General features: G+C 42.0%; 100 protein-coding genes, 5 long non-coding RNA genes and 4 other non-coding genes across 170 annotated transcripts; 60 read left to right on the forward strand and 49 right to left on the reverse strand.

Moving 5' to 3' along the window:
- Window positions 1–1,622: 1,622 nt before the first annotated feature.
- scn8ab (sodium channel, voltage gated, type VIII, alpha subunit b) lies at window positions 1,623–34,781 on the reverse strand. 5 transcript variants are annotated; one of them, XM_049734444.1, is made up of 28 exons: window positions 34,636–34,781; window positions 28,709–29,046; window positions 23,039–23,157; window positions 22,842–22,931; window positions 22,621–22,749; window positions 21,949–22,040; window positions 18,870–19,091; window positions 18,652–18,715; window positions 18,233–18,374; window positions 17,849–18,055; window positions 17,501–17,782; window positions 17,067–17,423; window positions 15,254–15,386; window positions 14,876–15,114; window positions 13,887–14,060; window positions 13,432–13,788; window positions 13,172–13,345; window positions 12,622–12,915; window positions 11,457–11,574; window positions 11,216–11,370; window positions 10,360–10,533; window positions 9,513–9,635; window positions 8,015–8,299; window positions 7,887–7,940; window positions 7,434–7,571; window positions 7,255–7,359; window positions 6,901–7,171; window positions 1,623–6,344 (listed from the first exon to the last, which is right to left on the reverse strand). In XM_049734444.1, exons 2-28 carry the CDS (start codon window positions 28,988–28,990, stop codon window positions 5,185–5,187), a joined length of 5,940 nt encoding a protein of 1,979 aa, XP_049590401.1. In that variant the 5' UTR covers window positions 28,991–29,046; window positions 34,636–34,781; the 3' UTR covers window positions 1,623–5,184. The 5 variants fall into 5 exon arrangements, with proteins under 5 accessions (XP_049590401.1, XP_049590396.1, XP_049590398.1 ...); XM_049734439.2 differs by lacking the exons at window positions 1,623–6,344; window positions 21,949–22,040; window positions 34,636–34,781 and adding exons at window positions 21,563–21,654; window positions 32,140–32,578 and having other exon boundaries at window positions 6,860–7,171; XM_049734441.2 differs by lacking the exons at window positions 1,623–6,344; window positions 34,636–34,781 and adding an exon at window positions 32,140–32,578 and having other exon boundaries at window positions 6,860–7,171.
- LOC125977653 (thiol S-methyltransferase TMT1A-like) lies at window positions 33,433–35,069 on the forward strand. 2 transcript variants are annotated; one of them, XM_049734456.2, is made up of 3 exons: window positions 33,433–33,792; window positions 34,339–34,536; window positions 34,653–35,069. In XM_049734456.2, the coding sequence occupies exons 1-3, from the start codon at window positions 33,496–33,498 to the stop codon at window positions 34,884–34,886; spliced, it is 729 nt and encodes a 242-aa protein (XP_049590413.1). In that variant the 5' UTR covers window positions 33,433–33,495; the 3' UTR covers window positions 34,887–35,069. The 2 variants fall into 2 exon arrangements, with proteins under 2 accessions (XP_049590413.1, XP_049590411.1); XM_049734454.2 differs by having other exon boundaries at window positions 33,435–33,792; window positions 34,339–34,557.
- Window positions 35,070–35,425: 356 nt separating this feature from the next.
- Window positions 35,426–37,731, forward strand: LOC125977654 (thiol S-methyltransferase TMT1A-like). The gene is made up of 2 exons (XM_049734457.2): window positions 35,426–36,064; window positions 36,660–37,731. Exons 1-2 carry the CDS (start codon window positions 35,567–35,569, stop codon window positions 36,891–36,893), a joined length of 732 nt encoding a protein of 243 aa, XP_049590414.1. The 5' UTR covers window positions 35,426–35,566; the 3' UTR covers window positions 36,894–37,731.
- atf1 (activating transcription factor 1) lies at window positions 37,082–41,560 on the reverse strand. Of its 2 annotated transcripts, none has more exons than XM_049734452.2 (7): window positions 41,227–41,560; window positions 39,438–39,560; window positions 38,668–38,759; window positions 38,464–38,591; window positions 38,199–38,378; window positions 37,935–38,088; window positions 37,082–37,835 (listed from the first exon to the last, which is right to left on the reverse strand). In XM_049734452.2, the coding sequence occupies exons 2-7, from the start codon at window positions 39,558–39,560 to the stop codon at window positions 37,691–37,693; spliced, it is 822 nt and encodes a 273-aa protein (XP_049590409.1). In that variant the 5' UTR covers window positions 41,227–41,560; the 3' UTR covers window positions 37,082–37,690. The 2 variants fall into 2 exon arrangements, with proteins under 2 accessions (XP_049590409.1, XP_049590410.1); XM_049734453.2 differs by having other exon boundaries at window positions 37,935–38,082; window positions 41,227–41,554.
- A 690-nt stretch (window positions 41,561–42,250) lies between these two features.
- dip2bb (disco-interacting protein 2 homolog Bb) lies at window positions 42,251–62,838 on the reverse strand. Of its 5 annotated transcripts, XM_049734434.1 has the most exons (40): window positions 62,558–62,837; window positions 56,609–56,680; window positions 55,620–55,772; window positions 54,391–54,516; window positions 54,005–54,328; window positions 53,748–53,894; window positions 53,578–53,595; window positions 53,083–53,202; window positions 52,722–52,919; window positions 52,527–52,618; window positions 52,307–52,417; window positions 52,105–52,228; window positions 51,818–51,927; window positions 51,619–51,721; window positions 51,471–51,535; window positions 51,016–51,109; window positions 50,823–50,942; window positions 50,630–50,744; window positions 50,343–50,482; window positions 50,135–50,271; window positions 49,983–50,063; window positions 49,786–49,913; window positions 49,544–49,658; window positions 49,262–49,463; window positions 49,044–49,156; window positions 48,835–48,858; window positions 48,326–48,406; window positions 48,120–48,243; window positions 47,923–48,044; window positions 47,577–47,688; window positions 47,309–47,418; window positions 46,589–46,719; window positions 46,340–46,508; window positions 46,077–46,247; window positions 45,935–45,996; window positions 45,752–45,809; window positions 45,585–45,659; window positions 45,318–45,492; window positions 45,117–45,240; window positions 42,251–44,982 (listed from the first exon to the last, which is right to left on the reverse strand). In XM_049734434.1, exons 1-40 carry the CDS (start codon window positions 62,640–62,642, stop codon window positions 44,730–44,732), a joined length of 4,884 nt encoding a protein of 1,627 aa, XP_049590391.1. In that variant the 5' UTR covers window positions 62,643–62,837; the 3' UTR covers window positions 42,251–44,729. The 5 variants fall into 5 exon arrangements, with proteins under 5 accessions (XP_049590391.1, XP_049590392.1, XP_049590393.1 ...); XM_049734435.2 differs by lacking the exon at window positions 53,578–53,595 and having other exon boundaries at window positions 62,558–62,836; XM_049734436.2 differs by lacking the exon at window positions 48,835–48,858 and having other exon boundaries at window positions 62,558–62,836.
- Window positions 62,839–63,234: 396 nt separating this feature from the next.
- Window positions 63,235–68,894, reverse strand: atf7b (activating transcription factor 7b). 3 transcript variants are annotated; one of them, XM_049734449.1, is made up of 12 exons: window positions 68,653–68,894; window positions 67,895–67,956; window positions 67,676–67,772; window positions 67,459–67,586; window positions 67,192–67,338; window positions 66,900–67,057; window positions 66,626–66,722; window positions 66,384–66,503; window positions 66,131–66,280; window positions 65,769–65,957; window positions 65,558–65,663; window positions 63,235–65,418 (listed from the first exon to the last, which is right to left on the reverse strand). In XM_049734449.1, exons 2-12 carry the CDS (start codon window positions 67,940–67,942, stop codon window positions 65,183–65,185), a joined length of 1,476 nt encoding a protein of 491 aa, XP_049590406.1. In that variant the 5' UTR covers window positions 67,943–67,956; window positions 68,653–68,894; the 3' UTR covers window positions 63,235–65,182. The 3 variants fall into 3 exon arrangements, with proteins under 3 accessions (XP_049590406.1, XP_049590405.1, XP_049590408.1); XM_049734448.1 differs by having other exon boundaries at window positions 68,644–68,894; XM_049734451.1 differs by having other exon boundaries at window positions 65,267–65,443; window positions 68,644–68,894.
- Window positions 68,895–69,047: 153 nt separating this feature from the next.
- larp4ab (La ribonucleoprotein 4Ab) lies at window positions 69,048–77,146 on the reverse strand. Of its 3 annotated transcripts, none has more exons than XM_049734447.2 (15): window positions 76,789–77,146; window positions 75,206–75,344; window positions 74,834–75,068; window positions 74,611–74,747; window positions 74,368–74,471; window positions 74,108–74,218; window positions 73,977–74,030; window positions 73,347–73,559; window positions 72,950–73,044; window positions 72,414–72,641; window positions 72,278–72,332; window positions 72,030–72,185; window positions 71,811–71,938; window positions 71,576–71,732; window positions 69,048–71,489 (listed from the first exon to the last, which is right to left on the reverse strand). In XM_049734447.2, exons 1-15 carry the CDS (start codon window positions 76,789–76,791, stop codon window positions 71,106–71,108), a joined length of 2,199 nt encoding a protein of 732 aa, XP_049590404.1. In that variant the 5' UTR covers window positions 76,792–77,146; the 3' UTR covers window positions 69,048–71,105. The 3 variants fall into 3 exon arrangements, with proteins under 3 accessions (XP_049590404.1, XP_049590403.1, XP_049590402.1); XM_049734446.2 differs by lacking the exon at window positions 76,789–77,146 and adding an exon at window positions 76,482–76,584 and having other exon boundaries at window positions 71,576–71,729; XM_049734445.2 differs by lacking the exon at window positions 76,789–77,146 and adding an exon at window positions 76,482–76,580.
- Window positions 77,147–78,594: 1,448 nt separating this feature from the next.
- pfdn5 (prefoldin 5) lies at window positions 78,595–80,106 on the reverse strand. Its single transcript, XM_049734458.2, has 6 exons — window positions 79,969–80,106; window positions 79,534–79,636; window positions 79,431–79,462; window positions 79,089–79,163; window positions 78,870–78,975; window positions 78,595–78,790 (listed from the first exon to the last, which is right to left on the reverse strand). Exons 1-6 carry the CDS (start codon window positions 80,032–80,034, stop codon window positions 78,717–78,719), a joined length of 456 nt encoding a protein of 151 aa, XP_049590415.1. The 5' UTR covers window positions 80,035–80,106; the 3' UTR covers window positions 78,595–78,716.
- A 252-nt stretch (window positions 80,107–80,358) lies between these two features.
- Window positions 80,359–90,330, reverse strand: espl1 (extra spindle pole bodies like 1, separase). The gene is made up of 32 exons (XM_049733797.2): window positions 90,263–90,330; window positions 89,972–90,067; window positions 89,482–89,775; window positions 88,652–89,392; window positions 88,458–88,559; window positions 88,257–88,368; window positions 88,033–88,160; window positions 87,766–87,959; window positions 87,455–87,697; window positions 87,228–87,372; window positions 86,981–87,140; window positions 86,749–86,888; window positions 86,491–86,625; window positions 86,284–86,400; window positions 85,996–86,167; window positions 85,798–85,926; window positions 85,567–85,723; window positions 85,381–85,490; window positions 84,190–85,304; window positions 83,741–84,122; window positions 83,540–83,671; window positions 83,234–83,447; window positions 82,953–83,143; window positions 82,737–82,864; window positions 82,495–82,617; window positions 82,240–82,389; window positions 82,007–82,174; window positions 81,809–81,913; window positions 81,612–81,727; window positions 81,283–81,366; window positions 80,971–81,135; window positions 80,359–80,774 (listed from the first exon to the last, which is right to left on the reverse strand). The coding sequence occupies exons 2-32, from the start codon at window positions 90,050–90,052 to the stop codon at window positions 80,573–80,575; spliced, it is 6,435 nt and encodes a 2,144-aa protein (XP_049589754.1). The 5' UTR covers window positions 90,053–90,067; window positions 90,263–90,330; the 3' UTR covers window positions 80,359–80,572.
- Window positions 90,331–90,884: 554 nt separating this feature from the next.
- pfkmb (phosphofructokinase, muscle b) lies at window positions 90,885–96,571 on the reverse strand. The gene is made up of 22 exons (XM_049732837.1): window positions 96,378–96,571; window positions 95,481–95,554; window positions 95,262–95,339; window positions 94,560–94,749; window positions 94,314–94,479; window positions 94,077–94,121; window positions 93,864–93,972; window positions 93,695–93,790; window positions 93,522–93,614; window positions 93,312–93,437; window positions 93,168–93,232; window positions 93,016–93,079; window positions 92,794–92,940; window positions 92,619–92,689; window positions 92,468–92,555; window positions 92,197–92,349; window positions 91,939–92,103; window positions 91,755–91,816; window positions 91,582–91,693; window positions 91,419–91,518; window positions 91,232–91,337; window positions 90,885–91,156 (listed from the first exon to the last, which is right to left on the reverse strand). The coding sequence occupies exons 1-22, from the start codon at window positions 96,460–96,462 to the stop codon at window positions 91,024–91,026; spliced, it is 2,328 nt and encodes a 775-aa protein (XP_049588794.1). The 5' UTR covers window positions 96,463–96,571; the 3' UTR covers window positions 90,885–91,023.
- Window positions 96,572–110,888: 14,317 nt separating this feature from the next.
- c1ql4b (complement component 1, q subcomponent-like 4b) lies at window positions 110,889–123,535 on the forward strand. The gene is made up of 3 exons (XM_049732839.2): window positions 110,889–111,218; window positions 111,607–112,790; window positions 121,832–123,535. Exons 2-3 carry the CDS (start codon window positions 112,251–112,253, stop codon window positions 122,009–122,011), a joined length of 720 nt encoding a protein of 239 aa, XP_049588796.1. The 5' UTR covers window positions 110,889–111,218; window positions 111,607–112,250; the 3' UTR covers window positions 122,012–123,535.
- Window positions 123,536–124,940: 1,405 nt separating this feature from the next.
- Window positions 124,941–133,703, forward strand: smarcc2 (SWI/SNF related, matrix associated, actin dependent regulator of chromatin, subfamily c, member 2). The gene is made up of 26 exons (XM_049732836.1): window positions 124,941–125,079; window positions 126,840–126,959; window positions 127,044–127,129; window positions 127,206–127,287; window positions 127,413–127,505; window positions 127,617–127,686; window positions 127,834–127,903; window positions 127,981–128,056; window positions 128,130–128,374; window positions 128,439–128,563; window positions 128,651–128,704; window positions 128,793–128,830; window positions 128,951–129,081; window positions 129,151–129,222; window positions 129,336–129,449; window positions 129,545–129,698; window positions 129,772–129,888; window positions 129,995–130,057; window positions 130,133–130,391; window positions 130,487–130,648; window positions 130,722–130,783; window positions 130,853–130,973; window positions 131,110–131,270; window positions 131,435–131,569; window positions 131,656–132,004; window positions 132,163–133,703. The coding sequence occupies exons 1-26, from the start codon at window positions 124,969–124,971 to the stop codon at window positions 132,225–132,227; spliced, it is 3,135 nt and encodes a 1,044-aa protein (XP_049588793.1). The 5' UTR covers window positions 124,941–124,968; the 3' UTR covers window positions 132,228–133,703.
- tsfm (Ts translation elongation factor, mitochondrial) lies at window positions 132,463–135,729 on the reverse strand. The gene is made up of 6 exons (XM_049732838.1): window positions 135,584–135,729; window positions 135,184–135,327; window positions 134,973–135,101; window positions 134,745–134,867; window positions 134,399–134,480; window positions 132,463–134,309 (listed from the first exon to the last, which is right to left on the reverse strand). The coding sequence occupies exons 1-6, from the start codon at window positions 135,629–135,631 to the stop codon at window positions 133,915–133,917; spliced, it is 921 nt and encodes a 306-aa protein (XP_049588795.1). The 5' UTR covers window positions 135,632–135,729; the 3' UTR covers window positions 132,463–133,914.
- A 1,412-nt stretch (window positions 135,730–137,141) lies between these two features.
- endou (endonuclease, polyU-specific) lies at window positions 137,142–139,681 on the forward strand. Its single transcript, XM_049732840.2, has 9 exons — window positions 137,142–137,250; window positions 137,347–137,469; window positions 137,684–137,806; window positions 138,196–138,367; window positions 138,445–138,650; window positions 138,714–138,827; window positions 138,955–139,061; window positions 139,139–139,281; window positions 139,357–139,681. Exons 1-9 carry the CDS (start codon window positions 137,193–137,195, stop codon window positions 139,475–139,477), a joined length of 1,167 nt encoding a protein of 388 aa, XP_049588797.1. The 5' UTR covers window positions 137,142–137,192; the 3' UTR covers window positions 139,478–139,681.
- A 3,761-nt stretch (window positions 139,682–143,442) lies between these two features.
- Window positions 143,443–146,280, forward strand: LOC125976878 (neurogenic differentiation factor 4-like). Its single transcript, XM_049732841.1, has 2 exons — window positions 143,443–143,584; window positions 144,704–146,280. Exon 2 carries the CDS (start codon window positions 144,707–144,709, stop codon window positions 145,691–145,693), a length of 987 nt encoding a protein of 328 aa, XP_049588798.1. The 5' UTR covers window positions 143,443–143,584; window positions 144,704–144,706; the 3' UTR covers window positions 145,694–146,280.
- A 5,816-nt stretch (window positions 146,281–152,096) lies between these two features.
- LOC125977772 (zinc finger protein 385A) lies at window positions 152,097–168,104 on the forward strand. The gene is made up of 8 exons (XM_049734671.2): window positions 152,097–152,525; window positions 159,140–159,288; window positions 160,916–161,026; window positions 164,836–165,010; window positions 165,157–165,474; window positions 165,691–165,872; window positions 165,962–166,048; window positions 166,322–168,104. The coding sequence occupies exons 1-8, from the start codon at window positions 152,516–152,518 to the stop codon at window positions 166,541–166,543; spliced, it is 1,254 nt and encodes a 417-aa protein (XP_049590628.1). The 5' UTR covers window positions 152,097–152,515; the 3' UTR covers window positions 166,544–168,104.
- A 136-nt stretch (window positions 168,105–168,240) lies between these two features.
- LOC125977771 (G-protein coupled receptor 84) lies at window positions 168,241–171,679 on the forward strand. Its single transcript, XM_049734670.2, is given in 3 exon segments — window positions 168,241–168,495; window positions 168,497–168,538; window positions 169,931–171,679. Coding segments are annotated over 3 exon segments (1,275 nt in total). The 5' UTR covers window positions 168,241–168,445; the 3' UTR covers window positions 171,114–171,679.
- stat2 (signal transducer and activator of transcription 2) lies at window positions 171,375–177,068 on the reverse strand. Its single transcript, XM_049734668.2, has 24 exons — window positions 176,845–177,068; window positions 176,320–176,451; window positions 176,048–176,192; window positions 175,775–175,870; window positions 175,559–175,651; window positions 175,397–175,475; window positions 175,227–175,306; window positions 175,002–175,153; window positions 174,731–174,889; window positions 174,550–174,639; window positions 174,418–174,477; window positions 174,314–174,334; window positions 174,142–174,235; window positions 173,944–173,991; window positions 173,768–173,851; window positions 173,584–173,682; window positions 173,384–173,516; window positions 173,100–173,152; window positions 172,943–173,028; window positions 172,736–172,872; window positions 172,474–172,656; window positions 172,330–172,384; window positions 172,017–172,087; window positions 171,375–171,885 (listed from the first exon to the last, which is right to left on the reverse strand). The coding sequence occupies exons 2-24, from the start codon at window positions 176,448–176,450 to the stop codon at window positions 171,722–171,724; spliced, it is 2,313 nt and encodes a 770-aa protein (XP_049590625.1). The 5' UTR covers window position 176,451; window positions 176,845–177,068; the 3' UTR covers window positions 171,375–171,721.
- Window positions 177,069–178,265: 1,197 nt separating this feature from the next.
- Window positions 178,266–191,022, reverse strand: erbb3a (erb-b2 receptor tyrosine kinase 3a). The gene is made up of 29 exons (XM_049734672.2): window positions 190,681–191,022; window positions 186,446–186,603; window positions 185,763–185,949; window positions 185,271–185,396; window positions 185,143–185,208; window positions 184,947–185,065; window positions 184,736–184,877; window positions 184,531–184,644; window positions 184,151–184,268; window positions 183,993–184,066; window positions 183,815–183,905; window positions 183,675–183,692; window positions 183,236–183,453; window positions 182,756–182,888; window positions 182,553–182,646; window positions 182,183–182,337; window positions 182,072–182,125; window positions 181,844–181,985; window positions 181,388–181,507; window positions 181,216–181,314; window positions 180,954–181,139; window positions 180,708–180,863; window positions 180,537–180,612; window positions 180,321–180,467; window positions 180,131–180,228; window positions 179,866–180,066; window positions 179,707–179,775; window positions 179,348–179,609; window positions 178,266–179,282 (listed from the first exon to the last, which is right to left on the reverse strand). Exons 1-29 carry the CDS (start codon window positions 190,790–190,792, stop codon window positions 178,540–178,542), a joined length of 4,278 nt encoding a protein of 1,425 aa, XP_049590629.1. The 5' UTR covers window positions 190,793–191,022; the 3' UTR covers window positions 178,266–178,539.
- A 1,582-nt stretch (window positions 191,023–192,604) lies between these two features.
- LOC125977777 (ADP-ribosylation factor 3) lies at window positions 192,605–196,601 on the reverse strand. Of its 2 annotated transcripts, none has more exons than XM_049734679.2 (5): window positions 196,581–196,601; window positions 194,879–195,100; window positions 194,690–194,800; window positions 194,490–194,614; window positions 192,605–194,348 (listed from the first exon to the last, which is right to left on the reverse strand). In XM_049734679.2, the coding sequence occupies exons 2-5, from the start codon at window positions 195,024–195,026 to the stop codon at window positions 194,187–194,189; spliced, it is 546 nt and encodes a 181-aa protein (XP_049590636.1). In that variant the 5' UTR covers window positions 195,027–195,100; window positions 196,581–196,601; the 3' UTR covers window positions 192,605–194,186. The 2 variants fall into 2 exon arrangements, with proteins under 2 accessions (XP_049590636.1, XP_049590635.1); XM_049734678.2 differs by having other exon boundaries at window positions 196,521–196,598.
- A 766-nt stretch (window positions 196,602–197,367) lies between these two features.
- Window positions 197,368–199,966, forward strand: fkbp11 (FKBP prolyl isomerase 11). The gene is made up of 6 exons (XM_049734675.2): window positions 197,368–197,722; window positions 197,806–197,868; window positions 198,890–198,977; window positions 199,078–199,111; window positions 199,221–199,291; window positions 199,475–199,966. Exons 1-6 carry the CDS (start codon window positions 197,609–197,611, stop codon window positions 199,681–199,683), a joined length of 579 nt encoding a protein of 192 aa, XP_049590632.1. The 5' UTR covers window positions 197,368–197,608; the 3' UTR covers window positions 199,684–199,966.
- Window positions 199,967–200,238: 272 nt separating this feature from the next.
- LOC125977778 (small ribosomal subunit protein eS26) lies at window positions 200,239–201,485 on the forward strand. The gene is made up of 4 exons (XM_049734680.1): window positions 200,239–200,392; window positions 200,936–201,113; window positions 201,197–201,327; window positions 201,408–201,485. Exons 1-4 carry the CDS (start codon window positions 200,279–200,281, stop codon window positions 201,441–201,443), a joined length of 459 nt encoding a protein of 152 aa, XP_049590637.1. The 5' UTR covers window positions 200,239–200,278; the 3' UTR covers window positions 201,444–201,485.
- LOC125977774 (zinc finger protein Eos) lies at window positions 201,197–207,426 on the reverse strand. Of its 2 annotated transcripts, XM_049734673.2 has the most exons (8): window positions 207,261–207,421; window positions 206,517–206,575; window positions 206,319–206,426; window positions 206,003–206,239; window positions 205,626–205,793; window positions 205,391–205,540; window positions 204,639–204,770; window positions 201,197–204,356 (listed from the first exon to the last, which is right to left on the reverse strand). In XM_049734673.2, the coding sequence occupies exons 2-8, from the start codon at window positions 206,554–206,556 to the stop codon at window positions 203,506–203,508; spliced, it is 1,686 nt and encodes a 561-aa protein (XP_049590630.1). In that variant the 5' UTR covers window positions 206,557–206,575; window positions 207,261–207,421; the 3' UTR covers window positions 201,197–203,505. The 2 variants fall into 2 exon arrangements, with proteins under 2 accessions (XP_049590630.1, XP_049590631.1); XM_049734674.2 differs by lacking the exon at window positions 204,639–204,770 and having other exon boundaries at window positions 207,261–207,426.
- A 369-nt stretch (window positions 207,427–207,795) lies between these two features.
- On the forward strand, window positions 207,796–211,889 carry rhebl1 (Ras homolog, mTORC1 binding like 1). Its single transcript, XM_049734676.1, has 8 exons — window positions 207,796–208,209; window positions 209,175–209,246; window positions 209,419–209,486; window positions 209,567–209,649; window positions 209,825–209,881; window positions 209,978–210,025; window positions 210,291–210,372; window positions 210,451–211,889. Exons 1-8 carry the CDS (start codon window positions 208,158–208,160, stop codon window positions 210,541–210,543), a joined length of 555 nt encoding a protein of 184 aa, XP_049590633.1. The 5' UTR covers window positions 207,796–208,157; the 3' UTR covers window positions 210,544–211,889.
- Window positions 211,890–212,420: 531 nt separating this feature from the next.
- prkag1 (protein kinase, AMP-activated, gamma 1 non-catalytic subunit) lies at window positions 212,421–216,148 on the forward strand. The gene is made up of 13 exons (XM_049732476.1): window positions 212,421–212,558; window positions 213,086–213,137; window positions 213,207–213,307; window positions 213,409–213,490; window positions 213,567–213,625; window positions 213,693–213,738; window positions 213,817–213,871; window positions 214,073–214,199; window positions 214,269–214,434; window positions 214,571–214,608; window positions 214,795–214,941; window positions 215,017–215,116; window positions 215,179–216,148. Exons 1-13 carry the CDS (start codon window positions 212,550–212,552, stop codon window positions 215,187–215,189), a joined length of 993 nt encoding a protein of 330 aa, XP_049588433.1. The 5' UTR covers window positions 212,421–212,549; the 3' UTR covers window positions 215,190–216,148.
- A 142-nt stretch (window positions 216,149–216,290) lies between these two features.
- Window positions 216,291–220,413, reverse strand: LOC125976678 (activin receptor type-1B). The gene is made up of 9 exons (XM_049732471.2): window positions 220,166–220,413; window positions 219,213–219,461; window positions 218,670–218,936; window positions 218,349–218,579; window positions 218,091–218,258; window positions 217,858–218,014; window positions 217,675–217,799; window positions 217,463–217,593; window positions 216,291–217,264 (listed from the first exon to the last, which is right to left on the reverse strand). The coding sequence occupies exons 1-9, from the start codon at window positions 220,227–220,229 to the stop codon at window positions 217,139–217,141; spliced, it is 1,518 nt and encodes a 505-aa protein (XP_049588428.1). The 5' UTR covers window positions 220,230–220,413; the 3' UTR covers window positions 216,291–217,138.
- Window positions 220,414–220,766: 353 nt separating this feature from the next.
- ankrd33ab (ankyrin repeat domain 33Ab) lies at window positions 220,767–223,640 on the reverse strand. The gene is made up of 4 exons (XM_049732473.2): window positions 223,386–223,640; window positions 223,089–223,218; window positions 222,873–223,013; window positions 220,767–222,360 (listed from the first exon to the last, which is right to left on the reverse strand). The coding sequence occupies exons 1-4, from the start codon at window positions 223,638–223,640 to the stop codon at window positions 221,537–221,539; spliced, it is 1,350 nt and encodes a 449-aa protein (XP_049588430.1). The 3' UTR covers window positions 220,767–221,536.
- On the forward strand, window positions 223,506–234,482 carry arhgef25b (Rho guanine nucleotide exchange factor (GEF) 25b). 3 transcript variants are annotated; one of them, XM_049732466.2, is made up of 18 exons: window positions 223,506–223,654; window positions 225,333–225,456; window positions 225,914–226,013; window positions 229,717–230,030; window positions 230,110–230,214; window positions 231,621–231,751; window positions 231,851–231,917; window positions 231,999–232,102; window positions 232,179–232,248; window positions 232,329–232,418; window positions 232,485–232,577; window positions 232,647–232,697; window positions 232,774–232,851; window positions 232,927–233,118; window positions 233,288–233,468; window positions 233,542–233,735; window positions 233,808–233,948; window positions 234,016–234,482. In XM_049732466.2, exons 2-18 carry the CDS (start codon window positions 225,409–225,411, stop codon window positions 234,043–234,045), a joined length of 1,989 nt encoding a protein of 662 aa, XP_049588423.1. In that variant the 5' UTR covers window positions 223,506–223,654; window positions 225,333–225,408; the 3' UTR covers window positions 234,046–234,482. The 3 variants fall into 3 exon arrangements, with proteins under 3 accessions (XP_049588423.1, XP_049588425.1, XP_049588424.1); XM_049732468.2 differs by lacking the exon at window positions 223,506–223,654 and having other exon boundaries at window positions 225,016–225,456; window positions 225,921–226,013; XM_049732467.2 differs by lacking the exons at window positions 223,506–223,654; window positions 225,333–225,456; window positions 225,914–226,013 and adding an exon at window positions 226,771–227,084.
- A 162-nt stretch (window positions 234,483–234,644) lies between these two features.
- On the reverse strand, window positions 234,645–240,443 carry b4galnt1b (beta-1,4-N-acetyl-galactosaminyl transferase 1b). Of its 3 annotated transcripts, none has more exons than XM_049732470.1 (11): window positions 240,090–240,443; window positions 238,300–238,521; window positions 238,031–238,201; window positions 237,845–237,951; window positions 237,748–237,785; window positions 237,508–237,688; window positions 237,333–237,425; window positions 237,023–237,210; window positions 236,606–236,746; window positions 236,230–236,467; window positions 234,645–236,145 (listed from the first exon to the last, which is right to left on the reverse strand). In XM_049732470.1, the coding sequence occupies exons 1-11, from the start codon at window positions 240,194–240,196 to the stop codon at window positions 235,925–235,927; spliced, it is 1,707 nt and encodes a 568-aa protein (XP_049588427.1). In that variant the 5' UTR covers window positions 240,197–240,443; the 3' UTR covers window positions 234,645–235,924. The 3 variants fall into 3 exon arrangements, with proteins under 3 accessions (XP_049588427.1, XP_068508409.1, XP_068508408.1); XM_068652308.1 differs by lacking the exon at window positions 240,090–240,443 and adding an exon at window positions 239,239–239,588; XM_068652307.1 differs by lacking the exon at window positions 240,090–240,443 and adding an exon at window positions 239,206–239,588.
- A 317-nt stretch (window positions 240,444–240,760) lies between these two features.
- Window positions 240,761–246,432, forward strand: os9 (OS9 endoplasmic reticulum lectin). 3 transcript variants are annotated; one of them, XM_049732464.2, is made up of 15 exons: window positions 240,764–240,960; window positions 241,252–241,434; window positions 241,694–241,757; window positions 241,821–241,897; window positions 241,975–242,073; window positions 242,137–242,338; window positions 242,512–242,667; window positions 242,757–242,872; window positions 243,252–243,312; window positions 243,394–243,476; window positions 243,563–243,760; window positions 243,862–244,063; window positions 244,432–244,599; window positions 245,012–245,118; window positions 245,260–246,432. In XM_049732464.2, the coding sequence occupies exons 1-15, from the start codon at window positions 240,811–240,813 to the stop codon at window positions 245,389–245,391; spliced, it is 1,998 nt and encodes a 665-aa protein (XP_049588421.1). In that variant the 5' UTR covers window positions 240,764–240,810; the 3' UTR covers window positions 245,392–246,432. The 3 variants fall into 3 exon arrangements, with proteins under 3 accessions (XP_049588422.1, XP_049588421.1, XP_049588420.1); XM_049732463.2 differs by having other exon boundaries at window positions 240,765–240,960; window positions 243,249–243,312; XM_049732465.2 differs by lacking the exon at window positions 244,432–244,599 and having other exon boundaries at window positions 240,761–240,960; window positions 243,249–243,312.
- Window positions 246,433–246,562: 130 nt separating this feature from the next.
- c1galt1lb (core 1 synthase, glycoprotein-N-acetylgalactosamine 3-beta-galactosyltransferase 1, like b) lies at window positions 246,563–251,810 on the forward strand. Its single transcript, XM_049732475.2, has 4 exons — window positions 246,563–247,291; window positions 247,398–247,646; window positions 248,679–249,343; window positions 249,460–251,810. Exons 2-4 carry the CDS (start codon window positions 247,430–247,432, stop codon window positions 249,754–249,756), a joined length of 1,179 nt encoding a protein of 392 aa, XP_049588432.1. The 5' UTR covers window positions 246,563–247,291; window positions 247,398–247,429; the 3' UTR covers window positions 249,757–251,810.
- Window positions 251,811–251,954: 144 nt separating this feature from the next.
- On the forward strand, window positions 251,955–254,207 carry apof (apolipoprotein F). The gene is made up of 2 exons (XM_049732474.1): window positions 251,955–252,414; window positions 252,533–254,207. Exons 1-2 carry the CDS (start codon window positions 252,401–252,403, stop codon window positions 253,809–253,811), a joined length of 1,293 nt encoding a protein of 430 aa, XP_049588431.1. The 5' UTR covers window positions 251,955–252,400; the 3' UTR covers window positions 253,812–254,207.
- A 493-nt stretch (window positions 254,208–254,700) lies between these two features.
- Window positions 254,701–258,626, forward strand: LOC125977370 (proliferation-associated protein 2G4). The gene is made up of 13 exons (XM_049733785.2): window positions 254,701–254,939; window positions 255,397–255,525; window positions 255,636–255,741; window positions 255,861–255,930; window positions 255,992–256,084; window positions 256,165–256,228; window positions 256,322–256,400; window positions 256,540–256,618; window positions 256,769–256,902; window positions 256,985–257,079; window positions 257,159–257,286; window positions 257,464–257,517; window positions 257,635–258,626. Exons 1-13 carry the CDS (start codon window positions 254,858–254,860, stop codon window positions 257,695–257,697), a joined length of 1,176 nt encoding a protein of 391 aa, XP_049589742.1. The 5' UTR covers window positions 254,701–254,857; the 3' UTR covers window positions 257,698–258,626.
- Window positions 258,627–258,946: 320 nt separating this feature from the next.
- Window positions 258,947–260,215, forward strand: LOC125976898 (uncharacterized). The gene is made up of 4 exons (XR_007484515.1): window positions 258,947–259,041; window positions 259,141–259,167; window positions 259,422–259,444; window positions 259,929–260,215. It is a non-coding gene; the product is annotated as an uncharacterized lncRNA (long non-coding RNA).
- Window positions 260,216–260,773: 558 nt separating this feature from the next.
- crbn (cereblon) lies at window positions 260,774–267,468 on the forward strand. Its single transcript, XM_049732876.1, has 11 exons — window positions 260,774–260,907; window positions 261,102–261,220; window positions 261,289–261,491; window positions 262,104–262,253; window positions 263,291–263,453; window positions 263,695–263,757; window positions 263,836–263,920; window positions 264,047–264,162; window positions 265,107–265,171; window positions 266,038–266,169; window positions 266,485–267,468. Exons 1-11 carry the CDS (start codon window positions 260,838–260,840, stop codon window positions 266,666–266,668), a joined length of 1,350 nt encoding a protein of 449 aa, XP_049588833.1. The 5' UTR covers window positions 260,774–260,837; the 3' UTR covers window positions 266,669–267,468.
- Window positions 267,469–268,851: 1,383 nt separating this feature from the next.
- On the reverse strand, window positions 268,852–271,293 carry LOC125976896 (oxytocin receptor-like). Its single transcript, XM_049732877.1, has 2 exons — window positions 270,290–271,293; window positions 268,852–270,094 (listed from the first exon to the last, which is right to left on the reverse strand). Exons 1-2 carry the CDS (start codon window positions 271,116–271,118, stop codon window positions 269,886–269,888), a joined length of 1,038 nt encoding a protein of 345 aa, XP_049588834.1. The 5' UTR covers window positions 271,119–271,293; the 3' UTR covers window positions 268,852–269,885.
- Window positions 271,294–271,830: 537 nt separating this feature from the next.
- On the forward strand, window positions 271,831–273,419 carry vhl (von Hippel-Lindau tumor suppressor). The gene is made up of 3 exons (XM_049732878.2): window positions 271,831–272,261; window positions 272,446–272,568; window positions 272,696–273,419. Exons 1-3 carry the CDS (start codon window positions 272,072–272,074, stop codon window positions 272,908–272,910), a joined length of 528 nt encoding a protein of 175 aa, XP_049588835.1. The 5' UTR covers window positions 271,831–272,071; the 3' UTR covers window positions 272,911–273,419.
- Window positions 273,420–273,571: 152 nt separating this feature from the next.
- On the forward strand, window positions 273,572–279,923 carry tatdn2 (TatD DNase domain containing 2). 4 transcript variants are annotated; one of them, XM_068652340.1, is made up of 8 exons: window positions 273,572–275,486; window positions 276,989–277,007; window positions 277,076–277,250; window positions 277,329–277,610; window positions 278,127–278,990; window positions 279,067–279,194; window positions 279,329–279,512; window positions 279,578–279,923. In XM_068652340.1, exons 1-8 carry the CDS (start codon window positions 275,336–275,338, stop codon window positions 279,716–279,718), a joined length of 1,944 nt encoding a protein of 647 aa, XP_068508441.1. In that variant the 5' UTR covers window positions 273,572–275,335; the 3' UTR covers window positions 279,719–279,923. The 4 variants fall into 4 exon arrangements, with proteins under 4 accessions (XP_068508441.1, XP_049588828.1, XP_049588829.1 ...); XM_049732871.1 differs by lacking the exon at window positions 273,572–275,486 and adding an exon at window positions 276,458–276,555; XM_049732873.1 differs by lacking the exon at window positions 273,572–275,486 and adding an exon at window positions 276,481–276,555 and having other exon boundaries at window positions 277,093–277,250.
- Window positions 279,924–280,766: 843 nt separating this feature from the next.
- On the forward strand, window positions 280,767–283,925 carry ccdc174 (coiled-coil domain containing 174). The gene is made up of 11 exons (XM_049732875.2): window positions 280,767–280,972; window positions 281,140–281,247; window positions 281,325–281,425; window positions 281,489–281,547; window positions 281,623–281,776; window positions 281,841–281,936; window positions 282,006–282,139; window positions 282,221–282,315; window positions 282,427–282,565; window positions 282,651–282,791; window positions 283,115–283,925. The coding sequence occupies exons 1-11, from the start codon at window positions 280,931–280,933 to the stop codon at window positions 283,777–283,779; spliced, it is 1,734 nt and encodes a 577-aa protein (XP_049588832.1). The 5' UTR covers window positions 280,767–280,930; the 3' UTR covers window positions 283,780–283,925.
- Window positions 283,926–289,357: 5,432 nt separating this feature from the next.
- On the forward strand, window positions 289,358–302,658 carry fgd5b (FYVE, RhoGEF and PH domain containing 5b). Of its 6 annotated transcripts, XM_049734751.2 has the most exons (22): window positions 289,358–289,538; window positions 290,151–290,656; window positions 290,756–292,254; window positions 294,715–294,868; window positions 295,021–295,079; window positions 295,156–295,186; window positions 295,568–295,719; window positions 295,816–295,972; window positions 296,740–296,830; window positions 296,918–296,968; window positions 297,563–297,621; window positions 297,914–297,985; window positions 298,139–298,207; window positions 299,508–299,591; window positions 299,823–299,902; window positions 299,990–300,083; window positions 300,162–300,299; window positions 300,387–300,489; window positions 300,695–300,831; window positions 300,901–301,026; window positions 301,099–301,280; window positions 301,831–302,658. In XM_049734751.2, exons 1-22 carry the CDS (start codon window positions 289,529–289,531, stop codon window positions 301,865–301,867), a joined length of 3,891 nt encoding a protein of 1,296 aa, XP_049590708.1. In that variant the 5' UTR covers window positions 289,358–289,528; the 3' UTR covers window positions 301,868–302,658. The 6 variants fall into 6 exon arrangements, with proteins under 6 accessions (XP_049590708.1, XP_049590704.1, XP_049590706.1 ...); XM_049734747.2 differs by having other exon boundaries at window positions 290,151–292,254; XM_049734749.2 differs by having other exon boundaries at window positions 290,151–292,254; window positions 301,123–301,280.
- Window positions 302,659–305,306: 2,648 nt separating this feature from the next.
- On the forward strand, window positions 305,307–315,769 carry prkcda (protein kinase C, delta a). The gene is made up of 18 exons (XM_049734753.1): window positions 305,307–305,473; window positions 307,888–308,018; window positions 308,128–308,327; window positions 308,403–308,469; window positions 308,799–308,955; window positions 309,230–309,261; window positions 310,039–310,124; window positions 310,588–310,717; window positions 310,802–310,902; window positions 311,197–311,296; window positions 311,441–311,571; window positions 311,677–311,850; window positions 311,935–312,026; window positions 313,674–313,736; window positions 313,929–314,067; window positions 314,275–314,463; window positions 314,547–314,675; window positions 314,786–315,769. Exons 2-18 carry the CDS (start codon window positions 307,910–307,912, stop codon window positions 314,942–314,944), a joined length of 2,058 nt encoding a protein of 685 aa, XP_049590710.1. The 5' UTR covers window positions 305,307–305,473; window positions 307,888–307,909; the 3' UTR covers window positions 314,945–315,769.
- A 180-nt stretch (window positions 315,770–315,949) lies between these two features.
- Window positions 315,950–319,644, forward strand: rft1 (RFT1 homolog). The gene is made up of 10 exons (XM_049734756.2): window positions 315,950–316,174; window positions 316,245–316,330; window positions 316,414–316,536; window positions 316,613–316,904; window positions 316,982–317,116; window positions 317,238–317,498; window positions 317,569–317,713; window positions 317,891–317,996; window positions 318,105–318,354; window positions 318,437–319,644. The coding sequence occupies exons 1-10, from the start codon at window positions 316,112–316,114 to the stop codon at window positions 318,599–318,601; spliced, it is 1,626 nt and encodes a 541-aa protein (XP_049590713.1). The 5' UTR covers window positions 315,950–316,111; the 3' UTR covers window positions 318,602–319,644.
- Window positions 319,249–320,439, forward strand: mustn1a (musculoskeletal, embryonic nuclear protein 1a). The gene is given in 5 exon segments (XM_068652396.1): window positions 319,249–319,252; window positions 319,330–319,383; window positions 319,386–319,456; window positions 319,527–319,644; window positions 320,014–320,439. Coding segments are annotated over 5 exon segments (345 nt in total). The 3' UTR covers window positions 320,112–320,439.
- ruvbl1 (RuvB-like AAA ATPase 1) lies at window positions 320,330–324,301 on the reverse strand. Its single transcript, XM_049734758.2, has 11 exons — window positions 324,019–324,301; window positions 323,592–323,678; window positions 323,384–323,516; window positions 322,486–322,637; window positions 322,230–322,319; window positions 321,700–321,849; window positions 321,556–321,619; window positions 321,286–321,484; window positions 320,924–321,026; window positions 320,753–320,844; window positions 320,330–320,621 (listed from the first exon to the last, which is right to left on the reverse strand). Exons 1-11 carry the CDS (start codon window positions 324,157–324,159, stop codon window positions 320,462–320,464), a joined length of 1,371 nt encoding a protein of 456 aa, XP_049590715.1. The 5' UTR covers window positions 324,160–324,301; the 3' UTR covers window positions 320,330–320,461.
- Window positions 324,302–324,368: 67 nt separating this feature from the next.
- Window positions 324,369–358,084, forward strand: eefsec (eukaryotic elongation factor, selenocysteine-tRNA-specific). Of its 2 annotated transcripts, XR_007484751.2 has the most exons (9): window positions 324,369–324,513; window positions 324,735–325,124; window positions 325,848–326,055; window positions 326,155–326,251; window positions 326,526–326,690; window positions 327,743–328,351; window positions 330,738–330,894; window positions 357,353–357,430; window positions 357,970–358,084. XR_007484751.2 is itself a non-coding variant. In XM_049734755.2 (8 exons), the coding sequence occupies exons 2-8, from the start codon at window positions 324,827–324,829 to the stop codon at window positions 332,767–332,769; spliced, it is 1,713 nt and encodes a 570-aa protein (XP_049590712.1). In that variant the 5' UTR covers window positions 324,370–324,513; window positions 324,735–324,826; the 3' UTR covers window positions 332,770–333,234. The 2 variants fall into 2 exon arrangements, 1 of the variants encoding a protein (XP_049590712.1); XM_049734755.2 differs by lacking the exons at window positions 357,353–357,430; window positions 357,970–358,084 and adding an exon at window positions 332,591–333,234 and having other exon boundaries at window positions 324,370–324,513.
- Window positions 358,085–365,104: 7,020 nt separating this feature from the next.
- On the reverse strand, window positions 365,105–371,389 carry gata2b (GATA binding protein 2b). The gene is made up of 5 exons (XM_049734760.1): window positions 371,167–371,389; window positions 370,417–370,995; window positions 369,252–369,397; window positions 367,258–367,383; window positions 365,105–365,981 (listed from the first exon to the last, which is right to left on the reverse strand). The coding sequence occupies exons 1-5, from the start codon at window positions 371,387–371,389 to the stop codon at window positions 365,703–365,705; spliced, it is 1,353 nt and encodes a 450-aa protein (XP_049590717.1). The 3' UTR covers window positions 365,105–365,702.
- A 9,022-nt stretch (window positions 371,390–380,411) lies between these two features.
- Window positions 380,412–383,354, reverse strand: si:ch211-157b11.8 (fibroleukin). Its single transcript, XM_049734757.2, has 6 exons — window positions 382,968–383,354; window positions 382,532–382,721; window positions 382,172–382,249; window positions 381,825–381,937; window positions 381,456–381,718; window positions 380,412–381,363 (listed from the first exon to the last, which is right to left on the reverse strand). The coding sequence occupies exons 1-6, from the start codon at window positions 383,352–383,354 to the stop codon at window positions 381,021–381,023; spliced, it is 1,374 nt and encodes a 457-aa protein (XP_049590714.1). The 3' UTR covers window positions 380,412–381,020.
- Window positions 383,355–384,748: 1,394 nt separating this feature from the next.
- LOC125977817 (ras-related protein rab7) lies at window positions 384,749–389,010 on the forward strand. Of its 2 annotated transcripts, none has more exons than XM_049734761.1 (6): window positions 384,749–385,056; window positions 386,758–386,824; window positions 386,897–387,023; window positions 387,144–387,362; window positions 387,449–387,577; window positions 387,902–389,010. In XM_049734761.1, exons 2-6 carry the CDS (start codon window positions 386,772–386,774, stop codon window positions 387,995–387,997), a joined length of 624 nt encoding a protein of 207 aa, XP_049590718.1. In that variant the 5' UTR covers window positions 384,749–385,056; window positions 386,758–386,771; the 3' UTR covers window positions 387,998–389,010. The 2 variants fall into 2 exon arrangements, with proteins under 2 accessions (XP_049590718.1, XP_049590719.1); XM_049734762.1 differs by having other exon boundaries at window positions 386,761–386,824.
- Window positions 389,011–400,917: 11,907 nt separating this feature from the next.
- arpc4 (actin related protein 2/3 complex, subunit 4) lies at window positions 400,918–402,700 on the forward strand. Its single transcript, XM_049733236.2, has 6 exons — window positions 400,918–401,083; window positions 401,540–401,658; window positions 401,733–401,844; window positions 401,918–402,013; window positions 402,145–402,315; window positions 402,392–402,700. The coding sequence occupies exons 1-6, from the start codon at window positions 401,081–401,083 to the stop codon at window positions 402,395–402,397; spliced, it is 507 nt and encodes a 168-aa protein (XP_049589193.1). The 5' UTR covers window positions 400,918–401,080; the 3' UTR covers window positions 402,398–402,700.
- Window positions 402,701–402,708: 8 nt separating this feature from the next.
- On the reverse strand, window positions 402,709–410,338 carry pfkfb4b (6-phosphofructo-2-kinase/fructose-2,6-biphosphatase 4b). Of its 3 annotated transcripts, none has more exons than XM_049733235.1 (14): window positions 410,174–410,338; window positions 406,105–406,221; window positions 405,931–406,027; window positions 405,784–405,850; window positions 405,636–405,710; window positions 405,520–405,576; window positions 405,330–405,451; window positions 405,027–405,234; window positions 404,808–404,954; window positions 404,629–404,733; window positions 404,431–404,560; window positions 404,283–404,345; window positions 404,146–404,210; window positions 402,709–404,076 (listed from the first exon to the last, which is right to left on the reverse strand). In XM_049733235.1, exons 1-14 carry the CDS (start codon window positions 410,214–410,216, stop codon window positions 404,017–404,019), a joined length of 1,356 nt encoding a protein of 451 aa, XP_049589192.1. In that variant the 5' UTR covers window positions 410,217–410,338; the 3' UTR covers window positions 402,709–404,016. The 3 variants fall into 3 exon arrangements, with proteins under 3 accessions (XP_049589192.1, XP_049589190.1, XP_049589189.1); XM_049733233.2 differs by lacking the exon at window positions 410,174–410,338 and adding an exon at window positions 407,013–407,213 and having other exon boundaries at window positions 402,709–403,787; XM_049733232.2 differs by lacking the exon at window positions 410,174–410,338 and adding an exon at window positions 407,013–407,212.
- A 1,572-nt stretch (window positions 410,339–411,910) lies between these two features.
- LOC125977733 (MAP kinase-activated protein kinase 2) lies at window positions 411,911–415,139 on the reverse strand. The gene is made up of 10 exons (XM_049734606.1): window positions 414,612–415,139; window positions 414,320–414,459; window positions 413,934–413,998; window positions 413,742–413,821; window positions 413,545–413,671; window positions 413,183–413,258; window positions 412,989–413,113; window positions 412,757–412,842; window positions 412,599–412,679; window positions 411,911–412,522 (listed from the first exon to the last, which is right to left on the reverse strand). The coding sequence occupies exons 1-10, from the start codon at window positions 414,912–414,914 to the stop codon at window positions 412,343–412,345; spliced, it is 1,263 nt and encodes a 420-aa protein (XP_049590563.1). The 5' UTR covers window positions 414,915–415,139; the 3' UTR covers window positions 411,911–412,342.
- Window positions 415,140–415,378: 239 nt separating this feature from the next.
- uroc1 (urocanate hydratase 1) lies at window positions 415,379–420,081 on the reverse strand. The gene is made up of 19 exons (XM_049734605.2): window positions 419,772–420,081; window positions 419,253–419,383; window positions 419,072–419,165; window positions 418,940–418,999; window positions 418,587–418,715; window positions 418,457–418,518; window positions 418,328–418,394; window positions 418,045–418,188; window positions 417,895–417,983; window positions 417,708–417,770; window positions 417,458–417,637; window positions 417,271–417,368; window positions 416,918–416,990; window positions 416,657–416,846; window positions 416,460–416,558; window positions 416,119–416,218; window positions 415,935–416,016; window positions 415,738–415,837; window positions 415,379–415,664 (listed from the first exon to the last, which is right to left on the reverse strand). The coding sequence occupies exons 1-19, from the start codon at window positions 419,895–419,897 to the stop codon at window positions 415,524–415,526; spliced, it is 2,028 nt and encodes a 675-aa protein (XP_049590562.1). The 5' UTR covers window positions 419,898–420,081; the 3' UTR covers window positions 415,379–415,523.
- Window positions 420,082–421,011: 930 nt separating this feature from the next.
- chchd4b (coiled-coil-helix-coiled-coil-helix domain containing 4b) lies at window positions 421,012–422,212 on the reverse strand. Its single transcript, XM_049734607.2, has 3 exons — window positions 421,981–422,212; window positions 421,641–421,739; window positions 421,012–421,455 (listed from the first exon to the last, which is right to left on the reverse strand). The coding sequence occupies exons 1-3, from the start codon at window positions 422,000–422,002 to the stop codon at window positions 421,118–421,120; spliced, it is 459 nt and encodes a 152-aa protein (XP_049590564.1). The 5' UTR covers window positions 422,003–422,212; the 3' UTR covers window positions 421,012–421,117.
- A 380-nt stretch (window positions 422,213–422,592) lies between these two features.
- LOC125977735 (protein transport protein Sec61 subunit alpha-like 1) lies at window positions 422,593–426,599 on the reverse strand. Its single transcript, XM_049734608.1, has 12 exons — window positions 426,443–426,599; window positions 425,807–425,874; window positions 425,660–425,725; window positions 425,470–425,548; window positions 425,252–425,383; window positions 425,063–425,172; window positions 424,716–424,869; window positions 424,469–424,629; window positions 424,151–424,348; window positions 423,871–424,062; window positions 423,735–423,811; window positions 422,593–423,597 (listed from the first exon to the last, which is right to left on the reverse strand). Exons 1-12 carry the CDS (start codon window positions 426,447–426,449, stop codon window positions 423,411–423,413), a joined length of 1,431 nt encoding a protein of 476 aa, XP_049590565.1. The 5' UTR covers window positions 426,450–426,599; the 3' UTR covers window positions 422,593–423,410.
- Window positions 426,600–428,846: 2,247 nt separating this feature from the next.
- On the reverse strand, window positions 428,847–433,672 carry LOC125977736 (inositol hexakisphosphate kinase 2). The gene is made up of 5 exons (XM_049734610.1): window positions 433,085–433,672; window positions 431,134–431,365; window positions 430,881–431,044; window positions 430,598–430,773; window positions 428,847–430,483 (listed from the first exon to the last, which is right to left on the reverse strand). Exons 1-5 carry the CDS (start codon window positions 433,302–433,304, stop codon window positions 429,890–429,892), a joined length of 1,386 nt encoding a protein of 461 aa, XP_049590567.1. The 5' UTR covers window positions 433,305–433,672; the 3' UTR covers window positions 428,847–429,889.
- A 15,262-nt stretch (window positions 433,673–448,934) lies between these two features.
- trnaf-gaa (transfer RNA phenylalanine (anticodon GAA)) lies at window positions 448,935–449,007 on the reverse strand. Its single transcript has one exon. It is a non-coding gene; the product is annotated as a tRNA-Phe (tRNA).
- A 1,893-nt stretch (window positions 449,008–450,900) lies between these two features.
- On the reverse strand, window positions 450,901–466,544 carry LOC125977737 (G-protein coupled receptor 22). Its single transcript, XM_049734611.2, has 2 exons — window positions 465,823–466,544; window positions 450,901–454,422 (listed from the first exon to the last, which is right to left on the reverse strand). The coding sequence occupies exon 2, from the start codon at window positions 454,331–454,333 to the stop codon at window positions 452,651–452,653; it is 1,683 nt and encodes a 560-aa protein (XP_049590568.1). The 5' UTR covers window positions 454,334–454,422; window positions 465,823–466,544; the 3' UTR covers window positions 450,901–452,650.
- A 9,200-nt stretch (window positions 466,545–475,744) lies between these two features.
- On the reverse strand, window positions 475,745–516,377 carry col7a1 (collagen, type VII, alpha 1). The gene is made up of 118 exons (XM_068652397.1): window positions 515,144–516,377; window positions 512,598–512,670; window positions 512,325–512,505; window positions 512,084–512,240; window positions 511,925–512,018; window positions 511,691–511,849; window positions 511,427–511,584; window positions 511,083–511,212; window positions 510,881–511,000; window positions 509,926–510,081; window positions 509,734–509,853; window positions 509,502–509,651; window positions 508,782–508,898; window positions 508,526–508,672; window positions 508,332–508,457; window positions 508,107–508,253; window positions 507,886–508,008; window positions 507,529–507,798; window positions 507,303–507,446; window positions 507,062–507,193; window positions 506,853–506,999; window positions 506,654–506,779; window positions 506,435–506,584; window positions 506,173–506,309; window positions 505,944–506,070; window positions 505,706–505,849; window positions 505,433–505,602; window positions 505,325–505,366; window positions 505,118–505,144; window positions 504,998–505,042; window positions 504,708–504,827; window positions 504,570–504,641; window positions 504,460–504,495; window positions 504,337–504,390; window positions 504,186–504,257; window positions 503,995–504,108; window positions 503,410–503,436; window positions 503,256–503,309; window positions 503,094–503,165; window positions 502,819–502,878; window positions 502,620–502,655; window positions 502,495–502,539; window positions 502,056–502,091; window positions 501,553–501,597; window positions 501,415–501,450; window positions 501,245–501,280; window positions 501,139–501,171; window positions 500,986–501,057; window positions 500,863–500,919; window positions 500,647–500,682; window positions 500,487–500,567; window positions 500,336–500,371; window positions 500,111–500,155; window positions 499,947–500,018; window positions 499,795–499,839; window positions 499,679–499,714; window positions 499,505–499,546; window positions 498,735–498,815; window positions 498,537–498,572; window positions 498,393–498,428; window positions 498,166–498,246; window positions 498,034–498,069; window positions 497,571–497,642; window positions 497,446–497,490; window positions 497,107–497,142; window positions 496,922–496,957; window positions 496,626–496,730; window positions 496,229–496,294; window positions 495,239–495,274; window positions 495,131–495,166; window positions 495,004–495,051; window positions 494,877–494,912; window positions 494,175–494,291; window positions 493,893–494,102; window positions 493,789–493,824; window positions 493,649–493,693; window positions 493,457–493,573; window positions 493,290–493,361; window positions 493,171–493,215; window positions 492,956–492,991; window positions 491,825–491,860; window positions 491,597–491,641; window positions 491,434–491,466; window positions 491,270–491,332; window positions 491,110–491,145; window positions 490,298–490,378; window positions 490,134–490,202; window positions 485,082–485,117; window positions 484,906–484,965; window positions 484,776–484,820; window positions 484,678–484,713; window positions 484,362–484,397; window positions 484,231–484,290; window positions 484,025–484,150; window positions 483,883–483,954; window positions 483,774–483,809; window positions 483,628–483,687; window positions 483,513–483,557; window positions 482,804–482,839; window positions 482,619–482,654; window positions 482,301–482,357; window positions 482,158–482,229; window positions 481,994–482,065; window positions 481,832–481,867; window positions 481,654–481,734; window positions 480,557–480,610; window positions 480,251–480,304; window positions 480,121–480,183; window positions 479,996–480,058; window positions 479,798–479,914; window positions 479,193–479,270; window positions 478,783–478,836; window positions 478,655–478,703; window positions 477,397–477,708; window positions 477,055–477,180; window positions 476,481–476,633; window positions 476,130–476,312; window positions 475,745–476,051 (listed from the first exon to the last, which is right to left on the reverse strand). Exons 1-118 carry the CDS (start codon window positions 515,228–515,230, stop codon window positions 476,023–476,025), a joined length of 9,540 nt encoding a protein of 3,179 aa, XP_068508498.1. The 5' UTR covers window positions 515,231–516,377; the 3' UTR covers window positions 475,745–476,022.
- Window positions 516,378–533,804: 17,427 nt separating this feature from the next.
- LOC125976862 (PAK4-inhibitor inka2) lies at window positions 533,805–537,859 on the reverse strand. 3 transcript variants are annotated; one of them, XM_049732811.1, is made up of 4 exons: window positions 537,765–537,859; window positions 537,626–537,685; window positions 535,674–535,872; window positions 533,805–534,992 (listed from the first exon to the last, which is right to left on the reverse strand). In XM_049732811.1, exons 3-4 carry the CDS (start codon window positions 535,674–535,676, stop codon window positions 534,009–534,011), a joined length of 987 nt encoding a protein of 328 aa, XP_049588768.1. In that variant the 5' UTR covers window positions 535,677–535,872; window positions 537,626–537,685; window positions 537,765–537,859; the 3' UTR covers window positions 533,805–534,008. The 3 variants fall into 3 exon arrangements, with proteins under 3 accessions (XP_049588768.1, XP_049588769.1, XP_049588770.1); XM_049732812.2 differs by lacking the exon at window positions 535,674–535,872 and having other exon boundaries at window positions 537,765–537,838; XM_049732813.2 differs by lacking the exons at window positions 535,674–535,872; window positions 537,626–537,685 and having other exon boundaries at window positions 537,765–537,854.
- A 292-nt stretch (window positions 537,860–538,151) lies between these two features.
- On the reverse strand, window positions 538,152–563,633 carry LOC125976861 (guanine nucleotide-binding protein G(i) subunit alpha-2). The gene is made up of 9 exons (XM_049732810.2): window positions 562,937–563,633; window positions 544,813–544,855; window positions 542,524–542,665; window positions 540,853–541,013; window positions 540,009–540,137; window positions 539,296–539,425; window positions 539,026–539,179; window positions 538,747–538,943; window positions 538,152–538,669 (listed from the first exon to the last, which is right to left on the reverse strand). The coding sequence occupies exons 1-8, from the start codon at window positions 563,052–563,054 to the stop codon at window positions 538,753–538,755; spliced, it is 1,068 nt and encodes a 355-aa protein (XP_049588767.1). The 5' UTR covers window positions 563,055–563,633; the 3' UTR covers window positions 538,152–538,669; window positions 538,747–538,752.
- An 872-nt stretch (window positions 563,634–564,505) lies between these two features.
- LOC125976687 (sodium-coupled neutral amino acid transporter 3) lies at window positions 564,506–581,091 on the reverse strand. Of its 2 annotated transcripts, none has more exons than XM_049732483.2 (16): window positions 580,997–581,091; window positions 574,948–575,170; window positions 574,032–574,125; window positions 573,832–573,947; window positions 572,344–572,417; window positions 572,137–572,229; window positions 571,946–572,027; window positions 570,537–570,619; window positions 569,660–569,718; window positions 569,199–569,342; window positions 568,720–568,799; window positions 568,382–568,482; window positions 567,631–567,755; window positions 567,318–567,462; window positions 567,151–567,254; window positions 564,506–566,938 (listed from the first exon to the last, which is right to left on the reverse strand). In XM_049732483.2, the coding sequence occupies exons 2-16, from the start codon at window positions 575,082–575,084 to the stop codon at window positions 566,834–566,836; spliced, it is 1,542 nt and encodes a 513-aa protein (XP_049588440.1). In that variant the 5' UTR covers window positions 575,085–575,170; window positions 580,997–581,091; the 3' UTR covers window positions 564,506–566,833. The 2 variants fall into 2 exon arrangements, with proteins under 2 accessions (XP_049588440.1, XP_049588439.1); XM_049732482.2 differs by lacking the exon at window positions 580,997–581,091 and adding an exon at window positions 580,601–580,938.
- On the forward strand, window positions 570,366–570,437 carry trnae-uuc (transfer RNA glutamic acid (anticodon UUC)). The gene has a single exon. It is a non-coding gene; the product is annotated as a tRNA-Glu (tRNA).
- On the forward strand, window positions 572,975–573,046 carry trnae-uuc (transfer RNA glutamic acid (anticodon UUC)). Its single transcript has one exon. It is a non-coding gene; the product is annotated as a tRNA-Glu (tRNA).
- Window positions 576,705–580,208, forward strand: LOC125976690 (uncharacterized). Its single transcript, XR_007484484.2, has 3 exons — window positions 576,705–577,006; window positions 577,485–577,540; window positions 579,340–580,208. It is a non-coding gene; the product is annotated as an uncharacterized lncRNA (long non-coding RNA).
- Window positions 581,092–582,232: 1,141 nt separating the features above from the next.
- On the reverse strand, window positions 582,233–589,220 carry LOC125976686 (RNA-binding protein 5). Of its 2 annotated transcripts, none has more exons than XM_049732481.1 (25): window positions 589,086–589,220; window positions 588,661–588,711; window positions 588,397–588,559; window positions 588,174–588,320; window positions 587,996–588,065; window positions 587,464–587,537; window positions 586,504–586,587; window positions 586,361–586,421; window positions 586,148–586,207; window positions 585,913–586,073; window positions 585,717–585,814; window positions 585,521–585,608; window positions 585,356–585,409; window positions 585,172–585,244; window positions 585,007–585,095; window positions 584,834–584,933; window positions 584,668–584,759; window positions 584,352–584,531; window positions 584,140–584,283; window positions 583,986–584,057; window positions 583,725–583,904; window positions 583,436–583,510; window positions 583,099–583,190; window positions 582,826–582,955; window positions 582,233–582,701 (listed from the first exon to the last, which is right to left on the reverse strand). In XM_049732481.1, the coding sequence occupies exons 2-25, from the start codon at window positions 588,675–588,677 to the stop codon at window positions 582,576–582,578; spliced, it is 2,430 nt and encodes an 809-aa protein (XP_049588438.1). In that variant the 5' UTR covers window positions 588,678–588,711; window positions 589,086–589,220; the 3' UTR covers window positions 582,233–582,575. The 2 variants fall into 2 exon arrangements, with proteins under 2 accessions (XP_049588438.1, XP_049588436.1); XM_049732479.1 differs by having other exon boundaries at window positions 583,986–584,060.
- Window positions 589,216–591,772, forward strand: emc3 (ER membrane protein complex subunit 3). 2 transcript variants are annotated; one of them, XM_049732485.1, is made up of 9 exons: window positions 589,216–589,410; window positions 589,592–589,751; window positions 589,833–589,890; window positions 589,999–590,092; window positions 590,232–590,336; window positions 590,447–590,528; window positions 590,609–590,688; window positions 590,757–590,839; window positions 591,016–591,772. In XM_049732485.1, exons 2-9 carry the CDS (start codon window positions 589,597–589,599, stop codon window positions 591,142–591,144), a joined length of 786 nt encoding a protein of 261 aa, XP_049588442.1. In that variant the 5' UTR covers window positions 589,216–589,410; window positions 589,592–589,596; the 3' UTR covers window positions 591,145–591,772. The 2 variants fall into 2 exon arrangements, with proteins under 2 accessions (XP_049588442.1, XP_049588441.1); XM_049732484.2 differs by having other exon boundaries at window positions 589,217–589,410; window positions 589,589–589,751.
- Window positions 591,773–592,434: 662 nt separating this feature from the next.
- Window positions 592,435–600,766, forward strand: usp4 (ubiquitin specific peptidase 4 (proto-oncogene)). 2 transcript variants are annotated; one of them, XM_049732477.1, is made up of 22 exons: window positions 592,435–592,652; window positions 593,825–593,952; window positions 594,030–594,160; window positions 594,274–594,400; window positions 594,485–594,630; window positions 595,116–595,177; window positions 595,258–595,404; window positions 595,634–595,751; window positions 595,836–596,009; window positions 596,077–596,235; window positions 596,336–596,560; window positions 596,640–596,723; window positions 596,796–596,890; window positions 596,969–597,151; window positions 597,231–597,448; window positions 597,591–597,812; window positions 597,884–597,954; window positions 598,021–598,136; window positions 598,235–598,384; window positions 598,756–598,859; window positions 599,265–599,353; window positions 599,497–600,766. In XM_049732477.1, exons 1-22 carry the CDS (start codon window positions 592,450–592,452, stop codon window positions 599,605–599,607), a joined length of 3,063 nt encoding a protein of 1,020 aa, XP_049588434.1. In that variant the 5' UTR covers window positions 592,435–592,449; the 3' UTR covers window positions 599,608–600,766. The 2 variants fall into 2 exon arrangements, with proteins under 2 accessions (XP_049588434.1, XP_049588435.1); XM_049732478.1 differs by having other exon boundaries at window positions 595,116–595,159.
- A 581-nt stretch (window positions 600,767–601,347) lies between these two features.
- Window positions 601,348–603,024, reverse strand: gpx1b (glutathione peroxidase 1b). Its single transcript, XM_049732486.1, has 2 exons — window positions 602,732–603,024; window positions 601,348–601,913 (listed from the first exon to the last, which is right to left on the reverse strand). The coding sequence occupies exons 1-2, from the start codon at window positions 602,945–602,947 to the stop codon at window positions 601,563–601,565; spliced, it is 567 nt and encodes a 188-aa protein (XP_049588443.1). The 5' UTR covers window positions 602,948–603,024; the 3' UTR covers window positions 601,348–601,562.
- Window positions 603,025–603,639: 615 nt separating this feature from the next.
- Window positions 603,640–613,532, forward strand: fancd2 (FA complementation group D2). Its single transcript, XM_049734782.2, has 44 exons — window positions 603,640–603,658; window positions 603,878–603,944; window positions 604,508–604,642; window positions 604,731–604,798; window positions 604,945–605,051; window positions 605,140–605,200; window positions 605,284–605,336; window positions 605,428–605,506; window positions 605,625–605,749; window positions 605,813–605,900; window positions 606,039–606,143; window positions 606,265–606,365; window positions 606,434–606,545; window positions 606,624–606,659; window positions 606,805–606,951; window positions 607,012–607,146; window positions 607,227–607,358; window positions 607,438–607,542; window positions 607,650–607,759; window positions 607,850–607,904; window positions 608,007–608,126; window positions 608,226–608,299; window positions 608,373–608,516; window positions 608,591–608,685; window positions 608,765–608,880; window positions 609,124–609,232; window positions 609,307–609,405; window positions 609,514–609,599; window positions 609,833–609,997; window positions 610,072–610,188; window positions 610,291–610,419; window positions 610,482–610,600; window positions 610,672–610,782; window positions 611,028–611,158; window positions 611,243–611,342; window positions 611,448–611,570; window positions 611,651–611,744; window positions 611,916–611,987; window positions 612,099–612,137; window positions 612,210–612,284; window positions 612,411–612,485; window positions 612,556–612,702; window positions 612,777–612,857; window positions 613,236–613,532. The coding sequence occupies exons 2-44, from the start codon at window positions 603,878–603,880 to the stop codon at window positions 613,323–613,325; spliced, it is 4,332 nt and encodes a 1,443-aa protein (XP_049590739.1). The 5' UTR covers window positions 603,640–603,658; the 3' UTR covers window positions 613,326–613,532.
- Window positions 613,533–613,876: 344 nt separating this feature from the next.
- Window positions 613,877–643,050, forward strand: tex264a (testis expressed 264, ER-phagy receptor a). The gene is made up of 4 exons (XM_049734791.2): window positions 613,877–614,390; window positions 623,796–624,017; window positions 639,693–639,864; window positions 641,770–643,050. The coding sequence occupies exons 1-4, from the start codon at window positions 614,133–614,135 to the stop codon at window positions 642,132–642,134; spliced, it is 1,017 nt and encodes a 338-aa protein (XP_049590748.1). The 5' UTR covers window positions 613,877–614,132; the 3' UTR covers window positions 642,135–643,050.
- A 716-nt stretch (window positions 643,051–643,766) lies between these two features.
- On the forward strand, window positions 643,767–664,199 carry grm2a (glutamate receptor, metabotropic 2a). Its single transcript, XM_049734783.2, has 7 exons — window positions 643,767–645,090; window positions 645,192–645,457; window positions 651,276–652,030; window positions 658,887–659,724; window positions 660,141–661,198; window positions 663,508–663,685; window positions 663,789–664,199. The coding sequence occupies exons 3-7, from the start codon at window positions 651,503–651,505 to the stop codon at window positions 663,860–663,862; spliced, it is 2,676 nt and encodes an 891-aa protein (XP_049590740.1). The 5' UTR covers window positions 643,767–645,090; window positions 645,192–645,457; window positions 651,276–651,502; the 3' UTR covers window positions 663,863–664,199.
- On the forward strand, window positions 658,581–658,663 carry trnal-uaa (transfer RNA leucine (anticodon UAA)). The gene has a single exon. It is a non-coding gene; the product is annotated as a tRNA-Leu (tRNA).
- A 670-nt stretch (window positions 664,200–664,869) lies between the features above and the next one.
- On the forward strand, window positions 664,870–669,089 carry parp3 (poly (ADP-ribose) polymerase family, member 3). Of its 2 annotated transcripts, none has more exons than XM_049734786.2 (10): window positions 664,870–665,103; window positions 665,306–665,516; window positions 665,597–665,722; window positions 666,131–666,310; window positions 666,399–666,537; window positions 666,693–666,916; window positions 667,001–667,240; window positions 667,313–667,490; window positions 667,572–667,715; window positions 667,863–669,089. In XM_049734786.2, exons 2-10 carry the CDS (start codon window positions 665,331–665,333, stop codon window positions 668,030–668,032), a joined length of 1,587 nt encoding a protein of 528 aa, XP_049590743.1. In that variant the 5' UTR covers window positions 664,870–665,103; window positions 665,306–665,330; the 3' UTR covers window positions 668,033–669,089. The 2 variants fall into 2 exon arrangements, with proteins under 2 accessions (XP_049590743.1, XP_049590742.1); XM_049734785.2 differs by having other exon boundaries at window positions 664,871–665,103; window positions 665,324–665,516.
- A 131-nt stretch (window positions 669,090–669,220) lies between these two features.
- gpr61l (G protein-coupled receptor 61-like) lies at window positions 669,221–672,235 on the forward strand. Its single transcript, XM_049734789.2, has 2 exons — window positions 669,221–669,758; window positions 670,408–672,235. Exon 2 carries the CDS (start codon window positions 670,463–670,465, stop codon window positions 671,738–671,740), a length of 1,278 nt encoding a protein of 425 aa, XP_049590746.1. The 5' UTR covers window positions 669,221–669,758; window positions 670,408–670,462; the 3' UTR covers window positions 671,741–672,235.
- Window positions 672,236–678,453: 6,218 nt separating this feature from the next.
- cav3 (caveolin 3) lies at window positions 678,454–681,090 on the forward strand. The gene is made up of 2 exons (XM_049734793.2): window positions 678,454–678,713; window positions 679,726–681,090. The coding sequence occupies exons 1-2, from the start codon at window positions 678,597–678,599 to the stop codon at window positions 680,065–680,067; spliced, it is 459 nt and encodes a 152-aa protein (XP_049590750.1). The 5' UTR covers window positions 678,454–678,596; the 3' UTR covers window positions 680,068–681,090.
- A 633-nt stretch (window positions 681,091–681,723) lies between these two features.
- On the reverse strand, window positions 681,724–693,502 carry oxtra (oxytocin receptor a). Its single transcript, XM_049734790.1, has 2 exons — window positions 687,838–693,502; window positions 681,724–683,359 (listed from the first exon to the last, which is right to left on the reverse strand). The coding sequence occupies exons 1-2, from the start codon at window positions 688,742–688,744 to the stop codon at window positions 683,106–683,108; spliced, it is 1,161 nt and encodes a 386-aa protein (XP_049590747.1). The 5' UTR covers window positions 688,745–693,502; the 3' UTR covers window positions 681,724–683,105.
- rad18 (RAD18 E3 ubiquitin protein ligase) lies at window positions 693,502–712,845 on the reverse strand. Of its 3 annotated transcripts, XM_049734788.1 has the most exons (14): window positions 712,676–712,845; window positions 712,251–712,329; window positions 711,977–712,038; window positions 711,424–711,494; window positions 708,305–708,651; window positions 707,651–707,750; window positions 707,253–707,440; window positions 707,017–707,087; window positions 706,845–706,905; window positions 705,353–705,478; window positions 704,905–705,031; window positions 704,297–704,338; window positions 697,370–697,474; window positions 693,502–697,301 (listed from the first exon to the last, which is right to left on the reverse strand). In XM_049734788.1, the coding sequence occupies exons 1-13, from the start codon at window positions 712,724–712,726 to the stop codon at window positions 697,393–697,395; spliced, it is 1,407 nt and encodes a 468-aa protein (XP_049590745.1). In that variant the 5' UTR covers window positions 712,727–712,845; the 3' UTR covers window positions 693,502–697,301; window positions 697,370–697,392. The 3 variants fall into 3 exon arrangements, 2 of the variants coding, with proteins under 2 accessions (XP_049590745.1, XP_049590744.1); XM_049734787.1 differs by lacking the exons at window positions 693,502–697,301; window positions 697,370–697,474 and adding an exon at window positions 701,474–701,809; XR_007484754.1 differs by lacking the exons at window positions 693,502–697,301; window positions 697,370–697,474 and adding an exon at window positions 705,601–705,682 and having other exon boundaries at window positions 704,318–704,338.
- A 5,753-nt stretch (window positions 712,846–718,598) lies between these two features.
- Window positions 718,599–748,535, reverse strand: srgap3 (SLIT-ROBO Rho GTPase activating protein 3). Of its 2 annotated transcripts, none has more exons than XM_049733154.2 (22): window positions 748,050–748,535; window positions 739,569–739,764; window positions 733,373–733,535; window positions 732,451–732,513; window positions 730,225–730,410; window positions 728,816–728,944; window positions 728,022–728,243; window positions 727,481–727,582; window positions 726,633–726,830; window positions 726,426–726,510; window positions 724,986–725,013; window positions 724,336–724,438; window positions 723,313–723,373; window positions 722,729–722,806; window positions 722,506–722,640; window positions 721,962–722,067; window positions 721,387–721,614; window positions 721,240–721,313; window positions 719,958–720,138; window positions 719,727–719,876; window positions 719,340–719,655; window positions 718,599–719,260 (listed from the first exon to the last, which is right to left on the reverse strand). In XM_049733154.2, exons 1-22 carry the CDS (start codon window positions 748,111–748,113, stop codon window positions 718,814–718,816), a joined length of 3,315 nt encoding a protein of 1,104 aa, XP_049589111.1. In that variant the 5' UTR covers window positions 748,114–748,535; the 3' UTR covers window positions 718,599–718,813. The 2 variants fall into 2 exon arrangements, with proteins under 2 accessions (XP_049589111.1, XP_049589113.1); XM_049733156.2 differs by lacking the exon at window positions 724,336–724,438 and adding an exon at window positions 723,876–723,906 and having other exon boundaries at window positions 748,050–748,534.
- A 668-nt stretch (window positions 748,536–749,203) lies between these two features.
- On the forward strand, window positions 749,204–753,695 carry thumpd3 (THUMP domain containing 3). Its single transcript, XM_049732807.2, has 10 exons — window positions 749,204–749,340; window positions 749,868–750,072; window positions 750,156–750,233; window positions 750,644–751,072; window positions 751,462–751,592; window positions 751,991–752,060; window positions 752,148–752,263; window positions 752,676–752,780; window positions 752,874–752,997; window positions 753,187–753,695. The coding sequence occupies exons 2-10, from the start codon at window positions 749,881–749,883 to the stop codon at window positions 753,373–753,375; spliced, it is 1,434 nt and encodes a 477-aa protein (XP_049588764.1). The 5' UTR covers window positions 749,204–749,340; window positions 749,868–749,880; the 3' UTR covers window positions 753,376–753,695.
- A 679-nt stretch (window positions 753,696–754,374) lies between these two features.
- On the forward strand, window positions 754,375–760,550 carry LOC125976858 (prostacyclin synthase). Of its 2 annotated transcripts, none has more exons than XM_049732805.1 (10): window positions 754,375–754,536; window positions 754,603–754,726; window positions 755,091–755,266; window positions 755,823–755,966; window positions 756,407–756,534; window positions 757,428–757,756; window positions 758,964–759,117; window positions 759,448–759,629; window positions 760,008–760,159; window positions 760,246–760,550. In XM_049732805.1, the coding sequence occupies exons 1-10, from the start codon at window positions 754,469–754,471 to the stop codon at window positions 760,391–760,393; spliced, it is 1,605 nt and encodes a 534-aa protein (XP_049588762.1). In that variant the 5' UTR covers window positions 754,375–754,468; the 3' UTR covers window positions 760,394–760,550. The 2 variants fall into 2 exon arrangements, with proteins under 2 accessions (XP_049588762.1, XP_049588763.1); XM_049732806.1 differs by having other exon boundaries at window positions 757,428–757,609.
- Window positions 760,551–760,690: 140 nt separating this feature from the next.
- On the forward strand, window positions 760,691–788,086 carry LOC125976857 (potassium voltage-gated channel subfamily B member 1). Its single transcript, XM_049732804.1, has 3 exons — window positions 760,691–761,659; window positions 762,885–763,490; window positions 784,173–788,086. The coding sequence occupies exons 2-3, from the start codon at window positions 762,939–762,941 to the stop codon at window positions 785,910–785,912; spliced, it is 2,292 nt and encodes a 763-aa protein (XP_049588761.1). The 5' UTR covers window positions 760,691–761,659; window positions 762,885–762,938; the 3' UTR covers window positions 785,913–788,086.
- Window positions 788,087–794,393: 6,307 nt separating this feature from the next.
- LOC125976860 (retinol dehydrogenase 10-B-like) lies at window positions 794,394–797,454 on the forward strand. Its single transcript, XM_049732808.2, has 5 exons — window positions 794,394–795,247; window positions 796,072–796,170; window positions 796,265–796,410; window positions 796,479–796,610; window positions 796,698–797,454. The coding sequence occupies exons 1-5, from the start codon at window positions 794,798–794,800 to the stop codon at window positions 796,816–796,818; spliced, it is 948 nt and encodes a 315-aa protein (XP_049588765.1). The 5' UTR covers window positions 794,394–794,797; the 3' UTR covers window positions 796,819–797,454.
- Window positions 796,830–803,729, reverse strand: cse1l (CSE1 chromosome segregation 1-like (yeast)). Its single transcript, XM_049732803.1, has 25 exons — window positions 803,592–803,729; window positions 802,858–802,950; window positions 802,644–802,786; window positions 802,450–802,551; window positions 802,220–802,365; window positions 801,966–802,056; window positions 801,784–801,891; window positions 801,550–801,642; window positions 801,297–801,464; window positions 801,098–801,227; window positions 800,956–801,021; window positions 800,597–800,799; window positions 800,442–800,526; window positions 800,248–800,309; window positions 800,033–800,169; window positions 799,837–799,940; window positions 799,650–799,747; window positions 799,426–799,576; window positions 799,145–799,353; window positions 798,935–799,032; window positions 798,765–798,850; window positions 798,607–798,688; window positions 798,111–798,257; window positions 797,752–797,983; window positions 796,830–797,669 (listed from the first exon to the last, which is right to left on the reverse strand). The coding sequence occupies exons 2-25, from the start codon at window positions 802,940–802,942 to the stop codon at window positions 797,580–797,582; spliced, it is 2,916 nt and encodes a 971-aa protein (XP_049588760.1). The 5' UTR covers window positions 802,943–802,950; window positions 803,592–803,729; the 3' UTR covers window positions 796,830–797,579.
- A 162-nt stretch (window positions 803,730–803,891) lies between these two features.
- LOC125977231 (protein polybromo-1) lies at window positions 803,892–813,480 on the reverse strand. Of its 5 annotated transcripts, XM_049733556.1 has the most exons (29): window positions 812,330–813,480; window positions 812,141–812,238; window positions 811,930–812,077; window positions 811,664–811,813; window positions 811,473–811,589; window positions 811,325–811,393; window positions 811,158–811,256; window positions 811,001–811,086; window positions 810,842–810,927; window positions 810,541–810,757; window positions 810,100–810,241; window positions 809,929–810,023; window positions 809,580–809,859; window positions 809,402–809,507; window positions 808,405–809,044; window positions 808,115–808,326; window positions 807,867–808,052; window positions 807,639–807,796; window positions 807,283–807,552; window positions 807,061–807,206; window positions 806,760–806,917; window positions 806,496–806,679; window positions 806,076–806,274; window positions 805,800–805,998; window positions 805,576–805,728; window positions 805,080–805,214; window positions 804,727–804,779; window positions 804,427–804,631; window positions 803,892–804,359 (listed from the first exon to the last, which is right to left on the reverse strand). In XM_049733556.1, exons 1-29 carry the CDS (start codon window positions 812,510–812,512, stop codon window positions 804,196–804,198), a joined length of 4,938 nt encoding a protein of 1,645 aa, XP_049589513.1. In that variant the 5' UTR covers window positions 812,513–813,480; the 3' UTR covers window positions 803,892–804,195. The 5 variants fall into 5 exon arrangements, with proteins under 5 accessions (XP_049589513.1, XP_049589514.1, XP_049589512.1 ...); XM_049733557.1 differs by lacking the exon at window positions 805,080–805,214 and having other exon boundaries at window positions 805,660–805,728; XM_049733555.1 differs by having other exon boundaries at window positions 809,580–810,023.
- Window positions 813,481–814,104: 624 nt separating this feature from the next.
- wdr77 (WD repeat domain 77) lies at window positions 814,105–816,700 on the forward strand. Its single transcript, XM_049733610.2, has 11 exons — window positions 814,105–814,255; window positions 814,463–814,561; window positions 814,899–815,084; window positions 815,162–815,303; window positions 815,386–815,435; window positions 815,613–815,683; window positions 815,818–815,875; window positions 815,991–816,056; window positions 816,135–816,243; window positions 816,312–816,380; window positions 816,469–816,700. The coding sequence occupies exons 2-11, from the start codon at window positions 814,477–814,479 to the stop codon at window positions 816,611–816,613; spliced, it is 981 nt and encodes a 326-aa protein (XP_049589567.1). The 5' UTR covers window positions 814,105–814,255; window positions 814,463–814,476; the 3' UTR covers window positions 816,614–816,700.
- A 249-nt stretch (window positions 816,701–816,949) lies between these two features.
- On the reverse strand, window positions 816,950–831,241 carry LOC125977248 (uncharacterized protein C6orf132 homolog). Its single transcript, XM_049733588.2, has 6 exons — window positions 831,118–831,241; window positions 830,705–830,739; window positions 821,208–821,296; window positions 820,100–820,187; window positions 818,002–819,889; window positions 816,950–817,924 (listed from the first exon to the last, which is right to left on the reverse strand). The coding sequence occupies exons 5-6, from the start codon at window positions 819,822–819,824 to the stop codon at window positions 817,828–817,830; spliced, it is 1,920 nt and encodes a 639-aa protein (XP_049589545.1). The 5' UTR covers window positions 819,825–819,889; window positions 820,100–820,187; window positions 821,208–821,296; window positions 830,705–830,739; window positions 831,118–831,241; the 3' UTR covers window positions 816,950–817,827.
- LOC125977280 (guanylyl cyclase-activating protein 1-like) lies at window positions 822,242–830,541 on the forward strand. Of its 2 annotated transcripts, none has more exons than XM_068652411.1 (4): window positions 822,242–823,085; window positions 829,407–829,556; window positions 829,763–829,853; window positions 829,949–830,541. In XM_068652411.1, the coding sequence occupies exons 1-4, from the start codon at window positions 822,849–822,851 to the stop codon at window positions 830,113–830,115; spliced, it is 645 nt and encodes a 214-aa protein (XP_068508512.1). In that variant the 5' UTR covers window positions 822,242–822,848; the 3' UTR covers window positions 830,116–830,541. The 2 variants fall into 2 exon arrangements, with proteins under 2 accessions (XP_068508512.1, XP_049589582.1); XM_049733625.2 differs by lacking the exon at window positions 822,242–823,085 and adding an exon at window positions 828,507–829,103.
- LOC125977233 (uncharacterized) lies at window positions 823,080–828,375 on the forward strand. Its single transcript, XM_049733561.2, has one exon. The coding sequence runs from the start codon at window positions 824,418–824,420 to the stop codon at window positions 827,385–827,387; it is 2,970 nt and encodes a 989-aa protein (XP_049589518.1). The 5' UTR covers window positions 823,080–824,417; the 3' UTR covers window positions 827,388–828,375.
- irf6 (interferon regulatory factor 6) lies at window positions 831,152–834,096 on the forward strand. Its single transcript, XM_049733594.1, has 7 exons — window positions 831,152–831,325; window positions 831,477–831,672; window positions 831,769–831,867; window positions 831,963–832,247; window positions 832,434–832,826; window positions 832,917–833,035; window positions 833,231–834,096. Exons 1-7 carry the CDS (start codon window positions 831,152–831,154, stop codon window positions 833,459–833,461), a joined length of 1,497 nt encoding a protein of 498 aa, XP_049589551.1. The 3' UTR covers window positions 833,462–834,096.
- A 159-nt stretch (window positions 834,097–834,255) lies between these two features.
- Window positions 834,256–840,897, forward strand: eps8l3a (EPS8 signaling adaptor L3a). Its single transcript, XM_049733643.2, has 20 exons — window positions 834,256–834,711; window positions 835,207–835,285; window positions 835,704–835,777; window positions 835,843–835,907; window positions 836,152–836,310; window positions 836,395–836,544; window positions 836,728–836,768; window positions 836,839–836,921; window positions 836,999–837,198; window positions 837,371–837,476; window positions 837,574–837,647; window positions 837,715–837,789; window positions 837,902–838,047; window positions 838,132–838,354; window positions 838,440–838,504; window positions 838,774–838,870; window positions 838,958–839,065; window positions 839,184–839,269; window positions 839,392–839,527; window positions 839,609–840,897. Exons 2-20 carry the CDS (start codon window positions 835,221–835,223, stop codon window positions 839,609–839,611), a joined length of 1,956 nt encoding a protein of 651 aa, XP_049589600.1. The 5' UTR covers window positions 834,256–834,711; window positions 835,207–835,220; the 3' UTR covers window positions 839,612–840,897.
- A 356-nt stretch (window positions 840,898–841,253) lies between these two features.
- LOC125977235 (AMP deaminase 2) lies at window positions 841,254–859,500 on the reverse strand. 5 transcript variants are annotated; one of them, XM_049733565.2, is made up of 19 exons: window positions 859,384–859,500; window positions 859,098–859,168; window positions 849,562–849,692; window positions 848,805–848,935; window positions 848,384–848,452; window positions 848,087–848,198; window positions 847,796–847,982; window positions 847,139–847,277; window positions 846,975–847,064; window positions 846,575–846,704; window positions 846,276–846,470; window positions 846,060–846,191; window positions 845,710–845,873; window positions 845,510–845,636; window positions 845,267–845,430; window positions 845,076–845,196; window positions 844,816–844,989; window positions 844,642–844,752; window positions 841,254–844,503 (listed from the first exon to the last, which is right to left on the reverse strand). In XM_049733565.2, the coding sequence occupies exons 2-19, from the start codon at window positions 859,150–859,152 to the stop codon at window positions 844,288–844,290; spliced, it is 2,448 nt and encodes an 815-aa protein (XP_049589522.1). In that variant the 5' UTR covers window positions 859,153–859,168; window positions 859,384–859,500; the 3' UTR covers window positions 841,254–844,287. The 5 variants fall into 5 exon arrangements, with proteins under 5 accessions (XP_049589522.1, XP_049589520.1, XP_049589525.1 ...); XM_049733563.1 differs by lacking the exons at window positions 859,098–859,168; window positions 859,384–859,500 and adding an exon at window positions 857,655–857,997; XM_049733568.2 differs by lacking the exons at window positions 859,098–859,168; window positions 859,384–859,500 and adding an exon at window positions 852,618–852,872.
- Window positions 857,992–866,116, forward strand: LOC125977301 (uncharacterized). Of its 2 annotated transcripts, none has more exons than XR_007484585.1 (3): window positions 857,992–858,134; window positions 864,978–865,281; window positions 865,379–866,116. It is a non-coding gene; the product is annotated as an uncharacterized lncRNA (long non-coding RNA). The 2 variants fall into 2 exon arrangements; XR_007484586.2 differs by lacking the exon at window positions 857,992–858,134 and adding an exon at window positions 860,112–860,318.
- LOC125977255 (G-protein coupled receptor 61) lies at window positions 860,998–865,081 on the reverse strand. Its single transcript, XM_049733597.1, has 2 exons — window positions 864,935–865,081; window positions 860,998–864,029 (listed from the first exon to the last, which is right to left on the reverse strand). Exon 2 carries the CDS (start codon window positions 863,824–863,826, stop codon window positions 862,441–862,443), a length of 1,386 nt encoding a protein of 461 aa, XP_049589554.1. The 5' UTR covers window positions 863,827–864,029; window positions 864,935–865,081; the 3' UTR covers window positions 860,998–862,440.
- A 3,816-nt stretch (window positions 866,117–869,932) lies between the features above and the next one.
- LOC125977253 (amphoterin-induced protein 1) lies at window positions 869,933–872,888 on the forward strand. The gene is made up of 2 exons (XM_049733595.2): window positions 869,933–870,074; window positions 870,419–872,888. Exon 2 carries the CDS (start codon window positions 870,457–870,459, stop codon window positions 871,930–871,932), a length of 1,476 nt encoding a protein of 491 aa, XP_049589552.1. The 5' UTR covers window positions 869,933–870,074; window positions 870,419–870,456; the 3' UTR covers window positions 871,933–872,888.
- Window positions 872,889–876,086: 3,198 nt separating this feature from the next.
- Window positions 876,087–879,827, reverse strand: LOC125977239 (RNA-binding protein 15). Its single transcript, XM_049733571.2, has one exon. The coding sequence runs from the start codon at window positions 879,404–879,406 to the stop codon at window positions 877,016–877,018; it is 2,391 nt and encodes a 796-aa protein (XP_049589528.1). The 5' UTR covers window positions 879,407–879,827; the 3' UTR covers window positions 876,087–877,015.
- Window positions 879,828–880,480: 653 nt separating this feature from the next.
- On the reverse strand, window positions 880,481–888,304 carry LOC125977300 (uncharacterized). Its single transcript, XR_007484584.2, has 4 exons — window positions 887,818–888,304; window positions 886,498–887,585; window positions 884,891–884,970; window positions 880,481–881,567 (listed from the first exon to the last, which is right to left on the reverse strand). It is a non-coding gene; the product is annotated as an uncharacterized lncRNA (long non-coding RNA).
- LOC125977240 (sodium-dependent neutral amino acid transporter SLC6A17) lies at window positions 883,979–892,981 on the forward strand. 4 transcript variants are annotated; one of them, XM_049733573.1, is made up of 12 exons: window positions 884,032–884,185; window positions 886,283–886,711; window positions 887,369–887,526; window positions 888,349–888,475; window positions 888,654–888,835; window positions 888,915–889,025; window positions 889,137–889,378; window positions 889,471–889,663; window positions 889,733–889,925; window positions 890,014–890,173; window positions 890,278–890,440; window positions 890,569–892,981. In XM_049733573.1, exons 2-12 carry the CDS (start codon window positions 886,429–886,431, stop codon window positions 890,965–890,967), a joined length of 2,211 nt encoding a protein of 736 aa, XP_049589530.1. In that variant the 5' UTR covers window positions 884,032–884,185; window positions 886,283–886,428; the 3' UTR covers window positions 890,968–892,981. The 4 variants fall into 4 exon arrangements, with proteins under 4 accessions (XP_049589531.1, XP_049589532.1, XP_049589533.1 ...); XM_049733574.2 differs by lacking the exon at window positions 890,569–892,981 and having other exon boundaries at window positions 883,979–884,185; window positions 890,014–890,198; window positions 890,278–890,417; XM_049733575.2 differs by lacking the exon at window positions 890,569–892,981 and having other exon boundaries at window positions 883,979–884,185; window positions 890,014–890,202; window positions 890,278–890,410.
- Window positions 892,982–893,609: 628 nt separating this feature from the next.
- strip1 (striatin interacting protein 1) lies at window positions 893,610–899,912 on the reverse strand. Its single transcript, XM_049733570.1, has 20 exons — window positions 899,777–899,912; window positions 899,149–899,218; window positions 898,989–899,063; window positions 898,748–898,882; window positions 898,543–898,663; window positions 898,112–898,287; window positions 897,874–898,001; window positions 897,595–897,777; window positions 897,168–897,388; window positions 897,028–897,093; window positions 896,895–896,958; window positions 896,733–896,804; window positions 896,579–896,653; window positions 896,328–896,425; window positions 896,019–896,145; window positions 895,823–895,923; window positions 895,684–895,750; window positions 895,479–895,583; window positions 894,963–895,167; window positions 893,610–894,722 (listed from the first exon to the last, which is right to left on the reverse strand). Exons 1-20 carry the CDS (start codon window positions 899,885–899,887, stop codon window positions 894,475–894,477), a joined length of 2,448 nt encoding a protein of 815 aa, XP_049589527.1. The 5' UTR covers window positions 899,888–899,912; the 3' UTR covers window positions 893,610–894,474.
- Window positions 899,913–900,476: 564 nt separating this feature from the next.
- LOC125977250 (S-adenosylhomocysteine hydrolase-like protein 1) lies at window positions 900,477–908,585 on the reverse strand. Of its 2 annotated transcripts, XM_049733592.2 has the most exons (17): window positions 908,095–908,585; window positions 906,590–906,701; window positions 906,355–906,498; window positions 906,016–906,116; window positions 905,777–905,879; window positions 905,300–905,394; window positions 905,123–905,229; window positions 904,912–905,028; window positions 904,330–904,393; window positions 904,149–904,237; window positions 903,937–904,007; window positions 903,768–903,862; window positions 903,568–903,666; window positions 903,385–903,453; window positions 903,167–903,245; window positions 902,964–903,084; window positions 900,477–902,869 (listed from the first exon to the last, which is right to left on the reverse strand). In XM_049733592.2, exons 1-17 carry the CDS (start codon window positions 908,272–908,274, stop codon window positions 902,863–902,865), a joined length of 1,653 nt encoding a protein of 550 aa, XP_049589549.1. In that variant the 5' UTR covers window positions 908,275–908,585; the 3' UTR covers window positions 900,477–902,862. The 2 variants fall into 2 exon arrangements, with proteins under 2 accessions (XP_049589549.1, XP_049589550.1); XM_049733593.2 differs by lacking the exon at window positions 900,477–902,869 and having other exon boundaries at window positions 902,960–903,084.
- Window positions 908,586–908,969: 384 nt separating this feature from the next.
- On the forward strand, window positions 908,970–912,923 carry srsf3b (serine and arginine rich splicing factor 3b). Of its 2 annotated transcripts, none has more exons than XM_049733638.1 (6): window positions 908,970–909,106; window positions 909,743–909,953; window positions 910,039–910,179; window positions 912,023–912,061; window positions 912,221–912,307; window positions 912,399–912,923. In XM_049733638.1, exons 2-6 carry the CDS (start codon window positions 909,751–909,753, stop codon window positions 912,424–912,426), a joined length of 498 nt encoding a protein of 165 aa, XP_049589595.1. In that variant the 5' UTR covers window positions 908,970–909,106; window positions 909,743–909,750; the 3' UTR covers window positions 912,427–912,923. The 2 variants fall into 2 exon arrangements, with proteins under 2 accessions (XP_049589595.1, XP_049589596.1); XM_049733639.2 differs by having other exon boundaries at window positions 908,989–909,135.
- Window positions 912,924–915,479: 2,556 nt separating this feature from the next.
- Window positions 915,480–919,680, forward strand: cdkn1a (cyclin dependent kinase inhibitor 1A). 2 transcript variants are annotated; one of them, XM_049733637.1, is made up of 3 exons: window positions 915,480–915,625; window positions 917,568–918,009; window positions 918,347–919,680. In XM_049733637.1, exons 2-3 carry the CDS (start codon window positions 917,574–917,576, stop codon window positions 918,400–918,402), a joined length of 492 nt encoding a protein of 163 aa, XP_049589594.1. In that variant the 5' UTR covers window positions 915,480–915,625; window positions 917,568–917,573; the 3' UTR covers window positions 918,403–919,680. The 2 variants fall into 2 exon arrangements, with proteins under 2 accessions (XP_049589594.1, XP_049589593.1); XM_049733636.2 differs by lacking the exon at window positions 915,480–915,625 and adding an exon at window positions 916,768–917,400.
- Window positions 919,681–921,398: 1,718 nt separating this feature from the next.
- tmcc2 (transmembrane and coiled-coil domain family 2) lies at window positions 921,399–925,914 on the forward strand. The gene is made up of 5 exons (XM_049733596.2): window positions 921,399–921,794; window positions 922,786–923,199; window positions 923,482–924,101; window positions 924,384–924,519; window positions 924,738–925,914. The coding sequence occupies exons 1-5, from the start codon at window positions 921,792–921,794 to the stop codon at window positions 925,035–925,037; spliced, it is 1,473 nt and encodes a 490-aa protein (XP_049589553.1). The 5' UTR covers window positions 921,399–921,791; the 3' UTR covers window positions 925,038–925,914.
- Window positions 925,915–926,399: 485 nt separating this feature from the next.
- Window positions 926,400–932,622, reverse strand: usp49 (ubiquitin specific peptidase 49). The gene is made up of 7 exons (XM_049733582.2): window positions 932,462–932,622; window positions 930,998–931,107; window positions 929,026–930,486; window positions 928,681–928,888; window positions 928,300–928,408; window positions 927,961–928,166; window positions 926,400–927,889 (listed from the first exon to the last, which is right to left on the reverse strand). The coding sequence occupies exons 3-7, from the start codon at window positions 930,415–930,417 to the stop codon at window positions 927,786–927,788; spliced, it is 2,019 nt and encodes a 672-aa protein (XP_049589539.1). The 5' UTR covers window positions 930,418–930,486; window positions 930,998–931,107; window positions 932,462–932,622; the 3' UTR covers window positions 926,400–927,785.
- LOC125977298 (uncharacterized) lies at window positions 931,812–933,988 on the forward strand. Its single transcript, XR_007484582.1, has 2 exons — window positions 931,812–932,451; window positions 932,534–933,988. It is a non-coding gene; the product is annotated as an uncharacterized lncRNA (long non-coding RNA).
- Window positions 933,690–935,426, reverse strand: med20 (mediator complex subunit 20). Its single transcript, XM_049733624.2, has 4 exons — window positions 935,286–935,426; window positions 934,579–934,724; window positions 934,218–934,471; window positions 933,690–934,126 (listed from the first exon to the last, which is right to left on the reverse strand). Exons 1-4 carry the CDS (start codon window positions 935,297–935,299, stop codon window positions 933,905–933,907), a joined length of 636 nt encoding a protein of 211 aa, XP_049589581.1. The 5' UTR covers window positions 935,300–935,426; the 3' UTR covers window positions 933,690–933,904.
- Window positions 935,427–935,526: 100 nt separating this feature from the next.
- bysl (bystin-like) lies at window positions 935,527–938,630 on the forward strand. Its single transcript, XM_049733598.2, has 7 exons — window positions 935,527–935,946; window positions 936,273–936,432; window positions 936,523–936,661; window positions 936,790–936,923; window positions 936,995–937,155; window positions 937,651–937,753; window positions 938,084–938,630. Exons 1-7 carry the CDS (start codon window positions 935,682–935,684, stop codon window positions 938,436–938,438), a joined length of 1,317 nt encoding a protein of 438 aa, XP_049589555.1. The 5' UTR covers window positions 935,527–935,681; the 3' UTR covers window positions 938,439–938,630.
- Window positions 938,631–938,785: 155 nt separating this feature from the next.
- ccnd3 (cyclin D3) lies at window positions 938,786–944,584 on the forward strand. Its single transcript, XM_049733613.1, has 6 exons — window positions 938,786–939,247; window positions 939,753–939,971; window positions 940,038–940,253; window positions 940,735–940,897; window positions 942,618–942,751; window positions 942,890–944,584. The coding sequence occupies exons 1-6, from the start codon at window positions 939,215–939,217 to the stop codon at window positions 943,079–943,081; spliced, it is 957 nt and encodes a 318-aa protein (XP_049589570.1). The 5' UTR covers window positions 938,786–939,214; the 3' UTR covers window positions 943,082–944,584.
- nuak2 (NUAK family, SNF1-like kinase, 2) lies at window positions 943,397–951,220 on the reverse strand. Its single transcript, XM_049733587.2, has 6 exons — window positions 950,897–951,220; window positions 948,268–948,388; window positions 947,419–947,570; window positions 946,537–946,602; window positions 945,943–946,195; window positions 943,397–945,801 (listed from the first exon to the last, which is right to left on the reverse strand). Exons 1-6 carry the CDS (start codon window positions 951,119–951,121, stop codon window positions 944,753–944,755), a joined length of 1,866 nt encoding a protein of 621 aa, XP_049589544.1. The 5' UTR covers window positions 951,122–951,220; the 3' UTR covers window positions 943,397–944,752.
- Window positions 951,221–952,702: 1,482 nt separating this feature from the next.
- On the forward strand, window positions 952,703–965,027 carry dstyk (dual serine/threonine and tyrosine protein kinase). The gene is made up of 14 exons (XM_049733562.1): window positions 952,703–953,508; window positions 954,855–955,264; window positions 958,058–958,564; window positions 958,686–958,881; window positions 959,613–959,848; window positions 959,944–960,027; window positions 960,109–960,285; window positions 961,554–961,683; window positions 962,273–962,429; window positions 962,715–962,847; window positions 963,638–963,751; window positions 964,029–964,143; window positions 964,215–964,349; window positions 964,444–965,027. The coding sequence occupies exons 1-14, from the start codon at window positions 953,280–953,282 to the stop codon at window positions 964,629–964,631; spliced, it is 2,811 nt and encodes a 936-aa protein (XP_049589519.1). The 5' UTR covers window positions 952,703–953,279; the 3' UTR covers window positions 964,632–965,027.
- Window positions 965,028–967,195: the final 2,168 nt, after the last annotated feature.

Here is a 967,195-nt window from a genome sequence, read left to right on the forward strand (position 1 = left end):
TTTAGCTACTTTTGAACGTGAAAGTGGCTAAAACTTTTCACGCAGGTGCGCCTAACGAGGGTCACTTGGAAAACATGTTGGAACGCGGCCCCGAGGACTAGAGCTTGACACCTATGACCTTTGACCATGATATTTCCCTAATAAAGTGGCCTGTTATTAGGTACACTTGAAAATGGAGGTGTACCTAATGGAGTGTCCGAGTGAGTCCCTCGTTAAGTGCAGGTGCGTGAAAAGTTTTAGCTCCTTTTGATCGTGAAAGTGGCTAAAACTTTTCACGCAGGTGCGCCTAACGAGGGTCACTTGGAAAACATGTTGGAACGCGGCCCCGAGGACTAGAGCTTGACCATTGACCATGACAATGACCTACCATGATATATGCACCTCTCTAAAGCTTTAGGGAGGTGCATGGGTATATGGGGCGGCATATGGGCAACTGTGTTGCAAAATTTCTATGATAAAATATCCTGGGACCCAGCAATATTTGAACCCGTGTCCCTGGTGTGAAAGTCCAGAGCACTAACCATTGCACTATGTAAACCACACTGATAACGATGGAACACTTATGGCTTTATGGAGCAGCTCACAAGCGAATTGTAATGCTCAGTGGTCGCCAACCTTTTTTGCACCACGGACCGGTTACGTGTCAGAAATATACAATATATAATAATAATATATAAACGATACGACTATTTCTTTCTTTTAGTCGTTTTTTTTTTTGTTTTTCCTTGCCCTCTTGGGAGCTTAAGATCAGCTTTGAGAATAATTGTCACTTTGTTTTGTATATGTGAAACCCTTTGAGACTGCTTGTGATTTAGGGCTATATAAATAAAATTAACTCGACTTCTTTCTTTCTTGTTTCAGAAAAATGGAGGTGGAGATGCTGGTCCAGAAAGTAAAATCCTTTCCACAATTTGGCTTCAGCCACAGCAGATGCTTTTACTCAACCTGCAGGTAAACAAGCTTATTTTTTACTTTCTTTTGCAGATGACAATAACATGGCAACACATAGGAGATTAAAGATGTTTGGACAAAATAAAAAACGTTTCGTACTCACTTGAAACTGGGCTGCCAAAACCCATGCTGTGAAATCAATACAATGGACTGTTGCTAATGAATTAATAAAATTTCATCTCTGTTGCAGGCTACTGTAAATGTAGGACACATTTCCTCCTCTCAGTCAAGCCCTCTCATAATCATGTCCACAATTTTACAGTAATCTGCAGACATGTAGGTGTGCATCTTATGTCCATAGCCACATACAGATTCTTTGTATACATTTCTGTACCATTTTTCCGCCCCATCATCTTGACCAGCAGTTCCCTCTGCTTGCCGTGGGAGGAAGGGAGCGTTAAAGAGAGCACGCACGCACGGAAGCACAGTACAGTGTGAGGCTGCTGATTCAGCCCGGGCCACTGCATTCATACATCTGCACTGCAGTGCTGCCTCTGTTCAGCCCCACGCCTTCCCTCAGTCTCTCCCTCCCTCGCCCGCTCTCTCTTTCTCTTGCATGCACATCTTACCACTCAGCCATTTTGGTGGTTGATTCAACGGCATTTCATAAATTTAAGCAGCAACAAATTCGACATCGGCACCCCCCCAAAAAAAACGACACTAGTCACAAGTCTAACTGGAAGGCTGCTTTATTGTTTGGAAATAGATTCGTGCTCAAATGAAGACATTCTTTCACTGATTCTCACTGAATTGTCTTGTGGTTGTGCAACATGTTCCTCTCCCTGGCTGCATTAGTGGCAAGAGATAATGACATTCAAAAATTGCCCCCCCCACCCCACCCAGTCAGCCTATTTTCAGCAAATCATCCCAGTCATGCTAAATCAAAAATACGGTCCATATCGTGAAGATCCAACATTTGAAAATGACAGAAACCTGCAAAACAGAAGGCAACTCAAAAGCTCGTAAACAGAACATAGGGGAGAACGATCAAGAGTGAAAGCGAGAAAGAGGAGAGAGAACTTGTCATATTTTATGATTCTACAATATGAAGTTAGTCCAGACTACATGGTGAGTTAACAATATACAAGTTCATTTGGACTCGGTACATTGCAACTATCATGCTCTGTTTTGATTCCCTCCTGGTAGTTTTGGAGCTCCGCGTCGCCGACTGTGCTGCGAGACTAACTAGAAAGCTAAAAAGGCACGTGCCGTTTAGAGATATTGCACCAGAAACAAACACACAGGCAACTAAGATGACTGACTAACCCTTGGGCCTTTACACATATCGCCATGGAGGTGATGTGAGTGTGACAAACATGGCGGTGGGTTGTAATGCTCAAACACTTCACACGCACGTGATGCCAGCGTTAAGAATGTGGAAAAAAAAAGCGGCAAAACATTGTTGAAAATGTACAAAATGAAAAGGGTATGCTGGTTAGTGCAATCCTCCCACCAAGGCAGGCTCCTGGATTCTCAGCAAGCAGCCAGTGCAACAGCATGCAGTATGCGCTGGCACCTTTGGGTGCTGGCTGGGACAGAATTTTTGTTATTGACCCATTATTGATACACACAAAGAAAGCTCCATTGATCACGTGAAGAAAAAAAAAAAAATGGACAGGTGAGGTGCATCACATAAACTGTTCATATATATATATATATATATATATATATATATATATATATATATATATATATATATATATATATATATATATGTACACACACATATATTTGCAATATAGCTCTGTGTATGAAGGTATTGATTTGCAATATAGATTATTTTCCCTTGATCCCTTTTTTCTGTGAAAAGTGAGTAAAAAAAGTCTAGTCTGACATGTCACAGCCTAACAAGTGTGACGGGGCAGAAGCTGGAAGCCATTCTATTTATGCTTATTTATATTTAAGTGTAAAGATTAATAGCTGTAGTTTTTTTTGACGTAGTCCAGTATTTACAAAAAAAAACTACTCATGCCATTAAAGTAAAATATTACATTAGGTTCTTATGAAAGTTCATTTTTAGCTTCAGAACTAAGCTTACACTTGTTTTTTTTTTTTTTGTTTTTTTCTGCTTTCAAACAAATCCACTTTTGGGAATGGAATACTTTTTAAATACATGACGACGTACGGAGAATCTTTCTGTTTATCATTCATGGTTTAATTTGGTCAACACCCACACTGATTCTGGAGCGCTCATGCAGAAAGTGGACTATTTGCAGGACTCGGGTTAACTATCAAGAAACAGGAAGTGACATCACTGCACAGTGCTAAAGCTCTGGTGCGGCACGTGTGCTCACAGCACCGTGAGATGCGTCCGGTGCTCTGGTCGTTATTTGGTATTGAATGCGGCGCGGAGAGGGTCGGAGCCTATGTTGTAAAAATCAGTGACATCACCTGCCAGGTCGGACTGGGGTGAATGGAGCTAACATGAACGAAGAATTGGATTGAATGATTTCCATCTAAATGCAACCCACTACCAATTGAAGCAACACCTTTGCAAGCGAGAGCAAAACAATGGGCCTGTTTCATGCTTCTATAAGTCTACGTGTCATAAGCAGGAAGTTCTACAACAAAACGGACCATGACTCTCACTGAAACAAGGCGGCCGGCTGAGATCGTTTCCCGTCATCATCATCATCAACATCATGGCATTAAACACAAAGGCGTAAAATGTGATTTAATAAATGCGGCCGTCACATTCACTTGCATTGTGTAGCAGAGCTCAACGAGTATAATATCTCCTGAGAAAAACGGGAGGATTTTTTTTTTCCTTTTTTTCCAAGCATTGCATACAATTCTCGGGTCTCTGTTGAGAGTGAAATAAAATACCGTAATCCAAAAAGAAAATAGACATTTAGTCACAAACCCCCTTTCACCGATGAAGAACAACAAGGCAGATCTCTTTGGCTTCTTCACACACTCCAATGCTTACCTTTCTCATTACTCAACTGAAATCAGACAAACATGTTCCCCTCGACGTTTTCTTAAACGAGGCTTATAAAACGGGAGAAACAAGAAGGGGAAAAACGCACACACGCGCACACTTACGTGAATAAGCTCAAGATCTCCTCTCAGCCCTTTCAGAAAAGAAATGCATCACCAAAAAAAAAAAAAAAAAAAAAAAAAAAAAAGGCCTTACTTGTAAAATCCCCACTGACCACTACAAACAATAAAAGCAAATGGAGCATTACATAGGTGCATAGAAACGTTAAATATAAGCTTCTGATTTTCTGACATTACGTCCTTCATTTTTCTTTCTACATCTTTGAGAGCAGCAGATCCATATTCACATTACAACTGCAATCCACTAATGTGTGTGTGTGTGTGTGTTTTAATATACCAGCATTTTCCATTCTTCTATTTATAGAGGCAACAATTGTAATGTCTGGAGTGAGGGACAAGGTTTCCGTTTGGGGGATGATCGACCCTCGTTATCGCGCCACCGCAGTGTTAGTGTCTTGTGGACTATGAAAAGTTCATGCAAGAGTTCTGGTCAAAAACATGCCATCATGCAAATCATTTCTATGCATTGAACAAGCACAATTACCTATGTTTTTGTTTTGGAAACCGTTCGGAGTAAATGTACGGAAGCCCTTGGCCTGAGTTCACCCCCGTAATAAACAAACCCTGAACAAATTAGTGTGAAAGCCCATGTTCCAACAGAAGAAGAAGAAGAAGAAGAAGAAGAAGGAGAAGGGAAAAAAAACAACATTCGGACGTGGCTATATAAATAATGGGAGTTAAGTGGCATGGGCAAAATGCTAAATAGTGTTCCTTTTATATCGGTTTGCATTTTTGCTGCTCACATCAACACTTTCTAGCTTGAATAACACCAAAATACTCCCGATGCGCTCTATTATTTGTCTTTCTCTCATTTTGCTCTCAGAGACGTTTCAGTCCTTGCGCAGTGCAACTCTGGCAAGAGTTTCCCTATCTTTCCCGAAAGGCCGTCGTCTTCTTTTGGAATCTGTGAAGTCCTCCGTTTGAAGCTCCTTGTCTCCCCCGTGGACGTGACTCATCGAGATACAATGATGTCCCAGCTGATTATGAGAGGAGTTCGAGAGCCTTCGAGCCGTCGTCGACAGTGTGAGCGCTTCCCTCTGAAGGCTGGAACGAAAAACACTGAATCTTTTCTGACTTGCAAATGAAATAATCTGTACATCCGTGCGGGTGTGAGTTTCCTGGTGTTGTTATAATTTGTGGTGTTAATAGCGTGATTATTATTATCCCATCGCCTTAACATTTGGATTCCCTGACGTCTTTTTGGTTTCTTCCTCTCTCGTTCCTCCCTCCCTTGCCCTCGTTGTCGTCCTCCTTCTCCTTGTCGGGTTTGGTGACGCTATCGTACGAGGGCAGGGAGGCGGTGGAGGGCGTGGCCTCCTTCTCTTGTTCCTGATTGTTCCCGCCGTTCTCCACTCTGTTGTTGGTCGGGACCCGCTTGCAAACGAAACCCCGCCTCGCCAAGTAGACTCGGTAGGCCCGTTGGATGATTCGGGCAGACACGTCCTCCTGCTTACGCCTCAGAGTGGTGGTGATGGGCTCATAAGAGACCTTGGAAGGATTGGCCGCCACGAATCGCTCCTCCATTTGTTGCCTCAACATGTCCAACTCACCGCTGTCGCCTAGCACGCGTTTGGTGAAGGCAAACAGGATGTCCAGGCAGTGTATGCGGTCCCCGCTCACCATCGGCATGTCCATAGCGATGAGTTCAATGGTGTTGGGCTTGGGGACTCGCAGCGGGTGTTCAAGTGCGTCCGCAAAGTCGGAAAGCTTGGCGTAGGTGATGAACTGGGAGGCAGTGGGGTCAAACTTCTCCCATATCTCATAGAAGGTCTCAAAGTCATCCTCGCTGAGTGGGTCAGCGCTCTCCTCCGTGGCCACGCTGAAGTTCTCCAGAATGATGGCGATGTACATGTTGACCACAATTAGGAAAGAAATGATGATGTACATAACAAAGAAGAAGATGCCCACAGATGGGTTGCCGCAGTCTCCGGTGGAAGGAGTGCCGGAATTCTCCAGCAAGGGGTCGCAGTCCGGAGGGTAGTTCAGAATGGGCAGCAGTAGGCCGTCCCAGCCAGCTGACGTGGTGATCATAAACAAGATGATCATGCTGTTGCCAAAGGTCTCGAAGTTGTACATGTCGTCGATTCCGGCCCCGTGTTTTACGTAGCCAAAGTTGGACATGCCGAAGATGGAGAAAATGAACATGACCAGGAAAAGCAGCAGGCCGATGTTGAACAAGGCCGGGAGTGACATCATCAGGGCGAAGAGTAGAGTTCTGATGCCTTTGGCGCCCTTGATGAGGCGCAGGATTCGGCCGATACGAGCCAGTCGAATCACCCTGAACAGCGTCGGCGACACAAAGTACTTCTCGATCAAGTCGGCGAGGAACATTCCTACAAATGAAGAGATCAAAAATCAGAGAGGCATCATAATAGGAACTCATTCGAAACAGCACTCGAACGTCCTTCAATTGTAAAATCACAGTGCTCTCCCTGGGGCAGCAGGTGTTTCTCAGCAAACCAATGATTTGGTACTGAATGCCTAAAAACAATCCAGAGCAACTTCAAACTGTATCTTCTATCAGTTGACATTATTAAGAATGACATTTAACCAAATGCCATTTATTGAGATTCATCTTCATTTGTGTAATGGTATCACCACCAAAAGTATCAAAGGTCGTCAGATTGACCCCTGCGGAACACCATATTTCTTATAAGTACTGTAACAGGTTTGTGCATATTGTTTCTCATATATTGACCGGGGGGGGGGGGGGGGGGGGGGGGTTTATTCAATATTGATTTGAGAGGAGGCCATACATAAGTAATATATTTTTATCCACTGTTCAGTACTAAACGTACAATAAGAGTGACTCTTAAAAGCATAGAATGTAAAAGTCTATTTGACAAATTCCAATCAAAATACTTCATAAGAACACTTGTGAATACTTGCCCACGATAGAGAGGATGACCACCACCACGTCAAAGATGTTCCAGCCGTTGGTGAAGTAGTAGTGACGCAGCGCAAAGAGCTTTAGTAAAAACTCGCCGGTGAAGACAACGATGAAGATGAAGTTGACCCAGTAGAGCACGTCTTCTGTCTCTTTTGACTGGTCGTCTGTCTCCACCATCATGGTGACCATGTTGAGGCAGATGAGGATCATGATGGAGATGTCAAACACTTGCTGGGTCACAAAGTCAAACACCATGCCCTGGATTTTGTTCTGAGAGGGAGAGAAAAAATGTTTTACAATGATGACACTTTCATTCATTTAAAAAAAAAAAAAAAAAAAAAAAAAAGATTTACCTGTGGTCTGGGTATAGGCTTTTGCGGTTTCTTTGAGCCAAGTTTCTTCATAGCATTGTAGTATTTCTTCTGTTCTTCCGTCATGAATATATCCTGACCTCCAAAGTAAAGGATCAAAAGCAAAATGGTTACAATCGTCGAGTAGACGTCCCTCAAAAAGCAAGGAAAATCAAACTTATCTTTTTCTTTTGCTGGTTGAAGTTATCAATGATGACACCAATGAAGAGGTTTAGGGTGAAGAAAGAACCAAAGATAATGAAGATGACAAAGTAGATGTACATGTATAAATTGTCTTCATACAGCGGCTGATCCTCCACCTGGAAAAGAGCATGTAACAGGGTAACTATAATTACAACTATAACTATAATTAAAAACAAATTAAGCAAAACTAAATTTTTAAAAATATTTTTGTAAAGGAAATAAAATAAAAATGAGTGCTTTTTATAAAAAACTAACTAAATTTCATATTTAAAAAAAGTCTTTTAAATTTCAAATTCAATTTCAAATTCAAAACAAAGCATTATCAGAAAAAAATACTAACCTGTTTTAAAACTTCAAGTGGATTTAAAAAGCATACAAATCAAAACAAAATCAAAAGTACTACACATAATTAAAAAAAAAATCAGCCCTACCTTTCGAGAATCAATCGCCGCATACATAATGTCCATCCAGCCTTTAAATGTTGCCTACAAGGTTGAGACACAACATGTGAGAAAACACTTTGCGTCAAGCGGGACGACGCGTCGAAAACGCTCCTTACCACTTGCAGGAGCGCCAGGTAGCCTGCCCCCACATTATCAAAGTTGATCTTGACATTTTTCCACCTGACTTCCGTGTGGTTATCATTGATGAGAGCAAAACACTCCGTTCGGTTGTTAACCTCGTTGGGATGGAACGTGTACTCTTCTGTGTCATTGAAGCAGTAGTAGTACTTCCCAGCAAACAGGTTCACACCCATGATGCTGAAGATGAGCCAGAAGATGAGACACACCAGCAGCACGTTCATAATGGAAGGAATGGCCCCGACCAAGGCGTTCACCACAACCTGAAGAGAATAAATGCTCAAATCACATGTGGCTTGTTTTGACCAACATAACAAAAAACATTGACATCAACACAATCAGAAACTGAAATGCACATTCGCTCTCTCCTCAAGAAAACTGTCTAAGCCTAATAAGATAATCAAATAGAAGGTAGATTTTTGCAAACTGCATTTTATTTGTACATACAAGTACCGACAAATTATTTTCTCAATTGCCATTATTCTATTGGAATGTGCATTTTAATTGACAGGTTGTGTGATGACACCACAAAGGAGAATTAGGGCCGCACAAAACAACACCATGTTAGAGAAGAAAGTTGTAATTATTTGAGAATAAAGTCCAAAGTTTAGAAGAAAGACTTCTAATATGAGATGTGATTTTATGTCATGTGCCTCACTCCGAAAATGGCTTATAAGTTTGTCAAAAAATTGTATAGTCAATGTTATGTCATAAAAATAAAAATGATACATTTATTGTGCACAAAAAGTCTTAAGAACTCTTCAGAAAAAAATTCTTAATAAATATTTAATGATCTTATATGATTAAAATATTCATTCTTTTATACTTGCAATATTCCAGCATTTTTTGCACTCGCATTAAAAATCTATCCTGGTAACAACTTTCTTCTCCTAATTTTCCTTCTGTCATTTCAATGTTGCCCTAATATTCCTTGTGAATTATATGAATGCAAGATATGAGAAGAAGAAAAGAAAAAAAACCAAGAGCTTGTCAAACATGAGACGACGCATCCAACAGATGGATGGCGAGCACGGATGTGTGGGAGAGGGGAGCATATGCAACCAGAAGTTTGGTGGTCTTCCAGTGTGACAATACCAAAGCCAAACTGCCATAAGATCAGTGAACAGCACATTTTGTGACGGCGCGACAGGCAGAAGCTTCTGAGCCTAACACATTTGCTTTCCCTTTGGCACCAACGAGAATGTGACAAGCCGCCTTTCATAACTGAATCAGGCTCAGAGCAGCTATCAAAACAATTGACCGAGAATTGCCGTGTCATATTTTTGGGGAGCAGCAACCAAGTTCATGCACAAGCCAGTTTGAGGATCCTCGTGTTTTGACCATTGGAGATGATCTGCATCCATGCAAATAAACAAAACATTTTTACAATTCGATCCATGTCATTTTTTAAAAATCCTTTTGTCGTTAATCGGCATGCAGAAGCAGCAGCTGCCTGGTACGCATCTTGGGCCTTACCCTCATCCCTTCAAAACGTGACAGGGCCCTGAGGGGTCGCAAGGCCCTCAGTGTCCTGAGTGACTTAATCGGGCCGAGATCGGAGAAGCCCAAGGCATTAGCTATAAGGCTGACTATAGACACCTACACAGATAGGGACAGAGGGACAGACAGGGGACAGAAGCAAAGGAAGAGAGGACCCACATGGTTAGAGGGGACAGAGGGAGAAGGTCAGGCCCTACTCATCTTGGAATTGTCACAACATCAAATGAGGAACTGCAGCTTCTGTGTATCGTGAATCGTATAATCGTCGTCGTTTTGTCTTGTTTACTTCTGTCTGTTTTGGCTGTAGTTTGGCAAGCGAGTCGAGCGACGACCGGCTCGACAGCACACCTGGAAAGAAACTTGTGGTTGGCACAGTGAGCGGGAGAAAAGAGTCCAACGAAGGGAAAATAATCTGAGGAAAGGGGGAAGGGGGCGGGGGGGATGTTGTCACAGACACCCAACCAATATGGCACGATAACATATAGACGAGTACAAAAACAATACAGTTGCTATATCTCACTTAAAAGAGGACAAACAGAAGAATGCAGAAGATTGAGGAGTGTCAGGGTGGGGACGGGAGAACCTGTGAGAGTCGCAGCAACAAAAGCCTTACCGCGGGCCCTCAAACAAGAGTCACGCTTAACTTAAAGTGCAAACCTGTTTGTGAGAGAGAAGACGTTAGAGCAGAGTGTTGCATGAAACCAGAGCAACCCTTCCTGCGATGACACGATTGAAAATATTTTGGGGTGACAGAGCCAGCTTCCAAAGAAATATTCAAAACATACATTGTTGGTTTGTGTAAGTAGAAGACAAATGTACTTACATCCACAATAAAGAAGTCCAACCAGCACCAGGCGTTAGTGAAGTACTTGACAAAACCATAAGCCACCCATTTGAGCAACATCTCCAGAATGAAAATGTAGGTGAAAACCCGATCGGCGTACTCCAGAATAATACGGATGGTCTTCCTTTGCTCAATGTAGACATCCTCAAAGGCCTACAAAGAAGCAAAGACTTTAGCCATTAATGACTTCAACCAAAATGGAAGACCATTCATATTGTCACTTAAACACAACAGAATCCAGTAATAAAAAGTTCAACCATTTTATAATTTATTTTGAAAGTGGGATTCATTGCAATATCTATCTATTTCTATTTCCAGACACGTGATTTGCCTTTGCAGGCCACCTAAAATGACGTATCGGGCCGTATTTGGCCCCCGGACCTTGAGTTCAACACCGGTGGTCTAAACCATTGCATTAATTCAAAATAGATAGTTGGAAAGTTTGTTTACATCCCCACGGTGGGTTTGTTGCATATTACAGAGAAAGAGGAAGGAAGGCCAAGTTTACGCCGTTTCTTTCGCACATTCGGCAGCATTTAAGTGTTTTCATTTGGCCACAGGCCTCCCTCGCTCCGGAAAAGCTGCAACGCTAAGCTGGATTTTGTCGGATGAAAGGTTGGTGCATTAAAGCGCTCGGCTTTCCATTAGCAACAGTCATACGGCATAAGAAGCAGCTGCGGAAGAAAAGCAGGTGCTGGTCTTCCTTGTACGTCGCATATCAAGGATGATTTTCTTTTAATCTAATGAGAGCAGTTGGCTCTGCTCAACAGGTTAGCATTATTTAAAGCGGCATTTGCAGTTTAAAAAAAACGGTTAGGAAGCACAGTTATCTTACCAGGGCTCCACTGCTAAGTAAGATCATGAAGATGATGAGTGTTTCGAACCAGTTGTGTTCCACTATCAGGTAGCAGGTCTTCCTCAGGAACCACCAGTGCTTCCCCCAGCCGTGAGTGATGGGAACATCACAGCATTTGTATTTGGCCACGCATTCTGCATGACAGATCAGTAGGCCAACGATGTAATGTGAGTTCTCGGAATGGGCAATCAATCTTGCTGATGGTGCTCGTACCACGTACCATCTGTCCAGCAGGCCTCTGGGTCAAGGTACTCCTCCACAACCTCCACCACTGCCACCTCCTCCACGTCAGGCTTAATGTCTATTGTGCTGCCCTCAGATGAACTGGTATCATCCAGCTAGAAGACAAGCCCAAACGCTCGTTTAAATAAGGCCAATATGTGTTTGTACGAATCACTAGATTTACGACCGCGATGATGTAAGTGTTATCGTAATGTATACTAAAGTGATTCATCCTCGCTATGACTCCCTTCCCCTGCAGCTTTTAGCATATAATCAAAAGGAAGCAATTAAACGTATGCTTTAATGCTGCTATTGTTATGCATTCATAAATAATATCCCGAGGGGGTGAACAGATTTTTGTTTGAATTGAGTTGAAGGTATGGACAAAATACATTTATCTCAATTTTCTCGAGAGATTTGAAATTAAAAACTAGCATAGACCCAACGTCAAAGTTTACATGTTTGTGAATTCAACTTATGAGCAAGTGATCCTGAGCTATGTCATCTGAAAAAGCTGCATTTAAATTTGCTCCTGCGCTCGCTCTCATCTCACTTTCTCTCCAAACATCCGGATGAGTCGTTGCTTTTCTGATTGGTTGGTGGTAGTTTTGTACGCCGTCGCTTCCTGCAGTGTATCCTTCGCCTGAGAACTAATGTAAGGTAGGTTCAGGGAACCCGCTGGAACATAAACCTGGTGTAGGTGTTATAACAGAGTGCGCCATTAGCTTCTTTAAACGAGGCCGAGACAAAGACACCACCCACCTACTTCTTAGGCTTTGAGTTAAACTTCATAAAACTTAATGAGGAGATATGTCACAGTCAACTGTAACTGTTATTAAAGGGTATTTATCACACATGTTGGTCAGACTTTGCTAATATGAGGATGAAGTCATGTTGGGTCTCACGCTGGTAAAATTAAGACTTACTTATGCTTAAAAATTAGATGAGTGAGGCGGGTTATTTGAGCTTCAAAAGACAACAACAAAAAGGAAAACTAAATTGGACCGCAACAGAACTGTATCGATTTAGAATGTTCCACAGTGCACAAATCAAACAAACAAATAAACAAATAAATAAATAAATAAATAAATAAATAAATAAATAAAATTTAATAAATAAATAAATCTGTGCTGACAGTTCTCCTATTAGTCCATCGTACTTACATCCTTGCTGTTCTCCGCATCCGATTCACTGCTGAAGTCCTCAGTGTTAAGGTTTTCAAAGTCCGACTCTCCAACGGCAATTGGAACGCACACGGTCAGGTTTGGGTTGTGGATGAAGGACATGTAGTCTTCATCAATCATGTACTTTCCAACGCTGCTCCCAATGCCGCTGGTGGTACCGTTGCCGTTTTTAGCATAGTCCAGTTCACGGTTGATGTCCACTGAGTGGTTGGCAATGCAGTTGAGCTTTTTCTCGTACATTTCATCCAGAGGTTTTTGTTCATCCTCAACAGGCTTCAAGTAAAAAAATCAAAAATAAAAAAAAAATAGATTATTGCCTGTGCCAGGCATGTTTAGGCAGCCGGTAACTCTTAAACACACTTTGATTTTCATTTAATTAGCATACACAAAAGATTTTTTTTTTTTACTAAGTGCCAGTACAATTTCATTTGAGCTAACCTTAATATTGAAACCTGACTGATGATCCTGATCATCAATTATTAGGGGAAGCGGGGAGGGATAGATTTTGGTACGCCGCCATTTTGCTTACCTTCCTGAGCACCGTGGCGACAAAGACACGCATGTGCACCTTGAACCAGGCAATGCCGATCTTAATGCGAGCAACAGCGAGCTGGAGATTGTTTGGCTCGCCATCGTCATCTGTGGCAGCGAGGTTGTCAGCGCTGAATGAGCTCAGCAACAAAGCTAAGAATAAATTTAAAACCTACGGAGGATTGAAATTTTTGTGAGTTTCGTTCCTTCGAAAGCTTCCACGTGGCATCATCTGACGTTTTGTTTTTTTCAACTTACCACCAAGTTCCCGATGACCATGACCATCATGAAGACAGTGAGGCACATTGTCTGTCCTGCCACCTCCATACAATCCCACATGGTCTCAATCCACTCCCCACACAACACTCTGAATACAATCAGGAAGGAGTGGAAGAAGTCATGCATGTGCCAGCGAGGCAGTTTACAGTCACTGGCGATCTTGCACACACAGTCCTTGTAGCTTTTGCCAAACAGTTGCATGCCCACCACAGCAAAGATGAAGACAATGATGGCCAGCACCAGGGTCAGATTACCCAGCGCCCCCACTGAATTACCAATAATCTTGATCAACATGTTGAGTGTGGGCCATGATTTGGCTAGTTTGAACACTCTCAACTATGAGAGATGGGGGAAAAACAAAACAAAAAAATACTTCAATATTTGGATTATGCTGCATTGTTGAGGTGGTGGGGGAGAAAAAAGATTCTACTTACCAATCGGAAGGACCTGAGCACTGACAGACCCTCCACATCTTGGAGTCCCAGCTCCACTAAACTCAGTGTCACTATGAAACCATCAAAACAATTCCATCCTTCCTGAAAGTAGTAATAGGGATCCATGGCTACCAGTTTGGCAAACATCTCCCCAGCAAAGATCCCAGTGAAAACCTGAGGATACAGATGAAAAAAACAAATTGGTTTGATTGGAAATGGGTAGTGCTGTACAAGATACACTCCCAGAGTCAAAAGCACACTTAAATGATCATAATATTTTAAAAAGTATTATTATAAAAATATAATGATTATTAAAAAATTGGATTTTGTCTTAAAAACAACCCAATTTGGGTTAAAAATCAGATCCAAGTTTCTGCACAAAAGAAAAAGTGAGTCCCGATTACAATGGTTTGTGAATTGATAAAAGTCAGCAGGTAAGACAGCAATGTAACACTATGTTCACTTGTCACTGAACTCACACTTGACAGAATGAATACTCGTAACCTTAATCACATTTTACATGTGGTGAAGAGAACACCCAATGAGTCATACTGCACCATCCTCTACCAATCTGACCTATTTTTTTTTTCCTGTACTGACACTGAGTCAGTATTTGGCAAAAGAAGGCTGCAATCTGACAGACAGATTCAGCCTGTGAGGCACAGGGAGGTTTTTTTTCCCCTCATTATTTTAAGGCTGTAGACTGAGTGCTTGGTGTATAGCAAAGACATCGGAGCAGAAGTTGAGGTAAGCAAGACACAACGGAAATTGGAGCCTGACATGAGTGGAGGTGATGGGGAGTGGGGGAGAATGCGGACTGGCTACATTAAAAGCAAACTAAATCTTTAATGAGCCCCCATCAAAGTCCTATATACAGTACGTATGTGCAGTCTTAAGTGCACATATGCATAAAAGGGACACACTTGCAATATTTCTCGAAGTGGGCGGTAAGCAAATTAAGAAGGAATACAAAACGTGGTTCTTCTCACCAGATTGCCTACAGAGAGAACGTTCTCAAAGTGCTCCGTCATTGGGTAGTGCTCCATGGCCATGAAAAGGGTGTTGAGGACAATGCAGATGGTGATGGCCAAGTCAACAAAGGGGTCCATGACAATCAAGTAGACGATATGCTTGAGCTTCAGCCACTTGGGATGGCACTCCCAGATTAGAAAGGTGTTGGCGAATTTGTACCAACAGGGGGGGCACTTCCTCTGAGATTCCTCCAATTCTGCGAAATTAAAAAGATGGAAGAAGAGTTGAAAAGCGAGAAGACGCAGGAACTAAAAACGCATGCATGTTTGACTTTTAATTATAATTGTGGTTTTATGAGGCTACCATGAAGGTAGCACAGCAAATTATATATCTACCATCTAAGAGGGTGTTGGTGACTACGCTCATCTGACTGTTGGCGCGGTCTTTTCCTTTGAAGGAGGAGTTGAGCTGATCCACTGATACCATGAGAGAGCCAGAGTGCTTCTTCTTAATTTCCACGTCTGTGGTCTGTACTCAGAAAAGAGAGAAAAAAGGGAACTTGTGAATAAACTCACGTAAACAAATGATGATGCCCTCAGTAATTGAAGCCAAAAACACTTGGTCTCAACCCTAACTGGTTTGAGGAATCTAATTTAAATTTGTGTATTTTACTTGTTTGCAAGATTACATCATGTGCCAAAGTGTAACATTTGCACTTATTCACCCATTAATTTTTAAATTAACCTTTACTAAATGAAAGGTACAAATTTGTAAGTAATTTGAACAAGCTAGCGCCTCATAATCAGAAAATGCAAACGCATGAATTCAAGTTAATTCAGACTCCAAAATAAAAAGTGGGTCATGACAACATGATATTGATTGACTTTGATTTGTAGGGTGAAGAATTGCTTGCAGTGCCTGATACATACTGATGCATCATTATCACTTTATCAAGCATGATGAGGAGCACAGATGCAGCTCTCAAACGTAAACTACTGATGTCGATCGAGAGTGCCAGGCTAGCTTGTTCGAGTGACTACAAATGATACCTTTTTAGCACTGACCACCTCAACATATCCTAATTCAAAGCCCGAAGCTATTATTTACTGTGCATGACATACTGACAGTCTACATGCAACGGCATGCAGGTCATGTCAAGAGAGGAATTCAAGACATTATTTGCTGCTGTACCATGCTACATCCGGACAGAGGTAAAAATAAAAACAGGTTGGCTGACAATACAACGGCGCTCTTATCATGCTAGCGAGGGATATTCTCAGAATCAAATTGAATCTTGCACCATCCAGTGGTTTGGCAGCAGTGGATAACTGAAGAAAATGTAATGGAACTGCCCGCGGAACAAGAGGAGCATAGAAGGGGAAAGAAGGTACTAAAAAGACAGATATCAAAAGAAGGATAGCTTGAACTAACGTGACCCATACCAGGAAAGACGCTACAACTAAGCTAGCTAAAGTCAGCAAATGAACGATTGTATAAGCAATAGCGGATGCAGAAATTCCTGTAGTATTTGTTGAAAATTAATCAACGGAGCCTTTGGCGGTTGCAGCCAAGAAATGTACTCCATTTTTGCTAGTTTAGGACATCAACAACAACTACCACAACCAATTACACAATCGTATTCTTAATGATTGATGAATTGATTCTTATGTCCTTCACTCAACCTCAAGGTTTAAGTTGTTGAAGAAACTATGAGGGCTTGCTAGATATTGCTTACTGGGACAGGTCGTTGCCAATCTACAACCTAATCAACCTTAAGAACTTAAGATAGTATTTACAGCTCGGCAATCTTCAGCTTGCTCAGCTGAGTCTGGCTCTCAATATCGACAATCGGGTTCTATGATAACAGGATCTTTTCTTATTCCAATTGTTGCCCATCCTGGATGCGCGGCACTATATCAACACTACACAACCAAAATGGTCGTATATCACGACGTACATGTACTAATGAATCACCGGGGAGACTGTTCTATATGGTTTATGCTTTGTCTATTAGAGGACACCCTGAAAAATGCATTCCATCAATGAGATTAAATAGATTCACAGGTTGGAAGTGGAAGAAAAAGAAACTACAGAGAGAGAGGAGCAATCGCCAAGGGGAAAGGAGGTTGTGAAGGAGAAGCTGCGGAGGAGACTGAGGCCGCCACCATCATGCCTAAACTGTACCGGTTGTCCCCCGGACGTCCTTACACTGTCATCAGTGGCTGCCTTATCTATTTTCACCTCAGGCAGAAGCCGTCTGCCAGGCCCCGGGCCGATGAGCGACACCACGCCATTGCAGTCCACGGTGCTGTTCCTCTTCCCTCCTGAGTGAGGCGCCAGCGGGTGGATGCGTGACGAGCCTTGGCTGTAGCCGCTGTAGCTGTTCCGGCGGAAAGGGATGAACAGGGAACCCCGGCGGTCCTCGCTCTCCTCCACCGTACTGTGCTCGTCGTCGGCAAACTCGTTTTCCGAGCCCATGTCCTTGGAGCGGCCTTTGAAGCTGAAGATGCTGCTGCGGCTGTTGTGGCGTGACATGAAGGGCGAGCCCGGGATGCTCAGGAGTGACTGGAGAGGGAAGACGGGAGTCCTTAAATATGCGAGTCTATACGAGCTGTATTTCTATATTTTCCTTGGTACTTCACCTGGTTCATGATGGAGGTCTTCCTGCCCAGACGGCTTCCCGGAAAACGAAGGGTACTTCTCTTGCTGCCGTCATCGGACTCAGACTTGACCACCTTCTCGCTGTCACCCTTCTCTTTCTCCTGCTCTTTCTGCCGCCATTTCTTCTTGCGATTACGACGCTCCTTGGCACTCTTGGAGCTCAGCTTAGAGACCTCCGAGGAGCTGCGGGACAGATGACCCCCTCCCTCATCCTCCAACGCGACCTCCGATACAGTGCCTGCCGACGTCACCATGGCGGCAGCCTGAAAGGAAGACAAGCGTATAAACTCGGGATCTCAGCAGATGCGTACAAGAAATACGGTACCGACCTGCGTTTCTTCCTGCTGCTTTCTGAGCTGCTCCAGCATGGCTTTAAATTCAGCCTCTTTTTGCTCAGCCTCTTCGATGGTGGCCTGGTTCTGCTCCTCGTAGGCCATGGCCACCACAGCCAAGATGAGGTTGACAAGATAGAAGGAACCCACAAAGATGACCAGCACAAAGAAGATCATGTAGGTCTTGCCTGCCGCTCGCAGAGTCTGACACAAAACACAGATGGAGAGATTTCAAAGATTAGAATAGCTGACAGCTTGAGGACTCTGGGTGGGATGAAGGTTAAAACTTGCTGAGCCACGGCCCCCCAAAATACATTTCGGTTAATTGAAGACACTATCTTTACACCATCGCTGAGCGGAAACAGAGCCCCTCTTTATTACCAGCATGTAGAGATTCTCCCAGAAGTCTTGGGTCATTAGTCGAAAGAGGGTGAGGAAAGCCCATCCGAAGCTGTCAAAGCTGGTGTAACCGTAGTTGGGGTTCCTCCCGGCTTTCATGCATGTAAACCCTTCAGGACATCGTCTGAAAAGAGAAGCTGATCATTTGAATCAGGTTGCAGGAGGGAAACATCTCAAACAGGCAGGATAATTGCCCTCGAGGACTGGAGTGTGACAACCGAAGCTCTTCTAATAACCGAGTTGCAGTATTTGTAATGTGGGGCAAAATACATACAGTGCACTTTGAAACTATTGTAAAGCACCGCAACAATAAGAAACACCAGTTACATTGAAATCGCTGGGAACAGTTTCTTTTGATAGGCTGACTTTTGTTAAAACTGCATATCGTAACTCAAACTTACCCCGAGTCCGAACTATTTCCACATAACAGTGCATCACCCTGACCGGGGTAAAAGTAGAAGTTAGCTGTAGGAAGACAAATAAAATAAAAAATGCCGTCATTAGCTACAAATCAAAGTATGTGTGACCTAATTTGGACAATAAAATTAGGGAGAAAATAAATAAGCCATTGCAGTATTGCAATATTATTTCATGAAGGAACAAGATCAAGATGGCTCACTCTCATTCATGATGTAGTCCTCAAAGTCAAAGCCCTTGGAGCCGTTGGGCAGGTACATGTTGGTGGTATTGACCGGCCAAAAGACACACTTTTGCCGCAGGTTCCCCATGAAGAGCTGCAATCCGATCAGAGCAAAGACGCTGAGGCAGAAGACGGTCAGGATCATCACGTCGGAGAGCTTCTTCACAGACTGGATCAGGGCGCCCACGATAGTCTTCAGGCCTGACAATGAATAAAAAGCACACACATACACGCATGTGCACAAGTATTCATACGTAAAAATATAAAGAAAATTAAATAAAAAGATCACACTAATTACATGAAGAAAAATGCTCTACTGAACACTGATGTGGATTTTATCTAAGTAAGCTAACTTGTACGTTTCTTCTCACATTAATGGTCGCAGCCACAGGCGGAGCTAAGATTTTTTTCTTGGGGGGGGGGCCATGGGAGGGCCAATGATATGAGTGCCATCTTATGTCATTATTTTGGTTCCTTATGCTTTTGGGTTTTTGAGTTTTTTAATTAAACACTTTTAATCCGTCTGTTTGTCAAGTTCACCAGATTTTAATCATGTAACAAGAACATTATGAATGTATCAAGTTGTTGTTTAGTCACTTTAGTAACGTGCTGCTAGCCAAGAATGCAGCAGGGCAACAACAGGGAGTTTATTGAGGAAAGCTAAGAATCCTGTGTGGTTTTGAAACATATTTGGCATCCAAAGTGGAAATCTCTCATTTCTAGCCATAAATAATATAAACAGAACAATAAAAATGTAGCTTGTGGGTGTGATGGCTTGAAGGTTTCATATTTTAATGCCGGTGTGACTGCGTGCAGTCCTACTTCTCAACAACTCTGATAATAATAATTTTGGATTTCTCATTACAGTTAGTTTTTCCTTTTGGCTTTTTTTTTTTAATCATTAACCTTACCAATATCCTTAGTGCACACTAGAAAACAACTTTGAACAAAATAAAACATGCTCAAAGATCCTGATACATTCAGAGTGATCACTTTGGATATTTACTGTATATAAACATTCAAACTATAGTATTTAGCTACTTTTAGGGTTAAAACATCAAAAAACAAATAACTGCAGCTACATGGGATGTTTCCATGACGAGAAAATATCTGTCCCTGTATGTGTGCGTTAGGCATAATATTTTTACACGAATAACAGTAGACAGGAATTTAGAACAGGTTATGTCTAGTTTTTCCTCATATTAATGTTTCTTTAAAAAGTGAGCAAGGAAAAAGATCATCCACTTATGAATGTCATTTGAATAGCTGACGGTAGTCAACGCGACAGCTAAATCAGTAAATCGAGTTAGGAAACATCCCAAGTTAACAAAAATAAGCTTCATTCAAAAAAAATCACAGCAAGGGGCACACAGCGGGGAGGTGAAGACAAGAAAGAGAGGAAAGGCGAGGAGGAGCAATGGAAGGTGCCATGCAGGTCATTTAAACGCCAAGGCTGAAGACACTCACTGGGTGTCATCTGTCTAGAAAGTCAAATTGGGACTGTGCCTTCCACTAACTGTTCCCACTCATGCAGAGGCTGATTGTGCTATGTGCACTGGTGACATACAGTGGATATAAAAAGTCTACACACGTGTGTTCAAAAGCCATCTTTTGGGATGTTTCAAAACCATTCCCACCATTAATGTGACCTTTCCATCTGAGATGATGTGATGGCACCTGGATCTATACTCATAATTACATAATCACATTCAATGTATATTAAATGAGGGTCAGCACACACTTGCCACTGTTTAAAGTCAGTAAAAGCCTACTAGAACCTCAAAACTTTATTTGGAGTTAATACGAGGCACTTTAAATGGGAGCAGGTGTGTGCCGACTCCCATTTGACATACGTGGGATTGGCCACAGCCAGCAGTTATAAGAGGGTGTGCACACTTGTGCAACCACATTTTTATTCCACTCCCTACATTTTTTTTTAATTGAATTGTGCAATCCCCAGGTCACACTATAGGTGGAAAAAGGTTTGAAGTCTTGGCATTACAACAAAGGGTGTGTAAACTTTATACATGCACTGTATGTGTGTGTGCCTCATGCTGAATTATTCTCATCTGTCATGGCAATTTTTAAGAGCCTGCAAAAAAAAAAAAAAAAAAAAGACATTGTTTGGCATCTTGTAAATGGCTAAATTAATTCTTCTTAAAGCCAAACCTGTAAAAAGCATGTGCCTCCAAGCGTCATGCAGCACTGATCTGCATTCACATTAGGCTTGGCAGTCTCAAGGAAAGTCTTTGGAAAGAAGATTTAAAAAAAAAATAATAATAATAATAATAATAAAGAGATAGATTTCAACGGAACAGCAATGGGGTCAGAGGAAGAGCGTGTTATGGGCAAAACATTTCTCATCATCTCCCAATGCTTGATTGAGCAACCAAAAAACTGGCATAGCTGGGAAAATCGGCTCCAGAAAAATGATCCCCGGGCCACTGGAGCCGAGATTAACATTGGAAATCACACAAAGGTGTAAAAATGTTCCGACTGCCGGTAGACTGCTAAGCCTATCAAAAATGTATAACTACCATTTTTGATTCGCTAAAAATAAATAAAAAAAGCAATCAAAAAGTTGTTCCATTCGCTTCTCATAAATAAGAAAATGAGAACATGAAGCTGGCTAATTGCTAAGCTCAGCCTTAGTGTTTAAATGGGAGTCTCACCTGGAATGACAGAAATAGTTTTCAATGCTCGGAGAACCCTGAACGTTCTGAGGGCCGACACATTCCCAAGGTCCACAAACTCTGTTATATATCTGTAACGAGGTAGGACGACACAAAGAGCAGAACTCCATGACACACGACACACCACACAAGAACGACACCACGCACGCACGCATGGACGTGCAGGAGCACGACAGCATCACCACCATCGAGGACCAGGAGGGGACACCACAGTGTGAAAGAAAGAAATAGAGAGGCCCGGTCCAACTTGCGGGAGGAGGAAGACGAATGAGAAAGAGGAAAGGATAGGCACCCAAACAAAACCACAGCTAACATCAACCCGGCGACTCGCCCTCCCGCCCACACAAACACCTGGTCTCTCTTACCTGGGATAACCGATATTGTTTTCAAAGCCCTCAGAACCCTGAACGTACGCAGAGCTGACACATTGCCTAGGTTTACAAACTCTGTTATATACCTGCAAGGTGGATCAGACACAGGCATTCAGCACTCGGCCCAAAAAGACCCGATCCACACTTCTCACATCACATTTGGTCGCGTGGACATACTAAGTCCAGAAAAGACGCCTTTAGGGATCAAATATTGCGCACCTCATAAGTGCACTCCATTCACGACTTTTCTATTTATCGAATTGGATTTGTCATTTTTTGTACTATGGGATCTGTAATTCAGATTTCGGGCCCATATATGTATATGCATAAAACACAGTGAAACACTTGAATGACAAATGAGAAGTTTGTCATGTAAGTTGCATTACGGATGCAAATATTTTTAACATTAGCTGTCAATTTCAATCAATTTAATCGCTAACCTATGTAACATGCTAACTCTGCTTAGGTGCATATCGCTGCCGGGCAGTTGTTGGCTTCAAATACAGCTGAAACAAGGAGGCAACAAAACATAAACAGAATAAATTAAGTATTTTAAGGCTCAGAGTGTTTTTGAGGAGATTTTGTCATCACTCAAATGACTAAAATGTTACTATTGAAAACTCCCACACAGTTTCAAATTGTCTTTTATAACAACATAATACTTACGCCATAGAAATGACCATGAAATCCAGCCAGTTCCATGGATCTCTCAGAAAAGTGAATCCATCGATTGCGAAACCTCTGGCCACAATTTTTGTGAGTGACTCAAATGTATAGATACCAGTGAAGGTGTACCTGGAAAAATATAATATGAGAGTTATTGCAAAGAGACAAGATTAGTGTATTTTTTTTTTTTTTATAAAAATGCAAATAAGCGGGATACTCACTCCACTTGTTTGGACCACTCTGGAGGGTCGCTAAATGTCATGAATATACAGTTGGTCAAAATGGTGCACATGATGATCATGCTGAATAACGTGAGAGGCCGTTAAGGATCCATACATGTTTGTACGTGCCGTGAGCTAGTAATTGATCACAGAGTTTTTATTTCAAACAACGGCAAACCTTGAAGTTAAAAGGATATGAATGTATCAAAATCTTAATTGCTATTCGCCTGAAAATATTAAAAGGGCTGATGATGTACAGGGAGGGCGTGGCACTAAAGCGGAAGATTGTTTTCCCCTTGTTTAGCACTATGAATGTCTGCAGAAAGAGAGAAAAAAAAGAGACATGGTAATTTGCAGAAACATGGCATATATTACAATATTTAGATCAAATCTTTTTTTTTTAAACAACGACTGGCTGACTGGTTGGTGAGATTATGTCTGAGTCATGGGCCTCTGCTGCATTGTGTTCGCCTACCAAATACAGAGCTGCTTCTCACGAGACACATGACAAGTCCATATCGGGTATGGATGAATTAAATCGAGATTCTTTTCATGAACCTCCCCCCCCCTCCTACCCAAATGTTACTTGCTTTCCACATTGTCTTCTACCTTACCCCGGCTGCTGTGAGAAAACAGCGTGTGATGTAATGGCCCTCCCCTTCACGAAGGACGCGGCGCAAACACAGCACAGAGGTGCTGCTTGCATCAGTCCTGCAGTGCTTTCACCATGACAGAGGCAACAAACAGATAGATGCATGTGAAGCTCCACTCTGCGCTTGCCAAATGAGGCTCTTCGGCCCAGGTTTAAAGCTTTTACTGGAAGAGAACTGCAAATGCTGTCATTGATCAGTGGCAGATCTGCTGACTCCATGCTCTCAGCAACCACTCCCCACCCATAAACGGCAGTGGGCCAAGTTGAGCTGGGCACTGGCGTGTGAGTGTGCATGCGCATGTTTTGGGGTGAGATATGACACGACGGGATAAAACATATGACCCTTATCATACACTTATTTAGATAAACAAATGCAGCAATGCCTTGAGCGATGAGTTCAATCGAAAACGCATGTGAGACAAAAGACTCAAATCAGCTTTCTTGGCCCTCACCCAAAAGAAAAAATATCGGTGATGTGTATTTTCATGCGGAATCGGAGCTCTTTACATAAACATACAGTAATTGCACAATAAAAAAAGAATTATATAGAATTAAACCACAGCAATAAAATGGTGACTCATCTGGTCTGCCTGCTTTGGCCACTGGAGGGCAGTATAACTGTCCTCCTTAGCGGGATACATAATTATCTCCTCTTTGAGCTCATCGTTACGGCACTAATATAAATCAGTCGACATTGAGGATAAATAGATTATGATTGCGTGCTCTTATATTTTCCGTCAACATGTTGAACTATTTATGTTCAATCTGTTTCTTCAAAAGGTTAAAGCACCGCAACAGTAATGCTAATTTAGCACAGCGAGTTGTTAGGATGTGCTAAAAATACAATGCGCCACATCACGCCATCAATTTTGTCATTTTCAAGCTATATCGCTAACGCACACGACAAAGGCTGGCCAAACCATAAAATCCTCTGACGCACTGTCTGAGAGTAGTAATAAAAACTTTTGTTTTAATATGCAGCCAAAATCCCAAATCCAGAATTTCACTCTGAAGTGAAAGGCACAACTTATAACGTCTCTGCACCTCTGTGCTCACCTTTAATACACACTTCACACAATATCAATAATACACCACACAATCAACACAAGATGAAAGCACATGATCTAAATTCAAGTGTGTGTGGTGTCTCCCAGAGGTCAGAAGAAGACTTTTGCTGACAAAGCAAATACAGTGTGTGCATGGAAGGAGATATGAATAATGAGCAATTTAAAAATGAGCAAGTTACCTCACAGTGACAGCCAATGGAATTAAGAGTAATGCCGTGCCACGTATGAACTGAAGGTCAGCATCTTTGGCATCACTAAACTAGTTTTTCTTTTAAACAATGCATTATTCGGTTTAATACAACAAGAATGTGGAAATTGGACTCACAAAATTCATACAGAGACTATTATTTTGTTTAAAGTGATTTCTGATTGGCTGTTTTTAACAACCCTGCAAAATCTGAGTGATTTTTGGGAAAAAACAGCAAAGAGTATATAATAACAAAATATAGTATTTTTTTTTTAAAGAATAGCTATCAAATGATGTTTGTATTAATAAGAAGCTGAAGCTACGTAGTGCAGTTTAAAGACACAAAAAAAAAATGACGCAAGCTTGCTTTGTCCCATCTCTCTCCACAATGGACACTTTCTGGGTAATATTTAGCAGTTCTATAAATGATGAATTATGAACTTCTCATTTAAAGAATGTACCCTCAAACAAAGACATTGCAGAAGGGCAATCTTTATTAGCCTGATTTGAGGCAAAGCAGTCAGACGACATTTATCAAAAAAGCCACGGTCAAATAATTAGGTGGCAGAATGTAGCAAGCAGGAGTGGAGAATGGAAACAAGCGTTCAAGGTGGGTGGGACAACAGGAAAGATCTCAAGGAAGAGAAGAGGTGGGGCCGAGGTGAGGGGTTGTGATGCGGAAAGGAAAACCGAGGAGCTGCGGAGGGGGTACGACTCAAATGTGGGATGGAGGGATGGATGGACCGAGGGATGGACAGACGGACGGACAGATGGATGGAAAGTGGGCCAAGGCTTTTATAATCAGCCGACTATTAGCTGTTATTATCAGTGGATATTTCTTTGAAACGACCGTTTAAATTTGCGTGCGTTTAGCTGGTCGTGACTTGCAGCGTCAAGTGACCTTCACCAAAGAGTAACACAGTGCAAAGAACTTACACAAGAGTCCTCTTTGCAGAATTATAACATTGTGTATTGGAAAGCATCGACATTAGCTGGAGTGGCGCCCATGCTGTCATGAGTAGCTGACAGTGGTTCCTAAATCAATGGCGCAAGCCGCAAAAATACACGGTGGGCCAAGAATGCTTTAAACGCAGAGATGGATGCTTCTGACGCTCAGGCTGACTCTACGCCATGCCTGCAAATAATCTCGAAATGCATCATTCCAAATCTTTACCTGAACAATTTGATGCAAAACCCCACCCTCCTTCTTTATAGCAACCACCAAGCGCGCAGTCACAGTCACACACACACAGACACACACACACACACACCACCCCATCCCTCCCTCACTCTGTGCAGCAGGATGCTGTGTCATCAGAGACTGAGGACTCAGACAGAGCACTAAAGCCAGGCCCCTGCTCTAATTTACTACACCCTGGAAAAAAGAACAGAGGTGGCGGAAAAAAGAGAGTAAGAGACAAAGACTTTTGGTTGTCATGTGTCGTGAGTAATGTGCTGCGAACCAAACCAAAACTGCCCTTTAAGAGCTGTGTCCTTTACAGGAAGCAACGCGAGCAGTGAGTTGCCATCGTCGTTTTAATTCTGCATATCCAAATGCTCATGAGTAAAAAGGCGCTGCCGCATCCATCCCATCCGAGTCCTTTTGCCGGATGACTCGAGCAGCTTGTTCTAATCACATGAGGCGGTTTGAAAAGCCCAGCCAGTCTACAAGGCATCACAGGGGAAAACAAGAACTGCAACGCTGCATTTCTCCTCCTCACCAATGGCCCCTCTTCCTCTCTTTGTGATGCACGAGTGCTGTGATCAGGTTTCTTGCATCTGACCGTGACACACACACACACACACACACACATGCACGCACACACACACACACACACAATGTAACAGAGTGATGCTATGTGATAGGACAACTGTCGGTCAAGTGTAGGGGATGGTCGCCCGTGGAGGTGTGAAAACAAAAGAGGAGTGGGTGCTAACATGAAGCCACGTTTTTGTTTTCGTCCAATTTATTGTACTATTTTAAATGCCTCAAGGGGAAATGACATTTTACATGATGCTGTATATTTTTGTTGCGCCATCATACAGAGAGATAGCTCAGTGATTGCATAAACAGTGGCGAAAACGATAGCCAATCACAGTTAAACAAGGGGAGGCGGGACTTAAACAGAAGCGCTAACCGCAGCAAAACTGAAGAATACATGCAAACTGATCATTTCTAGTTTTTGCATTTGATGTGAGTTAATGGCTGGAGAAGAAGTCATACTGCACATGACAGTCAGGACAATTTGTGCCAATGTTGTTTTCCATTTCTCGGTCTGGCTGTTTATATTAATTCATTTTGGTACAAATCTGGTGTGACTTGGAGAATTGTCTCCATTCTATTATTAAATTTTTAAAAAATCTGTTAAAAAATAATAATATTATTAAGAAATTGTGGCCCTTTATAGTGCAAGATAACAAAAATCGATTTGAATCGGAAAATCGGTTTTAAAATGTTCTCTTCTAGAATCGTATCACACCTTTGCATCAAGGTACATATCGAATTAATTATATTAGATTAAATTATCTAATTATAAATCGGTTGGTGTTGCTGATCATTTGTTGTTGCTTTGAGTTTATTTAACTTGAATAGTTTGGCCTTTCGAGACCTTTTGCATAGCGTGAATAAACATGGTGACACTGGATTGAATTGTAATCCCAAAGAATGGAACCAAATAGAAATAAAATTAATTAGAATTAATTAATTTTCCAGGAATACAATGTAGCATTTGTGTTTCAGTTAGTAAACTAGAATAAATGACTTATTTCAGGCGGCTGGGTACAAATTTGGAAGACTTTGTGAGCAGTTATAGTCATATTATTCATGTGCAGCAGGTCTTGAACGGGCAGCTCAAGAGTCCGCAAGCAAACAAGACTGAGCTGCTGCCCAACTTACTGCCGCCCACATACTGTAGGTGTGATAAAGTCAGTAGCAGCTGCAAAAATAGAGAAATATTAAACAACATCTTTTGATACCTCACCAGCACAACTGGCTCGAGAAGTATTCGAGTGCTGCATCGAGCTTTACAGGCTAGAACTCTGAGCAGATATTGATGAACATATGATTTTAAACCAGATGTTCTGGTATCAATGACAAACACAAAAACAAAGTGGCTGCTAAAAATGTTCTCTTATTCGAAAACTTTCTAATGTGATTTTCCTATTGACCTCAAAATCCTCATCAAAACAAAAGCGCTCACCTTTGTGCTTGACGAAGGTAATCAGACAAGCAATCTACGATACACAAAGACTAGTTCCTCCCGTGGCTCACCAGAACAAAACAAGGGTACAGGTACATCATGCTTCTGTCCTGACCTCGCCACTTCCATCTGCAAAAGTTGCTCTATCAAATTTCCCAGAAACAGGCACCAGAAGAACTGAATGACCGGGCCTCCCATTAGTGTTTTACTTGACATCATTGACAATGAAATGTGCTTGGAATGATTAAATGCCATCTTTGAGATTTTTATATCCTTGCTATAAAGGTTAAACAATAACTTCCATTAAAAAGTGTCTTCTAATTAAGGCTAAAACCCATCAAACTCAATATATCACACACAATTTTTTTTTTCTTCAATCATAGCTACATTTACACACGTGTGGAAATACAAGGAAACGGCTAAAGTGATTCTTTAGAAGTTAAACTTGAATGTAATTTTCCAAAGGTTGGTTAAAATAAAATCCTCGCCAGATGTCATTGAAGAGTAAATTATGGGTAACTTATGTGCATGTAATGTAAATGCTAGTTGGGATGACGGAGAACTGCTTAGCATGTTAGCAACCAGCCAAGTAGACTACAATTGTAGCGTGGTCATTTGCATTGCTGCTAATAAAATGAAAATATCATCAGACGCCATATTGGATGCTCTGAAGGCCGGTGGTGAAGAAAATAAGTTTTTTTTTTTATCTTTCCAGATATTGAACGACATTGTGTGAATGTTGCATGATGTGAGTGACTAACTTTCTGGTTGACATAGTAGGGGTCCAAATCCTCTAGCGGTGTGGCCACCAAGCCATTTGGAATATCGCCATAGATGAGGGGCAGGCTCTTGCCAGCCTCCAAGTCCCGGTTGGGCTTGGGCTCATTGTCGTCTGACGTGTCGCGATGACTGCTGTCCGACCGGGGCTTGGCTGGTTTCTTGTTCTTCTCTTCATTGATGCGCTTCTCGATGTTAGCGAGCGACTCCGGGGTAAACTTCTTGAAGCTGTCAGGTCCTGGGGGTGCAAGAATGGGTGCGGCCATGTTTTCATCCTGCAGCTAGTTCTTCTTTATTTGTTTTCCATAGCAGACATCCAGCTCTGAAAGACAAAAGCATTTATGAATAAGAAAAAATATTTATTTTTGCATGTTTGCTTAACTTGTGACCCTGAATGGGAGCCACAGCAGAAAACGGATGGAAAATTCTTTTACAATCCGCGAGCTGCTTAAATTGCTCGGCTTTCTTCCACACGGCGAACAAATGCAATGTTACAGACGAAATTCAATAAGCAAGAAGGAAGTCCACAGGCGGATTGATCCAACAATTCAGTACCATCACCTCAGCACCACCCAGAAGAGGAATGAACCGCGCTTGAAGTAACCCAACCTCGCTCAACCTCCAAGTATCCTTCCACCCATTGATCTACTTTCAAGGTGATTGCAAGTGGGATGCAGAAGCACGGCCGTGTCACTGTACAAGATTGTGGAAGAGTGGAACACTCATCAATACACTCATGAGTCCACAGGACAACACGTCACAATGCAATTTGAGCGGGGCATTTTTTGATCACAACCTGGGCAGACACACTCCACGATAAATCATCAATAATAAGCAATCTCAAACAAAATGTATTAAGAGTCATGTGGGTCGGAGACAAGGAAAAAAAAAATGCTGAGTCTCGTTTGTCTCCCAAAAAGCTTGTCGATGTTCAGTGAGCCGCTGTGTCCTTTGTGCAGGGAAAGACGCACACACATACACACACACACAGCACTGTCTGCATCCCATCATCTGACACAAAGCCGCTTCATTCCTCTTCCTCCGTTTGTCTAATTACCTGACATCTGATTGGAGTTGGTTGGATTTGGTCAAAAGAGGAAGAGGAGCCACAGTTACTTTGATTAGAGACACATGCACGCACACACACACACACACACACACACACACACACACACACACACACACACACACGGCTTGCAATATAAAACGCTGATCTGTCATCCCCTGCAGTCATTTCTTATTGCTGCTACCACCAAAATGCAAGCAGTGAAGGGCAAACTTAATTCAAGATGTAGACTTGAGGTTTGTATAACTAAAGTTGATTTTGCATTCCATAAATTCAAGTAATTTCAAGTTGAATTTGACATAACAATAATGAGAAAAGTTATTCTCTTCTCATGAAAAGATTGAGAACATGGTTTGAGTGCTTGTGACTTTTGTACATTCCAGATATTGCATTGTTCTATACAATGGTAGCGTAAATTTTGAACAAGCATAAGGCCTTAAAATTCCAAACTCAACCAACAATTTGTGGAAAATTTGCCTCTTCCTTTTTTAATGGGCCGTACGGTATAATGTTGTCTTGAGGAGTCTGACATTGGTTTCAATGTGGGCCGTCTTTCAACCGCAAAATTGAGACGAAATAAACAGCGCCTCTGCTGTTGCAACCAGGTACTGCACTGAATTTGGCCTCATTTTCTTTCAAGGGGAAGTCAAGTACAATATTTTCCACACAATATGTTTTACGTGGCCCCCACTAGTGTAAACACTGAATTCTATTGAATATTGATTAGTATGATTAATATGAGCCCTTGGGCATTGTGTTGGCATTTTCAGTTAAAAGCAAGAGGCAATATAAAGCAAAATGGCCGCCCTGCGAGATGGATAAAAATGGGTGGATTTTTTTTTTTCCGCTTAATTCACATTCCGCAAACACCATATTATCCAGAATAATATGTCTGGGCACTTAGAACATATTAATGGACAGAATATTTTTGACTTGACTTTGGCTTTAAGGCCCAATTAATCACCTATTAAATCTAGACAGATGATAAAAATCAGCAGAACAACGAAATTGATTAATCGAATACAGCCCAAGTTTTTATTTTGTTTTTTACATTCTGTTATTACAAGTGATCAACGTTTCTTTCTCCTTCTACGACTTTTAGGAATGTAAAGATTTTAAACCTGTTGAAATGAGATCAAATCGACAGGCAGACCAGTGTCCCCTAACAGATTGTGTTTGACCTTGGAGGTTCTACCGAATGCATTAAATAAAGTAAACCCACAATTACAATAGCTTCCACAACATTCCCTCATTAGTAAATAATTCGATAATAACCAACGGGACCAAAGGAGTTCATCATTCATTTCTGTCACCCCCGCTCCTCCAGAAATGCACTTTTCCAAGTATTGCACTTGCTGTATCTTACTTAAAATCTAATAGGCCCGTGTCCAGCCTCACTGATGAGAATGGCTGCCAAATAATAAAGGCCTCAAATAACCTCCCATACACACTCACCTATGTGTGCAATTTCATTCATGCACTGATCAAAAGATGAGTTCGGAGCATCCACCAAAATAAATGCGCTAATGTCGGAACATATATGACGCGACGCTTTCGCCCTTCTTCTCATCATTAAGATGTATCCCAAATCATGTAAGAGACATTCGGTAGCAGCATGGTGTCGTACAGCCAAAGTCTAAAATGACCTACTGCAGTATGGAACAGTATATTGCTGCTATGGGACCACATTAACTCATATAGGGCACCGATTATATCCTGACAACTCAAAGCAGCCCAAATCAGCAGAACTCGGTCCATACCGCAGAGAGCATACATTTATAAATAATCCTCCTCTGGGCTATTTACCACACCCCAATGGAGCACACGAGGGGGGAATGAACAAAAGGGGGTGCCACCGCGAGTATTCCCAAAGTAAAGACGCATCTTTTAGGGGGGACAATGGTGCAAAGATGGGGGTGATGAGATGCATCAAAAGGAAAAAAAAATCATGATGGAAAGGCATCGTCAGAAATGGAAACAGGATAGTCACTGCGGCCACTGGGAGAAGTTTGATCACACTTTGTATCTGCGTATGCTGTGTGAACCAGTCTCATGTCTTTCCGAACATGCAAGGCCAACACCCCAAACAAACATGCTGACTCTCGCTTTACCGACTTAAAAAAAAAAATAGATCACCAGCAAACGCACGTTCAGATTAGCGACATTCGTGTGATTATTGTCCAAAGCAGAGTTTGGTGAGCCCGCGCCATCCCTCCGTGGGAGACAGGAAGGATGCTGAGAGGGGGAGCGTTCTGCGGCAACGGGATGCAGTCAGTGGCCAAAGTAGGACTGCGACCCGCGCGGCGACCGAACGATGAGACAAAGCGCTAAAACAGCTTGACTACTTACTTTCCCGCGCCTCAACAAGAATCCGCACGGCGTTCGTAGGAATGCAGGTGTAGAAAAGAGTGCGGAGCAACTGCGGTTGTCGCCATATTGCTGCTGCCGATGCTCAAGCCGCAGCTGCTATCTTGGCTCGGCGTGCGCGCGGCTGCCCTGCATAATTGATGACTCTGGGCAAATTGTTAGGGAGTGTCGGCAAATGCCTGCAGTCTCAACAACGAATGGAAGACCGCAGCAACGCAGGTGATACAAGTTCTAAATGCGCTGGACAGCCTGGGCGCTGTCGGCAACGCTCAACGGAAAGATCAATTTGGTTCAAGCGCAGTCCTCAAAACGAGACTTGAACATTTAAGGATTAGAGTCAAATGTTCTATCACCGAGCACGAGCGTTACAAGGTTGCACCTCCCTGGATCAATGCAAGGAGAAATCCCGTACAGTGAAGACTCCGCATTACCTCGGGGCGATGTCCCACCAGGTGGCGCTGTCGGTCGTATAATATGCATTTTCTATTTAATACAGTGGCCAACCCAATGTCAGATGGTATTACCAGTTCACCTTTGACGATAAGGGCTATAGAAAATGGAGGAAAACAGAAATGAAAATGCATAATAATGATAGTCATCATCATCATCATTGCATTATGAATTCTCTTATGGAACACGAATACATGGGAGAACATAGAGACTGAGCTCTGATTGAGCAACAAAAATCCAACATGGAAGTATGGAGTAAAAACAAACACTACAAATGGAGAGATAGTGTTGGGAATAAATGAATACAATTTTATGGAACCAATATTACGCATACATAGGCCTATACCGATTTTAGTGGTGTCTTTTCTGGGGCTGAAACGGCGTTTTACTGATTTCAACGGGGAAAGCTGATATGAATGACTTGAGTGACGAGCAACGGGGAAAGCTGATATGAATGACTTGAGTGATGAGCGTGTTCAAATCAAACTCGTATGTCAATGTCACCCATTCACCCATCACTAAAGTCAAGTTTGACCTCGCCGGCAACTTATGGTTATTGTTTTATGAGCTCGACTGCTCTCTAGCGGCCATTGATCACACTACAGCTTAAAAGTTGACGCTTGGCAAATGAGCTTCCGGTTGTAGTATTGGCGGTAATATTAGAATATATTAGATATTAAATATAGTGTCGGTTTCTTCAATGTAGAACAAACGAATAGACAGCCAGTATTTCTTTCATACTGTAAGCAAACTGCAGCAGTGAAAATGAACATTGCGCAATAAATTAATGAGTTAATGTGTTTTCTTTTGAAATGTCACAGGCATTTGCGACATTGAAGACGGTGTCCAACTTAACTTGCGCAGTTATCTTTTGACAGCCAAGACTGGATGGTCACAGACTGGTTCCAAATGTCTTTTCTGATGACATTTTGTACTTTAGTCGTCAGAGTATTATGTGTGCCCTTGAACCTGCTGGAAGCCGTGGGCTTGTACAAACTCTACAAACATGTCGTTCCGTTTTGCCTGTATCGTGTCTCCAAGCTGTACAACAAGAAGATGCACGAAAGGAAAAAGGAGCTGTTCGCGTGCCTGTCTGAGTTCAAGCAACCCGGACAGCAGCTCACCATTTTGGAGGTCGGCTGCGGCACCGGCTCCAATTTCAGATTTTACCCGGCTGGTTGCAAGGCAAGGCAGCTTTACAACATAGCTCAATGTGCTTGCTTCACATAGTTCAAAATACAACATTTAAAGCCATATACTGTACAAAAATAATAATAATAATCCAAGCCATTTAAAAGAAAATTTGGGAGGAATTGAAGAATTTAAGACATTTGAAAGCAAAAGGTAGTTCACGAAAGAACGCACAGTGCAAGAACAAGGTTTTAGAAATGTTGATTATAGAAAGGCTTTAAGACCTTGATCATAGATATGGGGAAAAAGTTTTTTTTAAATTTAATTTAAAAGCATTCCCACATAAATTCTCTTGACAGCTTATTCTATTTGTGCGCAGCATAACAGCTAAATGCGGATTCATCATGTTTTGCTTTGAGCTCTGGGCGTCACTAATTGACCTGAGTATGCTGACCTTACAACCCTACCGTGTTTATTTGCAAAAAATATTTTCAATGTATTCAGAACCTAAACCATTCAGTGACTTATTCACCAGTAGCAGGATTTTAAAATCCATTCTACAGCTGACTGGAATAATATGTTCTGATTTCTTTGTGCCAGGTGATCTGCACGGACAACAACGTGCACTATGTAAAGTACCTGCAAAGGAACATGCTCGAGAACCCCCACATCACGTATGAGAAATTCGTGGAGGTCTCAGCGGAGGACATGCGCTCGTTTGAGGATGGGTGCGTGGATGTGGTGGTGTGCACATTGGTGCTCTGCTCGGTGGACAATGTCTCGCAAAGTCTGAGGGAGGTGCGTCGCGTTCTGAGGCCTGTATGTCGAGTTTCTCTAATAGAATGTCTCTAAAAAAAAAAAAATCCAACAATGTTCAGATAAATGTTTAACACCAACCGATATTTTCCTTGCAGCGTGGAGCCTTCTTTTTTCTCGAGCATGTTGTCGCAGAGCCGTCGACGTGGACGTATTTCTTCCAGCACGTCCTGAAGCCTGTGTGCTACTACATTGGTGATGGATGTCAGGTCACCCGGGCAACATGGACACATCTGGAATCTGCCGGCTTCTCTGACCTCAAACTAAGACATATTAAAGCACCACTCATCTTCTTCAACAAACCGCACATCATGGGTTATGGAGTAAAATAGATTTATGGCCCACTCACCTGACACTTGAGGCCATCTCTGGTCCATAGTGCTGATCGCCAAGGCACTTCTGATGCTCATTTTATTTTTCGAGTCAAGGGATTCAAAGCACATTTCATTTTTAATAGGAACCCTGCTCATTAATTTGCATCTAACACAGGTCTTGATAAAGTATCTTTTGTTGGAGCCTATCCCAGCTCACTTGTAGAACACCCATAGGTTAACAAGAATTTAAAATCTCACAATGAACTATTTAAAGTCTTGATGAACCTCACGCGAATGTGAAAATGTTTCGTTTTGAAATGCAACAGCAGAAGACGATTTTTAAAAATCTGGTGCTTAACGTTATCGACACTATCCAACTCGACTTCAGAAAGTTCTTGGTTACAATGCTCAGAGTTAGCATTTTGCTGAAAGAGAGTGGCTAAGTGTCAAAAGAGATAATTTTATCGTGCGTCATAATGCTTTTATTTTGAAGGCGCCCAAAGCACCTCAATGGCGGCCTGGTAACGTCATACAATAGTGGGAGTAACAGTGGTGCAATAGCGCTCTCTTGTGGTAGACTACGTGAAGCGCATCAAACATTATCAGGCGATTACTTCGTGCGTATAATCTTTCTACAAGGCGTGTTTTCTTTCGTTTCCAGAAAGAAGTCTGACCGGGATTGTCGAGTCCTACCAAATATGAGTTATTTTCTCCTAAAAGCGTGCAGGCTCCTTTGCTTGTTGTTGACTTTGCCTTTGCGTCTGGGGAAGACACTTGGTTTACTCGCCGCCTACAAACGCCTTTTTCCACTGCTAGTCTACAACATCACAATTTCGTACAACAACAAAATGCACCGCATGAAGAGAGAGCTCTTCCGGAACGTGCACGGCTTTGCAAACAGCGACGGTTCGCTCCGTCTGCTTGAGATAGGTAGCGGCACCGGAGCAAACTTTCAGTTCTACCCGTATGGGTGTACAGTGCTGTGCGTGGACCCCAACCCGCACTTCGAGACTTACTTGAAGAAGAGCATGGACGAAAACAAGCACCTGACATATGAGGCCTTTCTGGTTGCCTCTGCCGAGGACATGGTGGAGCTGGATGACGAGTCTGTGGACGTTGTTGTATGTACGTTGGTGCTGTGTTCTGTCAAAGACGTGAAGATGGTTCTTCGGGAGGTTCGGCGTGTGCTGAAAACTGTGAGTGTCCTCATATGAGGGCTTGGTAAAAAAAAAAAAAAAAAAAAAGGACAGAAGTTTGACTTTGCATTTTTGTCATACAAAAACAAATCATGACTTTAATAGACAAAGCAGGTATGCAGGCCTGCCTGCACGATACATATGCATGTTTAAAATGCATTATTCATTACATTTTAAATATTGTATACAATTCATCTGCATGTTGCAAAGGGAGGCTGTGGATGCATGGCTACCTGCCCCTTGATGCACAAACCATAATATGGACATGCTATGAATACAACATGGACACAAATGTGTGGCCATAAAAGAGATGTGACCCAATTAGAACAATTAACAAGAAAAATATTTCTGACTGCCCTCCACACACACGGCTAGGCTTCATTTCATTTGTTGGACTAAATTTTGTTTGTAGAAGTGGAGTCCTCCTTATACCTATACATAGATCATGACAGGAGTGGGAAACATCTTCAATGTAACCAAATGCTGGGGGACCATGCAAGCACAATCTCCACACACTGAGCAAAATTAATTCAAACAATCGAACCAAGTCTGATGAATTAAATGTATAAACACTAACACTGTATTTGTCTTCTAGGGTGGAGCCTTCTATTTTATGGAACATGTGGTGTCAAAGCCCTCAACATGGACATACTTCCTCCAATATATAATCGACCCTTTGTGGTTCTATATCGGAGATGGGTGTAGCGTTACAAGAGCGACCTGGGAAGAGCTGGAGTCAGCTGGCTTTTCTGAGCTCCACCTCAAACACTTTGAGGCGCCAGTGACTTTAATGATACGGCCTCATATTATGGGCTATTCCATCAAGTAAAATTTTAGACGGACTGTTCTCATCAGTCTAATGATATAAATCAATTAACATACTGCTGAGCACTTGATCCAACATGCAATTCATAACAATTTGACTCAATTTATATTAATATACTTTTTTTGTTGTAGGAAAAAGTTGCCTATGCTTCGCTCAGACGTTCACTCATGCCAGAAAATGATGAGCAAAAATAGAGTGAAAATATATATTATTTACTTACATCATCAGCAACATTTCATACACGGTTCCACAAGGCCGCCCTTTCCACCATGAAATAACCCTGACACTGTGCAATATTTTGTCCAGATTGTCTTAGAATGAACAATCACACTGTAATTCTGTTACCCTTTATATCCCTTTGCACAAAGTATGAAAATTGTAACATTTCCTTATTGGGAATAAGAGAAATTTCTGTGTAGCATACGTGTTCACATAGAACTAATACAGTCGATTCTGTAAATGCTGCTGGTAGACCTAAAAAAACACCAAACAGCATTTTTTTTTTTTTTAAACAAGAACATTTAGAAATTGAGAGTCAAAAGGTAAAAAGCTCATCATTTCAAACCTCCCAGTTTAAAAAATATACACAACTATAAATGTTATAGCATTAGTAAATAAAAAAAAATAGCTGGAAAAAAAGTCCAAATTCTTTTTGTTTAGATATATGTCTATATCATTGTTACATTGAGCGGAGTAAAAAGATTGTGGATGTCAACCTGAAGCGTTCCCAGAAACACGACGGTGTCCAAAAAAGCTGAGAGCTGTTCCCGCTAGCACACGAGTCTCTGCACTTGCACTCTTTACCCTGTTTTGACGCAATAAAGTTCCTTTAAGCTTTTCAGTTCCTCTATCAGGGTTTTGTTTTGGTTCTCGAGCACCGCCACTCGATTCTCAAGGCATTTGACATATTCCTTTTTCTTCCGCCGACATTCCCGGGCCGCTTCCCTGTGACGAGGAGAAACGGGGCAAAGTGGTGAGAAAAGCAGTCACCAAATGTATTTTTCACCATTCCGCTATAAGATAAAGATACTGCGATGCAATCACCTGTTTTTCGCAAGTCTTATTTCCCTCTTCATCGTCGGATCTTCACTTTTGCTCTGAGGCAATCCCAGAGACGAAGCCATAACTAAGGCCTGGGGCAGAGAGCCCGATGTCGGCGTTGAACGAATTTGATACGTCTGTACTTCTCCCCCTGCATCTTAGAAAAAGAGCACAATGACTGTGGTCATTTGTGTAAAGGCTTTAGATCAGGTCACATTTTTGGGGTGCAAAGAGGGGAAAAAACCCCGAAAAGAAATCATCTCTCACCCTGTACAACCACCTGGTTACTTGGTACCAATATCTGCTGGCCGTCAGGGGTCTGAGCATATTGAAGGATTGTGGTGCCCTGCTGGCCTCCAGTCGGGTTGGCCATGGCAACCTGAAGCTCCTGGATTCCATCGGGGCCTGGATTTGTCAGCTGGATGGTTCCATTTGGAGTTACGGTGACTAGAACAAGCGGAGGAAATTTTGGCTCAAAATCATGTCGGAGCCCATTTGTCGGATGTGCGTGGAGTAGAGGAGCATTGCGTACTGTACTGGCCGGTGGTGGTCTGATATATGGGTGCGGGGATGGTGACGCCCGTCACTCCTGTGGTTGTTGAGCTGTCCTTGCCCTCACTGTGTGGGACGCCCTCGGATGAAAGCTCATTCAGGATTTTCCTATAAAACAAAAAAGGCATTAAGCCGCTTTGACCTCGAACCGATGGTGTTTTGAGTAAGCTTTTGGTTTCCTCACCTGTACGACGGTCGCCTGGCCAGAAGCTCTCTGGTCTTTTGTGGTGTGGTTCCACTTTCTGATGAATCCTGTGAATCCTCACTATCTGAACCCTTTACCATGAAAGTGTGGCAAATTATTAGCACTAAGAATCATAAAAAGACCGATGATTTAATTGAGAGTAGCGCCGTGCGATTACAATATACAGTACATCGTTGTGCGAAAGAAAAAACGCAATTGTATAATATGAGACTAAATCATTTGGATTACGACCCAATTGATTAATCTATAGTAGGCCAAAAAGAGGAAACTGTGGTTTGGTTTGGTCTACAGCTTAAAGACAGAGTGGAGTAGCAACAAAGTACCAAAGTTATATGAAAACCACAAAGTGATGAAAAGGGGAAAAAAACCCCGATCAAAACCACAAAGTGATGAAAAGGGGGAAAACCCTTTTAACGGTAGTTTCACATAAGAGCTTGTTTTCTATCTCAGTCTATCAAAAGAAAACAAAGAGCAAATGACTTAAGAGGTTTCATTTTGTCACAAGCTGATGAATTTGTGTTCCTGAAACTCATTTATTCATTATTGGTTAAAAACTTTATTTACTTAATCTGATGTATCTTTAGTAATTATTTTAATATTTGTTTTATGAATAATGAGGAAATACAAGAAAACCGTGCCATTTATTTTCTTTAAATTGAAGTAAAAATACTACTTTGGGCTGTATACTATTATCGGGATAACGTTATTCATATCGCACAGCACTACTTGAAAGTTGCCACTGGTCTGACCTGTGAAGTCTGCGTCTGCGGGGCCTGAATGACCGACGACTGTGGAGACTGGATCACTCCTTGAACCTGTAGCTGGCCCCCTGGCAGCTGGACGAGGGTCACAGGAGAACCACCAAGTGACATCTACAAGAATAAAAACAAACACACACCTTCTTCAAAACCCAATTGCTGACCTTGCCAATGAACCAGGATAATGTTTCGGAATATTAGTGTGCCGTAAGGTTCAATTAGCATTACTAATGTATTTGGCATCTCTGCCTGCAAACAAACGGAAATGAGGAAGAGGTGAGATGTTGAGTAAGATCGAGAAAGCAAAGAATATGCAATTGAGTCAGCAAAGTCAGAAGCATATCACTTTTCTGAGAAACATGGCCGACGGAAACCAGAAACACGCAAATTATTTTCCCCTTTAGAGTAGAAGACCCCCGCTAGTCTAAATACAATATTCTGACTAATATTGCATTTGTGGAATAAGAATTAAGCAGGAAAAAATCCATCTTGCATACATGAAAATGAATTTGTTATTTCACTTTATAATTTCTGATGTGCAGAATTTATGGATTTTGGTCTCAGTGGCCCTTGTCCATCTCATCCTTGTTATTCGTATCTTAAGTTTTACATTGACTCACCCCACCATACCTTGCTAAGCTCCAACACCTCTATGTTAAACATTGAATATACTTTTTTTTTCCTGTCGCGTTTCACTCAGCATTGTTTTGGCATTCTATTGTGTTTACTGTTTTTATTTTAATATTATTATATAGATGTATTTGTGTTTTTTGTATCCCTGATGTTTACTTAAAACACTTTGTATGCAGCTGTGAATGTTTTTAAAGTGCTTTATAAATAGAGCAAAATCTCCACTCACCTCAAAGCATGACAGAGTATAAATTACAATTTTTATAATTTAATAACCAAATTTGGGGAGAAACAAGATGGATGGATTATGTGTAATTTGTCTTTTTAGGTCAATAACGTTAGAGTGCTACAATACTCTTGGCTCATAAAAAAAAATGATGCTGTTCTATTTTCAGATTTGATAAAAGCAACAGTAGAGGCAGTACTTTTCCGATTTGGCACGACGACAATTTTCCAGCCACTAAAATATGGTTTGAGTATTGGCAGGCTTTTTTTTTTTTTGGCTATCAATCAGATTTTGTTCAAATGATAAAGTTGATGGATTCATCGTTTTGACCCACAAGCGTGACTTCCTCTTGCGGTATTGTCGTTAGTCGCTTTTGAAATGTTCAACTCGATCATTATTAAATCGGAAGTAGGCCCCGCACTCTGTGACGTCCTTAAACAAACCCCCTTCCTTCCCCGCATCGCAAGTTGCTGTGTTTAACATTTTTAAAAAAGTGGACAACTCCAACTGAAAGAAACGTTGCCGAAATAGTCTTGTACGTGCTTTTGGTTTTGCAAAGGCATCCAGTTTGCCTTGTTGGTTGCAAAAAAAAAACCTAAGAAAACAAAACAATGACAAAAAGCGGATGTTGACTCTTTGCAGCGCTCAACTGTAGTTTGGGGGCATGCGTGAGCCAAGTGCCGCCACTGTGCTTCACAGCATGGACGAACTTGTGTAAGTCTCTGGTGAGCGAATGTGTGCAACTCTGTCACTGGCATTCGGTTGGCCGCGTCAAGAGACGTCAGCGACACGGGGGAGCCATTTAAGCGAACTCCACCTTACCTTCGTGAGGCGCGAACAGGAGTTAAACGAAGCAACAGCCGCCATTACGACCACGGCGGAGCAGGCGGCGACCTCGAACGCAACAGTCGGGGACAAACTTACCTTTCAAAGACCGCCGTACAGCTCCCGATCACGGCGTGGGCTTGGGAGAACTCGTATTTAGACTTTTACGTAACAAATACTGAGGAAAGTTATTCCGCGGGTTTGGTGAAAAACCTTTGGAAGTCAAATTTAGAAATACACCGGGAGCTGTCGGATACAGTAGGCTAGTATCCAGCCCGAAAATGTTCACAAAATACCTATGATCGATAGTGTCCGACAGAAAAAAACCCCTGACGTCATATATTTAGGCCTCGTACGGCAGAGTCTCTGTGACAAAGTACGTCACAGAGGATGGCGCACGTCACCCCGCCTTCCGCCCGCCTTCTTTTCTTGTTCTTGTGGTTGAACAGCAGCTCACGTCCATTGGGCTGCGCTAGCGCCTCTCTGGATGAAGTCGTCACTACACATGTCTTATGTCAACATAACACCAATGTTTCACCAAGTAAGCAAGGCATAATCATATTATGGGTTTTATTTCTTTCATTATAATTTGTTCTAATTTTCGTTGATTAAATCCAGTTAGATTTCGTATAGAAACACTGTTTTGGTTTATTTTAATATTAATTTTTGTTTTTTTAAATATATGGAGTATTTATGAAGTGTGATGTAAAAAATGTCACCAAGTATTGTGTAGTTAAGTATACTACAATTCTTAAATGACTACTTGCTCTATACATTTTTTGTATAATTTTAGTAAGCTATTTGTTTATTTCTTTGATATTAAATATTTTTAAATATCCTAAATTTACATGTTTTGCCTTTGAATTAGTCCCTCATATTGTAGGGGCGGTGTGGTGCGATGCCTTTTAGATGCATGTGACCCAGCAAACATGCTTTAATTTGCTGTACTAAAATAAAGTGAAATGCACATCAAACACCTGTGGTGAATTTTGCCCTTTAGCTGTTTAATGGGAGACTAACAAATTGTGCAAATGAGATCATCTGATGCGCTTCTGGAAATGGTCCTGTTACATCAAATACAAACGTAGCAGTGCACGCAAGTGCAAACCACTGCACAAGGTCATCAGAGATGATTATTTTTTTATTTTTTTTCTGTATTACTTTTACAGTATAAAACAAAATACAACTGAGCAAATTATAAAATAAATGAGAACAAACAAGGGGTGTACCGCCTGGATTTCATGGAGTTAAACTGCCTCCTTTTCACGTAATCACATTTTCATGGACGAGTTAAGAATGAATCAATACTTAATATTTACACAACATGCTGAGGTTGCATACACAATACCAACAGAACAACTCAAGAGAGATTAATATCGCCTCATGTACTTTTCAAACATGATCAGTGACTTTGTAGTAATTAAAATGTATGATCATTGTTGAGCGGACTGTGCAAGCTTGAACAAAACCGCATCATCATCAGGTTTGCATAGTGTGTTAGAACAGACAAAGAGCAGGAAGCCAAAATAAGATGGAGATTTCTTAGCAATGCAGGTAGACAGTATCTGCTCCTCTTTGTTCATTAGGTTTATTTGAAATATATTGAATGATTTGCACCACGAGACCGCCTGGTCCATCCCTGTGTTAGCTGAGTTTGGTTCCCTGAATATATACATATCTATAAAGCAATACTATTTATATATATATATTTATATTTATATATATTGTTCCAACCTCTGCCTCAAAATGAGACACAGCTCACATTATTTTGTTTGTCCCATGCAAACATTCTGCTGCAAAAGTAGGACACATTATTAAAGCAAAGAATGAATTGTGGGGTGTATTTTTTCCATCTGGACTTGAAAAGGGGATAAAACATATCTTGAGATGACTTACAGTACAGAATGTAACAACAGTGCAAAGCGCTGCATTTCCAAGAGTAAATCTTGCAAAATAGTGTTAGTCAGGTTGTAATGCGACAACGTCTAAAAGCTAAAAACATTATCTACACGTGGAAAGTAAAAGTTCATCACCGAGATACTACTGTTCAGTATGAAGTCGTTACAAATGATGGCAAAGAGCACGAGAAAAGCACACAATTGCAGGTCATTTGCAAATGACCCCCCCCCCCCCCCCATGAGTTAAATGGATTTTAGTCCAGTTTTGCCACCAGCGTGTGCAGATCCAGATATTAAATACATGACTTGCTGCAGACCACCCCAACGACAAACAAAACTGCAAATAAACCTTTACAAAGCTCCATAAACACAACACATTCAAATGACCTTAAAGTGGAGGAGAACCGATGTCATCCTAGACTACACCGATAAAACACATATCATGAATTTGGTGCACTAAAGTAATAACAAAATGACCTGGCAACCTATAAACAGTCATTTGATTGTTTCTCCCATTGTCGTCGTTACACGTACAAGCTCAAATTGCTAGTTTGTGACCTCGCTCATCGTCAGTGTGTGTGATTGGCTGAACGAGGCGACGGCGTAAAGCGCTTTCAGTGCCGGGAAGGTAGAAAGGCGCGTTTTTAGTGCTGCCCATTTTCTTTTTTTTTTTCTTTTTTTCTTTTAATGGCCTTAAACAGCAACAGTCCTACTGGTAAACCCATGAGGCCCTCATGCCAGATAATGCTCCTGAAATGTTACTTATAATGCCTTATTGTTGTAATAAAATAGATGCTTTTGAAGAAAGTGCAACATTATATGTATCATGTCTATTAATGATTTACAAGTATTTCTTTTGACCCTCTGTCACACGACTAATATTGCAAGGACCATCATTGGTTCCTTTATTATTTACAGTCTTCTTTCTGCTACCAAGCCAACCATGGAGGAGTCGTCAGCTGATGAATTTTATACATTTATCCACTTAAAAATAGCTTTACAGTAACAGTATCGAAAATACAAAGAGGCTTTGAAGTGCAGTCTCTTATTTGAATCCTTTGGCTGTCTGTTGGGATTGCCAATAAAAGCCAAAAGAGGATAAACAGCCGTTAAAAATAGATTTATTAAAATCAATAAGAGGAATGTATGGCTGTAAGTCTATAAGGCAGGAAATCGAGTAAATCAGGGCAGGAAAGCTGTGAAAACATTTGGCTTCAATATCTTAGGACATTTAAATAACAAAAAGCCAAGCGGCTCATTAGTTTCACACATACATACGCGCGCACACGCAGAAAACAAAAAATCGAGGGGAAACGACGCCGGCTCAGCACATGCATGTGTGTGCATTTGTTTGAAAGCTGCATGTAAAAAAGATTTCAAGTTGAGTAAGTAGCGCTTTGAATCAGTGTCACCACTAAGAGGAACGTGTTTCAAGAGGTTTGTTGGAATAATTCTTTTTTTTTTTTTTTTTTTTTTTTTTTAAAGGCAATAATAAGGAATTTCAAAAGTGGTCTTATGTGGTCGGCCAAACCAAACGTGTAAGTCAACGCAGACTTTTGTAATCAAACACTTCCGGCAGCTTGGTATTGCTGCTCCGGAATGATTTGCACAAATCTATCAATAAAACACAGTGAAAATCAAACATGACAGGTCCGGTCACAGACATGCAGTCGGGTTCTGTGACCGTTCACGGCAACCGGGCCCTCACATATTGTAAGCAACGTAGATGGGATCCAGCTGGTCTGCCAGGAAGGAGTCACGAAGGTGCATGCGTTGCTTCTCCCCTCTGGAGTTAATGGGTATGACCCCGGGGTCCACAATGACAACCACGCCCACAATGAGGTGATGCTCCTCCAAGACCACGTTTGTTATCAGAGGCACCAGGTCCAGCGCGTCCTGCTCTGAGCCGCACAGCTCCGACACCACCACCAGAAGGTTGGTCCATGTAAACACAGCACTAGGAACAACAAGATCATACTAGTTTATTTCCTGCATGTATGTTAATCAACTTATTTTTTATCCACAACAGGTTGCAAAGCACAAGAACCAAAAAACATGCATGATTTTTTTTTTGGGGGGGGTTATTCTCACCTCTCAGCGATACTGCGATGGGCACGAGACACGGATGTCTCAATGTCAATGGGGTGGTAGCGAAGCCCTCGAAGCTCCAAGGTCTCGTCCAGTGAGCCCACCACAAAAAGAGCATCGTGACGATCTGAGTGTGCAGATACATCAGTTTGGTATTATTTGATCATGTTTATAATTTAGGATTTGCATGAGCGCCTATTTTACCCCCACTGGCATCCAGAAGCTCCGTCCTCTTAACAAAGCCCAAGTAGCCAGTTCTGGCCCATAAGGTTTGTGGGTCCCCAAAGCTGAGCTTGGTGTTAAAGTGGTCAGCTTGTAGACTCTCTTCTCCATAGATGGTGTAGTAGCCGCTGGCATTGTGAGGGCTATTCACCCAGATCTACAAGGAGAAAAAAAAAAAAAAAAAAAAAGCAGACATCACTTTAACTGATGCCAAAAATTTAAAATGCAAGTTTGGGGGAGGCTGTTTACTTCTCCCAGATGAGAGTCTCCAAGCGGTCCTCTCGTCTCTGGATTTACGATTATGACTCGGACGCCTGGCAATATCTGGAGGAAGGGAGAAAAAAAAACCATGAGTAAGTAAAATTTTGTGAGTTTTTTTCGAATGTAAAATTTGTTCTATGGCTCAATTAATGTACCTTGCCAGATTCCATCAAGGGAAGACTTTGAGGTGCTCCTCTCTCCACCAGCCTCACTCTGAAATGACAAGAGAGATAACATTTACGTTTGATTGCATTTGAACGTGTTTAGCTGTCAAAGTTATGCCTTTAAAAAAATACTAAATATGAATAAAGCCTTTTTTTGTTCATTGCTGTTGTTACCTGTCATGGCGGAGGGACTTCATGTCCACATAGACTGTGCAGGGATCAGGGCCAGTGGTACCCTAACACAAACACAAGTGTTACATCATTTACACGATGCCCTAGATTGTTGTTTACTGAATCTCTTTTCATGCTGACCTACCTGCAAGCAGACAGCCAGGTTAACTCTGGAGCCAAAAGCAGTGCTGACAGCTCTGGTTGACAATCCTAGATCTTTAAACAACTTGGAGAAGGAATGCGTGAGGGCCAGGCGAGGGCGCTCCTCTGCAATCACTACACAACTGCGCACGCATGACAGGTTGACCCCACGGGCCTGGATAAAAAATAAAAAAAAAACACACAAAGATTTCCTTTTATGAATACCAGCACAAAGTTGGACTCTATGACATAGATGGCAGCCTGCACCTTGAGCAACTCTGTTTGCGTGCCCAGGCCTTTAGTACAAAACTCCATGACGGAGTAAGAGCAGAAGGTATCTCTGACGCGGTACTGACTGAGGCTGCTTAGCCACAGAGACAAACAGCTCTCCAACTCAAAAGGAGGTATGAGGATGGATTGGTGACCTGAGTAAACACTGCAAGACAAGAGAAAACAAAGCGGGTTGCCGTTAGAGGACGGCAAAGTAAAGGTGACTGCAGGATTAATTTATTGTACCTAGCGAGGCACCACAAGACAAAGCCTAGACCGCAGTAAGGATCCAGGCAGATGGCGATTTGGCGAGAAGAGTAGAGCTCACACTGCAGCTTGATAGAGCGGCACAGCGCACTGACGGCTGCATGCGAGATCTGAACAACAAAGTGGAAAACAGCACTTAGTGCATGTGTCTATTAATACCGATATCGATTCGATGGGCCGAGCAATAAAACCGCATCAATTGTTAAAATGAATGAACAATTGGACCACTCGACGCAAGCTTCAGTGTTTAGTGAAAACAAGGCACGGGTTTAATTCCTATAAACTAAAATGTATATTATTGTAAGCTATCATAGACTATGCACAATTTGAACATTGACACTGCATTTAAATATAAGATAAAAACACGACTTAATGATTTGATTAAACAAACAGCTAAAAATATTCAATGCAAATATATTTTATTTACATATTTAAATACAACTGAACTCTACTTAAAAAAAAAAAAACTGGATTAAAAGAAAAAGTCTATCGTTAAACATTTAAACTGTGATTTTTTTGTAAATCGCTAGAGGGCGCCGACGTACAGCAACGTAGTGCCACACTTAGGGAATTATTGAAACTGGACAAACGTATCATTGATCTTGGACCAGAAGGGGACAAGCTGAGGATTTAACTTTGATTTCTTCCAAACAAATCCATGTTTGTTCATCTTTGGAAGAAAATCCTGTCTCATCTCACCTTGACCCCAGTGAGCATGCCTGTCGTGGAAACGCTGAAGTCCAGATACGCTATCATCTCCGCTGTGGGGGGCTTATAGATTTGAGGAGGTCGACGGCGAGGAAGGTCGTCTGAAAACAATCGCAGAGAGAAATGGATTCAGCAAACATGATACGATATGAAACAGCTTAAATCTGGAAATTAATTATAGGTCATGTGAAGACAAGTTGAAAAAATAATAATCAGGTATGTGTTTGAGTATGTTTGGAAAAAATTGCAAGTAGCTTACCAGTGTCGATGATAGTTGGCCACGTTTTAATGTTTACAGATGCAGCAGCCTCCTTGGAGCGCAGTATTCGCATGAGATTTTGAGTGGTGAGGATACATGCCGCTTTACTGACCTGGTGACAACGAGATGAGAGCTAAATTCCTTCAAGAAACATCTTTTTGCAACAGTGAGTCAAACTTCAGAAGTTTAGAACAAAAACAAAAAAGCAGTCATGTAAATCTACTTTACATGTTATTGTCAGATATTAGAATTTCTCGAACGTAGGAAAAAAATTAATAAATGATCATCATCCGTGTAAACAACTGAAGTAAAATCATCCCAAATAAACACACGTGAAGAAACTTACATCAATGATCATGCGGACAGTAGGCAGTGTGGCTCCCAGGTTCTGAGGGTGAGGAGGCCTGACGTTTACCGGGACGCAGCCGGCGTATAGGCACCCGTAAAATGACGCGATCAAATCAATACCTTACCAAATGAGATTTCAAAAAACAAAGTCAGCAAATCAATCAAACCAACTGGAATAACCGCAGCAGAACCGACCAGGAGGATAAAGAAGCACCACGTTCTCTCCAGTGTTGATGCTGCCCTTTTCCATGAGCGCGGCGGCAATCTTCTCAGCTCGCTTGTGAAGTTGAACGCAGGTCGCCGTGCTCACGGCCACACCCTGCAGGATATCGGAGAGAGATTGTAACAAAATGCTTCCATTCATATCAGTATGATTTACCAGATCAACTGGTTACCATTACCTTAGCGTTAAGAAGAACATAGAGAACATGATCTGCATCCGTCTGTGCCCTCCACTGTAGAGCCTCTGACAAGTATTGATGCTGGGGGGGAAAAAAAAATTGTTTCACTGGTAGGTCAACCTTATTACGTTCAATGCACAGTCACCAGCCACAATAATATAAGGTACACTCGCAAAATAATATAAGGTCAAATTAAATCCTACAAAGAAATAATGATCACCGTTGAGTGGCCTGGATGGAACTAAACCTTAAACATCTACACAAAGCAAAAGCTGCTGCATTCCTAAACATACAGCGACATAGCATGAAATAAAAAATCCAGCTCATAAATAGCAAGTTGAAAATATAAAACAAAGGGTAAAATAGCCTATGTGACATGAAAATGCACATAGTTCTGCATGTGTCAAACACAAGCAACCAAAATGAAAGCACAATACAGCACTAGTTAGCGCGTGAGCAAAATAAAACAGGGGTAGAAGGAAGATGCTGGAAGGGGCCAGAATTCTTACCATGACGGTGGGCCACATACAGAGCTACATCCACAAAGACAAGTAAAAACAGAGAGAATGTCGTTTTTTTAACATTCCAATCTGACCTAAGGCCTACAAGAGAGTCTCCATACCGCACGCTTTCATCACACTCATGTACTCCATCCTTCCGAGATGTGTAAAAGACGTTTAAGAGTAAGCAGCTGTTTACGAGCGGAAGGTCAAATTACCTTGCGGACGAGATCCTGGTCGTCGATCATACCGAGCTCTCTGCCTGCCGCCTGAGCAATCCTCTTCCCTGCCACTAGATTGCCCACCATCACAGATGCGGGACCAACGCCAACTATAAGAAACATTTGAATGGTGTTATTTATTGTAAATCTTATTGCTGATTAAAAAAGAAAAAAAGCTACTTTTCTTTTACTGGGATGTTGCTCAGCACACATACCAGGCTGCTTCTGACGGGGTTTAGGCAGGTTGGTGACACAAGTATGCGGACACATGAGGATATTGCAAGGGTGCAGGTTGCCCTCTAAGAAGAACTGCTTGGTATCGGAGATGTGGATGCCCCCCAGAGGTGTTTTGGGTAAAGTGTTGGCTGGGACCAGAGCCAGGCAGTAGAGGCCCACCTGATGGATACTGTCAATTGCCTGAACAGGAAGGAGGTGGAGAATGCTGATTGGTTGATTTGACAGAAAATCAAAACAGACTAAAACATCTGGGCAAGTACCTGAAGGACTCGGCTCATCCATTGGAAGCTGTCCTCTTCGCTGGCGTCTGGCCTCTGCTCAGCCACAATCACGACTCTCTCGTCATAGAACACGGTGACTGAAAACACAGCGATCCTGATAACACACACACATGAATAGTAAATTGATACTGTTTTCAAAATGACTCAATGTTGACAAGCCATCCACACACAGATATTGAAATGAGCAACATAGCGTCTTAGTGGAGCATCCACCCTCTCACCTCCCACGATACACAGTCTTGACCGGCTCCACGGCGAGTGCAGTCGCCACTAAGTCATCGGCATTGTGTCGGCGTCCGCTCACTTGGAGGAGACCCTCGATTTTGCCCACGACAAAAATCAGACTGCCCTGTGAATGCACAGCCGGGTTGTTAGAACCTAAGGGAGGACGGCTCAGGTGATCAAATATCCAACTTACTGGCCCAACAAAGCCCAAGAGTCCTGAGCGCACGAATGGAATCTCTCCGATGGGAACTCCATTAGCGTTGACCGGTATCACCTAAGAACCAGGATGGAAGGGGTGGTAAGATTAAATAAATGAAGGCGGAACTTTTAACTCCACGTTCATACCTCAAAAGTGTTTTTGGTGACCCCTGGCAGGCCGTAGTACATGGTGCCACCAGCCCGGGAGTTAATTATGATCTCACCAATCTCATCTGTTTTACACAACTGAGGAGGTCCGTCTGGTTTGACTATGCACATCAGAGCTGGATACACCAAAGTGGAGAGGGAAAGAAAGTTATTTCCTTGGGATCATTTTTTCGTGCATTAAGCTCACCTCCTGGCATGACGTGCCCCACGTCTTGCACGGTGAGGGCAGAATTTTTGTCCTCTGTGTTGACCCTGATGACGCCATGGCTCAGGCCGCCCAGGGAAAGCACGGCACGGGCAGGAAGGGGTGCGCCCGGTAATCCAGGTCTACATGAAAGATATGATAAAGAATCAAAACTAATTCACTGACGAGAATTATTTTGATTTAAGAATGATTCAACTGAGCCAGGCTCTAATACTGAGAACCAGCGCTATCAAAAATGGATGGATGCAAAAGTAGGTCAATGAAAACACCTGCGTATTGCTACTGTCATGGCCTCAGGGGATGTGGCGCAAGGACAGATGACTTCCGGCTTCAGCCCGTGGGATTGGAAAACGTTCAGGAAGGCATCACAGGACGAAACCGACCCTGCAAACAATGACGAAATAGGCGGGGCTCAAGGTATGACTTTGTGGATTGGAAGAAAAGATCATAAGCTTTTCTCACAAGGGTTGGCGCCATCAGCGACGATCAGCATACGTAACGAAACCAGGCTGATGTCTCTCTGCTCCCGGTGGGCCATCATGGCCCAATGCAAGTCCCGACATTTCACCAAAGCTAATCGGGCTGTGGAAAAATAGTTTATATACTGTCGTGTCTCCAGCGAGTAATTCTCAAGATGATCCTGAAGTGTTTTTACCTTTGTGGATGTGAACCCGCTGTACCCAGGAGAGAGGACACGCCTTCATAACTGCGTAGGGAACACTTATAGTGTGGATCCTGTTCATCACAGCCTGTTACCAAACAACATGTGGTTAACAAAGCACCCAAAGGAAAATAATAAACAGTGTAAAGAATTAGGCTGACATATATAGTGAAGGGAAACAAAAAAAAAATGAAATCAAAGAGGTGTGCCCCAAAATATGCCTTCGCAAAAATGAATACATATCTAAAACCCTGTTAAGTTTAAACAAAATATTTGTCTTATTTAGCAACATGAGACAGCACTTGCATAATGTAGAGTGCACGATGAAACAGCACCAGGGAATAACCGTATTGGAAACTAATTTATAATTTAGATATTAACAACAACAAGGGATTCATTATTTATTAGTTACTGCGGTTAACTGTGAATAGCCACGAACACCCACTCACCGTGAGCACCCCATGCCAGAGACCCATGTCCTTCTTACAGTCTAAAACATTCACTAGCGTTTCCCCTGCGACAGATATAGGACATCAAATTAATACCGACTGCCATGATCCAAACTCTAAGACAAAAGGACAGCCTTTAATAACTCACCCTCGCAGTAGTTGCAGGCCTGCGTCAGCGCCTGGCAGTGGGTTAGCATGGCAACCTTAGACACCGCCACGCCGACCACCGTGCCCTCTTTATTGGCCTTGTACTGTGCAAAGGAGGAGAAAAAGATCATTTTAGATCAGGTGGGCTCCTTTTTGCATCCTTTTATTGTCAAATCAGCAAAGTTTTAGCCCAGGGTCACCTCAATGTAGGCGGGGTCTGTGTTGGCCGTCGGAATGTGAGGCTGCCAATCTTTCGAAGGCTTGGTCAGGTACTTTGAGTCCGTAATCACCCACTTCATTCGAGGCCAGCCTACCAGAAAGGTAAATTATTTAAAAAAAAAAAAAAAATCCCAGATTGAGATTATCCCTATCTGGAGTCAATATGACACTGGCATAGAAACAGAATCTCACATCTGATTATAGCTAACATTTAATTGTTGCTCATTGAAATGTAGCCAAATGTTCATGACGTTATTGCCTTAACAACCTTTGAACTGCATTATTTCTCCAGTGGGGGTCTTGGGAAGACCCTTCAAACATATCTCGCTGGTCAGCGCAAGGCCCACGCCACAGCTGCCGAGAAGAAAGCCCACTTGGCTGATGCCCGCATCCTACATATCCAACACACAAATGTTAATTGTCTTCACCCCTAATGAACAAAAACATTTACCGGAGAAAAAAAACCTCACCTTGCGAGAGAGTGGCACCTCTATCGGTACAGGTATGACCTCAGCGAGGAGGCAGCCATAGAAGGCCACCCAGAACATCCCCGGGTCACTGTTGGGGTACACGAGTGCCACCTACAAAGTCATTAAATGGACATTGTGTTGTTTTTAAAAACATAAAACACCAATTTTGCTGCAAACTAACAGACTTTACAAAGGTAACAATATCATTTTGTGTCCTCACCCTGTCGCCGGGTTTAAGTATCTGCTCGTTTTTGTTGCCCAACTTATTTAGGAGCGTGTAGGCAAGTTTCACACTGCGACTCCAAAGTTTCCCTAAAACAGATGGAGAGTGACATGCAAAATTAATCTATCATATAGTCTCAGATGATGAGCCATCTTTGCTTGCACGTTATTATTGAATAGAATCAAGTCTCACCGTAAGTCAGCGTGTAGAGCGGTTTGCCCGTGATGTCGAGAGCTGTGAGGGCGGGGCTTTTCCCTTGCGTCGCCCCCCATCGGGCCAACGCGGCTTGCAGGGCTGGCGGCCAATTACTGACCACCCCTAGGGGCTCGCCTTTCACCGGGATGATCTGACGCCCTTCTGGTTTGGGTGTGTTGGGATCCGGCTGGGGCACTGAGATAGACAGAACATCAGGACGGCATTAGGACAGTAAAAGTCCAAATAAGCGTGGTAGTGGAAAGCAGATGTGGGGGAAAAAAAAAGCAACAAAGAAATTAAACTGTAGTGTTTAGAATTGTTATTGTTTGTGAAATGATCAGCAGCTATCATGTCTCACCTTCTACTATCTCCTCCGAGTCATCGGTGAAGAACTCACTGAGTGGTGGCCTCTTTGGTCTCTTCAGCGTGTTGAGAAGTTGCTGGATCTTTGTGGACACTCTGCTGTTCACCGGAACTCCTACAAGGCCAAGGGAGAGAAACGGTGGAGATTTGCACGACACGGTCACACACACTCGTGCACACACGAACAAAAGTGTCATTTGAGCGTCATATCTTCTCACTGTCTGCTGCTTCTCAACCCACAAAATGTGACTCATCAAACATTTGGAATGGCGTCATGGTCGGGAATGAAAAAGCAGCACACGTTGAGTGGGATCATCACAAGGAAAACAAGGTGAGAGTTGGGTCAAGAGTGTTTTTTTTGGACTGGGGCTGCCATGTCCGCTGTGTGTTTTGATTTTTGTATGCATTTATTACAAACAATAGGGAGAAGTAGGGTCAAAACAGCAAAGACACAAGGCTGCGGACAATACACATGAAAGCGTGTTCTTACTCTGGAGATTAATTCTTCCTACCAGCCAGTCAAAAACATGTGACAGAGCAGAAAGAGTGAAAGCAGAAGTAAGCAGCACAGCACGATTAATGACACAACTGGAATTTAATTGAGAGAAAGCCTTAAGAGGTTGCGAGAAGAAAATAAAAAGTCGCAAAGTGGACGATTACCGTCTGCGGTTTCCATCATGCTGGAGCGACTCTGCCCTCGACTCATCCCACGGGCCGTCGTGTTGGAGGGCAAGTCAACCCGCGGGCCTCTGGCTGGAAGGGCGACTGCCGTCACATCGGGAGGTGGGATGCTGTTCTCGTGGGGGGCTACGGATAGTGGGATGGAAAAATGACCACATTTGATACAAAAAAAATATATACTTTATACATATGCAGATTTTTATTTTTTTTTTTACAAATTGTGTTTTGTTGCTCACCAATGCGACTGTGAGCCATCATGTCGGTGATGGCGGCGGCCATGTGCGGCGGTGGCGGTTCGTGCTGGGGCTGCGGCTGATACTGAGGCTTGTACAGAGGTTGGTACTGAGGCTTGTACTGAGGCTGAGGCTGGTTGTGAGGCTGCGGCTTGGCCTCTCCGTGGGACAAGGTGGAGGAAGCCGATGAGGATGTGGACGAGCCCTGGGCCGAGCGGTTGATCCAACAATCGGGGCTCTGTTGGTTGGGATTGAGCAAAGGGATGGGGACGACCACCGACGACTGCCTGCGCGCCGACGTCTCATCCTCAGAGGCCGATGAGGAGTCTGAGAGAAATGATGTGCCGTTGGTATGAAAACTGGATTCTGTGAAGGCCTTCCTTTCCTACCTGGTGGCGTTCGTGTTTCGATGGGAGACGGCACGTAAGTTGAACGTCGTTTTGTAGGCATGGGCAGTGCCATCTTTTCTTCTTTATGTTTCGCCAGAGCAGCTTGTACTGCTTCAGAGTGAATATCTGATAAGGCAGAAGATAAAAAGGATATTGAAATTATAATGAACTAAAATATCTTGCAACTTTCAGACAAATTTGCGAGAGTTCTCAACAAACAACAGATTAAATACAGCAGTGTTTTGTACAGAAAGACCTTTATGAAAACATCCTATTTGCCAGCATTTTAGTTTTGCTAAATAATCAGTTGTCAAAGAAGGAACGGAAGAAAGGTTGCGCTTCCTCTCTGGAAGCGTAATCACGACAAGAGGAGGCTAACTGTTCATTAGCCCACGCACATAATTGCAGATGCTTTCACTTGATGACACCCACAGGCGCATCAGGAGGACTTAAACGGGCAGCCACGCGTTCGCAGCGTGTACGGAAGCAACCCACTCGGTGACACACAGCATCTCCTCGACCGACTTCACTCAGGCATCAAAAGAGCAAAACATCAAATGCGGCATCACAGTTACACAACTGCTGAGCGTTGTGGCTGCCACAGGATGAGAGGTTAAATAAGTTTCCATGGCGATAGCATGCTGGGGGATCCCGACATGTTTGGTTTCAGAATCTGCTCTTTTTACAAACGCTAGCTTTTTACTTTATATGATCCAAGTCCAACATGCAAATAATTTCCCAATTGGACTTTAACAACTCATAATATTCTGTTTGAAGACTTTTTCAGTCTTAACTTAATAAGCTTGTTGGGCTAATTGTGCCAGTCGGGGCTTTTTACACCCAAGTGGAAGTTAATAAATACCTTTATCCTATTGTTTCTGAACAAAAACAGGTCAGCGTGGTATTTAAAATGTCTTTTGGCCATGGGAGAGTTTCTAATAAGAATTAGATGAAAAGTACAGTGAAGAAAGTGCGTGTCAATCCGGAGGGAGTTTGATTTTACAGTCTCACATCTTCTGCTTGCAACCCACTGCTGAGCTGTCTTTTCCTTCTTAGATAAACATTCCTGTGTTCTCCACAAGGACTCCTCCTACATGGCCAGGAAGTGATGACATTTTGCAAAGGAGGTGGGGGGGGGGGGGGGGGTCTCACTGATGGGGTTCCCCAGCTGCTCAATAGTCTCTGAGGGAAAAACACGACTTTCGAAATTCTAAATTTGCATTCCGCACCTGATCTGTAACGGTCATCCCTGGTTCCGCCATTGCGATGCGTCTTTCGGGAACGTCGTTCACGGTAGCGGGATGAACTAGAAGGTGGAGGACCGTGGCTGGAAGAGGAACTGGGAGCGGGTGGCTGCACATTGTTCTTCGGGGGTGGTTCGACTGTAGGGGGGAACAAAATATAATATTTATAACTTGCTTCTAAATGTTGAGTATCACTGCCAAGATTCCAGGCAAGAGTTCAAGAATTAGAAGGAACGCTCAATAGAAACTCTCGACACAGTCTAGTGACGTTTTTTTATGGCTCGGATCAATATCTTCTTGTTCTACTTATTTGCTCACTCAAGAATTAATGTCCATGACAAATTCCAAGAACGTTCCTGCATTTTTGTAGCTGCAGCACACAATGTTTTGTCCATCTGCAGATAATTATTGAAGAACTTGGAAAAAACATCGCCTATACATCCATTCGCTACTTTTGCAGCCAAATTGGTCGAAATTGGAATTTGTCATCTGATCAGCTAAAGTTCTTTTTCTGTGTAGGACGTGACAGTGCTTAGATAAGTCTGGCGTTGAAGAAGTTAAATCCTGACCTCAACCACGTTAAACAGTTTTGTGGTGAAAGGAGATTGCAAGGCAGGACTTCTTATCCAGCACCAGTAACCTCAGAAATGTTCTTCTGGATGCACGGACAAACATTCCCATAGACACGTGTTCTTCTGTGGCGGGTCAAAGCCGCTATAAAGCTGCAAACGAAGAACCGATTCAATATCCACTTTTAATTTCATCGGGTTGGTTGGCATAATGTTCAAACTGGAAGCTCCTGCTGTGGTCGTGATCATAAAATATAATTCTATGGAAACCTCCCATAGTGATTGGTAGTTTTGTGATGCCACTAGGGGGCAGCAATCACCACCTTGGGGATGATAGTGTGGATTTTCCAATTTTTTAATATATACATACATGAAGCTGATTAATAAAATAAAAAGGACAGTCACCTGGGGTGTGGATGATGTACGGTGCCAGGAGTTTGGTCCTTTTCTTCTCATAGCCCTTCTGTGTGATGTCACCTGAGGAAAGAAAAGACATGATTTCAAAGTTTATTCAGTAACGTTTGTTCGACAGTGCGTGCAATGGTGACCAAAAAAAACAACAACAACAACAGATGGATGCCCATGGACAGATGCTCCACACTGCAACACAAGAGGAAACAAAACAACCCTAAATTTGGAAATGTGGAGAGTGAGCAAAAATAAGGATGATTCAGAGAGTTTAAATAAAATCACAAGGACACAAGGAAAGCCATCCATGAAAATGAATAAAGGCCTAAAAGCAGTAAAGGTTGGAATCATGTTGGAAATTTCTAATCTTCAAGCACAACTTATCTATAAAAACAAGTAGAACCAAATAATTAGCAATCTAGTAGAAACAATACCACGCTATCTGGACAGAACGTATTTGAAAAGATTGAACTCCCACTCCATTCGGAAATGTTGTGTTCACTGGATTGAAGGGGGAATGGGTCAAGAAATTCGTGACTTTGTGTTCATTGATAAAAACACACAACTGTGACTTTGCATTTTACTGGTATCTCAATTTCTTGCGATGTGTGTCTCGTGGCTTGTTTTAACACGACATAAAACACGACACACAAGCTCAGGTTGTGACAATCAAGACGAACAAGTTTGATTTTTTTTTTGTACTCAAGCTGTTTAACCTTTGCAACCACATCCTGGAGGTTCTGCTACACTGACACCTGATTCACTGCCAAACCAATCACAAATGGATCTTTGACGTGAACGAGTTATAAAGGTCAGTCATGTCACATTTTTGAATACATCATTATCCCCATTTGACTCATCTCAGTTATTGTGTCGAGTCTGCCAATATTCGAGGCAGTAAATTAATAGTAATAAATCCTCTGCCTATTGTCTCTTGCACACAATTAAACTAAAGCAAAGTTTAGCCTTGACTAATAATTTAAGTGTTCACACAAAGAGCCTGACAGCACAACTGTTTAAGGCATGTGGATCTTTTTTTTTTCTTTCCTGAGGGGGGGAAAAAAATGGATGAAAAGTAAACACTACCATAAGTAATGCATGAACAGAATGGTTGGCCTTACTCAGTCACATGATTTATTTTTAGCTCATGTGAACAGGCAGTTTCACTGCGGAAGGAGAGCGAGAGATGGCGTCTTTGTGGGGGGAGGGGTCTGGACAAGCATTAAATGAATCTCTAAGTAATCACTCTTCCATCTGGATGATTTGAAATTCAGCTGTACTCTATGCCACTTCCATTACGCTTTCCTGATTCCATCAAAGGCAGCTGAGAAGTTAAACCGATCGGCAAACTATTGAAAGGTTCCCACATGGTGGTCAACCTCCAATTGATATATTAGCCATAAAAAAACATAATATCTGTACAAGAAATGTAATAACATTAAGTATATGGTTAAATTAGCCAGTGGTGGCTTCATGCAAGGTAAGCAAAGCTGCGCTGAGTTTTGGAGAATGCACAGCGGCACTTTTTGGGTTGCTCTGGCTTAGTCTTGATGTGTGCGACAGCCCAAAAAAAAAAAACCTCGTTGAATGATGGGAATAAAAGAATCTTGTGTCTACTTGGGAGGCAACACACTCTCTCTGACGAGGCCCCGTCTCGTTAACCCAAATTCCCACAAAGACCGAGTTGCATCCGCTCTCCGGTCAACAATCAAATGTTTCCGAGCTATAGCGTGCATTCATCGTAACAGCGAGGAGGACTGAGTTTAATTTTTAACAAGCAAAAAGAGAGAAGCGTGAAAGCGGTGCAGTTTCCCAAGGTTCACTCGTTGCTCAGCTCAGATGATTTAAATTGCATTGACTCTCTCTCCCTGCACCCTGCAGGCACTCAGTCTGAATTGTAATTATCTGCCGACTATCCCCCCCCCCCCCCCCCACCCTCTTGTTTTTTCCTTCATCACACACTCGCTTGCTTTGTCAGCAACATGACAAAAATCTCGACAGACACCCGCACAATGAAAAAGATCTGAACACATGCCTGAATTTTACAGCTGTTATTTCATAGAAAACGGAGCCTCCCTTTGGATGAGGAGATGCTCTGAGGCAGCGTGCAATAAAAGCAAAAACATATCCATGTCTACAAACAGACTGTCTGACTTTGAATGTGCCCAAAAAAAAAAGCAACAGACTGAATTTTAAGGAACCAGAACAAAACACTGTCCTCCCTGTTGTGATTGTTGCTCATTCGCTAAACAAACCTCAACTTCCCAATATGCATAATTTGTAAGACCCAAAAAAGAGACCAAAGCAAATAGCTTCACACAGGCTACAAATAATGTTTTGTTTTTATCTTGGCTGCAGTCACTTTCCTGGAATTTGGAATCTATTGTAACAATAAAACGGTCTTTTTGGCTTTCTGTGTCCTCTTAACTCATGTCTGTCACATTTAGGGACATGAAGCAACGGTAGAATTCAGGATAATAAATCCTTCTTAAAAAAAAAAAAAAAACACATCAGGCTTCTAAGTGACATTGTGTATGTAAATAGACAGTATACAGCGCACGTAAATAAAATATTGCAAGAATAATAAGAGAAATACTGAATACCTTTAGAGAATTAAAAACTCATTTACAAAAAAAAAAATGAAAATGAATGCTTTTTAAAAGCAACAGATGTGTGAGACAGAAGTGAGTGTGAAGGTGTGGCTATAAATTCAGGTGACTCAGGTTTCAGTCAGCACGCTAAGCTCAGCTCAGCTCAGGATGGCAATGCTGACACATCATGCAAAGTCACACATAGACTCCACACACACAAATTCATGTGGAGGGCCTCGGGGGAGCAGGAAAGGAGTGGAGGGTGTTATCGGAAAATTAGACGTGACTCCACTTCAACTGTGCAAGGAGAGACAAGAGGTGTGGTTGACACACCTGACACACTACACTTCACACACACTATGCTGCTGCATAGTCTTGCTACAAATGCTACAAAAAAAAAACCATGATACTCGAAATTTTAGGGGTACAACTAGTTCAACTCTGATTTTTTTTTTTTTTTTTTTTTTTGCCCATTCATTGAATGCTGATCTTCTCAAGCAAGATTTCCGGTTGTGACTGATGTGTGAATAAAAATGTAATCTAATGCCACGCTAGTCACTTCCCGGGAATTCCACGGCAAGTTTAATTCAAGATTGAGAAATGATGGAAGAAAAATAATACTTTTTTTTCCTGAACATTGAACAAGTGTTTATAAAGAGGTGTGAATAGAGTTTGAAAAAAAGTACAGACTCAAGATGTGGGCTGAGTTAACATTTCTCCTATTAAGAGCCTAGCAAAGCCTTCAATTGCTGTTTGCCCGACTTAATTCAGAAAGAGCTTATAGGAAATTCTAAATGTGTATGTAAGAGAGCGAGGCTGGGGGCTGGGCATGGGGTCCTTAGTGACTAACACAATGTGGTGCTGACATGTCGGCCTGCATTACTCTATAATGATGTACACATATATTGCTCAATAAAGGGAGTCATCTTCATTAAAAAAAAAAAATGATGTTAGCACACTCAGCCCCCACATATCAGAGTCAGAGTAATTATTAGTTTCAGTGTAAACACAGCAATCTCATATATTGTATCTGTTGAGTTGTGTTTTGAAAAAGCAATGAGTCAGAGATGTGATGAGCCACAAGGAGAAGAGAAAAATGAGGAGGTCCGACTGTGACCTTGCTAATCCTCCCCCAGTCCACTGTGGAGTTGAAAGCAAGAAATGTCCGTGACCCAGCTGACAGTGTGCGTTTGTGTGGAGCGTTCGTTTAAATTATTCAGGCTTTCTTGTCCACAAAGCCTTCATGCGTATCCCTCCATAGTGCCTGTTGGTGCTGTGTTTACGTGTGGGAGCTCGCATTTATGGAAGATGAAAATAGACAGTTAAGATGTTAGGTAACACTTTGGATTCATTTTCCAAAAAATAGCATGTGCCTGTGCGACATACGGAGCGCAGCAGAGGTCCGCCTGGTGGCCTCGAGCGGCACGGAGAGCACAGGAACAGCCTGTGCGCTGTGCAGCTCTTAATGAGCTTTTAAATGGATAGGCCAAATCAGCTTCACTTCTGACCATGCAAAAACTAAAGTCAAGCAAAAAAAAAAAAAAAAGGCAATGCTCAGGTCAGTGGACTTTTTTGTATTGTATAAACAAATAACTCCAAACAAGACTGAAGCGAACAGAAAGAATTGTTTTGATTTGGGGTGGGAAAAGGTTAAAGGTGAAACAGAGGAGCAAATATAGACGAGGCCTCGGTGGTGTCACGGTGGTAGCTGCGAGATATGCGTCGCATCCTGGCCCAGTGTGGCAGGATTGTTGCCCCCTGATGCTCTGTGACCTAGATTAAGAGACGCAGCCAGGACCGTAATCTCTCGTTTTTCCACCCCCCCCCCTTTCACTATGGCTCGGGCTTCTAACGAGGAAGACTAGCCTTTCCGCCACAGTTTTCAACACGCTAACATGTAAAGCCTGTGACTGTACAGTATGTACTGTAGCAATTGATGCTGGATTAAGAGATTGTCCTTTTTTTTCTTGGATAAGGAAAAAAAAAATGATTAGAGTTCAGAGTACATCCTTTGTTTTTTCTTCACCGCTAAGCGTTGCATCTGAAAAATTAAGTGATAGCGACCCTAACTAGATTACAAACAGGGCTGCGCGCTAGCAAGTTGAGCAGCTTTAAATTGCGGCTCACAGCTCGAAATTCCAGTCCGACTCAATCACAAAGTCTTTGATCCCCTCAATGGCTTTCTTTGTGTCTTTGCAAAGACGTTAAAGTGGGTGGTGGTTCACTCGCACACACACGGGCTAATACGCGCACACACACGCAAACTACTGAAAACAACCATTTCAGTGATGCAGATTTTTCCTCTGCTTGTTGCTAAGGGAGTCCCGCTTCAAACAATGGGAAGATTGTTGCCGGAAAAAGATATCCATGAGAGAGCTCTCGACTTTATGTAAGGCCAGATGCTGCTCGGCTCGGCCCGGCCCGAGCAGAGCACACTACTGATCCAGACGGCCGACGCGTTTGACGGTTGGGGAACATGTGGCAACGAGCCGAGGGCATCTGGACAGCGCAGAACCTTTGGTGTAAAGTTGCAAGCAAAGACACAAGCGTCATCGTCTGAGGCCTGGGACAACCCCAATCAGAGAGTCACCTTACTACTTGCACTCCAGCCTGAAACAGTTACAAACTAGGCCTCGGTCTGGCATGTTCAGATTTCTTCACACATGTGGAAGATGATGATCTAATGGTCCGTGTAAAAAAATACAATTGTGCATATATGATGCAATGATAATTAAGGTTGCATTACGGTTAGCTTGGACCACGATTCTTCTTGGAGCACAGTACTAGTGGGCTCCAGTGTTGGGCTCTTCATGCCAAACATGACATTACTCATCCACCCTCGGGCACCTGAGAGCTGCACAGCACCAATCAGGCTGCTGCACTGTGATTCACAGACTTGCATAACAGTCAGCACCATATTCCATTTTGTTTTCTCGCACTCAGACAACAAGTAAGCCTCTTGTATCTGCTGCACATTCGGGGCAAAGATGGATTGTAGGTGCATGCAGCATCACGTCTTTAGATGCATCTAAAAATACTGCATGTAGGGATATGCCGTGCACACAGAAGCCCCCCCGGTTAACTAACTTGACCCATTTTCTCTGACATAAGTGTATGCTCATGGAGCTGTGCTTACACGTCAACACAATAAGAGAAACATGCCACAAACACAAACGTGTCAAAGTGTAGCAATAATATTGACATACATTCAGTCAACCATATTAATCAAAGATGATGTTGCAAAAGAAAGGTAATGCTTAAAAAAAATGTAAATGGAGGCCAGTGATAAGAGGAGGATTTGCAATCGTGTCCTGAGCCAAAGGCAACACTACACCTGCTAGCAAAGCCGCCTTACCTTCGGACAGCTCCAGGTCCAACTCCGCCAGCTGGTCCCTGACCTCTTTTGGCAGAGCCGACAATTCGACGCCTCGATCGGCCATAGCAGGAAGCTTGAGCAGCCTGCGGGGTGTTCGTGATATCTCGGCCGACGGAGGATACAGTCCCGCATGAAGGTGGCAATGAAGACTCAAGAGGCTGCTGCTGCGGCGGCGGTGGTGGTGATTACTCCATCCTGGAGACTCCCGGACACCGCCATGACTACTGAGGGACCAGGGGAACCAGTCGACGTCGGTGGTCACGTGACTGAGCAAAACAGTCAATTAGAGTACGGCATTTGAGCGCTCTCTAGTGGTAGCTTTGTGTTATAGCAAGCACCGTGGGCACGATTCACCCGATTTGACTGTGCACCCGCAGATTGGTGACGTCATCAACAACAATTTAATGCTATGCAAAATATAAATATTGGAACCACCCAAAATTAACAGAAAAATCATGTTGATCTGTATAACAATTATATGGAATACAAGCATTCCACTAAAATATTACACAATAATGTAGTAGCTGTTTCTCCAAGTTGCTGTCACTAACAGTCACTAACATAATTTATGACAACTGTGACTTTGTTTTGTAAACTGTAGAGGCCCTGAGTACAGAGAGACTAAAGCTGAATTAAAACCTCATGATGAATCTGTCTTTTCCGATTAAATTATTTTATTTGCCCAAGACAACGATTTATACACAAATAGTTCTCCCACCTTGAGGCCTGAGTATTTGAGAAACTCCCTCTGAACAAATCTTTACTGGAGACATGTGTATATGGTTCAACCTCTGTTAAATAAATGTAAGAATGGTAAAAAAACAAAAAAAACAAAGAGGGGAAAATACAGACAGTGCAATTTATATTTAAAAAAAAAAACTGAACCGTATGACAGGTTGTTTTAAAGGCGACGCAGTGACAAGGGGCAGGACAGGACAATGTTGGAAGTACAATGTGATATAAAATAAACTCCAATTAAAAACAACAATTCAAAAGAAGCACCTTGCACAACCACTTTTGTCTACTTCACAATAGAAAACTACTTTCCAAATGTTGTGAAGCACTCAGGAACTCTGTAATGCTCCACAGACATGCATAAACAACCACCAAGCTCACTCATTCAAAACAAGTTTCACATTTTCTCTGGTCAACCGGATTAGACCACACCGCTCTCAGTGGCTGGGCTAAACGCAAAAAACATTGATAATCGATAGAAAAATATATTGCACTACTCGTTCCTCAACTGAAATGTCTGGCGAAAGGGTTAAATATTTGCTTGTTTGAATTTTTTTTCCATTTGTAGAGGCCATCTAAAGCTAACCATTAGAATTCCTTAACTTTATAAAATTCCTAAATTGCAGCTCAATAAACTGACACTGTGACAAAAAAGTGGTACACCTCAACTTTCAACAATCCATGCAGTCATAATTTTTACGTCTGGTTAAAAATGGCAAATTGCTTGTCACGCAATAACCTGTTCTGTCACAAACTAGCTACTACCCACCAAAAACTGCCTGACAAAAAAAAAAAAAACATCAACTAGATTTAACTTGACAAACCGGTAAGTATCATCACCCATTGGATAATTACTACAGTGATTCAAAAGTTTCAACTGGCTTCAAGTTATTTAACCCTAACTAATGAACAGTGTTGGGAGATATATCTTCATCCTAAATGGTAGTGGGAAAGCTTGCACTCTGTTTAAGAGAGAGTAAATGATTGACCTGGGATAAAGAATAGTCAAACACAAAGTGAAACAATCATTGAGAATCATCAGCTTCCAGGAAAAAAAAAAAAAAAACTGGTGAAAGTACAAAAATATTTAGTGATTTCAAATATTTAAGAGGGGGGAAAAAAAACAATTGTTATATCTAGCAGTGAAAGAATGTTTTCACAAATGACGTGGAGAACTCTGGGGATTGTGACTTGGGGGGAAAAATAACTACAGTAATAATATTGTCAGTAGATTAATGTTACCTTTGGGTCTGGACGGAAAATAATGTTCAGGACATTGCATAAGCTTATCAAATGCCACGGCGATGTATTTAAAGCTAGAGGCAATTGAGCTAACTTTGATGGTTACTGGAGGTCGGAGGGGGGGGGGGGGGGGGGGGCATGTAATTAAAATGTCGGATAAAAAGATAAACACAAGCAAGGTAGGAAGCCACAAAAGCTTGCAACATGTCACTGCATCAGTACCTACATTGTTTGAGCACAAAGGAGAGAGCCGAGCCAGGCCAGTGAATGATATCACAGTCAAATATTTAAATGAAAACCTGCTTTGGGGGTCACGCACAGACAGGCACTGAATTTTGTGTGGGACTGAAGTGATCAAAGACTGATGACGATTTTGCATTCGTACTTTTCATTCAAACATGTCTCATGTGAGTGTTTTCCCTATTTACATACACACAGAGAGGAAGGGCAAGAGGGAGGAGGCCTGATGCTGTCTTTGTGTGATTATCATTGGCCGTGAGGGGAGGAGAGGGTCTTAATCTTGGGCTTGGGGTGGGGGGTTAGGGGTACTCCCTTAGTTAAACACATGGCACCAGTCCAGCCTCCAAAATGCCACTCGAGTTTATACTGGCTTCCTGCGTCAGCGGATCATCTCGGGGTTGACTGGGACTGCGTCACCATGACAACCCCTCCCGGCTGGCCCGATCCCATGCCGGCCAAGACCGACATGGCCACCGCCTCTGCGGCGCGGACGCTCATGCCGTTGATGGTGGGTCCTGGGCTGGAGGGTGGGGCCAAGGGAGACGGTCCACGCTGGATGACGGCCGCCGGCGATCCGATGGGCTCGGCTGAAATCTCCCGGGACGCTTCCTCTCCTCCTGCAGCTAAAGGCAGAGAAAGACATTCACCCTTAGAGAGGTGAGCGAGTAAGGACACATTAGATGGATGAGATGATGGATGGATGCTACAGAACATGTACATGTACACTGCATGACAAATGGTTTGGTTTAGTAGCAGGCTCACCTAGGAAAGCAGCTTTCTTCTGCATAAGAGTGACGGGGCAGTCTTTGTGGGCTAGGAGGAGCTGCTTCAGCTGAGCCACCTCATTCCTTAAGAGCGTTACTTCATTCTGGCAAATTCAAATTTGTGAAAAATGACTAACAAGTGACATTTGTTGTTCTTTACATTCCAGTAATCATTCAAACGTATTTATTATACTTATTAAAACGCTCACCGTTAACGAGACATTCATGCTGGCAAGATCATCCGCCTTCTTTTCTAAAGAATTCACCCACAGCTTCCTCTTCTGCCTGCAGCGTGAGGCAGCTGCTCGGTTCCTTTCTAGAAAACGCTGCCTCCTCTCATCGGGGTCCATCTCAGAAGCTCGCCGCCGCCGGCCTCCAGTTGGCTGCGCAGGGGACACCTGGGGATGGGGATTGCCTGCATAAGAACTATGTCAAGAATTGAATGACCCACTCGTAGCCCAGCTGCAGCTGCTCCCCCAACAGTTCCTCTAACTAATCTAATACCAATGCAACATAATACAAAAGCTCCAAGAAGTACTGCGTCCCACATTGTTTGAAGAAGGTTGACTACCTGTGGTTGGGCCGGTGAGGGTGCATCTGAATTCTGAGTAGGCTGCTGGCTCTGTTCCTGCTTCTGGGGGACGGCTGGGAAGGATCCTGCCCCCCCGCCACCATCGTCATGTGCTCCAGAGCCTTGATTACTTAGGGCTGCTTTCAAGCGCTGCAGACACACAAGCAATGAGTTGCGAGTTAACCCGAAAAACTGCTGATGAGGTCTAATGTGATGCATCTCATGTGAGTGGGCTCATCTTGCCACTTCTCACCATCTTGGTCTCGGATTGCAGATGGCAACCTGATGGGGAGGATGAATTACTGCTGGCCCCGCCCAATGGAGGTCCTGGGATCCCAGGAATGTTGGGCACCGAGTTGCCAGGCCTTGCCAGCTTCACACAGCGTTAAATAACAACAACAACAAGGTGAGGAGCTTCAGACTGGATAATGCACAGCATTAAAAGAATATGAATTAAAGGTTTACTCTTCCACGTTTACACTGAGAAAAACTCACAGATATGACTGAGGTGATCTGCAGAGGACTGGGCAGAAGAGGGACTGTTTGCCCATTCACGAGGTGCCTCACGAGGGGATAAGAGCTTGTCGGTGAGCTGTGGACAATATAAGTCAGGGATTTGATCGATTCATGAAAATGACTAATGAATTTGGTTTCTTTCTGATGTGAAGCAATTACGTTCATAATGTGAAAAAAAAATGCAATTTAATAACTATTTGGGGATGCCTTGTGGATCTATAGAGGACAACTTAGACTACCTGACTTTGAGTACCTGAGTTGTCGGTTGGAGGGCGGCGCCTGCGTGATGACAGACGTTGGAGATGGCAGCGTAGGGTGTAGAGAATCATTGCTTATGTGTAGAGGCAGAGAACCTGGACGCACAATGGTTGGAGTCGGGGCAGAACTCACTACTGGCTTTGTCAGAATCTCCTGTTGTCAAATAATGGCAATTAGTTGAGCTTAACACAATTTTTATAACCACTGTAAGTCTTACGCAGAAAGAAATGTCCTTTTAGGATTGTATGGAAGCAGTGTTTGTGACTATTAAGTTTGCCCCTCCTCACCCTTGAATCTCTACTTATGTCTGACATGCTGGAGGAAGAGTCCGGACTATCGGGAGGAGAGGAATCCACTTCTAAAGGATCTTCATCTTCAACCTTTGCTGCACATTTTGTTTGTGAAGTTGCACATTGTGTTTGTAAAGTTGAAGCCTTCAAAGGGAAAAAAAGCATATGAAAATTGCCTTAAAAATTATTCACTAAAATGATGACATTTTATCTGACAATTTAGGTCAACTAAAGCTCATTATTTCAATGTATTTTCATTCTCACTGTGTTTTTTGTCCTGTGATCCTCTTCCTGTACTTTACAAAAGTCCTGTTCAAAGGAATTGGCCAGGTCATTGAATAGTCCAACTTCCTCGCAGTTCTTCAGGAAACGTGTGGGTGTGGGGGTCTGGTCTGAGGATGTTGAAGTAAAAAAAAAAAAAAAGTTAACTCCAAGTCAAGTTTCATAGCCTATATAATTGTGCAAGCCTAAATAACATTACCTGCTATAATAACAGAGTCTGTTCTAGCAGGACCAAATTTTAATGTCATTTCATGCTTGTGTTTATGCACAGAAAGGTGATCTTCATTGGTGAATCTCTGCAATAAATAAAAAAGCAAACTGGTCAAATGGTAATAAAGGATTTGTGTGTATTAAAACGTGTATATTATATACATGGATTAAAAAATAAAACAAACGAGCACATAAATGATCAAATTACCTGCCCACACCCAGGGGCAGTGCAGACGAATGGGCGGTCATCCCCCATTATTCATTGAAGTTCTGAAAAATATTTCAAGATAATGTATCAGTAATCCAAGATCATGTTTATTTAGTAGACATTTGCTTGGCAAGACAAATGACTTGTATCCTAAAGTGTCTTTTTTGAGAAAATACAGCTTCAAATTGCTTAAATACTTGACAGATCATCTTCGGTCTCTTTAACTACGGATGCCGAGGCGTCAATTAGCGCACGATGATACAGACATTACCTCTCTGACATTACACTCTCACAAAATATGATGACAAAATTGTTGTGGTAATATTTGTGACGGAGAGCTACCAGGCCATTTAAAAATGGTGAGTAGTTTCACATCAAGTGCCAAACCCGGGAACGTTTGGGACAGGCCCAGGGCTAACATACGCTTCTTTGACAGCCATGTCGTTGCTACGTACGTGTAAATTAATATCATAACCACTTCCAACGCACTGTGGGGACTAAAGTAGCAATTGTAAGCACCAATATTCCCATTATTAATTTCGCTGGTCTGCTCAAGACAAAACGTCAGCTAAGAAATGTAACGACTAGCTTTCGCTCGTTAGCTTCGGGATCTCGTTGAACACAGCAGCCAAGTTAACCACTTAACATTAGCACGCCTCTATGGTGAGACGATATTGAAGCACACCCACAAAAATATTACAACGTGTTGCTTATACAACACATGTCTGATGATCCAAAAAAGGGCTCACCAGGCTCACCCGACGTTCGAGCAGCCTCGTCTCTCCCCTCCCTGCTGCGTCCGGACACCAACGCTGCGGTGCTGTCGTCTCCTCGTTGTTGACACTTGACATTCCCATCCCCAAAATCTCGCGAGAGCTGGAACCCCAGCCCAGTGTTACGTAAAAGGATCGCCGCGGAGGGATGTAAACACCACCCATTGAGGCATTTGCGGTTCAACGTACATTTGCAGATTAAAAAAAACAAAAGGCAATTGACGTGACACAGTTCAAACGTTATCCATTCATTGTTGATTAACCCAAAATCCGACAGTGTGGACGCACATACTGAATTTAAAAAAAAAAAAAATTAAAACACACAAGTGCGCAAGCGCGCGCGCACAGGGCGAGCTCTAAAATAAAAACAATACATGCCATGCCAGTGTGGAATTTTCATTTACAAATGCTTCAGTGATGTGTCTAGAGACACTTAACAGACGACTTTAACCACCAGCAAACAATAATTGCTCAGAGATAATGGTACACTTCTAATGAAAAAAATAAGGCACTTGAGGTTGCTTTCAATGTGATTCTAAAATAATAAACAGAAGACCAAAACCACAGAGGAATTAAAGGATTTACAACTTTTCTTTAAATGTTCCAATTCCAAGTTTTCCATCTGTATTAACGCAAGCCCACTTAACTATCAGATTCATTGAAGTTTAAAAAAAAAAAAAAAAAACTGCAAAAAAGCATTGATTTATCATGCCTAGAGATCAAAATAGTAAATGGACAGTTAAGTACATCAAAATATTTCTCTGCTAACATCCATATGACTATTTACAAATATTCAATACAATCTGAAGTTAAACATTGGAACAACACACAATAGACATCTATTACAGTAATAATTACAGTAAAAAATGGTGTTGGCTACTACTTAAACGGCAAAACCAAACGTAACAGTTGTACGCCACTAAAAACATTCATTCAACAGTTTAAAAGAAAATCTGTGGCTAATTACATGAACAGTTAAACCTGACAAAACGTGACGTGTCGATTACATTTACATTTGATGTTTCATGAATGTCTCATTCATCACCCAGGTTTCATGTTAGTCGAAATATTAGATCATACTATGTTCAAAACAAAGTCTGATCAATCAGGGTACCTAATCTTGTGGTCTTTTGTCAAACAAGAGAACTGACATCATATAGCCGTTGCGAAATACTGTGAAAATCACATGGGACAGTTAAGTGTGACAAAGGTATATATATTTTTTTATTGTGATAAGATTAGCTCCCTGTCATTTCTATTACTTAAATGAAATGTTTTTTTCCACAGTATTGCCTTAAATTGTTATCCTTGAGTGGCAATCTTGCTATGTGCCGCACCCTAATGAACAGCCGGCTAACTCAAGAGTTATTTACTCTGCACTTGACCTTAATATTTTCCAGAGTGTTCCCTTGCCGTAAAAGCGGTCCTCGTCACAAACTGAGGAAATGTGATCGCTTGCAAATCAGCAAAAAAAGCGATCACTCACAATTCAACCGATATTGTTTGTAATCCAACACACACAAGCTGCCATTAAACTGCAAAACAACATTGCGAAATAGCCCAGTGGAAAGACAACACCTGAGAGATGAGCAAAATACTTTGTCAAGTCTATAAACATTGTTTACATTTCAAAACACCTTATTTCAGAAGTTGACTGCTACCATTTCACTCCGATACTGGACTACAACTGAGTGAAAAATACTCACAAAGGGCCACTAGACTTTGCAAATCAGACATAGTTGCACGTCTCTAACGTCACACTGGCAGCAAAAAATTACAACTTCTAAATTCGGTCACTCAAATCCTCACCGGTCGAGTTCCCTATTTCAATTTTTCTCTTTCTAGTTCAGTTGCACTTCATGTTGCTGACTTCAGACCTTATATGCCAGATTCAAGATACTGGAAGATCAGCAATGTATTTTTGGAGAGGTTATACATTTTTGGGATCACAGCAATGGTTCTACCAGTCACTCACACTACATAAATGACTAAGCCTGCTTCACATGCCAGGATAATCAGCCCCATTTTAGCCCTGAATCTCCCTTCCCAACAATCGTAAAGATGTGCCGATTACCGTAATGGCTAAAAAATATCATCTTAAATTTGAGTGGGGATATTTTACTCAATGCCTCTTTCTCATCCATTGTTTACTCCAAAGTATGAATATTAACGAATGAACCCTGCCGATAATTTTAAAATCTTGTCATGTGAACCAGGCCTAATAAGGGCATATATAAAAATGTAGGTCGCCCATTCTTGCTAACCCAAAAGCTGAGCACGGCTGACAACCATGGAGAACTAAAAAAAAAACTCGCACTAGCCATGAAAAACATTTGTCAGAAGCAACGTTAACCTAAAATATTCCTATTTACAGACTTTTTTTTTTGATATAAGATTAAATATTTACACAGGTGTGTCCCAGTTTGAGGATTGTTGTGTTATTTTGGTGACCTTGGGGGAATGTTCTGTTCCTTGCCACTCTTTCGATATCCACGCTGCGGGGAAAAGGTTTTGCCTGTGTACCCACCCATGTTTCTGGGATGCTCCCAACTCTTCATCCCCGCACCTCCACTTCGGCCGGCGCGATTATAGCCGTAAAATGTACGTGTGACTTGGCGAGGAGGGCAGCTGTCTCCACCTTTGTCTGATTTATCCACAACATCCCTATGATTGGCTCGTGGCTCCTCCCCTCTATTAGCCTTGAGCTCCTGAAGAGGCTGAACGGCCGTGGAGACAGGGGCCGCCGGAGAGGTTGTCTGTGCCGGTGGTCCATCTTTAGCAAGTCGCTGGCACACTTCTGCATAGCTGAGCTTTTTCGGCTCCTGGTTCAAGAGGTAAGAAAGGAAATGAATATCGACCATGAGGTAATATTGCAACAAGCTGACCCAAGCAACCAATGGCTCTTTACCTGTTCTGTGCTGTCAGCTGGTGGAGATGCCACTTCAAGAACACCGCGGTTACACGAGGAAGATGCTTCTGTTGGACTAACAGGCTTGACGGTTGGCGACACTTTTTCTTTTGGCATAATGTCAGCCTCACCCACATTCTCGATCGGTGAGGAACTTCTAAAGCACAAAGACAACATAAGTACCTTGCAATTATCTGATTCGTATTGAATACTTGGTGTAGGGGGAAACTCGCACCTTCTAATAGGCTGGGCTGGTTTTTGCATCACCTCTGCACTAGGTGTCACATCTGGACTAACAGGACTTGGAGCTGGAGGCTCTGAGACGTTTGAAGGTTTCATTTCGTCTACCTTGTTGCATACAGCCTTAAAAAAGTACACAAGAGGGTGAATATAATATTGACAAGATTCGCCAGAAATCTTGGACATCTGGTTATCAGAGAGAATTATTAATTACCTTGCTGGTGACTTTTAAACCACGTACTACATCAGAGAGCCGCATCTCTGGTGTCTTCTCTTCTGTTAGACTAACCGCAGATCCCGGCAAAGGAGGGAAATTGGAAGCCGCCAGGTCAAACTTTGGTGCCGGGGGCACCTCGATTTCTGTCTGTTTCTGTTTTGGAATTTAGGTAAATGATCACATTTTAGATGGGTAAAATATAAAGCGTTTCGAATCTGATTTAAAATAGTCCAAAGGTTGCTGACCATGGTATGTTCATCATCTCTTTTCCTCCTCATGCCCCTGTAGTTGTTAGTTCTCCTGAAATAAAACCAAAATTGTTTATGGCGTTCCCCAGTTAAAGAGGTCATCTCAACGTGAATTGACAAGAGATTTACACACCTTGTTCGGACATCCATACTCAAATCCCCGCTGGGCGTGGTGTCCTTCGGAGAAGTGCTTTTAGGTCTTAGGGAGGGAAGGCTAACTGAAGTGGTGGCCATCAAGGTCCCTGGTGTCTGAGGGGGTTGTGAGGTCAAAGGTCTCAACAGGCCATCCATCAATGCTGGGGGAGCCATTGATGGGGCTACGTGTGTGTCACAAGGCCTAAAGTGTCCCTTTAAATGATTCCTAGGAACACAGAAAGGACTCATTTTATTAACTGTACATCTGGATATGACTAATGCATGCGCACACAGTTATTAGGAGGAAAAACAAGACATGAACGGGATTAAACGAAGTTGGAGTTGAACAAACTAAACCAATTAAAAAGCTTTCTACTTGCTTTCCAATAAAATGTATATTTGACATCTTGCTTTCCAATTTATGATGGTAAGAATAAAAAATAAAAGACATTGTATAATCAACATCAACGTCACGTTTTTGACAGTTGGAGGGAGAAAAAAAAAAAACATCACGAAATCATGAATGTGACCTACCGGGTCCTGGACAAAGGAGGATTACAGTTTGACGTTGCTTTATAGTTCCCCACACTGTTGTAAGCAGTCATGAAGCCGTTGTTTGGGAAAGGTGCCTGGATGCCACAGAGGTAAGGCATTAAGATCAACAGTATTAATTGTGACACGCTGTGTACTTTCAAGCGAGTGAAGAGTACTGTTACTGTACATAATTACTGCACCCTTATTACTACTAACCTGTTCTTCACAATGGTCTAATGATGTCACATAATGCAATATGCAACTGTATTAAAAAAACAGTACAATTTGCTGTTTTATTTTATTTGCCAGGTCAGCACTGCAAATGGCGACATCAATTTTATCATTAGAGAAAAAAAAAAAAAAAGTTGAATAAAATAGAAGTGGTAAACACTCTCACCAGTGGCGTTTCAAAGTAAGGCATTGTTGTTGCATTCCAGGACTGGGCAAGAGCTGGATAGACTGGGTATTGCTGCTGAGCACTGTACACCTGCTGCATGTACACAGGGGAGCCAAATGCAATGTGAGGCTGGGCCTGCTGGTTGTACACACTTGGGTCCACGGTGCTGAAGCCCGGCTTACTAAAGAATGTGTTTATTGCCTTGATGCGGGCCTGGAAGGACAAAGCAGGAATGACAATATAGCACAATTTCTGGTGATAGAAACATAATTGTCATCTTTATCCCCTCAGATCTCATAATCTCACGGTCATTAGGCCATAAAACACTGCCCTGACTAGGGAGGTGGGGTGGAAAGTGGGATAAGGGAAATGATGGGAAGATGAAGATGAGAAGAAGGAGCGAGAAGAAAACAGACAGAGAAAAGCAATGTTCCCTCCTAGCCAGTGTCAGTGCATCTGGGTCCTTCTAAGCGCGATACTGATCATCACTGGGGGTCATGGCAGTTGCACTCAAGGCAGAAAAAAAAAAAAATTCATCTGAAATGGGATCTATCTAACAACACTCCCATTTAACAAAATGTCAAAACACTTTTGCCAGGAGCAATAAGATCTATTTGCTTATCAACTTACCATTATTGGCTTGCCCTGAAACACTTTCACTTCCTCCCGTAAATATCTGTAAGCCTGAGGACAGAAAGGATTCTTGCACTTAACACAAGTTGAATCAAGTCCAATTTGAAATTGAAAATGCAATTGCATACCTTTAGTGCATCCATATCTGACTGGAACGTTATGTACCAGTTGCTGTTGTGGGCAAATTCGGCACTTATCATATTTGGGCACTCTTCACTTTTAAAGAGAGCCTCCACCTCCTGCAACAGTTGCAAAACACGTTTTACGGCTCTAGTCACATCTTCACCGACTTTTTCCCAGAACAAATATTGACCGAGGCAAAATAATATCCTAAAAATATGTTAAGTATCAAATGATCCTTTTTTGCAAATGGTTGTGTCATCTTTACCTCTACTGGTGTAGTCTCTGGCACCTCTCGCAGGATAATAATTGAGCGACTGTGATTTGGACGAACTTTCTCTCCGGCTTCATCGACGTGAACCAGTGGCAATTCTGTCAGAGAGAGAAAAGTTGAAAACCCCATCTGAAGCAACCGCTGACATACTTTGTTCAACAATCAGTGATGCAAGCGTCAGTTAATAATTGACCAAAGTGAACCAACCAAGCACTGCTTTTGATATAAAACGGGTACCTCGCAGTACATCCACGATGAGATCCATGTCATTAGTGAGGGCTTTGATGTCCTCCATGCACGCTATGGTCCAGATTGGAATAAACTGCTCACTATCCATCTCTGATATCAGGTACTGGTCAATTGCTAAGTTCTCCCTGGAGGGGAAACATTTTTTTCTGAGTATGATCCAGGAGGAGAATTTGATCCATTTAATTTGTGACTATGCAGTCACACAACCCACCTTGAAAAGTAGAACTCCAGTTTTTTCTTCAAGGACTCCCTGAGACTCTCAGACATTGTTTGTTCTTTTGTTTCACCAACAGTTGACTCGCTTTGGGGGATAAGGGCTAAATACCCTAGAGCAAAGGGGTCAGTATCATTCACAATGCCCTCTGGAGGCACACAGGCATAGTCAGTGTTATCAGCAAAGTCAGAATCGCATCCTTTTCCCCCAAAAGAGAGAACATCAGGGTATTCTGAAAGGACAGAGAGACAGGCTAGATCAACATTTTTTACAAATGCAAATACTTAAATTTGCTTTTTATGGTAAATAAAAGCACGACATTTGTTCTGTCGGGGAGCTAAACTTGAAAGACTATAAGCTAGCTCCTACCTTCAGTCATGACAGCGTTGTGAGGATAGGTCTGCAGCCAAGAGGAATTGTCTGTCCCCTCCGAGATATCATTCTGGTGGGCAGGAATCTCCTGCCACACTTTGGCATTGGGGTTCAGAACGGTTTCCTTGGTGGTGACCTACATTAGAAAAAGACATGCCCTTTGTGATGAAGGTGATCGTGAAACTAATCATGAGAAAAATCCAGTCTAAATTTGATGTCAATTTAAAAAATATGACTCCAGTGCATTTTTTTAAACCAAACTGCATCCTAACACTGCCAGTATAAAAATCTACCGCTGAACATCAAGCACTTCACTCCCTGCAGGTGTTAACTCATGCAATTTTGTCTAATTGTTAGCGGCATTTGTATGAAAAATATATGAATCTTAAAACAGAAACGTTGGATTACTCAAAAACATGGTGTTGCACAAAGTCAAGATTAAAAAAAGAATCTTCTATTACGCCGATGTAACGCTACATACCATTACAGCCTCAGTAAAATAAGTTGATCCAAATTCCGAACCTGCCGTCCACATAAAGAAACACGTCGACTACTAAAGGCAAGGGCTCATTAACCTGAGCTCCAATAAATCCGGTTTGGTTCACACACAAACTACGCAGTGACAAAGCTGAGCCTCATTGGTTTCCGCATGCCGGTTCAGCCGGCCTATCAGACGCTCCATTCAACACGCAAGTCTTTCATCCAGCCTGACTACAAGACGGGCGTGTGCATACGTCACTCAAATAAGCATTTGTATCATTTTTATATTTTTATATGTATTCTAATTGACATTATAATAAAGACGAGGCTCAAATAGACGCCATTGTATGTTTAGCCATCGTCTTATTTAAAGCGCGGTGCGCGGCTGTTGTGGAGCGTGTGGGAGCACATGGCGCTGACGTAAAAAAGGCTCCAAATGACTTCGCTAGGCCGTTCAAGTGAAGTCCGGTGGGCATTTATCTGCAAATATTATAAAGGGCCCGGGTTCAATTCGAAACAAATGATCGGATCTTAATCCCGCTCCCATAGCACACCGTAACCTTCATATCTCAACTGCCTTTGATAGCCACTTAGCTCGCCACCTAGCTTGAGTTGTATAACAGCTAACACAGCAAGTCACGTGTAGGCCTGTAACACACCGAACATTACGCATGGATTCAAACTCGAAAGTTCGAAGAAAATCTTATTCTGCCGGGGTCATGTCATCATAAACATACACGCTACGAGAGTACAGTCGGTCCACAAATGACAATTTGTTCAAGGCGCAGTTTACCGAGACTCGCGAACAACACGGAGCCGCCATGGTTAGCTAACTGTCTTGTTTACTAGTTGACCGTGACTTGTTGGTCACCTTTTAAAGGTTAAGCACCCGGCATTTGACTCGACCAAAATCTTTAATAGATTCATCGCAATTTAAAAAAAAAAAAAAAAAAAACGTCAGCAAACGATGAACGTTGATACCAAGTTACAAGAACCGTCTGGCAGTTTTAAGTATGGTTGATGCGGGTGATGTATTAGAAAGGAGGAACAGGTTGTTGCATGTTAGCTAGCGTCCTTGCTAGGCCAAAAGAAAAACTTACCATGTTTGGGTAAGATAATAAGACGACGTCCGCTTCAGTTTGTGGTTATAAAATAACGTCCGAGTGCCTTGAGACTTGCGATTGAGGCTCTCGACCACACTTCTTTGGAGTGCGGCTTTTTCCTCAACTACCGTCTCCCCGGTAACACGCCAAGCCCAAACACGAGCACGATACACTTCAGACTACGACTTTAGTAACACGAACGGCTACCTTAGTTATTTAGTCAAAAAGAAATTGCCATTTTATGACGTTATCTTCATTTGAACCGATTGGCTTCGATGAACTCTTCGTGCAGCATGTGACAGCTATGCCCTGTGCGTGTCGTCCTCTGCTTGCAAGTAAGTACGTACAACGGTTCCGCAGAGGCGCACTGGCACTTCGGTTCCATAGCGACATCTACAGACCAAAGAGGATGCTGCGTTCGAGGAAAAGTGGAACATCTGATTTTCCCACTTCCGACCGCTAAGACTTCAGGGCGAATGTTCATTATTTTCTTAATTAATATAAATACAGAAAGATTAATAGCATTTAATTCATTTCACCAAATAACTTCAAACGGTCGGTATAGATAATGCGGTGTTATTTTTTTATAACTAAATTAATATTAGGAAAACCCATGCAGGCACGGAGAGAACATGCAGAATCAAACCCTGCGCCTCTGAACATTGAGTTGGATGTGCTAACCTGTGCTCCAATATGCCTGCATCTTACAAATGAATTTTTTGGTGAACTGAGTTCTTTTTTTTCCCGACTTCGCAACTCGGACTTCCCAATTCAAATGGGTGTTCGACTGCACTTAGGAGTCGGAAAAGTCCGACTTCCCACTCTTCTCCAATGCAGCATAATGTGTTTATTATGAAACACTTTACGTGAAAATCTTTTTCTACTATAAATAACGTGTTGCTGCCACCTTGTGCAACTTTCCACAGTAACGGAAAGGCACCTTTCTCGTCAACACTTATATAAAGCAGCTGAACATATATATCACCAAATACTTCTGTACAATCCAAATTATACTTAACTCGCTCCCGATGCCTGAGATTATGTCTTCCGTCAAACACTTCTGTTCTTCCCGCAAGTAGAAAAAATAGGCCTTCACCTTGAAGACGAGACGTGCTCCCTCTGATAAACACTCCTAGTTAGTCACACCCCCACCAATCAAGCGTCCTTTCAGCTACGACGTCACCAAGTACTGAGGCACTGCGTTGAATCGCATCACGGCCGTTCAAAGGGTGCGCAACTTTACATATTTACCTCTACCAAGGAGAATATGGGTGCGTCACTGTTCATCAGCAAAAATACGCAAAAAATACAATGAGGGGGCGGGACATGCTGATACACAGAGGTGGTGGTCCTCATATTCCATTTGTACTAAAAGTAGAAGTAGCCTACTTGTATTGGGAGGACAACAGGAAAAGTGCAAACTCTGAAATGTACCTCATTGCAACTGTTTTGACAACATTGCAAAAAATTACAATTTCCAGTTTTTACTAACTTGCTCACACTGAGAAATAAAATCACTGGACGCTGCTTTGCAACAAGCTAAATGCTGATAGGCTAATCGTGACTGAACTGACATCTTATTGTGTTTATTTTGTTTCAGTAGCATTTAAACCACTTTAAACCAGGAGCAAAACAAAACATCCTTTAAAAAACATTACATATGAGCTTTTTTGTTTGTTTTCCTCAGATCAAATTGATTTTTTTTTTTAATTCTCGATGCTCGTGTTTTTAGGCAAATATGGTTTTCAACAATAAGGCTGTATATCACTGTGCTAGGGCTACTTACAAATGGGTCACAACACATTAATGTTCACTAACCCTTTATTTCCAAATTATGCAAGAAGAGATTATATAAAGGTCAGTGCAGGACATTTTACAGTTCTTTTTTACACACACAAAAAGCATTCATTTAAGTGTTGTCACGATTAAGCCTTGGTGCTGGAAGCCTGTTTACTCTGTTGTAGCTGTTGGATCTTCACATTCATGACTTCAATGACAGCTGCAAAAAATGACAACTTGTCAGCAACAAGTTAAAATGCGAGATTGTTATTTACTTTTACATTTGTGATGACCGTTACCTTGTTTCATGGCATGTTTTTCTTGAAGGGCAGGCTGAATTTTCTCAATCTGCTTTGTCAGGAAATCTAGTTTTCGTTTGAAGAATGCCTTGGAATCTGCTACATTCTACAAAAAAGCCAAAGATTGCACTTGAGGTTTGCATTTTTGAATTAGATTTAACAATGAATAATCCTGACATAAAGCAGAATATAATGGAATACATTAAAACACCTACTTACCTTTTCAACATAATATCCTGTTCCCACATCGACTAATACATGCTCCACATCATTTAATGTTCCAGGCACATACATCTAGAATACGTTAAATTAAGGACAATGGCTGACTGAGACAGAATATGAAAAACATTGTAAACTGTAACAGGAAAATGTAACCCACACAGCATTTTCTAGATTTTCTTTCCAATTTATATGAACAGGAAAGACACATTCAGTTTGGAAAATATGCTAATAATAAAACTGTTACGTATCTGTGTTTGGCACGAAAAGGTCTCATCTATGGCAAACTATAAATCAGATAAAAGTACAAACATACTGGTGATGAATACAATTCAAGGATACAGAACTTGTGAGTGGGACGAGTAATTCCTTGCCTACGTGAAGAGAGAGACAGTTTCATCAACCTTGGCTAAATGCACAGAATCTAAAAACCTATTCCACCCACCTTGATTTTTTTTGTTTAAAGAATTCAAATTATCTTTTGCGTCAACATATTTAGCCTGGACAATTTTGAGCTGGCTTATTGAGGACGTCAGGAACTCGACCTCCTGCAAGACAAAATTTCGCACAAGTGTCAGTACTGTCCCGCAACTATATACGTTTAGACATGCATTTACGTTAATTTGTTAATTGTCCAAATGTCTGTGATCTGCCTAATTTAGATTATGCAGATTTGCATTAATTTACAAATGTGTGTGAGCTAGCACGCCTTACTTATCTTTAAATAGTCTTAAACGTAGGGAGGGGTGGAGGGGATACATCAGAGCCTGGGCATGCTACATTAAATAAAACTCTCCCACGGTGTATTCAGTTCTATTACCATCAATACATCAAAATATTGTATTATAAACACAACAATAATACACAAAAGTAAACTTGCCTGGTCTAATTGGCTTTTCAGTCCCTCAAGCTGAGGAAGCGATAGGTCCGCAAGATTGATCGCCATGTTGGGAACCTGGGGGGAGTGTGACGTCAGGGATTGCTTCCGGTTCAAGAAAAGTGGAGTGTTCGTTTCAGTAAGCAGACGCCCTCTAGTGGACGTTAGAATGCATGCAGCTCAAGTTATTAGAAACTTGCTCGACTTGCTGTGGCTTTCAAACTGTTGTGATATGAATTCAAATCAATCGAATTGTAAATCGGCACTACATCTGTATAATAAATTTATATTGCAGCCGTGACAAAATAGTTAAAACTCATTTGTTCAGCATGTAAAATCAAATGCAGACTTTAATGACAGTAATCACGATTAAATAGGGACGACTCGATCAAAAAAATTCAAGTGAACATTTAAACTTTTTACTCAAAAATCACAATTCAAAAACAGGTGTTGAATTTGAGAGTAAAATGCAGTTCTTTACAATTATTAAAATCTTCAGTTAAATTGCAAGTTCAAAAACCTCAAAATGAAAGACCAAAAAAATATATAAAAATACTGCAATATAGAATACGAGTATGTCATTCTGTTAGCAGCTGACTGGCCTCCATTACCGCATGTGAATTGGTAAACCATAGACCACCGGTGCGGCTCCTATGAGATATTGCAGGTAAGTGGCCTGGCGTGAAGGGCCCATATAATCCAGCAAGGCACTTCCGGACTCTGATGATAACCAGGATTTCAGCAGCGCTTTGGTGAAGCGATCAATATCCCGATCAGTTACATCCCACAGGTTTCCCAAAACAAAGGGGCTATGCGGGTGAGGAAGGGAGGAGGAAAAAAAAAAAAAAGTCAGGACAAATATAGCAAATGATATATAATGCACTGAAACCTTGTGCTCTACAACTGAATAAACCGTGCATTACTCACATCACTTTGTAATTTTCTACAATTCAATGTAAAATTTTAATGTATTTATTTTTTTAAAAAAAAGCAAACTTTCCTCACCAGCCTGCTATGAGATAACTGAGGATGATTCCTTGTCCCTCCTGATCCCCCCGCACAGCCAGAGCAGCACTGCTGCAGCCGAGCAGTAGGGAGGCGGCTTTCATTGGTCGCATCAGGACCGCATGGCTGTCAAGGAAACGTGCCCCTGCACCATGGCCCAAATAACTGGAGAGTCCAAAGGGATGGACACAGAACAAGTGGGGAAAACCAAGGTTATTCCAACTACGATTACGATATACACTAGTGGCATATTTTATTCTTGTATGTATCTTAAAAGGTTGTCCAACAGTTATTAGATTCTCACAAACGTACATGTATAGATCCTTAGCTGCAACAGCTTCTTCCAGCTGTCCCGTTTCTGGAGCATGTCCACACACACCATCCCAATCCGGTTCACTAAAATTAAAGACAATAAAGTAGAAAGTGAGGAAAGTCAAGAAAAGTTTTTCAAATGGATGGATGGATGGATGGATGGATGGATGGATGGATGGATGGATGGATGGATGGATGGATGGATGGATGGATGGATGGATGGATGGATGGATGGATGGATGGATGGATGGATGGATGGATGGATGGATGGATGGATGGATGGATGGATGGATGGATGGATGGATGGATGGATGGATGGATGGTCTCACCCGCTGAACCACTCTTGAAATTCTTTCTTTGAGTTTTGTAAATTGCCATCAGGGTCCAAAATATAAAATGTATTCTTTGGGTCCACACCGTGCTTCAAGATAGACTGAGGGTCATTCTGAAGAAGGATAACAATATTATCCGGATGACAGATTTCGCACAATGTATCAATACAGTTATTGGGATAAAAAAATCATACTTCTTTCTGAATACTCAGTCCAATTAATGACTGCAGAGATGGCATGCGGCTCATGGAACGGAACTTCAAAGTGGAGATGCTTTCCCAGGGCAGCTTCTGAAGGTACTGTAGAGGACAAGACAGTTTGGCATACAGGATGATCCAGTCAGAGGTCGGACACATTGTTCCACGTGACAAATAACAGCTGAGTTTTAGTACCTTGTCCAGAATGAGAACCACGTGACCACAAGGCTCCTCTTTGTCAGCAAAATCCAAACCAGCCGATTGGAGAAACTGCTCACAATTGTCATCCCATTCGGGACAAACTCCAAGAGCAAAGCTTTTCAATTCTTTTTGGGACAGTCGAGGGACTGCTGAAAGGAGAACCTAGACACAAGACAATATATTTACCTGGGTGCTTTGGCGATGCGGAAAAAGAAAACACCACAAACCTTTAACATTTCTTCACTGGCTGTCACTCCCTTGGCGCACAAAGTCTTGCAAAGGTGCTGGGCCTTTGCGGAGAGCTTGGGATCCGATGAAAGAGGCAGAAGGAGGCTCTTCCAGCAGCCCAACAATTTCTCCATGTCTTTCAGTAAACACTAAAACACACACATACTTTGTTATCCAAGTAAATAATAAAAATGTTCACGTTTGAGCGACTATTACATCACAGCCTTTGCAGCAGCAGTGCCCTTGTTCCTTACCTCAACTCGAGAGTTGAGTGCCCTTCGGCCCTCCCACCACTGATCTTTGTTCGACACACTGCTCAGAGCCTTTTGATCCACCAGAATACTATCCATCTCCTGGACCAGCCATCTAATAGAGCGCTGTAAATCAGAAGAGAATTGTTAAAAGAAAAATTAAACGTTTCCCTTTGGCTCGGAGATCGACTTGATTTTGTTTTCTAATTTACAATCCCCCTGCAGCTATGTTTTATCATGCTTACCGGCTCCGTGGACGTGGGAATGTGTACAGTCACAGGAGCCGAGCCCTTTTCAAGACGGGACAGAAGGATGCTGTCCCCCATTTCGTGAGATCTGACACCAACCACTGACATCACACACACAGTCACGCCTGTGGCAAAGAGAAAGAAACATGTGGAACCATTTTGCTTATACCCTCACAGAGGTTCCAGTAAATCGGACCATCACCCCCATGTTACCTGAAGGAAGGTGTTGGAGTTGCTGAATCAACTCTTGACAGTGGCTCTGAGGGAAGGCTGAAGCATCAGATGTTGGAAAGGAAAAGATGTCCTCCAACTGAGACAACCTCTGTTCCGTCGTGGCACTCGACTCGTTGAGACTTAAGCTGTCCATTTGATCTGCTAGCTCGCCGGATGTTTTTTTTAGCCTCCTATGAAAAAACACACAACAAATAACCAACTTAGAAAGCGCACTTGCCTACAGAACATCAAACGTTACAGCACATGGAGAATGCACTTACTTAAGAGAGCTGGCGAGGTGCCTGATGGTGCGATGCCGGCTTGTGATGCCCAAAGACTGGGAATGAAGCATTGCTGTAGTTCCGGGATCCTGCTGCCCCGTCGATAGTGCCAGAAGGGCACACAGGTTTGGAAATATGGTGGGAAGGGGGAAGTGCTGAAGAGCCAGCCAAGCTGAGCGGAGTAACACCTGAATATCTTCAAATGAAACATTGTCTGACCCAAAACAAAACAAAAAATCAATCAATCCGATGCCGAAACACTTTTTATTGGTATTTCAGGGATTGTCAAAATCTCTAAAACCTTACCTGGTGTGAGGTCCGGATAAGGAAGCGGGGTTTGAGGACCTCTTGCTTGACGTCCACATTTCTTAGTAAACAAGTCATTTCCCTCCAAATCGCAACACAACTCCCTCCGCAACACCTCAACAAAATTTGTGTCTTTAAAGACGAAAAGCGCAAAGTTAAAAGGCATTGCTCGCATGACAGTGTGGCCGTTGAACATCTTACCTGAAGCAGCCGAGTCTTTCTCCTCTTTGTCCGACGTCCTTAAATACTCAATGCTCATGTCTAGAATTTCATTCGTTTCCTCCTCAATGGCCCTCATTTTTTCTGGCTCCTCCTCGAACGCCAACTCCTTGGCAGACACCTTTCTGGCTCGTCCACGTCTTGTCGAGGACGCTCGACACGCGGGAGTTTCATCTTCGGACGAGGTGCTCTGAGGCAGTGCGCAGCTCTTCTTCTTCGCCTGCCTTGTCGGTTGGATCTTCGTAGCAGAGGCGGCTTTATCTTTAGATGTAGCTTGTCTTGCGGTGTTTTTCTTTTTGGACAGTTTTTCATCCGCTACTTCCCGAGGGTTATCCTCTGCGTCACTGTCATCGCTAAACTCCACCTGAATTAAGACAGTTCAAGTAATTATTAGTCTCGTTCTTAATTTAGTCCTCTAATTTGATACCCACCTTGAATCGAGATTTCTTGGTGCGTCTTGGAGCAGCAGGTACGGGCTTAACTTTGTCTTGAGTGGGTAGGAACTGATCAAACACCTGAAACTCCATCTTGGGCGCAGTTTTCTGCGCACTCTGCACTGAGGCCGGTGCTTTACCTTTCTTTATTGGAGTACAGGCCACTGTGCTGAAGTCAAAAACGCTAAGCTCCTTTGCAGAAAACTTGGACTTGACGACTGGGGTCTTGGGAAACGGACTCATCGGAATAACTGGAGTGATGGGACCCAGGCTTTTCCCTTTGGCTGTGTAGCTTGGGAATTGGAAATTTATCTGCGAGGCCTTGACCTTTGTCTTCTTTTTTTCAGACTTCGGTAAACCTTCAGGCTGCTTGAGTGAGCATTGCTGCAATTTCAAAACTTTCACTTGTTTTGGTGCCTTCCACGTCCACACATTTGAGAAAAGTTCCTCCAGCTTGCATTCTTTTTTTGTAGATAAGGTAACTAATAATGCAATGGCTTTGGTTACCATGAGACCTGCTTTCACAGCTCTGAGTTCTGGGGAGTGCACAGAATCAACCAAAGCTAAACCAGCTTCCAGTACTTTCCATATGCTGCAAACCTTACTTTGTCTGGCTTCAAGGCCAGAAACAGCCATGTGAAGGTACGCACGGCCCATCACATCATGCATAAGCAAGGCCTTTGCGGGGCTCTGCTGTGGCATGAATTCAGTCAATTTAGCCTCAAGTTTGGCAGTGACTGTCTTGCAACGAGCCAATGCCGCCCAGTAAAGTTTAAAAGCATTTTCGGCTTCAGAAGGGTCAAGCTGGAGAACCATATCGGCCTGTCCGGCAGCCCAGCGGGCGGTGACTCGTCCTAGGAAGGGCTCCGAGCAGCAAGGGCACTGGCAGGTTGGTTTGTGCATCAAGCAGGAGAGCCAACGACGTGGTTTGGTCTTGAGCGGTGGCGAGCTACCTTCATCCCTCACAACTGGCTCTTTGAGAGTCCACCTTGTACTCAGGATGTCCTTCAGGTCATCATCCTCCATCACAGGAAATGGACGAGATTTCTGCGACGGCCGACCTTTTCTTGGCTTGATTTTAACCTCCAACTTGGACTTTGGATCTGAAAAATCTGAACAGACAAAGCTCATTTGAAACTGAACATCAAATAAAAGTACTACTAAAAGTAGCTACTGATTTGTGCGAACCTGTGTACATTTCCAGAAGGTTCTTGACTTTGTCTAAATCAAATCCACTTTCTGCTGTCTCCCCTTGCTTTAGTTCCAACTCAGCTTTCACCACCAACAGCTCAGCACATCTAAGAGAATCCAAATAAAATGCACCAAGGTTATAGAAGAACTACACAATTCTAGGAACTAAGTGCATGAACTTACTGGCTCAGTGCTTGCAACTTGATGGCCAGTTTCAGGGCTTCCCGACACTGCAGCCGAGCATCACTGATGGCACCGTAGCTGGTTCTCATCACAATCACTTTCATTGAGCAGTTCAACAGTTCCGATAGCAGCCGCCATTTAAACATAAGATTATTTCCTGTCGTGGATCAAGAGAACGGTCATAATGGCCCAAAACTAAAAAATGTTGATCATCATTGTTATTTAACATGCCTGTGTTGATGAAGCGCACGTCGGCGGCATTTCCAGGACTCCCATACAAGCCTTTTCCCACAAAAGTGACCAGCAGGCCGCTGAGAAGCTTCAGACTTTCACCCAAAGCAGTATCTGGGCTTTTAAAACCTGAGATCCAAAAGCAGAAATCATCATTGTTTAAATGGCTACGATGAAAGCAGAAACGAACTAACTTACCATGTTGTGAAATGCGGCTCCGCTGGGTTGGTGGCAGGGAAGCCGTGTCTAAACTGAAATAGGAGCTGCAAGTCTGGAGTGCTTGAGCTCGCAACATATACCAGCCCTTGGAACGTTTCTGCTCATTGGTCTCTTTAAGCACGTCACACAGATAAGAAACCCCACGATCCACCTGTGAAAAAGGAAATACTAATAAGTTCAAAATAATAACCTAAAAAAAAAAAAGAACAGATTTCATATCTCTAAAACTTCATATATGGGAACTGCAGCCGGGCACCTCTTACTTACCTGTCCAGTAATGTAACAGCATCGAGATTTCAGCAAAATGATGACCAGCGAGAGAATGAAGGATTCTTCTGTGCTTGCATCACTCGTCACCATTTTTTCTGCTTCTTCAGTTTGAATCTGTAAACACAAGTCATTTCTGATCAATTCAAAAATGACCTTGACGTTTAATGTGCTTTGAACTTTTTTTTTTTTTTTAAATGGCATTACCAAAGCCAGTTCAGAGGAGCCCATTTCCAAGAGGAGGCTGGCCGACTGACAGAGGGCATATGCGCATCCTTGAGTGTCACCAAGTTGGCGGGAAAGTTCAATAGCAAGTTGATATGCTTCCAAAGCTTTAAGAGGCTAAAATGGAGAAATGCAGCACGTAAAATTGATCAACAAAAGCAAACAGAATAGATTATATATAACTAAGTCAGACTGACTTGTTTAAAATGGGTAAAGTCTCTTTGGAAATGCACTTGTTACCTTTCCCATGAGTTGGAAGAGAGCTGCAGTCATTGCAATAGAATCTGATGTCTGTTTAGGATTCCTGATGGAAGGCAAACCTGGTGTCCGCACAAGAGTAGCCCACTCAGTCAGCGCTCTTTCCAAAGGTTGGCAAAACTCTGTGGAACAAAAACAAAATTGTCACAACAATAAGAATGATAAGAATCCCATTTCACAAATTGCAATTGAAATCACATTTAACAATACGTACTGTTCTGAGCAGACAGGCTGAATTTCAGACCATCGTATACCAAAATGTTCTTCTCATTCTGCTGCTTGTCTTCATAATCAAAATCGTTGGTCCCTACTGGATTTTCCACACAGGGAGTCTGCTCACGCATCTGCCGAAGCTTGATGTCTCTTTCGATTGCCTAGCAAGAAAGAACATCACAACACTCAACTTGTGTGAGAAAATCCAACACACAAACTTTAAACTTAGTAACTCGGGCCATGCGCACCTCCTCGAGATTCTTCTCAAGAGTGCAGATAAAAATCCAGAGCAAAGCTTGAGCCTTGTTGTCCTTCAGTTGGTTTGTGTTTTCAGGAGTCTCCATTTCTTCTTCCAGGAGCCGTAAAGCTTCATGAGCGAAATCAACGGCCGCACTGTTAAACGGAGCAGACGCAAACGTCATCACAAGAGACTCGGCTCGTTAAGTGTCCTCAGACATTGAACGGAAGCTCTCACCAATCAGTCTGTTCACTGAAGTCCTTAAAACAAACAACCTGGGCCATTTCGCAGAGATAGACAGCACGCAGGTGGTTGTGAGCGCTCTCCTCATGACAGATGTCCAGCAGATCGCAAAGAGTGTTGTAGCGCTCCTGCGAGGTGTCACCTGCTTCCTCCTTATAAGCACGCAACTCCTCATCCAAAAGGCAAAGCATTGTTCTTTCATCGGGAACCTCGTGACCAAAACCATCACGTATAGTCCTAGGAGATTACAATCAACACCGTCAAAGAAAAGATCAACTCCACGGAAAAGATTGAACTATTAGAACCTGAGTCGGATGTCCTCTTCAGAGTTCCGAGCGGCGTCGATCTTGGTTTTCGCCCACAAAGAGATCGGCTCCGTCATATGCAAAGCCATTTTATTCCCCAAGACCTTCAGCCACAGGATGACCCACTCCAGCGCTCGTTCCAGGTGCCCCGCTCGCCGGGAAGATTGCACAGCTAGCATGAAGGGTCGGTTCAACTGGGGGGGAAAAGTCAAAAGACATTCCATTACTGTTTTAATTAAAGAGATTGAGCACAGTGGCAAAGCTTACCCGAGCAGTAGAGAGCGAAACAGGACAGTTCTTGCTCAGATCGCGACACAGGAGCTCAAGAAGCGTGAAGGCCTGATCATACAGACGACGATTATACAAGCCACAGCCTAAGTTGCTCACCTCAGCCACTACACAGATACAACAAGGAAACAATGTATGATGCTCTTAAAAGTCAATTAAAAAAAATATTTTCTTTTTTCTCCCCAAACACAGCTCCTAAGCACCTGCTTGGGCGACAAAGTCTTCATCTGGCAGTTTGCACATTTCAGTCATCATGTGTCCAGCTGTGGCTTGGCAGTAGAGCAACACTCTGGCCAGAGTCTCACTGTCATCCAGCTAACAAACATAATGACAGAAAAAAACTATATTACATACATTACATGAATCTGATTTAAACATCTTGTATGGTGGTGGTGGGACTTCACCTGGGACTCTAACAAGCTCTTATTGGCAAATCCAAAGCCTTTGAGAATACTGATGCAGAGGCTCTGCTGCAGACTGCTGCGCTCACTTTGTAATATTGAGCTCTAAAAATAAAAGCAAGACAAAACAAATAGATTGAAATGCTTTTAAACAGAGCTAACGACAGGAAAGTAGGAAATATTTAAAGAGCACCAACCTCCAAGATCTTCTTGATCAGGTCTTGGTGCTCCTCAAGAAAGGAAAACCAAGCCAGCAGCACAGGGCTACTAAATCCCTTCTTATGGCAATTTTCCACAACCCACATCACCAGTTGACATCCTTCCAAGACAGAATGAGCTTCACGTTCACCCAACTTCGATGGAAGAGACCTCAAGGTCCTGGCACACGCTCGCAAGAACTTATCACTACACTCAGCAGGTGTCCCCATAGAGTGGATTTCAACTGCCCGTTTCCCGAGCTCCAGAGCTTCAACGCGACAGTCAGCATACTTCCGCACCTTAACCCCCATTTCATTCAGAAAGGTGGAAGCCAAATTATGGTACCCAGCTTTACACAGCATCTTGATTATGACAAGCACCATTTCAAGAAGTGTGTAAATGCTTGTTGTATCAATAGATGGCATAGAGCCATCGATCTTGCAATCTTGACTACTACTCCATCTGGAGAAAAGAGCGTGCATTTCGTGGAGAACAAATGAGGCATCCTTTTCATTGAGTGCTTCACGACTTTTTGCAAATTCAAAGATGGCGCTCGCTATGTATGCAGGAGCTTTAGAAAGATTAGAAGTTTCTGTGTCCAATAACAGACGGAAGTTGAGGGCTTGGAACTGGCAACGAAGTTTGTCTTGGGGACTGAGGACCTTCTGATCCATGGTAGCAGAGAGACTGTTCCACAAAACGGAGAAGCAGCTCCGCGCAAGAACATAATAGTGCTCATCCTAAAGACAATGTAGAATAACAAGTGTTATTGGAAGACGTATGTAATAGAAAATTAAAAAAAAAAATGAATCATAGTACAAAGTCAAACCTGTGATTTTGAGGTCAGCCTGGTATATAGCAATGCAGCGATACGGCTGCAGAGAGTGTGGACTTGAAGAGAGCTTAGGTTGTTGACTACATGGAAAATGATCTTTTCCATGTATAGTGGACTGCTTTGGTTGCGAGAATAGACATCATAGCCATGAACGGCAAGCTCCACAAGCGTTACCAATTGGCTTATGTGATCAAACTCCAGCGTTTTAAGCCCAAATTGATGGTTACAGGCTCTGATGACCCTATCACATAGCGTGCCACCATAAAGTGGTACACGCTTGGCAAGTCTCTGCAAAACAAAGATTTATTAAGTAAAGTTCAAATCACATGTTGAGAAAGATTCCAAACATCACCACGTTCAACATTCATATTCACCCAGACGATAAAATAACGTGATTTTCTAACAGCAAATGAGTTCGAACGTTAATGACTCGTCCATCGACGTCAATCTGTAGCTTCACTTTGAAAAAGTTGATCATGCAAACCTCGAGCTCTTGACATAACAGCAGTGCCCCGCTCAACGAAGCTGTCCGGTTGATCAAGTCTTCGACGGCCAAACACTTCATGACGTCTGAAGATAGCTGGAGAAAAACATGTTAACCACATTTAATAATTTTTTTAAGCTGACGACACCGAAGAACACGACGCTACGTACGTAACTGAGTAACTTTGAGAAACGATGTAGCAGACAGTAACTTATTTCGAATGGAAATCATTGGCAGTAATACCAGTAGTATTTAAATTATATCAAAATATATATTGGTATTTATACTCACACAGATCTGCAGCGAACACGTTCAAAGGAGGTGAAACCATCAACAGCTACCGCTCACTCTATTTGAAAAGCGCTTGTTAACCAATCAAAAAGCTTACCCGCCTTACCCGGAAGTACAAGGTATTATGGGTAGTGTAGTTTTTCTGTATTTGTTTTCGTCAGCACGCACAATACGTCTTACATTACTTTTATGTGGCCAATTTTGGCACTCATTTATGCTCTAAATTCTTGCTTAATTTTATACAATGATGTATAACAATAATTGTAAATTAAATGAAGTAAAATAATTATTAGGTGGTCAGCACATCTGTACTTGCATGTATTTATAATAAAATATTGAAATCAATTTTTTATATATTTTTGTCATGTTTTCGTTACTGTTATGTCATCACAATAGTTCTTTTTATTTCAGGCTTGGAAATTGTTTTGAGCATTTAAATGTTCACTTAGCAAATGTTGCTCAAACATCTCAGTGGATCAGAAAGCGTTGTATTACCATGCACATTTTCTAACAAATATAATTACTTATTTTGATGTAAACCCTTATCATCAAAAGTTAATAGAAACACAGATGGTTGGGTAACAAGTTGCTTTTGCTGGCTGCTTTCAATAAAATGCAACAATGTCTTTTAGATAATTTATTGCTGTCTTTATTTTCATTTCATCATTATGTTTTTTTTAAGCCGCAGCTTTTGAGAGCCACAGCCAACACAGGAGTCACGTAGAGTTCTGATGGCATGAATAACTACATGCAAAAACTACTTATGAACTTTTCTTTTGAGTGACATGCTCCATTTCAGCCATGTTGGAAGTGTCCAGGCGGGTGTCATACTTGGCCAGGATTTTTAAGACGGGCCTCAGCCTCAACCACCATTGTTCTTTCGGAATACGATGTCTGCGGAAGAAAAAAAAAAGTGAAAAATAGAAAATCCTTGTTCAGTATTTAAACTGAAACAATAAAATGTCTTACTCAAAGTCAACGTGTTCTTTCAGCTCCGTCAGAGGCTGGAAAATCAAAGACCTCTTCTTCATTCCCAACACGCATGCGGTATCGTGAGAATTGGCGAAGATTCGACCTGGAGATTTGAAGTTTCACACACATATTACAACATCAAGCACCAATCCTTCTTTTTAGCATTTTGTCTTTCGGTCCTCACCATGTCGGGAGTGTTCCTTCACTTTTTCCGTCAACCATAGGATAGACTTGATGCCCATCTTAGTGGCAAAATTCCTGTCAAAGGGGCTGGGGGTTCCACCCTAAAATACAAACAACCGTTTTTGCTGTACTCATAAATTGACAATAAACTAAGAATTCCATACCTGCTGCATATGTCCAAGAACATTCTTCCTACAGTCAAATATACCCTTTCCTTCTTCAGAGTACAGATTGAAGAGAACATCCGTGGTGTAGTTTTCATTGCATTTCTCATTTCTGAGGAAAAAAAGGACAGTAAACCCTTTGAAGAAGGGATTTGTTGGGATTTCATTCAAACCTCAGAACAAGTCCTCTCTTTACTGTTGTCTTCATCTTCTCCGTCAGATGCTCCACATTCATCTATGAGCAAGTTGAGAAATAAAAATGACTTACTGTAATTCGCAAGACTAAATGTCTTTTTTTCCTGATAGTCACGATGTTTTATTTTTATACTATATATTATATATTCCTTCTACTCAGACCTTCAGATCCTTAATTCCAAAAGGCTCCTCAAAGATATAGGCATTATCAGCTCCAGCTGCTAAGCCGGCCATGGTTGCCAGGTATCCGCAATATCCTCCCATGGTCTCAACAATGAACACTCTTCGCTTGGTACCGGCTGCCGATTGCTTGATCAGGTCACATGACTAGAAGAAATAAATATGAAAAGAAGAAGGACATTCTAACATTGTTAAATGTTTGCTGGCAGTTTTTATGTGAGGAGAAAAAAAAATGTAGACCGAGGTTATGGTGTTAAGAGCAGTGTCCGCTCCTATACTGAAGGCGGAACCAGGAACGTTGTTGGAGACGGTAGCAGGAATGACGACAAAAGGGATACAAAATTCCTCATAGTTTTGTCTGGCCTCCACCATCTCCAGTCCCCCAACAAATGCCTATGTGGAGAACAAAACGTGTGAAAATGAACTTTTATTATTACACACAAGTTGTTTCTATCTTTTATGGTTCATTACAGGCAGCAATTAGTAGAAATAAAAACACTGCTCAACCTACCTCAAAGCCGCCGACAAGGACGATTCCGTGAATGTTGAACTTTGAGATGTTCTGGCTTATCTCCTTGATGAACTTACTCGGCAGGGATCTTCACAAAAAAGGGAATAATCAGGGCTGTGCATTCAACATGTAAGTTTTGGAACCGTCTCACCTCTTAGTACCGAGGAGCGAGCCACCCTTTCCAATCCATCCGGCCACTCCAGTCCAACCAATAGGCTCGATCTACGTAGGGAAAGCACGTTAGCTCAAATTATCTCCTGAAATATATCCTGTGTTGTGTTTAGGTAATGCATTGATAACACGATAGGTGTGTAACGTAAAATTACCTGGCCATGGGCTAAACCGTCAAATCCATCATGCACGGCCAGCATCTGGTGACCTTGGAGGAGGCCAGTTCTGACGACGGAACGAACTGCAGCATTCATTCCAGCGCACGGTGCTCCCACATTTAAAACGGCTATGTTGACATTGCTCTGGTGGGTGGAAATTCACAGAAACATTTGTCAGACATGCAGTCTCAAGTGGGTCATATAAAAATCACGTCTTGCCTTGGTATCTGGAGGATGAATGTGCGACAGCATTTTGTAGGCATTCCAGTTGTGCTCGAAGCTCCTATTCTCAAAAGGTTGCACGGACATTAAAAAGTAAATGCAATATTCAACGTTTTCCAAATGTAGAAGCATAAAAGCGGATGACTCACTTTCCCCTGAGGTTCACTGCATCTTCAAACCTTTTTTCAGCCATTGCTTTGGTGACATCCTTTGTCTAAAAATGTCCGAGAACATTGTTAGGCACCCAGATGCTTCATCTCATGCTTTTTGTGTAAATATTTTGTGCGACATACCACTTGCACACACTCCATCAGAGGCAGTCTGATAGCCATGTTTCCCGACAAGCTGACCACACTTGCAGGAGTATCGGGTGTGGCTTCTAACAGGGCCATCACTGCCTGCATACCCATCCTGCTGGCCTGATTGATCACAGAGCAGACTTAAAGAAACCAATAACCCCAAAAAAAACATTTTATGTAAATATTTTAAGTCATGAAAAATACCAGGATTCTGTCAAAGGCGGATGGGGTTCCTCCTCTTTGGACATGGCCCAATACGGTGGTACGGGTGTCGAAGCCAAGCTTTTTTGTCACCAACTGAACCAAAATGTTTTGGATTCATGAACAGATGTATATTTCTAACAAAAATATGTATCGTAAAAAATGATATTACTGACCTGTCTGACATACTCACAGGTGATGGGGTCGCCATTGAGGTCTATTGCACCTTCTGCTACGATGATAATATGCAAACGGTTGCCAAGATTCCTTTGCTAAGAGAAAAAGAAGATAATAATTCACCAACAGTATTTTTAGGAATTGTTGTAAATAAAACCTCAAATTTACCTGAGTCAATCGTCTGCACAGATGCTCCTCCCAGTCCTTCTCTGGGGGCATCTCTGGAATGAATACCCAGTCAGCAGCACATGCCAGAGCTGTCACCAAAGCCAGGTAACTGTAAGTCAAAGGTTAAAAGTTTAGGTCTTGTTTGTAGAAACACAGGCCGACACAAGTTTTCACCATGATCATCGCATCTGCTCACACAGATGCTTGACTCACCCACAATGTCTGCCCATCACCTCCAGGATGAATGTCCTCTGGTGACTGCATAAAGAAGCAAATTAAGTTAGAGAGCCTCGAATGATGTGAACGGAAATATTTCTCTAGAAGTAATCTACTTGGTGTCTAACACACTCCTCCAAATGTGTGGCTTGGATTTTATATTTTGAATACATCTTTTGATACACCAGTTGTGGAACGTTTCTGACATGTTGCATGAGATACTTAAATGTCCACCTCTGTGCCGTGGTGGCAATTGCATCCACTATCTCCATGATGCGATGCAGGGCAGAGTCTGTGCCGATGGTCATGTCAGTGCCGCAGAAGTCGTTGTCAATGGAGCCCACCATGCCGACAATGTTGAGATGGGAGGATGCCTTTGCTTCATTTGCTGTGATCTTACCTGAGGACAGGTTTAAAATAATCGTGCTCTCAGATGTTTTCAAACATCAACAACTTTTGAGAATATCCATAAATCCTCACCAGCTTTGATTAAATCTGCTAGTAGCTCACTCCACTCAGTTCTGAACTGGTTGGCACCGGTGAGACTGCCATCACCTCCAATGACGCACAAGTTGGTGATGCCCAACTTGACCAAGTTGTAGGCCGCCTTGGTACGACCCTCTTTGGAGCGGAAGTCCTGACAACGGGCACTGCCAATCACAGTTCCACCCTGAGGAATGTGTCATGGTCAATATCAGAATCAAAGAGGTGGAGAGGCAGGACGCTCATTGAAAGCACCATGCACGAGTGACTTTGGCTGTCTAATGAACTCTGGCATTTAAATGCCAATCTCATTGACATACACATTTAAACCGTCAAAGCGTTGCTAGAATTACTGACCAAAAGGTTAGAGTGTCACTGTGACCTGATGGTCACAGGTTAAATATAGATACAATTTGTATGGTTGTATTTAAAGTATGTAAAATGAAAATACATTTTTGGTGAAGACTGTTGTTAATAAGCCTGCCAAATTTGAATTGAAAAAAAAAAAATACATGAAATGAGAATCTAAAACACCAACTAACTCCACGTGCCATGACAATGCATCGGTAGCCTAGCTTGCTAGCTAACTGCATGACGTATATTGGTAAAATTGTTTGTTATTATTACAAAGCCGAAATGCATTGAGAAACAAATCACGACGATCAATCTTTAAATGTAGCCTTTTGTTTTTCTTCTCACCAGCTGCAACATCATGGACACACTTTCCCACGTAGCAGGGCGAATGTTGTCTCCACCATCTACCAGGCCCTGATAGCCCTGTCAATAAACAGAGAGAGCGAGCACATTATTGCCTCGGACTTGTAGAAGTTTTAGGGTCTCATTCCTGGCTAAATAGTCTTTTCAGAAAAGTCATGGCCTTTATTGGTTCTAAATTCTAACACTAATCAATGACATTACCTCATGGACAAAGAAGACTTTGGCTCCGGTGTATATTCCCATTCGAACTGTGGCCCTCACAGCTGCATTCATGCCTTGAGAACACACATTAAAGTTGCTTTAATAAGATTGGAAAACAATACAGGGAGAGTAAGGGTGTAAAATGGATGGATGAATAGTTCTATACAAAAACATATATTGCGAAATTACAGTACCATGCAAAATATTACTTTGGGCCTCTCGCTCAAAGTGTCACCTGCGACCCTAATGAGCACAAGCGCTATCAAAACTAGATGGATTATTTTTTTTCATGTATAGTCTATTATCTAACAAGCCATTATTGACTTTTTCTGTGATAAGCATTTTTTTTAACTTTATAGAAATGAAGAAACCTACAGGGAAAGCAGTTGCTGCACCGTCATTACTCAGGGGTCACTTAAAGGGCAATAGGTGGATAGACTGACATTGCATCTGCCAAGAGTATCTTGCCTTACAAACAAGAACAGAAAAGTGTGGCGTCGCTCACTCACTTTACTTCAGAGATTTAATAACACATGACAGAGAGGTCATGATTCTATAATTAGGGAGAAAAATAGATCCTGTGTCACAGGGAGATGAGCAAGAGAAATTCTGAAGATGGAAGTGGACCTGAACAATTAATTGAACTCAAATTAACATCGCAAAGTAAAATGCAATTTTAGTCACTTAAGGAAAACAATTCCAAATAGTTCAGATATCTCGCAAAAAAAAAAAGATAAGGAGTGGAAGTCGATTTCCACAAGCATCATATTTTGTTTAAATTGCTTATAGCAGGTTCCGTTATTGAACAGATATACTATGTCGACATCTTATCATTGTTTTTCTATTCTCTAGTCTCAACTTCTGACTTTGTCCAAACATTGAAACCCCAGCACTTACCCTGGGCATCACCGCCCGAGGTCAGCACTGCAATCGCCCGACCCTTCCCCATCTTGGTGGGGTCAGCCGAAATATGTTCCGCCATTGTCTTGGAGCTGATTATGGCCGAGGAAGATGGTTCTTCGCAGTGACAAGCCCTGCAGACCTTCTGCACAAGGAGCCTCTCACATCTAACTCAGACCGTAATAGCCTTCGCGACGCTTGCACAACTTGACATACGATGAGGCAGGCATAATTGCCAACACATTTCGACACACACATTTCAAGCCAGTCAGCCTCGTCATGTTGTGTATTTTTACAACGTTAAATCCAAGGGGGGATCCGAGGGGATGCAGTGAGGTTATTTTTAGAACCACAAATACGATATCAACGACAAGAGTTATTTTGAACACTTCATTGTCACATCTCATAAATCTACTGTGTGCCACAAATGCTGCCTATGTGATTGATGTTTACTACCGAGATGGACTCACTGAAGTAAAGTTTTATGTGAGGAAAGAATTCCAACAGTAAGAGTGCCATCAGAAATGAATAGTAACAAACAAAAAAGAGAGACTTGAAAATTCCTGCCTGACAAATAAATGTCAATTAGTTCATCAATTTTTGCCAATCTTGTACAAAAATACAATAATTATTTATAATTAAAGGATTACGCTGAAAATGATATTGCCACGTGAATTTAATCATAAATTGATACAGATAGCATCGCAAAAAAAAAATAGTGAACATTTTTTAATTAAGTTAAAAAAATCCCCCCAAAAATCCCAAAAACATTTTGACCACTTGGAGGCAGCAAAAACAAATACAGTACTGTGGTAAATCTTGGACAACTATCGCCATGTTTGAATCTTAACGCTTGTTAGACGCTGCATTAAATATTTATAAGTAATCACTTTTTCATTCTGAGATTGATTGGTGACTGATTGGTTTTGGAGTCTTTTCATTCGAAACAGATTGCAGTGGTGGAAAACAAAGGAGGCACTCCTCAGTGGGATGGAGTAACAAAGCAACCTGAGAAATTACACGGAGTTTAGCAGATGATGCACAGAGGTGATGAAAGTATACTTACACGATGTTTAGGAAGAATATAGATACTTTCATAAAGTCAAATTTAATTTAAAATGCACAATTTACAATTTAATTTAAAGTACACTCTGAAATGCACTTTATGTACAAAAGTAAAAACGAACTTTTACTCTCAGTTATATGCAGTGCTTTTATTTTGATAGCTTGGCACAAGTCAGTCATACTTTGATTGTTTTTCCTCAGGCACAGAAGTTTCTTAGAAGTCAATTCAGAGGTGCTCAATGGGGTCAGACATTTTATTTTTATTTTTTTATAGATCATATTAGTAATGCAGTACTACACTTGGGTCATGCTGACATTTTTAACATACATGACAAAATGTATTTTTATTCCAAAATCACAATTTAAATTTAAAGTACTTGAATACAGAAACAAAGTTTCTAAACTTCGATACTACCCACCACATAGATACATCCCATGAATGTAAATGTATCGAGCAATTTCCCTCAGCCTCGCACAACTCAGAATCACTTCAGAATAAAAAGTCCAGTTTTGCCCTAACAAGGATTATTATACTAATTCAAACTACTAGTACAGTCAACAAAATGGTACCTTTTCCGCACATGTCCTTTAAGGAGGTTCCGATTCCTTATCCCTTCAAGATGATAACCTCTGGATCACTTAGGTCCCTGTAGACAAAAAGACGATCATAAACACACATCTCAGCTTGGGTTTTTACCTTTTTTTTTTTTTTTTAAGTCACATCTATCCAAGCCCAAGCACGTTGAGGGACATGCAGTCCTCTCCCAAGGCATAGCCCCGAAGCGATCAATAAGGCCATTTCCAGATAATCACCCCTCCTGTCTTCCTGGACAGTGTTAACACTTGCACAGCCTGTAATAAACCATATGGATCAATACGACATCAGTTCTACATGGAACTTTTCCACCTCAGCTAATGCAGTGAAATGTGAACTGGATTTTGGTACAATCTGACCTTCTTTCTGCTCCAGTTATCAGAATCCTACTAAACCTGTCAAGATCACCAAGTGAAACAGACAGCTCTTGTTACATAATCATACACGCTTCTCACTAGCTGACTGACAGCACATCTCCACTGGGGTATGTTTTATTCTATGTGCTACATTAAATTGTCAAATGGTTATCTTTTGTCTCTTTCATTTCTAAAAGGCATTTTGAAATGACATGGGTTAGTTTATTCCAAAAAGGAACAAGACGACCCGAGGGAGTCCAAAAAGACTGAAATGGGGGAAAAGTAATAAAAGGTACAAAAGAAACCAAAGTAAAATCTAAATACCTTCATGTTAATTGATGACTAATAATATTGTATGTTGCAGATCAAAACGCCAACTGTCAGCTGGCGGCCATCTTGGTGTTTATCGACATTGGGGAACCGCATACAAAGCCTTTTCCTCTAATAAATCACTCACAGGAAGTGTCGCTGCAAATGTTGCCAGATTTCATTGCAGTTTAATCAGCTCAATGAATGTTTTAATAGGCTGATATTTCAGAGAGCGAGTGGCACTGCAGTGATTAATGGCAAGGGGTGAACTCTTCCCCTCCCTCCAACGCTGGTTCTCTGCCAAGGATCACTAAAGAAATATCTTATCTCTCTACTCTTGTATTGACATTACACATTTATTTGAAAGTTAACAAGCTCATCTGCAAACCAATCTTGTTGTAATTGGCCAATAGGTGATGATGCAATGTTTTCTGTCCGAACGCTGCACGTTTTCCTAAATATATTATCTGCATGTTTTTCCCTTCTGCAGGTCTTTTATGAATTCATCAGGAGGCCTCATCTCACTCCCTGGCCTCCTATACCATTTAATATGTCTTTGCCCCTCCTCCTCCTCTCTCGGAGGATTGCACTGTTTCCCAATTTGTCATCCCTGATACTCCCCCCCCCCTCACATTATGTACATATCTTAATCAGCCCGTTTTCCTCCTCTCCTCCATTTCATCACTTTTTCTACCCTTCTTCTTTTGACCTTCAGTTCCCCAGCTTCATTACTCTCCTCCTTTCTCTGAATTTCCTCCCAACTCTCCTTGGTGGTAATGGAATGTAAAATCAACACGGTTGTGACATTTTGGACATTTCACCGACCAACCCTTTGCCCCCCCCTCCCCCAATTATGTATATTGTTGTCTGTATGATACGTAGCGTGACTCTTGTAAGAAGGACGTGGATGGGATGATGGAGGCGGTTGGGGGATTTAATTAAAGACCAAAGGGTCACAGTGAATAAGGCAGGTTGGGTTTTCGGGAATAAGGAGGGAGGGGGCAGATGGTTATCTGCCACTGGAGTGATAAATCAACCTGCCCCTTCAGCCGCCCTCAACGCAACATCACGCCACTGCATTGGGTCCCCCCTCCCTTTTCCAAAAGCAATTCCGTCATGTCTTGTTAGCTCATTCGTCTTCATCAGTAGCAGTGGGAGGTTCGAGCCCCCGCACCCACCGCTTCACCTCGAGCCACCCCCTCCCCCCCATCCCCAACCAATGCCAAGCCCCACTGATCAAAGATGAGCCAGCCAGTGCATTGGCATGGGTTTGCACAAAAACACAAATTGTATGTGTGCAAAAGCTTAAACAGATTGCAGTTAATAATGAAGGCAGGGCAAGCACACACACTAATGGCATTTAAGGCCAATTAAGACATGACTAATTAATGAGACATTTCCTGTAAGACTTATTGATGTTTATTTGCAGTCACATAAATCACTGAATTGTATTCTCTCTAAATGATACAGACAGTTGATTTCAGCAAATGAATGGGTTTATCAATGAGAAACAAAGCTAATATATATGAGTTGATGTATTTTAGTTAAGTGAACATCGATGATGAAGCCACGCAGTACGATTATTTTGTTCTATAAAAGTGGACTGACTTTAGGTTTTTAATTTTTTTTTTTTAGGTTTTTAATTTTTTTTTTTTTTTTTTTACAAATGTTTGGGTTTCCGCAGTTTCTTGAGTTCCTTCAATTACAAGTGCAAAGTTAGCACTGATTAGCATTAGCTAACTGTCTTACTAGCATGATAACGTCAACATCATGGAATGACCTCAGTTTTGTTTCAGTTAACGGAATTTAATTTAATTTAATTTAAAGTTGAACGCTCCAGATGTTCCACTGTACAGACATGTATTATATGGAAAATAATTACTGTTTCAAATCCGATTTACACAAATCGGTATGTGGACAAATTGGTTTAAGGAATATCTTTGAAATGAAAATCATGTATTCATTGCCTTTTGCTGTTTTTTTTTTTTTCTTTTTGGCTCCCACCTCATAACTCACTCTGACGGCCATTACATCTGCAAAGTTGCAGTATGCAGTGAGAAGATGGGTTTGATGTGGACACTATGTCATTAGTAGTTTGCTAGCTGCAGATAACAATAAACACAGATCAACAATGAAAGTCCCTGCGCCGGTACAACAAAGAAAAGCTCACTGCTCTGCCTTTCCGGCAGTAACAACAACACAAAGAAACATTTTGTCTTTAACTGGCGACACATAAATGACACCATTAAATGAGCTGGCTTTCCGGGCTTTGGTTAAGTCGTAAACATGCTCATTCCCAAGTGCAAAAAAAAGAAAAAGATGGATATTTGAAGTTCTAGAAACATATCTTGAACATATTTTATAACAGAGTGATTTTGAGTTTTATTTTGGAGAAATGTTGATAAATCCAAAGTGGTGGGGGGAAAAAAATGGGACAGCTCTGACATTTCTAAATGATGAGCATACTCTTCTAGATAAGCAAACACACTAACAACAATGCAAACTGTCCATAATTGTTCCCCCTGGTGAGACGCTAGCTCAGACTTTGATTGACAGCTGTCAATCCGCGCCATGAACGTTGACTGAGGAGGTCGCAGCCGTGGTCCCGGGGGCTCTCATGTGTCATCAAATAGGGCCAAGGCTGGAAGGGGATAGAAATAGACAAGGTCTGCTGTGGTCCACTGAGCTTTGCTGCCCCGCCCAGCAAGTGGAAGGGAGCGACATGGAAAGGAGGGAAATGCAAAAAGCCCCCCCGGGATGTTAAGAAACCGTTTAACTTGGTGACAGCAAGCAGGAGTGGCATCTGTGAGGACTGCACACGTCTAGATTCATAATCGTGTAATACCACACACACACACAACATTGTCCAATTGATGAAGACTACAAATCTTAAAAAAACAATTTATGATTAAGAGATGAGAATTTGTACAAAATGACTTCAGATTGTACAAACGCTATAAATGCTAATGTGAAAAGCAACTGTACAAGAATAAATATGCTATATATAATGACATTGACAAAAAAAGATATGGGTGGTGCGGTGCTGGATCAATATCAGACAACGTGATAGTCAGCCTGGGGGCTTAAATGAGAGAATGTCAACACACACACACACACACACAGCAGTCCCAGCATCACCTTTTCACCAATTCATTAAAAACAAGCTCGCCGGGCCTCATTAACAGCGGGACACACAGTGTTGCATCCATAACCACAACCCACAACATTACTCTCAGCCTCCTTTCTTTAATTCAATCTTTCCATCTATCCATCCATCTGTCCGTCTATGCATATATCCATCTATCTTTCTATCCATCCTTCAAATAACCACAAAAGCATGCAGGGGGGGACAATGTCAAAAGGAAAAAATCAACAAAATGGGTAAAACAGCAGAGATGCTCCACTGCTTGCCTGACTGTTTTGAGTCTCTGCAGACTGAATGGATGCAGGAGAGAGTTGTGTGGTGCGTTCAAGTCCCTCCTCTGCACCCCCATCCTGCAGTGAGAGTATATGGTTGGCTTCCCCTGGTTTCTTAACATTCCTCACCATCCTCCTCCAAAGCCTGGGAGACGACTGAGGCAGACAGCAGCGCTTGTTATAGTCGCAGGCCTCAATCCAGTGTGTGTGTGTGCGCACACGTGTGTGTTTGTGTGTGTCTGAGCATCCCTACTATACACGAATACAAATTGTGTAAAAGGAATATGTATTTAACTGCATTAATTTGTGTATGAATCCCAAGATGTCAGCTAACTTCATGTTTTAAAGCATAATATTGAAATTGAAATTCCTGTGGGTAATATTACAAACAAGCTTGTAGTTCATTAGATGAATATATCTGAATATATCACAATATGAATAATTCTGGTAGTCAAATATCAAGTTTTAGAGATTCTGATCAACTGTGTCAGTGCTTTTTGGTTTTTAGGGAGGAGGCAATTCTCAGCTGGAATCTTCATTTTCTTATGCTGATTTCTGCCTCTGAGGGAAGTTGTCTAAATTTACAGCAATATGCGGGAAAGTCTATTATATATTTCTTTTGTTGTTCAGGTAAAATAAAATTTCAATTATGTACACAAGGAGCCCTAAATGCGTTTTTTTTTTTTTTTTTTTTTTTTACACAACAGAGATTTTATAATACAAAATTGTCCTTCCACCAAATCCATACCAAGTGGGATATAAATGGGAACATTTAAATGCTAATAAGATGTGCATCATGATGTATGAGCGTATTCCTCCCTTATGTATACTGTAGGCACATGTGTATTGCATGTGTGCGTTGACTGTCAGTGCGAATGAACTTGGAGGGCTTAGCTGCTGGACAATATTGGCAGAAAGACTCCAGTGACTCAAGAAAGCTTAGAACGTCTCACCCAGGACCTCAGTTGGAGGCTCTCCCGACATTCGCCCATAAATTATTCACCAGGTCTCCTTGATGGGACAGAAATTTTAATGAGAGAAATGTTTTACAGGGAGATTCATTCGTATCACATGCAATAAATGTAGACAGGTAGCGTGACACGTCATATGTAGAGGTTGTTTGCTTGGATCTACGTATAAAATGACTAATTAGCTTCAGTGTTGCCGGACAAGATGAACGATTAAGTCTTGTGTAATTAAGTCTTGGTGGGAATTTAGAAAAACATCAGTTGCACTGAGTTACAAGGTCGCGGTAGGATAAATAATAGGAAAGTAGTACTACATTGTAACTCTTGTGTTGCATCAACTTGTATTTTCTTGATTTTTGTTTTGTTTTGTTTTGTTTGCATAATGCCACTCCTTTTACCTGGAGCAGCCTACCCGACGCAAACATACAGAAGCGCAGTTGACACAAATACGCTCCCATCTCCCTTTCCTGTCGACTTTTTTGCTTCTTCTGCTAACAAGCCCCAAGCCCCGAGCAGCTCGTGCTGTCTCCTTCTCTGTTACCTTCGAGTCTGGCCGTCATGCTCCTGTGGCTCCACTCGAAAGGTTACGCCGTGTAGCCACCGTCACTGCCTGTCACCCCATCGCCATCAGACTCTCTCTCTCTCTCTCTCTCTCTCTCTCTCTCTTTCTCTCTCTCTCTCTCTCTCTCCCCCCCCACTGACTCTTGTCTTGTCAACAACACACTTAACATTGAGCCTTAGTGAAAACAAAAGTCAAGTTGGGTAGAAATCCATCTCTTTTCTAAGAAATTGGTAAATGGTGCGAAATACGTAATTTCTTAAAAAAAAAAAAAGTATATTATGTAGTAGAGGTTGAGAGCTTAAAAATAAATAACTTTCTATTGTGCTTTCTTTAGTATTGAAGTAATCCAAAACTAATTAAAAGTAATCCAGTTACATTACCTTTATGATTATGGCAAGATTATGTCAGCTGCTAAACTTTTAACAGATGGTAACCAAATTTCTGTGGCCAAATAAAATGTTTTCAGCACAGCAGGTCAGTCATGTCTGTGATGTTAGTTTGAAGTGCTCATGAAATGTGTTCTTTTCCTTATTAAATTCAGACGCATCAAGGTTTGATATCCACGTGAAGTTGAAGTAGCGTTTAAAGAATAAACATTGCTTCTTCACTCATCTGCTTCTCTATCTTCTTCCTCTTATTCCTCCGCCGCCTTCTGTCTCTTGTTCTCTGCGGGCCGTCTGTGAAGTGTTCAAGCGCTCTGACGACACGCATCGCCGACTCCTCAACATCTTGTCTCGTCATGGCAATTACACACACACAATCTCTCGCACACACACACAAAACGCAGTTCTCAAAAATATTAGGAACAAACATCTCCTCAACAGTATCGCCTTGCAAGTTTTAGGATTTCAGTCCGTACAATTGGGTTGACCTTGGCTGCTTAAGGAAGACAAACAGTCTCAGACACCTCCTTGCTCCCGTGGCAACCACGTGAGTCGGGATGTGAAAGACTGAAGGAGTGAGCAGGTGGTTGGAAAGCTCGGGCCACAGGCCAGTCACTGACCCCATCCATATGACAGCAAGAGGATAAGGGTTAATTAACAGGCAACGTTAAGAGTTTAATAGTTTAATGAATGATTCATAGCTTCCCGGTCTATACTCACTATTGAAAACACATGGATGGAGTCAGAGCCTGCATGAATTATTCACTCTGTGTTATACTCAACATTTCACTCACACCGAGAGCCGGGACCAAGCCGAATTTTAGCTGGTTTGAGTTCCAAAGGTGGAATGGATGAGCGGAAAATGGCAAAGAAAAAAGATTTTCCTTCATATTCTAAGATGTACATTGACAACAACAAAAATCTGTGATGTCATACATTTCCTTTTGGTCAAATTCTGGTTTACACAACATCAAATCAAAACCACAGTGTAATGTCACCAGACCTTATTTCAGCCACCGTCAAATCATCAGAAGCTTCTGTAGTCACACCGAGGCGTCAGTGCAGTGTATGTTTATCAAGCCAGTATTGTCCACTATATCAGACAGCTGCTGTCATGTTCATGTCGCTGCAGGCCGCTATAGGCGGTCTCCTTGTCTTTTGAGTGACGCCATGGCTTGAACAGCATGGTTTAAGAGCTAAAAGAAGGTCATCCATGTCTTGCTTCACTATCGCTCCCTTTTCTCGTCTCTCTCTGTTGCCCCTGTCTCTCTCTCTCTCTCTCTTGCCTGTAACTTGGCTGTCTTTCTGTCCTCCGTCACTGTCTTCCACTCCTTCCCTCTCTGGATTGAACATCCGTCTTTGGAAATTGTTTTATCTGTAAAGCATTTGGGCTCTATGACAAAATAAGTGCTAGCCACTTGAAAATTCCTCCTTTTGAATGTGATCATTGTCAAGAACCAGGAAGGCATTACAAATAAAATCATATGGATAATTTTAATAGGGTTACTCTGCTGTTTGTGCTTCACGAAGAAAAGTCTTGATTCATAGTTTGTTTTTCCAGTGACATTCATGTTAAGTATTGTAAAGGAAACTTTCTTTTTGATGAAAAGCGTTATTCACGTCACTCTCCACTTTTCACCTCCTTGACAAGAGCGCTAATGCATTTGGCAAAACTGGCTGGCATCCGCTGTTGTCAATTATGCACATTTGGTGCGGACAGGTTTAAAAAAAAAAAATCGTACTAGTAGTCTACTGATCTTTGGTGCACTGGAATAACTCAATTTCAAATCTCCAACAAGTTTTCCCAGATCAAGTTTGCATAATAAGGAGATGGAACAGTCCATTGCATAAAAGGGAAACGTTTATGACTGATTAAGTTTGTGTTTGGCGAGCCCCTGGAAATTGTTTGTGTTTCTCTAATGGTAAACAAACAAAATGTTTTTTTGAAAACTTAGCAGCGTCTGGTTGTTGAAACAGAGCAACAACAAAACATTTCGGCAATAAAACATTCCCTGCGCTATATAGTACACTATGATGTGACAATGATGTGTTGACAAGCTGTCAATTTGCACAAGGAGTAAGACAAATCGGCAGTACACAAAATAAAGCAGCAGGTGAAGACAGCAAATGGATGGGAAAAAACTGAAAATGAAAATCATGTCTGGGCTCCCGACACGCGTGCTCACCTATATATGAAATCAGCATTCCTAGACATGAAATTGAAGGAAATCGAACAGGTCTGGGCAAGCATACGAATATTTGACATTTTTTCCTCACAGTGACTGGAAGATATGACCACGAACATTTACAAAGAAGCGCGAAAGGAGCAAGTCCAGGAAAGATTCATGCATGGTGATACCAGTTGGAATAGTCCATGCTGGATTTCTTATCTTTGGTGATACCTCCTGACGAATGAGAATGAGGATCTGATTAAACCTCATCATATCAAGCAACCACATCTTATTACAAATATCTCCATCTGGAATTGTTGCTGAACATGATGCAGAGCCAGTTTTGGCCGTGCAGTTGACTTTCGGGATTTGACCTCTGAATTGTACCATCCTCAGTAAAACAGCATTAATTTGGAAATAAACTTGTTTTTTGAAAAGCACACGGTATTGTTTATCTGTGAAAATAGCAGTGTTCAGCATTCATGGGGAAGTTAAACCCAAAACTGTCTTTGTTGTACACTTGCCAGTTTTCCTACTTTGGTCACGTAACATTTGCAAGCAGAGCCGTGATTGGTCATTTTCAATCAACGGCAAGAGACAAAATGGCCGCCGCCTGAGATGGATGAAAACGAGTGGATTTGTCTGTTTATTTCATCTACGACACACGAAATATTATTCAGAATGCCGTGTTTAGACTAGTGGGTATGCATGGAACATATTATTGTAGAGAAAATGTTTGACTTTATTTCCTCTTTAATTGGTAAAATGCATTCTCCATCGCACACACTAGTTAGAGTTTAAGAGTAGCTGTTTTTTATTTTCTGACCGCATTGTTTTTCCTCTATTGTTCTTCATAACGTTTTGGCAAAGTACTTAATTGCAAAGTACAGATCTTGACACGAATTTGAGCGATAATTCATTATTTACCGTCGTGAGGATGCTTACTTAACCTTGGGGAACGAGTAGAATTAAAATGTGAATTTCAGGGCTAAGGCCCACTCAGTATGCCACACCATGCTGCGGCGGGGGAGCGAGACGCCAGGGTGGAAAAAAGGAGCGCTAGAGCTGAGGATGGAGATGCAAGTAAAAACAGTGGCAAAGGGAACAGGTGCATGGGCCGCAAATTTAGAGCAGAGTATTGTGCAGACACTGTAGGGGAAGTAAGTCAGGAAGAGATAAACGAATGGGATGGAATGGGAATCTAAGAGACAGGTAGACGGAGGATAATGTGGCTGGGAGGGGGTGAGAGGAGAGGAAAGGGGGCGGCGATTTTGGAGCTCGACACCGATGACAAATTGTGATTAATAGATGGGGTCCGGCCCAGCGGTGTGGAGAGCAACTCATTAATAGAGGGAATTAGAGAGGCTGTGCAACTCAATCTGCACGCTGTCACTCGCAATCAAGGCCTCTAATCAGGTCTGCACACAAACACAAGACGTTTGCCAGAGAGCCGTCGGCAAGCGTTTACGCAGAAAAACTTCCGCAACAATGCTAAAGTGTCCGAATCATTTATTTGAACCAAAAGGACAATTCTTCTCAATATTGGGTTTCAAAAGAGGCTGTGCAATTTCTACAATAGGTTATGTCAATTTGATTCTTCTTGCAATGATATCAAACTATACAGTTTATGATTCATAGATTGATTTAATCCAGCTTGAAAATTTGTTGCTTTTCTCCGCCCTATTTGGACTTTACCACAAAATGTGACAAATTTGAACGGCTCATCTCCTGTTAAACATGGGTGTCAAACTCAAGGCCCGGGGGCCAGATACGGCCCCTCACATCCCGCAAAGACAAACCAAATTCATGTCAGTACTAAAATTGCAAACTGTCTTCACTTTAAAAAAAAATAGAGATATTGCTAGCATTTTCTTTACCATTCATCTTTCTAAAATATTGGAACATTTAATTGTTTCAGAAAACTAGTTATTCATCAATTTATGATGTAGTCTATACTTTATTTAATTTGACGCGTTCATACATTTATTTCATAATGGCCCTCCGAAGGAAACTATGATGACGATGCGGCCCGCACCAAAAATTATTTTAAATAAATATCGTCCGCTGCCCTAAAAACACATACAGAAGAGCAACCCGTGCGAATTTTTCAGTTCGGATCCCAATCGAGATTCTCTGACCCCAACATTTCTATTAGCCTCCCTGCCTCAACCCGCTCCATCCTTGCGAGGCTTATGCTCGCTTCGCCATGTTTACTCTCTGACCTGTGCTATTGCAGGTCAGGTTGAGCCCTTTCCACTGCCACTAGCTTGGCGATGAGTTTGATTCTTGCCGCGCTAGTAGCACATCCACAGAAAATTCCATCCTAAAATCTCTTCGATAACATGATGACTATCCGTGTGATTTAATGAGCAAAACTCTTCCCCACTCATCCCCTTGATAGCAATAAATCCTTGACCCGTTTCCGTTATATGATCATCGCTTAAAAATTCCAACATCAGAAAAGTCAAGGATGATTTCAGCATCCCCGCTGACAATTAATATCATTTTGCCTAATTTCAGTCATTAAAAAAGTGCACATGAAAGTATTTCTTAGTGCAAACATTTGCAGAAGTTCATTTCATACGTGGATGATATACCATAACATGGTATCGTATATCACAAGCAAACGGTGGAGGACCGATCTTATCACCTCACGTCTTATATATTCATCGACTTAGTTAATATTTCATAGGGCTCTAAAAACCTCATTCTCTCTAAATTGTCTTCCCAGCTCGGCAGTAATCATTTAAATTCAGGGAGGCACCGTGTGTGTCACCAGTGTGTCGAAGTCACGAGTAAATGATGTGTGCGTCCGTATATGTATGCATGTAGGCACTCACGTGGAAGCCACGAAGGCACATAAAGAAGACATTTGCCCAACGATAAGTCTTGCACCATACTCACTTATCTGGACCGTTTTCACTTCTTGACTTCCCATTTGCACATTTTGTAAAATATACAGACCACACAGTTTGCCACTATTAGACCAGCAGCGCTTCTTTTTGCAACTTGCAATGCAAATGCGAGCGGAGGCTTGGCACATGCCTCGGGGCGCTGCCGGCTGACAGTACGCATCCCGGGGAGTGATCTATTGATCCATATTCAATATCTGCTAGGCATCCCTGCTCGGTAAAGTTGGGAAATGAATAAATGAGGTGCAGAACTGACAGCTCATAGAAGTCGAGTTTTACCCTGGAGGGCTACCACCTGACTAAATGCTTGGAGCTCCTGGTGCAAAAAACACCCATAGAAATATTTCTAATTGATCCCCGTCTATGACAGTCTTGGTAGAGCAGATGGACTGTGATAATGTTATAAAAGCAATACGCTATTTGACAAGCTACACTTATTTTATTCAGGTCTCCCATGAATTGTGAAGCCAGAGGGAAGGAAGGAAGGCAGAGGAAGGTGTTGGCGCTCTGGTGGTGGGTGTCAACAGCGATTTATCTTTCATCTCTAACGAGGTCTGAAAGCGACACAAACATAAGCATCTTCTTTTCGCAAGTTCTGTGCTGTGTCCTCATCTCACAGTACATAACAGGATCTCTACACCCGAAAAAAACTCTACAGCTTACTAAGCATTGGATGCTTTTTAGGCTTGCTGTCTGCCACTCTCAGAAGAAATGAAAAAGCCTTAGCCACAGGAAAAAAAAAAAAAAAAAAGTCATCTATGTTAACTTTGAAATATAAATTATTTACATTTACGGCCACAATGTTGCTAACCAACACAACAAACCAGGAAATCTTCAAGTAGTTTGTTGATGTCAAATTTGGTCCCAGTTTGTTGCCTTGAGATTTTGTTTTTATCCCATTTGTTTTATACAGTGTATCTGCTGCTGTTGCTTGGCAATTATTTTTTTTCCAGGCCATTATTGATTGTTAGAATGCTGAGTGGCAAGCCTCTACTCATGATCTCGCTTGTGACGATATCGCCCTTAAAGAAACTGAAGAACTTGATAAAAAAAAAACAAAAAAAAACAAAAAAACAAAAAAACAAAAAATGTTTCAACATGGGTGAAACTACACTGAAAAAAATATTGGGTGAACTCAAAATTTCAAGGCAACAAACTGATATTATTTAAATATATTATTCTAATTCTGGCACCACTAGCATCCAAAAGACAAAAATGTGTGTCCTGTTATGATGCATTTTCTCAACCCAGCTCACTCTCAAATTAAATATTTTAGGGAAGAGCCTCAAAGGCAATGCCATGGACAGAAAATCAATGATGTTGTCCTTGGATCTGACAGAAACTTGTAAAGTATTTGAAGAATTAATTCATTATGTAGATTACAACAACATGAAAAAAAAATCGAATGAGTTGCTGAGTGGTTGGCATATATCCACCTCACAATTCTGAAGTGGGTACAAACCTTAAACAACAAAATTAAAAGGCAGACGAAGCTTTAATTATTAAAGAAGCTAAGTAAGGCTGGGTGTCAAACTTCCAGGTCATGTAAACAGAACCGAAACATTTTCTTTACATTTGTCTTCTTTAAAAATCGGCTGGTTATATTAAACATCACGAGTGATATCAAAGCTTCAGCATTTTTTTGGGGTCATTATATTTTACATAATTATATGTCAAGACGAGCTCTAATTAAACTTTCCGGAATCCAGAAAAGGTCACATGTGGGGGTATGCGCGTGCATGTTCGCGCGTGCATGAGTGATGGAGGAGAAGGGAGGTACGAAGAAAGATGGGAGGGAGTCGTAGGCGCATTGTGAGGAGGAAAGAGGAGCCGCGCGGAAAATACAACAAGTGAGGAAACTGTTGCTCTGCATGCAAGCTCGCTTTGCGGCGGAAGTCTCGTCAACTTGTCACAATTTAAGTCACTCATTAAAGTGACATTCATCCATTCGTTCCCACCGTGTTTCTTGCCATAGTTCTTTTTAAATAGTTTAAAAAAAAAAAAAAAGCAAGTTTGCATCGCAGCTCAACTTCAGCCGGCGCACTCGTTTGGAGGTTTTTATTCCTGCATCATGAGGGAGGAAACGAACGAACACCCACGGTGAGTTTTTCTTTACTTCGCTACTTTATTTAATTCTAGTGCATGATTGAAATGAATCAAACTTTATGCAAATTAAAACACTCTTTAATTTTGAGATTTAGCGAGTTGAGTTTGTCGATTGGGATTGATAAAAGTGAATTTAGGCTCCTGAAGTGTAAATATACATTGATTTTATATGTATAATACAGTAATGTACTAAATAAAATACAACACGTGACTATCAGTGCATCGAATATTTTCAAGGTGAAAGATAAATGTTTATTCTACACACAAAAATATTTTGTATGCACAAATAAATTATATGAAGGGCTTTGAATTTAAAGTGATTGCAGTATTTACTTTTTTTCACTGAGTATCAATGTGTGTATAAAATGTTTTTCCCCTGCAGATCATAAAGATTGCCGTGATGACCAAAACGGCTTCGAAACAAACATTTTCCCATGCACTGCCTCGTTATTCAGAATCTGGGTGTTTGTGAACTGTAAATTCGCATTTAAACCGAAAAACTAGAGGACGACATCCCATCTCGATCTGATACATCGGTGACTGCCAGTCAAAGTAAAAAGCAAACGATTTGGGTGGAATAAACGAGCCCGTATTTGTCAGTTTCCTGCGGACAGCCAAGTGAGCGTCATCCCCCCCAAATGTGGTGGGTGAGATGAACCCCAGTGGGAATACTGTAGACCCCACCTGACAGCCCTCTGCCTCAGCACACGAGAACATTGTGGCCTGAAAGAAAACAACCATTCAGGAAGTCTTGTCAGTGCAGAGTGCTCATAAATTGTCTTATAAAGACGAAAAGATTGAGTAAATGTATTGACACAAGCAAAAAAAAAAAATAATAATCCGCCCCTATTTTAGCAGTCCCGCACACAAGCACACGCTTGCAATATTCCTTTGGTGACGTTCCACCCAGAGTTCAGCCTGGCCGGCACAACCATTCCAGCCAAGGGGGAGGAGGACTTCCTCACGCTGGCCACCTCCCGCCTCAGCCGCAAGAAGCGCGTAATTGGGGCTGGAGTCGGCGTGGCTATGGTCCTGGTCCTACTGGTGGCCATCCCCTTACTGGTCCACACCACCAAAGGGGGCGCGTCCGGAGGAGGGGGCACGCATTACGAGATGTTGGGGAGCTGCAAGATGGTGTGCGACACTTTCACCCCCCCTCAAGGAGAGCTGACTGGCTCCTCCCCTCAGCCCCCAGACTTGGCAAACCGGAGGGGCAAACAGGGTTTTAGAGGAAACCCAGGACTTCCTGGTCCCCCGGGTCCTAAAGGCCCACCTGGAGAGCCCGGGAAGCCCGGTCCACCTGGGCCGCCGGGGCCCGGGCCCGGTGGCTATGGCCCTTCCTCGTACATCCCCAAAATCGCATTCTACGCTGGCCTGCGGAAACAACACGAAGGAAGCGAGGTGCTGAAGTTTGATGACGTGGTGACCAATGTGGGGAACTACTACGAGCCCAGTACGGGCAAGTTCACCTGCCCTCTGCCCGGCATCTACTACTTCACCTACCACGTCCTGATGCGAGGAGGGGATGGGACAAGCATGTGGGCTGACCTCAAGAAGAACGGGCAGGTGAGTGTGTATAACCTCCAAATGTCCTTATTATTTTTGTTTTGATGATGCACTGATGTGATTCAAGAGCATCAATCGATTTTTTTTTTTGTTTAACAAATACGACTGGAGAGGAAAATGTGTTATTATGTTGAGGGTTGCGGGCGAGGTGGAGCCTGCCACAGATGAGCAAAAGGCAGACGACCACACCCAGGACAGGTCACCAATCAATCTAAAACTCTGCTCGGCAGCCAGATTTGACAAACCAAATATTTTTTGGGGCCCACTAAAGCAAATCAAATGCTTCTTTCTAAATGGATTTCAGTTTTGCACAAAATGAATCTATGAATCAGCATTTTTAAAAATAGCGTTGACCCAAACTGAAATGGAAAACAAAGCTGCTTAGAAATCGACCTTTACATGGAAACTAAAAAGTACAAATAATTGCCAGCAAGGAGAGCGGAGCTGAGATTGACAGGCAAGCGAACAAGGGGATAAAAATTTCTCCATGTCTTGGTGGAACAAAGCCGGCATGCAACAGCTGGCAACTGTCCTCTGAGGAGCTGCGACTTTGACGCTAATAAATAAACAAGTAGCCTACAAATGTCTAGCAAAAGCCTTGAATGCTTCCTTCTGGAAATCGCTGACAAGCTTGGCGTACTAAACCCTGGCTCTGTGGAGGAGCTCTGATTCTGACATGTGTACTGGCGAATAGAAGAGTGATGGCACCATGGGGATTACCACCAGGAGAAGAATGAATGAATAAATAAATATATATATATATATATATATATATATATATATATATATATATATATATATATATATATGAGTTTGTGTATGATGGCTCAGTAGATGATTTACTTGGTGCATCTACTGACAGCAGCTGCCAGGCTGATGGGTTCTTGTTCACCGCTCTACTGATTTACATACTTGAACAAGAAAATGAACGCAAAGAAATTAGTGCACCGACTGTTTCACTGTTTGCATACATTGTAAAGTGGACCCTTTCTACAATTTAAAACAGCTGCTCATTAAATGTGAGTGGGATACTATCGGGGCTAGAATTTTGAACTTATTATTTTTGGGATTCTTGATGCTACATTTTTTGCGGAATGTTGAACAGCAACATCACTGCAAATTGGGAAATTGGAATCACACTCTTGTGTGGTAAATAAAAAATATTGTTGTTTTGTCGCATCTCATAGATTGGTGTTTGTTGGCAAACAATTGGCAAATATAGATGCACTGAACCCCTAACAACCCCACACACCCATACACACAAAGACCCCCCCCCACATACACACACACACAACTCCGAATGGACATCTACTACAGAAATAGTGGCGTCATTGCCTCATGACACAGCGTAACCCACCAATGACTTCGTCAAACAATCAATGTCTGAATTAATTTTGTCGTAGTCATATACAATCTATTAAGGAAATTTTCCAAAAGTTTAGTTTTGATGTTCCGCTTGAATCAATGCCAGCTTTAGTCTGGTTTCACAGATGAAAACGTGCATTTTTATAAAGCGGGATTTATGTGAGCTATAAAGTCTGTAAAAACAGCAAAACAAGATATTGCGTTTTTCATGGATGTGACAAGATGTCCATAAAGCACAATGTAAAAAGTGAGGGCAGTTCAATTCCACATAAAATTAGGAGACTTCAAATTGTCATTCCTGTCATGTTCTGCTGTTAAATCTTTCATAGCCTTGAGATGAGATCTTCTCCACTCAACCTGTGCCCCTCCTTACACGTACCCTTTTACAGCCCACGCTGCCTATTGACTCTTTCCCCATTAATTATCTTTTCCATCAACTAAATTATTTAACCCAATTCAGGGCTGATCTTTCCGTCACATTTTACTGTCTATTTTGTGAACATGAGGTCAAAACGGCAAAACCTTGAAAACTTGTTCAACTAAATGGATCATTACAAGGTATTTTTTAATATGCTACTGATTAACTAAAACACCCAAAATATATGTACAACTTTAATTTGGTCAATTTGCTTGCATTATAAAACACTGCATCAATTAAGTTGGTGGTTGGCGATTCCATCACGCATCAATTCAACACAACACCACCTGAAAATCGTTTTAATACGCTAAAAAAATCACTAATCACAATCATTAATTGTGTTCATCGATTAAAATGGTAATAGGAATTTGGTACCGCCTCCAGCTGTCCACATCGAAATCTGCTCCCACGCCGACCCCCCGACGAGACAAAAGCCTTTTATACTTCACAAAGACTGTGGTTACATCATTTTACCAAAATCTTTTTGAAAGGTCTTAGAGCCTTGAGTGATTCAATACAAAAACAATAATGAGCTGACGAGGATGTTTCATTGGCAAAAATGAATCTCCGTGCAAACTTATATTTGTGGTTGTTTACCATAGAATTACAGGCAGCTTATCAATTGCTAACAAATTTGGCATACTTGAAAGCATCTAACTACTTTCACTTGTTATTGTAATATATATTATTGTAGTATTATTATTATTATATATCATATTATTGTATTATTGTATTATTGTATTATTGTATATATATATATATATATATATATATATATATATATATATATATATATATATATATATGGATTAAGTAGTGCAGTAACACACTTGCCTCTTGAGCAAGGGACAACCATTAACAAAATATATCCCTATAAAACTCCTTATAACTAATTGCCCTCTTAATACTCCAACCTTTGTCTTGAGCTTTTGAAGTCAGCACAAATTACCATAGCAACATAATAAACACTTAAAAGGATGTAATCATCTTCACAGCATCAGACTGGTGCTGATCACTGTGTTGTCAGTGGGGGACAAGAGTAAGACACAGCCAAGGGAGGGACGCCTGGCGAGACAGTCAGACAGGTGAGCCGAGGGAGAGATGGATGGATTTCCACATGAGACCGGACATAGAAGGAGAGCGCAAACACATGAGTGTCCTCTGAAGGAAAGAGACCAGATCGGCGTGAAACAATCACAAGCTGATGAAGGAGCGTTAGCATGTGCAAGTTGACTTTTCAGATCTCAAGTGGAAGAAATTCTCCTCTCTCCTTGTCTCCCATAATTCAAGATTCAGAGAGGTGTTGCGCAAGACGACCTTTTCAATTGATATATAATTCACCATCCAGTTGTACTTTGCCCTTTACACTGATGAGCGTGGCGTGATAATAAGAATATTTATAGCCGGTCCAAAACCGGTGTGCAAGGTTGGTCATTTGGCTGTCCACGTGTCTTTCGATGACATCACCGGTCAGGATCATCTCGATATCTTGGCCAAAGATGCATTTCCGCCGTTGACATTGAGTGACCTCATTATGCGAGTGTGGCAACAGGTTGAATCAAACATGTACAGCACAAGGAGACCGAGCGCTGGATAAACCTTCCCTTTAATAAGGCAGCGGCCTTATTAAAGCCAACAAAATGCTCTGACACGCGCTCCGTGGAGACTCGGCCTTAACAATGCAAGGTGTAAAAAGTTGCAGGGAAAGAAAAAGATTGGCTGTGTGGGTGAGGATAATATATGTGCCTTGTCTGCTGCAGGTGCCTTTCTTTTTAAAGACTCATTATTCCTAGTGAGGCTGTCCGTCTGTGTATGTAAAGGAATGCCTTCAAAAGTTAACCGTAACTGCCATGGCAAAAGAAACGACATTTTAATGATTTCCGCTGCACTTTATCTGTGGGCGTAACAATTTCGATGAATAAAGTAGATGGTAAATAAATGGAAAAATACAAATACAGTTTTACAAGCTGTTCATTGGCTGTTAAGAATTAATTTGGGGAATGAATTGAAAAATGGTGCTATTTACATCAAATTGCAAAGGAAAATAATTAATGAGAGATATCCATGTGCAATATTCCCTATCTTTATCTCAAATAAATATGAAAATATACAGATATAAATGGTGATTAATTGATTGCATTGAAGTGGGTCGAGTAGCCGAACGTTTTACTCAAGATGATTCAAAAGGAAAAAGTTTGACAAGTTAATTGCTCATAGAAAAAATACTCAAGCGCTGAGTAACTGGTGAGTAACTTTTGACTTAATGTAAAATGATGTCACATCATATGCTTTCCTCTTTATCATGTTGCAAATTAAGATGAATAAAATAATTATTATTGCTCTAGTATGACCAAAATGGTGAAAAAAAAATTCAAAGAATCAATAAAAATGAGTATTAATTGCTGCAGTTCTCCAATTGGTTGTAATTAGTTTGTGCCGATGTACCCGCACGGCCGGTGTAAAGGTTCATGTAATTAAACGTATGAGCCCAAGTTGAGGCTCGGATGAGTGTGAAATCGAATAGGTTGAGATGTGACATGGAAGGTAGGAGTTACTAATTACGCTGTCTCGGACAGTGATCCCCAACCACAGTTCTGGTCACATAGTACAATTAGATTTTAGTTCACACGTCCGCATTAAAGCATTTAACAAATCTGGTGCTCTAATAAATTTCTCTGTATAGGAAAAATAATGTATCAAATAATAATACCGCACATTTATTATAACTTGCTAGTGCTGATTTTCTTTTAATGCGATTAATTTTTCTCCTTTCCCCTCAAAGGTGTTCAACTCCAGCCAATTAGAGACTTTCTAATCAAAATCTTGACACCAAGGGTCTTGAATGTCAGGGAAAAATATTAGCATTTATATGCCAATTAGTGGGTGCAGCAAAGGCTCCTTGTCAACCTGGATAATGAAAACAGGAAACCTCTGACTGGTACATGTAGATGGAGGCAGGAAGAACATGGCACCTTTAACTGAATTTAAAAAAAAAAAACATTTTCAATTGCCCTTCTCATCCAGTTCACCCTCAGCAATCCCTGTAGTGAGTTTAAGAGACCGCCGTCTCAATGGCCTCGCTTCGCTGTGAAAGGTCCGTACATCACAGTGAACCCATCTTGTCACTTTTATTACCAGAGGATTAAGAAGCAGCGTGAAACAAAACAAAAGTGAAGAAAATATCATTCTTTGTGAGCTTACTCCTCAGCCTTATGAAGGAAATGCAGCTTTTAAATGATTATTCTGATAAACCTTGGAAGGGAAAAACAGCTAAGTCCTCCATAAAAAAATATATATACAAGCTTATAGAGTTCCGAATAGCAAAAAAAGCTGAATATTTCTAACAAAATGCTCAAGCATGAACTCAAATCGACATAGTTGGGAAAAAAAAAAGAGCCCAATTAAAAATATGTGGAATGACCTGACCTGCTTTGAAATGTTTGCCTTTCAAATATGAAATTAAACAACTATCGATCAACAATCAAATCAAGACTTTTCAGGTTGGCCTCAACAAGGGAAAACTTCCCTTCGCCATTGACAATTATTTTTCAGGAACATCTAAATCACCCTCGGCATCCACTGGTGTATAAATGCTATTGTGAATTTGCCATCTGCTCGCCATTTCCATGAAAGGTGGACGGAGTGTAATCTTCTCTATTGTCCCTCGGGGTCCCGCTCTTCTTACCGGCGGCAAAGGATCAAGCGCAACAACTTCGGACCCACCGACAGAAATCCACTTCCTTGTCACTATCGCTCCACTCGGCTGTTGACAATAATCCTGATTTGTCTTTCCTGACTTGTTTTCGCAGCCTAAGCCTCGGCATCTCAACCCACTTTAAGCAAACAAGCACTTTCACTCTGATTGCAAGTGACAGCCGAGGCTTAGATTCATCTGTGCTTAGATTTTCCGCTAGACATTCTGCGGAACCGGTCGGGGAAAAAAGGTCCAATTGGTTTAATAAATGGAAACAAGTGGAAGCAATTTAAGAAAAAGTCTTTAGAGGTCAGCTTGCTCCACACATGAATGAACATTTTTAAAGGCCTGAACTAAATCATGAACTTGAACCCAAAAGAAGCATGTACGATAATACTTGAAATGTTCTTTTAGTTGTTCATAAATTAATTGTATAATAAAACCATCACAATTGCTACCAACAAATCCAAACTCAATATTAAAAATTGAAATGCAGTAACATTTTACACTATATAAAAATGAATGTCTCTGTAAATGGTGGAAAACAGATTCTAAGTATAGATGAGCATGAAATGAGAATTCTTTCCTGGAAAGAAAGTAGGCATGAATTAATCATGAGTAAAAAAAAAATAAAATAAACACATTAAATGTCAGCATCTCCACTGACCGAGGTGAGGCTGACTCACACCCGTGTTGTTTCTAAGAAAGTCAACCATAAAAAAAACATAAATAACAAGGTGTCCTTTTAGGCTAGCTAATGTAATAGATGATGTTCATTTTTTTTTAAAGGCCATTATAATAAGCCCCCATTAATATCAGAGCTCGGCTTGGCTGTTAGACACAGCCCGTTCGAGCCAGTATGCAACAATGACTTTTTTTCTATTACATTAAAATAGAAAGATAGAATCAAATTCATGATTTATAATTTAAATGTTCATCTCTCGAAGCTGGCTTTTTGAAAGAACTACATCCCATAATAATCACCAACCAATTCATTCGATACATACGTATGCCCGACTAATCTAATGAAATACTATATGGACGTAATAATATGAGCTGTAGAAAAATGTTCAGCCTTGAAAGCATTTCTAATATTTTAGTTAACTTACGTACTTAAGAAATATGTTATTTTGATAATTTAATAATCTAGAACAGGGGGTAGCAACATGTTGCCCATAGACACCAGTGATGGGACATTGTGATTTCCTAGGAATGTTGTGGAAGTGTGGACACTTGCAGAGATTTATATAAATTAATGGTTACATATTGATATTTATCTGTTCCTTTCCTTGTTAAATTATTATTGATAATTAGTGGGAAAAAATTGATGATTAGTTCTCATATTTAAAGGTATTTTGAGCAAATTTGCAATTTCAGAGGTGTGTATCAGACTGCTAGCGCTTCTCATTGATCACTAAGCAATTATTATTATCATTATTATTGTTGTAATTTTTATTTGATCATTAGCTTTTTACAATGCATTGTAGGACGTATAACAAAGTATGTGATCAAAATTTACATTTTAATAATTGCTTCTCTTGGACTAAGTACAATGCAGAGAAGAAAAAGTTCACATTGAAATGCTTTGGTATTTATTTGCAGCAAGTTCCAACCGCCTGTCAGCCTGCAACTCAGCTGAGAAGAGTATCGGGGGAATATTAGCAGCGTTCAACCATGTAGACAGATGTTGGATGTACAAGATGTCAGAATCTCTTTCATTCTATACTTCTCCAAATACCCATTAGGCCTCCTTCAGGGAATTGTTCTGTCCCTTGCTCGCAAAACAGACTCTCGTATAAAATAAAAGAGCGCTATACCCGACGTAGAACTGTTCTTTTTTTTCTGTACCGCCTGCGAGTATTTGATGGGTCCATTTGACCATTGCAGCCTGTCCCACATTTATTGTGATTGTATAGCGTTATTGAGGGGTTGGACCTATTAGGCGCTGAGTTGCAATAGCTGTCCAACTACCAATTACCGAATCCTGCAAGGGTGTGTAGGCTACCCCGGTGCATCTTGATTTCAGGAGGAGTGGGTTGGGTGTGCTGCGGTCCCCAGGAGACCTGCCACAGCAGCACGCCGTTAATCAATCCGATTTAGACCGGACAGGGACATGCTTAGTCGCTGCTCCCCGCCAACACCGCCATGGTGAGGAGAGAAAATGTGTGCGTGACCGGCATCCCACTGAAGTGTAAGGACACAAAAAGATGGATAGATGGGCCCAGAATGAAGAGGGAGCGATGGCGGTGCAAATGGGATGAAGGCGGGGAGGGGGGGCTGGACGGACAGGCAACAATTAGTGTGATGGTGTGCGTGGAATGAAAACAAAAGGGGATGTATTGATTTGATTTGTCTTGCGATGGAGAATAAAATTACTCACGTTTTTTTTTTTAAATAGAGCAATTGTACCCACAGAGAAATCAATTGTGTAATGAGTTAAAATGATGAAGCGGAAGCTAATCATTAAATGGAGGACTGATTTGTTTTTTTGTTTTAATCACATGGAAGTCACAAAAGCTTCATGACTGATGGAGATGAGCCTCCGTTACTTGCACTACAAAAAAAAAGTGACTTTTTTGACCTCCGATAAGAAAATGTGTGATGGAAAACCACTTTTAGGTTTCGAGGACCACCTCAGAGCGTCAACAGACAACATACTTTTTTTTTTGTTTAGGTAAAAAAAAAAAAAGTGAATGTTTAGCAGTTTTTTTTTTATTTGATTTCTGTTTCCCTGCCAATGCATTTCAATGGTCGTCACTTATCCACAGATTTTTCCTCCACAATTGTGTGACTCACCCAACAAAGGTTCAATTCATTATAAACAGATTTGCTTACCGAGTAAGAACCGCCAATCAAAATAATGAATCCAACTGTCCTAGCTGCCATCACAGTGACAATCCCCCCCCCGAAATGGGTTCAAATAAATCCTTAGAGGAAATGTGTCTGACTCTGAGAGGAGGAAATGAACATGACAATACATATACAGGTACGCCGGCAAATTCAGACGCATTCACGCGAGCCTTAATGAAAGCTTTTCTGGCATGTGGAGCCATTATTATCTGTACAGACATCATTAGATCCCATTTGTTAGCAGCCGTGTAAACACGTGGCGTGAGCATCAGTTGTCGCCATTTCTTTGGTGGTTATTAATGTGTGAGCTTGCAAGAGGATGAATGAAGTCTCTGACTGTTTCAAATGCTTTACTGGCAGTGCATCGGTTCACAGAAGTTGTTTTTTTATTTTGCCCTACAATTTGTTCTTATTTAATTGCAGTGTAGGTGTACCTAATAATGTGGTGGTGATTATTTTTTTTATTTCTTTTAAATCACATGATTACAACCAAGACAGGGCCACACTAAGATTCCATTTAAATGAAAATGACATTGATATAGATGGAGCAGACTGGTTTTCATTCAATGGTGGTAGAAACTGAAAACAACTCAAGCATAAATGTTTTACAGTTTGTAGTAAAGTTGTTTTGGCCACTTGTTTCTGTTTATTGTGACGCCACAAGCGAGCAACAGTTTTTTTTTTGTCAACCTCCATTTTTTTTTTTCCTTCCAGGTGAGGGCCAGCGCCATCGCCCAAGATGCAGACCAGAATTACGACTACGCCGCCAACAGTGTCATCCTGCACTTAGACGTAGGCGACGAAGTGTGCGTTCAGCTGGACGGCGGCAAAGTTCACGGCGGCAACACCAACAAATACAGCACCTTCTCCGGCTTCCTCATCTACCCTGACTGACACGCTTCTCGACATCATCCCCTTCTGCTGCGGTCTCGCCCTACCATCGGTCATGCCAACTTTGAAGAGAATTTCTAGCAAATGAATATAGAATTGTATTTTCATCAGTTAACATTTACCTCAGACAAACACCTGGTTAGTTGTAATTCTATGCCATGTACATTTCACATTTGCTCAGACACACGCACACACACTTAAATACGACAGAGACAAGACCTCCTCATGCAGATATACGTTAAGCATAAACATCATATTGAAAAAAAAATCATAACTATATTGATTGTAGCTGACTGTGTTTGCAAAAAAGGTATGTATGTGTTGTATGTCTATGTTCAAAGTCCAAGCACACTTTGTTTTGTTGAAATTTTGGTTTGACCTTTGAGGTTTGGTTCCAACTGCATTTGAAATAATGTCAAAATATTGTGCAAAATATGAAAACAACAACATGCTTGCCATGTCTGTTGATTCTTTTTGGTTTCACCTATCTCCATAGTGAATGTAGCCAAGAACAAAATGGGAACATGGATATTTTTTTTCACTTGCAGTGACATCTACTGCCAAATAAATTTCAAGAACGCAAACAAAAAACATTCCCCTTTTTATCAGATCACTGTAGTGACTATGTATTCTAAGTTTGTGAATCGTTTGCGTGCCTTTTCCACAATTTTCGCAACGATGACCTCACATCTCAAGTGAAGTTCAAGATGTGTATAAAAATGAGCACAAAACTGAAAATTAAAGAATCAAAATTGTGTTTATTATAGTTGTCCTCCTGTAGCTTTGAACAGAACTTTGAAATTTGCTTTATGCTAAGCTAATCGTAGGAGCAGCTACCCTCTCATCAAAATCAAGCAAAGTGAACATTTGACTACCTATTTCATTAATTTTACCTGTGAAAGTACTTTGGTAATTTTTTCATTTTTTTTCAAATGCAGGTGTTTTGAGCATCCAAATAGGTTTCTGTGCCTTACACGCCCTGTTTTCCTTTCAATTTTCATGCATGAAACCTTTCTCAAATCAAAGCTGAGTTTTCAAGCTGCAATCCAAGTCTGTGCCAATGTTGCTTGACATTTGAGGGAATACAAGACACTAACCAGGGACTGTGGCTCTTTGAATGTAAATGGATGTCATTTATGTCAATAAAGAAAATGAAAAAAGGACAGAACAACAAAAGTGTGCCTGTCATATTAAAAATGCATCAAGTAATGTAATACGCCAATGTATCCAAAATGTAACTTTTAAAACGTATTGCAACACGCTTGACCTGTGCCAGAGACTTTTGGGCCCCTGTGAGTGATGCTTAATAGCGTGAGTGTGGATGTTGAATTGATTCTGATGAAAGTCACCATTGCGCTGGTGTGACACGGCAGGACACAAACATTCCTCTTGCGTGCCATGCTACATCCAACGGTGTCTTCTGCCGCTGTCACGTGTGTGTAGCCATTGTTGTCACAGTACTTTGTAAGCTTGGTTGTTCGTGGCATTCTCAACACTTGAACAGACACAATAAAAAAATTAAAACAACCAGTTTCCTTTTTTTTTTGCATTTTATAAAGTGAGGCTTATCAATGTGTCACTATTTATCTAGTATCTATATTTGAGGTCACATATGCTTTGCCTGTTTGAAACACCTTTTGCCCAATTTTGTGATGAATCTTTAATCAAAGTTGAGAGTGTGTTCTGTTCTTCGCGAGGAGGTTTAAATGTGGTGCAGATGAGAGCTTTTTGAGCAATTGGACTTGGGGGTGTGGGGGTTGACATCCCCCATCCTCTGTGAATCCCAATGCACCTTCTCGCAGATTCCAACGTTAAGTTAATTGGACAGGGAGTGAGGGTTGAGGAGGGAAGCGTTCAGCCCCATTAGCAATCCCTCTGTGGCTGGGCGATCCGAGAGGATCACAGACTCACAAATAGACGGATTAAAATAATCAATAGGCCTCTCTCTCACTCTCTCTCAGGCTCACTCTCGCTTTCTCTCTCAAACACACACAAATACACGTACTCACACACATACATGCAGAGTCTGAGGAATATCAATTGCACACCACTTTTCAATGTTGTCTTTGGACTTTTGCAAATTAGCTTTAGTCACACTAATACACTATCTCACACATTCACACTAGAGTATATTTAAGCCTTGAATAAATGAGAACAAGTAAAAAGGTCAGAGAGACGAAAGCGATCAGACTTGTCTCGATGCTGTCTACGTTTCAGTTTTCCTTTTTTTAAATGATAAAAATCTTTGTAAAAATCTATTGTTTAGTACATTTTGCATAGCTCAAATGTTTCTGAGGGCCATATATGCCCCAGAGGTCCTAGATTCTCCGCCTCTGGTTTGTAGCGATGGCATTAAATCTATCATAATTTATTATGTTCTTTTAGGGTATGGGATAAAACCACCATAAATGCTATATCGCTGGTATTGGGTGGAATCCTTGTACATCCATAATCATCAGTTTTCAGGAGAGCCCAGAAACGTCATCCAAAATAACACGCCATTTCCAACACAATTATTATTATTATTATTTAAAAACCGCATATTGTGATGATTTGGGGGTTTAGTGCCATTTCAATTCATTTCAATGGGGTAAATTTATACATTTACATGCTAACTCAATTACAAAATCGGTCATGGAACGAATTAATCTTGAAAAGCGCGCATAAAAATGTATCAGTTCTTGCCGTTTTTTTTTATAAATTAGAAAATTTATTTCATCATCTTGGTTTTAATTTAAGATTTTAAATGTGTTTTGTCTTTTAACTTGCGTTTAGGTTGGGTTTTATCTTGATTTACATCTTTTCATTTAATTTCTGATGCCACGCGTAAAAACCACACTTTTGGGGATTACAACAGCGACTCTTGCTGGATATTTTGATGTATTACAGCAAATGTGTTGTAGTACCACCGCGCTGCCCCTGGGTGGCGGCCGACGTCGTCCAGTTGTCTGCAGGGAAAGATGGCGGTACGGAAGAAAGACGGCGGCCCGAATGTCAAATATTTCGAAGCGTCCGATACAGTCTCTCAGTTTGATAATGTGCGCGTCTGGCTGGGAAAGAATTACAAAAAGGTACTGGCAGCATGATTTGTAGACTTCCATTTTTCACGCCGAAGACGTGGACACTAAGCCACGGGCTTTGGAGGCAGTGACAAAGAGGAGGGAGGGAGCTCAGCGTCCAGATGCTCGCTCGCTTCACCCGAGTCAGGATACAAAAGGATGCTGAGCTCGCCGCGGAGCCAGATGCGGTCGCCCGTGCCTTTATCCTCGCGTGTTAATTCGATTGCAATGACGAAAGCTGTGGCGCACGCACTGGCTTCCGAGTCTGGGCTTCACTCATTGGGCTCGCACGCTAGCTAGCTAGGTTGCTAATCGGCTAACGGCGCAAGAGGAGCAGATCCAGATGTTGGCTGGATGTGACGTGCGACGACTGGATCCGGGGCTGCCCATGTCTACGCTGCATGACAATTCACTAATAAAAGCGTTATTATTATTAAACCATTCCAATAAAGGGCAAAAAAGCCAAGTGCCAAATTCACCCTCAAGGATCACCAGTATTTTTTTTAATGCTTAAAAATCGAGCTCCTTAGTTGCTTTGCTAGTCAGGACAAATAGTACATGAACCTTGAACTGCAACTGGATATTGAATATTGAATTTTAAGCCTTAGAACGACTGATGAGGCTTAAGCTCTTTGATTTGATGTCCGACTAGTGCAGGGGTCGGCAACCCAAAATGTTCAAAGAGCCATATTGGCCAAAAAAATAAAAATAAACATACCTGTCTGGAGCCGCAAAAATCTAAAAGCCTTTTATAAGGCAACATAGACTGTATGCATGCCAACTATTAAAATATTTGAGGAGGCTACAAATACAAAATGAACATTCACGATTAAATGTTTAAGAATGAATGTGAATGAATCCTTCATGTACTCACCATCGGCGAATGGTTTTCCGAACTTTATTATCTCCCGGGCTGCAACAAAAGTTGCAGAAGTAGTCAAGTTTGGAGATGCAATCCACTTGAAACCGGTTTTTCGGTCCTCCAATTTCTCCACCAGCACTGCAATTGCGCCTTTCCTTTGAATTCCAACTGGGTGATCGGCAGCAAATTTAGCATGCTTTGGCTGAAAACGTCACTCCAAATTGCTCTTGTGATTTGACAACTTCTCATTGCAAATTAAACATGCAGGCAATCCTTTGGCATTGGCAATGAAAGCAAATGGTTCATTCCGGTCTTTCTTAAACTCTCTTGTTCTCATTAGCAATCTTTCTCTTTTTGCCTTTTGAATCCATGGCCCGTCACTCACACCCTTGTCAACTCGCCTGTGCTGTGTCGCAGGCTATGACGCAATTTGGCTATTTGACGCCATTCTGAAATTCGGCATTTTAATATATTTATAACTACATACATTTTTTACAGCATAAGAATTTTTGTGTCATGATTAACATCTAAAAATCATATTTAAAAAAACAACAACAATAACAAAAAACATATTACATTTTCACGCATGTTTGCAAAAGCTCCGGGGTAGCCGCTAGGGGGAGGGCTAAAGAGCCGCATGCGACTCTGGAGCCGCGGGTTGCCGACCCCTGAACTAGTGCAATGAATTAGCAATGAAAACCAATGTACTATTGATAAATGCTCAAACATGTGACTACTAGTGAAGAGGTAGTAAATAGTAGAATTTTATATTCTGACTAATCTGATTATTAGCATGTGATCTAGTTATACAACCAGTGTAGTGATTTTTTTTTTTTTTACTATTAAAGGAGTATTATATCCCTATTGTAACCTAACCCTAATCATAAATGAAATATATCTCCTCTCTCAGTACATCCAAGCAGAGCCCCCAACCAACAAGTCTCTGTCTAGTCTTGTGGTCCAGCTTCTCCAATTCCAAGAGGAAGTGTTTGGCCGACATGTCAGCAACCCCCCGCTCACCAAGCTGACTGTATGTCTTTGACACACGCTCTATAAACATGTTACCAAATCCTTAAAGGCCTTTGCTTTGAATAATTATAATATTTGTCTTCAGATGAAATCTTTTCTGGACTTCAAGGCCGGAGGCGCTCTTTGCCATATCCTTGCAGCTGCCTACAAGTTCAAAAGTGACCAAGGATGGTAAGACTTTTTTTCCAGCTGGCATGACCCCACATGGTGCAGTTTCTTGTGTAACTCCAGTCTAATGTCCTGGTAGGCGCAGATTTGACTTTCAGAATCCGTCTAGGATGGACCGAAACGTGGAGATGTTCATGACCATTGAGAAGTCCTTAGTGCAGGTGAGTCTTTCTCGCTTGTATATTTAATTACACACAAACTGTCAATTAAAAAATATGACACTCATTCATAAAATTCTTCTTACTCAACACTAGAGTATTGTAAGTGTATATATTTTGTACTCCAGAATAACTGCTTGAGTCGACCGGTCATATACTTGAGCTCTGACATAGAGCCAAAACTTCTGGGAAAGCTGAAAGACATCATCAAGAGACATCAGGTGTGTTTTTAACCACAGTTTATATGAGTGATTCCAACCTTTAGCAAATAATATTAAAGTTATGATTTCAGTCTGTCTTTAGAATATTCTCATTTGTGGATTCTTTTGCAGGGCTCAGTGACTGAAGACAAAAGCGCCAGCTCCCACATTGTTGTTCCAATTCCTGGCAGCTTGGAAGAAGGTGAGGCTTCAAATGTTTGGGGTTTGGGTCAAATGTTTGACTTGTCTTATTAAAATTCAGTGTTCCAAAAAAAGGCAAATCTAAATAGTAATTCGGAATGCTACAATGTTTACATCATGGTTTCATTTACATTTTTTTTTTCTTCAGAGGAGTGGGTGCGCCCTGTGATGAAGAGGGACAAGCAAGTTCTCCTTCACTGGGGATATTTTCCTGACAGGTTTGTTCCCAATTGGAGCTTTCCAAGCATCCTTCTTAGTTACAGAGCATCTTTTTTTATCTTTTCACAACCTGCAGTTATGACACCTGGATCCCAGCCAATGAGGTTGAGGCCTCTGTGGAAGATGCCCCCAGCTCAGAGAAGCCAAGGAAGGTAATTGAGTGTGAGAATTTTCCTTACAGAACTTTGCCTTTAGAATCCTTGACGTTGACGTCTTGGTCTGCAGGTTCACGCAAAGTGGATTTTAGACCTGGACCAGTATAACGAGTGGATGAATGAGGAGGACTACGAAGTGGGAGAAGGCCACCCCAAGAGGAAGAGGATATCGGCCAAAACTCTTACGGACGAGGTGACCACTGCGGATGAGCGGAGAGACAAGAAGCCCGCCGGTGCCAAGAAGAGGAAGCGCTCGCCGTCACCGTCTCCCACACCGCCACCGCAGGAGAGCAAGAAGAAGAACACTAAAAAAGGGTGTGAGACCGTTGTTAAATGAAAAGTGAATAGCCAAGTTTAATGTCTGTGTGTCATGTGACAGGCCGACGACCCCGTACACTAAATCCAAACGGGGCCAAAGGGAAGAGGAACAAGAAGATCTCACTAAAGATTTGGATGACGCATCACCAGTTCCATCATCTGAAGACGGAAATGCAGCCAAAACAAGTGCGCCGAATTTTCAATACTCCGAATTCGTTTTAAGAAATCTTTGTCTGTTTTGCAACTGATTCCCTTTTTATCTTCTTTTTCTAGATAGCACCAAGAAGGATTCAGATTCAACACCAGTCAAGGGAGGAGCAGATTTGGGTGAGAATAAAACTGGATTTTGTCAAAATTTGTCTTTGTACTTTCTAACTTCTGTACCCAATCTGTACGTGTACTGCGATTTTAACAGACGAGCAGGAGGATGAGTCCATGGAAGTAACAGGAAAGGTAAAAAGTGGCAACCATAAATCTTCTATACCACTAAAAAGAATATTTCTGATCATATGAAATTGTCTCATGAGATTGTGCTGCTACCTAATTTTGTGGCCAATTTTTCTATTCGTTTAGGAGGAGGAAGAGGGCTCTTCAAGTGTTAAGGGGGAACCAATCAAAGGCGCGGACCTTCACGAAGACAATGTGACGGAGCAGACGCATCACATCATCATACCAAGCTACGCTGCCTGGTTTGATTACAACAGGTAACACAAATCCACATAGTTTTTTGTAAGCTCACCTACTGGACATGACTCATTGTGACATTCCCTTAGTGTTCATGCTATCGAGCGCAGAGCCCTTCCAGAGTTCTTCAATGGGAAGAATAAATCGAAAACCCCAGAGATGTAAGTAGAGTCGTTTTTGCAACGCATCATTGGTTATGATTCTTGAAACATACAACGTCAAGTCATATCTTTTATATACTTGAAATGTTCTCTCTGCTCCCGTTTTCAAACAGCTACCTGGCATACAGGAACTTCATGATTGACACTTACCGACTAAACCCTCAGGAGTACCTCACCTCTACCGCCTGCCGCAGGAACCTGGCTGGAGATGTCTGTGCAATCATGAGGTAACGCAGTAGTGGACATTGACCATTTCCTGTTTAGGTCATTGTGTGCATGTGTCGCTTCTTCAGCAGTGTCTAATTTAGTCTTAATTTGGCAGAGTCCACGCCTTCCTGGAGCAGTGGGGCCTAATCAACTACCAGGTGGACTCAGAGAGCCGGCCCACCCCCATGGGCCCTCCACCCACTTCCCACTTCCACGTCCTTGCGGACACGCCGTCCAGTCTGGTACCCTTACAGCCCAAGACGTCACAGGTCTGTACATGTACAACGCAAACACACGGACATACGTACACATTAGCGTCATTTATCGTGTGCGTTGTTGTAGACTCCCACGCCCCAGCAGATAATGTCCTTCCCGGATAAAGTGAAAGATAAACCAGCCGACCTGCAGAACTTTGGGCTTCGGACTGACATGTACAGCAAGAAGATCGGCTCCGCCAAGGTATTCATCCAAAACAATTCAGATGTGATTTGTAGTCATTAGCATGAAAATGTTCAAATTTGAGTTGAGACACCATATTGATGATGTAATATTTTTTTGTGCACAGAGCAAGAGTGCAGCAAGTTCTATGAGGGATTGGACAGAGCAGGAAACACTATTACTGCTTGAGGTACACCAATATGACCACTGTGACCTGTCATCACAATGCCGTTGGATATTAAAACGTAAATCTTACTGTTTTCAGGGATTGGAGATGTACAAGGACGACTGGAACAAGGTGTCGGAGCATGTCGGCAGCCGCACGCAGGACGAGTGCATCCTTCACTTCCTTCGCCTGCCCATCGAAGACCCCTATCTGGAGGAAAGCTACTCGTCCCTGGGACCGCTGGCCTATCAGCCGGTGCCTTTCAGCCAAGCAGGAAACCCCGTAATGAGCACAGTGGCGTTCCTCGCCTCGGTAGTGGACCCTCGCGTGGCCTCGGCAGCGGCTAAATCTGCTCTGGGTGAGATCTCGCCCCCAAGTAGACTACATGCACCTCACATGCACAGACAGATTTTAGTCAGTAGTTACTTGACAATCTCCTCCCTTTCTCCTCAGAGGAGTTCTCTCGTATGAAGGAGGAAGTTCCCGCGGCCCTGGTTGAGGCTCACGTGCGGCGGGTGGAGGAGGCGGCGAGGGTCAGTGGACGACAGGACCCTCTTTACGGCCTCGAGGGTAGCGGCATTGCCGGCACTGTCTTGGAGGAAGGCGAGAGACCAGGTAGGGTGACACCTGTGTACACAATAATCCAACAAGGCAATTTGAAAATGTTAATGGCGGTCCTAATGCTCAGATGAGAACAATGACGACAGCAAGAGTGACAGCCAGTCAAATGAGGAGAAGAAGGATACCAAGGTAGGATGCGTTTTTGGTCCCGCTTTTGTGAACGCTGGTTGATTCATGCCCCACCGCCGCCCCCTACAGGACAACAAAGATGCAGCGAATGAGGAAGATGAGAAAGTAGCAGAAAATGGGAAGAAAGAAGAGGAGAGAGGAAGAGAAGTTGAAGGCGAGAGGGAGGTGGACAAAGCTGAGTCGGAGATGGGTAGGCAAAAATGCCGTCATTGAACGTCATTAGGCGTAATGCAGCACTTAATAAATGTTTTTTCTGTCACATGCACAGAAAATCAGGTTGTCACTAAAGGTGGAAAGTTGATTTGAATTTTTTTTCTTCTTTTCAGGTGACAGCGAGAAGGAGAAGGATAGAAAAGAAGGTGAGGAAGGCCAAAGAGAATCTGAAAGTGAAGTCGAAAAGAAGGCAAAGGTGGAGCGGGACGTGGGCGAGGGCAACCTGGCCACTGCCGCTGCGTCCGCGCTGGCGGCAGCGGCCGTCAAAGCGAAGGTGCGTAGACTATTAGGGCACAAAATCATTTGACTCAAATTAGGGCTTGGTAATTGGTAAAAAAAAAGTGCCTAACTTTTTTTTTTTCCATAATCATCCATCCCTAACTCAACTGTAGAATCTACTTTGTACCGGACTATAATTGTCATTTATGTCATTACCAGCACTTGGCTGCTGTGGAGGAGAGGAAGATCAAATCTCTGGTGGCACTGCTGGTGGAAACCCAAATGAAGAAACTGGAGATCAAACTGCGCCACTTTGAGGAACTGGAAACCATCATGGATCGGGAGAGGGAGGCTGTGAGTGGTGGACTGTGAGAAGACATGTTACTTTCCAAGGCAGAACTTATCTCTGAACGTGTGCTTGTCTGTCTCCACGCTTGCAGCTGGAGTACCAGCGACAGCAGCTCCTGGCCGACCGTCAGTCCTTCCACATGGAGCAGCTCAAGTACGCCGAGATGAGAGCTCGCCAGCAGCACTTCCAGCAGATCCAGCATCAGCAGCACAGCCAAGCCGGGGGTCCTCATCCTCCCCAGACCGCTTCGGTCTCCCAAGGTTCGGCCTCGGCTCAGCAATCCGCCAGCGCGCCGCAGCCGGCCCCCAGCCCCGCGCCGTCGGCCTCAGCGCCACCGCCGGCCTCGGAGTCCCATCCGCCTCCGGGCGCCCACGTGTCGCCCCCGTGCCCCCCCGGCCAGCCTGTGACTGGCCACTCCGGCAGCGCGCCTCCACACCACGGTCAGTGAGAAGCAAAATCACAGAGAAGCAGCTAACTGACTTTACTGCCGTTGAATCCTTTGAAAAGAGCTGCGAGCTCTTCTGATCCAATTCACATTCAAGTTTTGTGACTACAGTCAATCCAATGTTTTCTCCTGTTCTCATCATGTCACTCACAGAATCCAACACTCCTCGACCCGCCGAAACACTTCACCCCTCTGCTCTGGTTCCACCCCCACAGTAAGAATTGAAGAATTGCCGTTAAAAAAAAAAAAAAAAAAAAAAAAAGCATTTTAATGTTTCTTATCCAACTGGACAATTGATGAAAGACAAGCTTTTTAATTTGGATCAAGAAAATTCAGATGACTAGTTTACACACTACACGGTTTGACATTTCTGGTGAACTATGAGGGTCTTGACATGTTTATGCTGGAGGAAACGAAGAGTCATCCTGTTGCTTTTATTTTTTTTAAGAGTCCTAATTTAATCTCGAATCATTCCGATGTCTCTTCAGTCCCATTGTCGGTACTAATTGACATTTACAGTATGTTATGAAAAATAATGCACTTTTAATCTTTCATTGGGTCTCGTTTTAAGACTTGAAGCATCCATGAAATTGAACTTAAGCACTTATGTAACCCTTTTACGGTCTTAAATGCCTTTTCTGAAGGATTGATTGGAACTCTTGGGTCAATTACGCGAAGACTGAAATGTTGACTGAACATAGTCTGGATGCCATTTGAAACAACGTACTGTAAACCGGATCTTCTGTTACAATTCCCATAGTATATGAGAACTGATTGCAAATACTGACAGCGTTCCCCGCCAGTTATTTCTGACAACGAGGAAATAACTTATAAGTACTTTAATAATAACGTTCCAGCACTTGGAGAGTAAGAATGATGTTTTGAATTGTGAGGAATGTACTGTAGTGCTGTCTGAAAGGAATGACTCAAGCAGCAACCGCAATTTTTTCAACATTTGTGTCTATTGCTAAACCAAAATGTTGTTGTTTTTTTTTAATCATTTTATCTCACATTTATTCAGTGAGTTTTATTGTTGTTGTTTGTGGAAATGAAGAGGATTTAACCGGTTCGTTTGAAGTTTCAAAATGAAGGAAGAAAAAAAAAAAGACAAAAGAAGAGTTGTGTCCTTTGATATCTGCAACAATATCCTCACTTTTTATCCAATCGATTTTTATATTTTTTACTGTTTTTCCATCGTCTTTCTTTGATATCGACATTGTAACGGAGTATTGTTACCTTTGTAGTTCTAACTAACCTTTGTGTGATTGTGAGGATGTGTGTGAAGGCATGCCTTGAAAATCTGTAAACTTTCTTACAACCATGCAGTTTTATTTCCAGTGCCATTGTGTGTGTGTGGGTGTGTGTGTGTGTCATGAAGTGTAACTCATGTTTTGTCAGTATTTCGCATCTCACCAAAGCTGTGAGTAAAGTTACCGACATCTGTGTTATGACTCCATCGCGTTGACATTGTGATAAGAAAAACAGCGTTTACAGAATGTGCGTGTTCAGTTCCTGTATGTTTTCACTCGACTGAAGGAAGCAGCTCTTGCATTGATCATTCCAAAATGTCCAAATGTCCTCAGTGACTCTTGTCTTCAATGCGTGATCAATCTGGCAGTTTGGATTCTAAAATCTAAAGAGGTTTTAATTCCACAATGTTAAGGGAAAAAAAATAAAAGTATGTGGAAAACTAATTTTGGTTTTCTCTTATTTTTGAATGTACTGGGCAAGTGGCTTATTGTTTCGTCATTGTCGTGCTTTACAATATACATTAATCCATCCATCCATCCATCCATCCATCCATCCATTATAATTAAAACAAAATGCATTTTGCATAAGCCTGGATTTTGTAATAGATTATTAAAAAAGAAATGAGCATTTCATTGTGACATCAAAACTATTTCATCACTTTGTTTCCTCACCAGCGCTCTCCCCACAGTGAAACCTGACAAAGTCCAGCACTCGGGCTTGCTGACCTTTGAGAAACTGGGCCACAGTCCTGCTGGGGTCTCCCAGGAAGGTCTGAGGCAGGAGGCGCGTCTCGCTTTCACCGCACGGCAGGTCATCCATGTTCCCAAGGGACGAGGGCGCCTCTCCCACAATGTGCTGTCCCAGTTTGCGACCCAAACTTTGCTGTTCTTCTTCTTTTCCGCCCTGGAACACAACCAGTGCGCCATAGCGTCCCATGGCCACCTCGGTCTGGCCCGCCACTCCACCATGAACGTATGAGCCAATGTTCCATTCAGCGGGGACGCTTACGGTCACCGCCCGCCTCACTGACATGTTCTCACCCAGGCGACCTGATAGGACAGAACAATTAGCATAATTAAAGTATTATATAACAACGACGGGAATCCCGCAGTCGCATGAAACAATCACTGCTACTGACCTATGCTTAAAGCCACCTGATCAGCAAGGGTGGCTCCATCCGACACGTTCAGTTTGCTCAGTTCCTCAGACACCAGGAGACTCTGGAATAAACACAATGACATTCACTTTAAATACCTGGGAAAAAAAAAAAGTGTGGTATAATTAGCAGGGGGAGGAAGCTGTAGGCTGAAACCAAAAAGGGGTTCTTGTTGATGTGCAAGAACTATTTCTATATTTCAATTCTAAATGCGTACCTATATACTTTGATTTTTAGCAGATACAGAATTTAATTTTTAGTTTATGACGGCACTTATACAGTTGAGAGGCAGTTGGCATGGGAACAACAAACTCAAACATAGCCCTACCTTCATGTATCCTGTCTGACTTTGGCTTTTATTTTGGTGGTGAGCTAAGGTGGAGAAGGCGACATCTTTCACCAGCTGCTGAAACTTCTCATTGCGGGCAACAAAGTCTGTCTCGCAGTTGACCTGAATCATGAACAATATTGAAAAACAACCCCAAATATTTTATATTAACTTGTACTTTGTATTTTTAACAACGATATGGAGATGGGTTCCATCCAATTCCGCTACCTCCACCATGACGGCAACTTGATCCCTCACAAAGACACCAATGAGGCCCTCCTTGGCTTTGCGACCCTCCAGCTTGTTTGCTTTGCTCCAGCCTTCCTTCTGCGCCTGCTCGTGCAGCCAAGCCTCCGCCTGACAGATGGACACATCACGTTAGTCAACATTACGCAGCACACCAGAGCATCATGTGGGGTAAAGAAATCCAAATGCAAACCTGTGTTATGTCATTGTCAAACGTCTCCAGCGCTTTCTTGCAGTTTATAAAGGTGTACCCAGTGCTTTTTCTCAATTTGACCAGGAGGCTCTTGTCAGCCGCCAGAAGAGGATGGCATGCTGAGTGCAAAGTGTGACTGCTGACCTGAAGGTGACAGGGGATCGTGCTCACGTGTTCCAGTGTCTTTATTGTAAATCGATGCCAAGTGCGCATAACATGATCATCCATTCACTTTGTTCGAATCTAATATAAAATAGTTTACGAATTCAACGTTTCTGGAACACAGTCATTTAGTGCAGATCGGCGGTACTCAGGAACTGGACGAAACAAACCATCTTAAGCTTAACACAAACTTGTAATAATTCAAAACAATATTAGAAATCGATTTCAGTCTACTCACCTTTGCCACATCTTTACTGAGAGATCTGAATAAAAAGCTGAATGACATCTTACTAGTATCCACGCGTGAGCACTTACACAAAAAACTCAATGAGTCAGTAAATGAATGTCATTGACGTCCACGCTGTCTATGGAAGCCGAGGAGAGTCAAACGTAATGAAGCAATTAATGCGGTATACTGCTCTCTAGCGTAACGGAGGATAACTGTAGACGCACATTCAATAACCTTTTGACCCAACAGTTCTTCAGCAATTTTGAGGCTCTTTGCTAAGAGACCAACTATAAGTTCTCCCCCTATGGTGGAGCTCAATTATTTGTTTGTATTGCCTTCACGTCATGCTTTGGGAAACAAGACTATTCTTAGCCATTGTATTCCTTTGTTCAGACAAGGGTTGTGGTCTTACCTTAGCAAACTTTTCCGACAGTAAGGAATACAATGGCTATCGTAAATGAAGACATAAAGAACACAATTCAACTAAGACTATTCTTAAATGTTGTGACCAACATTGATTACTTCTCATTGTGGCTTTCATGTCTCAAGATCTTTTTCTCTCCTGTATTGTCAGTCAGACAATAAAATAATGTCATTTAACATTATTTTATTATTAATAAATTATATTTTATTTGTATGATTAAAATATCCTATTTCCTAAACACCAGGACTGTGTATCCTGGGATTAATTTACACAGTATATTTGATTATGTGAATGTAATAATAACAATAATAATAATAATAATAACAATAATAATAAATTATATTTATAACGCACTTTACATTCAGAGGAATCTCAAAGTGCTACATGGCAAGTAAAAACAAGAAAAGAAAGCCCGAATCATCTATGGAAAGATGTGACGTAATTCTCAAGTGTATTGCTCATTGAAGAGCGGAAAATTTTGTGAGTGCAGACAGTTGTACTATCACTGTCTCACTTAACTATAAACAGGTTATGTTATTGTACAAACATAGAAGATAAAATGTCAACTATATAACTTGATTGCAATAAATAGTAATAATTAATAAATAATAAATATTCTCAGTTGAATACATAGACGCAAAATGCAGTGAAATAAAATATTGAGGTAAAAACGCTGACTTGTCTCTGGAGTCCACACATTCGAATCTGTTCAGTCAGAGATGCATTGATGAAGAAAAAAAAAAAGAAAACCTGTGAAACACAACATCTGACACACTGACTTTTTTTATATTGAGTATGTTGGCACGATTGCACAAACACGCATAACTTTAGAAATAAACAACGATGATCCTTCATTCGATGAAAATGACTGCTCGTTACTCCCAACTTGATACTGCCATATCTTTTTTTTAAATATATACATTGAAGTAGAATCAGCGTGCCAAACAGGTGTGCGCTTTCACAGAGAAAAGATAACAAGCTTATTTGCACATTAAGAAAAACTGTCTGGGCTCAACTGCATAGAACAATTATTAAACCAATACAAACATTTGAGCAAATCATGTATAAAGGTTATTGGAAACATCTTGTAAGGAGAATCCTGCCATGTGGGCTGGATGACATCCAACATGGGCTGCGTTCTATAAAAGGGAGACCACAGCGAGGGTCTGTTCACCTTGTTTCCAGCGAGCCAGGATGAAGCTCATTGCTGTTTTTGCACTTTGGGTCACTCTGCTCTGTCAGGCACACAGTAGTAAGATCTTTTTTTTTCCTTATTATCACATCTGGATGGGTTCATGTATAGCTGATTGACGGGACACTCCGAATAATGTGTTCCGTTGTTTTCTAGACTCCCTTGACTCATGTCAGGGTCGCTGTGGCTTTGGAACTGACAGTGCTTTTTCCTGTCAGTGCAATCCTTCCTGTGAGCGCTACAGAGACTGCTGTTCAGACTATACAGATCGTTGTAAAGGTAAGTACTTAATTTGAAAAGAAAAAAAAAAAGGAATCCTGGATCATCTCATTCATCCAGATTTTCACGCCAAATATTCTAGTGTGACCACTTACATTAGAAAAAAATATCTTTATCCACTATACCATACAGTGTACACCAAATTATCATTAAATTGTCCTATACAAAGCATGAACTTACTATTCCATCTATTCTTCTCTGTATTTTTTTAAAGCGGGATCCACTTCATGTAAAGGTCGGTGTAATGAGAAGTACAACTCTCAAAATAAGTGCCATTGCAACTCAAAGTGCACGCAGTACAACAACTGTTGCGGCGACTATGCAGATGTATGCAACGGTAAGAAAATAAGATTACTGATGTGTGCTGCTCTATTGAGAACACCCGCTCACCTTCACAGGGTAGACTGTGGCCCTTAAAGTCACAATTTATGGTCGGATTAGTTCATTTTTATTTTGCATTCACTTTTTTTTTTTATCTGATAGTTTTAATTAGTTTTGCATTGTTTTTTTATTTTTGTCAACAATGCTTCATTTTGGTTTAATTTTTAATAGTTTTAGAATAATATTAGTTTTCGCATTAATTATTTTTTTTTTAGACATTTCAGCAGAAATCAATTACTCCATGCAACCGGCAGGTGTCAGTGTAGTTTCAGATAAAACATTGCATGTTTGTACGCAGTCCTCGAGTCAAATATGTCACATATTTTTGATGCTGTACATGTGCAGGTGGCGAAACCGGCGGTGGCTCCGTGATCACCGATGCTGAGATCAAGTCTGTCTCTGAAGTACTTTACGTTCTGGACTCGAACCGAGCTTCAGCCTTGCAGTTGGTGATTGACCCCCAGGCTTTGATCTCTGGATCTCAAACTGGCTCCCAGGACGATCTCTCCTCTCGCCCGTGAGGAAACACCTCAGATTTGACTATTTTTTATCACGTCAGTATGACATCAGATCTTGTTTATTTTGTGCTTTCAGCTTTTTCCGTTATTTGGATGAGGAGGGTTTGTTCTCCAGGCCCAGTTATGCGGCTCTCTTGGCTCTGTTGGACAACTACAACAGGATGACCGGACAAGACGAGGACGTGAGTCCCCAGGAGACAGCTGAGCAGGACGACTTCCTCAGGGAGACCATGTCCAATACCGAGCTGGGCCGAGAACTTTTTGCCTTCTTATACACGAAGGGTACGTCACTACACACATACAATATTCCGCTTCATCAAACGTGATGTTATTTTGTCCTTGAAGGTGTCTACAAGTCAGAGGAAGAGTTCATATATGACCTGAAGATGATGTGGTTCGGACTGTACTCTCGCAACAACAGGAGGATGGATTCCAGTGGTTTTGAGCACATTTTTGCAGGTTTGAACTGCTTTGTTGTCCTTTGCTGGTTACAATTGTAAGCACTTATAATGCATTTTATTCCATTTTCCATAATCATTTTCAAGCACTCAAAGCACATGGAAGAATATAAATATCTCTGTTCTAGGTGAGATAAAGGGAGGAAAGGTGTCGGGCTTCCACAACTGGATCCAATTTTACCTTCTGGAGAAAAGAGGGCTCCTGAATTACTACAGCCACAGCTTCAACGGGCCTGTAAACACAAACCCTTACATCGTCTCGCTTTATCACGTGTATAGCGCTTCCTTCACTGTCTGTCTCGTTTTCCTCAGTGGACGACCTTCCCGGACGTGCTGGGAATGCAGTTCAAGTGGGACGGCTACTTCAAGCAAGTCGGCTCTGCAGTCATCGGCTGCAGCCCCGAATTTGACTTGGCTGTTTACAGTTTGTGTTACATCACCAGGCCTGGAAAACAGTGAGCGTCATCCTCCCACGTTACTATCTGCTCGTACTTGCTGGATTGGATTCACATTTTTTGTCTCTTTCTCAGATGTCGCTTGAGCCTGGGCGGGAAGGAGTTGATCATCCAAACGTACACGTGGGAAAACTCGTTTTATGGCGATGGCAAGAAATATATCGGGTCTGCATTTCCCGCAACACCCAGAAACTAAACAAGCTACACTTGTACAGATCACACATTGACTGACGAGTAAAAGCGAGGAAACAAAAAAAATGCAATTCCGAAGTGATGTGGTCCCACTTGCATTGACCGCTATATGAACTATATTGACAAAAGTATTAGGACACCTGTCTATAATGTACCAACAGTTCCTCAACATTTGTAAGTGGTGAAATAAAAACTAAAATGTGTCAAATTGTCCTTCAACATTTCTGAAGAGACACGCACAAGCATGAGAATGTGGCGCTCTGGCAGGGGAAGGATCCAAGTGCGCCTAATGGGCCACAAAATGGCCATTTACACACCCTGAGTGGGTACAATACGGACACCAAGCCTTGAGAGGAACACGCATGTGTTCATTGGACACAATTGCTTATTGTCTTATCCAAAAGGCCCAAAAAACAGTCTTTGCCGTACGCACCGCAGAGACAAAAAGACATTAACCGATGCTGTTATGCTTGACCTGCTCTAAACAGTAGTCACCAGCTTAACCTGCTCATATCAGCTGTCGATAAAGCTGCAGCGTTTATGCCTGTGTGTGTGCGTGTGTGTGTGTGTCCAGCTGGGATGGGGGTTGATTTTAGTCTTTTTCACTCATCTAGGGTGACTAACAGGATAAATTCTGGTCTGCCGACAGAACAGGGGGACACACTTGCAGCCGTGTTTAAAGAAAGCATTACAGGAGATGGATCTGCCACTGATCCCATTGTCCATTGGTCTGTGCGCATTCATGCACAATAAGCGCCGTCAGTTTGCAGCAAAACTCCGAGTCTCGGTCATTCATCTGCTTTGGGCCTCACATGCGGTGGACGTGTTGGAGGGGGACAGTTTCTCCTGCAATTTTGTCGCGGGATATCAAATTTGCTGAGCGGGTGACCACTAAATTGGAAGAGTAAATCTTCTTTCTTTTCACGCTGCCATTTTTGCAGCCCAAACGCAATTGAATTAAATCACAGTGGGGCAAATAAAAGAAAAAAAAGATTCAATTGTGTCTTTTGTCATTCACACAACTTCATAATCGAATTATAGCTGGCCACCCGCTAGCGTGTCCTTGCATCTCCCCCAAATTGGCTTCTCCTGGCAGCTCTCGTGAGCCACCTGACTTTTGTTTTGTAATTATATTATCCCGCTCTGTGTGTAGCATGTTGTGGCTAATGGCAGCGCGGGCTAGCCCAGCTGCACATGCAGAAACAAAGCTGCTTACAGGCCCAGACAATAGGCCCGTGAAAAAGGGACGCCTGAAGGCGGTCAGCCAATGAGCACGCTCAACAGGGGGCCAACAGCGGCTTTGGAGAAGGGTTAAGGGGGTTTAGTGAGGCGAGGGGGTGGGGTCGAGGGGACTATTTTATCCGGTCCTGGGGTCCATCAATGAGATGGTTAGTAGGGGGGACACATGGTCAACATCACCCCGGGTCGGCGCTGGGCTGGAGGGAGGTTCAAGTGTGGCTTGGATGTGGGTCAATTCAAAAGTTGATGGGGGACCATGAAACTCGCAGCAACGTTCATTCTCTGCACTTTTTGTATCCTCTCCATATTGTCGCCACTATTTGCATATTATACTTTATGAAGTGAACGCACACATATGGAGAGTCACAGTCTGGGCTCAATTGGGTGTATGAAACGGTTGAATCACACACACTGGGTATTGTAGCCCAGCCTGGACTTGCAATAACTTACTTTACATTTACAGATTATGCACTGCAGGAAAGAAGGGGAAAAAAGGCAAACACAAACAATAATGGGTGAATGGAATCTCCAAACTTGAGTCACCACAATATATTATAAACAACTTTACAAGTACCCCAGTTGAGTTATATACGAAATACGTACATGTTGGGGACAAAGAAAAACAGTGCAGACTGCTGGATCTGGGTTGTGGGACAATTTGGGGGGGCGGGCAGGAAGTTTATGGCTTCTCTTGCAATCATCTGAAGTCCCTGATGTATGCACAAATGAACACAAGTGCACTCTCACATACATGTATGCACTCCTCACTCTGCGGAGGTGACTTCTCTCGATGGACTTTGAATATAACAGATGGACAGGAGCCTATTTTGCAGCATAGAGGGAGTTGGAGTTTGTGCCTACTGAAGTGAATTTGATGGGTTCATTTAAAAAAAATAATGTTATCACCACTTTACTCATAATGTACAACTCACACACATATATGAAAGACAGGATTATGTTTTCTGTTCATACTGAGACACCAGCAGATGAACACCTGAGTGTCAGACTTACAGGAAAATATAAATTCTTGATGTAGCTAATTAAGCTAATAGCTGAACAAGGTATGATTCAATAGACGTCTACGCTGTGACAAACTATAATTGGGAAAAAAATGTAAGTTATTTTACTTATGCCGTGAGATAGCACATTTAACACATTCAAATCATCTTTCCCAATTGAAATAAATAGAAATGCAATTAATCTGTTCCATCTGTGTTTTTGAGGATTAAAAATAGTACTTTGAAGCATACATTACTGAACAGAAGAATTTTTTTTGCCACATTTGTTTGGACATTGTGCTCCTCCTTCTTGTATATATGTCTTGACCACCAGGGGGCAGTATCACCCGAACATATGGAGTAAGCCACAGTAATATTAGTCACTTAATGATGATGACATCACAAGACTAATGCTATAATTTAGCTCATCTGTAGCATTGCTCGTTAGCATTAAGCTATTTTTTTAAGTTAAATTTTATGAAATACATCATTGTGTGTAATTTTCTTAGTTTAATGTCTTCTTTGCAAGCCACGAGGTACCAGAATTTAGTGTTTAAATTGTGGAGGTGTACCTAATGAAGTGGCCTGTTAATGACCAAATGCAGCATTTTTTGGAACATATGTTGTTTAAAATAAGTAGGCCAAAAGAGCGGATGGACAAAAAAAAAAAAAGAAAAGAAAAAGCATGCAATGAAATGTCACATGTTTACGTGATTTGGATACCACAAGGTCTGAGGCCGCAAGCTTCTCTCCAGGGGAAGCAGTGGGCCCAACATTGCAATTCCCAATTCAGGCTGCAGGTGTGGAAAAGGAGAAGCTGGGACATGAACAGGGACCGAGAAGCTCACACTCTGGGTTTGCACTTTTTGTCAGGGTAAATATAAAGGGCGAGAGCCTTGGTCAGATTCTAACCTCTAACTCAACCAAGTCAAAATTGTCACTTGACTTATGTGATGTTTTAATGCCAGCATGCATTTTATATTTTGAAACTCTTCTTATTTGGTTTGTTGTTTTATGTATGATTCATTTCACTTCTTGATTGCTTTAAAAACAGATAAAAGTAATTTAAGCCTTATGATTCATATACACTGTCTATGCAAAATTCACTGAGAAGTGTAATCTATAACTTTTTACCTATAAAAGCAAATTATTTATTATTTACTTTTATCATATAAAATCAAATTATTTAAATAGGTGCATTCGTTTACAGAAATCTTGTGAATGTAATAATCAAACGATACATCTAATTTAAAGTAGGATATTTTATTTTTAGTATTTGCATTTATGAAGGGAATGCATGGTCAACGGCTAATAACGAGAATGGCGCCTCGATTGTATTTCGAGATTTAATTCAAGCTACCCGCCCAGCGTGCATCAGGAGTTTTGCTTCTTTTCCAACGTACGTGAAACCTTGCACACCTCATGTGGTCTGAGCTGCCTCTTGGGTGAGCTGAACTTGTGCAACAGTTTAGCAGGCCGCCGCTGAGGGACGGCAGGCTGCAAGGGGGCATGCAGCAAACACCTGCTCACATGCAACTTCAAGCTGTCACATACAGTTAAGCTCAGGCGGCTGAGCGCGTCTCCCCAAACGTGCTGCCTCACTGCAACAAAGGGTGTCCCGACACACACACACACGCACGCACACACACGCGGGAGCGTCGTGTGGGCCTCAAGCCACGGGCCGGCCACGCGCAACTTGGCTTGGCGGGAGGCGGAGCTTGTCAGTGGAGGTTAAAGCCAGAGCCCCTGCAGGGTGACCCTCACTGAGACTACGCCGCAGCGCTGCAGAAGCACACACAGCCACAAATCTCTCTTTGATGGACAAACGAGTCAAAGTCTGATCGTTGGACGCAGGACGAACTTCTAGAGGACAGGTACGTCTCCCATGCGTATTTCACATGATTTTTTTTCTGTTTCATTTTGAAGCATAAATGAGTTCAAATTGTTCAATTCAAGTTATTTACTAGTTTGGGAGAGGGAGTAACCTCTACAAACTGTAACACAGCCACAAGGATTATTAGAAAATAACAATTTGTAACATAAATGTATCAAATTTACATCTATCTAAGGGCTATTAAAATGAAAGTGGGATGTAATATTTCTGCATTTGGAGATACATGTCAATTCATCTCGAGTTCTCCGTGTCTGATCTGGGGTCGTCAGGGTTCCATTTTAATCCCGTGCTCGCCGCTTCATCCGCGGAGTAAATCCTACGATGGCCCAGATTGGACTTTCAACCTGCCAGTGAGTTTATCCTTCCGGGGCTTTACCAGTTCAGACAGTGACTCGGATTATAACCAAGTGAGACAGAGAAACAAGAACGAAAAGGATCCCCAAGTTGTTTCCTTCATGGATGTAAAACGCTTGGGCCAATAAGCAACTGTAGGAGAAGGAGAACTGTCCGGTGCTGAAATGTAGTGAAACTACAATATCCAGCTGAAATGTTATCATTATTTTAAAGTTATTTTAAAATGTTTTAGATTGTTATGATCCACCAATTTCTGGATTCACTCATTTTGTAGACATTGTAATAATGTGGGGGGATTGGAACTTGTTTATTAATTATCAAAGAAGCTGTTCGCGTCCTCTATAAAATGCATTAAATATTGTGAAAAAAAAAGAGCAAGAGTGGGTAGGCAGAATTCCGTAGAATGAGACCATGAGAGATTTTTTTGAAACTTTTAAAATGTTAATACATGACGATGATGAGTTTTTGTGGTAATAAAACTCCCAAAGACATATTTGTATCTCCGAGGTACTAGGTAGGTAAAAGATCTGAAACTGGCTGGTAGTGATTAACAAGAATTATAGAACTACATTTGTGGTTTTATTTTCCGGCACTGCGAAACAGCCTTTGACCTTCTCGTAGGCAACCAAAATATCACCAATAATGCAAACTCAGCGATATTAACTTCAATACGTTCCATCTCATCAGATGAAGTGAATCTCGTCTCGTATTACGGCTCACATTGGACGATTGTGTGTTTGCACAGACGATGATGATCAAGCGCTATGCGAGACAAGGAGACGGCGAGGAGGACGTTAGCCCCGCGCAATGGATGGAGGGTGACGTGAGCTCACCCGACGGCGACGCCCCTTTGACCTCAAACCGCTGCAGAGCGCGCGGACTCAACCATCAGGCCAAGGAGGAGGGCAGCGAGGAGGTCGAGGATGATGAGGAGGAAGAAGCGACAGGCCAGGATGATGAGAACGAATCCAAGCAGTGCGGCCCCAAGAGGAAGCGGCTGACCAAGGGCAGGCAGGAGCGCTTCCGCGCCCGCCGCGTCAAGGCCAACGCCAGGGAGCGCTCGCGCATGCACGGCCTGAACGACGCTCTGGAGAACCTGCGCAGCATCATGCCCTGTCACTCCAACACCCAAAAACTGTCCAAAATCGAGACCCTGCGTCTGGCCCGTAACTACATCTGCGCTCTCTCCTCTGCCCTGGAGAGGGGTCTTTCCTTGGAGAGCAGGGCTTTCATGGAGACTCTTTGCAAGGGGCTCTCGCAACCCACCACCAACCTGGTCGCCGGGTGTCTCCAGCTGGGCCCGGCGCCGGGCGTGGCCGGAAGGCCCGACGACAGAGTCCGCCCTCCCCCCGTGCCTCTGGGCGGCATGGCGAGCTACGCCTCCCCGGGCCTGCCGAGTCCGCCCTACGGCAGCTTTGACTCCGCCCACCTGCTCCAGCTGAGGGCCGTGAAAGGAGGGGCGTACGAGAGTCACTCGCCAAATGAATATAACACCGGCGGGGTGGGGACGCCCCCCTACGAGGGGCCCCCCACTCCGCCCCTCAGCATCAGCAGCAACCTGGTCAGCAAACAGGAGCCGTCGCCTCACTACTTAGCCCCGCCCCACTACTCCCCGTCGCCCGTGGACCAGGGCCTGTACCCGCCTCAGACCGCCTATGGCGTGCAGACGTCATATGACTCCTACCATGCACCTCACATGACCCCCCGACAGATAACCTCCGTCTACAGAGACTAGCAGAACCACCCTGCAAAGTGTAGACTCCAACTATTCCATCATCTGTGTGTGTGTGTGTTGCGCAATAGACTAGCTGCAGTTAGAAATGACATGACATGATGTAAGTTGCATATTTCTTTCCAAACTGATTACCAAATGGATCCAAGTGGGAATTCTCATGAAGGATCATCGGCAATGTCCAAGCACTTCTATTTGAGCTCTTTTTTTTTTGGTAGCAACAAATATTCTACATGAATTAAATGTATTTTAATTTATTGCCTAATTTAATTTACACAATATTTGATCTGCTGTGTGTGTTTATATGATTGTTTTTGTATTTGTGGTGTCATTCCTCGCCATTTTTTGTGTGTTGTTTTTCTTGTGTGTCTCCTAATTTTGAAGGTCTGGAAATATTCCTTTTTGTAGCACTGTGTTGTAGATCTTGGGTGGAGACAAAGACAAAATGAAAGAAAACAAATGATTGGTTCACAAGAAAAATGGGACTCTCAGGTTAGCAATACTTATATTTAAATTCTATAAGTTGTTGCTTTTGAACTTGTATTTGTTTCTTTTGGATATTGACATTAAAAGACAAATAATCAACTGTGTTCAACGGCCTACAGCTTCCTTGTTAATGCCCGACTTCATTTCACTTGTTTTTCTTTTCAATAAATTCGGAGCTTTATCCGCACTAATCCTGCGGCCATCTTTTAATAAAACCGCTGAAGTACGATGTCGGATTGAAAGATAGAAATGTGTGATTATGGCTTAAGTTACCATTTCTCTTTTCAAAAACACCAGGATGGAATAATCCTTCACCGCAATATGAGGCGCACATTTCTATCCATCATGCAATATATTTCATCCATGCTGGTCAGTGTGGAGGCCACCCACTGAGAGGTCATTTAGGCAAGGGTGACAAGGTCAGTGTGGGTCAGAGCTCATTGGTGGGAACAGTCTTAGAAGAATCACGGTCAACAATGGCGCCATTACATGTTGCCTCTCAAAATCCCCAATATTACAAAATATGCGCATGTGAACACTTGTGACTGAGATGTGTTGAAAGCGCCAGCTAAATACGTTGTCAGCTAAATATGATGTTGGCGGTTGCATTGCAGATGATAATCCTGACGAACATCCCATGCTCGGGAGAAACCTATCGCCTTGTTTCGCCGGGGGATTAGCATAAGCCCGCGTGTGTATTTGCACTATACTGACTAAACAAACTGAGTGTGTCGCACGATGAATAACAAAACGACCTGAGAAACACGTGACAGTGGACATGAAAGATATTTCTGTTGAAGAAGATGGAAAGATGGACAAAGCCCTCGGGAATGTTTGCACTTTAAGCATCAATCGAAGAATTGCTGTTGACCTAACCCTATTTGACCCTATGACCCTGAAACTGCACTCTGATGTGGAAGCTGCGGCACTGTTAGTTTGAGCCTCAGCTCGTTTACACGCATCCCAATTTAGATTTTTTTGACAAACCTGTGTTTTTAGGAAGCCAAAATTCTTCATTCAGTTCTTCTAGTGTATATATGCTAGCAACATAGCATGCTAATTGGAACCATTCCATTCATTAAATAAAATAAGAGAATTGTATTGAACAACAGGGAGAAAAAAATTTAACAGACAAAAGTAAATGTGTGAGTAAATAGACGCGATATTTTAATTTTTCACTTGGATGACATTTTTTGATTGATATTTGTTTGATAAAGGTTGATAACTTTTGTTATATGGAAAATAAGCAAATAAGTGGATTCGAGAAATACAGATTTACAGCGCCGCCAAGTGGTTAACTAGTGACATTACTTATATGAAATTGGATGGATAACGTTAAGAGTACTTGGCCACTAGATGTCAGCATTTAGTTATGTGAGAATTTGCCTGGTTTGTCTTATAACAAAAAAATGGCGTTTCAATCACGTTTCTTCAATATTGTCGCAGGTTATATATAAAAAAAAAACGTTTCAAAATCGGATTACGTTTATGTTCTCTCTATAGTGTGGGTCATACATGTTAGTGCATATTTGTTTAGATCTCATTATGCCAACAGAAGAGGAGATAATGATGGAATATAATTAACCTAATTTACGTGCAAACTGGTATCTGGGGTGTGTTTGGATGTGAATAATCAGGCTAATGAAGGTACCTGGGGACTGTGCTCAATCAAAAGTGTGCATCCAACCAGAGTTCATATCAAACTCTGTGATTATGTACCGTGAAAGGACACGTAGCGAATTAATCAAGAAAATCTGCCTGATTAAATCTTCAAAGCAAGAACTGAGGAGCTCGGCCCAATAGGAAAAAGGAATGTGACGTGTGCAGTGGAGAACAAAAGCAGCACTGCAGGAAAATTACACAGAGAGGAGCCAGAAACAAATGCAAGACTGGCACCATTTGGAAATAAATGTTGGATTAATTGCTTGACGACTAATACAAAAGACTATGAATACAAATGTGGCACTGCTTATTATAGGCAATTTTCTCAAATTTCTAATGCAAGTCTGATTGAATTTGAAAGCAGGCTGTTACTGTGCAGGTCGAAAAACAATTGCCCTCACACGACCTTCCCTGAACTAAAGTGCTCAGAATTCCAACCCAGCGCAACTGCTGTTAAGTGAGTGTCCTGAAAAATGTAGCAGCCCGGCTTGCATCTCGCGGTCGTCGGTGTGGCTTTCCGGCTAGAATGAGCTGCTACGCCGGTTCAAAAGGCCCCACACATGGAGCAGAATGCACGAGTGTATAAATGCTGATGAGCCATAAATAGATCAGAGAGGAGAATACGACTTCCTGTACTCCTCGGCCAGATGTGATGCCGAGCCATCTTGTGAAAGTTTTATTGCGGAGGAGAGAAAGAGGAGCTTTTGAGAGACGAGTGCAGTTCGCCGACCTGGGGGGGGCGGGGTTGATGTTCCTACGGAAGGAGGGCATCATGGATAGAAGTATTCGCATGTAAGAGTATCCCCCTGCTGAAACGTGTTCACTGCTCCACTTTGTCGACCTTGCCGATGTCCCCTAGCCTAACCCCTCGGTGGCATGCTGACAGAAGGTGCTCGTGTGTCTTGCAAATGAAATAAAAATAAAGCAGTTATAGCAACAAACACGTATAATATTTTGCTTCACTTAAAAAAAAAAAAAATAATCTGTGTCAAGTTTTGACGCTCACAATAAAAATAAAACTACTGTATTATTTTTTTTCATTGCGAGGTTTAGCTCTTAAACAGAAAACAGCTGAGAATGAAGAAAACAATGTGGCTATTTGGAGAGGCTTTTGGCAATGATGGTTGCGTGGGTGCCCATCTTAAATGAGTCAGAACAAAATCATCAACAAAGATGCATTTGTAGAATCTAGTTGGCAGGATGAAACATGCACCACCGTTTTCATTGTAGGTCAGATTTACTGAAATCAAAAATATTTGAATAAAATGATCACATAGGACGCCGTATTTGATAGCATGCTATCTGCACATTAAAAATTCCCCAAATAGTACATTGCACTTGCGAGTTTTTGTCACTTTCTGCGAGAATTTCTTTGCAGGGTGTCGGAATAACCTCACCGAGTTGGTGTTTGGATGTGAACTGCCTCTCACCTTCATAAATCTTTTGCTACTACCTCCCACCTAATGTTCCAATTAACTCATTCAGTGCCATTGACGGGAATAGACGTCAAAGCTCCATTTTAACAAAAATGATCACAGTTTGCTTTCATCAAGCACTAAAGGTCATCAAGTTGTTAACATATAATCGAACTCATTGAGTGAGTGGTGCGTAACGCTTTCGGGAGTGGAGCTGTCTCCTAAACTGATATTTGAACCTATCGGAATTAGACTGACATTTATTCGACGTTGAGCCACATGTCCCTTGGCTCCTGCAATAATCCCCTATATGTCCAAAACATCCCATGTAAGCACATAAATGACATCTGATCCAATTTTACACCTCAACTGGTAATGAGGAGGAATGGAGGTACAGTTGCCGTGCTGCAGTATCATGTTTGATTGGTCTGACTTGGTTCGTCTCACAGCGGTCCAAATTAAATTCCTCTCCGTTTGCAGCCAGCACTTGAGCGAGAGTGTCTCACTGCATGACAAACTCAATCGCAAAGAGCGACAGAGATGCTGAGAGCGCTTGGGAATTTTCTGTGCATCAGCATTTTAAAACTACTTGAATATTTAGCCCGTGATGTCTGAGGCTATGCGCTGTGACAGAAGAAAAGCAGCCGCAAGTATCAACAACTTTGAATTATTGAAATCGAGTGATGACAGACTGGGGAATGGCTTTTTATATTCCGCGGTGACAGAAAAAAAATAGGATAAGGTCAAGCTCACCTGGACTATACATTATTTCACAAGTCCTTTTACACACTGCTATTATTCGGAACATAAGCACCAATTCATTCATTTGACTGATCTTTGAATTGTTTCGGACTTGGTGGAATGCAGGATAGAGCTTGTCTAATAACTCAGACCACAATTCGCTCAAGTCTTCCTTTGATCATCTTAAAATGAGCTGAGAGGCACGCCCCAATTATTCAACTGGAAGAACATATGATAATAATACTGGCTCTTTGATGAAACTCCTCACGTATGTGCAAAAATCAGGACGCCAGCCTGGTCTGACCCCTGACCGGTGAAGGAATGTATGAAGGGAGGAGGAAGGCGAGTCAAAGAGGAAAGTGTAACCTTGAATATGAAAAGCACCTTTTATCAGAGGCAGGATATGGTACTCATCAAAACAAAGTACTTGGTAATTGGAAAATGATCAACCATGTCAAATGTATTAAAGGAGACATATTATCATTGTAAATTGACATTTTTATATATTTTTACATGTATATTTGGGTCTCGACAATGTCAAAATAAATGCGCTGAGACAGATTAGATGTTCATTGCTTCATTTAAAAGAAATGACGGAGTGATTTCAACGAGAGAATTACAAGATGATGTCAAGTGTTCTGTAATTCCTTATTTTGTAGATTTTGACAGAAGGCCTTTTAAGCGACCAACAAATGTTTTTTTATGTATAAATCTCCTTTTACACAACAGCTGTAACTAACATTCTGCCATGACAAAGATAATAATTTGTGGTTATTTTCCTTTACGCGCGTGCGTGTATGTGCATGTGTGTGTGCTTTTCATGATGCTTGGCAGTCATTAATTCTGGTGACACCTTCATTGCCTCTGAGTTGCAGTAAACAGCTGCTCTATTCTACCTGGACTGGCCTCTCACTCAGCCACCAAAGGACAAACAAGCTGTTAGTCACTGAACATGTGACAGATATACAATTCAAACCACATGGCTGCCGCCCGCCACTGTACGTGAAATGCCGCCTCAGAGCGAGATGAGAGAATTTTGTCTTTTTTTCCTTCACTTTTTATTTACAGCCTATCCCAGGTGACTTTCAACAAGTGCACCCAGAACCAATTTTCAGGGACAATGGTAAATGGTTTGCTCATACTATATCTGCTTTTGACCTAAAGGTGTTGACTCACACATTTGTAGGCCAATGAGAACTTTTTTAAACACTGTGAGGGCTTCTTGAGGACTTGCCGCTAACGATCGCAGCTAAAATTAAAATACGACAAGTGTGCAAGTGTGACCTGCTATTTCTGATATATAAATAAATACATATATTTATACATATCTATATCCTCAAGGGTAAAACATATGTGGGCCTTATAATAATCAAGGTTGCCTGATAGAGACGAACAAATAACACACACGCACACAGACACACGTGTCACCTGAGTCTGCAGGTCTGGTTTCAGTTTACTTTGGTGACATCCATTAAAGTCATGCTATGACTGCCCCTCAGCCCCAGACAGCACACATTAGCACCTGGTCCATTGGTTACAACAATACACCTACCTGCATTATTAAGTCCCAGCTCACTAATGAGGAAACTTTATCTCATGCACACACACACACACACACACAAACGGACAGACACACCATGTGAGGTCCACTCTAGTGAATGAAACTTGTGCTCAGAAGTCATGTGGGATGCACGTTGGCCTTGCTTTGGTATTGTGGTGAAGGTTTGCTTTTTTGGGGCCCCATCAGCAGAGTCAAAACAGCTGTCAGCGAGTCCCTGCAGCCCTCTTTTTCATCGCCAGTCAGTGTGCATTAAATTCATTTCCTCATCAACTGCCTCAAACGTTCTATCCATTCTCTCAGGCTGTCAATCTCTTGCCACACCTCTGCCTCTGCTCCCTGCCAGCTATTTTCTATGCATTACACAAACACGCATCACAGGGAGTGAATGCAAACGACAGATTATGCTCGTGATGGGGTGCGAAAACGTCAGGCTGGTAAAAAAAAGAAAAAAAGAAGGAAGGAGAGCAATATTAACCCCAAACACCCCAAGAAAATGCAGCGCATGGACTGCTTTTATAGGCTGAGGCTGCAGCCAATCACAGTAGGAGAGCGCAAGGTGCCTTTAGGTTGTACACAAACCCAAAATATGTGAGAGAGGGACGGAGAGGGAGAGTCGTGCAGAGGTTCCCCGAATGAAGCTTCATCTCAGCTCTATTTACTGCTGTGCTGAAGAGAACGTCGAGCAGTGAATCCATTAGTGGCTGCTGGCATGCAGTAGAATTTGGGCGCATGTTTGAGCGGAACCGGCGCGCTTCTCCTCCAGCTACGACGTGAAATCGAGAAGCAGCAGGAGAAGAGCAACGACAGCGGGATGCAAAGTAGAGCTTGTGATGTCGGAGGCTTCTTACGCATTGATGCTGAGTTTTGAGAGAGAAGCGCACTCCGGTTTTAGTACACGCTAGAGGAGACAAGAAGGACGACATTGTGGACAAGAAGAAGTTCACCGTGGAAGGATTCAGGATGATCATAGGTGAGTCTTGATGTTATATGGCCTCAACTTTTTTTTTTTTTGTTGTAACTCTGATGCATGCAATTTTCCAGTCACAGACAAGTAAACAAAGGAACAGTTGCTCTTTTTTTTCTTGGTGCAATTTCAGATTGAGATCTTATCAGCTATCAAGGTTAAGAAAAGACACATTTAGTTTGACAACTGAAATAATCAGTCATTTCAGTTTGGTGTTTTCCATATTACTACATAAACCACCTTTGACATTTATTTTGAAATTCATTGTGTTTAATTGCTTGGGTCGGTCTGACATTTTTAAAGGCTAATATGTGTCAGATGTACTCTTAATATAGGACAGCACAGAATTAGGAGGCCAGACTAATGTGAGCTTTGTTACATTTAAAAGAACTAATTTGGAGGAGATTTGTTTAAAAAGATCAACTGATTATAGAATATTTATGTTAAATGCGTCAAACCTGGAATTGTCAAATAATATTCCATTGTAATAAGATATAAATTGATATATACGTATGTTTTGGATTTTTTTTTTCTTTATCAAAGTCCGCCATCTTGCAGCGCCATTTTTCTACAGTAGCCCCGAATGCACAAATACAGATGATGTATGTCAACATTTGAGACTTCCTGTTGAAAGTCTCAGTGACGTGAGCATGCAATGACAATGTTGCATTATGACAATGCTTGAAGGTCATCTTCATTTCCTCCCTTCCCTCGAAAAGGGAGGGGTGAGAGAGCAATGAACAATTTCCCCACTAGGCTCCTTCAAATGTACTTGAATGACATATTTTATACCTCTTTTGTCACAGTCCATTTAGTTATGAATGGCCATGTGTCGTGTTTTATGAAAAGGAACAAAACATGGCTCGATTGCAAATAAGAAATTCGTCATTGTTTGATCCTGTGCAGATTCATTCCAATATGCAAGAAGATGCTCTTATTTCAGTTTAAGACTGGACACATTTTCTATCATTTGAAGAGTCATAAACTATTAATTGAATAAATTGCAATGACAGTGTAGATTATGTGACTGAATATTTCATTTGAATCTATTTTAGTTTTCACGCGCCAGCCTCTTGAACTAGAACAAGCATAATGAGATTTTGACTGGCACATACTGAAGGTCTCTAAACACATTATCAGCCACAATCACATCAAAATATGTTCTCTTCCCAGCCACCATTTGAATACGGGAGAGCAAACATTCACACATTCTAAACATGTGCTAAATATGACTCATCTCCCTCGGTGCAGAGCAGCGTTTGGTTACTCTTACGTGATTTTTTTTTTTTTTTTGCCACAATAAATATTTCACATCCAGAGGTTTGAGCTTTTTACTTATTTAAAATAAAGTACCGAGGCTTTTTTTTTTTTTTATTACTCACGCAGACCTTCCTCACCACTACAGCAATGCGTGTGTAAATATCCTGCCACTCACTGATGCCCTCAAAAAGAATCACAGGGGTATGTTGCCTTTGATAAACAACATGACCTTTAAATCAAGGCAACTCATCGAAGGATGACCAGTATTGACATTTCAAAACATATGCTTGGCAAACAGACAAACATTTCACACAGACTGACAGAGTCTAACATCATAAGCAGAAATCTAACATCACGTGATTGAATTGGATGAGCTTCGCACAAAAAAGCACATTTCTTAATGAAGCAGGTATGGTGTCCCAAAAACAACAGCTTTGAAATCATTACACGAGTACGCCGCATTGTAGTAAGGAGAAGAGCATCTCCGTCATTGTTGTGACAACCCTGAATAGCTACTTCAGTGGAGCAGCCTGGATGCCATATTGTGTGAGCACTAATGTCAGCGCTAATGTTATTGTTCACAGCCCTGTGCGTCGTGATTGTTCGGTTTCATGACTTTACAATAAAACACTGGGAAGGGAAGATGATAACAAACTGGAGAGTTAATGAAGAAGTACAGCATGAGAGGCCAAGGGTGGAGAGCTTTGTCGGGAAGATTATTAATGTCGTTTTATAATGGCGTATGTAATATGAAAGCATTGTAACAAAAGTAATCATTGTGCTTTCAGCTCGACAATGTGTAGCTGTGCTGTTTATGATTAGCTTTAGAGCTTTTTATGATGTTGAATTAACAGGCAGAAAGCCATAGGTGCTTCATTTTCTTAATCGTTTATGCCTAACTTTTAGAGTTCTTTACCAATCACTGATGGAATATGGAATAGATTGCCAGATTTCTAAGCATTAGATTGTAGCACTAACCTAGACGTAAGTCAGTCTGCAAAAATCAGCAGTTTAGAAAATTTCTCTTGAGAAAACAAAAAATGTCAAAATAAACATAAAACAAAAAAGAATTATACATGTGTATTAAAAAAAAAAACCATGCATCGTTCCATTAAGAATCTCCACTAGCGTAATGCTAACACAAAATGCACAACACCTTTCGGTGACTAGCAAATATAGCATTGATCGCTGTGGTGTGATAATCCTTTAAGCAATAGATATTTAAAAACACATATGGACAGATGACAGAATATCCACAGGCATGTTTTCTTTATCCTCTGCGAAAAACAACTGTTTTATTGACATTAGTGAGTGAAACTCTTTCTTTTATGTTGCCCCCTTGTGGTCAAGGTATGCACAAGGGCCAGAAACAATAAATGGTATTTTACTTTTATGACTGAAAATTGTACAATTGTATTATAATACATATATCTTGCCAGAAACTAAGCCAGCTGATATTGCTTGACCCAGTTAAAATGCCTGCCAAGGCACAGACAATGACTCTTGCTAAGCTAAATTTCTCTTGACCATATGTATATATAATGAGAAGGGCTTGGACACAAAGGCAGAAATGTGTAGATATGTCATTTACTGGTTTCATGGTTGCCAAATAAGGTCTGAGGGCTGCGAGCCTGGCGCCTACCGGTCATTATCTTTGTGACCATGCTATTGCATCAAACCACGCAGGCTCTCAAAATATAACCTGTAATCATCGCTCCCCCTAGAAAATGACATACTACCACATTGTCTGTCACCTGAACATCCGTCCTCTGCCTCCTCACCTTGAAAAAAAAAAAAACAGTGAAGGATGCACCTGCTGACTCCATTGTTATCGATGTATGTTTTTTTTCCTCACACGCTCAGGTTGCACTACTCTGGGTTTGTGCGAACACTATTAGTCAAGGTCCAGTAAGTGTGTAAATACTCAAATAAAGGGATAATAAAAGTAAAGCCGCAGGTTATGTTGACACATTGGATTTTTTATTGACCTTGAGCTCCTCCGGTGTGCCTTTTGCACCCCCAGTGTGCCTTTTGTGCCATACGCTCCTCTGTTGGCCTTAAATTACGCAAAACAGTGACCTCAGTATACTGAAAATAGACAATGATCATAACAATTTTTATAGCCAGATGCGTACTGTTATTGTGAAGTGATTAAATTCATACTGTGATGTGAATTTTAGGCTATGTCACTCAGCCTGAATTGCTAGCCTTCTTAAAATCATCTCTAGAATTGAGTACACCAAGATGTCAGCAATGCACAAATTTTCCATTGAACTGAACTTTAGCCTGCTAACAAATAAAAAATAATAATAATGGAGGATAGGTTAGAAGAAAAATCTGTAAATACTGTTTTAACCAAGGTGACGTTTGTGCACCGTTTCACACAACCTCCATAATGGCAGCTTAGTGTGACTTTTAAAGACAAATTTACATAGTGGGCTAATGTGCTTACTTTTGCCTTACTCTATAGTTATGGTATAGAATATCATCGCTACAAATTTCTGTATGTTTTGTGGCTAAAATGCGATAAGACATACCCATCCTGTGAGGCAAGATGCAAAATAGTCCAAAATTTCTCATGCGCATGTGACATTTTGCATGTGACAGCCAAAAGTTAAGCCTCGGAGGCAGGTATAGCTGTGCGGAGGCGGCTTGATAATAACATGGAACTGTTAACCGATGCGTGTCACATTCTGCTCCGAGCGCCACTGAGGTTACTCGTGTATATTAACCTGCAGGTTACACAGCTCTTTACATCCTCTGTTCACCTTGGACTCACCTTAAAACATGCCCCCCCAACCTCAGATGCCTTCCCTCACATCCCCCTTTTTATTCCAGTGATTTTTTTCCCCCTCTTCCTCGCGCTCAATCGACTCCATCCCCCTCAGCTTCTATTATTCCTCCACAATCCTCACCCTCCTTGCTAATCAGACGACATTTGCCTCTATCGTCGCCTGACAAATGTTGAAATAGCGGACGTGTGCAGAATTTTCATGTTCTGTGAGAAAATTTTGACTGAAGCAATCTAACAGAAAGCTTATGTAATCATAATTCATGTGAGTGGTGAAAATAAAAACAAGTTGTTGTTAATTGGAAAAACGGTGAGAAGTCAGAGAACGGAACTGCGGGAAAACTCGCTGACGCACACACATTCGCTCGTTCAGTGAAAGGACTTCTGGGAGTTAGTTGTGTGGCAGGCAGCATTTAAGCCGAGCCACTGGGGCGCACAACATCTATCATTAAAACAAAGTACAAACCTAAATCAACCGGCGCTGTCCAGATCTCTCACACTGACGCGACATTCATCAGGACCGAGCCCAGAAGTTACACTGCAGTGGTTTGTGTGCTTAGTAGCTGCGTATGACTTTGGGGGGGGGTAAGCTGAGCTGCAGTAAATTGGATTTCACGCTAGTAATAGATCGAGTCACCCCGCAGTGGTGACAAAGTTTGCAGTGTTTTCTCAGAGGTTAAGATGGACAAAATTAAGAGAGCTAACACTGCAGCTCTTTGAATTTTTTTTAATGAATTATGATGGAATCAAATCTGTGCCATCAGGAGAGCTAAATGATGCTCGTAAATGATCATCTGCACTTTACGGCGTCATTTACCGCTGAATCGACTTGAGAATGTGTGCCGCCAACGCATAAAAGGGGGGGGGGGGGGGGGGGGTAAACACAAGCAGAGTGGGTCAAGACAGACCTGCAGGCAGCACATTGGAGGCTCTGAACACCAGCGTTGTCACGGGAGGCTTCGAGTGGTATCCGCGCACAGCAGCCCATTTAGATGCAGATGTGAGGCGCCTGGCATTTTGTGCCGAGGCGGGAAGATGGCTGCCTTTCTTTTTTTTTTTAAACGTATTTATTTTGGCTGCCAGACTTGCAGCCCACCTCTCAACGTTCCCTCCCGCTCACCGTCTTGGTTCCACCGTGCAGTCAGGCAGGGAATACTGAGAGGCTGCAGTGTCGTCACTGACATTGACATTACCTCTGTGATCATTAAAGCTAAATTGGCCAAATGAATTGCCAATTTGAGCGGCCTTAGGCACAGCACGTTGGCGTGCACGTGTCTGGGCGCGCACGCCATGCTTTGTGGTGATAAGCCGCTGGCGCGCGGTTGTCATCCCCCCCCCCCCGCTTGCCGTCTGCATCTCTTCATTTCAGGCTGGCTCTCGCAAATCTACACGAAAATTCAATAAGCTATTACATAGGCATTGATCTTTTTCCCAGCCGAACATTTGCATGAGAAAACAAAAGGCGGTCGCGATGCGTGGCTGGGGGAGGCGAGCTGTTCCCTTTACCGGAGTGAAGGGCCAATAGATGGCGAGGTTCGGATTTATGGAGCTTGACCGCTCTTTAACTCTCCTTTGAATGTGTCCAATCAATGCCAGTCGTCCTACGTGGTCGCTATTGAAGAGGCGCTGCCGCCTTCACTTATCTGATGTCATTGTAAATCACTCCGGAAGAGCGTCGAGGTCGTGGAAGTAAAGCTGCTTAAAGATGGCGCAGAATGTGATTAACTTTAAAAACGTGACTATTGTGGCAGGCGGCGATGTTAATGAAGGAACGGTGCAAGTCATTTGACTTTTAAACTGTAATGTGGTGTAAAATGAGCAGCGTTAGCACGCTTCGCTAGGGAAAGAAGAAACATTGCACCTACTGCCTAAATCCATACTGCTCGAGATGTTGCCCTTCCTTAATTTGCATTGTTAACCAAGCATTTCATTACAACACAGAATGTTTCCAGCTTGCTTTGATTGTTTTTAATACACCAACAAAAATCCTAGGCCTGATTGTTTATTATCGCTAGAATTGTTTCTCCACCAAACATCTTGACAGTGGGAAGAAGTTATGAAATAAATAAGAGGGAAAAACAAAACAAGCAGTTGGTCCGATTGCAGCCGAAGCGGGCAATGAGAATAAGAGAGCATGAAATGAGAACAGAAAACAACATCTGGTGTCAGAAGGAAGCAGCAGAGAAAGTGAGAGGAGGAAGATATCTGCCGCACCCCAGTTGTGAGGCTTAAGAAGCTTAGCCCCCCTCCCTGCCCATCACACGAGTCTTTAAGTACTGGCATCCACTGTGGCTGAGCTGCAACTGAGAGGAAAGTGAGCAAAAAGATGCCGTGGGAGGAGAGGTGCAGGCAGGAAGTGCATTTGTATGGTTTTAGTCCAAATAAACGTGTCAGACGAAGCACTTCAGAATTTGATGGATTCCTGCTATGAGTCAGAAGAAGATTTGTATTGATTTTAAATGATATGTGATTCCACACACGGCGAGTCGCCGGGGTCAAAGGTAATTCTGCTAGAGAGCGGGAATAATCAAGAGCACATTTTTATTCGAATCTCACGTTCTCTTTACAGGAAGTGTAAACCGAGCGGGGCCGGTCCCTGCCTTCCTCAGGAGTCCAGCCGTCCTCTCCCCATCCCCCCTGGACATGAAGCCCTTCCTACAATTCCCCATGGAGTCGCCACACCCTGCAACTCTGGGTCTCTTCCCCAATTTTAATACGGTAAGCGGTCCAAGCATGGATGCTAACGTGCTAACAGAAGTTCGTACACGTTTTCCTACAAAATGACAGTCAATGTTTATTCAACAGCGACAGTCATTTTTTCTTAAATGACCGTCGCTAAAATGCCTTACAGCTAATCAATCGTATAAGAGGCCCAGGCTGAATTCTCCACAGTCAGCATTTCCTGGTTCTCATTTCCAGATTGAGTTTCACGTGAAGGTCAACGTGGCCACACACATACACACATCATCGTCTCGGTCATCTGCATGCACTCGGGCAAAAGGGCCCTTGTGTGAGATTATGATTCATCCTGCGGTATAGAAGAGATGAAGTGCGGCCACTAATGTCATAAGACCTTCACAAAGCACTTTGAACAGTGAATGGGTTGCATTTGTATAGTTTGTTTTAAATGTTCTTTTAATTGCAGGCTGTAATTTGCAGTCAGGTAAAAATGTTGGCATCCAATTAAAGTAACGTGACTTGGAATGTACTGTAAATGTCAGATTGATGTCATGGTTTTGGTGTTGTAGTATCGGAGCATTCTTACGAGTATGTGTGCACGCATATAATTTCGGCATTCGTTCTTTTAATCAATGTTATTTGCATTTGTGTCGTCTAATTTATTCACATTTAGGATCTGTATGATGAATTACTTTAGAGGCCATTTAGAATTGACTGAAATTTAGATAATTATGAATGGAATACTCAAGTGAGACCTGAGGTGCCTTGAATTGGCTCACTTATTCAAATTACACCGATATTGATTACTCATTGCTGACTGACACACACGTTGTTACACTAACAGAAAAGGAGGCCAGGAAGCAGGAAGAGAAAAAAAGCCAAAAATAAACAAAAAAAATGCCAAAATGCCAACAACGCATTCCAACAGTTTTTCAGACCAGTCCACTTTCCACGGATGTCTGCAGCTGTGGAGCGTAAGGAGTCTTTCATTTGGCCGCATGCGTCCAGAATGGAGGCAGCAGATGATAGGCTGAGTAAAACCACAGAGAACTGAGGGCAACACCCGCGCTGTCTGTGTGCGTCCGAATTCTAACAGGAAGCACAAATGTTAAAAAGTGTCCTGCATCCCAGCTCCAGCAACGATAAGCTCGACTAATTTTGGTCCTGACCTTTTTTTTTAGCAGTTTGTATTTAGTGTGATGGATTGGCTCGACCTATTGTGAATGCTGGACTGCACCGTAATTCCGGAAAAATTGCATTGTCAGCATTATGTCACGCATGAATACCAAAACATGGTAGTCCTTTTCCTCTACCGCCTAAGTATACATTCTCAATCTTGGAAATTTCTTAAAAGCAATATATATGTAAGAGTATCGTCCCTGAAACATATATAAACAGTCTTTTTTGGGGATGGATGGAGTCTGTAATTAAGCCCGATGTGAATTAAAGCATTTGAACCACACCCAGGAAGTGAGGCCCGGACAACAACAGCTGCTGAGAAAGAGCCCGCCCTCCTCTGCTGCCCACATCAATCACCTCTCCCCAAATTCCTGCTTCTTGTTTACAATACTCCTTTTAGCAGTTCCTCCATAGGTCACCTGCACCCCTGTGATGGCATCTCGTGTTGTTGAATCTGTCATGTGACCTTTGCGCTTAACCTTCCCAGATGGACCCCATCCAGAAAGCTGTCATGACGCACACCTTCGGGCATCCCATGGTGAAGACAAAGCGACCTATCATCTCCTGTAATGTCTGTCAAATTCGCTTCAACTCGGAGGTATGAAATCTGACAGTCCACGCTTGAATAATAATCAGCGGTTGAAACCGGGATGACTCAACATGGCCACACATGATACTCAAGATTTAGTAAGTGTGAAAGTCCCACACATAGATTTGATATGACCTCACTTGTTTGCAATTTTCTTTTACCACTCTAAATCATAACGGGCTCGGAGAAAACATTCAGCTTTATAGTTTCTATTCAAATGAGGGCTGAATTGTGTCTTGAACAGCATGCACAGTTGATTTGCTTGGCGCAGCATTAGATAGCAAGTGTCAGGGTACAGGAGACGATTAGATTTACTTTGATGAGAATTTAATGGAAGAGGTGTGAGATAGGACACAAGGCCAAGAAGTAAAGTGAACAGCAGCGTGTCTTTAAAGTTACATTAAAGCTGATTAGGCGGTTTTTTGACAGGCGGTGCACAGCCAGCTTCAAGCAATGTGTCTAGAGGCCAAAAAAAAAAAAGGTTTATAGGAAAGGAATTTAATGCTCCCATTAAGAGGACAAAGTTACAGCTTTGCTAGTTCAAAAACTTGAAAAATGTTTCATCAATCATTTTAGTTGATTTTCTTTCAGGTTCGGTTCAGTTTGATTTTTTATGGTGGAGCTACACACAATGTAGTGTGTAGATTGATGTCAACAGGAAATTAGTTTTATTTATTTTTATTTTATGGTGTTTAGCTAACATGTTGTTCTGAATTTCTTAGTTTATTAAACACACAGAGTATCTTATCACGCTACGCTATGAAAACCAAATAGCATGACATATACCGCTCCAGTTTGCATTGTCGTGAGCTACAGTGAACGATATATTGCTTGATGGAAATGGAATTTTAATGTGAACATCGAAGAAGCCGATTTATGTGTTGGCTGCTTGACATTTACAGTGAGAGCTGTTGTACATCTGTCTCTGGGCAAAGCACTTTAAGACATAAACCTTGTAAGATAAATGTTCAAACTGGGCATTTAAGTAATGGCTGGTTTGACGGTATTAGTGTCCTTACAAGGATTATCATAAAAATGCGCTTGCGTGTGTTTGAGCAATTCTGGCAAATGGCAGAGGTAAAAATGATCAGACGTGATTTTTATTACCCAGTCCAAAGCCACTTTCAACCTTGAGAGAGCATATCAAATTTTCACTTGAACTATCATTGCCTTGTAAACAAAAACCAAAACACCAAGGAGTCCTGTGATGATCTCAAATTAAATCTATGCTGATATTGTCTGGGCTACACACAAATAAAATGTCCTCTATTAACAGTTAAAAAAGATATAAACAACATAGATGACCTAAACCAGCCTGCACATTTTAATGGGATCCCGAAAATTCTGCCACTGGAACCACAAACCAAAACATAAATAGGATTCCAAGCGAACTCTAGTATATAGTCCAAGCAGAGCCTGAAATATAAATACATTGTGACGATTAGGTGCTAAATGCTGATCCTCTAAATGCGGTAGTGTATAAAGGACAGAGAGGAAGAGTCATCCGAAACTTGTGTAACATTGCCCTGTTCTCGACGAGGGGCCGCTTAATTATATCCCCCCGCTCGTGTTCTCACATGGTCCACATTTATTTCACAACACTATGACGACAGGGCTTTATTTTCGTGCCCAGTGCAAGTCTAGCGAGAGTGAGTTCGACTGGGTTTTGGTATTTTTGCAGACACTCACGGTTTGGTACAATTATAAAAGGGTGTTTTGCGCCGTTGTGGGTGTGAACACAGCAGACTTGATTCGCTGCCATTCAAAGTGACTTTTCTCATGGCGTTTAAAATTGGCGAGTGAGAGGCCGTGACATAGCGGAAGAAGAATCTAATTTCCTTGGCGGCAAATGATGATGAACTCATGATGACGCGTCAGTTTGTACGCTCGAGCGCACCTGCGCCGTCTACCAATATGGAGCCCTGTCGTTCACAAAAGCTGCTCGTATGTTGCCCCTCCGATCCCCCCGCCACCTGTTTGCTCTGCAGAATGGAGCACAACTTCCCAGAGTAACCGGAGAGGATGGGAACACTGCAAACACACTTTAATAATGAAGCAATAATCTGCTGGGAGTAGAATTTCTGCAGGTTGGAAGGTGGGACAAACAGTGACAAGTTTTGCCAAGTGTTCCCACAGCTGCGTTTGCATTTTAGTAAGGCACCTCCACCTTTTCTTGTTTACGCCTGAGGAAAGCCGTTGTTGTTAAACAGAAGTAAAAGTAGAAGTGACTAAGTGATTGATGTGAGCACTCAGAATAAAGTACCTCTCACGGCTCCCCCTTTTGCGCTACATGTTGTAATTATAACGTTGCCAATTCATCTCAGACCACAGAGGACGTATTAGGCTGCCAGTGGGTTATTTTTTTTTTTTAGGCTGCCAGTGTTGAGCACGGTCCTGCTGCAAGGCTGACGTCACGTCGTGCTGCATTAGCCGTAGTCACCACTGCAGAACGACAGCGGACACACGCCGCGCACCCAAAATTCCAGTCAGGCTGGCGTCAGCACTGGTTCCCTTCACCTTTCGCCCGTTTTCTGCTCTTGTTTATAGCGTTTTTTTTTTTTTATCCTCTGTGAGGTTTACCGTATCATCTGTCGCCTTCTCGCCAGCTTCTTACCCCCCCCCCCCCCACACACACACATGCCTGTCGCTGCTGCCTGTACACTGATTTGTCTGCGACCAGCTCGCTCCATTTTCTGCGCCTTTGTCACTTTATAGATAAAACATCAAAGCAAAGCATATCCTGCTTAGAGAAAAAAGGATTTCAGGGACATTCACCCGCTCCCGTTTTCTCCTTTTTTAAAATCCCATCCATACGTCCTCAATAATCATCCTAATCCCCTTCGTCATTTGTTTTCTCAATTGACTTTTCTGCACTTTTTGTTCATTTTTGATTATTATTCACTTTGTCCCTTAACTTCAACAATCTTGACGGCTCAGTCTGTTTTCTGTCCTCATGCTGCATCCTTGCGCCAATCTCTAAAAGGCTCTTTAGATTCTCTGCTTGATTAACGGCAGACCTTTATTGATTTCTTACGACCTGTATTTGAAGGTCATATGGAGAGTGAACGTATCGGAAAAGACAACTGCTGTGCGTTACCAAAAAAAAAAGGGGGGGGGGGGTGTACCATAAAAGAACTTGTGCTCTTGTAGCAGTTGTTAGCATCATCCCCTTGTCTAATGGAGGGCTTTGAGGAAGCAGCAGCCACTGGGTTGGGTTACACAAGCAGCGAGCTCTGGATGCCATTCTGTCATCACCAATCAGGATGAGCGCTATATGGGTAACTTTCATCACCAGCTAATACATGAGGCTCACAGAGGCATCTTGAACACAATCCAGTGGTCCATCAAGCCTCAGCCGGGCATCCATTGAGAGCCTTATGGGCTTCCTCTAACATGGTGTGTCAACTGCAATAAAAAGTGAGTGAAAATAAATATAAGATTACGACAAAATCATTTCTCTCTCACACACACACTAAGAGTACCCAGATGAGTTGGCTCATGCATTATTTCACATTTAACCCAGAAAGTCATCAAACACTGGAGTTTGATGATTTATATCAAACTTGCAATGAAGAAATTTGATCGTGTGCCTAATGACCATTTTATGTGCGATTTAATAAATGGCCCAAAAAAACGGCAAACTCAGCGAGATTTCTAACTACAATGCCTTTTATGTGACAGACACAAAGCTCTTCGCTAGCTCTCCGACTCACTTGGACGTCAGCAGGCGGATTAAGAGTGAAGATGATGGAAGTGAACCAGACATACTCCTAAATCTTCATAGCCATCAAATTGTGTTTGTTTGTTTTTTCTTTCAGAGTCAAGCAGAGGCTCACTACAAGGGCAACCGACACGCTCGCAGGATTAAGGGCATCGAGACGTCCAAGACGGCTCGTCTTCAGGATGGGGACAAGCAGCACCCTCCCCCTACCACTTCACCTTCACCGTCAGGCTCCTCATCATCCAACCTGGATCCTGATCCTAATAAACAAGGTGAGCCTCACTTGAGTTCACAATATCCTTCTGGTGGAGGATATTATTCTTTTATATACAACAAAGCAATGTCTCATTATTTTCACACATTTATATACACATGTTGAAGGAGCTTTACTAATCTGAAATATATGTGCTGTTTATAGACGACACCCAATCCTGTCCCAACTTTGAGTCACCTTTGACCCCGAGCCACCTCTCAACACCCACAGTGAGCTCAGCGGAAGCAGAGTGTCCCTTTTTGGAGTCGGCGGGCACACCTTTGCCATCTTCCCCCTCACCGGCCGCCAACGACGGCACGCCACCCGCAGACTCAACAGGGGCGATCCTTGCTGACAACCTGTCTCCAGCTTCCAGCCCTCCTCCTGGAGAGTCTGAGGAAGAGAAAGCCAAGAAGCTTCTCTATTGCTCCTTATGCAAAGTTGCAGTTAATTCCCTCTCACAGCTGGAGGCCCATAACAAAGGTAAGTAAGTCGGTCGTACTTGTGCACAGCTTCGAAAATGAGAAATGTTGGAAGCGGTGCTGCTGTGAATCTCAAATTTGTAATTGACAGAGGAAAAAAAAAAAGAGCACTACTGCCTCCCAGCGGTATAAAAGAAATATTGCAAGTTGCTTTTTTTTTTTTTTTTTTTTTTAAACAATCCTGAGCTGATTCCATTTCACGTTTTAATCACCCAAGGAACAAAACACAAAACTATTCTGGAAGCACGGAGTGGACTGGGGCCCATTAAAGCCTACCCGCGTCTCGGTCTGAAAGGCAGCCCCGAGCAGGACCTGTCGTCCGACCCCAACTCTCAGGAACGAACCTTCCACTGTGAGATCTGCAATGTCAGAGTCAACTCTGAGCTGCAGCTTAAACAGGTGAGACTTCTTTTTTTTTCTTTTTTTTTTAAATACAAAGAGATTCATTTCTATGATCGGCCCTGCTTTTTTTTTTCTCCACACTGCAGCACATTTCCAGCCGGAGGCATCGAGATGGCGTTGCGGGGAAACCCAACCCTCTACTTAGTCGTCACAAGAAGCGTGCAGACTTTATGGTACACAATTCACCTTTACTTCACCACACACCATCATTATTTACTGTAATCCATCAATCACTTAGCTCAACCAGTGAGTTCCCATCTTTGTCATTCCAAGATATTTTTAGCCTTTTTTTAATTCAATGTTTAAAGTTTGGAGAGGCCAATTTAGTTTGGTATGAAACAAGCCCTGACTTCCACCCAATTGAACATTTTTATATACTTTTGTTCATATGTGTTTTATTCACCAGCTCAATAAATCACGTGAAATCTTCCTTGTCTCTCTCCAAGGATCTTCCAAAGACTCTAGGGGCGGGGCTTTTACCAAATCCTCTGGCTGTGGCGGCAGCCATGGCCGCCGCCGCCTCTTCAAATCAGCTGGCAATGCGACCTCCTGGCCCGCCAACCCACCCCCATCACCACCTGCTACAGGGCGCTCCCCTCAGCCTGCTGAGGCCCGCCCCGGGGCCCATTCGCACCACACACGGGCCAATTCTCTTCACGCCGTACTGATAGCGTGAGGGGTCAGGCAGAAGCACACTGTGAAGCGGATTCATTCGAGTCAAACTTGGGACTGACGTGGCTTAACGTTGCAAACCGCCGCGACTGGTATGCTAACAGGGAGTATTTGACGACATTTGAAAGAGACAGCCTACATTTTCATCTTTCCCCACTTACCCTGCATCCATTATCAACCAAGAAGTGGACTATTAAATGGACTTCCACTTTGCAACTGATTTAATCGCTGTATTTCCAAACCCTACCTCTTCAACAATTCAAATCTCCTCCACATCTGATGCATCAATTTCATGAGAGAGAAAAAAAAAAAAAAAAAAAAAAAAGGAAACCCGCTGGGTTCTATATTGTGATCTCCTCTGATGTTAGCTGTTAGCAATCACTGTGTAATGAGTCCCCCCAGCCCCCCCACTTTTTGTGGTCAATGAATTTGTGTTGCTGCTGGAACCTCCTGCAACATTTCTCTGTACTGTATGTCTAGATCTTCCCAGCTGGCTTAGGGGGTCTGTACTTACCCGTGTGGCACACCAACATGGAGTAAAAGAGGAACAGAATATACTACATTACGTCTTAAAGAAGATAGTCAATGAAGCACCTTAACCATGTCAATGGGTTGGCAAAGTTGTAGTTGTGGTGAAGAAGTCCTATGCAGCGTTTATCAGTGTTTATATTTGTGGTCTAATTAGATGTTGGAGAAAAGAAAAGAAAAAAAGATCATCAGGGAAGACTAGGCAAGTATCTTTAGGTTTAGCTCTACATGTTAATTGTCAGAGAAAGCCCCAGATTTGATTCCCCAGATTTTCCCCCGCATTGGGGTAAAACGTCTGCATGTAAGTGATTTTAAATGCATTTTAATGCTTTAATAGACATTTCACCGCACAAAACAGAAACGTTTCAGTATCTCAGAGAAAGACTTTCAACACTGTGAGCACAGCCAGGACAATGAGGGAGTCGTACAGTGTTGTAGCAGCTATTTGTGATACGGCCATATGCAGCTCACAGACATACACAAATACGAGGCAAATGAGGAAGATAATATGCAAAATAATATCTTCTGAGAATATTAAAAAAAACACCAGCATTATGTTCTACAGACAACGGAAACCCAAGCACACATAAACACACATGCGTGCACACACACACACACACACACACACACACACACACACACACACACACACACACACACACACACACACACACCCCTTTCGATAGCTTTTCAGGTGTGTGGTAGGATCAAGTTTTTTCGCTCTGCTTTGTGACCCAACATGACTTCAAAAAATCCCGATGAAAAACGTCACAGCAGCATGTCAACACGTTAGCGGGAAACTTAAGCAAACAGGAACTAGCAATACTTTCTGCTCTATTTTTAAAGTGAAACGCAAGAAATGCAATAAAAAAAAAGTGTCAAAAGATATAATCTTTGTTTTTGGAAGTGATGTGTAGAAACATTACTGTAAATGTAGATTCTTTAAAGAAATGTGGGGGGCTTCCAAATTGTTGAATTCTAATAGAATTGTACTCGAAAATCATTAAACTGTTTATGATTTTACTGCAAGTGGACAGACTTTTTATTTGAATTTGTTTTTCCCACAGTTGATCTTCCATTGTAAACAGCACTAGGGAACATTTCATTTAATGTGCGTGTCTTCTCAATTTATGAGCTTTGGAAAGAAGCTTGCAAAATTTGATTGTGTATGTGTTTTATGAGACAATACCTGAATGCGGTATGCAAAAGCTCTTTCCTGTGGGCTCAGAGGTTAATCACATCCGTGTCTGAAAGAGACAACATGAAATGAGCATTTCCTTAAAAAGATGACACCATAAAAAAAACATTGTGGAAAAGCCCCGACTTCAAACAATTACATCATACCAACTTTACAAGACGCATAAATTGAAATGGTGACAGGAAGTCAAACAAAAGAGCGGGACTGTGCACAGAAGGAGCTCCGTCGACTTTTCAGATAACCTGCTGAAATATTTGGCTTTGAGGTAAGAAAATATTTGAAAATAGACAACGTATTGTGAATGGAGGCAATTTTAGAATCATAATGAATCTTTAGCAGTATTTTCTAACGAATTTTGGGGGTTTGTTAAAAATAAAAATAGTTGGCATGAGAGGAAATAGATCCTAGCTCCGCCGGTGTACATACTATATTTAAATAATAAAAATAAATTTAAAAAAAAGCCAGCATTGTTCGTTCACTTGATATTGGCATCGTTGAAATGAAAAGCTGAGGTTTATGTAAACTGTACCAAATATAAAGCAATCATTTAGAAAAAAGTAAAATTGTATTAAAAAAAAATTTAAATTAAAAATCAGCAAAGTTGAAATCCAACAGACATGTTCCTCTTTCGGTAGAGGAAGAAGGTTTTCAGTAAATAATTAACTAAAAAAATAACAGGGGGAAGAAGTTATCATCTCAAACAAGACAAGAGAATCCACATTAAATTAACCACACGGTCTTAAAGTGTCACGGATCGGAATGGAGCAATCAACAACAGGACTGACCGAAAAAGACGTGAGACAAGAAGACATCAATGATCCGACAGGGAGTGACACGCAGACAGGACTTAAAAATGAGACAGGTAACAAGAGGCAGGTGACTGACATTGATTGTGAGTAGACACAGGAAGGGAGGGGCGAGTACACAGTAACCATGACAACCTACACATAATAATACAACCGGGGACGAGTCGTGGCACATAGTGAATCTTTATCAGTATTTTCTAAAGCATTTTGGGGGTTTGTTAAAAAAAAAAAAAAATAAAATAAAATTGGCATGAGAGGAAAAAAATCCTAGCTCCGCCAGTGTACACACTGTATTTAAACTAAAAAAAAAAAAAAAAATAGCTAGCATTGTTTGTTCACTTGATGTCTTCCAGGCCTCAACATTAGCATCATTGTAATGAAAATTAAATGTATAGCTTCTCAAAAGTCATGTGTTGAGGTACCACAGTTGGGCCAATGTTTATGTAAATTGTACCAAATATAAAGCAATAATTTAGAAAAAAGTAAACTTTTATAAAAAAAAATCAAATAAGATAAATCAGCAAAGTTGAAATCCAACACGCATGTTCCACTTTCGGTAGAGGAAGAATGTTTTCAGTATATAATTAAGTAACTACATAAGTAGTAGAGGGGGAAGAAGTTAACATCTCAAACAAGACCAGAGAATCCACATTAAATGAACCACTCGACCTCAAAGAATTTACAATGAAGACTCTGCTATGCTTAAAAGTGCAACATTTCCAACCAAATTCAAGTTCAAATTTATTGGTCCATTTATTTACAACTAATAATTAATGCATCATTTTCAAAGGAACCATTTTCTTCACTTTGGGAAGTGCTCAAAATGTCACTTTTGTTCTATTCTTTGACAGGATGTTGCACAACATCAGCAACCAAACAGAGGACAGCTTCTCCTGCTACAGCGCTTCAGTGGAAGGGTACCGCTACTTTGCCGTGCTGTGGGGATGCGCAGTCACCATCACGGGCACGCTCGGGAACCTGCTGACCATCTTAGCCTTTGCCTTCGACTCCCAACTGCGGACCCGCTTCAACGTGCTCATCGTCAACCTGGCTCTGGCTGATCTTCTCTACTGCACCATACTGCAGCCCATTTCGGTTGACTCCTACCTGCACCTCAGATGGCGCAGCGGCGAGCTCTGGTGCCGGACCTTCGGCCTGCTTCTCTTCCTGTCCAACTCTGTCTCCATTATCACCCTCTGTCTGGTGGCGATGAGTCGATACCTCCTGGTTGCAAAGAGGGCCTTGTTTGAACGTGTTTTTTCCAACTGGGGGCTCGTGGCCCTCCTGCTGTCGACATGGGCGCTCGGCCTGGCCAGCTTCGGCCCGCTCTGGTCCGTTTTTGTGTTTGTGCCTCAGGTATGCACTTGCAGCTTCCATCGAATCAGGGGTCGCCCTTACACCACCATCTTGCTCTTTTTCTACTTCTTCGTGGGACTGAGCTGCGTCGGGACGTTCTACTTCCTCATTTACCGTCGCGTCCGTGTTGCGTCAAAGGCCCTGCTTCGCTATAGGTTCAGCCGGCGATCTTCCAAGAAAAAGCCAGCACCGGCCAACGACGACAGTGGTGTGGAGAGCGGGATGGCCACCGGGAGTACCGATCTGACCCATCACAGCAAATCTGATCTCATCAGCGACATTGCGTCCCAAATAACACTGAATGAGCCAGCAAAACAAATTGGAGAAAGCAAGCCAAAAACTGAAAGCGTCAATAAGCCAGAATCAAACCCAGCTGCAGCATCCCACACAACAACCTCAGGAGAGGATACAGAATTCAAGCGTGTGACACGCATGTGTTTTGCGGTTTTCCTGTGTTTCGTCTGTTGCTTCGTCCCTTTCCTAATCCTCAACATTGTGGATAAGCAAGGCCGTGCCCCGCAAGTGCTACACATGTTCTGCGCAAATCTCACCTGGCTCAACAGCTGCATCAACCCACTGCTCTACGTGGTCATGAACAGACAATTTCGAAAGGCCTACCAATTGCTCCTCACCAGGGCCGTGGCACCTTTTACATACTTCTGCGTTAAGAGCACCTGAATTTCCAAACGTGAAAAAATATCCCGATTATACTGTACCAAAGTTTGACCTTACTTTGAAATTCATATTTCCATCGTTACATCATGAGTCACGTTATGAATGAAACCTCACCGTTTTGCAGAATCAGCAAGAATTTCCTGTTTGGTGCAAGGTGATACATTCCGCTCTGTAAATTGAGGAACTTGTGATTTACAAACTTTCCAAACAGGATGACGATTGCGTACCAAGGCAAACATTGAAAGTTGTTTTTAAATACATCAATGAAAGTTGAGGTGATTTTATTTCACCCTAAATTTAAGCTGTAGTCCAATTGTTATTTTTACATTACATTGTACTTGTACATTGAACAAAAGTTTGTATTTATTTGATGCTTATTGTGATTTCAATTAGATGTCCAGTGTTAGAGGTAACCTCAAAATGTACCATTTATTTCTTGGGTGTCTGTTTTTTTTTTTTTGTTTTTTTAGCACAAGGCGCAAACAACATTTGTCAACAAATGTTAATGAGTTATTATATTCATAATGATCACAATGACAGGTTATTTATAAAGGAGCAGAAAAGTGAAATTGAAGCAATGTTTGAACACTTTGGCCATGTAACTGAACTTTTCATAGAACGGAATGCAGTTCATCGACAAAGATATCAGAATCGAAAAAGTGATTGGCGTTGCTGGGATACAGCAGATCCTCTTCTGAGATTGAAATAGGGTGGTCACACAGCAAGGGGTCGTGACAATTATCCAAATCAGGATCCGGAGAATCCCTCAGTTGCCCTGAAAGTAAATGAAGGGAAATGAACTCAAGAAAGGCAAAGTTACTCTGATGAGTATTTCCTTGTTCTATGTTTCAGTTTGGAAAACATCACGACCACTTGGGGGATGAGTGTAGTTAAGCGCTCACTCACCAGCATCCTCTTCAGATAAACCATTCATTGGCTGCGGGACTTCACCATCTGGCACAGCCGCCAATGTGTCCCTACATAATCGTAATGACTTATTAGTCAATTGTCTTAACAAAGTGCTTCTACCAAAAAAGATGTGTCAGCTTAACCTTAACGCAGAAGCTACTTTTCCCAAATCATGTGGTGACATTTGTGTCAATCAACATCTCAAGTATGTGTACTGTAATGTATGTGGTGCAATGCTGCCCTCCTTTGGTTTAGATTGGTTAGTACAAGTGAGAACATGTGAATTCAGTCAATAGAGGATTAAACTTACCCTTTTAAAACAAAGACGAGACTGGTTTTGATGTATTTAAGGTAAGGGGAGTCATCTAAAAAAAAGAATAATGAAAAAGGATTATAACATTTCTGTTAGAAGAAAATGCACTGTTAAAAACAATGTAAAAATTGGTTTTCTTACTTCCATTCTTATTAGCATAGTATTTTCCAAAAGCTTCATCTTTTGGAATGTCGGGATAGAGATAAAGTAGGGGATTCTGTGGGACTTCTTTTAAGATCAGGAAATGTCTGACGATTTCATGGAAGGGAATCTGGGAAAGGTCCTTTTTGGTGAAAGGTTGGATTGTCTTTACTTCTGGATCACCTGCAGAAGAAACATGGAGAAAAGTTAGCATGCCATAGCGACAGTAGAGATCAAGGTTTCCAAAATGAAGCACGCTCACCATTTGTGCCAATTTCCACCCAGGAGAAAGTGATCCCTCCAATGACACTTTCGCTAAAACGTATCAAGAAAGTGCCCTGCTGTTTTTTCTTTAGGAGCATCTTCTCTTTGCATTTGGTCACAAAGCCCATGATGAGCCTGTGAGACAGAATAAATGAAAAATCAAAGAGCTCAAATTTGGAACAAGCATTTACAGTAAGATACATACCCATCCCTCCACAAGTTTTTAAGGTAGGTTTCCACCATCACCACAATGCTGTCAAACCACACCCAGAATGTTTCAGGACTGTTTTCCTACATAAAAAAAAAAAGCCAAACAGGCTGTAAACTTCATAAACGCATGAACGGACAGCTATAATTCTTACCTTGGAAAATTTGGACCAAGTTATACTAAAGTTCTCGTAGCTTTGTTGCTTTCCTGCATGGATGAAATGAATGAATGAATGAATGAATGAATGAACGAACGAACGAACGAACGAACGGACGAACGAACGAACGAACGAACGAACGAACGAACAAACAAACAAATAAATTAATTAATTAAAATGTAATATAATTAAATAAAGTTAAATAATAATCACATCATATTGAGAGCTAGCCCAAAGCCTAAATTTATATAACACTGTTTTTGCCATGAACATCAACTAACCAAAAAGTCTGTGTGCGATCATTTCCAACTGAGCGTCATTCAGACCACGTTCGGCGAACAGAAACTGCCAACTCAGCATTTCTCCAAATTGTGGCCAAGTGGCTGCCGGAGAGTTAGCAAAGAACGTCACATCCTGTGGGAGGAAAAACGAATCTGTTAATTGGGTTTGTAACACCTTACAATTATTTAATGTGACTTACTTTGGTGTCCTGGCTGAGCATGTTGAACCAAAGCACCGATGCCCAGGCACTCTGCTGCTGACTGGAGTTGGAGATGATAACCACTGGTAGAGAGGTTGCCTTGGTAGGATGCAAGAAGATTCAACATGCTATACCCATTTCCGGTGACTGCTTTTTTATTTTGTATGGAAGGACGATACTTTACCTGTAACCCGACAGACAATCCTTTCAACTTAAAAGTTGTGTTGAAGTAAAGGATGTGCAGCTCCTCTGTCACACTCAGAGAAATCTTTCAACATATTAAACATCACAACAGTTAGAATTCCTTGTACTAAATGATACATTCTGTTTGCGTTCCCCATGTTAAGCAGGTCAACTTACATCACTGGTTCCTTTACCGCCACCGTTCGACTTCTGCTCCTTCAAAGTCTACAGAGAAACAAACGTGGAAAGAACATTTAGGAAAATATTCCCCCTTCCTGTGATTTTTTTTTTCCTTGTGATTGAATTATTTTCTCCAAGAAAGGGTAATCAAATGCCCATCCCATGTGGTTTTGATTTAGAATCAAGGTCACTCACGAGATGCCTGAACTCTGCCACCATGCCGCCATTCCCATTCTCTGACATGTTCAAGTCTTTGCTTGTGGTGCCTAGGACATTGAAATGACGGTACCTACGAGCAGAATAGACTTGATCAACAAAAACAAAAAAAAAAGCTAGAAACAACTCCGATTGAAAGAATTTTATTTACCCTTTTATCTGAGGGGCATCCCTGGTTTTAAAAAGGACAAAAACAAAAAGCATTAAAGACACAAGAGCAACAAAACATCAGTCTGAGCTGAGAAACTTTCTTACCGGTCCATTGATATGGTGACTTTCATGGAATGATTCAGTTCAGGAAACTTGACCAGAAGTCTGGAAGATTTTGAAATTGTGTTTAAAAAACATGCAAGACAGCAACATTGACTTAATTCCAGAGCCACTGACCTAGTTTTGACAGGAAACTGCACACCTGTGCGGAGAACCAGAGGACCTTTCCCCTGAGGCATTGACGGCTGATTCTCAACCACAAAGGAACTTCAAGAAATGAAATCAAAAACACAAATTTAAAAACCGCAACTCATAGGACAGAAATGTAGCACAACAAACATTTCAGTAAAGGTGATACCTCTTGAGCAAATCAGTCAGGAGCTTTATAGTCCTCCTTTGCAGAAACGGTTTATTGGACTTCAGAGGGTCATTGTCATAGGAAAGCTTCCCAGCCAGCTCCTCGAGTTTACTGAGGAACTCACATACTTGGAAGAGACATTCTGCAGCACAGGTAAACCTACAAGGGAGTAAATGGCCACAAAAGTGTTATCCCCCAAAAATATTGCACATCACCAATCAAAGCCAAATGTGGCCAATGAGCTTCTGTCAATCCACAAATTGCAGCATACCATTTCTCAAGCTGATCGAGATCAACTCTTTCTGGAGCTCCAATGCAGGATTTTTGCTGCCTCCTCTGCCATTGCACCATCTCCTTGTTCACCAAAGCATCTATCAGCTCCTCAGCTCTGTCCAGAAGTTTGTGAAGCCCGTACAGCGTGTTCTAAATCCAAAAAGCAGACATGAGAAAGGAAGTAATATCACTAATATCGTGTCACCGATTCATCGTCTCTAACCTTTCTGGAGTCGTTGAGTTTGTTTATTAAAAACTGAAATTTGGCTTGTAGCGGGTCTGCAGCGTTGCTTGTTGTGGGGGCTTTTCCACAGAAGGAGCGCATAATTAACAACAAAACATCATCAGAGCATCATTTGACTCAAGTATAATAGGACACAACTCTTTGCTTACCTTCTTTTAAGTATGTCTGGTATTTAAAATCAAACTCATCTTGCTGCTCCTCCAAACACACCATTGTATGTTCCATGCACTGTAACCCCCACACAGGAAAATATTTGTCACATGGTGTTTTTCATCCACATATTCAAAACGATAAATCAATAATATTTATACCTGCACATCATATTTTAGGCCGGCCATTCTTCGGTCAAGGTCCCGCTGAGTGCTGGTCTCAACGCATCCGTGTTCTACTTGCAAATCTTGCACCTGTGAAAAGGAGGAGGAGGAGGAGCAGGAGGAGGAGATGATTTATCCACAGTCAACCTTACAGTCAACTCAATCTCATTGTATCCATGACTTTTGTTACCCAAAAAATAAAAATGCTCCAACCTGCTCTGCTAGATCCGCATTCTCCAAGATGCCCTTTTCTTTTTCCAGGAACCAAGCGAATGTGTTTGCCAAGCATTGTGGGTTCTCCAGGTAACTCTGTGAGAAATTGCACAGATCAGAAGCTATTTAAAGAAGTCTAGAGAAACAGTCTCGAGACAAAAACAGAGCATCATATCATGAAGACATCTGTCATGCAATGTGTAGCTCTCAATAAATATTTTCAATTCTGTATTTCTTCATTATGGTTTCATTTTACAAAAACCCAGTACAGACCTGAAAGTTCTGCTTATAGCGTCGAAAGTTGTGTTGCATCAGGACGGACTTGTCCTGTACAAAGCGACTGTACTGGATATCTAGATTCTCTAACAGAGCCTGGAACAGCACCATGGCCAAATTGTAGTCGACGGTAGCTCGCTGCCTAGATAGAAGTGAAAACAAAAGAGTGTGAAATAAGCAGGGTGAATGCAATGTTTTCTGCTATCTAAAAGAAACATTTACCTTTGACTTATCTAATATTATAATACCATGTGTTGTTTGCAGCTTACCACTGCTGTGATTCTATCCATGCAGCCAGGTAATGACGGACTTCCATGGGGAGAGCCTCCCTGTCATACAGGCCATGTAACTGTTGTGTGAATGCAGCTGGAAGCTGCATCAGCCTTTCCCACTGAGACATTCTGAGTGCAGAAATAGTCAGATCGACAATCATTCAAAAACATTGTATAGTTGCTGATGGCAACTCTTCCTATCATTTATAGAGGGCAGCAATACTATCCAAAAGTGTGACAAAAATGCACGCAAATGTGCAACATAGATCATCAGAAGCAGTTCAAAATCAAGATTTAATCTAATAACATGACATAAACATACGCCATTTAAAAATATAGACAATGTATGATGTTCATTTGGGACATTATTAATGTGTGCAATACAGACTTATTCGATTATTGATAGCTTCGACCAGTCAATCAGAGAGAGGAAAAATGCTGACGTTTTTGGTGACAACATCGATTGCAAACTTTGAACGATATGTAATTAACAGAATACTACAGTGACTAATCGGTACATACCTTGTTTTGTTTGGTGATGTCAACGAGTTGTCAGGAGAATGGTGTATTGAATATTTGATTTCTTGCCGTGATATACAGCCTGTACGCGATCAATAGTTTCCATCAGACTGGAAGTGTAACGCAGGTGTGACAGTGTTATGAACTGTCTTTCCTTAGGTCTCGTTTTCCGCGAAAATGTTCCTCCCACTCATCTTAAACTCATCGAAGCCATTTTGGTTCTGAAATATTAAACGAAAGCACCAATGAGAACCACAATGGACGTCCCAGATTTAACAGTTTCCGTCACGAGTCAAAACAAACTGCTGATTGGTGGATTTGCAATAAGAGCAGCGCATTTGATTGGTCGAGCTGCGCGTCAATCAAAAGAGCAACTGGCAGAATCGAAACTTAACTTGACTCGGATATTTCCGAGGAAATCAATGAAAAATACCCCACGGAAAATCTGACCTGCAACTTTACCACAATCCTACAGTTATTTATTAACCATACCATTTTCTCTTCCGTTTGTTTTGTAACGGACGTGTACGGATTACATGGCAAACTACATGCCAAATTATGAGTATAATATTACTCTCAAAAGTGTCCATTAACCCTTAGATGCATGAGTGACTGAACCCTACATTCTTCCATAAGTGGGTCAAAAATGACCCATATGAGAATCAATGCGTTTTATGCCATTTATTGCCATTTTACTTAAAAATAATCATATATATATAACCTAGCTTGTCCTGTCTTAACAAAAGTGGTAGAACAAAGTGCTAAGACCTTTTGAACTGATTGACCAGATGCAAAGGAAGCAATAAAAGTTGTTCTGTTTACACAACGTCGTAAAACACCCCCTACTATGCTTTGACCAGAGGTCAGGGTCTTCAACCCCATCCTATCCACTCTCACCTCCACTCTCACCCCCACCCTGTTTCTCTCAATAAAAATGCTCTTGCAAGAGACCTGAGTCAGACCTCATTCGATCATCGCTGTACGCACAGCGACGAATGACTCTCCACTTGCAGGTGCTTAAAAAGGGCATACTGTCTCCTGTGTGGTTCTTGCAAAAATAAGTTAGAGTGAGCACCACTCTAACAATAACAGTTTTCAATTACAAAGATATTTAAAAAAAAAAAAAAACCTCACCGACTCATTTTTGACCCACTTATGCATCGAAGGGTTAATTTGCTGCTAAATTACTGTTCAGGCATTGAATTAACCTAGTACAAAACAAAACCATGCTTGCCTGCAGCAGTAGATTGTTGCGTATTCAATTCTATTGTTTTTTTTTATCTATATTTATAAATAACGAGACAAACATAGACAGACATTGTTATCTAAACAGCTTTACTGCTTTTATTTATTAATGCATTACAACATTTATATTTGTATTGTTTCCAGCTCCTTCATGGACATATTACAACATGACTCGGACAACATCTTAAAAACCTTTTATTTAAGTAGAAAACATACAAAGAAAAACAATCTTGTTTATGTCAAATTGTAAACAAAAATACTGGATATAGCTTGTTATGTGGTCTTTTTTCTTCTTCTTCAGTGCTCATATTTCTGGAAATGCCCCACCGGTAATCCTGAATGTAGTAGTGTATCGTTATGAATATTTCTATGTCACTTAAAGTGGGCTACATTTGAGGTTTTTCTGTCAAGTCCTTCATGAATAGAAATAGGCAAGGAGCAGATGAGCCTTCTTCATGTGGGCACCGCTTTGGACTTGGGGAACATCCTCCTGTGCCAGTAGTCGGGATTGTCAAACGATCTGTCTCCATTTATAGGATCTCCAACCTCAACTCCAGCTCGTACTTTTACATGAGGGTCGACGCCCAAGCGGCGAACCGTCGTGCCACTTGGCTCTCCCTCGCCTCCTATTTCCATGTTCTGGTACACCGCTGCGTCTGCAGGCTTCATGGATGTGAAGCAGTCCATGTCCTCATATTCATAAGCCTTCCCCTCGTCCCTATCCGGGATTTTTATCTCCTTGTTTTCCAGAAGAGCTTGTCTCAACTTCGGCTGCTTGTTATTGTAATGATAATTACTATCTTCCACGTACTCTTCTTCTTCTGCCGTCCCAGCAGCTATGGGAGGAGGAGGAGGGTCATGTGGCGGGGGGGCTTCGTGCCTCTCACTACACCTGATATCCATGTATTCATATTTAACCTCTTGAGAACCGAGCTGCTGGGAGCCACGATTGTTCCTGAAGAATGGCACGACATCGCCCGAACTGACCGTCACCTGTGATGATACGGAGGATGTTCGCTTCTTGCTGCCCTTGAGCCACTGGCCGTTGTCCTTGTGGTGGCTGTTGATTCGGGGCGAGAGGCACGTCTGCTTGTTCATGTACTCGTATTCCTCGCCGTTCAGGTTCCACAAGACCCCGGATGACTGCGACTTGCCCATACCGCTGGGAATGACTCGAGACGGACACAGCAAGGTTTCTGGGAAGGAAGAACAAAAGTTATCCGAAAGAAATTTAAGATGTTTGTAAAATTTGATCCCTCACCTCTTTCCGGACTGTCTCCAGGCAGCACATAACCATTTTGGTCCTCCTCATCCATCTCTGGGGACGGCGTCTCGGGCCGCCCGCCAGACAAGCTGCCCATTTGGGACATGTAGGCGCTGTCCTGCCTTTGACGCCCACGTTTCGGACTCCCAGTCAGAGACAGGTCCTCGATCATCTCCAGGTCGGTGGCGGTGCCGCAGCCCTCCGAACTCTCAGACACAGTGCGGGCAGAGTTGAGCCGAGAACGTGACTGCCACGGAACCTGAAATATTGTCAACAATGCAATATTAGATCATTTTGATAGCTTTGGCTTCCAGAAACATCCAAAACATGCAAGATAGTGGAGCTCAAGTAATTACCTGTCCTGGATTGTCTATGCCTGAGGTCATTGGCAGATAACCGGTACCACCTGGTGAAGTCACAACCACCTGAACAGACACAAGTTGCATTTAGATAAACAAAGTAGAATTCAGGAAGTCACTGCGCGTTTTATGGTTTTAGTAAATGACGGGACTTACTCTGTGGGAATCAAGTCTGGAAAGACCACTGAGACTTCTCGACTTAGTGGGAGACAGGTAGTGGGAAGGCGGGTTGAGTTCGTCTATTGATATTTCCTCCGCGTGATCCTCTAGCTCGAATTCGAGATCCTCCAGGTCATCTAGGTCCGCGCTGCGTTGGGTCAACTCATCAGGGGGCCCGTCGGGCTGGCTGCAGTCCTCCTGTTGGCGGTAAATAAAAGTAGAGTAATGACGCCTCCGTGATGTGACTGAGGTGCTGTCTTACCTTTATCACCAGGTAGCGAGGAGGATCTCGAGCCATTCTGGTAAATTCATTGGCGAGCTCTTTGAATGTTGGACGGACATTCTCGTCAATCATCCAACCTGTAGACAGTTTGGTGTCACATTTCAGAATGCAAAATACAATATAATCTTAAATTAATTTGGTTGTAAGAATTATTTTATGAAAAACTCACACTTGACCATGACCATGTACACGTCAATTGTGCAAATAGGGGGTTGGGATAGTCGCTCGCCCTTTTCCAGCAGATCAGGAACTTCCTGTGGCCGCATGGTCGGGTATGGCTCCGTTCCGTGTGACATCATCTCCCATATTGTCACACCTAGCAGGAAATGGCATAAGTTTAACGTGGCATCAAAAAGTACAACCCAAAAGAAATCACGTGACTCACCATAACTCCAAACATCACTTTGATGAGTATATCTGCGAAACAAAATGCTTTCCAAGGCCATCCACTTGATTGGTGTCTAAATCCAAATTTAAAGTTTGCAATTAATAACGCATATTTAATCCATGTTATCATCATTTGATTGAAAGGTATTCCTGCAGCTAGCATACGAACCTTGACTTCATTATAAAAGAACTTTTTGTCATCGGGGTACAGGAGGTCAGCAATGCCGTAGTCGGAGATCTCGACGGTGTAGTTTTTCTTCAGCAACACATTTCTGGCAGCCAGGTTCCTGTGGACCATCCTGTTCTCCTCCAGGTAATACATTCCCTGAGCAGAGGAGAATATAGTGAATGGAATCCACCATCTGCCCTTCCTTGCCTTGTCTTACGTTGCTCAGTCAGGCCACTTGACTTTTACCTTTGCAATCTGCACACACCAGTTGAGGAGTCTCTGCGGACTGAGCTTGTTCTTGTTGTTCCTGACGTGCTCCAGCAGAGAGCCTTGGTTGTTGAGTTGGCTGATGAGTTGCAAGTTGGCGCCGGGACAGATGCCGAGGATCCTGACGACATTGATGTGATCCAAGCTTCCCATCACCATCATGTGCTGAAAAATCAGAGCAACACTTTTAAACAGTGCCTTTGAGTTTAACAGAACAGCAATTGCAATTTTGTTTTCTCACATCAGTCATTTCGAAGAACGTCTGCCTCCCATTACGATCGTGAATTGTTTTTATGGCAACCGGAAGCTTCACTGTGTCTCCCTCAGGGATCCAAATGCCCTGTGAAACGCAGAAAGACTTCAGCATGGCAAATATGTGAGAATGTTGTTTGCCATGGCACAATCTTCACTACCTTATGAACCGATCCAAACACGCCGTTACCCAGCAACTTGATCTTACGCAGCTCAGTGGGCTTCAAGATTCGAGCGTGGACTTTAGGCCCCTTCTCGCCAGGATCCAGCGGCTCAAAACCCTGAGAGCACACAAAGCGAATTTTAAACCAAGAACTTGTATCTCAGCGGACATTTAAAAAATGGTGGTCAAATAGAAATTCATGGAAGGTGTACACTAATCACAGAATTTGGCTTTTGATAAATATGAAAGGCGTTTAAACCCAATTTTAAGTCGGTCATTTCTCTGCCGACGGCTAGAGGAAGCCCATATAACTGTGGTGATAGTGCGTCACATTTGGACACTTATTTGAAAACAGAGAAATTATACCGAAACAGTCTGCCATCAAACGTTAAGAGAGTCGAATGAAGTTTGCTTTGACTTGATAATGCCATTACCCAACAAACTAAAATCTCACCTCTCCATTGGCCATGTATCTCCTCATAGCTCGTTTGCGGCGGATGGCGAGGCCTCTGCGGTACAAAACGCTCAGCACGAAAATAGAGAAGCTGGCAAATAGAATGGCAATAACTCCCAATACGATGCCCGTGGTTGCTTGTCTAGAAACAAAATAATAGTGAAAGACATTTTGCATTTCTGGAACTCACATGAAGGTAAATACTGCGGAATGAGTGGAGAATCTTACCCAGAAATATATCTGGAAGAGCCAATACAGCCACCAGTTCCTGGACCGAAGCACCTGGAGAGAAATTGTATTTCAGCTAAATTCAGCAAACGTACACAAGGTTAGCCTTACCCTTGAGTGCAGTTGATGTGACAGGGTTCACAGCGGCCTTGCTTGTTCGGGTACTTAAAGATGACCCCTTCGCCTCCCATCACACCCTCAGGACACAAGGAGACGCAATGTGGGCCGTCCTGACGGTTGGCGCATGCTACACACTCATCTGCTCCCTGCACATATGAGTGAATGGATGGATCCAGTTAGAACATTGCTTAAATGTCAGAATATTAAAAAAAATGTGTTTATATGTGGTGTGGAGTTAATAGTAATTACAACTAAACTGCACTCAACAAATATACTGAACAAAAAAAACCATAAATTTGGTAGGTCGATTCTTTCTTGGACCACTAGAGGGAGCACTGAGAATTTTTACAAGCATTTATACCGGGCCTGTGCAGGTCTCCATTCCCTCCTGGACTTTACACTCTGGGTGGCAGGGCATGCATTCTCCTGATGGATCTGCAAACTCGCGTGTCTCCCTACATTAGGATGAAAATAATCTTTCAAAACGTTTCCGCAGACTACAGATGACAAAATAAAAATAATGTTGAGTTGCTAGGACCACAAAAAAGAGGAATGAAAACTAACCCTGTCAAAAACATGCAGTCTGGCACACAAGTTCCTCCTCTCCTGTACTTTTTGCAGGAGAGACACTGGTCCGGGCCTGGACCCCAGCAGCCCTCCGAGGAGCACAGGGAGTCGCACACGTGGCCTTTCTCAACTGCACATAAGAAACACACATAAATGCCATCTCATGTGCAAATGATGAAAATGCAAATGAAAAATCCACCAGATAAATATCCTGTACATCCTAAAACATATAAGAAGTTAAAAGATTTTTTTCAATCATTTAAATTAAATTGATTCACCAATTGATTGATCCTTGTAAGGATAAGCTGTTTAAATTGAATCATTAAATAAAATAATTTATTGAATCAAATTTAGGGGGATAAGACAACTAAATCAATACAAGAACTATTACAGCACAGTTACTACTGTAAATGTTCGGTGGGCCCGATTCAAGATCGCAGATGGCCGTATGTGTCTCCGGAGCCATATGTTGCTCACCACATTCATCGCTCGGCCGGTTTTCCTTAATGTCAATGTACTTCTGGCGTCTCTGTGGGCGCGAGCTGCTGTTCAAGATACGCGTCCAGTTGACAGTGTCATGATAGCATAGTTTCTTGTTTCCTGTGATGTAGACGCCTCCATCATTTATTCTTCGAAGCGAGCGTAAGCCCAGAGAAGTCAAGGAGGGGATCTTCATCACCAGCAGAGAGTAGCCCCTGAAATGAATAACAACTTGATGTGAGATGATGAGAAAACACAAGCAAGATTTGTTGAATTTGAGGCCAAGTGTTTGATCCCTGAAAGAATATGCAAAAAATAAATAAATAACCAACCACCAAAAAAAAAAAAAAAAAAAAACAGGCACCCACCACCAACTTAAAGATCTAAATAAGATTAAGAAGCAGAAAAAGGTGGGCACAGGAAAATATTACTCTACCTTTTAGAGCTCACTCCTCTAAATTGTTTTAAAGGGATAAAAAGAAGACATAATGTGTTTATTAGAGTCTGCATCATTTGATATTACGTTTAGAGTTGTGACGCACAGGGAATAAAAAAAGTGTTCGAAAAAAAAATCACCTGTAAAGTGTTCTGCCGTGAATGGTTTGCAGGTTGGAGAAGACGGATAAGTCAGTCATGTTTTCAGGCCATGACTGGATACTGAGGATGTCTGAAAAAGTTACATTGTGTGTGTAGATAGGTTAGACGGAACAAAAATGAACATAATCGCTAGAAAAACATCTGGACAAACACAAACCTGTAATCTCTCGCACCGTGCTGAAAATCTTCAGTTTTGCAGGATCAAGGGCTGGGATGTTGTTGTAATCGTCTCTTTTATTGGCAGAAAAGACGCAAAAGTGATTTTAAATAACACAGAATGTTAGGCGACAACTATTAGCGCTATTATTTCGTTACCCGTGGATCCCAGTCACCAGGAAGTGAAGACTGCCCTGGATCTTTGTACAGTTAATGAAACTGTCGATGTTAAGCGCATCCACCGTCTCTCGGTTCTGAGTTCCTGTTCCACGGCATGCTGCAAGGAACAACACATGAACTCATCTCGTCATGTTTGATTGGTGCACTGGACTGCATCATACTGAGAGTTGATGGTAATATTTATTCACATTCAAGATAATCAAAATATTTGAAATCGTTTAATTTAATTAATAATATTAAATGTATACATTTGTTTAGCAATCATTTAGTTTGATAAATTAATAAAAAATATAACATCAATAAATACATTTAAGCTTTTTCACACACACACACGCGCACACACACACTACTTTGCATACCTTTCGGACAAAGGCCTCCACAGGGCTCACACCTTTTCACTCCATTTTTCTCCACCTCCATTTTATGCGTGGGACAATTGCTCACGCATGAGCTTCCATCCACCAAAAAGTTTGCTGCGACAAAAAAAATCATACATGTAGGTTTAAAAAATGCAAACACACTGATGCAGTGTAAATGGTACAACAACGATTACGTCAAACTCACTGGGACACTGCGACACACAGATGGAGCCGTACTGGTACTTGGCATCGGGGTTGGGCTCCAGTTTGAAGGTGTGCTTGTTGTAAATCACCGTTTGAGGACACTGAGGAGCGCAGGAACCCGAGTTGTTGAAGTTCCTGCAAGCCTGAAAAAAAGAAACAGATGGCATTATTAACGACTTAGTCATTTTGGGTGCCCCATCATTCGATCATACAAAGCAGTCGGTATCGAGGGGTCCGGTGCAGCCTCCAGCACACTCATTGTGACAACACTCGCTTGGGTTCCTGCCGAAACAGCGGCCATTGCACTGAGGGGCGCACACCGTCTTTGTCACTGGAGCACATTTGAGACCACATGTCAGTTCAACGCACAGACACACGACAAAGTGATGAGACGCCGATGTCGCTCACAGATCTGACACGTGTCATTTCCGGGACCCCAACATTGAACGTCCTCACATGCTTCACTGCAAGGTTCTGACACATATATTTATTTGTGATTAGCACGAAGATCAACCCAAGATTTACTTTTCACTCACTTTCAGGTCCATTGTCTTCCAATACAATAGGCGCCGAATTGTCCTTCACGATGTCCTGCCAGTTGATCTGTGGCCCGTAGCTTAGGTACTTATTTTGAATGATCTTGACTCCTCCCTCCAGTATCTCTGCAGGTGGCAGACGTTGCATGTAAATGATGAGACACAAGTAACGAGCCGCAACATGCCCTTGACTCAGAATATCATTCTCAGATCATTTTAGATATTGCATCACTATCGTGGGCAAGGGCTCATGTTTCACTGGCAGTTGAAAGGCTCCCACGAGGTATTGCTGTGACCTCACCGAATACAATACACACTACACACACATTCTAGTGCTGTTCAACGACAGGTATGCTGAAGGTGTGGCAGTGTGGGAGCTCCAACAAGCTGCCGCTTATCCGCCCAGCCGCCCACACTTCTACATACGCTTACAGAAACATTCCAACATTTAAGCATATAGACTTAGAATAACAAAATGATTTTCTCGTGTACCCGTGAGGTGAGTCAGGCCCAGTTCTTGCAGGCCATGCTGGCCGCCCTTCTGGTAGTTGATCATCACAGCCAAGGCGTACTGGTCCTCGTACAAGGTGGTGCCCCTGATGACACGGAGGTGGTCCAGCGGCAGGCGGCTGAACTCGTTGATGGCAAACAGGATGTAGCCTGTCACCTCCCTGATTGACTGCGTGGGATTTAACGTGAGATAGTTGTGGATTTAGTTGGAATTGCACTCTGAAGGAATCTAACAGTGAGGAATTCACTGACATTCTGGGGTGTCCAAAGTATGGAACGAGGGCCATTTGTGGCTTGCTTCAATATTTTTTATTGGCCCACAGTAGGCTATATTCAAGTAAAATTTAAACAGGCAGTCATAGATTTCTTTTTCCCCCAATAAAAATGTCACAAAAGTTGAATATTATGAAACATCTAACTTAAAAAAAACTAATTTGTCTAAATGTAATATTTTTTTATATCATCCCTTTTAAGGTAAATACTTGGAAATTCAGAATTTCTGAACATTTTTTTTATTATTTTTGCCACACTAAATATTACATTTCTAATAATAACCCATCAATTTTTACTAATATTTCTTCTGAGGGGATGACAAGTCCATCAGTGACTATGCAGTTAGGATTCCATATCAGCAGACTTTTATTTATTAGCTTTCTGTGGGTCACCTGCAAGAAGGAGAAATTTCTGGTGTGTTCCATCATGGTTATCTCCAGGTTTCCCATGACGATCTCACAGCCAATGTACCTCTCCCGCATCAAGTTGTACTGGATCTCGGAGTTTCCTGTCATGCTCAGATCATTTTGGGTGCCGCTACAAACCACCACTGAGGAGAAAAAAAAAAAAATCAAACACGACAAAGGTCAAATACAGTAGTTCTTTACAATTCCAGTGGAGCGATGGAATAGGACTGCAAAATTGTTGTCTTGCAAAAACAAATTCTATCCCTGACTGTAATTCAGCAGGAGCTTAAGAACATTTAAGGGCGTCACCCTGCACCATAATGTTAATTATACTCCACGTTAAGCTTCTCAAACTGTCATTGAACTGCAATTAGGGACAGCAAAACTTAGCAGGTGGCAATTTTGCAGTCGGTAAGCCATGGATCATTCTTACAAAACCTGAAAATGATGACCAAAAAGTTTTCATGCATGTATGGATGGCTTTGCTGCAACAAGGACAGAATTTACGGGGTGTGGCTCTGTCAAGAAAACACAACACAAGGCCTTGCCTATGTGAGTTTATTCATTGAGTATCACTGAGGCTACTTTGCTATTCAAATGTCAGTCAGCACAGAGGACACAAACAGTTTGATGAAAACTGGGCACTACGTATTTATATGGCATCAGTTCATGTGAAACAAGTTGCTTGAGAACATTCAACGGTGATCCTATGGGGAACATGGAAAGCGGCAGATGCTAACAGCATAGATGCTAATGTATTTAGCATTACTCTGCAATGGTGTGTGTGTGTTTCCCTTACTTGCGTCAGTTTGAGCCTGGAACATATTTGTTCACTTTGTAGTATTTCCTAGAAATTGTTTCGAAATACAACTTTGAATTTGGAGTCCAATCAATAAACTGGGCTAATTATTACACTCCAAGGTGACTGCTACGGTAAAAACGTTTTAAAGTCGGAAAAAGCCTCCAGACATGGTTGTTGCAATAAGTTCAAACAACACACATGTCTAGACGTTGATTTATTCGGAAAGAAATTCCATCTTAGAATAGAACAGAACAAATTAGAAGATTAGTGAAATAGCAAAATAGAGCACCTTTACTTGGTGTCTTTTTTTTTTTGCATTATGCCATAGACATTTAAAGGAATATTGAGAGTACAGATATCAGTTTATAAATGTATAGGAAGTGTCATGTAAAGTTTCATAGAATAGCCAATGTATTTGATTTTGTGCCTAACGCAACACTCAGTTTGTGTAATCCCAAAAAAAAAAAATGGTGTAGGCGTGAAACCAACTGTATGCGTTGTCACCATGACGAGCCCCCCTTGAATCCTATCGTGCTGTTTTCTGTCTGACTAATTGTCTGTGTCTTGCTCCATGTGAACCATTTACACTACTCGTGGTCAAAAATAAAGTAAAATAGCTAAATAGGAAAATGAAATCGCTAACCCAGCACTGGGCCCAAAAGGAGCCAAAGAACCAATGTTGGGTCAAGATATTTATCCAACAAGAAGTGGCTTACAAAGTTATCAGCATAGCTGTCATTAAAAATAACCACACAATTGTCGCGGCATTTAATTTAGTAGAATAATGAAGTATTTGGAATTGATGACTTCCCGCCACTGCAGACAGATGCACGTGTTGAGTGTGGCAGAAAAATGCAATGAGCGGCGTGCAAACAATGCGCAGGCTGTATCTGGGGGAGGCTGAGAATGTCAACAAGCTGAGTGGGTTTTCTATCAAAGAACGACTTTCAGCCGTGGCAGATGGATGGCGGGAGAGAAAAAAAAAAAAAAAAGAGCGGAGTGGAGGGATTAGAGTCAACATGCACACAGATACTAAACAATGGCCTCCTTTTTGAAAGATGTAAAAATTCTAGCTCATCAGTGTCACTGACACTCGACTCTGTGTCGGATCATTCCATCACTAACGGCAGTTGGTTATTGGACGGCCCGAAAAAATGGCGTCATTGTCCTCTGATCTGCACTGTGAACTAACACGAGGAAGAAAACACGACAAAACACAGATTGGGTTGTCGCGTTGTCGTTACCAAGATTTCTACTTTGAGAGAGAAACGGGGAGGAGGAGTTGATGACAAGTCAGGTAAAGCGCTTGAGACAATGAGCGAGGTAAACAGAAACTTGGCGTGGAGATTATTGCACGATGAGCGAGCTCACATGCGCAAACACCTGAGCGCAGGTGCCATTTTGTACTATGGTGCCACAAAAAAATTTGCAATGTAGTAATTATCAGGACTTGTAATTATAGCATGTCAATTAATGCTGACAGTGGGAGTTACTAAACTCCACAGGAGCAGCAGAAATTTGCTTTAATTCATCATTCTTAACGTGAAATAAATTAATCCTTGACCCAATTAGCCGCTGCATTTTTGTACAAGGCGCTTTTGTGTTTTCCTTCCATTATGTGAGATCCACAAGTAGCGTACAAAAGCCAGAGGTCGCGTACAAAGAAAAACAAGGCTTCATTTTTCAGACAATCCAGCCTATGAGAATTCTGCTGTAGCAAGAAAAAAAAATCACCAAATAATGATTCAAATCACATTCAAGCTGGCAAAAAATTTAAATGCCTTATTAAAGTAGTGTTCTGTTTTGTTGTTCCGTTGTTCTGTTTTGTTGTGACACCTGGAAACTCAAGCCGGGAACAATAAACTGCACGGAACTAACTCCACTACAATACAATCTGTTTATGTGATTCACTTGTACATTCCATTCCCATTGTAACACAAACATAATACGTTTGTTGTTTACCAGTCAAGGAAAGTTTGTATTTGTTGATTAGAATTAACTCGTTCACTGCCAGCCCAGTTAAAATGAATCTTTGACGTCTAAAGCCGTCAATGGCAGTGAATGAGTCCCACTATTTGATTTTATTCCATCATAGAGACAGGGTTGTAATTTCTTTTTCATTAGAGTTACTTCCTTGTCTTTATACTAAACACACGGAAGACTAACTGTCCCATGCTGTTACCAGCTTCAGACACAAGTTCAAAGGTCCAAATGATAAAATAATAAAAAAAAAAAAAAAATTGCTTTCACAATAGGCCTGTTTCTGCACAGTAAATTCCAGTTTAACAACATTGCAGCGGGCTCGATGACATTAACCCTCAGATTTATTTAAATTGTTATTTTTAAATGCACGCTGATATGCAAATCATGTTGTTGTACTTTGACATTTAAACATCAGGTGCCACACGCTGATGATGTCATTAAGATAATCGTTTTGACCATATTGTTTTTATCACTCCCAGTCGCCACCAGTGTCTGAAACAACAGGTGAGAGCAACAACTAGGTGGGGTCAAAGTTCACAGAGTCTCTCTTGGATTCAAATCACAGCAATGCTCTCAGTGGTGCTGATGTCGTGTTTGTCCTCCGGGTTGATACAATCTAATACAATGTACCACTTGTGCAATTTGGGTTCTTTGTATTGTTCTTTGTAAAGAGATGCAAAAATATTACCCCATTCTATCTATCTATTTATCCATCTTTCTTTTCCATCCATCCATCTATCCATCTATCTATCAAATGAATAAATAAATTTGCTTTCATTCCCAAGGTGCTTAAACTAAAACAAATCACGTAAGACTGCTGTGTGTTTTCAGAGAATGTTGAAATGAGTTGAGCAACACTATTCGCGTTCCAGAACCTTGAAAGAGTGACAGGTGAGATAAGCGTCGCCCCACAAAGTTGTGGGAGAGGTGCAGGTGACTCATGGCAAACAGGTTTAGAAGTTTGTGGAGCAGGTTATGATTGTGTGGTCGAACAGGTGTGTGTTTTTTTTTTCAACATCACAAGAGGAAGCTAAGATAAGACAAAAACCTAAACTTGGTAAATTGCTGACTAGTTGTGTGTGTGTGTGTGTGTGTGTGCATGCGTGCATGTGTGTGATCAATTCCTATAAATAAATATAGCAGTAAAACAAATACAAATATAGATCGTAGTATATGGATTAGGTATTTGAAACAAAATAGTTACGTATACTTATGTATGTTTGGAAGTGTGCATTGACTGCCGTTATTATTTAATTTAATTTAATTTAATTTAATTTAATTTAATTTAATTTAATTTAATTTAATTTAATTGTATTTAATTGTATTTAATTGTATTCAATTTAATTTTATTTTATTTTATTTTATTTGCTACTTCTTGCATTTCATTTTTGAAGAATGAAATCAAAATAAAAAATGAAATAAAAAGAAATCTTACCTTCTTGTGTCTGAGCACTGCATACTTGCAGAGCGAAGCAGGGCAGGAGCAGCAACAGCGGCAGCGGCAGGTCACTCCGCACCTGTTGGCCCTTTCTCACAAGCGTGGTCATCCTAATTCAGAACCTAACGCTGTACCAAAACTGCATTACCATGCCTTGAAGAAAAGGGCCCAAAAAGTCATTCGTAGGAATAAAAGTAGATCCCGTGGCACTGCTAGTAAATCCAAGTCCTAGTTGTGCTGTCTCCAGCTCATACTGTGAAGTCGAAATGTGCCCAGCAGTGATTGGAGCGTCACTGGAGGCCAATCAGAGACTGGAGCGCATTTTTTACTCCCTTGCTCTGATTTGAATGGGAGGGACCAGTGTGAATAGAGCACACACACTTAGGCACACAACAGCTTGCAAAACTGGAAACCTTCAAAACACCTTGGAAGAGAGAAATGAATTGTAACTGGAGTGGCACATGTTGTGCTTCAGAAGTTATTATAGTAATACTTTTGTATTCATTGGATTCACGTCTATGAGTATTATTACTCCCTCGTACTTGTACTAAATCTATTCGACGCCTAGAAATTTGAAACAGTGATTGGCTGACCTGATTTTAGTTCCCCACTGATAATCAGTTTCACAGCTCAATAAATTTGATGATAATCACTACCGCATTGCTCGAGCAACTTGTTGTCATCGATACTGACTTATCAAAAATCTGACTTGGCCATCAAAATGTTTATGTCCGTGGTTTGGCCAAACTCTCACGCAAGGTTGTGTTGTCCAAACAAAATTTGCTCACCATTTATGATGTGTGACGTGTCAGGTAATTCCAAAGAAAAATCAAAGGTTATTGCAATTAAGTCACAATTAAAATGGGTTTGGTTGCCCATTTTAACTTTGTCATCGATGACTACTGCTCTTGCGAAGCCTCACTCGGTTTAAATTTTAATTCACAAACAGGAAGTGCTGACGTCAGAGAAAACCACATTGACAATGTTGTTGTTGTATCGTCTCTGTCACGACAGATGAGCTGGTGTTTACTACAAATCATCACTTGAGAACCTCCAAGAGAAAAGTGAAAACTCACATTTGCCCACTTCGAATACTCAATATGACCTGCACATAAAACTAGCACGCAGCTCATAATCTTTATTTAAGGTGCTTTGGTTGGACTTTGAACCTTCCACTCCTTCACATCGATGGCCTTAAGATTACCGGTATTTGTGCACTGTGACTTCACCTCTTTGCACTTGTACAAAATAAGTCACTAGCATGTGTTAGCATACTCTGCAAGCACAAATTTCAGCATAGTAATAAAAAAAAACCATAATTTCCAAAGATCCTTTGATTAATTATTGTAGGTGAAGCAATCCAAATTGTTTAAACATTTTAATCACTAACTCAACTGATTAATTCCTATATGTGAAAAATAAAAGAAATGCAAGCTCATACACCAATGACCTCAAAACAAAATCATGGCAGAGGTAGTAAATAGAAGAAGGAAGCAGAAGTAAAAAAAAATAAGGTAGTCCAAATTGGAAGTTGCCCTTCTGAACTCTGTAACCTTTATATCAGGTTATTTGGAAAGCCTTTTGTTTTGCTATCTGAAAGTCTCGCAAACAACTTGTTGCCGTGAGAGAGGGCAACCCAGTCAAACCGCTTTGTGGAAACCTGCTGGGCCTGAAGAGCCAGTTTTCTTTTTTTCATAACAGCTCACACACACTCAAGCAACACTCGTTTCTCAACTTTAACACAATAAATAAAAAGAAATTAATGACACGGGTTAACAGCAAATTTTGCTTTATGCATCCTTAAATGTATTTTTGACTAACAAGAGATGTCTTTCGGATTTTTGGGCATCAAAAATGTATTTCATATCAGAAAAAAAAAAAAAATTTTCAGTGGATGCATAAATTGCACAAGTAACATGAGTCCTACAGAAAATGAGTTTATTGGTGATACAGCAGGAAGTGATCATCACATAGATGTCTGCTCTCCATGCATTCAGCATTGAAACATGGACATCGATGCGTGTAACTAGAACGGTACATAATGAATACCGGGGTTCTTCACTTTTTGCATTTGCTTTACTGACGTGGTCACATTTTACATTTTTTTTTTGTTTTGTTTAAATACCCCCCCCCCTTCCCCCACTCTTACAAATAAGACCTACCACTAATGATGGATCAAGTATAGAGGCAAAACAGAAGCTACAGCAAGACAAACCTTTGCCTAATCATCTCAAACTACAGTGCACAAAAGCTGTTTTGACAGCGTAAGAGAAAAGAAATAATCCAAACATTATTCCTGATAAATATTCAGAAGCAAAAGATCAAATCAATTTTTTTTTTAGCCGTCACTACATATAAGGCCACCAAAACCCAAATGATCAAACTCATGGTTGAACATAGAATAGATGCACAGATACATTTAGACAAAATCTTTTCACATGAGGACACGGAAGCTTGCTGGTATCAGCTCCCCACAATTTTGATCCGCTTTACCCTGCTTTCTTTTCTATGCTGACACATCACCTAAATAAATGACTGTGTAAAATAAATATAGTGTACTTAACTGCCTTTTCTACAGACACATGTAATATTCACATTCAGTAAACACAGATATGAGGTTGCAACAACCGAAACAATCGGACGAACGCCTAGAATGACAACTCACTTTTGAAACAAAGAGTGTTTTTCAACATTCCCGCCCAAAAAGGCGTGACAAGAATGTGTTCATTTTGTTCCAGGCCGAATACACACAACTCAGAATTGGGTGTGGGAAGTCGTTTGGAGTATTTATTCGATATCCTTGATATCCAGCTCGGGGTCCAGGTACAAGTATGCACTTTTTGGAAGAATTTTTATTTATCATGTAGGATCACACATTAGTGCAATATTTTGCCTTACTAGTATGTATTTCTATTTTATTCTCTTAACATACCCATTTCTGATCCCCATAAAGTGGAAATTCGGGAGTTACAGCAGTAAAAGCAAACGTAAAAATCCCTGTAAACAATTTTTTGCTGTTTTAATAAAAATAGAAAAAATCGAAACACTCCAGCAGACTCCCCAGAGGAGCTGCAAGCACATTTGCATACAAGACGGCACGTGTAGGTACATGAACCTCAAGATGGATATCAAATAAAATGCTTCCCATAGTGGTTGTTGTTGTTTGTACAACTCGGCTGTGTCAGGTAACAAAAGACAACTGAGCGTGAGCTTTAGTGAGAAAACACACACACACACACATGAGTCAACTTCTCCAGTGTGATGGAGTCACGTGACCCAACAAACATAAGAGCACACTGCACCTACAGACAAGAGAAAAAAAGCACATGCCGGAGTGATTGTTGATGGTTAGAGCGTGGCGTGTGTTTGAAACTCGGCTCAAACGATGAGAGACTGAAAATGAAAGCCTAAAATCTCTTCAGATTCTTCGATCCCGCACCGTCAGTCCCCAATGAAACAAATGAACAAACAAAAAGTCGGATGTTGATGTTTTTCCTAACTTCCTACTTCTTGTTCTTAAGCTGATTGGCCAGCCAATCGAGGCCCTCGTAGAGGCCGTCGCCGCTGGTGGCGCAGGTGGCTTGGATGTACCAGTTACGGTGGCGCAGGGAGTGTAAACCCAACTTGTCTGTGATCTCGGCGGCGTTCATGGCGTTCGGCAAGTCCTACAAGATGGAACGGTTGGATTACTGTAACTGTAACCAGCAAGCACCATAAGAGCAATCTAATGAAACTAACACGTTGTAGCTGGATCTGAATTTTTTTTTGAATCCCCACAGTGGACCGTGTGTGTGTGTGTTTCGTACCTGTTTATTGGCAAACACGAGGAGCACTGCATCTCTCAGCTCATCCTCAGCCAGCATCCTCATCAGCTCCTCTCGTGCCTCATTGACACGCTCTCTGTCGTTGCTGTCCACTACAAAGATTAAACCTGGGGCGGGATAAAAGAGAAAAAAAAAATAGATTCAAATATTTGCTATCTTCTGTACTGCTGTATTGAGCTCACCTTGTGTGTTTTGAAAGTAGTGTCTCCAGAGGGGGCGGATCTTATCCTGCCCACCCACATCCCACACAGTGAAGCTGATGTTCTTGTACTCCACCGTCTCCACATTAAAGCCTGAGAACAAAGTGTGTCACATGAGGTCGTACAACAAACACGGCACATACGCTGAGCCGCTTTTAATCTTGCGCATACCGATGGTTGGGATCGTGGTGACTATTTCGCCCAGTTTGAGTTTGTAGAGGATTGTAGTTTTTCCTGCGGCGTCCAGGCCCACCATCAGGATCCTCATCTCCTTCTTCCCTATGAGGCTCTTTAACAGATTCCCAAAAATGTTCCCCATGATTCCGAGAGGCTTTGTAAGGACTCTAGATGCCTTTATGCAAGGTGTCCGGCAAGGGATCCGTTTACGGAGGGCTAAATGAGAGAGCAAAATGTACATTCACTTAGGTCCACCTACACAAACGAATGAAAACATACAAATATTGTGTAACTAACAAACGTGTTTGAACGAAAAAGATGACGACCACTTTCCACACACGCAATGAGACACAAGCAAGCTCCACTTATCGCCCACAGAGATGGTCATAGTGCAGAAGAAAGCAAGTCAGCGCCATGGCTTCAGGCTGCAGAGCAATCTGTTCAGAACCTTTGTTCTGTTTTTCCTCCCTCAAACGTTAGCCTAAATGAATGCCCTCATAAAGCATTGCTGAATGTCCTATTTTCTCAGGGCTGCCTTGAGAACCTAACATTTTAAAAAGGTCCATTTGAGCTACAGCAGAAACTAAAATACCTTCTGGGAGTGAGGCTATTCCTCAAAAACAGATTAATCCTATTACGAATAACACCCGTTTATTTTCCCACATTCCAGAAGGTGGACTACATCCTGGACTGGTCAGCAGTCAATAACAGGCCACATACTACTTGTTAAAATGTTATATAAAACCATGTCTTTACAGTTAAGAAAGGTTTTGCGGTGGAGACAATTTAAGCCTGAGCCCATCTAATTCACTTTACTTATGGTAAAGCCTACTTTGAAATGAATTGAACTGCTTATATTCCCTGTCGAGTGACATTAAATACAAAAGCTGTCTTAAACTGTGAGGCAGAGATGGGTTATATATATTAAATATTACCTTTCTGCAAATAGTTTCATATCAGTCATTTGTATTCATTATCCAATTACTTAGCACAGTAAATACTAAATCTACAGGGAAACTAAATAAAAGGATATGCATAGAAATAAATAAGAATATAAACTGCAGCAGCCCTGTCCATGGTGCTGAAGGAGCGCGTCGCACTTTTACTTCTTTTCTGGCGTTCTTATGTTTTTTATGTCAACTGTATTAACACACATCCACCCGTGCACACACACTAGGTGGTTGCCAGCAGGGCCCCGGTAAGCCGGTAGGTCACATGATAGGAATGCGGCCAGGGTGACCCACGTTAGCTACGTTAGCCACCGATGCTAGCGTCGTTAACGTTCCAGCAATTAACCCGTTTCGCTCCTGCTTGTATCGACGCTGTACCGGGCGAGCCGTCGCTTATTTTGCCATATCCGCAAGATCCCGTCCTAATTATGCGCCGTATCATAAGACGATAAATCTAGTTGATTGCCGTTTTAATAGAGGAATGGATGATCGGTGCTAGCAAGTATCTCTTTACACCCCATCCCTCCTCCATTCATCCGCTCTTCTCATCCACCTCCTCCGCTCCGCGCGCATCCTGCTGTCACAATGCCGTCTGCAGTCACTTCGTCCCGGAGAAGAGTGATGCCGAGCACACGCTACAAATCCGCAATGCTACATAAGGTTATTTATCAAAAATCGGGACTTACTTTGTCGGATTTTAGTAATCGTCAGTGGGTGCCAGTTAGTATGAAGGAACCGCTACTTACCTAGCTCGCTTAGACGTATCGCGAGATTTCCTGGAGAGCAGTGGTCTAACGAGATAGGATCTCGCGAGAGTTTTCATGACTCAACAAACGATGCGAAGAGCCTTTGGTTGAAATAAGGACAACAAACCAATTTTGTATTATATTAAACGCATTGCACTCTATGTTTTCATAAAATTTTGTATGTATGTTTTTATTCCTTATTTTTATATATTTTTACCTAGAAAAATGAAAATTATGCAAATATGGCAACCATTATAATTACTACTAGTCTATCCTGATACCGCAACATGAAATTTAAGGGAATTAATATGTTATATATTGGAAACTGTATTTAAGTATTCTCAAAGAGGCATTCATTTAATGTTTATTGTCATGTTCCTGACATCACACATTGGGGCACGCTCTTTAAAGCCATGGGAAATACAACACTACAGTTCTGACTTTGCTTCATCCACGAGTAATTGTATTAAATACATTTATTTTCAGAGGCCATTTTGATCAATTTCTTCTTCATTGTTCTTAATCTCTATAAACGTAAGTTGCAATTTACTGACAATGTAAAAATGTGGTTTTCGGGGCTGGCTACACTTGCAAATCACAAAGCAAATGTTCATCGAACAGATATTCGTTTTCTCTATTAATTTCTGCTGTCAATTTAAAAATGACAAATTTTGGAGCGACGCGGAAATTCATGCTAAATGCACAGCAGGCCAGGGCGGCTGAGAGAGGCGACGTGGCAAGGCTCAAACACCACAGCGCCCCCCAGCGTCCGTAAGGAGCAGCGCGTCCTCTGCTTATGTGCAGATGTGTGATGTTAGCGGAAGGTACGAGGCGGGCTCGTCCCACAGAGCCAAGTGTCGGGGGCCAACGTCCACGGCAGCACGGTTTTTATCTCTGCACGCTTTTTTAACACATCACCATTAGCCGGAGCACAGACGCGTTTCACCTACGGGCCCAGGCAGACGAATTCGCCCGCAAATACCGCGGAAATTGCTGTCTTACGTCTTCTTTTTTTTTCCTTCCCGCATATGTTCACAATGCAGGGTAGCTTTGTTTTCCTGCTGCTTGCAGCTTTCACATTCACGGGGGGACTTGTGCGAGGCGACGACGATGCAGCCGAGGAGTTGCAGGTGGAGATCTTGGTGAGTAGAAAACGATGCTCCCTGCAATGTCAACGATGCATTGAACAAAATGCAATACTAACGGTCAACTATTTTGCCCCAAGATGAAACCCGAAACTTGTTCAGTACTCTCCACAATGGGGGACACGTTGCAGATCCACTACACGGTAAGACACAATTAAATGCACGACACGATTCATAAGCAACACCATTCCTGCAAAATACATGAATTTGGTGAGTCAATCAAGCCTCGGCTATGAGATACCGGTCGACTGCTGTTGTGTGGCGTGAGAGTGAGGGGGCCATTGTGTGCAACACGTCAGCAATAACACGAGAGCAGCTCATCCACGCGTTCACATTGCCAGGCTGGCTATCTGACCGCACTGCTGCATATGCACACACAGTGTTAATCTCCACGATCACACTAATGCTATCAGTAACACGTTATGTCGATGTTTCTTAATCTAATATTAGATTGCATTCATTAATTCTTATCCTTTCATTCTATATACACACTAGTGGTACAGTATACACTACTGCAGTGTTTCCCAAATACACATAAGCATGCTCACATTCATGCCTAATGTCATTTTAGACTTAATTGAACCTATAATTTGCATGCATTTGGAATACAAACTCCAGACTGAAAGGCCAGAGTTGAGATTGGAACCCTAAATCTCAGAACAACTAGCCCACGTGTTGCGCCAGCGTAATAGTCATTCATTAGTTTTTATTGGTTTTGTACTACTAAAATGACACCACAATTCCTTAGGGTTCACCTTGTGAACGTCACATGACCAAACTCAGAAAACCGGTCAGCCGTGATTGATACATAAACGTTACCTTATGAATGTGCACGAGCATAATGCTCACAGGTAATAGGTAATTGCATTGTTGGGCTAACAAAACTAGCATCAATAATACAGTAGTTTTAAATTTATAAACTATGTAATTGTTTTCATTAAAAATAGCCATGTATGTTTTATTAGTAACGTTAGTATTCATAAAAAAAATCTACATTACAAACCAGTTGCAACTGGCTTCTATATTTCATCATCAGTAACACTCTCTATGTTTTATGCTCCCCCTGGTGGCTAAAGCGTATAATCCCGAAGGAGGCTAACAATGAATCAGAACAATAAACAATCTGTCTATTTATTTTGTTACAATTGTTTCTCTGCTCACCAGAGTAAATTAATGGACGGGAAGGTCATTGACTCCTCGCTGTCTCGGGACCCTCTTGTTGTCGAGTTGGGGAAGAGGACTGTCATTTCAGGTGGGTTTGCTGATTTGATTGCATTGAAATACAAAACAAATAAAATGTTTCAAAAAAATATGCAGTTTGGGGATTGACTATCTTTTTTATTTCCTTTCAGGTTTAGAACAAAGCTTGATCGGCGTGTGTGAAGGGTTAGTAAGAAGAATCCTTTAGCAATATAGTGGTGCTCAAAACTTTGTCACTTGATGGTGGAATCTAAAAAAAATTTTTATTTTTTGTTGCCTTTCCACGCTCTTTCAGGCAAAAGATTAAAGCTACAATTCCATCTCACCTCGCCTATGGGAAGAAAGGTTACCCACCAACAATTCCAGGTAGAGAACAAACAAAAACTATTTTTTTTATTGAAAATATTTGATAAATGATTTGTATGTATTGTAAGTGTTGGTACAAGATTGAAGTCAATCTAGCATTTTTTTGTTAGCTCCCACTGATTGCTATAATGCCATCATTTGAAACATGCATGAAGTATCAATGTTGTTCTTAATGTGCACTAGGTGATGCTGCCCTTGAGTTTGAGGTGGAAGTGATCTCGTTGACGCAACAGACGCCTTGGCAGAAGATGGTGAACGACGTGTTCCCCCTTGTGTGTTTGGCGCTGGTGCCCACTCTCCTTGGCTTGGTGGGACTTTACCTCTACAACAAGGCCAAAGACCCCAAACCCAGCAAAAAGAAGGCGAAGGACAAGAAAAGCAAGAAGAAATAAAGATGGGACAAAGAACTATTTAAATAAATTTAAAAAAAAATGTGTTTCCTTTGTGTTGATTTTATAAAATGGGTGTTGATTGTACAGTAAGCAGCTTTGGTGGCACGGATGTTTACACTGCCTGTAGATGTTGCATCTCTGACAGATTTTCAGCTTCTGTGAGCTTGAATAAATTACAACACATCCAAATTTCAACAGACAAAGATGACACATCTTTCAATCCATTATTTTATTGGACTGCATGGTTGAGTATCTGTCTAATCGGTTGATGATTTCTGCTAAACTATCTTTAACTATGTTTAAACTATCCCTTTGACACCACCACATTCTGAGACTTATGTCAGTGAATCTGTTATCAAATGGGAAAATTAAATCTTTGTTCTCATGAAACCCTCCACTATGGACATCTTGGTCTTTATTTATTATTATAATTTATTTTATTTTACTTTTTTCTTATTAGAGACGCGCATGCGCATACAGGTCATATCACTCCGCATCAACAAATTGGTAATTTCATTTGAAACCTATCATATAATCAAGTTAAATGTATTAAAAACGATATAACATAAAAAATATAAACCATCAAGGCCAATACATGTTTGTTTTAATTTTGAGAACGTTAATTTGGTGCCCAGGGTGGAGCGGAAATGCACTACTTTTCGTGGTACAACCTCTTCCTGTCCTCTTTCCCAGCTTCCCGTGCGACATGGTGAGTCCACTCAAACGCCAGTCGTTCGGCAAAAAACGAAATGAACCGATACATTTGACGAAAAAAGACTCCTCTTTAAACATTCGCAGTTAATAAAACCTCAAAAACCCTCACGTTGTGTTATATTGTCGTTTAAAGTACACAAAACCATTGAAAAAGTTGCCCGGGCCTAAATGCTAGCGGTTAGCAAGCTAACATCGCTGTGCATGTGTTCAGGTAGCGAGCGGTGGATAAAGCGAAATCATAAGGGACGATTATAAAGGCTTTATTCTGATTAATGAATTATTGTACCAAGCTTTATAACCACTGTTGTACTGTACAATGACATAAATTTATCATTTTGAGCATTTTAGAGCGGTGTTGGCGTCGGCATGTAAATTGTCACATTTATTGTCTACTTCATATGTGGAAGTGTTTAATGTAGTAGATTGCTAATATGTAGGCTACTGTTGAACGATTTGTTACTGAACTGCATAGTAAATAGTGATTAACTGATGCAACACTTTGACAGAAATCTAAATATATTCATATTATGTGTTTCAGACTAAGAAGAGAAGGAATAACGGTCGTGCCAAGAAGGGCCGTGGGCATGTGCAGCCCATCCGTTGCACCAACTGTGCCCGCTGCGTCCCCAAGGACAAGGCCATCAAGAAGTTTGTCATCAGGAACATTGTGGAGGCTGCAGCCGTGAGAGACATCTCAGAGGCCAGCGTCTTTGATTGTAAGTGCTTCTTCTGTACTGTTTAGCAAATGTCAATACATTATGTACTAATGTGCTTTCCACCCGGCTCCTCTTCTGTATAGCTTATGTTCTGCCCAAGCTCTACGTGAAGCTGCACTACTGTGTCAGCTGCGCCATCCACAGTAAAGTGGTGAGGAACCGCTCCTGTGAGGCCAGGAAAGACCGCACCCCACCACCCAGGTTCAGGCCCAATGTGAGGAACCGTTCCAAAATAGTCTTTCTAATACTGTGCAAACACAGTCGTTGTTCTAACTTGTTTTGTTTTTGTTGTAGGCTGGTGCACCAAGAGCTCCTGCAAAGCCCATGTAAAGAACATGTTTACGCCTGAGAAATAAAAGTCTTCACAAAGTCTTTAAAGTTTTTCATTGAATTTATGATTTAGCATTTCACAACACAAGAGAATAGGTGTTGACTTTATTTGGAGTAAATATTTACAGTAGAAAATTTACAGTAGTTAAGATCAAACTAGTGAAATGCATAACTGATACATTTCAGAGTTTGCATTAATTTAAAGCGATATTAGCTCATTTACAGGAGGTGAGAGGCTTACAAACACATCCAAGTGTTTCTAAAATCATATAATTAGCAATCATACAAGTGAGTAATTGTGAGTAACACATGCATCGGTCTGAAGCACAATTCTTGTTGCACAATTACACCACTCACACTGAAGGCAAACGAGGATAGGTGATATAGCCAGTAGTTTACAAAAATCTATGGGTGTGTTTTTTTTTTTTTCTTTCATAATTTGACACTTAAAGCCAGCAAAGGTTTCATGTCTGCAGGGAAATTTCTTTGGCTTTTAGCAGCAGCATTTATCCTATGGACCTCTTGTAGTAAAAAGTGTCAAGTGGTTCTACCAAGGGGAAAGTTTGTGGTGGTGGTGAGCATGTCACAAAGCTGGACTTTTGCAGCACAAGGTGAATAGTTGCAAAAACACTACAAGAAAGAAGGCACAATATCAAAAAGGACTACATACAGGAAGCAAGCCGGTGCAAGTTACTCATTACATCAAAGCATATATCAAGCAGGGAACTTCCTTTTTTTTTTTTAAATAAACATTTCTTAGTACAACAGTCCAATCACTTCAATGTAAGGCAAGCTAACTTTAATGATTAAATGATAGGTGAATCCTTAATTTGACCAAAAGTGTAAGAAAATAAAATGGACCTGTAAGTCGACTTACAAAAATTGATTATATTTGAGGTTTCAACGTGTTTTTTGTTGCTTCTGATTTCTAGGCTTGTGCTTAATGTTTTGTAAAATGTAGCTTGAGAGTTGTAAGACCAGTCAAATTGTTTTCACTTTATATCATACAATTCAAAATCATCTTTATATAACCCTATTGAAGGACAAAGGCTTTACCAAAAAAGCAGTGCTGGCCACATTTAATATTTTAACACTTTGTAGTGCCATATTTGACATTGATGCTGATATAACTGGGAGGTTTTGCTCTTGTGTAGATCTATGTTTAGAAATCCCACCTGTGTTAAAGACAACTTGAGATCTTTGGTAACTCATTCCAACACAATTTTGTATGTTTGAGGATATGATCGTTAGTTCATAGCTTCAGCGCTAGTCACTGAATTTCAATAACAAGGGAAGGCACAATTCAAACCAAGTAATAGTTGCAACCGAATTGACATAATATCATTTGCAGATTTGACATATGATCAAACTCTCCCACTTCAGCGGCAGTGATGTTTTTTTTCCTCATTCATTGATAGAAATGTGCAGTTTGTGACGTATTCTAGAAAACAGTTTAATATAATCAGGATATTCTGGCAAGTATCAGTGCAACAGAAGCAGTTATAGAACAAATAATTAACAACAGACACACAACACGAGTAGTCAAGTCATCCAAGTAAAGGCTTTCATTGTACACTTGCACATCCTACTTCCAGAAAATTAAGGGCATCACACAGAAGTAAACTCACTTCCATCACGCCACCATTTGATACAAAACCAAAAGTGCATTTAGGATTCACAGACAACTTTTAAAAGATCTCACAAACTTAGACCTGGCTGTCTAATTTGGTCTGCACTTAACAAGGGCTGGAAAAAGTTGACAGTGAATGTAAAATGTGATTTTTTTTTTTTTTTAAGGGATGTGTCTTCAAAGGAGGCGGATGTCTTCACATTTGACTTTTTGGGATGAAGAATCTGTTAAAGTGCTTGAGAGTTTTCAGGTCGGATTGGTCAACCACAGTATGTGCATCAGGTGGGAATCCTGAATTGGGGCGCAAGGCACATGTGCAGATGGGAAAGTGCATGTTCAAAGACATTTTCAAAGTGCGTCATGATAAATAATATGGTTCCTTTGCACCGTGCAGACCAAACCGAGCCAGGCCGAGCTCATGGACTCCGTTCCTCAGTCCAGGATGTGCTCTCCACGGACGATGTGAGAAGAAAACTCGTAGCGGTCTTGGCTCCGATGGCCGCAGATGTTACACTCGAAAGGCTGGCGAAATCCGTGGCAGCCCATGTGAATGGTAAACATGACGTGGTCCAGGAAGAGCACGCGGCAGTGGTCGCATCGGAAGCAGCGCACCGTCCGCCCTTCGCCGTCCACCACTCGCAGTGTCTCCCTGGAGGTGGACGAGGGCGTCGTAGGTGAACTGGGCATCGGGGCGAGGCCAGATGGAGGGGCCGCGTGGTGACCCCCGTCCTCTCTTTTGACCTCCCCGTCTTTGGCGTGGCCAGGGCTGCGTCTGTCCCAAATCTTGTAGTGCGGAGGAGGAGCCGCGTTGTGGAGATGATGCCCGTTGTTCCTATGAAGGGCAGCACCGGGGGCGGTGCTGTTGCACGGCTCGTCCGGCATGCTCTCCGTGTCCGTAGAGTCCTGGCAACCGTTACTGGGGGACGTTGCCTGACTCCGACCCACGGGCAGGTCTTCGTGACCCTCCGCCGCTTCTCTTCTCCCCGCATTGGCGCTCCCCAGCCCCGCACCGGAACCCACGCAGTCCAGCCTCAGACCGAGAGCGCCGGGCGTGTAAGCGGCGCCGTGCATCGATCGGAGTTCGGATAAACACGAAGGGTGAGTTGTGGGGAGATGGAGAGGCTGCAGGGTGTCCGCCATCCCGCCTCCACTGGCAGCTACACCTGCATACTCTCCTCCAGGAGTGTGTAGGACTTCCAAGTCTCCTGGATGTGTCTCTCCATCTTTGTCCAAAGCAGCTTGAGGCTCATAAGGTGCATGTCCACGATGTATGTGCTTCTGTCCTGCAATTAGAAAAGACAATCCTATTGTACTGAAACACGGAACAATGGCACGTTTTCTGCCATCAGTGTGTCTTCTAATCTTTGCAAATAAATAAAGGGGAAAAAATAAAATCTAAAGTCAGGGTAGATAAAAGTAAACAACTGAAAGCATGCGTGGACGCCATTTTGTAAATGGGGATTTACTAACTTTTTGTTTTGAGTCAAATCTGTGAGCCTTGTTCGTAAAGTTTGTCTCCACACTATTTTGTCAAACCTCAACCAAAAACGAGGCCAAATGCTCACCTACAAATTTTTGCGGCATGGATCTTTTGCGTTTGGTGACGCTGCTGGCAAGCCGATCAACAAACGTCATCTTGTCTGAGGAGGCATGAAGCCGGGAGTCGGCTATGTACTCCATCTCCCTAATCTCCTCCCCTACAAAACACAGAATATATAACATTGCTCTGGTCACAGATTCTAAATTGTCCAACTACATTTTTCAAACCAAAGCAAGTATGAAAAGATGGAAAACAGATGGATGGGTGGATCATTTTGACAATGTTAGCTTACACCCAAAGACCCAAACCCAAAATTCACCATCTCTATGTATAGGAATTATGCCTCACAATGGTAATTTGAATGTTTTATTTTAACCAAATACAAACTTTTCTTGAACATGGCACAAGTTTCACTCAAACCATATTTTCGGATTACCACCTTGTCGTTACAGACATTTTGACAGGCTACTGCAACTGTCTTGGCACACATTTCACTTAAATGTAGACTGACGCAAAAGTGTTTTCAGTAATGTGGTAACTCAGACTGAACACTTGGTGGTACAATGTAAAAGGAACACATAAGTAAGAGACCGAGAAGAAGATAAAGTCTGGTGGGCGTAAAAATGGGATGACATGTCACCTCCATGTACTAACAGAAAAAAAGTCAAAAATAAATGCATGATTGCTTTTTAAAAGCACCACAAGCCAAGTGAAGCGAAACCAGCACTATTCTCAACTCGCCGTAGCTGTATTGTGATTCAAAAAAACCATGCTCACCCAGATGCTGAGAGCTATTAGGCTGCTTCGACTCCACGCTCTGTAAGTAGTTGTAGCAGCGTTCCAGATGCTCCTCCAATGTGCTCTGTTGCTTGTAACTGCGACCACAGTAACTGCACTTATATGGCTTCCCAACAGTTGGAGAGGATACTGGAGGCAAAGTGCAAGGAGGGCATTACTTTTGTCACCATACATGCGAGGGGGGGTGCACATTTATGAGGCCTAAATATTGTACCGGCATGAGTGCGAAGATGACCGGTGAGTGCGTCTCTTCTTCTACAGGCGTAGTTACACAAAGGACATTTAAAGGGCTTCTCCCCGGAGTGCAGTTTGATGTGACGGAGCAGGTTTCCTTTTTGAGTGAAGGAGGCACCACACTGATTACACTGGAATGGCCGCTCACCTGCACAAAGATCAAATTAAGATATGCATAGTTGAAGAGAAAGCTGAAGACTGAGCAGAATGGCCAAACAGAATGTGTTTGAGGTCAAATTAATTATAACAGTGTACTCAATGGGATAAATAATTCTGTTTAATTTTGTAGGCATTCAGAACATGACAGTTGTGCCCTCATAAAAAGAATATAATTTCACATCTGAAGCATTTCTTTACCTGTGTGGCTGCGCTTGTGCACCATGAGAACATTAGGTCCAATGCAGATCATTCCACAGATGTCACACTTCAGCTTCCCACTGGGCAGTCTGATGTTGTCATGATTGCCAAGCTCTCTGTAAACAGGTGCCTCGGTTCCCTGATCCACGCCTCCTTCCTCTGGACGTTCCATTCGCTCATCGTCGTTACTGGGACCTGGGTCTTCATCACTGTACAACTCCACTTTAATGGAATTTGCTAAAGCAATGAAAAAAAATGTCACTTTTTTTTTTTTTTTTTTAACGGCAAAATGGAGGATGAAGTATTCATCACTTACCACTGAGTGAGCGATGAGGTGACGTTTCTTTGCTGTTTGGAGTGCTTACTGTCCGACCACCGAGACCTCCAGAAAAATCTCTTTCCATTGAAGAGTCTCCACTATTAACTGCAAATGCACAAAATCTAGTTAAACATACATTGTGACTTATGGGCTGAAATGATATAGTATATCCACCACAATAAATGAAAAGCTGACCTGATGTGTAAGACTGGCCATTGCAGTCATCAACATCCATACTAGAGTTCGACCCAATACTGAAAAGACAGTTATATCCACATGAACTTCGTCTTTCTTTGATACATAGGGGTGTTAAAAAAGGCTATAATGAAGTTCCATCTACATAACTGGGCTACACAAGAGCTAACTTTAACATGAGCGTGCTACAGATCAGCTGATCGACTCACTCGCAATTCTCATGACACCACTGATAAAATCATTTGAATAATCGTTTACTATCAATTGGTCTTCAGTTCACATTGTGAACGTTCAAGAATCTAAAAGCGTCTCTATTTCACGGCGTTATCAGTTTTTCATAGCTAAATCGTCAGTCGGCCTTGGCGGCTAAAGCTAAGCTAAGCTTGCTGTGCGCAAATGTAAAGCCAAAGGCAGCGAAAACGACCACGACAACGATGGCATTTGTCACGCTAACTGCCTGAACATTGCTGCTTAAACATTACGTAGCTTAATGGTGCAATGACAATGGGTGACACGCGTGACAAGTTCTCGGACTGGAAAATGCTAAAATTAGCCAGCTACATGACATGCTAACCACGGCGGCCAGTGTTTCCGAAATGGTTGCTATGGCACCCGCAGCCTCGCCGATTGCTATGACAAGCCAGCTACGAACTCGCTACACAACAAGCTCTCCACGCGTTAAGAATCGACAACCGACACTTAAATGAGTCAACTCCCTGTATATGTGTAGTATTACCATATTACCTATGCCTAGCGAGGGCGACGAGTGAGGTTATTCGGTTTTTGCATCTGCTTGTTTGGATTTATGACGACGACATTCCCGACCGGCAGAACTACGGCATGCGCCAAACTACTTCCGGTCACAATTTCCAGTGCCGTATAAATATTCATAAAAAGACATACAACCCACATCAAACATCAAATTTGCATTTGCTGTTTCCCTTAGTGGAAACGTGCATATATTGATTATTTATTGTCTATATTTTTTTTCTGAAAAGTCTGACTTTAAAGTGAGAATTATCACTTTGAAGTCAGAATTCTGGAAAGAAAAAGTCAGAATCCTGTCACCCGCTTTTTTTTTTTTTTTTTACTGGCCCTAATCCTCTTCCGTAAGTATTTTTGTCACCTCTGACCCGAGCCTGACACGTTGTTCTGGTATTTGTGCTGTCTAGAAAGGTCGAATTGAAAGCGGTTCCAAAGACCGGTGTCATTGGGTTGCAGGGCAACGTGAGCGACCCCCGGTGCCGCGTGGTAGTTTTGCACTATGAGTGACGTAAGAGCTGCTTTTTACGACTGTGTGCTTATACTTTCCGTTACTATAACCTGCTGGTTGTAACCGCGTAGGAAAACAAAGGGGATCTGTAAACTGTTCAAGTTCGGGCGATCGTTTAAAGATTTCGACTCATCGATCGATATCGCAGACTGTACCAAATTGAGAGCAAGAATTTTCCCTCTTCAAAAAGTACAAGGCGTACTTCCTGTGGTGAAACTGCTTCGAACTGGTATAGGCCCAACAGCGAGCTCCATCAAAGTTTGTTGTTGTCACGTGACGTAAGCCGAATGTGGCGTTAAAAGTTAGTTTAGAGCGTTAAACTAGCTCCGTGTGCTACTTAGTTGAAACGTAACGCCGTCTCCGCAGCAATGCCGCAGCCAAAGTACCGGAAGATTGCTGTGATCGGTTACAGATCTGTAGGTGAGTAAAGCTCCGAGCTCGTGCTGTGCTAGTTAGCAAGCCAGCTAGCTTGCTATCAAGCTAAGGTCCTGGCTTTGTTTTCCTTGTCAGGCTGACCTCAGCAACACGCGCCCTGCTTTTTTTTTTTTTTTGCATTACACTTGTACTATTTCCGCTCACAAAACTATTAAATGGACCTTCGGCTGGAGCCTTGTTAAAGATTAAACATCCGTGGCATTCCTGTTAGGCAAGGTGAAGCACAATTATTTTCCATAACAAATCGTGTCTCAAAATAAGTGAATCATTTTCACGAAATTCGATTAACCACGATTAAACTACGTATTTCTTCTAATTAATCAGTTTTGGTATTACACCTTAAAATATCTTCTATGCAGAAACAGCCATGCCTGATTTCCTATTTTCAAAAACTTGACTTGCTGATTATTCCATATTTAAGGCTAGAATAGTTAAGGCACTCATGAGATTAATACACAACATTAAAGCAGTCCAATCCAAATGTAATCTGAACAAGTTTCCTTCTTCTTGAATGGGGGAAAAAATATAATATTATATATAGGTCTTCCATCTCTGTAAAGACAAACGTGCATAACAGCTTCATAGCAACGATTTGAGTTGAATACTCTAAAAATAGGATTTTAATTCAAATGCTCATATCAGTAAAATTGACTTTTAAATTTAAATCCCACCACGTATGTCTTCATAACAATACCAACTATTGATCAAATTATATGTAAGTGACCCAAATACCAGAGAGGAAAAAACCCATGCTGATCCCAATCAAGTCTTACAATGTGGTGCTCCTTATTTACTGCACTATTTAACAGCTCTAGTTTCATTTTTAAAAGTTTAACACATGATTATCTGATATTTTGGGAATAATCTAGTTGCGAAACATGTTTTTTCATCGTCTGTGTGTTAAATACTGTTATTAAAGCACAAGTCACATGTCCATTTTTCTTCTGCAGGAAAGTCATCTCTCACAATACAATTTGTGGAAGGACAGTTTGTCGACTCCTATGACCCCACAATTGAAAACAGTAAGTTTCACTGTGCAGTATAGAACTGATATATTGTACAGTACATTTTTTTTAATTGTAATTTACTTGTCTACGGTGTTTACATAGCGGTGTAATGTGTTGTAAAGGCGTCTATATGAGGATATGTGCTATTGTTATATGAATACTGTGTAAACTTAATTTCTTTTCCCAGCCTTCAATAAAATGGTCAGCGTCAATTGTCAAGACTTCAATCTTCAGCTGGTTGACACTGCTGGACAAGTGAGTTGTTTAATCAGCGCCATTTTTGTCCTGTATACTGCAGCAATATTCAATTTTTTTTGATATGCTCTCATTTGTAGGATGAATACTCAATTTTTCCCCAGTCCCACTCAATGGACATCCACGGCTATGTCCTTGTTTATTCTGTGACATCCATGAAAAGGTATGAAGTTGCATACGTAGTTGGGAATTTTAATAAACCTTCCCTTTAAAGCATGTTTTTTTATTTTGTGTTCATTGCTCATCCTCATCTCAAAAACAGCATGATGCATTAAAATCAGACTTTGTATCATTGAGCCATTTACAATGTGATAAATGAGCTGTGTATATTGTCTTAGTTTTGAGGTCGTTCAGGTTCTCCACGACAAGCTGCTAGATATGGTTGGAAAGATTCAGTAAGTTATCTTAAATCTTTACTCCCAAAATTGACCCCCCTCCCCTGCCTCCGATTATTTATTTTAAATCTTGCACCGTGAATGTTTTCTATTTAGGGTTCCAACCGTTCTTGTTGGGAACAAAAAAGATCTCCACATGGAAAGGTAAGCACAATTCTTGAACATTTGTTTTGAAAATGTTTCAGTGGACTTACTATGTCAGTATAATAATCTGTATTTTTTTTTTTTGCGGGATTGCAGTCGTCTTTTTTATCTTTAGCGTAATATGCACAGAATGAAATAATTTTATTCAGAGCAGCTTTGTAAAGTGGAATATCTAAGGAAGAAAGTTTTGGCTTAACATGCAATATTGTTCTCATCTGTGCGCCATTTTAGTTTCATAACCAGTGTTCGCTTTGTTGTTTCTCAGGGTCATAAAGCCAGAGGAGGGAAAGAAGCTAGCTGATTCCTGGGGTGCTGCTTTCATGGAATCCTCAGCCAAGGAGAACGAGGTCATGATCTTTTTATGCACGTCTCTATTGGCACTCTGTGCATACTTGGGATCTTTCTCACTTCTTCCTGTGTTACAGACCGCCGTGGAGGTTTTCAAGCGAATCATACTGGAGATGGAGAAAGCCGACGGGAATGCCCCGCCGGAAGAGAAAAAGTGTGCCGTGATGTAAGAGTGCATTGAGGACATGGTCAAAGTCACCTGCTGAAGCCAGGAGGTGCACAGCTCCACCAGCATACCAACGACGACGACCTCACCAACAAGACCCCCCTCCCACCTCCTCCCGGCAGTGCTGCCATCTTCAATTCACATTAAACTATTCCACCAAAAGAAGCTCAGGCAGAGAAGCACCTTCATTGGACATTTGCTTGAAATCGTAATGTTCTCGAGTGGCTTTCATTTTAGCTCCGATCCTAATTAGCCGCGTACAAAATTCCCTTGTATTGATAATTATTTGTGAATGCCTGATGACATTGGTTTGTGTTATTTAGGAGTGGTTGGTGTCTCGTGGTGCCGGCGGCTTGACAGTTTTGGAGCCCCAGTTTTTTTGGTTTTTTTTTGCTGTAAATGTGCTGGTTGATCATGTCACAGTGGCGGGCGGACTGCCTTGGATGCTCTTATTACGAGCTTTTACAAAACACTCTTTCCACACTTGTTTCCAGTGTAATGTTTATCAGTTTTCTTTCAAGCTATTTATACATACAGCCTACTCTCCTGTGAGCTTTTCTGCTGAGCAGATTAGTCTGCTGCCCTACAGTTTTTTTCTCATTTTTCCCATCACCAGTTACAAAGCTGTTAATGGAACCCTCAGATCAATTTAGTATAGGTTGGAAAAAATATCTTAGCTTTTTGCTACATATGGCTTTTAGTCAAATCTAAATAGAATGGGTTTTGCTGTTTTGTTTTTTTGGAGTGATACAGGCTTTTGCGTGCCCCGTTAGTTTAGAGCAGTTCATAGAGGTAATTTATCACAAGTCGTTTGGACGTCTTTGTAAAATACAATGGGATGAGTTGGCTTTATTGTTTATGAACTTGTCATGATTTCAAGGTTTAATGAACCTGTGTTATGCATGTGATTTAATCTAAACTCTGGATTTAATAATCACTGTCAAGACACTTGAGATGCAATGTTTGCATTTAGTTTTTCTTGGATCTTATTGCCTTAAAATACACTTTTATGTGGACTATCATCACATTACATATTCAACTTTTTCCTCAGTTTGTAATATCTCTTTTTTTTTTTTATCAAGTGCTTGGTGGAATAAGTAGTCCTGTGATGGACAGAGACTGGCTGGTCAATGCTGTCTTGTGCCTTACACATTTTCAAAACTCCCACATATGGTTCCCTTCATGACCAAAGGTGCTCTTACAGGGTTTCTTCCATCTTGATCTCATGGGTGTTGACAGTGGTGATGATGGTGTACACAACATGGACGCCAACATGCCGATGACAGTCAGCGTTCATGCAAAAAAATCTTGCTGTAAACAGTTTGTATATAAAATCTGTTACTCATTTGATGTGTGTTTTTGTTTCACATTTTTGTTTAGGTGGCCACATGCAATGAAAAAAAAAATCATCCCATAATACACTTAAAGAAACACAGACCATCTGTACTATCAATAAGCGTCTGTATATGTATACATAAATATTGGAGCTACACAATACATATACATAATTATTTTAATAATAATTGCCCTTACAATGTACATATAATTATGGAATTGTATGCTTAAACCAATCAAATGTAGCCTTAAAGCTGCATGGCCATCCAATAAGTGAGCAGTGTCTAAGGACGTTACTAATATTAGATAACTAAAAAACACAGACACACTATATATATTCTTTTATTAGACAATAAACAAGTATCAAATTGTCTTAAAGTTACACTGTAGTTTTTGCATATTATAAATTAATGTTTATCCAACAAAATACACTTCTGTGAAACAGGTTGGCATAAAAATGTGTTGTTTCATTTTCTTTGCGTAGGCCCTACCGTAAAGTCCCATGTCAGGGTCAACAATCTTTGCTATTTTCACTGCGCTAGCTGTATCAGTATTACGGTAATAGCCTGTCGGCCATTCACGATGCTCTCTGGTTCGACTCGTAGCTGATGCACCGGAATTGCTTGTCACACGACCCAGCTGGCTGAGGAGGAGACGTGACAACACGATTGGAATATGGAGTGTGTAAGTCCGTCGGCCAACTTTTATATTTTCCAGTTTACTATTTGTCCGACCTTTCTCGCGCTGCAGTCTGAAACATGCTAACACTAGCAACGATGCTAACAAACTATTTGCAATACACTGCCAAGAAGCTAACTCCATATATGTGAGATTATTGTGACGTCTATGTAGCGCATTGTTTCTGAAATTAGTTTAGTGGGGGACCCAAATGTCTCTTTAGTTTTGTTGGACAGACAGATTTGGAGTTCTTTTCTTGTAAGGATGATATATTGTCAACAGGCTTTGACAGGTTCATGCTAACCATTAGCTTGGAGTTCGAAGCATTTCTTAGTGAAGCACCCAGTGCAATTTCCTTTGTTGTTTAATTCAAAGTGATGCATCTCTAAAGATAGATAATAATAATAATAATTTGTATAATAATAATAATATTGTGTATAATAATAATTTGTATAATAATAATAATAATTTGTATAGTAATAATAATAATAATAATACTGCCTCTCAAAACTGACTTAATGGTTTTTTTTCAGATACCGGCAACTGTGGAAGAGCTTGACAACAAAAAGGATCCAGTGATTGAAGGTAGGAGACTAAATTATATAATGATGACATTTAAAATGCTTCTCACCCCTGTCTCACTCTTCCCTTCAGATCCTGAGCGCAATGTGTACACCAGGTTCATGAAGTCCCATCGCTGTTATGATCTCGTACCCACCAGCTCCAAATTGGTTGTTTTCGACACATCCCTCCAGGTCAGATAAAATCCTGTTTTGACTTTTGAATCGGGCGAGGTGCGCAATATCACAGACTGAAGAGGAACCCGTGTGGAAAATTGTCGCCTTTACTTTAACAGGTCAAGAAGGCATTTTTTGCCCTTGTTTCCAATGGGGTGAGGGCAGCTCCCCTATGGGACAGTAACAAGCAGTGCTTTGTTGGTAAGATTATATATCTATATCACATAATGTGTCTGTCTAAAACTAAACAAAAAAAATGACCAAATGCTGTCTACAGGCATGCTAACCATCACAGACTTCATTAACATCCTTCATCGCTACTATAAATCCCCTCTGGTAAGATCGTAGATATACATGAGTGACATTGAATCACATATTTCTATTAATGTGAATTAATTTTCAGGTTCAAATTTATGAGTTGGAGGAGCACAAAATCGAAACATGGAGAGGTGAGAGTTTTTACTAAACACTTATATAATTTATTTTTATTTGAATAATCATGACATGTTTTGCTTTTATTTGAACAGAATTGTATCTTCAAGACTCTTTTAAGCCCTTGGTTAGCATATCACCTAATGCCAGGTTTGTTTGTGTTTTAATTTTGTTTGATTGACTCAAGAGCTTGAGTTTTATAGCTCATTTTATATACTTGGCAATTATTTTAATCATTCCAATTTGGCAGGGTTGTTAACAAGACTTGGCTGTGATCCTTCAATTTTAGAAGGCATATTTTCACTTGACCTGAGTTCTAAACAGTGTTCCTTCACTCCTGTTATGTTGCAGCTTGTATGACGCCGTATCTTCGCTGCTCAAAAACAAGATCCACAGACTGCCAGTAATCGACCCCCTGACGGGAAACACTCTCTACATCCTCACACACAAGCGGATCCTGAAGTTCTTGAAGCTCTTTGTACGTCTTTTGAGCTCACCTCGGCCATAGGAGCATGAGTTTGGCAGCTAAGCCTGTTATTGTTTTCAGATATCAGAGATGCCTAAACCGACATTCCTGGGTCAAACTTTGGAGGCGCTGAACATCGGGACATTCCGAAACATAGCAGTGGTGCGCACAGATACGCCCTTGTACACGGCGCTGGGTATTTTTGTAGAGCAGCGAGTGTCTGCGCTCCCCGTGGTGGACGACAAAGGTTGGTGGGCCGCTTGATGAAACAACGTTGAATGCCAAAAGGTCCGCACTGCCAAGCAGGACTTCGTCACTTAGCAACTGAACTTGGCACTGGTTCTGCAGTGTTGTTATTCACTGACACCTTCTCTCTCGTGCAGGTCGAGTGGTGGACATTTACTCCAAATTTGATGTCATTGTAAGTTTGCAGTTGTCCATGTTGATTTATTCCATCTCATACACTTGTCTTTAGTCATACTATATATTATGATAACATTTATTTGACCTACTCTTAATAAGACATACTGCTTTCTGTTCAAATGACATCAGTGTGGCCATGGGTCAACTCAAAAGTGCTGATATCATCAAATTGTGCTCCCCGCAGAATCTGGCAGCAGAGAAGACTTATAACAACCTTGATTTGACCGTGACCAAAGCCTTGCAGCATCGCTCTCAGTACTTCGAAGGCGTGCTGACCTGCAATCGCCACGAGACACTGGAGGCCATCATCAACAGACTGGTAGAGGCTGAGGTAAGATCAGCTGAGATTTTTTTTTTTTTTTTTCACTGATTCCAGTGAGTTAAAAGTTGTTTATGTGTCAACCAGGTGCACAGGTTGGTAGTGGTGGACGAGCGTGATGTGGTCAAGGGTATTGTCTCCCTCTCTGATATCCTCCAGGCGCTCGTGCTGACCGATAGAGATGAGGGTAAGCCAAGTGTTTAACCGCACAGTGACTCAAAGTAATGGTTTTCATTTTTATACCCTTAGGCACCGCATGAGGCGAACATAGTTCACACGAGGGGTGAGGCCGGAGTAAAGGGAGGAAGAAGTGATGTGAGGGAATGTAGGGGGAGGGGTTGGGAGCTTTTGACAGCAAAATGAATGATCCCGTCTTTCCTATTCACATTTCTTCATCCGTGCAAAAATACAAGTTCACTAAGTTTTATGAAGTGAGCAATACAACATTGCGGCAACACTTCCTGTCAATCGTGCCAAATTTGACGTCACAAAGCAGATAAGATGCAATAACAGTTACAGGATGCTCGTTTTAATATTGAACAGTAGTCAGATACCAGCTAAAGGAAAGCAAATTCTTGCATTAGTATGATTTATTTTCCTTTCAAATTGTTTGTTGTTGTAGTTAGATATTTTAATTGTCATCTAGCTTGACTGACCCCTCCCCCTACTTTTGTTATACAAAAATATAGGCATCGATTAAATTATATCATCAGCCTAAAATTGAGGTTTTAAGTAAGTTTTTAAAGTTAAGTATGAACTAACAGGTTGAGGTTGCGATGTGTTTGATAGAAAATAAACCTTCCGATCTACCAGCTTCACCAACCGTGCATTCATAGACTCACGAAAGACAATTATGACAAAGTTTGGTAGCATTGTGCATCAGTTTTTAAAAGATTTGACATTTGAAAGACTACTATCGGTTTTGTTACACATACTATATTAAAAGGGATTTGTATTACCGTACTCTACACAGCGCTGTGAAATGGTTCTTTTTTTGGAAAGGGGTCCAAGACTTAAATAGAAATGGTCAAACATAATTATTTGTCATTTGAAACACTATTTCTACGTTTCTGAATTTATTTATGTCGCATTAGGTTCATGTAGAGCCATTCTCTTCCGTCTGTGGATAAGCAAAGAATGAGTCACACTTGTCATGGAAATGCAGTTTTTGTATTAACTGCTGTCAATGGTAAAGAGCAATAAATGTTCTTTAAGAGTTTGTGTTTTGAGGTTCTTTGTGGTGAAGAAACAGAAACATCACAACTACGTCAACTTATTTTGGCTCAGATGGTAAATACCTCGAGGACGCAACACCGGCTGTTTACATTGAAGGCAAATACATGTGGACAAAACACCTCGTCTTTCATTATCGCTTTTAACATCCAAATGTATAACTTGACAAGCTTTTACAGTGCTTATGACAAAAACAGATACATTTGTGTACAGTGGTATGTTTGTTACAGATGACGGTAAGCCAAGCAACAAGCTCAGTAGTAACGCACATGAGGCCTTTTTGGGGGTTGTTCGAAAAGCAGACAAATAGAAATAAACATTACAGCAAAAGTGTGCCTGTTCTCCAAAATATTTCTGAGATTTGGAGTCTTTTAAAGTAGTGTTCCACATAAATATGCACAAAAAAATTATTACCGCGGTGGGGAACATGTGGGGCCATTTTTGTGTCATTTTTTTTTAATATGTGCCTAGGAGGACTTTATTAGAAAGTGCTTTCCCACCTCTGTACTATACAGTCAACAGGTTAGAACTAGGAGTATCCTATGAGATGAAATTTAAAACAAAATTGATGTGATCCTGGGTGCATGTCCGACTACAATATCTACTGTGTGAGAAACAATGTCCAAAGACCTGAAGGATGTTGCCTGGTAGCATTTACAGCTACTGTGGAATCACATGCGTTATTTGCTTCTCAGCAAAACTTGCCAACACCTTCAAAGCATTTAAAAAAAGAAAAAAATCACAATACATTCGGTGTCATCGATTGCTTACAAGTGCAGGGACAGTCTCAGGATGAGCAAAAAGGGAACCAGACCTGTCTCTGGGTAGGCGAGGTAGGGTTTGGATTCTAGTGCCTTAAAAAACTCACAAAACCTTTGCAGTCGTCATCAACAGTGTCACATTTTCGAAGTGCGTCTGAGGAAGGCTAACTTGTAGACATCCATGAGCTCTTTCTTAACGTTTGGCTGATTTCAGATCAGACTTTAATGTCCTCTTTGACAGTAAGCAGGGACAAGCTTTTTTTGATGCGCAGGGAAGTCAAGCGGGCAGCGCCGTTGGCATACCAACACTCCCTCATTATTTTGCCCATAACCCGCAAAGTCTGGAACAGAAGGAAGAGCAGATAATGTTTTAAAAAAAAAAAAATGTCAAGATTGTATATGATAAAATCATGCTAGTCCACAAAAATGTTAAACAATCGTGGAAAACTATTAATTCAACTAGTGTGGGTTATGCTTAAAAGCATTAGCTCCATCTTGAGCGTGTCTGTCTGAACATTCCGAAGAGGTTGTGTCATTACCTCGTGGCTCTGCCACCAGTTGGAGATGTTAGGTCGAATCTTTTGGTCACACACCACCTTTTTCATGTCTTCAACTGAAGGGTCTGAGGGCACCAGGTCGTAGTATGGCAGCTGATATTCTTCATGGATACCTAGTACAGTTAAAAGCGGCACTATGAGCACAGAAGTTGGATAATTTGAGTTAAAAAAAAATAATTAATAAATTCTGTGACCTCCACTGTTGCAGCGACGCGCAATCTCCCAGTAGACCAGTCCTAAAGCGTAGATGTCAGCACATTTGAACGACTCAAAGTGTCTCGTGTTGATTGTCTCGTCCAGCACCTCTGGAGCCATGTACCTGGAAGGAAAAAAGATTTTTAATCGGTGATCAAAAGTATTTCCTTTGGCTGACCCACCTCTTGGTTCCCACTCTTTGGTTGGGAGCAATGTCGATAGTATCTGTGACGGAGTCGTGCCGGACGGCTAGACCGAGATCGGCGATGGCACAGGTGCCGTTTTTCTTCACGAGGATGTTTTTAGACTTCAGGTCACGATGGGCGATGCCCGGCTTGCCTACAAAATAATTTATGTTCATTACCGATCAAGAATTACACACTAAATGTTCCCCTGACAAAAAAAGTGGGTGCACCTTGCGTTCCGAGTATTTCCATATGCAGATGTGCCAGGCCGCTGGCAGCAGTCAACGCCAGTTTGATCATCCCATCAGATGTGACGGAGTAGCGGTTGAGGTAGTCGAACAGGGAACCGTACTCGTGATAGTCGGACACCAACCACAGCTGAGTCCATGTGCCATTGTCTACAACAAGACAGACGATAATTGATCACGTCATTAACGGACCTAGCTGGGAAATAGAGCAGAACTTTCAATCTTTTGAGCGATGTGCACCCTTGTTGTCAGCTGCAATGAAGCCCAGGATGTTCTCGTGTCGTATCATAATGGTCTGATAGATTTCAGCCTCACGGAACCAAGAGCGCTCTTCTCTGGAGGAGAAGATTTTCACCGCCACGTCGCCGCCACGCCAACGCCCTCGCCACACCTCGCCAAAGCGCCCCTTTCCGATGACCTCTTGGAGGACAATTGTTCTAGCGACGGTCCTTTGGACAAACAGAGGCAGGCCTGAACAGAAGGAGGGGAAAAAAAAAGAAACCCTGTGAACAGAGCACATAAAAGTCGGCTTGCGGTCCGGTAATTACGCTTTGCCCCGACCTGAGCCGGAACCGGATGTCGACAGATCGTAAATGAAGTCATGCGGGCTCCTGTCATTGGGCAAGAAGAGGTGGTCGCAGGAGGGGTCTTCCACCTGCAGCCTCTGTCTATGGCCGCAGGTCCTCCGCTGGTGCTGATACACGAGCACACCGAGCAGCAGCAGAAGACAAAGCAGGAGCAGCGGCCCTGCAGTCACAGCCACCAGTTCCAGCAGCCCCCACGTCCCACCTGGCCGGAAAGCTTCGTCGGAACCTGGCTGGGCGGTCGCTAAGGACAGGAAATTAAATTACACTGATCAACACATTTTTACATTTACATGTAGGCTCAACTTAAAAATGTTTCTGTGATTCCACTATGTAGAAGTATGTAGAGCACAAGTCAACAAAACAAACAAGCGCTGATGAAATCATCTCATCCTTTGCAGAAGTCATTACATAATCAAGCAGACTGCCGTGAATATGTGTAGGCTGAGTTAGTTTAGGACACTATGTCTTTATTTTCCTGAGTGTCCATTAAAGATGCAAACTTGGTTGTTGTTCTCACCAGATGGCACTTTGAGGTCAATGTTGTTGCAGTAGTCGGTGTAGCAGCAGTGGATGTTGACCAGGCCCTCGGCACTTTTACAATAGAAGGGCTGTCCGGGAGGTTCAAGTCTGTCTCTGCTGATGCAAGCCCGAAGATGATGCTCTTTACCGTCGATGAGGGACGTGGAAGCCACGCAGGCTCCGTCTGTCTCACACCAGAAGCCGCTCGTCCTCACACACTCTGCAGTGGTGCAGTTGCACAGAAGGGCTGTGGAGACAGATGGAGGCATGAGCAAAAGATGTCGAGTTACAAAATATGCCTAAAAAAGTCACATTTGTGAGTTTAAGCCATTATCATCCAGCTAAGTGATTTAGTTCTCACTAAGTGAGAATGGTCTAATGATGTTGCTCTAAGTGCCTTGAGATCAGTCCAAGGTGTAATCTGCTTTTTGTCTTAAATCAGAAAGAGAAGCACTGGGGAATTGCTTGACTTAAATTATGTTACAATCTTTTTGTAACACGACTATTGATACAAGTCTATTCCCTGATTATCATTTGGGTTCGTCAAAATAATCGGCACAATTAGGCGCCACCGAATATTCTCCACAAGGATTTACGGGCGCTTTACCTGCTATAAATAAGGTGGCGTGACTTTTACTAGACAAGTACGAAGACTTTAGGGAAGAATATGAGACTGAACGGTAAGAAACATCTCACAAACAAACTCGAAGCTCGCCACAACGCGATAACTCGACTAACGAACGAAACGTCACAATTACGTGATTTTTAAACCGAGTGGCTGAAAGAATGCACAACCGAGGGGAGTCACAGTCGTGTGAATCCAGTTTGAAAAACAAAAATAAGTGCGAGAGTACCAATCTTGTGACAAGGCTAACTCTGCTAGCATAATGCTGCTAGCGGCGAACGCCTCAATGTAGGTCCGGAACTGAAGAACAACAAGATGCAACTCACCTTCACAGCTTCTGTGCAAGACCGTACAGATGACGAACACTAGCGCTATGTGTAAACTCGCCATGATGAATGGAAAAATTAAATAAACAGCGCAGCGTTTCACTACATTTTTGCTAACTAAGTTGGTTAGCTAACATGAGATGAGATGAAGACACATGACATGAAATCCTCCTCCTCCAGGCAGTATAACAAACCGATTGTTTGGAAGCATAAAAAAACAACTCAAATTCTATCTATCTATCTATCTATCTATCTATCTATCTATCTATCTATCTATCTATCTATCTATCTATCTATCTATCTATCTATCTATCTATCTTCTGTCAGTCAGTTAATTCATAATAAATAAATTAAAACAAATTCTAATCATTTGAGAATGTCTGTCAGTCATCTTCAATTTTAATGTAAGTTTGCTACATATTTACAATATTTATGTTTTGCATTGTTCAGGAAATAATACTTTTGTAAATCAGCCAATTAAATAGATGATATAATATGATGCATAGTCCAGTATATGTTAATGCGAAAACATTATGCCCATGAACCAAATATAACTTTAAAAATTGACATGTGGTGAATAAAGTTGGAAAATATGTATGCAAATTTAATTTTATGTGCATGGAAAGAATTCATTTTAAAAATTAATTATATTCATAATTGAATTAATTAGAGAATTATGCAATTAGAATATAAAAATGATTAGTTTGTAGCCTGTGTATTTTCATTACATTTTTAAAATAATTATTATAATATAAATATATATTTTTAATTAGCTGAATAGAAAATGAATAAATACGTTTTAGCTCACCATACTTCACCCATCTGCTTTAGTCACGTCTGTGCCTTTTGAACTCATGAGGTAGATATAATTTAACTGGCTAGATGCATAAATTAGCACCGGTGAAACGGAATCTATAACCATGGGATTTGCAGGTTGTGTCAAAGTGGATAAAAAAAAAAAAGAAAAAAAAGAATAATTGTCATGTTCTTTAAGACAGATGGGATTTGAATGTATTATAGTGGAACCTTGGTTTTGTTTGACAAAAAATCTAATCATTAAAAACCTGAATAAATATTTCCCGCTGGAGCTAATGCAAATTGAGGCAGTCCAGTTGAGCTCAGTTCTATTCCCTGAGAATTACATAACCCGGAGCAATGACAGCCGTTTTCAAAGAAAATTAATCAGATGAATGAATACTGGGATAAAAGTTGGATGGAAAAAAAAAATCAAACTATGGCATCCAAAAAACCTGAGGTTTCACAACAGTGTTTGCTCTTGTTTGGAGTTACCATCAATCAAGAATGACTGTTTTGAAGCCCTGAGGGGTGATTATATAAAAACTTTGGTTTCACAAAGCTTGATGAAACACGTTATTTTTTGCTCTTTGTGCTGTCCCGTTCTTTTTTTTTCTCATTCTTCTCTTTCTCCTTTTTCTCCTTCTTCTTCTCCTCCTTGAGCTCCTTATATTTCCACTTTGGTGGTTCCAGATAGCCTTTCTCCATCTTCTTCTTTTTCTTTTCTTTCTTTGGCGTGGGCTCTGTGGGTCTATTGACATTAATCTGGGGGATGCACCCTGAGGGGAACACGCTGTTCCTCCTGGCCATACTTCGGGGGATGAACTTGGAGGCCACCGTGGTGGAGGCCATTGATAAGATGCTGCCCCTCCTGTCGGTGTCGGCGCAGCACGTTGTAGCGATGGAGTCTGCCGAGTGAAGTGAGGGGATGACGTGTGACACGGAGCCGTCACTGTGGCACACAGAACTTTCCTCCAGTTCCTTCTCGGAGTGTTTCATCATCAGCTCCGGTACGGCGAGTCGCCTCTTGCCCACCTCGGGGGGGCTGGTGGGGCACAGTGGACGACACCCGGTGGAAATGAGGGGGCTGTGGATACTGGTGGTCATGCGCACCATGTGGTCCATGACTCCGTTGTCCTCGGGGTCGTGAGGAAATCGGAATCCAAATGTGTTCTTAATGTGATGGGTGATTCTTTCCCGGGCGCTTTTTTCCGCCAGGGCCTTTGCGACCCGCTCCTTGAGCTCAGGCCACTCCGGGATGTAACTTTCACAAAACTGTTCAGCTTTTGGCCTCATTTTGAGGCGGCGTAGACGTTGCGTTGTCTCATAGCGACCTGTTTTTAGCGCCCAGTCCTGAGCGCATTTTCCTCTTGTGGTGTCTGTCACATGGATGTCAGCCCCTGCGCAAAAAAGAGGAGTGGGAGATTAACTGCAAGATTAATGTCATGGCTAAAATACTGTAAGCAAATAAATTAACATAGCCGTCGGGATGACTCAGTGGAGTTCGCATTGTCGACTTACAATCACAATAAAAAACATGTTGCTAAAGTAATACTTCTCAGACATTGTTAATTAAAACTAATCTTGATTATTTTTACAAAGGCAGATTTACGGTAGCTAATCTAAAAGGTTCCAGATTAGAAAATCGCTGATTACAGGTGGATTTTGTTTGGTGTTCAGAATGATCCCTTAAACCGGTCTGGCGTCATTCCGTGGTGGACAAAATTAGCTGGCTTAAAATATGGACAGCTCAACAGCCTGGCCGGCTATTCTGGAACTGAACGTTTGTTTTGGGGTTAATGGGATAATGGTGACCTTTTAAAAATGATCTGTGTCATCATAGAGCAGCAAGAGTGTTGACTAGATGTGAAGATCACAAAATGCGCGTTTAATCTTCATCCTACTTACGTACCGGCCATAACAAGAGCAGCAACCACATCATCGCGACCCGTCATCGCAGCTTTGATGAGAGCCGTGAAGCCACGGCAGTCTTTTATTTCTGTGTCTATTCCAGGGTAATAATTCAGCAGGTACATGACCGTGTTGACATGACCTGGAGATTAAAAAGCATCAATTAGAACCAATATCTGAATAAAAATGTATTAGCCATAAATTAGTTGGGACCTACCTGCTTGGGATGCAATCATCAGTGCCGTGTTGCCTTCATTGTCCTGATGATTGATGTCTATATAGGGGCAGGTGTTAAGAGTGTATACAATGTCTATGAATCCTTTGCAGCAAGCCACCATCAAGCCATTCTGTAGGAAGTAGTTCATAGGATCCAAGAAGATCATTATGCTGCTCAAGTTCAATTAGCAACCAAAGTCTATCTTCTATGTACCATGAGTTTAAAGTAAGCATCTGAACAGAATGGAATCTCTAAATTTGTGATCCTCATTTTCCTAATGATGCTAAAGATCCTTACCCAGCGATTAATGTCCAAGTCCATGACCTCATCTCTCGTCACCCCTCTCTCTAGAACCCTCCGCAGAGAGCCCGGGTCATTGCGGGCGCACGCCTGGTACAGCGTGGATGCCGTCCGCCCGTCCGACGTCTCCGCCGTGTAGTCCGGCAGCACGGAGTCGTCGGACAAGATGCTGTCTGAGTCCCACCCCGACTGAGACTCGTCCTCCTCGTCGGGGCCTGCGCCCAAGTGAGGGTCCTCCGCTGCAGTGGCCATTTCCCAACAGCCAGGTAAGATGATGCTCTACCTTCTGGCTACATCTACCAAGGAATCACACACGGAATGGAATAACGCAGCCAAGGTGAAGACAACCATCACAATCCGACAGTGAGGCCTAAAAAGCACAATGGTTTGTTCATGGTAGCAAGAGTCCACCTGTCAGGGATTAGCACTGCATTACCTGGCTGTCATGGGGTGGGTGTAGCCATGTGAGGGCCCTCACGGTTAAGTAACTGGATCAGGAATTAAAAGCCTTGCTGAGCCCACATGCCTGCTAAATAAGGAATAAACCTGCAGCTCAGAATAACCTCAGTCAAGAGTGGTGTCCGTCAACAACTATCCAGTCATCTAATCCCATTCACATAAAGATATCAAACTTACCATATGATGTCATGAACAGCAAGTGTAAGTCACCAGATATCCGAATGCAGATCACACCCTGTGCGTCAACTTGGGCGACTTCCAGCCTCTTCCGGCACTCGCGCCAGGCATCTGACAAGTTAGTTTCCTGCAGTGCCTCAGAAAGGATGTCCTTTACTCATTTCCATCCAACATGTTGTCGTGGTGACATGAAACTGAGAGGAGGAGTCTTCACACTGTCTGTTCAACTCATCCTACTTAAACGTTTATAGGATGGATTACTTGCTGCTTGGGCCTTTTTTTGCTTAGCTTTCAAAAATTCGTCCTCCTTTGTTTTTATAATTCCAGCAATGGGCATTTCTCTAAGTGTGATGGACTCTAACAAGTACAATAGTGTGATCAAAAATGACATTTTAAAAATGTTAAAATATTTATTTTTCTCATACCTTTTCATTTTTTTATTGTGTGTTATTTCTTTATTTATTCCAATCCAATGGATTTTTAAAACTTTCCAAATGTTAATCTGAAATGCACCACAAGATGGCGCCCTGCTTTTCCTTGCTGCGCGCACAGCCATAGTTAAGGCCTAATTTGACTGACATTCACCTACATATTATCATGGTTTAACTCTATTACCACTAAAATATAATATAATAAAGATAAAAACAACAGCTGGTCTTTGGGAGGGAACATTTCTTTTCAGCTTATTTCCATGGCAAAGTTTGTTGTGAAATCCGAGTCAGAGGTTACACTTTACATGGAAAATGGGTCCTTTCCATTTCTTTCTGTGAAAAAAGTAGAATGCTTTCAGATCATTGCCTCATCTGCCTTGTCCTGGATTCAAAAAGTATTACTTGAACCCTTTATCCTCCTTTCTGCTCCTCTTGAATGGGTGAAAACAACACAGTATGGAAGGAAAAAAAACTTTACTGCATATGCTGCTCAAATATTAATGTTCCAAATTGGCTCAAATCTGACATTTCTTTTCAGGGCCATTTAGTATATTACATGGTACATATGAAATCACTAAGGCAGCTGTAAACTGTCTTAACTGTCATGCTAACATTTTCTATGAATGCTCATGATAATACTTAGTCAAGTTTTCTATGACAGTTTAAAAGCCCGCTGTGGGAATGACCCCGTGGGGGCTGTGGGCCTGTCTGAACACATCAAGTCCCCCGCACCCCCTCTAACTAGGATGACCCGAGGAGACATCCCCATGCATCTGACCAGAAGTCTTCATGAGCCCAGAAGAAGAAAGCTTCTTTTCTTTTGTTCTCTAAGAGTAGAAACTAAATGTTTGTTTAACTCGTCCCTGTCCACCAATAGAGGATACGAGGAGTGAGGAAGATCTGGAGATGAAGGCAGGGGGACACTCATCCATGAGGAGCACGAGAGATGAACAATGAAGAATTTGGCTAAAGTACAAGTGAAAAGACACAAGATTGATCAAGTGAGTTTTCCTTTGTCATGTAAATTATGTGAAATGATGTTATGCTTTTCGAAAGTAGCTCTCTTGAAAGCCGTTGCACTTGTTTTTGTGGAAACACTAAAATTGAAAGCTTTCATATTATTTTACACAGTATTTGTACAATTTTATACAAGTCATTTGTTGTTGTCTCTCTCTTGTTGTTGCTTTGGCTATCATGCTAGCTTACCTTTTTGCTTGTCTAATTGTTACGCTCTTAAGTGCTGTCAGAGTGATATTCCGGTGTTAAGATAAGAAACCACTCTCACCGAAGCAAAAATAGCAGACTGGAAAGGTGTGACTAGGGATTAAAATATATTTGAAAGTGACATTTATTTCTGCCCTGAACTACAAAAAATGTATTTTTAAGTACAGTTTTTTGAGAGAAAAGGGAACTTGTGTTTTCGTCGACATTTCTTGACACACATGCTCTTTGTGTAAGATTTCAGACTGCAGCAAAGACAAACTGTTGGCTAATGACAACAATCAACATATCAAGATGGACTTCAAGTGGACCAGGAGTATGACTGCAGGATGCCAAGGTAATAATAATAATAATAATAATAATAATAATATATTTACATTACTAATACATTTGTTGCATCATCAACAATGCAGAAAAATCTTTTCCTTCACTGACTATTCCCATGTTTGTGTTCGTGCGAGTTTATGTGCATTTGAATCACACTACCGGCTGCCACATGACTGGACAGCTGTACTCAGAAGATCATCTGGTCATGAATACTTAATCTTGCCTTTGAGATTAAATCTGCCCGCCTCAGTCCTGCCAGCTCATATCGCTGCTGATATTTCCACTTGTTGCTTTTTCCACTGGAGATTTTTTGCTACCTGTGGTCACAAAAGCAAGCAAGTGAGGAGTGAATCGGATTGTGTGAACACACAGTTTGGACGTGGTTTAAGTGCTTGATCGAAATAACATAAATAGAAGACAAAAAAGTAATGATTGAGACTCCTTTTAGTGTGTGCAATTTGGCCACCAGGGGGCAGTAAAAACAAGCGAAGGCAAGCAAAAATGCACACCTCGGTAAACTGCAGTCGTGTTAGTTGTTTTTCACAGAGGATAAAGAAAATGTGTTTATTGTCTGTCTACATGTGTTGCTGCATACATTTGCGTTAGTTAACTCAAGCAATGTTCAAGTTGTCTTGTAGTTCTACTTCAGTGCTGCTTACTAAACAGAAGCAGTAAAATCATAGTGGGGAAGCAAACGAGGGTGAGAGGAGGCGGGACTAGGATTGCGATACCGTCTCGGCCATGTGAGCATGTTATCCCACCCTCATCGCATATCCCACCACCCCTCCTTCCCGCTCTGTCAGCCCTCTTTGCTTTCTGTCTGGCCACAGTTAGATTGATTTTCATCTGCATTTTGAAAAAGGACTAAGGGACAATCTGTATGTCTTTTCCTGAGGGGATTACGGGCGGAATATCGTGTCATTGTTTATCCATCACTATGCTTGCATTGGATATGACTTTTGAATGTGCCAGTGGCAAAGGATGGTCATGAGAGGGGGTCACCGGCAACGGGGATGCGGGTGTCAGCACCTGTTTAGAAAACTGCTCCGTAAATGTGGATGCTGCTTTGGCCATATGAGAGGTACGGTACGCGGATGCTTGACTCAAAATCTCTTATCAGAGCTGGTTTTATCGCTAATGTTTGAGTCATTCAAAAAAATACTTAATCCTAGTTGTGTAGCCACATTTTTGTTGGGTAGTGAACCGTGATATTTTTTTTTTCCCATATGGAAAATGCGTGACTTAGCTCAATGAAGGCTGGGAAACACTAATAGATCTGAAAAAAAAAAACTATCACAAAGATTTGATTTACATTTGTAAGCTTCACTCTTGTATGCAAACAAATGATTTGTGCTGCATCAATATTTAGTAGTGGCATTAGTATACTCTGATGTTTTGTTCTGCTGTAATTGGGTATACACTCTGTGTGTGGTAACTGAAATGAATACTCCTGATATTGTAGCACTGGTTTGGAGCCAAAGCAACTAAACACAAAGACGCACACCAACATGCGCACACACTCAGACACACGTACACACACACACACGCTTTTTGTGCCATCACTGCCTCGACCCTTAAATCCAGTGTTGTTGCAGTTGCTCAGAGTGATTACAGAGCTGTTCTGTGTGGATAGATGCTGAGAATATAGATTGTTGTGTTGCTTTACTGCAAACTCCCCATTTAATGTTCAGACTTTGTGTCATGCTTACAATAATACAAAATATATATATTTTTAGGAACAAAACAGCTGTCTCATCTTTGATGAACACTTAGGTCTACTATGCAACTGTCTTTCAATATCACTTGTGATAGTGATACTTGCATTTGTTTCGCCGTAAAACGTTTAAAGACCGCGTCGATCAATGGGATCTACATTTATTCTTCGTGCAGATTTGTTTATTTGAGGAACATTGCACTCAAAACAGGATGACAACTCTCAAAGGGACAGACTTTTTTACTATACTTTCATCTGGGGATTTGGATGTTGCAAAATAAGCAAGCTGCAGAAACGACATCCACAGAAAATCAAATGTCATTAGCTCTTGCTACAGAGAGTGCAATTCTTGTCAGTCTGTCATGTGTTATAATTAACCATCCATCCGCCTCAACAGGAAGCCTGGGCAAGGATTTAGTTTAAATGAGCATTTCATCTGAGCAAACGATGAAGCAGCATCAGCTCCTCATGACTCACAAATGATATGCGTAATATATGAAAAGCTTTTTGTCAATCAGTAAATTTGTGTCCTCGCTAATGTTTTTACCCCGTTGTCTTTTTCAATCACCCTCAAAGACCTTTTAATCCACCTGCTCAACTCTCATAAATCAGCTTTAGTTTGCCGTGGTAAAGCTTTCATATTATTGCTGCTGCCTATGGCGCCTGCATGCAAGGTTGAAATCCCAGCGCCGGTGCCTGCGTGCACTCCTGACACCCTCGGGTCCGGATGGACGTCCAGCTGTTGCTCTGTGGGAAAATGACCCGTTACATAAGCTCCTCAAGCAAAACACTGACTTGCACCTCAGCAGTGATTTGGACATTGCAGTGACCATCACGACATCACTAAAGGGTTGTCTAAAATGTTTTTCTTCTAAGGGACGCACTCTTAAAACTGATGAATTAAAAATTGCACCAAAACAGGAAGAATTTTGTCTTGTACAAAAAAAAAAAAGGGTTTGTTTGGTGTAAAAGCAACCCAGGAAGTTGACCCTACTTCCTGGGTCAGTCCAATTTTCAACCCCAAATTGTTTTTAAGCCAACATTTTAAGGGTGTACAGAAAAATAGAATGCAAATGCCACTTTGACATTCTTTGCCTGTTTTCATTTATATTTAATGCGCTGAAAAACAACACATAACTACGCCTTATATTTATTTTAAAAAAACAGCTGATAGATTATTTTTATTATTATATCAATATAAATAATTATAATAATATCATAATAGTATTAGCCTGGGCTGGATTGGGCACATCTGGCAGAAAGTGTTTCGAATCCGTACGGGATAGACTAAAACCTCAAGACAGACTATTGGAGACAAAGAAAGGAACCGCAATTGTTTTGTTCAGGTCAGGCTAACTTCTTATGAGATCCAGTTGGCGAACAACCGATACCATCGAATCCCCCCCAGGGAAAGAATTTGTTTTTATTACTCTTGAATGTGAATCCACGTGGCTTTAAAGGACCGCTGATGTTTGATGTTCAGATGAAGGTTTAAAGCAGAGAAGTTGCAGACCTTCACCCAAACTTCTCTAAATCAAAGGTTACGACATCAGTGAAGTAGTTTTTCAAAGGTGGGCGATAACTTTTGCGAAATAAAAATTCTTACATATGGGTGAAATCCTGTCATTGTAAATATATGCTTGTTCATTAAAGTTCAATATTTAAAGTTATTTACCCAACTATCACTGAAGACAAAAAAAAAAGAACTGGTTCTGCTGCATCACTATATTTAACTTTTCTTTTTTCATGCTCTATGATAAATACTATGTACAGTCAAAACACCATGTAGAATTTCCACCTGTGATTCAGAGATGTTCCTCACACGAGCAAAGCTGTATTAGTAATTTGAATTTTGTACCAATGGGTACAGCAGTTGCAGCGACTTGAGTTTCACTTCGGGCTCAGCACAGGAAATTGAACATTTTTGTGCAGAAATCTGTCTGAAGCTTGTGACCCGAGAAGACCAACTCTCACAATTAACTGCTCCGTTCCCCTGCAGGAGAGTCGTACTCCGTGGTGACCGTGGATGGTATCGTTAACCCGCCACTGGTCCCGCCATCCCACCAGACCTCGGGCAGCTCCAGCCCCGGCTCCGGAGGATCACGCCATCCCGTCAGCGCCTTGAAGAAGTGGCTCACCAGTCCGGTCCGCAAGCTAAGCTCCGATGCCAGAGGAGGAGCCGGGCGAGTCGACAAGCAGATGTCCGCTTCGGACAGTAGACTGCAGCCGTCGAATATTTCCCACGGTGGAGCTCAGCCGAGGCCTTTGGAACCACATGACGGCGACTTCACCATCTTCCCCTCTGCAGATGCGGTGCGGTTTTTGTTTCTATTGATACGTGTACTTAATGAAATGAAATATTTGAAGATAAAATTAGTATTTTCTTGCTCAGGTATGGAAAGATGGCCCGTTGAGTCACGAAGTTTCATCTCCTCTGCCCCCTTTTCATCAGGGTGACTTCTCGGACCTCTTGCAAGGCGGAGACGCACAGAGTCTTGTAATATCTCTATTATTATGTTACAGAAAATTACACAATACCACATAGGGTAACAACAACCCAGGCTAAACATAACTCCTCCCTGATATGCCTTAAAACAGTCGAGTAGCATCATACATCCTTGACATCAATTACTACTGAACCTTTCACGTTTGACTTTCAGCACAAACCATTCCCAGCAGTTTTAAATTAAATGGAGCTTTTCTTCACCAATCAAAAAAACGTATTTATTCAGCTTTCATGTCCTAATGGTGATTTATCGTAATACCACATACAAGCAAATAACAAGAGCGCTCAGGCTATGAATCACAAATATGCAAACACTGAGTCGCATTTGCATGTGAACCGTTTCGGATTTGCGCCTTTCGCTAATTGTGCCAAATGGACATTTCACCTCTGTCTGGTAACTTTAAACCGTACTGAGAGGGAGTCGAATCAATCCTGCAGGCTTTTCTAGACAGCATCTGGATGTAATCAAGCGGCCAGTCTGTGTTGGGAAAAAGGGCGAGGGGTTTGAATCCAAGTTAGAGCCTTGAGGCAAGGTGACATACAGGCTGATGGACCTTTGTGGAGTTTGTCTCGCCTTTTGCAGATACTTCCCAGAAAAACATAGTGTGCAAGGTCAGAGGTTACTCACAATATCTCTTCTAGTGTTGAATTCAAGAGTTCCACACCAAACATCTTTCCTCTTTAAAATTACTGGAAATGTATACGCTCCCCACAAAAAAAACGGCAACAATTTTTGAATATATTTATTTTAATTAAAAAAAATCTCTACGGTGTTATACTTTATGAAACTTACAGTAATATAATTAAATCGAGTATAATTGATTATACAACAATTTGTGCCTATAATTCGATGGGCATCGTGCTGTTTATTCTGGTGTGTGTTCCTCAGCCCCCAGGGGGCAGTATAATTCATATACAAGCCGTACACTGTTTTGAAGATGATTGCATCTTAACTTGTCGATCTAAAAGCATTGTTAAGGACAACTCAGCTCAATGCGGCAATTTAAATAGCAAAATGTCTGATGGTTTAGCAGGCGATCAAACAGCAAAGTGCAAATTTGACCTACATCGTGACTTAACAGAGGGATTATGAAGCACCATTCAGAGATGGAGAACAGAATGGAGTGAGACTGCAGTATGTCAAGAGGATTACAGTCAAATTCACATTAGATTAGATCGCTTTTAGGTGACTAGGGGCATTTGTTACATAACAGCACTCCATGCCGTTACCCCCCACACAACATCCGCTGCACCCCATCCGCCTTTACAAATCCCAACCATCCATCAGACCCCCATACTACATTTCATACATCTACAAAAAAAATCTGCAAGAACCATCAAAAAGTTCTCTGGGATTTAGTCATGATTTTGACAAAATGTATCCATGTTCATTGCAGAGCCACAAATCCAGTGTCAACACTCTCCAAGATGAAGACAGCAGCTACAACGTGACAGAAGAGGCTGGTAGCCAGTTGTCTGTGGTTGCTGACAGCGAGGAAGAAAGAAACATTGCCTTTGAGAAGAGCTTGTAAGTGTCACCCTCCACGTTCTTCGCAAAATGATTCTCAGTATTATTTTCGTGCACGTTGGTTCCATTGAATTCAACCAAATTGTCTTTTTCTCTTAGGTATGTGCTGACAGAGCTGATAGAGACTGAAAGGTTATATGTGGAAGATCTTGGACTCATTGTGAAGGTGCAGTTCAGTATAATTTGCTTCCAAGCAGCTAAATATTTAGGAAATTTGTGTTCCTTTATAAGATGTGTCTATGTGTAGGGCTACATGGCAACAATGACCAGTCAGGCCGTTCCTGAAGACCTTAAAGGAAAAGAGAGGATCGTTTTTGGAAACATTCATCAGATCTACGACTGGCACAAGAGGTGTGTGTTTGTTTTTACTTCTTATATCATATGGTTGCTTTGACTGATTTTTTTTTTCCTGTCTTGTGTTCCTCAGTTATTTCCTGGGCGAGCTGGAGAAATGCGTGGCTGATCCAGACACCTTGGCCCAGCTCTTCATCAAGCATGTGAGGCTGTGCCTGCTCAACATTTTCTCTTCAGAGTGTCTCATTTTCTCAGTCAATCCGTCTGTCCGTCCATTTCACAGGAGCGTCGTCTTCACATGTATGTGGTGTACTGTCAGAACAAGCCCAAATCAGAGCACGTTGTCTCTGAGTACATCGAGACCTTCTTTGAGGTGAGAACTTGAGAAACTGAATCGCACGTCGTTGCGTACTCACCAATGCCGCGTGTCACCTGACAGGATCTCAGGCAGCAGTTGGGTCACAGGCTGCAGCTCAATGACCTGTTGATCAAACCCGTCCAACGCATCATGAAGTATCAGCTCCTTCTCAAGGTCTGCAGCTCCTCCCCTGCTTATTGTGCTTATGAAAGATCCTAAAACAAAGTTCTTTGCCATCGTCAGGACTTCCTTAAGTATTACAGCAAAGCCGGACGGGATGTAGAGCAACTCCAGGTATTATTCAGCCATTTTTTTTTTTTGTCTTGTGAACCAATCGCCAAGATTCTCCTGTTTTATTTTTGCTTGGCAGAGGGCAGTGGAGGTAACGTGCTTTGTGCCTAAACGATGCAACGACATGATGAACGTGGGCAGATTGCAAGGCTTTGAGGTACGATAAACCCGCATACACCCAGCGAGAATCATGACGTGAACATTACGACTGGGATGAATCTGCTGGTTTCAGGGGAAAATCACAGCTCAGGGGAAGCTCCTCCAGCAGGACACCTTCTCTGTGAGCGACCAGGAAGGCTGCCTGCTCTCCAGACCTAAGGAGAGGAGGGTCTTTCTATTTGAGCAGCTGGTCATCTTCAGCGAGCCAATTGATAAGAAAAAGGGCTTTTCTTTACCTGGATATATTTTTAAAAACAGCATCAAGGTAAATAGTGTTTGGGTATTATTCAATCTTGACATTTTTGGTTTCAAGAATGTTCTCAGAGTGACAGTGTCATTACCAAGTTGCAATAGAGAGAGAACAGAAGTCGTGCATCTTTAGAGGCGGTTAAATGAAGTTCACCTGAATTGATTCGGTTCCTTCTAAATTGTAGGTCAGTTGCCTTGGCGTGGACCAGAATTGCGGTGAAGGCCCGTGCTCTCTCGTCCTGACATCTCGCGGGATAAACGGCAGCGTGACTCGCTTCATCATGCAGGCAACCTCTCCGGAAATACAGCAAGCTTGGCTCAGCGATGTGATACAAATTTTAGACACTCAAAGGAACTTCCTTAATGGTACCAGCACTTCATGTTTTGATAATAGAAGGATCAGAGGCAGTTTATTTATTTTTTACGGTCCTTGTTCCAGCCCTTCAGTCACCTATTGAGTACCAACGAAAGGAGAGCAACTCAAACAGCCTCGGCAGGAACATGAAGTCTCCAAGTTGCCTGCAGCCTTACCTGTCGGCATCGATGGACCGCCACCAGCAGCTCGGCATGCTGACTTACAACACCTCTCTTCCGTCGCTGCATCCTCCCCACCGTAACCCGGCCTCAAAAGCAGTAAACGCACAATTGCTCTTTTTTTTTCTTCTCTTCTCTTCAGAATCACACTATAATATTTTCCATCTTCAGATTTCAAACCCTTGCGTCATGACACCTCAAGTGACCCACCTTCAGCTCTCGTCAGAGCCACAACTCACTTTGGGCCCAGAAGTCACAGGAAGCCACGAGACGGCCATCTCTCTCCCACCCTGTAGTCAGCAAAGCTTGCAGGTACACCGCCCCTGCTTGCGTTTTTTTCTTTAATCAATAATTTTCACGATTGACTGCCGCTTTCCAGGCAACCACTCTCCATGACAGTGAAACTTGAGTGCATGAGCCAGACAGCAGCATCTGGATGGAGACCATGCTAAGTCTTTATCAGGCATTGTACCTTTATAATGCTATTTTGATTTACTGTGACACCTCAAGTGTCCATTTTCAATGGAATTAACTGTTTATTTGAACCTTGCGATTTGGCATAATTGTGTGTTTACAGTTTGTTGGGCTGTTTAGGCGCAGCCATGATTAGATTCTTATCTGAACCAAACACATTTGTGCTTGTGTCACTGAGCAGAAAGAAGAGAAAGAGAGTGCGCATCTCAGAGTTCTAAATGCAGTTTGTTTTTGCTTTCCGTGCTTGGCTTTGTGCTGTAAATAAAGCAAAAAGAAACAAATGATCCTGCAAGGTGGAAAGCGGGTACGTACACTTCTGTTCTGCCTGTAATAAGTCGACGTTTATAATAAAAGAACACAATGTACAGAGCAGTCAGGTGTGTTCATGTGAAGAGACTCAACCGGTTGGAAGAGATTATTTTTATGTCCACTTAAGCGGAGGTTTCACTAATATGATAGCGTGTATTGCCCTCTAGCGGAGAATATTGCGTATTACAACTTATTTAGAATTTGACAAAAAAACTTAACCAAACGTTTGATTTTCTCCAACACTCAGATGTTTTAATACTGATTTTTTTTCCCCGAACACATACATTGTAGTATGTCACAGCACTTGGAAACAAAAAATATTTATAACGACCCAGTTTGTATTGTACAAAGGGGTATTAATTCAGTGGAAAAAGTGGCAAAGGTGCGAGAATAGAGTTGTCAGGTTATAAGACATAATCATAGTAGTAATATTGCAAAAATAGTCATAAAACTAGCAACAGATAATAATGCAAAACATTCTGATAGAAAAAGATATTTTGACTTGATGAGTTGTATACTGTCAGCTATTACAAATCTAAAATCATTTCTGCTTACCTGAAAACAAAAATACAATTACAGTCAGCGTCTCGTGGGAGAAAAAAAAAAAAGTCTGCGCTAGCTTGCAAAGTCTACAATTAAGTCTAGTCATCAAACTACAGTGACACAACAGCAGCCTTTAAAGACTGGTATAAATAGATAAATAAATAAATAATATAAATAAATAAATACCCACTTGAGGAATCATAAATGCATTGGCAATAGATGTAATTAGTACTAACAAAAACTGATTTGCAGTGTAATGTAATTTGATCTTTAAATCTGCTTCCTTCCGTTTTTAAACATGCACTTTGGTCCACCATTAGTCTGAAGCAGCATTTCAGATGAGGTGCAGCCACGGGTGGATTTTTGTTCAGAAACCTCAGTTATAAATCACACATTTAAAATTTTGCTTTTTTTTAGGTCAAACTTAAAAGCAGGAAATAGAAATATCTCCAAAACACGACATGCTAGAAAATAAACACTTTTTTGAATTGGCATAAAAAATAAATTAAAAGTCATTAAATTTTGCTTTTGAAGGGTGTAATTTGAACACGCACGCATGACACACACATTAGCTTGCACATGTTTTCAGCTAGGTGTGATGATGGACAACAGCTTCTCAAGCTCCGCAATGTCGCTTCGTGGAGAAGGATGGCCAAAGTGGTCGCAATATTAGGGACCACATATCTGCAGTTTCCTTTGTGTGGATTGTCACTTTGTGAGAGATGTCCCTTTTGACCAGCCACAACGATAAATTGAACCATCTAGATTTTGAGTTGGAATTCTCAAATAAAATGTCCAAGATTCACGTTTGGTCTTTGTAAACAAAAAGACATGTCTTTATACTGTTTGTAGTATGCAGGTAAATACTCGCTGAATCCATTCCATGGCACCAACAAAAATGTAATCAACAAAAGCATCCTCGTGTCCTCTTTGGCAAATCGGGATGTGAGGGAAAAAGCAAATTAATCACCACGAGTCAAACACTGAAATCTGTTCTTGAAGAAAAGGAGGCCAAGCTTGCTTTGCGAGGCGTCAGAGGAAGCCGCTGGGTAACGAAACTTGGCGTAAGCTTTGTCGCTTTCTGATTGGCTGGCCCAGGGGAACTTGATTTTGCTGGCATGACCGACGATGACGTCATCGCAAGAGCCCACGTGGAGTGATCCGAGACCATCGATGAAAAACTCTGCAAACAAACACTCATCTTAACCATTTGACAATCTTAGCTTTTATTATATTTTACCAGCATAATTGCTTTGTTTATACTCACCTAGGTGGGCTACCCGGTTGAGGCGCGGGTCAAAACCGACCTGCTGCACTTTGTCGGTCCGAGCCAGGAAGAAGTTAACCACCCCGTCAGTCACCACGCAGTTGGGGAAGCCTTGGATGATGTGATGAAACCCTCTCCTCAAGTGCAAACAGTCGCCATCCTCCTCCCCGGGTTCGATGGATATGGTCTGCCTGTAGGTGGTAATATATCCTGTGGCCTCACGAACCGCACCACCCACCTGGACATGTATACATTAAAATCGCCTTAAGTGCCAAAGACAGCAATTTGAGAAAAGCAAAATGATATAGCACATTTCATACACAAGGCTTGGTGGGGATTATGTATACTATAATGTCTCTGCTTGTGTGTGTCTCACCAGGTCCAAAGTGGTTCTCTCTAAAACATCCACAAATTTCTCCAACTTGGTCTTGCTGGTGAAAATGAAATCATCATCCACCCACAGCACATACTTGGTGGTCACTTGGGAAATGGCCAGATTCCGACCAGCAAACCAGCCCTAGAGGACATCCAGAAATCAAACATCAGGTACAGTTTGAGAAATGAGTGACCCAACTTACAAAGTTTTTTCATATGATATATGAACGTGGCAGTGAAACAACAGATATTTGAACAAAATGGGTGAAGCAGCACATATAGACACGTAATGTGACAATACTCTCTGGCAAAGTAGATTCTGGTTAATTGTTACACCAAAAAATTGTGTTAGTTGTGAATTAAAATGAGCTCCCAAGGCTCAACTATCAATCGAGAATATTCCATCCCTTTGTCTTACCTTTCCAAAAGGCATGATGTAATGTTCAATATAGGGCCCAGAAATGCTTTGAGGATTTTGACTGTCATCCGCTATAATAATAGTGACGGTTGGATAGTATTTCCTCACGCTGTCGATGAGGTTCTGAAGCTTGTCGTAACGCAGGAAAGTCTTTGTTGCTATGGTAACCAGAGCACTGATGTTGTACTCTGAGGAAAGCGGAAGAAATCACAGGAGAGTGAAATCTGTTTATAATAGTAAAAATCGTCCTACGTTTTATTCAGCGACGACTTTCTGAGCACTCAAGGTCACTTTAGAAATAAAAACACACCTCCTTGAGTTCCCGTGTTGTACAGTTTAGGTGTTGCACCGTGGCGGATTTTGATGATGAAGTTGGCTTGATGGCCCTCCGTCTCAAAGTGCACTGAAAAACACAACACGAAGCAAGTCAGTTTTCAATTGTTGAAAGTATAGAACGATGTTGACAATGAACTCCAGAGCCTCACCTGTGTCCGCCGTATTGGGATGGAACAGCGTATTGGTGTACGTGACAAACTGCAACTGTCGGTTTAGTTCGGGGAGAAGGCCGCTTGACAACGTCATGTGCATCTCGCCATCACCTTGGATTTTAACCCCGTCCACCTCTGCGGCAACATTCAGCGTCCCCAACGTGGCGGTCAGATTTATCTGCAACAAAAGTAATCATGATAAAGTGTCTCCAATGTGGCAACAAAAAAAATACTTACTGAGTAGTGGTCTTTGGGAAGATCCTGTAAAGCCAATCCTGAAACAAACATTGAATGAAGATTTTGATGTGCAGACCAGATTTTTGCTGATACATACCTGGGATGATGATTGTTTTGAGAGGCCGCACCTCCACGCCCTGCGTTGGATACTGTAACGGGTTATTTGCCTCGGCAATCATGAGCACATCTGCAGATGTCTGTAACCTGAGGATCATAGCCAACACACAATATATATAGATCATATAATATAGATGACACGATGGAGTTATGACTTTTTTTTCACCTTTTCTGGAGGCTTTTGAACTCCTTGTCTCGTCTCTTCTTCACCTCTTCCAGCTCGCTGGCCTGGAAGGCCGTGTGAAGCGGGCGAGCTGACACCCGTGACGATAAAATTTGGAGGAAAGGCAGGGTCACTCCTTCGCTCTCACAAACGCATCCGTTGCGTGCCAACAAGCTGCCAAAGTCAGCACACACAATTGAGGGGTGAGCTCATTTGGTTTGTTTTAGAGGGGGGTTGTTTAAAAAAAAAAAAAAAAAAATCCCTCTAATTACCCTGCCACACTCTCGCGCACATGAAAGGGGATGGTGCTCAAGTGCGGATGAGGTTCCGGGAGACGATCCTCCAGATGCCTCTCATCTAGGACACCAGGTCGCTGCCAGACCTCGATTGTTGTGTAGGCACGGGTGGGCCACGTGTGGATGAGAGCCAGAACCAAGCCCACTGACACCAGGATACCGAACAACACTGTCGTCCTCAGGGAGCGCATCCTGACCCTTAAGTAACAAAAAGACCAAGAGCTTCAATTATGTGCGTTCCCAGGACGCCTGCAATGAATTGATGATTACCTTGCAAGAAAAGAATTCAGTAAGGCATTCCTCCTACTTTTCAATAGTGACCCCCCCCCCCAAAACAAATTTCCGCTCTAAGAAATATGTGTGGTAGGAGCACCACAATATCGTAAAAAAATGACCCGATTTACTGGTATGACAAATGAGTCATCACAAAAAAACCTAAACTGCCCTCTCCGGCAACAACAACACAAATACCTGACAATCAGTCTATCCTGTCAGGAAAAGGGCTTTCTCTTTAGAAATCTACATCCCCAGGAAACGTGGAGCCACGGCCTTCCACTTCTGGGGAAAATACGGAATTGCAAGTCACGAAACTTTTGTGCTGGTGCAGAAATATTTGCAGTTGCCTGAAAGGGAATTACACTGCCCATATAATCCGTACAATAAACTCAATTGTGAGTGCCCATACCTCTTCCTCTTATCACAATAAATAGGCACAAATCTGTTGTAACACACCAACTGACCCGAGACAAAGCTGACAAATCATGTGTATATATATTATATTAGGACAGGGTGTAGTCACATCTGAGTTCAACCGTGACCTATCAAGACAGTATCTATAATTCCCTTTAAATGTGGCTCATAAATCAAACGCTGGAATCTCACCGTGTAAAATTGGCGGAATATTTGTACACATACCAGGAGTCTCTCTGAATGTGTTTCTTTCATTTAATAGTTTATCCTGATTATAAACTCATGTGATCTGGATCCTATCCCAGCTGGCTTTGGAGAGAAGTGGGCCGCACCCTGCACTGTCATTAGCCAATTACTGGACACCTTCAGACAAACAATCTTTTTTTTTTTTTCAAATTCACACCTAAGGACAATTTAGAGTCTTCCATAGATGCAGGTTTTGCAAATGTGGGAAACCATGCAGGAGGGCCTGAGGTGAGATTATAACACAAAAGCTAAAAACTGAGGGAGACATTTGACACTGTGCTGCTATTGGTCCAAAATTACCAGCAAAACGTGTGAGCGGTTTCTAACATGAATAGTTCATGATTTTTTTATTTTTTTTTAATAGACAGACTTGGATTGCTTGTGCACCTACCGTTGTGGTCAGTGTGTATGCATGCAGATCATAATCATAATAAACTGTTACTCATGTTGGGGAAGACTGAGAGTCGCTATACACGAGCAAATAATGATACTACATGGAGAACGGTAGCTGTTTTAATTATAGGCAGGATAACATGGAGGAGAAACAGACAGTGGACATGCTGTCCATATATGGACACAATAGATATCGCTTGGAGATGTGTACCGTTACATTATGCAATATAAATCTGGTACATTTTCATTCCTCACGCCTTGTCTTTATGATACATCTGAACATTAAGAACGACCGCACCAGGCCTTTTTTGCTATGCATGAACAACACGACAGCAGGGTTAAAAAAAAAAAAAAAAATCACATTAATTAAATGACAGACGTTCAGATGCTGCAGAAAAAAACATTTTTTCGTTTTCTTTAGGTAATAAAGCACTCACCTCAATTTAAAGGTCCATCGCAGCTCTTCCCCTGTATGTGGACTGCAAGGAGATCGCCCCTCATAATGGACCCTCCTCCTCCCCAGTGCTCCCGTAGACGGATGCATACGCCAAGAAGCGGTTCGTGCACTTAAGCTGCCTACTGGCGCATCTCCACAGCGCAAGTAAACAAGCGCTTGTGAATTGGGAGACGCGCAATCCTCACTACTAATAAATAGGAATAAATCCAATGTGGCTTATTATGAACACGTGTGCCATCAGTACTGATATGTATTTAAATACGTCCTGTGGGGAAAAAATAGACGTTCATTTGAAAACACACAAAAGTGATTTTACAAGATGCCCAATTATGTTGTTTATTGCCACTCAGCCGAACCCACCACAAAAGGTGATAATGAAAAAGCATTACGTAGACTGACAGACAAATTAGCCAATAACAGAAGACCATATCCTCCTTCCTGACCAATCAGCTGCCAGAACGTAGACGACTACCCAGTTTATACGCTTTATTTCTCAAGTTGCAATTAGCATTTGAGCCATCAATTTAACCACTAATTAAAAAAAATTCAATCATCAGGTTGTCAATATAACACTAATAGTCTACTGTTAATACGAATGGCTAACCAAACGTTACACCTGGAGCGTAGAAGAAGAAAAACAAATAGAAGAAGAAGAAGAGGAGGCGGAAGAGAAAGAAGGGGCGTGGGGTTGCGCGTCAATAATGGCTGCTTACTTAGTACGGTGTCGCAATAGATTATACGTTTTCTTATTGTTATGCCCGATTTGTATCTCGGCTTTCTTAAATTTAGAAGAACTAAATGAGATGAAGTATGAGATTCGGATTCTACCTGATCCTGTCATCATGGGGCAAGTAAGTGAGGTTATTTAATTGGTGCTAATGATTAGCTCAAGCTACCTTTCGACAACGGTTGTTGGCTAGGCTAAAATGGCTTGTAGAAAATAGAAGCTTTGTCTATAGACTGTATTCCTTTACTTTACCTCTATTAGTGTGTTGTGCTGTATTTTTTTGTTTTGGTTAATGTGCCTCAGATTGCAGCAACCACTTGACAGCTGTCACAACAGAACTTACACTAAACAACAATCAATTGTCAATGTAATATCACACGGCGAAATATTAATCTGTATCACTGTTTCCCCGTAGACCAAGACAGATGAAGTCATGATGGTGTCCAGCAAGTTCAAACAACCGTATGAGTGTCGACTTCCAGCCCAGGCAGTACGCTTTCACCAGGACTCGATGTCAGATTCTGATTCACAAGGGTACACAGGACCGGACATTCCTGATCTACTCAGCCCCATGCGAGAACCTCCGTGTCTAGTCTTGGTTGGTGCATTTTTAAAAACAAATTTAACTAAATAAAAATCAGCCGGGATAGTCCCCAACCCACCCGTGATCCTAATGAGGAAAAGATCGATAAAAATGGATGGATCAATATATGGATGCATAAATGCATTACCCCAATTGGATTATAATTTGACACTTATTGTTATGAATAAATATGTCTGTATTAAACATTTATCATGAGAAATGAACAGTTTTGTGTGTTTATCTTTAAACATCTGCTTTTTGTTTTCTCCCACAGACAAAAGATTGGTGGACATATGAATTCTGCCATGGTCAGCATATCAGACAATACCACCTTGAAGGTAAGAAAATTGTTTTTGTATAGTTTTCTTAAGGCTGTTTCTTAGATTTGTGTTACTTCTCAGATTCTGAAATCAAAGGGGACGTCCTCATCCTGGGCTACTATGAGTCTGAATTTGACTGGAGCAATGAAACCGCAAAGGTAATGATTATTCTAACTGATGAAAATTTACAGCAGTTACTTATAAACTCATGGAAGATTTTGTGATGGTGTTCCAGGCCTCCAAACAGCACAGAATGAAACGCTTCCACAGTCAGACTTATGTCAACGGATCAAAGTGTGACATCAATGGAAATCCCAGGGAAGCCGAAGTCCGGGTAAGACTTTTAAATTGACATTCAGCAGACAGTTTATTACCCAAATTTTTTTGGCCCCCTCAGTTTGTGTGCGAAGACGGTTCTGGAGACTACATCGCCCGAGTGGACGAGCCGCTGTCGTGTCGCTACGTGCTAACCATTCATACCAGTCGCACCTGCCAGCATCCCTTTCTGCGACCTCCGTCCACTGCCAAGCCGCAGGGGATCGTGTGTCAGCCCGCACTAAGTCAACAACAGTACATGGATTATGTCAAAGCTCAAGTCTGTGAGTTCTCAGTAAACTTCAAAATGGGCACAGTGATGTCGTGTAGCCAAAACATTTTGTGTTTATAATTTATCACTAAAGCAGTGAGGATTGCTCGAGATATAAAAATGCTTGTTTTAGTTATTTTGTTATGAAAGTATTTGTATTCTGACTTTTTTTTTTTTAATTCCCAGCTGACACAAAGAAAAAAGTAGCGCAAATCTCAGAGGAGCTGAGAAGTCTTGATGAGATGTTGGCTGGTAACGAGGAGGCGAAGGCACCAGTGGAAGGACCTGCAGAAGAAACATCACCAGAACCAAGCGATGACCAAGACCAGTCAGACCAAAAAGGTGCATATAAGAGTTAACAATCTGTCACATGTTACTTGTTATTGAGCTTTTTAATTTTGTTTTTTTTGTCCCTTGTAATTTTTTTACAGATATTGCCGACATGTCTGAGGATGCAGGGTTAGAAGACCTGGAGGATTCTCAGTTTTGGGAGGGAATTACAAAACCTGCAAGTTCCAAATCAAGCTCTTCTCATGAGGAGAGTGAGGTACCCATTTTGTTCTTTAATTTTACATTTATTTATTTGCATAATAAATGCTTGGAATTGTGTCATGTGCATACTAGAGATAAAATAGATTCACACACCTATTTGCCATATGTTGTCCTATTTTTGCTGTTCTCTGATTTTTTTTTTTTTCTGGATATTCATGCTTTTCCCAACATTACAAAAAACATACACATTTGCTTTCACCAAATGTGTGAATGTGATCATAATTGTTTGCCCCGTAATTTGCTAATGACAAGTTCAGGGTGTATGATTTGCCCTAATGAGGCACAAACTCAATTGAAAATTAATAATATTAATAGACCGCTAGAGGGCGTAGTTTGACCTAAATGTACTCCTCTGACCTGTTTTTTCTCAGCAGACAGTCGACGATGGCTTGAACTCAATTATTGACAATGAAGTCATAGATGACGCGAATGAAGGTACATTTTATTATCTCACTTCTAGCACGTTGATTTATTGTGTTAAAAAGCTTGGAATGTGGAATTTGTGGAATGTTTCAGCTGAAAACTTCAACTTTAAAATCATCACTGACCCGTCAGACCTGATGAAATTTGTCCAGCATCTCAAGGAGAGTAACAGAAAGGTTGGTGCTTTTGTACACATCAGCACCACGTCCGTTTTTGTACCACCTGTATGTTCCATTTCTACTCTGCGTTGGTTTCTATGTAGAAAGCACAAAACCGAGAAAAGGCGCAAGCGGAAGAAAGGCGATCCTTGAATCGTGGCACCGACGACGAAGAGGATGATGAAGATGAACAGCTGCTGCAGGAGTTTAAGGAGGAGATGGCGGATGTTTCTGTGCCAGCTGATAAGACTGATGAGATAAAGGAAACAATGCAAAAAGAGTTTGACAACATCATAGATGAGGTCAAAGATTAAATGAGAATTTGAATTATTTTTATTTTATTTTTTTTACAGGTCACCGCAAAGAGGGCTGACTTTTTAATTTTTTTTATTTTTATCTGCAGGCACAGCAAGAATTGGATACGGAAGGGCTGAAAGGGGAGTTTGATCGCACACAGGCGACACAAGCGCTAGAGACGACGCTCGATAAGCTTCTTGATCATCTGGAGGAGAAAGACGAGCAGGACCCGGAGCAGCAACCGACACAAGCTCAAAGAGCCAACGACCCCACCCGGGGCAGCCCCAGCTTGGCCCCAAAGCAGCCCGGTAACCTGACTTGGCATAGTCATCACTGAGTTTCTCTGTCTCCATTTTCGTCACCTTCCTCCCATTGTGCACGTCAAGATGTATGTGTTAATATTCCATCCCGGAATAGACACACACATGGATTTGATACAGAAACAGTCAAAGCTCAAAAAGTAATTACCAATAACAAATCACTGCTAACATGCCCAACACCTCAGGATAAGCTTCTTAGACACAAGTAAGTCTTTTGCCGACTTTAACCAGCCCGATTATCCGTACGCGTGTACACTACTTTAAATCCTGAACATCCTCTCGTGCTTTCTGTCTACATGGAGGGTTCTTGTCTCTGACAGCCAGTTGTTTGTCCCTCTTTTGTCTCGTCACCCCAGACCAAGATGCCGATGACCATGTTAAGATCAAAATAACTAAGTATAAAACAGGCGACAGCTCTGATGGGGAATTCAAAGTACAGGAGTTGAGCAAAGGAGATCCCCAGTGGCAGCACATAAAGGACGTGGTTAAAGAACAGCTAGAGAAAGCAGGACTGAAGGCCGAAGGTATGAACGGGGAGTGGTCTCGTAAATAATTGTGGAACTCGTAAACTTTATGACTTTGTCCTCCCTCCTTTCTCTCTCTAATCATTTTGCTTCTTTAAACTACTCATAAAAAAGAATCAGATGACTCAGATGTTTCTTTACTTTTTTCCCTTTGAGTTATATATTGGGTGAATTGTTGGTGAATCGGGTGGTCAGACGTAACACCAAAAAGTTGTTGCGTAGTTGGACTTTGGCACGGGAAGCCTTCTCGACACTTGCCGTGAAATGAAAGTCATCCATGTGTGTGTGTGCTCTGGCAGTCATCCATTTGTCATTGTAAATGTGTTGCGTTGCAGGCTGGGTAGTTTTTTTTTTTTGAGTGACTGATTGAATTTAATAGGACAACCGCATATTCTCCTGTTTGCTTCTCTAGGTAAAATTGAGGTGAAGATCTTGACGCGGAAAAATACAGAGGAAGGGGATCAGTGGCTGACCGAAGAAGACACAAAGTCGTTCCGAGAACTCCTCATAAACCTCCTGGTAATTTTTTTTTCCCGACATGAAGCAGCTGTGCTTGTGTATCTTTTCAACATTCATAGAATTAGCTCTCAGACTTGTAATTTTCATAATGTATGAAAGTAGTGCTAATTTTTTTTTTTTTTAAACATGTATATATACAAGACTGGAGGCACAGAGGAAGTTCACAAAGAGCAAAAGCGACAGCAGGAGTTGGAGAACAACTACAGGTTTGTATGGGGCGAAGGCCAAGAGGAGTCCCAGTCTTCCAGCGACTCGGATGACGTGGATTTGTGAGCCACGTTCGCTTCGGCTATTTTGCGAAGATGTGTTTCAGTGGTAATCAACCATGCGGGGAGACTCTTGAAGGACAGCCCCCATTGGGCAAAAGGATTTGTTTGTTGATATTAAAGCACGACCACATGTTTGCACCTTCGGGGAGCCTGTCTGGAGTCTGCAATCTATAGCGGGTACATAGGTTTTTATTGGATGACAGAATCACTGTCGGCTCTACTTGAATGGATTATGCATTTTCCCTTCTTTTCCAAGATGACTGCAAAAAAACAAAACAGGAGATGGACAATGTCTACCTTTTTATACATCGTGCTGCCTATTTTACATGGTAGTCACTCATGTTGCCATTCACAGGTGTGCAATGCAACACTTCAGCGCTTGCACAGGTCATTTACCTTCTTCTGTTGAGTATGAGACAAGGGATGAAACTGTCAGTAAACACAAGTGTACATTATACACGCTGTGGAATTTCAGGATTTTTAAACAAATGCTTCCTTAGGGTTCGCATATGTAATTGAAACTTAGCATAGTTTGATTTTGTTCTATCACTGTTTTTTTAGTAAGCAAAAACAACAATGCCCCTGAAATATACCAAAAATTGCCTGTGTATGTCCAGGCATGCAGGTCATGGAAATCAGAAATGTAATCGACGCAACTGGACTCTTCTAAATGTTTCACATTTAAAAAAAAAAATAGCTTCATTATATATGTATAAATTATGGCTCTATCTGTATATAATTTTTGATTTATTCTCTCGTCGTAGCTTTTGTGTTTGTTGTGTTGTGTTTTGGCACAAATCCTAGTGGCCGCTTCAAGCTGAGTAATAAGTGCAATCTTGATACAAGTCAAGGGTCATACAGTAGGAATAAATAATTGGCCGCCTTTCACCTCTCCACGAGAAATAAGACCAGAAAGGTATGTACATGATCATAGAATTTGTGGATTTGTATTCCACTTCATGGCAGAAGAAAAAAAAAAAAACACTTGGTCCACATGAACTGTTTTGGATGAAAGTCTTAAAAATAAAAGTCGCTCTGAAATCCAGTTTACACACAATTTATATATGGAATTATTCCAGTCCATGTCATTGACAGCTGAAAATGCCTTTGGATGTTTCAACAAAAAAAAACAGAGGTGACAGATTGGCTAAATTGAACCTCCACTACACTCTAACTATAAATATATATGTATAATATATTTATCATAAATATGACATATATATTATTTATTTATTGTTTGTGCCTTCTTGTTTTATTTTCTTGTGTTGTTTACTTGTATGTTGTGAACTATGTCTTGTCACCGTGGGATAGTGGGAACGTAATTTCGATCTCTTTGCGTGTCTTGGCATGTGAAGAAATTGACAATAAGCAGATTTTGATTTTGACTTTGACTTAACGGTACAGCCAACATGAGGCGGATCCGAATGACGTCACTAAGCGGAAATATTTTTCCTGACCACTGCCAGTGTTATTTTGCTGTACTTTCAGTTCTCCGTAGCCTTTAGGCAAGTGTGGCGCCGCTTGTCTCTACGTTCGCTGCCGAACATGTGTCTTTCCCCCCGAGCATTGTGAGCTGGGGCGCACGACTAATATATTTTCTGGCACATTTGGATAAACTTCTGTCGCTTTAAAAGCTAGCCGGTCAGCTAACTCGCTTTTTTAGCATATCCTCGTGGCTCCGTTAAATCACACGGGGGTGATTTGTGGGGGATAATTTGCTCGTACTCTTTCCCCTCGTAGTATGCCCTGCCTGGTCATTTTTAACGTGGCTAGCTAAGCGAAGTAATATGTAATCTTGCAAAACTGAGATGTAATGCTAATGCACTGTCGCTCCTCTGGGTGGTCGTTACATTCCGTGAGCGTGAAGAAAAGTGCTGCTATGGTGTCTCCGTTACGTGTTGCTAGTAAGTACAATAAACCGCACCTTTCAGAACTGGGAGTTGTCAAACACTCGACGTTGGCTTATGTGTTTAACGTGTTCTTCCGCTTATGTCTGCGGTTTCTCTCAAGCACTTGGCTGACGGCGACACACCTGGCCCAGCATGAAGTTCCCGGTGTCCAGAATCTCCTTCTGTGTGGGTTTCCTGGTGGGATTCTTCATGCTCTACCTGTATCAAGGGCAAGTGGGCTTTAACAAGAATTTCTCTGTGCAACCGATTGGCAAATTGGTTGAACAACTCCACCAGCAGCATGAAGAAGACAGCAGGTGGAAGAAGGAGAGGTCTGCCCTCTTCAACCTTAAACACCCTCATCATTCAGGTAAATGTGCCTCTTTACATCATAGTGGTGGTTCGAGTAGCCAAATATTTTACTCAAGGAAGAGTATTGTTACTTTAGAGCAGTCGTCCTTAACCGCAAACTACTATACTATTAAATATACAGTATTTTATTTTGATTTATTCATGGTCACATTCACTAACTAGCCCGAAGCTGCATTATAATGTTATTTATTACCAACCTGCAGGACCTACTCAGTGTTTCCAAACTTTGTAGGCACATGCTTGTTCAGTACATTTTAATTTAGGAACTTTATTTGTTCCGTAGCCGAACTCTTTGGGGTGAACTATTTATTGTTGGTACGGACCAGGTGGCTCCCAGCTTAACACGGACAACTAAAGTCGACTAATCTTGTTTGTATCCCCAGATTCATCCCTGCTTCATACCTTACCTTCAATTGTATAGGTGTGCAAGTTCTCTTACGTGTCCGGCTTGTCCACAGTCTCTGACAGGCCCGGGAAAAATAACATATCAAGGATGCTTTTGTCCTCATCTCTGTTCTTTCCTAGTTTTGATTGATTGAAATTTTATTGAGCCCTGGGGTTGGGGAAATTCAGGCCCCAGCAGCATTCATACCAGTTGGGGCACGTGCAGATGGTCACCATGGAGCAGGCACGGCGAACGTCGTTGGTTCCGAATAGCACGATGGAGCGGACTTCCCACAGGGGTCGCGGCTGCGAGGCCAAGGTGAGGGACCCGGTCAGCGCCGGCCGGATGAGCAAGAGGGCCGTCGTAGAGTCACGCCGGTCCCGACCCATGTGCGCAGCCATTCCGGCTCCCAGGGGGGAAAAAAATTCCGATCCGAAGCGATCTGCACACGCCGAGGTGCGGTAGAAGGCACCGGCATCGCCGAATGGACAAATAGAAAGAAAGAAAAAGGAGAAAAGAAGGAAATAAAGTGGAAAAGAGAGAACACTGCTGGGAGGCTGCCACTCACCAAAAAAAGAGAGATTACTGTGGAGACTAATGTAAATTTAAAAAAAAATAAAAACCTGTTCCTTGTGTTTTTTTCAGATGAGGACAGCAGCATGGCAGATGAACTGTACAAAAAAGTCCGTGTGCTTTGCTGGGTGATGACTACTCCTACCTCCCTGGAGAAGAAGGCCCGCCACGTGAAGGAAACGTGGAGTCGGCACTGTAACGTGATTGTCTTTGTGAGCTCTGAAAGCAATCACGACTTCCCAGCTGTAGGTTTGGACACAAAAGAGGGCCGCGACCAGCTTTACTGGAAAACCATCCGAGCATTCCATTACGTCCACGAGCATTACGGCAACGACGCCGACTGGTTCCTCAAAGCGGACGATGACTCATATGTGATAGTGGACAACCTTCGGTGGGTGCTTGCAAAGCACACGCCGGACGAGCCGGTTTATTACGGTCGGAGATTCAAGCCCTACGTCAAGCAGGGCTACATGAGCGGCGGCGCCGGCTACGTGCTAAGCAAGGAGGCTCTGCGGCGCTTTGTCCAAGGATTTCAAAACAAAGTGTGCACTCACACCAGCTCGGTGGAGGACCTTGCGTTGGGCCAGTGCATGGAGAAAGTCGGGGTGCTGGCAGGAGACTCCAGAGACACTTTACAACGGGAGACATTTCATCCCTTCGTTCCTGAGCAGCACCTCACTGCCGAGTTCCCAAAGAGCTTCTGGTATTGGAGCTACTGCTACTACCCCATCTCATTGGCAAGTATAGAAATTCCGCTTTGAGAATTACCGGCGAAGTAACCGTCGTGAATATGAGCGGACCTTTTGGTTTCTTCTCACTGACTAAGCACACTAATCAAATCGTTCCTTCCCAGGGTCCAAACTGCTGCTCAGACTTGTCCGTGTCCTTCCACTATGTGCACAACAGCAACATGTATTTGTTGGAGTACTACACCTATCACCTGCGTGCCTTTGGCTACAAATACCGATACCGGCCTCCCACCCCGCCCGGCTACACCCGCGAGCAGTCAGATGCTGCCGTTGCTGCCGCGGCTGCTGACGATGTCGCCGACAAAGAGAACAAAGATGATTCTCAGGTAAAAGAGCAAAAAGAAGGTGTAAATAGTGAAAAGAGACCAGATGACTCCCTGCCTCCAGCTGCCAAACTGTAGGACCATGTGGGTGGGACAAACTATTGGATTTATTCATGAAGAATCTGTTATTTGAATGAAAATAACCGAAAGTATGAGACTCGTCATGGGCCTCACCTTTGACATTTTTTTTTTTCGAGTTTGTCAGGTCAAGTCAGCCGGATTCAATCAGATAGCCACATTGTTTTTGAAATACAAAAAAAACATTTTCTCTCTGTGTGTTCACCAGCTAGAGCTGTGCCATTGTTCAAAACATTTTTCAAGATAGCAAACCCGGTTGGGTCTCCATGTCAAGACATTTGTCATGGTGGCTGCTACACGCCTTGCGTCAACTGGAGCAAGTGTCACATAGGATGAATGACCAACCATTGTTCACGAGATTCATCCGTGACCTTAACTCTATTCAGTCCTCTGAGTTCTGCTTAGAGATAGGCCTTTGGATACATTTTTCTGTGCAAAGAATTTGGGACACAGTCTATCTGGCAACCTTTAAATATTAAATCAGCTGACCGTGACATGTCGTATCAGGTCAGCAGCCTTGCCCAAGTAAACAAAGTGAGAAGGAAACGGAACAAAAGATAGCAAACCTGAAGTTTCATATTTAAAAACACTGACTACAATGAAATAGATGACATATATATATATATATACATTTTTTCTTCTTGCCTGAATATTGAAGCAGCAAAGTTGAAGCTTTCCAGCACTTTCCACCGCACTGTGGTGTTTGGGTTTATATGTCGCCCGTGAGCCTTTTGTCAAAATAGTGCACCGGTAATGGGTAATTCTAATTTTAGAGGGATGTTATCCAACTAATCATTTGAAAACAGAAATAAAGTCTTGCATATTGAGATTTATACCTTCCCCTCAATAAGTCATTGTTGACAATTGTCACTGTGGTGACAAAACATCCCCCCCCCCCCCCCCCCTTTTCATCATTGTCCAGTTCATTTTACTATACCAGCATAGCAAAAGGAAATTTGTACTGCCGACAGGGTAAAAAGACATTTTGACACTTTAGAAATGGTACCAAGCAGTTCAGAAAAATTACATTGGATACTTTAATGATTAAAAATTGACCACCCCAAGTTGCATCTTGTTTTCTGATCCGACGAAGGAAACTCAACGTTCTCGTTCCACAGCAGGCTTTCAGGATGTTGATTTGTCTTAGGAGGTTAAGCAAACCTTTCCACTGGTGCATTCTTCCAAAGAAAGGAGGCCGCTACTCAATGAGCCTCAACAAATGCTTGATTTGTGTTAAAAGGACTAACTTGGACTAAGCAAGCATCACATTGGTTGCTTCTCACCGCGGTGGGTATGTTGACATGTGAATTTGCGATGTAACGTCACTTTGAGGGTAGAGGTGAAGCCTTTCCAAATGATGAGCATGGCCTTTGCATGCCAGTGCTTGAATTTCACTCGATTTTCTGCAATGTTATGAATTGTAACAATAATGTGATTGACATTTTTTTTTTTTTTTTTGCTTTTGTACGTTGTGCATTTTAAACTGTCAAACCGAAGATGCTCATTCTTAAATATAGTGACGTGGCAGATACTTTTTTTTTTTTTTTTATGAAAACAAATAGAATTTGTTAGGTATCTTTCCAAAAGAATCCCACAGTTTCATTTTTGCTAAAGAAAATTTTTAAGACGGATTAAGACTATACACAGCCGCACCATTTGAACAATCGTTTAGGGGGTGGTCTATTTTTCTAAATGTAAGCGTACATCTTGTCATCAGCAGTTTGTATTTTACTCATCAGCATCCATATAATTTTTCTTTATCCCTTCCCAAAGTATATTTCTTGAGTACCTGCACCTTCCCAAGCCATTTCTGTTCAGACAAAAACATTTTTTTTTTCCCTTAGCCATCAAAATTGCTTTTATTTTCTTGACAATCCAATTACATTAAAATTGCTCTTAAGGGAAAGGTGTACAGTACTGGAATTATGTTTGCAATGTATTTATAACTGCATTAATGTTTTTGGAATTGAGTATTTTTTTAAAGTGAATGTGTGGTCAGGCTATTTGCAGCCACTGGTACTTTAATCACTATAAATAAATTGTATTTGATTGTATATGTATGACTTTTCTTTGATTGCAAATGCAAAACTGGAGTGAAAATGTCCTTGATTTTTTTTTTTCTTATTTGTTTTTTAGTTTCAATCTAAATACAGTTATTAGGCATTGAGTGCATTTCAATAAAAAAGCAGAGACTTGAAATGACATTGACCAGCGCATCTGATTGGAGGATCTTCACCTCAGCTAGCCTTTAATTTGCCTCGCTTCCCTTTCGGACTGCGGGAGATTAATTCGCTGGCGGCACAGGGCGAGAGCGCTTTCATGTATTTGGGTCAAAAACAAAACCTGGTGAGGGGGATGAGAAGCGAGCGGGTCAGACAAACAAAACTGCCATGGACTTTCCCCCACGTGAATCAATATTCCTAACCTCGTCTCTCTTGTGATTCATGGGGCCAAAGAGAAGAGCAAGCTGAAAAGACAGATGAGGCCGAAAGAGGAGGAGGGCTCTGGGATGTCCTGTAAAGGAAGAGAGTCTCATTGGCGGCTCGGCAGTAGATAGTTTGGAATTTGAGGCCAACCTCTAGAGAGGTCAAATAGACGAATCCTACATTCGGTCTTCTCCGTCTTACTCCAGTTTACACTGTGGATGCTGCTTTGGAGGTAGGTAAACTATTGCAATCTTTTTCTGCGACTATATTTGTACTATTTGTATGATGGTCCAAATAACTCAAATCTGCTCATTTGGAGAAAGTTGACTGCATGTGTTTTGTTTCTTCAGTATCTTTAGTGGCAGCAAAATGATGGTCTCCAAATTGAAGTGGCTGATTGTGGTTGTCCTCCTGTTAAATGAACAAGCTCTGTGCAAGGTTCAGCCTCCTCCGTGGTTGCCAGCGAGAGGCATTCTTGGAGCTGGAGTGACTGCCCAACTTTATTCTCAAACACAGCCACAGTTTGGTCTGCAAATTGCAGAAAAGCCTAATTCGGAATTCTCACTGATCCCCGCAGACAAGAGCCTGATTTCAGCCAAACGTGTGGTATCCGTTCTCGAGGCAAAGCTACAAGGGAAAATTCCAGATCTCCACAATGAGAGGAATCTAAGGTGTGAGGATCTGCTGTCTGCCAGTGGTCTTGATGACCATTTATCATCCAGGTTCTCTCAGGAGCTTCTAGCTCTGTCTTTGGTGCCAGTGCTGGCAGTGAGCGGCTGCCCGCAGGAGGCGCACACCCTTGTGGTCAAGCTATATGGCCTGCTGGGGGTGGCTGAAACCAACGAACTCCTCCTGGAAATGGAAGACCCGATCCAAAGGACCAAGTCACCATCTGAGCCAACAGCATCCACTCAGGAGAGCGAACAAGCTGAGCACCACCTAGATGCTGTCATGTTTAATATTGACCAGCTGGCCACGGCGGGGAAGCGTGTGGGACGAGCTAGGACCAGGCAAAATTGCCACGGTTGGATCCCGGTTAACGGAACCGTGCTTCTTGGAGTCGCTGTCCAGGAAACTGACGGTCCGCTGGAGGAGGCTATGGACGCCTGTGAGAAGATGGGGGTCACGTGTGCAGGGGTCACAAGCGGTGTGCTCCCTGGACGGTACCAAGCAGTGTTCAAGAAAGGCAGTCGTATCTTACCGTCTCAAGCCGCCGACTGTTGGATCCATCATTGTGAGGCAGAGCTTTCGGCCACCGATGCTCGACGGCTGCGACGTGACCTCCAGATGACATGTATCAACCAAAATGAGGAACGTGTGTACAGAGTGATGGAGTGGATCCCCGCAGTCAGTACCCTCTACAATTTGGGCACAGCTATTTATTACGCATCGGTCAACTGTTCAGAAACAGCCAAAGAAAGAGCCGTGCTGACTGCCGTGGACCTCGGTACGGACGCCCTCATGGTCGCCACGGGTGGCGCCGCAGGCGTGGCCGGTTATGCTCTCGGGGCCGGTCTTAAGACTGGCGCCAAGTACGGGGTCAAGCACCTACTTGGCTCCTTGAAGCGTCAAGACGATGTGTTGGTCAACCAGTCCGGAGGGGAGGAGGGCTTCTTTACTGTACCATAAGCTAAAAGAGGCACGATATTCCGTGATGTCCTCATTATTACATTCTCGTTTCGTGTAGTCCTTCTTTCCATGTCGTTAAAAGTTCAGGGCAGTGGTAGTCGATCACTTTTGTCATCCGGAAGTACCTTGTGCCAATTGTTTACGAACATTGTGAAACTGGGAATATATGACACATTATGTTGGACATTATAATAAACTTTATTAATCATTTGAATTTCCTTTTACACACATTTTGAAAGATGTTGGATCATCAGCTAATTTGGAGAGATGCTAATCTGTTGTGACTTTTGTTGGAAACCAACAACAAATTTTGCTTTTTTTTTTTTGTTGCCACTTTCCCATCCCAACTCTTCTCAGTCACAAATAAAGTCCAAGATGAAATGACCTTCGTACAGAGTTTCTGTGTCAAATGTTTTTCTTTGTGACCTAATTGTTCCCATTGGGTGGAGCAAACTATTACTAATTGTTCCCATTGGGTGGAGCAAACTATTACTAATTGTTCACATTGGGTGGCGCAAACTATTACGAATGGTCTTGTGCTGTGGGAAAAAAAAATGCGACACCTAGTGGTTAAAATCGCTCCCGAGTAGGGTTTTGAATTAAATACTACTATAAATACTAATATAATTTCCAAATTAAATACTGCATATGTATATTTGAAAATGTAAATGACACAGGTTGTTGGAAATGTTGTACATTAATACAATATCTTGAAATAATTTACAAGTGAGTTTGTAAATACAGCTTGTGATAGTGTTTAGACGAGTGACACATCCAACATGGCGGTTGCGCTGACGTATTGTACAGCATGACATCGTACTGTTAAGTCTGGGAGAGAAGGTCACCCACATTTTGGCGGGTTTTATCGCTGTCGTGACGTAATGCGTCAGTTTCAGATGGGCGGGGCGTAGGGGGCGGACGGGTCCGGTGTGTGGCGGCAACCGGGCTGACTGAGCGAGGAGGGTAGGCTAGTCGACAAGATCCAGAGTGTATCTGCGGGGATTTGTGTCACTTTACGCTCGATTCGCAACTCCAACTCGGTCGATATGTCCGACGACGAGCAAGAGCAGACTATTGCCGACGACCTGGTGGTCACCAAGTACAAGATGGGGGGCGACATTGCCAATCGTAAGTGTCCGCCTTGCAAGCTGCTCCGCTCATGTTGGCCTGTTCCAGTGCAGCCATGTGGTTTACATGCGAGGCACACGTATGCTACGCGAGCTAGCTGCTAGCATGCGAGCGAGCTAGCAGGTGCAGCCAAAGCTCTTTTTCCAGCCTCGTTTCGTGTTAGATTTTTTTGTTGCGTTTTGACGCCTGTTGGAGGCCAATGTGCTAAATAACAATTGCACGAATTGGATGCTAATGGAAAGCTAGCTTCTTCATTCATAAAATGTGCCAGACTGAAATGGCCAACTCAAACATGCTTTTGCTCAATCACCATGAAATCAGAGTTTTGACAACTTTTACTGAACCTTCACAAGTGTGTCGTAAATGCCAGAATTAGCATTTTCTGTCCATGGTTGCAACACATCTGGTGCAATTGGGTAATAATAATGCTTTATAATTTACTTTTCTCCCCCATCAGAGGCACTGCGCCTGGTTGCGGAAGCAGCCAAGCCAGGCATGTCTGTGCTCAGCCTGTGTGACAAAGGTGATGCCTACATCGTGGCTGAAACTGGAAAAGTCTTCAAGAAGGAAAAGGACATGAAGAAAGGTCAGGCGATCTTCCACGTCAACTATCAAATCAGGATTCACAATGTCAGTTGTAGGATGCTCTGGATGATATCCCAAATGAAAACAGTGGTTGTGTCTCCCATTTTCTAGGCATTGCCTTTCCTACCAGCGTCTCGGTTAATAACTGTGTTTGCCACTTCTCTCCACTGAAGAGTGACCCTGACTACACACTTAAAGATGGAGATCTGGTCAAAATGTAGGCAGTTCTTTTTTTCCTCTTTGTGTTCTTCATATTTGTTGTTTTTCTATTCCATCTTTACCGTTTGTCATCGGTGACAAGCGACAAGGTTGTTACTGTTATCTTTGTTTTTCCAGTGACCTTGGCGTTCACGTAGACGGCTTCATTGCCAACGTTGCTCACAGCTTTGTAGTGGGAGCCACTAAGGTGAGGACACTGACTTTAAACGCATTTCTTTCGGCTGCATCTTCATTGATCTTCTCTGCAGGACAACCCCGTCACGGGACGCAAAGCTGACGTCATCAAAGCGGCCCATCTGTGCGCCGAAGCTGCTCTCCGCCTCGTCAAACCTGGTAACCAGGTACGTCTGCATCCGAGTGTTTCCACTCCAGCCATGAAGTAGATGTTTATGTTTTTATTTTTTGTTCCCCTCAAATACAGAATACTCAGGTGACAGAGGCCTGGGGCAAGATCGCCCAGTCATTCAAATGCACACCTATCGAAGGTGAGTACCCTCTCAATATCTCTTGTTTTTGTGTGTTTGTTGATATTTTTCTGCATTTCAGTGTTGATGGGTAAAGTCTCTTGTGTTTTGAAGGTATGTTGTCTCATCAGTTAAAGCAGCATGTCATTGATGGAGAGAAGACCATCATTCAGAACCCAACAGACCAACAAAGGTTGTTTTTTTGTTGTTGTTTTTTTAATAGGGAAAACTGGGGTTCTCAATTCAGACCATCATAATGAGAAATTGAAGCTAAAACATGAAGAAAATGATTGAAAATTGCACTCACCTTTTGACTGTTTTGCTGATGCCAGAAAGGATCACGAGAAGGCAGAGTTTGAGGTGCATGAAGTCTACGCTGTGGACGTCTTGGTCAGCACAGGAGAAGGAAAGGTCGGTCACCTAATTTTGCAGTCAACCCTTTCCGATTTCCCAGAGCATTCTTTCCAATTCCAAAATAACCAAGCGCCGTTTGTAGATTCTGCGGTATTAGCATGAGTGCAGTTTGCCGTACACCAAAATGTTGATCATATGTACCGACAGGCCCGAGACGGAGGTCTGAGAACCACCATATATAAAAGGGACCCCAGTAAACAGTATGGCCTGAAGATGAAGACTTCTCGTACGTTCTTCAGTGAGGTTGAACGCCGGTTTGATGCCATGCCCTTCACTCTTAGGTAAGAAAAACACCACTTGCTTTAATTCCAAATGACTTCTATAGGAAAAGACTTTAATAGCATTTGTCCCGTTTTAACTCAGAGCATTCGAGGATGAGGCCAAAGCCCGGCTCGGGGTTGTGGAATGTGCAAAGCATGAGTTGCTGCAGCCGTTCAGCGTCCTCCACGAGAAAGAGGGTAAGGCCCTCGGGTGTCCGTTGACTTTTTCAGCACGTGTTTGAACTTTTCATTGATCTCCTACTTCACTCTGTCTCAGGAGAGTTTGTAGCTCAGTTTAAGTTCACAGTGCTGCTGATGGCCAACGGGCCTCACAGGATCACCGGCGGGCCCTTTGAGCCGGAGTTCTTCAAGTCAGAGCATGAAGTCCAGGACGCAGAGCTAAGGGTACGAATGAATTTGACTTATTTTTAGCAGGGTACGTGGCATGTGATTTTTTCAATTTTTTTCAATTTCACATCCTTTTACCCAGTTAAGTCAAATTAAACATAAAACAGAGAATGTCCACAATCTCAATGCAAAATGCAGAAGAGAGCTTTATACTAACACTTGTCTCATTTCTAGACTTTACTACAGAGCTCCGCAAGCAGGAAAACACAGAAGAAAAAGAAAAAGAAGGTACTCTCTAAACTGAATTTGTTCCATGTCCCATATTACACTCAGTGTGTCTGCCGTTAAAGCCGTATAATGCAAAGCAAGTGTGCTCATTCACTTCTTTGCTGTCACTTCCTCCAGGCCTCAAAGACAGCCGAAAATGCAGCAGGCCAGCCAAGTGAGGAAACGGAGGCAGCAGAATAAATAACTGCCTTCACACCCAATGCAAGAAGAGCCCAAAGAGAAGCAAGAAAACTACCCTGCTGTCCTCCAGTCATTCTGAAGAGCTGATTTTACAATTTGCCCAATTTACAAAAGCAAGCACTGGAACTGGAAGTGAATCTTTCATAGGAACGTTGTTTCTTGAACTCTTGGATGCCTAACCCTTTACTGCTTCACAGAAAAGGACAAAAAAAAGAAATAACTGGGTGTGCTTGTTTTGAAAAATGAATCCCCTTCACCGTACTAGTTACAGCTGAAACCCGCCTCTCTAAAACATCTCAAGCTTACATTGGGCATTAGTGAATGGGACTAACAACTTGTCTTTTTGGTGTCCAAATTTGATTAAAGAATTATTGGAGCTGTTGCTTTCAGCACATATCCAATTAGAATATACTACGTGTCTGAGGCCATGTTTTTCCTGATGAACCAAATTAATGAACGGGTTGTTTAAGTCATGTCAGTCCCGTCATGCTGTGGGCCGTCTGCTCGTTGTTCGAAGGACAGACAGTAAAGGGTTATATTTGGTGCTTGTCACTCATGAAAATTGACTATTAGAGTAGTTCAACAAGTGTGGAATGCAAATGAAAGTATTTACAAGGTTTGTAGTGTCATAGGCAACATGTCTCATCCTGGTTGGATCATATTTTTCAATGAATACTCACTTCTGAGTTGACAGGAAAAAAAATGCTAACTGTACTGCCATTAAAGCATGATGAGAGAAGCTATGCAGGTTTTGTGCTTCTGAAGAGAGAGTCTCATATTTGAGGAGTGGAGATCCAGGTCCAGATTTGTCACAATGCGCAGTCCTGCAGTGTTGCTCAGTCAGTGGGCAAATTACTTTTCAAATACCTACAATAAACCTTTTCATATTTGTTTGTTTTCAATAAAGGCACATTTATGCCTAACATTTACTATCGTTGTGATGTGTATTTCTACGGTCTGTCCAAATCCAATAGTCATTTATGTTGCGTAAAAGCATGATTAATTTTCCAGCATATTGTATGTTGAAATTATTTAAAATATTTTTTTCTTGTCTCATTTCTAAAAGGACCAACTATATGCTTAATATAAGTTTTCCGGACGCATCCATTTTGCAATTTTAATAATTTTCATCTAATCACGTGATCCTCTTTAGGAGTATTTTTATACAGTAATAAGTATGTTAACTAAATATGTACGCGTATGTTGCGCTTAAAACTACAACTTCCATCATGTTAACAGTAAGACTACACGGAATAATGGCGCTTGAATATGACGTCATGCTTCATATAAATACTGCCCCCATTTGTCGTCACATCCTCTTTCCATTGCCCTTCTCGCTGTGAGGTATTGAATCTTGTTTCTTCTCATCGCAATCCAATCAAATCTTCAAAATGTATTCATCATCCACGACCACTAATATTGTTTTATCCTTCTCTTGAACAGATTCTTCTCCACACGATGAGAGCGAAGGTAGATGGTTTGTTGGTCTCATTGAGAGCCCCTATCGAGAAACGATTGACGCTATAGCTAGCGGAAATACTAATGCTACTTGCCTTAACTGTTGTTTGCTAGTAATGGAGAATCAATGAGTGTTTTAATTCCAACGTGGGCCTTAGGTCTCGCGTGATTAAGGATAAATGAATATTTGCACTAGTCTATAAAAGGCATGCAGTAGCACATGTAATGCACGTGTGGTCTAACATGAACGATTTCGTCTCTTGCAGTGGAGGAAGAAGCGCATGCGCAGGTAAGCAACTTGTCTTTGTTTTTGAAAGGCACTACTGATCTAGTAAGTCATTTAGATTTGACTTGCTAGGTTAGTCTCTGTGTAGTTAAATGTCCAAAGGTCTATTTTTAAAGTGTAAATGCGTAGAGTACGATTCCTAAGTTTAATTCGGAGCTGCAAAAATGACTCCTTTTATGATTCAAATTGTAATGAACACCTGAGTCCGTATTCCAAATGTATTCATGTAATTTTTTGTTATTTGCATACCACTAGTTACTCATGTATTTCGGTATGTTCTAGTTATTACTGTGTTATTGAAATGTTCTAATGGAGTCTTAATTGGCAAAAACGGATGGAAACTGAGGTGTCTGCAATTGTATTAAGTTTCAAATGTTGGTTGGATTGTGAGCAGTTAAAATTGTGAATTTAAAGCAGCCTCATTTGTGACTTTACATTCCTTTTCTTTTATATTGTGTCTTAAACTCAATTTTCCCCACTTTCACAGGCTGAAGCGTAAAAGGAGAAAGATGAGGCAGAGGTCCAAGTAAACCCTCATCGTGCCGGCTGCAGCTTGTTGGACTTTCTTGGATGACTGAAACGGATGCATGAACCACCTCCAACTTGGTTTCTGGCAACCACATGCCCCATCCACCCACCTGTGACAGTCTACAAGATGGCACTAACCTGGCACTTGACATCACATGTGGCCACTTAGGTTCATGGACCATGAAACATCTTTTATCTGGCAACTGTCATTTGATGTATTGAACAATAAATGAACACTGTTCCAAACTTGGAAGTCTCTTTTTAGTTGGTCAAATGAAGATTATACCTGAATGTGTTACAGCAATGTCATCTCCCTTCACAAAATTGAAGCCTAAACATAATGAAAACATCAGTTATGCTACATCACTTGCATTGAGCTATGAAATGATCTGCTTTAATCTAGGCAATGCATGATTGTTGCTGTGTTGTGGAAGTAAGCAGTTAATCCAGTTTACACATTGCCAAATGCAGAGTGAAAAGCAAGGCCATTAAATTGAAAAATAAAGCCAAAACTAAAAATACATATGACTCAGGTTATCAGGGAAATGTCACATTTGAGTGTTATTGTGCCTTCAAGTTAATGTGTTTTTTTTATTTAAATCCTCTTCAAGTGCTACACCAGTGCTAGTGATTTTTTCCCCTACACGTACCACAGCACTAAGACCTTTTTAACGCAAATATGTTTACCTTCTCACCAGATGTTGGCCTATCACATTTTAGGTAAGCTGTACATCTTGCATTTTTGGTGGCAAACGTTCAGACATGTCGTACTGTCCCATCTCGGAAGATGGCGCTGACGAGCCAGTGTGCTAGCGCGTCACACACACTATCAAACCGTTGAAGAAGAATTGTCATTGTAAACAAGGCTATGGCAGACGACAGAGGTGGAGCTGAAGACATTAACGACAACATGGGCAACCAGCTGCAGCTATATCCAGGTAAGCGGTCAACTCGCCGGCTGAACGGGATTCCCTGCTCGTCGTCTCCCGGGAAATTAATTGTTTCTAACTCACGGTCTGGCTCGTTTTAAGGCGATAACAGGCCACGTTCAGTCACAACACATCCTGTTCAGCTGCTTTTATCTCAAGCTTTCAGTTTCTCTTTTCTGCCATTTGTATATCTTGCTGTGTAGGTGACGGGGAGGAGGAAGACGAGGAGGAAGATGGCATGGACGGTGAAGACCGAGACAATGAGGAGGCAACGAAGCCCAGCATTATCACCTTCGACCCGAGTCTACCTACTTCACACGCTGTGAGTGACTAAACAGCTTTGTGTCTCACGTTCACTCGATAGATGTCAACACTATTTTGTGTTTACAGTATCTGGGCTCGGACATGGAGGAGTTTCACGGTCGCACCGTCCACGACGATGACAGCTGTCAGACCATTCCCGTGCTTCCACACACTGCTGTGATGCTGGTGCCTGGACAAACGCTGCCTCTGCAGCTCTTTAGGCCGCAAGAGGTCAGCATGATGAGGAGTGTCATACAGAAGGATCGAACGTTTGCTGTGCTAGCACACAGGTACATGGCTACAAAAGTGCAACATGCAAACGTGCACATAGCACACTAAAATCTGGTGCATGTTTCTGTGTGTCTGTGTACCACTTATGTATTTAAATGATTGCTTTGAATTGCTTTATGATTATAAAAAGTTTGTTTTTTACAAGTGCAACACTAAAACTAGCACTTTTGATAGTGCAATAATAATAATAAAAATCATAACAATACATTTATCATCATACTGCTAATCTTGACTGGATTTATTCAACCATTATCATAAAGGGAAAAAAAATCATTAATAAAAAGTGCATAGTTGCCACTCCAGAACAATATTAACACAGCAGGTGTGCTTTACTTAATAAATTTGGGGGGAGGGGAGGAAATAACCCTACCTGCGAGCTTAATAAACTTATGAAAAGAAAAACTTGAACAATCAACTATCTTACTAGAGTATGCATTTACAATGAGACACACAGTCTAAAAAAATGGCCACTTGCCTACTTGAATAAGTGAGCAAAAGGGCAGTTACAATTACAACTCATCACACTAATTACGATACAAGTTTCTACATGAACAGAGTTAAGTATACCCCAGGAGACAGCCGCTTTGAGTTTCTATTTTGCATTGCTGCAGTGACGCAGGCGAGCCAGAGGCAGAGTTCGGAACTACTGCAGAAATCTACGCATACCGGGTGGAGCAGGAGTACGGCATTGAGACGGTCAAAGTGAAAGCTGTGGGAAGACAGAGATTCAAAGTCCATGAGCTAAGAACCCAAGCAGACGGGTACGTTCCAATAGGTTCACATATTCGGAATAAACTACTTCTGGAGTTCAACCACAAAACCTATTCCTCAAACATGAACACAATCCTTTACCACAAAACACCTAAAGAGTAACTACAGTTTTTCTTTTAACCCCCCATTGTTGTCAGGAACAACAGAAATTGTTGTCCTAAAAATTGTTTTCCAAAGTAAGCAGATGTTTACAAATGTCCTATTTTCATCAAACACAAAGATTATCATGCTTTCATGGAGGACAACAAAAACCTGAGAATATTTACTGTATTTATATATTTAAATATTTTTTAGCATACAAAATGAGGAACATAGGCACATAAATAGCAGACTCACTTTTTATAAAAATAATAAAATAAATAATAATTGTGATTGGGGACGATGTAAATCTCAAGCTGCAATACTAAAGTTGACCGCTAGAGGGCAAGCACATGCTTATACGTACGTACTTGTTTTTGCAGTTGTCATTTTTCACCTAGAGCTGCTCAATTGAATACACACAATATATTTTGTATTACGTAACAAAACAGTCTGTGCTTCAAAATATTCCATAAATGTCATTACCGCTTTTTGTCATTTTTAATATTTGAAATGAGTTTATAGTCATATTTCATTACCCTCGCTTCCGGCTGCACTGTTTTCCACAGTGGCGTCGATGAAAATAATGACATTCTGTCCTGAGTACAAACGTTTTAGGAAGTCAGTGAAGCTCACTGCTCAGAAAGACACATTTCCGCTCTTTGTTGGTGGCGTCTATAATTCTCGCAAATGACCCTGTAGCAAGTTAGGACTGTTTGTCATACTGCAAGTGGCTCCAGTGTGACGGCAAAGCTCTTATTCCATTAGAAATGGCTTAAATGGAATTAGCTGATATACACTCTCGCTGAGGTTATATTTTCATAATGCCCCATGAGCTTTTCTTTCATAATGATCTCTTGAAACCTTCCTTTGCATAGTGTGTACATTCAAAAGTGGAACCATTTTGTTAAACTACAATTTAATGCCTGTTGTTTTTTTCCCCCCCCAGGATTCGACAGGCTAAAGTCCAGATCCTTCCAGACCGAATCCTTCCCGATCCTCTCTCTGCTGTTCAGCTAATGCCCCTCTCCAGGCTTGTCGTTCATCCTTCCTCCAAGCCCCCAACTCAGAGCTGCAAGCAGGCTGAATGCTGGTGGAATAACTACCAACAGGTAACATTCAGCCTCAACATGTTTTAATTTCAGTCAGTGGTTATGTGAAGAGCTCTTGGTCTTAAATTTAAAAAAAATAAAAAAAATGTTGCCCTGTATTCTGGACTAAACAGTTTGAGCTGAAAGGTTCCACTGCAGTGCCGTCATCTATTTGACACAGCATCCAGTCATGATGCATGTACAGTACGCCTTGCTTTGCTCTGCTATTTTTAACTTAATGGCCGTCTGTTGTTTATCTCAGAGGAAGTTTCACTGTGCCAGTTTAACCCCCTGGCCAGCCTGGGTCTACGCCCTGTATGACTCTGTAAGAGACTAAAAGCAATTTCTCAAGATCAACAATCTGAATGTGATTGTAAACCACGCGGTCTCCTCCCTCCCGCAGGAGTCGCTCATGAACCGAATGAAGAAGCAACTCCACGAGTGGGACGAGAATCTGGAGGATGACTCGCTCCCCACAAACGCCATAGGTCAGCCGCAGTTGATTGCGCAACCATGGCTGACATGTACATGTGTGAACGCAATCGGTCTCTTAATTTGTTTTCTCTTTCCTTCCTCCCCCTGCCCCACTCCCCCTCCTGTCTGGTTACCACCAGACTTTTCTTACAGAGTGGCGGCCTGTCTGCCCATAGACGACTCGCTCAGGCTTCAGCTGTTGAAGATCGGCAGTGCCATTCAGAGGCTTCGCTGTGAGCTGGACATAATGGATCGGGTAAAGAGAAATAATCAGAAAAATAGAAACTCACCACCACATCGTCACTCATATGTGTGTGTGATTATTTTTTTTTTCTTTCATTTAGGTGTTGTGAGTTGAAGTTTCCCCTGAGTGTAATAAATTAGAATTAAATTGATTAACATTTCTGACAGTTAATATTTAATTAAATGGATATCCCTAATGCATTGTAATATCAGTAGCATTTGTTGACTTTGCAGACCAAGACCCAAGCATCAGATTTTTTTTACGTTCTATTAAAAAAAATAATAGAGGTGAAAGCACCTAGTTTCGGAATATTTCGGGTAGATGTGCAATGTGATGTTTCCAGTTTTGTTGGGTATAAAAGAAGCTGTCCTGAAAATGTACTCCAGTCAGTCTTTTGCGTCACTAATTTCATATTAAGCAACATGCTTTTTTTTTTTTTATGGTACCACTAAGAACAACTGCTCTCCTATGAATTCTGTTTTGGGGGTTTCTCCTTTTATAGTCACATGGTGATTCATACTTCCATTGGTGGAATAGAAAAAACATCATTAAGATTTTTTGAGCAGTTGTCGCAAAAGCTCATTGACTGCACAGATTGCACAAATGTAAAAAAAAAAAAAGATTAGCACTATCCCACTGAAGCTTGAACATTTGAGCATCCTCAATGTGTCAGGCTGTCAGTTCCCACCGCTGTAGTTCCCGTTTGATTGAAGGTAATATGCAGCCTTAATGGGAACATATTATGCTCACTTTCAATTCCATGCTGGCTATTCTTAGACTCTGTTGGAGGTGATGCACACAAGACCTGAAAACCCTCTTGTGCTACCTAGCACCGACGTTTGATAGTTATTTTCCTTATCGAGCCCATTTGGTATGTTTTTTATTTGGATGACAAAAGTTCCTGTGATAGATTTTCTTGACCTATAAACCGTCTTTTTTTTCTGTTTCCTCCTCAGTGCACATCTCTGTGCTGCAAGGGGTGCCAAGACACAGAAATCACCACCAAAAATGAGATTTTCAGGTGAGGCAACATGCTTGACGGGTTATCGAGGTCTCTCAATTGTGTTTTTTTTTGTGTTTTTTTTTACAACCAAAACCTAACATTTATTCGATCAAGTTTTCCAAGAATTTATTGATCACCTGAAATTACAAGTTGAGCTAATAACGTCAGTGAAGCAAACCTCCCACTGGGAGTCATTTTTATTCATTCATTATATCAAATTGTAGCACTTAAGATGGAGACGAATTAGCCACTTGGTTTAAGTATAAAATTGAACTAATTTAAAGCTTAACTAACATAACTAAGACGCACCAATGTTGTCAGATTAACATTATGTATCGAGCCATAGTGTACTATTATTATGTTTTTATTTAGCTTATAATTATCCTGGTCTGGTCATTCTCATTTGCGATGACAACCTGGCTACACAAAAACATGTTGTATGAATAGTAGCGACACAATTTTTCATTATTTAATCAAAACCTCGCTGTCGTTATTGTGACTGCACTTTGCCGGCAAGGTAATTGCTTTTAAATATGCTAATGGTAAGTGTGATTCAGTCTCAAGTGCAATCCTTTGTCACTTCTGGGTAGCCAGACTATATGGCCGCAATCAGCCAAATTACAGCGACTTTAGAAGTGATTAGTGTCCCGGGAAGCTGAAGTTACATGATAGCACCCCCCGACTTTATATAACGGCGACATGACATGACATGACACTTCATTTGTGTCACACATTTGAAACTGTCCAGACGCGCACTGGAGCCCAACCTAATGAACTTGAGTCTATTCAGAGTAAATGATTGCTTGGTTGAGGTTGGATAGATGATTTGTAGGCATCTGGAGCTCTCTTTTAAATTGTATTTGTTCTTTCATGTCTTTCTGCAGCTTGTCTCTGTACGGCCCCATGGCTGCCTATGTCAATCCCCACGGGTACGTCCACGAGACTCTGACCGTCTACAAGGCTAACAACCTCAACCTGGTCGGCAGGCCGTCCACGCTCCATAGCTGGTTTCCAGGGTAACTCGCTCTTTATAGCTCCCGCATCCAGCTGTTACTAGTTCACACAATAACTTGTGGATGACTCACAGCTAGCTATTCCCTATGGGATCATTTCCAAGTAGCCGCACGCTGTCAGTCGATAGAAAGACACATCCGGCCCAGTGCAAGAATCAATTCATATTCACAGCATGTACTGTAATGCTAAGTATATACCTGCTTGGATTTATCCGGAAATAGTTTCTTTTGGAAGCCAAGCAATCTTTGCGCTAGGTATTCTGCAACATCAAATGCCGTCTGGTTGGATTCTGAATCGGGTCCAACTGTTCCGCTCAGGTACGCTTGGACAATCGCTCAATGCCGAAGCTGCGGCTCTCACATGGGCTGGAAGTTCACCTCCACCAAGAATGACTTGTCTCCGCCTCGTTTCTGGGGTCTGACCCGCTCGGCCCTGCTCCCCCGTATCCCCTCCGACGAGGGCGAGGACGGGCGTGACGGCTCTCGCCTCTTCTGCCTGTGATGTTTCACCTCCCGCTGTGATTGTCGTGTCAAAACTCCTGCCTGGTTGTGTTGCCTCCAAGTAATCACTACATCACATGCTGTCACCCTTGGCAGTCAACCCATCATATTAGCAGAAAGGTCGTCCAACCTTCACTTGAGCAGCATATGCTATCGGAGGAAGGCGGCTTGTTCTTTAAGCTTCTTTATATGTAGACACATAAGAGACGCGCATCCCCGTTGGTGGTGGTTTGAGCATGCCGCTCCGCCGCCAGAGCGTTTGTCCGGCTGACAGAAAAGCAGAAAATGCAAATGTCATGCTTTTCCCCTCCAGCTCTTGTCGTCCACGGGGTTTTGGAGCTTGAGCAAACAGCCTATCAGGATTCCTGAAGAAGGTGCACTTTTTGTATTATTGATGCCTGTCGTCAATATCTCATTAAGGTTGCTCGAGCTTACTGTTGATGTTTTGGAAACTCTGAAGTCAAGCGGTTGTATTTTTGTAAGCAAACAAGCTGGATAATGATGATGATGGACTACAAGGCAAGTGTGCTTTGTGCTCTTATGGCAGTAATGACCCCTTTTTTTAAAGGTCACAGCTAATTTGAACTACTAAGTGGGAGAAGAGCATTTAGCCATCATTTAGAATGTTCCGGCTTTTGAATCATTTCCTGAACATGATGGAAAAAATGTACAGTATGTTCACGAATGAAAAAATGTGATACGACGGCGTTCGCTTGAGCTTATAAAGCTGCTCTCAAAATGTGCTGTAAAATGCTGAGTTATGTTCATCAATGATCTTAATTAAAATTGCACACAATTCAATATGCAGCCATTACTTAGAATGTCAATATTGTGTTGGCAAACAGACTTATTATTTATTTATTTATTCATTTTTTTAAAAAGAATCCTCATTGTGATGGTCAAAGCTTCTAACAAAAAATAATAATAACCGTATCAAATTAATTTCCAAACAGTGAGGGATAATTGAGCCCCCTTTTTAAAAGCTTGCTGTTTATGCACACTTGTTCTGCAAGAATTAACAATTAAAATGACATAAAATGTCTCTCTCAACGAAGCACCAATCTGAAACTACTTAACATGGCAAAGAGTGATATCAGACGGTACTGGTAAATGAAGCGTCTGTGTTTTACACATTTTGAGTAACTAGCTTCCAAAATAAAACACCTAATGAACCATCTGCAGATATGCGAACATCTCCTCAATCCCTAAAATGGAAAGAACTTCAATCATTTGCTCCCTCCCTCGGTCCCCATCTGCTGTCTGTGTGGCTTTTTTGCTGCACGGTATGTTCAACATATAGTTTATTTGTATTCCAGCAGTTTAATTTAGAGTCGAACATGCCGTTCCACGATCCATTTTGAAGCTATTTTTCCCCCATAGGAAATTATCAAACTGTCGCAGACATAAAATCTTTATTAGCACAGTAATATGGAGTTGTAAATTTGCCCTGTGAGGATATGTCAAGTTTTCTGAATGAAAAAAAACAACACAAGTTTTCTAACAATGCAAATTAAGTCTTTGAGTATTATTTCAGAATGTCTCTGTGCATTTTCTGGCACTCTTTGCATTCTTTTTCCCTTAGCACACTGCTCTTTTGTTGATGTATGTGGAGAATTAGTCCTTAGATCCTCGCTGAACTGAGCTCCCAGCCTTCATAACCTCGATAGCGTTTGGCTTTAGAAATTCCACTCCGCTCATTTGTTTTGGTTGTTTGAAAGACGGGAGGATTAAGTGTTGTGGCTTGCAGTTGCCAGTCTGTACATTGCGCAGAGAGCAGAGTAAGTGAGGGTCTAACATTTACGTCTCTGTGTGGGAGCATTTGTAGCCAAGTGAAGTTTAGACGGAGCTGCGGACATGCAGTACATACATATTTCTCTCGGCTTGACATCAATGCAAAGCTGTCTTGTTTGGTTTTAGTGCTTGTTTCCCTCCAGTTATCTCATTATTTTTTTGATACTACCATGAGTTGACATTTCTTATCAAATTAAATATAAATTGGTAATTACTGTCAAAGTAGAAATAAAACAAAGTGTTTTTAAATTAATTTAAACTGCTAATAGGTCATGATGGCCAAATTCAAACTTGAAATTATTTTTTGCTGACTCGTTTTTAACCCTAACCTGGCATTTCAACAGGGGTGTGTAAACTTTTTAAATGATTATACAAAAACGGACTCTAACACTATAAGGTTTATGAGAAATTTATTTGTACATCTTAGTTTCATACATTAATCATTGTTCTGTATTAAATGTAAAATAAATCATGCTTAAATTTATCCTCACCCACCTGTCACATGATGCAACTTGAGATAAAGTCCAACAATGAAATAGTTAAAAATGCAGCTTTTTGTGTGTGTCTTAGAATAAATTTATAGGACAGTGGTGCCTTGAGATATGAGTGACCCAACATTCGAGTGTTTCAAAATACAAGTAGTTAGGTCGATTTTTTTGGGGCTGAGCTGTGAGCAAAAAAAGATACGACACTGTGAGGTGACAGTGAACACAACACACTTCAGTACGTAAGTAATTTGGCAGATAACAAATTTGAACTGATTACAAGTAACTCCATAGCAGGCTCCAGGTTTAGAATCCAGCTAATTTGATTTTTGGGGGATTGTTTATCCCTCCATTTTGTTCCCGTTTATATTGGTTGTAATTCCCATCTTGACCGCTAGACGGCAGCACACTTATTTCGTGTGAGACTAAATCTAAAAAAAAAAAGAAACAAAAAGGAAATATGCCTTTAGCACAGCCTAGTTTTGGTTAAAAAAAATAATGCACCATGATGATCCAGAATAGGGTTCCAATTTCTGATCATTTTACAACAAAAAGATGATTTTGGAACTGAACTCGTGTCTCAGGACACCACGGTATTGGTTCTTCACTGTGCAGGTGTCTGCTGAATGTTCTCCTCGAGTGACACCATAGAAAAGGAATGGAACATAATGGTTATTGGAGACTGTTTTTCTTTCTGGCACCTCACTCGGACACAATGTCCTTGTTCTTGTGTTTGCCCTACGTCCTGCATCTGGAACACACTTCCCCATGCAGACCACCCACTTGTGCTTGGCTGAGAGATGCCATATTTAACATATCATTTGTCAAATGATATCTTTACAGTCCAGAGAGACACCGGAGGTTTAGGATCTTCACGGCATGCAGCAGGCGTTGACACTCCTTGCTTCTTTTCACCAGTGTTCCTCCCCTGACACGCTTTCTTCATTTGTTGTTGTTGAGAGTTTTAAAACTGGTGTAGAAGGTGCTGACCAGTGTTGCCTCGTCGTGCATGGAGTCCTTGGTGAAGGAGCCCCTTTGGCATACCGGCATCAGGAGCCTTCGAGGCAGCGGACCACTGAAGAAGAGGTAGATAAGGGGGTTGGCGCAGCTGTTGAGACTGGCCAGCAACATCAGGATGGTGAACGTGGCAGCTGCAGTGAGAATAGGTCAGAATATTAGGGACGCCTGTGCAATTTAGGAGAATTGGAGCTGCAGTTCAGAGATTCATGGCTCAAAGTGCGTGTGCGGAGGGTGGGGTGGGGGTACGGGCCACTAAAATGCACATTTGGTATATTTGTCTACATTTCCCCCACCGTTTTGTTTTATTTTGATGGAGCGGCACTTACATTCCTTTGGTGCATTGGGGTCCCACGCAGACCACAGCTGAACTGTGAAGAAGGGGGACCAGCACACCACATATGCCAGCACAATAACAACGGTCATCTTGAGGGTCTTTACCCTGGCTTTAGGCATGCCGGCCGCGCCGCTGGCTCGGGGAGGCAACGGGCCAGACAGGCCGCGCCGAGCCTTCCGGCGCAGATTCTGTTGGATGGCCCTGCAGATGCGCACTTGGCAGAAGATAAGCGTGATGACGGGCACCACGAAGATGACCGCGGTGGTCCACGTAATGTAGGTCTTGAGCCCCCACGGCTGGACGAAGTTGGCCCAGCAGTCGTACACACCCGGTGCCACCTCCACCCGGGAGAAGATGAACACCTGAGGCAGGCTGCCCACCAGCGACACCCCCCACGCCGCGCACACGGCCCCGCTCATGCGCCTGTGCGTCCGCTGAAACTTGACCATGGGGTTGCACACCGCTTGGTACCGGTCCACCGTCATGGCCACGATCATATAAGTAGACGAGAACATGCCCAGAACCTGCAAATACTTCACCAGGCGGCAAACCAGGTCCGGCCCGATGAACCTGTCCGTGATGTCCCACATGAGCTGCGGGCACACCTGGAAGAACGTCACCACCAGGTCGGCCAGCGCCAGGTGGAAGACAAAGACGCGCATCCGGCTCATGTGCTTGCGCTGTCGCCACAGGACCAGCAGCAGGACGCCGTTCAGGACGGCGGCGCTGGAGAAAATGATGGCCAGCAGAGTGATCTCTACCCTGGCCAGAGTCTCGTCTCTCGGATCCGCCAGCTCGCTGTCGTTGATTGCTGGTGTCATCCTCGCCTGATGTTCAGGTGTGTGACCAAATCTTCAGCTTGCATGAAAATATTCAGAAATTACACTGTTGTTGTTTTTTAAGTTGCTGCAGTAAGAATTGTGTGGCTGGCTGCCTTTGCACCACTTTTCAAGTCAGAGGTGGGAGTGAGCTCAGGCTGGATTCATCAAGTGTCCGTGTGTGTTTTTGCGCGCGCGCCTGTGTGCGCGTGTGTGCATGCGCGCTCCATTTGAAGTGACGCTGACACAAAGCGGAGGTTATTATTATCGGCAACAACACATTTTCCTGCTGTTTCCATATTTGATTTAGAGCTTATGATTTACGGTGAGTGCTGAAAAACATCTAAAGTCAATTTAAATCTCAAAGTCAACTTGATATTTCAAGGTATTGAAAGTTATAGCCAGAGACTGTGAAGATAATAAGTCTACACACTCTTGTTCAAATGCATAGTCTACATCACAAATTGTTATAATTTTCAGATTCTTTTTATGTTAAATCAAGGTTATGAATTTATAAAGTGGGATAAAATTCAACCAAGAAATGGGGTCAAGTTGGATCATTAGAAGGACTAGCTTATTTTTTATTTACAAGAGAATTTCCCAAATAAAATATTAATCATTGATATTTTTAGTAAACTATATTGTAAAAAAAAATCACCGTGCTGATGTCACGTGACGTCACCACCCAGTGGGCCAATCATATGGAAGAACAAGACCAGCGTCACACGACTTCTAACCGGATGTGAATCTTGTAAACATTCAAGTTGAGGCGGAAAAGGGTAGCCTTCTTAGTTTTCTTTTAAATGTTACAGCTCAGCGGACATACTTAAGAACAAACTTATGATTTCTGTACCTTATAGCGTTTCGAGGCTAGTTAGTGTTTGCTAGACGCGACTGGCCGTAGTACGAAAACTAGTTCGCATTAGCGCTACGTGACGAACAGCACGTTCGCACCAATGTCTCAAGACGGCGATGCGTCCCTGCCCCCGTTTCGATCCCTGCTCTCCCCTCGCGTTCCCATGAGTCTTCTTTTCTGTAACCGCAGTCCCAGAGTGGTCCAGCCACTATGGATTGATTTCCGTGGGGAGCCACGGCCCTACAGAGACTTGCAGCCGAGAACGGGAAGAATAATGAAGACCTACGTAGGTAAGCTAACCTTTGGCCAAAGTGATATTGTGCGGAGTGAGATGATTGTAAAATAGATCATTTTCAGACTATCCCGCAGCTCACCTGCTGAGAGTTGTGGTATAGTGGTTAAAAATCACTGTTGAAATTCAAAAATATTGTTGACTTGAGTTTGTGAATGTTTACCCCTCCCTCCAACCCCCAGGCCACCCGTGGATGTTTAAAGATCGAGAAAGTGATGCTCTGATGAGGGTGAACGGCAACGAAGTCTTCCTGCCTGCTCTGGCAGATGGTGGAAGTCCTGTTTCTGTAAATATTACTCTGCCAGGTAGGTTTTTACACACGCACACACTTGCACATGCAATCCTCAGACAGCCCATATCAGCAACGTCTAAATAAGTAATACACAAACGATGACATTTCCAAGCATGTATTTAATTCCTATGTGTACACAGTTTACAGCCTCAAGGATCGAGCCCTTCAGGTGATCCGACGCCTGGTACGGCCAGAGGACTACAGAAGTTTGGAAATAGCGCGGTGCCTGATCGAGGAGCTGGAAGACCCGCCCAGTTTGTTGAGAAGTTTACAACGCTTGAATCAACGCATACAGGACCATCTACTCGACAGAACGGAAGACCAGGGGGAGATTGAGATGACTCTCGGACTGTAGCTCAGCAACAAGGCAAGAAGTTAAAGAGTCAACTTTTTTCATTATTGGATTGTTTGAAAGTACAACTAAACTAATCTTCTAAGAGGAATGTGGGCTGTATGAGCTATCTTCTGTGAAGGTGCATTTTTATTGGCCCGTTCAACTGCCCGTGTTGATCACATTGGTGACAAATGAGCTGCTTCCACAGTGGGATCATCAGAAAGGTGATCCTACTGGTCCTTGGAGCAGTGGTTATGGACATCGGAAAAATGATTTAAAAATGATTCATCATAGTTTTTTTTCCCTTATTACTTACTGTATGCTACTGTTATCATTGGAATAAGTTCCATTTCCAACATCTTGTTTGTCACACGACCCTTGTCCTCATTTTCATCAGTGGTCCCCCGCTATGGTGTTGATTATAAAATGTATTTAGAATGATCATATACTGCATCCAGAATCAACTTTTTTTTACATGTTATCTCATTCCAAATTGAAATAAATATTTCATATTTCGTGGTCCAACCAGAGCCCCGACTCAGAATCTGATTTAAACATCTCAGGTATTTCCACAGTGTCGTTATGTTATGTGAGGAACAAGATTCATTTAATCCATTTTGGATAACAGCTAAAAGTCTACACACTCCCTGTTCAAATGTGAGTATTTGTGAAAAAACAAAAACTAAGAGGAATTATTTCAAAAGCTTTTCTACCATTACTAAGATTTGTAAGCTGTAAAAGAAGAAGAGAAGCCGCTAACTCTATTTTATGAGTTCAGAATGAACCAATCGCATTTACAAATGTCATGTTAAATTGTAGTGGCTCTAGTAGGCTTTTGCTGACAACTTCCTTTCTTTCTTGTCGTGTTCAGTTGGCGCAAAACATACCTTTTGGAATTCTGGCCCAAAAAGGTCAATCTCAGATTTATTGTATTATAACACAATTGAATGTGTTGTGTTTGGCTCCAAATCACTCCCATGTATTTTAGGTTTATAAAGAACAACAGCAGGGGGTAAAAATCATTACTTTTATAGGTAGTGTGAAAGGGGCTTGTGTAAACAAACAATTAACGACAGGGTGGTCCAGTGGGCAGCCTTCCACTGCTTTGGGAGCAGTTGAGTAAATTGTAATGCTTAGCCATTGTCGAGCGGAAACGCAAGGGCTCGTATATTCCACCTTCCCATATGCTGAAGCCAGCCAGTATCAAACCAATGGCCGAATAATAATACAGTGCAGGCTTGGATGCAGTTATGTGATGCTGTTGGACCTCTTGTATGGGTTTCCAAAAATGTGAGGTTCATCGCAAATAAAATTCTCCACAGATGTCAAAGAAAATAGGTCATTAAAAAACATTATTTTGTGAAAGGCTGTAAGTGGCAATCTAGAAACATTCATTAAATTAAAACACCACTGGTAAACTGCCAGTTAGCAATTAGCAATGAGCTAGCTTGCTAGATTTCTCAAAGGATTCTGCATGGGCACTCACAGATCTCTTTGAGAGCCAAGACCAAGTGTATGCCCAGCTTGTCGCTTGGAGTTACTCCAAGTCACTGGCTCTTTAGACTTGATGCGTATTTTATTCAGCAACTCCAAACGATAGCTCGTATAACATCATTGTTATTGTTTCTGGCTCGTCTGCAGAAAAGCTTCGTCAGTAAATACAATACGCACCCATATCAAGATTAATTAGATAAAGGCGTTCAACACTGCGATAACTCAATTCAAAATGGGGACTAGTTGTAATTTACAATCAACAAAAAGGGCAGGAATCCACGAGTTCCTTGGTGTTCCAATTTGTTCTTAATTTGAAAAGAAGGCGGACAAGCACCACAAAAAATAGATGAATGGATGTGGAATCCTCACGACTTGCATTTGCCAGGGTAGTGTTGCAAAATAGTGTTGCTGGACAACCCAGTAAAAGTTCTCTTTGAGAGCCCGAAACAGTGCAGGTGCAGAAACAGCGTGAAATGCAAGCTGCTGTGATTCAACGAATATTGTCATCATGACGCTTTCCCCAGCATGACATTTTTGATCTCCAGTCTGATCATTGGAGCAAGATAAAAATGGTAATTCATATATCAATTCCATCTACCTTTTTGAAAGACACAGGTAAAACCTATAGATTTGTTTCCCAACCTTCAGAGAGCCAAGGCCCATAGTCACGAGTTTACATTAGAAAAAAGTCATGGCACATGTTTATGCAATGAAAACTCCAGGCCTGTTTAGTCAAACACAAAGCGGATATACTACGTGCAGTGTTTGTGTCAGTGGGAACATTTAATATTTTATTTCCAAGCATGCCAAAATCACAACCGCATAGGTAGCCATCATCTGGAGTGGCTCATTAAAAGTCAGACGACAGATGGAAAGAGCATAAAAAGTTAAATGTTCAAATTACAGCAATTCAAACCATTTTGACATTTTTTTTTTTTTTTTTATCATCGCCATGGCACTTTTATGTCGTGTCTTGTGTCCTTCGCTGAAGGTCAGCGTCGTTAAACACCCACCTGCTTCAAAACATGCCAGTACAGGAATGTTCTCAACAAATGTGCCAGGAGCGGCGTCTACTGGCTGGTGGAAACAAAAAAACTCCTCATGTGAGTCTTATGCAGCATATCACCAATATCATAAATTCCATCCATGACAACATATTCACACATGCTTGTTAGATGAAAGAATGACAGCTACTGTCTGTACTCGTTTATTTTGCAGCAAACCCAAAGACACTTCATTTTTAAATATCACAAAACAGCCTTTGCTGATGATGGAGACTTGGATGCAACAGCACTAATCCACATCAACGTCTCGCCTATGCTAGCCATTAGGGATTGTTTTTAGAAATTATGATAGTTTTAAAACATCAACATTTCTTCCCTTATAGTAAATAAAGGATATAGCCTCGGTGTCTACAAAACAGTTCTGGGATTACACAAAATCTGAGAGGATTTTAATTTCCCAATCCTGTGCCTTGTGTTTAACGAGTTCAATAAAACATTTTACGCAGGGTAAAAGCATCTCTTTTTGCATCGTAAATTCTCACAGCCAGGCTGTGAGAGTGAACTAAATCTAATGTCGCATATTCTTGCTGAATTATTTTAGACGTAAAACATTTGCATTGTGTTGAATTATTGGCTTTATATTAAATTATGTAAGCTTTTTGCGTTTGTTTTTTAATATTTTATTTAGAGTGGGCCATTATTATATGTCAGAATTCCGGTCCAACAATGACTATTCAGTTCATGTGATAATTTAAGGAGGAAATATATATATATTTTTTAAAGTTTTAAAAATAATATTGGATAGGTGACACGTTTATCTGTTTAGAGGACAAAACTACCACTAACAATTATTACTGAAACAAATGTTAGTATCATTTTCACAATAAGCATTTTATTTAAAATTAATATAATATATATATAAAACGCAAAAATAATAAACTAATTAATGAAAAACAAGAAGTACTGCGATAATTGACAGTTCTTGTGCCATTATTATTCTACCAAAATGCTCGCGCCAGTCGTTTTGACCAAATCTCGCGAGGTGAGAACAAAGCATAGCTTTGTCTCCATCTAGCGTTACAAAGGCGCTATAGCCCAACGACGTTCAATCAAGAAATAAAACTTCAAGGAACTTTATCGTCTTCAAAATATCTTTCCATGGTTGCTGGTAGGTGCTGACTCGCTGAAACGGTCCACTCCGGTAATTCCAATAACAAATCTACTGATGTATCTACTTTTTTTTCCACCAAACGTCATGTTTGGTCTTTAAGTGCACAATTAGCGAGCGGTAAAATATTGCTAATGTTGAGGCAGCTTGTTCGCGAGTTTAATCATGTGTCTTTCCTAAATTACCACACAGTAAAAAGAAAATAATATTTAAGACATTGTAATGTTTTACTTCAGTACAACATAAACCGAGTGGCTTAGTGGACTCGGCGTGCTCAATTTTGTACGAGGTCATGATTGCGCCGTATTTTATTTATGATGACTACTTATCGTTCTGAATTTTAGCCATTTGTTATCAAGTATCAGAAATAATTTAAACAAAATTCATGCATAAATTCATCACTAAAGTTGTGATCTATGTATCATGTTTCTAGGGACAATAACAGAAGAAAGGTAACAAAGCATCAAAGAGTTCGTCCCCAACTGAATGTGTTGGTAAAAGGCATGAAACACTCATGCAGAGCGTCATCTAAAGCAGATGAGACGAGCGACTCCCCAGGACATGCCGGCTTTGTCACACTGAGTCTCAACACCCCTAAGAAGAAAGCAGAGCCAACCCCTGATGCCATTGCCTCTCAAAGCAAAGCTGGGTTAAGGAAGCGCACCAGGAAGTACTTTGAAACATTTACGCCCCAGGTGAATGTTGTGTATGATGTTTCATGGAAATCCTGTGACTTAAATAACAAGACTTTTTTATGTGTGGCCATCTTGCAGAACACCCATCAGCAGGATTCTCCACAAAGTCGAGTATTTTCTCCTCCTTCAAACGTTTTCATCAAGAAAAAGGACAAGACAGCAGAGGAAGGCTTGAAGGCAGTTTACAAGACAGCAATATCTGCAGCTATGGCCGGAAGGGGATTGATGAGCACGCTTCCTAAAATCAGCAGCCATTTGTCTCTGCCCTCTTCAACAAGCCCTCATGCGAAGACTGAAGAACACAGCCAGGCTCGTGCTGTTGGGCAAAATGATGACGCAATACCACAAGTGGGTAAAAGGGTGAGTCTCAATCAGTTGAAACTTTTTATTGCCTTACTTTAAATGAGCACATCCCAAAAGATTGGTTAGAATGCATTTAGTGTCATTTCCGAGTTGTCTTTTACAACCCTCTGGTTAGAACGTCTGCTTCAGGTCTCTGTTTATCACCTTTGATGCTATCTCTGAAGACACGATATTTGCAGGACAACTGTTTTGTCTCAATCACTTTGATGTCAATAAATAAAATGGTGACTTTTATTGGGAGTGTAAAAGGAGTTTGGGCAAACAAACTATTTGGTGTAGTGGGCAGCGTTCCACCGCTTTGGGAGCAGATTGGTTGCCCAAGGGCACCTCTGTCACTGCAAATACACGGACGGCTTGTTGCTCATTTACACCATAGGCTCAGATAATGAAATCAAACCCTTATGATGTGCTGAACTACACAGTGGAAGTTTGAATACAAGGAGTGATTTTTGTCTTTCAATATACACTTTTTGAGATATGTGATATTACAATTTCGTCATTGTTGTCTTTCAGGGCGTAAAAGATTGTCTCTACTACCAAGGCGACGTATTTGCATCGGAGTCTGAACCTCAAAATCAGGATGTGGAATCTTTGATCCCTCATCTTGAGTATATTCCAGATTCCTTGTCTTACCACCGTGCGGCTCCTCGGGATGACGACTCTGACGGCTGGAATTGCCTGAGCCCGCCAAAGAATTTCAGCTTTAATGCTCCATCTCCCGTGTCATCCACGGGTGAATGCTGGGATGACTTCAGTTGGAATGATTTTGATTCATACAAACAGCAAAAAGCGGGTCGCAAAATTCTAATCCCCAAGACCGTTCATTTCTCAGACCCTTTTGCTCTGCCTCTACATACAGACAGTAGCCAAAGTACCTCATCAGCCACACGCCGACAGTCATACGCCGGCTCGTCCGTCCATTCCCCCCGTTACACATTTCAGCATGATGTCGTATCTAAGCCGAGACTGTCCATGGGTGAAGCTCCGCCCCCTTGGTCAAGTTACCCTCACAGCTCCGGTGGCTTCATCGACACGCACTGCCATCTTGACATGCTCTACGCAAAACTGAGCTTCCGCGGCTCCTTCGGTCGTTTCCGACGTGACTACCGCAGCAGCTTTCCGACAGAATTTCAAGGCTGCATTACGGACTTCTGCAACCCACAGCTCATGTCCAAGGAAGCCCTATGGGAGGGGCTTCTGTCTGAAGACATGGTCTGGGGGGCTTTTGGGTGCCACCCACACTTTGCTCATCAGTACTCCCGTGTCCATGAACACAGCATACTCAACGCCATGAGGCATCCAAAAGCCGTGGCGTTTGGCGAGATGGGTTTGGACTACTCCCGTAAAAACTCCACACGTGTCGCAGAGCAAAAAGAGGTCGGTTCAAAATGACGTCATCACAACTGAGTGACGCGTCCATGTCCTCATGGTTGGTTGTTCTTTTGATGCCAAGGTGTTTGAGCGGCAGCTGCGACTGGCTGTCACCATGAACAAGCCTCTGCTGGTCCACTGCAGGAATGCGGATGAAGACCTGATGGACATCTTGAAAAATTGCGTCCCCAGAGATTACAAAATTCACAGGTGTGTAGTCACATGATCTTGTGGATTCTTGTTGGAAGATGTCACAATATTTCTAATTAAGGATAAAAGTGCAAAAAGAACAAGCTTTCAAGCACAATACTAACCTTCATGCTTTGATTCATTTTGGTTCATAGGCACTGTTTTACAGACAGCTACCAGGTGATCGAACCCTTCCTGGAAACGTTCCCCAACCTGTACGTGGGCTTCACAGCTGTGATCACCTATTCCAGTGCCAACGCAGCCCGAGATGCTGTCCGCAAAGTCCCTCTCGACCGCATTTTGCTGGAGACAGATGCACCGTATTTCTTGCCAAGACGGGTATGTTTACTTTCAGGCCTTTAAAAAAATGTCATGTCTTTTAAATGATTCTTCCATTCTGATAGGTGAAGAAAAATCTCTGCCAATTTTCCCATCCCGGACTGGGCATCCACACACTGCAGGAACTGAGTCTGCTCAAGGGGGTAGACATGCCCACCGTGCTCAAAACCATCCGAAACAACACCACTCAGCTCTACGGCATCTGAGTGCCGAAGGTCATGGTGTTGAATGTTAGAGAAGTCAGCTTTGCTGAAGCTGGTTTCTTTGTGGCTCTTCGGCGCTTTTACATGTGCAGTGCAGTGGTTAGGAGGTTAGATTCTGATATTGTTCTGATTTTATTGGTTTAATATATCTTATGTAGTCTGTTTTTGGTGGTGTGAAAGCTTGGCAAATAAATGAAATACAGTTCAATTCCTGCAGTTTTTGAAACAGCTGTGCCCACAAGAAGACACAACATCACAGTACATTAAGATGTGGAAGTGGACAAGCAAAACATTTTTTAGAATTGATTGGAGCAAATTCCCACTCAGTTGTCCGTTTTGAGTGCTTTTCAGTTTGAGCACGAAACGTTAAGTGGCATTGATGGCTCTGAATCATGGCAGACAGGTAGGGGGTGTTCTCCTTTCTTTTTTCTTTTTTTTTGTTCAATACACTGTGTTGTTTTGAGTGCTTTTTATTTTGAGCAGGCAAGGTTGTGAAGTGGCATTGACGACTCTGACTCATGGCAGACAGTGCTGTTTTTCCTTTCTCAATCTCTTTTTCGATCCCAACATGTAGGTCAGAACACACTTTGTTCCGGAAGCTACAAATGTACACAAGACACGCAGTAACACGTCCACATCTGCTTTGATTCGTCTGACCCTCTTGCTCGAGGCGAGAATAAGGTGTTTGTCGAAGAACCATTGATGTTTTCTGTTTATTTGGAAGCATCATAGGGTAGTCGATTTTCAACCATCACATCATGCGAGTAATTTACTGTGGCGGACCCGGACTGAAACTCTATAGAGTCGAAACTCTATATAAACTCGAAGGACAGGTCCAACACATTTGAACAGAAGTGTCGAATAGAACATGTCACAAAAAACAAAATGAAATAAAATTGTATTAGTATTTCAGTGCAGAGAAGAGAAAAGGATGGTCTGCATTTAACAACATTACATGGAATTGGATTAATTACAATTTAATAATATTAGAATAATTTATTGATTCTTAACCTCAAGAATTACATTATAAATCAGAATGTATTGTTTAGTAGCAGGATTTAAGAAAGACAAATCGCAAGTGCAGTTGATAAGTGTGGCCACAAGTCGGCGGAATTGTAACAATTACCTGTTGGCAAAACTGCAGAAGAAGGTTAGGGGTGGTTTGTATACTATCACAGCAAATGTCTTTAGATTTTATTAAGAACAGGTTTTATAATGGACAAAAAGAAGAGACCGTTTGACGTGACTGCTTCTTCGGTAAGTTGTATTTTCTCTCACTCGACATTATGCGACGGTAAATGTCACGCGTAATCAGGCTAACCTTAGCCACCATGCTAGTTTGCTAGCATAAAGTTACATTCATTTACGTAGCTTCAAATATCATCCAAAGTAGATTCTTAAACACGTACTATGGTTTCTTACAGCTAGTGGATCTTAAAGCCGAGCTATACAGAAAGCAGGAGCAATTCAAACAGCAGAGACTTGGCCAAGAAAGTGGCGAGATTGGTCACAAACCAAAACCCAAAGTTAAGGTACGTCAATTTTATATTTAATATGGCCATGTTAAAAGGAGCCATCTACTCAAGCTGCTGCTCTATCCGCTGTGTAGAAACCAAATGTATTTGTCAAGCAAAACGCTGGAGTTTCGGCAAGAGCTGAAAAAGATGCAGAAGAGGTGGCAGAGGAGCAGAGAACTCTGGATAATGCAAAGTAAGATGACAATATCGAAAGTCCTAAAACAGCATTATAATTAATACCTTTTTTGTTTATCAGGAGTAAGTTAGAGCAAAAAGCCAAACTCTACGAACAGATGACCAAAGGAAATTTCCCAGGTTAGATATGGATGTCACGTCACCTACTGTATGTGTAATTAAAAAGGTGCTTAATGGAATTAACCTTAATTCCAGATGAAGAAACAGAGGGGTTGTACCTGGTGGATTTTGCGCAGAAGATTATTGACACAAGAAGAGAAACGCAAACACAGAGGATCGCTGACATTGAGGAGGAGGAAAGAGCCAGATTGTCCCCTGTTCCTCCTCCGGAGAACCCAGATGAAGAATGGTAATCTTTTCTTTCAGATTTGACAGAGAGCAAAAATCAACTATCTTGCTTTGTTTCAATCTAGGGTGGACTTTGTGGACACTTTGGGACGATCGCGAAGGTGCATGAAAAAAGACTTGCCAGATTTTCTGAAAATGGACCATGACATCAAAGGAAATGGGTAATCAAATAGAGTATACATTTTATTCGGCAGTGGATGGTCAACTGAAGATGTTTGTTTCGTGTACAGTCCAAAAGTCTCTGCTGACTTGCTGTCAGAGGACATGCGCAGAGAGCTGCAGAGGCAAGAGTGGGAGCGAGAAGAAGAGGAAGCCATGAAGAAGCCTGTTGGGCCTGTCCACTATGAGACCATCAGGGCTCAAGGTTAGCTTTTGGGTTTGGTTTGGGGCTGTACTGGAAACGGAAATTTTGCCTTAACTTTGGTGTCTTGGTGTCACCTTGCAGAGGCTCGGGAGCTCGGCGTGGGCTACTTTGCCTTCTCGCACGATGAGGAACATCGCAGAAAGCAGAGGGAGACTCTGGACATGCTCAGGGACCAAGTGAGCTGCTCATTTTAATCACTCCGCCTGAAAAATGCCAGAGTGTAAATAGATAGTGAATCCATTAGTATAATATGCTCCCCTGAAGATCATGATCATCCCCTTTTTCAGACGACTGATCAGCGGAGTAAGAGAGAGCGACTGAAAGAGAAAAAGAAGGCCATCCTGCAAGCCCGGCTGGCCAAAATAAAGCAGAGGAAGCTGAAGGCCAAGGGGGGTGTTGAAGAGCAGCTAGAGGAGGAGAATGAAGGTCAAAATCCACAACAATGTAAAATTCACGTCTCTTGGTTTTATTTAGTTAAATCTCTGCATATGTGGTTATGGTGGCTTTATAGATGAGGACATGGCAGCACCCTCGCCTCCGCCTCAGGATCCACCAGAGGTCAGCAGAGTGAAGAAAGTGGAAGTGGAGATTCAGGAACGAAGGGACACCAAACCTGGTGTCCCGCATGTTCGAGAGTGGGACAGAGGCAAAGGTACGTTTGTATTGCTCTCGATTGCACTAAAGTATCACAACAAACTCAACTGCAGCTGTCAAGAAGCATCGAGTGTCTTTAGTTGAGACATTGGTGAGAAGATTGAGGGCTAAAATTCTCTGAAAGTAGAATATCACAAACAATAAAACCACAGAGGAGTCATGGAGGTCAAATGATGGTGGTTAAACAAAGGTGTATTTCACTTTCTCCAGGGTAAAAAGATCCTCATGAATACACTGTTTTTTTAAAAATGTCTTTACATATTAACACTAATAATTCAACTCGCGTGTCTTTCTGATTGTTTTTTTTTTTTGATATTCAAGAATCCATGTTCAGTGAGTGGAAAAGCCGGCGTCAGTCAGAGAGAGATTCCGAGTTTGCGCCTCCCTCCACATACTTTGCTGAGCAATGGCGCCCGAGACCAGCAAAGACACAAATTCCAGAGAAGAAAACTCCCCAAATGTCCTTCCTGGGGACACAAAGCCCAGGTGGGACCACTGAGAATCCACGCCCTCCCCCTGCGGCGGCCCCCTCTCAGACTGCCACTCCACAAAACCCCCCAGTGCAGCCACAGCCTCCGCCACCATGCCAGCCTACCCCCGCGGCGGCCCCCTCACAGACTGCTCCTCCACAAAACCCCCCAATGCAGCCACCGCCTCCAGGAACCCCTGTCAACCTCCAGTACCCACTTCCTCCTTTCTACCCCCCATTTGCTCCTCCACCCTTTATCTGCCCACCTTACCGATTTCCTAACATCCCTGCACACTACCAAAACCAATACCCACCCCCGATGCTGAGCCAATTCCCGCCCCAGGTGCAACCTCAGCCTACTGTGCCCAACCAGCCCCACCTGCCACCCAAACCCACAGAGCCCGGCCAGCCTGAAGCACCCCCCCAACCAGTAGAGCCTGACCAACCTCAGCAGCCACCTCAAGGCTCCTCACAAAGTTTGGACGACATGCTGTCCTTCTACAGGAGTATCACTTGATACTTGTATATAGAAAAAAGGAGTCCGGGGGGGAGCAACAGTATGTCCCGCATAGATTTTTAGCGCACTTTACCCCCATGGACCATGTAGGGACTTTGTAAACTTCTCCAGTTTAAATATTTAATAAATGGGTTGATTAGACATAATTGTGGCTTAGTTCGTTTCGGACAATACAAATACAGAAAGACTAGAAATACAATTGTTATGTGTACCGCTTTAAAAGGCATCCATGCATAATTCAATGAGATCCAATGAAAGAGCTGTGTCTTGACTTACAAACGGCATCATTGTTGAATACCCTCGCAAATTATGATCACAGTTAACATAGTAAACTATAACACCATTACTTCAATCAGAATGCATTTTTATCTTTATAAAAGTAGGATTTTTGTTAGGATGAATGAATGACTGGTGCCAGTATTCTGGACGAGAACAGTAAGTGTGTGACTGTTAAACCAACAATCACTAGATGTTGCTGCTATCAAAAGGTTGTTTACTGTATTGCAGTACATTATTTAAAAAAAAAAAAAAAAACATTTTTAGTACTGGTGGATACCAAAGTCAATATGATGTTCCTTTGAGAATTTCTCATTTCACCCCTCAAAATGTTTACTTGACCTTCATATTTATTCTATGAAGTTATGATGTAAGATATAGTACATGATGGTCAAGCTCCTGCACTTGTTTTAATTTTTTTTTAATTTTGTGTGAATTAACCACAGACAGACAAATCTACATGCAAACAGCAAAATGACGGTGAATAATGACATTTTTGGCTAATATAGTAATACGTTCATTAGTAGTTTTTTCCCCCCACATTTTCACTCATCCCCCAAGGGGAAAATTTAATGAATCTTGATCAGCATTTTTCTCAAGACTCTTTGGGCTTTGAAGAAATAAAAATGGTGGTTTTGCTGACCCCCTGAGATATCCTTAATGAACTGATACAAAGGTGACAGTCTACCATACGCTCTGCTGACTGGCCACTTTAGTGCAGCGAATGACTTTTATGTGGGGGGTGGCTGTTGTAGCGCCACCACTCTGAAAAACGATGTCAGGGCGTGAATGTGTCACTTTCATCCAAGCAAGACTTCCTACTGCTTTCAAAATGGCGGGGGGTGGAAACCTTTCGAGACACAAGGACCACTAACGTTTTTGTCCCGTGATCATTTTTCCAGTTTTAATTGAATCATGTTTTAGCAGCTCAATTTGGATTGGCAAATTGTAACCGATTTAATTTGTGTTAATTGTAACCACAAATTTGAGAGTATTGGCCTTAAAGTCTGTTGAAGGCTACGCATATGACGTTATTCAGGCCTCACAAATGTACTCGAACATGATGTGAAACTATTGGCTTTCTCTAAAAGACCATCTCTTAATATATCCCGGGGCGCTTTTGTAAATGTGTTTGTTGCCTCAATATGCTTGATTTAACCAGTTGAGTCTTAATGACCTATTATCCCTAATGGCACTTTCCGTATACCCTCCACTTGTTTTTATGTTCATGGCTTGCAATTCAAAGAGGGAATCCTAAATTGTTCCAAAAAGCTAATAATGTATTTTGGTCTTCAATTGGCTGCCTTGTCAAATTGTGTTTGTTCTTCTGCTTGACACACTTGTCCGTGTTGCTCAGGTAACTTTCCCGAAGGTTAACAATTTATAGCTTTGATTTCCACTTTCACTCCGTGAAGTTCACTTTCTGATCGGACCATTAAAGTGCAGCATCGTGAAAGTGCCCTCAGGCTTAATTAAAAATCCCTCACCGTTTAGGGCCTTGTTTGATCTTGAACCATGACCAAAGTGTCCCTGAAACCAGAAAACAACAGGTAATGTGTGATGAGCCATGTATGTTATTGTCCCGTCGTGACATTTAACCTTTCCAATGACATCTTTTATGACTGCGGTACATTACAATATAGCACTTTATGACCATTTACAGATCAAACCTCACGGGTCATTGAACTCAAGTGTGGTCAAACATCACAAGAGCTCAAGTGGAAGGAAGGAAGGAGGATTCCTCAAAGCTTTCCATTCAGTTGATTTTTGTTCAAATCATTTGCGCTCAATACTTTCAAATTCTAAATTGTACCTCCAAGGAAAAATTCCTGTACGCATATTCTGGATCTTGTCTTTCCTGCCGCTCCTGATGAGATGATTTGCTCTACATGGCAGCCAGCTTGGCCTCCTCTACCATCTCCGCTCCACAGTGAGCTGTAAGCAGCCAGTGTGTTTGCAATGAGAGCTTGTGATGCTACATAACAGTGCTCCTGCTGCTTTCTGTCACAGGCCGGTGGAGAACCTATGTGGCCAGTGCCCACAATAGCAGATGGACGAAAATGCGCTGTGCCTGGATCTAAAACTAAACAGAAATGGCGCAAATACTATGCTGCTCTGTTTTCACCACAGCTTTGGATTTTGAGCAAAATATCTCAAAACAAACAAAAAAATGACAAAACTAAATTATCCTTCATAACATGTTGATTAACAGAGTTGATAAAAAGAAGGAAAATTGTCAAAAGCCTGGCATCTGGGTGGGGTCCTAGCATATTACAAAGGGAGCCAGTGCCCCCATGCCCCCCCCCTAGCTCCGCCAGTGTTCTCTTCCAATACATTAGCCGGCCACTGTTAAGACTGCATGGACGCAGCCTAACGACCTCATCAATTGCGCTCGTGCGCAAAGGGGAGCCGAAGAATAAAGGAATTAAAGTGACGCGGGGTTGTGTGTGCTAGAAAGTGCCCAGCATGCTCGCTGCCTGCTGCGAACAGATGCAGCAATGAGTCCTCCAAGTATTCTTTGACATTAAGCTTGATGCCGCACGTCGGACCTCTGGGGGTCCTTTCTTTTATAAACTAATTACTCACGCAGTACTGGTCTTGAAACTGCACACTTTTTGGCCACTTGGGAGGTGGTGGTGGGGGGGGGGGGGCAGTGAGCTCAGTCAACTTCATTTCAGCCAGCATCAGAGGATTAATTCTGGCTGTTTTGTTTTATTCTTTGGATTTTTACATCACATTTCGGGAGTTTACCGGAAAATGGAATATTACACTGAGCACTGAGGAGAATGTGATTCCTCTTGGCAACCCTGATTTTCACTCTTACATGGTCTACTTTAATATGGACACGATTGAGCGACCCCCGTGGGGACTAAGCGGTTCAGAAAATGGATGGATGGATGGATGATTGGTAAATGTGTTTGCGCAAAAGGGACCTCTTGCTTCACCTTGTGTGCTTTCAAGATTCATCGTCCCTGTAAAACTAGCTATTCCTATTTATTATGTATGGTGAACCTTTGAACACACTCAACTGTGCAACCTTGAAGCTTTCAAAAAAAAAAGTTCTCGGTGAGCACATGAATCCTAAGTGAAGAAAAATATTTACACCTGCTACATCTGGAGGTTTCCCACACATCACATTGACAATCTTATTTTTTTTACACTTTTCCTTTGTAAGAAGACAAGCCATTGTACACATGACCTGACAGAGCACAAACAACCTCCCAGCTGTGTTTTTTTTTTCCCCTGTGAAGGCCAACTAAATTTAGACTGTTGACTATTGGCTTGTTAAGTTGTTGTCAAAAGAATTTCAGTAAACAACTTTCTAATATACTTTTTGTGTGGCACTCTATTTTCCAGCTAAGTTTAAATGTTTAGTTTTCTCAAAGCAGGAAATATTTGAACACAAATAGTGGAGCAACACATATAGACAGATAATATAACAATACTCAAAGGCATATACTTTATTATTTTTTTTGGGGGGGGGCAGAAACAGATTTATAGTATTCTTAATTGTCATTTATTTCAGTGGGGAAAATAATGAGCTTGGTAATGGATAAATAAATATAGAGACTTTATGCAAATGAATGACACTGTAGTGTAAATTTCTATGTCACATTTAGAAAAAATTATTGATGGTTTGCTTACAGATGTATTTTTGGATGCAGGTTTACAAAGTAGTTTAATTTCATATTTGAAAAAGTAAAATTTCATTGTCTGTCTACTTTAAAATGTGAGACCACAGGGGGTCATTCTTATCTCATAAGGTGGTTCTACTTCCACCCTCCTGGCTCCAGTTTGAGTGAAAAACAGCAAAACAGTGACAGGAAAGGGTATATCAAGATGGAGTTCCTTTTTTAAGCCTTCCTTATTGTTTCACCTCCGAGCAGAGGAGAAGGAGTAGACGCGCTTCTTCCTCGCCTGACGCAAACAGGAGACACACGGTAAAGACGGACTACCTTTTATCCAGTCCACAATGTCATGATGTTTGTTTAGCACACTTGACACACTTAGCAACACTTTATCCCTTGCACCATCGATAGGAGACTCATTTTATTTTGACATTTGATTCCATTCCAGATTTGATTCCATTTCATTATAATGAGATGTCTTATGTCATTCTCATCACGTTGGAAATATTTACACAGAATGCAGGCCCAATAAGGTAGTACAATATGTACATAAAAGATGATGACCTCACTGGTGGGCTTGCACTTGTTCAGCTACCGCAGGAAGTACATCCTCTGTTTCCTGTTCCTCTTTGGAGTGAAGACTGTTCCCAGGGAGGGTGTGTTCTCACTCTTCTGTTTCAAGGATCACAGTCAACTGCACTGTTCTTTTACGCCATTATTAATAATATAGTATAAAATGATTGCATCAGCTAATGGGGGTCAAAAGTGGAGCAATGTTATGACTGCCAATAAACCCAACACTGACACTGCTGTTTTAAAGCCACAGTAAAGGATTATTGCATTTGCGGGGATTTAGCCCATGAGTGAAATATATGGAGCTAATGCGTACGGGAAAAAGAACAACAAACAAACAATATGCCAGGCTTCACTGCCAGTGAGCCATAACTGCCTTTAAGGTTGTTTACATGTGAAGGTCATGTCAGAAGCGATGTGAGATTTGCTTGTTCAGGAAACAGGGAGAGCAGCTTCCTGTTATGTAGATGCTTGTTTGCTAATCTGACTGTCAGATGTGTATTTGTAAACGTTTCTATGGGAAAATGGGAATGGATTAGGGAAGCATGTTATGAAAACACATATGGCATCCATTGTAGCATATACACATGTATGTTGATGTTGCTTCTTCCTGTATTATTTTAAATGCAACAGCAACAAGTAAAGATGCTTCAACAGCTAATTGGAACTTTTTGTCGTTTTCCACTAAATTATGTGAACTTCAGTCTTGTAATATATAATAATAATAATAATAATAATAATAATAATAATTCATTGATTTTCTTGCAGAATAATAAATAAAAAGTCAAAGTCTGCTTTATTGTCAATTTCTTCACATGTATGTATATATATATATGTGTGTATTTATATATAAATATATATATATATATATATATATATATATATATATATATATATATATATATATATATATATATATAACACATTATAATATAATATTAATTATTATATTGTATTATAATATTAATAATTATAATATTATAAAATTTCTACTTTCTAAAATGGACTTTAGTTGAGCTCACCGTTTACACACACTCCTGCACTCCTGCACACACGAACACACACACACTCAGGCGAAGTTTGTGTGTGTGGCCATTGAGGAGAGCGGCAGCGTCACTTGAATGGCGAGGACCCAGCAAACACCAGCTGAGTTTTTTGCCCACTGTAAAAAAAAACGTCACTTGAGCACTTTATGAATCCTTTTAGTGATATTTGAGTGCACCTGAAGCTGCTTCTGTGGACGACATGTGGGAGACGTTCGAGTCGTCAAAATGAACACAGGTAAAACATTTTAATTGACGTTCTTGTAAATGTTACGATCATCAACTGGAGTACTAAGTTCTTAAGTATGTTTTTCATTATTTTTATTTTTTTTCCAGCGCCGTAGATAAAGATAAAATATTATTTATTAACTCGTTGCTTTACGTGGAATCTGCTTACAATTGTCAATGAATTTAATACATAGACGCTTGAGTTGTTTTTAAAATGGAAATTAGCAAAGCCTGTCGTAGCCTGAGAGTGTTCATGTTTGCAAAATAAATCACAGTCATCACGTATAGCTACATTGCTGCACATTTGTCACTGTCTAATACATACGATACAGTACTGTGGTTGCATTCTAAATGCATGAGCAGTTGCTTTAAGGGACTTTGAATCACAGGAAGCCACTCAGGGAAATCCCTTCCATTATTGTTCTTCCAAAGGGTGGACAAGCATTCTCAAAATATACCAAAAGGACCAAATGTACACTTTAAAACTTAATAGTTGCACAGAACTTTATTCTAATGAATACACTCACATGTGTTACAATTTGACGTTTCAGGGACACCCCTCGAATGAGCCATATCCTATTTTTAATCATCTCACCATTTCCTTTTCCTGTTGTTCCCTTAGATTGCACCAACAAGCCCTGTGTCGCTCCAAAGCCAACACTTGTTTGTCCCTCCCATGTGACGTTCATGTCCTCAGCCAGGGGTCCCAAACCTTCTGTTGCCCCCAAACCTATCCTGAAGCACCATTCCAGGGAACCCCTACGATCAGGTATCGCAGAGGGATACACTAATGGGGTTCTCAATGGAGAGACATTTTCGGACCACCGTGAAGTGTCATCACAAAGACGAACTTTAAGTGAGAACCAACAGGATGACGAGGACTGGAGACTAACGGACAGCGCCCTCACGGATGAGCTGGACTCCCTGGACACGCTGTGGACCAGCGACGACCGGCTCACCACCGACTCGGAGATGATTGACACCACGGATGTGACAGAGGACATGGACGAAGATGCGGGCGAGGCGCTGGCTGACACGGACGGCCTCTCCATGGGAGACGTTTCCGTTAACAGCGTGGATGAGGAAAAAGGGGCCGGGATGGAGAAGATGGCGTCGAGGCGGGAAGAGGTAGATGACACGGCCGAGTCTCTCACTGGTGATGTCCTTAGTGAACCCAGTCAACAAGCTTCCACTCCTAATAATGGAATTCCCTGTGTGGCTCTTAAGGTTGACCATGAAAATATTGCAAAGCTGGAGCTTAGCGCAATTGAGGAAGACCACAACATTCCATTTGGTGACCAGAAACGAATCTGTCGTGAAGCTAAAAAGCACATCGCCTTGGAAGACCGTCAAAGCCACGAGCCTTATTATGTATCTCCAGAGGACATTATCAAGAAAGAGATGATTCCAAATCAGAATCAAGCTTGTGACGTACCAGCCAGTCCACGTTCACCACTGAGGCAAGGTGACCACAGGTGTCAAGGCCAAAAAGGATACCAGAGGAGTAAATCCATGACAAGTGAAGAGCAAAGACGAGATGCCTTGTTAAATCGTTTGTACTGCCAACCCAAATTTCATCTGCTCTGCAACTCCGACACCCCGTCATCTTTCACGGGAAACCAAGTGCTTGTACCAGGAAAATCCGACTTCTTCGGGCACGCTTTAGGCGATGACATCACTGATCTGGACATTGGCGACGACCACCTCTACGAGGATCCGGGAGATGATAGCTCAGAGGGGGAGAATGTCTTCCCTTTGAGCCGGAGCACATCAGGAATGCGCTCTCGCTCGCTGTCGCATCACATGAACAGCGAGGTGGGAGGGCGCCTCGTATACGGTCCCAGGTTCAGTCAGAGAGGACCCGTGTTGAGCAGCAGCCCAATGTTGAAGGGCTACCCCAAACCTCACTATCTGCCCCTGTACCCTTCGTCCTCCACGTCCACCCCTGGTTGTCCCCACAGAAACACAGAAGGCTCGCCTTGCGGAAGGTTCTCGAGATGCACGCCGTTGTCGTCCAGCGGCTTGTCGACACCCATGTCTGTCGTGGACATCCCGCCGCCTTTTGAGCTGGCCTACATCACCAAGAGACCCATCACCAAGAGTTCACCCTCGCTGCTCACTGACACAGACTCCTCGGAGAAAAACCGAAAGAAGAAATCCTCCATTAAGCGCTTCCTGATGCTCAAGTTTAGACGGAAAGAGGAAAGCAAGTCATCTAACCAGTCCTCATCTGAATCCGAGTCCAGCCACCTGACACCCAACAGACTGCTGGATCTGGATCGGCGCAGCGTCACTAGTTCTCCGCGGCTCCTTCAGCGTTCTGCTTGCCAAGCATCACCCGAGACGGCACCTGCCTTCCTGTTCTACCCGAGCGCCACAAGAACAGGAAGCTCGGTGGCCTTCCTCAATCGCAGCGTGGTACGGGTGGAGTCTTTTGAGGAGCGCTCCCGTGTGCCTTTCTCGCCACTACCCCTCACCAAACCTCGCTCCATCTCCTTCCCCAATGCCGATACCTCGGACTATGAAAATGTTCCCGCCGTTAACTCGGACTACGAGAACGTTCAAGTCTCGCAGTGGAGAGCCGTGCGACCGCTGCCTTTGGGCGACTTCTTTGAGCGTCCCACGCGGGTGCTGTCGTCTGCCAATGAGACGGACGGTTACGTGGACATGAGTAGCCTCCCTGGTTTTGATGTCAAGGCCAAGTCAGCTCAACACGAAGCAGAGAGGTGAGTTACACAGCACAGATTTTGACTGCCGGTCTGCTAATTTACACTAATTTGTGGAAAAAAAAAAGAATCCCTGAATTCCATAAAAAGACCAAGAATAAGCCCAAAAATAATAATCTGAAAATTAATTGCTGGATAATGTATGATGAGGTCTTGAGTGACTTTGGTTTTATATTATTACATTCTGCTTATTAAGTCTGAGTTGTCATACAAAATTAATGATCTGCAATTCATAGAATAGCAAGAGAACTAGAATTGTTTTTCATCAGGGAATAATGATTAAAAAAAAGACAATACTGAATATTATTTTTTTTTGAACATCCATGATTTTGACATTACATTATTTGAAAACATCTAATATTTTCCATATTAAAAAAAATCTTCAGCTAAACATCTCATGAAATCATCCCCAAATATAGGGTTTAAAAAATGTTTTAGGGATTTTATCCTTGTGAAACTCATCCCGCCTGAAAAAGACCCCCGCTCTCAAGTGTTCATCTTTTCTTATGAATTCTTCTACTATCCCGTTGCGTGTTATTAGTGTTCAGCATGAGGCGACGCTCTGCATGAATATTATGACATTCCTCGAACGTGTGCACAGGATGCTGTACTATTTGTGATTCCACTTCACGTAGAAACACTGTTGCGAAAATGTCATTCATAGATCATGTGTGTGAGACAAATAGCTGAAAGAGCATTTATTGGAATAATCAGCGATGCTGTGCTGACATTAACGCCCTCCCTCCCTCCCTCCCTCCCTCCCACCCCCCACCACTCCATTTCTTTTGGCCGTGCCTTCATACAGTCCACTCGGAATGATTAATAGACGCAGCGTTTTGGAGCCGTTTCTCTTTTTGGCTTGCTCAGAAACATGAGATTGTATCTTCTTTGCATTTCGCTGTCTTCTTCTCGGTCGCATGATTTGTCTGCACATGGAAAACAAATCACAAGCTCTCAAATGAGTCGTGCAGACATATCAATTGGTTTGAATACAAGACAAATGTAGTTTGCTTTGGTCATGCATGCATTTCGGGTTGATGCTTCTATTTGAAGGTAAAATAATTCAAATAGCTGTCCATTGTCCTTTTTCATCCGTCCATCAAATTTCTATAGCTCAACCATTCAAACTCCCATTTAAACCTTTGGATGATTTCGAATCGATTAAACAAATCTGTACATGTGTTTGTACGGCAAACTGGAGATTCTGTCAATTCAATTAAATACAGTGATGCCTTGATTTACGACTTCTATTGCAAAGCATTTTTCTCCAGTGAAATGACTAAAAAAGGCCTAATCCGTAACTGCCGCGGCCACCAGGGGTCAGTACAGACACAAAAACACATATGAAGACGAGCTCCAGTAATATTCTTGGCAGAGGATAAAGAATAAGTTTGTAGGAGTATTATTATATTATGTCTTAATGTGTTGCTACAGTGTTTGTATTCAAATATCTTTTGCTAAAGGAGTTATTTACACTTGAAGAATTAATCACTATCTGCCAAACTGCCACTTGTGGTATGTGTTTGAGTTGCTGCCATCGAGCGCTCATTTTTGGAGTGCAAATAAAATCCTCAAAAGTCCCGTCAGGTCACACACAGGTCAATTGACGATTTTTTCCCCATTGTGAGGTTTATGAAGTAAAGTACTAGAAAGTTCTGTGCTCAGCCGCGCAATCGCCTGCAAGCATCCTATCAGCAGCTGCTTTCGAAGCTATCAGCGCAGCTAACCTAATCAGCCATGAAGCTCAAGCGGACGGAGAATGAATAGTTTGTCTCCCCTTACAAATTTTATGGCAATATGTTTTGCTCCGTGTCCGCATTTAAGACGTGAGCGAATCAGACGAATATAGACGCTGACGACATGTCGTTTGAGCTTCACGCAACCTCTTGTACCTCATCCAAAGACTGAATTTCAGTAATGATCCGTGGCGCCGTAATGATGCTCACATATGTTGTTCATATGTCGCTCATTTGCATCTCAGCAGGGTTGAAATCAAACCATGCTTGTCGTGATCACCATTGCGTCACCGGCGAAACGTAAAGAGGCATTTTATTTGCATACGGCGTACGCTCCCCGTCGAGTTGCAGCCAGTCAGCAACATACATCCAGCGCTCCCTGTAGAGGGAGGAGGACCAGCAGACTCACTCAGAGTGCGCTTGTCACTCCGGGCCTTGCTGAGGCCACTTTATTGGTCGCAGTAAAGCTGCAACGTTTCAACTATTCACGCTCGCTTCGAACACTCCGAATGTTTATTGTGGCGATATTTCAACATAGGAGATAACAAAGGACTTGGAAGGCTAATAAAAAATGTTTTGATTTATCGTCAAATTAGAACATGTTAGTCACTACACCCACTGGACACTTCATTAGGGATCAATGAAAGCGTTCTGGCAAAATTGTAGAAAGATTCTGCTGATATATTTTGACTAGCGTATGATTCGTGCCACTCCGTCTTTGCAGCGCCTCGACGGAAGTCTACCAAGTGTGTTCACTTGCTGCTGGTCCGCAAAATGTGTCATCCAGTTTTGTCAATGGATGCACAAGAGCTGATGAAGATGCCGGACGCACCTCGGAGGAGGAAGATGCTGGTGGCGAAAGCAACTATGATAGACAGGTACATTTGGACTAAGAGCATTAACAGATTTTTATTTATCAGGGTCAATAGGCCACTCATTATTTACATTTTATGGCAGGGGAGCCAAAATGCATTTCATACTTCTAGGTAGGGCTTGTAATACTTAAATATTATATTACAACCTTTGACAGATGGACGGACGATCCCGAGCTTTTTACATCGCAATGGATCTACTGGACACCGAGAGACTGTAAGTTAGCTCGTCATTATTCGAACGCAATTGTGTCTTTCTGCGTAAATCATTCTATTTTTTTTTCTGTTTATAGACACGTGAAAGCACTCAAGCTTCTACAGGAAGTAAGTGACGGATCAATTTATTTCTTTTCTCTCGTTTTAAGGACCCCACCCTCGTAATTTCCACTGTGCTTAGAAGGCAAAGTGTCGGAAATGTGGACATATGCCCAGATGCTAACATGAAAGTACTTTTTATTTTTATTTTGCTATCATTTAGGGACATTAGAAGAGACTCATTGCCAATGTTTCCTTCATTTTCTTAATGAGGGCTTAACGAGTGAGGTTGTTTCACTTCCTTTTAATTCCGCTAGTTAGCTTAATGAACCAAACTCCCCACAGACAGAGGAGGTGAAAATATGCAAAAGAAATTTGCACCTTAATTGGACATTTCTTAATGAAGAGGCTGTACCTTTTTAAAATAAGCCATCCCTCTTGTGCTGCAAGGACTTTCGGGAAGCAGTAGGGACCGCTGTGACGGATGATGGCGAGCCTGTTTTGGATGAAAAAAGACTTTGCGAGATTCTCAACGAGTTGCCCGACGTCTACCTGCTGCACCGCACGATCCTCACCGAGCTGGAGAATCGAACTCGGCACTGGTGAGAAATTACATTTGCGTAGTATGTCACCTCTAAATTGAATTTTCACATCTTCCATTGCTTAGAGAGCTTGACACTTTTTGTTTGTCAATGTAGGGAGGAGAGCCAGAGGATCGCAGACATCTTCCTCTCCAGGAAGGCAGAGTTCTTGCTCTTCACCACCTACATCGGGCATTACGACCGAAGTATGAACCTGCTGGAGGAGAGCTGTCGAACCTCAGCTGCTTTTGAGGCCATCGTCCAAAAGTTTGAGGTCAGTGCATTTCTGACATATAATCAACAAATCTTGGCCTAAAATGTGTAGTTTTTGTTGTGGTTCAACACAATTTCAAATTGAGCTTTAAGGAGATATTAAGTGTGATAAAATAATGACAACTGTCCAATTTCTGACAGTTACAAAAAAAAAAAATCAAAATTTATCTTGTTCTGGCAGAATATAGGCTTCTGTAGTTTTTAAATGAAGGGAAAAATGTTTTACTACAATTATTTACAATGAAGGACACTCGTTAACCAATTATAAAAATGAAAAAAAAAATGGAATTCACCATTTTTAGGGAAAATAACTACATTTTTACAATAGTACCAGGCTGGATTAAAGGACAGAGCAGGCCTTATGTGGCCCCCGGGCCATATGTTACCCACCAGTGGCCGAGCACCTTCATAATTAAACAAAATGCATCCCTCCTTGGTACACCAAAAACTCAAATTGAATTTCCTCCAGACCGTCAAAGGGCAGCACTCAACTGTGCGTTTTTTCTTCCGTGGTTCAGTAACAGCTTGCTTTTAATGCAGTTGACATTTGGACGTTCACTTGCAAACTGACTTTCCTGTGTTGTAAAGGTCTTTTGACCATGAAGAATGGTGTCACTCCCTTGCTGCCTTTCCTTTGCATCAGCCTTCTGCCTTTATGCTATGGCAGACAATGCAGCCTGCAAAAAAAAATCAGTATAAACTGAAGTTTAGTATTTTGCAAATTGTCCAAATTTAATGTGATATTCTAACAGAGTTTTTTGTTCATAGCAGCAGAATCCATCGGGGGGAAAAGTTTCTCTAAAGCAACAACTCCTGCAGGTGATCGTGCGTGTGGCTCAATACCGCATGATCCTCACAGGTAACTACACTTTAAAAAAAAAAGAAAAAAAGAATATCTTCACTTTTATTATTCTATATGTCAACTTATTGCCACTCTTGCTTTCAGATTACTTGAACAACCTCTCCCCTGATTCACAAGAATATGAGGACACCCAAGGTACAATAAACATGCGGAATAAAGCCAATGTGGACACAAGCTGTTGCTCACAAGGGAGTCTTACTAGCCTCTGTTTGTTTGTTGTCCATGACTTTATGGACAATTTATTCCATTTGGCATGGAGAGGTGGCCTTGAGAGAGCCAATTTAGATGTCTTTACTAGGAAGAAGGTGAGCCACCGGTGGTCATTGTTTTTGCAATGACTGGAAATCATCACGGTGGCAGTGAACAAGTAAACAAGGTGCTTCATGCATAAAAGAATCTGCGAGGGAGAGCCGTGCAGTCGCTTTGTTATTGTGCTCGTAGACCCCGAGAGCAGATTCGAATAGTTTGGTTCGTTTTGTTACTTTGGTGCAGTTCATCAACACTGCCAACTACAACAATAAGAAGATCGAGTTCGCAATTTGGATTTCAAACATGACCCACACAGAGGAAAAATGAGGCATGGACTGACCAAACCCAGCTCCCTGTTAGACAATCAAAGATAACCTTTAGCTTTATTCCCTAGTGGGTAAAAAAAATGTTTAATGCAGGCATGACATACAATTTCACCCCCCCTCCCCTTTTTTTTTTTTTTTGCTTGACTTCATTCAGCTGCTGTTGTGATCGTGGCAGATATTGCAGACCAGGCGAATGACAGTTTAAGACATGGGGTGAGTATAATGTCTTGTTTTTCCATGATGATTTGTGATTTAATCAAATACTGGTGACAAATTATATTTTGACTCCGACAATGTTGTTTATTCTATGTGCTGCGTGTAGCTTATTGTTTTAAATCCAATTTCCCAATATGATCCGAGCAGAAGAGATTTGTTGCATTGAAGTGGTTGATTTATTTATTATTATTTGCATTTATTGCCGCACTCCCATTTGCATGCTGGCAAATGCCTCCTTGGTGTAAAGCTCTAGTTTTTCATTGTCTCATTTTCTATTTGTGTGTGTTAGGAGAACTTGCTGCGCTTGGTTAACATCGAGTATAGTGTTCACGGCCAGCGGGACCTGCTGCAGCCTGGTCGGGTATGATTCTCATAACATTGCATTGTTTTAGTGCTTACTGGGCCACACCCCCTTTTGTCCTTTACACAGTCACTGAGCTGGAAATTCCCTGTTAGATTGAAACAATATTAAAAACAGGAATCACTAATAATTGTGTGTCTTTTTTGGTGTCAGGTGTTTGTGAAGGAGGGCACCCTGATGAAGGTCAGCAGGAGGAGCCGACAGCCTCGCCACTTGTTTTTGGTAAACAAGTTCAGTCAAACACATGCTAACATCAAAATTACTTTGTACAGCTCATACCAAGCGTAAAGCAAATCTTGTGTATTTAAAACATCCACATCACTTAGGGTAGTCCATTAGCTTAATGCTAACGCACAATACAAAACACACTACCCAGGCTAATGAATAGCATCTCTGTTGCGGTGTCTTCAACCTGCAATGGATGTCTGAATACAAATGGTGCAGCAATACACATGAACAGACAAAATAGCAATACTGACAGTAATATCTTCTTTATCCTATTTGAAAAATGATGAATATATTACTCTTTGTGTATTATGTGTTTTCTTTTGCCTCATATTGGCCAAGACAACACGAGAAGGACCCACACAATGACTTCATCATGACTTCATCATGATAACATTTTGAATTCTATAAATTCAATTATTCACATTTATTATATTTAAGTCAATACATTCAATTTAAATCAAATGTGATTATTTCATGACAGTGTGCTTTATCGCATTACTGTATGCCTAATAACTGTTTGCTTAATAATGCTAATAATAATACAAAGAGCTTTTCCCCTCTGGCCTATTTCTCCATGCAGACTGCTCTATTAAGAGCAGGGTTTCCTGACAGGATGTTTCTAGATTTTGACTTCCTGAGAGACTTAAAAAAATAATGACAACAGTGGGAAGACCAAAACCACCTCCTTAGAATCTGAGAGTAAAATTACCTTAAAGAACCATAACCGTGTCAGCTGACATGTTTTTTAGTCTGCTAGTCACGTCTCTTTGCGCAAATTTTAGACAAATGATACCAACATTAAAATTCAGTGTTTTTCCTCTCTGCAAGTTGCTTTTAATATGTTGTCAGGTTGCCAAAACACTAAAAAATTCTCGTAAAAAAATGTGTAGGTCTGTCTTCTACCCTGCTGGTGTTTCCACCTTTGACGGTCATCAAGTTTTATCAGCTTTTATGAATGGCTGCGTAATAAAACATGCCTGCCAGGGCTCCAATTTCATCACCCGAAAACCCAAGTTCACTTGATATAATGCAGATGTTAATAGCGCAGTCGATAAATTTTACAAAAGCTGACAATGATAATGTACTTAGTGGGAAATAGAGTCCTAAATTTCAGTGTGCAAGCTACAGGTTCACGTCAATGAGATGTGCTGACATTGCCACCTAATGGAGAATAGCTTCCCTTACAACATTTGAAATATATTTCAACATTTATTTCAATTGCACTGTTTTGCGTTAAACTTTTTTTTTTTCCTCCTGCTTTTTTATTGACTTATTATCATTTCTGTGTTCGTAGATGAACGACATGTTACTTTACACTTATCCGCAACAGGATGGAAAATACAGATTGAAGAACACTTTGTCACTTACTGGATTGAAGGTAAAAAAATAATTCAAAAGTTTGTTTATAATGGAATTTAAATGAGCTGAAAAAAAGCTTGGTAAATTAAACATACCTACTAAAAAAAATCATTTGTATCACACAAATATATTTAACTAGTTTTTGAATTAATGTTTTTTGTTTTTGTAGTTCAGTGAATGGAGTAGGATTTCTAATTAATTCATTAAAAATTGTTTGTTCCTTTCATGACATCATGGCTCAATTGCCCAGGTCAGTAAACCAATCATTGAAAATGTCCAACATGCTCTGAGGATGGAGGGGAATGACATCTCCATCACCTTGTCTGCAAGGTGAGAGACAGTTTCATCGTATGATCATTCCTTGCAGTGATAACCAATGCAAGCTTGTGTTATCCCTAATATTGTGCTATTCCACAGCTCCTTCATTGAAAGTGAAGACTGGTTTTACACTTTGAGTCACACCGTGAGTGAACACAACCGAGGAGCCGTGCCGTTCAGCAACTGCTCAGACGTAAGCGATTATTAATCCTTCACTATAATATGCAACCAAGTAGGATGAACTCACCAATGTTTGTATGTGTGTGGCCAGGCCAGAGATCATCTGCGTTTCACCTTAGGCGAAAAACCCCCCACGCTCGTTCCAGTGTCTCAAGTGATGATGTGTATGAACTGCACGTCGGATTTCAGCCTGACTTTACGTAGACATCACTGCCACAGCTGCGGGAGGGTGAGTGGCAATGCAAATAATATGCCAAGTAATAACAGTGCAGATAATAAGTCCATACTCCCCCGCGGTGCCCTCCCGCTGCTACAGATTGTTTGCAGGAGCTGCTCCAAGAATAGATATCCACTCAAGTACATGAAGGAACGTATGGCCAAAGTGTGTGACCACTGCTACAATGAGCTCAAGAAGAGAGGTGCGACAAGTCACACTATTACAATTATTTTTCTCACTAGTGACATAAGGCCAAACCTACGTTTTTTAATATGAACACTAGAAGGCGCTGTGAAATGACAAGAACGTTGTTATATGTACTGGACACTTGTTTTATGTTTTTCAAATCTTTTTAAAAAAGTGAATCTTCAATTACTTTTTGACACGCAGTTGTTTCTACCTTGCAGGAGAGGACCCTTGTGCCCTCCCGGCCAAGAGCAGCCCTCGTGTGAGCCGAACCACTCGTCCGCTCTCCTCTGTCTTCCAAAGCATTCACCCTCCAAATATTTGGAGGCATCGCAAAGGCATGCTCACCTTCAACCAGGTACACCCCGCCCCTTCCCCACAGTGACACAATGATAGAACGACACCTAAGGCAAAAGTCCTTTCGCAGGTGACCGTATCCGATGAGGGCTCTATTAGCGGCAGTCTACATCGTAGCAAGAAGAGCAAGCGGAACTGGAAGAGATTGTGGTTCCTCCTAAAAGACAAGGTGCTTTACACCTACAGAGGCCAAGAGGTGAGGGGACACACGCACTCCCCTTCAACCTGAATAGATCATCCGAAAATGCATGTGAGCTGTTATGTTTAGTATATTATGATGTCGTATGTACAGGAGAAGGTTGCTTCAGAGAGTTTGCCTTTGTTGGGCTTTACGGTCAAGCTACCAGAAAGCTACCAAGGGGATGACGACGCCTCCAATGTGTTCCAGCTTTATCACAAAAATACTTTGTACTATACGTTTAGAGCAGAGGACAACTTCACAGCCCAGAGGTGAGAAACAAGATGAATACGTCTCAAAACAATCTGAAAAATGATTTCCCGATTGTAAAACTCACATACTTTTGTAAATTGTATTTTAATTAGGAAAATAGCGCTGCATAATATTATACTTCATAAAACAGTAATATATATATAAATAGAAATTGATGACTCAAAATTTCAGGGGATTATTGCGTCTCCTTGTGGTGTGTACTGAGGCCACTAGGGGGCAGTATAAGGCCATTCAGTCTCAAAGGAAAAAGTTTTATAACTACTTTTAGTGACTCAGTAAGATGCAGTTACTCGTTTTTGGCATGGGAAAAATTATGTCTGCCTGTGCCTATTGTGATATTGTCTGTCTATATGTTTTGCTCCACTCTTTGTCTTGAAATCTTAGGTTAGCATTAAACTCACCTAATTTTAAGGTTTAAAATTACGTGCTTGTTTTAAACAAACAATGTGTCCTTTGTCTGTGTTTCAGTTTACAAATATTTGTCAAGCGGTTTTACTTTTCTGGTGTTCTAAATAATTATTCGTCATGTGTAATCTGTTTCTCTAACAGGTGGGTCAACGCCATGGAGGAAGCCACCGTTTTATAGGACCAAGTCATTCCACCCTTTCAAAAACAAGAACTGTGAGATCCAAAAGGGGAAAGAAAACTTGATTATGTCTGCAAACTGGGAATTCCCCGGGCAATACTGCAGGAAAGTATTGAAAAAGACACAGTGTTCTTTGTGGCGAGGGGTGGGGGGGTAACTTTTTGGTTTACGGTTGCAACCTTGCAGCAGGTGTGATGCTGTGCACCACACAAAGCGCTGGCCCAGATACCTTGCCAGTCATGTGACGTAACCTCTAGCACTAGTAGCACACTGGCTGACTGCAGAGCATGTTGGGTTATCGTCACTGTTTGTAGAGTGGCAGAGGAAATGCACAGCTCTCCTTATTTTTAGATTATTTAATCCTCCCCTAGATGTTATTCGTCATCATGACTGGTTTCATTTCTATCAAATGAAGCACCTGAATCTTGTACTGTAGTATTTGATTTTTTTTTTTTTGCAATGATACAAAAAGACTACATAGGAAAAGTTATAAATCCATAAAAGAAAGCATACATACTCCTCATCAGTTTTATGTGGATTCATTGTACTGTATAGTTTAGTGCAATGTTGCCCGCCATTTATTGAAAAAAAGGGACATTTATGTTAGAAAAACCTCACGGCACACTAAAAAAGATGTCATCAAAAGTGGATACTGTATCGAAATAATAGGTAATAATTCATCTACTCAACAATATTGTTACTCTGTTGTATACACCTGAACAAAATTGTTGGTGCCCCCTCTGAAAAAATGAGAAAATCCGAAGAAAAATAAAGAAACGAGAGGAGAACTATGGGAGTCATCCACACCCTGTTTATGATTGTCCGTCTTCATATTGACATTCTGCAGGCTCTTATTGACTTAGTGGGAGAACACAAACATGCCATATGTACAATATGAAACCATTCGTACTCGTAGATGTCAACGGTGTGCCACACGGCCAATGAAAAGACCTCGTCTGCTCTGCTTCTCGGCTCCCCCCCCCGAGGCTCGCTGACCCAGAATATCGTCAAACAGGAGTCCTTCTTTCTCGGGCTGCTGAAAAGTTGAGCCTCGTCCTATATAGAGGACAGATCATTCATCACTCTTTTTTTTTCAGTCTAGACCTCATTCCGTTACTTTTTTTTTAGGGTGTTTTATTTTTACTGTAGTGAACTCTTGTCACATGAATCCACTGCATGTGTTGGACACTTCATTAGGTACGCCTGCATTGTATACAGGTAGAGGTTGGCAAAGTATGGCCTGTGGGCTAAATAGGGCCACCCTGTTCTTCTTTTCCTTTCTTGTCTTTTAATTGAATTGTTGGAAATTAGTACTTACAAAATTAGTTTTGCAAACTTTATTGGCAGCGATTTCAATGATCACTTTCCATCGTCAGTACGGTTTTAAATTAATTTTTGGTGTAAAGCTCCATATTAAGTTCTATGTTGCTAAATCAGGTAACCAAAATATTAGAAACAACTTTTTATATGATGCAGTGCATTTTTTTTATTCCTACCTTGCACCTGTTAGGTAAGTAATGGGCTTGATTTTGTCAACATTAAATCAGATAGTACTAAGGTTGTTAAGCTGAATATCGTGCATTCTCGAAGTGAAACTGTCGACTAGTAAAGCAATGCATAGACAGCCCCCCCCCCCCCTCCATGCCACAACAGCTTCATCCAAGCCCACTTCCATGTTGCCGCAGGGAGAAGCAATGCAGAGAGGAACAAATAATCAATCCCCCTCCACACACACACACACACACACACACACACACACACACACACACACACACACACACACACACACACACACACACACACACACCGAATACTCAACATTGGATGCATTCCTCTGTAATGGGCGCAGCTTTGAAATCATTAATGACTAACGCCATAACTAAAAGATGAACTTTAGCGTGAGTTTTGGGAGGTGAATGTCTCATATCACATTTAAAATGGTGTCAGAAATATTCAGTGGAAATACAAATACTGATTAAACTCCATTACACAAAGTGGGAGTTTAATAAAAAAAAAAAAAGATGGGATTTGCTTCATTGTTCTCCCTTTTGAATCCCTTTTTTTATATGGAATACTTGATGTGGCCCAGATATACCAAAACTATCTCCATCATTGAGTTTGAGACCCCTGCTCCAGACTTTCTCTGTTCTGCTTGAGAGGAGGCTTCATCCACAATGCTTGTCATCTTTCATTGGAGTGTGTGGGTGGTACATCTTCAAGGAAGAATTGGAAGATTAGGTTACGTAAAGGTTGTGGGGAATTTAAAAAAAACAACTATTGATGTTGCCTTAGGCTTGTCTTGTGTAGCTCATCACCTAGACAAGATGTGGCAAAGCAAAGAGAAAAGACTTGCCTGGCCCTCCTCATGTCCCACTTTGCAAACACTTTGCAGCCCACGCTGCCAAGGCGGTATTACACCTTTTCCACCTCCCTAGAATCTTTAAATATAACATTCTCCTTCCATCCACAGGACACGGAGTGGAAAACCCACACAGCCTTCTGCTCATTCTTCCGCTATCAGTTCTGATGTGACCATTTTGTCATCCCCCGCTAGCTGAGCAAAACGAGCATGACAAGCGATTTAACTCAAACTAATATAATTGAAGAAATTGATTATTTTTAGCATAAATGAGTGGGCGTTTGATGCACATACTACGCATGTGGTACTATTTTTTCTCTCACTGTGCAAATACCACCATGTAGGACTTCTTGTTAACTAGCAACAAAGGTGGGCAAAGCATATAAGAGGCTGTCTCAGTGTTTGAAAAAGTATATTTGTATATGTTTTTGCCCTTTGAAAATATGAGGAATTAATTACTGCCAGGCATTTTCCATTGACACGTGTAGCAGAAATATAGATCTGGACATAAAATAGATTATAGTGGGAGGACATTTTGTTTATGGAAAGAAAAGATCAGTGACAGAGCCAAATCTTCCTCCTCCTTGTTAGGGTGAAGCAACTGTTTGATGTGCTATGTGCATTTGTGTGGATGCAGAGCGGCCTTGTTTACTGCCAAAAATTCCTCCACCGCCCACTCCCATAGGCCCTATATGTATTCCGTGTGTACTATGGAGAATGAGCTCCAATGCAAAGGCCCTATCAGCATTCTATATTTAGAATAACAGCAATGCCCAGATTTAATTGAGGCTGGATAGAAACAGAAAAGATTATTAAAAACATAAATAGATAAACATAAATACAAACAGTAACATATTTATATGTTGCCGAGTGTATATCACTTAAAAAATAATGAACTACTTTTTAGTTCTTTTACATTTTTTTTTCGTTTTTGTTTGTTTATATAAAGATGACCATACACAATCAGATGCCTACACATCCACCCTCCCATTATTAAAAAAAAGAAAAACTAAACTTTTTGGACTCAACCATGCGTGCGCCAACACGGTGGAGCGCGCGTCCGCGCTCACGTGCGTGTGTCAGGTAGACGTCACCATGTGCGGGGAGGGCGTCGGGAGCGCGCCGCGCCACACTTCCTCAATCGAGAGTATCACAGAGTGAAAAAAAGGAGGCGACGAGAAAGAAAAGAAAGAAAGAACTTCGATCCGTGCAGCGGTGAAGAGACAACGGACAGTTTGCAGGACGAGGTGAGTCAGCTCTTGACGACCTTTTGTTTGTCGACTTTTTTTCCGCCTAGTTCGGACTTGTGCAAAACGTCCCTCAGATAGAGACTTTAATGGCACCGTTTCATTTGTCACTCACTGACGCCCAGGTCTGATATGGTGGCTAGCTTCACAAACGATGCGGCAATGACGACGCTGTGCATCGCTGCATGGTGCTGCTTGTTTAAACAAGTTGTCCCGACATTAGTTTAGCTATTCATAGAAACACCCGCAAAGTAAGCACGCTGCATGGATGCGGTGGAATATGTGAGCTGTCACATCGTCTTTGACTCAAGCGGGTCGATTTCGGAAAAAAAAAATACTCCGCCGAACTAACCGGCCGCCAACTTTTGCTATTGGCGCCTTAAAACCCAACGGTGTTTTTTGTCTAATTATAGTGTATTGTTTTTATTGGTCCGCTCTGTTAAGTGCGATTGAGTTGCTTTGCATTCCGCTCACTGTATTTTATTGTAAAGTAGTGGAAGGTAACGTTCCCGTAACATCCAACGTCAACAAAGATAACAGTCCAGATTGAAGTGTTGAAGCATCTTCTTGATGACATGCTCCAAAATACACCAGAACAGCATTCCCGACTCCATAGCAAATGATCCAAGTGAATTGGCCCAGATAATATTTATCTAGACAACTAGTGACTTATTATTCCCAACCAATTAATATTCTTCTGTTTTAATTCTTAGTCAGTCAAAGTGTTGCGACTCATGCTGTCCTTGGGGATAACTAGTACTCGCTGGCACTTTTTTTTAATTTTTTTTTTTTTTTTTTTAGGACACTACTTTAATCAGAGCAAAAATGCCTCTGTGTTTACAATATCTCATCCTGCTTCCTATCTTCTACTTCACAGTTAGGAGGAAAAGAGTTAATCGAGGGTAATTAACTTAAAAAAAGTGGCTCTTTTACTCAACTTTGCAAGTGGCCAATCATTGTGCCTTGCTTATAAGTCCCATCAAAAAGACAAACGGTAGCTCATTACTGGTGACAGCCAGTATTAGCGGTTAGGTAAACCTTGACTTTTTAAAACCACACAAAACACTCCGTCTGAATACACCCATCAAGTAATTTGAATTATGTCATTGTGGTGTGAATTTAAGTGTTAATTTTCCTGTAATTGAATGGCGACCAATCTAGGGTGTACTCTTCCCCAAATCAGCTGGGCTCTAACAACAAAGAAGCAGTATGGCTGCGCTGTTGTAATAGTTGCCATCACATTTTGAAAGTATTCAAGATTTCTTTACAAAGAAGCCACTGGCTTCCACCACGCTAGATGACTGCGCTTGCAATGCTCTCCTAATATTCAGAACTGCTCCTTTGCTTTAATCGTAAAGCCTGTTAGCTAAGATTGTCTTTGCAATGATGAAGAAAGCATCCTTGCCAGCAACCACACGTTTGTGTCACTCAGACATTCTCGGAAGGAGGCACACAATGGTGGCAAGAGAAAGGTGTACAACTTTAAATTCAAGCGAGGGGACAAATCAAAACTGTGCATGCTCGACTGATCGATCGGGAGTGCCCTCTATCACATAGCACAATGTGTGTATTGATTATATTCCAAAACACTGTGGCCACAGTCAATGACTGACTTTACCCCCCCCCCCCCCCCCCACACACACACACACACACACACACACACACTTGACTCGTCTTTTACATGACTGATTTACTTCCCAGTGCGCTTGTCTGTTCTTTACTCTTCTGGTCTCAGTGTGGGCGGTTACGGGTTGAGGAATTACCGAGCTTCCTGTGGAGCGCCGAGTGCTTGTGTTGGAGTCGAGACATGTAGAGGCTCGCTTTGTCGCGGCAGGCATGTCCTACATCTTTGCAGCTGCTCTCTTCCCCCCGACCAAAAAAACATGAATGCGTGTGGGCTAAACTTGCAGAGGTCACGAATGATAATACACATGTCACTTCTGAATCATGTGTGTATTACATTGAACGCAAACACCTCAAGTGTGCTAGAATTTGGAAGAAAAATATGCCTGTAAAGTACGTTCCATCTGCATGAGCTGATTGAGCATTCAAGGATTCACTAGTACAGACTTGCATAAAGTTGACGAGGGTAAAAAGTCACATTGCTTTTGTTTGTGGTATTGCAAAAGCCATTTACATGCAAACTAAATGCAAATTTTGGTCCGCCCCAGCCGCACGGGCCTCATACTGTAACTGTTTTTGGCCACAACTTAAAATCAAGTGATCAGATGAGAGACTTTCTCTAATTTCCCGGTGTTTCATGTAATGTCACAAAAAGTACGGCATCACTCCTGAATATTTCCCATGGAAAACTCGAGTGCCACAGCTCAAGAAAGTGGTTAGTACGGGAATTAAAGCATCCCTCGAGATGTACGCTGAGTAACACTCCCTTATTTGTCTGTCTTTGGGCACAGCTGACTTTCGGGACTTGTCACCATGGCTCCTTTCCTGAGGATTGCCTTCACCACATTCGACCTGGGTACCCTGCCGCCTTCGTCTGACCCACCTTTCTGTGCAATTAAAATGAAGGAGGCCTTGACCACTGGTGAGAAAATCATTAGCTTCAAAATGTGTGTTGTGTGCTTGGGGAGCGTCACTATTTACTTTACGATTCGTCCAAAGCTCTTCTTAGCATCTCGCCTTCTGTTCCCTAGAACGAGGGAAGACTCTAGTTCAGCGGAAACCCACAATGTATCCAGCCTGGAATGCCAGTTTTGATGCGCACATCTACGAGGGCCGTGTGCTGGAGGTGCTGCTGATGAAGACGTCGGAGGAGGCGCTCGCCGAGGTCACGGTTGGCGTGTCCGTGCTCGCTGAGCGCTGCAAGAAAGCCAACGGGCGTGCTGAATTCTGGGTAGGACAGCTCAAGTTGCTTCTGTGTACTAAGCTAAGCATGGCTTTCTTTCTGAATTTGTGTTTGTGTGTTCAGGTGGATCTTCAGCCTTCTGGGAAAGTCATGATGGCAGTGCAGTACTTTCTTGAGGGAGTGGATTCAGGTGGGGGGAAGAAAAAAAATCAGTGACTATCTTTCAATTAACACAGTAATGCTTGCATGTGTTCATGAGAGACCCCTTTGCAAGTGGCTCATTGAGAAAATAGGTTTTCAGAGCAAGAAAGGAAAGTGGGTGAATGATTTTTTTTTTTTTTCAGCCCACTGCTAACTTGAACATTCCCAAGCAGCGTGTCGATCAGTCTTATCCGTCGTCCGGCTCATAGGAAAACAATGACACCAAACAAGCACTTCGACACGATTAAGAGATTAAAGATGTCTGAGTGGATTACAATCAACATGTCATGTCTGTGACATGAACTTTGTTTCTGCCAGAGAGTAAACACGCCGCAAAGGAAGAAGAAGCCCCCACCCTCAACCGTAGACGAGGTGCCATCAAGCAGGCAAAGATCCACTTCATCAAGAATCACGAGTTCATCGCCACCTTCTTCAGGCAGCCCACATTCTGCTCCGTGTGTCGAGAATTTGTCTGGTGAGTTCAGACTATTTTCCCTTCTGGGGACTTTGAGGAAACTTCTAAACCATTGCTTCTCAGTCCACTGATAGCAGCAATGCACTGAATTATGTTGAAATTCCTTTTGGTCTCAGCAGGACGTTGCGCCAAAAAGGAAGCCACGGTTTATACATTGGTGTGCTTAAACTGCTCATTATATCAAATGAAGAATCTGTGACTAACCATTTTAAATTGCTGTGGCCAAAAAAAAAAAATTGTAATGGACACATTTGTGTTTTTTTTGCTCTCACAGGGGACTCAACAAGCAAGGCTACAAATGCAGACGTAAGTGAACTGTCATTTTAACGTCCCTCTGCCTTTGCAGTGACTTGCAAAAGTGCTTCTATTTGTTTTTTCTCATGTCCTCAATTGGAGAACGAAGAAAAAACATTCACTACCTCAAAACATGGTTGGGGGGAAAAAAAAACACTTACTGAAAGCAATGAAAAGACTATAGCTTTCAGTTTCCAAACTGTTATGTTATCTATCTTGTTATTCCCTCCTGTCTCTTGCTGGCCTACACTTACACTGCTGTTCACCAATTTAAGCTTTGACCCCTTTTTACGCGCACAATCTTGTGTTATGGCGACTTTGCCAAGTGGATAACAGCGCATTATGTTTGAGTTCTATGAGCAAAGGTGGCGTTTGGAACTGGCGCACAAATTATGACACGTCATGGCATGTCTACATTTTAAGTGAGCTTGTCCAAACTTACCATGTGCTTTGATTGTACGGATGAACTTCAAATTGCTTTACAAAGCAGCGAAAACCGGCATTGAAGAAAGAAAGCTACTGCTTTTTATCGCTTCAAAATATTGGATGGCGGGAGCAATTACAATGGTTGGATTAAGTTCCCACGTAGAGAATGGACTGCCCACCGCTGGTCAAGCGTGACCAAGGATTAAGCATGGCATGGAATGTCTATTGTGAGAGCGGGTTAAAAAAAAAAAAATCCTTTACATTCTTGTAATTCCACCATACCTGCAGGGGCATGCCACAGACTTTAAGAAACATTGATTTAAAATATGAAGATCATGTGATTCATATGACATTCTGTTTCAGAATGCAACGCGGCCATCCACAAGAAATGCATCGACAAAATCATCGGCAGATGCACTGGCACCGCCGCAAACAGTCGGGATACCGTGGTATGTAACACACAAATTGGCTGTGTAAATATCTTAAAGAAAACAAACAAGCGTGGCCATATTGAATCATGTGGGTTGCCAGGTCAGAGTTTAGGACAGAGGCAGGGTCCACGACTTGTATGCTCATCAATAGCGAAGGATAAAGCTTGCTCAAAGACCAAGCGAGAGAGAGAGAGAGAGAGAGAGAGATAGGATGGAAATGATCAAGCTCACATATCCACACAGTGGACAGAGCAAGATGGGATTAGCTTCCATGATGCACGGCAGGCACGGCGGGGTGTGGAAGAAACAACAATTTGGGATCTACCAGGGAGTTGAGAAAGGAGCTAAAATGATCAGGCAGATTTACAAAGCTGTGAGACCGCTCCTAAAGATTCCGTTGCCGAGGCTCACCAAAAGCAACGTGAGATCTCTTTTGCTACGGCTGACTAACGGAAAGGACGGATGGCGTTTGTTCCCGCAGTTCCAGAAGGAACGCTTCAACATCGACATGCCGCATCGCTTCAAAAGCCACAACTACATGAGTCCCACCTTCTGCGACCATTGTGGGAGCCTGCTTTGGGGTCTTGTCAAGCAGGGCCTGAAATGTGAAGGTACAACACGGACGCTTTTCACCGTAGCATCATTTTGGGATCAACTGGGATTGTTTTGCTAACCCGCTTTGTTGTGTCTTCAAGATTGTTCCATGAACGTTCACCACAAGTGTCAGCGTAAAGTGGCCAACCTTTGTGGTATCAACCAGAAACTTTTAGCTGAAGCGCTCACACAAGTCAGCCAGGTGAGTAGAACATTACACAGAAGACAAACTTGCTTTTAGTGGTTCCAGCTGTAAATTCTACAAAAGCAGTAAAGTGTAATCTAATCCAGTCAACGCAAGTCTCTTTCCATCTCTCTGCGCTCCAAACATTCACTTTACTTTGCTTTTATAGTGCGTCGACATTAAATTTACATTTCCCTAACCTTGCTGTCTTTAAGGACTAAAATCACTTCCAAACAATTTATTGTGTCTATGTTTTATGTCTTCATTGCAAAATTACTTATTTTAACTCCTACTTTTTTTTGGGTTAATCAGAAATCCTTCACTCGCCGCTCTGATCCAAACCTCGATACAAACTTAGCAGATATTGGAATCTACGATGAGGTCAATAAGCTGTCTGAACTGGATATCAATGGTCAGTGAGTATTTGCGTGCCCTAACGTTTTACTGTTACTCACTAGACAATATTCAGTTTGTTTGTTGTGATCCTTCATTAGTAATAATTTACTGTAACCTTTTTGTGTGTATGGTGTTTTTTTTTTTTTTTTTTTTTTGTTAGATACAAGCCGATATAGCAGCATTTGGCATGGTTCGAGCCCGCAGCCTCAGACTCGCCTTACACATCTTACCCGCATTAACGTGGACAACTTTGTCTTCCACAAGGTCCTGGGGAAAGGCAGCTTTGGCAAAGTAAATGGAGACATTTAATGCCATATTTTTTACAATTTGACCGGCAGTGGATTGACTTGACTTGTAAAATTGGGCCTTAATAGATAAGCATTATCTCTGCGTCAGGTTCTCTTGGCAGAACTAAAAGGTCAGGAGGAGTACTTTGCTGTGAAGGCTCTGAAGAAAGATGTGGTGCTAATGGATGATGACGTGGAGTGCACTATGGTGGAGAAGCGGGTCTTGGCTTTAGCCTGGGATAACCCTTTCCTCACACACCTTTATTCAACCTTCCAGACGAAGGTAAGCGTCACTCCCGTTCTGTCGTTAGTCCCGATTCTTCTCGCTTATTAAACGATGAATGCTTAATGACATGTTTGACTGCAGGAACATCTGTTCTTTGTGATGGAGTATTTGAACGGAGGGGACCTAATGTTTCATATTCAGGAAAAAGGACGATTTGATCTCATCAGATCTACGTAAGAAAAAGACACACGAGAGATCGAATGGAAAGCAAACACAAGTTAAATAGAGATGATGTTTATTCTCTGTGTATACCTCTCTTTGCTGCCCTCCCTTAATGGGATTTTTTTTTTTTTTTTTTTTTAAACTTTGACTTCACTGTCTCCTGATGGGCCAAAGCTGGTGTCCTTTTGTTGGCGCTCTCATATGAGTACAATGGCCTTGTAAGGACTGAGCTTGCCTGTGTACTGTTTGTCAGGAGCTATCCATTACTACCACCCACCTCTCTCATCGCCGCCAGGGCGTTCCCTTCAACAAACTCATAATGACGCTGGCACATGGGTGACAAAGTGGAAAAAGTCTGAAACTGAACCAGCAAGCTGGCCTTTAAAAAAAAAAAAAAGGCCTCATTGACAAAGCTAACAGCTAAGTTAGTCTTTAACACACAAACAGCCTTTGTCCCTCCCCACTAGTTGTACAACATAAGATGGAAAAAAAAAAAAAAAACGCACACATCCAGCCTAGCAGAGCAAGTTTTCCCAGGTATCGAATATGTATAAGGATATACACAAAAGAACACTAAAATATTGTCTACAACTAACAGCAGCTCAGAATTGAAATGCTAGTAAAATCCCATCAATGGGGGTGTCAAAAAAAAGAACAAAAATTGTTTCATCGGGCCACATTTAAACTTAGCATTGCGCCTGCATATGTGCAACTGCTTTACGCTAACTCACACACACACACTCCGAATATGTAAATAAGCATCAGGCTCAGTTTGTGCTCAAGCTGTCACGGCCGAGTGAAATGTAGATGTTCCGTTGGGTTATGCAATATTTTTCTTGAGGCTGTGACTGAACCGCTTGCTGGGTTTCAAGTGGCCTCTCACGCTGCAGAGGCACCGTTCGAACCAATGGACCCCAGTTAGTGTAGACGACAGGCGCAGCCTATTCAAATTGATTTACGCTAGCTTCGCGCAAGCGGTTGGACTCTACTTCAAGGTGGTTCAAAAAGAGGAACACATAAAACACTTGCAAAGCAAGTGGACTTCAGCTTTAAGTTTATTGACTTGATTTAGTTCGAAGTCACGGCAACACATTTACTCTTTTGTTGTACTAAGCGGCCAAATTCTTTCCTATGTTGCATGTTCCATCCGCTCCCATGGTTAGCATACAACATTTCCTCTTTGTTGTTACTGTAATTTTTTTCTTGGGGCATCACAAAAAATATCAAACCTTAATCCTTTTAAATTTTCAAGACTCAAGGCTGGTTGAATTTAATAAATGCCAATTAATCTGTATTACAATATATGATCTATTATGCATAAATATTTTGGTCTTATAATTTAATCTTATGCTAAAATAAACACAAATGTCCTAAACAAACTAAACCCAAATAAACACATTTAATTATTTTTTTTTTTTAATATGCAGTCATTTGTTCATCCTGACACAGATAACAAGCGAAGCGGGTGACTCGAGACACTCGACACTCAGCTTTTACATGATAGCAGTGTCATTCACCTGCCTCCGACTCCATACAAATGTCCCCCTCAATAATTTACGTGCACGCTGAAAGGAGCCCCCTGTAGACGGCGCCGTTCAGCTTCCCGCAGTGGGCATGTTGCTGACATCTGTCTGTCCCCACCATCTTTGTCCTTGCAGGTTTTACTCTTCTGAGATCGTTTGCGGCCTTCAGTTCTTGCATTCCAAAGGAATCATCTACAGGTTAGTAAGCAGTGCTTCACTTTTTAACTGCATAGCATCATTTTGTAACAAGTGGAAAGCGGAAACAGCTATTTTCACACTTACCGATAAACTATCAACACCTTACTGCATGTTCAGTGTTGTCAAATTATAACAAAATCTCGAACCACTCATTTTTGTTTCTAATGCTGCTTGGTTTTTTTGTTCTTGCAGGGATCTAAAGTTAGACAACGTGATGCTGACTCATGAGGGACACATTAAAATCGCAGACTTTGGCATGTGCAAGGAAAACGTCTTTGGAGAGAACCGGGCCACGACTTTCTGCGGTACACCAGACTACATAGCTCCTGAGGTACTTTGCGTTTGATGCTGTACTGAGACTGCAGCAGTTTCCCCCCCCCCCCAAAAAAAAAGCTGTTAAATTGCTGCACAAATTGCGCAAAGCAGGAAACCGTATACAGGAACTGCAAAGATGTATATAATTTCCCTGTTTGCTATGTCTTAACTTTTAACTGCATTGTTCCTGTGAGGAGTTTAAGCATATTTTATTTATTCCTAGATTTTGCTGGGCCAGAAATATTCTTTCTCAGTGGACTGGTGGTCATTCGGTGTGTTGCTGTACGAAATGCTCGTCGGACAGTCGCCGTTCCACGGAGATGATGAGGATGAGCTCTTTGAGTCCATCCGCATGGACACCCCCCACTACCCCCGCTGGATCAACAAGGAAGCCAAGGAGCTGCTGGAGCGGGTCTGTACCAGCACTACTTCTGTACATCTCAGAGCAGCTTTTTTTTGATAAACATTTAGTTTTTATGATTTTTCTCCCTATAGTTATTTGAAAGAGATCCCACACGTAGGCTTGGGATATTGGGTGATATCCGTTCACACTCATTCTTCAAGTCCATTGACTGGACGGCCTTGGAGAACAGGGAGGTGGAGCCACCCTTCAAGCCTAAAGTGGTATGGCATACACACACATACTCGATTTGAGAAACCCTCCTAAGCGTGTCACGTTTGTAACGAATGCAGATGTTTTGTTCTTCACGGGATATATTTGCTCCTGATTACAGAGAGCGCCGAACGACTGCAGCAACTTTGATCGGGAGTTCCTGAGCGAGAAGCCCCGCCTGTCCCACAGTGACAAGAACTTCATAGACTCCATGGACCAGTCGGCATTTGCTGGCTTTTCTTTCATGAACCCCAAGATGGAGCTTTTCTTAGAGAAGTAACTCCCGAATGAACAGTGAGACTTGGTTTACAAAGCCAGTGTTTAGGTGCAGTTCACTTTTTGTGTCACATGGTTAAACCTGCCAAATAGCTGGTCCACCAGCAGAATTTGCGTCATGTTATTTTAAGCACAAATTGCGGGGTACTCGTCGATATATTTGGAGGTACTGTATATATTAAGCCTAATGTGTTCGAATGCATGCGTCAAGCTATTGTGTAGCCTGTAAGAAATAATAATACAGTAATAATAATAACGGTGGTAGGTTGAAAAACGCTTAACATTCCATTTAACGTCACTACTGCCCTCTTGTGTATGTTTTGGGGTAGTAATCAGTTCAAGCCAGCAAATAATTCAGGATTTAATGTACAGTACATTGATCTAAAATCAACCTTAGTGTATTCCTCTTGAATTATGGATTTTAATAATGATTGTGTTGTTTATGTTATCACATCACATTTGACTGAATAGTGTCCCGCTATGGAACATGGAATTGACCCGCCAGTCTTCCATAGCTTTGACCGTTGATGATATTCCAGAGCATTTGATCTGGCCTGCCTTACAATATTCTGAAAACAAAACCGCCAGTGAAAAACATTTTTAAAAATCTGAAATAGTAGACATTTGAATCTTACATGGTACTTTAAATTCACATGACTATAAAGTTAATGAATGTTACTTGAATTTAGACATGTGTAGTTGGAAGTAGTATATAGATAGTGTATATTGGTGTAGCATGTATATTGATCGGTACCTTGTGGATTTTTTTTATTTTTACTGTCTCCATCTTTTACATTAATTAAAAAAAAACACCTGAGCCTCCAAATTATTTCAGTATCTGTCTTCGTAATTTATAGAAATTCATTTGAAAATTACAATGTAACGTATTTATTTTTATTGTTTGGTTTTGATGTGTATAATCTGTGTTTATTGTATCTTTAATTTAAGATATTGTTGGGAAACAAATGCATACTCACCAATAGCGTCGCGCGTAGCATTAATGACGTCATTACGTAAATACGTCTGTACAAATGTGTACGGAAGTGGAAACCATTGAGTTCCAGTCATGCTTGTCCACTACGCGAACTAATTCGTCCTCTGTAAGTAGTAGAAAAAAGAATTATGTATTCGATGTCGAAAACTTGAGTTCGAGAGATAAAGCGGCTGAAAAATGAGCTCGCGGGACGTACTGAAGAACGCGTCCACTCTCGCTTCGTACAATGTGCTGCTACAGGTGCGTAAATGCTAACGTGAGCTAATTTACGTATGAAATGTCTCCTGTTCATGTTATTGTTCCTTGTCAGGTGATGTTCCGTGTGCTCACATTTTTATTGAACGCGTTCACCCTGCGTTTTGTATCTAAAGAGCTCATTGGAGTGGTGAACGTCAGGTAAGTGATGAAATGTGCTACCATTTCAGCTCAATTTCTTTTTTTTATAATAGTAATATTTGTTATTGTCTTCATGTTTTCAGGCTAACACTGCTGTACTCCACGCTAGTATTTTTGTCTCGAGAAGCCTTTCGAAGAGCCTGTCTCAGTGGCTCTGATGGGGGGAAGCACAACTGGAGACAGCTCATCAACCTTCTATGGCTGACGTGAGCAATACCCACCTCTGTATTTTAACTGTGTAACATTTGCTTGCCTTTTTTAAAAGGAGACTTGGTCTGTCAGGTTGCCTCTAGGTGTACTATGGGGAGCCCTGTTAGCCGCGGTGTGGCTCTGGCTCCTGGAGGTGCCGGACCCTCAAGTCGTTCCTTTCTACGGCCCCGCTGTGGTGCTGTTCGCCCTAGCAGGGATGCAGGAGCTCCTGGCCGAGCCTCTTTGGGTACTGGCCCAGGCCCACATGTTTGTGAGGCTAAAAGTGGTCGCTGAGAGCTTGGCCATGCTGGCTAAGTGCAGTATGACGGTGGTGCTGGTGGTGTCTGCCCGGGAGTGGGGCCTTTACATCTTCTCTGCTGCTCATGTAGGAATTTGCGTCCACATTTTATGTGTTATTTCTTAATGTAAGATGAATAACTTGATTCTTTTGGTATGTTTTAGCTCGTGTACACAGGGGTCCTAGTGCTGTGCTATGTGGTTTACTTTATTCGTTTCTTGCCATCCAAAGAGGCGACGAAGAGTAATTTTCCCCTACGCAATATCAGAGATCTGATGCCTCACACAGCTAATGGAGAGGTAGTGTGATTGTTTATTTTCGCTCATTTGTTACAAGCTAAAGTCATGAACGTTACTCCAGTAATACCAGTTGTGATGACAAATTTGACATGAACCTCTCAGAGCGTCTGTCTGTTTCTAGCCGCTGGTGGACTGGACCGTGGCCCGACTCACCTGGAGCTTCTTCAAGCAGTCGTTCCTCAAGCAGATCCTAACTGAAGGCGAGCGCTACGTCATGACCTTCCTGAATGTGCTCAGCTTTGGCGACCAAGGCGTTTATGACATCATCAACAATCTGGGCTCCATGGTGGCGCGCTTCATCTTCTTGCCGATCGAGGAGAGCTTCTACATCTTCTTCGCCAAAGTGCTGGAGAGAGGCCGTGATGTGAAAAGCCAGAAGCAGGTGTGCGCAGGCTGGATTTATTGTGAATGAATATCGAGGAGTTGAAGTTGATAATGATTGTTGTCTTCAGGAAGATGTTGGTGTCGCAGCAGATGTGCTACAATGCCTGCTCAAACTGGTGCTGGTGATTGGCCTCATTATTGCAGTCTTTGGGTACGCTTACTCAGGACTGGCCCTGGACATTTATGGCGGATCCCTGTTGAGCAGTGGAGCAGGTAACATGGGAAATATGTATTTTCTGAGATTTGGTAATTAATTGGCCTATTGGTCTTTTGACACTTTGAATAACAAAGATGTGAATTACAGGCATAACATTTGACTTTGTACCTAACTTTATTTCTATATATTGAAGAATTTTCAATTCACTGCATCTTATTTGTATTCTGATGAAGGCCCATCTTTGCTGAGATGTTACAGCTGCTACGTCCTCCTGTTGGCTGTCAACGGCGTGACCGAGTGTTTTGTGTTTGCTGCAATGAGCAAGGAGGAGGTTGACAAGTAGGCAATGACACTTCTATTTATTTCACTGGGAAAAATTACTTTTAGAAATGAATGTTAAACGAATTAAACATTTATGTCAAGCAAGCTCCGTGTTTTCCTTTCTAGGTACAACTTGGTGATGCTGGCCCTGTCGGTGTCTTTCCTCTTCCTGTCCTACGTGTTGACGTGGTGGGCAGGCGGCGCAGGCTTCATCCTGGCTAACTGCCTCAACATGGCCCTCCGCATCACGCACAGCGTCCTGTTCATCCGCCGCTACTTCCTGTCCAGCCCGTGGAAACCTCTGCGTGGCCTGCTGCCTTCACCGCCGCTATGCCTCATGCTCGCCGTCAGTGCGGCCGTCACGGCCGTCAGTGAGGTATCGTCAAACACCTCGCGGCTTATTTTGACTTCGGGGTCTCGATAGCGTTTGCATGACCAGCGCCTGTTTTTGTTGGCAGGGTGCTTTCTGCTGCGACGGCGGCTGGCTCCTCAGGTTGGTCCATGTCGGCGTGGGAGCGGCGTGTCTGCTTTTTGTTCTCGGAACGGTTTTGCTCACAGAAACTCAACTGGTGATGTTTGTGAGGACTCAGCTTTTGCCGCAGTACGGGAAAAAACACGCTTAGCTTGAAGGACTGCAACAAGTGAATTATTATTTTTTTAATTTAGAATATTGTAGAAAAGTTAAATATTTCAGTAATACAATTTCATTATGATAATGTGATGGACTATGGGCAAAAATTAAAGTGGTAATTGTAATTTATTTTATTTTTTTAAATGAAAGAGAATCTCTGAATGTTCAGAACCCCCATTTGGATTGCAGTTTTTGTATTGCATAAAAGAACGCTGCCAGGATGAGTTGTCCAGGGTGGAGCTCAACTTCCATAGCTGACATCATGCCTGTCATGTTGGAATCAAGCCTGTTGATTTATTAATGATGTTAATTTTTCCCCGATGTAAGGCTTTTTCCAACCATCCATTGCACATAAAAGTCTTCACACCTGTTCTAAATTTTCCGAGCAAAGGTTCAAAGTTTTTGTACCGTATGTTTTTAAATCACATTTTCAATGTTTTTTCCTCGACTTTTCTGCAGGAAAACAAGCAGCACGTTTTTTTTTTTTTTTGCAAAACCACAAATTGCTAAGCTTACAGTTGATCTTCCTCCAAACTTACCACAAGTTAATGAAGCAGCCGTCAGTGCTGGGGAATGATGTCATTAAGGGAAAGAACTGGAAGCAACATTCTTTTTGGCCTTTTTTTTTTTTCTTGTTCAATGAGTTTGTAAATCCCAGCACAGTTCATCTCATCTTGAATAGTTTTACCCCCCCAAGTTCAAAGCTGGGATTCATTTGAGGAGGAGCTTTTACACTCGTGACATCATTTGTTAATGTTGAGAAACAGATTTGTTGTCCACTTCCAAGTCAGACTATATATAAACGGGCCACACTGAAGACAGAAGAGCTAACATCACCATGTCCCAAGTAAGAGCGCTTTTTACCGAACGTGTGCTCTCCCAAAGCTTTAACGTTAATCACTGTTGATTTTTCATAGCAACCGCAAGAAGTGCAGCGTCCCGCGGTCAGCCAAGAAGAGCTGGCTGAGATGAAGAATAGACTTGGTGGCAGTGGACCAGCGAAGAGCAAAACTTTTGAAGTCATGGAGGAGTGTGGTGAGTGCTCATGCATGCATACAAATGCATTGTGTTGTTGGCTGAAATGAAGTAGTGGCACATATTGAAGTTAGCAGTAAGCTTATGATGTAGAAAGTTTCCACTCCATTTAAGGCGAAGAGGATTGCTGTAATGATGGGAGTGTTTTCCCAGTGGAATAAACTGTTTGTGTAGTTTATCCTTTAGGAATACATTAAAATACTCTTGTAATTAGTTTTCTATCACACCACCCAATATTACTATTGCAGGTGCAACAAAATATTTGAAACCCACTTGAACCATACCTAATATGGTTCATAGAACTTCTGCAGACTACATCACAGGTAGTCTGAATTTGTTGATTGTTGTTGTTTGTTCAACTGTCCACAGAGAAAATGGGCAAAACTGCTCCATCCGTGTTCAGTGGCGTGAGGTCAGGAGGAGAGACGGCTTTGAACACGCGCTCAGGTCGACCCGCCAGGAAGTAGACCAAGACCACCTTAGCACTTGTGGCTCAGTGTTTGGTGGGCAAGCAAGTTTTTTTTGTCTGTCACAAGTAATTGATTACAGTAGTTTGTTTTCAAAGCACCAAAACTGGTACTATGCTAAAAGTGTTGTGCACAAATGTTACTTTACAGCCTTTAAAAATTGTTAATTTCTTGCATGGATATAAAAACCTATGCAAAAAAATAAAAACCAAAGTACGTATAGGCAAATGATAGATTTATTCAAAAGTTCTGAGGAACTATGCTGTTAATGGAAAAAAACATCAGTCAAGATAGAAATAAAACAAACAGAATGGATTATTGAAAAGAATCGCCTGCCATCCTTACATTTTTCATTTCATATATTTATGATGTTGATCCTGAAGAATTTTGGCCGAGGACTTGGCGTCATAAAAAAGCTCGTTGATCTCCTCCACTTGCTCCCGCTCGACCGTCTCTTTGCCTTGAACGCGACCGAGCAGGCTGGCCGGTGTCAGGAGCTGAACGGCGTACCTGCCATCAAACGAGACAGAAATCAACTACATGGTTCAAGTTGGTGTTTATATATCCGAATCTTGTTCAAAGTCTTTCCAGAAGATAGAAAGCAACCCAATACTTTCCATCCATACAGCCTGTTTCCATACCTGAGGGTGGTCTTGGCGCCGATCTCTGCAAGGTGCGCGAGTGCTTCATCGCTGATGCTGAGCCCCTCGGTCTGAGCTCGGATCTTGATAATCTGGAAGGAAAAAAAAGCCATTACATGAGACAAAAGAAAATTGATACATGTGATCAGGATTCCTGCCAGTTCCACTGACCTGCTTCATCTCTTGCGGCGTGTACAGCATGGTACGAATGATCATCACTCTGTCTAGCAGGTCCAGTGGAATCCCATGTGGAGAGCTGATGTCCTCGGTCCCCCTGAGAAGCAAGCATGAAACAAGGTTGGCACAAATGTGAGGGAACATGACTTTCAAAGCTCCTTTTCCATGCTAATCAATACGACGTGATTTTTGCATTGTGACAAGTGGCCACCATCTTTGTGGAATTTTCCTAAATGTGTGACGAGTACCACTTGTCATACTCAGGCTCCCTCTAGTGGTACGTGAAATAATCAGTGGCATGTTTACCCAAAAAGACCCTTTTTGATCAGATTTCCAATATCTTAAAAATGGCCCACCTGATGAGACAGTTCCCCCTGTTGGAGGCAAACACAACGATGGGAGCGATGGTGCTCTCCAGTGCCCTATGGAGATATGTGAAGCACTCTATGTCCAGCATGTGGACCTCGTCCACAAACAGCACTCCAGGCACCAGCTCGGCCACGCCTTGATCGATGTAACGGTTCACCACCTTGTTGATCTCCGTTCGGAGCTTATCTGCAAACACAAAAGGATGGCTGAGCAAAGCTAGTGGACGTAAATGAAGATTTGACGGCAACATCGCCAACCTGTGATTTCTGTCTTTTTGGGCTTCATCAGCTGTCCCATCATGGAGAGAATGTCCTGGCCTCCCTGTGGTGATAACCAAGAACACTTGAGGACTGCACAGAAACTTGTGACATTGAACTCTGAATACTTCATTTTATTCTAACCTGCGGTTTGGCATTTGCCACATCGAGGTCATGCAGCGTGACGTCTTGGACAATCTCCTTTTTTTTGTGCACGTCTCCCTTTGGCAGCGGCACGTACTCTTCAGCCTCCAGGTCAAACTCAGTGGCAAAAGTGTCACAGCGACCTTGTCTCTGCAAAGACACGAGCACCCTTAAGGATTCGTTCGTTTCCATGGCAGAACAGGTGGGCTCTTTGAGAGAGGCCTGTCAACAAGCGATGTGTGCCACTGCCCTGCCCTTATTTGCTCACAAAGCCACCTGCACCGATTAAAGGAACAGTCATCGCGACCTGTCAACGGAAGCCACAAGCCTCACTGTAGGAAAGGAGGCATTTGAAGAGATGGAGAGATAGCGGAATGAAAAAGAAAAAAAAAAAAGCTTTTTTGAACACCCTGAAAGGAAGCACAGATTGTCACGCCGAGAGGAGAGAGACGAAAGGCCAGATGGAAAACCCTGCCCATGGCATGAATGGATGAATTGTAGAAGAACAAGTGGAAGGTGTGTGGTGATACCTTGACAGCTCCACTGTTGGCTTCAATGTAGATGACATCTCCCACCTCCACACGCTCCTTCTGAAGACTCTCGTAAATGCTGGGATCCAACTTTGGAACAAAGAATTAAAAAATTAGGTACATTTTCCCCCAGTGTAGATGAGGTAAAAAAAAAAAAAAAAAAAGGTAAATGCATACGATTATATGATGAGGCAACATTTTTGGTTAAGCCCTGTGGCTACAAAATTTTGTCGAAGTACTAAAAATGGTGACAGACCTTGAGCTGCTTGGTGCCCTTCCCCGTCCTCAGACCAATAATGACGTGGCTGATAGTCTTTCCGTAGCCCCCCATTGGGTTCTCCGTCTCACAGGGGGTCAACTCTGTCACCTCACCCTCGTACACCTCCTTCGTCTCTTTGATGCGCAGCCCTGAAAGGCGAGTTGACATGAATATCGCACACGTAGTTTCGTGAATTGGGTCTTTGTATTTCCATGCAAAGCATATTGCTTGTGCACGTGCCCGTGAACATTCCTTCCCATTATTTCTGAGTGACCCTCGTCTCGCATTAGTGCGGCACGAGGAGGCGCCCGCAGGTGGCCGACTCTCCACGGTTCAGATCAGAGGGTGTGGACTGTACGTTGTGGTTTTCTAATTCACATGGTGGTGACAACCTCGGAGGAATCTCCATCTCGGGTTCTAAGGGAGGAGCAGCGGTGCTCTCCGTCTACAAAAGGTCCATTTCCTTCCCTGCGACAGGTAACATCAGCAGGGGAATCTTTCCGGCCCATTTCCCCTTCTTAAAATGACTCAGGGGTCAACAAGATACAATAAGTATTGCGCAAAAGGGTTCTGTGATGCCGCTTTACTTGAAGCATATCTTTGTTTGGAGTCCAGATATTATAAATTCAATTTTGAGGTGACCACTTCAACAGTTGCACTCTAGTTCCTGTTACTTGCCAGGCTGAGGTTGGTTGCCATAGCAACTCACTGATGTTTTTTGTTGTTGCAAACTTTGTATTTACAGTCTCATGATGTCAAAATGACAACCGTCAAAGGGGTCATTAAAACAATAAGGCAAATGGAAGACTTGCACAGTACTGTATATTAAAGAGCTAACTGTCTGAATATGCATACTGAATGTTTAAAATTAAAACAAATTAAGTGCTTCTCTCACCGATGGCCCTCCTGAAGTTCTCCATCAGTACTTCTGTTTTTTTAATCTCAGACGAGTAGACCTCGCTGCCCACCATGGGGCAGAAGGGCACCTTGTTGCCCAGCTCCTGTGCTACGGCTAAAGCTAGAGCCGTCTGCAAGGAGAAACATCAACAAGTGAGAGAGGAATGACAAGCGAATACACTGAGACAGCGACTTGATAACGCTACCTTTCCTGTACCAGGTGGCCCAGCCAGTAAAACTGCCCTTCCTGCCATCTTCTTGGAGCGGATGAGGTCCACAATGATGCCACATGCCTGCAAGGTAAATGTTCAGGAACATTATGAAGCATATGACTTGTGTATATATTTGATTTAAATTTGTTTTTTTTTTTGGTGGTGTGCCGTGAGATTTTTCTAATGTGAAATAGGTAGCAGGTTCAATCCAGGTTGGAATTACTGTAGTGCACTTAACGTTATAGATTTTCTGACTAAACGAGGATTGTTTAGTATTGTGAAACAGCGACTCCACAGGCTAGCAGGTTTAGCTTGGACGTGCACGATGTGCATGCAATCACACAAGATCGTCCTTTTACGAATGCAAGTGTCATCTAAGAGATTATTACAAATAAGAAGTATGTCATACGGTCAACATTACCTCTCTGGCGGCTTCCTGACCGACCAAGCCACACGCCGTCTGTTTAGCATTACCGGCCTCGTCCAAACCAAGTCCTTTGACGTGACTATGTGAGGCGATCCGTTGAGTTTTCGTGGTGCTCTTCACCTCCTCGATCTTCATAGTGGCTTAAGTAGATATATCGCGTAACCGTAACGCGATTTAAAAGCTAGAAAATAGTCACTTGTGCAGCTATTAGCTTGGAAGCGTGCCACAGTTGCCGCCGCCACCGAAACTCAAAACACAGGAAGAATGGTTACCATGTGGGGTTACTATGGAAAATTGGCGGAAGTGTTACCTCTAAGCCCCGCCTTTTTTGTATTCCAAGCAAATCCATTGGATGTAAATAATACAAGTACAACTATGATTGGTCGATACTGGTGGCAATCATTGTTACAGGAAATTCTTCCCCGAGTGCTTTCATATCTTTTAGTTGTTCAATTCGGCTGTCAAAGTGGAAACTCGTAGAATATACGGGTGAGTTAAACGATTATCAGATAAGACTGAGGAAAACAAATATATGCATCGTTTTAATCGTTCTGTGAATATGTTTGTGCTCACTACAAAGTCAATAAAGTTACTTAGCTAGCCACTGAATACTGGTATGGGCTCGAGCTTGCCTGCACGTACTGCAAGTACTGATTCGAGATTGTATGTTATGCAATTAGCGTGTAGATTAAATTTAATTTTAATTTCAGTATTGGGCAGCTACAAGTCGCCTTCCGCTGTGGAACTGAGTCCATGGTACGAAGAGATACAGCCAGAGAATTTCACGTGACAGCACTACAACATGGCAGCCAATAAGAGTACAACTTTGAATTTCAACATCGGGGTACTCGGACATGTGGACAGCGGCAAGACGTCGCTGGCGCGAGCGTTAAGCAGCACTGCGTCCACGGCTGCCTTCGATAAAAACCCTCAGTCCCGAGAGAGAGGCATCACACTGGACCTTGGTTTCTCCTCCTTCACCGTGGACCTTCCCGAGCACCTGCGGGACAGCGAAGACCACCGGGGGCGTTATGACAACCTGCAGTTCACCTTGGTGGACTGTCCGGGACATGCCTCTCTCATTCGGACAATCATTGGAGGTGAGACGTCTGCTGTCAAAGCACTGACCTACATTTACAGTCTAAATTCTCATGTTACATAGTTCCATTCATTTTTATTTAATCACAACAGTCTGTTATTTTAGCCACGTACCTGTATGATTGAGGATTTTTTTTTTTGGTCCAAATTTCATTTTATTGTGTTGCCACTGTTTCTTGCCCATACTCAGGTAGGATAAACTACAGCTCACCTGTGGAGGGGAAGCGATAATAAATTAATTATATTTGTAGTCTCGCTTGTAATTGTAAGTGAAAATGCTATTTAATAACAGACCGCTCATTGCCTGCACACTTTATGCAGTGCAACTGATCCAGTCGAGGGGCACATGTTAGAGATTAGGGTCGAAAGGAAAAAATTGGGGTCTTTATATGAAGCTTCCCCCCTCCCTTGTCCCAAATGGGGAAATCACAGGAAATAGATGGAGCCAAGTGGGAGCAGAGAAAAGAGTTGAGCACAGGAAAGCAAAATCGGGAAAGTAAAGACAAGCAAGCGTGCGGCAGCTCTAGTTTCAGCCCTCTAGCCCTTTACTCTTGTTCACCCCTCCCAATGATGTTTGTCTCCTTGTCTTTTCCTGTTTGTTTTTCTCTCGTCAAATTCACCAGTCACACGTGTATGCAGAAACAAACAGACAAAAGCCCATCTTGTATTTACAGCTAATTGCAGATAAACAGAACACAGCGTTTGTATGTTTGCGTGTCTCGCAGGGGCGCAAATCATCGACTTGATGATGCTGGTGGTGGACGTGGTGAAAGGGGTGCAGACTCAAACAGCAGAGTGTCTGCTCATCGGAGAGCTGACCTGCCCTCGCATGGTGGTTGTGCTTAACAAGACTGACCTTCTGCCGGCCAACAAGAGACAGAGCGCGATTGAGAAAATGACCAAGAGACTTCACAAAACGCTGGAGAACACCAGGTCTGCATGCGAGCACGCACCAGGAATTAGATGATAATACGATATTTCCCAACTTGAATCACTCGTGAAACACTAAACCATTTTGTTATTTTCGTTTAGTTTCAAAGATTGTCCAGTGATTGCAGTGGCAGCCAAGCCCGGAGGCCCCGAGGGTGGCGACACAGAGGAACCACAGGGGGTGTCCGAGTTAATCGAGGTGAAAAATACACACTGATACTCTGACTTGTCTCTTACTAAAATTGGTCAATTAAAAGCTTTTTATTCATTATTATTATAATTTTTTTTAGATATATTTATCTCATGTAGTTCAGGAAAAAAGAGTAAATTTTAGTGAAAAATTTGTAGTATTAAAAATGAGATTGAATTATTATTTTTTACTTTATTCCCTGTGTTAATCCACATTAGGTCGGAAATGTTGAGGATAGTGTGTTTGTGTGTGTGTATTTATGTTCTCGTCTTTTCTGTTTCAGCTATTAAAAAAGCAGACTTATCTCCCACGGAGAGAGCCAGGAGGTGACCTGCTGATGGCTGTGGACCACTGCTTTTCCATCCGTGGCCAGGGAACAGTCATGACCGGCACCATCCTGCAGGGGTCACTAGCCATCAACGACACCGTAGAAATCCCAGCACTGAAGGTACAGTACATGTTCTGGAATAGCGCCTCAGAAATTGTCTTGGTCCGGAGGAATGGATGGAGTGGGTCACTTAAATGTGTGGGGAGGGTGAGTCCTGGGGGTTATTGCTTTACAACAAGACTGACTTTGCTTTTAAATGGCGTGCGACCAACTAAACAGTAAATTGCACATTCCGACTTGGATGTAACCAATGGACCATTGAAAACCGGTGACGCCCCTTCCAATCATTGGGAGCAGAATCATGCCTGCAGTGCTCACTTTGACCTCAGAGTGGCGACAAATTATATGCTATTAAAATTAAGACGTGTGCAAATTACTGTACTGTAGATTAAGATGGAGTTTGCCAGATTTCATATCATACGTGTTTTCTGGTGTGTTAGGGATTTGTTGGCATTCAAATGAAAACTGTAATATATGCTGTTATATATTCCACTCAAAATAGTTGTAGTGTTTTTTTTAAAGTTGTAGGTGATAGACTTCTAAAGAGTTTATAAATTGGCACTATATAGTAGTGTGTATTTTCTGCATCCGATTTTATTGAATAGTATTATTATTATTATTATTATGTCTTTATAATATAATTTCCCCAATTCATTAAATAAATAATAATTTAAATCAGGGGTGGGCAGTTTTTTTCTGCTGAAGGCCACGTTTAAATTCTAAAATGGAGTCACGGGCCAGGTCATTTGTAGATGACAGAAAAATGTGCATGTAAAATTGTTAATTTTAATAACAAAATGGTACAATTTCATCTCATGTTTTTAGTATTTGTAATTCAAAATCTATTTTTATCTGTTATCTATTTATTCTTTATATTACCCGTATTGTTGTTATTTCTTGTTGTTTTAAACTTTACTCTTGTGTTTGACTTTGTCTGTACGGGACTTTTTTTTCTTTCAGCCGTGCTTGTTTTAAGTGCTGTAAAAACAAAAAGTTGAGCTGAGAATACACCAAACCACACCGAAATCTCTCCACGAGAATTATTTTGTTTAATTTGCACTGAATTGTGTTTAGACTTAAGATGTGTTATTCTGTCACATGTCTTCCATCAGGTGACTAAGAAGGTAAAGTCGATACAGATGTTTCGGAAGCCAGTGTCGGGGGCCATGCAGGGAGACCGCGTGGGTGTGTGCGTGACACAGTTTGACCCAAAGTTGCTGGAGAGGGGGCTGGTGTGCACCCCGGGCTCCCTGCGCACCGTCTTCGCCGCTGTCATCTCCGCCAAGAAGATCGGCTACTTCAAGGGCTCCCTCGGCACGCGGGCCAAGTTCCACATCACGGTGGGACACGAGACGGTCATGGCACGGGTGACTTTCTTTGGATTGCCGCCAGACGCGCCGCAGTCCCGCTCGCCAGAAACGGCCTTCGCCTTCGACAGGGAGTACCTCTACCAAGAAGAATACGTCACCGGCCAGGGAGAGTCCAACTCGGGACCTGACCCAGAGCAGTGGGCCTTGTTGGAGTTTGAGCGGCCCGTCACGTGCCCCTTACTGTGCCTGGTGATTGGCTCCAAGCTGGACACGGACATCCACGCTAATGCGTGCCGCTTGGCCTTCCAAGGGCGCCTGCTGCACGGCTTTGAAGATAAAGGCTATGCTGAGACGGGCCTCCCTCGCCTGCTCATCTATAAGACCAAACACAAGGAAGGGCAAGTGGAAAGGGTGAGTGCTTGCTCTAAATCCTAAATCTTGGCTTGTAGGGAATGAGCCCTTCCACATGTAGCGAAAAAAACTTATTCATGGCTCCTTGCTTGATTGTAAAATACTAAAGCTGTTGTGGTGTCTGTTTGGTACACAAATGCGGCATTAAGACACTGCAATTGTAAATTTTGAATTATGAACTGCACAGGTGAACTTAGCCTTTTGCCGATGTGCCCTCTGGCTCACCTCGCTGCACCCAATGCTTTGAATATTTCTCATCGCTGGTAGCACTGGAGCATGGCAAGCAGACAACGCCCGTACTGTGTGTTCACAAACAGACACGTACACACAAACATACGTGCATCGGCAGTCCCGCCGTGGGGCGTTAGAGATGTGCGGGCGCGCATGCCTGCGACAGCGAGGTGCGTGCGGGTGGCCGCCTGACGCCACTCGCCCCGTCTAGCTGTCAGACACTGGCGCTGTTTGGACACACCTGAGTGGCATTGGAATACCCACACCGCTTAGTGTTCATGTGACGCTTATCCCACGCTCTCTCTGGGTCAGCCATTTACGCTCATCTTTCAACGTACATTACAACGCAAATGTTTTAATGTCTTAACATGGTATCATTTGGACGTAATAAGAAGTGGATCAAAAATGGAAACGTTGTAGATGGGTGGCTCATGCAAAGATTTTATTTTCACAGTTGGAGACGGGTCACTGTGAGTCACCATCATGAAATTACCACCAGGAAGTAGTTGCCTGACTTATTCCCAAACATAATGAATGACTTTTCATTGTTTTATTTTCACTATTGTTAACCGTCCAGCCTAGGCGGAGGCATGCAAGTCGGCATGACATTGCTAATTGTCTCCAAACAATTGTATCAAACATTTTTTTTGCATTGCACAAAACATCAAGCACTCGATACATACATAATGTTAAACTTTGAAGATTTTGAACTGTATTCTATTTTAATGCTCACTAAGTGCGTTATTGTTCATTTTCAAATTTAATGCTTTACAGAAAACTTCATATTATTACTTGATGGCATCAAATTCTTCTAGTAGTTGACAATGTTTACATTCCTGAACATAAAAAGAGTCAGCATAAAAGCGTCTCATGATGCTGGGTGGTCACTGCACACATAACAGGATGTTTTAGCACTTTTAAAACAATGACCAACAAAAGACATTTTACAACATGGCGGATTTTGCCGTGAAAACAAGTGGCGGTGCATAATTGTTTTAAATGTAATATACAAATAGATTTACTAGTTTCTGTTTTCATAAACTGCAACATAAATCAGTTCAGTGCATTATTATTATAATAACTATAATAACTATGACAATAATAATTATTTTTTTAATGAAATGCGACCAAATACGTTTTACAAACAGTCACATTTAATTATTTGTGCGATTTAACACATTTCATCCAGGAGCTGAACAATTAATCAAATCCAAATAGAGATTAATTTATTGCTAGTGTTTGTTAACAAGTACATGGGGAAAGGACTTTAAAAAATAATTGAACATTAAATCGTCATATGGAGGAAAAGATTATTTTTCAAAATTATTAGTACCTACTTGTATTTAGTCCAAATATAAATGCATAATACAAGCAAATAATGAAATACTGAATTACCCTCGGAAACTATTAAAACAGTATTTATTTCAGAGTGTGACCGCATAACGTTAGAAAGAAGTTAACTTCCATTTGAGCGTTGCCCCCTCGTGTCGAGGTGAAATTCAGGTCGCGGGTCAAGTTTGCAACGGAGTTTCCTTGTGTTTGCACCTCAAGGTGTTGACTGCTTCACTCCTCAACTCTCAAGTGAAACGATGCGTGCGGTAGGTCAGACTGGTCGTCATGCGGCAGTCGCCAGTTATCAGCCTTCAACTTTTACTTCATAGTTTTAGGTTTTTTTTTTTTCCCTCTTTCTGTGCAGGACACATTGCTGTCATTGTTGAGATATAACTATTCGTACGGTCTGTCGGACATCTATAGCCGCTGTATGTTTTCTTTTTATCTGCGCATCAGTCACGCTTTCGGGTCAAACGTTCAAGAGTGAATGAGGAAGAAGAGAGGACGAGCTAGCGGTGGCGCTGGAGGAGGCTCAGAGACAGAGCGGTGCCCTCCTGTTATCAGATTAGTGATGGATGATAAGCCAGGAATACAAACAAATGGCATAAAATGTGCAGGGACGACGAACCAGAGACAGTCAGGCGGCAAGACGAAAAGAATGCGCCAATGGTGGGCTCCATGAGGGCACATGACAAAGGGTGGGCTGTCCTCGCCCTGCCATCATGGCCGACATTCCCACCGCTGTAATACGATTAGTTCGGGCGCCGTCAATCAAGCGTGGCAGGTCGTCTGTTCATGTTCTTCCTTTTTACGTCATGCGCAGGTGGCCGACGACTACACTGTGATTGGCCGCAACCTGTTCAAGAAGGAAACAAACCTCCAGATCTTCGTGGGCCTGAAGGTCACGTTGTCGACGGGCGAAACCGGCGTCATCGAGGGCGGGTTTGGACAGAGCGGGAAGTTCAAAATTCGGGTACAAGGTAAGGACCAAAAGTCTCCTTCTCCTTCAGTACCCATCCCGAACACTATTTTCTGATTTTTCGGGACTCGGCAGATTGTTTTCAGGATGTGGTAAGAGTATTAGGGCTGACATCTCCAGCCGCATTCCCAGAATTCCTCTGGGGATTGCTTGTGTTCCGGGGGAAATCTGTTCTGTATTTATTTTACCTTCTGTTGCTACAAACCCACTGCGCCACACCGGGAGGGGAGAGAAAACAAAAACATATCAAGAAGAGAGCCTCACCTACATCCTCTTCACTCACGCTTTTAGTGTTGGGAAAGACGGTGCTAGGAAATGTGTTCCAATATAGTTGCACTTATTTCATTACCATGACACTGAATTTAGTGTCTTGTGTATTCTGATGCCAAGAAGTCACTCATAATTGGGATAACTATTTCAGCTATGAATTGTTATGGGATGCATCAAACCATTTTTAATTGCACATGGCTGACAAATCCAAAATGTAGATTCGTTCCAGACTGAATTTTTTACTTGTGACGCTGCGCCCGCCCTACTGAATTTTGTCGAAATCAGTTATGACTACATATCATCTATGGTGGATTTTCACCGAAAATGTAACGGGATCATTTTTGGAACATTTCTGATCACAGAAATGGTGCTGTTTGTTGTTTTGAGCAGTGAAAAGTTATTTTGCCTGTAATTATTTCCAAACTTATTTTTCATGTCCAACTAATACTTTTTAAAACGCCGCTTGCTGTCGACTGAAGATGACATCACATACTTTAGACTCAGGTAACAACCAATGACGGCTCAGTTGCAAATGTCACATGACCAAACCCAGACAACAGGTGAGCTGCGATTGGTTGTTACCTGACCTCTTAGTTAATTTTGAAAAATTTAAAATTAAAAAAATGATTATGATCATACTATACACAATTTAAAAAATAGATGATGTATTATTAAAATAAACAATTAATATATATATATAGGCATTTTAATTTTCTTTTAGGGCCTCTACTGTGCATGTTTGCATGTGAGCAAAGTTCATTCAAGTTTGCGCACGCTGGCGTAGCCACAACTAGCAGCCATATCTCGCAGCATAACAACCCTTACATCGGCATAACGATAACAACAAGAATGCTGGCGCCATTATGCATGAGGCCAGTCAGACACCGTGTAAGCAATGAAACTAGAACATTGCTTACCTTCCGTGTCCAAAACCGCGGGCCAAATTAGCAGCCAGTTTGAATAGAGGACACAAATAGATGTTCAAGAGGGACAGAAATGTGACTCGGCGTAAGGAGCGTGACACAATCGCTCATAGTTCTCAGAAAATTAAGGTCAAGGCCGACAACAGACGAAGCGGCGCGGCGTTTGGAGTGAACGTCAGGATGCTACAGACGTCTCCTTGTGAAACAGAGACCGGCTTTTCTGCACAATTTCATCTGTTAAATGTGAAGAATGAAGGCTGCAGGTCATGTGGAGGCGAGCGCACGTGTTTCTCCGACTGGTGACGGACTTCAGTAAAATGCACACAGTCTGAGATTCACAAGTTGTAGAAGCATTTATTTATTTTGTAGTAGCCGTGATACAAGAGTGGCCATTTGACGCTCAGTTCAGCTAATAAAGTGTCCAATCAATATCGGTCCCTCCCCTTTGGACATCCTCATATGGTAGAGAATTTTTAAAAAAATGTCTGCGGATCTTCTCTTCAGAGGGTCTCCGCCCAGAAGCCAAGCGGTTGCTGTCCTCGACCATGTCCAAGAAAAAAGGAAAGGGGGGCGGCAAAGACGCAAATGAAGACGAGCCCAAAGCGGACACTCAGCATGTTAGCATTCACTTGGATTTCAAGCGCTATGTCTTTGACCCTCACAAGAAAATGGTTCAGTTGTGACCTCCGGCAGCCGTTTGCACACTCAACGAGACTCTTTGTCCTTGGCGCAAAACTGTGCTGACTTAATTTTATGAGGGTGAGAAATGCTTAAATTAATTGATGTAAAATGATATAGACGCAACTGCTGGGGGGGGGGGAAAGCGTTTGGTGGCGAGATAAACTCTTTTCACTCTCCAGACAATACTGCATGTTTTTTTATAGCTCTTCTAATCCGATTTGCAAATAATTGTTTTTTTTTTCTGTACACATCTGATAATGGTAAATTTTTAAACCAGCTGAGTATGAAAAAAAAATGTTGGTGTTATAAAGCAATCATGTACTTATCTGCTTCTTGCTCTGTCACCGGGGTCAATCATGCAGTCATTTTTCTTTTTGACATCATTTCTTGCAATGACAACAACTGGAAGGGTTTTGACCTGATGAAATGGGAAAAGTCACCAAAAATAAAACAAGCCCTAACAGAAACTTCCATTTGCCTTTCATTATTATTTTTCACATTCCGATGTGCCTTATTAATAATTTTGTTACAGATGCAATTGTAGGGCCCCAAAAGTAGGTGAATTAATTAGCAGGGTTATGGGGGAAAAAAATACCATTCCAAAATAAATTTGCGCTGCATTTATGCAAAAGGACACATTAGAAACCGTAATAATCTGAATAGATTGTTGTCATGTCATGCTGACTCATACATAATGTAGAGTTTAAGCGTCATTGCACCAGGCAACATTTAGTTGCCTAATGAATAGTTCCTCGGAAATTCTTTTAAAAGTGTTCTAAAATGTCTTGAGTCATGGAGACAGTCTGGCTGCAAACACTTAAAGATGATGTACTGTATATAATGTATTGGCTGTGAGCTTTAAGGGGAGGGGGCGGCGGCCTCTTACTATGTCGTGGATGATGTCAGCAAGCAGCCGCTATGAACGCTGCTTCTATCTTAGCAGGAATCTGAGGAAATTGGAGAGAGCGGGAGCAAGAGGGGACACTGGAAGGTTTGTTCCCCTGAGTGACAGTCCTTTTAGTCTTATCTCCTCGCGTTCCTCTTATAGAGAAGAAGGCAGTGAGGGGGGGAAAAAATATTCGTTTTACTCGCGTGTCTCTCCAATTTCGCTTTCTAGTAGCAGTCATTCGCAATCCAGTCTGGTTTTTATTTCTAGCCATGATGCCTTGTACTAATCGATCCCTTGTTGAACACTGTAATAGTAGTCAATTAAGCATATCTTTGAAAATACCTTGTTGGTGGTTATAATAGAAAAATTGCATCTGAAAGTCTCCAGAAATGATCAATTTAGGGGCGCACTGTAATAAACTTTATCATTCAATTATGCTGAGAAGTGTTTTATTAAATGCTCACAAGACATCATTATCATTGAAAAGGTGTAATTTTTGATATAGCTTTTCTATGTGTTTTTACATTTCTTCAGAATGATATTGAAACAATCATAACACACCGACCGCTAAATGATTGAACCAAAACCTATTTAACCGAATAATTGAAAAAATAAAAAAGATAAATCTTAATCTGCACTATTTGTCAGTACTTCTTAGGAAAATATGATTATGCGGATCCTACTTGTCTTGATAAAGAACATCCTCTTTTCTCATTAAAGCAGACACGGGAGCGGAGGCTTGCTCCAACCCCCCCCCTTTTTTTTTTCGTCAATCTTAACATGCATGCTAATCCTGTTGTGTTTGTGTGTGAGAGAATCCTTCCGAGCGTCAGTGAGGGCGCTTTTGTAATCTGCTTTAAATACTGACGGGATTTTGGCAGGGGCCTGACACACAGAAAGGTTGTGGGACGATTGCGGGAGTGTGTTCTCACCTGTATACACACACAGACACACACACAATATGGCTGATCAACAATACTGATCTAATTGAAGTACATGTATTTTTTAATGCTTAAGCTGAATTGGGCAACTTGGCAATAAAAAAAAAAAAATCTAAAAATTAGTGATGTTACCATCATGATTGTGCTCTTTCCACGCCGAGTGTAAATCCAACCTGCGCTGTTCTCTCGTCAGTTTCCCATTCAGCATCACTTTTCCTCCCCTTAGTGATAACGCCCAGACGTGATGATTTTTCCATCCACACGCCTGTAAGCGGGTAACCTCGAGGTCACGACAGTAGCTGTGGGTCAACCTCAGAGCGGCCCAATGTTTACCGATGGGAAACGAGCGTCGATGTGGACAGATAACAGGCCTGCTCTTCGCGAGACAAAGGAGCGTGCGTGGAGGAGGAGGGTGGGGGATTGACAAGTGCTGAGGAGGAAGGCGACAGAACCGGTTTCAAATGTGTCTCAAGGCAGGCGAGATTGAAAAGACTAATTAGCCGCCATTTGACTGATAAATGGCTGCAACATTAATTAGCAATTTAACCACCGGGGAGCCTCTCCTTGTATTAACGTCTCGCCCCAATTTACAATCTTTTCAGATTTATTCGCCACTCCAAAAGTGTAAAACTTTCTTCGCACAAATCTACGCTTTTAAGTACGACGTCGATAATCAGCGGGGAAAGTAATTACCTTTTTTCTAATGTTTTAGTGTTTTCTTTTTGTCAACGTGCTTTGTACAGGTATGGTATTGAAGTCCAAATTTTGGCATCGTGACAGTAACAACAATATTGCCTTTGTGATCTCCAGCCGATATGAATCAATGACAGATGCTGCGTGTAGCTATAAGAACACAAACACACACACACACACACACTGTGATAGAATCACGGCCCTCTCGAAGCTCGCCTTCTATTGTAATTAGCTCTGATTAAAAATGCTTGTGGTTTAATTAATAGCGCCGCCACCTCTTTCAGTCTACCTCTCCCATTTCCGGCACCGGTTGGTTATCTACCACCTGCCCAGCTGCGCAAATCTGCATTGTGATTGGGAATAAATGCGCTATATGGTGTGCCGTTGTTGGTTTATTGCAAAATGTTACGAGTGAAACGAATGCTCAGGAATATTTATGCGTGCAGTTATCTTCCTGCGACTTATGTCCTTTGCAAATCAAACTAAGGCTAATTAGCCGATCTGTTCTTAAATCTGCAAGGCGAATCCAAAATGCCAGAGTGAAAGAAAAGCCCGTAAAGATTGCCATTGTTCCGCCGTCAGCGCTCGAATTGTCTCGGTGTCTGCGCCTGTCTCAGCCTAAGCAGCAAGACAACAAAACAGCCGTGCAAACGAGCGCTGCCAATTCAATAAAGCGGCATATTGATAAAGCCTCCCCATATCTCCAAAGTCATTCGCACGCGTTCACAACACTGCCGTCACGCCAAAGCCGAAGGGCCCGGTATTGTCTGTCATCCTATTCGTCACCGTCGGACAGCGGCGGCCATTGACGGGCACAATAACGGACGATCATTACAGCTGAGCTAAGCAGCGGGGGTCAGAGTTCACCTGCGACATCACCTCCAAAAATACCAGCCTGGGTTTGTCGGTTGTCGATATCGTCATGTCATTGTCTTTGAAGAGAGTAGCAAGGGCTTGGTGTTTGCTTCTGACCTGGACACAGATTGATTGGGAGGAAAGAATATTCTATATCATTAATAGTACAGTGCTGACCTTGGGGAAACCTTTTCTTTTTTTGACTACTCACAAAAAACACGACTTTAGCGTCGCCTATCTTGAGTATGACAAACGCCAGAGAGAATCTCTGTTGAATTCAAATGAAACCTCACAGCTAAGAAAGGCTAATGCCACCAAGCCTCGTGGTTCTCCGAAGCTAGCTGTCGCGTCACTGTAAACGCTCGTGGGACTGCTGTAAATAATCTCGGCGCGCAGGAGAGGTCGGAGCCTCTCGATATGGAAGGTGCCTGGGGGATGTGGTGCCATACAAATACAATTGACTCGACACCAGAAACCACGAAACTAAATGCATATCGATGCAAAATGGTTACAACCTTGACCCTGGCTAGAAACAAGGTGCTTGTCTTGTGCTTTTAATAGCGGCATTTGTTACAGCTTCACAAGGACCTTGAAAAGTAGACTAGCTTTTACTTAATCCATTTCTAGGTATGTTTTTTTACACTGTGGCCACCAGCTCGACATGTTTCCATTTACATAAACGGCAAATATGGCCGCATAGTATCCATGCTAACACTACAGATTGCATTACTGTGATTCAACAAAAATAGAATATCTTTGAAAAATAAATAGGTTTCAGAAACAAGACTGGGCTGAGTTTTTGGACCCCCCCTACCCCATTTATAGTATCATCTGGATATGGTGGAACAATCCACGTGTTTCAGCGGGGCTAATCTGTTAACGACCGAGAAGAGTCCAGTTGCCTTGATTCAACTTTTATGCCGAACTTATTACAGCATATAATGCTACTTTACGACCTCAGTACTATTGTTTTAGCGTAGGAGCATTTCATGGTTGTTTAGCAAAAGGACGGATCTTTGCGGCTCTCCGTTGAGTATTAGCCTTGTGTAAAATTTCAAACCCACAATAGCAACCAAGTGAATTCTGTCAAAGCAAACACAAGGATATCAGATTAAGAGGTATTTATTGTACCCTGAGGGTTCTATAATGTTCCGTAATGGCCCAATGTATACAGAACCGATCGCGGACTGACAGCCAGGGACGGTGAAATTCTGATGGCTTTGGTCCGGGGCTAATGGGGTCCCCGCGCAGCACTGTCAGGCTGACCCAAACACTGCCTTGATGAGGCTTTTAGAAGAGCAGAGTGACTGACTGAGGTTTAGAAGAGATGTGACACTGCAGTCTGTGGTGCTGCTGTTTATGTATGTCTGCTGGCCCTCCCAAATCTGTGTTTATGATAACAGTGGCCCGCCGCCCATCTGATAGCGCCGCCGCATTTGCTCCTGCGAGAGGGACGCGCTCGACAGAGACACAAAAAAGGGACCGGAGAGCACCGAGGCCACGTTTGTCTTAAATACTTGCTCTTGTTCATCAGTCCCCGAAACTCTTTGTGTGAGCTCAAAGTCGAACGCCTCTCAAAGGCCTTTCCTGTTCCTTTAATGTGATTTCTCCCCCTTTTTCTTCGGGCCCTTCGGTTGTCTTCCTTCCTAATTAGCTCATATCCCTCCGCTTTGCCCGAGCCGTGGCGATGACGTGCACACGGCACAGCCCCAAATCAAATATATGCACATGTGTGTGCTTTTAACAGCCACGCATACTATTACACAAACCAGTTGCCCCCCAGTTACTTATCTGCTCTTTCTTTAAGTTTTTATTTTTTTCATTTATTCAGTAAACCACCCCATAGACAAGAGCAATATCAACAACGATGAATAATTCAAATAAAAGGGTGTTTTATAAATCTGTCACTTTTCAAAAAGTTACTAGAAACAAGGAAAATAATAAAACCGGTTTCACATGAATCTCCAAGTTTTCTACAGTCAAGCCATTGTTACGTAATGATCGATGTTTCCGCCTAAAATGTGGTCTGCACTGATTTCATCGTTATTCACGAATAATGCCGTTCCCTGGAAAGACGTTTGTTAGGAATTAAATGGAATTTCCAATGCTGCAACCATGCTGAAATGGTAATTTCTTGCATTTTTGTGTTCACATTTCATTTCATGAATCATTGCGACATAGAAGAGTGACACACGTATAAAACACTGCAGATTTATGAAAAAAAAATAAGCTGTTTTCAGCCCGCATATTTTTAAGTGTGTCCGCTAAAAGCATAAAACCATGAAAAAAGAAAATCAACAAAATTACATTTTGTATTATGTTTTTTATTTTGTATTATTTTTTTCATGAAGCTATGACAGGCAATTCTGTTGCACTCCACAATAATGTTACGTACTTTTATTCCACCTCTGCCCCACTTGGCCCCAGTGATAGTCGACAGTTAAAAAAAGTGAAGAAAAACAAAACATCAATCACTGCCGAGTTTTCAATACCTAGTCGTGGTTGACTGCATGTTTTTTCTTAATATTTGCTTCAAGTTTACCTCACTCGTCCTTGATCACTAAAGTCGTATGAAAAGAAAACTGCTTTCCCAAGTTCACATTTCAAATATTTTCATTGTATTACGCAGCTTTCGTTTATTTTCTAATAATCCCTTGAGGCAACTGCCAGACTGTTTACTCCCTTTGATTTGCAGTCCTGTTACTTTTGACTGCGAGTGTTAATTAACCTTCAAATGAAGAAATTACAGCAGGCACACAAACGAGCGGCGGCACCACGCACATACCGACACAACAATAGACGAGCGCCTTTTTTTTTTTTCGTTTCCCCCTCCCGGTTTTCATCTGAGATCTCCCCGCATGTGTCTTTCCCTCACTTTACTTCATTTCCATCTTCTGACACACACATTAGACAACATGCCAGTCTGCATTTCTTCTTCAGTCCTCGTTTCTTTTGTGCACCAAAGTCGTCGCTAAATTCTCCATCCTTTCAACTTCTGTCAGTGGGAAAAATAAAACATGAAAGGTTCAAAGACAACAGCTATCTTTTTTCCTGTTCAGAAGCACTTAATCTCCTTTTTTCTCTCTCGCACGCCGCTTGTCTAGCTGTTCCTTCTATATGTAGTCCACGTGGGCCTTTTTTTTTTTTTTTTTTTGTTCCTCGCTCACAGAACTGCTCCCGACATTCTATTATTTTCATTATAGCCTCTCATTAGCTTCTCGGTTTAATTAAAAGAGCTCATTCATATGAAAATGGCAGGAAGATAGTGATTTTTTCCTTTGCTGGAAACAATCGCTAACCTTTTACAGGGGACTCTTAATTGGAAGTCTGTTTGATTGGCTTTAACATACGTTCGACACGCCGAAAAACCTGCTTGTTGTCTCCCTTCTCATATAATAACAGGCTATTTTATTCACAGAACAATGATTAAAAAGTAACTATTTGTGTGGGCCGATGGGCTAATTCATGCAGTGTTTACCCCCCCACACACACACCCCCCCCACTCCCCCCCCCCACCTTCAGAATGATTCCCACCAGGCCTTTGTCTCCCCTATTTTCCCTTTATCGCACGTCCATCTTCCCGCATGTTTATCATCAGGTGTGTGTATATAGCATCATTGCACAGCGAGGAGACAATGGCGGAGGAGACGAAGGCGGCCAACGGAGGGTGACTGATGGTGCACACTCAGTGATCCCTTTGTCATCTTTCTTTTTTTTTATTACGTATTCACCATCTGCGCCTTTCAGATCCGCATTTTATGATGTGACAATTCGAAATGAATTGTATCTACTTGCAGACATCCAGCATCATCGAGAAAGATGATTTTAAACATTTCCACTAGTGGAACCTCGGTTTTTGTGATTAATGCGTCAGAGTAAAATGGAATTAGACATGAGTGATTTTGGAAATTCTTTCCTATGGGAAAATAAAGCTAGAGCATAATTGCCGGTTTAGCAGTGTAACAGTTCCACTTTAGTGTGAGAGGAAACTTTTTTTTAAATTGAGACATCACTTTGCACAGATTTGGACATCAATGGAATAACTTTATTTCTTCCTCAGTGTTTACTTGTATGTGTTGAAAATGAGATTTGCCTTTGATCCAGCTAGAGAAAATTTGGATTCTTTGCGCATTGACTAGTTTATAGCCGCAACGGTTTTCAGAGAAGGAGAATACTGAGAGCTCAGGCAATGTTTTGCTTGTTCTTCAATATTACATAACATCGTTTCGGTATAACCAAAGTCATGGCACAATGATGTCGTAATTGGATTTTTATGTATCCTCTTGTGCAACTGTTTTGCAATCAAATATGATTGTATGCAGTGCTAAAGGCCAAGCCTAAAACAGTCCATAACCAGTTCACATGTTCTCCACACATCACTATTTTCTTTGATTAAAGCACTTTTGTTATGAAAACAAAATAGAATAAAATTAAAATAATCAATTGAGTAAAATAATCTTTCCAATACGTGGGTGCAGTGTTTTTTTTAAAGCAGATTATACAATTTAGTGGGCCGCATCTCGTCTCTTTACTGGTGTCGGGCCTAAGGCCTAAGTGTAGTGTCCCACGGAAATGAGCCATTAAAATTGAGGATGTATTTATTTTTTCTGCTTCCCCTTTTCCTTCTTTGCATTTGGCATGGGGCTACGGGAGTCAGGCAGACTGTTTGGGAATGATTTGGGGGCGACAGGACAACACCCATTAAAGCTGGTTCCTTGATTATTATGACTTTTATATTTTATCAGTAATATCTGGAGTCAGAGTTGAGTGTCCTGAATGCTTCCTCTTTGTCCAGACGGTAGTTAAAGCATGGAAGTGGTGCTCATGTTCTCACAGGCAGACGCTGCGCTATGAAAGCAAACCCGATTAAGCTTATATTGGGCACTCTGAATGAGTTTATTCAGTCATCCTGTGTGTTGTGAAGAAGCCAGATCTGAATCCCCAAAGATCATTTCAGTCTCATTCATGACTGACTTTTGATAATATCGAATTAGCTGGCCTACTCAGCTGTATTTACAACCGAAACTTGAATATTTGTTGCAGATAACATTTTGTTATTTTGTTTTTCTTTTGCTGCACTGCTTTCAATACATTTTTCAACCTGCATGTGCTTGCAGTTTCAAGAGTCTGAAAAGTAGACTCGATCGTCCCGAGCATTTCGGTGTTAAATGCCCTTAGCCGTGGCAGTCTTAGGTTAGCTTAGCAATTAGCCTGGTTTCGCTCCATCTTTCCTCGACATCCCTTCAGGAGAATTCGTAACACAGATTTGTATCTTTGTGATGAAGTGATGATTGTTGACTTGAAGTGATGATTATTGACTTAGGAGCGAGTCCACATTTGTGGCCAGCAAAGCTTGTTGCTAGCTAGCTGGTTGTGGCGGAAGTAGCATCACGCTTGCCACGGTGTGTAAGGTCATTGCAACAATGTAAACATGGCAGTCTTATTACTTTTTTTATAGTTGTAGTTCTTTATAGTACCAGACGCAGAGCACTGTGTTACCGACAGCTTTAGTTGCCAAGCACAGATTGTTTTTTGAGGGATGTGGTCGAGGTTACCACTGAGGTCTGTGATCTATCGACTACAAAGAAGGCCACTGTCGTAGGCCGTGCACATTTTTTTGACGTCAGTGACCACTTGGGAGATGAGGTGACACCTCCCACGGCCACGATGGCAGGCGTTGGCGATCAAAGGCTAAGCAGAGACTCAGATGCACAAGCACTCAACGTGGCCACAACAAAGAAATGTTGCATGTCAAGACGCAAGAAAAAAAAAAGTGGGTCACTTACGTACTTTATGTTCTTGGGGAAACACTGGCTGTTGATATTTCAGGATCACCCCAATTGAAAAAATTGACCTCATTTTATCACTGCTCACAATCTTCTATTTTGTCATTTTTAGTTTTCAAAGATTTTCTAGTGCTTGTCACTATATAGTAAAATACAATTCCCACTTATCATATTTTAAAGAGTTTTATATAAAACTCAATTGAAAGAATACCGCAGAGAGATAGAATGTGATATTGTTTTCAAAACAATGAATTCACCTGTGCCGCCTGTTACGAACAACAAATCAGGCTTTTATTGAGGGAGGGCGAAATTGCTGATATGATGAATACAAACAGATGTAACCGATGTAGTCTCAACATCGACCGCATGGTTGAACACGCTTGCTACTAGATGTGTTTTCTGTAAACATTCACTGAATTGAGTCAAGTGAATGTTTATTTTTCTATTTGAATCCACCCATTTTCTTCTGCCCATTGTGTCATTTAAAGATTAATTCATAATTAATATAAAGTTGATACTGACTTTAGTAAAATCCCAAATTACACTCCCTGTCTGACTTAAGTATTATTTTTTTAATTGCATTTGCAAAAATCTGATATTGCTACAAGTGTGCAATTTAAGAATTTAGTATTGTTTAACAAACTACACACCAAAATGAACAAACTCTTCCTCCGCAAGGTTTCATGGACATCGGTTATCAGAATTGTTTTGCATAATCCCCTTCTCTAACAAAGGTTGATGAAAATATAACCTCCTCTCTTCAGCCGCCTGTGAAAACACTGCAGGCAAATTTTGATGAGATTTGAGAGCGTCTCCCTGCACTGATTGCTAACACGGCAGCAGACACATGTAGATATTTAAAATCAAGTTGTACTGCTTTGATCCATCAGTTCAGTCCTTCAAGCCTTTCAAACTAGCCCCATATCGCAATTTCCGCCAAAGCATAGTTTAAGTGTAATATCGCAGTCTAATGACACAAGTCCCGCCTGGAGACTGAGCCTAGGAGCAAGCTTTAATGGCGAGATAAGGCGGCCATTAGGCGAACGTGATCATTTCACGGCTACTGCAACAATAACGGCTGACGGGGCTTACAATTAACCAAAAGTCGCAACATTCTTCTTGTCTGGAGGGCTGATGGGGTGCGTCAGAGGCCGTTTTAAAGAAGCGATACATGTTAAACCTTGCCTGACAACTTCAGTATCCATTACTTCAGAGAATGTAACTGGGAGATGAGATCATTAGAGCCAGAATGCAGGATTGATTCAGGATTTGAGATCTTTCAGATCACGCCTAAATCGGAGACAAATGTGGAAGCTTATTCATGACAGTCTCAACTAAGTGTTGGTAGAGTGATTAAAGCTCAATATCACACTGATGCTCAAGATTTAGAAAAATGACGATGGGGCGCTGGATTTGCTCAAAAACTGCCAGGACAATAACAGCCATGCAAATTTGCACTGAAGATTTAATTCTTATCCTTTCATCGTTCAGTCAGTCTACCAGACGTAGATATCGACACGAGATGGGATGTCTGCTTGCAGAGAATGGCAACTATTGCGCATGTGTCAAGTACAGAAGGCAGATAGCGGCAGTATGAAGCTACTGAGGCAGTTTTGGAAGAAAACAAATCTCCTCCAAAAAATAATGACAATTATTTATTATCGTCGACAATATCGATTGACTCTAGATTCGACTGGAGTTTGTTTCGCCGTGGACGATCACGTTAAGTGAGTTCCAATGCACCCCTTGCTTTAATTTCTCTTATTTGCCGATAATAAATTGTCCGGGCAATTATTAAAGCTGTTAACACATCCCAGTTTTGCTTGACAGAAGAAATATTTTTAGATCTTGACATGATCCATTTTCTCTTCTATTAGAAGCATGTTCTATGACTCGTTGTTAAAAGTAATATATCATGTAATAAGGCCATTTCACATTGTGTGCCCTGTACAAAGAAGCCCCCAAATCGGATGCTAGCACTTTGAGCGTGCGTAATTAGCAGCTCCCGGCTTTCTAATTAGGCTTTTTAATCACATTCCGGTGATATTATTTCATCACTTACTGTGAGTGCCTTTATCAAACTCTTGCACATGCAGTGTTTATTATAGGAAGAAAAGAGGTGTTAATTCTCTTTAATGCTTCCAGTCCCGGCGATTGAGCGGAATATCAAACTGAAAAAAGAGGCAGTTTGCGGAACCTCAACACACCTCGTGCTTAACCCACAATTCGTATCCCCCACACAGAATGAAACAGAAACAACTTCATTTAAGCGAAGCAGTAAATATTCCCACCTGAAAAATCGATAAGGTCTGAAACAAAATTGAGATTCAATGTGTCTTTGAGTGCATGGAGCAGTCTCAGCCCGTTAGCTGTGTAATTAAGTGAATGCTGGCTGGCGGGATGCTCTTGATTGGCGGGTGAAGTCAACGCCCGTTACTCTACTCACTGACAGTGAGACAAGCAACAATACTCGAGTCTTAAAGCAAGAATTAGCGCTTTTCTACCGTGTACAATGCCTCTGTGCACATGGCCATTTCCAAATTGGATGAATAAATTGAGCAGCTTAATTATGTTTGCCGCTTTGAGCTATTATTCTCCTCCATGGAAAGCGACGGATGAGATGAGAAATAAGGAGCGGGCTGTATGATCCCTAGAAGACAAATGCATGTATTTATTCCTAAATTTTCCCCTCTGCATTTTCCTTTTTAATGCCTGATGGGCGTAACTCTAAGTGGCTCATCATAAGAAAATCTCAATTAACCTTGTTGTTTTTCACAGATGCCATTAAGCATACACGCACAATCGCTTGTGATTGCTTTTCCACAAATAGCTGTGGACTGCAGTGTTGTCCTATACTCTATATTGTCGTTTGTTGTTCTCACACGTGTAACATTGCTGATTTTTAAGCAATAACTTGACGAGTTTTTATTATAGAGAAGCACTCCCATACTTCTGAACATTCACCTTTTCGGACATACAATTTTTAGATTTGGCATACCTTCAGTGTAGTACCACATTGTGCCACGACATACCGAGCAGCAGCACTGAGCTGTACTGGAAACAATGCAGCATATTAAGAGCAAGAAGAAGATGACACACTTTCAATGTAATACAGTACGCGGCCATTTTTGCTGTTCCGAGTGAGCTGTGAGTCCGTTATTATTGTTGTAAGGTCTCTTTGTATTTGTAAAATTGACGAAATAATAAAATTAAATGGAGCCAAAGAGGGATATTTCCCAACACATTTTACTCGTGAGCCAGATTGTACAGGCATGTATAATAAATATATATTTTTATAATTTTGAATAGCATACCCTCCTTTTAAACAAAATTACATTGATTAGCAGACCATGTTGGTGTTAAAATATATTCATTTGATTGCCTTTTGGCCTACTTTAACCGGGAGTAGCAAATGAACAACTTGAAGCAAGCACACTTTGCATCTTCTTAAACTTCATAAAACACACTTTTTAAAGTCTATGGGAGGAGTAAGCAATATGTATAAAAAAATGACATATCCTCCGTCATATATACAAGTGAAAGAAAGTAGAAGCTGTCTTTAAGTGTGCAAGCAGCCATCACGTCAGTCTCTCGCCAATCAGGCCCACACATGGCCTTTTAATGAGCCTAATTCAATCAGTTCACACTAACGCTCTCCTCCTCCTCCTCTTTCTCCTCCTCCCCTCTTTTCCTGCTGAACTCGCTGGGTCGTGTTGTGTGCCCCATGTGTTTGATTGAGGCCCCTCCCTGGTGTCTTCGTGCGGGCCGGCGGGCTCCGTCGGGACTGGCGGCCCGCTCGCATCGTGACTCGACTTCCCAGCGTTGGGAAACAATCACCGGCCCCTCTCCTCTTACTTCTCTTTCGTCTGTTCACCGCTATTCTTTTCTTTGCCTGACTCACTTCAGCACTCCCGTCTCCTCCGTCCCCGTCCTGGGGCACTACATAGCCTTGTATTTATTTATGTATCAGGAGACGGAAATGGACTCCCACCCAGGGAAGAGGGGTGAGAGAGAGGTGAATTGTGAGAGCGTCTGCTTGAATTTGTGTGTGTGTGCGCGTCATTGTGTGTAAGCACGTGTGTGTATGTACTCGGATACAGTAAGTGTGTACGTGGTGCGCTGCGGTGTCCACTGCGTGACACAAGGTTTGGATTTTTTCACAGCGCAAAATTCAGTCAAAATTACTGTTGCCGTGGCAGCAACGCATCGGATACAACTCCACTCAAAAGTTTCTAAAAACACAACGACATTTTTATAAATCTTGGCTTGACATCGACATGGCCTTACCGACACTTACGCACATTTTTTAAACGAACACTTTACATTATTTTGGGTGATTTTCACCGGCCGGCTATCCATATAAGGTTCTCACACTGCAAAGTTTTCTTTCAACAGTCGTGAGTCATGGCAGGCTGCATGCACGCAAGCGTGACCAATCACAACCGCAAACACACATATCACCCCAAATGAAAAAATGCAAAACATAACGCTGCTGCTATTAGATGAGATGTTGTGATTACGCTTTACATTCCCCAACTCCTTCCTGTGCGGCGATCCTCGCCTGACCTGCAGGCGACCTCTTTGAAAGCGGCCCGGGACTTGGAGCCCAAACGGGTTGTTGTGGTGTGCCAGCATTCTGTCTGTTCCCAGAGCGTTTGCGTTATCTCTTCCATCGCCGCGGCGTGCTGTACTAATTGCATATGTTCTCTTCCTGGACCAACTTTCAGTTGCTCTCACATATTACGGCACTGTGTTGCCAGCCCTCGACCGCTTACAAACACAAATTGTGTTTGCCAATTTCCATTGATCAAAGTTTTCACAATAATAACAACTCCAGAAAGCCGAGGTTCACTGCCCCACTCGGCCCCAATGCTAGAAAAAGACGATTCCGATCCTCACCAAAGTTCAGTGGGTTCTTGCCGGTTAGATAACTTTTTTACTGACCTCTTACTAGAAGCAAATCTGGATCCAGTCCTAATCTTATTTCCTTTACACATTTGACTACATTTCCTCAGACCGATTCAACAGTCCAGAATTGGTAACAATGACTGAATCTGTCATCCCTTGTACCTCCAAAATGAAAATCTGCTTTTGTTGTTCTTTCGTTATCTTTTTATTATGATAAACGCTGGTGGAAACATAACCTACTATACCTCACGCTTTGAGATAAAAATCCAAACATTGGCGAGAAAACATCATCAGGTGCCTTAGTCGTGTTTAACTTTTACATGTGGACATTAAGGGAAACATTACACATGCGGTAAGAGTCTAGTAAAGGCTCCATTTCTGCTTTGTTTGGCTACAAATCCACACCCCCCCCTGTCCTGCACTGTCAATGTTATGAAAGAAGTGAACAGGGGGTAGTATTGGAGATAGTTTGAATATATGCGACACACAGCTCCAAAGAAAACATACTTTCCTCTTAAAAGTTTTTGTGGCTTCCGAGGAAGAGGACAGCGTTTAAAATGCATGAGAGCCGATGCAAAGTTATGTTCGTAAAGGATGAACAATGATCGCTTTCATTCAGGCTCGGCACAGTAAAGACTTGACACTTATATGATGACTTTGACTCACTGTGTTATTTTAGAAAGATTGAACGTATTGTTTTTATTGAAGTGATATTGTGTGGCACATTTCTATTTGATATTTTTGTCGAATTCTAAAACAGTAAATCACTGTACTCAAGAAAATACTTGGACTACTTTTTACTTTGGTGAAAGTATTCTACAGTAAAAGAGCTCTTGTGTACAATGTGTAGCTACTCTTCTCACTTGTGTTGTATTTGCATGTGGCGTGGGAGGCTGCAACTCATCACCTGCAGGGTCACGTCTGCTTCCTTATCACTTTGTACTTCTCTGATTGGCTTTTATCAGCCCTCTGCGCTCTGGTTGCCTTTTATCTGGAAGGGGGGGGGGGAAGCATTGTGTGTGTGTGTGTGTGTGTACTCATAGGTCTCACTGCAACAGACCAAAAATTGTCACGATAACACAACCATTACAAAGTCGAGGCCCAACAAGCGATAATATTTAATATTACATCCTGGACCTCGCAACCTTTTCCAGTAGCGATTTGCTTTTCCCACCTACACACTGCCCTATTTCGTTTATGTTATGTTATTTATGGACAACCGGGTTGACGCGGCAATGAACCAGTTTTGGAAGATTATGCTTTTTTTGTGTTTTTTTTTTTGTTTTCTTTTGCTGAGCCACGTTCCTCTAGGGGGCAGTATAGTCAAGAATGACGGCTCAAGTGATTGTTCAGTGTGTTATTGTAAACCGTGATCATGTAGTAGCTTAATGTAATATATCTTCACATATTTGCTCATTTAGTCTCCAGGAAATTAATGTAAGTTAATGTGATGCCCCCTTAAGTAAAGAAAAGAACTTGGAAAATACACAACATAACAGAAGTGATCCACATTACTTTATTATTGTATGCTTCTACTGTGCAAATAAATTGATAATGAAATGTATTTACATTTACTTACTCAGTAATGAGAGAGAAAAGTAAAATAGTGACCTAACCTGAAAATATATATACTGATATTTTGATACAGTACAATATATTTAAATAATAATACTAAAATAATAATAACAACAACATTGGAATTCCACACAAAATAAATTACATTTCTGTAGGCTCCCAATTTGCCCGTGTCGTTTTTTTTCCCCCCCGCTAAAGATACGCTCTACCCATCGTGCTCAACACATGGCCTGCGCTGAATACTGCAGAATGGAATTAATCGGTACCACAAGTCATTTGTAATAGTCGTCAGCTTTCCCAGCCAGCCAGCCAGCCGGCACAGTAAAGAATTTCTTTTAGCCTCCCTTCCATTGTTCAGACCTTTAGTTAAATGGTGTATATCAAACACATGCAGATCTCAATTATCATTGTTAATGAGGGAGCGACTCTGGAGGAATCCCTCTTTACATCCGCAACCTTCAAAGGTCCTCAAAAGAACATCTGAGGGCCTTTTATCGGACAAAGTTTCTCCTTCATTTGAATAATTCTCTAAATGGGCCGCGGGGAGATAGGAGTTAAGAGTGATGTCCTAAAGCCCTGAAAACTGAAATGAGATCTGCCCATGAGCAGTGGAAAGACCTCGTAGTCTATGATATGGATTAGAGTTCAGGGATGCGTATCATTCTCTTCCTCTTCTGCACTTCTTTCTTCTTTTATTGTGTGTGCGTGCGCTCGTGAACAGGCATGCCTGCTGAGTGGTACAAAAGGAAGGTCAGGAGGTGGCGCGGCGTTGCGCCTTCACAGGGCCTTCGCCTCATTACAAAGGAGCGCGATAGCCATCAGCGTCCCAATAATATTTAGCACATGCCGCCTGCTAATGAAGCGCTAATGTCCACCAACTGGAAATGTGAACCGTCTTTTATACCCTCGTCTTTACGACGCCCTCAAGCCGAGGCCCGTCTTTTTTTTTTTTTTTTTGCTGATACAATGGAAAGAAGCAATGAAGATTCTACTGAATGTGACTTGCTGATTGATTATATGGAATTTGTCATTTTAATGTTCACAGGACGGTGTTGTGTAATTAGGTCTGCTCCAAAGCAAAGGTGGCAAAATGGAGTTGATTTGCATTTTCAATCCGCAGAAGTTTGAAATGTACACCTGGAAAAAAAAAAATAATAATGCAAACTGAGCTGAGATTACACCCCAAAACTCAGAACTGCGAGGCAGACTTTCAAACCACCAATCCACCATGCTGCCTACCAGTACATCCACTTCTATGTAAACGTCCCTTTACACTCAAATTAAAATCTGAGTTTGCCCAATTTTTTTTTTCTTTTTTTAACAGTGACCACAACAGTCATAGTCCATAAAAGTTGAATATATAACAATTTCCAAAGACTACCTTCACACATGCAGGCACCCTAACTTTAACCCTTAAGACTAAAATAAAACTGTCTCAGTTAAATGTGCTTTAAAGATTAGCGGACCACACTCATAGCTCTTGTGTTGGATAAGCTTTATAGTGGAAACATAAATTAGCTTTTAAAGCTCCGCTATAAAACATTGCGGAGATGTTCATTTTATCTCCTGCCGGTTTATTGGCCTTTCTATATATGTTTTCCTTGGTAACGAAGGAACCGGCTTGGACTCTTCTGCGCTTCCCTTGTGGGGTCATGTTGCAGTGTAAAATCTGAATGCAGCAGTGAATTATTTGGCACGTGGCACTTGAATGGAGCGAGGGTCAAGCGTTCACTCCGACGGTATTTCCAAACGTTAAATGCTAACGCGATAGCATCGCTATTTCTCAATGGATTTGATCCCAATCTACAAGGAAATGCATCAGAGTGAATCTCGGAATGTGGCACCAAGGCACACCAATTGAATGCATTGCAATTTACAACATTCAAAACTTGAACGGCAATCTAACATTTCAGAATGAAACTTGGCGCTGTGCTGAAATTTTCAAAAAAGCTTTTATTTTTCACTTAGCATGTACAATAAATTTTTCTCCAAATATAGTTAATGTTAGGGTAAACTTTGTATATTTAAGCACGGTGTTAATGTTGAAACTGTACTAAATGTTAAAGGGGCTTACAATATTAGGAATAAAACATCTGCCTCATTTTTAATGACATTTATTTCCCCATTTTTGTTGGGGTCGCGTTTAAAATTTTCAATCCAATATGCTGTGGGCCAAAAAATGGCCTGCAAATGGCCCCGAGCCAGACTTTGGACACCTATGTCTCAATTCATCATTTTGTAGCATATATGTTCTTTCTGAGTGAACCCATATTTTAAGTTTACGCTAACATTTTTACCTCTGCCATTAATCTGTAATCATCCAAAACACACCCACACACGCACCCACACAGTCTGCAGTCGCTAAAGGGCAAATGCAAATCACCGCAAAGTTAAAACCAAAGAAAGAAAGCAAATCTGAACTCAGCTTATTTGGTTAATGCCATTAAGACACAATGACGGTTGCTCACGCCCCCCCTACACACACACAGCCAAACACCTGCACAAAAGAAAAAGTGATTGTTTCAACTTTCACCCGTGTCCTCTATTTTCTCCCCTGGCGGGCCCTCTTCCTTGTCAGGAAGATTTACATGCTCATTTTTTCAACCTCCTTTATGCAGAGATTGTCCTCCTCTTTAAGCTTACGCACACACACACACTCACACACTACTCCCTGGTTGTACAAACACAGCTGACAGGAGCTGGAGTCCGGCACTGCCATGACACAGTCGCGTGCCGTCCAACAAATGCCTCTCACTGTGCCAGCCAGCGTGTGCGCCTCTTCACGTTTGGAGTGTTGGCGGCCTCCCCTTTGCAATCTATTACAGCTTCAATCTGTCATTTCATCACCTTGCCAAAACCTGCACTCATCAATAGGTGGACCTTCAAATACACTTGATTTCTTTTAGTTTGAAAAAAAAAAGTTCCATCACAATCTTCATTCTGTTAATTGAGTTTAAATCTACCCCTTTTTGTGCAATTCAATTTGCAGTAACATTTACTGCCTAGCCGCTCAGTTCTTCTCATCAATAATGGAGCTTTTTAAACCACCTTTGCCCTTTGCACGCCGCATAAAGCGGGTCGCTGTTTGCCTTTGCTGCAGTTATAAAACGCGCTCCAGGCTATTGTCATGCTAATGTGGGCTGCTGGTGGTCTTTTGTCTGTGATGACATTCAGACGCTCCGCTGTGTTACTGTGTGTGTCCAAATGTGTGTACAGTCTGATGTCACATGCGAACCGAGCAGGTGAAATGTCGTGGATGTTTATCAATTATACGGTGTGATGTCGATGGATCTTTAAGAAATCTGAAATGAGATTTTCCAAAATAATGGACTTCATGTACTGAATTAGATGACTTTAAAATGTATTTTTAAAAATAGACTTCAATTAAACTAGCAGCCACCCTGTTCATAATCTTATCTAATTACAGTATTAAGCTTTTGTTTCGTTTTTTTTTTTATCAATAATATCTCAATATTTACTGTGTGAAATCTGAGCGTCGTACACACAACTAGTCATTGCGCCTCAGTCAGGATCCATTTCTTTGTACGCTGAAATTTTCTGCAAAACTCACCTATTCGCACATCTTTGACTTTCTTTCAGTTTCTAAAACGCCACAAGGTGATGTCAAAGCCCTGGCAAATGATAAAGCATTAATTGTTGAAGTGATGCTCAATTGAGAGTTACGTTTTTGTATTTATGTGACGAGCTAAGTTTAGCCTGGATTGTTAGTGGAAATTATTTAGTTGCTCCAATGTTTTAGAGCCAGAAATGTCCTGGAGCTTGGGGTGACGTGGTCAGTAATGGATGCATTTTGCTGTGTGGCATTTTAACCAGACCTTTAGAAAAGCAACCTGCAGCTGCCTCCTGCTGCAGCATGGCACAACACACACTCATACACACACACAGTCCAGGGGGCAGTAAAGTGGTTATCTCTCTCTCGCAGATTCTAATCTGACAGCAGCTCCAGCCTGTTGCCAGGTTACCCCTGGGGCGTCAATCTCCATTTAAATCCTGGCTGCCTCCCCACCCAGCCATCAACACCAACCCTGCACCACCCACTCCCTGAGGGTCCACTCTCTCCTCCCTACCACTTGCAGTCAGTCGTACGGTGGCACCGGGCGGGATTCGCACGGGCCGGCAGGTGACACGCGGATGCTTTGGGATCAGCTGCCAATCAGGCAAAGATGTCTACGTGTGTGTGTTTTGTTAATAGCACGCTGCAGTTTGTTCAACATGCACAGAGCTGCAGGCTGCTCTTAGTGTGCTTTGGCACAGGCTCACACACACCGTACAAGCCGTCCTTGTCGAGCAGGGGGATGTGGGCTGAATGGCTTTGTATGTGATAGAGGTTTGTTGCTGTGGGAGGATGTGGGCAGTGTCTCCGAAGTGGGCCCAACTCAGCGCCACTGACGGGGTAACCATTGAGATGGACCGATAGGCCGTCTGACGCTTCGGAGAAACTTCTCCTCCAGCCTGTCCTCCTTCAATGGACTTCTATTGTGTGTGTTGCTCGAGAGGACGTCTTGGATGTTGACCCTCGCCACGGGGTCACAGAGCGGGGCACGGTCGAGGAGAACGAGTGTGCATAATCGCAGTGCAAACACAAAAGGCCAGCCCACCGAGAAGTCGCGTCGGTGCGCCGGCGAAATCGGCGGCCGACGTTTACTCGAGTGCTGGTGGGCAGGAAACATTTCCGGAACGTTTGATTCTGTCACGTGGTTTTATCCACTCAGACGTGTGCCTGCTTAGATGCTGTTTTTCAGCTTCAAGGCTGGCAGAGGAAGTCATTGCGCTAATCTTCATGTTTCACACATACCCGTCGGATAGACTTTCTAATATTTTGCCCTTCTGATAAGAACATCAAAATATTAGGAACACCTGTTTGTTTGGTGATGTTCATTTTCTCCCAAATGAATGACTTGTTAACAACTACAAATTCTTAACTATTATTTGAGCTATGATGCGACTGTGCCCCTTTAATTCAAATGGGGTCACATCAGCAGAGTTGGAGGATAACCTGTGCTCTGGAAGGGTTTCCTCAATTTTGGCTCGGCATTCTTAGCACACGTGGAACCCAATGTGGACAGCTGGATGGTGAACTTGGCTGTGCCATTTGGCTGATAGATGGAGGCCTTTTTGAAATGGACTCAATGAGGGCCATTCATGAATCGTGGCATCCGCCATGCACACTCCTGAACGCCCCACCACCCTCCACTCACAGTTCTGTTAGCACATGAAATGCTACACGGCTCAAAGCTGGTGGTGGTATGAAACCAAGGTGGCCAGACAGAAATCGGAGAATTTGCTTTGTGGTATTTTACATGTGGAATCTTTTGCTGTCTGAAAATGAATTCCAAAATATAACGACATTCCTCGAGATGACCATAGGAAGTTCAGATATAGCTCGTCTTCCCAAAGCCAAAATCATGTTGTTAGATATTAGCAGTTAAGAGTGAACAGCCAATAACATTTAAGCTTATTGCAATATCTTGCATCAATTGTCTGTTTCTGTTGTTAGCTAGCCTTTAGCATAGTTAGCACGCTATTTCTGTTTGTTTCCACATCTTGTGAATTTAGCAATAGAATACAAAACGCACACATTAGCAACATGCTGATATCGAATGAACAGTTAGAATAACAAAACACAATGCTCTTGGAGAAAAGTGTCGTGTCACGTTAATATGGGCCCCTTGTAGACGCTATCAAAAAGATCTGCTGTTGACAGGCAGAGCCAAGGTCAGTTCCTGGCCCTCTCACCATGCTTTGTCTGTGGGATCCTCGGAATGTGGGCTCCAACAGGTGGACTGCTCACACACAGTGAACAGAAAATATAATTCATCGTTTAAAATCAAATATATGCCCATTGAACACAAGTTTAACCAACCAAAAGAAGCAGCAAAGACATACAAGAAAGTCCTACTGATTGTGTTTTTCCTAATATGGATGAAGACTGAATGACAGGAAACCATTCTCCTTTTCTTCAGCGAGACCAGAGAGAGGGAAGCAGGCAAACTGAAGTTGACTTAACATGAGCACAAGAGTCCAGACGTTTCCTTTTATTTTTCCCTTGTGGCAATTTTGTTCCGCTGGCTGATGGATCGGGTTGGGATGCCATTGTCACCTCATGCGAACAGATCGGCCCACTCTCTTGTCAGGATGTTTCTCATCTCGGGCACCTTTTTCATCCAATTCCAACCCAGCAAGTAGTTGACAGACATTTCTTGGGGTTAAACAGGAGAAATAACCAGCCTGAAGTGCAGTGGGAGAAGACTGAAACGCTCCTCTGTCAGCCCCCCCCCAATCCACCCACCTCCCTTTTCCCTTCACTCAGATTGTTATCGTGGGTGAGCTTATTGCTTCCTGTAGAGACCTGGAGCTGCCTCCCCTGTCTACTTTATGTTCCCGGATAAAAGCTAAAACCAAATTATTACTACTTGCAATAAACTGGACAAAAGTATCAGTTTAGAAAAAAAAAAACAAAGTAAGAAAAGAACCTCCACCAAAATACTTTCTTCTTGTAGGAGGGTTACTGCCTGGTTTTAGTTCTGGATTGTTTCCTTTAAAGGTACGGGCTGTCCCACAAGGTTTGGCATCATTTGAACTATTAGTAACTTAATAAAACTGCACCATACTAGCTGGTAGATGATTGATTCACATTTTCATTGTTTTCTTTTGCTGCTTACAAATTGTATTATTGTGATGACTTTACACTTCAGCCTCCTGCTCCTATTACCGCAGCACTTCTAGGGTAACCCGAGATTTCCACCCTCCGACACCCCACCGCCCTGCACGACTCCCACGTCCCTTGATTAGATTTGACTCCTCAAATTGAATCCCCTCTACTGTAACAAACACCCTTTTATGGACATAATTACACAAACAAACAAAACATCCAACCACACCCCAGAATGCTACTTAGAAGTTTGTTTACGCGGTGGCTCTAGTTCTCAGTAAAAGCTGCTAATAGGAGCAAATTACTGCCGACAAGTCGAGCGCATCAAGTGGCTCGCCGCTGCGCCGTAATGGAGTTAACTTGTGACCAATCCGATTAGAAGCCTGCAAGGGGCTGTTGGAGCCTGTGGAGAGGAGAGTGGCCTGGACAGGGTGGAGTAGCGAGGCTCCTGAGGGAATACCTGGCTCCTGGGGGCCACTAACTGTCATTGTTTGGACGTAACGTGATTTCGATTGAGCGGGGCGTAGACTGACGACTCAACGAGATTTGTCTTAGCAAAAGAAATAAGGTGGTCTCTTACTCCTGACCTCTTTGGAAATTAGCACAGTAAAAAACTCGTGTTGAGTTTGTAAAACTTGAATTATGTCATACGGTTTCTTCAAAACTAATAAATGGCAATTGGGGTAAGAACCGGTTGTGTTTGAGGATAAAAGTTCCCCCGATGATGTTTTTATTCAATATACTTTACAAGGCTTTACAAGGATGCGCATCACCCCTTTTGACTCAAAGCTGTCTCAGATGTTGACGGTCGTGCCGGGTTTGTTTTCGTTCTGCTTCGTGTGAGACATTAGGCTCGCTCGTGACCCTCGGGGTCAGCGAGAACACAGCCCTCAGCTCGCCGGGGTCAGCTTTGTTTGACGTCTGGAAATGTTCGGCCTGAAACTCAAAGCAGGCCCGTTAATCAAAGCTAATGCAACTTTGATGCCGCTGTATCTCCACTTCATTGAACCTCCATTACCTCGGCCCGGCTTCCTCATTCCGCGTCTCTGTCCTCCCTCCTTCCCCTGTTCGACTGGCTCCATTACCAGAAGCCCCCCGCTGCCGCCCCTTTCATTCATCCCGCTCCCCCTAGGCATCCTAAACCTCATTTGCACAGACATGTTTAGCCAGCACAGGAAGCAACCCATGCCCTTAACAAAATTACAGTCCAGCCAGCGAATGAGCCGCGGGGCCGGTCTGCGGGGACCAATCACAGAAGGTTCTCGGCCCTACCAGTTCCTCATTTGAAAGGACAACGGGGGAGACTGAGAATGTGTACGTTTTCATTTTTTTTTTTTTATCTATTCTGATGTCGTGCCTAACAGCTTTGGACCTGACCAGCGGCTCACCTCTGATGATGTGAACTAATGTGCTCCATTTCAGTTTTTCTATGCACTTCATGCGCCGCTTTGAATGATGTGAGTGATAAGGCTTGTAATGATGCTGATGTAAATGTAGCGAGCGCTGCGTTAACAGACTCAGGGTGCATGGCCGCGCTCTGATCGCTATCTCGGCGGCGCCTCGGTAATTTGGCTCTGAAGTTTGCTCTATTAATGGAACGCTGCTTTGCCTTTACCCTCTCGTGTCCTTTTCTTTTCGCATCCTGCGGTCCTCTTTGGGTTGATACTCACCCAAAATATATATGTTCACAAAATTAGATACACCTACACTTGATAACGGCAACATTGCCTGTATTCACACTTGAATAGTATTGTAAATACATAAAAGTTATATTTGTGAAATCTTCCCAACAGAAAGTTTTTTTGCTGCTATTATGTGGAGTCGGAGTTCTCTGCTTGCACTCAATAAAGTTTACAGAAAAGAGAAGCTGTCAACTTGGTGTGTCCTTGGACACGCTTGTACAGAACTCCCACGAGCCATTAGCCGACGTAACACAGCCGGCGAGTAATGTGAGCATTTGCTAAGCTAAACTCTAAAGCTAATACTCGACTGCTAGCTAACTAGCCTGTAGCAGTGTTCGTTAGATTTCATACTGACACCCCAAATCCCCATTTGCTGGATTCAGGTGTAGCGAATGTTGTGCCCATTTAATATTTCAAAAACATTCCCTGCTTTTATTTGTCATTATTTCTACCCAGCATGCCTCACACCTGCTCCATGGGAGCGTGCCTGTCACTTTGATTCCTGTTAAATATTCCAAGGTGCTCTGCGGTGTTGGGCGCACCAGCAAGCCTCCATTAAATGTCTGTTTCTGTATGCATCCAGGGCTGTAGAGGGGAAGCCATGTGAGATATCTCGCCATCCCTCATTCCAATCACCTCTCGCTGCATGCCCTCTGCTCAGGTAATTAACTTCTCCCTCCACCGGGCCCTCTCTGCTCCTTATCTGGACTCCATTCTGTTAAAACTATCAGGCTTCCTCGCCCACCGCCATGTCTAATTCCTCTGCTTGAAGGTGGGGAATAATCCAGGGCCAACACCTGCCCTCCGCCACTTCTTCTTCTTCTTCCATCACATCACTTTATTCCCAACACCCGCTCTACACCCTTCATCCCTCTCTTCTTGTTTTGTCCCCTCTTTTTTCAAAGAAAAAAAACGAAACAGGGCTTTTCAACCATTCCGTTCTCTCTGAATGGAGATTCAAGCGCATGTGATTGGATTAATTAAACGTGTTATCCCGATCTTTGAAAGGTAGACGTGATCCCTGTTCACTATATATCCCGATTAGCACTTTCCGTCTCTCGCTCTCTTTCTTTCACACACAGATTTACACACACACACATACAAGGTGAGCAAAGACAAGCTAAATCTTGGACTTTTTGAAACTGCTGGGGATTAAGGAAGAGATTGTAATTGCTTTTTTTCCCTCCTCCTCCTCCATAGGTTCATTTGTATTGACGACTTGTTACTCCTCTGTGGCACACGGGGACGTCTCCGGACAAAGAGCCAATGAGACAAGACCACGACGCTTCGGCACCAATTCGTGATGTAGGAAAAGGTAAACGTGGCCGTCAGATACGGGAGGAAAATAGAAAGACAAGCATGATCTTTGGCAGATAATCCCCAACCTGATTGAATGTCACAGCACTTCTCCTTCCGTCTTCTCTTTATATCCTTCTCTGGTTTCATGCGACTCAGTGTGTGGTAGCGCTCGCCCAGCTAGAGGCCAAGTGTTCGGTTTGTGTGTGCGTGCATGTGGGAGTATGTGTGCGTCTGTGCGCACGAGGATTTGTTCCAGATTGTGTGCGCTTTAACCCACATTGTTAAAAACTAAGCTCGACTCATCCCGGTAGAAGTGAAGCTATGCGGCAGTGACTTTTCCTGTGAAAGAATCATAGGTCTTCCTTTTTTAGTGTAAAAGGTTCATAGATTGGGTTTTGCGGCAATGCTAAACAATTATGATGCATAATTATTTCATTTTGTCAAATTAAAGACTGAATAAGATGGAGAGAGGAAATACACAATTGTGAAATAGGATGACTCTGTCAAGGCTCAAATTGATTTAAAAAAATATATATTATTGACACAAACCAATTGTATTTTTTTTAGGAAAGCAAGGTCAGTAAAAAATAAAAATCCTGGATTAGCATTTTTATGCAGATTTTTACCAAAACCCCTCGGCCACCTAGTGCACTAGAATAATAATCCACATTATCGTAAAATGAATCATATTTGCCCTTGTTAAAACCACAGCTATGAGGTGATATCTCACCTCGTGATATCTCCTTCCTAATTACTAGATTAATTAATCAAAAAGTAATATTCAGGTATGGGAAACAATAACCACTCATTTTATTTAGAACCGGCTTCCAGTAATTGTATTTGTAGAACTAGTTAGGTTGCCTGACTATCCCACCCATCGATTAAAGCCGCTCTAATTGGCTCGGCTGCATGGGTGTAATTCGGCCAATGCGGTAGAGTTGATAGAGAAAGAAAGGACCAATGCTGCGATCCGGCCATAGGTAAGATCGCTTGAAGCAATCGAGACAGAAGAGCGTGGAGGTGAAGAAAATTTAAGCTCGCTGCCGGCGAGTTTGCTCTGACGCTCACCTTTCTTGGATGTGCCCCTGAGGGGGCTCCCGCAACTTTATGTCTGAATTAGAAAAGGAGTACTGTAAATATTTCCAAATGTTAAAAGCCAAAGTGTCATATTGGGTCATATATTGGGAATTTTACCTCCCCCACCCCCAAGAATACATTACAGATTAGTGCGTGCTAGATAAAATGAAGCTAAATTTAGTTTATGCAAAACAAGAAACAGTTTCTAACATACCGAGATAATAAAATACTTTTGTTATCTGATGTTTCCAAAAGAAGAAAAGCAGATAAAGCCACAGATGTCAATGAAGCTTTTGCATGATTCGCATCCCGTGTGCACACATGTCTGACAGGCATCCACATGGCAACACTTGGATAACCTCAACGAAGCAAAAATAACTGGACATTTCAAAGCAGGCATGTAGGAATTATGCAAAATGAATTTTCTTTACTATTTTTTTTAATTGTACAAATATTGTGTCTGCAAATAAGATGTGCGCAAATAATTATTCAACCAGTAATTCGACTCATTATTATTCATACTGCATAAACCAGACTGTGTAAATTTCTGAACTGATGCTAGCTCTTTGTTAATCGAGGACGACTTCAGGAAAGAATGCATGACTAATCTCGTCTCTTACCTATACGGGTCCCGTCCCTCCTTATCGCTTTCCTATACGTTTCCACATGCGTACTCAGTTTAACAAGCAGCCCTGTGTAAAATGACCCATCATGGACCGGCAGCTTTGTTGGCATGACAAAGCATGCGGGGAGCACTCAAATAACAAATTACGTTGTTGCATAAAACTGCCGCCACCGTTTGTGAGAGCTGACAGCGACTTTCTCAGAGTTAGTGCAATGACTCAATCAATTCATAAATACAATCAATTACAATTCCCTTTCTAAAGAGGTCTCACCTTGGACAAAGTGTAACGAAATAATTTGTTTTGGATAGGTCCTGTGCTGCCCCTCTGGGCCTGTTTCATTGTGTCTGAGTGGATTAGCATAGACAGACAGTGATGGAGCCAGAAGGAGATTAATGCTATTAGTACCTGCACACGGAGCAGCACTGATCAATTGTCAATCCAAATGTATTTTGGCCAAGACTCACTGGTGATAAAGACTTTGAAATGAACAGCACTTTGCCCTCCACGTGATAAGCATTTCTCAAAGGGCTGTGCGTTCCCAATCCGAAGGAGAGACTTCACTTAACTTGTATGAGTGTTATTGATAATCAATTTACTGATGGAATCTGATCAGAAAACGGTTTTGCATCGAGCTAGAATATAGGCTAAAGAGGTTTGTTTCGTTCCTAGCTTAATTTGGCGGTATCCGTTTCCTGGAAGAAATTCCAATGTAGAGGAGAAATCCCATGGACAAAAAAAAGGAGAATATGCGATTTGCAATCTCTTGTGTGTCCCACCATCGCGATAACCTTCGTGTCTGGCCTCCATTATCTTCTAAAAGAGGACATCATTGGATTAAGCGCTGGCCCAAACATCTGATATGTAACGGATACCTGACATTATTAATTACTACTAAGTACAATTACGGTAGAAGAGAAAATCGGAATAACACAAACAGTAATCCACCTTGATTTTTTGGGGGGGCATAACCATTTCCGGGAATAACAGTAGTTTGTGTTTCTCATATGTGATGTAATGTTGTGGTTTGTCTGTGTTTAGCATTACATGCATTTTAAAGCAAGGTTGCCTGTTAGCTTAGATTCAATTCCAAATCAGTGACCTTTTAGCCAAAAAACGACATTGCATGAAATAAACCATAATTATTCCTTCACTATTGTTATGTCTCAAAGGTGTGATTGGTATATTATGCCATTAGTCTGAAAGCAGCTGCCGGAGCGTTTGAAAGGAATCGTCGATGAAGATGTTCCTGCGCAAAGCGGAGTCTGGAACACAGTGCAAGTGTTGCCGTTCATTTGTCACGAGATGGATTGCAGCAAAAGCTTTTCATTTGACTCCGGTGTGGTAATTAGGTTTCAATTGGCTGTGCTCACTAAGAGGAATGGGTAATGAAGTTAGCCGACGCACGGGGGCTGCGTGTGTGTGGAGAGGCGCCGGGAGTAGTTTGGGTCAGTACATTTAACAGTCTGCCTCTTATTCTCTAATTCATTGTGTAATGCTGTTTATTGTGCGTATCACGGGCCTTTTATGCTCCCGTTAAGTGGGCCCGGCACATTACTGTAATGGGGATGAGGCATGAAAACACTGAAACCTGAGCTAGCGCCTCTCCTTGACTTCCTCCTCTCATGTCTTTATAATATTCCTCTCGTAACGCTGCTTCCGTCCCATTGGTTGGTCCCGTCCCCGACGTCTCCTTGCCGTGATGTCCAAACTGTGTTGATGTCATTAATGGTAGAGGACAGAACGTGGAAGTGTCAAGTTACCCGGCAAGGAGAGCGCAAGACAGGATGTGTGGCTCAAGTGAGCTGTTGAAGAAAGCGATGATAATTAATTGCATCAAATGAGTCTTGTGTGCTCATTATGGACATGTAGTCATGTGACTAAAATGAATTGTGTGGACACCGTGGGCTGAGCTACTGTATATGATTTGTGTGTGTGTGCGCGCGTGTGTGCTTGAGGCAGTGGGCACATTAGCCACATGACGACCTCGTCGTGACCCCTGAGAAGCGTGTAGGCGCCGGGTTCAGTCTGACTCTTGTCACATGATCCCCTGAAGCCCCCCCCCCCCCACCCATCAAAACCTCCATTATTCACAATGGAGTATTAATCTGAACAACACACACACATGCATACGCGCACATTTCGGCAAGGAAATATGACCAAATAAAATAAAATAGAAACTCATCTTTGGAATCTTAGACCTTTCATAGGAGTTGAGCTCAGGCCTCACGAATGCTAGTAAGAGTCGCTGACCATGGAAATGACCTCTGACTCAAGTCGATAGGGTTCAAGTACGTATGAAAGTTAACCTCGACCAATCAACAGCAGTGTAAAAAAGGAGAAAAACAGATTAGTATTTATTTGTTGATAGAATGTTGGATTAAAAAAATCAAGACGAGGTGTCAAGGCCACAAATGGTGTCACTCAATCCACATTGTTGCTGCAGTGAGTGGCTCAAGGCGATGGTTCATGGAAGGAAGTATTTTCAGACATAACAATAAAAAGGACAATGTGAGGGTGAGCACTTTGATCCTGTGTGTTACACTAAAGATCAAGTTTAGAGGAGCTCCGAAGATCATTTCACTCTTGACTATAAACTGAGTGAGTGTGTCAAATATGTCATATTGTTATGTACAGGTGTATGCTAATACTGTGATTGACTCAACATGTTTATGAAAGTGACATTGTGTGGAGGCTTCTTGACTTGCAGCAGTTGTGAATTCCGAACAGTGATTTGTGTCCAAACCACAAGTCTCTGCTGAAGATGACAAAACATCCTTTTTGTATCGCCGCCGTAAAGCGGACAATACAACAGGGTGTTGTTGGTCAGCGCAACAATGGCACTGAAATGAAAGATGTGAAGAACCTAGTGTGGACAGATGAAGGGGGAGGGGCTTCCAGTGCAGCAGTAGTAGAAGCTACAGGTGAGAGGGATCCGTGTCTGTCTTTTCTTTTATCGTCACTCTTTCTCCTCTCAGCGCTCACGTCGATGTCTCCAGTTTCCATTGGCCCCGTTTCCATCACTCGACCCCTCGCCCCACCTACGTGTGTGAAAGTTGTTGTTTCATCTTCACACAATGCTGCGAAGCAATACGAGATGGCTTGTGTTCCTTTTTTGATCGAATGTCATAAAATGACAATCCTGCATTCAAAATGCTTGATGTATAAAATATACATCAGAGATCTGGAGGGGTTACGATGCCGCGCAGTTTGTAAATTATAAACAGTATAGAAAAAAAAGCAATAAAAAGGAGAGGAAATGAAAAGCAGCTTGATGGTAGAAGATGATAAGTCATGCAGTTGTCACAAAGGCAGTCAGCTCAAAGTGAGGAGGACGTCACAGCTCGATTCTTGCCATCACATGCAAATGTGGGTTTGACGTACAGTACTACGATTGTCCCAGTTCAGTGTAGCAATATGGATTTGCACCATTATCTGAATATTCTCACTGATTTACAGCCAACCTTTCACTTATTAAAACCAACCACATAAGTACAGATGGGAAAAATTGATTGACCTGTGCTATTTTGATACTGTTGGACAATTGGAATAAATTTGTCTGCTGCTCCATGTATCGCTGGATATCATTGCACGACATGAATTTAGGATCGTGACAGTACATCTCTTTACCGGCCTAGATATGTCGCCACTCAGATTTCCTGAGGGCTGAGCCTTGGGCTTTTTGTCAACTGTGTTATAAGATAGTGGACAAAGACGCCCAGTCCCAAGGGGCTCACACACACACACTCGCAGGACTTTGGCCGAGTGCAACACCGTGCACCGCCTCCCTCTCGGCGCGACTCTCCCTCCTCCTGTCAGCGGTGCAAGCGACAGGAGAAAAGAGGTGATTGTTCGGAAACAAGAGGGATAAATTTGTCTGCCTCGGACAGGTGAAGAAAAGCGGTCTGAAAGGGACTTGTCAGTAGATGTGACTCGGGTGGTTTGAGAGTGTCCCACTTTCCAGTGGGAATGCTCTGTGTCAACTTCTTCCGTGACTGTACTTTCATGAGCAGAGCTCGCTTTCACAGTCAATGTCCAATTTAAAACTCAAGTTCAAGACTGTTGGCTTTAAATAATCAGGAAACACCATGTATTGTTTAGATGAAACCCAGGTGCAGGAAATACAGTCAAAACAGTAGGGGTCCCAAAATGGAACCCTGTGGTACACCATACAACAGCGATGGCGTTTACTAGACCACTTCAAGTTTATAATTAAGACTGTCATCACCCCGGCGGCTTATCTGTGGAGATCAAAGTTCTGTGTACTCATTTGTTGTGTGGGACACTTTTCATAAAGCTTTCTTTCTCTCGCCCTTTCTTGTTGTGTGGTTTTGGTATTACTGTATTCAAATCGTAGCAAAGACTTAACCTTTGTGTACTGCCACCCAAATGTCACTGAAACTCAGCCCAGTTTGTGCAGTTAATGGCGTTTTAGAGTCTGCTGCTGCTGGATAGGAAACAGTTACTTCATAGTTGGGATTGGACCTTAATTACCCCAGGGGAAGTGATACGGATATTCTAGAAATCAAGGGTCATTTGGTCATTTCGGCATAGTAATTGTTTCTAACCACTCCCTCTTCCTTTTCCGGGGTATATTCTCATTTGTAATTCTCCAAGATAAGATGTTGAGTGTGAATAATAATATTTTATCTTTCTGATGGTTTGATGTGTCCTGGACATTGTTTTGCGATTCAGGACGCACTGTATAGTTTGTCCGTTGTGTCCTAAAAGTCTCAGAGAAGAAAAAGGTGCCCTTCTTTCATCCGTTATCATTTCATCATTTTTCTTCTGCTACTTCACTTCTCTAAAATCATTCCTGACTTTGTCACGGAGTTCAATAATTGAGTTAGCTAGAAAAACAAATGGAACGAACAGGGAGGATGTGTGTACAAAGTTGTACGCTGGAAATATGAAGATTGCTTATGAGCTGATTTACAATGGCCACCCAGTCCCAAAGTTACTCTTTCCGTTCTTTCTAAAAGTGCCTCCTTGTTTTGCTTTGTCATGTTTTTGGAAAGGGGGGGACGTGACATTTTAATTGTGTCTATGAATAATTCCAAGAGCAATGTGGGAGGGCCCAGAAGAAAGACGGAATAAGTGCTTTTAGGGTCAAGGGTCGGGGAAATGTTGAGGGGCGACCATGCGCTGCACTTGAGTTGAACCGTGTCATCATGCAGGCTTCCCGCTTGCATAGTTGTCTTATTTGTTTGGGCTTGTATTTTACTCATGTTTAACCTCAGTATGGTGTGAGAGGTTGTTTTTTTTTTTTTTTTGGTGCTATTTTTGTTGAGATGTGACAATGAAGTTTTAAGTGCCAGATAGAAGAAGCAGATACGTTTGAAGTTGATATCTTTATTTCATGAGTATAAATGATGACCAGGTCAGAAGAAAGCGCTTTAGCTAAAAAATATAGTCAGAACGGGGACAACAGTATTCATAATATAATCAAGGAACAAAGCAGAGAAAATAAATTATCTGAATAGCAATAATTATAATAACAGTAATTACAATTAACAATGTCAAATTATAAATCATAAAGCATTTTTTGTTTGTTTGCTTAGTATTTTGTAATTTTCTGTGATGACAAAAACAATTCCAGCATTTATTTTTAATGTCATGTAACGAAGGAGATTAGTTCATCACCTTCTTCTATACAATATTCACAGTTACTATAAACATATCCGCACCAACTGAACCACAATGCTGTCATGTTGTCAATCCGTTGAAGTCAGAAGCTTTGACATATTTTTTTTATTTTTTTTTACCGTGCGTGTTTGCGTGTGTGTGTGTTTGTATCGGGCCGACAGGAAGTATGTCTGTCTGCCTCCGTTAAGAGTTAGGTACCTCGAGGTTGGCCTTATTTCATACCGTTTGCATAATCAATCAGAATCAATCAAATGTCTTTACATAGTGTGTCGTCCAACGTGACCCGCCTCAGCCCATGGCCGTCACCATGTTGGAGTGGTGCGGGTGGCCAAAGGAAGGGTGTATCGGGGTGGGAGTGGGCAGCATGTGTCCGGCATGGCTGAAAGGGGGCAAGTGGCTCATGGACATGTGTCCTGCCAGGGAGCTGAAACTAGAGTTCTTGTCATGGAGACTCTTGGTAAACTCCTCGTAACTCTCGCTGCTTCGCTTGACCTTTTTGGACTTGCTGGACATTTTCCTGTTTCGTGTCTGTATTCCTTCTTTTTTCATGGTCAGGGGGCGGTTCACCTGTTGGGGTAAAAGGGTGGTTTTGTTAGTGGTGGAGTTAAGTACAATAAATTGTCACAGCTAAAAGGTCCCTCTTAAAATAGTATTAAAAACCAAAACAAAATTAGTTCGGTGAGAAGTGTGTTATTGCCAAAATTGAATTTCATATCAGAAAAAATGGCTAGTTTATTGTCAATATACTCACACACCCCAAATCAAATCATTAATGGCTGAACCCATTTGTACTCTGTTGCTAACCAAAACAGCAGTACCAAATAATATTGTGTTTCAGTTGAATAAAAGCTTTGAAAATAAACATGTTCTATAAAGGAAAATAGCATTTTTGTCACAGCTACGCCAACCTCAGGGGTTCCAGCAATCTGTAATGTTCTTGGCAGCTGTAAAAATATCATGTCATATCACGTGAGCAAAAACAAACATTTCCGGGTATCCAGCTCGGGTTGCCAACAAGCCATACCAACACTGTCTATATGTAGCCTATATTGGGTTTTACAGTAATACTTAACCATACTGATCATTTCAAACGTACCTGTGGCTAAAAAGTGAAGCGTTGAGAGTCTCTGTCCTTAATTGCATTGTAGCTATATTTTCTTTATTCGATTCACTGGTTAATAGTCAAGATTAATTAATTAACAATAATTGTTACTTTCATCCCTTATTTCTGTTTGGAGGATTAAACTACCTCACAGATGTTTCCTCTCTTTGTATTATAGCGTAGCTACAGCGTCAAGGGAAATCTGATTCGTCATCAAAAATAATAGCGTAGTATATGTGGCGCCTCAAAACGTTACCTCCGAGAGTTTTATTTTTTGTTGCAGTAGTTTGTGCTTTTGCGATAGTTAATCACCTGAGCTGTGTGTGTGTGCGTGTTGATTTTTTTGTCTCTTTTCTATGATTGACCATTATAGTCATGTTTGGCTGCATCACTTGGTGGCTCAAGTGTTACCTTTCACCAAGCATCACTTCTCTAAGCTGTTGAGAATTTAGACGTGGCCGTCTTAATGCTATTCATACGGATCTAAGCCTTGTGGTTTCACTCAATAGCAGTCGGACCATTGTGACTCTCAGGGGACTAAACCATGGAAACAATAAAGCACAAAAGGACAGAGCAGCTTCAAGTCCAAGCGGTGTGCGTGCGGGTCAAACAACTCTCACTCTCCTCTTGCTGCCTCGTTAGCCTGAACAATCAGTGAAACCTGCCCCGCTCACTTCCCGACTACTGGACCCTGTCGGCTTTGTGCGGGCCCAACCTGGCGATCAGCACTCTGAGACTTACATTATGCAGCTTGTAATAGAGGCCGCAGGCGTTGCACACTGGATCTCCATTAGCATTGCGCCGCCAGAGCGTTGTGGTGGTCGTCTGACAGTTGGCGCAACAGGTGCCTGCTCGTCTGGCTGAAGACTGCAAAGAGCGGCAATGATGTTAATGTTTGCATTCCTCGTTTGTGTGTTTGTTTGCAGGACTCGACTACATCAGTGATGAAGATATTCATCTTATTCTTGCAGTGCTGGAAAAACCCAAACGTTTTCACAACACGGAAGCTGGAACTAAAATGGGTACCAACGTAATTTTTCCAAAATTATCAAAAACACTCCTAATGATATAATGATATTAAATTAACCTTTCTGCGTTAAGACTCGGCTGTAAAAATAAAGTTGGGTGAACTCAACTGCTTGCTTTGTTGGGCTAACATCGGCATAAATGTCAATAAGGCATAATTTAAAGTTAAATTACTGTTTCAGCCCAGCCCTTTATTTTTTAAATACTTATTCACCTGTACACCTCCTTTTTATTTGCGTAACTATTCACATTAATTATGAATATGCATGTTCAGCTCAATGTGCACCACATATAAAGGAAGTAAATATTTCAAACAACAGGCACAACAACGCTCAGTATGTTGCGCAACGTTCCTAATCTTCTCAATTCGTTTTAAACGGTGCTTTTTGCGCCACGGATAACACGAGAGTGCTTGACCACTCGAAAAATGAGGTCTGAGTCTATTTAGGAGGTCGAGGGAGGAAACAGACGCTAGGCCCGCCGCTTTATCTGGACCGGTCAGATATCCGGATAGGAAACAACTGAAAGGCTGCTGCCACCGAACACAAGAGTCACTGCTGAGCCATACGGAAACCGGGCCTGATATATGGGCTCTATACGCTATTATTGATAAAACGTGTTGAAGTCATATATTTTGCATCAATCACAAAGCTGTTTTCATACACTGTGTGGAATAATTGAGATGAATAATTCAAATGATTCAATGTCGAGATGTGCACAGCCACACAATTTTGATCACTGCAGGTAAACCAATTCTCATAGGTTATCCATTCGTGAGAACACGAAATGCCCTTTTTGTCATGCTATAAATTTTAAAATAGTTTCAATTCTAAGTTGCTCCTTTTTCCGTCAACGTACTATAGTTAATCACGATCAAGCAACACCTTAAAAATGTGAACCGCATAAATAACTGCACATAGTATAGTAGGCCTAAGTGTTTATCATAAATGAAGCAAAGGTTCGTACAATGCATTTATAGTCTTTTTATAAAATTAACTAAAAAAATAATGATTAAATTAAAATATATTACACAGGTTGAATGTAAAAAAATAATTGTTGAAAATATATTTCTAAAAGATAATATTCAAATGTATTGAGGTTTTACAAGTTAAATACTACTGAATTTTACTGCAAAAAAAAAAAAAAATCAACTGCCCCGATATGCAAATTTCTAACATTTAATTCCGTGGCTTTTCACGTCCCATCGGTGGTCCTCATACCACACTTTGGGAATCATTAGTCTGTCACGTACTTGGCTTGGATGTTTTCTTCTAGACTTCACGACTACTTGAATCTCTGAACCATGCCTTGTTGTTTTTGACTTTGTTTGAACATGCATCTTTCTTTTCCAAACAAAGCATGGAACCTTGTCTAAAGCATCACAGACGCTCGACGCGAGTCTTCTCAGTAAACCACATGAAAATAAAATCATGATGTCATATTAAAAGTGGCTCCCCGCCTGGCCGTTTTGAGGGGCGCTATCAGCGGCGGTATCAGAAGTAGCAGTAATAATGATAGTAGAAACAAGCGGCGAGGTCTCGCTCGGCTGACATCTTGAGCTAGAGGAGCAAGAGGTGACCTCCGGACACAATTCCTGGAAACTCTTTGGGAAAATATAACTTTCCTGGAATTGTGTTTTCCCTCTCCCCCCCTCTCAAGCCAACACTCGTATTTACTACTCCCACAAGACAAACACAGCGGGGACTCACCAGTCTGCGTTTGGGCTTGATGAGTGGTCGGTTCTGGCCGTTCATCTTGTGGTACAGCCCGCAGGCATTGCACAGGTAGTGTCCGGTGCTGTCCCGTCTCCACAAAGGTGTGGATGTGGCGCCGCAGTTCACACACTCTCGGCCCTCTGAAGGAAACGCACACGTATTCTTTTGAGATTCAAGTTGATCAAAATACAATACATGCAAAGAGCTTTTTTTTTTTAAACTCAAACTACACCACCAGTCACGTAAACGATTATTTGTGCTGATTATGCACCAGTGGAATAAATTAAGTCATGTACTATACCATTTTTGCCATCGTGTTTTAAAAATAATTAAACATTATAAATACAATAACTGAAGAAACACGTGATAAATGCATTGTAATGTTGTAGTACAAGATAATATAGATACAGATAATCAATTATGAATTTCTCAAAATAAAATGTTAATCAAATAACAACCAGGAACAACGTATGATGGTATTAAAGACTCGTTTAAAGCAACATCTGAGGTTTTGGGACATTGTGTGTACCAGATCTTGGATGCAGTTGAACTGAAGCCAGCTCAGAAGTAATTACAGAGTCACGGTTAACAAAAGAGGATTATTGTCAGTGTGTTCAGCCATGAGTGCAGCCTCATGCTTAATAATCATTTTTCTTTTCTTTTTCAGGAAAGACTGTTATTGTTATTGTCTAATTTAAGAAATGATATTATTTTACTGCCAAAAGCTGGCCATTTTAAACTCTTTAAAATCAAGATGCACTAAAATTAACAAATCAGGCCACATTTGACTGATGCAAATTGATTTTATGGGCTGTTGGGAATAGAGCTAAAATAACAACAATCCTATTTAGCTTTTGGCAGTAATTTTGCTCATCAACAAAAGTGTATTTTATTACGCTTTTTTTTAATTTTTAAACCATATAATTTAATGAGCTTATTTTTGTCTGTCTTAAGCGGATTTACTAACCACTATATTCTTTGCGAAACAAAGAAAATGTAAAATGTCAAATAATGATGCCGTAGACATATTTAAGTTTCTTCTAAATTCAAATGATGGAAATTGAAAGCGTTTCGTAATATTAACTGCGTCAGATTTTTGCACAATTACCGGGTAGTGAATTTATATGATTTTTTTTTTTTTTTTTTTCATGCGACTCACCGGTGCAGGACCGAGTCTTGCCTTTGCCCTTGGTGCTGAAGCCGGTGGAAGCCCCGAGGAGGCTGCCCGGGTGAAAGAGACTGCCGCCGTACTCGTGAGCCGAAGGCAGCGAGTAGGTAGGATACGTCGGTATGGGGTGGTGGGTGGAGGCGCTCTGAGCGCCCATGGGGGCCAGACTGCTTCTCATCGAGCTCGAACCCTCCATCTTCATCCCCTCGGAAAATGAAACGTGGTATTTGATACATTCCTTCTCGTCCATTCTCGGCGAGGTGGCCCCCGGGTCTGGCGAGACGTCCTTGGGCGGCGTCGGGGGGAAAGTGTACAGGTGCGGACTGGAGTGGGACGGCGGCGTGAGCGAGCTTGCAGAGGCCGCGTTCGACGTGCCGCTGCACGGATAGACCGCCGACAGGCCTCCGGGGGACGCGGAGCCCGGGTGGTGCAAGCTAGGCTTGCTGAAGGGGCTCACGGCCCACGCGTTGTGGTGGTGGGCCGACAGCGCAGCTTTGCTCCCGTCCAGCCATGAGATCCCCGGGCTGTGGATGAGATGAGGCCGGCACACCTGAGTCCCCGTCAGGCGAGCTGTCGGGGGGGAAAGTGGCGATGAAAACATGCACACTGAGATGGATTGTGACAAGTCGTCAATGTATCTGAATTTATTACATTATGGTGCAATTGCTATGAATATACGATGCATGTCAACGGGAAATGATTGTTGCGATTTTAAAGTCACATTTTGCATCTGTAACCTACCGTGCGCCTGGCTGTACACTCTGGCCCTGGCAGGGTTGTGGTAGTACGGATTTCCCTGAGAGTCTAGGTGGTTAAAGAAGACATCCACCTCGTCTGGGGGCAGCAGCTGGGTGGACGGCTCCATGTAGTTGTGGCCCAGGCTGGGATGGTGCGTGTCCGGGTGCTGGCCGTTCAGCACAGCGTGAGGGTGCATCCAGCGGGGCTGATCAGCCGCCACATCCATCTTCTGCTTACGTCGCTGGAGGTCGCTTATTATTAATAATATTATTTAATGGATAGCCAGATATATCATCCAAAGAGGGGAAAACACGCAGGATTGTGGAGGAAATGTCTTTTCGCTCTGTTCTTCAAAAGATCTCCGCACTGGCCATTTGCGGTGAATCACTATTTTTGTTTGCTGTCATCCGAATTCAATTCAACTTCTTTCGTGCACATGGAGTCCAAACCTGCAGTAAACAAATGCAATTATTAACATTTTTGCATGGGGGAAAAAAGATGATCAGCAATCGCTGTTGAAGTATACTCACATGTACAAACTTTGTACTTTTATCCTCCTTCAGGTGCTGTGTCCGTGTGCGATTCTGCTGCTCGCGTCCGAGTGTTTGTCAAGACAAGACTTGGTCCGTCCACTGGGACTTGAAGCAACACGTAACTGCGTCTGCTTGCCTGACAGCCAGCAGCCATCATCGTCAAGCTGTGGGCGGAGTCATCTGGAATAGCTTCCTGTCGGCCAATTAGAGGCTCGGAAAGAAGATAGGAGGCGGAGCTTCCGGACCAAATACTCTTCAAGGTATTTTAGATAATCTCCAATTGTATGCTTGATTTTTAGAGCTCTGGTATGACTTGATAAAACCATTAGTAGGCATCCCTTCAGAGTGGTGGGGAAGCATTTTTTTCTCCTCTGGTCATTTCCAGTCTTATAAATTAAAAAGTCAGTCCTCCAGGAGCATGAAAATGATGACGATTACTATAATTATGGTCAATTATTACTCTTTGAATTGTGAAAATCAGCCAAAAACGTAAACCCAAAGTTTGTATGTTGCATATGCAAGAAAAAGATAGATTTCAGAATGCTTGTGATTTCAGAATGCTTCACTAATCGCCAGTTCCGTCTTGCGTCACGTCCCATCGTGTTGTTGCGTGGGTGCGTGCGCGCGCGCGTGTACGTGTCCTTCTCCCTCCTCGCGCGTGATTGACAGGCAATAATTGAAGAGGGAGCGCGTGCATCCCAGGAAGTCCACACTGCCGCCTGCTTGACGCCGTTTGCTGACGTCATTGCATCACAGGGAATGGGAAAAAAACTAATTCAATACTTTTTTTTTTTTTTAAATCTCAACTGCGAGGAAGCAATAACAATGAAGAGAAGCATAGACGGGGTTGCCCAGCCGATGAATTTCAGGGACTTATATTTACTTTGTGGCATATTTTATTATATATCAAGACCATATTATTATTATTATTATTATTATTATTATTATTATTATTATTATTATTATTTAATTGCGAGGAAACTCCAGTGGGCAAACTCAAATTCTCTACATCGATTAGATCAGATTAAACGAGATTAGGCTATTCACCAGTGACACCGTGCCCATTGAAACACGCCCATCAGAGGAACACTTTCTCTTGATTAGTTCACTTGCATTGTGAAAGTGATCACGTTCTACTCACTAATCAACTGTTGTTCTTCGTCGTGATGCGACAAATATTGACATTGTGATATATCTTATCTCCATTTATTTTCTTTCGCTCCGGGCTGTAAATAAAATTAAAAACCAAATAATTGATAACTGTACAGATAACACCTAACTAAATTGTTAACAGGGTGGTCGCATTCATTAATTTGGTTTAGCTCTGCTTCTTTTTTGATATTTGTTTTTTCATCATAAAAAATAAGTATATAAGTGTACATTACAGTTAACCTCCCTCACCTTTTCCAGCCATATGCAAAAACTTGAAACAAATAAAGGAAGCTCACGTGTAGAATTAATAGCCAGCAGCAAAAAAATAAGTCCTTAAATAAATAAAATACACACTGCCCTAATTGGTTTACAGTTAAACGGTTGGCACATTATTTTTTTCTTTATCATCTCCAATAGGGAGATTATTTACTATTTACTGATCCGGGGGGGGGGGGGGGGGGGGGAAGCCAAATAGACTGACGCAAAAGGAGGAAAGAGAGCAGAGTGGCTTGCGGTATATCGTATTAGAGCTCATCAGCATGATAATATGAGCAGACACGTGCTTCTCGTGTGAGCCCTTTTGATCCGGCCTGATGATAAAACCTTATCGGCGACAAACATCCACTTCCATTTTAGGATTTGACATTAATTCAATCCCTCCTCTTCTTTTTTTTCCTACTCCTTTTTTCCTCTCACGATCCAAGGAGAAAAAAAGGTCTCAACACCGAAAATCTTATTATGCAAAGAAACGGGAGTGGCTTTGGCCTATAAGAAACACAAAGCAACGTCATTTTTTGGTGCGATATTAAAAAATATATTATTGTTATTAGTAGTTGTAATAGTAATTGTAGTATTGGCCTAATATTAATATTACCATGTGCCCGTGCTGTGCATCTTAAAGTGGAAAGCCAAATAAGAAGAGAAATGCCGTTCGGATGCTGAGGTCCCTCTGAATCTAACCCATCCCGGGGTAATTTTTCATCGGTGCAGGCTAATCTTTGTTCTTTGTGAAGATAATAAATAGCCTAATCGTTATCAGCGGGCTGCTGGAGGTGTCGCGGAGAATGGGGGGGTTGATCGGCCCGGGAAATAGGCTCCCAAGTGGCGCAGAATAAATGGTATTTCTTATCTCTCGCTCCCAGATTATCGCCGCCTTTTCAAATTGGCACAACAAATACATCTAATGCAGGGAATGCATCATTTGCTGGTCCAGATCTGCGCGAATGATTGATAGATAGACACACAGATAGATGCAAGGAGGGAGACGCGTGTCAGCTTTTTATTTGCACATTTAACGCTCTGCATGTGCAAACTCTTTTTATTGTGTGCAGTGGGCTTCTTTTCCCTCTCTTTTATTTTTGGGTTATCGGTGGCAGCCATCTGAGGTTCCGCTTCTTTGTTGTGGCATCACGAATATTATTTCTTTCATGTCGGATTTTACTGGATAAGGGTTAAATCGACGCAGCCGCTTCGACGCGGCTCGGGAAAATATATTTGAATATTATTGAGTTCAAATCTGCGCAGATAGAAAAATTTAAACGCATTAAGTATCAAGCTTAAACGGTTGGCTGTGTTAGATCTTTGCCACTTAATACGCAACCGTTTTGTCATGATTTTCTTTTATCTTGTTCTAAATCGCGAGAAATTTAGTTGGAAATTATTTGAAATGATTTTAATTTCAAAGTATAGAAATCTTCTTAAACTTTACTTAAAATATTGCGCTATTCTGAAGAGAAAAAAAAAGGGGGATGCTTTTGTATGTTGGCGGGTGTTGTGTGTGTGTGTGTGTGTGGGGGGGGGGGGGGATACTTCCCAAGCCATAAATACAAGCTGGATGCTTTAATAAATTGGCAACTGTAGCAGCCCAGGGTGCTGCTGCTGCTACTGCTGCTGCTGCTGCTACTGCTGCTGGTCTCCAGGGTAACGCAGATAACGGTGCACTCATTTTCCATATCTTACACTCTTATTATATTCAAGGATTAGTTCTCCTTCCCTCAAAGGTCAAACGTAAAGTCAAGCCAGTCAAGAGTGTTCCTCCTCCTGCTTCTATAGTGACAGAGCGTTTCACTTTTTTTTTTTCCATATTTAAAACGCTGCAAGATGACCTTTGCTGACATGCAAAGTCCACGCAACAGTAACACAACAACCTCTCGCTGGATTTATTCTTCTTGAAGCCCAGACTGGGTTTGACCCCCTCCCCCCCCATCTGTTTTCATAGTCCTAAAATGCAATTATGTCGCAGAGGTGCAATGCATGCATGCTCTCTTCACCTAAAAGTCATGAAATCTTCATACACGACGTGAATTCAGATTTCGTGTCACTGACATCTTGATCATTTTAACATGCATATATCACCTTAAAAAATAATATTAATTTAAACTATTTTGAAATTGGTTAATGGCATTGTGAATCAAGTCATTTGTGAATGACGTCATTCAACTGGCAGATATAATTTCGAAGGGCCCTTGATTGAAAGATTAGACGATAAAGGATTACAAGCAGGCGTTCACTGCGCTGTAATAACCTAGCGAGCAGCGACACCTAGCGGAGAACATAAGCGAGTCCCGTCAACTTTGCACCCTAAAAGGATTTCAAACCTGCGTGAACAGTTACTTCATTACAAATACTATGAATGTATTTTGCATATTTGTTCATGTGACGTCTTTACTCTATTGTATGTTTTAAAACTTGTTACCTTTGCATCCCAAAGCCTTCTGCATCACTGCGGGATGTCTTGAAAATGATCTCTAATGACTAATTAGAGGTCAAAAGGTTTAATACTTCAGTTCCTGCCATGAGACGCGCAGGAACTGAGCGTTTACAACACCTTGTCACTAACAACCTGTCAGTCAACGCTGTCCGGGGAGTTCAAGAATTCAAAACAGCTCTCTGCCCGCCGCCCTCAACCTCGAAGTCGGTTCACCAATTTCAGACTTTGCACCTTTATTTTGTCTAATTCATTTCCTGTGGGGATACACCGTGTGTGTGTGTGTGTGTGTGTGTGTGTGTGTGTGTGTGTGTGTGTGTGTGTGTGTGTGTGTGTGTGTGTGTGTGTTTGTGTGCCGGGGTGTGTTTTGTGAGTGTCTGTCTGTCCGTCTGATAATGTCAGCTAAACACCAGTGAGTATTTTAGAAGTAAAAAAAAAAAAGCTTTTCATTTTAAACTCAATTTCCTTAGCCAAATAGCATTATTGCTCCATTCATTTTTTTATATAACCCCCCCCAATAATTTTCACCCATTTGACCAAAACAACTTTTTTCCAGCCACCACAATGCTATTTATTTTTTTTATACTATATTGTGACATTAAATTAAAATTTACATTAAGAATTATTTTGCTATCAGGCTAACAATTTTATGACCCGCTGCCTTTTTTCCCCTGTATACCTTTTACATGGGAATATATAACCACAAATTCACACTGTTCAAGTTCAACGGCTTACTTTTGTACATTCTTGCATGACATTTATTTTTGGGTTACAATTAATTACTTTAGAATAAAACACTGGCACATGTGAAAATAAGTTAACATTAAAATTAAGCAAAACACGAACACTAATACTAAAATGAATCATGCTACAAAATTTTAAATTGCCACACAAGTGTTAAAAGGTCGAGCGTGTATTCAATTTCAATTATTTCCACTGTCATCACATGAACATAAACTCTCTTTCCCTTGTTTCACCCCCCCACAAGCTTCTGTGTGTCAAATCTGACACTGATCCCGAGTCTTGAAATCCTGCTTTTCCCTCTCTTGTCTGCTGTTTTGCTTACTGTAAGCTCATTCTCAGAAGCAATCCGCCCTGCCTCTCTCTCGTTCTGTCTCACACACACACGTACACACACATCGGCAACACTTTCAGCATTTTTTGCTCTGTCTCTCCCATTCAGTCATCTCTCTCATCCCTCCTTTTGTTTTCCAGCTCACACACTCCTGCAATTATAAGCCTACAAACCTTCAAAAATAACAAATGTTGATGTATTTTTTTCAAAGTGCTTTGTGTCTGCATTATTCATAAATGTTTCTTTTTCTTTCTCAATTTTAGACCGTTTTAAAGGACTCTTACTCATCCCCATGTCGAAAATTCCAGCCCTACATCTTCCCCCAGAAATCTGCTATGAAAACACCAAAAGGGAGGTAAGACCCTGCAACGTATATACACTGATAAACGCACATTTATAGAGTGTACTTCATCATTCTATGTGGATTATAGTGCCTCTGACCTTGCCTCTATTGTACCCACAATCTCCCTCTGTGGGATTCTACACTCCCCCATTAAATATGGGACAGTTTAAAATATAAAATCTGTTTACTTTTTTCATTTTGTACAAGTCTCTCAATTTACTACCACTAACACCTCCCTGAAAGTATCAAGCACAAATGAGCATTGTAAAATGTTGATGCAGCTCTTGTTGAGTGTTCAGGTGTACCTAATTTAGTGTCTGCTCAGTGCCGATTCAAAGGTCGCACGGGAGTGCGCCATCACTTAACTACGATAAATGTAAATCATAAATCCCAAAAAATCAATCTACTGTACTGGTATTGCTTTCAAAAGGGCCACATGTCAACTTTGAGAGTCTCCTCCCCCTCCCCGCAACATCTTTTGCCTTGTTGTGCAAATATAGATTTGACATGAGGTGGAGTGAGGCCTGCAATGCGGTGCCATCTGTGCGCTCCCTCTCTGCCTTACCTCCACCCCCCCGCACTCACCCCAAGCCTTCACCACATCAGGATACACTTGTTCTGTTGAATTCCGGTTTCAAACGGAACGCTGCCTCGCTTGCTGTGTTGCCTTGCAGGTTTCATGCAAGCAGGTACATGGTGTCTCCATCTTGGCCCTGTGGTCAGGGGAGGGAGAGGCCTCTAACGGCCTCTTCCACTCGTACACCTTTTTGAAACTTTGCCTGTTCCCGCTTCCTGCCCCTAAGCCTCACCCCCCCCTCACAATCAGACCCCCTTCTGCCCGCCTCCGACAGAACACATGAGCGCCCTTATCACCCTCAGAGCACATTAAACCATACAATGTTCCCTCCGCTAAGTTCAGGGCGACTAAGTTCATCGCCAATTTTATCCTTTGGCTAGAAGTCATTTCATTGGGCTACTAATGCAGGTAGAGTAATATTAAACAGATAAATATTCTAAATAGAACCAACAAAACAATATTTGCCTTTAAATTTTATCCACAGTTGCTATTTAAGACAATTGTCCTTTTGACATTTGACCTTAAGTATAGTGCCCCCTGTGTTTAAAATAGACACAAGTTTTTTCCAATCTTGTGAGGATTCTGGAAATTATGTGACTTGCAGTTAAATCTGTTTGAAAATCAGATCCCAAAGTGTAAATTATAATTGACAATATTTGTGGCCCTTTGCCCCAGACACATTTGTTTTTCCCTATTTAATAATATCCATCACACTGGTTGTCTTTTAGTGATGACTTTCTCTTTAATAATAATAATAATGATGATAATAATAATTTGATGATAAAAAAAATAATAATAATTTTCCATTGTTTGATCTTGATTCATGCGGTGTTTCTACCATTTTTTCTACCAAATTTGCTCTAATAATTAAAACAAGTGCTGAATGGCTGACAAGCCGATGCAGGAGAACACAGATTCTTCTTCTGTTGTACAACACTGCCATCTGCTGCTCAATTGGCCGTGTTCTTTCTGCGTCATCAAAGGAGTCATGATGAGGGTTGTTGGGCCCTCCAAGAGCTGATATGTGAAGATGGAGGATGTCTGTTTTCATCTGCCATAATCTAATTTATTATTGATCATTTGATTGATTCCTTGGTCGCTCTACTCTTTGCTAGTTATTCTATTTGAATGCATCTGAAGCTTCAGCCAAGACACAATTTTATGCAATCTGACTTGCAAAGGCTTTCCCATAATATTTAGTTGCATATATTATCAGTAAATACCTGCAGATAACATTAAGATCATATGATGACAAAAACAAAGTAAATACATCTGTATAAGGCTTTCTTTGTATCTAACAAGATCATATTGCCTGGAAACTAACAATTATTTTAAAGTGATTTACTAAGGTCACCACAGAATTTTTTTTTTTTTTTAATGTACGATAAATATACTTTCTTTCAAACTGTTCTCTAAGTGGCACTACCAGAAGATAATTCTCGTGTCTATTTTCTCCAGGGGGCACAGAGGTCACTGTCAGTTATATCAGTAGGCCAAAAAGTGGTACGAAGATGCGGAAGGTCTCTGTTTTCACTCTGATATCTGTTTCTGTTATGGAGGCATCAATGAATTACACAAGTCATGCGGGGCGACTTCCCTTAAGACAGCTCAGAGCTTCTCAGAGGTATGTGCAAGCTAACCGCTGGCCAGCTAGGGCTTCCGGCTCTGGGGCAACTGCGGGCGCCGGTACCCCTCGCAGCTCACAACAGCACCACTATCACCCCACTCCAGACACCGTGCCAGGATACTGTGGTGACACAACTGCGAGCCGCTGTTCCTCCCTTGTCAACAAGACTGATGGATACAGAAAGAGGAGATGATAGGAGGACTGATTGATATCTAATGACACCACAGAATAACGGGTACGCAAAAAAATAAGGTGCGCAGGAGATAAATAAAAATTTTAAAAAAACCTTCAGCGGGCAATTAGAGAGGGAAAACGCCTGACAGAATCGGATACGATAGACATCGTTTATCGGCACATCGTTGATGACATGGACACGATGCATTCTTTTGTGATTTACTGCTCCTTGTCAGTTTCAGCATTATCAGTAGTTGCATACTTATCAGAGTTTAAAGGTCGAAAGCAGCCAGAGTTAAATTAGAGAGACAAAAGGATACGTTTGTCAATAAGGGACTAATCAATTGCAGTTTATCCTCAATACAATTATCTAGTATGCTCTTGAGCCACCAGGGGGCAGAACATTTTCCCATCTGTACTATTTGATGCACTGGCAGACTCAAATTTAAAATGAGATCTGTTGTTATTTTAAGGGGGCTTTTACCCTGATTACTTCTAATGACATTTTATTCCAAGCTCAATACAAACACTAAGATTTTAATGTTCAAATCCTGACTCCAAAACATGTGTGGCCAGTTAATTGAAGACTCTAAATTGCCCAAAGGTGTGAGTGCAAAAAAGTTTTAAAATGTAGGTTAAAGTTTAATCATTGACAAGCAGTGACAAAAATTGACTCCTGCTGTGTCACTATTTCTGACAGTATGTCTGTTGAGAGAACAAGTGTGTGTGTTTATGGGTGTGCGCACACGTGCGTGCTTGTAGTGAAGTGTACTGCGACAGGTTAGCAGTTGGTCCCAAGAGTGTGTGTCTTTGTGTTCAATGACAGCCACCTCAGTTGTTAACAATAGACTCCCGTCCGGATGAAGAGACTGACAGCTCATCGCGAATGCTGCTAAAATTGGCACGGCCATTCACACTATCGCTGACCACGCACACACACGCACACACATGCACGCACACACTCTCTTGATGCCAAGGCAAGTGTAGTTTAGTGTGGCCTGTACCAACAGTGGATATAAAAAAAAGTCTACACACCCCTATTAAATGATCTGGACTTTATTATTAGGGTAGTTAGAGGCACTTTAAGCGGTGGCAGTTATTTTCAATTTAACATGAGTTCCAATGTGATTGGTTAATGTTGAGCCACGTCCTCAGTCACAAGAGGGTGTGCACACTTGTGCAACCAAATTATTTTTACATTCCTTTGGAATCTTTTTTTTTAAATTAGAATTATTTATCTTGGTCTCATTTTACATATCACAAAAAAAAAAAACGCCATTAACAAGGGTGTGTAGATATTTCACAAATTGGCTTGTGCGAAGAGAATGTGCCTGTCTTTGGTGTCATTACCGAGATGAGTGTTAACAGAGTTGCAGGCAGACCACAGAGGTCTATTAGCAAGATTTTCGAATGCTTGTCATCTCTGTGCTGCCGAGAGAGTTGGAAGCTAATTCAAGTATCACAGCGTGCTCTTTTGAAGTTACATTCTCCAATTTATTTATACTATTCATGCATCATTCATTTATTTCTCAGACATAGTCGTAATATAGATATTTTCCCTTTAACCTGAAAGTTTAGTTGGCCAAAAATGATTGAGTCCATAAAGTGACTACAACTAGCAAATGCTTGTCAATGTGTCTACTGTGCAGCTCATTCATTTTCCCCATCTTCACGACGACCCTGCAAAATTCCGCGGTCTTATCTTCATCTCTACCCTCTTGAAGGAGTATCGTTCACCAGTTCGCCCGTCAGTCAAAATGTACCAAGTCCCCCAGTAGATGCCGTTTGTCACACCGCTGTAGCGCCCCCGGTAGTAGTGCCCGTTCAGATTGGCGGCCAGGCAGGCATCGAACCACCAGCCGGCCCCGTAGTAGTGACCGCAGTTTCCGGCAGCGTAGCGGTCGTGATCTCTGTCAGTGGTGCTGAAAGATCTGCCATCGTGGTTGTAACGTTTGCTGTAGCTCAGTGCATTGCCCGCATCGCCGGAATACTCACGGGATGTCAAGCGGTACCTGGAGGAGTTGGAGAACGAGGTCATTTCAGGGCTACTAGAAAAGACGTTTTCAAGAATCGGAGCGTGTGTGTTTTGTAAACAAAGACGAACCGCTGTTCCTCTGCGGCCACTTTGAAGTTGTTGTAGGTGGCATGGCGCCTCTGCTGGTGCCAGTCCTCCAGCTCGATACGAAGTTGGTGTTGACCAGTTGATGTAAGCACATGCAGTGCCGCGTTGCCCAGCCAGTGCTCCCCTTGCGGATTGCCAAAGCCTTCCCGGTATTCCTGCCATGTCCTGTTGAAGTCCACTGAGCCGTCCTGACGATTCTGGATCACCGTCCACCCGCCCCCCGTCGTCACCATGTCACATTTAGCCTGAGCCAAAACAAAGACTTTGATATTCCAAAGCCCGGGTCTAAAAGAAGCAGGGGGCACCGGGGGTCCGTGTGTGTGTTTAATAGGTGCGCTACATGTGAAATACCTCCAGCGCCGGTCTGTGCAGGTCAGGCTGAATGGTGTAGATACCGTTCTCTTTGATCCCCAGCCTGTAAATCTCCGCACAGTCCTGAGGATGCAATCTTTCCAAAGGGGTGACTGGCGAGCAGAGTTGGATTTCATTCCTTGAGTTTGTCAAACCGCAGTCAATAATACACATGGCTTTAGCCTGCTCTGTAAATGTCCTAGCAAACCATTTAGTCAAATTAGGTTATGGGCCACAACTATAGGCCTTTTTGATTGAAATAGTAACCATGTAGTTAGCAGGGTGGTGTAAAACCCCATTAAACTATGTAACGGAGTACCGCATGGGTCGAGGACAAGCGATGTCACCTGTAGGATGATGATGGGTGATGCTCTTGAGGAAAAGAAGCAGGTCTTTCTCCCTCTCTCTTCCTATGGCTGCAGCCTCTGTCAACGCCGAGACACACGAGGTTATCAGCATGCCTCAACGCTCATGTCACGTGTGGAAATGGAATCTTTATAAATGTGCCTCATGTCTCGAGCCGTAAAACCATTGTCTGTGCACATTTGTTTCCATCCTTCCCAATACAGTTACATTCTGATGCACTCACCTATGACCTCACTGGGATTCTGCTTACTCCGTGTGAGGGAGTGAGTGCACCAGCATGTGTGTGTTTGTTCACCCACTTGCGGAGAAGAGGGAGGTGCATAAAAATGCACGGTGCATACCCAGTCGTTTAGCCATAGCCCCGAGGGCCTGGCCGTGACAGTGGAGGTCACACTCTGTCAGCACGGCTGCCATTAGCGCCAGGATGGCCCCCAGAGAGTTGCTGTCCTGGCCAAGCCAAGCTCCCCCTGTTTCCTGGAGAGACAGCATGCAGCGCTGCAGCTGAAGCAACCGCTCCTTCACAATGCCGTCCTGCAAAAACAGTAGCAGCCGTACATTCAAATGTACAATACCGGCGAGCGTTTTGTTTCCCTCATCCACCTGTTGTCGCCTGAGCTCAGCACAATGCCTCCAATGAGGACATTTCTGAAGCATAACTAATTTTATCTTTCCACCGCTCTTAGGTGCTGCTAAATTTAACAGGCCTTATGTCCCGTGGGAAAAGACCATCTCTGGCCACAGTGCTGTTTGATTTAGCAAAGAGAAGCTATCGCTCACCTGTGGTTGAACCTGAGGGAAGTCCGACCTGTGCTCCACCTTCCAAGGAGCGTCCGAGATGGCTGCGAGTGAGCCGCCCTTCCTGCAGTGCTGTTGACCCGCACATGCGGCACTTCCAATTCTGGTCGCAGGTGAGATGGGAGCTGCCACCAAAGTGTCCCTGCAGGCAGGCTGGGTGCAGTCCCCAGATGCCTGACAGGAGAGAAACACTCCCGCAGACAGTGATAACAGAGCAAGCATGCCCGGTGAACCGAGAGGAATCATGAGCAAATTGAGATGTTGCTCCTGGAAGCTGAAAGTGATGTTTGTCCGACTTGGAGGTGTTTGTCTTGTTCTCGATCTTTGCAAACTTCCACTCTTATTGCTTTTCAGGATGTGTTTCTTCATTTAGTGTTGGCTAGATTATCCTCTGAGTTTAGATTCTTCTGTAGTTGTCCTCCTACAATTGATTTTGTCATCTCTTTTTTTTCTTCTTCAGTGCATCTCCGTCTTGGTCATCCTCTCTCTCTTGCTCTCACTCTGCTTTGGCTCAGATTCCTCGATAACTGTGACACTCTTTGCTGTCTGACACGGACTAATGCACCCACCCCCCTGATACGCACACACACGTGTGCAACACACACATCCCACTAATTCCGTATATTGGCTCTTCTATGTTTAATATTGTTAACAATAACAAATTACAACAAAGGATGCAAATAATGACAACCTATAATTCATATTGTAAGCGTTAAGGGAACATTAAACATTATTCACTGTATAAATCTTAAATTCCTTGGACGATTAATTGATCACTGGAACTTTACCCTGACAAATAAAAAAATTCAATATTGGTCAGGCCTAAAATGAAATTGAATTTCTTTCAATGCCGACATTCTTGAACCAGGTCTTAGTTATGCCTTCTGGATGGGGATTCAGCAATGTAGCAGATGCTTCAAGAATGTGGCTCTATTAGCCTAGACATTCATGTCAACTCCGCACTCACCTTCTTTTGTGTAGCAGTGTTTTGTTTACAAACGCACTTCCGAGGTGGTCATAAAGACGGCCTTGATGAATAGGTGAGAGAAGGCAGGAATTTCTCCCAAAGCACCAAAGTAGGGCCAGTTAACAAGATGCGCCAACAGTCGTGCCACATTCACATTAAAATGGAAAGATTAATTTGACAGAAAAAATAGTCCTAAACCACAATATCTATCCATAGCTGCTTAGAAATCAAGTAATTAAACAATGAGGAGTTGGAGTAGTGACGTCTGACCTCACAGAATTGTGTGTTTGTTTAATACACTATATGTATATAAATCCAGTCATTTTATGTTTAGGACGCATGAATATGGTCGCACAATATCAGTTCCTCATTCTCATGGGAGGCCCTCAAAAACTCAATATATATATATGATCTTTTTTTGTGAAAACCTATAGGTTCAGAGAAATCAAGCAAAGTCCTCAGTCAAATAGAATCAAATGGATCCCAGAACAGCAATGAACTTGTCATTTAAGCAAGTGAACACTGCCACCAAGTGGTGAGGGATGACATTTCTATTTGTTTTTCATTCTCTTCGAACAAACCATCACAATATATTCTCTGAATATATTCTATTCAACCTCACTTGGGTAATAACTGGTCGCCAGTCAATTGCAGGGCAGACACATAATTTATATCACTATTATATTTCTGCTTTAAAAATTCTGTCTCTCTCTCTCCCTCGCTATCTCTCTCAACCCTGCAGCGAAGCGATTTTACGTCACTGGCAGTGACGTCGATGTGGGCGGGGTTTGGAGAAGGAAGTGAAAGAGGAAGAGAAGATCCAAGAGGGGAGCGTAGCACAAACTTGGTTCGCTGGTTGGCTAGCTTTTCGACAAAGTGCCAAATTTGCCAAGTGATTATAAGCAGCCTTTTCTGCGTATGATATTTTTTCTTTTAAATTGTTGCCAAAAATAGTTAATACGACATCGATTTTGGCAAAGGTTTCGGTGCCGGGCGAGCTAGCTAACGTACCGCCTAGTTAGCTGTCAGCGATCAACAGTAGCTAGCTCGTTAGCCAACACGTCCCAGCCGGCAAGAAGACAAATTCTGTGTTACAATCGAAAAGTAAGTGTTGTCATTTTGTGATTGTTAAATGTGGAATGACCCGAATCGTGGTGACTCTGCTGGGACTAACGTGATTGGGGAGTGGGGGCTGTTTGTCCAAAAACAGGCCTTTGGGCCCCACTTTATCTAGACGGCAGCACCAAGTCGTATAATCATAAAAGGTGTTGTCTAAAATGTAACGATTTGGGACAATGCCAATGAAAATCTAATGAGTACATAAACGCATGATGTAGCATATATTCGGATATGTTTCAACTCATTCTAGATCCAAATTTAAAATCGTGTGTTTTTCTGTTGCCACTCGCGAGGGAGACTTGTTTATCTGTGCATGTCAGATTTCAATTCAAGTATGACTCACTGAGTTCTCGTCAAAACATGCTGTTCACTCTATATTAGATGAGACTAAGTTATACAAGAACGTACCAACACCTGGCAACCATCATGTTTTGATGCGGAGACATGTCTCTGTCATTTTAGTAGAAGGAATCAACTTGCAATACAAGAAGCTCTTGTGTCGTGTTGACTCTCAACTTGGATTACACGTTGCAAATTTTGAATCAGAAAATCACATGATGGCTGACATTACACAGTCAACGGTTGAGCTCTAGCTAGAAAACAGATTGAAATAACTTCACCTAGTTACCAGCATGGTTGTCTAATATTCAGTCGCCCCCTGCTCACTAAGCACTTTGTCTTGTAAGTATAAACTGAAGCCGGCTTCTGTGGATAATAAAACAAAGTGACGTAATCACGACATGTGACATGGAGGAAAGCAAATAGGGAAGATTACTCAATAATGCAATTATGCAAATCCAATTTCCCCTCAAAGCAGGAATAAAGTATGTGTCACACCATTTATCATTCTTAACGGTCATAAAAGTGTTAAAAGAAGTCGCGGTGCTGCTTTGAGAGAACAAGTGACCCGAGTGGTTTTAAAAGTAAGAACGTTTTTGAACAATTGATTGCAGGAACACATGTCTGGCTGATTACGTCAAGTAAAGCAGCCAACATCTGCTTTTCAAAGACTTGTTGCTGTCTGGCAGTCAGACATAGCAAACAAGTGCATGTATGGAAGCCAGGTTCCAATCTGTGGGAGCATATTTGCACAGAGATAAATTTCAAGATACAAATATGAACATGGACAGCTTTTTGTTTGTTTCTACCCCTCCGAAATCTCGAATCAGATATTTGAACAGCTTGCTTGCTGGTTTCCTCGATTTAAAAGCAGAGTCAATATTCTTGCATTCCGGACGAAAGATTAAGTGCTGGCTAGGAATGTGAGGTGAATGCTGAAATCCAAATTAAGATATTTCAATTTATCACACTTGAATGGTTTATGCTGTTCTGTATATCTTAATAAAAAAAAAAAAAAAAAAGAAGTCAAGCACAGGTTGCCTAATATGTAACTGCCGTTTCTTGCACAAGTATTTCACGACTACTCACTGTTTTCTGTTAGTGTGATTTGGCAGCGTGCATACTTAATTGTTAAATCAATCAATAGACTGTGTTGTGACAGAAGTAGTGGTGGTGCGTAGAGGAGTCATGTGGTTCTCGTGATTTGTCCAACGACTTCCATAGCACATGACTGCTTTTCACAGCCGATTGGCCCGATTGTATCAAGTGTCGCACACGTTTATTTTTACAGCCTTCTGATTTTTAACGCGGAGAGATCATGGCAAACCATTTGTACTTTGTTTTCAGCAGCTCTTTGAAGAATGACCTCCAGGAAGAAAGTGCTCTTGAAAGTCATCATCTTGGGAGATTCCGGGTGAGTTGGACTTTTTCCTCTTGGTTTCCTTTAGCTGTCGGATCAAATTCTCATGTCTTGTTTCCCCACCAGCGTCGGAAAGACGTCCCTCATGAACCAGTATGTCAACAAGAAGTTCAGTAACCAGTACAAAGCTACAATAGGCGCAGACTTTCTCACCAAGGAGGTGATGGTGGATGACCGACTTGTGACCATGCAGGTTTGTCGCCACTTGACACGCGAGAGTCACATCCTATTCATTCCCGTCAACAGCGCGATTCGATCCTTACGGTTAGCAGTAATGATTCGTAAAATCATTGGTGTCTATTTCACCGTTCAGATCTGGGACACGGCTGGCCAGGAGAGGTTTCAATCGTTAGGTGTGGCATTCTACCGTGGAGCGGACTGCTGCGTGCTGGTGTTTGATGTGACCGCGCCCAACACCTTTAAAACCCTGGACAGCTGGAGGGATGAGTTTCTGATCCAGGCCAGCCCTCGAGACCCCGAGAACTTCCCCTTTGTGGTGCTAGGCAACAAGATCGACTTGGAGAACAGACAGGTAGGTGTGAGGGATGACGTCGCCGCCTCCTTGTTGCCCAGGCGACAGACCTTCACTTGAATGTCTTTCTTCTTGTCGCCTGTCAGGTAACCACCAAAAGGGCTCAGGCTTGGTGCCAGAGTAAGAACAACATTCCCTACTTTGAGACCAGCGCTAAAGAAGCCATCAACGTAGAGCAGGCGTTCCAGACTATCGCACGCAACGCCCTAAAACAGGTGAGTTTTATCAAGAGTGGAATTTATAGGCAGCTGACTAAAGTCCTGTCATCCGTGTTAACCATAAAGTATCTGAACACTGCTGACATGGCCCCTATTACAACTTTCTAGCTGAAATGAATGTCAGGCTGGTCGTGGTATCAGTGTGTTAGTATCAGAGCATTTTTCTAGTACATGAACATACTGTGTTGGAAAGGATTAATGACCTTGAAGTTCATTACAATGAGGAACACTGATTTGTTAGACGAGTAAGAGGGTAAGCGGTACGACTGTTTTTGTGCTTTGTCATTTCTTCCCACCACTGTTGTCTTGTCTCTCTTGTAGGAGACCGAGGTGGAGCCCTACAACGACTTCCCGGAGCCCATCAAACTGGATCGCAATGACAGACAGAAGCCGCCAGGAGGCGGTGGCTGCTGCTGAGGAACAACCTGGAACATCTCTCTTGGCTTTGGGCAGATCAGTCACCTGCACCTCGCTCCCAGGGAACGGCCTTCCCTGCAAGTCTTCCTCCTTCATTTCATCCTCCTTACGCAATAAGAAGTCACTCACAGGTGTACCGCCTCCTTCTCTCACTTAAATTCAAAAGTATCCTGATGAACTTTGTGTACAAAGATCACACAAGAGGAGAACAACCCCCCACCCCCTCCTCACTGACACTCCGCAGTGAGCCGTCAACTTGTTGGGCCAGATGAAGGCACCATGTTGAAACCAATTGGGAGCATAACCGGACTGATTGATGTGTGATGTTGGCTCAGCTCAGCATCCCAAGAAGCCTGTTCGCTTTTTCTGTCCTCTTTCCATTGCCTGTCAAAAGTAATCGTCTTGAACTATATCTATCCTAATATCTGTATATAAAAATTACATATTTGAATTGGCGGATGTTACATCTCAAGCCAATCTGAAACACATTTTTTGTTTTGTTTTGCACTTTCTTGCCTTTATATGTTCTAATTGTAGAGGGATGACTGATTTTGGGCAACATCTGCCACTGAATACATGCCTTTCCTGTGAGGGTAATATATTTCTTGTGACTTTTCTTTGTTAAAATTTCCCTGTTGAACACGTTGATTGTATGGCCTCCTCCAGTACAGACTTTTAACTGCTTCTCACTTCTGAAAATAATACACTCATTGGATCGTTCTTTGTGTTCATCTTTCAATGCTACCAAATGCCTAAATATGCATCACACCTACACGTCGCTCTTCTCACTTATCGTCGTGTAGCTCAGGTAGGCCAAGTACTTCACATTTTTAATGGACTGTGTGTTACGGTGTGTAGATGAGTCAAAAGGCTGATAGATAGATGAAAATGTCAATGACAACAAAATATTCATCTTTCTGCCATGGTATTATTCCTTCTCCATGTAAAATCACTGCAATGCCAATAATGTTGTTAATGGGAATTTGAACATCAAATAAAAGATATTGAATATATCTTCTATCATTCTTACTCTTTATTAGTTGCAGAAAAGGAAATGGGTTGAAATACCCCAAAAGTGTTTTAACCCGAGTTTGAAACACCACATATTCCCACATTTTTGGTGGAACTTGAACGCATCGGCAGTTGGCGACTCAATATATTAAGTACACCGACATTTTCAGGTTCGTTCGCGAAGATTCACGAGTGAATGACAGCGTTGCTGCTATGCCAGCCGACACACATTATGCCGACATTGATGTTTTAATTTCGTTTTTGTAATCTTTGGGTAATCTTTATTCGTTCGTGAACGGGAAGTTACGTCATTTTCTTCTTCGTTTTGTTTTACCGCGAGGTGTAGTGTTGGCTCGTGAGTGAACTTTCAGTGAACGAGAGTGAACGAATAACTTCCTAAAGTGATTCGTTCTTTTTTCAGTTCATATGACTTTAACCAGTAGGTGTCGGTAATGCGCATTGAAGCTGGTGACACCTTGCCGTAAAACAAAACGAAGAAGAAAATGACGTAACTTTCTGTTCACGAACGAGGCGTGAATTGTATTTCCCGTTCACCAACTGAACGGATGTGCGAGTGAACGAGTCAGTGATTTGCATTTCCAGTTCATCGCGAGAACGGATCAGTGAGCGAACGAATCCTGACTTTCCCGTTCGCGAACGAATCAATGGGTGAACTGCATTCCTTCCCGTGCATCAATGGATCAGTCAGTGAACGTGTTGCGTCTCCCTCCTGGCGTGAACTATGTAAGCCAGAATGTCGATTTACGATTTGCCAAGGAAAGAAAGAACCACTCACACCACTTCTTTCATGCGCGTTTTGATGATCGTGAGCAGCAGGGGGGGCCCCATTTCAACCCCTTACACTGAGTGCCAAGCAGGGAAGAAATGGGTACCATTGTTATAGTCACTGGTATGACTCGGCAGGGGTTTGAACCCACAACCTCCCAATCTCAGGGCGGACACTCTCCTCTTCGGCCACTGAGCTGGTAAACACTTGTATCGTAGTATAACACTTATAGTCGTTTTTAAATAACGTGTATACCTATATACGCCTAAATATTGTGATCCAATATATCTACTGCAATTTCACATTAGATTGCTGGTTTGAAATTTGCTTTTAATATTATTATTTTTAATAAACATTTATGTTAAAACTTGTCCGGTGTTTTATTCCTTGTTTCTTTATTCGCCAATTAAAACATAAAAATCAGCTTAATCATGCTTTATATGACAATATGCGTAGGTACACCTTCAATAGGTACACTACACAAGGTTTTACAAAAAAAGAATAAATAAATAAACAAAGGGTTAATTGCATAACAAAAACACATCTAGGTAATTTCTCACGCCTTGGATCGAACCAAGCTCTTACCGAGCAAGAGCTCGAGTCACTAACCAGTCGGCTATTTCGACCGGCAGTTTACAATTGCTTGCACTCTTTTGTACCCCAGCGACGCAGGTTCGAATCTCAGTGGGACCCAAAAAGTTTTATCATTGAAAATTTGCAACACAGTTGCTCGTGTGACCATAAAACCATACATGTCGCATTCACTGAGAGCAAGGCTTCCATAGGGTAGTGGTTAGTGCTCTGGGCTTTCACCCCAGCGACCCAGGTTCGAAACTCAGTGGGACCCAAGAAGTTTTATCATGAAAATTTGCAACACAGTTGCTCGTGTAACCATAAAACCATACATGTCGCATGCACCAAGAGCAAGGCTTCCATAGCTTAGTGGTTAGTGCTCTGGGCTTTCACCCCAGCGACCCAGGTTCGAATCTCAGTGGGACCCAAAAATTTTATTGTTGAAAATTTGCAACACAGTTGCTCGTGTGACCATAAAACCATACATGTCGCATTCACTGAGAGCAAGGCTTCCATAGGGTAGTGGTTAGTGCTCTGGGCTTTCACCCCAGCGACCCAGGTTCGAATCTCAGTGGGACCCAAGAAGTTTTATCATGAAAATTTGCAACACAGTTGCTCGTGTGACCATAAAACCATACATGTCGCATGCACCGAGAGCAAGGCTTCCATAGCTTAGTGGTTAGTGCTCTGGGCTTTCACCCCAGCGACCCAGGTTCGAATCTCAGTGGGACCCAAAAATTCTATTGTTGAAAATTTGCAACACAGTTGCTCGTGTAACCATAAAACCATACATGCCGCATGCACTGAGAGCAAGGCTTCCATAGGGTAGTGGTTAGTCCTCTGGGCTTTCACCCCAGCGACCCAGGTTCGAATCTCAGTGGGACCCAAAAAGTTTTATCATTGAAAATTTGCAACACAGTTGCCCGTGTAACCATAAAACCATACATGTCGCATGCACTGAGAGCAAGGCTTCCATAGGGTAGTGCTCTGGGCTTTCACCCAAGCGACCCAGGTTCGAATCTCAGTGGGTGCTAGTTGAGGTAGGGTTGGGGTTAGAGTTGGGGTTAGAGTTACGGTTAGGGTAGGGTTAGAGCTAGGGTTAGGGTTAGAGCTACGGTTGGGGTTAGGGTTAGAGCTAGGGTCAGGGTTAGAGCTAGGGTTAGGGTTGGGGTTAGGGTTAGAGCTAGGGTTAGGGTTGGGGTTAGAGCTTGGGTTAGGGTTAGAGCTAGGGTTAGGGTAGGGGTTAGAGCTAGGGTTAGAGTCGGGGTTAGAGCTTGGGTTAGGGTTAGAGTTAGTGCGAGGGTTAGGGTTAGACCTAGGCTTAGGGTTAGAGTTAGAGTGAGGGTTGGGGTTAGAGCTAGTGTTAGGGTTAGAGTTAGGGTTAGAGTTAGGGTTAGGGTAGGGTTAGAGCTAGGGTTAGGGTTAGAGCTAGGGTTGGGGTTAGGGTAGGGTTAGGGCTAGGGTTAGAGCTAGGGTTAGAGCTAGGGTTAGAGTTAGAGCTTGGGTTAGGGTTAGAGCTAGGGTCAGGGTTAGAGCTTGGATTAGGGTTAGAGCTTGGGTTAGGGTTAGAGCTAGGGTCAGGGTTTGAGCTAGGGTTAAGGTTAGAGCTAGGGTTAGAGTAGGGTTAGAACTTGGGTTAGGGTTAGAGCTAGGGTTAGGGTTGGGGTTAGAGCTTGGGTTAGGGTTAGAGCTAGGGTTAGGGTAGGGGTTAGAGCTAGGGTTAGGGTTAGAGCTAGGGTTAGAGTCGGGGTTAGAGCTTGGGTTAGGGTTAGAGCTTGGGTTAGGGTTAGTGTTAGAGCTAGGGTTAGAGTTAGTGCGAGGGTTAGGGTTAGACCTAGGCTTAGGGTTAGAGTTAGAGCGAGGGTTAGGGTTAGGGTTAGAGTTAGTGCCAGGGTTAGGGGGGCTAGGCTTAGGGTTAGAGTTAGAGCGAGGGTTAGTGTTAGAGTTAGTGCGAGGGTTAGGGTTAGAGCTAGGGTTGGGGTTAGAGCTAGGGTTAGGGTTAGAGCTAGGGTTAGGGTTAGAGCTAGGGTTAGGGTTGGGGTTAGAGCTTGGGTAGGGGTTAGAGCTAGGGTTAGGGTTAGAGCTAGGGTTAGAGTCAGGGTTAGAGCTTGGGTTAGGGTTAGAGCTTGGGTTAGGGTTAGAGTTAGTGCGAGGGTTAGGGTTAGACCTAGGCTTAGGGTTAGAGTTAGAGCGAGGGTTAGGGTTAGGGTTAGAGTTAGTGCCAGGGTAGGGGGGCTAGGCTTAGGGTTAGAGTTAGAGCGAGGGTTAGTGTTAGAGTTAGTGCGAGGGTTAGGGTTAGAGCTAGGGTTGGGGTTAGAGCTAGGGTCAGGGTTAGGGTTAAAGCTAGGGTTAGGGTTAGAGCTAGGGTTAGGGTTGGGGTTAGAGCTTGGGTAGGGGTTAGAGCTAGGGTTAGAGTCGGGGTTAGAGCTTGGGTTAGGGTTAGAGCTTGGGTTAGGGTTAGAGTTAGTGCGAGGGTTAGGGTTAGACCTAGGCTTAGGGTTAGAGTTAGAGCGAGGGTTAGGGTTAGGGTTAGAGTTAGTGCCAGGGTTAGGGGGGCTAGGCTTAGGGTTAGAGTTAGAGCGAGGGTTAGTGTTAGAGTTAGTGCGAGGGTTAGGGTTAGTGCGAGGGTTAGGGTTAGAGCTAGGGTTAGAGCTAGGGTTAGGGTTAGAGCTAGGGTTAGGGTTGGGGTTAGAGCTTGGGTAGGGGTTAGAGCTAGGGTTAGGGTTAGAGCTAGGGTTAGAGTTGGGGTTAGAGCTTGGGTTAGGGTTAGAGCTTGGGTTAGGGTTAGAGTTAGTGCGAGGGTTAGGGTTAGACCTAGGCTTAGGGTTAGAGTTAGAGCGAGGGTTAGGGTTAGAGTTAGTGCCAGGGTTAGGGGGGCTAGGCTTAGGGTTAGTGTTAGAGTTAGTGCAAGGGTTAGGGTTAGAGCTAGGGTTGGGGTTAGAGCTAGGGTCAGGGTTAGGGTTAAAGCTAGGGTTAGGGTTAGAGCTAGGGTTAGAGCTAGGGTTAGGGTTGGGGTTAGAGCTTGGGTAGGGGTTAGAGCTAGGGTTAGAGCTAGGGTTAGAGTCGGGGTTAGAGCTTGGGTTAGGGTTAGAGCTTGGGTTAGGGTTAGAGTTAGTGCGAGGGTTAGGGTTAGACCTAGGCTTAGGGTTAGAGTTAGAGCGAGGGTTAGGGTTAGGGTTAGAGTTAGTGCCAGGGTTAGGGGGGCTAGGCTTAGGGTTAGAGTTAGAGCGAGGGTTAGTGTTAGAGTTAGTGCGAGGGTTAGGGTTAGTGCGAGGGTTAGGGTTAGAGCTAGGGTTAGAGCTAGGGTTAGGGTTAGAGCTAGGGTTAGGGTTGGGGTTAGAGCTTGGGTAGGGGTTAGAGCTAGGGTTAGGGTTAGAGCTAGGGTTAGAGTTGGGGTTAGAGCTTGGGTTAGGGTTAGAGCTTGGGTTAGGGTTAGAGTTAGTGCGAGGGTTAGGGTTAGACCTAGGCTTAGGGTTAGAGTTAGAGCGAGGGTTAGGGTTAGAGTTAGTGCCAGGGTTAGGGGGGCTAGGCTTAGGGTTAGTGTTAGAGTTAGTGCAAGGGTTAGGGTTAGAGCTAGGGTTGGGGTTAGAGCTAGGGTCAGGGTTAGGGTTAAAGCTAGGGTTAGGGTTAGAGCTAGGGTTAGAGCTAGGGTTAGGGTTGGGGTTAGAGCTTGGGTAGGGGTTAGAGCTAGGGTTAGAGCTAGGGTTAGAGTCGGGGTTAGAGCTTGGGTTAGGGTTAGAGCTTGGGTTAGGGTTAGAGTTAGTGCGAGGGTTAGGGTTAGACCAAGGCTTAGGGTTAGAGTTAGAGCGAGGGTTAGGGTTAGGGCTAGAGTTAGTCCCAGGGTTAGGGGGGCTAGGCTTAGGGTTAGAGTTAGAGCGAGGGTTAGTGTTAGAGTTAGTGCGAGGGTTAGGGCTAGTGCGAGGGTTAGGGTTAGAGCTAGGGTTAGGGTTAGAGCTAGGTTTAGGGTTGGGGTTAGAGCTTGGGTAGGGGTTAGAGCTAGGGTTAGGGTTAGAGCTAGGGTTAGAGTTGGGGTTAGAGCTTGGGTTAGGGTTAGAGCTTGGGTTAGGGTTAGAGTTAGTGCGAGGGTTAGGGTTAGACCTAGGCTTAGGGTTAGAGTTAGAGCGAGGGTTAGGGTTAGAGTTAGTGCCAGGGTTAGGGGGGCTAGGCTTAGGGTTAGAGTTAGAGCGAGGGTTAGTGTTAGAGTTAGTGCGAGGGTTAGGTTTAGTGCGAGGGTTAGAGCTAGTGTTAGGGTTAGGGTAGGTTAGGGTTGGGGTTAGGGTAGGGTTAGAGCTAGGGTTAGGGCTAGGGTTGGGGTTAGGGTAGATTTAGAGCTAGGGTTAGGATTAGGGTTAGAGCTAGGGTCAGGGTTTGAGCTAGGGTTAGGGTTAGATGTAGGGTTAGAGGTAGGGTTAGGGTTAGAGTTAGTGCGAGGGTTTTTAAACTTTTAAAAGTTTAAAAACATGGGTTTTTTTTAAACTACCATTTATGGTAGTTTTTTTTTAAACTACCATGTATGGTAGTTTTTTTTTTGTTTTTTTTTTAAACTACCATACACGTAGTTTTTTTTTTTTAAACTACCATGTATGGTAGTTTTTTTTTTTTGTTTTTTTTTTTAACTACCATACACGGTAGTTTGTTTTTTTTAAACTACCATGTATGGTAGTTTTTTTTTTTAAACTACCATACACGGTAGTTTTTTTTTTTAAACTACCATGTATGGTAGTTTTTTTTTTAAACTACCATACACGGTAGTTTTTTTTTTTAAACTACCATGTATGGTAGTTTTTTTTTGTTTTTTTTTGAACTACCATACACGGTAGTTTTTTTTTTAAACTACCATGTATGGTAGTTTTTTTTTTTTAAACTACCATACACGGTAGGTTTTTTTTTAAACTACCATGTATGGTAGTTTTTTTTTTTTAAACTACCATACACGGTAGTTTTTTTTTCATACATGGTAGTTTAAAAAAAACTACAGTGTATGGTAGTTTTTTTAAAAAAAACAAACAAAAAAAAACTACAATACATGGTAGTTTAAAAAAAAAACTACCGTGTATGGTAGTTTAAAAAAAAAAACTACCATACATGGTAGTTTAAAAAAAAAAACTACCGTGTATGGTAGTTTTTTTTAAAAAAAAAAACAACAAAAAAAAAAACTACCATACATGGTAGTTTAAAAAAAACTACCATAAATGGTAGTTTAAAAGTTTAAAAACCCTCGCACTAACGCTAACCCTAACCCTAACCCTAGCTCAAACCCTGACCCTAGCTCTAACCCTAACCCTAATCCTAACCCTAGCTCTAACCCTACCCTAACCCCAACCCTAGCTCTAACCCTAGCTCTAACCCTACCCTAACCCCAACCCTAACCTACCCTAACCCTAACACTAGCTCTAACCCTAGCTCTAACCCCAACCCTAGCTCTAACCCCAACCCTAGCTCTAACCCTAACCCTCGCACTAGCTCTAACCCTAGCTCTAACCCTAACCCTCGCACTAACCCTAACCCTCGCACTAACTCTAACACTAACCCTCGCTCTAACTCTAACCCTAAGCCTAGCCCCCCTAACCCTGGCACTAACTCTAACCCTAACCCTCGCTCTAACTCTAACCCTAAGCCTAGGTCTAACCCTAACCCTCGCACTAACTCTAACCCTAACCCAAGCTCTAACCCCGACTCTAACCCTAGCTCTAACCCTAACCCTAGCTCTAACCCCTACCCAAGCTCTAACCCCAACCCTAACCCTAGCTCTAACCCTAACCCTAGCTCTAACCCTAACCCTCGCACTAACCCTAACCCTCGCACTAACCCTAACCCTCGCACTAACTCTAACACTAACCCTCGCTCTAACTCTAACCCTAAGCCTAGCCCCCCTAACCCTGGCACTAACTCTAACCCTAACCCTCGCTCTAACTCTAACCCTAAGCCTAGGTCTAACCCTAACCCTCGCACTAACTCTAACCCTAACCCAAGCTCTAACCCTAACCCAAGCTCTAACCCCAACTCTAACCCTAGCTCTAACCCTAACCCTAGCTCTAACCCCTACCCAAGCTCTAACCCCAACCCTAACCCTAGCTCTAACCCTAACCCTAGCTCTAACCCTAACCCTAGCTCTAACCCTAACCCTCGCACTAACCCTAACCCTCGCACTAACTCTAACACTAACCCTCGCTCTAACTCTAACCCTAAGCCTAGCCCCCCTAACCCTGGCACTAACTCTAACCCTAACCCTAACCCTCGCACTAACTCTAACCCTAAGCCTAGGTCTAACCCTAACCCTCGCACTAACTCTAACCCTAACCCAAGCTCTAACCCTAACCCAAACTCTAACCCCGACTCTAACCCTAGCTCTAACCCTAACCCTAGCTCTAACCCCTACCCAAGCTCTAACCCCAACCCTAACCCTAGCTCTAACCCTAGCTCTAACCCTAACCCTAGCTTTAACCCTAACCCTGACCCTAGCTCTAACCCCAACCCTAGCTCTAACCCTAACCCTTGCACTAACTCTAACACTAACCCTCGCTCTAACTCTAACCCTAAGCCTAGCCCCCCTACCCTGGCACTAACTCTAACCCTAACCCTAACCCTCGCTCTAACTCTAACCCTAAGCCTAGGTCTAACCCTAACCCTCGCACTAACTCTAACCCTAACCCAAGCTCTAACCCTAACCCAAGCTCTAACCCCGACTCTAACCCTAGCTCTAACCCTAACCCAAGCTCTAACCCTAACCCAAGCTCTAACCCCGACTCTAACCCAAGCTCTAACCCCAACCCTAACCCTAGCTCTAACCCTAACCCTAACTCTAACCCTAACCCTAGCTCTAACCCCAACCCTAGCTCTAACCCTAACCCTCGCACTAACTCTAACACTAACCCTCGCTCTAACTCTAACCCTAAGCCTAGCCCCCCTAACCCTGGCACTAACTCTAACCCTAACCCTCGCTCTAACTCTAACCCTAAACCTAGGTCTAACCCTAACCCTCGCACTAACTCTAACCCTAACCCAAGCTCTAACCCTAACCCAAGCTCTAACCCCAACTCTAACCCTAGCTCTAACCCTAACCCTAGCTCTAACCCCTACCCAAGCTCTAACCCCAACCCTAAACCTAGCTCTAACCCTAACCCTAGCTCTAACCCTAACCCTAACCCTCGCACTAACTCTAACACTAACCCTCGCTCTAACTCTAACCCTAAGCCTAGCCCCCCTAACCCTGGGACTAACTCTAACCCTAACCCTAACCCTCGCTCTAACTCTAACCCTAAGCCTTGGTCTAACCCTAACCCTCGCACTAACTCTAACCCTAACCCAAGCTCTAACCCTAACCCAAGCTCTAACCCCGACTCTAACCCTAGCTCTAACCCTAGCTCTAACCCCTACCCAAGCTCTAACCCCAACCCTAACCCTAGCTCTAACCCTAGCTCTAACCCTAACCCTAGCTTTAACCCTAACCCTGACCCTAGCTCTAACCCCAACCCTAGCTCTAACCCTAACCCTTGCACTAACTCTAACACTAACCCTCGCTCTAACTCTAACCCTAAGCCGAGCCCCCCTACCCTGGCACTAACTCTAACCCTAACCCTAACTCTAACCCTAAGCCTAGGTCTAACCCTAACCCTCGCACTAACTCTAACCCTAACCCAAGCTCTAACCCCAACCCAAGCTCTAACCCCGACTCTAACCCTAGCTCTAACCCTAACCCAAGCTCTAACCCTAACCCAAGCTCTAACCCCGACTCTAACCCTAGCTCTAACCCTAACCCTAGCTCTAACCCCTACCCAAGCTCTAACCCCAACCCTAACCCTAGCTCTAACCCTAACCCTAGCTCTAACCCTAACCCTAGCTCTAACCCCAACCCTAGCTCTAACCCTAACCCTCGCACTAACTCTAACACTAACCCTCGCTCTAACTCTAACCCTAAGCCTATGTAGCCCCCCTAACCCTGGCACTAACTCTAACCCTAACCCTAACCCTCGCTCTAACTCTAACCCTAAGCCTAGGTCTAACCCTAACCCTCGCACTAACTCTAACCCTAGCTCTAACACTAACCCTAACCCAAGCTCTAACCCTAACCCAAGCTCTAACCCCGACTCTAACCCTAGCTCTAACCCTAACCCTAGCTCTAACCCCTACCCTAACCCTAGCTCTAACCCTAACCCAAGCTCTAACCCCAACCCTAACCCTAGCTCTAACCCTAACCCAAGTTCTAACCCTACTCTAACCCTAGCTCTAACCTTAACCCTAGCTCAAACCCTGACCCTAGCTCTAACCCTAACCCAAGCTCTAACCCTAACCCAAGCTCTAACTCTAACCCTAGCTCTAACCCTAGCTCTAACCCTAGCCCTAACCCTACCCTAACCCCAACCCTAGCTCTAACCCTAACCCTAGCTCTAACCCTACCCTAACCCTAACTCTAACCCTAACACTAGCTCTAACCCCAACCCTCACTCTAACTCTAACCCTAAGCCTAGGTCTAACCCTAACCCTCGCACTAACTCTAACCCTAACCCTAACCCAAGCTCTAACCCCGACTCTAACCCCTACCCTAACCCTAGCTCTAACCCTAACCCAAGCTCTAACCCCAACCCTAACCCTAGCTCTAACCCTGACCCTAGCTCTAACCCTAGCCCTAGCCCTACCCTAACCCCAACCGTAGCTCTAACCCTAACCCTAGCTCTAACCCTACCCTAACCCTAACTCTAACCCCAACCCTAGCTCTAACCCCAACCCTACCTCTAACCCTAGCTCAACTAGCACCCACTGAGATTCGAACCTGGGTCGCTTGGGTGAAAGCCCAGAGCACTACCCTATGGAAGCCTTGCTCTCAGTGCATGCGACATGTATGGTTTTATGGTTACACGAGCAACTGTGTTGCAAATTTTCAATGATAAAACTTTTTGGGTCCCACTGAGATTCGAACCTGGGTCGCTGGGGTGAAAGCCCAGAGCACTAACCACTAAGCTATGGAAGCCTTGCTCTCGGTGCATGCGACATGTATGGTTTTATGGTTACACGAGCAACTGTGTTGCAAATTTTCATGATAAAACTTCTTGGGTCCCACTGAGATTCAAACCTGGGTCGCTGGGGTGAAAGCCCAGAGCACTAACCACTACCCTATGGAAGCCTTGCTCTCAGTGAGTGCGACATGTATGGTTTTATGGTCACACGAGCAACTGTGTTGCAAATTTTCAATGATAAAACTTTTTGGGTCCCACTGAGATTCGAACCTGGGTCACTGGGGTGAAAGCCCAGAGCACTAACCACTACCCTATGGAAGCCTTGCTCTCAGTGAGTGCGACATGTATGGTTTTATGGTCACACGAGCAACTGTGTTGCAAATTTTCAATGATAAAACTTTTTGGGTCCCACTGAGATTCGAACCTGGGTCGCTGGGGTGAAAGCCCAGAGGACTAACCACTACCCTATGGAAGCCTTGCTCTCAGTGAGTGCGACATGTATGGTTTTATGGTCACACGAGCAACTGTGTTGCAAATTTTCAATGATAAAACTTTTTGGGTCCCACTGAGATTCGAACCTGCGTCGCTGGGGTACAAAAGAGTGCAAGCAATTGTAAACCGCCGGTCGAAATAGCCGACTGGTTAGTGACTCGAGCTCTTGCTCGGTAAGAGCTTGGTTCGATCCAAGGCGCGAGAAGTTACCTAGATGTGCTTTTGTTATGCAATTAACCCTTTATTTATTTATTCTTTTTTTTTTAAAACCTTGTGTAGTGTACCTATTGAAGGTGTACCTACACATATTGTCATATAAAGCATGATTAAGCTGAATTTTATGTTTTAATTGGCGAATAAAGAAACAAGGAATAAAACACCGGACAAGTTTTAACATAAATGTTTATTAAAAATAATAATATTAAAAGCAAATTTCAAACCAGCAATCTAATGTGAAATTGCAGTAGATATATTGGATCACAATATTTAGGCGTATATAGGTATACACGTTATTTAAAAACGACTATAAGTGTTATACTACGATACAAGTGTTTACCAGCTCAGTGGCCGAAGAGGAGAGTGTCCGCCCTGAGATTGGGAGGTTGTGGGTTCAAACCCCTGCCGAGTCATACCAGTGACTATAACAATGGTACCCATTTCTTCCCTGCTTGGCACTCAGTGTAAGGGGTTGAAATGGGGCCCCCCCCCTGCTGCTCACGATCAGTGGGACTTTCGGCACTAAGTACTTGTAAATGTCAACATTGTGCAAAGAGTGCTCTGATGTCAAACTTAACAGAACAACAAATCATCCAATAAATCAAGCCTTGGAACGCGACTATGGCAAGTTGCGGGTCAAATCAATGCGTACCCTCGCCGGGTAGTTTAGGGTTGCCTACATTGAACAGTATCCAAGATCTAAATCAGTTCCATGATAGCACAGCTGTTTAAACAGCTGCATCACAGGTTCAAATCTTGTTTAGGATTTTTCTATTTTTTAATACATTTTTTTTTAGTGTTTGCCATTTCTTGCAGCTTGTCAGAAATGCAAACGAGACATTTCGTTCAGCGTTTTTATTCGCAGTCGCGAAACGCAAAACTGCGCAAGTCGCCCGACTATAACAGTCGTAACTCGAGACGGGGAGCAAGATAACATAGGAGTAACTTGACATGCGATACCTGCTCCTCGAGTTCCGTTACCTTTGCGGAAATAACTCTAGCAGAGAGCGGCTACTTCCGCCTTGTAGCTGCTTTTCCTGACACATCAAAATGGTGAGCGCCACTGTACATATTTGCCCCTCGATGACTTTTCACTTCTCTCCGAATTTCAAACGTGTCTTCTGCCTCCGACAAATGTGTCATTGGCGTTAACGCGTTGGACAGAATGTAGCCACTGCTCTCATTCAAACATACTCGACAGCTAATTAGCTAACAGGCTAATTGTAGCTAGTCGACTCTTTAGTGTTATATGTGTGAATATATTTATCATTTAATCCAAACAGGGTCGACTATTATTCTTTGGAGGCAATGTCTCCTAGGACAACGATAAAGGATTGCGACTATGACCGTAAATGCTAGCAAGCTAAAGCTAACAGCTGCTGTCAGTTGACCAGCCTCCACAGTGCACTAACTCCAAACACACAGGACAATGGCAATTGAATTACCATCAACTATTTAATTCTTCACATTCTGTTTAAGTTGTTACCGTAATATTTTAATGGTCTTCAGACGGCCACTTTGCGGCCCTACCTGAACGCGGTGCGAGCCACACTACAGGCCGCCTTGTGCCTGGAGAACTTCTCTTCTCAGGTGGTTGAGAGACACAACAAGCCCGAGGTGGAAGTACGGTGAGTGTGTTAGTTTCCGCTTCTTTTCAGGGCAGTTCTGTGAATAACTCTGTCCGTCTCATGTCCACCTACAGAAGTAGCAAGGAGCTTCTCCTCCAGCCCGTTGTCATTAGCCGCAACGACAAGGAGAAAGTCCTCATTGAGGGCTCCATCAACTCGGTTAGAGTCAGCATTGCCGTCAAACAGGTGAGACCGGCCGGTGCCCACGTCGTAGTCTCTCATCCTGCGCGATAACACACTTGGTTGTCGTATCCGCCAGGCTGACGAGATCGAGAAGATCCTGTGCCACAAATTCATGCGCTTCATGATGATGAGGGCGGAGAACTTCTTCATCCTAAGGAGGAAACCGGTGGAGGTGAGCAGAGCTGCTTGAACATGTGACACTTCTAGCTTGAATATTGACCAGTAGTTTAGTTTTTTTCTTTGGGAAACATATAAGCTTATGTACGGTTTGCCAAATGTTTGTGTTGTTTGTCGCATGTTCAGGGTTACGACATCAGCTTCCTGATCACCAACTTCCACACGGAGCAGATGTACAAACACAAGCTGGTGGACTTTGTCATTCACTTCATGGAAGAGATCGACAAGGAGATCAGCGAGATGAAACTGTCCGTCAACGCCAGAGCTCGCATCGTCGCTGAGGAGTTTCTCAAAAACGTTAGATTTCAACCTTAATAGCGCTTTTTATTTGCTAAAATGATGTCGAAAAGTCTAATACATTTTTGTTTTGCAGTTCTGAAACAGAAGAAACATTCCCCTCGAGTGTCAGTGTGAGAGAAGACATCATCCAAGATGACAAATATAAATAATGTTTGTACTGTGCTTCTTCTTGGTACATTTCTAATCCGTGTTGATGAGCACAGGCTGGATGTGTTTTCCTTGATGATTGAAATCCTTTGTTTTTTAATATATATTTTATTGTGCTATGCTTTTTGTTACTCGCGATGCAATCAATTGGTGCATGATATGTTTTATTACAGAGTCCAACCTATTGTAGATTGAAATCATCCAAAATAATAAATATACTCGCTAATAGGGAAAATGAATGTGTTATTTACCAAGCAGAAAAACTTTATTGACATTTATTTCGAAAGAGAGCAGCAAGGCAAAGTACACTTTTCACAATAATTGTGTACATAAACCATTATAGAATAGAATAAAATGTAATAAAACATATGAAGATGACGATAACAATTTGACAAACATTTTTAGATTTGCTTTTAACAGGCACCAATCTGAACACATCAGTGAAAACATATTTGGGGTAAACATTGGGGATGGGCACTGTTAATTGCAATGGTGTGGAACTGATTAACAATCATACAACAAAATTGGTTCACCAAAATAGTTCACCCTAAAGTCAAACACCAAATTTGAACTCATGTATGAAAATAACACTTCTGTTTTTTGTCCATCACAGTAAAAGAAAAGCCACTAAATCTTACCCCAAAGATGATTTCTTTTGTTTCCAGGCATATCACTGACTGACATTCACGTCCACATCTGGAACATTTCACAAAGACAATACATGTTGAAAAGGCTCATTAAAAAGTCGGAGAGACCCGAAAAAGCACCAGTTACACCGTCACCACTCCTTCTGATAGCACACCAAACATGCATAGAATCATTTCTACAGCTTATGATAGACAATGTTTCCTCAAATAGTGGCTGGCCTCCAATGCAGTGATTCTCAAAGTAGGTACCACGCTCCCTCTAGTGGCCTCAAAAAGAATGACTGCCCAAGTCCAGTTCAGTTGTATTAGGATATTTCAGGACATTTCTAATATAAGAATTGACATAAGTCCAAATCTAAATGACTTTTTGGCCACTATTGTTTTGTTGCAATGTTCAAACTACTGAAAGACAAACAGCTCCTTCTTTCACCCACAGCTTTAGAAAACTGCAAGACATTAAGTGAGCGCTTTTGGCAGTGCTACGTAGTAACAGAAACACACACGGCGTTCATTCAGAAAGTTCCCTGCCCATGGAGTAGTACAAAACAGGATGCCGGTGCCGAACGTCAACGGCGAGCGTCCTCGTGAGGCAGTCGAGAAGTCACACGAGAAGCGTCAGAAGTGCGTCGGCACGGTTTTCAGAGCGGCCTCTGTGCTACGCTGCACGTTCACATTCTGCAACAGCCACAGTTTTTGACATCAACAGGGAAATAAAACAAATTTATTTATTAAATTGTGTCTTTCCAAGACAACAAGAAATACAAATGGGCATTAATACTGATCATGATCTTTACAAGATGAAGATACATTTAACATGACAATTATAAGAGGTTACAAGTTGTGTATTGGCTTCATGGTTAAAGTATAAGACAGACACTGGAGGAAGATGTTTGTAAAGCATCTTTCAAAGCAAGGATGGAGGCGTGTGTGTGGACATCAAGTCGGCCTCCTGGCTGAGATGAGTCTGGGTAAAAAAAATGCGGTAAGGAGAGCTAAATCACTCCTGATTGGTCACGGCGGGCCTCTTACGTACCTCCGGTCGCTCTCGGTGTGTGTTCACGGCATCCACGCCCAAATAGATCGACTCCACCTTGCATCCTGAGAAAACAGATGCTCGTCAGCTGTCTTCAACACGGCCGTTTGAAGATGATGATGAGGAAGAAACCTTACCGTATGCCAGTGGGGTGAGTTTCAACACCGTATGTAACGGGCACTTCAGATAAGGCAACTCGGCTGCGGAACGAGACGACACAAAGTGGACTTCAATAATAATTCAATGAATAATTGTTGTGATGCATCTCCTCAGCGTGTGTCATACCTGCGGTCTTGTCTAAAAAATAAGCGAGAAGGCAGCGCATCACGGCCTGGTGACAAATGACCAGAACGTTCTCCTGCCTCTCCAGCTCCATGATGACAGGCTCCAAACGCTGCACCAGGTCTTCGTACGACTATGAGAAAAGAACACGGTGAGAATGCAATGCATTATTTTTTTCAATCTAGCAGGTCCATCGCTGACCTCTCCTTTTGGATAGCGGTAGCGATATTTGTCCTGGTCTCTCAATGCAAACTCCAGAGGGTAATGCTCCTGGATCTCTTCATACATCATCTCCTCACACACGCCCTACGAGATGAAATGAAACGATGAGTTAAGGTGCCTTAAAAATTTTTTAGGAGAGTGCGCAATATTCTACTCACAGCGTCGATCTCATTGAGAGTTTTCCACTGTTCGTACGGCACGCCCAGACACTCGGCTGTCTGGATGGTTCTCTTCATCTGGCTGGTCCACACTTTCAGATCTTTGATATTCTGCTCCTGGATGTACTTCCTCAGACATTTGGCATACTAGCAAAACGATACCAAACATGACAAAGTGTCAGAACGTTGACCATTGTGACGCTGTTGGGGGCTTCGCACCTCTTTCCCCCGCGCCGACAAGGCCGAGTCGCCTCCGATGCGTCCTTTGATGTTCAGGTCGCTCTCGCCGTGCCGACTCAGGTAGATGGAGCGCGGTGTAATGTGGATGTTCATCAGGTAGTACACGATCCGGCTCTGGATGTGGTCCTGCACGCGGTTCACCAGGTAACGCCGGCCAACGTCCATGATCTTGATGTAGGGCATGTCCCTTTAAGACAAGACAGTGATTTAAAAAATGCTTTCAGTTATATTCTTACTATTCAGAGGCCAACGCAGAAAAGATCGATTGTTGCGTCACCTCACCTGTCCAAAACCTCGTCCAGAGGCTGATAGGATGACTCATAGCATTTGATCCTCTTCATAAAGTCTTCAATGGCCTCTTGAGTGTCACAGTGGATGTAGTCCGGGTTGCCGAGTTTCACTTGCTACCGCGAAGAGTAAATCATGTCGGGTTCATTTGCATGTAAATGGAGACGCCATGATGATAACTCACCACGATGTTTTGCGCGATGACGTCTGGGTCTTCACACACAGACTCCACAAAGAACACCTGCACGCACGATAAATCACTCAGTCGATGGACTTGTCTCACAGCCGCCGAGCGCTTACCTTGAAACCGTTTTGCTCGGCAAACTTGACAATGGCCCCTCGTCTTTCTCTCGTCGTATTGGTGGCGTCAAATACCTGAACAGGTAGAGAAGGAAATGAATCATCCTTGAGAGCTTTGTTGTCGTTTTGAAGAAAGGAAAACACTCACGGCCACTTGCCCTCCTTCAACGCTGAGGTACTGTCGAATGTCGTTAAGAGCTGCCATTGCACAGTTACTGCAGGAACAGGAACACATACTTTCCAGATGCAGCTCAACAAGAGAAGACATTGAAACTAAATGATGAGAGAAACTCACCGTCTGATTTTTAAGCCTTCTTCATTATCCGGACTGAAAAACTCAAAGGATTTGTAGATCTTCACACGCTCTCTACGGTACTGGCCCACGTTGAACTCTGTTGCACATTTAAAAGACAAAAGATAATGTTGATGCTTACAGAAGCTGTTGCTTACGTTTCAATGACTTAAATACCTTTGGTGGGCACTCCGATCCAGTTTAAGTACCGCGTTAGCTTCTTGGAGATGTAGGTCTTTCCTCGAGCCGGAAGGCCCACTGTCACAATGAGGGTGGGGCAGTTGGTCATGCACACTGTCAAAAAAAAAAAAAAAAAAAAAATCTATCTCTGCTCACTCAATGTTGCTCAATTGTCAACTTCACTGTGAAAGTAAGACGAGAAGTCAGGAAGCGACTTACAAGACAAGGGAAAGAGGACAACGTGACGGGGATCGCCACAAGAGATGATTTAGCATATTTAACTCATTCTGATTGGTTGAGAGCAACTTTCAATGTACATTTGGAGAGTGTGCTACTTTCTTTTTCAAACTACAATCACGACAGGCTTATTTTTTTTTCCCTGTTAGGGGATCTAAAATGTTTACATGATAAAAATGTTAAAGTCGTTTCATGTCTCAATACACATTAATTTTGGTGACTAATGTTTTTCTGACATTAGTTTTTAATCACACGGATCTAGATGTCATCATAATTTTAATACTTAATTAATACTTATTTAATTTATTTTAATACTTAATTAATTAATACTTAATTTTAAGCTTCATTTAACCACTAGTGTTCCTGCCGAATATTTGCGAGGAAAAGTCAGTAGAGAGTGGACTCGGTCCAATGACTGATGCAGTGAAAGCTGCAGCTGAAACAGCAGCACAACACGCAGGCAGCGCTTGACTCAGCAAAAACAAAAAAGGACCTGCAACAGAGGCATCCAGATGGGAGAGGAGTTGGCAGAGTGCGTTTCAAAACAGCCGATGTTGTGGACAAACTCAATTAAGTCCAGTTGAAGAAGTGTGACCATTTGCGTAAACTACATCAAACCCATACAACTTGAGATTACTTCGAGACCTTTGGCTGCTGCATCTTCTTACCACGTCTCTGTGCAATGTGGCCGTTCTTGCCCGGTATCCAGATCTTCCTCAGCGGGTTCTGAGTGAGCTCCCGCGGGAAGCCTTCTACCAGATACTCCTCGTTGTCTAACATCATTCACGACGATGCTGTTCCTGCTGCTGTCTACAAGTAACTCACTAAAAGCTCGGTTCTGCGCGCACTGAGGCTGCGGGGGAGAGGATGTCTCATATCAGCTGAGGAACAGCAGGTTGTTGTTACCGTAATGACTGGTAGAGTGCGCAACAAGAATGGATGAGCGAAACAAGATCGTTTTCTACCTCAAATGTGTCAATAAAACATCCGCAGGGTGATATTTTAAAGCACTAATAAATGAACGGTATAAAAAACTGAAAATACACGAAGAGTTTCTGGTGTTCAACAGATTTTACCGTAAAGCCGAGCGAGAGACGCAATAAGAAAACATTTGACAGGAAAAACAACCTTCGCGTGAACTGCACGTGGACAGCGAGTGCATGCGACGATCTTGGCCAATCAGAGAACAGACCGGAAACCTGGCAGCCAATGAGCACAGCGGAGCATCACAACAACCAGCTCGTGCATGACAGCTTGCAGACCCAAGATAAAAAACAAACAGAACCTAAACATTTTTACTCATGATTACTCTTTAATTTCACGAATGAGTCGCCCAACAATATTACACATTTAAATATTTACTTTTCATGATTGATCAAAGTCATTTGGATAAATAAGATAAATAGAGATTTTAAAAAGATTTTGTAACTATAATGTGCATTTATTTTTCATTAGTGACTCATGAAATGCATGCAACTCGGTGTCGTTTCGTCACTTACATGTAGGGACACAAATCGCCACTAGGTTGCGCTGTTTCACCACTTTCACATACAGTAACGTCCACTGCATTTGTTTGGAGGACAAACAGTACGGAATGTACAGATTTATCTAGCCCAAATTGAATTGCTATGGACTGATACCTTTGAATTATAACTCAATAGGTAAGGTTATTGCCTATTTTAAAAGGTTTGAGAAAAACATATGAATCTGTTATGTTCGGAAAGTGTGTGTGTGTTTGTGGGAGCAGAAGTAAAGGGAGGTGGGTGTGTTCCTCCCAAATTCCCTCAAGAACACACTCACTGACAGGAAGGGACAAATGGCCAAGATCTCAAGTCTTAAGTAACAACTCATAAACAAAGCATCATTGTTAACATTTCCATTTTATCTCTGCAATTCAGGACCAAAAGTATGTGCAGCAGTGACTCTTCAGTTTTCAATCATGCAAATTGTCTGCGAAATAGAGTATTGAAAATCAATCTTCTGAGATGTTTAGCATAAAGAATCATTTAGTTACATCCTGTTTTGTTCTTTTCTGCTACAAAATGGGAAAGCAGGAAGCATGACGACACTCCAGGGGCAGAAATATCGTCACACATATGTAGCACCAATGAGATCTGGATGGGGGAAGGGGCTGTGAACAAAACAAATCCATATCAGAATTTAGCCTAAAATACAAAGACAACAACAGTGACTTTACGTTTCCTTACTCCACAAGCAAAACTAATACGGAGAAATCACCGCAGTGGCATTCAACGTGTGCCTAATATAACAATAGCTCCCATCTCCAGATGTAAAAGCGGCCATAATAACAACACAGTGCACGCGTGCGCAGACGCAGCTCTGCCACAAGCCTATAATGGGATTCAGAGCGAGCGGGTGAACTTTCCCCCAGATTCTGCACAGACTCCACCAGAGAGGGAGGGAGGGAACCAGCCAGCCAGAGGGACGAATTATTGGCATTATTCATAGAAGCCCTGATAGACACAAATGCACAGATAACAAAGCCTAAGATAGACACCAAAGCTGAAATATCATGTTGCCCTTCCTCAGCAGCACATATGTGGCAAAACTGTCTGGAGCCTTTACTACCGCCTCGTTCCATTAGCATGACCAGCAAATCATTAGGAGTAGATTAAGGTGAGCAGAGCACGGTGCCATGATGCCAGCTTGCATGTTGTCAGTCCAACATATCCTTGGGCTCAACATTATCGTGTATTCATTCGCCAGGCACGTAGTCATCCGGCATGTCACATAGTGCAGCTACTTTCCAGCATTCCCTCCAGGCAATATGAATTACATAATGCAGTAACAGCCTGTTTGTATTATAACTGACTCATTGGATTATATAGGATGCAGTACAAAAGACTGCTGCACCGTTTAATCTGGGCAGATAAATGAGGTCATAGTCCAAAGCGCACATATATCAACTTGTACTGCACAATATGCACGCTTGAGATGCCAAGATCTAAACTCATGACCTCTTGACCTCTACCGCTTGACGCCCTAACTGGGAATCGTCAGACCCAACCCCTAATCTGTGTGAAACCTAAGCAAAATAAAAATGACTCATACAAAAAAAATGCCATATAATTAGAACACTGCTGGCAACCAGCCGAGGGTGCAACCTGCCTTTTGTTTAAAGTCATAATCAATAATCAATCAAAACGGGTCTCATTGATGACTTGCTTGAGTTCAGGGAATCAAAATATAGTCAGGTGAGTGGAGACTTAAGGAGGTGAGGCTCCTCTCAGCCAGGAACTGTCAGATGCTCGAGTGTCAGCCAGGGGTTATGTGACTGCAACTGTTCGTCCTTTCTCATGCACTAAATGAAGCAGACGTCACAGAATCTCTTTGGCCACATTGAAAGAGGGCGGGGCAAACTTTGAGATTGAGATATATTTTTACACCAGCTTCAAAACTATTTGCAAAGCTGACCGGTTGTGCCAACAGTGACGTGATTCAAAAGGATGCCTCAAAAGGACAAAAACATGTCACTTAAAAAATAAGCTTTCAGACAGCTTATCCACAAGACCAGCTTGCTTCCTTGCTTGCAGACTCAAGGTTAAAAAAAAAAAAAATCGCAATTGGCAACACTTGACAACAAAGCCACAAATCGTGTACGAAGCAAATGACCTCATAAAGTGTCGTCGTTTTTTCGTTAAATGTAATTTAGAGTAAGTGGGCGTTTTCTGCTTGGCATCCGGAAGCGAGCCTACGTGACACACGCTTGTTTACTTCAGTTCGCTGCTAATCGAAGCTGCACAGCTGCCGCTCCAAAAGCTTCCACGTTCCCAATCACAGCCAATAAAAGCCACAGTGCAGATCTTACCTGCCCCGTCCCGCGTGTTTCTTGGGTGGCAAGAGCCCCTCATAATCCGGCTTTGGTGCTCTAGTTCCACGCGTGGAGATAGTCAGACAGTGAGGGGTGGAGAGGGGAGGACATCCACACTGGTGGCTGTCGCTTGTCAGGGCAGCAATGAATGAAGAGCGCGCGCGCGCCCTCCATAACACGCCTCCTCACGTAAGGCAGCGCACGCGCACGTTTGCTTGTTTTTATTTTGCGGATCGCGCACATGTTCTTTAACCGCTCCTCATATTCTTGTGTCCAGAACATGAAACAGATAAACAAGAAAAAAAAAAAAGAATAAATAAATAAATATTTTAAATAAATAAATAAATAAATAAATAAATAAATAAATAAATAAATAAATAAAACTGTTATTTATTTGAAAAGTAACTTTAAAAATCTGTATCGATACGTCAAATTATTAATGTTACTAACATAATTCTATACAATTTATTAGTGATCCCACATTTATTTTAAAAATATATTGTAACTGATTTATGTAGGCATAATGTATTCCCGTTCTCAAAAGTATGATTCAACATAACAGTAACACTAATTGTTAAATAAAATAAACAAATGGAGAAAATGCTAGATCATTCTTAAAATAAAACTATTCATTATATATAAACAATATACAGTACCAAGAATGATTTCACCAATAATCTAATAAAATGACGGAATAATAAATAGATCAACTAAATAATATCAACGATTTACTATTATCATATTATGAATGGAATAAAGAAATTTAGAAACTCTATCAAAAAGCCTCCATTAAGGTGTACAGGGACTAAGCAGCTTTCACAACGTCCTTTTTAGCCATAAGAAAGACATTCTTGTCACTGCTCTTGCCAACTAGGAAGTTGCAGATGTTTGACTGGCCTGCCTGCATTCCAATCAAATAATCTTAACGGGGTGAAGAAAAATATTCAATTCTTTTCATGCAAACCACACTAGGGAAGCAAACAAAAATTAGTAGAGCAGAGCAAACAAGGGCAGAGTCTCATGCTGACTTGATAGCTAGATAAGAGACGATAGATAAGAAGATAGATAAGAATGAAAATACAACCTCTCCCCGCCCAAACAGCATAGTAGCTATTCCAAATAAACTTAAAACTGGATTTTATGATGTGGACTTAAACTTGAGCCTCTTTTGCAAACAAACAAGCTAAAATCCCTGCATCTCTGGGTCACTGCAGCCAGAACAGTTCAAGCCTAAGTCACCTCTTAACTGCTGAGACACGCAGTGGCTGCATAACAGATTTATGCAAAAGCCCCTATGAGTGAATGGCTTCCAGGAAAAAAGTGACAGAATTTGCAAGTTACAATAAGCCTGAACCGGTCCCACGGTTACATAAAGGATGGTATGTATGTATACATGTATGCGATATTGCACAAATGGAAAAGTACAGACACACCCTCCAACATGAGACTACTATTACGAAAAGGTGAATTCCCAAATCACAGAAACAGTGCAACAAAGTTGTCATTGTGCACTTTCTATGCATGCTGACAAAGACTTCCGAAGTCCATTAGTGATTCTTTCCACCACATGGTCAATCTCCTCCAGACTGGATTATTGCAAAATTTGAATTCAAGCTAATCCTTAATGTCTCACCTGTCGCTATTCCTCTTTAGCAAGACTCGCAAATTACAGCTGTCGAAAATGCAGTCATTTGCAATGTTTGGTTTCATGTACAAGAGATACATGATAACACATTAAAAGTACAGTTTTATTTGAAATACTGTAATAGTACTCGTAGCTTTATAATATTTACACAATCTGCTATCATGACGCATATAAAGAGTGTACCCCCTCCCCAAATGTGACATCATATAATTTTAAATGATCATCATTGGTGCATTACTTATCATCGCGCTGGAATGTTGCGCCCCACCTTGGTCCTATCTATTGAAGGGAAGTGACTGCATAGGTGCAACTTTGAGCCAATAGGGAAAGATTTGTGCAACTGTAGTTGTTATTAATCCTGCTCATCTAAAAATAAACGTACATATGAAATATTTGTTATTTATTGTAAATATTCCTATTTATTTTTTGGGGTTCAGGGAAAGTAATGACCAACTACAAAATGATGTCAATTTTGGGGGGGGAATACCTTCTATTGTAATTATAGAGTTGCAGGGTTATAATCAAGTCCCCTGGTCAGAAAAAGGAGTTTGTGTATTGCCATTCAAATGAGCGTCATTCTCTACAGGCAGCGGTCTCTTGCGTCTTTTAATGAGCAGAGGGTTGTTGGATGTGTCTAGGTCTTTAATCCTCACTTGTTCATAATCGACACGCATGGTGGCCAGAGCACTGGTCATTTCCTCCTGATGAAATAAACAAGCACAAGTGAATTTTTTTCCTCATGACTTGTGGACAAAATTGGCAAAACACCCTTCTCACTTTGACGTCGTCCCACAGCTCCCTGTCCTCTGTCAGAACACGAGTGGTGTGGAGAGGTGTGAGCGGGACCGCCATGGATTGCTGTGTGAGCGATACGCACACATCTGAGAATAACACGGAGACGTGCACGAGGAAGTATGTGTGGGTTGTCAACTTACGCTGATCCAGGGGTGGCTCATGAACTGACCGATGGTCATCCTTTCGTTGGGGTCCGTCTTCAGCAGCTGGATGATGAGCTGCTTGGCTGCGGAGGAAAAGATGAAGTGTTTTTTATCTGACAAGCATGGGGAGAGCATGCAAACTCCACGCTGAAAAGGTCAGAGCTGAGATTCAAGCCCTTTTCTCTAATTTTGAAATGTTATTGATACTTTTAAAGTCTAAAGGTCTGACCTTCCTCTGAAACGTCTGCCCACTCTGGGTTGGGGAATTTATATTGTCCCAATCTGATCCGCTGCTTCATCCCAGGAGAGATGGCCTGGCCTGTGTTGGAGTAAAACGGAGGGAATCCACACAGCCTGGGAAAACATTTTTAGCCTCAGTGATTTCCTCTTGCTTCACATTTTGTAGACACATGTGACACTCACAGAATGTACATGATGACTCCCAGAGACCACATGTCACATGACTTGTCATATTTCTCTGGGCCGAGGACTTCAGGGGCTGACAGGACCGATGAAGGAAATGACACAAATGAGAAAAATGCACATTTGTGAGAATTGCACATGATTGTAAACGACCTAAAATTGCAAGGAAGTGAACAGTTGGTAAGAAGTTAGAACGTCAAATTATAGCAGCACACAGATAATACAACACCAATACGCCCTCTGGTGGCTGATCAGCATACAGAAATACAAATACAACAATTTTTAATAAAGCTTGTTAATCCCAATGAATAATATTAATGCAAATTATAGACATATTATTTGCCGCAACATGATAAACTCACCGACATAATACGGCGTATAACAGGGAGTTTGGAGAGAATCATGAACAGTGGTCTCCTTTGCAAAGCCGAAGTCGGTCAGCTTGAGTGATGCATTCGCCTCTTTGGTGCTGTACAGCAGGTTTTCAGGCTGAAGTCACAGGTACACAAATATTGACTTAATCGTAAATCATGGTGTATTCAATAATCCGCCGTTTTACCTTCACATCCCTGTGAGCGATGTTCATGTGGTGGATGTAGTCGATGGCCAAGCCGATGTCTCGCATGATCTCCGATGCCTCTAATTGGACAGCCACAATGCAAGATGCAATATTGAGCATCGGTTTTGCACGCGTATGGAAAGTGTCCTCTGTGGGGGCCACGTGAGGAGGGTTTTATGGAGCGTAACCCACCTCGCTCAGTGAAGGCCTGGTCCCCTCTGGCTTGAATGCGGCAGAACAGCTCGCCTCCCTCCATGCTGAAACACAAACAGATGAACACTGAGGAAGCATTGTTCCCAAAACACCATTAAGGGAGCACAATGGCACCATTTTGTACAGGGGGGTCCTTCACTTTATAATTGAGTTCAGAGTTCCCAATTTATACTCAAGTTAGCAATGATTATTTTTTTTTATCCCTACATGGGTACGTAACCTAAAAATGTCACAATTATAGTAACTACAGAAAAAAAATCTGAGTCGGGTGCAGCACAATTGTGTAAGCTACAATTCTAATATTGAACATATTGATAAATTATTCAAATAAAGCATTAGTGTGCCACAGAGCAGGTGATGCTCACCACTCCATGACGATGAGGAGACACTTCTTCCCCTTGTGCATGTTCTCATACAGGCTGAGGATGCGCACCACATGCGGACCAGCAGAAACCCTTGCGTGCAGCGCCACCTCACGGCGGGCTTTAGGTGTGTCGTACAAAATCTGCTCCGCACATAAACAATTAAAGAAAAAAAAACAGTCATTAAATATCCTATAATGTGTAGGAGCATTGATGAATTTTTTTTTGTGACTACCGCCATCATTTAAGTTGTTCAAAAAATTGTGACCCCAATGAGAGAACGAGTGCGGGCAACCTTGAGGGCGCACTTGAGTCCCGTTTTCTTGCAGAAGCATTCCAGCACTTTGCCGTTGATTCCCTGGCCGAGCACATGCGAGGTGATCTTATAGTCGTCAGTCACCGCGTTTTTCCTCAACTTTACTTGGGTCACGTGAGCAGGAGGCTGCAGGTCGGGAAGCGCGACGAGGCTGCTGCTGCTGCAGCCGGAGTCACATACCGGGAGGATGCCTTTTGTATCACGCAGTGTCGTCATGGTCCCCGTGTTCTCTTGCGTGATGTTGTTGTGCGTGGTCGCTCCGGGTGCACGAGGTGTGTCCATTCTTAGTTCACCTCTGTACGACCCGGGCAACTTTAAACACTAAATGCAACATACTTCAAGAACGAAAAAAAACATCCTCAACTTACGGCAGAAAAATGCTCGTTGGCGTGCAAAGGCAAAAGCTGTACATTCACAGAAAGTAAAGGCGAACGTAATCATAACAAATCATCAAAAGTGCTGCATGATGTTTACAGAACAGGATGTGCCTCTCCCCGCAGGACAACGTCTCCAATTCAGTGACGTCACTCAATTCCAATGCACCCAGCTTCTTAAAGGTCCAACAACGCACAAATACACTTGATGGGACCCAAGGTATAACTATAAATTTGAACGATACACAAAAGTATTAATGCAGTAATGAGAGGGAGGGGGGGCAGAGAGAGCGAGAGTGAGAGAGAGAGAGAGAGAGAGAGAGAGAGAGAGAGAGAGAGAGAGAGAGAGATACCAGACAGACAAGCATGAGCTCTCGAAAATTGATGGATGATTTATTACGAATTACTAAACTATTTTAACACACCTGTATTCTTCTCCGATAATACATCTGCATGAAAGCAATGGCTTTAATTTAAATGTCTGCTGTTTTCATTTGGACTCTCCGGTTCCTCGAGGTTAGCCCTGCAGAGCCCGGTCCAGTACGTGCTCATCATGTACCGGAAAAGGCATAGTGACGCGCAGCTGTCGAACCTCCTCCATGGTGCGCTGGATGGTCTCGTAGGCGTTGGAGTTTCCACACCAGCTGCGCCGGGCCACCTTCACAAACAGAAAAAGTCATTAGCATCAGTCACAAGGCATCTGTCAAATCCACTTTTCTGCATCGTCTCACCCCATTGGACACGTCCCAGTTGAGCATCAGAGAGGCTCGCTTCGCTGCTTCCTCAGAGCCGTCCAAAAGCAAACCAAATCCTCCGTTCATCACTTCACCCCTATAGAAAGTAACAACTCGTTCATGTTACGGGATTCGGCATGGGAGATCCCTGGTTTATACAAATCGATGACACAAGATAACAAACCAAGCCTTACCAGCCAACACCGCCACCATTGTGCAAAGCTACCCAGGTGGCACCCCTGAAGGCATCGCCAACAAAGTTCTGGACTGCCATATCTAGAAGAAGTAAGGAGTCGCTTAGACTGTGGGAATCAAAGTGGGCTATGTGCAATCAGTACTACTCGAATGTGGAAGTCAGATGAGACAACCTACACATACCTGCACAGAACGCAGAGCCATCATACACATTGGAGGTCTCTCTGAAGGGGCTGTCGGTACCACTCACATCATGGTGGTCTCTGCTGATCACCACCGGAGCCTGACACAGATAAGCCATCTCACTTTGAAAAGGTCCATATTCAGTATATATTTTGTATAACTTGTGCAGGAGGAAGAAAAGAACTTAAAATGTGAATGTGTATGCATACAAATATTATTAATACATGTATTTACAATAAAAGAAAAAATATTCAATTAGATAAAAGCATAAAAAATAGCCAACATTAGGGGGGGGGCGGTCATTTCTGTAAAAGTATAATTGGATTAATAAACAGTCTTACTGAAACTTTTCCTTCAGCCACAGCTCTGTTGATGGCCAAAGCAATGGCAACTCTTCCTTTCTGGTCCGAGTAGAGAATTCTGGCCTGGGAGCCCACAACCTGCAAAACGCGGGTGCACACACAACAACACACACGCAGAAAAGAAAATCATCTCACGAGTGGTGATTTGTGAGCCACGTACGAGTGTAGTTAGAAACCATTTTGTGTTTTCCGGCCTCCCTGATCCAGAGGATGTTGTCGTTGTACTGTTGTCGGACTCTATCGGTCACATTGGCGCTCAAATTTTCCAAGACAGAGGCGGCGATATTGTCGGTTACAGCGAGGTCCTGGGGGTCGCCAGACGTGCACACCCAACGAAATGGTCCAAAGCCCAAAGAAAAAATGTCTCTGAGGGGTGGAGACATCAAATGATTGCACACGAGAGAGAAAATGGGATGTCAATAAAATTGACAACTGACCCCATGATGTGTTGGACATAGGATGGGTAGCGGAATTCTGTTGCACCTCCACCAACCTTTTCCACCTCGGCACCTATAAAAAAAAACAATTTCATGTCAAAAATATAAATATAATCTATATAATATAAATTCAAATAATGATGATTTAAACACAATTAAATCCTAGATTATACTTAAAATTCAGTACACTGAACAACATGTGCATCCCAAAGTTGACAAAGGGTCACAATAAGTTCACTATAGCATATTTTAGGTTCATCAAAAAAGTCTATCTGAAAGCCCAATAGCATATCTTTGTTTTTTGTTTTTTTTGTTATTGTGAATACGAGCCAATTTCAAAGTGTCATTTGTACCAGCTCTTTGCGCCTCTAGTAGAAATGCATTGCCATAGTCCCAAAAGAACATGCCGGCATCCGACAATTTGTTGATCGCGTTCACTTGTCTTTGGAGGCTATGGAATAGTAAAAACAGAACGAGTTAGCTTCACAGCAACATACTTTGATTTCAGGATACCATCGCTTTTTGCATAAGAGACGCCACCTTTCTTTGACCATGTTGCGGAATCGACTCGGATCAGTGGACATGAGCTGGTTAGCCTGGCGGAAGCTGAGTTGTACTGGGTAGTAGCCTCCGTTGAAGGGGTTGTGGAGGGACGTTTGGTCTGAGCCCAAATCCACCAGGAGCTCACCTGTCTTCTGGTACTCCAACTGCAGCCTCTCCCTAATCAAGAATACAAGTTTAACTAATGTCTACGAGATCCAACTTTCACTCTAAGCATTGTGGCACTCACCACAAGTCCACTATGTTGCCATGGTAACCCAAACTAAGGGGAGTCTTTGTGGATCTGCTTTCTCTGTAAGCCACCAAAATCAAGTAACCAGTAACTTTACTAAGTTACTGTTTTTTTTCAAACTGTGGGAACACACATGCGTGTTCCTTTTGATAACATTTAGTGATCATGGAAACGTGTGTGCTACCTGACGCGTTTAATGCAGTGGTCCATATCGTCGGTGACCTCCATCAACCAGCCCTGCTCGTGTCTCTTTTTGAGAGGAGCCTCATCCACCTAATGGAGAATCACACGCGTCACACACAAGACCTCCCACCCAAAGCCATCCTGGCATCACCTCCGCGATGACGCCGATGCAACCGGCAATGACGGCGGCTTTAGCCTGAGCTCCACTCATCCCCCCAAGGCCGGAGGTCACGAAGACACGCCCCCTAAGGTCGCCGGAGCCAAGGTACCTCCGACCGGCGTTCAGCACAGTCAGCTGCACACAAAATAAGTACTTCTAATTTGACAACAGGCTCGGTCGAAAAAAATGGATTGCTGTGCAGATAAACTAATCCAGTTTTTATCGTGCTACAAGAATAACAATTTTAACTAAATGAGTTCATTAAAATGCGTACCATAGTGCCATGAACAATCCCTTGAGGTCCAATGTAGCAGTAGCTGCCAGCTGTCATTTGACCATACCTGCAAAATATGCAAATACAGCATCAGAGTAGATTGTAACAAAGAACACCTTGAAGACTTACATTGACACGCCGAGAGCAAACATCCTTTCATATTGCTCTCTGGAGGAGTAGTTTGGAATAACCTAGACAAAAACCAAGAAGATAATCATCACAATAGAATGTGGTGAGTGTGTGTCGTGGTAGCTTGTACCATGCCGTTGGTAATGATGGCGCGGGGCGAAGAGGGCAGGCTGGGGAACAGACCCATGGGGTGACCGCTGTACATGACCAAAGTCTGCTCCTCTGTCATCTCGCTCAGATAATTCATCACGAGACGGAACTGTACGAATGTAAACACACAATATGTTGGCTCTTTCAAAATAAGAGTTTAAGCAATGTTTGACTTTGTAGTCCAAGAAGGCAAAAACATGAGCGGTGTGACAACCATTGGGACTTTACCTTTTTTTTACCTTATTTGTTTATTTATTTTACAAAAAAAGTGGACTAATTTTGCGACATCTTAACTTTTCAAGGATATTATATTTCAATATTAACTAACTGTACCTGAGCCCAGTTGCTGAAAACTTGCCCATTTCCTCCATAGGTGACGAGCTCCTGGGGAAACTAAAAACAAAAAGGCGGTTTGGATTATTTGAGGTAAGAAATTGAATGAATTAAGTTGTGGGAGAATCTTACCTGGGCTACTGCTGGGTCTAAATTGTTCATGATCATCAACATGATTGAGGCCGCTTGGCGTGTGCGGCACGGGTACTCGTGGATGGGGTACGCTCTGAGCAACACGCAAAACTGTCAATATGCTCTCAAGACACTCTTAAAAATGTCATTTGAGTTTCTGATTATTATGTTGTTGTCTTACCTCAGATGTAACACAGGACAAAAGCGATACATGTAAATGTGCCCGTATTGGCGCAGCTCTTGTGCAAATTCTGGTGCGAGTGTTGCATGATGGGTCGGGGGGAAATATCGCAGGGCGTTTCTCAGTGCCAACTAAAAGTGGGAGAAAAAAAATTATAATCACAGCATGTGTATCAGAAACAGGTATAATACGTACACACAAAAAAATAGAGGTCACTAGCTTCTCTTAATTATTGACTGAAGACTTTGCTTCACTTTTGGCCAATCAGTGAAGGACCTTGGAGAATAATCAATATTGTAGTGCAGCATAGCCGTCAACAGTGATTACGCAATAAGTACACCACATGACACTGGTCAACAACTTTTTTTTTTTTTTTTTAAATCAGAGATGCAGTAATATAATAATAATACAATATCTATCACTTGATATGTTCTGGCTCACCAATGACCCAAATGAGGACAATTGACCCAGGAAAGTATTTTCTAGATTTTCAATGTAGCCTTGACTGAATCTACTTACCCGCTCCTCTTGATCTGTAAGGTTTGGGGTCCGAACGGGCGCATGGGGCACATTGGGGTCTCGTCCTCGGTTCGGGGGTAAAACATCCAGAGGTAAGCCGCTGCATATCTCCTTTAGGGTGGCCATCCTGTTAAGTCCTCAATTTAAAAAGAATGTGGAAAGACCGCTGCTGAATATTTGAGGGAGAAGACTTGCGTCTGAGTGGTCTGATTGGCTAACAGGAAAGGATGGTTGGTAATTATTGATCTCAAAGGGAATCTGAAGCGGCTCAAACTGACCTCTGACCCTAGGTACTTGCTTACACAAAAATGAATGCCAGAACCTTTGAACAAGGGACTAAAGTCAGACCATTTTTTGATGGAATGGCAGGTTGGACAGGAAGAAAAAACATCAGCCGCTGGTAGAAAAGCAGCCAGAAAAGCAAGCTTGTATAAACAGCTGGCAGGCAGATTAGGTGACAAAGTGTAACTTTAAAGAGGATGTAATATTTGATATTTGGTTTAGAACGTGACTTTGAAATGTTGGAGTAATTCATGACATTTCTTGAGCGAATAGTGCATGCTGAGAACTGTTGTATGAGGTTTGAGGAGCAATTATCCATTTCAGGTGACATCACAGTATTTTAGATATTTCGGTTAAAGGCTGCATAATTGGTAGAAACTCTTTATGGTGCAGTTAACAATGTTTTATAAAGCACTCAACTCAAATTCAGAATCACTCACAAAACTCAAAAGTAAAATTTGTCTGCATGAGTATTATACTGCCCCCAAGTGGCCAGATTCTGAAGTTTAGGATTTGAAACCACACCTGTATGGAGTTTGTGTTTTTCCCGTGATTGATTTTTTTCCTCCCAAATTAAAATAAAACAAAAACAATACGCGTGTTAACTTCATTGAAAAGTTGAAGCTGCAAAGTTGAATCAGGCAAGCTCAGCCCAATGTGCTTTCAACCACAAAACACTGAAAAATGTAGTCAAAGATCAATTGTATTTCAAAACGTTCAATAGTATTTATTGGTAACTATTTAAGTGACATGAATGCCATTGGAAGAGTTGAGGTAAATACTGTGTCTGCTTTACAGAAGGCTTGGCCCCACTTGGAAGCTCAATTCTTAAATCAGTCTGCTGAATGCAGTACAGTACATGAAGACAAGTGCAATGTACGTGATGCAGGAAATAAACTGAAAGCTTTTTTGTAAAATTATATATAATTATTATAATAATTAGTTCTGTGGTCAACAGTTTGTGTGCTCTGATTATTATTTCCGAATCAGACAAACAAAAAGCGGAAATGGGTAACTAGCGCATCAGGGCCCACCTAAAGATTTTCCCAAACTGATGACAGGTATTAGTTTTCCAGTGAACTCCCTGAACTGGCTTGCGAGCTATTTGAGTCCTGCACGGGGTCAGATGTGGCCTTGGAATCAGAAGCTGTGGCATCTTCTGAAGTCTGCTCTGCATTTGCTTCAGGTATCTTATTTTCTTCTTGTGGGTAGAGTTCCGGATAGAGCTGCATGCACTCTTGCATTGCTCTGAACTGATCCAGACACTCAGAGCCCTTCAGCTCCTCTTTACTGTAATGGAAGCAGGAGAAGGCCTCCTTAAATTCGGTCCCACAGGGACCACTGGCCATCCCACCCAGGCAGGGACAGCTCCAGTTAATCTCCCCACTGGGAAGAATCAGCCCTAATAAGACAGAGATGCTGAGAATTAATTGCTTTTTTTTTGTAGTTTCCACTGTAAATATTGCGCAGTCTAATTTCATTTCGACATATTTACTTGACACTTTTACTACTTTCCTGTTAGTACGGCTGCTGTGGCGACATCTTGTGGGATTAGCGCTACTTTTAAAGCTTATTTTGGTCACTCACCTCGCTCCTCATAAGGATCATCAGGGTCTTCCTCAACAAGCTCGGCGTTGCTGGGTGTTGCATGATCTTCTTTGGTGACAAAGATTATTTTGTCTTTGCCTGTGTGGAATTTATTTTCAATTGAATGGAACGAACAACTGAATCTTTACATGTTACCGACTCAAGGTAACACATTAAAACAAATACAGTAATTCTTATTTGATGCAATGCATTTTCATTTCTAATGCTATAATAAGTTAGAAATTACATTTTGAAGAACTGTCTCAAACTTATGGCATAAAAACTTCCGGATACAAGTAGTATGAATGAGTTAGCCGAGCTAGCACAGCGCGCTGCTTACCCTCTTGCCTGACAGTAGTCATTTCTTCCCAAAATAAAGATGAACAAATCGATTTAGTGCAGCAGCAGCAACCCGTCGGGTACAACCGATGTCATTGGAACATGTCACAGACATACAATTGTGTCACGTGTTAAGCATCTTTAACTGTTTCACAACGACGGGCGATTATCCAAGCGGTGTCTCGGAGGAGCTAGCCGCGTTCCCATTGACAGGAAGGGAAAAGCTAATTAGCTTTAGCACGGCTATTCTTCTTAGTTGTTTTTAGGGATTGGTAAACACCCTAATGGTGCATTACTGCCACCCACTGGTAGGGAGTTTGGCTCCTGGTTTTACTTTTGAGGAAAATGGAAAATATAATAATGTAATTATATCAATTTCCCTCACATATTACAATACTCTTACATTCTTTGTGAACTGTCAGAAAATTGTCCTCTTTTGCTTATTCATGATTAAATTAAAAACCAGGCAAACATTACAAATACAACTGCTATAACCTGGGAAGTGACTGCCTGTTCCCCATTGTCACCTGGGTTTGATCATGTCATGCTTTTTTTAAGTCCAAGTCACAGTGTAATAAATTACCTTCCAAATGATTATCATGTGCAACAATAATTTCTTTTTTTCCAAAATTGTTTTATTTGCAAATGTTCGTTCTGAAATGTTTTCATGTTTGTACATATTCCAAAGACTATTATACACTTAAAACAATTCCACATTGCCTATTTACACAAAACAATAAATTATCTGTCGAGGGGGAGGGGGGGTTTAGCCGGTGACAAAATGTTTCTCGAAACAGACAATAAAAACAAAGGAAAAATTAAGAACATGAATAGGACCACTGAGTTAATACTGAAGCTCTCGGGATTGCCTTTTTATGAAAGAAGCAGTTGGAATTCCTGCCAGACACAAATGTAAGCCTCACATCCTTTTTTCTTCACTTACATTGTGTTCCATTAAAAACATCCACAGAAGCATCAATTGGTAAGATCTGACACAGTTCAGCCAGCTTCTTGCACCTTCTTAAAATTTGCAGCTCATCAGGAAAAAAAAGCAAGGTGGATTAAGAATGTATAAGCTCTGTGTGATAGTTGTCATGCGCACAGCAAGCATTGGGGCACCATCATCCCAGCATACCGAAGTTCTATCATGTTGGTCAAAGAAATAAATCAAAAAACCTCAATGTCCCTCGCAAAGGCAGTCTTTAAATGAATATTGGGGAGCTTCAAAATGGAGCAAAAAAAAAATCAACTGCCATGTCTTTTTGAGGATGAATGGAGGTAGCACAAATTCTGTCATCTCACACGTCCAACACCTCATTTGATGTGAGAATCCAAAAAGTCCTACTGACGGGAAGCTGATGAGGGGAGTGCTTCACAAAGGTGTCAAAAATACGCAAGAGGCTGATAAGAGTTGCTCAAACGTGGGAATTTCTAAAAGAAATATCCTCCTAGACTGCCTACTTCACTCTGCTCTTTGACAAAAATCTCAAAGTACTGATAAATGATGGTGACAGCCAAAAGGATTCCCGTGCCGGAGCCGATAGCGCCGAGGAAGTCAGCCATGACCGACAGACCGCCAATACACAGCCCGCCGAATGCAGCCGCAGTCGGAATGTACCTAAAGTAGAAATAAAGTTGAATTAATACTCATGAAAAACAATCTATCTAAATATAGAAAAGTGTCATATTTTGAGTAACGTAGCAAAAAAAACTCATGGATGCAAATCAAAATAGGTCTTTCATTAATGATTTTACCTGTTGAGTTCATGGACCATGGAAGTCTCCCTGTGTCCCCTCATCACCATCTGCTGCTCTTTCAGCTGTTTTGCCACCTGCACATCAAATTCACACTGAGATGTCTGCACATGCAGTTAAAGAAATTTGATCTTACATCTTTTGCGGAGGAGCCCGAGACTTCGATCCAGGTTTTGGAGAAGAAAGCGCATGATCCGAGCATGAAGGCAATATAGATAAGGGCGTGCACTGGATCCTCTAGAACTGATCCAAATGACTCAGGCGGGGAGAGGTAGTAACAAAGACCACCCACGGGATACGCCCGAGCTGGACCGCCACTTGAAGCGTCCTAAAAACACAAACATTGCTGTTAACAAATAAAATGTATTTGCAATGAGTGTAAAATGTCAATACTAGAAAATAGGAAGTGTACTTACAGACCACGTTCCGAGCAGATTGACCAAGAAGTTGCCACTGAAGCGTGTGGACAGCATCTGGGATATGACGTACAAGTTGGAGACCAGCGCTGATTGCAGGATGATGGGAATGTTGGAGGTGTAGAAGAGCTTGATGGGGTAAGTGTTGTACTGGCCGCGGTAGCGAGCCGACTTGATTGGCAGATCAACTCTGAATCCCTGTGACACAAGGCGAGAGAGAGGTCAGGAGATCTTTTGACAACACTCCCCACGCATGTCGTAAGCGCCTGTTGGGAGCTTTGGGCGGGACTTGCGCCCACACGAAAAAGAAGAACTCACTTGAAAATATATGACTACGCCAAAAACAAAGACGGTGGCAATGAGGTTCATGAGGTTGGGCAGGTTCTGTCTGTAGAAGGCCTCTCTCAGGGCGCGCACTTTGTCCGTCCTGGTTGCCAGCAGATGGAAAAGGGCGATGATGGCTCCCTCAAATTCTGTGCCTGCAAACGTCATCACCATAGCAAGTACAATTAAATACAAAAAAGTCAAAACTAAAATCGGGACTTTCCGTGCAGATTCGTCTTACCTCTGCCGGTGTTCACAGTGGTAGGGCTGAAAGCCTTCCAAACGATGGTTTCGCAAATGTTGGTTGCGATGAACAGTGAGATGCCCGAGCCGAGACCGTAGCCTTTTTGGAGCAGCTCATCCAGCAGCAGTACGATCAGCCCGGCCACAAACAACTTTGGAGGAAAGATGTGCGTTGTTAACAGCTTAGAAACATTGCATCATATCAGGATTTGCTAAGTGACAACAAGAGGAAGTCACACTAACAAGTGGGCAGATGAGCTCATTCGGGTGATAACATATCAAAAGGAAGGTGAGTAACTAGCTGTCTCTCCAGTCCTTTCGCCTTCTCCTTTAAGTTGGTTGTACCTGAATGATGATGAGCAGACAGATACCAGCTCCCATCTCTGAGGGGTCACCATACATGCCAGTCATCACGTATACAATAGCCTGGCCAATGGTGATAATCATTCCAAACACTGAAAGAGATCAAGAGGCATCAGACGCCTGTCTTGACTTCAGTCACCCAAGTGAAAATAGTGGTGGCTTTATTCATACGTTTCTGCGCTCCATTAAAAAGGGCTCTGTCTTTGGGTGTGTCTCCAACTTCGATGATTTTAGCCCCAGCAAGGAGTTGCATGATCAGGCCGGAGGTGACAATAGGGGAGATGCCCAACTCCATCAATGTGCCTGAGGGAACACCCCCACATTAAACAGTGAAGTAGTCTTGTGCTACAGGAAAATATTGAGCATGCTCATACGTAATAGACACACACCTCGATTGGAGGCCAGAATCACTCTCATCCAGTAAAATGGATCTGCAGAGTCTGATGACATGATGCCAAAGAGAGGGATCTAAAAGAAGAATAGGATACATTTCTGCAAGCTGCACGAGTACTTCTCATATCATGCAACAGAATTGTTGAAAAGCATCATGTTTAAAATAACACAAACTAAGAAACTCACTTGGCAGCAAACCAGGAAGATAAAGAGCGTGATGGCGGTCCATAGAACCTTCTCCCTGAACTGGATCTGAACCAAGAACATTGTAATAGGTTTTATTTACAACACACATACAGTTGCGTGACCTGTAGTCACTGACTGAACGCATACCTTTCTTTCAGGTTTTTGGATTTCTGGCAAAACTGCGCAGAATGGCTTGATCACTTCCAAGAATTTGACTGAAATCAAACAAATATGAACATTTCTCAGATGATTTCAGCTGCTCACCCGTGAGACGTGGCAATGATCAGGGGCGGACTTTACGCTGCGAGTAAGAATCGTCGTTGATAAACGTGAAAATCAAAACAATACCGACCAAATAAAATCAATCATCAAGCCCCACTGCAGCACAAATGTTTGTTTACAACCGCTAACTGATGATAAACATCGGGAATTGACAATGGGACGTCATCGGTGTTATGCGTCGTCATCACTAACTTATCCGTCAATGGATTTGAATGAGTAGCTAGCAAGTTAGCATCAAACGTTTACAGTCAGCCACGCAACAGCCCACGGGTCTAAATACCCCACACAAACAACAAATACGTTGCTTTATTCATTTTTCTTAATTAACCACCATACACCAGCAACATATAAACATAAAAAGGGCGACATTTCTACGGCGCTAGCTAGCAACGCCAGCTAACACGCTAATGTGCAACGCTACTACGTGATCGTTTACTCGACTCTCAAACCACAAAACTGACCAGAAACTATGTTAAAGTTAAACAACAAGAGGATACTCACTACCCATGGTGTCCCGAATGTCCACCTGAATGTCCTGATTGTTAAAATAGACAGTCCAGCACAGCGATCAATCTGGGTCGACACCGGCCGGGAGTGTGCGTGTGTACTGACAAGCACAACAGACACGTCACCATCACTTCACGCGAGACAAGCTTCTTAAAGAGACAGTACACCAAACCGCAAATAGAGACCAGTGTACCCCCGCATATTCGCGGATTTCTCTTTATTTAGAAGACGTATATTTTTTCACTTTATTTTCACTTTACCTTTAAATTTTACAGTTACAAATAATCACCTCAAAGTAGCAAAATATGATGACAATGACAAAAAAATATATTGTGAAATTGTGTTATATCCTCTGAGCCAGGAGACAGCAGCAGAGAACTGTAGATGAGATGTTCACCGATGAGACTTGCACCAAGGAGTTACAGTCCTAACTCGAGTTTCTCAACCTTTATTAAGCCACTGCAACAATTTTACATCTCACCACACACTACAAACCAAAAATATTTGTTTACTGTAATTTCTGCCACCTAAAGGAAAATCATTTTATTGTTCTGTTTGTCACTATACGTCACTGGCATAGCTAGAAAAAAGGTAATTAATTATAGTATTTGGGACAAATTAAAAAATTCACACCCCTCATATAATCACTGAATGACCATTTAAATCATTAGCAAACAGATTATAATTGATGATTAAAATACAGATTAGTCGGTATCAATCACAAACACTCGTTAGAAGATAACTATGTCCTTAATAAGTAGAGCAAACAAAGTCCATTCTGTAATAATGAAGAGGTCGTGATAACAGTTGAACACTTTGAGATGACACTAGAAATGAATACATGGTTTACAGTATGTGTGGTTTGGCTGGATTGGGTCTTGCTAGGCTTGCAACAACATCTGTACATCCCCCCAACATTCTTATGTAACATGTGTAAAGGTCATGTGACACCTGTATATTGCGTCATTTGTTGCAGCAGCACAGATATTGCAGAGCGTCGAATTATCAAAATGCGTCACAGGACAAAAAAAAAAAAAGCCGACTTCACAAAAGAAAATACTGTGAGGCACAAACTAAATGTACCCATCCAAATCAACTATTGAAATTGAGATAGAGATTAATTCAGATTACCACAGATGCTGCCCTTCTTTGACCTGGGCTATTTTTAACTCCTCCAGGATAATTAATCATGCTTGCACTGTCATGTGCAGCAAAATATATTCCCCCTACAGCATTTTCTTTGGTTTCTGTTTTATAAGAAGCATCATAATCATTATCAGGCCTTCACACGCATACACACTCACACACGCATGCTTTGTGCTATAACTCCTGATAATGTAGGCCAGCAGTTTCTGGAAAGTCGCCATTCAGTTTGTTCTGCCAAAACAGCATAGATATTCCACATACACGTAAAGAGTGATATTTGGAATAAATAGGGAAAATCTTTCTTGAAAATGTTAAAATGCTGACATTTTATATTAAAAAAAATAAAATGATGAACAACGATGATGTGTGTGCATGCTACTCAGCAATGAGATAAATATTTCCGCAACCTTTGAACTGTGACGACTTCCATGGCATTTATGAACATAAAAAAACCACGTGTGCACTGCTGCCCCACCCATGGTACACGTTTGCATAGATACGAAAGTGTGTCCTTTGAGCCAATGATTAAATCGTCACACACCGTTTGTGTTCAAATATACGAAGCTAAAAGTGTTGGGACATTGCATTTTGTTAGCTTGGTATCCTTGGAGGCCTACAAAATAAAATGTTCTTTGTGCGTCATAAATGAAGCAATATTATTGTAAGTCACTGAGGTCATGGCCCACACCATCCAGTGGCTTTAGTTGTTCTTCCAGTATGTTGCATAACAAGCAAGATCCAGGCTTCAAAACTGATCACATTCCAGGGAATTTGACAGATTACAGTTTTTGATTAAAGTTAGCCACTCGGCTATTTGATTGTTTTTGCCAACAATGTTCATTTCACGTCATGCAGCCTAATTAAACAGAGTTTAATCAAAGTAGTTTAGTGCCTGTGACAGGCAGTTGAAGAAACTCTTTGTTACGAATGACACAATGCCCACGCAAGACTGACAATGGACTCTTGTCTGATAAAATACATTCCATTGCTCAGCATGTTCTTTTTTTTTTTCTTTGTCCTAATGGTGAGTGGGCAGTGGCCAACACCTTTCAATGCTTCCTGCGAACTTTCTTGCACAATCAAGCGTGTGACATCGCTGCAAGATAGGAATTTAATTAATGAGGGTGCAGTTTGGGCTAGTGTAGACGTGCACTGCTTCCCTTTTTTGGATTTTTTTTTCTTGAAATCATTTATTGCTTTCGTGCTCGTTTTGTTTAACTACTTTACGAAAAACTGGAATAACTACAAGTCCTTACCACAAATGAATGTCTTTATTTTCAAGACATTGCTAATGCACAGGTGTACAAGCGAGCTTTTCGGCTCTCGCAATAACAAAATAAATTCAGTATAACAAGAAAACATACAACAGTGGTTATTTGGAATGTGATTTTTTTTTTTCCATTTTCAACAATGTTTTTTTTTTTTTTATAAATAGTCTCTTGGTAGGCTAGTCATTTCAAATCAATAAATTCTCTTCAAGTCCACATTTAAGGAATGAATATGAGAAATTCCAAGAAAAAACACATTGGGAATTAAAAAAAAAAAATCTTTTTTTTTTTTTTTTTTAAAAGGACTGTTGGAAAAAGGCAAAGCCCTTCTTCTGTCTCCATCTTGTCCATCCTGTATCAAGAGTCCATCAAAATATACGATTGGACACGAAACGTACATTTCTTCCAAACATCAACATAAACGCAAAATGTCCTTATGAGGAGCTTTCACTTTAAATTGCTACAAGGCAGCTGACCTAGCCAGCCAAGGTCAGCCCTTAAAAGTCCCTCCCCCAGAGTATGAATGTGCAATACTCCCAGTTGTAACTGCACTCCCCTAAAAACACCAACTAAACTCACGCCACAGGTAAAAGCACCATGTCAGCCTCTTTGAACTACAGTACACTCAAATTTCAACCATCTAGCACGCTGTTTCTCTCTCAGAGAGAATGCACAATAAAAGGAACCTGTGTGTGCCGCAGGAGGAGGTGGAGTGTCCTTGGATGCTACAAGTCTGTTGTGAGACCTCAATCTCGGTCCTCCTACTACACGCTAAAGAAAAGGAGCAGTCTCAAAGAGGATAAAGTGTGAGGAGGGGCTTGGGCGGCCCCGTCCTCTGGCGGGTAAGGGTGAGCGCGGGACCCACCGCGCACTCTCCCTCCTGATCCCGAGGGGGTCCGAGGTTCCCTCCAAGCGGGCGGGCAGGGTCGCACCGCCGCGGCGGTGCGCCTCGGAGTAGCGGGGCGTCGGCACATCGGGCTCATTCCCCAGGATTGAAATTCAGAACATGCGGTCTCCGATGCGAGCCTCAGTCAGTGCTGTGATCCTCCAGCTGGGAGATGATGGTGATCAAGTTCTGAAGGCCGAAGATGAAGCCGCTGTCCTGGCCCTCGTGCACCACGCTGTCCTCTCCATAGTGGCGGCAAGTCGTGTGAGCAAAGTCGATCATGCGCACGTCCACGGCGGCGCTGCTGGAGTCCGCCGGGCTGTGGGCGGAGCGGCCACTATTGCCGTTGCCGCTCCCCGTGGCGCCGCCAGCGCTGCAGCCCGCCGAGGAGGAACGAGGGAACCCGAAGGCCCCTTCTTCCTCTTCCTCGTCGTCAGACAACTCATCCTCATCCCCCTCCTCGCCACCGCGGTGTCGAGGTCGAGATGGCGTTCTGGGAGGGTCTCCGTCATAGATGATGAGCAAGGAGCTGGAGTAGAATCGGTACGACTCGCAGGACTCCAGAGCGGCTTGCATCTCGCGGAGTCGTTGCAGCACCGGGGACAGCAGCTCGCGCCGCAGGCGACGTCCATTATGGAAAAACTGGTAGAGGGCCTCCTCGAACCCTGCGAAGGTCAGCTTTCGCCCGTGGTACTTATTCATGAACATGAGCTGGTCGGAATCTGATTGGTACACCTGCGGGCATCGGGGCGAAAAATGTCGACTAAGTCAGACCACAAAAATAAGCAGACAAAATCCAGCGGCGCAATTTGACTACGACAGGACGGGCGACCCGGGTCTTGATCTTACCTGCATGCCGCAGAGGCGCACTCCGATGGAGGCCGATGTGCTTTGTTGACACTTGCGGATCTGATTGGCTTTCTTCTCCTCTGAAGCGTCATCGCCATGCTGGCGGGTCCCCATCTTCAAGTCCAACACACATGGGATTGTGTAACGCCATGTTAGGTTCTCCAAAAGGATGAACTCTGTGAAAGCGAGTCAAGGAATGCACGACACAACACAAGACCGATACGACATGCGCTTCCTATGAACATGTTGTCACGTTTCCACAACGAAAGCGATGAAAGGATACTGTATTGGTTCCGGTGCTTTGCGTTGTCCTTCATCCTCTGTAAATGCTGCTGGTGACATTTCAGACTCCAGGGATTGTGTTTGATCTGGGGCACCATGTTGCCCTTCTCTAGGCTTAAGTACAGGACCTCTGCCTGCTGATGTGCCTGGACGTCGTCACGGTAGCTAAAAAGAAAAGCACACAGACAAAGAAAGGTCAGCGTTTGTGTCACAAATTGCTTTTGCCTTTCAACATGCAGCAAGGAAACTTTTACCTTATGATCTTATCTTCTTTCCGGCTCTGTCGCGCTCTTTCTTTGCTATAGTTGTCGTTTTCTACGTGCAAAGGGGACTGCTTTTTGTTACTCCGTTTCGACATCTTGCTCTTGGGCTCGCAATCTGTCGAGGGGTCCTTGTTTTCCAGGTCGCCTGTTTCGCTATGAAGAGGGTACGCAATGAGGCACAGGTTCCCACCCTCGTCCTCTTCGAAACTGACCGACACCACACCTGTGAAAAGGACAGCATTGTTTAAAAAAATATATTTACACTTACACAAACACACCAGAGGACATCTGAACTTTCATGAATATCATGTGAATCTTGCAAATGAACTTGCTCAACAAGGATCAAAATCATGAAAGTATAACGAAGAAAAAAATACAGGGCCACAAAAGATCAAGTAATAAAAAGACAGACAAGGCTTGAGTTTGTCATTCAAAGCATTTATTCAAAAATTGCAAATCAAACAGAGTAAGCAAGATTACAGCTCATGCATTTAACAGACATACAAGTTCAAAACTTTGACATGGACGTATTGTCCGAGCAGAGCAAAACACTTTGACAGGACAAGGCAGCTCTTTTGTAAACGATTGCGTTGCGTTAAATCTGCGTGGCCGAGGACCCAGCAATCATGCAGCTTCTCACGCTTGACGTCATCTGTGCTGAGATCAGCATCCTTAGGCCCTTTCGCCTCCACCAGTTTGGCCCGATGGAGACTTGCACAGTCATTCCACTCCAACTAGCAAGTATGGGAACTTGTGACTCAACGGCTCTTTATTAATTGAATACGGAGGCAGCAGAGGTGAAAATGCCAGGAGTGGACGACTGTTCTTGGGAACATTATTTGGAAGATGTAGGAAAAAGTTTCATCATTGTAATGTCTTAGCAGTATCAGCTAGTCCTTGAAATCTGCCGTGTAACTGCTCAGACATCACACACGCGTTCTTTTTATAGTACCGCGCCGCATTTCGGCAGAGTCAAATTACATGGATATTTCACCTCCTTAATAGAGGCCTTTGGATATGTGAACCAGTGTACTAAATGTCATTTGTCTAATCGGGTATTAGAAAGACCTAGTGGACAGTTAGGACTACTACAATAAAAAGGTGGATGGGGGACTAATTGTCAGTGGTTAAATTGTGTCACTGTGAGTGTCGCTTTACTCATTCACTGCAGTGTGTTTCTTTTGATTAAGCTACTTTTTAAAATCTCTTTACGTTGCTTTTAAATGTGACTTTAAAAGCTTTGAAGTGGGCTTTTAAATAAAGCTGCCTTGTCTTGCTGACTCAGAGAACTCTCTGCGCCATTAGTTTCTATTGCCTAATATGATATGCTTAAAAACATTCCAACAAAGTTAAGAGATAGATTTGTATTTTTTTTTTAAATGGTGACACGAAGATTAATTCACCTCTGTCCTGATAATGAATACCAGCTTTAGAACTAGTAGCACTAGCTCATACAATTCAAATTTATTTGCAGTAGGACTCTTTTATTAGCCCATCAAATTTCAAATATGCTAGCGGGCCAACAATAATTAAAATAATGGACTCGCAAAACTTAATTGATGGGTTCTGTACACATTAGTCAACAGTCCAGTCCTGTTATAATTTTTCCCCTGTATTGATAGTTTCTTCATGTGTGACATAATATGTAAGGCCAAGGTACCAAAGGCAAGGCCCGTCCCTGCTTTTCCATCAACTGCGAACATGACTAGGGCATTAACATCTATAGATGACATTTCCTAGAACGTTGAATGATTGTCACATTCTGTTCTTGAGGCCCTTTCAACGAATCCTACCGCAAACTATTCAAGCCAACATCAGTCTGTAAATGCTTGAAAGCGTTACGTAATGCTTAGCATGCAAATGAGAAGCATGCCAGCTAGCTTGTAACCGCCATAATGGACGAGTTCCGTTGCGGGCACTCAGCTCCGGGAGTCGGTCTTACCTTTATACAGCGGGGTGAACTTCCTCATTTCGGCGGGGAGGCTCTTGTAGAACTGATGCTCGCGGGGAATAAGCGGCTTGCAGATGGTCTGCTCCCCGAAGCGCAGGACGCAGGAGTGCCCCCCCACCTGGTGCACGAAGGGTTCAAGCATCACCCCCTTTTCCGAATAGGGAGTTCCATCCGCCTGCATGAGGGCTTCCAGAGCGGGACTCATCCTCATTCCGCATCGGACATCAGAGCGTGGTGGACCCACGTCGCAAGTGAGGCAAGGAGCTCCGGCACTCGCCTGGCTCCCTATCCTGGACTTGTTTCCTATGGGGCCCACAGGGGGCGCTGCCGCTTACCTAGTCGAGCGACTGCGGGGGAAAAAAACAAAGCCTAGGCAGGAAGGACGGAGGCAAGAAAACCCTTTATTCCCTACGCCTGGGACAGTGTATATCGCTCTTCTGTAGAACTATATAGCTTGCGCGACTAATTTCGTGTCATCAAACGCTACGTGTGCGTCACTAAAGGCTGATAAAAACGTAATGGCTTAATATGGACGTTTCCTGTCGCGGTGCTGTGGCTCGACTGACGTACCAGCAAATGTCGCTGCCTGGTAAAGAACGGGAAGCCCCGCCTTAAAACCACGCCTCCTCACTGAAGCTCAGCCAATCACGGAGGCGCTCTTGTCGCTGGGAGGAGATAAGGCATCTCGAGAGGATCACACAAACAAAGAGGGGGGAGAGAGAAAAAAAAAAACAGTGGGAGGGGAGAACAGGAAAAATACTAGACAAAAACACAACACTGAAGACTTTCTTGGGAGGGGGTGCGCCTGGTGGTGGTCGTTTACTCATTTTGCAGGTTTTTCACTTTTGTTGCCCAGGAGACAACCTGCAGCTTGCATATAAGGTTTGCACTTGGTCTCAAAATGTCAACGATAGTGAACAAACCCAAAAAGCGCATGTAAATACACATCAAGTAGAGGTATGCATGAATTGATTACAGAACAGCTACATTATATATCATCACAATCACAATCAGCGCATTTGGCACTGAATACAAGTGAGCACGATCATGTCACATTTATAGAAATCACCAATATTTTATACTTTAAAAAATGCAAGATAGCTAATTGCACCTGTGTCACGCATCATCTGGAGCAGTTCAGAATTATTCATCCAATAACATGCCAAAAACGTGAAAAAATAAGCACATAATATAAATCATATTGCTACAGACGTGGTCGGAGTTGTTTAACAAGTTTTGCTTTGACTCGCCAACCTATCAGAGGACAGAAAAATGCATACAGTTTCTTGGAGGACCAGAGGTGGGAAGACTAACAAGTGGAATTTCATAGAACAAATATAAGAATGTAGGTTTAAAGTCAGCCAGTGCTTATGATTGTGTTGAAAATACATATTGGGGCACGCAGCCTTGTAAAAAATCATCCAGATTTAATTACATTAATTATTAGTAATTAAATTAGCTTGTTCACATGTTGCCCACTGCATTGCACTAAAGCCTCTCAGTGGGAAACATGACACGCAGTCTCTCTCTCCCTCCCTCATTTGTGCTCAAAAGCTGACCATGTACACAGTGTAGCAGTTCGACGTCTCATGAGAATTGTATGTCCAAACTGTAAACCTTGTTAAAGAACTTACGTAGTGGCAACTTGTGTGACCGTTTGACTCCAGACATGCTCACCAGGTACTCTGTGTGGTCACAAACTGGAGTTTTCAATACATCAACTATAGGTCATGGGTGTCAAACAAAAGGCCGGTGGGCCAGATCTCCCAAAACTTGCCGCAATCTTCCTTGGCCTCTGTTCGAAACAAGCTATAATAAAAATCCACTGCATTCTGAATATTGTGAAATGACAGCTGTTCACATTAGCATTTTGTAACTTCCCGATGGCAACCCTAATGATTGTCTGTGATGAAAACAAGTTAGACACTTGTGTACATTGGGGCTAATTAATAACATTGCCTGACACCTTCACCCAAGCAAAACATTTTTTGGGCGGTGGAGTTGTTGACCAGTGTGTGGGGTGGATGACATATTGAGTCAGGTGTCCGTGGACGTCGGTTGGTTCTAGGTGTAACAGTGGTTAGTCATAACATAGGTGATGTTTATCATTCTAATATGTATCCACCAAGCATAATGTGTAGGGGCTTAAGTGATGTAACCTTCTAAACATGTCGAGCACGTGGGCAAGCTCTTCCTTGGAATTCCGCCTGCACTTGTTATCGTGTTCCCATTAGTATCACACGTGTGACACATTTTGAATCAATGTGCCACATAACGCGCATTCTTATTGTAGATAACTCAAGTGATGTAATTTCTCTTATAAATGAATCTGAAATTTGCAATAAATAATAGTTTTGGAGTGATTGTCAACTTAATGGGTCAGACTAGTGTGTTGCTGGTTACAGTCTCATTACACTAATCTCTGATGTTCCAGTTCAGCACTGGGATTACAAATGGAAAGAAAGAATCCCAGAGCCAGACAGAGAAGGGATTAAATGATCAGCCCTTAAACAGGACACCAAGTATTTTCTCTCTTGCTTTTCCTGGGAAAATATTTCCAGTAGTCTGTGCTTGAAAAGTTAGAGGCTATCACCTTGCTGCACACAAGTATGTCTGGACCTTGTAGGCCAAAGAAAATGCTTTTCCCTAAACTGTAACGAGAAACCTGGCCGCATAGAAATGTCCATTGACGTCGTTTTGGCCTCGTCACTCTGGCCTCACTGTTTCGTCAGTGTTTTGTTAGCTCCTTTCATGTCATGGGTCCCTGCGCATGGACAATAGACGCGGGCAGTACCACCGGGTCCTCAGACCAGCAATGACTCAGGGGAGTGATGTAATTTCCAACACTTTTTCCACACACATTGTACATTTCAGCAGAATTCCAACCACAGTAGGTCTCGTAAGAAGACTCCGGGATGCTCATCTTCATTGTAACCTAATTTTACAAAGTATATTGCTATGGCTCGAGAAAAACATGAACCTTCCAATGGTCTATATTTTATACATTGTGAATAATCTTCCAAACATGTTGGTGGAATTGAAAATGTAGGGGAATTTGAAGCCTTTATTTATGGACATTTTCTTTCACTTTCTTTTTCCACGAAACTGACTGTGATACGGCTATCTTAATACATTTGGTTTCATATTTCTTATCTTATCTTACTTTTGTAGCCTACATTTACATTCATACAATGGCATTATTTGGAAGACAAAGAAAAGAAATAGCAAACTGCTGGTGCTAATTATTTCGTTTTGTTTGTTCTTCAGTTCTCCTAAAAATCTCTTTTGAATGTCAACATGTTTATTTGTTTACTATTTAAAGGCACTCACATATGAACTTGATGTTTTCTGTGAAATCTTTAAGGCAATAAATCTCCGATTGAAATTGTAAACAATGGACTTGTTTTCATTTTTCGCAACTTTATCTCAAAGCTATTGTTGCTGTCCTCTATTGCTCCCAAGAAACAGTAAACATACGGGAAGAGTTTATAAGCCAAAATGTGTCGTTACGCAAAGCATGGATTGAATTTCAAGGTTGGGGGAGTCACACGGCTTTGTTGTAGTTAGTGGACATCCCATTTTCATCCCATTGGATCTATGCGTCCTCCCCCTTCTTTCCCCAACACGTGAGCAAGCGAAACATGGCTCAGGGTGATAGCTTGCTAGAGAAAGGGGCCTGCTCCATATGCTTGTCAAATGAGGCGCTAGCAGTGTTAATAGCGAATGTCAAAGGTGCGGCGACAAAATGCCTCGTCAAGGACAACCTTGTTTACAACCACGCGCTGCAGCACCCAACGTCAAATCATTTCTTATCATTCCACTTGTCTATGACGGAATGTGATTCATCTGTTTGAAAAGCATTTCTTGGCAATCATAAAACGTGAGTAAAGTTATAAAAGCATAATTCACGACAAGGAAATGTGTATTACTGCGAAACTGAAAAGTGTAGCCAACATTTAGCCTTTGTGTGAAACATGGCTTCTTATTGGTTGGTAGCTTATCCATGCGTTATCTTTTTATCTAAAGAAAAAATTAAATCCAAAATTTAATCAAAAGATATTTCCCACTAGGCAATCCTAATGCCCTGTCGGTGATCAATGACATTTACTCAAACAGCCATCTTTAGTTTTCAAGGTAAATAAATAACTCAGTCTTATCCTCACAACACAAAGGGCAATCTAGCAAATGTAAATACTCCAACAATAAAGTCCCTTTGTGCTTTTAAATTTAGTACATAGACGTCACATTCCATTATTGCATTGGAGGGCCTACACGTGCAAATATAGTTGGGTGAGGTGGAAATCACCTGAGCAGTCTCACACATTGAGATTACATTCTTCAAGTTCACTGACACATTCCACACATGCATTCCGGAAGCTTGGCATAGCCCATTCCCCTCTAAATCATGTCTTTGCACAGTGATGATGCATGGAAACACAAACGACTGCAGATATTGACACATCATAACACGTGCCACATCTCGATAGGTCAAAATATTCTATCAGTGACACGCTATAGCTTTTTAAAATCAGAAACAGTGCAAAAACAAACAACATAGGCGACTAAATACAAGAGCAGGAGATCACGTGCGGTGAAAGCTGAGAGCGTGAAATAGCCCTTGGCATCGTGCCAACATAAACTCGCCCCTCATGACCCAAAAAAGCCCCTTCCGAGAGGCCTCGATGAACACAGCCCATGTCTTGTCAACAGGTTACTGCAATGTTGCGAGATCAAGCTACGCTATTAGCACGTTAGCCCGTCTGTCAACTAACAACAGAACCATGACCCACTTTGCCTCGGTTCAAGGAGGAGGACCTCACCTATGAGTTGTGTTTGTAAACACATGTCATACTGCAGGCATGGTTGAAAGAAAGTGGAAAAATAAATCACATAAAGGGCAAAACAGTTTGTGTGGAGCAGCACTCACATGAGAGTGAAAAGACATGTAACGACTTGTAAACAGTGACACCCTCAGTTTGATGGCCTACTTTTTTCTCGTTGTGGATCAATGCAGGTTCATCACTGGTGTGTCACCATGGGAACAGTTTCCAGAGGACATGTAGCCATGACAGCACTGTAGGACGATTTAGTCAATGTTTAAACTACTGTGTAAAGGAACGACAAGCTGCAGACAGATTTAGGGAAATTTAACAGCATCCTTGCCTTTATTTGATTGAAATGGTTCTTTGTGTGATAAATCGGTCCAGTCAAAAGTTTAAAGTGATCTTTTCATTCTACTTTGTGCAGTGGTGGCCCCGTCCCGTGCCTCTGCCCCACATCCTGTCTGGCCCACCATCAACGACATCAACATCCCGTCACAGCCAAAATTTGAGCGTGCACCAGAAAGAACTGTTGTTGTCACGTGACAACACAACATATTCAATGTTCGATAACACGTGTTCCACTCATCCGCTAAATGACTAAATCTGTTTAGTGGCAATTAAATTATTGTTCCTCATAATCTCGCCTACAGGAATGTGCTTGATGATGTCCAATAATTGGGCAGTTTTATGCTCGTACTTTCCCGGTGATACCATTCAAGCAGTTACTTCACTCCCTTTTTTCCTGGATGTAAATGCAAAAAATCTTGCAGCACAAACATAACATAATCCAAAATGTCAGTTCTGCAATGACTGGATATTCCAGAAACAGACTGAAACGCCATCATATTTTTGCAGATCAAAAATGTGCAAGGACATTAAGTGCTCTGGACAATTACCCAATGACAGACTGTCATTGTGACAGTCAAAAACAAAAACAGCCTCTGGCATCCAACCCGCCCCCACTTGAATGGAGTTGTTTGCATGCTGTGCCACTTTAAAGCTAATGTTGGATCCAGTCCAATATTGGCACGACACACATGCAAAAATCCCGTATGTCTGGAAAGGTTAGTGGGTGGAGATGAGAACAAGAAAAGAAAAACAAACCTTATAACCTACTTTAGTTTCTTTCTATCAAATGTGAGACGCTTGTTCAATTGACACTATGCTGGCTCAAAATCAACTCCATCAAGTTATTCTCATTAAGACAGTCTTGACAAAAAAAAAAAAAATAGGTTGCAGTGTGACAAAATGTAAACACTGCATTTATACAATCGTGGAGTTACATATGATACAACCAGTCAGATTGAACAAAACAACAAACCAAGCCTTCTTCTTCTGGCTCGCACGTGCTGCACAGGACATCACGTGGAGCCTCAGATTGCCAGGAGCCAGAACCATAATATTGTGATTTTCGTGCACAGCCACACACACACATACACGCTCGCTGCGACACATGCATGTTAAGGATCCCAAAACAAACAGGCAAGATATTTACAATCCAAACCAAGAAGTTAACAGGTCATATGGAAACACTCGGCTTCTACAATGGTGCGGGACCTTGTTTCACCTTTTTTTTTTTCTTTCAAATTTTAACACAATAATTATTAAATACTTGTTACAATCAATGCATCGACTGGAGCAAGCTATAAAAAATGCAAACATAATCTTTATTTATGTACAAAGGTCATGGCCGTGAATGCTGTAAAGCCTGTTGGCTGACTGTCAAGTTCACTGCTACTTTTCTGTCTTATCAGGGGTAAAAGAAAAAAAAAAGAAAAAAAAAAGTAAACATGGCCTGCTGTTAAAATGCAAACTCCTCCCTCCACATGGCTTGGCGTTTGTTGTGTCCAGCCTTTTGGAGTTTCTCAATTCTGCGGCTTTCAGCGTGTGATTGTGGTCTTGTGCGTGCATATTTGTGGGGGCGGGTAAGAGGGGAGTATACGTTGACGCAGTTATGTAACATTAGGCATGCACATAACGGACATATGACGACGACAAAGCACAGAATGTTCTGAAGTAAAAGACACAATTACATTGGTAAAAACATTAAGCGCCCGTCATACATTGCTGAGGTTTTCTAAATATTGCATAATAGCAAATAAACTGTTCATATAGTATAAGACAAAGGTCACATGACCGGTGACAAAACTTACATTAATCTAACAGCGAAAAAATGTAATCTTTATATATAGAACAAATGTCACATGACTGGTGAGAAAGGTACATGAAAACAAAAATGCCAGCTAGAACAGAAAGAATAGCACGTGTGTAAGGAATTTTAGCATAATAATCGTAAAAATAAAAAATAAATAAAATGGCTGTATTGTTGTATAACACAAAATTCTTTCAGTGGTGCAGCTGACAGTTAAGAGTTATGGTGGATAGCTGGAAGATATAAACTGTTCCCCAAAAATTGAGGCGGAGTTCCTGGAAGTACTTTATGAAGAATCCAGAACTACGTGTTTCACAGTTCACCGAGTTTGGGGAGGATCAGAGTCGTTGAGTGTACACACTAATCCACATTGTTTGACCAATGTGCTGCTTTTTTTTTATACCCAAAACAGAAAGGAATTTGAGCTTCCATGTTGAACTCGAGGCAATAAGAGTTCTGAGGTCAAGCAAAGGAACACAATGCAACATTTCCATTTTAGCATTGTACAGAGACTGACGCATGTAAAGTCGCTGCGTAACAAGAGCTTGGCTGTTGACATTTCACACTGTGACCCGAGAGTAAATAATTCACTAGAAAGTTCAGCAGGATTTCCAATAATAGATAAAAGCCCAAAGTCAGACAAAGACAAATGAAAGTGCAACGCAAAGTACAACAACAAACACTCCACAACTTTGGAAAATGGAGAACCTTAACAATGTTGCTGATTGTGTTTAAAAAAAAAAAAAATCACAGTATGTAAAATTAATTTAGACTTGAACATAATGTTGATGATGAGTGTTGGCCAGTTGCAAGCTTCATGCTGCCACTCAATAACACATTTGTACAGCTTGCTGTTTGAATCGATGTTTGTGGAAAATGCCCTGCATGCAGTTTGATTGACTGTAGTAATGACGTCTGTTGTTATCCATGCACGGTGCAAATAGGTCATTTACATGCAGTGGATATAAAAAGTCTACACACCCCTGCTCAAATGCAAGACTTTAGATAGAGTATGGAATTTAAAACCTAGCAGTATAACACACAAAAATCTTTTACAGAGAGGTAGCAAAAAAAACCCCAAAAAGACTGAGAAAAAGTGCGCACACCCTCTTAGATTAGTAGAGCTGCTTTGAGGTTGCTTATTTTCAGCTGGAATTATTCAGGGAAAGTAGAACATTTAACATTTATTTGGAGTTATTCAGAGGAACTATAATTGCTGGCAGGTGTTGACTCCCATTTAGTTTGAATCTTAATGTTATTAATTCTGAGCACAGCCTTTCCTAAATTATTTGAGGGTGTGCACACTTGTGCAAACACATTATTTCAGTTTTCTCCCTCTTGAATGACTAATAAGCATTTGAACAGGGGTGTGTAGACTTTTTATACCCACTGTACCCTTACTCATAACAATATCAAGTGCTTTTAGTGTGCAGTATTGAGTGCACAGTACCTGAGCCCATGGCCACTGTGTGATGATTCACAATGAAGATGAGGCCTCGTGAGTTTGGGGGGGGACAGCAGTATTTGGGCACTGCAGTGCTTTTCGGTTTAATCTCAGCACACGTGATGATTGATGCACGTTTCGGAGGAATTAGGCGTGCCCACCCTCACTCGAGCTCCGTCTGCCTGCATCCCATTTTGTGCAAATTCAAAATGCAGCTCTTTTTCTGCCCATTGTGTTATAGGCACGAGTTCCTGCAGCAATTTGCCGTCCTACTTTTTGTGCTTATTGCAAGACTGTGAGCTGTTCAAATAAATTCAAGGGCAGTCTTTAGCTTCAGGTTAACGTTGTGTTCATCATCTTTAAATGGTTTTATTCATCCATACAAATTTTGTCTTTTCGTTATGCCAATCTATTCACTATTCATCGATTACCGGCGTCAAATATTCTCATCTTGTCCCTCCCAGACTCATCCTACCCGCACACCTCTTTCTCTCTCTCTCTCTCTCTCGCTCTCTCTCTCTCTCTGCCACCCGTCTCTTTGCTGCAGTGTGGAATTTTCCAAGCTGCAGTATTAGGGCTCATGCTGATGAAGTAGGACGGGTAAGGACGGGTGAATTTGGTAAGATGAAAGTTGAAAAAAGAAAAGAAAAACAGAGTTATGAATAGCCTCTCATATTTCTCCTTCCATCTAGTGGAAAAGTACCAGCGCATAAACAGGTAGTGGATGTAGAAAAATCTAGATGCAAGCAAACCACATTTATGTACAGCAATTCAACAACAGCATTTTCAGCAGGATCAATTCATGTCATTAAAATCACATTTTTGTTGCACTACCCCAAGGAGTTTCATTTTTCAAATATTTTTTTTTCTTCTTGATGGAAAAAGTAGGCTTATCATGATGTTTTAAGCTTGTTCATTGTAGGTTGAGAAGTACTGTACACTACTTATGTAGAAGGAATGTTAATCTACTGCAACATTTGTGGCGGAATAAACGGAGGCGGTGAGTGGAAATGTGTTGATGACAATCTGCGAGTGTGACAACTGTGGCCATCTGTTGCAGTTGAGGTCGTTTTGTTGAGGATGTGACTGAAGGAGGACTTTTGCTGCAATCTTCTGGCGACGACATGAGAGTAATGACATAATGATGATTATAGAGCAGGAATGTGTGTGGAAATCTTGATCCTGCGAAGCCACCGAAGATAGCATCTGACCTACTGAAGGCGATGGAAGCAAAACTACTGTCCCACAAACCAGAGCCTGTTAGAAAAACTTTGTTGGATTTGGTGATAATTTACTGTATTTATTCATCCATTTAGTTTCTATAATGCTTCGTTGTCAATAGGGTTGCAATTTAGCTGGAGGTTAAAATATTTTGATATGACTTAGCATTAAGCTAACAGACATTAAGGCAAAGTTATGTTTTTTTTTTTTAATTTACAATGTGTAATTCTCTGTTTTATGTATATTTTAACAGTAAACTTCATCTGGAAGTGGAATAAAACAGATTGAAGCCTCTTTTTTGAAGAATTATCTGCCAAACTGCTTAGTGTGTTGAGTCCTTCTTGGTCCATGTATAAAATCAGAAAGTATCTTGCCTTATATTACATTTAAAGTTGTGATCATAAAATCTAAACCCACCTCTTAATTTACCTGGTAAAAATCAAATAAGGGAAATACTGCCACTTATTTTATACCACTTAAAACACTGCTTGCACAAAAGAGTAAATGTTATTTGTTTGCTCCTGGCAACATAAAAACACGTGACATACTATAGTCTCAACTTTTTATATATGATTTCATGCCTACAGTGATAACAGCCAAGATAACACAACACCCCAACCAAATGGGAGTAAACCAAACACCGTCAGGGTGACGCCAAGTCATTTCGACAGGATTTTATTGGAAACTACATTACATATAAGCTTAGAGCGGGTGTTTCTTGTGCAATAAATGTGTTTGTGTAAATGCGAGAAAACTTAGTCACTCATCACTAGCTGATCTCCTCCCGTCATTTGTTGCTCTCATCGGCTCTCATTATGGTGCCAAGAGAAACTAGAGCCGGCAGTCCTTCGTGACAGAGGGGCTTTAATGGGAATCCTGAGGGGCTTGGGATCTGGGCCAGATGGGGGAGCAAGTCAGTGCCAGTCATTTGTGCTTCTACTATGAGCAATGTTAAAGTAGGGTGAACCTCATACGCTTATTTGCTAATCAGCTCCGGAGCAATTGAGTGCACAGTTCGACAATGTCTCCAAAGGGTTTTCTAGCATATTATACAAAGGACAAAGAATTCTTTTTATCAATGGCTTATTCTGTTCAAGGTCATGGCAGGTGGGGGCTGCAGCCTATTTCCACTTAACTCAGGATAAAAGCTGGACAAGCCCATGGACTGTGCCAGTCAATCAAAGGGTGATGATGAAGAGTGCGTGAGTGAGAAGTGAACCCGCGCCAGCTGTACAAAAGTCAACTACAGTATTTGGACCATGGCTAAGCACTATAATATGGTCATAAATGGTCAGAACTGGAGTGACACTGCGCCGCGACACTGCAGTACACTAGCTAGAAACACAAGTGCAAAACCCAGAAGTAAAGCACTTCACATGAAGGGTGATATTTAATCTGTTGTCCATTTTGATGACTATGTTAGGTTTGAATAATCTTAAAGCCTGTTAAAAGTTGTAGCCAATGACTCAGAAGCAAGAATCTTCTTTGAAACTGGCTAATCTGAAAGTGCTATCGTTATCGTCCAATAGCAACTAGACATATCTATCTTTCAAGCTAGCGCTAAAACAACGTAGCGTGGGATCACTTCTCACTGGACTGTGTGGGAATGCATTTGAACCTCACCTATGTCCTGTGGTTTCAGCCTGTCGGACACAATTTGTCCATGGAAATAATCCTGGAGTTGCGTAACTTTGACCCGTCCACCCACCCCCCCGACACGATGACAAGCGGTGGAAAATCCCAGAGATCAAGAAAGGGATCAGACAAAAGGAGGACAGTGTGAACAATGTAGAGATGGGATAAAGTAGAGCAGGTTGTGGGTGTAACACTGCTGGGCTGGCTAACTAGCAGAAAAGGACATCAGGACCTTGTCTCTGAGAACACAGAATTGCCGAGAACGCTGAGGTGGCAGACGGAGGCCTTGCCAATAAATGAGCGAGGTTTACTCTGCGAAAAGTCATTTCAGCACATGTCCAGTTGGTTTGTGCTGTCGGGAATAGGAAGGAAGCCTGTGAATTGAAAAGCCGTGATAAAAGAGAACTGGCAGATGAAACAATGCGAGCATTCAGAGCTGTAAATTGAGAATAAGGCGGTTCAGAATTTTATAAGATAAGTCATGCCCCCATCCCCCCCCATAAAAGTCTAAGATCTTGGAACTGGAACATCCCACCCCTGTTAGCGTGAGATGAACCATTTAACAAAGATGGTGTATGGAATCGTCTCAACACACGTAACATTCTCTTGGGTCATTTGAAAATGAAGAAGCAACCTCCAGAGACTTTTAGCAGGACTTGGGAATAAAAAATAATTAGAGCTCAAGCCAACGCCTAAGAGGATACATTTGTTTTTAATAAGAACAAGTTTAAATATAGCCAGAGTTAAGAAGGAGGCGTGCCCAGACAGAAAGATTTGGCAATCACTCCTCGCCACAAATGACCCACTATCATTTCCAACAACGAAAACAACATCACTAGTAGATCACAAAACATGTTACTCATTAAGGGAAAGGCTTTCCCAATGTATAAATAAACTTTAGTTGCACCGAGTGTAACGGTCCAAAGGCTATATTCATCCCATATCACCGAGATTAAGGTTGGCAACAGCCATGTCCTTCATGCCTCAAGCCTCCTCTGAGTCACCTATATGAAATGTGCCGTACGTATCGGTGTGAAAGCTTGTGTTGAAAACTTCAAGTGCGACCGGGGACATGTTAAAGGTCTTCTCCTAATCCTCTGCCATCCTCTTATGTGAAGGCACATGCTCATTTGCAATCTGCGTTGATGCTTACGCAATGCATTTCTGCTCAATGATTGTTTTGTTTGCCGTTGTTTTGCCGAGTTTATTGTGAACAAGAGTCCCTTATCCTCACCAAGAGAATGGGGGGGGGGGGGGGGGGGGAGTCAATGGAAAACGCAAGCCATAGCTGCAGGGTATAAATCTAATAAAGCACAAATTTGCTCTGTTGTTCCCAGTTCGTAGAGCAATATGATGGTTGTGCTAATACAATTGCGGTGATGTGATTAGAATAATTTGGCACTGGAATTGCGTTGCTGCTTCCTTCCAGAAGGACACCAAGATAATAGAAAACAGGAAAGGCCTAAAATAAACATAGTTGTCTGCTGGTTGACTCAAGACAAAACAAAAATGACATAATAAGTGATAATGTTCCACTCCTGTCCTATAGGTGGCAGTAATCAGATGGGCGCCATCTGCTACAGATAGTGTGTTTCATCACATCGTCTATAGAGCTTCAATCGATTTCAAAGTTTTGGAATTTAGAGATGGGAATAGAGAGGTCAAGATGTGTGTACATGGCAGATGTGAGTCCATCAATTTGTGGCCCCATCATCACCTACAGACAACGACCCCTCAACTCGTCGTTGAGCTTGTCATCACCAGCCTAAACTCAATTCCAGTTCGGAAAGTGTGTTTGTGTGTGTGGTGTACATGGACAATGTTCTCAGACATTTATCTCTTGCGGCAAGCATGCGAGTCAGCACACTTTAGTTGACCTGGAACCCCCGTACCATCTCAAAGGAAGCCAAGGCAAAGGGTCAACGACACTGCTGAGGTCCTGAACGGGGAGCATTTGCCTTACATAAGTTTCCTGTACTTCTGTAACTAAAAGAAAAACAAAAAAAGCAAAACAGCATTTGTTTTGGAGAGAAATCCTACCTCGTTAAAATGAAAACAAGCCTCTCTGTTGTTGTGTTTACATCAACATAGAGTCACTCATTACATAGTGTACAGCGCTACATTAAGGATACTTATTACATAGCCCCGTGGGAGTGATACAACTTCATGTGACTATTTACGATGTCATCGATCCTGGCCAACCTCCTCAGGTTCTTAGACGTAGGGACAAGATAATGTTTCATGTGTGCTACTTCTAAGCGGAATCAAGAAATCGATGCTGCACTCACGATCAATGAACAGTGGAACCTCAATTTAACACATAGAGTTAAAATCAATTAGTGGCCCAAAAAAAAAATATTTTGTACTTTTTGTGGTTTAAAAGTACCATGTAATGCACAAAATTATTGTAAATAAATATTTTTTAAAAATGAAATTGAAAAGTTGAAATTGTTTTGCTAGTGCTTGTGGAGGTGAAAATAGTATATTGATATTATTCATAGTATTGAGACAATCCTAATCAATTAATCATTTAGCAGTGTTTTAGATAAGATTGTACTTTATTGATTCCGGGAGGGGAATCACACCAGTATCTTCGAGGAAACAGCAAATGACTTCTTAAGAAAGAATAAAAGCAAAACCCCTATCTCAATACTTCATAAAGATATAAAGATAATTATTCATCTTCCATTTTGATAATATTAATGCTTGTAGCTGTGAGCCCTCACCTTGTAAACATACAAACACAGAGGGAAGGTTATTGCCTGGCGTTCTCACGCCATCACACCTGCCAAGCTAGCACGTAACACACCTTCAGTCATGTCACCCGCCGAAAGACGACGTGCAGGTCCGCAGGTGTTAATCCATTGACGCTTTCCAATGTCAACTCTTAACAACTAGGACTTTTGTCATGTGGTGGAACAGCAGGTCCAACACAGGTACGTAAGGAGCACGCAAATCTCTTTGGCAGCCAGAACTCAGTCATGGTTAATTCCAGGCTATATTGAGATGGGCCGGTCAATGACATTCTTAGTCTAATAAAGAAGGCCTAGTACTTTGAGCCCTGCTCTGGATCACGTTACGCTAGGGTCTATCAGCAACTGGAGTGAGGCGAGACACGGCAAGTGGTCATACAAGAGACATAGGGATGACCTTGTAGAGTTCTCATTACCAACCTGGAAGAGAAGCTATTGATTTACCAGATACTGTAATCACTTTGGACAAACATGACCAAAGACTGAACCTCCACATTTCTTTGTTTAGTGGATCCTTTTGTCGATTTGCTGATAAGAAAAATATATCCCAAGTTCAAAAATACACTTTGAATAAATAAAATTATCACTGCACTGAGGGCTGATATCGATTACATCCCCCCCCCCCCCCCCCACCCCCCCCTTCCCATTTTGTGCTCTGTTACATAATGGAATGTAGCTGGAGGCCACATAGGGAGCAAGTCAGATTTATTTTCCAAAAATTCAAAGCCAAGAACAAAAAAAAATGGAAAAGAAGTTAAACAGGTCAGTCTTGGTACCTCAAACATCTGATTTGAGACAGGAGATGTCTCATCATAGAAATGAGCTCTCTAACTAAAGCTGAAAGGTCGGCCTCTTCCTCTTCGCCCTCTTTCCTGCCAACGTTCGAAGACTCACGTGATATGACGGGGGCCAACGAGGAAGTGAGTTGGTGAGAGGAAATATGCAAGCTAGCAGGTCTCAAAAACAGCACGGGTCAAGCAGTACAATCTCAAGTTTACATTAGGCCACACTGGCTTCTGAATTCAGGAAGTAGACTTGGGAGGGTCTGGCTAAATCCAGGAAGTGCGCTACAAAACAAACTGCTTATCCATCCTCCCTTCTCCCTTGTGTCATACTGACATACAAACTCAGCTGCAGTTATGGAAAAACAGCTGACAGAAAGACAAAGACGACATGTCTTTTGCATGGCGAAGCTTAAATGAGAAAAGAACAGGTGCTCATCATGACATCAAATGCATGGGCCCCAAATTTTGCAGAGTGCTATTTGGCTGACTCCCAAAAATGCTGCAATGGAACATTGTGGCAGTGAAGAAAACGATTGCCAATTGGCAGTGTGAGGTGATTATTTGTTTGCCACATATGAACAAATGGCTTGTGCATTGTGTATATAGGTTGATACAATTTCCTTTTTTTTTTTTAATTGTCGGTGCAACACACATACACAAACACACATACATATAAAATAAACTACTCACGTGTCAAGTTTGGGGTTCCTCTTTTTTGGCGGACATTCCAGAAGGAAGTGAGAGCACCCACACTGTCAAAGGTGAAGAAGTGACGTAGGTAAAGATTGTTTATTGGACAAGGTCGCCCCCTAGAGATGACTTTTGGGCACGAATTATATTTCTTCTTTGACGCACGTCTATAAAAAAAACACATCATGTGAGGATAGTAATTACTCAAGTAAACTATTTAAAATCATAATAATATGCACAATAATCCAAGTATCAATTAAGGTATTGTACGCGTACATGCGTTATGTGCAACTTACCTACATTGCAACGTAAAAAAATAAAAACGTTTCACACTCGTATGCCGAAACCCGGGATCGAACCAGGGACCTTTAGATCTTCAGTCTAACGCTCTCCCAACTGAGCTATTTCGGCACACGTCACTGCCAAGACACATTGCAATATTATACTTTATCTTTTGTCACTTAAGGTGAAATCGCGCCTTAAACGAGGACAATCTTAACATGGTGGAACGTCAAAATTTGCATTTTTCTACCACTTATGGCTTACTGCGTCTTGAGTTTCTAGGTCAGGTGATGTTGTTTTAATGTTTGAACACCAGGAGACGCTAGAGCTGCACACGCGACCATAACGCTGCTGTACAAGCAATGTAATCACATCTAATGTTGGCTGCAGTGCTGCACAGGAGAGTGCTGTGATGTTACATCGACCCTCTTATGTAGATAAACAAGGTCTTAGGATAATCTTATCACAAATATACAACTGCAATGACGACTTTTTGTCAACCGGTCCCATCTTATTCAGAGGTCCTGAAAATGCATAAGGAAATTACTATCTTTCATCCGAATTGCCTACTGAGGGGTCTCAGCATTGCTGAAAACTCCCCCATTATTGCAAGCGTGTTATCTTTGTGAAAATGTATGTATTTTAGGGCGTCCTTGATGCAACGACTCAGAATGACCAGTTTCACCTATCTAAATTAAATTGTATGAATGTATCATTGCTGGATGGACAAAAAGTCTGAAGGACCCCCGGGGCATGTGGGGACCTCTGGGTGGCAGTTGTGGCCTGCAGCTAGTGTAGGAATGTGCTTATTGCATGTCATTTGCTCGTTTGTTCTATAACGTGTACTGGCAGTTGTGTCTATCCTTCGTCTGCAATACCATAAAAATGTAGAAGTAGAAAATGCTTACTGCAAAATCCACAATATACGGTTTTAAAATTAGCGATACAGTGAAACCCCCAATAAACAGCAATATGGTAGAGATGTACTATCCCTTTTTTTTCAGCAGTCTATATTAATTAAAAAAAAAACAATTGCTATGTGGCATAAGCTAAATATGAATTCAGTAGGGATCAGGGGACTTGGAATTTAATCATTATTGTGAGTCATTCGCTTGTAGAATTGAACAGCTACAGTAAGACTAAATACAGTGGAGTGAGTGCAATGGCAAACTGTGCTAATCTGCAGTGATGCAGCGCTTGTCTCTCCCTTTATTAGTCATGTAATGTTCTGATGCCAGCTCGCACGGCAGCCCCCCCCCCCCACCTCCCTCTCTCTCTCTCCCCACCCACCTCCCTCTCTCTCTCTCCACTCTCTCGCTCGCTCATGTTTTTTTTGGGTTCCTCTCTCATCCTTCAAGGTGACTTTCCTTCCTTCCTCCCTTCCAAGACACTGCAGCTGTTCCCCACTTTGTTTTGAAAGGCCCAAATGTAGATTAAGAGATGAGAGAGATGCTGAACGGTGCACCGGGGAAGCAGGAGGAGAAGCACGAGAGGAAATTGGGGATGAGAAGAAGGGCATGGATGGTATGATCCTGGCAAATCAGTGAACAGACTCACGGAGAGATTTGCTTTGGTACAGCGGAAGGGGGATAAAAAAAGTCAGCACAAAGAAGTGCATTTGAACTGTACAAGCTCAATGACGAGTGAAGGTTCATGACAATCATCACTAAATACCACAAGTATCTGGGACACAGATTCTAAATTTAGGGATCAAATACATGCGGAGAGCAAAGACACTGACAGGGAAGGACAGCTAAGGTCCTGGGGAAAATGGAAGGATCGCAGTCACCCCCACCAGGATGAATCCAAGTGACCCCCTGCTGATTTCCCAAGAAAATGTACAGCAACAAAACCTCTGGTTAAAAAACATATAACATTTCATTTATCTTAAACATTGACATTGTTTGTCAACTGATTGTTAACCGGTGTCCTGGAATGGATTGAGTCAAATCTTGCAGATTTGATACCACAAAAAGAGATTAATTGTCGACAATTCATTCAAATACAAAAAGCCGAAATGGATCAACTCATAGATTACATTTTAATACAGATTCTGTTCTATACAATAACACAGTAATATAAATTTTTATACAATACTAACATTTCTCTATACACGGGGTCATAAATATACAATACTGTTTACACACATACAGTATTAACACAAATACGATTACATGTATCTCTTTACAGTAGCTGATTTCATCACAATGGCTCTCTTTCTGTCCGGCAGATGATTTTAACCAAAAAAAAAAAAAAAAGGAGTTGGGAAGGAAAAAAAAAAAAAAATCTCTTACTAAAACCCAAATCTGACACTTCAATATTTACATCCCTGAAAAATGTACATGAACACACAAGTGACTTTTGTTTGGTTTACCATTAGTGTAAAAGGTGTGAGAGTATAATGGAGAAGATAGCCCAAAACCTGAGGTGGTTTCCAAGCCTTGAGGAGTTTATATAAACTTTGATGTGTTCTCTACCTAAGAAGTGACATAAATCTTTACTTACAGCAACACACACAATAGAATAGGGAATTGAGGGCTGGTTCTATTATTTCATGTCCAGCACGTTCGTAAATGTTGAGCCCTGAGGAAATAGAGAAACACAGGTACAGTGTAAATAGTCAAGGACTCAGTGCTGGAGATGGCAAAGGCCCATCTGCCTCAAAGTTCAGTCCAAATTGAGAGTTTCAAATGGAACAGTAAATGATTTTCCCTTATGTCAGCAGTTCAGGAACTAGTAAATGACCTGCTGTGACTACAGAGATATTTCAAATGGACGGTTCACAAAATATTGCCCTTTGAGATCCATTGAAAAGCTGAAGTGATACAGTGGCCCGTCATATACACAGAGTTAAAACATAATTAGCTCGCCACATAGTTAAAGTCAACGCCGTTAGCTGTATGGTGAATAGAAAACCAACAGTTGTGTGTTCACATTCTTTTTGTTCACATCTTAAGAGGGTCAATGCTTAGCTCATTTCAGTACACGCACGTAAACACAACACCGGGACCACCGTATCTCCTATGCGGCTTTCAAAATTGTTTAAAAAAAATAAAAGTCATGCCTTTGAAATGAATTCTGTTCTGCTCTAATGTAAATCAAATTAAATATCTTCTCTTTATTTTTTACATTTTTTTTTATTTGTACCAGTTTGCTGGTAATTTCACATTGTAAACTTCTTTGCATTTACTGACCATAACGTTTCACTCATTTGTGAAGCCTCACCCTTACCTCTGTAAACAAGACATTCAGCACCACACGCATATTTCATGAACCCAATTAAGGCTTGAAAAGAAGAGGGAGGAAAGAAAAAAGATTGACTTCAAAATTTGTTCTCACTGAGAATTCATGTGCAGATAGATCTAGATGTTTGTGTGCTTTTTTTTTTTTTTTTTTAATGACTAAGCGCAGATCAGTGTGCAGTGTATGTGTTGTGATTCTGTCTGTGCACATGCTTGGAAAAGCAGTTTTTAAATAATCATCCAAAACTTCTGCTCTATTGTGGGACATTTTCAGGTGTGGTATCACCATTATTTGTTCCCTTGAGTTCCTATGCTGCCAGGGAGACAGTTCAACGCGCTCAACTAGCTTACATTGGGAGTGCAGAAAGGTGGCTCTTGTTTGGACCCCATGACTCTGGGCTCTTCATCTGCCAGAGGTCTTGGGATCTGTCCTTTGTAAACGAATGGCTTCTCACACACATGCAAGGATATACACACACCATTCATCAACAGAAAATGGCATTCCAAACACACGCGTCGGACAACCAGCCTCATTCCCTCACCGCCTCGGTGAGGCATCGATCAGTGCCGTCGCTGGCCTCCACTCGGGGCTTGCGACTCTTCCTCTGGCCACCCCCCTCCACCCAGGAGTTATGAATAACCGTCCCACCGATGGGAGCTGGGTCCACCTGAAGAAGGGACACCACCCTTTTCTTGACTCGTGTTTTCAGGGCCCGGCGAAGCTTCTGCCTTGTGAAAGCGTAGAGCAGAGGATGGAAAATGGTTGTTCCATAAGCCATCGCCAAGAAGCAAAGACGGATCCGTACTAAACCGTCGCTGGGGCCCATACACAGGATCAGAATGTTGACTGCGGACAGCGGAGCCCAGCATCCCAAGAAGGTGGATATGATGATGAGGGACATTTTAAGGACACGACGTTGGCGCTCCCGACGGTCCCTGTGTCTACGAACGGCCCGTCTCAAAGCAATGATCGCAGAAACCGAAGCTTGGACACCCATGGAGGAAGCCGGGAGTGGGGAGGTGGCGTGGGTCTGCATGGATCCTGAAGCAGGAGTCGGAGAAGCAGGGGTGGCAGGTGTGGTGGCGACGGGAGTGGTGGCAGCCGTACTGACGGTCGTGACCGTTGCGCCGCTGTCAGATATCCCCTGGGGCATGGAGGAGAGCGGTGGCGGGGACGTGGGCGTCGGGGTGGGAGACGGAATAAGGGGAGGATGAGAGAGATTCTGGTTCTGATTGGAGGACACTACCTCTGTTGGCAAGGTGAGGTCCTTTTTCTTGGTCCTCCTGCAGCGTATCCTGCAGGTCGAGTCCTTTGTACGGTTACTCCTCATCATGTGGGAACCTATTCGGATGTTGAGCGCCTGGAGGATGCGGGAGTAGGTGAACAGCATGACCACCACGGCGATGAAGAAGCAGGGCACTTGGAGCAACAAGTGGTAATACATGGCCATTCCCGTGTAGTAGCCTTGCCCCCCGATGCACAGCAGTGTTCTGTTCTGCCATATCGGAGAAAGGTGGTGGGAGGGCGAGGACGGGTATGTTGAGGGTAAAACCGAAGGTGCAAGGGAAGAAAAAAGTGTCGTCGGTCCTGTAATGGACTCAAAGTCATTGTTCGGGCCCCCTTCCTCCTCATCCTCACTGTCCTGAGAAGAGAAGAAGTCACCCTCAAGGAAAGGCAGGAAGAAGACGGCCAGAGAGACGAACCACACGGCCGCCAGGAGCAGTCCGGCACGGCGAGGGTTCAGGAGCCGACTGGCTGGACGCACGGAGATGTCGTAGCGGTCCAAACTGATCACCAGCACATTAACGGCTGTGGCCACACTGGTGAACGTGACGCAGGCTTCGTGGAAGCAGCACAACGTAGCTAAGCTGCCCACGCCGCTTCCGTTGGCCGGCAGCAGGATGACGGCCACCGTCAGCGGCACACACAACACACACACCAGGATGTCCAGAACGTGGAGGTTGACGGTGACCAAGTTGCTGACTGAATCCACCAGGTTGGACTGGGCGCAGTAAAGCACGAGTACAGTCAAGTTGCTGCTGAAGCCCAGGACCAGCTCCAGTATCAGCACTGTGGTCAAAGACACCTGGAAGCCAAGCGGATATGGGGCGCTCCAGTCCTCCTCCACTCCACCCCCGCCCCGTCCATCCAGGAGGCCTACCCCCTGACCATCGCTGGTCTCCGGGAGGTCACGATAGCCTTCGGTCTCCATTGGTGCCGCGGCACTCCTTTACACATAGCAACAGCTGCTACCACGCCAATTCATCGTCATCGATGAAGATGGGGTGTCAGGGTGGTCTTCTGCGAACAAAACAAACGGGGAGGACAAACAGAAGAGGTGTTAGATCATGCCGTTTTTTTTTTAATTCAAGTCCAACTTCTGTTGCCAGATCCTAAATACATTTGTGAGTAAATCGGGGCGACATCATCATAATGTGCCGTGAAATTTGTCTTATGCAAACGATGAGCGTTGGCTCACTAAAGGTTGGGAAACATTCCGCAGAGTCTTGATTTGTGCGCATTAGCAGGGGATCATTGAACAGCTAATAGATTTACAAAAGACACACAAGTTTGAAATCTCTTCCAGAAATATGTACTTCCAATTGTGCGCTGAATATAATATAACATTCTGTTCAAGCTGAGTAGGCGGATGCATGATTATGCAATGTATATTAAATGGGTCAGAAAGTGTGCGTGTGGTCCGCAAACCCACAGGAACGCTAGCTAGCCCACGAGCGGGTATCTTTTCCTTGCAAATTGCACACAGCTTGATGAGAATGAAAGCTGATTCAAACGGCGGGCGGGTATGCCAATACGCCGTAAAATGATCATTTAAAATACAACGAGCAGAATAAAACTGTCAGCTTCAACCTTCCTTAGTAAAGGTAGCGGGATCGGCGTGAGACTGTGTGCTGAATGTCAACGTCCCAGACACCCGACTGAGGTTGGCAGCAGTTAATAGTTCTCACAGGGGGACGTAATGAAGACGAATGGATCAATGATCCACAGACAGTGGCACATAAACAAGCCTATCAGAAAAAGAGCAGCTCTTCACCCCTCCCTCACACCCCATCTTGCTCTGCTCCCACTTTGCTTCAACTGGAAGAGACAGACTGTTTTGCATAAAGGTGACAGTATTCATGCCTGTCTGCATGCTCTTGTGAAGATAATACAGTAGGAAAGGCCAACTGTCATAAAGGGACATCCAGCTTTATAAAATCCTTTAATACAGTCTCTAAACTACAGTGAAGCCTTTTAACGAGAATGAATGAATTACAAAGTGAATGCATGAACTTGAGCTCACTCCAATTTGAAAGCTGGACCACATTTGACGTTCCTCGGTGTAAAGATGGTGCCTTGTTGAGCCGTGCCCCACTGTTGACCTTTTCTCTGGCGTAATTGCTGTTCTCACCCTCTTGTGCGCCCTTTTCGCTTTGTTTTATTTCACACCTTCCTCTCCCATTTGTCAAGAGCGAAGCAGAAGTTTGTCCCGAATGGAACAGTGGTTCATCTTAATCCACTAATGGGTTCCACGGGGTTCGCCGTGTTGCTGGAGCATTGATTTGAAGCATCATCGATCTGACGAGCTCGGGCAAGAGCGCGTGCAAACACACTCCCTATCGTCCTCTCACAGACACCTGTGATCGCATTTGAAGTGGTACCTACCAACACTTGTGATCGTTGTTAATTTAGAGTGACAGAGGTCACAATATCGTTTGTTGCGAGAGGAGAAGATGAGAAGTTTGAGATGAGGAGTGCACTACCACATCACGCCAGAGAAAATGACTGGGCTCAAAAATCACTGAGAAGCCACAGATCTTTAAAGAGGCAGCAAAAGTGTTAATTAATCCCAAATGCTGTTTGGTAAAAACGACACGATGTTCTTACAAAAGAAGATTTTGCACCGTGTTTCTGCAGTTGTCAGGCCGCCATCAGTTCCTCATTAGATGCCATTATCACTTAACAAGGGGTTAATGGAGAACTGTTGAAATGAGCAGGCGAAGAAGCTTTCACCAAGTGTAATTGATGCCATTCTCTGACTAAGTGCAACAATGACAATGCCAGTTTTGTGATAATGGACATCGTGTGTGATGAGCTGGGACGAGACTCAAAGGGACACAGACAAAAGAAAATGTCTGCCTTTGAGGGGAAATGTCAAAGCCCTCATTGGAGGTAGATGACGATCTAACCTGCCGATGTCGAAAATACAGTACAAAGTCTGTCTCATTTATACTGTGATCAACATTGGGAATGAAATTCCCAGAGAGGTCAACTTATTTTATTTCAACTCCTATGTGAAATGATTGACATGTGAGCCAGCCAATGACATTCCAGTATACTAGCGTCGTACCAACATAAATTCACGCTGCGTTCAGTATAGTCAGGTGAATGTACACATAAACGTTTGTAAACAAATAGTACTAAAAATAGACTGTCTGATAACTACGTATGCTCCATTTGCACATTTAATTCAGAGATTCTTTCATGTGCCACCAGAGGGAGCCAAATACCACACTTTGAGAAACACTTGTACGGAGATTATACGGTACGAGACGGCACGTCCGAATGAGAATGAGACTGCTTTGAAAGAATACATGTCGACGAACATTTTGAAATCCCCCGGAAAGAGAAGAAGGCTCTTAATTTGATTACCTTGTTACATCCAATCTGTCGACTGATCCTGTGTACCACTAATATGTGTAACTTCCTGGGCCCTGCTGGCAGGATGATTATTGGTGTCAGCATGTTGATGGTTGTCAAGGCCTGACTGTACCTCATGCTGTCATCATGCAAACCTCCAAGCCGCATGTGCTGTACGGACACGAGCAAATCATATCCATATCGTGTTTACTTGTTTTGGACTGAGACTTGTTTCTTGCCAGGGACTAAATTGCTTTTGCACAACATGTAGCAGTTTTTGTTCTTGGCACAGAGAACAAAGTAAGGAACCATGCATGTTGACAACGGCAGATGGGAACAAAAACAAAATGGAGTGAAGTAGAAGAGCTACACGATGTCTGCCGTGGGAAATCGAGGCAAGCGTAGAAATATAGTAAATATTTGGGCATTATCAGAAGATGCTATAAAAGAGCCTCTTTCTTTTGAAGGGCTTGTAAGTGCATCTAAATTCAACATATGTACTTGGATACATGACTGCACTGAAACGTTAGGTTAAATGAATAGAGGCTCCATGTGCATACGTGCAATTCTTCAAAGTGCTTCTCAGTCTTGGTCCTAGGGGACCCCGAGCCTGCGTGTTAGATGTTTCTATTTAGACTGAAGTTAAAAGGTCCTCAGTAGGCTCTGTTGATGCCTGCTGAGGACTTAATTATCCAATCAGAAGCGTAGGAGTACGAAGTGTGATGAAAGGTCGAAATTAAAACAGATTCATCAAAGCAATCAACGAGCGGCTGATAATAAAATCGCGATCATTTTTTTTTCCTGGTGGCCTGAGATTTACCATAAACAGCTCAAGTGATATTGAAAATAGATGGATGTTTTATTGTTGTGTACTCGATAATAGAAATTGTCGACTCGGGGTTTTAAAGTGCACTTTCAGTCTAGTAAACTGACAAACTTTTGAAGGCACCCTGTCCTTCATGCTGCCTGCGTGCCGGGGTGTCAAGCCACTGCTCCTATTATTTTGAACGAAGTGCATACTCACCTCTCGCCAAACACTCGGTATTCAATATAAAATCCCGGTTCCGCCTAGTGATGGGGATAATTGTCACAGCCTCAGCGTGCCAACCGACTACACACTCACCAAGATGGAAGGCATTGTCACTGTGTAAAACGGTTTACTGAGGCTCGAGAAACTTGTCATCTGCTTCTTCTATTATGGATTTTTTTCATTGTTACACTGTGAAATGTCAACACAAATGGGGAGGCGAGGAGAATGCTTTGATTCTGGGCGACACCAGAAGTTGACATTTCGGTAAGATGGGAAAGGGAAGCGCTAACAAAGGAAGGAACGGAAGCCAACAGGATGATAGCGCATACAGCACCTTGTCTTACGGATTCCCGATGTCTGCAGTGAAACAATTGATCGGTGCTTTCATTATCTCACTCGAGTTTTCTCGAAGCGCAAACGGCACGTAACCAGCAGGTGGCCAGGAACATCTGTGGCAGGCCCTCAACGCCACGATTGCTATAGCTACAATGCTGTGGCTCAATTTCTTACAGCGTGCAAGACTCGGGCAACACTGTCTTAAATACTAACTTTTTTTTTTAGACCATCAAAAACCATCGTCAATAAGAAAAGAACCAATGCACTGTGCCAGTAAATGCAGCAATGCACAAAACAATTGATTCTGTTCATTTCAGATTTTTGTGTGGTAACTTGAAGCCTGGTAGAATAAAAAAAAAAAAAGAAAAGTAACAAGAAAGACTGAGGCATTGAAGTAATATATTGCATCCATAGCCGCTGGCAAGGATGTTGGCTCCATCATAATTGCTTCATAGATCAATACAAAACATTCCCACATGCTGAAAAGACCCAGTCTACTGTTTGCATGACACATGGGGCTGATGACATTGTGCCCCTGGATAAAGTGTTCACAGGAACAGAAAGTGTCAAGATGGCTCACATTACAAGAAAAATAACATTGAATGGGGATTATGGGACAAGTTAGACTCATTAATTCCATAAGTGAATCAATTCACTGTTGGTTCCGTTTCCATGGTAGCAGATGTAAAGTCTCGTAAAAACCTCTCAGCCATGATTGGAAAACGATCCAAATCAAAAATAGTAAGTAGAGCAGAACTATTCTTGCCTTCTCAATGACATATCCCTACACCACTTCACAAATTATTAATGTTTATAATCTCAAAATGTTGTACAACAAGACCGATGACCTTCCAGTACACATTTAAAAGAAAAACAGCACCCTCTGTTGGATATGGTAGGGCACTGCCCCTCCTGTTCCCAAAAATTAAAGTTGCCTCTGGTTGTCTTTTTGGTCATATTAGAATAAAAACAAATGTGCCATTTTCCTGCAATATAACTTATTGAAATGGTTCATAAAACAATGTTTACACTATGTAACAGCAACAGCATGCTCCCAGTGTCAAAATTTCAAATTGTACTCGTGCAAAGCAGTTTCTCACCGCCGCCCACACGGCACACCCACAGACACCCACACAGCTCCTTGCACATGCTCCCCGCCAGCACGCTCACTGCGGATGAAGCATGTGACGGATGGCTGTACGAAGTGCACGACATACGAAACGGCCGAATGACTTGGGAGGAGTAGCTAACGGAAGTTTAGATAAAAATTGGAGGTGAGGTGCAAAGAATGGATGATGGATGAAGGGTCGTGGGGGGTTGCGCAGATGGATGCGGCGTGGTGTGATCGCTGGCGGGGGATGTTTGCTCCCTGCTCGCCACCTCCATCCATCTCCTTTTGGAAATGTCCCAGTCGGGTCACCTCGCCCCTCATTCCATCCCTCTTCGACTTACACATGTCTGCGTTTCTGCTTGTTGCACGCCATCATGTTTTCTTACTATTCAGTCGGGAAAGTTGCCAGCGACCTCGCTCACATAATGTTATGACTAAGGGCCAGATACAAGTGTTTTTTTTTTGCTCATCCGTGACAACAGAAAGAGCCTGAATATTCAAATCTCAAAGAGGAAGTCCTTGAACGCGAATGAGTTACCCTAACCTTTAAATTCTACAATCACCATTTGCATGCAAGCTTGAGCAGAAACAAAACATGACCTATAGTGGTTCAACAATGAGTTGACTTTGCTACTTCAAGAATTAAAGCTTCTGAAATGTCTGGCCAATATAGTGACAGTTTTTATACATTGGTGTGAATCGGAAAGTACAAAAAGAAGCTAGTGGTGGATGAGAATAGCGTTTAGCCTTGCTAGCTTTGGCTAAAAGAGGCAAGCGAAACTTCATCTTTGTTGTCAAAATGTTATACCAATAACGTGTGGGCAACAACTGTGTGACAAGAAGAACTAATAACTCCCGACTTTCATCACGTTATAGTCGACTACAAAAGAAATTTAATATTTCATCCCCTATGGCACGCTGTGCTGAGCAAATGGAGTTTCCATGAACCAATTTGGAGCAATGAAACTTTATGGATGGCTGCATAATGTAGTCACAGTAAATTCATCCACATTCAGCTCAGCAAGTGGCCCAAAGTTTTCTTCACTAAACCAATTACTGTATTGAACACAACCAATGTAACTTTTACATTTTACACAATATAGCAAAAAATATCAACGCATGCCATTTTGGCCGAAGAAAAACAAGGACGTCCTGACACGTTATATTCTGAAACTGATTTACCAGAACATCAATAAAGAAGCAATAGAAGTCCAGTTAATTATCACATCCGATAATCCATACGGTGAGCTGTACGTAAAGAAAAGATTTCAGTCCCTAGGCAGCCGGTCCGCAGGGTGCAAGACATCATTACCACTTGACAGCTTGTTCGATGGATTTCATTTAGCCCCGCCATTCATTCGCGGCGCAGCTCGGCACATTATATACGGCGATGACGTCCCCAGCCTGCAATTTTGCCATTACATGTGCCGCCCATCAATAAGCTCTAATCAAAGCCGCCGCGCAATCACACTTCTTTAAAACTGGAGGAAATCAAGATAAAGTGGCAAAGATGCCAAAATCACAGTCAGCGCTCGCATCCCACAGTCAATGACGGCCATGATGATGATGACACTTAGACAATAAGATCATGATCAAGGGGGAGCGTGTATTATACGTGTAGCGTGCTGGCAAGGACGCCTACATACCTTCTGCTCACTTGAGTGTTTCATTACAGCGCCATTTTACATGCATACGCAGTGGGAATGCACAATGCAACTGTTGCACTGTGTTGTTGTGACTAAATAGAGAAGTCTTTGCGCGAGGTCATCTGTCACTTTGGCGCGGCTCTCGAGCTATTTGTGTGATAACAAGCCTCTTTGCTGTTCTTTTCTAAGGCCTCAATAAGCTTTTGTGCGACGGCGGCGGCCTTCAAGTCACACTCGGCCAGGTGGCTTATATGTGAACATTTCCATTATGGATGTCGCTTCTATTAGCTATTGTAGCTATGAAAAGGTTCACTCACCACTGTTGATGTCAGGCTATATTTTTAAAAAGAGAGGAAGTAAAATGAAAGGACTGAAATATTGAGGTTGCACAAGTGCGCACACCCTCTTATAATAATTGGAATGTGATTGTGTTCAGAATCAACCAATCTTTTCCAAATGTGTTAATGAGAGCCAGTGCTCATTAAAGTGCCTCTGATTAACCCAAAATACATTTCAGAAGTTCCGGTTGGCTTTCTATGTTTTTTTTTTTTGCTTTCTAGCAGAAGGCCGAAGCTTAATAAATCAATTATGCTTTTGCAGGAAAAGAGAACATTTGAGATGTACAAGTTATATTTATTATCTTGTTATTTGTGGATAATATTTTGAAAAGTAAACTTTTATTAGTTTACCCATCTGTTTATCAGATAGCAGACGGCTTTCTGATTCATTGATGATTATAAATGTACTTGGGTGCCGTGATGTTTCCAGTGGGTGGATGGCTCCTTCGTTGTGAGTCACATGGTAGAAATTCCTATATCTTATGTTATCCACACCCTCACCAAATTGGTTCTTCATTTTCATACAATATGCAGAACAAAGCGCGCAGACTATGTTTATAAGGAATTAGATTGCTGCTGTGGAGTGGACACTTGGAAAATGCCTCCCACCTTGAATTTGGTTTTGTCTATGTCTGAGGAAGAGTATTAGAGTTTCATCTTTCAAGAAAACCAAACTTGCCATTTTGTCGATTGCCGACTTGGCAAAAGCGGACACAGTCTCTCAGTGCACGATTAGGAGAATCTTATCTTCTCGTATAATGCGGCTGCTTCCACTTTCTTTCTCACACTTGCTACAACATGTTCACTCTTCGAGGCTTCTCCTCATAGTTGTGGTCCATACTTCCCTCCAACAACATCCAATAGCAGAAGCACTCGCTATTTCTGCACCTAAAATTGATTTTTGGTGCTGTTATATTTAGGTACCATCTTATGTAACGCTACTAAATATATGCAGGAAGGAGGAGAAGAACAAGTAGGAACCGTCACGATAAGAAAAGACGTGACAACAAAGAAGTGGAAGTGATGAGGTAGGTTAACATGATTAAGCTGTTTCGCTCAACAAAGCAATTAGCATTCAATTATTGCCATTTATCTACTGCAGACAGGACATTGCTGGGCAAAAGGTGAGCACATCCTGCAGGTGTTCCTTCATGACAGATGGAGGTGGAACCTCGGGGAAAACACAACACGGGTTCATCTTATAAATGAAAAGATAAGATTACTATCCACCAAAAAAGAATGTGGTGAATATTTTTTAAAGACGCCAGAAGTGTCCTTCAAATTTTATGGCTTCTCTTCCAACCCCACCTCCCTCAGAACGTAGCCATTTTGTTTTCATGATTCAAGTATCAACAACCTTGGAACACAAGTGCAATGGGTTGAGCAGACGACTGACAATACAAGATTGTTCGTCATTAGTGTCACGGGTTAGCTCCAGCTTATCACAGCTGACTTTGGCCAAGACCTATCAGTGTTAGAAAAAGAAAGGTCGTGATGACAAACAACAGTATTGTTTGAAGCAAGGAAAAGGAATAACAATGAGCAGCACACACAAAGTCAGCAATTGTGTACTTACTAAATCGTTCCGTCACGTAATGGCAGCATTTTTAGATGCACAGTTAGGGTGAAAATCACTCCTGATTTTAGAAAATAAGCTTGTCACTACCAGCTCGGAAGAAGAAAAATATGATTATGGTAAAATCAAGTGTCATTGTCTTATGAAAACATTTTGACGCTAACTCAGAGTAGAAGTAGGATGACTTTTTTTTTTTTAAGTATGTCGTACTTTGATGAAACATTGCAATCAGTTTATGTCTTAAGAAAGTGTTAAAAGTCCAAATAAAGCACTTAGGTGAATTTCTGACATACACATGCAAGCCACATTGTGTGCAGCAGATGGCTCATGCTCAGTCCGTAAAGTGTTCATACATGCCCTGTAGTCCATACAAGCATACATTCCCAGCTCTTGATAGTCAATTTCAGCCAGCTCACAACACTGTGCTGCTGTGATTTATCGCTCTGCCTCTTCTATATATTGGGTATCTGTTTTTTTATTTTTTATACAACCATCCACCTGTTTTTTTGTCCCACCGCGCTAAGATGTCTTTCACCTTCTCATTTGCACACACAGGCGCTCTTCAGCGAGCCGAGCTGTTTACTAAACAGGTGATAAAGCGTTGTTAATTTGACATTGCAAAAACAAAGGCTAGGTGAGCTTTTTTGGGTTTTCTTTGTTTTGCACCAAAAATTCTGATCCTGTATATAAATATTTTTTGCAGCCTCCAATTTAAGGCAAAAACACCTTATCCAAAAACTGCACCTCATCTGAATAATTAAAATCCCAGCCAATTAGATCAAATACTGTGCAATTGCCTTTGTTAGTCACGTAAAATCTAAATTGAATCCAATGCAAGCAAAAAGCATTTTGAGGACTCCTTTGTATGACAATGGAGCAGCGCTTACATAAATCTTGCACACGAGGGACACCTCTTTAATCGGCTCAGCGAGAGTCTGGCCATCCACTCAGCAACGGCATACGTGAAAGGTAGAAAAGGCCCACAAGTGGACACACATCATATCACTTTGTTCATCGGCGAGCAAGTAAATACGACAGCCGGCTTCGGCGGCGCTGCGGCGTCTGGTTGCAGAGTGACTGCTGGTGGAATATTTCCCTCATAAGCAGCATCAAAGCATCTCTATAAATACATGCATACAACACAAACTCTCAATGACCCACATGCAATGCAAATACATCAGCGGAGAGCAAATGGGAAATACTTTCTAATCATTTCAGAGTGAGAAAGTATGCAAACATGCAGCTGAAGTAAACAGCGCAGGAGAGATGGGCTTTAGTTGACATTTGCAATCATTGCATATTTGAATCATTCTGATTACTAAAAAGTTCAATTTGGGCTGACCGATCTCAGGAGCTGAGGTTGCATGTTAATGAACCAAAAAGAGAAATTTAGAGGGAAGCATTAGCATTATTGCGAATGATTAAATGAACATGTTATTACTGAAATAACAATCAAATAAAATGGCACCTACATTAATTGGGAGTTGGCAACTTTCAAAAAACATTTTTGACATAGTTGTTATAATGGTTAATGTGATTAAAAATAATGAGTAAAATGAACTTGTCATCAGCCATCACTGCCCCCCCCCACCTTGTGCTTCCAATTTTCCATTTTATTTACAAGAAACAACCAGTGAGAGGACGAAAATGTAACTGATGAGCTGTCGGCCATTTCTTGTGCACTCAGGGGCACAAGATTCTAGAGCAGGCATACGTCAAAAGTTGTTTCACCTCTGCCGTGGTGGTTGCTTGCAAATCAAAATAATGACCAATTGGCTAATCACGAAAGCCAGTTTAACAAATATGATAAACATTCCCTCTATACCTATTGGTAACTTTCAGCCTAAACAATGATGACCATTTTAAATTACCTTGTTGATAGATATTAAATTGTGTTTAATATTGTTCTGTTTATAATATAGTTTTTATTTAATTACCTCACTGAGCTCCAGGAGACGGACAAAGCAATCGAAAGAGACATCAGTGTACTTTTACACTGCTGCAAATTCCCCCCCAACCATTTTCTATCCCATTTATTCTCATTAGAGTTGCAGGTAATTGGAGCGTATCCCAGCTGACTGAGTGAGACAAGAAGTATCTCCTGGAACGGTCGCTAGTCAATCACATGTTGATAGATGAGTGACATTTTTGAAATGTGGAAGGACGCAGAGTAGCCTACACAAGACCATGTGAAGTTCACACCGAGATTCAAACCCAGATCTCCTGGCTGTGATGCACACATGCTAACTACATCCCACGGCAGCCAATCCACTCAGCAAAAAACAATAAAAATGGGTTTAGGATGGCGTCTCGATAGAGAAAATGCAAACAAAAAGCAATGAATGTAAAGTTCATTCGCTCAGCGATGGCGTGACACCTGCTATGCATACGGCTAATTGGGACCTTGAGCATCGGCGTCATCCTAATGAGATGAGATGCTACTTTTGCACCACGCTGCTGTCACCGTGCACACATGAGCCAATTTCACCAATCTCATCAGCACATATGTGACACACTGGTGGCATGCTTTTTCAAATCATGTCACGTTTCTAATTCAAATGTGCCAATTAGGAGACCTGTAGAGGAACATGGAGATGGCGCATGCCAAGGTGCATGATTGTCCGGGGTGATTAACGCCATTTAAAAGCAATTTGTGCGAGACAATACAGTTGCAGACATTAGTTGGGGAAGTGATGCATGCGGCCCCCAAAATGAGTATCGCGTTAAGCGTGGCCCGTCCATGTGACTGCATGGAGCCCGTCAACAACAACCACCACCAGCATCACAAAATAACGCACTCACACACTTCAGATTACAAAGTGCATGTCTGCATTGAGGATTATTCTACTACAAACTATTGGGTTAATTATTCCATTGTCCCCATTTTTGATTTGTTACACACTGTTCAACATATTCCTTTTGCATGTGTGGAGAAAATATGAAGAAAAAAAATCCTTCATGTATTTTCCTTCTATTTTTTTTTCAATATTTCATGGATTTATGCAGCTAAGAAGTCAACTCACCAGTATGAAGAATGGGAACTTGGTTTACATCCTACTGCAGGGGTCCGTCTCCGCTTCTGGACCGGGTTCCACTCCAGTGCTCCCCAGGACAGCCGGCGGACAGCCCCAAAACGTGAGCAGAATATTTCGCTTCCCTTTTGTCATAAATATTACATAGGCAGGAGGTGGTGGTTTGAAGATGGTTGATGGTGGTGGGGAACTTCCACCGCGGCAGCACACAGGTATCGCCTCGCTGTCTCAGCGTTTAAATTCCACGCTCTGCACTCCACTACTCCACTGCGCCGCAGCGCACTTTCCACCGCATCCCACAAACGGACCGGCCGAACGCATCTGCTCTCAAGCAGTCTCTCTGATACGCTGATCTGCAGGAGGATGGAGGGAGGGAGGGAGGGAGGATGGAGGGTGTTTGTTGGAAGGGGGAGGAGTCACGGATGCGGGAGTACAGGGATGAGGGACAGGAGTGTGCGCACGAGACAGGGAGAGAGGCAGAGACGCTTTTCACAAGGACGACCTGAGATTCCTCAAGGGTGAACACTCTCAATTCAAGCAGATTTCCCAATTACGTGCACCCCCGCATTTCCTTTCACACATACACACGCACGCGCACAAAAAGAGATGGAAACGGATGCCGAGCACTTCAACATGTAGGGAAGCCATATTTTTTTTTTGGAGAGGGATGTCGGATTCCACATCACTCTATAGCGGGTGCCAATGGAATCATCATCCTCCTCTGTCGTGAGCTTCCACTTTGTCACAATGAGCTATGAGCAAGGTCACAGTCTATTTAAACGGTGACCTTGGTCATGCCATAAATACGAGGTCCGCTTCCCTGCTGCTGACATGCATACACTTGTTAGAGGACCGGCAGGAGACATAAAGTCAATGTGAGGAAAGGGATGAGGACGGGGATGGGGTTAAATGTAAGGTGAGAACACCTGCATAGGGCGGCGTCCATGAGCAGATGTCAGCGGAGCACTACTCCACACATCTTGAGGAGAAAAGCCTGCTGGAATGGAGCTTTTTTTTTATCATCGGCCAATCATGAACACAGCGTGATTATTATACGGTCATTAAATATGCATGGGTGTGTGCAAAATTGGATCAGTGGTGAATAGGAGAGTTTGATGCAGTAGATGCACCTTGCACATTTTATTAGGTGTCACAGTAGTGTGAAAAGATTTTTCTCAGTGTCCTTCTCTAGTGTTATTTATTTTTTTAATCAAACACAAACATTAATCTGTGTTACAAAAATGTTTTGGTTTCTTCTTGGGCCATATGAAGGACTGTGCCTCTCGTGTGTTGATTTCAAAGGGCACGAAAGGAGCCATTTTGATTTGGCGGTGAATCATGTCCGCTGTGTTTACGCCCACAACGGCGCAAACGCCCATTTTTAATTGCACCAAGCTGCGTGTGCCTGCAAAAATATCGAAACTTAGTCTCGCCCACATTGTGGGTATTTTAGACTGCTCCTCGCTGGTATGGGAATGGAGCCCATAGGGTTTGAATTTTCACGGATATTTCTACACACACTTGCAGCGCCGCATTCTGCTAATTGACGCAGTTTTTTCTCTTTTTGCTAATTTGTTTTATTTTTATTCTGATCATTTTCTGGAAGGTGGATTTGCAAGCTATTCTTTCAGCTTGCCGCCCTTTTCAATCTTATCGGGAATGTTTAATTATGGGGTTTGAGGCAAGGAGGCATACAAGGTCGGCGTCAAAGACATAGCTGCTTATGTTTCTAAATATGGTTCCTTGCTGGTCTTAATTTCCATGTTTGGCCCAAGTATGATCGCACAGTATGACATAAATCTCTTACGCTCTCAGCTAAAAGGTGTTAGGCGTGCACAGTCACACCTCACCAGGCTTTTTCTGGAGCCCACCTTTCACATCAAATTTACCAAACAGGACCATGGCAGGGTTATTTATTCATTTTTCTTCATTTTTCAGCAAACACAGATGTGCGCTTGCTACCGTTCAGAATCTCTTGTGAAAACAGTGACATGGCTGGCCAGCAATTAGGAGCATGTGCCAAACACCCACATGCCGTATGCTCGTGCCACTCAGACACATACACACACACATACATACACCTCCCCAACACACACATACGTTAGAAGAAACCAAATGACAACACTTGCACTGACATGAACACATATAGAGTTTAGCACGTCACTATTTGAGCGAATCGACATTTTGAAGCTCTAACTTTCTGATTGGATACTTCCAACATTTCTATATAGAGTAGATAGAAAACAATTAAAAAAATAAGAGGCTTCAAGCTGTTTAATGCCACTCGCAAATGAAGTTTACTCTCAAACTAATGAATGGTATTACACAAGGTGCATTTAAAACAACCGCATTGTTTCGTCTTAGGAAAATCCACTTCGCTTGTTGATGCTAACAAATAATGCAAAACACTGCAGGTGAGCTAATGTATATTATCTCTTGAGGCTCTTTGGATGTTTGAATACAAACAGTGGAGAAACACATGTAGACAAGCAATATGAAACAATACATATAGGCATATATTCTTTATCCTCCTCTTGCTCTGCTTGGTTGCGATCGTCCAGCATGTCGGATTTTTACTGCCTCCAGGTGGCCAAAGCGAGCACAATAAATTATAATGCACAAGCTGCTTAATTCTTTACATTATATTTAACGACATTATTAGTATGCGTTTCTATAAAGTACAATAGAATGTAAAAACAACAACATTGCAAACATTTGTTGGGTTTTTGGGGAGGCCGCAATGGCTAAAAGATAGATATCATATGCATTTAGATCTATATTTTACATTTCATATTTTCTGCATTAGGAAACATCATGACATGCCACGCACGAAGCTTCAGAGCAAGAAGCAGCCTAACCTTTGATTCATCTGGACTATAACATCTCTGGGGAATCGTCTATCTCTCGTTTCTCCTCAGTCGACAAACATCTTCCTTTATAGCTCTTTAAAGTCCAGAACGATAAAGCCCCAAAAATACCCATGCTGTTTGATCCTTTGATACACAAAGGTAATTCTTTTTTTTTTTTTCCCCCTCCTGATATTTGAAGATTTACTTGGAAGTTATCTCCATTTTCATGACAGTAAATAGCAAGCGCTGAAGCATGACGCCATTTTGCTCCCTGCGGTGTTCCTGGTCAGGTTTTCAAATCACTGTAGAGACGAAGCATTCATTGAAGTTCTAATGTATGCGGGGTTGCGGATTTGCCCATGCCGCTTTGGTATGGATCGTATGCTCATGTGTTTGTGTCAGCATCAGAGATCCCCGCGGAGCCTCTGGTCAACCTGGACCACAGTCAAGCCCTGCGGCTCAGCCCGCCTTCAACCTCGCAGCACGCTCAAAGCTGAGATTAGATCACACCACAGCCTGCACATTGCTCAAATGCATGCTACACTGTACACAACATGTACAGTAGACAACGATGGTGCAGCAAACGTTTGGAATTTACCAGCATTACGGGAGTCGCAGTATGGCACAATCAAAGAGCCAGTATGTAGGCTGTATTACAAATTTAAGTATAATATTGCTCAGTTTTGCTTCAGTGGCATTATGAATGTCGAAACTCAGAATCACGACTAAATGCTGGAAGTCAAAGAAGAAGTCTGAAAAGCATTCATGTGGCAACCAAACCCTGGTATTGCGCAAAAGCACTTACTAAGCGTGCAATCAGATTGCTCGGATTTCATCACTATACATCTCCAGGGGCCATAGCCGCTTGGTAAAAAGGAACATGAAAGGTCAGACACTATTTAATTCAAGATGCTGAGCAACCTCTATGAATCATCAAAACCAGTCAAGATAAAATACAATAATAGGAAGTTCAAAACAATAAAAAAAAAAAGGGCATCACACTCCAAAAAAAAAAAAAAAAAGCTAACAACTAGATTGTAAACTCATATAGCAACTAAATGGGTCATACAAAAAAGGGGTCATTGCGCAATTTAGGCAAAATGTTCAGTGATTTTCATTCAGAGGATTAACAATATATTCCTGTTAGTATTGTTATATTGACTGTCTATATGGGTTGCTCCACCATTTGTGTTCAAATATTCATTACTTAAAAGGCTATAAAACTCCAGCATTGCTCAAATCTTGAAAAAACTTATAAGTCACTCCTATGTCAAGGCATCTATCTCTGTATTGGGGATGCTTTGGCACTTATTTATACCCAGCATTATTTATGAATGCCCTTGAAAGCAGCGTGCTGTCTACGCACCCTCATAGCTGACCTTATTACAGTCACGGCAACGAAGGACTTCTAGCTGGAGTATCCTATTAAAGAGAGAAAGTGCAAATGAAAATGTCACAATGCCTCCCCGTGTCAGCCACTGACTCAGCGACACTTTCTGCTCAAACTGGGAAGCACTTGACTGTAGGAGGAGAGATTGATCCCGCAGACTTGAGAGCGAGTCCGACGAGAGGGGAGTGGACTCAGATCGCTAATAAATAATCCAGAATCAGCTCTGTACACAACAAACATCGTGATGGTGGTGAGAAAGACCATTGTGGCCTCACGAAATGACCTTGGGCTGATGTCTGAAAGAGGCTAAGCCAGGGACAGAGGGCAGGCAGAGAGGATTGTGGGTAAATTTGACGGCCAGTAATGCCTGGAGCCAAATGGATCAAGAGGGGGAAGGTACAAGCAGGAGACACAAAAGACAAGACGCTCTGATTAAATGCCTCCTAGCCAATTAAAACGCTGCATCATAAATGAGCTCACATTTACCTTTTGCCAGCTTCAAGAAGGGCAACCAGAGACATGTGACTAAAGCACCTCACTGAAAGGGATTCTAAAAAGGTTGGCAGCTTGCTTCACCCTCTCATTAGTGCACCCGGGAAGGCACTTCAATATGGACTTTGTCCGTATGACCCGCTGAGACCCACCATGCACCTTTAGCGTCTGTTCAGGGGTGACCGGGAACTGTAATTGTCCTGCTGGTGTGTGTGCAACCTCGGAAAGTTTACTGGCTCCTGCTTTACAAATATTAGAATTCGGGAATTGATTTGTACAATAAAAATGACTCGATTAAATACTCCAAAATTATGTTAGACCACCTGCGCCTCAAGTTAGACTTGGTTTTAGTGAGTCTTAAATTTAGTCTAAGTTCTGTACACACAGATGTTGCTGAGGCGAGCCAGAAACGCTGTTCTACCAAATTCAGTCTATTGCTCCGTCGGGGGCGAGGCTGCTTTGTGCCCTGGCACGCCCAGACTGGCTTGCCACCAACACACTCGACTAGACTTCCGCTGGCATGAAAATGATGCTACATCCATTTTTACACTGAGCGTCTTGCCTCCATTGAAGCATGCTGGTGATAACATCATGCTTTCGGGCTCTTTGTCTTCTGCTGGAACTGGGGCGGGTTCAAACTGTAGTCAGTGTTAGCACTTTAAGCTTCTGTTACAAAGCAAAATATGAATTATTTTTAAAAAGTCAAGAAACGCTTGCGAGAACATCTGAACTTTTGGGTCTGTTCTGAGTTGGCACTACATTATCACAGTTTAATTTTTAGTTGTACTGGTTGGTTATAGGTCAGGCTAATGGAAAAAGTCCAGAAAGAATTTCCGTGGTAATGTTTATATTATATACATGCGACTGAACAGACATGTCTGCAGCGGATAGACGGACAGACATTTGCGGCTACGTTCACCAAGCTCTAAGGAAGTGTGTGATGGATCGAAGATGAGACGTTCACTGACCTGTCACTTCAATGCCGCCTGTTTCCGTTCCCGGCCTGTTCTTCCTGACCCTTGTCTTGCGTTCTCCCCTGTCCCTCTGGTTCCCCTCCTCCTCCAAGCATTCAACCTGTCAGCACTTTGCCTTGCCCACTCAGCCATACGCAACTGGCACAGCGGCATCTGCTGCCTCCTCGCTCTCCAACCTGCATGGAAACTTTCCAACAGCTCGTGGTCATCACCTCGCCAAAACATTAGTGGATGGGTGTCAGCGTTTTCTTTCACTAGACCAGCACCAGGGTGTCGTTTGATGCTGATGGGGCACACGTTTGAGGTGAGGCTTGTCGAGGCGTGATATGCTGAATGAATTGAAGCCCTTAGGCGGCGGAACCCCGAGTAATACATCCAAGATAACCTTGGTCACAACTCATTAATCGTCGCTCTGAGAGCACTTCTGCATGTCACATTGGTTTAATTTCTTTTTTTTTTTCTCAATATGTGATGGATTTCGATTCCCCCGTTGATGGCAATGATGGCATGAGAGATTCTGACTTGGAAAGAAGAAATCATGTGACCAATCTCCAAAGGGTTCATGTCAATAAGGAAGAGGCATGATGAAGCAAGTGGGAGAAGATGAGGTTGTTGCAATCATTCATGACGTATTTTTATGCTAATGCTTTCACACGAGATGCTACAAGTGGTTGCGATACGACAAGTTATCAGAAGGGTCAAACTGCAGCAGACATCAAGGTCTTGCATCTGTTCCCAACAAGCCCGACGTTCCAGCTTCCGCTCTTTCCAATAACGATTTATTTCTAGCAATCTCTGTTTCCTAGCCAGCTGCTAAATTACAGATTAGAGATTTGCTTATAAGCGGCAGAGAGGGGGGGAAGATGGAAGGAGCGCTAATGGGAATGTGCAGGTTCCAAAAGAAGAAAAACATCTCAGAATGGAAATACAGTTTAAGAGGGCAGATGAAAAATGACATATGCTAATCTTGCATCTAAAATATCCCATGAGAACGTTTTAATAATGGTGAGCCATTGTGACAGCCAGCTCATCAAAGCCATAATGAAGATAATATGCTCATAAAACGGACTCATTCTGGGGAGGGGAAAAAACACACGCACACACACACTCACACACTCAGCAAACAACACATCAGCTACTTGGCTATTTTGAAGGGGGAGATGGACAGATGAGGTCAAGTGAGTACACGGGCAGGGTGAGAGAATAAGTGAGGGCGGAGAGTGCCAACGCTAGTATAGGCATAAATAAAAACTCATACCAATGCAAAATTTAAGAAATGGAAAACTTTTACACTCAATGTATTGGAGTCCCTGGGAGGCAATTACTGACTAGTGAAGAAAAAGCAGCCAAAATAAATGTACCCAGCAAGACTCTGCAACACAGCAAAATGAATAGAATATGGAAGTAAGCCAGGAAGAGCTTATTTGCATGTTGGAATAAAATTCATATTTAGAAACGTCCAGGGAACAAGGGAGAGGGTTTTGTGAATTTTATTTTCACAAAATGTTGCCAATGATTGATTGACATTTTGGTGACAGAGACTCTCCACGCTTTGCTTTTTTAACACATGTACAAAGGGAGGTCAAAACCTCCCATGTTGAAATTTGGTAAATGTGTTCATTTTTCACCTGGTACTATTTTTACACGTATGCGTTTATTCCGCCACTATTCCTGAACGTGACACCTCAATTTAGCAGCAGAATTTAGCACTGCAGGGAGGATCAATGCAAACTAAGCATACAAATTGGAATTGATTGCTGGAGAGATGTTAACACAGAGCTGCCAACCTGTACGCATTTTAATTAGCAAATACATATTTTTATCTCAAAGCATAAAATTTGTGACTTTTAACAGAAGAAAAAAAAATCTCATCCAGATTTTTGCATGACTTCTTACACTCATCCAAAATGGGCTTGTTTATCCGTGTTGGAGGTTTTTCTTTTTCTTGAGCACCTTGTAATAGTTTTGTAGTACAACTCGAACATGTATACGCTCTAATTGCATTACAGAAACAAATAACGCAGAGCCTGTTGATAGTTCCTCCAGAAGCAACAGAGGTTAGCGTGGCTTCACAGATCAATAGATATAAATGCTGAGCTTGGCGCACAAGTAAAAGACACACAACTGCTGTATGGAGGGTGAAACATAACATGGTGGAACGTGCTGGCGACAGCTTTATGATAAACACCTTCATACGAGATGTAGCCGTGAGCGCATGCATACGAGCCTCGACATGACACGCACAAAGCAAAAGTGACTTGACGAGCGGGATGGAAAGGAAGATGGAATTGAGGCGGATCGTATGCTAATAGAAGCGAGAGGCTAAAAGTGAAACAGAGCACATTTCATCGCTATAGCAACAGCCTTTGTACTTGTGGAGGCAAGTGGGTAGCGAGTGGGAGGGAAAATCTGAGGAGGCAAAAAGAGCGAGAGAGAGACTTTGGCTGGCCTCTTGGTGAGCTTCTACTTACAAAGCTTCTGCCAAACAGTCACCTTGAGGCATTAAACAGTCAAGGTCACCAGGGAAGAAAAATGGAGCAAATCTTACACAAACACGATGGAAGTTCTCTCTCGCAACCGGCTACTCTCGTTCATGCCCTCTACTCACAGACCAGATCCAATAACCGTGAAGATCTACAAAACTCTCTTTTATGGACATAACAGTTGTCATGTTGCACATTATTTTTACTGAGGAACTGTGGCGACCATTGAAAAGCTTGTTTATGGCCATGTCATCATAACAAAGGTGAAAAAAAGGACATCACATTATTAGCGAGAACTCCAAATAGATTCATAATGATCTTTTAACTCCTCTCAGATCTCATCAATACAGCACTAATACTCGGCATTCTCCACGGATATGACCGAGTACTGTTATATTTGTCTGCCTACAAGTTATTGCTGAACTGTCTGCATTTAATTCATTGCCTAAGGCAAATTCCCATTTCAATTAAACTGACAGGGCCTTTCCTTAGGCTGTTTGGCTGGTTTAAATACATAACATGTATAAATAAATTAATAAAATCAATTTTAAACAGCTCAAAACATTCCAAAGCATAGTGCGAACAGTTTTGCTGCCTCTGTGGAAAAGTGTAAATAGGAAGAGTGCTTAAAGTGATTTCTGTATTCTATGCAGAGGGCCAAAATCTCCATATTAAGGCCCATCTTTTATTAGAAATTACAATAACGTCAATGGGATCAGAAATGAAGCTGGAGCAGTCACTTCAATGGTATTAGATCACAGTACAGCCAATTTTGGTTGGATTTTACTCCGCTTGTGATAACCTTGACTTCCCCAAACATGAAAGCCAGATTATGAAATGGATGAAGGTTATTACAGCTGCTGCACCAGTCAAAATTGCTCCATTCACACGACCCACTTGTGATTTACAACTGGCTTACACTCTCCTGACATAAGTGACTGCTGCTATTTTTTTTCCCCCCAAAACAACAAGCTAAACATTTATGGAGTGATATTCATGACACAAAACATTGTTGTTTGTAATGTCACAAATCAAGTTGTTTTGCTGTGCAGAAAGACATAATGGTGGAAATATTTCTTCTGTGTATTTTGCATAGTAATCGCTGAAGACAAGCTGAACGCACAGCGGTAAACGTGCATTTGTCAACAGTAATGCTGGTGCAACACAGATCTTGGAGTGTGTGTGTGTGTGTGTGTGTAAGTGCCATGTGATTATGGCGTACAAAGGGAAAAAATAAATACTACAAAAATATTCTTACTATAGAAAGCATATTGCTGCCACGCCAGAACAAAAAAGTTCAAAGACACTTGAGAATGTTGAACCGATTAACATGAAAACATGAATTCTTGGCCTCATACCGAACTTATGAAAACATGAAATAGCACCTAACGTAATATCAAACTTTTATTTCTGTTGTGGCAATAATACTTCTCCAATTGACAACCATTGAAAGTCACCCTTGCATTGTTTTTGCAACCAAACATTTGGATTCTCTGAAATGAACTTACCGCCCCGCAGTCAAACGTCCACATGCCAGGTGAACAAGTGTGCATGCTCAAGTGGATGTGGCGTCACTGAATGCTCCCATCAGGGGAAATCAAGCGAGGGCAAGATGGCATGGAAGAGGAAAGGCACGAGCAGTCGTAGCCAACAAGCAGAAAATCTTCTCATTAATGAAATACGTATACTGATGAAAATGGAACATCCCGATTGGTCACACACACACACATTGAAATGATTTATTTGTGTGGCCGCAGATGACATTGAGATGTTATCATTGTTACATTGCATTTATAGTATTTAAATAATTTTAAGACTAATATAGTAGTTTCCTTTTCTGCCTTGTTTTATTTTATAAGGATAAAGCAAATTGATCAAGTGTGTTTTGATGTTGAAATAATAAATAAAAAAATATTTACCATTGATATATATATATAACAATAGAATGATTTCAAAGCTATAGAAAGGATGATGCTCCTGTGTTGAGAAGGACTTGATCACCATCACCGGGATGTTTGCAGCAAGGGAGACCCTGAAGTACAGTCGAAATGTTTACTGGCCTTCACACATCAACAATGCGCACCCACGTGTGTGTTTGTGTGTGCCTTACCTTGAGCCTTTCCAAGGCACACCTCCTCACACTCCTCCAAGTGAACAAATCGGTTGTCGTTTCCTCCGCAACCGCTGTAGATGAAGGGCCTGCATGCTTGGACGTGGCTGTTAAAGTACCAACGCAACGTGAAGCGAGTGCAGTTGCCCTCCTCCATGGGTACCAAGCACGCTTCTCCTGGAGCTGCAGAGCACGTTTACGAAGATGAAAAAAATTGCGATCAAAATAAGATCAATTGTACACTGTGTTGTATAAAGACACATAATAAATACACAGAATAAATTGAAATCAACTGGTGTCATTCCTGCCCAAAAAGTTGATTCCCCCAAAGAGGTTACGACCTTTCCCTACCTTCGCCTTGGGCTCTTTTGGTGGACCTGACTTTTCTGGCCTTGGGTGGTTTCAGAGCTGGAACTTTGCCTCCTCTTTCTCCACCAACTCTCACGACATTGGGTGTAGTTTTAGGGGCTTCAACTTTGACCGTTTTGTGTTTGTTGGGCTCATCTGCAGAAACACGAGGTCGCAACAGGGATCAACATGCTGTGTTTTTCAGAGAGGCCCCTGAACGCATCATGAAACATAAGCTGCTTGTGGCACAGCTGAAAACATGCTCAGGAAATCAAACAGAAATGTATTCATTTATTTATAATCATTTATTTAAGCCCAGTAACACTGCCACTGATTATTATGTTATTTTTTAATTTGTCATAGAAAACAAATGTATAGAAAAAAGTATGTCTTGAATGACTAAACATGAACAATCTGAATTTTTCTTTTTTATCATCGCATGTCATCCAGACTGACAGTTGAATGCAAGACGACGACCATTTTCTCATTGAAGTCGGCTTGCTCCAGAACAATTTGCCCCCCACCCCTTCCCCCCACCCCATGACCGAAATAAAGTGCTCCAGGCCACGTCTCATACCGTCAGTGTGATTGTCAGCAGGAGGGAAATACAGCAGCTCATCTAAAGGGTCGTCATAGTTGTCGATAGAGTAGATGTGCTCGTAGTCGGGGTCGTTGGTGTTCATCACCACGCGCAGCTCACGGCCTGAAATGTCAGAAAGTGAATCTATCAGTGCACGCCTGCGAATAAATATTCCCTAACATTCACAAAGGATTAATCCACAAAGGGAATCTTGTGGTTTCTTCATAAGAAAAGATCACCAATGATTGAGTCCAACAGGGAGTGCAGGCACACGCAGAGATAAAAAGACAGAGGCCAACAAGCCAGGTGACGGACGGACGGACGGACGGACGGACTCACCCTCCACAGCTTTCCGGGCCGCGAGTTGCTCCGTTGCCATGGGCTGAGAGCGAGCGACAGGATCTGACGCCGAGAAAGCTACCCAGGACGCAGAGGACAAAAGGTTCCACCCAAGGAGGACAGACAAGAGTGGAGAGAGGGAACGGGTAAGCGTTTCCACCAGGAGGGCACAAGGAAAAGTTGAGAAACTCAAAATATGAACCCAATCACCCCCCACCAAAGTCATCCCGCCGTTGTGACACATGAAAGCAACACAAGGGTCATTCACGACATGCAACGGCTTTACAATGCATGGTGCAAGCTGCTTGGATGCACATTATTAAGCGCTGTGTGAGTGAGAGGCAATAAATAAATCATGGCTGAAATGATTGATTTGGTCTCATTCAAAGTTGTAATGCATATTGATTAACTACCGGGTTTATTTTGAGCCATGCGTCTCTCTCTCTCTCTCTCTCTCTCTCTCCTTGAAATGTATTTTGCTAATTATACATATTGTCTGAATTTCATACACAATGTTATACACTAATCAATAATGAGGTCATTTTTAAATTGACACCAAATCAAAATGAAGCATAATTAGATAATAACAAACGCTTTGATTGGGCGTTATTAGAACTACTTCATAGACAGCATGTCCACAAAGCTTCATTACAAAAGCAATCGATGAGATAATTGTGTCAACATAGATATATTTGGGGATTTATGTAAAATGGCAACATAATGTTGATCATGGTTATCTAAAATTGGATCATCAAGAAAATTGGGCTGCATTTTACAGTTTGTTTTTTTCAGGGGGCGGGGCAATGAGTTCTAAAAATGAAAAGAAAAACTGCAGCCCATTTCTGTTCCAACCCTTCAAATATTATCATTAAGTTTAAATATTAAACTGAAGGTGTTTCTGCATCAATCGTTGGGTTGAAATAATATGGAGATGTTTTTGAATCGGTTTGGACACGTGCACTGTATGTGCAATATGAGTCATGCTGAATCACAACATGTGCGTCTCCCCCTTCCTCTCGTGCCGCCGTCCGACGACTCACTCACCTCCACACGCTGCGCGGCCGACAGATGGACAGGACGGAGAACCGGAGGAGAGCAAAAAAAAAAAAAAAAGTCAGTTCAGAAGAGTCGTGACACCGACGCAGTTCAGTAACGCTTATGTTGTGGCAGTTGAGTCATACACAGCCATCTTTGCTCAAGTTCATTTTAGGGACAGCACACCTATGAATTAGCAATGCAAGGAGCAGCCAAGACTTACCACAGTGCTGACTCATTTCCGTGCGTACGTACTCTCTGACCTCAGTCTCCTGAATCGCAAATAAAACGGGGAAATAATTAAACATTGAAAAACAAAGTGTCACAACCGCCACGGGCTCGAGTACTGACCGTCATGCCTGGCTCTCCTCGTTCTCCCTTGGCTCCATCTGGGCCCATTTCCCCCTGCAACATGGACAGGTATTAGAACATGCACAACCCACAGAGAGGCCTGCAGCGCAATCATTCATTAGACACTCGACTAAATGCAAAGTCAAAGTGAAAGGTTAATTCAGGATCACGCCGCTTCAGAATTTGAAATAGAACTGATATAATATCCTGTAATTGGCTATAAACAGGATTAGAGGCGCACAAATTCAGCAGACACACATCAAATCTGAAGCTGAGAAGCTCACAGAGGAAATAGATGGGTCATTTCTGTGACGTGCATCTAAAGTAGTTGCTGATTCAATTATCCACTCGCTTTGGCTTCCACTTTACATTTCAAAGTCATAATTAAAGAAAACAATAAAAGGACAAACCACTACTCCGCGTTCCCCTGGGATCCCGGGAACACCACGTGGACCCACCATGGCCGGACCAATAGGTCCTCTTTCTCCCTAATACAGAAAACAGAAAAAAAAATTGTTGCTACAAGTCAAGCCGCCATGAAGATAGATGACTCATCATCCAGAAGCTGTAGCCGTGCCATCCATAAATACATGAAATTCACATAACGCCTTCAAACATTCTCATTGTGCTCGGCGCATGACACAAACTAGTAATAAATGATGAAAACTCTAAAAGCACTCTGTCGGTTTAGCAAACTAAATCTCTTTCCAGGGTGAAGTCCAACGTCGTGCTTTCAGGAGGAACTAAAAAAAGAAAACCTTGCATCTCACTGTGAAAGCACGTGCAATCATAAGAGAGATATTACTCTCCCCGTCGAGAGCTTTTTTATTTATGACTTCGATGATGACGGAGACAAGAGGGTCAAAGTCAGGGCTTATCGAACCGTCAATCACGACATGAGAGAAAACACTCAGGGAGCCGCGACAAAGCACAAGCAAAGCATTGGACTTTTTTTTCCGTCCCATTGTTGACGTTCTATCTGGCTTGTCTAGATCATCAAATTGTGACTTTTCACCTTCTGTCCTTGGAGTCCTTCAGGGCCTTTAGCACCAGCCGTTCCCTGGGGGCCTGTCAGTCCAGGTGCCCCGTCCGCTCCTCTGGGCCCTGGGGGGCCAGGGATGCCAGACGGCCCCTGCATTTTAAAGGCGCACATCATTATATACGTCCTGATGTTAGCGAACAAAACTTTTAGGTGGTGGACGTTCTCCCTCACCCTTTCACCTTTGTCGCCCTGAGTTCCTTTGGAGCCTTCGACCCCGTCGAAGCCACGGTCGCCCTACAAAGACAATTGCGGGCTTTGGATTGATGAAAACACTTTTATCAAATGAGTAAACGCACCTTGGGGCCGACTATTCCTTCTTTTCCCGGGATGCCCGGGGGTCCGGAGGAGCCCACATCCCCCTGAAAATAAAAACACATCTTGGGTGGCACCATCAGAAGCAAATAGCTATTTTTCTAGTTGCCATACCTGATCGCCTTTTCGTCCTGGTAGGCCAGGTCGCCCATGGAAGCCATTATCCCCCTGATGACACAAATTTTAATCATTATATCAAATCTAAATCTCTTTTATTAGCCAGGTAAATTGTTTGTAATATTTAAAAATTTACAAAATATTTTTCCATCCCGTTAATATCAAGCCACCTTGTAATGTTTTCCAATTCAGAATTTTCCACTTATATTTAGTAAGTGAGAATAGGTTTGACCTATTTAATGTATAAAGAACAGACAGGGAACGTAGTTTCGGTTTTCCCTTATTCTTTTCCTCATACTTCACCTTCTCTCCCTTGGGTCCATCACCTCCACAAAGCCCCTTAGATCCTCGGTCGCCCTGGAAACGCAAACAACTTCATCATATCGAGACACATGGAGAGGCTTTTAAGTAACAGAGGATAAAAATACACCCAAGCCGTCCATCCATGGGCCATCAGTCCTTTCAATGGTCACCCAGTCCACTTTCACAAACACGCATACACACACACACACACACATGCATCAGCCTCTGTGGCATTAGCAAGTCTCACAAAGCAAATGGACATGACAATTGTACATGATAATGGTTATTGAGGGGCCACTTACACATAAAAGTGGCAAAAGAGTAGCAGCAGGCGGTGAGATACAGACAATTTACAGTGACGACCCTGACAATCACACACAGTTATTCTAGAAAATTAGACTTTAATGTACAGATAATACACTATTTTACGATATGGATGTTTGGAAAATAAAGCTAGAATTGAGTGCATTTGTTGAGCTGCTTGTATTCTGAAAATAATCCAAACTGGGTTTTAAGATGTTTCTTGAACTGAATATTATTATTATTGTATATTTTATATATATTATTTTGTTATTCAAGCGTATCTTACAGGGCTCTATTATTGTGAGAGACATAACTTTTGTGCAGTGCGTAAAGTATCTCTGCACAGCAGCAACGTAATTTCTCAGACAAGCACTTGCGAGAGGGATGTCTGCGCTGCTGTGGGAGTGTTCACAGCCGACTTCAGCCAATCACAATGATTCCTTTTATGCAGTTTAAGGAGCAAACTAGGCCCACTAGACTCTCGGCATGGCAGAAGCACATTCGTGCGGGGACTTTGTTAACCCTCCTTTTGAGTTCAGAGCCTCTGGTTTACTGCTAACATACTGATACATTTAAAAATGTTTTTCCAAACGATTTAATTAGTTATTCCTTACCCCATTGTTGACCTGAACACGTTCTATGCTAACTCATTATTCTGTTACAGTCGATAGATTTTACATTCATTATCTTCAGCTTGATCAATTTCATGCTGTTATGCAGTTGCGAGTCGCATCATCCACCCATGAAATACATTCCATGCTCAATACCACACGAGTCAAAATCAGCTAATCTACCTTAATTCCTCTCAGTCCGACGATGCCAATCTCTCCTTTGTCGCCCTTGCGTCCGAGCAGACCGTCTTTTCCAGGCAAACCCTGGAAGAAGAAGAAGAACACAACAACCGAACATTCATCTATTGTCAAACATTTTCAATGCACAATTGGAAATATATTTGGATATAAGGAAACACACCGCTTCACCGGGCACGCCGGCCGGTCCTGCTTCTCCCTGCGGAGAAAAGTGACAATTATAATAATTAGAGCAAAGAGATGATGATGATCTGCATCAAGAACTGTCTGTCTTTCCAATGCAGGTTAATTATAATGATCATCTGTGCGGAGCGCCGTAACTTGCCTTCTGTCCGCCAGGACCGCGAGCACCGGGGAATCCATTGGATCCTTTTTCACCGGCCTCTCCCCTCAAACCCTGAAAATAAGATGACAAAAAAAAGTTTGGTTCCTTTTCAATCAACACTTTATGAATAGAATTTTCTTGCAGGTACTAATTGGCGAGCTCACCGGCTCTCCCGGTGGTCCCTCTTGACCTTTTGCTCCTTTTTCTCCTTGCCCACCTTTGGGCCCTCGGTCGCCCTAAAATAGAAGGACGGTTTTGTCAAGAGTTGAATTGAATAATATGAAAGCCTTTTGGTACTGGTACTGACTTGTTCTCCTCCGCTGCCTTTTGCTCCAGGAGGTCCCCCAACCAGCATGGTATCCCCCTAAAATTGAGGAAATCATTTTGGAAATAAAATATTTGCAAGTGAACCCCCATGACTCTTGAATCTTGAATGACATTAGCATTGAACATATTCCTAAACTCTTCCTGAACTTTTTTTTTTTATCTTTGTCACAGTCTATCTTACATCCTCACTTTTTTATTTTCCCCAATGTGTTTGGCTTTATGCATATGAATCACTGCGGGAGCGCAACAGGGCAAAACACTGCAGTGGTGCTTATTAGACATTAACATGCACACACACCTTCTCTCCTTTGTTCCCTTGCAGGCCATCGTCTCCCTGAAAAAAAAAACAACAACAACAAGAGCAAAACATTTCATCCTGGCACGTCAATGGAATTTAATTCACATGAGAAGAATGCTCGTGGGATGATGCTCGCATGATGACATGAACAAATGGGAAAAGGATCGAGTGTCATTAGTATTCACCTTCTCTCCCCGAGCACCGCGTACCCCTGGTGGACCCTGATGGATGGCGGGGGGGCACACACATACACATGAACACACACAATTATTCTGAGCTTGGCAATGAAAAGCATCATTAAGGCTGTGCTGCAGCTTATAAAAGCTGAGATGAATCTGAAAAGACGGCTCGTTGATTGTAAAATATACAATAGCTTTTTTTTTTTTTTTTTCCTTTGCAGCGAGAGAGCGTTTGTTGTGTTGCTCAATACCATCGATTTCCTTTCCTGCTAGTATCGGCAAAACCGAACCGGTACCGATACTAGCGGTCTGCATTAGAAGTTTATATCAAATTGTGGAAGAGTACGTTTGAATAATTTATTTCTTTTAAACTCATAAAATGGTCGCTCCAAAGTGGGCTGCATTTGGTTTGACATCAAGTGACTCACCGAGAGAGAGCACTTATCTCTCCTTTGATGACAGTCATAAAAATTCAGGCAAACAATTTATTGTTTGTACGTTTTAAAATGAACATTTATATGACAACTTCAAATGTTACTTTCAATCATCCACTTTTTACGATGGATGGTGAGTGACAATTTGGCAAGGGAATGGCTAGATAAAATTTTTGAAACAGATTGAATTCAACCTTACAGGTTTCATTGTATTTTAAATTTCAACAGTGACTGAAGTTATGGAAGAAATTGCCAATAATAGAAATGATTGATGAACTCACCGTTAAGCCCCTCTCTCCATCCGAACCCGGGCGTCCTTCTTCCCCCTAAAATATGACCAAAAATATGAAACCACATCAGTGTGTATGAGTGTGTGACAGATTGCAGAGATCTTACTCTTGTTCCTGGCTCTCCTCTCTCTCCTCTTGGACCCGTCACACCAAGTCCAGTTTCTCCCTAGTCAAATAAACGATGTGCACGTTTGTATTTATCTCAACTGGCTTTTTTTTTTTAAGTTACAATCGTGTGTTGGATCTTTGTACTTTGTCTCCTTTGGTCCCGTCGACACCAGGAGAACCCTGCAAAACACATTTTAAAAGTCTGAGCTTTTTTTTTTTTTTTAAGTTATTTTAAAATAGGAGCTAAACTCACAGCTTGCCCAGGAGGTCCAATAGGACCAGGAGGTCCGGTATTTCCCGGCCGGCCCACAAATCCTTGAAGACCCTAAAAATGACAACAAGGTATTTTACAGCAACACCAAAGACATTCAAAAAGGTAAAAAAAAAATATTCACCCTCTCTCCCGGTGGCCCAGGTGGTCCTGGGTCACCATGTTCTCCTCTCAGACCGGGAGGCCCAATATCCCCAGCCTTGCCCTGCAGCCCTGGAGGACCAGCTGAACCGGGAAGACCTGAATCTCCCTTATAGTCAAAAGGCAGGTTGCTCCTTAAACCGAAAAACTGGAGCATATAGCGCCCATATGTCACATGTGTTTACTCACCTTTAACCCCTGCGGTCCAACGATACCTGCAGGACCTGACATTCCGACGCCTCTTTCTCCCTGTAGCAAAAATGTGTCACTACTTCCAGTCAGATGATAGGGACATTTGAGGAACAAAATAAAAAACAGACCTTATCTCCTTTTGGCCCAGAAGGACCTCGTTCCCCCTAAGGGACAAGAAAAGAAAAAATGTATACGAGTAGCAACAATACATACTTGGGGAAAACAAAGTTTAAAAAAAAGCTGCATATCCAAAAATGTCATCTTATTTGATGTTTAACTTGTTCAATGAGAGAAAAAAAGCAATATTTTATAAAAACATTGTGTAATGTTAGCCACATTCAAAGGACAATGTTGTGCTCATTTTAAATACTGAAAATATAAGAAAGCCAGGTTATTTGAATTAGAAATAATAAAAAAATGTGGACAATGAGAAGAGATACTCACATTTTCTCCTGGCTGTCCTGCTTCCCCAACCTCACCCTAATAATGACAACATATGAGCAACGTCACTCATCATCTACAGTGCACGTGATGCCACTCACCCGTTCGCCTCTGATGCCAGCAAGACCTCGTTCTCCCCGGCCACCCTGAAAGTCAAATGACCAATTTAGAAAAAGAACATACGCCCACAGAACCCTTAATCCTTGGCAAGGACGAGGTGCTCACACTCACCTTTTCACCGGGGAGTCCTCGCTCTCCTGGAGTTCCTGGTAGTGTTGTTCCTGGAAGGCCCTGAATTGCAAGAAAGTGTTTTATTTAGGTAATCTTTTTATTGGATGTTTTTCAAATCAATGGACAATTTGAAGCTTAAATCCAGTTAGGTTGAAAGAATGTGGAAATGAACTTACCTTCTCTCCTTTGACTCCAGGGGGTCCTGCTACTGCCTGGTAGAGGGAACAAAAGTGGAATAATGTGATCATAATTACCTGAGAAGCACAGTGTGGTGCTGCTTTTTTTTCTTCAAAGAATAAAAAGCTTTTTTTTTTCAATATAGCTGTGGGAGATTATTTGAAAATTACTTTCTTCTTGTTCCACTCCGGAGGTGGCAATCGTTGCAGCCACTTGAGTGTGCGCGTTAACATAATTATTATTATTTTACCTGTTCATTGTTGGCAGGCTTAGATGGTTCACTTGCAAGAATCAGCGTGTTATTATTTTAAGTTCGCCTGCTAGTATAGTCAAGCATTTTGCGGGAAAAACATAAACGGCAGAATTCAAGGGCAGGATCACAATTCTACCAGCTGTATGTTCTCCAAATATTGGTTGGGGGAACAAAATACAAGTACACGCGAGTGAAATGGGTGTCGCAGGTAATTTATCAAACTGTTGAACTGCCTGACAGCGTTGCGGTGACTCTGTCCAAGGTGCTGAGCCCGAGGCGCTCATCTGTGAGGAGGCCACTCAACATGCTCGTCATGGGTCACGTCAGCAGCACAAACAAGGGGGGCAAGCCTGATACTGCATTAAACTAGAATATAAAGTACAGCATGACAAATGGCAACCTTTACACATTCCATCAGCGAGCAGTTAATAAGATCCGCCTGGAGCTAATGACATCTAATAGAAGAGACTTATTGAGATTGTCAAGATTCATTTAACAATATGTTTATTTTTGTGATTCTAGTTCTATGTGTCTGGAACTAGTTAACCAATATTGTATACCTCTCAGTATAATGATGAGCTTTTGTTAAATTGTGGCTGGTGAGTGTCTAGCATTACAGGTTGGGCACAGGTGACAAACTCAAGGCTCGGGGGCCAGGTCCAGCCCACCGCATCATTTTATGTGGACCGCTAAAGCAAATTAAGTAGCTACTTTGTTTTTATTGCTGAATGCATCAATTGCATGCTCATCTCAGGAAAATTATCAGCCTAACCCGCATCTTCATTTAAAAGTCTGTTAAGCTCCTCCCTTTTGGTACTTTTCATTACAGACAAAAAAATGGGGTGTCGAAAGGTGATAATAGAATCCCAATTGCACTGCTGACTCATCTGTATTGTTCTCAGCCGTGGAAATGGGAGCTAACGAGAAACTTTTTAGAAAGCAACCAAGCAATTTCATATTGAAGGCCTCAGACAACCTTGCACTTGTGAATCAACATCAATTATGTGCCACTGCATGCATCACAAAATCTGAGTGTGCTCTCAACTCGGCTCGTGCGTGTGTGTGTATGTGTGTGTGTCAACGCTGTAGGCTTTGAAGTTTTGATGGCTTGTGGCTCACGCAGAGGGGAATCAATCGCTGCAGCTTTTGAGAAAATGATGACTACGTAGTAATTTAGTATGAGTCATTTTTACAACCAGATGCATGCCGCTAACACATTTCCTCCTTTCTAAAGAAAGATCAGGTTAAGCGATAATTGACACTGGCATATTTCATACTGATTCATTTAGAGTCTAATCCAAGGATGGAGAATGCAGCAGATGTGTATGATTTATTGTATATCAATATTTGTGACCTTGATCGGCACTTTAACTCTGCCTGAGTTTAATTTTGAGATTTAATGACAGATTTAGAACAGGCCCAAGTCAATTTCCCAAAAGATGTCTGCGGCCAAAAGCAGAGCAAGGCCACCATTCTCCAGAGTCAGCTTTCAATTTCAAAGGCGTAACAGTGCGAAGAATCATGGATGAGTGAAGGTGCTGTGTAATGTGCTTTGCGGGTTAACTGGATACTGAAGAGTCGTACATATGACAACAGCAGGAGAGAGATTTACGTGTTATCTGCCAGGAAGAAGACATTCTGAGACATTGTTTGTTTGTCACCCACGCTAAGATTTGGGTTTTGGCAACTCAATGCAAGACAGCTTGTGACACTGTCCAACATTCCATCTCGAAATTCTTATTAGTGGCAGGGCAAATTGTCCATGAAGGCACGAAAGACTGAATTGCACATTCACGGCTCATCGGTTTGTTTTTGGATGCAGCAAGTAAATGAAAACCAAACAAAAGCGCAGAGCTGAATGCACAGTACAGTAGACTGGGGGGAATTGTTTTGAACAATTAAACGGTTTACTTTTACACACGCAAACAAGACGGCCTGCTGAGAGGTAAGCAGATATTCTGGTATGTGTTACAGCTAGTGTTAATTCAAAAGGTTTATTTCCAATCGGTAACTGTTGCCCTGTTGGAGGGCGGCAGGAGGCCCCGACAAGTATGGAGCGCACCGTGCTCGGTCGTGAGTGGGAGAAATGCGCAGCCTACTTCACTTTATAGCGGTAACACATCACCGGGACACTAATGGGATTGTGGTCACAGTTCTCGGTGTAATTTCATTTTAGCAACATGTGACTTTGGCTCACTAAGCAGTACCAAGTCATAAACTGGCCAAAGGTGCAGCAAAAAGTAATGCTGACTAGAAACAAGATATCTACTGCCACCAAATCCTGATTAAGTAATAATAATAATGATAATAATAATAATAGGGATATTTTTGCATAGCTTTTGCACCCTTTTAGCACACAGATGGTCTTTGAGGATTTTCAAAAACCATTTCAAATAAGCGGATTTACAGACATTTAATATTACAGTAAGTAGAAATACCGTAATTTCCGGACTATAAGTCGCGGTTTTTTTCATAGTTTGGGTGGGGGGGCGACTTATACTCAGGAGCGACTTATATATGTTTTTTTTTCACAAATTTTTACTTGATCATTAAGACATCACTTACAAGTATAGTTGACCACTTCCCATGTTATTTTTAGTATAGTTGATCACTTCACATGCTTTTATTTCTTTATCTTGAACATATTCAAAACATAAAAAATAGAGAAAACATCAAATAAAGCAATTAACACTTTAAAGCACCATATCCAAGTCCACTGTCTGCTGTATGTACACTTGCTCCATTTTTGCTCCTCTTATATTTATTATTATTATTTATTATTATTTGTTTATTTATCATTTATTCAATACTCTTATTTATTCATTGTTAGTGCCTTCTTGGGGTTTTTTTGTGTTGCTTGTATGCATATGTGTACTATCTCACTGAGGGATAGTGGAAATGTAATTTCAATCTCTTTGTGTGTCTTAGTATATAAAAAAATATATCGACGATAAAGCAGACTTTGACTTTGATAAAACAACCAAAAAAAATTATATTTTCAGACGAAACTGGATGAGGGCGCTCTAAATTTTACCGTTGGCCGTGACTCATCAACTGGGTGGGCTTAAGAAAAATGACACCAAAAAGAAACTCATATTTTGCAGGTTACAAACTTCAAGTTGTAAAATATGCAGCTGAAAACAGTAATCGAGCAGCAGAAAGAAAGTTTGGAGAACCATGATGTACCAATGGATTACTATTTCAAGTGACGTCAGTAGCGCGGCGCGCCGGTTGTTTACATACAAACGTGCCCACACAAGGACTACCATCATTAGCGGTGATCATTTCTAAGTGACACGGAGGACAAAGAGTTTGAAGGAATTAAGGATTTGGAGTGACATAGAAGGTTTGAAAAACTATTATGGCTTTTACGCACGCCCGGTCTCTACTGAGTCGGGGGCCGACGCTCGGCCGAGTGGCTGTCCGCTGAACGGTGCGCGGGGCTCGGACATGGCCATTACGCACGCCCGGTCCTATGCCATGGAGCTCTCGTGTCTGGAAGTCCACGCCGCCACACGCTTGGAAGTTTGTTTTGTTTAATAAAGAGCCGTATACCAAACCCACGTCTATCCTTGTACTTTGTTAACGCTACAATATAGTTATATACTAGATCTGTGGAATAAAGACGAGGCTGACGTCAGGGCGCACGCGCGGCGATGTTGACAAAGGACGAGGAATTTGACCGATGGATTTAATGGATTTAAAGTGCACGGATGGTTTGATAATATTATTGGCTTATATTATAGTTATTTGAAATATAGTTTATCTATCGTTATATGAGCCTGTGGAATATTTTGAAGTGCAAGCGCCCTCAGTCGCGCGCACCCATTGTTGACAAAGAACGATCGATGGATTTAATGAATTGGAGTGACACCGATGGTTTTATAAACATGTTATTCATGTAATAGTTGTCCTTAATCACTCTATATGTTACGTCAGGCCCGTTCTCAGCTCTTTGTTTGAGTTTGTCACGTTAGCATACCTATCGTTTAGCCTGTTGTTGCTATTTAATGAATTGGAGTGACACTGATGGTTTTATAAACATGTTATTCATGTAATAGTTGTCCTTAATCACTCTATATGTTACGTCAGGCCCGTTCTCAGCTCTTTGTTTGTGTTTGTCACGTTAGCATACCTATCGTTTAGCCTGTTGTTGCTATCGTTTAGCCTGTTGTTGCTCGTTCATGACTGTTTTTGGTGTGGGATTTTGTCGAATAAATTGCCCCCAAAATGCGACTTATACTCCGGAGCGACTTATATATGTTTTTTTTCACTTTTTGGGGCATTTTATGGCTGGTGCGACTTATACTCCGGAGCGACTTATAGTCCGGAAAATACGGTAATATTATGCGTAATCAAATTTCACGAAAATTACAACTTTTGTCTGTCCTTGTTAAGTCAAATTGCCATGCACATCAATATACACTATGCTAAATGAGACTCTGTGCTCCAAATGCAGATGAGCAGAAAACGTAATCGCAAGGTTTACTACTTTGTGCACTGCCTAGTAGAGCGAACAGTTGAGCTCCGAGCCAGCTCAGGAACTTTTATAGAACAGAGTGTTGACTCAACATGATCATCATCATCATCATTTGGACAAACAGCAGCAGCCAGGCCAATGGCCCCCCTGAAGGAAGACCACGAAGCGTTGTGCATCAAATCAAAACGATCACTGCAGGAACCTAATAATAGCACCGCAGAGATGCTATTTTATGACTTCGGGCACTAAATCATCATGCCGCTTGGATCTTGCCCAATATAACCTGGTAGGGCACAAACTATTGCAATGTATTCTTACCTTCCCTGGAGGACCACTGTCTCCCTGCTCTCCCTTGAAACCCGGCTGACCTGGAGGGCCAACAATGCCCTGGGGATTAGAAATAGTTAGGAGAGGCAAAACTCCATAAATGACACAAGACACATGAATGCAGTGAGCGCACACACACACTCACACACACAAACCTGCTTCCCTGGCAATCCTGGTAATCCATCTTTCCCAGACACTCCATCTCTTCCAGGTACCCCAGGCTTTCCTGCTTCACCCTATGAGGAACCAAATGTTTATTTTTACTTGATGACTCTCAGCATCATTTGTACAGCTGTCATTGTTTGTTTGGTACTACAGCACTAATGAGACTCCTTATATTATGTAGTAAAGACTCTCTGGACCCAAAAATATAATATTGAATCGAATAATAATTCTGACTTTGTTTACAATACAGGGACCAACCTTGAAAAAAAAATGTATTGAGACTTGGGGGTCTAATTTCATGGACCAGCGCAAGGCATAACTCGATGCCAATGTTGGTCCATCAGCAAAAGGGTAGGCTGCACCACTGTGGGAGTGGTCATATCTGACTTTAATCATATCCTAGATTCCTTTAGATGTGCCTTAGGGAGCTGTGCTCTGAAGCGAGGCCTCGGACACCTCAAAATCTACTTTGATTTCAGTTTGCATGCCAAAGTCCATTTACTTATTTATTATATTTAGCTGTGCAATCCATGCCCTAATTAAAAAACAAAATTTTAGCAGTCACACATTATAAATAACAAGTAGTACTTATTAAAAAAAAAAAATTGAGACATATATTAGCAACATAATTCACATTATAAGATTAGCTGGGGAATTAAACCAAACAAACTGGAACACTATTACTGGCTTTCATGTCTAATTACTTACAAGCTAAAAAAAAAAGAAAACCCAAACAAGCGGCCATTATTTCATCACTAAATACCACAATGCAGTAGCAGCATGCTCAATGCTGCATACTTACCACCTGCCCTGACAAGCCTGAAGGCCCCTGTGGACCCTGCAGGAGGAAATAAATACAGCAGTATGACAAAACACACCAACACTGAGACTTACAGTGAATTTCATGAAGAAACAAGAACATTTTGCTTGGAGTGACAGAGTTGCTGATAGGAAACACTTACCACGGCTCCTGGAGGACCCGGATTTCCTGGCAGTCCTGTGCTGCCTTGAGCACCGGGAGGACCCTGCAAAGATGCTGATAAATTCACTAGAACTCTGAATTGTTATATGGAAGCTTCTGGAATATTGAAAAAAAATCCCCCAATAAAATAAAATGGTGCCTTACCTGAACTCCAAGCCCTGGTTCTCCTTGAGTGCCCTGTGAAACACATTTCACATCATTTTACGACTGCACTCAGTAGGAAATATCATTTTAGAGCACAAACATCATTTGCTATACGGTAGTGCATTTGATAGATAGATAAGAAAAAAAAAACTTATGATTTTACCTTCACACCTGGTGGACCAGGAAGTCCATTTGGACCAATGGAGCCCTGATAGAAACATAAACAACATTAAAAGATTGTCAAAAGTTGGATTGGGTTAGCACTATTCTTCCTGTTTGTTGAATTGGTTACTCCTTTAATTCAAAAGGTTTTTTTGGTGAAAATATTTTAAATTTGTACACTTAAAATGTAGACCTGAAGAAACATTTGGGCGTGCGTGTGTGTTCTTACACTTAAGCCCCTGATGCCTGGCTCCCCTGGATTTCCCTAAGAGTAAAATACAAGAAAAGTATAAATAATAATAATAATAATAATAATAAAATACTGAACAATAACTGCCTCGGTGAGATATGTAATTCAAATCAGAAAACATCTGTAATGTTAAAAGAACCTCAAGGTGACATTGGTAAATCATGTAATACATTTCCATTAACAGAAAAAAAAAAACATTTTATGAATAATAATGTAAAAATCACATGACTTACATCAGTTGGGTCAGCATAGAGGATGAGCAATGTCAACAAACAAACAAGCACTCATAGATAAGCTTTGCAGAGCTGCAAGAGGGGAAAAGCCAAGAGCAAGCTCAGCATGCACAAGTAGCAGAGCCAAGTGACAGCAACACGTATTTGGACTGCATCCAAATTGAAGCAACATCCCCCAAACCCGCAAAGACGTGGTAAATCCTGGAGATATGTTTAGTAAGTCTTCATGTGAGCCGATTTCCGTGTCATCTCATCAAATCAAATGTGGTGTTTTGCGTATTAAAAAAAAAAAAAAAAAAACGCAAAACAACTCAAAGATGAAAATAGGTGCGTTTGACAGCAATGCCTTGGGGACCAGGGTGGTCGTCATTAATATTTCAAGAAGAGCCTGTCACTTTTGGAGCTACTTCCAATACAAATAGAAAGATTAAAGTGGTGAAATCTGTCGGAGAGGAACACGATGTGCACGGCTCAATAATAAGCATGTCGAGATTGCCCGGGGAGGCTGCAAAGTCACATTTCATAAATGGAAAATCTTGCAACTCATTTGCGCCCAATCATGCAAGTGGTAAAAGTGGTATAGAGAGTGAGGAATTAAAAAAAAAAAAAAAGAAAAAAAAAGAGCTCAGCGACAGATGTTGATGAAAATTGAATGCGAGTCCTGACTGGCTAAAAATCCATAGAAGCGAAATTATTTTGAATATCAACATTCTGATATTGCCTTGATTTTGTTATTTCAATTCAGTTATTAGTTTTTTTAAATACTTTATTTAGTTTATTTTGTAATAATTTTTACTTTTAAAGATATAACATTATAATCCATAATGCTTGACTTCATTTTAGTAGCTAGTGTCAAGATGCTTAGACCTGTACTCACCGGTACTCCTCGAGGACCAGCCAGCCCGGCTGGACCCTGTTCCGACATAGAGGGAAAGAAATCAAAGATTGTGAAGAAGTGATTTTTCACAGCTTGACAAACATAATAGAACTTGTAGTCATCACTCGATTGCTATCAAATTGGTTTTGGTGCACAAAGTAAATCCAAAACAAAACACAAAGTAATTTCAACTGCTCCAATTCTGCTGTACTTACCGGTTTCCCATCCTGACCGGGTTTACCAGGTTCTCCTGATATTCCCTGAAATAACAACACGCATATTACTCCTAGAAACATATTTTCATTCATACAATGGCGCAAAAATGTCAGCTCACCTGTAAGCCATTATTTCCTTTCTCTCCAGACTCGCCTCTGCCTCCTTTATCACCGCGAGGTCCTTCAAAGCCCTGCAAGTCGCGATGACTCAGCATTTAGAAACACGTCGAGATGAAATGTGGCACAGCCTGACGAGGAATTTAATTCTACTGCGCGTAAATCTTACCCGGTCACCTTTGGCTCCCGGTTGCCCAGGAGCACCGGGGTCTCCTTTCGGTCCAGCGACTCCCTGAGGACCTCTGGTGCCAGGTGTACCAATTAGTACCGAGTCAGCAGATGCACCCTGTTGTGAAAAAAAATAAATGTGTTTAATAAGTGCTGAACATCAAGGGTCAAAGTGCATCAACAATGAATTCACCTTTTGACCAGGTTGACCAGGCAGGCCTGTAGGTCCCAGTTTACCCTGACGAGGAGAAAACATTGTCATCCTAATGGAGACATCTTAAAGGGGAAGTTTTGGAAAAAAAATATTTATCATGTCCTACTCTCTCCACTTACAGTTTCTCCTTTATCTCCTTTCTCTCCTCTTTCACCCTGAAACACAGTATAAGAATCATCTTTCATCCAATACAAAAGTCCTTGCACCTAATGTCCTTCCTTACCTTGTCCCCCGGTCTCCCACCCTCTCCAATTTCTCCAGCCCGCCCCGGAACGCCTGGAATTCCCGGCTTTCCTGGCTCTCCGGCTGGCCCTGGAGGTCCCACCGGCCCTTGCTCTACAGTGGCTCTTCCCGGGAGCCCTGGTGCTCCCAGCGGCCCTCTCTCTCCTTGTTCCCCTTTTGGGCCTCTGTCCCCCGGAAAGCCACGTGCCCCCTAGTGTCAGATGAGTAAAAACATTTGATACAATCCCACTTGGTTCTTTATCATTATTCAAGTTGTACTTACATCTGCACCGGATGTTCCCCTCTGACCGGTCTCACCCCTGTCTCCTTTTTCACCTCTTTGTGCCGTCACCAGTGGTATGTTGTCCTTCTTGTCCACAACCGCCTTCAGGTCAGACACCTGTATCGATAGCAGAACAAAGGGCCATGAAGAGCGTCTGCAAAAGGTGGCCAACTGTGAAATGATTTCAACCGGCCTATTCCATTCCATCTCCGCAGACTGAAAATTGCTTGTAATCAGTCTCCTTTGTGCAACTTTTTCAGCTGTTGAGTTCAGAAACAATTTAAGGTGGCGGAGTGGTTTAAAAGCACATTTGGAGGAGAATATCAGTGGGAGAAGCTCAGAAAAATGTTGCTCACAAAAAAAATGATTTCATGCGTTGTTAAGAATCAGAGCAGTCGAGGTTATTTTTAATCAAAGGGATGGCGTTTGAATTATGATGCTCATCAGTGAACAATTTTGGTCCAAGGCAACAAGCTTAGTCTAATCGCTACCAATCCCATTTTTCATTTTCTGATTGACCATTAAAACTCAAGTTAATGCGATTGAAGAGATTTTTACACACACAATCAAAGCATTGCAAAACAGATGTCACGTTGTAAAGCTAATCTATTTTCACCCATAAATCAATTATATTTTGTCGGCTGCCCAAAAGTAGCATTAGATTAAAAATAGAGGACGGATGGATAGAATTACTTCACATACCTGAATTCCAAGGTTGGCCAGTGCCTTCTGTACATCCTGGTAGTTGCAAAAACAGAAACATTTACCTCACACACACACACACAAAAAAAAAACATACTGCAGACTAATTGAAATGCCAATGTGTTACCACTGCAGTTCCAGGTTTGCCAGGAGCTCCGTCCTCACCCGGGTCCCCCTAAAAAGACAAAACACCCGAGCGTCAATACAGGAAGCAAATTCACAAAGATTGCATGTTCAGTGTAAGCGGAACTCACAATGTCACCTTTAAAACCAGGAGGACCTCTTTCACCCTGGGACAAGAAAGTTCACATCAAAAGAAGACTCATGTGATCACTGATTCAAGGCAAATGAGGACAACTTACTCGAGCGCCAGCAGCTCCGGGTATTCCCGGGATACCCTAAAGGACGGGAGCGGAATGACAAATGTTGAATTTTGATGACTGCAATTGAGATTCATATCAGTGTGGTGATTTTGAAGGATATTTCATTTTAAATCTAATCATTGTGCACCTCGTACTTCTACACGGATATTGCAACTATTATGCAAAAAAAAGATATCACTTGATCTTTGACTTTGCCGATAAAAAAACGATATTACTTCATCGTTTTAAAATGACAACACTACTGTTTAGGTGAAATTCTCTTCTAATAAGGGTATGAATTCTTGAAATACATCCAAAAGAAGTTTTATAAATGTCAAAGTGCTCTTTGACCACTACATTTAATTAACTCAAGTGGACATTTGTGGCCAGATATCATTAAATCCCCTCCAGGTGTTCCTGCGCTATCGCATTCTGGGAAAAAAAAAAAAAAATAGAGAAGCAATGTGAGGTCACGGTGACTTTTGATCACCAAATCTAAACGATTTGCCCTTGGAAAAAAAAAAAAAAAAATGAACAGCTTTGCATTTTTTCACAAGGTTCCCTGGAGGTGTTTCCTGAGAATGGGACAGCATAATAGAAATCCCTCGGCTGTCTCCAATGTGGAGGCAAAAGAACACGAGTAGATAAGACTGTGGGAAGGAAGCAGGCGCATACGGCGATAGATTAGATAAAATACACATCACTGCGGCTACATGTGGGAGGGCGATGCGGATGGGGGATAACGCGGCCACACGAGAGCTGAATATAGAGGAGAGAAATGCTCACACACAAACCTGCATGTCTGGAGACAACAAAAGATTAAGGCTACAGAGAACAATTGTTTAGCACATAATGACTGTCTGCCCAGTAGCCCTCTGAGGTACACATTATCCCTAGCACAGCACAGCACACTGCCGTGTGTGTTAATCTGCAATAGACATTTTAAGAGTGTAATTAACAATGTGGAAATGCAATTTCGTTTCAACTCACAGGGGTTCCCGGGGGTCCTTGGGGGCCTTGGATTGGTGTTGCTTCAACACCTTTGACGTACACCACCTGATTACAGAGATGTGCAGTGTATCGATTTGTAAATACATTGCGAACTGAAAATGTACTTACTTGTGTACTGCGAGATGCTATTATCAAATTAAAATTGAGTTTTTGTAAAGTGAACAGATTTGAGTTCACAGTTCACATCATAGATTTTTCCTTGCAAGTCAGAGCCAAATAAATAAATAAATACACAAATGAATAAATCAATCAGACGGGTGATACTTTCCATTCATCCATTAAGAAATTATTAGACATTAAATTTGTTTGATTCTCTGCATTGACTTTTTGATGCTAACCGTAACTGGCGTCACACTAAATATTTTGTTTGTCTCACCTGTCCTGGAGGACCTATGCTACCAGGCAGTCCAGCAGGTCCCATGAGACCAGGGGGGCCTGAAGGGCCAGTGAGACCCCGATCTCCTTTTTGCCCATCACGGCCCTGGAAAAGAAATGATTACACATCAAAAGCCCTCACACGAGCCAAAGTTGGTACACAATGAAAAGCGAAATCAATAAAGGGAGTGGTATGATGAAGGTGTAGAGGCACAGAGAGGACACAACATAAAACCAAAGTGACAGCGGAGACACTTGAGAAGAATGATGATGAAACTGAGATTTGGCAAAACTGACATCTCGACCGGCAGCTCCAGCGTCTCCTCTATCACCCTGAAGATTGAAGAAACAAGTGTCAGCCACCAACACACACTGTGCTTTTGTTTTTACTATTATACTAGTCAGGTAAGAAGAAGAAGAAAAAATCAATAATAATAAAAAGCAGCAGTCAGTGTGAAATGCTCATAGAATGGAACACCAACCTTTCGGCCATCCTCTCCGGGCAAGCCATCCTCGCCCTGCGTAATCAAAACAAACCACATTAGCGACTCTACAAGAGGAAACTGAATAATGGCCAGTAGGAGCACTCCGATAATTCAGTGGCACCAATTTACAGACTCATTCAGGACAGCCATTATGCAGTCAAGCCTGAAATAAAAGCCTGCACTGTTTCTGACCAGCAGACATCCAGAGCACATGGACACTATTACCAACTAATAAGACAAGTGCATTGATACTCATCTGATACCAATTTCTGATTATTGATATTGAACATAACTGAAAGCACACACACGTTTCCAAGTCGGAATAAAATGTATTACCGTTTTCCCAGGAATCCCAGGTTTACCATCTTCTCCTGCTTTGCCCTGAAAAAACAAACAAAACAGCATGTGTACACTAATAAACAAAATAATCTCATATTACGTATGTGCTGACGTGTACTCACGGGTGTCCCGGGAGTGCCTGGAGGACCCACAGGCCCTTGGGGACCCTGTTCACCTCGAAGTCCCGCTAAACCCTGGAAGCAATTTCTACATATTAAGCACTTTTTATCAATTGAGAACACTTTTGATACAAATTACTTGTATGTGTAATAGTCTTCAAAATGTAAATGGTAATTCAGAACATCTTAATTGGATCCCATCAGGAACTGGATTCAAGTTGAACTAATGGTATGCTTGAGCTATTGCAAGCCCCATCACAGAATCAATATATGAGTCATTATGTACTTGAATATAATTATGAAGATTTCAATGTGACAGTTTCTCAAAAGAAAAGTGACAAGCAGATATTGTTTCTCTTTAAAGTGAACTAGATATCTGGTAACATTTCCACAGTGCCCTCTGTAGGATGCACACGTGAGGTACAGGGTCAAAAATGTGAAGTGATCGGAACGGTTTGCAACTCACATCTCTTCCAGGATCGCCCGATTTTCCAGGATCACCCTGCAAATAGCAGACAAAACGTATTAGCGGTGGACATGTTCTACCATGGATAATGTTCAACATACACCATGTTGCTTGAGTTCGGAGCTCCAGTACCCTCTGACCCGGCGGTCCGGCAACACCTGGTTTACCATCCACACCAGGACGACCGTCCAACCCGGAGGCTCCCCTGTCGCCCTGAGAAGATAAAATTAGAGCTGACACAATTCCGTTGTATTTATGGATTGTATTTGCAAATAAAGATTTCTGAACTGGAAGAAATATTAATTTGATCAAATTTGTTAAAAAATGAGCTAGTTTTAGACAATTGCCATATTTCAAACCTTCTCTCCAGGTGTTCCTCTTTCTCCAGCGTCACCCTGAAAAAAAAAATATTGGTGGTGGACATAAGTAAAAAACAACACAAGACTATATTTATGTACAGATCCAGTTATAAGAAGAGTTGAAGTGACAGAGAGCAAACTCACTCTGGAGCCTGCAGGCCCACGTTGTCCCTCAGGACCCTTTGGAGAGAGCACGGAAGAAACAACAAGTCACACAGGTTGACCATCCATGCATAGCAAATCAACAGGGAAAGGGCTCAGTGCGCATACTGATGCATACACCGACGCTTATCAGGAGCTCATGGAAGCATTTCAAAACCCGCAAGTAGGCGGTAGACTCACTCTCGGGCCGACGGAACCAGGAGTTCCAGCGTCACCTTTCTGACCGTTACTTCCGTTGGCTCCTGGGTTTCCTTTGTCTCCCTGAGAAACACAGCAAGAATGAAAGTTATATACGTGGGAATGATTTGAGACAATTATGACTCCATTTTTTAGATCCGCGCAAACACCTGGCGGCAGGTGAAAGATTCCGAGAGTCAAGCTGAAAATGATGCGGCGAGTTTCCCCCACTTAGCAACGTAGTGTATTTTAAGAATGCTTCAAAGTGGTGCTCTGGCATGACAAATGGAGCAGTTTGACGTTAAGGATGGCAGCTGTCAACTTGGCTAAGTGAAGACCATGTGGTACGTCCAAATCAGTGTTTTTCTTTTTTTTAAATCATCCATCCTTCCATTTTCTACCACTTATTCTGCTCAGAGTGAGCTGGAGCCAGGTTTGTGTGGGCGAGAGGCGGGGTCAATTACGGGCCCTATGTAGACAACCATTCACAGCAAAAGACAATCTCGAGTCCCCCCCCCAAAAAAAAAAAAAAAAAATCAAGCAAAAATACACTTTATGTGCCAGCACTAACAACAACACATAACTTGTGACATGGATGGATACCATTTACTGTAAGTCATTACAGTGTTACCATGGTAACGCTGCCTTGCTGGACTGGAGTGTACGTCTGTTTGAACTGAATTTTATAGTCACTAAAAGGTGATGTTACATTTTTTTTTCTTTACTGACTCTTTTTTTTAAATGATTGAATGTTGAAATCTTTTCATACAGACCTTTGCCCCTTGCTCTCCTCTCAACTGGCCCTGGATGTCAGTCTGTTGCGGAAGAACACAAACGTTATCACAATATGCTGAATAAGGGCTCAATGATAAAAAGCAATTCCAATTGGTTTTGAAAAATATGACTGATGTTTGTATTGATGAACACACTTATGGAATGTGACATACCAATTTCCCTGGTGGCCCTGGAGGTCCTTGAATTCCCTAAGGGAACATAATAAAAAAATCTGCATCTTCATTCAAGTACTTGAGTCAGTATGACGTAAAACTTTATAAATACGAACCTGTGCTCCTCTTTCTCCTCTGGGCCCCAAGAGTCCAGGGTTGCCCTGTAAACAAGTACAGATCAATAAAGATCTAAAATAGCTTACCTTGCACCTATGGCAAGGCGTATTGAAAAGCTGTCTGCATGAAGATGCACAAATGCGGGCCTCACATTTCGCCCCTGTTCCCCTGGCTCTCCGGCGTCTCCCTTCTCTCCAGGCCGCCCTGGCTGACCAGAGAGTCCCTAAGGCCCAAACCATACAAATCAAAAACCATTAATGCAGTAAAGTGAAATTCCAAATATTTAAGCCTAATTGTCAAAGAAATTTGTTATACCCTCACTCCACGTTCTCCTGGCTTGCCGGGAAGTCCCGACTCCCCCTGAGGGGAAAATACAATAATGTGCTGAGAATGGAGATTTCTTAAGTAATCAGGATTCCCGAATTAGAATCAAATGGGGTGTCATTGAAGGAAAACAGATAAAAGTCATATAGAGAAAATGGCAGATTCAAACTTTTTTACATCAGAAAAAATAATGAGAGAATCCGAGATCAGACTTACAGGGGTGCCTTCATCTCCCTTCTCCCCTGGTTCTCCCTGTAAAACAAATCTGAATAAGACTGACTTCCATTTCCATTGCAATTCTCTTTGACATAGTCGGACTGTCTTGAGAAAGAAGCCTATCACACTGACTCATCCATATTATCGTCACCTGTTTCCCAGGAGGACCGAGCTTCCCTGGAATTCCAGGCCGACCGTCTTCTCCTCTCTCTCCTCGCTCACCCGAGTTTCCCTGAGGGCCAGTTTTAAGTTTCATATTTGGCAATGAGATAAATACAAATAAAGGGGAAAAAGTCCAATCGGTTTCTCACCTTATCACCCGGCCGACCGCTGATACCTGGCGTTCCCTGAGGAGCGAGAGAACACATGTATTATGCATTTCTAGTTTGTGGCACGAGGGATGAATAATAGAAGATATTGTCGGGATTTTTTCTGTGGCACTGTAATGGCAATGCAGGCCGAAAAGCTAGTAGATAAAATAGAACTCTCGAGTGTAATGTTGGCAGTGACAGCCGGCTTTCACTCACTGGCTCTCCTCGATCTCCTTTAGGTCCAATCGAGCCTAAGCCTGACCCGGGAGATCCCTGAGAACAAAGGAGAGATCATTTGGAAACTTCCTTGAGTGCTACAGACATTGCATGGTTACTAACTTTCTCTCCTCTCAGTCCAGGATCTCCCTTTGCTCCTTTGGGACCGTCAGAACCGGGAAAACCCGACTCTCCCTGGGTGGGAAGAGCAAAGAAGAGGTGTCAGGTAATAATGGTCAAATAGATGACCGAGTGAGATGATGTGATATAACTCACCTGTTCCCCTTTCTTCCCTATGGGACCTTGAACCTGGAGGATTTTAATACAAAGTCAAGGATTTTTCAAACGATGAATTATTAGAGTCATTTGTCGGAGAACTTACACTTCGCCCTGGTTCACCTCGTGCACCTTCACTTCCCTGAGAGCACACAAGTTCTTTAATCCTTTGCCGAGATACTCACTGCATGCCATTATGAGCCATTGTGCAGTAGAATCACGTTGGAGCTGACCTGACCATTCTCCTATGATTACTCTTAATTGAATCAGACTCACCTTTTCGCCCGCCGCTCCACTGGGCCCTGGGGAACCCTGAGGAATATTGGAAAGACTTAGACATGAGACTCCCACTAAAAGTCCTGTTATGAAACAAAAAGGGCGATGGCAGGTAGTATATGACGACCACTTATTCACCCTCAGTCCTGGTGGTCCTGGAGATCCTGGCTTTCCCGTGTCCCCCTACGAAGACAATAGGAAAAGAAGATCAGCACTTGAAAATTTTTAGAATTCGCATTGAAGTGTACTCAAAAGGCTTTTTTTCTCTGATTACTGTTTATTAACTAATTTTATTTTGGTTGTATTTAGAGATTAAAAGGCAACCAAACAACTGCAATATCACCCAGGAAGTATCAATGGTAAATTCTTTTGCGAAGCCAAAGCAGATGTTTGCAAATGTCTTGTTTTGATAAAATACAACAAAAAAAAATATCATAAAAGACTAGAGAAATTAGAGAATTATTACAGTTGACACCCTGAAATCAGAAAATTTTGACATTTTTTAGGATGAACTCTAAACAATTACTCGATTATCAAAATACAATTAACTTTATAATAGATTTTTTGTCAATGAATTGATTAATTGGGGAACTTCTACTTGGAAACTATCGAGTAAAATACTGTACAAACATGAAGCTTACTCTCTCTCCTGTTTCACCAGCAAGTCCTCTTTCTCCCTGCAAAGGAAACAAATGCACAGTTGATACAAGACGCTCTAATATTGTGCCACCATGTAGCATAAAAAACATCATTTCACTTGCATGCAGCCATATTTTCTGCATAAATTGCCTGTCACACAAAGCACTTCTCGGAGTTTGGCCAGCTATGAATATCATTTCACACAGACAGACCTTTGCATGATGAAAAAGAAGAAACAATTATATGCTCCATAGTCTGGCCGTCAATATTAATCATTACATTTCATTTTTTTTCTATCCTTTGTGGTGAATGTCTACAAATTGTGTAATACAAACACCCGCTGTGTGTGTGTGTGTGTGTGTGTATATAAAATCAACTTCTTTTCACAGTTTTTTTTTTTTATATGCAAATGTGTCTTGTATAATATAAAGCAGTACTTACCCGGTCTCCCTGCGATCCAGGCTCACCCGGCTGACCTCGGTCACCCTACAGAACCACAGCGTGATAGAGGTCGTTTTTCTAATTAAATGTTCCAGCGCATCTCATTTTTCATACCTTTATCGTACCTTACTGCCAATTTCTCCTGGGGGCCCACGAGGACCCTGAAGGACATAACAAGACTCTTAATGTGTACAGGCAAAGGGTGTTCACCCACATGCGTCCAAAGATTAAGTTCAACTGAAACTCCTCAAGTCTTCTTCCTCTGAGATTATAAAACCTCGACGTCTCCACATGACAACAACGATGTTTGTTAGGCTGACCCACCCTGTCACCAGGATCGCCCTGCCTGCCAGGTTGTCCTGGCAGCCCAACAACGCTGTCACCCTGTAAAACAAGAAAGAGCAAACACATGATGAATTGATGAAGAATATTTGCCGGAGAAGAAAAAAAATGTATATTCAAATTGATATAAATTATATCAATCCAATTTTTAGCATTGAGATGAGTTACAGGCAATACATTTAAAAATGCTTACTTGTATCGACCCCCACCCATCCACCCACATGCAACTCAGTGACCTATATAGCAAATCAACCTGCCTTATCTCCTTTGGCCCCCTGTGATCCGGTCAGCCCTCTAGGACCTAGCGCTCCTGGGGGTCCTGGAGAACCCTGATTATAAAAAGGCAATTAGTGGATGCAAAGTACCAACCCTCACATGGACGCAGACTTCATATCAGAACATTGATTGACTGTGCTTACTGGGGAGCCCTTCTCGCCTGGAATGGCCACCCCGTTGCCGAATCCCGGGGGTCCCTAGCAGCACATAGATAAAGAGTTGTGAGCCTCATTATGCATGAAGGTTCCTTGGGATATTTCTGTAAGCAGGAGACAAGATGGCAATGGGGTGACTCACCCTCTCTCCAGGGCTGCCCTTGTCTCCCTGCAGAGGAAGAGAGAGAGAAGAAAGCTCAACATTATTGCCGGAGTGAACTTGCAAAGGTTATCAGGTAGATTCTGCTTCATTTGCATGACCAACATTCAAATTAGAGGCGATAACACAAGTGCAATTTTGCCAAGTCCAACATAAAAAGAATCAGAAATGCTGGTGTGAATGAGTCAGAACCCAATCAATGGCATGTTAAATAGTTCTGGCAATTGAATGCTTTTTCCGTACATACAGAAAATGGAGAGAAAAAAAAGGATCAACAGATTTGATGCCATTCTCACAGTAACACTAAACTCTGCATTGTGACTCAATGCTACCACCATGTGTGCTTTTGTAAAATAACATGTCAACCTTTTGTTTTGAACTTCTTTTTTTTTTTTTAACTTCACAGCAGGCTCATTAAAAGTCTCAATCATTCATCTTAAGTATGACAAATATACATATGCAGAATTTTTTGGAACATGTATTTAAATACAATTAGCAAAATATTGATTGAGTGATGCAGTTTTTTATACATATTATAAATTGTGAGCAGTGAAAGGATATATTAACCTTGATGGAGGTTCCTGGTGTTCCTGGTAGCCCTGGGCGGCCATCCTGTCCTGGTATACCCGGTAGTCCTGAGGCACCTTTGGCACCATCGATGCCCGGCCGACCCGGAGTCCCCTACGTTGACAGTATAAAAATGTACTTTTAACCATAAGACCATAAAACATTCCATATGAAGTGTGATTTCTTCTTACAGGTATTCCAGAGAGGCCTGGTTCTCCCTTCCTTCCTGGAAAACCACTTCCCGTTGAGGATCCCGGCTCCCCCTGAAGCGTTGGAAATATACCAGGAAACGATTCACACCAGCTCTTGTAGTTGATTAGCAGAGATCATAACTCAGCTCACCCTTTCGCCTCGCTCTCCCTTTGGTCCTTGTGGACCTGCCACGCCGGGTTCACCCTAAAGTGACAGAAAATATCATATTAGAAGGATGCAGGAGAAGGTGGCTTTGAGTTAAGGATGTCTTACTTGGTTTCCTCTGACGCCAGGGATCCCCTGTGAACCCTACATAACATGTCAAATCATTAGCGCTTTCCTAGAACGTCATGTGCTCAATGAATAGTTTTTGTTCTGCTTACAGGAAGTCCAGTATTTCCCGGGGTACCTGGTCGCCCTGATAAACCTGGATTTCCGTCAGCACCGGGAAAACCCTAAAAATATTTGCTGGTTAGATCAAAAGACAGGCATGATATTGATGAGATTTGAGATTTACTCACTCTTTCCCCCTTGTCCCCTTTTAGCCTCATGGAAGGGTCAATAGGAACCGAAGGCCCTGGTAGACCCTGAGGGCCTTCAGGACCCCTCGCACCATCTCGTCCGGGAAAACCATCTCGACCCTATTTCACATTCGCGCGCAGTTTGATTTAAAAGGTTCTGACTTAAGCTAATGCTCATGCATGATCATGTTTCTAATATTTTGGCTTGCACAGCATTTTTTTGCGTCGGGAAAACACAACTAAATGTAATGCCATGTGAATGTAATATTTAATGTTGGTGTTTAACTTACAGGTTCTCCTTTGCGTCCGTCGACACCATCCCTGCCCCTCTCACCCTGAAAATACAACAGCAATGCATAAATTGACACAAAAAAATTAAAATACTGTATGGAGGTAAAAAGAAACTGCACCTTTTCTCCACGATCTCCCCTCTCTCCCTATAAAAAGAAGAAAAAACAGGACTAGTTTGATCATGAAGAGCAAAGAGAAGGATTAAAAATCTGATGGGTGTGCCTGCAAATTCAACAATGCCCTATTTGCCGAGTGCTTAATAAAAGTAATCCAAGCTTATCGTTGTAATGACAAGAAAAAAAAAAGTCAACCTCAAGATCACTCACCCGTGGACACTGAACGGTACATTGGTCCGGACCTGGGCTTCCCTAAACACAAAAACACCAGGTGAGATGAAATATACACAGCTGAGATGGAATAATAGAAAATCCTACCCCTGATCCTCTGGCAATACCACAAAGCAAGTCTGCCAGATCGCTATGCGAAGCGTCCAACTGGGAGGCATCGCGCACATACACAACGTTCTGGGTGCTGCCGTCTGTCACTGCTCGCCGCAATTCTTCCGTATCTGCTTGATCGACACCCACCGCCAACACGGTCGCACCTGGAGAGCAGGGATATGATCTTAATGAATGGAAGTTCACCTTTACATTGTCAAACATTACAGAACTTAATATAACAGATCGCTTGAGAAATTCGATTCTCACCTGTCGCTCGAAGGCTGGAAGCTGCAAGCGTGAGGTCATCCCCGGATTTTTTGTCGGCAATGATGACAACAACCCCAGGGACCCTTGGCCTCCTGCCAGCAGAGGTGGTGAGAAGATACTGGGTGGCAAAATTCACTGCCTGGCCTGAGGAGGGAAGTAAACCACATCCAAGTGACCAACATTAAAAAAACAAATTGCAGATTTTTTTTTTTTTTTTTTCTAAGTCGGAAAAACCCACCAATGTTGTTTCCAGGACTTTCACCCAAAGGTACAGACTGAATTTCTTGGAGCAGCGTGTCGGATCTGCTGTGACGATTGAGTTGAAACCAGACTCGGGGTCTAAAACCATACAGAACAGCCCCCACCTGACATAATCAGAAAACAAAATATGTTTATGAGCAGTTCATGGTGGGCAAATAAAGACCCCAGAAGACTCACCCAACGTGTTTAGAAATTTGGTTTTGTACCTGCGAGTCACGCACTCCAATAGTGTTGAACGAACCCACTACACTTGTGAGAAGAGCACGCAGAGGTCCGACAAGGTTAATTCGATCAGAAGATGCCGGCACGAGAAAGACCACATCCAGACGTCCTCCGAGACACACTGTGGACGGACATTTTCATTTCAATACTCTTAATACTGACACATTGTCTGTGTGGACTTCCAAAGCCACATGAAGTACTTAATATTAAAAAAAAAAAAAAAAAAAAAACATGTTGAAGGCTTACCAGTGCGTTCAGTGGCGACGCTCTCCCTTCCGAATCCATTTTCAAAAGTGGGTTTTATGCTGAAGCGGTACTGGTGGCCAAGTCGAAGCCCAGTCACCTGGTAAGAGGTGGATGAACCAGGCAGTGTGACAGACAAGCCTGGTTCCCGCTCTAAAAAAAAAAAAAAGTTAATTTCCACTCAGTGTCCTGAAGAAGCGATGCCAAACAACCATCTTTTACCATTTTCCTTTCTCCAGCTTAGAACATATCCTCGGACACCGGATAATGGCTGCCAGCTCAGCCGCACAGAATCCTGCGTGACCTCTGCTACTCTTAAAGGTGTTCCCGGAAGGGAAGGACCACCAGCTTCAGGGACAGAAATTCAACACATTAGCAACCAAGAAGAAACTCCAGCGGCTACGCTTGAAACAGAACTTACGTGTGGTGATTCGGACAGAAACTGGCGGTCCTTCACGGTTCTGAAATAAAGCCATGACCTTCACCAGGTACTGGACTCCGGGATCCAGACGGTCTAAATCCACAAAGGACACATCCCTGCCTACTAGCTGACTCGTCTCATCGCCACCTTCAGGAAAAAAAAGTTCATCAGGCTCAGATTTTTTTCCAAAAACTCAGCGCACGACCAACCATCTGTTCTTCTCCAAGACACCCGATAGGCCGTTGCTCCTTGGACGCCAATCCATGACACTCTAACAACCTCTCCTGGGTTCTCCTGGACTTGGACCGACGTCACCGTGCCATCAGAAGGCTGATTTGGTTCTGTGGCGCCACATGGTGAAATTTCAAATATTTTTCACAAAAATATTCATTGAGGCTATCTTGTCATTTTTTTCAGCAACATGCTGTAAATTTAAATTCAGTTCAGCACCTGTTCTCACACTGAGGAAACCCGGACTTCCCTCTCGAGAGCCACTTAGTGCAGAAACAAACACGCTGTAAAAAGTGTTCGGCTGGAGTCGGTCGATGGTAAAGGAAGAAACATCAGCTGCCACGTTTTGAGTTGTTTCCACTCCTGCGTCAAGTCACAACAAAAACAAACATATTTTTGCATGTTTTTGGAATGCTACACGTTTTTTTTCCAAATCGTCGCTTACCATCAGCATCATTGCGCCATCTAATCTTATAACCAGTTGCCCTCACAGTGGGTGACCAATCTAAGCGTATCCTCTGAGGTGTGACATCGACGACACGAAGACCATAAACCGTGCCGCTGTGCGGGTTGGTCCGGGACGACAGCGTGACCGGCTCCCCGACGCGGTCGTTGACTACGACCGCCACGCCAAAAATTAGCGCCTCATCGGGTTGCAGACCCTCGATGGTGTAGACCGAGCTATCGGCACCCACGTCACGGGACTGCTCTCCACCTGACGTGCAAAACGAGAAAGTCAAACAAATAAAATTTATCGAGGGATTTATTTTCTATCTAATCCATGATTGGAATCATCACTTACTCCTGCCTTGTCTCCATGTAATCCTGTAACCCGTTGCTCCATTAACACCTGACCAAGCAATTCGAAGTCTCCGACTGTTGGCGTGTACCACTCTGAGGTTTGCCACTCTGCCAATGTCTTGCTCTGAAATGAAATGCCCACCAGAAAAAAAAGTTGAAGGAACCACCAAGTTTAGTTCCCTGAATGTGAAAGGAAGAAACATCGAAGTAAACATGACCCACCTGGTCTGACAAAGACGCTGGCCGGCTCGCCTGTGTTGTCGCCCACCAGCGGTGTGACACTGACATCATAGGACACGCCCACAATCAGGTCTCGGAGGTCAAAAGTCGTCTGGTTCCCGGGGATAATCTGAGTATTTTGTACTCCCGCTAGCGTGATAAGAAACGGTCAAGTTTTAAAATGTATCATCCATAATTTTATTTAAATTCCAATTCAAATGAATTTACCTTCAGGACTTTGGATAATGATGCGGTACTGTGTGGCCCCAACCACACCGGTCCAGCCAATTCGAACGGTACTGCCCAAAGACTCCAGCACCCTCAGGTTGGACACCCTCCCCACTGGTTGCACTTCTGTAATTATTAAGAACAACATAGATCTTAAAATCTTCATTCAGAGCTCAATAAGTGAGATGATGGACCTCTGGATGTGGTGGAGACGGGCGTGGCCTCCTCGCGACCCTCAAACAGCGTGTACAAGGTGATGAGGTATTCCGTGTTGGGCTGAAGGCCGGTCAGCTCGTATTTGCTGGTGCTTCTGGGTAAGGACAAGGTCTGGGGGCGGCCACCTGGACACAAAAGAACATTTTGGAATTGATCATACATCTGGATTGGATCTAAATTAAAATATGAAAAGTCCAAATGAATGGTTATAATAATGATTGTGTGACAAATTACCTGCGCCCGCCCGCCACTCCAGTCGGTAGCCTTGCGAGGACGGAATGATTCTCCATGTGAGGCGAATGGAGGACGGACTGGTGATAGCTGCATTGAGGACCTGCTGCAGCTGGCGCTCTGAAAAAAAATTCATGTAAAGATTCAAATCAGGCCGCCGCAGCAGTTAATCCAAAATTCTTTACAACACAGACAGTGTGAAGCACATTAAAGTTATAATTAAATCATGACATTGGATTATTTTATGTCAAAGGATAAATCTTCAAGGATCGCCCACTCGTCTGTGCGGCACTAAAAGATCAAGGCTGGAACTTATTGCTTTATTTAGCTCTTCAAGTCAAAGAGGAAGATCTTAAAAAGCACATTTTATTATTACCATCTTCATTCCTGCACAACTTTTGTTTGCTCTGCAAAAGCAGGATGCAATGAATGCTTTCAAACGCCCACACAAACTGGGACATTGGTAACAATTCCCATCATTGAAATAAGGAGCAAGGATAATCAGTGACTCCGCCTTCAGACAAAATTAAAAGGAACCATATGAACATTAGTCACAAGAAGAGGATGTTGTGCATGTGTAGTAGGTGTACAAGTGTTTCCTAAACAGAATTAAATGAGCCAACAAACAATGAGGAAGTTTCCTATCAATGCTGTCTGTCCCCTTTTGCTTTCTTGACTCATCCAACATGTCATTGGACAGAATATTTGATATCTTCAACTTACCTATCTTGAATCTGGCTCTTTCTCCAGGCCCCTCAACATTTCCCTGATAGAGTGGAACCACAGTGAGAATGTACTCTGTGTCCTTCTGAAGTTGCGATATCGTGTATGTCTCGCTGTCTCCTGCAATTTCCACCGTTTCAAGATCTCCACCTTTTGTGAAAGTGCAAAACATCCAAGTAAGAGTCCGAGCGTTTTAAGGGTATCTATCGTTGGTGTCGTGGATGCGACTGACCTGCGGCCGCTCCCCACAGGAGACGGTAGGCCGCCGCGCCGCCGACGCCTCTCCACAGCGCCCGAACGCTGCTCTCTGACTCCGTTTCCACCGTTAACTGCCGAACTGCCTCCAGGCGTACTGCCACATTCAACATTTTGATGAGCAGATCCAACACGAGGTAATTGCATGTCAGTCATGGAGGGTGCTCACATGTGCGGGCATTGAGGGTAGCCGGAGATGCTGAATTGCGGGGGAACAGCGGGTAGAGACTAATGACATACTCCGTGTCAGGTTGAAGTGACTCCAGGGTGACAGATGTGGAGTCTGAAGACAGAGATTCCACCAATAGCTGGCCAGATGGTTGACCTACTCTTGCAAGACAAAAAAAAAAAAAAAAGAATAAACAAGTTAGGGTCTAATTACAAACACACATAGCATATGTTGTTTCCAATATAAAGTAGTCACGAGTAGAATATAATTTATATACAGCAGCTGATCTTCTGTATTGAATCATGAACACTGAATTTACATTCTTCAAGTTGTAATGGTGGTAGTCTATTTTATGTATTGCCATTGCTTGTCTGTTTCTCTTGAAGACCACACAGCACATTTGAGAAACAGTAGCAGAGTAACTCAAGTTGAGGAGCTCCACGTGAAACTGGCACTCCTGCCACATGTTCACTTCTAGAAACACTTGCTATCAGGCCTCAGGGGCCCCGCCCCTCCCTCGTGAATTACGGCATCCACAGCCTAGACATTGACTTGCGATATGAATTATGACACGCCCAGGAATTTCGGAGAAAATAACTGACAAGCCAATAAGCTTTATTTACACTCTGTATTCTGTGTAAAGAGTGATAAAAATCTGCTTGATATTTTGGGTCATGTTTCGGCAATAAAGGTGAAGCTGACAGTTACTGCCTCGAGGCAGCAAGTTGCTCAATTAATTTTTTTCCAAGCCTGCCACCAGCAAGCCATTAAGTACCGTTGCTTCTTTTTCTGTTCATCTCCACGTCGATATTTCATCCTGCTTTGGCAGGCCTTTGATAAATCAATATATCAATATTCTAACGACTTATCAAGGGAAGTTAATGAAGCGGGGAAGCCGTGGTTATATCCAATATGCGAAGAGAATAGAAAAATATTCGCCAGGTGCGTGCCTGACCTCGCGGTCCGTAGGTAAGTTGGTATCCCTGGACAGGAGATGAAGGTTGATCCCAACCCAGGGAGAGACTGAAGAAGCCAGCTTGGATCAAACGAAGACCTGAGATCCCAGGCAAGGCCCCTACAAGAAAAAGACATTCATGTTGCATATAAGAATATGTTTACATGAATAAGTAATTTTTTTTTTTTTTTTTATTACTTACTTGTCTGTTGATTAGCAGAAACCGATTCTCCAACACTGTTGGGGTATTGAGAGATGACACTCACAAGATAGTCCGTTTCCGGCCTTAGACCTCGTGCAGTAAAGCTTCTCTGACTAGCCGTCAGCGTCTCCTGCAGGAAGTGATGGTGTTTTAACAAACAAAGAGCAAAGGGAATTTCAGACTGCTAAATTACAACCTCAACATCTGCATAACACAGACAAGGCATGTTGATACTTAGCCTAGATGTGAGCGTTCCCCATAGAGACAAACTATAATCAGCAAGTTCATTCTGAGTCATAGCAAAGGATACGTGGCTAAAATAAATGCATCCATCCCAAACTCACCTGCCGCAGTTCTGCTGTGATAGGTTGACCCTGACCAGAGAGGGGCACATACTGGACCACATAGCCCCTCAAGGGCCCACCTGCTGTATTCCAGCGGAACCGGAGTGAATCAGAGGTCACGCTTGTGAACTGAATGTTGCCTGCACTGGAAGACGCTTCTAAGAAAAGAAGAGTTTTTTTTTTTTTTAATGGAGCAGTCCTAAACAACAATCAAGCCGTGGTTCTCAGTATTGAGACACATGGTAATTTGTTGACTGTATGTACCATCGCTCGCGTAGACTCCGCCTGCTTTGGAGCACACTCGGGGGCTGACAAGTGGAAGAAGAGTGTTGAGCAGTTTGAATTCTCCAACAAAGGAGGTGAAATCACTGCTGGGCTTGGAGGAAATCTCAGCTAGTTCCTTGCTGTCTGCACTCTTGACGCCTAACCAAAAGAAGCAGAAAGACGTCACAGACGGTCTTGAAATGGAGATCAAACCGCACCTGAGACGTCACCTACCGACTGCAAAAATGTGCACGCCCTGATTGCGTAGCTTCTGCGCTGGTTCCAGAACACTGTCCTGCGACCTCCCATCCGTGATCAAGATAACGAGCTAACAAAATAAAAAGACTTCAGAAGGGGGCTGAATAATTTCAACGGATTAACCACCTCTCGCACCTTTGGGGCATCCCGGCTGTACGTGGGGTTGAAGAAATTAGCCGCCAAAAACTTCAGACCATCACCAGTGCGTGTATTTCCACCTTTGTAGTCCATATTCTCCACAGCCTTGACGAGCTCGGTTCCGTTAAGGTATGACGTCAAGGTGAACTCAACCCTGGATTTACAAAAAGATAAATTCAAATATGACCAGCGCGCTACTTGATCAGAATGATGCCTTTCTCGCAGTGTAACGACTTACCTGGAGGTGTCACTGTACTGCACAGCCCCAAAGCGAATTCCTGCCTGGCCGACAGCGCTTGCAAAGGGTTTGATGATTCCGGTTATGAAGCCCTTCACCTGCAAGAAGTTAACTTTTCCGATACTGGAAGATCCATCCACCAGAAAAACAATGTCTGCTGCTCGCACGTTATCACACCTCCCTGTAAAACAGCATAATGGGGTTTCATTGATGAAAACGTTATGAAAATAATCAATGGAGGATTTAGAGTTCATTCAAAGAACAAAATTTCACCCTGAGCTTCGGTGTGCGCTGTGAAAGACAGCAGTAGCCACACGGTGAAAATCCAGCACCTCATCTTTACAACCTGGGGAGGACACAGAGCAAGCATTATTTTGCAAATATAAAATCATATAAATAAATAAAAAATAAATAATAACAGCAATAGTTCTTTATAGTCTGACAAACTTTTACCCTTGGGAGCAAAACAGGCAAGCAAAACAATTCTGTTCCTGATATATGTTAGCTTCATTTTAGAATCTATAGCAGCTACAGTAAATTAAAAAAAAAAAAAAGCCATAAAAATACAGCAACTATGCAAATAAAAACAGCAGAGGCTGGTTGTGTAAATTGAGAAAGGAATGCCAAAAATGTGGAATTTGGTCATTTCCATTATGGGGGCCACCCTGCCTGACCCACATCAGAGTGACTCCGTCAGAACTGGCCCCCTTGAAAGAAAACTGTAGTTCATTCATTGTGACAGGTTTAATGACACAAAGAATGCAAAAAGGTTTCCCACGTTGTCTTGGGACGTCAAGGCAATAAGCGAGCACAGCAGCTTTCAATTTGGATAGAATGGCAACATTTTGGCATTAAGAAAGCGGTTTATTATATTACATCTTCAATTCATCCATATCTTATTAAATTGTCAATCACCCGCATTTTAAAAAAAATAGCTCCAATTAAAGACAATGCAAGTCTGGGATCTAATTTACTGTTTAAAATGGAATTTAACGTTCAAGTGAGAGCAAGAAGACGTAAACATACAACAGCTGTAATTATACAAAAACAAGTGAGATGTTGAAAGCACACACCCGAATATTTTTTTTTCCCCTTCTCCTGTCACTATGCAGCGCTTCATCTCCCAACTGTCTTTTATGACGGCCTATTTAAAGCTGCCGCAAGTCTCAATTGAAGACATTCCTCGCTAGCCCACACCTGGAATCTCTGAAAGGATGACCAAACCCACGTCAGACCACCTGAGAACAAAACAAAGCGTGCGGATATAAATTCCTTGAATCTACCTTTATCCAAGAGCACCACCAAAGAGGTGAAGTCACATTGTAAAGTTTATGAAGGACCCCGCCAGCGATTTCCAGAAGATTAAGGATCACTAAGTGGTGATTTAGGGGCAAGTAGGAACTATCACAGGAACCAGAATGGCAATTTCCCTCTGATATAGCGTGTGAACGATGGCAGATGTTGTCACTCAGCCAACATGCCACAGAAAGCATCACAACATATCATAACAATTTCATAAATCAATTATTTTACAATTGGCTGTATATTTGGAGTGAACTCAAAATTCCAAGCTAGCAAACTTAAATAAATAAATTTACTGCTGTAACCCCATAAAAAAATGAAACTTTTTTTTTTCTTAACCCCTACGAATTCTCAAATGAACTTTTAATGGTAGCAAAACAAAACACCCTAATGAAGAGATCATATGCCGCATAATTTACTCAGCTCCCAATCCAAGCTAAACATCCTCCGCTATCTCAAATCTGCTCGCATGTCGTCTCCGATTACCAAAAACTGTTGCACAACACGATTGAACAAAAAGCCAGATGGACTAAAACAAGCCTACATGTGTTGTCCTTCTTTTTTCCGCTAACATGAATGAATCAAGTCAAAGACGGACTGGAGTTTATTTGAACGACACACCCCTTCAAATGTTCTAATGTCCAGAATGTCCTCAAAAATGGTCCCTCAGGACAATAATGACACATGAAGGCAATTGAGTCCACAACAACGTCGAGAAGGAAAAGATGATGAGTAAGAAGAGGTGAGTGAAGGTGAGACAGGGAGGAGCAGGAAAAATGTCATCACCCCACTTAAAGACTTTTTTTTTTTTAGACACCCCAGACATGTGTGGATGGGGGAATTTCTGTCTGGTATGTGCCAGGCCACAACAAAGATGAGAATACTGTCAGATGGCGAACACAAAGCATCTGAACACAAAAAGCAAGAGGAGGAAGCAAGAGGGGATGATATTCATTTTCCCCCGGCCGACTCATGATGGTGTGCAAAGGACTGACTAAATGAATTCAGCTGTGTTACATTTGGAAATTCCTTGTTTTCGTGTGCATGATGAGACGGAGTTTTCTAATGAATGTTTGTAGATTTTATTCAGGCTTTTAAAATGTTTTAAAGTCATTGATGTTGATTGTGAAGCATCTGGGAGCCACATGATGCGGGCACAATACAACCTTAAAAATGCCCGTTTAAAAAACAACCCAATTTGGGTTAAATTTATTATTTTTTTTTTTTGCAAAAGAACATAAAATTGATTCAAATTAACCGAACATCCTGGATCCATTTTTTAAGCCCGCTGTATACTTTTAAAACAAAAAAAGCCACAATCTTATTCAATTGATAAAAACAAGCAATAAACCAAGATGAAATTGTTTTATATGATGATCAAAAGTTAATGCTTGCAAGGATGTACATGCAAAACATAATTAAAAAGGCAACATTTGATAAGATCCGAAGCAGTTCATCAATCATGCATTTGATCTTGTCCTTAAATCAATATTAAAATGAACATTGTGACACCTCACCTGAGATTCTCGACTGCTGCTCCCCGCCTCTCCACCTGTAGGATATCCCGCCGACGCTCCGTGTCTGCGGTGCGCCACAGCTTTCATACAACTCGTCTGGAGGAGAGCGTCAAGACTGCAAAAGTTTTTGTTTTTTTTCTCGGTTACTGGGACAGCTTTGCTTGGTACAGCCTCAACACAAGCACCAACATCAGGGGCGGCGGAAGAACAGTTGAGACTTGTTCGGATGCCTAAAGGGGACTGCTGATTTTTCTCCTATCTGGAGTCAGCCTCCTTCTTTTTTTTTTGCCTTTTGTCCCACCCTGCCGCATGTGCCGGAGCTGCTGGAATACATGAAAGTGGATCAAAATGACTTCCTGCCTCCGTCAGGATTGGTTAAGATACTCACCGATGTAGATCAAAACTGATTCTGGATTCAAACCTGCACTCAGATAAAAAGAATACAACTTCAGGAGTACAATGACTCCAATTAACAGGAAAACCAATTAAGGTGAATTGCAATTTCCTCAAACTTCAATCAATATCCTAACAGGGAATTTGTTAGCTTTACCTGACCCACACCTAATTACACAAACTTTGCATAAACCAGTCATCACCGGTGCCCACCTGTAATTTCAAAATCGGCACCACAAATGACAGCCTACAAAATGATCGTCAACATAAATCAGTACCTTTCCCAAACAGATTCAATAAAAGTGTGTGGTTATAGTTCTCCAAGGGCGTAAACAGGCAGACTGAGAGGGGCCTGGAGAAATCAGTGTTGGGCAGATGTGAATGGCGCTCTTATAAAAGCCATCTTGCGGCCCTCATGTTCTCCAGACGAGTCTTTATGAGCCTGCGTCGGGATAGTAAAGCGCAATGGGTGGATCTGCTTCCATCTTCACTTTGCACACAACATTCCATCTCCGATCCGCAGTTTAGCAACTTCAATGCATTCTATTAGTCTGCTGGAGGTGAAGAACATGGTGTACTCATTAAGGTGCTGCTATGCGTCACCATGTGGTGGGCTTCCAGTCATTTTCTTTTCCGCTTGATAAACACATTGTTGTGGGAATGGATTTTGGGTTAGGATTCCCGTTGTTATCCAGAGCGACCTTAGATGCTTCCTCCCTAGAGATGTTTTTCGAATCAACTTTTTTTCTTGTGCAGCTCGGGCCAGGCTTTTTATGTTGGTCTGTAAATAGTGTCTGTCCTGATGAGTAACAGCAGGCGCACAGTTGCTTTCCTCCATGACAGTAGCTGGGGAGAAAAGAAGCCTTTAACAGTCAAGTTAATGATGATCATTGGACAAAGTAAAAGATAGGCCGTGATGAGTTGTGAAAACTAAAAAGGTTGTCACATCCAGCAATTTGACTTTTTAACCTTTTGTCCCTAGTGACAGTCAACTTCTACTCTGTCATTATCTAGTTTGAACTTTTCTACCTTGAAAGGGAGATTCCAATATAATTCTAACTTGTCTGGCCAGGTAATTTATTTTAAAAAAATGTGTTGTTATTGTTCTGCCATTAAAGTTCCACAGTTTTTATTGTGTCACTTAAAACAAAAATTGCCTGAAATATTTTTTTTGAAATTTCAAAATAAAATAATTTGCCATTATTAATTCATTTGGTATCAGTTCGGTGTAGACACTCTTGTTCAAAAACGAATTCTACCGGCAGACTTCACAATCTCATTCATTCATTCATCCCAACTTGCTGTCCGAACACGTCAGCTTGAAAATACAAACATAAACCTCGACATTCCATTTTGGCAATGTATACATACAAAGGTTATATTGTTCATAAGTATATCACGAATGATGATTTATTGCCGCACTTAACCCTCTTTGAAGTGAATGTTTGCAGTGCGCCCGTTTTGACCTGCAGTGGAAACAATGAGAAGGCAGCATCTGACATTAATACAGAGTTTCTCAAAACAATGCGCTTGCACTAGCGTGTCTGAACACAAGATGAACATACGGCTCTGTGCGTCGGGCGTGATTCATCATTCATCACTTAGAGGAGGGACGTTCTTTTCCTCACTAATAGCAATGCTGGTAAAGTGTCAACACTGATCAAAGAATGTAAATAGGAATGAAATATTTAGGAAAAACAGAATGTGTTTGTATTGTGTCGTCAACATTGCTTGCAGATGTAGAGAAAACAAATCTGACGCATTTGCCATATTTGGAATTTTGGCCATGCAGGTTAATACTTACCTTTGCAGACCTCACAAAAAGTCTCAGGAACAAGTGCCTCGAAAGGCTTTCAAGAGCAAAATGATTGACAGTGGGCGTGGCTGCACATAATTGGTAAATTGCTATTGGTAGGTCCCGGAGCATGTTATTTTTATATTTTTTTTTTCACTAAAACGTGCCTGCGTAAATTAGCTGCCCTGCAGTATATGCATGAAAACTGGCTTTTGAAAAGTGCCAAATAAAGTCATCAACCATTCACACTTTGAAAAGCTTCAATTAAACACAAAAGAAAGAATGATAAAATACCTAAACAGGAGTTGTTAATGGCGTTGGACCATGCTTGTGAGATATACAGATTCACCAGCAGAGGGAGCCACACGACAATGATACCACTGTATTTGAATTCTTGACTCCTAAAACCTGAAAGAAAACGTTTGAGGATTAAAATAAATAAATAAATAAATAAATAAATAAATAAATAAATAAATAAATAAAATATTCATGTTCGAACAATTCAAAAAATATTCTTTCAAAGAATAGTAATCATTCAATTAAATATTAATCCAATTGATTTATTAGGTGATCAATATTTGGTGGAGTTTCAGTTACTCAGCATCAGGAGTTCTCCACTCACTGTTGAACCACTACTGCATACTTTGACTGTGTTTTCACTTTTCACCCTTCAGGGTCACCCCCATTCTCAGACCTGTCAGTGACACAACGACTAAATGGAGCCTAATGCTTTGCCCCCCGTCCTCCCAGTCTGGGTTATTAACGCATCATTATGTCGCATGTTTACAGTGCCTAAACACACAACTGATAATCAAGCAGCCGCTGCGCTTTTATCGGTGAAGAGGAAGAGCAGATGAATAGACAAATACACTGCCATTGATTAGTCTTTCTTTCAACATGCTTATAAATAATCTCTACAGAAAGAAATGCAACAAATACTGAAAGGCTTTCCTCATCAGGGATGAGAGCGCTGTTCTGTCTTCAAGGATGCACTGAATGGACTCCAGCCTAGTCTTTTGAGGACATAATTACACAGCAGCCCTCCATGTTGGATGGGCTGTATGCACTGCTTACATAGATTGGACATGATGGACATTTCCTTCAATGGAAGTTCTTGTCTGTCTGGTGAGCTAGCTGGAGAGAAGATGAACAGTGATAGATGACCAGGACTGAATTTGAATGGGAATGCAGATTTTCTGAATAATTGGGGTGCATTTAGTTGATGTAGTGGGATTACTGTGTTTGCAGAGTATAGAATGCCTTTTGAAATTCATATACGAGGAAAGCGTCAGTGCGACAATAATGTACTTGTGTTTTTGGAGTGATGCCCTGCGGCTATATCGCTAAGTCATCTGTTAGATTACAAAGCACAACCAGTTTTGTGCATGATACTTCTCAGTTTGGGAATTCCAGGTGGAGTCTTTTGATGTGTTACAGTTTCAGTGTGCGTGTCCGTACTTGTCTGAGTTGCATGAACAACCTCTGTCTTGTTCAGCGTATGTATTTCTTCCTACCTTCGTGGCCTTCCATCTGCTCTTGTTTGTCTAAACTCGCTCTGCTTACTTGGCAAACACACTCTGTTTTCTCGAGTGACTTTTTGTCACCCTGTCACACTCCTGCCCTGACCCTCACACACAAACATACTTGTCTAACATGTGCAAACTGACGTTTTGCTACAAAAAAGCAAGTGTGCCAAATTTATGGATGGATTGATGGACGGACAGATGGATTGGAGGGCTATTGAGGATGGGAGTAGGGGGATACAAATGTGTATATAAAAGTCAGTAAAAATGTCTTGATGTTTGTAGCATCTGCCTGATCTGTTCTTCACATTGATGTCTATGTGTGGAGCTGCAGGGGCCTGGCACCCATCACACACAGGAAACAGGCCCTGGCGCTTAAGACACAGGAAGTGCAGTACAGACAGGAAACAGTGCCTCAACTTTTCGTGCACGTCTTACTCCTCCATCCCACTGCCTCCTCGCATCCTAAAAGAGGTCCGCGGGGCTATCCGCCACACGGCACATCTGACAAACTGCTTCATTTCTCAACAGTGCTTCCAGTCTCACTCACCCAACATCCCCGGAGCCAAATCTGGTGTTTGGGTCTCTGGGTTCAACTCTGAGGTCAAGACGGAATGATCAAGACTTTGAAGATTAATACGCAAGCACCATATGTTTCTTCTTCAAGCGTGGTAACCTAGCTAAAAACTTGAAAGCTCCACTAATGTCAGTTAAATTCAAAACAAATCAATAATTCTCAATATACTAGCTCACCAGCAAAATTGCCTGAAATGCAAAAAAAATCCTGTGCAGTTTGGTTCACCTATAGAAGACGAGATCTGATAAAAAAAAAAAAAAAGTGATAGATGTGAAAAAGTGAGGGTGAGTCGTCATGTCTGATAAGACTTCTTTGATTTGCGTGTGCTTCATAAGAAAAGATGGATGAGGCGTTTCATGTGAGGGAAGATCAGCCAATTGTTCTGACACTTGGAGCTGCCACTTAATTGAAAACCGACTCCCGGACTTTCTGCCCCGTCTGCCCTCATCGGCTCTTCTGAGACGGGGGGGCGACCTCTTTGGCCCAGCCCCGATGACCTCGCGTCGGGGCCAGCTCGCATGATTGATACTCACCTGGCTTTCATTAGTTGTCAATCAACACGCTCCTCACTCAGGCCGGGGAATAAATCTGAGCAGTTCATGGACTTTAATAAGACGAATATTAAAGCTATGGAAATCATGATCATAATGCTTTCCATAAGTAAAATTTAGTTTCCAAATGTCTAAAAGGATTTCGATCATTGCGCAAGGTTTCTCTTCTTTCTACCTGAATCTGTCAAATGATCGGTTCTCCTAAAAGCTCCTCATCTGTTGCTGTATTTTGTTACTCCAAACTGCCTTAGCTAACATGTGTTCAGAACAGCATACAGATGGACCCATGAGCTGTATGAATAGGAATGATCGAGACGATTACACGCACACACACACACACTCTGGAAAAAGTGTGCGGTCGCAAGTCTCCCGAGTGCTCATTTTTCCACATGTTGAATGTTGAATTTGCTCCACTCGCAGCACGTTTTATGGCAATGACAGTAGCCGAATGTAAATCAGTGCTCACGGCGAGCGATCAAGCGTGTCCACTCTGACCTTCCACTGCGCGTCAAGTTATTCCACGCAGCACCTCACAGCAGTGACCACTGGGGCTCCCAGCGTCTGCACGGCTCGTTGATCTCCACGGGCCTAATGAGCCAAGAAGGAAAGAAGCGGTCTTAACAGGCCCATTACACTCCCAACAAGACTTTGGCTTGACACCCTGGCAATATAACACGCCTTAAAAAATCACCCCGTGAAACCTTGATCTCTCGGTTTTAAATAAGTCAACATGGAAATGGAACCTTGCGGGGCGGCATATAAACATATTTGATAGACAGCCGCGAAGGACAACCGACCGCAAATGAATGAATGATGACGGCGGGTTCAAGGTATTCACTGTCCAAATAAAAGCTTAGCACAAGTTAGAAGCATTAAACCGAGCATGTTTACCTAGCTTGCTAAGCAGTTGTACCTAATAAAGTGGCCTGTGAGTACCTTTTGTCCAAACTGGCCTATATTTACTCATCAAGACTAAAAGAAGAGAGAACAACACACCTTTCATTAGTAACACAGTGGGTGCCAGAAGAAGGCGGGTCAGGCGGGCCCTTGGGGGGCCCTAAATCAAAAGGTTAACTGCCTTGCAAAGTGCTGTATGCCATAAAAGTGGGCATTGTTAGGAAAATGTCACCATTGTTTGCTAAAACTGTCATGATGTTTGCACTGCCCCCCCTCCAGGGTAGATATTTGTGGAACCAGATTTGTTGAATTAGTACCAGCAGCATATGAAATGTTGCATTATGATTTCCTGCAATAAGCAGAACTCATCTCACTGGGAAAGCCATCAATATATTGTCCAATCTTGTTTCAAATATAAAATGGTCAAATTATCCGACCTCAACTTCGGAAGGCAAATCCTGCCAAGTGAAGCAAATTAGAGAGTGTGAGTATCGGAGGAACTGATTTAAAGTGCAGCCTGTCACATCCTCCCGCTGAGTATGTTGTGGTATGCGGTGGGTATGAGCAAAGTGCCTCCCCTGGGAAATATTGTGTTACAGCTGCTGCTTTTTAGATCACAACCGGGATTCGGCAATGTTGCTTTGGATCAGCAGCGGATCAGGCAGGGCGAGTACTGAGGTCACATTTGGATAATGTTCCCTTCCTCGCTTTCCTGCCAGTATTTGGATCGTACCGCACGCGTCAACATGTACTGACTTGTTTGCATTTACTGTGATTTCAAAAGTTAAATTACACTATAGTTTTGTTCCTCAGCATACTGATTTTTTTTCCCTGTATTTTAAAATATTTTTCTGCCATGCATTAAATCATAATTATTTTAGGGAGAATTTTTAGGCTTTAATAGTTATTCCCCCCCCCCCATGTATTTCAATGAGTGTCTCATAATATGCAAATTCTGACTATACAGTAGATCAACAAGTTGATTGATCCATCTGATTGAATCTGCTAACTATGAAGTGACTTGACAAACAACATTCCACAACTTTGGCAACCTCTAATTCAATCTGCAAACCAAGTTGATGAGTTTAGTTTTGGGTTCTGAGCAGAGACAAAAAGGGAGGTGCAGTAGCTGCGCGGTGATACCTCGCATGCTTGCTTTGAGCCGAGGGTCGTTTCCTGCTTTTGCAGGAAACTCTCATATTGGAAACAGATTTCCTGCAACGCGTGATTGAAGCCAAAGTCCGAGTGAGAGCGGCCCGCACGTACAAACAGATGAAGGCCTTTAGGGAGACAGCAGCAGCACCCCCCCCCCCCCCCCCTTCTAGAGTTAAATGCTGTTTCCTTCATTATTTGTGCACTTTTACAAGTCCATATTTTCTCTCCTGCTTTTCCTCCTCCTCACTCAGGGGTTCATGTTTCACTGTTTGGCTTTACAAATGTCAACATGCCTGGGCGGAGGAGGTCTACCAGCCACGTTGGTATACAGCAAAAAAAAAAAAACGAGCAGAGTCTCGGTGAGATCGACTAGCTGGGGCCCAAACGTAAATACGCCATGCGACACACACTCACACTCGCTTTTAAACACTCAAGGGGAGGAAGTTATCATCTACGTGTCACCGTACAAGCAGACGCTCATCTGTTGAGTGTATAAAAGTGTCAGGAGAAAGCCTGGGTGACCCTGGACTCAACCCAAACAGATTTTGCGCCGAGCGCAACTTGCAGAAAGACACATGTCGGGCATCTGCGCATGCAGGAACAAGGATGCATTCTTTAGGATTTCCTTATTTGTATTGCTAAGACCTGAGGGCAGAACGTGCATGCCTCAACTTCATCTGTGAGTCCTCGCTGAATTTTTAATCGATTTCGCCATTAGGGAAACGTAAGTGGCTTGAAGCAACACAACTCTCGTCGGCAAGCAGAGCAGCTGCAGGTACATCAGCCGGTAGCCTCGACCATCCCTCACAGGGGCTGTAAAGCCGGGATTACCATGGTGATAACCTTCAGGTCAAAGGAAGTGTGCCAGGGCCGGCCGGGACCCCCCACGCTGCAAGCAGCGCATGGAAATGAAGCCATCTAATTTGATATTAGACATCTGTCTGCATCAATTCCATGTGCAGGGTCTGCTTTGAAATCATCTGCGACTCAATTGAGGAGAAATGAAAATAGATCGGGGGATGATTTCAAAATTGCATTCCTCATCTTGCCCCCCCCCCCCTCCCCTACTCTTTGTCCTAATGTGTTGGTGGGCCTCATCTTACCTTCCAGGTGGAGGTATCCTAGCAACCTGGCATGAGCTGTTCCTGCAGGCAGATGCGGGTGCTCACAACATCCGCCTTCCCTAGCATTTCAATTAATCAAAACATCATCTGTTTTTCCTACCGGGCTATGTTTTAATTAAACACACTCCTCGTGATGTCCCCATGTTGCTACACGTGCAACAAGCCACTGAGGACAGACAGAAACTGTGCCAAAGACTACGAAAAGGGAAAGAAAAGTTTTCCATGTATGTCGTGCGTTGTTTTGGAATTATATTTTACTCCAAGGAGAAGGACGCTGCCAAAGAACATTTCTGGACAGTTTCAGAGCGTGCGCTGTGACCTTAAGCAGGGAGAGAACGTCCTCTCTACGTTCCTGGCGCTTCCCCAAGTCTAAATATGAGCATCGAAACCTCTTCTGGTGCTTTAGTTTGGGTTGATGTTGGATGGTTTGTCTCGGCAAAGGCTCGCTGATTAAAACGGGAGAGGAATAGAACACGCCGGATCGTCAAATCGGCTCTGTGGCATGCACAGGCTGAATTTTTAGGGTCGGAAATGCTTTATGTCAAATTTCCATTCACTGCTTTGAATGTGTGTAACTTTTTACCGCACTTCCTATTTTCGTTCCTTTTCTTTATCCCACCAAGCCATCTTTCTTTCCAGCATGTTGATAGCGCATCGAGTTGATCTAATTATGCAACCGATGTTGGCACTTTCGAGGTGAGACTGCTGCACGGAGCATTCTAGCACCTTTGAGCTAACACCTGTAATGAGGTGTTTGCAAGTTGCACCTGGGTCGCATCCATTGCGTTTTTTTGATGAATAGATTTAATCAGACTGGCTTTTAACGTGCATTGTTGTTCCCTTGAGTTAAGCTCTTTTTAGCTATTAAGATCCAATTTGGGATAAATGTTACATCTTTGGCAGAGGTCGCCATTCTCCGAGTGACTGTAGCATTTTAATTTGCATTGATTTAGTAAATGCCATTGCATCGGCCTGGCCTGGACTATTCTCTAATGAATTAGTGAGAGGTAGCGCAGGCTTTTTTTTTTTTTTTTGCAATCTGCTGCCAATTATCTGGATTGTGCAGGGCCCGCAGTGTGAAGGCGATTACCTCACGGCACACCATGAGGTGTGAGAAAACACGGAAATGCTGAAACAGGACACTGTTCAGATGAGCTGGAGAACATCTGAGATTCACTCAAGAAAATTAGAATTGAGGCTAGCTTGTTTCCCAGATGATGGTGCCAAAGTGGGTTTTACAAAGAATGCTGAAGCTTCATTAGGAGTTTGGGGTGGAGGAAGCAAACACTTCTAATTAAGTTTAGGCCAGATTCGATTTAAGTCAGAGGAGAAGCATTTCCTCCAGCAACTGATTGAAAAAGTTGTCTTTATGCAATTTTCAAAGTGTCTTAAACAGAATAAGCAGATGTAGTTTTATGATCCCTCTACTACTTTGTGATTAGCTTGTGCTATGGGGTGTGTTAACTCGAATTTTTTTTCTCCCAGATTTGCTCATAAAACGGTCAGGGCAGGCAATCGTAAAATAAAAATTAAAAAAACTGTCCAATATTTACACTTGAGATTTTATTCTATTAGCCAATCAGGAAACTACCTGAAGCTTTTGCTTTTGCCAGCCACAGTGTAACAAATAATCGGGTTAAGTGCTTGTATAAAGTGTCTCGCAAATCGTTCACCACAATAAAAAATGACCAGAAAACACCCAAAATGTTCTGATAAGCCACAGCTGATAAGTCACCATGCTCCATATATGGCCCTTGCCGAGAAAGTGAAGCCATTCCGCGTCTCCCTCGCAGTTGTTTGGACAAGTTGCTGTAAACGTCTTCCCATAGGGAGGACTAGTCAAAATTAACTGCGCTCTTTAAAGTCAACAGCTCCCATTGCCTTTCTGCCTTTCTCCTTATATAGCCTCAAATTGCTCGTTTTGTTTGGCTGCAGCGTTACATTTCCCGCAGGGGTGGTGGACGGTGGGTGAACCCCTCAGAGAGGACATCACCGGAGGCAGACGAGGTCATTGGCTGCAGGCGCCTTTTAGCAGTAATGGATCCCCTCTTTGTTTTTGTGAGAGCCCCTTTGTTTTTGACTCTCAATATTGTCACACTCTTCTCTGAAATGATCAGCATCACATTGTGCAGCCACATAGAGGAACGGTCTGTCACGGGTGACCCTTATTGATCTTACGCCAGCTACCGTGACATCTGCTCAGCACAAATTGAGAAGTTTCATGTACAAATGTCGGCTACTCATTGTGCTGGGCTGTTGTAAAACTAATTCTGTCACTGGTTGTTAACAAGGCTGCTTTGTTTAATGGCCCGAGCACCATAAACAGGACACGGTCAGACTTGGCCATGTCAGTAGAAGTTTAGCAAATATGACACATGTGATGCTTAGAAAATGGTATTTTCCACAATGTTGTCATCTTGATGTAAATAAAATCAAAAAAACAAAAAATTTACAAGGCTATCTAGATTTGCCCAAAGGGTCAAGAGGAGCCACGCTTCCTGTCCTCCGGCTCACGGATACCCCTCCGACTGTTTTACTGGTTCTCTCCTCCTTCCGATTTATCATCTCAGCCATTGATGTAGCCTCTTGCAGAAACCATTAAAGACCAAAGAGTATCACCCCAAACCAGATGTTTGGCCCTAACCAAGTGCAATGTGGCAGCCATGCATACAAAGTCCACGACAGACTGATGAGCTGATCATAAAGCAGTGCACCTATAAGACGCCTGTTTTTAATTTGAACAAGCCTATCATCACACAGGATACGGTACATTACAAACTGAGATATGAGGTGAGTGATGTCAGGTCTCTGGTGAAAAAACATCTTCATTCCCCCTTTTTGGATATGATGGAATGCACCCCAAAGACTTAGAAACTCACAATTGACAATAAAACACACTGAAAAATGTAAAGTCCAACAGTTCACTTGTCAGGCAAAATGGATTTTTTTTTTTTTCATGATTCGTTGGACATGTCATGCAAGAAAACTCATCTTTCCGTCACAGCCCATCTAGCTCCTTCTCTTTACTTGGCAGAGGCATTCTTTTATTTATTTTTTCTTCCTAGATTAGTGGATAAACGATCATCTATTGAATGTTTAGATTATTTTTGTGGGAATGCACTGTCAGCAATTTCCAAGTGGGCAATCATTTTAAATCTCAAATATATCATCTATATATGTACCACCATTTGAGGACAATGACAGCATAAAGCATAGTTCATATAGTATGTAATTTAGCTGTCAGAGGCGAGAATGCACAGGCTGTTTGGAGTTATTTTAAGGTCTGGCGAGCTTTTCTTGCATGCAACTTTAGGTTTGATGGTCCCTAGAGGAAATGCAGGCTGAGTGTGGCGTCTGCTACGGCCAGATGGAGCTCCTGCACAACCAGGATGAAGAATTTCGGGGGGTAGATGTGATGGCCTGTGCTCTGTTACGGTTGGCAAGTTTCTGTTACCAATCAGATTTGGAAAGCAACGAAAATGACAATTTTCCCCTAAGTGGAATTTTGCCCTCTTTGTTTGCAGGAAACATTTTTATGACTTGGCTTGAGGGGAAAAGGACATAAATACTTTGAAAACCCTCGGCTGTGAAACTCCTATGATAAACCATAATTACGTCACTATTTCATATCTGGAAGGCGAGTGTAACTTTTTTTTCTCAGATTGGAAATTTGAGATTTAAGGGAAAAGTGACCACAAATTCAACAGAAATATAAAGAGTTGCTAACAATATTATCTAAACCAGAAAGTATTGCTTTATCTTGGGGCTTCCAGTAGAGCTGTATTGTCAATAGTCTAAAGTCAAACATCCCAGAAGTTCAAGATAAAAAGATAAAATATGTTGCAAACGGAGTCATTCCCGGCACCCCCACATAATATCTGCCTATTGCTCACGTTTTTATTCAACAAGATAATCCTGCCTGAAATCAAACACAACTGGACAATCAAAAAAAAAAAAATACTGTCAGCTAATTACATTGATGTTAGTCCTCTCTCATAAATTTATTTGCCAAGCTACAGCAATAATTCAACAAAACTGCGCACGTAATCGTATTTAGCATAGCACAGTGCGTCATCACGGTTAGCTCGGAATGACCAGTTATCTTTTCGATACTTTTCATCCCTCATTGATGTGGCCTCTGTCCACCACATTGGCTTGACTTGAGGTTTTCCTGTTTGTATCTTTGCTCTGTTCCCACCAGTAGAAGCATCAACACACACTGTAAATCATTTATATATATATATATATATAGATGTGTAAACCTCATGTATGGTTTGAGTGCTTTCATTTCTATTTATTTTGAATGAGGTGAAAGTTAAATCTCAATAATGATCATGTTTATACAACTTTTCCATGTTAGGAGTTCTCTATCCTGTGTTTGAGAGGAAAAAAATTCCCCCCCACAATAATAATTTGGCAGAATCTTTTGTAGTGTACCTAATGCTGTAACTTGGAGTGTATCATTTGGATATGTGTGACACCATTGTGTTTGGGGGCGGGGCGAGTGGCTGCTGACTAGTCACGAGGGTGCAACGAGGTGACAGAACTCCACAATGAAGTCATTACACAACATGGGGAGCTTTAGATGCAACATGTAAAAGTTGTGTTCACAATATGGCTACAAAAGTTTGATGATGACAGCGATAAAATTTTTACCAATGATTGTAAGTAACGGTGACAGTAACCGCACCGAAAAGGTAAATACTTCACTCTAGCCATCCTTCCTCATGTGACAGACACCATTAACGTGTCAGATCAGTTTCTTTAGTCAGATGAGACCAATCGGCAGACAAAAGTCACTTTGTGCTTCTTTCCATTTACTTCTGACCCCAATAGCTACGTAAGCACAAGACCAATTGGAGATGGACAGTGTCCACTTTTTGGAAAAATCACAGCGGATACAGACGGCATGTAACACTACAGTGGAATATCCATAAATCATTGCAATAATACAAAATTGTCCATGCATATGCACAATAAATATAAAAAGTCCACACATGACCAACTCATGACTGACATGTCGCCCAGACTTGTAAACACGAGCCAACGATAGAGGTAATGAAATCCAGGATGGCCTTAAACTCCAAGCCAGACATTTTATTGTAGGTCCCAAAAAGTCAAAAGGACGTCTGGTAGTACTAGAGGTACTAAAAGTATTAGTCGAGACAAAGTGCTCACTGTTTTCGGCGTGTTAAAAAAGATGCTGAGGTCGGGTTCGACACTCAAGATTTAATATTTGACCCAATCAGCGCTGGTCAGCCGCTCATGCATGGAGCATTTAGAACCGACAGCTGTGTTTAAAATCAATAGTCGTCCAGGTGCTGTGGAGAAGACCATCTGGTGCTTGCTAGCTAGCCCACCTCCACGGGGCTTTGTTGACACAGAGGACCATGAGCAGCTTGCACCTCGCTACCAGACAGAAACTTTTACCTTCACTAAAGTCACATGCTGCAGTGGAGGCTTTGGTTGCTGCTGGTAGTCAGGCAGAGTCAATCAGCATTAGGAGAGGGAATATATTTTTAAAGTTGGAATTTGGGATACTGATTTAATTTTGAAATAAAATGCATTCATTTGTTGAAGTGATGGTCCTTTCACAGTTGCCTTGGTTATTCACAATAAATATTATTGAGCGTTTTATTCAATTTACATATATAGCTGTTTTAGTAATGGCAGTAACATTTTGCCATTTCTTGATTTTATTTATTTATTTATTTATTATTCATTTATTTTATTTTTATTTTATTTATTTTTAGCTATGTGGAGCAGTTTTTTCCATCTTTCACTGTTGGTCATATGACATAAAAAGAATGTTTAAACAATTGGAATTTGTCAACGCGATAGCTCTGTTTGAAGTTATTAATGTATTGCCACACAATGGTGGAAGCATTTCAGAAGAAGCTTAATCACGATGACTCATGAACATCTGCTTTTGATATCTGGATTGGGGCCACGTTGGTGAAACTGATCCAAGATGCTTCAAACAAGGTTAACAGTGAGGTTAATTCTTTAAAATCACACCACACTTTGTTCATTCTGTCATTTTGAAGAAGTGAGGGCCCACACACACAGTTTGTGGGCTATCATTAGATAGATTATAATGTGTGTGACCCTCAATCTTTTTTGTCTAGGCATTTTTTGTATTTACACTCAGCCGGCAGGCTCTGGTATTCATCAAGACAAGAGTCGGTCAAACATGCTTCCAAATGATACATAGACACACGCAGCGTGAGAACGTCGCATGAAGAAGACAAACCAATAGTGTCTCTGTGGGGGGGGGGGCTGACCCAGTTGAGATGCAAATGGTTCAGAGTGAAGAAGAGACGGGGGATGGGAACAGGAAGTGAGGATGCGAGGACGCAAGAGACGGAGATCTTTGAGGGCATCTTCCAGAGGAGAAGGACGCCATTGTCCCCGAGATCTCGTGTGGGGGACATCATGCCGAGGAGCCTCACAGGAAGTGGGCTTATCAAGGTCACCTCGCTGACCTCAGCTTCCTGCCTGACAGAATGAGCGACTGTGCGGGCTCACAAGCTTTGCTGTGTGACTTGAGTCGCTCTCACGTCCTTAAATTCCCGCTTGGTCACTCACACGTGTGGCCAATATCCGTCCGATTGCATCATCTCATCCACGGCAGATGTTTTCCTAGCATTGCTTCTATTCGTCATGCTGGGAACTACAGTTTACTTCAGTGTCCATCTTTTTACCTCGATACTCGGATTACCTAAAAATAATAATGCAAATTTATTTTCCCACTTTAATAATGGGAATTTTCTGAGTCACGATGGCAATTCCTCCCTTCGCAGGAATTGAGTCTTTTGGGTTTTCCACACAGCTCACACTGACTGTAACATTTCGTAAATATATTTTTAACCCAGAAATTTCTTATCTGGTTTCCGTTTCGATTTCTTTAAACCTATCTTGTTTGTCTGCTTAACCACACAGGATGAATAATCTGTATGCGCTTTTTATGCCCGAGTAGGTTTTCTGTGCAACAAGGGAGTATGAGCTTCTCCAACTGTGGTTATTTATAGGGTGAGGGATTTTTATTGGAAATGTAGTCAGACGGAAAAAGATTTGAGAGGGGAAGTACAAATTTTCAGCAATTACAATTTGGGATTTTGCATTGAAGCGTCAGAGCGAAGGCCTTGTTGATTACAAACCTACAACATACATACATATAGGGTCCCTTAATTATTATTTGCCCATCAAAATCATTGAGTAGCCTTCCACCTAGACAAACAGCACTTTATTTTACTTTCATTTTTTAATTAATTGTGCTTGTTGAGTCACGTTGTGCTTTCCTCCCCACTCCAGAATGGTCCTATCAAGTCCTATCTGTCCACACAACGTTAAGCACACACACATCCCCGACTTCTTCTCGCAACTCATTTTATCACCAGTGTAACTCAGGAATTGCTCATAATGGATTTCCTTGGATATTCGTGGAGGAATGTGGCCAAGGAAGAAGCCCTTACATTTTAGGATGCGGATCCAGGAAATAAGCCTTATCTCGAGCAACTTGAGTAGAATGCAGTAGAGGAGAGTCCCTATATATTTATACATATTACATCATTCTCCAAGAACCTTGACGTAGCCTTCTCTAACAAATACAGTTTGGGGTTTTCACCTCAGAATTTTTTCAGCCACAAATACAGTTTGCCGCCAAAGAAACGGAACAGAATTTGTACAGAGGTGACACATTCCTTAAATTGATATACATTTTTACATTAACGGGACAAGTAGGCTGCATTTCAAGGTAAATTCAAATTGGGTCATCTTTAAATGCAGTATAGTGACACTAAAATTCTGTCATTCAGAACAAGGCAGTCTTTGCTCATTACTGACACCTATAGGACTGGAGTAAAAAAATCAACTGTAATTCACCAACATTTATTTATTTATTTATTTATTTATTTAATGAAAAACAAAACAGATTTTGCAATGAGGTGTGCTCTAGGTCAAACTCCATCCTTCTCTTTCGTGCTTGTTCGGCCTTGGCTCTAGTTTATCTGTGGCGCACGAGCCAGACTCTCTCTCTCTTGCTCTCTTCCACAGTCGGCGTGTGTGATGCATCCTCTGAGCAGCTTACACAGCTTGGACATGCAGTGAAGGTCATCTTTGTGAGTGATGGCGTGTAGTGGAGAGAAACTTTTTATGAGGACACTTGGGAGAAAGTTGCCACTTTATGGATTGTGACCGCTTGTGTCTATTTTGAGTCAATGTAAACTAGGAGGCAATGTTTATGTGCATGAGGTAGAGAATATTTGTCTTTGCTAAAGAGAGTGTGTGTTTGACTTAGCCGGGCTGCTAGTGTGTGAAATTGTTAACACACACACAAGGCCAATTTGGTCACTTTACGCTCGTGTCCTCTGACAACAGAGGCATGAAGGAATGCATTTTGTCTCATATGAGGTTTTGGCGCCTTAGTTTGTTTGGCAAATTCTCTTTGTGGTGTTTGTTGTAAACAAACTCTGCCTTGCCTTTTTTTTTTTTTTTTTTTTTTTTAGCTAGCTGGGGTCTTGTAATGATAAAGCACAGGCCTTGAATACAATACCTGCAGAGACACAACATCTTATTTTTAGACAGTGGAATGAGCATTGCTGTTTTATGGGATAGTTTATGCAGGAAACTAGAGGGAAAATAGCCTGAGGGCAATTGGTTTTTTTTTTTCCCCTTGTTATCTTTACTGTGTTTTTTTCTTCACTGTTAGCCAACAGAGACGGAGACGAGTCACGAATGAGGCTGTGCACAGGCCCGCGACACACAGTGACCCGCATGCGAGTGTATTGTGCTCGCATATGATAAATATTAGCACCACATTCCACAGATGGATGTTTTCTCATGTTTTGAGATCTACAACTGATATGACTCAACTGAGAATACAGATGCATAAGGGGAGATAGGGTAGATTGTAATTTGGATTTGTTCTATTTTGCAAAACAATAGCTCATAATAGTCATTTTACATCACTGCAGGTGAGACTTCAGTTTGGAAAGCATCAGTGATTGATTCTGGATGGGTTTTGCTTTTTCACACAATTATTTCAGAAAGCTCAACAACCGCTGCAAACCACAGTAATGAACATTTCTAATACTCAGCATCAACCTCTTGTATCCTTTCATTAACTCCAAAATGTTTACACTGACAAACCTAAAGAGGAAGTGCGTTGTGACCCCGAAGGCTCTATTTGACCATGAGAACCAAAGCAAAAAAAAAAAAAATGTCCTGAGATGTTTCTGGCGTGTCATGGCCGCTGTTATCCTTCCCATGAACCATGAGCTGCACTTCAAACTTGGGAGCAGCTGCTTTGTTTAGATCTCAAGCACTCACAAGACCCATAAAACACAAACAAATGAATGATCACAAGAAATACTTGGTAAGTTTCATTTCAATCTTAACAGGAGGTGGATATACTTTAGGCCATCAATTTGTTTTGCCTCCAATTCCTGGCATTTAAGCTAACAGAAAAATACACACCATCAAAAAAAACCCCATTCATCTTCATGTCAGCCAGCAGGCATAACAACCCCCGCAGTTCACTTCCTGTCTCAACTTCTGCTAGTGGGGGGGTCATATATGTTTATGTACATGCATCATACTGTGTTCATGTGGGCATGGAAATACGTTTAGCGTAACTTCTTGAGAATAACAAGCACAAAATCTTCCAAATCAGCCTTTTCTCTTCTACTTATGAATTCAATGCTCCACACTCACACATCAAAACTTTTTCCTCAACAATCTGCTTCTCTAACAGTTCTGAATACCAAAGTGTTGGCGTCATTGATGTTTATTTGGAACAAGTCAATTTGTTAGCTAACGCATCACATGATTCCTCTTCAGATGCTTCATTTCCCACCCCCCCAGGAGTTAATGAGTGACTCTAAACTGGATGTGTTAATGCCAAATAGGGAGTGAGATAATCCTGAAAATGACTTTGGCATGCTGGCAGATGTGATGAGAGTTTGCGCAAACATGCTTAAGAGATGATTACAACTGCTGTGATGAGATTGAGGGCAGTAGAATCAATGAACAACAAATACCCGCAAAGCCTTTCAATTACCAGATTTGACTCTGTAGAATTGCATTTTGAAGGAAAAAAAAAAGCAATCGTTTTTCTGACATTCGAGATGATTAAGAGAGAAAAATCTCAGTTTTTCCACAATGAGACAATGTGATGAAATGATGACGTGTGAGCTAAGGAGCATGGGAATAATCTTCTCTTAGCTCCATCTTGTCTGCCGCTATTTCTCCCCTGGACTAATAACACGGCAACGGCAAAGTGATCATTAGCTTATCTCGACGCCTCCTCTCTAATCACACACGCGCCGTTCCATTAATCCATGTGCGACGCAAAGCCGGCGAGTCAAATAAAGAGCGAGTTAAATGAGGCCGAGTGACATCTAGCCTGATGCATGCCTCTCTTCGCCTTTCACCTCTCGCTGCATACACGCAAGGGAGATGACCTCAGTCAGCCTGGAGAACTTTTTTTAATAGTCCCATTGTCTGCTGAGCTGAAAGTTGCACTCAATGATTTTGTTGATTAAAAACAGAAGTAGGAGTTTTTCCCAACTTAAATGACAGTGTGGTAATTATTTTTTTTTTACTGCAAAAATATGATCGTAGCAATGGAATGAGAAATTTGCACGTTTGATGCTTGTGATTTTTTTTATTTGCAGTGTAACAGTACAGTTTGTTCCTTCAACTCCTCTTGCACATCCAATCCTTCACATAGGAGTCAATTCAATGTACATATGAGCACAGAGCATTTAAATAGGACTTCACTTGTTCAAGTTAAGTAAATAAATGTGAGAGACATGACAACAAATAAAAAAATAAAGTGACTGTGTGTGTCAGATGTAGCCAATGATGTCCTTGCATATGATTGGCTGCCTGCTCCCCGACTTCATGAGAGCGGCAAAGTGGTAAAAGTCTGTGTCCAGCTCGTGAATGGCTGAATAGGACTGGTGGAAAAAGGGGACCTTTGGCTCAGATGACACGACGGGACACGAGAGGCGCTTGGGGGCGTTGGATGATCTGCTGAGATGAGAGTCCGCAGACCTCAACCTCACTTTCTCCTCCACGGACTTTGACAAGCCGACGAGTTTCCTCCGCATGTTGCCCAAAAGGCTTCGTCCCAATCTGCGTCTGGGTTTTGGTTTGAGCTCGGGGGGATCGGGACAATCGGGTAGGTCCATCCAGTTCTGTACGAGGTCCGCAAAGCTGTTGTCTCCCAAAACCAGAGGTTGGCGGCTGCGTCCTCTGGTCAGCAAAGCGTTGGCCCAGTCCTCCGGGTCGCCCGCCTCGAAGGACGTCCACCTCTCCAGACAAGCGTCCGACGTCGATTTGGGCCTAACGCGCCCACCTGCCGCTCTGTTGGTGCGGAGGCAGGCCGAGGATGACACGCGTACGTTCCTCGTCCTCCTGAGGACCACCCCCTCGTCTTGCCACGACGCCTCAGAGTACCCGGAGTCCAAGTCCAAACTCTTGTGGCTACTGGGTGAGATGAAGCCCAGACGACTACTGCGGCCGTCGTCCTCGTAGTCATCCTCCTCCTCTTCCTCCAGAGGGGCGGCCAGGCAGCAGGCCGAGTCGTAGGTGCTGGCCGTGCTGGCGCTGGATATTCTGAGACGGGCACGCTGATCTCTGGGTCGGCAAGACAGCGGCACTGCGGACGGGTTGCCGACGGCAAAGATGGGGAGCTGGGTGTTGCTGGGAGGGCGAGCGTGTCTGCAAGCCACGGGACACGTCCTCCTCAGATGCTTCAGGTCTTGGAGGGATCTCATCATGTAGTTCATGTGCTCCCTCAAACACTCGCCGGACTCTCGGAGGCACAGCTAAGGAGTGACAAATAGCATGTTTAGACTGGTCACATGGTAATACTTTTTTTTTTTTTTTAAGACACTGAGAACTAGACTCTAGTTTATGCCTAATTGGACCTACTGAAGGGGTCTGGAAAATGTCAACGTCTGAGTGTAACACTTTTGCATATAATTGCTCATCTCTATTGTGAAGGTCGGTGATTCAAGGCAAAGCCAAAGTCCGTTCTTTGAGTTTGAATCTGGAATGATTCAAGGGGAAATCCAAACACGTGCACTCGTTTCTAACCAGTGTGCGTTTCTCCAAAGTGAAAACATCTGCAGCATATCAAACGCGACTCTCGTGGATCTTAATTTAGCTCCAAAAATGGGAGTTTGTCTCTTTAAGAGAGTCGCCAGTGACAAGCTAGGGCAATTTAATACCACAGTTTTCTCCTTGGGATACATTTCTGATTGGCTGGAATGTTGTGGCCTCACACTTCAAATGTGTGAGGTATCATGTGATGCTGCGTGCGGGACAGTGGAGGCTGACTGGGGATGCCAAAAAGTGTGGAAGAGTATTTAACAGTCAGAAAAACGAGCTATGAAATAAAATAAAAAATTGAACTTTTGTTCCATTATATGTACATTGCTGATAGCATCACTTCTGCTTTGCAGTGTTACACAAAAGTTTGATATAAAGTGTAGAGGAAAACTTACCATATCGTTTCCTCCGCCTCAGGGGAACGCAAACGAGGCTAGTTTAAATCAGGAGCACCTTCCACTGGAGTTCAAGTACAACAATTTTTTTTCCCATGTAGTAGTGAAAAGCAGAGTCCCGAATGCCGGTGTCGTCTCCAGTTGCTCGCCCGAGTGCTGATGTGCGTGAAACCTTGCGTCTTGTTTTGGGTCTTTACGCCTGGTGGGGCGAGCAACCAATCAGAGAAAGTCTTGGCGGAGCTCGCTCGCAAAGTAGCCAATCAGTGAACAGTGCGCACAAAGCTCATTTGCGTAGCCCCATCAGAGTAAACAATCTGGTTTATTGACTAATCAAATTATGGGAGGAAAAAATTACTACATTACTATATTTGGGTCTCGGATGGTCTGAAGTCAGACAAAAGGTGGATAATCACAGCTGGGCACATCTAGATGAACAACCATTCACACTCAGTCACACCTACGGACAATTTTAAACCTTCAATGAGCCTATAAAATGGAATGTTTGCGGATTACCATTAGAAAGAAACACACGCAAGCACAGGGACGATATGCAAATTGGACTCAGGAATTTGAACCCAGAGCCTTCCAGTTGTGAAGTAAACTAATCTCCAATCGAAAAATCCCCAAATTGAATTGAACAAAAGACACATTTTTTATGTTAGAAAACCTGTGTCAGTATTGTATGTATAAATGGCAGCAGGACGTTACACCGGTTAATTGTACCTACCGCCACCTAGTGGAAAAGCATTTAATATTACAAGTTCATTGTGGCGGTGACTAAAGGCAACTAAACACTTGTACCCAAGTGTAAATGGAGACTTTTTTTTTTAAATGTCTTCAATTAGATTGTGATATTAAATCACGACCTGGCCCGCCCTGCTGATTTTGTCCAAATGCCTCCTAAATAAAGCCCTTGTTGCAGTGGTGATGGTTCATTGTCATTCAAGTATGTATTAACAAATGCCTCAATCTGCACATTAATGGTCTGTTGATCCCAAACTGTCGTCCACACACTATTCATCGCTTGACTCTATGCTGATGTGAGTGATGGGAGCACTTAGGCCACAGTGGCTGCCGTTCAAGTGCAGCATTAGCATGAACAAAAGATAAGGGTGATATGTCCTAACACATCTGCATCACTTTTGACCATCACTAGATTGAACATCATCACATTCTCAGCAAGTCACTTTGTGTTGCATTTACCTGCAAATTGCACTCATTCAATTAGTCACCAATCCGATATTAACATTGCAATGACTGCCTCCATGCAGATGCAACAGGACTCCATAACCACTTAAATTTGTAATGAATTTTTAAGATGACAATGTTATAATGCCTAAATGTTATAAAAATGAAAGGTGGAGTCCCTCGAATTTTTTTCTTTTGTCCACACTTTGTCGAGGCAATGACAAAAATAGGTCAGGTACTTTTGTCCACAAGATGGCGCTCCAGGAAAGCCTGTGTAATGTCTCCAATGGTGGCTAAGATAGTAAATGATTTATGTTGGTCTATTTTTTCACTTCACAAAAACCTGCATTTGAAGAACGGGGTGAATATTTACAAATCCGTTTGGAATACAAATTAACCTGAAACAACTGTAGAATATTTTTGCTGGACGGTCATCCTGCCATAATAAATTAGCAATTTCTATGTATGTCAGACAAGTGAACAATTGCTAATTGTATTACAGGTCATATGCATCATCAATATTATACAATATAAAACTACAGAGTGCTATGTTTAAGTACTAGAGTTATAATAATTTAAAAGCGTTACATTTAATCAATTTACTACAATTCAGTGATCGTACAAATAGCAGCAGGTACTGAACAATCAGCACGTTCGAATGCATTTCTTAAGTACTACAAACTTAAGAAAAATGCCAACCCTATGCAAAAGTACCACTTTAAAAGAAAATAGCAGCTAATGATAAATTCTAAATTATGACTCACCAAGTCCGCTTTTCGAATAATTGCGCAGGTGGATCGACACGTTCCAGCACTGGTAGTTGACTTTATGAGATGAATAATTAGGTGCTTAATTAATCTAACTACAGCAAGGGGATTTTGGGTGAAAAGCGTATGCACTCACCTTGAGCAGCAGACAAACATTTCATTCCTCGCGCCGCCCTGTCAACTTCCGCGCATTTGCGGATGTGCAAAATTTATTAGTGCTCAGTGTCAAGCCAAAGATGACTGATGTGACAAGAGCATAAATCCACAACAGGTGGTTCGTAGGATACCTGTTACATAAGCAACCATGAATCTAATGGGCGAGGGTCAAGTGATCTCTACTTTATTTAAATTAAATCATATAATGACTTTGAAGCACGTTTACTAATAACCCCCCCAAAAAAACTTTTCCTGGAATTAGATTTTTGTCTCTCATTAATCACTATGTATTCAAGGAAGAATAATGGGAGAGAATGGGGGGGGGGGGGGGGGGGGGGAATTTGAGCAAGAACGTCGCCGTCTCATCTGCCTTTTAATACTTTTTATTCTGTAGGAATGTTAGATCATTTGTGCAGATAACTATAATAGCCATCATGTTGAGTCATGCAGAACAATACAAGCTATGAATGATGATGATGATGAACCTATGTAAACGTTATCAACAACAACAACAACAACAAACAAAACAATTCCCATATAAATCATATCTTGGAGTCCAGGTGTGTGCTTCTTCTCTTTAAAAATAAGATTGATAAAAATAAGATTGATGTGATTAAAAACTGAATAATGGGACTCGCTATAAGGAAAATGAATGAACGCAATTCATTATGTATACTATGTTAAAAAAAAAACATTAAAGAAGTTGGCAAAAAATAGAAAATAAGAATAAATGCTGATTTTGTGGTCATAGCCCAAAGAGCGTTAACATCGAGTGGACACGCTGCAAGGCTGCTGGGCTTGGCAGTCTCTTGCAGGAGGAAAAGCGAGATGGTGGCCGGCCAGTGCAGTCGTTCAGGATGCACGTTCAGTTCTACGAGAGCTCCTCTGCGAAGAAACACAAACAACGAGTGCCGTGAATACGCTGACTCGGCACACGGTCGGTTCTTGCTCCTGACGCTCACCTGCTCTCAGAAGAGGCCGCAGTCCTTCAGGTTGTTCTTGATGATGACGTCGGTGACGGCGTCGAACACGAACTGCACGTTCTTGGTGTCGGTGGCGCACGTAAAGTGGGGGTAGATCTCCTTGGTGTCCTTCTTCTTGTTCAGGTCCTCAAATTTAGTCTGGATGTACGTCTGCGCCTCCTCATACTTATTGGGACCTGAAGGGGGCGACGACGAGATTGACGCTCAGCACCAAAATATTAGAAACACCTCTTTGCTGGCATACTTGTGTTTCCATACCGGTGTACTCGGGGAAGCAGATGGTCAGGGGGCTCTGGGTGATCTTCTCCTGAAACAGGTCCTTCTTGTTGAGGAAGAGGATGATGGAGGTCTCCGTGAACCACTTGTTGTTGCAGATGGAATCAAACAGCTTCATGCTCTCGTGCATGCGGTTCTGGGTGGGACAAGGATGAAAGACATTTTTGAAGGGAACAATCATTGAAAAACTGACAACCACGATCACAAGACGGGAATTAGATCAGGTGCAACGTTGCCATGTTCCGAACTCACCATCTCTTCATCTTCAGCCAGGACCAGGTCGTAAGCGCTCATGGCCACACAGAAGATGATGGCCGTGACACCCTCGAAGCAGTGGATCCATTTCTTCCTTTCTGAGCGCTGGCCTCCAACATCAAACATCCTGCAAAAACACAACACACACATATAACTAAGTGTTTTTTGGAGGGGAACCAGGGTGGCAAGCGTGCAGGAGCCACATCATACGGCTTCCATGTTATCCTCCTGCAGACTTGTCAACACTTCGTCTTTGTGAGCAGCTGCTTTGGGAACAACACAAGGCTGTGCGGGTATATTTTTCAACTCATTTGACTTATTCATGGGGCTGCGTGCGTTCTGGGTGCTCATGTGCAGCGTTTCCGGCTGTTAAAGTTGGAGTGAGGACACCAGCGATGGTGTTTGATAATGCGCGTTTTGGTTTGTTAAAGACAAGCTCCCGGCTGAGTAAGCACAGCTCATTATAACACTGACACACTTTAGAAGGCTTTATAGTTGCCGCTGCTTTGTGTGTGCACGGGAACTCAAAGGGCCTCACCCAATATAAACACAAGTTGCGGCTGTTTTATGTTCTCACTCCAACATAAGACAACCAGACACAATTATGAGGTTTAATTATTACGCACAGCCTTTTAAGAAGCCATGCATGGGTGTGTGAACTATTGATAAGTAGCCTGGCCAAGTGTCTGGTGTGGTGGGAAGAGTCGTACTTGAAGTGCAGGTCTTTAAAGGTGAAGTGTGTTTCCACAATGCCTGTGGTCTTGACTCGGGTTCGCAGCACATCTTGCTGGGTGGGGATGTAATCAGGCTTGGCTATCCTCTCCAAATCGTTCAAATAGCTGGGTGGGGGAAGGAAAGCAAAAAAAAAAACATTTAATATTCATCATGTGGTGTGCACTGGAATGGATGGAAAGGTTCCTTCAATTCAAAGCCTCACATACTCCTCCCATCACCCTCACACAAGCCTGAGAAAAATAGAAAGTAGCTCAAACTGGCTGGGCAACAACATCACCAGCACACTGACAACCAAACAGTCAGGTTTAAATTCATGATCCAATACCAGGGGTGTATATTTACCTGGAGCGATTACACAACACGGGGTGAAATCTCGTTTTAAGGCTCGGATGGGTGAACATTTGTGCTCAAGGGCCTCATTTGATTTTCAGAGCAGACAGATGGGCCAGGTCAGTCATTTAAATAAATAAATAAATAAATAAATAAATAAAGTACTTTTTAAAATGCTGTGTAATTAATTTAATTAAAAAAAACAAGAATTTAATCAAATTAAAAAACAAATGAAATGTAATGTATGCAAAATAGTTTACTTACAACTACTATAATTTTTATTTCGAATGAATCAATTGATAAAATAAGTGTAAATAAAAATAAAATTACCTCCAACAACTGATATCATATGTTTGGGTCGTATAGTAGCTTCAAACATGTTTGATGAGGCAAAATGTTCCTATCTGGTTATTTGACTATATTTGTCCTGTGATTGGCTGGCGACCAGTTCAGGGCGCACTCTACTGACTGGATGGAATGGTCACTCACTAGGAAGCAGAGTCATTGAGCTGATACTCTCGGGCTCTTGTGAAGCAGCTCTGGACTCCGCCGTCGGCCCAAAGTCGCTGGATGACGTTTGACAGGTCGTCCGGCAAGATGCCTTGCTCCTCCGCGGCTGCAGACAGGGCAAACAGTTGGCGGGCGTCGTCCTGACAACACAAAACAAACACATCAGACACAACACATCATTGCAGGATGACATTCTCTGGGATGAAGAGAAGATAGATTAACCTTAATGAAGCAATCAAGAGCAATGCAGCTTTTCAAATCAAGAATAAAAATTTAGCAGGGGGTCACTACTGCTACCTCAATCAGATTTAATTTGCTTGCTCATGAATTTAAAATAAGCTTGAACAGGTAGCAATTCTCAGACATCCGGCTGCAGACCAGACTGAAAAGAAACATTGAACTAAAAATTGTTTATTGGTTAGAGTCTGAAGGAAGTTTTATTTTCAATATCCAGTGCATCTGCCTGTACTTTTTGTCAAACTGCTTCAGTACATAAAGCCCAAGCACTCAATATTTGAAGACCAGACTTTTAGATTTTGGACAGAAGGGAAAAAAAAAAAAAAGTCAAGTCAGAAAATATGACTTTAAGCGAAATGATGAAATTGGTCATTGGTGAGAGAGGGAAGGAAAAAAAAAAAGGGAAATTAATCAGGGTACATCTGGTTGATACGAAAACGTGCCAATTTGAAAAAAAAAAACCAACTGACTGTATTGAACAAACCACATAAGAGAAGTACTGATAAGCACGAAGCCACTAACTTCCTATATTAGACTATTTACAAAAGCCCCAAAACAAAAAATAAATAAATTTGAATTTCATTCAAAAATAGTGAATTTGTGATGAATATGAAGGCCGCTTATTTTTTTACGAAATATTTTACAAAAAAATAGACTATTAGAGTTGTACATTTGACATAAATTAAGAATTGCATCCAGTTGCTTCCTTGGGCGTTGACAATTGTCAACTGTTAAAACACATAGAGCAACATTGTTTGCGAGACGCTACAATACAATTAAACAAGAAGAAGACGGAACCTTTTTCAAATCAGCCAAAACGGTTATTTCTTCGAAGAATGTATGCAATGCATCTGTCAATATTTAAAATGTCAGTTCTGGTTAATTATGTTGACATTGTTGAATAAATAAAAGGAGTCTTTCTTTTCTATGAAAATGCTAAATTGTGTGTTTGTGTGTGTGTTTCACACAGCAGGTTCAATATATGGTCTTTTTTTTATACTGTTGACATCTTTTCATCGCATCCCCGGGTGGTCGCATGTTGAAAGCTTGTTCTTTACAATTTCTCGAATCGGCACAGGCACACGTGCGGGGGGCAGAACACGCAGTCTAAAAAAATAAAATAGACATCTTCACACTTGACTTCCTGGTGGGGACTGTCACGTTTCCCTTGAGAGAGAATCGCTGGTGTGTAAATTCCGCAGCCAAAATCCTCGGGGCACGATATGGGTGTTAAAGATGAAGGCAAGAGAGCAGCTTTGATGGTGATTAGAAAAGATTATATTTCCAGGCGGCGAAGATAAGTTACACTGCATACCAGCAGGTTCCCTGAAGATGTATTTTACGCTTCATTCTTATTACGCATCAGGCCAATTGTAAATCTAGAACACAAAACAAATAATAATTGTCCCTTACCGCCCTTCCAGCTTCCTCGTAGTCAATCTTGAGGTTGGACATGGCTTTGATGATGGCCATGATGGACTGGATGGTGTTGCTGTACACAACTGCTCTGTACTGCTTACACTCCTCTTCTGAGTAGCCATCCTCGTGGATAATCCTGGGATACAACACCAAAAAAAATGAGGTGAGAAACCACAAAAGCATTTTTATTTAATGGTGAGAACATTACAGAATCATCACATATTTTATATGATCAAAAGTAACAATGTTGTGGCAAAGTGGCATGTTGTGAGACTGAATCAACATCTCATCGGCTGGTTAAAGCCAAGTCGTGCCCTCCATTTTGCTTCAACTGCCTGAAGACTCGATTATTCAACAATCCATTTAACACAATCGACTGAATTTGTACGGATCGATTGCGACGAGGCTTTAAGTAATTCCATCGGGCATTTAAAAGTGGCAGGTTCGTATCACGCTGCAGAACAAACTCAAGCAAAAGGCCCATGACGAACTAACAAACACAAAATTGGACTTGCTGGAGTGAACAAATCAACAAAACCTCCTCATGGAATGTAACAGCTATCTCAAAATGATTCATGTTTACAAATGAAAATGTAAATATTTGCAGAATTATGCAAAAAAAAAACAACAACAGGGAAGAATTGTTTAACAAATGAAATCAATAAATCAAATTAAATAAATAACATTATGATATGCTAGAGGTGCCCTGACAAGCAGGCCTGAAATAAACATGAGCTACGTTCCTCGCACGAGCGAGCGAGGAGACTGACGGAAAGAAAAGCTGCAGAGGCTCACATGAAAATAAGCATCCACTCTGGTTTGTCGTCATCCAGAGACCAGTGGTGCAGCCAGAATGCTCAATAGCAAGCCAAGCACCCAACTAAATGAAACCTCATTAAAATGCAAGCGAGCCCACTGAGAAGCAGCAAGACAACTCGGAAGATTGAAAGCCCCCCCACTGTTCTCTCTTCAAGCAAAAAATACTTTGAAACGTGTCGCTTTGATTGGCTTGATTGTGACACATGCTACAAACCCGCCGTCGTGTCGTTTAATGCAATTTAAAACCCCAGCACACAAAATATTCAACTATCACGTGGTTGCGTACGGGAGTATTACAATTGAGTTTTCCTGCCATCGTCGGAATATATTACCGTTTATCCTTGTAGAGCTGCAGAAAAACGTTTTCATTATTGATTGAACAAATAGTGCAAAACCAACAGAAAATAAAGCGCTCTGTCCAAAACATAAATAGTAAAAATTTATCTGTCGTCCTTGTCAGTAAACGTTGCAGCATTTCTTTATAAATTGGTTGAATTTACACTGTCGGGGTTTTCTCACAGCAAGCTAAGATGCAGTTAAATTTGTTCAGTTTATCTTCACAAGTGGCTCCTATAATGTTTTCTATTAGAAACAAAGTACCTGCTGAATCAATTACAGGATAAATGAAAGTAGTCAGCAGTTTTAATTGTTGTTTTTTTTGTATTTATGTTCAACAGTGATTTTTTTTTAATGTTTCTGCAAGGTTAAAATGACTGCCCAACTACAAAGTATTTAATTTATGAGAACTAAAGAATGCAATTATCATAGCGGGAACATTCCTTGGCATGAGCCTCTGGGGAGGAGGAGTCAGACAAAATGTCTGTACTTGTACATGTGTTGAACAACTCTAATTAAAATCAATAAATGAACTCATTAATTCATGGTTTATTGGCTTTTATGTTAGCATAATCCTAAAGACCAAAATATTTTTGTATAATAAATTTGATGTTTATTACCTGTGGAAAAGGAGCTTGAAAAAAATACTTATTAAATCCCAAATTGATTATTTTTCTAAATCCTTCAGGGGTATTGTGGATGAACACAGAAGCGGCTCCGAAGATATAGATAATAATCACAGTTTAACGTTAAACCAATCTCACTTCTGGGATATTAACTTATTTCGTCAAGAAGGGGAAAAAAATGTGAATAAAGTTCTTCTGGTGTTGATCAAATGGGACAGACAAGTGGTTAAGAAGTGGACATTAGAAATGGCCTTTTGTCTCACTGGCGGAGCTAGGATGTTTTACTTGGGGGGGGCTGTGGGAACGATGTAAACATTGAATTAAAGCAATCAAAAACTCTGGCAGGATAATGACAGAAGCTTCTCAGTCTTAATATTTTACACTGTTGTATCAGCTAGGCTAAAGAAAAAACGTACAGTATTGCAAGTATCGCCGACTTGATGCAATTACTTGTCATACTTAGAGGAAAGAAAAACAAGAGCAAAGAAATCAAGTCTCTCACTTCATCTGCTTCACAATGGTGCTCTTTCCAGACTCCCCAGCACCTGCAAAGAGAACAAAAACAGGCAAAGATTAAAAATACGCTCCTGTTAGACGTGAAATGTAAACAGTCCACCCGAGAGGCCGTCCGTCCGTCCGTCCGTCTCCCATCTGGAACGTCTACCCTCCTTCTACCTCCCTGCTCTCACAACATCCTGCTCACTGGATACCCATCACAGTTCCAGCCAGCTGACACACTGCGATGAATTCAAAACACAAATTGGGCCCGTTTTAAGTTCCGACATATAGCAGCGACAATCCTCTTTTCATTCCAGACAAATCACTATCATTTTTATTTTAATGGCAATGCCTTGGACTGAAAAAGGCTTTTCTTGCCCTCTGCTATGTTTACCCCGACAGCCCGGGGCGACCAGAGGGAGCTCATCTGCCACAAGGAATCCAGCACAACACACACACGCATGGGTGTGCCTGTCAGTGCACTAGCCCAGGGTAAAGTCCCTCAATGTACCTTACAAGTCAGACATCCACAGGGGAGCCTCTGGGTAGGAATGGGCCAGGACGCTTTGCACATACAGCTGTCAGCTCTGACTTACATATGGAATCGGAGATCAGACTCTTCTATAGGACCACAACATGGTGCCTGCCTAGAAATGTGTGGATGTCACATGGGATTAAGTCACAGAACCCTGAGATCCAGTAGAAGAGCAGTTGAGATATCAATCAATGCTCATTGCCCAGAAAGTGTTTACTATTGTGGTTGTTGTTTGCAGTGGTGTACAATTGCACGACATCATAGGTGTCAAACCCAGATATGGCCCGCCACATCATTTTATTTGGCAGGCAAAGACAAATTGTGCACCGACTTTATGTGTCAATACCAAAATTGCAAATTGTGCTCATTTTTAAAAACTACAGATATGGCTAGCATTTTTTATTACCATGCAGATTTTTAAAATATTTGGACAGTTTTTACTAGCGTCTGAAATCATCATAAAATGGCTGATTCTATCAATATTTTACCTTCCTGAAGACAACCACATCCTTTGTTAAATAAGTCCTCTGTGGCAGTGACAATCAAACCGCACCCGTTATCATGAATGTCATAATAAAATTCTTATCAAGCTAATTAGAAGCATTATTAACTAAGGCGTACCTAATGCTGCGGCCACCAACTGTACACAAAGAATCAGATGACAATCTAAATGGCGCACTCATCCATTTGCTGAACAGACAGACGGCCATATTGATAAGCAGGATGGACGAAAGAAACGTTCCATGCGACTAGCATTTTCATTCCAAGTGTCAATTAACGATAAAAATGAGTGCGAATGGAAAAAGAAAGTTTATTATTCAGTCTGACGGCAGATGGACACAAAACAGAGCATCTTGTGTTATTGTGCACACAGGAAATGAGCTACCTCATTCATGCGCGACCATCCACAATTCCGCTTGTATTTGTTTATATTGTTGAGGGACTAATAGGAAAGGATTCTCATAAATGTGTACACGCGCACAAGCATGCATATCAAGAAACACACAAATACTGAAAAATAACTGTTGGCTGCAAGGAGTCAAAAAGTATTGAGTGTTACATTTTCCCTACAGTTGAAATGGCGTCAAATGTACTTTATTTTGCTTTCATAGCGGAAAGTTCAAATCCAGTGTTTTGATGTATATGGTTTAAATATTTCATTCACATGAGCTGGAACTAAAAGGCTTCAAACAATTGCTCATGCGCGCGTGCTTTAGTAACACAATGCGTCAGCCTCTTGAAGGACCCGACTCAGCTATTAATGCAGGCAAAACTCAAGGAAAGATATTTATTAAGAGAGACGGGACCTGGTAACAAAGTCACGAGTCTCTAATGTGAGATGAACGGGGAGATTCGCAGATGCTTGGGGTTTCGTGCCAAAAATATGCGATGGGGGGTGTGACAGCAGGACATCGTTCCAGTTTGGATCTCAGGTGCAGAGATATTTATTTAAATAAAATGACCTTTTTATATGTGCACTTCCAAAAAACTAGGCAACATTAAGATTTAGTCAGCTACTTTCTAAGAATTGTTTTTGTATATTTTATATATTATCATCATTTTGTCTATTTAATTTCATGTTGATTCATGAAATTGGTGTCAGGGCCTATTTTTTTTTCTTCTTGCAAATGCCTTGTTGATGAACTCGAGGAGATATAATTATCTGATACAAACTGTGAAAACAGATACGCTTCCCCTGTAAATAGAAAACTAAAACAAGTAGCACACAGTAACTCATTGACAAACGCTGGCATGCTTGCATGCTTTCGAGTGAAAGTCGGTTAGGAAAAAGAGGGAAAGAAACGAGGTCACCATTCAACTCTTCTGTGCCAAGGCCTTTCCTCATTATCTTGAAATAATCGTTTTATTCTTTTATCTTTCTGCACTGACCGCTAATTGCATCAGCATCCTGTGAGCGGCCACAAAAAAAAACGCGCGCAGGTTGTTTTGAGCAATCCCGGCGGAGCCCGGACACAAAGGCGGCAGTGTTGGGCCCCTGCGAGCAGAGAACACGGGCCCCGCTGTTGATGCTTCACCATCGCAGACTCCGCAATGGCTCATACTGGTTACTCACACTTTGCAAGATTATTCATTGGCTACGAAAAAATACCTAAGATGTCATGACCGAGAAGTACACGGAAAAGATGGAGTGAATTACATACAGGAAATGATTAAGTACATGCAAAACGGTGAATATAAATTTTTCCTTCTCCAAACCTTTTTCGGCTTTCATCTTAAGACAGCGATGGCTCAGCATCGTGAAAGTTGCAAGAGTCGACGTGCCCTTAAATGAACACCTAACAGCCTGATAAGATAAGACATCATCATGGGCACGAGCATCTGAGTTGGTCAGCATCTTGTAAAGCAGCCTCTGACCTCTGTACCTTTTCAGCACTTTTTCCTGCATCGGTAATGAAAATATGCATGAGACTCGCTCTGTCACTTTCCACCGCCGCTTCTCGTGGAGCTAATTAGCTTCATTCATCTCCATAATTTTTAATTCTGTAAGTCAATGAAGTTCATTTTCCCAAACTTCACCCATCTACATAGAGTATCAATGGCGTACTAATGAGCTATATAGACTTTACATCGGAGACCTTCCAAAGACTCGAGCACCACTTCCTCGTGAAATCCTATCAAGGAGGAAATAGACGCAGCTGGCACGTAAGAGTTATGAGCGTATACGCAACAGAACTGTGGTTTTGATAGATAGGGGACAAAGAAATTCTGTCAACAGATGGCTCCGATGCCTGGGGCAAAGAGCAAGTCTGGACAGCTCACTGACAACTGCTGCCAAAGAGGCGAGATCAGATCGAGTCTGAATGACAAAACAAAGACAAGATTGATGAAGGCATTAAGAAGAAATAAAAAACCTTTGATGCTTTCTAGTGATGGCATTTCTTCTGTGTCAGAATTCACCAGAAACCATTGAAAAATAAGAACACTCAGTTGTGGGCAGGCCGCCACCAAAGATGAACAGTAAAGGCAAATTGTATGTGCGGTTATGTTCGGAATAATAACTGTGTTTGAAAATATAGTGGGCAATGCTGAAAATGGCTTACGCGCATAAGCTAGCTACAATGATGATGATGAAAATGGCAGCATTGATTGGAAGAATTGAAATGCGCAATTTTGGCAGCATTTACAGTAGATCATAAAAATAAATGCTTGTGTTGACTTTTCAATATTCTTAAATCCTAATTTAGCTTTGCTACGTTGACTGCATGCGAATGCTCTGTTGTCGATAATAGTTAAACAAGCTGAGACTCTATTTTGTCGAAAATGTTCCACTCCAGTCATTAAGATGACTAATATTCAATTTTAAAATTGTCGACAAGTACAAGAAAAGTTACTTCGTACTCGTGCTTCGCTAAGTGAAGCATCGTTGTCTCGCCGACAAACATAAAGGTCAAGAAAATGGTCACGTGCAGCTTTTTAGTCCCGGGAGAAGACGGTGACGGCATGTCGTGACGAGTGAGGCAGCAAGCTATAAATCTTGGAGACAATAAAAGCGATGAGGAGGCTGAAAGGTGAAGGAGAGCGAGAAAGGTATGGCCTTTGGAGAACCTGATGGGACACTTGAGCGAGGTCACTCAGTCAAGCGACCAAATCAATGACCCGAGCCTCGGCCTTGGACGCCAGCGAAGGAGAAAAGTTCCAAACACAGAAGGAGGAGCCAAACAACTGATAACTTTGATATTTGGCTTTGATTCAAGCTGCTTCTCCTTTCTAAATTCCGAATGTTCTTTGACGGCGCTGTAAAAAGGAGTGACAACGGGGCTCGCCAGATGGTGCAAATTCATATTGAATGAAGAAGCGTCAAACTGAAGGCTGCTGAAGGTCTGCAGCCATCTCAGACGTTCCCAGTAAATTGTTTTGAATTTAATATGTCAAAATGATTAGTATCAATAATATCATATCGATTAATTTTCTGGAAGCCTTTATCTGCAGGTTTGTCGTTTTGACCTTGCTTTATTTTAACACCTTCCGTGTTCTAATTTGAATCATGCCTTGGGCTTGCAAGCATCTGGCGGGGTTAGGGTTGTATTTGTGTTACTCTGACATGATTGTGCACGTCTTGCTAGACACGCTCACCTGCATATGGATACTCAAAGGTAATCGCAAATTGAGGATATGCACGCACACGGGATTACGTTGGTGTTAAGAGTGTTATCCAAAAAGAACAGGAAATATATCCCAAAAATCTGATGTGTACGGGGAATAAAAGATGATCAGTCTGAATGGCCATCAGTAACACAATGAGAACATGATTACTTTTTTATGGCTATGAGTTCATTTTTAATGTGAAAAAAACTCTTCTGGGATGAAGGTGAAAATGAGCAACAGGTTGTTTAATTATGTGGCAGACGTTTGATTGTCATGAAATAACCAACGATGCATGATCCAGCCCATGAGGCGACTTGTATGTTGTGCTGAGTCGACGTACAATGATGACTCCTTGCTGCATCATGAAATATGAAAGACTGCAAATGTATTGCTGATGCATTATATATACTATACAGCCATTTGCCGCAATATTACCCCCACCCCACGATTATACTCCCGCGTGCATACTGACATGTTCGGGCTTAAAGGATCGGGCAATTGTATGATGAATAATGGATAGTGCCATCGGAAAATAAGCTGGGGAGGAACCGTGGTGCAAATGTTTACTTAATGGCAAAAGCAATAACTGTCAAGTTTATTAATATTTTAATTAAGGCAGGTCAGTGCTTCAACCGCTCAACAGTAACCAAGAATCGATCAAACAGTACAATTCATTACGTGACCAGAATCGTCTTGACCTACTGAAATGAATAAGGCAAGCAGTCGATATTCTGCTCATTTCGATGTGCATGGCCACAAGGGGGCGCTATAATAAAAACATACAGGCATGACCGAGAAGAAGTTTCTCAACTAAGTGATTTAAGTTACAATAATATCACCTGTTTTTAATTTTTATTTTAAATTAAAAAAAGAAACAGGAACATTTCATCCACAGAGTGAAATTAATCTGAATTCAAGTTTAAGGTCTACACATCATGTACTTTGTGGCAGTCACCAGCCTGCCACTCCCGTGTGGTATAATTACTGAAACCGAAATGCCATCGATCAAAGAGGGGCTGAGGTGAGCAAGGTTGCTTGTGATGACAGGCCGAAAAATCAGACGATGTTCTGGCCTTGAAGTCTGCAGACATTAAAAAGTCTAATAGACCAGCGCAAGGACACAGTAAACATCATTCAGCATTTTTCTCTTAAAAGAACTCAGTCTTTGAATTTAATATCATACGAATCCTTTCAAATGTAATTTCGCGGCCTTAAGATATAACCTATGAAAATGAAAATAAAATATGGTGTACGTCAAATTAGCCAAGTTGTATTGTCGATTATGACTCACAAAACTGAATGAACGGCAAAATGTGTGAGACAAACGGAAGTGAGCAAGACACAAAGAATGACAAAAGAAGCCGCACTTAAACACAGGAAACCAAAGTTAAGTCTTCCTCTTTGTAACTATAGCAACTTCAACGTGTAAGCTATGAGGGAGGAAAAAGAAGCACAGGAAATGGAAAAAAAAAAAAAAAAGGGGGGGGAGGAGTATAACTGGGGGTGTCTCAACAGTTGACAGTGCTTACAAGCTAAAACTTGCACCCAAGAAGGAGTTCACATTTATAGAACACACAGTTGTGAGGAAACGGCAGTTTAAACTTTATGTAAAACTCTTGCCAGTGGGAGGCAATACAAAATGTGCAAGTACATTGAATTACAGCCTCACAATAAATCATTATTAAAATCCCTCAACCAAGAAACTTGATTCGTCTTGAACAAAGTGAGCACATGCTGAAATGACATCCAGCAAATTCGTTCTTTTAATTACTAATGTTATGAACATCTTGACAATGTCACGTTAAATTTGTTATAGTCGATGGTGAATTTGAAGATAACTTTGAGTCAACACACATGGTTTGCTTTGTGATTAAAAACTGCAGATGAGTCATTGCAGCTGTGGTTGTAGTTTGCTTTTGGGTAAATGGATACAAAGACGCGTTTGTAATATTCATGTAAAGTCAATTTTTTTTTTTTTTTTTTTTTTTTTTTTTGTGGGGAAGTTGGGGCAGCCACATGCACAAGACAATAAAGACCAGTCACATAAAAATAGATCTGACAAGCGTAAACCACATGGTGGTCAGTAATCCAGCTGCTATAAATTAAAAAAAACAAGTTTTTCTTGCATGTTGTTTTCTGTCTTATGAAAAGCCTTAGAAGTGGCAGTTCAATGTGCATCACTTAACAAGACAGATGGTTCCCCGAGGAGCGAGCCTCACGACATCGATAGGCGTCCAATAACCTTGAGTTGAACTGACTCGTGTGGTCGGCGGGGTCATGAACTGTGAACTCGAGTCCGACAAAACTACTGCGTGACACCCGGAAAGACAAGCGTAATCAGCAGGGAAGTTTGCTTTTCAATTTTGTAGCCAAGGCTGTGTTGTCTAATTGTGGCCAACTGAGCGACTTGTTTTAATTGGTCATTAAACTACACGATTTAAAAAATAAAAACAGGGGGGGATGTTAAATCTCATTACATGAAAAAGTTAAATTATCATAAAATTATGTTTTTGTCATCCAACCTAGCCATTAACTTACTCCCTAATGTGTGTTTCAGGTAACATCTTAACAATTTGGATGGTAAGCAGGTTTTGGGATCAAACAGCGGCCAAAAAAACATTTGAGGCGGGTTTGCTTTATTTCCTTAGTGGCAGTCTCAAACCTCGCAACCATGCTCGGGGTGTGTGTGTGTGTGTGTCTCGGTACGTACCCTGCAGGAATACAGAGCATTAGCACACTCACAGAGAAGCCTTTGTGGCAGGCAAACTAGTGGAGCTAGCGGAGAGGCCTGTTGCAGCTTTGTTTGGCTTGCTTCTTCCTTTGTTTATTCCGCTTCCTTTCAGGGCTGCTCTCTGCAGCTGACCACAGCGATGGTCAGGAGTGAGCAATCAACTGAGGCTAACTGACAACATCCCAAACCCATGCACACATTGAACAAACCTACACTGTGAGTCAGGTCATAACAAAAACAAATAGTTTCATTTGTTGCATTTTAAGCCCTGGCAATACTGGTTGATTAAAAAAAAAACAAAATTTGTTTTGTTGTACTGAAAAGTGATTCAACATAGCAGACATATTGGTGTTATGATTTAACCATATGGTGCTTTGACGCCACCAAAACACATGGAACAGGGTCGGGCCAATCCTGTGATACCGGATCAAGACGTTTCCAGTCAGCAGGGCAAAACATGTCATAAGGTGCGAGCATCCCTGCTAACTTATATCATTTACACGTTTACCAGATCTAAAAGCTTCATATTTATCCGGCTCCTTTCAGTGGAATCCGATGTCAAAACAAGCCAGGTTTGCTTTCCAAACATACTCAGCACCAGCGATAATCACTATAGAGACTGCAAATCTGAAAGCCTGAATTATCAGGGCTTGAATGTCACCGTTAACCAAAGCTGTCACGACTATAATGGAGAATACGGTTATCAAACATGAGGGCAAAGATGACACATTAGCTGTTGTAAAGCCGAGTGGCCAAAACTGTCATTTCCTTAGAGACGGCTTTCATCCATTTGATGATCGAAAGCAAAGATAAGCTCTTATTGCCGAGCGCATGCAGACTGTGGACTATTTGTCTCTTGTTTGTCCAGGCCAGATTCACTGAGCGTGAAGAGCCTGTGCAGCCATGCTCAGATCGATTGATCGCTCGGAAGCGTCGGCGGAGCACTGAATGGGATCAAGTGTCTAGCTCAAGGGCACCTCAGAAGCGTCCGTCTCTTAAATGCATGAGCTATATTTCATTTTACTTCCCATATCTAGTGTATAGGCGCCCGCGGTTTTGCCAATATTGAAACATTTCGATGTTTTGTGCGAATTTAGCCTTACCAAAATCTGCTTCGTAAAGATTTTTAAGTGAGAGAATTTTAAGATTGTGTCAGGTGGTACGCATGTTTTTTTTTTTTCTTCACACTGAGGCAGCGGAGCTAATATTAGGTCAATTTTCCTACTTCCAATCTATGTTAATAAGGACCGCTTGGAGGCAAAAACTGGGGCACAGTGAACCCAGCTGAGACAGTTTGAAGTCTTGATCTGAAATGTGCCGCTTACCATTGTCAGGGACTGTGAAGAGCTCTCAGACATTGAAGAGGTGAGGAGGAAAAACATTGCTGTCTTTTACAACTATTTTACGACTGTACGTTATGTAATATGTAAGTTATGTATGTTTGACAACATGAACAACGGCTTGTTTCATTCAGATTGACAGTATATTTAAAACTCTGTGCAGTCGTGAACAAAATATTTTCTCCATCCAGCAATGTGACATACTATATGTGATATTGCTTAAATTTCATTTACTTGTTTTTATTACTAACAAACTTCCAAACAAACAATAACAAAATAATCATTATTTTAACATACAAGAAATTATTATTATTATTACCATGGATCGATGGAATAATCAATAGAATAAATCGCTAGTGACATCTACATTACGTACTAATGTTTTTTTATGTTATGCAGTGTAAAGGTCACAGGTTGTCGCCCTCCCCCACTTGCGGCTCTTTCCATCTGTGAAATGACCTTCTGGCGAAAAACATGAGCAGGGAAAGACTGAAAAATCTTAGAACATCCTGTAAATTAATCAAATAGTATAATCAGAATAATGTTATAAAATCAGAAGGGGAAAGTCAGGGTCCACTGAGCTGTTTATTTTGGAATTTGGCAGCGGGCAGCCCCAGCAGCTCGGAGCAATAATTCCTACTGCTTCTGTAGAGTGACCCGGTTGACTTCCTTCCTCACAGAAAACGCACCGCGCGGTCTCAGCCCCGCCCTTCCTGTTCCCTACGTTAGTATTCACACATGCACTCTTTCTGCTCCGTATCGGTGCCACAGCTTCAATAGATTCGTTACGTCGGACGCTCCAACAATGAGAAACAGCAACTTGCCAGAAAAGCAAAGTTAGAATTATCCAACAAGTTCAGCGCGGCTACTTCCCGTCATGCCCGCTTCTTGCGGTTTAACTGAAATATTTAACGTTGACCCCGGCGCCGCCCTCTCTCTGTTCTCTTACTCAGTATGCCCCAACTAAAAAGGGCCTCAGTGTGGGAGCGCAGCAAGCTGAGGCCCCACAGAAAACCACATAATTACAAATCACAATAAAGCCCTCAGTGCTGCGTGGCTGCCAGCGACTCGGCTGTATCCAGACCTGCTTCGCCTACGTTGGTGTACACAGCAACCCCCCCGCCCTTCCCCAACACCTCACCCCTTTCTTTCAGTATGCTCACCCAGGCCTTCTTTCCCTTGTCCCTTCTGTCCATCTTTTCTCTTCACACTGGTTTTGTCCAAGCTTGCACACAACACTCTTCATATGCAAAAATACCTAAATCGAGTATATCAAATTGGTGTGGATCAGAAGAGAAAAAGATACCGCTCTCTAGGGATGGACATAATTGATTAAGTGTTTGGTCAAATGGAATTGATTGTTGTTGGGCAAGAGTTGCGTAGAGGTCCTGAGTTCAAATCTCCGAGTCAGCACAGAGAGGCTCCAATGCATTTTAGAACCTAAGGCATGGTGCAAAAAACATTTTTAATCTTAGTAGATTTTTTTTAGTCTGACCTCACATGAGAAGATTTGACATAAATAAATTAGTCATTTGAATCATTTGTAAAGTGGACCAATGGAAGTGATACGTACTTATCATGATGCAATAAAGAAAAAATGAAATGCACTCCTATTTTGGGTTTTTTTTCCCTTTCACTTCCACTCAGCAAAATTCATGAATGAAAACAGAATTTTTTTTTTGCATAGTGAGTGAATAAGGACAGCTAGTACATATTCAATCAGAAGACATTTTCCAGATTGCCGAACTTCTTTGAAATGATAGAAATGCAACGATGCTAACATTCACCCAGACCTTTCCACGTGTGATATGAATACTTAAAATGGCGTTACTAGATTAATGAAGAAACTCTTCAATGACCACACGAGCTTCCCCCCACGTATAACTTGACATCCAAGTCATTCAGATTCTTGACATGTACACCAGGTATAGCAAGCGAGTGGCTGTAGAATGCTGATTTCTCAAGTGAGCCGTGACGAGAAACACCCATGGTGTGCTTTTATGAGGCTCTGGCAGTATGGTCCGATACAGAGGTTAAGCTTCGGCTTTGAACAAAACTCCCCATAAGCCACTCTTTAAGCGCCATTCAAGCTGAAGGGCTAAATCAGCCCAGAATATTAAAGGATAATCATAGTCAATTACTCCAAAGGTGTTCTGACTCCACGATAACGTTGCGACCTTTGTTATGTAAGATGATGGGAAATGAAACTTGGCTCATGTTGAATATAGCTGCCATGTTTGAGAAAAAGAGTGACAGGGGAAAAAGGTCAAGGAAAAAATAAATGTACTGTAGTACATTATAGATCAGAGATTTGATTTTCCAATATTCCAAGTGCTGTGCACCAATTAAAAGTTGGTGCTGGAAAGTTCAGAGAAACTCACGACGACTGGATGAGACTAAAAATTTTGAATGAATAATTCTCTTTTGCCACCGGCTGAACTTTAGTTGGTTATTGGAAAACTGCAGCTTGTTTGTTTGCTTTCAAATTCAGCTTTCAGGAAACGCGAGTGACATCATGCACGCTGTGGTTGCAACATCATTGATACTGGCGCCCTGACATTCTTTCCACAACCTTTGACCAACCAAAACAAGTACCTTGACCAGATAGCTTTTAGCAATCAACAAAACAAAACCTTCCACCTCTACCAATCACATTGAACTTGACTCCTAAAAAAATTACTGTCGTCATTTTTAGTGAACCAACAAAACCTGCTTGACAATTAGTGGAATTTTTGTGCCATTATTTTTTTTAAATAAGCTAGACTTTTCTGGGTAGAACAGGAAGGGTGTGTCGGTTTCCACGGCCAGTCAAACAAAAGATTTGCGCCCACTTCTCTTTTACGTGTAGCCTCCTTAAAGGATGTGGCAGATGAGTTGCAAAAAGGAAATGATGTCACGCCTCAATCATCAGAAATGACAAATGCAATTGTGTGTTCATAGACTGTATATGAACTCACTTGGTTTTTGCGCCAATTCTTGCCAAAATAACAATTAAACAGCATGATTACTGCACAGGTTTGCCTCAGCTTCCTCATTAAAATAATTCGAGAATGGGCAGTTTTTGCACCATGTCTCAAAAATGACAAGCAAAAAAAAAAACCACACAATTCCATCAAGTGTGATAACCAAACAACAGTTGTGAGTGCTTGAAAGCATTTTTTTTTTTTTGTTCGTGGCAGCCAGCACCACGAACAAAAATGTGGCAAAAAATGTGACATCAATTTGCCTCACCTCGCTTGAAAATAGCAAATGGCTTCCATTCTGTCATTACCACAGTCCTCGCAAAAGACTCACTTGCGGTCATTACATACAACCATCGCGTATCACAACGATTATTTGAGGAATTCTTAGCAGGATGACTGATATACTTTAGTTGGTGTGAAATCACAAGTCAGATGAGGCCTATAAATATAGTTATATTGACGAATTTGATGCTGTCAACTCATCACTAGTAAAGAAATGAAGCGAGACAATTCTACTGCAGCAAATTGACCGTTCAATTGGTCTTGCCAAGTGCAGCTGTCGCAACATGACCACCACTATTTTTTGTTGTTTCTTCAAAATTGTGAAGGAAAAAAAAAAAAAAAGCATAAGGAATTGGACTGGATTCTAAACACACAATAATGACATCATTTTAGGTACACAATGCGTCTTTGTTCTTCTGTGTACGTGTTCCTCAAGCATCGCTATGAAGAAACAACTAATGTCAGTAAAATCAGGCTAAAAGGATGTTGACAATAAACAACAACCCTTTGTCATGAGCGTCTGGCTTTGAAAGAACCACCCTCAGCCGAGACCATTTTGGGGTACTGTCTCAGCTGCGTGTGAGCGTGCAGGCCCCAAGGGGGGGTCCAGGAGTGCCGGGCCTTCCGACTCAGAAAATGACAGGATGAAGTGATGAAGATGGGAATGGGGGGGAAGCAAACTGAGCTCATTTCCTATAATGGCATGGAGGAGGAAATGGACTGTGGGAGGGGTGAGTCGGGATAATGGTTTACTTACAGTACGAGTTTTAGTGATATGATCACACAAAGAAAAGGCCCCAATTCTAAACTTCCCAAAGGAACTTTGATTCGGAGGAGGGAAGAGGGGACTTGCGATACAGGACACGAATTTGATGTGTGAATTGTGTTTTTGCAGAGCTCTGCTAAGATAAACACCATTGCAGCAGGGAGGACTGCATGAACGTCCGTCGTGTCCCGAGCGGAAACCAAAATAGTTTATCTGGCCCTGGGGCAAAATAGGGACGACAAGAGGGAAAGTACGTACAGATCGGTTGCAAGCTTCAGGTCATCCAAATGGGGAGAAATAATGACTCCCCCCCTCCCCTGTCTAGTCTTGCGTAGTCATGGAGACTGAGGTATTTCCGTTGATCAATTATATGGGAGAGAAAGCACTGGACCCTCAAGAATGCAAAGTACTTTTAAAATACGGGTTATGCTTGACTTCATCCAGAAGGCTCGTCTGCAATCCCGAGTGACAATCAGATATGATGAGTGTTATTAATTGGAAAACTCGGGCTGCCGCAGATAGATATCTTTTTAAATCGATTATTGTAGTAGAGAGAAGCCAATAACATTTTCAATTTCATTGCAAAAAAAGCTGGAATTTACAGAGCCACTCCTCGAGTACGAAAAAATATTTCACTTGGGGGGAGATTAAGTAGCTTCTCCTTTTTTGCAACAGTTCCTTTTTCCGTTTGTATGCATACAGTCCATCCGCAAACGTATGTGCTTAAGTATCCACTTCCTCTTCTTTCACTTATTTTCAGATGTAAAGGGCACGCACACCAAATAAGGTTTTAGCGTCTGTCATAATGTTGCAACATTTTATGAATATATAAAGGATGATATGATACGACCGCCGCTTTTTACGTCTGTTGTGCTTGCTCTAGCCAAGCCTGGCACATTAACAGCGGCTGAGCTGCTATCTTGTGCGTCACACAGCTAATTTTGGCACACTTTGTTGAGTAAACAAGGATGAAAACATAAAACATCAGTTTATTTGAGAAAGTCAGCCAATGCCCTAATTGGCTGAAATGTATCTCGAAATAGCTGATATGGCAATTAAATGATATTTGCGTAAGCAACTTTTTTTTATTTATTACATATGCAATGTCAGACTTTGAACTAGCCTGGTAAATACTGAGACTGCTGCTCACATTAATGGCGGAGGGAAACTCAGAGGCGAAGCATGTGTGCTGAGAGGCGGGAGTATGTGTCACCTTTGATAGCCATCAAACTGGAAAAAGGGACTCGACTGAAAGCTCAACTTTATCTGCCATTTTTCACCAGGTACACAATGAAACACTACCAGCTTCTGCGTTAGCTAATAAAAAACCTCCCTGTTTCAACACCAAAATGACAACAATGCTTCCACGGAACGACTAATCCATGCATCTTTCCATCTCGGCATTTAGTGGTGGCCTTTTGCAGCCTGTTTGTTAAATCTGACTCATATTTCAATTGTTTCTAAACAAAGGAAGGATATTCTGTTCAATCAGACTGAACGTGAGCTCAGTCAGTGTGATGGCATAATGGGTCATGAGGTAAAGGAACAGGAAACGGGAAGTGTGAGGGATTTTGCAGATGTTTTTTTTTTTTTAAATTGAAAAAACAACAACACAAAAGAAAAAATGAATAAATACAAAGCCATCTGCCCCTAGAATTTAAAACACATCACCAAATCAGACACATATGTGGTTCAAGTGGTAACAAAGGCAAAAATTAATGTCAGGATAATCATGGATAATATGTGGAATCGATTAATCGTGCCTGAAGGCGTAACCACCTAACAAATAAAAATGAGTCACTGCCTAACTGGAAGGATCACTAATAACCACAAAGCAATTATTGCACGTTCATGATGCCGGTCCCTTTTTATTTATCTAGAGACTATTTTTGTTCAGATTGATAATGAGCAAATGTGTTTTCCCACCTCCCATGCGTCATTTAAGCGTCACAAAAGCGGCGTGGCAGCATAACAGAGTGAGCCACTGGTGGCGGAGCCAACTGGCACAATCCATGAGTTTCTTTGAACGGCCATGTTGCCGCTCCTTTCGCTGGCATTGTAAGAAGCTTTGCTCAGTATTTTTTTTTTTTTTTTTTTAAACTTATTTTGGGGCTGACTGTGGTCACTCTCAGCGAGTCTCCATGACGCTTGCTAGCAGCTAATTAGCACGTAGGCTCAGTCAACATTGTAGACACTGACTCCGTGGAGAATAAAGTCAATGGCCGTTGTCTCCAGTCTCTGAAAGAACACAACTGTCATCTAGCCGCATGTCATCCAGAAAACCGATGTGAGGTTGGCATCCTCTGCACTACGGCTACATAAATCTTTAAAACATGGAATTTATTTTTAGTGTGCTACAGGCAGCATGCATGCCAAAATATTTGCATAACAGTGCAAGTCAAGTGTGTGTGTGCGTGTGCGTGTGTGTGTGCATGCGCGTGTGTGTGTACAATGCATTATGCAGAAACACTCCGATTGCATACTGGTGTTCTCACAATGCAACAATGTGTCAAGAAACTTTGTATTTATGCAAAAAAGGGAAATGGATAATGAGCCAAAAAAAGATGATCATGGGAAAATCCTAGTGAGTCCATTACCGAGTGGCGAGGAGATTAAATGTCAATCAAGGGCCTGGCAAGCAGAGAGGGAGCGAGTGATCGTTACCTATTAATGAGGATTTTAAGGCTGACTGGATGTATTAAATTGTCCATGTCACATTAACTAATGACTTTACCTGGAAAAAACAATCAAAGCCTTTCTGGTGAAATTACAAGACAGCTCATACAATTAAAACACGTATGTTTGTTTGCACGCAAGTCAACATGGTAACGCATCGTGTTGGGGTTCAAATTTAAAGCGACAAGCTTTAGTCTAACATTTCAATGTGCAAAGATGGCTTTAAAGATACTTTGAAAGTACACCGCAACCACAATAATACAAAGTATTTGGCGTCGCTGAAATGGGATTTCAGAGACTCCTGTGAGCAAAATAAGCAGTCATAAGGTCTTTTGAATTCAGCTCATCATTTACAGAGTCTTGACATTTGAGAAATATGCCCACATGGCAGTGTTTTTTTTTCTGTCTACTCTGTTGTGCCAAAACAAATGCAGACACAAGTTGTTCAGTTTCTTTGTGGTTATGACTGTAAATGAACAATGAAGAACTACTATTAACTCTGGTGGAATTCACAAGACATATGCCAGCCAGTATTATTACATCCAGAGTGGGAGAGTGATGGAAAAACAAAAATATCAAGTCTTTTTTATAACCCCGACCTTCAGATGTGAATGCATGCCCCCTTAAATGGCAACATTTGAATATTATTTCCAGCCACAAGAGGCGCACTACACGACAATCTTGAACTGATTTTTAAGTTCTGTTTATGCAACAACTGCTTTGTGGAACCTGTAAACATTTCAACAACGGCACAGCAACATTATTACCCATCCAAACCGCATATCCTCACAATGATCTTTGCCTAGAAAGCTAAAAAATGTATTCTTTGTAGGGGCCTTGAAGCACACGTGCCATTTTGAAACATCTATTCCGAACATTGGCCTAACATTAACTCATTCATTGCCGGCCCAGTTAAAATATTAGTTTGACATCTATAGTCGTCAATGACAGTGAATGACATTATTCATGACACCAAGACATTATTGAGATCCAGAACGAAATGAATTCAAAGTGGAGAAACGATCCATTATACGGACGGGCGAACAAAACGATTAAGATCAACATTTCTTAAAAGTCCAACATCAGCGTCTGGCTCAATGACCCAGTTCCAGTCATGAGATGTGGCCAAAGGAAGAAGTGAGTTTTTTCAGCTGCTGCCACAGATGCTAAACGGAGGCAGGAAAGAATAGTGGGAGGTCTGACGAGCACCCTTAAAGGGCGACATCACGATATATGACTGCCAAATGCAGGAATGTAACGTGAGCTGCACAAGTCATTGACCAATTTTTCTCTTTCTGCAAACCGAGCATCATTATGTAAAAAAATCATGAACAGAGCTCAGATTAAGCGCTCCAGTGTAATAATCCCCGTCAAATCCTCGCACACACGCCGTTGGATAGTAATTACTGATATGAAACCTGCAATACAGAGCAGAGTGTATCATTAGCCTTCTAACCCGGGGGTGCAACTTAACAACTTGCCGTGTCTTCAAACAGCGCACGAGAGGAAAAACGTGGCCTTTCTATTCCGCCTTTGCTTTGTAATGTTCCGTCTGGGCGATGAGATGACAAATCGACTTAAGGAAGCTGTGAAGATGAAGCTGCTAAAATTGCAACAGTGAGGAGGAAACGACACATTGGATACAAGTCGGCTTGGTGGTGGACTACCAAAATATAGACAAATATTAACACATCACAGTGGAGCATTGATAATTAAACAGAAATTGAAAGGAGCAGGGCAAACTCTGATTTCAATACTTGGTGCCAGAAGGAAGTGTGGAAACTGTTGCTCGTCACATTCTTCAAATGTATACTTTGTACTACATGTACGAACTTAAAAGACCAATAATGAGAATGTAGACAAAGTGGCAAGACGCTAATGTTAGCTTCGACTTTACAATCTGACATTATTTACTGTCCTCACTAAAGAAGGTTGCTGACTGTCAATTCCTGTCTCAACTTCAAATTGTTTCCAACCGGCATAAAAGTGAAATTCTATAAACACTATACGCTCCATTGGGACATGCCAGGAACTGAAATACTTCCAATGGGAATCTGTTCATTTCACACAAAGTCTGCAAAGTAATCTTCTTGTGCTTCTGTTCTTAACAGAAAACTGCTACTTGATCTCAGAGAGAAATAAAAGACACACATTAGTGATTGACCACAATGTGACTGCATGGAAATGAGGCATTCACAATCCCTTACTTGGACCCAAAAAGAGAATTCCGCAAGCATTGGAATGACTCCACTCTCCCGCTGACTTGTTTTGACTCGAGGTGAGCATGCTCTCGTCTGGACATTTCTGGGAAAAGTTGGGGCTGTTCACCCTCTGATCAAACAGCAGCTAACTTATTATCAGGTGGACCTTGTCATGTCTCTGACCCAACAAACTTTTTACTAATCTGTCCAAACAGAAGAGGAAGAAACAGGTTTGCAGCCAACATGTCTGGGGAGTGTTTAGACTCCAAACTTTGCCCAATTTCTCAACCGGTTTCTTTGTAAGCCACTGAGATGATGCAAGGCCACACAGGGTGCATGCAATGCCAATTGCCTGGCCATAAAGTGCAAGTGTCAGAGGTCATTCTATTGTTAAGCACACAAAAAGAGCTGCTGTCCAGTAGTGAGACGTTTAAGGGTCTGAATGAAGGTAGTAAATTCGGCTATTAGCGTTCAACTTTTTGTTTTGTGCTTTGAAGGGAGGGGGCGGGGGCAGAGCGTGGACTCACCCAGCAGCAGCAGTTTCACTTCTCTGGCCGCCTTCTCTCCATCTTCTCGCAGGCTCTTGTCGATCATTTTGGACTTTTCGGCCGCGGCTTTATCCTCCTGGCTCACAGTGCAGCCCATGGTTCCGAGTGCTCGCTTCAGGACTGCTGCTTTTGTGGGAAAAATCACCTGGGGAGAAAAATACGAGGCGCGAAGCCTTTCTTTGGGCGGACAAAATAAAAATAAAAACTTCCCTTTTTGGTGAGGGACGGATCACCCAACCCCTTCAGCCGTCTAATCGAGCGACTTGCCCGGTCACAAAAGCAGCATGAGTGTCTATTTTATTTTCGGGAAAAGTAGCCCAAAAAACTTCAGTTTTCCGGAAGGCAGGCTACTGTGTTTTGTTTCAACAAATTCAACACGTCCTTCAGCGCATGATAAACTCACGAAAAGACGCTCCGGAAGTTCCGTAGAAGTGGGGAAAAAAAAGTATTCCAAAAAGCGATCAATCAAAGAGTCTGCAAGAACGCTCACAGTGGAGGGTTGTTGATTTTTTTTTTCCAGAGAAATCTTTGTCCTACTGTCTTCGCAACATCATGCATTCTTTCTACGCGACGGAGATTTGTCACACATTAGAAGCCACACCCGGGGCCGCGGTCAAGTTCCTCTCCACACCACAGGCACAAACGGCGTCAGCCTGTAGTCACCGTATGTGTCAATCGTAAACGAAACGGCTTTTTGATATGAACCGAGAAGAGCCGGCTCCTGATTGGGAGCCGAGCAAAAGGGGGCGGGGCGACAATTCCATACACTATCATGTTAGTTCATTTGAAGATCTTTTTTTAACATTTTGGTAGCACTATGCAGAGGAAATTACAAATGCCAAATCCATTCATATTTTACATTATTATAGCTTTTTGGCAACAAATTCAACAACCGAAAGTATGAAAACTGAAAACGGAATCAACTCTTTTTAGTGAGTTGAGCCAAAAGAGCCAGTTCGTTAAAAACTCCCATCATTACCTTCGCCCCACCCCTAAAAAAAAAAAAAAAAAAAAAGAGAGAGAGCGAGAGAGAGCTGCTTTACATCAAATTACTACAACACAAGTTTTGTTTTTGTTTTTTTTGCGCTCAAGGGATGATTTTGGGCCAGATGGGCCAGGTCATTCGTTGATGAAACAAATATATATATATGTATAATAATTTAATAATAAAATTACTGTTTAAAATTTCATAGTTTTATTAAAGCATTAATCTATTTGGGGTAATGTGCACCAGAAATTCTTCTATAATTCTAGCTTCATTTTCATTCAAAGAAGAAAAGAAAATGTACACAATGTCACAATGCAATAAAGGATACATAAAGTGTAAGAAAAGTGGTTGCTATAATTCTCAATCCAACCTTAATTATATTTTTTAGGTGCATGAGTGGTACCAATAAAGGTTTCTAAGTTAAACATGTCAACAATGATATAAACTTCCAAACTGTATTTTTTTTTTTTTATTCCATATTTGTATTCCACATTTATGATGTCCTGAACGTGACACAAATAAGTAACATCATCATCGGAAGTCATCATCATAGACGCAAATCGGGACGTTCATTATCTTTATTGCAACATTGTTTACAGTACGATACTGCCAGCGACATATTCGAATATGGACATACAAGAAAATAGACACCAATTGGAGGACAGGAGGTTTAAAAGCACTTTGAAAATTATTTTATATATTTTTGTATTGGACCAAAGTTTTTACTGCTATTTACAGTATACAAACTAGATATGCATATCGAATATAAAGGGTCTACATGTATTTACATTTATTTATAAATGCTGGCCAATGTCAATGTTATTAATACTTTTAATTAATGCATCACAAAGTGGGTCACTGAGAACTGACAAAGGTTTTAAAGAGGGCTTTTTTCATCAGGCACCAAAACAGATAATCACAGTTAATATTGATATTTTTTGTGGCATTTTCTGTTGTGCATGGATAACCAAAATATTGAATATTTTTCACCCCTTTTTTAATGACGAGGAAACAGTGGCTGACCCCAAATGAATCACTCTGCACACAAACAAACAAAAACCTCATAAGCACACACACAGTAACTAACAAAAGGGAGACGGACAATATTTGCTGTGTAACAACAGCACGGACAAATTTGACAATGTGTAAAAAAAAAAAGTTAAAATACGTACAAGGTTGACAAGATCACGAATGATTTCGAGCAGCAGAAGTTACCACAGCTGACGTCATAAACACATTTGCACTAGATTAGATAGTTGTGGATATAAATTTGACACCACTGCATATAGTCACCACAGTTGTGATGTTATAAATATGATAAACTTGCAACGATACAGCCTTCACCTTACTAAATTGGACAGTAGAGGAACATTAGAAAAGTTCATGTTAATTCAAGTAACATCCATTGACGCTTTGCTACTTTTATGGAATTTACATTAGGTTGATTAATACAGCATATATTGTGTTATACAAAAGGGACACGCCCACACACATCAAACCAAGTCCTTAAGAACGGCTACGAGATGTTGTGCTTTTAGTTGAAGAAAGTGCTGATGCAAAACAGCAACACTGCCAACAGAATAGCATCTTTGTCATTTCCAAGATAGGAGGAAGATATTAAAGTGGAAGTCATGGCTCTGGTGTTTTCCAGGTTTTGGTCATGTGACTTTCGCATCTTGTGCCCAATGGCATTTTGATGTTAATACTAATTGCCAGCAGAGGGCAGTATATTGTGAAAATGGCTGAAAACGATCAATTCTTATTCCACCAATACGTTAATCAAAAATAGTTTTTGATATTGCTTAGAATTTTCCCCCCCTTGACTTCCACTTTAGTGAAGACACAACTGTTGCTAGTCACTGCTTAAATGGACCCTGTTGTCTACGTGGAACAATGCGCATTTTTTTTAAAGTCATCAAGGAATAGGAACACTGAGAGGTAACTTTCATGAGGTCTTCAATGTACAAAAACACAAAACGGTGATGCCTTGAGATAAGTGATCCAAGTTGTGAATTCAAAACAATTATTTAGCTTTGCCTTAATAAAGTTTTTTGGCTAAGCTAAAAAAAGGAAAACACCATAGACGAGCTAATGAATATTATTTGTGTTGCAATGGATAATTTAAAACCAAAAGTCAATTAATATTACTGCAGATAAAATTGAGATTCACGACATGTACTTTGCTTATTAAAAACTCATCATTAAAAAAATAATCCTTTTTTTGTGGGCGAGCGGGGGCAGGCCGGGACGTGGCATTTTAATTCATTTCATTTGGGAAAGAAGACAAATTAAACTTGTATCTCAAGGCACCACTTAAGTAGTATTCATTTTAGAACGGCGGTGAGCTAAATTTGAATAGAGAAGTAGCAAACGTGTTTTTTACACAACTGAAAACAGTTTGCGAGAGGAAGGAATGTTGTCGAAAATGTGCTTTGTGTGTGCCACACAACAGCTTGGACGGAAGGTGAAGGTTGCAGATATATTGTAGAAGCATTTCTTCCATTCGGTACAGTTTGGAGGTTTGTGTGTATTGTCATCTCAGCAGCGCTGGGAATCAGATCACGATAGCGTGATGTGCCACAGGCTCATAGTCAGCGCAGTGACAGATGAATGTGGAAAGAAATCTGCTTCCTACATTGTTGCTTATCCATCTTATATACATCTCACCTAACAAGGCACACCCTCTCAACCTTAAAAAAAAAAATAGAATTCTGTTTTTTTCCGCTAGTGTTGTGTGGCAGGATGTACAGTACAAAGTTTGTTTTGTGCAGAGACAGTGTCATTCCTCCCAAATTCTCTATGGAAGAGCCAAAACCATGAAGAATAGCAAGACATAAACTCACTCAACCAAAAGGAAAGTTAAATTCCTGGACGAGACTGAAGGCCGTTTAGTGGCCCGTGCTGGCTTTGCTGCTGCCTGAAGTCCAGTCAATAATGATAAAACTCAGACTCATTATCATGAACAGGAAGCCGAGCCCAGCAAAACAGGCCGCCTATATGAGAGACAAAAAATGATTATTATTTTAAACTTTGAACATACTTCAAATTATACTGAGACCGAGCAAGAGGAATGAAAACAAACGATCCAAAGCACGAGGTCAAGTCAACACTTTCGAGCAGGACCTCAATGTTCTGCCAGGATATGTAGTGTAAATTTATGATCACAATTGTAACATTATTTATGTAACTATAGTTCATTCCTCACCAGGATTTTGGGAGTTGAGCGCAGTGGCTCCTCCTCTTTGGGTACAATACGAATGTAGAAGACAGCAGGAAAGATGAAAATAAGACAAGGGGCAGATGTGGCACCTGGAAACACACAAAAAGTTATTCTATGCATGGATTTGAAATTTGGCACTATGGTGTTTATACCTATGATCCCAAAGATGCCCAGGATGTTTGGGGCAAAGATGACCAGCAGGTTAATGAAGGTCAGCAGAGTGAATGCTATGGCGATGTGGCGTGGCCAGTTGAAGGTCTTGTTTGGGAACATCATCTGCTGGATGGCCCTTCGTACCTGATGTCAGGAGGCACAACAGATGTTTAACAAACTTGTTGCTACAGCAAACCACCACTAACCGTACTGGGTGGTGCTTCATGGCATGCTTAAGTGATTTGCTGCCCTCTTGTGGTATCTACACGCAATTACACCCCAATTATGGTTTTCACTATTTTTTTTACTTACGGGAAAGAGCACGATGGGCACTGTGAGTGTGACGGCAATGAGCACAGCGACGCGCACACACAAAATCAGCGAGTCATACGGGTCAATGCGACTGTAGGTGTGAAGCAGCTCGGCTTCTACTTCACCTGCATGATAAAAAATGAATAGAACATAAACATCTTCAAAATTACTCAAAATTTAGAGGTAGGCAAACATTTGGTTGAGACAAAAAATATTGTGTATGCATGAGATGCAAAATTAAATGCTAATTCATGCTCATTTTAATATTGTCGTAGTTATTTAATTTGATTAAAAATGTTGAATGCATGCTAAATTGATTACTGATATATTGTATTACTTCGAGTCACTCAATTAGCAAATGCAAATAAAATTAATAAATACATTTTCCTCGACTCCCTAAAATAGCTAAATTAATGCTGCAAATATTACAAGACTCTTGATAAGGCAAATACTTGCTGTGGCATGTGTCATGAGCATATAAAAAATACTGACAGGCATTATCTTAATTGTGTCCACTAGAGGGCAGTGATGTCCTTAGTCTTACTACACGACTGTATTTATTTATTTTTTTTGCCTCTGCAGCACTGATTTATGACAATGTTCCAGTCATACAACATTGACGTTAACCCAGACCACCATCTATGTGCCACAATTTATTTTAAGGCACCAGAGTAGAAATTAATCATCCAAATGGTTGAATATAGCAAAGTGGAGCGAATATTCTGCAGTGGGAGGAGATAACATTCCTCACCATAGAAGGTCAAGTATCCAAAGAGAGCAGCCAGGAAATACATGACGTACATGACTGCAATGGACATGTTGGCCACATGCTGCATCTTTTTCTTGTTGGGGCTGAAATACAAAAGTATGTGATATCACACAAATACACAAATACACAACAATAGCGTGTTAGTTTTACCGACATGAACAACATGCTCGGTCATTCACAAAGTGCCAAAACATTAAAAAAAAAGTGTGAGGGGATCAGCCAAACACAAAATTGACATTGCAGCTCTCTTGTTTGCCAGGCAGCAGATTATTTTCCCCAAAAAGGAAGCTGGAGCTTTTTTTCCCATCATAAGCACATACTTGCGTAGCTCTGTGTAGATGGGCAGCACCTCAGGGTGGCACACAAAGGCAAACGCCAGGATGGGGATGGTGTAGGCAGTCTGAAAATGAACCCCAGAAGGTCACCATAGATACATCGGCGCCATCTCGGACGTCTTAATCACCGGTTTTGTGCTTTAATGGCCGTTACTGGGCAAAACACTTGACAGAGCTAATTGTTTCCCGTGATTAACTCCCCTGAGTTACAATACCTTGAATGGCAGCTTCTAAGCACCGGGGCTGTGCTTTGGCGAACCTGCTTTGCTAGCAATTTGCTAACTGTTTGCTAACAATGCGCAAACTGTTTGCAAACAATTATATTTGAATCTCTGTCCATCATGACCAGCTTGATAAATGCCTCAGGTAGGGTGTGACAGAGTGCTTCAAGCCAAGCGTGACCATGCTTGGACTGTGATCTGTCACAGGCAGCATGCTGGAGATAACAAAAGCCTGAACCTTACTTGGGAATTGAGGTTGGCCATTTTGGGAATGCAAGCAGGGTCGTCCGCTCCACCGGGATCTGTGATGTTCAGGAGACCGCCGGCAGTGCCGTTGATGGTAAAGTCCACAAATGGGCAGGGGATATTGAACTTCTTGTAAATAACCTGCGGAGGTGCAAAACACACTTGCATGAACGCTAAAGATGCAGTTAGCATATTGAGTATACCACGTGGCCCAAAAGGAAGAGGAGGGGAGTGAACGAGAGAGCAATGCATGGATTACAGCTCGCACAGCCAAAAGTAGGTCAGTAAAAGTCAGACAATCAGCATAGCCTGGAACAGCAGCACGCAAAGAGAATACAAAAGCTGGTGGTGAGATGAAAGTGCCAAGCTTATTACAAGCTGATCACAGTCTATCAGCATATCCATTATGACGATGTTAATGTTTATCCTTAAGGCACCAAATGTCCGACTCGACGTACCGCGATGAGGAAGAACACCATGCAGCTCAAGGAGAAGCCACTGGTGTATCCCAAATAGCCTGGGAAAAACAAAAAACAGTTTGTTAGCCTTACTATATGTATAAAAAATGTAGTGATACCACCATCAAAGTTGAGCGCCACAAAATTTGTAAAGTTTCTGACGAGTGTCATTGAATGTAGACTTGAGAAGTTCCACTGAAAATATATATTCCCTCGCCGCCTGACAGTGGAGAGACTCTAATATTAGATTCTCTAATGATTTCATGGTAGTAGGAGCTCATTATTGACTAACTGTACCACTTTGCACTCCATTATAGTCAGACACTTTGCCTTTGTACATACATGAATACATGAATAAAGTGGTACTTTGGTATTTTCATAGAAAGGGGCGTTTGCGCCATACTGGGAGTGAACACAGCCAAATTGTTTTCCGAATGGAAGCGGCTGGTTTCATTCAGTTTAAATTTGGCGCAAGAGAGGCACACAGTCTTTGACATTGTGGAAGCTGAAATAGACTCACTGGAGTCCATGCAGAGGATCGAAATTATATGGAACTGTCACGAGACTTTCGCAGTTGGATGATGTAAAGTTGGCTAAGGCAGATCAGTGTTGTGAAGTGTGTGCCTGACTGGTTTCAGGAAGCATTAGCCGAGAATGTAGCACATAAACAGTAGCACTCGTCTAATCCAGTTGTGAAATGTATGTGTCCCATATGGTCTAGCGGTTAGGATCCCTGGTTTTCACCCAGGTGGCCCGGGTTCAACTCCCGGTATGGGAAGGTTTTACCGCAACCTCAAAATTTACATATCTCACCTTCTTAGTATATACTAATAAAGTTTAGGTTACCTAACAATCTATTAGCAATTAATTTACTCACCAAGTTGCTTCATAAGCGCCAGTGGCAAAATCACAGCAATGGATACAATGATCACAAGGTAGTTGCCGTTCATGTACCATTCACTGCAGGGAGGCAGGAAAACAAACGTCTGGTTACAAACACATACATGGAAAAATTATGACAATAATTAAGATGGTACTAACTAAATTCTTAATACAGATAAACATTATTACGTGAGACTGTATGAAACAGGATTTTGACTCAAGGGGAGAAGTTTTGCAAAGCATGACCGTGACACAATTTGCCACGCTACTGCCAAAAAAAGCTATTTTTAGTCAGGGTGATTCACTTTGTCTCTCGTATCAAGTGGGGAAATTGCATGGATGCGCACCCCCTCTTTGTAGCCCGTCTAGCACTCACACACAATGTAAAAAAAAAAATGTAGAGGCTCATCTAGCCTGTTGTCATCATGCCCTCTGGCCATCTGGTCCAGAGATTCAATCTTTCCCTGATTACCACACGCACACACACACGACGCTTCCGCCTTGTATAAAGGCACAGATGTATAAAAAAAAAAACATCTGCCAATCAACATGCCGAGCAGTTTACCAGCTACGCGTAGACACACACAATGTTGATTGGTCTGGAAAAAAATAGACAAACATTGTTCGTAAGAGGTTTTAACTAGAACTGTCCAGACATATTTATATTCGGCTTACAAAGGACAACCCAAATTTTGGGGTAGAAAATCAGTTCCACCAATTTCCAAAACCTCAATTAACCCACTGGGATGTCTCCTGAGAAACTCTTTACTTGTCTTTTCACTCCAGTTCTAGTTAAACTCGAGCTTTGACGTCTATAGACGTCAATGGCAGTGAACGAGTTAAGGGGTCTGAGTGAAAGTGGGGTAAGAGTGAAGGGGTGAAGGGGTAACATCACACCCCAACTCTCAAGGAAGTGAGCATTGTTTGTCCTCGCGGCCACCTGCATATAGCAAGAGATATCCTATGGTTTTACATTTGCACTCGCGGAGAGTAATTGTGTTTTTGTGAGACTTTCCCGGTTCTGCCATGCTGCTCTTCTCCTTCGGGGGTACTATCACAGCTGTTCACACGCCAGCTGCGCCGCATGTTCTACTGGCATGACAGTGAGAAGACTCCGGATGTTAACCCGACACACTAAGTCACCGCACTGGCGCCATTAGGTATTTTCTGTCATTGCCAATTCAACCAGAAAATGATGCTGTTGTTATCCAAAATGGTGCCATAGTGACTGTGGGATTTTTGTGCACATGCGTCAAAGTGTACCACATCAGTGGCAGGTGTAAATGAAAAAGAAATGAGAATTTATTGCTTCCCACCTGATATATGCAGGTCGCTGTAGGTGCTGTTTATCCTTGTGACTAAAAATGGGAATTAATGATTTGATGTCATGGATCGATGACTCACCCTGCTGGTTTATCCACTTTAAGGAAGGCTTGAATGACCAGAGGAAACTCATACTTGACTATGTAAAGATAACTGGACATTGCTGGGAAAGGGAAAAAAACCACAAGATTTCACATGAAGAGGATTGATTCGTAAAAGACCGTTTTGCATTTTGCACTAGGAAAAGACAAATTTGAATCGCGCATGCTCACCTCCAATGTTTTGGAGCGTGATGGCGATACCTGCTGCCATCTTCCCCGGGGTGCCGAAAGCTCTGTAGCCAAGCTGCTCATAAGCACGAATACCTTAAAGTGGAAGTAAAAAAAAAAAAAAAATCAATATATTCTCTGTGGCATCATATTTTGATTAATATTGCGTTTGTGGAAAATTATTAAAGAAGAGATTTGAAAGTTACATACCGACAATACCAGAAGACTTGAGCAGTAAATGAATGGAATATGATGAAAGGACGGCCACTGCTGTTAGGAGAACCCTGAAAAAAAAAAAAATCACAGCATGAATGAATGAGTTCCAGCAAAAATAGCTTTTCATTCTTTAACCAAACCAAAATAGAACATGCAAGTCATACATTTATTTCTTTACTTCGCACTGCACTTAGTAAGCATGTAGTGTAGGTTATTTCTACAGCTGTGCTGTAGAAACACGCTGGCGAGTCCCCGTGGATCGCCTCTATCTTAGATTGTTGCTGCAGCTGATCAAGTGTGCTGCCCTTTACCCTCTGACGCACTAAGCAACCACACAGCAGATGGACTCTTTGATAAGAAATGACGCAATGTTCTGATTGACGGATTGAGGGAGAATCCAGAGTCAACAATAATCTCCATCCTACGCTGTTCTGTCTCCACCCATGAAAATTGACTTCACTAATGTATCTTGAACCAGTTTCAAAATGTGGAACAGTGAGCCTAAAAGTAAAAAGCGGCACATCGTTTTTTTTTCATGTATCCAAGCCCGGCCTGGTTCTTCACTGATCCGAGCACTTTATATTTTTAGAAATCGCATGAGATTTTCCATTCAAAAGAGTATGAGTCCCATATGGTCTAGCGGTTAGGATCCCTGGTTTTCACCCAGGTGGCCCGGGTTCAACTCCCGGTATGGGAAGATTTTTTAATCCGCTACCTAGTAAAATGATTGTGTGAATTGCGTTCTACCTATAGTAGTCTCTCTTTCTAATAGATTCAGATAGGATATACTCCAGGAACAGCATTAGTGGCAGAATACGGACAGATCTTCACCACCCAAATTCCTTCTTAAGCAAACTAGCAATGACGCTCAGACAATTAACAGTTTGTTATTTCAGCGTGGGTCAATGTGGAAGAATGCCGGGCCGCTTTGAGGTGGAGGAGTTTAGTCAGTGGAGTGGCAGTGGGAGGACAGATCTGCTGACAATCATACAAAGTGACACACTCGGGTCACTGTTGCCCTGCTCACAGCTTTCCACCACACTGCATTCCGAGCTTGGCCTGAGCTACTGATGTGCTGAAACCTTGGAAGCAGTCAATGTTTGTTTGTTTGGTTAGTTGACTCATTAGAATACAAGCTGAACGGTTCCGAGTTAAAACTGTATTTTCTAAATGACCTGAACTATGTAGTCAACTATAGTCACAATAGAGCATAAATTTCTTATTATCCATCATTGTTATTCATGTGAATGGGGCAATGCCCAAGAATTCAAGCCCATGCCAGCAGCGTAAAAGTCACCATAAAATGTGAACCACAGGCCAAAAGTCAAAAAAACACACTGGGTTCAGCCAGTTTAAAAAGTGAAAATCTTGAGACCACACAAGTCAGCTCAATATAAGAAGCTTTGTGTAACACGAGGGTAAAATCCTCAAGATATGACTGCCTTGGAAAACATCACAAAATGTATTACATAATAAACTTACAAAAAGAGAACGACTCCTGTGTTGGCCATTGCGTATGCCAGTCCGAGGATTCCGCTGCCCATGATTGCATTGCCCAAGTTGAAGACGGACATCCCGAATGATGTTTTCCCCTCAAACTATCACCAAAATAGAAATGAAGACTAGGTTACTACTCCAGAGCATGTCTTATACATTTCACATTGAGAGTCACATGACCTTACATCAGTAAATCGTGTCGTTTTGCTGTTGTCGCCGGCTGACGCAATCTCTTGTCCTTCTACCTGATTGGCTTCTGTATTCTCAGTTCTGTTTGGGCTTCAGTGGAGAAGAAAAAAATACAAATCATGAGATGTTAGATGAAGAAAAACTGGTTGTTCAGTCAATATCACGTCCTCATTAGAATCACTCGTCAAGTCAAGTCAAGTCAAGTCAAGACAAGTCAAGTCAAGTCAAGTCAAGTCAGGTCAGGTTAAGACAAGTCAAGTCAAGTCAAGTCAAGTCAAGTCAAGTCAAGTCAAGTCAAGTCAAGTGTATTTATATAGCCCTAAATCACAAGTAAGTCTCAAAGGGCTCATCATGAAAACAGAACAAAATATATATTTGTCAAACAGTACAGTTAATTTATCAAACGTAAGTCCGCCACAATTGATACTGCCTCTGCAGTACAGTAACATTCTGGGCACTGTTTCCCTATAAGCATTGTCGAGAGGACATCCATCAGCCAACGAGTGCGCAATTAGAAGATGCTACTGGCTCATAATACAATAACAATATAATGACAGGATTGTTTATGAGCAAAGGAGGGACAGCCATTACATGCTGGAAAATGACTGCCGGTCAACAGGGACGATATAATTGAGCTTTTAGCTCAGGCAATTATACAGCGCTAACTGTTTTTCAATCAAGAGGAAGTCGCTGTCTTACTTGAAGCCACTTACGTTACAGTCACTGTTTGGAGGATCGTGCCCTAAACCCTGCAGTTATGGGACGGTTACTATAGTAACTAGCCTGTTGGGATGATGACATCACTACCAGTGAGTCCACATTATCTCGACTGTGATGAATGTTTGATTCTACAAATCGGGCAAATATTCATTTAAAGTCTTCCGTCGCTAATTTCACTGTTTATATACTCACGTTGGGCCATCATCCACAGGTGAGGTAACGGGCGAAGCAGTGGTCTCATCGACCGCATCGTGACCTTTCCCATTAGGAATGGCATTCATCTCAGCGGGGGCCGTCTCCGCGCTCTCTGCAGGCTTATCTTCACTCATGGCTTCTTTGCTGCCTTTGGTTACACAAGGGGCTTCAGGTGTGGCCTCCTGCTAACGGAATATGCTGCTTACTTTTGACTAGAGATCTGCGGATGGGAAAAGATGAACATTATTAATCATCAAGTTGAAAATATAATATATGATAATTGTGAAATTAATAGGATTACAGTAAAAATAGCAAAGAAACTGTTTACTTACACAATCTATTTCAATTAGAGCTGCTAACTTAAAAAGAACAACAACCTTGTGGTCTAAATAAAAGTACATCAATTATAAATCAGATTACAAGAAGAATGCAAGCTCTGTGGCTTTATCACACCGTATCACGCTATGGCTGACAGAAATTAAGCCGATTTTTTTTTCCCTCCTAAGCTGCGGTCTTTGGGACTTCTACAGGGTAACTGCACAATTAAATATTAACATGACATTCATACACACAATTACATTCCTCGACAAAAAACGTTGGTCTCTTCTGCCAATGAAAATGTCCAACAGTTAATAGAAAACGATTAAACTCAGTTTTAAAAGCAATTTATCAAATTGAGTCGAATGATTTCTAATTTCATTGGGGGTCAACAAAAACCATGACTACAATATGAGATGACTCAGGTAGCCAGAAATGAAAGTTTGATGGAAAAAAAGATTACAAAGCAGCACAGCTCAGTCTTGATTGCACAGTGTGAGCCAATATCTGAAAAAAATAGTGTGTGAGGAATTGAATAGATGTTCTGACAAATTCCAAGCATAATTGACATATCAACTGACAGGTGGAGGCTCAGCGGAAGGAGGGACTTGAATTTAAGTGTGACACACTTGGCTATTTCCTGGGAGTCATGCAGTGCTTTCTTAGATGACCTGCTGGCTCAGAAAGGCGCCCGTGACATGGTTCTCCTGGACGGTGCTGACCAAAAGCCCCCCTCCCCGCCATCCCTCCAGCTGGCTGGTACTGAAAGGTCCTTTTTGCTGTGTTGCAAAAGCACCTCTGAAGGCTTGAGGGGAGATCACGCTGGGTGCCACACACACACACAAATGCCACGCAGATAAAAAGAGGGAAACCAGCTCGGACCAGCTACCAACCGGTTTCAGCCGTCTGACACGTCTCCCTCGGTCCCCTTGTTTATTGAGGAGCGTTCGACATAGCAACAATGTAGAAGGGTTTTCTGTCGCACCATTCCTGGCAACCACTCAGCGGTCTTTGCTAGCCCCCCTCCGGGGTTTCTTCCGCTCCAGCAGCCTTCCCTCTAATGTAGCTTTTTGTAATATTAGCACGTCAAGCACAGCGAGAGGTGAATACACCTAGACGTCATCCGTCATTCCCGTGTCTCGGTGAGCACGTTGCCGTGGACTTGGCCAGGCCTCTCCGTGTCTGCGCCTAAGCCCGGGCAACGTGGTCGGGCAAGCAAAGCACACTGCACAATGGCGCATGTTGTGCCGTTTCCTGGGAACAGGTTGGGTAACAGTGGTACTATTGTGCCAGGGCATCATTATACTGCCGGGGCCCCCTTGGCTGTAGTTTGTTGGACCACTTGAGAGGATGACCAAAAAAAAAAACTCGAATTGAAAAGATGCCACCTTGGATTCATAAAATGCCACAGTCTTTTATTCGTGTGCAGCTGTGGTAGAAGTGCTGACGGCAGCGATGGCCTCTCTCTCACATTGGACAAATCGCTGCACAGAACGGAGCTGCCACTCACAGGGTGCACAAATCTCAAGGAGAGTAAAGGGAAGCCGTTCGAGAACAATGGACGATAGGCTGTCCGGCGACAGGAGTGCCACCTCAATGGCCTCAAGCAGCACGGCTTCAAACAGCAGAGCTGATTGGTGAGAGTCATCGCTCCTGCAATCAAGGCAGCAGAGGCTTTGCAATTCTATCACTTACTAAACAAAACCTGACTACTCCGTTGGAATGAGTGGCATGCAGAGTAAGTAGTAAATCAAGTGACCCAATAACAAAAGCAAAACAAAACTGCAATTATTGTGATAATTAAAAGCGAGAGATTTTTATTATAATTATTGGAAGGGTTCAAATTCATTTTTTTTGTTGAAATCGCTGCTCTGTGTCCTGGTGCTATGATGTCATGCTATTTGAGGAGCTCATGCAGCTATCCCGTGTGGATACCTGTGGTGGAAACACTAAACACATTAGGGTGTGGTGTACTGAACCGAAACGTATCGCTTGGTGGAACATGGTTATAGTCAAGATAATTAGAGCTACGTAATGACGCCACCCTATAGCTTTTGACCGAGGAAAATAAAGGCACACTGAACACAGTGGTGCCTTTAAGAATTTTGTTCCATGTCTGCGCTTGCAATGACATCATTCAATTGAATATAAAGAATTAAATCGTTTTTGCATTACAATTTAATGCCTCAATTCAACTCATTGTGTTGTCTCAACAGGTATCACCGACTTGGCCACTAGGGGCAGTATAATAAAGGCATACAGAGCTATATGGGTAAGAATCGCTCATACTTTTAGTGACACTAACTTGAAATAATATTTTACATGCCACCTGACATACGTCTGCTTACTTTGAAGTTAGTTGTCACCAAACAGCGCTTATATCTAATCCTAAAAATATGCTAAAGAATATGAGAGAAGTCACTTCTTTGCAGTTCTACTGCGTGTACACGATTAAAATCACTCCTGCAGCAAATTTGAAATTTAAAAATGTGCACATCTGCAGAAACTTGTTAGCAAGATAATTAATTCCTTCCTTCTCTCGCTCGGGCACTTTTTCTTTCTCTCTGGTGTTTTTCTTTTCCTAATGCGTCATAGAGCTCTGCAGAACACAAACTGACAGCATGACACTAAACCTTTGTCAACTGTCGGATTTTGCCGCACAAGGAGACCCAGAATATAACCGTTGAACAACGTTCCTAAAAACAGGAACTGGAAGGCAAAAAAGTAGTAATAATTCATTGAAACACATCTGATAATCCAGAGTTGTATCAGCACTTCAATTTGAGCCTTGATTTGGCCTGCTCTGACGCAAGCCTTTGTCCTGGGAGACGTCAGCTCCGGAGCAGTTTTGTTGATTGTTATTCCTAAAGTGATACCTGAACAGACTGACTGTGCACTGTGATTCATCCTCCGTCATTCATATGCATGCGGGCGTTTGTTTTTCTCCTCAGAGACAGATCAAATGTGTAACTTGGTACTGTAAGTCACAAATGCGTTCAACTTGATGACGTTCTCACCAGATTTTATTTAATTTTACTTAATTGGATCTCGGTGGATTACTGGAAAATTTAATTCAATAAAATGCATCATCGACGGTCAATGATTTGTAAATTCAAAAGATGGAGGAGGAAATACTACAAATATGGCTCACTTAAATTTCTAATGCAAATTCCTCACCCGCCCTTCCCGCTTATGATCAGAAAGAGATTTTCAGCAGATTAAGAGATTATAACATGGTCACCATTTTACTGATGGGCAGCTAATAGATCTATCAGGGGAATATTTTGTTGCAATTCAAAAAGCTGGTCTGGATGATGGGATTCGGAAGCATCTCGAGGGATGTTAGGATGAACCCGCTCAGGCTGTTCCATACATCCTTGTTTGGGTTTAAAAATAGCTCCAGAGGAGTGAATAACCTCGCTCTCGCCTCTAACCCAACGACATGTCACAAAGCAGCGTTGAAGTGCTGCTGCATGTGCTGATGAATATGGCTGCTGCCTGAAATGAAAGTAGGGAACACACTGTGGCATACGTACACTTTGAAAATTGTAGCCTTGGTATTTATTGTCTGTGCCTATTTGTTGATGATGCTCAGCAACACGCCATGTGGAGGTTTAGCTCAGAGGTTGCTTTGAGGGTAACTAAATCAGAGATTCAAATCCCGAGTACTGACATCCAATTTTCTGGTCCAATTGGAATGTTTTTATTTTAATCATTTAGGCAGAAATTTCTGAATCTTTGATAAAATATTATTGTTTGCTGTTTATTTTCAATTTATGATTATTACTAAAAATGTATACAAACAATAAAAAGCTATCTTAATTAGCCGTAGATTCTTCCACTGTGAATTCTGAGCGTAGCAAAATAACAACAGAACAAAAACAACACAAAAGCCATGAAATATTTTTTTCAGCAGGTGTACTTTTAGCGGTATGCCTTGAGCTCGCTCAAATATAAAACATGTGCCTCGGATCAATAAAGGTTGAAAAACAATGCCGTAGAATACATGACTTCTACTTCTCCTAAGAGCCACCAAACAACAAAAAGACTTTGTTCTCCCGACCACCCCAGATCGTCATCCGAGTGAGGTTGGTTTTGCTCTGTGGAGACAAAGGCGGCAAGTCCAGTCGGCGAATACAAAGGGGACCAGTGACACAACAGCAGAGGAAAGCGATCGGAACAATAAGAAAGCTTGAAACCTGCCAACTGTTGTATAATACCATAGCTTTCCCCGCTCAGTCATGTGCCCCCAAAAACAAAGTGCCACCCTCAGTTGGCATCTTTCCTCCGTCATTGCACGGGATGCGAGGAGAAGAAAGGGCGCATGGTGGGGGCAAATGGATTCATCCAGCTGGAAGTACAACTTGGCACAGTGTTACACTGCTGATTGCCACATGGAAGTCACAAAGACTGATGAGGAGTCACTCTACTGTTATTTGCTGGACAGAATGGTTATGCGTGTTTGATGACACTAAGTCTAATAAATGTGAAAACAATTTAGCAAAACGACACAACATTTTGTTAACCGGTTGGGTCCAAATTATGGCACACTTGATGCCACAATACTGCATTCCCGAAAATGAACCAGTCGTGAGCTCGGGCTCAGCTTGTCACCTCCAGTAGCCACCTGTTGCCCTCAAGCCCTTCATCTGACTCATCATACACGAGTGGAGGACTTTGTCTGCTGCAGGTGAACCGAGTCACCCACAACAGTGCTGTCAACCACTGTATAAGATTCTATGACCTTGCAGTAAAAACAAATACACATCTACTTCACTATCAGGCACAAAAGAGCTTTCTTGGTAAAGGGAAATATACAGATAAGTTCAAATGGTCTGTTTTAAAGCATCAAATGGCATAATCTGTGCAGGTTTTAAAGATCAAATATGTAAGCATCTATTTTTAATTAGTGTGACAATAAATATCAACTGGGAGTGGAATTAAATAGTCTGAGACTATTTTTTGATTGTTGAGTTGAGTCACTCGGGTCAAATTTTTGCTTGTCATTTGTATCTCAAGGGACAATTGTATATTTTTAGGGACGTTTATGTTTTATGGTGTGACAAGATTTTTCTCCAAGTAAAACCTTGGCTCAATCAAAGCTGAATAAAACTACAATAATACAATCATAATTGATGGAGTGACCCTTCAGGCTAAATTTGCTGAAACAAGAAATCAAGAAAATGCCTTTAAAAATGTGTCGTCATGACCTGAACATTACTACTGTACATTCAGATTTTTTTTTTTTTTTTTTTAGAAAATGTGCATTTTTCCAATGTCACGTGGACGTTTTCATTTCGAATAGTTAAAAGACATTCATCGACAGCCTTACCGGAGAAGTCAAAGTGTGGTCCAACTCTGGAATAGCTCCGCGCGAGATGGAGCGCTCATTCGCGTGTCTTCCTGCCTGCTTTCAGCTCAGTCCGTCACCGTCCCCCTCTGCGAGAATGTCATGCGTTTTGCCTCCCTTTTAGATCTATTGTGGCCGCTAATCTCCTCCGAGGTGGGACGTGAAGAGTTTTTTTTTTTTTGTTTAGGTCCGCCTATCGCACGCACGGCGTCGACTCCAATCAAAGATGATTGTTGGGAATGTTGATGGAGCGACCCCCCCACCCCTCCACCCCCACCTGCGTGTTCTTTCCTCTTCTAATCGTTAGGCGAATGACATACTGTTTGATTAATGATGTGTGGGCGGAAAGGTCAAAGCATTAAAAAAACATACACTCACCCTTTTGCCGTGATGATAAATTGTGTTTGGGAATTTATCGCGGTGGATTTACCGCCTGTTTGCTCGCGCATGCGCAGTGAGATGATGGAGCCGTGAATGAGCGCGTGTACGTCACAGGCATAGATTTTTTTTTTTTTTTTTAGTATTTTACACCTCTCCTCCAGCAGCGTCCAAAAATATAACTCACGTGGACCAGCCGGACGAACCTGTCCAATTGCAATGTCTTTACGTCACTTTATACGCAATCAAGAACGCATACGGCGGATGGATGTCATATGCACACATCCTATGTGTGGGTGTGTGGACTCAATTTCTAGGTCATCTGCACACGTTGCTCGAAGGGGATGATTTTTTTTATTCCTTATCCTCTCTCAGCTCAGTAAAGAAGACATGCACCTACAGAATACCCCGCCCCCTAAGTCATAAGACAGAAATTGAAGATCCACGTGAATTTATGTTCTGCACATTCATCATGTGGCAGAGACAAGCCATTTGTCATCATGGTCCAGGGCAACAAGTGAAGCGCCACGCTGTGGTTATGTAATTTTCCCCAGACACGGCAAACATGGCGTTCCATGAATGTCTATATGCCTTAGGTAGGAGCATGAATCATGCTGTTGGGTTTTCCCTCAACTGTGAAATCAAAAACATTGAATTGGGTCATTTGACCCATGTAGGACCTAATAGTTCCGTCCAGGTCGTTGTAATATTATGAGAAACAATTTTTATTCAACTAGTAAACATTTGTGAGTTATGAGTAAACATGATTTATAACAAAAACAAAGATTATTTTATATACAAGCATTTTATGATATACATTTTTACAATTGTAATGATTCAAAGATGCAGCAATGCAGTCATTTATACTGCTCAATTAACCATTAGAAAAAAAATATTACTAATGAGGATTTATCTTTTTGTCTCTAAAACAATAAGGATTTTTTACTACTTAGTACTAACTTGTCTCTGGGATGAAACGTCAACTAGTCCTCCCCCTTCTACTTCTTCCATTTGGGACATGATGTACATTAATAAGTATCCCGTGCGCATGACAAGCGTAAACGCTGGACTGTATTACGCAAAAGGGGCTTAGTCAACTGGCATAGATTCGGCTAAGCTGAGAACTGTGGTGCCATGCTAAAAAACTGAGCAGGCATTCGCAAGACTCGCTTTTGAGACATACAATTAGGGGAAGGCTCAGTTTGTGTTGTAGTATTAATCAAAAATAGAATATGATAGTGAGCAAAAAGATCTCTTTTTTTAATCATCATATTGCTAAGGCATCTTACAGTTTCCTTTACAAACCCATGTACTGTACATGTTTGTGCAACTAAAATGGTCATGTGGAAAGACTAAATCATACAAGTATAAAATGCCATTCACAAACAGAATGAGAATTTCGCTGTACATTGTCACCAATTATCGATTACTGCTCAGCAATGATGGATGTGCATGAGTGTGTGAATGACCGTCCATCTGAAAAATACAGGGCACAATCCGCCTCATAGCTGGAGCAACCCTGAATGTAAACCGATAAGAATTAATTTCCTAAAATAAGTTGGGGTTGAGGTTGTATTTGTCAGTCCATGTCAGTGAAGCGCGCAAACATGGCTTTGCGGACGGCATCCTTGTAGTTGCCCGACGGCGGCACTTCCAAGCTGCTTCCTTTAATTCCCAAGCCGGTGCCCTTGGTCCTTAAGGAAGCCTACGAGCAGACACAAAGACGATCATTCGAGGAGACGCGGCGCACACGCCCCTCAGGTAAGCGCGCTAATTGCTTTGTGAGGGAACAGGAAGATGCGGAGAACATCTGTGCAGAAAACACTCACTGAGATAGGAACAGTGATGCCTTGCTGGTGGCGCCCCAAGCCTTTGCCTTCCTGCCAGCCCATCGCCTGGAGCATCTTGTTTCCGATGTTGTCGCTCGTCAGGCCATCCTTGGTGGGCTGCTCGTAGTGTCTGTTGGACAATTTGCGTAACAAAGAGCATCTAAAATTCATCATTTAATTTTTTTTTTTTACAACTTAAATGTCCATCCATCCATTTTCTGTTTTTACATACACTAGACAAGTTGTAATTTTACTGGTTGCAATATTACTTACACGGTTGGGGCGGCCCGCTTGAAGACTTTCTTCGGAGGATCCGGAACGCCGTACTTCTCTCTCCTCTCTGCAGCCCGGTCTCGGTATTTCAGCTGACATTGACAACAGAAGTTTATTCACTGATCACTTTCTACAATGCAACTTACACCTTGTATAATTGAAGCACCTCGAAATCTTGTTTAGGACCCATTAGAAACTTTTTTTGGGTATGGGCTCATAATTATGGACACGAAATTTGCACAAGAATATTTTTAGTTTTCAAAAAATGGTTTGAATATTGAGTTTCAGTGCATCATAAATACTTATTACTAAAGCTTTTTAAAAAACAAAAAAATACCTCAGCCTCTTTCCTCTCCAGGTCCTCCAGCTCGGCTTCAGAGAGCTGGGACCGTCTGTGGATTTCCAGGTTTTGCTAAAATAAAAGACATTAAAGATATTCACTCAAAAATATATTTACATTGCATCAAACCTGCGCAGTATTGTCTTATGAATCTCATGATGACATTGTCATTATACATCTAACGTTCATTTTCCATCTGGTGCCGCAGCGTCGCGCGTGGAACAGATGGCGGCGCTCGGAATATTCATGACAACTTGTGGATCACCCGCTGCTCCTCCGTCCTCACCTTATGAAGGTCAGAGAGTTGCTGGTGACGCAGCAGAGCCTCCTTTGTGGGGAACTGCCGGCGGCACAGGAGGCAAACCAACTTGGCCCAATCGGTTATTTTGCCGCTGTCGTCTGCTTTGGAATCCGAGCCGCCCTCTTCGGGTTCGCTGACCTTGTCGTTAGCGACGACTGGAGCGATCTGCAGTGAGGGAGAAAAATGAACAAAAGTTCATGTCTTTGTGCATCAAGTGGGTCAAAGGGAGCAGGGGAGCAAGCAAACCTTAGCTGGCGGCTCCTGCTCTGTCAGCTTGATCTGTTGAGTCAGAAGGGGCGGCATCTCAAAAGCTCCTGTCTGCTGAGAGAAAGAAAGTACTGTTAAGATCTAGTTGGAATAATAATTCAGATTTGACATGTTGCTTTTGGGATGCTACTACCTTCTTCTCAAAAATAGTGAAACAAGCATCAGCGGCGTCTTTCTTCTCTTCATCCCTTTGCGCCCCCACAGCTTGAACATTGGTTTTAAAACTTTCCTTTTGCTTATTTAACGTCTTTGCCCAACGCTCCATGTCCTTAGCGATCTGGAATTTGACAATTCAAGAATTATTTGATCGATCCCAAGGGGAAATATGTCACGTGAAGTCTATACCTGCTGTGCCGACTTGCTTTTGGGCTTTTCTTTCTTCTCTTTGGGCTCCTTGTTGCTGGTGCTGCTAGCTGAAGAGGAAGCGGTGGTGCTCGTTGCGTCCGACGCAGGCGGCGCAGGAACGTAGGCCTGTTTCTCGTTGTCCCAGTAGACATACTGCTGCGTTTCAGGGTTGTAGTAGTACTAATGCACACAAGAAGCATAATAGGACTGATTTATTTTCCTCCCTGCCAACCCGGGGATGTGAAAATATAGTTATGTAGTCTTAGAAGGTTGAATGTATTAAGATCTATCATCCTGGATGACACTGTGTGCACACCTGACTGTTGGGGTCGTAGTAGAGGCCGGTGATTGGATCGTAGTAGTAACCAGAAGACTCGTCATACTGGTACGTGGACGTGTCTGGGGCAGCTGCAAGCGAGACATAAAAAGATGTATTTATGCAAGCAAAACCCAAACTGACAACTTTTTCCTTTTTATCTTACCAGTTCCAGCGTTGCGGACGGCAATGTTGGCTGCTGCTGGGACCAATGATGGGGCACCAAAATTCGAAGCCAGTTGGGTTGCATCGAGCTGCCCTGCCAACTGATGTGACGGAGAGCATGAGTATTAAGCAGACGAGAGCAGAATGTAAATAACTAATTGGTACTCGTCTTACATGGAGGGCAGCCTGGTTGATGATGACGGGTTGGAAAACTTGAGGCAAGATTACACCTGCAGGGAGCATATTCTTTATCCCTGGAGCAGCTAAAGACAAATGGCAAAAGTGCACTTAGGAATCACATCTTTTTACAGAGAATAAATATATATATATTACGATTACCTCCCAGTATTCCATCACCAGTGACAGGAGGCAAACCTTGAGCTTGCTGCTGCCATACTTGAAAATTCTGTCCCTATATAAGCAATTGAGGGAAACGTAAAATGAGTTTAAAATGATGAAGTGTTTTGATCAGCCTGTTTTAGTCAGTCTTTAAAAGGTTTTAATTTAGTTGTGGGCTAAATACCTGTGGTTGATGTGCATAGTTCTCGTCGGTGGTGGTACTTGAACCTGGCTTTAACTTAAGTTGGGAAGAAATAAACAAAACAAAATCAGATCAGGCAAGGTGGGATTGGCGCATCGATTTATAACGCCGTACGCAAACATCAGTGTTTGTTTCGAACTGGAGTACCTGGCTGGCTGACCACTGGGCTGCAGCTATGGCTGTGCTGGCAACTGAAAGTGCGCTGTTTCGGATCGCATCTGCCTGCGCTGACTCTCTAATAAAGGAAAGATGATCATGTTAAACAAAAAGCCCTTTTCTACAATTTTCTAGTTTATTAATAGGCACTTGTATGCATCGTCAAATAGTGCGTGTGTTCCCTCACTTCTTTGCACTCTTGGCGTAATCCACGGCAATTATTTTACCATCTATCTTTAAAGGTGGTTGGAGGCTCTGGAGAATGGTGAGCAGCTGCGAAGCTTCCTATGTGAAGGAAAAAAAAAAAAAGGTGCTAACCTGCTAAAACATTCAGCATGGTGCCAAATGTTTTGGTCTGTAACATAATGACTAAGCTTACGCACCAAGGGAGAGGAGAGCTGAACAAAGCTGAAGCCTCGATTAAGTCCCGTCTGCTTGTCTTTGATTAAGCGGATGTTGGACGGAGACAAGTTGGCGAAGGGAGCCAAAGCCTTCAAAATCTCATCAATAGTGCACGCAGGGGGAAGGTTCCTCAGAATTATTGCTGTGAACAGAATAAGCAGTCAGGAAATCATGCACGAGGTGAATGGATGACATGTAAGATAAAATGTCACTCACTGTCTCCACTGTATTCCCAAGGCTGCTGCGACTCCGCGTTCAAACCAGTAGCTGCATCTTCTACGTGGATGAATGACAATTAGTCAGTAATCACAAACACGGCATGGTAATTTAATATGCTGGAATCAAATTCTGTTGGTTATTCGGTTTGATCCCGAGTCCAATTCTGACTTTAGAAGAAAATTAATTTACTTGGGTGTACTCTCAACTTACCAGTTTTAGTCGCACCGCACCGGAAACACTTCAGTCTCTTCCGGAAATTGTAAAGACCGCACTGTAGCGAGACAAAGTGACCATTTAACCCATTTTCCATAAATGACAACCTGGAATTAAAGTGTGCTTTAAAAGACACTCACAGTGCTGCAAAGCCAGTTGTCAAACCTCTGCTTCCTGTTGCTGTAGTTCACCGCGATGTTTCTCTCGTGAATCACCAGCTTGTACTGCGGAGTGAAGAGATGCGTGTTATTTCCGATTTCCGCGTGTTGACGCCGTGGAGGCAGGTGAGGCACCTGCCTCCGACTCTCCACGCGAGTGAGCGCGGTGGGGAGAGGAAAGAGCGGCTGGCCTAACGCTCGCTGTTTAAGCAGAGTGCCACCGGGAGGAAGGGAGCAGACATTAGCCTCCTTTACACAGAAACCCCGCAAAATATCCGAGACGTAACAGAAAACTCCACCCTCAGTGAAGTGGGTTATTAACTTGGGGTGCTTTCATACAGCAACAGGGCATTGCATAATCAGATAATTAAATGTCAGCGCTGGCGTCTTACAATATTTTCACCACAACAGGGGCAGGAGAAGTGTCAGGTGTTAACACCGTCACACCTCCTTCACTCAAGGTGGAACATTTTTCACTCGGCTTTGTTCTCCCATTCTGTGTCAGCACTGTTCTAGTAAGCAGCGAGACAGGGGGAAAAACGACTGTGTAAAAGGGGCTATAGAGAGACGAGAGAGGCGAGAGAAAAGTGTGTGTGCGATTTTTTTTTTTTTCTTTTAACAGCTTGTGTTTGGGGCCGGAGTGCTACCAGCTCGCTCTTCTCTCACCAGACGAGACTGAGCTGGAGCAGAATATGTGCTTTTCTTTGACAAATATGTGCAGAGCATAATAGTGAATAATTCCCAATAGCATAAGAACTGTGTACACTAAATTGAAAAACAATAAACTGAGGATTTGAATCATTTTGGATGAAAAGGTTGCGAGAAAGCGCGTGATATCGCTAACATCTTCTGGTACGAGCGTCATGAAATGGTAATCGTCATCATGGTATCGGGGCACTAATCGCCAAGAGTCAGTCTAAACTTGGTGATTGTTGAGGCAACCTGATTGGTCTCCATCCACTTGGTAGAATCTTGCAAGTGATAAAAGTCCACGAAGGCGAAACCTCGGCTTATACCTAGAGACAGCATTCAAATATAGACGGGAGGCGTGTTAGTGAGAAGGCTATGGTGCAATGGTCAACTCACAATGGGTGTGTCCAATTCAAGGTTGAGATTGGGGTTGGGGGGGTGCTATGGTCATTTCTTTACATGAAATAGTTACCGTAAGTTCCATTTCCTGGTTCATGGTAATAATGATACTTTACCATCAATGGTACACTTCTGTGTTGGTATCACAATAAGAAATGGCAAAACATATATGTGGGATTTTGACATTGCACACGATTTTGTTTGAATTCTTGAATTTGGTCAGAACTCACTTTCGAGAAATTCGACTTTGGAGGTTCCATGGCACGTCTATATGTCTATAACTTCATACTTGGTTACATCAGCACAGACAATTCAAAGAGAGATTCAAAAGGAAGCGTGCAAGACAAGAATGTGGGACACTCTAACGAGCACACACATCACCTACCAGTCCGTTTCTTCATCAAGCGGACATCCACCGGTTGCGGACCCGGCAGCTTCTCCAAGGTTGAGCGGATCTGCAACATGGCAACAAATAGCCAAGACAAACGGTTGTTAGTTACGCGTTGCAGAAAAGTAGCAAGTCAGCGTTTCCATACAATAGCATAAGTGACACTTGAACATACATCTTCCTCTGTGACATTAAGAGGAAGCCCCCTGAGCATAATTGTCTTGTTCTCCTCTTCTTCCTCCTCTTCTCTATAATCTTGGTCTGCATAGTTTCCGTCGTATTCATCATCTGATCTGTCACTGTTGTGGCGTTTTCGACCTCTCTGCGGCAAAAAGAAACATCATGTAGAGGCAGGAAAAGGAAATCACGCAAGTGTCTAAAAATTATGCTTTGCTCACCTCACGATTGTCTCTACAGTCGTCAAAATGATCTTTGGCTCTGTCATCTGCCCCCTGGCGCTTATGATCCCTTTCAGCATCACGACTATGCCGGTCACGATAATGTGAATCATCTCGCGGATCATCTGAGCCATATCTTCCGCTGCGTTCTCCCCGACTGGGCCTGAAATAAAACCAAGTCTTGCCACTGTTGCAATTCTGCAAAGACTATACATAAAGTAGAATACATATTGTGGTACTATTATAGGAAATAAAGTAATTTACCTTTTATCAGCTCCCATACTCTATTGGACAGCAAATTGTTTGACCAATAAACTGTGTGGAGAAAAAATACTTTCAAAAATTTTGGTTTTCATAATCCGTTCGTAACCACACGTTGAAATGTCGGTTATCATAGTAAATTGAGGACCACCTGATATCCTAAAACATTATCATTTTTATTTAATTATAATTCAAAAAATTAATCAATACAGAAGAAACGCTCCAAAGATTTCAAGCAGCGCATTGATCATGCGAACGCGATTCATTTTAACAGCGTTAGCATTGTGAAACATTTCTGATAGAGCATGCTAGCGCGTTACTAGCCGGAGATCGACAGTCCTGCGTTCTTAAGTATAACTCCGTTTAAGAAATAGCGCTATAAGCTTGATTAAACATGATAAATACATGTAAAAGAAACCCTCACGTACCATCGACTGAGGAACCTTTTTGACTGCACGGTGATTGTTCTTCAATTTTACTTCCGGGGTGAAGGCAAAAAGCTCTTCTATTTCACAAAAATGCAGACTACGCGCTCGCTGCCGCCATCTACAGATCAGGAGGATATACTGCAGTTTTGAATTCTTTTAGCTCCTAACACAACGCAATGGCAAATAGCGTCTATCAAAGCTATGACATGTTTTTAAACCACTAATTCGACTGCTTCAGAGATTCTGAATTCCTGGAAAAACGTCAATCGTGCTGTGCGCCGCGTCAAAAAAGCAATCGTGTCCGCTCACCAGAACGGAATAAAAGGTAGGCGGTTGGCTAATGTTAGCACACGTTAGCATCATATGTCATTTCCTTGGCAGGTTGCTATCTAAATGCACCAGTCATCACCAGTACGTGATTAATAACTAAGGAGAACCGCAATTGATTCGTGTGATCACTTTGATGGATAAATGACGTCCACGTTGTCTTTGCTGGCCGTTAGCAGGCTGAATGGCTGAGCCAGAGCTCCTGCTGGACTCGAACATCCGACTGTGGGTGGTTTTGCCCATTGTCTTCATCACCTTCCTCGTCGGGGTCATCCGTCATTATGTGTCCATTCTTCTTCAAAGTGACAAAAAGTTGACTTTGGAGCAGGTGTCAGACAGGTAAGACATTTTGAGGGTGGCAAACATTTGCTGTTTATTGCAATACAATACCAGACAAATAGTATGTGATGTTCATTCCAGCCAGGTCCTCATTCGGAGCAGAATCCTCAGAGAAAATGGAAAATACATTCCCAAACAAGTATGTATTTTGCTCAGGTTACGCAAGTATGTGTGTGTGGGGGGGTACGATTTGTATTCTAATGGTTGTGTCTGTCCTACTATATCATTTTCCCCACCTTTTTGTTAGTCCTTTTTAATGAGAAAGTTCTACTTCAATAATCAAGAAGATGGATTCTTCAAGAAAACAAAAAGAAAGGTTGTTCCGCCCTCGCCAATGACTGGTAATTAAAAAAAACAACACTTTTCTTGTCAGTAGCCATTATGCGTTCATGCTACTTATGTTAACATCATCTTGGTAAAATTAATTTGTGTATGTAGTTGATTATATTGTGTTGTCCTGCTTCTTATTCAATCTGGCAGATCCCAGCATGCTAACAGACATGATGAAAGGAAACGTTACCAACGTGCTTCCCATGATCCTGATCGGAGGCTGGATCAACTGGACCTTTTCGGGATTTGTAACCAGTAAGGATTTTTAAATTGGACATTGTTTGACATTCTCACAAATGAGGGTGTGCTTACTTCCCAACGAGACGTTGTTTACAGTGGCGGTTCTCTGTCCTTCATTCACACAGCTAAGGTCCCCTTCCCTCTAACGCTGCGCTTCAAGCCCATGCTGCAGCAAGGAATAGAGCTGCTCTCACTAGATGCTTCCTGGTAAGGTTGATCAGATATCCACAGTTTATTTTCTGGGCATCGTCATTTATTGTGCATGTGTGTGTGTTTTCAATAATTAGGGTGAGCTCAGCATCGTGGTATTTCCTGAATGTGTTTGGACTGCGAAGCATGTACTCATTAATCCTTGGCCAGGATAATGGTAAAGTATCTACTTAAGTGTTGAACAAAATTCTTGGTGTATAATGAATTTTTGAACTTTCCTCCCAGGTGCAGACCAGTCAAGGATAATGCAGGAGCAGATGAGCGGGGCTGCCATGGCCATGCCTGCAGACACAAATAAAGCTTTCAAGGTAAGTTGCTTTTGAAGCGCCAAGAAAATAATCCAATTGAAAATAAATACGAGGTAATGATCTCGACATAAATCTTTGGAACTGATGTGAGGCAAGCTGATGTCACACATGACTTCAGATCAAACTCTAGGTCGGCTTTGGTGTTGCTTTCATGGGACATTTGTCTTTTATTCCAGGCGGAGTGGGAGGCCCTGGAACTGACGGACCATCAGTGGGCACTGGAGAGTGTGGAGGAGGATCTCATGAGTATGGAGCTGGACTTTGACGGCATGTTTAGCAAGGAGCTGCCCACTGGTATTTTCTGAGGATCTGAAATGCAGGGATTACTGAAAAATACTGAGATTGAGCAAATCCCTCCCTGTTATGCAATGTTTACATTCCTTTTTGTTGGGGTCCTTTTTCTTCAAGTTATACTAACTAGTGGCTGAAAATGTCTGGGAGAAAACAAGTCATGTTTTTGTATTATAATTAGCTTGCAAATTACACTACTCACAAAGGTTAGGCATATCTAGCTCTCTGGACATGTTCATTCAAAAGTCAAGAGAAAGAAAAATTGAGTTCACTTGTAGAATTTATTGTGGGTTTTCGAAACACATGCCTATCTTTTGATGAGTAGTGTATGTCATAGTGAAACCTGATTGGTAAAATAATGTGAAAATCATAATATTTCATTGTATTTCATGTGTAGCTTGTTACTATTTTCATCTGCGCCATCAGGTGCAAAATAGAACTTTAATATCGAAATGGTGTTTAATTTAACAATGAAACCACTCCTTTGTTAGACTGTAAGAACTGACTACTAATTGGCACAAGAGCCAGTATGTGTGTCAGATGGAATTTTTTTGAGGGTGTGTTGTTTTGGTGTCAAATGTTTCTTTTATTTGAACCCTCCTGTGTTTGTTTTGTACAGTAAAACCCATTTTGACTAAATAACTGGTTTCATTTGTTGCAATAAGAGGTGGTTAGTGACAAAGGTCTGTAACTGAATGTTTTGCAACATTGAGCAACATTCTGCTTGCTACTGCATCTACAGGTACTTATTGGTGACGGAATCTATTCTTGTTGGAGAAACTTCACATGACTTTCACCAACCGATCAGCATGCAAGAACTCCACTTTGAATTTGGGAAATATGTTGCAGTTTTCTTTCCCTGGTGGCCCTTCAGTGCTGTTTCATAAATGTAAAGAAACACAGGATTTTTTCTTGTGGCTCAATTTCCTTAAACTATTTAACACAATATAATATTGTTTTAGTTATAGTGACTGTCGGGCAACATCTCAAATTGCACATTGCTATTTTATAATTTGGTCTATTGGATATTTATGCTCTGAATTCTGGTTACTCGCCAGTTACTCAGTATGTACTTCAGTTATGTTATTTACAGTACTGTGAAGTTCATTACATTCTTGTTGGGTGTTCTCAAGTTCTTTGATTTGGCATTGTAAAATAACATTTGTGTAGGCTCGGTCTTTATCTTAAAAGATGATTAATGTTAAAAGCGTTACGTGGGCGCAACATGCTTTCACAGTGTGGTCGAGAAGACAACGACACAGTAGCTACGCCGGGCTGGAATGCAGCGTAAACCCGCGTGTGCCTCTCAGCCACCGTAGATGAAGAACGCCCCGCTCCCAGAAGAGCTTCTTCTCGTCTTTCAACCGGCTCACTCGCCTGTCTACACGATGGCCGAGGGAGGCGGACCCGACTCGGGCGGCTCGGCGGACTCTGATTCGGAGGTGCCAGTCGCATCCACGGAAAAGCAAAAACAAACTATCGGTTCGCTGCTAAAGACCACGCTCAGAAAAGGCGACGATTGGTGAGAAGAAGCGAGCGGCCGACCCTAGTTGCTTCTGATAAGCTAGCGCTATCTTGCCAATGTTAGCCACTAGCTACGATCCGAACCGGAAATGCTAACATGCTACAAAAGGAAACTAACACCGCTTACTTGTTACTATTAAAAGTAAAACTAAAACCGCGACACAATTAATATTTGACGTTTAATCTCTTTAGTTGCATGGCAAACATTTATAATTTCTCAAATTGTTGCCGCGCGTTAAGCCACACAGGATTCTTAACAGCTATAAGCTAAAAGCTAAGTACCACGATACGATGGCTGATATGGGAAACTGTTTAAAATGTTTCGGTTTCGGATTCAACGTGTTTTGTAGTAGTGGTGCAGTTGACTAACTAGCTGTTAGTACGGGCCCTGGTTTCCGGATTTAGGGTTCAACCACCAGTCGGTTCGCTGGTTAGCCGGCCGGCAAGACTCAGAACCGTGTTAGCTGAGCTCCCTGACAGGACTATACAGCACTGTCATGCCGTGTTGTCATGTGTAGGGCAAACCCGAAAACTGCCCCACCCTATACGTTGTCCCGATCAGGGATCCAAAGGAGCCAATAATTGGTTGCGTTATCTTATTTTATGTAAATCGTTTCAGCTCATGTGGTTGTACATTAACTAGTTAGGGCTTTATTAAGATATACCCTCCAACTGCCAATGAGTACAAGTACTTTTTTTTTTATCTGTACTTGATGGTTGATAATGCAATTATCAGCAAAAATGTGTTTCATGTTAATCAAATGTTTAAAAACACAGGACACAAACGTTACTTAAACATGGTAGAATGTAACACTGAGCTACTAGTAACAATGTGACAACATTTCCCCCAAAAAGCCAGTATGCTAAAATGGCTTGAAAGGCCACTTATAACCTGAGTACAAAGAATTTAGAGAGAGAAAAATATATATATATATTTTAAATCACTTCATGTATTGACATCTTTTCATATGATTTCCCACAGGCAAGTTTCTAACAAAGAGAAAGCTTGAGAATAGGGAAGCGCTCTAGCTCTCGATATGTCTAGACACGCTGTTGCATAATATTCAAGCCTTATATTTTCTCATCAATCAGCTCCATCGAGTCCTTACTTGATATTCAAAATGAGATATGTGCTAGCATGTCTTCAATGCAGCTGTATATTCTCCTCAGGTATCTCATTGACAGCCGTTGGTTCAAACAGTGGAAGAAATATGTGGGTTTCGACAACTGGGACATGTACCATGTTGGAGAGCGTAGCCTCTATCCAGGACCCATTGACAACTCTGGCTTGTTTTCAGGTAAAACACACATTTGATCACAGCCACAGTCTTTAGAGATGTTGCCACTCACATTGTTGTTTGTCCCCCTCCTAAAGACCAGGACAAACAGATCCTGAAAGACCACCTTATAGATGAGCTGGACTATGTCCTTGTGCCCACTGAGGCATGGAATAAGCTTGTCAGCTGGTACAGCTGCCTGGGTGTCCAACGACCCATTGTCAGGAAGGTAATTCAGTTTTTACTTTTGGTTTCAGTTTGACCACCTCGCTAACTTCTGCTTTTACTCAACGGAAGTTGTAGTGTTGTTCAGCACAAGTATGGTTTCTACTCCCCCACTAGGTAGTTGAACATGGAATGTTTGTCAAACACTGCAAGGTGGAGGTCTACCTGCTGGACTTGAACTTATGTGAGAATGATAACATGGATCTTGTGGTTACACGCCACTTCAGTAAAGCTGACACCATTGGTGAGAGAGACACAGACGCTTCATTTAATTAGGAATGACCTGAAGATGGCACTTTTTCACCATTTTCTTTTTTTTTTTTTACAGATACCATCGAGAAACAGATGAGGACACTGTTCAATATTCCACGTGAAAAGGAAACCAGGCTCTGGAACAAATATATGAGCAACACCTATGAGCAACTGAGCAAGCCTGACAGCACTGTACAGGACGCTGGCCTCTTCCAGGGGCAGGTAATTTCAACTCTTCATCCAGCAAAACGGTTGTCAGGGGATGGGAGATGGATGTGAAAGGATTGTGTCACCATTAAAGAGCCCAATAGACTTGTTGAAGCACAATGAAATTCATCTCAACAATTTATTGTTCAATGCCATCTGGATGAAAGTCACAAATAGCAACTTTATATAATTTCATTTTGTTGTCTTTTTGGAAGGTTAGCAAAGCACAAAGGTGTATGAGGGCCACACTACAAAGACAAAATGGAATATTTTGAAATAAATGGAAGGTGACAAGACGATATAAAAAATGGATGAGATGGCTTCTAAGTGCAAGGATGGCTCTTAGCTCCAATGTTTTTAAAGGGAAAAAAATACGATCACTTGTGTTTTTTGTTTCTGTGCAAGCACCTGCTGAAAGTATGAGGTGGAGACCACTTGAGTGGAGTAGATTGTTATTTTACGATCTTGTTTGTAAATGCATCTTCTTTATTTCCTACAAGGTGCTTGTGATTGAGCGCAGGAATGAAGATGGAACGTGGCCCAGGCAAGCTTCCCATCCCAAGTAAAATCATACTTGTATATTTAGAAATCGGATTCTTAGCTCCTTAAAATGACTGCATTTTTCTGATTCTTCTTCACCAGATCCAGCACAACCCCATCGAGGACTTTCACCACCTCGCCCAAACTCTCCTCCAGCTCGTCGGCCAGTATCTCCCCCGCCGTCATCAATGGAAACAGCAGTTGCGGTGCCGGCTACTCGCTCAACAACAGCGCCACGACCGGCAGCAGGCATGATTCTGTATCTAACTTAACACTCATTCTTTCAAAGTCACTCTGCCTCACTTAAGCCTAACAGTCCAAACAGCAGCCCCGAGAAAAAAAAAAAAAAAAAAGTTAGCAATGGCGACATATCGAGGCAGCGGGTGTCAGCAATAAAAACAGTTGTTCTGTAATTTGAATGTTTTGCATTTGCCTGAAGCGTTGTTCTTGACGGTATTTGTAACTTTTCTTCCAACAGTCTGGGGTCTTATAATTCTTACAGCTCCTCTTACAACTATAGAGATTCCCAGTCTCAGTCTGGCCTATGTGGTCTCAGTAATCTAGGCAACACGTGCTTCATGAACTCTGCTCTCCAGGTAAAACTCGCCTGCATTACGTTAGTTGTGCGTCTTGTTCACCTAATCCACCCTTGTATTTATTGTTTGGTTTTGTTCCCACAGTGCCTGAGCAACGTGTCACCGCTCACCGAATATTTCCTCAACGACCAATACGAGGCCGAGATTAACCGAGGCAATCCGCTGGGAATGCGTGGCGAGATCGCAGAGGCCTACGCTGATCTAGTGAAGCAAATGTGGCTCAGCCGGAGCAGCTCTGTGGCCCCGCGTACCTTCAAAGTACGCCCTCTCACATGATCTTTATGTCTTCTGACTGAAGATCTGACCTCTGCGTTTTTATTTGCAGACCCAAGTGGGGCGCTTTGCTCCCCAGTTTTCGGGCTATCAGCAGCAGGATTCCCAAGAGCTGCTAGCTTTCTTGCTTGACGGGCTCCACGAAGATCTGAACCGTGTGAAGAAGAAGCCTTACCTTGCCCAAAGGGATGCCGAGGGCCGTCCCGATGAGGTACAGATAAGAAAACGTGCAGTGTGTCTTGTTAATAAATAAAAATAAACTGTGAGTGTGAAAAGAGTCAATGCAAAATGGTCCTTTTTTATCTTCCCAGATAGTTGCAACGGAAGCCTGGAAAAACCATCGCTTACGCAACGACTCGATCATCGTCGACATCTTACACGGCCTTTTCAAGTCCACTCTGGTGTGTCCGGAGTGCTCCAAGGTGTCTGTGACCTTCGACCCCTTCTGCTACCTCACTCTGCCGCTGCCCATGAAGATCGACCGAACCATGGAGGTCGTTTTTGTGCGATCGGACCCCCAGTCCAGACCCACCTTGGTGAGCTATCCAACAGAACTTTGATTGTTGGACCACGTCCATACATTTTTCCTGAGCGTGCTTTCTTTTCTCGTCACAGTATCGAGTTGTGGTTCACAAACTGGGCACGGTGGCGGAGTTGTGCAGCGCCTTGTCCAGACTTTGCGGAGTTCCTCCAGAAAATGTTAGATGTTACACTTTTATTCTCAGGCTCAAATGGAAGCTCTGTCTGCTAACGTTGTGTCTTTTCTTTTAGATGGTGGTGGCTGATGTTTATAATCATAGGTTCCATAAAATTTACAGAAGGGACGACGGCCTCAATCAAATCATGGACAAAGACGACATCTTTGTGTAAGTATCACTCTTGAGCAAACAATTGTTTTTGCTTGTACTTGTCTGCTTGTTAACGAGTGTGTTTGTGTGACGCAGGTATGAGGTGCAGGAGGAGGACAGCGAGACGATGAACCTACCAGTCTATTTCAGGGAGCGACATTCGAAACACGCCGGAAGCTCCTCCAGCAATATGCTGTTTGGCCAGCCTTTAGTCATCACCGTGCCCCGGCAAAACCTCATAGCAGACGTTCTTTATGAGAAGATCCTGCAGAGGATTGGGTGAGAAACAGCTGATAAGAAGAAAAGGAGGCTCGGTCATGCTTGTTACTCAGCTGATCTGTTTTATCTCCTTTTGCAGGCGCTATGTAAAACTCCCAACGAGCGCCGGGACTGAAAGCAGAGCCTCGGCTTCAGCCGCCTCCGCCAGCTGCAGTCAAGTTCCTGAATGTTCCACATCATCCAGTACCAGCTTGGGTGGCTGCGGCAGCCCATCGTCGGACGGGGCCACCTGCAGCGCCAGCTCCAGTAACGGCACCAACCACTCCGGAACTTGCAGCGAAACCAACGGCTATGATGGTTGGTGGCCAACTTGGCTTCTGTCTCGTTTCTGACTATCATCGACAATCTAAATGGGGTTCTTGATCTGTGATTGATTGTATAATTGGTTATTATGTCATCCTTAAAAGGTAGAACCTTTTTTCTTTTTAAATGTTCTCAGGGGAGGAGGAGGCCATGGACCACCAGGTGAGTCCAGAGCCACAGAACGGCCAGTCCGAGGAGGACGAAGAGGAGGCATCGGATTTGGAAAACGGCACAAAAGAGGACAAAGCCAAGACGGCCTCGCTTCCGGCCAAGCTCTTCACCTTCAGCGTGGTCAACTCTTATGGAACGGCCAACATCAGCCCTCTGCCTTGTGACGGGAATGTCCTCAAACTTAATCGTCAGTTTTTTCTTTTATATATAATTGTACTCATACTTTGCGCTTGTTCTGACGTGACCGTATCCACGCAGCACATTCCACTGTGGCTATCGACTGGGACCCCGAATACAGGAAGATGTGTTATGATGATCAGGAAGCAGAGGTTTGTGTTTTCTTTTTTCCCCCATTTGTTCATTTTACTTCTGTCTCAATACGTTTTGCTCCTCAGGCATATGAGAAGCATGACAGCATGCTCCAGCCCCCCAAAAAGAAAGCCACCGTGGCTCTAAGAGAGTGCATCGAGCTCTTCACGACCATGGAGACACTCGGAGCTCATGATCCATGGTAATGTTACACTGTAAAATAGTGTTCTTTTGATTTATACTCTTAGCTTCCTCCCTCTGACATTGTATATTTTCGCTCGTTTTGTTTTTTCCCCCCAGGTATTGTCCCACCTGCAAGAAACACCAGCGAGCCACAAAAAAGTTTGACCTCTGGTCATTGCCTCGTATCCTCGTCGTTCATCTGAAGCGCTTCTCTTACAACAGATGCTGGAGGGACAAACTGGACACAGTAGTGGATTTTCCCATCAGGTATGCATCTGCTTTATGTCAATGTGGATGTTGCTGAGGTTGGACTGCAGTTATTTGTCATGCCACTAGGTGGCTCTGAAAAACGGTCGTTGCAATCTGAATGAGGAAGTAGTTGTTGCACTTTTCAGAAATACCAGAAAGAACAATGGTGGTTTCTGCTCAAGCAACGTTTAAGTCATGAGTCACAATGGTAAAAAAAAAAAAAAAAAAAAGTTGGCTCAACGATTGTGGTGCACTCTATTTCCTCTTGTGACCTCGTAGAGGAAGAATTTTGTACAGAAAACATTACAACTTACAGTTGGATTTAGGGTCTGTTTATTTAGTGTTACTGAGAAAAATATGTTGTCTTTTTTTTTTTTTTCTTCAAACAGAGATCTGAACATGTCAGAGTTTTTATGTGACCCCAAGGCTGGGCCTCACACGTATGACCTCGTCGCTGTGTCCAACCATTACGGAGGAATGGGAGGAGGACACTGTAAGTCGTGTCAATCTATCTTACATTACATGAACTTGCACAAGTTGAGAAACATTTTTAAAATGCTGTTTTCCCCACCAAGTGGGCAAAAATTATAGCCCATCTAATTGAGAAAAATATAGTCTCCAAGAGCAAGTTGAATATAGCTAATCAGATGATTCAAGAAAGTCATTTTTAGAAAAGGCACAAAAGCAACAATGATAATTTAAGCAAAGGAGGTTTTGTAACGCGTGTATTTCAAGTCAAGTGGATTTGTATCTTTCCTTGTGTGGACGTGATATGCTCCAGCTCAATCCTGCGCCTAGTCATCTGATGCGTTTCCTGCGGTTTGTTAAGGCCGCGTGTGGTTTGCCAATGAAAAGAGCGCTTCTTTACCATCAGCTAACACTTGCCTCTGTCTGACAGACACGGCGTACGGTAAGAATAAAGTGGACGGAAAGTGGTATCACTTTGACGACAGCAGTGTGTCATCCTCGGAAGAGGACCAGATTGTGGTGAGCTTGAATTCCTGCGTTTTCCTCAGAGTACAATGCAGCATTATAATCATCTGACGCTCTCCAGCATCAGTGTCAAATGTCCCCGTTTTTGTAACCCGACACTTGTCCCCCCCCCCCCCCCCCCCCCCCTCCCCTTGCAGACTAAAGCGGCCTATGTGCTGTTCTATCAGCGCAGGGAAGAGGAAGGCCAGCCTTCCGCCTCGCTGGGAGGAGCCCCTGACGCCGCAGACGACCACATGGATTTAAATTGAACCACATGATGGCCAAACAGACACGCAAACGCTGCTGAAGTGACAGACTATCAATAATATCCCCACCATAGCGATAATCTTTGATTTACGTCTTGAGAGAATGACAAAGCCAGTTAGTTAAGAGGTGAAAAATGTTCACTCTGGATAACCGAATGCTTGCTGCCCTCCACAAAGCAGTACAGATTTTTTTTTTTTTTTTTTTTTAAAGCCAAATGCAAAGCTCGTCTCAACCAAAGTGTTCTGAGTTGTGTATGAAAGTTTGGATGAGTATGCTATGAGGCATCAACTCCACTTTTTCCTGGACATTACTTAGGGTGTGCTGTTTCTAACCCTAAAACGAGCAACTTGCTCCTCCCATACACAACTTCATTTAATTCTAATAAACTGCAAAAAGCAGCCTTTAGTTTGCTGCTAGCTGACTGAAAAGGAAGCACTTTGACATCTTTGTGAATACAACAGCTACCTGCTTCAGGTGTTGACCCTGGGCATTCAGGGTTGTTATCTGTCATACAATTACAGATTTTTTTTTTTTTTTTTGCAAACTGCTTGTGATAAATCATGTACATGATTGCACCACTATTGAAATGGCTACATTGTTTGATATATTACAAGGGCATTGGAGACATAAAGTAGAGCTTTATTCAAAAAGATTGATCCTCCTGGTCGATCTGTCATAAGAGATGGAGGCAGGGCGAGCAGCATCCAGTCAATGATTTTACTACACTGTCCTAGACTGAATAGATTACCGATATATTCTACTAGTCTATAATAAAAAATCCCACTAAGCACAGTTAGTGGATGTGGGAATGTGCTGCTGATTCGAAGGCACTTAAAAGGTTTTCGTAGTAGCCGTTAAATGAATGGTGGCCGTCATGTTGTACCAGGCAAAAATCACTAATGTTATTCTATATGCCACTGATATGTCATAGATGAAATCTTAATTCAGCAGCAAAAAAAAAAAAAAAAGTCAGTGGATTTTCATCTTGGGTCGCTAAATTCAAAAGAATCCAATCTAACTGATGAAATGTAAATAATCACACTATTTTAAATAGGTGTAAACATATTGTCCTCATATTTATCATGCTGATAACAGGATTTGTTTTTAAATGGAAAATATTTGAAGTCAAACTACAATAAAGACTGGATGCCTCAACGATAACATGCTTTGTTTTGTGGAGTATGACGTAAGCGACAACATCCACTTTTTTTTTTCTTTATCTATTTCAGGCAGAGATTAACAATCCAGGTCCAGAAAGTAAAAGTCATGGCATAGTTTAAAGACTCAGGTGACTCTACTATAGCTCAGGGATCACTTAACCTACTGCTCACCTTGCAAATGTCACATGACCTATCTTAGTAAAAAGATGAGCCGCGATTGGTCGTTAACTGCCAGGAGCAACTATGTCATTTTTAGTCGACAGCAAGTGGCAAAAGGGCCACCTCTTCCTTGAGATGGATAAAAACAGGTAGATTTTGCTGCTTAATTACCAAACTTACCAATATTATATAGAATGCAGTGTTTACACTCATATGGGTGCATAGAACATTAAAGATTTTTACTTTTTGTTTAAATTAGACCTCTGAATTGGTATAAAACTGATTTTATTCATTGTGGTTGGTGCTTGTGAAATATTGCGCAAAGGCGTATTTTACAATGGGAGATGTAGCAAAATGGACTGTAAAGGAAGTGTTAATGATTGGACAGGCTAATCTCAATTTTAAAATGAGTCAGACATGGTCGTGACAGAAGAAACATTTATTTGTTCTTTTGAACCATAACTGTGCTTTACATGTATTCAATGTAGCTGACATGTTCCGTTTCTTTACAGTACATCAGGTAACCTCCTCACAACTGGTTTCAGAGGTCACCTTCATCGAGTAAAAAAAACAAACAGAAAACAGCGTACATGTCAACAAGTGAGCACAGTTGGTCCTGACAGGCTGAGGAGCTTTTGTTAGTTTGCTTGACTCAAGAGCTTCTTGATGTCCCCCTCGATGTCAATCGTGAGGAACTTACGGCTGTAGCGCTTGAAGGGCACGCCATCCGACCCGATGAGGAACTTCTCAAAGTTCCAGGACACGTCGTTCCTGCATACAGGGCTCCAGATGATATACTTGGGGTCGGTCATCAGGGAGGTGGTGTCGTCGCTGGGGAACGGGAGCGTCTCCCGCAGCAACGTAAACAATGGGTGGGCGTCCTTCCCGTTCACATCCACCTTCTCCAGGAGCTGGAACTTGGGCTCGAAGCCGTTTCCGGGTCGGACGTACTTCAACGATGAGAGGATTTCGACATTCTTGCAATTCTCCTGCGCAATAAAAAAGCATGTTAAGACAGCAATAATGGCAGGAATAGATCAAAATGCCATTGGCATAAAGTGGCAGGCCAGAACAACTAAATGCTCTTCCAAGTAACATCACCAATTCAAATTTGCAACTACAACAAAAATCCGGTTTGGTTACTTTCTGTGTCGTGCTTCTTCCTGCTTGACTAGAAACAAATTATCAAACAATCTATCAGTCTCTGGTCATGGCAGTTTAAGCATTAACTACATTGCAAATAGCAGACTTTTAGGGGGGGGGGGGGGGGTATAAGTATTGTAAACGGTTGGGTCATTTCCTCATTCCAGCATGTTAGACTTAGAACCCAGAGTCGAACCTCAAGACCCCGAACCCTAATATCTGAATAGGAATATTTGTTTTTTTTTTGTATATATCAGAAACTATTATTTTATACTGTATTTTATTTTTTTTACTGACACGTAAAAAGTTAACTCGTGAGCAGACATGCATGCAAATTAAAATGAGCTAAAATCAATTTATTTAATTTAAAAATCTCACCTGTATTTGGGTGTCACTGATTATGTGCTAACATTTTATTTCACTATTGTTCACTACAATTGCCAAATCAGAAATTCTGCACATTTACAGTTAAAAGAACAACAAATATAACCCGATTATTCAAACGGAAAGTTGCACAATACCAAAAATCTAGCATTTATAAAAGCGCTCTGCATGTTTAGATGCGTTTCTCATAGCAAGTCAATTCAGGAGGGCAAAATATACTTAATACCAAGAGGACAATGGAAACGATAGTAATGTTGCATAAAAATTTGTTCTTGCTTACTTGGTGGCCAAATTGGTTGCAGGGTACACCCAGGATAACGAGGCCCTTGCTGGCGTATCGCTCGTGGAGCTCGTTCATCTGGGTGTAATCCCTGGTGGTGGTCCCTCAGAGAGACGCGACGTTCTCAATGAGGACCACTTTGCCCCTGAGCGAGGAGAAATTAAAAGTTTCCCCCGTTAGCAGCTTGGACGTCAGCTCGTAAAATTGCTTTGCCATTGCGGAGTTGGAGGATATCGCTTGTGCCTCAAGTCTCTGCGTTAATCACCTGACTGACGCACCCACTTTGCGAAGGTCTCCAGGAAACCTTGAGTCGTGCCAAAGAGCTTTTATTAGCTTTCGAGATAGTTCACCACCCAACCAGGACAAGACGTTAAACAAATATAGAAGTCCCTTTATTGTGTAAACACGTAAATTGCATCAATATTGAAGTCTACTCTAAACCTAAACTCCCACAATACTTTTAATAGATACAAAAAAATATATTTATATTTTCTGTATATTTTTTAAATATATTTTTGACCCCGTTTTGGCGTGAGTGTGTTTATTTGCACATTTATTGCACGTGTGCAAGTTACAAAATCAGGACACCGCCCAGCTAAAATCACATAATTATAATCAAGCGTCATACTTGAACCAGAAACCATCTATAAATTAATACTATTAAGAATATACATGTAATGTGGTTAAACAGAGGAAGAAAAAATATATTGCTGAACAAGAGTGATAAAGATTAAACGAGGTTCTAATATGCGACATTTGTTTTATTATCAGAAAATTAAACGTTTCGGTGCTTTTATATTCACCCGTCCTCCTTGTAATTGTAGACGGTCCCCGAGCGCGACAGTGACGTATTGATAATAGGCGCGAGTTATGTTTTGCATGTAGTCTGCCGGACTGTAAAATTCATCTGTGGAGGGCAACTTCGTGGTAGACAGTGCTCAACAAGATTATATTTTCTATAATCCCAAAATCGGAATTTTATTAGAACGTTCGAAACGAAAGCAGTATGATACAGCACTGCTGTTGACACGACAAGCTAACGTTAGCACTAGGACATTTGTTGTGTTATGTTGTTGTGTTGTTAGCCTAGTTTTTCGCACAGCGCTGAATTGCATGTAGCAAAATTTGTGTCTCTGTCTTCTCAAGATGAAGAAGATGAAAAGACCAAAGTCGTCTGTGGGTAATGAAGAGAAACAAGACGCTTCATCAACTAGTAAGTTAATACACTTTGCCAGGCACGTATAAGAAAAATAAAAGTGGTCAGAAAATGTATACATGCTGAAATAATGCAACATCCAGTCATATTTTAGTACATAGGTGTCAAACTCAAGGCCCGGGGGCCAGATACGGCCCCCCACTTCATTTTATGTGGCCCGCGAAGACAAATTGTGCATCAAATTCGTGTCATTACTAGAATTGCAAATTGTCTTTACTTTAAAAAATATCTTTTTTTATATATATTTAACCTGTTTTTACTAGTCTGATTTAAAAACGAGTTATTTGTCAGTTTGTTTTGTAGCTTATACTGTGTATAATATGAGGTGCTCATACATTTATTTGGGTTGACAGTCATAATGGCCCTCCGAAAGAAACTATGACTACGATGCGGCCCACGAAAAAAATGAGTTTGACACCCGTTTTAGGAAGATGCGAGAAAAAAAAACACTTGAGCATGGCCAGAGTCCAAATTCAAACCCCAACCATAGAACTGTGAGGCATACATACCAGATCTTATATCTGTAGATCTTATGTCGAATTTGTGTTATTTGCACACAGAGCCAAAGAAGAGCCGCACCCTTGGTCGCCAGTCTAAGGTGTCTGCTGCAGAAGAGACAGGTGAAAGTGTATTTAGTACGTTTATTCGAGAAGCGGGTGTCACATTGACTCACGGCAGCGACTCAAATGAGATTGGTAAGTTTCAAAAGCGCCCAAAATTTCAAAGCACTTTGTTAAATCGGAACCTAAGACTCTTTGTATGTGCCTCTATCTCTTTTCCCAGCTGTTGACCAGGTGGTGTTTCAAAAAAGAATAAAACAAAAGTTGCAGAAGAGTCCCAGGTACCCTGGTGTGAGTATATGATACACATATCTAAAATGAATAAAAAAAATAAATCAAATTAAGCAATTGTCATTGTATAGTTTGACAACTCTGTTTTATTGAAAAACATTACAAAATCTGTCATTACAATAAAGACCACTTGCCATGTCCTGCAGATTTTACAAGAATTCATCAGTGGACTGGAGTCTCACATTGACGACATAGACAGGTTTAGGAACTGCCTCCTCCCTTGTGTTCCAAGACTGCCCGATGACGATCCCAGGTGACTTTCAATCACATTCAACATGTAGGAGCAAGGTTCTGCCTCTCTGGAGATGTTTTTAACACACACATACGTTCTTGTGTTGCAGCTGTGTCAGCTCCTTCCAGGAAAGCCTGTTGCGTATGTTGCTTGGCATTGAGATGCTTCAGGTACAACTAGTCCAAAGGACAACTTAAAATTAAAATGTACTTTGTACATGCATCACTGACGTCTGCTCCTCTCCTTGATATAGACTCTTATTATTAACACGTTGCTTGAGAAGCTCCCTGAATATATGCTCAACAGGTCAGACCGCATGTTAATTTCCTTGTTAGTAAATTATTTTGCTTTAAGTACATTACTTGTAATTGTGACGGCGCCTTTTTCTGTCTTGTAGTACTGACGAAGCCGGACTCAGTATTCCACGCACTATCATTAACCAGTTCAAGTGGCTTGACAAAGTGGTGGAAAGCCAGGTAGACATTCTATAATGATATACTAAATTGTTTCCTCTCTCAATGTTCTAATAAGTCATCTGGAGATTCTGAATGCTGATTGTGTACCTAAGCGGTTTCGATGTGGCTGGAAATGTAGGAGCTGGCAGCCAAGCTCATGGAGCTGCTGGCAGTGGCACCAGTGGACGTCCAGTGTGACATCATCACCAGCCTGCCGGAGATACTGGAGGACTCGCAGCACAATGACATAGCCGGGGAGCTGAAGTATGTGCTGTAGGTTACCAGATAGAATCATCATGTTGCTAAAAATGTACACCTTCTTTGCAGTTCTTTACTGAAGGAGAACACTCAGTTGACTGTGGCTATCTTGGATGCTCTCTCAAGCCTGAACATCAGCTCTTCATTACTGACTGAGGTACCAACAAGCCAGGCTTTTTTGATGTTGACGATATCTTGCTAATGTTTGATCCGTTTTGTAAAATGAAAGAGTGAATAATCAGTTTTGCATGAAACTACCCCAAAATTACGATGCCCTCGTATCTTGTCGCCTCAGGTTCGAGAAGCTGTTATGACCACCATCGCGGCAGTGCAACTGGAAGACCTGCCAGTGGTGGTCAAATTTATTTTACATTCCGCTCAAGCGTCTGATGCATTTGAGGTCAGAGCACTTGAATCAAGTCAACCCCAATGTGTGTTACATAAAGTGTCAAAATGGCCCATGATTGGTACTCATGTGACATTTGTGCAATTATTATTACATAATATTTGTTTGTTGATAGGTGGTGTGTGGGCTCCGCAAGAAGCTTGAACTGGAGCAGTGTGTTCTCCCTTCTGTGCTGCAAGCATCCCAGAACCGCCTAAAGAGCAAAGGAGCAACGGCGTATGACTCGGCACATTATACATAAATATATGATCCTGCCAAATTCTGATGTCTTCTGTGTGGATTAGGTCCAACTCGGCCACAGCAACCACTGGCAACCAGGATAGCGTTACTCTGATCGTGGAGACCATTAAATCAGCAGTGCGCTTCCAGAAGAGCATATCTGAGGCCTGGCTCAAGGTGCACGACCGTTAGGTTCCTTCTTTTGGGTTGATTGCTGCAAAAACAACCATTGCACAACATCTTGTTTTTCTTCAGGCAATCCAGTCTGTGGAAGAAATTGAGGACCACAAGGTGATTGTCAAAATGTCATGTAGATAGAAATATCTTGACTCTTTTATTGTAAGAACAATAAGATACGTTTAACACAGTTAACCATATTTGAATGTAGACAACTTATCTGTGTGTCACAAAATGATCATCAAATGATCCACATTAGGTGATAGATCTTCTGGTCCTGTTCATCCTGCACTCCACTAACGCCAACCAGAGTCGCCGGGGCGCCGAAAACGTGCTGAAGATGAAAGTGAGGACTGGCCTGATCTCTGAGTCGCTGCTGCAGAAGACTTTTAAGGATAACAAGCAGGCAAGTGCATTAACTGACACCCAGCTGGACTTAGTTATCATTAGTTTCATCCCGGTTTAGGTCCTGCGGGGATATTTCACCTCCATCCTTGCCCTGGCTCAGAGTTTGCTGCGCTCGCCAGTCCCCTGCGCGGTCCAGTTTGCCGGGCTCATGTATCGGCATTCCTTCGCCGCTTTCGATACGTACTGTCAGCAGGTTGGCACGCCATTCTTGTTTGAATACACACGTGTGTCATCTTTATCAAAATCGAAAATATGCCTCGTGTTCTGTCGAAGGAGGTTGTGGGCTCACTGGTGACCCACGTCTGCAGTGGTGTTGGCAGCGAGGTGGACATGGCCCTGGAGCTGCTCTGCGGTCTGATTACTGAAAACCCGACAGAAATGGGACCGTATGCTGTTTTTGTCAAGGTCAGGCGAAGGTCGTTTTATCTGTCGTTGCGCTAAAAACAAAGCATTAACAAATTTGTTACGTTCATATTTTGTGCAGGGAATTCTGGACTACCTGGACAATCTCACACCTCAGCAAATTCGCAGACTTTTTTATCTGCTGAGCAAGCTGGCATTTGGACCACAGCAAGGCTCACACATTCAGGTGTGTTCAATTCAGGATATTTGGAATTAGTAATCTGTAATCAAATTGTTCAGCTCTATTTGTAATCTTCTCTTGACGTGCATTTAACATCGAGTCTCTCCCTTTAGGACGACATGCACATTGTGATCCGCAAGCAACTCTCCAGCACCGCGCCCAAGTACAAGCGCATCGGGATCATTGGTGGCGTGATGATTATAGGCAGCATGGGGGCATGCGTGTAAGAGTTTTTTCCTCTCAGTTTATTGTGTCAGGTTTTTATCCCCGCTGTCAATTTAATTTCTTCATCATACTCTTTGCACAACTACAGACCTAGAGTCAAAGATAGTCAGAACATCTCGTTACCGCCAGAGAGATTCAGACAGGTACACGTAAAGACTTGATTGATTTCATATTTGTTTTGATAGTGCTTCATTTCAGTTTTAAGGTTGTTGGACAAACTGTATGGCTTTCTTATCTGGTTGCAGTTGTCAGCCCTGTTTGAGTTGGTGCAGTCCAGTAGTGAGACTTCACCTGAGGCGACAGCTTTGTACTGTGACGAGCTGGCCAATCTGATTCAAACATCCACTCTGGACCCACAAGTGCAGGTAAATAGAAATTCTTACAAGCGTTGATTTTTTTGGGGGTTTTTTTGCGGGTTGCATTTCCTTATTCAGTATGATCGATGATGATTTCTTCATACGCAGGAAAAGATCTGCAACAGAGTCTTAGACGTATTCCAGGATGACTTTGTGGTGGATCTGGGTCCAGAAATATCAGGGTCAGTGATTGGCTCATCTGTGCTTTTGATAATCTGCCATTCTGATGTTAATGCTATCTGGTAATGCTCGCAGGTCCTTCCCCTTCCCAGCCCGCGTCATGTACAACCTAGACGAGGATGAAAGTCAAGGAGGCATCGCCATCAACTTGATGCCTCTGCTGGCTAACGACATGCACGGAAAGGCGGAGCGGCATCGTCGAGAAAAGAAGGACAAGAAGTCGGTTACTTTAACGTCGTCTTTCTGGATTGCAGATTTAAATGGCAGCCTTAACTTAGTTCTCTTGTCAGCAGGAGTGCTCTCTGCTTGTCCCCGTTTTTCCGCCTGCTGCGCTTTTGTGAGGAGAAGCAGAACCAAGGAGACTTGGAGGAGATTGATGCCTTACTGGGTGAGAAAATAATTGCATGACTAATAAAATAACCGTGAATTGTTGAACTGTGTGTGTGTGTGCGCTTGTGGGATTCCAGGCTGCCCAGTCATCTTAACAGACATGGATGTTGTGGAAAAAATTGACAGCCTGTCCAAAGTGGAGAAGGAGTTTGTCTGCACTCTGCTATTTCACACCATCAACTGGTTCAGAGAGGTAACTGCACATGACTTATTGCGACAGTGAAGACGAGATTTCAACCACCACAGGATACATTTTCCCAACTCAAACACGACATTCACTTACACAGCGTTTGAGAGTGGAGGAAACGGCTTGATTTTTCACCATTTTGAAAGCTCGTTTTATATATTTAGAAGATTTCTCTCATTTTTCAACTTTACAAGGACTTTAAATGAACTTCTTTAAACTAACGGAAAACCAATGTCACCATAACTGCAGGTGGTGAATGCCTTCTGTAAGATCAAAGATAAAGAGATGAAGATGAAAGTGATGACCCGCCTGCAGAACATCACTTATCTTCACACCCTGCTGGAGCGAGCTTTAGCCGGTGGGCATCACGTGCACACTGTCGACTCTCATTACCTGCCTCAGTGAGATTTACAATGACGCTCTTTGTTATAGTTACTCCTGGCTACGTTCCACCTGTTGCTAACTTTGATGGAGAGAGCACAGAGATAATTGTACCCAACCCTGCTGCTCCTTTGAACAAGGCAAAGAAAGGTAAGCAAATACAACTGGAGCTATAAAAAAAAAAAAAAAAAGATCTGAAGGAGTGAACAGGCACAGAGAGGATATGTCTTTTTGAAATATGCTTTTCGGATGCCCCAGGAAAGAAGAGGAAGGCGCCTGGGAAGAATTCTTCTGACAGTAGCTCGCCAGTGGAGGACAAGATAGAAGAAGATGAAACGCAGCAGGTGGACAATGAATTCAAATTGTGTTTTTGAGTCCTGTTGCAGCATCAGAAACTGTAACATCACAAAAATCTTCCAAATTTGAATTGAGTAAATGTCTACTTTGGTTTAGATGTTCACAGTAAGCAAAATGAAAACTTGTCAAATTTAAAGTTGACACACTACTAGTAAAAACATTTGTGATTTTCTTTTGTACACTTGACATGTAAGTAACAAGCCTGTATGTTTTCTAAAAGGAGCCAGAGAAGGAGAAGGAAAAAGATAAAGAGAAGGAGGCCCGCCAAGGAGTCAACCTGGCTTCGTACAGGCAATTTTTCAGGGAGCTCGACATGGAGATTCTCAGTGTGTTGCAGTGCGGCTTGCGGACCCGCTCAATGCTGGATTCTGAGTTCGGCAACAAGGTGAGATAAACCCTTTCCAAAAATTCAAATAAATATCCACATACCAGTCCCTGTGTGTTTTGAATCTCCCTTAGGAGCACCAGGGGGTTCTTTTAGGACCGGCAGAGTTGGTTTTCCTGCTGGAAGATATGCTTCGAAAAGTAGAGTTTCGTCTGACGGCTGTTCCAGCCAAAAGACTGCCTTTCCTCAAGGTGCACAACTTTCAAAACAACAGCCGCACTAATTGAGCCATTCATAGCTTTGTTATTTTGTTTACTCACTTAACTAAAGTTGTTCTTGCTCGATTGTGACAGGTGAGGGCTGACAAGAGCATAGGCTTCTCTCACCTGCAACAGATGAGCCCCAAGGATGTAGCTTCCTTCTGTGTCCAGATGCTGCCCGCCCTCTGCTCTCACTTGGAGAACTGTCACAACCATTTCCAGGTAGAAAAGAAGAGAGTGGGATTCAAAGGGGGCCATCCTTATTTCACCTGTTGTGTCTTTAGACGTTGCTCTCCGACAACGACGGTCTTGTGGATGGGCCCGCCACAGACGCTCAGGAGCACCAGTTAATATCTTCTTGCTGCCAGCTTCTCCTGCAAGTGTTCAACACTATCTTCAGCTGGTGAGCAAGGGAGCAAATCAAGCATGAGTCTCTTTTTTGTGCTTTAAATCAATCCGTTTGTTTGGGTGCAGGTCTGGATTCACCCAGCCAGGCCAGCGAAACCTGCTGAAGAAAGCTTTAGGAGTTTTGGCGGGACGACTAAAAGATGGAGGAGCTGAGCTCAACCTGGAGCTGCTTGTTAAGTGAGTCAAAAGGCTGAAAAATAACTGTTCTTGTTGGTACCACATCTTCCAATTTATGGGGGGAAAAAAAAATCACAATATTTGAATCTTCCTCAGAATATTTGTTCTATGAGTGACACACCAGCAACACTTGATAGAAAAAAAATAATACAAGTGCTTTTATTAAAACATCTACATTTGCAAATCTGTTGACACATTTACAAATATTATATACATAACTTGAAACTTTGCCTCTCTGTTCTCAGACACAGCTTTGAATACCTGCTGAAGTTCCGCAGCAGTGTTCCGAATCTCAGTTCAGCTCTGTGCCTCTCTCAGCTGCTGTCCACTGTTTCTGAGAAAGGAGGCAACGTCATGGTTTACAGGGAGCAGACTGGTTAGTTTGACACCTTTCTAGCGATTACATCTCCTTCTTTACAATCAACCATATATGACGATTGTTTTGTTTTGTCTACTTAAGCTTCCCTTGCACGAGGCTTTCTGTGCCAGTCGTGGGTGACGGTCAGTGGTGAAAAGCAACGAGGGGCCAAGTTCAATGAAGCACTTCTCGCTCTCCTCAGGCATGTCAACTTATCAGAAACACCTCACATTAGGCTGACCTGCATTTATGTGTTATTACAAATTAAAATCACAGTCAGTTCAAATTTAAAATGTTTTATCCGCAGCATCTACATGGATCACGTGGATGATGTTCTGAAGGCGGTGGAGGAAATAGCTAATGAAGGCTTTTCTCAGATTAGAAACGCGTCAAAAGACGAGAGCTCTGACTCCTGGCCAACGCTCAGCAAGTAAATAAATTGTCATCGCCAACTCATCGTCATACGTCTGTGATCAATCTGAGGTTGCATTTTCAACTCTCTTCCCACAGGCAGACATTTGTGGTCTTCTATAAAGTTTTGATGGTAGAGCTGGAAAAATCCGTCCGGAAGATTCCATCAGGGAAAATCAGCGACAGTAGCGAGGTCTGCCACTAGATGTCGCACTAAACAAAACATGCCCGTCTACAGTCACCAGCCACTTTCTAAGGCAGCTAATATTTTGTGTACTTAATCAAGTGGCTAGTAACTGTATGATGGGTACTGACTAACTTTTACTTAAAGATCATCAAACCCACCTATCCATGCCCTCTTCAGGCGCAGAGTGAAAAGCTGCTGACATGGACCCTTGCAGTCCGGAACTTCCAGATCCTGGTCAGCCAAGTAAAGGTGTGTCATCTGTCATCATCATATTTGCCTTCTGGCTGGCTCTAGTAGATTATTTTCATTTTACGTTATGCTTTATAAGTTCACCTTTTGCCTTCTATTCGTGTCACGTAGGTGTTTAACTTGAGGCCCGTCCTGAATGTGTGCCTTAAGGTCAGTTTGAGCCTATTGCCGAGTTGAATTCAAAGGAAGACTTTGAATGAATGAACCTTGTTTTCTTTCTAGTACGGACGTCTTTTTTTGGATTCCTTCCTGAAGTTGGGGATGCCGCTGCTCGACTACAGTTTCAAACGGCACAAGGTGTGTATGAGATGTCTCTGTCAGAGGCAAATGGAGCTCCATGACAAAGTAGATCATGAAAAAAAGGAGTGTGAAGTGAAGTGTTGGCAGTGCAGTGACAAAGTCTGGTGTTGTCTTCTTCTTTAGGAGGATGTGCAGAATCTGTTAAAGACCTTCCAGCTCAGCACTCGACAGCTTCATTATATTTGCGGACACTCCAAGGTACCGTATACTATTAACATTACCCTAACCCAAGGAATGTGAATTTGCTAACCTAATTTAAATCATTTAGATTAATCAGGACACAAGTTTGACCAGCCACGTCCCGGCCTTGAAGAAGAGTCTCGAGGTGTTTGTCTACAGAGTGAAGGCCATGCTCACCCTCAACAACTGTCAGGAGGCTTTTTGGATGGGCAACCTGAAGAATCGCAACCTTAAGGTTTAATTAATATCATCCGACTTGGTGGACGGATGGAATATGTGCATATGATAATGTGCACCTGTATGCTGCAGGGTGAAGAGATTCTTTCTCAAAGGACAGAAGAAAGTGAAGAGGAAGAAGTTGTGGATCCGCAGGGCCAATCTGAGGAAGAGGTATTAAGCCATTTTTGACAGAGAAATGGCTAGATTCATCATATGCTTGACACATTTTGTGTTTAAGTGCATTTTTACAATTTGTGGATTGGAGCACTTTAAAAAGTGAGGGCGTTACGCAAACACAAGGATGCTGAGTAAGCGGCATGTAGCTTTGGCAGGAGTGAAAACTGACAAAGTCTTGCCAAAGCAGCCTGTTTGAAGTTAAAGAGGCTTCTGTGCCTGATAAGATAAATTGGTTATTTATTATGCAGTTCTCCAGTAAGTGAATGGTATTTTGTCAGTCCCCAGAACATGTTATCTGACGTTTATAACGATTTACATAAACACTGCGTTATGCAAAGGTGTTCTGAATGTCAGTTATGTGTTTCCCCTTAGGAGCAGGCCAGCGACGCTGAGAAGCAAAACAAGAGGAACAGAGAAGACAGTGATGATCAGAATCAATCAGATGACTCTGAAACATACTAAAACCTTCACAAATTTATTCAGCATATTTTCCAAAACACATCTGCATGTGGGAGTCATGGGGGACAGTTTATAGTCAAAATTCTTCATGGTACTATTCACAATTTTTTTTATGTAGTGTTCTAAACTGTTTTGTAAGTGTAATGTTAATTGTTGTTTTTGTAATTCATTGCAACCTTATCCACACATAAATCTTTATCTTGACATAAATTTATACTTGTGATGTTTCTGAATAATGAACATTAGTTGAAACAAACTCTCATCATCGAAAGGGCACAAGAACGTAACTCAAAAGAGTGGAGAAGTTAAATGCAGATGACAGTTTCCTGCTGAGCACTACCGTCAGTCGGCGTTGGACTGAACCACTACACTCTCACGGGGTAGCTCGTGGTAAATATATGTATACACATTACTTAACAAATACAGCATATCAGAAAACAAACTAACCATAGCTTGTTTTTATTTATATTAACTTACAAACTATGTTCGCTTTTGATTAATATTAACATCGTCCTTTAGAAGTAAAAGATACGTTCCCCTTTAAGTTAAGGTGGGTGGTCTATCCAGGAAGCTTATCGAACTGTTCAGGGAAACCACCGTAAACAAAGTGTATAACCGAGTCCCTGGACGTGGACGGGTTTTCTAGCAAGCTGTAAAAATTAACACCGATTCTCCATGCTCGCCCTTGTCGCTGTCATATGAGCCTGTTGAGTCACAGTCGCCGCGTCAAAACCGGAAGAGGACATTTGAGGCTTGACAGATTTCCCCAGTCAAACAATCTGCAGTCGGCGGTGCCGCTTTACCGAAAACATGTCTGAGTTTCTTCTGATGCTCCTCATCGCCGTCCTGCTGCTATGCTTGCTGGTTACCGTGGGGTCCTACCTGATCTACTCGGGTCTCCTGGCGGACGTGGATGTGAAGACGGGACCACCTCCGATTAAAAACGTCACCTTTGCTTATAAATTCAAAGAGGGAGCATACAAAGACTGCGGGGCAGCCTTCACGGAGACGTGCAGCATCGGACCCAAGCAGAAGACCATCGGCGTCTTCTACGATGACCCCGAGCAGGTGTGTGTGTGCGTATGTGATGATAAAACACCACGGTGCTTTGTTTCATAACAAGATCACTGTCAACAGGCCAGTTTCATGGCTAAAATGATCATTCTACCACGCCCCCAACTCGTCCAAAATCCTGTGCGTTTAATCGAATAATCGACTAATCTGATCATCAAATCAATACTTTGATTCAACCAGAAAATGTCAAGCTATTGAAAGGTCGAAGGCAGAGTGCAAATCATGACAGTCATATGCATAAAAGTATGCATACAAGATCAAAGTACAATTAGAAACAGAAAACCTAACTTTTGATACATTACCATCTGTCCAGAATGGAATCCATGCAAATGTATTGTGCAAAATGCCACTTTGAGTCGAAAATATTTAAACAAAAATCACTTCTAAGTTGAACATTGATATATATAGTTTTAAAAAAAGTTAAAAACAGTATGTATGCCAGTAAATAAAAGTACCTTCTTGTGCTGTATGATGACATATTGTAGCCCAAAGCAAGTAATTGAAGGTTGTTTATAAACTCCAAATGTCATAATTACAGACTTTTAACTAAGCGTGTGTTCCGTATTCTTACACTTCTGCCCAAACTAGTTTGTAACAAAAATCCCCTATGTCAAAATATTGTAAACAAACACACCTATATTCAAAGTTGCTGCCTATTTCATAGTCTGTTTACCTCAATAAGTGAGTCTTCCTATTACAAAGTTTGCAATTGTTTGCTATTAGCTAAAGTTTTATGGTTTTATCACTTGCTAGATGGTTTTATGATAGTAACTCTTATGAAAGAAAAGGCTGATGACACATCAAGGCAGTCTTTTGAGAAAAGCAGCCTGGATGATGAAACCGGTCAGCTGTTAAATGCCACGTTGCACTGTTGATATTTTCCACCCTAACATGCTGGCTGTGGGCTGCCTCACTTGACTCAAAAGTTGCAAAGATTTGCAAACAAGAGTTTTTCCACTGACGTGCAGGAAACGCACATTTCACTCGTCCAAGTCCAAACTGTGGCCATGCTCGCCCAGTGACATCATCTTCTAATTTAATCCAAATACTACATTAAAAAGTGGATTTGTGTGTGAGTGGGTATGCAATGAATTCAACTTTGTTTCTATTCCTGAATCTTAAAATAGCTGAATTACTCATTTTTGAAATCATAAAAACAAGAACTTCACTGCAATTGAAGTCACGTACTTAACATTATAGCCTAATATAACAGTTTCTTTCCCCGAGCCATAGCCGCCCTCAACTCCAGCCGACACTGATGACACTTTCCTCCTGCACTATTACTGCACTTTGTCCGCACTACTGTTTCTGATTATTTCATCTACTTTTCTACTAGTCGATTACTTGACTGTTACTTGTGTCTACCTCATGCACTGGATGGAGGTCTCCAATTTCATTGTACTATGTAGAATGACAATAAAGGTTTTCTGATTCTGATTCTGATATGTCGTCTGTGTGTCAGTGGAAAACTTGAGCAAAGCTGTGGTCAGAAGCTAAGCGATGAGTTCTTTATTTATTTAGAATGTTTCTGCTCCTGTCACTATTATTGGATAGACTAGAGGGGATCACAAGGATGCTCTTAAGTGATTATATGTGCTGCCACAGCAACAGTATTCTGTGATCTGCTTAATTTAAAAAAAAAAAAACCTGCAGTCTCACATAGTTTTACAAACAAAGCACAGTCCTGTGGTGTTTGTCTTGCGTTAAATAATCTTTTTCTTTTTTTTTATATAACTTGTGACACTAATTTGGGTCATAACGTTACATAGTCAGCAGAAACCTCGCTATGGCTATTTTCCCATGTTGGCTTTCTTCTATGGGACTTTGTTGACCTTTTTACAAAGTCTATTTACTCACTGCACACAAGAGAAAACAAAGTTTATTTTATGATAATAGGTGTTTTTTTTTCTTTCCCTGCTTTATTCCCATAACAAATTTCCATGACTTGCAGCAGATGACTATTTAGGGTTTCCCGACGGAGTATTTTAAGTATTTATTTGTGAAAACTTGTGATTTTTCAAAACTGGGAATTTTCCACACGGTCGACGTGGATACAGTGGGTTAAATTCCTTCAGTCAGCTGATGTCGGGCGTACACGACGGACTGGTTTTCTACAGGAAGGCCGAAGTCCAATTAAAACCACCAATCTCAGTTGTTAGAAAGCACACAAAAAAATTCCATCATTCTGTAACTTTCCTTATTTTGGTAAACATTTGATTTTTTGGGATATATGTATGTGTATATATTTAAAAGGTTCCTGAAACAAAAAAACAAATGTATTACAAATGGAAAAAAACCTAGATTACAATTATGTAAATGAGTGGAAGTAAATATTAATTGAGCGTTTTTTTCCCCGAGCTATGTCCGTGTAAGCATACTTCCGACCACTAGATGGCAGTATTATTCCAGGCTTTCAGTTGTGTAGAAGGACTATGTCCCCCAATTGCACTAATGTGTTGAGATCAATTTCTGATCAAAATCCTCATGATCATTAAAAAAATCAACAACAGAAATAAAATGTAATCGGTTAGCATGTCTGTCTCACAAATCTGAGGTTTGAAGTTTGAATCTTGGCTTTGGACATCTTATGTGGCGTTTACACGTTTTCCTTTTGCTTGTGTGGGGTTTCTCTATGAACTCTGGCTTCCTTCAACATTTCAAAAATATGCATTTCAGATTCAAAATTGCCCATGGGTGTTAAATTTAGTTTGAGTTGTTCTTGGTGCGTACTCGTGTGGCCCTGTCAATAAAAGAAGAAAAACCTGCAGTGGTCACAGAATTCCGCAAAGTAACTTTCATATTGACTTTCAGTAGTTTCCCAGACTCCAAATGTTATTTTGACAAGCATGACGACTTGATGTGGTTTCGAGTGTCAGCGGTGTAGCTGACCTTCTCCTCTTGAATTGTTTAGGTCTTAGAGTCTAATTAGCACAACATCTCGTTGCTCCCCTTTGAATTCTTTGATTTGTGACGCGTATCCGTGCTTGTGACTGTTTGCATGTGCTTGTAATTGCAAACACAAGCCTGAGGGATTCAGTAGTTTAGCCCGGGTGCCGCCCAGGACTCATTCGCCGGCCTGCGGGTGCACCAAACAAACAGAGAGATCAGCCACATTTGAGGTTATCTTCACGATGGAGTATCCTGAGGGTGAGGCTTTCTCCCTCCGTTGCCACTGTAACAGATTTCCCGACGAGGTAAACAAGCTCTTGTCTAGCAGCGGGCCATAAAAGAGCAACCACTCCGTAGGCGGGCTGCTGTCTGCGAGATTCATCAATGATAGCGAGCAGGGGCTGTGGGTGTGTCGCCGGCCGGGGTGCGAGCAATAATTTAGCAGAGCATGAGCAACTCATAGATAAGCAACCTAATCCGTTCTGGGGCGCTGATCAACATCCAATTTGTTTGTTGAATAAACCCTTGAGCAATTGAAGCCCTCCATAAAATTGTTTATAATAGTAGGGTTGCTTTTTTATGTGTGCGTGCTTTGACTAACTAGGAGAAATAGAAGTGCTTTATGGTAGTAGTGGGCTCAAGTCAATTCACTTCACAGCAGGTAGCAATTTGGCAGAGGAAGTTTTTTCATAAAGAGAATTCCAATTGTGCATTAAAACCACATTAGTTTGCCTTCTGTTTTATGACCTTTTAACAATGGATATGTGGACACGCACAATAAGCGCAGCAACACACGTAGACAGACACGTTTCCGAATGTGGTTTACTGACACACACTTCTCATTATATCCACCCAAATTGTAGCATACTGTGCTTCTTGAGGCAAGCGGGGGGGGGGGGATTTTTTATGCACGTAGACTTGTATGGGAGTGGCACTGAGGGATGATTTGAGGTGTGGCCGCGGCGCTGGCTGGCGAGAGGTATATAAATTGGATGCAGTTTGACTCACCTTGAAAGCCTTCACAGTGCTCCAATTCATCAATGAATGAATTTCTGATCAGAGCGCCTGGCGCTGCTGCACTCCCCGTCAAATTTATTAGTATTTTACCGCCGCTTGTATGTCTGTGTCAAAGGAAACAACATGAAAGGTGAGGGGTTCATCGAAAGGGGCCACTACTTTTAAATGCGGACATAAAATGAGAAATAAATATGTTGATACTCTGCCGTGCGCTTCCACGGGTTTTGGAGTTAATGTGATTCAACACTGCCCGTTTCATGTTTATGGACGCGAGCCACTGCAAAATGAGCACACAGCCATCCAGACCCAAACATGCTGGGTGACCGTTTCCCCCCCCCTTCCATCATGTTGTGTGTGTGCTCACGGATGCTCCATTCATCCATTTTAGACTAACACATTAGCGCACATGCTGCTATTAGTCAGAGAAACAAGGTGTTGAAAAATGTCTTTAAATCTTCCACATCATCAGTTCTGTGGCTCGATTGTTTTTTCGCCTCGGTGCGCAGAAAAATGGTTAAAACGGGCCGATATTAATCACGAAAAAGAAGCTAGACATTAGTAAGCGAAGCGCTTGGCTAATGCAGATGAGAGAGGAATTTGTTCATCTCTCCTATTAGAGAAAAGCATCTCCTCGCTCTGCGACATCTGGCTGAAGGGGAGGGCCACGCTGCGGCCAGCTGGACGACCAGCTCCGTAACTGCAGCCAAGGAAAACCGAGTCCCGCCTCCAGCCGGCCCATCGCCATTGCCAGTAATTATACATGCCAGAGCATCCCTGGATGCTGCGCGTAATTACCAGCTACGTTTAAGTATCACCTAAAGAGGTCCGGTCTGTACTTGTTTATGGATGGATGGATTAACAGACGAAAAAAAAATAAGGGCCATGCTTCATAATTGCTCTGGATATAAGTTGGATAAAATAAGAATTCAATTGCTCACATTGAAGTTGTTAACTCTTGAAGCAATGAAGAGCGTCCACTAGAGGGCGCAATTTAATTTGAATTTGATGTTTAATTGTTAAACATGTCTGAATATAGTTGCTTCCTTCAATAAATAACCGTGACATGTTCTCATATTTATTTAGAAACAATTATCAATTAATAAATGATAATTTAAAGATTGTCAATAATGGTGCTTCATTCACATGCGGAGTGGAGCTCACTCGCTCCCCTGCTATGCCTCATCCATTAAGTTGACAGCAAAAAGCCCATCCCAGCATACCTGCTGCGCCCATGCTGCACAGCCCTATTAGTCTCCATTTCTATCCCGGTTCTTCCTCATCTCATCCTTATGTGGAATAGAGTGGGGAGGGTTGGCATCCAATCGGCGAAGACAGGTTATCTCTCCGACACACCGAGTCAAGAGACGGCTGTTGTCGAGGCATTTATAAGCCTGTAATCTTACTGTGCTCCTTGCTCTCCGAGTGTCAACCTCTCCGCTTGTGCTCACCCACACTTACCTGCCTTAGTATTCCAGAAATAGGTGTGAAGTCACGATCGGAACAAGTGAACAGAATGAGATTGCTTAGGTGACTGTGTGAGGTCACATCAGGAAGATCTTGTAAAGATTTGTCATTAACAAGCGGGAACTGAGGAGGTCACAAGTGAAATTTTGTCCTGTGTACTAAAAGCAAAACCAGACCAAGAGGCAGCTGCTGTAAAAAATAAAATAGTAAATGGACATGTTGCATCTTTTTTTTTGACTATATATCTTTGCTAGAGGCCATAAAACTGAAAAAACTCATTAACACAATGCTTAAATGTCAAATGATGGCTGCAGATGATAGCTAAAATGATTTATTGTTTTGGTGAAGGGGACTAATAAACTGTGCCGTTATTAATGTCATATCAGTATTCTGTTTTTTAATTAGGAACATAGACTACTTTTTGTTATTTGATTGTTTGGTATAATCGATTTAGACTTACTAGCCACTGCGTCAGATACACTTCTAAAATAGCAGAGGTCTAAGTATTGAACCCTGCGGTACTCCGAGCCCAATGTAAGCGAAGGGCAACATAGATTTACATAAACATTAAAGTTTTTATATTCTTGCTTTGACTTGGTTTGAACCTCGCAGCTGGGTCCAGCATTCGAAAGAAACCACACCAAGCGCTGATAGCCGGGAGGGAAGCGATACGGGGCCAAGAGCGGGCTAGATGAAGAGAGTAAATCCTCATTATGTGCCTGCTAATAAAGAATTACCTCTGTCAGCTGTACCTTTTTATTGTTTGAAAGCCCTCATCCATCAAAAATAACCCTTGTAGCCTCAGGATAAGAATTGCTTTTGAAATTACCTTTTCTCCCAACAGACCCTCAGAGACAATGCTTAAAGGTATCGGGGTAGAGATGAGAATGGCGCCAATTGTGAGGAGAAGCCACCTTTAGAACCAAGTGGCTCAAACGTTCCACGAAGGTTAGCTGTATGTGTCTTCTGTCTGCAATTCGCAGAAAGAAATGCTAGCCATCTAAATTAGTTTTTGCAGCACGAGGGGGGAATGTAATTGTAAGAATTGCCTAAGACATTAAAGATACGTTTGCTGAGGTCTGGAATGGGTTAATTATTCTCCAACAAATTTCATTGTTTCTTGAGGGTAAAATGAATTCACTATCACAACAAATTACGACCAAACAACCCCCTAGAAACAAACGGATATTTTTATGTATATTAGCAACCCGTCCAAGCGGCAAATTTGTTGGCTGTGGAGCCGACGCTAACACAAACATTACATTAATCAGATGCCAACGAAATCATCCCGATGACATATCAACTCTGAGAACTCTTACCTTCCTCCAACAAGTGTGTTAATTACAGTCAAGTTAATTTTGTTGAAACGGGGTTGCTCTCAGGAACCATTTTCTAATTGCCCTTTGTTTCTGAAATTGCCAGCCTCGTGGAAGCACAACTCCACTTTGTTTGTGCAAATTGTGTAGGACGAGGATGACAGCGGGAAGTCCAATATGATATCATTAGCGAGCTACGGCTTTGGCAAACGCTCTTATTCAGAACAGAACATGAGAGATGGCAGCATTGTGCCAAAAGGAAAAAAAACAAAAAAAGTGGGAGGACAGCTATTGTGCCCTCAGCGTGAGGCCGCTTCCATTATTGTCATATACTCTTCGAACCGGATGTCTGCTTTTGAAAGAGAACGCAGAAGGTTTGTTGATAGCCTGATCCATTTGATGTGACAAAGCAAAGAGGCTCATGTCGACCAAGTCGCGCTCGCTCGGGAATGTTGAATGACGACAAAGTGAAAACAAACAAGCTTGGAATTAACAGAAGAATCAGCTTGTTCTCTTTTGAAATCCAAAATGTACTAGCTGCTCCCAATTAACGCAGAAAATATTCTGCCATTATTCTTTTCATACTAACAAAAACATTTTTTAATTAGTTTCTGTGTTTGTGATGGAATTGTTTCTTTTATAAAATATTCATTGCTAATTTTGATTGAATTAAATGATCAGTATGCAAATGTCCGTCCTCGACGTTTTAGTCATTTTAAAAATGACTTTAGATTGACATCCTTTTTAACGTCAACACTAGCGCCGCTTTACTTTTTACAATAGACGCGTCATGGCTGTCGTAATATAGTCTGACAATGCAGGGCACGAATATTGACAGAGGCGCGCTGTCCTGCCTCTCTTTCTCGAATGAATAATTCACCGTCGGAAGCAGCCGAAGAAAGCTGTTGAACACGTCGCCGTGGCTGTCTGCCAGGTAACGGCCAAGACGAAACCAAGAGTATCTCTTGTTACCATTGCGGACGTTCACAGGCATTCTGGAGGATAATTCAGTGTATTGGATTGGTAGGCGTTCAAAGTGCAGCATATCCCACAAGGTGTGAAATGAGAGATAGATAAGAGCAGCGGTTTCTGATGTGATAATTATGTGGAGATGCGAGACACTTGTGGATGAGTGATGGTGGCTCCCATCTGTGACCTCCCCTTCCCTCCCAGCGTCAGCTTTCCACAGATGGGTGCTGTCATTGAGCTGCAAGTAAAAGGAGAATGCAGGTCTTAAAGAAACACATTGCTGTTTTACAAATGTGTAAGAAGATAGGCTCAGACATCTACAATAGATATTTTGCTGAGCAATTTTGAGAATTCATGACTTTATTTGAAGAGCTTTTTTTGCAGGCTAATCCCAAGGAAGTGTTTTTAAAAAATATATATATAAATATAAATAAATAAATAAATAAATACAAATTTGACACAGTGAAAGAGCAATTTATTTTCGTTTTGATATTGTCAACGGTTTTGATTTTTCAAATTCACATTGTTTATAGCAGCCTCTCATCTCTTCTTTCTGTTGCCTGAGAAACGATCTTCCGAACTTTAAGGTTCAACTTATTGCAGTCACGTCTCCATCAGTGATCTTAAATTCATGATACCGCGGCTCGGTGCTGCTCGAAAGCTTCTTATTTACTGCTCAGCTTGATTTTTCCACGTCAAGTTTTTTTTTTTCATGAGTTACCTCAACATGAATAACATGTAGTGTTAGCTGTAGAGTTGCTTTTTGAGTGATCAAAGAATATGCTCTACGCCTAGGAATTGATTTTGTGATTTTCCTTTTAGTAGAACTTGAAAATCATTTTTATTTCCCCCAACATTTTTTGGGGTTAAATTATGTATCGTATAGCTTCAGGGAAAATTCACTTATGAAGTTCTACCATATAATAATTAATGAAACTGTATTTTGTTGGATTATACTATTTTTTCCTTGAATACATTGTTGACAAAATAAAATGTATTACATATGTATTTTATATATATATATAATCTGCAAAACTGAAGCAGATGCGAGTGGGTGATGTGCTGTCACATCTTCATGTGACTGACAAGTGGCTTTGTAATTGTCATTCAGTCGCTGTCACATCTGTATGCAGAGGTGTCGAGATGACACTGCGAGTGAGACACAATTGAAGTAAAGAAGAGAAGGTAAAAGGAAAAAGGAAGCCAACGTCCCCGTTTTATAAGAACCCGGGATTAGACAACGTAGTACGTTATTTGTTAGCCCGTTTTGTCCAAAGTTGTGCGTTTGATGGTTTTGTCATTTTTTTTGCATCACTTCAGACGTGCACACTTGAGATGAACTCTTGGTTGTCTGTGGGGAAGATGTTCTCCACAGTTGTCAGCTATCTGGTCCTATGTGAACGTACAACATCTCCACCAGTTAATGTCAAGGCTTTCTATATTTACCTCCACAGCTTTTTGCTGATGCTACATTAGACTGCCAGTCTTCATTTCATCCAGTTTTAGAGTCAAGACAATTTCGGTCTGACTTAGCCAAAATATAAAGGATGTCTGACATGAGTTGGTTGAAGCCCCCGCACCAGGCAAATACTTTTCTTGGCGTTTTTTTGTGAATGTCAATGGTCAAATCAGTTCACGCTTATTTAAATTCAATTGATCTTCAAAATTTCTCAGCGCAAGAAAAACCCTACCTACTAATTTTATTCACAATTGAATCTCACTTTTGACCTTTTCTGTCTTTCAGAGGCCGGCAGAGATGTGCCGGTACATCATAGGCAGCATTCTGTCTGAAGGGGAAGAGAAGCCAGATGAAGACCTGCAGAAGCTTTATGAGAAGTTTGGCTTCAAGATGTTTTCTGTGCCAGAAGTGAGCCATGCCGTGACCACCAGCTTCCCCAGCACCACCTCGCTCTCTTACATCCTGGCACCTTTCAGGGTCTACCCGAGGCTCAAGGCCTACATTGAGGTACTTTATCTAATTCTAAAACATAATCCAAATAGAAATAGCGTTGGGGGGTGTTTCAACCAAAAAAGGAACGGTGTCTGCGTTCGAGCCTCTGCCACGTGTCTCTTTGGCGGTCACCAGCTGTTTGCTTTCAGCTACCTTGAGGCCATTCCATACTTTGGCGCACACACCAGCGAGTACGTGATTGCAGGCTGGTGGAGCTCCAAGCTTCACATCTTGCAATTGAGCTATTATTTTCTGATTTTACTCTAATTGTGAGGTCAGAAGCGCTTGGATATTTATATAATTTATAAGAGATAATCCACACTGGGGGTTTTATTTTGATAATGTAGCAGACAAACCTGAAAATGATATTTTTTTATGTTATGTTGTTATTCAGGTTCTACAAATATATTAATATTCACCAGTTACTCAGTTTACCGTGACGCTATTTTATTTTATTTTATTTTAATAATATTCACCAGTTACTCAGTTTACCGTTACTCGATTTTCAGGAAAAACTTTGTGCCAGTACATGGTTGCACCACCATTTGCTTTTTATTTTTTATTTTTTTCTGTTGGTCTTCCCGGAGGCATCAACTTGGTAAGTGGAATAACTTTACTCTCCATCACTTGTTTCCGATTGCTTTTGTCAGATCAGTTTTACAGCTTTACTTGTCATGAACCATTTTTGTCAACTCCCACCAAATTTCTCCAGTTGCATTGAGCTCCCGAAGATACGGCACTGACCTTATGACCTTCATGTTCTATGCACCCCCATTTATCTAAGCCTGATATTTTGTTTAGTATTGCATTTGTGAAATAATAATTAGGCAGCAAAATCCACCCGTTTTTATCTGTCTCAGGAGGCGGCTGTTTTTCCACAAGTAATAATTCTTGTTACATAACCAGCTCCCATATGGTGTTTGCAAGGTAGCTGAGGTCTGTTTTCAACATCTTCATATTCATCTACTCGACACAAGTGCGTGTCACCGTCCATCAGATGACCCGAGTGCTGTTGACGGGTCACTCACATAACTTGACTTGTGGACTGGCCGGTCGGTGCTCTACGCATATAGCAGCTCCAGCGAGCCTCATGCATAATGATGCCGGCTCGGTCTAGAGGGTGCTTATACGAATGCGCTGGAAATGTATGATTAATTGAGTAGGTTTAGCAGCAAGCGAAGGAATGGAAAAGTAGGGAGACACCCATCACGTCGTTTTGTATACATCGACTAACTCTGGCTCTCTTTGTCACACTGTGCGTCAACTTAACACTTCATGCGACCTTCTGCTTTTGTGAAGTCGGCAAAGTACAAATGGTTGGAATTGAATCCCTCTTTGGTTTGTTTGCCGTTCTGTACTGAGTACTCTGCAAGGTCTCCAAAGTAATATTCAAAGCGCTTTTTTTCTCTTGACAGCATTTGGTGTTGTAACAATGGGAAAGTTTAGCATAGTCTGAAGTGTTATCACAGTGGGAATTGTTTTATTTCGTTTATTTCAAACGTGGGAAAAAAAAAAAAAGAAGATTACTGCACACAAATGAAAAATGTTTTGACGCACCGCCATTGAAAATGAATGAAATGTTCAAACACACCCTCTCATAGTCAGTCAGTGTACAATGTGTTGAAAAAGTGTGTTTTAATAGGTTTGAATGTGCGAAGTTCCAAATAGCGCCTGCTTTGATTCTCTTCAGCCCTTTTACATCTTTAATGTCTCACGGGTAGGGCGCCCCCCCCATCTCTTCCAAACCACACCCTGCTTCCGTCATAAGCGCACAGGGTGATGTGAGAGTCCGTAGGCGTATTTGTCTTATATTAAGGAGCACACCCATGTGTGTGAGTAATTTGCGATACAGCATGTCGTGAGAGCAACCTCCAACTCCTTTATTATTAATACCTCCATCCCGCCGAATGTCGTTTCCACCGTTATGTTCTTATTATTACCAACATCCCTTCCCTGATTCTTGAGGGTCTTTCTCGAATCATCTCCATGATGAAAATTCCACACTCGAGTGGCGACTCAAGACCTCGAAAATGATTAGTTTACTGCGAGTATATACCTTCTTGTTGGCTTCTTATCTTCTTGGCTGCGGAGGAACCACCAGGATGTGGGTGGATGAGTCTATATTTAGACCGCTGTGATGCAGATGACACGTTTTCTCACATTTTCCATCATCTCCTCCGAGCTTGGAAATGAATTCTTGCATTCTAAACCCGGGAAAAACACACGCTTGAGTGTTTTACATGATAGCACGGTGTGGGCCGGATTTACACGTATGTTTCCATCCTGTTTCACTAAAACGACCCACATTTTTGCGACTATATTTCCAAAGGCCATAATGCGACAAATTAGGAATAAAGTGTTAATTCATATCCCAAATGGTCTTTTTGTGAACTCTACAGCATCTTTCTTCATGCAGTCATATTTTTGGGTATTTTTATTGCTACTGCACAGCCCGGCTGTCTTAATATTCTCATTTGCACAAAAGCTAGCAAACAGAGAACTCTTGATGCACCGACTTTTTCTCTCGGCGGGCAGAATGTTAAGATGCTGCTGCGGATGGCGCGTTTTGCTAAGCAGTCAGCTCACAAATCCACATATTTGTGAGGAAATACACTCATTTACATACAGCAAAAAAAATTGAATTGAGAAAAATTGAGATTTCATCCTAATGAGAGCCGAAACCAAAACAACAATAACTCTGCTATAATTGTGGTTTGCAGTCATGTAGAAGCACATTGAGAAGTCACTTAGCGTCATAACGGGGACACCTTCGGCTTTTAGACGCAAGTGGTTTTGGTCTTCTCACTCTCTTGAAGAACATCATCTTGTTATCTCGGGGTTCTTTATGAGCAGTCTACTGGTCGGCCCTGATTGATTGCAAGTGTAAGTGTTTTTGATGGTTGCATCGTGTGTCTTTTAAAGATATTTGCTTGGGTGCTCTCCCTCTCTAAAATGAAAATATTTAGTCCTCCCTCTCTATAATAGCCACTCATATTTTTTCTCACCCGTCAAGCCCATTGATATGCAAATAAGAAATCTATGGTAATATAGACCCCTCAAGTCATTCATTCTACATTTTGCATATGTGGAATCAGTTTCAACCTTGATCTCCATCTCGCACGTAACCTTGACCTCCAGATCAAGACTCATGTTGTCTCTCAGCGCACGTCAATCCAATCCAAATTTGAACCAAATTTGTCTTCTCCAGCTAGCCCAAAATGAAAATTCCACACTTCTTGCCAGCGCTGGTGAGGAAATATAAACCGGATGTAGTTGTCCACGGCATGGACCCCATGATGAGAAGCAGGTGCATGACCTGCTGATATTTTCCCGTCATATATTTTGACTGTAGCTGCAGCGCCCCCAGATTTGATTCACAGTGTAACGCTGGGAGCTTTTGGCTTTGCGAGTTTGTTTACCATCCGACGTGCATATGAGATATTATGTAATGTAGCGGCACTGTCATGCACCACTCCTCAGGCACTTCCACAGCTAAAGAAAAGATGTCTATCATTTGCACCTTACTGGGCCTTAACAGAAGTGAGACAAACCTTGATAATGCATAACTACTATTACTGCGTAGAATGAAAATAATCGTTTTTGAAGAAAAAAAAAATCAAGTGTGAAGGATGTGCCTGTAACTTAATAACACTTCAGCATAGCAACGTGAGCGTCATGATGGGTCTTGTTTATGGCCGCCGGTCAGCCGTATGCTCTCTATGCTTCCCACTTTTATGGCTGCCTTGTAAATTATGCAGATTTATTGCTCTCACTATGTAGCATTTATCTTTTTTTACACATGCCACACGTGGTCACTGGTTTTAAACTGATGGAGGTGAGGGGGGCATGTAGTGATATAGTCCTGATTATGATTATATGTCTGGTATTTTGGAGTAATAATCCAAATTATTATTTGTGCTACTTCAGTTCATTGCTGTCATAAAGACATCAAATAACACAGAGAAAATGACATCCTTTAGCTAGAGATGATTTACTAGCAGATGATTCATGGATGCATAATACAGAAAATATCTGTTCATCTGCAGACTTTGGGAGGTTATCCAATCAGAACTCTGTTTACTTACTATTTTTGACAATGATGGACTGCAGTCAAATATTGATGACAAAATTGTGCTTAATCATCTCTGGGCTACTAATACACAGATGCAACTTTAATTTGTTCCGTGACCCACGCTTGTACCTCAAAATTAATAATGGCTTGTATCTCAAACAATGACTCAGAGATAATCATTTTATTCATACACACACACACACCATAGTCTGAAACTAATTCATGTCTATGGAAGAATTTCTTGTTGAGCTTCTGCTCCAACTGCGGTTTGGAGCTCAAAAAAAAAAAAAAAAACGCTGTCAGATTGTGTGTACTTCCCAAAATTGTAGCACCTTTGACAGTCCCCAGACAAAAGCAAATTAATGATTTGAAATACAGTTGGTGATATTTTAAAAACAACACTTTGCTTTCTGCACAGATGCCATATTTTTTTTTTGGGGGGTGGGGGCTTGTCCCCCTGTGGACGTGTGCTCCGAGTGCTTGTCATGACAGCGGCATCCGGGAGCTGCTGTGGGAACAATCTATGTGTTAAGGCCACAGCCCTCATTAAAAGTGATGAGCCATCAGTGGCTCGTGCTGAGCTGTACTGCCAGGAGAAATGGCGCATGGGCGCAAATATTGATTCTCTTTATTGTCTCCCAGCGGGATCCATGTCGGAGATCCACGTGGATAAATATTTGCACAAATGAATGATCAAAGCAGGAAGTCAATATAACATGAAAACACTATTCTACTCGTTCTTATCAAATGTAATAAATGTTTCAAAATGAGATGTTGCCAGTATTAATGAATTAAACTGTGTATGGTGGATTTGGTGATAAATACATCGTGCTGTTCAAATACTCCACTGTTAAAATAGTTAAAATGATTGAAATTAATCATATTTAATTAATTAATAATAATAAAATGTAATATAATAAAATAATATAATAATAATAATAAACGATTAAAATTGACAATGTAATTTAATTTAATATTTAAACAAAAAAAATCCATTCGATGATCAAGGCCTCACTGCATTTTTCCAGAAATAAATAATTTTTCAATATCCAGAAGGATAGGAGGTGGATGTGTCAAACATTGCTGTGAATTTGGTGCCTGTGTGAGCTCCGCGTCTGCCTCGCCGTGACGCAAGTCTCACGTCCTCACCTGCTCGCAAAGCCGCTAAAGTCACGGCGGCGAGATAATGGGTGTTGATGAAAAGACTGCGGGACTCAAGTGTCAAGTCTTTGCACATTCCGCGCATGCTTGTTGCAAATGCATTTTAGGATGCCAAGGAACGTGCGCACATGAACGGGCTTCCGAGATATGTGTAGGCCAGTCCGTGTTGCCACTGATCTTATTTGTCACGTTATCCCGGTATAAGAGATAAATCAAGGCAGCGAAATGCGTGTGAGCTACTCCATTAGATTAGCCTGGCAAATTGATTGTAAGCGTATAGTCGTCTCCGTCGCAAAGTGGCACTGATTGCAGGGTTGGCTGAAACATGCTGTGGCTTAATTTGATCACGGCGTCGCTAATGCCGTGTGCATTACGGCAGACACTGCAGATTGGGATTAATGCGGCCGTCGGTGGAGGAAGTTGGGGATTGTGTTTAGAAAGGGTGATTAATAAAAGTTAAAGAATGACAGAGATCCATTCACAAACACCAGCGGTGAAGTCGTCCATTTTTTATTCTTATAGCTTGATTGCAGGTTGAGCAAAAAAAATCCTTCGGGTCACACTAAACCTACTCAAGGCATGGTCATCATTTTGGAATTGTTGAACGAGATAGATTATGGAGTTGAACTCTACAGCCTCTTACTTACTTACATTGAAAATGATAAAGTGAATACCGTGATGATAAACGCGTCCGGTCTGCCCTGTGTCCTTTTCCACCTCGCCTTGTCACAAGCACTCCGGAAGGCAAATGTCACATTAGCATGTCTAAGACTGACTCCCATGGCTGCCTCACATTGATGCTTCTATAGGTCCTTTTGAGATGGTGCAGCAGCCTCCACTTGGAGGATCTTGCACCATTAAATTTAAGATGTAAGAATAAAATGCCTTTTACCTGAGGAGACAATTCAAATCTTGGGGACATCCCATGGCGGTGAGTTCATAGCCGTAATTGAAAATATTTTAAAACAGTTCTTTCATGATGTCAAACTACTTATAGAGTCCAAGATAGTTGGGATTCCATTCATTTCGATTCATAGTTTTCTTCAACATTCCGTGCCTTATAGCTTGCATTGTCAGTCTTTTTTCTCAAGGTGGCCCTCAGCCATGAAGCTGCATTTGATGGTATACCAGTGGGAGGACTAATGTCATATGGTTCTTTATGTTCTGACGCCCCCACTGCCCTCCATGCTCCTCTTAGATCTCCTTAATTCTTAACAATCTCAAGCGACATGGGTTCACAGAAGCGTGACTAACGGATGCTGCATGCGTGCATACAAACTATTTATGACGTCTTCATTGGTATTTGGAAAATATTTTGGTGGGGGTGTTACAAATGTTTAGAGACAAGTAGTCAAGTCAGTGTGCTCTTTGGCGACATTGTGTTTATCAGACTAAACATGGACCAGAGGGAGCAAAAGGGGGAGATTTGTCTCGGAAAATGAGAAAGACACCAACAATTTTGTTGAGGAAAACGACAAAGCCTCCTCATAAATGACAAATGAGGTGTCTTTGCGCTGTGAAGCGGACTAGAGACAGCAAGCGGAGCTGTTGCGTAAATTAAAGCCATTCAGGAAGCCGTCGCTCAGAGCAGCAAGGGCGACGTAAGGCCCACTGTGAGAATCCCACAAACATAAGCGCTGCGGCGGGGAGGACGTGATGGGATGCATCCGAGTGCAATGAAGGGGAGCGAAGAGTTCATGTTGCCATGTGGACCAATACTCGTTTTTTTTCCTGCTCTGCCGTAATGGACTCAATCCATTGGATGAAACAGCGCAGTTGTGTTCCTTGAGTAGATTGTTGAACGAGGTGGACTCAGTACGCGTTATTATTATTATACGATAAAAGACACCCTTTTTTTTTTTTTTTTAAACCCCCCAAATTCTAAGGAAAAGACTGATAAGAATTAATTATATGCTCCTTACTGGGTATGAAGGAAAATCTGAAAATACCCCAAAGTCTGCCCTAGCACCTGGGAATGCATATAACGGGAGGGAGGGGAGGGGCCAGTGCCCTCGCGGCCCCCTTCTAGATCCGTCAGTGGTCTTTTGGTTGGACGCTGTTAATAGTTGAACTACATTGCCACACTCATATTTTTTTGTATGTCTAAGTATGTGTTGTGATTTATTGATTTACACATTTTGTAATGAAAATACAGATTCCGTTCCCCTTTAGTGCTTTGGCTTTTATCAGGCACTCTGTAAAGCACATTAGGGAGAGGATTAGAGCGGAACCGTCCGAATGTTACAGTATTTTTGTGGCTCTATTCACAGTAGAACAATTGGCCATTAAACTTGGCTTAAGGATTTCACCATTTTCTGTTCCATTATCAGGTAATGTTGTCCTGCTTTAGTGGAAATCTCTGCTCTTACACATCTTATCTCTGTAAAGGCGTTTTTTTTTTTTTTTTTTTAAAAGAGCCCTTGCATTGGATCTTACTAGATTGTATCTAATGAATCTTCTGATAAAGGAATGTAACATTTTTGTGGTACTCACGCACACGTTTGCTAATTGATGCCAAAGCACTATAAATATTTTTTTTCCTTGGCACCTTTACTCGAGGAGTTGAAATTTGGCTTTCAGAAGAGCCCGTCTCTTTGTAAGGCTCGCATATGCGCAGGTATGCACGGGCATGCGATGCGGCTCGTCGCTGCAACTTGACTTTTAATCAGGCAGCGAGGAGGTACGCTTACCGTCTTTGAACAGGCGGCAATCTGCTTGGCTTTCATTCGCGGGCCTCTTCTCACCAGCGAAAGATCAGCTATGAGGAATGCTTTCATATGAAGCCTCATTCCCTCCCGAGACTCGTTGGCAGCTGATTTTTTCTCCATATCTTCATGTCTGGGGAACTTTTTCATATTGGGCTGAAAATGAAGATAAATAGTTGCGCCGGTTTTCATGTGGCAAATGAGGGACAAATTAACATTTTCTTCCTCAACTGGAATATTTGCATGGGCTGGGTATTTTCCTTTGCCGATGAGCTGCTGAGCTGTCTGCTCATCTGGAAGTGACAGCATTCAAATGAGGGCATTGTATTTTGTAACACAAGTCATGCCAGGTGTTTTTTGGTGAAATGTAGCTACTAAAATGATTTAGAATAATGTGATTGTCATTCAGTGAGTGTCAGTTAACTTTGCAGGATAGATCAAATTGGCAATTAGTCCTAATCCAATTTTGAAGGGTTTTGCCCTGATAGTAATGGTGATTTAGTAAATTAAAAATAGATCAAATGTAAAAATACAAAACGTGTTTATTTTCAAAAGCCTACGCTCAAGAGATTTTTTTTTTTTTTTCCCCGCAGCTTAGATCCGCTCAGCATGTGAATCATCATGCGAAGATATTTGTTTGTGTTACAAATCCAATTAACAACCTAAGGGCAAACGTTTTTTTCTTTTTCTTTTTTTTTTTTTTTTCCTAAGAGACTTTGAAAGACCAAAGGATGGAATTATGGTCATAGATATTTATGGAAGCTTTACACGGAAAATAAAGGCATGCTTTTTTTTTTTTTTCCTTAAAAGGGAACCAGGAAAGAAGCCGTGGCCTGCAATTTGAAGGATCCGTGTTTCCAATCCAGGCAACGATTTAATGCATTAATTCCGTATCAGTTCGTTTATACTAAATGAACTCCTTTTTTCTTGTAGTTTTAAATCAATCTTACTATTCTTGTACTTTCAATCGTGGTTCAGTTGGCTGATGCGCTGAATCAGCAGTTGAACTCAATCTGAACTTGTTGTTTTGCAACGCAATAATGAGATGCCAATTTACTCTTGCCATCACTGCATGCGGTTCGGTGTAACTCAAAAGGTCCGCTGACTGCCTAGTTTTGGCCTAGTTACTATTATTTTTTTATCTCCCTCTGCACTTAGCGCTGTGTTGACCAACCTACTGTGTACAGCATGTTTCCGTTTGCCTGCAACGTGAAAAATTCAAAATCATGTCAGCACGCGTTTACCCGAACTCGTCTCTTAAATGTACGTCTGAAGCACTCGGACTTTTAACTTTCAACCATTTCATGATTTCTTGTGAATGGCGCGGAATACATTCCTTTGTCTCTAATTATTAATTTCCATCGCTCATTACTTCTTTTCTCTCTTTTGATCACAGTTCTTTGCTTCAACCATGTGTCTGTCTGTCATCTCATTCTTTGGCTCCATCTTTGCGAACAGACAGTTTGACTTTGCGGCCGCATTAATCACACTTTTTTGCACATTTATAGCTTGATTGATTGGCACGGTAAAAATCCACAGGGGTGGATAACATGAGTCTGACCATAATGATTGGTGCTTCATTATGCCAATGCGGTTTGACAAAATTTAAATGGCCCTCGCCTGACAGATGAGCAATGATTCACGGCCAGCTCCTTGCTCCTCCGGGTTTGCTGCTGCAGTGCATTGAGACTCATTAGGACTTTGCTTTGAATGAGCCAACCATTAGAGGACTGTACGAGGAGGAATAAAGTCAACTTTTTCCATCTTCCAGCCACTGTCCACTTCTTCTAATTGTATTTCATTAGAGTAACCAACCATGTGGTTACCTCACACATTACACTCAGATTAACATCTCCGTTAAAGTAGCCAATGTGTCTGCCTGTTTAAAATGAAACTCTGATTAGTATTCTGTCTTCACGCCGCATTTCGAATGATTCTCAAGCATTAATTGGATGCAAACGTCCTGACTGGTTTTCGTCACCATCAGCTTAGACAGGATGGAAAGAAGACGCGGAAGACGATGCCAAAAAATAAGCACGCTCGTTAATAAGCAGGTTGGGTCGGGTCCACGGGTTGGCAGTCAGCAAAGGCAACCGTATCCAAAAAGACAAGGTCGTTAATCAAAGAGGATCGAAGCTCACTCTGGGTCAGCGGCGAGAACAAGGAATACTGGAATGTGACGACAAGGTACAATGAACTGGCATGAGTTAGGCGGTTAAAGGCGTGAGGTTACCGGGGATAACGAGGCGGAGGTGAGCAAGGCAGGGAGAAGGGGACGGGCGCACACTCAAGATATTTTTTTTTTTGCTGCTGTCAAGCTTCTCTTTGCTTTAGTTTTAAAGGAGCGTTTGCCCAAGAGTCTGTGTAATGCAATACCCTCCATTTTTCAAAATCATGTGGAAGAAAAATGCGAGTTTTCCACTTTTATTTTTTTGGTTAGAGTTAAAAAAAATATCTATTTTTAAACACAAGTGGTGAAACAACACATGTAGGCAGCTTTTATAACGTACAATATTTTTGCGTGCTATTTTTTATTTCTAAGAGAGGCAGGCTGGAACGGATTAACGTCATTTCCATTCATTTCAATTGGGACACACGATTTGCGATACTCGTATTATGATTTGTGCATGGCACTGGAACAAACAAACTCATATCTCAAAACACCTCTCTGTTGAAATGTTTGGTGTGTATGTAATTTACAAGCCGCTGATCAGTTTTGAATAATGAAGACCTGTGACTAATAGCTTTTGAATCTTCCATAACGGGCTGGTTATCCACTAAATCTCTTCATTACAATTGGCACCTGCAGCCAGTTAGGAGCAGCCGACATTTGATGGCATCTCCCAGTGGTCGGAAATGATCCTTCATATTGCAAAAGGCGGGTCAAGATCACCACAACATATCAATTTGATGTATGTCACTTTCCATGCTAATAGTTCCATTTCTGCATGTCGAAACGCTCCCATGCGAAGCTCTTCCGGACCCTCACCTGCTGCCAGCTCGCTGGATCGATGGTAGAGGACCTCTGAGGGCTGCGGCCATTGCTGACACAGACAATACACTTGCACAGTAGCTAATAAGTCTGCATGTATTGATTGCATGGGTGCATGGAGAGGCTGTGAAATGCCTATTGTTCACTCTTATAGCAAAGCAATTGGCAGCCAACTGTTATTCCCACCTAAAGCCATTTTTTTTTTCTCAACAAAGGGGATGGGCTTAGCTTAGTCTGGCAGAGGACGGATCTAAAAAAAAAAAAAAAAAAGCTCGATAGCACACGAAATGTAAATACTGTGTCCTGTGGAAGTGTGTGACCACAAGGGAGAGTTGGAATTGGACACCTCTGCAGAGGTGTGTGTGTGCAGCAGTGTTTTGTCTCTTTGCACATATACGAAATTGGGGGGGGGGGGAAGGAAGGAGGTTATGGGCTGCCAGCAGAGGGGAGTCAATGGCCATCATGGCATGCTGGGAGTAAACAGACTCAGGTAGGGCTACGGGGTTGGTCGGACTCAGGGGGGCCGTCACCAATTGTCACCGCCAGCTTGAGTCATAATTTTCATCTTTGTGTGGAAGAGAGCTAAAAATAGCCGTTTGCGTGTTTGCCGTGTGTGAGCAGAAAACAACTTCACACAGTGATCATCTAAGCCCCCATCTGGCTGCTATGCATACAATAACAATGCAAGATTGAAGGTTGAAGTCAACCTAAAAATTTGTGTCAGCGTAGTGCAAAAAAATAAAACCCAAAAGTCTCACGCTGTTGAAGTCAATTGTTGGTGTCATTCTCAAATGGCCACACATCTGATAAGCCCAGTGCAAGGAACTATATCAGCTGTGTGAACAATGTCCTGCTTCAGTGAGTTCTGTCTGAAAAGAACAGGCGGCCAAATCTTGTCTCTACTTTTACACCTCTGACTCACCAATTTACAGAGCAAACGATTGGAGTGTCCCGTACGTAACCCTCGTGATTAAAGAGGCCTACATCCATCACCGAAGGCCACGGCGTCTCCATCTTGCTGCACCTCACATGCTAGTCGGAAGTTGTCCGCATGACGACAACCTCCCCCACCCCCTTTGAGGCCAAGGTGTGCTGTTTCTATCTTGTTTCAGTGATTAAAAATCTACTCCGGTTGTCGTCGGAGCGATCCGGGGTTGTCATAATAGCAGCACCTCTTTTTTTTTGTTCTCATTGGTGTATTTTTGGGAGGCGGGGTTACTGCCTCTAAGACCTCCCCAGCGTGTGCGTTTTTTTGTTTGTCCCTCTACATATCCTCCATCACGCACATCTACTCTTGAGTCATTAAGGACAAGAGTGCACTTTCACTACACACACTTTTCATGAATTCTATCACCTGAGAACACCAACAGTTATTTGATTCTAACAGTTCCAGTTCCTGGGAGGCATCAGCCATAATACTTTTATTGATTCAGTGGGATATGAGGGTCATTGGGTCAACTGCACAAAAGAGGCTCCAGAGTTGAGCTCACTTTTGACAGGACTGAATGAGACTACACCCCTTTCCGTCCATTAAATTCTCTCACACGTGCTTTTCCGCCCATTCATTTGTTTATCTCCTCATTACATCGATACGAGCTTTTTGATGGCCACTATCCGTCAGCTTCGTGTTCTTTTTTTTTTTTTTACACGAGGTGCCAATAGGATTTGTAAAGCCCTAATTACTGGGAAAAGTTGTCTTTCAAGTGGCTTGCTTGGTTCATTAAACACTCAGTCAAGTGCTTAAAGTAGAACAGGGAACAACAATTAACTATTTGGATCGGCAACAAATCACACCATCATGCTGTAGAAACACGCACAGCACTAGAGAATAAAACTTTATCTGATTATCAATTAATCGATGAAATAATTGCTAGAATAATCCATTCTAAAAAAAAACCAAAAAAACTCAATGCTGACAGCTCAATGCAAATCTCGGTACAATTTACTCTCCTTCAAACAATTGATAGAATACCAAAGAATTTTTTTTTTTTTTTGCTTTGCTGTGTATCTGCATTGAGACTGACTCTCTTGTATCTCATTGTCCTGCAGGAGGAACAGTTAACAATGCCAGCAGTTCCCATATGGAGACGCGGGTGGGTTAAGTGGATGCATGTTGACTTAATGACAGGCTGTCGGAAAGTAGATGACACCCAATCAGACAGTCTGCCGCATGCGGGCGGAGACTGGAAACGGAAGATCTCACTTGTCGTATAATTAAAACATTCACGCGGTAGGCTTTGATTGCAGTAAGACAGTTAATCTATCTCATCGCTCCCGGGCGAGAAGAAATATAGATTACTGGTCAGTGAAATATGGATGCACGCAAATGAGGCATGGTTCTTTTCACCTTTTGTTATTCCACTGCATAAAATAAGCTGTTGTGAGAAGAATGTTGTGTAAACTTACAAACCTCACTGGACAAAAAATGCGACTTAAAAAGCAAATGGCATTTTTTTTTTTTTTTTTTTACACCTTTGACTGGACAATTGATATTCCACTGGATGATTGCATATATTTTCCAAAGCTAGTTTAAAAAAAAAAATAAAATACCTTCGCCGCAAAACGACAATCACAGCATTGATTGCATTGTCATAATGGTGTTTTTTTTCTCCCCCTCTATCTACAATCACACGATTCAATCAACCGGGGCTTTGAAATCTCCACCTCGACTTAAATGTGTTTTTCCTGAAACTCAGGTTTGCCTACATAGTTCAGCTCAATCATATCCATATTGTCAACCTGCAATATTTTCCTCCAAATAATACGGCAAGGATCCCACTTGCTGTGAAGCACTCAGCGTTGTTGCTATTTAAAAACACAACTGAATATTTCTACAACATTCTAATTATGGCTTCATGCTGTTTGCCTTTCTGCTGGATTTTTCTTCTAGCAGCTCCATCTTAGTGTTAAACATTTGTGCTCCAATGTGGATTTAGTGACATGGACTGAAGTCACTTTAGCTGAAATTATTTCACAAAATAATTATTTAAATAATATGTCAAAGTAGAGCAGTTCCTAAGCGTACTGGCAATAAAATTCGGAGTTGCCATTTCCACTTTATATATGTGAGGTCCCGCTGCGGAGACCACAGAAGTGCAGAACCACCTGCCGCGTTTACTTCCTCCCAAAGACGATAGGAGGTGGAGACGAGTCACAGAGGCTTGTAGGCTGCTGCTGAGTTCTTAGCTGAGATGATTTGCTGTTGTCACTGATAAGAAAGAGAACCCGCAGCTTGTCACCGATTTAAGGTCAACGACTTAACAATGTGAGGAAATGATAATAATGAACCCGTTTGAGAAGATAAATGTTACTGAGATGCACCTTAACATTGGTGCACGGCTTCCCTGTTTCTCCTGTTAGTGTGTCCGGACCATATATTCATTCAGGTCTTGATTTTTTTCTTTTCTTTTTTTATCTTATCATTATCGAGGCAAGTTCAAGGAGATGGGATCTCATTTGCATATAGTGAGCCCCAGGGCTATTGTGTGTGTGTGAGTGTGAGAGAGGGAAGCCAGGTGATTCATTCCAGCTCCTCCAGTCTTATTTTCTTCAGGGGATTAGATTAAAACCAATCAGTCAACCCAAATCACACTGACCTCAGTGGAGAGTGCGGCGTGGGACTGTGGCTTAAGCGTCCGGCGTGCCTTCTCGCTGCCCACCCTGAATAGGTCAGCCTCTATTTTTCTCCCGCTCAGCCATGGCAACGCTGCACCTCGGAACATTTTGGCTAAAAAGAGACAACGTTCACGCAGTGAGGGGCATGCCAGTGTGAACATAAACAGTGTTATTTTGCACCATCCAAAGGGCGTAATCAATGTGGGCCAGAGTGCAGGCACAACCCACAAGAGAGATGAGTCGGAGTGCTTTTGGAAACTGCTCTTAGGAGAGCACAGTAAATGTTGCACATCTTGATACATTTGTGTTGCTTTTCCCAATTCTATGATAGCGCATTACAAAAATTTACTAAAGAAATTGTAAACGGGATTCAAGTCCGTTACGGTCAGATACAAATGATTGAATAGTGATCCTTTTTAATAAGATAATAATTTGTTGACGCTGAATAATAGTATTGCTAGCATGATGGTTGCTATGCTCACATTTAACGCTAACTGTTAAGTGTTTCGTTTAACGATGAAAATCAAATCAGTATGCAAAATACATTGTGTGCCTTTTTAGCCAACATTATATTCATTTTTAATATTCAAAACTGTGACCGCCCCCAAAAAATAGCAATTAGATTTAGCATGCAAATTCCTGTGAGTGTGCTCTTGTTAGCATGGCTAGCAAAACCCAGCGTTGATTAATAGAGTATGTAGTTCTGCCAGGCTTGTCATTTTGCACACCTTTCCTACGAAACCATTCCGCCGCCGTTCTGCAAACCAAGCAGCAAAACATTATGTCACGCTGACTTCTCACCGCCAAGATGAAATGTGCAGGTCTAATGTACTGTATGGATAAAATATGGTCTAATATTTATAAACATCCCACGCTCTCCATACGTACCACTGGAGAGTACAAATGTAGAGACATAGATGTGGTTCGTACATACAACTTTAATGCACTCACATGGGAGGACATATAGTCAGGTAACTGTGTCGAGGACATAAAGTGTCAGCAAATCGACTTTATCTGTCAAATGCATTCAGTCATGTTATGCCAAATGTGCGGCATGTATTTGAGGTGTGAGGCCCTTCTCACTATCTTTTCCGCAGTTTAACACCTCAGCATCTAATGTCCCTTTTTTTCTGTTTGTTTTCCAGGAGAGGAAGCTGTCGGCCTTCCCGTGCATTGAAATTTGTTGCTCGCTCGTCACCAATTATATGATGCCACTGTCCCGCCAGACGGATTTCTTTGTTCCCGAGATGAGGGATGAGGCTAAAGCTGATGTGAAAGAGGAAGACTCTGATGAAGACAGAGGAACTGACATTACAGGTAATATTTTACACAATGGGAGACACAGTCAAGTGTCCAATATCAATCATGGCGCATTCCGAGAGAAGTGTTCATTTATTTTCTTGAGAGCTCGTACATCCGATTACTGGTGACTGCGGTTCAAGTGTGCTCCGGCGGTGACGACAGCTGGCGTCACGTTGCGGCGACACATAAAAAGCGTTTTGACACCGTGATCACGGAGGACATGGAGATAAATGAGAGCTTGTAATTGTTCTGTCACGCCGTGTACGGGTGATGGAGCGCAATGTGATATTAGCGACCATCACGCGTCCACGCCTGGATGAACTGTCAACAAGTACAAATGACTAAATGAAGGACTGATGGACTGAGCTGCACTCTGGCCTTGTGAATTCCGGAAATAATTCGGCTTTCTGGATGACTGCGCGGATGATGGCGGGTTTACATTCTGCATGCGTTAGGTCACAAGTCATCTTTTGAACAAATTAAAAAGTTTGAAATTAGAAAGTTTGAAAGTTTTCCATGGCGCTAGCTACCCAGTAAATATACCGGAAATAAACACATTAAAATATACTTCAGCGGTATTCACCAGTTTTCTGACGCTGAGTTGTGATTGGTTGGCAACTGTGATGTCATTTTCAGTCGACCTCAAGTGGCAAAATGGCCGCCGCCTACTCTTTAACTTACCATCTCATTTTGAGAGCCGTATACTTTTCACATTACTACCGTTTTTAAAAATAAATGATCTTCAAGACCTTGGTTCTGATCTATTATAATCCCAATGGGCCCAATTTAGCAACGGAATTAGGAAAATCTCACCAAAAAGACTTTGAGAGGCCCACTTGGTTTTCATCCGAGGTTGTGTTTTTACAACCGCTTGAGGGTCATCCAGCTTGATGTCCAAGCACCATCTTGGAAGGGCCGTCCTGCCAATTATCTTTAAACAGCCATGATTTCTCCATAAATGTCCTTGGAGCGTGGATGCGTTCCCATGTGCAAAGATCATCTGCATTCATCATAAATCCCATTCGCACCTCAACGAGGAGCATCCGCTTGTATCGCCTGCTGTTGGGACATGCCAGCTAATCAACAGAACATTTCGCAGCCCCTCGATGAATAACACCAATGAGCTTCTCATATAGAACACCCCATGTGATAATTACATTGTGATGGGACCCAGTCTGGACATGACTTTTTTTTTTTTTTTTTTTTGGGACCATGTGCTGTGTTCGTGACAGCCATCTGGAGTGTGAGTGGAGTTTGATTTATTAATTGCCAGATGTTTATTGTTCTGTTGTTTGTTGTCATTTGATAGTCTAATTATTAGACTAGTTACCATTTTGAAATTGGCTATGGTGTTAGATGCTGATAAAAATAAAATTCCACAAGCCTGTATATAGAGATATGTGCAAAGGGGATGGTGGAGGTGTGTGTCCAAAGGGGAGCAGCTGGTCAGAAGATGGCCGTCATAATCCTCTGTAGCATATTGTCATTTAGGCATTGGACTTGCCTCGCTTGCCTCACTATGACAACACTGCATGCAATGCTGAACAAGTAAGCACGCTTGCGTCGCTGATGGACGTTGCTAGTCACATGATCAGCCAGTAATGCTTTCAGAACTCCACCTGCTTCTGATCTGTTGACTCCGGCAGATGGGATTCTTTCCAGGCCAAGTGATGAGAAACACACCATTTAAATTAGATGGGGGGAAATAACAACGTTTTTTTCCATCAGACATCTCTGATTAAAATTTGCTGATCAGTGGAATTTATAGTGGGACACTGCCTTGAATCACTGCTTTTTATTAAATGGGGCCCAAAAAAAAAAAAAAAAAAAAATGGTTGGATCTTGACCACCACACCTCTAATACATCACCACTTTCCTTAATCAATTATTCACTCCTGCCTTCCTCCCGCGTCGCCTCAGGTGCCGACTCTCACAGCGACACCAGCTCAGGAAGCGGCGGCGTTCCCTGGGACAGCCGAGAGACGTCGCTGGCCGCGTCCACCGCCGCCTCCTTGGCATCTTCCCTCCCGCTGAGGGACGTGGTGGACGCGCAAGGAGACGTCAAGCACAGAGACGGCAGCGAGCGAGGCTCGAACGGCTCACTGGCCAGCGGCTCGTCCTTCGAGGAGCTCGACATGGATCAGGAGGAGCAGGCGGGAAAGGAGGAGGAGGAGGAGGTGGAAGAGGAGGAGGCCCCTGCGGGTGGCGATAAAAAATCTGGTGAACTTTTACAGGAGGAGGAGGCGGAGAAGAAGGAGCCTTTAGGGGATGAGGGCAAGGAGTAACGAGAAGCGATGTTGGCCCCTTAATGGTGGCACACGAGAGAGAGTCTCGTTGTTGTTCTTGTTGCTGGTCACCATGTTACCATGTCGCTGGATCTAAACCCATTCACGGCAATTTTTAGTTCATTTTATTAACTCTTAATAATTAAAAAAATACATCTTCATATTTAAACCATGTGGTCACATGTGCCATATACCTGAAGGTCTCAGTAGAGAAACACCTGTGGAAACTTATTGTATTCAAAATTATTTGTTTTCAAAGGCAGTGTTGACTTCTGATTGGCTCCGTCAGGGAAGCATCGATTTGACAGTATTTTCTTATTGTGGTTTAGGTTAGCAGTATGCTACAAAAAGACGAGGCCCAGTCAAACCTCAGTTCATGACCTTAATTTGTTTTCGTCAACCGAGGTTTGATTGTATAATGCTGTGTAATTCAATGTTAATGCAAACCGATTAGTTCCATTTTTATTCAATGCATTAATGTCTGACAACTTGTGTATTTGTACACATTCATTTTAAATTTGACCTACGAGCATTATTGAAAAGGGGGGGGGGGATAGGGGGGATACAGTGCCACCAGCTGGCAGTGGTGGTGTACTACTATCACCACATGCCACGACTGTGAAGCATCCCAGCAAACCACAAAAATGAACATTGAGGTAAATTGACTCAGTCTAAAATGATCCCCAGGTAGAATTTTTCTCGTTAGACTAATGTAAAAAAAAAAATCACCGCATTAAATTGTGCAGGTGTACCTAATGAAGAGTCCGGTAAAGAGTAGCACATTCAATCATCAGTATTCATTTGTTAAAACGATCTCATGGAAATGATGTACAGTAGCGTGTCCGCGTGCGTGTGCGCGCACCTGTAATAATAAAGCATCAAAAATGCGCTAACTTATTAAAGGAAGTCACGCGTCTTGCTCTGGTATGCGTTTGGTCTGTAAAAGAGTTATCAGACAAAGCCACATGTGTTGAAGACAAATTGCTTTTTTTTTGTCTTGTACGGTGCATTGTGAGCGGTGGTCGGGCGCGCACAATTATTGCTCGGATGAAGCTGCGGCGACTGCTGACGAGCTTCTCATAATTTATTAGGCTCACGAAAAAACACTTAATCTTTTTAGGTAAGACAGCAATTCAACAACTTGATAAACGGGGAAATAGACAGGGATGGGGGGGGGGGGGGGGCTTCTTGTAATAGGAGTCCAACAAATATCCCAAACTTTAAATTCAGTCCCCGCATTGACCCGGTCAGAATTTGAACGAAGGCTTTGACATTTGGGTGACAATACATCACGGCCGCAGTGTAGCTGCTTATTTATTCGACATCTGCCTTCTTGTACTGCTTAATGAACAGCATGACCTACACTTCAAATACTTCTCTCTCGCACCCTCCCTGTCTTTTTCTCTCTTTTTGAAATCAACATTGTAAACTAACTAAGAAGAGGGGAGGGAAATAAATATTTTACAACTGCTTCCTTGCAAGTGCAGTCTAGTCTGGGTGATAATTATTTGCGGCTTGGGTGAGAAAGTCACTTGAAATAAAACATGTCACCGGTGGTTCCGATGTGGTTTCATGTGGATAAATGTTAGCTACGAGAGCTTTTTTAACTAACTCTGCGATGTTTATGTGACCGAGCGGCCATGGTTGCTTTTGACCAATGAGGTGTGGAGGACAGACTCCCATCAATATCCTCTGCTGCATGTCCACAATATATTATTTTCACTGCAGGTCTCTATCACATCTGATTAACCCAAGAAATATTGTATAAAAAAAATGTTTTGCAGACAATTCCTCTGATATTCTTAACCCCCCCCAAAAAGAAAAAATCCTAGCTCCGCCAGTGGTCACATGTTCTTACTGCTTGGACAACACATTTCTTCTACAAGGTATGTTCGACTTGCATGTTACTTTTGCATTTTCTGCAATCTACATTGTTGCCATGAGATGTGTTAAAACACTCTTGAATCATCTTTCCTCATTGAAATGAATGGACATGTCATCAATCTGTCCCAGAATTTTATTTCATGAAACCCTGATGTGTTAAACTCAAAATTAAAAAAAAAAAATCAGCTGAAATACTTGAAAGGCTTATAAGTCAGTTCACGTATGTCTCAAGGCACCAATGTACATTTTCAATATGTAATCCACACACGCTTTGCACCCTTCATGATACCCTTCAGCTCCAGATTGTCTCTATAAATGTGTTCCCGTCCGCTAGACTATATGTCCTCACTATATGTCCCCATTAATCACTTCATCACATGTCCTCTTTCTGTATTTTCCACACAAAGTGTCCTCATGCGTGTCCTCCTCACTGCATGTCCTCCACACTTGAGTCCAGTCTGGCCTGAGGCTAAACATGAAAGTCAGTCTGGGAGAGGCGCTGATGACATAGTGGGCCAACAAGTGATTTAATTAATAGTGAAACTCACTGGGCTGTCTTCGAGCTTCCAGGGCACGAAGATGATTGCCTCCCTGCGATGTTAAATATTAATCTCATTAGATCTCTGCTGGAGAAAGTGAAGGAAGCCGACGTGTGCTTTTCAGACTGCGTATGTGAAGCCACTTCTTGCGACGTTTGTTTTTTTTGGCAGGAGGGGGGGGGGAGACGTGCGACCCCTGCGTGCACCGGGGCCATCTGGGACTGACCTCACACTCTCCCGTGACGTGTCACAACGTGTTTGTGGAGACCAAATTAAAAATGAGCAGTCTCCAAAGAGACCGTCTTTTCTATCTCGCCTGCACAAATAGAGTGCGACTCCTTAAGATTTTCTGCTTTGCAAGTCAACATCTCGATGCAAACACATTGTGGTTGCTCTGAGATTTAAATGTTACACCGCAACCTGGTTTGCACCTAGAATGATGATTTGTCCACTGCATCAACCTTGCTCGGTGGACTCTGCAGTCGGGCTCGCTTTTGTCTAAGTGATCGTTTCAGCACCTCGTGGAGTAACAGGTAGAATTTTCCAATTTGCGCAATATAGATAAAAAAAAAAAAGTCAATTCCCAACTCGCGCGTTGTTATTTAAAAGGCTCCCCCCCTCCCCTCACTGTCAGATCAATGATGTGGGCGTCGATTGCGCTGCGGGTCGAGGGTGAAATGTGACTTCGGAGGAGCGGAGGAGTCTGCAGGAGCTTGGGCGGCTCTCGTGTGCAGCACCACGGACAGCGGCGCAGCCAGACGCGCCTCTTTCTCTCAACTTAGCCCGCCTTCCTTCTTTCCACCTTTTCATTCGCTCCGCACGTTCGAGAGCGCTCCGGACGATGTGCGCCGGATCTGCGCTGCACGTCCAGCCCGCTGGAAGCTGAGGAAGCCCGTACAGGTAAGAAGTCTCTATGGATGCATGCCAACGTTATCTTTCTCTTTGCTTAGTCCAAGTTCGGTTTCTTGGTGAAGCTTCTTCACACCCTCTCATGACGCACACAATACATATTTAGGACTGCGGAGATTGGGGATTTATTTGCGGGTGCGTTCAACCACACACACTAAACGCATAATCGATTTAATTATGCTTTTAGTTAAGATCTTTACAAAAATATAGGACTTTTTTTTTTGTTGCAGTGGGAAAAGACAAACCAATAAACGATATTTCTTGCTGCTCACAGCTGAATAGTTAATACTCATAAAATCAATCATCATCTCCCCACTTAATAAAACGGAACACATATCAAAAATGATTATCAGGTTTAAAGTGCGCATCAAGCCTGAAAATGCCACTGCTAAGCAAATAATATATATTTTCTGATTCATAAAGAAATTAAAACCCAAAGGATGTGTAGAGTGATGACAAGCTTCATGAAGAAGGTGATAATGGTGAATTATTTAAATATGTGAAGAAGAGTGTGCGCTCCCGCCTATCATAATGTTAAAACACCTCACTCCTTGTCACCTGTTACATTTGAGTTTGGCTTAAAGGATCACTCACCTGGAAAGAAATATCTCTCATACTGTTTATTTGGAGTCACTTTAGTTGCAACATGCGGAGTTGACTTGAAAGCAGCTTCTATTTGGGCTGATTTTGTACATTTATGTGTGGCTTTTCATACAATAATGTGTTGTTCTAGTAGTCACTGAGCTCCACTTGAGTGCACGTGTGTGTTTATTGCTCCATTGTGCACCTGATGCCCACGTAACATCTGCCGTCGTCAATAACAGATCCTCACATTAATATACAAGCTTGTTCGTGCTCTTATGTGCATAAATGAAGGGGAAATTAGTTTCAGTGAGTACATGATGCCTGAAAAGAAAAGAGTGAACAAACATTTAGGTGAGATGTGTAGTGAGATGTAAAGGCGCCAAAATCTTCAGATGAATGACCTCCTATATATAGTCTGTCGGATTCAAAGGAATGCGTGTGCTGACACTGAATGACTACGTCTCATTATGTGCGTGCAAAGTTTTCATCTAATTCTTTCCCTTGCGCTCACAACTGTCAAATTTAACAATGAATGATATTAAGCAGATCAAACGTTTTACACCAAGCATACCACCTCATTGAAATACCGATGGAATACAAAATGAAGGAAGCACGACTAAAATAGCTAAATAATTCAAATGATTCCAAAATTCAAGATGATAATAATTCAAAATGTATTGCGTACAAATTTAATCAAATTGCTACTTGAAAACAGCGATGAAATATTGAGTAAAAATGTATTGTAGTTAAAAGTTAAATACAACTGAACTATCACTGCACATTTTAAATGAAAGAACTTTTAGTTCCATGATGCTGTACCAATAGAGGGAGCCCACACACCACCTACCTTGAGAATCACTCATAGACGATTTTAAACACATATTAGATTTTCTATTTTAGCAAATCTACAGTGACCATATTTGCACAATACAGCACCGAGACTGAACTGTCAAGCTTTACCTTTATGGCTTTGCTTAACCATTTCAAAATGTCTACAATGAAAATGGTAATAAAATGTCATCATAAAGCACTGTAACATTGACAGCGTAACAAAATCTTGATAATCCAACGAAAAAAAAATAACTTATTGCTGGAATTCCAAATGATATCACAAAAAAATAAAAATACCTTACAGTAACTCTCATTTCTATTGATTAGTGTAGGGGTGATGAATTATGCAAAACAACAAAAAGGCAAAAGACAATAAAAAGTGTGCGTCTCTCAGAAACAAAAGTGCCATTCTTCCATCACACAGTTTGTGCCACTTTCTGCAGAAATGATCAGTGCAAGACACAGCCAGAGGATGAATGTTTGATGAGGAAGGTGAAATGGGGCTCCTGGGAGGAGGAAAAGGACGCATGCAAGGGATTCCCCCTTTTTTCCAGGTGGGGAAGGCTGGGGGAGGGGCAGCAGTGAGGGATTGGTTAAATTGTCCTGGAATACTTTGGCTACCATGGCAACCAGGTGCAGATGTGTGATGACACAGTTTCAACTTGAAGGTCCTCGTCGCTAATTGTATCTTTGGCCTTATTACGAAAGGTCAAACGCGTTATTTGTCGGGAGGCGCTTTCTAGTTTTGATGATCTGTGGCAGCAGGCGGCACGGAATAAACTTGACACCTCCAAGGTGATTTATGCGGAGAATAGTTTATGTTAATATATCTCTTGAAAAGTGTCGCAATCAGTTGGTATTGCTTTTTATTTGACGGCTTTTCACTTTTTGACCCACTGGGGCCACTGTACTTGCAACAACTTGAAGCATAATGTAGCCTTGAGTTTTAACTTAATACATTACATATATTACATTTTTAATAATACATCTTTTCAATCATTTCTAAACATTTTAGCAGCTGTATCACGATCGATAGAAATCCTCGAGTGTTCTTATTTTTTATTCAGCCTGTGATAATAAATACCTTGAATTCATGTAGTATCTTTTCATGGGAACTAAAGAGGTTTAATCGTATGTCAAGGAGAAATTATATATACTGTTTGCATAGTGAGAGCATCATTGGGTGTGAATTGGTTGACCCATTTCAATTATGACAGTGTTTCAGCTTCATGTCTTCTGTGACATTTATATTTGAGTGTGATGTCGGCAACAGCGGCAAGTCGTTCATCTGCCCTTCCTACTAACAAGCTCCACTAACCCACCCGCCCACTCAAGACAAGTCTTTCTGTCTGCATGCGTACAATGTGAATTTTGGGAGGTCCTACTTGTGACTCTTTCCACTTTCTGCATGTGATAAAGCTTTACATTATGCTACAACTGACCTTGTTAATATGAATATTCCGAAAGAAGAATCAAATCTGAATGACGTCTTTCTCAAACCCTTACCTCAATATTCTTCATCTCCTTTTTTTCCGCCCACATGCTGCTTCTGCTGCTTTGTTTCTCTACTCTTTTTCTTTTGCCCCCCCTCCCCACACACACACACACTTTTGCCATTCCTTCACACAGTCTGGCTTGAAGTGTGGAAGAGGCTGCCGGGATTTATGCACCTGAATTAAAAAAGGCCATCTGCTGAAGAAAGTAAAGACGGTCACACAGGAGGAGAAAAGGAGAGGAAAAAAAAAGGAGCAGGCAATAATCCTTGGTTGGATATTACATCTTAAATGTATATGTGCAACCAGCATCTTATGTTTTATTGAACTCATAAGCTTGTAAAAGTAACAATGAACAACTGGCTGTGTGTCAGTAACTGAGTGGAGCTTAGTAGAAATTTTGTAAAAATTCATTCGAAAAGGCAAAATATGAGACCCGGGAAGATTGCCTGTGATGTTTGTGGAGTTGTAACAAGGCTATTGTTTTATTTCATTCAGTGTTGCTGGAAAACAGTGTAGTTCAGCTAGCATAAAAAATGTTAGCTGCTTTTGGGCAGGCAACTGAAATTGTGTATAAGGAAAGAGGCAAGAGGAAATGAGAGAGACTCTTAATAATCATTGCCTACACTCAGGCATTTCAACGACAACAGAGACTCTCCACGCTTCGCTTTTTAGCCATAGCAACATGTGAAATTACAGATGTAGTCACATTATAAAGATATAGTCTCTCTCTCTCTCGCTCTCTGTCTATTCTTTGAAAGAACACTAAAGAGAAAAATATTAAAAGAGCACAGACGTGGGAGTGAACAAAGACAGCAAAGAGAAAGAGAATCCACTGGTGAGCTCGGAGGCCTCCTGGGGCTGTCGACATTTGGGAAGGAGGCTGCAAATGTGACAGCCACAAATCTGTTTGCCACCATTGTTTCTTGAGGCTTTGTAGCGACTCACAACATTACCTTTGTTGTCTTGTTACATACAGTGTGTAAAAAAAAAAATAAAGGAAAGGTTTTTTGTCAACAATCTCCCAAGTTTTTGTTTGCCCGCCTGTGCGTCTAATGAGGCAAAGCTTGGTACTTTGGCGAACTGCAGTGCGCATTCTGCACTCCAAACATGAAAAAGTCTTCTTGTGTAACAACGCCGGCGCTCCCGTCTGCTGGTGCTTTTGTATTCGAGGGAAGTCGAAGTGACTTGACCCATTTACGCCGTCAACCGCTCCACTTGTTGACAAGCTGCTGAGGGAGCAAATGAAACATCTGACATCCACACTTTGTGTCTAATTCAACATGCCACCTCTCATTTTTCATTAAAAGTTGCATGTGGGCTGCCGGGCAAGAAGTATTCTTCTGGTCTGTGCTTCCCCGCCGGTGTTGTTTGTTTGTTCCGCTCAACTCAAGTTGAGAGAGTATGAAATCATGAATGCAGTCCTAACCAGCATTTGACATTGACATGCTGTCGCCTCGCGTGGCTTTTTTGGTTTATGATATCGTAACCAACCAACCATATGGAGGAGACCCGGTGACAGGAAGAATATCTCTCAAAATCCATGTACAGATAACAAAAGCAAACACAAGCATATGTGATGCCGATAGATTTTCCTTTAATGACAGCAGACGTGAAGCCGAGACGAGGGGCGAGTAGGGGCAGTTGACACGCTGTACGCTCGCTCACCAGTTCCCCAAGAGGACCGAGCACCATGCATGGCCAGACACACCAACTTGTCTTGGTCTGCATTCCACTTTGCGCTTCACCCTCTCCAACTACCGGCAAGTTTCCATGGAAACAACGAGCAGAGGGAGGAGAGGGATGGAGGAAGACAGGAAAAACAGAGGAAACCCCAAAAGAATCTTGTCTGCAGTCTTAACTCCTACTGAGAGTTTTTATTTTGTTTTAACGTACAAGCTTTCTGCGTTTTGCAATGATTCATTCGCATTTTTAGCAACCTTGATGACTTTAATGCAGTTCATTATTTGCACGTCTTGTCAAGTTGATTTGTTGAGACTCTGGATATGATACAAATCCTTTTGGCTCAATGATTTACTCAGATAAAAACTTTACCCACAGTCAACCTTTTGCTTGATTAAGCCTCTGGGACTTTGGGCAACCCAGGCAAAAAAAAAAAAGCGGAGACAAAGAACAATAACCCTTCGCCTCTGCAGTGTATTAACAGGATCTGCTTTTGCTCCCAACATAACACTGATGCACTAAAGCTTGAAATAGCACATAAAAGAATGTTTAGTTTGAGGAGATGTACTCAGCCGGAATTCACCACTCCGGTTTTCGTAATGGTTGCTAAAAAGCGACTAAGCTAATCAGACACTTGTTGCACTTTGACATTTATTTTTGCAGTGGGGATTAAGGAAACATTAGAATTTGTTTGAGTGTTACCATGGAGTCCTAAATGGACCAGAGGGGCATCTTTATGGGTTGTTAAGAATTTTTAGTGCTCATTAATGTCTTCACCAAGGCAGTATGTTTTTTTTCTGATGGAATGTTGGCCTGAAGACATAAAACGTTTCGGACAATATCAATAACAGTTTGTTGCCTGATAAGCAACCCTTGATATCTTGTGAAGTTTGCAAAATTAAACAAAATATTTTTCTCTTTAAAAAAAAAAAAAACACTGATAAACATTTACTATATGTTTCCTATAGGTGATGGGTGGGAAATGCGGAAAAAAAAATCTCTGAAAAATCTGGCCTGGCTCACAAGCTTAGTATAAAAATATTCAATATAATAATTTATTTTCATCTACTGCCTTAATTAATTTTTCCTCTCTTCCGACCCTATCGCTAACCTTGCTCACGCAATGGCTCACGGGGTCCCCACAGCCACAATAAGACAAAGAAATTGTTGTGTTACATCTGAGACTGTGAGTGACTTTCTCTCCGTTTGATCTCCAGGCTGTAATCTCAAAAAGCACAGAGGAGGAGACTGAGCAAGTGGATCCCACCGATGCTTTCAATGGCCTCAGTCAGAATAAAAACACTGGTGCTGCTGTGAGATCTGGTGCCGTTGTGCCTCGCTGTGTTCTTCTTCAGAGCCTGCCACATCCAAAGCAAATCAAACGCTGACCCCTGCCCAACAAAAAAAAAAGAAGCAGAGTCAGCACTTTGCTCTGACCAGGGATATGTCTCTGGGTAGCTCCCCAGTGTTGGGGGTGCGCCCTGTGCCCCGACCCCTCTGGCTGTCCCACATGGTCCCCTTGGTCATATGCGTGACTCTGTTGGCCCGGGCTTCTAAGGGTTTGCCTGTGGTTGGTTACAACACAGACTCCAAAAAAGAGATCACGCTGGAAGGAGATCTGATGATCGGCGGTCTCTTCCCCGTGCACCAGAAAGGTGAGGCCGCCGAGGACTGCGGGAAGATCAACGCTCAGCGAGGAATCCAGCGACTGGAAGCCATGCTGCTCGCTCTCGATGAAATCAACAGGGACGAGCGCATCTTGCCCGGGATTCATTTAGGAGCTCATATATTGGACACGTGCTCCAAGGACACGTACGCTCTGGAGCAGTCGCTGGAGTTTGTCAGGGCTTCACTCACCAAAGTGGACGACAGTGAGTACACGTGCCCCGACGGATCCTACGCCATCCATGATGAAGTCCCGTTGGCCATCTCTGGAGTTATAGGAGGATCGTACAGCGATGTTTCCATTCAGGTATGTGTGTGTGTTTAGGGTTAATGAAATTCTTGGAATGAATGAAGTACATTCGAATGCATTTGCCAGTCAAAATATTTTTACTCCATACTTTTACAAGGCGGGATTCACTACAAGCTTATTTGCATTCCCGAACAGATGTAGAAATTGATTACCCAGGCACAACCAGGATTGCATCTGCCTGCCAAAAACACTAAATTACAGCAGAGTTAATTGTGTGTAGTCTATGCAAATCGAGTCATTTAGCTCGTGCAACGTGATTCATCAAGCCTGAGATGAATTGCGATGGCTGATTTCGCATCTTTAAGTATCCGTCCTAAATCTTGTTTTTGTTGTTGATGATTGTTGGTGTGGCTCAGAAAACCAGAGATGAGTTCCTTGTGTTTTTACATACTTGGCCTATAAAGATGATTCAGATTGTGATCAGTGAAGCGTAGCAAGTAGCTTTTACCACTGGCTCTGTAGCGATAGTAAGAAAAGAGACCATGATGGATGATCCTAAGAGTGCCTATTTGCACTAAAGTAGCATCTGTGATTACACCTCGCGAGATGTTACACTGGTTGGTAATGTCCATCCGTTTCACAGGGAGGATCTGTTTACCTGATCTGATTTGGAGCATGCCATTTTCTTTCCCGGTAATTCACACTTGAGCTGAAGCGCTGTCAGAGGCTGACATGCTGCAGATGTTGTGCGCAGATTTGGCTGACAGGATGACTAGTGACGGCAGATTTACTCTCGGAGGCGGCGGCGGCGGCGCCCCGCTCGGCTCTCTCGCGCTGATGCGATGAAAGCTCTGCTAATTGGGTCTCCAGTCTTGGGCGCTCTAATATGTTTGTGATCTTGGCTCATTGTGAGAAGGGACGGCATGTCACGTAGAAGCTCGCTTGTGTAAATATGCACAGATCTAGCGTGAACTTCAAGCAGAGGAGGCCCACGTCTTCTGCCTCAGCTGATCATGTAGGCTTCACTTGGCTTGAAATAATCTTGGGCGTAAATAAGAATGAACCTTATAGCCATGTTTGAAATGCAATGGAATGCAATGAGAGGCAGAATCGTCCCCCTTTGTTTCTTCAATGTCGCAAAATGTATTTGAGCTAAATAAACATATTTTATAGCTAGCTATATCAAATATGCTATATTTAAATTTTTCCCCATAGTAGCCAAACCAGCCTCTTGCGCTGCAATATGTGAGGAAAAACAAAAGCCATGTTAAATAAAAAATGCTGTGGGGTTCTTTTTTTTTTTCCTCAGTAGAATTTAATGGTGAGCCGCATACTCTTCTGCTACTACAATTTTATACGAGAGAGCTCATCTGATATGCTGACCTAGAGTACAGAGTGGAAAGGCTAATGAATTCATGGAGGGTGTGGCATAGTAAATCATAACTAAATAATCCAAATCCATTTAGTGGAAATGTGGAAGGCGTCTTTTTAGGATGAGGCATTTATTTGTTCAAACGAAACATCTCGTCCTGCCAAGGCATTTTTTTTCTTTTTTATTCAAATGTTGAACTCTTCCCTTGGGCTCAAGGATGACTGAACTTCAGTGGTCAAAGGTCGAGAAACTGCGGTTAGTTTTATTTTTTTGACAACAGAGGCCAGGAGAACATGTCAGAGCCAATATATAACCGCGCCATATTTATCACTGCGAAGCTCCATCAGTACGTAAGCCATCAATTGTTTCCTCATATAGCCACGTAAACTCCTTGGAGCTATTCTTTGACAAAAGCTTTTTTTTTTTTCCACTGTTGTAAAACAAATATTTTGACTCACAAAAGAAATAAGGAAAACCTACATAGGAGCACGATGATACGTTGTACAGATAGGAAGCCTCCTGGGAAATGATGTAGGAAGAGAATCCAGAGCACCAAAAATGGATTCCTGATGTAAACGACAGTTTGGATTTGATGAACGAGGTGTAATTTTAGTGAGACCCTGTATCTGGGGGTCCTTAGAGAATGCCCTTGTCTTGTTGTAATTTATGGATGTACTATTATGAGCCGCAGGTCTGCCTGACCTTCCCGGTGAATCTTCCTGATGATCAGGATAGCACCGCGGGATACTGTTCCCCTTTTCGCCGTGGATGGCCCTCTTTATTTTCACTCAGTCACGATGAGTTTTTTTTTTTCTTTCTTCTTCACTGGCCGGGTAACTTCATTTGTTTAGTAAAAAAACTAAGCGAGTTTTTTTTTTTTTTTTTTACATGCGATAGGACTGGCAAGAGCACAGGTAGCCTGCCTGTATGAGAAACAACAAATATTTTGAGAAGTGGCAGCCAGAAAGTATCCATCCATTTTTTTATACCACTCTACCTGTTGAGGTGTCTGGGTACAGTGCCAAATGTGGCGCCGTGGCGTATTGTCAGCGCCTGAGGTATGTTGGGGGTATTTGTGCCCACCAATTGTTGGATTTGTATCATTCCCTGTCCTGTGTCAAACTCGTTTTTGTCGTGGGCCGCATTGTAGTCATAGTTTCCTTCGGAGGGCCATTATGACTGTCAACCTAAATAAATGTATGAACGTCTCATATTGTGTACAGTTTAGACTACACAACAAACTCATGACTAACTAGTTTTGGAATCAGAGACTAGTAAAAACTGTTCAGATTTTTTAAAAGATGAAAGTAGCAACATCTCTATTTTCTAAAAGTGAAGACAATTTGTATTGTATTTGTATTTCACAATTGTATCGAGACAAAGTCAATGCACAATTTGTCTTTGCAGGCCAAATATAATTACACTAAGGGCCACATTTGGCTATATTTTGACGCTCAGAATTTTATTTGTACATGTTTGATGATACTGAGGGAAGATTTTGCTGCAGTTTTATTGAGTCAATTAGCGTGTAAGGATCAAGCAGCCCTACTGCAATTTAACTATCATTTAAAAAGAGCCTGATCACCATGGTGACATGGTGGGAGCAATCTGAACTAACAGGTAGCAAGTGCTTTCTAAATCTTTCACAAAAAAAGGAGCATGTTGCCATGCCACCGCTGTGACAATCGCAGCTCCGGAGGCGGCGCTGGCTGCAGGCCTCGCTACAGACGGAGTTGCGTGCGGAGCCTGAGTTGTGCGATATTCTCGCCGGGAAGTTGCTGTCTTCTCCATCTGTGGTTACAGCCGGGCTGTCTGGTACTTTGGCAGAGATGCGTGTGGAAGATATTGAGACATTGTGAGAATCCAGAAACACTTGTGACGGCCAGACATGGAGGCAATGAGATGGAGGAAGAGTCACCCGTCATCACGTGGCGTCAAGCCATTTGACAATCAAAGCATGCATCTTTTTTTAAAGAACTCTGTGAAGCCATCTGGGATCTTTTAATGACTCTCCAATGAAAATCCTCGCCTCCATTTAAAAAGCAGGTGTAAAGCGCAAAATATTCAGCCGGTTGTTTGCATACCGATATTATATTAAAAAAATTAAAAAAAAAAGACTTTCATCTATTAAGATGTCCGACATACTGTCAGTATTTCATCAGCATTTTCCTCATTTAGGGATCTTCATCCTGAAGGCGTGAGCTAATCAGATGTATTCCATAGTTCAGTCCAGGAACATTAGCCTCAAGCCTGCCTTTTGATTTCTATACGCTGGAGCAAATCCACCCTTTTTTTTTTCTTTACCCCCATAGTAAGCTGCAATGCTAAGTATGACTCACTAGTAAAGGCCGCAAAAGCGTGCCTCCGGGCAAAAAAAAAAAATAAAAAATTATAATCACCAGGGCAAATTAGAAGCACACTTCTGGAATGCCAAATAGCTAAATATTCATTATTTTTCCCGCTGGTAAAGGTCAGTTCAACTCAAGTTAACAAAAAGGTTGTTCAGACGCAACAACAGCTAAGTTCATAATTGTGTTATTTATTTCCATTGTAGCTTATTTGATTATTGAGACTGAGATATTCAAAAAGATTCTGTAACGGACGAAATCGGACATCCTCGGGTTCATACGGCCTTAAGCCAAAGACAAAGTACCTGACACGGATGCACTTCTTGACATTTTCAGCCCAAATATAGGCACAGGTTAATCAACTACATTTATGAGCCTAGCATTGTCTTTTCATTCATGCAGCACCGGTCGTTTTTATAGAGTCGTCTCCGTGTGCCGATAGACGTGAATACCGATCTCATCAGCCAAACGTGCTAATTTCAGACCAAGAAAGTACAACAGTGATCAAACGTATCAGTAAAGCCGCCCAGTCAAAATTAATTATTCATGGATAAAAGTAAAGAATGTGCTTGTGAAATTATAAATAATTCAAATATGATTGGATTATTCAGTGGCTCCGAAGACGTCTCTATTCGTGCACTTGCGTTATATATGATTATTGAATATTTCCTGATATGTGATTTGCCAAAACCTTCAGATGTCGGTTTGGTACAGGCAGAACCCGTGTCGGACTTTGGTCTAATAATGCGGCGAGCTTTGCATGCGTCAGATCCGAATAGCTGACCTTGTAAATGAATGGAAGCGCTCAATGCATGTTGGAGTATGAAAGGCTGCTCCATTCAATGTGGGCTGTGAAAGACGACTGCGGTAGATGAGATGCTCTTCATCCGGCAGAATGAAGAGGCTGCGGTTGATCAAAAACATCCTCATTCTGTGGCGCTAACAAGTTACCAGGCAACTGCAAAAAAAAAAAAAAAAAACAACCAATGACGACTGACGTGTTCTCCTTCATTGGAATTTGTGTGTCAGAATGCACCACTTGGGTCATATAAATGTCTTACTTACGTCTTCGGCTCGGGTCTCCTGGGAGGAGCGGATGGCTTTTTCATGTTGAAAAGATCATCACATCCCTACAGGAGATTTTCTCAGTATTCTGCTTCTTTTATATCACAAAGCCCCGAAAAAAGATTAATGTAACAGGTCATGGCCTTTGACATGACTTTAAGTTTCCAAGTCAGCACATTTAGCATATAGCATAGTTTACTTTGTATCCTTCCTTCCTTCCTTCCTTCCTTCCTTCCTTCCTTCCTTCCTTCCTTCCTTCCTTCCTTCCTTCCTTCCTTCCTTCCTTCCTTCCTTCCTTCCTTCCTTCCTTCCTTCCTTCCTTCCTTTCAATTTTCAATCAAGCTACATGGGGGCTCAAACATTTAAATACAGACTAAGACAAAACAAACTAAAACAATGACCCAAAAACCCAAAGCAAAAAGTAAATGTGCAACCAATAATTCAAAGTCACTTATGTTAACCATCTCATCTTAAAGTGGATTTAAATCCAACTAAAACTTCCCTGCAGGTGCCCTCCTAGCCTTCCGACTGCCTTTGTGCTAACAAACCATAAAAGCCAGAATGTGTCCACACATTACACAGGAAGTAGAAACGAAAAAAAGTCCATCACAGCAAATTCTGAAGAGTTATTAATTCATGTAAAGTCTCCTACAGTTCAGTCAGCATGTAGTGAAGCATCCTAGAGGAAAAATGAAGAGGCTTTAAATTATCTATTAAGTCAATCTAAACAGCAACTCTATTTGGTCACTACGGTCATTTGAAAAGGATTCTTATGCAATATTTCATGACTTGTGTGTGTGTTTGTGCGTGTGTGTGTAGGGTAAGGGGGTGCCACTCCGGATAAGAGTTTGCAGAGAACAGGTGCACCACTGCCAGCTGCTTTGCCACATGTTGAGAAATGCTGCCAAGGCTGTTTGAAGAAAATACCATTTTCCACGGAAATGTCATTATTAAGAAATATGCATTCTTCATCCGGCCTGGCTTCCTCACCTTTGAACTGATGCGAAATGTGCACTCGTGCGTTGCGGCAATCTATATTTTCATTTCAGTCGAAATGTCTCGGATGAGCTCTAAATTGCTTATGATAATGATGGAAACCGGACTCTGGGAGTTCATATCCTTTTTTGTGTGTATGCTGAACCTCCCAACAAATGTTGAGGCCTGGAAATTTTGGCAAAATTGACTCATTTGATATTCATCTCTCATCTCCTGCATAAACGTCTTGAGCCATCTAATGCATCTAAGACATACTCAAGAATGTCCGCTTGTGCAATGGAGACTTCTATTTGTTGTGCTTGGATGGATAATACGTTTTTATGTGCAAGCAGTTTCACAGACGCCATTACGGTATTTGACCTGATTGCTTTTACTATACGAGTGAAAATGAGCCACTACTTGAATCCCAACCAGATTTTCTTTTCCTTTAAATGAGCGTAGCTGCCCTTGGGCGTTCAGAGTTGCCTGGAGCAAAAACTAGTCTGTCACTTTTTTGCACGCTGTCCAAGTTGTCGCAGCCCTGACAAAACCTTGAAGTCAGAATATTCAAACTTTCATGATTGTTTTATTCTCTTTCACTCTCAAACCTTTCCACCGTCATCCTTTCCGCCGACTTATGTCTTCTTTCCAAAGTGTAGCGGGAACTTTCTGACAGGGTTTGCAGTTTTACAGCTAATTCTGTTCAGTGTGGCCTCCACGGTCACTCACTTTGGTTGACAATTAGAAGATGCTGTCAAGAAATCGTGGACACAAGACTGACAGTTATCCAGCTGGGTTCACTCCGATAATTTTTCCGGGACAAATAACAAGATACATGGCTTTCATCACCAGGATGGCCGAGTGGTTAAGGCGTTGGACTTAAGATCCAATGGACAATTGTCCGCGTGGGTTCGAACCCCACTCCTGGTAGCAATTTTTCAGCAACAGTAGGCCTTCTGTTAGGGCCCAATCTTTGGAAATGTAGTTTCAGGCCAAATAATAATTCCGTCAGAGTGCAACTTTGTTCTCAATATCCTAGCATGTGTGCTTCTCTGTGTAACACACGGGTTCTGCCTTTTTGCGTGACTTAATTTGACCTAGCAAGCATTTTTATAGCAGTATATTCATGTTATTATCCTTTTTTGTTTTCCAGGTGGCCAACTTGCTACGCCTCTTTCAGATCCCTCAGATCAGTTATGCCTCCACCAGTGCCAAACTCAGCGACAAGACTCGCTACGACTACTTCGCCCGTACCGTGCCCCCAGATTTCTTCCAGGCTAAGGCGATAGCCGAAATCCTCCGTTACTTTAACTGGACGTACGTATCGACGGTGGCGTCGGAAGGCGATTACGGCGAGACGGGTATCGACGCCTTTCAACAGGAGGCTCGAGCCCGCCACATCTGCATCGCCACTTCGGCCAAGGTGAGCCGTTCCATGAGTCGCTGGAGCTATGAGAACGTGATCCGCTCCCTGCAGCAGAAGTCCAACGCCAAGGTGGTCATCATGTTTACGCGCAGCGAAGACGCCCGTGAGCTCCTGGTGGCGGCCAACCGCATGAACGTCACCTTCACCTGGGTGGCCAGCGATGGATGGGGGGCACAGGAGAGTGTGGTGAGGGGCAGCGAAGCCGTTGCGGACGGCGCGTTCACCATCGAGCTGGCCTCCTATCAGATCCCGCAGTTTAATGACTACTTCACGGCTCTCCATCCATACAACAACACCAGGAATCCTTGGTTCAGAGAGTTCTGGGAGAACCAATTCCAGTGCAGCCTTCATGATTTAAGCTGCGGGAAGCACTCGCTGCGAGAGGCTCCGTTTCAACCCGAATCCAAAATTATGTTTGTGGTGAACGCAGTTTATGCGATGGCCACCGCGTTGCACAACATGAGGCAGGCCTTGTGCCCGAACTCCACCAAGGTCTGCGATGCTCTTAAGCCTGGCAATGGCAGGAAGTTTTACAGAGACTATATCCTCAAGACCAAGTTTGAGGGTGAGTGAAGTCTTCATTGACCAATAGGAATGTGGGTTTTGTTCTTCATCCATTCTAATGCAAGAATATTTAGTTTTCTGCGTTTATAGTGGTATGATAAAATGAAAGAAAGAATGACTGAATGAACGAACAAACGAACAAAAGAAACAATGAATGAATAAATGAACGGACAAATGAACGAACTACCTAACAAATGAACAAATGATTGAACAAAAGAAACAACGACTAAATAACAAACAGACAAATGAACGAACTAAGTAACTAACGAACGAACGACTGAACCAACAACTGAACCGATGAATGAACAAACAACGAATAAATAAATAGTAGGAAAGGCCGCATGTTGTTGACATTGTCCAGTGCTTTTTACGATGTCTTATCTGTATTTTAACATTCTCTCCATTTATTTCCAACAGCACCATTCCGTCCGCCAGATACCGAAAATGTTGTCCGCTTTGACTCCTTCGGAGACAGCTTCGGCCGCTACAACATCTTCCACTATCACAAGGTGGGCGGACGCTACAGCTATCGCAAGGTGGGCTACTGGGCTCAGGACCTGATCCTCAACACCAGCCTCATCCCCTGGGCTGGCGCTCCCACCTCGCAGTGTAGCGATCCTTGCAGGAAGAACGAGGTGAAGAGTATGCAGCCCGGAGACGTGTGCTGCTGGATCTGCATCCCGTGTCAGTCTTACCAATACTTGCAGGATGAGTTCACGTGCGCCGACTGCAGCTTCGGACAGTGGCCTCTGGCTAATCTGACAGGTTGCTACGACCTACCCGAGGAGTACATCCGCTGGGAAGATGCCTGGGCCATCGGGCCCGTCAGCATTTCCTGTCTGGGCATGATGTGCACGCTATTCGTCATTGGCCTCTTCCTCAAACACAACGAGACACCGGTGGTGAAAGCCAGTGGACGTGAGCTCTCCTACATTCTCCTGATGGGAGTGCTGATGTGCTATACAATGACTTTCATTTACATCGCCAAACCTTCCACGGCGGTTTGCACGCTACGCCGCCTGGGCTTGGGAACCTCCTTTGCCGTGTGCTACTCAGCCCTCCTGACCAAGACCAATCGCATCGCTCGGATCTTCAACGGGGTTAAAGGCGGGGCCCAGCGGCCGCGATTTATCAGCCCAGCCTCACAGGTGGCCATCTGCGGAGGTTTGATCTCCTGCCAGTTGGTGGTGGTGATAGTCTGGCTGCTCGTAGAAGCTCCAGGGGTAAGAAAGGAAGTGAGTCCGGAGAAGAGAGATGTCGTCACCCTCAAGTGTAACAGCAAAGACTCCAGCATGCTCATGTCGCTCACCTACAACTGCATCCTCATCATCCTCTGCACGGTTTACGCCTTCAAGACCCGCAAGTGCCCCGAAAACTTCAACGAAGCCAAGTTCATTGGCTTCACCATGTACACAACCTGCATCATCTGGCTGGCGTTTCAGCCCATTTTCTACGTCACCGCCAGTGACTACAGGGTGAGTTATGACCATAATGTCCATGTCTTGAGATCATGTGGTTGCAAAAGTGTACACACCCTGGGCGCTGGTGATGTTCGGAATTCATCAATCGGATTTGAACTCATGTGAAATGAGACTTAACACATACCTGTCACCATTTGAATTTTCTCTGATTAACGCCGCTGATCTAATAGGCTTTCCGTCGTTTTTTTCCCCATCCAATCTTAAAGTGAAAGTTGTGATCTGCAGAGAGCCTCAGAATAGATGGAGAGGATTGGGAACAGTTTCAATACAAGTTAATCTTTGCACAATGCCTTTAGGCTTTTGCTTGAAAGCAAGTGGGGAAAAAAGGGGCAGGGAAAAGCCTACTAACACATTAGAATTGTACCTGGGGTTATCAGAAGTGCTTTAAATAGAGGCAGCTGTGTGCTGACTCCCATTAAACCTAAATTTAGATGTGAGTGGTTGATTATTAACACACGCAATTCCCCAGTTACAAGAGGGTGTGAACATTTATGCAGCGACACTGCCAGCTGTTTATATTGTCCCCTTTCTTAAAGTTTTCTTTTTTTTTTTTAAATTAATGTTTATCACCTTAATAGCGTAAAACGTTTTGGAGTAATTCATAATTATTATTATTTTTATTCAGAGGTGTATAAATCATTTTATATCAACTACGTAATGGTAGTTTTCCGTCAAAATGTTACTTGTTAAGTAATTACTCTTATGTGAAATGTCACATTAATATTGTAGCACCCCTAGCGGCTAATCCTGGAATTGATAGAATATTCCGAACCAAACATTGTACTTAAGATAGCACGCACCATATAAATCAAATTGATAGACTGTCAGAAAAATCAGTGAGCAAAGTTGTCGGATTATTTGCCCCTGGGATTGGAACACATTGCGACATAGGGGAGGCAAGGGGGTAGATGTAGACTCCCTTGACACAACAGCCTCTGCAGAAACAAAGAGAAAGACAGGCAGGACTGCGAGGGCAGAAAGGGAACTGGATGTCCCACTGTGTCCCTGCACATTGCTGTGTGGAATGGAGTGTGAAAGACAAGAATGCTGCGCCCCAGCTGTGCCCTCCGTCCTGGGACCACTGTGAGATGCTCCGCCCCTGCTGGCAGCGTGCGGTACTTGCATCCAGAGTGAGCTCATCAGACACCAATTTGACCAATAAATAATAAGTGAAGCATCGAGTCAGCTGTATTCAAACATTACTAGTGTTTCCCGAGTTTAATACCGCTTCTCAAATTGTTGTCACACCCTGATGCAAATCTCCAGCGAGGGGAAAAATTTGACTGTGGTCTGTCATGAAATGTTAACATAAATTAAATACAATCCACTGAGCCATGAATAGCTCATCTGATTATCATATGAAATATTGAAGCTGCTCTCCGCGCCCCCGAGGGAGAAAGGTCTCCCCTCTTATGCCAGGCCTGGTCATCTCATCTTGGCAGCAAACACAACTGATTAAACACTCACAGTCACAGACGGCGCCTCCGTGATCACACCGAGGGCTGACGGGAAGGACAGAAGTATAACTCCTGACATGTTACAGAATCTTGCACTCGGAAATGGAGCTTCAAACGGGGTCAACCGCAGGAAGAAATCCTGCAGCTCTTGTTTGCCCAAAAGCAGTATGAGTACATTGCACAAATGTATCGCTAAGATTAAAAATAATAATAATAATACAAATCAAGGTTTACCAATGACAAATGGAGACAATGTACATTGGACATTGTGATTTGTTTTGACCTCCACACTTAGAAAGCCAAACCAACTATAAAATTCAAAGTCCATACCGGCTTTATAGACTGGCTTGCTGGTTCATCTCAAAAGCTTTTCAATAACCGCACCACAAAAAAAATCAGTGAAAAGAGACGAATACATGTTTTATACTGAGCCCAGCAGTGCTGCTTTTGTGAGATAAAAATCATACTTTCAAATGTGTGAAACTGGCATAGACGCGTTTTACATGTTTTTATCCTCCAGCAGGAGGCGTCTCCAACAGAACGTTGCTGTCCTCTTCCTACGCAACATTTGTGAATTAGTCACCCAAAAGTCGTTCCAATGCAGTTCAGTATGCGGGAATATTCAAAATAGATTCTGATCTGAGCAGGGACCATTTCGCCTTTGCAGTCTCTTGTGTACATATAAGTAAATAACATTATGTCCAAATATTCCACGTGTGTCAGTATCTTTTGCATAAATTGTACCTAATTCAAATCACTCAAATCAGAGTGTCAAAATAATGACCACAGATTTTTATGGTAGTGCCAATGGTATTGTAATAAGTGAATTTGACCGTGTGTTTACAGGTGCAGACCACTACGATGTGCATCTCGGTCAGTCTGAGCGGGTCGGTTGTCCTAGGCTGCCTCTTTGCCCCTAAAGTCCACATCATCCTATTCCAGCCGCAGAAGAATGTCAGCACTCTCAGGGTGGCCACCACCCGCTTCAGCGTCACCACTGGCCCCGGCTCCAGTTTCTCTCAAGGTGTGTGGCACAATTGATGGCCGGGGATCAATAAAGTTCCAATTAATCAATTAGGGAAAGACGTGTCTGTATCAATCTGTGCTTCTGTGTCTTTGTTTTGCAGCATCGGTGTCCAACGTTGTTCCAACGGTGTGTAATGGGCGAGAGGTGGTGGACTCCACGACATCTTCCTTGTGAAGATCATCTTCTGCCCAGCGATGTAAACCATTAGATAACTACTTGTCCTCAAACAGGTGTCTCAGATATTAAAGAGGACCATTGTCCTGACTTTGTTGTCCTCAAAGTGCTGTGAGTACAATGTCCCAATTATTTTCTTCTGTTTTTCGATTCAAATAAATTACTGAGTGAATTAATGCCAATAAAGGTTACATAGAGTATTGCCCTCGTTTTTACTGCAACAATGGTCGTGAATCCGTTAAATGTATTATATACAGGATGTTTTTCATGTAGATTTTGGTGAACAGTTTGTGCTTTCTTGTAATTTATGTAAATAAAATGTGTTTTTTTAAATTAATACGAGATTTCCCTTGTAGTCTATTTGGATAAGTCATGAACATTGTTTGTGTTTTCTTAGGAGAACTTAATGCAGTAGCCAAACGTAATAGATTTGATTGCCATCAAAGAATGCTGTGACAATATGCATAATTTAATTTGTGCACATTCAACAGCCCTTTTCTCTCAATATAAACACACAATATCATCTCGACTGGCATTTTAAAACAGCAGCATTATTCAATTCTGGCTTAAAAAGAGCAGTAGTAGTTTAACACTGCCATCTTGTGTTCAAATTGTTTTAACATGCTCATCGTCTAAGCGTCAACTTCGGGGTTGGTCTTATAAAACAGATTTATTTATTTATTTATTTATTTATTTATTTATTTATTTATTTATTTATTTATTTATTTAAAAAGTCGCAATTAGAATATTGCTGTCATTGTATGTCTTTTGGATGAGGAAAGTTAAGTCACTGAAAAATACGCGAGCAAATAAAAAAGGAGTGAAACATTAGGTCCATATTTGTATCGAGTTCGAATTGTGTAATAAAGATTTATATGACTAAAACCATTTTTTTATATTTTATTTCACATCGTGTTTAAATATTTATGAACGTAGAACATTTCCCCACATTTTCGCTAGGTGGCAGTGCAGGCCAACATGTTTGCTTAGTTGTGGTCTCACAGCTGACTGCGTGACGGCAGCATGGAGGAAGGAAGCTTGACAATCCCGTTCCGCCTCCTCCCTACACACCGACACCAGGAAAACTTCCCGTAAACGCTCAAGTCAGACCTTCAGGACTGTGCAGTGGCTGGAAAGTGTTTCAGACCTTCAAGACTGTGCAGTGACTGTAAAGTGTTTTTTTTTTTTTAATGTGTAACAATCCATCTTCATTCCCGTTCGACTCCATTCGAAGTTAAAAGGTGAGTTCCGGACGTCTTTATGGCGACGCAGATTCGGTCTTGAACATTGTTAATTCTGCACACCTTAATGACTCGATGAAAAAAAGAGAGCACTCGCATCACTGGTTGCACGTCACACAAACGTGAATGATTGCTGTTGTAGTATTAGAATGGCATGTCTGAACATGCCCAGACATGGCGGCTACTTTAGCAAAAAAAGCAGCTGTGTTTGTCCAAACAGCATTATCATGGCACCAAAGAGACGATCTGCCGCTGCTACCAAAGCGGGTTGCAAGAAGGCGAAGGCAGAACCCGAGGCACCGAAGCCGAAGGATGCCTTTACCTCCGCTAAAGAAGCCCTTCTGGCCGCAGGGCCACAAACCAAAGGCAGGAGGAAGGTGGACGAACACTGCTCACTGTCAGGGAGTGGAGAGGTAGCAAAGCACGTCAAGGCCCAGTCAGTTGTCAGATGCAAACACAATGGAATAACAAATGGTGTCATGTTTCCCTCCAGGTGCACGAAGACTTTGACTGCATGCTCAATCAGACGAATATTGGACACAACAATAATAAGTTCTATGTAATTCAAATCATTAAAGCAGCCAACAAGTACCATGTGTGGAACAGATGGGGCAGAGTGGTAAGTTGTGCTGCTGGATCACACTTGGGCAAAATATTGGGCTTGTTGACATCTGACCCGCCCACAGTGTAAAGCAATAAGCCAAATATTAGGTGCTTTTATTTTGAAAGTGCTTTTCATGTGCTCACTTAGTACAAGCAAGAGATGCAACCTGCTTCTGAAGTGTTGTGACTTTTTATTATTTAGCTACTTTCCTTACTACAGCCACTATTATTGTTATTTTGCCTGTAAAACTGGCATTAGTGTTTAACTTGTAGCCAAGTAATTTCTTAAGCTCTCATAGATCAGAAGTTCCCACGATTTAATAATCACTTTTTATGGTTGTTTTGCTTCCTTTTATATTTTTGGCAGTGTATTAATTTTGATCGATAAAGTGATAACATCAGATTCCTTTTCATCCAAATTCAGGGCGAGACAGGACAATCCAAACTGAATATGTTTTCAGATATTGAAGGTGCCATAAAGGACTTTGAAAAAAAGTTTAAGGACAAGACAAAGAACAACTGGAATGATCGTGAGAATTTTGTGTGTCACTCTGGGAAGTACACTTTGATTGAGGTGGATGGAGATCAGGATGCTGAAGTCAAGGTAATGTTATTTAAATGCAAGTTAGGCTGACTATAAACAAGCAAACATGATGACTAGCAACTCCGAAACTGTTTGTCCCATTTGTTAGGTGGACAGTGTGGATGGAAATACTGTCAAAGTCAGTAAAAATGTGCTACCTTGCACCCTGGATAAAGCTACACAGGCGCTCATCAAGCTCATTTTCAGCAATGACATGTTCAAAGAGGCAATGGAATGTATGAACTTAGGTGGGTGTGACATGGACGGACAGGTTTGACCACTCTTGTCATTTTCCAAAGTCGATGCATACCTGAGCCCCTGTGACTGACCTTGGTTACAAACTTGAAGATCTGACTTTACCTCCCACCTGATCTCATTGTGATGAATTTGTGTGTTGAAACAGATATCAAGAAGATGCCACTAGGTAAGCTCAGTAAGCTGCAGATCGCAAAGGGCTTCGAGGTGCTGGAAGAAATTGAAGCAGCCTTGAATCAAAAGAGCAAAAGGCCGCAGCTTGAAGAACTTTCCTCCAAGTTCTTCACAGCGATCCCGCATAACTTTGGTCGCAACAGACCACCAATCATCGACAACAACGACATTGTGGACAAGAAGAAAGAGATGCTGATGGTCATTTTTCTTTCGTTGTTTATCAATTGTTCAATGGCTCTCCTTCAGATGATTTTCCTCACGAATTACGATCTTCTCAACTAGGTGCTGGCTGATATCGAGCTCGCCCAGACCCTGAAATCAGAGACGGAGAAGGCACAGGAAGAGATGATAGAAGTGGTTCCTGACCCGCTCGACCAGGACTACGAGTCCCTCAAGAGCAAGCTTTCTCTGATGGATAAAAGCACAGAAACATTCAAGATAATCGAAACATACTTGAAGCAAACACAGGGCTATCGTAAGCCCAAAATTGTCAATGTATGGGAAGTTGACAGACAGAGCGAGGTAGGAGCTGGGCTTTACTTTGGTCCTTCTTACTAAGACCCGAAGCTGCAATTAAATTGTTGCATCTTGCAGGGGGAGCGATTTCAGGAGAATGATGCACTGGAGAACCGCCGTCTGCTGTGGCATGGCACGAACATCGCGGTAGTGGCCGCGATACTGAAGAGCGGCCTGAGGATAATGCCCCATTCGGGGGGCCGCGTTGGTCGCGGTATCTATTTTGCATCTGAAAACAGCAAGTCAGCATCTTATGGTGAGGACGAGTAAATGCTTACCCGTCATATCTGAAATCACGGTAACCACAACAAAAATTGCTTCTCGTTCTCATTTCTAGTGCGCACGTCCAAAAAAACCGGCGTGATGTTTTTGAGTGAAGTGGCCCTCGGGAGAGAACATACCATCACTAAAGACAACCCCTCATTGAAAAAGGCTCCTAACGGATACGATTCTGTCGTTGCGCGTGGTGAGGTGGAACCAGGTATTTGAGTGACTACACAAGTCAATGAATCTCGATACTTTGAAAGAGTTGACAAAAATGTACTAATTACTACAGTCCTGAGGAAAAATCATTTTGACTAAAAAACACTCAAATCAAGCGTTGCTCTAAAACGATGTGTGTTTTCAGATCCCTCTAAAGACACCTTCATCACCCTTGAGGGCAAGAAAGTGGCCGTCCCACAGGGTAAGCCTATCAAGCAGTCTCAGTACGCTGACAGCTACTTCAGCAACAGTGAATATCTCATCTACAAAGAGAGTCAGTGTCGCCTGCGCTTCTTGCTTGAGCTCAATATGTAAGGAAGGCGGGACCCACCTTATGCCCGCCTTTGCCTTTTTACTCACAAGTTCTACAGTCCATTCATCCAGTTAAGAGTGGGAAAAATTGAACTTTGGTTCACTCAATTTAAAAAATATCAATCTGCATTGCCGCTCATTTTGCATCCCTTAATGAATTTTTAAGGTGTACCTAATATTATGGCCGGAGTCTTGGTAGTCTCCTTGAAGAAGCTTGCCTCTGCTTTCTAATGCATCACTTGATATGTGCAATCTGGTTGTGAAGCCTTTGCGAATGCATGTCATGCAATCTTGAAAATGCTTTCAATTCTATATACTAGAATGTTTTAATTCTTCTGTAATTATATTGTTCAATATTTAGAGGAAAACATGCTATAAAGTGCAATGTTACTACTAATCCTAAAGCACTGTCCATACTTTTAAACTGCAAAGAAAATGCCCACTAAGTGCTTCTGTAAAGCAAAGCAATATGGAAGTTGGAATATTTTGGGTGGATTTCTTGCCTTGGTTGTGGAACCTACAAAGTTGTATTCCCCAAAATTCATTTAATTTAGAGTTCAAACTGAATTTTATGCTAATGTCCGTACAATAATCCCAAGGGATTTTAGCGAGATGCTAATGACGCTATCATGTAGCCGGAAATATGACTAATGACTTGAGAAGCTTGTCAAACATTTTTGCTGCCCATTACGCTTCTATTTGTCTCAGCTGATTTCATCGTCATTTTGACTTAAACTGTTTTAATTTTCTATGCTTTGCCACTTTCTTTACACTGGTATCAGACCAAAAAATAATAAAAAAGTTACAATGCTTATTAAAGCATTATATGGTTAGTTCTTAAAGTTTTATAATGGCAGCAGTTCAAGGCTGGATTTAATAAATTCACGTGATTAGAAATTTCCCATGGGAAACGTTGTTTTGTCAACCAGTGTTCCCGAACAGATTGTGTTCTACTTTAGAGGTTCCAGCAGCATCACGCGGTGCTCGTAGAATGACCGACACGCTGTGATGTCATTTGCACTATATGATAGAACCAATAAATTGATGTCCCTCGAACAAACTTGTTTCGTTTGTATTCCTCAACTCCTGGATATTAATTCTGTTCGATGCATCGTCAAAGTCAGCAAGCCGTTTTAAATGTTGTTTAATAATGTTATAATAATACATTAACAATTCATGAAAAATAGGTAGGTTTCGGCCCAAGTCAACGATATACATTTGCAATTCTGGTAATGTGTTGGAAGTCTAGCCTTAATTTGGTGGGAAGTAGGACCCTGGAAAAAACGGACTTGACTGGGGACAGTGGAGTGTGTGTAGGTTTGAGAGGAGGGGGGAGGGCACACACACACATACATACACACACGCACAATACAATGTGTGACAGTCGGTGCCATACACAGCACGAGTCATGAATGGCAGCCCTACAGGAGCAGGGCAGAGAAGAAGGACGAGATTCACCTCAAATAGAAGAAGATGATGACGTGACAGTCATAAAGTCGCGTGTTCTGCTGCTGTATGCTTGGAGATACGCACTTATGACCTCAAGAGGCTGTCTGGGAGAAATCAACCTGTTGCATTAGGACAAGATGGACCCTCATCTGGGGTGCAGACCCATTTTTGTCATCACAAGGAATGATAGAGCTTGATTTTTCCATTGGAGCCATGTGGAGTTTCAATCTAGCTACTCAGGAGTCTGAGCTGTTTATGAAGTGAAGAACACAGACGATGGGTGAGTACTTTTCAAAATGATAAATTCTGCTTGAACTTTTAAGGTTATATGTCATACCTTTCATGGTCTAGCTTTATAATGCCAAACAATGTATTTTCAATTCTTCGCTTTAGAAAACTGTTTATGGAGGAACCCAATGAGGATTTATTGTTCTGAAAAATGTCAATAGCACTTTGTGACAGAATGGAACAGGGCATATTAATTTACTTGTTCAATTTTTACTTGTTAAGTGGTTGTCTTAAAATACTTTTATTATTTATTATGACTGCGTGGACATGGATTGTTATCCTTGTGCTGAATAGTATCTATGGATATACTGTTGCAAAACACAACCACAATATTTGACAGTTTACGTTGTAGGGTTGGATAAAGATATCGATTTAAGTTTCCAAAGAAATTTCCACTTTTTGGTTTTATTTAGACAGTGGCCTAACAAAAAAAAGCAGTGATGGTTGGTATCCACTGGGTAAAATGCATTACTGCCCCCTGCTGGACTGGAGGTTAGCAATCTGGCTTGAGACTTCACGATTTCAGAAATACATCCAAACTTATAACTAAAACCCATTTGGTCTCATGTATGACTTTTACCACAGCAGGTTCTAGCTTCCTTTGGACAATGAAGTTTACTAACTCTGTCTCTTGATCTCAGGACATCCAGCCATAAAGACATCTCCGACAGAAACGGATCAAGTTATGGAAGAATAATGGCGGAGAAGTTTATTCCTATGATTTCGTCTGTCTCAAATCAGCCCAATCCAAATTTTTCAACTGTCCCATGGGACCAACATCCAACAGTTCCTTCCGACGTGGGCGTGGTCACGAGCTCCCAGTCGCAGCTCAAGGATCTTTTTGGCTTGTTCTGCATGGTGACGCTGAACCTTATCGCTTTGTTGGCCAACATTGGCGTGATGGTGGCTATCGCTCGCGCCCCACACTTGAAGAGGTTCGCTTTTGTGTGCCACCTTTGCGCTGTGGACCTACTGTGCGCCATTCTCCTCATGCCCCTGGGGATCATATCCAGCTCTCCCTTTTTCGGAACGGTGGTGTTCACCGTTCTGGAGTGTCGGGTTTACCTTTTCCTCAATGTATTTCTCATCTGTTTATCCATTCTCACTATCACGGCTATCAGCGTTGAACGCTACTTCTACATCGTGCACCCGATGCGATACGAAGTTAAGATGACGATCAATTTAGCCATCGGTGTCATGTTTTTTATCTGGATCAAGTCGGTTGTCCTGGCTTTGTTGACTCTGTTTGGATGGCCGGCATATGGGAACCAAAGCTCCATCGCTGCGGCTCACTGCTCTCTCCATGCGAGCCACAGTCGCCTTAGAGGATCTTTTGCCGTGCTCTACAGTGTTCTCTGTTTCCTGGTTCCTTCGGTGATCATCTTCTCCGTGTACTGCGCCGTGTACAGGGTCGCTCGTTCAGCTGCCCTGCAACAAGTGCCCGCTGTTTCAACGTGGGCCAGCGCAAACCCGTATAAGAATCGGTCGGATTCCATCGGCAGCCAGACCACCATGATCGACACCAACCGCTCTCTGCCCCAGAGACTTTCCCCGGAAAGGGCCTTCAGCGGGGGCAAGGCGGCCATCACCTTAGTGTTCATTGTGGGCCAGTTCTTGATCTGCTGGCTGCCTTACTTCATCTTCCACCTGCAAATGTCTCTGACCGGATCCATGCGCAGCCCAGGAGACTTGGAAGAAGCAGTCAACTGGCTCGCCTTTTCCTCATTTGCAGTCAACCCGTTCTTTTACGGTTTGCTCAACAGGCAGATCAGAGAGGAGCTGGTCAAGTTTCGCCGCTGCTGCCTTACCCAGCCGGTGGATTTTGGCGTTAGCAGCCATGAGGGGTCCCTGCAGGAGAACTTCCTCCAGTTCATCCAGAGAACCACCAGCACAGCTGAAACCCGCTCCAGTCCCAGAAGCACTCTTGACCACAGGGTTAAGATCCCAGGGCAAATACCAGAAGATCACACTTAGGATGTCAGTAGAACATTTTTTCTATTATTCTCAAGGCTTCCTTTTGTTGTTTAATTGGAGTACAGTACAACATCCAGGGTGGTCTTTCACATTTGGCCAGGGTACTTTTGCTATAACAAAACTATTTCATGATTGTGATGGAACTTTGTTTTATTATTGAAAAGATTAGTGGAGCATTTACCACTTGGCCTGCTTTCCCCACACAGAAAATAAAGCACAAATATACCAGGACCCAAAGACAAAATTGCATTATACCCCAAAAAATACTACAGGGTTTATGACATTATTTATTCACATTTCCACTCAAACGCCATCTGCTGGATGGAACTGCAAGATGTTTGTGAAGTTCAACTATTGTTCTTAGTGATTAGACCTAAGAATTGACTAATGGAAAACAACTTGCTTATATTGTCATTGATGTCATTAATTGACCTTTGTGTGTTAATGTTGCCAGGTAATGTTGTAACTTCAATAAATTCGCACAGTGCAAACACAGCCATCTCCGCAATGTGAGCAGCTCTTGTGAATCTGAGGGGCAATACCTCCAAGTTCCTGTGTGCAACAGATATGCTGATAGACGCTGAATGTCATCCCCCTCGGTCGTCATGGCAATTGAGTGAGCCGATAACTCAAATGGCAACAAGGACCTTTCGGTTGGATGTATGTAGATCCTTGTTGGGGTCTACTTGTTCTGGGTCTGCACTGGTGATGTGCATTCCAGTTCTTTTAAATGAACTGATTCAGTTCACTCAAAAGATTTTTTCAACGAATCATCCCCCCCCCCCCCCCCCGACCCACACACACTGATCCTTTTTTTTTCTTTTTTTTTTATCTTCAATAACACAGAACTAAGCAATACACCAAAAACAATCAAGTGAACACGCGGTAATGTCGACAACGGAACGAGAGTGAACGAATCACTTCCTAAAGGGATTCGTTCTTTTTTCAGTTCATATGACTTCAACCAGTAGGTGTCGGTAATGCGCATTGAAGGTGGTGCTACCTCACCATAAAACAAAACGAAGAAGAAAATGACGTAACTTCCCGTTCACGAATGACTCGTAAATTGCATTTCCCGTTTGCCAACTAAATGGATCTGTGCGTGAACGAGTCAGTGAGTGATTTGCATTTCCAGTTCATCGCGAGAACGGATCAGTGAGGGAAAGAATTCTGACTTTCCCGTTTGCGAACGAGCCAATGGGTGGACTGCCTTCCTTCCCGTGCATCTCCGGATCAGTCAGTGAACGTGTTGCGTCTCCCTTGTTATATGAGTTGGTGTCCCCCAAAATAACAAATGTCGACAACAGATTTTTTTTCTACCTTTTATTCACACAAACACATTCGGTATAATAACACCATCAAACAAAATAAATAAATTAATAAATAAGAAAGTGTAGCGAACGATTTGGTGAACAATTCTTTTGAACAAGTCTTTTGAGTGAACCGATTCTTAGGTTCACTTAAAACTGGAATGCACATCATTAGTACAAAAGAATGCAGGCGGCCAAGAGCTTTTGTGTCAAAATAGCCAACTGGTTAGTGATATGGACTCTTGCTCAGTAAGTCCCTGGTTCAAGTCCAGATATGAGCATATACTTAACTGTGCTTTTAGAATTGGAACCCTGCTTTGTATGCAAACAAATGAAAGTTTTTATGTGTAAGTACATAAAGTGGCCCCACTCCCAAGTTGGCGGAGCAAACCAGTGGACATTGGTTTGGACATTGGAAATTGGACATTGGGGGCGGCCCCGAGGACTAGAGCTTGACACCTGTGGCCTTTGACCATGATATTTCCCTAATAAAGTGGCCTGTTATTAGGTACACTTGAAAATGGCGGTGTACCTAATGGAGTGTCCGTGTGATTCCCTCGTTAAGTGCACCTGCGTGAAAAGTTTTAGCTCCTTTTGAACGTGAAAGTGGCTAAAAGTTTTCACGCAGGTGCACTTAACGAGGGACTCTTGGAAAACATGTTGGAATGCGGCCCCGAGGACTAGAGCTTGACACCTGTGTCCTTTGACCATAATATTTCCCTAATAAAGTGGCCTGTTATTAGGTACACTTGAAAATGGCGGTGTACCTAATGGAGTGTCCGAGTGAGTCCCTCGTTAAGTGCAGGTGCGTGAAAACTTTTAGCTCCTTTTGAACGTGAAAGTGGCTAAAAGTTTTCACGCACCTGCGCTTAACGAGGGTCACTTGGAAAACATGTTGGAATGCGGCCCCTGAGGACTAGAGCTTGACACCTGTGACCTTTGACCATGATATTTCTACTACACGAGGTTAAAAAAAAAAAAAAGAATAAATAAGAAAGTGTAGTGAACGATTTGGTGAACGATTCTTTTGAACAAATATTTTGAATGAACCGATTCAAAAGATTCAGTTCAAACTGGAATGCACATTACTAGTACAAAACAGTGTAGACGACCACAGGCTGCCAGGTTGACATAGTCAACAGGGTAACGACATGAGCTCTGAATTGGTAGAATATTGGTTCGATCCCAGGTGTGAGAATGTACATTAATGTGCTTTTATTATGCAATTAACCCTTTATTTATTCTTTTTTTTTTAAACCTCGTGTAGTATACCTATTGAAGTGTCCATGAGGTGTACCTACACATATTGTCATATAAAGCAGTTAACCAAATGTCTGATTTTCATGTTTTAATTGGTGAATAAAAAAAAACAAGGAATAAAACACCAGACAAGTTTTAACATAAATGTTTATTTGAAAATAATAATAATAAAAGTAAATTTCAAACCAGCAATCTAATGTGAAATTGTAGTAGATATATTGGATCACAATATTTAGGCATATATATATGCATATATATACACGTTATTTAAAAACTTCTACGGGTGTTATAAAATCAAGATTACCCGAAGAGAAGCATAATCTCCCCTTTGTTGCATAACGGCGCATCCCTTCATGCAAAAACGTTAGCCGGTAGCTTGGAGAGAACGCGCTTAATAGAAGTGGTGTTTCAGTGAGCGGTTCATTCTTTCCTTGGAAAATCGTAAATCGACATTCTGGCTTACATAGTTCACGCCAGGAGGGAGACGCAACACGTTCACTGACTGATCGGTTGATGCACGGGAAGGCAGTTCACCCATTAACTCGTTCGCGAACGGGAAAGTCATGATTCGTTCCCTCACTGATCCGTTCTCGCGATGAACTGGAAATGCAAATCTCTCACTCACTGACTCGTTCGTGAACGGGAAGTTACGTCATTTTCTTCTTCATTTTGATTTACGGCGTGGTGGCACCAGCTTCGATGCGCATTACTGACACTTACTGGTTGAAGTCATATGAACTGAAAAAAGAACGAATCACTTTAGGAAGTGATTCGTTCACTCTAGTTCACTGAAAAACAAAATTCGTTCACTCACGAGCAAACACTAGTCTGCACGCATGACCGGATCCAGCCTATATGTTCTGAAAGTCTTCATCAACATGTGAAAATGTGCTAAGTATAGGCAGGAAAGGATCAGCGTGTCAATGTGTACAGTGAGCGAGCTATGGTTAATATATAATGGAAATCATTACAGAACGTTGATAATGCTCTTAGAGTGCCAACAAAGTGCTATTTTATGGCCACCAGTGTTTGTATTTGCCTTTCATAAAAGGAAGACAGAATGAATTATGTTCGCAGCAAATAATGTCAAATACGATGTGATTCTTCTTAACCAAGAGCTTCACATTTATGTAACTTTTTAAAAAAAAATTTGCATTAGGTAATTAGGATAATTGACTGAAATCAAATGCATGCTGAATTTGTGAATTTAACAGCAACATTGTTCCAATTTGGAAGCTCACCTCACGTCATCATCACTCATCTGACTTTTGAGCAAGCAAGCAATGTCTGGCCTCCTATCCATTTAGGATGCAGCGTCCTCGCCTCTTTTACAGGAACACTCTGATGAGAAGAAAACAAAAGATGGTTAAAAGAATTTTGACGCCAAGGCTTCAGTCAGGGGCAAAGACACAGATGAGTTGGAAAAGATCCACACCGCAGCTAAGGGCCTCTGTGCCGCCTGCAGCAAAAGTGATTGTGGGGAAGGTACTGGATTATTGCTCTTGGGCTTGCTACTCAAATCTTTCTCACTCACATACGAACTACTTCCTGTCTTGCTCTGATGACGGAGCTGAGCACCACAGGCTGCTTCGAGAGGGACGGATGTCTATACTGCCGGGAAGACTACGAGCAGCTCTTAGCGCAAGGGGCCCTTTGGAGGCTTCCCATTTATTTGCAGTCAAAAAATGACAGGATTTCATCCATCCATCCATTAGGCCTTATTAGTAGACAACCAAGTGATTTAACAAAAGCACAACACCTGAAGAAAAATTCATCTATGATCTCTTATTGCTTGAAAAAATCTTTACTTTTTCTAGTTGGAAACCCTAGTGGCTGTTTATTTTATTCCTATCGATTCCAAGAATTCTCCCTCACCAAAAATTCCAAATTTTCTCCATGACAAAACCCACAAGAATTTGGACTCTTCTAGTTTTCCCCCTTTAATTCCCACATTTAGAGAGATTTAAACTGTTCCACCTTTAAACTAGTCAGCTTATGCCTACTGACCTTCCCTAAAATTCCCCAAGTTTTTATTTAGCTTCTTAGCCTTCACACAATTTCTCCAGAAATTGCATTCTAGTCTATTCACTTGTTAGCTCTAGTGCACACTGCTGCCCCCAAGTGGACTAAATTATGCATGTGTGAATCCTCAATGGCTGGCGATTCCACTATTGGAAATCAAATACTGCAGCTGGTGAAATTTCTCTTTCATTCTAATATTGTATGTTATTCATATTGAACACAGAACAGGGCTTCAAGGGTAAAGCGGATATGAATCAACATCCAGGCCTCGTTAACTTTACAGTATTGTGTTTGCAACAATTCCCAAGTGTGTCTGACTCTGACTTCCTTTTGTTGAAGAGCGAATACCTCTGTCCATCAAAAGTGAGCCTTATTATCTTTACGAAGGTCACAGCTCTTGTACTTGATATCATTGGATCGTGCATGTGCGTGTGTGTTACAAAAAGGTTGCATTTCGAGAGAAAGAAAAAATGACTGGAGTTACAAGAATTATCATTAGTGCACTGATTATTGTCTTCAAACAAGCATCCATCCATTTGCTGGCTAATTATTGCATATCTGAGCCATAATGGCCCACTCCCAGTAAAAGGTCGTAAAAGGTTCTTCAAAGACTAATTAGAGAATGGCATAAAGTGAACTGCCGCATTAGCTTGTGTGTTACAGTCATTTGAATGTGCTTGTTAATAATGAGCTAATAATGACAATGACGTCTTGTTGGCGGGGGGAAGCATGTTACTGTTGCCATGGTGAGGGCACGACTGCTCATTTCACACCCGACCCCGATGTACCTTAGGTGAGATTCCGAACGGAAGTCGCTCCATCTGTAATTTCCATATGTTTATAAATCAAATACACTGCCGCTGTCTTTCAAAACAACATGTTAGCCGAGAGAAAATGTCACCTGATTTAACATACTGATAAATCCGTGCATACTGATGTATGTATGACATCCAAGTACAAAGCAACAAACATGCTAGTTTGCATGATTTGACAGTTTGATAACTAAACACATGACCCATTACTGGCATCTCCCCGCCCCATCACAGTAAACGTGGTCTAAATTTAGGTGCGGGCTGGCTGCATGACGTGTATTAGGATCAGGTGGCCTCGCTTGGACTCTGAGGGGGCGAGGCCGGCCCACCTTCACTCTCTCCTGATCTATTTGTGTCCATCTCCCTCCTGGCTTGTTGGCTTGCCACAGCAGGAATGCTGCCCGTCTAATCAAGTCGGATGGATCCACACACTCTGATCCCCTTTCCCTGGCCCATTGATGCCGCCTGGGGACCAGAGCGCCAAATGCTAATGCCATTTGCTTCAACAGAAGATCCAATAATCAACAATCTGTTAGCTGCCTTCTTTCCCAAGTTCCCATGAGGGTTTCCTATTCTTTTTTTGGAAACATGACAGTATATGAGCTATTTCTTGTTTGAATACAAGATTCTATTATAGAAAGCACTGACTGATAGCAACAACTGCATGATGGTAGGAGGACAATTAAGACTAAAATGGCCATCCTGCCTATTTGCACCACACTGATGGGGCTCACAAAGAGGCCGCCATTAATGTGGAACACTCCAGCCTGACATTTTCACTCTAATGGGTCTGCATTCTACACAGTGTTAAATTAATATCTCTCACCCAGTGATGAAGCAAACTGAGCGACACTTTTTTTTTTTTAGCTTCGAAATGAATTTCTTTTGTTTCAAGCTAGCATTGGAATTCATTAGGTCATGCACACGTACCCAGTGAAGTGGCTGCTGAGTGTAGCTCTTAATAATTAGACTGGAAAAAGACATGAGAAGCTTCCTGATCCGCATCGCAAATCCGAATTAATTTAACAAGCCGTTGAATACATCTTGAAACATCTTTAACAGTGTCAGTGACGCTGTGATTATTTTTTTGTCTTCTCTGCAGTTGAATGTAATTAAGTCACAAAACACAACATTCCACATGCAGGATTGTTTGCTTGTATGTTCGTGTGATGGAAGTTGGTGCCACAGTGCAAACTCTGCCCAGTCGGCCTCCCGCAAGCCCATGTGAAATGTGACACAAGCGTGGGCTCTCCTTTAAGGCATAACTTCACCACATTGTGTGCGTGTGTGTGTGCACGGTGGGAGGTCAGGCCTCCAAATTTACCAGGGCGTGCAGCAGCTGTCCACTGGCATGTCAACGGGATCGTCAGCACAGTCCATGCAGGGGTTCACTCCGTGCCTGCAGTGCGCCTTTTCACTCCTCTTCATCATCCAGGACCTGCAGCCCCGAATATGGCGGACCAGTACCAGTACAACGCCAACGATGAAAAGATCATGAAGGACAGCAACACCAAGGAGATCGATCTTATCAACCGTGACCCGAAGCAGATCAATGAGGACGTGGTGAAGGTTTGTGCCATGCGACGACCGCTCCCTTTCAGTGGAAGGATGATGAAAAATATTTTGTAGAACATGCATGGACATAAAAATTTGTAGCTAGCAAATACAGGTTGCTGCACTTGATCAAAATTCCTTAAATAGATCAGGAACTATTCCTGTTGCTTGTTCAGAAAGTCGTGTTTATTTTGGGAATGGTGGAGTATGCGTGTAACTGATATCCCGAGCTATCATGTTTTATTTAGATTCGACAACTGTTTATTCTCTGATTCTTAGCGGGGATCACTTATTTACATTTACCATGAGATTAGATTTTGTTTTGTTGCTAACTGATGGGAAGTCTGCAAGGTTGATGCACAGTATAAATATAATTGCATGCATATTTTATGTATAAGTACACACACACATTTCTGCATGCGACAATTTTATAACAACATTGTTCTGGAGGGTTTAGGCAATCCCCTCTTCTTCAAAACGCCTTCAGCCCTTGACAAAATGTAAACCAATTCAGCAATTTGTTCCGAGGATGAGCCCAGACGGTTTTCTTTGAACAATCAGCTCGAGCGGAACCTGGCCATTGGTTTGGAAGACAAAGACAAAATGTTTATAGATGTGTGGGGTGTCTGCTGCCCGCCTGCCTGTCTGAAAAGTTCATTAACATTCTGTTGGAGTCTCAGCTTGGAATGCAGACAGATTTTCCAAGAGCTCAACTGGCAGATTGCAGCGTAACCTGGCCCGCACATGTGATACTGTACTACTGTCCACACTAACACGACCCACTTGGCAATTATAATTACCTCCGTTCATGGACACAGTTGACAACTGAGTGCATTTGAATTGCTAACCAAAACAGCAGCAACAATTAGAAAGCACAATGATGTCATACTATCTTCCTAGTGAGGTTACAGAAACAAGTCAAAGCCACACTAAGTTTGTTTGCTACATCACAGATCACTCACTCATGTGTATGTGATCTCAGTTCATGAACATTTCAGGACCAATTTGCTGACCTTAATGTCATCAGGTGGAGTTCGAGGACGTCATCGCGGAGCCAGATGGCACACACAGCCTGGACGGCGTCTGGAAGCTCAGCTACACCACCTTCACCGTGTCCAAGTACTGGTGCTACCGCATTCTGTCCGCCATCTTCGGCATCCCCGTGGCTCTCATCTGGGGCTTCCTGTTTGCCTTAATCTCCTTCTGCCACATCTGGGCGGTGATGCCCTGCATCAAGAGCTGCCTGATTGAGTCGCAGTGCGTCAGCCGCATTTACTTGCTGTGCATTCAGACCTTCTGCGATCCTTTGTTCGAAGCCCTGGGCAAGATCTTCGGCAGCGTACGCGTGGCACTGCGCAAGGAGGTCTAAAAACTCACACGACGCTGCTGGGAAAAGTGCGATCAGACGAGGCCTGCTATCTTTTTCTACACCACGTTGGCGACTATATTTTGTCTACCATTCTCTCATCCCAGAGAGGTCTGTTAGTAGGATTTTGTACAAAAAAAGGTAGCATTATTAGTAGAAAATTGATAAGTTTGCCCCGCCCCCTTTTCATGGAGAGATCTATTATCATGAGATTCAAAAAAATATTTTGCACATGAAATTACAGTTATTAGTAGAAACATTTTAACCGCTTTGTAGGATTTCATACAAAACACACAACAAAGTAGAATTATTAGCAGGAAATGGATTATGTTGTTTTTGAGTTATTGACTTTAAAGAAAATATTACGATAAAAAATTAGCCCAAAATATAAAACTTAGCTTTTTCATCATGGAGGATTTTCAGTACGGCTGTTGTTCAATGAAAACTTTGTCAGAGACAGTCAGCTTTCTTTTTAAGTAAAACGCTTCTAAGTGGATGGCAACGTTTTGTGGAATGCGTTATTATTTCAAAGTGCATCTCTGCAGGCGGGTGACACACACAATCACAAACACACGCACACAAACACACACGTTTTTTTAACTGGATGCCCACTGTGCCTTTGCCACAGAAGCCCAGTGACAGCTGCGGGAGGCAACATGCTTCTGTGGCAGCTCTGCCACCCTGGAAGGCCTTATTGTTGATTGGGAGGGCGCGGGAAGGGGGCCATGTTCCCCCCCGCCTCCTTCCACAACGTCAATAATTCATATGAGATGGAGTGAAGTGCTCATCACTGTTGCGCCCACTGTTGACTTACGTGCATGCAAGCGTGACACGTCTTCTGGATGGAAAAATGTCTTTTACGATGTCATGTGTTAACCTTTGTTGACTTCAGCTAACTGTGATTAAACTTGCTCGAATGCATCATTAAGTGCAAATTAAATCAAATGGATAGTCCGTGATATTTCTTGAAAATGAATTTGTCAAACTCACCACCTCTTTAATGATTAAACACAAACGACATGTAAATGTGAGTAGGTTGTGTCTTTTCCCATTTAAACTAGATTGCCTTGTTGATTAATCAGTGCCCCCCACAAGAGGCTGCTGTTGTGCATCTTTCACATCTTTTTTTTTTTTTTACCAATTAAAACAAATGGAAAAATATTCTGCACACCTGATGATCTCGAATGCATCCTGCATGGCATAGTGGTTGTAAATCATAGTGTTAATATGAAGGGTTAATATGTGTCCGCAGTCACTTAATTTTAGTTGATGCATTTTAGTTAACTTATTGTCCAGCATCAAATTGTATTATGGAAATGAGAGTCTATTATTATGATTAATAATCCATGAATGAGATTTCCCCCTCCTTACAACAAAGATAAATAGAAGTTCGGCAGACCGTGAGCAATAATGACCCAACGTTTATGTTTAGGAAATTATGAATTATTTCAGATTGTAAATCATATTTTAGTCAAATGTTGACAAGAACACACAAAAAAATGCCATTTTGTAGAAACAGAGTAGCATATGTTATATAATTTCCTTCATCATTCTTTGCTCCACTAATACTGTTTGTGTACTGTAGTACAACCAACAAAAGCACCAATATATATATATATATTTACCTTGGTCAACTTATTAAGTGTTTTAATCATACAGTTTTGTTTTGTTTTTTTCAAGGAAAGCAGAGACTTTTTAAGGCCTCTCAAAAACTAAATATAACCACTATTACTGTATATAACATTAATTGTAGACAAGACTAGAGTGGACAGAAGTAATGTGTAGACTACAGGCAAAGCTTGGCGGCAATTGCCTGAGATTTATAATGATTGTTTTATAGAGTATATAATGTATATACAATGGGTCAATATTTAATGAGACCAGTAAGAGAACTACCCTTTAGGGAATCTCGGGCAGTGCTTCGTTTCTTTTCATTCAGATCACTCCTACTGAACGGTGGCAATAATCAATGAGCAGTGAATGAATGCAGAAAGAATGCGGTTAATTGATCAAGAATGTTCGCAATTGGTAAATAAAGTGCTAACAGAAGCAGTGATTACTCAAGAGTGAATAAAGTGCTCTTGCACATCCCTAAGACATATTACATAGTCTCCTCTTTTTGCACTTTATTCTCTTTTAAGAATTTTTAAATGACAGTTTTCACACCTCACATTACAGTGTATAAATATTTGACACTTATGCAATCAACTGCAGATGCAACAAAGTGAACAACATGGCACATGATTACTCACATAAACACATAAACACACATTTTATGCTCTCAGCTGCACTTTCTTTTACATTGTCTGCCCACCAAGCATGTAGTTTACACATGTGCACAATATTAGATTAATAAAAAACTTCAATAATTATTGAATTCCATGGTGTGCACCGCTGTTGCAATATCTTTTTGAAATGCTTTCAAACATTTATCAACTGACAACAAAATAACTATAAAAAATACACACCATTGCAAGCAATAATTTGTCAATTTTGATTTTATGAATCTGATGTATGGAGAAAGTGGGTTGGATCATTTTGAGTTATTCTTCAGAAAATGCTGCTCTAGATTTATTTTATATTTGCTTCAAGGGGTGGGTGAAAATGTGTGAAACAAAAACAAAAATAAAAAATACCTCCAAGTAAATTATCTGGTCTGGCACCAGTGGTGTCGAAGCATATTTTGGAGGGGGGAGTCAGTGCCCCTTGTGATCCCCCTGTAGCTCCGCCACTTGTTCTCTGACAGTGTCAATCAAAAGATAGCATTTCAAAATTTCTAAAACAACTCAAATACTATTGCATTGATTGTGCAGGTGTACCTAATATTATGGCTGGTATATGTGTGTATATACACTGTACAAAACATAACAATAAGCAAACAAATGTTGATTGCTTGACCTATATCCTGAAAATATTCATTGCACTCAAACATTACATTTATTTTCTATTCACAGCGTAAATGGCTGTACTGTGATTAAAATAATTCACATTTCTCTTTCATGAGCAAAAAAAATCTTTTGTTTACTTGCCCGGCTGAGTGCTCACGTGCTGGATGTCTGCGTGATGCTCTTCTGGCTGCCCGTGCTCTTAATGACCAAGGTGGACGAGATGCTCTTGTGACTGCAGTCCAAGTCGCGCTCGCAACGACACCGCGACGACTTGAGGTAGCGCGCCGGGCAGCAGAGAAAGTTCTGCCGCAGGTCATGGAAGAGGTGCCCCGCGAAACACATGTAGATCCACGGGTTGCAGCAACTGTTGAGGCTGGCCAGCAGCATGGAGATGATGAAGGGCATCACTGTAAGCAAAGGTCACGAGAACCATCAGATAGAAGGAAAAACATACACCAACTGACAGGCACATAAATTCTACATACTGTGAGGTGAAGTAAGCCAAGCTGTCTAGACTACTCAGCGTTCACTAGTGCAAACTACTATACTAGATAAACAAAGACAAAAATTTCCTGCAAGCTCATATTGGAGTTTCCTTAATGGGCAAAAATAAAAATAAAAATCTTCCCCAAAACATATTAATTAAAACCTGTATTATGATTAAAATAATTACAATTGTAGAAAATGAATTACCCAGAATAATCCACCTATTTTTTTCTGATATCAGTGGGCGGCCATTTAGCCATGTACCGCCACTTGTCGACTAAAAATGACATAATGATCCCTGAACATTATAGGACTCATTTGTCTAATTATCTGAAGGTTAGAAAGGTGACCCTGAGAGATTATCCTGTAGTGCAATGTTAAGAGGGAATAAATCCCCTGTGTTCACTCACAGGCAATCAATTGTGAATGTCCATACACCTCCAATTATAGTTATGGCCTTGAATTAGACAAAGACAGAACAAGAAGTGGGGAGGATTCCTAAAAACGATACCAAATCTTTGACAACATAGCATACATCACAGCTTGTACGTGGCGCCATGATGGATGACATTTAAACCGCGTCAATTCTGTTCTCTCACATGTGACATTTTACAAATGTATTCACGATCTCTGTAATTGTCTTGTCACCTGCGCGACTGATCATGTGTTGAGGAACTTGTCTACAGCCCTCCTCCACTGAGAAAAAACTGAGTATAAGGTCATGCAAAGTAAGAACTAGATCAGGTTGGAATTGGTAGGAGAAAAAACCTAGCCTGACTGACCGACGAACAGATGCATAAATTATACTTGCTGTGAGGTCTCAAAAGTTGTCACACTTGGGCACTCCACACAGCTAGATGGCAGCGGCAAACTTAATAAAGTGAAGTACAATACTGGTAGTAGCTTTTTGCCACTGTTTCAACAACAGACATTTGGGCACAAATGGTGCAGCAACACATGTAGACAGTATATAAAAATGATTACTTTTTGATCTATAGTAAAAATTGATTAATATGACTTCTTTCAACCTCCAGAGTGTTGATTTCACCTCTGGAGGGTGAGAGAATATATATATTTTATTTCACACTTGTTAATTGATTTCACTGGGGTGTGATTAATTGCTAGGAATGAGAATGTATCGAGGTGAATCTTTGAGAAAGTCAGGCTGATAGCAATATCCCTCCACTCAAAAGTGGTTTCTCCTAAATGTTTGCTGTTTTCTGGGGTGACATCCTCGATATATTTCAGAGAAAGAAAGCGTATTAAAGATAAACGAGTCGACCTTTAGCGCGTCTAAAACTCCTTGGGCTTTCTAGGCACCAAGTGTTGAATGCAAATCAATAGCAAAGCTAGGGTGAGTCAGCAGGCTCAGCGGGGGAGATTTCTTTTTTTCAGCACCAATATGTCGCAGATTGCCAGTCTGAGTCGACCGACGTTCACCTTCCAATGCTTTTCTGTCGCAATCAAAGCCGACCACGTAGGCTAAATGTGAAATCACAGGCGTCAGCTAATGGGAAGGTTTTGTACTGACAATTATTGCAAATTCGTAATGCTGATGCATTCTCGGGTTGAAGCCGAGCCAAAGAATAAATGAAGCGATGCACCAGTCTCGACATGACGGTGAGAGGCCATTTTTACCTTCCATTTTAGCACTTAACGATTGGATCGGTGAAAGGGGGATATTGCTAAATGTGACTCAAGTGTCACTTCATGAAATATTACCGAAAAGGATCATGAAGTGCACCGTGTTGTTTGCTACCCGATGCTATTTCAGAGTTGATGAAAAATATTGGGAAGAGAAAATAGAATTGATTAATATGTGCATCTCACGAATTTAAATATTCATTTGTATCATTACTAGCAATGATTTGCAAAGTGTGGTATCAAAACCATGAGCGGTAAGAGTCACTGCTTGTACAGTTCAGTTGTATTTAACTTTCAACTTCAATTCATTTACATTTAATTTTAAACTGTTTGGGTTTTTTTGGGACGAGGGCTAAATTTTTTTTATTTAACCTTTATGTGCAGTAGTGCATTCAAATGAATTGTTGATTTTATGAAATATTAAAATTAATATTTTGATTTTGATGATTTCTATAGTAAGAAAATCTCAAATGTACCATCTCAAGAAATGTGGATGTTACATAAGAAATAATAAAAATGTCATATCGGAATGATATTGATTCAATGAATTAAATTATTTTTTTAAATCATCTAAAGGATTGAGATTCACCTGAATAGGGTTTGTTCATTGCCGTCTACTGTCTGTCTGAGTTGACATTAGTGTCAGTCTAAATGGATAGTGATCTGCACACAAGCAGCAGGCACTCGGGCCTATCTATGGTACGCAAACACCGGCACGTGGATCAGACAATTATGGTCTTACTGAGGGTTATTCACGTGGACATCAACCTCCTTCCTGCAAGCATGCAGACAGAATAATAAAAAAAAAAAAAAGCAGCGCATTTTGCTAAAGTGGCTATTTTGGTCTGAAGCAAATAAGAGAGTCAAAGGGTGGCATTCACACTGTCACTTGGAAGCTTTCACCCAGAAGTGAGACATATATACAAAAGAAAAGAAAGGTTTTCTCCATCAAAGTTTGTTTACTGCCCCCTCGCCATGATACTTCCTGACCCTTTTGTTTCGGTCAAACTCGATTATTCAAGCTCCTTTTGTGACTGTTTTTCTTACGTGGCTTTAGGAAATAGCATTACCAGGAAGAAAAATATCCCCTCTTTGTGGTTAGATGAAAACAAAACATCCAGGCCAAAAAAAAACAATTGAACATGTTATGTTGCTCAGCCACACGGGATGCCTAAATGATTTTTGAAAAGCTCTCGCTTTGACGCCTTTCACTTCCACACCATTACTGAAAGCCATAATACCAAATATGCAAGGGGGTCCTATATGTCACCATAAGCTTCATTTTTACAGTTTCATTCCAGGCATTATTTGCACAGACATGAGTAGAATTTGACAGTTTAAGCTATGCAATTATTTTTTTTGACCATCATCCGTTGACATTGGAACAGCGGTACAAAATTGTTGCCCGGCAAGAAGTTTCAGAAGCGTAAAAGTAAAAAAGTGTATACTGAAGTCACTTCAAAGGTCAGATTTTCAGATTCAACTATACTGGATCTCATTAGGTGGTTATTTTTAACCTCAGTGCCTATTGCTAAACAACAACAGCCTCAAAGTTGCCAATTCATGAATGTCTGCCCACTTGTAGATGAAATTCAAGGGATGAAGAAAATGATGGGGCTGGTTCGTCGGGTGTGGCCCGACCTCGTCCATCCGAGCCATGACTTGTACAGTGATGATCATGCAGTTTATTGCTGTTAAATGTCAACGAGGCGCTCCGATGTGGCGCCAGAGGGCAGAGATGAAGCTTGTGGGCGTGCGTGCGTGCGTGCGGTCGCCCACACTAATTTGATTAATGATTAGCCGTCTGACACTGTGCAGCATGATAGGCGACGCAGGACTCATGGGAGTCGGGTGCCTTGTGTATTCTAAGAGGAAGACATATTGGAAAATAAAACCAATGTATTCAAATGTGTGCAGTGACAGCCAGACAGATAGAAAGATAAAAGTCTTCCAAGCTTGCCTTTGTAGACCTTGTGACCTAGAGTTGGATCTGATCAAATCAGGCAAGTGTTCCTACCGAAGTAGCAAGTTTTTGTTGTTCCTTACCTTCATTGATATTCATTCGGTGATATTCAAGTGACATGCATGTGACAATAAATTATCGTCAATCACCACACTCATGACATGTAGTCGAATTACAATGAGCCTGTATAAATCTTATTCAATATTGTTCCATTTTTCTTGTTTAAAGTGTCTTTAGTGCCAAAAGTTGAATAGAAGGAAATGAGATTATGCGTTAAAAGTATTTAGGAGAAGAGAAAGATCCAATTTCACTAAACTGGTCTGGAAACGTAATGTAATCATGAATAATGTGTCTTTGTTCATCAAGCAATTTCTGCGACATATGAAGACGTGCAGAACAATTACATTAACAGTTTCATTTAACCTGCCACCTGTTGCTTTTCACACAGCATAATAGCTTTGTGCTCATTTTTTTGGGGGCAGAGGGTCCATATAGAAGTACATTTGTGAGTCATATCAATTTGTGAGTCAAATCAGACCGGCTCATTATTTCAGCAGCCTATATATGGCTGCGCTCATCCTGTTTTGTTTGGTGACGTGCGCGCGCATGAGATTTCTGTCACCACCCAGACCGAGATATTAAATTATATCAAATTCAATTGCCATGTGACATTTTGTTTGATAGTGTCACGAATGTAAAATATGCGCCTTGGGTTCATCAAAGGTTTGGCAACACTGCGGTTGCTTTTACGCGCAGATTGGAGCGAAAGAAAATGAAAGGATTTGCGCTCACCCTCACGTGGGGCTGCAGGATCCCACGCAGACCACATCTGCACGGAGAAGAAGGGAGTCCAGCACACGATGTACGCCAGCACGATGACAAACGTCATCTTGACGGTGGTCATCTTGGCCTTGGAAATGAGTTTGACGCTGCTCACGCGCGCCAACGCGCTGGTACCTTTGCGGCTCTTGGGTGTCAGGCTGATGCATTGCTCCCGCCTGGTCTTCAGCTTAAAGTTCTGCCATATTTTGAAACTGATCAGACCATAGCACACGCTCAGGATTCCCACCGGGATGATGTAGATGGTCAAGCTGATCCACGTGATGTACGCCTTGGCCCCCCACGGCATGATGAAGTCGCCCCAGCAGTCATACACCCCGGAACCGGCCGAACCCACCTCCCTGAGGGAGAAGATGAACATTTGCGGCAGGCTGAGGAGCATACTGAGGCTCCAGGAGAACACCACGTAAAAGCGGTCCTTCCTCCTGTGCAGTGAGCGCAGAGGCTGGCAGATAGCCAGGCATCTGTCCACAGACATGAGCACCAGCATGTAGGTGGAGGCGAACATGCCCACCACCTGCAGGTACTTGACCAGCCTGCACACCAGATCCGGGCCGTAGAAGCGGAAGGTGATTTTCCAGATGAGTTGGGGCAGGACCTGGAATACGGCCACCACCAGATCGGCGATGCTCAAGTGCTTCATGAAGTAGTACATGCGCGACTGGCTGTGCTTGGCGCTGCGAATGGCCGCCAGGACGCACAGGTTGCCGGTGAGCGCCAGGAAGAGAATCAGGGCGAGGACGGCCACTTCCACCTTGGCCACCTCCTCGTTCCTTTTCAAGGGGTTCGTCTGGTTCGGCTCGGAGGACCATGAGTTGTTCACCGGCCACAAGTCACTTTGGTTCAAAAAGCTCTCCATTGGCGCAGTCCGTGCGTCACGACAATTAGGATCCTCCAAACATACTGCGTTAATTACTGCAATTTAGACCCATCGGTCCCAAAATCGGCGTTCAAATCCGCTTCCAAATAACCCTAAGCCAAACCATATACCAAAATAATAATTGGAAAAAAAAAAGAACAAGTCACTCGTTATTTAGAGTGAAAACATCACAAGAAAAATCTCAGCGTCATTCTCAGGAAAAAATAACGGAGAGCGTGAGGAGAAAAGTGGATAAAAGTAGTGCAAAACAAAAGAGCTGCGGCATCATCGCCGCTAAGACTGGCAATGAGCAGCACAAGAGCAGCACCACAGCATATGTGTGCTGGCTCTTGTGTTTGAGCCAACGACCCGTCCCACCAACAGGCTGCTACATCACAGCCACTAGGGGACGCCGCGCACCAGTTGCACGTTCTTTCAAAGTTACGCCCACTCAAGAAAAAAAAAAGGATATATAATTCGTGCTGTTATCAAATGCAACTTTCTGTGGAGTTACCTGAGGATATCCATTAAGAGCACTACAGTAACAACAGGGCTGTTTTTTTTTTTTCAAATTGCATTTTCCAATTAAGATAATTTTCTAAACTGCTGGGTATATAAATTGAACACGCCTAGGAAATTAGGTCAATTTGATGAAATTGTTTTGCTATAAAACAGCCCAATTTGCAAGAGAAATCACCAAAGTGTAATTTGTATGCATCTTTTCCAGCAACGTGCATTTTCAGACCCCAACAGCTAGCCTCCTCACTGTGGCTTTGAGTCTGGAAAACTGTGGACTAACTGCAAATTGAGAGCGGTAATTTGAAGAGTGATTATGATTTAGTGCTATACCAGCAAAGAAAAAGGGCAAGGGAAAAAAAGACAGATAATGATGGATTGTATCCAGTCCAATGACTAAGGAATTTGTGAGGAAAATATATACTGACTTCTTGAAGTACATTCTTCTGGTCAGCCACATGGAATAAGCCAACAAGACAGTGTCTGTGAAGGATGAAGTGTAGTCAAAAGGTAATTAACATATTTTCAGATTGAATACAAATACAGGGGTATCTTGACTTACAAATGATTCAATCTTTTCGCTTTTTCTAGATCAGAGCTGTCAGTCTACCATTTTTTTGCCAACGTGTATTTTCTAACAACATGGTTGGAGGGCAAAATATCTTGGGGATATAATGAATTTTTCAATATTTTAAGGAGAAGCGGAAATAAATAGTGGTGGGCTCTGTGGGGATCAAGGTCTCATTTGGAGAGATGCTCGATGAGCGTAGCCTGAAGGCCATCTCAAGGACCCACTCTCACTGTCGTGCACCTTTCTTAATGACACTATGACGGAATATTACATTGTGAGCGTTATAAATTTCAATAATTCATACTGATGTGGCTAAGAATGCACATTAATTAAATCCGTTGAATGCCAAAGTCTCAACCTTTTTAACAATGCATCTAACATGGTTGTCCATGTTCAGGACGTACTGCAGTTATTCAAGTTGAGTTCAGAAAAAGCAGCAATTTATGCAAATGGTGAGAGGGCATAAGACGAGAACACTTGAGTAGAGTGGCTCACAAAAGGTTTTTGCTTGCCGTGGAGAAAATAAAGGTGACATGATGGATGTCCACCTTCTTTGGGGCAAGAATGAACCATCAGAGAAAAAGAGGGAAATGCAAGACAAATTACAGCCAAAGGGTTGAGGAAGAAGATGCTCACCGATATTTATGACATGCCATGAGAATGTCCTAGAAATAGATATCGTGACAAAGATTGAAATGTTGACAGGTCCACTTTCACCAACAGACATGAAAAATAAAATCATCCCTCTCTGGTCCCATCTTGCACATGTAATTTGATTTTAAGTAACCGGCGCTCCTGAGGAAAAACAATCAATCAGAGACAAAGGTTATCTCTGGGTTTCTCTGCCAAACACAAATGCTGAAATGTCCATTGAACCATTGCCTACACAGTAAATAAAGTTTTTATGATGGTTTAAACTATGGAGCAAATGATTCCAAATATAAATCATTGGAATTAGATTTTGACCATCTTCACAAAACTCATTATAGTCACACAAAACTAATTGTACTATCGCTGCACTTTTGTTTTTGTTCATACATTTTCAGTTTCCTAAAAAAAAAAAAAACAATTCTAGAAATAAATCCATCCTCCCCTGTCCCGATTCTGGTGGCTCAGGAGTTCCCACTTATTTTGGAGGGCTTTGAGTTGACAGTTCTAATTATTATTATTATATGTAATTGCACAGTACACCAAGTTCTCAGCTCACCATTTTCCTCTGTGATCCAACGTCACGGGCTGCACGAACAAAGTAAATCAATACGCTGCAGGATGCAAGGCACTGCTGTCAATTGCATCTCAGTGGGTGACGCATTATACATGCAAACATCACTCAGTTGGGGAGGGGGCATTTTCCACACCATAGCAGCGCACTTTAAGAAGTTCCCAAGAGTGTAAACAAGAATTGAAGGCGCACATCGCACCACCTCGAGACATACCTCACCCACTCTTTGAGCTACGAGGCAGCACTTGAGCAATATCTCATTTTCCACTGAAATCTTCTGGTGGGCCTCATTTCTGGGAGAACTATGTCGGTTTTCTGTTCAGGATCTGAAGCATCAGATTCTGACGGGATAACAGGAAAAGACTCTCAGTAGTGCTTCAAGGTATTTTACTATTTGTGGCTTTGACCACATTTAGAGAGAGAAAAAAAAATCTGTGTCTTACTGCATTTTTGATTCCGTGCCTTATGGGGAAGACGCTTGAGCATTCAGTTGATATCATCTTAAGTTCCAAGGCTGCTCTTAGCACTCAATAATAAAATTATTCCGCACACTAGCAGGGCGACTAGAAGAATTATCTTACAAGTGAGGACAGCCAGAGTACGTGTTCTGAAGCTGTTAGCAATATTTGAATGTAGCGTCACATGTCAAGTCAAATTAATTTGTATGGTCTTTAATCACAGAAGCGTAACATCCCCATAGAGTTGATATAGATATTCAATAAATGCTCAAGGGCCGGTGTAACTTTCTAAACATAAACTTAGCTTATTACATACATGTATTGATTAATTCAAAATGGAGCATAATTATCTCCGAGGAGATATCAGAAATGGGAAAAGGTGAGGTCACAATTTTGGTTCACAGTGGTGGTGAGTCCCCGCATTACGATTTGAAGTGACGCACAAACTGGGATTTTCCACAATCTCATCTGGGTGACAAGAAGACAATATTGTGCTTATCAAAATTTATGACAAGTAAACTACAATCCACTTCCTGTTTGCATTATTGCTATGATACATGAAGCACCATGAAAATGAATAAAAATCTATCAACCTTAGCATAAAGTGTTGGCTAAGTTAAAAAAAAAAAAAAAAGCTTGCAATGTTAGTAGAAAAGCTGTAGTGTCAAAATTACACTTTTAGTTTTGTAATACTTTCAAAACTGACAACTTTTTGCACACCCTATTTAGTTTTCATTTTAAAATATATTTAAATAAAAAATAAAATATGCAAAGTTCATTGTTTTTCTTGGATTGCAACAGTCTCATAATTGTCTATATTTGTATTGTACGATTTTCATTAATTTATGTTTTCAATCATGCTTTTGCTTCCCATGGTAACTATGCTTAATTGAAAAAAGTAGCCAGGAGTAAAAAGTATGCCATATTAATGATAATTAGAATGAGTAAAAAGCTAAATTGATAAATACTCTTGTCAGTGACTCATCTGTTGTTTACTTACAGAAAAGTTCAAGCATGGCATTTTAAATATAACCATCATAAAATGGAATGGTTTTGTCCTTGGGCTGTGCTAAAACACCGCAGTCACAGCCAAGTTTTATCAAAATTGGCCCATGTATAAGTTAATGCATTGTATATACTGCTTATCCTGATATGAAACCCATGCACAAGCCAGATTCAAACCCTCAACTTCACAAGTGTGAAGCGGATGTGCTTCCCACTTTGGCACCGTGCCACTCAAGCCATGACCCTTGCAACTGAAGATGATGCAGTGACGTGGCTGAGCCCTCCACTATTGACATTTCAAATTTGCTTTTTTATCACGGACATCGGAGCCCAGGAACAATACATCAAGGGTCCCCATTTGGTATTATTCAGAGCGCGTTCTGAAAAGCAAGAAGTCACCTTCGAGTTGACTTTCCGAGTGTCCCTAGATAGTAAAACCAGCTCAGCTCACAAATCAAGTTTACTTACATTTCAGCGCTCGTTGGCATTTAAAGTAGCGTGCTGTGCACTGACACACACGCTGTTGTTGCATTTGACATGCACTTAACACTAAGCAAACAGCGGGCATGGATGTGACGCTAATAAACTTTACTGCCTAGCAACAGCATGAAACTAAACATGAAATATGCTCAAGTGACACCTCGGCGATAAAATCATTCTCTTCAAGTAATGCTCACTTTGACTGACCCTGTCAAAGCGCTATTTGACAATTTGGATTATTATTGTGGTTGTAAAATGTCACTTTGACATAATGAGAGGTTTATCTAATATTATTATGTGATTTGGTTAGATTCATGACCTAAACATTTTTTTTTTTTTTTTTTAAATATGATTCGGTTAGATTCAGGATCTGAACAAAAGCAATTTTTAATATATACAGTTAATACAAATATGATCTGCTGTTTTTTTAAAAAAATCCACAACGCCCATGGCGCAAAATTAACATTAAATGCATAGCAGATTCGAATTTGTACAAAAAGGTGAACTGTGTTAGGTCAAATAAAAGGACCTGGCAGAGAGAAAGAAGGTTAGTGAAAGCGGTACCGAGGGTTGTGTCCTACACTTGATGAGGATAATCAGCACCCTCTCAGAGCCGGCTAGCGTGCCGCTCTCGCTCCATTAACTTCCTATAGTCCAGTTAACCGCTGGTCATTGCACCTTTTGTACCTGTGAGCGTGCTGCGGAACAAACTGAGCACCGTTTTTTGTTACCTTTACGGTGCTGATAATGTCCCTCTCGTGTACACAAATATCATTAGAAACATTCGCGACTAGAAACCTGAAATAAACTCGAGAGAACACTCAACCATCTCGCAAGCCTGCCTGGCTCAGTCCATTTCAATCAAAACAACATCAGAACAATTAAATCAAGTGTTCCAGGATAATAAAACATATGCGCCACGGAGAAATCCAACAGACTAAGTGCAAAGCAGACATCTCAGGTCACGTCTGGGGAATGTGCCAGTACATTTAGCTGGTTAGAGTTGCTTTTTGAAAGGATTCCTGATTATGTCATGCGGCATGAGCTCGAGATTGTGGCATGGAGTACCTAAACTTTGCAATCAACATGAGATTGTAAATTGATTCCCAAGTACTTTCAGCCCCTTTGTGATGACACAGCCAAGTGTAAACTTCGACGCGCCCACCAGTCCAACCGCAAAAGAGAATCGAATGAGCGGGCAAAAATCCTCGGTCCAATTTAAACATAATCCTCTTAAAAAGTGAAACTAAGTTAATTAGTGAGTTCTGTCAGCCTATTAAAAGGAACGACTGATTCAGATTCTGGATCAATTCTAACAAAGTCCAAACAACACCAACATTTTATTCTACTGCATCACTTGCCAGTATTGTGTTAAAATAATAAACTCATTTGATGACGTAAATTGTAAAGCAGCAGAGTCATGAGGAAATTAATAAAAACATTTGGATAGAAGTTGTCAATAACAACTTGACGTAATTAAATTTTTCTAAATCTTTCAATAGAATGAATAAAGGCCAAGAAGTGAGTTTGCACATTTTTTCCCACATGGTGCTTTGTGACAGTGAAATACTGTACACTGCCTGATAACATACTAAAATGCTGGTTCACATATTTTCTCTACATTTTACAGATAAGGATTTGTTGACTGTTTTCTTAGAAATGAAATATAAGTCCAGTAATAAGTCACAAACATTCTTCCCTTTCAACACTGATAAGGAATTGCACATTGACAGAATATTTGGGACAAAATTGCAAAGCGCAGATTCTATAAAAGTGAATAATTTGTAATAATCACTATGCATTGCAATCTTTCTGCAGCTACACAAAGCACAGAAGCGCCGAAAGCACAGGCGAGCCGAACCGAAGGCAGCCATCACGCTTACAAAGTTACGACTTCCCTCCAACAAGCTGGCTGAGTTACAGCCGGGGGGACAATTTCACAACCAGCTATTACATGCAAATGTATTCCAACCCTGACTGTGACATTGAAGGCCTGCCTGTAGCTCTCCTGTGGGTGCCATAGAGTCAGATAACACAAAAATGTACTAGTATTTGAACAGGGGTGTGTAGACTTTATCTAGGAGGTAAGTCCGGCATGCATATTATACCAGTGGGGTAATATGGAGTGAACTGGGGTCACAGTTGTTGTGAAAAACATTTCAAAGTACTTGAAGACTTTTACTATTGTTCAAATCATCCTTAGTATTACACCATCGGAATAAATAAATGATCTACCGATGGTCTCGGGGTAAAGTGACGGGAAATAATTACTTCTGCCAAGAAGCAAACGTGTCCATTTATCGCATTTTCATTAGTCTTTGTAGGCCCGGTCCGAAAATTACATCATGGATCGAATGTGCTGCAATGATGAGTCACTTCTATTTTGTTTTTGACAAAGTTTCGGAAGAATGGGTACTCAAAAGAAGATAACTGTCTTGGTAGTATGCAGCTGAGGAGATAGTAAAAATGCTCAGTGGGCACCCACAAATTTATTCTCAATTAATATAAAACCTCCTTATCTTTAAGCTCATGCATCAGGTTCGTTTCTCATTTGTGTTTACTATACGTTTAATTTCATGCTAATGTGGTTGCCCAGAGTAATTTTCAAATGTTTTAGAAGAAAACAGAAAACAGCACTGGAACTTGTTTTGTTAAATATGAATCAAAATAAAAACAATACTGTCTGATTATTAAAAAAAAAAAGGTAAAATGCCGAAAAACCACATTAATTCCCTCATCATGTTTAAGCCAAAGACAATTGTCATTCATTTCTTTTCCCCAAGACAGTAAGGTCAAGATGCTCCAGCTGACTTGTCATTGATGGATGAGCAAGACTGATTTTTGAGCATTTCCATTACTGAAGCTCAAAAAGGCTTAGCGTCGAGAAGGAAAGGGCTAACACTGCACTCTAAGAAAATGAAATGGAAAAAGAATGAATGACCAGTGTACATTGGCACACAATTGCATTGCATCATACTCATACCTCCTTCCGAAATCATGGCGACACTTTTTCCCTGCAGGAGGGGCTAAGACGATCGATGTGATACAATGCACATTTTATGCCGCAGCACTTTATATCGCTAAACATATACCAGAGTGGTTTCTATATTTGGAAAGTTTCTGTGGAATAGCAGTGATGCCACTGGCGGAGCTAGATGGGGGTCGCAGGGGCATTGGACCTCCCAGGTAGTATAGGTGATAACTGACTTTAGGGGATTTTCAGATTTTTTTTTCAGGAATTCTTTTTCACACCAAAGGGATTATCAGCATTTAATAAAGAACTTCTTTTTTTTGTTTTGTTTCGCACCCCTCCGAGATATATTTTTTAAGCTATGTTATGTTATAAATAAACTTCGAAGGGCTTTTATATTCTTTATATTTTGTTTATCTTATAATTTGACAATTTCTCTGGAATTACAAACAAAAAGATTAAAGTACGATATCAATTCTCTAAATTTTCAACCCACAATATTGGTTTTATACAATAGTTACTTGGACAGGAGAGGGTAAGCATTCAGACCACGTTTCTCAGCATCCAGACTCAACGCCTGAAAAATTGAATCATGTCACAGAACAGGAAGTCAAGGTTTGGTTCATCTTCATGGCCCACTATTTTCTGCGCACACTCGTGGAAATTTTACTGATGGCCTCAAAGGTGCTTTGAGAGAAGAGTTGTTGTTTTTTTAAGAAATGAATTATCCTTACATATTTTCAATGCTCACACCTAATGGTTGGTCTTCAGTCCGTTGAGTGAATAAACAGTAAATAATAAAGGACACTGAAAGCGCACGTGATGTTCTTGAAGAGGATTAAGTGGCACGACCCAGTAAGGGGCTCGGAGACGAGAATATATTTGACAAGATGCTGAGTGCCATCTCTAAGAAGCACTTTCAATTCAAGAAATCTCTGTGGCCCCATAAAACAATTTTTGGATTGCATTACGGCACTGTTGATGTTTTTTCCATTCCAATCATTTTGGGGGTTACTTAATCATTCGTCTGTCGCACAAAACGCTGCCCTACGCGATCCTTCATGCTCGAGTGCCATCATTCGAAGTACACGACTGAGGCGTCGGTGTAGGACTTATAAAATCAAATCAGTATAAAAAAATAAATAAAATAAATCCGGTGATGCAGAAATATCCATGCTGCCATTCGCTTAGATTGTGTAAGATGGGAAAAACAGCTCACAGGCATTATGAGCATTTTTCAGTCCATCATGTAGAATTAAAGTTAATGTTCTGCAAGGTGGTTGCATGGCAACAAAGTGATGGATCCATTCCACACCCTGCAGAGTCATGAAAGACTGACAAGGAAATGTTCATTTATTGACACATTGGCAGGCAAGAAGACGGCAAATTTAATTACACTCACTCCAAGGATGGCTGTATTTCCTCCTAAGGCCAACGAGCTGCTCGGGACTCATCGGCCTCCGTGTCTGGATCTTCTGTAACCCAATCAGAGACAGCAATCATGGGGCTGGATTTTGGAAGACAAAAAAGACAACATACATTTACATTACAATGAAGGCCTCCACCTCCTTTGATGAACACAATCAAAAATTCGGAGTTCTTCCGCCATGAGATTTCCACCGATCACATTTAGCATGTCAAACCTCAATGACAATTTAAACAAATCTGATAAAAAAGTCAGTTTCCTTTTTTGAAAAAAAATCCCAAACCCCATTTAACATGCAATCATTCAATTTCCAAGCCAAGTTCTTCGAGCCAAGTCCTCACAGACTGAGCTACTATAGTTCCCCCCAAAAACGGCGATTAAAGATAAGTGCAGCTCTGAAAGTGAAACTGCAACATTGAATCTCTTCATCCGTGCTTGTTAAAAATATTATGGCGTATAAGCCATCGTGGAAAATTGTTACCTTACTCTCATCTGCCTCTTCATTCAACCTTGTAAAACACAAGAAATGACACTGCAGCTTCTTTTTTAAATTAGGACAAGTCTGCGTCAGAATAAATAATCTCAGTTTATAAATAACTCGTAATTTGTTTCTTTTCTACAACATTATTAGATGATTTCATATAATTTTTTTGCTGGGCCATTCACTGAGATGTTGAAAAGCAGACAAACAAAACAAAATATGTCATAATAATTCGACTTACAATGATCCGGCTTCACAATAGGGTCGTTTTGCTCTTTGTATTACATGAAAATGTTGAGAAATAAATGCAAGATTTAATTAACAAGTACACATTACGACTTAATTGGTACGTTCATTTGCATGAAAGTGAAATATTGACAATAATTCCTCTGACCCCTTAAAGTGACATCTTGAGGCTTAGGAAGGGGGTCCTAGGAAAATGTTCTCACTTGCAATAAAAAAATAATAATAATATGTGCTTTTCCTTGAATTCTGAATCCATCCACCCTCAGGCGCAACACTCAAATAGAATGTAAGAGTTGCTTGATGTACAATTGAAGAAATGCCAGAAAATGTTCCGGAAGCTCGATGCTACACTAATAAAAAGTGCAACTATCCAATTCCAAATTCTTTTTCAAATCGTTCCACTTGCCTGGAGTCCCAAGAGGAAGCGATGAGAGTTTGCAAAGATGTTAGAGCAGCAATGATGATGTTCTACAGCAACTTTAACAGATCAAACAAAAAACATTTTCACTCCCTATAAGGCAAACGTGACAATTTACCATTAAAAAAAAAGTTTCACAAAAGCGGTTCACCCTCCAGCGTTTTTTCCATGAGGACAACGTTCCATTTAACAAATGTAAGACAAAGGCAGAGCCACTTTGCTACCTTCTATGGTTCTGCGGGAACTGGACCAAGCAGTGTTACCTTTAATAACCAACTAATTGGACACAAATGGGCCTTCTCTTTGAATAGTTAGGAAAACAAGATGGTAGCATTTACTTCTCCTAATTAAAATGATGATAAATGATTGGGCCAGAAGCGGTCGACAACGGGAGGAATCAAACAATGCTAGCCCAGAGAATATTTGATTGAGTTTGCGTTGCCCTTTGTTGGGCCGCAATCTCAAGAAGGGAATTGATTTTCATTGTAGTAATCAGAATAAGCATGATTTAAAGCGGGGATGATAACAGGGTGATGCAAAATGTGTGAGAAATTGCAGCAAGGAATATGCAAGCCTGTGAATGAAATACGAAGCGGATTCTCTGGATTTTTGGTCATTTGCAGTGTTGTCAGTGTAAAAAAATATATATATATATTTTGTGCGACCCATTTTGACCATTTGAATTGCAAGTTAATATGAATTTACAGTTTAAAAGGAGGATTTTTTTTATGGGTTGGTTTAAATGATCTTTTATTACAGTCCTCAGTTCAAAATGACAAACTATTATATTAAGAAACAATCTTGTTCCAGTGATGAAAAAAAATAACTCTTAACAAGGTTTACATTTCACTTCATCTCGTGGGAATGTCATTCTGCTCTCCATGGGGGCCATAAGTAAAGAACCTCGATAACAAGCACTGATAATCCTGCCAGTGATACACAACAGGCTTATTTGGACGTTTTTGCTATGTATTTTGTTAACCTAAAAGAAACAGCACGGCTGTCTACAAAAAAAAAAAAAAGTGTCCCCACGGCTATTATGTTACATGTGTACATTCTCTATTGATCTCAGAGATTTGTGTGCTCCGTCTCGTCCTCACGGGAATGTTAAAGCACAAAGTAAAAGAAGGCATTAAGAAACATGACTTGCAGTTCAATTCAAAGAATTTTTTCTTCTCCCAAGGCTATACTGTAATTACATTTTTCAATACTCAATAGTAAGACCCCCCCCCCTACAAAATATCTTAAGGGTTATGAAACTGATGCATTGAAGAAAAGTTAGCCATTACAAATTGATGTAATCACTTTGAGATGGTTAACTACAGTATAAATAAAAAGTATCCAAAATGTATTCAGAGTAGGTGAGGTTCTAAATGCAGAAAAATCTTGAATATAATCAATTTTCTGTAAACTCAGGACCAAAACCACAAGTCACTCAAGCATGCCTGTAGTGTTGAATAAGTGCATATTAATATCATTTTGTTGCAATAAAAACAAGCTTTTTTTTTTTTTGCAAACTCCTCAAAATCGCTGAGAGAAGTCAAGCAGGTCAACAACGACCAGGCCAAAGTCAGCATGCTAAAATTGAGCTCAAGTGTCTCCTTCCAAAATAATGTCAAACAAAATGTGTCAGGAGGCAGGAATGTAAGCAGATCATTTGGATTTATATAACCCATCCTTTGATTATTATTATTGTTGTCAACACTGTCTGCTGAGGTCAGGCAATCAGTGTTTGGCACATCAAAAGAAATAAAACGTACTTCCTTTTAGCATATTCATATTTTGCATGATAGCTAGCGCATTTGTGTAACATGATCTTTAAATTACATATCAACACACAAGTCAAGCTTTTCTTATTTGACGTCGTAGGCAATCATTTCTTTTCATGTCAAAGGGTAGCGGGATTATATAGTCAAGTAAAACAAGATTTTTAATCAGAATTTAATAAGATCTTGAAGATCTTGTCAAGCATCCAGGAATACCACGTACTCTATTATAAGCGTTTTGGTCATCAAACAATTAATCTTCATCACGTTCTGCGCTTTAATTACTTTTACGCAAGAAGACATTTTCTTGTGTTGTGACAGGATTAAGTTAATTCCACTTGACCTGACGTGATGATCGCTGTCGGCAAGGTGGATTCAGCGTCGCTAAAGACAATGAGGCTGGACCGTGATTGGGAATTTACTTCTTTGTTATGAGGCATCTAAAGGAGGGCAGGGTGAGGAGTTAAAAAAAAAAAAAAATGGCCATCACAACTGTGCAGGGTATTTGAGAGAGACGCGACATATAATTCTCACATAGTTATGAGGTTTATGATCCTTCAGCCGGGCCACACAATGGCCACGCTGGCTTCCTATCCACGGCTGCAGGTCGAGACCATTATGTGGATGAAATTCTTGTTAGGTCTTGATGCCGCGTCTCTTTGAAACATCACAATCGGGAGCTCCTCAGGACCCCGAGTGCTGTTCCAAGCTGGAGTACAACCCGTGCTAAGTAAGGTAAACATCCATTCGGCTCAGGAGAAGTCAAAGGAGACAAGATCAGAGGAGGTGTAATGAGCAGCGTAGATACGAGTCGGGCTTTTGTCCGTCGGCTTGTCTGTGCTCGGCCCGATGGGAGCGATAAGAGTCTGGAGCGATGCTTTTTTGTCCAGGCTCCAGGCAAACTCTGGTTTCAATCAAGATTAAGTTCTCTCGTCCTGTCCCTCATTCACATCTACATAAACACCACATCCCCTCCGCAAGTGGGGACACACTTGCTTTGACCCCGGCTTCCCATCAGCATTGGATTGATTGAATTACAGTGACCTCAGTCATTTTTTCCATCAGAGGATAAAATCAAAATTGAGTGAGTGAACCCTCATAAGACAGAACTCCATCTATGTATTTATTTATACTACAGTTTCAAAATAAAATTGCTCACTAAAGTGAAATTGGATCAATAACAGTTCCTTTATTTACATTTTATTTACATTTGGACTAAAATCCATCGTAGAGACAGTAACAGAGGGGCCACTTAGACATATGTACAGTGGATTGCAAGGTCATAAATGTAATCACACAAATTACAAAGTTAAAAAAGTGTCAACCAAACATGCGCTTGATAATGCATCAAGTTTGGTCTCATACGTGTTCAGCCTTTAGTTCCCTAGCTTGGATAAATCCCTGGTCACGTTTTACGGCGCCGTTTCTCCAAAGCGGTCGATGAAGCAGCCATGTTTTCCCGGGAGCGAGACGTCCGCTTTTTGACAGACGTCAACTTTGTGACACTGTTCAGAAGAACATTTGGTCAATTTCAAATAGGGTACTGGGAAATATGCAACATCTCTCCTAAAAGACATATCCTGAAGACGACAGTTTTATTGGACCATAAGCTACCCCCAGCAGATGCTTAACTGTTTTGAGGTAAACATAAAAGAGCCTTTAATTACACGACTCTGCAATAAACATTTAAACGTTGGCATTTACTACGTTATGTGCAATATAACAGGCCGGTGTATATAATAAGCGTCACAGTTGATGTTTAAGGTCCAACTAAACATAATTTAAAACACTGACTTAAAATCTAACGGCTTAATGCTATCGCATGAAGGGAAAAGCTACCAAATAGCAACAGCTATTTTAACACAAAATGGTGGAGCAACACATGTAAACAATCAATACTAAGCGACATATCTATATATTTGTCCTCTGCAAGAAAAAAAAAATAGAGCAAGCTCACCAAGTCACTTACAATAGTTATGCAAAGTAAGTTTAGAACTATAATATGCTGACGCCCAATGGCTAAGTTGCTCACAATAGAAAGACCCGCAAAGAATTAATCATGATGCACATTCTGTTCTCTACAGTCTATTTAATTCTTATTGCTATGTTTTTATGCAGTACTATTTCAAAAATGTTTATTACAGCAGTAATTGTGACAACGAAAAAAAAAAACTTTCAACAAAACTTCTATTCTGCCCCTTGCTAACGCTGGCAAGATACGAGATGAAACTCCAATGACAGCAAAGTGATCACCCATTCTTTATCATTTCTATGGTTCAAATCTATAAATTTATATTCCTTTGAATAGAAAGATTAAATAAGCTTAGCGATAAATGTAGTCGACTATTAATTAACCGAGACTTTACAAACCCATTGACATGAAACGGCTTAAATTAAGCAGAAACTCTGCACCTATTCAATCCAAGTGAATCTGTGCTTGATTAAAATGCCGCTGGGGCGGCCGAAAATTATTGCCATCTATCTCTACTAACAGCCATCCAATTTCGTCAACAGCAAATTCATTACAATTTAACTGGTTCCTCGTGAGGTTTAAAAGCGCCCTGCAGAGATAAGAAAGGTATGCCAGCTAAGTGAATGACGATTACTGATTCCTTCACACATATGTCTTCCAATAATTTCCATCCTTTCGGCGACAGGGAGGGAAAACTACAAAATTGACCTACAGAAATAATTTCTCAATTATTTTCACGCAAGTGGTGAAATGTCATCTTGATTTTTTTTTTTTAAATGAGGTCAATTCAACTCAATTGGACTCATTTTTGTCATCGTGTTGATCAAAAATAGGACATACTGGAGTGTTGGAGAAATTCAAAACACCTTTCTAAAACTCTCGATAAGGATTTGAAGACGTTTGTGCATCGGGGAAATATCCAACGGTGGTGGAAAAAAAATCAACAAAATTATGGTATGGTGTACTGAACTGTGCCACAAAAAAGGGGGAGGAGTCTAATTGTTTGTGGATAATGCAATTAATTGAGACACAGTGGATGCCACTAAAGTATTTGCCGATATAAGGTAACACAATTTTCATGGTCCAAGTTTCCAGCAGCATTAGTGGACCGCCTGACAACACATCGGGAGCAAGTCGCCCAGGTAACACGTCTGTGAGACAACCGCCAATGAGTTGCAAAGGCCACATGTGGAACCTCTTAAAGCTCACAAGGGAGGGGTAAAGATTGAGATCAGCTCACAGCCTATGACAAGGTGTCCCATGTCTCTTTACCCTGACTTTATTGGCAGGAAAAATAGCATTCCAGCACTGGAATTTGGGTCACAAGTCCACGTGGCGAGTGGAAGCTGGAAAGATGACGGAGTGGGTTCGCGGACGGGCAACAGGCCGATATGCAACGGTTGAGCGCCAACCACGACAATCTGAAATGTGGAGATTAAGTCCTTTTCTTTCCGGCTTCCTTCCGTGGACTTGACATGCCTCCTCCACACCCAATCTGCAAGTCTCCACTTAGTCTGAATTTATTATTCTTAATGTTTAGCTTAAAAACAGAAGCTTGAAGCCTAACCAACTGTGAGAACGTGTGAATTTTATATGCACGTTTCCTCAGGAACTAAATTCAAATCTAACTTTGGTACAATTTTACATTCAGTAAATACAACACAAATCTCAATTTTAGTTATTCATAATGATTTTTGCATATTATGGGGTAGCTGAGTTTAGCCTGGGTTGTTAGTATAAGTTAGAGAGTCTTTGGCACATATGCATGCATGCAAACGGACATCTTTGGAAAACATTTATTTTCAAGAAAAATGTAAAATACTGAAATCATACCTAAATATTTTGGATTAGAGTTTGTGGTGTATTTAGTAGCAGTGTGCAATGTTTTTTGTTTTTTTTCTAGCAAGTGTTTGATGGATGCTTGATGTCATAACTCAGAATAAATTTAACTATCATGAAGAAAAACCGAAACAATGACAACTAGATCTGATTTATTTCTTTTAGGGTGGAAAAGACTTACTCGTTTATGGAAGGTTCTGGTGCACAGATGTCTGAAAGTGAACTGAAGGTAGGGGGGGAAGAATGGAAGAATGAGAAAAACAGTTAATTTTACTGATAATGTGGAGTTACTGTGGCAACACAAGGCTTTCATAAAGTTTCTGGACTGCACTGAATCGAAATTAGTGCCAGACTTTCACACTGAAACTTATAAAAAATGTAAACGTCATACTATCTACACACGGCGTGAAACGCTTCCCTGCTGCTGTGATGAAGTGATTTTGCGCATTTTCAAGAAACATCAGGAGAAGATGAGGAAATGCAAGTTGTGCGCAAATATTATTTTCCGACCATGACTTGCATTTGAAAGACTTCTATCAAATCCCCCGCCAGCTCTTATGACTTAGAGCACACATCAGCACCCGCAAAGGAGAGCAGACACATTTTGCAGTCAATTTGTGGTTTCGCACTTGGGTGCAAAAAAATCCGCCAAGCATTCTGCCAGCAATGCCACACATCTCTCATAGTGCGGACAGCCAGCGATGTCCTCAGGTGGATCACAAGTTTAAAATTCAGGCTTTAAGGGGAGTTTTGGGGGGGGTGTCAAATGTAACCACATGGAAGGCTCACCTGCTCACTGACACGTCACTGTACGTGGGGCTGTTTGAAAGAAAAATGTCTCTGGGAAAAAGCTCCATTTCTTCCTCTTTCTCCTCATTTTTGATATCCAAGGAACCCCTTGATTTTGCAGCTTCAGCTGAAGAATAAAAATGATTTTTTTTTAATCACAGTATCTGACTTCATGTATAATGTTTGTCATCAATTTATTGAGATAATATTAGGCGTGTTATAAAATCTAAAGAAAACGTTTTCACCACTGTAAATTAGCATTAGAAAAGGAAATCGTGGTCAAATTATAAAAGTGAACATAGTGGCATTTCTCACCCTTTCCAACTCAATTACATGGCCAATGTGTCACTGAAGGGAAAGTTCCAAACCCTTCAAATACTCATGGAGACCTTTATCTGGAGCTTTAAAACCTTTGTAATGTAAGAGAATACCTTAAGGCTCCTCATACCTGCCGAAGGCGATTGCTCCGCATCCTCGCCTCCCGCTGTCTCCTTTATCCGAGTCTGCCTGGTTGTATCCAGGCGACCACGAACCTGAGCAACGAGCCGAGAGAAGTCTCTGCAGTGCTGCTTCCCTGTGAAGATAATAAAGCACGAGAAAGCCATTTGGACTTGCGTGGTAGAGTTCACTTGCTAAGCCGCCGGGGTTAGTCATGTCATTGGTAGCAAAATGTTGATTATTATGGCTGTGGTTTACCACGGCAATGCATCACAGATTGTTTTGTCACTCGCTGCACTTTCCAGAGCCGATGATATTGTTGAATAAGCAGCTGTTGATTCTGCAAATGATAAGTGGCATGTTTTGACAAAAGGCTGCAAGCTCGCACGAGTGCTTTGCAGAGTTTCCTATCTGTTATGCTGGCTGTGACTCACCCACATCCTCCTGTGATGAATCAAGGGGTTATCACGCCAGTGCAGCTATTATTAGAAGCATCCTTGTGTGAGTCACATTCATTTTTCAATTATTTTCAAAGGATTTTTTCGGTCAAGCTTCTTGTCAACATGACGGTTAGCCGGAAAACATTCTCCAATGGTGCGATCCGTGTTTGACAAAGGTATAAAAAATGGACCCAGGTCAGGTTTTACTTGAGTTTGTTTGACTTTGGGCTAGTAGTGTGAAGTTACAAGGCAGGATTGGGTGTGAGGTGTATCATCAAAGATTTTTTCTTTCTTTAGCAATTGAGATAACGCCTGCAATTTTTTCCTCCTCGTCTGACGGCAAAATGAGTGTTCTTTGCAGAGAGCTTCAAAGGAGAAGCTGTTCCTCGGCTCACAAGAGGCATAAAGATCTACTGCTAATTTTGCATTTTATTGCAATCGAAGACATCTTCCTGACCCGTTTCATGGCCTACTACTCATATTGATTCCCATGTAAAGTGCTCCCCATCAAAGTATTTTTTGTATCAGTTTTTTTTTTTTTGTAGTAAGCCTTTAAGGCTGTGAAATACGTATATTGGAAAGGCTCTATATGGACCAGTACGGTATATATCTTTCCCAATAATGTCTTTCTGTGTGGATTTTTTTTTTTTTAAATCAGACAGCAATCCTAATGTTCAGTTTTGCAGAGGTCAATGTTTTATACATCCATCCATTTCTTGTATTTTTATTTATTCGAAATAGAGCCAAAATGTACTAGATTCATTTGATTTAACAGAAACCCAATTCATTTTATTATTTTTTTTCATCACAAATACTGGTATTTATGATGTTTTATTTGGCCATACACACCCTGCAATTTTGTATCCCATTAATTACAGTAATGAGCAGTCTGTTGAACTTTGGCGTCGGGCAATTTAGCGGGCTTTGAATTTTGTTTTGATTCCTTGTGCAGTGCAGAAGCTGTTTTGTGTGCTGTAGTAATCACACATGCAGTTGAAATAGATGCAATTTATAAAACATCAGAACTGATAACAATGACTGAATAACAAGAAAATCACTTACTATATGTTGAGTGAACTTCCTCAATTTCCTCCTCAGAGTGATTCTTTGAGATAACCATAATCTGCACATTTGAAATCATCATTGTTAAAATTTCAAAACATTACATCATGACAAAAATGAAATGAGTCCAAAGCAGATTTCCCAGGAAAGACATTTTAACCAATGAACTCACAGGTTTGGCCTTATCACGTAGCTGATCTTTGATTCTCTCCGTGGCTTCCACCTCTTTAACTATTTCTTCAACTGTTGAGAAATGACATTCTTAATATACTTAATGATGCTCACGTCAAGCGTGCTTTAAAGTAAATCCAGCTACGCTTCTCAGAATCCCTTAATCTTCTCCAGAATAGAACCAGAGTTACACGTGAGATTGGCGTTCCTATGCTTTGAAGGCGTTCTGTGCTTCACCTGATTTAGGGTTGAGCGAGTCACACTGCGCATTGTAAATATGCACAAACTCCTTGTGCCTTTTGATCATCTGATCTCGGGAGCCTTTGCCGGATAGGTGGCATTCCTTGAGCCTCCGCTTCAACTCTTGCATGCTAAGCAGGTTGTACACCAGCTTTGGCATCGGGCGCTTCGTCTTGCCGAGCGAGCTGAGACAGACAATCATTGGAAATAGGTTAGCGTAATCGGCTGCATGCGTGTCACAATATAATTATATTTACGATATCGTCATTCCTCACTGTGAGCTATTTAATTTGACAGATATAGTCTGATAAAAATAATACCAATGAAAACATGTTTTTGGTATTTATAAAGCATTGGAAGCAAATACTTTGATGATGTTTTATGGTTTGAATTACCTCCTTAAGCTTTCCTTCTTCTCTCCGCTTGCGAGACACATGTCCAGATGTTTGTTGATGAACGGCTGGGACACACTTACAGAGCACACAGGGCACTCCACTAAAAGAAAAAAAACATTAATTGGACTAGACATAAATTCCAGCCAAAAAAGAAAATTAAAAGTGAAGTAGAACATTTGCCATTTGCACAGTATCTGAAAAATAAATACCCAGTGTTTTCAATTTCACAAATAATAACTCCTTTATACACAAGAAAATCTAATATGAATAAAATAAATATGATACAATTTACTATAAAAACAAAACTTTTAATACAGTAGTTTAATAACATTCAAAGGGAAAGTGGATCTGATGATAATACCATCAAAGCCAATTTCCCTTTTAATGTGGACATCTTGCACTGCCAAATTTGGAAGGTGACTTTGCAATGTATCAGGTACCACTTCTTCGTGCCAAAAAAAAATCTCTAAGTGTGCCAAGAGTTCCTATTATCTGCCCTGTCCAGGTTCACAGCAGTGGCGGTTTCAAGGCTTGATCTCATGGCAGCTATGTGAACCGCTACACTACTAATGTCTTGCGCATAACCAGATTGCCGGCGTTACATAACTGACAATATCAGAAGCGGCAACCTTGTGTGCCGGAGATAAGCTTTACCTTTCATTACGGGCTTCACATCTGTTGGTGGTGATGAGGATGAATGCGCTATCTCTTCCTCTGTGTTGTTGTCGTACAATTTTGTGTCCTCCTGCTGTGCTCCTTCCTTCACATCAACGGGTTCTTCCTTTACATTGGTTGAGCAAAGGTCGGTGTCGTCCGCACAGCCCGTCCGTCCAGTCTGGACAACTTTGACAGGAGTCTTTCTGGGCCTCTTCTGGAAAAAGTGACTCACAACAGAACTGTTGGACTTCTGGCCTTTGTCTGTGGGTGATTTGCATTTGACTGATGCGGGGTACTTCCGGGATATTGGTGGAGAGTCAAAATAACTTTGTGACAATTGCTGTCTGGAGAAAAGAAGAAAGCACGTGTATGGAATTACAACAAGGAAAGGAGACAGGAGAAAATAAAAAGATAGTTTTGTGAAAGCTCTGATCTTCTGACAAAAGCACAACAATACAGGATTACATAAACATCAAATATCCTGCTCAACTTTTCAAGTCAATGAGTCGAGGCCTTTAATGCCAACTTTAATGTTCCTTTTCAACGGACCATGAAAAAGGCGACACTTTGTCGCGGATCTTGAAAAGGTGAGCGAAAAACACATGGCAGCAGGGCCATTACATGGCAATAAAATGGAACCAATGAGGTGTGCAACGCTCCGTTTGCTACATTTAAAACTTTATATTTGAACTCATTGTGCCCATTAGTCTTGACTGACACGCATCGGACGTATACATGCACGTACGCACCTCCAAACTCCAAACAAGACATTGGAGAAACTCACTAAGTGGACATTATGTAATTCTTTATGTGGAACAGAGTACAATGGACACAGATATTCAAAAGTTTGCTTAAAAGTCAAACAAATGTTTGTATGACATTAAAACATCATCTGAGTTTAAATTTGGAAATGAACACATCTTTTTTTTGGTTCCGCTGCATTGTCTTCAATGGAGTGAGACCTATCTACGTGTCACATTTAAATGAGAGATGGGAGGGTTCTGCAACAGTGCAATCAGTCTCGACTCACTTTAAATATCCAGTCGTATGAAGATAACCAGATTTGCAGCAGATTCTATCAACAGTTCATTAGTCAGTGGCAGGAAGTAGATGGGGATCATTCATCAATTTGGGACAAAGTAAAGAAACACTTCAGTGCAATACTGACACTGTAGTAAATAATATTTAATATACTACTTGGTAGCCCTAAATTGCAAAATATATTAACTTGAGGCTTCCGTTGATCTGATACGCATGTTTACGAAAACCTACACAAGCACGAGAAGAACATGCAAAAAATGGCAAGACCACATTCCACCGTGCTGCCAGAATACGTTGCATAAATACCACATGTGTATTTGAAAGTAATTTCATGGGGAGTGCATCACCTCATATAGAGATCGTCACCTTTTTCTCTTGACAGAAACACATTTTCAGGCACTCAAGCTGACAGGAAATTAAAAGACCAGTTGCGTCACGCGCCCGGTGGTTCATTCGGTGTCAACATTCTGAAGTGAGACCTTTGTTGCAGTCTTGATAACTCCCAGGTGATTGATGGAAGAACAATGGTTTTGCGGTAACGAAAAAATAAATTAAAAATGCAACATCGTGAAGCAACCTCAGGCAATTTGTTTTGTTTATTAACTTGTTGGCTCAGAATGATGCCCACTAATGAAAGAGATTATATTCATCGACAGAACAGATGCTGACAATGTGGATGTCATAAAAGTGTTTTTTTTGGCTGGATACACAATTAGCTCATACTACGAGGGGTACCAATCAGTCCTACTCACGCCCCTAAAAAAAATCTAAATTCAGGCAGTCAAAAGAGTACTTGTTCAAGAAAAAAAGAATTCTAATTTCAATTAATTATTTTTAATTATTAATCTCTCAGCCTCAACTGTAGGAAACGTTTTTATTAATTGACTTTAGAGGTACAACATCATTAAGTGATTCATCCTAAAATGAATGATGATTATTGTTGATAATCGAATAATCGTTCAGACAGCTTCTTTAAAACATATCTGTGACAACAGACCAAACTGCTTCCTCAGTCAAAGTTTTTGCTTTTCACCACAGAATATTGAAATCAAACTTTAAATTTGGGCATTCAAGCTCGAGTATTCAAAAGAAAAATATGCCAGGCAGACGGAGAAAGTGAAGCAAACCATGTGGTCAGGGTCAACGCTTACTTTAAAAATACTCGTCAATTTCCTTGAGAGCAGCAGCCTGCTGACATTGGGGCCTTAAAGCAAACATGAGCCGCAAAGCTACACAGCATATACAACAACAACATACAATCTTACGTAACCTCAGCTAATGAAACCAAAATCCCCAGTGAATATGCCTTAAATCCTTTGTTTTGAAATGAATTCCAGGACTGGAATACCTGTTTGTTTTTCTTACACCTTTTCAAATGCAAATTACTAATGATGTGGAAGCCAGGAGTGGGGAGATAGGGTAGTTTATGTCACAACTGGATTAATGTTGCAAATAAAGATTCAGTTGAAGAAAAAGATGCCACTTTAGAAAAGAAGAACAGCAAATGCGACTGGCAATAACAACCTCATTAAATTATGATGTTAATAATATTGTCACCACAGAGACAATCGATCATTCTGGCGACACAACAAGTGGCTGGTTAATGGTTTAATATTGACAAATTAGTGGCACAATATCATGTGCCTGTTTTTTTTAATGAGTTACAAACTAACAGCAAAACTTTGTAATCCGATTTTGTACATTGATTGCGACAGTAATTGGGGTAAATTATGAGGTCTGTTCAGTCCTCTAACACAAATAGCACACGACAAGAGCTGCAAATATATTGTTACTTAATGAGAAGACTAAATTTAATTTAGCAAAGGATAGAGTGTGGCCATAAATGGCATCACAAATAAGAAGTTTTAGATGTTGAACTTCACACAGCAGACCTCAGAAGACCTTAACAACCTTTCCAGTTTCTTACATCATCCATTTGTAAAACGAATTGCCCTCCAATGCATCATCACTTTTTTTTTTTTTTTTGTTGCTGTAGAGGCAGACTGACTTCTAGTTTAAGCGTCATCACATCGGCATAACGCCAACAAATTTTGTTGGATCTCAAGTTTGCTTACCTTGCAGCTTGAAAGTTTACAACCAATTCATCCAGTAAACGGTTGTTTCGTAGATCTTGTTCCGTTGCTTGCTAGTAGAAGAGGAAGTAAACGTTAAATAACAGAAGACAGATACGAATAAATGGTGTTACAAGCCCAGTCAAGGAACGAATTGAACTTGTACAATATTAAAATTTTATTCTGTCCAATATCTGAATCAGCCTAAGAAGGTTTATATCAGCCAAGGCCACGTTATCATTGTGGCACAAGAAAGTCTAACGTAAACAAATAATTTCCTTGAGCTCAAACATTACGTGAAGTGGTTTGAAAATATTTTTCAAGGCATATTTTTCGTGGAAATATTAAAAATTGATGCTGATGCACTTTGAAGGTTCTACTGTACTTTCAAAATTGGGGGGGTTGGACAAAACAAACAGAACAGATAATAGATAAAAATTGGAAAGTTTTTCAACATTAGATCACGTTTCCGTGACTTAGTTATTTTTTCTTTTCTAAAGGAGGAATTACAGTTCATATTGGTTAATGAGATTCCTGAAAAATGCTTCAAACTTACCGTATTGCAAACTGGACAGTGAAGCTTATAAGAAAAGAATTTGCGGATGCACAGGGAGCAAACTGTGAAATAAAACACAGACAATTCAACCACAGATAATTATAATCCTTCTCATACAGTCTGTTTCTGTCTAGCAAGCCATCTAATGATTGCAGTTTTGTTAAAGACTCAGAAAGTTATGAATGTTTCAAACTCGCATTAAAAAAAAGTTCACCACTTAAATTATTAAGGTGACCAAAACAATTCATTTACAAAATACAACTGCCGTACTTACAATTGTGAGAGCATTCGGTCATCATTGAAGTGTTGAGAAAATCAAAACAAATAGGACATCGCAGTAGGGCGTCAACGTTCTGTCAAAAGGGGGAAACATAACAAAAAACACGTCAGGTAGTAGTTACTCATCTGTTATAACATGCAAAGATATGACTTGGCACGAAAACATGGTTCGGATCATAATTATAATTGGTTGTATGGAGGGATAAACAGACTGGATCGCAATTGTTGTGATAAGTTTCTTACTTAATTGGAGATGACGAATGCAACTCCAGAAAAGCTTGGCAGCACATATCTTGTGCACCTTATGTCAAATAATCTTTGGGTGCGTCGTTAGCTCCTGTGATCAACTCACAATTTAGCCAACAAGCTAGCAAAACAAACACACACGCGCACAAAGTACTGACAGCAGCTCAAACTTACTTTTAAAGCCACCACACACGGTGGGAGATTATTTTCCGTTTGAAAGGCCATATCGCATCAATCAAACTACCGCTGGACCGTATCTCGGACTTTTGATCGGTTTCGCAACTGCTTGTCCCGCTCGAAATCGAAAATCCGGGTACGTCATTTGACCACTTCCGCTCGGTCAATGGTGCCTGAACCGGGACTCACTCTTGTGTCGAAATATTATTGTGATTCTATGCAGTGGTGTGGAACGAGTTCGATTCACAAAGAGGGCTTTTTATAATATTTTTTTGAATTAATAGATCAAGGTATGAGCATGCAGTGCATTGCAAATTTTAACGACTGTGTTAGATCCAATTAAATTGTGAATCAAAACAGCACTTAATTATTTGCGTAAAAACTATATTTATAAAGTCAGGGTTGGGTAAACATTTGAGATCGGTGGACTTTTAAATTGAACAATTCTTGAGTTACAATTAACAATTAATAAATGAGACAAACAGAACAGTCCAGCTGAGATTGAGTCAACCCCTGGAAAAATATTATTATTAAAGTAATTTGTACTTTAAAATGTTTTTATGTTGCCTGTGGGTTATTTATTGTGGTATTGATCACGTTTCTGCAGCCATTGGATAAAAAGAAGTGGTTCTTGAGTCTTTACAGCTGCACCAAAGAAACAAAACAAACACCCTCTTTCTTGTTAAGTACTGTGTCATTGTTGAAGTCTCCTGGAGCAATTTCCTGAATCTGTACCAAACCCCCGGTGGCTCCTGATGCTGTGTCGTCAGTAAATAAATTGATGAGAGTGTTGTTTTGAGTATCTCAAAGGTAGAAAAAGCGGTGGACAAGTGAAAGCTATTTTACCATAATTGTGGGAAATAAAAGGCAAAAAAGATCCCCATGGACAACTTCAGCTCCAAAAATAACATTGATTTTGTACAGCAGACTTAAAAGGATGTCGAGGCAAGTTGCAATGAGGTCCCAAATGAATTGCCAGCCTTGCAAAGACATTGGATTAGATCAATGGAAAATGAGTTGGGTTATTGCATTGAACTTCAATCAAAATTGAAATAATGTGAAATATGCACAGTCAAATCAGTTTCAAATAGTTTGTCAAATCATGAAAGAAAACATTAGTTTTCAATTCATCTCAAGAAACAGCCAATTTCCCCTTTGTTTGCGTGCGTAATTAATTCAAACCACAAATAATAAGCAGCATATTTTCCTTTACTTTCATCTGCATTTTAATAAGTGTAGCTTGAAAATGGTTAATACCAATTGGGCATTAAAAAAAAAAACATGATTAAGGCACACCTTTATAGAATGAAACACATAATGCTAATATAATAAATAGAAATGACAAAATAAATCCATCCGACAGGTGTATTTCATTTCCATTTGATCAGACTAAACATAAATAGCTAAATAGCTTTTGTTGTTTGTTATTTGTCTCACAGTTTTCAATAAAAGCATAAATCAGCACAGAGATTTCACAGACAGAGCCATGCAGTGTCATCTCAAAAAAATTAAGCCGGCTTCCGGGAAAACGTCCTGTTCGGCTGCACTTAGCTAAAGCCAGGCATGTGTAGCACTTTGATGTGACTGGTATCAAGCATTCCACATAAGAAATACATCAAAGAAACATCCACTTAACTTGGTGATTTCTTGCAGCTTTCTGCATTGTTGAAATAAAAAGCCTTCGCGGGGGCAAACAATGTGTTTCCACTTAAATGTGCGCCCAAAGCAAGTTCTAGCGGCACACTGTGGATCAGTGGAACAAATTCATTAACTTTCCTACGCCCAGGGGAATGGAGCCCTCACATGAAGCCAAATCCAGACAACCTTAGATTATCTGTGAAATAGTTTTGAAAATGTAAGGTCATTGCATGCCAACAACATGGAATGTCATATTGGGAATTCAATCACTCAGTCCATATGAGGAGAATCCTAATGAAGCTGTTTGCAAGTTAGTTATGATCCGGTCTTGTTATTGTATGCAGTGCACAGGTGTGACCTGCATGCGGTTTGGCCGGAACTGGAGCAAATGAGTCCCAATAGATGAAGCCAAACATGCATCTGGAATGAAACAACATATGCGCTGATTAGATCATGATGCTTTTATCATGTGCTGTTGCATCTTATGTTTACATGATCTTCAACATCATTAGCAGGATGCAAATGACAACAAGGAATCTTGCGATCTTTACGATGGGGAATGGTTTGAAAACAAGCATGGAACATCGACAAAGCCGAACAGTAAACAAATATTAATTGAAAAAAATTTGAAATATGTGCTATTCTTCTTCAGTTCTCTAGGTGGCGGTAATATAAATACATTGAGGATGCTCACACACACGCACACACACACGCACACACACACACATACACACACATTTTTGGAATATGTGAGGAAGCGTGGAGAAAATAAATAAAAAGAGCGAGACCAAACTGCATGTAGGGAAGTCAAGTGCCAAAAGCCATTGACTGTGAAGGAGGCATGCCATCCAAATCTTCTCCATTTCACCTTGAGAATTATATAAATAATACATAATTCTAGAGTCACGTACAAATTAGGAAGCACAGATGGTGCAATCATGTTAACTGAGCTCTTTATAATGAAAATGCTAGGTTGTTTTCATCACCACACGGTTTATCACTTAATGGGATTCACCTGAAAATACAAGCCGCTACTTACCACGCAAACATGCACAAGGAAATGAAATAAATGATATAAATTAAACATGACTTCCACTTGTTTACACGGTTTCATTGTGATTAGGCAAATGAATGATCGCCCGGCTCACCAGTTGGCCCCGGGGGGCCCATAATTGAAGAGAAACGCCATGTTGATGAGGTCACGTAGGTAAAGGTAGAGGCAGGAAGTACATTTACGATCATTTTGTTCCACTGTGACTTGCGCTAATTGATTATCCGTTATTGTTCTGTTTGCGCTGATTTTTGTTTTAATTATGGAACAAATACAGCCAATGGCAAGGCCTTGTTCAACCATTTTGACGAATCATTGAAAAGTAACAAAAAACAATCTTCCTCAGGTTTCCCCAAGCATATATCGCCTTAATTGAATGCATTCAATGTGGAGGTTTCTTCCTAAACAACAACAGATTTGTGCTCCTTGGGAGAGCTAAGCTGTTTGTTGGACATGTTGTTGTTTTTGTCAGGTGGAACAAATTGGATTTTGTTAATTCTCTGTCACTCTAACGAGTGAACTTTAAAGGCAATTTCTAAGAGAGATGTAATCGTCTAATTTATGCAGGATTCCGTTTTCTGAGCATTGACTGGCTTGTTGTTTTCCAGGTGCTTTCACTAAGATAGACACCCTCGCAGAATTTTATCAATTGTATTGATGTGTGATCGCTACCTTGTGGCCACAACAAAAACTGCATGCTGGATCTCAATAAAAAAAAATATAAAATATTTTTAGTGATCGATTTATATGTATTTTTTTATACATATATGTATAGCCTACCTTTAATATTTTCTATATATTTTATACACTGTACTTTTTGTTCTCGATTGGATTTTTTTGTGGAAATGTTTATACTGTAGTGTACATTGTATATGGAAGTAAATAATTCCCCAAACAAGACCATTGAGCATTAATGGTTTTATTTGGATGCACATTTTTTTCATCCTTAGTGGTAAGGTATATCACAGGTTTCTAATTAACCAGACACTCACCACTAGACACACAATTAAAGAGATTGACAACAACTCACATTCCATCATCACAAGACAGGCACAGTTGTCTCTCTAACAGAAGTGTTTCGTATTATTATTATTATTATTATTTTAATTGTATTATCGCACCAGCTCCGCAATCGAGAGAAAATGACTTTTTACATCACACGTAGAGAAAACACAATTGCCTTTTAAGCTCTATAAGCAGGAACCCTCATTCGTGCGTTAGCCAGCAATACTGCAATGTGTTTGCTTTGTTCAAGAAGGAAAAGATGAATCTATGGCTCAGGCACAGCACAGACACGTCACCGGAAAAACAACAAGATGCAATAAATATTCTGAGAAAACTCTACTGAATTTGCTAACCAGTAGATTAGGTGCATAGTGGTATTTAAATCTATTTTTTTGTATCTTTCACTCAGCACGGGAAAAACAGTTCATAATGACCCTGGACAAATTATTGCAAAAAGAGCAATTGAAGGTAATCATAGAAAAGTAACATTCATAATAAATATGACAAATAATATTAAAAAAGTAATACAAAAGTTAAAAAAAAATCAATGCAGTGCACAAAAGGCACTCTAGACATCCATTTGCACATAGCTGTATAAATAAAACTGACAAACACGATTCTCCTGTATTTTTTGTGGTCTCTTTTGAATATTCTCATATTTTGTACATACAATTTTAATAGGTGCAAAAGTCATGTTTGATAAAGACACACATAACTAAAGTACAGTACACTATATCTTTTTACAGGTTGCGTAAAATGGACTGCTGATGACAAGGCAGTACCATCGACAACCAGCAGGGAGAGCAGATGCCCAGTATAACTTGAGAAAGGTGGAGATGTTCTATTTTTGGCAGTACTTGGTAGGAAATCAAATATTTTGCATTGAGAAAGTGCTTCGTTTGCATGCTTGAGTATTGTACATTTTCCTGTAAGCGGATTAAGTGATCAATATGAGGCCAGGTAGAATCAAATAGTTTTGAGTCAAGGTTTTATCCGCCAAAGCCAATCATGGTAGCATTTAATCAATAGTGCTGACATTACACCAGAAAGCATGCAGTACGACTTTGACTCCAGAGTTTCTATAATAAGAGATAAGTCATTCTAACAAATTAGAGCTGAATTAACAACTGCTGTATCATTCAGAAGATCTTTCATGTTATTAATAAATTGAACTTAATTGATAGTGTGGTGCTGTGGGTCCCCTTTGTAACGTCTGTGTTGTACTTTTTTTTCCGATGTAACAAATCTAGTAGAACACGAGACATGGCATCAATCCATCTTGCTTCTCCTCACCCATGTTGCTCCTCACACTCAAGTCTTCAAAACATGAATGTTTTTGTCCTACAGACAAAAGATGGTGCATGGGGAGAACATACAAACTCCACACAAGAAGGAAGGAGCCCACATTGGAACCCTGATCTCATTACTCCTCCGTGCTGCTCTGAAATGGAAGTTTTTCAAATGAAGACTTTTATGAAGAATATGACGGTGAACCCATCCAGCCATCACACTCAGCAACTGGATTCAAACACGCACAACAGCAGGTTTGATGGTTTCACAAAGACATAGAATAAATTGAAGATGATTACAAGGGTTGTTTGGTTGAGATATTTTTACGTTCCCTTCATGTCAACAATCTCCCTTTTTGAAATTGAGTCTGTACAAAATCAAAACATTTAGAAAAAAAAATCCCTGCTATATTTACATATTTGAGGATTCTAACCATTAGTGGATTCATTAGTTGTGTCTGGTCGCACATGCCCGACAGTTGTTGTTACAGCACATGCACCACTGTCCGCCTCCACCGGTTTACAAACACATTGTCGCAAATGTGTTTTTCTCCCTCAACTCCCCAGTGTGCCTGAACGTCTTCACCAATCCAAATGATGCATTCAAACTGCACTGGGGAAAATCCAATTGTCCATAATCTGACTCCATGGATGCAGATTTTTGTTAGTTGTTCTTGAGGTAAAAAGCAGATACATATGCATTATGCTCATGCATGTGTATTGTTATAAAGAAGGCGAAGCTTGAACCTATCACACCTCTGCAGCCCTCTCCCCATCTGCATCACCATGGCAACCCTTCACTACAGCAGCTTCCTACAGATATGCGTTAAGTCAGGCAGAAAACAGAGATAAAGCATCAGTTTGCCACACATGGCCCCGAGCGTTTAAAGCCAAACGATATCTTCAAGAAATTCCCCTGCAACTTGTTTTTAGTTAAAAAAAAAAAAATCATACTAGCAGCTCCTCTGATATAAACACTGCACTTCAAAATGATACTTTCTTTTACCCCCTCCTCCCTCATCACTAACTGGAGTGGAGCATTGTGGCGTATTGATCACGCAAATAAAAGGCTGCGTTGTTTTCTAAACTAGGTAGCCGAAAATATTATTCACGAGTTGCAGTCCCATTTCCAGCCCTCTTATTTGACCTTCGCTACATGGTGCCAGATTTGTCAGCATCGTTGGCCACATTCATACCGGACCCGGCCGCTGTGCTGTTACTGGGAAACATTTTATCAGTGGGCGTTACAGCCGGGCTGCCCACCCCAGAAGAACCAGAACTGCTAGAGCGGTGCTGGGTGGGAGGGGGACGCAGCGGCCTCATGGGCGGCGGGCGCAACTGAGCGCCGGCGGCGAGCCGGGCCGAGAGCGTCGGCTTGAAGGTGGTCATCATCTCGGAGGTGGAGCTGTTGCTCCGGCGCATGGCTGCATCTGGGTCGCGGATCATGATGGTGTGTAAGGGACTGCCAGGTTCTGAGCAAACCGGGTTCTTCAAGGGCTCCAAGGTGTCCAAAACCACATCGGGAGCCTGCTTGGCTGAGTTCTGCCGCTCCAGCTCACGAAGCTCATGGAGCGCCGTGGTCATGGTCTTCTCTATGTCCTGCTTAAGGCAAGAACAGACATATGAAGAACATAAACACAGGAAATAGCAGAGGTGCTAATTGACATGCCAGCCTCACATCAGCCAGAGCCTCGGCTTCCAGTGACTTGTGGTCCCCAAGGCTGCTATGGCGAGTGGCCCCTGACACGGGCCTCAGCGGATGGCCCTCGGGATAGACCTTCCTTTCTGGATAGTTAATATTTCCGGAACTACCAAAGGTCCCCAGTCGCTTTTTTTCTGGGCTTTCCATACGCGCCTTGTTGACGGACATCTTGTGAGGACTGCTGGGACAGGCAGCGGCCCGCGGAGGAGTGTCGGGTACTCGTGTTGGACTCTGAGTGTCTGCCCCGCTGCGACGGCGAGGAATGGCTGCTCCGTCGGAACGCAAGCGAACCCTGCGGGAGGCACATTGTGTCAAACAGCAAACCTTAGCTGCTTAAAAAGAGAAGGGGTTGATTTCACGGACCTGCCCATGACGCCTCCAAAATTGTAATCGGGCGATTGTTCACATGGTGAGGGGCCGTCGTTTTTGGAGGAACTTCTTTCATCCAGTAGTGGCCCACTGCTGGCTTCACTATCCGCTTTCTGACTGAGGTTATCTGAGAAGGCGTCATCCCTGAGAGAGTAGTAGCGTGCTAGTCAGGATGGGTTACAGCATAAATACAAAGTCAACGGCTAAATGGAGAAAGTTACTTACACATCTTGCACGACGATGTATTGATGAGGGATCAGCCCATCCACGCCGTTGTGTCGGCCCTCCCACCAGTCCTCGGATGCACGGTGATAGAGAAGCAGAGACGCTCCCTTCTTGAACGACAGCTCTCTCGGACTGCGGCCCACGTAATCGAATTTAGCGATGGCCTCGATTTGTTCAACCTCTGAAAATAATAAATCAATACAACAAAAGCAATCAAATACAATACGAGTGTTAAAGCTGAAGGTAGATGTGATTTTGAATCGTTACTTAATATTTCAGGAAGAAAATATTTTTAGCCTCCTCATATAACTACCAAAGTCATTTTAACACCAAATACCAATAATGGAGGCGTATCAAACGTCAATGCATTTTTCGCATCCAACCAGTAGAGGTCAGTAATAGTTAATTAATGCTGCTCCCATCTCAGCAAATATTAGGTCCCAAATGATTTACACCATGGACAAAAAAATTCTAAATGAAATAAAACGTTATCTGTTCAATAAATATTTCGTAAAATAATCGTAAAACGTTGTCCTAAGAATGCTCAAATTAAGAATATATACAAAGTTTTAAATTTAATTCTTGTACTTTATCAGTCTCTTGCCACCAAAAAAACAAAAATAATGGATGGACGATGGAATCATTTTGGTATTAACTGCATCTATGTTAAAAATAACAGTTACAAAATGTGCAGATGTTTCAGAATGATCTACATCAGACAATCAACATTTCCAGTCATGTTGAACAAGAGATTTTGAGACATGAGGTTGTTATTGAAAGAGCCCCTGATAGAATCATGTCCATTATGCAATTTGTGGATCCACGGCACAGAGGAAAAATATATTCTGCAAAAGTCCCGAGAGAATTGCTGATTTGAAGAAAGAGCGGGCAAGCAGAGATGAAGGGAGGAGAGAGTGAAGAATAAAAACAGAAACTCATGTCAAATTCAATCATATTTACCACTAGGGCTGAATTGACAGTTTAAATAAAAAAAATATATTGCTAAGTACAAAACAAAAGGTTTTTTTTCCCTCAACAAAGATAATGATATAAATTAATTAAAAAAAATACAGCATGGACATTTTAAATGTGGTAATCAATGTTGTGTTTTCACTGGCTAAATAAAATCATCTGGGTCTGAGTAGATAAGCAAAACACCTCCATCACTTACTCATAGCCAGCGAGTGAGGATAAGCGATTCAGAAAATGGATGGATGGAAGGAAGCAGTATAAAATGCGGAAATCTTGAGCAATTAACAGTGACGACTACAATGGCGCTGACCTTCATCACTCGTGTGTGGTTCAGTTCCATTGTCGGCTTCATCCAGAGTTCCTGGCTCACTGTGAGGACTGTCACTGCAGTGATAAATTGGACGACATTTAAAAATGTGATTTCTGGTTACCTATGATGTTCTGACAGTTCACTCACCAGTATTCCTCTCCTCCAGTCATGCATTTTTCATAGACCGGGCCGTCCAGTTCCCGTAGACTGGGAAAGATGACTTCGTTGTGTATAATGATAGTCTTGATGACCTCGTTCACATGCGCCTGGCATGACACCGGGTCCTGGCTGTCAGGAATGGGCATCAGCGTGGGACCAAAGCAGATGGCCAAGTTGTATGGATCCATCATGTTCTCGTCACTGTATTGGGAGAGACTGAGGCACAAAGAAAATATGTCAATCATATCTCAGCTGACATGGAGATCATTTTATCTCAAATACTCAGATTGTTTGGTGCTGGTTGGAAAGATTCCGAATCACCTTGAAATTACTTATGATTTGAGCTAGAACTCACAGCTCACCCTAAGTCACTTGACACATCGGAACATTGTAAGCTTTGACCACAGCCCAGTGCACAAAGCAATGTTCATAAAGATATGCTTGGATGCTTTGGCCAAGAAGAACTTCAAACGATCTTGATGAAAAACTTCCCAGATCAGATTTGTTCATATCAATGATACAAGTGCGCAAAGAAATGACTCATATGTAAGAACCAAACTCACTGATTGAGAAAAGCGAAAAGGTATCTCATGACAATGATGATAGTCCGAGGCAGCGTCACAACAATCTGCTGGATGTGACGTGCTCGCTCTGCTCCCGACTCCAACTCTGAAACACAACATTAGGCCATATGGTAACAATTTAAAGCCAGGGTCCAAGAGAATTATTTTCACCAATTTAAATTGGTGAATTAAAACAACAAACAGGAAATCCGTCAATATGTTGTCACTTTATTTGATTTTTTTTTCCGTCTCCATATTGCACATGTGACATTCCCGAGTGACACTATTTAAGCTAGCATTTTTTTTTGATACACCCGTCTTGCCTTCCAGCCTGTGACACATTTATCGCGCCTCTCTCTCTTCCTACTGGCTCTCTGCTAAGTATTACAGAGGGAGCACTGGGGTTCGGATTGCTTCCATGTGTTGACTTCTCTCGCGTCAACCGAGAGTCTAGGAAACTTTGTTTTTCCCCTTTGGCGATTTTGATTGCACACAAACACACACGGATTCAGCCGCTCTGGCTTTGAATTGCGTAGTGACTCACTGATGGTTGAAATGAAGTCCAGGAAACGTTCCTTTGGGAAGAGGGAGTTCTCCAGGCCTCGGAAGTAGAGTTTAAGCACTCCTGCCACTGAGTTGATATCATGCTCATTGTGGTCATCTATTAAGGGATCTTCTCCTGATGAATCATAACAATCAAGCGTTCAACGGCTAATGAGCTGCAGGAACATTAATCGTCGATGACATGAAGATAAGAAGCCTCTCACCTCTTTCAAATGAATTTTTGATATCATTCACTTCCACCTGTGATCCAGGAACTCGGAAGATGCCTTGCTGCTGCAGGCCTGACGGGAAGATATTGCAGAAAAACAAACATGAAGGTAATGTAGACCTAAATGGAGATATTTTATTTTTTGGTTCAGGAGCGGGCCTCTCTGTTAGCCGCCAGCATGTGGTTCCAGTTAAAGGGCTACTAATCAGTTTTCTGGAGTTTCATTAGGTCCAGATTCAGGGAAGAGGCCTGCAGGCTAGAGCAATGAGCTGAAGACAGATGTGAAGGTAGATGGGGTGGAGCTATAAAAAGGTGGGGGAAGGGGGTGGAAGACAACAGAAAGCATAGACTGGTGCATGCAGGGGGCGGGGGGCTATCATAACTGTGTGTGCGTGATCCCTTGTTACGAGCTTGTCGAATCCCCGGGGGAGCAGGTCAAGCCCGGGCACCCGCGGCTATTTACGAAGCTACAAACACTCGAATGCGTCATACGAGAGTTCACAAACACACTTTACGGTAGCTCGTCTTTTATTTGATTTCTTTTTCAGCCTTAGAGACATAGCACAACGTGAGCCTTACCGTAGAGGTTGATGTATCTGACACAGCTCTCAACCACAAGAGGAATGGCTTGACCTGAATCCTAAAATAAGAGGAAGATAAATTGTAGTCCGTTTTTAATTGGAAATAATAAGATATAAGAAAAGCAGTTGGATGCTTCATTCAAGCCAGGTGAAGCAGCAGCAAGTAGTCTATCACAATTGGGAAATTTGATTTGCGATTCTCAGTGGCCACAACATTAGACACTTCTGCATAAACATACATATGACCTATGAGAGTTGTCACAGTATTAGAATATTCTCTACTGAAGTGCTCTGATTTTTTATAGTTATTTATTTGAGAATATTAAAAAATAGTGAAAAACCATATACAAGGTGTATTTTTTGTTAATTAATTAATTTAGCTTTTTTTTAAGTCATCATCCCATTTCATTTTTTCTTTTTTTTTCACAATCACAAACGTGATTTAATTAACACATCTTTGAGTAGACTGAACATGCTCTCTAGTAATCCAATAAAAATTTGGAGCCCATTAGAGGTGCACCTAATGAAATGGCCAGTGAGTGCATATTCTCAGAGAGGTACCTGGATGCGAGCACGGGCATTCCTTCTCCCTCTGACAAAAGCAGCATAGCACAGTTGGGTATAGCAGAAAAAGGAGGGCAAAAAAAGCAAACAGTTAGACAAGCAATCATGAGGAATGAGATCCTCGTGAGGTTAAAGAAGGTAAAGCGTAAGGACTGAACAACAGGGGGAAGCCACACGTGTGCAGTGAGGGACAAAGCAAGATGTCTCCTTCCACCCAAAGAAGTGACTGCATTTGTGAGGCAGAGACAGTAAATTGCGTGTGAATATAGAGACGGCTGACGGCCGTTCCGCCTGCGCTAGCAGCGCCGCAGAAGGGAGGAAGAGGATTAGAGGTTAATCAAAGGTTACGTCATGACGAAGGGCCGCGGCAAGGCGGAGGAACAAAAGGCTCAAATGAGGAAGAGCAAGAAGATGAGAGGCTGGGGCTGCCCCCATTCCTCGGAGCACATGAGGGTACCTTGACGAAGGTCTCCAAATTGCCATTAAACATCTTATGGTTATAGACCGAGCGTGGTCTAAGCTTCCGCATTTTCTGGGGTTTAGGGGGGAGGGTGGGGGGCCTGGGAAACGAAGGACAAAAGGATCATCATCGCTATAATATTTAGAAACCTCAAGCTAAGACGGAATAATTACAATTGGGGACCAAAAAATATATACATTTCCAGAGGTATTTAGACTTTTTTTTTTTTTTTTTTTAATCGGCTGTCACGTAACAAACATTATTGATTGTATTCTGTTTTTGTCCACTGATTGGAAAACCTTAAAAAAGATGGCGCTCAGTTTTGATTGACAGTCATAAGGTTACTAATTTAGCAGAGTTTAATTCTATATACACAGTAACCACCCCTTTCAACTCAAGTTGAGTCAAAGAATTTTATTTTGAAGGCTTCCTGTCAGCAAGGTCAAAGAATCTATCATTTGTCTGAATGAAAACATCGAAAACCGGTTATAAAAATGAGATAAGCAGCATAAAAACTCATTAAAAAAGACTATAATAAAATAAAAAAATCCAATTTAGTTTTGCTCATATCTCTTTGGCAGCAGGTCTGAAAACTCCTAAAGTCTGGGATTGCTAAAATAAACAGATGCTTTGAAAACTGAACTTACCTTGTGGTTCCGCACTCGGCTCTTTCCCCTGAGGAAAAGACACAAGAGTGAAATGTTTTATATTAGTGCTGGAAGTGAATATATTAAACAGACTGCAGTGTCCACTCTGAGAAGGACAAATGGCGCCCCAAAAGCGCCATCGGGTGAACAATGCTATTTAGCGATAGACGATAAAGCCTCGGGGGACCTGGAGTATATGGCGAGAGGGAGGGGCGGTGAGGGGGGGGATGCGGGGGTCCACCAGCAGTGACACTGAACAATGACTGTGCCGCTTCATTGAGCCTTTTGTTGTAGTAAAAGATTTTTTTCTTATTTATTGCTATTTCTTTCTCCCCCTAAAACATTGCTGTAGTTCACAATAACACTGGGCGTTAACAAACTTGTAAATATTGAGCTCTTATTGAAACAAAATGTTACAAAAGAACTGAAGTGACCAGGTGGGTTCTCTTAAACTGAGCTGCAAGGGAGTCCATGTGCAATAAAAGCAACAATGGCACCAAAGTACTTCAACATTTTCTTTTCACACCAAGCCACAATAGATAATCACAGCGAGAGCTTCGCCACTTCTCCATACATCATTGTGGCATATGGGGCCAAATAAACAGCAAGTTTCCCACACATCATCCCACTGACTGATTACCATGTTTATCTCTGGTTGACCAACCGCACAATTGTACACTTCAAAGATGAGTCGGCTTCAAACCGAGACTTATGGTATTATTTTCCCAAAGGTTGAATTTTATATTGGCTCTCATTGTAGTGTCCAATAAAAATGTCCACTGAGTGTGCAAATTGTACAATAAAAATATTGTGGACCTTTTATGTAGCATTTAGTATCAAATGCATGACATGATGTTTTCATTAGGCGCCGTGTGGCACGCAGTTTCATCTTGTACCGTTTGACATGCTCACACGCAACCCCACAGATGCGACAGTTTGGACAAGAAGCGGCGAGCTAATGAGCACAGCGCAGTGCTGATTGATCATCTGAATAATTAAACTCAGGCGGTACCTGGAGACGCCATATGCCGCGTTCACGTGCTCTCTGCTGCCCCCGCCCGCCGCAAAGGTAAACAAATCCACCCAAAGATGGATGGGAGCGGCTGTATAATGTGAGGTTGTTTGCACTGAAGCTCAAAAAGCAGAAAGACTGAATATGTTATCAAGTCAGTCGATGTATCCTCAGCTGTCTGCTGTGCTGGTCTATTAGGAAAGCTCTTGATGCAGGAGCAGCTGCAGAGATGAAGATGGACTTTGTGATTGATTGGCTGTAAAATGTTCACGGTTGAGGTGATCAGGGTACCCATGGGAGTAGGAGGGGGGGGGGGGGATCGCTTTGTCATTTTTTTTCTAATCCCTTTGTGGGTTTAACTAGCAGCAAAAAGGGAATTCCAGTAAGCACCATAGGGATAGTGAGGAGTCACGTTTACAAGATCTTACCTTCGCCAAGGGTCTGCTTCAGTAAGTCATGCTTGGCCTGCAGTTTAATGATGAGATTACTGCCATTCAGGTACTCCTTGAATTTCTAAAAAAAGAGATTAAGATGATAATGAGCGATTGGCTCCTCTAATCCCGCATGATGGAAATTCTAATCGAACCGCTATACAATTGAAATTTGATGTCACGGCGAGCATTAGATGGACTCACTGAGAGGTAGAACATTTCAGTCTCTTGTTGGTTGGCTCTTCTCTTTGCTACATTCATCTTGCTCATGTAGGACTCGGAAGCCAGGGACTTGATGGATTCAGTGGAGCGGCTATGTTGGAAGGCGTCTGACACGTCAAAATCTTCCACTGTCAGCATGTCCTGCAGAGTTTGCATGGTAGCGTCCAAGGTCTTTCTCACCTGCACCGAAAAAGCGAGCGTGGAAAAGGATGTCAAGTCAAGCAACGCCTACTCTGGCTTTGAGGAGGAAAAAAAAAAAGCCTGACAATAATAAGTGACCTTATTTTCAAGGGCGAGCTAAAATATCATTTTCGTTGCGGTGAAATGAAAAGCAAGTCACATCCGAATAAAGGAGAAAAATTGAGGAGTACAAATGCATACATATTTTTGGAGCAAGGCATAGATTGATAAAGCTCATTTGGAGTCATGGCACGCCCCATCCATTATTGCACAGAACAGAAAACATGGTGAGGGAGGAGAGGCACAGCAGTTGGCACAGGAACAGGGCTTATTATCACCTCCATTTGCACCTTTTGCGACTGACGCTTTTGATGAGAAAGCCCACGCTTCATCAACATAACACACACTTTCAAACTGAAAAAAAATACTGGCACAGTGACAAGGCACTAAATAAATTCTCAGCTCCAGCCAGTGGGGGGTCAGTGCAGAGTAATTGCAATGAGAACAGATGGTGATGCGGCCCTGCTCTGTGGCTCCAGGGAATGGCAGACAGACCTTTCTCTGGCATGGGGGGGGGGGGGGGGGGGGGGGGGGGGGGGAGCGTGAAGAGGGGGCTGTTGGACAGACACAAATCCCCCGTAAATCCTTACCTCCTCATTCTCAATCTTCAGTGTAGCCAAGCGAGACTGTAGCTGGTGGTAGCGCATCAAGAGCTCGGTCTGGACAGGTTGCTGGGCACTCACCTGGCACACCTAAAAAGGAACGTAAATATTCAGACGCAGATGGAAGTTAATGTCTTAAACTGGGCAAGATGGTTGGCAGTACAGAGCATAGGTGTCAAACCCAAGGACCGGGGGCCAGATACGGCCCGCCACATCATTCGATGTGGCCCGCGAAGACAAATTGTGCATCGACGTCACGTGTCAATATTACATTGTCTTTATTTCACAAAATAGAGGTATTGCTTGCAATTTTCATTACCATTCATCTTACTATTCATCAGTTTGTTGTGTAGCCTATACTGTATATCATATATGCCTCCGAAGGAAACCATGATTAAGATATGGCCTGTGACAAAAATTTTGACACCTCTGGTCGAGCATGCTTGACCATATTTGGCACTGGTTACTAAGCAACCAAGCAGGAAGTAGCCTGGTGCCCACTGGTTTGCACAGAACAGTATCATCTCACCTCATCACCCATGTGTGGCAGGTACTCAAAGCGCATGGGAGGGCAGAACACCTGGTTATGCATATCCATGAGCTTGTGTTTATCGCTTCGAGAATCCAAGTTGTCCACCGCGTTCTCGATGACATCGAGTCCCTCGTGGCGAGACGTCTCCAGGTTGTACTCTGCCGACAAGTAGGTCCTAAAGGTCCGCGCCAAGCTAGCGTGGTATCCCAGATCGCAGCACTGTGAAGACATGTCATTGCGGTTCTCGTATATATACTTAGAAATGCAAATGATGCCGGAAGAGCTTGCAGGGAAAATCCCAAAATGTCATGTTCCATGTTGCGCTTCCAAGACAAGAGTTAGCCTAGTAGGACACCAGGGATAATTACAGAGTTTTATCACACTCAGCGGTATGAAGTAACCCAATTAAGTAAAGGAATGTTTGGAGGGAGCAAGAGAGGGAGCTGGAGGCGACCGACAGTTGTGTGAATCACGACTCAAACGCTCTTTAGCGCTCGTTAGCACGAGGAAACTACCGCTTTACTTTGATGCGGCCTCAATAAGTCACCATATCCTTCTCAGTATGAGGAATGTTTTCACGGTAAGCTAAGTATTCAGTCCAAATCTCTTGGCGTGCAGGACTGCTTTGCACAGTAATATTTGTACATAAAATTCCTCATAAGGCTTTAAAGAGTTTGATTAAGAGTGTCAAAGGGAAGGGCAAGAAAATCAATCCATCGAGTTCATTGCCCAGTCAAATCCAACTTCAACTCTCATCTGAACCACGTAAACAAATATTGTTGCATACTTACGTCTATCATGTCGGCGACATCGTGGATGTAATATTTGGCCACCACTGCGTTTGTTGCTGCCAGGTTCAACAAATAGTCATTGCGGGCTTTGGTGCACTTCAGCTTATTCTCCGAGTATTTGGCTTGCCTCTAGAGTGGAGAGAACAGATGAAGAGAAAAACACATCAGTGGGTAAATCAAGCAGATGTGTGTACTGAGGCACCCTCCGAGAGGCAGAAAAGGTAGCCGGGTGTTTGGAAACACTCCAGGGAAGCTGCATCTACATTAGTCATGTGTTAAGCAGCGCAGGCAAGCTTGTGTTTAGTCATGAATGTGTTTCTCAGTACTCAGGAGACACCACAATGCTGACAAAAAAAAAAGCTGGGACTTGAACAGCTGGTGTACTCAGAGGGGCTAACGCATCTAATGAGGGCCAATACAAGAGCTGCAGCGCACAATTTATATCGAGCAACAATTATGAAGAGCAAACCGCCATTTGCGACGCAGCCACAAGCACGATATTAATGGTACTGTCCGGCCCTCCTGTGCCGAGTTTGCATGTTCTTCCCATGCTTGCATGGGTTTTCTCCAGGTAATTGGGTTTCATAAAAAAATGCCGATTAGGCAGATGGAAGACTGTAAATTGTGAGTGTGGGTGCTTGTTTGTCTATATGTGCCTAAGACTCCAAGGATGGGTATGCATGGAACTGGCCCAATGCTTTTTCTGTACTGAATTAATAGAGCAGCTTCCTTTTTGACCGTGTGTGAAATGTTAAAGCCTCCCAGATGCAAATTTTAGGGGCGGCGTCGTTAGGTTGGTAGGCTACAAAGTGTGAGGCAGAGACAACATCAATAGCTTCCAAACGGGGGATGAGAGAGCTGGAACGCTCATTGCTGCACTGCGTTATAAAAAGTGCACAATTCCCAAGCTAGCGCCATCCCGTGTAAATCAGAAACACTGTCATCTTTTCAGCCTTTTGATTTCCTGAACCTGATATATGAAAGGAATTTCATTTGCATGAGGAAATTCCAGAGGAAGCTCCTGAGTGAAAACTGTTGGAAGTAATCGTACTCTGCAGCAATAGAATGCGAGCTGAGCTTGCCTTTTAGCCTGCAGTCTCCTCAGAGAGTTTTTGACTGCACCAGCTCGCTGTCTCATATTTTTTATATATGAATATACAATTATATTCTATGTAATAAAAATAAAATTATATTCTATATAATAAAATAAAGGTTTTTTAAAATAATTTTATGAACACACAATTATATTCTATGTAATAAAAAATAAAATTTTATTCTATATAATAAAATAAAATTTTGTTTTTTTAAATAATTTTTTACATTTTATTTGATATTTTTTTATTTATTTTGTTGTTTTTGTTAACTATAATAACCTTGGTCTCGAGTCAAGATCCCTAGTAAATACCCACCTTCTCTTTCATTTTCTCGATCTTCCTACTAGAGCTGCGTCGGGACTGGCGGTCTTCGTGGCGCAGGAGGTTTACGTTGAGATCTCCTGACTTGCTGAACTGCTTCTCCTCTTGTTTTTCTGCCTCCTTCAGCTTGCTCTCCGCGCTGATGCTCTCCGTGTGGTACATGTGGTACGTCTTCATCACCTGTGGAGGATACGCCCAAGTTCAACAATGGCCGCCATCATCATCTCATTGACAGACTCAATTACCGAGCTTTGGAGATGCTCCGAGGTAAATGTAGAGGCCATTTTTTCCTTAGTGTGCTTTTATTTTTAAATAAAGTCTGTTTTCAATGTTAGAATAGTTTGACTTGAAAATGGAACATCGCCCTTTTCCATTAGAATGAAAAGGCACTTAAAAACGAGCCCAGTCAGACTAATCGATGATTTACAGAAGAAAAGGAGCCTCTGAGAGATGTCCTCTTCCAAATTCTTCAGCTCTTTCCAAAGAGCGCTTTGCTCTTTCACGGTGGCCTGGTGGATCATTTAGCTCAAAAGATATGGCAGTAGCACATGTCCCCCACACATGGAATATCTCAACAGATTACAGGAAGGCATATATATCCAAGCCATCCTCACATCCAGCCCCTCAATTTGCTTTAAAATCTATTTTTTTTCTTCTTCCCTCTCCAACAAAACAACTAGCAAGGTGACAAGAGAGGCGTGTGGTGGCAGAAGTCCTGAAAAAAAAAACTGCGTTCTTGTTAAATGTAACCATATGCTTCTGCCTCCATCTTGTAAAGTGTCACCCAGATGCGAGTGGTGTTTTTAGATGTCTTAAAAGCATTTTTTAAAAACACCCCAGGATGTTGGACAGTCTACATAAACAGTGATTTATTTGTTTCCTCCACGTTTCCTGTAATCCACTAAATCATGTACGCTTAGCCACTACAAGTCCTTTCATCTCCTAAAAGAACTGCCTTTGGGTCAAAGCCTGTGATAGAAATTATTTCCAATGTTGCCTTTGAAGAAGTTTTATTTCGTCCCATTGTTATGTGCGTTTACACAAAAGAAGGGGGGGACAACAGCAACAACAGAGCGACAAACAGCTAGAAGGTAAATATTTGAGAGGAAAATGTATACAAGAAAAAATATCATTTTCAGAAAGACACAATGACGTGCAAAATGAATATAGAGGTTGGCTTAATTTGCATAATATTTACAAATTAAAACTATATGGATGTGAGCAATGCTGAAAAAAAAGTCAACATAGGCATGAATGACAGATTGAGGCAACGATTGGGAACAGCACAACTCTCCATCTGAGACTTTCAAAATCACTATTGCTATTCATAAGGAGCAGCCAACAGACAGCAGGTGGTCCATCACAAAGATAAGAGCAGATTTATTGATCTCGCTGGGGATATTAGGTCTGTCTGCGTAACCGGAAATTAGCACCAGTTGAGGATTCTTCTGAGTCATATTGCTGAAAACATCAACAGGAGATTTTCCGGCCTTTGCACTTTCCTTATTTCAAGGCTTGGCAAACTGAGAATGTTTTTAGCTCACGGCCTTCTGTGTCTGGATGAAGAGCCGGGGATTTCACTCTTTTCTTGGCTGCCAATGAAAACCGTTGGAAGGAAAAAAAATTGTCATGTGTTGCCAAGTGACTACAATTTTGATTGGGCTATTTGTGAGGAAAAGAAAATACTAACAAGGTTGCACTCAGGGAAATAAAATGATTCTTATTCAAATGATTTCCCACTAACTACATCAGAATCCAATCAGAGGTCATGACCTTTTTGACCTTACAGCTAAATTCTGAGTATGTGTTTTGCTTTTTCTTTGGCATCAGACTCCCGGGTCAATGTCATGAAATGAAAATAAAGCAGCAAGAAGGATTGAAAAAAAAGTGCATTGTCAAGAAAAAAAAAAAAGATGCACTTTGGGTAATTCATTTTTTTCTCCCTGCAAGCTCCCAATACAGCTGCATTTTGTAGATAAAAACAAAATGACTGCTATGTGACAAAATGACACATTTGGGTATGAATCCACACAGACAAACTGTGAACCTAAAAGCAAAAAATTACAGAGGCAAGAAAATATTGAACCACTTTATCCCTTTTTTTTTTTTTTTTTTACATCATCAATTTTAATTACTATTGGAACAATTAAAAGTTAACTAGGAAGGAAAAGAATGAAACCCATGAAAAGGCTTGATGAGACAAGCGATGTTGTAACTTACAGTGTAGAGTTCATTGGTCACCTTCACCAGCTCCTCGTGCATCTGGATCCCGATATCCTTGCTCTGACAGACGACATCGTGACAAAAAAAAATTAGCTTGTGTTTAAAAGGTATCTGTGTGTTGTCACAAGATAGGCATCATTTTCTGCCAGATGATCTCAGTCTATAGATGTTCCTAATATTGTGGTTGGTAAATATACTCCAGAGGAAAAAAAAAATCTGTGAATCTAGTCCAATGTTTAAAAAAAAAGGGTGCATGGAGGGGGGGGCGGTGAATTAATATGATTTGATTGTTTTTGTATTCAAACAACTGTCAAATTCGATGTGATAAATCCTTAAATTCCCGCAAGGGCTCAGGCAGCTGGTAAATAGCATCAGTGCGCATCAGTGGTTCTGAAGTGAGACCGACTGCAGCATGTACTGCAGACAGCGGCGGTTCTGACGTGGGGGGGTGAACAAATATGATGCAACACTCTGTAAGAATTGGAATCAGTTTGGAACACTTAGCCCCTATATGTCATAGAAAAGAAATGCATCCATATTGCGCAATCATTCTTTGAATGCACGGTATGTGAAAAATAACAGACTTAGTAAGTGGAGTTGTTTTTCAAATGAAGGCTTTCCATTGGCCCGTGTTGGCACACACACAAACATGCACACTTTTTGATGTTTGGGTAAGACCTCAATCATCTCAGCTATGTGCTGACTAGATGCTGCTAACACTGAATGGGAGGCGACAAAATATTTGTCCAGGGGTGTCTGGCCCTTAACATATTTCTACTTCTACAGTCCTACAGGGCTCCAAACTTCACCCAGAACTTATAACACAAGACACACCAGCAGAATATATTGAGATTCGATAATATTTACCTCGTAAATCCTTATGTACGGTTTTTGTGACGTGACAAAATGATTGACTGACCTTCTTGAAGAGGCGAATGACGTCTTCACTGATCTGGGCCAAGCGCTGAATGACGTTGTTGATGTAGATGTCACTGAGGGTGGCGTGGTCACGACTCTCGCGCCTGGTCTGGTTCAGCACCAGGTACCAGCAGTTGACAGAGGACAGCAGGTGCTGGTCTTTCCTGGGAAACACACAATGCAGGGTGAGGATATTTGTGTTTTAAATTTGTAGGTCATATTTATTATGTCGAATTACGCAGGAGAGTTTAAACATTTAATCTCTTCCCTTTTTTTTCCCCCTCTTCATTCATTCATTCCATGGCTGCCTCATTGCCTACAGTAAGATCACTCCATCCAAATCATTCTACATGATGGACTCCAAACTACATTGCACTCTCAGCTGGTTAAATGTATAATGATGCATGGGCCTGATTTGCCGCATAATGACTTGGCGGCAAGGGCGCTTTCAAATCCAAAGAGCATTGCATAGACGTATATACACGTTGAACGATATGCTTTTAAAGCCATTTTTATCTGTGAATTCATCAAACAAGCCACCCCAAAGAAGAAGAAACAGAGAAGGAAATGAGAGCAAAGCAGGACCAGAGTGCGGTGTTTCGGTGGTGGGTGGGGGTGGAGGTGGGGGGGGGAGTGGGGGATTATGCTCTGCAGTCTCAGCAACATCAAAGAAGACCCTCTGGAGATGATGCTAATGCTAATCGCCTTTTATGAGGCTGATACTGAGCTACAAGAATCATAAAGTAACTCACATTATCATATTTAGCAAAATAATGTCAACTTTTCTTCTTCTCCACTTCACTCACTTGAAGAGCGCCACCTTGAGGATCCATACGATACTGGCTCATAAAGGTATCTACAGTAAGTGGCTTTGGAATTCTTTATGAGAAAAATATTGAGGCTATATATTAACATTTAAATAACCATATTGGTATAAAATGTAGTCCAATGCTTTCAAAAACATGATAAATATAAATAAAGTCATTTTAAAGATTTGAGGAATGCAACATTAATTGACACATTACTAATTACATCTTTCCTAGCAAAAGCGGATCTAAAGTAGCCCACTTTGTGATTCCCACTCGTGGGACGGCCTATTTCTACATGCTCATCATGAGTCCTTTTGTAGCGCTCCCACTTGAGCTGTCTAATTGCCTCAGTGGGCTACAGATGGGTCTTCTGTGCTGTTTGGAGACCAAGCACCTCTAAATTCTTATAATCCCTAAAAAGTGGTCAGATTGTTGATCATATGTTTTTTTTTTTTTTTTAATTTCACTTGCACAAAATTGACAGCAACAAGAGGGCACAAGATGTTGTCTCCCGTGCCATCGCCCTCGTTTCACAGTGGCAGGAGGCCGCTAATTAGGCTTGTGCCTGACCCACATCTCTGGAAATATTTCAACCTCTTAATAGATGTTTTTTTTTTAGGTCTATCAGACATCAAAGATTATCTTTTTACAATTCTTGTTCGAACTGGGCCTGTAACAAGGAAGTAGATGTTCTGTAGAGCGCAGCGGGTGGGGTCGATATCAAATGGCATCACGTCATGAGTATTTATACAGATATCATTAACATGGAGAAGCTTCTGTGCTTTTGTCAATTTATGCTCTCTGACACGTTCTGTAAGAAAAAAAAATGGAATACCGAGGTTTAATTGGGGAGAGTAATTTGATTGGATGATAAAGCATCTTCTGTAAGATGCCACCGTTGTGGCACGCTTCATGCTTGGATGGCATCGTCTTAATCACTCTGATGTGTCCCGGCCAGGAATCCCAGAAGGAAGCGTGTATCTATCAAAGCAAAGACTGTTTGCTGAATGCTCCTAATCCTCGACACACTGTCTGCCTGCCTGCTGCTTATCGACCAAAGAGCCCAGACAACAAGAGCCAAACTGTTTCAAAAGGAAAAAAATAAATAAATGGTACACGGGCACCATGCTGCACATTTTCCTTTTACCGGGTTTTTGCACATCACGCAGCAGTTTTGCTTGTTGAGGAAGACTGCCAATGTTTGCTAATGCGCAGCTACATGCCGGCAAGGGGCGGAGCTTTGGCATAGAATTGCAAAAGTTGCAAAGTGTGAAGCAGCTCATCTATTGATGCGTGACGCGCTGACTTCCACCAGCTGCACTTTGCATTGGGAAAATGGCGGCCTTTTGACTGCTGCCTGTAAACCAGACGTCAAGGATTAGTTTAACATCTGACCGTCAAAGCGCCACAAAGGAAGCATAAATTGAGAACATTACAAAACCAAGTGGGACTAAAGCCATAGAAGTTAGTTGCCATAGCGACCATTTAGAGGGACAGTAACAGCCCTGATGCTTTCTGTAGATGGGCGGAGCCTTCCAAAAATTCCCAATCCCCAGAGTGCATGTTTGTCATTCAGCAGGAAAAAGAAACGTTCATAACATTTTGAAATGTCTATAAATTTTGCACTCACCTGCAGCTCGTTAAATTATAATAAAAAAAAATAAAAGCAGAGTGAGATGTGGAAACATTTTGCTTGTCAGCAGCAAGCCTGGAGAGAATTCAAACTGCTCAATGAGGCCTAAATGTCACACATTTAACAACCTACATTTAAATAATAGCCTGACAAATGTTCATTATTTTGTGACAAGCACGCTTATGCCCCACTGGTTGCATAAAGCAATTAAGGATGAATTCTCATGCCTTGCTACATTTTCCCTGAGACATCAGCTGGGGATGAAGATTGAAATCATCCTCAACAAATCATTTGGACACACACTCAAAAAGCGTAACACACACACTTAAACAATGCAATTTTGCATAGCCCTGTCTTATCTCTTCCATCCAAATGGACACTTATGACACTCAGCAGTGATTGTAGTTTAATGAGCCACATCATCGACTCCTGAAAGGTCATAGTTAAAGTCAAAACATGAACACTTCAGAGATTTTTTTTTTTTTTTCTCAATGTGCCAAATGAGATTTACTAGAGGAGCACAATAGTGTTTGTTGGGTCAGTGTGTTGTAGTTGCAGTAGCTGTAAATCACATAAACATTCTGGACTGGAAAAGTGCCAGCTCCACTCATACTAAAGTCTGTTCTAGTCTCAAAATAATAACAGTACACAATATAGTATAGATATGATCCACAAATGATTGCTATATTATGACTAATAAATTTTGTTCATCTTTCGATACCAGCGACATATAGTGACAAGCACAACAATTAAACACTCTTCCACTAGATGGCAGAAGGCGTATCCACCTTGCATACCATAGAAAAATATTTTTTGCATTCAACAGAACAGGGCCAGAACTGACTATTAACCCCACAATTAACCATCACATTATTAGTTCAACAAAACAATCTAGTATTCCGTTAGCTGGCTTTGTGCCAACAAAGTGTTTTTCTTCCAGTTCACCATTAACCTAATTACACCAAAATGAGAGGAAAGAAGCATAAAGGGCGTGTCACATCTGATTAAGTGGATTTGTGATTGCCCTTCTGCCTGATCCAGGAGTGCACACAGCAATTTATTGTCTTTTTTTTTTTTTTTTGTGTGGCGTTCTGTGCTCAAGTCTTAATTATAGCCACCATTTAATTGCTATTAGCTGCAAGTGCGGTGACAGCACAATGCCTTGAAATGCGTGTGGAGGTGCTGCGAGGCCAACACACATGAGGAAATCTGACAAAAACAGTCGATTTTTCTTCTTCTTCTTCTGCTTAAAACATTTCATGGAATCATACTTTGTTGAAGGGCTTGTTAGGGTGAGCTCCAATCCCAGTGGCATTGCAATAGATGAAAGGCATAATAATGGACGCGTAGGCCACAAATGTGGCAATGATCAGCTCTCGGCATCTTATGAAGATCAAAGTAATTATTTTGCATTTGATCAGATGGCTCCAATATTATTCCTCACGCTGCTCTGAAACAGCCACGATGTTCTCTGCACTCAATACTTTTTTCCGTTAAGCGACGATATTTGCATGCAATTTCTGTGCGAATTGCAATTTCTGGTTATTTTGCACAATTTAATTTTTTTTGCTGTTATTCTGTGGCACAGCGCAAAAGTTAAGCCAGTCAGTTTGCACCGGCAGCGTTGTGTCAACTGAGAGGAGATTCTCAAGATGCCAGAATGTAACCTGCCGCAACAGCTGGTTTCATTTATCCAGTCAAATGCTCGCCCCAGTTCATGCGTTCAAATTCCACGCCAACTTCACAAATAAGGACTGCCAAGAATGCCCAAATAACATATTCAAGAAGAATCTAACAATATTCCCCTTGTGCTTTAGAACACATTAGTCATCCACAGTTTGAATGCACATGTCAAAAAGTACGTTTTTTTTCTCCACATTTCACAAAGAGTGAAAAGACAAGCCAAAGTGATGTGATAATGATGTGCGTGTTACATAAAGTTACCAATTCTATTGAAATCAATCAATGAAAACCAATTAACATTAGCATTAGCATCACTGCCTCAGACGGATTGAATGCATTGAGACTTCATGACTCAGTTTATGTGACTCTACAGAGGAAGATTTATTATTTTCTTTGTCACACAGCAGTTTTGTTCCACAAAGCCTGACAAAAAAAAAATTTGTTTCTCAGGAAACATCACACTGACATTGATGGAGGTGCTCACATCCAAAACTCGTCAATATGACAACGTTCAAGTTGCCTTATTTCCTCCCGCTACGATCAGATGCAAGGAGTGAAATGACAGGTTGGTGCCGGTTTGGGGTGAGATCTGCTGCCAGAACTCAGCTGGGTTACTGCTCCAGATTTCAGAGCGAAGCACACCGACATGCCCTGAGGTGTTTGATTCTGGGAGCGGCAGAGGCTTAATTTCATGCCGTGCGTGAGTCGTGTGTCAATGTGTTGCTAGGGCTCCCTGTGAGAAGAGTTTGGTATGGATTTTCAATATAATCACACCTACAACTACCTTCATCTTTTTATTTATAAGAATCCTTTGTAGAAACCTTGTTGTTCAATGTAGTTAAACGAAATTATTTTTGAACTGCGATACTCTTGAGAAATGCAAAGAGCATGCAGAGAGATCCTGTTGCCAAACCTAAACGGCAATAAAATAAATGGAATGAGGATTACATTAGTGGCTAATAAATCATGTAGCCTAGCATATCATGTCATAGCAATCCCCTGGCACCATGCAAATAGGCCCCTGATCAGGTATTACATCACAGCAATCTGATTGAAGGTAGATTAAGTGTTATTAATGCCAGTGAGGGCAAATTCTCATTTCATTGCATCTCACTGGAATGACACGACAGCATAAAACACTTATAATAACATATTTACTTTTTGCACCTAACTGTGACCCTAAAAGTACAAACCTAATAGAAAGTGGGTGGGTATAGTACAAGAAATCTCAAGAACTACCTGGACAATGTTATTAAACATTCTGTCTTAAAAAAAAGGCAGTGACGGACCTAGAGGGTGGACCTTGGGGGCACTGCCCTCCCTTAATATGCTTGGACCCCCTCCTTCCAGGTGCCAGACCAGATAATTGACTTTCGGGTATATTCTGATGTTTTTCAGGGATTTTTCCTAGATTTTCCTCCATCCCAAAAGAAAAAAAATCTTATCTCCGCCAGTGAATAAAGTCAATACATCTCAGTTTTAATAAGAGTGTAATTCAATTTTGATTACTATGATTGTCAGATAGACAACTACGATATTTAGTGCTTGACGGCACTAGTGTGAACGCAAGTCCCTCACAATTCGGCATCATTAAGGCGCAATGGCATCAAATGGCATCGTCAGTGTGCTCTCTGTGCAGACGGCAAGCTGTTGTTATCTCGAATGAATGACATGATGATTTGATTGGGATGCTCTTTAGTACTTAGACAAAAGCAATTGACAACTTCTAATGTGGAGCATCTGTTACATATTTAGATGGAAAATGTGATTTGATACAACACGGAGTGAAAAGCTTTTTCCGGGCAATGTCAAGTGCTGAAGTGAAGCACAGTGAATGCGGTCTGTCCACCCTTTGGTTCTTTAATGAGCCGTGACCTGCTTACAACGCCCCGGCGAGCTGACCTTTTAAAGATGTTGGTTATTATACCAGGTACTCCACTACAGCACATAAACATGATTTAATATTTTGTCTTCTGCACTGCAGTCAAATAAGGCAGCGCTATGAGTGCTGCGGTTCACAGGAGGAGGACAGGCCCCCCAAGGACAAAGGTGAAAAGCCACGGCGGACTTACTTGAACTGCTGGTGTTCCCGAGAACTGCGGATTTTGGAGGAAAACCTCTCGGAGAGTTTGTCTAAACTGCGGGAGTATTCCAGTTCGATCTCTGCCTTGCGGCGGAAAAACTCCTGCAGGTCCTGCAGCAACTGGATGCGTGATTCCGATTGTTGCTCCAAGCATTTGAACTGCTCCACCAATTGGTTACGGATTTCTGTCCAAGAAAAACACAAAACACAAGAGTCATCTTGCGTCCTTTAGCTAATTTCAGTTCAGTTCCATTCTGTCAACTGAGCGGCCCGGCTACTAATACTTCACTTCATAGAAAGAAAAACAATAAATACATGAAATAGTCCTTTGAAATGACAAATTTAAAGATGATGCTAATTACACAGTTTGCCTATAATGAACTGTAGAAGTAGGGCAACACTTCTAATTTTAAACCGTAATACAGGTTATAAAATATCCTCCCATGCATAATTGAAAATAAAAGAAAGCCTACTCATTTAACATGTGAGATGTAATGAGAAGCGTATGTGCTTGGTGGAGTAAAATTTCTCCTCAAGAGGAACCTGATGCTGCCCTGCAGGCAGGCTGCAGCTTCGTATGCCAGTGGGAACCCACCCGAGAAACCTGAACCCACTTTGCAGCCGCAATCACTGATCCCGTCCCAGAAAGGTCCATTTTGCAGAACGAAACCTCCTGTGCTAAGAAGTAAATAGTCTTTTACTATCACATAAACCGTACTTATAATTTTTAAATAATGCTAATTTAATAAATTAAACAGAAAATACACCTCCATGGCAGTGGGATGCAATTTTTTTTTTTTTAATATGAATATTACGAGTTTCTAAGTGGCAAGCAGAAGTGACCCACGATGCTGAGGGTGTCATTTTGGTCAGCCAAGCCCTCCCGTGGATAAACGCAGGCTAGGAAGAAGCTTGTCATTTGAGGTGCAACAGTGAGGCTTCCCGCCTGTGATGTTCAGCTCGGAGCAGCCGGCTTCAACCCTGCGGTTAACCACCGTCCCAGCCCGCTTTTTAATGCGAGGGGGCCTCCCTTATCCCTTCACAACTTTGCAGTACTACATGAGACTCTCCGGGGATGCAACTTCACAGCTTCCCAGGAATGCCTCCTATTCCCACAAGTGATATATTCCCTACTTGGGTTTTATTCTCCAAAGAAGCCAAAGGGAAAATGTGACGGTGGTGAAGCCAGAAAACAAGCCACAACAAAAAAAAAAAACAAAAAAAGGGAACTCTGAACTCCCAGCTGCAGCGCAACATTTAACACAACGTTGGAAAAATAGGTCACCCACACTAAAAAGTGTGTTAGAAATCCTGAGCCAGTGTGGAGAATGATTCCCAGATCTTCATTGGTTGCGGTTTCGACAAAGTGCCGAATGCTCGCTGCTTGTCCCTAAAGTGTGCTTTGCAATAATGATGGCAGCACCTCAAGTAAAACTAAAACACCCAAGAGGGAGGAGGAGTCGACATCATTTCTAAATTTGCTCAAATAACATATCAATATAGATGGAGATGACCCTATTAAATGTACCTAAAGCTTCTCTGGGGAAAGAAAAATCAATCAAAGTTGCTAATTCATCAATTCATAATTTAGTTGACTCTAAATGATCTCAGTATTCAAAAGGAGGCCTCGTTGAATTTTCCACAAACATTTGAAGTTGTTGATTAAGCTGCCTGCTATGTGGCTTGCTGTGTTTCTGTTTTGAGATGGAGCCATCTGCTATCTGTTTGGTGGCGAAAGGGGGGAGGGAGGATAGAAGGAGACTGGTGAGGTTGAAAGTTGCCTGAACTGAGCTGTAGATCAGAAAAAAAATCATCCATCTATTTATTTGATTATAGAATATATTTTTATTTGATAACCTGCCCCCTTTTTGTCCAACACCTGCTCCACAACAATGTTTCCTTGATAGAGGCAGGAAACGGTGGACACTGGTCTCCTCATAGAACAGGAAGACCTTTGGAAACAAAGGCAGGATGTATCAACTCCATGACCTTTGACTTTCAAGGACGAGAATCTTGTATTGGCAGCTGCATCAGTGTCGTGGTGGCCTTTGAATTGTTTTGCTTTTCTTCTCGCGGATGTCAGAAGAAATGATAAAACGCTCAAGTGATCTGCTTATCATCATAAAACCAATGAAGGTAGTTCAGTGGCAATGTGTCAAATGTCAAGAACAAAATCACAATCCAGAGCGTTGATGATTAATAGATAGCGCGCGAAGCATCATTCAACGATGCTTTGTACTGAGGGAAGCAAAACGAAAGTGCTGCATTTTTTAAATCACTGATGAGTTAATTGGACATGACTTGAACGAAACACAAAGTTACCTCACTACAAAGATTTATTTTAATAATTTGAGTTTGAAACAAAAGCCTACCAATAAGAGTTTTAGTAAAGTGAACACCGACTCGATGAGTTTGTTTTTTTCCTTCACCTCCAACGCAATTTCACTCTACCACTCCCCGACTTATAAACTTATTTTATGGCAGTCAATAATGGCGGGGTGTGTAATTAAACATAGCCTGCTCACTCTACGAAGGTGTTACGAAGGTGACACTTTGAACTGGAAGTCATTAATTCAGTTTCCATGATTTCCAAAAAAGTGAAAAAAGACGAAATTATTCTACGGAAAGACTTCAGAAATACGCATACAAATAAGAGACAAGCAACCCTAAGCCAAATTCGGCCATTTTAATCCTCAACTCAGCACTGCGCTTTCTGAGCTTTACACTGCAGTGTAAAATTCACATGAAAAAGACGGCACATATGCAAGAGCAACCTTTAATTCACTTTCTGCACCTCTTCTAACCAATCTGACAATACGAGTCTTTGAGCTAATCCTCTACTTCTCTGGTCTGTTTTTAATCCCACCATGATAAAAGCAATGTTGGATTGACAAAGGGCTGCACATTGACGTGTCACTCCATCATTAGCTGCCGAACGTGCTCTAGAAGATAAAACCGGCCGAGAGCAAATCAATGGGCGGCAAGAGGTGAGCATGTCAGCTAATCTTTGGCCTTTCCTCATTAGCGGATGCGTGATGATCTTATTGGCCTTAAAGTATTGCAGTATTGCCTTTAATTGTATGGCTTTTTGGTGCAAGGGCAGAAGAATCCGCCTCGATTTTCCACCCGGGCTGCTTCACATTGATTTTTTCTCGTCGGAAACGTCAGCGCGTTAGCACGTTACATGAGCCCGATGCTTCAGGGAACCTCGTGTGTGAGCCAAAACCCGGAACACGCCCCGAAGCTGTCCATCACCGCTGTATCCAGGATGTAGCTCAGCGGGGCCAGGCAACATGTTGCCATGGTAACGTGGGTGTGCACCAGTCCCCTCGGGAGCATTTTATTGGAGAAGAGATGGTGTGTCTTACAAGGAGCGGTGGCAGCATCGCATGAAAAGTCACGTGAGGGAAAGGTGAGTCGAAATGTGGAAACAGAAAAGGAAAAAAATCATCTACTTCTCTTTCAACACCAAAGGCAGAAGAAAATTACATATTGATGGAAATTTTAAATGATTTTTGAAAAGTAACAACTAAAAATGTGAATATGGTGAAGCCTTCCTAGTGCAAGTTTGTATGTCAAAGCATCTAGTTAACTTTAATAGGCTGTGGAAACTATCTCAAGCAACTCGATTACAGTAGCTAATTACCGACCGTAATTAGCAGGTAGTTAATTAACAGGCCATTTCGTTAATCATCACCAGCGCTCAAAATCTGCTCTTGTTGACTAAAACCATAATAAAAAAATAATAATAAAAAACACACACACGCAACAATCTACCTTATTTACTGGAATTCAAACCGTAACGAATATTTTTCAATATGCTCTGGCATTTAACAGCTTCAATAAAACGATTTATAGACTCCTGGCACTTTATTTGTTGCGGCTTGATCAATTGTCCATAAAATGTCCCATTCGAGAACAAAAGCAAGCTGACTAGTTACAACTTAGTTGTAAACTAACATAATTGAATCTAAGCATCGCCTTCAGTGAGCAGCAATGTTGTCGACTCCTGGCAGAAATGTGACGACAAAAAGAAAGAAAGAAAAAAAATAAATCAGCAAACAAGCACTCTCAAGGCTTCGAGACAAGTCGATGGAATTCAGCTTTGTAGACTTGTATCGACCTGTCCTGTGTCAAACTTGGGTGTGTGCAGCATTTGACTGTGGATATAAAAGCATGGCCTGAGGGATGTTCAAGTATTCCTTCAATTTGTAATTTTTTTTAACATATTGGGACTATATTTATCTGTCAAAGTGCTGCTTATTGTTCCCACATAGTTTATAATAAATCAGCAGCTGAACAGAATCGTGAAAAGGAATGTGCCCAATTTATGATAAATCACTGTACTTGAATGTTTTGTAATATGTGCTAAGACGCCAAAATAATAGACTGACATTAGTAGAAGATTTTTTTCCCCATCAATGAATACTATCAGAATACGGTCATGCCTAAACAGGCACAGCATATTGTCCGCCCTCTTTGTTGAGTGTGTCAAGGCAAGAGTTGCCATTATTTAGGAGAGCATTGCCGAAGGGGTGAGAGCACATGAATATATATTGTGCAGATTCGTTTTGAAACTGTGATGCCACAACAGTCATAATGTTGAAGGAATAAAACACTTCTTCAGGCAGTGCTCAATGAATTAGTTCAACATAAACAAGTGAAAGTGTGATCACGAACCGACTGGCACCCAAAAATAGAAAGCCATTGAAACCACTTGCCGTTTTTTTCTACTTTATGAATGCTGGCACACAAATGCAAAGATGATTGAGACCGTGTGAATAGCGAATCTTTGTCGTTCACTGAAAAGGCTGACTATGTGTGGGACAAACATCCAGTTAAATAGCGGCAGCTGCCTTCGTCACACTGAACGCCACAACCGACCGAATGTGACTGAATTATTGCTCAATCTTCACGGTTATAAAACTAGATTTAATGAGTGGCCAATTGTCAGCATCTGCAATTTAAATTTTTAATTTCAGTGGAATGGATTTCATGTTTTGAATTCATATTTAACTATTTGATATGTCATTTATATCTGTGGCTAAAAAGCCAAGTGTGGAGAGTCTGTTGTTGAAAGTGCAGCCAGTGAATGGAGCTACAATGATCAATTATTTTGTGTTTCCAGATGAATTGCTGAGCAGGCTAAGCAACTCTGGGTGAACTCCAAAACTTTTTTGACCCCCCCCCAAAAAAAAACAATCTGGTCCACCACAGAACTATTTTGCTTGCATGTTTGCTAGCTGTTTGGCTAGAGTCCACGCAAGTACGTACATCAGCTGCTCAGTAACAGCAACACACCTAAAGTGACATCTCTTCATGCTGTCAACAAAGTGACCACAGGCTGTCCCCTCTTTGTTAACACAGTAAACTGTGAGCATTTTTATCGGACTCATTAAATCCTCTGATCAGCATCATTGCGTGCGCAAGGTTAATCTCCCAGCAAAACATTAAAACGCAATAATGGGCCAGAATGCTGCTGCTCTATGAACTGCAAACGGAGGCGATAAACCTCGCCCCCAAAAAAGGGTTTAATATCCCGACAGGCTTTATAATGCCTTTGCTTTGACGACTTAAGGATTCCTAAAGGTGCCACCAAATAATTCCTCTGCCGTTTGTGGAGACGAAGGAGAAAAAATGTCACACAGAACTGTAAAAGTGTCAAAACATACTTCCTTGTCAGAAACACCTCGTGTGTGTGTGTCTGTGTGTGTATGCGTGCGTGCGTAAACTACAAACTACAGCACCTTTCACGTTTTACATCAGAGAAGCTGTCTGACTTCAAAATAAAAACATGCAAAGTAACTTGCAGTCTAATGTAGTTTTAAATTTGATTAAAAAGCTTTTTAAAAAATAAATAAATAAAAAAAAGAAGACAGACACTAGTCCCAGAGGTATAGTGTGCCAGGAAACCTGAGTGGAGCCAAATTGGACTCCACTCTAATCAAGCAAATGAATGATGGATACAAAAAAAAAAAACAGCCAGAAAAAGACAGATAACCGCTGACCTCAAGTGAAATACTCTACAATAAAGATGTCCTGGCGTAACTACTTCGAGGTCAAAATAATTAACCCAACCTTGAGCAAATGTAATGCTCAAACTTAAAGAAACAAGCTAGTTTTTTTTTTTTGTATGTTCCATGTGTGAACCCTAACAATGACATCATCCATTTGATCCTTATTATTTTTAAGGCTAATTTTGAGAAATTGTAACAAGCGACCTTGAATTTGACACCAGTAAATCAGAGGAAGTGTGTGCAGCTTAAGAGCTAAAATTTAAGTGAGCAGAGCGCTACAGTGCTACAAGCACACACAATTCCAAACCAGTCACAGTAAACTGGCCTCGCCATTGACATGGAAATGAAAGCTTGAATGGCTTGAATAACTCCAAGGAGGTTTTGACTCTATCATTTTGTTACACTTTACTATGACGTTCACTTCATGGTGTTCACTTCTATACATTTTTTCTTTGTTCATACCGCTCATGTATTCGGCCTCATACATAATAAAGCAAGCTTGTGATCTTGGAATGACCCAATCAATGACACCCTGATGACAAGGGCCCCTTCTGCCATGTCCACATGAACCATTAAGCCATAAGTCACAATACGACAGGTGCAATTTCCAATGTGAATTTCATTAGTGTTCACTCGCTGGTTGGTTCATCTCAAACGTGGTCATTGTTGTGAGGAGGTGGAGAGCCCTCCATGTCTGCAGCCCATGCAAAGCACGAGCGGTGAATGACAAATTATCCATAAATTAAAATCCCCTCATGCCGCTCAAGGACCCTGGCCAATGCAAACCGGGCCAAACCGGGTCTGGCATTAAAACAAAAGCGATACATCCAAAGCGTGGTGGTCTCTGAGCTGAATTATTGATGCGTGGATGATCAAAACTGGCCTCGGGTCAAGCAGCGAAGGGGAAAATAAGATGGATATTGACATGGTGGTGCTTTCTGAAAGAAAATACCCAAGCTATGAGATGCTAAAGCTTGACCTGAGGGATGATGAGCAAAAGCCCCTGAGCTGGAACATAAATGGAACCATTGGGTTTTAGTCAAGAGACTAAAATTGAAATTGCATCCAAGCACCACTTGGGGAAACGCTGGCTCAAGATCACTTCATTCAGAATCATTTCCGACACAAAGTCTCCGCAAAATAGTATAGTTCATTTTCGGACCCCTTGAAGGGGCTAAACCACGATGGTGGTAGGGTGGAGACAAACCCCAATACATTGATTGGACCACAACGGGAACAGATTGGGAAGATCCAAAAAGTACTGTGGAATGTGATCTTGGAAATTTGGCAGGATTCAGGACTAAATTAGGTCAAGGAAATGGTGTCTTATGAAAATATTTAATTTTTTGCTTACAGACGCTAGATTTCAGAAGACTCCAACCTAAATCGTCATTACAACACAAACAGCAATGACCCCCCACACACACACAAAGCCCTTTGGTAGCTCCTTTGAAATGCATGAGGAGTTATGAAATCCGTGTCCTCCAAAAATATGGACATATTCAATGTTTCATCGAGAGTGCCGGAATGGGAATTTTTCTGCATCAATATTTAAGATAGTCTTCTGTACTGTGGTTCAAAAAAAGATTCATGCACATATTTTGTCCAAAAAACAAATCTTTGTCATATCTGTGTTCACTCCTTTGCTCCCCCAGTAGTTGTGATGAAAAATTGTGGCCCCTTCCAAATTGCCCATCCCTGCAGGTCTATATATTGTAGCGCAGTATTATTTTTCAGCACATCTAATGAGTCTATAAATATAAAATGCTATCATACAAACATAGAGCGTGAGATTGCAGGTGTCAAAAATTTTTTCCATCCATGTTGGCAATGCAATGTAATAAACACCTTTGATCACACTTGTGCACCTGTTAGTGTCTAACACAAGTTGTGCCATCAGAATTAATCAGATGACTTATGAATGAGCTCACAAGGATAAAGCGGTACATGTCAATGAACAAGTCCAAACGTGAACAGAGTTGGGTTATTTCGTGGCCCACCCAAACCCATTCAGAGCTCTAATGAAATAAAATCTGAGTCACATTTCAGTCACTATTTACAATCATTGACTCAACATTGCCTAAATCAGAGCTGGAAGCCAAATAGAGGCCCCAAGATGTGGTGAAGAAGGTGCAGCCATGTAGCCACCCTGCTCGTTTCAACACGGGGATTATTTTACCCGGCAACACGAGCGTGCGGAGGCAGGATCCTAACCACATCGTCATCATACACCACAAAAATCCAAATGCCAGTGTATGAATACATGAGAACATGCATATGCACGAGAGGAACATTTTAGATTTTGGGGTGTGATGGCATTGCCACTGCTTTGGGGAGCGGATGCTTTCATAAAAGTAATGACAACCAAAAGTCCACGCCACAAGATGTTGTGTGTATGTCTGCGCGCTTTTTGTCAGCGTGAATGAGCGTGACGTGCGCAAACACACGCTCACCTTTCACTTGGGTCTCGTAGTCCGCAATGATCTCTTTATCCTTCTTGAACCTGGATGAGGACATGGTGCTCCTGCTTGTATGGCTGAGAGCCTGCAAGTCGAGCGCTCCAGTAGCTCCGGCTCCGCGTTTCTTGCAGAGGCTGCAGAACCTTGCGACGTTTCCTTGTTGAACAAAAGCGGCGTGCACTTCTTGCGACAATCGTTGGAATCAATGGGGGGAGAACACTCGGGTCCGATGTTGCATTGCTCTCTCTCTTTTTTTCCTTTTTTTTTTTTTTTTTTCCAATTTAATCCAGCAGCAAGCGGGTGCTGGTGAGAGGAGTTAGCGGGAGAAACAAAAGCCACAAAGGAGCGGCAAAGTGGACATGTTAAAGGGGGAAATGATGAGGAGTCAGCTCCCTGTCCCCTGCGTGCGACTATGAAGAAGCTCACATTGATCAGACGCAGCGCGGCTGTCTGACTAATTGAGCTGCAGGCAATTTAGAGGCGAGAGAGAGAGAGAGAGAGAGAGAGAGAGAGAGAGAGAGAGAGAGAGAGAGAGAGAGAGAGAGAGAGAGAGAGAGAGAAAGAGAGAGAGAGGGAGTCACGTGGTTGATCCGTTCACGTACATGCACGCCACTCGGCACATCAGTACATACCTGATGGATCTACCCACGCCTTGCATTTGAAATATAATGAATGCAATCATCATGTACGTTTGATGGTATTCGTGCAGGATAGACAAAAATATACTGAAATTCTGATTCACTTTTTTTTTCAGTGAATGCCCAAAAAACAGAAATAAAATTAGAATATGCACTAATTAAAATATGCACTATCAACTTATTAATATATATAGTTAATATTCTCCTGCAGTAGAAGCGGTGTTGGAAAAGGATGGATGGACTTTGAAACATTTGTTTTATCAAGCAGAAACCCAAGGCAGGTCATGTCAGTGTGACACTGTCGGTACAATGCCTCCCTCTAGTGGAGATAAAATTAATAATAAAACTATATTTTCATTTTTTTATAATTATAAAAACATTTCAAACGAACTTTGTGTGATGATAACTAGTTTCTATATCATATACATAGTAATATCTACAGTAAACCCGAACATAAAAGATTATTTATTTTCGTAATAAAGTCTGTTTTATTGTGTAGGTCTGAAACCGGAAAGATGTCCCCTATTTCCGTCAACAACAGCAGCAACGTGCAGCAGACACGTCTGGCCGTGTGTGACTACGTCCATTTGGCAAATTTACCTGCAACACGCTTCAAAGATTGTTTTCAGCATCGACCACTCCAGACGGTGAATTCATTGCACTGACACGATTATCGGTGAAGCCAGCGCTTTATTACATGAGTCGGCGTCTTGATTTTGCCGTGACAACTTCCTCCTAGCATTTCAAAGCTAGCATTAGCCAGAGAGTGTAACTTGTAAAAAAAAAAAAAAAAAAATGCTCTACACTACAGTACCATTTTAATCTTGTAAATTGCAAATATATATATATTTTTTTTAATCCCCACTGGAAATATAAACTGACAGATCTCTATAACGAAGTATGGATTAAAATGGGAATGTGTTCCAGATCTAATGCAAACAAATAGTTTTACACTTCTCACACGTTTCAAACACATTGTGATTGTCTTTGTGTTCGTGTTTACTCTTAGAAAAACGGCCTAAAAGTGCATTGTGAAAAATAAGAAAAGATAGAGCGGTGAAATACTGGATCTATGTATCACTGAGTCAAAAACTTGGTTGTTAGGAAAGTAGTAATTAGTATTTTTCCTAACAGACGGGTGGATGATCATAATTCCCTTCATGTCTCATGACAGGATACTCACGGCCATGTTCTCCGCTGAAGACGGTGGTGCCGTTGAAGTGGAGTCCATCATCAGCGCCACCATTGGGGCGACGGTACCCACTGGGTTCGAACACACGGCTGCAGAGGAGGTTCACGAGAAGATTGGCGTTGAAGCGCGCATAAGCAAAGACCGTGGTCGTATTTACTTCACCGTTACTACTGACAAGCTCTTCCAGGTGAGACGGATGATTGAGGGGGGGAATTGCGGTTGTTTGCGTCACGCCTCCGACAGCTAAATGTGAATTGAATGTCCCCGTAGGTTCATCAGCTGAGATCTGTGGACAACCTGTTTGTGGTTGTAGAGGAATATGATCAGTACCAGTTTAAAGAATCTAAGGTAACAGTCATGTGCAAAAACTGGTCCAGTACTGGTTCAGTGCTGTTTTTTTTAATAATCTTTATGGCATTACTATATTAAGCAAACGCATTTCAACTTTTGGACATTCACTGTTTTAATACTCTTTCTGTAATACCCTAAAGTGCCAAAAGGTGGTGCCAAAGTTCCATTTTATTTTAAATGTATTGTCTTGATGGCTTATTAATGCTAAGAAATTAAGTTAGAGACAAGGCTACTAAAGCAGGAAAAAAGGAGAAACAAAAAAGCAATGGATAATATTGTAGCTAATATCACGTTCAGATGTTTGATCTCTGTTAAGTAATATTCTTTTGAAGCCAGAATTTTGCATTCATCTTATTTATTTGGGGTTGCTGTTAAGATCTGCATGTTTTGTTTTGTTTTTTATTCAGGACGAGACACTGGCAGAGCTGCAGCAGCTTGCCTCCAAGCTCCCATGGACCAACGCCTTGGAGGTGTGGAAATTAAACAGCACTTTGAAAAAAAGAAAAAGCCAACGTAAAGGAGCCAATGGCACCAAAGTCAAACCCAGCGACGATGTCGGAGACACAACCATGGTTGAGGGCGAGTCGCAGGAGCAAACAGAGGGAGCGCCTCCAGCTGACGACCCAAACACGACAGAAGAGGCGCCTGACGCCGAGACCAGCACTCAGGACTCTGAGGAAGCAACACCCGACGCTAAAGTCACAAAGTTCCGTGTGACTTGTAACCGGGCCGGTGACAAGCACAGCTTTTCCTCCAATGAGGCAGCTCGAGATTTTGGTGGGGCGGTGCAAGAGTTTTTCCAGTGGAAAGCCGACATGACCAAGTTTGACATTGAGGTAAGCGAAGAACTGAAATAGGAAATAGTCTGCCACTCGCTGCAGTTTATCAAATAGCTTTTTTCCCCCTATGCTGGTCTATGAAGCGACTTAAAATAGAGCAGAACTGATTTGATTTCTGGGCTGTCAAATTGAATTGCACCGTGTCGTTCGGCGAGTTGCTGATAATATTTTGGCTAAGTCACACGAGGCGTGCAAAACGCTCTCCGTGCGGTGCAAAGTAATTTCCCATCGCTGCAAACTGCTACCTCAATAATAATTGTATGTCAATCAAAACTGAGCATTTGATAGAGTATCTGCGACACTATTTCTATTTTGAATATGAATAGATGTTGAAGTGGTTGATGAGTGTATTTGATTGACCACCGAACCAATGCTTCCTTCTTTAGGTCTTATTAAATATACACAATACCGAAGTGGTGATTGGCATCGCACTCACCGAGGAGAGTCTTCACAGGAGAAACATCAGCCACTTTGGACCCACCACACTCCGGTCTACCTTGTGCTATGGCATGCTCAGGTACAGTTTGCCATCTAGTTGGCTTTGTGTATATTGTGTAAACGAATAATATAAAACTGGGACGAATGAGTTTTAATCCAAGCAGTTCATTTTTGTGCCAGAAGATGGCGGAAGTGAGCTTTGTACTCACTGCCAAGCGATTGAATAAACCACATTCTGCTGTTTACGTTGTACTTTACAAAGGGATTATTATTATATATATAACTATAAAATGTGTGTACCATGAGATAGTTTATAAACCTCATGTACATGCAAGTGTTTAGTCTGATTTAGAGTTCATAAGCTTTTTAACAGGCAGATACATGGCAGTGAAGATGGAGTGGTGCTTGACTTGGCTTGTAAAGTCCCTCAGGGCATCCCCCTCTTTCTTTTATACTCATCTGATTATGTGCTGACAGGTTGTGTAAACCTCAACCATCCGATATTATCCTTGATCCAATGTGTGGGACTGGTGCAATCCCTTTGGAGGTAACAACGCAGTTTGGAGAAATACAATTAATTTAGACAATGATTTAACTTGCCGTCTGTTGTGTTTGTGCATGTGTGTGCCTCCAGGGGGCAATAGAGTTTCCGGCATCTTTTTATATTTCTGGAGACAACAATGATATGGCTGTAAACCGCACGGTCAACAATGTGTGTCATATTCAAAAAAGGAAGGCGGACAAGGGCAGGTGAGCTTTATTTACATTTATTTAAATCTGGTGGATGGATATTTTCCATCACTGCAGTCAACTATTGCAGCGAGACGTGCTGTCAAAGTAGCTTTAGTTTATTTACTGTTTCGTAAAGAGCAAGTTTGCCTGTCACAAACCGGTGGAAAAGGCAGCTTGTAAACATGTCGGGCTCTGTAGTTAATGATCCCGCTAACGACTGGGTGTGTGAAATGCCACAAAATTCTTGAGGCTATATTTTCAAGGTTAAATAAGTACTCACATTTAGGTGTTGCAAATTGCTTATTTATAGCATTAAGATAGCATTCTTTTTTCTATTGACTAAATAAGGTATTAGCTAGTTTGAAACTCGATTTGGGGAGTGCTTGACAATTGTTTTGACAATATTGTAATGAAGTGTCTGTGTTTACAGTGCCCCTGGGCTGCCCATTGACACTGTCCGCTGGGATTTGTGCAGTTTACCCGTGAGGTCCAGCTCAATTGACATCATCATCACTGACATGCCCTTTGGGAAGAGGTATGGACTCATAGCACACACAAAATGTTTTACAACAGCTGTGTCGAAAGTCAAGTAAGTCATTTTGCTCCAATGAGATGTTTACTTTTAAAGGATGGGCTCCAGGAAGAAGAACTGGGACCTTTACCCATCCTGCCTGAGAGAAATGGCCCGCGTATGCAAACCGACCTCTGGGAAGGCTGTGCTGTTGACACAGGACAAGAAATGCTTTTCAAAGGTATCACCCTTCATTATGGAAAGTTGCGTCACTTTTTTTGTAGACGTGCCTTCATTCCCGTCTGCATGACCTCCCACAAAATGATCAATCTGTGAATCAGAAGACACTGTTTCGCAATAGTCTTTCTCAGTTTTAGCCTGCTGTATATGTCTGATGGTTGATCACAATTTTTTTTTATGTGCTCTGCAGGCCGTGTCTAGAATGGGGGGATTGTGGAGGAAGCAGCACACTGTTTGGGTCAATGTTGGCGGTTTACACGCTGGAGTGTTCCTGCTCAGGCGGACCGGCGCCGTGTTTGGCCAAACTCCTGAAGATGTGTATGAATCACAAGGGATGACACGAACGCAAGGAGATCAAGAAGACAGTCAGCGTTCTTAGATTGCAGTTCCCATCATATATATGTTGGATCAACATAATTTTGGTTGTATTAGCTGATTTCATCAACTGTTTTTTTTAAGTTTTCATGTCAAGTGGCCAAGTCTCATTTTTCTGTACAGCCAAACAAAAAAAAGCCTTTGTTGGCTTCACTTCTAATTCAAGCGCAAACGGTAACAAATTGGTTGCTGCTGTACCTAATGAAGTGACTTACTAGTGCATGTTTACTGTTACCGCCTTAAGTTGATTTCATGACACTGAAACAAAGGTTATCGCAGATGTTTTTGGTGCATCAATAAAAAACTCAAAGACAAAAAAAGCCACTGTCAGAAAAGTCCTTAGTAGGACATGTCTTCAAAGGCTTGGTCTCAGTTTCTCGTTGAATTGCACAAGTCATTGTGTCGATACTCTTGACTGACTAGTTTGTGTGTAACACATTCTTTAGTAAATAATTAAACAACTTTGAAGCAGGAAAGAAAAATTTTCCACAATGATGTAAATGAAGATTTGCATGTTGGGGCGCTTCCTTCTCAACCCTCTCAAAGAAACAAAAAAAAACTACATTGTGTTAAACACCTTGCACTGTGAACGATATAAAAAAAAAATCCACCAATCACACAAAGACAATTTAGAGTCTTCAATGTTTATGGAATGTAGGAGGAAGCTGGCGTACCTGGAGAAAATCCCCACACAAAAAAAAAAACAGCAAAACCAAAACTGAGACTTCAGAACTGTTTAGCAGACATGCTACCTATTGTTCTTTAAACTTTAAATCACTCCAAAAGTTCTACAAGACCTGGTCTCAAAAACACAAAAGCAACAGTAAGAAAAAAAAATTCAGGCAAAATGACCTGGCAGAAACAGAAAATTGTGGGGGGGTGGCAAATTTTAGCGTTCGAGTCACGTTTCCAAAACAAATATAGATCCCAAAAGGTTTGTGCAGAAATAAAAACGCTACGTGACTTAGTCCAATCCCTTGCAGTTCCGAGATGTGCAGGCGGCACTTTGCTATGGCGGAAGTGCCTTTAAAAGAAGTGACAGCCGGCGGCACGAGCACACACACGCTCGACAACGTCAAGGGCAACTTCCACACGAGATGATCTGGACTGTCTTCCTACTGGTTCAAGCGGTGCTACTCTACCTCCTCGTCACACACAGATCCAGGTTGGATTTTTTTTATTTTAACTCTCACACGATGTTGCAGCGCTCTGATTTGACTTTATGCTTCAGGTCCGAGAGTGATCCACCTCTTGACAAAGGTGCGATCCCGTGGCTGGGTCATGCGATTGAATTTGGAAAAGACGCAGCCAAGTTCTTGAATCGAATGAAACAGAAGCATGGCGACATCTTTACAGTGAGTACACTCCACTTTGAAATAGACCTCTGTAACAGTATTCCAAAATAGCATTAAATACAAATGGATATAACTTTTAGGTAAAAAATATATATATATACATGGGACTGGGATTTCTTTATTGACAATACTAATACATGGAAAAATTCATTTGTGAAGGAACTGTTTGCTTCATATGCTTAGAAAATACTTTCATGTCTTTTTGTGGCTGTGACATCTGTGTGAGTTTCTATACGTGAGCCGTGGCCAACAGCAGCTTCTGTGTGTGTGCTCACCGTGTTTGTGCTTTACAGTTCTCTCCACATTTAATACACATTTGTAGAAGTACTCACTAAGAAAAACGTGTTGCGTCGGTGCTGTCCAGGTGCGCGTCGTAGGGCGCTACGTGACCGTGCTGCTGGATCCTCACTCATACGACTGCGTGATCAACGACAGCGACTCGCTGGACTTTGAGCGCTATGCCGATGTGCTCATGGAGACAATTTTCAAGTTGCGCCTGCCGCATCGCCAACCCGCTCGCACAAAAGCGCTGATGAAACGGTACGTTTTACTCTCCTTGCTCCTCCTCTGCCCAAGGGCCTGAAGTCATGTAGCCTTTTCATGTTCATTTCCATTTCTCATGGGTTTGTTCCTTATAAACACTCCCATTATGTCTTAACGTTTCTCTATTTTTAGAAATTATGGTTTCACTTTTGCTCACTTTGAGTCCATCTGAATGAAAGTGAACACCCATTTATCAAGTGATATGCATTCCAGCCCCGCCTTGCAATAGGGGAATATAAAATACATTATAAAAAATATTACTGTTTAAAAAGATAAAACAAAAACTGAAAAAAAAAAAAAAAAGAGCGCTTTCTCCAAGAACATTGTCCAGTGATTCTCTAAGGAGCACTGATTTTCTTTCATTCTATACTGATGTAAAAATGTGGAAAATAAATCCCAGTGTTATAGTAACTGAGGGAAAATATAGGTAGGGCAAAGTCAATAGGTCAAAGTGCGTAATGGTGACAATGAGTAATTCCACATTGTCACAACGTCATCAATCAGGAGGTTCTCATTGTTACGCGGCAGTTAACCCGCCTTTGTTCCACCGCAGGCACTTCCGAGGAATGAATTTGGCCACCTTAAATGAAACCATGTGCAGACACCTGGAGTCCTTGCTGAAAGCCGAGATCCCTCCGAACCTGAAATACTGGAAACAGAAGGAACTCTTCGACTTCTCATACGGCCTTCTCTTCAAGTAATGTCTTTACCTCAATTTTTCCTGGTCTACTAGCTTGTTGACAAGTCAGTTTTTTTTCCTTCTTACTATTTCAGCGATTGCATGTTTTTCGCAGTTGTGTTCCAACATGTCTAAACAAATCTCTGACTTCACTTGGGTTGCTTTACAAAGCCACTGCTGCTTACATACCAGCCTGCATTGCATTGTTTGTAAACATCCCAAGATAAACTTAGGATGGCTCCACTTTTAAAATGACTTGTTTGCTAACTCCTTTCCGCTCGCCCGCATGGAAATGCGGCTTGCGTGATAAAAGTAAGCAAACATGTGACGTCGGGCCATGAGGCATCCGAGACGTGTCCAGATGCGTAAGCGTCGGGACACCCAATTGTGTGGGCAAATGAGTGGAAAAATACCTGAAGTTTAAAATGATTCCTGAATGTCTCCTTTTTTATTTACAGGGCGGGTTACCTGACGCTCTTCGGAGGAGAACAGAATAATAATAGTGCCGATCCTACGAGTGTCTATGACGAGTACCGCAAGTTTGACAACCTCCTAACCAAGCTTGCAAGAAGAACCTTGAAGCGAGGTAACCGCCCATTAATAATGAAGTAGCGAATGGGAGGTCCCGCCCCCATTTATATATTGCTATGACTCATTGGGCGCGCTTGCCTCACCTCTTACTTGCACTCTGCTGCCTTGACATCATTGCTGTACTTGTTTTCTGGTTTCCATAGCAAAGTTTCAGATTGGAAATACTGTGCAGTGGTTATTGATCTACACCTCACTAATGATTATAATAACTTCCAGTAATAACTCAAAGGGGGAATTAAAGCAAGCAGCATCACAAATTTTAGATTTTAATAGCCATGATATTTTTCCATTTATTCCTTACACTATACAATAAATTCAAATTCCTGATTCAAATCATATTTTCAGATTGAAATGAATGGAAATGTAATTAATTCGTTTTTTTAAAAAGAGAAATAGCACTAAAAATGTTATCCTCTTAAAAAAAACATACAGGAATGACGAGATGAAATCAAATGTAAAGAATTAAACCGCTTTGGCAACAATTTTTGCTTCATTCAGCGCTCATATCAGAAGATTTGCTCTCAACTCCAAGCAAAAAAAAATAAATCATCCAACAGCGACTTGTTTCTTCAAAAACACGACAGAATGTGAGGGAAAACAAAAGGGTGGAAAAGGCGATTTCACGATATTTCTTGTTTTGCTCTTTTGTTGTACTCACTGACAAGTCTTTGCAAGCTGTCTTGCTGCTTTGATGTCATTTTGTTTACTGAGCTTACACAGCTATCTGATGTGCTGATTTCCTATCAGTGAAGAAGCCTCTATTTACTTTTTATGTAAATATATTTAGAATTCACATAAAAGCACTTTGAGGAAAAATCCAATCAATCGCAAGAAAAATGTCATTCGTTCCCCTTCATTGAAAGTCTATTTTGTTCTTTTTGTTAACAGATGAGAGCAGGACAGCTCAGAATGCTCGTCACAGGTTGTGGGAACTTTTGACCCCGGCGGGTCAGACGGAGGACTCAGGGTCACACGCGTGGATTTACGCCTATAGGCGACTTCTGCAGCGTGAAGGAGTGGACGAGGAGATGCAGAAGCGGGCTGTACTGATGCAACTTTGGGCCACTCAAGTGAGCGTGAGATCTGGATGGGAGATGTTGTGTGTGTTGTGTCTAGGGAACATTGGAAGGCTGATGGAGATTAGCCGGAGTTATCTGCTTTATCGAATGAACTTGCTTGAACTTGAATTGCAGTACTCGGCTTCTCTCCACATGAGGGTAGTGTTCACTTTCTGCTTTAATGCTGGGGGGGATCACAATTTTGCATTCATGTAGTCTATTTGTGTAAAAAAAAAAAAAAAAAAAAGGCTCTGGTAGATGACTTTCACTCCTGTACTTAAGGCAAAGTAACAAACTACAGATGCTAAAATGTCCTCAAGTAAAAATGTGCTAAGTTTATAACTTTTTGTATCCATTAGCCATTTTGCTAACTTAAAAAAAAAATGCATTAATTCAACGAAGGAGCAGAGAGTGCAGATATCCGTTTTCAAATGTAAAAAGCCATTAGAAACTTTCTCGATAAAGTAGCTCAAAAATTAGTACCGTAAGTAATTTTATGTCCACTCCTCGCCCGTGAGACGAACAATTGATCAACAATGAATAAAAGATCAATTCCAACTTTTCACTCAGCAATAATTGAGCTTGAGCGATTGCCACTTTGGAGGCAAGTTCCGCTCACATTCATCTAAACTCTATTCTGACTCATTCCATCTTGCCTACAGCCCTGCTGGAGGCCCTCTTTGTATTCAACGTGTTGGTTTGATCAGAAGTCAACTTGGCCCCACAGGCAGCTTACTCATCATTTTGTTCTGCACTTGTCGCCTTCGTTTTATTTCCAACTTTTGAATCATAACTGTGAAGTGACGCTGAGTCACACTTGTACGAGTCAGGCATTCATTACAAACATGCTATTTAAATCATAAAGACCATTTTCACACCAGAAATGGTGTTGATGAGTTTGTAATAATTCTAAATTGCATTTCTCGTGTTGTTTTTGCCTTAAGGGAAGAATTTATTGAAGCATTTATGTTGAATTTGCTTGTTTGATTGTGTTTGGGCATATTCATTTAGTCATCCTGGGAAAAAAGTAAAACTAATATTAAAGTAAAACTCATTTATCATGAAACTTAGTTCAATAATATAATCATAACTGACTTTTGGAAATGATGTAATGTTTATTTAATGCTTCTGTCCAAATGGATGCAAACAAAAGAAGAGACTCTTGTAATAGAAGAGCAATCTGTCTCGACTGGCGTGTTTTGATTGAAGATTTTTTTCCCCTTTTCTTTTTTCTGCCCCGATTGTCGCATGTCACATTGTGCTCCTGTTTGCCTTTGCCAAACAAGCACCTGTGCTGTCGCTATGCAACAGCAGAGTGAGACAAAAAGGACAACGTAGTCACTGTTCTCTTTTTGTTTGCTCGCAGGGTAACATCGGCCCCGCCGCCTTTTGGCTTTTAGGATTCTTGTTGACAAATCCTGAAGCGCTGAGTGCTGTGAGGAGCGAGTTCAAGCAAATTGCCCAGATGGAAACATCAGGAACTTCTCTTCTCCACTCCCGTGGAAACACTCCAGTTTTCGGTGGGTGAAACGCAACCGAAACATTTCATTTATTGATGGCCGTTTGAAGCTTTCCTCTTTACCAGTTCTTCTCAAACTTGGCTCCATGACCCATGAGGTCAGCAAAAATAATTTTCAATGAATGATGTCATCATTTAAAAAAAAAAAAGTCTATACCTAAATCCTGTACAGTCTTGGAAACCGTGCGCCAATAAAACAAACACACCAAACAAATTACTCCTACTTAGCTTTGGGCTAATTAAAAAAGCCGATACGTTTGTGATGAATGACCGTACAAGGAACCTCTGCTGTTCTAGTGTTAATTATAATTCTTCTTTCTGCCCTTTGTAGACAGTGTCTTGGAGGAGACTCTTCGACTCACTGCTGCCCCCTTCATCACCAGAGAGGTAGTGCAGGAGAAAACCATTCAAATGGCTAATGGTCAAAAGTACCATCTGCGAAAAGGAGACCGGGTGTGCTTGTTCCCGTTCACCAGCCCTCAAATGGACCCTGAGATTCACCCAGAGCCGCAGGTGGGTATTCTTATTACTTGTGTAATTGTCCCCGCTCCATCTAAACATTTGTTGACACTGAATAAATAGAGACGGAGTCATACAGTGGAAACAGGGAGTAATTTACGCCTCCTCAAAGTGTTTCTAATCTCCCGGTTAGCATTTGCATGAGAGGGGGGGGGGGGGTAAACTCCCACACATATCTGACCGTTCTTTTTCCCCCAATAAGAGGTCAACCATGCGCCTCTGAGGGATTAGTATGGCAGTGAAACAAAATCACCACTAATTAGCGTGGGAAGGACATAGCAAGGTCACTTTGAAACTTGTAGTGACGCACACGTTGAAGGGGATTTGTGTCAACAAATCCGACGCATCACCGCTGTGAAAATGTGTTTGCAGAAGTTCCAGTTTGACCGCTTTCTGAATAAGGATGGATCGGCTAAGAAGGATTTTTACAAAGGAGGCAGAAAGTTGAAATATTATACCATGCCGTGGGGCGCAGGCACCAATGGCTGTGTGGGAAAGCAGTTTGCCATCAATACCATCAGACAGTGAGTATGCTGGAATTAGCACAGATAGACCTCCCATGATCTAACTTTGGAACCCACTTTGTGTCTTTTCCGTATCCCGCATTCAGGTTTGTGTACTTGGTGTTGGATATGGATTTGGAATTGTGTGACATCGATGCTCAGATGCCGGAGATAAACACCAGCCGTTATGGATTCGGTATGCTCCAACCAAAGGGAGACTTGTTGGTGCGCATGAAAGCCAGGAAGACGAACTAGGTCTTTGTAGTACTTGTATGTACATGTTAGCATAGAATTGTGTCAAAATACCTTTTATACTTTTGTATTTTATATTTAAAATGAGAATTTTATAATTATTTTTATAATTATATTGTTATTTTTTAAGTATTTAAGAATAAATAAATGTGAAGTATCAGTCTTTTGTGTTGTTTTACTGAGGAGAGCGCTTTTTGATTCACCTTTTAATTTGATTCGCATATTTGTACTTTTTTTTCAAGATTTTTCATTGTTTAAATATTTTTTTATTGAGTGGAAGATTGCCATCCTCAACCCCTAAGCGCTGACCAAACGCTCCCTTCCTCCAAGATGTGCTCTGACACTACGTCTCCTACATTACGTCGCGTATGAAACATGTTCCTTCATGTTAACTGGTGATAATTCATATGAAGAGCAAAGTCATCTGTACTTTAAACAATGTCACAGTGACATACATGCCCGCTGTTTGGAAAGCGAGTGGAAAGTTTAGATTTGTATATGACCCGGGAAGCTCCTGATCACTTCCTGACAACTGCAACAATTTGTGAGGCTGTGCTGATAATGAACACCATATGGAAATGTAGAATACAAAAACAGCATTTCCATTCATTTCTACTGAACTATGATTTTGAGTTATGAACGTGGTCACAGAATTAATTGAACTCTTATTTTAAGGTACCACTGAGTACTTGTTCCACAGCAAAAGGTCTACTATGGGAGGATTTTATATCAATCTCGCACCTGTGTATTATTAGTTCTGCATTAAAAAATGCATTTTTGTGAAAAAGAAAAACAGCGCCACCTGGTGGTCTGGTGCCCTGCCTGGTCGCACACAACGCATTGACTTTAGCTTGTGCAGCTGTCTGGCAGAGTGAGGGTTAAAGTGAGCTGGAGCAGCCTGAGCGAAAAGAAGCCTGGCAGCGGGAGCAGTCTCCACTCCCACACGGCGCCCAGCTGGATGCAGCACACTGCGAGGGGGAGCCCCCGAACCGAACCCACAATATTCCGTGGGTCGACTTGTTGATTCTCACCTGGAGGAGGGGCTACTGACGAAGACGTGTCTGTTAAGGAGAAAAAAAAAGAAAAAGAGCAAGAGGGGAAGGAAAAGGGAACAACATTTCCATCATGTCTCCATCCTGCTCATGATGCCTTCATCACATCCGAGCCCAGCGCAGCAGCTCCGGACGGGTTTGCCACCTTTACACGTGGGTCTGATTGAAATGAAGCCGCCGCACGTCCATGACATGATCCGGGCTGCACGGGAGACACGTACGAACACTTTCTTTACTTTTGAATTTGTCGTTGCTGAAGTTAGTGTTTCCTGTCAAAACTACGATGATTTCCATTTAAAGCATAGTTTCAGCACCAGACAGCGACGCAATAATCAGCACTGGACAGCTCACACTGTCCAAAAATCCAACAATCCTTCCTCGGAAACGTATACTTAGTTGATTATTAGTAACGTGGGCAATTAAACAAAGCATATGTTTAAAATATGTACAATTACACGTATACGAGCTTTGGATTGATTAATCAATTCATAAATGTATTAATTTATTTAAAAATACTGTAAAATAATTTATATCCTTCTAGCTGTAGAGCCTCATGCTCATACCAGTAATGATAAACACATTGTACATGGTGTTACTGGCATTATTGATCTAAAAAGTATTTTTTTAAAATAGGCACAGAAAAACTTAATTGCAATTTAATCATTGTTAAACAAAATATAGCGTTTGAATATTTATAGAGGTTGAATTTTCTATAACGTATAGCTCCTGTACTGAATCTGATTAAAAGGTCTTCATTAAGAATAGTCATATTAGCAAGTGAGTCCAATTTGAGTCATGTAACATGTAAGTCCAATTTATCACAGGGATCCCCCGCGTCTTCCCTCGTCAGCAAGAATAGCGTCCCTGCCTCGTAAAGCAGATTAAAATATCTATTCTGTCCTCTGATGAGTGGATAAACCACTTGACATTTCTGCTGTAGGACAGTGCACCGACTGCGCTTTGAGCATTAGCATCCTGTTCTCATACCAGAGCCACCCAGCATAGGTGGAAATTGGTAATATAGAGGTCATATATTTTTTTTAGTGTTGCTATACTACTTTCACATTCTTTAAATACATTAAAACACACTTAAACTTATTAAAACACACTTTGTAAGTTAGTCCTTGGCACCCGCATTTTTTCTTTCACTGTCAAGAAATAAGAGAAATCACGATGAGGAAATGAAAAGACTATTGGGACAGTTCTCCAAATAAAATGCAAAGCGTGCTATTTTAAGTTGTTATTTGTTCCATTTTTCCCATTTACTGTAAAACTGACATGAAAAAGAAACTTAATCTTTGTCTATTGTCTACCAAAATATTCAACCTAATCATGTAATAATAAACAACCGCGTAATCATAATAAAAAAAACAGCTGTGATAACATATCAGGGCAATAAAATTAGATGCATTTTTAATTTGAAGTTGCTGTTGTTGTTGCAGAAACGGGAAGAGAGTGCTCTCGTCTTTGGCACTGACTGAGCGGCTCGAGCGAAGATGATCAAAGTGGCGGCAAGGTCGTCCGTAGCGCAGCCACCGGACGCGGTGGACATCATTCGAAGCAAGCACACCCGCCGGGTAAGGCTCAACGTTGGTGGTCTCCTTCACGAGGTCCTGTGGAGGACGCTGGACCGCCTGCCCCGTACGAGACTTGGCAAGTTGCGGGACTGCCACACCCATGAGTCCATCATGGAGATCTGCGACGACTACAGCCTGGACAGCAATGAGTACTTCTTCGACAGGCACCCCGGCGCCTTCACGTCAATCCTGAACTTCTACCGCACGGGGAAGCTGCACATGATGGAGGAGATGTGCGCCCTGTCCTTCAGCCAAGAGCTGGACTTCTGGGGCATCGACGAGATCTACCTGGAGTCCTGCTGCCAGGCCCGCTACCACCAGAAGAAGGAGCAGATGAACGAGGAGCTCAAAAGGGAGGCGGAGAACATGAGGGAGCGGGAAGGTGAGGAGTTTACCACCACATGCTGCTCGGAGAAGAGGAAGAAACTTTGGGATCTCCTTGAGAAACCCAGCTCATCATTTGCCGCTAAGGTAAAGTCCAAAATTTCCATATGCACTTTTCAATTTGAGGGGATTTTGGTTGCCAAGCAACTATGTTGAAGTCAGTTGAGGAGCTTTGTTTGGACACAAGTAGTGCTTTGCCGCCATCTTGATGAATCTATAGGCAATTATAAAACTTTTCAAAGGGGTGTCTACGGACTGGCGCGCTGAAGTCCTTCCAATCTCGGCAGTAATGAGCAAGTTAGGTTCTGATTAGGTTCCTTGTCCATTCAAAATTGACAGGCAGAAAAAGTGGAGTGCTTTAGCTGCTAGAAAATATAACCTGAAGGATACTTTCAAATTCCAAAAAAAAGTGGGTGGCTCCGCACTGTGTCATTATTATAGCAAAATTGGCTTCGTGGACGTGCAGGATACAAAGGAGAAGGTTTGTTGTTTCGCAGCACACATCCATTTCAGAAATGTGGATTTTCGCAATGCGTACACAACTTGTACCTTCTGCCATTAGGTGGAAGACATTTTATATAGGCCACCGGTTACCATATATTACTTGCATAGAACAGGATTGGCTGCCACCTAGTGGAAGTAAAATAAAATGTATTTAATTGGTTGATCATTAACTTCTTTCATAGTCCAAAAAGGAATGTAATTAAATGCAAATCATTTCTTATGTTGGATGTCATTGGAATTATCCAATGAATGACTTTCCATCATGTGGAGTGAAGGTGTCTAATGTTAAGACAAGAAATGGAGGGGTGGGGTAGAGGGAGTATTTCAGTTTACATCTGGAGGCTATAAATCTCTGCAGTTTGACGAACAGTCTGACATTCCTTTTTTGCCCCAATTGGTACTTTTCATCTATTCCTTTGAGAGCTGCAGGAGGGAGAAGTAATGAGAAAAAAAATGTTACACACAAAAGTGAGAAATGTTCCTCTAAGTGCAACTTATTCTGTTTAAAATGGACTTTGCTAACTAATTTTTCGACTATGCATAATCAGTAATGTCCACCAGCTGTCTTTTCCTAATGACGCATTTTTAGATGCATATATGACAACCGTTATTGTCTTCCATTATTGGATTCGTTAGCGACTCGAGTCTCGAGGTGATTAATGAATGCCTGTTTTGACGACGCCACGACTGGCACCTTTTGTTTAATTGAATGTCACATATTTATAGAAGCGCACATCTTCATTATACACCAACTTCCTTTCTATCCTCTACTCAATCATCCCGCTCATTAACACACTCCCGGCCCACGCTTTGCAGCGCTTCACTGGGGATCAATGGACACGGGTTGTGCTTAATAGAGTATATGAAGCAGTTTTCAATTAGAATGTGGATTCACTAGACCCCGTTGCATGTGTTAGCATTACAATAGCAGCAGCTCAGGGAGTGTAGATGTTCACAGAGGTTAGCCTTTTCATTACTGTACTCTACATTCAGCAGGGAGCAGAACCAAGGATAATTTTTTTTTATTCAGCGCGTTACTCCTCGAGACGACCTGTCGGTCTTTGATTTTTTTTGATTTTTTTTTTTTACCACAGTGTAATTCAGATGGGTAGTTGGCCCATGTAGTGCATTTTGAAATGTGTCGGAAAGACAGCGGAGGTTCTCAGCATTTCCGAAACAAGACACCTCGGTCAAAACAAGACTAAAGGAAGCTTCAAACACCTCCGTACACGGAGCTTTCTGCATAATTTATCCAGCTCATCCAGTGAGATAACCCGCTGTATCCGTGACCTTGAATAGCTCCTAATTATGATTTCTTAAATAGATCACGTTGCTCCTGTCTGTGACACTTGCTGGCCCTCAGCTCTCCCTGGAAATGGATTTTATTCTAGCTACAGAAAGCAGAGTTGTAATTATTAGCAGCAATAGTGGACGTGTTTTTACATATCAAGGGAAACCGTAGCACTAATGGGATTTTATTTTTTTTTTAATCACTCATAGTTTGGTTACATAGACATACATTAGCTATGTGAATTCCATAGTCTTTGTCCCATCTCATCAAAACTGTTTGAATCCACAGCTCATGACATGCTCAATGAGCCACGACCTCATGTTTTGTTTTCCATTAAGGATGGTGGAAAAAAAAAAGTGCTAAACTGAGGTTACCTGGTGGCCCATAAAGGTGATGTTGTTTAATTGAAGTGTTGAAATGGCTTGTTCCTAAACAGATTCTGCCTCATTTATTTTTCAGCACTGATGAAATTTTAATTGCCCATTAATAAGGTCTCACTTCATGCCAGGAAGAAGTCTGTGCAATGCGGAATGTGTATAACTCCATGTGCCTCGTCACATACAATATATAAATTGACAGGAGTACCTGTACTCAAATGAGCCATTTTCACACCAAAGCAGCATGAAAGGACATCGTACATGCCGCATTTGCTCGCACGACTCCCAGTTTTGAAGTGTTGAAGTGTTATTGAATAGTTTTAGGCTCACTTGAGTCTGCCTATCCACCGTGGGCCAGCCCGCTAAATAATTCAACAAACAATATGGGCTGAAGGAAAACTTGCAGGTAATCAGTGCATCAATAAAAGATAAGATCTTGTTGATGCGGCACATGCTAAGTGTCTGATACTTTAGTTCTAACCGCTGAGATGTACAGTATGACTGAGAATGAGCGTCTATCGCTCCCTTGAAATGAACACCGTCCCAAAACTCACTTCTTCATGCAAGCACAGGCCCCAAATGGCCGTTCTTCTCCAGTGCACACTCAACGGAAAAGAACATTACTCTGCTGTGTGAGCTGTGCTTGTGTTACTCATGAAAAAGAACACTTGGAACGCGTGCGAGGGTGTTGAGGATGATCAAGTAAAGTTATGTTGAAAGTCCCAAAAAAAAAATACATTGCAGAACCACCAATGCCCTACAGCTGAATGATCAACTATTTATTGAACTTTTGAACTTATATAACCATAGAAGTCACACATTTAGGCTTCCTGGTTGATGTCTTTTAGTTATATTGATTTGTTTGGGGGGAAAAAAAACATGAAACAGGTAAATAGAAGCTGATTCACAATCGACTTGTATGCATATATACACGTAGTCCAGTTTATGAGTCAACTCGACTAACCTTTATTTATAGAGCGCTTTAAAGTAACCGCAACTGCATACAAATTGATGTACTTGAAGTAAAAATCATAAAGACAACACTTAGGATAGCAAAAAACACAATTGTATTACAACAATACAGAGACTCATGCTGAGTTGAAACCCAAAAGAATAATCATACGCTTAAAGATTAGTTTGAAAGATGGACATTTGACAGCCCAGCAGCATTTTGTGCCAATTGGAGATGCTCAAGGGGAAACCGGCTGACTCCAAAAAAGAAAAAATGCATTACAATAATGCAGCCGAGATGTAATGGAGGCATGAATTACTGTTTCGATGACTGTACATTAAGTCATATTACCAACCATGAGTTGAATTTCCAGTAATAATTGACATATACTGGATTACGGCTAATGACAGATAGAATTGTAATGATTGACGCATAGTCTGCCCAATGAAAGCTCAAAGAGTGCATCGGTGGTTCTGCCTGTAATGACTGCTCACCTCACAATCTTTGGACCGGAACAAGGTAGCGAGCTGTAAAAACTGACATTCTTTATGTTGTGCAAGTTGCCCTCCGCCCCCTTCCCCTTCCCCTTCCCCTTCCCCTTCCCCTTCCCCTTCCCCTTCCCCTTCCCCTTCCCCTTCCCCTTTGATTGCAGGCAGTTTCCCGCACAGACTGCACTTCGTAGTTTTCATAGTTCGAGATGCATTTACACAAACTGCCGCGTTGCTCCAAAAGGTCTGTAGGTTGCGTGAACCCTTTTTGGGTGAGAATGGGGAAAAAAAATCGATGGCGGAGGCATTAAGTTGTAAGGCAAGCTGGCAGGAGAGAGGAGAGGGACGGGGGGGGGCACCCACACCCCCGGTCTTTATCGCGTCTCCCGGATGTACGTGCGACTTCCAACATGAGCACTGAAGCATGTCGCGCTGTGTCACTATGATCCCAGTGTAGCAGAACAATCTCGAGTAATAGAGCAAAGTAGTTCTTGTCGGTAGCTTCCACTGTTAATAAGCAAGCATGGGACAAGGCGACGGGGTGTGCTTTATGAGCGTGTTGCCGAGCGACACCACCACTTGCCTTGAAATAGCATCAATCAATGGCACACCACTGATTCCCAGCTGGCCCGACTGACTGGTGGCTGGGCCATGTGTTCCGCCCGGTGGCTTCACACACTTGTGAAAAGTAAGTCGCAAGCAACACCTCTCACTCTTTGTCATTCTTTTTCTCTCTTTTGTCAGTCCTCCTCCTTGAACTCGCCTACATTTCAGTAAGAGATGATTTCATAAAAAACACAATGACAATGTTTTCTTTTCATAAATATTTGCCGCTACTTTCTGAATGTTCTAACCATGTGTGAATCATTGAAGAAATCAATTCAGTGAAATATTTTAGTTTATTTTTCCCACTGAGCAGTTTTATTTATTTATTTATTTATTTATTTATTTATTTATTCCTTCCTTCATTCATTCATTTAGTCATTTATTTAGTCATTTAGTCGTTTATTCTAAGGGTCCTGTCTATTATTGACTGGTTAATGGAATCTAAATTTTGGGGGTGCCTTTTCCACTTTTGCTGCTAAAACTCAAAACTTGACAATTCATGGCCACGAATAAAAATTCTACATCTGTTTGTTACAGCGAGATCACCAAAGCTTTCAATCTAAAGGCAGCTGCAGCGTGAAGCTTTCATGCGTGGTGCTCTACTATAATACATTTCTCAAGCACTCTAAAAAGTTTTTGAGTCTTTCCACATTGTGGCATTTACCAACAAACCCCTTTGTTTTTTTTGCACCCACTTCATAATCGTGTGGCAGTAGCTGAAAGCAATCAGCAGTGTGTATTGGCAAATGCATAGGCTAATGGAGCTGTGCACTAAACAGAGACATTAACATTATTGATTGCAAGACTGGCTTTGATGGCGTTTGATCAGCGTGAAGAAACACACGAATGGAAAGTCACTTTAGAAAGACAGGCTGCACATCAATAACACACACAACTTTCCCCACGCTTTAATATTTCTTTTCGACAGATGACAAAAGCTATGCTTTACTTTTAGCGTGATGTCTTATCTGACTTTTGCTTCTCCTGCGTGCACATTTACGCAGCTGTGAATTTAGGCGGCTGGCATTTAAAAAGGTGAAGGGTCAAAGAAGACGAGAGGATGACGGTACGACTACTTTTGCTGTGCGATTTCATTCATTATTTAGAAAGGCCTGTCAGGGATAGAGCATCACTCAGGGAGATATGGGATGACAAGTGGTCAGTAGAAAGCGAAGGTTTACCCAGAGTCCACAGAAGCGATCACACGTTCAGCGCGCTGATGTTTGCATCAGTCACTCAGCAGTCTGAGGTTGAAAAGATCTGTTTTCACAAAGGCATCCTATCATAGTCCAAATATTTCATCGGTTGACTGTGTGGCAATCTCTGCGGCAATCGCTAAAATCGAGAATGCAAAACATGCTTTAAGGTGCTTGTCATCAGTCGATGACAGCAGAACAAAAGCAGTCCTTGAACGTGTTTACTCGGCCGAGCCATCACCTCACACTTCCAGTGAGAGCGGCGATGTTTAGCTTTGGCAGCAGACGTCGGAGCTGCCTCCGCTTGCCCCTTCGTCCGAGCAAGCTACTCTCTCAGAAACGTGCGCTCGCTTCTTTTCAACTGTCTCACTGGATGACAGACAGTCAACACACCTAGCTTGCGTCCTCTCTCGATCTGTCTTCACTCGAGTTTGCCAACCTCAGCAAGCCAGAGCACATATTTTTGATTTGCTTGTGTTCCTTGCACTAGCAAACCAGTCCCATTTTCTTCTTTTTTTTTTTATTATTACGACTTATTGTTGCTCTAACAAACGCCGCTTATTGATTAAGTGTCCTATTCAAATGAATGTGCTTGCCGTCAGACTGACAAGCAATAATTACCTTCTGAACTTGATCTCCAACCTAATACCTGAAGGTCCACGGACGAACGGCCAACAAGAGGGCTCATTCAACGCCAGACCACCCTGAGTGGCTCACATCAGACACGGTAGACGACCTCAGTCAAACAAAGTGTCGCCTTACATTTCTTGCCGTATCGCTTTACGTCACTTGAGCATTAGTTGGTGACATCAAATAGTCAAAATAAATGTTTTCAGGATTCATAGCTTCTCTTCTATACAGCACAACACTTTTGAGAAATCAACCACTATCTGGCATTGTTGTTTGGCAGTTTACAGAGCGCTCTTGTACTTTTGTGAATTATAGATGAGTTTTGGAGGAAAACTGTCCCTGTTGGGTATACTGATGAGGATGTAAGAATAAACAAAGCAAAATTAAATAAATCACATTACATGCATACAATGACATCAGATGGAATCCCTCCTTTCGAATAATAATCAAATTTTAATATCACGCTAAATGTATTAAGTCATGACTTTTAATTCAACCGTATTGGATTATGAAAAAAAAATGAGAGAGGAAACACTTTATTGGATTATAGAGAGGGATGCTTGCATTATTTTCACCTGCTCGGCTTTTGATTTTAGCATGTGTATTATTTTCAAACGTGTTATTTATGGAGAGGTATAAATTTCCCAAAATATGTAGATTAGAAATTCTCCAGCCACATTACATTTTTATATTAATACTCTTACTGTGCCTTTTACTGAATTATTTTCAGAAAGCACACATTTTAAAAATGCAACTCTACTATTGGATTAAGTGGGCGTAAAAATATTGCATGTAGCATTTTGTGCCAGCGGTTAGAGAGAGTATAGTGTCCAGTATCGCTCAAACGTTCTTTCCAGGCCGCTTTAGTTGTTAGTGAAAAGGCTGCTGAGCTTTCATCAAATGGCTATTTGAGTTTCTCTTGATGGAACACAGCAAATGGACTTCTGAAGTTTCTCCGAAACACAATTTTATCCACTGCGGCACCAAAGAGTCAGCAAAAAAAAAAAAAAAAAACGTTACAGCTCAACTGTGGCTGCATTAAGTAGACCACTTGCCACAAAATGGAAATATATAATAGCCTTGACATGGATAAAGTATCATACAGTATATCCGCTATATGAGTACACTGAGATAGCGAGATGTGATTTGGGGGATGAGAAACGCTTTTGTGGGTCATCAGAAGTCTGCAGTCCACTGAGTGCATTTTTTTTTTTTTTTTATACTGGATTCTGCAGGACTACCTAATCAAGCGACCTACTGTAGCATTAACGGTAGCATTAATTGCTCTGGCAGCAAGTGGGATTGAGCGAATTTCAATCGGGTTCACACTAATCTCCAGCCAGCGGTCCTCGGGATCCTCTCTTCTCTCCCTTCTGCCTCCCGCTGTTCTCATTTCTTCTTTACCTCCGCCCACCAGACGCCAGCACATCACCTTTCGTCTGTCTGTGTTGAGATATAGGCCACTGAGATAATAGATATGTTGTCGAGATTCGAAGTCGGCTGCAGTTGAGGAGGAGAGGTATTCGAATCTGCTGAAAAAGTATCCTCCATTTGCATCTTTGTGTGACAAGACAACCTGAGAACGGATGGCTTGTAAAGTGAGCCCAGTGATGCTGGTTGAAAAGGTTACTTTTAAGTCTGTGGGAAATTTGACTCTTCTGTCCGCACTCACGTGCTTCCATAGGCAAACGTTGCTGTTCAAGTGCATCATTCAAACTTCTGGGTCAAAAGTAACCCAAATTGGGTGAAATAGTTTGGTTTTCTGCCCACACAAATCTACCGAGTCAAAATAATGAACAATTTCCTCAGAATCCACAACTACTGGTGGATTCCGAAAACAGCCCAGCATCTTCCACTGTGTGAAAAGATAACTCGGGTAATAAAGAAGACAGCATGAGACTTTTTTCATCAGCTCAGTAGGTTTGAAGCAGGGCCAGACCTTGACAGCCGAAACGCTTGCTCATTACTGTCTCTCTATCAAACCTCTGCACGGATCACATTCGGTGCTGAGCAGAAATCCTCGCAAACCTTGCTACCATCAATAAAAACCAACAACAGCCAGGCTAAATCTGGTGGGATTTTCTTTCTTTATTCCTTCTTATTACAATTTCACACGCTTGGATTTAAGTTGAAAAGTGGATATGGAAATTATTGCGAAATGTCAAACTCTGGACAAATAGCCATGTTTTTGTTTGCCAGCATTGAATGTAGATCTAGAACTTCCAGTCATGTGGATTAGAGTATCAAATTGATTATTAGAGAAGACAAAATAGTGCAATGACAACAAAAGAAAAGAAACATAGACAGTTGTATTTATCACTTGTGGAAAATGGGAGGTCACTCAAGCGGTTGGATTATTGATCAGAAATCTCCTTTCATTAGTATTCTGGCTTGACGTCCACGTGTGAGGTTGCAGCAGGAGAACAGCAGGGTGCCGCCCGGCCAGCCAGCCAGCCGGCACACAAACATACTTGCTCAATCTGGGGAAAGACCGTTTCTCTTTATGCTGCTGCTGCTGCTGCTCTTCAATTTATCACAGTGGAAGAACAACAGATTTAGTTGCTTGCAGAGGAGGAGGATTAATAGAGAGGAAGAGAACGGAGAAGCAAATTTAAAAAACAAAAAAAAAACGTCCCACGCTGACTGCTTTCATAAAAATATGCAGCAAATCGACAATTAAGTGTATAGTCAAGAAGAAAAAAAAATCTGTAGGAAAACATTGGGGAGCTACAGTGTGATTATAAAAAGTCTAATTATCGTACCGACGAATAAAAGTACGCACTGTTTAATTCATATTCATAATTGGACTCTTGATGATAAAACGTCAATGATAAAAAAAAAAGGAATTTTATTTTCTTGTCGATTTGAAGGTCTCGAGTCGGTTTCTGGTGGCGTGCGTTCAAATGTGGGGTCAGCATGTCCATGTATGGCTGTGATTGGCTGCAAACATGCTTGACTGTCAGCCGGTTTACAAGAACCTGAATTGATGGAAGAGGCGTGTGCTGCACCAGGCACCAGTCTGGCATGTGCTTCATTGTTTTTACCTCCTTCTCATAGCGACCTCTCGACTTGATGCTTGGAAAACAGACTCATGATTAATTTTAGACAACTATGTTGGCACAAGGAAATTGTGGCTGATAAATTTTTTTGAAAGAGCAGATGTCCTTCTCACTGCCTCTTTTGCAGGACGCAGATGATGATTAGGTCGCAGTGTTCAATTCTGCCCTGAGATAATTTAGGGTTTTGTTCCACCTGCAAATTACTGCCAGTGTCATTTCCACTTTATACAACTGGGATGTTTGGTCATTCCACACTGGGGCTCAGCACTTTAAGCTGGAACAGATTGCAGACTCACTGGGTTCATCTCCCAATAAATTTTTTATTCGTCTTTCAACGACCCAACCTGTCACGTTTTTATGCTTACAAAGCAAGTTTTTTTTTTTCATCCCGGAGGCTCTTTAAGCCTCAGCTGTAATTTAAAGCGGTGGAAATCAGCATTTACTGAAACTGATAGTGTATACAGTGATTCATAATTAAATCATATCCACATGAATCATGCCGCTTTAATCCGCATGTGCTTGTTAGGGGTGTGCCATCTCACCACTAAAAGATGATTCGCTACCAATCTCGATATATGAGCGGCGATACGATTCATGGACTGTTCATTTTAAAGTCTTTATGATTTGATTGAGTTTGATTCAGTGGGATTAAAATTCAAATTTGATACGATGCAGCTCAATTCGAGAAGGTACAACAAAATGAGTTTTTACAACGTGAATGGACTTGATGCTTCTCTAAATGCGTTTCCTATTTTGTTACGGACAGAATTATAATCAATCGTTCAGAATGTTTAGTTCAAATTGGTCTTAGGTGACTTGAAAGTAGCTTAGTTGTTTCTGTTCCAACCCTCCAAGGTGTCAAAAAATGAAAACCCGGTTATCCGACTGTAAAAGTGGGCTTCAAACGTCGAATGGCATCAACTTGACAGACTAGACTCTTAGTGATATTTAGAAATACTAAATTGGCTTCCTGAAACCAGAGGAAATTGCACTGACATGTGTGCGTGTATCTCCCCCTGTGAGCGCCCGCCTCACTTGTCACCGCCTGCTGTAGCTGGCTGCGCACTGTTTCTGTGAATGCTTTGCTGCACTTCTTTCACAAATGCTAAAAGAACCTCCCATTGCCATGGAAACTATCAGTTGAGCTACACTGCAGTCTGCCCACCCCATGAGAAGGCTCTGTGCATGTGTGTTTATATTAAACGTGTGACGCCTGCTTTGTTTGTGTTATTTATACCACTGCAAACATATGTGCCCTCACTACACACTTCTTTTACTACAACTGCATACTATTCTCTATGCTGCAGTGGTTCTTAACCTGGGTTCGATCGAACCCTAGGGGTTTGGTGAGTCGGTCTCAGGGGTTCGGCAGAGCCTCCACTGAGGAGGTCCGAACAAACCTGATTTATTGTGTAAATTCAGATTTGCCAGTATGTTATTTGTTGTGAGTTCATGCATTGTGTTGATTTTGTTATTTGAACAAGGGGATGTTCATGCACGGCTTATTTTGTGCACCGGTAAAAAACATCGATGTCTTGAATTTCAAAAAAATAATTTAATTTTTCACTAAAGAGGGGTTTGGTGAATGCACATATGAAACTGGTGGGGTTCGGTACCTCCAACAAGGTTAAGAACCACTGCTATACTGTATCTAGCGGGAAAAAAAAATTTGAGAAAACAAATAAATGAGATCATGTGGTTGCACAAGTGTGCACACCCTCAGGAACGTGATTGTGTTCACAATTAACCAATCACATGAGTTAAATGGCACTTTTTAGCACTTCTAAATGCCCAATGTACTCTTAAATAATGGTAAAAAAATTAAATATGCTTTCACTGGACCATAACAAATTAACTTGTATAAATATAAAAAATAAAAAAAGAATACAAATATTAATTTTAAAAATATATATATATAAATAACGCCTACTATGACTTGTATAAATATAAGAAATTTAAATATGAATGAAAAAATAAATATAAAAAATAAAGCTTTCATTCATTCATACTACATGTGTTGCTAATCTAAATTGGATTTTTTTATGCCTCGTTGGAGGTCTGGGTCCTTGTACTTGTGCTTGGATCTCACTGGATTGTGTGCAGAATGTACTGTCAGGATCTAAGAAAAGATATTGCGTTGGTCATTAGTGACATAGAAGATAAAAATGTCCTGCTGTAACATGTCAGCGCAAACTAATGTGAGATGACACACAGGTTTCGGTGAGTTCCCCCTCCACCGTTTTGCTTTTGATTTGTGTTCCTGCCAGCTCACAATGAATGTTCGTCTTTTAAAGGTCAGCTCCCTCTCACCTGCTCTCGTCTGAGTTCCGTCGGATGTTAGAAGGGCGTGAATACTGGAGCACTCTTTCTAGCATTTTCATTGAGGTGTGTCGTAAAAAAATAGGTCACTTTTTTTTTGTCTGTTGCCGTGGGCTCTTGGAAGTGGCTGCGCACCTCAGCTGCATACATTACTTGCTATTCGGTGTCTCTCTGCATTATACATGTGTGACCTCACTCCATGCACCAAGCGGGATTTCTCAGAGTTCAGTGGCCTCCAGGGCCGGCCACTCGCTTTTGCGGCATAGAGTAAGACATGCAGAGATATAGCGGAGGGACATTGATGGTGGGGACACAATGTACTCACACATACACACTCAGTGGTCCGGTGGGATCTTCAGCCTGCCCTTCCATTCCAACTGAATCATTCAGAAGGAGGCTTGAGAACACAGCAGGTGTTTTACTTCTGTAAACTAAAAAAAATGGATGGTTTTATGTTACACTCAGTTTGTGTTCAGGTCATCCCTACATCAGTGTCTGACTATTCACCATGTCGATAAAAGTAGTGTGGCTAGGAAGGGAAAAATTGTGGTTTTGGCTATTTTTATTTGCTTTTGATCAGTGATGGCCGCATTATAGGCACTTGGCCATATGGAGAGCATTTTTTCCACAGATCAGATTGGACTTTTTGGTTATAATTTTCAAATGTATGTTTGGCAATCACAACTCATTAACCGTGATGCGTTGGGACTGTTTTTCTAAAGCTGACTTTGACTTTGACTTTTTATTCAAGGTGGAGGGAGTTCTGAACAGTTCAAAATAGCTGTCAGTGATATATTTTTCAATTTAACTACAGCACTAAATGAACCAGTTACTGCGATGCACATGTGTGTTTACATTCAGGTAGCTAGATGGCAATTGTCACTTTTCTTTTTATTCATTGATTTTTTAAGACGGGCAATATTTAATCCTGCAGACCACCAAGTGGAAGTAACCTAGAAAATGAATCCAATCTGTTCACCTGTTTTGCTTGGCTAGCATTTATATTTGTTGTGAAGTTTTATAAAAAAAAAAAAAGCACGCATTTCTGCTTTACACTCTATTGAAGGAGAAATTGAAAGCATAAAATCAGAGTCAACAATATTCTTGGTTTATCTGTCTGAGTGGTTGGTGCCTCCACTATTTTTTCAAATGAATGGTAATACATTCCTCAAAGGTGAAAGGCAGACTCCGCGCTGCGGAGGAGACGCTGCAGAAAGCTTTTAGAACACAACCATTTTTGTGCTTGCACGTTGCGGCTGCTCGTTAGCGAGCGCTGATTGGAGTGCAGTTCATCGCCATCTGGCTGCGGGTGCCTCACTGGTCTCTAATCATTGCTTAATAGAGAAGGACACACACACACACACACACACACACACACACTTATATGCAGCATTAGGGAGCGTGAAAGAGAAAAGATGCGGAATGGATGCTGTCAAGCTCTCATTGAGACAGAACTGTAACTACAACATGGTGAATGGGTTGTCATGGCGACAGTGAGTGTGGTGGGTCTAGCATGCTGGGACCCGTTAAGTTCATTTGATTTGTTTTCAACACAGCAGAGAAACATCATCACAAACCCATACGTCATTATAAATAGTCAACAATCTAGAAATCTTTTCGCAACCTTTGTTTGACATGCTAGTTTGGCCTCAGTGTACTGTAAAAACAGACCAATGGCTTTTGTAGAACTCAGTAGAGGATCTTGCATTTGTGTCACATGTTTGCTTAATTTTAATATATATGGCTAAAGCCATGACATTTTCTAAAGTCAAGGAAAAAGGCCAGGTGTGGCTCAAGGGCCTTCCTTGAGTTCAACATGTGAGTTGAAAGCAAGGAAGGGAACCTGAAGCCTTGTTGGTTAGCGTGATCATGAAAAAAACACAAGGTTGTTGTTTGTTGATATTCATCATGTCACGGATCGAAATGGAGCAGGGCGACCAAATGCAGCTTGGACCAGGGTTTATTCAGCAAAACAAATTAACAGACCCGACAAACTGACATAACGTAAGAAAACAACAAGAGGACAAACCGACAGGGACGTGAAACAAAGGACGTGAAGACATTAATGATCGGCCGGGGAGTGAGGGGCGAGGGGCAGACAGGACTTAAATACACGACAGGTAACAAGAGGTAGGTGAGAATGATCATACGAATGGAGGGGAGGGGCGAGCACACAGACAGAAACCCTGATAACAGACACATAGTGGAACGGCTGGGGACGAGACGTGACACATCAGCTCACTTTGCCTCCCGTTACACGCGTGCTAGGCTGCCTGCGAAACTGTCTCTACAGGGTGGACATCTAATCTTGTCACAGGAAGCTCGTGACATCTGCTCTTTGTGATAAACGCCAAAGCAGAACCGCCGTGTCACCGGAGACAAATTGAGTGAACGTTAATTAGCCGTCAGCAGACACCAGATCTGCATGATGCTTCTTACCGCGCTCGAACTTCATCCGGGGAGCACGTGAGGAGGTGACCCGTGTAAATACCCAAAAAAGTCAAGCCACTTTTCATTAGCGAGTCAGTCTCGACCCAATCATTGATTGTCAAAAATCACTTTTTCTCACAGGGGTCATGAACTCTGAGGTAATCTTCGCTGCTGGCACTCTAATCTGCCGCTGGCTGGAATTAAACTGCCAATGATGGACTAGCAAATTAGTTGTGCATTCTAAAGGCTCTCCACTTGTGCAATGATTAGTATTAAGGTGGACAAATGGTAACAATCTTAGCACCATCAACCATTTGCAGTCAATCACCCCTCCCCATAGTCGAAATTGGAGGCAGATGGCCATCCTGACTCATCGTTCGCTCAAGGCTTCTTCCTTTTGGGGACTTTTTTTTCTGGCCACTGCGCTTACTCATGTGAGATTTGTTGGTCCTGCTGTTATCATTTGGGGCTTCATAAACAAAATCGAGCTCAATAAAAAATGAATAGTGAAAGATTTCCTTGTAGAATGCAGCCAAAGGCTGGACAGATTTAATGATGAGTCATCACTTCTGCTATCATGGTTTCCAACACTCCTGCCGGCTGCCACTTCCAGGCGGAGACCAAAGACCATGGCAACAAGACAGCTGCAATTTGACACTTTGAAGAACAAAGATACATAATTTAGTCGGCCCCGGCCAATTGGGATTTTTTTTTTTTTTAGGCCAAAATCCATTCCAATATTTAGCAAAAAAATATTTTGATAAATCGGTTAATTAGACGATTATCTTTAAAACATATAAGGAATAAATTATGGTCGCTTACAAAATATAAATTACAAGTAGGATAGTCAACTCTTTTAAAATACTTTGTCCTTAATTAACTTTACAACAGAGATGAAAAAAGAAGGAAGTGAGGAAATTAGCTTTAGATTGAGGCCATAGATATACTCAGCACACAAGCAACAAATATAATGAGCATAATAAATTAGTGGCAAAAGATGATTCATTCCTAATAACCTTCAACTTTAAATCACATTTATTGTAAAGTGGTTGGGAATCACTGATCTAAATCCATTCTAATGTTCTTCTCACAGATTATTTTTAGATTCACACCATCCTCCCAAAATCATACACACATACACTCATTTTAACACCACCTTCACACTTGTAAGAGGACACATGGTGTGCATGGCGTGCGAAGCCTGCAGCTCAGTCATCCATCTCCTTCATTTCCTTTCGGACACACGAGGACGAGAGTTGTGTGTGGGACACAAAAGGTGCGCGCCGGCCAAGGTGAAAATGGTGCCAGTGAAGAGGAGGGCACATCTGTGTGGGTCACTGGAGCGCTTGTCCATTAGAGACATGCTGAAGAACATTGTGTCTTCGGGCTGGAAAGCGTTCCTGGTGTGATTATAATCTGAAAAACGATATTGCTCTACAGGCGTATTGCCGAGTATTAAATAATTGAAAGTATATATATTTATGTGATTTATTATGTCACTGTAATATTTCTACAATGGTTTTATTTCATTTGATTTGTATGTTGTTCGTATTACATTGTCCGTTGTTATGAATAATACAAGCAGGTTTAGTGCTCAATTATTCTTATCCTTTCTAAATTTGGTCAAATATTTTGTTTGTGATATATATCTACAGCTCTGCCTCCATTTATATTGTGGAGCATTTAATGTTTTGCTTTTGGGGACACAACAGTAAAAAAAGAAACAGAGCCCTGCCGCTAGCTTAAGATTGATACATTGTTGCCTCTGGTATATTAGCTTGTTCGCTAGCTCCTGTATAATGCTGCAAAAAAACAATTCCTAGTTTCTGCTTGGAATGATTACAAGGTACCTTTAGGCAAACAATCATTCACACTTCCACCTTATGGACAAGTTTTTTTAAAAACCCAACACATGTTTTTATAATGCAGGAGGAAACATGATGACATCGCGCAAACTTTTTACAGAGTGGGGAAATTGGAAATAGCACATTAAGTTATATTAATTTGCAAAAATTGCAAAATTTTCTCTCGGACGGCTTTCGAGTAGTACAATAACACTCCTTTAGAATAATGAATATCCTTAAGGTATATATATAAATCCTTTTTTTATTCATTCAAAAAAAAAAAAGCCTCTTGCTGTATTTTGCATCATTTCCAGCTAGAAGCTTCCCAAACAAACACCATTTGGCCGAAGGTCTGAATAATTTTGGGCTTAACTGCACATTCTTCTCTGTGCCCTGCCAATGAGTCACACACACTACAATGTGAGACTTGAGAAGCAAAATAATGCAATACGGATAATAGTCCCTCTTTGGATGGGATTTGCCATGAGGGTGACATTTTGCATTTTGCGATAATGCCATCCTTATCTTGTCGCAACATTAGAGAAAAAACAAGAGGACAGATTTGTGTTCACAGTCTCTTGCTTTTATTGCACCTTAGGCCCTGAGTGGAACTTTCCAAGTAGATTAGAACACCAAGCGGAGGTGTATGATCATCCCGCAACTACCATTTTATCAGGCGAGGCCTTTTGTGGACGGGGAGCGTAATTCCATCTGTGCTTCCTCCTGCAGCAGCCTTGAATAAAATACAGACGGCGTATTCCAGAGGGGGAACTCCCTTTCTGGCAGCCAGCCTTCCACTGGGAGAAAGGTCAGCCCTTTATTGGTAAAACACGGAAAGATGAAGAACAGTAAGAGGATTAGACATGCTACCTTGCACCTGACAAAAAATAAAGTAGGCGAGCCACTAAGTGATTTAATCCTTTTATTGATTCAGCTCGTGTTGCGCAAAGTGTGACTCCAGAGCAGACGTGAATCAGCATTTCACATAGTGTGACGTGGTGGAAAACCCAAAAGACAACTGACATTTGTTTTTCTTCATCATCTTGCGCCACCAAATGTCATTGTTTTGTTTATGCGTGTGTATTCTTTGTATCGCTGCGTTGCCTCATCGCAACGGCACAATGTGAGTCACCGTCTTTTTGTTTGAATATTTATACTGTTGTATACACCTAAGGGGAAACTTTGGCATATTTAATGTTTTAATATCTGTAAAACGTAGTGCTGATCCTGATAAAAGTTTGGATTAAGTAGAGCGGAACTTTGCAGCCGGAAATTGGTCTGAAAAGCTGCAGCTGCCACAAAAATGCCGACTAATGTGCTGATTCATTTTGCACTTGGTTATAATTACTTCCACCAAGGACGTTATATTTTTTTTCATCAAAATTTGTTAGCTACAGGACTACACACAAGGTACATAAGTAATTTTAATCACAATGGTATGTACTGATCATCACTGGCGGAGCTAGGACGTTTTTCTTGAGGGGGCTGTTGGGAGTCGGGCGGGAGCTATCTCAGATTTTTTAAAATTATTATTACAAAGCCAAAAAAAATCTTCAGAAAATACATCAAATGATTCATTATGTTTTACAGGGGATGGGCAGAAATGTTGAAAACAATTCCCGGAATATTTCATGCATGAGGAGCAGAATAAACAAAAGCTCTTTTACCTTGCTCCCTGAGAATATGGCACCGAATGCAACAAATAATCTTGTGACCAAAGAGAATAGGATTCAGCATTTTTCAGAGTAATTAAGCCACTAATATATGAAGGTAGTAGTCCCACTACTGCCTTATAAATAAAAGTATACTAGTAAGTGGCCCTGAGTGGCCAGAACAAATCATCTTACTTGAGAGTATAATTCACAGTAATGAGTGGACGTCCTATAGTTAGTAATAAAATGTGGATCCTAATGTGAGGTGTCATCCTGCTGTATTCTCTACATATTATCCTCTCCTTGTTTGTCCATCTCTCTTTCCATTACGTATGTGTAATGAAAGCAAAGAGAACACGAGGCCTGCTCGCTTACACCTTTTCCAGGACAGGATATTTTGTGGGAGGATATTAAATATTAACTCCCTCCAGCCACCAGGGCAAAGCTTGGCTATGTTCGGATAAATAAGCACGCGTGGGAACGGAGCTGTGTGTTTGTCACTTGTTATCAGCGTTGGCGGGAGATCTAACTGTAGTTAATTCGAACAGGCTCTCCCCGTGTCTGCAAAAGTCATCGTCAAGAGCTAGTTAGCTAACCATTTAGTAACACAAGACACTGATCTGAAACAGGCTCTCCCTGTGAATTGTGTATTCATAGGGCCTGCCTCACTGTTTTGAGGTTGAACTTTAGGTTAATGGAAGACTCTTAATTGTCTATAAATCTGAACGTGGATCTTTGTCTATATGTGGTCTAGCTGCCATTGGTTGGCAAATGGCAATCAGGCCAGGGTGTTCACTGCTTCTGCAAAGTCAGCTCGAATAGGCCAGCACACCCGTGAACTTAATTGACCACAAGCACTACAGGAAATGGATGGATGGATGAAGTCATGGAAGATGGAGTGCTACAGATCACAAGTTAAGAATTGTAGCACCCGGGGACGATGCATTTTCGGGGCAAGGCTACCAAGCGAACAGCACTTGCAGGGATAGTGTCACAATTTGTGCTTTTTTTTTTTTTTATCAGATTCAATTTTCTTTCATCTTCTGTCCTGTTTTCCCCATGTCTCTGTTATTCCTGGAAATATGTTTATTTATAAACAGGGCAAATAATGACACGAGGAAATAACCATAAACACTCAATTAACGAAGTAAACATCAAAAGTGAGCATTTTCATCCTAGCAAAGTCAGCATTTGGTTTTGAAGAAAATGGTGTGAGAGTGAAAAGCTATTTCCTCATTTACATAGGCGCCTTGCAATCGCACACCGGTGCTATTGCTTCACTGAGAAAATTCACAAGTAAGGCAATGTGAAGGGTGTGCCTCATTCCCACATTTTCATCAGATTTGACACCACAATGGGTGAAGTGTATCTGCATCTCGTTGGTGTCATCACGTCTCTATTATGTCTCCTACCAGCATGGGGGAACAAAGCGGGCGGGGGTGGAGAAGGTGAAGGTGTTTTGTTGCCCGTCATGCTCTGTCTGCTCTCTACACACAAGACGCCTCAGCTGAGTTTTGCCGCTGTCGTTTGCATTCAGCGTGATTCATTAGCTTGGCGGCTTGCTCCCTGCGTTCAGCTTGATTAGATCCGATGTGATGAGCGAGCGTTCCATCGCACAGCCCATATTGAAGGAGATGCTGCTCAGCTGTTTGTTTGTTGTTGTTGCAAAATACTGCATGATGTATTCTTTTGGGACTTTTGGGATTTGGACTTCCACGACGGCACATATTGCCCGCAATGATGACTCCGAGTCTGGCCTGTCACCTTTCGGGGTGCCGCGAATGTGTCACTTTGACTTGTTTTACTCCCTCTGGTGTGATTATTCAGTGGCTGGAGAGCGACCTCAAATGAGTCAAATGTGAGCCTTTTCATCCATCACTTGTTTCTCCTGGGAGCCCGAGCGAGCTATTTTCAGGGAATGTCCTGCTTGAGTTTAAATGCTGCCCTGGCCCTTTAATGGCTATTAGAGTTCCCTGAGTCTGCACTCACTTCCACAAGGTCTCCCCTGCTTCAAGGTGGGTGTGTAAGGATTCACCTGTCAAGATTAATTAAAGTGTGTAAGTGTTAATGAGTGGAAATAATCCTACCCGCAGCTGGGTTGCAGCCATCCAATATGACCTTGTGCTGGATTTCACACTCTCGAGTCTAGACTGAGGACAGGACGAATGGGCGTGGCCTATATTACCTCAGTAACCTGCTTAACCTCTGGCACCGTGACCTTATTGTGCTCAGCAGATTACACAATTCGGGAGTGAGACTACTCTGGTAGGTTTTCCAAACTTTTTCAGCTAAAGAAGTAAATTAGAAATACCGGTGAAGTATTGTATATTATGCAGAATGTTTGAATACAAATCAGTAAGCATCCTATTTTCCTCCTGACTCACACTATCTCCGTCCTTGAGTGTTACTCTAAACTGAGGAGCAAAAAAAAAACCACGATGCAGGTGCCCAAGAGACAACATTAGCTTTAGCTGTGATTCTTTTGAAATGCAGACCTTGGGTTTGATCAATGCTTTGGAGAGAGAACCAAAATAGGGCATGAGCTAATAAATGACTTTTTTAGAGGCCATCTCGAATTGGATTGACTGTTACAAGTGTAGTTCAAAGTGTCGGCCATAATGATCCATCTTCTTATGACATTGTGCAACTTCATAGTTGAGGGTCATCATACGTGTCCAAATGCATCCACTAAGACACTTCATTATCCAACATGATGCACAACTTGCTCGTACATGCTTGCTTGTTTTGTGTTAGTGATAAATTTGGCTTTCAAAATGACGGCTTTTAGAGCGTTAGTTCAAGGTTTTGAGAAGGACACGCTGAACACTTCACACAGATGGCTGGTAACAGCTGAGACAGCTTTTTTAACCCTTCTTTATTATTTATTCTATATATTATATTTTATATATATATACATATATACGTATTATATTATATTATATTATATTATATTATATTATATTATATTATATTATATTATATTATATTATATTATATTATATTATATTATATTATATTATATTATATTATAGAGACATGAGAAATGATCTAACATTGTTGCTTTCATGTAGTGTAGATTAAACGACTTAGTACATGGAATCACAGTAAGATATCCATTTTATGGTACCTGACACGTTGAGACGTTGCATCTGATCTGTCAAACTGACAAATTGCTTATTGTGTGTATGCCGAAAGCAAGCTTGTAAGACAGTGAGCTCATGCAAACTCACCGAACCTTCAAACCCGGAGGCTCATTTGCTTACCGGTGTGGCACCGTGCTGCTCCCATATAATCAAATCGAGTAGAATCAAATCGAATAGAATCCAATCAATGTGGAGGACCAACAGGGTCCCCTGATGGACTAATAGGAATAAGTATGGCTTCACTCTCAGTTGATTTGCTAATGTGTGTTTACTTTCAGATCCTGGCCATTATCTCCATCCTCTTCATCGTGCTGTCCACCATCGCCTTGTCCCTGAACACCCTGCCGGAGCTGCAGGACAACGATGAGTTTGGTCAACCCACCGACAACCCCCAGCTGGCCCACGTCGAGGCCATCTGCATCGCCTGGTTCACCATGGAGTACCTGCTGCGCTTCCTCTCCTCCCCCAACAAATGGAAGTTCTTCAAGGGTCCTCTTAACATCATCGACCTGCTGGCCATCCTGCCCTACTACGTCACCATCTTCCTGACGGAATCCAACAAGAGCGTTCTGCAGTTCCAGAACGTCCGACGCGTGGTGCAGATTTTCCGGATCATGCGCATCCTGCGTATTTTGAAGCTGGCTCGGCACTCTACTGGTCTTCAATCGCTAGGCTTCACCCTCCGTAGGAGCTACAATGAGCTAGGCCTGCTGATCCTTTTCCTTGCCATGGGTATCATGATCTTCTCCAGTCTTGTATTTTTCGCTGAGAAGGATGAAGAGGACACCAAGTTCAAAAGCATTCCGGCCTCATTCTGGTGGGCTACCATTACAATGACCACAGTGGGATATGGAGATATTTATCCCAAAACGTTACTAGGAAAGATAGTAGGAGGGCTGTGCTGCATTGCAGGCGTGTTGGTGATTGCCCTGCCAATCCCCATCATTGTCAACAACTTCTCCGAGTTCTACAAAGAACAAAAGAGGCAGGAGAAAGCCATCAAAAGGAGGGAGGCACTGGAAAGGGCAAAGAGAAATGGCAGCATTATCTCCATGAACATGAAGGACGCTTTTGGCCGCAACATAGAGCTCATGGACATCATGGTGGACAAAAAGGATGACAAAGCTGGGAAAACGGTTCAAGTGAATCATGTATCTCAAAGCCCACTGAAAGGGAAGGCCCACGTCAACTCAAGTCCCAGCAGCACCAAGCACAACCTGGAATCAGGTCACGGGGAGCAAGCCAAGCCTTCGGGCAGCCCTCAGCATCTCAATGCCGACACTCTGGAGGAGATGTACGACAACATGGCCAAGACGCAATCCCAACCTGACCTCAATAACAAGGAAAAGTTGCAGCCGTCTAAAGCCATAAGGCACAGAGCGGAATTTGCGATGGGAGCTGTGACGGATGTGAGGAGCACGTCCAGCATTGACAGCTTCATTAGCTGCGCCACCGACTTCCCAGAAAGCGCCCGTTACAACATTCTCGGCAAGGTCAGCACAAACCCGAGCCTGGAACCCACCTTGGAGAATGAGAATGAAGGTAGTGCCACACCCCTGACAGGAAGGGGCCACAAGGATCTGCTTTGCAATCCACTCAAGGGCCCCTCGGTCAGGGTTAGTTTCAGAGGACGGGATTCGGGAAAGGGGGTGCTCTCCGATGGATCGTCAATCCAGAGCCCAGAGTTGTCCATCTACACCACTGCTAGCAGCAGGACGCCCAGCAAGAGTCCGGAGAACTTACCTCCGCACATCTTCACGTTCCACGACGCTTCCATCCACAAGTTCATCGACGCCGACACGGACGACGAGGAGCACCAGCACGACGCATCGGTGGTCAGCCCGGCGCAGAGACTCCTACACAGAACCAGTCCAAGATTTGGCCGACAGGGAGCCAACCACATGGAGGACTTCCAGAGGAAGCTGGGCAGTAATAGCGCCTGGAGGCGAGACGGGCAGGAGAACCACATGGCTGAAGTACGGCCACTTCAGGGAGATAAGAGTCATTCAAAAACGTAAACTTGACACGAGCAAGTGCACACGGAAATGAGACAATGGAGAAGCACAGTGAACTCTGACAAAAACAAATATGACTGACTTTTCAAACGTGAAGGGGTAGTCGAAGGATAGAGCACAATATATTCCACCAAAAGACTTTTGGATGATAATGTTGTTTATGTTCCGCTTACATTAATTCATTAGCTCGGACCCACCCTGTTTGTACAAGAATTTACTAGAATTTTTGTACAAAATATAATGCACCGTAATTAGTAGAAGATTGGCAATTTAAGGACGATTTTCAAAATGTAGTTTTATAGAATGACAGTGGCTCCTTCATTTACAATTGAATTGATTTTAAAAAAATTTTGCCTTTACTTATAAGATTTAAACAAGGGATATTTGAACAACAAAGTTCCCCAACAGGCATATTTTTTTATATTTCTGATAAAAATGGCTATTATCACTGCAGCTTATAACGTCGTTTGTGAAACTTTTCTTCATGTTTTATCTATGTCTGCGCAAAACTGCCCCCTGGTGGCGAAGGCACACACATAAAAGGAAAAATGTTGTGTTGCTGAACAGTACGTAGTCACAAAATGAACTAAACTTGTAAATAAAGGCACCACTGTATTTAATGAAATTATTTTTCATTTTTATGAACTATATCATTATATATTATTCTAAAAAATATATTTTAACCTGTGTGTTGGGCACAAAACGCATACTAAAAGCTCAAACGGAACACTGCATAACGTTTTCTACCGTTTTTCCAATAAATTCTCCCGATAACATGCTAAAAAGCGAGGAATGCTTGTTTTTCTGAAATCCCAGGACACGAATTAAAATGGATTTTGATCACAAACAATCCAGGCGCATTGAAACGACATCTTCAACTGTTCAGTCAAAAGAATGTACAGTGAAGCCAAAATGTACTTTTAATATTCTTGTCAAGATTTGAGATCAAGTAAATCAAAGTCCCTATCTTCATTTATTATTTTATTTTTTTCTGGAAATGACAATACTTACTTATTTATTTTATATTTGTATACTTCTTAAAACACATCCAATTTTCTAAATATACAGTTGATTAGAATGCTCAAGCTTTTGCTAAAAAAAATTTTGCAAAAGATTATTTCCTCAAAATATGAATCAGTTTCAAAAAATTTAAAACTGATAATTATTTTCATCTCTAACTCAACCACTTAGTCTTATGTCACTTTTTTGCATCATTTACAGCCAGATGTTTCACATGTATCAAATAAATTTGAAGCTTCTCTAAAAATGTCTCTAAAATATGAAACATTTTAGGATTGACTGTGTATCTTTTGACAGTGACCCAAATTTCTGCTGTAGGGCAAATATGATGACGATGAAATGTGTAACTGAGGCATTAATTTGTCCAAATGTATAGTTTGCCTCTGTTAGCCTCCTTCTTCAAAACTGGCCTTAGTCGATGTTGTCCAGAGTTCACTGTCCTTGTAAGTCAAACAGATGCAGCACAGATGAGTGTGTGCAATAATGATCTTTTGTAAACAATGTACCTATTGTTCTGTCCGTTTTGTCTTTCAAATGTAATCTTGACGAGTGTTTCTGCCCGTTTGTGTTCATATTTGTTTTGCACATGCAAGAGAAACAGCTGGACTTGTCCCCGAAAAGACGGCACCTTAACATTTAAAAAAAAAAAAAAGGAATTTCTATTTACTCGTTTCATTCTTTGTGTTAGATGTCAGCGTACGGTGCAGATGGCTGTTTATTAGCGTTAATGTCACGTCCACTGTACGTGTTCACGCTGGCAGATGCTCGTGGGCATCACTTTTTAGCTGGATAGGCGACGCTGAAATTGTATTGTGGGGATACTGTACAATGTATTACTTCAAAAAAAAATAGCATATTACAAACAATGCCTGTTTATTGTACAAGGAAAAGAAAATAATTTATATTTTTAAGAGATTTTATAAAAGAATGGACTCGTAGGTATATACTGTCCTAACCTCATAGTTGTGCATTTCAATTTATGAAATGCATTATTTTCAAGTTGCATTTATTAGCCGAAACTAAGCAGTAGATACATTTGTAACGTTTGCTTATGTCTCCTTGTGTAAACGTTTCTCCCTTTATCTTTTGTGCAATATGAAGAACCAAAGACAACTCTGTCTGCAACGTACAGTAGAATAAATGTATGACTTACTTCAGGGAGCTCATTTCTTTGGCGCAAAACAGACACATTAGAGGACACCGCACTTGAATTTATTTAGCTCACTTGATTATTTAAATTAAGGCTCTCGATATGTAAATAAGAAGCTTTCATGTGAGTTGCAAAGAAACACCATGTGCTTACATGATTTGTTTTATTTTTTATTTTATATGTACGCCTGAATGAAACACAACATGGCTTTGATCATCCCAGCATAATATTTTAACATTGTAAACAAATCATCCCGCCATGCTTTTTGTGCATCTATTTTGGAGATGGTTCATCATATTTACACTCAAAGCAACAATGATCAGCGATGGCAAATTTTGTTCTCGTGCCTTGGCAAACGGACAAAAGGTTCCCTCATGCTGTCACACCGATGAAGATTCAACATCCACACCAATCTGGCACAGTACATAAGTATTAAAAATGAAAAGAAATAGAAAGAAAATGGAAATAAAAATAATCATGATTTGAATATTTTGGTTCAAAAGAATTTTCAAAAATCTTCAGATATACGACTTGCAGTGATTTGAGGATCCTTGAACAACATTTTAACATTTCACAGTTAAAACGAAAGTGGCTTCAATCACATACAGGTGCAAACATGCTCGGTAAAGTGGACAATCACTGTTTCCATGGCGACCGGATTGCTCACTTTTGATGCGAGCAGGGGTCTTACAGTGATGAAGTTCTTCAACGTCATAGAACACTAGCGTTAAACTCAAGGCCCGGGGGCCAGATACGGCCCGCCACATCATTTTATGTGGCCCACGAAGACAAATTGTGCATCAAATTCGTGTGTCATTAATAGAATTGAAAATTATCTTCCTTTTTAATAATATCTTTTTTTTTAATTTGACCGGTTTTTACTCGTCTGATTTGAAAACGAGTTATTTGTCAGTTTTGTAGCTTTTACTGTACATAATATGAGGTGCTCATACGTTTATTTGAATTGACAGTCATAATGGCCCTCCGAAAGAAGCTATGACTACGATGCGGCCCGCGAAAAAAATGATTTTGACACCCCTGTCATAGAATGTCAGGAAATGAATGGTACATATATATAATGAGCTCTCATCCGGTTTTGCAGTCTTATTTAATTTTATTATTTTTGCTAACTCCAAAACATCATTTTAAGTGGCCAACCAGAGCTTTATCCAGCCACAAACTCTAAATATTTACCTCGCCACATAGGGGCAACGGAGGTGAAACGGGAAGGGGACTGGAGCAAGCAGAGCTGTCAGCTTAATTACGACTGACATCCGTGATGTGTGCAGTGCAGTCTTCTTGGAATCATGAGGCCATCGCTTGCACTTCTCGTGCTCTTTTAGAAAGAAAGACACGGGCCAACGTACTGTCAGCATGAAGTATAGCTCAATAATACACAGCACTCATGCACTCTATTTTTCATTATCAAAACCGCTCGGGTCCTTTGTGCGGAATGACGATGCAAAAATTGCCTCTGGGTTGAGACATCCTTTGTGAGGATGTGTGATCCTTCTATAAATATGATGGCATGTATGCAACTGGCCGGTCTGGGACAGCAGACGAGACTCGGTTACACCGATGGGCGTCATGTAGATCCGTGGAACAAACTTTCTAAATTAGCGAGCTATTCAATTTACAGGAAATGTTAAGCGCAGTCACTGGCGTGAGCGATTTCAAGACATGCAAGCTAGGTATTGCATCTAAGGGTTAGAAGGGTGTGTACACTTTTGCAACACTATAAATATTTTTATTTCCCTTCATTAACTTGGGTTTTTTTTTTTTCAATTGAGTTGCACAGGTTGTTGGTTACATTTAATGATTTGAAATGATGAATCTTGAGCTTTTCTTTTTGGTATAAAAATAACAGGGGTGTGTAGACTTTTTAGCACTACTGTAGAGCCATTATTTTTCTTCCATGTTCACTTCCTGGAGGAGTAATGAATTGGTGTCCCGCTGGTTTGGTCCACACGTCAAGCAGAGAAAGCAGTCATAATGAGAAAAGGTTGGTGTGCCAGACAGTGAAGCTTCATTTGTATTCAGTCACCTTACATTGTGAAAAATCTGTGTGAAGATGAGCATCGCAGCATAAGTTGTTTTTTTTTTTCAACAACACAATCTACTTAAATGATTATTTAGTTCTCTGATGGATTAATTTCCAGCGTCCTTGCTCATTTTTATACCCTTACGTCCTGTTGTTGAGCGCCATTATATGTTTTTGGTCCCCGGTGGCTGAAGGACTGTCATTAGGTAACTTATTCTCAAAACATGCCACGCAAGAGGTTTAAGCCAAATACAAGCAAATGATTCATTTGAACCAATACTACCCTTTCTGCTTCAGGCCTGAGGATATAAACCTCTTCGAGACCCTGAAATGCCCCTTTATGTGTCTGACCAAATGTTTGTTTTCTTACAAACATTGTACAAGTTGACGTTCGAGTTTGATGCATGTAGTGCTGATTGACAAACTGTAAATATATTGTCAAATGTAGTCTTAAATTGTCCTGATGGTGAGCAATTTTGAAGCAATTGTCTCTTGAATAATAAAGAAGATACTCCAGCCTGGGTCCCCTGAGCCTTACTCGGTGACATCAAGTTTTTTTCATTAAAAAACGTGACTATGTCGCATTTGAGTAGATAGTAGAGTATAAAAAGGGAAGTTTTAAGAATGGTCGTGGGTGACGGTCGTGACTGGAAATCTAAAACAACAGCGCCCTCTTGTGGTTTTACATGACAGCGCACTAGTGATATGCATTCCAGTTCTTTTAAGTGAACTGAATCTTTAGAATCAGTTCACTCAAAATATTCTTTCAAAAGAATCATTCACAGAATCGTTCGCTACACTTTCTTATTTATTCATTCATTTATTTTTTATACGACGTGTGGTGTACCTATTAAAGTGTCCATGAGGTGTATCTAATAACAGGACATTTAATTAGGGAAAAATCATGGCCAAAGCTTAAGTGAAAGTGAAAAGTGCCACACCCGCCCTCACCCCCACCTCCTGATTGGCTGTTGGATCTGTGACGTCACTCGGACACTCCATTAGGTACACCGCCATTTTCAGGCGTGTTTGTGCAGAGCTCAGGGAAATGCAGGTGTGTACGTTGCCTCTGCTTAGAAAAGCCTTCCAAGAATTCTGCGACTTTGACATCTGTCATTCATGACACGAGGAGGCGTTTCAACTTTAAGCTCACAGCTGCACAGACCAGCGCCAAAGAAAAAGCTCAAGGCAATCCAATTAATTACTTCTGAAGTAGCATTTTATGCTCATCATCATCTTAAATCTCATTTGAACACACCCGACAATGTCTTTGGGGACACAAAATGAGAAAAGCTGATACACGTCCTGCTGTCAGGATCACCAGGCTGCAATGGACGCAGAGAGAGCACATGAAATACATAATATAAAAAATCAACCCTGATCTTAAGCTCCCAAGAGGGCAAGGAAAAAAAAAAAAAAAAAACTACTAAAAGAAAGAAATAGTCGTATTATTTTATTTCATCGTATTTATATATTTATTATAAATATATTATTTATTTATATAAATGTATTATTTATTCATATAAAGGCAGGTCCGCGAAAATACTTTTGAGACGTAACCGGTCCGTGGTGCAAAAAAGGTTGGGGACCAGCTATTTGCTTGTGAGCTGTTCCATAAAACCATATATAGTCCATGCAATGTGAGTAAGGGTTCCATAGTGTGGTAGTTAGTTCTCTGGACTCTCACCCCAGCGACCTGGGTTCAAACCCCACGGAGACCTAAAATGTTTTATCATAGAAACATTTGCAACACAGTTGCTTTTGTGCTACCTTTTTTTACTATTTGCTTGTGAGCTGCTCCATAAAACCATATATGCGCCATGCAATTTGAGCCGTAGTTCCATGGTGCAGTAGTTAGTTCTCCGGACTCTCACCCCAGCGACCAGGGTTCAAGTCCCAGTGACTCCTAAAATATTTTATCATAGAAAAATTTGCAACACAGTTACTCGTGTGCTGCCCCATTTAACCATTATAACTAATGGTTTGTGAGCTGCTCCATAAAACCATATATATTCCATGTAACTTAAGCAAGGGTTCCATAGGGTAGAGAGTCCGTGTGATTCCCTCGTTAAGTGCACCTGCGTGAAAAGTTTTAGCTCCTTTTGAACGTGAAAGTGGCTAAAAGTTTTCACGCAGGTGCACTTAACGAGGGACTCTTGGAAAACATGTTGGAATGCGGCCCCGAGGACTAGAGCTTGACACCTGTGTCCTTTGACCATAATATTTCCCTAATAAAGTGGCCTGTTATTAGGTACACTTGAAAATGGAGATGTACCTAATGGAGTGTCCGAGTGAGTCCCTCGTTAAGTGCAGGTGCGTGAAAACTTTTAGCTCCTTTTGAACGTGAAAGTGGCTAAAAGTTTTCACGCACCTGCGCTTAACGAGGGTCACTTGGAAAACATGTTGGAATGCGGCCCCGAGGACTAGAGCTTGACACCTGTGACCTTTGACCATGATATTTCCACTACACGAGGTTAAATAAAAAAAAGAATAAATAAGAAAGTGTAGTGAACGATTTGGTGAACCATTCTTTTGAACAAATATTTTGAATGAACCGATTCAAAAGATTCAGTTCAAACGGGAATGCACATTACTAGTACAAAACAGTGCAGACGACCAAAGGCTGCCAGGTTGACGTAGTCAACAGGATAACGACATGGGCTCTTGCTCGGTAGTGTATTGGTTCGATCCCAAGTGTGAGATTGTACATAAATGTGCTTTTATTATGCAATTAACCCTTTATTTATATTAAACCTCGTGTAGTGTACCTATTGAAGTGTCCATGAGGTGTACCTACACATATTGTCATATAGAGCAGTTAACCAAATGTCTGATTTTTATGTTTTAATTGGCGAATAAAAAAAACAAGGAATAAAACACCAGACAAGTTTTAACATAAATGTTTATTTGAAAATAATAATAATATTAAAAATAAATTTCAAACCAGCAATCTAATGTGAAATTGCAGTAGATATATTGGATGACAATATTTTGGCGTATATATGCATACACGTTATTTAAAAACTACTACAAGTGTTATAAAATCAAGATTACCCAAAGAGAAGCATAATCTCCCCGTTGTTGGATAACGGCGCATTCCTTCATGCAATAAAGTTAGCCTTTAGCTTGGAGAAAACGTGCATAAAAGAAGTGGTGTTTCAGTGAGTGGTTCTTTCTTTCCTTGGCAAATCTTAAATCGACATTCTGGCTTACATAGTTCACGCCAGGAGGGAGACGCAACACGTTCACTGACTTATCCGTTGATGCACGGGAAGGAAGGCAGTTCACCCATTAACTCGTTCGCGAACGGGAAAGTCATGATTCGTTCCCTCACTGCTCCGTTCTCGCGATGAACTGGAAATGCAAATCTCTCACTCACTGACTCGTTCGTGAACGGGAAGTTACGTCATTTTCTTCTTCATTTTGATTTACGGCGTGGTGGCACCAGCTTCAATGCGCATTACTGACACTTACTGGTTGAAGTCATATGAACTGAAAAAAGAACGAATCATTTTAGGAAGTGATTCGTTCACTCTCGTTCACTGAAAAACAGAAATCGTTCTTCTGAACGAATCGTTCACTCACGAGCCAACACTAATAGCAACACTCACATAAACTGAGTATGTGCCGATGCCACAACATGAAATCTAAAGATTCTCCAATTTGCCACGCATGCACGATTAGCAAGTGGCTGAGGAGGCCTTGCGCTAACTGACCTGTGGTTTGGCGATCCTGTTTACAATGCGCTCGGTATTTAATGTTGGACAATTTCCCAAGACACAGCTGAATATCTCTCACGGCACACTGGTTGGGAAACACTGTTGTACAAGACTTGCTCACAGCTATTTTTGCATTACTGTTGTATCCATCATGATCCACATTTTTTTTCAGAAAATTGACACAGTTCACTCCAGTCACAATTTCAGACTTTCCTTAAGATTTCACAAACGTTTTCGTTGTTGTTTGTAAAAACAGTACATATTTTCTGGATTGAGCATGAGAAAAATTCAAAATATTTGGGATTTGTGTACACGTGCTAAGACGTTTATCACCTTAACATTTTTAGTCTGGGAGGGATAATCCACTTTACATCATCAATTGCTCATAACTCATAACTACAAAAGGAGTTTTTCCAGAATAGATTTGGAAAGCACACGTAATACTAACTTGTGTAAAAATTGAATTAATTGCGACTGGTTGTGACTAAGTTGTGACAATGTACCCTGTCATCGACAACTGTACAAATAGATTGTATTTGGCCCTTGGGCCTATGTTTGTCACCTCTGGTCTAGATAATGAAATCATAAATGTTTTCTCAATACACCATGTGAATGACCAAAAATGATTACTTCTATTGTGAGACTTTGGAGATTACTATGAGCATACAGCGCACTGGAATAAATCAAAATGCATGGATTTTCGCCGGAACAGGCACAAGCCCGTGAATAGCGGGGGTCGATTGTATCGTTGGGTTATGGTTACTAATCATAATCTTCCGCCTCGCCTGAATGGAGTTATGAACCCGTGAGCGTCACTCACTTTCTGACATCAGACACAAAAAAACGCTTGTTCTGTTGGTGCCGCCAAGCGTCTAACTCGAAATCCTAATCCGGTTATATAAAATGTCCATCCAATCCGCACCGCACCACACGACAAAGTTCTCCTCGCGGCAACATCATGATCATCATCGTAGACCTGCTTCTGATGCTCATCGATCTGACCTACGCCATCCTGGCCGCAGTTGTCCAGACTTTTCTGCGCCCGAGGCTGAAGAGCATAGACGGGGAGCTGTGCCTGATCACCGGGGCCGGGGGCGCCCTGGGCCGCCTGTTCGCCCTGGAGTTCGCCAAGGAGGGCTCCCGTCTGGTTCTATGGGACTGCAACGCGGCTGCCAATGAACGCACCGCCCAGCTGGCCCGGGATCTCGGTGTCAAGGTGCACGCCTACACGGTCGACCTGTCTCAGCGGGAGAGCATCTACGAGGCGGCGGGGCGAGTAAGGACGGAGGTCGGGGACGTGTCCATATTGGTCAACAACGCGGGCGTTGTGGCTGGCAGGAGGCTGCTGGAATGCCCCGATGAGCTTCTGGAGCGCACCCTGCTCGTCAACTGCCACGCTTTGTTCTGGGTGAGACGCGACTTTGATTGCAAAAAAGGGCGTGATGCTCGGACGAGTATTTGCATATCATGCACTCTGCTGAACGCAAAAGTACAAATTCAACTAAAAGTGACCAAGTAGACTGTGACACGTGCTTCTGTTTACAGACAATAGCGGTGGTGTGACGTAATGAGGTGCAAATATTGCGTTATGTATTTTAAGGTATCTGTGCTTTGTTTGAATATTTATTTTCTGACAACTTCTTAGTTTCATGCCATACATGGGGAATATCTATTTTGACAAAATTGAAGGGAGTAAAAGCCAAATGCAATCAGAAAAGAAATAGTCTAGTAAAGCACAGATCTAGGCACAACTAGGCATTAATGTAATGTGGTTCCATGTTGGGGAAGCCACATGCAGCATTGACTCGCCTGACATGAGTTACATAACATCTATTCAGTCGGTATGTGTGCACCAGAGTGTGAAGGGAGCAGCAACTGCATCACATCCCCAAGAGGCCTTAATGGTCAACGTGTACATTTTTCTGTACAGCAAAGCTCATGAGTAAACGTTGCCCACCTCTGCTGTACAGTTCTGGTGCTCATGAGAACAACCAGTCTAAGCATGTGAGTCTATTGTTGATCCGCTTACAGCCCCGTGCTCAAATATGGAAGCTTATTTTAACAGCATAACATATTCACATAGTGGACTTAGCAGTCACAACATTAGGTACACCAGTACTATCTTGTGACAAACAGTACGAGAGACATTTAAAATGGTGTCATTTTCATGTCATGTTCACAAATGACAATCAGTGGCACACGACAAGACTAACATTATCTTTCTAAACTCAGATGACCAAGGCCTTCCTGCCTCAGATGAAGGCAAAGAACCACGGTCACATCGTAACCGTTGCAAGTGCTCTTGGTCTCTTCAGCACTGCATGTGTGGAAGTAAGTAAAGCAGGGATTCTCAACATGTGCTCAAGTCGTACCGATGATTTTAAAGGTTCTGAAATGTTTGAAGGTACTGATGCTCTTCCTACAGGATTATTGTGCCAGTAAATTTGGGGCAGTCGGTTTCCACGAGTCACTGACCCACGAGTTGTTAGCAGAAGAGCTGGATGGAATTAAAACCACGCTAATTTGCCCTTACATTGTGGACACGGGGATGTTTGCAGGCTGCGAAATAAGGTGGAATACTACAGATCATTCTACTGTCCATCTGACCGTTATTTTAAGATCTAATCTCCAATTTTTAGGAAGGAGCTTCGCAGTCTAATCCCACCATTGGAGCCTCTGTACACCGTTCAGCAGTCCATGACAGCCATTTTGGCAGAACAGCAAATGGTTTGCATCCCTCGCCTTATGTACATCCCGTTTTTGACACGAGCGTAAGTGCAGTCCATTTTTCACACAACCTGCTCGACATTTGAGGAGTAGGCAACAATTGATTGTGTTGTACTCTTCTTCCTTTGTAGTTTATTACCATGGGATGCAAATCTTGCCACATATCGCTTCATGGGAGGAGACAAATGTATGCTGCCCTTCATCAAGAACGTTGAACAGAGGACATGTAATGGCCATATAAAATCATCATGAGACTCCCGTCGTTGGTTCTACAATATTTAATATGTGTATTTTGTGTTGAAATGAAATATGTGATTACAACAGACTTTAAGTGACCGCTATTTTTACATGACATCTCAGGACTTGATAGCAATAAAACAGCAATTTTGTGGTCTCCATTTTGGTCTAGATTATAAAACGAACAGTTTGATGTCAATAAAAAGTCTGTAAAATACAGTTAAGATATTTTGACGTTGAGCAAGCCAATACTAGAGAATGTCAAATGATAATTTACATTTGAGATTGTGATGCGCAGACACAAGGGAGGAACCAAAGTGATACGGAGGCCAAATCTATATAAGTGCCTCTTTTCTTTTTTATTCACATGAGAAACAGTGTCAAAACAAACGAGAAATGACGAAAGCTATGGGAGACATGCAACGCAAAATTCAAACATACCAAAAAAAAAAAAAAAAAAGTCGAAATAAATTCAAAAGCTGGTGTTCAATTTCCTTTGCTAGAGTTGTAGGAAAAAGTGACTGATGGACTTCTGCACCTAATACTTTTCCAACTTTTTACTCACGACAAACGCAAGAGCTCAAAAAAAAAATCTGTAGGTGTTAGGCTAGCGTTTGGTCATGGTCTTTAAAATATTTAAAAAAACAACAACTAATCATTATAGTCTGAGGAAACCCATATTCATGGATGATTACCTCTGGGGTGATTTCCACTGTTTGACGGCAGTCGTGTGTGTGTGTGTGAAGATTACAGCGTCTTTTTGAATTGAACAGCGTTCAAACCAGTTGCACATTGGCTCCCTGTAAATAAGCCTGCAGGAACCGGAGGGCGTCTGCGTTAAGACTGCTACTGAGCATTGATGGAACCTACACGCCAAAAAAGAAAAAAAAAGAACAATCAATTACAGAAAACCTGATCAAAATATTTACCGCTCCATGACAAACATACCCTTCCTGGACAGGCTGTAGAAAGCTTGTGGAGCGAATGTGCCAACAAAAGTTTCGGATTGCTGACAGCGTCTCCGATAGGGTCGTGCGCCTTCTTCCCGGCGAAAGCCAGCTGCGAGAAAGCCGTCTGATAGCCGGGCGTGTCTTCAATGTCAATGAAATGCTCGTCATCGGGGATGCTGTCATCTTCAGGCAGCTCAAAGAGACCAATGAGGGCCTGGAGCAGTGGAGGCCTGACCCAACACATACTCAAATAACTAGGTTGTACATTTAAAAGGAAAGTATTTTTCCAAAATCTCGCAATGTAAGCAAATGTTACTCCTGCAGCCATTATTTCAGAAAAAGACTCAAACGCTTTACCAAAGCTTGGTGTACTCCGTGTCCATCATGGCGGGACATTCGGTGAGGACCTTTGTGATACCAACAGCACAGATCTTTTTCTCAACTGCTCCAGACACTTTCTGAACTTCTGGAATAATGATTTTCTCCAGGACCATACCAAACATTCTGGTAAAAACAGACAAGATTTAGGATTCATTGAATGGCATCAATTGATATTCTATTTTGTACCGAGAGCTGAGTTGAGGTTATTATGAACACAATTCAAGATGTCATTTTGAGAAATGAGACCTTCAGCTATTGAAGGCTCAAATATTTTTGGGCTGCAGCTCACGAGCGTAAAAATGCTGGAGTCAGCCCGATATGTACTGCGTAGAAAATACAACATGATAGAGGCAGCATGATTCAGTCAATTTGAATCTTTTGAGACACCAAGATAATTATTGACTGATGTTTTCACCTCTAAACAAAAACAGAGCTACCAGAGTCACATCAATGGTGTACAAATTAGACTTACTTGGGCTGGATGCTGTCAAAAATCTCCTGCAGTGCAATAGCACCATACTTGACACAATATAGGTTGATAAATACCAAGAAACCTGTGAGTAGGACATAGAAAGGAAGAATTTAGAACCCCATTGAATGAAATGAATGAAGCTTGATGACTCTACTCACTTTTGATGAACTTTGTGGTTTTGGAGCTTTGGAGTCTCTGGAAGAGCAAAATGAAGATCTGTTTTCTGTACTGAGTGAGGGATTCTCTGGCAAAACAACAGCAAAAAAAGTGTCACGGCCAGTCAATCAGAGTCACCACTCAAACATTCAAATAGGCTGAGCCGATTTACGGGGGCATGTGCTCGATGATGCTGTTGAGCAGGTAAAATCCTTGGTGGTCATTGGCCTTGGAGGCAATAAGCTTTTGGAAAACACCAAGCAGTCCAGGCTGAGGAGAAAAACATGAAAGTCAATGAATGAAATAAACAATGAAGTAAGTCAGATCTTTGGGGCCAGAGGGGCCAGACATGCAACATTCTGGTTATCCGGCCGTTACGTACTATTTTATCAGCAGCAGATGCGGCAATAGTGGCTCCCCCCTTTTCCATGTAGGCCTGAAGCAGGCGCACCAGAGGGGGGATGTTGCCCGTGCGCTCCCACAACACAGGTTGCAGCAGGTGAGGGAATAACGCCATGTAGGCAGCGGGGATGGAGTTGGAATGCATCTCCAGGAGGAGAGACATCACCTGGAATACGTACGGCAAAAACTCTGCGGCAAAGCACAAAAAGTGAAGGTGAGCCTCAAATATGCGCACCGAAAATGTCGATGGAGGAAACGGACCCTGAACATCGTTCTGGAGGATCTCCGTGAAAACTGGGAAGAGGGCTTCCTCGAAGCTGCCGACGGTGGCGGGGTTAGCCTTGCAGGTGATCCGGACAGACAAGCAGAGGGACTCAAACAGGTAGTGGTTAAAATGTGGCTTGCTGGGGTTCTGAAAGCGACACATGAGGAAACTTTAGTGTACTGCAAATCCAAACAAGCGCTGTGTTCATAAAACAAATTACCTTGCTGACTAAAAGCAGCTTCTGAGTGAGCTGATCAATCAGAGTGGGAATGTAAGGAACGATGGTTTCCTGGAGCAGGGAGAAGCTGCGCATAATAGCTTAATAAAAAAAAATAAAAAAAGGAGCATCAAATAACTGTGCCGATGCCTACGTGGTGAGAGTATAGAGAAGATCAAGTTGAGGATACCTTTCATGATGTATTCATTTTCTGATGAACCAGGAAGAGACATTGCCTTGAACAGGTTGGTAAGTAGCATGTCGCTAAACGGTGCCACCTCTACAGCGGTGATACTGAAAAGCAAGCAGTCAAAAAAAGAGGATTTCAACCACATTAACATTATCACCAGGACATGGAAGATGGCCATACATGACTCAACACTCACAGTGTTGTATTATTTGGGCCCCTCATCGTAAACAGCCTCTCCAAGGCGTGCGCGGCGTACGTGTGTTCCACAGTGCTCTCGGCCTGCAAGTGCGCTATCAAGAGGGGAACAGCCTGCAGGAGTTGTTCCTTAGGAAGCTGAAAGAGAAGCACGGGGTAAGTTATTCAGCATAGGGGGATGTGCACACACCAAGGAGAAAGGAAGTTTGGGCATACCTGGCTTCGAAAGATCATCACGTACTTGATGGCATCTGCCTTCAACACTGGGAATTCATTCACTGCAATGACATCATCAAGCCCCTTGTCAAAAGACGGACAGTAAGAATTGTATTCTGTATTTTAAGATGGTGAAAGTAACAAAAGCTAAGCATTGCAGACACTCACAAGCGCATTATAAGGAGACGACATACCGTTAGAGGATTTTAGGTCTGTTAGAATGTGATTCACAAAGAACTCGGTCAAATTCACCAGTTCGTTGGCTTGAGTTATTCCGTGCTGGAAAAAAAAAAGTCCATTATATAAATGAAATCATTCAACAAAACATTCACAGAAGCACCACCAATACCTTCTGCGTCTGTGCTTTGGATGCCAGTGATGTGACTAAATAGATGGCGGCGTCTTTGTGCTTCCAGTTCGCACCGGGGTTCTTTGCGTACTCGGAGAGCATGGAGCTCACGTATCCAGAGAAGATGGCGGTGACCGGGCCCTCGAAGAACTTACAAAGGCCTCTTACCAAGTCGCAAGCTGCCCTACGACGAGTGTCGATGTCTGAGAAGGGAAGAGGGTCGTACAGGAATAAACTGCATTGAATCACCACTTTAGGTCAGGTTAATGAGCAATAAAAATAACATTTGGCGACAAACATCAATCCATTGTAGAAGAAATTATTATACATGGAAAAAAAGGCAGTAATTTAGTCTTTACCAGAGCCTTCAAGGTCCCTCCGGATGTATTCTTCAGAGTTATCTTCAAAAGCTTCCTCATCCGCACCTAATAAAATGTTGTGGACAAAAGTCACTAATAAAATTTCCACATGTCCAAAACTAAAAAGAAAACAGTCCCTTACTCCTGAACTCCATATTGGGCACGATGACCTTCTCGCAAATGCTCGTGAGTGTATTCTGATCCTCGAATAGATTTTTGTAGTGTGGCCTTTCACAGACTGATGCCAAAAACTGGATGGCATTGCTCACGAGCTGCAACAAGAAAAAAATGGGTTGAGTGTTGACACAAAAATGCAACCTAATGCTCGTGTGTAACCTTACCAGGTCATATTTAACCTCCCGGCCTGTAGAAACTAAAAGGTTCCAGATGGCAGTGACAAACCGAGGAAGATATGGCTGGAACTCTTCATCGTACTTCTGAGCATAAAGCGCAGCATTGTCACAAATCTGTGACTTGAGGAGCTCAAGGAGACCGGCTTCCTCCTCATCCTAAGAAATCAAAACAACAGACACTTTTAATCTCCTTTACGGGGAGTAAAATGTGAATTTAAGTCGAAACTTTCGACACGCTTACATCTGTTTGTAAAAGTTTATTATCCAAAGTCAGAAGCGCATGGAAATTGGTCATCCAGGTTTCCATGTTATCTTCAAAAAACTCAGGAAGGTCCTGTTGGGAGAGGGAAAAAAAAAAAAAAACAACCACAAAATTTTGAGTCAGTGATACATCTCGTAAGAAAGCACTGCATAAATAATGAAGACTTTGTTCTAAGAAGCTTTCTTTAAACTCAGATATATAAAGTGAACAAACCTGAAAGTTAAGACTGTAGAAAAGCTTGGAGATCAGCGTGAGCGAGGAGAAGAGGACTTTCAAGGCGTTGATATCAGTAGCATGAGTCTGACACAACTCGATAGTTGCCTGCAACCCAAAAGAAGCGTCTCTAAAGTAACTACCGACATGACTGGTTGGAAATTTTGTGTGCCAAAACAAACCTTGAACAACTCCGTCAGCGGTAAGGCAAATGTTTCAAGAACTAGTTTGATCTCCAACCAAAGCTCATTTGACTTAAATTCATGACGGTACCTGAGAGGGATAAACAAATAGGAAGCAAAGAGAGAGAAGCACCTCAGGACAATGCGGTTGGATAAAAGCTTGCACTTAAGGTGCAAGATTCTGTACATGGATTGATGATTGTGGGATTTGCTAATCGTATTGGATTAGAATGCCAGTCAGAAATGAGCTTTACCTCTTAAAGAGAGAGTGTGCAGTGCGGAGCACTCCATTGATAATGTGGAAGTCGCCGCTTCGGAAACGGGTCACCATCTCTGTCAAAAGGTCAGGCCACTTCTGAGGGAAGTCTTCCCGTCCGATGATGCTGATAGCATCACTCAACTGAAAAAGAAGAACCGACAGAAGCTTTGGCTCAAAACGGAAAAGAAGAAATGGGAGTCCTTAATTCACATTGTGATGGATTACCTGCTTCTGAATCTGTTCCGGACTACTAAGCATCAAATTAACAATGTTTGCTTTGACTGTGGTTCTGTCTTGTTCTGAAATTTTGTTCGGTTCATCTTCAACCTTTTGAGAAATATCACACAATAAATCATAACGTTCATAGCAGACGCAGCAGCATCACTGACAAAATAATCAATCTGGTTGTCAAAACTCACAACGCGCCAGTTCCTTTTGATGTAGTTTTTGAATGTAACAGCAGCGCAGACCCGAATAACATTGTCTTGGGACTTTTCCAGCAAAGTGAGGAGTAGTAAAGGGTAGTTCTGGTTTCCCTCAACGGATTCAAGAAACTTTTCAGCTAGGACAGAAGTTCAGTGAGCATGGCAAATCATATAAATATGTATTCACATGAAAGTTTCTGAGTCTTACCTGGGCGACGGACAGTTGGGTCTGGGTTCAGTGTTTTTCTGAGGAACTCTGTGAGGGTTTGTAGGTTAGCATCATTCAGTTCCATGGTTGCTCCTGGAAAGAAGATCACGAGTGAGTCACTACGAAGCACAATACAATAATAGAATACTTCAAAGTTGTTCAGGGCTCCAGACTGCCCTTAAATAGCGGCATTTGCGTGAAGACACAGCTGATTCAATTCAACGTTAAGGCTCGCGTTTATCTAAATAAACACTATGTCTCAAATACACGAGCAATCAGGCCAAAATTGTACAGTTCTTTTGACCCCTAAGCATTGATTCATTCAAACATTGAACGTGTAGCTCTGACGTTAGCTTGCTAGCAGCTAACCTAGCAACATGCTACACTCCTGCAGTCATTAAGCTGGCCCTGCTGACTTCAGATCAGATCACGTTTAAACGTTATTTAGACTGAAAAGGCTATTTTTGTACAGGGTGGTGTGAAAATGTAAGATTTTAAACTATGTTTAATTTGAATGCAATGCTATAATTCCGCGAGACAAAATATCTGAGCAGCATGGAGTGTCAAGTCCTGTAAATAGAACCACAGCTAGCCATAGCGCTAAATTGCTAATACAAGGGATAAAGTTAGCTCATTCCTCAGCGACACGCCTTTTATAGCAATCTAATCGCCAATGAGCCCATTGTATGTTTTTGACGTGTCCGTCACTCTTAATAAAGATAATACAGTCTTACCGTCACTGTGACTTTCTTTTCAATTGTCAGTGTGAGATGCAGCGGTCTAACACACACACTGCACGTTCGTGCTCGGCGTGCCAGCTTTCAAATGTCTTGAGCAAAAAGGAACTGCGCGGTCACACAACTACGCATGCGCACATGGCAACCACTGGCGATAGTTACGCCCCTAGTTCACAATGACTCGCGTCTTGACATAATGTCACAAATTGATAATTGAAACAAGAATGTGATTGTTGGCAGTCCTTGTAGTACTAAAACTCGCACTTGTAATTTGAGGCAAATAAAACTGAAACTTGGTCACAACCAGGCAACTTTGTTTTTTTAATCCATTTCCATGAAACAAACATGAAATGAAAACAGACAAATGTAACGCTTTATAATTGCGACATCACAAAGGCATTCATCACAGAATGATGGTTTGAACAATATTGCACTTGGAACAGTACATCTTAATGTTAAATGAAAAATTGCTTCCACAAGCAACCTCTATAAACATAAACACATCTCATTAATCATAACAACACAAAGTCAACACTTTTAGTGAGCATAACCGCATCCCTGTTTTACAGGTCTGGGAACAGAGGCTCAAATTGTGAGCATGCTACAAGTTGTGCGTGTAGCGAATATTCAAAGTATCTCGTAGCATCAGGTCACGCAGTCGCCAAAGTGCATCAGCCATTGTCTTGTGGGCCCCTTTACTCTTCAGCCAGTGGGATGGCAGTCTACTCTCCTGCTCTTTTGTCAGGCGCACATCTTGTTTTTTAACTAAAAGGCAAATATACAATCATATGAGTTGATTGCTTGTGGATTTATGACAAGCAAAAAGACTGACCTGAAAGTGTATGGTCCCACTTGCTCACGGTAGATGATTCCGCTGTTAGACCCTCTATGTAGCTGAGGTAAGCATCAGAGTGGAGAAGCCTTTGAGACTTGGCTGGAGGGGACACAAACAACGGGGTGGAGGGCTGTTGAAGGGCAGCCTGCCCCATCTGCCCTTGTCCTGGGTACGCCGGTGGAGCTTGTTGACCAAGACCCGTCTAAAAATCAATACAATGAAACAATGTGCAAAGACAACATTTCTTTACCACCAGTAGAAGTGAAATTATTATTATTTTCCGAGCTTATACATTACCTGAGATCCGAGAATGTTCCCTGCGCCCGTTTCACCCCCAATACCGTTGATGCCTGTGACATTCATTACAAAAACAAAGACTCACAAAACCCATGACTGCAATTCAATCAATGTTGTCTTGGCAACATCGCAAATCTCAGGAACGCCAATAATCAACATTTAATGCTTGCTCGGTAATTTCCTTGAAATAAGATTGAGGTCATCAAAAAAATGAGTTTGAGTAAATGACATCCTGTAATCAGTCGGTCATCATTAACTAAAGGTCACGGCCTATTGGTACAGGTAGCCCCTCCGGCAAAGTCAGATAGGAAGCAAGTGTGTGGCGAGCGGGGTGGCTAGGACAGCACTCTTACCAAAATATGGCATTCCAGGGAACTCAGGCATAACAAGCAGAGGATGCTGGGGATATAAAGGCTCCCCTGTGAGCTGTGCTGGTATGCCAGTCATACTAGCCATTCCAGCCGAGCGACATGCACTCGTCATAGCGTCTTGAAAATGAAGAGCAGCAAAACAAAACACGGACAACATGCAAGCATGCATCATGTTAGTTAATATGCACTTGTATGTTCTTTACTCTTAGTGAATGCAAAATAAATATGGCTAAAATGAAAAAAAAAAAAATCACAAGCGCTACTTTGAAGCCCTTCTTGCCAAGGGATAATTTCATAGATGATTGTGTTATTGAGCAGGACGAAGAGAGGCATGCAACAACACTTAACATGTTCTTAGCTTTTGGATAAAGAAAAACAAATGTGATGTAATAAGATGTGAGTAAATCAAGCAGGGAAGCTTGTTATTCCAGCCCTCTACGGTCTTATTGGGAATCCATCTGCATCTTTGAGGGGTTACCTGACACAGGCGGCAAGCAGAGATTTAGCATCCCCATGGGGGTTGGAGCAGGCACCACTCCTATCAGTGCCCCTACTGGGGTACCTGCTCTCGGGGATGTCATGTAGTGGCTCCTGTCGCGCTCCTGCTGCTCGGCCACTTTGGCTGCTCGCTCTGCAACGCCATCAAGAGCAAATGTGACATCTGATCAACCATTGAGCGCATTTCTTCACGGCCCTCTTCACCTTCATATTCTGCTTTCCGGGAACCTTCCAGGTTTCGCCACTCTGTGCCGACAAGGCGGCTCAACTCGCCAAAGGAGTAGTCCGGGTGGCGAGCTTTAATGACGGCTCGCATCTCGCTGCTGAACAGGATGTAGCCGCTCATGTTGATCTTCCGTTTTGAACCCTCCTTCTTGGAAAGACCCTTGAGAGATTTGGTTGACTGTGTACACACGGGAGATCAAATCACGAAATAAGTTCATTCTTTGATGCATTTAATCAACCCACAACAGGCCTGACCTGCGGGGGAGCGTATGTCATGATATCCATGTCGCCACACAAGGAAGAATGCATCCGAGGAAGAGAATGATCAAGCTCGCTGTCATCATCACCGAGCTCCTCCAGCTCCTCATCAGTCATATCGGCAAACTTAGCTTCCAGTTCCTCAATTTTCCTGTCCAGCAACGGTGATGGCTCCTTTTGGGGAACTATAAGCTTCCTACATGCGAAAAGCATAGCTCAATATATTCACACAGTACAAATCCCTGAATGGAACAAAAGTGATTTTAGTTGTCTTATGAAATCAAAAACTATGATGCAAAACAAAGCCAATATTCTACTCCGCTAAAAACGTCATGGACAAAAAAATCTTTCCGCCTTTTTTGAGATCTCAAGTACTGTTGGTGTATATGAATGCAGACATCCTTTTGGTATTGTTACCTAAAATAATAGATTTCATCCTCCACCACCTTTGCAGATGATGAAAAACGCTTCAGTCCTTTGAACCGCTTCATTTGCTTCTCACTTTCAATGTAGCGACTTTCACAGAGCAGGACATTGGCTTCAGGCACTTCAGTTGGCCGACAAGAGAGATACTCTTTGAAGGACGACACCACACACTTCCCTGCAAGGCAAGAAATATGCATATGGAATGCACAACTGAAATAAATATTTGACTAATTACGGTGTCGAGATGAAGGTCACCTATGATGCAGGTCATGGGACAAGCCTCTTCAAGGTTGCTCAGGAAAACTTCTTTCTTGTAGAACATTTTAGTGGGCTCGTGTTCCGTTTCCTCTGGATGGATGAAGATTGGACCGAAAAAATAGCCGGCTCCGTCGCGCATCCACATTTTTTCAATCCTATGCAGCAAAGTTTAAGCTTCTTGTTAGAGAGCAATTTACTGTTTTTTGCTATATTTGTAATCGTCCCATGGCTCTATGTGAAACAGCTGCTAAAAGGCGCTATATAAATAATTTTGGATTTAAATATGCATTTACTCCACCTGGCCACACGATGGCGCACAAGTCCATGAGATGCAATGTAGACGCAGTCGCCCACTTTCAGCCACAAGTTGTTGTAGCAGAGTTGTTCATAGTACTGGCATCCCGCTTCCCCATTGGTCATCTCCATTGGAACATCTTCCCTCTCCTGCAGGTATAAAATAGAAAATAGTCCTAAAAGTGGCATGTGGTATTTATTGATGAGCACGAAAAAAAGACTCGACCTTGTCTATGCTGCTACAATCTGTCACTTTGGTTTCATCTGTGTTTTCTGTTACTTCTTCCTCTTTGTCTACTTTTTCTTCTTTGGGGGCAAATATCGATGCTACCCGTACAACCGGCAGAGGCACTTCTCTTGGGACAAAGCGAACTGAATTCAAGGGCATGGTCCACAATTTGATCTTCTTGAAGGACTTGGTCTTGGCAGAGTAGCGTGATTCGCAAACATGGACGTCCTCTTGCTTGAAGCCTTCTGGGTAAAGTTTGAAGTACTCCTGAAATCCCGCATGAAAAAAAAAAAATGTCAACATGCATTTCGTCTTTACATAATAGTTGCTCGTGTGACACACGGAGTGGTTACCTTGACAAACATGACCACGCATTTGCCTAAGATCTTGCTGATCCGTGCCTTGTTGTAATAGTCGCTCTTAAATACTTCCTTCTCCAAGAACTTTCGTGTCGCGACGTGGAAGGTCTCATTTGGCCGATAGAACCAGCAGCCATAGAGCCACTTCTCACCTGAACGTATTGAAGAACGATAATCGAGCAGGTACACAACCAAAAAATGATCTGGATTTCAGGGACTGACCGGTGTCGTCTTGCCACAGGCGTTCGATGTAGATGATGTGAGGCTGGAGGTTGGGCTCGGCGGGTTCCACGTACACGTAGTCTCCAACGCAGTACATGCTGTCTTTGAAGCTGCAGTCTTGGCTGTATGTGCGCTGTGCGCTCAGCTGCCACGAACCTCCAACGGATTCCTCCCTCTTCTCAGCTTCTGGAAATTAACACAAAATTCAACGCTAACTTCAACCCACAGTAGTTTAAAAGACATTTTACCCATTTTCTCCTCCTCCCTCTTGATTTTGTCTTCCTCAATTTCTTTCGGGAGCTTTTGTTTCTTCTCTTTGTCCACATCATTGTGCAGATGTTTAGATGTATAGCTCAGAGCAGGAGTCATCAAAATCTCGCCGTTCTTACAAAGCTCATCGCGGATTCGGATGAAAAACTGCTGCAGCTCGACGGCATCTTCAAAGATTTCAGAGTCTGTCCTGTAACGACAAATGATACAAAACAATCCCAGAGGGCACGCGAGATGTTTCTGTGTAAACGTGGTGACAATATCTCACCTATTTAGGTGTCTGGCCTTTTCCAACACTTCAAACATGTGGTCCTGAAACACATCCAGCCTCATATAGTGTCCTCCATCCACATTCTTTCTAATGATCTCAAAATTAAGAGGGGGCTTGTTTGGATTTGCAGGGTCAATGGCAGGGATCTCGGCCAGAGAATCGCTGTAGCAACGCCCCTCGTCATCTTGGTGGCCGAGTACGGAGACAAAGAGGCTGCGGATGAGTTCCTGGATGAGGCGAGGCACGTCGGGCACGTAGGCGTCCTCCCCTCCTTCCAGGGCGTGCCTGGTCTCCAGCAGCACCCGGTGCAGCACCAGAGCATCTCGGTAAATCAGAGACTCAGGCTCGTTGTACGTGCAGGCGTTGTTGAACATGAGCACTAAGTCCTCCACCAGTGCGTCTACATCTTGGTACTTATTGGCCAGCATGTGGCTTTTGATCTTCTCCATGTCTACCGGTTTCTTGATAGCTATGTAGTAATCTGGCAGCTCGGCACGGGATGGAAGACGCAAGAAGATGGTGCTGAGGCGACGGCCGCGCTTGTCTGTGTAGTTCTTGACGGACTCGTACAGCTCGTTCAGTTTCTGTTGTAAGGGTGTGAGGTACTTGGATTTCTTCAGAGTCATGTTTGTCTTTCCTGAAAGTGAGGGAATTGGTGAGTAACACACTTGGGAGCAATAGATGGCTTTCAAATGAATGCTTGGTTAAGGAGAGGTTTTTTTATATGTTTGGCGTCAGGCAGAAAGCTCCCAGGTCCAAATTTAGTCAATTTAGTATTTTCAGGAATCCATACTATTGGTTGTTTCAACAAATTATTGACTCATTAAAAGTCTTGAAAATGGCTCACTCTCTTTGACAATGCTCAACAACCATGTCATTTTTTTCCCCTTGAAAGTTATCATTTTGGAAATGCGAGGACACCAGAGGTGACTCCACTATTTTTTATTTGCAAGTTTGTCCATCCAGCATTTGCTTCAAGTTTTAAACCACCTACTTATCTTCATCTTTGAGGATACCGCGTCATCCTCATCTGTCACTGGTCCGAGATCCCTGCGTCTCTCTGTCATGATTTTCTCCAGTACATCAGCATCATTGAAGACCTGGGGGAAAAAAAAAAAACAATAAATGAAATTCAGCTTCAAATAATAAATAAAGCAAGTAAAGTGGTGAACCTGTGAGCCTTCTTCATTGTAGTGTCGGGCGTTGCGGAACATCAGCTTCATATCCTCCACCATGGCATCTTCACTGAGATACTTATCTGAGCGGATGTTGTGCTCGATGGTCTTCAAGTCCATGGGCTCCAGGATGACCTTATAGTAATCGGGGTAGTCCTTCTTAGACGGCTTTACCATGAAGAGGTCACACAGTCGCCGGCCAGTGCCCGCCTCCCGTGCGTCGGTCACGGAAGCAAAAAGCGCTTTCATTCGATTTTTCTTCGTGTTCTTCTTGTGACTGCAACGAGGGCGACAAAGAGGTGTCACGCGCTTGAAAATTAAAACGGCACGCACGGAGAGTGAGAACCTTTTTCTTTTTGTGCAACTGGTGTCCGAGGCGGCGCAGGAAAGCATACTGTCTCCATCGTCATCATCTCGCTGTAAAAGCTCCTTTCGTTTTATCTAACAAAAAATATATATATATCAATCCACGTACAGTTGTCACTTCAAAATGTGAGAACGGGACGCGGAGGCTGACCTGCTGAATGTGCTGCAATTTGAGCGCCCGCTTGTAGATGGAGGAGTGAGGAACATTGTAACGTTTGGAATTCTCAAACATCAGCGTTAGATCAGAGTCCAAATGCTCCACGCTGTCGTACTCGTTATTCTTCATTTTGTTCCTGCGGGGAATTAAGGGCTCTCACATTTGGGAAGGAAGGCACACAATTACTGTACTGCAAACCAAGCGTACGTCATGCCAGAGGAGTATATTATAGGACAATAAACCCTGTAAATTAATTCTAATATTTACTTCTTTCCTCTGAACATTTTTTTTTACAGGGATCAAAATAAAATAAAACTAAACAAAACAAAAAACATCATTGGAGAAAACATGTTCTGGTCACTGCCAACCTGATTTTTGCCAATATCAAACTCAAATTCCTAAATGGTAAGCCTATAATATTTGGTGTTTTCATACTTGATCTGATGGAGGCAGAGGGGCTGAGTGATCTGCTGGTAGTAGTCGGGGTAATCCTTCCTGGAGGGCAGCTCCAGGAAAGGTTCAGAGATCAGGAGGCCTTGGTTGTTCCTGGCACCGCGTACTGCTTCATACAGTTGGAAGATGGGGTTACTCATGTCGATGTTTGTGGTCAAACTCTCTGCCTCGGACTCGCCCTCGTCGTAGTGAACAGACCCTGAGCGTTGAGGAAGAGGCAAACGGATCCTATTTCCATATATTGATATTCTGCACGTCTACTTGAAATGATGCCAACATGTACCAGAAAGGATTCCGTCCTCATCACTTTCATACTGCAGAGCCATGCTGATTGCCGAAAGGCGCTCGCTCTGAGCGTGCCTCCTATTCCTGGAGATAAAAATAGACTTTGAATACAAAGACAACGATTTACTCACATAATTCACTTTATTGGGGTTCATACCTGATACGAATGCTGGACTTGATTGAATCTCCGTGTTCAATCTCTGACTTCTTTTGTGCAAAAATCTTTTTAATAGTGTTTGCATCCTGAACACAAATGCAATCTGAGAAGTTAAAAATGTCAATGTGCTATATAGGATAGTCTTTGCGACACTCACCTTAAAGACCTGTGATCCAGGCTCATTGTACGTTTTGGCATTTTTGACCAATAAATCGATATCTTTTGCCATGGCATTAACGCTCCTGTAGTGGCCCATCTTGAAGCAAATGCATTTCATAAGCATTAGCGTCATAAATCGTCAAGGACACATTGGAAGCAGAATACCTGAATCTTTTGAGCGATGAGTTTCAAATCAATGGGCTCCTTGATGATTGCGTAATAATCTGGATATTGCTAAACGAAACGGAAAAGATTGCACGTCAAAGCAAAAGTCATTCAAGCCACCTTAAATTTAAACCTAAAAGTTTTGTACCACTTTGGACGGCAGCCTCTGAAAGAGATCGCTAACCAGACGGCCTGAGGGCTCCGCGTATGTCACCACGGCATCCAGGAGATGCTCAAGGACGTCTCTCAAGCAGGTCGACGTACTCTGGCATCACGTCAAAAGTTAAGGCCTCAAAAGTTTTCATTTCACCTTGGCTGATTAAGTAGCCCTCGACTCACCTCATCTTCAGTAGACCCGCTGGGGACATCTTGCGCATCATAGCTGGCCTCATCTTCTTCATCGTCATCGCCTGGCTGGACAAATTCATTCTTGGTACGTTGGTAAAGATCCCACAGTTTGCAAGCTGCCCGGAACTCAGCACTGTCTGACTGTCAGAAAAAAAGAGAAGTTCATTACATATTTAATGAAGGGTGATTTTAAACTATGAGGACAAGTTGATTGTTTATGAGGTGGGCCTAATTGCTTGTTTATGACGGGATGTTACCTTATAATATGTTTTGGCATTCTGAAACAGGAGCTGAAAGTCACTGGTGAGCTGTTCCACATCGTCGTATTCCTCCATCTTTAATTTCTGCTGGATCTTCATCATGTCAATAGGCTGAGACACGACATGGTAATAGTCTGGCTGGTTCCTTGAAATGCAAAGTGGATGAAATGTAGGTCACTGTCAAAGAAGAGCGCAACCTCACGCTAACCTTCGTTTCGGGGCTCTGATGAACAGCTCGCACAACATCCTGCCTTGGTCGTCTTTGTAGTCTCTGACTGTGTTGTAGAGTTCGTGACACACAGCAATCTGAAAAGCAACACGCCAAAACTCGCATGCAATTGATATCAGCTATGACATCATTTGGATTGCGAGAGAAAAGAAGAAAAGTGACAATTACAGGATCCACAGTTGGAATGTTTGAGGTCCTTCTCCTCTTTCTGCCACTCGAAGTCACTAAGGATGAGGGCTGGCTATCGTCAAAATCTCCTCCACTCACACTGCTGGACGGGGACGTGGCCCTTCTCCTTTTCAAGGCCATGACAAACCCCTGAAGCAAAGGCCGACTGAGGTTTGACCTCATGAACAAAATTTCATGTCAAGAGACAAAAGTCATACTACCTCAGTAGAATGGAATCTCGTAAGGTGTTGTACAGTTTGGAAATTGACATGCTAATTTTAGTTAGTTTTATAAACGTACATTGTAGTTTCAGTACATTTTTCAATCACTTTCATTTTTATTTTAATACATTAACGGATTAGATTGTATGTTTTGTTTTTGGAGAATCATTGACAAATACACATTAGTGGTATGAGAAAAAGGTTTCAGGGGTACGCAAGTTTAAAAAACAAAACACTGCACTAGATGGCAAAAGGTCCAACAAACGTGTTTACACCTGTTGCCTTTTTTTTATACAAAATAATAAGGATTCTAAAATTATAACAAATCAAAACTTTTTGTGAGTGGTATAAAAGCTTTGGCTCTATGTAGATTAAGAAACACTAATATAGTGCCTGTTAAAAAAAGAAACGTGGGGGAATTATAATCTGAGTTTGGTCAAATCAATACCAAAATATACTTTTTCTTCAGGCCTCCACATCAGCTTTGAAATTGAAGACAATGAATATTTTACAAAGACACATGTTTGCAGCGTAAAGATGCAATTCCTGTTCAACAGCAACTCAGCATGCGTTAGTGGCAGTTGTCAGGTGTATTATAGTTTGTCTTTTCCTTTGCCTCCTTAATGACACTTCATCCCTCCTGCACGTATGGAGTTTTTTTTTGCCCCCCATCCAGGCCTCGGCACGCCTGCCCGTATGGCAGCTGTCTGTACACCTGAGCTGCGGTGATCCTCTAGGCGCGCGCAATACAGCTAACGTTAGCAAAACACTGTTAAATCGGTAAGCCTTCCAAAAATATCAAAACGCCAAAACCGAGACAAAGGCGATTATTGTGACAGTGAACGTCACATAGCTAGCGTGAACTACCCCGAGGACTGCTCGATTTGTAATAAGAACATTACTTGACTTCGACCACTTGACATGATTGGCGTTTACCTTTCGCGTTAATAGACCCACAGAATCTTGACCGAGAAGACAGCCAATCACTCATCGATTTTTCATACGCAGACAGGAGTGTAAAATTAGCGCTAATGTTAATGTTAATTCCGCCGCCTTTTGCCTTCAAAACAAAAGCTTTATCGGGAGCTGCATTTTTTTTTTTTTTAAGCGCAGGTACATGGTGTGTAACAACAACGCCAACATTATTATTATTAATTAATTTATTATTATTATTAATCCATCTATCTTCCACTGCTTATAACTTATAACATTTTTTTCTGCACATGAATTAGTTGCTTTTTTTATCACCCTTGTGCACAGAATAAAGCAATTGCCACATGTTTGTTGAGACCCTTGTCGATCATCTGGCCCACATTAAAAGGGATAATTTGGGAGTTTGCAGGTTGAGTTTAAAAGACATCGCTTGTGACATCAGTACCAGAAATTTTCTGACATGTCTCCTATAGCAAGCGAATTATCATGCCACTCATTTCCTGTTAAATGAAGTGAACTTTACATAGAACACAGGTTTTTTTTTTTTAGATGGTTGAATTCGGCTGCCACTCGTTGGGAACATTATTTTAATTTAAAACTCAGAAGCAAAAAATACATGTGTCCAAAAAAAGCAGCTTTTGGTAACGGTTAACGTCAGTGACGTCTAACATTAGACTGACATACTGTGTTTGTCCTGAAGATGGCAATATTTCAGCAGCACCCATCAAGGGAAAACAGGAAGCAAAGGCACCGAAGAAGAACAAGCCACCGCGTGCGTGTTCTACTTTATTATTAGTGAAAAGACGGTCATTGTGTTTTGTACACTAATTTTAGATAAACACACTCCAGTTGAGTATCCTTTGCACTGTGTGCTCTGGCTAAAACAAACCTGTTCCTTGCTATTAATTTTTTTTGCGCTCAATCATCTGAGGCTAATCTCGTCCTGCTGCAAACTGATTGTTTGGGTTAAAAAATACAGGACTGGAAACTACGATGCTAAAGGAGAATCCTTGGAATATACCTCCTAATGCTCCAGCATGCATGGAGAAGCATCTGTGTGCGGCGCAATACAAAGCAGGTAGGTGACAACAAGTGAACGACTCACGCGAATGTGATTTTGTTTTCAACTGCTCACCACATGTATACATACTTGTACACAACTTAAATGTCTCTGAGCTAAAATGCCAATGCCAGAGAAATGGGCTGAGGCTGTGTCGACTATTTAGTTGTGTACATTAATTCAGAATCTAAATGGAGATCGAGTGAAAGCTATGTCCTATTATGTGAACCACTTCAATATAAAAAGTGAACCTCAATTAAAATCTAATAAATGCTTCTTCCTTGTGCTTTGGTTTTGAGTTGAGCTGTTGTCGTCATTAACATATTGATTTTCCCTCCATCATCTTCCCTCCCAGATGGCACCTTGGTGCTCGGTTCTTCCAGTCTCGCTGGCAGGAGTTGGCAGGGCTCTGTGTGGATCTACAGTAACCCAGAGCAGGCCCCAAATGAGGGCTTCTGCAAAGCTGGCGTGCAAACTGAGACTGGAGTAACGGACGTCAAGTGGGCATCAGAAAAGGGTGTTGTCGTGGCAGCGGATTCGGGTAAGAACATACCTTCACAAGTATGATGCCTTTGTTGGAGAATGATGAGCTGACCTGTGGTGGTTTTACTGTTATAGGTGCCTTGGAATTTTGGGAACTGGACGAGGATGAGCGCCTCCTTGTCAACCGTTTCACCAAGCATGAGCATGATGATATTGTTACCAGTGTGAGCCCCGCAGCTGCAGGAAACACTGCCATCACTGGGAGTATGGACTGCAGGTAAGAAGGTGTTACACACATTCACACTGCAGGGTACAATTTTTTTTTTTTCTCTGAAAGAACATTTGTGTCATTTTTGCAGAATTAAAGTGTGGGACCTGAGTCAGGAGATGGTTGTCACGTCTTACAGTGGTAAGGACAACGTTGCCATGGTGACAAGCCAGTGCACTCTAAATGCACTTTATAGTGTGCATACATTCGAAGTTTTAAATCACCCCCTTTTTAACAATGCAAACACTAATTGTCCAAAAATGACTATTTAGTGTATTGTTGCTTACTATTTGCAAAATGTTTGTTTCCATCCTCCAGCTCACACACAAGCGGTCAATTGTGTTGCCTGCAGTCCTACAGACGATTCTCTTTTTGTCTCCTGTGGTCAGGTAAGATGTTGTTCATTATTTGAGTTACTTTGTTCTCATCTATGTCTGACCAATCATTATTAAAATGTCTAGCTGATGTATAAAGAGGACTGTAGAGTTATTTCCTCTAAGGTGTGTCTTATCTCACCGCTTAGGATGGCCGCGTGCTTATGTGGGACACGCGGAAACCAAATAAACCAGCTACAAGAATAGGTGAGTAACGTTCACTACTTTTGTATTTGTCGCAGAGGATGATGATTTTTTTTTTTGTGTGTGTTCTCATATTTCTGTTATAGTATATCTGCTATTTTTCTGCTTTTTGATTTAGAGACTTCCAACTGTTTGCCCACCACTGTCTCTTGGCATCCTCAGCAAAGAAGCACTATTGCATTTGGTATGAACCCAGCTTGTTCAAGGAAGCCGGATTTTGTAATCTGTTTTTCCACCCTCAATAACATTCCATGTGCCTCAGGCGACGAGCTCGGCAGAGTAACCGTCAAGGATTTCCTCGCGACGGAGCCGGGCCGTGTGGCGAGCGTCCACAGCCGCAGAGTTAACAGCCTGGCATTTTCTACACACAAGTATGGAAAAATGCTCTTTTCCTTATCTTAATTATTAGTATTTATTATACTTTTTATTTTCATTACAGCGCATCTTTGCTGGCTTCCATTAGCGATGATTGCTCCCTTGCTGTTTTAAATTCTGAACTCCAAGAAATGTGAGTGTTGGCAACATGGCACAGACCTGCCTTTCTGAGATTTTAAATAGTTTACAAAAGTTTGAATTTTTCCTGTTTCCTTTTGTAGATTCAGAGATCGGCGCCATCAAGACTTTGTCAAGGGCGTGTGCTGGCTCCACGCAGGCTCGAATAAACTTACCACTGTGGGCTGGGATCACCTTGTGCTTCACCACACCGTAGAGCCAACAGGGGGCGCCCCGAACTCGTCCTAAACCCAAACACTAGAAATTGTAAACTTTCAATTCCATAGTCTTTGCAAATCATCTGTTATGTTTAGCAAATAAACCATGTCAAAAGCTTTTCAGTGTCAATGAATTCAGTAGTGCTTCTGTTATGAGTATGACGCGAGAGAAGAGAAAACGGAAATAAAGATTACCAGCTGTCAATGAGTAAATTATGAGTTGGAGAGGAGACCAAAGATTTCCAGCTTCAGATAGCTGGCTATCAAAAGGCAAGGAATACCAAGCAAAGGTCTAGTGACGTAGAAACTGAAAATACTCAAACATGCTATCATTTGGTGCAAACACAAAATTCTAGACTTTTGAATATTCCTTATCAATCAGAATTTATTAATCAGATTGAGATTGGTAAAACCAAATTTGCATAGGTGATGAATACTTCTTAGACCCTAGCCTAACATATAAATATATGTAAAAATATTGCTGCATATCAGCATTAGTACATTCTTGGTTTATACTGCACAAAACAATATAAAACTAAATCTCCTTCATTGATTAAAATAAGAAATAATACAAATCAAAGATCTATGCAAGGCAGTCTGATTGCAAAGATCCGGCAATAGATACAGCTTGACAGAAAATTAAGATTACTGCTACAATATACTGTATGGGATGTGCCTAATTTCAGTTTACATTATTAAAACTTACATTCAAGATTCTTTAAACAGATAAATCTGAGGTTTATGCCAAGCTGTCCACTACTGCACGTCTTTACACTTAAAAAGTCACAGCTTTATTTCCGCAACTTCCTACGTTTGTCTATACTGTCAAAATTTTAGCCCCTCATCCTAGGATATCTAAAAAGATAGTAAAACTTATAACTTTGTGTTCTCGTTTTTCAGTTAATTTTCCGGTTTATGATAAACCGACTTGTAAAAACAGCTATACTAGCTTTGCACATGTAGGCACTAGCATCAGTGCTAATGCTAGTTTAAAAAGGTGATCTGTTAGCGTTTAGCATGACACATTAACTGTTTGTTTTGCTTCTCACATCTAATAACAAATGCCCATTTACTATCTCAGATTTGTGATTAAATTGTGGCTAGAAACTAAATTACCCTTCCAGTTAGTGGGCATTACCTCAGTTGTTGTTTTCCCCCCTGTACATTCTTTGCAGCATTCCGTCTTAGCACGAAGTATGATATCAAATCGACCATGTATAATGTAAAAATACCGATCCTGTTTACTCATGATGGTCCTTTTCTAATGAGAGTAACGGGTTGTTGGGTTCCAGGCCGAATTCGATAAGTCATTCCATACTGGTAGCTTGAGTGCCGTTCATTGCTGGAAAGGAGAAAATATTGATTGTTAAACTGAGATATATCCAAACGTGATCAAGCAATTAGCACTGGAGGTCTTACCTGTTGATTACTGGAAGTTTGCTAACCATTTTCACTTCCTGCTTGTGGGTTGTTGTTTGGTTGGTTCCAGTGGAAGCACTTTTGACCTGTGGTATGGTCTTTGGGATGACAGGGACTTTGACTTCCTCCGAGAGTGGGACACTCCAGTCTTGAGCGTCATAGTCTGTCTCGTCCGTGGGAGTAATTTTGTGGTCTATCTCCAACATTTTTTTTTGTAAGATGCTCACAAGTGTGGTTTGACTTGCCGATAGCGATGTTGGCTGTTGTGCGGAGTTCACCGTCGAATATGTCTGGAACTGCGGCTTTGGTTGGACATTGACATTTCGAGACGGCTGTTTTGAGGGTTTGGGAACCGGTGAAGGTGGAATGTGAGCAGGTGGAAGAGAGTTTCTATTTGTTTGCGGTGCCATTTTCAACAGTGGGTCAGGAGAACGAATGGAAGGAGAGGGCTCTGTAATGTTACCAAAATCTTCAAATTCTGGAGGTGGAGGGAGAAAAAAGTGTACCTTGTCCCCTCCTGACCTAACATAGGAATCATTTCTCTCCACAAGCTGTTTCCTCATATCTGATGAAGTTGGTTCTGGTGAATTATATGTTTGTCCAGTAGTCATCCGTGCAATGGTTGCTGATTTTGTGTCCCAATACTGGACGGGAATGACAGAAGTTGGACTGTCTTGGACTTCATCTGGATGAAAGAGTGCAGAGCTTGAGAGGGATCTTGACATTGTGGGCAAAGTTTGGGCAACCGAATTCTGAGTGCTTCCTCTGCGCTGATTAATCTTCATTGTCCCAATTTCATAAGACTTATTCTTATCTCGTTCCTTAGCCGCCATTAACAGCGAAAGCGGGGAAGCCGAAGAAGCCTCTCGAGCCGCAATGGTTTCATCATTCTTGAGGCTGTATCGTTTATGATCTAATGATGGACTAAATTTACCAGCTGGTTTTGGATTAAGTTTTCCTTGGATATCCTCAGAGGTCAAGAAAGTTTTGTTCAATGTCTGAAGCTTTCTTGGGATTTTGTATGGCACCCCGCGTGGTTTGACCGTTTCATTTTGTGCTGAAACTGTTACCGCATTAGCCTGTGTCGTCACCTCAGGGACTGATGATTGAGCGGGCAGAGTATTTTGTAAATTCTCTAAATTGTAATAAAGAACATCGTTGGGAATTGATTTGGGACGCTCATGTAGAGGTGTCTGACTTTGTAAAGTCTCTTTGTGATGCTTTGGATCTTTGCGAATTGGCTTGGTTGGCGTCTCCCTGGGAACATTCCCGTTCACCTGGACCAACTTTGGCATTGGGCTGGCAGGACCAGTATCTTCAAGGAGTAACATCTGCTTGGGTCTTGTGTCTTGTTCCACGTAGCCTTTGAGGATTGACGTGTTGGAAACATGGTTAAGCTTTGCTGAGTGTTGAGGATTGAACGTTGACTGCGTGCGTGTCTTCACAGGGGGCGATGGGGCAGGAATATGCGGAGGGGAATCGGTGTTGGCCATAGATGAAAGTCGAATTGGTTTTGGAGGGGGAATCTTTGCGGTCTTCGGCTGCTCTTTAGTCGGAGGAGGCGGTGGGGCGAAATTTGGATGTTTGGGAACTTTAGCCGGGGACGGTTTTGAAATGAGAGTTTCACTGGAATCTATGGAAGGAGGCTCCGGTGGGGCCTCAGTTGGGGGTTTTATGACGCGACGACTTTTGTCTTTCTTGATGGGTGGCTTCGGAGGACTTGTTGAGGGAGGCTGAAGGGCGGCCATCTCTAAACTGCTCAGGTAGCCCATGAAGTCTGGTGGAGGGAGGATAAACGTCTCTGGAGGTGGGGGAGGGGCCATGGGGGGAGGAGGCGGAACTATTATTTCTTCCTCCGCCAAGTCATACGAGAACACGTTTCCATTGACTGAAAGAAAAAACAGAATAACCGAGATATTCTCATCAGTTGTAGAAAACTAGCGCGTTAGGAAATTTTGAAGCACAAGAAGTTCTGATAATCCTTTATAGTACAAGAATGAAAACTAAAAGTGTTTCCACTTCCTTTAGATTAGTTGATAAGTAAAACGCTGCGTCTTGAAAAACACAATGGGTTATTCACAATGTGTGAGGCACTAACCTGCACTATTGACCTTTGAACCACTGATAGGGGGGAGGACTGGCACTTTCGGTGTTGGGACAGCAAATGCTTGAAAATTCTCTGAAGTCTATGTTGGAGGGGGAAAGCAAATATCATTGCGCAAACTGTGACCAAAAAAAATACACGCACCTGTGAACAACGATAAAAACGTTGCTGAAAAGCATAAAGGTCTGATGAATATAAAAATATCTAAAGCAGGTAAAATGTTAGCATGTCAGGTGCTTGTGCAATAAATTAAATATTTCAACTGCGTTCTAAAAAAGTATCATGAGGTGTTCTGAGGTCAATCTCTGTTCAACCTTTAATTTCTGTAATATTTTCCATTGAGCGTTGTCTTACATTGCACACACCTCGTATCCTACTCATTGGTGAATCAGAATAAAACGGTGCCACCTTTTTATTGCTCACCACATTGTCTCGTGCTCCCTCCAAGCCGTCGCTTAGAAACCTGATTGTTTGTGCCCAAATATTTTCTACTCTGATCACAACTTAGACGCCAGTAGTAATAAATAAACATTTTGTTTCCATGATACAAAATTCCTAAATGGTTTTAGCGTCACTGGGCAAAAAGAATCAATCTGCCATGTGAAGGCAAATGCGACACGTGACACTTGGATAAAAAGACATGACGTGGGCGTGTTGTTAAGCATGACGAGGCTCACCGTTTGCTTTCACCTGCTTGTACGCTCTGCTGCGCTCTGATTTTTTCTTAAAGCACATTTCCTGCCTATGCACTTCTGGGTGCGCCACATCTAACATGCCTCAGATGCAAACACTCACCACTCCCATAACAGCGGGGTGTGTGAACCGGAGTGTTTAGTAATGTATTGTTTTTGTTTTTGTAAAACAGCTATATAGACTGCTCAATGCAAATAAGTGTATCCTATAACTTGAACTTAAAATTGCTCTGATGTCTTGTATCCTTTATGATTTATCAGACACATGAGGTGTTGCCTATGGGCTAATGGTAATCAATGGTATTGAACATCTCTGTTGGAAGTTAACTAACAGATGTTCCAGATAGTCAAGTGTTCCATCTAAAGAAAACAATCAACATAGTTTGCTCAAGGCAAGTTGAGTAACTTACTGTGTAATGCTTGACGGTCGGTCTAGCACGCACACTGGCGGTACCCGACTCTGGAGAAGTTGGTGAGTTCAGCACCAGCTCGCTGTGATCTGGGGAAAAATAAAAGTGCAAATCTCTGTTAAAACTGGTGTTATTTGTTCACAAGGAGGGATTAATTGCTTTTAGGATGTGTTATTGGAAATGATTGCACGTCATGTTAAACTGGGACGGAAGCTGGCATTAAAAAAATAAAAAAAACATGTTGTGAAACCAGGGGGGATAATAAAAATAGCTGTGATGGGGGAAGATCACGCTCTTCAGCTATTTTTTAAGATTGCCAAGTAAGAAAGTGATGAGAAGCGAAGACATACGATGTCGCACAAAAGCACTTAGCCTAGATGTTATGTCAAACATTTGACTTAACGCTTTTCTCATGAGGCCTGGCGAAAGACGAGACACATAGCAGCCAAAGTCAACGCTGTTTTAAGACACCACCTACCAGTCTGGCTCTTTAATGTCTTTCATTTCCACTAATACAAAAAAGCATTGACTGACATTTCCTGTTTGAGGTTTAACTGCAATTATAAATGAATACTACATAATTGTGTCACCATAGCTCTATCTATCTATCTATCTATCTATCTATCTATCTATCTATCTATCTATCTATCTATCTATCTATCTATCTATCTATCTATCTTTGAGGTGATCTGTATTCTCCAATTATTTTATTCCATCCCAGGTTATATTATTATTGGGACTTTTGTGACATATTGGCTATGTGCTGGCAAGTAACTAACTAGCTAGTAACAAAGTAACTAGCTAGTCACAAAATACAAATACAGTATTACTCTATTTGAATAAATATTTTAGGTATTTTCACTGTACTATTGTATTTATTCTTCCTTCCTTTCTACTTTTATCCCCAACAGGTAAAAAGACCCTGCTCCTTACTTTGTCAAAATAGACTAAAATAAACAACAGCAGCAGATATAATAAGATATTTGTCTACTTGAGAGAATTGTTTGAACCCTCGTTTTATTATAGTAGCATATATATTATATTGTATATGATATATTATTGTGCCTGTTTGTTGTTTTGTTTACTTCCACAAGTCTACATTTAGAAAAATATAATGAATTATACTTTTGGGAAAAATGTTTTAACAAATGCATTGTTTAAGAATAGCACCAGCAAAATTTCTGCCTAATCTGGAAAAAAAACATACAATGTATCTTTTTTGCAGGCGTGTTCATTTGTTATTTAGTAAGCAAGCTCCGTGAATGTGTTTTGATAGCGTAAAGGTCAAGCCAAGATTAGCTCTTGGTTTAAAATTAAAACAAGCAGCAATATCGAACATGATTTGGGTATTCTATGTAATTGACAATATTCATTTGTTTAAATGTGTTTCCATTTCAAATTTTAAATTTAAATGAAATATAGGAGTTGAATCAGTACTTTTTGGGCACAATTATCTGAAGCCTAATACTTTGTATGCACAATGTGAGGACTTTTGCTACAATTTGTAAGTAATAGGTTACTGTACAAGAGGTGCCACTCGAGTGCAAATATGCTTCCTAGTAAAATACTTTCCATACCCCCCCCCCCCCCCCCCATGCACCTGCCGCGCTTGCAAAATACTCACCCATTTCCCTCATTTTGATGCTGGTGTCGAAGAGAGAATTATCCTTCCGACCCAAAAAGGCCAGGGTTCCCCTCTTCATCTTGACTTCTAGCGTTAATGTGTGTGATGATCACAAGTCACACATTTTGACAAGATGCTTCGTGAGTCCGTTGTGGGACGACAAGGACGCACTCAAGCGTGATCTTGCAAGGAAAGTCATGGAAAGAAATGCATTAACTCCGCCTACCGTGCTCAAGTTACATTCCCGACTACAGGTGAGGCCCCAACCTGCTCTGCTCTGCTCTTTCCGCCGACATTCCAGCTCTAATCTCTGTCTTTAATTACATACTTGGTACGTAGATCTCAGATTTTAGTTGTTAGATCCACTGCTTCTTTGAAAGGCTCAATGCTTGCAATCTAGCAAAACATTTTAACACTTGCATCTGTTTTTTGTTTGTTTTTACTTTTCATAACTTTTGCATAAACTCATCTGTCGCTGGTGGCACTGCCACAGGTACAAATTACAAAAAAAAAAAAAAAAAAGAAAAGACATATAGACCACGTACTGAGTAAGCGGGTCCATTAGTCGCCTACGTCAGCAAGTCGGCCATTTTGAATGTGACCGACATGACTACTAAAACCCAGACTTGACAAAAAAAACAAAAAAAAACAATAGTCTCTGAATATAAATAAATAATCAGTGACGACGAGTAATTAATTACCGTTACACAATTACACAGTTTAATATTTAGCTGTTCAAAGAGAAGTATGAACAAGTATAAAACGCTTAAACCTCAATTTCATTATGAATATATTGACAATATTAGCAATAATCATGAATATTTAATATTAATAATGTATTAATTAAACAATATTTATTATATCTAGGAATATTTCATTGGTTTGTACATACACATTGTTGAAGATCCATATTTAGTCTGTAAAACATTTCCACATCACAAATGTATTGAACTTCATAAAGTGCCTTTCTACAAAGTGCAGAAATAGATGTGACATAAGTCTTCTGAATAAAAAAAAAAAAACACCACATTTTCATTTAATTATTTGTAACAGCAATCACTGGAGATGGAAATGTCCACTAATTGTATTGTTGTATGGTAGCAATGACCTACATACTTGGAGGAACTTTGATGATGTCATAACTACAAGTCGCTGTCATCGTGTCACCGTCACCATCTATGTCATCTTTGCAATAGAGCTTATCAGTGTTAAATGACTTCATCTCTATTATCACAAGCCAGATATGTTATTTTGATGTAATAATTTTAACCAGGTCTTAAACTACTACCCCTTGTATCCCGGCAACAGTCGCCTTCTGTGTCATGAAGCTGAAAAGCACTATTCTGCACACATTTTTATTCTTTTTTTTATCTTGACAAACGCAAAGGTCAAAAGAAATGTGTATTTTGAGTAAACTAAGGCATCGTGTTCAATTGTGACAAGGTGTTAAGGATGGAGCCATCCATTTTTTGTACCACCTATCAGTAAGGATGTTTTCCATTTTACCGCCAAAGAAACTGTTTAGGAGCCATCCAAATCATGAGAGGATAACTCCGAATCTCCAATTTCTAAATAAGGATTGAAGGATGTCCTGGACAAACAGGCAACTACTAAGCAATGACCATTACGGCGAACACGTTAAAGATCTGGAAAATAAAGGAACTATGTTGCTTGAGCAAAGACGGCACGTCAAGGAAGATTTGGCTAATCTGGACTCGGAAATTTTCAAGATGGAAACAGAGAAAAATGACTTAAGCGCCCAAACACTGGGTCGTCTACCATATTCAAATTTCATGGGGGAGACAGCGAATGAAGATTTGGCGTTGCTTAATCTTCAACAAAAAGAAGATATTCTCAGTGAGCAGAATAACCTCTTAAAGTTTAACATGGTAAAGTTCGGCTCTCGCACCGAGATGGCGATGCTCGAATGTCGGTGTTTGGAGATGGAAACGCGGTACGAAAACATGAGGACACATTTTGCTCAGCTTGAAGAAGAAAATAAAGACTTACGATCGCACGTTGAAGAGAAGGTGATACTTTCTGGGACGAATAACCTTGCCAGTCAGGAGTGGTCTCGTTTTGGATCGCAAAATGTCGACTTGAACACAAACAACCAAGGCGTAACAGGAGATGCTAAAGCTATTCCCAACAACAATCAGTTGGAGCAAATTAAGGCCCTCAAAAATCATATTGTCGACCTAAAAACACAAGTTAAAAATCCTAAAGAAGGTGAGGACATACTGATTCCACCGAATGTTTTTCTAAAAAATGAGGCAGCTGAGCTACAGTCACAGAATTTGAAAATAAAAATGCTGGAGACCGAAAATAATGACTTGAGGGCGCAACTTCAATTTCATCAAGAGAAAATGAAAACTGAGACGAAACATTTCCAAGATGAGGAAATTAACAAGGAAGTGAAAGAGGCGCAGGGAGAAGACTTAAGGCCACAACTTAAAGCCCTTCAAGAAGACAAGAACTGTTTGGAAGATAACATTCGAAGCCTGAAAGTTGGACTAGCTCAAGCTCAAACTCAAAAAGAAAAGATGGAAACACAGAGTTGTGACTTGAAGGGACAAGTTAAAGCCCTTAAAGAAAAAAACAACCAACTAAAGGATGAATTTAAGTCCCTCAACGATCAGGTGGCTTTCCTTCAGTCTCAGCTAGCAAAGATGGAGACTCACAATAATGACTTACGGGCACAAGTTAAAGGATTTCAAGAAAACGAGGAGATTTTGATTAAGCAGCATGAGTCACTCAAGGATGAGGTTTCGCAGCTCGAAAGCTGCAACGTGAGAACCGACAAACAAAACGAAAACTTGCGCACACGGGTGAAGACTCTGAAAGAATCGGAGATCAACTTAAATGAGAAGGCGGAGACGTTGGTGGGTGAATTATCCCACCTTAAATTTCAAAGGGAAAACGATCAAACCGAGATTCATCGTCTGAGAAGAGAAGTACAGACGTTGAGGAGTCAATTACAAGATCAAGAGGAACTATTGAGGAGGATCGACGATGCCGAATCGCTCATGGAGAAGGAGTGGGCGGAGAAGGAAAAACTGAGCAACAAACTGGGTGAGCTCGAGGAAGAAGGCAATTTTGTTCAAAAGCAAAACGATGACGTTCGAGTGGAGTTAGAGAAGAATAAATGTGTTCAGGAACAACAGAGCAAGCAGATTGCTGAACTGAAGGCGACGTTACAAGAGCGTAAACGGCAACATGAAGAGGCTCAATTTTTACTCTTCACAAAAGATGACGAGTTAGCCAAGCAAAACAGGAAAATTGTTTATTTAAATGAAATCACGGAGGAGCTGACCTCCTACGTTAGCAGTCTTAAACAACAAGTACAGCAGCTTAAAGTCCAGCTGGAAGTCAAGCAGATGGATGAGATATTAAATAATGTTCCTGGAGGCCATTTGGAGACAGCGCCCGAGCATGAGCCGACCCATGAAAACCAATTGGGTTTGAAAACCCAGATAGAAGACACGAACGTGCAAACAGAAGATTTTCATCTAAACAATTGCTCCATTCAGCCAAAAATGCTGAGCAAGCACAACTTGGCTTTGCTTGACTCTCCAAGTCTGAAGCTGGAAACGGAAATCGAAGACCTGAAGACACAAATTAAAGATCTTACCGAGCTGAACAAGACCCTCAATGAAAAGCTGGCCCATCTTGAATCTTGGGCTGCCAATGGAGATTTGAGGGCACAAGAAGAAGATCTTGGAGGAAACCAGGACAGGCTGACCGAGCAGAACCACCTCAATGAAAAATTGGCTGATCTCCAAACAGAGAATGGAGATTTAAGAGTGCAACTTGAGGATGTCAAAGAGAACGAGGAACTAATAAAGCAGAGGACGGAGACCCTCTTGGCTGAGTTGGAGCAGTATAAAACGGAGCTCAACCATCTGAGGACAGAAGCTCAGAAACTCAGGTCTCAGTTACACGATCGAAGCGACCTACGGAGACGAATAGATCAGGCCGAAACGCAAATGGAGAAAGATTTGGCAGAGAAGGAGAAGTTGAGCGCCAAATTGCGGGAGCTTGAAGAAAAGGACAACTCGTTAAAACAACAGCACAGCGACGTTCGAGCTGAGATGGAAGAGCTTAAATCTACTCGAGATCAACAAAAGCAACAGATTACAAAGTTAAAGGCAGCGTTGAAACAAAACAAACTCAAAGTTGAGGAGGCCAGATTTCTCCTGGATAGTAAAGAAGATGAGTTGGAAAAGCTAACGAAAGTTACAGAGGAGATGAAGACTCTGATTATGAATTCAAAACAAACCACGTGCCATCCTCAAAGACTGCTAGAACTTAGTCAAATGGATGAGGAACATGGCAACATTTCAAATGTGGACAAACTGAGCGAGGTGCACCCGACGTCTCCATCTGGCAGACTTCACAATCAAACCAGAACTTTTGGCTCTTGGCTACTAAATGTTCCTAAGATATGTTCCATTAGAACACTAATCGAGGTTGTGGTTGTGCTCTTTCTTTTAACTATATTTTCCGAGGATATTGACCTCACAGATTTCATCGCTGATCAGTTTCATCAATGTTAAATTTTTGTATTACAGGAATTCCTTGTCTTTGGGCAAATACTGCTTGGGTCATATATGACTTGTTTCAGAAACTTTAAAGCTCCCATTGTTTATTTCCGACTCATCTCCTGTCAATGTGTGTGTGTGTTTTTTAATATCTCTAACCTGACAAGAATGTCTGGACTTTTCTGGAGAGCCATTTTTGTTTGTTTTATCCGTCTTCAAACTGTTTGTAACCAAAAATCAGTTGCTTTGTATTAGTCAATTGTTTTTGAATCGATATTTTTTTTTCCCCACAAACATTTTTACAAAAGATAAAAAAATGAAGTTGGTATTTTTTCAGTTTAGGAATAATTTCATTGTCCCATAGTGGACAAGCAATACTCACAAGTTTCGATTTAATAATGCAAGTTTTTTCATCTATCAGCTATGATAAATTTTTATGATGAATCATAAAAATGAAAGCTACCAGCCCATGCATGACTTTACAGTATTTTATTTCTAATTTACAACGCTTGTCCCCCTCACTCAAATGTTATTAGTCGTAGACGACACACACGATTACCAGTACTGTCATGTGACCTAGTTTTCTCAGTTTACCATGTCGTTACTGTCAGGCGATAAGTGTCGAGATGATAATTAGTCTAAAGAGGATCAAGAATCCTCCAAAGACCAGAGTGAGCTGACCACCGGCATTAACCCTCGTGAAAAGAACCCTTTAAAGTGCACGTCGTGCAACAGTTATACTACACAAGGTTAATATATCTTATTTACTTTGACAAAGAAATGATTCAAGCTTAGTGGGACTTTCAATTCAATTCATGAACAATATAAAGCATTTTATAGTTTTGTTATATATGTTTTTCTCCAAAATGTAGATGGTAGATATATAATATTATGATAACTGAAGATTTATTTGGAGTATTTATACTCCTAAATGTTATCTTTTTTATCGTGTAAAGCAAAACAACAGTTTTCTATCACACCTTAAATATGTGGAAACAACCAAGACTGGTTCATCCAGTTCCTCAGTAGGAATTCATTAAGCCATCTTAAATACAGTATGAAGAAAGAGCATTTAAGATTCCTGCATTTGTTTCTCCATGTCTATTGCACAGTACACTGATATTTAAAGGCAGCAGCCTTGAATTTGGGTTTTAAATTGAATTATGATTTTATGTTGAACTGGAAAATGAGTGTTGTCAATAAATCTATCCTTTTTTAAAAAAGAAAAAAAAAACTGCAGCTGGCTATAACCTCTGCTTTCCCGACAGCCTTTTCGATTGTTGAATATAGGAGCAAGGAACATACGTAAATACAACTCTAAATGGGTCTTTCTGCCCTTACGAGCGCTCTAAATAGTTAAGTCTCATGGGCAAGCAAAGTAGATTACTACGTGAGAGCTTCAGAAGGATGAATGGCTAACTAACAAATATGTCAAGCCTTTTCACAACAAACAAGCTCGCGATGCCTCTGTGTTTGGATGCAGTACATTTGACTTTTTAAGGATTTTGCCGAGGACTTTATGCGACGAAAACAAGCATGGGAAACAACGACTCGGCTGTGGAGGACCTACAAAGTTGTGAGAGTCATCAGTGGTATAGAAAATTTATGACGGAGTGCCCGTCAGGACTTCTTTCGTTCTATGAGTTCAAGAAGTTTTTTGGGCTGAGGAACCTGTCGGAAACATCAGATGCCTATGTTAAGGATATGTTTTCTACCTTTGATTTGAATGACGTAAGAATATTCATTACTCCTAATTATTTATCAATTGTATCATCAATATCTGGCTATTTTTGTGACTATTAGTTTGCTGATGAACTTTTTCATGAGAAAGCTGCTATCACCTATCTTGCTTTATTTTTTTCTGAGAAACCGAATGTTATTCATTTAGATAAGGCAAGATTTTGTAAAAAATAAAGTCAATCCAGACTTCTTCAATGATTTGTCGGCTCATCTTCCCTTCTCTGGTTATGTGAACACGCCATTATTAGGAACATAGAAAAATACTAAATTATTTGTGTGTTTTTTTTTTTTTAGGATGGTTTCATTGATTTCATGGAATATGTCGCTGCTCTCAGCCTCGTTCTTAAGGGAGCAGTACAAAAGAAACTTCGCTGGTACTTCAAACTCTACGATCTTGACGGAAGTGGCTGCATTGACCGCGACGAGCTGCTTCTGATCTTCAAGGTAGCATAAGCCTTGCTAGAGCTGCTCAACTGCATAAATCCGGACTTGGTAGAAACCCACCTACTGACCTATTGGTTTCTATTAAAGCAGACAAGGGATGAAGCTGTGGGGAAGGACGCTAGTATATTATTTTGTGACACTTTAGCGACATCTACTGGTGAATCAAAGTAAGCCATGAGTAACATCATTTCTTTTTTTTATGCCAGTCTATTGACGCAATCAATGGAATTCATGATGACGTTAAAGCAGAGGAGTTTACCAACATGGTATTTGACAAGATTGACGTAAATGGAGATGGTAAGTAATACTGTCGTTTCCAGTTAAATGTTCATTTATGCCATTTAGTTAAAACGGTTGACTAAATCCAAATGTATTGGTTTTATTGTGCCAAGGTGAACTGTCCTATGAAGAGTTCATCGGCGGGGTTCAAGAGGACGAGATGTTGCTGAAGATGCTCACGCAAAATTTGGACATCTCACACATTGTTCAGAAGATTCAAGGAGAAATGACTGCTAATAACTTCAACATGCACCGTGAGGGCAGAGGTCAAGAATCTTGACAACAGGACTGATCACTTGGTTATTTCCCATATAATTGTTGCCACTGAGGGACTGTATGTTAACCCTGAATAGTAGATCTTCATTTTATGGATGACACCAACTCCCTAGCCGTCCAACAGGATCTACAAATTGCTGTGATGCTCTGACAAATAAGATGAAGAGTGTTTCAGTTGTCAAGACAGCTACTAAGAAGTTTACTTGGTGGTGATGCTCAGCCATTTTGTTTTATACTACTATGGTACATTTTTCCCATTGTATATATATATATATATATTTTTTTTTTTTACACAATTTTATGACAGTGTGCAGGCATTTTGTGGCCAATTTTATCTTGAGGTTCATATAGGTTGTTACAAATCTCAAAAGCAAAGCAGCCAAGACAAACACTTGGGAATAAATGAACCCGATTTCACTGAGCCAACATTCGAATTTGTCAGTGTTTCTATTAGTATTTGGGCTAACAGAGACGATATAAGATAGAAAATATGATGACGCAAAAAAAAAATTACGATGTACTTGGAGCGCGCACAACTCGTGAGTTTGACATTCTGGAAAAGGTGTGTCATTAGTGTGACGTCACAGGCCTACCTGAGTTTCGGCTGAGGGAAGTGGGCGTGGTGAGGCTGAGGAACAGAGGGAAAAAAAACAAAGAGGATTAGGTCGGAGTTGGCTGGGACAAACTTTTAGGCTTGTTATCGTCACATTGTTGGTTTATCAACAAGATTAGCTGGTGACAATTACATAATTGGGGTCAGTATAGTCGCGCGAAGGAAATAAACGCCTGGGGGGGGGGGAGATCGGACAAATTTGGGACAGAAACCGACTGGAAAACGAAACAGCGACTTCCTGGTTCGCGCAGGTAGGTTTTATTGTTCCTTTCCAAATAAACGAAACTTATGGATCACGTTTAAATATGTCTCCTGTGTAAAACATCAGTTCAACTTATTTAAAGTAATAAACAGAATTAATTGGAAGAGCGGCTTCATTCGCACGATCGTCACCCTTCGCTGCATTGTGTTCTCTCAGCCAGTCGCCATGTCGGTGGCGCCGCGACGTGTCCGCCTGAAGCCGTGGCTCGTCGCCCAGGTGGACAGCGGGAGATATCCCGGTCTGGAGTGGATCGACCGTGACGCCATGCGTTTCAGGATCCCGTGGAAGCACGCCACGCGACACACGCCTCAACACGAGGATGAGGACACTATATTTAAGGTGACCAGTCACCTAAGCAGGTCAAGATTAATAGTCTGTCCCAAATGTGTCATTGATGAGAAATAATCAGTTGTAGAAGGAGCCTGTTTTTCCCCCCCCCCCATAAAATATATACTCAATACTAAAAATACTTTCATACATGTTACCACAGGCATGGGCTGTTGAGACTGGAAAATTCCAGGAAGGCTCTGATGAACCCGATCCTGCCAAGTGGAAAGCCCAGCTCCGATGTGCCCTGAACAAAAGCCGGGAATTCAACCTCATCTACGACGGAACCAAAGAGGTCCCGATGAAACCCTTGAAGATATATGATGTCTGTGATATCCTGCAACCCTTAAGCAACCCAGGTACAGTAAATGAATGAGCTTTGTTTCCCCCCCCCATTCTTCCGTAAGGCTGGTACAACTCTGGTTTAAAACCACTACTTGCCAATGAAACCACAGGTTCTTCAGATCCTGGTTCTTGGACTCCAGGTGAGGAAGATGGCGCAGAGGAAGATATTCCAGACACACCAGAATCTCTTCCTCCCTACCCATCCAATGGTAAAGACTTCATCTTCCTTCTACTTTTATTACATCCATAAAAGAACAAGAAATGAAAGAAACTTTGATGCTTACATTCTGATTCCCCCAACCAGGCACAAGTCCGTCTCCTCTCATCTTGTGGTCTCCTATGAGCTCGGAGTCCTCCATGCCACCAAGTACAAGTTGTCCTCAACCTAATGAAGTCTGGCCCAAAGAGGAACCTGTTAAGACTTGGCCAAAACAGGAGCCTGAGGATGTGGAGATGCAACCCACACCCATGGCTGTCATGCCCTCCGCTGTCATGCCCTCCGCTGCCCTGGCCGACCCCTCGATGCAGGGCCCTACTATTACCGACACCTTATTTGCCTCTCCAGAGATGTGGATCAGCTCCCTCCCAAGTACGTTTTTTTGACATCTTCCAAGCATGTCCACAATGATCACTAACTGACAATTACAGCATACTAAGAATTGCCAAACTAGTTTTTCTAAATGAAGTGCCACCAACAAGGAGAGCAAACTAGCAAAACAAGTACTTCTTACTTCAAATGCAAAATACCAATTTTCGGAATGCGTCTTGAACTCAGTGACCGACCTGGAGGTGCAGTTCCTGTACCGAGGGAGGGAGATGTGTCCTACGATCACCGTCAGCAACCCCCAGGGTTGCAGGCTCTTCTACGGCGATCTGGGTCCAATGGTCAACCAGGAGGAGCTGTTCGGACCGGTCAGCCTGGAACAGTTGCGCTTCCCCACCACGGAGAACATCACCAACGACAAGCAGAGAATTTTCACCAACCGTCTGTTGGACGTAATGGACCGAGGTCTGATCTTGGAGGTGAGCGGCCACGACATCTACGCCGTCCGTCTGTGCCAGTGCAAGGTGTACTGGTCCGGCCCCTGCGCGCCAAATGCCTCTGCGCCAAATCCTATCGAGCGGCAGACAAAAGTCAAACTGTTCTGCCTGGAGTCTTTTCTCAGTGGTGAGTTCCTGTTCCTGTCCTTATAGTTCATTCTCTGCCAGTTTGATGTGGGGCATCATTAATAATTGGAATGTTTTTTGTGCGACGTAGGCGTGATTGCCCACCAGCGTGGCCAAACCCCAACTCCGCCGCAATTTGAAATCAACCTATGTTTTGGAGAGGAGTGGCCTGATGGAAGGCCGACCGAGAGGAAACTTATCATGGTTCAGGTGAGAATTGAACGCTGGCTAAAAGGAAAGTCACCATCTTGTGGCATCTATAGGGGCCACATTGATCACACAAATAAATGTTGGACACCTCAAGTAGAACCTGACCAAAAGAAGATTTTGGAGGCAGGACAAAGCCCATCTACGAAACGTTTTTGTCAGCCCTGTTTTAAGCAGACAATGTTCATCTCGTTCCAGATCATTCCAGTGGTGGCTCGCATGATCACCGAGATTTTTTCTGGAGACAACACGCGATCCTTCGACAGCGGCAGCGTGCGCCTCCAAATTTCGATCCCTGATATCAAAGACAACATAGTGACCCATCTGAAGCAGCTCTACTGCCTGCTTCACACCAACCAGGGCCAGGACGGCTGGGTTTTGCCTCCTGGCTCAGGTTTCAACCTCGTCCAGACTCTGCAAGGCCAATGAGCACCTGCCGGGGAACAGCAGACTGGTCTAAAATAGTTTGATCACACGTCATGTTAGCAAACATTTTTGGGTATTCCTATTTGAAAGTAATCCCTTCTTTTAATTTTTTTTATCTCACTCAATAGTGTCGCCCCTCCTTTGTTTCTCGTGCTCTGCATCTCTACAGTTTATGCGGAAGCACAACATGGATGGGCCAAAGTCCTGCTTGCTTCAAAATATAGTTTAACATAGTTAATGACTGACAGAGATTGCCTTGTGTATCCTAAATGTGTCAGAGTAATCAATCGTCCACAATGTTGAAAGCTACACGTAAAGCATGTGATCTAAACGTTTCGGAAAATTTTTATATTGTACAGCTTGCCAAAAACCTTTTACTCGACCATGCTAAGAAGTTGCATTTTAAACAAATATATAGTTAGAGATGTGTTAATTATTTGAGCTGGTTCTATTTTTGTCATCTGTTTATTTTAGATTCAGTGTGTGTTTCTTTCTAATCCACTATTTGTATGCAAAAGAAAAAAAAAATGCATCATTCCATTTTATGGCTCTGAGATGGATGCTATTGCATCGGTGAGGTGTTCATTGGTGCCTTTTTATGCTCCGATTTTATGTACAATAAAAAACGTCATACTCGATTTAATTTCATGGATTACTTTGACTTCAACACATCGCCTTTGTATACTGTGTGAAAATTGACGGATAACGTCCAATTTATGTTGCCAAAATCTCTAAACATAGCGGTGCCTCACTGGTGCGCTCTAGTGGTTGAACAGTGTAAGCACAAGCAAGTAATCATAGTAGTGTTCTATTTTCAAATGATCACTTCTACAACATTCTAAGGCAATCACAGCTTTATCACAGGGGAGACATCATTAAGCATTATACTTATAATAAATAATTTTCTAAATTAAATTCTGATAAATGGGCTTGTGCTTTTATTCACAATCTCAATTATCACAGAAAGCTGTCAAGTTGATTAGACCGCGCAAGTGGACTTATCGCCTTGGCAACTATTAAACATGTCATCTCCACAATATGTTTTCATATCTAGTCTAACCTTTGCCTGGGCGGGATACCACACTGGGAAATGCAACTCACTTCTTCCACACATTTGTTGTGTCACAGCATCTGGACTTTGTGCTCTGTCTTTATGGGAAGGTCTTAAGTGTTTGCTCAAACTATGACTTGGAATTTGAGCTGGATTTTAAATATACCATACGGGAGATCTTAAATTGCATTCAACACAAAAGGTAAGAACACTGAAAATGTCCTAAACTTTGTTTATACAGTATATTCCAAAGTGTATCTTTTAACTATAACAGAATTACAAGAACCCAAGTGATGCTGGCAGTTTTGTATCTGTATTTTTGTATCTATATTTGTTGACATAATGGTAGTTTTGGTTGTAAAAGGTGATTCAGTTGGAAGCTCTTTATTGCTGCATAAAATACTAAAATGTTGAGTGCTCACTGAAATAAAAGAAAGTCTGTTTAAAGCGTTCCGTGAACCTGAATGGACGTTGAAAATTACAAAAGAAATCAATACAAGTGTTAATCAGTGTTTAACATTAGCATTTTTGACCTTAGCAAATAATTATATGTGGACCTGAGTACAAAAACAATTTAATTATAACTTTTGATTTCTGATCTGTTAAGGTTTTTCTACAATAAGGCGTAAAAACTAAATATAGTACCATACAATACTGTGACGCTGCCTTGTTTTATGACATTCATGTGACACGACAGGTGTGTGTGTGAGGATGTTCCAGAGCGACAGTTCACTGGCGAATGACACCAGCAGTTATGCCGGATCTATCATGTCCAAGTATGTGCGTCCATTATTTTATCATAATACCCACAGTCAACCTTGAGCAAATGTAACGACAAATACTTCACTGTACTAAGTACAGGTCCTGTCTTTTTTTTTTTAACTGTAACATGAGTACAAGAGTTGAATTTTTCTACACTTGAAAAAAATTACGTGTGCCTAAACCGCACATTTCAGAAAGGTCCGAAGGCACGCCTAAGAAATAATCGTGCTTTCTAATCAGCATCTTAACATGCCACGCCCGTGTGGTGGAGTGCTTGCTAACAGATTTCAATAGTTGAAAGAAATATAGGACTTTTGTTTGTTAAAAAATATTTGCGTTCAGCTAATGTTAAATTGCAGTAAAATGTTAAGTACAAGGCGTGAGAACCATTTCTACCAATGGCCTCCAGTCATTTGCTCTTTGTTGTGACAGTGGCAACTCGGTCACGGACGAGGTGTCATCGCAGGTGTCATGTATGCCGAGGCCCAGTGCAAGGTCGATATACAGTAAGTAACCGCACCGTACAATTTGAGCGATGTGGGATCCCTTTCATGATCCACTGTTTCGACAGTGCGAAGGAAGGAGTACGCCGCCTCCATAACCAAGACTATAAAGTATTTCCATTACAGCGTGGAGGTAAGGTCCCGAGTCATGTTTACCAGCAAAGCTCTAAGCTAGCCATGTTTATCCTCCTCGCTACCTGTACAGTATTATAGAAGTGTTAATGCAAGTGTGATGAAATTTTACCAAGGCTGGTGATTTTTGACAGATTTTGTCAGCAATCTAAAATATATCTAAAATTGGCTACGATCAAGCTGAAAAGCTATTAAAATTGAACAAAGGTTTTAAGGGATAATTTTATGTTTTTGTTGCTTGTCAGCATCTCCTCACATGCGACCTGGACGGCAAGGAGCTGCGAGGCCTCGCTGACTGTGTGGACAGGCTCAATCTGCTCGACAAGATGGGCCGAGTATGGGGCCAGAACATGCTGCTGGAGGTCAAAGAGCCTGACCTGCTGCTCACCGACATAGAGACCAAGGTCACTTGCAAGCGCTCGTGCGGAATCCATCTATTTTCTATCGGGCTTTTCATCACAGGATAACAATGTTGGACTTTCTCTCAGGAGGTGCTGGAGTCTATTCGTCTAAGTGACATCGTGGAGCTGAAGGCTGAGTTGGACACAACAGTTTCAAACTCACTCCTGGCAGTGATGGTCAAAACAGACAAGAAACACATGTCAAGTGTCTTCCTGTTCCACTGCAATGATGTCAGGGTGAGAATTAAGACCCCATCCGATAAGCCTTTCAAGAGGTTCTCAAAGTGTGGCACGAGGGCCACTAGTGGTCTGCGGGTTTTCTCCACGCTTATTATTATTTTTTTTTTAGATGTTTCACTCCTCCAACACAACTAATTCAGACTACCAATCTGATAATGAAATGTCATGTCTTGTTTCCAGGCTGATTACGTCCAAAGGGGTATTTCAAAAGCGCGTTTAAGGTAGGAGCCATAAAACCCGCTCACTGGGTATTCTTTGGATTTGAATGTGGTGACAATTTTGACTCGACAGTGCATTACATGAAGAACCTGAAACCCAAAGTGAAATTGAACCCAAAGAGCAAACTCCCGAGTGGGCCCCTCCTGATTACAATGGTGAGGCTGTTAAGACGCTGCGTTGACAATAGTAATGAGATATATTTGTTTAAATCTGGTTTTGGTCACCCGTTTAGAGGACACTCACCTGGTTATAGCTCAGAAGGATGTTGATGACCAGGAGGAGGAAGAGGAGCTCGAGGAAGAGGAGCTCAAGGACGAGGAGGAGCTGAAGGAGGAGGAGGAGCTGAAGGAAGAGGAGGAGGAGATGGCCTCCTCCATCATAATTGAACCTTTGCGCCCACCAAGACCTTACAGAGAGTTGGACAGAAATGTGGTATGTAAAAAATGAGGTATATAATCATTATGGTGAACAAGTCACGTGCACGTCACAAGCATCAAGAAGTTTGCAATTTTTAAACATTTTTTTTTTCTGCCTTTGGTGTGAACTCTACTGTGTTTTGAAGTAGTTTGACAATATTGTTAATCTTCCCATTCTTACGCCACAGGACATCTTGAATCACATCATCAGTGACATTGAGATCTTCATGGGAAAGGTGGCCGCCTTTGCGGTGAAAAATGCAAAGAAAAATAAGAAAAAGAAAAAAGGAAAAGGTTTGGGAATGCAAATATTTCAACGTATTCTTTACGAGGCCAGCTTCGATTTCAGATTTCAAGTATAAAGCTAAAATACGTTTGTTTTGTTTGTCAGCCATGTCCGGCATGCCCCCAACGGAAGAGTTCGTAGAGTGTCTCCAGAAGATTAAATATGGGTTCAACCTTCTAGTCCGTGTCCTCAAAAATATCCCATAATTTCTTTTGCTTGTCTTCATTATCATGTTCATGTCTTCAGGTGGAGCTAAAAGGAAAGATTGATAACCCCAGTGTGTCTGAATTTGTGCACTCCTTCTTTTCTGCATTAGCATTTGTAAGTTGGAATTAAAAGACCACATTTTTTTACACAAACTGCAACTTTGACAAAAATAGCCATATCTCCTTGGGTGTACCTAATTTTGTGACCCATGACATTCGCTCACCAGATTGTAAGTCATTGCCCTGAGGGCGTTCCCTCGAGTATCGTGGCGCCTTTGCTGACACCTCAGTGTATCTGCCTCATGAGTGAGGAGGCGACGGAAGAGGAGGACCAGCTGTGGCAGTCTTTGGGAGATGCGTGGAATATCCCAAGGTAGGGCACAGTCCCAAATTGCGTACTTAACCTATGTTCGAGGCGACCCTAGATTATCTAAGAGCATTTCCTCCTTTGGCGCAGCACCAAATGGCCTGAGGATGACGAAGACATCCCAACATACACGCTGGAGTTCTTTGATGGCTGGCAGCCTCCTGAGGTGATGGAGGCCCCCGTAGCCGCCAGTATGACCCCAATGAAGCCGCAACAGGTTCCACGGCAGCCTCCCGAGCTTATGGAGGCCCCTGCAACTTCCAGTGTGATCCCAATGAAGCCGCAACACGTTCCACGACCCCCGTCCAGTCAGGTGAACCCTCACGCTTCCTTTCTTTTAAGGACTAGAAAAATAAATCGAACAAAACCCCAAGAGGACATTTGCTTTGTGTGTGCAGACAAGCACAGAGGAGACAGCATCACCTCCTGCACCAGTACAACAGTTTGTGTGGATACCAGCGAGGTACTTATTGAATGGATATGGTCCTATTTGCAAAGTCACCAAGTTGTGCTTTTTAATCTATTTTTCATTATTTATTGAAAATTTAACTTTACTTTAAAACGGTAACCGTAGTTTGAAACCCTACTTTGAAAACGTAACCCTAGTTTGAAACCCTACTTGCACAGGGCGCCATTCTAGGACCGCCACTGGGCGCGAGGGTCACGGGCGGGCCCATTCATCGGGGCTTTAATTACAATTTTGTGTGTTCCATATGTGCTTTTTCTTTATAGGCTGCCAGAGAAGAAGCTGCGTCGCATGCGTGTCACGCACGACTTCATCTCCAGGAATAACAGAGAGCTGACCATCAGGAAAGGCGAAGTCGTGGAGGTGCAATGTCGTTCCATCCTTTTGAAACACAAAATTCTGATGAAATAATAAAGATCAAATGAAAAGTACGCTCGCTACATCCTGTAGCTGCTGGACGTTTCCAAGCTGTGGTGGAAAGTGAGGAACAGTGAAGGAGAAGAAGGATTCGTCCCCAACAAGGCCCTCACGGAAAATGAAAACGAATCTGACGACGTGGTGATTGCAATTTTAGATAAAACCACAAAGTCATCTTGAAATTTGCTGTTTACCACTGTAATCATCTGATTCCATATTTTCCCCATGAGCCTTTAATTAAATCTCTGTTCTTCTTCAGCCCATTGAAAGCATTCCTGTCTTAAGCAAGAAGTCCAAACCACCCGAGGTGAAAGCCTGGCTTGAGCACATGGGCTTCACCAAGATGTGAGTACATACATCATTTTTGTAAAGTCTAGAAAACTTGGTCGACTTTCGTACACATCGCATTTGAATCCATGTCGGTTACCTCAGACGTCTGATTTGCTCTTGTTCTTCTGTGCTTGCAGCACGGTGCGCTGTCTGGGCGTGCTGAGTGGCTCCATGCTACTGAGCATGACCCGAGAGGAACTGAAGACTGTGTGTCCGGAAGAAGGCGGGAGGGTCTTCTTCCAATTGCAAGCAGTCCGCACCGCCTCCTTGACTGTAGGTGGCAACTTTTCCATCTGTTTCCATGGACACCAATAGTGTGTGTGATGTTTACACTGTTACTTTTTCTTGCAACAGTAGGCAGCAAACTGAATTGGAGAGTTGTCACGGACGAAAACATCACCAGATCGCGGTCTACCTTCAGCTCACAGCAGAGAAACTTCTATCATTTTCACATTGCCACTTTTGACATTAAATATGTCACTGCACATGTAACACAAAACTGGGCATTTTACATTCTAAATTACTGTGTTTACAATGATTATGCTATCCTATGAATGACAGTGTCAGTAAGTTGTCAATTTAATTCTGTAATTTTATTACTTTGCAGTAGTGTTCTACTACAGTACTGCCCATAGTCCTCTAATACTGCAATAAGAGCAAAATACTACCTTAAGAGTATGAAAGTATTCAACCTCCAACTCCATTCATGGAAACATCTTACGGGTATAAGTTTAGTTGAATTAAAATTCCAATTTACATTGGATACCTATGACAGAAATTAATGTCATTTAAAGCTGACATCATGGTTATAAATCCTTCCTTTTTACATTTTACTCAGTTGTGCTCAATATGAAGTGGAACAGCAAATATTTTGTCTGAATCACATACATTAAACGTAACAAAATAAATCCCCTCACAATATTTATGAACACGTATTGAAATCAAGCACTGTAGTCAAGTTAAGAAGTAAGCTAATGCTAGCGTTAGCGAGAAGCTAACGAATGTATTTAACACATTGTGTTCCCCAAGAATAAAACAGCACCTCCGATGTAATTCATCTGATACAACTAGCCAAAATACATTCACAAGAAGTGAAAACATAGAGCACACAGCGCTAGAATCAGCAGAAAGACTTATGCTAATGCTATGAAAACGAGGGCATCATAGACATGCAATAATATGAACGTGAAATACAGTTCATTATTTTTGTGTTATCTCAAACTTACCACTTTACTGTGTCCGTCGTTTCTATAGATTGGAGGAACTGAACCCTCAATGAAATGAAGTATTTGGGTGAATCTTGACGAGATTTGTGAAACACTGAAGTACTTTGCACAGACAAGCACAACGTTCCACAGTTGTGGGAACCTCGTCCTGAAAAATTAAACTTAACCAGACCCTTCTTTGAGGTTCTGATGCTGTGTAATGAGTTGTGTGATCTAATGCATCCAACAACGGAACATTTTGATCTCTCCACTTCGGCATCCTTGAATTGTTTGAACTAAGTAATAAAGATGGCGGATTGCCGAACCAGTTTGGCCACACCCCTTACCTTGTTTGGTAGTGCCGCCCCCAATAGCTATAATACGTAATCGAAAATTGATAAAACTGACCGGAGTAAAAAAATATCCCCCAAACACATTATAAAGGTGTCTCTCCAACACCTGGAGAGATTGATTAAGCTTTTCTACAATCTTGGCTCCAAGTACACAATAAAATGTATTTAAAAGGTAAAATAGTGGATTTTCTATATGTCGCCATTAATGTTTTACTGTTCCATGTGTGTCCGTAGCATTTGTTTCAAGTCATCACCAAAACGTGAGGAAGACGTTAAAGTAACACCAAAAAAAGAGACATTGCAACACAAAAAGCCGTTGAATGTAGTATTGTTTACCTCCTCACAACGAAAAACTGAACTTTGGCGACATCCATTGGATGAAAAATGAATTACAATGACAGCAAATAGAAACATCGGAATAAAAACAGGCACAGCAGTAGGTGATGAAGAATCGTGCTTTATTTGAACTGCTCAGACATGTTAGCTTTCTTCAAAGATTTATGAATATATTGTGTGCTGATAATCTCACTACAGACCGACAGTAGGCAACAATAACTAAGGGATTTGGACAAAGAAAATCATAGAAACTACTCGGATTTAACATTTGAATACTTTTAAAAGATGCCATTCATTTGTGTAATAAGAGAAAATGTAATATTAATAACTACAGGATTAGGCATTGTGAGGTAGGACGAGCTACATTAATCTGGAAAATAACATCAGACAATCAACCAAATTAAAATTTGACATGACGTTCAGAATTTATATATATTTTTTAAATGTGGACACTAACAATGAAATGGGGAAACTGCTGGTTAGACTGTGGTAAACAATGGAAAGATAGATTGTTTAGGCATGGCTCACATTAAGGTTTCCCCCTGGACTGAAAAAAACGACACGTGTTGTAGCCAAAGATACTACTCTAGAGTTAATATTAACATGAATGTCAGCGCGTGTGTAATTATTAATTGTTGCTACATGACACCTAATACGTAACATAAATTTGGACCATCTATGTTGCCAAATACTGTCAAACCAACTATTGGATTCAAGCCAACCAAAACTACATGAGATACCACCAAATAAAACCTCTTATATGAGTCAAAATATAATTTAAAAATAATTTTGCATTATTTCTGTTTATTTTTTATTAATGTAATGCAGTGATTCCCCACCAGTGCCTTAAGAGATTATTTCTAATAAAACAAGCAATAAAAGAATGAGTTGAGCAATAATGACCCGCCTCCACAATGGCCAAGCAGCATCATAATTATGTCAAACATTAACAGAATCAGATTAACACGAATACAAAAATCACTCATACACGCTTTTAAAAATACACTTTGTATAATAAGGTCAACAGTCTCATACTTTGCGGGACATTCACAGCATGTCTGCGGTGCACCTCCGTAGCTTAGCGTAGCAACTAAATGACAAAATGGGGGGAAATGAAGAGCATAGGCAACATCTTCAGGCACAATCTACAAAGGGCTACATTGAAAGTTTTGTCCCTGTGAAGACAATAATGATCCATTTTGATTAATACTGTCTCAATTAGAGTAGAGGCCACTATTTTGAAACGTCAGTGTTCTCACGCAAATTCATTCCATCTTTCTATCTGCTGAAACAGTCACTTGTTTGACATTTTTGTGTGATGTCCAACCTAAACATATTGATTTTGTGTCATCTTGGTGCCAAGGTACTGTGTTGTAACGATAGTGTCTTTATTAAAGTCAGGCCAGGATCTATTCTAGCGTGATAGACAAATAGTGCTTCGTCGGCAATTTGTGACATCTATAGGCAATTATATTTCATTTGTGGCAGCAACATCAAATACTTGCAGGTCAGGGCTTGGTCCCAAACCTCCGCATCATGGGGGACACTCCACAGTGGTGCCTTGATATACAAGTTGACTTTGTTTCATGCTTGCAACTCGAAATTTTTATGTTTCAAATCACCTTTCCATATTTAAATGAAAGTGTTTCAGCCCCCTAAAAAAAAAACTCAGATAGTACTCCATAATATTGTACTTTATAAACCCATGCAGTAATAACAGACAAAAAGTTTGTGAATCATGATTCATTAATTCCTTCTCGCGTACATGTGCACTTAGCCACCAGGGCACAGGGTAATAGACAGCCAGACACGAAGAAGAGTTTCACAACTACTGTTAAGTGACTCGAGTCACTCATATCTCAAGGCACCACTGCACTTGGTATTGAATCCTTCATATAAAATGCTTGGTGGCCTGAATGAGATTATTCATCTGTCAAGAGGCCTCATAGTATCCCTGTCCATGAACGATCCCCTCCAGTTCCACTTCACCAATTTTGATTCTTCAGGTGATGCACAAGTATTTGAGATGTAACATGTCAAGTTTGAATTGCTACAAGAGCCGAGCAACAGTCTGGACCACAACCTAGCATGGTCAATAAGCTAATAGAAAAACTAAATATACAATTCAACAGTTTGGGTGTCACTTAGAAATATCAATATTAGAACACTTTTTTGGGTAAAATGGTAAAATCATGACATGTATTCTTAGTTGGATTTTCCCGCTACTGTATAAAGGTGTACCAAGTTCCCACATGGAACATTAACTCATCAGCTTAGCCGCTAGTTTACTCCGTAAACAAATACAGCGCAGCTCAGCCTCTGGCTAGCGGACGTCATGGCGAGCGATATGCTTTTGTTGATACAGCACACGCATTTTAAACAGTTTTTGACATTGTATGTTGTCACAGGTTATTTTTATATAAAATATGTTCCAAGTGAGCCCAAACTCTTTGAATGGTAGCCTATTTCTATGCTAATTCTATAGCTGGTTGGTGGGCATGCTGCCTCACATGCCTCATGCAGGCATGCAAAAAAAAAAAAAAAAAAAGCCCTAAGTCGGGTGCATGCCGCCAGGTGACTTCAGTTCCACTCATTTGAACAACCGATTCTAGATGCAGGTAATGCTGCGTGGAAAAAGAATGAACAAGGCACTGTGAACATTTGGTGCATATGTACAGTGCGATGCATGCAAAGGAACAATCATAATAATTTGGAAAGCAAACTTTCAGGCCAATAAAGTGTGGAGGAAGCATTCTTCATGGCCACAGTGAGGTAATGCTGGGATGTACATTTGATTTACCGTTGAGGTCCCACAAGAACGCCTTCATTCTCTTTCTCTCAGTGGAATGTTCTGACAGAAGCGTGAAGGAATAATAATCGTGCTTGTCGCTGTGCTTTGAGCCGCAAACATTTGCTTGTGCAATTTTTGATATTCATCAAGAACAATGAAGATTCGGCCTACGGTGCATCACAGTGAGTACACATAGATGGATGGATGCAAAAATGGATGGATGCCCAGCTGACCTTCCTAACGCCGGCTGCTGATGAAAATGTGTGTGAGGTTTGGAAGTGCGCAGGCGGGACGAGTTCCTTACGATGACCTCGGGTGTCAGGTGACATGGCTGACGCTCGGTGTGCTTTAGTGGCACTCGGGCAGAGGGCCCATGTTCAGCGCGTCCTCCTCGCGGATGGTCTCCAGCTCCTCGGTGCGCACGGCGTGCGTGATGAGCTGCAGCTCCTCGACGAGAGTCTCGCTGCGGTACGCCACCCGGATGTCGGGGAGGTTGCTGCGGCGGATGTCGTTGCTCTCGGGGCCCTCTTTGTAATAGTTGGGGCCCAACCAGTAGCTTTTGGCCTGGGGAGACAACAAGGGTGCTGCTGTCACTTGATAGTCGTATACAATTTCATTTAAATATCACATCACAACTATGCACAATTACAGACGAGTAACATAAAACCGACACCGGCTGCAAATCAAGACAGCAATTTTTACCTTGTGTGAAAAGCCACTCATGAGAACACTGTTTCTTGCCAGCTCGCACATGTCGCAGGAGCTCAGCTTCCACACCTGAGTGGCGATGCTGTACTCCTCCATGAGAGGCTCCTGGACACACACATTGTTACTTCTGACCATCTATTACGCAAGCCGAAGCCTCCTTACGCTGACCTTGGTGAAGTGGAACTGGAGGGGATCGTCCGTGGACAGGGATACCATGAGGCCTCTTGACAGGTACTCTGGCAGCGGATTGCGGTGGTAGCTTAGGAACAGGCTGTTGTTGCTAAGAGGGGACATGGCGATGCCGATCTGGGCCAGGTAGTACAAATACTGCAGCACAGGAGCCTGAGGAGAAAAATGCCAAATACATTTATTAATAGAGGAGAGAGTTGAGTCTTACTAGCTTATTCATTACGTGATGTGGTGCTGACCTTTCTGAGCAGCAGCCCATGGGAGATGTTCTCAGATAGCATGAAACCAGACACCAGGTGATGGATTGGCCCCGCCTCCCCACAGTGAGGTCGCAGTACAAACGTATGAAAGCCTCGCCTCCTGTTTTACAGAGATTTTTATTTTTTTATTTTTCTTTTAATGAGAGGGAAAGTTGTCAGTTTAACGTCACCTGCGCAGATGATTGAGCACGGTCATGTTGGCGTAGGTGTAATAGAGGTAGTAGGAGTAGGGCGGGTTGTCCTCGTCTCTCCAATTGGCTGGCAGAGGACTATCCAGATTGAAAATGTGGTGCTCAGGTTTGGACTCATCATCCACGCTGTCGAAGCCCACCACCTGTATGAAGAAGAACGCCCCGTGGAATTTAGTCTGTGCGAGTAAGAGTCACGACTAAAAATTTGAAATTGACACTCACGTGCTCCAGGAAGAGATGCAGCTCAGGATGATCTTGGGGGTTGATGGTGGCTTCAAATAGAGGCAGGAAGATGTTCTCCAGCATCTCCTGGAAATTAGCCAGTTGCTTCTTTGTGTGATACACATCACTATAAAAATTGAATGCTTGTGAGAATTTGTTAAAGAAGACTGAGGCTGGTTTTTCTTGGTCATGTTACTTACAAAAGGCGGGGCACCTGGACAAGCCAGCGCACATTATCCGAATACACCCGATGTTTGACGGCCCACTGGGCCAGCTTGGTCCATTCATCTCTAGAGCGACCGTAGATGGACAGCCGCAGCTCTGAGTTCTGGTATTTGCTCTCCTCAAGATCGTACATAACCTCCTGTAGAAACAAAAGTTTGTTGATTTTGTGTCCGTGTTTAAAGTCTTAAAAAAGTCTGTGGGTCTGATCTTCTGGGTTTACTAATGTCTTTGCGCTTTAGCTACAATAGTGCTGGCAGTTTTGATAAAGAAACATTTGCACGAGCAACCTTTCAGTAAATTAGGCCATATGAAGCTTCTTCCAAACCTTAACTATGTGTGCAAAGTATTTCCCCTCAACGCAATTGTCAGTCTTGATGAAGATCTCTCGGAGGATGGACTCTCCGATGGGATTGTATTTGGCATTGAATTTGTCAAAGCGATGGAACGTGTTACGGTCCTGTAAAAAAAAAAAAAAAATATTATAATGATGTCCTCAAACACGGATTTACTATATTTTGTCCTCCTTGCTCCGATTTCTCACCGCATGCATGTCAAGCGTGTCCACGCTCAGGTCAAAGGCCGTCAGGTTCATGGTCTCGAACACCTCCTTGAGGGTTTGACCCCGGCCGCGCTCAATATGAACAATCTCCCCGGGGTATTTTTTCATGGCCCTCTTGATGAAGCGCAGCAGGTGTTTTTGGTTCATACAAGACGACGCATGTATGTGTGTGTCGACCTGGAGTCACACGCACACACGTGTCATTATTTCAATATTAAATCAAGTCATTCAGATAAAATTTGGTTACTGTAGCTGAGCTAGCACAGTTTGTTGGATCTTACTTTGCGTATGTTGTAAAAGTCTCTGTGAGGAACTTTCTTCTGGGCCGCCAGCTCCTTCATCTCATTTAGGAGGATGTGCATTTGATATTTGGAGCTTAGGTACTGGAGGCGCCGGTAGCAAAATGATTTCCTATTAGAACGCACATGGAGATTTAAAAAAAAAAAAAATTAAGTATATTATTGTAAATAAAATAAATTTTACTTAATAGTCTATTATAGAAAAATAGTGCAAGACATGTAAATTATATGAACTCTTCCGGTTGCCAAAATAAAAAATATACAATAAATGACAATGAATAAAATAAAAGTAAAACAAATATTAATTCTACATTTATTTTAATAATTATATTAAGTCACCAATATGTGGATTGTCACCTAGAGTCAAAAACCTAATACTTACACAGGGCCATTAATGATGAGGGCCATCATTACGTTCATATCTGCAATATATTCTTTCAGGTCAGGATATGGCAGGTCTAATAGTGTACTTCTGCAAACACATTTTTGATGGTCAAAGTTCAGTGACACAAGTACTGTTGAAACATTCTTTGCCAGGACACGTACTTCTCTGTCGTGTTCTTGGTATAAACATGCATTACTCCATCTACCATCTTGCAGCTATATTCTGTATCGGAAGGAAGACTTTTGGGGTCCAGATTCTCATAAGGGTGCGTCTCAGAAACAGGTGGGTGAACGGGGGCATCTGTACAAAAAGTGTGGAGAAATTGCATCATCTCAACTGCCGACTATCATGTTCAACATGGAACTCGCTCGAGGAGGACAGTCAAAGCATCGAAATTCAAATGATGGAAATTTTTCCTTTTGTTCAGTGGGAGACTGCTGTATTCAAATGAGCCCCTTAAAATGATTCAGAAATGTATACTAACTAAGTAAAAGGTTAAAGGATGCAAAAAAGAAACATGGAAGGATCAACTAAGCCTGAAATCAGCACAAAAGTGTAGTTAGCCTAAAAATAAATAAGCAAAAAAAAAAAAGGGCTTCAATTTGCCGAGGGGTATGAAAACTAAACTCTGCAGCAGCAGCAAATAGGTCATGTGGTCAGATGAGTCCAGATTGAGCAAAAACTAAATCAGGTCAGCTGACTACGTTTTGAACGATCGGATTTTTCCCACCAACGCAAATGGATCTGGCTTTTGAGCTAGAGTCGTTCAAACAAAATATTGTTGCATTTGACAAACACGTCGGCAAATCAACGCATACCAACATCGACGGGGGTCTCTGGGAATTTGTCATAGATTTCCAAGTCCAGTGGCTTCAAGCCAAGGTCCTGCAAGGCGTGAGCCGTGGTCTTGCAAAAGGACTGCAGCGATCTGCTGATGTACTTCTCTCGAATGAACAAAGCCTTCACCACACACTTGGCAGCGTCAACCAGGTCAGTGAAGGGCACCTGAGCAGATATTAAATCCACATATAAGAAAGATGGGCTAGCTGGAAATAGCTTCAGATTACTATTTTTTTTTTTTTTTAAAACACGACAAAAGACTTCCTCACCCCGCATTTTTCCTCTCCGGATATTGAAACCCGCTGATACTCTCTCTCCATCGGCAGTTCCCGCTCCTTAATGCCATTATCAACGGCATCAACACTTTTCTCCTTCATTAACCTTAATAGAGGGCAGTTGAGAGTTAAAAAAAAATGTGTGTAATTTTCAGCGCCATTACGTTAAATTAGTCGATCTCACGGGGCACACCCGATGCTCTTTCTGACGTGCCGGATCATAACAGTCGGGGACTCATTGATACGTTGAAATCAACTAGCGAATGACAACGTGAAGCAGAGCACACTCACTCGAGATCTGCGGCACTGTCGATTTTCATGAAGTCTTGTTTGGCGCGGAGCAAGATCTCGGGCTCAAGCCTTGGCGTGAGCGGGGGCAGCGTAGGAAGCGTGTTGAAGAGGGCGGCGAAGGACAGGGGGCAAATTTGAGGTTGAGCACACGGACAGACAGACAGTGAACAATAGTGTGCGCACTACACACAGATACAAACACAGACTGATTAAAGCATTTTAGCATTTAAGTAATCAAGGGGATTTTCAGAGACATGATCATCAGATTAAGTGGTGCAGATGCAGGAAGCAGCAACTCTCCTTGCGTAGCGCACCCGTGTCCGTGTGAGTGTGTGTGAGTGCGTCCAAGCAAGTAAGCAGGAGAAAGCCAACACTTTGTCTGACATATCGAAGACTGCAATTGACAACTTTTGCTCCTCACTTGATGTCCTGGCTGATCTGCCGCTCGAGTCGGTGCCGGCGCTCCTCCAGCTGCTCGATGGGGCTGTCCTCTGGGAACTCATAGGGGGCGCTGCGCATCTCACTTTCTGCCATGCTGCGCGTGAACAGCTCCTGGCGTCAAGAACACAGTTGTCAGTGTGGGGAACATCTGGGGTCAGCTTTCACAGGAAAAACAAACGCAACCTCGGCTGAGGCGATGTCGTATATCATTGGCAAGGTCAGTGTTGAGCTCAAAAAAGCTCAAGTGTCATCACCGTGCAGAATTTCGCAAGATTACGAGCATAGCGGGGTGATTTCAAAATTCCCACTCAGATATCAAACAGTCCAAGTCCTGCATCTGCTGCGCTCTCTCTTATGAGCCGCCATGTTCTAACACAAAAAACATGCAAACTTTATGCTAGTAAACTATACATTTATTTTTGTAAATGTCTTTGCCTACTTTTTAAAAAACCCATATTGTTTTTTTAGTTGTGTACTTGTTGTAAAATGTCTTTATGGGTTGTGATTTTTATCCCTTCATGTTTTTACTTTACTGTCATTATTAAAAAATATAAAGGAATTATCTTCACAAAATTGAACGTCATTCTCATGTCAATTTGTTTTAATTACAACTTAAGTCCACTGATTCGATAACTTAATTACCATCATTGAAAATTAAGCGACATTATATAAGTTTGTTCGCTAACAGTTAGACACAACCAAATCCCTAAATGAAGTCTAAGCGGATTTATTCTCACCTCTGCAATTTCTTTGAACTTCTCTTCCATGGAGGTGCGAAGGTCAACCGGGAAGTGTTTCAGAGAGACGGGGGTTCCCGGGAGGGAACGTTGGGGCTTGAGGGATTTGGACCCAGATGCACCGCACAGATCTGCAGACACGCCAAGATACATCGTCTTTGTGAAGGCGGGGCTAATGGGGTGTAGATGCATATGAGCCGCGTCCCATGCTAAATCCCAAACAATGACATCCATCACTTTACTCGCTTCACTCTAAAGTTGACACAGCTTAATCAGACAATGTGCATAAACGCAACATCAGACAAAGTAAACAACTTAGACACAAATAGAAAAGTGGTTGACCCCAAGATTCCAGAGTGTGTGTGTTCGCAAGCTAAAATTGGAGTCTCATTCTGAGCCACTGTGATGAATATTGAAAATATTCCAAGTGGCGTGCAAACGTGCGGTTACCTAGAGAGCGCAAAGTAGCTTTCAACAGAAAGGGGCTGCAAAGCACAGCAACACATAAAGGGAAATCCGGATGAAGTATCCTAAATGCCACTCGTTCCCTCACTTGAAAAAAAAAAATGTGGCCAAGCCACAACGTGCACCTGAGTTTGACAGAGGACTTTTCCGTTATCTGGACCTGCTGCAAACAGATGGCCGCGTCCACTCCAGACCAAAGCAAACACGCTACAAGCAAACAAGACAACGCTGCACATTTGCTGTCTTCATGGTTCAGAGAAACGAATATCTCTGAGAAAGTCTATCCTTAGATGTGTGCTCTGTTCACTCACTCGAAGAGAAATGATGAGTTGAGGACAGTGACACCGTGAAACATGTCAACACACATAGTGCCCTCCTCGGTTTTAGCATGCAGTAATCCCTTCAGTCTCCCCTGCCACAGATGACTCTTAATCCAGCAATCCTGAAACTATTTATCTCGGTCGCAACATGTGACTGTACCCAGGGGGACACACAACCATCCCAGCAACAGGCACCCTACAAAAAAACAAACTTGTTTTTGTGGTTCTAATGGATGGCTGGCTTCCAAATCTCAATCTATGGGGGATGTTTTTCCCAATCGTTGAGTAGAAAAGTTCTGTGTGGGTAAAGACGTGGCCTGGTCTGTAAACAAGACATGTAGGACGTCCTTGGCATTGGTTTAGTTTGAGGGGGTGCCTCAACAGAGCAGTTTAAACACTTGAATGTTTTTCTTTCCTCTTCTTGCTACAGCCATGGCGAAATCCTACTTGGTGTGAATGTGTTGCCAGGTGTCGAGGAAGCTCCTCACCTCAAAAATGTTGTTACTTGTTTGTGAGCGTGTATTTTTGAACAAAATTCTCCAGTTCCTCCATCCGTCGTTACGCTCAAGCCGAAAAGGCCCGGTCAAATCTATTTGATGTAAAACTTTTGAATGGAGCGTATGTTCTCAAAGTTGTAACTATGTAAAGGCAAAAAATATGCCAGAGAAATTTATTATGATTACATAAAGAATTAAAGCGATTCAGAAGCCACTGCAGAGGAAAAAAAAAAAAAAACCTTCTACTACAGGAAGTCTCCCTTATCTCTTTTTCCACTCGGGTAGTGATTGGTATACAGTGACTGATACAATCCCCGTTTACTAAAGGTGTGACTTCGTTGCTCAATGAACATGTTAAGAATAACCACAGAGTGTTGTCATGTTGACAAACATGAAGCCTTGCAGTATTGCGTTTGCACGAAGGTAGATGGAGTCATGCGAGGACATGAGAGCCCGCAGCGTTTTATAAGCTATAAAACCGATTTGTGACGTAAAGCCAAGACCAAAATCTATGTTAGTGTTTTTTCCACATATGTGTTGCCACGCATACTTAAGTGGCACACCCTTGCCTTGTCACTAGGCCTGTTCTACCATTTCATTCAAATATGCAAAACAAATCATAGTATAATTATTACCGCTGTGATGACTACCATTATGCAAAGTAATTTATTGGCACAAAGCAAGGAAGTACATTTATTTGTAAATGTGATGATGAACATACATGGGAAAGGTTTGAATCTACACAGTATTTTTTTTAAGCATTTTTGCAATTCTACTTTGTTACTCAGCAAAAACTCACAGTTTAATAATCAGTTTAGTCTTGGGAGTAGTTTTATGATTGAGATTTTACTTTCTTCCCTTAGAAGCCAAGAAAAGACACAGGTGCTCCTTAGCAACCAAAGACAAGAATAAACCTCCATTTTTGGTCCTCCTCATCTTGAACATTCATTATCTTGCAGGCGAACAAATGGATGATGTTGAGGTCATTTTGTTGACTCTCAGAGGACTTTGGCAGGGAGCATTGTCACAGATTGCGTGACAGCGTCTTTGAGGAAACAGTAGACCGCCGTTTTATCAGAATACCAACCAACACGACATCACAAGACAAGCCGCTCACACCAAAACATTGCCCCCACGAAACACTAATGCGTCTCCTCTCTAATGAGAGTGATGACAACATTGAGCTAATAGGCAAACTGACTGACTGCACACTCTTGCAGCATGCGCTCTCATTATGCTCTGAAGTGATTAAGCCACTGGGGGGAAAACTACAGCTCCATAGCAGATGCCCTGAATGTCCACCCACCGCAATAAACTGAAGCTCATCAAGCTTTGCTAAGATCAGCATCATAGCAACAGAGCAGCCGAGCAAATGCATGACGCAGCCGCCTCTTCCATACCTCCTTCCCCATAAGAAAAACAGGCTGTCAGCATATTACACACTAAACAAGTTTCCCAACACCCCATTTGGGACTTGTGCAACCTTTCTTGCATGATAAGAACCTTCTGTGTCGACCATAAAGAGGGTACTGAAACTTATAGAACAGTATTCGCGTCAACGCAGCAAGTCAGTCATCATGAATGAGTGGAAGTTACAGTACCTCCTCTGCCCTGTCTTGTCCTGCTTTCACAGTTAATGTCGCAGTGGCCTGGTCTGAGCTCCTGCGGGATGCTGGGACATTTAACTAGGCCTGGGACAGTCGCTGTACCCTCCCCCGTCGGCCCGGTATATGAGAGAATGTCAGTAAATAGAGAGCGATGGGGATATTCTTACAACGTAAGCTGCTCTAGCACCAGGATGACAGAACGTCCCTTCTTTTTCCGTTAGGCTTCTGCTGTTGTGCTGTCAGTACGGTGTTGATCGAGTTGCCCCCCTCTTTTCTGGTTGAGCCCCCTCTCTCTGCCTCGCTCTCTTTTCCCCTGTGTGCTTCTCGGATTCTTCCTGGGTCTCACCGGTTTGCAGAGGATAAACAGCCCGGAGTTGAAGCGACCGGATTTAAATACTGGGCTGGAACATACCACGTGGACAAAAAAGGGTGGGGGGGGGAGGTACCCAGACAAATTACCTCACCCTTCATTGTGCTTTAAAATGGAGGAGGCTCTCGCCTTGTGGCCACGCCCACTCTGCTCTCTTCCTTCCTCCTCCTTATAAACAGTTGCCTCATGAATGCATAACATTTTTATTTCGAAGATGGAGCCAAACTTTTAAGTAGGCGATATTTGCAAATATCATAACTTTGAAGTATTATTTGAAAATTGAAATGTATTCATTATTATTTATGTATTTAAAATTTCTATCATAGGATATTATTTGATATTATTAGCGTGTGTGTGAAGTTCATTAAAATAATCTTCCATTGTAAATAATGAATAATTATGATTATTTTATGATTATATATATTATGATAATTATGTTTATATAAAATAAGTAAAATATACATACATAAAACCTACTGATGATTGAAATAAAGCAGTTTTTGTTTTGTTTTCCAAATGGCAACCTTTGGACTTAAATATTGCTTTCCAATATATTCTGTAATTAATTTGAATTTGATTAACTGTTCAATTGATGTGAATGCTTGATTGTCCATATGTGTCCTGTGACTACAAAAGCTCATTTACTATCTGTGGCGTTACGACACCAACACATTATGACTCAGATGTGCAAACACAATCTAAATAAATTGTCAATATGATTTTTAAAACATAACAAAGCGCGACTTTAATATTGACATAAAATGTCTCTGTATCAAAAGGTTAATTCAATTCTTGGTCTGAAGGTCTTATAAACTGAAAATGTCAGTTAACAGTAATCGAGTGGCAGATCAACAGCTTAAGGGGCACAAATATTTGACAAGTCGCGAATGCCTGCAAACCAACCAAAGTAGCAGTTAGGAACACCTACTTTGGTTAATTACACCTTTCTTTCTGTCAGAAAAAAGAAATATGACCGTAGAAAAATAGTGTACAGTGCACTAAAGCTGGGAAAGGCTGCCTTAAAGTATTTACACAGGGCTGACATGGAGTGTAGTATCAATCTATCTATCTAAGTATATGTTCATCCACTGTATGACAGCAACATATAGTGAAATGCAAGTAGAAGTAGCTCATCCTTTAAATAACAGAAAGTACAGTTAACCCGTGTGCCCACCATTTGGTGTGCCATGAGAATTTTGTAATGTTAAATACGTGCCTTGGTTCACTTAAGGGTGGGAAACACTGATCGGGCGGGACATTGTGTTTTCAGAGAGCTAATGAGTGGCACATGAGAGTAGCTGTGCGTTTTGTTTCCCAGTACGAGGAACAAAAACAGGCATTGCAGCAGAGAGCTAATCTGTGACCTTGTATAAAATTCCCATGTGAATTTACGGCAAAATAGCACACACACGCTGACTCTTCACTACTGTCAAACTCAACAAATGGGTTCCCAGAAGCTCTTATCTTCTCTACAAGTCATCACGAATACAAACTATATCATGGATGCGAGCAGGGCAAATCCACACCAAGGTTCATACATTACCAAGTCGAATTTCAAATATCGCCTGTTTCATGTCAAAGGTGCTTTCACAATATGGGAATGTTGCAAGCATGTTATATGACATTTGTTTAAGGTACATACATGACAGTGACAAGTCCAAAGGCGGACGCAATAAAAAGAATGTTGCTTCAGAGACGCACCAATGCTACACCTCGATTGTTTGAAAGATATTTTTATGTCGGGGAGGAGATAAGATTAGCCTGGGTTGTTAATGCATGGTATGGGGATTGTTTGAAGGGCAATGTAAAAAGAATTTCAAATCATATCAATGTGTTTGGGGATCACAGTTAGTTGTATATTTATGGTTGAAACATTAATAATTTGGAGGGGAGCTCAGATGTCACAGTGAAGTGGCTTATGCGTGTTTGTATTAAACACTGTGGTGGTGAGTTTGAGTTTCTTCGACCTGCTGAGGGATAAAAAAAAGTCAAACTTCAGTCAACATGGCTTCATTTGGGATCAAACCACATGGAGCAAAATGAAACTGGATCTTTGAAATATTACAAAAGAAGCCGAGATGGGGATAAAGCTAAGCATTGCGCTTAGCTGCACTTAAGCAGTGCAATGGAATCCATCACATTCATAAACATCATAAATCATCCATGCTGACATAAACTCGTGTTGGCTTAATACTCCGTGTGATCCAGCAGGGAGCGTTCTTTCCACTGTCATGCTGTGTGTGAGAAGTAGTAAATTAATAAATGTATATAAAGACTGGATTCTCAACGATTGCAGGCACTCACTGGCTAAGAGTTTGTTTCTATTATATTTTTTTATTAACACGTCTCAAGCTGAGGGTGTTTGGGCCCACGGGGGTGATTAGACACATGCTGTGGCTCTGCAGAGAATCTGCTCGACCTTGTATTATCTGTCCCACCTGTTGGGGTGATGGCTTCCGAGGCACTCCCCAAATCCCTTTTCCACTACTGACAGACCTCCACTGTTAGACACAAGGTATACATAGCAGCAGAAAGGCGTTGAATTTTCCATACAGGCACAATAAATTTTTTGGAAAAGATCTTTCAAGTAGGTCTTGATGTCATTTAATCACAAAAGCAGCCAACTAGATATGATTAAAAAAACGATTCTATTAAATTTCAATACTCAGTCCTGCATATGCAATAGGTTCTCTTTACCTAAGAGCTACAGTATGTGACAGACCAGTTGTACAAAAAAATTCTGCAAAGGTAACAGCAAATATATTTTTTTAAATGGATCAGTAGTTTTAAATTCAGGTTCAATGAGCCGGGTGGGGCAGTGACCTTCTACATCCAGCAGATGGCGCTGCTGTCAAAAAAGGATGGCCATACTGTACGAGGCAATGGCCAGCCATTTTAAAGCACATTATCGCCACCCATAGGATTGTACGGGTGCAGCATGGCCTGCAACTCCGGATTTTTCAGTCAAGCGAAGACAGATGTGTTTAAAATTCTTCAGCATATTATCAGTATAAGGGAGTGATCGCTTTAGTCAATCAAGCTGAAAATAAAAATTCACCCCACCTCTCTGGCAGACACTTTAATAGCCTCTATATATCACAGCATGTCGCCCAGTCTGCAAATCTTCAGTGCTACATTATATATTCTACTTCATGTGACGCCGAAGGGGTCCGGTGGGAGGGAGCCACTTCCAGAAGGAGAAACTGACAGGCTAATCCACGTTTCCCTCAAAAAAAAATTAAAAAAAAAAATCAACACTCATATAAGAGATGTATTTCAAACGCACTGGGGCATCAAAGATGGGAATTTATTTGGAAGCTTATCAGGGTTGCTCTAAGGTCCGATGCTGTAGAGTTGAGTTTATTTTTATACGAGTAGCAGACAATTTGTCATTACAATTATTACAAGGACTTTTTTGTGATCTGCATGTGGCTCTTATGACGCATTCAGGCGGTTCAGCCGAGCGACCAAGTGAGAGCACAAAAATGGCTGCAGAGCCCTCTAAGTTATTTATTACTGCAGCAAAGATGGGTTTCCTCATCAAATATGATTCAGTATCAGCAGCACCGCCCCTTTAAACACGTATTTGTGCTTCGTCATAGCATGCTCGTGCTACAGCATACTGTGATTACATAATGAAATCACTATGAACGTGTAATTGCTTCAAAATGTAATTATTTCTGTTTTACCATCACCAGCAGGCAGTCACTCATCAAACTAAGTAAAGAATCTCTGTATTCAACAGCTAGATATGCAGTTCAATATTGCATTGTTGACATGGATGCAATGAAAAGAAATAATACAGTAAAACCTTTAAAGGACATATATTTTCTCAGAAGTAATCTTTTAACCAAACTCCTCCTGGGTCAAACTGTCACATCACCAAAACCTTTAAGAGGCAAACAGGCAATGTTTTAAATAATATTTGCGCTTAAAATAAAGTTAACAACAACAGTTTCTTATATTTTAAAATGAACTGAAGAAATGGAGAAGTCGCATAGAGGCTGGCGCTAATGTTTACGTTCGCAGTTGACGTCAGAGTCCTTATCTTCACCATGCACAAAACCTCTCCCAACCACTGTTCTTTTTTTTTTTTTTTAATAAGAGCCACCGAAAAGGTTAAATCCACACCATCAATGTTCTGAAATTTGCTGAACTGACATCTTGGGGATGCTCAGGTCTTACTAATTTTAACTTACTGGAGCCTAACCCTGCCTTGCTGACTTTAGGCGAAAGGCAAGGCACATCTGGGACTGGTCGTAAGCGATTGGCAGGGCACATCCCAACAACTATTTTACACGTATAAGTAAAAAGCATGTTTTGTTGGGAAGGTAACGTGAGAGGAAGCCAGAGAAACTCAAGCACAAACAAAATCTGATTCAATATGATGTTAGGTACTATTCATCTAGAAATTAAAGTTGTATTGGGTTTTTACTTAACAATACCTAGCACACATACGCAGAAAATATCATCTCTTTATGGTGACATATTGGGAGAGGTTAGCTGACAAGATAGAATGGTTGCAAGCTGTGCAGAAGTAGAGATAAGAATGATGCTTAGCCAGACCCAAATGATAAAACTCTCATCACTAGCAGAGAAGGGCAAGTGAACATAGATGTGTATTTCCAATATTCAAACTCAGTCAATTTTGCACGACTCAAGTAATTTCTCAGGCCTGTAAAACTTTTTTTAAAAAGGTACATCCATGGCAATTCATTCTAACAGTCTCCTCTGGGTTATAAAAAGCTCCTTCACCTCACTTCTTTGACACACAATGTCAAATATTTAGCTTTTCTCACTGATTCTAAAGAATCCCCGATTGAGTCTCACTCACCAGGACTGGTGGTGCTCTGCAGGCTCCCCCTCTTGCGGAGCGGGGACTTAGGCTTCCCTGAGTTGTCACCAGTGGAGAAAGATGCTGACATCTTGCTGCCTGCATTCATGCCGCTAGTGGAGCAAAGCCCATTAGGGCTGCGCAGTGACCAAAAGAGGGAGGGGGGAGGAGGAGGAACAGCTCCGACGCATGAGCTCCGTCTCACGTTAGGGCAGCCAGGCAGCTGGACCCACGCGAGACTGTGACAAGCTCCTCTGCAGACTTGGCTCCTCCTCCTCCCTACCAGCCGCAGGTCAATCGAAACACTAAAAGCAAGGATTGCCCAACTCCTGCTGAGGGCCATCCTCCTTGGTTGCTCTAGCAACCGGAAAATAAGCGTCAAGAAGCTAATGTAAGGGGATCCAGCTGTAGGAAGACACTGGTCGCGAGAGTGCAGCTAGCATACCGGGCAGCTTGCCTGAAGATGGGCTGAACAGGAAGGTGAGTGAAGGACAAAAGTTTTTTTTTCCGCCACACTGATCTAAAAATAGCACAGATATACAACCACACCCGCAAAAGGCAAAAGGAATGCTGGAAAGGTGAGTGAAGTTACTCAAATACACCAGCTTGAAAGCAGTCCCCAAATAATCATCTGAAAAGTTCCAAAACAAGAAACACAGCCCAAACACGACTCAAGATTTTGTAACAGCGACAATCAATGTTAAACAAGGTCAACATTGTGTCACATTATTTGCTCATCTTAATGTTACCATAGTTTTTATTATAGTATCTATATTAAGAGACAAACGGTTACACATAATACATCTTGTAGCACTGCTAATGACATTATTCTTTTGCCTTTTCTAAATAATAATCTGTCAAAGCCTGTGTCATTTTATAAACGGTTATGTATTAGCTGATGATGAAAGATGAAAACTCAGTTTAATGTCGTGATTTTTGCAGTGAGACTGAAGCAAGAGCAACCAACACCACCACCTAGTGACGACAATTATTTATGCAGCTAGAAGTGAAAATCCTCCATACACAGCGACCTCACTCACTGTTGGTCTTGTGTAGATAGATGCAGATTTAAATTAAAATATTTATATATTACAGACAGCAGGGTATCATAGTGATAAAGTTGACACACACTAGCCAACACATACAGTGGGTACACAAGTCCAATAAGGGGATTCAATGCAAGAAAAAATACGTAAATCCGTTTTTCTACATGATGTACCATTCGGGACAGTACATATATTTTCTTTAACAATAGACAATCCAGTCATTGATCACTTTTTCCACTTTCACTTTTATGTGGAGATCACGTGACATCGTACTCGAAGCAACCAAACTTTTAATTAAAGAAAGCACTAAATATTTCGAAGCTGAATTTAAATGCGAATGAAAAATGCCATGTTATATGTAACTTGGTAAATATAATATGGGAAATTTATGACTTACCACCACCACCACCCGACATGGTTGCAGATGAATCGGAATTCGTGAAGCAGCTCATTAAAATAGGAAGTTGCCTGTCAAAACACGACAAATAGTTGATGTATTTTTATTCCCCCGATTCAAAACATAAATTCGCTAGCGTAAACGGGAATCATATCCCTTAAACCTCGAAGACTGAGCTAACTAGCTGCAACAATTTAGCTTTGGGCTCTCTCAACTCACGTTTGCGTGTTAACGGCACCAATAAGTTAAATAAGTTATTGTTCAAATAAGTATGTCTTGTTTTTACCTTGGCTTTGTAACGTCAGCATTTGCGTGGTTAAAGTTGAACGGAAGTCATCCAGTCGTGGGCGTGTCTTTTTTGTTTAGTGTTTCCTGCTGTGTGCTTCGACTAATAAATCATTCCTCCCACGACTGAATCATTTAAAAAAAAAAAAAAGTATGGTGATGGTAGTTTAAAAAAAACAAAATGGTTGAGCACATGTACTCACAGGGGGAAAAAGGCTCTTAGGAAAAGTAATTTAAAGCTGCAATAATTTGCTGACATATTGTAATTTGATGACAGCATTATAATGTATAATTTATTATCAAATAAGTAGATTGCAGGGTGCTTTTTAAACCTCTCAAGTAATCTAGTCATACACAATTGAGAGCAGATGGAGGTCACAAAACGTAAAGTTAGTGTAAACAGTAAAGTCTGAAATACACAAGTTAACGATTTACCTTCCACTATCTAATGAAACCAAGTTTAATTGTTGTCTATAAGACGGTAGTATAGATAAATCAACAACAGCATTATTATTTTTAGTAGATATAAATAAAATAATATTATTCAGACCAATTAAAGTATCTAAACAAAGGTTCACCAGTTAAATGAAAATAATGTCGCTTATATTGAAAGACAAAAAAAAAATGTCTTGGTCTACTCTATACCTTTACTATGATCTTAAATTAGCTTGTAGTATATGATGAAATCAAATGTCTTTCTAGGGCATGAAGAAAATTCATCTTCTTTCTCGCCTTATCACGCTTTTCATCCGCCCCCGCACTCTCCAGGGCCTTCTTGCATAATAGCACTTCAGCTTCAATGGCCTTTGCCCTCCTACAGGCAGTCAGTACAAAACACTAGCTTGAAAACTTGCCTTTTTTTTATTTTACAACTGCCACAGCAAGCATTCATACTCACCAGCCATGCCAAGATGTTATGCTTTTCTCCACAGCCGTGTAAGTACAGTTACAGTTTTCAAAGGGTGAATTTAAGTAAACAAAAAATAATTCTCAATCTGCTGTTGGGTGTTTGTATAGAGCAAGGGTTGTTTTCATTGTTGATTGCTATATTTTTCTTAATTAAATGAGCTAAGAGGAGGTCATGAAATGCAACTCATTGAAGGAATACTCACGCGATCCGTCCCAGATAAAATAAGTGAAACAAATGTGAGGAGGCGTCTGGTATAGTCTGTAAAAAAACAGTATTTAGAAAAGACACACAGATAAAGAGAACAAGCTCCTCCCACCACCCACAGCAGCACAGAAAAATGTCACGAGGTAAAAATTGCCATGGGGATGGTGGAGCCTGGCGGATCTGGAGGCGAGTTGATCCATCGTTGGGGCGTGAGGATTGCCACACTCCGCCATCCTCCAGACTGCAACACAGAAGCCGCATCATCCTGTGAAAAGCCAAAATATATATTTTTAAATGTGCTAATGTGTCAGAAGCATGTGGGAATCATGTAATTGTAATGTACTGTAAAATCAACCGTATTCATATGATGACGAATAATAAATAAAAGATTTGCGGAAGTCCCTAAAATGACAGATTGGGCTATCTGGAGGTGAAAGTTCAGAAGTTCGAGACCTGACCCAGCTTTTTAACTATGATTTAACAGATGAGAAGGCATCAGTATTCTTTCAAAAACATAGAAACTCTTTATTACAACCGTAGCTCTCAATGAACGTTTAGCTGTGTACAGTACATGTGTGCAAGCAGTTCTTTCATTTTAAAGAGAAAGGAAAAACTACCCTCACCCCAATTGTAAATGCTCCACATCATCCACAATTGAGGACATACATGATGAACATCAAGTTCATTTCTGGTTTTAGCTCGCTCACTTAGTGACCCTGTATCCACGTTAGTAAAGCACCTGCTATTTCGATCATTTCTGCATGTAGTTTTCATATTCAAGGTTTATCCTGTACATAAAACCTGATGAGGCCAGGAAAAGAAATTATATACATTTCTCCTCCATGATGATAATCTCCACGACTCACAAAGAAGGCAGCGGCAGGTCAAAACATTCCCGGCACCTTGCTAACAAATTCAAAATATGTACTTGACACCAAGATAAAAAAAAAATAAATCAAAGATAAGATTGTGTAAAGCGTTACAGTATACATACACAAAGCACACTTTACAAGTCTACCAAACACATAATTTAGCAGATGAATGAATTGAAAGGAACATACTGATCAAATGCTGTGCATCAAGAGAGAATAGATTTCTATTTCCTCGAGTTCTAGAATCAGCTTATAGTCAACACATCTGGCTCGCTGGTCCGAAATAAATAAAAAAACAGTCAAAGATAGCGTTTCCATGAGAAGTGGGTTACACGATGCGTGCCAGGCTGATTTTGAAGAATTGAGAGGGGGCTTTATTATTGATGAAAGCCCGACTGTCAAACTCAAGAGAAACAAAATCCTACGTTTGTACTACAGCGTTGAGTCTTCATTTGTGATTTTTAAAGGCAGAAGATCACAGCACAATAATTGAGTAATCCATCGAGAAAAAGATGGCGATCAAAGGCAAACTCAGCTCAGCTTGATATCTAGCTTGATACCGGCAGTTCGAGATTTTGTAAAATCATTATTCACTGCACAGAACTGAATTATTTCGATTGAATTCCCCAAACTTTTCAAACTGTTAAATCCATTCATTTGTTTACATTTATCCTAAATGTCACATATTGTCAAAAACTGACAGGAATCTAGTGAACTACCCCGAATAGCCATGAACGCTAGAGAGGGGGGGGGAATGGGGGCACTCATAGGGAATTAATAATGAATTTTTATAATTTGAAGATTTTGGGGGGTTTGGTTCTGCAGCCCCCTGGCCCTGAGTTATCCTAATGAATTAATTCAAGAATTGTTTAAAAAAAAAAAAAAAACTTTCACCTTTTCAAAGACAATGCTCAGTTTTGATTGACACGTTCAGCGAGGTGCTAATTTAACATTATGCTTGTATTTTGGTTGTAATTTGCAATGGTGATAAAAAACAATAATAAGAACCAAACAACTTTCCTGATGTCTTCAACACACAATCACAATGGTGTAAGGAAAAAAAAAAAAAGAGTTAAGTGTCTATATCTACGTGGTTGTTTTTCGCCTGATCGGTATCGACAAACTCGTAGGTATCCTCTGCAATTTGTCCCGGTATACGAAAATCGACAGGTAGCGAATGTGCTGGCTCAGATGCTTGCGACTGAACCATGGGGCAGCAGGCCTCCCCTTTAGGACTGGAGGTGCTTTGCGAGTTCTGAGGTTCCAAGTTGCAGCCGGTGCCCTGAAGAAACTGGAGGAAATTTTCCTCTATGGAGCCTTCGCGGCTAGGCAGCCTCTCCTCCACCTCGAGTCCCGCTCGACGAAACAGGCACGGCAGATGTTTGCCCAGCTCCTCCCGGATCTGTCTGTTGAGACAGCCGTAGAAGAAGGGGTTGGAGGTGAAGCAGAAGTAGCCAATCCAGGTTACGGCCTCCTCGAGAGATGCCAACGTGGCCGGGGGGCTGGCGGCCAGAGCGGAATACAGGTGGAAAGAAAAGTAGGGCAGCCAGCAACCCAGAAACTGCCCGCCGACCGCCATCAACACGGCCGCCGCTTTCCCTCCGCCGAACGGCCGCACCGGTGTCTCCCTCCCTGTCCCTGTTCCAGAGCTGGTAACCATCGTGGACCGACTACTGAGCGACTCGGACCTTTGGCGACGAGGCGTGTCCGTCCAAGTGGGCAGAGGCCCGTGGTGCATGGCGGCGACCCGAGCCACCTTGAACATGTTGCAGTACACCACGAAAATGACCAGCAGCGGACACAGGAAATAAAGCAGCGTGAAGAGGACCATGAACGCCAAACGGTTCGAGCCGCCCCCCGTCCAGTGCAGCGAGCAGCGCCTCTGACCCTGAGCGGGAGGAGACGGGACCCCCCCGCCTCCTTCGCTACCCTCCAGAAGGGGAGTCCTCGCACCTTGCAGGATCCAGGCGAGCAGCGGCAAAGCCGACATGGCCAACGCTTTGACCCATATCCCCACCAGCACTGACGCCACCAGGCCCACGGTCATCTTCACCTCGTAGCGCATGGGGTGCATGACGTAATAATAGCGCTCCACGTTGATGACTGAGATGGAGAGGATGGCGGCGCTAACCAGGAACACGCTGAGGAAGAGGTAACTGCGGCACAGGGCCTCTCCGAAGAAGGCTCGACTGGAGACCATGCCGAGAGGCATCAGCACCAAGGCCGCCAGCAGGTCCACCAAGCACAGGTGGAAGACGAAGGCAAACTTGTGGAGCTGCGGGACTTTGGCGATGACCGTCATGACGGCCACGTTGCCCACCACAGCGAGCAGATCCATGAGTAGCATGGCCGCTAGGGCTACCCACTGGTACGGAGGCCAGTCCTCAGCCGGAGCGGAGGTAGACGTGTTGGACGGGAGCTGCCGAGGCGGGTGGGAGGAGTTCCACGCTGGCTCCATTGGAGGGTGGGACGAGGCGGGCGGGCAGGGTCCGTCACTGGCCCATCACCCATCCTTCACAGCCAGGAAGTACGGCCAGAGGACAGCGGCTGGGGAATTAGGTAGACCCCGCGGTTGTGATGCTGGTCTGATGCTCGGGGGAGGTTCTCAACAATCTTTTTCATTTACAAAATCCTCACTCGTGCCCGCAGTCATAAACACCCCTGATGAAAGAGAACATAATGAACTGTGAGTTTATTTTGCCGGGATCATCTCAAGTCAAGCCTCAGATGAACTAAATAGCACAAAAGAACTCATTTTAGCCACAGGATGGCAAAAAGAATAAATAACACATTGCACATGTGTTCAACTTTCTCACGGACACCCTCAAAATATCATGTATTGCAGGAAAACAAATACATTTGACCAAAAAAAAAGAAAAATATGTACATGTCCAATGGCCAACGTCATCCAATCTGTATTTCGCTGTACACATAAATGTCTGCATTACTTATACTGTATAAATCGTGTATCATCCAATTTATTAGAAACAGCACTGCAGTTCTTCAAACTACGGACACAACAGTAAACATCGTTAAATGATCCCCCAATCGGAATGGAATATTTGTTTTGCTTCGTCTCATGTTTTGGATGTTATCATACTGTGCCTAATGAAGTGTCTGAATAGTGTGTACTTTTTGTATTGGAAGGACTTTCTATTGCATGCCCATGCAGATCTATCTAACTAAGCGCAAAGATGTATAAGGATCTACTGATGTGCGGTAAACAAAAATACAGGATGGTTTACGATTATAACACCAGGAATTCAAATCAAAATGAATCTCTGAGTGATTGGCTTCAGTCAGCACTATGTGTCTAAATCAAACAACAGGGTGCCCCAGTTCAGTTTTACCCTCCTGCCAGGTTTAGTCGTGTCTTACCACCCACTCGTTTGTATGTTAATCATTATTATATTACACCCACTGTGTAAAACAAGACATTGTACCTGTCATCATAAATTTAGGTGGTTCATTTTACCCTCATAATTTTAATCTTAGAAGGGGAACAAACAGGAGTCGGGGTGTAAAGCAAATAAAGGGAGGGAGGGGGGACAGAGAGCATGATGTACCTGAATCAGAATATTTCCTCACACTGCTGCTTTGGGTTTGAAGGATGAGAATGCGGTGCATCTCCAACTCAAGTAGCGTCATGTACCTGCAACGAACGCGGCCCCCCTTCGCTCGTCTTCCCGGCCGGCCCTTGTTCTGCTTTGTGCATCCTGCTGGACTACGGCCGTGGTTCCATCCAAAAGATGCTGATGGGAATGTGTGCAAAGACACCAGGCAGACAGCCCACTCTCCTCTCTCCCACTCCCCTCCTCCTTCCCATGGTTGCATTGAGGACCTCCGTGTCGTGTCTCCGCAGGGTCCTAGCGTCTGTGATGTTCATGGTGAACTGTCGAGAACAAGAGGACAGGTATCAAAATTTGCAATCCGATATTTACATTCCTACAAGTTGAAATCCCTCATGTTCTCACGCTCCTCCATGTTTATTCTTCATTTTTTTTATTTAGTGGTGATTTGAGCACTTTCATGGATCGGCACGGCCTCCGGCACAAGATTTATTGAGAAGGTGAGGGGAGTGATGAGGCCGGCCTTCAGCCTCTATCACCCGAGCTTCTCAAAGTGGGGCTCCTGTTGCCACGGTGATCCTTTTCATATACAGTCCATCTCATTGCTCTTATCTATGGGATGACAATGAAATGTGTGTGATGATGGATACAACTATACTCCTAACAACTGCTTTTTTTATTTGCATTTGTAAGGTCGCCCGACCATTTGCATTTAATGACAATCACCTTGCGCATCATTCATGTAACACCTCACATGCAGTGACTGATTCATTTCAATTACTAATAGACTTATTAGAATAATGTCAGAGTGACATCTCAGCTGTTCTGGTTTCAGTATGACACCGTTTTATATCACAGCTTTCCTGGAAGTGATTGTTGTTGTATCGCAAATTATTTTTGTCCGCTGGTAAGTTTTAGAAACCTAAGGGTGTGTGTGTGTGCACGTGTGTGCGCCAGTTTGTCCAGGGATAAACATTCACCACTGTGTCAAATGTCCAATTAGTCATGCGGTTAACAGACACGCACGAACATGGCTCAGACAGCAGAACACACAACATGCAGCATTGGAGTGGAATGTCATTACAACGGTTGTCATGGTATCAAGATGTCTGATGATGAAAGGCGGCATCAACACATGCTTGTTCAAATATAGTACATTAAATGATTGCTGCATATGTATTTGTGTGTGTGCATGTGTTTTTTTTTTTTAATGGGCTTATGGCACAAATGTCACCCCCGAACACCCTGCCGCATTTTCTATAAAATTGTCGCAAGTACAGACGAGCTAAAACTCCTTTGTGCACTCTCTGACATTGAGCGCGCCACTGCCACCTAGTGTAGTGGATGTGCAATTACACTTTATTCTACATAGTAGCCTCTCCCAAAATACGTTTCCTGGGACCACTCTACTAATATTTTGGTTTTTTAGCTCAATTAAGTATGAATTTCAATTTTCTATGATGGTTTGGAATCACTGCACTGAGCCACCACTGCCTCAGACCAGTACTATTAATTGAATATCAGTGACATGTGCAAATTATTTAATTTGACCAAGCACAAATGTGTGTGTGTTCTGTGTGTCGGCACGTGAGCGAGTGCGAAGCGTGCACTGTTGACTCATGACATAAATAGTGAATCCTCACTCTGCTGGCAGCACCTATCATTGCGACCCACAAATACAATGGTTTCCGTAGCAACCGTGAAAATAGACTCCACCATCACACTCAGAAATAGCAAAATGACGCCACTCCAAGCCCAGAGTGCCGCCACTGCCAATCACAACGAACACCGATATCAGCTGCAGTCATGCGTGAGCTCATGTCACTGCATTTACCCAAACGGATTTATTGACGCCTACACAAACAAACAATCAGCCCCGAAGCGGCAAATGTGCCCTGAGTGGGATCATAGTGACCTGCATATTGTTTGATAGCATCACTAAAAGGGGGGAAAAAAGCTTCTTGTGTGGATAATTTGGTTAATGTGACACAGGAGCATGTGATAGCGATACACAGGAGCAGGAGGCGTGTTAAAGTGAGTTAAAATGTAAACATATTGAAGTTGCTGGGGAGAAAGCATAGAACAGAGCTCACTGATCCCGGTCCTCGGGGTCAGGTGTCCTGCATGTTTTATGTCTCCCTGGTGCAACACACTAGTGTCAAATGATCAGATAATCAGCAAGGTCTGCAGAAGCTGGATCACAATCCTGATCATTTGAATCAGGTTTGCCACAGCAGCGAGACCTATAAAACCTGCAGGACACCAGAACTCAATGATTGGAACTGGTGACCCCTGGCGTAGAGCAATGAATGTTTCCTTGGAGACTCGCAATGTTGAAGGTTTGTAATGCAGCGAAACAATTCAAAAAGTGATAAATGTGTTGCCCTAGTGATCAGATTATGGTCCCCATGCATGTCACCCTAATTTGAAACCTGACTTTCAAACAGCCTAGTTTGAAACCCTGCTGTGAAACCCTAATTGCAAACCCTTTTTTCAAATCCTAACCCTAATTTGAAATCCTATGTCAAAACACTAACCCTTGTCTGAAACCATAACCATAATTCAGATTTAAAATTAATTGAATTTAATCGTCACACATCATTACACTTGCATTCAAATTTCACACCTGCAGACTTGGCACATTATTTAGTTATTATTTTCAAAACAATTATTTTTATTGCTAATAACTTGATGCATATGACAATGAAATCTTTGAATTTTGTTATTTGTGATTGATTTGGCTATAATCATTGAAATTATATTAGTATTTTTGTTTTGTGATTAATACTACTTTAATGAACGTCTTTACATTTTCATTATTTATATATTATGTATTTTACATCACACAATTCTGTAAGGTGAGCTTGAAGGACACGAAAGGCAACTGAAATAAAAATGTTCAATAGAGCACTACGAAAACAAAAACAGCAAGCCTCCCTACATTCGCCACAAGGGGGCAGTGTTTATTCTATATTGCGCTTTAAGCGCTGTACTGTACAGAACAGTAATGCAGTATCGTTATCTTAATTCTATGACAAAATATGTAAAGTGTCCCATTATTCACGTGAGTTTAAGATGATCAATGTTGTCAGAGAGGTAAAATTTGAGGTTGTAGTCGTTTACTGCATTATCCACAGCGATGTCTCTAATATTATAAATATTTAAAACCACCTGCCAAAATGGTGCAAAACACTCTATGAGTGAGTGGCAAAAAGATATTTGACTACAGTGGCAATCAACACAACCCTGTTTGGTTTTACTCTACCCCACTCGGACCAACTCGTTTATAATTCAGGAGAGGAGCATAAATCTCCTGACGGGCGTAATGTCCTTCTGCAAAGCTGCTGACTAAATCAACTCAGCTATGCAGTAGGACACACTGCAGTACATCTTTAAACCATAGATACAAAATAATGTATGCAAATTCAAACAGATATGTAATGTATGGATTAAATGTATTCAGTTGCCTACTACGTTTCAAGACTCCCTCCTCCATCTTGCATTTTTTTCCATTCAACACTGGAGACTTTCCTCCATTCTAATTATCTCGGGGCTTTCGGTGTCGGCAGTCATTCAAGCGTTTACGCTGTCACATTAACAACCACTCTGGTTCAAGATGGCGATGGGCTTAAATAGCTCCAATAGTGGCCTTTGATATCAACCTCATAGCACTTTAACAAGCCTTTCCATGTCACATGAGTTAGTTTGAGATGTTGAGGTGATAACGCCGGTCAAGGTTGTGTATTCAGTTTTATACTTGCGCAAGCTAATGAGCTCCAATGGACGGGTCCCAGCCAAGAAATCTGCCTTGCTGGAAAAAGTCATCCAAATTGGGTGAAACAGCTAACACACTAATGGGGCTAACCCTAACATTAACCCCTAACTGGTATATGCAAATTTCAAGGCCAGATCCCAGATTTGACCCCACATTTTTCAGATGCAAGTATGTGCTGACCACTAGATCACAGTTCTGACACGTTTATGTAAGATGTAAAATCCCTGGAGATGCCAATTTCCATTGCAAACACAATGATTCACCCCACACAGCTGTATGCACATCACGTCCAGCAAAAACTACTGCAGTGCACACACACGCGCGCGCACATCCGGCCTGTCCTTCACCACAGTAACAAGGTGGGCTAAGGGAAAGGTCTTCATCATGACACTGACATCATTGCCTGCAATGTAAGGGCAATGGGAAACCATTAAGCCGCCACCCCCTGTTTTCGATTTTTTTTTTTTTTTTTTTGCTTTTAAGAAAACTGCACCAAGCAGTCCAGTAATCAATTCCTCCCCCTTGCAGAGCTGATATTCGCTGAAAAAAAAGATTACGAGGTTCCTCGGTTTATGACATAGCTCTGTTCCAATTGCATAGAAAATTCTAGTAAGAGAAGTTTATATACTTAGTGTTATAGATTGATATCTATATCGTATATTTCAAAATGATTATGAGAAATCGTTAACGTCATCAGTGCCGTCACATGAATATAATTAATTACTAATAAGGACATATAATAAAATGAATTGAAGTGTTTTAAGTAAATTTGTTATATATTAAGTTGATGACCGCAGGTCTAGTTTTTAAATTCTCGTCAGGCATCACGCTGTCTGTCGCATAATCACAACGTATTAGCTAAAAAAAAAAAAAAAAAAAAACCTGATGATGTGTAATAAATACTGCACCCTAAATAAATTACAACAGGGACCGAACTTAACCTCTCTGCACCCACTATAGAAAGGCATTAGTAGAGCAATAAGTAGAATAAAAAAAAGTGCATTAGATGAAATCGCAAGGTTTTGTCTGAAATTAACGCCGCATGCTACGTGGGAGAGAGAGAGAGAGAGAGAGAGAGGAAGGAAGGAAGAAAGGCGAGAGAAAGAGAGCAAGAATTGAGCAATGACGTACGTGAGAGCGACCCATTGCAACAACTGTATCTATCACATGGTGCCTTCGCACTTCAGCACTCGAGGACTGCGGACAGGTCGCCCGTCGCGCCGTGTTACTCACTCGTTTGTTGTGATGTAGTCGCTGTCGGGGACAGAAAGAAAGAAAGAAAGACACCGGCCGATCCTGCTCAGGAGCGCCTCGCGGGATATTGGACCCAGGACTCTGCGTGTTGCAAGGAGCAACCACATGGTAAACATGTTTTTTCCTTTCTTCTGGTCAAAAAAAAAAAAAAGAAAAAAAAAAGAGTAACGTTAAATTTGAGTAAAAAAAAACAATAATTTTTGTTCAGCTCCAGAACTTTTGGGCTGACTGCATTTAATATTAAAATCCATTCTTTATTACCATATCTACATGAGGGACAGTGGAGGACAGATTGGAAAGTTGGTGCATTTTATAACGTTAATTGAAATGAGATTCTAGTGCCTATATCAGTAATGGATTCCTGAAGTTTGCTTGTTAGTAACCATTATGTCAAGGTGTGGACACAAGTCCTGAATTAGAAGTTAAACTCAAAAATTGGATTATCTCCACAGGTCCAAGACTCTCCTCCACTGTGAAGACTGCGGACACAATGGGGAGATTGGACATACCTCATCGGAGGAGCATCTTTCTCCTTGTTGGGCCTCTGCTTTGGTCGCTTCACGCCAGTGGACAGTTGATAGGAGGCCCGCTGGACTGCCAAAATCTGTGCGTGTGCGCAAGCAATATCATCAGCTGCTCAAGAGGGAATCTCACCAACCCCCCTACCCCCCTTCCCAAATACACAACGGTGCTGGACCTCAGCTTCAACTCCATCGGCAGACTGCGGGCGGAGTGGACGCCCGTCGTGCTGAGTCGACTCCACACGCTGCTCCTCAGCCACAACGGGCTCTCCTTCCTCTCTTCGACGGCGTTTGTGCACGTGACAAAGCTGCGTTACCTGGACTTATCTGCCAACCAGCTCCGCCAGCTGGATGAAAACATGTTCGAGCCGCTGGAGAACTTGGAGGTGCTGCTGCTTTATAAGAACAGCATTTCGCAGATTGAACGTTCCGCCGCTTTCTCGGGTCTGGCCAACCTGCAGAAGCTCTACCTGAGCCAGAATCTCATCTCGCGCTTCCCCTTGGAGCTGGTGAAGGAGCGAAGCCGCATGGAGACCCTCACGCTGCTGGATGTCTCGTCCAACCGGATCAAAGCGCTGACGTTACACGAGCTTCGAGCTCTGCCCGCGTGGATCAAAAACGGCCTGTACTTCCACAACAACCCCCTGCCGTGCAGTTGTGATCTTTTCGACGTGGTTGCACAATGGCAACTCAAAGATCTCAGCTCGGTCGTGGACTTTAAGGATGAGCACACTTGTATCCTTGCGGGTCAGCCCAAACGAAAAGTGCTCACCCTTGACCTGGACAAAGCTTATTTGAACTGCAGCGAGGTCAAGCTAACAGATAGAGAAGCGTATCTGGAGCAGGTTGTGGTGCTGGACTGTGACACCAAGCAGAAAGACATGGTAAAGACCTGGGCCTTGCCAGGGAACATCCCGGTATCTTCAGCAAACAAAAGCACAAGGATACTTCCGGACGGAAACCTTCAGCTCGGACCTTTGAGGGAAGACGACTCGGGCGTGTACACCTGCTACGCCATCGGAGACGCCCTTAACGAGACGATTAACATCACCGTGGTGGTTTTTAACTCAACCATGATCCCCGGCTTGGAGAACTTGAAGACTGCATACACCACCCTCATAGGATGCCTTATCAGCATTGTGATGGTTTTCATCTACCTCTACCTCACACCTTGCCGCTGCGCCTGTTGTCCAGGTCAGGAACTGGAGAAAAATGACCCGACAGGCAGCCTCCACTCCTCCAACGTCAGCAACGCCCAAAGCCACCAAGAGACTGGACCGGAACGAGGGAATGAGGGCGGTAAAGACACCTCATTTGACACCAAGGACTTGTTAGAGCAGAACGGGAGGTTGAACCCAAAAGGTGAAGAAGTTTGGAAGGAGGGGAACAAGAAGAGGAAGGCATCTGTTAGCTCTGTGAGCTCAGACACCCCCATGATGGTGTAAAACTGTTTGAGGGAGTGGAAAAACTGCTATGCATGCTTGTGATGATTACCAGTCACTGGCGGAGCTAGAATTTTATTTTTTTTTCTTTGAGGAGTGGCACAGATATCTCTGGTAGGCGGCAAAACAAACAAAAAAAAATCGTACAAAATGCGCAAAAAATTCTTTTTATGTTCTCTACCAGTTTGTTCATAGTGCAAGAGGGATTCTACTGAATATTCTCGGCAATGTATCCAATCTCTTAATGGCATCCAGGAAGCTTTCTTTGCTCAGGGGACACAAATGGAAGGACCTGAAAGGTTCTAGCCATTATTGCCCAACCCTGAGTAAACCAGATGGCCACAAAAACATTAGCGCGGTCAACACACAAGTAGCAAGCGTCACATCAGACAATCGAGCGGACAACAGATAAGTAAAGCCTGACATAAATAATGTCATGACTCAAAGAACTTTATCATTAAAGAGTAATAATAGCAAACACATTAGAAATATATCTAGCTACAAAGTAAATATGGTCGAACAACAATTGTCACATAGGAAAAGTTATAGGATTGAATGTTTTTTCTTTTCTTATAATTTATTTGCCTTACTTGTACTTGCCGTTAGGATCACACTGAAAAGGAAAAACAAATATACACTATGAGAATATAAAACCATAGTGGATCCTCATCTCACACTGTTGATTTTAGGTTTAGACACATGGCTTATTTTTATCCTGACATTACAACATTGTCGTCGTAACATTACAACTTACTGTATGTATTTTTCTCAGTGTGGCCCTTTTGTAGCATTTCAACCCTCATGGTGCTTATTTTAAAACTTGAATGGTCCCTCATTATAATGTAGCAAAGAGGCATAAATATATTTCCTGAATGTAAATGTTGTGTAAAAGTTGTTCATGTTATGATGCATCAATATTACAAGACTAAAGACAACATAAATGATATAAGTAACCAATACGGAGGATCTGCATTCCTTGTTTTACTATAGCCATGAAAAGATGACATCATCGTCTCTCACTTTAATGCTGATTTAATGCCTGCGATATTATGCGACCTTGTGGCTAAGGCTAGAGGTTCTATGGCGGCTCGTATAAATAGAAGCAGTGGCAGGGGGCAGGCTTGGCGAGTAGCACATAGAATATTTAAGAGGTCACCGGCAATATTTCTGTGGAAGAGCTCAGCACTGTGGTGTTTTATCTCAGAACATTATTGCCGTTCAGTGTTCACTCCCACTTCAAACCTACTCCACTGTGTATTTTCTTCTCGACATTATAACTCTGGAATCCAAAACAAATTTCAAAGCATGAAATGATTCCTATTCTTTCATATTAATGTCATCTAATCCATCCGTATACTAATTGTTTACATTCTGTGGACAAAAAAAAAAAAAACATATTTACCTCAAGACATGAATTTGAAATGAGATTTCTTCTATATGTCCCAACTGGGAATGGCGTAAGCCCGATGACGACAGATTTGCAGAGAATTTCAAAACACAAGCATCATGTTACACAGCAAAGCTGACCTGACGTGTGTGTGTGTGTATATCAGACTTCAATCTGCTAAGTGGCAGAGACGCCTTCTGGCTCATGTTACTGTATTACACTAATACAGACCGTCTTGATTACTTGAGTGAAACGGGAGATCACGGAGATGGATGGAGTGCAAAATGTCAAGTATCCTTGTGTCCATGTTCTATCCCGTGCGCTGTCTTATTTGAACTGTAAATCACAAGATCCTCCCTCACATAGTAATCTAGTACCTTCTCCTTTGGGGTCTTTTGCCTTCTACCAATAAACCGTGACAATATAAGGGGCCGGTGCGGCAAATGTTAATTGAGTGTGAAATGTCACCCTTAATGATTGAAGCGCTTCTCATGTTACCATGTTTACTCACAACACACAGTAGCTGTTCACCACAGTCGAAAATAATACTTCAGATCAATAAAAAAATGAGGACAGTAACTCACTTCGAGGCACGAGTGAGAGGCAGAGACTGCATTAAGTGTCAAACTGACACATGTAGTCTATGAATAATGGAAGCTTTGTTGTGTTTGAAAGTCCTGAAATTTGAAATAGGGTGACTCATCCTTTCCCCAAAGCCCCTCCTAAGACTCTCACATCACAGTACACAGGATGTTTGCTGGGTGAGTGTGCTGCCGCCTAGCGGCGATTACCTCTAAGTGCACCCAAGTCTACACTTGGGAGCTTAGAGGATTCCAATGACATTGACATTTCAGATTCGGTGGTTTATTCAATACACAGTGCTCTAGGGAGTACGCCACCCCATACCATGAAGGTGAATCATAAATATTTTGAGAATTTGTTTCTACTAGGGTGGCCTAAAAAGGAATTTGTTTGGACTGGAGACAGTTTAGTGGAAACTACACTGCAGATCTCCGACAAAGGTCAGCAACCAATGTCATGGGCTATTTGGTCACATGATCAAACATGTTTTTCCCCATCCACCAGAGAGTACATCTTGTGAAAATATAATTTTAGCCCACAAGAAAATGCAGCATGATTTGATTATTTCTTCCTCAGCAACAACTGACTTTATTAACAAATCAGTTCCAGAACAAATAACAAATATACACACGATAGTAATTTACACATGTTTACGTTGTACATGAATACTGGATCACCTGAAGCACTCATTAAAACAATTATGCCCTCCAGAATGAAATCCACCGAATCTTATGTAAATCCACGAGTAAAATTTCTTTACTATTAAGAGCTGAGTGTACTCCAGAATCGAATCAGATTCAATACAAGAGGCAGGTCTAATGTTACAAAAAATTGCACGAGGAGTCAGATTACCTCACTAGAAATGAGGGTGGTACTGATTTCCATCATAAAAACCACAAGATGCATCATCATCAATAGCTAAACTGTTCGGCCCACCGCAAGCTGGTAACTAGTTTTAATGAGTGGCCTGCTGTTGGACTCTAGTTCTGCAGTTTTTTTTTTGTGATTCCTTAAATAATATACTGCATGTGGAGGCTGAAAACCAGATCCAGGATTTCAGTCTTTCCCATTGCAGGATCACGTATCTATGACACCGAACTTCACTTACCTTAAGTGCTCTGCTGATGTTATCTCATCTGTTCATCTTAATCGTGTCTTGCGCTCGCTCACACACTGAAAAGGGATGAAGACAACAGCAAAACGAGGTCAACTCTCCAGCGGTTGGCTTACCTCTGCTAATGGTTTCTGTCGGGTCTCCGCAGCAGTCGTGAGGTCCCAAAACCCGGCTGCAGCTTTAGAACGGGCGATGCACGTGTGAACCTGTGTAGAGGAGAAACAGCAGATTAACTTTGCAAAAAGTGCTACTGCTCCCATGTTAGTAAAAACTTCACACATTTTTTTTTTTTTTTTTTAACCTGAGCATGATTGTATTCATAAAGACAAATCTCATGGTGGATCTCAAGTACCCATAAGAAGGACATCAATCATCCAGGTCATGCAAATGTGCAAAGGTTGAACTGGGCTGCTTCTTTCAAAACTGACTCGAGCAATTTGGGTATGCTAATAAGCTAAAAATGGCGAGTGTATACAGTCCATATTTACCTGCAGAACTGAAGTGGATGCATCAACTCACAGCAGCCGGAACTCTCGAGTCCCTGTGAAGTCAGTCTGGTCCCACGTGTTGAAGATGAGGGACGAGCCATGTCTGAGGTCCTGCTCTTGAGCTTTTCCTCAATGTCATTGGACTACTTTGTAAAAGGAAGATTATGTAACTCATCACCCAAGTAATAAAGTTACATGAATGCTTTTGTTCCATTCCAGTTAATGTCAGAGACAGGCAGCGCTGCTCTTTGACGTAGACAAGTTGTGTCAAGTGTCGCCTTCACACGAGGGTTCTCCATGCGAGAACGCGACAACGCGAATAAACAGCCCTCCGTGTCGAACCGGGGCAACTGCGCCGGTGGTCCCGTTGAGACCCGAGGCCCACAAAAGGCCGTGCAGATGGACTGGAAAGCGCTTTGAAAAGAGGTCAATCAATTGTATTCAACACACAACACAGTGGTTGGTTTTCCTGGGAACTCAACACTTCCTCTCCTGGTTGCTGGGAAACTTCCCGCCGTCAAAGCCCCCGTGAGGCTTTGGAGCTGGATAGACAAATCCGAGAACAGAAAAGGTCACAAAGGTAGTCTTTCCTTGAGGTTCCCACGAATGAGCAAATTTATTGAGACACAATCTGCGAAGTGCACTTTGTTTACTCCCCATGAGCGCGGCCGCTCTCCGTGTGCGTGTGCAGATATCCTCAGTACACTGCACACACATGTTCCGTTTTGAAAACAATAAAAGGCGACATGGAGAGCAACAATGACAAGTCCCGTTCAGAGGGAGCAGAGCTGGGCGCTTCATCCCCCACTTTGATTCATCAGTTGAGTCCGTCGCAGCCAACAAAGTAAATTGTTTCAATCACACATTCTTGATTTTTTTTTTTTTTTTACCTTACACACTTTGTTGCTAATTACACACAAAAAATGACAACCTTGATTATGTCTTGTTTTTTTTTTTTAGGTAGTTTCGACCTCAACAAATGTAAAAAGAAATTCTGACATGTTGCAAAGCTAAAGAGAACATTTTCATACTATCACTGTTGATTTTGATTGTTGAATCTTATGAGGACATTTGTGAATTAGGCAGTAATGAAAGTAAATGATGAGATAAGACTGTTCATAAACATGCTATGTCACAATATCTAGCAAAAAAAAAAAAAAAGTGGAAGCATTACTGCAATTGTCTATTGGCGATTGACTACTCGTTGCACATCCTACTAATGTGACGTGTCTCAAAAAAGAGCTAAGGCATCAAAAGTAACACTCGGGTATTGTCACATCTTTGTGGGGGTTGACTTAAAAAAGGAAAAACAATGATTAAGACTTTCTCTGTAGGATTCACCCCGGAACCTTTTGTACTCAAGTTAGATTTGTCATTTACCGACAAAAGGAGCAATTTAACAAGTTTCACGTTAAATTACCGGTTTACATTTGTTCATAGAAATTCGTACGAGACACAGCTTAGGTAACCTCATCGACAAAGCACACTCACGAAACTTTAGTTGTTTTTTTTTCCTCATGATGCTCCTCTAATAATCACCATCACCATGTAGTCATGATCTGATTTAGCAAGAGCTTTTGCAGACTCATCCATAAACTGCATAGAGAACTCACATGGAGGGAAAGCGTGAAGCACGCCGCTGTGCTCCTTGTTGCGGGCACCCCCCACGGGGAGGCTGACGATGCCGGCCGCCTCCTTCTGCTTCAGGTACGACACCAGGTTCTTCAGCGGGCGCTCCGTCGAGTCTTTGCTGTCCGCAGCCGCATCGTCATCCGATTTGCCCGGCATGGCGAGGAGGACGGAGTAGCCGCTCGGTCCGGCGGCCTTGATGCGACGGGAGACCTCTTCCAGCTTGGGCTGGTCCATCCGCAGGCGCTGGCTGATTTTCAGTTGCGCAGCTTGGCTGCCTTTGGGGCCGTCGGCAAGGAGTCTGGAAACCACCACTGCGTCGCCATCGAGCAAGTGCAGCACGGTGGGGAAGCTGCTGTTCTTCAAGAGAAGGACACCTCGCCACACCCGACTCAGCTTCTGGGCGGACGCACGCTCCGAGGCGTCCTCCTTCCCCGCCGGGCTCTTGGGTTTGTCGCCGGGTTTGCGTTTGCGCTCCTTCTCGGAGGATGAGGCAGCCGCGGTCGGGCTAAGAGTTCTCCGTCTTCTATCCTGACTGTTTGGCCGCTCTTTAGTTGGGGAGGCTCGACCAGGCCGAGAAGGTCGTTCGCCGTCACTATCGCCTCCTCCTTCTGCGGGACTGCGGTCGGCGGGGCTGCCGGCACGTGGCACGCCGTTATTGTCAGGCGAGCGATCCGGACGCCACCCGTGGTCCAAGTGTCGTCTGCGGCGGCTTGCATCTCCTCTTTGTAACTCCCACTCCCGGTCGACCGGCCAGTGCTCTCGGGAATGTCTCTCCAGGTGAGCCACGGGTGGGAAACCGGAGCCTCGCATTCTTTCGTGGACTCCAAAGCCAGACCATTCGGCAGGGGAGGAGGGATCCCGCTCCCGGAAGCGAGGCGGCGGCAGGAGGGGCGAACGCTCCCTCATCGAGTCAGCGAAGCGGTGATCGAACGGCGGACGGACCAATTCAAAGTGTGGGAGCGGCAAAGGGGGTTGCGTGTACTGCTGCTGCTTGTAGTGGTGTTCGGTGTCAGCAAAGTCCACCCGGAGCCTCCTATCAGGACCGCCGAGGGGGAAGCCTCGCATGTGCGTGCACGCCGCCTGAGCGGCATCCAGGCTCTCGTACTGAACGTACGCCCACGCCTCACCTTTCCTGTAGTCTATAGTCCTGATGGTGCCAAAGCGGTCAAACTCTTTGGCCAGGGCGGCAAGGGAAATCCACGGGCCGAGTCCTCCCACCCACAGCCTGGTAGTGGGCGTCGGTTTGCCATATCCGATTTTAACTTGGTGGTGGCCCAGCACTTTACCCGACATGGCCACTTTAGCTCTATGGGCCATGTCGAGATTTTCAAACTTGACAAATCCGAATGTGGTGTTCTGGCCACGCGCCGCTCGTTTAATGTCCACTTCAGTTATAGCACCAAAGCGGTCGAACGCTCGCCGCAGGTCGCTCTCGGTCAGGCCGATGTCCAGGTTGCCGAGAAACAACGTCCTGTTTGCCCTCTGGTCGTCATCGGACGAGTTGTCGTTGTGGAATTCTGGAAGGAATGCGGCGTGATTCCTGCCGTCGTACAGGGAATAATATGCATCTCTTTCCACTTCTGTGAGGTGAGGCAGGGGAGGAGGAGGGAGGGGGCCGAGCGCCATTTGCTGCAACCGGAAGTCTCTGTAGCCCAAACCTGTGGGGGAGAGCTGTCTGGTGGGGGGAACATGTCTATGCCCTGGTGGGAAGCTGTCTTTAGAAAGCGGAGAGCGGCTCCTCCGCCGGTTCATGTACACCACATCGACTTTGAGGGGCCGGTCGAAGAGCACCAGTCGGCCGCGAGCATGCTTGGCCGCCCGGGCGTCGTCAGGCTTTCGGAAGTTGACGAAGGCTACCCTCTCATCGTTTTCCCGACTCATTTTCACGCTCACGTTTCCAAATTTCTTAAACTCGTGGAACAGGCCGTCTTCTATGTCCTCGTCGTTGAGCTGCGAGCCCAGCTCGCTAATTTTAAGAGTCTTGTACTCACTTTCGGGAGATCGCGGGTCGCTGCGTGAAGCAAGGACAGCGCCACCGTGCGGAGCCCCGTAGTCATAGCCATTACCGGCCCGAATGTCCGAGTAATTGTCTCTTTTGTCACCGGGTAAGCTTCTCCTGGACGAGGCGCCGCAGGGGACGTAGCTGTTGCCGTTGTTGCTGGCGACGCTTAGCAGCTCTCCGGTCCTCCTGCTAGGGAGACTTCCTCTGCGCTCTTTGGCGTCATCTGACACCCGTGAGCGTTTTCTCGCCGGCGAGCGGTCTTTCTCCTTCATTTCCAAACGCCAGTATACACGTGGTGAACCACAAAACGGTGTCTTCCTACCAGAAATTCAACTCAACTTTCCCAACTTGAAACTAGGCCGAAGGAGACTCCTCACTCGAGACACACGGGCGCCATGTTGGACTACTTTACTACTGTACCGGAAGGTACGCCTTTGTGTCTTTGGAGCGATCTGATTGGCTTGATGGGGTCGTCGATCAAACCAAGAGGAAGTGCGTCAGCCTATCACAAACAAGGGTGCGGCTCCGGCTCCGCCATGTAAGGATGTTTGAAAATTGTTCAAAGATAACGATTGTGACACGAAGCACACGTTCCTACTTTCTTTACAACGTTTAAGGCTGTCAACTATTTAGCAGCTAGGTAGCACGGGCAATATTTATTTGCCGAAATGCACAACACACGTTGTTTGAAGTAGGGGGGAAAAAAATCTGTCTCGCACTGGAATGGGCAAACTTTCTTGTAAAAATGCCACATTAGACTTTTGAAACAGTCGGATGGGCAGGTCATTCGTAGATGAGGTAAAAAGGAAAAAGAATGTTGAGATTTGCATGTAAAACAAGTAATTAGTTTGATTCATTAATAAAACAAGCAAATCACATGTAAAAATGTACATTTATTCACAAATGAAATAATATTTGACCAATTACTTTGAATTATTTAAATTTATTGTGAAGTTTATTTAAATAAAGTAATTTATTCCAAATTTAAGTTGAACACCAAATGTTTAATTTATTTTAAAAAATGGCAAAAAAATTCTCATGTTCTCTCCAAAATCACACATCAATTAGTAGTATTTTGTTTCTAACCTCCTGTACAAGCTCATTGGTTGCTGTTGCGAACACAATTACCACTAGAGCGCAGCAACTCTTTATAACTCAGACCCAAACCTAAATTATAGCTGACTGTATGTAGTACCGTTTTCACTTTGCCTTAAAAAATCTTTTTAATTGGTCAATTTTTTGAACTGGCACTACATTTTCAAATAATATTTAGATTTAGATGGAAAATATATATGTACACAGTTCTGAGAGGCACTTTCTTGTTTTAATCCTGATCTGGCTACTCATTTTGAATAAACTTCATGTTAGCAGTTTTACTTTCCAATATGCTTCGCGGCCACTTGCATAATTACTGATGCGTTAGTTTAATTGTGATTCTTAAGGGGTTAAAATGTTAAGGCATGTATGTAGGGCACGCCCACACAAGGATTACAGTTTGCAGCGCAGCATAGTGAGAAATATTCATGGTGTTATTAATACATTATTTTTATTCTTAATGAAAGCCCACACATTATATGTTTTTTTTAAATTAAATTCCTTTTTGTAGGCTCAATCTGACCCAGTTACTTGTTGCATCACTAAGAAGACCCTTCACTATCATTTGCGACGAGATCGTTTCAAGGGATTATAGTGTCCCAAAAAATGGGGACAGCAGCTTTGGCCTCAGCCCTGTGTGCTGGCCTGGGCTGGCCCCTCTTTGAGAGACCATCTGGTGAAGTTCCTCTATGGATGGTCACATGTTGTTGTGGGAGATGCAATCTGCCACCAGCATTAAAATATACCCAAGTATATCGCAAACACGCATATCATTCACTCGGAAAACAGTGAAAGTAGGTGTTGGGGAAAATGTAAAACTGTACCTAGCAAAACGTAAAGTATAACTCAAATATCAAATCGAGACGAAATATCTCGGGGGTGTTTTGTCAGCCAAGATACTTTTTCTTACCAGGTTGGCGTGGTTGGTCGTTATGCGAGCTCTGAGAAAGTGGCAAAATGGCAGCCGCCAGATGGATAATAAAGGGCGTGCAACATTAATCCCGATGCTGTACTTAGACTCCTCTGGAACATATTGTAAAGAACATGTTAGAGTTAACTTCCTCTTAAAGGTCATAGATGACTGGGTGAGAGGCTGTGAACGCAACTAGGCATAACTCAGTAACCAAAATGTGCATAATTAAAATCCCTTCACAACACTGTAAAAACAGATCATCACAAATGAGTCATTCGACTTCAGTAGTAAAAACCTGTTTGAGGGCACGTGACATCTTCCTGCGGCGAGCTTTGGTGGTGGGGCACTGCAGTGTGTCATGACAGTACCTGACACACTTTCTTCCTGGTTTGAACACCTGCACAGTAGCAGCATGCCCTTTATGGCTAAAAAATAAATAAAAGCCACGCTGGTGTGAGAAAGACTGCTGGTAAAGAAAGGTAAAGAATATACCAAATCAGTTATCTGTGCAAAATCATTCCTGTTTGTGTAAGTGTTAACACAGAGGATTACGGATCTGATATGTGATAATCGCACAGCCCAGGCTTGGGGCTTATTTTTAGCAGCTGAGACTGACCCAGACAGTGCAAACACAAGAGGAGAAACAGCAAGGATGGAGGGAGGGAGGAATTCAAATGAGACCGGAGTGAAGGAAAAGTACTGGGCTGATGTGGTGGTGCAGATGCAGAACGCTCACGTGAGTGTAAGTGGGCGTGAGGGAAAGCTCAGGAAGGAAAAAAAAGAGCATCACATGGCAGCCCAAGGTGAACGGTATAGCAGAGAAGGAGTGCTGACGTCACCCTGCCGAGAACGGGCCAGAAGGAGAGAGAATCGCAACTCAAGATTGTCCCCCCAGGAGATTGGATCGGAGGGAAATAAAACGCATCATTAAAATGTGACAATATTAAACGTGGTTAAATAACGTTCTTGCCGTGTTCGGAGATAAAGTCTGGACTAGTGTCTAAGGTTTCATGATGTTTGAGTTCCATCCATTCAGTAGTTTAGCCTCTTGCTGAAAGGTGCCTTTTAAGGATGAAGGGATCAATCGATAATTGAATGGAGATGGATGGCTGGCGACAGAGAAGACGTAGCAAGCAGATGGAAGCATTGTTGGACATGGATCAATGGTTAAGTAAAGTCTTTTAGGAGCTCTCATCTCATGACGGTAATTATTTTGCAGTGCATGTCCACGTGTATGTTCACAAAGTCCACATTGAAGGACGAGATGAGATTCAAAGCTGGAACTTCTCAACGTTGAGGCAAATGAGCTACTACCGGACCAACGTTCAACATAATGAAAACACTTGAAATCAGTTGACCAAGGCGACTGACCTTTTCTTACACGTTGACTCAGATAGACAGTTTATGCGCTAAATGTCAACTTGCGATCATTAATTATGTAATTAAAATCCAATTGGGCCTTATGAATATCAAAAGTGGGAGCATTGCTTTCTCAAGGCGAGAAGTTAAAAATTGGTCTGATAACACAAACACAAACATGGCGGAAATTGTGCTCATGCTGGTGGCGGACAAAAGACCATTACAATCAAATAATACAAGACTTGTATACTAATCAGGTTAGCTTCCTTGCTATGCAGGCTGCACCCGAAAGGATTCTTTTTTTATTTTATTTTCCTCCCCTCACATGAAGTGATGCAGAGCGATGAGTGTCATATGACCTCAGTGTTGCTGTGGCAACTGTTCCCAGAAGTCAGCCTGAAGAAGGTGTCACCAAGTTAGGGCAAGGGGTAGAAACGGATATCAGAGATAATGTGTGAAAGCATGTTATTAAGGATGCTTACATTTTAGATTTTTTGTTTCATTGAGTCAGCCCCTTTCCCACATGAAAAATGGTGGCTGGCAGTCAAGGTATTTGAACGGGGCGTGTTCTCTCTGTCTTAGTGTCGGGAGAGAGGTTTTTTTTTTTTAAGGATGGTGCATGATTTATGGTCGCTGTCCGCTGCTGTCTTGCATCTCTACAGAAAAAAAGACCTACAAGGTGAAGACAAAATGGTTGCAGAAAATTGATGCGAGAAAATAACACACAACCTATTTACTATGATGATCATCTGAGAGGGAGTATTAAAAAAAGAGACGATAAGGCATGATTGATCACTCATCGGTGAGATTTAAATATTACAGGACCATGATGGGACAGATGACAACTGAAGGACAACGCATAGCAATTGCGGAGTGGATTGAAAATGGAAAAAATAGATTTGCATTGAGGTACATAGCATGATTGTCACGTTCGCCTCACAGTTCAGAGGTTCTGGGTTTGAATCTCAGCTGTTCGAACCATGAATCCAAGTTCAGAAGGTGTTTTTTTTGTCCGTTGTCCATGAATGCAAGTGTGAATGGTTGTTTGTCTATATGTGCCCTTCGATGGATTGGCGACCAGTCCACTTAAGCCCTGGACTGGTCGCTAGCCAATCCCAGCGCACATGTACGCAAAAACCACACACTCACATTTAAATATAATTTTAAGTTTTTGATGAACCTAACATGTTTTTGTATTGTGGGAGGAAGTAGCAAATTGATGTTCTAATGATATATTTGTCATGTTTTTGTGATTCCACTATTGCATGTGAGAAACTGACATATTCATTTCTACCAACAAAAACAGATCATATCGCGTACGTACAAGACGAAGCCTGCGTCACTCCATCACGTCCTCAAGTGATGACCTTCACACCCCCCCCCCTCCTCAAACAGACACTTCCTCCCGCTAAGTATTGAATCGTCTCCATCTAAGCACAAATGAATGGCAGGTAATCGTTAATCATTTGTGGGGACGATGCACGTAAATTGTGTGCGTCACAGCGCGCCTTTGTCCCACCGCGCGTGATGCTGCATCCCGCCCCTGTCCCCTCCCCCTCCCCTCTCCTCAGTCATCCACCCGCCCCACTCAAAGGCGCACACAGTGGATGTGCTACCCATGCTCCTCTCTTTTGGCAGTTTCTACAAATGCGTGGATATTTCCAACCTTGGCAAACGACTAACGGTAAGCTTGTTTTACCCATCAGCACAAAAGCGTAAAAATCATTTTCTGATGGATTAAGTAAAAGTTGTGTTTCAGATTTGAGAAAAAAAAAGTCATTTTGGATATTTGTTTTGTAAAGGGGGAAAAGGGCTTGGTGTTTCGTGCATTTATTAATGAAGCAGGCAGATGCTTGACAAGGTGGTGCAGCAGTTTATCATGAGTTGTATTTATTCAAATTAAATTAAAAAGGATTCTTTCAATTATTTGGTTCAAGTTTGAGGGTGGGTGCTTTCAGCAGACTTATAGTTTGTGTTCATATGTGTGGTGTCCTCTCCGACATGTTCTTAATTGATCTGTGCCTGTGACCTTGCTCGAGATAGAATGTAAGCTAGACTGATAAGTGAATTATTGATGAGAGACTATTGATTTTTATGACGAGGGAAGTGTCACTGTCCCGTATCATTGTCTTTTAAAAAATGCTTGAAACTCTTCCCAAATCACCAAATATCACTTAAAAACTGATGACTGTCACATTCTTTCCAAATTGTGCTAAAAAAAAAAGTCTAAATGTGTTACAGAAGAACCTTCAAGGTCAAACAGTCCGGGATGTTGTTTGAGATCTGTTTTGTTCATATTTAAAAAGTATTTGCCACAAAATAATAATGATAATAGACTATGTATTCCCACAAGATCATTTTAACATAATAATAAAAGAAACGTACTCACCGTTTAATGACATGTAGAGGACGTGTAACATTTGAGGAAGTGCTGCTGATGCTTATTAATGGTGAGTCAACTTCATCGTGCTGCCACACAAGAGTAAAAAGAAGACAATAGCTGTAATGTACAGTGAAACGATATAAAATTCCAGTCTGTCTTTAAGATACAGTCTTAAAATACAGTCATAGCATAGTCTTGCCTTAATCGTTCAGCTTTATGCTAACAAACAATTCTAAACACCATTGATGGACTAATGAATTGTTTAAGCAATTATAACCTAACAAACGGTGGAGCAACACATGACGACAGACAATACAAAAATACTCAGATATATATTCTTTATCCTTTGCAGCAAAAAAAACGTTTTGCTGTATCTTAGTAGTGAAATTCTTGTTACTGTGTGTCTGTATTATATCGCACCCAATCCATAAAAGGTGGATCAAAATATGATAACATCTGTCGGGTGTTCAGATGACAGGATGACCGATAATTAACATTTTGATAGCACACTAAAAAGGGCGACATAAGTCATTTTCCTGCCACGGTAAACAAATTTACTTCGTCAGACCATCAACTGGGGGTCATCATGTGGATTATTGGATGGCACAGTTGATGTTTTCATCCGGGATGTCGCGGCCTGTACATGTCTCGTGTGCCGTCACGCGGGATTGAATGACAAATCAGGATGAAGGCTTTCCGGTTAATGCATGTCGGATTACGCAGACCTGTGAATGGCTGTGGATTATTACATCATAGGCTCATGTTGACATGCAGACGAGTCATGCATGCAGATGTTGGGATGAAATAAATGAGCATTAAAAACTGAGCGGTATAGAAGCACGAAGGGACTTGTAGTGTGAGATGAATTTTAACTTGGATCTGATGATGTTGCTTTCTGGTATCCAGAGATGGGCTTTGGGGGCGGGGCTTGTGAAATACAATGCAACATAAGCAAGGCTGTGCATCCAAAATGTTGTGTTCCTGTGCTCCATTAGTTTGGGATGTGGCAGAATCTCCCTGTTAGATGGGTGGGTGAGCGAGCGGAGAGGGATGTCTACTTGCCTTGAGGGGATTAGGTGATTTATAGTGGGTGGGAGGGAAGCTTCACTAAAGTTAAGCTTGCAGAAAGGGGAAATTAAATTTTCAATTTGCACGAGTGGAAATTTTGGTAAGAGCCATGAAATGCAGACTGAGTTGCTGTTTCTTCATGATGACATGTTTGAGTTACTCACAAAGCACAGAGGTGACTACTGAAAGCATTATTTATGGATCACAAGCAGGAGAAGGAAGCTTTGAAGTACTTTTGAACAGGTGTCAATTTTTTTTCATATCGTCGTGTTATTAAAGTTTCAATTTTTTGTTGTTGTTAGTTGACGTATTCTGTCTTTTCAATTGCAGGACTGAGGCCTAACCAAAGCACAAGAGCTTCTATCAATTTTTAGCATCTCCCTCCATCTCCACCCTAAAAGCTTTTCAAGCCGTCACTTCTTCCAATTCCCACCAGTCTCCTCCCCAACTCCCCCTCCCGACCCTCGGCCTCCCCGATGCCTAAAAACAGCAAGGTGACGCAGCGCGAACAAAGCCAAGAGCATGTCACAGAGTCGGTGGCTGACCTGCTCGCGCACGAGGAGCCGGTGGACTACAAGAACAGCTCGCTGAACGTCGGCGCCGGGGCCGGAAAGAAAGCGCCGCAGATAGAGTTGCCGGAAAATGATGGCCGCCCAGCTTGGAACAGCAAGCTGCAGTACATCCTGGCGCAGGTGGGCTTCTCCGTGGGCCTGGGGAACGTGTGGCGCTTCCCCTACCTGTGCCAAAAGAATGGAGGAGGTGAGTCGGATCGTGGATTGACTAAGCAAGCTTAGTAATGAACAAAAACTAACAGTAACTAAAAATAAAAATTTTTCATGATTTAAATTGAAAAAAAAAACAAAAAACCTTAACTACAAATATAGCAGAAATTGTACTTTTTTTCTCATCATGGTCAAATATATACATTTATGAGGTTTCATGGTTAATTTCAAATGCATCAAATCTTTCATTCATATCTACCCCTCCCTTTCTTTTCTTTTCACTTCCAACACGATTTAACTCCTCTATTTCATCTTCTTATGCTTCCTTCTTTTTCTCTCACCTCCTCATCCTTCCTCACTTCTCCATCCTTTCATCTCCTCTTCATCCATCCACCTCATGTGAATACACGGTTGCTATTTTGGATGCAGTTCATAAGTGGTTACATTCCGGATGATGAGTCAATTTTTGCCCATCCTGATTTTAGCTCAGAGGATTAAGCTTGCAAAGGGACACATTTAGACTACAGATTGAAAGACTAATTGAGGCGGGGGATTTTGGTAAATATATCTCGTTTTAGAACGATGCTGTTTTTTGCCTGTCATGTCGTGCGGGTAAAATACCATCTGTAAATCGGCTTTATTAAGATGCGTGTCTTATTCCATCCATGTAAGTCAAAAAGATTATGTTTTTCAGGGGCTTATCTCGTCCCGTACTTCATTCTCCTGCTTGTCATCGGCATCCCACTCTTCTTCCTGGAGCTCGCGGTGGGTCAGAAGATTCGACGCGGGAGTATCGGGGTGTGGAACTATGTGTGCCCACGTCTGGGCGGGATCGGGATGTCTAGTTTGATGGTACTACAACCACGCCCATCCATTATTTTCTTCACACGGTTTGCGGGAAACTGGAGCCTCTGTAAAATCAATGTAAAATGCTATTGAGATGCTACGATTAGCATTTATAGTTGTGTTTTTTGGAAGCAATGGATATTTAAACACAAACGGTGGAGCAACACATATAGAAAGGTATACAGTGCCGTACACACTTTGTCCTTCACAAAAAAACTGCACCAATGTACTGTAGTCAAAAAGGCTTCATAATTATGGATGCATAACTATGCACGCAGGATGAAGTTACTCCCTCACCGCAACAACCCGACTCCGCCTCCTGAGTACATGGAAGGTATCGACGTGCTTGGCAATGAAAGGGAGCCTTCCTGTCGAGTCACATGGCTAGCGCAGATGAAGCTAAAAATATCTCTGAGAGTATCTAAGTTGAAAAGAGAACACTTTAATTATTCATGCCTCCCTTCAACACGACACAACTGGCAGCAACATGAGGCTCATTCTGCCTGCATCGGTGCCGATCATTGCAGCGCGGGTTCTATTTTCATCGACCACCCAATGCCAATACACTGGTATATTGTGATTTTCGTGCAAATGCAAGGTCCTTGGAGATATTCCCGGTGGAATGACAATTTGGTGTTATGCAGACAGAATTCTTAGGCTAATGGATGTTCCTACCCACAACGGCGCAAATCACCTTTTCTGTAATTCTGGCATTGGCAAAATTTCTAACACTGAGTCTAACGAGTCTTCAGATTTACACCCCACACCACACTGGATTTTTCCCAGTTACAATCGAAAAATTCATACCTTTTCTTTCTGCCCATCTAGGTGTGTGGATTTGTGGGGCTCTACTATAACGTGATTATAGGCTGGAGCATCTTCTACTTCTTCCAGTCCTTCCAGTATCCTCTGCCATGGAGTGACTGTCCTATCAGGAAGAATGGAACGCTTGCGAGTGAGTTACATTACATACTACATTACATCCAATTTCTTGAGAACATGAAAACTTCACGCAGAAGGAGCTTAGATTTGACTCACAACACTATACTATCATAAGAATGTAATATTTTGAAGATCTATTGAATTTTAAACGAGGCCTCTCTAAATTAAAAAATGTTGCTTTCACAATTCAGTCGTGGAGCCGGAGTGTGAGAAGAGTTCGGCCACCACTTACTTCTGGTACCGCCAGACCCTGAACACGACCAGCACCATCGCGGAGAGCGGTGGCCTCAATGTGAAAATGACTTTATCTCTGCTGGCCGCCTGGATCATCGTCTGCCTCGCCGTCATTAAAGGGATTGCCTCTTCTGGGAAGGTCGGATAGAGGAGACGGGAGGGACATTGTTATGTTACGACTGCAAAACACTGCATCGTGTGTTTTATGTGTCTCACAGGTGATGTACTTCAGCTCTCTTTTCCCCTACGTGGTGCTCTTCTGCTTCCTGGTTAGAGGGTTGATGCTGAAGGGATCTGTGGATGGCATCGCACACATGTTCACTCCAAAGGTGAGCCCACGGGAACTGTATCAAATGTTGCGTAGGACAAAAAAAATTACTAAAAATGCATTTTCACATTCAAAATTGCCAAATGCTAAACGACATTGTCATGTCTCCCAGTTGGAGAAGATGCTGGAGCCCCAGGTGTGGAGAGAGGCGGCCACCCAGGTGTTCTTCGCTTTGGGTCTGGGCTTCGGAGGAGTGATCGCCTTCTCCAGCTACAATAAAATAGACAACAACTGCCACTTTGACGCCGTGCTCGTCTCCTTCATCAACTTTCTCACGTCCATACTGGCCACACTGGTGGTGTTTGCCGTACTGGGCTTCAAGGCCAACATCATGAACGAGAAATGCGTCATGGAGTACGTTCGGGAACTTTTTCCTTTCTCCTCCAGAAAGTCAAAATGTGTGGTCACTCACACAATATCATATATTTCCATGTTTGTCTTTATAGCAACGCAGAGAAGATTGTCGGATACCTCGACTCAAATGTTCTGAGTCACGATCTGATCCCCCCGCACGTCAATTTCTCGCACCTCACCACCTCTGATTACGCCGAGATGTATCAGGTCATCAAGACGGTGAAAGAGGACAGCTTCTCCCAGCTGGGTCTGGATCCTTGCATCCTGGAGGACGAGCTCAACAAAGTGAGCCAGAACTGGTCCTGGTGTGCAGGTTCTGTCTTTGACTCACCCTCTTGACCTTCTTCTATGCAGGCGGTTCAAGGCACCGGTTTGGCTTTCATCGCCTTCACGGAGGCCATGACCCATTTCCCCGCTTCGCCGTTCTGGTCCGTCATGTTCTTCTTCATGCTCATCAACCTCGGACTGGGAAGCATGATCGGCACCATGACCGGAATCACCACGCCTGTCCTCGACACCTACAAGGTCCAAAAGGAGCTTTTTACAGGTGAACAACACAGTGGTAGCTTGAGATACAAGTGATCCAACTTTGAGTTCTTTCCAACCTTTTCTTTTTTTTTGTCTCACCTGTCCAGTGTGCTGCTGCATTGTGGCCTTCCTGTGCGGCCTGCTTTTTGTTCAGCGCTCAGGGAATTACTTTGTCACCATGTTTGACGACTATTCCGCCGGCCTGCCTCTCACTGTGGTGGTCATCCTGGAAAATGTGTCGGTGGCTTGGATTTATGGCACTAAAAGGTACAACAACTGCAGATGAGTGTAGGTAGGTGAGTGGGGGATTGTTTACAGAGGCAGGATCCCGCATATACCGTTTAATGTTTCTGCTCCTCTGTTGCTGGCAGATTCATGCAGGATTTGGAAGACATGTTGGGATTCCGGCCTAACATCATCTACTTCTACTTATGGAAATACGTCTCCCCGATCTGCCTCATTGTGCTCATCTCGGCCTCTGTTGTAGAAATGGCGATCAACCCGCCTGGATACAACGCGTGGGTGGAAGAATTGGTCAGAAATGTTTTTTTTTCTACACATTGTCTTACATAAAATCTCGGAATTTGAACAGAGGTGTGGATACATTTAAATTGTAATGCTTCTACTAAACCTGGTATTGACTCATCCATGTGTGTGCGTAGGCTCAGGAGCGCTTCCAGAGTTACCCCACATGGGCATTGGTCATGTGCTTTGCTCTCATCGTGGTAGCCATGCTTCCCCTCCCCATCGTCTTCATCGCCCGTCACTTCAACCTGATGTCAGACGGCTCCAACAAGCTTTCCGTGTCCTACAAGAAGAGCATGATGAAGGATATCTCCAACCTGGAAGAGCAAAACGAGTCCAGGTTCATACTCGGCACCAAACCTGGCCAAGTGCCTGGCTCACTGGCGGCGCGTAAAGCCTACCTGGCTCCCGGTGGAAACAAACCCCTGGACCCCAACTCCTTATCTCCTAAAAGCTGCTATGGAACGGGTTACCAAAATGCCGCTATCAGCCCGACCACACCGACAACTCCTACCACACCTGAGTCAGACTTTTGACTGAATCATCACTAGTCCAGTTTACCGTCAGGGGGGCAAAAGTCCCTACCACTGCCCACTGTAAAAGCACATTTATATAGCTGCAAATCACTGAATCCATGCACTTAACATCATAATTTCCTTTGCCTTAGCACAAGGAACCTCGGACATCAATGAAGCACCACTCACTAGTACCGAGGCAAACAGCCCCTAGACAAAGGCTGGCTTTGTGTTGCAACACACTCGAGGTTATCACTGCAGTGACGTCAGTGTGTGCGTATGTCGTAGCACCTCTGAACGGATAAAAATTAATGTATATATTTGCAAAGCTCTTGTGTATCATAAACTACTGTACTGTACTCTTTATTGTACTTCCTCAAATAGTGGCCAAGCACATATTTTACATTTGAGAACTTTCAAGGCACATCAGCAAACAAAAACTGTATCGATATACAAATTCATCAAGTGTGAAATTTGGTCCTGTTAAAACAAAAATTGCAAATTGCACAAAGCTATAGAAGATAATCGCTATCTAGTGGAAGAGCATATAATTGCAGATGACAAATTCTACATTCAAATGGATTGTCTATTAAAGTAGAGGCCGCTATATGATGAACTACAGTATTTCGTATCACACTCCTGTGTCCAGTCTATTGTTCAATGTGGAGTTGGGGACCTACTGTAATATAATGTGTTGTATAATCCATTACGTATCATCATAGTCAGAACTCATTGATTCTATTTTATACACACCAAAGAATTACAAGCACACAGCAAAACACTTGAAATGTGAATGTTCAAATATACAGTGCTCAAAAAGCACAGAAAGTTTTCCCGCACACTAAAATGCACGAATGACACTCTCAAAGCACTGATTTTGTCTTTTAATCCAACTACGAGGCACAAGAAATTACTGAGCCTAATTGCTGAGCACTGTATATTCAGTACGTGCACAATTAATGCTCTGTGCAGACACACTATAGCAGTCACTGTAGATGATATTCTAAACGTTTTCAAAAACTTGCACACAAATTACTACACTTATAGCGACAATTTAAATCTGGTGTATATGTAATATATACATACTACATTCGTCACCAACTAGCACAAACATGTCAAGCTGGAATGGTTATTTAATTTCTGTACACACTGCATTGTTGATGATTGTAAAAAGAAAAAAAGCTAATTAAATCTTCTGTTACAGATATCTTTATTTTCTTAAGTCATAATATTTAAAGCTGGTCTATTATTAAAAGGATTATATTTATATTCCTGTATATTTGCGGCAAAAGTAGATTTATCTGATAGACGATGTATATTTTCACCTTAATTGTACATTTAAAGACTATTTTGTAGTTTGCGTTGTTGTTGGCTGTCACAACTATACTTTTTCCATCTCGTCAAGATCCAACGAAGGCAATGATTGTATTTACTTGCTCCATCCATTGTTTCTCTTCCATTGTTGTGGTTATAGTGAAGATAGTCTCATGAGGCACATTTGTGTGGCTTTAAAATGTATTTTTTTTTTTTCTTTTTTGCTTCTCATTGCAAGTGTGGGGGAGAAACAGATGGCAATGTGTTTGCAATAATGTAAATACTGACATGTAACCATTTTGTTGAAAATATAAATTTGATCAGGGGACGCATCAGATCACCATTTATTGCTAAGTGTTGCGTAATAGAATAATGAATGTTAGGAATACACAAGGACCTAGAAACCTGTGTTTTATGTTGTCCTCATATGTGCACAAGCAATAAGAAAAAAACTGCAGAATAAATGTGGCTTAGGGGGGACATATAGATATCTAAATTACAGCTAAATTGCGATCTTTAACCTACATATGCTCCAATGTGTGTGTTTTTGTGCACTTTATATAAGATTCCCTGTGAGTGCAGGGACTTGCTGAGCACACGTCTCCTAAGTTACATTCTCCTCAGTGATGATGATTGTGTTATGATGAACATTACTGTACAAAGAAAGTGTGGTTTCACTAAAAATATTAATAAATATTATAATAATATTGCTTAAGGATCATTTAATGTCATGTCGCTTTATTTTTGTATGAAGTAGCAAGCTCTACCTGGTCAGGGGTGGATGTACTTCTTGCTTCCTTCCACTTGCGGGTCACAGCAAAACCTTTTTTGAGGTGTTTGGATGGGACCAGGTCTTCATTGGCTATGAAGATGTTGAGAGTAGGCTCATATTTATCTGTCAAAAGAAATAAGAGTGTCTCTTGGTAAACAGGCGAGTCTCTAAGCAGCTTTAAATTTTGATTTCAGAACGTGAACATGTCCATGCAAGAGGATATTGGATATTTTCAATACATTGTAATAAACTAATTTATTTGTACTACTGCAATTCAAGACCGCCCCCTGGTGGCTATGAGATGCATAAAGAATGACATCAACAAGAAAGATGTTGGTAGAGCTGCCAGAGAGGATATGTGAGAGAAAGATGCTCACTTACTTTTCCTTGATTGCAACAACAGAGTCATGCCATGTCGCTTCCTGATTTACATGGCTGTTGCTCAGAAAAGAACACAATAGCATGATATAAAACTACAATGACAATTATATAGAGGTCTGTGTTAAGTATAATAAAACTGTGATGTTCCATTTTTCCACATTTGTCACAAAACAACAAAACAGACCACGAGTAGAGATAAGAGAAAAGTCATTAACCTGGATATTTTTAATATCTGTTATTTCTTTGAGTGATGCAACCAACCTAAAAATACTATATTTTCAAAAAGCATAGAATATTCTACTTACTATAAATAGAAATTTAAGTGAAAATGTGCAAGACATATTTCTGCAAAACAAAGCATATTTCAACCAAGGCTGTATTCATTATGTCCTTTGGATCTGCGATTGCCTCCATCTCCCTGGGACCAAGACGATATACGAGAGTTGTAACAAACGTAAAATTAAAAAGATTGGTAAACATACTTCTTCTACCTCTAGAGGCAATAACTGAAATATATTTTATTTCCATAAATCAACATGCTAAAAAAAATCCCTTTATCAGTCTGATAAAATGAAAGTTATGCTAAACACGGAATGGTACATTTATTAAAATGTAAAACATCTAAAAACAGCCCGCATTCCCCGGCCTGAGTTGTACAGTTAAAACTTGTATTTATTTCCCACAAATGTATTTAAAATGCGTAGCAAAGTAGTGAAATACGGTCACAAAGGAAAGTGGCTGCAAAGGTAACGGATCACAAACAAAGCTGCTTTTGTACACTTGCATCAGAGTGGTGGCATCTCACAGAACCTTAATACAAAATCAATAGTATCTACTATTAAACACATTACATTAGCATCATACTAACTCCTCGAGGCATTTGATTAAATAATTTGTTGGCGACTATGAAGACTGACGGACAAAAACTTTTTCCATCATCACTCAAGCTGCAAATTCATTTATCAAGGTTGTTCAACGAGTGCTCGGTGCCGGGTTACCTGAACGCCACACTCGAGAGAGAGTCTGATCCTCGATCAAAGATGGAGGACGGTGGCCGTTTCTCACTGCAGCAGCTCCTCCCATGAAATGGGTTTGGAGAAGACCTCTCGTTCCAGCCAGAGGTCGTAGTTCATTTGGAAGTCTTCAGGCAGGTCCACCCGCTGCCCCAGGACGCTTTGCAGGCAGTTGTCCACGGGAAGGAAGTCCGGGTTGCTTTGATTCTTGTCGTAGCGGCGACTGTTGAAGCGTTCGATGTTGGCACGCAGGGCACACTCCTCAGCTTGAAAGTCCCAGGGACGAGCGTCCAGATCTAACCACAAAAAATAAATAGGACAGGATGTAATAAAATAAAATTGGAAAAGTGAACCGTGGCTGTATATATTTGTGACATTGTGAAGAGGACCACAGAAACTAGTGGTACTGACAAATTGCACAGTATAGCTCAGATCTTTGGAGAACAATTTTAAAAGTTAAATGCATATGGTATGAAACGTAACCAAATTGTATCTCATTGTGGAGAAATGAATTTAAAGACTTGGCGTCATCTCACCGTTTCCATAGGCCCAGTCGTCGTTTAGCCTATGTCGGACCTTCTGGTAGATGGCCGACATGGTCTTCATGTTGCTCTTCCGCCACTGGCGCCCAAGATATTTGGTCTGCACTTTGAGCAGCTTGAGGACGTAGAGCTGCATCATGGCTTGCTTCACCTTTAGCGCCCTCTTCAGGATGGGTGCAGACTTAAACACTACCAGCATCTGGGTGACAAATTCGTGAGCTTGTCTGAATATCTCGGATAAAATCATTCAGTTTACTGACTTTAGAACGGCTATCAGGAGGCAAATATTTATGATCATGTTCATCTTTGATAACTCCATGTCACTGTTGGAGTCGGCTAGTCTACACTCACTGTATATTCACTTTGGATTAGATAATAATAGTCTATTTTGATGTTATGTTTGGTCAAGTTGTGAGTTTGCCAGTATGCCACATCCAGTCTGAGATACTAATAAGGAAGTGAGCGTGAGGAAGGATCATGTGACTTGAAGACTCGTGAGTGTCTCATCACCATTGTTCTTGAGTGCTTCCACTTGGTCAGTTTATTGAGAATCCTCAGCAGGTTAATGCAAGAAAACAGGTTTCGCCAGCAAAACTGGTTGTTGTCTCCCGCTTCCTGCAAAAACGTGTCATCAGTATTCAACGCTGATGTTGGAAAAACAACATTTTGCTCAACCTAACAATGGCCTATAAAGGAATGACATGGAAACACTTGCCAAACTCTCCGCTGTTAATTCTGGGAGCTTGTGCACTACGCAGAACGGAAAGTCCAGCACTGAGATGCTGCAAAACATGAAAAAGAGGATGATATTCCATAAAAGTTTAAAGTGCGCTATGTTGTAAAATATAAAGTACCCGTTCTTAGCCGTGATGTAAGACATGATGTTCTGATTGAAGAACTTTAAAATGAGGGGGATGCAGTTGGCAAAAACCAGGTGTTGAGACATGTACTCAAACTGAGAAAACACAAAATATATTTAAATGACTTCAAATTGCATGGATACCTCACCATATTCAGATTTGGCACATGCAAAACTGAAGTGAGCTGTACCTGGTAGATGTGGTTAAGTTTGAAGTGTTTGAGGAGCAGCAGTAGGATGGCTGAGATGGCCTTCACGATGATCTCTTTGTGTCGATTGACGTCGACGCCGAGTTTCATGCTCTGCAACACGGTGGTCCTGCAATAAGACCAATTCGTTTCCCATCAATGTGTGACAAAACAAGTTTCGAAAACTGTTTTATTATTGTGGTTATTGTTCACTGTGATTTTAAACGTTATAGTACTTTGGAATTTTTGCCCATATTTGCCTGAATGCAATCCAAATTCTCAAAAGTGATACTACAATTATGCATCACTCACGGCATCTCCTCTGGCAGTACGTCTGCCAGAATGTTGATGGAATCCGTTTTGGCTTTGGAGGTCGGAGCTGCTGCGAGGAGAATCTTTAACAGAGCGATCTGAATGCCGACAAGATAGGAATTAAAGTCAATTGTGCATTCGTAACTGCCTTCAGGTGCTAAATTATAAACAAATGGCTGTTTTTAAGAAGGATCAATCCAAATAAAAACATGATCAATTACAGCACAAATGGTGACAAAATGTCCGCTAACCATGTACTGAGGTAATGTGGGTAGGATTCCCCGATAGAGCAGCTCAGTGGCACACATCTCAACTTCCTCTTCTCCCTATAAACCAGGAAGCACATAGACAAAAAAACATGATGCGTGTTCATCAGATATTTTTTTTTCTCCTAAATTCACTCACCCCTGACAGAGGGGTTTTCTGATACTCTTCCTCCTTTGTGATCTGAATCTCGGCTATGGAGACGTATTTATGCTGAAAGGAAGATAATGTCGGAAAAATTAGAGACAAAGAATTCAATAGTAGGGGAGGATTTTTGAAGAACCATATGAAGTGCGGCAATACCTGCTTTAGTGTCTTGATGCTTTCGTGAATAGGTCTGGGTAAGCCGACAACCGTGTCGGTGTCACTGGGAGACGCACAAAAAATGATGGTTGCCTTACTGCGATTTTATGAGCAAAATTCTTATTGTGCTTACCATCCAAGTGTGTAACCTATAAATTTACTTCTGCTTGACTCCAGGAAATTTTCAATGTCCTTTTCCCTAATAAAAAAAAAAGAATGTGGTATCAGCGAAATCTGTGAAACGAACCCAATGGAAAATGTGAACTCAAGTACCTGACTTTGGGAGCCCAAGGCAACCCTTTGGGGAAGGAGACCCTCTCTGATGGAGGATGAGGAATAGGGGGCGGCATGACCTCGTCCCTTTCCAGTGGGAAAGTCTCGGCCTCTAAAGAGTTGTCATTGTCATCGTTGTCGTCCTCGTCCTCGCGGGGGTCGTCCGCCTTGTAAGGGTCCTTTTCGTTGAACGCATCTAGGTTGTCCTGTTTTATCAATGCCTGGATGAAGAGAAAACAGGTGACGTGAATAAGAGTGGACGGATGAGTCTACAGGATAATACAATTGGCATCAAATCCTCTTTTATGATTGACACACTACAGAATGAAAAGTGGTTTGACAAGAATATGTCAACTGTTGATTTTTTTTTTTCGTCACATGGTTAGTTTTTGCGGACATTTACACTAAGGCCAGCAACAACAGGTACCTTGTGTTCACGCCGCGCCCGCTTTTGTTGCTGCTCTATGAGGTCAGAGGCAGAGGCAGGAGGTGAAGCGGCCCTCATACTGCGTACAACCCGGATGCTATCTTCTGGCAAAGGGGGAAGGCCCAGCTTCTCACGCTTATGGACCTTTATGGTTTGAAGCTGCTCGAACCCTCCAAGTGTGAACTGAAGAATGAAGGAGGAGTTATCACTTGTAACTCTCCAGGGGACGTATATGATTTGAAATACGTGATGTAAAATAGAGATGTCCTCATCACTCACCAGTATGCTTTTCCACAACAGCAGTAACACCTTCTTCATAGGGAAGTGAGGTGCGTGGCCGCTGCAGAACTTAGTAACCATCCCAAAGAGCATAACTGCAATTGGCTCGTTGTTATATAGAGGAGAACCTGAAATGGAACGGATTAGCAACAATATGATTGATGATACCGTTCTTCTGTTAGATTCCGTTAGATTTGGCAGGTGTTCCTTATGCTTCTTTGCTTCTTTTTATACCCACCTAGTTCGGCTCTAAAGGTTTCCCTGATAACTCGCCATTCAGCCAGGTCAGCTGGGTCGTCCTGCTGGATGGTTTCTACCATCAGGTACATGATGTTGATCAGCACCCGCAAATCTGTGCTGTCAGCAAGAGAGATGGCCGGTTTTCTCACAGCGCTGCTACAGGCGGCGCTGTTGCTGAGGAAAAAGAAGTGATATTCAGGAGTCGCTCAACTTTTTTTTTTTTTTTTTTAAACTCTTGAGTGAAATGACCTTAAAGATATGAATCAAAGCGTTCACAATAGCCGAGGCATATGCTTAGCAGCAAGTAAATTGGTTCTCATGAGCTGATTTCATAAAAATGTCATTAGTGTGGACGTTATTACTTTTTTCTCTATTGATTGTAAAAGCAGCTGACGTGACCGAAATTGAAAGAAAAAGGGAATGACCTACTCAATTTCCATGTTGAGCAGTTCCACCAGAGCAGAAAAAGTTCCAACTTCCAGCAACAGGAATGTGTTATATCTCATCCAATGCTGCACTTCAACCTCGGAAGTGCACTCGCCAAAGGTTCCTACATTGTAGGATTAAGTATTAACGCAAAAACAATGTTTGATTTTTTTCATTTTGGAAAGATATACTGCCATTAAAGACTGACCTTGCACCATGTACAGAATTGCTCTCGCAACCTTCAGCCTTTTCTCACGAGCAGTCACCTCCAGTCCATCAAGCATCCGCATGGCATGGGCCCTGTGCTGGGGTGCATCAAGCTCTGTCCACTTCTTATCACACACTGAGTCACAGTGGAAAAAAAAGAACATAAATGACATCACTCTTTAGCATTGATTTAATGAGCTGGATGATACAGAATTTTATCAAGCAGATACTTGACCACATACCATGTGTTTGGAATTCCTCCTCAAAACATGTTCTATTGAGGGAGAACTCTGGCCCTTCAGTGTAACTGTACAACTCTAGAACCCACAGAATAAAGTGTAAAACACTAAGATACGAGAACACTTAAGACAAAAGTAGACACTTTTTTTTTTTTTTTTTAACCTGACAGCTCCGCAGCCCACTTGTCGGTATCAGCATATTCAAACTCGAGGTCTGGGGACTCAGACAAGCCCTAGGTACAAAAAGAAACATTTTGTCCATTCAGACAATTAAAAAATAATAGACAATAAGATATACTGCATACAAATAACACTTTCATTAATCATCATCAATATAGTAATTAATCGCTAAATGATAACAAATCAGAAACCACCCACTAATGTCCAAGACAACGGAGTTGGGCGTTTTAAATTTGTAGTACTTAGATTGTGAACGTGAAAGATGTTATGGCTGGAAGTTTTCAACCGGTGCACAGATTCGTGGCAGCTGAATCTCTCCATTGCTACATCCAATCTGCCCAGCTAACTGTAGCTCGTTAGCACAGGCTAAACTAAAATACCGTCGAGTATGACATTCATTTTAAATGGCAGAGCACTTAAATCAGCAGTGACAGTAGACAAGAAATGGACAATTTATTTTAGTGGAATTTAAATGGTCCAAATGTCAAGCTATCCTAACTGATTGGCTAGTAGCTAACGATGCTAAGAACTGGCTACGTCCGTTCGTAGTCTTTTGTGAAAACTACTACAGACGTAATAATATAAAATGACTCGCTTTTGAATATGCTTACCTCTGAATCCTTTCTCTGGTTACGAGTGAATTCTCCCCTACTCTTGTTTGGCAGCATCGCTCTCTGTTTATTGTTTACAACTAGCCCAGCGCCGTTTCCTCCGACCTCCATTTTTTTTCAAGTGAGAACGTAGAACGGTAAAGCTCCTCCCACAGCCAGCTACGTCACACTCCGACCCCGCCCACACAACGCCCCTATTTCTAAATATAGTAATCCCTCGTTTTTCGCTGGGGTTACGTTCCAAGAAGAACCCGTGATAGGTGAAATCCGTGAAGTAGAAACCTTCATTATTTTGCCAGTCTTATAAGATTGAAACCAAAGGACAAAACATGTTTTCAAGCCCAAGCATTTGTTTAACAAAGAGAACTAAAGACTTTCCTCCAGATAACAACAGTAAAATAGTAATTTTAAACATTAATACAAAGTACGTACTATATAGTGCGCCTCTGTGGCCTGACTCCGTTCTGTAATGTCTTTTTCTTCTGAAGCCATAACACAATGCACTGTGAAAAAAAATCCGTGAAGAAGCAAGGCCATGAAAGTTGAACCATGAAATAGCGAGGGATTACTGTATGTCTCTTTAAAGTGCATATGACCACCCTGTTTATTATTCATGTCATTTATTGGTGCTATATGACATGGAAAATTAATAATCTTCCAAAGCTTTAGTTACTCATTATGAAATGATTTGCCATAGCCATTTGCTAAATTACCAGCAGTTTATTAAAGGGAACGGTGCACATGGATTTGCCACAGTATACAGTATTCTGTTGTGATTGCATTTTAAAACTAAATACAGTTGCTGTGATCTCAAAGCCTACTTTAAAGCTAATAAATCATATCCATAACTTCCACGCCAAAGACTACAAGTGTGCAACTAAAACTCACAGTGGTGTGCATATATCCTGTTGACAACCATCAGCCAAAAAAACACATTCATATGTCCTGTTATATAACAACACAAATTAAAACGCATTGTTATTATTAGGAAAACATCATTAAAAGTCTTGATTGTGATTACATGGAAAACAATCAAAGGAATAAATTACAAGGGCTATAACATAGAGAACAAAACATTGTGTATTCACTTAAAATTACTGTTATGAATACATGAGTAAGACCCCCCCACCCCCCCACCACTACTGCAGGATTAAATCATTTTTAACAGACGAAAACTGCATAGCGGAACACCATGTTGGTATCAGCAATACTTGCAAAAACAGACACATGTACGGCAGATAGAAACTGTACTGAGTCACAAGGCACTGTCAGCTGCACCGTAACCATGGTTACGGCACTCAGCTTCCTGACAATGATGTCCTCATAGATACCTTTGGTTCATATGCTCTTGAAATTACAAATGCAACGGTGACATAGTAGCTCACGCAAGGCTACTTTTGAATTAAATCCAGTAGATTGAAAGAAAAACTTCAATGCACAAATCTGCGAAAAGGTGCTGAAATGAAAGGCCAAATGAGTAGATTTTATCATTTGGGATAGTAATTAAGTGGCCCACATAGTAAAGATCGAATGCATGTCGGAACACATAAAAGCAAGAATCTATCTCAGCTAAATAATTCAACATGGTCTTTAAAATTTAAAACACAAGAAGTACAGAAATAATCATATTGTACGTGTGATAAGAAGCCTCACAATTGGTAGCGGGTTGAACTGAAAAACGTGAGCGTACAGCTAACTAAAACATCTCTAAAAAAATAACAAAGCTTGTTCCAGATGTCTTTGTTACAAAAATATTGCGAGAAAAATCCATAGACAAATCTCACAACGCATATTTTGTGTATGGGTGTGTTATGTTTTTAGAAACTCCACCGAGATGAGCTATTGGTGGCTGTGTATACAGTACAAAACAATGTTCTAGACTTTGCAGAGCATGCAGTGTGTGACTCACGTGTTCTAGACAGAATAGAATATGCAGCAATACGCTTTCACAGTGGACTACTTCATTTCATCTATTTGATTACATCCCAAGACTGACATCAACGCTTATAGGCCAGAGGTCACCAATATGAGGAGCTCATGGACCTGTTTAAAATTTGCCCACCAGTAATTTCCTCGGAATTTTGCAGAAGTGATCCTTTGAAAACGTAAACAATTGGAGGCTAGATTAATAGCAATAAAGAGTTGCATAATAATTTATTTTTTTCCAACATGCTTAAATTAGTCATGTTCGAAATCATTATCATGTTTTAACCTAGACAAAAACAAACACTTTAATCAGTATCCAAAAGAGCAGCTCTCAGTTTCCAAAAAAGTTGGTGACCCCTGCTATAGACATCCCTGTTTTTAACCGCCCTGAGTTGCATGCACCATCTTATCATTCTTTTTACGAACAAATCAACGTCTTCTGGGATCATAAAGTACTAGATTTAGTTTACATACAGGTGGTGATTCTTCACAGAGACTTGACACTACAGAGGCAAGAACATTTCTTCTCTAGCTTATCATTTGGAATGTGATTCAGTCAGCAAGTAACCAAAGTTTTCCGCCTGCAGGACGGTATCAAATGCCAACATATTTTGTGGATGTTATGGCTCATTTAGAAGCACAGGTAAGTGCTACAAGGGACTAACTAGAAAAAAAAATGAATTATTGAATAATATTTGCATACCAATACTGTTGTTTGGTCCATATACTATCGATGACTCATTATTGTTAAAATTAGACAAGGTAAGACTTGCCGTCGACAGTGGCCATGTCTCATACATAATGTTGATGGCCAATTATAAGTATCAGTCAGGTTAAAAGATTTCATAGATTCCCTTGCACAAGGTTATAAAACATCACATCCCAGGGAATTAATTTCTTTCCATCACATAAAGTGAACCATTACTATTTTAAATATGTGAGCCTTCCCTTTTACAGTTATTTGGCACAAAATTCTAAATACATTTGTGTGTTAATGTGGACTACCACGAACATTTCTGTGAAATAAAGCAGATGAGACGAATATGAACATACACTAACATGTCTTCTTGCGTAGACTACAAAATAGGACATACACTAACAGGTCTTGTGTCTTGGCTGTCATCAACACATGGGCGTGCCGAGGTGTCGCTTTTTGCAAGCTAGTACCTGTGTAGAACAAATGGGGAAAAAGTTACTCCTTACATTTTGCACATTTCTGCAATTGAGATGTAAAGCAATTTCCAAACAAGTCAACACTTACCTGTAGTAGTTGGGTTTGAAAGGACCGTTCTTATTCAGGCCCAAATATTTTGCTTGCTCATCACTGAGCTCCGTCAGGTGGGCATCAAAAGTTGCTAGGTGAAGACTGGCCACGTATTCATCTGGAACGCAGGTTTTCAAAGATATGTTGAAACAAAGTCTAATTTATCATTTCAGTAAGGTAGAATCCTTCATCGTCTTTACCCATTTTTTTAGGAAGCAGGTAAACATCTTGCTTGTATCGTCCCTCTGGAGCATTGTACAACTCTATCAGGGCCAGAGCCTGAAAAAACAGGAAGTATAAAAAAATGTCGAAATGTAACTCAACTGCAGGTTGGCTACTAGCTACAATATCTGAATTACCCAAAAAAAAACAGATGAAAAAGATGCTTGGCAAAAAGTAATGTAGCCATAGTTGTTACCTGAGTGGTGGCGGTGATGGACAGCACAAAGGTTGGAACAGTGGAGCAGCTGAGATTGAGGAGGCGTCCCTAAAAAAAGCAACAGCATTCAAACTTTGTATTGCCTTTCCTACAAGTACATACTTTCAAATTCCACTCTATAAATAAGAGCAATGAATGTATCTATTGCATATGTCCGCTCACTTCAGCTAGCAGAATGACTCTCTTGCCGTCGGGCCAAATGACGTGATCGACCTGGGAACGCACCCTCTCCCATGTCAGCTCGGGGGTGCGAAGGCTTGCCTGGAGGGAGTTTCAATCATACATGGTTAGTGAGTTGCGTTTGACATGTCGAATAAATATCGAGTTAGAATACTCCATTTATAAATAGATATTTATTTTACCACATCAATCTCAGTATTGGAGTGCCCCATGTTGCACACAATGGAGCCATTTTTCATGCGGTCCAGCTGGTCTCTGGTCACCACATTCTTGTTTCCTGCGGAAAAGTACAACCCAACTGTGAGCGTACACAGTCAACACAGCTCGATGCCTCGTGTTGAGTGGAGTTACCCGTGCATGTGATGGTGATATCAACATGGCGAATGACCTCATTCAGCTTGACAACTCTGAATCCATCCATGCTGTTCACACGCAACAAAAAGAGGTTGCATCACCACAATGAAAAAATGCGGTTGGAAATGTTTTGAGCAATACATAGTTTTGCTTCGCTTGACTAGATTTCTGAGTTTGGTTTCCAACAAATACTTTTTTGTTTTGCTCACCAAGCTTGCAGGGCACAAATAGGATCGATCTCTGTGATGTAGACAATAGCCCCGAGAGCTTTCAATGCAGCACAGCAACCTTTTCCAACCTACAAAGATAAAATAATGCATTATACGTGGCGTTATGAAGATACGTACGTTGTCATGAGGTTATTACACAAGATTAAATGACGCATCTCACCTCACCGTAACCGCACACAACCACTTGCTTGCCTCCAAACATGACATCTGTGGTTCTCTTCAAGCTTGAAAACAACAGAGGCAGAACATGATCACATTGTGTGGAGGAGGGAAAAGGCCTGTCAGTGAATCTAAATCAGCTGAGTCAGCGTTCGACTGAACAGTCTGTCTTATTGCACTGAATGTACTGCGGCACAATTAATGACAGTCCTGTGTTCTCTAATCTAAAATGTCAAATGGAATGGCCTTCACCTTCATAACCATAACTAAGTTCGATTTTTTTCAGTGTAGCCTTTGAGTGGGTTTGATGATGGAGCAATTGCTACAAGTCCCTCTGGCCGATTATTAATCAGAGGGAAACAATAAATTGCGAAGTGGCCGGCAGTAGGACAGTTAAAAGCTTACAGAGCCGCCTTGGTGAAAATTAACAGAGCTATTATACTTTGGAGCGCTGTCAAGTTTTCTTAGAAGTGATAATGGCATCTGATGTCTCTATAGAGCTGCCAAACAAACATTTTGTACATTTGTTTGGACATGACTATCTCGCTCAGCCTACACAAACTCACACATCAGACCCACTCACCCGTCCAAGATAGACTCTCTGCAGCAGTAAAGGTTGTCAAACTTCTGCTTAGTCACAGAATCATTCACATTCATGGCTGGCACGCACAGTTTGCCCGCTTTGGAGAGCTGATACAGCCTGGAAAGAGAAGACACGACGTGTTGTCTTTACATCGGACAGCCCTGCTGTGTTTGAATATTGCGCTTGTGTATTGATGTTAGTAACAGATAACCTGTGAACCCCAGTGACGCTCTCCTCTACGATGCCTCGGATCTTCTTGAAGACATTTGGGTATTTCTTGTACATCCAGTGTGTCAGGTCACCTCCATCGTCCAGGATCTAGCAGGAAACTATTTCTCAATTGAACAGTATACATTTTCGACTCGAGCCTCCGATGTTGTTCGACTACCATATTAGGCTGCCATCCTTCATTGTTGACACATCGGTCGATACACCACCAGAAATCATCCTCAGACTCCCCCTTCCAGGCAAACACGGCTACACCTGAAATGCAGCACATGGGTGACATCCAAATTTCCCACAATGATTGCATTTGGTGAGTTATATGCAGGGCTACTCCTGTTGCTTGTCCTAACTTTGTTGCAAGCCATTAACACGCCAGAGGACAAATCAATAGAAGTGAAATAAATGACATAGTTTGACCGCCACATAGCAACCACCTGATAATGTTTAATGTTTTCATTAAGTTCCCTGGTTCCCACAACAGGCCCATTGGAGGTCCCGTTGTCTACAAAACTACGACTTTTTTTTTTTATCTCCAAAGTAATAACATGGGACAGTGACTTTTTGTACTGCATCCAAGCCAGAGCATTTATGGCCCCATAGCAATGACCTTCAATGAATGTAATCTGTTCTGAGTGTTTACCTATCTCTGACAGAGCAGCGGCCACTTCATTTTGTGTCGAGTAAATGTTGCAGGCGGTCCAGCGGCACTGAGCCCCAAGAGCCACCAGTGTCTCAATCAGCACCTAAAACCACACACGGGAGTGCTTTGAGAAAGTGATGCTCTCTATGCTCGACGCTATGTAAAGAAACACCACAATTGATCCAATATGATTAAAATGGAACAAAAGTCTCGATTTGGGCTCAAATTAAATATCTTACTGCGGTCTGTGCGGTGATGTGAGTGCAGACCACAATTTTGGCACCTGCCAATGGTTTCTCACTCTGTGCTCGCTTCCGGAGAGCGATCAGTGCCGACATGTCTGAGAACAGAACGTTAAGAGAGATGAGTGAGAGCAGTGTGGGAGAGTTACAAATACCCAAAGAAAAGAGAGGGAGGATTGATTGCATTCTTTTCATGCTGCTCCTGATATATATGCAAATTATTTGGTGGGCATCCAAGTTATGGCTTTTGTGAAGCCCCAAATCCTGATTTGCTCAATATCATGGCAAACTACAAACCACAACAATAAAAATATGACATGCTAGTAGGTGTCCTACCTTGTTCGGCAATCTCAATCTCACGTCTCCCAAACTCTGCTTGTTTAATGTTCTTGACGCAGAAGTCACTGCTGCCCTTGGAGTTGATCTGTGTTTTGTCCCGAGGTGAAGTTTCGTCGTCTGAGCTGTCTGTGTAGGACGCAGCTGGGAAATAAGATACAGAAGACAAACAAAGTCATCACTGTTTACTTTTTAGGACAAAAATTAGATGGCGGGGTCTGGGAAAGCTTCTTACCTGAGCTGTAGCTGTCGGTGGACGACTGGGAAATGGAGCGGGACAGGGAACGACGGCCTGCCTTGGTGGGGAACCGGCTGAACTCCTGCTTGTCCTCCACAAACTGGATTTGCTGAAAGTTCATCATAAAAATTGATCCGTGAACAAATGAAAAACTGGGATCTAAACAGCAATCAGATTTCTCAAAGAATGTGTGATTGCAATGCCAGTCTCGACGCTAGCACTGCAGATAGACCCTTCGAAAAGGAAATGACCTTTCCAAAACTCAACAGACACTGGAATATTCACACCATGACGCAACATTCTGAGCAAGAGTATAAGCTTTCAGATGCAATTCCAGTCATTGCACTTCATCTCCCGGGTTTTCAAATGTGATCCATCGTTGGTTTCTAGGCACAACTGCTAAACTGCCTGCATGCCAGTGTAAATAACACACCGTGGCAACAAGGAACAAAGTGGTTTCCTTGAGATGTACCTGACAAGACACAGGCATACTTCACCACACACTGGCTGGCACAGTCCCAAAGTAAGAGTTACATGGAGATAAGGGAAAGGAACAGTCACACAGGTTCTGCTATCCTGTTAATTGGATTAAATAAAGCATATTTTCCTCAAATTTAGTCAAGGTAATTTAGTTAAATGACAATCTTTAAGTCAAATACAACTATGTTTCTCCTAAAACAAAACAAGCAAAAAACTGTGTTCAGAGATCTGTGATACAATGCATTTTGTCACTCTCAAAAAAAGGAAAGAGGATGTGAAAGTATAACTCCAGAACAAACTTGCTGGGTTAAAGATTGGACAAAGATTTCTGATGAGCCTGGTTAAAGTGTATTTTTTAAAACTGCTCTTCTCTGGTACGCTACAGCTTCAACAAAGATACTTTCCGTTGGCTTTACAATATTTCAAGGACTTACTTCCTTATACTCTTTGATCATGTGGAACAAACAAGCACAGTGTTCGCTTGGTATTAGCCATCACGCATGTCTCAAATACAACTGTAGTGTTTACAGTGTGCCTGTGCACAAGACACTCCATCTTCTTGGGTTTATCTACCCTCAGTGTACTGTCAGACTAAGTGTCTCCACAGTGATCTTGTTTGGGGTCACATGAAACTTTCATGTGTAAAGTCTAGCAGACAAGAAGACAAGGCCAAAGGATGGATGTGGCATTGCAAGAAATGAAAATACATTTTGCTCAATTCGTAGGCTGTTGTGTAGCTGATGCAAAAAAAAAAAAAAAAAAAGTCATTCAATTCATATAGTGGAATCGAAGAAATATTTAGACATAAAATTAAAATAAAATAATGCTCCTGAAAAGGTAGATATTTAAATATCTATTGGCTGAACTGAACCAGAAGCTAGTTATAGGGCTTAAAGAGACCAGTTGGTGGAGTTTAGATTAGCTGGGTGTTACACACATTAAACGATTATTGCCTAAAATAGGTCACAAAATGCGGCACTACCAAGCCTCGATGTGTTTCGATCTTATAACAGCGTAGTTACCTTTTTAACCGGCTTGTGAGTGGGCACGGCGCTGAAGGCGGACGACAACTCTTCCATGTTCATCTCGGTGTTCTTGCTCACCGTCATGACAGAATATTTCTCGGCTACGTTTTCGCTCTCTTTCACCTCTTTGCTCGCCTGCTTCACCTCCAGCTTCACCTCCGCGGTCGGCTCTGACATGGTCGGCGGCGGCCTGTCAGTAGTTACCAGGACAAGAACGAAAGCCTTTGGTAGACGTCGTGCCGAATAAGTCCTTCGTCTCTCTGCCTGTCGACGTCAGACGATGTCTGGACAAATGCTTGCGAGCTTTGTGGTACCAACGAGGGAAGAAAGGATTCTCAAATGACGCAGTGTATAATGTAAAGTATAGAGAGTTTTTTTTCTTTTTTTTTAGCGCTGTGAGTGTCGCTGTTATGTTGGTAGCCTGAGTGAGGTCGTGTTGTTCCTCGGACGAGCTCAACTGTCACCTGCTGCCCCAGCTGAGTGAGTTTGTGGGCGGTGGCGAACGGGGTGTGGGGGCGTTTCCCTCGACAAGAAGCGTTCACGAATATTGGAATTCTGTAACTCCTAATATTTTGCATGTCTTTTGATGTTTCTAATTTGCAAATGTTCAAGACAGAGACATGCTGCTAACTTTGCACATTTTGTTTCCTTTTCCTTTTTTTGCCTTTGAATGTATCCAAAGCGTCAAAATGCTTTTTTAAAGTAGGACTTCAAGCATGGCCGATTCCGCATAGGAAACGCAACACATTTAAAATTTTGATGGCAATAAAAATGGATTAATTAAAAAATATATATAAATGTCTAACGTTATCATTGGCATTACATGGAAATGACCCAGTTGCAGTTTTAAGTCGGAGCTATGGGACCTAAAATTGCCCCGCCCTCCCAGGACGACGAGGGTAACTGGATGCGGACGATACCACACGCCATTTTCCATCGACAGCGGAAAAGGTACATTACGTTCCAAGAAAGCGTAAAGCAAATCAAACTCCTAATCAACACCGATAAGGTAGGAAGCCTTTTCACCATCATCATCATGTACGTGAGCATGTAGCCTTGCATCATTGTTCGAGGTATTAATTGGAGACAAATATTTGATCCTTTGTTTGCTTTCTGTGACCGAAGGGTGAGGCCTTAAAACAGGCGACGGCCATTTTAGCTGTTCTCGTGCTAGCCGTTAGCTTCGACGGGACGAAACAATGCCGTTTTATGCGAGTTACACATTTAAATGGCTGAGATGGTGCAACACCATTTTGTTGATTATGTTACCAATGGACGATTTGTCAACTGTTAGACTCCGGGAGCAACTCCCTTTTGCGTTAAGACTAGCATAGCCGATCTCGAAAAATAGGCCGGGGCCTTTTTTGACTGTCCTCCCTCCAAGACGGTATGTGATGAAGGATGTTTGTAACACAATATGGATGTATTGGAAAAGTTAAACGTTAATGCATCATTCAATCGACGTGTTTTTGTCTCTCACATGTTAATACGTGTTGCAATTTTTCCGTTTTTTTTTTCTCCATTTCCCGCTCGAAACAATTGATCATATCATATATGTTCATGTAAACTGCCTTACCAATGTGATCAAGTGATTGTAAGTTTAACCAGTAAAATAGCCTTAATTTTAAACATCCTACTTTTACAGATCGAGCCATGCACCGTGAATGTCCACTTGACTGCAAGGTCTACGTTGGAAATCTGGGCAACAATGGAAACAAGACCGAGTTAGAAAGGTCGTTCAGTTACTATGGGCCTCTCCGCAGTGTGTGGGTGGCGAGAAACCCCCCAGGCTTTGCCTTTGTCGAATTTGAAGACCCCAGAGATGCTACTGATGCGGTGCGAGAGCTTGACGGAAGGTAGGAATTAAGCACAAGTAAACGTGAGATACAATCAGGAATATGGAAACTAATTATCGCATTTCATATTTTCTGGTTTGCCTAGAACATTGTGTGGTTGCCGTGTGCGAGTAGAGCTGTCCAACGGGGAGAAACGCAGTCGCTCCCGCGGCGCCCCGCCATCGTGGAGCAGACGTCCCCGAGACCGAGATGATTACAGGCGGCGTAGTCCACCGGCAAGGCGAAGGTGACACTGCGAGATGTTTTTGACGTTGGTCGGCCATAGCCTACATTTGTAATCATGGCAATTTCTGCCGTCACTATCATTCTCGGGATACTTTCCAAATTGGGGCTAGTTTTGTCTTTTTATGTGTGATTGTTCCATTTGTAAAGGCTTGTTATCAATATCGGTGACAGTATCATTTTATAGGGACAATTAAATAGAACCAATATTAGTATAAGATGAAAATAGAAGCTTCCATTATGTTTTGTAGTCCCTGCGAAGTGATTTGACTACATACTGTATGTTTTGGTGCTTCATCCCATAGCAAGCAAGGCCTTGTTAGTTTTAAAAGTCTTAGGATGGAGATGGTCCCGTTGCTATTTCCAATGCAGTAGAAGCTCCGTTCCAAAACGTCAGGCTAAAATGAAATTGTCCAAAAATATTTCTTGTAGTAAGTAACTCCAATTAATATTTTCAGACTAGGTTTTTTTTTTTTTTTTTTAAACTTCTAATATATTTTACCCAAAGTTAATGTAATCACTTTGCTGGGACTGCATCGTCTAGCAGTTTTCTAGATTAAACGATAGATCGTAAGCTTTAAGCACCAAGTACGCTATCGACTCAAGAGGTTGTTTCTACATTGACTGTATGAAATCACCCAAAAGTTGTTAAACTGGGAAAAGGGGTTAGAGTGCCAAATGTGATGCATTTCCTTTTTGATTGAGGATGCTTTTTATTTTCCATATATATTAATAAGAATGAAACCCGTTGCAGAGCCACCACCATGCCTCTTCTCACCACCCTCAGAGTCAATCAACTAGTCCTCTTTCAGCATCATGTGACTGCTGACCATCGTGCCTCAATCAGCTTGACTGGTGCTGTCACATGACCCAGGCATGGCCAGTCGTCAGGTTGCACCAGGCCATTGGTTCCTCATCATGCTCTTCTCAGCCACCTCCTCCTTCAACCTTAACCCAAACGGCAGCGGCCCACCTCACATTCCAATCAGCGTATCGCGTTTCCAAATGTCGACAACCTACCAGCGGCAGCCTTCGGCTAACCATTTAAAGCAGGGAAAAAGCCGCAGCCAGCCCCCCCCGCCTGCCTGCCGCCTTATCACCTCGCAGCATCTGGCCAGGCCTATTCTGCCAATTCTTCCTACCCGGCCTACAGTCTGCCTCCCTTTCGTCATATCTAGCTTGTTGAAAACCAAAAATACTAGTAAGTTTTCCTGCTTCATTCAGTACACTGATAACAGTTTTAAAAGTGAAGAGACAGCTGGTTTAGAGGTTTTTTTTTTTTTTTTTTTAAACATACAAGTTTGTCATTTTTGTCCTCACCCATTACTGTAACTTCGTTTCTTTTCCCCTTCCCTAAAAGGTGAAGGGCCCACCATCAAATGTCCGGAAACTTGTCCAGACATTTAATTAGACGTATAAGGGGGTTTGAGCGTAGTTATCAACTCATTTATACTGAATTAATTTGGCTACTTGGTTGTTTCCAAACGTTGTCGTGGTGAGCATGCAGTGGACCAGTAAGACGTTAATCCTACAAAAGTGCCAGTCCATGGGGTGGCGTCCTATCTTCACGTAGGGCCAGTTGGTGTTATTAGTTGGCTCATCTCGAGGCTTTGGCTTTATTTGCAATTCTAACGGTAGTTGTTGAATGGACCTTGTCCTGTGGGTTAGGTGAGACCTTCTGAAGGGTGTATTGGTATACGGCCTAATGCTAGTGCTCAATATAGTTTGTAAAACCTTAGTCCAGTCCTGATGGGGGTCCACAAACTAACATGGGTTGTGTGTAAAGGTCTAGCCATGAGGGATGCGTCAGTTGAGGTTTTTAACATTTTCGTATTTTCCCCACACAGATCTCCACGCAGGAGGAGCTTCAGTCGCAGCCGCAGCAGGTATGTCACTTTTCAACACGATCGTTCAAACTCGGGCTTCTACTGTGATAATCGTGTCATGTTTTTGTGGCAACAGGATATTATCGAGATGAGCTACTCAAGTCTCGCTCGGCCAAACATGGTGGTAGATTTAATGGGCTGTTTGTTTCTTTTATGCAGGTCTTTCTCAAGAGACAGGAGGAGGGAGCGGTCCCTCTCACGGGACAGGAACCACAAACCTTCAAGGTCCTTCTCTCGGTCAAGGAGGTACATAGCCTTGAATCCTTTAAAATACGATTGGAGCTTTCAGCGGTCCGTTGACTAAATTGCAACTTTTTGTGCCTTTCTCTTTTTACAGTCGCTCCAGATCTAATGACAGAAAGTAGAAGAACAGGATGAGAGATGATGAAAACGGTTGTACTTTGTTTTCACGTGATAGAAATTGTTTTTGTTTTTTATCCGTCAAGAGTTTTAGGCTCCCTGATTTTGTTATGGTCATTTTACATACATTTTTGGGTGTGCACGGGAGTGATGTTTTCATACCAGTCCTGAAAGTGCACCACCTTAGCATTCCACCAGTAATCACCCAACAATGTGTTGGTCTTTCTGTTTTTATAAATGGATGTGTAGTTTGACCCATAGTTTCATTGTGTATGGATTTGGAAGGAAGAAATTTGCGCGCTGCATTCCTTGGTGCGATATTGAAGGCCAACTGATGTTCATGCTACTTTCTTACGGAATAGTGAAGATTCCCATCCATGTGTGGGTGGGTGATCTACAAGGATTAAAACCTATCTGTTGACCTGAATCAATTTTTCATTTTCTGTACTTTGATACTATGTGTAATTGTCCCTCAATTAAAGAGACTGGTTGTTTCAAACAAGTTTACACTGCTTTTCCTCATTGCTATCTTTGCTCATATGCGGTAACTTCCAATAATCAAACTCTAGTTCCTCAATTAGAGGCCAACTTTTTATTTAGATGCTCCCAAAATGCTATGGGAAGCTTAAGTTTGTTAATTTTGTTTTTAATTCAGTTTAATAGGACAAGTGTAGCATTACAAATAAATTTGCCTTTAGTAGAAATACTGTATGGCCAGTGCTGCCCACAGATGGCGCTGTTTTTACATATTGCTAACGAAGCTGCACAACTGGTCATTTTTTTCACTCATTTGTATTAGTCACTTTTGGGTTTCCTGAAAGGTAATGGTTTTGGAGGTAGGACGATTTCGCCCAACACTGGTTTCTGGATTTCTGCAGCAAACGACACAATTGATTTACATTTGAGCTCTCCCTTGATTCAGGTTGGGGTCATCTGCATATTTATCATATTGGTTACATCGTAATTGTAAATTTAGTACAATACGCCAATATTATCGGGAAAAGTTCTCCACCCCTAGATGACTCATTATTACACTCACTATAACCTGTGGGGTCAATGTCATAACAGTGGGCACCATCATACTGTATGAATCTAATCCGGGAGTGTTGTCAATAACACACTTCAAGGTTACAAGTTTATTTAGGTGCTCTTGTGTGTAAGTTATCTTATTCGCCTGTTTGAGTCTTTTAACCCTTTACCCAGAAAAAGATAAGACATCCAAATAATGGTGTCCTTGTGTGGCTGATAAAATTGCGAATGCATGAGTATAATCGGTGCAGTCCTGCACACATTTGTACAAGGGATAAATCATGTTACATATATGGTAAATATGTACCAAAAAAAAACGGTTATGCAAGTCTACACACTAAATATTGATGCTGCAGATAAAACTGTTATAATACTTATCAGGAATAATTATAAAAGGGGTGTTTGTCTTTTAAAGAAGCTGAGCAAGCAGCTGTAAAAGCAGAACACATGATGTGCTTAATGAAGAGTTTTTTTCAAAGATAATCAGAAATTCATTTTTCCCTGAGATCAAAATCTCGCGACCCACGGGAGGTTTCCCCACTAACACCACCCGCTCATCCCACTATCCAATTACATTTTTTCGGTCCCACCCCTTGCAGTTCCACGGCTGGTATGTTCACGCATACATTCCACGTGAAGATGCGTAACGCGCTCACACACACGTGGAGAAGCGGGGCCGGCCTCTCAAAATTGCGCGCGCCTTTCCACGATTTGCGCAAAGGATTCTATAGATGGGTCGAACTTGTGACGTGTTCGTGGGCCGTGACTCACGGGTCTCCGCGAGGGCGGCTCTCGTGAATTAGCGGGAATCCACTCAGTTACTTTAGTTAATGTATCTAACCCACCCACTGTTATGTAATAAACATGATGGATGTGAATGTCATGTGACGACCACGGAGAGGTGACACGTAGAAAACACGGGACCCATTTACAAAACGTTGTTCACCCCCACCCAATGCCTTTTTTTTTTTTTTTTGCTGTCTACACTGTTGTAATTAAAAGTTAAATACAACAGAACTGCATTTGAAAAGTACATAAAATGGATTAAAAAACTAAGCTGTTAGCATGGTTTGCAGTGTTCATTTCAACATATTGTATTTTTAAATGTAAAAAAAAGATAAATTCTTTCACAAACCACAAGTCTGCAAATGTTAAATCTGCTCGTCATATCATTATACATAATTAATTGAGGATAACATGACTATTTCATTCAATTTTCAACAAACAAAAATTTTGCAACAAACATAAAAATATACTTGCAATATCTTGCTGTTTTTTAAAGACACCGATTTCTACCAGACAAATGAAGCAAATGCATGATTTGCTTTAGGTGTGGTGAACTGAATCTGGTGAACCAAATCCTTGAGTTTAACATCTATGCTGTTGTGGCTAGTAAAAGTATTCTTTTAAATGGCTGCAGCGCAAAGGCCTCGAGCAACAGAGCTCAGCTGCACATATTAACAAACCTTCTAATGTATAGCCCCTCAAATGCTGATCAATTACAAACTTATATTCTTCAGTACATATGAGGACTGGATGTATTGGTCCTAATGTTATTAAACTGGAACCTAGGAACCTGTGGTTAATGATGCAGAGTGGGGAAGGAGGTCAAAGAGCACAGAGTGAGTAAGTTATTAAAATAGCACATGCAGTACAGCAAATACACCACTGTAACTGCACTGAGATTGCAACATCTTAAATTTCCGAGGCTAAATTGGGTGAGCACAAATTTGCCCATCTCTGGATTATATCAAGGGTAGTGGGCCAAACCTCCTATGTTCCAATTTTGTCATATTTTTCCCCTCAAAATGATGGCTATTTGTCAGTCTCCATGAGAGGAAAATGCTGACAAAATGACCTTCCACGCATATACAGACATTGAGGTGCTGGAATTTCCTTCAAGCACTGATCCAAGTGTCACGTGTGATCATGTGTTTACTGGGCTCGATACACGTGTGGGAACACAGCAGGCCACACCCCCACACGAGAAACTGAGCTCCCCGCCCTTGCAGCTCAAAAAGCCCCTGACTAACCTCCGTGTGGGAAAACTTGAGACACCATCAAGTTGTCTGTCGGTAACCTCACAAAGCTTGTCATCCTTTTTTAGAGGCTAAAGCCAAACGGCTTGAACTAGCACAGAACAAGGCTTCAATCAGACGACTGTAGACTGTCAATGTAAGTAAAGCGATTTATGTGTTTTTCAATTGTTCTTGACTTTAAATTGGAGCTATTTTGTCTGTTTTAAAAGTTACCTAATTAGCATTATGGAATAAATAAGAATGTGTTCCACCTGGTTGAGTGATGTCGTAGTAGTAGTAGTAGTTGAAGTAATAGATTATTACATGATCAGAATCAGATTTATTGACAAAGTTTGTACATGCCAAACAGGGAATTTGACTCCGGTTAATCTCAGCCTCTGTCCAACATTTAAGTGACTTATACAGTACTCTTGATTTTCTTTTGTTATGAAATTACACGTGTTACTTACCAGTGTTGTTTGGCAAAGGGAGCGTGTCGAACTTAGTTGACAGGTCATAGTCGGCCGACACGAGTTTGGTACTCACGTGTACCGGCATAGTAAGTGGGCTGGCTCTCCTTCTCCCGCCACAGCCTTGAATCCCTCACCTCGGTCCGCCCATCCAGCAGTCCTCCTGCGTCATTTCCGTTATAAAGGGAGGGGGGGGGGGGGGGTCATTTCAAATTTAGTGATACTCGCCCAAAATGTCACATTCTTTTCAAATTGGTGTGGAAATGCCTACATTTAAATTGTAATTATTTAATAAGCCAATTAAAACATACATTTCACAGGAATCAAGTCACCATTTCTGTCATAAGAGGGTGGGAGGTCAAAAGTCAACTTTTCCAAAGTCATTCTCAGAATGTTCTTAAGTCCATTACAAGCCACCTAGATGTTCATATGCCTTATATGGAATTGCTATTCTTACTGTCATAATCGTAGACCTGGTCTACAGGAACAGTTGAATTTTGTTGAAGTACATTTGGAAATGTCAAGATGGGTGGGTGGGGTCAGTGAAGTTATGAGTCCCGTGAGTACAATGATCCTATGTATAGCTTTACTGTTCCAGACTCAGTTTCCACGTGTGTATTTCAAAACACGTGAGAACGGTCTCTAGAATTCAAATGAAGGAGCCCCAATTCCTGGAAAAATGACACATTGCACCAGTCCTCTTTGACTCCACCGTATGGCCAGATTGAGTAGTGCATATGTTCTATCAGAACCTTTGGCAAATATCCAATGAAAATGATTGAATAAAAAATATTTTTTTAATTCAAAAGTCAAACATTACACTATCAACACAAAAAATGGTACCCAAAAAAGGTAGATTTTGAGGTCTTTAGATATTTTAGAGCATATCAGAGTTCCGCAATGGGAGGGTCTGGGTTCGAATCTCAATACTGGCATCCCTGTATGTTCAGAGCTTGTGTTCAGTTTTGATGTGTATGTCTTTCCATGTTACTGAAGTTTCTAAATTGACCATAGGACCTGCCCAACCCTTCCTGGATGGGTGTAATGACTCATTATTCTCACAAGATACAGTTGATTCCTTCCTGTGTAGCTTTTAGGGTAAACGTACCATGCCAGTATTCCCCCTCGACGAATTGCTTATCACGATCATCATCATGATGTTGCTTTATTCGCTCAATTTACTTGGCCCTACATGCCCCCTTGTGTGATCTTCACCAGTGGACCATTTGCACTCCTTTCAATGCAATGGCCCTAGAGCACCTCCTAGTGGTGCAGTCATGCAAATTTAGCCTGAGAACTTGCCCTCACATGTCTGAGTGAAACTGTGTCCAGACATGTACAAGTCACGCTTGTGTGGGAGGGGCTAGTGAGTCACATCTCAGGCTCAGCATTATAAATAGACTCCACAGTAACACCAATCTCAGATGCGCCGTTATACTCGCTGAGGAAGCTTACAACAATGGTAAGACACTTTTTGAAATGTCTGAAGGTATAGCTTCAAACTTGCGTAGTATTGGATTTAGAAAGTTCAAATGTTGCTCATGAAGAAATCACTTTTTGTATTAAGCAAATATTGAGCTTTGGTAGAGTTTGAGACTTTACCACCTTCTGTGTGTTTTTTTTTTTTAGTGTCGAATGATGGCAAACATCAAGCGGATCTCGAACCCCCTGGGGAAACGCCCTGCGAGGCGGAACCTGTTCGGCCCAGTTGACAGGGCGCAGCTGCGGGCGGACTACCAGGCCGCCCTGAGGAAAGACCTGGAGGAGGCATCGCAGCGCTGGGGTTTCGACTTCATATCTGACCAGCCTCTGGCTAGTGGCAATTTCCAGTGGGAGGGCGTCCCAGGCGCCAAGGTGCCACGACTCTACAGATCCACTATGCTGGGCAAGGCAGCGGGTCAAAGGGCAAGAGAGGTGACGGTCCACCCCAAGAGAGTCCGGGCGGGGCCACCAGAGAACGAGAAGGAGAACGTCCCTGAAAACAAGTCCGAGAAATGTCCTTTCAATATGGAGAGAACGCCAAGGAAGATGGAGAATGGAGGACTTAAGAGGAAGCAAACTAACATTACAGGTATATTTACAATACCTGGCTATTTTTAACAAACCTTTGAATTTTTTATCGTCATTACCATATGTTTTTATAATGTTATAGAATGGTATTTTTTTTACACACTTTAAAATCATGCATGTGACATGCAGTCAAGCCCCATTTCATACGAGATTAATATGTAATTGCTCATCCACTCCATTAGGTGGCAGTGGCGCTCTCATTGTCAGTGTGAGCAAGGAGGGTTTTGAATAGCTTTATATTCATTTCAATTGAGAAAACTGAGCATCTTCATGAGCCATTTGCAGTTTGATTTACTGAGATTTGCCTTCTCAATGTTCTCCTCTTTCTTCCTCAACAGATTTCTATCAGACAAAGAGAAGAGTCGTTGGAATGCCGCTAAAATCCAGCGAGTGATTCACACCCTTCTCCCCCAATCGGTGCAGCGTTCCTAAAAGAGTGCCAATATTCCAACAAAAACACTGAAGAATGCCAAATTGGGCAAAGACTGGACAGTTGCTTCTCGGGAGACAACATAAGGGACCTCAGCCGTCGTGCATGTCTTTAAGGTTCATTTTGGGTCTTGTATTCATTGTATATGTGGGGCGGGGATATCAAGATATTAACAATTGATCTGCAAAGATAACTGTTAATCTTTGCACTAGTGGATTTATCATTTGGATCAAGTGAATGTCCCAAGTGTCGACTGAAATAACGGGCAGTTTTTACGTATAAGCGGAGAAATGTAGGATGACCGTTACTTGAAATAGACACCATCAGGGTACACACCAATCTGCCTCGACCAAATCAACAATGATGGAGGATGGAAAGTCCATTGGCTCCTCTTTGCTGGAATCCACTTTTTACATGTTTTTGTACTTTGTTGTTTGTCATTGATGGAAACAAGTCATCATGTTTTGTATTTTTTTTTTCTACCCCAAATAGCACTTACCGTGTGTTTATACTTTATATTGTTCGATGCAGGAAAGCGTTCTAATGTGCTCTACGCACATTTGCTTTGCTTAGATTAGATGTGACACGAGCGTCTTTGTGTTGTTCCTTCTTCTGCCTGTTTTTTTCCCCCTTTGTTTAGCTTTTAATAATCTGCCAAATCCAAATATGTACAGTACCAGATGGTATCACATTTAAAAATCATTTAGTAAAAGAGAATTTTCTAATAGACTAGCACTGTAAAGTAGCGTAATCGAAAACCCATTGCAATATTGCACATGCACTTGATGTACTGGACCCATCCGGTATTTAGTGTTTCCTCGGCACGTCTCTCGTTAGTCTACGATCACAAAAATGTTCTCACCCTCAGTTAGCGTATTATTTACTAAGCTAGAATGAAGTGCCAATCCTCTCCTATTGCTCTAATGTGTGCAATTTATTACACTAATTGTTGTTCTCTGCCTTTGCAACACTCTTATTTATGTCTATCGTATTTCGGCAGTCCTGCTGCCCGGGCTAATTTGAGTTGGTGTGGAAAAAGGTCATTTCAATGCTCACAAAGTGACAGCCTGGAGATGATGAGCCCAAATATTGACTGTACTTCCTGCTTATTGATGCTCATGCACAGGGCCTGCTATATACTGTTTTAAGTGTAAAGCTACAAATGAAAAATCTATCCTTTATTTATTGTACTGTAAGTTGTGTTAATTGACTTCAAAATTAAAATAAAATGTCTGAATTAAATTGGTCTGTTGTCATTTCCAATGGTAGGGGCGCACTGCAGAGATTTTCGACTGGTGCACTTTAATTCTCTTCACCAACGTCATGGCACTGTGAAAACTATTAAATGAACTTTTAAACATTACAAACAGCAGCTCTTATTAAAATGAAAATAATGACATTTGTTAGACAAATAAATACTACACTTTGTTTCCTCATCCCTCCTTCTGCTTTGAAGGGCGTTAAGTTTGAGTTGTTTCTCCAGCCTAGCTTCCGACTTTACCTCGCAGTACGTCTTTACATATAACAGGCACAACAACAAAAAAGGCACAATAAACGACGTCTCCTGACTTTCAACACAAAATATGATAAGTAAAAACATCGTCTTACCATACTGAAGCAAGATGAATTTGTTGTAAACTGAGACGTGAGCAGGAAGTTTAGAGTCACCAAAACAGGAAGTAGTAGAAAACGAGCTATCCTCTTCAAAATAAAGGTACAAAACGTAAAATGAGAAAATCCATATTATTTTCCTTTAAAACATTTTTTTTTGCCATTTACAGTGGGTGATTGTGGACACAATAGAGAGTGAACCAATACAGTTTTTATTTTGACTCATGTCCATTTGAGTGAATTTGGTGCTTTAAAGGGGCATTTAGTCACATTTAATTAAACCCTGGCCCAACAGCGTCAGTAAATATACATATTATTTAATTAACAAAATATTTTTCATTAGTAGTTATATGTATATTTAGCTATTGTAGCTATTTGTTTTCGTTAGCGATAATAACCTCATAATTAAGTGAAGACTAAGTAGTCCATAGTATGTTTGCCTAGTCCAGGATTTACCCAGCCTCCAGCCCAAAATCAGCTGGGATGGGTTCCAGCTCATTTGTGACCATAAGCACTATAGAAAATGGTTAGTTGGACACCACAGGCTGGATCAAATCTCACTTACCTTATGCTTCTCATAGCTTACAGGTTCCCCACCTGTGTCCCTGAACTAAGTCATGAGTCATGGTCTCCTGGGCAACATAGCACTGAGCATCACCATGGCAACCTCTTACCACCCAGATGAATCAACGGTGTCTGCTTTTGATGTTTCCCTGCACTTGACCTGATTTCTGTCAATCCGACTTCTATTTTAAACACAATTTTTATAATAAGAGTGCCATCACTCTCGCGTCCTTGCTAGACGGGGATGGATGGGGACCTTTTTATCTTGACAAAATAAAAGTGCATAGTTGGAAAGAGCACTCCAAATGTTATACGTTTGCATTGTAGCTCTCCGTGCAGTATTTATTTATTTATTTAACCACCAAAATATTTTTATAATTATACAATGATAATATTATTAAGTTGCAGCCAACATTATGCGATCTATAAGCAGAACTCAAATCATTCCTCATTGTAAGGAATGCAAATGTCATTAAAAACATAGCATGCAATTTAATCAAACCTTTGCAAACATGCTTTTACTTTGGAAAAGATGATCAATATTTTCAGCAATTTTCTGACATGTTGGAACTAAAAGTAACTCAATCATGAACAATTTATGTTTGTGCATTATCCCATTTAAAAAATGGCTTGAACAATGAATGAATGAACAACTTATTCTTAACGATAACGGAGCAGATTGTTTAAATTTCTACTGCAGAACCCCCCCCCCCCCTCTTTGCCACAGGCCCTTCTGCGCTCCTTTTGCCCCTCCCACACCTCTACTCCAACAGTGGCGGCGCTACGCCTGCGCTAAACTCGCTCCCATCCCCACCCCCGCCATCATCTGCTCCCACCTCCATTACAGGGCAGGACAGGCAGCATTTGCACCGAAAGGAGGGGATGGGAGGGGAGGAGAGGAGAAGGAAAGGAGAGAGAGAACTAGATCAGAGCGGCCGAGAGTGCGAGGAAGAGGAGCCGAGGAGACTGCAGATGTCGACGGCGTCAACAATGGAGCCGCATAGGACCTCCTGAGGTGATCGTCAGCCAAGCGTCGGCTGAGGGTGAAGATAGGTGGAACGGGGTGGGGTGGGGGGCTCGGGGGAGGAAGAGGAGGTGAGGAGGAGGAGGAGGAGGTGGTGGTGGGCAGCAGCAGAATGGGCCTGGAACTCAAACCGCACAAATTGGATTAAAGCAGTATGGTAACGTTTCTCGTTTGATTCCTCATCCTCATCCTCATGTCCTCATCCACCCCCGTCGTGTGCCGGTGCTGCCAGTCTTGTGTCACTTCCATTCCCTCGCTTGCGCTATGAAAAGACAGAGTCAGGTCACAGCGTCATCCTTTGCTGCATTGTTGTGTCTTCGCAGTCATGAAGCATCACACAGGCAGTGCATCTTCTGCTGTGTCAGCTTTACAGCGACCTCGCATCCCACGTTCTCCCGCTTGGGGTCGTCTGTTTTTTTCCTCATCCCTATTACAACGTGTTTGTAACCTACTTTCACAGAGGCAGGCGCAAGAGGGGGGGGTAGCTAATGGCCCCTGGGAGTCATGACAGCCATCAGTATCACGCCGCTATGCCACTCAAATGCTGATAAATCCTTCCACTGACCCGTCCAGAGAAATTAGAGCACGACATCCGAGATGTTCGGTGTTATGTGTCTCCCTGAGCTCATGTTTGCAGATTCCGATTACACTGTTTTGACGTCAGGCGGGCGAGGGCAGGCGAGCATTAAGAGGCGCCATCTGCCAGGCCACCCATATACCCGTGCAGGGAATCCCCTCTTAGATCAATCATCACATTAGTGGTCACCCAAAATATTTACATCAATTTGTTATTTGTATGTTACCCTGAGGTGTCCAAACTTCATCCTCTAAAGGTCACATAGAGAAAATTTGAAGAATACTTTGAGTTTATTATACATGCTAAAAAAGAGGCTTCAGCTTTTTATCGCCACTCCCACCTAATGTTTGCTGCCAAACTTAACAAAACAAGCAAAACTTCATTGAAAGGTGTAACACATGTAGACAGATAAAAAAAAAATACTCACATGCATATATTCTTTATCCTCTCCTATCCTAATTTAATCAATCTAGGGGAAGCTAGAATAGCTGAATGGCTTTCCATTTATTTCAATGGGGAAGGATGATTGAACATCAGAATGACTTTATTTATCTCCTTGTCGTCATGCCAGCTGGATAAGAGCGAGGTGACAACTCTTGGCCTCCCGTCCACTGCCAGCCATGGAGGCTCTGACAGCAACATTAGCGCAGAGGGCGCAGCGGGGTCAGCATCCAGCGTGGCTGCCGGCGGCGGTGCCGAAGGTAGCGCGGGCGGGGCGGGGTGCGGCGAGCCCCAGAGGACGCGAGTCGCTCTGGAGCACCTTCAGCAGAAGATCCTGAAGGTGACGGAGCAGATTCGGGTGGAGCAGGAGGCCCGCGACGACAATGTGGCCGAATACTTGAAGCTAGCCCACAATGCCGATAAGCAGCAGGCATCCAGGATCAAGCAGGTGTTTGAGAAGAAGAATCAAAAGTCGGCACAGACCATCGCGCACTTGCACAAGAAGCTAGAACACTATCACAAGAAGCTAAAGGAGATAGAGCAGGTGAGTCATTACTGCACACAGACATAATTGGTTCTAAATATAAACCCATCGGTCACATAAGACCTCTCACATCTATCCAGCCATCCATTTTGTATTGTGTCTTTTGTCCTCATTAGAACATTTTGGACCAAAATATTTAACATACAGTTATGGCTTGAGTTACGAGTGATCTGACCTGAGTTTCTTCGAGATATGAGCTACTGCCAATCACAGTTTCTGTTTCTCAGCTATAGTTACATTTTACATCTCAAGACTAAACTTTTGAGATTCCTGTCTGTCCAGAATGGACCAGCCCGGCAGCCCAAGGATGTCCTGCGGGACATGCAGCAAGGACTCAAGGACGTGGGGGCCAACGTCCGTGCTGGGATAAGCGGTTTCGGAGGAGGCGTAGTGGAAGGGGTGAAAGGTGGCGTTTCGGCCCTGACTCACACCTCCGTGGTCTCCAAGCCCAGAGAGTTTGCTAGTCTCATCAGGAACAAGTTTGGCAGCGCAGATAACATCGCCCATCTCAAGGATACTATGGAGGACGGAGTTGGGGGCCACTCTGACGTCACCCCGACCCCTCGCGCCCTCAGCGGAAGCGCCACTCTGGTGTCCAGTCCAAAGTACGGCAGCGACGACGAGTGCTCCAGCGCCACGTCCGGCTCGGCCCCGGGAAGCAACTCCGGTGGGGCGGGTGGAGGAGGAGGCGGCATGTTGGGGCCTACGATAGGGAGTCCCAGGCTGGACGGGCACCACCACCACCATCATCACGTGCACAGCTCGTGGGATTCCCTCCTCGAGGGCTTGCAGGAGATCAAAGCCAGCCAGGCGCACATGGAGGACACCATCGAGGACATGAAGGGCCAACTGCAGAGCGACTACTCCTACATGACACAGTGCCTGCAAGAAGAGAGATACAGGTATGCACCCCCCCCCCCAAAAAAGGCCTAGTTAAAACAAGCCAATCTTGCTTGATCGAATTTTAGCTCATTAGGATTTTAGTTGTATTTATTTATTTATTTATTTATTACTAAATTATTTTAAAAAAATATTATTAATAAATAAATAAATGTATTTATTTATTTGTATTTATTTATTTGGTTATTTTCAAATAATATTCATAAATATATTTAATATATTTTTAAATGATATCATAATAAATACCTTATCCCTGAAAAGCTTGGTAAATGTCTTGAATACAGGTATGAACGATTAGAAGAGCAGCTGAGTGACCTGACAGAGCTTCATCAGAATGAAATGAGCAATCTCAAACAAGAACTGGCCAGCATGGAGGAGAAAGTGGCCTATCAGTCCTACGAGAGAGCGAGAGACATTCAGGTAAGGATGGATGGATGGATGGATGGATGGATGGATGGATGGATGGATGGATGGATGGATGGATGGATGGATGGATGGATGGATGGATGGATGGATGGATGGATGGATGGATGGATGGATGGATGGATGGATGGATGGATGGATGGATGGATGGATGGATGGATGGATGGATGGATGGATGGATGGACGGTGTGCTCATTTTTCACGTGCGCTGGCAGGAGGCAGTGGAATCGTGCCTGACACGCATCACCAAGCTGGAGTTGCAGCAGCAGCAGCAACAGGTGGTCCAGCTGGAGGGCGTGGAGAACGCCAACGCCCGCGCTCTGCTGGGCAAGCTCATCAACGTCATCCTGGCGCTCATGGCCGTACTTCTGGTGTTCGTATCCACGCTGGCCAACTTCATTACGCCGCTGATGAAGACGCGGGCGCGGGTGGGTGCCACTGTCCTGCTCACCGTGCTGCTCTTCGTTTTGTGGAAGCACTGGGATTTTGTGGAGCCTTGGTTTCCACCCAGCTGAGCTGCTCTGAAAGAGAAACCCGAGCAGATAGTTCACCTGGAATGTTTTTTTTCAGGCCTGCAACAGAATGTGAGCTGCTCTTTTTTCCTGGCTGACAAAATGAAGCACCCATGAAGACGTAAACAAAATAACATCTTGCCAATCATTGGTGTGGATAACTTTATTGATTTACACTGCTGTCACCAAAAACTTCTTCATCTTTTTCTAAAGATTCTTTTAGGATGTACGTACGATGAATTAGCAGGACAGGACTCACGAGGTTGACCTTCAGGTTGAAGCTTATTTGGGAGGATATGTTTTTTTTTCTCATGAATGTTTATATGCCCATCATGCATGTCTTCATGTGTGCACTGGCACCAGTTGACATTTTAATTAATGACAATATGGATTTTGGTCTATGCCAGCCCACTGGACACTTTATTAGGTACATCTGCACAATTGCATGAGACCTAATACAAGACATAGTGTATATATATATACACACGTGTGTATTTAAGTTTGCATTTATTTTTACTTTACAAATAATCCATCCAAATTGAGTTAATTTGAAATGTTTTCAATTTCGCGAGTGCAGGTTTATCTAATGAATTGTCCATTTGTTAAATCAGTGTCATCTCCAGTTTGTTGCTGTGTTTGCAGGGAAGCTTTTTGAACACATTTCTAGCTGCCATTGAACAAAGCGTTTGACTGCTTAAAATGTTTCATTGCTCTGTAAACTATTTTTCCCCTCCATAGTTGATATCTTTCATAACCACTGTTGTAGATCTGCTTTCGCCCACAGTGTCAAATGAACTGGCATGTCAATTTGTGTCAATGTTTTTATCCAGTTTACAAAAAACAAAATATCGACAAATAAATATGGCTGTTTTATTACAAATTGTGAGGAATATACTTTCCCCACCTCGCTGAGACTCAGAGGTTTAATGGGTTTAAGCGAAGCACTCATGGACAGAAAAGGTTCAATAAGGGATGTAATCTCAGGGGATTATTTTCAATTAATCCTCTGTCGTCAGTACAATCTTTATCTAGACTAGATTGTATTTCTTTGAGGATTCAAATCTTTAAAAGTGAATTAAAGAATTAGGAACATGAATACTCAATATATTCCAGACATACAGATGATATACGACAGTACATGGAGATGGTTTAGTCATTCTTGGCAGAGGATAAAGAATCTATGACCGCGAATATTGACTGCCACCATACAGCAAAGCTACATTTTGTTCTCTTGCAAGACAAACATCTGCCAGATGACTGCTCAGTTCTCAAAAATATTGTAAGCTAAGTCACTCGTATCTCAAGACACAACTGAATTGTAGCCACTGAGTGTAATTGACACAGTGATGAGAAACATGGCTCAAATTCACAGGAAATTGCTTAATGTTTTTAATAACTGTCAGGCAAACTCATATGACCATTACATTGATGACATGTATTCTTACAGCACACAACAGAACTCACCTGACCTCTAAGCAGTAGGACATTCATCGTCATTAAGATTGTTTTTGACTTAGGGTTGACAAATGTTGTGTGGATTTGACTCGTATCAAACACAAGTTTCTTTTCGATTAGCTAGCAAATTCTAAAGACTTTGATAGAAACAGCAGAGTAGAAAAAAAAAATTCCTGATTTGATCTTAAATTCCTGTCAAGGCTTAAGATTTACAATATATTGCTTTCAGGTGCTAAAAAGTAAGGTACCAAATGTCTCTTGAAAAGAATAAAAGAAAACATTCATCACTTCTGCAGTGGCTTTTTCCCCTCCCCCCCATCGCCGGCCTCGTCTACACAAAAACTCAAACAGGGTTGGGAGCTGCCGTGTAGTAACAATACAGGAGCAAAAAAAACAAAAAACAATCACAGCTAGAAGAGAACCCCCCCCAAAAAAATGTCTCCTTCACTTCTCAGTCAAGTGTCCTTTCATGGCAGCCGAACAAAGAATGAACTCAAGCGAACTCGCCGAGAGAACATACAAATCTGGAGACAAAAAGATGTACGCTGGAAAAGTGACATTTTAGAATAAACAAAAAAAAAAAATCTAAAAGAAAAAGCTGAACCAGAAGCAAAACAGTCTGGACGATTGGAATCTTCTTTCAAGTAAGCCGGGCCATTTGGGGAAGAGTTGATCCCCCTCTCATCGTACGTAAAGCTACAAAATAAAACAGCTCTAGGGATAAAACAAAGTCCCAAAATGCAGAATCTATGTTGTCCTTTTAAAACGTAGTTTCAGGAACGTGTGCCAGCTTGGTTTCCACACTCAAAACAAATGAGCTATTTTTTTTATCATTTAAATTCTTGAATGAGAGCACACCACATGATATTCAGCAGGACGTAATCGAACCTGCGCGCACAGTCTGCTGGTCCCATCGGCGGACCGACCTGTAGCTTCATTTATGAAAACGTTTCTTTGCGAGCACATGAAAATGAGATTTGAAACACAAGTGGCTAATTACTACTTGCGCCAAGTACTAACTATTGTTCTGATCGGTAAAATTACCAAAATGATTGATTCATGTCTCTGTGTCACAAAAGTAGAACACAAATTTAATGTTATTATGAAGGACGACTAGAATCGGCCATTAGATTGATTCTTGTATTTTAATTCCCCATGTAGCCCTAATAGTCCTTCACGCATTTTATTGGTGATCTAAATCAAAACGGAGAAAGATAAATGTATTTGCGCCTATTGCTACTTCCAAGAGTGTGAAACGATTTCATAAATGCAGCTCAGGCTCACAGCGAGAAGTCCCTAAGCAGACCTCTGGGTGTAGAAGAGAATGTAGGCCTGAGTGTTGCACACTTCCTCCACACTGCAAACCTTCATCTCAGAGTCATTGCAGTGGACCCAGAAACCTGAGGAGCACACGAAAGCGGTTAGCTCGGCCGTTGTCTGGTCGCCCGGCGCGTTGGTCCGGCGCACTCACCTCCTTCGGTGTTGTAGCAGTATGCGGTGTAGTGCCCTGAGCCAAAGCCTTTGCCGTGGTGCATGACCACGGCCGACAGGTCGTAGGTGTAGCCTCCTCTGTGGACAGAGTGACCTGAGCCCGTGCAGCAGTAGGGTTTGATGTTCAGAACCTGGTCGAAGGCCACGTGGACGCCGATTTTCTCTCGATGGTTCCTCCCCGACCACCTGCCCGCGCAACACAGAGTTTGTTGTTAGTCGGCGGCCACCTAATCTGAAGGGAGGGATTATTTCTTGGACATTGAGAAGAATGGACTTTTTTTTTTAAAAAAACATTTCCATGGAATATAAAGGCACTTGCCTGAAGCGCTTGAGGTGCAGCCGTAGAACCTGAGGTAAACGGTAGATCAGAAGCTGCTTATGGGCTTCTGAAAGAACTAAAGGCTTGTGGGATGTTTTCCTTCTTCTCTCTGACAAACCACATGAGAGAAGATAAAGTATAGTGTGAATGTAACAAAGCGGGAAAAAAAGTGCTGGTTACAACGCACCACAGTATGGTGTAAACATTCCAAAAGCTTTACGTCCATTCAATTGCGTGCCAGCCAAACTCAAGCTATTTGTATCTTGCGTAAAGCCTTAAATCTGGTTATTTTCGCAAATCTATATAACAGCCGTCAGGAAACACATTCAAATGCCGACGCTGGAGAAGTGAAACGTTATCAAGTCGAAAGGCTGCACTCACTGTTGCAGTGGTTGCAGGCATAAATGCTGCCTTCGAGCGCTTCCATCTCGGTGAACTTGGACAGCATTTCGGTGAGCGTGCAACTGCGCTGGTAGGCTGTGGAGCCCGAGCTTTTGTTGACGCTGTGATAGCGCTCGGGAAACTCCAAAGACAAATCCCAGAATGGCTCCACTGTGTTTGACTTGTGCTTGCAGGACAGACACGTCACCTGGAAAGAAGAACGGAGGAACCAGAGCTTCCCATTAGCCGTGAAATGCAAACCCAGTCTGGAATTTTAGCTTAATGTGATGCAACCAAAGCTGGAGGAAAACTTTCCAAATGCCTTCAACATGGTGCCACACTCACCTGGCTGAGTAGCTGCCCGTGAAAGATGGTGTTCAGCACCTTCAGCACTTGTTTGGAGAGCTTCCTCTTGGTGATGGGGATGACGATGCGCCGCTTGGAGGCCTCCGCGTCCAGCTCCTGCTGCACCTTGTCCAGCAGCTCGCACAGGAACTCCTGGGCGTCCTGCTGGTCGTAGCCGCGGAAAGCTGGGATGAGGTTCCACACCGAGTGCAGCATGGCGAAGGGAGACACCAAAGACCAGCGGCCCGACCACATGACTCTAAAAAGCGTATGCAGCTCGTGGCACAGAGACATCCGCTGGCGGGTGGAGCAACGCGTCTCCTTGGGCTGGACCAACTCGGCAGTCTGCGGGGCGGGCGCGGTGCTTTCCTTTTTGCCCACTGCCAGATTTCCAACACGTCCCAGCGGGTATGAAGTCAGCGGCATGTTTCCGCTGCCAACCATGCTTCCAGCTACCGCCTTCACCCCTTGTGAGTGGTTGGTCTTGGCCAGCAGCTCCTCTGTCTCACACAGGTCCAAAGTGAGAAAACACTCCCTGAATTTCTGCAGGTGACTCAGCACTTGCAAGATGGAGTTCATGTAGCATGTGTTCCCCAGGTTGCGGAGACCGGTGACTCCCGGGGCGAGCCGTCGGCGGGTAGCCGAGTGGGCCGAGTAGTAGCGCCTCAATTTCGCGGCCCTGCCGTTTGGAGGCGGCTTTCGCGACAAGGTGAGGAGGGAAGGCTTCTTGGGAGGAGGAGGTAGGCGTTCCGGAGGGTCTCGGAACTTGCAAGGAATGAGTGCGATGGTCGGACGTGGCGCCTGAGTGAGAAGCCGAGCGCTCTTTCTGGGAGGGACGTTGACCAGCTCTTCTAACAATCTCCTTTTCACCTCTTTCTTTTGTCTTCTCGCCTCCTCCAGCTTCTCTCGGCGCTCCGCCTGCAGCTCTTGATGTCTGCTTGTCCACCTCTGAAGCATCTTGGCAAGGAGGGTTTTCCTCCTATGACGCAAGGCCAGCTGCATGGGAGGCTGCGGCCCGCTCTCCCCGCCCCGGTGGGCGTACGCCCGCCAAGCTGAGGAACGCAGCGAGCGCGTACCCGGGCTGCGGACGGTGGAGAGGGCCCCTCGGAGGAGCTTGAGGTCTCCCTCCGCGTTGTCATTGAGTACATAGTCTCCGCAAGCAAAGCAGAAGACGTCCAGCTCCCGCACCTCCATGGCCAGCGGGTGGTGGGACTCCTGAAAGTGTTTGAGCGAGTGCTCCTCCATGAAGCGCCCGCAGGCCACATGGGAGCACTTGAGGCAGGCCCACACCGAATCTGTGGTGCTGCAGTCCACGCAGTGCCATTTCTGTGGATTGAGGATGGAGTGGTCATGGCCCAGGCGAAGGCGGACCACGTGCTTACAGCGCTCCATCTCTGCGCATACACATGGGGGGGCCCTCAGTGGTAGGACGCACGTCCTCTGGCCGAGCAGCAAGTCATTCTGAGGGTTGCAGTCACACCATTACGTTAGATCAGTGCTTCCGAAATGTTCTACGCTTAGTGACACCGGAAGAAGAAAAAAAAAGCAGCCCAACATATACACGTTATTAGTACACTGTTTAACTATAAGGTAAGAACGTTTCAAATGTATTGCATATGCAAGTTTAATAAAAATTTGAACTAAATTATTTTTAAAAACAAGGAAGTCACGTGATATTTCTCATCTGCTTTCTAATTTTGGTCATGTGATATTTGCAAGCTGAGCCATGATTGGTTGTTACCCGAGCACTAAGCAACTGTGATGACATTGTCAGTTGACGGCTAATGACAAAATGGCCGCCCCTTGAGGTGGATAAAAATGGGTTGATTTGACTGCTTAATTATTATTCCACAGAAATTTGGGAAACGCTATCTTTCATCTGTCTATGAAGCGAGCCCTGTAATTTAGCAAAGCTCTTGAATTGGAAAAATATGGACAAGTGTACACAGAGCAGAAGGGAAGATGTGCTTACTGTACAAATAATTGGCTTGGTCAGATTTCAGGGAAAACTAAGTTCGAAGAGAACAGCAACTTTCTGTTTCATCCATATCCACTGTCGTCAGCAGCACCCACTGGAACATTCTGAGGGAGATACAAATCAGAAGTGAGAAGGCGTTATGGAACTTGAAATGCACACAAAGTCAAAAGGTGTTCATGGCATTCATCCTGCTGTCAAGCACATGTTACGCTTCCTGTTGGAGCGTCTGTGTTCTCCAGGAATCCTGAGTTTAATCTCAAACAGGATTTGAACAAACTAGTTTGAACTCATGCGGCTTATCATGTGGCCACTTCAAGGTTCACATTAGCCGTTATTGTATAAAGTGCACAGCAATTTAGCCGAACAGTTTGGCCTTCTTCAGATGAACTAAAAATGAAATTTGGAATGACTGTGACTACAAAATTTGGAAACGTTTGATGTGAATGCTAAATAGAAGAAGCAAATGAGACAGCTGCTGACTTTCCTACACAAATATGCATAATAACCACTTGATGCACGCCAGATTGGACGGCACCGAATACTTTGGCTTTATGTTTGGGTTACACTAAAGCTTTTTATGCAAAGATACAGCTGATATTTGTTATTGTCGATTTGATCAGTTTTGATGATAAAATTCAGATGACTTCCGAAGGCATTGTTGTCAAAAACAATGCAAACAACATGAAAACACAAAGCTAGATGATGAGGACTGGTCATAAAAATGTGCTTAGTGTGCTTTCTTTGGGTCGTTATTTAAAGCACTTAATCACCCTTTATTTTTTTATTATAAGCACTTAACATCTGTTGAGCTCGACACGGATATGTTGATGTTTTAATACAATGCCAAAAGAAAAAAAAAAAAAGATTTACGTGGACCGCAGTCGCTCATCGTGCTGTATTACAGTACTGCGTGTTATCTGATTGACCACACGTTTACCGTGCTTGTTTTAATCCCGATTGTTCGAACGGTTCTTTGCAACCGGCTCGTAAACGCCATGCTAGGCTACCTCACCGCCTCCACCTCGGCGTCGAGGCAGAACAAAGGGGCGTGAAGAAGAGCCCCTCTCCCTCTCTTTCCGAGAACATCCAGCAACTTTGTTGAGCCAGCGCGGCCACCAAGTTAGCTCGCGCTCGCTCCGTGCTAACCTGGAGAAGGGGGACGCCGCGGCGCCGCTATCCTGGCGACAAGCAGCCGAGGCGGCGTCTTTGAAGGGACTTTGTCGGGGATGAAAAGACGCGAGTGGCTAGTTTGTGGGAGTGTAGATCGCATTTCCCCCGTGTTAATTGAAGTTGACCTAGCCGCAGTTATCGGTCGCCGACGCTGATTTACCCACTTAGCTAACGCACTGCGCCGCTAAACGAGTACAAACTCCCCGCTGACATACACAGGGGGACAGCCACGCTTTGTTCGCCAATCACGAGTTTGCGAGAAAAGGTAGAAAACGGAGGTAACGTTACCATCGCCAGAACGCATCCATCCGGCACACCGAAGAGGAAGAAAAAAAAAATCTGCTTGTTGTCCTCACTCAGATTGAACAACCCAACTCTCGATGCGAGCCCGGACCCCGTCGCTCTCATTGGACCGAGGCTGAGCGGCAGCCGGCCTCCCATTGGCCGAGTGGCGGAACAACAGGCAGCAGGATGGACCGGCCGTCCGTCCACCCACCCACCGAGGCCACATGGAACAATAACCGAGCCTTGGAGCCCCAAACTGGGCGAGGAGGAGCCTGACCTCGGTGTCACCACTGTGGTTTGTGCTCAATTTATGACACGATTTAAAGGATGTGCCCTGTTCAAGAAGCTGCAATATTTTGGGCTCTGATGATAATTATATGAAAAAAAGAGCCCACAAAAGACTATTTATTACAGTGAACACTGGATGTGTTGGATCTTATTGGTCAAACATCAGATAGTTTGCAATTTTCTTATTGTCCATCCCCGATTGTAAAAAGGGGGGCACAAGAAAATCAGTTGTTAGTAGTTCAATGAAAGGCAATTTGAACAGAATTTACATTGACACACCATGTAGGTAACCCCTCACCTAAAACCCCCCCACACACACGCCTCAAAGGGTTTGTTAAAAAGCCCCAAAACATTAAAAAAATATATCCATCCAGGTAAGCCTACCAAGTATCGATTATTGATAATCGCTTTGTCATGCACATGTAATAATTTTAACACCCAAATGCATGATTTATTAAGTCTTTCCACACATTTCCCTTATTTGTAGCTGTAGCAAAATGGTTGCAGGAAAACTTAAGTGACGTTTGGGTGGGGGAGGGTCTGCAGGCCAAGGCCTTTCACTGCGGGTTTTTGACCGCCAGAGCCGAGCCATGCGGAGTGGCAAATGGCGCTTGAAGAAAGACTCTCGGCTACCCTGTCTCTGCAACTTCCCAACCCTATTACTGCCCCAAGCATAGTTTATTATCCTTATACTGTTAAATGTATTGTTGTCCGTGGTACTGATTATCCACATGGCAGACATGGCTTTGAATCCACCAGCCTGGAGGGTTAAAGTCAGGCTGGTAAAATGGTATCAGTGTCTTTGCATTGAAGCATTTTTACTAGTTGAATACATCGTATGTACAATATCAACACCAACTCTCCCGCCTCCACCCTATTATCAAATTAGTATTCAGTCTTTAGCTATAGTGTGTTATTGTAAAAGAATTACTGAATACAAAACTATTTCAAAGTTTAGATTTTTTTTTCTTCACAAGTCTTTTTTTAATACAAGACACGTCCACAAAAAAGATTTATAAATGATGTTAAGGCTAGAGCAATGAAAATAAAAGGTCAGGCCTTCTTAGCTCCAGAATAGCATCTTGATCCACAGGACGAGAATTGATGAACATTTTTAGAAATATAACAAAACAGGCTTTCACCCTTAGGATCGGCAATTCAACGCACATTATTCCCTTGAATTTGCAGTTTCCGCAGTTTGTTGAACAACTCCAGGTACTGCGTCATGGTGTCAACGCAGTCGGCTGGTGCAAAAATGCCTTCAGGCTTAGCAGCAAACGCAGATGGCAGCTCTGGGACGCTGGGGCCCAGAAATGATTGCATGAACTCCTTCATTAGATTCCAGCAGTCCCCAGGAACCACACAGGGACAATATTCCACCTGCAGAGGGAGTGAGTGCAGTTACAACAAAGTGAGCTGGGGGATTGTTTTTCTCTTTTTTTTAATACACTGGGAGTGTGTCCAAATATACCTCTACTGATATTCCTCTGGCACTCGAGCTCATGGTCACTGTGCCAACTTTGATGAGAAAGTCGCAGTAGCGGTATCGTGAGCCTCGGCATTCTACTTTGTGGCCCTTGGCATTCTGGAAGTGGCTCTTTAGCTTCACCATGAGAACGTCAAAGTTGCCGTCTGCTACCAAGCAGGGTCCGTTCTCAAATAGAGCCATGCAACTTAGGGGGGTTTCTGAGTTGTGCATCACATATAAGAGCTTGGAAGGCTGACCTGAAACACAAAGGCAACACTGACTATAGCAGCAGTTTTGCATTCTCCTGCACATTTGAGCACACATTCGACGTGTAGCTAAATTAAATAATAGCGTTAAGTATTACCGCTGACACTTCCAGTCGCATGGTACGTCTCACAGTCGACACAGAAGCTGCCCTGTTTCACAGCTCCCAGCTGCTCTAGTTTCTTGTGCACCATGTCCACTGTCTGCTGCACACTCTTCCCCTCTGCCACCGGCACCTGGCACACACTGGCTCACAAACAAACATTGTTTTACGTTCAGCGAACAGCAAATTGACTACATCGCAACTATTCTATGCACATTAGTGTCCCACCAGCGATCATCAGGTATGCCTCGGAGGATGATCCTATTTCATTTATCCAATTTCAATTAATTGGTCAATACGAATAATGTACCGTGGTTCTTCTTTTTATGCTAATGATGTGACTAGTAGCACAATCAAATACCCCCACACTATATTGCAGGAAGTATATATAGTAATCAGATCCCATTCATACAACAGAATCAATCATGGCAGGAGTGCATTTACGAATAGACTGAGAGCCAATTATTATTTCAGCATGCAATATTATTATTTTTACATTTTTTTGGTATTGGACCAAACGATTTTCTCAAATAAAAGCAAAATATGCGAAGTTGACCGGCAAGAGCTTGTGAATTACAGTTACAATTACAGATAAAGCGATGCTGTGATAATAATTCAGATGGCGTACAAAAAAACCGCAATATGGTTAATAAGGTGGCAACGCACACCGTATATTGACACAATAACAAACAATAAAACCTCACCAAGTAACTCCCATTATTATTATTTATCGTTTGATGCCGTCTTCGTAGTAGGTTAAATACTTCCGGGTGAATTTCCGCAATCAAATTTATACTTCCGGTAAAATAAAACAAGTATAACAAACGTAAACTAAAGTATACTAACATTAAAACAATATTTATGATAATATTTTTTTGCTCAATACGAACGATAAAATTCCACGAGACAAACAAAAATTAAATACACGAACTTACCAAGGATGTGACGGATGTGACGTATTGTGACTACTTCCCTGATGAAAGTCACTTCCACGTGTTTAGCTAACTTCTGTTTACACTGATTAAATGCATTTACACATCAATTAACACGCGCGAACAAGTATATGAACATTTCTATTACACACTAAACAAAGTGCAACTATGCCTAAGGTGAAAAAATCTAAAGGAGGAGGTGACAACCGGGGGCAGTCGGACACGCTGGTTGACCAGATGCTACAGGGCGACATGGTTCGAGGGAAAGACAAAAGCCGAGTGAAGCTTCGGGACGATCGGATTGAGAGCGAAGACAAGTACGTGAATGAACGTCTGTCCAGGAAAATCCTGCAACAAGCCAGGATTCAGCAAGAGGAACTCCAGAGCGAATATGGCCTGCTGCCAAAGAAGAAAGCACCCGTCACTGTTCTTGGTAAGTAGTATTTAGTATTTTTATGCCTCTGTTTATGTTATTTGCTTTGGATTGAGTAATACAAAAGAAGTCCAAAACAATCAAGCACACCAATGATTTATGGCCTACAAGTGGGTTTTATATCAATATTAACCATATTTTTGGCATGTTCCCTCTTTGTACAAATTTGCTTGTATTATTGTAACCTACAGTTTTTCTGCATGGTCTTCAAATCTTTTGGGAAAGAAGTATCGTTGCCCTGTGTCAAATGTTCCAAATGTGACAGCAACAATGTGTTTATCAATGTGTGTTTTATTTAATTTTTCATCCTTGGAATTATTATTCAGGTTCCTCATCTCAGGATGCAGATTCAGATGAGGAGTGGCCAGAGCTGGGAGCAACAGTTGGTAAAGATGATGCCAACGCTGTGTATGACACCGAAGTTGTGGTCGACCCTGATGACGAGAAAGCGATTGAGATGTTCATGAATAAGAATCCCCCAATGAGGCAAGACCCGTGTACAAAAATGGCTTAAAATATACAAAATAATAGACAAATAAATGAATTGTGTATGTGTGCATGTGTTTTGTCTTCTAGGCGAACACTAGCGGACATTATAATGGAGAAGATAACAGAAAAACAGACCGAAGTGGGAACAGTGATGTCAGAAGTATCTGGCTGTCCAATGAAACAACTTGACCCCAGAGTAGTGGAAGTGTACAGAGGTGTCAATAAGGTGAATTGTCTTCAAATTAGACAACCACAAAAAAAAAAGAATAATTTTGAATTCATTTTCATCCAAGTGCATTTGGCACCCTGAGTGGAGTTCAGGCACAATTTAAATGTGTATTACTTTCACTTCAGGTCCTGTCAAAATATCGCAGTGGAAAGTTGCCAAAGGCTTTCAAAATAATACCAGCGCTTTCAAACTGGGAGCAGGTCCTGTATTTGACTGAGCCGGAGACCTGGACGGCAGCTGCCATGTATCAAGCGACACGGTCCGTTTCCCGACTTGACACAAATAAGCATTTGATCAGAATTTTAGTGTGTTTATCTTCTTTTGTTGCAGAATCTTCTCCTCTAATCTGAAAGAGCGAATGGCCCAGAGATTTTACAATTTGGTGGTGTTGCCCAGAGTTCGGGATGATATTGCAGAGTACAAGAGACTGAACTTTCATCTTTATAGTGCTCTGAAGAAAGCCTTGTTCAAACCGGGTGCCTGGTTTAAAGGTGAGATGTTTACACTAGGCTAGTCATATGACATCTGATAATGAGTTGTTTCAAAAATCCAGTCTTTCCAGAGTTAATCATCACTTTTATTGACATTGTCAGGGGGATGTTTATTTCTGTGGTACTGCACTAACAGTTTTTACATATTACAAATGGAGTTTTAGGGTGTCTTCAGAGTTAAAAATGTATTGTAATCATATTCCACTTCCCCACTGTAGTTGAAAGTGTAGAGTTAAAAACAAACCAAATTATTTAAAGTATGTCCTCGACAAAGTTTCCGACACTAATAGATACATCACGGAAATTGGTTGCGTCATAATTTAATTTTTGGGATTTTCCACTATGACTCATATTTTGGAACCGTAATTGCGTAACTTATCCACTTGGTGGCAGTGTTGCACACAGAAAACATGCTGCTGCTTGGAGTTTCCAATGAAGGCATTCTGCATGAAAAAAAAAAAAAATTGTAATCTTTTTTTTTTCTCTGTCCCACAGGTATATTGATACCGCTGTGTGAATCTGGGACATGCACTCTCAGAGAGGCAGTCATCATTGGAAGCATCCTGACAAAGTGTTCTATTCCTGTGCTCCACGCCAGGTAAGCATTGTCTCACCTGAGACAAACGTTATTGTCTCGTCCATAAAAGGTCTTCTACTGTGTCAGACATGGTATTACACGTTACACTATTATGTAATCCTCCCTACTGTCAACCACAGTTATAGTTGATTAAATTTATATTATTTTTTAAGACTAAAACAGTTCTTAATAAAATGCCCCTTAATAGCTTCAGGCACTGTAGATTTTTAATTTAAAAATGAGCACTTTCCAATATGTATGTAGGTGGGGTCAGTTTGCATGAGGTGAAAGATTACATAAGTCATACTTTTTTTTATTGATTTCTTTTTTTTTTTTTTTTTTACCTTTCAGCGCCACGATGCTCAAATTGGCAGAGATGGAGTACAACGGCGCCAACAGCATTTTCCTGCGTCTGCTGCTCGACAAGAAATACGCCCTGCCTTTCCGTGTGCTGGATGCCTTGGTGGCTCACTTCCTGTCTTTCCGCAGCGAAAAACGAGTGCTTCCTGTGCTCTGGCATCAGAGTTTACTCACACTAGCTCAGCGCTACAAGGCCGACCTGGCCTCCGAACAGAAGACAGCGTTGCTGGAGCTGCTCAAGATACAAACCCACCCTCAGATCTCGGCAGAGATTCGTAGAGAACTGCAAAACTCCGAGTCACGGGATATTGAAATCGGAATCCCTGCTAACATTGATATGGACTGAAAATGTGTTAATCCTTTTTCCCTACACAGTACGTCGGGCAGAATTTCAACTTGGACTTTTTGGTATTTAAAAAGTGCGTTTATGTCACCGGAGTTGCAGTGTCTGCTAAGAAATGCTGTCTGTGTATTTGATGATGACTACAACTCAAAGCAGCAGTTTGTAGTATTAAAAGAAAACTGAATCCACAACAAATTGGAATGGAGATCACCTTATTTCTTTCCTCTGTTTAACCATTCCCAAATATAGAACTCTACCTATGTGAGGAATGTACATATTTTGTCTAATTGTTTTTTTTTTCTCGTGAAGTAGAGCACAGCAAATCGAATTTTCATATTTTCATATTATATTTTACACTACTGGTTTGCTGGTTTTATTTTAATACCTTACAACATTTTTTATAATTTCAAATGATCAACTAAAAAAAATATATCTTATCTTGAATCATACTGGTACACATTCTTTACTAATTGTTTTTAAATCAGCTAAGCAAGTAAATTTTCTTAGATAAATTTTGTGCCGATTCCGAACCTGCCCTCATTTTTTCTCTAGCTCATCAGATTTATATCATATATGTAATATAATAATAGGAAAAAAAATAGACATTAAAAAAATGTCAAACGTACTTTTAAGGGCATAAAAAGCCACCTCATTAAAGTACAGTTCAGTAGTTTTATCTACAGTTTTTTCCAATTTGGAACAGTCCAATTTATTTGAGGTAAATTTGCACCAATGGGTTTGTTCATTGAGCATTTAAATGCTAACGTCAATATGCTAAAATGTCCACGTTGAACACCCAACCCGTTAACACGGTAAGTTTATTCATTTCAGAATAAGTCGACGAAAAGATACTGCCTTAGTAATTAATTTAATATTTTATATACGCCTCCCGTGCTATAACGAGATTAAGATATTTTGTGCTAATTTACAGCAATAACGTTAAAGGAAATTCAAACATGCTAGCAGCAAAGCTAAAATAGCTAAATGCTAAGCGTTAACTTCGTAGTCAAATAACATTAACCTAATTTTAACGAGATGTGTAAAAGCGAAGTTTAAGTTTAATATTTTCTCACAATTCAAAACTGTTTTCTGGAGTTATCTGGCATGCTTTTAACAAAGTATCCCAATGATCAGGAGTAATGAAATCACTTAATATTCAGTTGCTTGATAAAGAAATAAACCAACATTAATATACGTTTTATTTTAGTTTGCCAGCTATAAATATTCAACAATTTTTCCAATTTCTGCTAAACGCTGTTCCGCGATACCCATTTGCTTATTTGTTGACTGTATTTCGTGTTTGTTTTTAATTTAAAGTCATGCAAGGTGGAATATTGGGTCCCTGAACTGGAATTCGATTATGACGTCGTTGTACGGGCGGGCTACGACCTGGAATTATTTGGAGACCTCCGGGCTGTCCAAAGCTTGCGGGCCCTGGAGGTGGGCACCACTAGCCAGGGGTCTTCTCACTTGCCTGGAATCCCACAGAACATTCGGGCGATCAAGAGGAAGATACTCATCATGTGGATGTTCAAGGTATTCCAACAATTTTCCATGTGAGTTTAATACAGATTCTGTAGTGGTAACTAAGTTCTCCTCCAGGTATGTGAGGAGCAGAAATGTGAGGAGGAGGTGTTCCCGCTGGCAGCCCACTACCTGGACTCATACCTGAGCCACCATGTTGTGCCAGACTCAATGCTGCAGCTTTTAGGCGTCGTCACCATGTTGCTGGCTTCCAAAATGAGAGAGACTTTTCCTCTGACAACCACCAAGCTGTGCATCTACACAGACTTCTCCGTTACATTGCCAGAAATCCTGGTAAATGTGTTCCCTGGATATGTAATCAGTGCACACTTCATTTATCCATTAACATGTAGTATTTTAATTGTAGTGCTGAAACATTTCTGTCCCTCTTGTAGTTCAGCAAGCTAACTAAACTATTCCAGCGTAGAAACAAAATTTTTAATACCGCTCTATAAAATTACAGCTCATTTAGTCTACCTGTTTTCGCCGAAGTAGTTCACTCACAGTTGTTACGCAACTTGTCACAGGGGTTATTAGGACAAAACCGCAGAAAAATATATTTGAGCTGCACAAACATTCCCCCAGTGTTGTTTTTCTGGGTCATTTATCTCTTCAGATCTCTAAAAGGATCTCTTAAATTACCCCCTTTGGTTACACAGGCCACAACAGGCATTTATTGATGGTTCATAGCCAGCTGTAATTTTTTAAACTAAAAAGCAACAAGTACAGTATAACTTGGGGAACTCGTAGAAATTTGTGTGTGTGTGTGTTGCAGGAGTTTGAGGTGTCAGTGGTGTCCAGGCTAGGCTGGCGTCTGGCCTCCGTGCTCCCCTCTGACTTCCTGGAGCCCATTCTTCATGCACTGTCCTTTCTCCCGACCCAGCACCTTCCTAACTTGCGCCGACATGTCCACACCTACGTCGCGTTGGCAGCCATTGGTGAGTTGCATAACTAAGTTACATAAAATCCGGCAAATGTCAATATGAATTGTGTGGTGATAAGACCACAGTGCCAAGTAATATTTATTTTTTATTATTTGACATTTCACCGCATGCGTTTTAACAGGTTTTATCATTATATCCTACAGGGATATCTTGAGCGCCGTTTGTTTTCCTACTTACTTTGGTAAATATTTAACTATGTGGTGGGGTTCATCATGTCTTCTTCTTAGTAAGGTTGTCAACTACTAGACTCCTGCTTCCAAAAAAATTAAAGCTGCACTGTCTTTAAAAAAATGCTGCTCAGTTTCCAACTAGGGCCAGAAGAGTCCATGACACCAGTGCCAATTTAGTGAAACAATTTTAAGGAGCAAAGCACATCAGGGGGTCATCAAACCCAATTTCTTTCTCAAAAAATGCTGATAAACTTTAATCATCAATTTCCTATGGTGGACGGGTATAAATAAAAGATTGGAAATTACCCAAAAGTCAATTATCTACCTCACGAACTTTGTCGCACAATATTTACTTCAACCTTCAGAGCTTGCCTGACATGCCATCTAACAGTGCGTGCATTATGCAACATTTGTCTTAATGTCTGAAATCTTAGGCAAAATTTTAGATCTGAGTCCAGTAGGAGAGTGTCTCTAAAATGTAATAGTTTAGATTCTAAAATTTACATTGCTCTACCGATAGTCATTCCCACATTGAGCATTAACTGGGGAAATGAAGTGACTTTAACCACTGGGAACAGTGGCTACCATGCAGCTATAAGTTTGATTGTGTCGTGTCAGCAGTTCATTTAGGAGACAGTGAGCTGAGTTTGTGTAATTCAGTATTGTGTGCAGTGAATGACCGCTGTCCCTCTATTCAGCCCACGCTTCTCACGAAGCTATGTGGCGCTGCCCCAGGCGATAGGTCCCAGCACTCTGACATATAAAACCTCACAAAAAGTTACGATAATTCCCAGCCCCCTGACACTGTGACCCATTCACAGAGGTGTGTGAGGAAAGATTGAAAAGTACACTCAGCGTCTCGGCACTTCTCCTCCCTGAAGCGCTGAAGACGATATGTCTGATTGTTCCGTTTTAGCGGATGACAGCTTTTAAAGTGCTTTCTTCATGAGGCGGGCGGGTGTGCCGACAATAGCAGCATCTGTCATATTTATCTGTCCTCCTCTTCTTACGACACGATGTTATTTAGGGAACCACAATAGATTTAACTGCAAGATACAGTAATTAACTGCAGTAACTAGAATTACAAATTATTGACCAACATAAAGATAATATATAAAATATAAAATAATAATAGATCGTCCTATTTGATCAGAATGAAAAGTTTGCATACACTAACGAGGAATTAACTCAGTGTGACAAACTGACATGAAATGAAAATCTGAATGTAAGTACAGAACAAATATTAAATTGAAGCCAACTGTTTTTGTCCTCAACATGGAAACAAAACAAAGGACGTCTGCATTTTCGCAATTGTACTTCTGCATTCTTGAATATTATTTCTGTATTTTCTATCTGGAGGAAATGCCTAAAAATATCAGAAAATGTGTCGGGGGTAAGAGTGACAAAAGTATTAAGTGATTTATGTTGTTTGTGATCTCCGCTGAGCATTTTTACAAGTTAGATTAAAATGTGGTTTAACACTTCTTAACTTGACCGAGTTGTCATCTTTATGTTGTTTGTATCTTTTATTCATTGATTTGCAGAATTTAAGTCTTCTGACTTTTTGCCCTCCACCCTTGCTTGTGCCTGTGTGACAATGGCAACACAGCAGCTCAAATTGGCAGACTCACCAGAGTCACTGCTGAAGTTTCTAGCCAATCTCCTGGTCATTGATCCGGTACGAATCATGTTTCACTTTCAACTATTGTCAAAACTCAATGTTCGTGATTGCATTGCAGTGGAATATTGATCATTGCACGTTGTCCGAGGCCCGCAGTTGAACCTTTGTGCTCTTTGTGGGTTACCATGGCGACAGGGCTCCATCTTCCTCTGCTACAGCCAGCTCCAGAGAGTAGTGGAGCTCAACCTGCCTTCCCCTGTCCAAGCCGCTGTTTGCAGATCAGAGGTCAGTCAGACACCCGTCGATGTTGTCAGCCTTTCATTGACGTCAGTGACGCCTGGTGAAAACCAACTGGAAACTCCTCCCTGCCAACACAGGCAAGTGTGAATGTAGCAGGCCGAAATATCTTTCTGCTCACACAGCAAAAAATATTTGTTTGCAACAGCAATGTGCTGCAATGTTTTTCATTTTCTAATGACCACCGTGTTGAAGATTGTTTTGAGGTACTTTCCAAATCTTATTGCAGTCAGCTTTCAAATTTATCGTTGCACATTTACTTGTGTCAAACAAGCAGTAATATCCGAGTTTCATATGTATTTTGTATGAAAAGCATGTTTAAAATCTTTAAAAAGTGTGTAATAAATTTCATTACTACAAACATTAAAAGACGGCATGATTGACAGCATGAAGCAGCACTTTAGATACTTAAAAAAATATTTATTGAGGCCCTCATCCCAGTAACAAGAGTGACAAGACAATAACTTTGGCACAACAATTTGAAACAAAAGGTATTGAAATAATTAAAAGCACATGAAGTTGTACCAAAAATATCAATACCTGCTTTCATGAACACTGCTCCTTCAATTATTGAAATGACAAGAATGAGCTGAAATTCTAACAATTCAACTTTGCATGTTATCTGCACACATTTACATCTGCTTTACATTCCCGATAAGCTTCAGTTTGTTCAAGAAAAACCTGAAACAAAACCGTGGCCATCATCAACATTCCAGTTTTAGAAGAGTTTTGTGGTTATACTCTTTTTACGTTTAATCAATACAGTAATTTCACTGCCATTTATCATGACATCACTTTCTGATGGTATAACTTACTTTTGTGATTTACAAAGTAATATCAGAAACTCCAGTGTAAAGTAAGAGACACAGAAATGTCTTTTTCTTAAACCACAATTGAATGCTATAAAACAAACACTCAGCATAGCTATCAAATTTTTGTTAATCAAGCATTTTGATAGCATGATGCAGTTTGGATAGGTCTGTTCACGTGTAAGCTATAAAAGAAAAGCAGCTCTTATCAGGCTTTAGCAAAATCCCCATAGCACTTCCTCATGAAATGGAAGACCTGCGTCATAGCCAAAAACTTACTTCAGCAGTTACACATTAACATTCAACTAAGAAAGCCCAGTGTTTACGTGAAACAATTGCTGCTGTTTTTCCCGGCTCGTGACTGGAAAACATCACCTGTTGAAAGACAGTGGCCGCCTGTGCACGTGCATGCGTGGGATTAAATTTGGGTGTAGCAGCAGGTCCAACAGGTTACACGTGTGTTAAGTTGTTAGTCATGTCATCGTTCAAATGTAGGCCAGAAATCGTTTCAAAGCAAAACATGGATAATCTGTGGGTAATCTGTCCTGAGCACTTGTGCAGTTTTCTTTGGCATCTTGTAATGTTGAAGTTTGAATGCAGTAAAAGCTGTACTCATATTGAACCTGGCTGACGAATGACATTAATTGATAAAAGTGCACAGGGACCACCAAATGACTGACATCCAACAATAACTTACATTCAAGGTGTTTTGGTTTGAGGGTGAATTTTGATTACGCCAAGTTTGAGGCCCTGAGACTCATTCTTGCATTTTTTTTTTTTTTTTTTTACAAAAAATCATTCATTTTTGAACATGACCAAGCCATGAATTCTCTTTGCCGCTTCCCTTTTTTTGGTCTGTGCAATTCCTGATGTTGGCCACTGAGATAATGCCTAAAGTGCACTTGTCCGAATGTACTTTGGCAGAGGGGCCCCGACAGAGCCTTCGTAGTGTTCAGCTTGGAGCGGGGCTGTGAATCATCAAGGCCTGCTTATAAGCTTGAGTGACATTATCGCAGTCTGTAATGGAGAAGGCGCTGTCGGCCACGCCGGCGTCGTAGCAGTTCCACCGCCTCTGCAGCCCATCTCCGAGAATACCTTCTTCTTGAATGTCCAGCAGGTTATCGGCTGAAACGCATCCTCTCATGGTGGGCCTACCGGCTTTCTCTGGGCGCGCAGGAAGTCCGACACAGTCTGGAAGATCGAGTTGGTCAAATGACTCTGAGGACAGAATGCTGTCCTCGCTGATGGCACCACCTGATCTTGGCCTGGTGCTTCGGCTGGGTAATGAAACGGTCAGCTGATCCAATGAGCCGAACTCCTGAAGCCCACCCGAGGAGAACTTTCCATTCCGCTTGAGGATGCCTTTTCTGTGGGTCGAAGCCGAGGGGCACGCTTTGGATTGTTGCACCCAGCCAGAGTCACTGTTCTCAGGAGAGGAGGAATAGTAGCCAGATTCCTGCTCTGTGGGCTTCTTTAGGATACCTTTGCGAGGTTGCATTGCAGAGGAGGGCTCACTGGCTGGAGCGGACAAATCCAAAATGTTCTTCGGCTCTACTGCAACCTCAACGGGAGTCTCGCTCATCACCTTCTGTTTCGCGCTGTTTCTTCTTTTTAAAATGCCTTTGGAAGGCCGGGTGTCTGTACTCCCTTCATGACCGGGCTGGGAGACATTATTCTCCTTCCGTGACCTCCGCAGAGAACGTTGGCGCACCACATCACCCCCACCGCTACCTTGCGAGCGCAGCAAGCAGCGCATCTTGGAGCCGTTCTCCAGCAAAGGCCTCGACGTACGCCGCAGCCAGCTGGCGACGCCGGCCAACCCGGCCGGGTGCTGCGTTGATGGAGAGGTAGTTGCCGTCTCCTCAACTTGGCTAGCCTTTGTCTCAGCCAGGAGGCACCGCTGGTAACCCCAGTTAAGCCACCAGTGTCCTGCTATCTCCTCAATTGTAGCTCTGCGCTCAGGGTTCACCATTAGCATCCAACGAATTAGACCACACGCATCTGTTAGGAAGCAAGAGGAGTAAATTATTTATCTACAGCACTAAAAATTGCTTCGTTAAGTCATCCTAGAAGAGCCCGAGGTACAGTCGTGGCTATGAATTGTGTTCCCCCCCCCTTGTCAAGAAATGCTCAAACACCCACCAGAGGGTTTGTTTGGTTTGCGGTAATTTCCGGTGCTGATCTGCTGGACGAGCGCCTTGTGGTTGTTCCCGTCAAAGGGCATGGTGCCGTGAACCATAGTATACAACAGCACTCCGAGAGACCACGTGTCCACCTCCGGCCCACGGTACGGCCGACCGTTGACGATCTCTGGAGATGCGTACAAGGGGCTACCGCAGAATGTCTGAAGGTACTCGTCTCTGTGATAAAGGTTTGACAGGCCAAAGTCGGCAATCTGTAACAGAAAGTAAGAAATAGATACGTCTCTTCCTCGTTGCACACCGCAAGGGCTGTAAAAAGCTTGCTTGGATGATTATGTGCCCCAAGCACCTTTGGGATAAATTAGAGCGTGAGCCAGGTCCCTAACATAAATGACCTTTGACCCCACTGCATGAATGGACAAAAATTAACCACTAACACAACTGTCCTTTGCAGATACATTCCCTCTCATGTTCAAGTTTAATTACCAGGTGTCCCAACACTTTTTGCCCCCCATTTAGTGTATAGTTGATCAATACAACCAATGACTTTTATTTTTAGTCTTAGACACAACTGTGTAATCAGAGAGCTGTATACCTTGACGTTGCCATTGCCATCAAGTAAAATATTCTCCAGTTTCAGATCCCGGTGAACAATTCCATTCTGGAAGAAGAAATGAAAGTAGTCCATATCAATTATCTTCACATTCATTTGTGAAATTCCACACATAATCTTTGTCATTGATGTGTACGTTTGTCTACACTACATAAAAGGATTAGGTTGGAACACATTCTGTCAGCTATGCTGTATTGTCCTTGGCTCTGCGGGGGAGCATGCCTTCCACTAATGTTTGCCTTTTCAAAAATGCAGGTCATCTGCTCACTTGCGGCCAGGGACATGCTCCGGGTAGTGCAACGTGAATTTGGCATAAAAGATCTATTGTCTGCACTTTTTATGATTCAAAGTTGGGCCAAATATGTCCCTTTATATGCGGGGGCAATAAAATAAAACAAAACCGACAGTTGACACTGAACATGATGGGGTAATTTACTCTGTAAATAATTATCCAACCTAAATGGAAAGCACCTCCGCTGCAGCCTTAGCTTTGGGACTGGTGAAGTGCGGCCAATGGTGTGCGAGTGTGCTTGTCCTGTTCCATCACGCCCTCATTAGTGACCGTGAATGTGTGTGCTGGGACGGCTGGCCTTCGGCCCTGACGCCGCCTCTCCTCCCCGTGTTCATTTTCCTCTGCATTGTTCTCATAGCATCCCCGTTCCAATCAGCCATCTGACGGTTAATAACGGTTATTACGCAACAGCGGGTGGGGCGGGGGAGCTTGGTGCCATGGAAAGAGCACGAGCTGAGCGAGTGGTCCAAGGGGAGCTCTATGTCATTGCCGTGAGGAAGCGCTTGGAAGGGATATGGGGTCAAGCCAACACCTGCAAAGTCCAGCTATTGCAACACGTGGGCTGTTCTTACCTGATGGCAGTAGTGTACAGCGGACACAATCTGTCTGAAGAAGTGCCTCGACTCCCGCTCGGATATCTGCCTCCTGTCGCAGATGTGGTCGTACAAGTCCCCCCTGCTGGCGTATTCCATCACAATCACGATTTTGTCCTTATTCTCAAAGACTGAAAAGGACAGATGAAAGCAGTTAATTGTTTTCAAAATACTGAGTGATAAGACTTTATATATAAATTTCATTAACACTATCAGAGGCATCCATTTTTTCTAGTGCTCATTACTACCCCCTACAGGACTGGAGGGGAAGACGTACTCTCTTTCACGTTTCGGATTCTTCTGACCATTTGAGGTCTGCGCTTTTATAAATGAAGATTTTAAACACATGTAAGTCTTCAGTCTTTATCTTCAAGTCAAAAGTCATTTTCCCTTGAGCAAGTCATGTCACAAATTTGTATCTGAACTTGACTCCAAGTCGCAATAACTTCCAACACCTGGATCTTTGGCATTCATTTTTTTACATTTGTAAAGTTAAATTATTCTTGACATCTCATTAGATTGTTGGCACCCTTAATTCTGTTTCTATCAGCCCCCACAGCAAGCCAAACTAATTGGGATGAACCATACGGGCAGTGACAAGTGCGCAATGAGGTGATCTCGATTAGGGCCTCCGTGTTTGCCGCCCACAACACTGCTGTTGTGATGCAACGTGGAGTCAGCACTTATGTAACAGATCATCGGTTTCCACAAAGGACTTGCGTGAGCGCACTCGGATGGAGATGGCTCTGTTTACGGGTATCACGTTTCGCTCTTCACGTGCGCGACTTAACAAATGAACTCGGATCAACACAAAAACTGCACGCATACCTTCGTAGATGGTGATGATGTGCGGGTGACACAACGATGACATGATCTCAATTTCCCGGCGAATGTGAACCAGGTCTTGCTCATCCTTGATCTTCTCCTTTCTGATGGACTTAATGGCAACCTTTGAAAAGAAGCCGAGAGGATAGATGATTTGAGGCAGACACAAATATTTTTTATGATGATATGTCTTTATTTTGAACATATTAAACACATAAAAGGAGGAAATATATAACACGTTAAAGTGCCATATTTAAGTCACCCAAAATAAAATGAACGTTCATCAGCAAAAGTACTGAATCAGGCTTTTTTTTGGGGAAAAAAAAGGCTTTTGACAAGCCTGTGTGGGATCCACGCATTCCTCGCCGCTCAGCCTCAAGGTTACAAAGCGTCACCGTGAGGCACCAGATGGTGTTTAGGGTAGCCCTCTCATTTGCAAAGCCTCCGGGCCACTCGACAGACAAGCGAACACAATGTAGACTCGTCATGTCAAACCTGACGTGTGTGATTCACCGTCTGGTCTGGACGCGCGGCGTGAGTCAGTGTGGGGGCTCGCGCCGCTTAGAGTCCCCTTTCCTGACTCGGGCCAACTCAGATTTCCTGCGTTTGTTTGAATAGCTGTCAGACGGGGCCTGCTGGACTCACGATGACTTCACACCCCTGTGAGGTTATCTGAGTGTGTGTGCGCCCTTTGTCACCGTCAGTTTGTTCTACGCACTCGGCACCCGCAGCCGAAAAATCTTCGGGCTCCAGGACAAACACAACCAGACTCCGACCGCGCTACCACCCAGAAAGTAGAATAACAACCAATGCATGGCACCCTTGACCTTATTAGGTTTTGATTGGCATTTGCAGGTTTACACAAATACAAATGTCAGAAAAGATTGAGTTTTCAAAAATAAATGTTGCTATTTGCAGCCAAGTGATACACTCTAATTTGGATAAATTCATTTGATTCATTAAAGGTCAGGTAAACACTTAACTAGGGTGGAGCATTTGGATCTCATCCAGATTAGGATTGTTATGCCTTGATAAAGGTTTGGAATGTGTCATTCTAGTTCCTCATGTGGGTTATGAACTTAATAAAATGTGGTTAAGTTTAAAGTGGCGGCCTGTACAAAAGACGATGCTAACATATGATGACGTGCATTTGGGCCATCAGTGGGAGAGCTGGTAAATAAACACAAAGCAGAGGAATGTTGTATTTACAACTATGCTAAAGGCTCCACTTTGCTTGGAGCACATTTAGAGTGGCCAGTTGCTGGGTCTTATCAGTATTATGACAGCAAGCTCAGCAAGATGTCAGCAGGGGTGCTTCTCAGACACCAACTCACATCCTGCAGTGCGTGCGTGGACACGACTCAACATGTTCTGTGACGTTGTGAAGTGAAGAGTGCAGGTGGAAGGAGGGAAATTCCGTCTTCGATTGCACTTTCACGCTGAAAACTCGTAACAGAGCGTTGGTGATAAACAACGTTTGCTTCTCTGACTGAAGAGACACTCCCACGAAACATGTAGGTCATTAATCTGATCAAGAAGAAAGTTTGTCTGGAAAAAAGCACGGGTGGGAAAATCCTTCGCATTCCAGCCGTAGCTAGGAGAGAGAGCGCAGCAAACTTAAAAAGTAGAGACAAAAGGCTCTGGAAATGGAAGATGCAATTGACATGTTGTTGCAGACTTGGGCTGCCATTGTGACAGCAAAATGCAATAAAACCTAAAAACTTCTGAAGAGCCCAAAAACAACAAAAGACTCATAATACACAGTGACATGATAAAGTTGGTACACGTTTGTCTAAGTTACAAACTCTTGCCTATGGCGTTTAAGATAGCGGGGGCATTCCATTGGCCGATGGAGTTCACTGCCACCTTACAGTACTTGTATCTTGTTTGATCGCACGTCAAGGCAAACAAGCAACCAACTAAGAAAACAATCGGCATAACATTTCAAATAAGCTCGTCCAACAACTTTTATCTCAAGGCAATGCTGTACTTATGCATCCCCCAGTATTCATCTAGAACCAGATTTTTTCATAGAATGGTTACAGAGGACTCAATTTCTGTTGATAAAACCAGGTAATTTGTCTTATATTAAATTCTGCTTTTTATCTCCCAAACTTCCCAATAGTGTGGTATTTATTTTTGTGAATAAGCACTTTCTCATTAATATATTCTTAAGTGCCTCACTCACTCACCTAAATGCCTTTCCCTGTTGATTACAAGCCACTGAGAAATTTAAAGCTGAGAAAGGCTGTGCGCACTGACAGTTTTACAAGAAGCATTCAATCTCTTTTAGTGGAGTCTTTTGTGATAGCACTACATTCTTCACACGTTTAAGAGTCTGCTGCTAAGATCGAGGACAAGAATTGCCTTCAGATTGTGACCAAGTGGGAAAGATCAGCGCTGCCCAGACATCCGCAACATTCACACATATTCTCTTTTTGTGATTTTATGTAAAACGGGTGCACATTTATCTCAACTCAAGTCCCTATGGAAGTACTTTAGTGCAAAACAGCTGCTCAGCAAACAACTTTTATTTCTTGACAGGTGGCCAAGAGGACAAGAAGCTCTCAGACAGTCATCAGTTAACGCACATTTAAGATTATTACACTTTTTCTCAGTCATTAAAGCTTACCAGTCTGCCAGATCTCTCCTTGGCTTTCTTTACTTTGCCATATGTCCCTTTCCCGAGTGTCTCCAGGAATTCATAGCGGTGTTTCAGGTTGTGCTTGTGGTGGTGTCGCTTCACAGCTTGTTTCTTCACCTGGACCGGCGGAAGCGGAGCTTTCATTTCGGATGAAAGATTCTCGACTGACGGCCAAGATCTTGACGAGGTGCGGCCAACGCTAGAGTCCTCCATCCTGACCTGACGAAGTGCAGAAAGAAAAGTGCAACTTGGAAGCAAAGACGTTGCCTGCCACCTAACAGGTACACTACAGCGGGTTGGGAGACGCGTGCTCTTTCATGACGCGTCATAGAGGCGGGGGGCGGGGTCCGTTGCGAGAAGGAGCGCTGGTTTATGATGACAGGCAATGCCGATTAGTGCATGGATTGAAATAAATTTGAATTATTAATGGGTTTCATTACACTGGGTGTTTGTCGTTGTGATTTAAAAAAATAATAATATGTATGTAGCAACATAATACTCATGGTGTTCCTTGAGTGACGTCCAAATGAATGCTGGCCTTTTTGTATTTTAATTACCATTGTTATTGTTAACCACCGGAGTGCGTAGAATAAAATTTAAGCGCACGGATACTCTTGCGGCACAAAGCTCAACTTGAATTCCAACAAATTACTTTGAACACAATCCTGATGTTTTATATGTTATTGTATCGTGTTGCATCAAGTTAAACACAACTGAACTGTGCGCAGAAAATGTACAATAGCAGACAAACTGTTTAAATCACAGGCTCATGTACAAGTTCAATTCAATAACACAAAACCAACTTCTTTAATCTTATCATTTGACTGTTGGTTGCATTAAGCTGTTCAAGCCACTTTATTCTGTTAGTTTTAGTAGGCTGTCTTTATACCTAAACAGCCAAGGCACATATTTTACATTAGGAAAAGCTCACGGCACATCTCAAAATTGTCGCAAAAAGGAACAACAGTGCATAATGAAATAATGTGGATTTATTCACAAACTGATTTATTGTAAAATATGGGCTTGTTCAGTCCATCATAACCTATTATTGAATTTCAACAGCTGGCTACACAGCCATCTAGTGAACTATAGTGGAAGTGCATACGTTTTCGGCCTGAATTAAATATATACGTGTTATCAACCAAAATGGAATAACACATGTAGCTTTTATCAAACAATTAAATGCAGACACGTATATTCCAATTGAAATAATAAAAAAAATGAAGTTGAACCTCACGTCCATGTTTAATTCATAATAAACAGTTAAAACCGTAACCCGTACATTGTATTTGTTACAACTAGAATATCACATTTATGTATTCATTTCTCATGGTAAGGAAATACATGAATTACGGTGTAATCTGATATGTAATTTTGGCACTTTTGATCTTTCAGAACGTTGAATGTGTTGTTTTTGTAATTGGGCTGGTTAGCCAGTAGAGGGAGCTAAACACTACACTTGACGTAATGGCGCGACTGTTCGTACGGTTTTAGTGCGTGTTTAATGTAAAGCTGAGGAAGATGTGCAAAGGAAAATAACGTTTTTTATTGGCATGATTGTGTGCGTGATTGGTTTGAGTTCCAGATAGTCACAGCATTTGGGACGAACTAAATGTTGCAGTCATTCAAATGTTTGCTGTAAATTACAATGATCAAATTAGATCAAATTGCAATCGAAGGCCAATAGAAACGTTCGTATTTCCATTTCTTGCTAAATGAAGAAATGCGGAGGAAAAAAAACAAACAAAAAAAGGAATTAACCTACATTTCCCAGGGTGCTTGTCTCTACCCGGACCCCGCCCTCTACTTTCCATAACTTCAGTTTGACAGATTTTTTGTTTTGCTGTGATTCGATGGCTTGTGGGCAGCCGCAGGATCAGCTCCCTCGTCCTGCACCACATTACACCACCCTCTGCTTCCTCATCGTCCCCGAGAGACGAGAAATATACTTGGACTCTTGCGGCGTTGTCGGCAAGATGTACATTGCTTCGTCGCGATCGGCGAGACTTTAGGAGGATATTTTCCCCCGAGGCGTCACTCGGAAGACTCCCACGTTTTCTTTTTCTTCTTTTTTTTCATCTCTCGACGGGGTGTTGGTACAGAGACTGGAAGGTCAGAGAGGTGGTTATCCTCGAGCTGTATTGCCGTCAAGTTGTTCCAGGGCGCGCTTACCAGACGAGGGCGGACAGGCGATGCCAACCGGCTAACAACGCTAACCCAGGCGGGGATTACCATGTGGGTGCACATTATTTAGCACATTTCTCGAATTCCCTGCTTTTTAAAAGCACATCTTACTGGCCTCCAAGCACCAACACATAATGCAAACCTAAGGAGGTCTGAAGTCGGTAAGCTAGCCCTTATTGTCGATGCGATGTCGCATAAGCTAGGAGCACACAAGTTGGCCATGGAGGGGAACGTGCAGCAAAAAAACACTCCGCTAACTCGGGAGCTCACGCGGATATTCAACAGCTACAACAAACACTCCGCTCTGCTCAAGAAGAACCTCAAGGAGACCAATGCTTTCTTCCGGGAAATCAGACAGAACTACAGCAACGCGTGTGCATCAGCCATGAGCTCAGAGTCAGCGTCTCTGGAGGCAGGTGGGTCAACATCCTTCAGCATCCTTGCAAACTTTTCAAGCACCTATTGAGTTTGTCTTCGCCAGTTATTGTGGAAAATGATCTGATTTGTTGAAAATGGATCATTACCTCTATGCATCTATCTATGTTAGCGACGTATAGTGACAGGTAGACCAATTACATGCTCTTCCAGCAGGTGGCAGGGCAGAAGGTACAGTTAACCTGTATGCACCTGTTGATATTCATGCAGTGATGCCTTGAGATATGAGTACCTGAGTTGATTGTACAGCCTCATAGTATTTTCTGACAAATTAAAACTAAGCGTGACGTGACACCTAATGACTATTATTATTTAATTATTGAAATTATTTTTTGGTTTTCTTTGATTGTTTTCATTTATGGATTGTTCTATTGTCGTTTCAATTGATTTATTAGGCTCGTTTAATTATGTTAATTATCTCTTCATTTCATTATTTTTGTCCTCCCCACCCCCTTCCGTTTTCAGATTGATTCCAAAAACATGCATGTAAATTTGATCAAAGGCCATAGGTGTGAGTGTGAATTGCTGTCTGAATGTGGCCTGTGATTTTTTTGGCCGCCAATCCAGATCTTCCCTACCTGTGCCCAAAGCCTATTTATTATTTTTTTTTTGTCAATTAGATTGCCCATGTGAGCTCCATTGTGACCAATTTAGTAATTTCCTACAGACATGATGTGACGTATTGTGATTACGAGATAATGACTTCAAAAGATATTCATTTTCAAATGCTGAATGAATGAACGTGTGTGTATAAAGACTAGCGCTTGCTGATATCATACTCACCCAAAAGCCCGACACAACTTTCTTCAGCTTGTACTGAACAGTCCTGAACATTAGATGAGTCATACACAACAGAAAGCATGGGATAATGCTCCCTTTCATGGAAGCAGCCAAGCACGTGTCCTCACTTTACAAAACGCCAGATTCATCCGGCCTTACATATCTCGACATAAATTTGCACCACATGATGTCAAGCGATTGTTTCTACTATTTAGTCTGCTTGCTTCAGTCGCGTCTATGAAGCTTGACATTGCAATGCGTGGACCGCCTTTAAGATTTTATGTGCTCTTTTAGCTTCAGCAATGCTTAGAAATTACAAGAAACGGCCAAGTAATGTAGCCGAGCAGACAAATTTGTAGTCGTCTGCTTATGTAACTGAAAGTGCTGAGTCACGCTGACGCTTAAGTCAGCATGGTGGAAACTGGACAACGTTGACTTTTATGGCATCATTCACATAGGGATCCTGCAAAATTCCACTGTAATTCCACGTGGCATTATTTGATTATTAATTATGGTTGAATCAGCCTTGGTTTTTTTATCTCCACAGGGCAATTGAGCTGCATCGCTTTCCCCAGCCACGAAGAAGAGTTCCTGCGCAACACGGTGGGCGCTGCCCCATGCATCCTGGTGCTGGGCCAGAACTGCACCGCCCGCTACCAGCTGCTCAATTGCCTGCTAGGAGAGAGACTGCTGCCGCTGGGCCCCGAGGCCGGCGAGCCTTGCGGAGGCGTCCAGGGTACCCCGTGCAAGAGGCGCAAGTTGTGTTTCACCCATGGGAGACAGACGCGACTCAGTTTGGCGCTGCCCGGCCAGTACGAGCTGGTGCACCAGTTGGCGGCCAACCGCGGCCGTTGGGATACGGTGCCCCGTGAAGACTTGGAGATCCACGAGGAATGCGAAGACCCGGCGCATAGGCTCGCCGAGCTGGAAATCACCCTGCATCACCCTTTACTTCAGGTATGTTGTCAAGAACACAATCTGCAGCGCTTAACAACAGTCCCTTTACTGTTGCAAATCAAATGAACTGGCCTAAACAAATCTCATTAGATTTGATAAGCGTTATCTTGAAAAAGTCAATAGCTCGAGAATGTTTGGAATTTTTCACTTTGCAAGCAATGGGTTCAATTCAATGGCTCTTTGAAGAGTTGGACATTTAATTTAAGTGCATTTAATGTCACACAAAAGCTTTGTGTGCGTTTCAATTAGCTCTAGCCTCAAAACCTTTTTTTTTCTCCGAATAAATCTTTTCCGGGACTGACTCGGCATCCAAAAATCTTAACCCCTGTTGGCAACATTTGAACAACTGTCGTACGTTTGTTTACCTGAGTGTATTAAAACAAAACAAAGAAAAAAAAGATTCACTCTGAGTACACGTGTCAGAGTAAACATGAAAATAAATATCAATAATGCACCGTGGACTGTGCAGTCTAACTTTGCCAACAACTGCAGAAAATTGCGTATGCACTCACTCTTTGAGGCAATGGACAAGAAAGGGGGAGGGGTGTGCCCGGAAGGTGAGTCTTTTCTCACTAGACTGATAATCCTCTCAAATAGCTGACGATGGGATATACACTAACGCTATAAAAAGTCTACACACCCCTGTTTTCCGATATGGAAAAATGCATCATCTCAAAACTTTATTTGACCCACAATGCATTTATTTGACCCCCCCCTCTGATAAAAGCTGAAAATCCAAATGAGCTGGGAAAGGGAGTAAATCGATTTTAGGACAGTCGTTGCTCAGTCACGTGTGACGCGGAAAATTTTTGTCATCCAGTCGCTCCCAAAAAATTCCCTCATGTCAAACTCCGAGACGCCAGGCCTGGTACCTGCCTCAGGGCAGCCCAGCCGCCTAACTAACCCCCTTTCGTAATGCTGCTGGTCTGGTGCGATTCACATGACTAGGGGGGAAAAAAAAATCCCCAACCCCCCCCCTTTGCTATGGAAAAAGTTACCATAGATACAACTGAATCCTTGCCATCTGGAAAAAATGTTTTATAACAGTGCAGCATGAAAATTGTCATGGTGGAAATTGCCGGATATAATCGTCATTCTTCGCCTTAGGGACTTAACGATGAAAAATAAGCTGATACTCAGAAATAGTTTTTATCATAATTCATAATCACATGTTGCTTCAAATACAATATCTCTTATTTGGGTCACGGCTAATCTTGGCTTTGACATCTTTTATCAGAGATTCAGAATAACATACTGATTTTGCGTATTTGAAGTTGATGAATGTTGTCAGCCGCCGCTGATGGAAGGTGTGGACGATTTTCACGCGCCAGTTCATGAGCACATGTTCCTTCTTAGGGACTAAAGCAGCCTGAGGTTTCTGCTCAATGAAAGAGAGATTAGTGTTTGGGTCAGTGTTGCAAAAGGTACAGAATCTCTCTGCTCACTGTGGCATTCACACTCTGCTGCCACACGCGCAGACACTTGCTAATTAGTTAGTCGTCCTCATCCCAGCACGTTTCTATTTCGGGACCCAAAGGACAAAGGGTGCAAATCTATCACCATGTTTCTTTTGAAGGCACATAACCTGTCAGCGCTCCACGAATTCACACAAGGCCTCAGACTTGTTAACAGATCCCTCCGACTTTCATGCTGTTAAAATCTGCTGTTTATGGCTGTTACTGTTTTGAATCAATTATCTGATATATGAATCCAAATATTAGTGATAAGTACGCCTCTGCTAATAACAGTTTTAATATTCATGCATATTAACTCAATAGTCAATCTAAAGAAAATATTTTCAAATTCATTTTGTTGGGGCTACCGCTTTTATAGGTCAACTTCGCTGGATTTGTTTCCCCCAAGCCTTAATAAAAGCCGGTCACACTGACTTTCTTGCAGGGTCTTTCTTGAAATCAACAGAGTCAAAACACTGTATTGATCTGAATGCTTGCAGGCTATCTTTGTTTCAGAAAGGCGGCTCAGTTTGTGTTTCTTGGTGACGGGACTGACTGTCTCCTTTGTGTTGCTATGTCTGCCCCTTTACCATCATGACCTCCCTCCCAAGCTCGTTTTTGTTATTTATTTATTCAAGGGTCAGACAAATCGACAGAAGGTATTAGTCATCGATACAACATGAATTCACAGTGAAAGCAGTCACATTCTATGAAGTTCCATTTATTGTGAACGTTTTTATCGTGAGAATTTTGTCTCATGGAGGCGTGAATATAGAATTAAAAACCCTGAAAAGCTAAATATGCATTGGATGTCCTCATTTTGCACTCCACTCCCTTGCCAAAGAAGGTAATCTTGTTCTTTAGCTGCGTGTTTACTGACCTGGGCTTTGTTGGAGGCTTGTCACTCAAACGCCTTCTTAATGTCAAACGGTGAGTCATAAAATGACAGTAAGCGAAAACAGATCGTGCAAGAATGTAATGTGGGTGTGTCATCACACACATGACGCACATAACATACCATTTTCATTTATTTCATTCTGTTTTGATTTGATATCTTAGAATTGCAGCTAAAACAAATCCACATAAAATAGACTACACTGTTTTTATTTTATTATTTTTATGCACGTTTGATCGCCTGCCACAAATGAATTTTGCCTGTAAAAACAAACAATACACTTAAAGGTGTTTGAAATATCATCACATCATTTTCCTTGGTCCAACGAGCGGTGCTAGCCACCAATTAGCTTGCGAGCTAACAGCTTTGAGAATGTCTGCTTTTCTGGCTGTCATTTTACTTGTGTTTGCAAATGATCCTGAAATGTTTGTGTTTCATCATCAGGAAGCAAAGGTCATGGTGGTGCCATGTGCAAGCGTCCAGCCCATGGAGGAGGCCCTAGAAGACTGCACTCGGAATGTGATTCCAATCATACTGTACGCCATCAAGGAGGACTCCTTAAGCACAGATCAAGTGGCCGAACTTTGGAAAGTCAAAGAGATGCTCCCCTTTCCCATCTGTTTCATCCGCCTGCCCGACACGATGCCCGCAGCCTCGCCGGAGCCCAGTCGCCGCCCGGACAAGGAGAAGGAACGGGAGAAGAGCGCCCTCCATAAACAGCTTCTCTCCCTTGACTTTCTTAGTGGCCCGACGGGAAATTGCTCCTGCGGAGCGCCCACGCAAATGCCCACCCCGGGCGCCAAGCCGCAAAGCATGCTCGGGGAAGCTTTTGAAAGATTACACAGGCTGCTGGTGCCTTTCACTCGCCAGGTGCTTCAAAACCAACAGGTGGAGGCTGCCAGTCTGCTCAACGGGCTCCACTGTCGCTGCTTGGATCTTTTCATCAATCAGGTCAGATAAGTTGCACCTTATGATTTATTAATGGCGGACCTTGAAGAGCTTGTCTTTCAAATTCGCAAGAACCAAACACTAAGTAGCGTGTCTCCTTCCCGCTCCTTCTCGCCCCCTGCAGGCCTTCGACATGCAGAGAGACCTGCAAATAACCCCCCGTAGGCTGGAATACACCCGTGAGAAAGAGGGGGAATTGTTCACCTCCCTCATGGCGATTGCGAACCGCAAACAAGAAGAGATGAAGGAAATGATTGTGGAGACACTCGGCAGCATGAAAGAGCAATTGCTTGAAGATGCCGCCAACTTAGAATTTGCGGGTGAGTTAGTTTGCACCAGGTAAGTTATGAAAAGCACATCTTGTCCTCATGTTAGCAGTGTCATAAAAATAACTTGCAATATCACAGTTTGTTTGCCTATTGCACGTTTTTTTTTCTGTGATTAAAAAAAATAAGTCTAGCGTGGCCATCTTGGCGGACTGCAGTACGGGTTCGGACTGAGCCAAGGTCTCATGTGGATCCAAGGTCGCTTGCCGTTAAATAAAGATAAAGTACCATATGTGTGCTGTCACATGAACTTTTTTTTCACTCCCAATCCACTGTCACAGACTGTAAGATCTCTTGTGATCACGTGACCAATCAAAACCGTTGAAGAGATTTGGGGGATTTTCTATGATTTGTGTATGTTACTGGTTTTCATTCTAAATTTATGAAAAAATATTTTTTGGTTTACCAGTGAGTGTTTAGCTGTTGGACAATGGAAAAACTTTGCCCTATAATAGGGTGGTTGTGACATGGCAGACTAATCCTCTCAGGTTATCCTGGAGGAAAATGCCATTACTAGCTGCCATATTTTTTTCCTAGAGAGAAAGGTGGACGTAAGATCACGCTTGCTGTTTTTTAGCACACCTACCTCTCAATAGTCAAACATAATCACTTGTGCTGATTATGTTAATTTTATATAAAATATCTTTAATATTATTGTAAGCCATTCTAAAAGGTTTCACTGCATTTAGTGTGCTCTTTTTTTTTTTTTCCCCCTTTGACCGCAGACATAATCGTAACAACCAACGGCGAGCCGGTGACCTCAAAGGAGATCAAATCTTGCATCCACCAGATCCAGGAGCTCATTGTGTTGCGTCTGAATCAAGCCGTGGCCAACAAACTCATCAGTTCTGTGGACTATTTGAGAGAAAGTTTCGTCGGGACACTGGAGCGATGTCTCAGCAGTCTGGAGAAATCCCACATCGAATCGTCCGCACACATCACCTCCAATCACCTCAAACAGGTGTGCACATCACAGAAGAACAAGCAAAAAAGAATCGTGGATGATTGCAATGAATTTATATTGTGGATTCTCCTTTTTCTGTGCATCTGTTGTAGTTATTAAACGCCGCCTATCACGTTGAAGTCACGTTTCATTCAGGATCCTCCGTCACGCGACTCGTCTGGGAGCAAATCAAACAGGTAAATTAAAGAATCCAGTATATATTTTTTTCCTTGACACGGGTATCGGTGCCTTCTGAGTGATTATTTTCCCCCTCCCAGATCATCCACAGGATAACGTTCGTGAACCCGCCTGCCATCTCGCACGAGTGGAAGCGCAAAGTGGCCCAGGATGCCATCGAAAGTCTCAGCGCCGCCAAACTGGCCCGAAGCATCTGCTCCCAGTTCAGAACCCGTCTCAACAGCTCCCATGAGGCCTTTGCGGCGTCCCTGCGCCAGGTTTACTTTGTTCCTTTACCTCAAACACGACAAATCACTTGGCATATTTATTTTTGGGGAGAACAAAGGATCAAACGAAATGCATATTACTAACATTGTGAAGTCTTTCAATGAATCTAAAAATGGTTGTGACAATCTTGCCTTTGCCCCCCCTCCACCAAAGATGAGGACATAAAAGCAGAACAGATTTTGTCATTTGACTGTCATAAGGGTTAAAAAAAATCACATGTTCATTATAGCTCGTTATACCATTAAGTCACCCAGCGATCAATTATGAAGATCCAGCCTCCGTGTAAGTCATCATTTGTTTCGCATCACTTGTGGCTCATGAAGTCCTCTGCAATGATTGAATTGATTCAAAAGCGCATCTTGAATGGCCTGACAAAAGCTATCGTCACATGAGGCATCGTGTTGCTCTTTAACAATGTCACGGCGCTTCAACACACATTTGACAAATGGACATTTTGGCACATTTGACCCCCTAGGAGATGTCGAGGGAACTGAAGCCAAGTCTTCAAGAACTGATATTGTCATCATGTCATTGTTAGTAAGAGCAGAAAATCAAGCTGAGGTATGTCAGTCATATCCTGCATGCTATCATGGAGGTGTAGGAAATCACACTTAAGTTGATTTAATCAGCAACTATAATTTGTGAGCTTGACAGAGAGGAAGGAAAACTTTAGTGTCGCTCCGTAACGGGGTCTGCTTTACCTCTGATGCGATTCAAAAGCAACTTTTTTTTTTTGTCATTTCTAAGAGAAAGAAATTCAAGAAGGATTATATTGCCTTGAACGATGAAAGATTTGTCATTGGAGTTGCACAAACACGGCTGAGATCCAGTGGCGGTGTGAACTTGGCTTTAAGGCCGCTCTCATGCCAACCCTGAGGGTCTTGCTGTAAGACGAATGAGTGCACAAACCTGCAGGAGGGAATTTATGAAAAGGGATGCTTGGATAAACATTGATTCACAGTGGCAGAAAAATAAGCCCTGTAAGTTTGTGTTGGCGAGGGAAGTCGCATAAATTAATTTGACAAATGACAACGACGTCAGGGAGGTCAATGCTGCTTGCCAGTGAAAAATGGGGAGGCCGTGGTGATGGAGTTACAATGAATTTGTTTGATAAAAGGAGCCGACCAGCCGGGCCACCAAACGTGGTTAATCTTTTGTTCCCAAAACGAACTGGAGGGGTTGATGAATGAAAGTCGCAATGACAAAGACAGACTTGTGAACACTAACCATGAGGCATTTTGTGCTTGTGGGATTGCAGCTGGAAGAAGGCCACACGGGGCGATTGGAGCGCACCGAGGACTTGTGGCTGCGTGTGAGGAAAGACCACGCCCCTCGGCTGGCACGCCTTTCGCTGGAAAGCCGCTCCCTCCGAGACGTGTTGCTACATGGTGAGCTTTGGATTTTGTTTTTTAAAATTCACTGAGTTTTAGTTTTGAGACACGTTTTGGGGAAAATGCTTTGTTTGAATTTAGTTTTTTTTTTTTTATTTGTGGCTAAAAAAGTCATCAATTCATGCATAATGAAATGAAGTCAACTACAATTCTCAAATGACAGTTTGACAATACTGAAATTAAATAGAAAGGAACACTCGCGTATGATATTGATTGACAATAACATTTTTGCTAGTAACTTTGCCTGCCTAAAGATTTTAAACTAACCCTAACCCATCTTGTGAATGTCACATGACCAAACCCAGGAAATAGGTCAGCTGTGATTGGCTGTTACTTTAGCCATTAGACACGGTGATGTCATTTTCAGTCAACAAGTGGCAAAATGGCCGCCCGATCAGATGGATAAAAATGGGTGGATTTTGCTGCTTAAGTCATATTCCACAAATGCAATATTAATTTGAATGCTGTGTTTGGACTTATGGTTCCGCTTAGAGCATGTTATTTTAAAGAAATCTTTTGACTTGACATCCACTTTCATATTTGTGTGTTTTTTTACGTGTAACTGATCACAATTGTCTTTCAACAGGCAAACCAAAGATTGGCCGTGAGCTGGGCCGTGGCCAGTACGGAGTTGTGTACTTCTGCGACAGTTGGGGAGGCCGCTATCCATGTGCCTTAAAGTCTGTGGTGCCACCAGACGATAAACACTGGAACGATCTGGCTTTGGAGTTTCACTACACAAGGTGCATGAGTAACATCTCGCTGAATATCCACATGTCCAAATTTTCTTTGGATTTAAGCGATTTAAAAGCAGCTCTTCCCATCATGTGATAAATGCCCCTGCACTACAATTCTTTCTAAGAATTCCCATTTTGGGCTGTCGATGCTTTTCTGAGAACACAAGTGTATTGTACCAAGTGTCTTCCTAGCACGTGTTTGCTTGAAGTATCACAAAGTAGAGGAATGCGAGGCCAGCGCGAGCCGGACTGAGCACAGATCAGTGACACAGAATAACACGATGTGCTCAGGTCGCTGCCCAAGCACGAGCGGCTCGTCGACCTGCACGGTTCCGTTATCGACCACACGTACGGGGAAGGCTCCAGCATTGCCGTGCTGCTCATCATGGAGCGGCTGCACAGAGACCTCTACACCGGCCTCAAGGTGACAATGACACACTGCTGCTGCATCGGAGCCATGACAAACGTTTATCGTGCAGCAATCATGGGCCATAAACTGGTTTCTTACAAAGCAATATTTTGATTAACAGCAATGGAAATGTAATAGTTCTTGTTTATTTCCATTGAATGAGTCAGTCTCATCTTGCGGTAATGGGAGACAATGAAACGCCAAGTGTGCTACTAATTGTTTCCAGGCGGTGTCATTTCAGAAAATCTTAGAAAATTGGATATTTTACTTTTTTGGGGGAGATTTGAAGGCTACTTTGCCTTATTTGCGAGGTTGTCAAAACATTACACGGAGTGAGCTCGGTGTGTGACAATCACATGTATCCTAAGTAGGAGCCCCGGAAATGCAGAGCTTCTTTTTCATGGAATTTTAAGGTTCTTCCTCACGCATACAATTTGGCCTTCTTTCTTTCTCTTCATAGAATTCAATGACGATTGTTTTTTTATGATTTTTGCTTGCTTGTAGGCTTTTCTTTTTCTTCTGTTTTTTCTCCAAGCATATCACGTGTGATACTAAATGTCCCACAAACCAGTACCAGTTTAATTTCTTTTTGTTGAATTGATGAAGTTTTTTTTTAATTAAACTTTGGTTTTGATGGACTTGTGTGACAGTTGCAACAGGCCAGAAGAAATGATTTTATGCTTTTATGATTCTGATTTGTTCTCTTGGAAATGTATTCTTTTTTTATAGTCACTCATTCATTTGAGTAAAGTCACATTATTTTAATGTGTGCCTGTTTTTTATTTTGTGTGCGTGTTCATGTCAGGCTGGTTTGTCACTGAGGGAGAGGTTGCAGATCGCGCTGGACGTTGTGGAGGGGATCCGCTTCCTGCATAGTCAGGGCCTTTTGCACAGAGACATAAAGCTCAAAAATGTTCTGGTAGGTGCAAACAAGATCAACTTGTAACATTTGATTCGCTATTTTTAAAAACAGATGTCAGAATCTATTTTCTACTTTTATTCAACTGCACACTGGTCCAATTGTTTTGTATTGTGTAATTTAAACACAACAAAAACATGTATTAGAGATGTGCCTGGAGGACCTGGTGGTGTGACATCTGCGTGCGAGTGTCTGGCTGTGAGCTGTGGGCCACTGCAGCTTCTGTGAGTGTGTTCATTGTGTTTACTGTCCTACCTTCCTTCCCACCACGTTGAAGCTGGACAAGCAAAACCGTGCTAAGATCACCGACCTAGGCTTCTGTAAACCAGAAGCCATGATGTCCGGCAGCATTGTCGGAACGCCCATCCACATGGCACCGGAGCTGTTTACAGGTATCGTGAACATACAAATAACATGCAAGCCCCTGTTAATGACTCCTCATCACTATGACCGCTCCTCACAGGGAAATATGACAACTCTGTCGATGTCTACGCCTTCGGGATCCTCTTCTGGTACCTGTGCACTGGTTCCGTTAAACTCCCGGACGCCTTTGAAAAATGCTCCAGCAAGGATCAACTGTGGAATAACGTCAAAAAAGGTGATCAAGTGCTCAATAGATGGATAGATGATGATTAAAAGGTTATTCAGGAAAGCGGCTGGTTTGGTCACTTTTGAATTCGTACGGTGTCCAGGTGCCCGACCTGAACGCTTGTCCTCGTTCGATGAGGAGTGCTGGCAGCTGATGGAGGCCTGCTGGAACGGCGACCCTTCCCAGCGGCCCCTCCTCGGCATCGTGGAGCCCGGCCTTCAAAGCATCATGGTCCGTCTGTGCAGCTACGGCTCGGAGCAAAAAAGCAGCAGCCTGGAGGACTCGAACTGAAAGCACTCCCGACAAACTAACGCACACGCCCCTGGGATCGTGGTCATCACCCGTGTATTTTGTTGTTGTTGTTGTTGTATTTATGAACGGATGCTCGATGGCCACAATTTGTGACTCATGACGATGTACTTCTTGTTCACATGTGGGATTTATGTAATTTATAAGGGGATACAGATGTTTGCAAAGATGTGTTTTATTGTTCATTTGTATAGAAGTCCTCCACTTTGTCATGCTAACTACCACTCATTCACAGAAAATGGTACTAGATGCAACTTTTAAATGTCGTTCGTTACAAGTATTGTGCGCAAAAAAAATGTAAGATACATTTTAGCTCATATTTAATGTCTGCATCTACACAAACACCTTTTTTTAAATAAAAGGATCTGTTACAAGTCAGATGTTATTGCGATTGAAATACTTTTACAGGCTCTTTGTCATGTGACAGCCAACATTCAACAGATATTTTCTTTGTTCGTGTTTTCCACTGGAACAAATGAGTATACTGCAAGTGTTATTCTTTTCTCCCCCATTCCTTTTCTGTTAAGCTCCCACTGACTATTTCTAATTTGTTGATCTAAGTGGTTATATAGCAAAAAAAAAACTAAGATGCAGCACATGTGGCTATACGTCGGTCAGGGGTCAGAGGTGAACAAAGCTCGTGAGAAGCAGACCTCAAGATCAAAGGTTAAATCCTTTTGCAGAGGAAAATATAAAACTTGGTTTGATAGCTTGTTCTATTTAAAGTTTAAAGGGTTTTGTTAAGCCTTAAACATGCAAAACTCCAGAATTGCTCAACAATTCATTTTAACTGCAACAAAAACAAAATGTGACTTATAATTGTCACTTGGCAAAGAAATTGATTGTAGGGACTTTTCAAACCTTAAGCAAGTTTTGATATGTGAGGTTAAAATGAACATTACTGGTTAGAGACTCGGGCTCTGGCTCGGCAAGAGCTTGGTTCGATCCCTGGTGCGAGGAAATGATTTTGTTGTGCAATTAACCCTTTATTTATTTATTTGCTTTTTTTTTAACCTCGTGTAGTGTACCTACACATATTGTCATATAAAGCAGTTAACCAAATGTCAGATTTTTATGTTTTAATTGGCGAATATAAAAACAAGGAATAAGATGCCAGACAAGTTTTAACATAAATGTTTATTAAAAATAATATTAAAAGCAAATTTCAAACCAGCAATCTAATGTGAAATTGCAGTAGATATATTGGATAACAATATTTAGGCGTATATAGGTATACACGTTATTTAAAAACAACTATAAGTGTTATACTACGATACAAATGTTTACCAGTTCAGTGGGCTAAGAGGAGAGTGTCCGCCCTGAGATTGGGAGGTTGTGGGTTCAAACCCCTGCCTAGTCATACCAGTGACTATAACAATGATACCCATTTCTTCCCTGCTTGGCACTCAGTGTAAGGGGTTGAAATGGGGCCCCCCCTGCTGCTCACGATCATTGGGACTTTTGGCACTCAGTGAATGTCCGAATGACGTCACAGATCAATCAGCCAATCAGAAAGTGGGGGTGAGGGCGGGTGTAGCACTTTTCACTTTCATTTAGGCATTGACCATGATTTTTCCCTAATGAAGTGACCTGTGATTAGGTACACCTGAAAATGGCGGTGTACCTAATAGACTGTCCGAGTGACGTCACAGATCAAACAGCCAATCAGAAAGTGGGGGTGAGGGCGGGTGTGGCACTTTTCACTTTCATTTCAGCTTTGACCATGATTTTTCCCTAATGAAGTGTCCTGTTATTAGGAACACCTAAAAATGGCGGTGTACCTAATAGAGTGTCCGAATGACGTCACAGATCAAACGGCCAATCAGAAAGTGGGGGTGAGGGCGGGTGTGGCACTTTTCACTTTCAGTTAAGCTTTGACCATGATTTTTCCCTAATGAAGTGGCCTGTGATTAGGTACACCTGAAAATGGCGGTGTACCTAATGGAGTGTCCGAATGACGTCACAGATCAAACAGCCAATCAGAAAGTGGGGGTGAGGGCGGGTGTGGCACTTTTCACTTTCATTTAAGCTTTGACCATGATTTTTGATTATTTGATTTATAAAAAACAAAAACAAAAGGATAAGTGTGTGTGTGTGTTGGGGGGGTTATTTGTTGAACGATTCGTTTGAACGAATCTTTTGAGTGAACTGATTCTAAAGATTCAGTTCACTTAAAAGAACTGGAAAGCACATCGCTGTCATGCGATGTTTGGATGCGTAGAATTTAAATAACCTCTCGATTTTATTGCATCAGTATGGTGAAAAATTTAACTGCAAACGCATCCAAAATAAAAAAAACATGTCCGAGTGTAGCATAGTTAATGCTTAATTAATGCTTAGTTAATGACCTTGAGTTCGGTCAATTGGCTTGAGCTGCTCCATTAAACTGTATAGTGTACGTACCTTCCAAGCTTTTCCATGATAAAATATTTTCTTGGTTCCACTCATTTGATTTGAACTCAGGTCGCTGGGGTGAGAGTCCAGAGGACTAACCCCTACTTTATGGTACCGTTAATTAAAATTTCTGGAATGTACGTACATTATAT

Source organism: Syngnathus scovelli, chromosome 11, assembly GCF_024217435.2.
Source record: "Syngnathus scovelli strain Florida chromosome 11, RoL_Ssco_1.2, whole genome shotgun sequence".
NCBI classification, from domain to species: domain Eukaryota; kingdom Metazoa; phylum Chordata; class Actinopteri; order Syngnathiformes; family Syngnathidae; genus Syngnathus; species Syngnathus scovelli.

What these genes read in the sequence shown, in the direction of transcription:
- scn8ab (XM_049734444.1), bottom strand. Translation starts at nt 28,990, where the DNA reads ATGGCCGCACCCATTCTTGCACCCCCAGGACCTGACAGCTTCAAGAAG. An exon ending in TTCTCTCTGTAGGCAATCTG is followed by an intron (nt 14,061 to 14,875) that starts GTGAGAAGAACC and finishes CTGTATCCTCAG; the next exon opens with GTTTTCACTGGGATCTTTGC. An exon ending in ATGCGGAGAACAGCAAGGAT is followed by an intron (nt 11,575 to 12,621) that starts GTAAGTACGATG and finishes CTTGTCTTCTAG; the next exon opens with CTGGATGATACCAGTTCATC.
- LOC125977653 (XM_049734454.2), top strand. Translation starts at nt 33,496, where the DNA reads ATGGTCACAGACTGGTTCCAAATGTCTTTTCTGATGACATTTTGTACT. An exon ending in TTTACCCGGCTGGTTGCAAG is followed by an intron (nt 33,793 to 34,338) that starts GCAAGGCAGCTT and finishes TCTTTGTGCCAG; the next exon opens with GTGATCTGCACGGACAACAA. An exon ending in TGCGTCGCGTTCTGAGGCCT is followed by an intron (nt 34,558 to 34,652) that starts GTATGTCGAGTT and finishes TTTTCCTTGCAG; the next exon opens with CGTGGAGCCTTCTTTTTTCT.
- LOC125977654 (XM_049734457.2), top strand. Translation starts at nt 35,567, where the DNA reads ATGAGTTATTTTCTCCTAAAAGCGTGCAGGCTCCTTTGCTTGTTGTTG. An exon ending in TTCGGCGTGTGCTGAAAACT is followed by an intron (nt 36,065 to 36,659) that starts GTGAGTGTCCTC and finishes TTTGTCTTCTAG; the next exon opens with GGTGGAGCCTTCTATTTTAT.
- atf1 (XM_049734452.2), bottom strand. Translation starts at nt 39,560, where the DNA reads ATGTCACTTGGTGGTTCTCCTGTGACCCTCGTCCAGCTGCCAGGGGGC. An exon ending in GCCAGGCGACCGTCGTACAG is followed by an intron (nt 38,592 to 38,667) that starts GTGAGGAAACCA and finishes TTTGTTTTATAG; the next exon opens with GAAAATCCTGAATGAGCTTT. An exon ending in TAACCAGGTGGTTGTACAGG is followed by an intron (nt 38,089 to 38,198) that starts GTGAGAGATGAT and finishes TCTTTTTCTAAG; the next exon opens with ATGCAGGGGGAGAAGTACAG.
- dip2bb (XM_049734434.1), bottom strand. Translation starts at nt 62,642, where the DNA reads ATGGCCGATCGAGGCGTCGAATTGTCGGCTCTGCCAAAAGAGGTCAGG. An exon ending in TCTTGGGCTTTGTTGGGCCA is followed by an intron (nt 49,914 to 49,982) that starts GTAAGTTGGATA and finishes GTGCATTCACAG; the next exon opens with GGCAGTCTGATTTTTGTCGT. An exon ending in AAGTCCCTCCGCCATGACAG is followed by an intron (nt 45,810 to 45,934) that starts GTAACAACAGCA and finishes TTGTCATTTCAG; the next exon opens with AGTGAGGCTGGTGGAGAGAG.
- atf7b (XM_049734449.1), bottom strand. Translation starts at nt 67,942, where the DNA reads ATGGGGGATGACCGCCCATTCGTCTGCACTGCCCCTGGGTGTGGGCAG. An exon ending in CTGCCCCTGGGTGTGGGCAG is followed by an intron (nt 67,773 to 67,894) that starts GTAATTTGATCA and finishes TATTTATTGCAG; the next exon opens with AGATTCACCAATGAAGATCA. An exon ending in AGATCACCTCAGTCATATCT is followed by an intron (nt 66,504 to 66,625) that starts GTGAGTTTTTCT and finishes CGCTGTGTGAAG; the next exon opens with CTGGCAAGGCCTGGCAACTC.
- larp4ab (XM_049734445.2), bottom strand. Translation starts at nt 76,511, where the DNA reads ATGGCGGCTCCGTGTTGTTCGCGAGTCTCG. An exon ending in CCTCCTTTGTCCAGGACCCG is followed by an intron (nt 72,642 to 72,949) that starts GTAGGTCACATT and finishes CTGTGTTCCTAG; the next exon opens with GAATCATTTAAAGGGACACT. An exon ending in GAGATGATGAACATACCATG is followed by an intron (nt 72,186 to 72,277) that starts GTCAGCAACCTT and finishes ATTCCAAAACAG; the next exon opens with AAACAGACAGAAATCGAGGT.
- pfdn5 (XM_049734458.2), bottom strand. Translation starts at nt 80,034, where the DNA reads ATGGCGATCAATCTTGCGGACCTATCGCTTCCTCAGCTTGAGGGACTG. An exon ending in TTTAAACAAAAAAAATCAAG is followed by an intron (nt 79,463 to 79,533) that starts GTGGGTGGAATA and finishes CTCTTCACGTAG; the next exon opens with GCAAGGAATTACTCGTCCCA. An exon ending in CAGGATATTATGTTGAAAAG is followed by an intron (nt 78,976 to 79,088) that starts GTAAGTAGGTGT and finishes GCTTTTTTGTAG; the next exon opens with AATGTAGCAGATTCCAAGGC.
- espl1 (XM_049733797.2), bottom strand. Translation starts at nt 90,052, where the DNA reads ATGAAGTGTTTGGCCGTCGAAGACTTGATCAACCGGACAGCTTCGTTG. An exon ending in AGAGCTTGTTAGAGTCCCAG is followed by an intron (nt 88,369 to 88,457) that starts GTGAAGTCCCAC and finishes TATGTTTGTTAG; the next exon opens with CTGGATGACAGTGAGACTCT. An exon ending in CCAGTGAAGAAATGTTAAAG is followed by an intron (nt 82,175 to 82,239) that starts GTTTGTGGTGTT and finishes TCTTGTGTCTAG; the next exon opens with GTTCTCCTTTCAGCAGTCCC.
- pfkmb (XM_049732837.1), bottom strand. Translation starts at nt 96,462, where the DNA reads ATGGCGGAACATATTTCGGCTGACCCCACCAAGATGGGGAAGGGTCGG. An exon ending in AAGTCTTCTTTGTCCATGAG is followed by an intron (nt 95,340 to 95,480) that starts GTAATGTCATTG and finishes GTTTATTGACAG; the next exon opens with GGCTATCAGGGCCTGGTAGA. An exon ending in ATTGCCACCACGGCACAGAG is followed by an intron (nt 94,122 to 94,313) that starts GTGGACATTTAA and finishes TTCTTTATGCAG; the next exon opens with TCACCAGAGGACATTCATCC.
- c1ql4b (XM_049732839.2), top strand. Translation starts at nt 112,251, where the DNA reads ATGGTCCTGGTCCTACTGGTGGCCATCCCCTTACTGGTCCACACCACC. An exon ending in ACCTCAAGAAGAACGGGCAG is followed by an intron (nt 112,791 to 121,831) that starts GTGAGTGTGTAT and finishes TTTTCCTTCCAG; the next exon opens with GTGAGGGCCAGCGCCATCGC.
- smarcc2 (XM_049732836.1), top strand. Translation starts at nt 124,969, where the DNA reads ATGGCGGTACGGAAGAAAGACGGCGGCCCGAATGTCAAATATTTCGAA. An exon ending in TTCAAAAGTGACCAAGGATG is followed by an intron (nt 127,130 to 127,205) that starts GTAAGACTTTTT and finishes ATGTCCTGGTAG; the next exon opens with GCGCAGATTTGACTTTCAGA. An exon ending in CAAAGCTGAGTCGGAGATGG is followed by an intron (nt 130,974 to 131,109) that starts GTAGGCAAAAAT and finishes TCTTCTTTTCAG; the next exon opens with GTGACAGCGAGAAGGAGAAG.
- tsfm (XM_049732838.1), bottom strand. Translation starts at nt 135,631, where the DNA reads ATGTCATTCAGCTTTTTATTCAGATCTCTCAGTAAAGATGTGGCAAAG. An exon ending in TTGACAATGACATAACACAG is followed by an intron (nt 135,102 to 135,183) that starts GTTTGCATTTGG and finishes TCCATCTGTCAG; the next exon opens with GCGGAGGCTTGGCTGCACGA. An exon ending in AAGTTGCCGTCATGGTGGAG is followed by an intron (nt 134,868 to 134,972) that starts GTAGCGGAATTG and finishes TTCATGATTCAG; the next exon opens with GTCAACTGCGAGACAGACTT.
- endou (XM_049732840.2), top strand. Translation starts at nt 137,193, where the DNA reads ATGAAGCTCATTGCTGTTTTTGCACTTTGGGTCACTCTGCTCTGTCAG. An exon ending in CTATACAGATCGTTGTAAAG is followed by an intron (nt 137,470 to 137,683) that starts GTAAGTACTTAA and finishes ATTTTTTTAAAG; the next exon opens with CGGGATCCACTTCATGTAAA. An exon ending in GACGATCTCTCCTCTCGCCC is followed by an intron (nt 138,368 to 138,444) that starts GTGAGGAAACAC and finishes TTGTGCTTTCAG; the next exon opens with CTTTTTCCGTTATTTGGATG.
- LOC125976878 (XM_049732841.1), top strand. Translation starts at nt 144,707, where the DNA reads ATGATGATCAAGCGCTATGCGAGACAAGGAGACGGCGAGGAGGACGTT.
- LOC125977772 (XM_049734671.2), top strand. An exon ending in TCTTCCCCAATTTTAATACG is followed by an intron (nt 159,289 to 160,915) that starts GTAAGCGGTCCA and finishes TAACCTTCCCAG; the next exon opens with ATGGACCCCATCCAGAAAGC. An exon ending in AGAAGCGTGCAGACTTTATG is followed by an intron (nt 166,049 to 166,321) that starts GTACACAATTCA and finishes TCTCTCTCCAAG; the next exon opens with GATCTTCCAAAGACTCTAGG.
- stat2 (XM_049734668.2), bottom strand. Translation starts at nt 176,450, where the DNA reads ATGTCTCAGTGGGAAAGGCTGATGCAGCTTCCAGCTGCATTCACACAA. An exon ending in ATGCGGATCTAGCAGAGCAG is followed by an intron (nt 175,652 to 175,774) that starts GTTGGAGCATTT and finishes TCCTTTTCACAG; the next exon opens with GTGCAAGATTTGCAAGTAGA. An exon ending in CTGACTGATTTGCTCAAGAG is followed by an intron (nt 174,640 to 174,730) that starts GTATCACCTTTA and finishes CATTTCTTGAAG; the next exon opens with TTCCTTTGTGGTTGAGAATC.
- erbb3a (XM_049734672.2), bottom strand. Translation starts at nt 190,792, where the DNA reads ATGACCACGCTTGTGAGAAAGGGCCAACAGGTGCGGAGTGACCTGCCG. An exon ending in TGGAGGCCTTTGTCCGAAAG is followed by an intron (nt 184,269 to 184,530) that starts GTATGCAAAGTA and finishes TGTTCCTTGCAG; the next exon opens with CATGCCGTGGAACAGGAACT. An exon ending in TGGAGACAGTCCGGAAAGAG is followed by an intron (nt 179,283 to 179,347) that starts GTGAGGGATCAA and finishes CTTCCTTCCCAG; the next exon opens with AAACCTTGCTGTGTCCGTCT.
- LOC125977777 (XM_049734679.2), bottom strand. Translation starts at nt 195,026, where the DNA reads ATGGGGAACATTTTTGGGAATCTGTTAAAGAGCCTCATAGGGAAGAAG. An exon ending in CACCACGATCCCAACCATCG is followed by an intron (nt 194,801 to 194,878) that starts GTATGCGCAAGA and finishes CTTTGTTCTCAG; the next exon opens with GCTTTAATGTGGAGACGGTG. An exon ending in CTACTTTCAAAACACACAAG is followed by an intron (nt 194,615 to 194,689) that starts GTGAGCTCAATA and finishes ATCCCGCCCCAG; the next exon opens with GTTTAATCTTTGTAGTGGAC.
- fkbp11 (XM_049734675.2), top strand. Translation starts at nt 197,609, where the DNA reads ATGTTCACAATGCAGGGTAGCTTTGTTTTCCTGCTGCTTGCAGCTTTC. An exon ending in CGTTGCAGATCCACTACACG is followed by an intron (nt 197,869 to 198,889) that starts GTAAGACACAAT and finishes TCTGCTCACCAG; the next exon opens with AGTAAATTAATGGACGGGAA. An exon ending in GAAGAGGACTGTCATTTCAG is followed by an intron (nt 198,978 to 199,077) that starts GTGGGTTTGCTG and finishes ATTTCCTTTCAG; the next exon opens with GTTTAGAACAAAGCTTGATC.
- LOC125977778 (XM_049734680.1), top strand. Translation starts at nt 200,279, where the DNA reads ATGTTTGTTTTAATTTTGAGAACGTTAATTTGGTGCCCAGGGTGGAGC. An exon ending in CCAGCTTCCCGTGCGACATG is followed by an intron (nt 200,393 to 200,935) that starts GTGAGTCCACTC and finishes TATGTGTTTCAG; the next exon opens with ACTAAGAAGAGAAGGAATAA. An exon ending in CACCCAGGTTCAGGCCCAAT is followed by an intron (nt 201,328 to 201,407) that starts GTGAGGAACCGT and finishes TTTTTGTTGTAG; the next exon opens with GCTGGTGCACCAAGAGCTCC.
- LOC125977774 (XM_049734673.2), bottom strand. Translation starts at nt 206,556, where the DNA reads ATGGATGTTGATGACTGCAATGGCCAGTCTTACACATCAG. An exon ending in ACCTCATCGCTCACTCAGTG is followed by an intron (nt 206,240 to 206,318) that starts GTAAGTGATGAA and finishes TCATTGCTTTAG; the next exon opens with CAAATTCCATTAAAGTGGAG. An exon ending in GCACAAGCGCAGCCACACAG is followed by an intron (nt 205,794 to 206,002) that starts GTAAAGAAATGC and finishes ATCTTTGTGCAG; the next exon opens with GTGAGCGGCCATTCCAGTGT.
- rhebl1 (XM_049734676.1), top strand. Translation starts at nt 208,158, where the DNA reads ATGCCGCAGCCAAAGTACCGGAAGATTGCTGTGATCGGTTACAGATCT. An exon ending in TGACCCCACAATTGAAAACA is followed by an intron (nt 209,247 to 209,418) that starts GTAAGTTTCACT and finishes TTCTTTTCCCAG; the next exon opens with CCTTCAATAAAATGGTCAGC. An exon ending in TCTGTGACATCCATGAAAAG is followed by an intron (nt 209,650 to 209,824) that starts GTATGAAGTTGC and finishes ATATTGTCTTAG; the next exon opens with TTTTGAGGTCGTTCAGGTTC.
- prkag1 (XM_049732476.1), top strand. An exon ending in AAAGGATCCAGTGATTGAAG is followed by an intron (nt 213,138 to 213,206) that starts GTAGGAGACTAA and finishes TCTTCCCTTCAG; the next exon opens with ATCCTGAGCGCAATGTGTAC. An exon ending in AGCATATCACCTAATGCCAG is followed by an intron (nt 213,872 to 214,072) that starts GTTTGTTTGTGT and finishes GTTATGTTGCAG; the next exon opens with CTTGTATGACGCCGTATCTT.
- LOC125976678 (XM_049732471.2), bottom strand. Translation starts at nt 220,229, where the DNA reads ATGGCGAGTTTACACATAGCGCTAGTGTTCGTCATCTGTACGGTCTTG. An exon ending in GGAAATACTCGGAACGCAAG is followed by an intron (nt 218,015 to 218,090) that starts GTGCACCCACTT and finishes ATTATTTTGTAG; the next exon opens with GCAAGCCGGGCATCGCCCAT. An exon ending in ACTGGTGGCAGAGCCACGAG is followed by an intron (nt 217,265 to 217,462) that starts GTAATGACACAA and finishes CTTCTGTTCCAG; the next exon opens with ACTTTGCGGGTTATGGGCAA.
- ankrd33ab (XM_049732473.2), bottom strand. Translation starts at nt 223,640, where the DNA reads ATGGCCACTGCAGCGGAGGACCCTCACTTGGGCGCAGGCCCCGACGAG. An exon ending in ACTTGGACATTAATCGCTGG is followed by an intron (nt 223,219 to 223,385) that starts GTAAGGATCTTT and finishes TACTTCCTACAG; the next exon opens with AATGGCTTGATGGTGGCTTG. An exon ending in TGCTGCTCTTGTTATGGCCG is followed by an intron (nt 222,361 to 222,872) that starts GTACGTAAGTAG and finishes TTTTTTGCGCAG; the next exon opens with GGGCTGACATCCATGTGACA.
- arhgef25b (XM_049732466.2), top strand. Translation starts at nt 225,409, where the DNA reads ATGAAGAATTTGGCTAAAGTACAAGTGAAAAGACACAAGATTGATCAA. An exon ending in ATTGCCTTTGAGAAGAGCTT is followed by an intron (nt 231,752 to 231,850) that starts GTAAGTGTCACC and finishes TTTTTCTCTTAG; the next exon opens with GTATGTGCTGACAGAGCTGA. An exon ending in GTAGTCAGCAAAGCTTGCAG is followed by an intron (nt 233,949 to 234,015) that starts GTACACCGCCCC and finishes GCCGCTTTCCAG; the next exon opens with GCAACCACTCTCCATGACAG.
- b4galnt1b (XM_049732470.1), bottom strand. Translation starts at nt 240,196, where the DNA reads ATGCATCCGTCTACGGGAGCACTGGGGAGGAGGAGGGTCCATTATGAG. An exon ending in CAAAACAATCATCATCCCAG is followed by an intron (nt 237,786 to 237,844) that starts GTATGTATCAGC and finishes TGTTTGTTTCAG; the next exon opens with GATTGGCTTTACAGGATCTT. An exon ending in TCCCAATACGGCGGACACAG is followed by an intron (nt 237,426 to 237,507) that starts GTGAGGCTCTGG and finishes TGTGTTTTTCAG; the next exon opens with TGCACTTTGAGACGGAGGGC.
- os9 (XM_049732463.2), top strand. Translation starts at nt 240,811, where the DNA reads ATGGCTGCTTACTTAGTACGGTGTCGCAATAGATTATACGTTTTCTTA. An exon ending in AACCTCCGTGTCTAGTCTTG is followed by an intron (nt 241,435 to 241,693) that starts GTTGGTGCATTT and finishes TTTCTCCCACAG; the next exon opens with ACAAAAGATTGGTGGACATA. An exon ending in TTGACAACATCATAGATGAG is followed by an intron (nt 243,761 to 243,861) that starts GTCAAAGATTAA and finishes TTTTATCTGCAG; the next exon opens with GCACAGCAAGAATTGGATAC.
- c1galt1lb (XM_049732475.2), top strand. Translation starts at nt 247,430, where the DNA reads ATGAAGTTCCCGGTGTCCAGAATCTCCTTCTGTGTGGGTTTCCTGGTG. An exon ending in TAAACACCCTCATCATTCAG is followed by an intron (nt 247,647 to 248,678) that starts GTAAATGTGCCT and finishes TGTTTTTTTCAG; the next exon opens with ATGAGGACAGCAGCATGGCA. An exon ending in GCTACTACCCCATCTCATTG is followed by an intron (nt 249,344 to 249,459) that starts GCAAGTATAGAA and finishes GTTCCTTCCCAG; the next exon opens with GGTCCAAACTGCTGCTCAGA.
- LOC125977370 (XM_049733785.2), top strand. Translation starts at nt 254,858, where the DNA reads ATGTCCGACGACGAGCAAGAGCAGACTATTGCCGACGACCTGGTGGTC. An exon ending in GATGGAGATCTGGTCAAAAT is followed by an intron (nt 255,742 to 255,860) that starts GTAGGCAGTTCT and finishes TTGTTTTTCCAG; the next exon opens with TGACCTTGGCGTTCACGTAG. An exon ending in TCAGCACAGGAGAAGGAAAG is followed by an intron (nt 256,619 to 256,768) that starts GTCGGTCACCTA and finishes ATGTACCGACAG; the next exon opens with GCCCGAGACGGAGGTCTGAG.
- crbn (XM_049732876.1), top strand. Translation starts at nt 260,838, where the DNA reads ATGGCAGACGACAGAGGTGGAGCTGAAGACATTAACGACAACATGGGC. An exon ending in TCTACGCCCTGTATGACTCT is followed by an intron (nt 263,758 to 263,835) that starts GTAAGAGACTAA and finishes TCCCTCCCGCAG; the next exon opens with GAGTCGCTCATGAACCGAAT. An exon ending in AGCTGGACATAATGGATCGG is followed by an intron (nt 264,163 to 265,106) that starts GTAAAGAGAAAT and finishes TTTCCTCCTCAG; the next exon opens with TGCACATCTCTGTGCTGCAA.
- LOC125976896 (XM_049732877.1), bottom strand. Translation starts at nt 271,118, where the DNA reads ATGACACCAGCAATCAACGACAGCGAGCTGGCGGATCCGAGAGACGAG. An exon ending in CCCCAATGCACCAAAGGAAT is followed by an intron (nt 270,095 to 270,289) that starts GTAAGTGCCGCT and finishes TTCTCACTGCAG; the next exon opens with CTGCCACGTTCACCATCCTG.
- vhl (XM_049732878.2), top strand. Translation starts at nt 272,072, where the DNA reads ATGTCTCAAGACGGCGATGCGTCCCTGCCCCCGTTTCGATCCCTGCTC. An exon ending in AATAATGAAGACCTACGTAG is followed by an intron (nt 272,262 to 272,445) that starts GTAAGCTAACCT and finishes TCCAACCCCCAG; the next exon opens with GCCACCCGTGGATGTTTAAA. An exon ending in TGTAAATATTACTCTGCCAG is followed by an intron (nt 272,569 to 272,695) that starts GTAGGTTTTTAC and finishes ATGTGTACACAG; the next exon opens with TTTACAGCCTCAAGGATCGA.
- tatdn2 (XM_068652340.1), top strand. Translation starts at nt 275,336, where the DNA reads ATGGCACTTTTATGTCGTGTCTTGTGTCCTTCGCTGAAGGTCAGCGTC. An exon ending in TTGAAACATTTACGCCCCAG is followed by an intron (nt 277,251 to 277,328) that starts GTGAATGTTGTG and finishes GCCATCTTGCAG; the next exon opens with AACACCCATCAGCAGGATTC. An exon ending in CGTATTTCTTGCCAAGACGG is followed by an intron (nt 279,513 to 279,577) that starts GTATGTTTACTT and finishes CCATTCTGATAG; the next exon opens with GTGAAGAAAAATCTCTGCCA.
- ccdc174 (XM_049732875.2), top strand. Translation starts at nt 280,931, where the DNA reads ATGGACAAAAAGAAGAGACCGTTTGACGTGACTGCTTCTTCG. An exon ending in AGAACTCTGGATAATGCAAA is followed by an intron (nt 281,426 to 281,488) that starts GTAAGATGACAA and finishes TTTGTTTATCAG; the next exon opens with GAGTAAGTTAGAGCAAAAAG. An exon ending in GCTAGAGGAGGAGAATGAAG is followed by an intron (nt 282,566 to 282,650) that starts GTCAAAATCCAC and finishes GTGGCTTTATAG; the next exon opens with ATGAGGACATGGCAGCACCC.
- fgd5b (XM_049734747.2), top strand. An exon ending in ACCTGCTGCAGCCTGGTCGG is followed by an intron (nt 297,986 to 298,138) that starts GTATGATTCTCA and finishes TTTTGGTGTCAG; the next exon opens with GTGTTTGTGAAGGAGGGCAC. An exon ending in GCATGCTCACCTTCAACCAG is followed by an intron (nt 300,832 to 300,900) that starts GTACACCCCGCC and finishes GTCCTTTCGCAG; the next exon opens with GTGACCGTATCCGATGAGGG.
- prkcda (XM_049734753.1), top strand. Translation starts at nt 307,910, where the DNA reads ATGGCTCCTTTCCTGAGGATTGCCTTCACCACATTCGACCTGGGTACC. An exon ending in TCTTGAGGGAGTGGATTCAG is followed by an intron (nt 308,470 to 308,798) that starts GTGGGGGGAAGA and finishes TGTTTCTGCCAG; the next exon opens with AGAGTAAACACGCCGCAAAG. An exon ending in GTCTGAACTGGATATCAATG is followed by an intron (nt 311,297 to 311,440) that starts GTCAGTGAGTAT and finishes TTTTTTTGTTAG; the next exon opens with ATACAAGCCGATATAGCAGC.
- rft1 (XM_049734756.2), top strand. Translation starts at nt 316,112, where the DNA reads ATGAGCTCGCGGGACGTACTGAAGAACGCGTCCACTCTCGCTTCGTAC. An exon ending in ATTGGAGTGGTGAACGTCAG is followed by an intron (nt 316,331 to 316,413) that starts GTAAGTGATGAA and finishes TCATGTTTTCAG; the next exon opens with GCTAACACTGCTGTACTCCA. An exon ending in ATGTGAAAAGCCAGAAGCAG is followed by an intron (nt 317,499 to 317,568) that starts GTGTGCGCAGGC and finishes TGTTGTCTTCAG; the next exon opens with GAAGATGTTGGTGTCGCAGC.
- ruvbl1 (XM_049734758.2), bottom strand. Translation starts at nt 324,159, where the DNA reads ATGAAGATCGAGGAGGTGAAGAGCACCACGAAAACTCAACGGATCGCC. An exon ending in GAACTTCAGGAGGGCCATCG is followed by an intron (nt 322,638 to 323,383) that starts GTGAGAGAAGCA and finishes CTCGCCTTTCAG; the next exon opens with GGCTGCGCATCAAAGAGACG. An exon ending in AGGGGGAACTGTCTCATCAG is followed by an intron (nt 321,027 to 321,285) that starts GTGGGCCATTTT and finishes CTTGCTTCTCAG; the next exon opens with GGGGACCGAGGACATCAGCT.
- eefsec (XM_049734755.2), top strand. Translation starts at nt 324,827, where the DNA reads ATGGCAGCCAATAAGAGTACAACTTTGAATTTCAACATCGGGGTACTC. An exon ending in AAAACGCTGGAGAACACCAG is followed by an intron (nt 326,056 to 326,154) that starts GTCTGCATGCGA and finishes ATTTTCGTTTAG; the next exon opens with TTTCAAAGATTGTCCAGTGA. An exon ending in AGGAAGGGCAAGTGGAAAGG is followed by an intron (nt 328,352 to 330,737) that starts GTGAGTGCTTGC and finishes CGTCATGCGCAG; the next exon opens with GTGGCCGACGACTACACTGT.
- gata2b (XM_049734760.1), bottom strand. Translation starts at nt 371,389, where the DNA reads ATGGATGTGGCGGCTGATCAGCCCCGCTGGATGCACCCTCACGCTGTG. An exon ending in CAAGACTCGGTCCTGCACCG is followed by an intron (nt 369,398 to 370,416) that starts GTGAGTCGCATG and finishes CGTTTCCTTCAG; the next exon opens with AGGGCCGAGAGTGTGTGAAC. An exon ending in TCTATTACAAGCTGCATAAT is followed by an intron (nt 365,982 to 367,257) that starts GTAAGTCTCAGA and finishes TTACCCCAACAG; the next exon opens with GTGAACCGCCCCCTGACCAT.
- si:ch211-157b11.8 (XM_049734757.2), bottom strand. Translation starts at nt 383,354, where the DNA reads ATGAAGAAACACATCCTGAAAAGCAATAAGAGTGGAAGTTTGCAAAGA. An exon ending in GGCTATGGCTAAACGACTGG is followed by an intron (nt 382,250 to 382,531) that starts GTATGCACCGTG and finishes CGGCGTTGACAG; the next exon opens with AGGCTGCAGCCATAGGAAGA. An exon ending in GTGGCCGCAGAGGAACAGCG is followed by an intron (nt 381,364 to 381,455) that starts GTTCGTCTTTGT and finishes CAACTCCTCCAG; the next exon opens with GTACCGCTTGACATCCCGTG.
- LOC125977817 (XM_049734761.1), top strand. Translation starts at nt 386,772, where the DNA reads ATGACCTCCAGGAAGAAAGTGCTCTTGAAAGTCATCATCTTGGGAGAT. An exon ending in TCGACTTGGAGAACAGACAG is followed by an intron (nt 387,363 to 387,448) that starts GTAGGTGTGAGG and finishes GTCGCCTGTCAG; the next exon opens with GTAACCACCAAAAGGGCTCA. An exon ending in CACGCAACGCCCTAAAACAG is followed by an intron (nt 387,578 to 387,901) that starts GTGAGTTTTATC and finishes TCTCTCTTGTAG; the next exon opens with GAGACCGAGGTGGAGCCCTA.
- arpc4 (XM_049733236.2), top strand. An exon ending in AAGCCCGAGGTGGAAGTACG is followed by an intron (nt 401,659 to 401,732) that starts GTGAGTGTGTTA and finishes GTCCACCTACAG; the next exon opens with AAGTAGCAAGGAGCTTCTCC. An exon ending in TCAGCATTGCCGTCAAACAG is followed by an intron (nt 401,845 to 401,917) that starts GTGAGACCGGCC and finishes CGTATCCGCCAG; the next exon opens with GCTGACGAGATCGAGAAGAT.
- pfkfb4b (XM_049733233.2), bottom strand. Translation starts at nt 407,127, where the DNA reads ATGATGTTAGACAACGAGGAGTATCTGGTAGAAGGCTTCCCGCGGGAG. An exon ending in TTGAAGGAGGGCAAGTGGCC is followed by an intron (nt 405,711 to 405,783) that starts GTGAGTGTTTTC and finishes CTACCTGTTCAG; the next exon opens with GTATTTGACGCCACCAATAC. An exon ending in ACCGCTATCCAAAAGGAGAG is followed by an intron (nt 404,561 to 404,628) that starts GTCAGCGATGGA and finishes CTTTTCTCATAG; the next exon opens with TCGTACGAAGACCTGGTGCA.
- LOC125977733 (XM_049734606.1), bottom strand. Translation starts at nt 414,914, where the DNA reads ATGGACACACCTCGTGCACCCGGAGCGACCACGCACAACAACATCACG. An exon ending in GACTCAAGTGCGCCCTCAAG is followed by an intron (nt 414,460 to 414,611) that starts GTTGCCCGCACT and finishes TGTGCGGAGCAG; the next exon opens with ATTTTGTACGACACACCTAA. An exon ending in AGCTGTGGGACGACGTCAAA is followed by an intron (nt 412,523 to 412,598) that starts GTGAGAAGGGTG and finishes TTATTTCATCAG; the next exon opens with GAGGAAATGACCAGTGCTCT.
- uroc1 (XM_049734605.2), bottom strand. Translation starts at nt 419,897, where the DNA reads ATGGCCACCCTAAAGGAGATATGCAGCGGCTTACCTCTGGATGTTTTA. An exon ending in GGCAACATAGTGGACTTGTG is followed by an intron (nt 417,638 to 417,707) that starts GTGAGTGCCACA and finishes ATTCTTGATTAG; the next exon opens with GGAGAGGCTGCAGTTGGAGT. An exon ending in CGCAACATGGTCAAAGAAAG is followed by an intron (nt 417,369 to 417,457) that starts GTGGCGTCTCTT and finishes ACTATTCCATAG; the next exon opens with CCTCCAAAGACAAGTGAACG.
- chchd4b (XM_049734607.2), bottom strand. Translation starts at nt 422,002, where the DNA reads ATGACTACTGTCAGGCAAGAGG. An exon ending in GACTACTGTCAGGCAAGAGG is followed by an intron (nt 421,740 to 421,980) that starts GTAAGCAGCGCG and finishes AATTCCACACAG; the next exon opens with GCAAAGACAAAATAATCTTT. An exon ending in TGATCCTTATGAGGAGCGAG is followed by an intron (nt 421,456 to 421,640) that starts GTGAGTGACCAA and finishes CTGTCTTATTAG; the next exon opens with GGCTGATTCTTCCCAGTGGG.
- LOC125977735 (XM_049734608.1), bottom strand. An exon ending in GTCTGCTCATCATCATTCAG is followed by an intron (nt 424,870 to 425,062) that starts GTACAACCAACT and finishes TTTCCTCCAAAG; the next exon opens with TTGTTTGTGGCCGGGCTGAT. An exon ending in GCGTAGTCATATATTTTCAA is followed by an intron (nt 424,349 to 424,468) that starts GTGAGTTCTTCT and finishes CTTGTGTCACAG; the next exon opens with GGATTCAGAGTTGATCTGCC.
- LOC125977736 (XM_049734610.1), bottom strand. Translation starts at nt 433,304, where the DNA reads ATGAGGATGAGTCCCGCTCTGGAAGCCCTCATGCAGGCGGATGGAACT. An exon ending in GTTCACCCCGCTGTATAAAG is followed by an intron (nt 431,366 to 433,084) that starts GTAAGACCGACT and finishes TCCTTTTCACAG; the next exon opens with GTGTGGTGTCGGTCAGTTTC. An exon ending in TGCGCCTCTGCGGCATGCAG is followed by an intron (nt 430,484 to 430,597) that starts GTAAGATCAAGA and finishes CGATGCCCGCAG; the next exon opens with GTGTACCAATCAGATTCCGA.
- LOC125977737 (XM_049734611.2), bottom strand. Translation starts at nt 454,333, where the DNA reads ATGGAGACCGAAGGCTATCGTGACCTCCCGGAGACCAGCGATGGTCAG.
- col7a1 (XM_068652397.1), bottom strand. Translation starts at nt 515,230, where the DNA reads ATGAAAGCTGTGGCGCACCGCAGACACGGAGCGTCGGCGGGATATCCT. An exon ending in TAGGGAAGAAAGGGGAACAG is followed by an intron (nt 501,058 to 501,138) that starts GTGAGTTATATC and finishes CTTCCCACCCAG; the next exon opens with GGAGAGTCGGGTTTTCCCGG. An exon ending in CTGGTCCACCAGGTGTGAAG is followed by an intron (nt 491,467 to 491,596) that starts GTAAAATCATAA and finishes TGTGTTTCACAG; the next exon opens with GGCACTCAAGGAGAACCAGG.
- LOC125976861 (XM_049732810.2), bottom strand. Translation starts at nt 563,054, where the DNA reads ATGGGCTGCACTGTGAGCCAGGAGGATAAAGCCGCGGCCGAAAAGTCC. An exon ending in ACGAGGAAGCTGGAAGGGCG is followed by an intron (nt 541,014 to 542,523) that starts GTAAGGGACAAT and finishes TTGTGTTGTCAG; the next exon opens with GACGACGCCCGCCAACTGTT. An exon ending in CTCAATGACTCTGCTTCCTA is followed by an intron (nt 540,138 to 540,852) that starts GTGAGTGACCAT and finishes TCCCCCACCCAG; the next exon opens with CTATTTGAACGATTTGGAGA.
- LOC125976687 (XM_049732483.2), bottom strand. Translation starts at nt 575,084, where the DNA reads ATGAGTGAAGATAAGCCTGCAGAGAGCGCGGAGACGGCCCCCGCTGAG. An exon ending in AAACGACACGATTTACTGAT is followed by an intron (nt 573,948 to 574,031) that starts GTAAGGTCATGT and finishes TTTTGGTGATAG; the next exon opens with TTTGAGGGGAAAACATCATT. An exon ending in ACAGGAGTCGTTCTCTTTTT is followed by an intron (nt 572,418 to 573,831) that starts GTAAGTTTATTA and finishes TTTTTTTTTCAG; the next exon opens with GGTTCTCCTAACAGCAGTGG.
- LOC125976686 (XM_049732479.1), bottom strand. An exon ending in ACTGTAGAGACAATCGTGAG is followed by an intron (nt 588,321 to 588,396) that starts GTGAGCAAAGCA and finishes TTTTTGCCGCAG; the next exon opens with AGAGGTCGAAAACGCCACAA. An exon ending in CGTCCGCAACGCTGGAACTG is followed by an intron (nt 584,760 to 584,833) that starts GTAAGATAAAAA and finishes TCTCGCTTGCAG; the next exon opens with CTGCCCCAGACACGTCCACG.
- emc3 (XM_049732485.1), top strand. Translation starts at nt 589,597, where the DNA reads ATGGCTGAGCCAGAGCTCCTGCTGGACTCGAACATCCGACTGTGGGTG. An exon ending in GAAAATACATTCCCAAACAA is followed by an intron (nt 589,891 to 589,998) that starts GTATGTATTTTG and finishes CCTTTTTGTTAG; the next exon opens with TCCTTTTTAATGAGAAAGTT. An exon ending in TCCGCCCTCGCCAATGACTG is followed by an intron (nt 590,093 to 590,231) that starts GTAATTAAAAAA and finishes TCAATCTGGCAG; the next exon opens with ATCCCAGCATGCTAACAGAC.
- usp4 (XM_049732477.1), top strand. Translation starts at nt 592,450, where the DNA reads ATGAAGAACGCCCCGCTCCCAGAAGAGCTTCTTCTCGTCTTTCAACCG. An exon ending in CGAAACCAACGGCTATGATG is followed by an intron (nt 597,449 to 597,590) that starts GTTGGTGGCCAA and finishes AAATGTTCTCAG; the next exon opens with GGGAGGAGGAGGCCATGGAC. An exon ending in GTAGTGGATTTTCCCATCAG is followed by an intron (nt 598,385 to 598,755) that starts GTATGCATCTGC and finishes TTCTTCAAACAG; the next exon opens with AGATCTGAACATGTCAGAGT.
- fancd2 (XM_049734782.2), top strand. Translation starts at nt 603,878, where the DNA reads ATGAAGAAGATGAAAAGACCAAAGTCGTCTGTGGGTAATGAAGAGAAA. An exon ending in AAGAAATTGAGGACCACAAG is followed by an intron (nt 606,660 to 606,804) that starts GTGATTGTCAAA and finishes GATCCACATTAG; the next exon opens with GTGATAGATCTTCTGGTCCT. An exon ending in TGAAGAATCGCAACCTTAAG is followed by an intron (nt 612,703 to 612,776) that starts GTTTAATTAATA and finishes TGTATGCTGCAG; the next exon opens with GGTGAAGAGATTCTTTCTCA.
- tex264a (XM_049734791.2), top strand. Translation starts at nt 614,133, where the DNA reads ATGTCTGAGTTTCTTCTGATGCTCCTCATCGCCGTCCTGCTGCTATGC. An exon ending in GGCTCAAGGCCTACATTGAG is followed by an intron (nt 624,018 to 639,692) that starts GTACTTTATCTA and finishes TTTGTTTTCCAG; the next exon opens with GAGAGGAAGCTGTCGGCCTT. An exon ending in CAGAGGAACTGACATTACAG is followed by an intron (nt 639,865 to 641,769) that starts GTAATATTTTAC and finishes GCGTCGCCTCAG; the next exon opens with GTGCCGACTCTCACAGCGAC.
- grm2a (XM_049734783.2), top strand. Translation starts at nt 651,503, where the DNA reads ATGTCTCTGGGTAGCTCCCCAGTGTTGGGGGTGCGCCCTGTGCCCCGA. An exon ending in ACAGCGATGTTTCCATTCAG is followed by an intron (nt 652,031 to 658,886) that starts GTATGTGTGTGT and finishes TTTGTTTTCCAG; the next exon opens with GTGGCCAACTTGCTACGCCT. An exon ending in CCTCAAGACCAAGTTTGAGG is followed by an intron (nt 659,725 to 660,140) that starts GTGAGTGAAGTC and finishes TATTTCCAACAG; the next exon opens with CACCATTCCGTCCGCCAGAT.
- parp3 (XM_049734786.2), top strand. Translation starts at nt 665,331, where the DNA reads ATGGCACCAAAGAGACGATCTGCCGCTGCTACCAAAGCGGGTTGCAAG. An exon ending in AATGGAATGTATGAACTTAG is followed by an intron (nt 666,538 to 666,692) that starts GTGGGTGTGACA and finishes GTGTTGAAACAG; the next exon opens with ATATCAAGAAGATGCCACTA. An exon ending in GCGTGGTGAGGTGGAACCAG is followed by an intron (nt 667,716 to 667,862) that starts GTATTTGAGTGA and finishes GTGTGTTTTCAG; the next exon opens with ATCCCTCTAAAGACACCTTC.
- gpr61l (XM_049734789.2), top strand. Translation starts at nt 670,463, where the DNA reads ATGGCGGAGAAGTTTATTCCTATGATTTCGTCTGTCTCAAATCAGCCC.
- cav3 (XM_049734793.2), top strand. Translation starts at nt 678,597, where the DNA reads ATGGCGGACCAGTACCAGTACAACGCCAACGATGAAAAGATCATGAAG. An exon ending in TCAATGAGGACGTGGTGAAG is followed by an intron (nt 678,714 to 679,725) that starts GTTTGTGCCATG and finishes TAATGTCATCAG; the next exon opens with GTGGAGTTCGAGGACGTCAT.
- oxtra (XM_049734790.1), bottom strand. Translation starts at nt 688,744, where the DNA reads ATGGAGAGCTTTTTGAACCAAAGTGACTTGTGGCCGGTGAACAACTCA. An exon ending in TCCTGCAGCCCCACGTGAGG is followed by an intron (nt 683,360 to 687,837) that starts GTGAGCGCAAAT and finishes CTTTGCTTACAG; the next exon opens with TGATGCCCTTCATCATCTCC.
- rad18 (XM_049734787.1), bottom strand. Translation starts at nt 712,726, where the DNA reads ATGGCCTTTCAAACGGAAAATAATCTCCCACCGTGTGTGGTGGCTTTA. An exon ending in CGTGTGTGGTGGCTTTAAAA is followed by an intron (nt 712,330 to 712,675) that starts GTAAGTTTGAGC and finishes CCCTTTTGACAG; the next exon opens with AACGTTGACGCCCTACTGCG. An exon ending in GACCGAATGCTCTCACAATT is followed by an intron (nt 712,039 to 712,250) that starts GTAAGTACGGCA and finishes TTTATTTCACAG; the next exon opens with TTTGCTCCCTGTGCATCCGC.
- srgap3 (XM_049733154.2), bottom strand. Translation starts at nt 748,113, where the DNA reads ATGTCCTCATCCAGGTTCAAGAAGGATAAAGAGATCATTGCGGACTAC. An exon ending in CGGGAACACCAGCAGTTCAA is followed by an intron (nt 733,536 to 739,568) that starts GTAAGTCCGCCG and finishes TGTGTTTCCCAG; the next exon opens with GAAAGACCAGCACCTGCTGT. An exon ending in TGAAGATTGAGAATGAGGAG is followed by an intron (nt 726,831 to 727,480) that starts GTAAGGATTTAC and finishes TTTTCGGTGCAG; the next exon opens with GTGAGAAAGACCTTGGACGC.
- thumpd3 (XM_049732807.2), top strand. Translation starts at nt 749,881, where the DNA reads ATGTTCTCCGCTGAAGACGGTGGTGCCGTTGAAGTGGAGTCCATCATC. An exon ending in CTGGTGCAATCCCTTTGGAG is followed by an intron (nt 752,061 to 752,147) that starts GTAACAACGCAG and finishes GTGTGCCTCCAG; the next exon opens with GGGGCAATAGAGTTTCCGGC. An exon ending in GACATGCCCTTTGGGAAGAG is followed by an intron (nt 752,781 to 752,873) that starts GTATGGACTCAT and finishes TTACTTTTAAAG; the next exon opens with GATGGGCTCCAGGAAGAAGA.
- LOC125976858 (XM_049732805.1), top strand. Translation starts at nt 754,469, where the DNA reads ATGATCTGGACTGTCTTCCTACTGGTTCAAGCGGTGCTACTCTACCTC. An exon ending in AGCATGGCGACATCTTTACA is followed by an intron (nt 754,727 to 755,090) that starts GTGAGTACACTC and finishes GGTGCTGTCCAG; the next exon opens with GTGCGCGTCGTAGGGCGCTA. An exon ending in CGGCTTCTCTCCACATGAGG is followed by an intron (nt 757,757 to 758,963) that starts GTAGTGTTCACT and finishes GTTTGCTCGCAG; the next exon opens with GGTAACATCGGCCCCGCCGC.
- LOC125976857 (XM_049732804.1), top strand. Translation starts at nt 762,939, where the DNA reads ATGATCAAAGTGGCGGCAAGGTCGTCCGTAGCGCAGCCACCGGACGCG. An exon ending in GCTCATCATTTGCCGCTAAG is followed by an intron (nt 763,491 to 784,172) that starts GTAAAGTCCAAA and finishes GTTTACTTTCAG; the next exon opens with ATCCTGGCCATTATCTCCAT.
- LOC125976860 (XM_049732808.2), top strand. Translation starts at nt 794,798, where the DNA reads ATGATCATCATCGTAGACCTGCTTCTGATGCTCATCGATCTGACCTAC. An exon ending in TCAGCACTGCATGTGTGGAA is followed by an intron (nt 796,171 to 796,264) that starts GTAAGTAAAGCA and finishes CTCTTCCTACAG; the next exon opens with GATTATTGTGCCAGTAAATT. An exon ending in TTTGCAGGCTGCGAAATAAG is followed by an intron (nt 796,411 to 796,478) that starts GTGGAATACTAC and finishes TCCAATTTTTAG; the next exon opens with GAAGGAGCTTCGCAGTCTAA.
- cse1l (XM_049732803.1), bottom strand. Translation starts at nt 802,942, where the DNA reads ATGGAACTGAATGATGCTAACCTACAAACCCTCACAGAGTTCCTCAGA. An exon ending in GCACACTCTCTCTTTAAGAG is followed by an intron (nt 802,057 to 802,219) that starts GTAAAGCTCATT and finishes TATCCCTCTCAG; the next exon opens with GTACCGTCATGAATTTAAGT. An exon ending in AGCTGCTTTTAGTCAGCAAG is followed by an intron (nt 799,577 to 799,649) that starts GTAATTTGTTTT and finishes TGTCGCTTTCAG; the next exon opens with AACCCCAGCAAGCCACATTT.
- LOC125977231 (XM_049733555.1), bottom strand. Translation starts at nt 812,512, where the DNA reads ATGAGGTCAAACCTCAGTCGGCCTTTGCTTCAGGGGTTTGTCATGGCC. An exon ending in TGAGGACGGAATCCTTTCTG is followed by an intron (nt 810,758 to 810,841) that starts GTACATGTTGGC and finishes CTCAACGCTCAG; the next exon opens with GGTCTGTTCACTACGACGAG. An exon ending in ATCCTCAAAGATGAAGATAA is followed by an intron (nt 809,045 to 809,401) that starts GTAGGTGGTTTA and finishes CCTCACTTTCAG; the next exon opens with GAAAGACAAACATGACTCTG.
- wdr77 (XM_049733610.2), top strand. Translation starts at nt 814,477, where the DNA reads ATGCTAAAGGAGAATCCTTGGAATATACCTCCTAATGCTCCAGCATGC. An exon ending in TAAACCAGCTACAAGAATAG is followed by an intron (nt 815,876 to 815,990) that starts GTGAGTAACGTT and finishes TTTTTGATTTAG; the next exon opens with AGACTTCCAACTGTTTGCCC. An exon ending in CTGGCATTTTCTACACACAA is followed by an intron (nt 816,244 to 816,311) that starts GTATGGAAAAAT and finishes TTTTCATTACAG; the next exon opens with CGCATCTTTGCTGGCTTCCA.
- LOC125977248 (XM_049733588.2), bottom strand. Translation starts at nt 819,824, where the DNA reads ATGGCCCCTCCCCCACCTCCAGAGACGTTTATCCTCCCTCCACCAGAC. An exon ending in AAACTTCCAGTAATCAACAG is followed by an intron (nt 817,925 to 818,001) that starts GTAAGACCTCCA and finishes TCTCCTTTCCAG; the next exon opens with CAATGAACGGCACTCAAGCT.
- LOC125977280 (XM_068652411.1), top strand. Translation starts at nt 822,849, where the DNA reads ATGCTGGTGTCGAAGAGAGAATTATCCTTCCGACCCAAAAAGGCCAGG. An exon ending in AGTTACATTCCCGACTACAG is followed by an intron (nt 823,086 to 829,406) that starts GTGAGGCCCCAA and finishes TTTTTTTTTTAG; the next exon opens with GATGGTTTCATTGATTTCAT. An exon ending in AGCTGCTTCTGATCTTCAAG is followed by an intron (nt 829,557 to 829,762) that starts GTAGCATAAGCC and finishes TTTTTATGCCAG; the next exon opens with TCTATTGACGCAATCAATGG.
- LOC125977233 (XM_049733561.2), top strand. Translation starts at nt 824,418, where the DNA reads ATGTCCTGGACAAACAGGCAACTACTAAGCAATGACCATTACGGCGAA.
- irf6 (XM_049733594.1), top strand. Translation starts at nt 831,152, where the DNA reads ATGTCGGTGGCGCCGCGACGTGTCCGCCTGAAGCCGTGGCTCGTCGCC. An exon ending in ATGAGGACACTATATTTAAG is followed by an intron (nt 831,326 to 831,476) that starts GTGACCAGTCAC and finishes ATGTTACCACAG; the next exon opens with GCATGGGCTGTTGAGACTGG. An exon ending in GGAAACTTATCATGGTTCAG is followed by an intron (nt 833,036 to 833,230) that starts GTGAGAATTGAA and finishes ATCTCGTTCCAG; the next exon opens with ATCATTCCAGTGGTGGCTCG.
- eps8l3a (XM_049733643.2), top strand. Translation starts at nt 835,221, where the DNA reads ATGTTCCAGAGCGACAGTTCACTGGCGAATGACACCAGCAGTTATGCC. An exon ending in CAGTGCAAGGTCGATATACA is followed by an intron (nt 835,778 to 835,842) that starts GTAAGTAACCGC and finishes CTGTTTCGACAG; the next exon opens with TGCGAAGGAAGGAGTACGCC. An exon ending in GGCCCCTCCTGATTACAATG is followed by an intron (nt 836,922 to 836,998) that starts GTGAGGCTGTTA and finishes TCACCCGTTTAG; the next exon opens with AGGACACTCACCTGGTTATA.
- LOC125977235 (XM_049733563.1), bottom strand. Translation starts at nt 857,997, where the DNA reads ATGGCCCTCAGCAGGAGTTGGGCAATCCTTGCTTTTAGTGTTTCGATT. An exon ending in ACTTTGCACACATAGTTAAG is followed by an intron (nt 845,874 to 846,059) that starts GTTTGGAAGAAG and finishes TTGTTTCTACAG; the next exon opens with GAGGTTATGTACGATCTTGA. An exon ending in GTCCAGGTGCCCCGCCTTTT is followed by an intron (nt 845,637 to 845,709) that starts GTAAGTAACATG and finishes CAATTTTTATAG; the next exon opens with TGATGTGTATCACACAAAGA.
- LOC125977255 (XM_049733597.1), bottom strand. Translation starts at nt 863,826, where the DNA reads ATGGAGCCAGCGTGGAACTCCTCCCACCCGCCTCGGCAGCTCCCGTCC.
- LOC125977253 (XM_049733595.2), top strand. Translation starts at nt 870,457, where the DNA reads ATGGGGAGATTGGACATACCTCATCGGAGGAGCATCTTTCTCCTTGTT.
- LOC125977239 (XM_049733571.2), bottom strand. Translation starts at nt 879,406, where the DNA reads ATGAAGGAGAAAGACCGCTCGCCGGCGAGAAAACGCTCACGGGTGTCA.
- LOC125977240 (XM_049733573.1), top strand. Translation starts at nt 886,429, where the DNA reads ATGCCTAAAAACAGCAAGGTGACGCAGCGCGAACAAAGCCAAGAGCAT. An exon ending in GTGCCAAAAGAATGGAGGAG is followed by an intron (nt 886,712 to 887,368) that starts GTGAGTCGGATC and finishes TATGTTTTTCAG; the next exon opens with GGGCTTATCTCGTCCCGTAC. An exon ending in GGATTGCCTCTTCTGGGAAG is followed by an intron (nt 888,836 to 888,914) that starts GTCGGATAGAGG and finishes TGTGTCTCACAG; the next exon opens with GTGATGTACTTCAGCTCTCT.
- strip1 (XM_049733570.1), bottom strand. Translation starts at nt 899,887, where the DNA reads ATGGAGGTCGGAGGAAACGGCGCTGGGCTAGTTGTAAACAATAAACAG. An exon ending in GTGGGCTGCGGAGCTGTCAG is followed by an intron (nt 899,064 to 899,148) that starts GTTAAAAAAAAA and finishes TGTGGGTTCTAG; the next exon opens with AGTTGTACAGTTACACTGAA. An exon ending in CCACATTACCTCAGTACATG is followed by an intron (nt 896,426 to 896,578) that starts GTTAGCGGACAT and finishes GTCGGCATTCAG; the next exon opens with ATCGCTCTGTTAAAGATTCT.
- LOC125977250 (XM_049733592.2), bottom strand. Translation starts at nt 908,274, where the DNA reads ATGTCAGAGCCGACCGCGGAGGTGAAGCTGGAGGTGAAGCAGGCGAGC. An exon ending in ACATCACCGCACAGACCGCA is followed by an intron (nt 905,880 to 906,015) that starts GTAAGATATTTA and finishes GTGTGGTTTTAG; the next exon opens with GTGCTGATTGAGACACTGGT. An exon ending in AGAGAGTCTATCTTGGACGG is followed by an intron (nt 904,394 to 904,911) that starts GTGAGTGGGTCT and finishes GTTGTTTTCAAG; the next exon opens with CTTGAAGAGAACCACAGATG.
- srsf3b (XM_049733638.1), top strand. Translation starts at nt 909,751, where the DNA reads ATGCACCGTGAATGTCCACTTGACTGCAAGGTCTACGTTGGAAATCTG. An exon ending in GTGCGAGAGCTTGACGGAAG is followed by an intron (nt 909,954 to 910,038) that starts GTAGGAATTAAG and finishes TGGTTTGCCTAG; the next exon opens with AACATTGTGTGGTTGCCGTG. An exon ending in TCCTTCTCTCGGTCAAGGAG is followed by an intron (nt 912,308 to 912,398) that starts GTACATAGCCTT and finishes CTCTTTTTACAG; the next exon opens with TCGCTCCAGATCTAATGACA.
- cdkn1a (XM_049733636.2), top strand. An exon ending in GAAGCAAACTAACATTACAG is followed by an intron (nt 918,010 to 918,346) that starts GTATATTTACAA and finishes CTTCCTCAACAG; the next exon opens with ATTTCTATCAGACAAAGAGA.
- tmcc2 (XM_049733596.2), top strand. An exon ending in AGCTAAAGGAGATAGAGCAG is followed by an intron (nt 923,200 to 923,481) that starts GTGAGTCATTAC and finishes CTGTCTGTCCAG; the next exon opens with AATGGACCAGCCCGGCAGCC. An exon ending in AGAGAGCGAGAGACATTCAG is followed by an intron (nt 924,520 to 924,737) that starts GTAAGGATGGAT and finishes GTGCGCTGGCAG; the next exon opens with GAGGCAGTGGAATCGTGCCT.
- usp49 (XM_049733582.2), bottom strand. Translation starts at nt 930,417, where the DNA reads ATGGAGCGCTGTAAGCACGTGGTCCGCCTTCGCCTGGGCCATGACCAC. An exon ending in TGCCTGCAACCACTGCAACA is followed by an intron (nt 928,409 to 928,680) that starts GTGAGTGCAGCC and finishes GTGGTTTGTCAG; the next exon opens with AGAGAAGAAGGAAAACATCC. An exon ending in CTGCTACAACACCGAAGGAG is followed by an intron (nt 927,890 to 927,960) that starts GTGAGTGCGCCG and finishes TGTGCTCCTCAG; the next exon opens with GTTTCTGGGTCCACTGCAAT.
- med20 (XM_049733624.2), bottom strand. An exon ending in TGCGACTGGAAGTGTCAGCG is followed by an intron (nt 934,472 to 934,578) that starts GTAATACTTAAC and finishes TTTGTGTTTCAG; the next exon opens with GTCAGCCTTCCAAGCTCTTA. An exon ending in CCAGAGGAATATCAGTAGAG is followed by an intron (nt 934,127 to 934,217) that starts GTATATTTGGAC and finishes CTCCCTCTGCAG; the next exon opens with GTGGAATATTGTCCCTGTGT.
- bysl (XM_049733598.2), top strand. Translation starts at nt 935,682, where the DNA reads ATGCCTAAGGTGAAAAAATCTAAAGGAGGAGGTGACAACCGGGGGCAG. An exon ending in AGCACCCGTCACTGTTCTTG is followed by an intron (nt 935,947 to 936,272) that starts GTAAGTAGTATT and finishes ATTATTATTCAG; the next exon opens with GTTCCTCATCTCAGGATGCA. An exon ending in TGTACAGAGGTGTCAATAAG is followed by an intron (nt 936,662 to 936,789) that starts GTGAATTGTCTT and finishes CTTTCACTTCAG; the next exon opens with GTCCTGTCAAAATATCGCAG.
- ccnd3 (XM_049733613.1), top strand. Translation starts at nt 939,215, where the DNA reads ATGTCCACGTTGAACACCCAACCCGTTAACACG. An exon ending in ACACCCAACCCGTTAACACG is followed by an intron (nt 939,248 to 939,752) that starts GTAAGTTTATTC and finishes TTTAATTTAAAG; the next exon opens with TCATGCAAGGTGGAATATTG. An exon ending in ATCTCCTGGTCATTGATCCG is followed by an intron (nt 942,752 to 942,889) that starts GTACGAATCATG and finishes CCATGGCGACAG; the next exon opens with GGCTCCATCTTCCTCTGCTA.
- nuak2 (XM_049733587.2), bottom strand. Translation starts at nt 951,121, where the DNA reads ATGGAGGACTCTAGCGTTGGCCGCACCTCGTCAAGATCTTGGCCGTCA. An exon ending in AGGAGAGATCTGGCAGACTG is followed by an intron (nt 948,389 to 950,896) that starts GTAAGCTTTAAT and finishes TTCTTTTCAAAG; the next exon opens with GTTGCCATTAAGTCCATCAG. An exon ending in ATGGCAATGGCAACGTCAAG is followed by an intron (nt 946,196 to 946,536) that starts GTATACAGCTCT and finishes TTTCTGTTACAG; the next exon opens with ATTGCCGACTTTGGCCTGTC.
- dstyk (XM_049733562.1), top strand. Translation starts at nt 953,280, where the DNA reads ATGTCGCATAAGCTAGGAGCACACAAGTTGGCCATGGAGGGGAACGTG. An exon ending in CGCCAACTTAGAATTTGCGG is followed by an intron (nt 958,882 to 959,612) that starts GTGAGTTAGTTT and finishes CTTTGACCGCAG; the next exon opens with ACATAATCGTAACAACCAAC. An exon ending in CCGAGACGTGTTGCTACATG is followed by an intron (nt 961,684 to 962,272) that starts GTGAGCTTTGGA and finishes GTCTTTCAACAG; the next exon opens with GCAAACCAAAGATTGGCCGT.